Source organism: Dipodomys spectabilis, unplaced genomic scaffold (genome assembly GCF_019054845.1).
Source record: "Dipodomys spectabilis isolate Male_0828 unplaced genomic scaffold, ASM1905484v1 ptg000262l, whole genome shotgun sequence".
In the NCBI taxonomy this organism is placed as follows: Eukaryota; Metazoa; Chordata; class Mammalia; order Rodentia; family Heteromyidae; genus Dipodomys; species Dipodomys spectabilis.
Genome location: NW_024870939.1, coordinates 5,438,592 through 6,309,823, shown reverse-complemented (window position 1 = coordinate 6,309,823; position 871,232 = coordinate 5,438,592). Strand labels below are relative to the sequence as shown.

At 34.4% G+C, this 871,232-nt stretch overlaps 1 protein-coding gene, 1 non-coding gene and 1 pseudogene across 2 annotated transcripts; all 3 read left to right on the top strand.

Moving 5' to 3' along the window:
* Positions 1 to 8,315: 8,315 nt before the first annotated feature.
* Lrrtm4 (leucine rich repeat transmembrane neuronal 4) lies at positions 8,316 to 757,074 on the top strand. The gene is made up of 3 exons (XM_042699744.1): positions 8,316 to 8,378; positions 10,301 to 11,847; positions 756,853 to 757,074. Exons 1-3 carry the CDS (start codon positions 8,375 to 8,377, stop codon positions 757,072 to 757,074), a joined length of 1,773 nt encoding a protein of 590 aa, XP_042555678.1. The 5' UTR covers positions 8,316 to 8,374.
* LOC122125234 lies at positions 344,752 to 344,847 on the top strand (annotated as a pseudogene).
* Positions 508,763 to 508,869, top strand: LOC122125231. Its single transcript, XR_006150734.1, has one exon. It is a non-coding gene; the product is annotated as a U6 spliceosomal RNA (small nuclear RNA).
* Positions 757,075 to 871,232: the final 114,158 nt, after the last annotated feature.

The following is an 871,232-nucleotide window of genomic DNA, read 5'->3' as shown; positions in this document are numbered from 1 at the left end:
CATCATTATTCTTTATCCATTTTATGCTGCTACTATAAATCCCTGAAATCTAGAAGTCTAACAATGCTTTAAAATTCTGGGTTTCAGAACAAGGGAGAGAAAGAACAACCAGTTTACCAAAGGATTTATGGAGACATATATAAATTCAACTGGCTGTTCATTGTTATGAATGGTCCACACTTAGATGCAAGTTGTGCCAGGTGGAGCAGCCTCTTTTATTATGATAACTTTATATTTCCAAAGTATTCATACCTCATTATTTTCTTCTCACTTTCAGTAAATAAAGCCAAGGGCAAAATCCATGAACTACAGTAAACAATGCAAGGAATTTCATTCTCTGGATATAGAAAATTATTCTGTGGTAAAAATAGAAAAGAAAGGGATCCACTAGAGGCACTTTCATAAAATGAAATATTCATTGGTTCATGAAACTAAATATACATGGGGCTGATGTAGAGATCTCTTCGAACCAGAAGTACATGGGAAATAACATATTGAAAATTAGGCCTGAGAAAATGGATCAAAGGGAACTATATATATTTAGTTGCTAGATCAGGCTATATCTAACTATGGAATTTTCATTTACATAAGCTAAAATAAATTTTCATTTTACTTTCAATCAGTTTGAGTGAAGATATCTTTCCCTTGTGACTTTAAGTTCTTTACGTGTCCCAGTTTTTTAACCTTTCTATTGGGGACAATAAATAGTATCAAGAAAGAAGGAAGATATTGAAAGTGACATTGACTGGCAATAGCAACTTATTACTTGATTTATTTTGTGAGTAATAGCTTCCAGAGTAAATATATATCTCAATAGTCTGCATGTTGTCCTGTGATACATGAAATAAGTATGAAAGAGGCCGAGCAGGAAAGTGACCTTTTATTATTCACCTGCAACAGGTGTTGAAGGTACCTTGCTTATCTTTAACAGTCTAGGGAGCCCAGGAAAGAATAAAAATGAATTCCTCAAACTAGGCTATCATTATCATTTCTATTGTCGTTTATTGTTATTACTACTACTACTACTAACTACTATTATTGTTGGTGTATATTGAGGATTGAACTCAGAGCCTTTCCATTATTAAGCATGCACTTCTACGACTTGAGCTAAATCTCTGATCCCTATCAGTTATTTCAATGGTGATGTGTATTTCTTAAAGTTATAATACAATTTTGGGAGTTCAGCATAAGATTTGCCTGTTGTGTAAACCAACTGTTAGCATGTAATGTGATTCTGTCTTCTTATAGATATTTGACAAAATGTTTAAAAATAAATTTATAAAGTAGTCAATCATTCAAGCAACCATGAATCAATTGATATATCAAGATGAAATAATATACATGTATACCCTAGTTATAGGAACATGTTGGTAAACATTGCTGACTGATACTCCAAGTGTAATTGCAACATGAATATTGTCTGTTATTGTTTATATTGAGCAAGGCAAAGTGAAATGTCAACATTTCTTGAAGCTTTGTTTATTCGTTAATGACATGATCCACTTTGCTCAGAGTATAGCTTAGAAATGCTGAAAATATATTTCTCATTTTTGCAATACATACAATTAAATGAGTAAATACACAGTGTTCTTTTTAAAACATGATAATTAGCTTAATTGTGCAGGGGGATTTCATTGTGACACATCCACAACAGCATGCACTGTACCCCAGTCTCATTCCTTCCTTTGCTCTCCATCACGCCCCTCCGTGTTCATAGAAGTTTCAATGTTTTATCTTTGTCTATGCATACAAGTGCAATATATCTACTCTCATTTATCTTCATTTTGCCATATTCCATTCTCTGCTGCCTACCCCAAAACTAAGTTGGTTTTACTTTCCCATCTTCCCTTTGTTATTGTCATTGTGTGTGTGTGTGTATGTGTGTGTGTGTACACGAATAGCACAACAAGGTTTCTCACCACAGTATCCTGCTTAATCATATATTATGTAGTAATCAAAACAAGTCCCTCTATTGCTCTCTCTTTCCTTATCATCAATTCCTATTCTTCATCAGCTTTAAGTGAGATTTCTTATGTAAGTCTCATGGTCTTATGGTCTTTGGTATTGTTTGCCTTGTTCATTCTTCCCTAGGTTCCCAGTTCCCAAACAGTTTTATCATTAATCTGAATAGATAGCTACATGGTTAGATAGGTAGGTAGATGGGTTAGGTAGGTAGGTAGATAGATAGATAGATAGATACATACATACATACATACATAGATCTCTGATATTTTAGGTCTAAATTTCATAAATGAAAGAGAACATGTAATATTTGGCTTTTTGGCTTTGGCTTATTTCCTTAACATGATGATCTTTAGTTCCATCCATTTTCCTGCAAATGACATAATTTCATTTTTCTTTATCATACATTATGGTATATATGACCTTATTTTATCAACCCATCACTTATCTGGTACCGCAAAATGATTCCAGTTTTATTATTGTTAACACAGCAGCAATAAATAAGGGAATACAGACATCTTTCTTGTATATTGATGTAAACTTTGTCAGATACGTTTCCTTTCTGACAAACATTCTGACTGGGGTAAAATGGATGTTTCATGTACTGTTGATTTGTGTTTCCTTTATGGCAAAGGATGTTTCTTCTTGTGTATATTAGCTATTTGAATTTCTTCTTCTGAGAATTGTCATTCAACTCCTTTGCTCATTTGTTAATTAGGCCATTTGTTTTTTGCCTGCTTAGGTTTTTTTTTAGCTTTAAGTATTTTCTGGATATTAATTCTTTGTTGAATAGTTGACAAAGATTTTTTTTCTTCTTCTATGAGTTTTCCCTTTTTTCTGATCATTATTTCTTTTGATGATCAGAAACTTTTAAATTTGATGTAGGCCAATGTTCTTCTTTCCAGGGTAAATAGAGTCTTATTCAGAAAATTATTAACTGTGATTGTATCTTCCAGATTTTTCCCTAAGCTTCCCTGTAGCAACTTTAAAACCTCAGATCTTCATTTAGATATTTGATCCAGATGTATTTGTACAGGATGAGAAATATTAGTCAAGTTTATTCTCCTGCATGAAGATAACTATTTTTTTTAGCACCATTTGTTAGAAAGGCTGTTATTTCAGCATTGTATGTTTTTTGGCATATAAAGTTTGGCTATATCTATAGGGTTTTATTTCTGGATCTTTAAAATTAAGGTCTTTTTTTTTTTTTTTTGTAGGTCGTGGGTCTTAAATTCCACCTGAGCGGTGTCCCTCAGCTCTTCAGCTCAAGGCTAGCGCCCTACAACTTGAGCTACAACACCACTTGCAGTTTTTCTGGAGGTTTATTGGAGATAAGAGTTTCACGGGCTTTTCTGCCTGGGCTGGCTTTGAACCCTGATCCTCAGATATCAGCCTCCTGAGTAGCTAGGAAACAGGTGTGAGCCACTGGCGCCCAGCCAAATTAATTTCTTTTAAATTAAATCTTTTATTAATACTTTATAATTTTTGTCAAGTTTTCACACTCAGTAATTTATGGAACTTTATAAATTCTTGGTGTAACTACACATATAATGATCAATTTTAATTTACAATATGGAGCAACTACATGCTCTTAGAGGTAGCAAAAGAATCTTATGATCTTAGTTCATGAAACCTCAAGTCAGTAAATGACTACATATGGTACATAGTATGAGTCAAATATCATAACTTATCTAAAGACAAAAAGGTTTGTCCAGATTACAAGCAGGTATTCACAGGATACCTGTGAAAGGATTGGCAATATATTTAGTCTCTTCCCTTTTGCTTATCATGTGCAAATTTTCTGTTTTCCTGACCTTTGTTTGAAACTTCTAGGTTGATTGGAACCATTACAAAAAGAATTTGTGATCTCCAAGACTAGGAAATGTTTCTTCCTTCCTTCCTTCCTTCCTTTCTTTCTTTCTTTTTCTTTCTTTCTTCCTTTCTTTTTCTTTCTCTCTCTCTTTCTCCCTCCTTCCCTCCCTCCCTTTCCTTCCTTCCTAGTTTCCTTCTTTCCTTCCCTTTCTTCCTTCCCTCCTTCCTTCCTTCCTTCTTTCTTTCTTTCTTCTTTTTTTCTTTCTTCCTTTCTTTCTTTTTTCTTTTACTTTCTCTCTCTTCCTCCCTTTCTGCCTCCTTCCCTCCCTCCCTTTCCTTCCTTCCTAGTTTCCTTCTTTCCTTTCCTTCCTTCCTTCCTTCCTTCCTTCCTTCCTTCCTTCCTTCCTTCCTTCCTTCTTTCTTTCTTTCTTCCTTTCTTTCTTTTTTCTTTTTCTTTCTCTCTCTTCCTCCCTTTCCCCCTCCTTCCCTCCCTCCCTTTCCTTCCTTCCTAGTTTCCTTCTTTCCTTCCCTTCCTTCCTTCCTTTCCTCCCTCCTTCCTTCCTTCCTTCCTTCTTTCTTTCTTTTTCTTTTTCTTTCTCTCTCTTCCTCCTTTTCTCCCTTCTTCCCTCCCTCCCTTTCCTTCCTTCCCAGATTCCTTCTTTCCTTCCTTCCTTCCTTCTTTCCTTCCTTTCTTCCTTCTTTCCTTCCTTCCTTCCTTCCTTCTTTCTTTCTTTCCTTCCTTATTTTTCTCTCGTTCCTTTCAAATGGAAGGACTGATTGAAAAGAATCCTCAAATTAATCACAAACAGAACAGAATTATTTTTGTGTTTTTCTGGTTCCTGTCCACACTAACTTGCCTTCAGGTTGTTATTGCTGTTTGATTGTTTATTGGTCTGTTTTCTTTGGCAACACATTCATAGACTCTTCTTGTTAGGGGGTCTTATCAGGATCTGAAAAGACTCCAAGTTGATTTCCCACATATTCTTTGTTATAGAAGTTGTATGTACTTGTTTATTTTTTTCATGACAAATTATTAAAGTGAATGCCAATTACAACAAAACACTAAATCTCTTTCATTCTAGGAAACTCGTTTACATTTGTTTATTTTTTTATTTTTCAAACAAGATCTAGACATCACTGTAGCCTGCTGAGATCACTAGTGCAAACAATAGCAAGCTTTTCAAGAAATTTTCAGTAGTCCATTTCTCTACACTTGTTGAGACGCTGATAAACCCAGTAATTTTCCTTATATGCAGGTGTGTGTGTGTGTGTGTGTGTGTGTTATGAATGAGAGAAGGAATTATCAGGCCACTTTTTTCCAAACAAATCTTCCATACAGAGTCTCTGTCACTTGCAAAGTTCTTCAACTTACTATATCCTCAAAGTGTGTTAAAAAAAAAATCTGCATTTGATCTTTAACTTCATCTTTGTAAAAAAAAAATATACATAGTACATTTCATTCTTGGGAATGCAGTAATTTTCTAAGATATTTTAAACAAAAATCAAATTTTACCCCATTTCCCCACTAAGTGGGGGGATTTTAGCCCCATTAATAACATTAAGTATGTTCATATTGTAGATTAAACAAAAAGACTACACATACATAAAAAAGAAAATTATCATATGTATATTCATTCATTTTAGAATTTTAAAACATGGGTAAGATATCATAGTTGTTAAAAATCAAATTCATCTTAATTGGATTTTACAGAAAAAAAATTGTTCTAAACATTTTATTTTTTGCTTCATTCCAAAGAGGGAGAGGAAACTTGGAAATTAACCAACTGCCTTTTATTTCCTTCTACGATTTGAGTACCTTGCCTATATAATTTACTTTATGTGTTATGGACATTATTTCCTGTTAGCCAATCAAATTTTTATTCTGATTTTAGTACATTATGTTCTTTTTCATGAACATATAGTTCCCCTTAAGGAATGGACCACTCTTAAAAATATGTGAATGGGAGCTGGGAAGTTGAGTCAATCAATGGTAGAGTTGCATGCATGAGGCCCTGGTTTCATTTCCTCAGCACCACATAAACAGATAAAAACAAATTGTTTAAAACGGGATACAGCTGGACCCATTGCAACAATGAGATGTTTAAGATGTTATGTCGAAAAATGAACTTTACAACTTTGGCGTTGGGGGGCGAGGGGGAGTGTGTGTGGGGGGAGATGGGAAGGGATGGGAAGAGGAAACAAAGGAGGAAGCAAAAATGCTTGATAAGAAATGTACTCATTATCTTGCCCATGTAATTGTAACCCTTCTGTACTGTATTTTCACACACACACAAAAAAAAGCTGGAGGTGGTGCTGTGGCTTAAGTGATAGGGTGCTAGCCTTGATCTGAAGAGCTGAGGGTCAGTGCCCAGGCCCAGAGTTAAGCCCCCCATAACTGACCAAAAAAAATAAAATGGGGGTATAGTTTTATTGTTTTGAACAAACCTGATACATATCCTTGTATCTTTGATTTTTAATAATCTCCTTTCAGTAATCACAGTGATACTGCCTCTTAGTTTATGCATTTATATTTTGATAGATTTTAAGCTTTAAACCAAATGTATACATTTCTAAAATACACATTCAGTTATCAGTGAATAAAAAGGAGATATATTTTGGGAACATTATGCTTTTCCCTCTCTGCAGAAATCTTAGTAATTACCTACTTATCAATATGAATCCATTTTATGTGTATTATTCATACAATGATCCCTTCTTTTAATTATTATTAAATGGCAAATAATGTAAAACTAATAGTATTTCCACAAAAATTAATTTGCAATAATTCGAAGCAATTCGAGATGCTTATGTAAAATTCATTTAAAGCACTCACTTCTTCTAAATTAGGTTAGCAATTTTATCAAGCAGTCTTGCTCTGCATTATAGTGGTTAATTCTTCTGGATTATTTAAAAATGTTATCTGCCAGAGTATGAAGAAATAAAATAATAAGATTGAGGATTCAAATGGAAGTCATGCATTATATTATTTATTAGTTTTTTCCAATGTTCAGTATAAGAGTAAGAAAAGCATGTGTATTTTTCAAAGCTACCTACCTCAGATATTTGTGATTTCATCAGTCATAAATTCTGAAGATATTGCATAAAGTTTAGAGAAATAACTATGATAATACAGAAGAGGTAATATAAAACCTTTTGGTTTCTCTGGAATGACACGTTACAATAGTGGTTTTCACAAAAACAAGTAACACTATAAATATGAGTTCGCTGAAGCAAACTTGATTGAATTTTCTGAGCATGTCCAGCTGGAATTCTACTGTTACCTACCTTAGTTTTTATTTGATATTTTCATATTTGTTACAATTGTATAAATAATAAATGTCTTAAGATTAAAATTTAAGATTTACTAAGTCATTTTCTAGGTTGTTCAATAAATACATAAAATGACAGATTATATGTGATTGATGAGGATGAAATTTAATATTTAATCTAAATATTTTCTTGGGAAATCTAAACTTTCTTGGGAAGCGATCACATCATATTCTTCTGTGAATAAGATTGTTTTCCTGTGTGGTTGGCTTTATAAGTGTAAGCAAATACAAAACTAAAGCATTAATAAATACAACTAAAATTGTTTCTAACTTTAAAAAAAAAATGAGACCACAAATCACCTGTAACAACAGTAGAAAAATATGCAGGTCAAGGCAACTCTACAATTATTAATCATGTTGTATTTACGGAAGCAGTATTTTACACAGCATTTTCTGTTGAAAGGAAGAACTCTTTAGCATAAAGCATTGGTGATTTATATTATTGGGGAGAGAAAAATAAAAGTGATCCTGTGCCTTTAATTTCCCTTTCTGAGCAAGGGAAGGCTGCACACCACTGACAAGCTCACTTGTTCCCGTCTTTAATGTGCAATCTGTTTTCTCCAGCGGAGGGCACTCAGTGTATCACAAACTCAAGCATTAGCACCAACAAGCTCTGAGCATCATCAGTCTCTGGAAAGCCTTCTGAATTAGACAAGGGCTGCCTCTCAGCACAGCTACAAAACACTTTAAACCTGACCAGCTAAATGGATAAACCTAGCCTGCATAGCTTTTAAACTGGGGTCTCCTACAGCACAGGAGGCCTACTGGCTTCAAGAATTGAAAATCCAGAGGATGAATTGCTTTATCTGGAATGGCAAAAGCCAGCACAAGAAGGAATGTCAGGTATTCTGAAGATTTCCTTTTTTTCCTCTCTTTTCACAGAGAAGTTGGTTACCACCGAGATGAGCTGTAGCTCTTCTGCACAGATTGCCAATTACTGCTGATGGGTCTCTGGTGAATTACACAATGGTCCTCAGAGCCTAGAAGCCCTCCCCCCTTCCCCACCACCCCCCACGGCTTCCTTCTCCCGGCCCCTCCATCTCACCCCTGCTGATTTTTTTAAACATATGTATGTATATATATATTTAATTTTTTTTTTTTTGCCTGTCCTCTCCGGGGAAGTTTGTATGGGGCTACTAGCTCACATGTGGGATCAGAATGTTGTGAATGACAGCCGCACTGTGTCATGAAGGTGATGGAGGTTTCCGCACCAGAGACCAAATAAGAAGAAAGCTGAGAAAGGGTTGGAAAACGTTTTCGAATGACAAAGAATGGGTAAGTGAACTTTTTGTTGTTACCTTTTTAGCCAAGCCGATCGGCTTGCCTTTTTCTATTCTCAGCCATGGCATTAGCTGCTAAAAAGACAAGGAAACAGTCAAAAAGCAGCAGCCTTTGAGTTTGTCAGTGAACTCAGCAGACTTGTTACTGTTTGTTTGTTTTGTTTTTAATAGCTCATTTTCCTTTTTGTAGCTTTTTTTAAAAATCCATAAATGCATAACATAGACTTAAACAGACTCTAGAGAAATCTCTTCAAGACTGTCTCTACCGTCTGCACATCCACAGCTTGGGAATTGAGCATGAGATAAATAATGCGTTTGCTTGTGTTTCTTGATAATATTAGCCAGGCTTGTATTTCTGGTTGCCGAAGAGATCGTTGTTACCACTTTGCTCCGTGTGTGTAGGGGTGGGGTCCCTACTTTAATCAGAGGTTGTGCAAGGGCTTGTTTAATCTTTAATGCTGTCTCCGATGCACGGCTCCCAAATTTCCAGCAGTCATTTGCCAGTCTTATTTTTCAAGTGCGACTGGCTAACTGCCCCCCCTCCCCCCAACCCCCCTTTCTCCTGTCTGGGAGATCTGGAATGTATTTCAATGAGTCTGAGGTTGGCCGGAGGACAGAGAGCAAGATCGAGTTTTAAATAAATAAATAAACCTTTAAAAAAAAACTTAACTGAGAAGAATGAGGCTTTTTTAGATTAAACGTTTGGCAGATTGCCTCTTGGTTAAAAATATGAATCTGAAAGAAATACAAGGAATCTGCAGCACATGGTAGTTTTTTTTTCTTTCTTATGGTTAAGAAATAACAGATTTCTTTAGGATAGAGGGAAGAAGACCCATAACATGCAATGATTTGGAAATGCAGCCTAAGAGCCAGGAGATTGCAACTTTGCGGGCTTTTTGAAGTTAATGGAGGAAGAAGAGGAAAAAGAAAAAAAAAAGAAAAAAAAAGTCAGTGTCAGAAATCTGAGTAGGTCCCAATGGTGGCCAGTTAAAGTCTGATATTTCCTGTCCTTGCTTGTACTTCCAATTTGCAAAAACCAACCATATGGAAATCAGCCGCAAACTAACAAATACATGTTTGTTTGTTTGTTTATTCCATATAAATTTTTCAGAAGGATTTTGCAATCTTAACTGTGCTGTGTTCTCTCTGATTGGGATGGTTCTAATGCATAGCTTATGTTTCACTGGGGAAAGAGCCACAGTATGCAATCATATATGCTTATTAGCATATCAAGGGTCTCTCAAACTATTATTAGTCTTCTTCCCATGCCTCCCAAATTGCCTCTACTGTTCCCCATGACACTTTTCCAAGCTCCCATACTGCCCTTGCACTGTACAAGAAGTATACAAATCCAGGCATGATAAACCTGAATTACCCTGACAGTCTCCTAAAGCTCTTTTGCTAAATCATAGCCCGTTTGCTCAACTAGGAAAGATGTACCAGTCTTCATCTATTAAGTCTCAATTTTCCTCTTACTGGAAGACGTAGCAGACTTCCTTTTAATACTGTTGCTCAACACAGTAACTAGCCAAATATCATTATTACTAAAATGTTAGCATTCTGTGAAAAGAAAGGGTTGGTTGTTGCCTCTCAGGGTGAGATACACACGGGAACTCTCGAAAGTCGGATAGGAGCTCTCTCTCTCTCTCTCTCTCTCTCTCTCTCTCTCTCTCTCTCTCTCTCTCTCTCTCTCTCTCTCTCTCTCTCTCTCTCTCTCTTTCTCTGTGGTGAATAGAATATCCAAGAGGAAAGAATTAAACCTAAATAGGAAAATAACTCTCTCAATATTACGTGTGTTCTTAAATCAAATGCTCCATTACTACTCTAGACAATCCTCATGCCTTGCTTTGGGGAAGCTGATGGTGACGTATTTTAACAGCTTCACAATGTGCATTTGTCTTCTTTTTAATATTGTAGGTTTCCATTTAATTACGCAGCTGAAAGGCATGAGTGTGGTTCTGGTGCTACTTCCGACCCTGCTGCTTTTTATGCTCACGGGAGCTCAGAGAGCTTGCCCAAAAAACTGCAGGTGTGATGGGAAAATTGTGTACTGTGAGTCTCACGCTTTTGCAGATATCCCAGAGAACATTTCCGGAGGGTCCCAAGGCTTATCGTTAAGGTTCAATAGCATTCAGAAGCTCAAAGCCAATCAGTTTGCTGGCCTTAACCAGCTTATATGGCTTTATCTTGACCATAATTATATTAGCTCCGTGGATGAAGATGCCTTTCAAGGGATCCGTAGACTGAAAGAATTAATTCTCAGCTCCAACAAAATTACCTATCTGCACAATAAAACATTTCACCCAGTTCCCAATCTCCGTAATCTGGACCTCTCTTACAATAAACTTCAGACTTTGCAATCGGAACAATTTAAAGGCCTGCGGAAGCTCATCATTTTACACTTGAGATCTAACTCCCTAAAGACTGTGCCCATAAGAGTTTTTCAGGACTGCCGAAATCTTGACTTTCTGGATTTGGGTTACAATCGTCTTAGAAGCTTGTCACGCAATGCTTTTGCTGGCCTTTTGAAATTGAAAGAGCTTCACTTGGAACACAACCAGTTTTCCAAGATCAACTTTGCTCATTTTCCACGTCTCTTCAACCTCCGTTCCATCTACTTACAGTGGAACCGGATTCGCTCCATCAGCCAAGGCCTGACCTGGACTTGGAGTTCCTTACACAACTTGGATTTATCAGGGAATGACATCCAAGGCATTGAACCAGGCACATTTAAATGCCTACCCAACTTGCAAAAACTGAATTTGGATTCCAACAAGCTGACCAACATCTCCCAGGAAACTGTCAATGCATGGATTTCACTAATATCCATTACTTTGTCTGGAAATATGTGGGAATGCAGTCGGAGCATTTGTCCACTGTTTTATTGGCTCAAGAACTTCAAAGGAAATAAGGAAAGCACCATGATCTGTGCCGGACCTAAGCACATCCAAGGGGAAAAGGTGAGCGATGCAGTGGAAACATACAACATCTGTTCTGAAGTCCAGGTGGTTAACACGGAAAGATCACATCTGGTCCCTCAAACTCCCCAGAAGCCTCTGTTTCTCCCCAAACCCACCCTCTTCAAGCCTGATACCACCCAATCCACCCTTGATACAGCAAGCCCTTCCCCGGGGTTTCAGATTCCTGGCGCAGAGCAAGAATATGAGCATGTTTCCTTTCACAAAATTATTGCAGGGAGTGTGGCTCTGTTTCTCTCGGTGGCCATGATCCTCTTGGTAATCTATGTGTCTTGGAAACGCTATCCCGCCAGCATGAAACAACTTCAACAACATTCTCTTATGAAGAGGCGGCGGAAAAAGGCCAGAGAGTCTGAGAGACAAATGAATTCCCCTTTACAGGAGTATTATGTGGACTACAAGCCTACAAACTCTGAGACCATGGATATATCGGTTAATGGATCTGGGCCCTGCACATATACCATCTCTGGCTCCAGGGAATGTGAGGTATGAACCATGATCCTCTAAAAGCGTATCTACTGCGGGGAAGGAGAGGTAAATGTTTGAAGCCCTAGAGGTGTCTCTAATCACTAGAAAGATTAATGACCCTTTGCTTTTGGGTTTTGCTCAGTGTGAAAGGTTACTTAATTAAATTACAACCACCAGGAAATTGACTGCTTTTGTTTTAATGGTTGAATATTGAAGGAAGTTCGTTCAAGGATGAGATTAAGTTGGAATAAAGCACGATGTTAAAACACCTGCTTTTTTTTTTTTTTTAAGAGTTTGTATACAGGGGTTGGACGTAAAATCACATATACACATAAACAAAACTCCTTTTCCATTCTAAAGCTTATGCCTGGTTCTTGGTTGACTTTTTGTCAATGGAGAAAAAAAGAAAGAAAGAAAGAAAGAAAGAAAGAAAGAAAGAAAGAAAGAAAGAAAGAAAGAAAGAAAGAAAGAAAGAAAGAAAGAAATGAGGAGCCAGTATAATTTGAAGAAAATAAATGAGTTTACCAAAATTTCAGAAGGTAACAAAGATTTAAACCAAAGAGCAATGTACCCAAGGGTTGATTTTTTTTTTTATTTGTTTTTTAATTTTGAGTTAGAGCATGCAGTAAGGATTCCACAGTCCTGTCACTTGGTATTTAGCTATATCAGCAGAGAGAATATGTGAGACTTCCTGGGGAATTGTGTCAATTTATTTTTATTTATTTTTAATTTTTTAAAAAAAATTTAGGGTTCCCTTCCTTTCTTCATTGTATATTTTTTTCCAATTAATGAGAGCATTCCTCAAGAGCATTCTAAGTGATGTGTATTTGTGTATAGTTAGAATTAAACTTAAATTCTCTGCTTTAGATACATCCTTGGCAACTTGTATGAGGCCAGGATCCTGTGGATGGATTAGCAGTAACGTAATGACAGGAGTAACAGGACTATTTGTCATTTTACTGGCATCCACAAAAGAAATGACATGTATTCTTATTAACATTTTCTACAATGAAGCAATCCAATATTTATAAATAAAAGTAAGGTTTATTCTGGGTATTCTCCCTTTCTGTAATAGCCCCCGATGGAGGTATGTGTTTCATGTTGTACACTTTTTGTTTATATGAGAATATGTTTGGGCTCAGTTTCTGGTTGTTTACATTAAAAGCATAAGAACATGTTAATAAGTAGAAAAATAGTCACAAACGTCAAACTTGTCAATGGGTAATACCAGATGTGATTTATTCTTTCCTTAGTGAAATTGATCAGAATGTGAAAAGACTGTGACTACCAAGGCCTTGTTGCTAGAATTAAGTCTCCAAGAGAGACTGTATTCTGGCAATATGTGCTTTCAGTATCTAAATTTAGACAAATTACTTTTTTAAAAAAAGTTTTAATGAGCATTTAAACACCTTGTCCTTTCTAATGCTACTTATAACAATTGGAAAATATTATTTGCTCTTTGATAATTTGTAGTCCAACTTTTCCATAATCCAAAATGCAGATGCTAATGAAATTTTTTTCAGACAAAGCACTGAATTTAAAATAATCTCCAACTAAGTACAACTGGACTATTGAACTGTCCTTTATAAAGTTCATTTTCCTCTATTTTTGTGCATTTATGAAAATAAGAGGCATACTTTCAGAAAATAAATCCCAGAAAGAAACTTGTATAAGAAACTGCCCTTAAAAATTAAACAGAATAAAAGTTTATCATAAAAGTGTGACAAAGCTTGATGTTTTTCTTACAGGCCCTCTTCTATGATATATGTGAATATAAATTATGTAAATTTATCCTATTGTATTCTGGGTTCTCTATATATTTTGTTATCCTTTAAAAGCCTTGTAGCATGAAAACAGAAGTAGCATCTAGGCTCATCTGTTTGGTTTCTCTTGCATTCTGGAATGGAATGGGATTTTACTTATAAGAATCAGAAAAAAAAGGAAAGAAAAAGAAAACGATTATCAAAGAGTTTGGAATTGAGATCATGTGTTTTAGAACTTTCCTGGGGATATTATACAGCTCATACTCTTATATTTTTCCCCTAAAACTTTAGGCATCACCATACTAGACTTAAAATGAAGTTATTTTATCCTCTAAAAATGTGTTTTAAAAGACAGTCTAATCTCATGTGTTAAATATATATGTTGTTATGAAACTGTACTTGTCTTGTTCAGAATGAATATATTGGTAAGGGATTAAACAACGAAAAAATTATTGAATATCTTCATGTCCCCCTTCCCCCCCCAAAAAAAATGATTGGCTGGACTCTTAACAATATTGCCTCCATTTAGAAACATAAAGAGATGCAATAAAGCTACATCGAAAGGAACATTAACTTTTCTTGGAACATATACACATAAAAATAGTTTATATACGCTGGGCAGTGGTGGCTCATGCTTTAATCCTAGCTACTCAGAAGGCTGAGATCTGAGGATCATGGTTCAAAGCCAGCCTGGGCAGGAAAGTCTGTGAGACTCTTATCTCCAATAAATCACTCAGAAAACCGGAAGTAGTGCTGTGGCTCAAGTGGTAGAGCACTAGCCTTGAGCTGAGTTCAAGCCCCATGACCGACAAAACAAAACAACAACAAAAACAAAACAAAACCATTTATATAGCTACTACCACCATTATAACAGGTTATAGATTGATATAAAAATTGAGGAAAGAAAGTTGAAGAAATTATTAGGGAAATCCAAATTTCTTTTTAGTTCTTTGTCACCCAGAATTCAATTCTCCTGTTGATAAATATTTCTTTGGAGAAAATTCTCTACCATATACAGTAAAGAGTTGGAATGCTTTTCCCAGGTTTTCTGGAATTTTAGAAAGATTACATTTGTGTTCAATTTGAGACTGGTTGTATTTTCCGTAACTCTTGAATATCAATAATTTAAAACTAGAGGATCATTGATATATTTATTGTACCAAGTTTGTGAGGTATTGTTATTTTATTTAAAATGACAAATTCTATGTAATAAAGCCATAAATATTTTACTAGAAAAATATAGTTACAAATGTTAATTTCTCAGAGTGCCTTACAGAAAAAAATAATTAAATTGAATTTTCCACTTTTCAACTAAGTATATATTTATTAGCTAAGTATAGTTAAACTGCTCAGTTAGACTGTTTTTTTTTTCAGAGTAAAACAAAAAATTAATATTCCTCATTAGGGTGACATCTGTGAGTTACTGTGCACATATAACACACAGATTTTGAAATTCAATCATTTTAGCACTGAACTTTGCATGTTTTAATTTTGAAAAGTCCATGTGTCCCTGGCATAGTAATAAATTGGTGGAGCATATTATAATGACATAGAGAGTAAAGATTTCTCATATCTATAAAAGAGGAGTAGATAGTTATGAATGATTAATATGATTAATGGAACAGTAGGACATATGCATACATCTCAATCATTATACTTAGAGTGGATCAGTGGGCTTGATTGAACTGAATCATTTAATTTGTCTTTAATAAGTACCCAGAAAAGAGAACTTAAACCTTACAAGATACATCTTTGCCTAAAACTTAGTAAGATATTATTATAAAATGGCATTTATTTTAGAAAACAATTTGGGAAAACTTACAGCATTAATTATTCTTAGATACTGTAAAGAACAAAGTTTCCAATTCTTTTTTTTGTAGGATTTGTTTGATCAACTGAAAATAAAAAGGCCAGTTATTGTTTACCTTTTATTTAAAAATATGCAATTGATGAAACAGAGTCTCTATATCAAATATTTAAAATGTTCATGAACTGATATCTAATGCTTAAAGATCTCATAATTCTAACAGTGAAGTGATAAGAAAATGGCAGTGTCAATGATGATGTAGACAAATATTTTAAATATATAATGTAAATAAATATTTTGAAATGCAAGAAAATATTTGTTGTCTGTTTGAGCTCCTAGTATTTCACTGCTGTAAAGTGGGTGGTATGGACCATTTCCCTCAATTCATATTTATAAAGCAAAAGTATCAATCTAGGGTCAAATTGCTGACAGAGGTCTAACTGTTTTTGAACCAATAGAAGTTGATATTTGCTTTTTGCTGAATGGATTTCTGAGGAACAACAACAACAACAAAAATAGAATGTATAATGGTAGAGGATACTAAGGGAAGAGCATCATTGACTATTATAAACATTTTACCAGTATAAATTTATAAGAAATATGTTTTGCTTTTCTGATTACTGTGTCACAATAAAATTTGTACTTACAATTCTCCCTTGCCTATTCCAAAAACTTCTATGTATGTGAATAGAAAGAAAAAAATAAAAATACCTTTTTATTTTCTTGTACTGGTATTGAGGCCTGGGGTTTGAACTCAGGACTTGGGTGTTGTCTTTTAGCTTTATCATTCAATTGCTGGCACTCTACCACTTGAATCATGGTGCCACTTCCAGGTTTTTTATGGTTAATTAGAAAGAGGCTTAGAGATTTGTTTGTCTCCTGCTGGCTCTGAACCTGTATCCTCAGATCTCACCCTCCTGATTATCTAGAATGCCAGGTGTGAGTCATCAATAACCGATAGAAAAATAAATTTTCATTACTGTAACTTATGAAAATTTTAAATATTTACAACATTATTGAAAAAAAACCTATGCTGGAATTTCAATGATTTGTTAGGAATATTATTCATGTATATTACATATGTATTATCTTAAATCATCTCACACTTACCTCTTCTAGCATTTTTCTAAGATGAGAATTTAAGGTAGGCACATGTCTTTATATATATAAGACAGGACCATTTTGGGGTCACTGTGTTAATCATTCCATTCAGCTAGAATCATATTTACCAACTTAAAACTGAATCCATATTAAAAAATTATATCATAATTCCATTGCCATTTTCACAAGTAAAAAATAAAACGTTTCATAAGACATGGAATAAGAGTAGAACTATTTTTATTCCTTAGGCAACTTGAAAAGAAAGAACTTGACTTATTAAAACGTGTAGTTCTTTCTCCCTGTTTTAGGGAAAACCTAACACACCATCAACATGCATGAGCATGTAATCGGGCAGGCACACACAAATTTTAAACTGCCAAGTACCTATTTCAAAAGCACTTAAGAATGCACTTTTTTTAAAGTCAAGTGTCTGAATTTGATCAGAATAATTTTTTTTCTTTTTTTATGAGTAAGTTCTCATTAGAATTTGCAAATGGTAGAGGTGAAGAATGACAGCTGACAGAAAGTCCTGACATGAGTAATTTAGGAAAGCCTTTTAAACTAAAAATAGTTCAATTCTTTTATCTTGAACTAGCTGGAATTAGAATCTCATAGACAAAGGTTGAATCCTTGTCTGCATGCTAAGATTCTAAGCTGAGGAATCTGACTAAGGCCATAAAATACATAGCATTTGAAAAAACGTGGTAATTTCCACATGGCTCCAGAATTTTTCATTTTTGTGCATCTCTACATTCTATAAAATCTAATCATCCCTAGATCTTCCTAAGAATTGCATTTATAGATAGTTTTATGCTTTAGAAGTTTCTCAGCAGTGGTATCACTGGAAATGTGGTGACTACTCAGAATTTTCATGTCTCTGAGAGTTTCACAATTCACAAAATTAAAAAGCGAAACAGGGGTAACTTGTATGTCGCTAGATACTGGCATGATGAAAAATTAGTATGTCTTTTGATCAGTGAAAACCATGAAGTGATGTTGAATTTTTTAAAATTAAAACTGCTTCTTATAGTAGCAGAAGAATCATCATTCACCGAATCAGTTTAATAAAATCTCAGTATTCTTGAGGAAAGGGAAATTATGGGACTATTTTTTCATGTATTCTGTCAGCCATTAAAATTTTAACTATAAATTGGAGAAAGCTGAGAAAAAGCACAGTACTTCTTGTAGTAACAAAAAATTACCAGGTTCTAAATGATACCAGCTTGAAACTGCCAGATACTTTTGTACAAGACTATGTCTTTGAACTCCTATTGGAGAGTTTTAAAATCAGGCCTTTCCTGTCAAGAGAAAAGAAGTTCTAAGAAAATATATCTATGGGAAATCCATCCTGTAGGAAATACAAATGATATATGTCATCACATAGATTGTAATATTTAAAAATAGGAGTACTGGAAATGTAATTAAAACAAAACTGATAAACATTTCAGAAAAGATGGATTAAACAGTGAGAATGCATTTAAAAAAAATCAGAATATCCTTTTGTAAAATACAAAAAGAATCATGATGGAAAGGAAAATAGAAGTTGAAGCCTGGATATGAAATTATCAATCAGTCAGTGAAGGGGCTGGGAAGGTGGCTCAGTGGTAGAGCGCTTGCCTTGCATGGCTGAGGCCCTGGGTTTGATTCCTCAGCACCACATAAGAAAAAAGCCAGAAGTGGCGCTGTGGCTTAAGTGGTAGTGCGCTAGCCTTGAGCTGAAGAGCTGAGGGACAGTGCCCAGGCCCAGAGTTCAGGGCCCACGACCAGACCCCAAAACAAAACAAAACAATCAGTCAGTGAATAAAGTAATTTTTGGTAATTAATATGATTATTCATATATAGACTTGAAATATTCTATCATTTAATCGTAAATAAATGTTATTGTGAACAAAACCTGCACAGTCATTTTGAATTATTATGTAATTAAAGTCATGTGTGATAAAACATCCATATATGTCATGCAACAATTTCTAAATATTGACAATTATACAATTATATTATAGACAGGCGGTAGTTAATAAATACTTCACTTTTAAGTGAACTTAGTTTTGTATTAATTTTCCCAGTATATGTGATTTATTTTCAAAGCAAACATTATAAGAAGATTTAAAAAATGAAATTATAGAAATAACATTGTTGCTTTTCTGAACTTTAGTTTGTTTATAACAGTCTCTTTCTATTTTATGTCAATTTCTCATCTTTCACTGAAATTTACAGTCTTCAGAGAGAGAGAGGTAAACAGGTAATCCTTAATCTCTCAGTAAATGTCATCTTATTTATTTATTTATTTATTTATTTATTTATTTATTTATGACAGTCTTGAGGCTTGAACTCTGGGCCTGGGTCCTGTCCCTGCACTCTTCAGCTCAAGGTGAGCGCTCTGCCGCTTGAGCCAAAGCACCACTTCCAGTTTTCTAGTGATTTATTGGAGATAAAAGTCTCAAGGAGCTGGGCGCCAGGGTGATTCACGCCTCTAATCCTAGCTACGTAGGAGGCTGAGATCTGAGGATAGCCGTTCAAAGCCAGCCTGGGCAGGAAAGACCAAGAGACTCTTATCTCCAATAAACCACTAGAAAACTAGAGTGGTGCTGTGGCTCAAGCGGTAGAGCGCTTGCCTTGAGCTGAAGAGCTGAGGGACAGCGCCCAAGCCCAGAGTTCAAACCCCATGACTCACAAAAAAGGAAAAAAAAAAAAAAAAAAGAGTCTCATGGCGTTTCCTGCCCGGTCTGGCTTTGAACCACGATCCTCAGATCTCAGCGTGCTGAGTAGTTAGGATTACAGGCGTGAGACACCAGTGCCCTGTTTTTTTGTTTGTTTGTTTGTTTGTCTGGTTTTTTTTGCTTTTTTTAGATCAAAGTCTTGTGTTAGAATAAGTTAATTTATAGTAAATATTTAAGCATACATTAAAAGTCAAGTAGACAATAATTATGACTTCATAATTTTGGACACAACTTTATCGTTTTCAGTTTTTCATATGTCAAGCTACATTATTTAAGAAAACTATTTTTTTAGGCTCTAAGTAAGCTAAAACATGTATCTTAGAAAATATGAATTGCTTTTGTTGAAGAAGGGGTGGATTTTTAGAGCACAAAAGTGAAATCCATGACTAAGAATATTTTATTTGGAAAGGCAATGCTACTTAGTTCACATTTATTGTACTTTTGCTGTTGTTGTTGTTAAAGAAGTCCCAAGTTTTATTTAGCTGCTTCATTGTAAAATCAAATGTCATTGGACAAAGCAGTGAAAAATCAACTCCACTAAAAAACAAACAAATGATTTTGGGTATCTGTTTTATATATGATCCTTTAATCCTGCATTTGCTTCTAGAGAGATACATTTTGAAGAGTTAAGAATTATTAGAAGTTTATTTTCTAATTTAATAAGTGTACTAAATGCATTTATGTTCCAGTGAACTCCTAAGAAGGTTGCTTTGTTTCTTGCATCATAAATTAGATTTTGATGCATTCATCTATCAAATGCTTTGATAGTAAAATTTACATTTTTAAATTAACACCAATCATTGACAAGTAGGTCTAAAACAGCATGGAAAATGGAGAAATATAGTTATGTCTGAGTCATTTTAGTACGGTGACCGTAGATGAAAACTTGATATACTTTTCTATGTATATAGATCTTCAAAAGTAATAGCAGAGGGGGCAGCTTTGAAGTACTTTAGGTTGATGGCCAAACCACAACATGGACCCATATTGTATAGGTCCAGTGGTTAGATCAAAGGGTAAAAAAGAGGTCTTAAACTTGAAACTGACTCATTTTACTTCTCTACGATTGGACAAGTAAATATATATCTGACCTTTCTGTGATATAATTTTTCTATCTATTGAACTGGGATAATAACTTTCCAAGTAGCTTGCTGAAATGATTAATGTGTGCTATTGGAAAACCACTCTGAAGTTCTTGATAAAAGCTTCAGTGTAAATAAAAATGATTATAAATCCAACTGTCTACTGAAAGATGCAAAATGCACTGCTGCTGTATTATTTTCATTGCTGTTATTAGTTATAATAATGCTTATAATATTTTCAAATGTAGAATCAAATATGTGGTTACATTTTTACTAAAGAAAATAATAAACCTAAATGTTCGGTCCCTGTCCAGAGATGGTAATATGTAATTATTTATACCATTATTTCTAAATTATTCTCTTGGCTGAACAATTTATTCACCTTTCTATGGGTTGCAGAAACAACATATATTCCCAATATTATCAGATACTACCTTCCAGTTTGTTTTCTTTAGAGTATAAGCAATTATAATTCCACAAATATTTATATCACATACAGGAGTTTTCAACTATTTATAGATTGTTTATTAGGCAAAATAACTTGATCAATAATTTCAAGAAGACTTGATATTTCTGTTATATATATATATATATATATATATATATATATATATGTGCATGTGCATGTGTGTGTGTGTGTGTGTGTGTGTGCAAAAGATAGTTACAAGGGAATATAATTCTATGGTATAATTAGACTTTTCTCTCTCTTTCTTCCTCTTTGTTTCTTTCTTTCTTTTTTTTTTTTTTTTTACATTTGCCGGTTCTGGGGCTTGTACTCAGGGCCTAGGCTCTGTCCCTGTACCTCTCTGTGCTCAAGGTCAGTACTTTACCACATGAGTCACAGTGTTCCTTCTGGGTTTTTCTGAGTAGTTCCTAAGAGATAAGAGTCTCATGGAGTTTCCTGCTTGGGCTGTCTTTGAACTGTGATCCTCAGATCTAAGCCTCTTGAGAAGCTAGGATTACAGGCATGAGCCACCAGCACTGGGTTAACTGAATTTTATATACTATATTTTATGTACACTATGTATTATTATATAATATATATCATATTACATTATCATTATTTAATCAATATATACTAAAATGTTATATAAATATATGATTACATTTTAATAATACATACTATTTCTAGACTATATAGTTTTAAAGTAAAAAATATTTCTAAGTTTTCCATTAAAAAATGTCGATACCATTGTCAATAGAATGAGTATCACTAGTAAATGTGCTTTAAAATAACCTTATTCATGGAAAACAGAGAAAAAGAAGAATCTTACCTTTGTTAGTGAAGACAAACAGTTTGCTGTGTGATTAGAAAAGTAGAATGGTTGCATTATGGGGAGTTCTACTTCATGCTGCTGTTGTTTTCTATTTGGCATTCTGGGTTGGATGAAGAACCTGTTGGACCCAGTTTATGGATTTGATCTAAAATTCTATCCATGTGCTTTCATACTGGATGATCACAGTGATACAGGATGTTCAGAAATTAGTCTCACTTCAGTATTATGGTCTAGCAATGTCCCAAAGTCAGATTACTATCTATTTCTCATTGCACAGTGCTTAGTGAATAGGTGTAGATCCCTAAGGGCAAGTCTTGAAGGAATTAGTACCAGTACAAATTTTATAGGACCACAGGGTACTTATCCAGGGAGATTGGCATCCCTTGTGTGTGTGTGTGTGTGTGTGTGTGTGTGTGTGTGTGAATGTGAATGTGTGTTTTCTGGGTCTCTCAAATGGCTCAGGGATGAAAAATTATTTTAGCATCTTGATAATTTGAGTTTGATTTCAATTAGGCTAACAACCAACTCCTCTGCTTGTGGATATCAATTGCATATTTTGTAAGCTATCTATAAACTTTTATGCTTGTGACACTGTGGGACAGTAGTTAACACATTGTCATTTGTATCTCTGGCTCCTATGGCTCAAATTTGAAATCCATTATTACAGCAACTAGAACCAGCATGTATGCATTGATGAAGTGCAGAAACCTGACCTATGCTACACCTGGATACCAATTTTCCTACTATATTTAGGATCAAGTTTAGGTAATAAATGTCCATACCATAGTTTGAATTACAGAGAAAACCAACCAAAGTATCATTAAAAGTGACTTTACTCTTTTCAACCATTTTGTCCCCAGAGGGCAAGGTCATTCATAGTAAAGTCAGAATTATTTTCCTTTTTGTTTTCTTATTATTTATTCCATACTGAGTTTTGGGCTCAAGGGTTCATGCTTGCTAAGCATGCATTCTATCATTTGAGCTATTTGCAAGTTTCTTTTTTACATTGGTTATTAGCCAGATAGGTTCTTGCCGTATGCACAGGCAAGTCTGGAGTAGATCCCTCCCATTTGTACATGGCAATATACCCAAACATTTATATAGACAGAATCTAGGGAACATTTATTTCTGTAACCATGGCTCATTGACCTGTGACACCAAATTAGGTTTTTGGTTTTGTTTTTTGTTTTTTTGGCAAATTTGCTTGACATGGGCCAAAATGTCATCTCCTTTTAAAAAAATGAATAAATGGATGAATGAATAAATATTATTCTAGAAAAGTTGCTTAGCTCACAATCTTAAAAATTGAAAAAATAAGGGAATGTAAAATGTTCATTTAGAAAATGCTGAATTATTGAAAGTGTGAAGTTATTTATAAGTTAAGCTAAGCCAACTTTAATATGAGAAAGATTTTAGAAATTCTTAAGAAATATGGATGTTTTTACTTCTATCCCATTCAGAGTTATATGAGATTGAGTACAATAAGTAATGGGAAATTAATCTGATATTTGAAGTTGTAACTATATGTTTCATTGAAGTTTCATATTCTTATGACAAATCAGACAGTTATTATTTTTAAAAGCATTAATAAGATATATACCGTTTTACTTAATCTTCTCTTTGTGTTTGTTACTTACAATATCCCATTTTACTCTTAAATACTATTAAATAACCTTTTTGCATAGACACATCCCTAGAATAGGAAAAACGTCCAAAAAGAATCTATTAAAACTCCACTCATAAAATTCTAAAAACTATTAATCTTTCCAAATAAATACAATTTTATTACCAAATATTCTGACTTTTATTGCACAAGATTTTTATTTAGTATGCAAAATTATTACTTATTATATAATAGTTGACTTTTTAAGCTACAATATTTTACCTTTGGATTTATATATATATATTTATTTATTTATTATTAATTTATTTTTTTGGGCCTAGTTGTGAGGCCTGAACTCTGGGCCTGGGCGCTGTTCCTCAGCTCTTCAGCTCAAGGCTAGCGCTCTACCACTTGAGCCACAGCACCACTTCCGGCTTTTTTCTTTTTGCTTATGTGGTGCTGAGGAATCGAATCCAGGGCCTCATGCATGCAAGGCAAGCACTCTACCACTGAGCCACCTTCCCAGCTCTGGATTTATCTTTTTGTTATTTTGCAAGATGGCATATGAATAATCCTTGTTGTCAATAGTAATAATTTACATTATCGTTTATTTTATGATTTCTATTTTTCATAGAACTTTCTCATCATGAGTTTCAAAAATGTACACCTAGCAAATGTACAATTAGAAAGTTATTTGGTTGTTTGCATGCGTTTACATCTGATTCTTAAATCTCTTCTAAATTTTCATTAATATAAAATATAAAATAGAAACTAAGTTATTCCTACTAAAGAATTACAATTATTATTCCAGAACATTTTACCCAAGAATATAGTAAATGTTTCGTATATAGAAGTCAATTTTATACATTTTATGTTTGCCCACAGAGTAACTATAGTTTTGTTTTCTGAATCAAACTTTTAAACATCACTGTAGTTTTTCATTATATTGTGATTTTTATAAATGTTTTTGCTTTGTTCACTAAATTCTATATGTATACACAAAACTATGAATTAATTTTTATTTTAAATAAAACATTTTATTTTTCTAGTATTTTCCCTTAAAATATATATGCATACACTATTTTATATCTATGGATCATAAGTCTAGGAATCTTTTTTTTTTTTTCCTGGTCCAGGGTCTTTAACTCAGGGCCTTGGAACTGTCCCTGAGACTATTTGTGCTCATGCCCAGTGCTCCACCATTGGAACCACAGCTCCACCCTGCCTTTTTCTGAATAGTTTATTGGAGATAAGAGTCACATGGACTTTTCTTCTTAGGTTGGCTTTGAACTGTGATCCTCAGATCTCTTGTCTTTTTTTTCTTTCCTTCACGCCCCCGCCCCCCCAGCCATATCTTTCATTTTTTGCTTGACAATACTGAGGACTGAGCTCAAGACCTGATATTTGCTAGCCAGACACTCTTGTCACTTGAGTCATGACTTAATTCCATTTTTACCTAGGTAATTATTAAGGTAGGATATTGCTTCATTACCAGTTGACCGGTACTCCAGTGATGAGCATGTGTCACTTCAGCCAGCCATTGTGGGCCTCCTGTAGCTAGGATAACAAGCCCCCTCTTGGTTTAAATGACCTCTCAAGAACATATTTTTGCCTGGGCAGGCCTTAATTATGATCCCCATCTCCATTTCACAAGTAGCTAGAATTATAGGCTTGAGCCACTGCAACTTGACTTGACTTTAGAATTCTTACATAGGTCATAATATGTGTGCATATTTATACACATCAGTAAATAGTACAATTTGATTACCTCAATTAATTTAATAGTTTAATTATATGGAAATAAAAATATTTCCATTTCTTACATGTACTGCAGTTCTACTGGCTAAAACTTTAAAATAATATTAAATAATTAGATCTTCTGGAGTGAAATTGGTTTTGTGAAATAACATTTGAACTTTATCTTTCCATTTATTCACTTACTAAATCAACGTAAGTAGATTTCTACTTAAAGTAATATCTTGCAATTTCATACTATTTCTGTACCATCGAGAAACTTTGTCTTAGCAAAACTTATTTATCAAAATTATAATGAATATAACACATTTGCAAAATCTAAGTTTAATAGGATGGATACTAAGTTCTACTGTGGAGGGGAAGGGCAAAAACAAATCGTTTAAATAAGGATACAGGTGGACCCCTTGCAACAACGAGATGTGCAAGTCTTTATGGCGAAAAAAGAACTTTACATCTTTGGTGGAGGGGCGGAAAGGAGAGGTGGGGGTGGGAGGGGCAATGAGGAGGGGTGGGAGATGGGAAGAGATGGGAAGGGGAAACAAAGGAGGAGGCTACAATGCTTGATAAGAAATGTACTCATTATCTTGCCCATGTAATTGTAACCCCTCTGTACCGTATTTTCACAATTTTAAAAAAAGGTTTTTTTATTTGCTCTTAAAAGAGAATATTGAAAATATAGATTCTTAAAAAACATTCATTTAATTAAAAATACAACAGGTATAATAATTTGTTTCCTGTTATAAATACATTTTCACTATCATCTATACCAGCCATATTTTATCTGGTGTAATCGCTATAGACCAATGAGCTAGAAACAAAAGGAGCTTGTGAGCTCCATTGGTCTTTACAGTTTTAATTCAAAATCAAATTGTTTTATTATTTGCATGTTTTCCTTGAGGTAAACATACAGAAAAAATATATTATTTATTTTAATTTTTGTAAAATTTTATTAATTTCTTCTTTATATTTGCTAATGGCTTATACATTAAAATATGAATAGTAATTACCCTCAACTTTAAAGGAAATTTTGCCTGTATTCTTTATTCTTTTTTCTAGAGTATAGTTTTATTATCTGAATAAATCCTATCACTACTCTCTGATATTCTAAGTCAATTTAAAGTAATAATTCCATTGCATTTCCATGGATAGTCAAATTATTTCTTTTTATTTGCATGGGGGAGATGATGTTAGCTGTCTATTCTTGTCAAGCACAAGATAGCAAGTATTTACACTCTTAAGCTATTTCGTCTCTGTCACAAGTGGTTTTTTTTGTTTTTTGTTTTTTATTTATTGTAGCATCAGAGGAAATACATTGAGGATGAACACATCTGTGCACAGAAAAACTTACAATCAGAAAGTAGCCTGGGTTTGTTTTACTTATGGTAGCTCTCTCTCATGCAATTACTCTCTCATCTTCCTCTCTTTACCTACTCCTTTCCTTCATTTATATATGCAGAATGCATTACCAATTATTTATTAAAGGGGAACGGAATATTACTCAATTTAATTACTTCTTTGTGTTTCCCACTATGAATCAACACTCCCTGACTTCACATATCCTCCTAACTACCTAACACCCTTACTCATCAATCCCCATTTCAGGTATCTTTGCACTGGCCTCCCTTTGACTCCTGTTATTCATCTAACAGTGTTTACCTCCCTTTATTTAACTCCCACTTATTGCCTTCTGAGGAAGCCACCACAAAAGTCCTCCTGTGGTCAAATTACCCTGACTTCCTTTTGTTAACTTCCATCTAGTATGCTGAATGGCAGGTTCCAAGGTTCATATTGCCCTTTAGTTTACTTAATAATTGCCTTAGTAAGCTACCATTACTACTTGAATCTCACCCATCCAAGGGAAGACAACATACAAGTATTTACTCTTGGACTTTATAACTCTATTAGCTAGTAATGTCTCATAATGAATAATAAGTTAATAACTATTTATTTATTACTTTTGTTATTGTTTGTATTAGTAGAGGTTTAATTTCAACCTGTAAGTTTATGAGTATGATTTATCTTCTTGCACTCTCCCCACTGAGTGGCACCACCAAGCCCTACAATTTGTCTTCTTCAAAGTCATTATCTTCCATCATTCTATTTCATCTCTGCAAATCCTCTCAGATTGCCTGGTTCTATATTTACATGTAGCTTGAATATTACATCTGGTTTTGTCCACCCTTCCTCTCTTGATTTGTGTGATGCCCTTCTGTATGACCTCCCCCTCCCCCTGACAAATAATGTTCTAACAACTTATAGGTATTCATTTGGTTACATTAAGTCTTCATTTGGTAAATTAAGTCTTCACAAAAGTAATATCAATGCATTCTTACTCTGAATATACTAGTATATATATCACATACTTTGGTGAATTTGTATATATCTGAAAAAGATCTTGCATATATTCCCATGTATTTTATAAATTGGTACTTCAAAATATGAGAGAAAATGTGAACCCTTTGCCATTCTAAATCTGACTTACTTTTCCATGTCCATTCAAATAACCTATTATTTTTCCTGACAAGTAAATTGCATTCCTTACATAAATACACACACACATATATATATGTGCATATGTAATCTATATGTATCTGCATTTTCATGTGGGAAATGTGTTTAGACAGGCAGGCAGGCAGAGGCAGGCAAGCAGACAGACAGACAGGTAGATAGAAATAAGTGTGATTCATATATGTGTATATATATAGTGTGTGTGTGTGTGTGTATATATATAGTGTGTGTGTGTGTGTGTGTGTGTGTGTGTGTGTGTGTGTGTGTGTGTGTGTGTGTGAGTGTACCAGTGCTGGGGCTTAAAATCAGAGCCTGTGTGCTGTCCCTGAGTTTCTTTTGCTCAAGGCTAGTGATCTACCATTTCAGCCACAGCTCTACTTCTGGCTTTTTTGTATGATTAATTAGAGATAAGAGTCTTATCTCTGGGATGGCTTCAATCCTTAGATCTCAGCCTCTTGAGCAGCTAGGATTACAGTTGCAAACCACAGGTTCCCAGCTTATATAGAATATTTATCCATTATATCTATATATATCTGTATATATATCTGTGCCTATCTATCTAGTAGATATCTACAATAAGATATATATGCATATATATATATATATATATAAAACATTTTCTTGATTCTTATCTACTGTAAGGGGATCTAGACACCTGAACTGTTTCCATAACTTAGTTGTGGTGAATAGTGAATCTATGTACATAGGTGTACAGTGTTTTAAAATAAATAATATTGAAAGAATAAATTATGTTTTATGTGATTTAGTGTCTTCATTTATTTTATTTGTTTGCTAAAATAAGAAATTTTATCTTTAAAATTGTTGATTGTTTCCTTTATTAAAAGTAAAGAGCTATAGATTTACTTTAGTGTACACATTTGGGTGTAACTCAGTTTCAAATATTCATATTTATTACCATTTTATTAACATAATTTTATTAGTTTATGGTTATTATTAAATGCATTTTCTTCAATGATTGTGCACATATTTAATTTTGCACAAAAAGAATTAAGCAGAGCAACTTATACTTTTATTTCTAGCTAACTGGGATATAGCTAGGAGGGTTAGATTTGAGTTCAGCCTCAGCAAAAAAGTTAAAAAGACTTATTTTGAACATGTTTTTGTTGACAAATGTCAGAATCACCAGTTCTCATAAGGCAGAAGTAGGGAGATCCTGATTTGTGGCTGGACCAGGTCTAATGTGAGACCCTATGTGAAAAATAAGTGTAATCCAATAACTAAAAACATGTTACATGGCTCAAAGTTGAAGTCCCAATTTTATTATTATTAATAATAATTGCAGAAAATTGTAATGTTCCCATTTATATTTAATATATAAAAAGCATATTTATGTATCAGTATGTATTTGTCTATACATAATACTACTGGATAATAATTTTTTTTGTGTTCCTATGTGGTTTTGAAGGTTTTTTTCCCACAAGATTTCTGGGAAAAACAAATTTAATATTATAACATTTAAACTTTTTTTCATTGTATTTAATTATTTATAATTTATTTTATATTTATTATTTTTAAATTTATTTTTTTATTTGTTGAGAAAGTGATCAGTTTCAATTACCATCAATTGTACTTGCTCTTTTGCCATATACCAAGTTCTTTACAATTTCTTATATTTGTTTGAAGTATGTATGCTGTTTTATTTTATGTTCATTTTATCATTTTGTGAATAATTTTAGATTCTATGTGGTTATATTGACAAATAATATATTTTAAAATAATTTATTAATGACTTCTATAAACACCATAGAATTTTTACTTAGAGCATGCCATTTAATTGTTTTCCATGTAATTTTGAGTGCAAGATTAGAAAATTGTCTTCATATAAATTATTTTAAATTTTATTTTATTTTTCTGTCTTTGCAGTGTGCTACTAGTAATTTCATTTGAATATATTAAATTTATATTCAATTTTATTCTTATTTAGTAGTGTTGTGGGGTTTTTTTTCCATGCATGTATATCTTCAATTCAATCAACTTTCTATTATCAATAATTCTACTTAATTTCTCAATTTCATTTGTCATCTAATCATATTTAATGACATTTTACTTATTAATTTTCAAAATTAATAGGTAAATATATTTAAATATGTCAGTAGCATACATATATTGGTGTCTTTTTTACATTTTTGATGCTTTCACATAGTGCTTAGTATAATAGATTGAAGCATCTTTTCTTTTCTTTTCTTTAAATTTCTTTTCTTCTTATTTTGGTGCCAGTCTTGGGAATTGAACTCAGGATATCCCTGAGCTTTTGTACTCAAGGCTAGTGCTCTATGGTTTCAGTCACAGCTTCACGACTTGAGCCAAAGCTTCACTTCAAGGTTTTTGGTAGTTTACTGGAGATAAAGGTCTCATAGATTTTCTGTCCTGGGCTGGCTTTGAGCTGCATCTGGATCCTGAGATCTCAGTCTATAGAGTAACTAGGATTGCTGCTGTAAGCCACACACCCTCTGCTTCATTATCTTTATTTCAAACTTTTTGGCCAAATTTTTATCTAATTTCTGTTGAATTATATAATAATATTTTCACACACATTACTATTTTCTACTATTTTGTTTTCCTATTATTTTATTTCTATTGCTTTTATCCTTTCCAGAAACCAAATCTAGAACTTAATATTTTATCACCAAGTCATTGTGAATACTCTGCCTTCTTCTGGATATTTCTGTACATTTATGAGTTAATATGGTCTTTGTCTACTTCAAAAATATACCTCATGGTAACTTTACTAATCTAAATGTTTGCATGATTCTGAGTTTATTTCATAGAGTATAGCTTGTGCAATTTTTCCACAATAATAAATAAAATGTTATCATTTTTTCTTAATTTGTTAGAATAGTTTTATAGGAATAGACATGGTATTTGTGGATATCAATACAAACTTTGTAAACATGATGTGTAATAAAATATCTTTGATACACTTATAAACATTGTCTTTTTAGAAAAGCATAATCTAGAGTGCATTAGTATTTGAAATTCTAAGTTTTCCTTCTTATGGTAAACTTTACTTATTTATGATAATTAGTATTAATTAAATATATTATAGCAAAATACTACAAGTGGAAATATATTTAAGAGAAGTTTATTTGAAAATGCATTTAAAATTACTTTATGATTTTTGTTCTTAATACAATGTTTTCCTTTTTTGAATATTTTCTGTTCTGTAATGTTGATATTGTGTATAAATTTGGATGATTGTATTTTATCATCTTCCCATTATAACCAGAAATTATAATAGAGTGAATTCTGATTCTAGTGGTGCTTCACATTGTTTTATTTGGTTCAATAAATAGTGCAATCTATATTTTGTCAATTATCTTCTGTTCCCTCCTCATTGTTAAAATTCACATTATTTTACTTTATTAGTCAACTTGCTGTAATGCTTATCATTAGAAGTTATGAGGAAGCTTTTTTATTTTATTGTAAAAATACCGTACAGAGGGGTTATAATTACATGGGCAAGGTAATGAGTACATTTCTTATCAAGCATTGTTGCCTCCTCCTTTGTTTCCCCTTCCCATCCCTTCCCATCGTCCCTCCCCCCCTTCCCTCCCTCCCTCTTCCCCTTTTCTCACCCCCACAATGTCCCCCTCTGTCACTGCCACAATAATTCTGAAGAAGCATGAGTGCAGATGGAGCTTTCAGAGATTAAATAATATTTACAATTGATAACAGTTAGATGCTTCTGCAGGGAGAGGCTCACAATGTGTCAGTCTGGCAGCGCTTCCCAATTAAAATAGAATTAGACAAGCTGCTCTGCACTCTAAAGGAAAAATAACTTTTCCTTCTTCATTATCTTCCATGGCTCTTATAGTCATATTTATGGTATCTGGAGTAGCAAGAATAGGAAAGCCAAAATAAGACTGTGAATTTAAAATGCTCTATATAGGATAATCATTTACCCTAGACAAACTCATGTGCATTGAATGACAAGAGATTATTGTAAACAAACAGAATTATTAATTAGTAGGATCTATCCAAAGTTATTATTTGCACTGTGTGTAAAGAAATCAAATTTTTATGTATTTATGTATTTATTTGTTTGTTTATTTTCTTTGGAGGACAGGTCCTGGCTTTTAAACTCTGAGCTTTTCTGCTCAAGGCCAGTGCTCTACCACTTGAGCAACAGATCCACTTCCTACTTTGCTGGTGGTTAATTGGAGACAAGAGTCTTGAGGACGTTCCTCCCTTAGCTGTCTTCAAACCATGATCCTCAGAGCACAATCTCCTGGATAGCTAGGACTACAGGCAGAACCACAGCACAGGCTTAAACTTTGACATTTTTGGAAATAGTCTAAAGTTTTATTGTTTTAGAAATAGTTTCACTGGGAGCTTTAAAGTATTTACAGAGGGTGTGCTTCAAATTCTATTCATCCCAGTTTTAAAAAGAACATTATAACAAAAATAATGATAGGACTAGGCAGCTTATTTTCAATCCTTTGTTCACATATGACTTTTATCTCTATCCCAGAGACAAAATAATAACTGGAAAAACTGGGCCTAGTCAGGTAAGTATGCATAGACCTAAAATTAAGATGATATTTTCTCAAGGATATATGGATTTACTGGGTTAGAACTTTTTGCACAAACATTTCTCTAAAATTGAAAACAAAAACAAAACAAAAACCACCAAAGTGACAGCTTCTTGTCTCAGTCTATTAACATAAAGTGGGTTGAAAATGGGAGGGTGTACTACTGGTCTGTATCCAAAGACATGAGTCAAGGTCAATCCCCCTGTCTTTCGTGGTGATAATCAACAATGTCTCAGATTTTGGAGAAGCAAAAACAAAACGGGTCATGACTGTGAACCGATAAGGTAGTACCAGAATCTGCTCTTTGAGAGGCCAAGAATACATTTTTGCAGCCATGAAAGACTGATAATCCAACTTAAAGCAATGAGTGTTGAAGCCAATACCTAAAAATCAATGTATAATCTACACAGTGATTGATAGTTATCTCTAATCTTAAATCAGATTCACTTCAAAATTGAGTTTCTATGTGCAGGCATTTAACAAACTGGGGTTAGATTTGTGTTGATAATATAGTTAATAGTCTTCTCATCACGGCTGAAGGACTGAAAACTTTCTACTTGTGAAAACAATATTATTCCAGTACCTGGGAAAAATGAGAATAAATAATATTGCCACAACATAGCATTATAGGCTTCTGGAATTGGGGGAGCGGGGTGAGTATAATTGTGTTTTAGGGTAAAATGAGTCTTTCTGCTATAATCTTGAGTAATTGGTAGAAAATGTGTATTATCAACAAATTCTGTTAATACTGAATATCAGTTAGGTGAAAGAGAATTTAGCTTATAACTTTGCTTGCTTGCCTACTACCTGTTTCAAAAGTGAAGAAAACCTAGTAAAAGAAGCTGACAGACAGGGCATGAATCAGGATCCACAATCTAAAAGGGGAAACTAAAAAGCAAATAAGTGGATTTGAACACACTAAATAAAAATGTGCAAGAGGAAACTAGCTTCAGGAAAAAATGTAGAGTCTGGAAAAGGTACTTCTGTAATTTTCTACACTCTCGATGAAGACAGTTTTTCAGATGATATGCTCTATTGGAGGAAGCAATTTTCACGGATGGTAGAATTTTCTCCTATTATATGGGAGAGATATGGTTAAATTCTTGATGAAAGATTTCTTCCAATTGAGTTTGAGGTCCACAGGTAATGAAATTTGAGCAAATCTGAGCAAATGCCATAGGCTGACATAGATAGGATAAAATTTAAAAGAAAATACTGTTTTTTTTTTCCCTTTAGAGATCTCTTGTGGTGTAAAAGAACTGGGCTCATACAGTACCTCAGCCATATTTAGCTTTGATATCATGAGCACACAATGTAGCCTATGTCAAACATCCTTTTTCATCTTTTAAATAATGATTCTGTATTCTGAGGTTAATAAGAAAATAACAGGTGATAAAGAACATTATATAGATGCTGTTATTTAGTGAGTCCATATACAAATGATGGTTATGTATTATGCTACTTACTGTACTGGTTTTGCCCATCCCAGACATTACCAATGTCTGTAACTATTATTAGCAATATGAGTCTAGAGTAGGACGTGTGGTGTGATTTTGTATATGTTATTATAGAAGATAAATGTGGGACTGGGAAGGTGGCTAAGTGGTAGAGCGCTTGACTTGCATGCCTGAGGCCCTGGGTTCCATTCCTCAGCACCACATAGGCAAAAAGAAAAAAGCCGGAAGTGGCGCTGTGGCTCAAGTGGTAGAGCGCTACCCTTGAGCTGAAGAGCTGAGGGACAGCGCCCAGGCCCAGAGTTCAGGCCCCATGACTGGACCCCCCCCCCCCAAAAAAAGAGAAGAAGATAAATGTATTATGTATATGTGTATCTCTTTGTGTGTGTATATATATGCATATCTGTATGATGCCATATATGCCCAAATATGTCCATGCAAAATACATATGTATAAGGATATATAGATACGTACACTTGCATTTATATAGTATAGGATGTGGAGATATGACTATACACAAATAGCTCAGGATTGTATTCTTGAATATCTGAAGCTATAGAAATGTGTTACATAAGGAATATATAGGCAAATGTTCTAACTGTAGACTGAAATAAATAAACTCTATGACTCATACTTAGATTAATAGCAGTGCAGAGACATATTGTCTCAACTAGTTCTAACTTTAATTTACTCTAAAGAAATAGAACTAATAAAACTAACTTGAAGCCAGGCGCTGGTGGCTTACACCTGTAATCCTAGCTACTCAGGAGGCTGAGATCTGAGGATCACAGTTCAAAGCCAGCCCGGGTAGGAAACTCTGTGACACTCTTATCTCCAATAAACCAGTAGAAAACCAGGAGTGGTATTTAGCTCAAGCGGTAGAGCGCTCACCTTGAGCTGAAGAGTGCAGGGACAGTGCTTAGGCCCAGAGTTCAAGCCCCACGACAACGACCAACACCACCACCACCAACAAAACTAACTTGAACAGAACATCATTAATACAAAACATGGAAATGTATCAAATAAATGCAGAAAATAATAAAAATATTTATGAAATAAAATTTTGCTTCTTAAAGCAAGCAATGCAATTGGAAAATTCTAGTTAGATTGACCTGGAAAAAGTAAAGACAAATATTTCTGAAATGAGAATGCTAAGATCATTTCAGATACTTGATGTATGCAAAGCATAATACAAGGATACTGAAAACAAGTTTAGCATTTGAACATGGTGATTTAGGTGCAATTTCTAAATGTCTTAAAAGATACAAACTACCAATATTTACTTAAAGATAATTGGAATATCTTCACATCTATTAAAACAGATAATTTAAATGTGCCATGTTTATTACAGAAATTAAGGATTTTTATAACCCTCTTCACAATTCTGCCATCTACTAGTGATGCCACTGCTAAAGTCTACCAAATGAAAAATATCAAAATTTTACACAGATGAAGAAAACTGAAGAAAAAAATTGAAGAGGAAGAAAGGAATTCCAACCTATTCAAAGGGAAAAATCACTACCTTGACATAAAATAGATGAGTAAATTGCAGCAAAGAAAACTGAAGGCAAATATATCCAATTGTACATGCCAAATTTATACAAATTTAACAAATCATACTCAAAATTACATAATCATGACCAAGAACAATTTATCCCCAGCCTAAGGTTGATAGTACTTTTTCAGATAAGTCAGTGAAATTAATTATATGATTTCCATCTGGACATGTCACATTATTTGGCAAAATCCAACATACATGTCTATAAAAACTGAACAAACTAGCATAGCAAAAAACTTATTGGAAAAGATTCCAAAATTTTTTTAATATTATACATGAAGGGAAAAAAATGACTGTTTTCATCTTAAGACCAAGAACAGGTCAGTCCTTGAATTTACTGCTCAATTTAGCATTAAATAGAAATTCTAGTCAATGAAATAAATAGGAAACAACTAATAAAAGGTCTCCATAATGAATTTAAAAGATAAAAAAATTACTTTGCTGTGCAGGTTCTATGACCTCTATGACCTCTATGACCATAAATGTAAAGGAGATCTATTAAAATTCTTATTAAAATTAGTGATTTTAGCATGTTTACAAGGTGTCTTGGTATCAATTATATAATAATGCACACTTATTTAAATAATTGATGTTACTTATGTAATTCTTCTGATTCTCTGTGACTCCTGAGAGATGTTTCTCAACTCACTTTTATATATATCAATAGTCATGGATTTATTGAAATCTTCATGAAGTGGTAAAATTGTTAATTTATTAAAAAAATCAATCTTAACATAATCTGAGGTTTATTTACATAATTATATACATATAAAATTTTAAAATTGAAATTTTAGACTTTGTACTTGCAGTCTTATATTCTTATAATTTCCTTCTCCATTGCCACATATCTTATTTAAAAATTGATGGTATCTACATATCATATATATGTGTATGCACACATAATCCCCGTATATAGACAGATAGGTAAATACCTTTTTTTCTTAATTTTGCTTTCCTTCTGTTTATCCCTATTCAAAATAACTGCAAGAAGTATGTACTGAAGATACCATGTTTTTCTGATTTTTATCAATTATTATTTATGACATTCTCCATATCGATCATTATTGTCTTTTCTCCTAAAGATAAATTTAGGAGAATTACTATACAATTTATATTATTAAATAAATTTTAATTTTCAAATTTTCTTTCTTGTTTCATAATGAAACACAGAAAACCATGTGCTATTCCATTTGTCTACAACTAGTAAATTTCAATGGGCACATTTCTGATCAGAGATAATTTCCAAATTGATTATATTTTCTGTTATGGTATTAGATTAAGGACAGTGTTGTAATTTTACATACTTGTATGTGTTGCTTTATAGAACTTTTAAATGAATATTTCTACTTAATTTTTATTATGTTACACTTGCTTATTTTTTCTGTATGAGGAAACTCTAATTTTGTACTGGTTATTTAATCTTAATCTTTTATTGTATGAATTTTAGTGTAAGCAGTATTTTATTTCAATGATACCAATTTAAGAAATTTATATGTTACTTCTGGATAGCAAGAACTAGAAGTATATAAATGCATATTGCTTGCAAATATGATCTTTACATAAATTCTATATAGTTTTTGTAAATTTTTTGTTAAAAATTTACAAATGTATTTTCCTAATATGTTTTTCAAATACTATGAATATTATTTTAAATATAAGTGTTCTTTTCAAATCAGGTGATATCCCTTAGTAAAAAGATTTATATTTATTTCAGTTGATTTTTATCTTGTGGATTAGTTAAATTATTCTTCCGTATAGTCAATAAATAGTTCATGTTTTCTTTTACAAGTGTAGTTTGCTTTCTATTGTTTTATGTTTTTCACAGTATGTGAAATACTATCCCTATCTTTATAATTGTTTTAGAAAGTTTTTGCCTTATTTTGTGTTCTTTAAAAAAAGTTTTCTGTACGAACTTTACAACTTTCGGGGGGGGGGGGGATTGGGTGGGGGGGCGGGGGGGAGGCTGGGAAGGGATGGGAAGGGGAAACAAAGGAGGAGGCTACAATGCTTGATAGGAAATGTACTCACTATCTTGCCCATGTAATTGTAACCCCTCTGTACAGTATTTTCACAATAAAAAAAAGTTTTCTGTCAAAAACAATGAAATTTTAATTTTTGTAATTATATTTTTCCTAAAACAATAAATTTAATATTCCTTACACTTCCTCTTATTCAAAAATATAGTTACCCTTAAATCTATTTTTCTTATTTTATTGTCCTTTTTCTTTCATAGTATTTAGTTTTCCTTTAGGGTTTTGTGGACAGTTCCCATGCCTCCATCATTCCTCACAACATTAAGCTCCTTCTATATTGTCTATTCTAATTATGACAGGAAGTTTCTTATTCTGCTGCATGAGGTAGAAAGTTTGAACAACCGTTGAATTTAGCTAATATGCACCAGTCAGGATGATAGAATTCTTTTTCTTTTTTTTGGGGGGGGGGGGTCCAGTCGTGGGGCCTGAACTCTGGGCCTGGGCACTGTCCCTCAGCTCTTCAGCTCAAGGCTAGTGCTCTACCACTTGAGCCACAGCACCACTTCTGGCTTTTTTCATTTTGCTTATGTGGTGCTGAGGAATCAAACCCAGGGCCTCATGCATGCAAGGCAAGCGCTCTACCACTGAGCCACCTTCCCAGCCCCAGGATGATAGAATTCTTTATAAAATGAATCTCTTTCCTCAGTGTAGATTAAGATTTATTTTATTTTTATATTAAATAAATTTAGACTCGGGACTTCATATTTTCTTGGAAGTTAACCATCTCTAGTCCTCTTTCATACTGGTTATTTTTGAGGTAGACTCTCACTATTTGCCCAACACTTCCTCTTGGATAACTGTGATGTCAGAAGCATGTTAGTACAGAGACTTTGCATCTTTTGAGATGGAGTCTTGTGACTCTTTCTGCCAATAGAGTCCTGCAGCCACAAACCACCCAATCTCTCCTTCCAAGAGGCTTCAGTTGGCAAAAACCTAATATTGTGTCTAGCTATGGTGTGAGATGGTATCTTACCAACATTTCTGCCTGGATTGGCCTTAAAATGTGGTATACTAAATTCTAAGATTACAGGCATAAACGACTGGCTTCCCGCTTTTGCTATTCTTTTAAAACGTTAAATCTAAAATTTCCAATTGATTAGTATAACAAGTCTTTTTTTTTCTTCTTCTTTTTGTTGGTCATGGGGCTTGAACTCTGGGCTTGGGCACTGTCCCTCAGCTCTTCTAGCTCAAGGCAAGCGTTCTACCACTTGAGCTACAGTGCCACTTCTGGTTTTCTAGTGGTTTATTAGAAATAGGAGTCTCACCGTCTTTCCTGCCCCGGCTCACTTTGAACTGCGATCCTCAGATCTCAGCCTCCTGAGCAGCTAGGATTACAGGCGTGAGTCACCTGAGCTCAGCTCAGGGTATTTTCTTGCTAGGTTAATGTTCTACCACTCAAGCCAAACCTACTGCACCTTGTAAATTGTAAAACTATTTTCACTACTAGACATGTATCTTTACTTTTAGAGGAACTTTAGTTTCTATGGAGACATTTTATTTCTTTATGTGCAATGTTTTCTTTAATTATGCATTTTCTTTCATTTTACTCTCAGTTTAAAAAAAGTACACCTCTTTAGCAAAATCTCATTTTTTCAGTCCTTCTTTGTGTCAATTTTTGTTAGCTAGACTCAGTCTTCACATAGATGTTGGCAGGACATATAGGCAAAACTGCTGAAATTTCCCAATGTTTCTCTGAATGGAATATACCTCTTTGCCTCCTACATAACTGAGACCAAAGCTGCATATAGACACATAGTGTTCTATTACTGATGTTGCTTTATAAGAATGTAGCATGTATGATATTCATAAAAGAGATTTCTGGAAAGCTTTTCATTGGAGGTGTTTGTTTGTTATGTGTCTAAGGAAAATAATGGAGAATAAGGTAGGAATTTAACATTTACTTGGCTTTCTTTGTTTTTTAAAGAACTACTGTTCTCAAAACACAAAGTTTGCTCATTCCATGGACTGAGGCCTATGTAGAACCTTATCAATACAGCTGCTATGTCTAATGGTTTCAATAAAACATCCACATATGTTAAAAAAGAGATTTGTCTATCCTAGTTTAAAACCCTATTTAATTTTTTATTTGCATATATTTTGATAATCAATTGGAAGAAGGTGTATGTCTTTGTAGCAATATTCCATTTTATATTAAAATAATAAATATAATTATTATATCCATATAATTATTGAACTGGACATAGTTTTCTTAGTCTAATTTACCTAATTTGAAAGTTGAAACCGTCTATTATAAGAATTATGGCATCTTTTATTATGTAATTGAATAATATCAAACACAGTTTGTAAAGTCTGAACCTATTTACAGTTCTGGGTAAACAAAATATTCTATGGTAAAAAAGCAATAATCTCTATTGCATCAGTTAATATCTTCTATCATATTCAATTTTCCTTTTAAAACCAAAATATCCTAAGAGAGAAATTAAAAAAAAAGTAGTACATGAAAATAGAATTTATAAATCTAGGGATATCCATGTATCAAATTTGTCCTTGCCTTGAAAAATATTGCATATTTAATTATTTAATCAGTAAATTATTTAGGCATGGTTCATGCCATGGTTCGTGGCATGGTTCATGGGTGACAGTGATAATTATTGCTTAACACTATGGTCCATGCATTGGAAATAAACATTTTATATAGTTGAATGTATTTCTTTTACTATGATAACTAAGAATGAAGGACTTGTCATGTCTGATATTGTGTGCCTTTAGTTGCATCTACTTTGGTGGCCTAATTTCTTAAACTCAGAAGTTTAAAGCCAGCTTGAGCAACAGAGTGAGATATTGTCTACAAAAAGTATTTATTTTCACAAATAAGTGTGTATGTGTGTGTGTATATCATGACTATATGTTAAAAGGTTAAGTTTTTAAATATCAAGACTCCATTCTAAAAATTATTATTATCATTTTTTTTGGATCCGGCTGTGGGGCCTGAATGCTGTCCCTCAGCTCTTCAGCTCAAGGCTAGCGCTCTGTCACTTGAGCCACAGCGCTACTTCCGGCTTTTTTCTTTTTGCTTATGTGGTGCTGAGGAATCGAACCCAGGGCCTCATGCATGCAAGGCAAGCACTCTACCACTGAGCCACCTTCCCAGCCCCCATTCTACAAATTATTTTAAAGGCTAGTTTCTATGGAACAGTAATAAACAGTAAATATGTTACAGTAAATGAAAGGTGAAAGGCTACTGGTGGGAATAGTTCATGTGCTTCCTGCTACAATGTGAAATATTTCCACAGATTAAGACAAATTATAGTTTCCTAGGAAGGAGAAATTTGAAAGTATCAGAAGGAGAGATCTTAGAGTTGAAGTGTGAAGATATACAATCAGACATAAATTCATGTATTACTTATCCATATACCTGTGAGGTATAGTATAGGATTTATGCACTGCTTCATTATGTTTTAGGAGCTAGAAAATAAATAGGATTATTAAAGCCCATTATGTCATGCCAAATAATTCTGTTTCACATAAGATCATTTCTAGAAATGGGTATAAATATATAAAACATTTGAAGTCAGTGAAAAAAAAAGGCAGAAGATGCAAATCAATTCCTTAAGTTATTCTACTGATTATGGAATTGTATTATAGACAAATTCACATTTATTTGTACTGTATTTCTAGAACAGAGTTGTGTATTGCTTGATTGATCTTCAAGTATGTCCTTTTGAATTTACATTACAGTTTCTCTTTCCATCTAATTTATAAATTTTTGTTAGTGAAGTGACATGTAATGGAAATTAAAATGTAATCCTTTGATGTTCAATGAATTGTTTGTACAAAGAAAAATGTTGAACTGTTTAGTTTTATATTCTTTCCGCAGGTTATATTAATTCTCGTACTTCTTACATTTAAAGGAGAGATGACCATTTCTAAAATATACATATAATATTTTACATTTTTCTAAGATTTAAAAGTATTATCATTCTTGAAAAGTGGGAGATGACATATATATTCATAGTTACTTTGTCTCCATTTCCCTACACATACTTAAAGTTATACAGTGACCTATCACAAACCAAATATAAGTAGTTATTTAAATTGATTAAATTTCTTATTACCTATGAACATGTTATATATTTATTTGAAACTGTTGTATCTCATGTCTGAGGATTTAAAAGTAACTTAAATATAACCAATGCAGAAAAACATAAAAATTGTACATAATAATGAGGTAACAATATTTTTAACACATACACATTACATAATACTTAAATCAGGCTAGATTTATCTGTCTCCTTAAGTGATTATCATTTTCTATAGTGTAAACTTTCCATAATATTTCTTTTAGATACTTTAAATATAAAGTATATTATATATATTATTCATAGAATTCTACTAAGCAACAAGACACTAAAGAATGTTATGTCTGTTCAACAGTAACTTAGTCCAAATTGATCTTCTTCATCACTTTGCAAGCTACCCTTTTGGAAAAAATTGCGTGAGATCAACACTTTCATATTCCACTCATAAGTGAGATATAGTCCTTTCTACTTAACATTTATATCGTCACAATTAGGTTTTCATTTTTTTGTAAAATGTACATGTTTTCATGTACATACATGATATGTGTATAAAAGTTGCTTTTTTTGTCAAGTAGCCAGGTCTTTTGGTCTTTTTTCCATCTTTTGGTTATTTTGAATAGTCATGAAATGAACATGGGATTGAAGATGTTCCTCCCAAATAGAATTTCTTTTCCATTGATATACCTAGCAGTATGATTGTCGGAATATATAGTCATTTATTTTTAAAATGTGTTAGGAAGCTGCTATGATATTTTCCATGACAGTATTCTAATTTACAATTCTACTAACACAGTGCAAGGCTCACTTTTCTCTACATCTTTACCAGCAATTGTTACCTTTAGTTGTTATAGGATATATGATTGTACATCTCTCTCTGTCTCTCTCTCTCTCTTTTGTCAGTCATGGGGCTTGAACTCTGGGCCTGAATGCTGTCCCTCAGCTCTTTAGCTCAAGGCAAGCGCTCTACCACAACACCACTTCCGGTTTTCAGGTGGTTAATTGGAGATAAGAGTCTCACAGACATTCCTTGCCAGGAACTGTGATCTTCAGATCTCAGCCTCCTGAGTAGCTAGGATTACAGGCATGAGCCACAGGCGCTCAGCCTATATTCTTAATAATTAGTGAGGAAATTAACTTTTTCATAGGCTGTTAGTCATTTGTTTAACTTCTTGTGAGAGATAAAGATTTAGTGTAGGGATATTTTAACTGGGTTATTTGCCTTTTTGCAGTTGAATTATTAATTTTCTTTTATTTTCTAGATTTGAAGCCTTTTATTTCCTTCCATTCTGTAGCCAAATTACCCATTCTGTCACTGATGCCTTGTTTCTTTTGCTTTACAGAAGCTTTATGGTTTTATGTGATCTCAATGATCTGTTCCTCTTTTTTTCCTGTGCTTTCTGAGATGATTGACCATTTTATTTAGTTGTTTGTTTGTTTGTTGGTCGTGGGGCTTGAACTCTGGCCTGCTCATTGTCCCTGAGCTATTCAGCTCAAGGCTAGCACTCTACCACTTGAGCCACAGCACCAATTCCAGTTTTCTGGTGGTTAATTAGAGATAAGAGTCTCATTGGTTAATTTTATACTATGTTACTTTGCCAAAGTTTTGAATCTGCTTGAGAAATTTAGGAGTGGAGTCCGTTAGAATCTTTAAATACAAGATCATGTCATCTGCAAAGAGAGAGAGTTTTACTTCATCTTTCCCTATTTGGATCCCTTTTATGTTTGCATCTTGTCTTATTGCTGTAGCTAGGCATTCTAATACTACATTGAAGAGAAGTAGAGAGAGTGGATATCCTTGTCTCTGAACCTCAAGATAAGGACTCAAATGTTTTTTCTTTCTTGCCATTGTTTCTAACATATTTATAAGATAATTTCTTTGTTGCTTTGTATGTCCCTCCCCCACGGTAGGTATAACTCCTGTTTTTACTGTATTTGACGTTGGTATACTTTGTGGAGGGGAAGGGAAAAACAAATTGTTAAAATAGGGATGCAGGTGGACCCATTGCAACAACGATATGTACAAGACATTATGTGGGAAAACGAATGTCACAACTTTGGCGGCGGCGGAGGGGGGGGGGAGGGGAAGGGGGAGAAATTGGGAACGGATGGTAAGGGGAAACAAAGGAGAAGGCAACAATGCTCGATAAGAAATGTACTTATTGGGGCTGGGAAGGTGGCTCACTGGTAGAGCGCTTGCCTTGCATGCCTGAGGCCCTGGGTTCGATTCCTCAGCACCACTATAAGCAAAAATAAAAAAGGTGGGAAGTAGAGCTATGGCTCAAGTGGTAGAGCCCTAGCTTTGAGCTGAAGAGCTGAGGGACAGAGCCCAGGCCCAGAGTTCAGGCCCCACAACAGGACCCCCCCCCCAAAAAAAAGAAATGTACTCATTATCTTGCTCATGTAATTTTAACCCCTCTGTATGGTATTTTCACAACTTAAAAAAATGTGAAAAAAAGGAAAAAAGAAAGAGTCTCATGGACTTTCTTGCCTAGGCTGGCTTTGAACCGCGATCCTCAGATCTCAAGCCTCCTGAATACCTAGGATTACAGGTGTGAGCCACCAGTGCCTAGCTAACTGTCATTTTAAAATGTTATTTAACTTTTGTTGCCTATGATTTCTTCTCATAGTTTCTTAGTTTCAAGCCATGATCATGAATCTTAAGCATTTGAATCTTTAATTATTTAGGTCACTTATGTAAGTTGCATTAAGTAGAGATTTGCCTTCATATAGTTTCCATAGGATTGTATAATGATAATTTTTCCTTTATCCAGTAAATCTTCTTAGCACCTTTGTTGAAAAATCACTTGACTGAACATGTATAAGTTAACTTTTGGGCCCTTTTTTGTGTTCCATTGTCCTAAGTGTCTATAAATTTCACAATGGAACACTGCTTAGATTAGTTTTCTTGCAGACTTGGTTACAGGTAGAATGGATGCTTTTTACTTTAAAGGAAAGTTAACCTTTGCTATAAAGGTCTTTTTATATAGATTTAATGGTATATTTTTGTAGCTGTGTGAAAGTGTCCTTAATTTAATAATTATAATTAAACTGTAGCTAACTTTGTATAGTATAGTTATTTGATGATAATGTTCTTCAATATATGAAAATAAAGTGAAATTTTGTACTTCGTGTGTACTTCAATTTATTTCATCAATATTTTATAACTTCCATTATATGGGTCTTCACTGTTTGGGTTAATTTGTTGTACTTCTGTCTATTGTGAATTAAATTGTTTATTAGGTTTCCATTTGTTTACTATTGGCATACCTCACTAATACTGCTTTTTGTGGTGATTTTTGCCCTGCAACACTGCTGAATTTATTTACTAAATTTAACAATTTTATTGACATAGTCGGAGATTTTTAGTTAAAAAATCAAGACATCTCCAACAGTGACGATGTGACTCCCACTTTTCTATCTGGACCGTCTTTCTCTCTCTTGCCTGCGCATCTACCTAAGACGTAGCAATACGTTTAACAAAAATGCCTAAAATGAGCACCTTGCTCCCGTTGCTACAATGTCTTCAGCTCTTCCTGTTCTTCATTGTGTTCGCTGTTGTCTTAAATCAACAGCTTTTATTATGTTGAGATATAATCTTTTTATACCTAATTTGTTCTGTGTTCTTTATGTAGAGTGATAGAAGGCTGAATTTTATCAAATGTCTTTTCTGCATCTATTGAAACGAACACATGTACTTTGTGTGCTTTTTATGTGGTACCTCAGTTATTGATTTGTGTATATTGACCAGTATTTGTAACCTGATGATGAATCTTTTTAAAATGTTATTAGATCTGGTTTACTATCATTTTGTTGAAAAAAAATTTAAATTCATTAAGGATGTTGTCTTTTACATTTTCTTACCTTATCTGACTTTGGTGGCATGGTAACACTGGTCTTCTACCAGGTAATTAGCAGAATTCTCTTTTCTTTTTTCTCAGAATGATTTATTATCATTGATATTAGTTATTTTAAATTTTGGGTAAAACTCAGCAGTAAAGTTTTCTGATCAGATCCTGGGATGTTTCCTTTTTTCTTTTTTTCCATAAAAGAAATGCAAATCAAAACAACACTGGGATGTTTTCTTAGATGAGAAAATTTCCATTTCTGCTTTAATATCATCACTATCTTTAGGTGTATTCTTCATGATGCAATATTGTTAAGGTTAATGTATTTAAGAAGTTCTTTTCTTAAGGCTTATCAAATTTGTTGTTGCAATATTATTCATGTTAGTCACTAGAACTACCATAAATTTCTTTGGTGACAGTGGTAATGTTCCTTAGTGTCTTTGAACTTTTTTTCCCATTTGTGTTTTATTTTTATTATTGTAAAGCTACTGTACAGAGCGGTTACAATTACATGAGTAAGATAATGAGTGCATTTTCTATCAAGCACTGTTACCCCCTCCTTTGCTTTTCCCCTACTATCCTTTCCCTCTCCACCTCCCCAACTCCTCCCCTGCCCCAGAAGTTGTAAAGTTCATTTTCAACATAGTGTCTTGTATGTCTCATTGTTACAATAGGTCAACCTGAATCCTTATTTCAGCAGTTTGTTATTTCCCTTCCCCTCCCCAAGTTAGAAAATTGTGTATACAAGATACAGGGCACCAGAATCAAATACAGTAACAACAGAGGTTATACCATGGGGAAGAATATACAAAAAAAGAAACAAAAAAATCACATAGTTCACTAAAAACAACTGCAACAAAGGAAAAAAACAAAAACACAAAAACTCTTGTGTTCTTATTTTGTTTAGCATCATCTTATATGATCATATGTTCATAGCTTTTGACCTTTTCTGCTTGTTTCTGATCTTATTTATTTGATTTTCCCTCTTCCATTTTCTTGGCTAGTCTAGCTAAGAGTTAATATATTTTGCTTATCTTTAAGGGCCATTCTTAATTTTAACTTCTGAAGTAATGTTCAGGCTTTGTTTCTTCTCTATCTTTCTGCTCTGATTCTTACATTTCTTTCTGTTAATTTTATTTATTTATTTGATTCTTTTAGGTTCTCAAGATGCAACAGTATGTTGTTTGAAATCTTTGTTGTTTTATGATGTCTCCATTGATGTCCTTAAAATTTCAAATTAATACTAATTTCTGAAAACTTATCCATCCATTTTGGAATACTATACTTCAATTTCTGGCTTAAAAGTCTTTTAGTTACCTACTTGATTGCTTCTTTTAAACATTTATTATTCATTTGTGTCATTTTAGGGTTGCTAACATTTTTGATGGTGGGGATTCCTAATTACATACTAGAGTCAGAGAATATATTTAGTATGATCTCAATTTTTTTTTGAAATTCCTGTTCCGCCTATGTTATTATGATCTGTACTGGAGAATGTTCCTTGTATTGATGAGAAGAATGTGCATTCTGTAGCTTTTATAAAGAATATTCTGCAAATGTCTTTTAGTCCCACTTGGTTTAGGGTACAATTTATTTCCACTCTTTTAGGTTTTTTTTGTTGTTGTTTTAGCTATTTTTATTGTTCTTTTTCTTGATGATAATTTTATTGTGGATGATCTATCCATTACTACAAGTCAGATGTTAAAATTTTCTACTACTATGTTTATTGAGTGTTCATATTTTTAGATCTATTAATATTTGCTTTGGGTATTTTGGTGCTCCAATATTAGGTGCATAGAATTTTTTTGTTAATTGATCCTTTATGGCATTTATTATCGCATCTACTGTGTTTAACTTAGAGCTATTTTAAATGTCTTACACAAAGTTACTATTGCTTTTTTTTAATACCATTGCCATGGATATATTATTATACCTTTTAAAATTCCCAGATTAAGTATTTCTTAGAGATAAACTGTATTTTTTTGTAAGCAACTACACTCCTTTAGAGTTAAGTAAACTACTCTGTGTCTTTTAATTTGAAGTCTTAATCCATTTACACTGAAAATAATTATTAATATAGTGTTAAATATACACATTTTATAACTTATTATCTAGTTTTATTGCTATTACTTTATTCTCAATCTCTTAGTGTATTATTTCTTAGTATGTAATTTTTATTACCATTCTTTGTTTCTTTAGTTTTTGTTTATAATAGATTATTGACTTGTTGCATTCAAGAGAATTCAAAAATAAATATTTTTAATCAAAACAAAGGTAATTTTAAATGATAATAACTTTACAAGACCATAAACAATAAAGACCAAAATTAAGTAGAAAAAAAAAATCTAACCAGGTGCTGGTGGCTTATACCTGTAATCCTAGCTAGTCAGGAGGCTGAAATCTGAGGACCATAGTTTGAAGTGAGCCTGAGCAGGAAAGTCTGACTCTTATCTCCAATAAACTACTCAAAAATACCAGAAGCGGCACTGTGGCTCCAGTGGAAGAGTGTTAGCTTGAGCAAAATGAAGATCAGGGATTGCACTGAGGCCCTGAATTCAAGCCCCAGATCCTGCAAAAACAAAACAAAAAATTAATGAGAAAGCTACATCCATATTTTTTGCATGTTGAAGTTTACTCTCTCATGCTACATTTTTCTATATTGTCCATTTTAACTTATTAATGTTATTATCACACCTGAAATAATTATAAACATAATTACTACATCTCTACACTCAGATGAATTGTTTGTTATATTGTCTGAGATTAATATTAACACAATTTCACAGGTACAAGTTTGTTTTCCATATTAGTCCTATCTTATATTAGTACCATATTTTCTTTTCTTTCTTTCTCTTTCTTTCTTTCTTTCTTTTTCTTTCTTTCCTTCTCTTTCTCTCCTTCCTTCCTTCCTTCCTTTCTTCTTTCTTTCTTTCCTTCCTTCCTTCCGTCCTTCTTTCCTTTCTTTCTTTCTTTCTTTCTTTCTCTCTCTCTCTTTCTTTCTTTCTCTCTTTCTTTCTTTCTTTTTTCTTTCTTCTTTCCTTCTTTCTTTCCTTCCTTCCTTCTTTCTTTCTTTCTTCTTTCCTTCCTTCCTTCCTTCTTTCTTTCTTTCTTTCTTTCTTTCTTTCTTGCTCTCTCTCTCTTTCTTTCTTTCTTTTTTCTTTCCTTCTTTCTTTGCTTCCTTCCTTCCTTCCTTCTTTCTTTCTTTCTTTCTTTCTTTCTTTCTTTCTTTCTTTCTTTCTTTCTTTCTTTCTTTCCTTCTTTCTTTCTTTCTTTCTTTCTTTCTTTCTTTCTTTCTTTCTTTCTTTCTTTCTTTCTTTCTTTCTCTCTTTCCTTTTTTTGATTGTTGTAGGCCTGAACTTGGGAGCTGTCGAGCCATAGTGCCACTTCTGGCTTTTTTTGCTTATCTAGTACTGAGGAATTGAACTCAAGACCTCATGCATGCACTGAGCCACCTTCCCAGCTCCTAGTAACATATTGTCTTTCCATATTTTATTTTATTCCAAATTTTAGTTCACATTAAAGTTTGAGTTAGGTGCATAGAGTATCCCCTTAAACAATATATTCTAATCAAAATTATCGCTTGAGGTTATATAACAAACTATCTTACAAAATTGTTTTCAAATCCTGTAGTTGTAGATTTTCACCAAGAATAAAATACTCAAATATCCTGAAGTCATTGTGAGAGTTTAAATGTATGTTATAAGTAAAGCCTTATAATATGATACTACAGAAACAGAAAAAAAAACATGAGGGGTGGAAAAGTATAATATTTCTTCAGCTAATGAGTTACTTTACCTATTAAATGAAATCTATTCTAAATAGATATATGGATTAAGCATTTGAAACTAGTATTTGACAATGATTGCCAGTTACTTGTATTAAAATTAAAGGCAGAGAAGGTGTCTTTTGATATCTTATTTAAGATTTTAAAATGTGCCAGTCTTACATTTTTAATAGTTTGAAACTACCTTAAGATTTATGATTCCTATAAGAATTCCAATTTGAATGAAAACCTTTGCTAGTTGTATTTTTAGTTTATTTATTTTTATCTAAGTAGAATAAAATATAATTATAGTTGATCTGAGGTGTGTGTGTGTGTGTGTGTGTGTGTGTGTGTGTGTGTGTGTGCATGTGTTAATCAATTCTACTGGATACTTTTGTGTTTTAAACCAGATAAGCTTTTTATGACAGTGTGTATTTCCTCCCCGCCTCCCCACTCTTTTTGGCTTTTCAGTTGTTTCCTGAAGTCTCGAAAATCTCATGTAGGGTAATCAATTTATAAGCCAAAGCCTTGTGGGAAATAAAATGAAAAATAAATGTTCTTCTTTTTCTCTCACAGTTGGAACATAGAGTGGTCAAATCACATTTGGAAAGAAAAACACAACAACTTCAAATTAGTGAGAATCATCTATGGTCTTCATACCCACTTCCATCCATCATCTCTTTATGAGAACACAAAAAGACACTAATTAAAGCTCAACAAAAGTTTCACCATCCATCAACCTGTAACATACAGCATTTTATTTTAAACTGTAGAATATTATTTCATTTATAGAGCCAATTAGAAAGTTTCAGTACATAAAAGCTACAACAAAAATTTAGAGCTTTTGTATTCCTATTGAGGGAAATGGTGCATTTTATGCTTAGTATTGGCTCCTGAAATTAGTACATGAAATAAAAAAAATAAGTAATCCTTACTCCTCTTCTGTTTATCATATGAAGTGAGTTAAATTGAAGCACAATATCCTCCATTCTTTGGATGATCATATTCCTTGAAGTGGCACTTTCCATTTGATGTACCTACGGAAAGAACCTGAAAGGGGTTGACAAAAACCACACGTTGAATCTCACAATAATAAACAGAAAAAAACGAACATGGAGTGGCTCTCCACATATAACTGGCCATGGTGCTATATTTGCCATGGACAACTTTTCCTTATTTACATCTACACTTTGAGTGATTAAGCACCTCCAAAAGTTGGAAAAAAAACACTACTTTTTTTTTTGCTCAGTTTACATTTTATAGATTCTATATATTTCAGGACTTGGACAAGGACAGAATCCACCTTCCTTAGTTTTTTCATTTTGCAATATAGACAGAAAGGCAGGACGACAAATGGACTTCTATGCTAAAGCAAATTCATTGCCTTCCTTTGCTGAAAGAAAGTGGATTGTAGAGCCAGACTATTCCATTGGAAGTTTAGCTTTGCTAAATTCTTAATCTTTGATTCTAGATAGATTGTATTAATACTGTGAACTTCAAGTTTCCTCTCTGTACAATGGAGATAATCACAGCTCCTGCCTACCACATTTGTAGCAAGAATGCAATGGGCAAAATACATGTGGTAGTTTAGAACAGCACCTGGTGTGTTGCACAAAATCAGTTAATATTACTAATAAGAGTGAATAAATGAAGTGAAAGATTTGGGACCCTGCTCGTGGAAAACAAGCAAATGAGTGTCCAATGCTCTATTTCCATGTTGGTCCAGTCTTCACAGATGAAAATGATCAATCAATGCAGATGTGACCGTATAAGATGTGAAGAAGTGACTCAGTCCTTTTCTGTTACATTTGGCACCATTGTTATCAAAAATAAAAAGGAAAACCTAGTCAAAGTTTGTTCTAAATATGCTCTTTTTTTTTCTCTCTTTACCACTCTCTTCTCTTTCACAAGAAGCATGTTTGATTTGTGTGTCACTTTTTGAGAGTGTTTTATAGCTTTCATTGCACTCCCTACTGCTGGAAATGCTTTATTTTCCTATGTTATTAATAGTGGCAGTATAGAGTAGTCAGAGAGATATCTATCTAAGAACTGCCTTAATCGATTTGCTTGAGACTGCTTGCCCTTGCAAGAGTGACCTGTGTTGCCCAGTTAACAGCTCCACATTAACACTAGATGAGGCTGTTACTAATTTTCCAGGGACTATATGCTCTCTTCTCTTTGCGTTGGTAATATATTCAAGTAGAAGAACCAATTCATCTTAATAGGGCAAAGGGATCAAGTTTGACACAAAGCATCCCTAAAAAAGACTGAACACACGTTGGGTGTTGGTGGTTCACACCTGTAATCTTAGCTGGCCAGGAGGCTGAGAACTGAAGATCTCAATTGGAAGGTGGCATAGGAAAAGGAAAGCTTGTATAGGAAAACAAAATCAAAAGGAATAGATAATATTTTCTAAATCAGCTAAAATATAATCTGTTATCAGCAATGACATTGGCTCTTTTTTTTGGGGGGGGGTGGATTCTGTCATTCTTTCTGTATGTGTTTCCTTAAATTTAATCATCTTGTTGAGGTAGAAATCCAAAGATAATCTTCACTGATTAGGCAGAATTTGGGGAAATTTATATGGAAGGAATGTCATTTAATGACACAGCATAGTCTGAGTTAGACACCACATCTCCCTTTTGTCAAATCCCAGCCTTTGTAAAGCTAGCTAACACTAGGAACCTCTCTAACACTAGGAAATGTTGAAGAACACATGTGTATGGTGAGTGCATCACTGACATAGGACAGACACATTAGACAATAGGAAACTGTGAGATATTTTTAGATGGAAAACTGAGAGCCATATATAAAATACTTAAAATGTATTTCATATATATATATATATATATATATATATATATATATATTTGTTTGTTTGGGGATTCAGAGATGATCTGGGGTTTGACTTCAAGAACTTGAATTTTCTAGCTTACTAAGCAGACACTAACAAGCACTTCACTGCTTGAGAAATTCCTCCACCTGAAATTCTGTTGTTGTTGTTGTGGTTTAGTTATTATATTAGCATGGGTCTCAAAGTTTTAACCAGAGCTGGGTTCAGACCATGAAGTCTCTATATAAAGTTCCTTGTCCAATGGTAACCCAGGCCTACACCCTATGCACGACTTACTCTGTGAGATAGGATCTCACTAAAGATCTTCCCTGGCCTAGCCTCAACTGGATCCTCTCAATCTCTGCCTCCTGAGTAAATTAAATACCAGATTTACTGTACCTGGAAAAAATTTGGCTAGTCATTTAGCCCTTTACTGTTTTTATTCTACTGGAATACCAGGTAGTTGACAGCCTTTGTGAGAAGATGAAGTGTGCAATGGATCTAAAGGGGTCTGAGGAGCCATGGGCATTAGAGGGAGAGAGGGCAGGAATTGACATGAGGAATTGGCAGGTTTCATTCCTAACCCTGACACCCACTGTGGCTTGGGACTTTCACGGTAGTCATTCACTATGTAGTATGTACTTCATGCAGGTCAAACTCTTTTCCGAAGTCACTAGGTCTGTTAGTGTCCTTTGTTTAGGAGTCTGGAGAGATTAGCATCCTGCTAAGGTGCTCAATGTCCAGTAAACCCTCAGGACTGGCTTTTTGAAACCTCCAGAGCCTTTACACAGTAGATTATTTGATCTTTTACTGTCAGTTATACTTTGTTAACAGAAAAATATTCATTTCCGAAGCATCAGACTTCCCATACAGTCTTACGACGGGAGTTAGAGTACATGAAAATACATTAATATTTACCTTCATTTAAAAAAGACATTAATGAAAAAGGTCAAAATGGGAATGCTTAATAGACAGAAAACGTTAATATCAAACTATATCCAGATCCTTATATTCATAGTGGATATATTTCTATTAAAAAATAAAATTTGGCCGGGTGCCGGTGGCTCACACCTGTAATCCCAGCTACTTAAGAGGCTGAGATCTTAGGATCACAGTTCAAAGCCAGGCCAGCCAGGAAAGTCTGTGAGACTCTTTTCTCCAACCACTGGAAAACCAAAAGTGTCACTGTGGCTCAAATGGTAGGGTACTTGCCTTGAGCTGAAGAGCTCAGGGTCAGCGCCCAGGCCCAGAGTTCAAGACCCATAACTAACTAAAATAAAAATTTAAAAATTTAAAATAAATAAAATTGTAAACTCACATGTGACAATTAGAACAGAAATCATCTTCCCAGTAGAGTCCAGGACCTACTGCCCTATAGAAGTAAAATATTTTTATACATAGCTTTTGACCTTTTCTGCTTGTCTTAGACATATACTAGTTATTGAAAATAAGGGAAACCATGGGACCTTTGTTTCTTTGGGCCTGGCTTACTTCACTTAATATATTTCTTTCTAAGTCTTTCCATTTCTTAAAAAATGGAGCGATGTCATTCTTTCTGATGGAGTTCATAGAATTCATATATATATATATATTTTCTTGATGCATTCATCTACTGAGGGGCATCTGGGTTGGTTCCATATCCTAGGTATGGTAAATAATGCTGCGATAAACATAGTTGTGCTGGTAGCTTTAGTATACCCTTGTTTGTGATCATTTTTATTCACTTTTATAATTTGTGGAGGGGAAGGGAAAAAACAAAATGCTTAAATTAGGATACAGGTTGACCTGTTGTAACAATAAGATATACAAGACACTATGTTGAAAACAGAGTTTACAACTTGTGGGGAGGAAGGGGAGAGGAGTTGGGGAGGTGAAGAGGGAAGGGATGGTAGGAGAAAAACAAAGGAGGAGGTAACAATGATCCATAGGAAATGTACTCATTACCTTACTTATGTAACTGTAACCCCTCTGTACAGTATTTGTTTTTTTTGTCATGGGGCCTGAACTTTGGGCCTGAGTGCTATCCCTCAGCTCCTCAGCTCAAGGCTAGCACTCTTCCACTTGAGCTACAGCGCCACTTCCATCTGTACAGCATTTTTATTTTAAAATAAATAACATAATAAAAAACTAAAAAAAAATGTAAGAGATTTTGAAATCAAAAGAACAAATAGAACTTCATTTTATCTAACTGAAAATCTTGAAAATGCTGTTGTTTTCCAGGAAATACACTAGTGTGTCTATGTCTGTGTATTTCCAGAGAAATCTTCACAATCAATAGGCAATTCTAGAAAATTTGAAAGTTGTTCATTATTAACTTATGTATGAAGACAAAGTTTCACTTTGGGGGAAGAATAAAATATTAAACATACTCAATAGCGGTTAATGGGTGATTTTCTTTTTACGTATATGAAGTCTTTTCAAATAATCCTTGATGAATTTAATAATTTAAAGAGGAAATGGGAGAAAAGATTAGTTTGGAAATGTCATGAAACTTGAGCTGCTGTGAATGGTAAATGTATTTGCATAGGTATAAGGATAAATTTGCAATTTAAAAGTAACATTTTATCCTAAATCATATTTTATATCTATAATTTACAAAGATACTTGCCAATGAGCAAAATTTGTTTCCATTACTTCTATGCACATATTCATCTATTTTGATTATATGTGAAGTATAAATGAAAAGAGAGGGAAAGAAAATTAATAAAGAGGGAATAAATAATATTACATATGATATGGTTTCTGAGACTGAACAATATTTTCTTTAAGCAACATTGCAATTGAAAATCTATATAACCTTGAAGAAGACCTTCAACATCCTTGTGCCTGATCCACACATTTGTAAAAGAAAATGCATAATTATTGTAGAAAGAACATAAAGGTTCAACTATTACTATAAGGCTATATAACTCATAGGGATTATGCATTTTAAATTAAATAGTTCTTTTCAAACGAATGAAAAGAACATAATTTGTAGGTACTAGGAGTTTGAAATGCAGAATCAATAGAGCCAGTGCTTCGACAGGAGTCAGTTTAATATTTCCAGCTGGCAGAAAGTTTCCTATTTAGATATTCTTTGCTTTTGCCATGGACGTGTCCATCCATTTCATCACTTACAATTTCTCAGATGGATTTTATTAGGTGTTGTTTTACTTTAAATGATGGCTTTTGCTTTTCTTCAAACAGTTTCTGTGAATCCTCATTTAGTCTTGTTTGGAAATGCACAAGAGAACAATGAGTACCTTATAAGTTCTTCTCTCTTTCTTCCTCTCTACTTCTTCCTAGTCCTTTTATATCTATTTCCATATCTCTTTTAATGTATCTCTGGAGAAAGAAATCTCAGTAAATCACTCTTATACAGGCAGCAGTTTGGAAGCTTTTATTTTCACATTCGTAGGATAAAAACACAGAAACACATCTTCTTTTACAATTATTATTCCATATAATAATCTATATACATATACATTCATTTTTGTATCTTTCGTTATCAACCCTTAAAGGAAACTATTCTTCAGTTAATTTTTCTGGTAAAATAGGTTGCAGCAAATGGTAAACTCTTCTCTTTTTTCTCTTTTATTATAATTTTATTGTTTTTAAGATTTTTTTCACGAAGAGATTAGTAGTTAATTAGCAAAAATAGATCTGCACTGACTGCAATATAGGGATCATTCTGTGCCTTAAAATACCCCAATGGCACTTGAAAACTAAACTAAATACCATTGTAAAAATTTTCCAAAATAAATTTTACTTTGATTATCCATTTAGCTACATACAGTCCAATTTTATATTTTTCACTATATTCTAAAAGTTTTCTAAATGTTGTTTTTTTAAATTTTTCTTTTCATGAAAGATTTAATTTAAATATCAGTGGTTTTTAATTTAATTCTATTTTTTATTTTGCTACTAGAGTTAATTTGTGGCTCTGATTATGCTTTGGTCAGATCAGTTAATTTACATATTTTCCAAGTTAAAGTTCATGTGTACTTACTTTCAACTTAACAGGTTCCCAGATATTCCAAGAACACAAAGGGCATCTTTGTAATGTAAGTATATTTGTAATGTAAATTAAGCCCTGAAATGAAACCTGCCAATTGTAGTAATTAATTTTCTGACCATCTCCTTTATAATTATGTAAGTTTTTTTTGTGTGTGTGTATGTGTGTGTTAGAGACTACTTCCAAAGAGTAGGAAATGAAATACTGAAAAATGTAATGGATGTGTAAGTGTGACTCATGCACACCAAGATAGTCTTAGTAAGAAATGGGCTCTCTCTTAGGAGAACAGGTTAGCTATTGCATAAAAAGTTACTTCATGTTAGGTAGCAGTTAATTCACATCATGTAGCAATCCTAATAACTTTCTGAATAAATGAAAAATTTGGACACACATGATCCTGGAAGAACTAGAAAATATTCAGGGAAATGTTAGGAAAGCATGGTGAGGAAAAGAATTTGTGATTGCTGAAGGGACAGCTCAGTGAAGAACTTTTCTCACTTCCCATACCAAATAGCTGATCCAAACAAACATCAAAAAGAAGGAATATTCATTTTGACTCACCCTGCCAGGTTATTTGGTTCCTGGTCACAAGGCTCCATGTTTCCTGGACTTTAGTTAGACAGTCTGCCAGCCTGTGACAGAGGTTTATCAGTTCGTGACAAACAAGAAGCAGAGAGTGAACTTGGAAAGGAAAATACCCTCACTACTCATATGCCTTCCCTACCACCCTTCTTTCAGAGAGGCTCCTACTCTTAATTGTTTCAGACATGTCAAGTTTCAATAGACTAATCCCCAAGTCTGTGAGGGATATTTTATATTCACACAGAGCAATGACTAAGAATGGGAGACTTCATCTGCTTTCAGAGTATATTATTGGCTTCAAGTGGTTTATGAGTCTTTGTTCTTGGTAGAAAAGAAAAATTATGGGCATTTTTTCCCTTAAGAAAAGGCTCCACTGCTTTAGTTAAAATTTCTAAATTGTATTAGGAAAGATCAAGATTGATTAGGAAAGGGACACAAAAGCTTTCCTTTTCTTTGCATAGTAAAATCTTCAGGAAAATCATAATGAGAGCAATAATATGTACAATGGTATGATGGAAAAATAGGTTTTGTGAAACAAAAGCAGAGTTATAGATGAATCAATCATTATGTATATATATAAATATATCATGTATTTTACATGGAGATTTATATGCAAAAATGATTTTAATTGAAAATATAAGAAATGCTACTATTCACCATTTCAAAATTTCCTCAACTTCATACAAAACACATTAAAAGAATTATATTTTTACATGACAAAGTTATAATACGTTATTTTATATTTTAAAACACTGGTTGATAGTTTAATATATTTCATTTGTTTAATAATGGAGATTCCAAAACACATCAATATTACCTACTTTAGGCAACAAATTACATACGTTTTACAAACAATAGAAATGAAAATTAAAAGTAAAAGACTTGCTTTTGACTTAAATAAGTGGCTTCACTTTTTTTGACTATTCAATATATTTTTATTGTAAAGATACTATACAGAGGGGTTAGTTACATGAGTAAGGTAATGAGTACATTTCTTATCAATCATTGTAACCTCCACCTTTGTTTTTCCCCTACCTCTCCAACTTTTCCCTCCCACCCACCTGAAGTTGTAAAGTTCATTTTCAACATAGTGTCTTGTACATCTCATTGTTAAAATGGGTCAACCTGAATCCTTGCTCCAACATTTTGTTAATTCCTCTCCCCAAATTAGAAAATTGTATATAAAACATGCCAGGTACCTGAATCAAATTCAGTGAAAACAAGGGTTATACCATGGGGGAAATCATAAAAGAAACAAAACATTACATAACATCTTAAAAACAACAGAAACAAAGATAAAACCTCTTGTGTCCCTATCTTGGGTTACATTTTGCTTAACATCATTGTATATGGTCATATGTGTTTGTCTCATAAGATTAGCCTACATGTATACTAGTTATTGTAAATAAGGAAACCATGGGACCTATGTTTCTTTGGGTCTGGCTTACTTCACTTAATATAATTTATTCCAAATCTTTCTATTCCCAACAAATGGGGAAGTGTCATTCCTTCTGTTTGACGCATATATATATATATATATATATATATATATATACATATATATATATATATACTTTATATATATATATATATACTTTATATATATATATAACTTTATATATATATATATATATATATATATATATATATACACACATTTTCTTGATCCATTCATCTACTAAGGTACATCTGGGTTGGTTCCATAGCTTAGCTATGATGAATAATGCTGCAATAAGCATAGTTGTGCTGGTAACTTTAGTATGGCCTTGTTTGTGATCTTTTGGGTAAATGAATAGCCCCATAAAAAGATAAAATACCTAGGAGTTAACTAAAGAAATGAAGGACCTCTCTGATGAAAACTTTAAAAACCTGAAAAAGGAAATTAAAACAGAACTAAGGAAGTGAAAAAACCATCTACACTCCTGGATTGGGAGGATTAACACCGTGAAAATGGCAATACTGCCAAAAGTTATCTACAAATTCAATGTGATACCTATCAATATTCGAACCTCATTCTTCAATGAAATAGAAGAAGTAAGCCAAGACCCCGAATAGCAAAAATAATCCTTAGCAGAAAGAATAGTGTTGAAGGAATATCAATACCAAATTTCAAACTCTACTACAAAAGCATAGTAATCAAATCAGCTTGCTAGTGGTACCAGAACAGACCTGAAGACCAATGGAATAGAACTAAAGACCCAGAAATGAGCCCATAGACATATAGTGACTTAATCTTCAGTGAGGGAGCTAAAAAATTAAAATGGAAGAAAGACAGGCTCTTCAGTAAATGTTGCTGGCAAAATTGGTTATAAACCTGTAGAAAACTAAAGCTAGATCCTTGTATATCACCCTGAAGAGAGTCAATTCCAAATGGATCAAAGACCTTGAAATCAAAACAGAATCCTGAAAACATTACAAGAAGGAATAGGGGAAACTCTAGGGCTTCTTGGCACAGGTTGAAATTTCTTAATAAATAAAAATACAATAAATAAACACAAAAATCAAAGAAAGATTGGACAAATGGATTGCATGAAATTGCAGAGCTTCTGCATTGCAAAGGTCATACCTAGCAAGATTAATAGAAAGCCCACAGATTGGGAGAAGATCTTTACTGGCCATACAATGAACAAAGGTTTCATATCTAAAATATACTTAGAACTCAAAAAACTCCCCCAACAACAAATCCTCAAAGAAACTACTGCCCAATTAATAATTGGGCTAAAGACTTAAAGAGAGACTTTTCTGAAGAAGAAATAAGAATGGCCAATAGACACATGAAGCAATGCTCAACTTCCCTAGCCATGAAAGAAATGCAAATCCAAACAACACTGAGTTTCCACCTCACCCCAGTTAGAATGGCTGTAATCAAGAACTCTAATAACAACAGATGCTGGAAGGGATGTGGCCCAAAGGGAACCCTACTACACTGTTGATGGGAGTGTAAACTTGTTCAATCGTTTTGAAAAGCAAGTTCCTCAAAAGACAACACAATATTTTAAAACTATTGGACTCTACTGTAACAAACATGAGATGATTGGAATTTTCACAGCATGCTAGAAATGGAATATTTCTTTCTGGAAACAATTGGGAAATTGAAAATATTTTAGAATATATGTATCATTTAATTTAAAATTTCATATCACAGAGACTGACCTAAACAATACTGTTTTTCATTATTTCCTTATTCGTAGAAAAAACAGAAGGCACTTCATCTATATAGTGTACTGTACCTTCTTCAAATAAAATTTAGGTGCTCAAATAATAACTAAATGATAATTTTAGGAGAAATTGTTTGGTTTTTGAACATTTTGTTAGTAAATTGTGCTATCTAGACTTTTCAATGATACAAATTGTTTGCACAAGCTTGAGGTACTTTTTGTCCATTGGGAAGAATATGATCACAAACAAAAACTAAATTAATTTCATAGGGAAAGAAAAACAATATTTGTAAACCAGTACTCTCTTTTCTTCTATGAAAGAATGAATTTGAATTTGAGTCTTTTCCCATGATAAAACACAATTGATCAAATTTTTAAAAAAAGTCTTATCAAAGAGGTTTTTCTTTTTGTTGTTTTCAATGTACTATGTGATTTATTTTTCTTTTGTGTCCCCCCCATATGGTTTGTCCTCTGTTGTCACTGTATTTGGAATCCTGTATTGTATATGTTTATCTGAATTAGGGAAGGGAAGGGGAACAAAAAATGTTGAGACAAAGGACAAAGTGGGAACTAAGGCAACAATGATACTCAAAAGACAATATGTTGGAAATGATATGTACAACTTTGGCTGAAAAGTGGGAGAAAAATGAGGGAGGGAGTAACTAGTTCAACAAGAAATGTACTCACTACCTTACTTATGTAACTGTAACCCCTATGTACATCACTTTGACAATAAGATTAAAATTTAAATTAAAAAATGGAAAAGAAAAAATTGGTGAAAAATTTTAAAATCTACATCATTTTCTTCTGGAAGAAAAAGAAATCTTAAATATTTTTGTATTAAGAATGAGTGTTTTAATTATTTGAACATTTTTATCACATTGTGCATTTATTATTTTTAAAGGATTGCCAAAGACTTTCTGATCTCACAAACTCATAATTGACTCCAAGGTGACCATTCCTACACCTACTGAAAACATCTAATTTGCTCTTTGATCCTGAACATATTGGATTTAAAGAGGTCAAATATGAGTTCATTATAAAGTAAAGAGAAGAAAACCAAAGGGTAATGAAGTATTTATCAATTTGGTTCCACATTCCCTTTGAGATTTATTTGAATTTCAACCATTCTATTATATCACTCTAATTAAGATACTTTTGGGCCTAAACCAAATCTATTATATTTCGTCTACTGCAGCCTTAATGGTGACATTTCTGTAGAAGCTCTGAAAATGTCTTATTGAAACAGGCTTCTGTGGCTGATTTATGCACAGTAAATATTCTAAGATCTGGCAATTCAATTCAGTCAGAAACCATGTGTGAACATGTCAATGAAGCAAGACATGGACCTGACGATTTATTTTTTAAGTGTTACACACAAAAGTACCAGAAGTCCAAGACAGATACTTCAAAAACTACTAAATGTCTTTCATTTTTTCTTTTTTTATTATGAAAACACCATATAGAGGGGTTACAATTACATGGGCAAGATAGTGAGTACATTTCTTATCAAGCATTGTTGTCTCCTCCTTTGTTTCCCCTTCCCATCCCTTCCCATCTCCCATCCCACCCACCCGCCCACCCCCTCTCACACCCGGCCAAAGTTATAAAGTTCGTTTTTTCGACTTAATGTCTTGTACATCTCATTGTTGCAATGGGTCCACATGTATCCCTATTTAAACGATTTGTTTTTTCCCTTCCCCTCCACAAATTATACCAACATCAAATCCAGTGAAAGCAGGGGTTATACCATGGGGGAGGGACCTACCAACAATAAAGAAATAATCTTAAAAATATGTTAGAAACAATCGCATGAAAGAAAAAAAAATTTGAGAATTTAGCTTGGGGTTCATGTCACCTAACATCAACTTATCTGATCTTTTACTCAAAGAAACAACTGCCCCAAAATAAGTAGGATAAAGACTTAAAGATAACTTCTCAGAGAAGGAAATAAGAATGGCCAATGGACACATGAAGAAATGCTCAACTTCTCTAGCCATAAAAAAATGCAAGTCAAAACAACATTGAGATTCCACCTCACCCTATTTAGAATGAATATAATCAAGAAATCTAAAAACAACATATGCTGGAGGGGATGTTGTCAAAAGAGAACCTACTGCATTGTTGATGGGAGTGTAAACTTGTTCAACCACTTTGAAAAGCACTAGAGAGGTCCCTCAAAAGACTCCACATAGAGCTCCCCTAGGATCCAGCAGTGTCACTTTTGGGCATTTACCCAAGTGATTACAAGCAAGGCCATACTAAGGCTACCAGCACAACTATGTTTATTGTAACATTATTTACCATAACTAAGATATGGAATCCACCCAGATGTCCCTCAGTAGATGAATGGATCAAGAAAATGTGATCTATATCTATGTGTGTGTGTGTGTGTGTGTGTGTGTGTGTGTGTGTGTGTGTGTAATGGAATTCTATGCATCCATCGGAAAAAATGACATCGCCCCATTTGTTAGGAAGTGGAAAGACTTGGAAAAAATTATATTAAGTGAAGTAAGCCAGGCCCAAAGAAACATAGGTCCCATGGTTTCCTTACCTCTTTTACTGTTTTTCCTTTTTTTAGGTATCCCCTGCCACATTTCAATTTTAATATGATTGTATTTTTTTATTTTTTCTGTCCAAATGATAGGAAGAGAGAGTGCATAAAATCACTTTAAATAGCATGGCAGATTCTTTTTTTTTCCTATGTCATTGAACCAGAAATGAAACAGCAAATCCATCACCATAACAAGCAATAAATCACATTATCTGTCTCAACCAGTAAAACAAAATGTAACAATGCTCACATCCTCCTGACTCACATTGAAAGCAACCAAGGTGCAAAGAACAGTTCCTGAGTGCCAATCATGGAATGAGAAAATGATTATTTGTATGAATGATGTACCAGTAGGATTGGCATGGCCAAACTTATCACAGCTTCAAATTCTACTAGCCAAAGAGATGGGAAGGCACACAAAAGAGAAGGAAATCTCCGTTCTATTTCTCTATTAGTATCACAAACACCAGTGCCAATAAGGCTGTCAAGCAGATGTTTTGGTTTAAATACCCCTGGAAGTAACTTTATCGAAAATCAACACAAATCACAGTGAACTATTGGTTCTTACTTCTCCTAGAAACAATTAAGTCAAAGCTACTGCTAAGAAGGCCTCATGAGAGAAAAAGCAAGGCTGGAGTTCTGAGTATAAAAAGGTTCTGTGTCACAGTTGTCAAGCTAAAGAAGTCAGGTTAATGGTCCTTTATTTGATTTTACTTGAGCACTAATTTCAGTAATTTCCAAAAAGTAAAACAAACAAACAACAACAGCAACAACAACAGCAAAAAGCCTAATTGAGCTATTGGGTAAGTACTGTACAAGAAAGCATTCCCATTAGCCAGAGGAAAAGCATAACTCATGTCTAGTAATATTTCTGTGTCTATGTCTGTGTGTGCGATTTTGAGTCTTTGGCTTCATACCCTCTTATTACCAATTTTATCATAAAACTACCCCCATTTTAAAAATCCATTAATAAATAATTATCCGGATATTGGAAGAAAAATTAATGTGATAAAATGGTTACTCATTATTTAAATTTTATGTCATAACATTTAGTCATTTTTCAGATTGCTTTTGTATTCATTATATTCCTTATTCCTAAGACAATCCAGAAATGTGGGCACGGAAGCTTGCAACAATTCTTCCTAATGTGAACTAAATGTATCTTGAGTTGGAACTAAATTTCATTTTTTCTGATTCTGTACTGTTGATCTTTGTGAGACTAATTTCACATTTAGCTCAATTGCTGTACAATAATTATTTTTGCTAATTCTTGTTTAGAAACAAGTTACATGGGTGAATGTCTAACAGAATGATGATAGATTCATGTTTGAACTAGATATATATGAAATTACCTAGTTGTGTTATATTTGTCTCTTCCTTAATTATTAATATTTGATTATTCCCCAACTTCATCATGAATATTACTGAATTGGTTATGGATTCTGGTTTTGGTTTTTAGCAGTTACCATTGTGTGACCTTAAGTGAGTGTTGACATCCTTGTTCTAGAATGTTCCATGAATAAAAAGTACACAGCACATTGGCCCCACATTGAATTATAAAAAGATACATTACCTATAATGTATGGTTACTACTGAGCAACTGATATATTCCAGGCTTAAATGGAAACATTGAAAACATATGAGAGAAAATTAAGCAAATCTCTGCTGTTATAGGATTCCCTCTATTCTAGTGAAAAGCAGAAAAACAAGCAAGCATTATTTATTCTATTTATCATCATAGTTATATTTTAACATATTGCCATGAATATTAAAGTAACATATTCTAAACCACTGAATAGGATGTAGATCCCTGTGAGCTTCTGATGACAGATATTCTTGTCAACCTATCAGTATCTCATTTTTAGTTGTGTTTCTTTTTAAAGACACATATTTAATATATCTTGCTGATTCACTAACATAGAACTTTAAAACGAGTATTATATCTCAGATCTGAACAGAGTGCATCTAATACATTTTATCAAAATAAAGCACATCCCAGCTTTCTGGTAGTAGTCAACATGACAGAAATGTAAAAAAAAGTGCCCAAAATGAAAAAAAAAAAAACCTAGTGCAAAAAAAAAAAAAAAAAAACATGGAAATGTTTTCTCTGTGAGAGCTGAAATATGAAGAGTCACCTTGTTTATTTCCAACTGAAAGCCTGTTTCCCAAAGATGCAAATGATCATGAAAGAATTTCAATGATTAAAATACTTTTCCAGTTGGAAAACTGCTAACTATATGTTCTAATTATTTTCCATCATATATATATATACATATATATATATATATGATGTGTTTATATAAATCACTATTTTGAAAAAGCTATAAAATAATTAACCAAAGTTAAAAGCTAGAGATTTCTACTAATCAAGATGAGGATTCTATATATCTGCAAATCCATGAAAGACTTCTATGATAAACTGGCATTTTAAAAGAACCTCCAGAACATTCAAGAAGGTTGCACATGTGAAACACAATAGAAGTATCAAGACCATAACAGTAATATACATTTAGAGTCATGGAGAGAATTCTAGAGATGATACATATATCAGAAGTTAGCAAAATATAGCAGATGTTTACAGCCATGGTACTATAAAATTCCAGCATGTGGGAGGAGTAGCAGGAGTCCTAGGATAAATTCTTGAATATTAATCAATAGATGCATGGTGATCTTTACTATTAACTGAGTCCAGCAAAATGTCCTATGGTTTTTATAGTTAATTGTCTAGATTTGTTTGTAGTCTAACTCTTCTAATTTAAATGGTGAGGCAAAGTTGTCATTGAGAAAAACATTAGGTGCCATTTTAGAGATTACAAACTGTAATTTTGTGTTCAATACTTGCAAATGTAAAATGTTAAGGTCAATATTGTTTAAAATTAAAGTGAAGCAGCATAAGCCACAAGTACCAGTGGCTCCTGATTGTAAGCCTAGCTATTTAGGAGGCTGAGTTCTGAGGACTGTGGTTTGAAGTCACTCCAGGAAGAAAAGTCAATGAGATTTTTCAGGGGGAAAACAAACAAATAAACAAACAAACAAAACTGGAAGTGGAGGTGTGGCTCAACTAGCACAGTACCAGACTTAATTAAAGTGCTAGGCAAGAAATCAAAGCCCTGAATTCAAGTCCCAGAACTAGCACACACACACACACACACACACACACACACTCAGATAGTCATAGTGGCCACATGTCTGTAATCCTAGATTGTAGTCAGAGAGCTGAGGCTGGAAGCTTGCACACCCAGGTAATTTATTAAGACTTTTTCTAAAATAACTATCAATGAATTTATAGGAGCTGAGGTTTTTTTTAGACTGTTTGTCAAGGATACAGAAGATTCTGTGTTGAATCTTCAGTAATGAAAAAAACTAAAGGAAGGGAAGAAGGAGGGAAGGAAGGAAGGAGGGAAGGAAGGAAGGAATAAAGGAAGGAAGGAAGGAAAAGAAGGAAGGAAAAGAAGGTGGGGGGAAGGAGGGTAGGAGGGAGGGAGCTGGGAGGGAGGGGGAAAAGAGGAAGCACTGATTAGACTCTAGACCTTAGTGTTAGGGTAAATTTTTATAGGATATTAACAACCAAAAATGGTGATTGTGCCTTAAATGTTCTTACATTACCTAATGCAATGATCCTTGTCTCTATTCAAACTTTATGCATCTGACTTATTTTTCTGCTCAGTGAAGCTTTATTGGATAACAAACGTAGTACCTTTTCTGGAAGCTAATATTTTAGTTGTTTTAAACTGTGTATTCTAAGTCATCCTTTTCAAAAGTGTTTCCTGAGTCAAACATGTGATTTGTACTATTTTTGATACAGATACTATTTGGTATCTGTTTTATTTAATTTTCAACATATTTGGCATCAATTTGGTGTGACTTGCAAAATTCTTATGGCAATCCATCTGCTTGTGCATATGTCAACAACCAGGATACATTGGTATAATCTTTAACACTTCTAGGAAAAGTAGGATTACATGGGATGAAATTCTACCATAATATGATTTATGATAATGTTAATGGCCTAATCCCATGGACTTAAAACACTTTTGCCCAGTTTAAGCATGTATTCTTGCTTTTCTGTAATTTTATATGAGACTAAAGAAACTGCTTTTTAGCTCTAATTCTAAGCCTGAGTAATTTGCACTCTTATTCTATATGACCCAACCATGCCTTTCAAAAAGAGTTTACAATCTTACCTTTCCAAGAATGAAAACTGATTATCATTAACCATTCCTTATTATATATAAAATTTTGTTTTAATCAACTAACCTAAAGTATTCACATGTAAAATGGAGATAATCATGGCTGCTTATATATCTTCAGTATAAAATGTTTTAGAAAAAGTCAGGTTGTACTTTAAAATGTATAAATTACAACATGAAATATGTTTAGAACAGTATGTGTATTCATGTGTAGGTTTTAAATATATCCAGTATATGCACACATAAAATTTTAATCACTTTCCTTTTTCTGAAGAAGATTGATATCTTTAGTTTGCTGTAATTCATCATCTCACTTTCTTTAAATCTTTTTATATATTCATCAAAATTAGGGCCTTTATTCTGGAATCAGATGGAAATGAAATAAAGTCTTTGGCTTTCTCATTTACATAATTGCAAAATTTTGATTTATGTGTTAACCTGGCACTAATTCCCATCTACTTCTCAGCAGAGCCTTTGCTGTTAGCAGCAAGCTTGTTTTTTCACTACATTAGCTCTCTATTACTAAATTTCAGTTTGAATTCTTTGTAAGATTTTTTTTCCTGCCTCTTGATACATTCTCCCTTTCTCTATCAAATAGGCTTCTGTGCTAGGAGTTTATTAGTTGCCTTCTGTCAAATAAAGGCTCTTCTGTGTGTGCTGTAGTTTACCCAAGGCCCCTGCTTTCAGAGTCAAACCCTTGCTGCTTCTTTAGCCCAGGAATCCACTGTAGATTTTAGAGATTACTGCAATCTTACTCCTCTCCCTTAAATGTAAATACTGAGTGAGAACTCAAGCAAAACTCTTCTCCTTTGGAATCTGCCTCCTGACCTCCTCTATGTTAATTTATAAGAGGGCAGCTGAAGTTGGGCATTATAGGCTCAGTCTCTCTTCTTACCTGTGGTACCATCTGTGCCGATGGGGCATGATTCAGTCACTCATAAGTAAAGAGCTGAATTAGCTTTTATTATTGTCACAAATGTGGCATAATGGACACATAATGGACACCATTAAAGTCTCGGTCAGGCCATTTGGCAGGTGTTCTTACCATGTCTGCTATGACTGTAAAGTTCTGCCTTGCACTGGACAGGTAAAAGGAAGGACAAAAGATCCGAGTGGACCAGTCAGGATCAGGAAGAACAAGCTAGTGTGTAAAATTATTCTACCTACCAGATTTCTCCAGTTAAATGTTTGTTCCTAATACTGGTCCAAGAGTATCCATGATGGCCCCAGGTCACTCTGGTCTTGGTGTGCCAAGCAATTGCCCCACATTTTCCATCCATTAGACCCTAAGCAAAATGAGAACTTGTTGCCCATATGCCTAAGGATTTTGTTTTCAGATTTTCATGAATACACAAAGGTTACTTCAGAAGTATCAATTTGAGTTTACCTTAATTAATTTGGCAGTACAATGAAACAGAGATGAATTTTCCCAACTGTTTTCAATCCTGTGGACAAAGTATGTCTATAAGATGTCATTTCATTCTCAATTAATGGTGACTCTTAGTTCACATGCTTTCCAGGAGCACATCAGAGCATGGTGTTCTTAGTAAAACTTAAGTATTTTTGTTACAGGAAGACTCAAATGGAATAGCAACCAAAAAAAAAATCAGTGACAGTTAAGCACATTGGTAATTAATGAAGCATTGACGAGGGAGTTTTCCCAGCTGTTCTCTGAACTTTGGGCTTTATTTATCAGAGAAGAAGCAAACAGGAAAGAAAGGAAAGGAAGAAAATAAAAGGAAATGAATACTACAGACACTGGCAAGATATTCCATTATAATTATGAATCATACCAGAGAAAATTATATAAAGGAACTCTAATAATATAAAAATTAAGAATACATATAAAACCTTGTAGTATGTAGTATCCTCTCTTTAACAAAAAGCAGAAACACACACACACACACACACACACACACACACACACACACACACACCACACACACACACACACACACACACACACACACACACATATACAAAATACCTTGTCCAAAGTATTTTGGTGTTGAATTTCAGTAACAACATTTGGTTTGCAAACAGAAACAGAATGTTTATAATTTGGAATTTTTTAATCTGAATACCAACTATTTTCCTGGAGATAGATTCTTTCAGAAAGAAAGACAAGCAAAGGAATTTTGTGGTGTTGATGTTTTACAAACTCAATTTTCTGACTATAAAAATATCAATGATTGAAAAGCATGACATTATCCCCTAAGTTCTAATAAAATTGTAAAATGTTAAGATGTTTTAAATTGAGCTAGATGGTTAAAATGGTTTATTAGGTGGCTCTAGAGATTTACATGAATAATATTTTCCTTTGTACTGAAGGCATCTCTCTACACTAACAACTCACTCCTAAGGGAATAAATTCAAAATATCTATACTTAGCTGCCAGATACTCTCATTATTATATGTTCCTTGCTCAGTGGTAACCAAGCTCAATTTAATTCAGATTCCCCTGAAGTAATTAATTTGGGGTCTTTTGAAAAAAAAAAAAGCAGAATTCAGAAGAAGCAAGGTTCTTTTTGCTTCCATCCAATTAAGTTCATAAGCCTTTACTCTCCCCATATGCCCCTTTCTGATAAGCTTTGTTCAGAATTGAAGCTCTGTGGAGAGCTGATCTCAATTTAATTCTATTGTTTCTAAGAAATGTATCCTATAGTTAAAATCTTCTTGTTTTTTGTTGTTTTTTTTTCTCTCTCAAACAAAGATCTTCTCCTTACATAAAAAGAGTCATGGTTGCTTAAGGCCAGAGTTAGACAAGTTTTATGTTCTGTGAATGGATTATAATTGCTAAGCAAGATATAAAGGCAAAGAAAAAATAGTCCACAATGCATTTGAGAAGCCTGCTGCTTTTGTCATTACCTTAGGTACCAGCTGCCTTAACGTATTGTTCTAATACCAGCTAATCAGTAAAGAGTCCAGAGACACAATTATCTGTGAAAAACAGAGAAATGTGTTTAAAACAATAAATCCAGTCTTTCGCTACACTACCACCAATGTGCACACACAATTCTGAAAATTTATTCTGAAAGAAAATGTTTCTCAGGGCTCTTGGCAGGTGAAATTTTTGGAAGAAAAGCTTCTTAACTGAAAAGTATATGGAACCCAATGTGGTTACTGTCTCAGAAAATCACATTTTTAGTATTTTATTGTCGCTCCATAGTATAATATAAGCTGTTGATGATCTAACTGTAACCAACAGCATGATAGTCAAGAAATGTGTTACAACTGGGAAGAGGGGAGAGAAAGTGGGAGAAAAATGAGGGAGGGTATAACAAGTTCAACAAGCTATGTGCTCGCTGCCTTACTTAGGTCACTGTAACCTCTTTGTACATCGCCTTGACAATAAAATTAAAAATCAGTAAATTGAAAAAAAGAAATTTGTCACTGATCATAGCGTCTAATAATTCAGAGTGATCAGCTACTTTAAAAGTGTTTGGAAAATTATTATTCAATATGTGTTCATTTATCAGTGAGTAAAATCTTTTCTTTAGAAGGAAAGTACATGAATGAGCTATCAATATAAAATAAAACATAAGGTAGATCTCAAAAGATAGTGTGCAATAAAAATCCATCAGGTGCATATATTTCATTTAATGTACTTTAAACACATTGTACCTTTTTCTTATGAGATCATTTCATCAACAAATATTAGCAATGTGTAGAATTTTTGTCCTCTAATAATTTGCATTTTAGAAACAAGCCACCCCAAAGATTGTCTTCAACCCACAACTCATTTTTTGTACTTTTTGATAACAGACAGGGACAGAGAAAATTCTATGAAATTTTAATAAATAGGTGACTACACTTTCCTTACTAGCTTAAACTTAATTCAGTCTGGTAAGACAATGGCTTTTTCATAGGAGGATGAATCCAACAAGGTCTGTAAATGAAATAAGCACAATCTTAGAATCACTTTCAGAAATGTAGAATATGTAATGACCTTTTACTTTACACAAAATATGATTGCACAGGTAGGCAATTTGTGATTTTATTTTTCCTTCCATTGATTGCTAATTAGGTTGGTTGCAAGTCGTACTTTGTTTCCATTTCCAAGGCTTTGGGAATATTTCATCATGCATGCAGCAACAGCAGGAATATCAAAGAGAACACTGTTGGTGGATTTTTCTGCCACCTGTTTCTATTCTTTTAATTATGTTTTCCTGGTGAGCCAATCCTGAATTGCCATATGCGAGAACATTTCCTTATAAGGTTTCTTTACCAGGTTATTAACTGGTGCTATCCTCCAGGAATGACAGCAAAACTGAGTCAAGAAGTTTGAAAAGAAGCTTGGGTTTCAAATAAGCCCTGTTGCTCTTTCCCACCAAACATTTTCAGTTTTTTTCAAGGCAGAATGCTAAACTCCTGTAATCGCTAAATGAAGGAAGAGTCTTTCCAAATCTCTAGGCTGATTTCCTTTCTCTGACAAGAATAACAATTCTTTCTTTGCTTTTTGGATAATGACTCACTTCGTTTTGACCTATATCTGGGACATGTGTGATTTATATTTTGGAACTCACCTCATGGTTTACACAGCACTGCCAGGGGGAAAAACAGCAAGAACACAACCCTTACAATTGAGCATCAGAAGAGTTTCCATGGAGTTTCACAAGAGATATTGTGTACATACGACCCTTAAATTTCATTTTTTGCAAAGAAAGTATCCATTAAGCTTCCAGGTTAGGTAAATAACTAGAAGAAAAAAAAGTTAGATATTCTCTATTGTTCTCAGATTGCTCTCAAAGAGGAATGAATGAGTTCAAGATAGCATTTTATTTTAATGCTCAAGGGTTATGAACTGGCTAATGTCAATTAATATGTTCAAAAAGATAAACAAAAACAAAAACAAAAACAGCCAGTACATTTTTGCCAAAAGCAAACCTATGAATGGAACAAACAATTAGAAAAAGGCATAGCAATTAAATTAGATATTTTAGGCAGCTAACTGAAGAAATAGTCTGTGGCTTCCTTTTTTAACAATGAGAAAATATTTCTTTTTATAAATTACCTTGAAGTAGTTGTACAAAGTTGCCATTTAACGAAACAGTTTGTGAATACATCTTGATTCATGTAAGCCCTTTCCATATTTTCACATACACATATTGAATTATTGATTTCATACAATGAACCCCCGACTCACACAACTGTTCTCTTCATTTCTTCTAATTCAGTATTCCTAGTATAAGTGGCCAAAATTACCAGAATGAAGCACGTTCCGTTTAATGGTTGTAATGTTCCCACACCATCAGAAGGAACGGCATTTCCTATAGAGATGTTCCTTATGTTCAAAATGAATAAGCAGCATGCCTAGAAATTGGAGAAAAGCTTGATGTTTGTTTTTTGAAAAGTCAATAAAATAGTCCTCTATAGAAAAAATGTTATTTTTTATAATTACTGATCATTTTTATAATATAATTATTTTTATTGCATAGTGGCAAAGGAATGTAGTGGGTGAAATATTTTATTTCAATCTACATGACCTGTCATGCTCTTTATTTATTCATTCATTCATTTTGTTGGACATGGGACTTGAACTCAGGGTCTGGACACTGTCCCTAAGCTTTTGTGCTCAAGGCTAGTGCTTTATCATTTTGAGCCACAGCCTCTACTTCCAGTTTTCTGGTGGATAATTGGAGATAAAAGTGACACAGAACTTCCTGCCCAGATCTGCTTTGAACTGTGATCCTCAGATTTCAACCTCACGAGTAGCTAGGATTACAGGCATGAGCCACCTGTGCCCATCATGTCTGATATTCTTAACCTCTGCAGTGGAAAGCGGGTGCATACATCCAGTTATAAACTTTAGTAGATTTTTAAACAGCTTTCAAAGGAGCAGAACCAGCAATATTCAAATACCAATGATGGAAAGTTCAGAAACAGAATATATTTCTCCAAGTTCAATGATATGTGCAATAAACAGAAAATAAAATCCACAAAGCACTTGGGTATCTCAGTAATCCTATCTTCTCAATAGAGTGACTTTCAGAGGATAGGGATTCAAAGCCACAGACTTCTTCTGGGCAGAAAAATCTATGCATCTCCATATCCAAATCAAGATTGAAAGCATAGCTCAAGGGGTAGAACATTAGCTATGTCAAAAAATGAACTTTACAAATTTGGCGGGGATGGGGGTTGCGGAAATAGGAGGGCAGGGATGGGAAGGGGAAACAAATGAGGAGGCAATAATGCTTGATAAGAAATGTACTCATTACCTTGCTCATGTAATTGTAACTAACTCCTCTGTACCGAATTTTCACAATAAAAAACGTATTAATAAAAAAGACAAGTGAAAGTAGAATTCCCTGAATTAAAATCAAAGTATAGAAAAAGAAATATATGTTTGTATGTATGTATGCATATTTGTGTGTTTATGTGTGTGTGTGTGTGTGTGTGTGTGTGTGTGTGTGTGTAGAGAGAGGTAGACATTGAGAGAGACACAAAGACATATAGAAATACAGACAGAGACATAAGTTAGTACATTAGTCTCAGTCTATAAGACATTCATTGGAATTGCCAGGGTCACAGCAATTGTTTAAAATATAACTCATTTATTAAAAGTAATTTCCACTACTAGGATTAAATCAAAGAAAATACCCTTATAGAAAAATTTGTAATATATTTTACCTTATACGTAGGAACAGAAAGCCAGTTTCTCTAAGAAATAGAAAATTCACTTTTCAATTGCTAGAACAAATATTTAAAATATTTTAATCTTTTAACCAGCATATATTTAAAATAGAATGATTTAAAAATTAAAAAAATGATCAATTAAATTTTGCGCATGAATAATTATTTTGACCAATGAAACTTATAAAACACCATCTTTAATTGATTTTTATCAATTTTTATCAGAACTTTCTAAAATGACATTGAGAAATAGTTTTGCTAGGGCAACATTTGGGTTTTTACTTTCATGACCTAAATGACATGCACAAGAGTTTTATTACAAACATCTTCAGATTTGTAGGTAGAATAATTTCTCTTCTGTCATAAAATAATGATAAAATACTTAAGTGACTTAACTGAGAATAAAAATTCAGTCCAGCAGTATTGAACAAATTTAAATAAGATACTATGTTTTCAAAAAAAAATGGAACATGATACAGTGTAGCTCTGTTGTAGAGCACCTGGGGTCTCCAGAATTTTTAGGATAAAAATTTAGAGACAGAGGATGGAGAAAAAGGGAGGGAGGGAGAAAGAGACAGAGAGAGAGAGACAGAGAGACACAAACAGAATCAGAGAAACAAAGAGACAGAGAGACGGAGTCAGAAAAAGTGGAGGAAGAGATAGAGTAGAAAGAGAAGAAAAAAGAGGAGAAAGCGGGAGGGAGAGGGAAGATGAGGAGAGAAAAGAAGAGAGAGGAATGGAGGTAGAGAGAAAAGAAGAGTAAAGTAGAGAAAGAAAGAGGGGGAAAGGTATAGGAGAGAACTAACACTAGCTTTTGGTTAAGGACCAGCCTATCATTATATTAACTGTGCAAAAGCTGTGCTGATCAGCAGCTATGGAGATATTTTAGTATTCGGTCAACCTCTGAGATTTTTTTTTTCTTCCTCTGGGCACTGGCAGACACGGACTTCTTTCAATTAGTTCACTCAAGTAGAAAAAGTGATGTAGAAGATTATCATTTTTCATCATAAGCATAAGATAGATTTTGATTTGATGAAATGCTCATTGTAATAAGAATCACCATGCACCTAAGGATAATTCTTAAGCAGAAAACTATTGCTAGGTGGCATGGTTAACTCCTGAACATTCAAGATCCATCACCAAAAATGAATATAGAAAAGACACAGCATTCTGTATGAGGTTTTAGGGTGTTAGATTTTTTTATCTTGATTTTATTAAGTTGAAACTAATTTCTCCTCTAAAATTACAAAGATTCTCAAGTGAGTATTTGTAAATGAACTCATTATTCGTCTGAATTGCTGAAATATATTGCACAGGAGTTTCACTTGAGCTTGGTACGAAATACATTTAATAAGATCTATTTATATATGGATCCAGAATTCCCTTTACATGATGTAATTCAAGGGCCCAGTATTCTACTGCTCCACATTGCACAGTTTTCAAAGAAGATCATATTTAAATATGAATATAAGATCATATTTATATGATTTATATTTATATTAAATGTAAGAACATATTTAAATATGAATTTATATTTTTCAGGAAGGGAGTTAAAATTGGTGTATATATTGTATTCAATATTCAAAATTATCCTAGACATAATGTTCTCAGTCATAAGATGAAATAATCATCTTATTTGTGTGACCGTAATGATCAAAGTAAACTTCATATCCATTTACCCTCAAGAGATCCATAGCTAAATACAGAGCCACAAAGTTTAAATGAACCCAAGATAATTCTCCAAAATATGGTATGATAGTAAAGCAGACTTTAGGAGGAGAATAATCCTCCCCTCATCCATTTTATGGAGTATAACATGTTCTTTAATTATTACTCATCTTTTTAAGCAAGAAGTATATGTCTGAATTTTTGCAATAATTACCAGACTTTGAAATATTCTATATTCTCTAATATTATAATTTATATAGTATTATATATTTTTTCTAAAAGACGCATAGAAGCTATCATAATGTCAGAGGCAAAGGAAAAAGTCAAAAGGTGTGCTGTCAGGAGCCATGGTATTGATAGTAGGACTGTCAGTCATTAATTCAATGTGTATCAGTTTTGGTTTGGATATAAAATAACTACTAAGGCTCTTGTGTTGAAGGCTTGGTGTTACAGTGGTTGAATCATATTCATTTTATCAGTATGTTAATCCAGTGGTAAGTTCACAACTGGATGTGTTGTTAGGAAGTGGATGTGGTACCACTAAGTGTAAATGTGCCTTTGGTGAGCGTGCATTGTCCCTGATCCTGCCTGGGCTTTCTCAGTGAGTCTTCCTGAGGTGAGCACCTTTGCTTCTCCATGCCCTCTCTACCATATCTTTTTTCTGGTCTCTTATTCACCTTGGTCTGTCTTGAGGTGAGAGATCATATTTCTCAAAGCCTTCCTGACATACCTTGTCCATGATCGATGCCTCTCTTGTTCTTTCTTCCCTTTGTCTATCTTGAAGTGAGCATCTTGCTTCTTGTTCCCTTCCTACCATGACATTCCACCTTGTATAAGCCCACCCTGTTGGAACCAATTGCTCATAGATTGAAATTTCTGAAACTGTGAACCACATAATTCTTTCCTCCTCTGACTAGTTTGGTTGTCTAATTTAAAAACAATATCTATTTAAACAATTTGTTTTTTCCTTTCCTCTCCCCAAATTATACCAACATCAAATACAGTGAAAACAGGGGTTATACTATGGGAGAAGGACATACAAAACAACAAAAAAATCACATAGTACTTTATAAATATGATAGAAGTAATAGCAAGAAAGAAAAAAATCACTTGTGTCCTTATCTTGGGGTTCATTTTGCTTAACAACATCTTATCTGACCTTTTGTGCTTGTCTCAGACATATACTAGTTATTACAAATAAGGGAAACCATGGGACCTATGTTTCTTTGGGCCTGGCTTACTTCACTTAATATAATTTTTTGCAAGTCTTTCCATTTCCTAACAAATGGGGCAATGTCATTCTTTCTGATGGAAGCATAGAATTAAACAGGGAAACAGGTTGACCCATTGCAACAATGAGATGTACAAGATGCTATGTCGAAAACAAACTTTACAATTTAGGTGAGGGGGTGGGAGTGGGGTTGTATAGGTGTGGAGAGGGGAGGGAAGGGTTGGTAGGGGAAAACAAAGGAGGAGACAACAATGCTTGATAAGGAATTTACTCACTACCTTGCTCATGTAACTGTAACCCCTCCTCTCTACAGTATATTCACAATTAAGAAACATTAAAAATATCTATAAATAGTTTACAAATGGGCTGTGCTTCAACATGTCAACATGCAATTCACCTTGATCATTGTCTTCTCTCCCTTATGGATCCCAACCTTACCTGACCCAAGTTTTTTTTTAAGGAGTTTATCCAGTGTTTTGTCACCATGATTTAAAAAAATGACAAGCACAATATTTAAGATGACATGGTTCACATGTTTAAATCTTTTGACTCATTTATAAATGTCCATGGAAATTACCAAAATAATATAATACAATAAAAAATACCTAGCAATGTTAAAATCTAAAATGCCATTCCCACATGGAAAATATTGGAGGAAAGCATACAAAATACATTGTAGCAAAGAACAGGTTAAAAGGACAGTCGACATCCATTGATCTTCTGCAAGGAAGGAAAGCCTGCCTGGAAGTATTGGACAAAGCCTGCCTGGATATATTGGGCAGGTACTTTGCTACAAAGTGACTCTTTTGTTTGAACCATTATAAGCCTGAGCAAAGGGCAGCCTGTGCAGACCAGACGGGATGTACAAATTAATCTCATTATTCCCCTCAGATTTATATCAAGCACCAGTAAATTCCATGGGACCCCCCTGCTTTAGTGCTACCTCCTTGGTTACAATGGCATGTATGGTATTTAAATAATAAACAGGGCTCTGCTACAGCTGGCTCCAAATGAATGAAGCTCTGCCAGTTCTAAAGAGTGCCACTGACCCAGCTAATGCCTGCTGTTTTGAGAAATACAAAAAGAAACAACTTGGCAGGAAGGTGAAGCACTCTGTTTCTGTTCTTTCTGGCTCTATAGTCCCCTTGCTACTCCATCCTGGCAAGGTAAAACAGAACAACTCTAAAACATGTCCTTTATTTTTTGTCTAGTCCTGACATATTTGAACGGGGATCAACATAATCTGTGATAGATCCCATCTCAAATCCCAAAGCTGGAAATGAATTATTGACTGTTTGTACTTGGTACAGGTGAAACAATATTGGCCATATGCAAGGACTAGGATTTAAAAAGAAAGTTAATCGAAGGATGCAAATCAATCCTACCTATGAAGAATATTTATATTTTCCTTATTTCTGGATTATATGAATTTTCATGCAATAAGGCTATCACCTTGTAGGGTGACCTTGCTTCTCTAAACCAGGAAGGACTGGTGTAGGGTGCTGTAGGAAGGCAACTCTAAGGATGAAGTCTCTGAATAGAAGCCTATTGGGAAATAGAAGGTGGTATGGCAAATGGATGATATTCTTCCAAGAGTCTTCTAGATATAAGAGATAGATAGACAAAGATATCCATTTAGGAACAGATTGGGAATCATTTAGGAACATAGAAAATGGTGGTATAGGGCAAGCCAAGGAAATTAACAAGTATATACTATAAAGTGCCTGAAGTCTCACAGAGAATACTAAAAGAGCAATAAAAAATTCTTCAAATGATTTTCTTTTGCCTCACACTTGCTAGACTGATGAAATACTATTGGGCCACACCCTCAGCCCACTTTTTTTTTTTTTTTTGTCAGTCATGGGGCTTGAACTCTGAGCTTGAGTGCTGTCCCTGCCCTCTTCAGCTCAAGGCGAGCACTCTACTGCTTGAGCCACAGAGCCACTTCCGGTTTTCTAGTAGTTTTTTATTGGAGATAAGAGTCTCACAGACTTTCCTGCCTAGGCTGGCTTTGAACCTCAATCCTCAGAACTCAGCCTCCTGAGTAGTTAGGATTACAGGCGTGAGCCACCTGCGCTGGACTACAGTCCACTTTTGCTCTTGTTGTTGTTGTTCTGGGCATTGAGGAAATCTGTCTATCACAAGCTTCTGCTTGTTAGGATCACAGCCCTTCACCACCATGACCTGTTTCTCTTCATGAAGAAGGATTCGCATTGACTTTTCTGTCCAGTTTGAAATGGCGACTTGATGCTCTCAATCCTAGTCTTCCTATGTAGGTAGATATCTATCTAGTGTCAATCACAGAGTCTGGCTATTGGTTGAACAAGTTCTTGCAATCTTTTTGGTAGAGACTAGCCTCAAACTAGGATCCATCCATTCTCAGCACCCCAGATAGCTAGGATTATAAGTATTACCCACTAGCTCCAAATTGTTTTTAAGCATTTTAATGTAAATTACATATAATATATGTATGTATGTCTTGTATATTCATCACTGTGCCTTCTTAAGGAAGAGGAGCAAAGGCAGGAATGTTGGTGTGGAAAAAAGGGTGTTGCCTTGGTCCAAGTAAAAGTGAATGTGATGGATTGGACCTCCAGCCAGTGAGATGGATAAAGGAATGCTCCATCACTGAAGTTTAAAAGTGTTTTATTTTATACCTGGATTGACGTTGTTAAGAGGTAGAAGACAGGAAAAAAATAAAATATCAAGATGATTTTTAGGTTATCATATTCAAATTTACTGAGAAATGGAGAGCTGAAGTGGAACAAAGAAGAACCCATGTACTGTGGTATGGATTTGCTGATTTTAAAATATATTTTAAACTCCCAGGAGTTATAAAGATTGGAAATAGAGCTTAAGATTCATCCATATAGAAATGTTATATTTTAAAATCACTGTGAGCAAGCATAAATTTCCAAAGGGAAAGAACAAAAAGTAGGCTAGCCAAGATCACCAAAAAGAAATAAAATAGTATTTGTAGAAAATAAGGGTTCCATAAAGAAGAGCTATTTTGGAGGAATAAGATGGAAATGATGGATGGTAGTACAGAAAGCTAGAGAAGGAAGCATGCTGTTGGAGGATGTGAACATCTGGTAACTTTCTAGAGCAGCAGAGTGATATGAGGTCAGGATTTATGCTATTGGCCTTGCAAATTGTGCTCAATGATCATCTGATTAAAATTTTTTCCAAGAGTAAAAGGGTAAAAGATTTATTCAAAAACTAGCTGTAAAGCAGAGAGGCTCTTAGGATTGTGGAATACGAGGTCAAATGGGAATCTTATTTGAGAGAACTATATTAAAATATGGGATTAATCCAATGAAAACAGACAAATTGAGGATGTTGGAGAGAAGGGATATTCTTGGGAATTACCTCAATAGATGGAATGTTAGGTAGATTTGAAAGACACAAATTGATTGATTAGCATGAAAAATCCTAAACTATGTTAGTGTGAGAATCATAATTGTGAAAAGAAATAGGGAAGAATCCTAGATAAGAGAAAATAAAATAGTTTCTTGTCTTAACCATATTGCTACCGGTGAATTAAGAAAGATCAGTGTTGTTAAGAGTTTGATTCAGAGGAAAGGTATGAAAGCTTTTAAGTATTTCAGGCTGGCAAAACAAATTTTCTGAATTGATAGGATATTAATTCAAAGATTATTATCATAAATGCAAAGTAGTAGGGATTTGTGATTTCTCCACAACAATAGTCAACTGATTGAATATAACTAGTTCTGAGATGTTCATGGAAGAGTGCAGAGTAGAAGAGGGGATACTTTCAACACATTGACAGGAAATGTATTTGATTTACACATAGCACATGTTACACTATTTTTAAAAGGTCAATCCAGTCACAAAGAGATGCTCTTGATGAAACACCAGTGGACTACAAGCAAAGGGATATTGAGGGAGGCCATGAGAGTTGAGAGTGTTCTTGTATGCTAGGAAGTGACATTGAGAGTGAGCTATTCCAAACAGACACTTAGATTGAAACCCACTTTCCGTAAGAAACAGTATACGCCTTTGTAAATGGGAGATTAATATGTACAGGCTTAAAAACAGCCATTAGGCAGGAGAGATTCAGAATCTATGAGGCAAGTGCTGAGCAGATCAAGCATTAAACATCATACATCTCAGGTAGTAAATAAATGAGAGGGAAAGACCAGAAGCTCTGAGGTAATAATCAAAGTGGAGGCAAAGAAAGGAGAAAAGAAGATAGGTTTGGGAACAGTAGCATAAGGAATGATGAATTCCATGTTTTTCAAGAACTCCAAGGTCTCTCTCTCCCATTCCTACAAAATCAGCTCTTCAAGTATTACGATACTGTGCTTGCAGGACACTGAAAATAAAAATAACAGCAACATTACAAAGTTTACCTTTGAACAGTCTGAAATTGTTAGTGACTCAAGACTTATGAACTTTTACAGATACCTATGTGTAAGCGTTTTTCAAGTAACGTGGATAGAACCTTCTTACCACATCTTACTAATTCTACCTGAAACTGTCTTTCCTCATTATGTCCTGTTCTGATACTGGTAACTTATTTATATTCAAAGAAATCATTTGTGTGGAAGGATGGTTGGAGAGAAAAAATTACTTTATATAAAATCTCATATCTAACCAAGTGCATGAACCTCAATGTTCCATTTTTAACTCATGAGGAAGAATAAAGATTGATGTTTAAACTGCATCCAAATATCAATTAACAGATATTTATTGATAGCTTCTTTAGACGTTGAATAGTATTATATAGATGTTGTGTGAAAGGATATAATTTAAAATGCCATGTTTATGCCACCTTTCACAGAGGGTTGGGTGCTGTTTAACAGTTTTGGTTTTAAAATATATCTCATAACCAAAATATGACTACGAATGACTTCAGGAAGGGTTTTGGTCTGATAAATTTTCAAAAGATGCACTATGCTGGACTAGATTTATAAAGTAAGTCCACATTATACATATGTGATGCAAAGGATATTATCAAACACGGTTGTGTTTTTATATAGTCCATGCAAAATAATTTAGAGAATTTTTTTTTTTACAAGAAAAGGAGTCTATTTGCCAGCCAAGGCTGACAAGGCCACCTCCCCAACAGAGGAGGGACAAATGGTAACCGTCCTTTGTTCAGGGCCAAACTTATAGTCAGTGGGGCTAGAAATGGGAAGTACAAGAAGTCCTCTGCATGTTCAGCTGAACACTAAGGATGGCACATAGCTAAGGCAGAGTTTTCTTTTTTTCCCAAAAAAATTTGTGTTTTAATTCAGCTTTGTTAGACGTTAAGTATAGATAGTCCTTGCTTTAGTCTTCCCCATTTGCATTGGATATCTTCATATTTGTTATTATTTATTTATATATATATTCTAACAATTTAGGTGGGGGCAGGGCAGGGGGGAGTGTAGTTGTGGAGGTGGGAGGGAAAAGGAGGAGGCAAGAATGCTTGATAAGAAAGGTACTCATTAATTTGCTCATGTAACTATAACCCATCTAATAGCATTTTCACAATAAAGAACTTATTAAAAATTTAGAGAATTTTTGTAAGAGTAATATGTTAAGATTATTTTTCAGACTTTGTATAATCATAAGGCTGGTAGGAATTTTGGAGCCAGGAGTCAAACTTACAATATTATAATAATCTAGATATAAGTTTGTATGTACTTCAAATAGTATGTTACACTGAAAATTAATGAAGAAGTAAAATTGTCCAGGTGTTAAGTGTGTCACAAGCAATATAGTTCTTTTAGAAGAACAAGTATCGGATTATTTGATAATATTTCAACTCTGCCATCTGTTGAAAAGGCATGAAGGTGAGTTGAAGACCCTTAGTGAAAATTGCTTTATGCTTCTGTAACATGACACATTTCATTTTCTTCTACTTTATAAAAATTCAGTCCAAGGACAGTGATCCATTTAGTCAATATGCTGAAAACAAAACTACACTTGTTTAGTCATATATATATATATATATATATAATATATATATATATATATATATATATAAATTTTGTCGGTCATGGAGACTGAACTCTGGGCTTGGACACTGTCCCTCAGCTCTTCAGCTCAAGGCTAGCCCCCTACCACTTGAGCCACAGTGTCACTTCCTGTTTTTTCTGTTTATGTGGTGCTGAGGAATCAAACCTAGGGCTTCATGCATGGGAAGCAAACACTCTACCACTGAACGAACTTCGCAGCCCTCATTAGTCAAATTTTTTAACTAACTACTTACTTAAAAACAAAATCAAAGGCTGAGTCAAAAGGCTCCTTCTTGATTATTTTATTGTCTAAAATTGAACCTTAGACTTAAGTTTGGTATTAACAGACTATTATTGAGAAATATATATCTTGGCTAATGAAAATATTACATGATAATTATTTTATACTATACAATCTTTTCGAATGCAATTTGTGTACAAATATGTGTCTGTGAATTTATATATATATGTGATTTGATATCACCCCTAAAGTGTATTGCTGTAAAGAAAATATGTAGCTACCAAGTAATAACTAATGCCAAGTGTTAACAAAATATCTTAGCAAAGTTTTTTTAATACTTTTAATATGTCAATAATTAATTTTCATGATTAAATTTTATCTGGAAATTACATCTTAAAGTAGTGTAGAAGACATTCCTCCAGTAAACTCTCATTAGTTCCTACTGCATGGCCATCTAACCAAGATACTTGGAATATATTGAACACGTCAGACATATTTCCTCATATCTTGGAATCAGATGTATGGTTACTAAAGAGCATAGGTTCTGCTTAAGCATTCAGCCTACAAAATCAACCAATGTTTAATGCTAACGGCAAGAGAAACAGACTCTGAGCAATTTAAGTAGGAGTACAATTCATTGACAGTAGAACTGAAGAGACAGGAATTGGGGTGACATCTCCAGTAGCAGTGGCCAAATCTATGTCAAAAATAATGATCCAGCAAAGCAGCACTACAGTCACATGGCACCAGAAGCTGAGGCTGGCACAGCTGACTCCAACACAGAGCAAACTGGACCATAGAACTGTGCTTCTGGGAACTGGATGAGGCTTCTGCCAAATGTCTAACTTTTCCCACAATGAATGCTTTATAATCCCTGCTGCTTCATATCACTGGTTTCTGGTTCAGGGTTTGTGGCAAGTGCAGATAATTGGCAGAGGCTACCACCACCAGTTCAATGTGCCCAAGTACTAAGGGAGACTGGCAACTGAACCTGGCACTTTTAGTTACTACAATGTTAAGAATGTTTTTCTCGTGAGGCCTGAGAATCTAGTAAAAGAGGAAGGTGGTTCAAAGTCCCAAAATGAAAATAAGGAAGAAACAAAAATGATAAAAATGTACTCCCTGTAATTATCTAATTAAGACTGGCTGCATTACTGATTTTTTTTATTGTAAAAATAGTGTATGGATGAGTTACAATTACATGGGCAAGATAATGAGTACATTTCTTATCAAGCATTGTTTCCTTTTCCTTTGTTTCCCCTTCCTAACCCTTCCTATCTCCCTCCATCTCCCCATCCCCCCATCAAAGTTGTAAAGTTCGTTTTTCGACATAACGACTTGTACATCTCATTGTTGCAATAGATCCACCTTTATCCCTATTTAAACAATTTTTTTATCCCTTCCCCTCCATAAATTATACCAACATCAAATACAGTGAAAAATGGGGTTATACCATGGGGGAGAGACTTACAAAGCAACAAAGAAATCATCTTATAAATATGTTAGAAACAATAGCAAGAAAGAAAAACCATTTGAGTCCTTACCTTGCGGTCCATTTTGCCTAACATCAACTTATCTGACCATTTCTGCTTGTCTCAGACATATACTAGTTATTGCAAATAAGGGAAACCATGGGACCTATGTTTCTTTGGGCCTGGCTTACTTCACTTTATATAATTTTTTGCAAGTCTTTCCATTTCCTAACAAATGGGGCAATGTCATTGTTTCTGATGGAGGCATAGAATTCCATTGTGTATATATACACAATAAAAATGTGTGTGTGTGTGTGTGTGTGTGTGTGTGTGTATATATATATATATATATATATATATATATACACATTTTCTTGATCCATTCATCTACTGAGGGGCATCTGGTTTGGTTCCATCTCTTAGTTATGGTAAATAATGCTGCAATAAACATAGTTGTGCTGGTAGCTTTAGTATGGTCTTGTTAGTGATCATTTGGTAAATGCCCAAATGTGGGATTGCTGGGTCATAGGGGAGCTCTATGTGGAGTCTTTTGAGGAACCTCCATACTGCTTTCCAAAGTGGTTGAACAAGTTTACACTCCCACCAACAATGCAGTAAGGTTCCCTTCTCTCCACATCCCCTCCAGCATCTGTTGTTATTAGAGTTCTTGATTATAGCCATTCTAACTGGGGTGAGGTAGAATGTCAATATGGTTTTGATTTGCATTTGTTTTATGGCTAGGAAGGTTGAGCATTTCTTCATGTGTCTATCTATTGCACAACCTTTTTTCCTCTTCAGAGAAGTTTCTCTTTAAGTCTTTAGCCCACTTATTTATTAGGCAGTTTTTTCTTTGAGGATTTGTTGTTGGGGGATTTAATTTTTTGAGTTCCAGGTATATTTTAGATATGAGACCCTTGTCCTTTGTATGGCTAGTGAAGATCTTCTTCCAATCTGTGGGCTTTCTAGTTATTTAAAGAATGAGATACTTACATGCAAATACTATACTTAACAAGTCAAACAGATAGCCTCTGATTTCAGTCTTGACATCCTAAAACCTATGCCAGTGACCATGGTTTTCATAAAATTATTGAGGTATACTTTATTTAGTTATTTTTTTTATTCATTTTGTATCGAGGCTGTGTTAGGTCATACAATGAGATATATGATAGATACATTTCTTAACTTTAATTTTTTTATTTTATTTTTTATTGTGAAAATACCATACAGAGGGGTTACAATTACATGAGCAAAGTAATGAGTACATTTCTTATCAAGCATTGTTGCCTCCTCCTTTGTTTTCCTTACCATCACTTCCCATCTCCCTCCCCCCTTCCCCCATGCCAAAGTTGTAAAGATCAACATAATGTCTTGTACATCTCATTGCTGCAATGGGTCCACCTTCATCCCTATTTAAACAATTTGGTATTTTCCCTTCCCCTTCACAAATTATACAAACATCAAATACAGTGAAAACTGGGGTTATACCATGGGGGAGAGACTTACAAAGCAACAAAGAAATCATCTTATAAATATGTTAGAAACAATAGCAAGAAAGAAAAACCATTTGAGTCCTTACCTTGGGGTTCATTTTGCCTAACATCAACTTATCTGGCCGTTTCTGTTTGTCTTAGACTTATACTAGTTACTGCAAATAAGGGAAACCATGGGACCTATGTTTCTTTGGCCCTGGCTTACTTCACTTAATATAATTTTTTCCAAGTCTTTCCATTTCCTAACAAATGGGGCAATGTCATTCTTTCTGATGGAGGCATAGAATTCCACTGTGTATATATACCACATTTTCTTGATCCATTCATGTTGTTTTGATTTGCATTTCTTTTATATCTAGGGAGATTGAGCATTTCTTCATGTGTCTATCTATTGCACAACCTTTTTTCCTCTTCAGAGAAATTTCTCTTTAAGTCTTTAGCCCACTTATTCATTGGGAAGTTGTTTCTTTGAGGATTTGTTGTTGGGGGATTTAATTTTTTGAGTTCCAGGTATATTTTAGATATGAGGCCCTTGTCCATTGTATGGCTAGTGATCTTAAACTTAAATTTTTTCAATTCAGTATTTCTACAAATGGGAAAAACAACATTGGCATGATTCTGTCTGTTAGAGTTCTTTTCTTTCTCAATGTAAAATCTGCCCAACATTAAAATCTGTCCAAGGCATATATTATATTGGTTAAAGTAGCCAGAATCCATAAAATAAAAACATATTAATATACAATGTATAGCCAATGACAAGAAGCTATATGGATAATTTCTTAGAATAATCTCTCTTTTATACCTTCCATTAGTACATCTACTGTATTCTCTCTCTCTCTCTCTCTCTCTCTCTCTCTCTCTCTCTCTCACACACACACACACACACACACACACACATATGCACACAGAGACTTCTAAGGATGCTTCTAATTTATGTATGATCAACATCATCAACTTTCAAAGATGACAATCTCTGTTGTAAATATATTGAAATGTCTTAAACTTGACACCTCCCATACATACATTGAGCAGATTATTGCCTACCAACACAGTTATATATGAATGAATAACTTACTAAAAATTAAAAATGCATTATTATATGCATTAGGAATACTCAGAAATAATTCACTTAAATTTTTGGCAAAGAATCTCTACTTTGAAAATTAATACATTACAGAAAATATCACTGTACAACTTGGTGTTGGTATGCATAAATTGTATCTCAAAAACACTCCTGCACAGACAGAAATGTTCACATCAGTTCATAATAACCAAACTGGAAACGCTTCAACATCCTTTAATGGAAGAGTGAAAAATGATTTTCGCTTTATGCAATAGAAAATTAAGATGAAAACATACAATTTCTAGCTATATACAGCAACCAAATCTCAATATATAATTAAATGAAAGGAGCAAATCACTATGTGTGTGTGTGTGTGTGAGAGAGAGAGAGAGAGAGAGCAAGAGTGAGAGACAGATATAGATAGATATCTATATCTATATCTATCTATATATACATATAAATACAATTTTTAAAAGAAACAAACAGAATTTGATAGTATCCTCTATGCATTTTCAATACAGTTTTTCATAAAATTTATAACAGGTCTTAGATTGTTATTTAACCAAGTAATAGAGACATTTACTGTAGGCATTACTTGATTCTAGAATCTCTTCTTTAACCTCCCTTTCCCATTTTAAACTTTGTCATGGATTTAGCAATGTACCTATATCTCCTAACCTTAATAGAACATCCTGGTTTGACTGTCAATCTAACACTTGTTATTTATTATTTAGCTCTATTATTTATCTATCTATCATTGATTTAACACACTTTTTTTGTTGTTGCTTATAAGACTCTTACCTATGAACTATAACTAAGAGAGGACTTTCTTTGTCAGCTCCTGTGTCTGTAAGGTGAAAGTTACTTTGACTTTCACTGAAGATATAAATCCTTTTTTTTCCTGGTCCTTGAATTGGTGCCTTATTTGCTTAGCAAAAATTAGTGCCTTATTTACTTAGAATCCTATGTTACGACCTTTCCATTTATGACATATTAAATTGCAAAGACTATTTTCTTGGTATCTCCTAAGTCTTTTGTAAAGTTAGAAAAAATTATGTGTGAATCATTTTTCCTAAAAAGGGAATCTATGAACCAGATATGCTTTACTTACATTTGTTTCTTTAAAAAATATCTGAAGTAAGCCTCTGAATTATTCAGGATTTAAAACAATTCTTGAAAGTACTTTATACTAATTGAGATTTGAGAGTCACTGCCCCAGATAAATATTTGTTGAGTTAATATTCTTACTTAATTGTTCGATTGATTCTACATTACCAGTATTCATTACTTCCATCCATTGTCCACTTTTATCTAAAAAAATTATCAGCCTTAATTTGAGACAATGTTGAACAAGTTTAGAATTCAGTAAAGTAGAGGGTTACACTTAGAGTAGAAAACTATAATTGCAAAACTAATGGTGATAGACCCTTTAAAAATTCCATGTCAAATTCTCAAAAATATATCTGACCATTTAGTGGGCTTTATTGATTAAGATTTCATGAATTGATTTTACATCGATGAGTGGTATGAAATTAGTACATGTTTAATTACATTCAGAACCTCATTAAAAATTTTTAAATATTGTTAGCACTTTAGCTACTTAAGAACATATTCAGTGTTACAGAATTCTTAGCTCTACCATATACAATTTATTTCACCAAAATGTTTAGGAAAATTAAGATAAAATGAGATTGTTTGTGTCAATCAACAACACGTCAAATTCCTCCCATGTATTCACCTTTAAAAATCATCTTCCAAACAAGACAATTTTTATAATATGATAGAAAAACTAAAGTGAAATAGATTTGATAATGGAAAAAAAGGGAAAAGTTGACGTGAAGTTCATACTGTTAATGATCATTTAAAATGTGATATTAATCCTATTAAAAGCAGATTATAACCAGACATATAGAAATGATCTATCTTCAGCTCTCTTTCCCTTCCGGGTCTTAAGAAATGGCAAGGAATTAAAAGGGAATCAATGAAGCTCTGACACTCCTTGGTTAATATGATAAGGGCTGCAAAAGGCCATGTGTAGCCAGTTATTGAGAATAGAGCCTGTGGATCCCCTTCATTTCTAGATTTTTGGATACCTGCCCACCATTGTTCCTGTCTGGATTCAGGGATGTCCATGTTTCAGCTTCCTAGTTCAGTCACATACAACTTGAGAAGGAATGATTTGAGCATATGAGTTGGTGTTTGAGAAACTGCAAGAGTTTAGGTTCAATATTTGCTAGTCAGAATGGCAATCATCAAGGAAACAACAACCAGGGGAAAAGGAAGCCTTATAAACTGTCAGTGAGAATGTAAACTATTTCAGTCTCTATGGAAATCACCATACTAGTTTCTCTAAAAGCTAAAAAGCATATTCCCATATGATTCTCCTATACTATTCCTAGGTATATATCTAAAAGTATTAAAGCCCATAAGCAATAGAAATACCTACCTATTCATCCATATTTGTTGTTATTCTGGAATGAGTACAGGTGCTCGTTACCAAAGAATGGATAAAGAAACTGGTATATGTACACAATTGAGTAGCATAAAACCTAAAAGTATGTCATTTGCTGGAAAATGGATGGCCTTGAACAAAGCCAGATTCAGAAATGCACATATTGCCTTCTGTGTATATCCATATATAAGGATAATAATGGAAGGTGAATGGCTTGAGAAGAGGGTGGGGACCAGTAGGAGGAAGCAGGGGAACAAGGCAGTTGAGTAGAGAGATGGAATATGATTAAAATGCACTATATTCTCATATATCAATGTATTTATAAAACTTAAGGTTTTGTACAGTTAATGCAATCAAATGAAAATATGTGTGCATAGTATGTAGAGAAAATGACAGAAGGTTATAATGACAGCTGTTATGTTGCAGAGAAAAGAGGGATATGCAATATAAGCCAGCAAGGAAAGTTAACAAGACATTTCAGAAATGAAATAATTGATAGTTAAAGTAAAAAATAATTGCTAGCGAGAAAGAAATAATCAGCCATATTGTAAGGAAAATATTACTGCTAATACAGCTACATCCATAGTAGAAAATAATCATGCTTTATATTAAAAATATCATTAGGGTTAGAAAGGTTATTTTTGCTGATAAATGTTTGTACATACAGAGACCGGGAATATAATCATTTTAGAGATGCTTGCAATTTAACATTTTATATATTAAGCAATAAAACCACATAGCTACAGTTATTAGTAGATAAATCCATTATCAGAATGGCATATTTTAACGTGACTTACTCAATAAACTAGTAGGATAAAATATAAATATATAATAAATCTAAGTAAAATAAGTTTGACCTAAATACTTAAACATTTACAGAATGCTGGCCTCAACTATAGATATTTCCAACTTACTAAACCTAAATTTAAGACTTGCACATTAGAAAATTATGACAGTGTACCCATATACCTCTTATTTATTTATTTATTTATTTTACTTTCAGTACTATACTCAGTAAATTATAGGACATATTGCTTTACTATGTATTTTAAAAGTTCCCAAACACCTATACAGTAAAATTGAGTCACCAGATAGTGGTACTGTGGGGAAGTGGTGGAAATTTTAACATGTGGGATAAATAGATCATTAGGGTATATTTTCAAAGAGGACAGAGGGATTGCAGTCATTTCCTCTTTCTCCCTATTTCACACAAGGTAGAAGATGAGGACAGGGGCTTTGATCCACAATAGGATCCTACTATAATGCACTGTACCACCCAGGACAAAAGTAATGGGGACAAATGTTTATGGGTTGAAAACTCAAACCTTGTAAGCCAAAATAAACTTTATCTTCAAGATAAGTAAAAAAAAAAATAACTAAATTACAATGAAAGAATTAGGGGCAGGGCTGAATTATAGAACAATTGCCTTGAAAATATGAGTCCCTGGATTTCATTTCCCTTATTGAAAAAATGAATTAGGTAGATGATAGATATATAGATGAGAGTGAGAGAGAGAGAGAAAGAGAGAAAGTGAAGATTTATGTAGATAATTAGAAGTTAAGGAATATCATTATGAAAGCACAGGAAGAAAGAGTACAAGGGGAAATTGAAAGGACAGGTATGATTTCTTGTATATTAAGGCATCCAATGAGAACCAGACTTGATTAATGTCTCATATTTTTGATCAACCAAAAATCATCTTCTCTTTTGAGGAAACATGTGAGCAGGGGTAGCTGAAAGCATGCATGACTAAAAAAATAACATATATAGATTCTCCTAATTGTGTTTTCTAAATCTAATTCCTCTTCAAGTTTACATTTCCCCTTTGTCCCTTTGGGTTTAATGGTCAAAGTTACAAACCAGAGAAATGAAGTTCTCCCCTAATTATTGATATTTAGATATTCAGCACAATGTTAGCCAGCTGAAACCTCTTGGAGAGCTAGAGTGTATCCCTGAGTTCTCTGTTTATTTAAAAAAAAGTCTTGATATTACTTTCCATTTCAATTCATTCACAGTCACAATTATACATTCTCCTTCACCCAAGATTATAAAATAAAGCTTAATGATTCAAGTATCAACAAAATGTGCCCTCTGATTGAGAAATATGTTATCACGTTCAATAATTCAATAATTCAAGGTAGAGTAGAAGCCAAATAAGAACTTTTCTGTACCTCTGTCCTACTTAGTGTCCCTGGAAATAGAAGTACTCAGTAGTTGTAATAAGAAACTTAGTATTCTTCACATTTATATAACTCAGAATGTCAGCATAGCAAATGTCAAGGATTGTGGGCTCTGTGCATTTCACTTAAGCATTGTGTGCTGTATTCTCATACATATAAACTAATACCACATTATAGTAAAGATATGTTGATACAAAAGAGATACTCAGGATAAATGATGGCCTATACCAAATGTTACATTATTCCTCACACCAGATATCAACACAGAAAATTGTTCAGTTCTTCCCCATTTGTTAGATAATGGAAGGAAAAGGATGAGGTTGGTCCAGTACTGGAAGAGTGCAAAAGCACTTCATCTTCAGTTCTGACAAGATAGATTCCAAGCACCAATTTTTCTATTCTTAGTACAAATGCAGTTCAATTAATTTTTATGTATATAATTGGCCAGAGTCACTGTGAAATGGATAGTATATTTGTATACATGTACATGCATATAAAATATTTTACTTTCATATTCTTGGGGGAAAATAGACCTAAGAAGGAACACATTGTGAACAAAAATCATGTTTTGCAGCCTCCTTAATGAGGCATTTTGATTAAACAATTCCAGATTATGATTTTAAAACTCAAGCCACAGAGATGAACAAGGATAATGGAAATGTATTTTATTTCCTTAATGATATGAATGGGACAAACAGAAGCAAAGCCAAGTCCTTTTCTGCTAGATCTTTAGCTATTGTTATTTGAGGCAAGACAAAGATTAAAGATGAGCTTAGGAATGGTACTGTGTATGTTGTGGGTAATAATTCCATCATTTTTGTTTAGGGCTGACCTCTATTAGAATCCAGGTGTACTCAGGACTTGCCAGTCATCCTTTGGTGTTTAGAGTTAAACCACAAGCTGAACAGGAGGTCAAAACATGCTGAGCTATTCACAACACAATGGCTGATTCATATGCAAAATTGAACTGACAGTGACAAAGAAGCTCATGCCACCTTCTGTGTAGTATGGCACATGTCCTACTTTCTAACCCCTCGAGAAAACATAAGAAATTAATTATAGAATGATTAAGGAAAAGGGACATTTTCATAATTTGTTTCCTCTCTTTCATACTTTTCTACTGATTTCCCTTATGGTTCAAACATTTAATCTGCTGTTTGAATAAGCAGTGCCTTCTCTGCTTCTATGTAACACTGGAAATATATATTAAAAACAAGTTTACTAATGCAACCTTGAAATTTTTTTTTGGGGGGGGGGTCTGGTCGTGGGGCCTGAACTCTGGGCCTGCGCACTGTCCCTCAGCTCTTCAGCTCAAGGCTAGCACTCTACCACTTGAGCCACAGTGCCACTTCCGGCTTTTTTCTTTTTGCTTATGTGGTGTTGAGGAATCAAACCCATGCATGCAAGGCAAGCGCTCTACCACTAAGCCACCTTCCCAGCCTCACAACCTTGAAATTTTTATATCCAATAGACATTACTCATTTTTGTTGTTGTTCTATCAGTGCAATCCAACAACACTAGGAAAGTTTGCCAACCTCATTAAACTTTGGTAGAGGGCTGCTATAATATGCATATGTGTTCCTAAAAACTACTGTGCTGTGCAAAATTATGTGATAAAATCCATAGTGCTTGTGAGAAAATGAAGGTAGATCATAACACTCAAACTTTGCCTATGACAAACAGGAGAACCTAATAAAAAGTGTCATAAAATATATGCATTCTGAATTGATAAGAAATATGGAAATAATATAATACTTATCTAAATAATCTAATAGAAACAGAAATACTATAATAATTATAGCAAATGACAGCACTTTTTGAAAACAAATGATAGAATCGTTGATGCTTGTGAATTATTTGAGAATGATAGAGGAAGGCTGTGGAAATTGGACACAGAATATGGTTGTGTATGGTTAAGACAGCAGGTAGACATTGAAGATGGTGTTTCAATCAAACAGCCTTCAGGTAGGTACAGATTTTTCATTTACTTAATGTTGTAGCAGGCACAGTTTTACATAAGCAAAAATATTCATATAAAAATGTCCTTATAGAGATAGTTGCCTACTAATTAATTGCCTTGGAACAAATTTGCATTTTTGAAACATATCTTATAGTGCAACTGAGAATGTTTGGAGTTAGGAAAGTTTGAAAAAACTTGTTAATAGATGGTGAATCTTCTCTCATAAATATCTACAAGTAAATTTGTATGCTTAAGCACATTATTATTTGCCATAAAATATCCATTTGAAATTTTTGTCTCTGCCAATATATTTGAAAAGTTCTCTTGCCTCACTGGCTTATGCATTCCCCTTACCTTCACTGGTAGTGATCTGGATTAGTCTGGCTGTTCGGTAAGAATCGAATGCTTATGTAACTGGTCAAGGAAGGTTCAAATTTATTCGTAGGCATATGTCCAGGTTTATGGGTTTTCTAGTGGCTCTCCAAGCCTGAGATAACAGTTATATTATTTTCTGTGAACATGAAGACTGTCACATTAAACCAACTACAAATCAAAGGGGTTTCCCATTTACTTTAAGGAGAAAAAGAGTTGTTACGAGACATATACGTAACATGCACATCATGATTTCACAGGCTTCATTCTCGATTGTTGTTTTTTTATGGCCAAAATTCAGACCCTGACTCTTTTTTATATCAATAAAATTTAAGAGGAAAACTGCCTAACTGATGTTAAATATTAATGAAGCAAATAAGATATGAATTTATACTGGTAGTAGACCAAATTATGCCCCACAAAGGATAAATTATCCCAGATTACTAAGTGTAAGATTAACCTTAGTTTATTCCATATCTCTTTGTATGCAATATGTCACATCATCTTGATGAATGCAATCAACTAGTGTTGTTGTCACTATAGATCAATTTAAAGCTGTTGTCTTTAACCAAGTAATTCTTATACCCAGAGGCTATTTGACAATTTACAGAGACTGTCATTGCTAGGAGTGTTACAATGTCTAGTTTGTGGGAGATGACTAGAAATGATGGTAAATACCTCACAGTTTACAGAAGACCCCATGGTGAAATTCTATAACCTAAAATATAAGTAATGTTAATGTTAAAAATATAATACATTGGAAAATAACATTTTTATTAAACAATTAGGTCATATTGAAGGTAACATTTAATAAAGTTCTGATGTGTGGTATCTATAAAAGTTATATCACAAAACCTGGATTTATAGCTCACTGGTATGGCACCTGCTTATTAGGTAAGGCCCTGAGTTCAATAACTATCACCACACATAAAAAGTTATAGGTGACACATTGAATGATTAGATAACATATCAGTCCCCTATCCTGTTCTGAAACAGAACATATCTCATTTGGTAGACAATCCTTATTAATTATATTAACAACCTAGCTAAGTAATCTACTTTTACTGTTTGTCACATGAAACAAGGTTTTGAATACTTTCTGGAAGTTTTAAAAGTTTTATTGAATTTTCAAAACAACCTACAGAATAGATGAATTATTTTTTCTTATGGAATTTTTATAATTAGTTGACAGATGAGGAAGCTGATGGGTTTGGTAAAAGTCCACATCAAACTACTTGCCATCAAAAAATAACGATGAAAATAATTTACATAGAAAAACATATTATTTATCTTAAGGTTAAGGTCTTCATATTTATTATAACTGTGTCAAAACATATTTTGTTTGGGAGTGTAACAATTGTGGCTGTTTGCAAATGTTCTTCACCGATGCTCAGGAAAGCAGGAAATTGTACTGGAGCTCAGCTATGTCACATCAAGATCCAAAAATTATTTGCAGGTTCATCAGAAAACATGGTTAAAAGAATGCATAAAAAAGCAGAAAGTGGGAAAGATGACAAATAAAATATATTAGACGTTTGATGTATGAATGGTAGAAGAAAGGCATGCCAATTTCAAGAACTGAAAGACAATATTTTCTTGGGGGGCAGAGAAATAAAAACTTATTTCTGATAGGTACCAGTCTTCATTGAGCATTGTCTATGTTGATTCACATAATTCTCTCAATAACTTTCTTTCAAATATATTCCTGTTTTTAAAATGAAAAAACATAGGTATGGAGAAATTGAAAAGCTTGTTCTGGCCAGGCAGAAATCAAGCAACCAAGATAGCATTAGATCTTGCACTAAGGTGGAACATCATATTGTTAACCTTGCTCATTCTTAACTTAGAGAACATGCTTAGGATCAAGAAAATGGAATGCTGAGGATATCTGAACAATTCCTAACCGTACATCATTTAGGAATTTATCAGCTTTTGCTGATCATATCTGTGTATATGAGTGTGTATGTGTGTGTGAGTGTAAGGAAGAAAAGAAGTGCTATCTATGCATAGTAATGTATGTGGCATGAAGATATTTTGAAGAACATTGTTTGTAGCCCATGCATCACTAAGTATCTTACCACAAGAAAGTTACTCAGCAGTGCTGTTTTGAGTCCAGAAGTGATCAGTTTTAAATGAAATTAACATTAAAATGTTCTTGTATCCTAAAATTTTATTTAACTTATACAGTTTATATAAAGTAATAAATAATAAAGATAAAATGGCCCATGTGCAAAGGGTGCAACATCACACCACTGCTTACCTCTTTACATCATAGAAATTAATTTTGTATCTCCAATGATCTCTACATATAATTCCTTTACAAAACCAATATAATTAGAAAGTATTAAGAAGTCTTTTTAGTGACTATAATAGGAGGCTTCGTATCAGAAAGCCTAATTTTTGTAAGAAATATAAAGGGCACTTTGGTTGAGGAAGTAGTCACATGGAAACTTCACTATTTGACTCACATTAGGCGTGCCTGTGTAACCCAGGTATCTTTCTTCTATGTGGACAACATATTAGATACCGACCTGTGAGCAACTAGATAATACATGTATCAGATGATTGAGTGTTACATTAATAAGAGAGAGTTATGATAACCTACCTGTCAGTGAATTTTATTATGCTAAACACCTTACATAAATATCCATTAAACTCATATATCTGCTCAAATGGCCCTAGTGGTATATCCTCACTAAATACAAATATAAACATAGCTCCCATGGTGTGTTTAAGATAAGATCATCTACTCTTTTTATCCATGTCTTTCTTCAAGTCTTTCTTTCTCCTTCCACCTACTAATTCATTTTATATTTTTTTAAGTTTACAAGTAAGAGTGTTATTTTTGTTAATGTATGGGAGTTGGATAATGCTAAAGTATGAATCAGTGTGGTGAATCCATTTAATTTAGAAAGGAATGAATAAACTAGGTTATTTAAAATGTCAATATTAACAAATGCATTATGCTTTATTCTAAAGTAGAAATGATAACATTTTGTGCTTTGAAAAGTTCTTATGTTAGGTTACAATTTTTTTCCCATTGATTTAAAAATTCTGCCCATATTTGTTTTCTTATCCTAGTGTTTCATTTATTTAACAATAGATAATACAGTATTAATAAGTTATTATTTAAGATAATTAATGTTGGTTGACAACTTGATTGGATGGAGAGATGCCCAGGAAATTAGGAAAAGATTCCTTTGGTGTGTCTGTGAGGACTTTCCAGAAATGATCCACAAGGGCTCTGATCTAACCACCTAACAAATAGTTTTATCATGGAAGGTTTGAAAAATCTGTATATTCTACTGGGATGTGGTGGAAACTGTAACAGTGTGTTCTGATTGAAGGAATTAAGTCACACTAAACATCTTTTTTTTTTTTTTTTTTTGTCGCTCGTGGGGCTTGAACTCTGGGCCTGGGCGCTGTCCCTCAGCTCTTCAGCTCAAAGTGAGCACTCTACCACTTGAGCTACGGCACCACTTTCGGTTTTCTGGTGGTTTATTGGAGATAGGAGTCTCACGGACTTTCCTGCGCCCCGCTTACACTAAACATCTTTAAGTCTGTATTTTCTCTTGGTCCTTTTTCTGCTTCATTCTGCTTCCTAGATGCCAGTAGTTGAGCAGCTCTATTTCACCAGTCCCTTGCTGCCATTGGGGACTGAAATGTCTAAAGCCATAAACAAAATGAATTATTTTTATAAATGATACAGTCACCCATTCTGTCAGATTTATGAGCAAGCTGACTAACACATCATTTATTGAGAATCAGACATACTGAGATTAAATTTTATTTTTAATGCACTAAGAAAAACATATACTATCAGTCCACCCATCAATATTTTTCAAAATATTTTTTAAATAATGAAGTATGTTAACAAGTATGTGGTACTTTTCTCTGAACCCCATTCCATTTCACTGAGCAATTTCTACTACGACACCTACCAGATAAAATTTCACTTGTTCAGGCCCTTGTCTAATTACTGTAACTCATTGAAGGAGGAGGCATGTTTTTTCTATTATGTGGTATGGGGTTTTGAATTCAGGACCTTGCACTCTAGTCTTGTAAAATAAACCTGATCCACAGATCCAGCTGTTTTTCACGGTTATTATTTTTGTAGCTCCAATCTTCTCCTTTTAGGCTTCTTCTTTTTATTGGGAACAATAGCCCATGCCACTTCCACTGTGTACAGCCTCCCTCTCTCAAGAATAAGATCCATGGAAGTTTCAGCCCGAGGTAGCCTGGCACCATGATCCTCCCAAGCTCAGTCTCTTACATAGCTTCAAATGACAGGTATGCACCACGAGGCCAAGCTCTAAGTAGAAAATGGATTTCATGAATTTTTCTTCCCTGACTGGTCTTTAATCATGAACTTCTCACTTCCTAAGGAACTAGGATAAGAGGTGGAATTTGTAAGTTCAAACTTCTCAGTTCAACTTCACTATTTGTGAAATCTGACAAAATAAGAGAGAGAAAAAAAGCAGCGACTACAAACAAGATTGGTTCCTACCTATGTCTTCTGGCTCGTATTACAAAATGTGTTGTTTTTATTTTCTTTCCATTTGAACAACACTTTATTCCTTTGAGATTGCTATTAGTTATGATCACTTATGACACTCAGTTTTGGAGCATTTACTTTTTCTAATAATACTATTAGTGCAAATTAATGCCATTATTGAAGGAGAATCTTACAAGTTACAGGCACCCACAGAAGCATTCCATATAGATTATATCACTCAAATCTTATCATGACCATAACAAGTGGCATAGAAGACTATGATTTTTAACTTTGCTCTGATTATCATTCAGTATATTCACAATAAGAGTTAAAACCATTTTCATCCATCAGTTCTTGACCCAAGTGTCACTTCTTCAGGAATGTATTCTTGCGCAAGAATACATATCAAGGATTGGATTTTTTTCACCTCACACATTGGAATCCAGTACCACAATATAGGAAGTTTGTTTTTTGTGGGTTTTTTTTGTTTGTTTGTTTTACTCATCAAGTTCTTATAGAACCTGTGTGATAACAAAAATACTAGGTGTTATCAACAGTACATAATGGTATGTGGAGTTACAAGGAATTTTCACAACTTTTATGTTTTCAGCAAAAAAGTAATGAGAGAACTCATCACATATGTAGCTCTGAGGGAATTCAGGTAGAAGAGGATAATGCACCACATACTTGCTAAGTGATTAGCAGACATAATATTAGAAGGAAGAGTTTTGAGTTGTGCTATGAAAAATTCCATCTTGCTTTGATTCAAGAACACTAAAAATTCTACTACATTTTAAGAATGGTGAAATACTACCTATTGTGAGACTTATTTATGTTTGCTTTCTATACTATTTTGAGAGAATTGAGGCTACTACTAAAAAAAGTCTTGTCAGTCTTGTACATTTCACTAATAATGTGCATTTCACTAATGAAATAATATTTTAGATTCATTTGTTTATTGAAATGGGCATTGATTAAAGGAAAGGTATATAAAATAAATGGGTGAGAATATTTCGTAAAATCCCTTTGCCTTTAGTACCATTATCATCTGTATTAGATTTCAAAGTAGACTCCTCTAGTGATCTCTTTCTAGGATTTACTTTTCTTCAGAGAGTATTGCATGTTTCCTCTGCTGTTTTTGCTTTGCTTGTTTTCTCATACTCAGTATTTTTCTCTCCAAGATGATGACTTGTATTCTGCATATTCTCCTATTGATACATTCTTGGACATAAAAGTTATTTCTTTAAAGACTGCTACTCAATAATCAGAAATCTGAACTTACTGGAAGAAATGATTGTTAAATGACTATACAGCTAAGCCATCAAGAAACAAGTTTATAATTACTCAAGCAAGAAAAATTCTTCTTTCATTTGAGGTAAACACAATGAGAAAATACGTTTTGGTCATTGATCTTTGGTTTTGGGGTTTTGTTGTTTTTCTCTTTAGTTTTGCTTTTACCAATATCATGGTTTAGATTCCAGACTCTCATTTATTTATTTTAATTGATTATGCATATTAATTTTATTGTTAAGATGCTGTTCAGAGGGGTTACAGTTACCTGAGTAAGGCAATGAGTGCATTACTTGTTGATTATTGTTACCCCTTCCCTTCCTGCTGTTCCATTATCCTTTCCCTCCCCTACCTCCCACACTCCTCTCCATTGCAGCTCATGTCCCCCCTCCCCCACTGCCCAAAGCTGTAAAGTTCATTTCCAATGTACTGTCTTGTGGGTATCCTTGTTGCAATGGGCCGTCCTGTGTCCTTGTTTTAGCGTTTTGTTAGTACCCTTCCCTTCCCCAGATTAAACATATGTATATATAAAATTCAGGGTACCAAAATAAAGACTCCCATTTATTTTTAAGGATCAATGAAATAATAGTGATTATATATATATGTATTAATTATGTGTCTAGAACTGCAATAAAAATTTTAAAATATTTATTGTTTTAGTTATCAACAACTCAGGCCAGATGAGCTTAAATCTCTAATTTACAAATGAGAAGGAAGATGATCAAAGAAAGGCCTATGTAACATAATATAAATTAAGGGACATATAAAGCTTTCTCTGAAAATGTGGAATAACAAACTCGAGAGTTAATAAGGAGATTGTAGCATTAAATGAATTAAGGTACTTAAACATTTAACTCAAAACCAGGAAAATTATATGTTCCCAATCATGCTAATGGTTTTACATCATTTATTTCTTCAGCAAGAGCACTTGAGCATCTACAAAGGAACAACTGTGGTTCTAGATTAGTTAGTAACATTATAATATTTAAAAAAAAACTAAAAAACAACAAAAGAAACAAATTGTGAGACAAAGGACAAGGGGGGAACCAATGCCATAGCCATACTCACAAGACAATATGTTGGAAATGATCTGTACAACTTGAGGGAGGTTTGGTGGGGAGGTAAAAAGGGAAAAAAATGAGGGAGGGGTAACAACTTCAAGAAGAGGTGTACTCATTACCTTACTTAACAAATGTACTTATATTGGGTGGGGGGGCTGGGGGGGGGGAGGGAGGATGGGAAGGGATGGGAAGGGGAAACAAAGGAGGAGGCTACAATGCTTGATAAGGAATGTACTCATCATCTTGCCTATGTAATTGTAACCCCTCTGTACATTATTTTCACACAAAAAAGAAATGTACTTATTACCTTACTTAGGTAACTGTAACTCCTCAGTACATCACCTTGACAAAAAAGAAAGAAAAAAAGAAAATCTCCTAACTATTTTTTGCTCTCCGAACCATTCATCCTAGTAGATTGTTAATAAATATATGCCATTATTAATTCTAAGTTATACTAGATTATCTTCAAATCAATGTAAACTATACAGTGTTTATGAAATGGTAACTTGCAAAATTATTAAAATATACAAATATATTAACAAAGTTAATTCTTTAAAGATGACTACTTTAGTAGTGGATTTAGTTCATTGTGAGAACCATTATGGTGTGTGTGTGTGTGTGTGTGTGTGTGTGTGTGTCTGTGTGTCTGTGTTTCTATGTATCAAGCTAGGATTCAGGGTCTGGGCACTGTTGCTGTGCTTCTCTGTTCAAGTCTAGCATACTACCACTCCAGCCCTTTGCTGGTTAATTGGAAATAGAATCTCATGGACCTTCATGGCCAGACTAGCATTCGCTTAAGATCCTCAGACATCAGTCTCTTTAGCTAGGATTGCAAATATGAGCCACCATGGTACAGCTAAGAACCAATTTCTATGGATAAATAATGTAAATATTTCCAACATATACAGTTGCAAAATAATCTAATTTCTTTATCTATATATGAAATGATCAGTCATAATTACTACAATTAAAATAAGACACTTTGTCCTGTAAAATTAAATCTATGAGGCTGACGTATAAAATAGTCTAAGGCATTTGAACTTTACTAGGGCATATAAGGGAAATTTCCTTTTGTTCATGGTAATAAGGTGGACTCATGTCTTCACACTTGCTAACCAGGTAGCTGCTTTTACCATAGAGCCACATGCTAGCCCTACTTTCACTGGATGTTTTTTAGATAAATCCTCATTCTTGCCTAGGCATGTAGTTTGTCTGTTAAGCTTTGTCAAAAGCTAGAACAAGAGGATTATTCCACAGCACCCATCTCTTTGTTGGGAAATAGATCTCTTTAAAAATACTTTTATTTTATTGTAAAAGTGATGTGCAAGAGGGCTTACAGTTATATAAGTAAGGTAATGAGTACATTTCTTGTTAAACGTTGATACCCCTCCCTCATTTTTCTCCCACTTCCTACTTCCCACTTTCTCCTCCCCTCCAAGTTGTAAAGTTAATTTACAACATATTGTTCTGTGAATATCTCTGTTACATTGGTTCACCCTAAGTCCTTTGTCTCATCATTTTATGATTCCCCTTCCCTTCCTTAAGTTAGATAAATGTATATACAAGTCATAGAGTACCAAAATAAAAAACAGTGACAACAGGGGGTAAACCAAAGGAAAAAAATAAATGAAAGAAAAAAGAAATAACTTCATACAGTACATTAAAAACAAAAACAAGCAAAAACCACCTTCTTGTTTCCATATCTCGGAGTTCATTGCAATTAGTATCATTTTATATGGTCATATGTACATCTCTATTCAGCTATTATGATACTTCGCTAAGATAATCCTAGACATTTACTAATTATTACAAATGAGGTATACCATGGAGCCTATGTTTCTTTGGGTCTGGCTTTCTTCACTTAATATGATTTTTACCAAATCTTTCCATTTTCTTATGAATGAATCAATGTCATTCTTTCTGATGGAAGCATAGAATTCCATTGTATATCTATCTATCTATCTATATATCTTTATATATAGATAGATACATACTATATTTTCTTAATTTATTCATCTACTGAGGGGATCTGGGTTGGTTCCATAATGGTTGGTAAATAATGTTGCAATGATCATAATTGTCCTGGTAGCTTTAGTGTGGCCTGGTTTGTGATCCTGGAAAAGAGATCTCTTGAACTCTTGTGCTCTGAATCTTTCCAATCTCAACCTTCTTATTAGCAAGGATTACATGTATAAGTCACTGAAGCCCAACTAAAGAAAAATTCTTCATGAGTATTACTTAGTGTTTTGAAAATACTATGGCTATAAAATGTAAATCGTATTTGCACTGCCATTCGTAAGAATCATTTCAGTATCACTTAATGAATTCATAACCGCTGAATTGGTACTGATTTGCAAAGTTAAAAGGCAGAAGCTGCTGAGTTTTCATTTATTTTGGCATTAACATTCTGAGAGAGCAATGTCCAAAATAAAATTATTTCTACAGCAAACATTTAATTTCTTATTAAACACTAGAAGATAAATATATTTCTGGCTTTAGTCCCCAGCAGACTGTAATTCTATGAGCTATTATTACTCTCACATGATTGTTAATACATAGTTCAGCCTATTTGGAGTATATTTAATATCATCCATCTCTTATTTGCTAGTACCATATTCTTTTAATTGTTATGCTGTTGAATAAATATATTATTAGATAGGGAACACATCATTTTTATCTATTTGGGTATTATCTTTAAGGGCACACTTTCTGAAATATGCAAGCTTAGTTCATTTTGCACTATCTGTAACATTTGAAATAAGCAATCACAATTTCTCAGTCTCATTTCTACAACCTATAAAATCAGAACACTATACAGGATTTTGGGTACTTTTGCTCCAAAGCTTAATTGAGATAATATATGTAAAACAAAATACAGATGGCCTTGGATGCTAAACAGTGCATTAGGAAGCATATATTGCTCTTAATGTATTAACACTACTAAATTCTTCATGTAACCTGGTATGCATTCTAGATCTTATTGGACCAAATTTAAAAATCAATTTTGAGCAAACACTTACAAATTGTTTTGTTCCTAAAAGATCATTACTTCCTCCTAAGTTTCCTTACTGAATGAATTGTTTTTTTATCTGAAAAAGCCATTTTTTACACATATTTTCCTTTATTTGGCTATATTTGGCTTACGTCACATGAACATATGATAGAGGGAGGAACAAAAAGTAGATGGAAGGAAAAAAGAAGAAAAAATATTTATTTGTAATCCCTTTCTTACCACTAACTGTGTTCATTTATACATTTACAACCACATTCTAGCTATTCCAAATAAGAGAAACTACACAACTACTGTTTCTCTGGGTCTGGCTTCTTTTGCTTAAATAATTCTTTTCTAAGTCTTTCCATTTCCTTACCAATGGTACAATATAATTCTTTCTGATGGATGAGTGGAGTTCTATTGGAGAGCACAAATAGTGTAATAATTTAAAAAGACTAAGTCAAAGCCCAACAAAACAAGAACCAGGAAATCAGCATTTGCAAGTGTGGAGGGTAGGGCTAAGGGGAGAGGGTAGAAGAATAAAGAGGGAAAAGAGGGAGAATACTGGCAATAATTCATTGCATATACCACACACAGAATTGAGAAATAGATGTTAAGGGACAGGGTGAAGGGGTGGGGGTGAAGATATTTAAGTGATCAAGATACATTGTATACATAAACTGATTTGATAAATGACAAGAAATGAAATACATAACCTAAAATTAAGAAAAATGAGGGAACTGGGGGTTGGGAGAGGTAGGTGAGAATGATGGTGGTAGAGATTACATTGATGAAGATGCAATATAATCATAAACTGCTTTGGCAAATGACAACTCCTCTGTACAACAAGACATTAAAAGAGAAAAAATATGCTGATTTAGCTGTTATATTAGTTATGTGTGGGTCTGGTGAGGAGCTTTACATGTGAAATTATCTCAGTTAATTTTTACAACATATGAATTAACTTCCAGTTTTATTCCTCTTCTACAGTCACAGAATTTTAGGTTTAAAAGGGACAAATTTTAAAAATTAATGTATTCTTTCTTGGATATTATTAAGATTTATACAAAGATGGTGCAATTCCACAAATCAGATCATGAGTACATTGCTTCTTGACAATGTCACCATCCCTTCCTTCAATCCCTTCCTTGGTTGCTCCCCATTTTCCCCTCTCATCCTTACTTACAAATTATTAAGTTCATTTGCTACACAGTAAACATTGGATACAAAAACTGCATTTCTTCACCTTTCCTCATTCCATTTCAATGAAAGGAGGCAACTTCTTTTTTTTTTTGGCCATCTTTCTTTCTTTTTATTGTGGTGCGGGAGGAGGGGGGGAAGCGGGGAGGATTAGGGGGGGGCGGGGGAGGATGGGAAGGGATGGGAAGGGGAAACAAAGGAGGAGGCTACAATGCTTGATAAGAAATGTACTCATTATCTTGCCCATGTAATTGTAACCCCTCTGTACAGGAGGCGACTTCTTTATCCCTGCATTATTTCATCCTCAATCTAAATTGAAAATTGTAAGCTTAATGCTGCTGACTTAGCAATGTACTCTTCAATGAGTCTACTAAGTAAGTTTTGATCTTGACTTTGACTAGAGTAACCTTCAGAAGTATTTCTTATTTTCTAACTATAGCTTATCTTAGTATTTGATTTTTTCTTATTATCATTATCCAGATTGTAAAGGTCACTTTTAGGCTGCAACCTATATATTTACTGTTAACAAATAATTATGAATTATTTAAAATATACATCAAATTAGTGTTTAAAATCTATGTCATAAATATTAATTTCCATGTGACATGGTCTATATCAAGATTAATTTTCACATCTGTCCTCAATTCTATAAATGGATTTAATACTCTACTAAAATATATGGTTTTTATTACAGTACTTGGCAATGTCATATATTTATATTCATTTTAAAATGTATTTATATTCCACTTAACATATACTTATATATACTTTAAGTATATTTATATATACTTTGCAATGATATTTTCCAGGCTCAGAAATAAAATTCTGTAGTCTAGTTATTAAAAAATACAATTTTCTCTTTGAAGAATAATTGTTAATTTAAATCTCTGTAACAATTAAAAATAATATTAATGCTGTAAGTATAGAAAATTATAATTATGTATATACTGCTAATTGCTTACAATTAATAATTAATTCATTGCTTAGAATTAATTGCTCATTCCTCCCTGTTTCCTTGTTCACACCGTGTGGCAAAACTAAAGGAAAATGTGTGATAATTCTTAACATAAAGTAAATACATGCCTATGTATTTATTTTAGGGAAGAAAAATATTCAAAATAAGTCTGGTGTAATATTAAGTGTACCAGAAAAATAAATAAATCTAATATAGTGATTCCTTAAATTATCTGGCCTTACATTTCCTGTCACATGATTCAGTTAATATCTGCAATCTAGCTTTTATGTTCTATGACCCTTTTATTGTCTCATGACTCTTTATAATCCTGACTCTTACAAAAATAATGTTAATGTTTTACATTTGTCTAGCAAGTTAAATACCCCTCGTAGAAGTATTTGTTTTTCAATTCAATTCAATTATTTTACATGAAAAGGTTATGCCCCAATTTCCTCCAAGCACACTGGTTATTTTTTAATATATTTTATTTCAGATGTAGGGTGTAATAGTTCTACAACTATAGCGTTAAAAGTCAGTGGTGTTGAGATAATGCAATTATCTTGTTTTCTTGCATGAGTCAACAAATAGAGTTCATTAGAGGGTTGAGTCTCTGTATAATATGAAATTACAAAGCATATTTAAAATCTCTCATGCTTGCCTGCCCAGAATGGCATATTTAATAACTTTCAAGTTTCATGTAAGAATAGCATTTATATTTCTAATTTTGCAAATACATTAACATTTTGATTGATCAAAAATTCAGATTAATAATATATTTAGTCAACTGGAAATGTAACAGACCAGTATTATTCAAAGGTCATCTTAATTAAACAGGATATTCCTAGTAGATTGGCTAAGCTCTTGGTCCTTTCTAATCAGATCACTGTCAAAGCAGATAATCATGATTTTCTTTCTCATTTTACAAGCCAGATACATACATTACTATTATAGATCCATTATGTATGCTAATGTTTAAATGATAGATGTATGGATTCTCAGTTGAGGAGTCGATGTAGATGTACCTAGAGCAAGCAGTAACTTTTGTTATGCCCTTAAACTTCGCTAAAATTTTAAAGGTTTAGAGTTTGCAGAATAATTTTTGTGCACAAATAAAGCATTATCTGTAATACATACATCAAGTGGCTATTATATATAATTATAGGAGAAAATATTACTAAGATCGATGGCTGTCTGACAGTTCTTCCTTTCCTCTTTTGACTATATTTTGTTGTTTAATGGTTGAATATTATTGAATTGGAAAAAAAGGTAGAGTGTGAATAATTGCATAATACAATGTAAGTGTATATCAAAACAATATGAATAACCATAAACAATGAAATTTTATTCATCCATTAGAAAAGATGATATTGCATTATTTGTAAAAAAAATTGGAAATACTTGTAAAAATATGTTAAGTGAAACAAGAGACCAAGTATGCATATTTTCCCTTCCATGTGGACACCAGATTTATTAACAAATTCATAAATACATATATTGGATGCTATGCAAGTACATGCAAATATATTAGCTGAAATATGGTAGATTCGAGGGAGACCTCAAAGAACACAATTCCTTAGAAAGCAAAAATCAAAATTCTGAAAAACCACCAGGAAATGAGTACTTGAAATATGTCAGATAGGAACAAGGGAAAAGGGTCGATGAATAAAGAGGAGAAGAGAGGGAAAATGGAAACAGGATTCCAATGTATAGCCTATGAAATTAAGAAGAGTATGGGAAGGGATGGGTAAGAGAAGAATGAGTGGGAATGTAGAAAGTGATGACATTTATCAAGATATACTCTTTTCAGCTCCTTTGTATAGCTATGCAAAGATAATATTCATAATCATACACATACAAGAAATAATTCTTGTAAATTCTTAACAATTTAAAAAATATCATGAGGCAAGGGAAGATGAGATTCAGGGGCAAGAGTCCTGGGAAGAGTTTGTGCTACCAAGGAAGTTGAATAAGGTAAAATAGATTATTTAAAATTATAAAAATAGAGCAATGACTCCTGTTGAAATTATTTGGGGAAATGGAGTGTGGAGATTGATAAAAGGGTTAAGATAGACTTGTAAACATGTGTGGAAAAGAAACAAGTCCCCCTACCATAACTAATAAAAAGATGGTATGTTATGATTTATCCCCTATTTTTCATGGCAATTTTTTTTTAGAAATTGTTGTTTGCTTACATTTCATTTCTAGAATTAAAATGATTATACAGTAAATTAACCCATCTTCCATTATTTCAAAATTTTCTTTCTCTTAACATAAAGCTCTGTCCTCTAAATTTAAGTTCTGTTGTATAAAAATCAATTACGTTGGGCTGGGATAGTGGCTCAGTGGTAGAGTGCTTGCCTTGCATGCATGAGGCCCTGGGTTCAATTCTTCAGCACCACATAAGCAGAAAAAGCCAAAAGTGGCGCTATGGCTCAAGTGGTAGAGCGCTAGCCTTGAGCTGAAGATCTGAGGGACAGTACCCAGGCTCAGAGTTCAGATGCCATGACCGACAAAAAAAAATCAATTATATTAAGTGCATAATGCCATACACAATATTATATATTCAATTAACCTACTTGAACATTTATATGTACATAACAACCTTAACATCAATGTTAATTTCTAGTCACACATTGGCAAAGTACCACCCAAACACCAGAGTATGTTGTATGGCTAGTACCTTAACTTTATCACAACATATTTGCCCTTTTAGAAGTCATTGGTATTTCCAGTTCTTTCTTTGGGCATTCTTTCAATGGTTCACAAGTTTTTACTGGATAATTGAAAAATATTAATATTTCTTTTAATACATTTTCTTAAAGCACTTAGTCTTATCTAAAATATCAACATATCTCTTCATCATACATTTTCCACATAAATGGAGAATCAAACATTTCCAGATATGGTAGCTCACAAAGAGGAAATAATTCATACTAGTTGTAGGCAGAAATAAAAATATATCTGCCGCATTATTCTTTTATTCCTCTTTCCCTAAATGATTCTGATCAAAGTAAATATAGCCCTAGTCTCCTGGACCTGTAGTTAACACTTTTTGTGTTTATTAATTATTTTTATTAAAATATATAAAATATTATTTAGGAAATTAGAGAGTATACACAGACAAGGTAAGTGACCTGGTTAAAAATTTTTAGCTGAAGCTGAAACAATTGAATTACAAGACAGCTGAGTATTACTGTATCTCAAAAAAATATTCTCCGGAGCAATTTATTTCTATGAATTGCAGATTTTTTTGTGAATCCAAGTCTTCGACATCAATTATGATACCAACAGAAATCTCAGAGTGTACATCAGAATAGCTGGTGAAAATAAAGTCATCTGTGTAGAAATTCAACCACCTTAAATGTTATCCAGTGATTCTGAACCAGCGACTTTCTCTTCTTCTTAGGTACTATTCACTAATGTCTACAGAAAATTATTTTCATATTTGGGGATGGTGGTCCTACTGGCATCTAGTGTCTAAAGATGTTGCTACACGTCCTGTCATGTCCAGCATAGATCATCAGAGCAAAAGATTGTTAAGTAAAAGGTATCAGCATTAACATGGCAGAAAGACTGTGTAATGCAGACTTTCTCTTGATCTGCAGATCTAGAAAAGCAATCTTATATTCCTTCATAGCTTAAGATGATAGATACTGGCCATGGTGCTTAGCAATAGCCTTGCTTCAAACTATGATCCTCTTCTTCTCCACCTCCATAATAGCTAGGAGTGTTGTAAGGTGAATCATCCCAGAAGCCACATTTTAAAATATAGAATATTGGAGTCTTTATTATACAGTTAACAGGCTGCAGGCCGCCTGTTGTTACAAAGGTTTTCAGCACTCAAATACACATAACACAGCTAGGAAACATGCTAAAGAGGAAAGAAATAACTAAAACAATACCAACAAGCCAATTCAGCTCCAATGGAGAGCAGAACTGGGACTCCATGATGACTGGAGACAGGAGACAGGACACAATCACAGAGACACACGTAGCATGGTGTCCTGGTCGCTAGGCTGGTCGGGGCCTATGTAGCTTGGCACAGGGGGCAGACCCTCAGGAAGTTACCAATCCCAGGCACTGGACTGACAGGTTCGTAACCTATCCACCAAATGCCCACCCCTGTCTCCAGGGATCTGGGCATACCCATCACCTGGGAGGCAGACGATGGTCAGGGGCTTTTCCTTCTCCCAGCATGAAGACAAGATGCCAGACCCCATAATCCATCATGTGGCCAATGTGGCACTGGCCAGACCTGAACTCCTCACTTCAGAAGGATTCATAAAAAAGTAACTTGCCAGTTCAATCTGAATATTTTTCCTTATTCTGCTCATTTGATATTCTGACTATGACATCATTCTGGAGTTGAATGTCCTCCATATATATCTTTAATTTATTATTCGATGGCAAGGTGTCTATGAGAATGTTGCTAAGGTCTGCACAGTGTGAAACACTGCCTGCTTTTAAACTGCCACATCGTTCTATTTACTGTTACAGTAACATATACACATACATGAGAAGGTAGAAACTTGATGCTATTGAAAGCTCATGAAACTAGCTCAGAAAACCACTTCCCTAGGATTCCAAATCTTATCTAGGCATTCCAATTTTTCCCCTTTGAAAGAAGTCCAGATCAAAGTGAGAAGTAAGACAATAATCTATTGTTCAGAAGATTATTTCAATGTCAACTTAATTCATTTTATCCTTCCTCTCAGGTTTTACCCTGCCTTCATGAAAAGCTGGAATGAGAGAAATTTATTTACTTGTTGCATAGCACAACACTAGCTTCGACATTCTTTTTCACACCTGTGGAAGTTCTGTATTAGGACTTCAGGGTTTTAAATCTTAAAAGCAAAAGTAGCTCTAATCCTTGCCTATTATTTCAACTCTGATATACTTAGATCAGGAGTTTAAGACCACTTGACTACATAATGAAACTATGTCTTAAAAAAGAATAAAACAGTAAAAGCAGATAATCATTATTTTTCATTTTATGAGGTTGATGTAGCTTCTGTTAATTTATAACAGTGTTCCTAAATGACTTATGCAGATGAAGGGTTAAAAGTGCACAGATAGGGCTGGGAAGTTAGCTCAGTGGTGGAGCGCTTGCCTTGCATGCCTGAGGCCCTGGGTTCGATTCCTCAGCACTACATAAGCTAAAAGAAAAAAGCCGGAAGTGGTGCTGTGGCTCAAGTGGTAGAGCATTAGCCTTGAGCTGAAGAGCTGAGGGACAGTGATCAGGCCCAGAGTTCAGGCCCCATGACCGGACCAAAAACAAAACAAAAAAAAAGTGCACAGTTAAACATGAAATTATTATATAATAAATGTATCATTGCTGTCTACTTTATATACTATGTTATGTTTAGACTACTTCAAAGGTTTAACGTTTGATATCTAGAAATTAATCTCATTTGTTATCATTGGAGTGATGATGAGATGGAAGGTTAGATTCCTTTCAACTTGGGATTCCTTTCAACTTTTATCTTGAGAGTAATAATGCTGCTTCTGTTTGATCTTTCAGTATTTTCATTAAAATATAATGTTAGCCTCCTTTATATTTTATGCATACCAGACTTATTGCTTTCTATCTGTTTTCTAATATTACTATTTTTAAGGAAATAATTGAGTGTCCTGTAGGACAGGAATACAAATAATTGGTTAATTTCCTAGTGAGAAAGCTCACAGGGTAGGGATTTAATCCCCAGATCCACATGTTCTATTTCTTGAAATTTGCCTATCTGAGTACTTTCAAAAGACTGCACATTTTCTTTCCTCAACTTTTCCTTCACGATTTTACTCTTAAATTATTATAGAAGAATGATCCACTGGCAAGAGAGACTTAAAAAAATACTCCAGGGAACCAGGAAAAGAGACAATTGGAGATTCTTTGGTTTTTATTTTTTTTGAAGTATTTATTTTTTATTGTGAAAATTCTGTACAGAGAGGTTACAATTACATGGGCAAGATAATGAGTACATTTCTTATCAAGCATTATATCCTCCTCCTTTTTTTCCCCTTCCCATCCTACCCCCCCATTCTTTGGGTTTTGAAAGATAGTATCAAAATTAAAGCAAAGGAGGAAGACATATGGAAAGAGGCTGTCTGATTTGAGCCTTACATGCTTCCTGTTTGTATCTGGAAGGGAATTGAACTCTGCCTCTTGTAATAATCCTCATCAATACATTCTTGGGTTGCAAATCTGTATACATTCATATATACTCCTGTCTATACAAATACATATCTATCTCTATGTTTGTGTTGTATATGTACCTCTTTCCACATGTGTACAAATATGCTTATACAAACATTTATCTCTTAACATCTTATTTCTATGTCTTCACTTCTGTCAAAATCAACATCCACTAATAAAATTGTCACAAGCACATATGCATTTGTTGATTTGCATTTAAAAAAGAGTCTTGCTTTTCTTCTGAAAAAAAAAGCTATATAATTTAGAAGGTTTGACAATAGGCATTAACTTTTGCCAATGGAAACATTTTTCTGTAAATTGAATGAGATAAATCTGTCTTCCCAAAGTTTTATTCATAAAATATTTTAGAAGACTGTGCCTTCTGTAGGTTGCCAAATAAATTCCATCTTTTAAATATCAAGTTCTCTTAGATAAAGCTTTATATTCTCTAAATTCTGTTTGTTAACATCTGTTTAAAATGTACACAGGTAATGATCTCTGGGATAGTTTGGGCATCCAATACTTACACATGAGAACTGCTGCATGGGCTACACTTAGCAGAGTTACAATGTCAGAACCACCTAAAATTTGGGTCTTATTCCTCATTTCTAAGTGTCCTGAAAGCACGGTAAAGAACTATGGGATTATTTTTGAATCTTAGGGTTTAATGTTGCTTCTCCTGTTGAGATATAGAATCTCCCCACTCTCCCTACTCCCCACTCTCTCTTAAAAATGTTATTATTCTCATTTACGAATTCAGTTTATGAATACATATATATGTGTGAATATATATATATATATTATATATATATATTATATATATATATAATTTGGATTTTGGATTGTATTTTCCCATCTTTTCCTCTTAATTCCTCTGCACTTTTCCCTTGATACCACACCACCCCTTTCCAATACCCTCTTCCTGGTGTTTCATTTTGTTAAACTTCGTTTATTTTGCTTTTTAGCAAATTACACTATTTGAGATCTCCCTTGAATCTACCATATTAAATAAACAAATTTGTATACACTTGCATAACATCCAACATATTTTTTATAAGATAAATCTATCTTCCATATATATGGGAAAACATGCATCTGTGGTCTCTCTGGGTCTGACTTACATCACATAACATACATTTTTTTTCCATTTTTTCCATTTATTTTTGGTGGTGTTGGTGGTGGTCAGGGTGGTCATGGTGCTTGAACTTGGTGCTATCTCTAAACTTTTGTGCTCAAACTAACACTCTATCACTTTGAGCCACAGCCACTTCCAATTTTCTAGAGATAAGAGTTTCATGAAACTGGGTGCAGGTGGCTTATGCTTGTAATCCTAGCTGTTCAGGAGGCTGAGATCTGAGGATCACCTTTCAAAGCCAGACCAGACAGGAAAGCCTGTGAGACTCTTATCTACAATTAACCACCAGAAAACCAAAAGTGGCACTGTGGTTCAAGTGGTAGAATGTTCACCTTGAGCTTAAGAGCTCAGGGACAGTGTCCAGGCCCAGAATTCAAGCCCCACAATGGACACAAAACAAAACAACCTACTAACAAAGAATCTCGTGGAATTTCCTGCCCCCGCTGGCTTAGAACCATGATCCTCACACTTCAGCCTCCTGAACAGCTAGGATTATGAGCACAAGTGATGCAATAGCATTCTTTTTAATGGATGAATAAAATTTCATTGCCTTCATCCATTTGTCCATTGAGGGACATCTGGGATGATTCTATACCTTGGCTATGGTGAATTGTGCTGCAATGAACATGATTGTACTGATGGCTTTACTGTGTCCTAGTTTGTAATCTTTTGGGATAAATTCCTAGGAGTAAAATGATGAAACTATTCTTCAATAACAGGCCCTAATAATAAATATTCTTCTCTACATTTCTGACTTTATTCTTTCAGATTCCAAATATAAGTGAAAACTCATGGCATTCATATTTATATGCCTAAATTATGCGCCTAACTTTTCCTTAATTACTGAATGCTACTTCATTGTGACATATAAATCTCTATTGATACATATATGTTCATTATATATTATAGATATAGATATACATAATGGATATGTAGATATAGATAGATTGGATAGGTAGATAGATAGAAAGATATTCATATTAATCATGATGAATGCTTAAGTGATTCCATTGTGAATATGCCACAATGCAGATTCTTTTGATATAGTAGTTATATGTTTAATATTTTGAAGAACCTTCGCACTGTTTTCCAGAGTGGTGAATAAGTTTATATTCCATATATTTCTGTCACATATTTTAAGGCAAAGATTCATACTATAGTCTTGATCAACTTTGAATTGAGGATTTTTCTGCATTAGCTACCTGAGTGCTGACATTACAGATGGTATACAGCAAAACACAACTTTAGTTTTAAAATTCTGGTGTATGGAATAGAATCAGAATTTGCAAATAGACCAATTTGTAAATATTGATTGTAGTCAGTATGATGTGTTAGAGTATGTGTGTTGTGAAATGACTCAGTCTAGCTAAGTAACATGTATATGGTTTCACATGTTTATAATTTTTTTAACTGTATTTTTTTATCTTTTCTTTTTTGGTACTGGGGATTGAACCCAGGACATTGCACTTGCTAGGCAAGCGCTTTGCCACTGAGCTACATCCCAACCCCATGTTTATAATTTTTGAGGTAAAAAATTTGACACGTGCTCTCTTCTGTTTATTTTTAGTATGTTATAACATAGGTTCCAAGACATGTACCATTGCATTTGACAATTTTGTACTTGTATGAACATCAAAAACTGCATGCACAAACTAAGACAACTACAATAATCTTATGACATAATCTTATGGAATTTCAGTGACATATTCAGTTTTCTCTTAGATGGAATGCTATTATATAGCAAATGACTGGATAACATTATTAACTATAATCTCCAATTTTGCCAATAGATCTCTATGCTTCTTCCTCTACTGAACTGTGCCATTTAAATGTTGGGTTATTTGAATGATATCTTCCTTTCTTCCATCACAGGCCCTAATAATAATGATTCTTCTCTACATCTCTAACTTTAAATCTTTCAGATTCCAAGTGTAAATAACTTGTGACATTCATATTTGTATGCCTAAATTATTTTCTTAGTTATTGAATGCTATTTCAGTGACATAAAAATCTCTTTATCTATCTATCTATCTAATATAATATGCATATGTATCCATTATATGATATATATATAATATATAGAGAAAGATAGATATAGATAGATAGATTGAATAGGTAGATAGATAGAAAGATATTCATATTAATCATGATGAATGCTTAAGTTGACTCCATTGTGAATATGCCCCAATGAACATAGAAGAGCAGATTCTTTTGAAAAACTAATTTCATTTGCTTTGTCTATATAGATATCCAATCATGGGCTTGCTTTTTGGATGAAAGAGCATATTGTAATGCTTAAATCCCCTTGCTGGATCATAAACTCTACCTCACAAGCTATTATTCTATATCTAGAATAGTTCTTTAGATGCTTTGCTTTCTACATGCCCACATGTGAAGGAGCTCAATTGCCATTCTTACCCCACACGGGTAAGAATTCTTCCTGTATTTTACTCCCACTGACTCAGCATTCTTATGCTTGAAAGAGCTGTGATAGTTCACTGTGTACACCCACTTTTAAGTTATTTATAAAAATCTTTAAATAATATTACTGTCAAACCTGAGGAATGACATCGTTAAACTTTCCCACTAGCACAGATCTAATTGAGCTCTGTACTTTTTTCCTCATTGTTTCTGCTCCCATCCACAGGAATCAATGTGCATTTGTTAAGCAACACACTGTGTGTTAGAACAGGGTATACCATTAGTTCTAAGACATTAAAGGATTTTGCTGTATCACAAGACAATCAAACTACATGTGACTTTTAAAACAATCACAGTAATGTAACTTTGCTTAAGAAGGCAGTGGTGTTTATATTTTACTCTTCTGGTTATTGAGGAATGAGTTACCTTCTCTGTTACATATATTGGCAACTTATGGGTGACATTAACTTTTCTTCTCAGCTTTGAACACTTTTTCAATAGATGACTGAAATTATTCAGAGTCTATATCTGAAAAAAATGCATACAATACTTTAAGTTTCTAACTACAAATGGAAAAAAAGCAAGATTTGGCTATTGGCTAAAAAGTCTTCTTATATGGGTGATTTCCAAATGTCAGATTTTGAACCAGGGCCAGTATCCTAATGGAAATTTTATCAGGCCAAGAGGAATTGATAAACAGTTGGATATCCATTACATTTTCACAAAAATGTTACATTTATTTAATCAAAATCTGTCCTAATGTCTTGATTTGTTTTGGTCTGTGTGTTAATAAATTCTAATTTTACTAAAAACATTGTTACTTAAAAAAGAACTCGAGCATTTTTAATGTGGATAGTCAGTAAAATAGAAAAGTAGTAAGTGTATGCCTTTCTTATTTCTCCATTTTTATATTAGTAATATAAATATATGTATCAATTAGCAAAATATTTCATTTATGTATTTATGTTTATATTCAAAATTAGGTAAAGATTATATACCAAAAACTAAAGTGTTCTTTTACATATGCTTTCCCTATGGCAGTCAGCCAAATCCAATAACCCATAATTCTCTATATTGAAAATATAACAATGCATCAACAATACAACTATTTCACAGAGAAGATTCATTTTCAAAATAGAGTTTAACTATCTCATACTGTACTAAGGATTTTAGCTTCAAACTACCAATAAAGGAGACTTTTCTTTCTATTGTATATGAATATATCAGTGGTCATGTGTTTATGTATGTAAAATGATCAAGAATAGCCAAGTGCCAGTGGCTAACACCTGTAATCCTAGCTACTCAGGAGGCTGAGATCTGAGGATCATGGTTCAAAGCCAGCCCAGGCAGGAAACTCCATGAAACTCTTATCTCCAATAAACCACCAGAAAACTGGAAGTGATGCTATGGCTCAAGTGGTAAAGCACTAGCCTGGAGCTGAAGAGCTAAGGGACAGTGCCCAGGCCCAGAGTTCAAACCCTATAACCAAAAACAAAAAAATAAAATAAAAAGCAGGAATATTCACTATATGAATGAACAAACCTATATAAGATCTTTTATATCAAATCTGTGTATGACAGAAATTTCTCCCTTATATTAACACAGTGCTAAGTATTATGTGAATACTAAGAATAAAGTAATCAAGGACTGAGTCCTGAACTTATAAATTAAGATTTCAAAGTAGACAAAGAGATAAAGTCCAGAATCAGCTAGACAACTGACTAACATGGGCTTGTTGAAGAAAGCAAGAAAGAAATGTTGGGGTGAGATTATCTTTCTAAGACACCAGAAAAACCTCCCATTTTACCATAATCAGATCAATGCTATAAAGCACATAAGTATAGAAATATAAAATCACATACATTCATTTACTTATTTAAATAACTTGTTTAAATTAATGGATATTTATTGATTTATTTCAGTTTATACATATATTGTTGTTGTTGGTCATGGGGCTTGAACTCTGAGCTTGAGCACTGTCCCTCAGCTCTTCAGCTCAAGGCAAGATCTCTACTGCTTGAGTCACAACACCACTTCTGATTTTCTAATGGTTTACTGGAGATAAGAGTCTTACAGACTTTCCTGCCTGGGCTGGCTTTGAACAGTGAGCCTCAGATCTCAGCCTCCTGAGTAGATAGGATTAGGGGCATAAGCCACCAGTGCCCAGCTCAATCTATATTTTAAATAAATAGATTCATAAAAATAAAGAAATGAATAGTTGAATATAGATAATGAATTGTAGGAGATGAGAAGGAAGAACGTATATGCTTTAGGTCTGTATTAAAACATGAATAATTGTAGTTTGGATTTAGAAAATGGTGTTAGTAATAGAGATGTTTGAAATAAATGAATATATATGTATATATACATACATATGTATATTCAAGATGATTTTTTCATAATAATGTATGGAGGAAATATGGATGTTAAGTGACAAGGTTAACCAATAAGAAATGATTCATGGAAGTAGAAGCAGAGATTTGAGACATTCAATAGAAGCTGAGAAGGAGGAAATGTCTATAGACTTCATTAAGAATGAACTCTGCCTTAATGACAAATTGATTATATATTTACCTAGTGATGTAAATTATTACCTAAGAAAATATTTAAGAAATAGATAAAAGCTTTAGACTGAGCCTTGAGATCTTCAAATCATTAGGACATATAATGCTACAAAGATGGCAAAGAATTAGTTTCTGTGCCAAGAAAGACAAGAGAAATGATAAGGAAGTCAGGTAAATTCAAGAATAGTTCAATAACTATAATCTCAGCTTAGAAGCTATATGGAGATCATCAATATATATCAACTTGAAAAATCACAGGTTGATTCATTTATTGCCTTCATAAAATATTGAAAGTAGATTGAAGAACCAAAGTATTGACTTAATTTGTAAATTGTACAATAAGTTACATAATGGAGATAGAATGGAATAGAAGTTTCTTGATAGATCTTTGTCTAAATTACTTCCCAGTTTTCAGATGCTTTGTTATGTTGAATAGAGAATAAAAGAAGACAATTTGAAGAAATATAAATATATATGGGGACAATTATTAAATACTGAGTTTCACACTGTAGGAGTGCATCTTTATTTAGTATATACGTTTTAATTGGAATTTTTTCATAGACACCCTGTTAATCATCCACAAGATATTGCCTCTGTGATTCAAAGATGTTTCATACTCCACTTAAAATACGAACCATCTAAAGTACAAAGACTATTTTAGTCAAACCTCCTGGAGCTTTGAAGCATTTAAATTAAAAAATGAACACTAATAATGGACTCATTAACACTTGTCTATGCTGTCCATGTCATCCCCGAGTCTACTGTCAAATATAGATTGACTTCTACCAGGCACGTTGATTTACTTTTAAAACAATTGTGTAAAGAGAGTGTTCTGATGGAATCTTTGCTGGAAAATATCTCAAGAAATTCATATTGTCAAGGAGAGGACAGTATATAATTGTCCCTAGGATGTCATTTGGAAAAATAGGGATATTTTTCTTCACTAAAATACTTCACTTGTCATTGTCATTTATGCTTTAGAACTAAGAGATTATGTGATTGTTTCCAAAGTAACAGTAAACTTATACATATACTGTATCTTAGGACACTATTGAAGGCCAGGGAATTGAATATAAAACACACATAAAAGCATTCTTCAAGGTGGTTGGGCGAAAGAATATCACTTAAATATTTTAACATGTCAGTATGTTTGTGATTCCTTATCTTGGTAACAATAGCAATAATGAAATAAAGTGCAAAGTGCCAGCTATATGTCCAGTAGCACACGTCATCTGCATGTGGGCTCAGAGTTCCAGCATCACAGGCAACACAGGATCTTGATTTCAGATGTCAAACTTTCAGTTCTTAAAATTGACATCCCCAAAGTGATGAATATAAATGGTTTAAAGCACATAAATAATTACTGAGATAATTACAAATTGCATGTATAATGTAGAACAAAGATGTAATGAATGGAAAAGGCAAACAATTTCATTGACAACACAATTAATTCAACTTTATTATTAAATAGGGTTTGAGTAACTGTTCTGAAGAAATTGTCCTTTAGAACTTTGTATTTCTGAACTGTGATTTAAATAATTTGAATTGTCTCAAAATATATGCCCAGCTACCTATTTGTTTGCTTTTCATGGAGGCTAGGCAATGATCTATTATGTTTTTGTAAACAACTTCTGGTTCAGCATGACCTTCCAATACAGTTCCGACTCAAAGATGTTAGACATTTTCTTTGGTTTTTCCTGACCATCTACAAAAATAAAGAGTGAACAAAGGTTCATAAATGACTTCCATTCTATTCTAATGCTGTCCTGAGATATGGAGACATAAAATACCAAAAGGCTGGCCACCTCTCACAAGAATAGAAAGAACTTGTTACTGATGACAGCACAATGCCAAAAATATTAGGCCCAAATACTTTATTATCTTAGACTAATCATACAGTTCTTGTTTAGGTATTTGTGATAGAATGTTCAATTTGTGGTAACCAAATGCTTTTGTAATCATTGCACAGTGATTTGTCTATGTCTTAATGATGTTTAGAACTATGAGATCTTACATTCAGTTATTTAAATTCTGGGAATTACTCCAAAGAGATGGATTTATACAAGACCTATATGCCCTAGAATGAATGTTTGGGTAGGAAATTATGTGTTGTGCAAAGAACATTTATTTCAACACCATTTATAATACTGAAATGTAGAAAAAATTAGATGGCAAGTAGGGGATGAAAAGTAAATTAAACAAGTAATGCTTATTTAATGGCTCATTATCTAGCAAGGAAATGACTCTTGAAAGTGAGTAATGCATAAAGAAAACATATTCATATAAATACAAAGTAAAAATTAATATTTAAAATTATATCCTATTATATAATATTTCCATTTTGTTCATGAATAAAATTCTATATTACTGCATCTATAAATGCTAAGCGTTGTTACACTATTAAATATTTTTGTTTTGCTGATATTTCATCACTTTTTTTCTTAGCGTGACTTCAATAATGATTAAATAGAAATTTGTAAACTTTTGAAAAATTGACTACACAAAACTTCAAAAGACACAAAAAGTATAGAGGAAAATGATGTACTGTTTTCATAGCTCTAAACTGTTTTATCATTATTCCTGCATACTCCACTTTCTTCCAGATTATTTTAAAGCAAATAGCAACAAATCACACCATTTTTCAAGAACAATTTCACTCCAATTTTTAAAAATAGGAATGTTCTTTTAAAAGATGGTCATCATATCATTGTCACACCTGGAAGCCTCTAAGTTAGTTCTTTTTAAAATTGTCTTAAGATAGGTTCTTCCTGTGATGTCCATGCTGATCTTGTACTCCATATCCTCCTACCTCAATCTCGTGAATACATAAGGTTATAACTGTGTATCACTATATCTAGCTAAATAATTTTTAAACACTGAACTCATGTATTTTACTATTTTCACTAATTTCTCCCATACGTTTATAAAATACTTTCTGCTTTCTTGCTTCACTTAGAAACAAAATGGATTCCAGCTACTAAAATTGGTTATTGTGACCCTTCTGACTCTTCATACATTTTGCAATTTAGTTTTTGGAGAAACAGTGATGTCTGTCCACTAGTAGTAGAGTCTTTCAATGCATGGATTAAGCAGATTACATCTTGCAAAAGCTATTTGTTATAGCCTTCTCCCACATACAAACCATACATTTATAAAAGTATTAAGTGTATAGTATAGTGTTTTGTATTGTTAGCATGGCATTATCTGTTGCTGATAATGTCAAAGTTCAAATGCTGTTATAATTTGCAGCAGTGTAGTTTACTTTACATATCTTTATTTTAACTGAAATACTTGTACAGAGAAAAAGAATTATTTCTATCTTTCCTACTGTTTATCACCAAGTTCCTCAAACTGATGCTTCTGATGATTTGGGACTGCATGGTTCTTTTTTATGACAAATCATTCAGTACCTAATTGGATTTATAGCCACATGCTTGATCTCTTCCAATATGTCTGCATCACACTCTAGACATTTTGACAAATAAATCTTCTTCAGGCATTGCTGATGAGCCTAAGGCAGTAAGGTATCTCTAACTAGAACCACTTGATAGCCCTAAAGTTCATCTAGAAAAGCCAGGTATATATTTGATTAGTTTTCAAAATCATGAGTTATTTTTCAATTTTCCTTGGAGAAGATAGAGGATATTCTGTTTTTGTGGATATCCTTATGAGCTCATGATTTTAAGTGCAATTTATGTCTTTGAATTAATTGTAGAAACTATTTCCATTTTGTTCATGTTTTCTTATTTTTGGTGTGTGGGAACATTTAAGTTGATTTTGAAATTCATTTGGTACATTTAGCATCCTTACTCTCTACTAGGACACGCTCATCTAGGCTAATTTTGTAAAATTCCTACACAGGCTTGGAATTCACTGCTTCTCCAATATAATTTAGAAATTATAATTTGGGGTTAAAACAGCTCCTTAGGTCTTTTTTCCCAGTGAACAATTATATGTACATAGACATGAGCACATGTATGTGTGTTCTCAAACAAATACACACACACACACACACACACACACACACACAAACACACACATTTAAATTCAAACTTCCACTTCAAAACACAGGACCTTTACATCTTTGCCTATATACCTGTATTTCTCTTCTGTAATATACCTCCTGGAAGTCTAGTCCAAGTTAAAGCCCATCCTCCAGTGAGAGATGGGCCCAATAATGCATAATGAATACAACTAGGGGAAAGTGATAGAGTATACTTATGGGATTATGTCACAATGTTGTTTGAATTTTGTTGTCTCTGTCCAGTTCTTTCAATTATTTGCTCTCAGGAAGTACATGTGCTTTCTTAGGTGAGACCTTTAAGTGAAACCCACATGTCAGGTAAATGAGAATGTCATTATACCAGCCATAAAAGAACTCAGACCTCCACACCAATAGTCCATAAAGAACTAGGTCTTGTCAATAGCTAGGAAGCAGATTCTCTCACAGTTGACTTGTGAGTTGATCTTGATGACTGAAATGCAATCTCACAACTCCTTTGCTACCTTTTGATCCACCTCAAGAATAGCATCCCATTAAATTGCAAGCAATTCTTCACCTGCTTTTATACCTAGACTTCCAATAAGTAATCTTGAGCTTCTATCTTTGTACATTTTTACCAGGGTGTCATTAGTGTAGATTCCTAATCATAGGATTTCTGTCCAGATACATAAACATGTATGTAAATTTTTTTCAAGACAGAATTACCTGCTACTTTCCTACTAGCAATTCATGATACTACTTCCCTATGCCTTCTCCCACAAAGTTTGCCTGGAGATAGCCAATGTGACAGGTGAGAATATGGCACCGCAGTGCCATTCCATGCACAGTTATTGATCTAGGAGAAAGGCTCAACACCTTTTCCCAGATTTATCAATCATTTTTATTTTCAGGTGAATTATTCTTTTATACCTGATGCCCTTTGCCATCAATATTTTTCTTCAACGAGATCTATGCATGTTACGTCTACTAGTAAATTGGTGTATGAGTGAAAAATGTTTTTCTATTTCCTATTTTTTTCAATGCCATTTTTTATTAGAAAGCAAACTTATGGTCTGGGAAGGTGGCTCAGTGGTAGAGTGCTTGCCTTGCATGTATGAGGCCCTGGGTTTGAGTTCTCAGCACCACATAAGCAGAAAAAGTCAAAAGTGGCACCATGGCTCAAGTGTTAGAGCGCCAGCCTTGAGCAAAGAGCTGAGGGACCTCATAACAGACAAAAAATAAGGCAAGCTTAGGAGTGACCTAAAAGAATAACTCCCTTGAACAGCTAATGTACTGTTTATCAAAATGAATACCACAAAGTAAAAACATATATTGAAGGTTGGACAAAAGGAGAGGCACAGGGATAGAGGGAAGAAGAATAAACAAATATAGTCGTTATATTCAATCTAAATTATGTTAAAATGGTAGCCTTTGGTGCTAGTGGTTCATACTTGTAATCCTAGCTACTCAGGAAGCTGAGATCTGAGGATTGCAGTCTGAGACTGTAATCTTGAGCTGTGGCTTAAGTGGTAGAGCACTAGTCCTGAGCAAAAAAGTTCAGAGACAACAGCCAGGACCTGAATTCAAGACCAAAATCAGCATACAAAAGAAGTTGTAGCTGATTCAATATTTATTTTATGTTTATCATTTTTTCTCTTCGTTTTCTTCCATTAACATTTTCCATTCTTTGTTTGATGTTCATTGATTAGGATGACTAATAAATTGCACAATTTATTGTTATTTTAAAATAATTGTATTTGTTGGATTGCAAATTTTATCAAATGTTCCTTTTCTATTGCAATGTATTTATAAATAAAATCACAGAATATACAAATAAGATAAAACTAAGATGTTATTTTAATGGTGATACTGCAAGAGAATAAACTCAGAATCATTTGATTAGGTATTCAAATTGAGGAAGCTTCAAGTCTTGGAAATACGCAGAACAAATTTTTATAAGGAAACAGGTGAGACATTGTGATATGTGTCACTGATAACTAAAATTAATCAGTGCTCATTTCATTTAAATATGAATGTCAGAAGATAAATTCAAGGATGAAGATATTCAGTCAGATAATCTTGCTAGTTATAGTTAAATTTGCATACTTTAAATACTCATTATTTTATGTCCTTAAAATCAGAAAATATGTAGCTTTTCTGCGTGTTAGTGGTAAATTGAAATTTAAAAAATAAGCCATTCCATATTTCAATAATTTCTAATTAATAATCATTCTCTTGATAAGATCCTTAGTATTGCTTGCAAGCTGTGTTGGAAATGCCAGCTCTTGGCTATAGATATTAACAGTGAATAGAAAGGAATTTCTGTCAGTGACTGTGCAATGGACCATTTATACCCAGTCTAACAGTAAAATTAAATAGATGGAGCAATCTCTATCCCACCTTTCTCCTCCCCTCTCCATTTCCCTCCCTCCATCCTTCCTTTCTTCCATCCTTCTTTCTTAACTTCTTTTTGTTTTTTCCCGTCGTGGGGCTTGAACTCTGGGCTTAGGCATTGTCCCTACGCTCTTCAGCTCAAGGTGAGTTCTCTACCGCTCGAGCCACAGCACCACTTCCGGTTTTCTAGTGGTTTATTGGAGATAAGAGTCTTGGACTTTCCTGCCAGGGCTAACTTCGAACTGCGATCCTCGGGATCTCAGCCTCCTGAGTAGTTAGGATTACAGGTGTGAGTCACCATCGCCCGGTTTCCTTTCTTGTTTCATTCCTGTTTCTTCTTCCTTTCCTGTTTAGCCTTCCTTTCTTCCTAGTTTTTCTCCCTCTTTCCTTCCTTCCTACTTCCTTTCTTCTTTCTATACTTCCTTCCTTGTCTTGGTTTCATATATATATATGTACATATACTTGAAAATATTAAGAAAAGAAAAAAATGTACCCATGAATCTGATGATGTCATATATTTTTTTAAATGATCAGAAGTGATGTGCCTCAATTAAAACTAATGTTGTTTCTAACAGAATATTAGGTTTCAATCCTCCATAGCCAACTTAATTGTGTTCTAATTAATAAATAAAAAAAGGTTAGAACTTAAAATAAATACCCCATTTTGCAGGAATAGCTGGTGCCAGATGATGAGCATATCTTAATTCCAAGTGTTTTAGCTACAAAAGTTCTTATTTGTTTCCTCTAGATACCATCTTCTGACAATGATAATAATCAAGTGCTAGAAACCATGACAAAATTAAAATCTACTGGATAGATGATTGACCAAGATTTCCCCCCCATAATGCTTGACTCTGCACCTTCAGGGTGAAGTGCTAGCTGGCAGGATTCTAGCCAGATTTGGTTTAAGTGACAATCCTTTAGCTGATATGTGCTTTATTGATAGGTCCTCCCATGCTGGAAATTATTTTTCTTTTAAGACCACCAATATTATAAAATTAGAACCCTATATGATTTAATCTAAATTCCCTGCTGAAAGCCATTTAAAAGTTAGATTATATCAGTACAAATTTTTAGAGATCAAGCCAGCCTAAAACAAAGTTGTTGGATTATAATCACCATTTGATATTCTGAAATACAAATTTAATTACAACATTTGTTCCTTTTACTCTTATTGCCTTATTTTTAAATAAATGGAATATATATATTTTATGTGACACACATCTATTTGTATACACATATGTATGCAGGCATGTGTATGCGGATATAACTCACATATAACATAAGAATATATGCATGTAGAATATACACAAATAAAAGCCGGGCGCCAGTGGCTCACACCTGTAATCTTAGCTCTCAGGAGGTTGGGATCTGAGGATCGAGGTTCAAAGCCAGCCTGAGCAGGAAAGTCCGGGAGATTCTTATCTCCAATAAACCACTAGAAAAACGGAAGTGGCACTGTGGTTCAAGCGGTAGAGCACTAGCCTTGAGCCGAAGAGCACAGGGTCAGCGCCCCAGCCCAGAGTTCAAGCCCCACGACCGACAAAAAATAAGAATCTAAATTTTAGAGTTTATCCACAGTATTAGTTTTTAAAATTAAAATTTCACGTTATAATTACAAACATTTATTTAGTAGAGTCCAATGTTTCAATACATGGATAGAATGAACCACAATGCTTGATAAGAAATGAACTCATTAATTTGCCCATTTAATTGTAACCCTTCTGTATGGTATTTCACAATAAAAAAATTATGATAGTATTTCCATTCCCCATCACTCTGTTTCTTCATAGAATGAATAATAGGTAATGACAAATACTAGCCACTCTTCTGTGTTATGTAGCACTTATTCTTATTTCTATTTTTTTGGTATTTGTTATTCAATCACCCTATATTTCTCTTCTGTATTTTGCTAGCTTCTTACAATCGATATCTTGGTTTCTTCTTTAGTTTTTTTTTTTCCAATTTCACATAGGAAATAACATGAAATTTTTCCGTGCCCAGATTACTTAACACAACACCTCATTGTTATAAGGTGTCCCACCAGAAGAGACTACACCGACACAGAATACAATTAATAGAAAGTCTTTATTAGCCGGCTGGTGACTACAATGGGTCTTTGGGACATTCAAATGCAGTCCTAAGCCCTCTTTCAAGCCTTCTTTTAAGCAAAAGGTTTATATCCTTGTTTGCTCAGGGGTGGAAAGTCTCTAATGGTTATTTCCTGCAGGTGCAAGCCAAGCAGGAAATTGCAGAAGCTAAACAATGCTGTAAGCAAACTATGCGAGGGCAGCATGACCATTACTTACAAACATTAACGGAACAATGAAAACATGTATTTTAAAATGTCAAGTCATAAGGAAATAGTCTCACTGGTGGGGGTGCTTTTTGCATCTAAAATTAAGTCACAAAAGTAAAATGGCGTTACAGAAGATAAGGGTAGACCCTAAGATGGTGAGGTTTGAAAAAACTATGACACCATAGTTCTATTTATTTTGCTGCAGGTGACAGGATTTTCTTTGTTTTATAGTTGAAGAATATTCCATTGTATATATGTACTTTATTTTCTCCAGTACGTAATCTGTCAGTGAACTAGATTGTTTTTGTACTCTAGCTACAAGAATGGAGCTTCAGTAAATATTGTGGCACAGTTATTTGATACTGATCTTACTTCTTTTAAATTATTTCTTCTTCTTCTTGTTCTTGTTCTTGTTCTTCTTCTTCTTCCTCCTCCTTCTATTATTATTATTATTAGCCTGTCCTAGAACTTGAACTCAGGGCCTGGGCACTATCCCTAAGCCTCTGTGTTCAAATCTAGCTGTTTAAATAGGGATACAGGTTGACCCATTGTAACAATGAGATGTACAAGACACTATGTTGAAAAATGAACTTTACTATTTAGGTGGGGGGGGGGGGGTGTAGAGTAGCTAGGATTACAGGCATGAGCCACTGGCACCTGGATAGATCTATTAAATATTTAAAAAATAACCCAGTGGACATGGTTTCTTTGACCATTAAAGGCCCCCCAAACTCTTGTTTTCAGACACTCTGGTGCATACCTGTAATAATAGCACTATGGAGAATGAAACGAAGTTCATGAGTTTGAGACTATAATAATACACATATTTCTAAGAAAAAAGTAAATAACCCTTGGTTGATGAATGAAAAACTTAAGGACAGAGGCAATGTAGCATGTTATAGTTTTTGCATATAGACTCCTTGACCTATCTCTAAAACCCAGAGCTGGTCCTGCTTAATAGAATAAAGGAAGGAGGGAGGGAGGGAGGGAAGGAGGGAGGGAAGGAGGGAAGGAAGGAAGGAAGGAAGGAAGGAAGGAAGGAAGGAAGGAAGGAAGGAAGGAAGGAAGGAAAGAAGGAAGGAAGGAAGGATATCACAAGCATAAGCCTGAAAGTTTGTTTTGAATTATTAAAGAAAAATGTATGGTAGTTAATAAATTCATATTTTAAAAGGATTTAAAGTACTTTTTATAACTAGATCTCAATAAATTGAATCATTAGAGTATTTAATAATGCTTCAATTAACATTCTTCACTTAACATACTGACTAATTTTTATCATATTCTTTTTATTTGGCCCAATTCCTTCAATATTCTGCCAGTGAATATTCCCTTTATCTCAATACAGAGTTGCAGTTTTGTCTAAAATGTAATCTATTAAGTTTCTGTTCTTTTTTTCAGCAATGAAGTAAAGTGATTTTGTACCCATTTTGATGGTGGGTAATTATAAATCATTGTAAGGAATAGGATGTTGTGAACATCCTAAAGAATTAAATTATAAAAATAAAATTAAATAGAAATACAAAGCTAAAGTTTCAAGAAATACCATGAGATATGTAATGTTTTTTAAAAAACTAAGGAAATTTTTATCATCATAGAATAACAAGTCTTTATCTATTTATTGTTGGTCATGGGGCTTGAATTCTGGGCCTAACCACTGTCCCTCAGCAATTCAGTTCAAGGTTAGCACTCTACCAGACTTGAGCCACAGCACCATTTCCACTTTTCTGGTGGTTTATCGGAAATAAGAGTTTCACAGCTGCCAGGCGCTGGTGGCTCACGCCTGTAATCCTAGCTACTCAGGAGGCTGAGATCTGAGGATCGCGGGTCAAAGCCAGCCCGGGCAGGAGAGACCACGAGACTCCTATCTCCAATAAACCACCAGAAAACCGGAAGTGGCGCTGTAGCTCAAGTGGTAGAGCGCTCGCCTTGAGCTGAAGAGCTGAGGGACAGCGCCCAGGCCCAGAGTTAAGGCCCCACGACTGGATCCCCCTCCCCCCCAAAAAATATAGTCACACTTGGATTTAAGAAGCTAACTAACATGTAGTAAATAACATTACTTACCTTTTGTTTATATTACAAATATTTGTGGTACATTTCATTTTTAGTTTATTTTTTTAGCTACAAATGATTGGACACGAGTGTTAAATGTCCACTTTGGTGTTAATGCATGTTGATCAGAATCATGTCCTCCATCTCTCTTTGGAAGTACTTTATTATGTACTAAGCCTTGTATTTAACTTTTTTTTTTTGATCCGGTTGTGGGGCCTGAACTCTGGGCCTAGGCGCTGTCCAGCAGCTCTTCAGCTCAAGGCTAGCGCTCTACCACTTGAGCCACAGCTCCACTTCCGGGTTTTTTCTTTTTGCTTATGTGGTGCTGAGGAATTGAACTCAGGGCCTCATGCATGCAAGGCAAGCGCTCTACCACTGAACCACCTTCCCAACACTTGTATTTAGCTTTTTGACCAAAGAGAAACTAACTTTGTGACTTTGTTTTGGCAGTAATGGAATTTCAAGAGTAAGACATAGAAACAGGAAATCCCAATACAACATACCAAGAAAAGCTAGGTATTATTGGAAAAAAATTGTAAAAATGGCATGTAAATTTTTTGTGAGCGTTTATTCTTGAAAAATAATGGGTTCATTTAGCAGGTTTGTGCTATGCTAAAGGAATAGACAAATGTATGGTGATACAGAATTTTGCACGCAGAAAAAAATTGTTCCATGCATATAATAAATGTCTGGTTGTAAATTAAAGAACAGGCCTTTTGGAAGAAAAAAAAGTGACTGAATTTTCTTCATTGATAAATATCAAAATCACCAGGAAATGTTAATTGTGGTATAACTAAAAAGTGAGAAATTGTAGAACTTGACATGCTCTTGTACCTTGAAGAATGGACAATAACCTTCACCTGGCAGATTTACAGCATGCAATCTAATGAGAAAAAAAAAGTCTTACATTTTTTTCTAAGCTAAGTATGATAGTTAATATGCAGTCAATATTCTTAGTACTTTGTGCGGCAGTATGATGTTCCTAGAGACAGCCTCCTAAAAGAGAAATATAAATCAAATATTTGAGCAAAGTGGATAAATGAATGCCTTCTTTAGTGATTTTCCAGCAGATCTGATTTGCCATGCACTGGAGTTCAAACACAGCATTGCAATTTGAAATCCTAATCAATATTCACTCCAAACCTAAATTGCTACCATCAAATCTCTCTAAAACTTGCTTTCACAGGGACATTGAAGGCCAACTGTTCTTCTTCATATTGTATAAAAATGCAAAAGTATAAAAGCTGTTGGAAAAATGGTAAAGTGTATACTAGATTTTTATTTTAATGTATGGTTTTACAGCCAGATAACTCAAAGACTATAAATAGATGATTGATGCAAAATATATGTGAGGGACAAGACGTATGTGAGGCACATAGGGATATATGCTCATAGATTATGTAAACTAAAATATACATATCTTATTTGCATGGCAGAAAACAATATATACTCTTAGTGATTCTAAACAGTCTGTTTTGCTGCAAAGAATATGTTTGGATCAGAACCATCATATATCAGTATGAGAAATTGCACGAGAAAGTACTTCCTTTACTGATCAAAATTAAATTTAAAACCCTGTCTTATGGAATTCATATTCTGTAATTGGTTTCATTGCTGATAGTGGTTGTGCTTGGCAATGAATTAGAGGCTATTCAAATAGGCTATGAGATAAATAGAATCATAAACTGGTCTCTTTGGGATCACAAGAGGTCACTAACTCAATGTTTAGTACAGGGGAAGGATTCTTTGGGCAGCTGAAACAAGTTACTAAGCAGTCCACATAACAATTGGTGTTTCTTAGAACATTCATCAGAAAAAAAAATATAGCTGTGTGTATATTAGTCTGCCTGTCCTTGAAAACAAGGATCTGGCTCTTTGGATAGTCTAGAACTTCAATTTCAATACCTATTCATTGAATGGAAGGAATTTAATAAAGTGATGGAAAGCAATAGAGATGGAAATAGAGAAAACAGAAAAAAAGAAAGGGAAAGACACTTGACATAACTCTGTTGCATGAATATTTTAATTCCATTTTCCCCCCAACCCTCAAGGACTTTGCTACTAAGGAATATTTCAAATATTTCCTTATTTTCATAGTATAATGAAAGACATTTACAGTAAGTTCTCTTAGGGAAAACCCTCATTCACTTTTGATAAGCAAGTTGTTTATCAAGTTACTCTTCAGACCCCAGCTTTTCATATAATCTATAATATCTCTGTTATAGATATTATGTTGTGGGCATAAGTCTCAATGTAAATACACCAAAATTGTTAGTTATATTTGCCAACTGATTTCCCACTTGCAAAACTTATATCCATATGTTCCCTCATAGTTTTATTCTACGAGATGCTAGTGTACATTTTGGGGGCATGAAGGAAAGAAAACCTGTAGCTGTGATTTATGTTTGGCTTCTGGAAAATACTTTTCATACCATCTGACAGATATCTCCTGTCTAATTTTTGGACACAATCACTTGTAAGTTCTACTGCATTGTACTAAGTCATTAGGAACATAAATCTAACAAGTACTGATGATTGGACCAGAATAAAACACATAGTACATCAAGATCAAAGAAGAGCAAAGAAGCACTTCCCTGGGCTTTTGAAGGAGAAAACCTTTCACTGTCTTTAAAATGCTTTGATTGAGATTAGGAATGGGGTGTTACAAATGATTGGCTACTAGGAAGAGGGAACAATCTATGAAACCAACTGATCTTGGCAAGAACCTGAGGCCCCAAATCCCAGGATCTTGTTTCAGCATTAACCACTACCAGAGACAACCTGTGTTTCTTTCCTTTTAAAAAAAAATTCCTTCAAGTCTATAAACTAGTAAATTTATTTTATATTCAATCCAAATTGAGCCAGTATGTCTTCAAGTAAAATGAGAAGGATTTTCTTTTTAATGATGCAGGCAATGGATGGGGGGGTTATAACATCTATGTTTGAGTCATGGTCTCGCAAATACCACTTGGAAACCAGTCAATTCTACAGCAGAAAAAAAAATGAACAAGAAAAAGAGGAGTATGTTCTGCTTATGTCAAATCATTATTTAGAGTCTCAGTATAAAGTGTACTGCAGGAACAAATTTCAAATAATATATTGATTATTAATCCTACTGATACCTCATCCAGTAATAAACTAGGACAAGTGTCACTTACTTCTTAATAACCAAACAAAAGTACACAAACTATGGGGCTGGGAAGGTGGTTCAGAGGTAGAGTGCTTGCCTTGCATGCATGAGGCCCTGGGTTCGATTCTTCAGCACTACATAAGCAGAAAAAGCTGGAAGTGGCGCTGTGGCTCAAGTGATAGAGTGCTAGCCTTGATCTGAAGAGCTGAGGGACAGAGCCCATGCCCAGAGTTTCAGGCCCCATGACTGACAAAAATTAAAAAGAAAAAAAAAGAAAAAAAGATTGTAAAATGTTGTGAAGATATTTAAGTGAAGATATTTAAACTTCCCCTCTAAATTTATTAGCTATCTGGTAAGGCTTATTTTCACATGTTTCAAAATAATATTTCTCACTCTCTGTTGTTGATATGGATTAAATACTATTCATTGCTAATTTTTACATCCCTCCTCCCTGAGTACTTATATGGCCTAATGAGGTTTGTAGGTTTTCACTGCACAACCTGATTTGTGTTTCAAGGTTGTCAAATCTCCATTTCAAGACAGACATGATTTGACGCATTCAATTTTCCTTTGTGCAGGAATGATTTCCAATGAAGCTGCTTGGGAAATTCGGGGAAAAGGAGGATTGCTCAACAAGAAGGCATTATCCTTAGATTAAACACATCTAACCCTTTGAAAATTTTGTGCAAATACATAATATATGCAAGGTGGTTGAACAGATGTAACTTTAATATGCTATTGAGATTTAGGGATCCCTTGAGAGTAGAATGTATTAAGAGGCAATACTTTTCTTTTGTCTTCTAGTCTTTGTTCAGATATAGTTTATTTTTCTGAAATGTTATCCCTGCTATAATCTTGGCTACCTTGAAAACTGAAAATCGTCCAGTGACAATGTATGCCTGCCTTCCTTGTATATTTCATTCATTGTCCTTTCATTTTTGGCACAAGGGAGGTTTTCATATTGGACGTATGTAAAATACTTATGAATAATGTCCTAGGAGGAAGCAATGAGCCTGTGGAATTCAGGGACATGTGGTCCATTTTTAAAGAGCTCCTATAAAGACCACTGTCAAGCTTTTTTGGTGAACAAAGAAAGAGAAAGGTCAATACTACAGAATCTCATTGTTCAAGCAAAGTGACAGAAACCCGGTGACATCTTGACCCCAGAATCTAAAACCAGCATTCCATTATCAATACTTCATGTGCTCGTCAAAAATAGAAATAAGAATGTATTCATTCGTGACTTTCTTTCAGAGCAAAGTCTGCCTTATAGGATAACCAAACAATTGCTTCTCTAAATTCGCTAAGAAAGCACATTGGTATGGTAGTAGATGAAAAGCTATGGTCAAAACTCATTGGCCTGTTATCAAATGCTTCATAGCACATTTAGGGCAAATTAATAAGTGACATGAATCTAGCCTACCATCTCATATCTTGCAGATAACTACTTATTAACTCAAGAGATAAGAATAAAAAGACAAGGCTATGGGGCAGATTAGTAATGGAGCCTTTGTGAGGGATCAAGAGGAGACAGGGAAATGAGTGAGCTCCCTGAACTCATTGTAGGTAGCCTTCCTGGAACTTCCATTCCGTAAGTAATTTTCTTTGCATTGTTCTCTGATGTTTAGGCCTAATATTTCTAACCATCTTTATTTTTTCATCCTGGCAGATTATCATCTCTTTAAAATAGGAATCATGTCTACCCTATTGGTTACATTTGTATTCCCTGAATATTGTGCCCTTTTTATTTATTTATTTTATTGTTAAGATGCTGTACAGAGGGGTTGCAGTTACATGAGTAAGTCAATGAGGAGTTTACTTGTTGATCATTGTTACTCCTTCCCTTCCTTCTTGTTATCCCACTATCCCTTCCCTCCCCTACCTCTCCTACTTTCAGGAATCATTTCTATAGTTTGTTACAATGCCTTTTATAAGTGCCTTCTATAGAGTAAGTTTTCACTGTTTCTTGAGTAGCATTGAGCTCAAGATGGTTAGCTTGTTTGTATTTGTAGCAATGGTGGATGTGAGATTCACTTGGAGAGAATCTTGAAAACATGGTGTACCCTGCTAATTTTAGAGTGGAGGACATGATTTTTTAGACCCTACTCCCAGAGGATTACTGTTTATATCTTATTAAGAATCACTTCTTTTGTGAATGTAAAAGGAGTGTTGATATCCAATACATCTATCCCTAGGATAAATTTCACTTTGACCAAATTTTCTTCAACCTCCTGTCTTCTTAGTGAGGGTTCTTATCTTCCTATTATGCACCCTCCTCAATAGACCTTCCCATAGGTCCTATCTCACTTAATTAGCTATCTGCCAGATCAGAAAGCAATCCCCAATCAGGTGTTAGCCAAGGCTTCCTATGGTGTTACATCCTGTAAAGCAATTTCAATTTAATAGGGAAATGCAAGGACCAAAATCTTTAGGGCTTAAGATATCTAATAAGGGTTTCAAGCACCAGAGTGGGAGCTATTTCTGGGAAGGGAGGTCTTTAAAACAAACCTTACAAAATCACAACAGAATTGTTTTTGATCATGCGGCTGGCCCCATTTCCCCAAATAGTAGACCTTCTTTATACCTCACATAAAATGTTTCTGCTCATTGTCCTCACACTGAATTATACAGTCTTGATTTTAAATTCATTTCAGTTGGTTGTACTTTTGTATATTTTAACAGTCTGCAATTTATTTTTTCTTCTTAAATATATATATAGATAGATATAAATAAAGATATATATATATATATATATATATATATATAAAGAGATGTAGATAATGGGTAGGCAGATGGTAAGCAGACAGACTGACTGACAGACTAGATAGAAAGAAAGATAGATAGATCAAGAGATAGATTTTAAATTTTATTCCTTAAGAGCTGGGGTATGAGTCTGTGTCATGGAGCTTTATTAACATCTTGATGTCTTGGATTGGATTCGTAGTGTTTGTGGGCACACACATGCATACACACACACACACACACACACACACACACACATATACACACACACAGAGTTATCCCTTCTTACATGTCAAGAACTCATGCCTTATAAAACAAATTCAGTGGGGTAGGGGAAGGCTGATTAATTCAAGTTTCCACCATTTAGGAACTAAGTCAAGTTTTTCTTGGTGGTTTTCTACTGTTTTCATTATATGATTAAGTAGAACTGCCAGTAGAACAGAAGAGACTTTCTAAGAAATTGAAAACATGGTCAGCCATCCCTCTGTATCAGTACAGGTATAGCTTCATGAGATCACAGATAGCAAAATGCGGATGTCCAATTCCTAATATAAAAAGTCAATGTATTTTCACATAACCTATTCATAACACTAAATACTTAAATAAAACTTAAGTACTTATAATATTTAACACATTTAAATTTTATATAAATAGCTCTTATATTGTTTAAGTTATAATGGAAGGAAAGAAAATCTGAACTTACTTATTATTTGAATTTTGTATGTGTGTCATTTGTTTTAGAATCCATGGATGTGAAGTTCACAGGTGGGGGGGGGTTACTCTATTTGTCCTTTTCTATTTTAAGTATGATTAGCATATTTCCTTAGGTTTATTCAGTAAAGTACAGCATCAAGTCAGGGCAAATGAGATGTTACAAATGACAGGACTCTTCTACAAAAAACAATTTGGTGTATGAATATTATGCGTTATTTTTAAGAGACTGAAAAATTTTACCTATTTCTCAAAGAGCATTGTCAGTGATTTGTCATTTAAAAAATTTCAAAACTTGTGAAATACACACACACAAATACAGACTTACAAACATATACACACTCATGAGAAACCAAACTAAACAAGTAAAAGACTTTGGTCTGAAGATGACCTCTGCAAAATTCCAATGTTGGCAATGTGATAGTATTTAGAAGGAAAAAGCTGACAAGGTCATAAGACTTCTTCTTATGAACAGGAGTAATTACCTGAAACAATGTCATAGCAATACAGTATTTGATCATTCTTTTGTCCCTTTGTTCTCCCTGATTGCACTGTGTGAAGATAGAGCAAAAAAGCTGCCAGTGATTCCTGGTCCTTTTCTACCCAGATTCCAAAACTATGAGAAAATAATGTCCTTTTTAAGTTACCCAGGTGAATGCATGCTGCAAAACTAGCCAAAACAATCTATGAAAAATTAAACACATAAATGAAAAGTCTTCCTATTAAGTGAATGATAATATGGAACACGTCATCTTATATATGTATTACCATCTTGAATCTCATGCTAATACTGTGAGAACAAACTGTTCTATGTCTTGTTGTTTTTGCTGTCATTAAATATCTTGATGAAAATTTCATGCAACAGGATTCAATTTTCCCTAACAAACACACACTCTCTCTCTCGTTCTCTCTCTCTCTCTCTCTCTCTCTCTCTCACACACACACACACCCATACACAAACACACACACACACACAACAGCAGGATTCAATGTTCACTAGCAAACATATTTAGTGGAATGTGTAGGATTAGATGAACGCAGCTTTATTTTCATCATCTTATTTCTAATATTTTCTCAATACAGGTAAACTATCAGGAGCAACAGATAGTAGGAAGCACATGTACATGCGAATCATTACACACTTTCTTAAATAAGTATTTAATTGATATCCCTTTTGTTATTGGAATGTATTTATTAGACAAATACTCCACCAATTTGATTAGGTAGTAAGGATTCACAATGGGCACATTTTTTTTACTTGATGAACGCTACTCCAATGCACAATACAAAGAAGTAAAAAGCAATTATAATCCATAGTGACAAAGTTATTATGGGGACCCAGGGCTTGACAGAAGAGAAACACCTATCCCTGGCAGGAGTTTTCACAGGCTGTTGGAAGCATTCAGAGTTCACTGTTATTGTGAAGGGACCCAGCATTCTTTGGTCCAGTTGCTGCAATCCCTTTTATGAGAGAACACACAATGAGAATTATTTGTGAACAGAATTTTTGCAAATTAAGAATTGATTTTATATTACAATTCTTAAGGATTTATAGTCTAAAGTCAACAGATAGATGAACGTCCTTAATTACTGGCAACATATTTAATGATTTATTTCAAAGTGGAGGTTAAGACCTAATTAAAAATCAACAGCTTTCTTTTTTAAAAAAATATGTCTGGTATTTCAAGCCATGATAAACACTGAGCTATTATGATTTTGAATATGTGCTTTATAGAGATATGAGAAGTGTTTGAGGTGACAGGTCTGTTTACTTTGTTTTAAATATTATGCAATGTATATGTAAGTGTAGCACGCATAACATATAACATATAACACCCCATAAGTATGCACAATATTTTGGGTGTATATTAAGAACACATTTAAGGAAGGCAGTATGTCCAATAACTATAAGAACCCTAGCTACTCAGGTTGCTAGAGGATTGTGATTTGAAACCTACTGAGACAGAAACGTTAATGAAGTCTGTCTCTAATAAAGCAACTGGAAGCATGAAAAGCCAATTAAGAGTACAAAGCCATGAGTTCAAATTCCGCTACTGGCAGAAACAAAACAAAACAAAAAATGTAAAGGTATTGAGGTTTTTCTTTTTTGTGTGTTTGCTTTTGTTTTTGTTTTGTTTTTTTGGTGGTCATGGGGCTTGAACTCTTGGCCTGGGCACTGTCCCTCAGCTCTTCAGCTCAAGGCTAGCACTCTACCACTTGAGTCACAGCGACACTTCTGGTTTTCTGGTGGTTTATTGGAGAAAAGAGTCTTATGGACTTTGATGCCTGGGCTAGCTTTGAACCATGATCCTTAGATTTCAGCCTCCTGACTAGCTAGGGTTGCAGGCATAAGCCACTAGTGCCTGGCTAAGTACTGAGTTTTTAAAAAACTTCATTAAATTAGGAGGCACATTCAGTTGCAAATATGAGAGCAGAGATTTAAATGCCCTGGATTAAAATGTAAGAAGAAAAGATATATTAAGCAGTAGTGGAGGCCAGTGTAGACATGAACATATCATCATCTTACTTAGAAACAGAATTAAAGCTAGGATTTGAAAGCATCTGTGCTGAACTCTGATTATAAAAACGGAAAATACTGATGAGCAAAACCCTTCCTTACAAAGACTGATTCATTTTTTGATTTTTGCAATGGATTTTTATATAGGCGTTCCTGCAGACTTTTTTGCCCAATGAATTTTGTTTGCAAGTATTTGAGGTTTACATAACAATGTCATGGGATGCATATACAGAGTAACAGCAGAAAAATGTACCTCTGATCTCATATTTGTGTGTGTGTGTGATAAGAGCAATTAAAACAAATATAACAACTATCTCTAATATAATTTTGTTACCTGTATCTCCCATTTGACACACTATCTCTAAACTTGTTCCTCTTAAATATATGGATTGTATGCTTTGAAAAGATATATCTCTCTGGGGCTGGTAAGGTGGCTCAGTGGTAGAACGCTTGCCTTGCATGACTGAGGCCCTGGGTTCAATTCCTCAGCACCACATAAGCAAAAAGAAAAAAGCCGGAAGTGGCGCTGTGGCTCAAGTGGTAGAGCGCTAGCCTTGAGCTGAAGAGCTGAGGGACAGCGCCCAGGCCCAGAGTTCAGTCCCCACGACCGGATCCAAAATATATATATATATGTATATGTATATGTATGTATATATATAAAGATATATCTCTCTGTTCTCTGGTTTTTCTCCCCTTTCCTATACAGAAGGTTATTTGTTTTCCATCACTGTTTATTTGGCCTCTTTTACATTTTTGATTTGTCTTTAGGTTCAACATATAAGTGAGATCATTTGATATTATTTTGTGTATGTGGTTTAGTTCATTTAGCATGATTTTTCTCCAGATCCATATATAAGTGAAAAATGCCAGAATCAGCTTACTTTCTCATCTTAACAATACTTCATTCTGTGCATATACTGCACATGTTTTTCTATCATTTTTCTCTTGGAGTTGTTTCTACTGCTTACTTCCCTCCTGAATGATTTGCAAATTTTGTTCTGAAATTTACCAACATTAATATAGAGTTTATGAGTTTGGAGTAAGCAAATGAGTAACTAGAAACTGTTATTTTGGTGCCCATCTATTTATATTTGATCAGCAAGGCTACACCAACAGGAATTTAAACAATGTTGGGACAATGTTGGAAGTAACACTGGCTCAAAGTGAGAGAGTCTTAGCCTTAAGTGGAAAAGTTCAGGGACAGCCCCCAAGCCCTCAGTTCAAACCCCCTTACTGACACCAAAAAAAAAAAAAAAAAAGAAAGAAAGAAAAGAAAAAAGGAATGAGTTCATGTGAGATTAGTTAGAGTCATTAAGACAGCTTTATGAATGGCAATATTCAAAGTCTGTTAAATGTATATAATGCCATTTATTATGTTCTTGCTGCTAAGATTTATCAATGACACTTATTTACTAAAATAAACAAAAACATTAGCTAACAATGAACTTCAGAGTGAAGCAAAACGCCCATTCAAAATTATGTTTGCTTATGCCCCAAACTGAAGCTTTCCTCTAGTGTATTTGGTAGGCCAGAATTAATACAAAAATTCAGTAGTAATATCACCTTTATATAAAATCAAGTTCAGAGCATATCGTAAGCATAATATAAGGAGAAATTTACATGACCTACATATATTTTATTTTATCCTAGACAAATATTATGTTCTTTGACCCTGTACCAAGTTGTTCTTAAATGAGAATTAGTATTAATTATGCATATATATAAATTTATCTACCCTGATGTATGCCATGAAGGAAACAGGCAGATATCAATTTTGTGAGGTTCTCTTGTTAAGATTTACTTTTAATTACATGTAAGCTCAATATTCTGAGGCTAAGAAATAAATTTTTCTCTACAGTTAGGCAATTTCTATTTAAAAGATTGGCTTTATTGACCAACTTCACCATAGTTAACTTTGTGGGCTATGCACCCACAGCCTGGTGGAAGGAAATTTACTTTACCTGGGGAATTGTGTAGTATATATTTTCCAGGAAATTCCTATGAAATTGGCAAAGAATACTTTTTGGTACTAATATGTTTTAAGATACAAAACACTATGACCAGTACACGTACCTTATTATGCATAAAGTTAGAGCATGGAATTGTTTTTACTACATTTCCTTCTATGAAATTCAAGCAAATAGTTTTCTATCACATTGTCAGAGTCTATATGAGCTCATTCCATGCAGCATGCAGAGTGGTGCTAAAACCATCAATGACAACTGTATTTTTGGTTAAATGTATCTCCACTAGTTGAGAATAATATTAGTAAAGAAGAAAGTATGTGTAAGTGTAAAAATCTCTATTATAGATTACGTTACATGTAATTAGTTATCCCATCTAATAGTTGATTAATATATTTCTTTTTGCTGCAAATTCTACTCAGCAGTTTTTAGATCTAGATCATGTTTCCCTTCTCTTTTGCTTTAGTCCCTTAATATCTTCTTTCACCATTGAAGGAAGAAAGGAAGCTATGGAAAATATTTAGACTAGTCAAACATGAGTAATATTATTGGCCCTATGGTTAACTCATTAACTCATTCTTTCATTTACTTTTCAGTATTTACAGGGAATATGTCATCACTCTATATGTGATACAGGGACAAAGAAGACATAAAGTCCATTTGCAGTGGTTCATGCTTATAATCCCAGCAACTTGGAGGAAAATATAAGAAGATTGCAGTTTGATGCTTGTCTAGGTGAAAAAAAAAAAAAAAAAAAAAAAAGAAGCTAACAAGACTGTCTCAAACAACCAGTAGGGTGCATACCTATAATTCCAACTATGCAAGAGGCTTAGGGCCAGGAAGGTTAAGGTCCACGTTTGCTCCACCAGGAAAATAAAAAACCTTAAAGACCTTACTTAAAAAGACCTTACTTAAAAAATATTTTTAAAATTGCTGGGGTTATGGCCTTATTGTTTGACTACTTGTATAGTAAACTCCAAACCCTGGGTTCAAATCACTAATATCACTAAAACAGAAATGATGTCTATAATCCTCTTTTTGAGATTTCCTATGAAGTGTGACAGATATATGAACAGCCAAAAATAATAGTGAGAAATAAAAGTTATGGAATCCAGCGGAGGATCACCATATTAAACCAAGGCTCATAGAAGGACACTGTCTCCCTCTTTAGTTCAGTAAAGCAGAGATAATCCATGAGATATGACAAGAGAAGATTCTAATAGACTTGACATGGTAGATATGAAGTGCCAGTTCATGTTTTCAAATTCCACTTCAAGGCCACTTCTCAATTAGATCTATCAATACCTCCTTCTCTTTTCCTGGAGTAGCACTCTCACTAAATTCATTAAAGCTGATTAGAAGAATGTTCCTGAAGGGTATGTCTTTGTATTAAATATGGGACATAAATTGATATTAGTTAAGTGCCTTGTGAAAAGTAGAGGGGGAAAACTCAGTGTGGAAGAGGAAGGATAAGCATCTCCCTATCCTATGCTAAAATGAAGTTTATTAAAAGACTCAGGAATATTACATTCAGGAATGTGCTTGTCATCCAGCTGAATAGAAAGCAGGTTTTAAGTGCTAGCATGACAAGAAGTGGGTAACTCATGAATCTCACTGGTCTTCTCCCCATTCAGAATCTTCTTCCACCATGCCCAGCCCCACAGTATGGATAGTGAGGAAGTTCACAGTGTTGCTTGGCTTTGAATAATTTCCAGAAAGCCCTCAAGTTAGAATTATCCTTTTACCCATAAATCAAAATAAATAGTATTAATTTGGTTGCAATTAGGGTGAGACTGATAAGTGGAAGCTTTCAACTCAAACATCTGTGGAAGCTGTGTTTTTTATATTAGACTTTTAAAACGACAGTATAAAAGTAATTTAAATCATGGCTTACACCTGCTATTTGATAAAGTTGATTGCAGAGTGTTTAATAAGTGTATGAATTTAAGCTACAAATGGAAATTATTGCATTTGCAAATAATGTGAACATTTGAAGATTTTAAAAGGAAGGGAGAAGCTTATAAAATATTATAAACATTAAATGTCAGTTGTCCAATAATCCTTGTTGCTTGAACCAATGCTATTTTTACTAATACTATGATTATTATTATTAATTTTATCGTTACTCCGTGCTGTTACTTACTTAGCATTCCCCGTGGCCATTTTAATTAGTTTCCCACCACTCTATGTATTAGGCAGATGGTTACTATGGTGAGTTAACTAGCTGGGAGAAAACAATTTTCTTTCTGGAAATATTGGGGGGCTATAATATAATTGAAAGACAGCTTAGTTCTCTCTCCGTTCCACTTGATATTTCATTAATCAGAGGTCATTTGATGTGAATACAGACATTGTGTTTATATTCCCCTAAAGATTGCATTGCCTAATGAAAAGTGCTTTTCATTCTCTTAGTGAAGATTAGTCTCTAGCAGAGAAAGGTCTTATATTTTTGAAAAATTCAAAGATTTCCATATTACCTTCTTGAGATGCTGAGCCATCAAATTGAATAAACCACGGTCTGTAACATCTAGCAGCCAGCTGCTATCGAATGAAGGGAAAATTAGAGATAGTAAAATGTAAAGTGTATGCTTTTACCTACTACACCATTACAACAATTTCAAATTTGCTTTTCATTTCTATAAATTAGATATGCGACCATATTGTAAAGTCAAGTGACTTGCTGACTCAGAAACCAGATTATCATCATGAACCATTAGCATAATAAGAACTGATTTAAGGGCTATTCCCTTATAAAAAACAATAAACAGAAATAGAAATGGCAGTGTCTTATTTATGTAGGCAAGAAAAATTATGATTCCAATAGACTCTTGTTGAATGTAAAGGCAGATCATTCAAAACCATGATTATGAAGTGGAAGGTGTTATATTTAAGTATGAGACATTATTCAAACAATAAAATATATGGATATTTATTTTCCACTAGTTTAAAAGAAAATCTATCAATTACATTCTCTCTATATAAATATATGATGTAATTCTATTATATTATACATAAAATTATATAATGTAAATGTAGTATTATATATACAGTATTTGTTATATTTACTATATATACTATGTACATATATATCATCTATATTATTTATATATTACATATATGTATGCATATATATTATGTATAAATATCCATTTCCCACTTAAATTTCTGGAGGAAAACATAATTTACTTATTCAGAAATAATCTGAAACCAACAATTAGTCATATTTAATACCAGTTATTAGAAGGTAAGGACAGGTTTAATTCTGAATTTGATTTCAAGATGAAGGTAGCAAAATGTGAAGCATAAATCTGAAAGAAGAGAAAGAACTAGGATACAGGTTAGTATTTTCTAATCCCACCCTAATTATCTAAGACCTGCTGCTTGACAGTCATACTACTGAAGTTACAAATAATTTATTAGATTCTTATTCAGAACAACAAAAGACAAGAAACAAATAAAAGGTCAACAAATCAAATGATGAACTTCTGTTATCATGTCTTCCACACAAATTCTGTTATTTTTAATACATTCATTCATTCAACACTGTTTCATTTAATTATTAAGCACCAGTCTATGCCAAGCATTGTCCTATTATAAGTTCAGGAAAACTAAGTAGAACAAAATATAACACTTTACTTCAACATATGAAATTTACATGGAAAAGACATGAAGTGACCATAATTATCAGTATAGAGTTATAGAATTGAAGATAATCTCATAATTGAAATTAGTTCTGTAGGTGAGATCCATGAAAACAAGATGACATTAAAAGGTTGAGCACTACTTCATAATCTCTCTTTCTTTCTTTCTTTCTTTCTTTCTCTTTCTTTCTTTCTCTTTCTTTCTTTCTTTCTCTTTCTTTCTTTCTTTCTTTCTTTCTTTCTTTCTTTCTTTCTTTCTTTCTTTCTTTCTTTCTTTCTTTCCTTCCTTCCTTCCTTCTTTCTTCTTTCTTTCTTTCTTTCTTTCTCTCCTTCCTTCTTCTTTCTTCTTTCTTTCTTTTTTTCCTTCCTTCCTTCCTTCCTTCCTTCCTTCTCCCTCTCCTTCTCTTCTTCCTTCCTTACTTTGTTACTTGCTTTTCTTTTTCATTATTTTTCTTTTTCTGGTGATTGTCTTGGTACTAGAAGGAATTGAATAAAAGAATATTTATTAAAAATTCAGAATAGAAAGTCAGGTTTATCATGGAATGCTTTTCCCGAGCAGTTAAGTAATTTCTACTTTATTTGAGATTGACAATGAGACTATTTCACAATTTTTTTCCTGCAAGAATATGCATGATCAGATTTATATATCTGAATGAATTCTATGTCTCAGTGTAGAAAATGAGTGAAGGGAGATAAGAAAATGTTTCTAAGAAGTTAATAATAATTTTGCTGTTAAATGAGGTTGAGATCAGTGGGAAGTATGTGTATATTATTTTATGAGAAAGATCAAAAACTTTCTTACATGTCAACACTACACAAGTGCCCTACATTATAGACGCTCAATAAATATACATAGACATCAATGAAGACATAAAGCAAGAACAATGTGAAAATTGTAACATGATAACCTAATGCAATATTGATTAGTATCACATATGAGTTTAGTGGTTTAGGATGAGAGACCTGAATCAAGCAGAATCATGTGATGGGAAAGAAAAACAGCCTATTGTGTAGATGTGAGTGTGAGTTACAACAGTGGTGAAAACAAAAATAAGAAAAAGAATATTACTGGTTGTCAAAAGAACAATTACCAGATAGATAATTTTCTAGAATGGAAAAACCTCTTCAGATTACATGCAAATACAGAAGAAATGATGTGTGGGACATTTTGTTCAATACGGGTGTCTAGGGAAAATTAAAGCAGTGTAATATTGCTCACCATTGTGTATTTTTAATTTATGATGTATGTGATAAGACATTATTCCTAAAATGAATGTATCATAAGTAAAAACACACATATCCCACATCTATCCCACTGAGTATGACAGCCAAGCAATCCTGTACATGGTAGAATACCTCTCATATTCCATAGTGCTCACTTCACTCCCAGAGAGCTGGAGTTCTCTGTCCCCGATCATGTACCATACAACTCTACCCTAAAAAGATCACAATTCAAACCTACAAGAGCAGTTTGTACTTGTTTAGTGTCATGGTCACATTATTGTAGAGTCAAAAAGTCATAAACCACAGCAAACTAATTAAATGATACATTGTAGGTGGAAAGAAAATAATTTACTAGCACCGACCAACAAAGAATTTATTAAAATGAATAATGTTTTCCTTTATTTTGAGATTAAAGAATGTATCATTTTATATGCAGGTATATTTTATAGACTTGTGTTTAAAAAACTGATACTTAGTCTTTTTAAAGATAAGAAATATTGTACCATGATACCTGTGACTTACATGCACACACACACACACACACACACACACCTGTAATCTTAGTTACTCTTGAAGCTGAGATCTTGACAATTGTGGATTGAGGCCAGCCAGGCAGGAAAGTTCAATAGTCTCCACCTCTTAAATCCAGCAAAAATCAGGTCTGGCAAGTGACTCAAGTGTTAGAATGCCAACCAAGAAAATGCAAGGTCCTGAGTACAAACTCAGTACTATTTCCCTAACAACAACAACAACAACAATAATCAGTAACTTCTTTTAATACATAAGAAAAACTTTGAAATCCTGCAGACTCTTACATTGCATTTTGCTTTTATATCCCAACATTATAACTTAAGCCCCTGAATTCCAGTCTAACCTTACACAATACAAGAAATAAATATTTCTATGCATTTAATGGTAGGCTTCAGTCATTTTTAGCTACTAAAATGTAATTTACTTATAAAATAAAAAATCAGAAAGATGAATTAATTATATCCCTGTGGCAGTATACAGGAAGATAAACTGTCATGTTCCCAGGGGTTGGGGTTAAGTATGTTTTTTAAGGTAATACCAACTAAAATAAACCTAACTTGTAATTAGTCATTCATTCACTTGAAATAACAATTCATTCAATTCTCATTTATAATGGTTATAACAATTCAATTGTTACATTTGTTATAATTGTTATATTTTTCTCTGCCTTTATAGCAGGCATTGGTCTACATACTAGGAATGCAATGGTCTGTGAACATGACTGGCATAGTGTATGGCTTATATTAAAAGATTACAGTGGAGGTGGGCAAAACAAACAAAATAAGATAATATTTGATGTGCCATTATACAATGATATATGATTATAACTGAAATTAAAATATAACAAAGATACATTTTTATTGTAATTATAATGGAATTGTACAAAGGGGTTACAATTTCATAAGTCAGAACTGCTTCATTTCCTACCACTTTCCATTTCCCCTCCTTGCCCACAAGTTTCATACTTCACTTTTTACATAACATATATTGAATACCATGACTGCTTTTGTTCATTCTTCCTTCCTCCATTCCTGTGCTCCATTTTTGTCCCCCCAAAGACAGGAAGAACAACAAAAACAAAATCTCAAAGCAACAACATTATCAATAATAATGATGTTAAATAGCATATTAAGAAAGTGCTCACTGAAACCAAGATTACCTGATGGGTAAGAGAGTGAGACATTTGTATATCTTAGAAGATTGATTCTCAAATCTAAAGTACCTTTCTGGCTGTTCTAAATTATTATGAGAGTAAAACTATAAAGAATTCCAGGCAGAGAAAAAGTAGAGGAGGATTTGTCAAGAGCATCCCTTAGCTGTCCAGAAAATATTCGAAGTCTGAACTCAGGCAATGGAATAGAAGCAGTGGAGGATAGATTTGTTTTTGTTTATAAACTACCTGCCCATGCTGATAGATGCAACTTTGGATTAAAGAAAAATGAAGCCGAAGGCAGTTCTAAGACTTTCAATCACTGAAGCTGAGTGAATTACAGGGCCAATTACTCAGCAGTAGTCATTACAGCAAATTGGAGAACCAATTACTCAGTTGTAGGCAATAGAGAAAAAAGTAAGCATTGTGGACAAGAGGAACAGTCATTTAGCATGTGGGGGAAAATAACAAAAGAATATAGTATCATGTAACCAAGCAAAGCATGTACTTAGAGAAGACTGGAGCCCAGATTGGTAGATACTTGGATTTAAAGCAGATATAAAGATGGAGAATAGGTCACAACCAGTAACATTGGAACTGTTTATGGGACTGGGGTGAATTGTGAAGATGTAGGTGTGATGCAAAGACATTTTTTTGCACCTGCTCTAGAAGAATTTTTACCAGCATGAAGATCAAGGATGAGAACCAGTTTAGAAAGATGAGGAGACACACCCCTGACAAACATCTTTTGAAAAAGATTGGCCAGAATCAAGGAGATTATGAAAATACAAGTTTAACATTATGCACTGAAAAGGAAATAGCTCAGTCACTAAAAGGCAGAACACAGAAAGACAATGATATGCACTGTTGATACATAAAAAATAATGTCTTTATACTTATAAATTTGGATGTTTGCAGTTACAAGTATGCTATAATTCAAGGATAATTTGAAAATGTTATTCCAGAGATAAAGGAGACACATCACATCTTGGGGAAGGGCCCCTGACAGATCTACACAGCTCTTGAATGAGTATGAAAATCTCCTATATAGCTTCTTTATATTCCTGTTTCTGTTAACTGTCACACACTTCTGATCTAGGGGTTCAGATGAATGCATCATATTTTATTTAAGATGACAAACAATTTGATCCAGGTATAATCACATCCCTCTGGTCTGTGAACCATCAAGTCTCTGTAAAACATCCTTTCTTATATTTTTCCTGATTCATTGTCTGTTGATGTCTGCATTTAATTAGCATAAATTAGGCTTAGAGGTCTTCCCTCCACTTCTACCTTCCAATTTACTGAAATTTTTATTTATTTTTATGCATTGCGGTAAGGAAGGACTGAAAATATAAATAATGGCCATAAGATTTGGAATCAGATGATCTGAGGACCAGTCTTGATTTTATGACTTATTCTAAAATGGGAACTTTGAAGCCATCTTTTGGACATTAATTATATGAATTAAAATATTCTTAGAGACTTAGAAATGGGTTCTGATAATCGACTATATTATGAAGACTCAAGTAACACAGAGAAATACAAAATTCTGCATAAATTGCATGTGTCATTATTAGCTCTCAGCATTACATTATGTATTCTCAACAGTCTTTAAACATTCATTCCTTGACTGAATAAACAAATCAAAGACTCCAAACATTTGTCAATTATTATGTCTTGCTGTATTAACACCGTAGTTCTTATTGTATACAATAATTGTTATTGTATATAATAATTGTTGTATACAATCTATACTTAGGTAACACAAAGAATCACAGAAAATAACAATACACTGCCTTCAATGTATACTTAGTCTTCTTGTAAGAAACATATTCAGACATTGATTTCAGTTGACCTTGTTCAACTCTTGCAGAAACAATGCCACTTAATCACCTAAGCTCCTAGTGCTTTAGGAAAACAAGTGTCTTGAAGGTTGCTCATCCTCACTAATGAATAGCCTCCTCTGTCAGCCATGTCATTGGAACATACACCTTTGACATTGTTGTTCCTTAAATTCTCATAACTTTCTGTGCATTGATTCTGTTTGTCAGGAGAAAAAAATCTTTCATCTATTTTGGCCTTCAGGGAGATTAAAAATTGTTTCTTATCACCTGGGAAGGGTTCAAATACCTATGCCCTGGGAGATTTATTCAGAAAAGTTCTAACCAAATGTAGACCATAGAAATAGATACTGACTTAGGCCTCTCTCTCTCTCTCTCTTTCTCTCTCTCTCTCTTCCTCTCTCTCTTCTCTCTATCTTCTCTCACGATATCCCTTTTTCTATTTTTCTCCCTCTATCTCTATTTTTTCCTCTGTTCTACTTATTCTCTCCTTATCTTTCTTTCTTCATTCAGTTTTTTTTAACATTCCTTTATTTATTAATTTATTTTGTTGGACTTAGAATCCTAGATTCAGAGATGTGGGCCTGATTCATTAAGTAAATAGTCTTTCTCTTTTTTTTTTTTTTTTGGCAGTAGTAGGGCTTGAACTCTAGGCTCAGATGCTGTCTCTGAGCTCTTCAGCTCAAGGCTAGCACTCTACCACTTGAGCCACAGTGGCACTTCTGGTTTTCTGGTGGTTAATCTGAGATAAGAGTCTCATACACTTTCCTTGCCCTAGCTGGAGTTGAACCATGATCCTCAGATCTCAGCCTTCTGAGTAGCTAGGATTATAGGGGTGAGCCACTGGCACCCAGCTTCACTTGCACTTTCTTGTTTTTCTTTCTTTCTTTCTTTCTTTTTTGTTGGCCATGGGGCTTGAACTCTGGGCCTGGCTGCTATCTCTCAGCTCTTCAGCTCAAGGATAACATACTACCTCTTGAGCCACACCACCATTTTCTCTTGTATTTTTTATGGAGTATTTGATTATCAGTTGAAACTCAGGGTGAATGGTAACTATGGCAATATGCATTTTGTGGATAACCTTCTAACCCAATAAACTGAGTGAAAAAAATACAGGGTAGTTGTAGTTTCCACCTATAGACTACTTCAATAGGTCACTGCAGACACTTCAAAAAATTCTTTGTGTCCATTCACATGAAAGGATCCTGAGCAAGTGAGATCTGGAGTATGCTAATACTTGCTTTAATGATGGTGGTACACAGTTAAACAAAGGGGTCCTTAGTGATGAGGGAACCGAGAACCATAACCTTATGAACCTTGTCAAATACGCAGTTTGGCATTGATCAAATTTTCATAATGCATTGATTTCCTTTATGCAATCATATTGGGATGAACAGTAAGGGAACAGATTTCAAAGAGAGAAGAAATTTGTATTTTATCAGTTATCTGTCAAATTATTATGTAATAGTGATACGGTACATGTAAGAGACATCTTTAACTAATAGATATTTAATGGGTAGAATATGTGCATATGCGTTTGTATATATATATACATATATATGCATATGTTTGTTATATGTATGTACACAACTCTGGAATTGAATCTAAGGATTTGCAAATGTTACAACAATGCTCTTCCACTTAAGCTCTTACCCTAGTCACTTTGTATTTATTGTGTTTTTTATTGACTTTTATATTTTTACTCAGGTTGGTGTGGTATTCTCAGTCCTCCTGTCTTTTCCTCCAAAATAGCTGGGAATTCGGGTGTGGATCACTCAGTATTCCCATGATTCAAAAGTCCTGTAATCTTCCTTATTTTACTGACTCCAGAATATTTATATCAGTTATAGATGAATTTTTTGGGGGAAAGCATGACTAAGTGTTTTACCTGTTTTCACCTTAAGAAAACACAAGAAATAAATACTTTCAACATGACATGACAAGATGCAAAATTGGCATTAGTTTACTTAGTATTCAAATTGAACTCTTTTTTACAGAAGAGAAAGTTGTAACATAGTTTTACATATCTAAAGTTGGTGAAAGTTAGGGTAAGAATGGAGTTAGGACTGTTCTACTGAGGCCTAGAGCAGAGAATGCAGTTAAGCACAAACACATATATACTCAACTCTATAGTCATTTGTTGTTGCTCAACATCTAGTATATATTTTGCTACAGGGGGAAAAAACTGTCTTTACTAATGGCAAAACATTTAAATTTTAATCAGAAGTGATCCATTCAGTTTGCAAGTGCCAACATTTTGTTCTTGTTTTATAGAAAATAAGGTTCATTTTCTACCTTGAGTTTAATTCAGGTTATATATTTGTTTTGATTAAATGAAAAGAATGGAACTTAGCTACTCTAAGAGATTGTATGACCCAGGCTGGTCCCTCTCAAAAAAGGAAATTCCAAATCGTACTTAAAATTTTTCCATGTGTCTACATGGCATAACCAGTATTTGTTTGTTTGGCTTTCTTGAAATACATGTGCTTTGTAGGACAATATCCATTTTGACAATTTTCTGCTATTTATCATGCATTTAAGAGAATTAATTTTAAAGAGGAATGTTTAAATAATTCAGTTGTTTTGGTAACTTTCCAAAACATAATTGAGTTTGTCACAAAGCTGACCCAGTGGAGATCATTTCTTATCTATTAATAAATCAGTAATATTCAAAGGGTGTCTGAAAATAGGACTTCAACACTGTCACTGGCTACAAAGGGGGCTTTCTCTCTTTCATGTTTTCCTTTTAAGCAACAATGTTTTGAATCTCTGTCCAAAGACAGTTCAAGCTGGGACACCGACAGTGATTTTATCCCTTGTGGTTTTGTCCCTTGAGAACATGTTGTGCCTCAACAATAGTAAGCACCCAGGTACGAAAAAGTCATTTGGCCAAAGCTGATCTCAACCTTCTAGTCCTTTGATCCTAATTCCTGAGACATTCGACTGTAATTGTGCTGCAGTCTATCTGATAAGAAGAGAGAAATAGCATGTGATTTCTATGACTGCTGACAATTCTGACAGACAAAATTTAACCTGGTTGTCAATAAAAGATAAGTGCATTGGTTATAGAAATCTCTGGGTTTTCCCATCATAGCTTCAGTGTATAATATGCCACAATATATTTGGACAACGTGTTCTTTTGTTTTACACATTTAGACCACAACTTTCAATAGTCCTAATTGAATTTGAAGTTGCTACAAATAATTATCTGTAACTATAATATATATTTATGATGCATATTGGTATATCCTTTCTCTTCTTGTTACTTTAGGGATTTTTTGTTTATTGAATCTATATCTATATATATATATATATATTCTTTTGATTATTGCTGAAGAAAGAAAATCACCTGCATGATATTTGAAGCCTCTTCACTGCCAACAAATCTATTACTAAAGTATATTTTTGGCCGTCTTCAGGGGGGAAAAATGATGGATGGATGTCCATACAGTTAAGTCATTGATGTAGAAGCCCTTGTAAGGGTGGCCAAGGTTAGTCTCAGTAGGAGTACTTTGAAACTTGAATGATTCTCCCCTATGTTATTCCTGCCCCCAGCAAAGGATTTGCTTTACCTCCTTCTCTATATCTCAAAGACCAGCTTAGAGAGGTTTGCAGCCTCGTGAGACACCTAGATCAGAGGCAAGTGATTGTAGTTTAGTGTGACCAAATTTCACTTATTCCTGAAAGAAATAGTACAGCAAATTTGGAAGTTGTTTTTTATTCTATTATTTTAATTTTAAATTCAGGATAGATGAAGGGACTTCTCCAGGAAGGATTTTTTCCACTCCAGTTCTTCCCACGTATATTTTATGGATTTTTTTTACCTTTTTATTGTAAAAATACTGTACAGAGGGGTTACAGTTACAAGAGTACATTTCCTATCCAGCATTGTTGCCTCTTCCTTCCATTGTTTTCCCCCTAACATCCCTTCCTTCCCCAGCTCCCCAAATACCCTCCTCCTGCCCCAACCCCCCAACTGTAGAAGTTGTAAAGTTCTTATACCTCTCATTGTTACAATGGGTCAGTCTGTATCCCTATTTAAGTATTTGGTTTTTTTCCCTTCCCCTCCCCAAATTAGAAAAATGTAAGATGCAGGGCACCAGAATCAAATGCAGTGAAAATAGGGGTTATACAGTGGGGGGAGGAAAAAAATCAAAGAAAGTTTAGACAAATGGGAATGCATGAAACTGCAGAGCTTCTGCAAAGGACATAGCTAGCAAGATCAATAGAAAGCCCAAGGATTGGGAGAAGATCTTCATTAGCTATACAACAGACAAAGGTCTCATATCTAAAATATAGTTAGAACTAAAAAAAAATAAATCCCCCAACATCAAATCCTCAAAGAAACAGCTGTCAGATTAATAAGTGGGCTAAAGACTTAAAGAGAAACTTCTCTGAAGAGGAAATAAAAATGGCCAATAGATACATGAAGAAATGTTCAAAATCTCTAGTCATAAAAGAAATGCAAATCAAAACAACACTGAGATTCCACTTCACCCCAGTTAGAGTGGCTATAATCAAGAACTCTCAACAGATGCTGGAGGGGATGTGGCCAAAAGGGAACCTTACTGCATTGCTGGTGGGAGTGTAAACTTGTTCAACCACTTTAGAAAGCAACATGGAGGTTCTTCAAAAGACTCCACGTAGTGCTCCCCTATGACCCAGCAATCTCACTTTTGGGCATTTACCAAATGATTACCAACAAGACCATACTAAAGCTACTAGCACAACTATGTTTGTCACAGCATTATTTACCATAGCTAAAATATGTAACTAACCCAGATGCCCCTCAATAGATGAATGAATCAGAAATGTTGTTGTGTGTATATATATATATATATATATATATATATATATATACACATACATATATATGGGAATTCTGTGCACCCATCAGAATAGCATTGCCCCATTTGTTAGGAAATGGAAAGACTTGGAATAAAAGTATATTAAGTGAAGTAAGCTAAGCCCAAAGAAATATAGGCTTCATGGTTTCCCTTATTTGCAGTAACTAGTATAAATCTAGGACAAGTAGATAAGGTCAAAAGCTATGACCATATGAGATGATGTTAAGTAAAATGAACCCCAAGCTAAGGACACACTTTTTTTCTTTCTTGCTATTGTTTTTAATATATTTATAATCTACTGTGTGGTTTTTTGTTTCTTTGGTATTTATGGATTCTTTCAGCTTTTTTGTACTTAACTAGCAGTACCTTCCTCTTTTCAGAAGTAGCTTGATCTATAAGTTTGTTTTTTTTTTTTTTTACTGGATTTAAGTTGAGAGAGCTTGAAGATTTCCAAGTGGGATGTCTTCCTTCTCTATTCATAATGTGATACCAATATTCTCTGCTTCTACATTCCTTCATTCATTTAGTTCACTGTTTAATGTGAAGAGAATAGCACTTTCAGTTGCCTATTCTTGGGCCATTGCAATTCTCTGAATTCCCTCTATGTAATATGTTGTTGTTTTTTGGCATTCTTAGAATGTTCAGTTAAGTTGCTATATCAGAAATGGAGAATGTTATATATCACTGTATAACTAGGAGGTAGGATGATACGGCTGAAGTATTTTTTACTTACATTTTAAATTACTTTTTCACCTCACATCTGCAATATGAGATGGTAATTTATAGATTAAAAACAATAGATTTAAATTTAATAGATTTAGTAAAACAATAAAAGGAGAATGTGTTCATTTTGATTAGAAATTTTAAATGGAGGAATCAAATAAGCAAAATTTCCTTTTCCTACCATGCAATGAACAACCATTAACCAGTCTTCATGATATGAAAAGCTGTGTGTAGGCACAGTGGAAGATATAAAGATGAATTAAACACAGCTCCTACATGTAAAAAACACCTTAAGAGAGACAAAAATATGCATAAATAGCTAAAATATAAGCAGAAAAATGATGAATGCTTCAGGGGGAGCATAAACAATATCTGCTAGGTTGAACAGCTTGTTGAGATTACTTCCTTGCTGAAATAAAAATGTAGAATACATAAACATAGTTGCGTGCCTGAATGTGAACACACCCATCCACCTTAGAAAGGGTCCTATTAAATAGTAATCACTCAATCATTAAGATGAGTAAATCGTCTGGAGGCTTCAATAAAGATGCCAACAAAATTAAACATGTCCTAATATAGCATCAAAGTAAATCAAAACATAAGCCTGTTTAAATACTCAAAGAAATGTTTTAGTATAGATATGAGTTATAAGAAAGGAAACACAAAACAACTACTAATGAGAAAAATTAAAACCTTGACAAATATCACAAAATCACCATTATATCTAATTATTTAAAAGTTAGTAAAAATTGTGAGACAAACTGGACCATTTAAGCAAAAACAATAACATCTAAAGAGAGCATCTGATGTAATATTGACATAAATACTAGGAAATACAAAAGAATCAGCGTTTCTCAGTGTACTGAATCTTTTGCCTCAAAGATTTCATCAGTAGATTTTAAGCATGAAAGTTTCTAAAGAAACAGCAGACGAGTTCATCACATTTATTACTGTGCAGAGATAAAGACAAATTTTTTTTAACTTGAATAAGTTGAGTCCAAGTTAAGTTTATAAAACTTCAAACAGCATGAACTCTTTAGGAATTTTGAAACTTGAGAATAACTTCTTAAGAAATGTGAGCTTACAAAATTTTACATATTACCCAAAAAGGCTTGGAAGAAGTTGAAGATGAAGTGTTCCCTTGGAAGGCATTAATTACTATAGCAGTATGATCAAAACTATATAAGCTCAAGTACAGGACACTGTAGGATCTAGGTCTGTAACTTATACTGACAATTTACCTGAGCTACCTATACAAATTAGATAGCATGTAATACCTACTTTATTGTTTTTTTTCAATGTTGCTTTCAGCTCAAGGAGAAAGAAAACATTGGCATTAGGAAATCAGGACTTGATTGTCATAAAAGCAATGAGATAGTTTGTTAATTTCCTGTCTAACAATCAAACATGGAAGTTATGAGTTTTATAACATAGTAAAGGTTAGTCCATTTATTTTTTTGACTGATTAAACATGTGAGCCACATTTACCTGGAAGTGCAACTATTCTTGATTTAAAGTTATAAATGGCACCAAATGAAGCAAAAGAATGGAGATAATCTTTAATAGTGTAAGATTGCCAGATGAAATTTGGGATAGTCAGTTAAATTTGAATTTCAAACACATGAGAAATATTTTTATATGAAATCTGATTATACTAAGTATGTGCTATTAATCTGAAATTCAGCTTTAATTGGGACATACTATAATTCATTGTTGGTCTAGACCAATTTCCACTTGCCAAATAAAATCCTCCTCCCCACCCCCCAAAAAATTAATCAACAAGTAGCTTCACCCATTCATGACTATCTCTCTTCCAACTCCTTCTTACTTTAGACCCAACTAATTCTAACAACTTCCTAAGTGCTTCATTTTCCTCCTCTTTGAAATTACTCTATACCTTATAGTAAAGAGATTGCTTTAAATGAGAAAACTTATAACAGTGGCTTGCTTACTGAAAACTTCTCAATGGTCCCCAGAGCCTTCTGCATAAAATATAAATTTCTTATTGAGTAATGCAAAGCCTAAGGTGGTCTGGCCCTGCCTTCTTCCCCAGTTTATTTGCTGGAAATTAAACTCCTGCCATAATGAGCTGCATTTTGCCATGATTACTCAACCTAGAAAGGTCTGAACATTTCCCCACATCTTCCCCAGGAGAACACCTGCTCACCCTTTTGAGCCAAGTGCCTTTTCCTTAAGTTATCTTGTGGTGTTCCAATGTTAGCACATTATAACAATCACCAAATAGTTCTGCAATTGCCTTTTCACTCCTTAGTCTCCTAAATAGACTTTATGCCCTGGGAGGGAAGAGACTGTCTTTTTAAACTTTTACACATATTGTTTGACATATTTATTTTTAAAAAGTGCATTGAACTCAGGAAAAGATTTTTGGTTTAATAATGCATCAGGGCAGGAGGTAAGATCAGATGAAAGCACTTTGCAAAGCAAAGGCAACCAGAAGAAAGCAATTTGCAACAGTGGTTATATGTTGTCTGCCCTTGTTTAGTATCACAGCTCTTTTACTAAGTGATAAATTAAGTATATATATATTAAAGAATATATCTGTTTATATATATGCTATATATTCTATATCACATATAGAATATAGAGAAGAAAAGTAGATATATCTATAGATGTATTTGTGGATATATCTATAACTATATCTAGACATATCTAGCTATATGTCATATACTACCCTACATATGTCTAGTTATAGATAGGGTATATTTATATCTAGATATAGAGTACATACAGAAGAGTACAATGTAATATTTTGATATATATATACACATAAAGTTATTAAATCAAGATATTTAAAGTATGCAATTCCTCTATACTTATTATGATTTTCTGGTGAGACCCTGAATATCTACTTACAGAAATCTTCCAATATGGAGTATATTTATTAGCTATGGATACTACAATGCAGAATAATTTTCTTGAAATTCCACTAATTCTTCCAGTAATGAATACTCAACTTGACTCTTTATTTTTGCCATAGTGTGTAGTACTGTCATGAATATGAGTTATTAGTATGAATTTTGTAGACTTGGCAAATGACTTCCAATTAGTTTTGCAAACATTATATGCAATATCTTATCTAATGAGTATTAAAAATGAAAGTGAATTGACTGATACGATCTTAGAAATAATTTCTTTATCACTAAGTAAGGTCTTAAAAAACTTGATATCATTTAAGTTCTAATAAATAATGTATGGGTAATATGCACTTAATGTACAAAATAGCCTATTCTACCCACCTTGCCATTTACTTCCTGTCCCAGAGGTAACCATCTTCAGTTCCCTATTTGCCTGTCCAGAGTCTCTATGCAAATGTGAGTAAGCATATGCAAATAGAAGCATACTTAAATTTTCATTGTTTCCATGAGTAATTAAACCTTTAAGTAATAGAGCACATCAAATTATAAGGCTTTAATTTGACCTATACAAGCAATAGTTTTTATAAGAACATTATTTGTGCTTGGTGCCAGTGTTTCGATCAGTAATTAAGTAATTAAATATTCATTAAAGAAGCATTTATAATGTCCTGATCGTAGATTTTCAGTGGGTCATGCTCCAAAAATTTTTATTCCTTTGTATTGTCTCAAGTTTTATTAAAATGAAAAGAGAGCCTCAGAGAAGAAAACCTATTTTGTTTCTTTCACTAGTTTTCTTCTGTTAAGTGAATTTTTGAAATTTATTTCTATAACTATAATATTCATTCTCAATGCCTAAAATGAATAAAATTAAAAGAAATCTTTCACAATATATACCAAGTTAGGAATGCTTCATCACAAATATAAATGGATGCAAGTAAAAAAATTACTTAATTATTTTGTTCAAAGTTTAAACTTCTCAATTTTAAATATGGACATAAAATTTTCATCTTTTGAAAATTAAATCAAGCTATTTTACTTCCATAGAACTTTTGAAAATTAAACCAAGATATTTTACTTCCACAGAACATTTTATTTCTATGAAAATGAAGCATTTTAATGGGAAATGTAACTTTCTATAATATGAAGAACATTCTACTTGCTAATGTTAAGATTAGTGATCAAACGTTCCTTATGCTTTGTCATATAGCTAGCTATTTCATAGGCAAATGTGTCTTGGTGCTGTGTGACCCTAATTGTGAGCACAAAATTGAATATGGAAAAATAGATATCTCAAACTTATGGGAAATTATGTGTCACTATTGAATTCGTGGTAAAATTACACATAAATGTAGGTATGTTCTCTTTCTTTCCTAATCTTATCCACTCCATCGCTATGGAGAACCATAGTGATGGAATCATTATCCATTCTGCAAGGTAGTATAGCACACAAAATTTTCAATTCTTAGTTGGAGGTACCTTTAATTTAACAGGAATATGACAAACTGTGCAGAAGTTTTTCCCCAGAGTATGGAAAGTGTTAATATGAAAGTAGATATTCACATTATTATATTATGCTGAACCTTCATGCCAGATTAGAAGTTACAAGGTGTCAATGGATTTGTCAGTGTATTTTGTGATCTATGGACACCTCAGATCAAAGGTCCTTCTTATCCAAGTTTAAGAATAAAATTATCAGACGAAATTATCATATTTTCTGCCTCATGTGCTAATTGTTTCCACAAATGCTTCTCCTTGGATTCAGGAAAGCTAAATACTGTATCTGGCACATGTAAAGATCTTAAGAAATTCAAAGAAGGGAGGAAGAGAGGTAATGATAGAGGAAGCAGGGGAAAAAAAGGAAAGAAAGAAGAGACAAAAGAAAAGAGGGATGGAATGACATACATAGACAGATTGATATAGATAAAGATATATTTTCAGTAAATTGCTATGAATAACATTAAAATATTTCACCAGTAAGACTGCTTTGGCTACTACTGAAGAAAGTCTGGTACAAATTGTCCAACTATATTCTATGATTCAAGTATAATTAATACTAAGTGAATTCACTTACATTATTGGGGGCTCCTTTGGGTTTGATGTAAGTGAATTTGATATATAAATAAGTATAATGGAAATAGAAATAATATAACTTATTCTAGTGGAATAATATTTAGTAATCTCAAAATTGTCAATACTACTTGTATTGACAAAAAACTGTGACATAATTGCACCGAAGGAAAAAAATAATGTCCATACTAACTGGAAGTAATGAAAGTATGGAAAAGAGAAACACGTAACTATATTCCTCTAAAATCAATTCAAATATGATTTTGGATTTCTTCAGTATTGCTGTCAACATTCTGGATGCCTGATGGGAGAGAGATAATATGCTGGCCTTTTAATTATGAGATCTTTTGCCACCAGCTGTAGAGTGTGACCTTGAAGAGTGAATGAATATCATTACATTGGGACTGAATACTGTTGATGGTCAAATCAGCCTTATATTGTCTAGTCCTTCTTGTATTCCTCTTATTCCTTTCTACAGGCACCATTTAAATAACTGCTTTCAAGAATGCTTATATCTTTCCTATGTTTTCTTCTTGAAAATATCCTGATGTTTCCTTATTTGAAGGTACCATGTCCATCAGCTTTCCACACTTGTCCAAGTAAAACAATTTCCCATGAAGAAGCACCCTATTAACAGTATAAAATCCAGAGAGAAGGGTGATTTGAGTGGCAAAACAATAAGGTCTCAACTTAACCATGATTCTATGGAAATATAGAGAACAAATTAAAGTATCCTGTGTATATTCTTTTCAGTGTCAGAAAATCGAGGTGTGAAGGCTTTTTATAAGCAGGTTCTCTTTTCTAAACACATAACAAGAGAAAATGATTTCATAACATCTTAGATTTATGCCTCTCAACTCATTATCATTTTTTAGCTCTTACATAATTTCTTCACCAGGCAGAAGTCAACAGAGAGCTCAGATTGAAATTGCAGTAGTGTGTGTTTTGTGTCCACACGATCCCCTCCTCACCATGATGTAGAGCAGTCTAGCCTGATGCTGCTCATGCAGCGATTTTTGTGGCCACCAAGAAACCTTGAGTTTAGGAAACCCTGGTAAGTAAAAAGGGTTGTTATCAAATAAGATTTGACTTTACCAATGTACCTGCAGAGAGATACATGGACGGAAAATAAGTATGTCCTTTGCTCAGAGGCATCCAAGAAGAGATCCAAGAAAAAAATTGCACAAGAGATCCAAAAAAATTATCTCTCAAATATCTAAAGAATAATTCAGCAAACAAAAAGCAAAAGCAAACACAAGAAATTCACTTTGATACATAAATTTGTATACATATACTTCCGTGTGTTCATTTTCCTGAAGAAGCACATGGAGGCCATCACCAAACAAATGTAGTGGTAAACTAGAATCTAAACATGTCCATACTTTCACAACATTTTCTTTTATTTGGCATGACCTTGTGAGTTGCTAGGTAAGTGTTCTACACCATGATCTATCTACACCATGATCTACATCCTTAGCTCTTTTGTGCACTGGTTATTTTCAAGTAGAGTCTTAGTTTTTGCCTGATCCTGTACCTAGACTGTGATTCTCCTATATTATGTTTCTTATCAATGTTGAGAAGACACATTTTTGACAATGGGTCCAACTATTTCTGTTAAGATTTAATTTTATGAATTTTTTGCCTTGGTTGACCGAGAACCTTGATCCTTCTCAACTCAGCCCCCAACTAGTTAGGATTATATGCATAAAGTAACTCTATAAAAATGTTACAATATTCTTAATTATGGAAGTACAGAATCTCATATTTATGTAACAAATACTTTCTTCCTCTAATCATATACTACTGCATAATCATACCAAGATTTAAATTCAAAATAGTCAATTGTAAAGCAATTAAATGACACCTTGAAAGTGAATGAATAATAACCAACTTTACAAAACATATGCTATTTATTGAAAAATACTGAACTGAGGGGTTACAGTTACATGAGTAAGGTAATGAGTACATTTCCTATTGAGCATTGTTACTCCTCCTTTGTTTTTCCCCTACCATCTCTTCCCTCCCTATCTCCCCAATTCCTCACCCCCCACACACAAATTGTTAAGTTAATTTTCAACATAGGGTCTTGTACGTCCTACTGTTACAATGGGTCAACCTGTATCCCTATTTAAGCATTTTGTTTTTTCCCTTCCCCTCCCCAAATTAGAAAAGTGTATATACAGATGCAGTGTACCATAATCAAATACAGTGAAAACAGGGTTTAAACCATGGGGGGAGAACATACAGAAGAAACAAAAAAATCATATAGTATATTATAAGTATGTTAAAAACAATAACAAGAAAGAAAAAACCACTTATATCCCTGTCTTGGGGTTCATTTCACTTAATATCATTTTATATAGTTATATATATTTATATAGCTTTTGCCCTTTTCTGCTTGTCCTAGACATATACTAGACTAACTGAATTTTGATCACAACAATTCTTTGGTTTTATTGACTTAGAGAATACATTGGATTTATGCAAATAAATTATTAAGAAGTAGTAATGTTCATTCTTTAAATGTGCCAATATAGGGTAAATAATAGATTTCTAGATTTATGAAAGCCATCACACTTGTGTTAGAAACCCAAATTATCTAATTTCTCCAGTGTTACTCTTCTTTCTTCTCTTTCTGAATTTCTGGCTTTCATGCTTCAAATATGATTCTTTGTTAGGTAGTTTCATGTCGAGTTTTGATCAATAACAGACTACACAATATTTTCTCTTAGAAATAATCCATTTATTCTCCATCCTGTATTTTTTAGATGGTAACAGATTGGTCCCATGACCTCCTCGGACACTCCACCATTTGAGCCACAGTCCTTACCCTTTTGTTTATGTTTTTCTTTTGAAACAGATTCTTAATAAATTTGGCCCCAGGCCTCAATCTCACAATTCTCCTGCTTATGTGTTCTTAGCAGCTGGCATTTCAGACTGGTATTACCTACCTAATTTCTGTATCATAATTTCTAATTTGTATCATGTATTATATTTAGGTCTGTTTTATTAAAGTTAAAAATAATATATGACTATAGGAATAGATGCTTCTTATTAGCTTACTAGAAAAATTATTTTTACTAGAACAAGGGTTTGAAGCTGTTAGCTTCCCAATGTATGTTTTAAAGTAAGTATTTTTTTTTGGGGGGGGTGTGGTCGTGGGGCCTGAACTCTGAGCCTGGGTTCTGTCCCTCAGCTCTTCAGCTCAAGGTTAGCACTCTACCACTGGAGCCACAGAGCCACTTCCGGCTTTTTTCTTTTTGCTTATGTGGTGCTGAGGAATTGAACCCAGGACCTCAGGCATGCAAGGCAAGAGCTCTACCCCTGAGCCACCTTCCTAACCCAAACAGTATTTTGATAATTTTAAGAATATCAGAAACAAAGCTCCTCTAGTCTAAGAAACTAGTCTTCTTTAAGTGTTATCAGTGCTATAACACAACTGTCCATACAGTCACTGCATAAGCTAACTAAGGAAGAAAGAATTACAATACATAAATATTATCAAAGCCAATAATTGCTAAGACAATTTCTTCTTACCAGTGAAATCTGCTTTGGAAATCACTTTGGAGCTACAGTAAACACAAGTCTATTATCTTGCTTATTGTAAATGTAGCTGTGAGTTGACTTAGTTTTGGCTAAGCCCTAAGGATAAAAAGTTGAAAGTTGTGCAGTTAGAAACATTAATGGAATTTATGAAAATCAAAAGGGTCATAAGAGTATAATGTACTGTGTATCACTTTTGAAAATTTCTGTTTTCCATTATCTCCTGATCTATTTCTCAGACTCAGTGTTTAGCCTACTGAAATTGTGAATAATAATTCATCAGGCTGTGGTTATTTATCCTTTAAAAATGTATTACCCAACTATAATGCATTCTGCCTTTCTAAGAATGTGCTCATTCTCCTCTTCATGTTGGCTTTCTGGACCCTTCTTGTATGTCACTTGGAGGATTAAAAGGAATCCGGTATACCTTAGAGATGACAGAAGCTTCATAAATGCCTACTATTTGACCATTTTATTTTCACATTTTGCTATAGCATGAGTACTTATCACAAGAGATTTGTCTTTACTAGAGCTGAATTGTGGTTTAAAGCAAGATAAATGGCAAAGAAAAACATGAAGCTTAAGCATTCTCCATCGTTTTACTCTTCACTAGCAATAGTATATCTCCCATCAACACTAGTTTAGTAAATTTCTATTTACTAATATTTTGTCAATTTCCTTTCAAAAGATAACACCTTTTCCTTTTAACTGAAAGGACATGAAGTTAAATTACATAGCTCATGCCCTATATTTTCTTTAAATGTTTGCTTAAACACTATTTTTCATTCTTCAATAAGCCTTCTGCTTCTTCAACTTCTAAATCTTGATATAAAATGTCTAGATTTTGATATAAAATGTCTATTGCTGGTACTAATACTGATACAAATGCTCATACTGATCATGATGCATTGTACTCATAAATTGACATGTTCAATTGTAATTCCTTTGCATAACTACTTAAAGATATTGCAATATAATTGTAAAAGAAATGACAATAAGGAAAATATGGCAAAATAATTAGCATTAATTTACAGCTTAATAAACATACATTGTACAAAATAGTTTCTCAGTTTATTCTAATGAACTAATGAAGACTTTTGAGTTTGAATAGCTAAATAATATGTGTTATATGGCACAATAAGTTTATAAGGAATTATAATTAAATATTTTTGTGACATTCCAAATAATGCTGCTAAATATTGTGAATTTAGATAAGTTTTAAATAAGCCTGCTTATTTTCCAAAATATATTACAAGTTCCTTGAGGGAATGGATAATATATTTTTGCCAGCTTAATAATAGGTCTTAAGTTTTTGCATACTATAAGTTCTTAATGAATAGAAAGCTCTCCAACAATATAAAGCAAATTGTAGGATTTTTGTAGGTTAAATGAGATAGCATGTATAAATTGCTTACAGTAGTGTCTGGTACATTATCAACTGCTTGGCAATTATTAACATAACAGTTATTACAAAAACAAAACGAATAAACAAAAAATAAATTCAGATGGAAGACATGATGTTTACCAGTCAGTGTAATGTGTAACTGTGAGGATCTTCACAGACATTCATTTGCCCAGTACTTGCCAAAACTTGACAGCAGGATCCATTGTGCTATTGAAGACAACTGAACTGCATGAATGCTTCAGGGTCTACCTGACTTCGCAAGTTTACTTGTAGATAAGGCAAATGTCCATCAGGAATCCCGGCTTCAAAACTTAGACTCCAATAGAATTTAAGATGAAGCTACCACAATTAGACAAAAGATTTGGATTCACCTCTGAAGAAATATTATCAGGTAATGTTTCTTTCAGTACTGATATGCTCTCAGTGTGCTGGAATCATCTACATAAAGATATGACTTATTCAAAATCATGTATAAGAAGATTTTTAAAGCCCACAAACCCACTCACACCCTTAAAATGGAATAGCTCCATGAAACAGTCATAACTGATTGTCATGGGGCTTGAACTCAGGGCCTAGGCACTGTCTCTGAGCTTCTTTGGCTCAAGGCTAATGACCTACCACTTGAGTCATAACACCACTTCAGGCTTTTTTCTGTTTATGTGATGCTGAGGAATCAAACCTGTGGCTTCATGCATGCTAGGCAAGCACTCTACCATCGAGCCACATTCCCAGATCATAACTGAAAATTTTAATTAATGAAAATACAACATAACTAAATGTGAAACAAATATAAAATAATATTTAAAATAAAAATTACAGCCTTGTATTTAGAGAAATAAAAATCAATAATACTACAAAAAAAGGGAAATACATCCAAAATCATACTGAATATTATATAAAAATAATAATGTTTATAGTTTATAAAATTAATAAAATAAAAAACTAAATGAATCATAGAGAATAATTAATATCCAAAAGTGTGCCATTTGAAAGTGATACATACATGGAAAGATTACAAAGGGGGAATATCAATTACCAAAATATTTTGAAACATGTAAATTCTTGTATAATTAGAAAAGTAAAGTAATTAAATTAGTTTAAAAATATTAATTGAGTTTTCTTTTAGAAAAAGACAAAAAACAACATGTTAGCATGTTCTATAAATTAATTAATAAACAAAGAGTATTTGTTCTTTAATTCAGAACTACTTCACAAAGGCATTTGATAATATTTAGTACCATAACAAAATATTCCTGCCCTTGGTAGAGAGATAATTTTTTAATTTGATAATTAGTATTATCACAAAATTTTAGAAAACATCAAACTTAACAAGAGAATTAGAGCCCTTGTTTGAAGTCAGATAAATCCAAATAGCTTCCACAGGTTAATATTCTTTGAAGATTCTATCTAAAATAATTAGAATTCAAAATGATATTAAATTTATAACAAAAACTAAAGTTGTGAAATCCAATATGATCATCCACATGTCATATTCACCTATTTTCTGAAAAATAATGCATATACTTTATTATTGATTGATTAATTGGTTGATTGATTTTTCTGGTCCTGAGGCTTGAACTCAGAGCCTGGACACTATTCCTGAACTTTTTTTTTCTCAAGTCTATTGGCTATGACTTCAGTAACAGTTCTACTCCTACATTTTTTGCTGCTTAATTGGAGATAAAAATTTCATAGACTTTCCTGCCTGTGGTGATTCTATACCATGATCCTCATAACTGAGTCTTCTGAGTAGCCAGGATTACAGACTTGAGCCGCACATGCTCAGTATTTACATATTTTTTAGAGATGGATAATTTTGCATAAAACATTGGTGGTGGCATTGTATATTAGAAGTATATAGAAAATACAATTTAGAGAAAGGAAACCAGTTCCCCCAGACTGGATTGCTCAAACCTGTCTATACGGAGAAGAATCAGTGAAACTTGGAGAAATTAGTGATGAGCCTGGAGATCATGGACATGGGAAAGTACTCAGCATACAAACTTTGGAGGTGTCCCAGTAGAACATGTGAGCTTACTTGACATAACCCTTTACAGCCAAGTTAGCAACATGTATGCACAGTATCTGTTGAACATGGTGTATCCAACAAACTAATCCCCAGTAATATAAACAATTGGGACAAACGCAACATACAGACAAGAGTTAAATTTCCCATGCAGAAGAATCACAGGCTTCTTATGAATATTCCCACCACTTCAATGAGAGGACGCTTAATTCCCCATTCCTTGTCTGTGACTTGAGTTTGATGACTTGTTTCCAGAGAATTGGAAAGGGTAAGAAAAAAAAGTAGCTTTAACAGTGGCAAGACCCCACCCACTGCCTCAGTTGGCTGATCAAGGTTATTACTATAGGTGATAAATCTTCTGCATAACAAGAAAATCACAATAGTAGAGAATCATGAAGAAAATATTGTATGTGTGTGGTCTTCCACAAACTTGAACCTCAATCTAGTCCTGAGGAAAGTATAGGCTAGGGAATAATAAAAGAGCACTCTAAAACAAATAACTGACTCATTCTCAAAACTGCTCCCAAAGTCAAAGAAAATCTGAGAAAAGGAGGTGAACGTATGAGGTACAAATGTAAAGCTGTGGATAGACATAGAGAATGAGAAAGGAAGACTTGAGTCAAAACTAATTTGATTAAAACAGATGAGTTCAGTTAATCGCAGTGTAGTAGTGTAGACTTCTTATCTGAGATAAATGTGATATAGTATGAGGAAAACCTGGCAGGAGTATCACTGGAATCCCTTGTGCTATCTTGACAATCTAAAACTATTCCATTATTAAAAGCTTATTTAAATATTTCTTAAAAGGGAAATTTTTCATAAAAAGAAATTCTCAAGGTACCTAAGAATAAATTTTACAAGAGGTACAATTTTCATATAAAAAAGTTCTTGAAGTACATAAAGATCTGAGTGTTAGAGATATTGATCATCACATTAAATGAGAATTAATACTACAACCACATCTAGCCAAAACTTATGATATGCTGGGTCAGAAAACCATGTCTTACAGACTATATCCATCCCATGGTCTATTTTTGTACATACGTTAAAAGGGTTTATTTGTTTATTTTTGAATTTTTAATTCATTGATGAAGAAGCATGAGGGTTAAGAAAGGGAGGAACAAAGACGGCAAGAAGAAAAGTAGGCAGGCAGTAAAGCAAAAAGGAAGGCAGGAAGTCTGGAAGGCAGAAAGGAAAGTATAAAGACAAACATGATTTGTTTTACCTGACCTGTTACAGAAATAGTTTGTATTAACAGCGAGGTTGATAACTGCACCTAACACATGTCAGGTATATTCTAGGGGATGTACTACTTTTAACTTTTTGTTCTGGTCACGAATACTGCATGTAGAGCTATCCATGTTTTTCCATTTACAGAGACAGAACCAAGATACAGAGTCCAATAGTTGCTTGCCAAGATCATCAAACTAGGAAATAAACAATAAGACATAGATTGTGGCTCACCTGTCTCTTCTGGTGGTCATATACTTTGCCTTGATTTAAATTATCACACTACCTTTACAAAGAGTTTGTATCTAGGATGTATGGAAGGCTAGAAGATAGTATAACTACAATGTACTCTTTTTTGCTTTTCATCCCTCTGTATGTTTCTTAACTAAGCTATATTATTTCTGTCAGAGAAAGCTGAAGGTAACTGTTGTAATTTAACAAATATCTACATATCTATGTTATAGTAATAAATATATCACATCTATTCATAAAAGAACCAGTGCTCTATTGTCATTTTTATATGAGCTAGCTTCAAACACTTAGAAACATGTATAATTGTACCTACCAAGGCTTGCAAATAGCAGGAAATATGGGTCTTTCCAGATGAGGTATGCATGCCTGTAATCCCAGCTACCTGCATGGTATAGATCAGGAGGCTCGTGATTAAGCCAACACAGGCAAAATCATGGTGATTTTTGAATCCTTATGTCAAGTATGGCAGTCTCTCTTGTAATCCCAAGGATACAGGAGGCCTAGGTAGAAGAGTTTTGATTAAAAGCTGACCAAAAGTGACAAATCAAGACCTTACTGGTAAAATAACTAAAGCGACTTAATGACTGACTCTTTGGCACAAGAAATAAAGGCCTGGCCTACCAAGTGCTGGACCCCAAGTTCAGTACTACAGCATCATCAACATTTTCCAAAAGAGCAGGGAATAGGGAGTTTTTGTTTTGTTTTGTTTTTGTCAGTCATGGGGCTTGAAATATGGGACTGGGCTCTGTCCTTCAGTTCTTCAGCTCAAGGCTAGTGCTCTACCACTTGAGTCATAGCGCCACTTCCAGTTTTCTGAGTGGCTTATTGAAGATAAGAGTCTCACAGACTTTTGTGCTTGGGCTGACTTTAAACCGTGATCCTCAGATCTCAGCCTCTTGAGTAGTCAGGATTACAGGCGTGAGCCACTGGTGCCTGGCAGGGAGTATGTTTATTAGGTATAAAGTTCCAAATATTTAGATGACTATCTTCTCAGATTTGCTATACCACATTTTGCCTATAGTTTGCAATACCATTGCACATGTTTTAAGAGGGTATATCTCTTACTGTTTATATTACAAAATAAAACAATTTACAGAAATGCACAGAAAGTTTATGGAATATGTACTTATTAAATTTATTGTTGTGATCACATCAGTATATATATGTATGTATATGTTTATCAATTGTATAAAATATTCACTTTTGTATGTCAAAAATAATTAAGTGGTTTATCAAAGAGGAGAAATAAACAGAAGTCACAGGAAAAATGTTCTTAAAAGAAATTTAGAATCATGTCTATTTTTTAAATTAAATTACAACACTTCTCATGCATTTGGAAAAGTAGTACATAAATACTCACAAAGTAGCAAGGGCCACATAGAGAAGAAAAGCCGAGTTGATGGAAGAACAGAGTGAACAGAGATGTGACTTATAAAGTGTATTGCAAAAAGGAATTCGATTCATAAGAAACTTAAGGGAAAAAAAGCTAAGAAATGTTGAAGATTAGAAGAAATTTGAGCAAGGGATTGAGAGTTTCAAAGGAAGTTCTTCTAGATATTTTAAGCTCACTGGAGAAAAAGAAAACATACTTTTTTCTTCAGTTGTATGGAGAGATACAGACAGATAGACATACTAGGAAATTGTGTTTTATTTTGTTTTAATCCAAAATAATTTTACCGTAAAAAAGAAAATAGTGGTGCTATCATATTATGAGAAATTCTTTTTAATTTTTTTTACATTTCTCTTTTTAAAAATGTATTTTATTGTAAAAATGTCTTATAGAGGAGTTATAGTTACATAAATAAGGTAATGAGTACATTTCTTGCCGAGCATTGTTACCCCCCCCGCCTTTGTTGTTTTCCTACTATCCCTTCCCTCCCCCAACTCTCTCACTCCCCAGACCCCAGGTTGTAAAGTTCATTTCCAATATAGTGTCTTGTGAGTATCATTGTTGTAATCTGTCATCCTGTGTCCTTGTTTCAGCATTTTTTTTTGTGGGGAGGGTCTGTCATGGGGCTCAACCTCTGGTCTTGAGCACTGTCCCTCAGCTCTTCAGCTCAGGGCAAGTACTCTACTACTTGAGCCACAGCGCCACATCCGGTGGTTAATTGGAGATAAGAGTCTCACAGACTTTCCTGCCTGGGCTGGATTTGAACCACGATCCTCAGATCATAGCCTCCTGAGTTGCTAGGATTACAGGTGTGAGTCACCAGAGCCTGTCTTGTTTCAGCATTTTGTTATTCCCCTCCCCGTCCCCAAATTAGATATACAAAATACAGGGTACCAAAATCAAGTAGAGTGATACAGGGGATACACTATAGGGGGGAGAACATACAAAGGAAACAAAACAATCACATGCTACATTAAAAACAACAACATAGTAAAACCTCTTGTGTCCACATCTTGGGTTCACTTCACTTGGAATCATCTTATATGGTCATATGTACATACCTTTTGAGCTTTTCTCCTCATGTGACAAAATTATACTAGACATATAGTAATTATTGAAAATGAGGGAACTCATTGAGCTTATATTTCTTTGGGTCTGGCTTGCTTCATTTAATATGAATTTTTCCAAATTTTTCCATTTCCTTATGACTGGGGCCATGTCATTTTTTTTTGATGGAAGCATAGAATTTCCTTATTTTTATATATGTGTGTGTATATATATATAGAGAGAGAGACTAGAGAATTCTTGATCAAGAAAATGTGATATATATGTGATATCACATATATATATATATATATATATATATCACATTTTCTTGATCAAGAATTCTCTAGTCAAGAATTCTGAAGGCAATTAAAGTTGGCAACAATAAATTTAGGCAGTCATTGTGAGTACAAATCACTCTCCCAAGAACATGGTAGCTGGAAGACTTCCTTACACAAGCTGTTCTCTGTAAATACTAAAACCACTAACTAGCTACTGAACTTCATTCCTTATTAGAAAAGTTTATAATCTATGCAAAGATGTTGGTGCTATTCATATATAAATAAATACTTTGAAGAAGACAGTGAAACCTATTAGTTATCTAAGACAAAAATCATAGGTTACAGCAGAATTCTACAAGGCATTCAAAGCAGAACTCACACCAATACTCTGAACTTTTCAATGAAATTGAAAGAGAAAGTTCACTACCGAACTCTTTCTACGAAGCCATTATAACCCTCATCCCAAAACCAGGCAGGGACTTATCAAAGAAAGAGAACTATAGACCCAATTCTTTGATGAACATTGATGCAAAACTTCTCAACAAAATTTTGGCCAATCAACTTCAACCACTCATCAAAAAAATCATACACCATGATCAAACAGGATTCATTTCAGGGATGCAAAGCTGGTTCAAAATACACAAATCAATTAATATAATTCATTATAACAAAAAGAGCAATGATAAAAAACCACATGGTTATCTCAATAGATGCAGAAAAAGCATTTGACAAGATCCAACAACCCTTTATGATGAAGGCTCTGAAAAAACTAGGAATTCATGGAACATTATTCAATACAATACAGGCAGTATATGACAAACCTACAGCCAACATTATACTTAATGGTGAAAAACTAAAGCCATTTCCTCTTAACTCAGGAATGAGACAAGGATGTACACTCTCTCCACTTCTCTTCAATTTAGTATTAGAATGCCTAGCTATAGCAGTAAGACAAGATGCAAACATAAAAGAGATCCAAATAGGGACAGATGAAATAAAACTCTCCCTCTTTGCAGATGACATGATCTTTTATTTAAAGAATCCTACGGACTCTACTCCCAAATTATTTAAGCTGATTCAAACCTTTGGCAAAGTAGCAGGGTATAAAATTAACCTCCAAAAATCAATGGCTTTTCTGGATGCCAAAAATGAGAAGAGCATGGCTGAAATCAGTAGAGCAACAAAAAATAAAATACTTAGGAATTAACTTAATCAAATAAATGAAGAACCACTATGATGAAAACTTTAAAAACTTGAAAAAGGAAATTAAAACAGAACTTAGAAAGGAGGAAAAACCTCCCATGATCCTGGACTGGAAGGATCAACTTCATGAAAATGGCAATACTTCCCAGGTTATCTACAAATTGAATGTGATACTTATCAATATTACAACCTGATTCTTTAAAGACATAGAAGAGGCAATCTAAAAATTCATATGGAACAATAAAATCCTTAACATAAAGAACAGTGCTGGAAAAATATCAATACCAAATTTCAAACTCTACTACAAAGCCATAGTAATCAAAACAGCTTGATACTAGCACAAGAAGAAATCTCAGGATCAAGGAAATAGAATTGAAAACCCAGAATGAACCCACAGACCTACAGCCATCTACTCTTCAATAAGGGAGCTAAAAAAAATAGAATGGTGCTTGCAAAATTGGTTAATCACCAGTCGAAAACTCAACCTAGATCCTTATACATCAATCTGCACCAGAATCAACTCAAATGGATCAAAGACCTCGGAGTCAAAGCAGAAACCCTGAATACAATACAGGATGGAATAAGAGAAACTTTAGGTCTCCTTGGCACAGGCCAAAATTTCTTAATATAGACCCAGAAACACAACAAGTCAAAGAAAGGTTGGACGAATGGGATTGCATGAAGTTGCAGAGCTTCTGCATGACAAAAGACATAGCTAGCAAGATAAATAGAAAGTGAATAGATTGGGAGAAGATCTTCACTAGCCATACAACAGACAAGGGTCTCATATCTAAAATATACCTGGAACTCAAAAAATTAAATCCCCCAACAACAAATCCTCCAAGAAACAACTGCCCAATAAATAAGTGGGCTAAAAACTTAAAGAGAAACTTCTCTGAAGAGGAAAGAAGGATGGCCAATAGACACATGCAGAAATGCTCAACCTCTCTAGCCATAAAACAAATGCAAATCAAAACAACATTGAGATTCCACCTCACCCCAGTTAGAATGGCTATAATCAAGAACTCTAATAACAACAGTTGCTGGAGGGGATGTGGCTAAAAAGGAAACCTACTGCATTGTTGGTAGGAGTGTAAATTTGTTCAACCACTTTGGAAAGTAGTATGGAGGTTCCTCAAAAGACTCTTTGGTGGGAGGTGGGGAGGAGAGGATTGGGTGTGGGGGTAGGAGGATGATTAGATTGAAAGGGGAAACAAAGGAGGAAGCTACAGTGCTTGATAAGAAATGTACTCATTATCTTGCCCATGTAATTGTAACCCCTCTGTACAGTATTTTCACAATAAAAAAAAGAAAGACTCCACATAGAGCTCCCCTATGACCCAGCAATCCCACTTCTGGACATTTACCAAATGATCACAAACAAGACCATACTAAAGCTACCAGCACAACTATGTTTATTGCAGCATTATTTAGCATAGCTAAGAGATGGAACCAACCTAGATGCCCCTCAGTTGATGAATGGAACAAAAAAATATGGAATAGATACAGTATGGAATTCTATGCCTTCATCTGAAAGAATGATATTGCCCCATTTGTTAGGAAATGAAAAGACTTGGAAAAAATTATATTAAGTAAAGTAAGTCAGGCCCAAAGAAACATTGGTCCCATGGTTTCCCTTAATTTCTATAACTAGTATATGTCTGAGACAAGCAGAAAAGTTCAGATAAGATGATGTTAGGCGAAATGAACTCCAAATAAGGACACAAGTGGTTTTTTTTTCTTGGGATTGTTTCTTACATATTTATAAGGTTATTTTTTTTGTTGCTTTGTATGTCCATCCCCCATGGTATAACTCCTGTTTTCACTGTATTTGATATTGGTATAATTTGGGTAGGGAAAAGGAAAAAAAACAAATTGTTTAAATAGGGACACAGGTGGACCCATTGCAACAATGAGATGTACAAAATGCTATGTGGAAAAACAAACTTTATAACTTTGGGATGGGGGTGTGTGAGTAGTTGTGGAGATGGGAGGATAGGGATGGTAGGGGAGAAAAAAGGAGGAGGCAACAATGCTTGATAATAAATGTACTCATTACCTTGCTCATGTAATTTTAACCCCTGTGTACGGTATTTACACAATAAAAAATTTATTTAAAAAATTTCACAATTCAAAAAGGCGCCCAAATTTTCCATGTTTTAAAACAACCTAAATTTTAAAATAAAAAAGACAGATTTTTACACTCAAAATAAAGAAGCAGGAAGAAGAGCAACACAACAAAGGAGGGAAGATAAGAGGGTAAATTTGATCAAGGCTCACTATGTGCATATATGGAAATGTTAACTTGTCCAATTAACATGCACAAATAAAAACATGGATGTGGAAAGATGCAATAGTATATATATTATTCAAATAAATCCTATATTATAAAAGAACAAAAAAAATGGAAAATGAGTGCTAAATGTTTCTAAGTAATATCTTTATTTAATTTCCAGTTAAATAATAGAGGACAGAGGACAATGCCCAATTCCATTCCACATCCTGCCATGGAAATAAATGCCCTACCCTACCTTCACTTCCATTTGCTTTGCTATTCTTTCTTAAAGCCATAATCTCATATTTCATTGCAGATGGTTTACTTTTAATTTTAGTCTTTGACTTTCTTGCAGCTATTTCTTCCTTCACTGCATCTCCCTGTATTCTCTTAATTGCATCAGCCTTCCCAAAATTCTATACATTTACCCTGCAGGAGAAACCGCAGCTAGACAGAAAGTGTGATGAAACTTGCTCTCTAGCTTCAGGTTGTAGCCAATGGAAAAATGGCTGTGTTTGTCTCCTTATTGAGTTTCTTACATTTAGAAAGGCATTGTGTTGCTCCACTCTGTAAATTGACCAGTTCTCCCTTTCATATTCTTTCTTCCTTCCTCCCTCTTTCTTTCTTTCTTTCTTCCTTTCTTTTTTCTTTCCTTCCTTCCTTCCTTCCTTCCTTCCTTCCTTCCTTCCTTCCTTCCTTCCTTCCTTCCTTCCTTCCTTTCTTTCTTTCTTTCTTTCTTTCTTTCTTTCTTTCCTTCTTTCTTTCTTCCTTTCTTCCTTTCTTTCTTCCTTTCTTTCTCAAAAGACGTATGAGTTCAATGTCAAGATTACTGTTCCAATGGTCAGCATAAATGGTTATTCATGACCCATTCAGTATTTCTGAGAAATTGTAACCATCTGATGGAATCATTTTTCTCTTGAAAAATTTTATCAGTGGTGTTACTAGTTCATATTACAGAGTCTAAAATCTGGTCTCTTTCTTCCTCATGTAAGTATGTGTATAGTTCTGTCCTTCCATGTATGTCTGTCTTTTTAAAAATTTATTTTTATTGTAAAGGTGATGTACAGAGGGCTTATAGTAACATAGATCAAGTAATGAGTACATTTCATTATTATTATTATTATTATTTTTGTCAGTTGTGGGGCCTGAACTCTGGGACTGGGTGCTGTCCCCCAGCTCTTCAGCTGTAGACCAGCGCTCTACCAGTTGAGCCTCAGCCCCACTCTGGCCTTTTCTGCTTATGTGTGCTGGAGAATCGAACCGAGGGCTTCATGAATGCAAGGCAAGCACTCTACCACTGAGCCACCTTCCCATCCTTCATTTTTATTTTTTTAAAAAATGAATCACATTTGTCTACCGTGTGTGTGTGTGTGTGTGTGTGTGTGTGTGTGTGTGTGTGTGTTGGTACTGGGTCTTGAACTCAGGGACTCACATTTTTATTTGATATTTTTGCTGAAGACTAGTGCTCTACCATTAGATCCACACCTCCACTTTCAAATTTTCCTTTGTTTGTGCCAGGTTTTCCTGTACTTCCAAGTAGAGGGCACTGGTAAAAATGTAGATGTTTGTGTGTAGATTACTGTGGACCACTTCTCTGACCTAGACTTTCCTGACTCTGTATTAATGGGAATGTACCTCTGCAGAGGCATCCCAAATTCAGTACATGCCCTGTTAAATTTCACTTCCTTACTAATTACTTTCCATGAGTTTCATATCTATTAAAGAAATGAAAAATGAAACAGAAAAAAGTGATAAAATCCAAAAAATTAATTATTGTATGTGGTAACAAAACCAAAATTTTCATTTTTATATTTATACATGTTAATTCCTGAGGGTTGTTTTACTGCTGGCAATCTCTTATGAATACTATTTTTCCAAATCAAAAATTAAAAGGAAAGCTGTACAAGGGTACTGAAATATACATGAAACATGGCCTCCTTTTAATTGAAGGACAATTGCTCCATTTCGTATTTTATATGTGCTTTGCATTTATGTACGTGAAGATTGCAATATAAAACAAATCATTTTTCTAATATTTTTCCCAAATAGGTTTTCTTATGGAAAACAATTTTGATTTTCTATAATAAAGCAACTATATATATATGATTTGTTTACTTTTCTTAGACTTATAGTTCCTTTGGTCAGTGGTACTAGAATTTGAACTCTGTGCCTCAGATTCACTTGTCATGCTTGCAAGGCTAGTACTCTACCATTTCAGCTATGCCTACAGATAGCTTTTTGCAGTTTATTTTGGATCAAGAGTCTCTTAGAATCTCATGGACTCTTCTATCCATGCTAACCAATAAACATGGCCCTGAAGATCTCAGCCTAATGCATCTCTAGGATTTCAAATGTGAGTGACATGCACCTAATTGTTTTGTCATTCTTAATGACAAAGTTTCATAATGACTAAGTTTTTTTTTTTTTTTTTGTCGGGCGTGGGGCTTGAACTCTGGGCCTGGGCGCTGTCCCTCAGCTCTTCAGCTCAAGGCAAGCGCTCTACCACTTGAGCTACAGCGCCACTTCCGGTTTTCTGGTGGTTTATTGGAGATAGGAGTCTCACGGTCTCTCCTGCCCTGGCTGGCTTTGAACCGCGATCCTCAGATCTCAGCCTCCTGAGTAGCTAGGATTACAGGCATGAGCCACCAGTGCCCGGCTATGACTAAGTTTTTATAGATCCTAATTATGAGTTTTCTACTAGTCGACATATTAAAAGTTTTAAACAATCCTTCATCTTTTATTTTTGTCTCTCTACTTTGAAGGTGCTTATATTATATACTTAACTTAGTGTTGCTATTTGTTTTGAGGGAATACGGCATGTTCTATCAAAGTCTCTAAAATAGATGCCCTTTTAAACTAAGAGTGCCCTAAATCTGGTTGATATTCTTTATGACCCTTTTTAGTAAGCTTTTTTCTCCCACTGAAATCATTAAGTTTGTTTCTGTGAGCAAGTAAATTGTGTTTGACCAGCTGTTCTATTGCACTCATTTCCAGAAGAATTGAATTTGTTTCTGAACTCTGAACTCACAATAGCTAAACTTGGCAAAATGTGTTTTCTTATCCCTGCCCAAAAGACCAAGCATACACAGTTATTTAGTGTAATGTAATTTTGACTGGTGGCTTAAAATGAAATGGTGGCACACAACAACTAGACCAGTTTATTTTCTATGATGGTCCATTTATATGTGTTTATTTTTTTGTGTTGCAGAGTGAAGAAAGAGCTAAATATCCTGAGATATCATTTGCAATATAGTTGTCTTTATTGGATCAATATTAATATATGTTGGGGTTATTTTTGCCAGGTCTCAATACTTAGTGACATTTCACAGTTTGTAATGTAATGACAATATATGATTTATGATCTTAATTTTAAAAAAAAAACAACTGTGCTAGCCGGGCGCTGGTGGCTCACACCTGTAATCCTAACTACTCAGGAGGCTGAGATTTGAGATTTAAGATCTGCCAGCCCAGGCAGGGAAGTCTGTGAAACTCTTATCTCCAATAAACCACCAGAAAACCAGAAGTGGTGTTGTAGCTTAAGTGGTAGAGCACTAGCTGAAGAGTTGAGGGACAGCACTCAGGACCAGAGCTGAAGCCCCATGACCGACAAAAAAAAAAATAATAATAATAATTGTGCTTCTTGAAACGTGATAGTTACCGTGTTTATGAAAAATTTGATATAATTCTATTTTTTTCTTTTTTTGCTGGTACTGGGGCTTGAACTCTGGGCTGGGCACTATACCTGAGCTTCTTTTGCTTAAGGTTAGCACTTTAGCACATGAGCCACAGCATCACTTCCAGTTTTTCCTCAGTATTGGAGGTAAGAGTTTCATGGTCTTTCCTGCCTGGCTGGCTTTGTACCTCAATCCTCAGCTCTCAGCCTCCTGAGTAGCTAGGATTACAGGAATGAGCCATGGGGACCTTGCTTTAGGAGGATTCTTCTCTAATATGATGCGCTTCATTTAACAAAACACATAATATATTGAAAAAAATTAGTCTACCTTAGGAAAACATAAAAATATAAGCAAATGAAAATGGATCTGTTGAGAAAACTTCTCTTAAGACATTTTACATCTAAGATTGTCTTTCCAAGGATGTTTGTATAATGAAATAACTTAGAAGAAATGGATAGATTCTCCATGAGAGGCAAAGCAGATTTTCTAGTGACCAGAATAGCAAAGATAGTATTTTCCTCTTACACAATGTTGGACAAATCTTTCAGTAACCCTGTATAACTGGGATTTTCCTTACCTTTGGTCTTTCTTGGACTATAATAGAGAGACAGGACGTGTTTAGTATTCTCCTAAGCCATTTGTATCACTGCTGTGGGACTTTAATGTCATAGGAATCCAATGGAAGCTCATGCTTCTGCTTCTATAAGTACAGACTTGTTAAGAAGTCCTGAATGCCTTCCACTCATGAGCATTGGGTTTTACACCTGTGGGTATAAAACTGCCTGACTAGCCATTTAGTTTTCAAACAGATTAGATTCTCATTCAACCTTTCTAATGAATCCATTTCTTATTATTTTGTTCATAGCTACAGTGTAAGCGCAGTAAGGGAAGATTTTAAGAAAGTAGAGTTCGGTGGTTCATAAAAGCAGTAAAGTTGAACCACCCAGATCTTATAAGTGAATTCAAAGAGAATCTCCAAAGTATCACAAAAAAAAAAATAGAATAGCAATAGGGGAAGGCTACTTCATACTTTGTTTCCTAGAAAATAATAGAAAGAATAGCTATAGTAGTACAAAACTGAGTAGCAAAGAACTGGAAGTGAAAGGAAAACAAGCTTGGAGAGGCAAGTCAAACTCTTCTAGCAAGTAATGTTATCTCAGGAAGAGAGTAGGGAGGAAACTACTGTTACCTAACTCTACCATTGCAGATAGTAGAGAATGTAGATGTTGCTGAGAGCCTGTCTGAATTGACAGAATATGCATCTCTATATTCTGTATACATCTGTAGATTTTATTAAATATACATGGTTATATTGTAGTCTCTATCAGAACTAAGCTCCGTTAAAGTAAGTGAGAAGGATAGTTTTAGAGACTACCCTTTTCAAATCTTTTTTGTTGTTTTTAGAGGTTTACTTGCTCAGGAAGGAGGCAAATTGGTACTAATTACTATGATATTGGAATAAAATTTGAAGTTCTCTGCCTATCCTTGGATCTCATTGATTGTAAATTCACATATGTAGTTGACCATCCCTATGATGAATCAGTAAGTTATCCTTTGATTCTCTAATAAAACGACATTTACCTAATACTGTAATACTGTTCTGCTATTTTGTGATTTCCCCTTCATCTGACTGAGCCTGTTACAGATTTAACCCATCTTCTTTGAGATCATATATTAATGAGGTACCCTGGGCATAAAAGTAGTGTTAATTTGTAGGAATGTCTCGATCCTTTTATTTTTGAGGTTTAGCCAGACCATGTCACCAAGGGGTTGTGAGTGATAGAGAACTTCAATGAAGTACTTGGCAAATGCATGTCAGAGAAATTCTTAATAATAATAAATCCTTTGACAAGACAAGAGCACTTAGGTCTGATAGTGACAGTTTAGTTTACAGAAATAAAGCCAACGTTCTCTGCTCCATTTTCATGGTTTGAATGGTTTAAATCATGCTGTTTGGCAGATAGCTACATCAATCCATCTCTTCCTATCTAAATTCTGCCATCTTTGGCTAGTCATCCATAGACATATTTCTAAACTTCAAAAACAAATCAAACTATGTTTGTTCCTTTTTGTTTTTCAGAAGCCATCAAAATAACCTCTCATTTATAGTTTGGAAATGAATAGAATCATTGACAAATGACATAACACTCTATTTTCTTCAAATTAGGTTCAGAATTTTCTGTCAAATCTGTTTTTTTAGAAAAGTTTGTTTTCAAAAAGTAGCCCTGTTAGGGGCTGACATTACTTTACTGAGTTTAGATTCTGTAGCCCTGTTAGGGGATGATGTGACTGAGTTTAGATTCTGTAACTTGGTGGTATTGAATCTATAATCTTATCCAAGAATTTCTCTCCATTTTCTGCCCTTTCCTTGATGCCCTTTTTTTTTTTTTTAAATTTATTTTTTTTTAAATTTTATTTTATTTTATTTGAGAACATACTGTACAGAGGGGTTACAATTACATGGTCAGGATAATGCATACATTTCTTACCAAGCATTGCAGCCTCCTCCTTTGTTTACCCTTCACCTCCCTTCCCAGCCTCCCCCCTCCCCCCCCACCCAATCATACCCCCCCCCCCCTCCGACATTGTAAAGTTGGTTTTGACATGACATTTTGTACTTCTCATTGTTGCAACAGGTCCACCTGAATCCTTAAACGACTTGTTTGTCCCCATCTCCTCCACATGTTATACTGACATCAAATATAGTGAAAGCAGGGGTTACACTGTGGGGGAGGGACATACAAAGCAACCAAGAAATAATCTTATAAATGCGTTAGAAACACATGCATGAAAGAAACAAAAACATTAAAATACATATTTGAGGGTTCGTTTTCCTAACATCACATTCTCTGACTTTTTCCGCTTGACTCATACCTATACTAGATATTACAAATAAGGGAAACCATGGGACCTATGTTTCTTTGGGCCTGGCTTACTTCACTTAATATAATTTTTTCCAAGTTTTTCCATTTCCTAACAAATGGGGCAATGTCATTCTTTCTGATGGAGGCATAGAATTCCATTGTGTATATATACCACATTTTCTTGATCCATTCATCTACTGAGGGGCATCTGGGTTGGTTCCATATCTTAGCTATGGTAAATAATGCTGCAATAAACATAGTTGTGCTGGTAGCTTTAGTGTGGTCTTTTTTGTAAACATTAGGGTAAATGCCCAAAAGTGGGATTGCTGGGTCATAGGGGAGTTCTATGTGAAGTCTTTTGAGGAACCTCCATACTGCTTTCCAAAGTGGTTGAACAAGTTTACATTCCCACCAACAATGAAGTAAGGTTCCTTTCTGTCCACATCCCCTCCAGCATCTGTTGTTGTTAGAGTTCTTGATTTTTGCTGTTCTAACTGGAGTGAGGTGATATCTCAATGTTGTTTTGATTTGCATTTCTTTTATGGCTAGGGATGTTGAACATTTCTTCATGTGTCTATTGGCCATCCTTCTTTCTTCTTCAGAGAAGCTTCTCTTTAACTCTACTATAAAGCCATAGTAATCAAAACAGCTTGGTATTGGCATAAGAACAGACCTCAGGAACAATGGAATAGAATTGAAAACCCAGAAATGAACCTACAGACCTATAGCCATCTAATCTTCGATAAGGGAGCTAAAACAATGGAATGGAAGACAGACAGCCTCTTCAGTAAATGGTGCTGGCAAAACTGGTTAACTACATGTAGAAAACTAAAGTTAGATCCTTATATATCACCCTGCACCAGAATCAACTCCAAATGGATCAAAGACCTTGAACTCAAAGCAGACACTCTGAAAACATTACAGGATGGAATAGGAGAAACCCTGGGTCTCCTTGGCTCAGGCCGAAATTTTCTGAATAGAGACCTGGAAACACAACAAATCAAAGAAAGGTTGGACAAATGGGATTGTATAAGGTTGCAGAGCTTCTGCAGGGCAAATGACATAGCTAGCAAGATCAATAGAAAGCCCACGGACTGGGAGAAGATCTTTACTAGCCATACAACGGACAAGGGTCTCATATCTAAAATATACCTGGAACTCAAAAAATTAAACCACCCAACAACAAATCCTCAAAGAAACAACTGCCCAATAAGTAAGTGGGCGAAAGACTTAAAGAGAAGCTTCTCTGAAGAAGAAAGAAGGATGGCCAATAGACACATGAAGAAATGTCCTTGATGCCCTTAAGATAAGGTTAGTGTTTTCTTTTTCTTTTCTCAAGGTTTAATTAGCTCTAGTGAGAGTAGAGTTCATTGGAAATGCTATGCTATAAATAATTTTACCTCATATCCGATCCATAAATTCTACAAGTGTCTCACTTACCACCTTCTCTTCCTTGTGTTGGCCAGAAAAGTTTTACATTGTCCTCAATCCCAGATTTTTTCCTAGGAGAACCCCCTGATTGTCCACATAGCCTTACTGAGCCCAGAAATTTTTATCAAATCCTTTTTGTCTAAATTGATCCACAATGGATTATAACTGTAGCCAAGCATCATGGCTTTTTATTATTTTACTTTAAGTTTACATTTATGTCCATTGAAGGATGACAGACATATCATGTTTTGAACTAGTACACGCTGTATTGATTTGAATCCATGCTCTATTACTTTTTCTGAGCTTGTTTATCTTGTCTGTTCATTAGAATTAAGATATATTGTTTTTTAAATATTTAACTACTTTAAAAAATAGGTAATATTTAAGAATTTTAGAAGTAACTCAAATTACCCTAAGGACAAGGGCAGAGAATTTTCAGAGAAAAAAAATCAGATGTGCATACTACATATGATTCTCATCTCTCTTTACATTACTGGCTTATGACACATTTGCTTTTTCTCTTGTACTCTATGCCTCTAAATCTCTAAGCCATATTCCTGAAATAATATCTGAATCCCCTAGGAAGAAAACAATTTTCTCTCCATTGTTCAATGTCTCAATTCTTCAGGAAAAGACAGATTTTCTAGCTTGGGTACTCACGTGCATATGATTCTGGGAGAAGAAATGAGAGAGAATCCTCTAAAGCCAAACAGAGAAACCTCTTTCTTTTTAGCAACCATTGGCAGTATTGGAATCAATATATAAACCTAGATTTGAAGCAGAAGGATGTTGCATTTCACCAGGACAAAGCATATGTGCTAAAGCACAGATTATATAGAGCACCATTTTCAGTGGCATTTCAGAGGATAATAAAAATAAGAACCTAAAATGTAGTCTTATATAAAAATTGAGTGTTTGATTTTAATTCATTTTAACTTGAATAGCAGTAGGTAGCTAGTGACTATTGTGATGGACAATGCAGCTACAGAATCTTGCAGTCATCTAGCTCCAATGGAAGCTATTAACACAGGATAATCTATAATAGTTCAATGAGTTTTAAAAAGTAGACTGAGTAAACCAGCCTTTTACAATACAGAATGCTGAGGACACAATCAGATACATCATCTTGTGTCATTCAGAATTGGAACAAACCATCCAGGAAAGGTGTGTTATGCCTATAATCCTAGCTAGTAGGGAAGCTGTGATCTAGAGTTTGGGGTTTCAAAGTACAGTTTGGGCAAAATGTGAAAAAGACAACATTTTAATTAAAAACTAGGTGTGGTTATTTATTTCTGCCATCCCAGAAATAACCAGAGTTGTAAGTAGAGAGTGGTCCAGGTTGTCTCAAACAAAATCTGATGTTATTAAAATAATGAAGGCTAAAAGGGATGAAAGCATACTTTAAGATGTCTAGTGAGTGTGAGGCCTGAAGCTCAAACTCTGATCTTGTAAAAAAAGGAGATAAGAAGAGGAACTAACTATTTACGTTACATAACATTTTATATTATCTATAGTTTTTCCTGTTCTGCAGAGACATGGAAGTGAAAGTTTTGTGATAATAGCACATTAGAACTGCTCACAAAGTGCAGAAACTAACCAAAGGTTCCTCTGAACGTTTCCAGTGCTAGGAGCAATTACCAAGAGTGGAAGTGTTTTGCAAAACAAGAAGATGGTAAATAATAATCTTTACCCACTCAATGTTTTCTCTTGTAATATGCCTTATAGACAAATCATTAAATCCAAAAAATGTTATGTCCGAAATGTTTATTCCTGATCATTTTCTCATCCCATGTTATTACCTAAAACCAAGTTGCAATTATGAATGAAGATAGCTTTTTGCCTTCATGCAGATTATTGTCAGTGTAATGCTAAACAAATCACGTACTGAAAACACTATGTATAAGTGCTTTGCAAACCTGTTAGGGGGCAGGGAGGGAGCTAGCCTAGATTAGTAGGAGGAGATGATTTCTCTTTACAGAATACTGAAGAAGGAGCTCAAGTTAATTAGGTCAGCAAGGCAAGAATGATCACTTCAAGTAGAGAAGTGAATATTGCTCAACCACCAGTACTGTTCCTTCAGGTAAATGCCCAAAAATGGGATTGCTGGGTCATAGGGGAGCTATATGTGGAGTCTTTTGAGGAACCTCCAAACTACATTCCAAGTGGTTAAACAAGTTTACACTCCCACCAACAATGCAGTAGGGTTCTCTTCTGGCCACATCTATGTTTTTTGCAGGATTATTTACCATAGTTAAGATATGGAACCAACCCAGATGTCCCTTAATAGATGAATGGATCAAGGAATTGTGGTATATATACACAATGGAATTCTATGCCTCCATCAGAAAAAATGACACTGCCCCATTTGTTAGGAAATGGAAAGACTTGGAAAAAATTATATTAAGTGAAGCAAGCCAGGTCCAAAGAAACATAGGTATCATGGTTTCCCTTATTTGCAATTACTAGTATATGTCTGAGACAAGCAGACAAGGTCAAATAAGATGATATTAGGTGAAATGAACCCCAAGTAAGGACACAAGTGTTTTTTTTTTCTTTCTTGGTATTATTTCTAATATATTTATAAGGTGATTGTTTTCTTGCTTTGTATGTTCCTTCCCCATGGTATAACCCCTGTTTTCACTGTATTTGATGTTTGTATAATTTGGGGTGGGAAAGGGAAAAAACAACAAATTGTTTAAATAGGGATACAGGTGGACCCATTGCAACAATGAGATGCACAAAATGCTATGTTGAAAAACAAACTTTACAACTTTTGGGGGAGGAGTGTAGTCATGGAGATGGGAGGGCAGGAATGGTAGGGAAAAACAAAGGAGGAGGCAACAATGCTTGATAAGAAATGTACTTATTACATTGCTCATGTAATTGTAACCCCTCTGTACGGTACTTTTACAATAAAAAGAAATATAAAAAAAAGGAAGGTACTCTTTAACTTCTTCAACCATAACCTCTCTGTACATCACATTTACAATAACAATGAAAATTTTAAAAAATAAAAATACATTAAAAAGTCATGAGAATTGAATTACTCTTTTAAAAAATTTTTATTATTATTATTATTTTTTTGGGTCCGGTCATGGGGCCTGAACTCTGCGCCTGAGTGCTGTCCCTCAGCTCTTCAGCTCAAGGCTAGCGCTCTACCACTTGAGCCACTGCACCACTTCTGGCTTTTTTCTTTTTGCTTATGTGGTGCTGAGGAATCGAACCTAGGGCCTCTGGCATGCAAGGCATGCTCTCTACCACTAAGCCACCTTCACAGCCCCTGAATTACTCTTAAGTTCAGTCAAAATTTAATTTAATTAAAAAAGATTTTGGCAAAATCATAGTGACACAGAACAAGTATCCCAACATTCAGGAGGCTAAGGCAGAAGGTTAATGAGTTCAAGTTTACCCTGGGCTATACATGGAGACTCTGTTTCAAAAAGTAAACAGGATGAGTTTTATGCAGCAAGGAGGTAAATTTAGAGTTGTGTTACCAATAGTTATATCCAGAGGATGGAGGTGAATAAATGTATCTAGAAAATAAGCAGGTGATAAGATTTTCTTCATTGACCATAGAATGTTCCTGAAAGCATCAATAATATAACAGTACGTATGTCTGGGTAAATTTTATTCCACTTAATGCTATTTTGTATGCATTAAGAATCAAAATATAGATCTGAATTCTTTCTCTGAAAAGTGAACATATTTCTTTTTTTATCCTTTTAAAGTTTATTAATTCTTACATCTCCTTAGCATCCACATCTATCATCAAATAGAAGATTAGTAAATAAAACTTTGGGTTCTGAAAATGTTGATGGAATCTTAAAAGTAGGATGTTTCTTGTCAAAGGGATCAGTGTTGGTTTCAAAAGTTTGATTTAAATAAATGTTTATCTGCTAGTAGGTAGGATTATATGATTATATGATTATTTATGCTGTTCCACTCACTCTAAAAAGCAATCATTCTCCACACACAAAAATCACTACAACAATGATAATATCAAAATTAATAAAATCATTTCTGGTTATAATGTTGATTCTTGGAGATGTTAGTTCTTTGCTATGCTTGCCTACAGTTCATATGGCTGTTTCTTGGGATGGATCTAGTCAAATTGCTGCCTTACTTCTGGAGCTGGTGGCCACATTACCTATTACTGGAACAAGTGTCATAAAACAGTAGATGTCAACAGGACAGATGAAATGGCATAATGGGAATTAGAGAAGATCCAATAGAAATCCAGCAGGCTCTGTTAATCCATGGAGACATGTACTCAATTCACATTTTGGCTGCTAGGCAATCAGTGATGTCCCTTTAAAATGTGTCCACACAGAGATTTCACCTGTAAGTGAATATTTTAGCCCATTTATCATAACACGTCCGTCTTTGCTTGGCCTTGAATCTGTAATTTCCTCTAATTCTCTAAGTTCTTTAAAGTGTAATCAGTTATATATTTTCCCTAAACACTTTTCCTAACCGTAACAGTTTGCTTGGAGACTTCTTTTTTGTAGGAATTTAAGAAAAATATTTTGTAAGGGGCAGAAAGTAAACATTCTTGTGCTCAGAGCCACCCAACCTGCTATGATGTGGCAGGTGTGCTGATGTCAAATGCAAATGTTCTGAAAACACAAAGTAAACAGGATTTTTTTTTGCTAGTCATCCATGTCATTCTCTACTTCTGAATACACAGAGCAGAAGAGAGCCTTTACCCAGTGAAATTTGCCTTTGGGATTCAAATTTAGGGGTGTGGAGAGGGAACATGTGCAGTTTATCCATCTTCAGTAATTCAGTAGCTGTGGTAAGAGTGTCAATCATATGTGCAATTATATGGCACTTGTCTACGTCACTTGTAATTGAAGCTTTCATTATACCAGAATGCATTTTAGTTTGATTAGTTCTTTTTTATTTTTGAATTCTGAGTTACATATGTAGTGAAAAAATATGCATGATCCCTCTTAATAATGTTTTAAAAAAACAGTCTGTAACCCTTGCATATGTGAACCTTGTGGTGAAACTTGTGGTCTACACATACTGGATGGAATCTTTTATGGTAAAATTTTCCCTCCTCCACCAACCTTCTAGGAAAGAGCAGATGTTAAGTAGACAAAATTTGGGAAACACTTCCATTAGTCATTGAATATTTAATTCACAATTTTGAGTCAGCATGAAATTGAGTCAGCATGCAAACTCAATAATCCATTTAAGGATCACAAGACAGAATACATAAAATTGTACATGGCCCTAGTTAAAGGACATAAGGAAAACTACTACCAATGCATTTGTCCCAGGAGATGACAGTAACAATACCTGACCTTGCTGGATTCCATCTTGTGTGTGTCAGGAGTCTGATCTATTCTAAGCAATGTGCTACATTCTTGGGAGAATATTTCTTTCCTTCCCTTCTACTTTTCTAACTGTACAGTTTTATTATTTTTCTTCCTTTATTCCTAGTTTTTTTTCTGATTAATGTGTACTCTTCTGAAGAAATAGGAGAAATCATAATAGAATCATATAAAATATGAGATTATTCTTATTTTGTTTTATTACAAGCCATGGCAAATTTTCCTGTGGATTTTAACTATGAAGATATAAAATGTAAAGGGATACTTTAAGATCACAGGACATAAGAAATTATCCTGGGGCACAAGAAAGAACAGTTCTGACTTTATGGTGATATTGAAGCAGACTGAGATGGCCTGGGACCAAAATAACCCCCTGAAATCAAAGTTTAGCCTGTTATAATATTCTGTTTTAAGCAGTGATGTTAATACGTTAACATGTATCCATCCTGGGAACAAATGACCTGGCTTCAAATTCCCATTTTTGTCATTTACTTATTGACCTGAGACACATTTTTAACATCATTATGCCAGAATGTTCTCATTTGTAAAATGGTATGCAATAAAAATCATTGCCATATGGATTTGTTGTTAAATACCTAAAAGTATTTAAAATTATGACTCATTTGCCTGGTTGTTATGGACAAAATGAATGACAAAGGAAGGCATAGTCATGGATTTCCTTTTTTTTTAATATTTATGGATTTCTATCTTTTGGCCCTGCTGGCAGCACATGTACAACTCCACTGGCCTTCTTCCTACTATGCACCTTTATTCTCCATCAATGGACTTCTTTTGAGCCACAAGCGAATTGATAAAAATCCCTATACCCTTTTCATAGGGCACAAGAAAGAATAGTTGTGGGTTTATAGTACTATCTGAACAGATTGAGATGGGCTGGGACCACAATATCCACCTGCAATCAAAGTTCATCCTGTTACTCTACGCTATTTTTAGGGGTGATTCTTTAAGCCAGCTGATTTCTTCCTCATTTTATTTTTCATAAGAAAACAGATAAGGTGTTTTCTGGATGATGGAAAGACTTGGAAAAACTTATATTAAGTGAAGTAAGCCAGGCCCAAAGAAACATAGGTCCCATGGTTTTCCTTATTTGAATGGTTTTTTTTTTTAGAATGTCCAAGGTATGGTATTTATTAATTGCTTACAATTACTGAAATTATCATTGGATTGAGTAATTGAATATCCTTAATTGAAGTTGCTTCTTGGCAAGTGTCTTTAATGTGTAGAATCATTTTATATTAATATATATTTATACGAGGGGTTACAGTTACATGAGCAAGGTTATGATTCCATTTACTATCCAGCATTTTTACACCCTCCTTCATATTTCCCCTACTCTTCCTTTCCTCCCCACCTCCCCAACTCCTCCCTCCCCTCTCTCAAACCACCACACCCCACCACTACAAAGTTGTAAAGTTCATTTTCAACATACTATTTTGTACATCTCATTGTTACAATGGGTATTCCTGTATCCTTATTTGATTTTTATTCTTCAGATTATGTGTATTTCAATTTGAGTTTATGTTCATCTCACGTTGGTAGACCAGTTTAGTGTATTAGAACCTTTTTATGACTTGGAAATATCAATAGGAGGGCATTTGGGGGAAGGGTGGAAAAAGAAAGATTTCCCCAATAGAAGATGGGAAATTCTCTACTATATCTCCCATGTTGGTCATGAATCCCAGGAATTTACAATCTTACAATAACTAATTGCATTTGAAAGTAATTCATGCCAGGCACCGGTGGTGCATGCCTGTAATCCTAGCTACTCAGGAGGCTGAGATCTGAGGATCGTAGTTCAAAGCCAGCCCAGGCAGGAAAGTCTGTGAGACTCTAATCTCCAATAAACTAGAAGAAAACCAGAAGTAGCACTGTGGTTCAAGTGGCAGAACTCTAGCCATGAAATGAGGGACAGCACCCAGGCCCAGAGTTCATGCTCCACAGGAAAAAAAGAAAAAAAACAAAGTAATTCACCAAGTAAGTACAGAAGGCCAGGAGATTCATGTATGAAAATAAAGTAGGAAATACAAAAAAGAAAACAAGCCAGGAACACTCTGATTAGGATATTATCTCTGGGAGCAGACACCTCAATGTGTAATCATGTCTTTGTCTTATTTCTGTCCTCTAACTGGGCTACCAAGTTTCAGTTCATAACCAATTACCCCTATTTATAATGCATAGCAAATTCCCAAGTACCCTGTTTTGAAATTGTCATTCAAGCCTAAGACAAAGGGTCTGGGTAACCTTAAAATCAGTCTTGTTTTATGTTCATTGAATTTAGAGTATTGGTTACAGTCACAAATTTACAAATACTAACTTTTTTTCCCTCTTAGACCTACATTCTTCATGAAGAATAGAAGAATAGAAAAAAAAGGAAGCATTTAATTCACATGGCAATGGATAAAGGAGGGAGTGTAAAAAGCAAATATTCCTTTGTCTTATTTTTTTGTAGTAGGGAGGAAAGAACATTTACAAAGATAATTGAGAGAAACAGGCATACAAGGTTTGGAGAATGGAATAAATATTTTGACAAGATTTTGAAGGAACTCACCAGACACATGTTGGGAAAATTCTGCAAAACTTACTGTCCTAGCTGGGTACTGTTGACTCATGCCTGTAATCCTACCTACTCAGGAGGCTGAGATCTGCAGATCTCGGTTAAAACCAGCCAGGGCAGGAAAGTCTGTGACACTCTTTGCCAATTAATTACCAGAAAACCGGAATGGTGCTGTGATTCAAGTGATAGAGTGCTATCCTTGAGCTGAAGAGCAGAGAGACAGAGCGCAAGCCCACCATTCAAGCCCCAACAAAAAACCTTATTATCTGACAAAAAAATTCATATTTTTCAAGATGAAACAAAGGTGACAATTGGGATATAAAACTGTAATATAATTTTATAAGTGAAATATAGAGAAGAGCATGAATTTGTTCAAAGTGCACTGTATACATGCATGGAAACACGCCAATTAAACTCCTCATATTATAAATGTATGATAACAAAAAAAAAAGACTGAAAAGTAGTAAGAATATCTTCCAAGCTCAGTGGGTATTAACTCATATGAAAGAAGGGGGACTGGTGAATAATTAGTTTTAGCTCAAAGGCAATGTTGAGAAACTTGGCCTTAAAGTAATACAAAATACTTATTATTTGATTAACTAACTAGGAAGTTGTAAAACAAGAAAATAAAATGAGTAGAAACAAAGATGAAGAATTAGCTGACATTAAATTATGAAAACACTATGTTGAAAATGAACTTTACAACTTTGGGGTGGGGATGGCGAGGTAGGTTTAAAGGTGGGAGGAAAGGGATGCTAGGGGGAAAACAAAAGAGGAGACAACAGTGCTCAATAGGAAATGTACTCATTACCTTGCTCATGTAACTGTAATGCACAAAAAATATAAAAAATCTAATAAACCATATTGCAAAACAATAAATAAAAGTTCCATCCATTTATTACATGGTTTCTACAATAAAAAATATCAGAGAATAAAAAATATTTTAAACTAGGAAAACATTAAAACAAAATGAAAAGCAAAGGAATAATACAATTAAAATGTATAATTATTTTAGAACAATTTGCCTACTTAACAGAGAAAATGGCCAAAGTATTCAGAGAGGTAATTATTGAAGCGATTGTGTGTTAGCCAGAGTATATATTAAGTATTTCGATTTTGCAAAAAATAAAAGAAAAAATTAAGTAAATTGATTAAAATCAAAAACTTGTTGGGCTGGGAAGGTGGCTCAGTGGTAGAGCGCTTGCTTGCCTTGCATGCATGAGGCCCTGGGTTCGATTCCTCAGCACCACATAAGTAAAAAAGGAAAAAGCCGGAAGTGGTGCTATGGTTCAAGTGGTAGAGCGCTAGCCTTGAGCTGAAGAGCTGAGGGACAGTGCCCAAGCCCAGAGTTTGGGCCCCATGACCAGACCCCCCCCCCCCAAAAAAAAAAAGAAAAAAAGAAAAACTTGTTAACTAAAGCCATATGGTAATGAACAATTTTCTTCATTGGTGTTGAAAAGTAAAACATATCTTTGGAATGAAACTCATTAATGTACATTATCAATATTTTACTTTTAAACTATTAATTCAACTTCTCATTATTATACAATTTTGACATTGAAATATTTAGGTAATTTGCTCAAAACATGAGTACTATGAAAATGAAATCAACAGAATTCAATGATTTGCTGACACAAAACATGGTTTTAAGCAGAAAGATTAGGAAATGATTCGAATAAATTACATAGGAGAAAATCTGGGCTTAAATCAGTACAAATGATACAATCATAATTTTGTCTCAAATATAATAAATACATTGAGATAATTAAAAACTATCAACAAATAAAAATATATTAAAATATAAGTAATATAATGTATATTATAATAAATGTTCAAATAATAGCAGTCCTGCATGTTGAGTGATTTTTCCGTTTTTCCATCTTTCTTGTCACTGAAATGAACATTCATTACTTTTAAAATCTTACTTGTATGAACTCTGTATATATATATAGTGCCCTAAGTTATCTTTAATGATAAAATGTATAATAAAGTAAATTATGCTATCTGTATGTTAAAGTTAAAACTTTTACTTAAATTTCAAGTTTGCTGTGATAACATGATGTCTTTTAAATGTCTTTGTCTTTACACCTAAGACAGGTACAGGTATAGTGTGAACAATGTAATTGGGTTCAGCAAATGAGTAAAGTTCATATTTATGTACTAAAATCTTGGGAAGTGTTGAAGCTGACATTTAGCCCAGCTAGATTTTTTCCCTTTAGTTAGTATTCTGGAGGACTGGGCAAAGACTTTTCTAAGCAGTGATAAAAATAACAAGATAGATCTGAATATTGAGTCATGTTCCTTCTTTCAATGCAACATTACAACTGTGCAATTTTATTATGTTGTGAGACATGGGAAAAATTCCCATCAGCTTTATCCATTTTATAACACTGTAATGGCACTTAGTTTTTTTTCTTAGTTCTTATCTGTGTTTTCTTCTTCAGTAGCAATTGAAGTTAGCCTCCACTTCTTCTATTATCATAAAAAAATAAAACAAATTTAGACATTCTGAAGTTAGAGAAAAGCAGTGTGAATGTCATGCTTACACATAATAAAATAGATCAGGCAAAACAATTGAATCTGATTCTAGTTCATACCCATGAAACATGAAAGAATATAAAGTACAGCATCTAAGTATTTTAAGCCACTTGACAAGTCAGGATTCCACTGTAAATTTCTTCAAAATAAGAGAGTGCACAGTAAAGTACTCAGTATAAGTACTTCATAATTATGACAGGAAAGGACACATTGTATATGTTCAGAAAATTCAAATTCATTAATTAATTTGACCTTCAGCATAATTAGAATGCCTGAAATATCTCTAATACCCTCATTTTTCAGGTAGGAAAACTGCCACACTGAAAGGTTAAATGATCTATCTAAAATATCACAATCTAAATGCAGACTGGTCTTTGGATTGGAATTCAATTATTTGGTTTCATAATTATTTCAAGTGAGCATTTCCACTTTTGTCATTATACATACTTAACGTGACTCAAATGATAGAATAGGTAAAGCAAATATCTGGATAGATTATCTCACTGTTTCTTTTTGATAGGTAATCCTCAAACAAACTGGTTTCATTCTCAGTTCTAACCAAAAGAAGACCCCATTTGATTTTTTTTATTATTGGGAAAATACCATACAAAGGGGTTACAATTACATGGGTGAGATAGTGAGTACATTTCTTATCAAGCATTGTTGCCTCCTCCTTTGTTTCCCCATACCTTCCCTTACCCTCTCCATGCCTTACCCCCATACTCTGCTACCAAATACTATGATAGTTTATAAAACCCCTTTCTCCGGTCTTACATTGAGTATGTCAAGACAATCTTTTGATTTCTTTGGTTCCTCAATTTTCCTTTTTCTATCTCTCTATTTCTTTTGAATTCTCCTCTTGATAAAATGTCACTGCCACACAATTTTGCTAGTAGAAACTTGCAACCTTAAAAACCTAGAATACTTCTGGACTCTCTCCTTAGAATACTTTTCAGACCATCAATGACAAAACAGTGGCCAATAAGTCTTCTTAAAATGTTGCAATGGTCATGTTGCTCCTCTCAATAAAATCTTCAGTTTTTCAATTGATCTTCAATCTAATTATTAAAAACAATAGCAGCCGGGCGGTGGCTCACGCCTGTAATCCTAGCTACTCAGGAGGCTGCAATCTAAGGATCACAGTTCAAAGCCAGCCCAGACAGGAAAGTCCATAAGACCCGTATCTTCAATAAACCACTAGAAAATTGGAGGTGGCACTGTGGCTCAAGCGGTAGAGCATTCGCCTTGAGCTGAAGATCTGAGGGATAGCACCCAAGCCCAGGGTAGTTCCAGCCCCATGACCAACACAAATAAGAAAAAGAAAAAAAAACAGTATCTTTTGGCATTATAGTCTTACATTTAATTTATTTTCAAAATAAATTACAAAGAGGAGTTGACTCAAGTTCCTTTACACTACCATGAACCATCAAAACCAACTGCTCTTCCTTTAGCAGGACTGATTCACACAGGATATTTTCTTTCTTTCATTCCAGTTTTTTTTTTCATTTGCAAGTCTATGTTACATGTATATTTAAGTTTATTCTTCTTGACACTTTAGTACTGAGAAAAACAAGCAGAATTCATGTTTTCTCTGTTTTTTTCCTAAGTCTATATATTGTCTGTAATGACAGCAATTTGTTCCTGAAATTGATCAAGGAAATTAGAGATTAATAGGAATAATTCATTTTGGTACCAGAAATATTATAGAGCAATACTTTCCACTGACTGAGAAGAAATCCTTAAGGAATTTTTTTCCTGGTACCAAGGCCTGGGACTTGATTTTAGTGCCCGGATGCTGTTCCTGAACTTTTTCACTCTACCACTTCTCACCACAGTTCCACTTCCAGCCTTTTTTTTTTTTTTTGTGGTTAACGGAAGACAAAGATCTCTAGGACTTTCCTGCCCATGTTAGTTTCTAAATGCATATTTCATGAGTAGGTTGGATTACAGGTGTCAGCCATAGATGCCTAGCCAGCTACCTTTGATTATTAGCGGGATTCATAATCAAAACAAGGCAAGTTTGAAAACAGTAAAAACAAACAAACAAAAAAATTAGTGGTCCATAAGAGATGAGGAAGAGGAATCTGTGGATATAGAGTTCAGCTAAACTATCACTGCCTGTCAGTGATCAGAGGCCAAAGGTGGAGCTGGGAGTTCACTTTGTTCTTTCTTGCAGAAGGCCCTAGCTACTGGCTAACTAGTGTGGAATGGTGAAGACCTCTTCCCTTGGAGCTAAAGTATCTCAGAATAATTTACAATCTGGAGATCTCTGTGATAGGACTAAAACTGAAAGTGACTGAAATCGGTTCACTGCTTGTCTTTTCCCCTCTACTGCTCATGCATCCACAACTCTTTCACCAACTTTGTCCTTGGAGCACTTCTTTCAATGAAATGCTACCTTGATGGCTGTTTTTCATTACTGCTTTTGAGAAATTCGTTACATTTTGTTTGACTAGTGGCAGCCAAGTTGAGAACATGTTTCCCAAACCAACAGCCACTGTGTTTCTTTATTAGAAATGCAAATTCTATGTCCCACATCATATTTAAGTAATAAAATTCCTAGCATGTATGTCTAAGACTCTGCATTTTTAAAAGTTTGGAAAGTAATGTTTATACATGAAACTGAAGTCTGGTGTGCGTGTGTGCGTGGATGTGTTTGTATGTGTCAGTTTGGGGGCTTCAACTCTGGGCCTGCTGCTGCCCCTACGCTCATCAGCTCAAGGCAAGCGCTCTACCACTTGAATGACCATGCCACAGTCCATTTTTTTTTGCTATTTATTATAGATAAGTCTCATGGACTTTCCTGCCTGGGTGACTTTGAACTGTGATCCTCAGTTCTCAGCCTCCAGAGTAGCTAAGATTACAGGCATGAGCCGCTGGTGCCAAGCTTAACATATGATTTTTGTCAGTTTCCATTTTGGAGTGAGAGCACTTAACATCCATCCATCCAGAAAGTTTTCAGAATATGGTGCAAGGTAGTCATATACAATATATTTGTTGAACGTATTCTTCTTATATAATCATAACAACCGTTCTGGCTAACAATTCACAATTTCTATAGCTTGAGAGTAAACCTGAGTATCTACCAAAGGCTCATTTGTAAAGGCATGGTCTCTAAGATGGCAACATTGTGAGGTGTCATGGAGTTCCAAGAGGTAGGAAGTTCGTAGGTTGTTGGAGGCACAATCTGAAAAGTGATTGTGGGCTCTTACTGTCCTGGTTGGAGTTGTGACTTCTCATTGCAGCATATGCTTCCGCCATTGCTAGGCAGCACACTTACCAGAAGCCCAAGCTAATGGTGTTGCCTAATCTTGGACATGGACTTCCCAAGTTGTGAGCCAAATTTTACATTTCTCTTTAATAAGCTATTTGCTCAGGTATTTCATGGTACTAATGCAAAGCTGACCACTACACCAAAACCACTCATCTATCATCTCTCACTTGTTTCCTTGTATCTGGCTAGCAAGACAAATATTCCTGGTGTATTTTATTATATTTTATTGAAAAACAAAGTCAGGTATATAGAAAATAATGTAACTTAAAATGGTAAGTCGCCCTCACACTAAAAACATATTTTATTACAACCAGAATATTCAAGTATTTTATAATTTCAATATGTTATTACTATCACTCTACCTGCAACTCAAAATATACACATATGCATGTTAAGTGCATTTTGATGTGAAGTAAAGGAAATGGTTAGACTGTCCCACTGGAATGTCTAAAATGTGTTATCAATGTTTTATATTATGATTTATCCACAGATACAAAAATTAAACAATTACTCTTGATACATGACATTAAAGAGTTTATAAATGTTATGAATATGTAACATATGAAATCATTTATAAATGTTAAAAGTCTGTAAGATATGAAATGAGTAATAAGTTTTTCACACCTTCACACCCTTTTTTCACAAAGAAAAATAGTTTTAACTTGCATTACGAGTTAACATCTATAAGCTCAAGGAAGTAAAAATATACTTACTATATTTTCATCCTTAACTATTTACAATTTTTTTAATTTTCTAAGATTATTTGTATCTAAGCTTATTACATAGCATATTTAAAAGCATATTTAAAAGAAGAAAATGTTTGCATTTATTTTTCTACTAAACTTTGGAACTTATAAATACAGAAGTCCATATTTAAAATTGCATAATTTATGTTATACTATTCCAATTTATAGAATATTTAGCTTAAATTTCCATTGTCTAAAATTAGTCTTAAGCATAAATAAAATTATATCTTGTTTTAATTATATTCCATTCTAAAACTCTTGCATTTAGTCTTTTAGTCACTTCATTTTTTTAATCAACCAGCTAAATTTCACCAAAAAGTCATTTATAGTTGCTTGTACTAAGAAATAAAAACAGAAGTACTTATTCTTGTTCTTCTCCACAAGCTATAATTTTGAGCTCAAATTGCACAACAACAAAAATAGTGTGTAGTGGTTTTAAAAATAGAATTGTGGGCTGAAAGGATCTCTATACATTTAGACCAATAGTTCCTTGTACAGAGCAGCTGTGTTAGCCTGGACAAACTGTAGCTCCTGAAATGTAAACACCTGGAATCATGAGAACTGATTACAGCTCAGTCCAAGCAGTCCCTTGGGACACTTAGTATTTTAGATGAAATGAGCCATGCATAAAATTAATTGCAATTCCTGGAGCTCACCAAATGATCCACGGGTGATGTGGATGACTTAATAATTGCCAGAATAATCTTTCTTCAGTGCATTAGGTCACTGAGGGAGAACTTATATTTATTCTTCACTGCAATCAAAAGTCGGAAACCAACAAATTTCCCTCCGGCCATCTGGTGTGCTGTACATCAGCTGAGTAATATGACTTTACTCCTAAAATCTAATTTTTATTGCAACATTGGTAAGGAGAACTAAACAAATCACTTTATACTGCTATTTTATGAGAGGGAAGATCAGATCAGTAACAAAGACAGAGAGGCTTCCACAGAAAGAAAGTTTTTTCACAAAACTAGAACTTTCATCGTCAGTTGATGTTCAGGTGATTTAGTAGGGCTGATAACATGCGTATGCACCTAGACCCTTCATTTCTTCATTTTCTTCATTGTAATTCTTCATTCATACTGTGAGATGTTTCAACCAGAGTAAAAATGTGACAAAGCTAAATGAGTTGTGCAAAATAAAGCCAGGAGACTATTTCAAGATATGGACTAGGAATATAATCAAATGTTTCTAAGTGTATTTTATAGCCATTATTATTTGTGCTTAAAAATATTACTATGGGAACAAATTAAACCCCAAAGAATACACATTTTTTCATGTATATTTTTGAATTTTGTTTGCTTCCCTGATATGTGAAACACAGATTGATATTTTACAACTGGTATGTGGATAGTATGTGTTATTTCTTACAAACTTGAAGAGCACTGTAGTAACAAACACATTAAAATATTAAAAACAACAAAATTTACACAGTGGTTGCCTTCATAACTAAATGATAAATTAATTTGTAATAATTAAAGTAATAATAATTGTGTAGACTTTTTATGGAAATCAACTTGGTTGATTTCCCATTTAAAAATCTCTTCTATTTCATTCAAAACAGAGAGAGAGCAAGAGAGAAAGGGCGAGCAAGCGAGCAAGTGAGAGAGGATGAGAGACACAGAGACAGAGAGAGCTCAGTGAACGTAGTTACTGCTTTTTGAGACTGAAGCAAGCTTAAGTCTAGTCTGATACAGAGTGAGACTATCTTAAAAAAAAGCATTTTCATCATTTCTTTGGGGCAATTAAAAAATTCCTTTGTAAGAATTTTCCAGGATATTTTTGTAATTTTAAACAAAAAAAATTTTAATTCCCTCTATTTCCCTAAGATCTTGCTGGAATACGGAGAAGAGGCTCTGTTTTTTGAAGTACTCTGTATGTGGCTGCTATTTGCTATTATTTTTAATGGCTTTTCACTCATCCCTAATATCATCACTAGAAATGGGGCATTATGCCTACTTTTCTGATGTTATTACATTTTCTTATTACATTTACTAGATCCACTATATTATTGTTGATTGAAGAAACATCCTCATCTACCTGCCGATATTACTGGAAATGCTTTTAGAGGCTTAACATTTATAATCATATTTGCTGTCAGTTTTAATGGTCTTCTATTTTTGTTTTCTTTAGAGTTTTATTGGAAATGGCTGCTACACTTTATCAAAGGTCTTTTCATTTAATTTTATCATTAATCTACGGACGTAAAACCATATCCATAGTTTTTTAGATCTAACCACTTCTCAGTCATGTACTGAATTCTACCTTGACTTATTTTTATGTTAATGACTTCTATTTCTTATTCATTTTATACATTTCTATAGCTGCATTCATAATATGTGGTTGTAATATCTGTTTGTGTCGATTTGGTCATTCTACAAAGTAGACTCATTGGAGATATTTTGCGTATACAAAAGGTTATAAAATTATAAAAATCATAATAAAACATACAATTTTGATATAATGTTTTAATGTTTTCTCTAGATACATATTATTTCAAATACAATATTTCCCTTTGCATGGTAGTATATGAAATAACTCTGTAATGTTATTGAAGGGCATTCCACAATGAGGTAATAGCCAAGAAGAAGGAATTGCAGAGTGATGTGTGGAAGAGAGTCAAGGATATCCAGTTTAATAAATACAAATTTTGTGATTGGAGTTAGTGCGCAATAAAATACATGCAATTACTGTTCATACATTGTAAACCATCTTTTAATTTTGTAATCAATTTTGAAAAGTTAATTGTGACCATTACTGCTTTACTATTTAAAACATATTTGGTAACTATATTTAATGAAAACTTTATTATTTATTAAATAAATTGAATAATCTTCAATCAATACATTTTATTCTATCTTCATTATACTTTTTTACTTTCCTTCCAGAAGTAATATTTCTCTACAAAATGTCACCATGAAAGGAATATTTTATATTTTTTTCTCACAGTCTATACATTAATTTCTCAATAACCCTATTTCCCCACGTAAGTTTATATACTTACATATGCTAATTTAGGTCATTGTAGATACACATTCTCTAAGTTATTTTTTTAAACATATTTTTCATGTTTTCAAACTGAAATACTTTCTTTTACAAAGTATTTTTCATATTTAAATTCATTTAAATTCATATTCTATGATTAATTTCATATTGATTTACCCATGTTTTCCTTGGGTACAATTTTTTAAATAAATTGACATAGTTTTAAATAAACTGTAGTTGATGCCTTGTAAGTATGTGCATAACTAATAGCTCACCTAAATATAATTTGCTTTTCAACTTTTACATTCATTCATTAATTTATTTGTTCTCTCAGATCCACTTTATATAATCTTAAAAAAATACAAAACCTCACAGTTGGCTTCCAGTCTTTATTATTTAAGTTACTGCTAACATAATTAATGCTTTGCTCTGACATACTACTCCTTTATTATTTAGTATATGACCATATGTACGTGATCACCAAATTCTCTAGATACAAAGCAATCCTATGTCTTCCACAAGCACGTCATTGCCAAAAACACTGCAGTATGTGTAACCCTTTTCTTAAGCAAAGAACCAAAATGTTCTTTATTTTTTTACAATGTACTCTTTTCAGATGTCATTAAAAAATCACACTTATGATATATGTCACTTTGATAATTATGTATTTTACTCACTGTACTGATTGAGTTATGTAGTGTTGTGTTTATCAATAGTTTGGAGTCTATCACTGTATTTTGGTTAGTAGTATTCTATTTTAAAAACTCCCACTATTTATGCAGTCTGTTGATAATGCACATTTAGATTGTCTTTATTTATATATTTTTGTATTGATAAATGTAGCTATTAGAAACATCCAGTTCAACTTTTTGGTTAATGAGATAACAAATTTACATGGCAAATGAGCATTTAAAAAGAAAGTGGTAGTTCTCAAAGTTACTTACTGTCATTTGTGGGAGTCCCAATTACTGCACCTTCTTGATCACAGTAGGTGATGCTGTGATGTTGGAGTTCTGGTGGTGTTGCTGTTATTTATCCTAATGGATATATGTTAATAGTTCATGTTTTTATGTATATTCTAATGGCACAAGTTGGTGAATATTATTTAATTTGATTATTAGTCATCTGTATGTTTTACCTTGAGATATCTGTTTAAATATTACAATATTTTTCCTCCATTGAGTTGGTTTTGATTGTTGAGAACTGTGAGTTTTTTATTCTGATTAAAAGTTGTCTTTAAAATCTGGGATTTGAAATTAATCTTTCCAGATTTTGGACTTGAATTTATGTTTCTTACTGTTAGTTAGCTCAGAGTATACAATTTAACTTTGATAAAGTTGCTATTTTTTTCAAACATATTTTGACAGTTTCTATTTTTCATTTTAGTTAGTGTGGTATACCATTTATACATAATGTGATTACTGATACATTTCCTTAGATCTGCCATTTCATTGTCATCTATTTTTTGGTTCTTTCTTTTTCTTTCACTCTTTTAAACTATATTATGCTATTATAGATTAACTTTTTGTAACTGGTGCTATACGATTCATTTGTCCAAATCACAGTTATTTCTATAGAATTTTCTGTTTTTTAGTTTTTACATGTTTAATTAAAGTATGAATTGGCATGAACTTTGAGTTTATTCATTTTGTTTGCCATATTAAGAAGTTCCTGATCTTATTAGATTTGGAATTGTATCACTTTCAACAACTTCCAGATGTCTCAGTTACTAATTGTTTACTACAATTTTTTTTGCATAAGATTTCCCGCCTCTGGTGCTACATTAACAAAAATATTAAAGTGTCATACTGTCATACAAGATTCTACATTTATTTTCACCAAACTTTATTCTCTTTCACATTAAATAACTCCTATGAATGTGCCTTTAACTTTACTACCTTTTTTCCCAGTGGAATTTCTATTCTTCTGTGAAGACCATCTGCTTGTGTTTAATTCTAAAATTTGCTTTAAATTATCCTTTATGCTTTCTATTTTTATTCTGAAATTTGTTAGCCCATATTCATTTAAAGGGTCTATATCCTCACTTCCTGGAGTATTTTATAAGGTGTGTTTTCAGTCTTTCTCAAATAATCCCAGCATCTATTTAATCTCAGAATGAATGGATATGGTAATTTTCATATTATGTACAGAATACCAATACTTCAATGACCTATTTCCCTAGAGATGCTTATGTCAATTATTGCAACTTTCTGAAATGCATCCAACTAGCCTAGCTTCATTGCTTTGGACTACCCTCTTAAATATAGCTTTTCCAGAGAAGTCTTCCTTGGCTACTTATGTAGTTACATCTACGCAACTTGGCTATTAATTTTCTTCCCAGGTAGCATAAATATATCACTCTTCACAAAGGTAATTGACTCAGATAGATCTTTAGCAAAAGAGCATTTTAAGGGAAAAACAAACAAGCAAACATCAACAACCTCCTACACACACACACACACACACACACACACACACACACACTCACACATACATAATACCTTCTAAATCTACCTAGAGACTTATTTATGATTCTGTGTTTTATAATAATTGCAGCCATGATATTTTCCAATTGTTTAATTGATATTTTTATCTTTTAAACACTTTTTGGGTAATTCAAATACAGGAGTGTTCATAAAATTAGTACAGTTAACAAATTCATACTCTCTCCATATTGTTAAAATTGGTAATTAAAATTTTAAAATAGTATCCACAATAAATATATGGACAACTACTAGTGTGAGAACAGCTAGTAATTAAGAGTTAACATATATTAATAAAGTCCAATATCTAAGTTCCATCTTTGAAACTCAAGCATTTCTAGTATTTTCTGTAAAACACTTTAATATTTCCCTTAAAAACTATTTTAATAGAATCAACTCAAGTACCTAAGAAAAAATCTCATTGTCCTATATTTTAGAAACCTGAAAAATCACCATTGTCTATGGATAAAATTAGCTAAACCTATATTTCTTTGAACTCCTCGGGCTGCAAGTGACAGAACTCCAATGAAGTGGCTAATGAAAAGCTCAAGAAGCAATGTTTCAATTTATCTTAATTGACAGGTGAACTGGCTTCATGTTGACTAGATATACTTCAGTAGTTCCTCCATCCTGATACCAATAATGTGGCATATTCTGTACCCTCTACAAACTGTCTTCTGGAAACTACTATTCTCTTCAAAAAATTTATCATTGGAACTGGTCATAACCCTTTTGTTCATCTTTTCAAAAACTTATTTAAAACTTTAAATGTTTTTTTTTCTCCTGTATTCTGTCAAGCAAACTCCTATCCATGTTTAAAATATTTATTTGGGGCTGGGAAGGTGGCTCAGGGGTAGAGTGCTTGTCTTGCATGCATGAGGCCCTGGGTTTGATTTCTCAGCACCACATAAGCAGAAAAAGTCAGAAGTGGTGCTGGGGGATCAAGTGGTAAAATGCTATCCTTAAGCTGAAGAGCTTAGCTACAGGTCCCAGGCCCCACGACCAAAAAAAAAAAAAAATTGGAGGTTGATAATGAATACAAATTCCCTTATCTGCCCCAACTATAAATTATATCAGCTAATAGGTCTCTCATAATGTAAATGTATAACATTCACATTTTTAATTTAGTCAATATATATTTTTGAGATTCACTCTTTTACTGAACAACAGTACATATATTTTGGTCTCCCTAAATTGTAAAGCCAGCAGTAGAAAATAGCATACAAATAATTATCAGGCTATATGATAGTGACCCGTAGTTTACTACCATTCCTAGGATTGTCCCGTGGTAGCTGAAGTAACTGAAAATAACGTGAGGTAAGGAATGGCTTACACAAAGGAGCAGCGGTAAGCAGACATCTCAAGCTGAAGCAGGGCCCACACTGGAAAAAATAAAATAAAATAAAAACAATTCACATGGTGGTGGAGGATGGACAAAAACATGAACAAAGGCTCAAAAAAAAGGAGAATATGATTCTTTCTCATAAATGGAGTAATAACAAACAACCTTTCAGGACTTGATCTTAGATGATGAGCCTAAGATACGAAATCTAGCACTGAATATTCAGCCAGACTTTGAGAACTGTACAGAGGTCTTTAAGTGGCCTCTGTAGCCAGAGATTGTCTGGCCTATGTTAGTTTTTAATGGCATCTTACTGAGTAAATGAACCCTCATGTTCTAACTAGCTTATGGGGGTAATGAGAGCCTTGCAGTATATATCCATGCGTCCAAAGAGGATTTCACTTTACAAGTAGATCATCAAAAAAATTAAATTGCAAAATGCTTCATATTAGTGATTTCACACTACATGATTGTTCGCTGACATAAAAGTATTTTATGAACTCGTGTGATATGTGCTGTTAAATATTTAGTCCATTCTCTTTTTTAAAGAAAATTCTTAACTCTAAAATGTAGATTATGCTCCCTAGGCAAGGTCCGTATTTTCATTTTATTAGCTAACTTGTGGTGTCAAATGCTTGAAAAGAATATTGAAACCATGAGTTATGGAGGCCAATATTAAAATCAGTTCTGATGTTCCATAAGTGATAAATCAAGAGAATAGAAACATAGTTGGGTTATAAATTGTTTTATTTCTGTATTAATGTTAATTCCTAGCCCATAATTCCATCCCTACCAATTTTTCCCTATTTCTTTCTCTCAGCCTGTGACAATAAAAGTGATTCAAAGGTCAGCAACCCACATACAAGTTTTATTTCAGTTAATTTACTATTATTTCAGAATTTAAGCTTATATTTGATGCTTTGGATGCAAATAGGTAACCTTTACTAGTGATTTATAAGAGGCCAGGGAATATAATTTACTCCACAGATGAATTAAGCCATGCATTCTTTATAACAGAATTGATCATATTCCACGTATTATATTTAAAAGTAACGCCATATAATGGTTGCTCCAAGGTTTGTAAGCTCATAAATTGTGAATCAATGTCCCTTTGGGTCTCTATACTACTTAATGCTTCCATCTCTGGCTATGCATGGCTGAGGCATGTATGAACACAGATGCAAACACACATCTCCACATTAATTAGGCCATGTACATGTAAACTAATAAAATAAAATTTACTCCATGCTTTTTCTAACTTTCCCCTTAAGCTCCACACCTATTTCTTATTAACCATTTCTTAAAAAATATAGCATAAAGTGGTACATTGCACTTCTCATGATACCAGTTTTATACTAGCCTTCACTCAAATCCACGCAGACACTTTCAAATCCAGTGGCCTCCCAAACACAAAGGAACATCATTCGATTTAGGAAAGGCAGCAGCAATCACTGGAGAGGATAAACCAGGTGGGAAAGTTCATAGTACAAAACGCTTTCCATGACAACTTTACTTTACTCAGGAGAGGGATCCCTTTTTACTTCATTTCTCAAACCACCCTTGTCCTCTGAATCTGGAGATCTGACATTTCTTACCTTCTACTTTCTATATCTCTTACCTTGGTACACCATGTATGCAAAGTGTAATGCCCTAACCAATTACCTACATGATCTTTTTCACTTCACTTGCCTTATTTCTAATTGAGGACATTTATACATGCATTACAAGGAGATGAAGTTAATGTCGTCATTCATTTAACAAATACTTGTTGAATGCCTGATCCATGCCAGCAACTAATTTAAATTCTTCAAAAAATAGTTTTGTCATACCTTTATGTAATTACCTGGAAAGCCATACAATAAACAAATCAATTAATGTAAAGAGCACTGCCAAATAGCGCTTTTTACTTTTGATAAAATAGAGCAGGAAAAGGAATGGAGCATCATGGGATCCAGGATAGAATATTCTGGAAGTGGGACTTAGCAAGACCTTCAGAAGTTGGCAATTGAATGAGGCATTCATGGGCTAGAGAAGAAAGCCATGTCTTCCTGAATGATAACATAATATTTGCATTTCATTCTCTTCAAATTATTCAGGTCAATAAGGAGGGAAATAAGCCAACTTCATAGAAAAATGTGGTTGGTAGGACAGAGAAAAGCAAAGTACAAGTTCCTCCAGGGGGAAGTGCATTGTTCTTTGATGCCTTTGCATAGATGTGAGCTCTATGTAATGCCTGTGTAGATGTGTATCCTACTGAACTTCTAAGCCAGTGGTTAATAAAATGTCAGCATACTAAATTTCTTCAGTAAACCACTTTAATGTAATGACTTACTAGATAAGTGAGAAACATTGGTGCAGTGGCTAGACCATCAGGAATATGAAATAGATACAAACACACACACAGGCACACACACACACACACACACACACACACACACACACACACACACACACATGCCAGATTTAAATAACATTGGGCACATAACAGGTACTTGACATTTTCCTTTAATATAACTGCAATGCATCAGTAGGAATCAACTTACTGACTGTTGAAAAAGATCATTTTAGAGGCTTGAGGCTGTAGAAATGCTGAACTTGGCCACAGGTGCCAACAGATCCTGATAATGAGAGGTCCTTGCTTGACACACAGCACTAGAATCAGCAGCTTTCTCAGTGCCACACAATATAGTGACGGCAGAGAAAAATACTGTCTGTTCTAAAATTGCTAAATCCAGGAAAGATAAAGTCACATTTAAGAGATTTTTTTACATAGTAATTTAAAGAGATCCCTGAGAGTACAGAACTATCCATTAAAATGAGGAATAATAATAATTTTGAGCCAGATATTGAAGGAAAAAAGCCGTCTTACTACAAACTGGTAAAATGTTTTCTCTTTCTCTCTCACTTTTTCTTATTTCATGGAAAAATAATGCAACTACTATTGAGCAGTGACTGAGACTCTTGTTCCTGTAAATGGAGCTATTAACACTCAGGTCCTTCTCTTCATTCTGCATTGTCTGCAATATGCAATGTGTGCTTCAGAAGAAGAGGTGAGTGTGACAGAAGCTTCATGGTCTCAGTGTCTAGCTCATTGGCTAGCTGCTTGTTAAAAAGAAAAGAAAATGAAAAGGTTTGCTAACCCCTACAGTAAATTCTAACTGGTCACATCCAAAACGATTAGACATTTTGTTAACAATGGATACTTTGCATGTAGTTCCAAATCTGCAGGGAAAAAAACACAGACTGAGTTATATATAAAATTTCAGTCTATTTCAGTCTTGATGTTCCAAAATTGTTAACTATATCTTGCACTGCTAGGTCTAAATCCCTTTTTGTAGCAGGAAGTGTTCAATTCACCTTATAAGGAACACCTCACTAAGGAGTTTTATTTTAGCCTCACACTCAGCTTACAAAATCCATGAGGACAGAAGTATTTTCTTCTTTTTAAAGATTCAAGGGGGAAAATGAAAGAATGAAGAGATAACTTCACACAGTATGTTAAAAAAAATAAACTCTTGTTTCCATAGCATCATTTTAGATGGACAAGTGTACATAGCTATTGAGCTATTGTGATCCTCTGCTAGGACTATCCTAGACATATACTAATTATTACAAATGAGGGAAACCATGGAGCCTATATTTCTTTGGGTCTCTCTTACTTCACTTAATATGATTATTTTCCAAGTTTTTCCATTTCCTTAAGAATGGAGCCACGTCATTCTTTCTGATGGAAGCATAGAATTGCATTGTGTCAATCTACTACATTTTCTTCTTCCATTCATCTATTCATCTATATAGTTTATCTGATTTGGGGAAGAGAAGCGGAAAACCAAATTGTTGAGACAAAGGACAAAGGGAAAGGATCCTTACAATTTGGGATGGGGAGGAGTTAGGGGGAGGGATAGTGTGCGAAAATGAGGTAGGGGTAACAATGTTCGACAAGAAATGTACTCACCACCTTACATATGCAACTGGAACCCCTCTGTGCAACACCTTTACAATAAAATTAAATTACAAAATAAAGATTTGGTTGAGAATGGGGCATAGTGTTAGGCTTGCCTAGCATGCATGAAGACCTGGGTTTGATTCCTCATTGACACATAAACAGAAAAAGCCAGAAGTGGTGCCCATGGCTCAAGTGTAGAGTACTAGCCTTGATCAAAATCAGGGACAGTGCCCAGGCCTGAGTGCAAGCCCCAGGACTGGCATATATATATATATATATATATATATATATATATGTATATATATATATGTCTATATGTCTATCTATATAGACATATATATGTCTATATAGATAGACATATATATGTATACATGCATATGTACTGGCAAATATATATAAATATACTGGCAAATGTATATGTAAATATAAATTTATTATATATAAGCATATATAATAAATGTATAAATATATATACATATATATGCACACACATATATATGTGTGTATATATATGTATAGGGATTTGAGACCAAATAACAACTAAATGTCACATTTTGTGTCAATTCTCAGTCCTGCTAGATGCAAGTGCCCATGCCTTTATTCTATTAGAATGAAGCTGTAGTTAATATCTCCAATAAATTATAGTCTACACATTAAAAAGAAACTATTAGGAAACTAGAAGAAAAGAGGACTCTTATTCTATTTTTATGTAAACATGATGTATCTCTAAATAGAGAAGCAGAATGTAGAAAAATGGTGGAAAATTAGAGAGAATGAAGGTGAATATACCTAGAAGGAATATAACAATACCACACCCAACCCAAGGTTAGGGCTTCCAAACATTGAAATGTGAACATTGACAGTTGTGTGATCATATAGTAATAATGTTACATACAATGCAATTTAACAACTACTGACTGTGACATTCTGAAAATAAAAACAAATCCAGTTAAGAATTAAAAGCCACAATTAAGGATAAAGTTTCATTTTGTACCATTATTTACGTAAATAAAACATTTGAGGCTATAATCTTAGCTGTATGTGGTTGAACAGCAAAATTGACTACTAACATACCCTTAAAATCTATTGACATGGCCTAAAAAATCCCTATGATAAATTGTTATGGCCTCTTTCACACAGCAGTTTGACATACCATTATGTTTTTCTACTTTAGTGAAAAATCAAGTCCAAAAATTATGAATAAGGCCTATTTAAAAGTTTTGCTAATAATTAGGACACCAGTGTGCTTCTATTCCATTAGTTCTCCCCAGAAATTCTAGAATTTCTGAATGTTAATTCAGCCAATTATCTATTGTGAATTGTCGTATTTATTATTTGGTTTACTTTTCCTGCAATTGAAGCCCTCTTAGAAAAAAAAAATGAGGAAACCTAAAAAAATGTTTCTTTTATGTTTTTGCCAGATTACATTTAGAAGTTTACCTTATACTTTGAAAAAAATCAATAAAGAAATTTAGAGAGTTTACAAATATGAAATAGATTTTACACTAAAACTAGAAGGAAAGTTCTTCCCAGAAAACATATTAACCTTTGTAGTACTTGTGAAAATATTTACCTCTTAGATATTGAAATTGATCTCAGTGAAAAGATGCTGTATTATTCTTATATACTAAAAGGAAACCAACAGAGACTACAAGACAAATAATTACACTTAGGTAGGACTAATTAAACAGCACTCTAAACATTCACACTGTGAGAACAAAGTTAGGAATGGATCACAAGGGCTCCATAGTTGCGTGCACATGATCATGAAAAATCCTGCTTATCGAAATGAACTTCAAGAAATGGAAACGAGGTTTTCTTTGCACTGTTTCCAGTTTTCTTTCTTTCTCTTTCTCTTCCTTTCTTCCTTTCATTCATTCTTTTTTCTTTGTCATTGTTATTGATTTCTGTACTGTTTGTCTTATAAGTAAGGTATTCTGATTTGGGGAGGGGAAGGGAAAGCACACAAACAGTGGGACAAAGGTTGAATTAATTCAACAGTGATACTCACTAGGCACTATATTAGTAATGAACTATACAACTTGGAAGAAGGGAGATCAGGAAGGTAAAAATTGGGAGAAAATAAGGGATTGTTTGAAGACATTGTTTAAAGAGAAATGTACTCATTATCTGATTTGCATAACTGTAGCCCCTCTGTACAACACCTTTAAAATAAAATTTTAAAAATACATATTTAATATTCAGAGAATTGTAAATTTCTGTACTTGTGTATATACATTTGTTTCTCTGAGAAACAATCCCAATACCCAATACTGTTCCATATATTTCTCACAGGCTGAACACAAATAACTGGACTGTTTCTCTAATATGCACTATTATAAAAATTACTGAAAATATAGTAGTCATGAAATACATTCAAAAACAAGAATGCTCAATACTTTTACTGTTATTCCCCAAGTCATTTTCAACATCAGCTCTACTCCAGGCTAGATGAAAATAAGGATTTCCTATATATTGTCAGCAATCATGTGGCTTCAGAGAGACGTTGTGTCCTTCATAGAACCCTTCATTTTCACTTTTGTATGTACTTAAACTATTTGTATTATCCCTTTCACAAGATCCCCAACAAACGTAGAGAACAGATCACAGGATCTTGGCATTTCCTTCTCAAAGAATTAGCATAATCATGGGTGAGCATTGCTTCTTACATTATTACCCAAGTAACATTGGATGGAGTGATGGAGATATGCACAACATAGAGAGCACCCTTGGACTTGCGATATAATCTTAGGAGATATTTTTAACTTGCTTTATATCTTCCTAGGATTGCTAAGCCTGCATCATTAAAACAATGCATGCCTGAAGTAAAAGAAAATAATTCAAACATGAGGTAGAAAATGAACTGGAGAGCCACAAAGAGATGAAGTGAAAACAAAGTAAGAATGTTCTTTGTTTCCCGAGTTAGTTCCCTAAAGTTATGTTTCCCCTATATGCCAATCATTTTATAAATATAATTTTCATTTTATTTCATATGTTATAGAAATGTCAGAACATTACTAATGTTCTTTATAAATAGACTTTTAGATAGCAGTTTATCAGCTTATTATTTTTTATCTGTGCAGGAAAGAACTATCTGAAGGCTCTCTCCTCTCATTGCTCAATAAAACATAAACAATTAGTAATATTTTAAATATCACTCCTTGATTGCAATCATCACTACTGAATAAAAATTTTTAATTGGATATATGTCAGCACCTTCTGTGGGTAGTTAACAAGTCATTTGAACTATGTTGGCACATTATAAGTAGTCAAGATTAGGGAAGCAAACAATTAAATAACAAAGCAGATCTCAAATTTTTCTGAATACCCAATCTGGACTAAACAAATGATTCTCCACCTACAGTCTTTTCTGTTGATTACCCCGTCTGAGTTGCATTCCTTAATCAAGTAACATTTCTAAAATACAAATTAGAGCCATTCACTCCATTGCCAAAGTTTCTAACCCAATCATGTATTTGGTGGGAATTGAGCCTGCCTTCTTTAACCCTTCTGGCTCTTACTTCATACTCTAATGAAGCATACACACTCAGTAACTTTTCTCTGTTTCTGGACCCTTACCTAAATAAATTTATAAATTACAGCCATCATGGGGCCTGAACTCTGGGCCTGAGCACTGTCCCTCAGCTCTTTAGCTCAAGATTAGGGCTGTACCACTTGAGCCACTGCGCCACTTCCGGCTCTTTTCTTTTTGCTTATGTGGTGCTGAGAATCGAACCCAGGGCCTTATGCATGCAAGGCAAGCACTCTACCACTGAGCCACCTTCCCAGCCCCCTTATTATATTAGAATTCTTATCTACCACCTACCATCCTTGGTCAATCAACCCATCTAAGAAAATTCTATACATTTCTTATATATCAAAGCAAATATTGGCACTCAATGAAGTTCCTTCACTTCTTTCTCCATTTGTCATCTTTTATCTGACAATAAGACAATATCCTCTGTACTTCTCCCCTCTCCCCCCCCCCCCCCCCGCCCCTGTCCTTATGTATTCAGGTGTCATATGAGCATGTGTCACTTCGTTGACATGTTGATTGTAGGATCAATTACTGAGCACCATCAGGACAGGAGCCATGATGTGTACCACTTCATATTCTCAGTGCAAACATGGTCAAGGAGAATTGCTAGCTTTATTTTTCCTTTGTCATTTAGCAATGTTGAACATAGTTTAGATTTTACCAGCCTAATCTTTTGAGTTTTATTTGTCTATTGTTTTTTTGAGACAACATCTTGCTATGTAATCCAGGCTTCTCTGGAGCTCATATAGTTCAGATCAGCCTTAAAATTTTGGTTTTCTTACAGAGGACTTAGGTTCTATGTGTATGGCACTATATCTTACTTTGTTTCTAATTTCTTGCCTATAGGAATATAAACATCCTAAGAGTAACATTTTGTGTCTAGAATGGTGATTCCAGTAATCCTCACTGAAAACAACTTCTGGGAAAGCATTGGTGGCTCATGCTTGTAATCTTAACTACTCAGGAGGCTTAGGCCTAGAGGATCTCAGTTCAAAAGAACATAAGAGTCTTTATTGCCAATTAACTACCAAAATGCTGGATTGGCGGTGTGGCACAAGTATTGGAATACTGAGACCTTAGTTTAAGCCCTAATACCAGTACCAAACAAATCCTATCTGAACACATATGATAGTCATTAAATATGTATGTACTCAAATAAAAATACTTAGAAAGTCAGAAGGTACAGGAGATGAATGGATGCTGTCATATGAATATTTATTTTTGTAACGTGGTCACTTATGCGTTGAGTTTACTGTTGAGTGTGGTTGTGTATATTGTCAGTATTCCCTGGGGCAATGCACATTCTTCCTTCTTTCATTCTTTCATTGATCATTATTATCAGGTCACTACAATTTCAGGCAATAGTTTTAGGATGCCTTTCAATGATAGTTACTAAAACTTTAACTTCCAAAATACATTATACATTCATGAACAAAATGTGAAGCCCAAGGGGAGTGTGCAATGGGCTGTGATCTATGGTTTACAAGTGCTGTCGTAGGAAGAAGATACACAGGACTCTTCCCAGAACTTAGCAGATGATTTATTCCTATTTAGGGATTTCATGCTGTACTATGGGCACATAAATTGAAACAAGTTGACAAATGGCCTCTATACTTCAACCCTGATAGCTCAAAAAGGTACTGTGTATGCTTTGTGTATAGAATCTTTTGAAACAGAACTCTCTGGAAGCTGAATGAAACAATAGTAGCCTATTTGATTCAACGTTTATCTACTTGGATATTTATCTACTCCCTGACGGATTTTTCTTGGTCACCTTTAATAGAGACACTTTGACATGGTTAGAGGCCTTGGGGGTTCTACTTTCACGATCAAGATTCTTATGGCCTTGTTTCTACAGGCTTTCTGAAAAGTTCCCTTATCTGCCTAAGTTCTTGACTACTCAATTCTGATCTCTTCCCTGAGCTTTCTATACTAAACTCACTTTGCAAGAAGAGATTGAAGTCACCGAAAACATTTAGCCAGATTTTTGTTACATACTATTTTACTCTATTTATTACAGTCCCAAAGAAAGAAACTTACAAAAATTTGGCTGAAGGTCAAAAGTCTTTCTTCTAGGTCACTTTAATTCTTCTCTAAATCTATTGAGATCCTCTAAATTTTAGCCAGATGGTGGCATATTTGCTTGTAATCTCAGCATTCAGAAAACATCAAAAGGATTGGGATTTCAAAGCAAACTTGGGCTAGATAGCATGACATTTAAAACAACAATAACAAAAAGCAAAATAAGTAGCAAAATTGTGCATGTTCCTCATAGTTCCTTTAGTACTGAAAAATGAGTATGTAATTTTATGAATAGTGTTGACCTAGTGACCCAACTCTGCTATGCTGATTCTTCCTTTTTCACATATTAATAAATTGGTCGACACTCTCCTCTTTAACTGCTTATCAGTGTATTTCAGTGAAAACTCAGAGTTTTGAGAGGATATTGTCTTCTGTCTCTAGACTTGCATGCTGAGTTTTGTCACCTGTAAAGTGGAAAAAAATAGCAAGAGTTCTTAAAATGAAAAAGAAAGCAGGAAGGGAGAGAGGAGAGAGGGGGGAAGAGAGAGAGAGAGAGAGAGAGAGAGCAACAGAGACCAAAACAGAGAGACTGACAGTGAAAGGTGAGAAAGAATATGACATCTGCCCTTCTATTACTAATTTTTCCCCTTTTCAACTATACAGTAGTAAAAATGTCAGCCCGAACAGCCATCTTCAGGATTCTCCATAGAAACATCAGTGCACTCACTGTCAGCAATCACCGTGAAGCTGGAGAGGTGGCTCTGCCTGCCCGAGCAGGATTTTTATGGGGCTGGGATTTTTCAAAGCTGTTATTCAGTTAGACCTAATAGCAACAACCTTCACCTACACCTTTGAGCTCACTTGGACTTTAAATTTAACTTAATCTCAGGTTATATCAAGTGGGCTATGGAGTTAATGGATAAAACCTATTTGCTGAAATTATAACTTTTATTACAAAATAAGAGGTCACCTAGGGTTTAGTACAGTCTGTAATAAGAAATGCAATGCCATGTCTCTCAACATGTGTATTTTTAAGAAAGGCAGATTCTGGCTGTAAATCCCGGAAATGATGTGTGTACCAAAGAGTCTACTTTTCTTCTTTTGTGTTTTTTTCTTTTTTTTTTTCTCTTTCCTGTGACTTCTCAGTCTTTCCTTAATTTTTTCCCCTGTTTATTTCTCTTGTCATTTTTCTTTGTACCTTTTCTTCAGTTTTTATTTTTATTTCATTCTGTCTTCTCCTTTTTTAAAAAAAATAATTTACATTACATTTCTTCTTAAATTTGTCCCCTTGTAAATTAGCTACTGAGGCAAGATCTAAGTGCATGTAGACCTGCCTATAATTAATTGAAAGAAACATTGAAGGCAAAAAATGACTGTCATCAATCTTTTTTTTTTTTTTGTCAGCCATGGGGCTTGAACTCTGGGCCTGGGCTCTGTCCCTCAGCTCTTCAGCTCAAGGCGGGCGCTCTACCACTTGAGCTACAGCGCCACTTCCGGTTTTCTGGTGGTTTTATTGGAGATAGGAGTCTCACGGTCTCTCCTGCCCGGGCTGGCTTTGAACCGCAATCCTCAGATCTCAGCCTCCTGAGTAGCTAGGATTACAGGCGTGAGCCACCAGCGCCTGGCTTGTCATCAATCTTAAATGTTGCAATTATATAAAGTAATAAAAATCCCATGTTTTCTCTTTTGTTTATTGCTACTCAACCAAATTACAATCTTATGTTCTTTTTTTCTCTTACTTATAGAGATGTGACATGATGAAACAACAATTTTACATAACAGTCTTTATTATATATATTTAAATAGTTCTTCACTGTTATCAATATGCTACTAATTACTTTCCATTAAAAAAAGAGAGGGAACTGTACACCCACAGTGTTGTATAATACTGTGAAGTTGGTGGAGCAAAGTTTGAAATTACATATCAACACAATTTTTATCAGAGATATAAATTATACCATCTTTTTCTTTAGAAATTTCATAAAACCAAAGCATAAAAAGCCTCAATGAAAAGCAGACAAGGCTATCATTTTTATTATAATGTATGAAAATATTTATATAAATAATTAACATCTTTACTATCCTTCAGTCTAGGAGAGGAACTATTCTCTACATTTAACTCTGAATGGATATTTTGTCCTTGGTCTTCAACTATATTCCCCTTTGAAGAGACAGCTAGAGATACAAATATAAAACACTCAAATGTATTTACTATTAATTTTTGAGATAGAAAAGATTATATAAGAAAACATATATTCCATATAAGTATGCTTAACTTGGCTAAAGGATAGATCATTTTAAGGAAAATCTTATTGACATAAAGGTATATACTCAAAGGTTACTAAGCTTCAGGAAGCTTAGAACATATCTGTTAGGGTGTTTCTGTGTCTTCATCTGTTTTCCTCTAGGAATAAGTAATACAAGTATTTGAATGAAGATCTTCAGGGTAGATGGGTGAGGGAAGGAGCAAGTAATCTTCCTACTTCTCCTGTTTTCTCAAATGCTAAGACATCACTTTTAGGGATAGTGTGACCTGAACTCTTCAGAAGCAAATTATGAGTGGTCTATATGTGATACATCATTAACTCAAGTGCTGGCTAGGGAACAATAAAATTTTTACAGCATTTTTCTCATACACAGTACCAAAAGCTGACAGTTATAGAATATTTGATACCATTTCAGAGTCTCCTTACCAAAGAAAACCAAGGGATAAAATTTCTCAAGATTAAACATGAAAGTATCCTCTGAAAAAAATGTTATAATTTTGTTGACAAGTGATTGTGTTGACAAATGATGAACCAGCAACTCCAAATCTTTGTGAAAAGCCACATTTTCCTTGATTTATGTTTTCCTCCTTCCTATGCTACATTTACTTTTTATGATATCACACCATCTAATCTTATTGTCATTAGTTTTTGAATCCCATAGCCCTCTATAGCTAAGGAATGACTTGACATCTGCACTTGCTTAGCTCATAGGGGTCTTAAACTCAATATATCCCAAACTTACCTCTCATGTATGATGAGTTCCACCTCCAGTGCACCTAAGAATTTGTTAGGCTAAAAGATTAAAAATCATTCGAAATAACTGTCTTAGTTATTACTTTGGTTGTCCTAAAAAACAGAGATATTATAACAGCAATTTGAGTAGATGTTCTCTGTGAAGTGAAATAATCATTTGGTGTATATGTGGTTCTGAGGAATAGACAGTAGTTCATTACTTCAAAACATGTCTCAACTTTTTCTACATAAGGGATTCATGGTATTTCTAGCAGCCCACTTTCACAGGAGATGGTTCAGAAACAAGGAGTGGGTATATACCATGGCATCAGGTTCATCCACACAATTTAAGTGATTTTCAATATATATTAATTCAAATTCTTAACTAATAATTCAACTAATTACCTTTACTACCAACCACCTTTGTCCAAGGCAATACTTTTGCTCCAGGCAAATAAAATATCCTATTAATTCACTTTTACAAATCCATTTTTATGCTTGTTTAATTAGTCTCCAAATCATTTTCACTGACATCTATAACATATAAAATGAAACCATATCCCTGTCTTGATATGCTTTGGAAGAGTCTCTGAATCTATAAAATAATCTCTAAAATGCAGTGTGATCCTGTCTTTGTTAAACTTTCTAGTCACATTCTGAACTATGTATTCCATGCTTTATTCTACCATATGTGTAAGGAGATATTTGAGTTTTCTGAGAACAGGAAGTTGCTTTATGCCTCAGGGCTATTATCTATGCTATTGACTCCTTCCTGAACACTTTACTCCAGAGGAAGCTATTTGTAGAGAAAATACCAATCTTCCCCTTACTTCCTAGACTCCATTTGAGCTTGCTTTTACTTTTTCTTATTGCAACTTTAGTTGGTGACATCTTTCACAACAATACATTTATGTGTTTATGAGCTTACTTGTTAAGTAGTCTAACTCCTTCTAGGGTTCACTGTACTATTAAGTACTAAGCCTCAAGAAGGTAAAAGTGCTATCCATTTTACATTTGCAGCTGTCTCCCATCTGCTAAACACTTTTAACACAAGCTAAGTTCTTAATAAACATTTTCAAGAAAGAAAATATCAATAAAGCAAACTACATCTGTGATAAGGGCAGGAAATCAGAAATATGATAGCTGTTCTAATCTGAACTCTATGAAAATTCTGTTACTTATTTACTTGGGTCCACTTAAAGTCATTGGTGAAGTGCCTCAATTATTTGCAATCTTAGAAAACCTAAACTGAAAACTAATAAAAGCAGCTTAGTAATTCTCAAAAGAACTATTCCTTACTTTGTGATTAAGATACCAAAAGTACTTTTTCTAAGTGCTTTGCTAGTATTAACTACTGGATTTTTGTATAAATTGGAGACCATCAATTTCCCAAATGTACTGGCTAAAGGAATTGAGATCCAACAAACTTGGTTTGCCCAAGACTATACATATAATGAGAGCAAAGCCAGTTTTTAGCACTAGTTTCATTCAGAATGTCCATACTTCAAGCTGAAAAATGTAAGTTTACAATTATGAATAAGCAATATGAACAGTAATAGCCATCAATTAAATGCAAACTCTTAAGGAATATCTCTTACCTCACTACGTTGTTTCTCTTACCAATAGGGACTAGAGATAATTAAAAAAATGTTGACCTCTCAAACAGCTTTTAACATGATACTGTTCCACTGGAGAGCAACCAAATAATCTGTATGTTCATTTCCATTAATATTGTATGTTTGTTTTCAAGAAGCAGAAACAGAAAGTAAGTTGTTATACGAAATAAAGGGAAATGGTTGGGCCAGAAAATTCCTAAAGTAAAGTTGAACTCCAGGCAAAGATAAGAGTTGTAACAATATTTCTCAGAGTTCAGGTTATTTCAAACTCTGCTCTTGGGTCTTTATCAAAGGCAGGTTCATTATGATCTCAAGATGACACCCAGGAATGGCTGCTGGCTTCTTTATGATTCAGGGAAACAAAGTTTCTGAATTCCCTGCACAAATTTTGGGGAAAGAAGTTCTAAGATTTTCCATGTTTGGAATAACCTTGACCAGGAAATAATCATAGAAGATTTATTATGGATTTAATATGTTTGACATGATGTTGATCATGAAGTAATCATAGCAAATAGAAGAATGTCAAGGGACAATCAGCAAGGACTAAGTCATTGTTCCTAGGAAGATGATTAGAGAGGAAACTGATGTGTGATCTTCAGACTCTACACAGAATGCAGTGTCCATGGAAAAGTCAGTTTCTTCAGACATTATTGAGAAGCAGTGGATGACATTTTATGGACAACAAATGAAGTTTGATTATAGATATATAGTCATATAAAATATATAAATACATAGAGATAGAGAGATAGAGAGGTAGATATACCTATATCTCTACTTATCTATATGTAGATACATCTATTTATCCATCTCTCTCTGTATATATGTGTGTGTATGTGTGTGTATATATATATATAATATATGTCAGATGGAATAAAGAAACAATTATGCACAGATTTAGTAACTTTTCTAGTATCCATGGGTATATTTTTCCAAAAGATCACTATTGAGGAATATATAGAATTTGGTACTCAAAATTAATTCAAATGGAATTATATCACACATACCTTATGTCTGAGCATCTGTGACTTGACACTTCATAGAGAATACTATATTATTACTGATGCAATTTTTTTTTGTCTGTCGTGGTGCTTGAACTCTGCCCTGGGCACTTTCCTTACACTCTTCAGCTCAAGGCAAGCACTCTACCGCTTGAGCCACAGCGTCACTTCAGGTTTTCTAGTGGTTTATTGGAGATAAAGAGTCTCATGGAGTTTCCTGTCTGGGCTGGTTTGAACCATGATCTCCAGATCTCAGCCTCCTGAGTAGCTAGGATTACAGGCATGAGCCATCAGCGCCTGGCTGATGCAATTTTTTTATGGTAAACATTAATGTTGCTCACCAGAAAAATAGGTATTTTTTCATGCTCTTCATCCTGAATATAAGGATGTTTGATTACGTTTACCTAGACTTCCTACTTCATCACTTAAATTAACTAACCCATTTTTCCTCACTTTGAAGACACCTTTTGAATATAGGGAGCTATAGTCTTACAAAATTAGAGCAAAGAAACACTCACCATTTGCTCACAAATGGTGATAATGCAGGACCGACAAGGACTTCTCCACATTAAGCTGAGATGCTTAATGTATATGTGGGAGATTAACATTATTTTCATTAAATATATTATATTTATGATTGGAAAATCGAATTTAATGAGTTTACATAATGAGGCACTTTCATTACATTATACATGTGTGTGTGTGTGTGTGTATGTGTGTGTGTGAGAGAGAGAGAGTTGTGGGCACTGTCTCTGAGTCTTTTTGTACTCAAGACCAGCATTCTACTTTTTTTTTATTTTAATTTTATTTATTTGTTTATTTATTTATTGTCAGTCATGGGGCTTGAACTCTGGGCCTTAGCACTGCCCCTCATATCTTCAGCTCAAGGCGAGTGCTCTACCACTTGAGCCACAGTGCTACTTCCAGTTTTCTGGTGGTTTATTGGAGACAAGAGTTTCATGGCCTTTCCAGCCCTGGCTAGCTTTAAACTGGGATCCTCAGATCTCAGCCTCCTGAGTAGCTAGGATTACAGAAATGAGCCACCCATGCCTGGCTGCACTCTACTCCTTGAAGACACAGTGCCACTTCAGGTTTCTGGCTTGGCTGCCTTTGAACCAAACTCTTCAGATCTCAGCCTCCTAAGTAGCTAGGATTACAGGTGTGAGCCATCAGCACCAACCTTCCTATATTGCAATTTTTCAGGCTCACTTTGGAAACCTTTTATGAGCCCTTCTTGATACTGTGCTTTGTAAAGTGTTTCTGATCAAGCAAATTTTCTTAGAACACCAGCCCTTATTTTTATCGTGAATCCCAGGATTTACATGAATATAGTTTGTTCTCATTGGACTCAGAAATATTCCAACACTTGGGAAAAATATTGTTGAATTATTTGTTGAAGTTACTTTTTGTTACTTCCTGAATATGGAATCTTTAAAAATGATCAGAGAGCATATTCTGGGACTCTGAGTTTATCATGAAAATGGCTAGAAGAGTTAGATGTGGAATATATGCAACAGAAGTCATTATTTTACAGTCTCATGTATATTTGGCTCCTACAGAAAGACTGATAAACACATACCATTATGTGATTTAAGTTACCTAACTACCAGGAAAATTTGTAGGCCTCCTCAACTACCCACCTCTACTATTTAGAAAAAATGTACTGTTATAAGTGACACCTCTTTTGTAAAGCTGAAAATACCACCTTTGGCAACTAAGGGTTTGACTTCAAATGGCACCTCTACTACTTCTAAGGTGTGCTTTATCTTAGTTGATGTTGAAGAGTTTATTCCACAAGTGATGGAGGAAATTCATTTTTAATAAAATAAAAACATCTTTGAACTTTACAACTTGGGAGGGAGGGAGAAGTTGGGGAGGTGGGGAGAGAAGGGATAGTAGGTGAAAAACCAAGAGGAGGTAACAATGCTTGATAGGAGATGTACTCATTATGCAACTGTAAGCCCTCTGTACAGTAACTTTACAATAAAAATATAAAAAAAGTAAATAAAAAATCTTTTCCCCTCTCTATAGCTCAGAATAGCTCAGATTTTCCTTCATTAAAATTTAATTTAAAATAATCTACTCAGACTCCTCAAGATGATGTAAAATAATGAATTCTATTGAATTTACATCAAAGTCATGGAGGGATAGGAGATTTCTCTGTCTTGTTTTCATAAAACCTTAGATCAAATGCTCATTCTGGAGTTTATTCTTTCCCATATTTTTGAAATCTAAAAAAAAAAAAAGCAACACAATTTCTTCTCGGATTAATTCATTATTTTTTTAAAATAACAAAGATCAGAAACAATTATTCCTTGCTAATGTCTATTTAAATAATCAGATTTTGGCATAGTATATATATATATATATATATATATTTAGTAAATATAAAATATGAAGTGATTGTCCTCCCTTGTCCTCTTTCCTCACCATGAATATTTTATGTCAAGTCGTAACAATTCATTAAGTTCTCCTCTCTTTTCTGTCAACACTTACATAAAACTTACTGGGTGTTAGTATCAGACAATAACCCAGGGTAGTTAACAGACTTCATTTTAAATTTTGAAGTGTTCCCTAGGAGAGAGTCCTCTGAACTTCCTGAACTAACAATTGCCTTCTGGTTCTGTAACAGGGATTTAGATCAGAAAGTGCTCTCATTTATATACCTAACATTTTCAATGAAAGGCAAACTGAAAAATTGATTTTCATTGCATGGGCACACACATGGGCTAAAACATTTTACCAATAAAATCTACCTCCTGTTTCTTTAGGCTTGAAACTGCAATATGCAGAGGAAAATCTGTGCAGTCATCTATGAAAGAAACATTTTTCTATTCTTTTATCAAAAGATCTCAGGACAAATAGATGGATAATGCATCCATGATTATTAACCAGCAGATGGTGCTTTTAGTAATAAAGTTATAATAGTTTACTTGAATATCCTTATTGCAGAAATAAAACTAAATGGAAATAAGAAATGACATTTGACTATGACATGAACTAAAAATATTTTATTGAAATTATTGTGTTTTTACCAAGCTCAGTATAAATTTTCTAATATCAGTATCCACTGCTTGTCATATAATGAGAGAGATGAAAATCAAAGAAGCCGAGGAAGCATAAATTAGAGAAATTTGGTGATCTATTTAAATGTTGGACACTTATCTAGTTGGAATTTTCTAAATAGTAGCAATACATCTATTGTTTTAACTCAAAATTGGCTTGAGAACACATTTTCTTTCTAATAATTCTTGTTATATTATTTTAAGTATTGAAATTAAAGTGCTTAAATAACTTATGTGGGTAAAATTACCAACAAAATACATTTCTTGATCTCTTACAACAACAACATTAGCATTTTCTTTTAATACATTTGTTAAGTTTCTTTCTTTTAATAGGTGCTCCATTTTTCTTATATCATCTGAATGATATGATATTGTTCTGGATGGTCACTTGGAATCCTTGTTGGGGAGAAATTTATTTGAAATAGAAACAAAAATAACACAATCTGGAAAACAATGCAAATTAAAGGCAATCTTTAAAAACTTAGAGAGGAAAATTAGGTTGACTTGATTCTGATGGAAGAATAGTGTATGTATAGGTAGTCACAATAGAGAAAGGAAACAACAAAATGGTGAGACAAAGGGTAAAGGGTGAACCAATGCAACAGTGATACTCACAAAACATTATGTTGAAAATGAACTTTACAATTTGGGGATGGTGGGAAGGGAAAGTGGGAAACAAAACCAGGGAGGGGACAACCATGTTTAACAAGAAATGTACTCATTACCTCACATATATAACTCAAACCCATCTGCACATTACCATTACAATAAAAATAAAATTAAAAAGAATCTAGAGTGGGGTGCCAGTGGCTCATACCTGTAGTACTAGCTACTCAGCAGGCTGAGATGTGAGGATCACAGTTCAAAGCCAGCCGGGGCAGGAAAATCCGTGAGACACTTATCTCCAATTAACCACCTAAAAACTGCTGTGGCTCAAGTGGTAAACTCTTACCTTGACTTCAAGAGCTGAGGGACAGTGCTATGCACAGAATTCAAAACCCAACAAACAAACAAACAAACAAACACATCTAACCTACCAAGGAGCCTATGGCTCACTCTTGTAATCCTTAGCTATTCAGGAACCTGAGATCTGTGGTTTGAAAGCCAGACTGGGAAAGTCCTTGAGACTCTTAGTTTCAATTAACCCTGAGAAAACCAGAGGTGGATCTGTGGTTCAAAGTCCTAGAAGGCTAGCCTTATCAAAAGAGCTCTTAGCCAGTGCTTCGGCTCTGAGTTCAAGCCCCACAACCTAGACAGAAAAGAAAAAAAAAAAATCTAACCTTTCAGAAATGAATGTGTTTCTCCATGACCAATGTCTGAGAGGTGACCTCATTGTAGAAATTAAAGAATGTAGATAAGAAGCTATCAATTTTGCAAACTGAAGCATAAGAATCTGCACTAATTTTATTGCTATTGTTTTTAGCCTTAAGTCATTTGTTAAGATGTCATTAAGACTGTGCATGGTGCATGTTGTTCCTTTTTCACTTGGGAATGAAAAAAATACAGCAGGTCTGATATAACTAGAGGAAACACGAGGCTGAGAATGTAAAGTAGATAGTGTCTGAGATTAAAAAAAACAAAAAAAAACAGCGAGGAGTAGGCGCAGCAGAAGGTGGATGGGGAGTTAGAACAGCCAAGACCGTATTCCCTAAAAGAGCAAGGTAATGGCTTGTGTTCTTATCTTTTCCTTTATATCTATATTGGAAGTTAATGAAAAAGAATTTGCTATCTAAGTAAGCAACAATCAAAAGAATGCCTTGTGGTGATTCTCATAAAAATCACCCGAGAAGACAAACTTAAACGGTGAATCCCCAGTGGGGGGGGAAAATATGAATTTTAACTCACTGGATGAATAGCACATCTTCCATGGACAATAAATCTCGATTTCAGTATAACCAACATATTATACTTACTTCAAAAATACTGGTTTCTATAGTTTTTAAAGCCAATGGTAAAATATGTTCAAAGTACTGTCTTTGTACAACTTCTATTTATATCTGAGGATATTTTTAAGTATATCTGTTTGAAAGCCTGGCATGTTGATTTTCTTAAAATCATTAATTAGTTTATTCACAATGACATCAGAGGAGGAAGGAGAACAATTTGGAAATGATCAGCAACTGTTTTGCCTTCTAATTCCCTTGGTCTCCACTCCATCCACCTTTTGTCTTATCCTCTACACTTCAACTTGAAGGGGCCAAGTCAAAGATAGTTAAATGGAAACAATTAGTGAAACTGTACAATTGTTGTTAAGATTCAATTCTAAATCCCGACCTAAACTATGACTGAAAACCCTGATATATCTCATCAAAAAAAGAAAAGTTGAATTCTGAGTGTAACCAGTAGAATTTTTTTTTAGGTTTAGTGAGAGAGAGAGTTGACAATTTAACTGATATTTAACACACTAAGGGTATTTCAATTTACCCCAATGCCCATTCTTCCAATTTAATTTGAAGTTAGTAGAAATTATTTTAAAAACAGATTCACTATTCTGTTTTTTTATAATTTATTTTCAAATTAAAAGTACTAATATGTGTGTTTTATATATAGGTCCTATGGTTTCCCTTATTTGGAATAACTAGTATATGTCTGAGACCAGCAGAAATGGTCAGATATGTTGATGTTAGGTGAGCTGAACTCCAAGATAAGTATCCAAATGTTTTTTCTTTCTTGCAATTGTTTCTAACATATTTATAAGATTATTTCTTTGTTGCTTTGTATGTCCCTCCCCCACGGTATAACCCTTGTTTTCACTGTATTTGATGTTGGTATAATTCGTGGACGAAGAAGGGAAAAAACAAAATTGTTTAAATAGGGATACAGGTGGACCCATTGTGACAATGAGATGTACAAGATGTTATGTCAAAAAATGAACTTTACAATTTTATGGTGGGGTGGGGGGCCACAGGGGTTGGAAGGGATGGGAAGGGGAAACAAAGGAGGAGGCAACAATGCTTGAGAAGAAATGTACTCATTGCCTTGCTCATGTAATTGTAACCCCTGTGTATGGTATTTTCACAATAAATAAATGAAGTGGCTTATAAAAACAGCTTCCTTTTTCTGAATACATTCTGAATATATATCACAGGCGCAAGAATTCTTTTTTGAACCCTTTGCAGTAGTCACTTGTCAGCATTTACCTGTATGGCAATCCCAGTACATAACTTGCTCTAAATGAAACACAAAGATATAAACCTTTGAAATTATATTATAAGACCCTTTCATGGTATGTACTGAGTGTAACTTAACATATCATCTTTATTACTTTTACCAAAAGTCCATTTCTTTACTTCACACAGAGAAAACATGAGAAAAACAATTATTGCAATCCCATTTGTCCAAACTTTCTTTGATTTGTTGTGTTTCTGGGTCTCTATTAAGAAAATTTCTGCCTGTGCCAAGGAAACCTAGGGTTTCTCTTATTCCATCCTGCAATGTTTTAAGCGAGTCTGCTTTGTCCTGTAATGTTTTCAGGGTGTCTGCTTTGACTCCGAGGTCTTTGATCCATTTGGAGTTGATTCTGGTGCGGGGTGATATATAAGGAGCTAGTTTTAGTTTTCTACAACTGATTATTCAATTTTGCCAGCACCATTTACTGAAGAGGCTGTCTTTCTTCCATTCTACGTGTTTAGCTCCCTTATCGAAGACTAGATGGCTATAGGTCTGTGGGTTCATTTCTGGGTTTTCAATTCTATTCATTGGTCCTGAGGTCTGTTCTTGTGCCAGTACCAAGCTGTTTGGATTACTATGGCTTTGAAGTAGAGTTTGAAATTTGGTATTGATATTCCTCCAGCACTGTTCTTTAAGGATCGTTTTTGCTATTCGGGGTCTTTTATTGTAAGTGAAGTAAGGCAAAATCCAAAGAAACATAGGTCCCTTGGTTTCCCTTATTTGCAATAACTAGTTTATGTCTGAGACAAGCAGAAACAGTCAAATAAGTTGATGTTAGGTGAAATGAACCCCAAGATAAGTATCCAAATGTTGTTTTTTCTTTCTTGAGATTGTTTCTAACATATTTATGAAATGATTTCTTTGTTGCTTTCTTTGTCCCTCCCCCACGGTATAACCCCTGTTTTCACTGTATTTGATGTTGGTATAATTTGTGGACGAAGAAGGGAAAAAACAAAATTGTTTAAATAGGGATACAGGTGGACCCATTGTGACAAAGAGATGTACAAGATGTTATGTCAAAAAATGAACCTTAAAATTTTGTGGGGGCTGGGGGGACACAAGGGATGGAAGGGATGGGAAGGGGAAACAAAGGAGGAGAAAGCAATGCTTGATAAGAAATGTACTCATTGCCTTGCTCATGTAATTGTAACCCCTCTGTACAGTATTTTCACAATAAAAAACTTATTAAAAACAATTAGTGTAAATTATATTAGAAAAACAGAATAATCTTAATCAAAAAGAGCCAAAATCATTTGCAATTGTTAATGTTTTTTTCTTTCATGTGATTGTTTCTAACATATTTATAAGATTATTTCTTTGTTGCTTTGTATGTCCCTCCCCCACAGGATAACCCCTGCTTTCACTGTATTTGAAGTCAGTATAATTTGTGGAAGGGAAGGGGAAAAACAAGTCATTTAAATAGGGATACAGGTGGACCCATTGCAACAATGAGAAGTACAGGTCGTTATGTCGAAAACGAACTTTACAACTTTGGTGGGGGGGGAGCTGGGAGGATTGGGTGGGGGGTGAGGGGAGGATGGGAGGGATGGGAAGGGGAAACAAAGGAGGAGGCTACAATGCTTGATAAGAAATGTACTCATTATCTTGCCCATGTAATTGTAACCCCTCTATACAGTATTTTCACAATAAAAAAATAAAAATAAAAAAAAGAAAGTCTGATGAAGTGTGACAGATGGGAAGAGCCATAGGAGATATGAAAACTGAATGCAATATCACATCTTGGGTTGAATCCTGAATTTGAAAAGCTTATTAATGGTTTGGCTAAAAATCATCCAAGTAATAACTTTAAAACAGTCTATGAATATAATTGTTATATATCATCATTTAAAAAGCTTTTCATTGTTAGGGGAATATAGATGAAAGTAAGAAAAACATATTCTATGATGACAAATTTGTTAAGAAGAAGTCAATTACTTATCATGTTCATAATATTCAAACTTAGATGACAATCAGATTTAAATTAGCTTTGAAGTGTTGAGTGCTTTCAATTTTTTGTTAATCTATCTACCTATAAGAACACTGCTAAGAAATGTGTGACCATTGCTCAATAAATTATCTACTAAAATTATAAATATCAGTTTTATATTCAAAACAAACAAATACAAAATACCTGCCATTGAAATAAATCAGTTCTGCCTCTTCCTTTTCCCAATTTGGATATACTATCCAATTTCAAGCCAGAATGAAATTAAGCAAGGGGATTATTACATTTGGTCTCTGTCCCTTGAATATTATAGTTCTATTTTCCAGGTGTCATTATAATTTCCATCCAGAAGGTAAAGTGATCTAAGGCAGTTCTGTAGAAGCTTTGGGTATCAGTTTGCTTTTTCAGTGCATTAAAAAGAAAAAAAAAATAGGTCTTTCTGAGTTTCTCTACAGGAACCATTTCTATGCCACTCAATCTAACTAATTTATCTAATATTTCTTTTTCTTTAAAAAATGAGAAAAACATTTAAAGATAAAGGATCTGTATAGAGACAGCAACAATAATGCAAAATATTATGAGGAAATTTAATCCTCTCTAGGTATCTTAACATGTTCACAAATCTATGTTGGGCTCATTTTATTTTCATAGATCTTAAATGTCAGGAGCGTCTCCTCTTATTCTTGTTTAAGCCATAGTCAGTATACAGTCTGGGACATGTCTTATCTATGCACAGACCAGAAATAAATTAACAAGCCCTATGGACTTATTATGAGTCCAACAGACTACCTTCCAGGCTCCCCTAGGTCTCCACCTCAGCAGTGTGTTACCAGAACTGACTGGAGTTCAACTGTTTTGAAGGAGCCTCAAGTAGTATCCTCCAATGTTAGGCATTATAAAACACACAAAGAAAAAATGTATTTATTTAAGATGTAGTATTGTTCTGCCAACATCCAATAGAGTAAGAAATATGATATTTATTGAGAGATAAAATAGTTTATAAAAAAGCTCTATAAGTACTTTAAGAATAAAGTCAGAAAAGTTAAGTGAAGGCTACAAGAAGAGTATAAAGAGAAGATGGCTAAGTATTAATTTTCACTTTAATATCAAGTAGATAAATCATGACCTAAAAGGAGAATATTTCTTTTAAAATAGAAAATGACACCAAACATGGTTAAATTAACCACAGTTACTAATTTTATGACATGGCACAAAACTGCAAAGATTACTAATATTCTTAACATTGTATAAAACATATATTTGATGTGTAACTAATTTCCTTTATATAGACTTTGTGCATGACAAAACAGAAAGTTTTAGTTTTGTTTGTTTTTTTTTTAACCTTTTATTTTTTATATTTTATTGTAAAGATACTGTACAGAGGGGTTACAGTTACATCAGTAAGGTGATGAGTACATTTCCTATCGAGCATTGTTACCCCTCCTTTCCTTTTCCTCTATATCCCTTCCTTTCCCACATCCCCAACTCCTACCTGAAGTTGTAAAGTTTGTTTTCAATATAGCACCTTGTAAGTCTCATTGTTACAACGGGTCAACCCGTATTCTTGTTTCAGCATTTTGTTATTTCCCTTTCCCAATTAGAAAGATGTATATACAAGATGCAGGCTACCATAATCAAATACAGTGAAAACAGGGGTTATACCATAGAGGGAAGAACATACGAAAGAAACAAAAAAAATCACATAGTACATTAAAAAATAACAGAAATAAGGTAAAAACCTCTTGTATCCATTTCCTGGGGTTCACTTCGCTTAGGATCAGGCTACCATAATCAAATACAGTGTAAACAGGGATTATACCATAGAGGGAAGAACATACGAAAGAAACAAAAAAAATCACATAGTACATTAAAAAATAACAGAAATAAGGTAAAAACCTCTTGTATCCATTTCCTGGGGTTCACTTCACTTAGGCTCATTTTATGTGGTCCTATGTACATAGCTTTTTGACCTTTTCTGCTTGTCTGGTATGCTTATCCTACACATATACTAGTTTTGTTAGGCTTATGTACAGAAGGGTTATCGTTACATAAGGCAGGTAATGAATCCATTTCATTTTTAACAGTGTCATCTCCTCCCTCATTCTCCCAGGTTTTCCCCTCCTGACTCCCTTCTCCCCACCCCAGTCTGTACAGATGTATAGTCCTTTTCCAAATAGTGTCTGATCAGTATTACTGTTAGTTTATCCTTTGTCCCACTGTTTCTGTGCTTCCAATTCGCCTCTGCAAATCATATAAACTTATACAAAAGACAAAGGGTATATAATATAAAATAGTGACAAAGGGGAATAAATTAAAGAATAGAGGAAAGGAAACAGAAAAAAATCGCAAACAATACCATGAAAAAGTGCTTGTTTCTATTTCTCAGAGTTCATTTCAATAAGCATCATTTTATATGATCTTATGCACATAGCAATTGTGTCCATATGATTCTTTCCTAAGAATAGCCTCTTCTGTTCTCACTGTGTGAATGTTTAGAGTCCTGTTTAATTAACCATGCCCAAGTGTAATGATTTGTCTTTTACTATCCATTGCATGTATTTATTGATTTATAGGCATATTCTAATAATTGCAAATGAGGGGAAACATGAAGACTGTTTCTGGCTTACTTCACTTAGTATCATTTTTTCCAAGTCTTTCTGTTCCTTAAGAATGGGCAATACCATTCTTTCTGCTAGAAGCATAGAATGCCATTGTGTATGCATTCCGAATTTTCTTGATCCAATCATCCCGAGTGGCATATGGGTTTATTTCGTATCTGAGCTCTGGTAAACAATTCTGCAATGAAGATGTCTGTTCTGATGGTTTTAATGTGGCCTGGTTTGTAATCATTTGGATGCATTTCCAGGAGTGGGATTGCAGGAGTGGGAGGGTGTTATTATGATTTTATCATCAAATATGTGTTTCCATTGTATATTTCCTTTTATCTAGTGATTTATTTATGTTCTATGAGTTGAGTTCTTAGATCAGTTCCAATATTTCATTATTAATAAAACACTGTGAGAGATTATGAACTGGTACGTACCAGTGTTTTATGACTTCTTACTACTGAATATAGAATTGTAAAGTATTTAATGGTTTAAAATTATTTTGAAATTTATTGACAGACTACCATTCAGAAAATCAATCACTGTTTCTGTTTCTACTTCATATGAGAATACTTGTTTTGTCAAACCTTTTCCAACTATGTAGGCACATTTTATTTTGTTATTTTATTATCCTAAAGTAATTTTACAAGGAAGTTTCCAGTAGGCTATTCATAGAGTGCATTTTGACAATGTCACCTATTTCAACATTCTTATCCATCCTTCCCTTATCTGTTCCTTCACTCATTTTTCTTAATTCTGTACAATATACATTGAATCTTTTCCTGTATACTCTCCTCCAAGGGAAAACTCAAATAGTATAATTCCTTCTAAAGGCAAAGCCAAAGTTCAACAAAATGAAGAATAGTCACTTTCTTCTTTTTATTGTGAAAATACTGTACAGAGGGGTTACAATTACATGGGCAAGATAATGAGTATCAAGCATTGTAGCCTCCTCTTTTGTTTCCCCTTCCCATCCCTTCCCATCCTCCCCTCACCCCCCAATTCTCTTCATCCCCCCCACCACCAAAGTTGTAAAGTTCGTTTTCGACATAACCTCTTGTACATCTCATTGTTGCAATGAGTTCACCTGTATCCCTATTTAAACGATTTGTTTTTTCCCTTCCCATCCACACATTATACCAACATCAATTACAGTGAAAGGAGGGCTTATACCGTGGGGGAGGGACATACAAAGCAACAAAGAAATAGTCACTTTCTTTTAAAACATCCATGGCACATTGTTGGAATTAGCATACCCTCAACTATTTCTTGCTTACTTTATTTTTGTGATAGACATACAAAATTTACGTTAACTAATCATTTTGAGACTTTTTTTGTTATTTATTAATATTTTAGAATATATACTTGTTTCCCAGAGTCACTGTGTAATTCCTATTCATCTTTCTGAGGAGACTCTACCTCCATCACTTCCTCTCATCTGGACAATACCCTATTAGAAGAATCTTAGAAAATCCCATTTACATGAGGTTACATCATATAACTTGCACCCCAAAAATGTAACCACCATAGCTCCATTAAAGAAAATATTCACACCAGACAAGATGAACATACACAAGCTGGTTTATTCCTGTAAGATTTTCACCTAGCACACAAACCAAGATTGGTTCTTTCTTTCAAAGAGTAAACAGAAGAGTTTCTATGCATTAACATATATGTTTGCTAATTAAGTTTGCTAATTAACTGCACTTGAGAAAGAGAGAATGCTCTTTTGTGTTCAGGACAGAGACTCTTTTCTAGATTGGATCAAGTTTTCCACCAAACTTAAGCTCCAGTTTCCGAGGGCAACTGAGAGATGTGATTCTATTTTGCATGATGATTGCATTTTAGAGAAACAGTTTCTAGATCCTTGAGAATGACAGTACTAGTTTTGAGACTGGCAAGGGGCTTTACTAAGATATTTGCATTGCCAAGGGCAGAGAAAGGATTCAAAGTTAAAATGTTCTTTCAGAAAAAGAATTGTTGAAACCAAGGAGAGGATAGGGGACTCCAGTCAGAAATAACACTGTCTCCAGCCAAGCTAAGGGGACTGTAAGGCATTTATGTTTATTCCCAGTAGACTTTGACATCCTGACAAAATAACTGAGGATAAGTGATATTTCCTACAGATAAGTTTAGCAGGTTTATTTTATTCATAATTCAGTAAATTTTATGGCACTAACAGTCTGCAATATAATAACTATAAAAATGAGAAAACATTTATGAAAAAGTATTTAAAGTGGTGGCATATATTGGACAACTTTCCTTATTAATGTATTAGAAACACTGAATCAATATTTTACAATATCATTACTAATTTCTACTTGGCATTACATCAGTTTTTTTATATACATAATTTAAAATACTAGTGGCCCATGTAGATTGTGTTCAAATTAGTAATGATTATGGGTACATGTATATACTATACCAAAGAAACATTTAATTTTGAATCGATATTAAAAAATAGTATGCTCTCATTACCAAGTGTACTATGGATTCTAGATAATTAATTTCCAATCCTCTAAGTATCCCTGAGTGGAAGGCACTAATTTCATCTGTGTCTTTCAGGTAGGAAATGTAATTACGTAGGCAATAATTTATTCCCCTTGAGTAATACACCCAGTAAATGATCTCTCAGAATAACATATTAGTAAACCTATCAAAAATCAATCACATAAGTGAAAAGAGGTAAATACATTCTGCCCTTATCCTTAGAAAACTGATACAGATGTGTGTATAACAAATATAAAAAGCCTATAAACCAAAACTGGACTAAATTTGACTGACAAAAGTAGGAGTTTTAATTTCTTAATTAATATTTGAGTGGAAGGATTTATATTTACAATCTTAGATTACATAATATATATGACAAATGTGTTTGTTTTCCTTTGTTCACTGAACAAAGGAAATATCTATATTTTATCTTATTTTTCTTTTTCACCTCAACAGCCCAACATTTGCTCTTGGCTTTTATATTTTACAAAGGCCATATTAAATCTGTTTCTTAGTTAAAATTATTTGATTTGGTGGAATTTTACTATTTTGTTTTGATTGGCTTATTGTATGACTGATTATCATTGAATTAGATATGATTTTAGGAAAGATATAACATATATCACCATTTAAAATTGGAAGTATTTATGTATATGTGTGTATGTGATATACACAAGTTAATATGTAGAACTGAATTAAACTATATTTTTAAAAAAGGAAAACAGAAAGTTATACATATTAACTAAGAAAAGTAAATTGAAAAAATATTTCCATCTTCAAAGTAGATTTGTTTTCTTGTACTGAGAGCCGTGAGCATGGTAAATATGAACACTGGAACTTACCCCCAATTTCCTAAATTTCTAAATTTTACATGTAAAATCTTTAAGTAGCTGTACAAAGATATTTTAATTCAACATGTCAACTTGTGAGCACAATCAATCTGTATCAATATTACCTTTGCTATCATTATCCCCCAGATTTACCCAACCCCACCCAAAATACTGGAGTCCAATTTTGCATATGTACTTTAAACATTTATGCCTGGGTTCCCTCAACCCTCCTCCCTCTATTAATTTTAGTTCCATTGTAGATAATTGATGCTGGGTCTTCCCATACAAAATTATACAGGAATGTCAGCCAAATAAAGTATCATTTGTGCAACTGATTGATTCAACTACATGAAATTCAATAGCATTTTTTTTTGTGGCTTGGTGGGACTGTACTGGGGCTTAAACTTAGAGCCTCACAACTCTGTTGTCTTTTCTTCTCAAGAACAACTTGAGTCACACCTCCACTTCTGACATTTTGCTGGTTAATTGGAGTAATAGTCTCATGTCCTTTTCTGCTTGGGATTTCTTCAAACCTCAACCTCACATCTAGGGCTTTTTAGTATCTGGAGGACAAGCATGAGCCACTGGCAGCAGGTCAATAAGCATTTTTCACAGATTGAAACAATTCACACTCAGAAGAGATTGAAATACAAATAGATGTGGAAATCAATTAGTTGTACTTTATTATAATGATTTATATAACATTTACTAAATAGTTAGAATAATACTTTTCAGTGGAACTGATACATTACTGAGAAACAAAGGAAAGAGTTATCACTGACAGTGATGTTTGAAAAGTGAAGTATAGGGAAGACCAAAACATTCAAGGAAAAATACCACAGTTTTCATTGTTTGAATACCCAAGGCAGACATACAGAAGTATAGTATGGGGCTGGAGGTTATAGAAACTCATGATGCCCCTCAGTAGATGAATGGATCAAGAAAATATTGTATATATACACAATGGAATTCTATGCCTCCATCAGAAAGAATGACATTGCCCCATTTGTTAAGAAATGGAAAGACTTGGAAAAAATTAAATCAAGTGAAGTAAGTCAGGCCCAAAGAAACATAGGTCCCATGGTTTCCCTTATTTGCAATCTTTAGTATATGTATGAGACAAGCAGAAACAGTCAGATAAGTTGATGTTAAGTGAAATGAACCCCAAGATAAGGACTCAAATGTTTTTTTTTGTCTTGCTTGCTATTGTTTCTAACATATTTATAAGATGATTTCTTTGTTGCTTTGTATGTCCCTTCTCCATGGTATAACCCCTGTTTTCACTATATTTGATGTTGGTATAATTTGTGGGGAGGAAGGGCAAAAACAAATCATTTATATAGGGATACAGGTCGCCTCTAACTTTTAATGCAACTTCATTTTCTAAGAAAGATAGAATTTTCATTGTTCTGGCTTTTCAATGTATTTGTTTTTAATCCGTCGCTAGTCTGTCTTGAACCCACAAATAAATTTGTGTTCACTTCCTCAATCTTCATCGTTGCTTCCTCTCTCCAGTGGCTTTGCAGTGGAGGCCCATTTTGGTGTTCCTTTCAAGATCCCATTGATTGCCATGGATTTAATCCATGCATAAAGCCTCTCACACATGCTGTATACCAAATGCTAACTCAATTGATTATCAAAAGAAGTGATTTTTTTTTGTTTCTCTTGTATGTTCCTCCCTCCAGATATAACACCTGTTTTCACTGCATTTGATTCCGGTGCCCTGCATCTTGTGTATACATTTTTCTAATTTGGGAAAGGGAAGGGAAAAAAAGAAGCCGAAATAAGGATACAGGTTGACCATTGTAACAATGAGATGTACAAGAAACTACGTTGAAAATGAACTTTACAACTTGGAGCAGGGGAGGGAGAAATGGGCGGGGAAAGAAGGGAGAAAGACATGGTAGGGGAAAAACAAAGGAAGGGGTAAAAAAGAAGTTTAGAAGAGAGGGCAGCATTGAGTCATCACACTTGATTGGGTGCAAATGAAATTATGAAGCTCTTCACCCAGATGCTTGGCTTTATTCCACATGAATATTCGCTGCTTGGGAATACTAAACAAAACAATTACTCCTGAGCTTCACATTTCACTCATATGACTCTGTGAAACTAAGACAAAACTGAAGTCTCACTTAAATACAAAATGACATACAGAGAAAAACCTACTAAAGTTGCAGGCTTTAAAATTTATCCAATTTTTTACCTGTCAAGTAACAGTTATCAAATAAAATATTTATATAAATATATATTTATAATATAAACACCTTATATTTAAATACTAATATAATAAATTAAATATATTATTATAAAGTATTTGTAGATTTTAGTTCTATAAATATAAATTTTAAAATTTACTTGACTTTAAGAAGTCAAAGGGATTAAATTTTAAAGAAATTTCCAGAATCATACAATCATTTGGAGATATTCTGTAGGCCCGTTTATTAACCTCAACTTCCCAGAATGTAAGCTTCAATTGAAGTTAAAATTCATTCTGAAAAATAAAATATGTGAATCATATATAGAATATTGAAATAAAGAATGTAACACATTGAAATATGATAAAAATGAGGAAAAAGCATATTTTTGTGGTATCTGTGTGAAATATAAATATATGTATATATCAGATACACATCCACACATGTGTATATATATATATGTATATACCCACTCTAGCATATATGCATACATGCATGTATATATAAACATATATAAAATGTACATGCAAACATTCACATACATGTATAATATATGTATAAAATATGTATATGTGTATATGAGTATGTACAGTATGACACCATGATTATTATTGGAAATTCTGCGATGTTCACTGCTATTAAGACCATATTTGATCACTATATTTAATCATGGTGCTCTGTATACAAGTTCAGGTATTGCCATACTGATTATAGCTGTCTGATCTTTCTTCCTGTAGCAGCTGCTGGACTCTTACATTGAGAAAAACCACATCAGACAATAGTTTTGTGACAGATGTTCTGTGTTTGATTGAAGGAGCATAGAGGAAAATAACAGTTTCTCCATGCTTGTGAGACCACAGTTGAAAATGAGCCATTGTCCCCCTTCCAGACAACTGCTATCAAACTCATAGAGCCTTGAAATAATTTGCAGCCTGCCCTGCACTAAAATGAGACTCACATAGTCCTGGAAGCTGGCAAACCACACTATGGAAAGACAAGAAAGCTCCATTTACTTTTTCTGTAAATTTAGCCGTTAAAACCAATGATAGTACAACCAATGATAAAAAGGAGTTGCAAACATTTTGTTCATTTATTGTTTGACATGACATACATTGTCTTCTTAATATAAGTAATTCATTTTCTTTGTGAATTACTTTTAAGAAAAGAGAAAATAATATAATGGAAATCATTAGAAATCCTATATATTCATATGTAAACATAACATAAACATAAATTTATCCTACATAGTGTTATAGCTTCCTTTTTCACTTAGTATGAGATTAAAAAATTGTGCTTCAATAGGTATTTTTATATCCATGTAAATAAATAATTGGAAAAAAAACAAAATTTCCTATATTTAGACTCTATCCAGTGTTCTCTATTACTAATAAGTAAGTCTGTCATTAAATCATAAATGAGGCCACTGATAATGGCTAAACGATGTCTTTTCCAATGGACGTTTATTTGCCAAGCAGGACGTGTGCCAATGTTGATCTGTGGGTCTTAGCAATCTGTATTTTTTTGGGGGGGGTGTTTCGGTCGTGAGGCCTGACCTCTGGGCCTGGGCGCTGTCCCTGAGCTCTTCAGCTCAAGGCTAGCACTCTACCACTTGAGCCACAGCGCCACTTCCGGCTTTTTTCTTTTTGCTTATGGAATCGAACTCAGGGCCTCATGCATGCAAGGCAAGCGCTCTACCACTGAGCCACCTTCCCAGCCCTTAGCAATCTGTATTAACCAACAATATTACTACTTTTATTGTTACTCTTATTATCTTTAAGTATCTTTGTGCAAGGGGTTTTGCCATTTAACAAAGCAGTTTATTCATACAATGCAACTTGATCAATGTTACTCCTTTCAACATTCTCACTCACCCCTCTCATTATCTCTTCCCTTGCTTTTCATGAGTGTATAGGATATGAATTGAATTCTTGACTGAATTCTCTTCATCACCTGCTCCTCTCCATTTGTCTCCTCATTTCCCCTCGACTTCACCTCACTCCTCTCAAGTACCCATGTCCTGGTGTTTATGACAACTTAGTTTTTAATAACTACATAAACTGCGATGCTACAGCAGTAGTTTGGTTTACTTAAACCTTTTGTTTAAGTACCATTGTTCCCAAACTTTATTTTTAAAATGATGTAGGCATTTTTCTCAAGGTAGTGACTCTGATTTCTGAGACTTTCTTCCCATGAACAACTTTTGCATAAGGACTATACTTCAGGTCTTCCCCCTTCACACTGAGACAGTCTCAGTGGCCTCTGGAAGTAGTCCCTTGATACCTTGATATGTATGGAATTTTCTTACACTTCACTTCCTGGTATGTCATTTGTCAGGGGAAATAACTTCAATATCTGGATAATTCTTTTGCATTGCTTAGACGGTTGGGGAAATTTCCTTCTTAGGGTTTTATATTTCATAAGTCTCTACCATAGAACAGAAAGTCAGAGATGTGTCATTCTGCCCTTCCTAAAGGATTTGATTTTTCAGTCCATCTTGTTATTCTAATTTGTAATTCTAGCTTCTGCCATTACATATAGAAAATGGTGTGCATGGAATTATCAAAAGCTGCTTCATATCTGCTTTTTCATCTTGAACGTACATTATTCTTTTTCCTGGATTCATTAATAGATAAGCTTGTTTGGGCTCAATTAATTATCAAAAATTCACCTTTTAGTTTAATTTTGAATGCATAAAATTCACGCTAGGTGATCTGGGGTTCAAATTTTTATTTTCCTGACTTTAATATTATGGTTAATATTTTTTGTTCATTATTTTGTTTGAGTTTCAGGTTTGCATTCTACAGAAAGCGAAGGTTTGGCTAACTGATCACCTTACCCATCTGCTCAATAAAGCATAATGTGATAGAGATTGCTAAATAAAATAGTGTGGTCTACAAAAGACAAATCTCTTTTGTCATGCATGTCAGTGAAAATGTGTTGTTATGATGGTAGGTAGCAGGAAGTGAAAAAATGCAGGAGAGATAGAGGAAGGTAAAGAAATTTATTTCCTCTCACAGTGTGGATCACAACACTTTGCCTCTAAAAAACAGATTAATCAATATAGACTTAGAATGTTATTGATTAAAAAACTATGTTATAAATTATAACTCATAAAAGGAAAGAAACTCTGAACTAAATTCTTCAAATGATAAGTAGATAATCATTACTAGGATTTGAGTCTTAAGATCTATGAATTATGATATGAGGTTGTTACTTAAAATTAGATCAGTAACCAATATTTTTAATCATTGAAGTGTTTTTCTTAGGATTGGAAATAGAAGTTCAAGTCTTTCATTTATTAACCCTTAGATCTTTCATATATATATTTGAATTGTATTTTATCAATAATAAATGAATTTCTACAGTCATATCACTATCATTGATTAATTTAATTTTTATGTAAAAGAAATTAAAATTCCAAATGCAAATGTGAAATGGGAGCATTCACAAGTGTATAAATAATATTGAAATATTAAATCATATAAGCAGGCTCAAATCATATAAAGAAAAAAATGTGTTACTTCATAATGAATAGTGAACTCCTCAAACCTGGGACCTAGTGTAGATACGTATGAAGAGAAACACGAACTAAGATGTAAAAGCAATATACATATCATATTTCAGAGGTGATAGTGATACTCATATTTCAAAGAAAATTTCCCATTGTTCTCTAAGGTATTTATAGTTTATCTAAATATACTTTTAGAACTCAAAGTAGGCTACAGAAATTCAGAAAATCAAAACATAGCTACAATTTGAGAAAAAAATTGTGAAACTATATCAATCACATTTTATTGTTTACTAATACCAACCATTTCCATTTTAATACTTTATAAACTAGGTAACAAACACATAAAACAATATTTATAAAACATAATAAAGAAAAAGTCAGTGCATTGAATCTTTCTCTGGATATAGTTGGTTTTGTGTTTGTTTTTTACTCTCATGTCTGACTAAGCAATGTATTGGCATCATAGAAAATTGCATTCATTTTATTATAACTTGGTTGCAAATTAACTGTTTACCGGAAAAGGGGGACATATTAAGTATTTAGCAGTTGCAAAAGCTGAGTAGTTATTTCAATATTAGTAGTGTCGTATTTGCATAATATTTTGGGGTATGTCAGCTTCCAAAGGCTCAGGGGTGACTTCATATGAACTACCACATTTAAGGCTTTTCCAATAGGAGACCCATCTGCAATATCCAAAAGCCATATAGTACCATGCAAAAGAGCTACTGTGGAGAGAAGGTTTCTGTCACTACCTGACATGAGTCTTTGTTCCTGCAGCATGTATGTCACATGTCATTGTTCAGGTTGCTGCAGGACCTGTCTGTGCTGGGGGATGCAGAAAGGCACAAAATTTGCTTTCTGTTGTTACATATCACAAAAGCAGTATATATTTAATCAACTTCTTTATTTGAGTGTATACATTAACCTTAATTTGAATCTGAAATAATTTAGCTTTCAGTATCTAATAAAAAAATTACGGAATTGGTAAGGGGATGGAAAAGTAAAGAGTGTTTTATATTCAGCTAGGATTGGACCTACATAGGATACTATATCCACATAATCAGTGACCACATCCCTGGAGAAGTAGATGTAGTTGTGGTCACAAAGCCCTAAAATATGATTAAATATAAATAAAATACTGATTTCAAAAAGATGTGATTCAGTTTGTACTCCAAAATATATACACAAATAATTATTTGTATATCTATGCTTTGAAAATAATCTATAGGAATTCTTTATAGTGGTTCTTTGGTGTATTTTTAAGATATTACAATGTATAAGCTTGCTTTTTTATTATAAAAATATAGCCTAGATGAAGCTAGGTGTACTATTGAAGGATAAAGTAGATGACTAGATATACCATCACTTTATACTTTCAGAAAATACAAAATCCCCAGCTTTCGCTCTGAATTGCAAGTATAACATAAGAAAGTGGTCTGGACAACTTCTAGTAGTGTAACAAAGCAGTGATTTTAAGAGCTCAGCAGTAACGTAAGCATATGCAATGAAAATTTTAAAACATGTTTTGACTTTTAGAACTATGCTTGTTGAATATCAAATACCTAAAACTGTGAGTGCCTAAAGCATTTCATTCAGCATAATGTACATAAACCTTGGAACTATTTTAAGGCAGTAGTTTTAAGATAGGAAGAGCAAGCGTGAGGAAGAAGTTTACTACAAAATATTTTGTTGTATAATCAATTTGTTACCTACTCTCTATATTGAATATTTGTTTCAGAAATTTTTGAAGTGAATAAAGTCATTGTGAGATAAGTAGAGATTTTAAGAGTGTAATAATAAACTTCAACACATTTTAATCATAATTTTTAAAATGTTAAAAGGTTTGTGATATAGTTTATATAATATGGAGCATTTCTATTATATAACAGGAAAAGTAAGAAATTAGATAATCATGAATGGGTCAACAGAAGATAATTGGTATTATGTTGAGGTTGAAATACTTTCTTTGGGCTTTAGAAACAATACTAAAACAAATAAAGTAATTAATTTACATATATCAGCCCTTGCAATCTCAGCTTGTGTTGTCCAATATTCACAGAAACTAATGTGCATTTAAAACTGTTTTCTTCCTTTTACTCATGCATCTTATATGATTTTCTATGAAGAATCAATTCTCTATGAAGAATGAACCCACAACACATGAATGAAAATTAGGCTCATTTAGACTCTGTATAAATGTGAGTATAAGGAGACTTCAAATGAAATAATTGTAAAAATTAGATGATTTTTAAATCATCACGAATATTTAATATATCATATTTTAGACTTCAGAGCCAGGAAAGCATTCATTTAAAGATGTCTTCACTTTGGGCTATGAACTGGTGATTAAATCACTTTAAGCCTGCTATGTATTCGGAAAAAACAAATAATAATATAAATTCTCCTAGCTAATTTAAAGATAGAATGAGAGTAGGGAAAGCATTATATGTAATGCCTTAAGGCAAACTATATCTTAGTTAATACACTAACTCAACCATTAGTTTCTTTTGCATTAGCATAGGAAAGCTGGCAGCAATTGCCATATACCAGAAAAGCAAGAGACTTTTGCTGTGATTTTGTTTGTTTGTTTGTTTTTGTTTTTGTTTTTTTCTTTTGTCTGAGGGGGTGGGAGGGCTGGCATTTTCATGCAAGAATTATTTTTTCTCTTACTTGTTCTTTTCTTTTCTTTTTTTTTTCTTCTTGGAGGTTGTGGGGCTTGAATTTGGGGCTTAGGCACTGTAGCTGAGCTCTTCTCAAGACTAGCACTTTACCACTTGAGCCTCAGGAACACTTCTGTTTTTTTTTTTTTTATGATTATGTAGAAGAGTCTCACAGGCTTTCCTGCTGAGATTTGAACCATGATACTCAATTCCCAACCTGTTGAGTAGCTAAGGTGTGAGGCACTGGCACCCAGTTTTTTGTTTTCCTTCTTTCCTTCCTTCCTTCCTTCCTCCCTCCCTTCCTCCCTCCCTCCCTCCCTCCCTCCTCCTTCCCTCCCTCCCTCCCTTCCTCCCTCCCTTCCTTCCTCTCTCTCTCTTTCTTTCTTGCCCATTCATTCTCCATAATTTCACTTGTAAAAGTAGTTTCATGAAGTAGTCTTCATGAAGACCATTTTTCCACTAAATCTGCTGATTTCAGAAACTTCAAATCTACTTTTCATATTAGTTCATTCTTTTAATAAATACTTTTTGTATATATAATATGATTAGCCTGTTTGCAAGTGTAGAGGACAAAGTCCACTGCCCTTTAACCTATTCCCTTGTAACTGATAAGGTCTGGGCTAACAATCACACCTTCCTTTGGCCTCAGCAGGCATTCATCATAGTTGTTCTAATTCATTATTTTCCTTCGTCCCCGCAGGAGACATGTAGAGAAGCTTTCATCTCATTGACAATATAAACTATGACTATCTCTCTGTTAACAACCTTCCATTTTTTTGAAGTCTACTTTGAAATATTGATCAGTCAACTATGGCAAATACACTAAAGGGGTTTCAAATGGGTGACTCTAACTTTAAGATTTGTATTAGAAATATTTCTCTGAGACAGAACACAGAATGTGAGACAGTTAATAAAGTATTGTAATAATTCAGGAAAAGAAGGTCTATGGTCTTGAAAAATGGAGGGCCTAGAAGGTATAGCCTATTTTATGTAATACATGCTTCAGGCCACATTAACAATTTGTTTTCAATTATTTTTCAAGCTGCATATTAAAACATTAGCCTCATGCATGTTTAACATACAAAATTTCCACATTTTCTTGACATTATCTTTTTAAAAAATTAGTCTTTCTCTCTCCATTTCCTAATCATTCTGTGATAACATTGCCCCAAAGTCATTCTACCATTTCAGATGGGGGCATGTTTGTAGACCGCTTCTCAAAGGCATTGCAAAATACCATGAAGGGTTTAAAAAGACTGAATACCTGCATTACCTATTGCCAAAACATCCACTGTTGATGAAGGTATTTCCATGCATTATAACAAATCAGAGTAACTATGAACAAATATTTCTTGGGGAAAAAAATCTTCCCTTTCCCATGAGGTAGAGTGTGGAATTTCTTTCTTTATTTTAGCCCTCATACCACTGATAGGCCTCTTCTTACTTCAACCCGGTAATAATGTCTTATTTTATCAGCTGCTTCAGAAGAACTCTCAAGTCAAATAATTATTCTTTTTGAAAGACTCATCTACAAGGAAATCAGTATCAAAATGTTAAATTTCAGTGACTAAAATATGTTATATACTGATTACAACAAATCTGTTAAAGTTTTAAATCAAAAGTAGATGTAGCTACTTTTTCTTGAAATAGTTTATAAAGAGGTAGAAATAATTCTGTGTTAAATCAAGACCAAATTGCATCATGATTCAATTATTTATTTGTGCATTAGGTGTAGATTTTATTACTTTAAATTTGGAACTCATTTTTTGGGAATATCTTTGATGGAAATTTTACTGCCCTAAGATGAGTTTGTAGTGAAGACTAAGAAAGTATGTCTTTATTTCTATCTATTCCTCTATGCCTTCTTTGATGCATGGAAAATGAGCTCATTTCTGCTTAGTTCTTTCTTTCTACCTAGATGACATAGAAACGAGAAAACTATGACTAAAATAGCTTTTAAATGATTTCTCTTTTTCTCATTCCTGGTGAGTCTTCCATGACTTTCATATTGTGAGGGGTTGCTAGGCAATATCTTAAGTTGTATTTCTTGCAATTCTTTAACTTTCCAATGTTACTCTTAAGTTTTCCATAGAAGCCATACGCACACATTGTGTAGATCTATGTGAGGTTTTTAAATTTCTATCACACCCAGGAATGACCCATTTTTAAATGAACAGAATAGGATAGTATTCATTTACAGTCCTATTAGCCAAAAAATTCTGCCTAATAAAGCAGACATAGGGAGAAATATAATTACATGAGTGGATTGCCAGCTGTCTCCTGAATTCCTTTTATGTCCCATGGGGCAGAATAACAGTGACTGCAATTACAGTTCAAATCTCAAAGGGATATTAATGTTGGAGGTTTAGCAATAGTGTTCCTTTTTTTTTACATCAAGTTGTATTATTAAAAAATGGCTTAGGAAATTTGTGCAATATTATTTCGTTCATAGTAATTGTTGTTTAATATAGCTTCTGTGAAGTAATGGCATGAGAAAATCTTTCCTTGACAAAATGTGAAGATGACTGGGATTGAGAGAGGTGAGGGAAAATGATAAAAAGGTGTGATGTCAATCAAGATTCATTGTACTTACAGACTGCCATGTGGTGTTGAAACACTTAATAGAAATACTTGAGGATAAGCCAACCAATCAATCAATAAACACACCTTCTTAGGACATACAACACCTCATAAAACACCATATTTCTTTTTTCCTTCATAAAAATATCATTAAGAGCCAGAGGTTGGTAGCCTCATGCCTGTAATTCCAGCTACTCAGAAGGCTGAAATCTGACGATCACAGTTCAAAGCCAGTTCAGGCAGAAAAGTCGGTGAGACTCTTATCTCCAATAAACAACCAGAAAACAGGAAGTGGCACTGTGGCTGAAGAGCTGAGAGGACAGCACCCAGGCCCAGAGTTCAAGCCCCACAACTGACAAAAAAAAAAAAATATATATATATGGATATATATGCATATATATATATATAGTAGTTGTATGAAGAAGTTACAATTCCATAAGATTATGAGTTCAATGCTTCTGAATTGATGTTACCCCTTCCATTGTTTCCCTCATTATTTCTTTTCCCAGCTCTACCCTCCAGTAAGAATGAATGAAAGACCATTCTTTTTACAAAATATTTTCTGATGATTTTTTTCCTGTTAGTGGTCCTTATTTAAATTCTTTCTTTTTTACCAGCAATTTATTTTGTTTAGTGTGACACTCTTAGGTAATTTAAATTTAGTTACTATATAAAACCTCAAAATTAAGTGTTATTGAATGTTCTGTCTACCTTTGTGACGTAACAAAGGAGGTAGGGACCATAATACAAGTCTGGCAAAAAGAAACAATGAACATGGAGAACATTACGAAAGGAATGATTCTGTACAGCAAGCACTGGACATTTAGATGGAATTAGATGAATTGTTACCCCTCATGAACTTACGTAATAACTTAAACAATTAACTAAAAATTAAACATGCTCCATATTTATGGTTATGAAATTTGGTAGCATGAAAGTTGAAATCATTTTGTATAACTGCTTACATGAAATTTTAAAGAAAGCTACAAAAAGTATTATCCATTTTCTTTTGCAGACACATTTAAGTTTTTAGAGCCGAATAGAAAAACAACCTTAAATATTTCATGAAGTGTGTATCGCAGAATATACTGACAATATGTGTAGTTTATTTTTCTATTATACAATGAGGAAGATTTCCATTCATTTAGTTATTCAAAATGGTTTTCCTTTTACTGCAACTTGAATTTTACTCTGGTTTATAACGTCTTTAACTTAGTATGAATTGGAAATTTATCTGTGATGTGATAGAAAGCACAGGATATCATATGTTGGAAGATATCCATATGATAAAAAAAACATGGAATAGTGGGTAAGTACTAAATGAACATATAAGGTACAAATTAAACATACTGAGTTAAACAACCTTGAGATTCTTCTCTATAAAATGGTAGCTAAACAATTGATGGCATAAATACATATATTTAACTTACAGCACTCACATAGGGCTGTTTATGTGCTAAGAATGCTGTTAGATGATATATATGCTCATTATAATGTATACTTTACTACAATCTATGTGATATTTACTGTAAACCATTTACTTAAAAATAAAGAATTGTCATTCTTTAAGCAGTCCAAAATTATATACCTAATCTATGGTAGTACTTGTTCGCAGTTCTAGGCTGTAGTCCTGAATCTCCTCAATTCTTAATCAATTATTTCTTTTTATATTACCTGTATGACCAAAGTTTAAGATATTTCTGAATTCTTCTTACACAGTAACATAAAAATATGAATATGAGTACATTAGCTACGGTAAGAGTTATAATAAAAATTGTGGAAAATATTTCTGAAAATTAGATGTAATATCACCCTACATTTTCTAGAAGATACCAGTTTAATGTGCTCTACTAGACAATATAAAAACTTTTTTTTCCAGATAAACTTTTTTTTCTTTTTTTCCCAGTCCTGAGGCTCAAACTCAGGGCCTGGCCTCTGTCCCTGGACCTCTCTGTGTTCTAAACTAGCATTCTACCACTTGAACCACAGAGCCACTTCTAGCTTTTCCTGGGTTGTTTATGGGAGATAAGTTTCACACACTTTCCTGCCCCGAATGGTTTTGAACCATGAACTTCATATCTCAGCCTCCTGATTAGCTCAGATTACAGGCACGAGATGCTAGCACCTGGCATGAATATGATTTTATTTTTTTGGTGGGGGTGGTCAGTTGTGAGGCTTGAACTCAGGGCCTGGGCATTGCCCATAAACTCTTTTGCTACCGCTTCACTTCTCCCAGTTTTTGAGTGATTAATTGGAGTTAAGTGTCTAAAGGGGACTTTTTTTTCCTGGACTTCAAACTGTGATCCTCTGATCTCAACCTTCTGAGTAGCTAGGATTACAGATGTGAGTCACCAGCACAGGCCAGATAAACTTTTTAAAATCTTCATTATCTCTCACCTTGTCCTCATACTCATTGAAGAATTGTTGTTATGTTTCCATAAATCTGTCAATGCGTTTTATTTGGAAGTCAAAAGGGTTTTTAGTCAATAAGATATAATGTATAAACTCCTCTAGATTTCTTGCCCATTTTTCAGATTTTCTATGTTTCTTGAGATAGATAGTATGATGGTTAAATGTAGGCATTTATTTTTCCTATAGTCCATTTTAGAAAGACACAATTAAAAGGAACAGATATTCTGCCACATAGAAGAGAAACAATATCCCAGGTCTTAGAATTCAAGCTGAGGCCGGGCGTAGGTGGCTCATGCCAATAATCCAAACTACTCAGGAGGCTGAGACCTGAGGATCACAGTTAAAAGCCAACCTGGGTAGGAAGGTCTATGAGACTCTTGTCTCCAATAAATCACTCAGAAAACTGGAAGTGGAGCTGTAGCTCTAATGGTAGAGTGCTCGCCTTGAGCAGAGGGATAATGCCCAAGCCCAGAGTTCAAGCCCTACCACTGACAAAAAAAAAAAAAAGGCTGAATTTTGAGGAGTAGGTTGCTCAAGGGTAAATCATATCTCAAGCTGTTTTTAAAATGACTGAATGTGACTTCTACCTATATACATCTTGACAAGTAGGGAGAAACCATAAACTTCTCTATTTCCCATTTCTCTAGGACTGCTTTGCATTGCTGCCAATCAGTCCATGTAAAATAAAATATTAGAAAAATGATTATTAGTGTGTACTTTTTATTTTGATAATTTCAAATCTCCATTGGAAGTAGTAGGAAATTTTTATAAAGCTAGGTAGGAACAAATTTATAATATATTCTGTATATATTTGGAATTAAGCTGGATATTTTAAATTATGAATCAATACCAGTAATTATTAATAAATAAAGGGTTAGAATGTGTAACAAAGCAAGATCATAATATAAGCTGCCAATATCTAGTTTTATTCTGGAAAATAAAGCAAACAAGGCATTATTTTTTGTTCATTATTTTCTCCTCTAATGGTATCAGCAGGATGTTTTAAAATGAATGCAATATCAATTAATTGTAAGTTTCATGAGGCTAAAAGTAGGAGGGGACTGGCAAATTGTCTTGTTAGATTGTGATTTTACTTGAACATGTGTCAGAGTGGTTCTATGCTGGGACATAAATGCTTCTTCTAGGATTTGAGATACCTGTGCTGGATCCTTTTGCTGCAGAGATAGTGGTAGATGTAAGAATTGCCTTTAGTGGCTGTTCTATCAAACAATTTTTAGAACCACCTGTTTATCTTAATTAGATTGTCTTCATTTGATACCAGATCACAAAGAACAGCAGGAGATTCATTACCAGTGACTGACTAATCAACCTGTCTCTTTGTTGAGCCGTGGCAGAATTTGCCTTCTTCTTTTTGAGTTTCTTATAGATCACATGTTCATGCATCATACTTAAATACCTCTTTCACTGTGTATAATTTAAAATTTAAGACATACCAAATGCTTTTGAGAATGATGAGAGGTGTTTTTTTTATTCAATTGCCTGTTAGGTGGAAAAACATTTCACAATCTGGTTTGTGTCAGGATTAGAGTAACGTTGTTCTCACAAGATATCACCAGTGTAATAATATGGAACATTAAATACTTTAATAAGAAGGAAAAGGAAATCAAAGAAGAAAACATCTTTCAATACATTATTATTAATTTAAAGTTCTACTGTCATGGTTCTTTCATTAGTGTGAAAGTCTAACAACAATTGAACAACTATCTTTAGAGACAATACCCAGAGGTTGCTAGGAAAGAGGACAGCCAGGTTTGGAAGAAGAACTGTAATGTATATAATCTATCAATTAAACAAACTACCAAACAAATAAACAACAAATCCAACAATACAGGTTTGATTAATCATTGGGTCTCAGCATATTATGGAAGAAAATTAATGGAATAGAAATGAACAATGAGTGCAAGAAGACAATCTTTTTTTTTTTAATTTAATTTTATTTTATTTGAGAACATACTGTACAGAGGGGTTACAATTACATGGGCAGGATAATGCATACATTTCTTACCAAGCATTGCAGCCTCCTCCTTTGTTTACCCTTCACCTCCCTTCCCAGTCTCCCCCCTCCCCCCCACCCAATCATACCCTCCCTCCCCCCCCCACCGACATTGTAAAGCTGGTTTTGACATGACATTTTGTACTTCTCATTGTTGCAACAGGTCCACCTGAATCCTTAAACGACTTGTTTGTCCCCGTCTCCTCCACATGTTATACTGACATCAAATATAGTGAAAGCGGGGGTTACACTGTGGGGGAGGGACATACAAAGCAACAAAGAAATAATATTATAAATGCGTTAGAAACACATGCATGAATGAAACAAAAACATTAAAATACATATTTGAGGGTTCGTTTTCCTAACATCACATTCTCTGACTTTTTCCGCTTGACTCATACCTATACTAGATATTGCAAATAAGGGAAACCATGGGACCTATGTTTCTTTGGGCCTGGCTTACTTCACTTAATATAATTTTTTCCAAGCCTTTCCATTTCCTAACAAATGGGGCAATGTCATTCTTTCTGATGGAGGCATAGAATTCCATTGTGTATATATACCACATAAGAAGACAATCCTTGAAAATCAACTTTTTAAAGTCTATCTATAGTTCACTCTTTTCCCTAATTCTTGCTTTTCAAGAAAATATTAAATAAGAGATGGGTGCCAAATCTGGTCTACCATTAATGTAGTACAGGTAACAATAAAATAATTAGGATGATTTGCTAAGAAAAAGACATAATATTTCATGAAATTTTAGTTAACAACCTACAGATTTACATAGACCAAATTGTTCCTATGATGCAAAACTAATAAAAGGGAAATACATGTATATATATATATATATATATATATATATATCGATATTAAGAAACATAGAAGGGGCTTCTGCAGCCCCCTTGTGGCATGGAAAATGACTGAAGAAAACCTGCATGTATAAGCAGAAGATATATTTGAAACAAAACAACAAAACAAACAAAAGAACGGGAGGATTTACAAATGGCAGAATACTGGACACACCTCTATTCATTTGTGGAGCTGTGGTCAGAGTTGAGGTGCAGGGACTCCTCTCTCTGCTTTCAACCCAGATGCCATCCTAAGACACAAACACAGCTCTGTGCTTGCTGAGTAGAGCTAGGAAAGGTGGCTAGGCTTCCCTTTGCTACATTGTCTAGTCTTCCAATTTAATGTCTTTAGCACATTTCTATGTCCATTAAGCAAAGTAATCTCCAGGACACAAGTAAGTAAGAACAATTCCTATGTAGGCAGCCCAGTTGTCTATGGGAAGAACTACTTCTGAACTAAGGCACTTAAAGCAGGTCAAGTTCCCAATTCTAGGTCAGTCATGTAGACATTGTAATGAGAGACAAATTCTAATTATAATTCTTTACTTGCTTGAAACAGGAATATATATATATATATATATATATATGTATATATATATTATACTCTCAAATAAAATAAATGTATGTAATAAATATTTTAGTTTCTATATTTAGTATGGGCACAAACTGCAGAACATTCTTTTATAAGTAATGTTAAGAAGGTGTATCATAATCCCTAAAATAATTATAATACTTATTACAAAACAATAACAATATTGCTAGTAAATTGTTAGGAAAAACAATTTCTGCCCTACCCTATGAAATAGAAATAATAACATTAATATTTTAAAAATACAACTTGAATTAATGGTATACCACACTACTTTACTATTCTAAGCATAGTGGAAATACATTTTTTTTAAATGCTGTTGCTAGGGACCAAATCCAGGGCCTCCTGCATACTAGAAAATGCGTTACCACTGTTACAAACATGAACAACAAAATATGATCCTTATTTTGAAAAGAGCAGTACTGTGTTTGAACTGAGCCTCACACTAAATAGTGGCCATATTGATGAGTTATATTTGCAATTCAAAATGTTATTTTAAAAAATATAATCTTAGCTGAGTGCCGGTGGCTCACACCTGTAATCCTAGCTATTCAGGAGACTGAGATCTGAGGATCATGGTTCAAAGCCGGCCTGGGCAGGAAAGTCCATGAGACTCTTATTTCCAATAAAATACCACTAGAAAACTGAAACTGGCGCTGCGGCTCAAGCGGTAGAGCGCTCGCCTTGAGCTGAAGAGCACAGGGACAGCGCTCAAGCCCAGAGTTCAAGCCCCACGACTGGTCAAAAAAAGAAAAAATGTAATCTTCAATATTGAGTGGACATTGGAGAAATTATCTCAAATATCTCTATTGTAGATATAAGCATCTATGCATTTTAGAGGATAGAATTTGTTTTAGCCATTAAAACAAATGAAAATTGTACATTTTTGTACTTATTTTGAGCAATAGAGTCTACAAATTTTAAGCTATTATATAGAGGTTTAACTGCAAATATCCTTTCTGTAAACTCTATAAAACAATAAGGCCATTGAAAACAAACTTTTCTATTATATACATTATAAAATTATGTGAGCAATCGAAGCTGCATTTTACCCATTCCCAACATATATTTTCCTATCATCCTGTAAACCTTAGAAAGTGACTTATTTCAAGGTAGAATGTCTGGTGGTATGACTCCTTTTAAAGGAAATAATAGAATGACTCCAGTCAAATATGAATTCTGTGATTTTAAGAAGAAGAAAGATGGCCACAACAAATCCAATAAGATCTGTGAACATCTGTGTCAAAGGAAAATACTGCAATCCTATAAACTTGGAAGAGTTTCTTGACCACATCCCTCTATCACAGCCCTCCAGAAGGAAGCCATGAACCAATTGCCTCATTTTGGACTTCAAATCCCCCAGAACTCTGAGATATTATGCTTCCCAAACATTCAGTACTTATGATGACTGCCATAGCAAACTAATTTAGTAGTGGTCTGACCACACAATTGGAGATAATACTTTGTCAATATTATTCACCAAGAATGAATTAGCCTGGATTCACCAATGTGGACTTAAAAGACTTGATCTATGTAAGAATTACAACTACATTTAACTAATGCTGTATTTGAATTTTCAGAAAACGAAATCTGATGAGAAGAATGTATAAGTAGCAGAAACTTTTCAGGCTAAAATTAATTCTCTTAAGATACACTAACAAAGACAGGAAACAGGAGAACGTAGTCATAATAAGAAAAATATGGGGAGGAAATGAGTTGGTAGAAAATGTTGAAAAGAGTGACATGGATCAAGGTGCAGTGTATTCATAAATTCATTTGTTGAATGGCAATTCCTTTGTACCACTACATATGTGTGTGTGTGTGTGTGTGTGTGTGTGTAATAAAATGTAATTTTAAAACGTGAGTAAAAGAATAGCTTGTATAAAAAACTACTTCTGCATTTCAAGTAATGTGGAAGGCACTATAAGAATGTCTGTAAAGTAATACAAAAATAAGGAAAATCATACTTGCTTTAAACCCTTAAAACAAACTATCTTGGTTTTCTTTCCAAAGACCTGATAAAATTGATGGCAAGTGACACAAAAGCGCAATGGCCAGCAACACTATCACAACTATGCCAAATTGGCTGTACCTTCAAAATGAAATAGTTTTGATTCACTTGTAGTCATTTTCTGTTTATAAATTTTCCTTGTTTCCTGGGTAACGTTACAATATGTAAATGCTATTTAAATGTCACGCAAGGACTAAATAAGGAAAACAGTTATACCTACTGAACAATTGTTTTACTTTTTTCCATCAAACTCCATAGAACTATATTTTATCACGGCCAATACAGTACAGAAGATGATAGAGTATAAATCCTAGCAATGTTACCCAATGCAACTAAGCTCAATTCTTTCCAGTGTCATTTTGAGTTCCCTGTTGCCACAGTTGCTGCTAGGAAAATGCATTTTTCTAAAGGATTTATAAGTAATGATTGCACTGTTTTTAGCTCTTTGTAGTGAAATACAATATCCAGGACCTCTGAGAAGAATATAAATTCAAACACAGGGGAGCCATTCATGTCACACTTGAGTCTTGTTACAAGGAGGGCAAGAAATGCATTTCTGTGGCACCCATTAATGCGCACTCTCTTGCTCAATCAAAAAATAAATTTCATGTTGCTATGTTGTGAAGACATACAGAAGACTAGCTTTAAAATTTGAATCTGTTTGTGTTGAATACAGAGATTTCTATTATTTCTTTTTATCTTCTATTGCTTATTTCCTTCATTCTTTTAAATAGCAAATGAAGATATAGAGTCAATAGGAAGGAATATGCTTTAACAAATGCACAGATTATGCCATTTAAAATAATAGAGAACTTTTTCTTTTCAATGACAAGAAAAGCAAACACATCTACTGGTTATAAATTGATTTTGTGTCTCTTAATATACATAAAATATTTTTATTTAAGAGTCACTTCACTCTGTATTTTCTCAAAAATGACTGTTTTTCGGAGAAAAGTGAATAAATAAATAATTGAAAATTGAAAAATAATCAGTAGTTAATCATTGAATAATTATTGTTTTCTAAATGTCAGTATGTTATCTGAAGAAGGAAATAAATATTTGGAGAAAATAATAATTTAATAATATATGAATGATGATATAGAGATAAAATTATATTTTTATACATCTATATATGTGTGTATATACACAAGTACATAAATATGTTCGCACATATATATGATATACATATATCAATGCATAATATGTGCATTTGCTCTAACGAAAATATGCTACATGGCTGCTCGAAGACTCAATAAAATGTGAAAAATAGCATTTTCAATCAGTTAAAGCAACAAGGATGAGTTATTGGTATGTTTCAAGTGAAGTGCTTGTTTTTCATTCATAAGTATATCCTGCACTGTCATTGAAAGGATCTTTCTCCTTTTTAGTCACCCAAGTGAAGTGCTTGCTTTTCGTTCATAAGTATATCCTACACTGTCATTGAAAGGATCTTTTTCTTTTTCAGTCACCCAGGGAGCCCCTAAATTGACAGAAATGCCATCCTCTCATGACATGAGAAATTCATCATGAGGCTTCTGATTTACATAGAAAGAGGAGGAGGGGACTGGAGCTGCAGGGTAGATCTTCAGCAGGTAGAAACTCGGATCACAGTACATTACCAAAATGTGCTCACACAGATTTGCCTCCATGCAAGTGATAGAGGAGTGTCTTCGTCTCCTGTGTTTGAATGAAGATGAGGTAGCACTTCATGGACCAACCACAATGTTTTTTCTCAAATTGTGTATGCTATGCTCTATGTTTTATATACACACAATATGAAATTTAGATTTCGTACGTTTTGTATTCTAACCAAGATACATTTCCACAACAACATTAATATGTTTGTGTTAATAAATAAGCAAATAATTTTAGAGATGTTCTGAGTTTTCCATTATATAAATTTAGAAAAAAGGAATCCACTTTATTTCTTTATCTCCTGACTTTTAATTAATTGAGCCATGCATTCATTCCATTACATGCCATATATTATTTAATATTATCTTTCCTGTTTTGTATATTTTTACCTTTCACACAGGAATAAGTCACTACTGTTTTGGGAAATGAGTATGCTTTCATGAACCTACAGTTTCAATTCAGCAGACTGACAGACAATTGATTGATCCTTAAACTTGGAATTCAAGTTGGAAAATAGAGAGACCTAGTCTCAAAAGAAAGAAAAACTTTTTTTTATTAACATGATAGCAAATGGTTGTAATTCATTTTATTCAGGAGACAGAGATTGAGGGGATTGCAGACCAAGGTTAAATATGAGACTCTTTCTAAAGCTTAACTGAAACAAAAAGATTAGAGGCACGGCTCAAACAGTAGAGCATCTATTTAGTAAGTACAAGACCCTGGGTTCAATTATCAACAATGTAAAATAATGTCTTTAAGTCAGCAAATAATAACTTCATTTATGTTATATTTTCATTGTTCCTTGTGAAAAGTTCTTAATTCACACACACACACACACACACACACATACACAAACACACATACACATGATGAATTCGCATATATATATATATATATATATATATATGGTGAATTTATATATATGTGTGTGTGTGCGTATGTATAGAAACATATATACATATATGCACACACATATGGAAATAATTAGTTTTACTCCTATTATCCTTTTTTGGGTGGTGCAGGGATTGAACTCAAGGCCCTGTGCTTGCTAGGCAGTTGCTCTTCCACATGAGCCATGTCCCTGCCCTTTATGGGCACTTTATTATTTTTCAAGCAGGGTCTCGTGCCTATGCCTGGACAGAAGATTTCCATGTAGTTAGGATGACAAGCGTGCAATGCTACATCTGGTTATTGATAGAGATGTGTTTTTATCTTTATGCCAGGACTATAGTCTTGATTTCAGCTTTTGACATATCTGAGATGACATTGCACACCATGACATGAGCTAGGTACTTGGGTCTGAACACATCACTTCATACTAACTATACAAGGCTTCTGTCCCTTTAGCTACAACCCCAGCCCTTCACACCTTACTTAATTTAGGATAAAGTCACACATTTATTAGCAGGCCAGCCTGGACTACACATCACTTCATACTAACTATACAAGGCTTCTGTCCCTTTAGCTACAACCCCAGCCCTTCACACCTTACTTAATTTAGGATAAAGTCACACATTTATTAGCAGGCCAGCCTGGACTACAACCTTCCTATTTACGCTTTGTGCATTTTTGAGATGCATTTTTGAGATGAAGGATACATAGAACCACATCCATTTATTGTTTGGACTAGAGGCTCACTAACATTCACCTAGGCTAGCCCAGAACTCTAACCTTGGGGATCTCCTGCCTCCTCCATAGCTGGAATTACAAGTGTGAGACACCTTGCCCAGAATCAGTTTCTTATGTAACAAGAAATTTCCTGAAATTTCATTTTGTGCCATTTTCCCAATATGCCATATTTTCCTGTAGAGTTCTACTGAAATGTGGTAATAAAAAGAGCAGTGGAGTTGACCAGCCCAATATACTGGGCTTTTTTTATACAACATAGAAACTTTTTTTCTTGGCAATATGGTATATTCTAAAAGCATATTGTGTGAAAGTGATGAAAGCAAGATAATGTTTCCAATTCTACTGCAAAGTAGTATTACATCTGAGAGGAGAATTCTGAGTTGAATTTTATCATCCCAAATAAAAAGAAGCAAATCTGGCTAAGATTTATTAAATAGAAAAATATAGATCAAAAACTAAAGCATAATGACCAGTCCATACATGCTTGTTTGCATGTTTTCCTCTTCCCTGTTTTTTATTGACATTTCCAAATAATTTTCTCTTACCTGAAAATCTGAAACAAACAGAACTTTCACTGTTTGTGAATATCTTATATTACATTGAAGCATTTCATCATTACTTGCATGTGTATATTTCTAGCATTGGAATTATATTTGGTTGACATATGTAAATAAAAAGAAATTTGAATTTTCCTTGTAGAACTCTACTTTCCTACCAAACCATTGTGAGTTTTGTAAAAATTTCTGTTTTGTGTATGTTTTCTGTTACCAGGGCTGAAACTCAGAGCCTGAGTGCTATTCCAGAGATATTTTTCTCAAGCCTAGTGCTGTACCAGCTGATCCACAACTCCATTTCTGGCTTGTTGGTGGCTAATTGGAGTTAAGAGTCTCATGAACTTTTCTGCCCAGACTGGCTTTGAATCTCCATCCTCAGATCTCAGCCTCCTGGATAGTTAGGTTTATAAGTGTGAGCCACCAGTGCTAGCTTGTAACTACTTTTGTTAAGCACAGTACATTGATCTGACAGGGGAAATAAAGATTATTTTTTACCAACAAGGTATAGTTTCCTCCCACCTCTCAGTTATGTAATAAGACAAAAAATAACCATTTTTTCAGGTATTAAGAGAATCTATGTCAGGCAAGAATTGCCACCCTTTAGAACAAATGCAATGTTGAACAGAACACTGTCCCTATTTTGTTCAACTTTTATAATATGGAGTTATATATGAGATGTGGCAAAAAAAGGATATACCTGCAGTAATAGCCTTCTAGATGAAGTTCATCTACAATGAAGTATCAAGATATGCCTAAATTGGCAGATCACAAGAGACTCAGAAAACTCTTGGGCCTTGATCTGCAGAAGCTATGTGACTTCACTGAATTAAAACAACCAAAGAACTCTTACCAGGTGCCTGATCACCTCTCTTAATAATACTATGGGATGTCTTGGAAAGTTGTCACCCAAGGGACAGCTACTCAACGACATTAAGGAGTTGATGCTTTATAACTTATCCTCTGTGTGATGAAACACATCGTTTAAGAATTTCCTTTTAAAATGAGCATTTTTTTCATTTTTTGAGTCCACAGCGTAGCTGAATTTTTAAAACACTCTTTTCTTAAAAAGCAAATGCAGATGATAAAGAAACAAACCCATGAAAAATATCACAATTAGATGATAATTACTTCTGAATAATTCTTTATACCTTTGATTTTTTTCTGAGGAATTAAGAACTAAATTAACTAAGGAGCAGACAGAGAGAGAGGCTAAAGAAAAACACAAACAAATGCTTTGAGAATAATGGGAGTAAAAATAAGAAAAATGATATATATTTATTGATATTGAAGAGTTTTTACCTTGGAGGTTTTAAACACTGAAATGTTTTCATTTTAAGCATAATTGAAATGATAAAAATCTTACCACATAATCCTTGGAAACAAAATTCAATCATCCTGCATGCTTTAGGGGCATAAATAGACCTATCTGGGTAATAAACTTAGAGTACAAATTGTCAGCAGTAAGCCAGCGTTCATTCCAAATAATACCAAAAACACAGGCTTACCTTCTTGATCCCTTCTTGTGTTTATTGGTATGAGACAAAATAGAAGCTTTCATCACCAGTGCATTATGAAGCCCATGGTTAATATAAATGTTAATCAGGGTTATGATAGTAACTCCGGGGATTATGGTAATCACAGAGCATAGAAAAGAAGCATAGATGTTTCAACTCAAGTGTAAACATGTAGTTAATGAAGGGCACAAACACTTAAAGTATTTCCATGCACACAAGTTTAGAAACATTGAGACGATAAATTCTTCATCTATCTGATTTTCCTCTGGAAAATACCAACTCCAGGTTTTGTAGTAATGGTTAAAGGAAAAAAGGATGCAAGATTGAATTGGGGGAGGAAGTTAAAATATACAAAGATGGCTATACTTCTGTAAACACCTTTCATTCTTGCTCATAATGGTCAAGATCAAATTCACGAATGCTACAGTGATTTTAACTAAATGTTTCACCAACATGTATAAATTAGCAACTGCTTTAAACACACACACACACACACACACACACAAATCCAAACATATTATCAACATGACTACATATCAGAAAACAACCACTCATTTTCAAATATTATAAATGCCAATGTTTCCATTCTGTGAATAAACAGTATATTAATTGATGGATCATTTCATCTTTGCCTTTCCAAATGTTCAAAGATAGATCAGAGGTTACAATCCTGTAGCAGTATTATGAAGATTTCCCCCAGCTGACATCTATAATACCTCCGAGAGGAAGCAAGACTCTAATGTGCCCTTCCTTCAAGTAAAATGAAACATAATGATATAATTATTTCTTAAAATCAGGGTACATTATGTTTCATTTTTTTCAAATTCACTTTTGAAATAGAAAAGTACATGTTCATTCTTTTGTATGTAGTTTTCTTGTGTAAGTGCTTATGAATTGATTGTCTAATAAATGACAATTATAGGTGTATGTATTTAACACACAAACTTGGATAATAATATTTTAAAATTGGTATGTTTAATCTTTTTTATAGGCCTTGAATATTATTGTGGAAATGATTTTTCATTTTTAATCTTTTAGTATTGGGGATTTATTTATTTATTTCCCCAATCTTTATATTGAGGACTTATTTCTTACCCCCCTCTCCTTTTTTCTGATGCTTTTATTGATCCCCAAACCTTGAGTAAGTTAGTCAAATACTCTACCTCTGATCTGTATCTCTGATCTCTACCTCTATATCTATATTTCCAACACACAATTTATATATAATATATATGTATGCATATATATATGTATATATTTCTATCCTATCCATCTCAGATTAACTAAGTAAAATGATTACTAATAACAATCATCAAAAACATGTCTCTCTATATATACATATATATATATATATATATTTCTATATATACGTCTATCTATCTATCTATCTATCTATCTATCTATCTATCTATCTAGAGAGAGAGAGAGAGAAAGTGTGTGTGTAATGGTCCTAGGGGGTTGATCCCAAGGCCTTGGCACTATCTCTGAACTTTTTGCTTAAGACCAGCTACTACTTGAGCACAGTTCCACTTCTTGTTTTTTGTTAGTTAATTGGAGATAAAAGTTTCACAGCCTTTTCTGCCAAGGCTGGCTTTGAACCTCTACCCTCAGATCTCAATCTCCTAAGTAATACCAATGATTTTAAAAGTCAATATAAAATAACAGAATAGCTTATTAAGTTTTGATTATCTGGAACTGGTATATTTCAAGCTATTTGTATTTTACTGAATTATTCATTATTATAGTATGATGCACATAGTTTTACTTCCAAGAAAGTTACGAATCAAATCAACCTGTTATCTAGATTTTTAGTCGACATATTTCAGCATAATGCACAAAAATAATTTTTCAAATTAATTGGCCTACATAATTCTTTCAAATCTGTAAATAGTAGGACATATAACACTTTGTCATATGTTTAATAGATCATGATTCCCTCAATACCAATAAGAATTTACTCTGACATGAAACAACATATGGAATATATAATTGTATATGAAATATACAATTATATATGTAATTATGCATGTATATATGTATATATGTAATTATATATGTAAATTATATATAATTATATATGTCATTAGTTTTATTGAAAATATATTCATTATCTTATTACTTATCTGGTAGTATGGATCTTTTATGTTATTTATTGAAGCTGAGATTCATGCCATTTTATTAATCTTACCAACTATTGGCTCATCCTATATTGAAAAAAATAGAGATAAACTTAACTGGTAAAATTTATAATACCTTATATATGTTGACTGGCCTCTTTCACTTGATAATATCAACTTCTAACATTTGTATTTGTTTCACAGGGATGAAAGACCATGGATTTTTATAACATTTGCTTGCAATCTTACTTGCCATTACAACTTTTAATAGTTCCACTTGCTACATGAATTTTGTTTTCTACTTTATGTTGGAAATGATTTAATTTAAACACTTTTATTTACTTGCAGCAACTATTTAAACTTAACACAAATGCATTCTCTTCTATTGCAAGCTAAAAATATCCCCATTGATTTTTAAGGAGAATTTGTACTAGAATGGTCTTAGAAATGTATTGGATTTTACTGAAAGAAAACAGGAAGGCAAGAGGGAATAAAATCATAGTGTTATTAGAATAATGTTTTCAGCCCAGTTCTGCAGATATCAGAAGTTTGTATCATTTGACCTTTAGTTAAATACTGTGAGCTTCCAGGAAAAAAGTCTCTATATAGTTGCATTAAGTATTATTGCTCTTATCTTCATCATCTAAATTCAATCTTTAAAGTACTTATGATTCACCTCTCACTGTTGGATACTTTCTTTAATATCTCTGTAATTGTAAAGAAGGCTTTGATGAGTGTATTAAGGTTTCCCCAACCTCCAAGTGAATTGCCTGTTTAGTTGTAGATAAGAATACTTTAAGGACTGTTGAGATTATCAACATCAGTTTCCTTTGATTTTTTCATTTTCAAATTTCTTTAAAATACAACTTTTCCTGACAACTGTGAAATTATGTGTTCAGGCACCATGTCCAAGTGGAAGGAACACAGAAGTAGTTCAAAGATAAAAATTATAGTCTTAATTTCATCGTTCTCTTATATGAAATACTTAAAAAATTACTGATACCAACTACAGTAGGAATAATCTTGAATACTATCTCACTTGAATTATTAGAATTATTCAGGAATTTTTTAAAAACCCTATGCATTTAAATAAATATTTTCAATGATTCATGTACATTTATTTGTATAACTTTAGGGCGGTGCATTTGGGGGAGGGAAAGTAGGAGAAAAATGAGGGAAAGTATAACAAGGTAATCAAGAAATGTACTTACTACCTTACTTGTGTAACTGAAACCCCTCTGTGCATAACCTTGATAATAAATAAAGAGTAAATATCCTAGATATTTTAGGATTCTGATTTGAATCCAGCTTGAACAGGACAGTCCATGAGGTTGTCATTTCCAATTAATCAACCCACGCCCCCCCCCAAAAAAAAAAAAATAAGTGCAAGTGGAGCTGTGGCTAAAATTGTAGAGCACCGACCATTGGTGAAAAAGCTTATACCTCCCCTCCCATCCAAGGCCTTAAGTTCAAAACCCAGGAGCAAAAAAAAGAAGTAAACATTTTACTTGTTCAAGGAAATTTTAAATCTAGCTGTGTTTTTTTCCCCTAAATACACTATTTATATTAGAGGAAAGACATTAGCTTCAAAAAGCAAGATATTTTATGTATGAAATAAAATGTAATTTTCCCAGAATTTTGATAAATTAGCACAAGTGACATATGTATCAGCTAATGTCAACCAATATTAAAAGAATATCACATTTAATGTAACAGATTAATTAAGAATAAATGTATAAAGAATGCATAAAGAATAAATGTATCTACAAGTATGATCAGAAACGTGTGTCACCATGATCGTAGGTGAATGAAGATTTGGGAACCATATGGCTGCTCATGAAATAACTCAAATGAAAGTGATCATCTCTTCTTTGACAACAGAAGAAAACCTGTAACACAATTTAGAATCCATCTATGGAATCTAACAGCATTATTTTTGATATGCATAATAAAAAAAAAACAAGGAACAAGGTGCTTTATATGAGCATTCAGTGTAAATTAAATTTCTTTGTCATTCCCACTGTGAATATTTGCCACTTGAAGTTTGTTATTAAATATTTCATATAGCATGATAAAAGTCAGAGAAGTGGCACATCGTTCTAAGTAGGTATGTTTTCCCTTTGTACATTCTGTGTTTCATTGGATTTTGTGACTTTATTTGAATGTGTTTATTTACTTTTCCATATCTTTACCCAGGTTATAACATTTGGTAATCCATTTGTCTGTGTTTTTACACTCTTGAAATGCTGAAACTATTGGGAGTAGACTGTAGATAATTTAAAGTGTATAAGTATATACATATGTTATATGAAAACTGTTGACATTTTATGTAAGATAGTTATGCATTTATTGAATCTCATATTGCAGAAGTTACAATAATTGTTTATGTGTGAATACCAAGAGACTATTGTGTTATTCAAATAGAAATTCCAGTAAATAACTAAATGTAGAAATTATAAACTGGAAATACTGTGATATCTGGATATCATGAATAATAGAGTATTAATCTTACTAGACTGTTAGCTTCTTGTAGATATTCACAAAAAGCACTGAGCATGTTTTCTGGAATATAACAATGTAAATGAAAAGAAAAGCATTGATCAAATATTAGCTAAATGAGATTGACATTGATTTCAAATAAAATTCTTGAACCAATTATGAACAAACTTATTAGTGACTAACTGAAAGTAGAAACAGATACCACTTAGCTTCAATAAAGGTTTACAAAGTATAAGTCATGTCAGTCTAATTCAATTTTTTCCTCTTTAATAGAGTTTGTAGCTTAATAGATTAATAGGTTTGGGATATAGTGCAGAAAAATCTGGATTCTGGCTAGGCATTTGACAAGTTTTGTGATTTTTTTTTTAGTTGAAAAGATAATTAAAATAAATTGTGATTAGAAGCAGCTTCTGGCCCGGTGCCAGGTGGCTCAGGCCTGTAATCCTAGCTTCCTAGGAGGCTGAAATCTGACGATGACAGTTCAAAGCCATTCTGGGCAGGAAAATCTGTGAGACTCTTATCTCCAAAAAACCACTAGAAAACTGGAAGTGGTGCTCAGGGACAACGCCCAAGCCTAGAGTTCAAGCCCCATGACCGACCAAAAAAAAAAAAAAAAAGAAGCAGCAGCAGCTCTGCTTGAGGGTTATGTAATGTGTAAATCATTTAAAAATAGTAAAATAATAATTATCTGTAACTATTTATGTGTAAACCATTTATATGTGCATCACAGTTTGTTTGTTTATTTGTTTTGTTTTGGTCTGGTCGTGGGGCCTGAACTCTGGGCCTGGGCACTGTATCTCAGCTCTTCAGCTCAAGGATAGCACTCTACCACTTGGGCCACAGCGCCACTTACGATTTTTCTGAGTGGTTTATTGGAGATAAGAGTCTTACAGACTTTCCTGCCCTGACTGGCTTTGAACCGAGATCCTCAGATCTCAACCTCCTGAGTAGCTAGGATTACAGGCATGAGCCACTGGCGCCCGGTTTTGACACAGTTTTAACTTTATTTCTAATAATCTGTGAAATAAGATATGAATTATTTACATTAGAATGATGGCAAAGAGAACTGAAGAACCTGTTCTGAGTCAATAGGCAAAAGAACTCTCAAAAGTACAACTAATCAGTTAGTTTAACTTCAAATGTTTAGTGCAAAGGACCATAGATAATGGAGCATATTAACATGAACTCCAATTTATGGAAATGAGAAGTTCTTATTAGATCCTGTATATAGTTTTTCTCTATTGTTGCTTTTTCCTTCGTTACTCTTAGTTTTGTGTCCCTCATGTTTTGCATAGTAGACAATGGAATATGTGAAAGGGAAAGGGATCACAGAAACAGCAGAACAATGGATGAACCGCAGCAACACTGATACTCACTTGACACTATGTTGGATATGAATAGTACAACTGGGGGGAGATAGGGAAGCATAAGTGGGAGATAAGGAGGAATGGGGTAATGATGATTAAAAACAAATGTACTTATTGCCTTACTTACCCCCACCTCATCATCTTTTCAATAAAAAAAACCAGAAACTAAGATATACTAAAGCCAAAACATAACAAAAAATGACATCCATAAGCACTGTGAGGTGTAGTATTTGACTTGTTTTTCATGATAGACATTTTAGTTAGTTATAGCACTGAAGATAGAAAGGGAACATCCATCCATTTGGGCATTAGTCTATATGAAATAATAGGAAATACTCTGGACAATATAATGAATATTAGAATTATCCCAAATACATTCATTTTTTTGCTACTACAATTACAAAGTATGGCTTAAATAATCAAAAATGAATTGTATTTGAGGTCTATGGGCTTAATGTTATAGGACTAACAGCCATGTGTGGAAAAAATCTGTCCCTTAAGGAGGCTATAGGGGGAAATTTGTTCTATCTTCCTTTCTTTCTTCTAGATAGGCTAACTCTACGATCCTTAGCTTCTAGTTACATTCAATCTTCAGATCTAAGCTCTATTGTATTGTATTTCTGACTTTCCTCTGTATATATTCTTTTAAATCCTTTATTCATTACCTATTTCCCATATGTGGTTATTGTTCTGGCTTCACTCAAATAATTTGGATAAATATCTCTAAGGCCAGCTATCTAACAATCTAAATTTCATGTCAAAATGAAATTCTCCTTTGTCAGGTAAGCCAATATCTTCACAAGGGTTCAGGGACTTGATATGGATAACTTGTAGTTGAAAAAGTTATTTTGCCTACAAAATCCCTTATTCTTCATTCTCTATGTTGCAAGAGTAAATTTCTATTGTAATCTTTATCAAGCTTTTCTCACATAACAGCTGCAGTTCCTAATCTAACCAGTTTTCTTTGCATAGTTTATTCTTCATTCCTTTTTAGATATAGGGTCTATATCTATGTTCAGATGTCTAAGACTTATAATGGTTCATAAGTTGAAAATTATTGAAGTTAAATAATAGGTAGATATTAGTTATATTAGTGTATTTAGGTTTATTTTCATTATTTTATATAATAAAAGTTTAAAAATAGACTCAATTATTTTATAATGTTCTAAAATACTCATCTATATTAGGAAAGTAGTAATTTGGTAAAGAAGTATGTGAAAAAAATTGTGTAAACCTAATAATACCCTTGTTTGATATTAACATAATCATTAAATAAATATTGAACTACAATATGTTCTTTTGAGCACCACAATGAAAGCAATGTAGAGAAACTGTAACATAGAAGAATGGACATGATTCATGAAGCACAGTATACACAATGAATCTGATGAAGTATTGATTAATCTGGAAATATTATTAAATAGTTAAAGAAGCATCATGGTAAAAATTAGATTATATTTCTTGTCCAAATATAATATATATGGAACGTTTTTGAGGTTAAAAATAATTGTTGGATTATCTTGAAATAAGGATTGTCTTGAAATAAGTGAATTTGATATTAATGTTACATGAGTAGCATAAAAATCACTTTTTGTTTCCTTCACAAGCTTCTTCTACCATAAACTTATAAAAAATGACATAGCGACTTGTACAACTTTGGTGCGGGCGGGGGTGGGGGGGCAGGAGGATTGGATGGGAAAGGGAAACAAAGGAGGAGGCTACAATGCTTGATAAGAAATGTACTCCTTATCTTGCTCATGTAATTATAACCCCTCTGTACAGTATTTTCACAATTAAAAAAATAAATAAAACAGAAAAAATGATAATAGATGAAATTCAGATCTTTTATAGCTTGAAATAATCTCCAAAACCCACCTCTAGCTCCTGCTTGGTTTCTGACTACCAAGTCATAATTGCCTGTTTAGGACACTGAATTATTTTAGCAGGTAAAATCTCAGTGTTCTGGATAGTTCACAAAGGGCATACTAGGCATGTTTTCTTCACGTGGGTAGGATGCATATGCAGTATTAGGACAGTGAATTTGTGGCTAAGTAATGAACTAACAAGCTCATAAGAATGGTCTGGGAGTAAAACTCCAATTTACCAAAGAAAATTGAGCCAGAATGGTGAGGTTCACAGAACATGAACATGAATACAGAATTTTAGCCAGAATTCTGTAATCTGGTAAAGTACCCTGTGTGCACAGTACTCTGCATCTTCCATTCCTGCTTGTCTCTTTTTGTGCATACATTGATAAAATGTCCCCTTTGTAACTTCTTGGTTTCCTCTAAAAGTCAGACTTTTTCAGACTTTTGGATCATTAATTTTCTCTACCAATTTTTTCCCAATTCATTTGGGGGAATATCTAGTTTGGAAAATATTTTAAAATGATATTTGATGCTCAGTTCCCATTACTTTCAGCCATCATCAGTCTCTTATCTCTCATCGTGAGGTTCTAGATGTGTGAAAAACAAATTTAGTACAGGTCAGTAAAGGCTGCATGATAGATAGAAAGTGAAATTTTAAGCTCCTTCTTACTGTCATCAATAATGTTATATTAAGAGATCTTTTTCATTTTAAATTTTGGGAGATTGAACTCATGGCTTCACAATTGCTAATCAGATGTTTTACCACACTCCTAGGACTTTTCTTTTAAAAAAGAGACTAGCTTTATGTGCAGGCAGCTTGGATTTCAATCTTCTTATTTGAGCTACTCTGTATCAGTGGGTTGGATAGTACACATATCAACACACACAACAATTGATTGAGGTGGAGTTTTACATTTATTTATTTATTTACTTACTTATTTAGCTTGCCATAAAGGGCCTTTGAACCACATTCTCCTGAAATCCACCTCTCAAAATAGATGTAATTTGAGTCTTGAGACATGGTGTTGGGTTATAACTGGTTTTGTAAACTGTTTTAAGTGTGAACCTAACTTTGCTACATTTATATGCTTTATCTCTATAGTTTAAATTAATTTTGGTCTTTGGGAATTGTTTTTAAAAAAGAAAAAGATCATGGGGGAAACAGGTCTGTCTGTTTTGTTTCGCCCAAGTTAATTTTACCAGTTAGAAGGAGCCAGGATAAAGAGGTACTAGACAAGAAAGCCTGGCTTTGAACCTGGGACTTCTAATTATAAGTTTGATGCTCTTTTTACTCTGTTATGTGACCTTTCCAACTAAAATGCCATATCTTCCCAACACGGTAATTAGTTTTCAATGTGACTGTGAGGCTGCAATTCTTCAGAGAAAGAGAGAGACAGAGACAGAGATAAATTTTTTAAAGTCCCAAGTAGAATAATCCAGTTAACCGTAGAAAATAAATTTGATTTATTTTTCTTATGGAATTAATCAGGATTGGAATTAATCTGAAATGAATAGCTTCAGTTGTCTCTTCCTTGGTGTGCCATATAGAGCTATTTTCAAAAGTATTCAGCGACATTTAAGAGTAAATATGACAAGCAAATGTAAATGTAATTACACAAGTCATATATGGTGTGAGTCATTTGTAAAGTTCACTACGAATGAGCTATTCTGCACAGAATCCATTTGTCACTTAGGAAAATTAGATCATCTGGTTTTCCATATGAAGGGAGAAATTTAACAGTACACTAAGCTCTGCTGGAGCCCAAAAATGTCCAAATTACTATTCTCTCATGGCTTGAGTTCAAGCAATCTAACGATTAAGATATTCTCCATTTACCCCTTCCTTGACAAATGCTGGTAAACACATCTGAAAAATATGGTATAAATTTAAAATGTTGACTATCTGAAAGGATATTTGAATAAAAGAGGATGTGTACTTCTCCTGGCAGGCTCCTGAGGACGGCAGATCTTGTAGCACAAGACTTTTGATTATCTATAAGATAAGATATAATTAACAAATACTTCTCTCTGTGATAGTCTTCGCAAGTTCATAGACACAAATGTTAAACTTTTACTGAACTAAAATTGCTATATGACTTATTAGACACTGAACATGGTGGAATTTATATTCTCAGAATGTATGATCTCAATGCCATTGGCAAATATCTGCAATTTGTTTTTTTTAAGTAACTAGTTGCAAATTGTGAAAATATAAAAGAAAGAGGTTGCTGGGTCATAGGGGAGCTCTATGTGGAGTCTTTTGAGGAATCTCCATACTACTTTCCAAAGTAGTTGAACAAGTTTACACTCCCATTAAAAATGCAGTGGGATTCCCTTCTGGCCACATCCCCTCCAGTATTTGTTGTTATTAGAGTTCTTGATTATAGCCATTCCAAGTGGGGTGAGGTGGAATCTCAATGTTGTTTTGATTTGCATTTCTTTTATGGCTCCAGAGGTTGAACATTTCTTCATGTATCTATTGGCCATTCTAATTTCCTCGTCAGAGAGGTTTCTCTTTAAGTCTTTAGATCATTTATTTATTGGGCAGTTGTTTCTTTGAGGATTTGTTGTTACGTGGTTTAGTTTTTTGAGTTCCAGGTATATTTTAGATATGAGACCCTTGTCAGTTGTATGGCTAATGAAGATCTTCTCCCAATCTGTGGGCCTTCTATTGATCTAGCTAGCTATGTCCTTTACCATGCAGAAGCTCTGAAACTTCATGCAATCCCATTTGTACAACCTTTCTTTGATTTGTTGTGTTTCTGAGTCTCTATTAAGAAAATTTCAGCCTTTGCCAATTTACATGAATGATCACAAACAAGACCACACTAAAGGTACTAGCCACACCTATGTTTATTGCAGCATTATTTACCATAGCTAAGATATGGAACCAACCCAGATGCCACTCAGTAGAGGAATGGATCAAGAAAAATGTGGTATATATACACAATGAAATTCTATGCCTCCACCAGAAAGAATGGCATTGCCTCATTTGTTAGGAAATGGAAAGACTTGGAAAAATTTATGTTAAGTAAAGTAAGCCAGGCCCAAGGAAACATAGGTCCCATGGTTTCCCTTAATTTCAATAACTAGTATATGTCTGAGACAAGCAGAAAAGATCAGATAAGATGATGTTAAGTAAAATGAACCCCAAGATAAGGACAGGTGTTTTTTTTCTTGCTTGCTATTGTTTCTAATGTATTTATAAGGTACCTCATGATTTTTTGTATGTCCCCACTCCCCATGGTATAACCCCTGTTTTCACTGTGTTTGATGTTGGTATAATTTGGGGAGGGGAAATGAAAAAAACAAACCATTTAAATAAGGATACAGGTTGACCCATTGCAACAATGAGATGTACTAGAGGCTATGTCAAAAAACAGACTTTATAATTTAGGTGGGGTGGGGGAGTGTAGTTGTGGAGACAGGAGGGAAGGGATGGTAGGGGAAAAGTAAAGGAGGAGGCAACAATGTTTGAAAAGAAATGTACTCATTACCTTGCTCATATGACTATAACCCCTCTGTATTTTCAAAATAAAAAAACTTATTAAAAATGAAGAAAGAGGTATGCTGCATCACATGAAGGGCAATTATTTAAAAATACTCACCCTGAATTGTTCCTTCTGCTCTAACAAGTACTGTGCAGATGAAAGCCCCTGACCTTCCTGAGTACTTTGTACAGGAATGCATCTCTAAGAGCACCATGAGCACATAATATTGATGCTAGGTATGAGGATTTATTTCAAAGAAAAATAAAAGGAATCTACTAATATGGTTACACACACATTGTCCTTTTATTTCTTCAGTAGGCCTAAAATTTGGTCTCTCTAGTTTATTTCGGTCTGTGGTTATTTAATTGCTCCTTATTCTTTATCAAAGAAAGTTCTCCAATAGCATGAATACTAGACTAGAAAAGTGCAGATTTAAAATTCGCGGTTTTTTTTCTTGTTTTTATGTTCTTTCCTTTCACAAATTAATCTAGTGGCTAAAGTTAGAGATAGCACACTCATGCGCTCATGTGCAAGCACACACCCACAACCACACAAGAAAATCATGCGTCACTAGGACTACATACATTTTATATGACAAAATTCCTTCCTTCCTTCCCTCCTTCCTTCTTTCCTTCCTTCCTTCCTTCCTTCCTTCCTTCCTTCTTTCCTTCCTTCCATCCTTCCTTCCTTCTTTCCTTTCTTCCTTTTTTCCTTCCTTCCTTATTCAAGTCTTGCACTCAACCTTTCTTTGTTTCTTGTGTGTAAAGCAAAAATTAAAACACAAACAAATAGAAAATTCATGCAAAATTTAAGCACATGTAAAATTTGGTGCTGGTTACTTATGCTTGTAATCCTGTCTATGTAGCAGTGTAAAATGTGGAAAATAATACTCCCAAGCTAGCCTTGCAGAAGGGTCTTTGAGACTAGATTTCCAAAATACCCAGAAAAAATGCCACCAACTGAGCAAATATGAGACCCTGTGTTCAAACCCCAGTATCTCCTATTTATATAACAATGTCGGTCAAATTATTGTGCATGCTCTGAATTTTCACTTTATTTTTGAGACAAGGTCTTGCTATGCAGCTCAAGCTATACTCAAGCTCACAGTTCTTCTGCTTTACCTGCTCATATGCTGGATTACAAGTGTGCATCACTGCGCTTGGCACTGCATCATGCTGAATGTATTTGTGGGATCTGTATACACAATTACATAGATAATTATGTCTGATTTATAAGTTTAAATTTTGTTTAAGAATATATACTAATCTTTTATTGCTTTAATCAGACTGCATTTGGATCAAGAGAAATTACAAATTACTATTTAGCAACAAGATAAAACACTGATCAATACTTTATAGGGAAGGAAAATCTAAACATTACAAAAAAGCTAATCTTATCTTACAGCATTTTATGATGTAGCTTAAGAAGTTATAAAGAAATTCCGGAAGGAGCAAACAACAATGTAAATCAGTATAGGCGGGCACTAAATCTGTGAGCACAGAGAATTCTGTAGGCATATTTATAGCCAGTCAGAAATACTTATCCATAACTCAAGATTACTTTTAATGGTCCATGGCCAACACATTCTTTTTTCCACTGAGGTCTTTTTCTTTAGACTTCTACTCTTGTGTGTGTGTGTGTGTGTGTGTGTGTGTGTGTGTGTGTGTGTGTGTGTGTGTGTGTGTGTGTGTGTGTGTTTGTTGTTTGTGAGGCTTGAACTCAGGGATTGGGTTCTGTCCCTGAGATCTTCTGATCAAGGCTAGCTCTCTACCACTTTGAGCAACATGTCCACTTCAGGTTTTCTGGTGATTAATTCAATATAAGGGTCTCACAGGGATTTTTCTGTTCGAGTTGGCTTTGAACCTCTATCGTTCCTCAGATTTCAGCCTCTGAGTAGCTAGGATTATAGGCATGAACCACAGGAGGCCAGACACTCTGATATTTTGAGAGCATGTTTGAGTTCTACTATTTTGTATACAGAGTCAACACTGCATCCTCAGGGAGTCCACACATGATAAAACCCATGAGGTTTAAGCAACCCAAGAAGAACGAGGACTCTCTATTCCTCTATTCCTCCTCCAGCTACACATTGGCAAGTTATCTGACTTCTGAAACTTTAGTAAAGAAGATTCTAGTAAGAGTTCTTTATTCGTGTATGGCTCTGTGTATGCTCATTTAAAAAAATTGTCATGTCTATAACCACAGCTGTTGAGCAAGCTGAGATCTGTGAATCATGATTTTGAAGCAGACTAGACAAAGAAATGCACAAGGCTTTTACCTCCAAACAACCAGCTAAAAATCAAAGCTGAAGGCATAACTCACATGGTGTAGCACTAGCCTTGACTGAAAACGTTGAACTGTCTCTAGGCTCTGACTTCAAGCCCCAGTACCAGTAAAAATAAATTAATGAATAAATAAGTAAATTTTTATACAGGGATAAATTCTTCAGAAATGATCACATATTTATTCAGTAATAACAGCAGTCCCTTTTGTTAAACTTTTTGATACATCCTAGATTGGCTTTATTAACATCACACATTACCTATTAAGCAAATACATTTTTGTCTTTGAACACACAGGTTATAAAATATTGCAATCAAACTGGAAGTATTTTTACTGATTCTTTTAAACATTTTCATTCTCCCTATAACAAAAGATGTCTAGAGTTCTGAACAGATTTCTCATCTACACAATATGACCTTCATTACATGTGCAGTTTACACATCTCCATTTTGAGGTACTATTAATATCACAAACACAGATACAGCAGGCTACTAAAGCTACCTTTCAGATTAGCCAATGAGAATTAAAACCCCTGGATGCCACCTGACTTAGATGCTTACTAACCTTTATGTGATGGATTGTTTAGTCCCCTCATATTCAGCATGGACAACTTCAAAGTCTTTAGCTTGGTTGTCCAAATGCTTGTTACTGTATGTGTGTGTATACATGTGTGTTTATATATGTGAGTGAAGAAATATAATTAATCATGGAAATGGGAGGTTTGGAAACAAAAATTTGGAGTTGTTTTCCCAATCATAAATCCTTCCAGAATAATCAATGAATCCAGACAGCTATCAGAATGTATTTCTAGGAAAGACGAGGCAAAAATATTTTATAATGCTCATTTCATAAGAAATTTTTGATTACTGAAATATATAAGAAATGAGCATGTTGCAATTGTCTGTTAAAAAATAATATGTTAGCTATACCATGCTAGGATGCATAACTTGATACATTGCTTATAGAATAAAGAAATAAATTATCAACAGTTTAAGAATCTTACAAGTTTGTTTGTTTGTCTGTTTTAGTATCAGTCCTGGGGTTTAATCTCAGGGCTTGAGCACTATCCCATAGCATTTTTGCTCAAGGCTAGTATTATATCATTTGAGCTACAGTTCTATTTCTAGCTTCTTTTGTGCTTAATTGGAGAAAAAAGTCTCATGGACTTTCCTGCCCAGGCCAGCTTCTAACTATGATCCTCAGATCTCAGCTCCTTAGGAGCTAGGATTACATGAGTTGCCAGAGCTCAGGTATGTTTTGGGTTTGTAAATGCCTTTTCAGGTGAAATACAAAGCTGAAAAGTTTATGCAAAGAAACTCTAAAATGTCTACTGCTACTCTAATCTATGGTATTTTTGTTTTTGTATCAAGGTTTAAACTCAGGTACTCGTGCTTGTTGGATCAGGTGGTAATCTACCTTTCAAGCCATGTCTCCAGTCCTACTTTTTAGTTTTTTTTTGGCCGGTAGTGGGGCTTGAACTCTGGGCCTGGGCACTATCTCTTCAGCTCAAGGCTAGCACTCTACCACTTAAGCCACAGTGCCACTTCTGGCTTTCTAGTGATTAATGGAGATAAGGGTTTCACATGGACTTTCCTGCCCAGTCTGGCTTTGAACCACAATCTTCAGATCTCAGCCTCCTGAGTAGCTAGGATTATAGGTGTAAACCACTAGTGCTCAGTTTATATTTCCTTTTACAGATACTGTCTCTAAGACGTTTCTGTTTATGCTGGCTTTCAAATTGTCCTCGGGACAGAGCATCCTGTAGATAGACAGGAGCCAAGATTATAGGTGTTAGCAACAGGCACTTAGCTAAACCATGGATTTATATTTTAAATTGAATAAGATATTTTATTTTATTGTAAGGGTATGTCAGAGGGTTATAGCTACATAACCAAGATAATGTTACTTACCCCTTCCTTTGATTTTTCCTGCTTTCTTGCCCCCGACTCCTCTCCCCCAAAAGTTGTAATTTCCAATATAGTGTTTTGTGAGTATCACTGTTGCATTGGATAATTTTGTTTACAAATTGGATATAATAAATGTGAGCTAACATTGAGAGTTTATACACTTTAAATATATTTAGAAATGAAGGTCTGAAATCTAATACCCACAAAGTTCTGTATTTCCTGTTGTCATATTATTTAGGTTTTAAAAACTAAAATAATAAATTCTCCATAAAGTCTACCCTGACCTGAAATATTTTTACAAGGTGTCATTGATATGAGTTTGATCACTAATCTATTTTCTCCCAAGTGGTAAATCTATATGAAAATAAAAAAAGAATTTATTAATTATTAAACTTTTACTATAGTGGTTCTAAAATTAAGGTAATGGATAATATGTTAGAATTCTCTTGGCACATAAGAAAATCTAAACTTTTGAAAATAAAACAGATGCTCTGGAATCACTGGACTTGTTTTTAGTTTATGCAGCTTTCCCATTAATAGCATTATCTATTCAACACATCCATTACATATCTTCACTGTTAATTTAGGCAGAAAAAATGTAGCAACTTCAAAAGGAAATCTTCCATTAAATTAAGGATATTGACTTTAATGGATGTCCCAAATAGACATGGAAATTAACAGAATGAAAAAAAAACAAGTTGATTAAAAGTGGTCACATTCTAATTTGTTATGTCAGATAGAATGAAAAGATTAAGATGGAATTCACTAAGAAATGAGAATGATGGAAACCTCTTTGTACCCTAAAATGCATGACTTGAAATTCTACTCGAAAAATGTGGCTTTTCACAGTTCTCAACAAATTGGTGACATGCCAAACAACACAAAACAAAAACACACCTTAATACTTAGGAGGTTTATTTTGTTGTGATGGTCAGCGGATTAGAGGAAATTTATACACTTGTTTAATCACCTCATTTCAGGGACTCTCTGCACATCCTCAGCCATAGTAAATTACTGCTGCTTCCACTCCTTCTCCACTTCCTCTCCCCACACCCCATCTTTTCAAAAATCACCATTTTTTACATTGATTATATTGCTTTAAATGCCTGTTCAGGTGATTTCCTTTTTTTTTCCAATATATTTTTTTAATAACTTACTTTTATTGTAAAGATCTGTACAGAGGGGTTATAATTACATAAGTAAGGCAATGAGTTTATTACTTGTTGATCATTGCTACTCCTTCTCATGTGGTTGCCCCCCCCATGCCCAAAGTTGTAAAGTTCGTTTCCAATACACTGTTCTGTGAGTACCTTAGTTGCAATGGGTCATACACTGTTCTTGTTTCTGCATTTTGTTATTCCCCTTCCCCTCCTTAGATTAGACAAATGCATATAAAAGATGCAGGGTACCAAAATCAAGTTCAGTGACAGCAGAGGATATACCATAGGGGGAAGAACACACAAAGGAAACAACCACCACAACAAAAATAAAATCACATGGTACATTTAAAAATAACAATAAAGACAGACCTCTTGTGTCCTGATCTTGGGGTTCATTTCACTTAGCATCATCTTATATGGTCAAATATACATGGCTTTTGAGCTTTTCAGCTTATCTGATAAGATTATCCTATGTGTATACTAATTATTGCAAATAAGGAAAACTATGGAACTTAAATTTCTTTGGATCTGACTTACTTCACTGAATATGATTTTTTCCAAGTCTTTCCATTCTTAACAAATGGGGTGGTGTCATTATTTCTGATTAAAGCATAGAATTCATATATATATATATATATCACAATTTCTTGATCCGCTCATCTACTGAAGGGGATCTGGGTTGGTTCTATATCTTAGCTATAGTGACTGAGGCAGTGATAAACATAGGTGTACTGGTAGCTTTAGCATGGCCATATTTGTGATCATTTGGGTAAATGCCCAGAAGTGAGATTACTGGGTCATATAGGAGCTCTATGTGGAGTCTTTCAAGGAACTTCCATACTGATTTCCAGAGTGGTTGGACAAGTTTACACTCCCACCAACAATGCAGTAAGGTTCCCTTTTGGCCACATCCCCTCCAGCATCTGTTGTTATTAAAGTTTTTGATTACAGCCATTCTAACTGGGGTGAGGTAGAATCTCAATGTTGTTTTGATTTGCATTTCTTTTATGGCTAGAGAAGTTGAGCATTTCTTTATGTATCTATTGGTCATTCTTATTTCCTCTTCAGAGAAGTATCTCTTATGAATGGGGCAGATTTTTCTTTGAGGATTTGTTGTTGGGGGATTTAATTTTTTGAGTTCTAAGTATATTTTAGATATGAGGGCCCTTGTCTATTATATGGTTAGTGGAGACCTTCTCCCAGTCTGTGGACTTTCTATTGATCTTACTAAGTCCTTTGCCATGCAGAAGCTTCGCAGTTTCATGTAATCCCATTTCTTCGATTTGTTGTGTTTCTGGGTCTTCATTAAGAAAGTTTCAGCCCGTGCCAAGCAGCCCTCCTAGGGTTCCTCCTCTCCTTCCTGTAGTGTTTTCAGGGTGTTTGCTCTTACTATGAGATCTTTGATCCGTTTGGAGTTGAATATCAGCGTGATATTAAGGATGTAGCTTTAGTTTTCTACAGGTGATTAACCAATTTTGACAGCACCATTTACTGAAGAAGCTGTCTTTCTTTCATTCTATTTTTTTGGCTTCCTTACCAAAGATTAGGTGGCTATAGGTCTGAGGGTTCATTCCTGGGTCTTTGGTTCTATTCCACTGGTCTTCAGTTCTATTTGTATGCCAGTACCAAATTGTTTTATTTACTATGGCATTGTAGCAGAGTTCTTTCTGTTAAGGAATATTTTTGTAATTTAGGGTCTTTTATTGTTCCATATGAAGTTTTGGATTGTTCTTCTATTTCATTCAAGAATGAGGTTGGTATATTGATGAGTATTGAATTAAATTTGTAGATAGCCTTTGGTAGTATTGTCATTTTTCACGAAGGATGTTAATACTTCCTATCCAAGAGTAGGGGAGGTTTCTTCCACTTCCTTGGTTCTGCTTTAATTTCCTTTTTCAGGTTTTTAAAGTAGTCATCGTAGAGATCCTTCACTTCTTTAGTTAAGTTTATTCCTAGGTGCTTAATTTTTTGTGGGGCTATTACAAAAGGAGTTGCTTTCCTGATTTTAGCTGTGCTCTTCTCATAATTAGCATACAAGAAAGCCATTGATGTTATTAGAGTTCTTGATTATAGCCATTCTAACTGGGGTGAGGTGGTATGTCAATGTTGTTTTGATTTGCATTTCTTTTTTGGCTAGGGATGTTGGATATTTCTTCATGTGTCTATTGACCATCCTTCTTTCCTCTTCAGAGAAGTTTCTCTTTAAGTCTTTAACCCACTTATTTATTGGGCAGTTGTTTCCTTGAAGATTTGTTGTTGGAGGATTTAATTTCTTGAGTTCCAGGTATATTTCAGATATGAGACACTTGTCCATTGTATGACTAGTGAAGATCTCTCAATCCATGGGCTTTCTATTGATCTTGCTAGCTATGTCCTTTGCCATTCAGAAGCTCTGAAATTTCATGCAATCCCATTTGTCCAACCTTTCTTTGATTTGTTGTGTTTCTGAGACTCTTTTAAGAAAATTTCGGCCTGTGCCAAGAAGACCTAGGGTTTCTCCTACTCCATCCTGTAATTTTTTCATAGTGTCTGCTTTGACTCCGAGGTCTTTGATCCATTTGGACTTGATTCTGGTGCAGGGTAACATATAAGGATCTAGCTTTAGTTTTCTACAAGTGATTAACCAATTTTGCCAGCCATTTACTGAAGAGGCTGTCTTTCTTTCATTCTATTTTTTTTTTAGCTCCCTTATCAAAGAGTAAATGGCTATAGATCTGTGGGTTCATTTCTGGCTTTTCGATTCTATTAATTGTTCCTTAAATCTGTTCTTGTGCCAGTACCAAGCAGTTTTGATTACTATGGCTTTGTAGTAGAGTTTGAAATTTGGTATTGTTCTTTCTGTTAAGGATCATTTTTGCTATTTGGGGTCTTTTATTGTTCCATATGAATTTTTGGATTGTCTCTTCTATTTCCTTGACTAGTATATGTCTGAGACAAGCAGAAATGGTCAGATAAGTTGATGTTAAGTGAAAAGAACCCCAAGTTAAGGACCAATTCCCACCCTTTCCCATCCCTTTGGTTATAGTTCTCTTTCTTTGATGTGTCCCTGTTTGATTTTAGGATGAGGGTTATGAAGAGTTTGGTAGTGAATCTTCATTTTCAATTTCATTGAAGGGTTGGAGGAGTACTAGTGTGAGTTCTGCTTTGAAGGCCTTGTAGAATTCAACAGTGAACCCATCTAGTCCTGGGCTCTTCTTGGATGAGAGGTCTGTTATTGCTATTTTGTTTCTTGCTATTTTGTCTAACATATTTGTAAGATTTTTCTTTGTTGCTTTGTATGTCCCTCCCCCACGATATAACCCTTGTTTTCACTGTATTTGATGTTGGTATAATTTGTGAAGGAGAAGGGAAAAAACAAATTGTTTAAATAGGGATACAGGTGGACCATTGCACCAATGAGATAAACAAGATCTTATGTCGAAAATGAACTATACATCTTTGGCGCGGTGGGGTGGAGGGTGGTAGTGTGGTGAGGGGAGGTGGTGGTGAGGGTGGGGGAGATGGGAAGGGATAGTTAGGGGAAACAATAGAAGAGGCAACAATGCTTGATAAGAAATGCACTCATTACCTTGCTCATGTAATTGTAACCCCTCTGTATGCTTTTTTCACAATAAAAAAAAATAGAAAACCATTGATTTTTGAGGCTTAATTTTATACCCTGCTACTTTGTCAAAATTTCAGATCAGCTCAAGTAACTTGGGCATGGAGTCCATGAGGTTCCTTAAATACAAGATCATGTAATCTGCAAAGAGGGAGAGTTTGACTTCATCATTCCTTACTTAGATCCCTTTATGTTTTTATCTTGTCTTATTGCTGTAGCTAGGCATTCTAATACTAAACTGAAGAGGAGTGGAGAGAGTGGACATCCTTGTCTTGTTCCTGAGTTTAGAGGAAATGGATTTAGTTTTTCACCATTAAGTATAATGCTGGCTGTAGGTTCGTCATACACAGCCTTTATTGTATTGATATATATTCCCTGGATTCCTAGCTTCTCCAGAGCTTTCATCATAAAGGGGTGTTGGACCTTGTCAAATGCTTTTTTGGCATCTATTGAGATAATTATTTGGTTCTTATCTCTGCTGTTGATGTGATGTATTACATTAATTGATTTGTGTATGTTAAACCAGGTTTGCATCCCTAGAATGAATACTGTTTGATCATGTTGTATGTTTCTTTTGAATACTTGTTGAAGTCAATTGGACAAAAATTTGTTGAGAATACTGTACAGAGGAGTTACAATTACATGGGCAAGATAACGAGTACATTTCTTATCAAGCATTGCTGCTTCCTCTATGTTTCCCCTTCCAACCAATTCCCACCCTTTCCCATCCCTTTGGTTATAGTTCTCTTTCTTTGATGTGTCCCTGTTTGATTTTAGGGTGAGGGTTATGAAGAGTTTGGTAGTGAATCTTCATTTTCAATTTCATTGAAGGGTTGGAGGAGTACTAGTGTGAGTTCTGCTTTGAAGGCCTTGTAGAATTCAACAGTGAACCCATCTAGTCCTGGGCTCTTCTTGGATGAGAGGTCTGTTATTGCTATTTTTATTTTGATGCTTGATATGTGTCTGTTAATTTGGTTTGACTCATCTTGGTTTAGTTTGGGGAAATCAATATTTGCTAGAAATTCTTCAATTCCATCCAGATTCTCAAATTTATTAGCATAAAGATTTGAGAAATGGTCCCTTATAATGTTCTGTATCTTGATTTTTTCTATGGTGATGTTTCCATTCTCTTTTCTGAGTTCATTTATTTGGGTGTGTTCTCTTCTTTTTCTGGTAAGATTTGATAAGGGTCTGTCATCTTGACGTTAAAACAGTTTTATTTCCCAAGATGTCTTATTAGTGTGTTAATCTGAGTCATTGATTAAAAAATAGCATCTTAAGAGGCATAGAAGGTAAGATTACCCAACATGACCCACCAAACTGTCTCCATTGTGTTCCTCTCTCTGTCTCTCCTGGGGCTTGAACTCAGGGTCTGGGCATGGTTTCTGAGCTTCTTTTGCTCACATCTAGCAGTATACCACTTGAGCCATACCATTACTTGTGCTTTTTCTAAATAGTTCATTGGAGGTAAGAGTCTATGGATTTTTTTACCGATCCTGGCTTTGAACCTTGATCCTCATATCTCATTCTCCTGAGTAGCTAGAATCATAGGCATGAGCCACCAGAAGCCCAGCTCTACTGTCTATATCCTATTTTATATTTTGATAAATATACTGAGAAAACAAGCATCTTATAGGAAGTAGTAAACATACTTACTGAAAAGTGATAAATAGATGAAAATTTCAAAAAGTAATTGCAATTTAAACAATCTTGAAGAATGTCAATTAACGAGCCCCAACATATAAGACAGATGGCACAGATGAACACAGCAAAGATAATGACTAGAAATTATGAACAACATTTTACAATAAAGGAAATTTAAATAATAGGTTTAAATAACTTGTGTTTGTGAGAAATATATGTTTGTGATCTTGTTGGTGGAGGTATATTTTGAAGGTAGTTGAAATGAATAAGCAATCCATGATTATCTCAGAGAACACATTTAGTACCATAATAAAGAACTTAGCCATTTTCCAAAAGCAAGTGATAACAAAAAGAAATGGATAGAAAAAAGCATAATGAATTTGTTTCTAACGCATTTATAAGATTATTTCTTTGTTGCTTTGTATGTCCCTCCCCCACAGTATAACCCCTGCTTTCACTATATTTGATGTCAGTATAACTTGTGGAGGAGATGGGGAAAAACAAGTCGTTTAAGGATACAGGTGGAGGCATAGAATTCCATTATGTATATATACCACATTTTCTTGATCCATTCATCTACTGAGGGGCATCTGGGTTGGTTCCAGATCTTAGCTATGGTAAATAATGCTGCAATAAAAATAGTTGTGCTGGTAGCTTTAGTGTGGTCTTGTTTGTAAACATTTGGGTAAATGCCCAAAAGTGGGATTGCTGGGTCATAGGGGAACTCTATGTGAAATCTTTTGAGGAACCTCCATACTGCTTTCCAAAGTGGTTGAATAAGTTTACATTCCCACCATCAATGAAGTAAGGTTCCCTTCTGTCCACATCCCCTCCAGCATCTGTTGTTGTTAGAGTTCTTGATTTTTGCCATTCTAACTGGAGTGAGGTGGTATCTCAATGTTGTTTTGATTTGCATTTCTTTTATGGCTAGGGAGGTTGAGCATTTCTTCATGTGTCTATTGGCCATCCTTCTTTCTTCTTCAGAGAAGTTTCTCTTAATGACATTACCCCATTTGTTAGGAAATGGAAAAACTTGGAAAAAATTATATTAAGTGAAGTAAGCCAGGCCGAAAGAAACATAGGTCCCATGGTTTCCATTATTTGCAATATCTAGTATATGTATGAGTCAAGCAGAAAAGGTCAGATAATGTGATGTTAGGAAAATGAATCCTTAGAAATGTATTTTAATGTTTTTTTCCTTTCATGCATTTGTTTCTAACGCATTTATAAGATTATTTCTTTGTTGCTTTGTATGTCCCTCCCCCACAGTATAACCCCTGCTTTCATTATATTTGATGTCAGTATAACTTGTAGAGGAGATGGGGAAAAACAAGTCATATAAGGATACAGGTGGACCTGTTGCAACAATGAGAAGTACAAGTTGTCATGTCAAAAACGAGCTTTACAATGTTGGTGGGGGGGGGAAAGCGGGGAGGATTGGGTGGAGGTGTGGGGGGGGTGAGGCTGGGAAGGGATGTGAAGGGTAAACAAAGGAGGAGGCTGCAATGCTTGATAAGAAATGTATGCATTAACCTGCCCATGTAATTGTAACCCCTCTGTACAGTGTGTTCACAAAAAATAAAAAATAAAAAAAAAGGATACAGGTGGACCTGTTGCAACAATGAGAAGTACAAGTTGTCATGTCGAAAAGGAGCTTTACAACATTGGTGCCGGGGGTGGGGGGGCGGGGAGGATTGGGTAGGGGGGTGAGGGGGGAGGATGGGAAGGGATGTGAAGGGTAAACAAAGGAGGAGGCTGCAATGCTTGATAAGAAATGTATGCATTATCCTGCCCATGTATTTGTAACCCCTTTGTACAGTATGTTCACAAAATAAAATAAAATAAAATAAAATGAAAAAAAAAGAAAAAAACATAATGAGATTGATATTATCACATCAGCATCAGTGACAGTCTAGCTAATGGATTACTGGAAGGGTAGAACTCAGGAAGATCTTTCAGGACAGCAAAATATATGGTATTGTTCTAGGTAGCTAAGGAATCAGGATTTATAAAAGGTGACTGATGATAGTGTCAGAAATATAAATAGTCAATTCATGGGGAAGAAATATAGCAGAGGTTATGAAATACACATCTTTCAGTTACAGGTTTATGAAGGGTAGAATCATGGTCTTCTAGAAAATGCCTCCATAAATATACATTCTAAAGGCCATTTCCTTTTTGTATTTATTGTGATACCAAATTAGAATTCTCTTTCAATTTCTCAGAGAAAAGAGCATTTGAGAAGAATCAAGGAAAGTGGAGCTTGCTTTCACACTAGGCATCATGGAAAGGAACCTCAGATCTAAATAATCTCCTTTTGGGGATCATACGGAAAGGGCAAGAAGATGCAATTTCACAACCTTCCTTGACAAAGCAAGAGCAAGACCTATTACCTTATTCTTACAATTAAGTCTTAACTTTACAATTTTCTAGGTCACTTTTCTAAGCTTCTCTTTTCTTTCTTAACACCAGTGACCCAAATACATAACTTACTAAGATAGAGCCTTTTTTTCTTTTGCCTAAGACTCTGCAGAGGGCTGAAGCTGTTCAAAGGCTACTTTAACAGTCAATCCTCACATGTTCCACAGTTCAGATCTTAAACAAATATGTGGATAGAACGTTTGCACATCCCTGTGGCCTGATGACCTCAACTTCCTTGTCTACCAGCAGTCACAGGAAGATGGAGCTAAGTTGTTAAGATCATCTTCCTCTATGAAGCATCAATTTGCTTAGTTACTTATAAGAAAAGGCCATGTTAAAAAATGAAGACAGATAGGATTCCTTGTTTGTTTGTTTGTCAGTCATGGGGCTTGAACTCTGGGCCTGGGCACTGTCCCTCAGCTCTTCAACTCAAGGCTAGCGCTCTACCACTTGAGCCACAGCACCACTTCTGGTTTTCTGAGTGGTTTATTGAGATAAGAGTCTCACAGGCTTTTCTGCCTGGGCTGGCTTTGAACCATGATCCTCAAATCTCAGCCTCCTGAGTAGCTAGGATCACAGGCATGAGCCACTGGTGCCAAGCAGGATTCCTTGTTTTGTGAATGTTTTATCATATGTTTCTTTTTTTGTTCATTCTTTCCTTTTAGACATTCTATTTATCTAATAGTGTGCTTATATAATTCAATAGTCAGTTTTGAAACTGAAAATAATTAAAGTAAGTAATTTTGGAAAAAAAAGTTGTAAACCAGACTCAACCTAACAATCAGAAATATAATGATGTTGTTGTTTGAACAGCTTTAACTTCTTGAAAATCCATGTGAAAAAAATTCAGCAGTGTTGGGAGGTGTGCCCAATTGGAACAGTTCAGGTCCTGAGAACTCAGCCATCATGAAATGATCTCTGAAGAACAAATTTATCATATTCTTCTGTGAAGGATAGTACTCATTATCTCTCAGGAAGATAGAATGTTCCAGCACCATCTTGAAGCAAAGATTAAGCCCTACAAACACTGAATAGGACCTGTCTTTGGGATTTCTGACATATATTTGTCTGCTTTCCATAACTGTGACAAATACCTATGGTAATCAACTGAAAAGGAAGAAAAGACGATTTTGGTTTAGGGTTCAAAGGTTTCCGTCCATGCTCAATTGTCTTGTGGCTTACTGATCTGTAGCACAACATAAAAAGAGCATTTTGCCAATAAGTTCTGATCACCTCATTGTTAGTGTGAAATAGAGAGACAGACAGACAGAGTCTGAGACAGACAGAGTTGAGATCTCAATATGTCTTTTGAGGGCATATCCCCATTGATCTAACTTCCTTCCATCTCCCAAAGTTTCCACTATATCCACACAGCTCTATGGATGGAATCCTAATTTTTCTTATATGGGCCTTTGGGAGCCATTCTAGTTCTAAATTATATCATTATGTCAATCAATTTCTGTTGTATGTAAAATACCCAAACTGTAGTATTTTGTCACAGAAGCACAATATAGACTAGAAATAATTAGTCATTTGGTGGAGCTACAAGTTTAATATTTAAATATTGTATTGTATTCCCTTCATTCCTTAAAAATGTTTTTATTATCTTTAAGTCGTTGTACAAAGGAGTTGCCATTCAAAAAGAAGTTTACAAATACAATGAGTTTTGATCACTTTCCCTTCTTGCAACTGGGAGGACACTTCTGATAAGAATTAACACTAATCAGATTGACAGGAATTTGTCTCCTCATGGATTCACTGAAGAGGGTCCAGAAAGAATGGATATTATGCACATTTATTTTATTTATTTCTGACAAATGTTTTGCTAAATTGCTAGTTTACATTGAGTTATGTGGTTCATTTGTCAACCTACCAGCCCAGGCCTATTTTCAAAGAGGAGATTGGGAAAAGAAGGAGCTGTCTCTGAATTAACCTATGCCACCATAATTGACCTAATTTTAGCCTGAAGATTGAAACTTGCACTACTTTTGCCTCAAGTTCTTTATATCTGGAGGATTCTGTAGATTTAAAGAATTGTTTCCCTTCTTCCTTCAGTCAAAAGAAGTAGTATTTTCAGGTATATTTTTATTGTAAAGATACTATACAGAAGGGTTACAGTTACATGAGAAAGGTAATAAATACATTTCCTATCGAGCATTGTTACCTCCTCCTTTGTTTTTCCTCTACTATCCCTTCTTTTCCCCTCCCCAACGCTTCCCTCCCCTCCTCTCAGTTGTAAAGTTCATTTTCAACATAGTGTCTTGTACATCTCATTGTTACAATGGGCCAACCTGTGTCCTTGCTTCAGCATTTTGTTATTTCGTTTCCCCTTCCCAAATTAGAAAAATGTATATACAAGCAATAACTAGTACATATCTAGGACAAGCAGAAAAGATCAAAAGCTATGTACATATGACTATATAAGATGATGTTAAACGAAATGAACCCCAAGATAGGGACACAAATTTTTTTTCTTGCTTGCTATTGTTTCTAACATATTTATAATTTATCACGTGATTTTTTTGTTTCTTTGTATGTTCCTCCCCCACAGTATAACCCCTTTTCACTGTATTTGATGTTTGTGCCCCACATCCTGTATATACACTTCTCTAGATCTCTAATGCATAAATAGGGATAGAGGTTGACCCATTGTAACAATGAGATCTCCTTCCTAAGTAGTTGACTCTATGGTGTCTACTCCTCTGTCACTTTTAAATATCTTCCTTTATTTCAAATAGACATTATATTAAAATAAATTCTTATTATTTTTGCATTTCCTATGCGCTGGAAGTAACTTTTCAATTCTACCATTGCAGCACAAAAGAAGCCATAGAAATATATGATTGTCAATATTCTATTTCAATCAGATTTCAGGTATAAAATAGGTAGCCCTCTAATGTCAGGCATCAGTAACTCATAGCCATAATCCTACCCACTCAAGAAACAGAGATATGTGAATTATGGTTCAAAGCCATATGTAGCAGAAAAGTCTTTGAGAGCCTTACTCTTCCACCAACTACAAAAGACAGACATCGTTGTGTAACTCAAATAATAGAATGTCAGTAAAAAGGTGAAGCAAAAGGAGAATGCTTAGAAGCCCTGATAGCTACACACACACACACACACACACACACACACACACACACACAACACATACACATACATACACACACCATACCACACCCACACACCACACCACACATACACACATACACACACACCACACACACACACACACATACACACACACACACACACACATACACACATACACACAAACACAAACTTAAACTTATCCTTTTATATTAGGCCTTCTTATAATTTTCCAACTATTAGCTTTGTTTTTCTCTGCAGGTAATTTTATGCTCACATTTGTTCATATCGATCTTGCCAGCACAAAATATATTTTGGAGTATAGTATTAAAAATATTATCTTTCAGTATTTATTTCGGTAAAATATATTTTGCTATCCCTAATTTTCATAGCAATTAGTGAAGCTAATGTTATTCTATACTCACATTTGTGTGCATTTTCTCTGGATTTCAACACATATTAAATGAAGTTAAATTTCATCTAAAATTCTGTAGCACATTTCTTTGAACATGCTCCTGATACAACACGTTACATTCTACTATGGCAATTAATGAAGTTGAAATACAGGTATCAAATGTAACAGTAGAAAGTAAAGAAAAAAAATCACCTTTTCTGCCCCCATTCTCTTTCTTTCTCCCTTGCCTTAGCTTCAGTCTTTCCTCTGTTGTTTCTTAGCATTTTATGTTGACATGACTTCCCTGTTGGTTTTAAAGCTTTCTCAACTTATAGAAGCCATTCCCTGCAACTTCTCTTGGGGAATGGCTCATTATAATTTCCAAAATCCTGTTGTTTTACCATCTTTGAAAACAAATAAATGCAACACTTCTAAACATTCCACTAAAATAAACTAGATTTATTCTGAGGATTTAGTGAGCAGCATTCCAAATGAGATCCATAATGGGCTTTTTAATTAAATGAATGTAGTCATTTCATAGAAGCAATTCTCATTAGTAGCGCAGTATTGAGATGTCCGGGTTCATTCTAATTGTGCTGTGTGTTCATATTAGGGAGACTCATTTTAGGGTTGGTTTGCATAGATTTATATCTAATCATGTCATGATCCCTAATACAAAGTTGAAAGGTACCTACTATGATTATCCCAAATATAGTCTCAATAAAAAATAATACTAATATGTTGTTCTTTAATTTCTACTACAAGTGAGATTTCACATACTTTCTTCTATTCTTTAAGTTAATTTAGGTCTATTTAACTTCTCTTATGGTCTGTATATTTACGTCATCTCAAGATTTGAAGATCAGAGTCCTAACTCTCAGTGCAATTGTATTTAGAGAAAGGACTTACTAAGTAAGTATGAAATGAAATTATAGTTCTTATAAGTAGAGAAGTCTCTCTCATCTCTCTCCTATCTCTCTCTGTCTTCCTCTCTTCTCTCACTCTCCACACATGCAAAAGGAGGCCACTTGAGGACTCAGGGATACTATTACCTGTAAGTTAGAGTGTCTTCACCAGAAACTGATTTTGATCTTTAATTTCCAACCTCCAGAACAAAGAGAAAATATATTTCTATTATTAAATTTTGTGGTTAACTCACCTATTTTATTATAGCAGCTCAGATGGAATAATACGTTGTCCAATGAGAAATTTTAAAACTATAATATTTTTAATTACTTCAAGAGAAATGTTTAATGGAATTTAATAAGAAAAAAAAGTATTTGCTTGGTTTCTGTTTTGATTTATTAAAAAAGAGGTAATAGCAAACCACCACATTTCTGAGTAAGAATAACACCTCATGTGAAAAAAGGTTTCCAATGGGTCATTCATGGGAGCTCAGAAGGAGTCCCTGCTATCATATCCAGGTGAAGCACTCCCAGAAGACCTGCCACTATAGCACATGTGTAGGTACAAGTCAGTGACTCTGAGGGGACCCTTGGGATGTTTGTCTTCATTTTTAACTAAAAGTTGGAAAATTAAAATGTAAATAGGGAAATGTTGATAGAATAAAGTTATAAAGAACATAAAAAAAGAAAAGAAAAAAAAAGTAAAGAAGCTTGAGCTCAACTTTCTGTTAGAAGTTATAAACTTCAGTACATTAAAGTCTTTCTTTATATAGATAGAGTTAGTTAGGAAATGATATTAAAAGTATCAGAACATTGTATCGGTGGAGAATGATACTGACTTCGGATTATGTTTGCAGGTGAAATGTAGGTATAGAAGCATATATACAAATAGCTTCCCTCTATAAGATACACTATGAAAGAATGGGAAACAGTAACTTTATAGTGAGAGAGATTCATTCAGATAATTAGGGATAAATATCAATGGTACTACCTGTCTGCCTAGGATAAAAAATTTATTTTAATCACTATACCATCAACACTCAATACTTCACTTCTGACTCCAGATGTGTAGATTTTTCCAACACTGTTGTCTAATCTCTGAAACCAATTGATGGTCACGCAATTTCAGTTCTAAACCTCAGCTTGAAGACTCAGACTCACAACGTGTCTCCATTTCAGGTATAAATTCAAATTCATAGGTGTCTCGGTGACACATTTGCATATCTGATATGGCTATAAATCAGGAATATCCCCATTTCTTTCCTCATTTGCTTTTGTGACCCCTAGAAAAGAAGGAAATAATTTACCTGTTGAATGGTTGATTTGTTATAAATAATATAACTGGGGAATAAGTGATAGAATGAATGCATAGGACTAGAGTAAGAGTATGCAGAAAGAGTATGGAGTATGTGGGCTTTGTCCAAAGCTCCACCCTCCATAGGATCAGTCACTCAGAAGCTCTTGAACAACATATATTCTTTAAAGGACTGGGGACTGGGGATGTTTCCTTAGTAGGCCTGGTTGATTTAGTCATTGTCCTGTAGTGATCAACTCAAACTTTAGCCTCTCTCTTTCCCAAAGGATTCAGGAAGGTGCTAAATGCGTCAGCCTTCTGGAATCATGTGGTTGCTGCCTCTAGCAAGCATGTTTTCTTTTCTTTTGTATTTTTTCTTTCTTTTCTTCTCTCTTCTATTCTTCTCTTTTTAATGTCTTCACTAATCCTTTTCTTTTCTTTACTTTTCCTTTTCTCTCACTTCTTCACTTTTATGTTCTTATTTTTTCCTTCTCTTTCTTCACCTTTTTCTTTCACTTTTATTTTCTCTTTTTAATGTTTTTCCTCTCCTCTCCTATCCATTTATTTTTTCTTTCTTTTTTTCCTCTCCCTTTTACCTTCCTTTCTCATTTCTTTATTTCCTTCTATCATTTCCTTTCCTTCTTTTTTAGAGATAGACTTCCATTCATTGCCAAGGCAGTTCCATAATTGTTGGGTTCTGCTCATTTTTTTCCCCTCAGCCTCCCTTTGGACTACAGGTATAGTGTGTTATTGCTGACCCAAACATATAGCCTCTACCTACCTTCCATCTTCCTTCTCTTCCTTCCCTCCCTCCCTTCCTTCCTCCCTCCCTCTTTCTTTCTTTCTTTCTTTCTTTCTTCCTTCCTTCCTCCCTCCCTCTGTCCCTCCCCCCCTCATTTCTTTCTTCCTTCCTTCCTTTCTTTCTTTCTTTCTTTTGTTCTTTTTTCTTTCTTTCTTTTTTTCTTTTTCTTTCTTCCTTTCTTTTTCTTTGTACCAGTGGTGGGGATTGAACTCAGGTACTGGGCAGTGTCCTTTTTTGGCTCAAGACTAGTGCGCTATCACTTGAGTCATAGCTCTACTTTTGTTGTTTTGGTTGTAAACTGGAGATAAGAGTATCACAGACTTTCCTCCTTGGTTTGTTTTTGAAATATGATCCTCAGATCCCAGACTTTGGTGTAGATAGGATTGTAGGTGTGAGCTACTAGCACTTAGCTCATGTTAAATTTGCAATTTGAGATACCACAGGGTCTTCTGGCCAATGGGAGATCATAAGACACTAAAACCTCAAGTTTTCAGGGTCACTGGAAAAAGGAAGGATATCCTAGATAATTATTCTCAGATTTTTCACTGCTGTGACAAGTCAAACTTTACACATGCATTGTTTTCAATTACATTATGTGAAAAATGAACTATATAACTTGTGGGTAGGAATGAGAGGGGGAAAATAGGGAAGAACTTAGGAAGGCATGACATTGTCAAGAAGCATTGTACTTGTAACCTGGCTTTCGAATTGTAACCTTTTTTATAGATGAACTTAATAATAACAATAAAACTTAAATTGAAAGATTATATGTGCAACTTCTTTTTTTTAATTTATTTTATTTTATTTGTGAACATACTGTACAGAGGGGTTACAATTACATGGGCAGGATAATGCGTACATTTCTTGCCAAGCATTGCAGCCTCCTCCTTTGTTTTTCCTTCACATCCCTTCCCAGCCTCCCCCCTCTCCCCCAGTCCCAATCCTTCCCCCCCCACCAACACTGTAAAGCTCGTTTTCGACATGACAACTTGTACTTCTCATTGTTGCAACAGGTCCACCTGTATCCTTAAACGACTTGCTTTTCCCCATCTCCTCCACAAGTTATACTGACATCAAATATAGTGAAAGCAGGGGTTATACTGTGGGGGAGGGACATACAAAGCAACAAAGAAATAATCTTATAAATGCGTTAGAAACACATGCATGAAAGAAAAAAACATTAAAATACATATCTAAGGGTTCATTTTCCTAACATCACATTATCTGACCTTTTCCGCTTGACTCATATATATGTGCAACTTCTTACACCCCATTCCCTATGTCCAGTGGTCCTGGCTTGCTGCTAAATAACTGACTAATGGAGGGAATAATGTAATACGTAACAAGCAAAAATTAAATAAGTCATGTTTTTCCTCATTCTTTATCTTGCTTCCTTTTATCTAATTTCCTTTTTGAAATTTTATTTTCAAAATCTTTGAAAGAACTTTTCTTAATACTGTGTATCCATATTTTTTCAACTCTTTCTGTAGAAACTATGGATTCTAACACACATGTCATTATTTCACTTATTAGGAAACACAATATTCATATATTCTATTCCTGCCCAAGATTTGTCAATGAAAGATTAATAAGGAATGCAGAATGAATGTATGTACAAATATATTAGACATGCTTTTGTTACTTCCTAATGATGGAAAAATGTATCCGTTAAACTACTAAAACCACTACTTAGGACTATTTTCAATTCTCGTTCCAAAGTACATGATTTGGTTTGGTAAGGCTTTATTTTTCATGAGGAAATTGTCCTCTTCCTTTCTAAATTGGATAATTACCATTTTAACAACCCACTTCAAATGCAAATATCCAATTGCCTATGAGAATGCTATGTTTTGACATGCATTTATTACATGTGTGACTATAAATATAGTTGAATCAGCTTTTGCATGCTATTTGTAAACTTGTTTAATAATTACTTTTCATAATTAAATCAAGCAGTAAATGACAACAAATTACACAAGCTTTCAAGATGTGGTGGTTAATGGCTATTAGAAACATATAGTTATAAATTATAGCACACAATAATTTGGTATAGCAAGTGTTTTTATCTACCTTTTGTGCATTGCTTTATTATAAATATCAACTGATAACTAATAACAGCCATCTACCAACTGTACACACATAGACACACACATACACACAATACTTGACATTACTTCTAATTTTGTTAGTGATTGGTGAGATAATAGAAAACTTATAATTCAGGAAGCCTGAGAGGCCTTCCCCATGCACTTTTCTGCTCTTTGGGTTTTGTAGAACATGGGTTTCTTCTGAAAGTTGTCATATGAGTTTGTTTGGACCTATATAACCCATTTCCCAACCCATATCTTTCTAAACCTACATATTGTGTAAATTCAAGAAAAAAAAACAAGCAAAAAAACCCTACAACCTCTACTTTAAAATATAACATATTTTCTACATTTTCTTCAGACAGAATTATTGACTGATATTTGCAAAATGAATCTTGTTTTTTTTTTAATTTTTGGTTGGTCATGGTGCTTGAACTCTGGGCTTGGGCGCTGTCCTTGGTCTCTTCAGCTCAAAGCAAGCACGCTACCGCTTGAGCCACAGTGCCACTTCCGGTTTTCTAGTGGTTTCTTGGAGACAAGAGTCTTACAGACTCTCTTGCCAGGGCTTGCTTTGAACTGCCATCCTCAGATCTCAGCCTCCTGAGTAGCTAGTATTACAGGCGTGAGCCACCGGTACCCAGTGAATCTTGTTATATTTTAAGCTACTTCTTTTAATTCACATCTTAAGCATGACAATAAATTTTTTTTCTTGCTTCACAACTCTCCTGTATTGCTCTTATCATTCAACATAATCAATCAGTTTTATTTGACCTACAATTCTCTTAACCTAGGCTATTCTACTGGATCATTTGGTGCATCAAACTTCACTTGAAACATAAGCTGATTGTGTCAACAATGAAAAATTTCATTTCTTTTCAGCCTCAACATCATGCATCTTCTCTAAACGTGTACTGTTTTCTATCCTAACCACATTTCTCCATTTCTGGGTCTTCATTATGGCTGCTTTTGCTCATCTATAATCTTAGGGACCACTGTCTAAAGCAAGTGTTCTCTCACTTCGGAAATCTTGCTTGTTACCTATTGATTTCCATAGGTCTCACGCTTTCTGTAGGACAAAGGTAAATACAGCTTGATTGTTTTTGCTTTTCCAAAGGCTCTGGATATTTGTGTGCACTCGGTAAGGTTGTCCAAGCTGTGTGCTAGGGCTCACACCACTAATCCTAGTTACCCAAGAGGTTGAGATCTGAGAATGGAGATTCAAAGCCAGCCAGAGCAGGAAAGCCAATGAGCCTTATATCCAATTAACCACCAGAAAAATAGAAGTGGCACTGTGGCTCAAAGTGGTAACGCACTAGCCATGAGCAAAAGAGTACAATTCATTATAGCACCAGGATACTTTTTATTTATTCTTTTTTAATTTACTTGTTTTTTTTGTTGTTGTTCTTATTGTTGTTGCATTATAGGGATAAAATTCAAAGCGTGTTAGACAAGTATCTTCTTAATTATTGTCCACATTATTCTCCTAGATGAACATTATTATCACCATAGCCCTTTTTGTATGAATGTATTTGTGAAACCTTTACTACAATAGCTAATCAAGATTCCAAAGTATTTCATTGACATAAATATTCTCATTGTGCAATTTGACCTGTCTTATGGTAATGTGTCCTGAGCCATTTAAGAAGCTGCCAAGCTATTTTCCAGTGATTCTGCTACAATACATCCCTTTTAACAATGAAAAAAAGAGGAAAGGTTGAGTTTCTTTTATACCATTTTATAGGAACTATAAATTAACAAAAATGAATGTTAATAAAATTTGATTTAAAAGTATTTTGACACTGTTAAAAAGGAAATGTACTCATTACTGACATGTAGCTGTAACCTCTCTGTACATCACCATTACAACAACATTTGAAATTTAAAAAAGAAACATTTTCCCCTATTTCTGTATTTTCCTTTTTTTGGCGGGGGGCAGTCGTGGAGCCTGAATTTTGGGCCTGGGTGCTGGGTGCTGTCCCTCAGGTCTTCAGCTCTACCACTTGAGCTATAGCGCCACTTCTGGCTTTTTACTTTTTGCTTATGTGGTGCTGAAGAATTGAACCCAGGGCCTCAGGCATGCAAGCCCAGTGCTCTACCACTGAGCCACCTTCCCAGCCCTGTATTTTCCTTTTAATCTCAGGTTTACAAACACTTCATCAAAACCAAGGTTTCAATTACTTTCTCCTCAATTTTCTAGTTGATTGTTTGGTTTTATATTTTATATTTAATTATCTACTTAATTTTAGAGTTGATCATCAGATAAGTATATTTCTAATGTGGTTGGGTCTAGGTTGCATTTTACATATTATTTCTATTTGTATCCTATTGCTTCCATATGAGTTGCTAAAAAGATTTGTTTATTTTTCTCTTTTAGTTTTGTTGGCTGTGTGTATACTCCTATGCCAATAACACAAAGATAATGATTATTTGAGCTTTGGCTTTTTAGTTACAGCACCATGTAACCAAGCTTGCCTGGAACTCATATCCCCTCCTGGAATTATGACAGTTTTATCACAAGTATTGAATTCAAATTCATGGATAACTTATCTCCTTTTATTATTGAAAATAATTACTTCAGTTTTGTCTTGTTATGCTAGAGCTTGAACCAGATTTGTAAGATTGGTAGGTAACTGTTATATCACTGAGCTAAGTACTCATCTCCAGTTTTGTTACCTTGAATTAAAAATGTTTCATCTATACTAATGCATAACTTTCCCTATTAAACCTTTACTTTTATCACTTCATGTACAATTCACTTCATGTATATGTACAACTTCATGCACAATCACAACATGTACAATTACAAATATTGACATGTTGTAAATGCATTATAATTAATTATTGTTCCTACTTCTTTTGACATACTGCCTTTGAAACATGGATTATGGAGGAGTATATTTTAAAAAGTACAATGTCTACACTGGCCCTGGTGCCTCTCTCCTATAAATCCTCAGGGGGCTGAGATCAGAGGTTCATGGTTCAAAGCCAGCCAGAACAGGAAAATCCATGAATCTCAAGTCTAATTAACCAGCAAAAATCCAAAAGTAGAGCTGTGGCTCAATTGGTAGAGCACTAATCTTAAGCACAAAAGCTTAGGGATATCATCTAAACCCTGATTTCAAGTCCTAGGACTGATACAGACACATGTGTACAAACACAAGAAAAAAAGTGTATGGTGTGTGTGTGTGTGTGTGTGTGTGTGTGTGTGTGTGTGTGTGTGTGTGTGTGTAGTGTTAGCTCAATTTGGAGATATCCTTATGATCACTTATTATCAAGAAATATATTCCATATGATTTCAATTTTTTTCAATGATTTGAAGTTTGTTGAAAATGTGGTGTTTGATATGTGTTTTTTGGATTATGAAAAAAATATATAACCTATTTGGTGGTTGAATATCCTAACATCAATCATTGCCTATAGTTTGATAATGATGACTAAGAGTTAATGAATGTGTGATATGTGTTTTGTGGAATATGAAAATAATATATAACCTATTTGGTGGTTGAATATCCTAACATCAATCATTGCCTATAGTTTGATAATGATGACTATGAGTTAATGAATGTAGTTGTCTATATTCTGCTTAATAGTCTATAAGTGACTGAACTATAAATACAGAAACTGTGTATAATAAATTTATAAATTCATCTGATATGTTCAAGAAAAGTTTTCAAAATGCATTAAAATATCTTCAATTATTCTCTCATTAATTCTTCCAGAACTTTGGGACTATAGTTGTTACAGCTTTTATAATAGTCTTAGGTGAATTTAAGTTTCATGTATTTGACCACATTATTTTTTCTACCACCAATGCTGCATAATTTTGATCATGTCTTTTTAATTTTATTTTTTAAATTTATTTTGACATCTTCAATGAAATTTCTACACCTTATTTGTATCAAGCATGTTCATAATTATTCAGAAAAATGATGGACAATTTTAATTATGTTTTACTACTTCTTTCACCTGTATCATCTTAATGTTGATACCTGATGGTTTTCTTTTCTAATTCAAATTTATGTTTCCCTGGTATTTTGTATACCAACCCTTTTGTAAATTTGTATATCTGGGAGATGCTATATGAAACTGGATTTCATTTAAGTGGTGCTTTCCTTGATTTGACAATGCAGTATTTCCTCAGAGAAAGGGAAATTATTAAAGTATAACTTTCCCGGCTGTCCTCTGTTGACCATGGGAGCAGGAAGGACCATCTTTGATAGTGGACACTTAGGAAGTCTGAGTTTATTAAGTCTATTGTGACACCCAACTTCTCCAGCTGAGCTTGGTGTAGAACACCTTCTAATTCTCAAGAAAGGATAACAGTAAGGGTTTCTACCATAATCTCCTCTAACTCTGAAGCACAGAGAAGCCTAATCACTATTTGAAAAGGATGAAAGTCTTGACTTAGTCTCTGATTTAGATCCATAGAGATGAAGGGGCTGGACATTTCTTTGTAGCCAGCAGAGTAGAGTGAAAATTTAACAACAGGCAATAGATGTCATGAGCAGACAGAGCAAAGGTTTCCTTCTGTGTTGTTAGGATGAAGTAAAAAGGCTATTTTCTGTATGTTCTCTACTGGGTTGTTTCTTCTCTGGTCTATTACAAAAAAAAAACAGGTCTTGGTAGGTATTGTTGCTAATTCTGTTTTGTTTGAGTCTCTTTTTTTGTTTGTTTAGTTTGCTGTGTCCAATGGTATTTCTAAGTTTCTAACTTTTTCATCACTAAAGCTGGAGTGTAAGAAACACAAAGATAGTCAAGCAACCTCCCGATTGAGTCTTTTGTTGGATGCCAGCATCCTTGCAGTTATCTCCTCTCTTATGTGTTTTAAATAGTACTTAGCAGGAAAAACTGCAAAAATTACCCCTACTTCATCTGTCCAGAAAAATACATTTTTTGGTAATTTTTTATTTTATTTATTGCAAATGATTTAATGGATTAATTTCTTAGTCCTCTGGAGAGCATAACATTTTAGTTTATTTGTTGTAGCTACTATTTTGTTTCTCCCAATTAATTAGCATACATTAATTATGAAAACATATCTCATTGAGATTTTTCCATACAAACACAATATTTATTCCCAATCAAATTTATTCCTTCTATTTCTAAAAAGTCTTTTTTGCTGTACTCATAAATCTAAGATTGAAAGTCAGAAAAAAATGTATAGACATTCATTTTTATATTTGCACCTTATAGCACTGGCTTCCTGATTGTATAGACACAATTGTCTTCTAGATATCTAACATTGTTAGTACGTAAAGCAAGTCTACCATTAATTTTAAATTTTTTGTTGTTGTTGTTAGGGATTTTATACATTTTTGTATCCCCCAAAATAACTATAAACACATTGTTAATATACTTTGTCTTTTCCACAAATTGAAACACCTCTATGAATCTATATGACTAGATTACCTATGGATTTTAAGTAAAGTTGACCTCCAAACACATTTTCCTGCAATACAGAGGATTCATTTTTATCACTACCTGATCACTGATTTTCACCTGGCTCCTAAATTCAATGTATGCCACCTATTGTGTTTATATTACTGCTACATATAGTTTTTGCTCTGCTCCCAAAAATTAATGTTCACTTTTTCCCCTCAGGTAATTTCTGAGAAATTTCCTAATGTTTGTATTGAAATTATTTACTTGGTTTTTTACAGTACCTATTATTCTGTACAAATTTCTCCATTATATTTTTTTTTTAATTTTATTTTATTTTACTTGAGAACATACTGTACAGAGGGGTTACAATTACATGGTCAGGATAATGCATACATTTCTTACCAAGCATTGCAGCCTCCTCCTTTGTTTACCCTTCACCTCCCTTCCCAGCCTCCCCCCTCCCTCCCACCCAATCATACCCCCCCCCCCGACATTGTAAAGCTGGTTTTGACATGACATTTTGTACTTCTCATTGTTGCAACAGGTCCACCTGAATCCTTAAACGACTTGTTTGTCCCCATCTCCTCCACATGTTATACTGATATCAAATATAGTGAAAGCGGGGGTTACACTGTGGGGGAGGGACGTACAAAGCAACAAAGAAATAATATTATAAATGCGTTAGAAACACATGCATGAAAGAAACAAAAACATTAAAATACATATTTGAGGTTTCGTTTTCCTAACATCACATTATCTGACTTTTTCCGCTTGACTCATACCTATACTAGATATTGCAAATAAGGGAAACCATGGGCCCTATGTTTCTTTGGGCCTGGCTTACTTCACTTAATATAATTTTTTCCAAGCCTTTCCATTTCCTAACAAATGGGGAAATGTCATTCTTTCTGATGGAGGCATAGAATTCCATTGTGTATATATACCACATCTTCTTGATCCATTCATCTACTGAGGGGCATCTGGGTTGGTTCCATGTCTTAGCTATGGTAAATAATGCTGCAATAAACATAGTTGTGCTGGTAGCTTTAGTGTGGCCTTGTTTGTGATCATTTGGGTAAATGCCCAAAAGTGGGATTGCTGGGTCATTGGGGAGCTCTATGTGGAGACTTTTGAGGAACCTCCATACTGCTTTCCAAAGTGGTTGAACAAGTTTACATTCCCACCAACAGTGAAGTAAGGTTCCTTTCTGTCCACATCCCCTCCAGCATCTGTTGTTGTTAGAGTTCTTGATTTTTGCTGTTCTAACTGGAGTGAGGTGATATCTCAATGTTGTTTTGATTTGCATTTCTTTTATGGCTAGGGATGTTGAACATTTCTTCATGTGTCTATTGGCCATCCTTCTTTCTTCTTCAGAGAAGCTTCTCTTTAAGTCTTTCGCCCACTTACTTATTGGGCAGTTGTTTCTTTGAGGATTTGTTGTTGGGTGGTTTAATTTTTTGAGTTCCAAGTATATTTTAGATATGAGACCCTTGTCCGTTGTATGGCTAGTAAAGATCTTCTCCCAGTCCGTGGGCTTTCTATTGATCTTGCTAGCTATGTCATTTGCCCTGCAGAAGCTCTGCAACCTTATACAATCCCATTTGTCCAGCCTTTCTTTGATTTGTTGTGTTTCCGGGTCTCTATTCAGAAAATTTCGGCCTGTGCCAAGGAGACCCAGGGTTTCTCCTATTCCATCCTGTAATGTTTTCAGAGTGTCTGCTTTGAGTTCAAGGTCTTTGATCCATTTGGAGTTGATTCTGGTGCAGGGTGATATATAAGGATCTAGCTTTAGTTTTCTACATGTAGTTAACCAGTTTTGCCAGCACCATTTACTGAAGAGGCTGTCTGTCTTCCATTCTATTGTTTTAGCTCCCTTATCGAAGATTAGATGGCTATAGGTCTGTAGGTTCATTTCTGGGCTTTCAATTCTATTCCATTGGTCCTGAGGTCTGTTCTTATGCCAATACCAAGCTGTTTTGATTACTATGGCTTTATAGTAGAGTTTGAAATTTGGTATTGATATTCCTCCAGCCGTGTTCTTTCCGTTGAGGAGCGTTTTTGCTATTCGGGGTCTTTTATTGTTCCATATGAATTTTTGGATTGCCTCTTCTATTTCCTTGAAGAATGAGGGAGGAATTTTGATAGGTATTGCGTTGAATTTGTAGATAGCCTTGGGAAGTATTGCCATTTTCACGATGTTAATCTTTCCAATCCAGGAGCATGGGAGGTTTTGCCATTTTTTAAGTTCTGTGTTGATTTCCTTTTTCAAGATTTTAAAGTTTTCATCATAGAGGTCCTTCACTTCTTTAGTTAAGTTAATTCCTAGGTATTTTATTTTTTGTGGGGCTATTACAAATGGAGTTGCTTTCCTAACTTCAGCCACACTTTTCTCATTGTTGGCATACAGAAAAGCCATTGATTTTTGGGGGTTAATTTTATAACCTGCTACTTTGCCAAAGTTTTGAATCAGCTTGAGTAATTTGGGAGTGGAGTCTATGGGATTCTTTAAATACAAGATCATGTCATCTGCAAAGAGGGAGAGTTTTATTTCTTCTTTCCCTATTTGGATCCCCTTTATGTCTGCATCTTGTCTTATTGCTGTAGCTAGGCATTCTAATACTAGATTGAAGAGAAGTGGAGAGAGTGGGCATCCTTGTCTTGTCCCTGAGTTAAGAGGAAATGGCTTTAGTTTTTCACCATTGAGTATAATGCTGGCTGTAGGTTTGTCATATACAGCCTTTATTGTATTGAGGAATGTTCCATGGATTCCTAATTTTTCCAAAACCTTCATCATAAAGGGGTGTTGGATCTTGTCGAATGCTTTTTCTGCGTCTATTGAGATAACCATGTGGTTCTTATTCTTGCTCCTGTTGATGTGATGAATAATATTAATTGATTTGCGTATATTGAACCAGCTTTGCATCCCTGAAATGAATCCTGTTTGATCGTGGTGTATGATTTTTTGGATGAATTGTTGAAGGCGGTTGGCCAAAATTTTGTTGAGAAGTTTTGCATCAATGTTCATCAAAGAAATGGGTCTATAGTTCTCTTTCTTTGATGAGTCCCTGCCTGGTTTTGGGATGAGGGTTATGATGGCGTCATAGAATGTGTTCGGTAGTGAGTTTTCTCTTTCAATTTCATTGAAGAGTTGGAGGAGAATTGGTGTGAGCTCTGCTTTGAAGGCTTTGTAAAATTCCGCTGTGAAACCATCTGGTCCTGGACTTTTCTTAGCTGGGAGGTCTCTTATTGCTGTTTCTATTTCAATGCTTGATATGGGCCTGTTAAGATAGTTTGCCTCATCTTGGTTTAGTTTTGGCATGTCAATATTTGCTAGAAAGAGGTCCATTTCTGTCAAGTTCTCAAACTTATTAGCATAAAGTTTTGAGAAGTATTCCCTTATAATGTTCTGAATCTTGGTTGTTTCCATGGTGATGTTTCCATTCTCATCTCTGAGTTTATTAATTTGGGTGTGTTCTCTTCTTTTTCTGATAAGATTTGCTAAGGGTCTGTCAATTTTGTTAAGTTTTTCGAAGAACCAACTCTTTGTTTTGTTGATTCTTTCTATAGTTTTTTTGGATTCTAATTCATTTAATTCTGATTTAATTTTGATTATTTCTTTCCGTCTACTGGATTGGGGTTTATCTTGCTGCTCTTTTTCAAGGAGGTTTAGATGTGTCATTAAATTGTTAGTTTCAGATCTCTCCAATTTGTTGATGTAGGAGCTCAGAGCTATAAACTTGCCTCTGAGTACTGCCTTTGCTGTGTCCCAGAGGAGCTGGTATTTTGTGTGTTCATTTTTGTTGAATAGCATGAACATTTGAATTTCCTTTCTAATTTCTTCGATGACCCACTCATGATTCAGCAGTGTGTTGTTCAGCCTCCATGTGATACCGGACTTTCTTTGGTGGCTTTTGGTGTTGAGTTCTAACTTTATTCCCTTGTGGTCAGAGAGAATGCAAGGTATAACTTCAATGTTTCTGAATTTAGACAAGTTTGCTTTGTGGCCTAAAATGTGGTCTATTTTAGAAAACGTTCCATGTGCTGCTGAGAAAAACGTGTATTCTGATGCTGCTGGGTGAAATGTTCGGTAAATGTCTGTTAAGTCTAGTTGATCTATGCAGCTGTTTAGATCTGCAGTTTCTCTGTTGAGTTTTTGCCGAGTTGATCTATCTAGTGGGGAGAGTGGTGTGTTAAAATCCCCAACGATTAATGTCTTTGGATCTATATGGGATTTGAGGGAAAGTAGTGTTTCTTTGATAAATTTGGGTGCTCCATTGTTTGGCGAATAGATATTTAGAATTGTAATATCCTCCTGAAGGAGAGATCCTTTAATTAGTATGTAGCGACCTTCTTTATCTCTTTTCACGAATTTTAATTTGAAGTCTATTTTATCTGATATTAGGATTGCAACTCCCGCCTGTTTATGGGGGCCGTTTGCTTGGTAGATTTTGTTCCAGCCTTTAACATTGAAAATGTGTTTGTTTTTACGGGCAAGATGTGACTCCTGTAGGCAGCAGATAGAAGGGTCTTGTTTTTTAATCCAACTAGACAGTCTATGTCGCTTAATTGGAGAGTTCAGTCCGTTAACATTAAGAGATAGGACTGAGAGGTATTTGGGAGTTCCTGCCATGTTATCTACCTTGTTGGGGGCTGCGAAAACTGGGTTCTTCCTATGGTTCTTGGATTCTCAGTTTGGGTGCAGTTTCTTGGCCTTTATTGCGGTCTTGTTGGTTTTCTATGTGTAGGACATCTTTAAGAATCTTTTGTAGGGCTGGTTTGGTGGAGATGTATTGTTTCAATTTTTCTTTGCTATGGAAGGTTTTTATTTGGCCTTCAGTTATGAAGGAGAGTTTAGCTGGGTACAGTATTCTTGGTTGATAGTTGTTTGTTTTTAGGGCATGGCATACATCATTCCAGGCTCTTCTTGCTTTGATTGTCTCTGCTGAGAAATCTGAGGTGATTCTAATTGGTTTCCCTTTATAAGTGATTACCCTTTTCTCTCTGACAGCTTTAAGGATCTTTTCCTTGTTCTGAGTTGATCCTGTGTGGATTATAATGTGACGGTGGGATGTCCTATTCTGGTCTGGTCTATTTGGGGTTCTAAAGGCTTCTTGTATCTGGACAGGCCTATCTTTTTGCATGTTTGGGAAGTTCTCTGCTAGGATCCTGTTAAACAGATTTCCTAGACCATTAACTTCTGTTTCTAGGTGCTCCTCTACACCCATTATCCTTAGATTAGGCCTTCTGATGGTGTCTTCCAGGTGTTGGATAGATCTATCATATTTCTTGGACTTGTCTTGGATGGTTGTATGTTCTTTCTCTATAATATCTAGGCTGTCTTCAATCCCTGAGATTCGATCTTCTGCATGGTCTAACCTGCTGTCAAGACTCTCTACTTTGTTTTTTATCTCTTTTCCTTCTAGTTGGTCAGCTTTGATGGCTTCAAGTTCTTTGTTGAAGCTCTGTTTTAGGTCTTGTATGAATTTCTTTACTTCCTTAATTTGGTGTTCAGTGTTTGTCCTCAAATCACTTAGTTGATTGGTTATGGTTTCTTTGGGCTCCCATTCCTTCTGTTGGGTTCCATTCAGCATTCCCTTTGTGGTCTCCCTGACTTCCTTCAGCTCTTTGTTAATGGATTCCATGAATGCCTTTAGTGATCTTTGTGTGTTCTCTACCTGGTCTCTCAATTCCTGTATTACTCTTTGATTAGCTTCCTCCCGTTCGTGGGATTCCTGCAGATCTCTTTGAGTGTTCTCAGCCTGCTCACGCCATTCCTCTCTTTCTCTTTGAGTATTCTCAAGTTGTTCACGCAAATCCTGTATCAGTTTTTGAGTAGCTTCCTCACGCTTATGATATTCCTGTATAAACTTCTGGGATGCCTCCTCTCTCTCCCTATCACGCTCATACAGAGTCCTTTGTACGTTGTCAAACTTTTCATTTATCATGTTTGCCAGCAGTGTTTGTAGAGCTGTTTGGGAACTCTCCTCTGGATTATTCATTATCTGTTCTAACCCCTGATTATCAGGATTGGGAATTGAGATACCCGAATTTGCCATTTTTCTTGTGTTTTTCCGGCTTACTCTGCCCATTTGAGATGAAGATAGCACCAGTTTTGTGCTAGAACACTATCTTAAGGCAACCATCAACCAAAGTTTGCATTTGTACAGTCAATAGTCTACAGATACAATCTAGTTCAACAGATACATCTATTCGACATCAAACAACTATATGTTAAAGGACTTCGAACCGCAGAGAAGAATTTGGAAAACCAGAAATTATTAGGGTTAGGGAGAGATGTGGGTAAAAAATAGGAATAGATTGGTGTGGGGAGGCACAGGGAGAGTTAACTATGTCCTAATCACAATGCAGGAAATAGGTTGGGTAGGATGTAAGTAGAGAGAGAGAGAAAAAGAAGAAAGGGAAAGGGGAATGAAAAGAGACCAGAAAATAAAATAGAAACGTAAAAATTAATGTTATTTTAGAGGTTAAAAGACCATCTATTTATAGAGGAATATGAATATGTTGAGAGAAAGGGAGGGACATAGAGGAGATGAGAAAAACTTTAAAAAAATGCTTAAAATATTATATAGGTATAAAGAGGTAGTACTGCTATTAATGAATTTGAGTCTCAGAGGTTTTGAATTGAGTAATAAGTTTGTGGATTAAGTGTGTACACAATGGGGGATAGGGTCTACTGGTTAACTACGGGTTTATCTGAGGATGTGCAGGGCAAGAGTTAAGTCACATAAAGATGAACAAAGAGGAAAAGATGGAAAGGATAGGAAAGTGAGAAGAAAAGATCAGAAGTTCAGTAGAGCTAGAAAAAAAAACAAAAAGATAATTAAGAATGAAAGAAAAAGAGAAAGAAGACAAGAAAAGAAAAGAAAACACACATTCACGTATTCCTAAAATAAAAATTATAAGAGGAGAAAAAAAAATTTAATGGAAAACAATTATTTTTAAGAAGAGGCAAAAATTAAAGATTAATAAAAGTTTTAGAAAAGCAAAAAAAAATTTTACATATATATAAGGTAACAAAAAATGAAAAAAAAACAAAACAAGGAAAAGAAAAAAAAAGAAAAGAAGAAGAAGAAAAAAAAAGTTCTTTGATTTTTTTTTTTTTTTTTTTTTTTTGGGAGGGGTGGGAAGAGTCCTGTATCTCCCTTTTGTCTGTAACCAGAGTCTGGTTGGAGTCTCTGGTCAGCTTGAGGTCCTGTGGCTTGATTGGTTTCTTAAGTCAGTTTGTTGGAACAAGCAGAAAAATGCTCTGCTTTACCCAAGTTTTTGAGATCCCCCTCCCAGGTTAGTTTACTGGGAGGGTGATCTGCTTTGAGAATCACAAAAGAGGGGGATGCAGTGATGAGGCTAGGTTCTGGGTAGAGTTGAGGCCTTTCAAAGAACAGTAGCTTTTCCCTGGGGCTATTTTGTGAAAAAAAACTCACAGCACCCAGCCTGGAGCCATTCTCAGGGTTTCTGTTTTTCAATTGATTGTGGTGGCTGCTAGAGGGCGGGGCAGCCTCTGGCTCTGGTTACCCGGTGAGGAGAGCCACTCCAATGGCTGGCGCCTGAGCTGGGTGACTTTTCCCTGGATGGAACTGAGTCTGTGAGGTCACTTCGCCGTTAAGTTCTTGTGACCTGCTAAATGACTCGTTTTATTCCAAGGCCTGAGCTGGAGCTAGCCGCTCCTCCGAGCTTTGTCGGTATCCAAGATGGAGATCACCGGTGCTGGGGGGGGAGGGGTGGCCTTCCCTCCTCTGCTCCCAGAGGAGTGAGGAAGTGGGGCTTCTACTCACGGGGAGTCTTGGATCCTGGGTCGTCTCTGGTCTGCAAAGTGCAGGATGAAGTTGTCCGCTCCTTGTCGGTTCTTGCTGGTGTTGAGTAGAATCCGCTCGTCCGCTGCGTCTGGCTCCTTCGTCCCGGACTGCGTCTCAGGTATGCCTCCGCGGCGGTGGTCGCTGCTGCGACCTTGCCGCCGCAGCGGCAGCTGCTCAGATGTGTCTGCTTGGCTTCCCCTCTCTTGACTAACTCTCTGTCCTGTGATGGCACACTTGGTGTGATTCTCTGGCTTGGGACTGTTCACTGGAACTCTGAAACTGTTTTCTATGCAAGAGCTTGTTCAGATTCCAGCTTCTCCTCCGCCATTTTCCCGGAACTCCTCTCTCTCCATTATATTTTTTTACATCAGCTATTATACTGTTTTAACTGAGGTCAAAACATTTGTTTCAGGCTGGGAAGGTGGCTCAGTGGTAGAGTGCTTGCCTTGCATGCCTGAGGCCCTGGGTTGGATTTCTCAGCACCACATATGCAAAAAGAAAAAAGCCGGAAGTGGCGCTGTGGCTCCAGTGGTAGAACACTAGCCTTGAGCTAAAGAGCTGAGGGACAGCACCCAGTCCCAGAGTTCAGGCCCCATGACCGGAACCACCCCCCAAAAAACAAAAACAAAAACAAAATTTGTTTCTGTGAACAGCTGCCACTAAAATTCCACTGAAAATATTTTGCTTGTGGATGAGAATCTAAGGAAATGATTAGGAAATGAAGACTGATCATTGAACGGGAGAGAAGTTGAGAGAAGTAGAGAGGCCATGGAAACCCTCAGACATCCTTTATGGGGATCCAACAAATTTTTAGCATAAGGATGTTTGGTTAATCAATTTGAGTAATTTTTTTGTTTAGTTTTGAGTTTTAAAATAGGTAGGCTGGGCTGGGAAGGTGGCTCAGTGGTAGAGCGCTTGCCTTGCATGCCTGAGGCCCTGGGTTCGATTCCTCAGCACCACATAAGCAAAAAGAAAAAAGCCGGAAGTGGCGCTGTGGCTCAAATGGTAGAGCGCTAGCCTTGAGCTGAAGAGCTGAGGGATAGTGCCCAGGTCCAGAGTTCAGGCCCCCACGACTGGACCCCACCCCCAAAATAAATAAATAAATAAAATAAAATAAAATAGGTAGGCTTGGATCACCAGGAATGTTATAAACAAACTAGAAAAAGAAAAGTGAAAATGGAAAGGAAAATAGAAGGACTAAGCATCATGATTTGTCTCTAAACCAATACAAAAGGACTAGCAAATGATATGGGCGACAAAAGAATGTAAAGGGAATGCAACTGTTCAGGCATTGGCAGATTTACATAATTTTTAGAAAAAGGATTGAGTGACACAGTTACAGAAAAAACTATGTAAAAGCACCAGGAAAAGATAGTCATGAATTAAGCAAGATAAAGACCTGAGAATAAATTTCTCTACCAACAACTTGACATCAGATTTTAAGCCTTCAGAATTTGAGAAAAAAAAAAACAACACAACTTCAGAGTGTTTAAATTTCTACCTACCCAAAAGAAGAAAATCCAGTTGTGTCCTCATGAATACATAGTTATATATTCTTGATTATAACTCTTTCCCTTAGCCATGGTTTCTTTTCTTCCTGTAGGATACCTCTTCTCTCATTTCAGGTATTGGATGACCTTTCCCATGGCTATGGTTATATCAAGATTTACACTCCCCTGGAAACTTCCAACACTCTAAACCCAGATATTCTGAAATAGGCACTGTTGAAACCTGCACCTATATTTATGAGGTCAGCTGTTGTCTGGAATTTAAGGAATGATAGGTCTGATGCCCTTTTGTCAGATCCAGCTCACTTGGTATTTTTCTTCTTTTTCTTTTTGCCAAAAGTCCTTAAATTTCTTGCCAGTGCATGGGAATATTGAGAGTTGTATGCAAGCATGTTGAAATATTGATATTTCAGATTTTTCATTTTAAAGTAACATAATTATGCCTCCGATTTCCATTTTCAGTAAACTGTCAGAAAACTCAATCTTGGAAATTCTCATTGCTAGCAGCCATTACATTACCCAACATCTTTAGGAAGAGAACCTTTTGAGAGTTTTTTGTTTTTATTTTTTATTTTTATTTTTTGTCGGTTGTGGGGCTTGAACTCTGGGCCTGATCACTGTCCCTCAGCTCTTTAGCTCAAGGCTAGAGCTCTACCACTTGGGCTACAGCGCCATTTCCTAATAAGATTTTTTTTAATTGTGAAAATACTGTACAGAGGGGTTACAATTATATGAGCAAGGTAATGAGTACATTTCTTATCAAGCATTGTTGCCTCCTCCTTTGCTTCCCCTTCCCATCCCTTGCCATTCTCCCCCTCCAGTCACCCTCCACCAGCCCCCTTCCACCAATGTTGTAAAGTTAGTTTTTTGACATAACGTTTTGTACATCTCATTATTGCAATGGGTCCACCTGTATCCCTATTTAAATAATTTGTTTGTTCCCTTCCCCTCCACAAATTATACCAACATCAAATACAGTGAAAGCAGGGGTCATACCGTGGGGGAGGGACATACAAAGCAAAAAAGAAATCATCTTATAAATATGCTAGAAACAATAGCAAGAAAGAAGAACCATTTGAGTCCTTATTTTGGGGTTCATTTCACCTAACAACAACTTATCTGACCATTTCTGCTTGTCTCAGACATATAGTAATTATTGCAAATAAGGGGAACCATCGGACCTATTTTCTTTGGGCCTGGTTTACTTCACTTAATATAATTGTTTCCAAGCCTTTCCATTTCCTAACAAATGGGAAAATGTCCTATTGAGGCACAGAATTCTATTGTGTATATATACCACATTTTCTTGATCCGTTCATCTACTGAGGGGCTTGGTTCCATATCTTAGCTATGGTAAATAATGCTGCAATAAACATAGTTGTGCTGGTAGCTTTAGTGTGGTCTTGTTTGTGATCATTTGGGTAAATGCCCCAAGGTGGGATTTCTGGGTCATAGGGGAGCTGTATGTGGAGTCTTTTGAGACACCTCCATACTGCTTTCCAAAGTGGTTGAACAAGTTTACACTCCCACCAAAACTGCAGTAAGGTTCCCTTCTGTCCACATCCCCTCCAGTATCTGTTATTATTAGAGTTCTTGATTATAGCCATTCTAACTGGGGTGAGGTGGTATCTGAGTGTTGTTTTGATTTGTATTTCTTTTATGATCAGAGAGTTTGAGCATTTCTTCATGTGTCTATTAGCCATCCTTCTTTCCTCTCCAGAAAACTTTCTCTTTAAGTCTTTAGCCCACTTATTTGTTGGGCAGTTGTTTCTTTGAGGATTTGTAGCTGGGGTATTTAATTTTTTGAGTTCCAGGTATATTTTAGATATGAGACCCTTGTCCGTTGTATGAGTACATTTCTTATCAAGCATTGTTGCCTCCTCCGTTTTTTCCCCTTCCCTTCCTTTGCCTTCCATCCCCCCCCCCCACCCGCTGCCATATCTTTAGCCCCCTCCAAAGTTGTAAAGTTTGTTTTTATTTTTTTTATTGTGAAAATACCATACAGAGGGGGTTACAATTACTGTCAATCACTTTTAGAAAACTAAAGCTAGATCCTTATATATCACCCTGCACCAGAATCAATTCCAAATGGATCACAGACCTCAGAGTCAAAGCAGACCCCCTAAAAACATTAAAGTAAGGAATAGGAGAAATCCTAGATCTCCTTGGCACAGGCCAGAATTTTCTTAATAGAGACACAGAAACACAACAAATCAAAGAAAGGTTGGACAAATAGGTTTGCATCAAATTACAGAGCTTCTGCACGGCAAAGAACATAGCTAGCAAGATCAATAGAAAGTCCACAGATTGGGAGAAGATCTTCACTAGCCATACAACAGACAAGGGTCTCATATCTAAAATATACTTGGAGCTCAAAAAATTAAATCCCCCAACAAGAAACAACTGCCCAATTAATAAGTGGGCTAAAGACTTCATGAGTCCATTTCTTATCAAGCATGGTTGCCTCCTCCTTTGTTTCCCCTTCTCATCCCTTCCCATCTCCTCCTCCTCGCCCCCTACCTTCCCCACCCCCGACCCCGCGACAATGTTGTATAGTTTCTTTTTCGACATAATGTCTTGTACATCTCATTGTTGCAATGGGTCCACCTTTTACTCAACTCCATCACAGTGAAGAATTTGCTAACAAGATATCATGTAGGCAAATCCCAGAACCCTATATAGCAATCGGCAAGCAGTCAGGAGGAGTGGATTCAAGGGGCTCTAAGTCATATTCCATCCTTATTACTTGGTATGTGGCTGTAGCATGTTATATTAACCTCTCTTTCTGTCAGATTTCTAACACACATATGTAAATTCTGTGAGTTGATATCAAAAGATTGTTTGGTGAAATCTGAATAAATAGAAATGCAGAGCAGTCCGTTGTAGAGAGCTAGCTTTAGGAACAAAGCCAATATTCTTTCCCCAGTTTTCCATTTTCTTTGGGGTGGGGTTTGAGTGAAAACACAGATTAGTTAACCTCCTCTTTGTCTCTGTCTCCTTTCCATCTCCCAATTTATTTATTTTATTTCATTTTTTCCTGAACCTTAAAACGTTGTACAAGGGAGGGGGGAGTATAATTTAAGGTATCTCTCTAAAATATTCAGTGCTTCCTGTTCAGAGTCACCCCTATTTTCATTTTCCCCTATCCTGTCTGTTCCCTCCTCTAGACTCATTTTCCATTTCCCACTTCCTTTGTCCCAGATAATTTCCCATTTTTATCAGCTTTTCTAGAATTCTCCTTTCTGGAATATGCTTTGTTGTACTTAAAATATCACAAAAGAACAGCATTCATTTACTTTTTTCTCTAGCTATTCAACAATATGTGGAAGTTAAACTCAAAGCCCATCTATTTTCTGTAAATGAGAAGAAAGGAAGAAATGCGCGAAACAATTAGGAAGACAGGGTCTAACGTTTATAATTTTAATGTGAATAATGGGAGTTCTAGTATACATAGTATACAATTTACTCAGATGAAATCCAAAAGCATACATCACAATTCTTGCTTTTGATTTGCTAATTTACTGTTAAACATACCTCTGATTTCACAACACTTCTGATAGTCTATTAATAATGTTAATAGAGTTCTATAAAGTTAAATCTCAAGATTTATGTCAGATTGAGATGATTTTTAGCAATATTTTTTAAAATGAAATATTGTCTTCTCATTGAAAATTATTGTTCTTAGAATAATTTATAATTATAATTATAAAATGAATTCATTTTTTTTATGTTGGTCATGCATCTTGAACTATGGGCAAGGGTTCTGTCCTTGAGCTCTTCAGTTCAAAGTGAGTGCTCTACCACTTGAGCCACAGTGCCACTTCTGGTTTTCTGGTGGTTAATTGGAGATTAGAGTCTCATAGACTCTAATCAGACTGCCTGGGCTGGCTTTGAGCTTCGATCCTCAGATCTCAGCTTCCTGAATAGCTAGTATTACAGACTTGAGCCACTAGTGCCCAGCTCAGTAATGTTTTTCATTGTTAGAGTAGTTTTAGGTTCACAGGAAAATTGAGAAGAAAAATAGATATTTGCTAAATACTTTTTGTCCTCACACACATTGGAAGGATCACCCACTGATAGTTTGTTACCTTGATGAGCTTATCCTGACATGTCAATTTAAAGTCCCTGGTGACCTGTAGCTTAATCTTGGTGTTGTATTTTCCATAGATCGTGACAAATTTACAGCAAGTATTTGCTGTAATGGTGTAAAATAACTTTACTGACATAAAAATTCTCTACGTTTAATATTTATTTTTCTTTCCCACAAACCTTAGCAGCAATCAACCTTTTTATTCTGTTTACAGTTTACAGAATATGCCCTGGGGTTGGAATCATAATACATATAGCCTCTTTAACTGGTTTGCTTTGTTTATTATTATGGATTTAGTTTCATTTACAAGTTTTCATTACTTAAGAGCACATCTATTTTTAGCCTAAATAAATTTTCATTATAGGGATATCTCATAATATTTTATCTATTCATCTACTGAAGAATATATTAGTTGATTTTCAGTTTTGTTTTGTTGTTTTCTTAGCAGATACAGGATTTAAATTCAGTGCCTCATACTTGCTAGCCATATCTCTAATCATTTTTCCTTTCATTATTCTATGAATCCAATCTCCTTTCCAGGCCAGTGTTCCAGGCCAGTCTGGATCACAATAGTCATGTTTACTCTTCCTTTTATAGTGATGATGACAGGCACGATCACCCCAGACATCAATATTATTAAAGCTGAATTTCAGAAATGTTTTGTTCAGATTGCCCAGGATAGTGATCCTCTGGATCACAATCTCATTTTTAGCTAGAATAACAGTTGTGAACTAGCACATCTACATATTTCTATGTGCTGGCAAATACAAATAAAGCTGTTTAAACATTTTCAGACAAGTTTTTGTGCAGATATAGTTTTTAAATCCTTTGTGTAAATATCAAAGAATATGAATACTGTACTGTATACTTTAGTTTTGTAAGAAAAGAAATAAAAATTAAAGTAATATATTAATAAATTATTTAATGTCATAAATGCATTTTGCATATAAATGATTAGCATTAATAAACATAGTGCCATATTTCAGTATCTTATTTTATAAATTATTATATGTCTTACTAGTAAAAATTCAAAGCATTAATTTTAAAAATCCCAAATATAAGCCTAATGCTCTTGTTTCAATAGTCTTTATGAATCTATATTGGAAGAACAATTCATTCTGACTTTTTGGGGCTGCTCAAAATTTTCTCTTCTTGCAAGGTGCCACTGGCTCATTCCTGTAACCCTAGTTACTCAGGACGCTGACATCTGAGGATCCTAATTTGAATCCAACCCGGGGCAGTATAGTTAATCTTCGATTAACAACCAGAAAACAAGAAATAATGCTGTGACTCAAAATAGTAGAGCACTAGCCTTAAGTAAAATCTCAGGGGCAGTGTCCAGGCCCTGAGTTCAAGCCTCAGGACTTCCAAGGAGAGAGGCGGCGAGATAGAGATGATCGAGATCGAGACAGACAAAGAGAAACAGAAAGACAGAGACAGAGAGACACAGAGAGAAATTTCTCCAATCTCTTAATCAGAGAAAATATCAGTGAAACAAAATCAAGAGGAAATGTAGTGAGCAAGTAGGTTACAAAAAATATTTCACTTAACATTCTTACATGATTTGTCACTTTGAGGCTCAGTATGTATGTTCTAAACAGACCTGAATCTGGCAAGATATTCTTGTTCTGAGTGCTTTTATGATGAACAAATAGACCTATTGATTCTAAAGTACTGTGTAAATTTACCATGTCTTGGAACAAGAAAAAAGAAGGGAAGTTTTTCATGTATCTACAAAAAAAGTGTTTGGTAAGTCATATATGTATATGTTTTTGTGATACTTCAAGTCAACTACACAATTTTTGGTGCATTGAAATTATAATCTAATCAGTATTGTAATTTTAATATGAACTGTATCTGTGAAGTTCTATGCTTTGCTTTTATTTTATGGTTAACCCTGATATTTTAATAATATAACATGACTGGTAAATTGTCAATGTTTATTATTAAAAGTAATTTATATTGAGTGCTATTAAAACAACTTATAATACCCTTCTGCCTATCTGTTAAAATTTTTATACTAATCAATATAGCTTCAAAACATCTTATTAGAATATTTAATAATCTAAGAAATTTAGTGATAAAGTTATTTTAAAAATATAAAAATTTTTATGACTATCAATATGAATCATGACATATCACATTTTTTAAAAGAATCAAAACTGGTATACGTTTCTGAGAATAGTCTTGTAAAATTATTCAGAGGTATCTTGATTTGGTCACTAGCTGAAACATAAGCACAATAATGATGATAATTTCTACTTCTCTGTAAAGAACCTTTAAGACCATTGTCAACTGATCATGCCTACATTGAGAGGTAAACATGGACTTTAGATTTGTTTTCAGTTGGGGAACACAAAGAAGACAATACCTAAAAAAAATCTTCATTTGGTAGAAGTATCTATGTTGCCAGGAATATTGGTAGTTTTGTGTAAACTTCAGTAGCCAATAGATCATTAGGGCTCTTGTGTTCCTAAGTTCATTTTAGCTGACAAGTTAAATGTTAAATTTAACATGATTGACAAGAAATATACTCATTATCTTTTGTATAGAACTGCAACCCTTCTGTACATCACCTTGACAATAGAATTAAATTAAAAAAATAAAACACATCTGATCATTAAAAATAATCTAATTAAAATATCAAAGTCTACATATGCCAGTTCTTGACTTCAGAAGTACACATTTCAGATATATAGAAATCTACTTGTTTAAACTTATAATGTGCCAATATTGGATCCATTTGTAGATCCATGCCTTTTGAATACTTTCCATCAGATTTGTCACTCTATGTACCAATGATTTATTTTGCCTAATTTCCAATATATTACCAAAATGAGAGAACAAATTCAAATGGAGATAACTTTTATTTTCTAAGTATTGTGATTGTAGGATTATAAAGTGTTGATCTCCCTCTGAATCTAGTAAAAGAAATTGTTTAGTCATTTGTAAATGTTTATATCTAGAATTACACACATTTCAAACTCGTCAGTACAATTGGCTATTACAACCAGGAATGGAAAAACATAAATAATTCAACTAAGAATTTAATGAGTATTTAAGTGGCATCTAAGATTGATGAAAGTGCCTGGTTATAGATTGTTGACAAAGTAGATTCTGAGGAATTAGCAATGGCTAGATTTTCTCTTCTAGGAATATAATTCATTCAGTTCAAATGAGGCTTCCTTGTAACAGGGTTCACTATGAACTAGAGAGGGAAATTATACATCAAATATGGTTGAGAAAAATATTCTACACTTGCTATTATTCCTACTTCAGAGCTTTATATAAACAAGTATTTATTTTCCTAAACCAAAATGAGATATATTTTCTCTGAAGAAACAGATAGTAGAGTAGTTTATGTGTATTCCTCAAACTATCAAGAAAATATCTTCACATTAAAACATATTTGATTATATTTCCCTTATATTATATAATAGTAGAAATCCTTTCTATTTGTATCTTTCCATGATATTGAAACACATTTTTTCTCAGTCATGTACTAATCAATATTTTTCACATATTCAAACCTAAAATAGCAAAACTATCATTTCAACATTCAGATGTGTCAGGAACCCTAGACAAATGAAGTGTTTTATATCTCAGGGTATCTCTGGTTTAAACCAGGTGTTTGTTAGTACATCCAACTGAGGCTATATAGAAGAATGAACTACTTCCAAATTAACTCATGCAGATATTGATAGTATTTATTTCTTCAAAGATTTAGACAGAAAGACTTGAATGTTGGCTGTCGTTGATCAGAGGGTTTGCTCAGTTTTTGCCTGTGCTATTCTTAATAGGACAATTAAAAACATTTTATCTTGCCTTATAAAGTAAGGGTATGGTTGTGGTAAGGATGTTGTGAGAGAGAAAGAATGAGAGCAAAACCAGTTCATTTCACAGAAACTTAAACATGGCAAGCCATCAATTTTCTCTATTTTGCATATTAGTATTAGTTATGTATAATTAGTATTATGTATTAATTAGTAATAATTATGAACTAATGTCTAGGAAGGGAAGTGAAATATCCTGTATGCATAGTAGGACAGGACTAATTTGTGAAGCTTCCTGACCTTATATCTTTTATTTGTATTGTCCATTAATCTCTTTGAACATTGTTTTTTCCCATTGTGGTGATACAAATGTTTTTTTAAAAAAAAATATATATATATATTATATCCGTTCTTAATTACAATGACCTTTGAACACCATTAAACAAAACTCAAAAAAAAAACCCAACACTTTATCCAAGGGAGGGCTTTCAATTGTCACTTAAAAAATAAGGCTTCTCTGTGCACCAGTGGCTCACATCTGTAATTCTAACTATTCAGAAGGCTGAAATCTGAGAATCACAGTTCAAAACCAGCCCAGGCAGGAAAGTCTTTGAGACTCTTGTTTCCAATAAACCACCAGAAAACTGGAAATGGTGCTGTGACTCAAGTGGTAGCGCTAGCCTTGAGCTGAAAAGCTCAGGGATGGTGCCCATGCCCAGAATTCAAGACCCCATTAGGGACCAAAAAAAAGTCTCAAGTTGGTAAATATACATAACATAAAATTTAGCATGTAACCTTGTTTAACTAAGCAATTAAGTGCACAGAGATTTCTTAAAGTTATTAAGATTGAGAGAGTGGATTTTTTTTCTTATGTGAAATTAAATTTTATTCTCAACTAAAATGTCTACGTAGAAGTTACTATTAGTATTGCAACGTTAAAATGAGGGGAAAGAGACACAAAGTCATGTGCTTATTAGAGTCAAATCAATAAAAGTATCTAAATCCTGTTAACAAATGGGCAGCTTTTAAAAAGTCTGATATTTTCATATATGATGGTTTAAAGTGGATAAACAACAAATAGTGTGGATCTAAATACACAACGTTTTGAGACTTATTGGTGTCAATATATTAAAAAAAACTTACTAGTATAAATAGCATGTTGAAAGGCTGGACTGGTAGACAAATGAAGAAGAGAAGAGGGGGAAAATGCAGACAAGAATTCAATGTATATCATACAAAGTGAGCCAATGGGGCAGGCATGGGAAAGATGAATGAGAATGTAGAAAGGGGTGATGTATATCAAGACATATTGTATTTATAAACTGCTTTGTTAAATGATAACTCTTTGTGAGCCTACTTAAAGATTTTTTGAAGTCATTGCCTCAATCCATGGAAATGTATGTTACTATACTGAATACCAACAGATGAATCATGATATTTTAAACTATTTCATAATCATCTATTTGCAAATGCCTTTTAATACTACCTCGAAAATCAAATTAAGTGGGAACAGGTTTTGTACACTGAGAGACTCACATAGTACCAGAGGCTATATCGGAACTGTAGTCACAGATTATTTGAGATCATTATCATGATTTGGTTTTGTGAGCTGAGGAGACAAAGTGTCTTTCCTAAGATGCTAAACCAAGCCCTTTAGGCTCTTTTCTTTGCATGATTGAATCTGCTGTCCACTGAAGCTCCTTTGAATGGATTGTGCACAGAACATTAAGGATAAGGAGGGTAGTCAAGTCAACACAGAGGACATATGGCTCGTTTGTATGATTTTGTTTTCATGTCCTTTTTTCCAATAAATCTGACCAGTATTCTGACAGATGTGCCATGTGATAAAAACCTAGCCCATACTTGCCCTTGAAATGGTCTTAAATAAAATAATGCATAAGCCATATAACTCCCAACAACATTAATAAATAGAAACTATTTGTTGCACAAAAGACACATTTGATATTTTGTTTGTGAATTGGAATTTAAGTGAAAGTACAATCATAAAAACATTGAAAATGTTTTTATGTGTAAATAATTTTTAACTTGATATATAAGATGTCAGATGTGAAAAATTAATGAAATCCAACTAAAAGTAGAAGCTTAAATTTCTTTGAAAACTTCACCAAGAGAGTAAAGAGAAGTCATATAAAATATAAAATTTTTAATTAAGTATTTAAAATGAAGGATTAATAAAATAGAAAAAGTCATAAACTAGTTCCATTTGGGAGAGTTCTAAATTGTCAGCTTGTGGTATAAAAAATGAAAATGCTAACTTTAGAGTTACATATTTACATAATGTTCTGTATTGCCAAACAAGATTTACTTGCTTGTTTTGATACTATTTAATTCACCATTAAAAAGTAAAAGTAGGGCTGGGAAGTTTGCTCAGTGGTAGAGTGCTTGCCTTGCATGCATGAGGCCCTGGTCCGATTTCTCAGCACTACGGTAAGCAGGAAAAGCCAGAAGTGTCTCTGTGGCTCAAGTTGTAGAGTACTAGCCTTGAGCTGAAAAGCTGAGAGACAGCGCCCAGACCCAGAGTTCAGGCACCACAACCAACTCTCTCTCTCTCTCTCTCTCTCTCTCTCTCCCCCCCCCCCTCTCTCTCTCTCACACACACACACATAAAATAAAAAAAAAGTAGAAAATTCTATTTGACTATATCAGATAAAATTCATGAAGTTTAGGTAAATTTACTTTATGAGAGGAACTAAGTATTTTTTAGCTATAAGCATGTTTATTCTAATAGCATAATGAAAATAATTTTACTTGAAATTCAACTTTAACCAGACTCTTTAAAAAGACACAATATAATAATGGCTAAATCTGGCAATTATTTTATTAATTAGAAGTCATGTGAAAAATAATGATTAAAACTATCTTAAAATATGAATTTTAGTCTACTTTTCATAATAACTTCTGTTGTCTTTTCTTATAATTAAAAGAATAATCATTCCTTTTTTAGAAAACATATTAAATGTATAAAGCATATGAAAGAGAAAACCTACCATTGTTGTTCATATTCTTCATTCAGGCAATGCTGTCATCATGATTATAGCGGTATGGGGGATTTAGGTCGTAGGAAGCATGTTATATGTGTCCTCTCCTCATTTCCCTAATTTCATATGCGTGTGAACCTCTACTGTAGAGATAATTGAAAGCACAACATTGATTAACTATAATAAATATAAAGATATTACTAAATATCACTTCTGTTTTCCTTAATCATTTTGTTACAGCCAAATATTTCAAGACCCTATCCAATCACTAGTTATGTAACCCTTTGACTATCTGGCAGTCCTTTCTTTCTTTCCCTTTCTCCCTTTGTCACTTTCCTGGATCTTGTTCATTTTTGTTGTTACTGTATTGATCTAATGGTGTTTCTTAATAAATAGAGATGTATGAGAAGAATACTGGTATATTGTTTATATGTCTGTAGTATATGCTCAACAATATGTAGTGCATTCTCAGATGGATTTAAAAGTTGTTTGACAAATAATTATTATGAAATAATAACTATAGATTGATAAATACTGTGATTGTTTAGTGTATGCCTTAGATGAATTCAAAGAATGTGACTTTTAAAATGTTTTGAAATTAAAAGTAATAGTAAGGTTCTTAAAACTTCAAGTGGAGTACTTTTGATGTGCCAATAAATACAAGACTAAGCACTGAAAATTAGAGAAGTAACAATAATCACATAGCTCTCTTTTCCAGTAGTGATTTTTTTAAATGAAAGGAAAATAGACAATAAATAATAAGTTATTATTTGGAGTATTGAACAAAAAGAAGAAATATAAGCAAGATGAAGGCATAAAAAGCATGTATAGTAGATGTATGTGGCAATTTTTATGAGAAACTTTAAGATGGAAATCCTAACAAGATGATTATCATGCTTAGATTTGAAAAACTAAGGGTAAAAAACAATCAAGTAGTTTTGAAACTAGTATCCTAGGTAGGGAATCATCTACTGTCAAAACCCCAAACAACACCTAGCCATTCAAGGAAGAGTAAACACAGGTGGAAAACATATTTTAGAAAAATTATCAGATTTACTGACAGCTTGGATGCGAGGCATTAGAGAAATTATCTGGTGTCAAGATGGATATCAGGTAATTGTGATCATCCAGAAAATTGTGGTTATCATTTAATTATGCTGGGAAGCCAGGTTAGAGATTAGCAAATTTGATTTCTTTTATTTATTTAGTTTTTATTTATTTTAGTTCATAGTATGATTAACATAAGCAAGAATGTATTTATCTTGTCGGGTTTTGATTTTTCATAATTACTGGGAAAATGCTCTCCCAATTTAGTCCCACCTCCAGTCTTTTTTTCTCTAATATTTTTAAATATAAACTATATTTGCACAGGGAAACGTAGACTTGATCTTCCTTTTTACACTTCCCACCATACCAGGGATGACGAGTACATGATACTATGTTTATGAACACTTCTTTTTGCCCAGGCTAGATTGGGGCCATAATCATTCTGACCTCAGCCTTCTATATAGCTGGTATAACAGTTGTACATCACCAGCTTTTAACCAAAATTTCCTCATAGGTCAAAGAAGATTATGACACATTTAAATATATAACAGAATAAAGGATTAATAGAAAATTTCCAGGCTGGAAATATAAAATTGTTACTTTATTGCAAGTGACAGTTTAAGTCATGAAACAAGACAAGATTGCCCAGAACATGAGTATAGAGACAGCATATACAGAGGCCCAAATAGTAGCCCAATTTACAATTTATGAATTTAATTATTATGCTGAAATGAAGAACACATCTATATTAAGGTAGGAAATATGTAGTGTTCTAGAAACCAATTAAGAAGAGTTTCAAAGGAGAGTCAAAGTATGGTTTATGTTAGCAAATGCTACTGTTGGAATGAGTGATGTAAGGATAAAGCAATGTTCATTTGAGTTGGAAACAAAATAATTTGGTAGCTAGTTCATGATTTTCCTTACAAAATATCAGAAAAAAAGGACAATCAAAGCTCATAACTGTTCTTCATGTGTGCTCATTGAGAGACAAAGGATAAAATAGCTGGATGTATACCTTGGTACATCCTTATTTAAATGGAATCCCTGGAATCCACTGCAAATGGACATCATCCCCCAAGTGAAGTTGTTTGACTAGTGGCTTCAGGAATTGTATGCTGCTTTTTAAAAAAATATTTTATTGTAAAATGCTGTACAGAAGGGTTACAGTTACATGAATAAGGCAATGAGTACATTACTTGTTGATCATTGTTACTCCTTCGCTTGTGTTAAGAAGCACTTTGGATGTGGAGAAGGACAGGGCACAGTTAGGATATGTTTTGGCCAAATGTTGGCTGTAGTTCAGCCGTGCTAATTCAGCATTAATGGTTGGGACTGTCACAACAATTTCCATGGAGAGATCAATGGGCTACAGTCCAAGCCTTGAGCTTTTAGTTCTATAATTCAGCAAGCTGGCAGCAAGATTCCTTGCATGCATAAGGATACTTGGTCAGAAGAGCCTTAGATGTTCTTCTGATATGATCAATTGGTTTGAACCTCAGCTTTGATGTGGCCAGGATTGAAATACCTGCATATTGCGTTTGTCCGGTTTTCATGGAGATTCACAGGAAGTTCCATTCTTTTTCTATGGTGTCAGTCTACAGGACGTTAATTAGGAACAAGGATGTTAACCTCTTCTCTCTAGGAGGAATAATATCAGATTGAAATTGACTCAAGAGGAAAAGGGAGGGTAAGAAGTAGTATTAAAAAAGGAGATCACACTTGGCAAAGCAAATATGAAAAAAATGTGGAAAGTTCAAAGTTTGTTGAAAACACCATGGATTTGGACAGTACTCAATGTAATTGAAATCTTTAATCTATTACAACCCCTAAACAAAATAACACTTTTAATTCTCAGTTTCTTGAGATTTTCACTGCCCAGGCTTGCATTCAACTATTGCAATCTATAGTTAGGCCCTATATGAAAACAAAATTAATATTACTTTTAATAACATCTCTATACTCACAATGTTTCCTTTTGGATAAATCTATTACTATGTAAATACTAAAAACAGGAAGAAATAGAATAATTTTATGGTATGTCATTCTGTGAAGAGAATAAACACCATCTAGATATATGCATAAAGCAAAAAATTGATAAACATAATCTTATTTTAAAGAATAGAAAATATGCTTGTTTAAACTTTTCTCACCATAAAGTTATACGTATGCTTGAAAAGACAACAGTTATTGAACAATATAATTTACAAATCTAACTGTGGAAACTAGATGCCAGATTACTTTGTGAACTATATTAAAATATAATGAGGCAAGAAGAGACAGAAATGAGACGGAAACCAGTGAGACACAAACCCTACTATGTACCCAACATGGTTAGATTAATTCAATGAACTAATTTATTTGGGGCAGTTTTTTTATTACAATGACCCAGCTCAGTTATTATATAATATTGGCTTTGTGATAGCAAAAAAAACAAGGACTCCTTGATTATTTACTAATGTAAAACTCACAAATTTCTTCATCTATTCATTTTTTTGCTCCTTAATATTTTTTTTAGTTTCATTCCTACTCAATGACTCCAGCCTCTTAAAGTCACTTTTAAGAGAATATATTGAATCATTTATTAAATTGTGTTTCTAACTTTCAAAATATGCTCATTAGAGCTAAATTATTTTACTCAGCAATGCCCATTGGCAATAATATTAAAATAAAATAAACATTGAATGTGAGCTATGGCAATTTAGAAATGCATAATATTATTATTTCTTTTCCTTTTGTTTATTGGAGGCTGTATATTAAATTCCTAAAGCAGATTGCTGAAAACACTCATAACACTGGAGTTAGGGGCTGAAAATATCACAAAAACCTGCTTGCTCATAAAGGAACAGTTTGCCTTGAGAAATAGAGAATCATGTGGCAATGATATTAACCCAGTCTCACTTGGTCCTCAGATTTGGCTGGTAATAAACTGATAGCAGTGAATACATTTCTCCAAGCTCCTTCACATTTAGCTATAAATGATCACATGGAAAATATAATCTGGAATACAAGAGTGAAGCATTGGATGTTGACAAGGAAGATGCACTTCCGTACACGAAGGCATTGTGCTTGCAATCTACCTAAAACCCATGTCACGCTGAGTTTTTCAATTATTAGTACACTTGTAGTGAAAATGCAATCAATTCTATTTTCACAATAATATTTCTTAACTGTGTTCTTTTCTGTGGACCTGTTCCTTCTATAAACTTGTCAAAACAGGCTTATAGAATGTATCTGCATGCATCAAGAAATGCATGTTAAGGCTAATGACTATGATTTATTTATTTAACTTTTGAGAAAATATTATATAATTTGATGGATTTTTTTTTTTTTGGTCAGTCATGGGCCTAAGGATGTTTCTTTAAAATAAGTGAAAAAGGGATATCTGAACTGAGTATTAATGTCTCACTCTTATAATTGTAGATACTTAGGATACTGAGATCCAAGGATCTGGGTTTGAATGAGACTAAGGTAGAAAATTCCATGAGATATATTTTGCCACAGCTAACCAGTAAAAAGCCAGAAGTCGAGGCATGACTAATGTAGTAGAGTCCCAATAGTAAAGTAAAAACTGAGTTTTTGCCCCTGAGTTCAAGCACTAGTGCAACTAATAGAAATGTACTGAGGAAACACTTGTTTTCAAAACATTAGGAGGTAGAAACAAACAGTAACAATAGCAGGTTTGGCTATTTGATAATATAGAGCTTAAACAGACGTGTGTGTGTGTGTGTGTGTGTGTGTGTGTGTGTGTATGTGTGTGTATGACAAACATATAGAACAATGATAATTTCTAGAAAGGTACAGAAGCAGTATCTGGCCATTTCTAAATTTTTATTTTTATTTTGTGATATCTAATCATACCTTCATTCATTTTACCCAGGATAGGAGAAGGAATGGAAGAAAAGAATTTTCTGGTAAAAATACGTGATAGACATTGTCTTATTCAAACCATGTTAAATGAAATGTTAGATAGAAGAATTAGAGTTCATTTTTAAATTTTGTTTTTATTGTATGCCAAATTACTGATAATGAATATTTTTATTATGAAATAAAAAATTAAAAATATCAGTTCAAAAATTTATAACTATAGATTGTAAATAAATATGTAAAAGATTAAGTTAAATGTACATACATTTACATTCATCAGTTTTACTTCATGCAATCAGAATGAATTACTTAACAGATGTAGTTTCTACTCACTATTCATTCCCAAATATAGGTGTTTGATGTTATCACTGTAGATAAATAAGAATATCCTGTTTTGTCTTTAAAATATTTTATTTCCATGTGCTAATTTATACAAAAAGTAAAGATAAAATAGCCAGGCAATTCAAATGAAGTTTCCTGTACATTTAAATTTTCCTCTTAAATAAATGTAATCTATTCAAGGACATGGCTATATGGTGTATTTCATCTATATTTAACATAACATGTGTATGTCTAACAAAATGGTAATTACTTATTTGTATACAGTGTACACTATGTTTGTGCATTATTAATCAATTATAATTTTAATCAATTAAAATTTTAATGAATATACTCTAACTGTAAAAAAATTTTCTTTTGCTCGGTTGTGGGGCTTGAACCCGGGGCTTGGGCATTGTCCCTGCGCTCTTCAGCTCAAGGCAAGCGCTCTACCACTGGAGCTACAGTGCCACTTCCAGTTTTCTAGTGGTTTATTGGAGGTAAGAGTTTCACGGACTTTCCTGCCCAGGCTGGCTTTGAACCGCAATCCTCAGATAGTCTCCTGAGTAGCTAGGATTACAGGAGTGAGCCACCGGTGCCCAGCTTCTAACTGAGAATTTTAAGGCTAGTGCCATCATATAGGGAGTAGGTTAGCATTGTAGACCTAAAATGTACTCAATAAATACGTATTGGGGAACAGAAAGAAAGAAAATAAGATGTACTCAGATAATGGATAAGGGGCATACGATAGACAATTCAGAAATATTGGCTGTTACTAGTGAGTGCCTTTGAAATGACTTCTCCAGTCACAAGAGTTCAAGTCCTCAAGTTATTTTCCGTGAGATTTCATCTCCATGATTTCTTTTCTTTAACATGAATGAGAAATATTGGTAGTGTTAAAGATCTTCCCCAAATGAGTCCTGTTTCAAGTGAGAAACATCAGTTTCAGAGGTTCTCAGCGCTGTGAACTAAGTCAGTGTTCATCATATACATAATTGTTAAATCACATTATGTTTTTTCCTCTATGAATTTCTCAGTGAGTATGTGATGTAGGAATTTAAATTTAACAAAAGGCCTTGAGGACTTCTGATTTATTTTTTTTTATTTTTGTTTTGTGCTTTCAGTGACTCAAAAGGCTGTGCTTCTTGAATAGTTATCTGGATTGTGGCTAATATAAGCCCCTTATATAGGCAAAATAGGTACAACCAGTAGCTGGATTGTAAACTCTGCTTCCTTATGGCTCCCTAGGCACTCTTCATCATCATAAGGTCAGGTTTCCCAAATCTATGTACATGAAAGCATATAAAATGCAGTTTTCCCTGGAAATCAATGAAATGCTATCCTAAATACTGTAGAATTTCACTTGCTTAAGCTTTCAGTCAATTTAATTAAGCCTACCTAATTATTAATCAAGAAATCATGTTGAACTAAAAATCAGATTTTGCTATTTTGTGATAGTTTGGCATATTACATATAGTTTTTCTTTACAATTTAACATATCACGCTTCCTCTTTAGGGCTAGCCCAGCCTCTGTTCCTATTCTTCTTTTCCTCCTTTTCTTCCTCTTCCTTCTTATTCCCAATATCAACAATGCTTTGCCTGATTTATGACATTTATTTCTTCAATGGAAGCATCATACATTTTGGACAAACAGTTCTATAAAATCTACTTTGTGTAACCTCATGACAGTTGTTCATGTGAAACTGGATGTGTAATGCTAAATATTTATTGGGTAGAGCTAGAAGGTACATTTGATAATGTCACCAAAGTAGAAATGTATTTCATAGGATATTTCAAATATTTGAATCAAATGCTTATTTCTCCAAAGCCTTTTCAAGCTAGAAACTTAAAATTAAATATTTGATAGACCTTAATACTATTTTTAATATCACAGAGCCAATAATTCACAAATATAAAGCAAATTGAGGGGGGAGGCATGATACTAATTTCTAGGGTAACAGGAGAGCAATATTTTTTCCATGTATCTTATCCCACAAAGAAAGTCACATTGAAGAAAAAAATCTCAAAATAAGACAAAATAGTCAAAGTAACTTCATTCTGAGTAATCTTTAAAGGAAAATTTAATGAATATTATTGTATTATTCTTTTTTCTATATGTATCACAATGAGTATAGTAGTCAACAAAGAAGACAAAATCCTTCAACATAATGATATTTAGAGTATATTTATTTGCAAAACAATGTATATAGGATGTGTATGCTGCATGCCCTCAATAGTACTCAAGAGTAATTAGATGAATGCAATTTATGTTAAATGAATTAAATTTTAGTAATTGCAGATGGAAAGATTTATAGCTTATAAGGATTTAAAAAAATGCTTCAAAGTAGAAATGGTTGGACATAGAACAAAACAGCACAAAGCAGAAAAGGAGCAGGACTGACAGGGTTCCCAATATTGCTAAATCTAGCTGAATCCAATTCTAAAAACACTATTTATCTTATTGGCATATTATCTTCTATATAAAAGCTGAACAAATTTATGCAGTCTTTTTGTAATATAGCCTAAGTAATTCCCAACAAATATAGAAAAAAATATCATTATTCCATATTGATACCTCTAGTAGAAGGGTTTCAATACATGAGTGCCTTAAAGTGAGACATTTTGGCTAACAGGATGCTCTGAAAAAGAGGTAACATGTTACATAGTGAAATTTATGGAACAAAGTAACTTGAATAATTTTTAAACAGAGAGAATTGAATGGCTAGATACCAGGCTCCCATATTCCCTCAAATCTTGAGTCATGAGCCTAGGATCAACACTTTTATTTTCAAAAGTCTCTCCAACTGTTCACAATTTGAAAACCTCTGAAACATGATTCCTTTAACAAGGCTTGTTACCATGTATAGCCTACATTTTACATTTTCAAGTGGAAAACATAAATCCACGTAAAAAAGTATTCAAGTGGGAAATTTTAAGGATATACTGACACAAATGCATCATATACCTCTTACAATGTCTATTATTATTATTCATATTATCTTTATTATCTCTACTTTTGACTTACTCCATGGTAAAATGAAATGTAATTTGAGGTCTCTTCTAGGTTCTTTTTCAGTTTGAAATTATATTAAGAATATCTCACTGTGCAATTTGTCCAGAAAGATTTGTGTTCCCTTTCTTCTATTCTAGCAATCCTGTAAATATTCTGTGATCTAGTGAACTCAAGTCCAGAATCATTGCTGTGCTAGGATGGGTTTTTAGGCATCCTAGTCATAGGCTTTTCTAAGGAAATAGAGATGTTAGCAATACTGTACAAGCTCGAGCAGTCAGCCCAGCAGACAATTGAAACAGGGTTCAAGTGGTATCAGAATGTGTGGCCCTGAGTCCGGAGGAAGATGGCAGAGGAGAAACTGGGAACTAAACAAGCTGCGGCACAGAATGCATGGGCCTTATGCTTGGTCCAGAGGTGTCAATGGTGCTACTAAAAATAATTAAAAGCAAAAATAATGTTTATAAAATATACTCATTATAGGATGATTTAGATAATCTCACATGAGAGGTTAAAAATCTCTGAGGCTTTGCTCTACTTGACACTGTTCAGCACTGGCAATTAAAATCAGTCATTACCAAGAAACTGCATGGACCAAAGATCAAGTAAATGCTTAAAAGAAGAGAGAATCTGGTTATCTGGCTGGTTCTGAAGCAGCTATTATCCTGTACTCATTGGAAATAAAATTCATAGGAGCTAAGTATCAAAATTTCACCCCAAAAGCAAAACTTTAATTAATTTTTGTCTTAAGATAGAATTAGCTATCTAAAGAGAAGATACAAAGAATAAAGAATAAATGAAGGTTATAATTCTACACTGCAAAAAATATAGAGTTAAACTCAATTCTAAGTAGCCATGACATCTTCTTAAAGGTAGATGTCTTAAATGTGAATGGATAAAGAATTATATGATTGTACCACATGACTCTGAACTGTACTTTGGGGGAAATTAAGCTTCTGATTAACAAAGCATCTATGTTTCCTTTTTACTTGATAAAGTGTTTGAGATGACTTGATGTGTCTATGAACATCTTATCAGCAAACCATAATCATTTGTCCTTACTTGGCTGGCCCATACTGTTTTACTTATTTTTTCCCCAATCTCTTAAAAATGTGAGTTTTTGTAATTACATTACTAATTGAAATTAAAACTTAAAGATTTTATAAATGATAAATAAAAAAGCTAATTAGTAGGTCATGTTTTACTTACGTTAACTGATAAAGTACTAGCCATCTTAAATTGGCAACATTAAGCCACATTGGAATATGTGGTTACTCCTTAGCAGCTTATTAAAGAGGCAATAAGAACATTACCAGGTATTACACAGGGCACTTAAACTGCACAGCAACTCTGATTTTAATACTTAAAATTTTAAATTCAAAGAAAGCATATGTTAGATTTTAAAAGCTTATTATAATACCTCACACAAAATTATGTCAACTTGAAGTACAGATAAGACACCAGCACTTTAGGACACTAAACACCACAATATCTGTTTAATTCAAAGAAGGATTATATACTGACAAAATTCTAAATAAACCTTTTCAGCAAGAAGAGTTAACAGATGGTGATAGATAATTGTCCATATCAGCAGTTTATCAATGGTAAAATAAATATTTAATAATGAATTATTTTGTCCCTAGACTTTCTTGATAATGTAGTTAAGGGAAAACTAATAACATAGCATCACATGGAATCTGAATAAGTGTGGACTCAAAATATAAGTTTTTGTCATAGGTATTTTTATATTAAAATATTAAGTTATTTTAACATATTCAATTGACTTGAGACTCCACTTAAGTTTTGACATTGTATGGAATAAATGTTATCACTCTGAAGGCATGAAATACTACAGCATTAATAACTACATTTATTGGGAATATGCTTTGAAAATGGTATAGTTCTGGGAATTATGCATGCAATATTATTTAATAACATTAGAAGGTCTATGAAGAGCTATTATAATCCCAATAAATTAATAAAATTGAAAAATCAGCTAAAACAATAATAAACAGAATTAGGATATGAACACAGGGTCTGGTAAATTCTGTTGCAAAACTTTATCTTATACTTTATTTGAATGGCTCTATTTCCCTCATTTAAACATTAGATTTGTGTTGTCATATTACCTTTACATAATTCTCAATTAAAAACAAATTTTAATGAGCTCTTTATTCCCTGAACTTAGGTTTATGCTGAGAATCAAAGGAACATTTCAATAGGAAATCTTGATCCTCTTACAGAAGAAATTTAAGTGTTTATGTTTGAGTTTCTCCTAAATCTCAGGATATATTCAGTTTTTTGTTGTTGTTGTAATGACCCTTTGGCTCCATATGTGAAGTCTTGTGGCTGCACTGCTACCAAAGGCTTGATCAGTCTTTCCATGGACCAAGGATAATGATAGCTCCACCTGCTTCAGGATTTTCACATTGTTTCTGCCAAAGTTAAGGCTAGATGTTACAGACATGAACACCTACTGGGAAATGATAGATCTTCCAGAGGTAGAGAAACTTCTGCTGTCTTATGCTATTGAAAAATAATGTAGGGACTACTTTTACCTATTTGTATAATATCATGATAGCATCTAGTGTTACTGAAAATGTATTATATACCAGGCTTATACATGCATACACACATGCAGAGATACACACATTTGTTCTTAATAAAATCCATGTGAGGATGCATTAGCACCATGAAGATTTTATGGGTGAGAAATTTAAGGCCCATAGAGTTGAAATAAGATGATGAGTTCATATAGTAAATTGAGAAGCTGATAAGGTTAAAAATCTGTCTCCATAGCTTGTACTTTTAGCCATTAGTCTGGATTCCTCAGACCTTTGCTGTAAAATTGGAAATACTTCTTCCAGTGTCTGACAAGAAAGTAGTTTTTCTACTTTTAAAACTGAAGTGAATGCTAACCATATTGAATATCAGATGAAATTATGCTTAAGGCTATCATTCTTGATAGAATTATCTGCTACATTTTTTTGTTACCTGCTAACATTTATAAATATTAGCTGATGTTTATGAAAATGGTGACACCATTAATACAGAATAATTAATTTCTGCTGGATGAAAAGATCAATTTGTAACATTGAAGCAATGTTTCTGATGTTTAAAATTCTTTGAGGGCTGGGAAGGTGGCTCAGTGGTAGAGCACTTGCCTTGCATGCCTGAGGTCCTGGGTTCGATTCCTCAGCACCACATAAGCAAAAAGAAAAAGCCAGAAGTGGTGCTGTGACTCAAGTTGTAGAGCGCCAGCCTTGAGCTGAAGAGCTGAGGGACAGCGCCCATGCTCAGAGTTCAGGACCCACGACCCGACCAAAATAAATAAATAAGTAAATAAATAAAATTCTTTGAAAAGAATATATGTAGTATAATTTTAATGAAGTACAATAAAATTTAGGATGTGATTAGTGGGTACAAGGATATGAGATTTCATGCTCAGAAATAAGAATTTATTCCTCAAATATCTCATGTAGTCTCAAAGATCCCATGCCCCAAATAAAGATCTTATTTTAATTGGTAAGAATATATAGCATGAACAATTTTAGTAAGAGTTAATTTTACCTGATCTTTAGGCTACCTACTTCAGAGTTATTATATAAGATACAGAATAATATAAAGTTAGAAAAGATACTGCTACAAAAATGAGCAAGTACACATTTTCAAATGAGTGTAAATTATTTACTTAGGTCTTTGTGTCAAATGCTTGTAAGAAGGAGAGATTTATTTTAGTTCATGGTTTCAGAAGTTTCAGTTCATTAGACTGGTTCAACTTCTAAAGCCAATTAAAAGGTAGTACATGACTGAAAAAGGCATAGTAAAGGAAAATGTTCACATCATGGCAGCCAAGAACCAATTAGGAAGGGTGCAGTAGGTAACAAAAGAATACAAAATAGAACAATAGAAAGGGTCAAGATGCAATGCCCAAAGGCAAGACTTTATTCACACAATTCCTTCCCTTAGGATCTATCTTCCATGTTTCAACCACTTCTCAATAATGTATTCAAACTTGGAATCCATCATTAATTAAACCATTGATTACGGGCTGGGAAGGTGGCTCAGTGGTAGAGCGCTTGCCTTGCATGCCTGAGGCCCTGGGTTCGATTCCTCAGCACCATATAAGCAAAAAGAAAAAGCCAGAAGTGGCGCTGTGGCTCAAGTGGTAGAGCGCTAGCCTTGAGCTGAAGAGCTGAGGGATAGTGCCCAGGCCCAGAGTTCAGGCCCCACGACCGAACCCCCCCTAAAATAAATAAATAAATAAATAAAAATAAAAGAAATCTATGTCAATAAACCATTGATTAGGCCAAATTTTTCACAGTCTAAACATGTTAAGACTTGAATTTACAGAGAGCAGCAAAAGAATGTTTTGCTGACCTCCTGGGCATATCTCAAGCCAAGCAAGTTGAGATTCAAATTTAGCCATGAGAGAGTGCTAGAAAGTCTCACTTATTTGATATAAGGAAGTTTGCTTACCATTAATACATAGAGGAGCACACATATTTAATACATGAGTCATGCATATTGTATAAATTACTTAGTATTTATGAAGTAGTAGTTACAAATTTCTAAGTGAATTTGTAAGGAAACTATAAGGTTTAAACACATCATCTTTTTAATAATTATTTGTATTTTGCAAAATAATCTACCTATTATAATGTTTTTCTTTCTAAGCATTATCAACCTAAACATGCCCTTTTTTCTTTCATATTATTTGGCTTATTTTTCTTTTTTTTATTATTGTGAAAATACTGTACAGAGAACATACAAATTACCAGCTCCTCTGGGACACAGCAAAGGCAGTACTCAGGGGCAAGTTTATAGCTCTGAGTTCCTACATCAACAAATTGGAGAGATCTGAAACCAACAATTTAATGAGACATCTGAGCCTCCTTGAAAAAGAGCAGCAAGATAAACCCCAAACCAGTAGATGGAAAGAAATAGTTAAATAAGAATTAAATGAATTAGAATCCAAAAAAACATAGAAAGAATCAACAAAACAAAGAGTTGGTTCTTCGAAAAAAAACAAAATTGATAGGCCCTTAGCAAATCTTATCAGAAAAAGAAGAGAACATACCCAAATAAATAAACTCAGAGATGAGAATGGAAATGTCACCACAGAAACAACCATGATTCAGAACATTATAAGGGAATACTTCTCAAAACTTTATGGCTTATTTTTCTTAACATGTAATTCATTTTTCATGTAGCTTCTGAATTTTTATGCACATGTAGAATAAAAACAGAATAAGTATATTTCATTAGTTCTGTTATACAGTACTATATACCCAGCATGGATCAGGTGCCATTTCAAGTAGTATACATACTAGACCTTGTTCTACCTACAAGGACCTTATTACTAAGTTTGGAAAAAAAATCATGGTGAATTAATAAAAAAGTACAAAACAAAAATTTAATTTTGTAGAAAAATTAGAGCAGATAATGATGTAAAATTGACCATATTCACATTATATGAAATACAAAATAAATATAGGTGTCAGATTTGAATACTTAAAGGATACCTAAGAGATATTTAGCATAGAAGTCTTCTTTAGAAAGTTTTAAATTATCAAAAGTCATGGCTCTGTAAATAGAATCTCTCTCCTGGCTTCACTGGTATTAAATTTACTGTGCTTAGTGAATATGAATGCATTCACTTGCCTTACTACTTTGCAAGAAAAAGTAGTGGTTAGAGTAATCATGTGATAATAGTAATTGTAATTAATAAGAAATGTATATCTATGTATATTATCAAATAAGGATAACAGGTATTTAATCTTCCATAAAATATGTCTCTAAAATACTTTAAGAATCAAGTCAAATGAATTGGATGCTAGGCTTAGCAGCTGTCAAATATTTCTTTCTTTTTATTTCCTTGCCTGCTGGTTCTCTGTTAAGTGTACACAAACATAAGACTGATCGTAAAATTATAGGTGATCCACAGTCTCACGGTACTTCTCCCCATTTAGTTTTGATTTAGGCAATGCCTGATTCATTTCCAATTATAGCACCCTACTTGCTGCCCTCTTCTGGGTCTTTCTACCCCTGTCCTCACAGCCTTAACAGTTGTATTTGGATTGCAATATCCTCCCTGTGAGCTTCTAGCTGAAGGATTGATCATATTTCTCAAGTATTTATCTTTCCATTGTCCTACCCCCTTCAGCTCAGCTACCTAAAATTTTTGTATCTAATACCCTGTGTTTAATTATTTTTTTTCAGAGTTACTTGGATTTTACTGGACTGATTCTGAGCAGTACAGAAGTGCAGACAAATATTTTCTGAATGGAGTTGATAGTGTAGTTGCCTACATTCACACATCTTTTATGCTATCCAGGCAGTAAGTGAGCTACCAGCTCTGTCATTTATTACTCATCAAGCTTCCTATACCTACCTGCCTTAGAAAGAGTACGTCCTGTCTCTTTAAGAACTCAGGACCTAGCGGTTGACCCTAAGCTTTAGTACCCAAGGCTACCACTTGAGTCACAGCACCACTCCTGACTCTTTCTGTAGTTCCATGGAGATAAGAGTCTCACAAACTTTCCTGCCCAGGCTGGCTTTGAACCATGTTCTTCAGATCTCAACTTCTTGAGTAGCTCAGATTACAGTCTTGAGCAACCAGTGCCCAGAAATATCTGCCCCCCTCTTTTTATTTTTTTGAAGCCACTGGTTTAGTGACTAAGGTGAATTTGCTAATAGTAAAAGATACTTCTACTTTTGGGGGAAATAGTAAGTTGATAGTCATCAGTTGAACGTCAAAAGAAGATAAGAATTTCCCTGGTTACATAAAAAATGTCACCAGATAACTTAGAAAACATGAGGAAATGTGACATAACATTAGAGCTAAAAGTAAACATTATTTTAGATTCTTATTAACACCGTGAAACAGCTGTGTGTTGTGGAGTTATGGGGAGAGAGCGAGCAAGTAAAACAGGTATTCAAGATTACTCAGGAATGTGACAGGAAGACAAAATAAGGAAAGCAAAATGATGGTTTGTGCTTAATCATAATGGTGAATTTATACAGAAAGTTTCTTGTCATTTTCCAAATTAATTTTAGGGTTGCTCTGTAATCCCCCCCAAAAAACATTCTGTTTAATTAATTACTACTCATTGTAACTTATTTTAAAGGACTCTATTCTTTGTAAATGTGAACCAAGATAAAGGAAAGCTTTCTGGTGAGAAAGGAAAGGAAACAGGAAAAAAGAGAACTTCTAAAAGCAGTTTCCAGAAAAAGTAACCAGAAGGTAAGGACTCTTAATTTCTAATTCCAGCTACTAAGCTGGCTGGAATCTGAGGATAATTGTTTGAAGCCAACCTAGGTAGGAAAATCCATGAGACTTGGATTATCAACCCTAATCACTAAAAAACCCATAAGTGAAGTGCTAGTCTTCAGCAAAACAAGCTCAGGGAGAGCACCCAGGTTCTGAGTCTAAGTCCCAGGTTGGGCACTAAATAAATAAATAAATACATAAATAAATAATAAAAATAAGAGAAAAAGCAAGCATGATTCCTGTCCCTGTGAAATAAGCAGTAGAATTGAACAAAAAATAAAATAAAATGAAATAAAAACAACACAAAGCCCAGAGGTGATAAAGCCAAAGCCAAAGCTATTTTGTTCTTGTTTTTTTTTTTTTCTCCTTCAAATGGCCAGTCAATCTTTTTGCATATCAGAAATTGTTAACAAGGTAATTCTTTCTATAAATAAAATAGATCTTGGTTTATTTGTAATGAACTTATATAGTCTTTACAGCATCCTGTTAAAGTTAGAAAAGCTGGACAGATGGCACTATGAATGTTTTCTAGGTTGAGAACAGAAATTCTTCAACCCAGAAGTCAAAGAGTTACTCTTCCAGAAGCAGGAACTGGAGAATGTGAAGCAGATTTAATAGGTTTTGCTTTTGTGGTCCTGCTGAGTTACTATTCTCCAAAACACACAAAAGCTGTTTTCACCTTGTTCTCAGTATCTCCTAATGGCTTTTTCTAGATAAAAGTATATTCAATATGTGATTATTGAGGTCAAAGCATTGTTTCACAGTAATTGTTTTTTGTTGCATTTTATGCCTTTTGAAAATCACAGAAGAAAATTACAGTTCACTGGACCCCTTATTTTTTGTGGTAAATAAATTATATGCGAGGTAAGTGGTCAGATTGATAACATGTTTGTGTGTTCCTACGAATGAACATCATTTAAATTTCAACAATGTGGATTATACATAGCTCTAAAATGTCATCTAAGATTAACAAAACATTGATCCTGCCATTGCAAAAAAAAGTAACAATTAACAATTTTTTTGTGATTTTACATTTTGTAATAAATTGTTTTATTTATTTTTTCTTTCAAAGAAAAACTACTCAAATATATTTCTTTTCTCAGTGCCAACAAATTGCTAATACCATGATCAATATGGTTGAGCATGAGAGTGACCTTTGAACTTTCTCCATACTTTAATGTTCAGATTTAGTGTTTAGGCATGGAGTCTGGCACCAGTGTGGCAGATCATGCAGCTTACAATTGAATTCTGCATTGAGGGATACTTAAAAACAACAACAACAAATCAGGAAGACAAAGATTTTTCCCCCAAGAACTGTTTTCTAGTTTTGATAATTAGATAATCAAAGTCTTAAGAATGTAAATCCTAAAAAATTGGGTGGAGGAAGATAGCCTGTTATTCTAGATAATCTGAAGGCAGCAATAAGATGTTCTCAACTAAAGCAGAAAAGGGCTGCAGAGAGATGGCTCAAATGGCTCAGTAAGATCAAACCCCAGTACTGTTATAGTGATCATCATCATCATCACAATAAAATTTGATATATAATTTAATATGAAATTTCAAAGGGGAGAAAATTGGGTGTTTTAAATTTGTGCTGAATCACTAGTCATCAACATTTGATAAATGTGCTGTTCTTATTATTTTTCAATTTATTTGCCTGTACAGGGCCAATAATCCCCTGGGTTAATTCACTGCCAATTATAACTACTTGCTATATAATATAAATATAACTACTCTTCCACATCACATCAAATCTTTCAGGCCTTCAGGTTCAGGATTATCTAAGAAACTTAACTTTCCCATAGCTTAATTTTCTAGCCAATAGGTTAGACTGGAATACTACTATTCTCAAGCAATTATCCTTCACAAGTCCTTTGATTCATTTCCTTATCAGAAATCGAATATTTTAAGTGTGAAATAATTTAAACTCCTCTATCACCTGGCCAGGATATGACCATCCAGACTCTCCAGTATGCTGTGCATCATCTTCATCACAATCTTTCCTCTTCCCTCCTTCCTTCAAACTTTACATCTGCTCTGGATCCTTACTCTGCTTAGATCCTTTCATAAAGAAAGGAATCCTTGCCCATATAGTAAATACATTTTGTTTACAAAGCATTGCTGTGCTTCACCTAATGAGAAAGCCTTTATAATATCATTATTTCTACTTCATATGTGTCAGTAAGGGAGAAAAAGGGGTTAAATTTTTATGGAAACCAGTTACCATATACAAATAATGAAAAGACATGTACATGGATCTTCCCCGCTATCTTCTACATATTGAAAGAAACCTTTTTCCCTGGTGGGAATGTACACTAATACAAACACTTTGAAAAGGTACCTCAGAAAGCGAAATATAGATCTTCAATATGACTCACTCATACCACTCCTAGACATCTACCCTGAGCAACAGGAACCAGGACACAAGGACACATGCATCTCCATGTTCATTTCAGCACTGTTCACCATAGCCAAGATATGGAAAAAACCCAGATGTCCCACTACAGATGAGTGGATTCAAAAATTGTGGTACCTATATACAATGGAATATTATGCAGCCATTAAAAGGACAAAATAATGGCATTTGCAGGGAAATGGATGGAGCTAGAGCAAATCATGTTGAGCGAGGTAAGCCAAGAGCAAAGAGACAAATGGTACATGGTCTCCCTGATATGCGGATGCTATAGCCAGAATGCAAGGAGATATGACAAAGTAAACAGGACTTGGGAAACAAAGGACAGCCACTCATTTTGTTGTATCATTGTTAAATGATTCCATGTGTGTGTGTGTGTGTGTGTGTGTGTGTATATATATATATATACATATATACATATACATATATATGTGCACATTTGAGGGAAGCTAGGAGGTGGATCAAGAATCAGAGGGAAATGGGAAAACATACAACAGAGAGGACCATCAGTTGCACTGGATATTGATGAAAATGGACTAAGCAACTCAAAGGCAGCGATGGGAAGGAGGGAATGAGAGGGAAAGCAAATAGCTTACACTAAGCAAAAGGAAAGAAAAATGTAAATATCACCTCATGTGGAAGAAATAGTTGTATTGTCAAAGCTCATAGAATTCACAAACTTTATAGACCATGATAATGACAATTTGCCTCATGCAGGTTAAAATGTGTGTGACTTTAACTAAGTATCACTATTCCACAATACTGTGAAATATGTGAAATTACCTAATCTCAATAAAAATATTAAAAAAGAGAATATCTGGTGGTGGTCTTTGCTTATGATTTATTGCTTTGTTTATTGGGAACTGTTATTTGTGATCATTTATTTCTGATTCTGCTTCTGTCACATACATCAGCACCTGTGTGTGGCTTTTTCCTTTATAAGTCATGCCTTGAGAGATCTTGGCTGCTATACTCCATTACCTGAAGAGAGGGGTATAGTCACTGCACAGCTAATAAATACTGCTTGCCCTTAAAACAAAAAAAAAGAAGCTTTTTTCCCTACCACAACTTTTACTTACCAGTACTTATCACAGCACAGACTATACATAAGCTGTTTTATCCATAAAGAAAAAAATGATCAATTTTTATATAAGTGATAGAACATGTACCACACTACTTGTTGAAAATATTAAAGAGAACTTAAAGACCTGCTGAAATCATTAAACCACCAAAGATAGCCAGCGACTCTCATAGGTATTTAAAAATAGTTGCCTGATATAACATCAAGAAGTCCGACTTGTAAAACGTTCTGTGAACATATAATAGTCAAATGCTATGAGCTTAAATCTACAGTAAACACTGAGTAAGCCACAGCCAGGTTGAAGGTCAACATTGATTATCATTTCATTCTGATGACAAGAGAACTAAAGGTAGCATCTAACTGTTTAACAGAAGCTTCCTGGTAAGAAAGGGAAATGAAACCAGGAAGTGCATGACTTTTTTTAATTCCTTCATTCTGAATTTCAATGGGTTGCAAACAAAGGAAAAAATGGTGTCTCATTTTGTATGGAGTTTTTCAAGCTCTGGAGTGGTAAATTATCCATGCACATTCTTTAACCTCTGTGAGATGAATTGAGTGGGAGAGGTACCTGAGCTGAAATTATTGTAGGGACTTCTCTGTGATAACTTTGGGACCCTTTAAATTAGCTGTCTTGGATGTAAAATGTGACCCATACCACATTATTTAAGGATGTTTTTATTGATCTGTCAACAAAATCTTTTGGAGGCTATTAGAGAATAGAGAAAAATTGAACTGAAATGTTCCACTAAAATAATTTTGAAATCATTATGTCGTATTGAAACAAGACAAAAAAGGCTCCAGCAACATCATTATTAATAATGTCTGAAGTTGATGCTGAATGTGTTCATCTAGCATTCATAACACAATAAGTATATTCTCCTCATAGTAGTCAAGATATTTTATAACAAATCTGCTGACAATACTCAATAGATTTCCACTGAAATCAGAATAACATTTAGATTGCCATTGAGCTCTGTATGTAGAGTCAGAACCTTATCCCCTTTCTGACCTCACTTCATTCTTCCCTGTGGGTTTGCCTGAGTCTCTTTTGCTCACCTGGTCATTCACAAAAGGCCCGCACACCTCCTTCTGAGAGGTTTTACTTATTCTTCTCCTTTGCCTCCAATAATGTCCACTAAGAGTAATGATAGCAGCACAGAGAAAGTCCTATGTGCAAGCCACGTCTCATTGCTTAGATCTGAAATAAATCCGCCATTTCCCTGGGAGACCATCAGTGATCCTCTAACCTAACAGAATCCAATTCATCATGCCCAGTTTTCTCCATTTCATTGCCCATTATTATTTTTGTCCAGTGTCCTGTTCAATATCTAATATCTTATTATTTGGATATTTGTTTCTTATTTTTTTCTCTTCTGATCATGAATCTTCATGAAACCAAAGTAATTGTTTTTGTTGTTACTATTATTTTATTACCATTACTATGACATGACCCCAACTTTAGGAAAACGGCAATTCTAATAGAAAATGTGTGTGTGTAAAATATTTATCCTTTTCTAATGATCACCTAATCAGTGATTGTAAATACACAGATTTAGATATGCCTCAAGTTCATTGTGAAATTAAATGATATCAATAGTCTCCTAATTTCACGTCATAGGAACTTTAACTAAGAATGTGGTTGAGATATCATCACATCAGTTCTGCATGCTGCTGCTTTGTTGAATTAGAAGGGCCTTTGACCTGTGTGGTTAGGTGGCAGGTTAGGTATGGGAATTGATTTAATTTAATACACAGTATTTATTTAACACTGTTATCTCACTTTTCTTCTTCCTGGAGTGAGGAGTAAATTGAAGTGTCTTTAACTTCCTTATCGAGTTAGAGTACAGACAATAAAGTATTTCCTCACAATGAATCACTAAGAGCAATAATAGTGGGGAGGCAGAGCACTGGGAGTACAAAACGCTGAAATACCTGACTTACCTTGGTACGTAGTAAGAGTGCCAAGGAAGAAGTATTCTGTGGCTATAGTAAAATAGATAGGAGGTAGACAGAAGAAGTCTGATCTATTATCTAGATTAATTGCTAGAAAACAGACGTTGCAAAACTTCATCGTTTTTCAGGCAGCGTTCAATAATTTGTTTCTAATACAGTCCACCTGGCTTACTGCTGCCATTATCACCATCATCCCCATCATCATCCCCATCATCATCATCCTCATCCTCACCATCATCATCAATCATCATCAACTGTCATCATATATTCAGTGAAAAGTTACTTCCAAATATTTTCCATATTTTAGTCAAGTAATTTTTATAACAATTCTAGTAGTTGGTATACATATTTGTTTTACTTTCTATCTGAGAAAGCTCACACTATGTTACTCCTCAGTTCATTTTGTGAGTAAATACTCTATGTGTCTGTGCTCTGCAGCTGCCTATGATGTCTGTGTTAAGTTTGGGTCATTATGGAGATGACCTCTTCGATTCACAACATTGGTCAAGAGTAATTTAAAGAAAGGAATGAGGTGTGGAATGTGATCAGTGTCCAGGTCCTCAGGCACAACATTGACTTAATGAGTTGCGGGTCATTTCAGATATAGATACCAGTCACAATGCAGCTTCAAATCAGGACTAGGGTTGCTATAGTGATGTACTCAGTGACCTACAAAAGTGGAAAATGCATTCTAACTCAGGTGGCTAAACTAAATATCAGAGCTGCTGATATTTAGTTTTGTCTCATATTTATTTCAAGGAAACAGTGCACTTCTTTATTGCAACCTTATAATAGACCTATTTGAGCATAAAGGAAATGGCATACAGTAGCTCTACATCCCCTGATCCTAGTTTCTTTCCTTGACTTGTATGCACTTCCCACAATCTAGGGACCTCTGTGCACATGGTACCAATCTTTGGAGCATCATTCTGGTACAGCACAATTATTATGGCTACCTGACTTAACTCATTTTCAAACCTGCATTCCTTCTCTTCAACAGCTACAGTGGATACCTGGAGCTCTACCTGCAAGATGAGTCCCACTGCCATATTCCTTAACGAAGGCCAGTGTCTTTTGGGACTCTCATTCCAGTGACATACACTGCATTTTCAGCCATGAAAGTTATGCAGCTCTAAAAGTTTTTCCTTCTTTCTTCCTCTCTTTTGGTCATTTGTAAGCCAGTGTCTAAGGCTTGAATTCAATGCCTAAAGCCTTACCCATTTTAGGCTTTGAAATCCAAACTATACTTTGTACCCCTTTTGATAGTTGTGCAGACCTTGACAGGCACTGTCGCTTAGCTACCTTACTCAAGGTTATTACTCTGCCTTTGAGCCATGCCTGGCCTTCTGGCTTTTTGGAGATAACTTCTGGTTCATTGGAAATAAGAATTTCACAGGCATTCCTAAAGAAGGCCAGCTTTGAACCATGATCCTCCTATTTCAACCACCAGTGCCTGGCCAAAAATGAAAATCCTTTCCTTTTTAATCTTTACCAAAATCTTTCAATTATTATGAATTCCAGGTTGTATAAAACAGCATTTATTTAGACTATAGTCACTCCCACTGAATTAACTTGTCCATTCCTCTTCTGATGAGGAAAATCTGCTTTTATCTTGGAAGACTTCAGGGAAGTAGAGATAAAGACAACAGTAAAAGTTCGTATTGGTTTTTTTCTGTCTCACAGTCACTACTTGTATTCCTCTTAGATTCCATATGGCTATCTCAGGTAGATAGCCATATCAGGTTGTTATCAGGTAGAGATGGGCTATTGCTTTTATTTACCTTACCCAAAAGGAATTGCTACTCCCAAATCCTTTCTTTTCTGGCAAAATTTTAAAACTTGCATAATTCTGGATTACCATTAAGGTAATGTTCTTGTTCAAGTATCAAAATGTGGAAACAGTGGCCTGAAGGCATTTCCAGGAGCTGAGCTCTTTTTTTAGCTCTCACTTCAGATATATTTTTTAGAATTCTTTAAATAAGGTTTTTATTGTGAAAATACCATACAGAGGGGTTACAATTACACGAGCAAGGTAATGAGTACATTTCTTACCAAGCATTGTTGCCTCTTTTGCTTTCCCCTCCCATCCCTGCCCTCCCATCTCCACGACTACTGTGCCCATCCTCTTTGAGGATGGAGACTTATTTTTTTAATGTGACATCTTCAACTTAGAAAAATTGGCAAGTAACTGAGATGTCTGAAAACAAATACTATGAAGTCAAAATATATCATGAAACATCACAAATACAACAACATGACAACCATATTAGCTTTCTGAAACTGCCTAAGGTTTTCAACTAACACTAAGACCTGATCTTACTCCAATAATATTCACCCAGGATACCACAGTCAGCTACAGATTTTGAATACCATATGCTAATATCACCCTGAGTCTGACTCTAAAGAAAGGCCTCAGCTTAATTTCTTATATTCTGTCTTACAAGAGAAAATAAATATCCAAATTCCAATGTAAAATGGAAATGTATTTTGGTTGACTATGTTAAAAAAAGAAGGGTGGGATATTTATGGGTATATAAAGTAATACATGTAGTATTGTACTAATAGTGCTATTTGCACAACTCTTTGAATATCAGGAGTTTTGTTACTTGAAAATGTCAGGACCCAAAACTGTACTTTCCCATGTCTGGGATCTTCCTATTTCAAGTAATCTGATTATGTTCTTCATTTCAATTTCCATGTATAGGAAGTATGATCATCAGCAGAAGTGGTAATTTTTAAGGTAGACCTGAGGGGAAAATGAAACATCAGGATTTTCAGAGATCTAATAAGTTTGCTTAAGTCACTGTCTCCAATATCTGGGGCTGTTTCTATTTCTGGTGCTTTTTACTGTTACCTACAACATGCACTGAACTGAATAATTTACCATCTCACCTGACAGCACCTGTCATTATAAAAATTGCCAGGCCAGTTAAGAGAGTATCTGCAGAATGGAGCAACTTAAACTTTTAACAACTTTCAAGAAAACCTAGACTCATCACCTCTGCTTGTCAGCTTGTACATGAGCTCATCTTTGAATTGCAGAAAGTTGGCAGATTCGAAGATTATATATGACAGATCTGAAATAGCATTGAATACAATCTTCCCTAGCAGTGCCTCTGATAAGAAGCATCATGAAGAAATCAAACTTAGAAATGTGGTAAATACTTAGCAAATTGAAAGAGATTAGGATCATAGTTATTAGTTGTGATTTATTTCACTTGTGTATAATGAAATTACTAGCATCAGTGATTTTTTTCAAATATTATGAGGATATTGGTGATCAATGCTATAGAATCCTGCTTCTTTGTGGCATACATTTGATTTTTTAGTCTTATGCTCCATTTAATCCATTTCATCAGATTGAAGAGCACAATATTTCTATATTTGAACATCTTTCTCTCCTTTATTCACACTCTCTAAAGCGTTATTATACACACTGAAACACAAACATACATATGTTTATGTATACACACATATGTGTGTGACCATATAATACATATCTTTGTATCTATGTGTATGTAATGCATATATGGTAATATATCTATGATAATATTGTATAACACAATAATCAATGATGCTACTGTTATAAAGGTTAATATCTTATCCAAAAACTTTAACTAATAAAACACATGTGGAACTCCTAATGGTCACAGATCCCATTCTATTGAATAACCAAAATTGTTTATGGCTTAAAACTGAATATAGGTAAAAGCAAAGAAATGTGTGACAATTGGTTTACATCTGTCTTTTTATGATGCCATACTCATTTTAAGCTTTGAAATTCAATATATACTTTGTATACTCCTTTTGATAATTGTACAGTAGTCTCTAAGGATCTAGGTTTCAACCAGGACAGAGAATCCTTGGTGGTAAGACTACAAATTTCTCTCCTTTTTATTTTTTATTTGTACATTGACTGCTTCCTTTTATCTTTTCTTCTATGGTAAATCATTATTTCTAAGCCATAATAACATAAAGAATTATCCTCTACACATCATAGTTTTTGGAAAAGACATAGGTGCTTCATAGTTACTCTGTGATTTGATTACTTATATTTTCCTGATTCATACAAAAGAAAATTTGCCTCATGTTTTCTCCAACGCAGAGAGACGACAGTGACTAACTTGTGGGGGTGGGAAGGCAGTTGGGCAAATAGAGCTTAAAATTGCCAAACTCATATTTTCTAAGCAGTAAGTCATAAATAACTTCAAGTTCTATTGAGTTATCCTTTTCTGGTTTAATGAGGGACAGAAGAACAGTCATCATATTAAATTATGTCAGTTTTTCTGGGAACAAGTGACAGAACAAATCATTTCAAAGTCCCTCATTCTACATTCTAAGAATCCACAGAGGATTATAACCATTGACCTTTGCAGCAGCGAGCTGGAAATGGAGAAAAAAAATAAATGAAGATTCTCTTTTAGTGAACAATTTTATCCTAGCCAAAGTGTTTCTTACCAACAACCCACAAATATACAATATTGTCAAACCATAAAACTTTAAGAAAGAACTTTTCTGGTGTGTAGATCCATCTTTTTAATAATATTTTAGAAAAGTAAGTACTTTTTCCTTTTCAATAGGGGATAGGTTTGCATTTTTATACGTACACATTGATACATACTCACATATCTATCTACCTATCTATATAAACATATACATAGATATACAGGTATATTCTCATACTCTCATGTCCAACTTGGATAAGAAAGTCCAGCATTATTTCCAAGAGCCTTAAGAGATTCCATTACAGTAAAATATTTGAAGAATTTACTATTTTTTGCTTAATCTAGAATTTGCCATATTTCCCTCATGCCTAGCACCTACCACTTTGAGCCACATCCCCACTTCTGACTGTTTGGTGTAGAACTGGAGATAAGAATGTTATGGCTTGCTCATGTAACTATAACCCCTCTGTAAAATATCTTTACAATAGAAATATATATTTGAAAAAAGAATGTTGTGGGGTTTCCTGCCTGGGATGGCTTCAAACCATGATCCTCAGATCTCAATCCCCTGAGTAGCTGGCATAAGAGGCATGAGCCACCAATACCACCTTAAAATCACATGTTTTTAAGAACTTGTTTTATGTTGTCTTACCTCCACATTGGCATTCTGTCATCACCAAGGATGCTTTAGGGACTGTCCATCACGTAAGATGCTGCATGAAGGGGACAAGGTTCTATGCCTAACCTGGATAAGAAAGTCCAGCATTATTCCCTAGAGCCTTATGAGATTCAATCACAGTAAAATATTTGAGGAATTTACTAGTTTTTTTTATGCTTAAACTAGAATTTGCCACATATGTTTGATATATTAAATTAAGATTCTGTTTTTTAACTGCCACTTAGAAACATTGAAATACTGGGGGAAAAGCTGACATTGAATACTGGGGAAATTTATGGCCCATTTATGAGTGTTTTTTCAAATGCTTTTGATTTCTAACTTTATCATCTCTTTTCGAGTTCAATATGTTTCTTATTAATTCATTTTATTGACTAACCCTTATTAAGCATCATCATAAAATGACTGTTATTTGTATTTGACGTACAATAACATGTGAGCCTAGGATGTGGGAAATTTGTGTCACTTCTGTCTGGATGATTCCTTTTTATTGTTTTTGGTTGTGGGGGTTTTTTTGGTCATGGGGCCAAGCACTCAGGTTTGAGTGATTTCCCTAAGCTCCTATGCTCAAGACTAGTTCTCTAGTACTTTGAGCCATGTCACCATTTCCTGTTTTTTCGTGATTAATTGGAGGTAAGAATCTCATTGACTTTCCTTCCAGGGATAGCTTTGCCTGAGTAGCTAGAATTAAAGGCATGAGCCACTAGTGCCCAGCTAGAAAGTTATTTAATCCAAAAATTTTAAAATTTAACATCATTTTTGAAGCTTTATGTATGGATCCAGAAATAGAAAGTAATCTTTGTATGCTTATTTTATTGTTGTTTTCTTTTGTTAAAAAAAGAAAAAATGAACCAAGTCAAATTAGATGCCTCAGTGAAAGTAGAATTCACTGATAATGAGACATCATAGACAGTTGTTAGGAACACAGCTTTGGAGCCAGACAGTCTGGGGTCAAACCCAGCACATTTAGTTATTATCCATTTGATCCTGGGAAAATTGCTCACTCTTTGCATTTTTGATTTCCTTGTATGTAAAATGAGCCTAATAATTGTACCTGCCTCAAAGTATAGCTATTTTGAGCCAACTGTGTTCAAACACATAAAATCTATTACCTGGTATAAACAAGAGCTGGAGAAATTTTGCTATGTTAATTATTGTTACAAAGTAAAACTTTAGATTTCTAGCTAAGGGTCTTCAGAAAAAAGTTCACTTATCATCTCTATAAGAAATAATACAGGAGGATGAGTTAGCACTTAATAAGCACTATTAGAAGGCCATTTCTCATAGAAGCTCAAGCAGGACAAAATAGACCTATAGATACCAAGAAACCAGAAATTCTGACGTTGGCAGGTCAATCGTCGAGTGTATCCTCCAATGGTACAAGGGCTAAGAAGCCTCCTGGCTCCCTGGCCACGCATTTTTTTCAGAGGATGGTCACAAGTAATATGAAAAATAATGTCTCTACGAACTAGGATGTGATCTATGAAGATGATATGATAGCTGAAAACAGATTGTTCTGGGTACATATTTCACTAAGTAGTGAAATCTGTGCAAAGGAGGGGAAAATTGGTTAGAATTAGAGTGAAGGCTATTGATCAACTGAGGAAAATGCTACAATGATTAGAAAGATGATTAGAAGGAAAAACATTGATTTAAAACCTAAGTAAGGTTTTTTATAATGTGATTTCTTTTTTTCTTTTTCTTTATATTTTATTCAGGGGACTGTGCTTGCAAAACAATTGCTTTACTATTTCAATCAGATTCCCCCACACACACTTTTTAAACTTTAATTACTGTTTAGAAATGGTCTCATGTTTTTGCCCATTTCCATCTTCCTACTTTTTTCATACCTGAGATTTTATTCTTAGTTAACTTGTTGACATAGAGTCTCACTAACATCTTTTATGCCTGGACTTAACTTGAACTACGATCCTTTTGATTTCTATGTCCAGAGTGGCTAAGATTACAAGTGTGAGTCACTTCACCTGTTTATAAATCTGCTTTATAAACCCTGAGCCAGATATGTCTAAACTTTCTATTACTTACTAAACTACTAACCCTTGCTTCAAATAATAAAATTTCAGCTTGGTTTGATTGAATCACAACTAATTTTCATAATCTGATGATAGACAAGTAAAATCCTAAAATAAACCAATCAGCTAGAGTGTTGCATTCACATCTAACAGAGGCAAAAAAAACCCCATAATTCTGAGCTAAAAAGTTTGTACTCTCTGTTCTGGATGCAAAAGGTAAATGAGCTAGGGTCTTACTTGTTAGGGTTTAAGAGTCAGGGTTGGCTTCAATAGAGATATATTAGTCTATAGAAAAAAGTAAGACTTTGTTTTCTGGAAATGATTTCAGACAGATTAGTGGGGGGTAGGAGATTTACTGTAGTTACTAGTAAGTTCTTGAGGACTTTCTGATATTTTTGCTAATGGCTGAGTACTTAATGAAAGTCTCTAGAAGTTTTTGAGAATTCTGACTGTTCCATGTAGAGATGCACCTTCTACTTCATCTCTTATTTACTTGGCTTCAGGGTTCTCCATTATCCTTACATGTTCAAGTGTATGCTATGCAGGGTCTTCATATCTGAAATACACATAGAGGATTCTGACTGATGTGTAAACTAAAATTGACTATTATGTTACCTCATAGGAGAGTAAGAGTAACATAATACTGACTCAATATGAGATTTACAACACATAATGAAAAATTGTAATGTATTAATAAATATGGGGTAAATTAACACCATTGGAAATTATTCTTAAGTGGAATATTAAAACTGTGTAAAATCATTTTGATTTTTCAGGTCTTATTATTCTTAAAAATATCTCAAATCATATATGTCTAATACATGCTATATTTATATATGTGTGTGATTGGGTTCCTGTATGCGCGTGTCAGTATGAAGTCATAGAATAATATACAAATATTTAGAAGTCTATTGTGGATTCCACATCTTATCTGTCCATTTTGCTGTGATACATATTAAAATTAATCATTATATTGAAGTCAGATAGATTATTAAACAAAAATAAATATATTAGTTTTTCATTATTTGATAAAATATATACTTTTGATTTTTCCAAAATTAAATTTTATGATAAGTTTACTTCAGTAATGTTATTTCCGTGAAATTAAGGGCAGAAAAGTGTTTGAGGGAGTAAATGATCTAGTGAAATCAAAAGAGTAGAGAAGGAACTAGAGGTGAAACCAGTAGGATTTTGTCTTGTATCATATTGCTCTTAGGTGGGAAAACCATGGAAAGATTCATTAGAGACCCATTTCCATTGTTAAAATGAGGGGTGCCTGGTGACATGCCATATGGTTATTTTTTTCCCACAGAGCTGTAGAAAAGTTATCAGACTCTCAATTTGAAGAAATAAAATATAATGTAAATTTCAGTCTCAACCCAAAACCAGCTGTTTTTCTTAAAAAGCACAATAATAAGAAAATGTTGGCCTGTGCTAAGGACACCTAGGGTTTCTCCTATTCCTTCCTGTGATGTTTTCAGGGTGTCTGTTTTGACTCTGAGGTCTTTGAACCATTTGGAGTTGATTCTGGTGGAGGGTGATATATAAGGATCTAGCTTCAGCTTTCTACAGGTGAATAATCAATTTTGCGGGCACCATTTACTGAAGAGGCTGTCTTTCTTCCATTGTATTTTTTTGTAGCTCCCTTATTGAAGATTAGGTGGTTATAGATCTGTGGGTTCATTTGTGGGTTTTCAGTTCTCTTCCACTGGTCCTGAGGTCTGTTCTTGTGCCAGTACCAAGCTGTTTTGATTACTATGATTTTGTAGTAGAGTTTGACATGTAGTATTGATATTCCTCCATCACTGTTCTTTCTGTTAAGGATCGTTTTTGCTCTTCGAGGTCTTTTATTGTTCCATATGAATTTTTGGATTGCCTATTCGATTTCTTTGAAGAATGAGGTTGGAATATTGATAGGCATCGCATTGAATTTGTAGATAGCCTTGGGAAGTATTGACATCTCATATCTGAAATATACCTGGAACTCAAAAAATTAAATCCCCCAGCTACAAATCCTCAAAGAAACAACTGCCCAACAAATAAGTGGACTAAAGACTTAAAGAGAAACTTCTCTGAAGAGGAAATAAGAATGGCCAATAGACACATGAAGAAATTCTCAACCTCTGTAGCCATTAAAAAAATGTAAATCAAACAACATTGAGATTCCACCTCACCCCAGTTAGAATGGCTATAATCAAGAACTCTAATAACAACAGATGCTGGAGAGGATGTAGCCAGAAAGGAACCCTACTGCATTGTTGGTGGGAGTGTGAACTTGTGCAACCAGTTTGGAAAACAGTATGGAGATTCCTCAAAAGACTCCACATAGAGCTCCCATATGACCCAGTAATCCCACTTTTGGGCATTTACCCATATGATCACAAGCAAAGCCATACTAAGACTACCAGCAAAAATATGTTGATTGCAGCATTATTTACCATAGCTAAGATATGGAACCAACCCAGATGCCCCTCAGTAGATGAATGGATCAAGAAAATCTGGTATGTATGTGTGTGTGTGTGTATGTAATTTTTTCCAACTCTTTCCAACTCTTGGAAAAAATTATATTAAGTGAAGTAATACAAGCCCAAAGAAACATAGATTCCATGGTTTTCCTTATTGCAATAACTATTACTTGTGTAGTACAAGCAGAAAAGGTCAAAGCTATGTATATATGATCATGTAAGATGATGTTAAGCGAAATGAACCCCAAGATAGGGACACAAGTATCTTTTATCTTTCTTCCTATTGTTTCTAGTGCATTTGTAATGTACCATGTGACTTTTTTGTTGCTTTGTATGTTCTTTCCCCATGGTATAACTCCTATTTTCACTGTATTTGATGTTGGTTCTCTAATTTGGGGAGTGGTAGGGAAAAAACAAAATTCTTAAATAAGGATACAGGTTAACCCATTGTAACAATGAGATGTACAAAACACTACATTGAGAACTTTACAAATTTGGCAGAGAGAGGGGGAGTAATTGTGGAGGGAGGGGATGGTAGGGGGAAAACAAAGGAGGAGGCAACAGTACTCAATAGGAAATGTACTCATTACCTTGTTCATGTATCTGTAACCCCTCGGTACCTCATATTTACAACTTAAAACTTACAATAAAAGGACAATAATAATGATTGCTTCAGAAGCACATATTGTAAAATTGCAATGATACAGAGAAAATTAACATGGCTCTTTCACAAGGATGATTCCATGAAGCATTCCATATTTAAAAAATAATATTTATAGTAAAATAATATCTGCAACTGTTACTTTTGAAAACTACTTTGTATTAATAAAGTTTGCTGTATTCTTTTTTGTTGTTGATGGTGACGGTGGTCGTGGTTGTGGGGCTTGAACTCTGGTCTGAATGTTGTCCCTCAGCTCTTCAGCTCAAGGCGAGTGCTACCACACAACAGCACTTCCAGTTTTCTGTTGGTTTATGGGAGAAAGGTGTCTCACAGATTTTCCTGCCTGGGCTGGCTTTGAATGTGATACTCAGATCTCAGCCTCCTGAATAGCTAGGATTACTGGCGTGCTCCTCGGGCGCCCAGTGATAGGTTTCTTGTATTCTTGGATTATTATTTTATGAGAAGATAAAAATTATTTTGATATGTATTCTTTTTCCTTGATAGTTTTGTTTAAAATATACTGACTAGCATGCTGGTAGTGAGAATATAATTTCTTTTCTTTTCTTTCTTTTTTTTTAAACACTCTTCAACAATGAGGCTAAAAAGATTCAAAATGTTTGCTGATTAAAGGAAGGAATAAATTTACCAAAAATAAGGAACTATTTATAAGAGGTGGTGCGGCGAACGCCTTCTCGGCCAGCGAGGAAGAACGACCACCACACCAGGAGTCTTCTCAGATCACACTTTATTGGAGAGCCTTTTAGTTGAAGGGAGAGCTTGAGCGCAAGAGAGCGAGCAAGGAAATGCAGCCGCTTATATAGGGTTTGGAACACGGGTCGCTTCAGGATTGGCTGTCCGCCTTCTACCGTCACCAGGTGCCACGGGATTGGCTCAGGATTTACAATGATGGCGCATGCGCAAAGCTAGGGACCCGCAGCCCCGCCAAGCACTTGCCTAATATGGAGTCGTTTACCTCTAAGCTGAAAGGAAGTGGGCGCCATCTTGTAATGGCGTTTGTCCCGGCTCCCTGCAGTTCCCCCTTTTTGTTTTGGTAACAGGTAAGAGTAGAGGTCGGGCCTCTGTCTCCTTAAGCTGGGAGTAGGAAACCGGCTCAAAATTTCTTTCATTAGTAATTGGATTTTCAAAAACTGGAAAGGCGGCCGCCAGCCGCGACCAGGTGCTCCCTTTTATAAAGTGACTCCGCCCCGCCGGCGGGTACGGCGGGGGAGGGGGGGGGCCGACGGGTGAGGGCCAGCTCCTTTCCTCCTTTCTGGCTGCTGCGGTACTCTTATCGTTTGGGGACGCCACCCCCCATATCTGTCTGCCTCATACTCGGCCGCAGCCTCTTCTAAGTCTTCATTATCAGCTGGATCGAGCTGCTCTCCCTCCTCCTCTAACATTTCTTCCTCTGAGTCACTCACAGGATCACTGCGTTCTTGGTCCTGCCCTTCCACATGTAGGGCTGAGAACCGGTTTGAAAATTCCTTCAAAGAAGGGTACAGGGGTCTCCTTGAGACCCCCTCTTTGTGGTCATCCCCACAACGCAGACAGGCACAGAGAACCACCAGAAAGACAAACCACAAAGGAAGCAGCAATGCAAACAACCAATAGTCCATAGTAAAAAACAGCATACCTAGGGATACTTACCGACGTCTCCTCTCCGTGTGTTGAGTTCTGGCTCCTGTTCGACCTCTTGCGCAGGTCCCGGGTTTCGGCACCACTTGCGGCGAACGCCTTCTCGGCCAGCGAGGAAGAACGACCACCACACCAGGAGTCTTCTCAGATCACACTTTATTGGAGAGCCTTTTAGTTGAAGGGAGAGCTTGAGCGCAAGAGAGCGAGCAAGGAAATGCAGCCGCTTATATAGGGTTTGGAACACGGGTCGCTTCAGGATTGGCTGTCCGCCTTCTACCGTCACCAGGTGCCACGGGATTGGCTCAGGATTTACAATGATGGCGCATGCGCAAAGCTAGGGACCCGCAGCCCCGCCAAGCACTTGCCTAATATGGAGTCGTTTACCTCTAAGCTGAAAGGAAGTGGGCGCCATCTTGTAATGGCGTTTGTCCCGGCTCCCTGCAAAGTGGTACAGCCATCTTAGTATGGGTTAAATATAGACATGTGACCGGAGAAAACTGTGGTTGTAGAAATGACTTGCTGAAGGAGAATTCTTGACAAAACAGCCTGTGATACCTGAGGGCACAGCATAAGTAATGGGAAGGAGGGAAGCAACAAGGTTCCAATATAATCTCATCAGTAAACCATAAGGCAACAGTAGCATCACAGTGGGCCTATTTAAAACTTAATGTTTCCTAAGCAGTCAGTGTTGGTCTATAGACCTCTTTCACCCTCTGATTTCTGTGTTTGTTAGATTGAAAAAAAAAAATCACCGAGCATCTTAGGAGCTGTGGATGAATGGATCTGTTACAAATGGGTTATGGATGAGGTAACTACATGTCTAGTCATATGGATAATTGTAAGCTTTCTGCCCTTGTGAGTCAAAAGAATTAGGATGTAGCGTGCTTCCACTTTTAATCAACACAAACATCATTTCCTTCCATATTCATCCCAATGCAACTCATCTTTTAATCATCTTCCATGTTGTAACTCCAAAACTCATTTAGAAACTCTCAGCCGGCACCAGTGGCTCACACCTGTGATTCTAGCTACTCAGAAGGCTGAGATCTGAGGATCACGGTTCAAAGCCAGGCCAGATAGGAAAGTCCGTGAGACTCTTATTTCCAATAAACCACTAGAAAACTGGAAGTGGAGCTGTGGGTCAAGCTGTAGAGAGCTCGCCTTGAGCTGAAGAGCTGAGGGATAACGCCCAAGCCTAGAGTTCATGCCCCACGACCAACAAAAAAGAAAAAAAAAAAAGGAATAGAAACTCTCTGGGGTTCGTTAAAAAAAATGTAACCGTAGAATTTCATTGTGTATATATACCACATTTTCTTGATCCGTTCATGTACTGAGGGGCATCTGGGTTGGTTCCATAGCTATGGTAAATAATGCTGCAGTAAACATAGTTGTGCTGGTAGCTTTACTATGGTCTTGTTTGTGATCATTTGGGTGAATGCCCAAAAGTGGGATTGCTGGGTCATAGGGAAGTTCTATGTGGAGTCTTTTGAGGAACCTCCATACTACTTTCCAAAGTGGTTGCACAAGTTTAGACTCCCACCAACAATGCAGTAAGGTTCCCTTCTGTCCATATCCCTCCAGCATTTGTTGTTATTAGAGTTCTTCATTATAGCCATTCTAACTGGGGTGAGGTGGTATCCCCCCCAAAAAACATATAACCAATAACATGGGGAAAACAAAACAAAATGAGTCTTCACTAAAGCTATAGATAGAAAGTATTAATTCTACTAAATACATCATTTTGTAAGGAGAAAAAACACTGATGATAAAATATAACACAAGTATTAGATGTGCAGTTACTTCCTGCCAACTTGCTTTTATCTTAATGAATTATTTCTTACGTAAGTACTTTGGCATTTTAATTGGATGTATGTTTAGCATTGCTTTCCACAATACCATTGTTTTCAACTTTTGAGAAGTATACCTTTGGCAGATTCATTATTTATTTATTCATTTGGCAAAAATCTCTTAAGTAATTACTTTACATTAGCCCATGAAATAGACAACAGAAAATATGACACAATTTTTATTTCTGAGTAATAAGACCCAGTAATATATTTCAGGAAGTTTTGAATTCCTTTTGATCCAAAGACTTCTTGATGAGGACCAAGTGGGAAATGCTAACTGTAATTTTTATGAGATAGAGCATGTGATTCCTGATGATTTGGAAGAGATTAATGGAGGAAGAATTATCTTAATAATGTTTTAAAATAGATTGAATTATGCATTACATATTACTAAGAGGTTAGAGGTGCATAAGAGTGGATAACAGAAGGCTTAATCATAAGTACCCAAGCATAACAAAATGAAAAAATATATTCTAGTGTTCTCCAGCATTGTGTGGAGTATTACACTTGATAATAGCTATTATATATATTTGTAGGTCACTGGAGGAGAGTATCTAAATGATGCCTGAACAACATCATGACAAAAGATTAGGGGCATTAAATGTCCTGATTTCATCTTTATATATCATATATATATATACATATATATATATATATATCATATATGTGTATCAGTTTATTATATCATACTGTACATATGTGTATAAATTTAAACAATAGCATTAAAGAAAGGAAACACTGAATATGTTTGTGTCAGGATCTCGGGATTGAATGTGCAAAAACAATTTAAATTCTCAGAGTCAGTTTGACTAACATTCAAAGGAAGTGTTGTAGATGATTAAGTGCTATGTATGTTAGCCCTATTCTACCACTTTGTTGCCTCTAACATATTGTTTCCTCTCAGGTCTTCATTCATAAAATAGTGTACTAATATCTATGATGGTTATGTGCCAAGAGCTATACCAAAAGTTTATGGACATCATCTCATAATATACTTATCAAGCTCAAAAAGTTAATTCTTATTGTCCAGAGGAAACAACTAAGCTCAGAAAGATTTAGTATCTTACAGAAAGTCACATCACTGGTAAATGATGGGACAGGAATTCCCACTAAGCCCTCTTGACTTTCCATGGAACTACTTCAGTTACATTATTACCTACTCACAGGGTGTAGGTTATATTGTAGCATGCATGTGGCTTAGAATCAATGATGCCATCTTTAATGAAAAGCAATCTCAGGCACAAGTACCTCTTCTCTGTGAAAAATAAAGAATGTGGAGAAATATGACTCTCCATATTAATGATGTCTGATTTTGCAAAAGCATTCACCTCTAAGATAGAACTGAACATGTGTAAATCAGTATCTCTTGGTTATAGGGTTGCTTGTTTTTTTTTATGTCAAGGATGATCACCTGGTCCATTCCAAAGACAAACTAAATAGCATTCTCTGCTGAGCAGTTTTATATATAACCATCACAACCTCAAGTTTTGGAGATATTACCTAGATACACCAGAGATATGTAGAGAGTACACGGGAATAACTCCATTTCCGTTGCAGTTTTTCATCAATTCCTAAAGATAAAAGCATCAGGATGTACTCATTGTTAAGGTGTTCTGAAGATATAGTCATTCTTAGTTGGAAAGATGTTTTCAATTACTTATTCCTAGGTATTCTGTGAGATAAGAAATACACATTATTCTCCACATCAATAACTTCCTTCCCCATGAGACATGGGGAGAGGTTTGAATTATCTTCTGAATATTTACTCTCTTGTTTTGATTGGTCATGGGCTTGAACTCTCGGTTTGGATGCTGTCTCTACGCTCTTCAGCTCAAGGCAAGTGCTCTATGGCTTGACCCACAGCTCCGCTTCCGGTTTTCTAGTGGTTTATTGGAGATAAGAGTCTCATGTACGTTCCTTCCTGGCCTGGCTTTGAACCTGCCTGGCTTTGAACCGGGACACTCTGATCTCAGCCTCCTGAGTAGCTAGGATTACAGGCATGAACCACCAGCACGCAGCATATTTACATTTGATAAACATATGATATTTTGAAAACACTATGAATATTAAATAGCGTATTCATGGGAAGCATTTTAGGTCTTTCACTCCATTGTGGTGTCTGTGCATGTGTGTGTCTATATGTATGTGAGTGTGTGCTTGAGAGAGATACAGATAGAAGGGATATTAATGAAATGAATTATAATTATGTAAATGTCTGAAGAACTAACTCAAATTAAACAGTTCTGAATCCTGACTTTCTGTCTCTGAGGAAAACCAGAAAAGTTATTTTTTCACACAAATTAAATAGATTAAAGTCAAAATCATTAAATATACTTGTAAATATCCAAGAAAACATTGAAATCTCAGGACATTGATATAATTTTAGTAGTTTATGAGATTTTACTTATGGAAATGGCTTTATCATTTTGGTACATAATTTGTTTTTAATATATTTTAGAATAATATTCACTAAAATTTTAATAAAATATTTTGTAATAGAAGAAAAACTTGTAAGTAGAGGAACCAAATATAGAAAAGAAAAGTAACATTAACCCAGAAATTTTGCATGCTATAGCCACAACATTTTAGAATATTAGAGTGTAATGATAAAAATTACTAACATTTTGCAACTCTTTCCTTTGTTGTTTTAAGATTGTTTACTTTTCTATTTTTATATGATTTTTCATTCTTTATAAAAATATTTTACTCCCATTAACTTTAATCCCAATAATTTCACAATAGAAATCAGATATTTATATTTTTTTCTTGATTTAAGTGTAGATTATGTAGACTTCAGTTATTCTTTGTGATACTCAGTCTTTGTATAATATTAATATCTTTCCTTATTTAAGTGAAAAGTCTATTTTTTTATATTTTGTATAAGATGTCATGGATTGAGCTTCATTAAATGCTTTGTTGGGATACTGTCCCAGTTTGAAGATTCTTTCAGTTAAATTTTGTAAGGTCATACATTTTTGTTTGCAATGAGCCATTGTTTATTGATAAAAATTGTCAGTTCATACACAGGTACTCTGACTTAACTCGAGTTTTACATTATATTAGGTAGGAAGATGGCTGCTGCATATTGTTATTTTTCCAAACTTTGAGAGATATCCATTGATTATCTTTCTGCCTACATTTTGAAACTATCTTACCGAATTATTTTTCCTGATTTAATTATTTTCATTGAGTAAAGTTAAATTTATTCATTAACAAAGAATGCACATCTGTCTTTTTAAACAATATTAGCTATCTTTAATTGCAAAAACAATCCTTAGCAGGAAAAATAATGCTGGAGGAATTTTAATACCCAACCTCAAACTCTATTGCAGAGCCATAGTACTCAAAACAGTTTGGTACTGGCACAGGAAAAGGCCTGAGAACCAATGGAATAGACTTGAAAACTCAGAAATGAACCTGCAGACCTAAGGCCACCTAATCTTTGACAAGGGGGACAAAAAAATAAGATGAAAGAAAGATAGTCTCTCAATAATTGACACTGGCATAATTGGCTAAACACGTGGATAAAACTGAAGTTAGGTCCCATATATCACCCTGCCCCAGAAGCAACTCCAAATGGATCAATCAAAGACCTCTAAGTAACAACAGATACCTTGAAAATGTTACAAAAAGAAATAGAAGAAACACTAGGGCTCCATGGCACTGGTTGAAACTTTCTTAAAGATTCAGAAACATGACAAATTAAAGAAAGGTTGGATAAATGGGATTCCATAATCCCCAGAACTTCTGCATGACAAAGGACATAGCTAGCAAAATAGATCAAAACCCTACAGACTGGGAGAAGATTTTCACCACCCATACAAAAGACAAGGGTCTCATATCTAAAATATACCAACAGCTCAAGAAAATTAACTTCCCCTGAAACAAACCCCCAAAGAAACAACCACCCCATTCAAAACTGGGCTAAAGACCTTAAGAGAGACTTTTCTGAAGAGGGAATATGAATGGCCAAGAGACACATGAAGAATTGCTCAACATCTCTGGCCATAAAACAGACGTGAATCAAAACAACACTGTGATTCCACTTTACACCAGTTAGAATGTCCATAATCAAGAAATCTAACAACAACAGATGCTGGAGGGGATGTGACCAGAGGGGAAGCTATTACACAGTGTTCAACCACTCTGGAAAGCAGTGTGGAGGTTCCTAAAAAACTACACACAGAGCTCCCCTATGAACCAGTAATCCCATTTCTGGGAATCTACCCAAATGTCCACAAACATGACCACTTTAAACTCACCAGTACGACGATGCTCATCGCAGTATAGTTGACCATAGCCAAGATATGGAACCAACCCAAATGCCCCTTGGTAGATGAATGGATCAAGAAAATGTACATGTATACATGGAATTCTATGCTTCCACTAGAAAGAATAATATTGTTCCATTCCCAAGGAAATGGAAAGACTTGGGAAAAAATTATATTAAGTGAAGTAAGCCAGACTCAAAGAAAAGAAGTTTCCTTCATTTGTAAGAACTAGAATATGTAGAAGATGCTCTAAACAGGGGATCTCAAGGTCCCAAACGCTTAGTGCAACTATATATAATGAAGCATATTAACTTGAACTCCAACTTATGGAAACAAGAGGGTCTCACTAGACCTTGTATATAGTTTGTTCTTTTTTCACTAATGTTTTTTCTTCAGTTCTCTTAGTTTTTTGTACCTCACGTTTTGCATAATAGACTATGCAATCTGTAAAAAGGAAAGGGGATCATGGAAACAACAGAACAACGGGATGAACCCAGCAACATTGATATTCACTTGACACTATGTGGGATAGGAACATTACAACTTGGGGGCGGGGGTAGGGAGGAGTAAGTGGGAGATAGAGAGGGATGGGGTAATGATAATTAAAAACAAATGTGCTCATTGTTTACCTTGTAACAGTAACCCCCACCTCATCACCTTTTCAATTAAAAAATAGCTATCAATCTATCCTTATTCTGAGTTATAAACATTTAAACCAGCTGTGTTTTTCACAGAATATTCCTAAGTAATTTATCTTTTTTGTTTATTCTTTTTTTCACTTTATGGGAAGTGATATTTTATACTAAAAGCTTGTTTATGAATTGCACCTCGGGTGGTAGCTAATTTTTAACAGCTACCACTGCCTTCCCTTAAATCCACTTTAAGCATTTGTCTTTTTTGCTCCACCAGACATTCAGTCAAAATCAAATGTGCTAAGAATTATTCTGGGCCCTGTATTAAAGTCTTTGTAATACAAAACTTTGTTCAGTTCTTGCCTGCTCCCCCTTCCTAATGATCTTTACCATCTAATGTCAAATTGGTATTACAAGGCAAGATTACCCATTGGTACTTTGGAAATTGTTCTTATTGCACACACATGGACTTTTCCTTCAGCCAAATTGTTAACTATGTCTTCACATCCCTCTCCTCTCCTCATCTTTAAACATCTGCCTGTTTTAGGTCATCCTGCATGTGAATTAATTTTTCCTCATTAGGAGATGTCTTTTGTGAAATCACATGAGATTCATCTGTGGACTCAAATGACAGTTACTTCTTCTCACTTGTGTGTTTTTTTTTTAATTCTTCTAACTCTGAAGAAAAAAATAGTGAGCTTTAAGCAAGAGTGGAATTTATATGTGTGTGTGTGTGTGTGTATGTGTGTGTGTGTGTATCCTAAAATGCCATATAATTCAATGTTTACTATTCAAGCCTGATTCTGAGAGTATGTTCACAGTGTCTAAAATGATTAGAACAGAATGTCTCATAACATTATAATTTCACAATATTTTTCAATGTTTTTGTGATATTCATTTGACATAGCTTTTATGACAAATAGATACTATCAACTCATAGTGCAGTAACATAGATGAAACAATCAGAATTTCCTTCCAAATGCAAATTGTAGTGAAACTGGCATATATTGAACATCATACTATTAAAAAATAGTAATTTCATGGTTTTCCACAAACTTTTGGTAGAAAGAAAACCATCATGGATAATTTTATTGGAACAATAGGTCTGCAACAAGTGTATGAGAAAGGAAGCATTAAATATCCAGTTTATTGTTGGGGTAACTGAGGCAAAAGAGACTATGTTAACTCTGCAAATATAAAGAATAAATGTGAGTGAAGACACATACCTTAGATTTACCAGCTGCATGTTTTTATTAATTATATGATGAATGGTTCTGTGTATACTAAACAACACTGCGTAGGAAAGAGTCGGAGTATAGATAGGCCAGCAGTGTTGCTTTATATCCTATGCTGCACGCTACTGCCCTGACTTTTGAAAGACAGATGTTGAGTCTCTGCCGGTGGTGTTAACAATTGCATGTCATTACTCTCTGAGTCTGTCAAAGTGATGATTCCTGTTGTTATTTCTGATTATTGTTTAGGCTGTAATAATCTAGCAAAACTCAGAGCAATGTGTCTTCTATAATTACATTCCACTTAATTTGATTTTTGATACTATATTCTTAGATTTTGAGTCAATGTTAGATATAATCTCAGAAAAGAATTTTAATAAGTTGTCTTGCTTTCTGCTGTCTAGTTTCCAATAATAATTTTCATCAGTCTCTTGACTATAAAGCCTTGGTAAAACTTTTGATTCTATTATAACTTTACACAGCATATTCAGATATTGTTGAAAAGTAATTTTGTGAGGTGTTGAATTTCTTTACTTTTGTGTCCCTGAACAACAGCGAAACTAGTGATTTAAAAAAAATTAATTCTCTAACTCTGAATCCAAGATGCTTTTCAATTTTGACTGCATTAGACTAGCATTCTGAATATAAGGCGATTATGCTGATAAGAAATCAGTCTTACCCTAGTAATAAAATAAGCTGGCTCTTACTCTTATTTTTTTTCTCCTCCAACTGAAGCCAAATCATCCTTATTAGGACAGTTTTATGGTCTAATTTTTAATAGACTAAAACCTGGTGTAAATCAATGGAAAATCGAATCTTAAACCCCTAAACCTTAAGTGACTTTACTCTCAACATAACCACACTGTCTTCTTGAAATACTGAGGAATGACAGGTCATTACTTACTTAGTGCAATACTTGTCAATCAACTGAACAAACAATCACAAGCTGCACTAGTACCATTCAACAAAACTCCAAGCAAGCAATGTGCTAGGTGGACAAGTAAATATTTCAAAGACCACTGACTAAAGACATTCCTAAGTGGAATTATTCTGAATTTGTTCATGGACTTCTTTGTCTTACTAATGAGTACACTGCCAAATTAGATTCCTTAAAATAGAGTGATCTTAGCTCATATTGTAATATTTCAAGAAATATCTATTTTATTTGCTAAACATCACTTTTTTGCTAAAATAAAAAAATTTCTAGGTAATGACTGAATCACCCATTCCTCTGTCTTGGCTTTCCTGTGTCTTAGTTTTATATATCTTTGTGTTTTCTATCTTCGACATTGACTTTTAAAGGTATTTTGAATTATGCAAAAATGTTCTGGAAAGCAATTTTTAAAATGCAGATTAGAAAACAAAAATACCAGAGTTTGAAAATTTTAAGTTAACAGATATAAATGTGCCCATATAATGTATGTGGACTTAGCTATAAAAATATGAGAAGATTTAGGAAAATTTTCATTTAAGTACATTGACTAATTTTTTAAAAGAGGAGTCTTTGCAATATGAATCATATGTTTTCTAATTGTATTCTGTGGCCCAAGATTTTCATCTTTAACTTTGTATGTGTGAACCTTCATGCGTGTTGCGAATGGTGTGTGTGTGTGTGTGTGTGTGTGTGTGTGTGTGTCTTTGCGTGTATGTCTGAGTCTCTGTGTGTGTTTGCTGGTCTTGGGGCTTGAACTCTTGGGGCACTGTCTTCTATACTCAAGGCTATTATTCTACCACTTGAGACATAGCTCTACTTCCAATTATTTTTAATGATTAACAGGAAAAAAGGGATTCATGGAAGCCTGGGCTGGCTTCAAACCATGTTCCTCCTATTTGAGCTGCTTGAGTATCTAGGATTACAGGGTTGAGCCACTGTGCATAGCTTCACCTTATAATGTATATATTTTTTAGTACCAGGTTTGAATTCAGGGCTTTGCACTTACTAGCAAGCACTCTATTACTTGAGCCATGCCTCTAGTCCAAGATTTTTATGTTAAAGAAATGACACTCTGTTGAAAAGTTTAGGTTAAAAAATGTCTCAGACAAAATTTGTTCTCAGTAATAAAATGTCAGGAACAATTTCTGCTCATTACTAAGGGAGGTATTAAAGTATCATTTTTTTTATAGCTACAAGAGAAAAGACTGAAGTCATCAAACGATCACATGAATTAATGAGACAATGGGAATTGTTTTTTAGAATTTATGTGTTATATAATTTTATTAAGATTTTTAGGATTTATGTGTTATATAATTCCACTATCCATGCATTATTCACTAAAATATTGAAAATTATCATCTCTGAGCATAATAGTTCCAGACAATTTCTACATTTATGATGCTTTTGAGCCATGTTCATAGTAACAAAATATCCCTTTGTTAAAATGTAGAATCAATACATAGGAGGTAACAATAACTGGGATCTCTGAAACTTGTGTCCAATGTACTCTCCCAAGTATTTACAAGTATTAACTTATTTAAAATGAATGAGGTCATTGCTGATATATCTACATAAATATCGCGTTTAGAATTATGACTGGTGTGAGATTCCATCTCAGTAAACTTAAACAATACACAAATAAGTTTTTCCAGAAATTAAAAATATATCTTCCTTATGACTTTTTGAATTGGGCATACAGAAAGAATCAGAAAACTTCCTCTTTAGAGACTTTGTCCTGGACAATGAAATATGATTAAAAGTGACATTTTAAAGCACAAGGAAGTCAAAATATGAACCCTAGCTACATAGGATAGAGCATCATTGTTTGAGAAAACCCCAGATAGAAAATGTTGTGAGATCCCTTCTTAACTGATAGCTGTTCAGAGTGGCACATGCCAGTCATTCCAAGCAATAGAGAAGACTGTGATTAGAAAGTTCTGTTCTCCAGAGCTGCTTGAGCAGAAAACCCCACAAGACTCCATCTTCCCAGGAGGTAGCTGGAACAATGATAGGAAGCTTAAAGTACGTGTATTACAGCTTAAGTACAAGGAAACAAGATGCTATCTCAACATAGCCATTGAAAAACAGAGCTGGAGTTATGATTCCACTATTCCAAGTCCAGCTAGGGTCATTGTTGAGCAAGGCCCCATTTCAGTAAATAGACTCAGTATAGAGGCTCATATTTGTCAGCCCAGATATGATTAAAATCATAGATAGGAGGTTCATAGGCTGAGCAAGCTGAAATTTGACACCCTATCTGAAAAATAACAAAAGCTTAGTAGCACTTTTAAACAACTTACCTAGAAAGCATGAGTCCCTGAGTTCAAACTCCAGTTCCAAAATCCAGAAAGCAAAAACCATTCAATAATTTACTACCTGTATATAACCTACCAAAGATTATAATTCAGAAAAAGAAATCTGAATTCTTAAGAAAATATTGTGCTAATAAATAAATAAAATGGAATTTCATGGATCAGGATGAATGATAGTGCCTCATTTGTAGGGAAATTATTTGTGGGGAAATGGATGGACCTGGAAAAATATGATGTTAAGTGAGTTAAGTCAGGCTCAGAGAGATAATGGATGCACACTTTCTCTCATATGCAGAAGTTAAATCCCATTTATAAATATATATGTAAATATATACAAGTTATGAATATATACACACAAATGTATTAACTAAAGTTTGTCCAATGCAGGGAAGAATTCTATTGATATAACTCATTTGAACAACTAACTTAGAGTCTAAGAAAGGCAATATCACAAGGAGGGGAGAAACAAAGGGAGAGAGGAAGGGTAAGTTAATGAAGTGATAATATTCAATGTAAACATGTGGAAATGGAATTGGAAAACTGATGGGATAAATGGGGTTGGGAGAGATATGAGAGAATTATGAAAAGGGAGACACTGATCAAGATGTTTTGTACACATAAACTGACATATTGAATTGAAACAGAGTAACTACTTAGAGATAATAAAATATTGTTAAAATTAACATAGAAATGATAAAAATAGCATGAAATAAGTTATGGTTAAAATATAACACCATATTATGGAGAAATATAATAAGAATATAAATAACAAAATAATTGCAGAATGAAACCGTTTTGAGACATCCCTTTTGCAGAAGGCAGGTGATAATTAAATTATATTGTATATAATTACTTAATAATAAAATTAAATAATGATGCTTTTTTTTTGCTGTTCCTATTGTAAGAATACAAATCTCATATCTGATTTTGCTTTAATGGAGTACAGCAAAATGGTCTATCTAAGAAAACTATGTATACAATTGAAAGGAGATAATGGGGGAAAATGAGGAAAAGTTGAGGGCATAAATTTGCAATAGAGATGAATCTAATATTCCCCAACTGCAGTAACTACTTGTGTAAATGATTGTCTAAAAGGAGAGATTATTGGAATTTATTTAAAAAAAAAAACAAAGTAGGCCAACAACCTATCTGGCTTACACCTGTCAGCACCTTGGGAGGAGGTTGGTATCTCAAAGGACTGTGTTTAAAGCAAGCTTGTGCCAAACATTTGTGAGACCCACTCTGAACCAAAAGCTGATGCAATGCAGGTATCTATAACCACATCTGCATGAAAGGTTCAGATCAGAAGAATTATTATCCAGCTAGCGTAAGAGAAAGAAGACCTTATCCAAAAAAAAAAAAAAATCAGAAAAAAAACTTACACCTGAAATACTAGCTAATCCAGAAGCTGAGATCTGAAGATGGCAGCTCAAAGGAATCCCAGGCAGGAAAGTTCCTGAGACTCTTATCTCCAATTAATCACCAGAAAACAGGAAGTGGTGCTGTGGCTCTAGTGGTAGAGCCCTAGGCTTGAGCTGAAGAGTACACAGACAGTGCACAGATTTCAAGCCCCACTACTTTTAAAAAAGAAAAAAAAGAAGGCTGGAGGCATGTTTCAGTCAATAGAGCTCTTGCCTACAAAGCACAAAACCCTGAGTAAAATCCTAAGTATCTCTTTGTTTGATTTGTAGTATGTATCAAAATGTGAGAAAATGAAAATATTGCAACCACAAAAAAAAAAAAAATAAGAGGAAAGATAAGCTTGTGTAATACTTAATGAAAAACAATTGTTGTCCCTTTTCAGGAAGGTACAAAACAGTTTATACTTAGAGATATTCAAAACACAATTTGATGTGTTTATATCTTTCAAAATAATTTTAAACCACTTCATATCTAACAGCATAATGGTGCCTAATGTAGGATTTGATACATTTGTGAAGAGAAATTGAGGAATCTACTTTTCTAATGGGAGATTTAAAATTGTTTCCCATATTTTAAACTTTGTATAGTAAAATAAATCAAGTAAAAATATACACATAAGAAATAGTCTATTGACAGATGATAAGATGAGCATTCTGATGTGTATGTATCTAGACATTATACTTTGTCAGATCCCTTAGTAGTCTCTTTCTGCCTCTCACAGTCACTGCCTCTGTCTTCCTGTCTCTAAAGGAAATGGGTATTCTGAATTTTATTGCATTTCTTCATGGCTTATTCCACCCACTGCACATCTTTGAATACAATCGTTTCAAAGAGACATTTTTAAATCTCTATACATTCTCCCTCTATCCCTCTCTTCCCTAATAATTTCCCTGTTGAAGAACCTGAGCGATAACCTGTTGACTGTATCAGTCTGGAATTTGAAGATGGCAAACCCATAGCACAGCTCATCATGTTTTATGTCCCTGAATTTCATACAAATTTTTTGCTGGGTTTATGTATCAGGTTCAACTCCCACTAGATACTTTCATCAAGACCCAATGTGACTCAGGTGCCAGTGGCTCATGCCTGTAAACCTAGCTATTCAGGAGACTGAAATACAAGAAATCGCAGTTTGAAACCAGACAGTGATCCAAAAACTTGGTGAGATTCATTCTCTAAAATAACCATTAAAAAGCCAAGCTAGAAGGTTTACTGAAGTGGTACAATACCAACAGTGGAGCAAGCCACGTGTGCTTGAAGCCCTGAGTTCAATCCTGGTACCAGAAAAAGAAAAGAAAGGAAAAAGAGGAGAAGAGAAGAGAGGAGAGGAGAGGAGGGGAGGGGAAGGGAGGGGAGGGGAGGAGAGGAGAGGAGAGGAGAGGAAGAAATGGAGAGAAAGAGAAAAAGAGAAGGAGATAAGGAAAGGGAAGGCAGGCAGGCAGGCAGGCAGGCAGGAAGGCAGGCAGGAAGGAAGAAAGATAAAGGATTCCTTATGGTAAGGAGATTTTTTTTCTTCAGCTTTGTGTTCCTCCAGCCAAAAAGACATCAAGGTGTATATCAGTATTAAAAAAAAACTGTACTTGTACACATGCAAAATACTTTAAAATGTGTAATGTTGATATGTCAATATATTTTTGAAGTATATAAAATTACCTTGTATTGTGGAATACAATGATTAATTATTTTACTTTTTAAGTCAAAGGTTAATTTTAAAGAAAAGGAATTCTACATAACACCAAATAGATGCATTTGTGGTCTGAATCTTTAAAACTTACCTTCTTGGACCTTGGATAATATCCATATTCTCAATATATATTAATATGGCTTTGCAGAATTTTTTGGCCTCTTCAATATATGTTAACTAACGTGCTGTAATCACCTTCTTTATTCTCTTTCCCTAAATATCTGTAAAAACTATACTATAGATAGTAACAAACTATAGAAATGATCCTTGAACATATATACTTCTATATGTTATATATAAAATATAAGTACTATAGTTTATAAGTAATAAATATGTAAACTATACCATATATAGTTTAGACTTCATTACACAATAGGAAAAGTTAATAAAGTAGTTTTTTTCTTTTACTGGAATAATGTGGTCATGTGAAATAACTGATGCTATGAGAGTAATATACCCACTAATCATCTTGAAAAAAAGAATACCATTAGTATGAAGTGGATTTCTCCATTGTGTATCTCTCACGTTCCAATGATAATATGCCAACTCAAATTTCATGTTTACATTTACTTTTTAGCACTGTTATATCGCATATATTTCACTCATACTACATATGATATTGATTTACATGGCATTATTAGCATCCTTCTGCATCATTATTAAACACATAAAACTTTTCAATAGATAATGGATTTTTTTTCTTCTATATAACTCTTCATGTTTGGTAATAGCATATTTATAAACCATTCTCCTTTAAATAACTTAGAGTTTTAGTTTAACTTTACAAAATCACTTTCTCATATTTGCCTACTTAGTTTTTTATTGGAGTGTAGCATTTTACTTTTTACAGTAACCTCCAATACTCCTTTAATTTTTTAGATTTTTATAGCTTTCATTATATTATTTTGTAATTATGTTTCTATTTGCTTAAACCTGCTCTCCCTTGGTACCTTAGTTCTTTTCATGTTGTTTATAAATTACAATTATTTTTAACCAAGTACTCAAATTTAATGTGATTCTCCCCATTTTTGCACACAAAAACACCTTTGGGAGTCCTTTATGTACTAAGAAGGGAGCCTGGGGTTCTATTTCTTTAGAAGTTAAGCTTTCATAGCAAATAGGATCTTTTTTTCCTTCTTCTGGTCCTTTCTTCAGAAATAGATCAGCACTTGAAAACTTGTGCAAATTCCAAGTTTGCTAAATAAACACTTCCTAAAATGGAGGCCAACAACCACAGCTTGTGCCACTTGGAAAAAAACAAAAACAAAACAAACAAAAAAAGTAGTCCTCATTTGTGTCTGTTTCTTTTCATGCTTGGAACCCAAAAACATCTTTCTTTGTGTTTTATAGATGAAATATATGTTTAAAAATACATATAACATATGAAATGTCTACATGTTTACAGCTAAATTTTGGTATCACTGTGATTTATAAAAATCCCTGTATTGATGAAAAAGTTAAAATGTTTTATCTTTTGATTTTAACATGGTCATGTCTTACATTAGTACAGTCAGTTTATAAAATGTATATTCTTTTAGTCAGCTTAGTGTAGATATATAAAATTGAAAATTCATTTTATCTTCCAAATCCAAATGATGTTCCTCTTTTACCTGACCTTTGGCTTACATATAAATTAGTGAGTGCTGATTTTCTTCTTGTTTTCTGTAAAAATTAAACAGATATATGTGATTATTATGGAAATAACTTACTAATTCCCACCCAAGTCAGTTAAAATAATGATAGATGCATAATTATTGAAAATGGCTTTCTATAAGAGCCCATTATGTTTATTTGTACGAAAAGTAGGACTTAATAGCATCAGCCTCAATGCAAATCAAATCTTCTTTACTTCTAAGAACAACACTCCAATGAAGATAACATCATTATTTCCAGTTTAAGGACCAGAGGCAGAGCATTAGAGTAGTTAAGTTTTTAACTTGAATAAGAAAATTGCATTGAGGTCAAGAAATGAATGAATTGCACTCTCAAAAACCGATGCCTGTCCTGTGCCTGCCTTTCACAGAAGCTCTCTACCCTCTGGGAGTCTCTCAATACGTGGGTAACTCAACTTTTGTACTTCAGTATTTGTCTTTTCTGATCGTCTATTTTGTTTTTAACATAATAAACAAATCTATTCTGAATGTTCTATGTATGAGTGTAAATCACCATTGAAAATTTACCTCTCAACACAATGTAAATTCCTGAAAGTAAGGCCACTGGATTCAGGGCTTTTTTTTTTTTTTTTTTTTTTTTTTAATTTAATTTAATTTTATCTGTGAACATACTGTACAGAGGAGTTACAGTTACATGGGCAGGATAATGTGTACATTTCTTACCAAGCATTGCAGCCTCCTCCTTTGTTTATCCTTCACATCCCTTCCCAGCCTCCCCCCTCCCCCCCTAATCCCAATCCTTCTCCTTCCTCCCTCCCCCCAGCCCCCCCCCCCCCCACCAATATTGTAAAGTTCGTTTTGGACATGACAACTTGTACTTCTCATTGTTGCAACAGGTCCACCTGTATCCTTAAACAACTGGTTTTTCCCCATCTCCTCCACAAGTTATACTGACATCAAATATAGTGAAAGCAAGGGTTATACTGTGGGGGAGGGACATACAAAGCAACAAAGAGATAATCTTATAAATGGATTCAGGGCTTTTGTGTTGCCTTTCATGCACTTTCGTGCATAACATTTCATAAATGTTTTATTAATAACATGCTTACATGTGTATTAATGTTCTCTTTTTCTTTTATGTGTACTATCCTACTTATAATAACCATCTTTCCTTTTGCCAATTGTCAGTTGCATTGCCAAAACCCAGAAACAGACATGTAATGTAAATTATTGGATTATTTTAGGGATTGACCACATCCTCAATTGTTTAGTCTAATCTTACATTGAAGAGTTATCAAGATGGTAAGAACATGACTAGGGAAAGAAAGAAAGTTTATCATTTGCATACCTAGCTGAAGTCTAAAATTTTTCATCGGAAACTAGAAAGATGGGCTTGTCACAGCATTTATAGGAATATTGACTGGAGCTTTTGAAGTCTTTACAGAGATAAAAGATGACAGTTTACATGAGCTCATAGCTCCTTTGATTTTGGAATTGTTTGATATCAGCCAGATTTTAGTAATTAGAAACATTGAAAGCAATAGCATCTCCTAACCACTGTGATACTATTGTAAAAGTTTTAATATACTTTGAACATAATGTCTTAAAACATGTGGTATAATTAATAAATGTCAACTGTGGATCATTATAAGCTCTTAATAATTAAATGCTGCCTGTATGCCTAAGGATAAATACACTCTTTAAATCAAAATGATATTATTTTCCTGACAAATTTGCAGTGTTGATTGAGATTTTGGATGAATATACTTGAGCTGTGAGCTTACATTTTCTGTTTTCCTGTAGGTAGAATCTAAAAAGGTTAATCAGATTTAGCATTACATTTTATGCTTCTTTATTAATCATAAAACTTTCCCTTTTACTCAAATGACTATTCTACATGGAAATGAAATAAAACAATTTTCTATCGTAAAGTGGAAAGTCAGCTATCTAAGCAAGGCATATGTACCTTAATGTTTAGACATGTAAGGTGTGATTCTGCATACATTTTAATGATAATAAGTGCACTTATTTTGTTTATTGTTGTTTTGCTTGGGTTTGGTCTGGTTTGTTGTTTTAGTGCTTGAACTTAGGTGCTGGGTTCTGTCCCTGCACTTTTTTGCTCAAGGCTGGCACTGTACCATTTTTGCCGCACCTTCATCTTGAGCTTTTTGGTGATCAATGGGAGATAAGAATCTCACAGGCTCTTTAAGTCTTTAGCCCACTTATTTATCAGTTAGTTGTTTCATTGAGGATTTGTTGTTGGGGGATTTACTGTTTTGAGTTCTAAGTATATTTTAGATATGAGACCCTTGTCCATTGTAGGACTAATAAAGATCTTCTCTCAATCTGTGTGCTTTCTACTGATCTTGCTAGTTATATCTTTTGCTATGCAGTACTTCTGCAGTTTCATGAAATCCCATTTGTCCAACCTTTCTTTGATTTGTTGTGTTTCTGGGTCTCTATTAAGAAAATTTCGGCTCTGTCAAGGAGCCCTAGAGTTTCTCCTATTCGTTACTGTAATGTTTTCAAGGTGTCTGCTTTGACTTCAAGGTCTTTGATCCATTTGGAATTGATTCTGGTGCAGGGTGATATATAAGGATCCAGCTTTAGTTTTCTACGGGTGTATAACCAATTTTGCCATCATCATTTACTGAAGAGGCTATCTTTCTTCCATTCTATTTTTTAGCTCTCTTTAGGCATGAGGAGGGAGAAGTTGGGGAGGTGGGGATAACAAGGGAAGGTAAGGGAAAAACAAAGGAGGAGGTAACAGTGCTCCATAGAAAATGCACTCATTACCTTATCATGTAACTGTAACCCCTCTGTACAGTATTTTTACAATAAAAATACATAAAAAATAAAAAAGGCCAGTCCCAGCAGACCCTCTAACCCTGGCTAGCTCTTCAAGAAGTGAAAAGGGACAGAAAAGAAAGGAAAAAATGGCTAAACAACATGCAGGTACTGGGCAGAAGGGAAGCCAGTGGATGACTGGGGCGGGACTTAACCCCAGTTGCCATGCACAGTCTTAGGCCAGCCCACCAGAGGCCATGCAAGAGCCACATGGGCTGCACTTCAGCCACAAGCTAAAAGGCAGATCTAGAACCTAGAAGAGCAGTGTCAGGATTTACCAAGTTAACCCAGCATCCCAAGGATGTGACCATGGCCTTGGGGTAGACTCAGCCTTTCCTCATGGAATTGTGGGTACACCCTTCCATGCCTCCAGTTCACCTTTCAAATATATGATTGCACTAGCTCTTTCCATATGAAAGAACTCTTCCTTATTTAAATAAAACGTTAAAAAAATAAAAAGTTAAAAAAAAGCTCATAGGCTTTCCTACTTGAGTTGGCTTGGAACTTTGATTCTCAGATTACACCTTTCAAAGTAGTGAGCATTTCAGGCATAATATACTGGCCCTGGCCTATATCTTGGCTTTAAAAAAAGGAGAAAATGACACTATTTTTGTATTACATCAATAGATGTTAGTGTGTTTATGTATTATATAAATTTAGGAGCTGTGGAAAATACTCAGAGTTGACTATCACACATGACAAGCTAGGAGAGTAAGAGGCTTTGCCTGTAAATTGGCACCAATTATTACACGGAAAGTAGGCAGGTCCATGTTGTCTTCACATCCTCAGACAAACCAATGATGGCCCATCACCAAATGAATAACCCAGAATTATCTGTCACACTTTAGCACTTATTTCTCTAGAAGGCTGCCAGTTGCTTTTATTGGACATGAAGTCATCTGTGAGCATAAAGGCCCTAATGTATTGGAGCACATTGGAAAGCAGGAAAATCTTAACAGTAAATATCAATAAAGGAAGGTGGAAATTGAATTGAATGAAACTGAAAGAAAAATAACAAGTGACATATACTTCGTACTTTTCCCATATACTACTTTAGTTTACATGCAAAAAGCCTTTAAATTAGATTTGTTCTTTGACTTCTGAATGAAAAAAAAAAAAGGATAAATGGTCTAAGATCCAGAAAATAAAAAAATCATTTGCAAGTTTCCACATTGGATGTAATATATAACTTCAAAATAAGTCCTCTAAATGTCATAAATGGTACCAGCTAGTAGAGTCAAATATCATGTCTCCTATGATGTTCATGAAGGCATTTGTTGGACTGGTTTGTAATCTCAATTAGATACTTCATTATAAATTTTTGTCATATCAAAGAAGAATGTTCTGATGGCAGAAAATTTATCAAGGGCTTGGAGCAGGGAAACTGGCTACTTGTAATTTTTAACTTTCTTCTTTGAAGTTTTCTAATTGTTGGTTGAATTATCTATTTTGCCAGGTTACAGAGTTACCTAGTTGAAATACCAATTTTATAATCTTCCACTGAAAGTAACTACATTACTCATTTCAATTTCTACCTTGTTTATAAAAAATAAAATGGTCCCATAATAATGACTAGGACCATAAAGAAGCAGCAAGTTAGTTGGAAAGATTTTTCAACCATTTCCTCTATATTTTACAATAAACCTAGGGTATACAGCTTTTCAGCTCTATAAATTTACTTATAATGCCTAAATTCATTATATTGTGTTTTTTATTAAGTGATGTTTTAAAAAGTTTATGAATGTAGTATTTGTCAAGATGTGCATACTCGACTTCAGTGATCATAATGTCCTCATTTCTTCTATTTTTTCAGCATAGTGGGATTTTTCTCTTCTCTTAAAGTCTAATAATATTCAACTGTGTGTTAATATCATTTTTATGTCCATTTATCTATTGATGGCCAACTTGGATTAATTCCATTCTTGGTTATTGTCACTAATGCTTCAATTAATATAAATTTGAAGACATCTCTTCAAATATTTGAATATATGCCTAAACAAAGGATTGTTGGATAAAAGTTGACATCAAAGGGTTGCTGCAGAGTAACACTCTGATTCTACTTATAAAAGACTAGCTGTGCCTGGTGCTGGTGGCTCACACCTGTAATCCTAGCTACTCAGGAGGCTGAGATCTGAGGATCGCGGTTCAAAGCCAGCCCGGGCAGGAGAGACCGTGAGACTTCTATCTCCAATAAACCACCAGAAAACTGGAAGTGGCACTGTAGCTCAAGTGGTAGAGTGCTCGCCTTGAGCTGAAGAGCTGAGGGACAGTGTCCAGGCCCAGAGTTCAAGCCCCACAGCCGACAAAAAAAAAAAAAAAAAAACTAGCTGCAATAGATTTAATAGGAATAAAAAAATAATTATTTCCTGAGATTGTCAGGTAAGGTAAGCATGGAACTATTGCTTCATGACTATAAGTTTTCAAAAATGCAAGAATAGCTGGGAACTGATTCATGCTTGTTATCCTAGCTAATCTGGAGGCTGAGATCTGAGACATTTATCTCCAAATAATGACAAAATAAAAGCTAGAAATGGAACTGTGGCTTAAGTGCTAGAGTACTAGCCTTCAGGAAAATTAAATTTATATCCATTATACCTTAATAAAAAGATGTGTGGGCATGTTTAGCATGATAAATGAATAAAATTAATTAACAACTTAGGAAATTGGAGATACATGCCCATGAAATAAAGTTTATGTGGATGATATGAAATTGCAACATGCTGATTTGGTATTAAAAACATTATTACAAGAGAATCATATAGTGCATTATAAGTACGTTAAAAACAATACCAAGAAAGAACAAACCACTTGTTTTCCTCTTTTGGGGTTCACTTAGTTTAACATAATCTTATATGGTCATATGTATTTAGCTTTTGACCTTTTTGCTTGTCCTAGACATGTACTCGTCTCTTGTTTCTTTTGTATATTCTTCCCCCAGAGTATAACCCCTGTTTTCACTGTAACTAATTCTGGTGTCCTGCATCTTGTATATACATTTTTATAATTTGGAAAGGGGAAGTGATATAACAAAATGCTTACATAAGGATACAGGTTGACAATGAGATGTACAAGACACTTTGTTGAAAATGAACTTTACAATTTTGGCGGGGGGGAGGGAGGAGTTGAGGAGGTGGGGAAGGAAGGGATGCTAGGGGAAAAACAAAGGAGGAAGTAACAATGCTTGATAGGAAATTACTCATTACCATACTCATATAACTGTAACCCTTCTGTACAGTATTTTTAATAAGTTTTTTTTATTGTGAAAATACCATACAGAGGGGTTAAAATTACATGAGCAAGGTAATGAGTGTATTTCTTATTAAGCATTGTTGCTTCCTCCTTTGTTTTCCCCCTACCATCCCTGCCCTCCCATCTCCATGACTACATTCCCCCCACAACCAAAGTTGTAAAGTTTGTTTTTCGACATAGCATCTTTCACATGTCATTGTTGCAATGGGTCCACTTGTATCCCTATTTAAACAATTTGCCCACTTGTACCCTATTGAAACAATCTGTTTTTGCACTTCCCCTCCCCAAATTATACCAACATCATATACATTGAAAGCAGGGTTTATACCGTAGGGAAGCAACAAAAATATCACCTTATAAATACATTAGAAACAATAGCAAGAAAGAAAAAACCACTTGTGTCCTTATCTTGGGGTACATTTCACTTAACATCATCTTATCTGACCTTTTCTGCTTATCTCAGACATATACAAGTTATTGCAAATAAGAGAAACCACAGGACCTGTGTTCTAGTGTACTTCACTTAATATAATTTTTTCCAAGTCTTTCCATTTCCTAACAAATGGAACAATGTCATTCTTCCTGATGGAGGTATAGAATTCCATTGTGTATATATATCACATTTTCTTGATCCATTCAGCTACTGAGGGGCATCTGGGTTGGTTCCATATCTGAGCTATGGTAAATAATGCTGCGATAAACAGATGTGCTGGTAGCTTTTGTATGGCCTTGCTTGTGATCCTTTGGGTAAGTGTCCAAAAGTGGGATTGTTAGGTCATAGGGGAGCTCCATGTGGAACCTCCATACTGCTTTCCAAAGTGGTTGAACAAGTTTTTTTCTCCTTGACAGCTTTAAGGATCCTGTCCTTGGTTTGAATTGATCTTGTGTGGATTATAATGGGATGGAGGGATGTCCTGTTCTGGTCTGGTCTATTTGGGGTTCTAAAAGCTTCTTGTATCTGAATAGACCAATCTTTGTGCATGTTTTGGAAGTTCTCTGCTAGGATCCTGTTAAATAAATTCCCTAGACCATTAACTTGTGTCTCTAGGTGCTCCTCATCACCCATTATTCTCAGATTAGGCCTTCTGACAGTGTCTTCCAAGTGATGAATAGGTCTATCATATTTCTTGGATTTGTCTTGGATAGTTGTATGTTCTGTCTCTATAATATGTAGGCTGTCTTCAATCCCAGAGATGAACAATAAAAAAATAAAAAATTAAAATTCTTAAAATTGGAATAATTGAAAATTATATATGTATAAAGAAATAATACTAATGTTAAAGAAGTTAAGCCTAAGAGGTTGTAAATTGAGGAATACATTTCTGGATTAAGTATGTGCACAATGAGGGCTAAGGTCTAATAATCGACTACTGTTCATCTGGGGATGAACAGAACAGCAATAAAGTCACACAAAATATAAAGAAAGAAAAAAAATGGACCAAAAGTTCAAAAGATATTAAAAAATAAAATAAAAAGCACACACATACATACACACCTAAAATAAAAATTATGTTATGAAAGAAAAAATAGAAAACAATTTTAAAACATAGTGAAAAAATTAGGTAGAAAAAGATTTCTCTGATTTTTTGGGGGGAGGCGGGGTCGGGGAGAAGATCTTGTATCTCCCCTGTGTCCATAACCAGTCTCTTGGTGGAGTCTCTGGTCTGCTTGTGGTGTTCGGTTTTCCTGAGGCTTGATTGGTTTCATAAGTAAGTTTGTTTGAGCAGGCAGAAAAATGCTTTGTGTTACCCAGGAGTTTATGATCCTCCTCTCAGGCTAGTTCAGTGGGAGGGAGATCTGCTTTCAGTATCACAAAGGTGGGAGATGGCTGTTTCCTCTAGCTTGGAGTTGCTGTGATGAGGGTAGGTTCTGGGTAGGGCTGAGTTTTACCAGCAATCAGTAGCTTTTCCCTTAGGGGTTAGCTCCTGAAACACTCACAGAGCCCAGCCTGGAGCCATTCTCATGATTTTTGTTTACTGAATTTTAATTGTTTGTCTAGGCTGCAGGGGGGGGGCAGCCTCTGGCTCTGTTTAATCAGTGAAGAAAGTCACTCCTCCATAGGTTAGCTTCTCTTCCTGGGCTAGTGACTTTCCCCTGGGTGGAGCTGAGCCTGGCAGGACAGGTCAGGTGCCTGTGACCTGCTGAATGGCTCCAATTGTTTTATTCCAAGGCCGGAGTTGGAGCTAGCTGCTCAGTATCAAAGATGGAGATCTTCTCCAGTGGTAGGGGAGGAGCTGCTTTTCCACCCCAGCTCCATGAGAAGGAGTGAGGTTGTCAGAGTTCTACTCATGCTAGACTCTTGGTTCCTGGGCTATCCCTGGTCTGTGAGCAGCAGGATGAATATTTCTGCTCCTTGTCAGTTCTTGGTGGTGGTGAGTAGAATCCGCTTACAAGCCCCATCTGGTATCTTTGTCCCAGACTCTATCTGTTGGTATGGCTGCCATGGCCACCACAGCCGTGGCTATGGGCAAGTGCTCAGATCTGTCTCCTTGACCAACCTGCCTAGATTTTCCTTCTCTGTACTGTGATGGCACACTTGGTGTGATTCTCTAGCTTAGGACTGCTCACTGGAATACTAAAACTGCTTTCTATGCGAGAGCTTGTTTAGCCTCTAGTTTCTCCTCTGCCATCTTCCTCCAGTCTTCTGAAATGAGTTCTGACATTGAGTTTGAACAACTGGATCATTCAGTTGTCAACCAGTCTGGCTCTCTGCAGCTCCCTGATTTAGTGCTCACTATAACACAGACCTATAGGATTGTAGACACAATTTGGTTTACAAAAATTCTATTTATTTTTTAAAGGAAAAAGAAAACAATGAAAAAAAGTTAGGTTAAAATAATGGAGTAATGCAAGAACATTTATGGAAGCCTGAATTTTTTTCCAACTACTTTGGAAGATAGAAAAAATAGGAAATCACATTCCATTTTATCCACGTTTCTCCTATTTTAATTGTGTTAACTGTATTTTGCAACCTGATGAACTCTAAGCAAAAGTTTCTTCTCATGTTGCATAGCCTTACCCAATAACTGACTTTTGGTTCATTAGGAAGAGTCAGAATCAATAAACATGTTTAGCTCTTTGTCCTGACAAAGATGACATTAATAAGGCAGCAAAGAAAAAAAAATCAGTGTCTATTCATTTACTTCATCAAGTTGAAAATGCATGGAGGAGAGGTTGTATGGAGTTCTGGGTAAAGGCAAGAAGCATTCTCTCTGAACAGGACCTGGAGTGAGGCAGAAAATGACTGGGATGGCCGCCCAGAAGTCCAAGTTCAGTGAAGTATGAGATGTGAGCAGGTTAGCCCTCATGATGAGCCATGCAGTCACTAATGAATGTGCACCCCACCAAGTCACATTCAGAAGATTTCACACGTGTGTTCCTTCTCACAGAGATTTTTCTCTAGCCGTGTAAAGTCTCTCAGAAAGGTCGATGCATCAGAAACCAATTTTCTTAATGAAAAGTCATGCAGGTTTCAAGTCCCCTGACAGAGTGGTTTCCATGCTTCTCACACATCGGATATATTTAACCAGTTCTTTCGGATATATTTAACCAGTTCTTTCCAGCATACATTGTAGAACTAGATGAAATAATTTTGTCTTTGTGTGAGATCCTGTGAGTCTCTGATTGTTCTCTAATGGAGCAATGGATCTTGGAATTAATAGAAGTTTCAGATGAATGTTGTTTCATGGAACTACTTGAGAGACAAATGGCACCACATTTGAGATTTTAAAATTTCCAACAATTATACAGTGAACAAATGACACAACAGATAAAATAGAATTTAATGTTTGAATTTGCTCAGTGGATCTGAAATGTGATATTGTAGGATGTAATCAGAAATAAGTTACTATGGAGACATTTTACATTTTTAATTTGTGAAAATACTGTGTGTATTCCTTCATCCATTACCTATTACAATTATGATAAGTCACAATTAGAAATGGCCACTTTCCCTTTTAGTGTAAATTCCATAGTATTCACTAATATATCTTGATTCTATCAGAGACTAGTGACATATAACTGTAATGCTAGCTACTCAAGAGGCTGTTAATTGAAGTCTGCAGTTTAATGCCTGCTAGGTAGACAAATCCATGAGAGTTTTATATCCAGGTAACAGCAAGAAGTTGGAACTGGAGGAATAGCTCAAGTGGTGTTGCATCACCTTAAAACAGAAAACAAAACAGAACAAAACAAATAAACAGTGAGAAATTCCAGTACAAGCCTCAGTACTGACACAATAAACAAACAAACAAACAAATAAATTTAAAAAGATAATGAAAACAACTTTTGGTCATTCATTCTGAAAAGCATGGTGTGAATAGATACTTTAAAAATAATTTTTTGTTATTGTAAAGGTGATGTCTAGAGGTATTACAGTTACATAGTCAGGTAATATGTACACTCCCTTTCATACGGTATCTTCTGTCTTCTCACTTTCTTCAGTCCTTCTCTCTCGTCTCCACCTCATGTGTTGTATAGTTCACTTGCATCCATGTCCAGTAAGCCCCACTATTTTGTTTGTTTGTTTTGTGTATTTTTAATACTGTCAGTATTTGCATTTATATTTTTTGTTTTTATTATAAAGACAATATACAGAGAGATTACAGTTACCTAAGTCAGGTATTGAGTACATTTCTTTTCAAACAGTATTATTCCTTTCCTCATTCTCTCCCTGTCTTTTTTCTTTTTTCCCTCCTGACTCCATCTCAAGTTGCATAGTTCATTCCCAACACATTGTCTAGTGAGCATCACTGAACTAAAGAAGTGGAAACAAGGTTTTTCCTTTATATTTTATTTTATTTTTTGTTTGCTTTCTGCTTTTTTGTCACTTTTTAAAAACAAAATCTCTATCTTTCATCTTGTATGTAAATTTATTAGATTTGAGGAGGGGAAGAAGAAACACCAAAACAGTGGGATAAAGGGTGAACTAGTATAAATACTTTTTTCATAAAGTTTTAAATGCTATTTTCAAATACTATTGTTTTATAAGGTTATCATTTTAAATTTGTCAAGATCAGTTCCCCTGTGTACATTTAATTATGCATGTTACATAATGCATTAAAACTACTTGTGTTGTATATATTACATAAATATGCCCACATATACAATATATGTATATAAAATATGTTATATAATATATATGAGTATTTAAATATAGTGAATAAATTGCACATTACTGTTCTGCCCCCAAGGCTCTGTGAACTTTGGTTTCTAATTTCAACCATAGGAAGTTTTGTCTTCTAGATTCCATACTTTCTACTGTGCTATTAAAACTCTTCTATTCATTTCCAAAGTCTGAATTCTGTATAGTTATTCTGTCGTGCCTTGAGACCATTATTAAAAGAAAAGATATTTCATCCTGGGTTTCATGTCTTTCAACCTTTAGATCTGAAAAGTTAAACTAAAATGAAACACCGAATTTTTAAGTAAATTAAAACAAATTTTCTATGAGTGACAATACAGAGATTCCAGAAGCAGTTTGGTAATATTTAACTATTTCAACCTATGGATAAATTCTGAGTGATTCAAAAATAATAAAAGCCTCCAAGTATTTGCGTTAATGTTAAATAATTCATTTAGCCATTTTAGTAACTTTTTTCAGTGGAGGTACACCATTTCTCCTTTCTTGTGAAAAATTGCTGAAATGAACTTGGTGTCAGTGATTCATGCCTGTCATCCTAGCTACTCAAGAGATTTGACAATCAGAGTTCAAAGCCAGCCTGGAGAGGAAAGACCATGAATCTCTTATTTGCAATTAACACCCCCCCCCCAAAAAAAAACCAGAAGTGGAGGTATGGAGTGCTAGCCTTGAGCAAAAAGAGATAAGGGACAGAACCCAGACCCAGAGTTCAAGCCCAGAACAGGTATACACATACATACACACACACACACACACAATACTGGAGTGATCTCATGTGATACATAAAAGAAATTTAGATGGATCCAGTTTATTGACAGGCCAGTTCAAAGTCATCACTATCGGACAAAACATGACATGACAAAAATTAATGGTTTTAATTTTAAAATGATATAATTATCCTAGATACAAATAGGGGTAATAAATAACAAGATTGGTGGATTTTTTTTTATTCCACGTAATTCATTTTCACTGAATCTATAACAAGGTTGAAAGAAACTATAAAAATACTTAGTTAAAAGTTATATATACAATGGAATTCTATGCCTCCATTAGAAAGAATGACATCACCCCATTTGTTAGGAAATGGAAAGACTTGGAAAAATTATACCAAGTGAAGTAATCCAGGCCCTAAGAAACATAGGTCCTATGGTTTCCTTTATTTGCAGTAACTAGTATATGTCTCAGACAAGTAAAAAAGTTCAAAGCTATGTACATACGACCAGATAAGATAAAGTTAAGCAAAATGAACCCCAAGATAGGGACACAAGTAATTTTTATTTTTTCTTTCTTGTTGTTGTTTCTAACCTATTTATAAGGTACCATGTGATTTTTTTTTGTTGCTTTGTATGTCCCCATCCCCCCTCTGCCCCATGGTATAACCCCTGTTTTCACTGTATTTGAAGTCGCTATCATTTGGGGAGGGGAAGGGAAAAAACAAAATGTTTAAATAGCGATACACGTTGACCCATTGTAACAATGAGATGTACCAGACACTATGTTGATAAACACACTTTACAATTTAGGCGGGAAGGGGGGGGCAGAAAGGCAAGGGGGAGGGGGAGTGTAGTTGTGGAGATGGGAAGGAAGGGATGGTAGGGAAAAAACAAAGGAGGAGGCAACAATGCTTGATAAGAAATGTACTCATTACCTTGCTCATGTAACTGTAACCCTTCTGTACAGTATTTTCACAATAAAAAACTTAAGAAAAAAGTTAACCACAGTTTTGTTGGTTATTTTATTTAAAACTGGAGTTGATGGATAAAACAAAGGAGGAGGCAATAATGCTTGATAAGAAATGTACTCATTACCTTGCTCATGTAACTGTAACCCTTCTGTACAGTATTTTCACAATAAAAAACTTAAGAAAAAAGTTAACCACAGTTTTGTTGGTTATTTTATTTAAAACTAGAGTTGATGGATATAACAGAGTAAGACTTAAGTACCTTTACTTGTGGATGACAGTGATGTAGGTATAGACCTGCTTGGCCCAGGAGTCCTGAGTACATCAAACTTAATGACACAGCTAGACAGTCAGACATATGTTACAGGAGCCCGTTTAATTAGGACAGAAACTGTGTGCACAAGAGCAGAGCAGAATTAATGGCACATTGTTTCTCTCTGAGCTCCATGGGGTTGGTTTTTCTGTGATTAGAAAAGATCTATCACAAACATTATGCCAATGTATTTCTACCCTGTTACCAAGACATTCTTCATGTGGGACTGCATTTTCATCTACACAAGGTAGTTTTCTCTCCTGGATTTTATACTCCCCCCTCTATCATCCATATTCCAAGTAATTTTTTTTTTTTTACAAATTGTCCCTAGTTACTATACCAATATGATAACAACTTATTTGGAAATCTCAAAGCTTCAGTTCAATTCCTCCTCTCTTTAATTCAATTGAAAATTTAACAAAAGTATAAACTCAAAAAATGAAGAGCATTGATATGAATTGGGATAATTTATAAGAAGGCATATACTATACATTGTATGTAGTAATAGGAAAACTATGAAGTATAAATATATACTTATATACATGTACATTTAAATTTACACCTTGCATATTTGCATATAACATGCATTTGTAGGGTGTGTGTGTGTGTGTGTGTGTGTGTGTGTGTGTGTGTGTGTGTGTGTGTGTGTGTGTGTGTTGAGGTCAAGCCTAGAGCTTTGACTTGATAGACTAGCTAGTGTTTTACCACTGAGCTACCTCTAAAGCTTTACTTTCTGTATTTTTAAACTTTGAAGAGTTCTTAATATTAACATATGACATCTATTTCATGCAGACCTTAGGTTTGTGAAAAAAAACTCACTTTACTTTTAATGATTTAACAACATTGGGAAATTTTGAGGCTGAAAGTTTTCTTTAATTTATAATTTAAGTTCCCTCTGTAATAAAAATAAATGGTTTCTGTTAGCAATAATTACAACATGGTTAACATACACTAGCAGGAATTAAAATCCTCATTTGGTGGCACACAACCACTTACTTTACAGTTCCTACCTTTCTTTTACTATATATATATATATATATATATATATATATATATATATATATATATATATATATATATATTTGGTATTCCTTGGGTTGCTATTGATTTCAGCCTGGCAAATTTACTCTAATACTGCCTTGGATGTTTTGCAAAATGAAAAGCATTTGTCATACCTTGAAGCATATGATTATATATTACTAAATCTCTTCATGTGACTTGAACTAGTTTGGTTTTCTCTCTCTCTCTTTTATATAGTCTCTTGAGAAGATGCAGAGCTACAGATGATGACAGTTGTGGCAGATAGCTTCATCTATGTGCCAATGTAACTTTCTTATAATATTTATCCTCAGTTAATAGAGAAAGCTTGCCATGCCCTGAGGCTCTCTTTGCATTGTGTTGTCCTTCCCGGAGCACTCTTCATAGACAGACAGATAGCCCTCCTGATTTGGCATTAAGTATTTAAGGTTTGTCTTAATTATGCAAAGCATCTCTGTCCACTGCCACATTCCTTCTCAAGAGGTCCATATTCGATGACTGATTGATGTGGAGTCTAAAAGGCCTTACCATCTTTTGTGTACCTTGGGACAATTTAAAAGTAACTTTATTGGTCTTGAGTTTCCCAATGAGTTGACAAAATCTATAATCAAGACTTCATTACAGCTCAACTTCTCCTTGTGCATAATTTACTGTCCTTTCCTATTCCTTACTCAGATGTTCTCTCCAAAGGGCATTTGCTAATAAATAACCTACACATTAGACCATCTCTGAATCTTCTTTCAGAGGAACTGACCCTGCAAAACTAAGTCATGTAGAATGCCACAAGGTATTTCATCTTTGTGAATATATTAATGTAGTGAATGGCAGGAGAAATATGCAATATTTAGTTCTGTCCTTAAATAAATGAGAAAAGACTCCCTTCCAATACCTCCTTTTCTCTCTTAAACCAAAGTTGGCATTCATAGTACTTTAATGGTGTTGTTTAGTTATTTTACTAATGGGTTTTTACTATAATCATTGTGAATGATGTAGCTTCGGAATGATGTAGTGTTCCTTACATATATGTGACATGTAAGTTTTTTCTTACATTATTATTTCTCTTTACTGTTGTATAATATTGATTATGTTCACTGGAATTTTGGGGAGTTGGGTAATACAAAAAGGTTGAGTACAACTCACAATCATGTAGCAGATCACTGTGATATATTGCTATCAATATCAATGGAATTTTCTGTGTGACAAAGGATAATTAAAATGTACACAGCAGTCCACCAACTAAGAATGAATAAATATTACGTTCCTTTTAAAATTATATATGAAGATTAATATGTAATTATGCTCTAACATATATATTAATTCAAGTCAATGAAAAAGTTTATCAGTTTCCTTTTCTACTAGTTTTTGTTTTGCTCAGAATGGTTATAATTGGAATATAATTGGAATTAAGAAACTAGTGGGGCTGGGAAGGTGGCTCAGTGGAAGAGTCCTTGCCTCACATGCATGAGGCCCTGGGTTCGATTTCTCAGCACCACATAAACAGAAAAAAACAGAAATGGCGTTGTGGCTCAAGTGGTATAGCGCTAGCCTTGAGCTAAAGAGCTGAGAGACAGTACCCAGGCCCAGAGTTCAAGCCTCATGACCAAAAAACAAAACAAAACAAAACAAAACTAACCATAAACACAATCTCACGTGAATTTCAATTCTGGATCCATCACATCCATTTGTAAACTGGATATTATCAGGATTAAATTTAAAGAGTTGTAGGAAAAATAGTATTTTCATGAAATTGTTAATCCAGTTTGTGATATACAAAACCTTAAAACATACAGGAACTTGAAGAAAGGCATGTGTTGAGTTGACATTGCATTATAACTGTTGGTGCTAACTTAGGTTAAGGGTATTTATAAAATAAGGAAAATATAAGTATTTAATTTACCACAGTTCCTTGAAATGAAAACTTGATTGATGCTGGGTATTTTTTAAAGGAGAAGTGACTTTACCATTCTTTATTCTTTTTTAATCTGTAGGTGCAAAACTAAAAGAGGAAAATTAGGTAAAACAAAATGTACAAAGATTCTGTTATAAAAATCACATCAAGGGTTTATTTAAAACTGGCTTGAAAATATTTTAGTGTTGAAAACATACAAAATATTATCAATGTCTGTTTTTTTCCTCAGGGCCTCACACTCTTGCCTTTTTTTTGCTTAAACTTGGTGCTCTACCATTTGAGCTAGGACTTAGAACACATATTTGTTAATTGAAGATACAGTGTAATAGATTTTTTTTTGTCCAGTATTCCTTCAAATGTCAATCTTCTGATATCAGTCTCTTGAGTAGCTAGAATTACAGGCATGAGTCATGAGTCACTGGCATTAAGCATTTGATATCCTTTCTAAAGTCTGTTAGATGTACTTAAATCACTTGATTTAAGGGTCAAGTTGGTTTTCTTTGAGTAATATTATTTGGCTTTGTATATGTAATGTTGAATTAAAAATTAGTTGTTTTTTGTTTTCTTTTCTTTTTGTCTTGTTTGTTCATTTATCTGTCTTTAGAAGGTTAAGATGGGACACAGAAATGGAGAAACAAAGGATTAACAAAAGCAGTAGTAGTACTCATTAGATACTGTGTTAAAAATGAATTATATAGCCAGGTGCTGGTGGTTCTTGCCTGTAATCCTAGCTATTCAGGAGGCTGAGATCTGAGGATCACAGTTCAAAGCCAGCCTGGACAGGAAAGTCAGTGAGACTCTTATTTCCATTTAACCACCAGAAAACTGGAAGTGGCATCATGGCTCAAGTGTTAGAATGCTTTCTTTGAGCTGAAGAGCTCAGGGACAGTACCCAGGCCCAAAGTTCAAGCCCCATGACCAACCAAAAAAACAAAAATTATACAACTTGTGACATTGTCTAAAAACTATAACTATAACCCTTCTGTACAAGAAAAAAATGAAAAATTAGTTGTTGATGTACTTTGATACCAAATTTAAAGTATCACTGTATATTTATATGTATATGTCACTATATATATATATATATATATATATACTGATAAATACATAGTGCATTATGTGTATATAATGTGATAATCTATGAGATTTGGAGAAAGTTTTTGCATGTGTATCTTTGTGTGTGTGTGTGTGTGTGTGTGTGTGCGTGTGTGTGTCTGTGTGTCTGGGTCTGTGTCTGTATGTGTTAACAAACAGCAATAGAAAGAGAATGGCTCATTAGGTTTTTGATCTACTCTAGTCTTGGAAAGACTATCCCAGGCAGTCAAAAAAAGAGGAAAAAAAACTCTGACATAGCATGATATAAGGGATTTCTAAATTCCTAAAAAGTGTTCCAAAAACTTGTGGTGAGCAAACCACAAAGCAATTCAACGTTATATACATTTTCAAGAGAATGAATGCCAAATTTTTAGGCTCCTAGAAACCATTTTCCAGAAATGACAAGCCTGTGGCTAAAGGCTCACATGTTTACTTATCACCCGTGCTCTAGCTGTGTTTCATTGGCTTGGTAACCAAAGGTCTTCAATTTAATTCAATAAGGGTGCTAGTGCAATTTGTGAGTATAAATGCTAGATTAAATGCAATAATCAAATAAGCAAACTGTGATTAAGATAGAGGTTTTGGTGTTGAAGTTCTAGGTTTATATTCTTTCATCATTACTTACTTAAAATGCACTTTCTACAAAATACAATTCTTTAACTAATAATGGTGTGGTTTATAATTTTATGGCCATTGTACCATAAATATGCAACATAAACAATTGGTGATATATATATGTATATATAGTGGTCAAAAAGCAAAGTTAATAACATACTAATAGTAATAACAAGATTGGGCAATCTGTGTTAAAAATAAAGCAAATTTGTCTCAAACAAATTTACCAGAAAGTTAAACATTTAAAATAGTTTTTTTCTAAATTCTGCATTTACTCAAGAACATTTAATAATTTGAAAATTGATTAAATGACGTTCTCAATAGTATAAATGATGTGGAGAATTGTAAAATAAAGAAGTTTTTTCTACTTATCTTACTATTTTGTTTCTTACCATATTGATTTTTATTTCTTCTTGATTAGTCTTTAAATTTATAGAAGTTACTGTCAATATCTTAGCGTCAAAATTATTTGCAGGTCCTTCAAAAGTTATGTTGCATGATTTCTAATACTGGCCTTCCCAATAACCAATTGCTTATTTGGAACTTTAGAAGCTTTGAATAGTTTTTTTTTTTTTTAGTTTAAAGTTATGATGTTTGTAAAATAAGATGTTGAACAGTACTTGGAATGAGTGTTTGTAATAAATCTAGCATTTACTTCTAGATCAAGTTTTTTATACGATGTAGTTATAGAATGCACATGCATATACCACACCCATATACATGTCTCATATATATGCACACACATATATGTATACATATACATATAAATATATGAAACTGTCATTAATTATACTGAAGTATTGGTGTTAATTCAAACATTGCAAGAAGTTTTGTAGCCAGGAAATCTTTTTTTTTTTTAATTTAATTTTATTTTATTTGAGAACATACTGTACAGAGGGGTTACAATTACATGGGCAGGATAATGCATACATTTCTTACCAAGCATTGCAGCCTCCTCCTTTGTTTTCCTTGACCTCCCTTCCCAGCCTCCCCCCTCCCCCCCACCCAATCATACCCCCCCTCCCCCTCCACACACCGACATTGTAAAGCTGGTTTTGACATGACATTTTGAACTTCTCATTGTTGCAACAGGTCCACCTGAATCCTTAAACGACTTGTTTGTCCCCATCTCCTCCACATGTTATACTGACATCAAATATAGTGAAATCTTAAGTAATTGTACACAGAATTAGTTCTTATCTAATGGAGAATTCTCCTTTGATTGTGGGGCCCATCTTTGATGAGACAGAAGGGAGAACTATGTGTCACTCAACATAACAAATGTTCCTCAGAGGAGATATACCCATTGTGAATGGGCAGGCCTGGATTACCACATGCAATACATCTCTGAGGTCATTTAACACTGCTGCGCTATTATTAATGATAGAAGCCCAGTATCACTCTGTGAGAGCCTGACAAGAATCTGATTCTACTGCAGAAGAGAGAAAGCTAGTCTGATGGGGTTTTCATATTTTGGATATTATTTCTTTACTAGTTATCTGTAATGAAGAAAGAAATGCATCATTTATGTTATGTCAGACTATGCTATCAATAGTTAACTCCATTACTGCTGAGTTTGCCTACTATGTTTTAAATATTTGCAAAACTGCCAACATCATCTTAGCTAAATTTCTAAACAAATAAAATGACAACAAAGACATAACTTAAGACCCAAATATTGACCATGTGCATTGACTATATTAAATAATTAGAGATATAATTCTTGGGAACCTTCTACTTGTAATTCAGGACTGTTTGAATAACAAATACTTTCAAATAAATAGGGACATGAACATGTTAATTGATGTTAGGCTATAGTGTGTTAATGTTTATTCTTTTTTTATTAATAAGTTTCTTTTATTGTGAAAATACCATACAGAGGGGTTACAATTACATGAGCAAGGTAATGAGTACATTTCTTATCAAGCATTGTGGCCTCCTCCTTTGTTTCTCCTTACCCTCCCTGCCCTCCCATCATCTCCCATTCCTCCCCCTCCCCGCTGCCAAAGTTGTAAAGTTTGTTTTTTGATGCAATGTCTTGTATATCTCATTGTTGCAGTGGGTCCACCTGTATCCCTATTTAAACAATTTGTTTTTCCCTTCCCCTCCACAAATTATACCAACATCAAATACAGTGAAAACAGGGGCTATACCATGGTGGAAGAACACACAAAGCAACAAAGAAATCATCTTATAAATATGTTAGAAACAATAGCAAGAAAGAAAAACCATTTGAGTCCTTACCTTGGGGTTCATTTTGCCTAACATCAACTTATCTGACCATTTCTGCTAGTCTCAGACATATACTAGTTATTGCAAATAAGGGACACTATGGGACCTATGTTTCTTTGGGCCTGGCTTACTTCACTTAATATAATTTTTTCCAAGTCTTTCCATTTCCTAACAAATGGGGCAATGTCATTCTTTCTGATGGAGGCATAGAATTCCATTGTGTATATATACCACATTTTCTTGATCCATTCATCTACTGAGGGGCATCTGGGTTGGTTCCATATCTTAGCTATGGTAAATAATGCTGCAATAAACATAGTTGTGCTGGTAGCTTTAGTGTGGTCTTGTTTGTGATCATTCAGGTAAATGCCCAAAAGTGGGATTGCTGGGTCTAAGCTTATACTCTCCCTTTTTTTCTTCTTCCCACTTATTTCTCAGCATCCACCATCTCTTCTTTCCTCTTGTATCTCTTTCACTTTTCTAATAAAAAGTCCTGTTTTTAAGTTTTCTAGGATCTGTATGTGAACCCAATTTCATGCTTTGAAATTTACTATCCAGTGTCACAGTAGGACAATATGTGATCTTTCTATGAGATTGTATATGCTCAACAAAAACTCTTAAGAATAGAATTAAGGACTTTATAAAAGAGACTTCACAGAGCAGGCAGACTTCTCTTTTTTTTTGCTTTTATAAAACGTAAGAACATAACTTTCAAGATTCCATCACAGTGGGTAAAACCAGGCCTTCCTCAGTCTGCAAATTCTCTTGACATTTTGGTCTTGAACTTCTCAACTCCCAGTATTATGAGGAATACATTTCTGTGTTATGTAAATAATCAAGTCTATGGCACCTTGTTATGTCAGCACAAGCACATAAGATAAAATCCTTCAGGGGTGGTTTCTCCTATGTAATAGTCAGGTATGGTCAAAGAACTCACTTTAAAGGTAAAATTTCCAGATCCCACCTTTAAAAATGTTATTTTCAATACTCCATAGATAGCATAAAGTATCGATGAACTGGATTTTGACAAAGTGAACAAAGGGGAGATTTCATGTTCCTGAACAGTATACTTTTAAATGAATTATGTAATTATAATACTATAGTGCTATCAACTCAAACTTTGGTTCTATTAAGATACAAATATATGTTTGTATTTCTTTTTTTTTGGGGGGGGGGTCCGGTCGTGGGGTCTGAACTTCTGGGCCTGGGCGCTGTCCCTCAGCTCTTTTAGCTCAAGGCTAGCGCTCTACCACTTGAGCCACAGCGCCACTTCCAGCTTTTTTCTTTTTGCTTATGTGGTGCTGGGGAATCGAACCCAGGGCCTCGAGCATGCAAGGCAAACGCTCTACCACTGGACCACCTCCCCAGCCCATATGTTTGTATTTCTGAACAAGTGACGAGCCAGTTCTGAGAATTCTGTTTCATACAATTGATAAACTAGAATGTGATAGCTAATTTGTAATGGAAACAAATATTTTTAATGTTTTCATTGTAAAACTACTGTACATAGTGGTTACAGTTACATGAGCAACGTAATGAATACATTTCCTATCAAACATCGTTGCCTCCTCCTTTATTTTCCCCTACCATCCTTTCCCTTCCTCCCACCTCCACAACTACCCTCCCCCCTAAATTGTAAAGTTCTTTTTTCAACAAAGTGTCTGGTACATATCATTGTTACAATGGGTCCACCTATATCCCTTTTTAAGCATTTTTTCCCCTTTCCCTTCCCAAATTAGAGAAGTGTATATACAAGGTATAGGGCACCGACATCAAGTATAGTTCAAACAGGGGTTATACCCTGGGGGAGGAACGTAGAAAGAAACAAAAAAATCACATGACACATTATAAATACATTAGAAACAATAGCAAGAAAGAAAAAAAAAACACTTTTGTCTCTATCTTGGGGTTAGAGTTGAAAGAATTTTAGAAGAGTCCATTTTCCAGGTAGATTTCATATTTAGACAGTTGTTAGTTTAACCTCTTTGGATTTCATGTTATCTGTCACTAAATTGGGAATAACACTGATATCTAACTCAGAGGCTAATATGACGAATAGTTATAATTTTGTTATTACCTAAAGCTTTGCTTAGCTCATGTTTACATATCAGATTTACTCTCTTTACCAGAAGACAAAATAAAATGAAAGTAATGTTAAATACAATTATATATTTTAATCTAGTATTTAATACCCCAAATAATGATTGTTATTATTTTGACTCAGGAAATTTCTTTAATACTTTCTACCCATACAAATAATTATAAAAATGTAAAATTACAAAACTCTCAATATTTCACAGCATTCAATTATCCAAATAGAACATGGAAGATTAATAATGTACCAGAAGTGGAGAAAAAAATTCATTCCTGGGAAACTTGAACAAATAAATTATTCCAATGTGTTTATTAAAGTTGGATCAACACAAAGCCAATAATATGCTCAATTGTGCTTATTTCTGTGTGCAATTCAATATTTTCCTTCTAACTTCCCTAGTAAGAAATCTATTACAAAACACTGATACACATTAAAAACCATTATGAGAAATAATTCAAGTTCTTGACTGGAAGCTTTCCTTCAAACAGGTTTTCTCCTCCCAGCTCTGGCCTTCAGAAAATAAACACAGATGAAGTCTGATGTGTCTCATATGGAAGGCTGCATTAGACAATATTTCCAATCACATATAAAATCTAGTAAGAGAAATAAGAGCAAACGAAGAACTAGTTTATATTCATGTTTTAGTATGTTGCTCACACATTGTGCACACATATTTTTCTGAAAATGAACAAAAAAAGACCTTTCTTAATTTTTCTATCATATATGTTTACCATATTCCTAAAAGTATCATCTTCTGTGATACTGAGTTAAGTGAATGTAAAATGAAGTAGAATGAAAATCTGAAGCTGTTTTAATGAAAATGTAATTGTGGTTACATGATCTGGGTCTAAAACATGGAGTGGAAAACGTCCTGGAATGTTGTGGAAAGAACATTATTGAGCTGGGCGCTGGTGGCTCATGCCTGTAATCCTAGCTACTCAGGAGGATGAGAGCTGAGGATCATGGTTCAAAGCCAGCATGGGCAGGAAAGTATGTGAGACTCTTGTCGCCAATAATCCACTCAGAAAACCAGAAGTGGGGGCTGGGAAGGAGGCTCAGTTGTAGAACGCTTGCCTTGCATGCATGAGGTCCTGGGTTCTATTCCTCAGCACCACGTAAGCAAAAAATATGCTGGAAGTGGTGTTATGGCTCAAGTTGTAGCATGCTAGCCTTGAGCTGAAGAGCTGAGGGACAGTGCACAGGCCCAGAGTTCAGGCTTCACGACCGGACTCACACCTCCCCCCCCCCCCCAAAAAAAGAAAACCAGAAGTGGTGCTATGGTTCAAGTGGTAGAGCACTAGCCTTGAGCTGAATTGCTGAGGGATAGCGCGCAGGCCCAGAGTTCAAGCCCCATGACCGACAAAACAAAAACAAAAAACAAAACAAACCACAAGAACATGATTGAAAGAGGTATGTGTCAAACAATCTTGGTTTACTCATTCATACTATTCTCATTTGGTAACTGGGAGCAAAAAAATTCTAATCACTCTAGAAAAGCCTATGCCCTTATTTATATAAAACTGGACAAAATCACTGAGGGACATAGAATCGGGTGTGGTTATGGAAATCCTCATGCCTCTTCATAAGTGCCACACATTATCAGAGTCAGAACTAGTATGAAGCAAGATTTGCTATTCAGTAAATAAATGCTTCCTAAATAAGGTTTCAATATGTTTATTTTTGAGAAAGACTGTGTGATAAGAGATATTCTTCTAGGCAACTCCTTTCTCTGATATGGGCCTCACCATTTGACAACTACAGTTTTGTGGGGAAAATATTGTAGAATGACTGTCACACTTTGCAAGCTGTCACTTATTTGACATGGATAAGTCCACTGTACTGCCAAACCTGATCAGGCAGAGATGTCCCGGGATGCTTGGGGAAGATAGGGTTAAGCATTCTGTAGAGGACACTTTTGCTCCTCTTTCCTTGTGTTTGGTAATGATTGATACAAGTTAGGTGAATCACAGAATTTCCTACTGACATAGCACCTTAGGCCAAACAACTTTTGGGTGAGATTTTTTTTTTCAAACACAGTAAACGCTGATAACAGCTTGAGGTAAGAAGGGGGAAATGGAAAGGAAAGCAAGTCAAAAGGCATTGGGCAACAAATAATTTAACTTTTCACTGTCCTAGGCAGAAGTGAAGTGCTACTTCTTCCTAGGAGTATTTAGTCCTAGGTATATTTAGTCCTAGGTATATTTAATCCTCTGAGCAGCATTTTATTTTGTGGAGGGATTGTGTAAGCATTGTCCTCCCATACATTTTTCTTGTAAGAGTACAGGTGCTTGCTGTCAGAATTTAGTGGAAAGTCTGGTATATGCATCATGGGACCCTGGGGAATCAAAGGAACAATCAGTCCTGTGGGCTGTGGCAGACACTGTTATGTTCTTTTATTTTTACATTACGAACTTCAGCTGCTAGACGAATTCAAAGTTCTCAGGCCATAACTGGGGAGTTAGATTATTGAAAACATGTCTTGAGAGAGAAAAGCCCAAGGAAATTTAGTAAGAAATTATATTTCCTTTATTGGGACCACCCATTTGCAAAGACACAGCACAAAATCAAAGTATATGAATAAAGCTAGAAAAAGAAACTTCAGTACAATTTTCAAATATAAAAAATGTCAGCATAATACTCTTTCTCATTAGAATTCACAGTGAAATCTTTCTTCTGCCTATTGGAGGGAAGCATAGGGATGGAAAGATTTTGTATGTTTTTACCAGATGGGGGTTCTTGGAATGATTATTGTACAGACGAACGATTGCTTATTGTGTCTGTCAAAAGTGAAGTTCCAGGTACACCAGTAGGAAAATTTTAACATTAAATATGAAGGTACATTTATCATAACATGTGTCTGCAGCTTGCATAATTTCATATTTTTGACTCTTTTGATTATTTCATGCATATTAATGCAGGTATATATCTTCAGGTAAAGAAATATGACAATTTTAATATTTGCTTGGACATTATCCTTTGCATTCTCATTACCTTCTTAGAAATGTATTTGCATTTTTGCTGAACTTGGAAACTTAAAAACAAATCTTTATCTGACACATTCCAGAGGGACAGGAATTTAGGTGGTGCTTAGCTCTATCATCTCACTAGAGACTGTAGCTAAACTCTTTATCAGAGCTATAATTGTATTTGAAGACCTTAATGGGGTAGAGGTTTAGTTATTCACACAGTTTTATTGTAGGAGACGTCTGTTCTTGTCATGTGAGCCATTTATATGATGTCTTACATTTCTACATCCACAGTAAATGATAAGATAAGCAGAAAGAGGATGATTCAGAGGAAAACTTCAGTCATTTATAATCTAATCTCATTTGTGACATATTAGTATTTATATAATATTCCATTACTCAAATAGTATCAATCCTGGACATAACAAAAAGGAACTACACATACTAAATACCAGAAGTCAGGAATCTTTGGGGTCTTTCTTGGAACTGAATTACAATAACCCGTAGCTTTTTTGATTCACGATTTATGCAATGAAATTAAAATAACACTTTTCATTGGCTTTCCTATTGGATAGGTATAGTGTCTTCTCTGTGCCTCTCCGAACTTGCAAAGTAAACAGGTAAACATATGTTTACTAGTAATTGAATAAAAATTATAGCTAGGTAGGACTCAGGAGCTTACTAGAGTTAGGTGGTCAGGATCAAAACACCAACATCAACATCATCCAAACTGAGAAAAAGAGGAATAAAAATAAACATCTCTTAGGTAAGTGGCAGGAGCATATTGTATGACATCCTCGGTGTATTTTAGAAAGTAATAAGAGATTAAGGATGAAAAAGAGAGGGAGATATTATTGTTTATAAATCAGGGAAATCTTCTAGAAATTAGAAGCAGAATTTAAAATAAATTTAAAGACGTTTTACAAAATCCTTGGCATGGGCTGGGAAGGTGGCTCAGTGGTAGAGCACTTGCCTTGCATGCCTGAGGCCATGGGTTTGATTCCTCAGTACCACATAAGCAAAAAGAAAAAAGCCAGAAGTGGCACTGTAGCTCAAGTGGTAGAGTGCTAGCCTTGAGCTGAAGACCTGAGGGACAGCGCCCAGGCCCAGAATTCAGGCCCTACCACCGGACCCCCTCAAAAAAAATCCTTGGCATTTCTTAATATAATTCTCAATTGCCCTCATAGAAGCTGTATAAAAGTATGAGTATCTATCCCTGTATCCTAAGGACTCCAGGCTTCTCCTGGAAAATGCTAGGGATGAAAACATTTTGAAGGGATTAGATGCCAAATGTTTCCTTTTCTGCCCTGGGCTCCATCATCTATTTTGTTTGAACATTTCCTGGGTGTTACCAAATCAATCTCAGAGAACCCCGTGAATACTTCCAAAACTTGTCAAGAGTGGCCCTACCAGACCCTGTGCCATTTTACATTTCTCTCTCTGTCTCAAAGTTCACCTGTAGGATGAGGAAAAATCCATAGAAAGTGTGTTAAGAGAATTGATTTTCCATGAAGGGAATCTGTCTTTCTTAGCAAATGGACTCTCTTCTAATGGAGTCACTATTTTACTTACTTTTGGGATTTCTGGATGCATAATATTCTCTTTCCATTGCAAATGGTGAAATACAGTACACGATAGGCAAGGAGACAATATGGGAAATTATATGGAAGTCTAGATTATCATACTCTTCATTTAGCTCTCTTTATTTTCTAAACCAGAGTTTCAGTATGAAGCCCATATTTACTTAATCATCTAATCCTCATAGCTCGTGATGCTTAACTCTAATATTTGTCACTTTGATCTTTCATTATATCTCTTCAAATTTTATTAATATGTTCATTCATTAGATTATGTCACCAAATTTGCACTTACTACTAACAGCAAGATACAAAAAAAGTTGAGATTAAATTATTATGAATTTGATAAACTGACTCATGCAACTAGAACACACTTTACTATTACATTATATACTTTTAACACAGGAGAGACAACATTCATAAGTATAGTTATATGTACACATACATGCACATCCATTATATTTTGTGTTTTGTGTGAATATATATGTAAGAAAATGCATGTATGTCTGTATTGTATGCAAATATACCTTGAAAATGAAGCACAATTTGTGTATAAACATGTACAAATGAGTGCCTTTTGTTTTTTGTAACAAAAGGTCTGATGGTTAATTTCAAATAAAATTTCTATAATGCACAATGATTTTTCAAATTTTATGAGCTGGAAAAGACTAAATTTGCTGATATGGAGATAAACATTTTTATATCTTCATATCCTTTTCCATTAATATCCCCCCCCCACACAGAAACACAAACATGAAAAATATACAATAATGTGCATATTTTAATGATTTGTTATATAGGACAAAATTAAAATTTAGGTAAAATCCATCTAAGGTCTATCCCTTATGGTTGGGCAATTATTTTGAAAATCAATATCAACCAGTTTCATATAATAATAAGAACAACAATTTGAAACATAGATCCCATGATTTCCCTTATCTGCAATATTTTAGAATAGGTCTAGGGTAATTTTAGCAGATGAGCAGAATATCTCAAAAGCTATTTACATATGAACATATGATATGATGCTACGTGAAATGAATTCCAAGACATGAACATAAGAGGTTTTGTTGTTGTTGTTCTTAATGTACTATGTGATTTTTTTTGTTTTCTTTGTACGTTCTTTCCCCTATGGTATATCCTCTGTTGTGACAGTATTTGATTCTGATACCCTGTTATTGCATATACATTTATTTGAATTAGGGAAGGGGAACAACAGAATGGTGAGACAAAGGACAGGGGGGGAACCAATGCAACAGCGATATCCACAAGACAATATGTTGGAAATGATCTGTACAACTCGGGGGTGGAGCAGTGGGAGAGGGAAAGTAGGAGAAAAATGATGGAATGGACAACATGTTGAACAAGAAATGTACTCATTTCTTTACTTATGTAACTGAAACCTCCCTGTACATCACCTTGACAATAAAAAAAAGAACAGCAATTTATCATTAGGATTTTTATGGAGCTCTTATTTGGAATTTAGGGAAGGAATCAACTGGATTGTTCCTGCTGCTTATTCAACTCTTGTCTAGGTTCAGAATGCTACTAAATAGCTACACAAGTCTGATTGCTGATTCCTGATGTTCAAAGAACACATCTGAAAGTCATGAGGGACAATACAATAGATGTATTTTTGAAAAGTCAGCACTTTTCCTTGTAATGACTTGAAGAAGATGGATGTTGAATACTGCATTATAGACCAAAGCAATAGTCAGCATTTTACCTTGCTGCCATTTCAAAACATGCTACAAAATCTGGATTAATGCCTAGATGAGTATGAAAAATACAAATATTTACTTGAGAGAACTGTGAACATAGAGAATTATTTCAATATTGGTAATTTAATAAAAAGTGGATAAGCAGAAAAAGAGGCAGCATGATTTATCAGTCTAAGTTTTATGACAAGAATACAAAAGAAATAGATTTTAAACTTTCCTTGGCTTCCATCTAACACAAAAATTATCCCACTGATACTTGTGCTTCCTTTGTGGATGACAGTGCTGGGTTTTGAAAGTAGAATCTCCATATTTGCTACTCAGAATTCTACCAATTGAATCATCTTGACAGGTGTTTGTTTTATTTTCAGATAGTCTCACCTTTTGCCCAGTTCAGGCTTCAACTGTGATGCTTCTTAATTCTGCCACACACTTAGCTATGATTGTAAGTGGCCACTACCATGTCTTCACACCTGGCTGCTGCTGCTTCTTTTTATATCTTTCATCCTTCTTCTTACTTTTTCATTCTTCCTCTTCTTCTCCTCTTCCTCCTTCTTCATCTTCCTCTTGCCCTTCTTCCTTCTTATTCCCTCCAACTCTTCCTCTTCTTCCTCATCTCCTCCGTTTCCTTCTCTTCCTCCTCATGATCATATCATGTCATATCTGCTCATCACATTTGGAAGATGTTCTTATACCATACTTACTTATTGCCATGATCATATCAAGATCATGATCATCATCATCATCATCATCATGATCATTATCATCATCTTATTCTTATTTTTTCTTTACTTGTCTTTTCATTTTTATTCATTTATTGTCTTGTAAACTTTTTGCCTGGGTTGACTTTGAATTGTTGTGATCTAATGTCCATTTTCCACCCCTAGAATTATGGACATGAGCCATCAAGGCTGCTAAGGATATTGTCCAGCTAATTTCTATATAGCCTTTATCTCTACTGTCTCATGGCTTCCAATGCCACACAAAATGGAATACTTTGTCATATATGCTCATCACATTTGGAAGATGTTCTTATACCACACTTACTTATTGCCAGGCAGAGGATAAAAGTGAGCACTCATGTGAAGGAGGTTATAACATGCAAAGTATATTATACCTTTGAAATTTAGTTGGAATTCTGGTATGTATACTTGTAATAACAACTAATGAGCATCAGCATAAGAAATAATAACTCCAAATATGAAAACAACATTAAAATGTTAATTTTTGTTTAAGCAAAATTCATTCTTAATGCCATTCATATAGAAAATAAAGAAATAAAAAACAACAAAAGTAGAAATTTCTAAAATAGAAAAAAAATTCTCATCTTCTAAATATCACTACAAGTATTTGAATTTTTGTTATTTCACTGTTTAAAATGATACTTGAAATAAAACATTACCTGTTGTATTCAGGACATAGTATTGTGGGTACTTTCTGCTCATTTGAATTTCTTGTTACCACTGTTTTTTGCAAAGACTTATTCCCAGAAAACTTCACAAAAATTAATGAATATAGGGAAATATTGTAACAATCCCATTTAGTTTTGTACCTAACCCAATTTGGTTTCTTTTCATTTGTGTGCAACTGTAAGGTAGACCTCACAAAATGAAATAATTCAAAGGTTTTCCAAAGAAACTAATTTACTTCAATGAGAGTATGTGAAAACCTTGACAAAACAGTAAGCTTAAAGATTTAATTATGAATCTATTCATTACTTTCCACCACAAATGAGTAATATTGAGTCTTACATTAGGGAAATTTTAGTTCAATTTAGTTTGATTTGTTTATGTTCCCTATTTTTCTCCTTAAGGTTTTTTTTTTGTTTCCTTGATTGGGTCTCACTATTAAAATTAATTTGGATGTTAGTGTCAGACAAATGTGTTTTCTATGTGTGAATTTACTCTAATTTCCTTAGCATGTTAAATAAGGCTAGTAATTTTTAACATATGAGCTCCTCATCCTTTTCTGCCTCTTGCTGGAAAAATATTTGAAAGTTTACACGTCCTAAATATATTGGACCCTTAAGGAAAGCTGAGAAGCTATTAAACCATTTGATTTGTTGTACAGAGGAGTTGCAATTCAGCAAAGAAGTTTATGAATCTAATATATTTTAATCAATGTTATCCCTATCATCATGCTCACCCATCCATCCCATCCTACCCTTACCTTGAATTTTGTGCCACTTAGATTTTGACATTAAGTTGTTTTTATTTTTTTTGATAATTGCCATTTATTGTTAACTTTGTGAAACAGTAGTCACTGGGGGAAAAGTTGGACCTTTAAAATATTTTCTTGTATTTTTCCATGTTTTTATTAGTGTCAGTTGATTATACAGGGGGTTTTAGTTTGACATATCCATATATGTGTTCAATAAATCTCTATCATCATTTCCACTCTCCATCTTACCCCTCCTCTTCTCACTTCAATTTCAAAAAGTTTAGTTGTTTCATTTTACTATTTGTCTAGCCTTGACAATATTGAACAACGATATTAAACAACTCAACAGGGTTTTTTAATATCACATTTTTTATTATTGTGTTTGTTTGTTTGGTTAATTCTTGTGATTCAATTGTCACTCAAGCACTCGAAAAACATCTCCAGCCCTGCTTTTTTGCTGATTATTTTGAAAATAGAATTTTGTGGACTTTCCTGACAAGACAGACTTTGAACCTCAGTCCTCTAGATCTTGTTTTCTAAAGTTGCTAGTTTCCAGACTAATGAATATCATACTTCCTAAACTACACAATCAGATTATAATAATAGACTATGCTGTACATGTCTCTTTATTATTGTGAAAATACCATACAGAGGTGTTACAATTACATGGGCAAGGTAATGAGTACATTCCTTATCAAGCATTGTTGCTTCCTCCTTTGTTTCCCCTTCCCATCTCCCTCCCCCCCCCCACTTCTCCCTTCCCCCCACCAAAGTTGTAAAGTTCGTTTTTCAATATAACATCTTGTACATCTCATTGTTGCAATGGGTCCATCTGTATCCCTATTTAAACAATTTGTTTTTTCCCTTCTCCTCCACAAAGTATACCAATATCAAATACAGTGAAAATAGGGGTTATATCGTGGGGGAAGGACATACAAAGCAACAAAGAAATCATCTTATAAATGTGTTAGAAACATTGCAAGAAAGAATGAGTCCTTATCTTGGGGTGCATTTAGACTAACATCAACTTATCTGACCTTTTCTGCTTGTCTCAGACATATACTAGTAATTGCAAATAAGGGAAACCATGGGACCCATGTCTTTTTAAAGTTCTTTAAATATGTAAGTATAATAGGTTTGAAATTGTGAAAGTATTCTTGAGTTACTTATTTTTAAAAGGCTATTGCTAGAATTGGTTATACACATGAAGAAAACAGAAATTAGATTCTAATATATCACCCTAATATATGCACCAGGATCAACTTCAAATGGATCAAAAACCACAATGTAAGTCCAGATACACCAAACATATTAAAAAATGGATTAGAGGAAGCACTAAGTTCCTTGGCTCAAGTCAAAACTTCCTATCCAGAATCATAACAAATCAAAGAGAGACTAGATAAACAGAATTACAAGAAACTGAGGAGTTTCTGCATGGCAAAGTACATAGCTAACAAGATAAATGGAAAGCCCACAGAATGGAAGAAGATCTTGACTAGCTCTACATCAATCAAGAGCCTTTTATCTAAAATGCACTCACAGCTCAAAAAAATTAAACTTCCCCTAAACAAATCCTCAAAGAAACAACAACCAATTAAAAGAAGGGCTAAATACTTAAAGAGAATTCTCCAAAAAATAAATAATAATCAATAGACACATGTAGAGATAATTGACATCTCTGGTCATAAAAAAAATGCAAACTGAAACTACATTGCGATTGCACCTCACCCCAGTTTGAATTGCCATTATCAGTAAAACAAATAATAACAGATGCTGACAGGGATATGGTCAAAAGGGAATGCTACTATACTGTTTGTGGGAAACTGGTGCAACCATTTTGGAAAGCAGTAAGGAGGTTTCTCAAAAGACTGAACATAGGGCTTTCCTGATAGATGCTCACTTCTGAGCATCTATCCAATTGACCTCAAACCAGGCTATACTAAAGCCACCAACATAACCATGTTCATTGCAGCATTATTTACTGTAGCCAAGGTATGGAATCAACCCAGATGCCCCTCAGTAGACAAATGGATCAAGAAAATGTGAAATAGATAAAGAGAGAGAGAGAGAGAGAGAGAGAGAGAGAGAGAGAGAGAGAGAGTGAGTGTATTTATACACACCACACACACACACACACACACACACACACACACACACACACACACACACACACACACACACACACACACTGGAATTCTATGCTTCCATCAGAAAAAAATGACATTGCCTCATTTGTTAGGAAATTGAAAGACTTGGAAAAAAAATTACTAAGTAAGCCAAACCCAAAGAAACATAGGTTGCATTTTTTCCTTCATTTTTAATAACTAGAATGTGCCTATAAATATACAAGTAAATCCAATGCACAGTTAAAGACAAAAAACTACACCTGGACATGATTAAACAGCAATTTAATCATTCACCCAGTGAGAACAAAGGAAGATATTCTTTTTTATTGTAAAGATACTGTACAGAGGGATTACAGTTACATGAGTAAGTTAATAAGTACATTTCCTATGAAGCATTGCTACCTCCTCCTTTGTTTTTCCCCCACCATCCCTATCTCCCTCCCCCACAAGTTTGTTTTCAACATAGGGTCTTGTACATCTCATTGTTAGTGGGTCATCCTGTATCCTTATTTCCCTTCCCCTCCCCAAATTAGGAAAATGTATATATAAGATGCATGGCACAGGAATCAAATACAATGAAAACATTGAATATAGTGAATACAGGGGTTCTACTATGGGGGAAGAACATTCAAAAGAAACAAAAGAATTACATAGGACATTATAAGTACATTAAAAACAAAAGTAAGAAAGATCAAACCTCTTGTAACCCTATATGTAGGTTCATTTCACTTTGATCATCTTATATGGTCATATCTACATAGCTTTTGACCTCTTCTGCTTGTCTTAGACGAATTCTTATTGCAGATAAGGGAAACCATGGGAACTATGTTTCTTTGAGTCTGGCTTACTTCACATAATATAATATTTTCCAAGTCTTTCCATTTCCTAACAAGTGAGACTGTATTGTTCTTTCTAATAGAGGCATAGAATTCCATGTATAAACATGCGACATTTCCTTGATCCATTCATCTACTGAGGTACATCTGGGTTGGTTCCATGTCTTTTAGTATGACCTTGTTTGTGATTTTTTGGGGGTACATGCCCAAAAGTGGGATTGCTGGGTCATAAGGAAGCTCTATGTGGGTGTTTTATGGAACCTCTATACTGCTTTCCAAAGTGGTTGAACAAGTTTACACTCCCACCAACAGTGCAGTAGGGTTCGCTTTTGACCACATCCCCTCCAGCATCTTTTGCTAATAGATGTCTTGATTTTAGCCATTCTAACTGGGGTGAGGTGGAATCTGAATGTTGTTTTGATTTATATTTCTTTTGTGACTAGAGATGTTGAGCATTTCTTCATGTGTCTATTGGCCATTCTTATTTTCTCTTCAGAGAAGTCTCTCTTTAAGTCTTTGGCCACGTATTAATCGGGAGGTTCTTTCTTTGAGGATTTGTTGTTGTTCTAAGTGATTTTTTGAGTTCTAAGTGTATTTTAGATATAAGACCAAAGGAGAATATTCTTAAGAGAGGATGTCAAAGGCTCAATAGCTGTGTGCATAAGATTAAATAAAATTATGCTTATTGAAATGAACTCCAAGAAATGGAAACAAGAAGTTTTATATTGTACTGTTAGCAGTTCTTTTTTACTTTCTTTTTTCTATGGTTTATTCCTTCTGTCTATTTTTTATTTCTGTACTCTTTGTCTTGTATATAAATTTAGCTGATTTAGGGAAAGGAAGGGGAACCACAGAAATGCTTCAACAAAGGATGAACCAATTCAGCAGTGAAACACACTAGACCCTATATTGGAAATGAAGTATACAACTTTAGAGGGAGGGAAGATGTTTGGGGAAAGACTTGGAGAGAATCAGGGAGGGGAGACACTGTTCAAAAGAAAATGTTCTCATTATCTGAATAATGTAACTGTAACCCCTCTGTACATCATCTTTACAATAAAATTATTTTTTAAAGGCTATTATTAGCCAGGTGCTGCTCCCTCACCCCTGTAATACTAGCTACTCAGGGAGCTGTGATCTGAGGATAGCAGTTTAAAACTAGCCTGGGAAGGAAAGTCCATCAAAATCTTTTCTCCAATTAATCAACAGAAGGAAAACAGAAGTGGAACTATGCTTAAGTGGTAGAGAACTAGCCTTCAGCAAAAGATCTCAGAGACAGCTTCCAGGCCCTTCCCCTCCACAAATTATACCAACATCAAATACAAAATCACTATATGTATTTTCATGTTTCAAGAAATGTTTTCAATGTACTTGACTCTGAAATAATGTTCATAATTTGATGTTGTATATTATCAGCTTTAAATACTTCACAGTGAATTAAACAGTTTTACTTAGGAAATGTTTCTGTAGTTGAATTTTATAAAACTTGAAGTTTTCTTCACATGGAGAGCACTTATTTGACTTGCTTGCTTAGCTTGCATTCTGCGACTTGAGCCATGACTCATCACTGATTTTTGTTATTTATTTTAAAAATACTGTCTTTTGGATTCCTTTTACGTCTGCTGGATTTTGAACACAATGTTCTGGATCTTGTCTTCCTAAGTAGCAAGAGTTATAGCTCTGAGCCAACAGTGCCTGACTCTTTAATATGTCTACATGCTAGTACAATCCTGATGAACACTTTTTGTATTTAATCTTTTATAGTATAATATATAATACATGATTGTACAATTTTCTGTTTGTAACTGGAATCAGACTCTCATGTTGGTTAGGGAAATGGTTTAGGACTAGAGCTGAACCCTTCTTTATACCTCTGCCCGCTAACTTGGATTGCAGGCTTCCACCACTGGGCCTGACCAGGATACATACTTGTTTATACCTACAGTTAATCACATGGTAACGCTTATAATTTCTATCTTCTAACTTTTTCTCAAAAGATGGAAACTTTGAACATCATTTGTCTTAATTGTAAAAAAATGTGTCTGGCTAATATCTTCTATCCAGGAAAATTGTACTAAAACCTACTCCAAAATAACAGGGAAATCCATTCAAAGGAAATCCAGTTTGTATGGCAAATGATTGCAGTTTCAAGAAAATTCATTTTCAACAAAATATATTGTCTTATGAATTATTTCAATCACATATATATGTATATATTCTACTTTTGTAAACAACTTCTGTCCATCTTAGAAACTCAAATTTTGCAATTTGTCAAATCTACAAAGTTAGTATTACCATAATAGATATATGAATTATTTTCAGTATGAAGCATCAAATCTAGAGTCTTGTTACCTTCCCCCTTTCGCCCTCATTTGAGGAGACTAAACTCCAATTAACCTGAGAAGAGGTTATTTATATACTATATTCTAAATGCATTTCATATTTATTTATTTTCTTTTTTTTTTTTTTTTTTTTTTTTAATTTAATTTTATTTTATTTGAGAACATACTGTACAGAGGGGTTACAATTACATGGGCAGGATAATGCATACATTTCTTACCAAGCATTGCAGCCTCCTCCTTTGTTTACCCTTCACCGCCCTTCCCAGCCTCCCCCCTCCCTCCCACCCAATCATACCCCCCCCCCCCCCCCCCGACATTGTAAAGCTGGTTTTGACATGACATTTTGTACTTCTCATTATTGCAACAGGTCCACCTGAATCCTTAAACGACTTGTTTGTCCCCATCTCCTCCACATGTTATACTGACATCAAATATAGTGAAAGCGGGGGTTACACTGTGGGAGAGGGACATACAAAGCAACAAAGAGATAATATTATAAATGCGTTAGAAACACATGCATGAAAGAAACAAAAACATTAAAATACATATTTGAGGTTTCGTTTTCCTAACATCACATTATTTGACTTTTTCCGCTTGACTCATACCTATACTAGATATTGCAAATAAGGGAAACCATGGGACCTATGTTTCTTTGGGCCTGGCTTACTTCACTTAATATAATTTTTTCCAAGCCTTTCCATTTCCTAACAAATGGGGAAATGTCATTCTTTCTGATGGAGGCATAGAATTCCATTGTGTATATATACCACATCTTCTTGATCCATTCATCTACTGAGGGGCATCTGGGTTGGTTCCATGTCTTAGCTATGGTAAATAATGCTGCAATAAACATAGTTGTGCTGGTAGCTTTAGTGTGGCCTTGTTTGTGATCATTTGGGTAAATGCCCAAAAGTGGGATTGCTGGGTCATTGGGGAGCTCTATGTGGAGTCTTTTGAGGAACCTCCATACTGCTTTCCAAAGTGGTTGAACAAGTTTACATTCCCACCAACAATGAAGTAAGGTTCCTTTCTGTCCACATCCCCTCCAGCATCTGTTGTTGTTAGAGTTCTTGATTTTTGCTGTTCTAACTGGAGTGAGGTGATATCTCAATGTTGTTTTGATTTGCATTTCTTTTATGGCTAGGGATGTTGAACATTTCTTCATGTGTCTATTGGCCATCCTTCTTTCTTCTTCAGAGAAGCTTCTCTTTAAGTCTTTCGCCCACTTACTTATTGGGCAGTTGTTTCTTTGAGGATTTGTTGTTGGGTGGTTTAATTTTTTGAGTTCCAAGTATATTTTAGATATGAGACCCTTGTCCGTTGTATGGCTAGTAAAGATCTTCTCCCAGTCCGTGGGCTTTCTATTGATCTTGCTAGCTATGTCATTTGCCCTGCAGAAGCTCTGCAACCTTATACAATCCCATCTGTCCAGCCTTTCTTTGATTTGTTGTGTTTCCGGGTCTTTATTCAGAAAATTTCGGCCTGTGCCAAGGAGACCCAGGGTTTCTCCTATTCCATCCTGTAATGTTTTCAGAGTGTCTGCTTTGAGTTCAAGGTCTTTGATCCATTTGGAGTTGATTCTGGTGCAGGGTGATATATAAGGATCTAGCTTAAGTTTTCTACATGTAGTTAACCAATTTTGCCAGCACCATTTACTGAAGAGGCTGTCTGTCTTCCATTCTATTGTTTTAGCTCCCTTATCGAAGATTAGATGGCTATAGGTCTGTAGGTTCATTTCTGGGTTTTCAATTCTATTCCATTGGTCCTGAGGTCTGTTCTTATGCCAATACCAAGCTGTTTTGATTACTATGGCTTTATAGTAGAGTTTGAAATTTGGTACTGATATTCCTCCAGCAGTGTTCTTTCCGTTGAGGAGCGTTTTTGCTATTCGGGGTCTTTTATTGTTCCATATGAATTTTTGGATTGCCTCTTCTATTTCCTTGAAGAATGAGGGTGGAATTTTGATAGGTATTGCGTTGAATTTGTAGATAGCCTTGGGGAGTATTGCCATTTTCACGATGTTAATCTTTCCAATCCAGGAGCATGGGAGGTTTTGCCATTTTTTAAGTTCTGTGTTGATTTCCTTTTTCAAGATTTTAAAGTTTTCATCATAGAGGTCCTTCACTTCTTTAGTTAAGTTAATTCCTAGGTATTTTATTTTTTGTGGGGCTATTACAAATGGAGTTGCTTTCCTAATTTCAGCCACACTTTTCTCATTGTTGGCATACAGAAAAGCCATTGATTTTTGGGGGTTAATTTTATAACCTGCTACTTTGCCAAAGTTTTGAATCAGCTTGAGTAATTTGGGAGTGGAGTCTATGGGATTCTTTAAATACAAGATCATGTCATCTGCAAAGAGGGAGAGTTTTATTTCTTCTTTCCCTATTTGGATCCCCTTTATGTCTGCATCTTGTCTTATTGCTGTAGCTAGGCATTCTAATACTAGATTGAAGAGAAGTGGAGAGAGTGGGCATCCTTGTCTTGTTCCTGAGTTAAGAGGAAATGGCTTTAGTTTTTCACCATTGAGTATAATGCTGGCTGTAGGTTTGTCATATACAGCCTTTATTGTATTGAGGAATGTTCCATGGATTCCTAATTTTTTCAAAACCTTCATCATAAAGGGGTGTTGGATCTTGTCGAATGCTTTTTCTGCGTCTATTGAGATAACCATGTGGTTCTTATTCTTGCTCCTGTTGATGTGATGAATAATATTAATTGATTTGCGTATATTGAACCAGCTTTGCATCCCTGAAATGAATCCTGTTTGATCGTGGTGTACGATTTTTTGGATGGCATTTCATATTTATTTAAAAGATGCTTCTATTGATGACATTTGTATAATGAAAAGCCAATGATTGAAAATCATTACATGTGATTCAGTTTTAATTTGTATAGATGCCTCTCATTTATAAAACAAAAATCTAGAATAATATAGCTAATGGATGAATAAAAGAGGATGTTACTAGCTTGCATTTCACAGTTTTTCCCTTATTTCCAAATAAAATGATTTTTTTTAACTCTGCAAGAAAGTTTGACACTGAAAGTCCATTTCTTGGTCTTATTTAGGTTCCACACCATTATCTACTAGTTTACCACACAACCTTCTTTAAATATATATGTGAATATGTGTGTATATATATATATATATATATATATGCTTTAAAATTCTTTTCAAAACATGAGGTTCTGCACTGAAGAACTATGAGTGATGTTAGAAAGCCAAATTAAATTATATGTTCTCAGATTGTCAGAGAACAAGAAATGTTGGTATAAAAGTGTTTTCCTCCACTGACACAAATATCATGCCTCAGTGAAGTGGATGAAGTATTTGTCTCAGACTTGTCACAGTTATTCTTTAAATGTGCAGATTTGACTACCAAGATAAATATTGTCCTTACGTTAAAAAAGTCATATTTTAGATACTGTTAAGGCATTTCTCAGTGGACTTGTTTCTAAGAAAATGATCATAAAAAAGAAGGATGATTCAATCTGGTCTTATAATGAAGCATTAGAGGCATTAAATTACTTTATTGACCTAGAAAACTAGTGAAGTATGTGAATTCCTTATGTACTTCATATCTGAATCTTTTAATATGACCCACTTTAATATCCCTTTGTATTATTGACCTAATACTGGAGAAGAGATCTTCTTTAAGTAGTGTGAATAACTTTCCTTCTGAAATGTATTTCTTTATTCTGAACAAAAACAAACAAACAAACAAAAAACCAAAAACATGTGTTTTCCAAGGATTACCATATACCTTCCACCTCTATTTCTGATTAAATCCTAATTTGAAATTAATGTCTATCTCATTTTAGCCAACTTCTATGTGATAATTTCTTTTAAAAATCACTTAAGAACCTTGTAGAATATGTGTATGAAGCATGTTAACCTGATTGAATACCTTCATGTTCTCCCATGTATTTCAGACTTTTGACACTCTCCAGAACCAATAACTTTATGTGCAAGAGACTTGCAAAACAATTGGCAAACTTCCAGCACATCTCTTCCATTTTAGTGATCACTGTGGAGGCTGGTGGAGTGATATAATGTTTATCATGCAGAGTCATCCTGAATCAATGAATGCATATATGGATGTGCTGGTAGAGACTGCCCAAAAAGTAACAAAATGTCTACAGTAGGTAGTATTTGTTAAAGAATTGAGAAATGAGCCAGGCGCTGGTGGCTCACGCCTGTAATCCTAGCTCCTCAAGAGGCTGAGATCTGAGGATCATGGTTCAAAAGCCAGCCCCAGCAGGAAAGTCCGTGAGTGTCGTACCTCTAATAAAACCACTAGAAAACCGGAAGTGCTGCTGTGGCTCAGGCGGTAGTGCACTAGCACCCAATCCCAGAGTTCAAGCCCCACGACCGACCAAAAATAAAAATTAAAAAAAATTGAGAAATGGTGTGGAGAGAGGTATGTGCTATCTCCGTTTAAATATACCTCAATCTTGTTAGTATACCTCTTGAGAAAAAATAGACCTTAGACCAAGCAATTTGTAATTCATACTTCAGTTGCAGTCACAATCCAAATAGTAGGAAATATACACAAAAAAAGAAAGTAGGCTACTTAGAGCAATGATATTTAAAATTGTACATATTAATATAAGGTTCATATAGAAATTCTGTAATGAAAGAAAACAATATCACTGACTAAAACTCCTTTGTCAATTTTCTGTTATCAATTATGTTGCTACTTGACTATTTTTTGCTCTAGTCAACCTCAGTGCTAGGAACAGGTTCAACACAAAATGTGATTTAAGAGCTATGATTAAGAGAAAGCCCCTGGGTCAGAGGTTAAGTCAAATTTTGACCCTAGTTCCTGTTTGATAACAGGATTAAGCCAATATCCTTAATATGAAAACAAAACCTAGAACAACCAATGTTGCTTTTCCTAAAATGTAATATGAAACATAACTGAATTCGAAGAAATTATACCTTCACAATTTTGAGGACAGTGTTCAGCAAAATGAAGTTTCATAAATCTATAATTCAAGTATGCAGTTTTATGTATGAAAATTTTAAAAAAATCAGAAAAATAAAGAAGTGACTACAAAAAGGAGTCAGAGGTATGCTAGAAATGTGGCATTAAGCAGACAATTAAGTTCACACTCAATAGAGAATTGGATCAATTGACACCTTCAGATCGTAAATTCTTATTTTTTGTGGGGGGGCAGGGAATCTGACTTACGGCTATTTTTTTATTATTTTTATTTCCTTTTTTATTATTGTGGAAATATCATACAGAGGAGTTACAATTAGATGGCAAGATAGTGAGTACATTTCTTATCAAGCATCGTTGCCTCCCCCTTTGTTTCCCCATACTATCCCTTCCCCTCTCCACCCCCCCACCCCACACCCCCCCTACCACCACCACCCCACGCCCCCACTCAAGGACATTTTATATTTTAAAAATCTAGTTTAGTACATAAAAGTGAATGGAGCATATCCCTTACTCAAAATAATTGGGGCTGAAATATTTTGGATATTAATTTATTTCAGATTTGTGAATATTTGCAAAATAATGGCATACTTATGGATGGGATCCAAGTCTAAACATGAAATGTATTGTCATTTCATATACACCAAAGCCACGCAGCCTGAAAGGTTCTAAAATATTTTTTAATAATTTATGTATCACACAAAGTTATTCACTTGTAACCATATCAATACTCAAAATGCTTCAGATTTCTAATTTCTAATTTATGGATTAAGAATCTTTTTGTTTTTGTTTTTTGGGTCCGGTTGTGGGGCCTGAACCTGGACTTGGGCGCTGTCCCTCAGCTCTTCAACTCAAGGCTAGTGCTCTACCACTTGCGCCACAGCGCCACTTCTGGCTTTTTTCTTTTTGCTTATGTGGTGCTGAGGAATCGAACCCAGGGCCTCAGGCATGCAAGGCAAGCGCTCTACCACCGAGCCACCTTCCCAGCCCCAAGAATCTTTATTTTGTGTGTGCTAGGAACAGGACTTAAACTCAAGGACATGTCATTAAAAAAAAAAAAAATTGGTACTCTACTATCAGAGCCATACCTTCATTTCCTGATTGTTCCAGATAAGTCACATTAACTTTTCTGTCCAAGTTGATTTAACACCAAAATCATGAGTTTTCAACCTACTGAGTAGCTAGGCTTACAGACATGAACCAAAAGTGCCAGGCTAAGAATTCTTAAGCTGTAGCATCTATCTTTCTTTATATAAACTTTTGCTCAATGTGCTTGATGTTGATTTTCTATCATGTCTCAGCATAATTAATAATATTTCTTTTTTAAAAAAGACAATTAGTAAAAGATACATAAATTTGTATGGTTCACTTAGTCTTCAGGATTATCTCATTTGATCTTCAAATAATTACTATGTCAATATTATTACTATTTTTTACAAGTGACGATACTTATGCCTAAAAATATGAGCATATTGTCCTTCAGCTCTCAGATAAATAACAAATAATAAATCAAGAAGCATAATTTCCTCCATAACACATGTTCTTAACCACCAGCCTTTCCTTTCCTCTTCCAGAGATATCCTTATTAATTTCAGATATAATGTGTGATTTAGATTTTAATAGATTCCAAAAATAATCATTATCAGAAGTATGCATTATCAAAAATCTCGGAAATAACATTTCAGGAATTTTGCATGGATTGTTCACCTTTAGAAAATCTTAAACACTAATAAAGATCCACCAAGGTTGAAAGAAACTGTAAATGTCTCAACTCCAAGGATGCATGTTTTCTCTTGTATGTGGAAGTTTGATATAATTTATGAATACATACACAAACATGCAGGGTCATATGTATATATAACAATCATGTAAATTGTACTGTATATTTAGGAGACCATTTCAACTTGAACAAAGACTTACAGTATGACAAATTGTATACCAAGAACCTAAAAATCAAAGTATCAGGGAAGGGTTTGAGGTCCAGAACAGAGAATAAATCAATAAAGAGGGAAATGGTGTAAGCATACTGTTATAATATTCCGTGTGTGTGTGTGTGTGTGTGTGTGTGTGTGTGTGTGTGTGTGTATAAATGAAGCTAGAAAAACTGTGAGGTTTGGAGAGAGGGAAGGGAATGATGAAAGGGGTGACAATGCTCAAGATATATTGTATTCACAGTTGCTAAGTTGAATTGAAACTCCTTTGTACAACTACTTCATGATCATTTAAGATAATAAATAATAGGCTAGTAATATTGCATACAGTGATATTACTAGCGAACATTAACCTTCTTTCATGAAGAAAGGCATAGACACTCTACTGACTTGTAAGGTTTTGTTTTTTATAAATAATAATTTATTTATAATAATAATTTAATAACTTAATGTTAGCAGTCAGTATTATTAAACCAACATATTCTTTGATCATGTTTGGAAATGAAGCTTTTATTTTAATTTTTATGCCTGTCTTGTTTGTATTCATTTTGTTTCCTCCATTTCCAAATTAGGTAGCTTGAAATAAGCTCTTGTCTCGTGACAATATCTCTACAAATCCCCCAATTTCTGGCAATGGCTGTATTTTACAGAAGGCTGGCAATGCATAAGTAAATAAGGTCAGTGTGATGGAGAGAGAGAGATTCCTTAAACATAGTAAATTTAGTCCTTGTTATGGTATGTATTTCTAAATGCAATGAATATATGATATGGTGATATACTCGTGAAATAAAGTATAGATTTCAGTTGTCTGTTTTTTGCTATGTATCTCTACAGTGATTCTTGACTTGTGCAGATGGAGGCCAAGTTCTAATGGCCTGGAATTACATCTCCTCAAACAGCAAAAAAATAAAAACAGCCAATTAACTCCTGAAATCGTAAAGCACAAATAAGCTCCAGTACCTAGAGCAATATAGGCTTCTTGAATATTTTTGGAATATTTGAATAAATTAAGCCTTTTCTTTTCATAAGATTTAAAAAATCATATGGAATTTTATGACCTCAGGGATATACAATATTACTTTCCCACACCGTTACAATTTTCTTTCATAAATGTGCATTAGCTGAGTATATTTTTCTATCAACTTAATTATATAAATAAGTATGTTTGTCAATGATGTTTATTTTTTAATTTTGTTTTCAAAATGATGGACAGATAGGTTAGAGTTATGTATGTAAGTGTACAGTTCTTGTCAAATATTGTTACCCTTTCCCTTGATTTTCTCCCACTTTCCCCCCAAAGTTGTCTCCAAGTTGTAAAGCTCAAATCCAACATATTGTCTTGTGAGTGTCACTGATGCATTGGTTCATCCTTTTTCCATTTGATCATTAATGACATGACAAATCAATTTTATTGATTCAACTATATTTGCATGGATTATATAATTCATGGGAAAAATATAGAAGGCCAAAATAAATGAGACTATAGTAGTCTGTTACATACACAATCTAAAACATTTCCCAATTTTAAAAAAGAAATTTGATGCACGTGTACTTGCATACCTTTTCAGAGTTTTTACAATGAAATTAATGTAAGATTAAAATTGCATTTTATTAATTTATTCCAAACTTTATTTTTACGGTTTAACATTAAAATTATGTTGTTCATGTGAGTTTTAGTGAGTGAATGTGCTTGTGTGTATGTGTGTATGTTTGTGTATATATATATATATATATATATATATATATATATACATACATATATATAAATGTAACTTGACTATTTAATTCTCTATGATCACAAGAAAATCTTACAGGGACAATGAAAACAGCAGAAGTAATTTGTAGTGGTTTTATTGTAAAACTTGGTAAACTTATTAAAAATAATTGAGTTGTACATTTATTTGTTATGATGATTGCTCTTTTGAAGGAGTGTACAGAACAGTGTAAAGTCTTCTATTTGAATAAAATGAATGAAGGAGAAGTACTCACAATATGACAGACACCTCACTTACTGAAATTATCCCAGTCTTGTAAGCAAAAGTTAAGTTGTACCAGGCTGCAATTGATACTTATTCTCATTGATAAAAAAGGAAAATAGAGTAATGCTAATTTTAATATTATTTTGTTAAAAGTAATCTCTAAGGTTTATGATGCCTCTTTGAAATGTGACAAAGATATATATGCAATAATTAATTTGATGAATCTTGATTTCTCTTTTATTTTCCTCTACAAATAATATCTTAGATTCAATTTAAATTGATTTTTTGTATGTCTTTTAGTGGATTCAGTTAAGGAAAAATCCACTGTTCTAGGTTAAGAGGTTATAATCTTTTAAATATTCCATATACATTTCTTGAATTACTTAAATGTTGGTGACTTCTAATCCAACTAAGAAATCATATTACTGCAGAGTTTTATAGGTAAGATCTTGCTGTTTTTCAAGATGTATTGGTAAAACATAATGGTCATCTGAGTTTTCTGAATTTCTTCCTGTGCACAGTAAAATTTACCTCAGAGGAAGCTTATTACACCCACTCTAATGCAGAATATATATTTCAACCCATCATCGGAGTCTCTCACACATTTATTTGTCAGCCAAATGCTTTGTATAACATAGAACATTTACTACAGATTTATTAACTCTATCATATGAAAGAGGGAATTTTCTTTTAAATTCACCCGAGTTTCACCTCTGGTGGTCATGTGGAGCTTGATTTTAAATAAATGTAGTTCTATATTATCACATATTCTTGCCATGCAGCTCTTCAGGAAAGTCAAGTATCTTAATTGGAGTATTCAAAAAAGTGAAGTAACCAGCTGTAAATTCTTTGTGAAGAGAAATCACAAATAAATGAAAATAAACAGTAGTAATGATGGACAGAAGTTACTTATAGCCAGTTTTTATATAATTATATTACAGTTGATTTTCATATGTTGAAATTAGTCAGATGTACTTGGCCAATTTAGAATCAGATTTGGGCACCCAGAGACTTTTCTTTCTCTTTTCCATCCTCTTGTCTCACACATTTCCCTCTCTGAATGTCCTGACTTCTGTTGTTTTCAGTTTCTCAAGTCAGTTCACTGAATACTACTATAGTGATTCTTGTCTTGGCCTCAAATGAAACATAGAGTGTTTTGACATTATGATGTGATGTCATTACAGTGTGAATTCTTGTTTGTGAGATAATGTGTAGAATTAATATTGGGGTTAAATTTTTCTCAATGCAATCATACCATTTTTGTATATGTTTTGTTAAAAGTTAAGATGCTAAATATTTACACTTTTCATTGCCTGCAATTTCTATTATAGTTATTTAACTGCAATCTTCATAGTACAAAGGCAGTGTTGAAAAACACATAAACAAATGAGTGTTCAAGTATTTCAATACAAATTCATTTTCAAAAGTAATCTCCAAATATATTTGTTCCACCAGTCCTAGCATGGAGGCCACTATTGTATATATGGTCAAATTGAGGGTCTATTGAAGTTTTTCCTGTATGTTCAGTTTCCTGAATCAGATCCCAAATCCCAGAGTTTCTAGTTGTTATCTCTGACTTCAGTATTTCCCTGCATTCAGAATCTTATGAAAGAATTTACTGATTTAGGTATAAAGATAACTTGTCATCTAACCTTTGGCCAGTTTTGTGTCCATTTAACCACTTGAAACATTTATTAAATAGATTGAAATGCTTGATAAGGTTCCTCATACAAGTAAGAAGAGATGTTCAGGTCTGAGGAATTAGTAAGGACTGAATGGTACTGGGATTCATGGGGAATTAAGGAAGAGTCTCAGGAGAAGAGCCGTGTACAGCCCAGTGTGTAGGATCCTGTGTGCATCTGGTCTTGAATTGCCTAGAAGATTTGGCAAACTTCAGGTGAAAATACAGAAAGAAACTTCAAGCCAGTATTTATGTGCTGTGGCAGTAAATCAGACAGCAAACTGAGAAGTAAAGAGAAAGTTTGTCACTTCCACATGTCTCCTGAATGATCACAATAAACAGATTGAGGGAACGTGGAAAATATACTGTATAGAATCACATGAAAAAATTTGTTCTAAAAGAAGATGGGTTTGGCTTGCAAAACAAAGGTCACTAATCAGGACAAACTGGATTTAGGTATCTTCATTTTTCAGTTTGAAGAAGTTAACTATAGTGATCACTTGTGGGGTACAGGCACAAGAAATATGAGATATTCCAAAATACTGCTTTTCAAAATATATATAGAAATCTAAAAGTTGATTATTGCCCTATTGGCATCAATAAGGGTTTAACATCATTTTCTTAGTCTCTACGTTTTTCCACTGGTGTGCCTCATGTTAGAAAATCTCAAGTTTTGTACAAGGACTAGTGACACGATTAAGAATTTATCATATAAATATTAATTTACTATACCACTGGATTAATATTAATATTTATAAAATTAATATTAACAACACTCCTATGACATTATATTCTAAAGTATTACTAGGAATATTAAATTATTAATTATATTAATATTAATTATATGCCTATATAATATTGATAATATGATATATAAGTGTATATATGCACATATATACATATTTCTTACCTTATTTACTTATTTCTGATACCGTCTATGAATACATCACATGTTAGATCATAAAGAGTTCTAAACAAATAACTTATATTTTCAGTGAAATAACTTTTCTAGGTGATAACATTATTTAAAAACAACAGTTGATTTAGTAAAGCTTGAGAGCATTCAAAAACTTGCATATACTTAAGTTTAAACTCTCAGAGATATAACTTGACAAACCACATGATATTTCTTTAACAAAATAAAAAAAATCTTGATATCTTCTGATACCTTTAAGTTTTTCCCTCCAAAATTTGATTTATTTAAGCCAACAAGAACATGGCCAAATATTAAATTTAATTACTCCATCTGTTATGAAGTTAAGAAATCTCACTTTTGGGAATTGTAGAAATGTATTTAAACACATAGGACCCTGACTTTCATTTGCAGCATTGCAAACATTCACCTTTATTTTTGTAGTAATTAGTACTGAACAAGCCTGAATTCTTCTATCCTTCAAATTGTGGAGCAATCTGGAATTGTCTGATAGCTTCTTGGTGACAAGGTGTTATTTGACCTCTATACCCGCTCTTTGCTGTACTTGGGTAAAGATTTGACTCCAATCATCAAGTTGCTTTTTATTTTTTATTTATTCTTTATTTTTTTTAAATTGGGGACTCTTTAATCATGCTACATTTCCCAATTTTTGAAACTTTTACAGTATTTGTAGTTGAGCATAGGAAGAAAATCAGTAGAACTGTTGAAGTTTATTATGCTATTTTGAACCTTAGTTTATAATGAGTTGATGGCTTTAAATAAATTTCTCAGCTTAAGTTAAAATAATTATTGATAAAGCAATGGATATTCTCTCAAACAGACAGTAAGATAAAAATCCATCATTAGTTTAGAGAAAGAATAGTTGGGAGAAAAAAAAGGTAATTTCATTATTATAAAGTAATTGTGTATTTATATAGAATATCTTGTTTTGGACTATCAATACACTCCCAATGCACTCCCAATGGACCTTAATGCACTATGTATTAAGGAAACTGTATGTGTTCATTGTAAGGTATATTAAATAAGTAGGTTTCATTAGGTAACCAGTAAAGAGAACACCACACTGTATTCAGTCAGGAAAAGAAATTTATTTACTGAACTGCTGATCCAGCAGTGCTTGGTGGAGAGGCATGGAAAAAGGAGTGACCCACCCCTGAGCCAGGACTTATCTAGGCCAGGGATAGGAAGAGGTGTGGCCAGGTGGGGGAAAGGTGTGACCACACCAGATCTGGGTGTGACCTCAGGTCCTGGGACCCTCTTATGGTCAGATGGGTGGCATGACCAGAAATGGCGTAGGATGTGACCTTAGCATGACGGGGAGGTAACTGCTTCTTGGTGTGCCAGTGACAGCAATTGGGCTGAGGTAGTCAGGTGTCTGCACAGGGCCTGCGTGGCCAGGGGCAGACCATACATTCATAAGTAATATTAGTTATTAATTTAAAAGTCTGTAACTGCCAATTCACATGAAATGAAACAGCTCTCTTTTTCTGTTTTTCCCTTTGTTAATTCTTTTAGTAAAATGAATCCTTGCTAAAATTTAAATTTAAATCATGTGAAATATTTATCTTTATGTTCAAAAGTGAAAACTTTGAACTTAAATTGTCATAATTAACCCAATCATCTGCTTGCCCAGATGCTTGATATTGTATTTAGTTTGATTATACATTTGATATTGGTAGTCAATAGATTAATTGAACCAATATTAGTGATATTTGTTTGATTGTCCTGGTTTTTAGAAATCATTGCAATTTCTCATGAGCAAAATAGAGAAAGGGTGATAGTTTTTGCCATGTTTTATCTAATAAAAATGAAACACTATAAAGTGTATGGATGTCTCTTGAATACCCTTCATCCATTTTTATTTTACTAAAAGTAACATTTTTCCAAAATATATTATTGATCATTTTGCTGTGTATTCATATATATGAATACATATGATATCAATAGATATATATACTATGTATAGAATAAATATGAATATATGTGTATTGATAGATACTGTCCATATATAAACATGTATAAGATATAAGTGTATAATTTAAATTATATATATGTATATGCATATATACATGCACTTTATTCAATTTTTCCATCTTACTATAAGGGATGTTTTATATGTGAACATATATCATAATTCATGTATTTTTCTATGGGAATTAATACTTATTAACATCTTGCATGGTTTCAAATGAGCAAATGTTTCTCTAGATGATATCTAAGACTTTCTATATTTACTTGATAATATACTACAATATTTGATCAATTTATATCATTACCAAACATATGAGATCTTCATTGTCCCATGAATTTTTCCAGCATTTGACATTATTTTTGTCAAACTTGTAGTTGTGAGATGCTATGTATTATTATTTAAATGTTACCTTCCATCTTTATTTTGGGTATTTATATTTGGGTATTTAGTGTATTGTGTTTAGCCTTATTACTGTGCATTCAACAGACAGCAAATTCCTAAGAGTGGATAGAGAAAAAAAACTGCCAACCAAAATTGTCTAGGAGTGAGATAGCAAAGTTTCTGATCTGGGTGCCAATGTGGGCACTGGGCCAGGCAGTGAATACAGACCAGCAAATTCTCTTCTAGAATGGCTAGAATTGTTTCATGATAATGACAAGCAATTTATCAAAAGTTCTTCGCATTCCAGTTTGCTCTAGCTGTTATAATCCAGAACATTGACGCCCTCTATCCTTTCCACCATTACCATTTGTTGAAAACCAGATTCATATTCTAGATTTGCTTTTTTCTTCTTGTGATGATTCTTTTTTCTCATCTTCCCCACACCTAATTTTGTGTCTATCCAGAAAGGCAGTAGCTATTTAAGTTTGATCACTGTCAACACTTTTAATACATTTTTATTGTAAAAAACATACTGTACAGAAGGGTTACAGTTACATGAGTAAGGTAATGGATACATTTCCTATCGAGCATTGTTACCCCATCCTTTGTTTTTCTCATACCATCCATCCTTCCATCCCCCACTCCACAACTACTCCCCCCCCCAAGTAGTAAAATTCATTTCAACATAGTGTCTTTTTCATCTCATTGTTACAATGGGTCAACCTGTATCCCTATTTAAGCATTTTGATTTTTCCCTTCCCCTCCCCAAATTAGAAAGTTGTATATACAAGATTCAGGACACAGGTGGACCCATTGCAACAATGAGATGTACAAGATGGTATGTCGAAAAACGAACTTTACAACTTTGGCGCAGGATGGAGGAGTAGGGGCGGAGGAGATGGGAAGGGATGGGAAGGGGAAACAAAGGAGGCAACAATACTTGATAAGAAATGTACTCATTACCTTGCTCATATAATTGTAACCCCTCTGTACGGTATTTTCACAATAAAAAATTTTTTTAAAGGAAGAAAAGGAAAGAAAAAGAATCAAATACAGTAAAAATGTGTTATAACATGGGGGAGGAACATAGCAAAAACAAAAACAAAAAAATCACATAGTTCATTATAAATACGTTAAAAACAATAGCAAGCAAGAAAAAAATCTGTGGCCCTATCTTGGGGTTCATTTCGCTTAACATTATCTTATATGGTCATGTGTACATAGCTTTTGACCTCTTCTGCTTGTCCTCAACTTATAGTAGTTATTGCAAATAAGGGAAAGCATGAGACCTATGTTTCTTTGGGCCTGGCTTACTTCACTTAATATAAATTTTTCCAAGTCTTTCCATTTCCTAACTAATGACGTGATGCCATTCTTTCTGATGGAGGCATAGAATTCCATTGTGTGTGTGTGTGTGTGTGTGTGTGTGTGTGTGTGTGTGTGTGTGTGTGTGTGCATATATATATATATATATATATATATATATCACATTTTCCTGATCCATTCATCTACTGAGGGGCATCTGGGTTGGTTCCATATCTTAGCTATGGTAAATAATGCTACAATAAACATAGTTGTGCTGATAGCTTTGATATGGTCTTGTTTGTGATCATTTGGGTAAATGCCCAAAAGTGGGATTGTTGGGTCATAGAGGAAGCTCTATGTGGAGTCTTTTGAGGTACATCTTTTCTGGTTTCAGTTTTAAATTTTATTGTAAAGGTAATGCACAGAGGAGTTACAGTTACATAAGTCAGGTGATATGTACATTTCTCTCTGAACAGTATTAACTCTTCCCTCATTCTCTCCAACTTTTTCCCCTCCTGACACTCCCTCTCCCCCATGTGGTATAGTTCATTTCCAACATTGTGTCTAGTGAGTATCACTGATGAATTGGTCACACCTTTATAAATGTTATAGACAAAAGGTACAGAAATAAAAAAAATCAGTGACAAAAGGAAATAAACTAAAGAAAGAAAGAAAAATAACCACAAACTGTATAATTAAACAAACCTCTTGTTTCTATATCTGTGAGTTGATTCTGATAAACAACATTTTGTATGATGGCCATTATCAAGAAAATTAATAATAACAAATAATGGAGGGAATGTGGCCAAAAGGGAATGCTACTACATTGTTGAAGGGAATGTAAACTTAGTCAAGCACTGTGGAAAGCAGTATGGAGGTTCCTCAAAAAACTATAAACCTAGAGCTTCCCTGTGATCCAGCAATCCCACTCCTGGGCCAGTCCATTCTAAAACCGCAAGCACAACCATGTTCATTGCAGCATTGCTTACCATAGGTAATATATAGAATCCATTCAGCTACCCTGTAGCAAATGAATGGATCAAGAAAATCACAAGCACACACGCACACACACACACACACACACACACACACACACACACACACACACACACACAATGGAATTCTATGCTTCCATCAGAAAGAATGCCATTGCCCAATTGGTAAGAAAATGGAAAGATTTGGAAAACAACTTATTATATTAAGTTTCAATAGTTTTGAAACACATTTTGGTACATACTATGTCCCAAGAGGATATAGTATCTAGCTATGTAGTTGTTGTTTTCTTTTACAAGATTGGAGCATGATTTAGATGACAATCGCCTCAATTATGAAACGGTTTTATAAAAATTAGGTGAATGTGGCCTTTTTAAGTCATTGTTTTAATTTTCAAGTGCTTGTACATGGAAGTTACAATTCAGTATGTTCATTTTTATTTATCAGAGTCACCTCTTCATCTCTACACCTTTTTTTCTTAATTCATTTCATGATTTCCACTTTCTCTTTCAAACATGAATATTAATTGTCTGTATTTGCTATCCCTCTGTCTTGCTCCCAGCAATCCCTCCCATTCAATTTTGTTTCAGTTTCCTGACATGAATTCACTTCTTTCAGAAAATCTGAATCACAGTCACAACAACTAAAACAAAATTCTTAAATAAGGATACAGGTTGACCCATTGTAACAATGAAATGTACAAAACAGTATGTTGAAAACCAACTTTACAACTTGGAGGGAGGATACTTGTGGAAGTGAGAGGGAAGGGATGGTAGGGAGAAAACAAAGGAGGTAACAATACTCAATAGGAAATGTACTCATCACCTTGCTCATGTAACTGAAACCCCTCTGCACAGCATTTTTACAACAAAAAACGTACCAAAAAAAAAGAACAGACAAAAACAAAAACATAAATAATTATCACATTCCATGATGATAATAAAGGAGCTGTTCTTCCAAATAGATCTTCAAATTTAATTTTGAAAGCTGGGCGCCAGTAGCTCACACTTGTAATCCTAGCTACTCAAGAGTCTGAGATCCAAAGATAGCGGTTCAAAGCTAGCCAGGGCAGGAAAATCCCCGAGACTCTATCTCCAATTTACCACCAGAAAACTGGAAGTGGCATTGTGGCTCAAGTGGTAGAGTGCTTTCCTTGAGCTGAAGAGCTGGGGACAAAACCCAGGCCCAAAGCTCAAACTCCATGACTAATAATAATAATAATAATAATATGGATAATGGTGGCCCTTCCTTTGAAATAAATTTTAGGATTTTTATAGATTTTTTTTTCTTTTTTAGAATATTGGGCTTGCTATGGAAGTTTACAACTTGAACTATGGCTTGGGTCAATTGTAGATCTAGGATCACATTTTAGGCTGACTAGTATTTCTGGCTTTGTTTTGTTTTTTTGTTTTTTAAATGAATTTTTAAGAAATGCTATTTCTTAATTACATTTAAATTATTTATAGGATCTATACTTTCGTTATACTTTATGCTTACAATTTCTCGTTCTTCAATCTAATCTAATCTAATCTAATTTTTGTGTGCCTATCCTAGGAATGAACTCAGGCCCTGTCCTTGAGCCTTTTTCCTCAAACCTAGTATTTTACCATTTGTTCCACTTCTGGTTATTTGGAAATTAATTGGATATGAGTCTCATGGACTTTCTTGCCTAAGCTGGCTTTGAACAACAATCCTCATATCTCAGTCCTGAGTACCTAGAAATACAAGCATGACCTACCTGAATCCAGCTTGTTCATTCTTTTGTTTTTTATAAGCATGGATGACTTCTGGATATTGTAGACATGTGTAATATATTGTATTCATGTGGAATCAGTGTCTTCTAGCACCCTAGAACTTCTTCCCTCGATTTGACAATGACTTAGTGTCTACTGACCACTCTCACCTCATCAGTCTTTACCTGTTACTCTTCCAACACTCTAGTAACCAACAAAAAGTTATATTTCCTATGTGAGAAAAGAATGCACAGTACTTCTCTTTCTGCTAATTCAGTTAACTTAACTATCTGCAACTCTACCCATGCCATCACTGGTGTCAGAATTCTGTTGGTTTTAAGGCTGAATAGTATTGCAGTGATAAATGTATCACATTTTCTTTATAAATTCATCCAGTGGTGGACAATTTTGTTGAATGTAACTGTTGTGAAAAGTGCTGCTGTGAACATTCAATGCATGCATCTCTTCAACAAACTGAGTTCATTGTTATTCTATAGATATACAAAGTAGTGGCTTTGCTGGGTCAAAAGCTAGCTTAGTTGTAAGCTTAATTTTTTTTTGAGAAAACTTCAAACTGCTTTCCATAATGATTGTACTAATTTGCATTTCTAAACAGTAAAATGATTTCCCTTTTCTCAACATCCTAAATTGATCATCATTTTCCTTTCTTAAAATAGGCATTCTAACAATTGGAATGTGATTGAACTTTTAATTCTCACTTTCCTGATGATACATTTTTTGGTCAATTGCATTATTTTTCTGTAATGAAATGCCTGTTGAGACTCTGCTCATCTTTAAAATTGCATCACTCATTTTCTGGCTGTTACATTGTTGTGAATACCTTTAAAAACTTTTGATTTGAGTCATTTACCAAATATATATATATATATATATATATGTACATATATATATATATATTAAATACCTTCTTAAAACTGCATTGCTGTTTTTCCTTTATTAAATATTGTCTTGTGGTGTAGAAACTTCCTAAATTGATGCAATCCTATTCGTCTTTTTTAAATTTATTTTACTTGTAATTTTAACTTGGCTTTTCAAATCTTATCCAAAAATTCATTTTCCACAAAACTATAATACTGCTCTCTCTCTCTCTCTCTCTCTCTCTCTCTCTCTCTCTCTCTCTCTCTCTCTCTCTCTCCCTCCCTCCCCCTCTTTCTCTATTTCTCTCTTTCTCTTTCCTTCAGGGTCTTACAATTATGGGTCTTATAATCAAGAATTTTATCCATTAGGAAATGATTTTTGTATGTTCTATGATATAGGTCCTGTTTCTATACTTTTTGTGGGGAGCGAGGTTGTGTACATGCAATTTTCCCAGTTTTGTTTACTTAAACATCTTATTTTGTAGAATTTGGTGTTCTTCAAGCTTCGGTTGATAATTAATTGAGCATGAACTCTTGGATTCTTTCTGGGATTTCTCTTTTGTTCCTTTGATCAATGAGTCTGTTGTTTTTTTATGCCAGTACTATACTATGTAAATTATAATATTCTTTTAAGATATTTTGAAAACAAGGATTGTTTAGTATCAAAATTTTTTATCAACATTACCTAATTATTCAGTCTTTTAAAAATGTATAGTGACATAAATTATGGGAGATTTCCTATATTTCTTCAAAAAGTAACATTAGAAATTTGATAGAAATTGTGTCACAACTATACTTTTGATAGTCCAGCTGTTTCTTCAATTAAAGAGAATACATTTTGATTTGTTGGTATTTTGATTTGCTTTAATCCATATTTGTAGTTTCCAGTTATCTTTACTATCAATATTAAATCTATTCTAATTATTTTAGATTGCTATATCTTATTGTAAATGTAGTTGTTATCTTAACTTTTTAACAAATAGTTTGTTGTTGTTATATAAAAGCATTATTGATTTTTGTATGTTTACAACTTTACTGTGTTTGCCTGTAAATCCTGGGTGGTGTTCAGTGAAATATGCCATCACTAAACAGACAATTTCACTTTTTCTTTTTTATATGGATACCAAATAAATTCTACAGTGTATGAAGCTTCAAAAAGAACTGAAAGCTCTGGAGTGATGTCAAGAGGCATATAATGCAGGCATGAATTTAATAGGAGGTTAGTAGTGTGGGTTGGATCATATAATAGCAAGAGGATCTGGAAGAAAAAAAATCTCAGTAGACTCATCAACCTATAATAATGCTGGTTAAAGGGTCCAAAGTCTCTATCAATATTTTCTCCTTGGAGATAGTCTGAGTTTTTGATAGCCACTCACATGAAAGTGTGGAGTAAACTCTGACAAATAGAAGAAGAAATTCACTAATCAAGATCAATTCTCTTCCCGTTTCTCTGATTTGTTCAAGCAAGAGCAAACATTCAGCCTGACATGAAGATGTATAACTAGCTTAGTAACATTCAACACACTCTCTATATTTGTTGTTTCAGTTTCTTTCCCTTTTCCCTTCATCTGTGCTTCTCTGGCTTGCATTTTTTATCTTTTCTGTGGATGAAGGGAATCTTGGCAAGGGCACAGTTTCATTACTTTAAATTCTGTACATATAGATGCCAACTCATTAATTATCTTTGGTTATTACTTTAGCATATCTGAGCATATTTATTTAATACTTGTACTTTTGTAGATGATGTACTTATTGTCCTACTATTCTGCTCTGACAATACTATACATTATTCTTTTGTTTAAAATTCTATTTAATGTTCATTTGAACTTTATAATAACATTAATCATTTTACCCAATCCATTTCATGATTATTATTATATTCAATTAAGTTTGAATCCTAGTACTGATTATTTTGATGGTTTACACTTATTGCCATTCATTCTTCATATGTTTTGTCATTTCAAATGTTGAGATGAGTTGACACCTCTAGATGTAATCTGCAATACCTCTACAAGGATTTGTTTAAAATCTAAACCTCATGCATGCATTTGGTCTTAGTGCAGCCAGACATTCTGCTTACTATCAACCTGGGAAAAGGTTGAGTGAACTATTGATGGGCAGTTTCTCCTGAACCACGCAGTAACTGTAAAAATCATTTTGCTTAAATGGTCAGACTGGCTGTGACTTTTAATTTTCAGAGATATTTATATTTTTATTTTCAGATTTCATGCCAGGATAGACAAATTCATTTGTTTTGCCATTCTCAGCTAGAAGGACTTTTTAGTACAGCAGCTCACTTGGGATGTCAGTGATAGAGTTGAACTTGAGAGGATGTGTTTGTGTGGATATGTAACTACCTTCTTAATGCAATGTGCTGGATTTTTTGTGTGTTTGTTTTTTTATTTTATTTTATTTTTGTCTACAAAGCCATTCAAACCTAAGCTGCCTAATAAGCAGACTCTCTTTATATACCAAGGACTACATACTGGTTGTTTTCATTCCTATTAGCATGCTGATTTCTAATTCTGTCTTCTTTTGTGCCTCTAGTAATACTTTACCTTGGGAGTTCAGCTGCAATGTTTAAAAAGTTTTATTTTTATACTGATCCTAGAATCTCTGAGTGTTCTTTGTGAATTGTTTCTCCAGGTTATTTAAATAATATGATGACCAGAAACAAGCATGTTTTCTGACACTGAATTGTGGTTTTAATTCACAGTACTGGTTCTGTACCAGCTATGACCCTAATCATATTTCAAATTATTATATAGGACATCTAAGCATATATTTCTTAAAAAGAATCACATATGAAAAATGTTTTAAAAGCTAACAGGACATTAACAATGAAGAGCAATAAAGAATATTGGGGAAAGATGAATCTATGGCTGTTGGGAGCCCAGGTGGGTTATCAGCTATATCAACTCTGTAATGCTAAGCTGAGTTCTTGTAACCTGCTTCCTTGACCCTCTTATGTCATCTACAAAATAAATAACAATGTCTGTTTCCTCAACTACTGTGACAACTAAATTAATCCATACACAGAAAGCATGTATGACAGTGTTGGTGATTTAAATGCTTTATGAATATTTTCAGTTACTATTAGTATTTTTCACAGTCCACCGTCAGTGAATTTCTGAATTACTTAATCAATATGATCAGGGCTGTTTTTCACAGAGTATTTTTTCTAAGCTGAATTTAAGTTACTTGCTTTCTCTTTGAATCAAACATTAATGCAAATTATAGTGCTATAACCATAACATGGTAGAGTTTGTTCCTTTTGGCTCTCTATTTACCATAAAAGTATAAGGATAAGAATATTCATGCAAACAAGAAATCTTTAAAATATTTACAAACCATGAACATTTAGAAACAATTTGATCTTCATATAAGTTTTACACTGCCTAATCATTTTGTAATAAGAAGTCATATTTAAACTAGCAGACAATCATATTCAACTGTTTCCATGAAGTTAAATATATTTTTCTTGGTAAACCTTCAGGGAGTTTTATTGGGCAGGAAATTGTGCTATATGTTGTTTTTTTGTTTTGTTTTGTTTTGTTTTGCTGAATGTGACCAAATGCTGTGCCAGTAATTAGTTTTCTCTGTTAAAATGTAATTCTATGTCTCAAACAGAATAGGAAATTACTTATTTGTCCTTCTATTCTTAACTTGGGAATTAGGATCCATTTAAACCTCCTCCAGGAAAATTCAAGGAGAAAGATGGAAGCACCCACAAATACATGGAGAATCTTTAGACATTCTAAATTTCAGGAAAAATTAAGAGGATTAAAATTACAATTGCACTGGACTCTGGTGGCTCACGACAACCATCTTAGCTACAGGGAAATCTGAGATCTGAGGATTGTGGTTCAAAGCCAAATTGGGCAGGAAAATTTCCAAAGACTAGTAATAAACCACAAAAGGCCAAACTGGAAATGTAACTTAAGTGATAAAGGGCTAGCCTTGAACAAAAGAGATCAGGGACAACTCCAAGGCCTTGAGTTCAAGCCCCAGTACCAGCACCAGAGAGAGAGAGAGAGAGACAGACAGACAGACAGACAGACAGAAAGAGAGAAAGAGAGAGAGAAAGAAAGAGAGAGAGAGAAAGAGAGAGAAAATGAGAGAGAAACCTGTAATCATTTCCTACCATTGTTTGTTTGCATTTTTAATTTTTTATTAACTTTAAGAAGTTTTACAAAGGGATTCCAATTAAACCTGTCAGTTTAGGAATGCAACAGATCTGGGTCAATGTCACTCATAATTCTTTCGCTTAATCGTTCAAAGGAGTTTTGCAATTGGAATCCACCTCCTTCAAATACCAGACTTTGGCTATACTCATATATGTTTATAATTTAGGCCTAACTTTGACATATCTTAGAAAATTTGTGCCTTTAATATCTCTAAATTTGACTTACCTATTTAACATAATTTTTCCTCGATATTTCCCTGCAAATGATATACTATTCTTCTTGAAAAATGAGTAGAATTCATACATTCATTTTCTTGATCCATCATAGTGAATCCAGTCTGTTTAAATAACTTGACTATGGTGAATATTGCAACCATGAACATGCATCTACAAGTACCTTTATTGTATTAGAATGTCTATTCTTGAAAACAAATAATAATCAAGTTCAAATGAGGATGAAAAACAATGTCTGCTAAAACATTTTCTCTATTTTTCAAAGTGTGATAATATTTTTCTTGTTATTAAATACTTTGGATATGGGTCCTTTATAAAATTATAAATTTTAGAATAGTCCTCCTAATCCATGTGTTACTGTTTTTACTGTGTTAATTTTTCTGGTTGTTATGAGCAATGGTGGGACTGTAATTTTATATAGGTCTATGTTTTATGTGTTTTTATAAATAATGAACAAAATACAAATATGCACATGTACATATTCAAACATTTTCAGTTTTCAGGATGTTGAGCTAACACAGAAATTTTATGACCAATTTTACATTACAAAGGGGACTCTTCTGTATACCATTTTTAAATTGTCTTAATAAATTAAACTTTGATATACTGACAAATTTGTATATACAAATACATAATTCTACAAATATATAATATTTACAGATATATACCAGAATATATATCAGATATATATATATATACCAGAAAGCTAATTATAGACTATACAGAACATAGTTGATGCAAAAATAATAAAAAGAATATGGAAGGTTAAAGAGAATGTCATAACAGCGAAGTGGAAATTCCTGAGATGTTAGAATTAAAGGAAAAAATTGCAATGTTTACTGAGCATATGTTTATTATCTTCAATAGTACAAGCTGTGCAAATCAGAAATTAAAAATTTTTTGCCTAGTAAAAGTTCATTATAATGAAGGAAAAGAACAAAAGAGACTGACTTTTGAGTACTAGGTTCTCTCCCAGCAGGTAGTCCAGTATCAGTCACATCATAAGTGGTCACAAACCGAAATTATAGTTAAAAATGTTAATCAATAAAAGTATCTGAGAGTGAATTGTGTCTCAGAATAAAATGTGAAGACAGATCAATGTTCCTGAAATTTTACATGGAGCAAACTAGATATGAGTAATTAAGACAGAAACAGAGCTGAGGAAAGGTCTTCAAGGAAAGATTCATTCTTCAGGAACCTGTTTATGTTCTTGAAAAGATTACAAAATATCTGGACAAAAGACTAAGAAAAGGTTTAGGTAAAATGTGGACATAACCAAGGCTGTATATCTTAAATCTTTCATAGAATATGTATGGGTTATGACATAGTATTACATTTACCGTGGGATTAGTATGCCTATTTCATTTGATTATTTAAAATAAAGTCTCCAAAGCTGATCAAATGTGTCCTTGTATATTTCCTGATGGAGTCTGTGGCTGTCCCTGCTGGAATATTGCTTCCAGGGATGAAGACCTTTGACCAGTTTAGTGAGATATTTAGTTGACCCAAGATATTTTGGCCCATTGCTAAAGGCCGATAAATTTTTCAATGTGCAACATTATCAGAAAATGAGGTCTAGAATGTTAAAAAAAGAGCTTATCCAGAATGTGTGTCCAAACTGATAAACTGCTATTGAAATATAACATTTGAGAAAAAAATATATATAGGATCTCAAACTTGAAAATACATCTGCCATTTTGAGGGAAGAAAGTCACTTTTTTTTTAGAATAAAACTTTGTAAAGTGGCAAAAGCCTAATTTTTGTTATGAATGGTAGATGGAAGTCTTTACCATCTAAGTGTATATCCATACATGTGAATTTTTTGCATATTTATTTAAATGCATCTATATCTGTTTTATATACAGTAACTGCAGTCAGTTACTACATTAGGTGCTAAGAATGCATCAGGGACAAAAATAAAATGCAGCTAATTTCCTATGAGAAAGACAGCTATCATATAAAGTTTATAACCATACAGAAGATATTTATTATAATAAATGGTAGAAAATAGTAAAGGGGTGTGGGGAGTCAGTTGTATAAGCAAGGGTGGAGGAACACTGAAAGCATGAATTAAAACAAGGACAGAACCCAGGAACGTATAATGCATGTGTGTTGTATGTGAACAGGGTACCCTCAGGACAGCAGATGATAATGTCTCAGATCAGGGTATTACATTAACTCTATTGGCTGTAAAACTTATGAATCTTATATGTATTTAAATTGAAGCTAGCATTGGTTTGATTTTTAAGTGAGGAATGAGAGAAAGAGGAGTCAAAGATGACTTTATACACTTCTACTTCTAGAAATTGTTCCCATTAACAGAGACAGTGGATACTGATAAGTTAGGTTAAGGTAGAACACTCATCAGTGTGTTCAGTCAGCTAAGGGCATATATAATTTGAGATGTTGGTGAGATTTCAAGTAAGATACATTCAGAAGAAAGTAAAGATAAAACAAGTAAGCACCCTTTTAGGGTTACGTTACAGAAGAGTGTTAGGTCAGCAATTGGAAGTTGCACAAGTAAATGAAGGCTAAGAATTGAGCCCAAGGAATGACTGAGTCCAAAGGCAATTTACAATCACCAGCAGAATGGAGACAAGAAGAAAAATGAGTGGAATGGGTTGACACAGCGACTAGTCATGCTCATGAAAAAATAATAATAAAGCAAAAACAAAACCAGATGTAGATCAAATTCTAGAAGCTAAATGTGGAAAGAGATTCAAGTTGAAGGGAGTGATAAACATTTTTAAAAGTTTCTGAGGTTTGTTAAATAAACTGAGAATATTGAATTTAATAATGTAGTCTCATGAAATATATTGATGAGAGCAATTTTAAAGTCTGTCAGGGTAATATTTTGATCTCAATGAGTTTAGAAACAATGAGATTGATAAAATTTATACAATATAAAGAATTTCTTAAAAGAATAAACAAATATAATATTTTGTTTCTTAAAATATATTATTGTCTTAACATGTATATTTAATATTAAATCCAATTAAAAAGTTTTCACTCTATGTGTTGCATGTGACCACTCTAAAACTTTCAGAACCTTCAAAATTAAAACAAGAAGCAAAGAGTGAAATTGAAACTCTCTATTGTTCTATTATTTAATAAACTGTATTTACCTAAGTGACATTCACCATGATGCATTGTCCTTATGAAGTGATTTGTTGGGCTGAGATGTATGTAGCTCAGTGGCAAAGTCTTTGCCTAGCAAGTGCAACATCTTGGGTTTGATCCCCAGTACCAAAAAAGAAAAGACAAAAAAAAATACAATTAAGCAAACAAACATAAACTGGGTGGTTAATGGTAATTCCTTTGTACAACTACTTAAAGAAAATTTAAAAAAACTATTACTAATTATAATAACAACAATAACAATAACAACAGACTTTGTTCTTCATTTTTCTTGAAGACTGGAGTTCATTAATCTACATGGAAAATCATTAGGTATTTAGTATTTCCACATGAACTCAATAAAAAGTTTCAAACACTTAGGATCTATACATTTAAATTCATAACTTATAGACAAAATAAGATTTCCTCATATAAATATATTTTTTCTGTACTTGTAGTCTATTTGGTAGATTCTGAGTTTCCCCAAAACTCCCATTGCACTTTGGAATCCTAGCTCTATATGATGGCATTAAGAAGTCCTTTTGAAAGATTAATGAGTTCTAAATCCTCAGACAAGGTCTTAGTACCCTTGGGAAGTGTTTTCAGGAGCTCTGCCCCTCTTCCACACATGGGACTGAGATGTCTTCTATGAATAGGAAGAGGACCTCAGGAGAATCCGTTTCAGCCAGTGGTCTGCTCCCAGACTCCCAGCCTCCAGAATTTTGAGAACTGAATGTCTGTTTCTTAAAAAGTTCCTCATTCAGTGGTATAGAGCAACTTGAAATTGGAAGATTCTAAAAAGACATTTTAAACTATTCACTCCAGCTGGAGGTGTAGCTGTGGCATAGCACTTGCCCAGGAAGTGCAAGGCAGAAGTCAAATTTCGGAGTACCTACCTTCCTTCTTTCTTCGTATCTATCTATATCTACATCTATATCTATCTATATATCTGTATGCATGTATATATATATATATATATATATGTCAGAATAAATCTGCATATTTTCATCATCCTTTTGGCTCACTGTAAAAATGTCTTTTTTATTGTGAAAATATCATACAAAGGGGTTAAAATGACATGAACAAGGTAATGAGTATATTTCTTATTAAGCATTGTTGCCTCCACCTTTGTTTCCCTTTCCCATCCCGTCCATTTCCACTCTCAATGCCCCCCCACCTTGCCCCCACCATTCCCCCCCAAAGTAGTAAAGTTTGTTTTTCAACATAACATCGTGTACATGTCATTGCTGCAATGGGTCCACCTGTACCTCTATTTAAACAATTTGTTTTTCCCTTCCCCACCACAAATTATACCCACATCAAATACAGTGAAAACAACGGTTATACCGTGGGGGAGGGACATACAAAACAACAAAGAAATCATCTTATAAATATGTCAGAAACAATAGCAAGAAAGAAAACCATTTGAGCCCTTAACTTGAGGTTCGCCTAACATCAACTTATTGTAAAAATTCCTAATCACTATGTGTATCAGATAATTTGTATCGAATGTCTAAACAAAACATCCAAACATAATGGCAAATTTTACAATAAAATATTCAACTATGCTTAAATATTCTAATTAGCAAAATATTGGTTATTAAAAATGGTTGGGCTGGGAATGGTGGCTTAGTGGTAGAATGCTTGCCTTGCATGCACAGAGGCCCAGGTTTGATTCCTCACTACCACATAAACAGAAAAAAGCTGGAAGGGCGCTGTGGCTCAAATGGTAGAGTGTTAGCGTTGAGCAAAACAAGGGACAGTGCCCAAGCCCTGAATTCAAGCCCCAGGACTGGCAAAAAAATTATACGGTTTAGCCAGGTGCTGGTAGCTCTTGTAATTCTAGCTATAGGAGGCTGAGATCTCAGGATTTTAGTTCAAAGCTGGCTTGGGAAAGAAAGACCTTGAGATTCTGATTGCCAATTAGTCATCAAAAAGCTGAAAATAGAGCTTTGGCTCAAATGGAAGAGCCCTAGACTTCAGCAAGAAAATTAAGAAACAGCATCTAGGCTTTGAGTTCAAGTCCTAGGACAAGTACACACTCACACCCACCCAACCCCGCCACACACACACATACAAAGTATATGGTACATAATCAGTGACAAGTATCCATGGTTGCATTACTGTATGTGTTTTTTCCCTCTCTGAATCGAGTTTCTTTGTCATTGTCATGACAAAAATCAAGGAAGCACTCTATAAGTGTATGTGTACGTGTTTGTGTGTGTGTGTGTGTGTGTGTGTGTGTGTGTGTGTGTGTATGTGTGTGTGTATGTCTTGTGCATGCATGCATTTCCAAAAGGAAAGCATTGCTCCTTGATGTGTTACGGTTTTAGAAAAATAGTTATGAAAAGAAAACTGCAATGAAAGAAACAGAAGTTAACATTCAGAACCATCCAACCGTGCCAGTCCTTATTGTATTAGTTTGAGACAGATAGCTCCAGTGGCTCAGGGGATGCATAAAAACATTAATGCCAATGTTACTTATTGTCTCAAAGTAAAAGGTAAAAGCACAAACTTACAAAGCAAATTCTACTTACAAATCTGAAAGAGTAGCTCAACTTCTTCAGACAAAGAAAAGTTTAGAATTCACTGCCTGTAAATTTGGGAATCCAGGTATAGAAAACTATCCTAATGTAAACAAAAGGAAGCACATTATTTTTACTTCATTGTGTCTGTCTTTCTTCACTTACAAATGCAGTGCTCCTTTTGTTTCAGGGGACAATGAAGATTAATTATTTGACATGTACTAAGTACTAAGGATGTGTTCCATGGAGCTTTCTCATTAATCAAAATGTACACTCCTTCAATCTTGGTCAGTGTATTGTTTTTAAGGGCTACTGCTAAGTACATCCTACACTTGTAATAACAGACCAAGAAGCAACACATTTATTTTAGTTATTCCCAGAAACATACTCTAGATTTTCTATTTGGTTACTTTCGGCCTTAGGATATAATAAAAGACATATATGTGTGTGTGTGTGTGCGTGCGTGTGTGTGTGTGTGTGCGTGCGTGTGTGTGTGTGTGTGTGTGTGTGTGTGTGTGTGTGTGTGTGTGTGTATACCCTTGGAGGTTTGATAGCAGGGGAAAACTACTGAGAAGGCTACATAACAATGGCATTAAATGGTTTTCAACCATAGTCTATGAAAAATTAGAGATAATTATGAAAGCTATCAATGTCTAAAAGAGGCATGGGCCTAGCAGAGTTTCCTAAACTTTCTGGCCTGATTTCAAATACCTCTTAAAAATGGAAAATATCTCAGAATGTTTGACCTAAAGATTTTTCAGGACGCAGAATAAAACTTACCAGATTCTTAGAAATGGGGATAAACAGATTCTTTCTCTGCTATAAGGATTAGGTTCCCACACAGTTTGGAACTATTATAACATATTATATTATTATACTATATTATAACAATTATAACTATTCAGTAAATATAGAGATAATAACTTGAGACAACAAATTCTACTGATACTGGCTATAAGTAATCAGGTAAACTTGATACATGAAAGCAACCTTTTGTAGCATGTTAATAAAGCTATATAGAGTTATCTTCATTTGTATGTAATATTTACATATCACTATAACTATATATACATATACAAGGTACAGAAAGGATATTTAATCATGTTTTCCAGCATTCTCCACTGCTCAATTAATAATGTATGAGAGAATGGTTTATAATAGGTATGACTCCTTTTATTAACTTCATAATAATAAAGTAAATAGAAAGGAGAGAAAAATATAGTTTTTGATAAAGTAATAAACTAATACAAACTTTTGACACTAATGAATCCACCAGAAATCTAAAAATAAGTCAGCTCTCTGAACTTCTGTTTTCTCAGAGGCTACTTTTGAAAATAAGCTGGAATTAATGGATAATTTGGACAAAAGAAAAATTATCCAACTGTAGTACATACTAAAATGATTTTAAAATGGGAGGGACGTAAAACAGCATGTTCATTTGCATGATGTTTATCTTTTAAAATGACACATTTTTGGTCATTTAGAAGCACATTCAATGATATTACCCACACTTTATTTGTATGCAACCAAAAACAAAGGTTCTAATTCTATTTTTCCAAGAAACAAGAAAAAATAGTCAGATTCATTTGTTATAAGTAAGCAGAAATAGAGCAGCATATCTTACTTATTATCTTTGCAGTAGTGATTGTAATGTCTGTTTTTTATGCACAACTTTATTTTCCTGCTATACTTCAAGCTTAAAGAGTGACTGGGGATGAATCTTATCCCATTTTCAGCCTGTGAACTAAATTGCATCCCATGAGGGACTCATTTGGTGACATATTCTATAAAGCTTTTAAACTATGTAAATGCATCACAGCCTATAGATAATATTTTTGCTACAAATTATACTAGTTAACATTTTAAGTTAAACCCAGGCATTGAAGGATTTTTTTTCTGTCTTCCAAGGACAAGAAAGTTATGCTAAGTATTGTAGCTCAGTGACAAGTCATTTATGTTAGATATGATTTTAATTAATGTTTTCCCAAGCTGCATCATCTTTCTCTTAGAAGAATGGTTCTGAGAAAATGAAAATGACTTTTTGCTTTGTGTAAATGTCAGATGATCAACATTGTACAAAAAAAGTTCTGAAATAAATGAAAATCATGGTTGGAAAACAGTCTATATACCAAACTTAAGAATGATCCCATAAGATAGCAACTTATCTCCTAAACCTACTTCATTTAAAGCCAAGTGGAAATTGATTCCAAGGACCACATTCAAATTATATACATATATATTTATATATATACATATATATATGGGAGAGAATGATAAACCTATATTATGACAAATGTATAAATGCAAATGTAGTAGGCTGTCAGCCACACCACATCTCAATTACTGTGGAGCATGTCATGAATCTTTGTGAGATATCAACCTAAATATAAACCCAGGGCTCTAGTTATTCTAAAGCAATTTAAAACAATTGAATTTCTGATTACTTTTCCAAAACAAATAAACAAACTGAAACAGAATACTAGATAATTTGTGATTCAGCCTAACTTTCATTTTGCAAGTTGAAGTAATAATAAACTTGCCCTTTCAAATATCAATTGGAAGAGATCAGAAATATGTATTATATATGCACTGTGTAAATATGTCCCAGATTCAAAATTACCATGTGGTGACAAAAGCAGAAGCAGTTTATGAACATATATATATATATATATATATGTATATATATATATATATATATATCCATACACATTCATACACATACACAGGGCAGGTTAGCATGAGATGAGTTTTGTGTATGTATATTTATGTACATTTATATATATATATATATATAGGAATGCATATGCACATATAGGTATGCATAGGTGTGTATATTCATATGTACACATACATATATAAGTATATAGGTGCAGTAAGAATTTCTGATAAACTATAAGAGTAATAATAATAAAATATAACTGAATACGTTTCTAGTTTTGAGGTAAAATAGCAATGTGGTTTAATTTCAATTCTGGTTTAAACTGGCCATGTTTGTAGTGTGTACATTTTATCAACCATACTTCCACTGAAACAACTAAAATATACAAAACAGCTAAATCCTATTAATTCTGAAAAAAATTAACTTATGAATAAGAATCCTTCAATGTAACATCTGGAACATATTTTATTACCTCAACACCTGGCCCACGTTTGCAGTGCCACCTGGGAATTACAGAAACATCTATTCTCTGCTTTGTCTGTCGCTTAGTTTAAAATGTCCAAACCTGCCTGCATTGTTCTGCTATTGTTTTAGCACTTAGAGTTCCTTTCTAAAACAACTCTATTTCCCTCTGTTCTTATGAGTAGTTTTCTTTTTAATTTCCAGTTGATTGCAATAATACACAGTAAAAAAGTACATGCAGTCAGGTACATATATGTTCATAATTCGGAGCAAAACAAATTCTGAATTATTAGAACATGGACATTTAGTGGCCAAAGATTATCATCAGCTATGTACTAAAAAAAAGTGACAAAAACAAAACAAAACAAAACAAAAAATCCTTCAACGTTTGTCCCTTTTGCTCACACCTGTAATCCTAGCTACTTGAGCGGCTGAGACCTGAAGGATCATGGTTTGAAAGCCATCCTGGATAGAAGTCCTTGAATCTCCTTCTCACCTAACCAGCAAAATGTCAGACTGGAGATGTGTCTTAAATGGTACAGTGCTATCTCTGAGCAAGAAAGTCAAATGAGTGTACATACAATGAGTTCATGCATTGGTAACATCACAAAATTCTCCAGGGTAGTGAATATTTAGGGTTTGGTTTGTACAATGACAAGTACTTAATATACAATATTTTCTTATATTTTCTTATATCTTTCCATTTCTAAATTATGTCTATGACAATAGTAGAAAGTGTTCAAAGAATTGCAGGCCAAGGTGCATTTGTTACCTGCCAACAGGAAGATACTAATCAGTAAGGCTCAAGAGACCAAACTAGCGAAATCACATCTCTATCCAGCAAAGATTGCTTAGGAGCCAAAAACTTATGCTTAATAATAAATATAAATACTAATATTAAAAAAACTACTGAGGAAATATAGAAAGATAACCTCAGAGGCATTAAAATATCCACTAGAATATTTAACACTGCAGACAAGTAGAGTGTTTAATATTGAATTGCTAACTAAAAAGAATGTAGAATTTGTCAGAATGAAAAGGCACAATGAAAGATATTGAAAAAAGTAATGTTGACATAAGAATACATTTATCATATGTAAATGATAAAATCATATTTATTCAATAAAATATCCTCTGCTGAAATAAAACAAGAATATACAAACCAAAAGTATATTCCATGGTCCTGGAATAAACAGCTGTAGGTCACATATTAGTCATAGTAAATGTTCAATTATTTGCAAAAATAAAATATGTGTCTCTTATGTGGATACATAGACATATATATGCACATAAATATGATAGAAAATAATATCATCTATGAAGGAAGAAAATGAGTTTTGTATGGGCATTCTACCACTGAGTCAGGTCTCAGCCCAATATGATCATATGAATCTTAAGGCTATCATGAAAAATGCTAATCATTTGTGGCACACTACATTGAGATATGATATATGAAATGTGTATATGTGTTATTGTATCAGAAAAATGCAATGCATACTGGCCAAAGGATTTTAAAACCAAAAGTTTGTATCATTCACCTGGATACCTAGATTAAATACAAATTCTGATGCTACTTGCCTGGGACTCCAAATGACTTAGTCATGTCTGATTATCTACCTGCTTCTACCAATGATGCTACTAATCTTAACATTGCGACTTTGATAAGCAGGAATGTATATGGCATCCTTCGAATTTTCTTATGATTTTGCATTCTCAATATTTTTAGTAACGCATTGTTTACATTTACTCTATTTTATGTAGTGAATTCATATTTAAGATTTATATTACTAAAGACAGGATGGCACAAAATGATAATAAATACATTTAAACCACATATCTATTTCCTCATATCGTCTCTGTAATCTTTAGGGCAAATCAGCAAAACTGTTTCTTGTCTGAACAAATCATCATCTTCTGATGCTTTCACTGATGATCTGACAGGTACAAGTAGCAGATAAATGAGAAAACCATCAACCTTGGGAATTATGAGGGGACCTGAGGGAGAGCAGTCGTGTGTAACCGGGGCAATATATTGAAATCTTAAATAATCACTTGTTCTATATCATTGTATCCATTCAATTTCAAGTCATATTTCTGTGTTTAGACCAACAGGGGTTCTTGTTTTTTTTCATACAAATAGTGTCTAATTATGCTAAAAAGCTTTTTGAGTGGTTAGCTTATAACAACAATGACATGAGTTGCTAAAGATCACCCATTTAGAAGGGATCAACCTGCAATTTTAAGTACAGTCAGCATTGTAATTACTTGGTTTAATTTTCCCAATTGTTATGCTGTTGACAGGAGCCATTATATCTCAATCTGGTGTTTTAAAATTGACAGTATGCAAGGCAAATGTTTGAATATTCAATAATATTTTTCAACTTCGCATTTTCTTGAAATTTCATTTTAATATACATATAAATATAAGCTTAGTAATATATATTACTCTAGTAGGCAAAAATCAATAAGCACTTTTAAGGGATACAGAAAATAAGAAAATAATTGCATATGATGTAAAAGTAGCTGGGAGAGACTCATCATGTCACACAACTTTAGTTCTTATGCTTCATTTATATTAGTGAGACCTTCATTCTAACTAGGCCACAATTTACTGAGGCATCAAGAGAGAGGAGGATACAGAAAACAAAAAGCAACAAAAGGGAAAAAGCAGAAGGGGGGAAAGAACCTCAAACAGTAAAATAAAGAAGAAAAGCTTGGAGTTCATTTTGATGAGCCTCATTTTATATGGTCATATGCACACAGCTATTGAGCCCCTGTAATACTTTGCTAAAATGATCCTCCTTTGGTCTTACTAGGTGAATGTTTACAATGCTGTTTAATTAACCATGTACAAGTGAAATTTCTTTGTCTTTACTGTTGATTGGGCCTAGTTGTAGATTTATAGGCATATTCTATAAATTATATAAATGAGGGAAACCATGCAACCTATGTTTTTTAGGGTATGGCTTACTTCGCTTCACATAATTTTTCCAAGTTTTTTCCATTTCCTTACAAATGGGACAATGTCATTCTTTCTGATGGCAAAAAATTCCATTGTAGACAGCTGTAGATCATAGCAATTGATAAATGCATTTTAACATATTTATTATTCTAGTTTGGAAACAGGATTGTAACAGAGTTGTATTTGAGTTTAGCTTAAATTAAAGGAATAAATATATGCTTTTATGTACGTATTCATTTATTTTATTTACTTAGTTGTTTGTCAATATACTTATGTTAATATGCTAATATACTTATGAGGAATTGCTAATTCTTCTATATCTAGGAGAGACACCAAGAACAGTTTTCTCCAACTCATTTAAATTTTGTAAATTCGTACAGAGTGATTAAAACATTTTTAATAATAAAAACATCTGCATACCACTCAAAAATTCTCAATTTTTATTAAATTTTATTAAAATAGTTCATACCATCATATAATACTATTTTAAGTATCAGAGAAAGCACAGGAATATCTAAGTATGTCAACGATGTATAGGTTGGAAAATTTTTACTATTTGAACATTCTCACCTAGGAAATCAAAAATTTTGTGTTGTATAATTACTAAATATGTTCTAAAGATCACACCAGGGGATACTATATATATGTCACAGTTACATGCTTTGTGAAACATTTTAACAATCTGGTTTTCTTCTTGAATGTTTGCATTTCAAACCTTTTTTCATTGGTGCTATTGGTATGTCATGATAAACTCAGAATAACCATTAGAAAAAACCCCAACAACTTCTCTGTTCAAGTTTATTTATAAACCCCCACTTCATAGGTATATAACAAAACTTTCTAAACTTGATAAAGCACGCTTAAGAGAAACAGTGAATGTCACAGGGAATTGGCACCGGGACATTTTTCTGCTAATATTGAGAATGGACAGGTATATCTACTTATTTATAACCACTCCTAATTTGAACTAGAATTCCTAACATAAACAATTAGGCAAAAATAAAATGAAAGACATATGGTTTGAAATGTACTAAGCCAAACCACACTGGATTTGAATATAGTACATGTTAGCCACAGATAAACTGAAGGTTTTAAAAAAATGTATCAGAATGACTAAATGTGTCCTGGAGACCTGTAGAACATAATATAAACACGAAAAGATATTTGTGTTTCTATATAATATAAAAGCAGTGGAACACTGAATAAATTTAAAAAATAAGCCACACTTTTCTCATTGTTGGCATACAGAAAAGCCATTGATTTTTGAGGGTTAATTTTATACCCTGCTACTTTGCCAAAGTTTTGAATCAGCTTGAGTAATTTGGGAGTGGAGTCCATGGGATTCTTTAAATACAAGATCAGGTCATCTGCAAAGAGGGAGAGTTTTACTTCTTCTTTCCCTATTTGGATCCCTTTTATGTTTGCATCTTATCTTATTTCTGTAGCTAGGCATTCTAATACTAAATCGAAGAGTAGTTGAGAAAGTGGACATCCTTGTCTCATTCCTGAGTTAAGAGGAAATGGCTTTAGTTTTTAAATACTAAGTACAATGCTGGCTGTAAGTTTGTCATATATAGCCTTTATTGTATTGAGGAATGTTCCCTGGATTCCTAGTTTTTCCAAAGCCTTCATCATAAAGGGGTATTGGATCTTGTCAAATGCTTTTTCTGCATCTATTGAGATAACCATGTGGTTCTTATCCTTGCTCTTGTTGATGTGACAGACCTATAGCCATCTAATCTTCGATAAGGGAGCTAAAAAATAGAATGGAAGAAAGACTTCCTCTTCAGTAAATGGTGCTGACAAAATTGGTTAATTACATGTAGAAAGCTAAAGCTGGATTCTTATATATCATTTTGCACCAGAATCAACTCCAAATGAATCAAAGATCTCAGAGTCAAAGCAGACAGCCTGAAAACATTACAGGATGGAATAAGTGAAACCCTAGGTCTCCTTGGCACAGGCCAAAATATCTTAATAGAGAGCCAGAAACACAACAAATCAAAGAAAGATTGGACAAATGGGAATGCATCAAAGTGCAGCGTTTCTGCACAGCAAAGGACATAGCTAGAAAAATCAATAGAAAGCCCAACACTGGGAGAAGATCTTCACTAGCCATACAACACACAAGGGTCTCATATCTAACATATAATTGGAATACAAAAATTAAATCCCTCAACAACAAATCTCAAAGAAATAACTGCCCAATAAATAAGTGGGCTAAAGACTTAAAGAGAAATTTCTCTGAAGAGGAAAGAAGGATGACCAATAGACACATGAAGAAATACTCAACTTCTTTAGCCATAAAAGAAATGCAAATCAAAACATTGAGATACCACTTCACCCCAGTTAGAATGGCTATAATCAAGAACTTTAATGACAACAGATGCTGGAGGGGATGCAGACAGAAGGGAACCCTGCTGCATTGTTGGTGGGAGTGTAAACTTGTTCAACCACTTTGGAAAGTAGTATGGAGGTTCCTCAAAAGACTCCACATAGAGCTCCCCTATGACCCAGCAATCCCACTTTTGGGCATTTACCCAAATTATCACAAACAAGACCACACTAAAGCTACCAGCACAACTATGTTCATTGCGGCATTATTTACCATAGCTAAGATATGAAACCAACCCAGATGTCCCTCAGTAGATGAATGGATCAAGAAAATGTGGTACATATACACAATGAAATTCTATACCTCCATCAGAAAGAATGATATTGCTCCATTTGTTAGGAAATGGAAAGACTTGGAAAAAATTATATCAAGTGAAGTAAGCCAGGCCCAAAGAAACATAGGTCTCACGTTTTCCCTTATTTGCAATAACTAGTGTACATCTGAGGCAAGCAGAAATGGTCAGATAAGTTGATGTTAGGTGAAATGAACCCCAAGATAAGGACTCAAATGATTTTTTTCTTGCTTGCTATTTTTCTAACATATTTATTAGATATTTCTGTGTTGCTTTGTATTTCCCTTCCCCAAAGTATAACCCCTGTTTTCACTGTATTGATGTTGGTAAATTTGGGGATGGTAAGGGAAAAACATAGGGATACAGTTGAACCCATTGCAACAATGAGATGTACAAGAGGTCATGTCGAAAAACGAACTTTTCAACTTTGGCGCAGGGGGGGAGGGGAGATGGAGTGAAGAAGAAAATGGGAAGGGATGTTATGGGGAATCAAAGGAGGAGGCAACAATGCTTGATAAGAAGTGTACTCATTACCTTGTTAATCTAATTGTAATCCCTCTGTATGTTATTTTCACAGTAAAAAAGAGATTACTTCTCATGAACACTAATTACTTCGTTTTTAAAGCAAAATAACAAAAATAGTCTAGAATACTGAGAATTTTTAAATTTCACTTATTGTTGGTAGAACTGTAATATAGTGCAGATTTTCAGCAAGCAGGCATTTCCTCAAAAACTTAAACAGAAACTATCATGGAACCCTAATAACATAGTTACATACTCAAAACTCTAAATATGTCTATAAATTATCTCGTAATATATGTTCAGAGAAATACTATTTATAATAGCACTTGATGAAATTAACACATAGTTTATTCAATTGAATAGTATATAACAAATGAAGTTTAGGCATACACTGGCATGCTATTTAGCATGAATCACTGGTACATGCTGAGACTGAGTTGAATGTTAAAAACATTAGAGCATACTTATACAATTAGCCACATACAGTTATGTAAAATAGATGGATCCAAGAAGATAGAAAATAGATGAACAGTTATCAGGATCTGGGAGAGAGGAAGAATGAAGAATGAATGCTAACAAATGTGGACTTTCTTTGAGAGACAATAAAAATGATCTGAAATTAGCAGTGATTGTAAGACTTCTTGAATATACTAACAAATACTGAGTTCTTTATTTGAAAAGGATGGCTTTTATGGAATGTAAATTATAATTCCATTAAGGAAATCTAAAAGAATGAGAATAGAACTTTGTATCTGCCTGGCAGATGTTTCTCTTTTCCATTTCACAGGCAAGCAATTTTTATGAAAGTCATATTTCAACAACATTTTGGAATTCATTGTTTTATTTTTATAGCAGATTATACCCCAATAAATCACTTCCTTTATTTCTAAAAATAGTATTTTATATTTCACAATCATAGTTACTAATAGAGATGAGTTAATATGTAAAAATCCTTTTCATATTTATTTATTTATTTTTTCCATGGATTAACAGTGTATAATTTGGTATGCCATCATACTTTCTATTTATACTGTCACTTTTAAAATGAAAAAATGTTCTTTCTCTTTTTATTTTCAATATATATCAAAGCTAGTATTTGCTTATGCTTCCAAAAGAATTTGATTTTCCATTAATTTTGACTATGCTGACTAGAGCATTTTTTTCTTTAAAGGGAGTCTGTCACTGTGACCAAACACTGAACAAAAACAATTCATAAATAGGAAAATTTATTTGTGCTTGGTATCTAAGATTTCATGTTTATTGGTTCTGTTGCTTTGGTAAGACAGTTCACTATAGAGGGACTGTGAAGTGTCTGCTCACTTTTTTGAAGACCTTTTGAAAAAGAGAATTTTGGATATGAGACCCTTGTCCGTTGTATGGCTAGTGAAGATCTTCTCCCAATCTGTGGGCTTTCTATTGATCTTTCTAGCTATGTCCTTTGCCATGCAGAAGCTCTGCAATTTCATGCAATCCCATTTGTCCAACCTTTCTTTGATTTCTTGTGTTTCTGGGTCTCTATTAAGAAAATTTTGGTCTGTGCCAAGGAGACCTAGGGTTTCTCCTATTCCTTTCGGTAATACTTTAAGTGTGTCTGCTTTGACTCCGAGGTCTTTGATCCATTTGGAGTTGATTCTGGTGCAGGGTGATATATAAGGATCTAGCTTTAGTTTTCTACAAGTAGTTATCCAATTTTGCCAGCACCATTTACTGAAGAAGCTGTCTTTCTTCCACCGTATTTTTTAGCTCCCTTATCAAAGATTAGATGGCTATAGGTATATAGATTTATTTCTAGGTTTTCAATTCTATTCCATTGGTCCTGAGGTCTGTTCTTCTGTCAGTATCAAGATGTTCTGATTACTATGGCTTTGTAGTAGAGTTTGAAATTTGGTATTGATATTCCTCCGGCACTGTTTTTGCTGTTAAGGATCATTTTTGCTATTCGGGGTCTTTTATTCTTCAACATGAATTTTTGGATTGCCTCTTCTATTTCCTTGAAGAATGAGGTGGGGATATTGATAGGTATCGCATTGAATTTTTAGATAGCCTTGGGAAGTATTGCCATCTCATATCTAAAATATACCTGGAACTCAAAAAATTAAATCCCCTGAACAACAAATCTTCAAAGAAACAACTGCCCAATAAATAGGTGGGCTAAAGATTTAAAGAGAAACTTCTCTGAAGAGGAAAGAAGGATGACCAATAGACACATGAAGAAATGCTCAACCTCCCTAGCCATAATAGAAATGCAAATCAAAACAGCATTGAGATACAACCTCACCCCAGTTAGAATGGCTATAATCAAGAACTCTAATAACAACAGATGTTGGAGGGGATTTGGACAGAGGGAACCTTACTACATTGTGGATGGGAATGTAAACTTGTTCAACCACTTTGGAAAGTAGTATGGAGGTTCCTCAAAAGACTTCACATAGAGCTCCCCTATGACCCAGCAATCCCACTTTTGGGCATTTATCCAAATGATCATAAACAAGACCACACTAAAGCTACCATCATGACTATGTTTATTGTAGCCTTATTTACCATAGCTAAAATATGGAACCAACCCAGATGCCCCACAGTACATGAATGGATCAAGAAAATGTGGTATATATATGTAATGGAATTCTATGCCTCCATCAGAAAGAATGACATTGCCTCATTTGTTAGGAAATGGAAAGAATTGGAAAAAATTATATCAAGTGAAGTAAACCTGGCCCAAAGAAACGTAAATCCTATGGTTTCCCTTATTTGCAATAATTAGTAGATGTCTCAGGCAAGCCGAAATGGTCAGATCAGTTAATGTTAGGGCAATGAACACTAAGATATGTATTCAAATGTTTTTTTTTCTTTCATGTGATTTTTTCTAACATATTTATAAGATTATTTCTTTGTTGTTTGTATGTCCCTCCCCCACAGTATAACCCCTGCTTTCACTGTATTTGATGGTGGTATAATTTGTGGAGGGGAAGGGAAAAAACAAATCGTTTAACTAGGGATACAGTTGGACTCATTGCACCAATGAGATGTACAAGTTGTTATGTAGAAAATGAACTTTACAACTTTAGTGGTGGGGGAGAAGGATTGCTTGGGGGGCGGGGGGAGGATGTGAAGGCATGGGAAGGGGAAACAAAGGAGGAGGCTACAATGCTTGATAAGAAATGTACTCACTATCTTGCTCATGTAATTGTAACCCCTCTGTACAGTATTTTCACAATAAAAAAAGAATGAAACAGAAAAAAAAAGAAAATGAGAATTGGCAGAGATCCCAATATCCCAAGGACACTGCACTTCTGTCTTTATGCCTTCTATTACCTCCATCTCTCAAGGTTCATCACTTCCCAAGAATACCCAAGTCTTAAGAGTTAGTCTTTGTACATGGACCTTTGTGAGACATTCATAATACACACTATAGCACTCAGATAAAATTTCCTATTCTATATTGGATCACTCCACCCCTACTTTCTGTTTACTATTCCAGATAATGTATCATTGACAGTCAACGATTCTGATTCTTTTGCTAATAATATTTGACAGGACAAGAATTCACAATCAGACCCTTGTGCATGTTTAACAATGCTCTTATGCTTGAGGCCAACACAAGTCCTTTTTGCTTTTGTTATTTTGCCTGTAATGTCTCATGATTTTTTTCTCAAACTGGCTGGAACCACCATCTTCATATGCACCCTTCCGAAAACCTAAGACTACCAATGAAATGGCTAACACTATGCTCAGGCTAGCTACAAGACATCATCTTTCTAACTCTCTTTTGTAGTGGCTGGAATTGCAGAAAGTAGGTGTGGAATGATCCAATATAGAATAGGAAATTTTATCTGAGAGCTACAGAGTGGATTTTGAATGTCTCACAAAGGTCCATGTGCAAAGGCTTAGTCCTCAGAATTGAGCGTTCTTGGGAAGTGATGAACTTGCAGAGATGGAGGCTATAGAAGGAATAAAGTCAGAAGTGCATTGCCCTTGGGATATTGGGATCTCAGGTAATTCTCTTTTTCAAAAGGACTTTAAAAAATGAGCAATTATTATGACTAATTCTTTTTGGGTGGTCTTCTTAAAATGTTTATTTCCCTTTTTATCCCCCTGGGTGTTCTTTGTCTTAGCTTCCAATCATTAAACTGTATTCTAGAGTTCTAATATTTACAGTAAGTTTTACCACCTTAGGTAGCTTCACCAATGTTTGAACCATTCTACTGTTCCTCTGTACCCTCTCCAGAGATGCCCACTGCCTGTACTGAGGCTTAGCTTTTTTTGTAAGTATCCAGTGATCCTAAACAGAAGAAGTGAAATCCCAACAGTACATTTATCTAATATTCAAGATCAAAGGAGACAATATTGAATAAATTCAGAAGTTGTAAGTACCCAGGTAAAGTTCATCATTTTGTGTTCAGATCATGTTGTGAAATTCAACTACCACAGTAAGATGGATGCCTTGCACATGCAATGTGCTGGACAAGTATGACCCATCTTATGAAAAAAATTGCAGCAGCACATTGCTATTACGTTTTCAAGTTCCATACTAAATGTCACATCTTTGCTAACTCATATTTTATGAAATGACAATATTTAGTGCTGTCATAAAAAGGTTTTCATAGGCAAATACTTATGTACATCAGCATGCACATGTATACCTCAGAAGCTCTTCTTTGGTAAATGAGGGTCTCCTGGTTATTTTGTATTTTCCTTCATTCTGGCATTTGATCAAAATAGACTCTTCAATTAATGGAAACTGTTAAATGTTTACATTAAATGCTTTGACTGCTCTTTCTGTCTATTGGTATCCTTCCATTGTGTTTTAAGGATCATGTTTTGAACATATAAAGCAAAAGTGTCTGAAAATTGGTCTTTTAAACATGACTCTCTGACTACAGGTGGTTGTTTCTGCTAGGCTGGTACCAGTCTTGTGTGCTTAGAGTGTTTAATCAACCACCATGGCAATTCAGCATCCTTTCTTGTCTTATAATTAATATAGCAAACCCAGTAGGCCCAAAGCTACTATTTCCCAATTTTATAGCTAGAGGTACTGAGTCATACAAAACCTTAAGAAACATATATAAAGGTCACAAAATGGTAATTGATAAAACCTGGGTCTGGGAAAAGCAATCTGAGCACTCTACCAACATGTTGCTTGGCTTCTCACTGAAGCAAGTTTTGGGGTGATATTTACATTGTAGACAGAGAGAACTGAATTTTAGTATAACAATTTTCTCTTATTTGATCTGCTGTAAATTATTTGTTATGCTACTCTGGATATCTATACCTTTACAAGTTAGAAGAATATGCCAAAAGGATAATTTGTTACTATTCTGAAGAAATATGCATTAAGTATGATGTTTGGGAACTGTAGAAAATATTTCACATATAGGATCTCACTTAACATGTTCTTCAGTTTCCATTGAACCAATATAAAGGTGAGAGCTTTTGTTTGATATCAACCATGAAACTATTTGGTAAGTTACAAATTAATTCCAGTTCAGCATCTAATGTGAAAACAATCATATGTTTGATTAATGGAGCCTCCTGGCTTGGGATTTTCTGAGTTTTAGCTGAATTTCCTCCCCCCCCCCCCCCCGTTATATCTTTTTCTTTGTATAGAGTTGTTTCATTTTCCCTCAATTTGCAGTCCCAGGGCATTTTCCATGAAGTTTTCATTTCATATAATCCAGAATATTATTCTGTCAATCTGTGATGCAACAAAATGTGATTTACTGGTGTTTGGAAGTATTTTTTGCACTTTGTGAATAAATATGCATTTATCATCCTCCATGACAAAGCAGAGGTGTTGATTCTGTTATATTAAGTCCCAAGAGTACTTGGGTACTTGGGGCTCACTCTTGTAATCCAAAGTCTAGGTTCAAAGCCAGCCCAACAGATATATCCAAAAGATTCTTATTTCTAATTAAACAAAAAAAAGCCATGAACAGAGTTGTGACGCAAATGGTAGAGTCAGCCTAAAGTAAAAAAAGCCAAGCAAGATCACAATAGCATTATTTTAAGCCCCAATATTGATATATACACATGCAGAAAAAAATCCCAGGACCCATGATCAACAAATAGAAGGGACATGAATCCACTTTACATTATATTTTAATGATTTTAATGATCTCCATTGTTACATGTGAGTTCTCTGAGGGCAATGAGACTCTGTGTTTTGTCTCCATGACTTCTGAATCTCTCAATGCATATTGATGTAAAGTTTAATGGCTCAAATCTGGCAAATTTCGGTGAAAAGGCAGTTGTGCCAACTAATTAGTAGTAGTTGTATTAAATTCCCTGTGTAATGGGATTTAGTAATATTTGAGGGGATTTTGATGAGAAGAAAATGAAAAGAAGCTTATGAATTATCCATAGTAATGCTCACACATGATGATAGGTTTCCAATAAAATATTAATATTATTAATTATTATTACAGGTTTGGATCAATATATGTTGAATGAACCACAGTAGAGTGCAAGAGGTGCTATAATCAACTTTCATTATAAAGTTAAATTAGATTCTGAAATAGCCAGGGACACATTGTGCTGTATTGGACAGTCTCCAGAATATAGGTGACATCTTAAGTTCCCCCGAGCACATTAACTCTGTTAATCAGAAAAGCAGGGGAAAAACTTAGAGGAAGGGGTTTATCAAGAAATCTCAGTCCATCAGCCCATAGAAATTATTCTAAAGCCTTTAATCTATGAAAAATACCCCTGGCTAATTTTATGGACATACCTGAGGGTCTTGCAAATCTAAAATTGCATTTTTTTCTTAGTGAGGTGAGTGAGCATTTGAAGGTTACTGAACAGAATGACAATGTAACCTTACCTGAAGACAGATTAGCCTTTTGAAGTTAGGCACTTATCTCCCTTGCCTGAAGAACACAGCTGGTACCTGAGCTAGGGAATTCTTCTCACCAAGCTCGTTTCAAAGAATTTGTATTTGTGTCTTCTATGTGTCACAATTTGCTTAAAACTCTCAATGTGAAAGTAAAGGTCAATTTTAAAGTCCTCTTTCAAGATGTTGAGATACTGCTACTTAGTGTTTCTTACCTTCTATGCTTTATCTCTTCTATATACATCACAGAGATTGAGACAATTATCAGGTTGTCCACTGAAGGTCTACTTTAATGATACATCATCTTGCTGCTGCAACACATCATTTCACAGTAATCACTTCCCTAAGCTTATATAGTATTATCTAATGTGGATACTAATAGATATGATTAGAATCCTTTTTCCCTTTATCTAACCAGTGAATCTGTTGTAAGATGAACATTTTCACATTATTTATTTTCAATTGTGTTTCCATATTGCTTGTGTATATTAAAAAGTAAGAAACTATTGATAAAAGTTTCTTGTTTTTTAAAATCTCATGCTGCAATTATCACATACACACAAAAACACACACGTTAATGTTTCCTCTAATAATAATTTTCTAATAATTTTATTTGTGTTATTATTTTTTAAATATCTTTAGTATCTTTAAACATAAAAAATAGGGTATCTGAATCTTTTACTGACATTTGGTAGACATCCAACAACCATAGGCTGATTGTAAGACCTGCACAACAATGAAGGTATTAAACATTCTTATTATATATGTAGAATTTTCAGTGCAATGTAATAAGCATGTGGTATTCTAAGAAGTATTTTAAATTGAGTATTTTAAAACTCTGTTGAATTTAATTTTGTCTGGCAGTACTGGTCAATTTTTAATGTTAATGAAGTTCATGAGGTATAAAGGGAATTGATTTGGTTCAGAACTCAAATCACTTTGCCTTTTATGTATAATGGCAAATTTTTAGGACTATGGAAAAGAAGGCATAATTTAGAAAGGAGTCCATACATATCTCCTGTTAACAGAACAATTATTATCATAAAAGGAATTCTCTATTTTTGTTTCATATGTTTTCTTCACAAGACACTCATTGTATACATAATTTGTTATAAATACAAAGGCATAAGCTATAATAGCCAAATAGCAAAGACACATGGCTAAGGACATAACATTACATTATTCCAAAAATAATTAACTTGATAGATGTAAAATAAGTCTTTAGAAATCTTACTAAGAAATGAAACCTGGACATAATGATAACCAGTGGGTAATAATACCATGGAAGGACAAGGTGAATTAAAAATAGAAGAAAATTCTATGAGCCTTACAATTTCTACTCACAACATCAATGTCTCCCTCTCCTTTTCTGCACCATGCTGCAAAATGCTAGCTTTTATGCCAACATCAATGAATATTAATAGTAGATAAGCTTTGGAGGTCCACAAGCCACCTTCTTCAGCTGAACTTTATTGAAGGCAAGTATAAGACATATTGAAAGATATGAAAATACATTGTACTGGGAAGGTAGATAGGGGTAAAAGAAGGGAAGAGAGCAAAGACAAGAGAGGAGAGCAATAGAGGAGAGGGGGTTGATGAGTGGAGGGGAGGGGGAAAGCACAGAAGAGAGGAGGGGAAGGAAAGGAAAAGGGACAGGGAAATGGAAGGGGAAAAGAAAAAAGAGGGAAGTGGGAAAATAAGATATGGGAGAGGAAGGGATGGGGAAAAGGAAAAAAAAAGAGAGAAGGAGAAGAAAAGAGAAGAAAAGAAAAGAGGGGAAGGTAGAGGAAGAAAGAAGAAAATTCCTGGATTAGTCTCCCTCTATTCTAGAGCTTAATGTATCAGTATAATCATTATGTGGGCAAAAGTACAGAAGTACCAGTTCATTCTCTAGATAAGGGTTTGTTGTTGTTCTGTTTCAGTCGTGGGTCTTGAACTCAGGGTATGGGCTCTGTCACTGAGATTTTTTTGCTCAATATTGGTACTCTTCCACGTAGAGCCACAGTGTAACTCCGAGTTTTCTGGTGGTTTATTGGAGATAAGAGTCTCATGGACTTTCTTGCTGGGGCTGGCTTCAAACCGTGATCCTCACCTCTCAACATCCTTAGTAGCTAGGTTTACAGACGTGAGCCACCAGTGCCCAGCAGAGATAAGGTTTTTCTGAGTTAGAAAATCTGCAATAATTATCGTATCAGAACACTCATCAGCTTAAATACTGACTAAAACAATTATGAAACATAAACTGATGATATTAAATTGCATATTAGTTACCCTACACAAACCTTGAGTTTTATCATTTTTCTTCGGGTACTGTTATCTTGTACACTTACCGGTTTTGAACAGATAATATTTTACATTACATTCTGCTTTTCTCCCTAAGGCATGCTATTTGATTAATGTAGCTTGAAGCTAAAATAAAGTCCATACTCTGATGTTTCCATCTCACTTAGAGTTCATGAGTTTTTGTCTAATGCAAATGGAAATCACCAGTTTGGAGGCAGTCCAATAATGTAAATAGAAAATTACCCAAGAAAAGATAAGTATTTCTTATAGGGTTAGTCCAGGTCAAGTTTGAAAAAAATTAAGAAAACATAGTGTTCCTCCCTCTAAACCCACTATACTGCTTTCTTATCTGTCACAGTAATATCGTGGAGCACAGCTAGTTTTATTGTACTACATTCTGGAAGATCAATTTTATAAAATCTCAAGGAGACTTCTTGAAATATTTCTTTCACTGGCTCATTAAAGCTATCAACAATTCCATGCTTTGTATATAGATGCTTTTGAAAGTCCTCTGGAAGTTCTACTACCTCATCAGCAAACAATAATGATGTGGCAAAACTAGATGGTGCACATGTGCATGAAAGAGAGAGAGAAAGAGAGAGGATTTAGAACTGAGATGCTTCAATTTATTCAAGATCATTTACATTAATGAATCATAGTTGCATTGAAGTTAGTGGCTAGAACTAGTATAAAGCTCATTCATTATGGTAAAAATAATGAAACACTATTTTTGATAATTGTACACATAAAGGTGCAAGACGTGGCATCTTCTACTAATATGAGAACTTGCAGTGTTGCAAGCAATACAATCTTAATCATGCCCATGAACACTCTTCTGATGGCATTTGAATGTTTTAATAAAATCTTAGACTGAATCAGTGGACCTACCTAAAGCAGACGTGGTTAGTCTCATTTTAAAAGCTTCTACATCAAATTATATGGAAAAATAATTAATGTGTGGGCTTTTGGTATCTCAACAGGTTTATTACAACATTTTGATTCTTTAAACCTATCTTTTTCAGATTCTCTTGGGCTAGAGTAAATTTAAAAAGAAACTATTGAAGGCAGCTATAAAGCTTAATATTTAAATTACTGGCATTAGCAAGATGAATTAACTTTTAAAATTAGCTAAATATAATTATAATAATTAAAATTGATATCACTATTTATAACCTAAAGGTTGCTTTATTATCTAATTTGCCTCTCCCTATGATGTTGTGAAGTAGGACAACTAATAGGTACTCATTTAATAGATTTAAAAGTAACAAAGCTTTAAAAGACCTCTTTTGGTTGTCTAACATTAAAAATCAAGGATGTGGGAAAATTAGTACTTGAATTAGTCATTATTATCCTCAATGGAATGTTTTATAAATTGTGAATTTCTTTTTTTACTGATGTAGATTTATAAATTCCTCCTCTTTTTACTTCATCTGATATGGAAAAGTAAAACTATGAATTCATGTGAATTAATATAAATTGCATTAATGTAATAATCATTCATGTTCAAAGCATCATGCTAAGAGCTTTCCACAAATTCTCCTTTTACCAGCACTGTTTTCATTTATTCTGAAATAACAGAAATTTGGATTTTAAAAATACCACTGTACTTGTTTTATACCATTTGTATACATGTGGTGATATTAATGCTGACCTGTAAAATTTAGGAATTAAAATGTGACCTTGTAATTCCAAAAAAAAAAGAAATTTGGATTTTAGATAACCTGTATATTTATATTAAATAACAATAAAACATATTTTCATTTGTAAGAAAATCAAATTTCCAGCTATTTAGCATCATACATGCTGGCTTTATCATATATAAATAAAGGCCAAAAGCTGTGTACATATGACCATATAAGCTGGGCGCCAGTGCCGCATACCTGTAATCCTAGCTACTCAGGAGGCTGAGAGCTAAGGATAACAGTTCAAAGCCAGCCCGGGCAGGAAACTCCATGAGACTCTTATCTCCAATAAAGCACTAGAAAACTGGAAGTGGCTCCGAGTCTCAAGACGTAGAGCGCTTGCCTTGAGTTGAAGATCGCAGGGACAGCGCCCAAGCCCAGAGTTCAAGCCCCATGACCGACAAAAAAAATAAAATAAAAATAAATAAATAAGGAAAGAAAGAAAGAAAGATAATGTTAAGCGAAATGAACCCCAAGATAGGGACACAAATCTTAGATTTTATGTTTATTTTGCAAAAATATTTTAATCATTTTAGTATAAACAAGAATATATAGAGCTAAATTTATTTAGATTCATATTTTTTAAATGATAAAATGCATGTTTCTCAACTAATTTTCCCAGAGACACTGAAATATTTTCCTAAGTATATTTAGTTTCAATTTTTCCAATTTGATATTTTATTTGAAGGGCATCTTCAGTAATACAAAAATGTTAGGTATTTTCCCCAAAATGGATCTGTAATATCTTTCCCTTCAAAAAAATTCATGAGGAATAAAGTTAAGTCAATTTTTTCCCTTTCCAGAAGCTATTATTAAAATCTAGGCATATTCCATTTTAGATGATTTTTCTATTTGTTCCAGAGATGTTATGGTCAAGAAAATTGGCTTAATTGGCTCAAAGTCACATAGCCAAACTGAAATGGAATCCAGGAAAAAAAAATGACTAGTTGCTGCAGGCTGTCAAAGAGAATGAAGATATTTATTGTCAACTACACACACATACACACACACACACACAAACACACACACACACAAGGCAAAAATATACTTGCTCACTAGTGTCACACAGAAAGACATTGAGAATGCAGACCCTGGCTTTCCCACATTTATCATTCTCAGTGTTTACCATTGTCCATAGCTTTACCCTGACTCTGAAAACAAAATCAAACAACAGCAAAGACCGTAAAAGTGCTCTGTTTGGACTGTGCTAAGGATACATGATTATTTGACAACCATTCGAAGATGTGAAACGGGGATTTGGAGAGGAACTGGAAATATAATTTGGAATATTCACAGACTGTATTAGGCAAATTAAATTCATTTAATAGAAAAAGTGATTTTAGGCTAGGGTCAAAATATATTTTGCTTTACTGTTAACTGCCAAAAAGTGGTTGGGAAATATCATTGGGTAAACATTTCTTCCTTTCACAATTTCCTACTTTATTGTCATTGAATGTAGGTTCCTCAATACAGAAAACACCTAAGAAAGAAGAGTGCTGCTCAGGCTTAACAAATTCTATAAAATGTATCGAACTGCAACTAAATGCCTTTATGGTGGCATAATTCTAACTAAAAATTGTTGCTCTATGGAATATGTTCTACTTGATAACTAAGAAGGAAATTTACCCCACTTGTGAACTTTTATTGACTCATTTTAATTTCTTGATATTTTAATATCTAAGGGTTAAAGCTACTCAAGGGAATAACAAAAAAGTGTAACAGATTTGAAATGTTTAGACAACTCTACTAAAGAGTCATCTGCTATGACAAGATGATAGATATTGCTGAAAGACAAATGGCCTTTCCAATCCTAAGACTTTTGGCTTGATTTTCTTTTTTTTTTTTTTATGAGGCAAACACAATACATTTATTTTGAAGTGTGTTCTTTCAGGATGATAGTTGAGTTCTGTTGGTTCAAGCATGCTCAAAACCATGCATAAAAGGTCAATTTTAGCTGCAGATTCTGAAAGCCATTACCAAGTTTAACAGAAAGAACTGAGAAAGTTTAGTCCGAAAAAAAAGACTTTTCAGAATGACTTTAATTTTTTTTTACTATCTCTTGTTATACAAAGGAGTTCCTATTTAAGAGATGAAATTATGAATACAAGGTGTCTTGATTAATGTCACCCCTTTCAAGATTTTCACCCAGCCTTCCATTGAGTTTCTTTTTGTACAATTTTGTAGGATTTTGCATTCTTACCCACTCTCCTCTTGTTTACATCTCTATCCTTGACCCCTCCCTCAAGTGTTGATTTCCTAGTGTTCATTTTGTTGATCTTCTGACTTTGTCTTAAGAAGGAATTATACTGTCTGAGTTCTCCCTTGAATTTTCCATATTTCAGTTAATATACTTGTATACATTTGAATAACACCTAACGTATTTACTTATAACTTTATATGATAATGCTAGTTTCTATGTGTAAGGAAAAACATTCAACATTTGTCACTCTGGGCCTGACTTACTTCACTTTAAATATATTTTCCCAACTCTTTCCATTCTATACAAATGATACAATATGAATCGGTGTAAGAAACCTGTTTAAAATAATTAAATATCTTAGAAAATTGTTTGGGTCCTATGACTAATATAGAGAACAAGATTGCAAAACTGCATCTTTGATATTTTACACTAATTACCTTCATTGTATAAAGTTTTAATATTTATGATTTTTGTTTTACAATAATATATGTTCTGACTTTAATCAAGGAAGCTAAGCATGCTAATTCCCTTTGAAATATATTAGTAGTACATAAAGTAAAAAGATATTCCAAGGTATTTTATTTTAAGCAATGAGTATTAAGAAAAGAAAATGCAGATTGAGTAAGGAAGCACACAGGGAACAAAGACAAAAGATGAGTGACAAAAAAAGAGAGAGAGAAATGCATTAAATGAGATAGGATTTAAACTACATTGACTTTGTAATGGACCTGCCTCTCTCTTCTCTGATGAACTCTGACTCGGTCTTGAAATTGCCTTGTTAGCAAAAGCTTTCACTAAGTCGCTTCCTTCCAGTTTTAGCACCATTCAATAGTTTACTTGTTTCTTTATTTCACTGTTTCATATTGAAGCATTTGACATATTACCGAAGACATTTTTTTAATCCCACTGGTCCAGGTATGGTCATGTCTATAATCTCAGCCACCAGGAAGGCTGAGATGGGCAAGAACATAATTTGAGGCTTACACATATCCCCTCAACCAATAAGCTTACCAATGGTGCCCTATGACATAAATCTCAGCTACATGGAAGGTATACTTAGGAAGAACCCATTTGAATGCTGTCCCTGAGCAGAAATAAAAGTCTTTATATGAAAAATAATTAAACTGAAATATATTGGGTATGACTGACTGTCTTAAGAAACACAAACACAAAAGGAAAAAAAAAGGAAAGAAAAGTTCTGTGAATAAGTCTGTGGTTTAGAAAGTGATAATATCCATAAACAGATCCAAGGTTCAAACAGATTGTTTTACTTTGGCTTTTTTTTAATTTAGGAGGTTAATTGTTTTGAATTAGAAAAGCCAAAGAAGTTAGAAATAGAAAAATAAATTGTGTGGCCCCAAAAAGTTGCTATAAAAGGAAATAGATGCCAGAAGGCTATGAACAAAAACTATGTCTAAAATTTAAAGAAGAACAGACAAACCTTGCAGAAACCAAATAGCTCTGAAACAGGAAGCCAGATAAACTCTGGCATAAGAAATCTACAATCAGGGCTGAGCCTGGTTTGCGTGCAAATATACATTATACACATTGTGAGAGCGTTTCTGAACTTTAGGTTCCTTGACTCCTTAGGTGACTATAAAATAGTGATTCATAATCATAACTTTCAATTAAATATACCTCCCTACTTCATTTTCTTTGTCCTCTCAAATGTGTGTGTGTATATATATATATATATATATATATATATATACACATATACATATACGTGTAATAAACATGGATCGTGTGTGTTTGTGTGTGTGTGTGTGTATGTGTGTGTTTCTATGCCAGTTCTGGCTCTTGAAGTCGGGGCATGGAGCACTGTCTCTGAGGTTTATTGCTCAAGGGTAACACAACCACTTGAGCTACAAATCCACTTTCTTTTCTTTTTGGTGGTTATTTTTTTGGCGGTTTTTCTTGGCTTCCAATTAATAAGAGTAATTAGTAAGAACAACCACCTGGCCCACCTCTATTCAGGCTCCCATGTAAGTAGGGCGCTGACATTTCATTTGAATACTTTCCTGGATTCTAATGGACAAAAATAGACTTGAAAGTTCTGAACTAACTTGCTGAGTTCTAACTTCCTTAGAATCACACAAGCCAAACTAAATTTTATGTTATTAATAGTAAGAAAAGATAAAATTAACTACTAGTTCACTATGGCTTAACAAGTAAATTGTATGTTACCACACTGTGAGTTAGTTATTCCTTTAATTAATGGTCTTCTTCAGCCTAACGGTAATCCAATTAATTTGTTTAACTTGTTCCAAATTTCAAAGCATTTCACATGTATTTTCAAATGGCCTACTCTGCTAAGCACATGTTATACTGTTACACTACCTCCTTCCACAATATTTTACATATGCCTAGGTTTTTGCATAACATATCACACATACATCTATACTGCTTTTTTTTTCACAGGATTTTCTCAACAACAACCAAAACTGTTGGCAGTACTGGGATTTTGACCTCAAAGTCTCAGATTTGCTAGATAGACACTGTTAATACTTAAGAGATATCAATTGCTCTTCCTTTTCCTCTTCCCCTTTCTTCTTCTTCCTCTTCCTCCTCTTCCTCCTCCTCCTCCTCCTCCTATTGTTTCTTCTGTTTCTGCTTCTTCCTCATTCTTCTGCTTTTTTTCCCCTTCTCCTCTTCTTCCTCCTCTCCTTTTTCTTCTCCTCTTCCTTTCTCTTATGTATTTTTTTGTTTTACTTTTTAGATCGAATGTCCCACTGATGCCTAGACTGTCCTTGGACGGTGATCCTTCTATATGGGAATATAGATATTAACAGTTATGCTACATCTATTTTATTTTATTTTTTGTCAGTCCTGGGGTTTGAACTCTGGGCCTGGGTACTGTCCTTCAGCTCTTCAGCTCAAGGCTAGTGCTCTACCACTTAAGCTACAGTGCCACTTCTGATTTTCTAGTGGTTTATTGGAGATAAGAGTTTCTCTGCCTTTCCTGCCTGGGCTGGTTTTGAACCATGATCCTCAGATCTCAGCCTCCTGAGTAGCTAGGATTATAGGTATGAGCCACCGCCCAGTGCCCGGCTTACATTTATTTTTTAATAAGTTTTTTATTGTGAGAATACTGTACAGAGGAGGGGTTACAATTACATGAGCAAGGTAATGAGTACATTCCTTATCAAGCATTGTTGTCTCCTTGGATTTTCCCCTACCATCCCTTCCCTCCCATCTCCACATCTACACTCCCCTTCCCCCCACAATTGTAAAGTTTTTTTTTTTTTTTTGACATAGCATCTTGTACATCTCTTTGTTACAATAAGTCAACCTGTATCCCTAAGCCAAGCCCAAAGAAACATAGGTCCCATGGTTTCTGTTATTTGCAATAACAAGTATATGTCTGAGACAAGCAGAAAAGGTCAGATAAGATGATATTAAGTGAAATGAACCCAAGATAAGAACACAAGTGTTTTTTTTTTCTTTCTTGCTATTGCTTCTAACATATTTATAAAGTACCACATGATTTTTTTTGTTGTTGTAGTTGCTTTGTATGTCCCTCTCCCACGGTATAACCCCTGTTTTCACCATATTCGGTGCTTGTATAATTTGGGGAGGGAAAGGGAGAAAAAAACAAATACATTGATTTTTAAAATGGAATCCTAATAACATTTTTGCTCTAGCTGTCTTCAAAACACAATTCTCTAAATTTCTGCCTCTCAAATAGCTAGTTACAGAAATCAACCATCATGCTCATCCCCACAAAATTATTTTATATTATAGAGATCATAAATGGATGGTCATCTTTCTGGGTTATTTTAGCTTTTATAGTATATACGTTCTCTGTTGCAATTGCATTTGTCATTGGAGTGTAAAACCAATCATGAGAACACAGCACACAAAAAGTGGAGAACCTTATGGCACAAAAGGTCTTTATTTACCATGACAAATATTTGCCATGTAGTCTGCATTTTACCACATTCAGTACTGGAGGACCTACAGTATAGCTAGGTAAGCAATTCCTAGATTGCAATCATATTTCCAATTTGTGGAAATAGTTGATTTTTTCCTTGGATATTTAATAAGAGAAGGGTATTAGATTTGTGACCTACCCTTCTCCAACAGATGATCTTTTTCAGGGGAAAGGGAATTTGATTATACTTTATCCCCACACCCCGTGTATTAGTAGAATTGAAAACTTAGCAGTCATGCACCCAGATATAGGTAGACTTACCTGAATGTAGAAATACTTATGAAGTACCAGGCACTAGTGGCTTAAGCCTGTAATCCTAGCTAATCAGGAGGCTGAGATCTGAGGCTCATGGTTCAAAGCCAGCCTGGACAGGAAAGTCCTTGAAACTCTTATCTCCAATAAGCCACCAGAAACTGAAAGTGGTGCTGTTGCTCAAGGGGTAGAGCCCTAGCCTTGAGCTGAAGAGCTGAGGGACAGCACCCAGGTCCAGAGTTCAAGCCCCAGGACTGACAAAAATAAATAAATAAAAGTATGAAGTATGTTTTCAGTGAATTGTTTTATCTTATTTTGTGTGTGATTTCTGTAACATTCTGTGCACACTTTTAATCACTTTTCCCCAATAACATTTCTGATGATTTGAATCTTGGTTTGTCTGTTCTCTGTTGTTAAATTTATATTTTAGACTTATGTTAGTTTTATTCTTATTATGGCTCTCAGATTATTATCATTTATTTCTACAAAATTTAATGTACAAAAATATGCAGTACTTTTGAATTTAGTGAGAATCGTAACTTTAGAAACTTTAGAATTTGTTTCTGATGTTCTTTTGTGCAAGAGGGAGGCTGACCCAGAGAAATTTAGATCTCATGGTTTCCCTTATTTGCAATAATTAATATACATATAGGATAATCTTATCATGAGCTGAAAAGCTCAAAAAACATGTACAAGTGATCATATAAGATGATGCTAAGTGAAATGAATCCCAAGATATGGACACAAGGGGAAGTGGGGAAGGGAAGGGATAATGGGAAAACAATAAGGAAGGGAAGGGCTAACAATGATCTGATTGACAAGTAATGCCTTATTCATGTAACTGTAACGCCTCTGTACAAAACTTAACAATAAAATAAAATGAAAATAGGGAGACTGAAGAGAGAGGGAGATATAGATACAGAGACAGAGAAAGTGTGTGTTTGTGTGTGTGTGTGCATGTGTGCGTGTGTGTGTGTGTGTGTGTGTGTGTGTGTGTGTGTGTGCATTTGGCTAGGAATAGGATACAGAGTCTCACACAAGCATTCAATCCCTCTGTGTGTGTGTGTGTGTGTGTGTGTGTGTGTGTGTGTGTGCATTTGGCTAGGAATAGGATCCAGAGTCTCACACAAGCATTCAATCCCTCTGTGTGTGTGTGTGTGTGTGTGTGTGTGTGTGCATTTGGCTAGGAATAGGATCCAGAGTCTCACACAAGCATTCAATCCCTCTTCCTGTGAGCTGTATTCCCAGCCTTCTACTTTCTTGAACAAAACTATTTCATACAGAAGTATGTTCCTAAATTTTCCATTGATTTTCTTCCCTTTCAAATGCCTTGCCTTTCAATTTCTACATAGCTATTGCCAGATTGATTTTCTGAATAGGAAATGAAAATCTGAGCAAGAAAGGAAAGGAAGGTCAGGGCTAATTTCTATTAACATATAAGTGTGTTTTATAGTTGGTTTGCTTTCTTTCTTTTTCTGTTTTTTTTTCTTTTTGTACTCATGAGCCTATAGGTGGAGGGAGATCAAAGGAGGTAGGGCAGGCCCCATGTGCTGGTCAGTTTCTCTCCTATTGGTTGTCCCAATGCAAAACTAGCTGAGTCAGTTTATTATGTGGTGTTGGCCCTGCTCTGTGCTCTGTGATGGAAGCTCACTTTCTCCTGGTGCATTATCTGCCACAGTCTTGCCACTTCTGTGAGAATAATTTCGGTTTGTGGGAAGCAGGAGATCTGGTTACAAATAAATTGTTTGCAGGAATGGGTTGCAAATGAGTAAGTCAAAAACAAATTTGTTGAAATGGTAAATTGGTCAAAAATGCATTTTTCCAGACACTGATTTTGCAATTTTTCCAGTCACTGATGCCTGATTTATTTTTAAAGTAGCAATTACTCAAACTAAAGAAATTGTATTCTGATAGTTTCTATTTTTAATAACAGTGGTCATCCATTACTAGCCTTTCTACATAACAACCAGAATTCTTCAAGGAAGCAAGTTCTTTGTAGTCATAAAGTTGTGCAATTACAACAATGATGGTAATAATTGTCATGCTTATTTGGAGTGGCAAATTAATGAGAAATACTCTAGGATTTTTTTTTTTCATCTCAGTGGTACCAACTTAATTTTACCTATATGAACTCCATTTACCTACACAAAAATTTAGGTCTTTGAGTCACAAATAGCTTGTATATTACACTCCCATAAAATGCCAGGTAGAAAAAAATCACTGCAGATTTTACTATGAGAAACATTTGTCTAATATCCCTCTTATTGATCATTACATGAGTTGGTTTCAATCACCTACTGTGATCAGTTATTTGCAAAGCAAGGAATGCTTCTGTGACAATGTGTTAAAATTAGTAATTGAATGTATTGACATTATTTTTACTTATTACTTGCAATATGGTATTTTTTTTCCAATTGTTGTGTTTTGAAATGTTCACTTGGTACCATTTTTCTTGCTTCCTAACCTCTTGCTCATTTGGGTAGGAACTTATAAGATCTGAGGCTTACTTTCCCAAGGTCATTTCCCAAGAGCCTTTTATCTGTAGACTGATGCCAGAAAATAACTTCTATTTTAGAATGTTAGGCTGCCCTAGTTTCATCTTTCAGAAGAGGAAAACTGAGGCAAAGTTTCATAGCCACAAGTCAAAGAAATCCAAATTCTATATCAGATATACCAGGGCAGAACCAGAACTCTAAAGTTCATTTGAAATATCTGCTGCCATTTTTTTAAACTCAGATAGGACATTTCTAGAGAGTAGTCATTATCTTTGATTTATCTCCCACGCATATCAACACAGGCTGTTTGGAGATTCATATCTAATTCTCTTTGGCTATGGTTTGGATAACATGCATTATTAAGCTTATTTAAATTTTAGTGCAAATCTTTAGTTTAGATTTCCTTTACATTGTTGTTGTTTTTGTTTTGCTTTATTTTGTGCTGTGACCTAATTGTGTACCCAATGTTCTTGTTATGTTTGGCAAAGATACTCATTAATTCTATTACCTCTAGCAGGATCAAAAGGGAATTTTGAAATGGCTAGCAGCTACAGATCAATACCGTAACTCAATAGAGATAATTATTGGAATCACTAGGAGACTAGCAAGCTGTCAGATGTAAGAAATCATTTTAGGCCTAGTATAAATCTGCAGAAAACACAAAGCAAATTTCAAGAGTGTAATTTTTTTAATTGAAGTCTTAGATCTACAGATGTCTTTCTGTTATTTATTTCTATAGATCTGTTATCATTAGTTTTTGATGGCATATATTGATTTTAAAATACTTTGGTTCACTAAGTTTCATCCAGATCCTAATTCTTCCATCTATTTTTATTTCTCAGTCACAATTCCTGTTTGCTTATCCTACCACATTAAAATTTTCTTACTTATAAGATGTTTTAAAATATGAGACAATGTCATTCTTTCTGATGGAAGCATAGAATTCCATTGTGTATATAAACCACATTTTCTTGATCCATTCATCTACTGAGGGGCATCTGAGTTGGTTCTATATCTTAGCTATGGTAAATAATGCTACAATAAACATGTTGTGCTGGTAGCTTTAGTGTGGTCTTGTTTGTGATTATTTGGGTAAATGCCAAAAAGTGGGATTGCTGGGTCATAGGGGAGCTCTATGTGGTATCTTTTGAGGAACCTCCATGCTACTTTCCAAAGTGGTTGAACAAGTTTACACTCCCACCAACAATGCAGTAGGGTTTCCTTCTGTCCACATCCCCTCCAGCATCTGTTGTTATTAAAGTTCTTGATTTTATACATAAGGTGGTATTTCACTGTTGTTTTTATTTGTATTTTTTTATGGCTAGAAAGGTCGACCATTTCTTCAAGTGTTTATTGACCATTCTTCTTTCCTCTTCAGAGAAGTTTCTCTTTAAGTCTTTAGCCCACTTATTTATTGGGCTATTGTTTCTTTGAGGATGGAATTAAGAATTGGCAGTGATCAGTTATGCAAATATAAAAGAAAGCATTGATATAGATCTGCAAATGGAAACATAGTTTCTTGTGAAGTTAACAATGTCTGCAACATATTTATCTTATTATACATATGCATTTTTCAATTTGCTAATTATAATTTCTTTCCACCTATGAGGTTGCATCAAGGGTATGCTTCTTTATCTTTCAGATTCCAGTTAACTTTCTGATTTTGTTAAACTAAGTGAGTGAAAAATGTCCTTTTCTTTTCAATTTTATTTTTAATTCTAACCTGAGATCCTTACATCCTTTACAAAATCTACTGAGTAGGGCTTACATTATATTGGTGAATTCAAATGGAAAGCTCTTCTATGGCATATACCCTGAAGAAAAATCAATAAGGCTCAGTTTTACATCAAGCAATTGTTTTCACTATTGTTTTGTATTTCTGTCTCAGCATCTTCAGTATTAAAAGGAAGCAGTTAAAGGGAAAATTAATAGAATCTTTCACAATGATATTTACACACAGATACAACTGTAGAGTAGTAAAAGAAGCACTTACAAACATGTTGCATATATTCTAACGTAGTATTATAAAACATGCTATGGCGATTCATTTTCCTTTAGATCAGTAAAAACTGGATGAAGAAATACAAGAAAAGTTTTTAGCAATTAGATGAACAGCATGGGCACACATTATCACTTAATTCTCTCGCTTCCCCTCTCTTTCTCCTACTTTCCACTCTCCTGCCAGTTCTGTCTGGAGCTTGAATTCAGGACTTGAATTCTGGTGCTGTGCTTAATGTTAGCGTTCTGCCACTTGAGGCAAAGCTCCAGTTCCAGCTTTTCTGGTGGTTAACTGGAGATAAGAGTCTTATGAACATGCCTTCCTAGGATGGCTTTGAACTGAGTTCTTCAGCACTCAGCCTTTTGAATAGCTATGATTACAGATATGAGCCACTAGTGTCTCCACTTAATTCTCTCTTTCATGAAAAGGAAGAAAGACTTTGTCTGGTGTTTCATTTACTAGATTGTTAGTGCTACTGTTGACTTGTTTATTTTGTATTGTTTTTCCTATTCTCTTGTGATAAGTAGTTGAAGACACCCTAAAGTACTCATTTCTTAAAATTGTGTGTGTGTGTGTGTGTGTGTGTGTGTGTGTGCGCGCATGTATGTGTGTGTGTGTGTCAGTAACCCAGTTGGAATTCAGGCCATGGGTGCTGTCCCTTAGCTTGTTACACTTAAGCCTATGGCTCCAACAATTGTGCCACAGCTCCACTTCTGCCTTTTTGCTGGTTAATTGGAGATAAGAGGGGCATGGATTTTGCTGCATAGGCTGGCTTTGAACCAGTCTGAATAACTCAGCCTGCTGAGTAGCTAAATGTTACATATAAATTGCTCCTGAAGTTTTAGTAAAAAATGAAAATTCACATGTCGAATGCCCAAGGAATCAATACATTCCTTAAACCATTAGTCTATTTAAAGAGAATGAGTGATAACTTTGAAATGATGCCTCCACAAAAACCATCAAGTTACTAGTTTACACTTTAGCAAGTTGAATCAGGTTAAATAGAAGAAGAGGGAGAAAGGAAGGAAAAGCAAAGATTTTTATATGGTTCCTCCAACTGTAAATTCCATCATCAACGTGGTTTTATGTAAAAAGTTAGTGCTAATAGATGAGAGTCTTACAAAAGAACTGATTTTATAGACACCTAGGACTTTTAAAAGTTTGGTGTATTTTTATCCCAGAGAAAAAGTATGGAAAGTCATTTATAGCCATGACATTACATGTATTAGTTTTTGAAGTAGACTTGCACACATGGCTAGTGTTCCACTGGGAGAATTAATTTATTTTTGTTTCTACCTCTTAGTCCTAGGCATTGAGATGATGGATTTAGCCTGATTCAGAAGCTTTGTTTTGAAAGTTAAAATTCTGTGGTCCAGACAAGCATACTTAATTCATCTGATATTGAGAACATATTCCTAAAATATATAATAGAAATGGAAATGATTTCTTCTCTCTCACTCAGCCTCTTTGCTACTAATTTCCCACTTTTATAACTAACTCTTTGGTTTATGGTAATCAATAGCTTTAATATTTTGTGTTAAATAGATCTTCTGTGCAGGGCTTTCTTGTATATTGTACTGTGTTAAATATGATATTTAGCTTAAAAAATCCTATTCAATGATAATAGTTTCCACCCCTAGGCCTGCCAATCAAAACATTTGCAGATTACATGAAATGTCATTGGGGGTAAGGGTTATGAACTATTGCTTTACATGTAAGTATTACCTGTTATTCATATTTTGTGATCTGTTTGGCCTAGACACATACAGAGTCATTTTACAATAGAAGTTGCTAACATGTTGAATATTTAGAATGAATGAATGAATGAATGGTCAAAATAGTGGAGTGCTTACTTCCCGCAAATAAAATTTTATGCAGATGGAGTATATACTTCACTAATACTTCCGTAAACCTAGGAAATAAGTATAATTACTTTTCCATCTTACAGAAGAGGAAAGTATGTCTTGGAGTGTTATATAATGTCAAGCTGGTATGACTAGCATAAGTTAGATAATAGGTCTACTTTATAATATTCAAGATATAAAATCTGGTCACAGATCTACTTTATTCCCAACTGTACCAAACGGAATGCACCAAGACCATTTGTTTATGGTGTGACTGCATAGCCTGAATAGGTGTTGTACTGTGTATGGGTGGCTGCCTGCTGCAGAGTCAGCTCTTCATAATGATTCCACACCTTGATCAATTTCCTTACAGAAGCATCTAATTCAACTCAGTTTTTATAGATTCAAGTTTTAAGTCAAACTGACAAACAGCTTATCTACTAGATTATCTATTAGGGACCTAAACAAATTAAAATAAAACAAATAAACAAAAGTTCTCATATCCACAAGAATAATCTGACATCAGGACTTGATAGAATTAGCAATGGTGGGAGTATATGACAAATTCAGAAGACATACCCAGGCAGAGGAGTAGTGTACTTCCAGTGGTCAACTTCCTATTGTTGCCTTTGAAATTATAGTGCCAGGTTTTCCTTAATCTATTGATTTCTAAGGAATAGTAATAGTCCATGATTTGTACATGAAAAATTTTAATTTTATAACATACTGAAAACAAACAAAAAAAAAACAACAAAGGAAATATCAGCTCAATCAAATCTTTCTCCTGGGTAATGTAATAATTTGGATTATGTTTTTATTAAACTTCTGTTCCAAGTGATAACTGATAGAAATAAAGGAGAGTGTATGGAGTCCCTACTGTTTAAAAAATAATATAGTGTAAAAATTTTAACTTACAAAACGAGTTTTAGTATATATATATGTATGTATATATATATAGATATGTTTAATGTCTGGTGGGTATGCAAAAACAAACTAAAAGTTGTATTCTGTATTGGTAATAGATTTTCTGCCTCTATTAACAGACAGCTAAAGCCAATTATTATCATTTTTAATCTTGACTTTTTGCTTTTGTGGCACATATTCCACATGCAGTAATTTTTTTTTAATTTGCACTGGTATGGATGGCACCAAAAATAAATCCAAAGCCCATCAAGTCTGACAAATTTGCTGTTTAGGTGAATGTTGTTGTTTTTTTAATTCACCTTGCCTAACTTTTATTTTTTTATTTTTTTTAATTGTGAAAATACTGTACAGAGGGGTTACAATTACATGGGCAAGATAATGAGTACATTTCTTATCAAGCATTGCTGTATTATATACATTCTTATTTTTATTTTCGGTTTTTTTCAATTTTTGTGTGTTATTTGTACAAAGAAGATGCATTATGATATTGGCATACATGTGGATAATATACTTACATCATATTTAATGCTTGATTACTCTTTCTAATTCTTCCCTGCCATGTCTCCCATGTATTTCTTGCATCTTTAGCCCAGTACCATTTTTGTTCAGTTGGAATGAGTTAAGGATTTCTCAAGAAGAAAATTGATCATTCTGCAACTCAGCATCAATTGTGCATGTGTCAAAGCATCAAGGTCTCCCTCCTGAGCAATATCTAGTCATTCTGTCAACAGCATCTCTAGGGATTTCATCAGTGAGACTTTCTGCCACTGTTTTGTGGCACTCAAATATCAGATTATTTTCCAAAGGATGATTTCTAGGGTGACAGAACATATTGGTTGGCAGTAAAGCTACATGTACCACAGACTCATAACATTTTCCTAGGGAAATTTCTTCCTGCTACAAGTCCTGCACTTTGTTGGTATGTGTAAATTGTCCCCACAATTAGTTTATGAATTACTGTAGGGGAAGTCAATTGTCTTGGAGAAGTGAACATGTATTTGGTAATCAGGTACATTTATTCTAGACATCTAGAAGGGCTTTATTGTATTTTGTAGATTATAATACCACCTACCTAAACACCTTCATTTGAAAAATATCAAAGTAGGATGCTAGACTTAGCTTTCATAACATAAGAGCAGAACATTTTTAAATGACACTAATCAAAATAAAAATGTAATTCCACAATAAGGGACTTTCCAATGCATTTTTTATTATTATTATAAAGGTGATATGAATAGGGATTGCAGTTACATAAGTCATATACATAGTGCATTTCTTTTTGGACAATATCACCCCTTCCTTGCTCTTTCCCAGTTTTTCCCTCCTGTCCGCATGCACAGTCATATAGTTCATTGTCAACATAGTGTCTCATTAGTGCACTGCTGCACCCTTTGTCTCAACATGTCTCTACCCCTTTACCTTCCCAAAGACAGATAAATAAACAAACAAGATGAAAATAAAAAAGCAACAAAGAAAAGAAGCTCTTGTTTCCATTTCCCAGAGTTAATTTTGATAAATATTATTTTGTATGATCAGATACAGTTAGGTATTGTGGTTTTGTATTCCTCTCCTAAGAGAATTTTAAAATATATTTAGCATGTATTAGTTGTACAAAAGGTGTATTCAATGCGTTATTTCCATACATGCATACAATAAACTCTGATCAAAATGCACCCAATCACTTTCTTTCTTCTCTCTTCCCACATGTAAAAATAATTTCAACAAGTTTCATTGTTCTATGTTCATGCATATATACAAGGTATTTTACTTGCTCTAACCCTGCCCTTCACACTGTTACCCATTACTCATCAGACATTGTTTACATTCCTGCCATTCATGTTTAAATCACATATTAATTGCACAAAGAGCTTTCACTACAGTAGTTCACACACCCATATACACACACACACACACGTCAGATTAATTTACTACTTTCTATCATTTAACATCTTTCAGTGAGTTTTGATATGCTATCTTCATACACAGATGCCGTGAATTTCACATACCTCCATTACAAGACATCTGATGACCTAAAGGACAGCAACTAGATTTTCAAACAAATAGCATTCGAAACAAGAGGAAGGTAGATGATCTCTTGGAGACATACTACCATAATTAAATACAATGCACATATTAAATCTTTATTTTAATTAAGTATTAAACATATTTCTGAGACCATCTTAGTAAACTGATTATGAGCTTGAGGTGAGATGCTATCAAAATACTGCTCTTTATGTCATGAGTCACATGTACATTTATGTAAAATAGTGAAAACATTCTAGGAAGCAAGCATAACCTCCATCCCAAAACAAATTTTCATCAAAGAAAAAGAACTGTCGAACCCTTTCTTTGATGGATGTTGATAAAAATTTTCTCAACACATTTTTTGTCAACTGAATTCAACAAATACTCAAAAAATTATACACTATGAGTAATCAGTATTCATTCCTGGGTTTAGTATATGCAAATCAATTAATGTAAATCAACAACACATCAACTGACAGTAAGAACTATGATGATTTCAATAGATGATTTTTTTTTGAGGGGTTGAAGGTGATTGGCCAAAGTTTTGTTGAGATGTTTTGCATCGATGTTCATCAAAGAAATGGGTCTATATTCTCTTTCTTTGATGAAATCCTGCCTGGTTTTGGGATGAGGGTTATGATGGCATCATAGAAAGAATTTGGTAGTGAATATTCCCTTTAAATTTTGTTGAAGAGTTGGAGGAGTATTGGTGTGAGTTCTGCTTTGAAGACCTTATAGAATTCAGCTGTAAATTCATCTGGTCCTGGAATTTTCTTGGGTAGGAGGTCTCTTATTGCTGTTTCTATTTTGATGCTTGATATGGGTCTGTTAAGTTGGCTTAACTCATGCCGATATTTGCTAGATATTCATCTGTTTCTTCCAGATTCTCAAGCTTATTAGTATAAAGGTTTCAGAAGTATTACCATATAATGTTCTGAACACAACTTCATGATAAAAGCTCTAGAGAAGCTGGAAATCCATGGAACATTCCTCAATATAATAGACTCTGTGTATGACAAACCTACAGCCAGCTCTATACTTAATAGTGAAAAGCAAAAGCCATTTCCTCTAAACTCAGGAACAAGACAAGGATTTCCACTCTCTCTGCTTCCCTTCAATTAACTGTCAAAATGCCTAGCTACAGCAATAAGAAAAGATGAAAACATAAAGGGGATGCAATTAAGGAAAGATGAAGTAAAACTCTCCCTCTTTGCAGATGATATGATCTTGTATTTAAAGAATCCCATGGATTCTACTCCCAAATTATTTGCACTAATTTGAAGCTTTGGAAAAATAGCAGGGTATAAAACTAACCCTCAAAAATCAATGGCTTTTCTGTATGCCAACTATGAGAAGAGCGCAGCTGAAATCAGGAAGGCAACTCCTTTTGTAATAGCCCAACAAAAAATAAAATACCGAGGAGTTAACTTAGCCAAAAAAGTGAAGGGCCTCTGTAATGAAAACTTTAAAAACCTAAAAAAAAACGGAAATTAAAGCAGAGCTTAGGAAGTGGAAAAATCTCCCTGCTACTGGATTTGCAGGATTCACATCAAGAAAATAGCAATATTCCAAAGGTTATCTACAAATTTAATTTGATACCTATCAATATTCTAACCTCATTCTTCAATGAAATAGAAGCAGCAACCCAAAAATTCATATGGAACAATAAAAGGCCCAAATAGAAAAAAAAACCCAAAATAATCTTTAGTAGAAAGAAAAGTGCTGGAGGAATATCAATACAATTTCAAATTCTACTATAAAACTATAGTAATCAAACAGCTTGGTACTGGCACAAGAACAGATGAGGACCAATGGAATAGAACTGAAGAACCAGAAATGAACCCATAGACCGATAGCCACCTAATCTTTGATAAGGAAGCAAAAAATTAAAAAATAGAATAGAAAAAAGTCTGCCTCTTCAGTAAATGGTGCAGGCAAAATTGGTTAAAGACCTGTAGTAAATTAAAGCTAGGTCCATATATATATCAGCCTGCACCAGAATCAACTCCAAATGGATCGAAGTCCTCAAAGTCAAAGTAGACACTATGAAAACATTACAGGAAGGAATAGGAGAAACTCTAGTGCACCTTGGCACAGGCCAAAATTTTCTTAATAAAGACCCAGAAACACAACAAATAAAAAAAAAAAGATAAGGGAAATGGGATTACATGAAACTACAGAGCTTCTTCATGATAAAGAACATGGCTAGTAAGATCAATAGAAAGCACACGGATTGGGAGAAGATCGTCACTAGCCAAACAATGGACAAGGGTCTCAATTCTAAAATATACTTAGAAATCAAAAAATTAAATACACCAGTAAAAAATCGACAAAGAAACAACTGCCTGATAAATAAATGGGCTAAAGATTTAAAGAGAAAGTTCTCTGAAGAGAAAATAAGAATGGCCAATAGACACATGAAGAAATGCTCAACTCTCTAGCCATAAAAGAAATGCAAATCAAAACAACATTGAAATTCCACCTCACCCATTAGAATGCCTATAATCAAGAAATCTAATAACAACAGATGTTGGAGGGGATGTGGCCAAAAAGGAACCATAATCCATTGTTGATGGGAGTGTAAGCTTTTTCACTTTGGAAAGCAGTATGGAGGTTCCTCAATTCCACATAGAGCTCCCCTATGACCCAGCAATCCCATTTTTGGGCATTTACCAAAATGATCACAAACAAGACCACACTAAAGCTACCAGCACGACTATGTTTATTGCAGCATTATTTACCATAGCTAAGATATGGAACTAACTCAAATGTCCCTCACTAGACGAATGGATCAAGAAAATGACACACACACACACACACACACACACACACACACACATATATATATATGCGTCCACGTATATATATATAGAAAATGTGATATATATATATATGTATATATATATATATATATATATATATATATAAAATGTAATTCTATGCCTCCATCAGAAAGAATGACATCACCCCATTTGTTAGAAAATGGAAAGACTTGGAAAACGTTATATTAAGCAAAGTAAGCCAGACCCAAAGAAACATAGGTCCCATGGTTTCCCTTATTTGCAATAACTAATATAAGTCTAGGACAAGCCAAAAAGGTCAAAAGCTAGGTACGTATGACCATATAAGATGTTGTTAAGTGAAATGAACCTCAATATAGGGACACAGGTAGCTTTTTTATTTTTTTTACTTTTTTGCTATTGTTTTAAACATATTTAAAATGTACTATGGGCTTCTTTTTGTTTCTCTTGTAATTTCTTCCCCCACAGTTTAGCCCCTGTTTTCACTGTATTTGATGTTGGTGCCCTGCATCTAGTATATACATTTTTCTAAATTGGGGAGTGGAAGGGAAATAACAAAATACTTAAATAAGGATACAAGTTGGCCGACTATAACAGTGAGATGTACAAGGCACTATGTAGAAAATGAACTTTACAATTTTGGGGTGGAGAGGAATTAGGTAGAGAGGTGAGAAGGGAAGGGATAGTAGGGGAAAACAAAGGAGGAAATAACAATGTTCAATAGGAAATGTACTCATTATCTTACTCATGTATCTGTAACCCCTCTGTACAGTATTTTTTACAATAAAAAACATAAAAAATCTTTAAGAGAATAAAAAATGTGTATATATTTCAAACCTACAGCCAGTGTTACACCTAATGGTGAAAAATTGAAACCATGTCCTCTAAAATCAGTAATGAGGCACTCTGTCCACTCTTCAGAGTAGTACCGGAATTCCTAACAAAAGCAATAAGGCACAAGACAAACATAAATGGGATCCGAATAGGGAAAGAAGAAGTGAAACTCTACCTCTTTGCAGATGACATGATCCTGTATTTAAGGAACCCTATAGATTCCTCTCCCAAGTTACTTGAGCTGATCTGAAACTTTGGCAAAGTAGGAGGGTAATAAATTAACCCATAGAAATCAAAACATTGAGATACCACCTCACCCCAGTTAGAATGGCTATAATCAAGAACTCTAATAACAACAGATGTTGGAGGGGATGTGGACAGAAGGGAACCCTACTGCATTGTTGGTGGGAGTGTAAACTTGTTCAACCACTTTGGAAAGTAGTATGGAGGTTCCTCAAAAGACTCCACATAGAGCTCCCCTATGACCCAGCAATCCCACTTTTGGGCATTTACCCAAATATTCACAAACAAGACCAAACTAAAGCTACCAGCACGACTATGTTTATTGCAGCATTATTTACCATAGCTAAGATATGGAACCAACCAAGATGCCCTTCAGTGGATGAATGGGTCAAGAAAATGTGGTATATATACACAATGGAATTCTATGCTTTCATCAGAAAGAATGGCATTGCCCCATTTGTTAGGAAATGGAAAGACTTGGAAAAAAAATTATATTAAGTGAAGTAAGCCAGGCCCAAAGAAACATAGGCCCCATGGTTTCCCTTATTTGCAATAACTAGTATATGTCTGAGTCAAGCAGAAAAGGTCAGATAAGTTGACGTTAGGAAAGTGAATCCTAAGATATGTATTCAAATGTTTTTTTTTCTTTCATGCGATTGTTTCTAACACATTTATAAGATTATTTCTTTGTTGCTTTGTATGTCCCTCCCCCACAGTATAACCCTTGCTTTCACTGTATTTGATGTTGGTATAATTTGTGGAGGGGAAGGAAAAAAACCAATCTTTTAAATAGGGATACAGTTGGACCCATTGCAACAATGAGATGTACAAGTTGTTATGTCAAAAACGAACTTTACAACTTTAGTGGGGGGGAGGAGGAGGACTGGGTGGGGGGGCGCGTGCGGGGGATGCTGGGAAGGGATGGGAAGGGTAAACAAAGGAGGAGGCTACAATGCTTGATAAGAAATGTACTCATTATCTTGCCCATGTAATTGTAACCCCTCTGTACAGTATTTTCACGATAAAAAATTAATCTGGAGAAATCAGTAACTTTTCTGTATACCAACAATGAGGGAAGGGAGATTGAAATCAGAGAAGCACCTCTATTTGTAATAGCTTCAACAAAAAAACCCTAAGAATTAGGCTCAAGTTGGTGTTGCGCTAGCCTTGAACAAAAATGGTCAGGGACAGTGCCTAGTGACCTGAGTTCCAGCCCCATGATCGACAAAAGAACAAAACAAACACACACACACACACATCTAAACATAATAGAAATACTCTTCATGGAAACAGAAATTTCTCAGGAGCATTTTGTGCTGCTACGTGATGTGTTGTTTTAGAATAGAACAATCCTTGTTGGGTATTCCATGACTGAGTCTTCATTTTCTATACCCTTGTAGACAATAATTCTGACAATCGGCAGGCAAATTCTAACCCTACAGGAAGTGACTTGCCATCAGATTAACCAAAATGACTAGGTTAAACTCTAATCTGTGCACAAAATGAAAGAAGTGGTTTTTAATCTCCCTGATCCATGTCTAATTATACATTAAAAAATGCAGGATACTGAAGCACAAGTTACAAAGCAGCAAAACTTTCCTCCTTACTCCAAGAGTGGAATTGAAGTGGCAAAACATATGAAACATTGTCTACCCATGAGAAACACTCAAGAAATTCAAAACATCTTGAGGTGAAAAAGAGAGTCCCCTCCCCAAATTAGAAAAAAAATGTATATACAAAATGTAGGGCACAGGGATCAAATACAGTGAAAACAGGGTTATAATGGGGGGAGAACATACAAAAGAAACAAAAAAATCACACTGTACATTATAAATACATTAAAAACAACATTGAAAACAAACTTTACAACTTCGTGGGAGGGAGGGGGAGATGGAGAGGGAGGAGTTGGGGGGGTAGGAAAGGTAGAGGAAAAACAAAGGAGTGTCAATGCTCAATAGGAAATGTACTCATTACCTTGCTCTTGTAATTTTAACTGCTCTGTACAGTATTTTTACAATAAAAATATATTTTAAAAAGAGTCCTGTAAGTCATAACGTTAGTATTAGACTTAATTTAATCCCTTTGGTTGACATAGAAAATTCTTACCCATGACCAATTGGGGATATTCCAAGGTACTTGTTCAAGAGCCATGGGAAGGTGATAGTAGGAACCACATGTCCCTGAGGCTTCTAGTTAAATTATTTATAACATGTATGGCCTCATTTTTAGATAAGCATTATGTTCTTGATTAATATTTGCTAATGACCATTCCAACAGGAACACTAAGGAACGTATTGTTCAAATAAATCCCTTACATACCACCACAAGAAGCTTTGATACTATTAAAGTATTTCTTAGAAGATGAAAAGGGCTTATTTTTTTTCCTGTACAAGAAGAAGATTCTGTGTTTTATTCTAGTCTCAGTTATATACATAAATTATAATCCTTATATTTTTTATTTGGTTTAGTACATAGCTCTAGATATTAGGTAACTGCAAGCATACATCAAATTAATTTTCACAATAAGAGGATACTCTCACTACGACTTTGAAAATATATTTCACTTTGTAGCATGAAGTAATTTGAAATAAGTTTTATTGTATAAGGATTTCCCACAGACCCATCACCCTTATATTTAAAATTCTAACATTTTGTCATATTGTTTTATTTTTCTTTCTTTCAATTTTAATTACTATGAAGTAGTTAGAAGTGCTATATTCACTTACCACTAAATGTATTCAAGGGTAAGTGCTAAAAAACCCTCTTAAAATAAAGGATTCTCTCCTATACTAATAGTATAGCTATCAATGCAAGGGAAAAAAGTGGGAAATGGTATTATTTAAGCCTCTGTCCTTCCAAAGAAATTAACAGGCTTAATATTCATACTATATAAAAATAATTAACTAGTTACTAAATTAAATATTTAAAAACACAAAAATCATATATTTCAGTTTTACATCTCTGATATTTAAAAAACTTTTAAACATTTCTCATTCAGATGTATAGGTAAAGAAATTTACTTTGGTGATATAAACAAGAAGCTTATTGGCTCCTACATCTTTGCTCCTTTCTTTCCTTTTCTTTTGGTCTGTCATGGGACTTGAACTCTGAGCCTGGGCCTGGTCCCTCAGCTCTTTAGCTCAAGGCTAGCACTCTGCCACTGGAGCCACAGCACCACTTCTGATTTTCTGGTGGTTAATTGGAGAATCTTACAGATTTTCTTGCCCAGGCTTGCTTTGAACCATAGTCTTCAGATCTCAGCCTTCTGAGTAGCTAGGATTGCAGGCGTGAGCCACAGGTGCCCAGCTTGCTCCCTTATTTTCATAAAGTCATTCTCAGTATCATGTCACCTTACTGCCATGTATATTGGAAAATTAATATGATTATGACTTGAGTATTCCACTTCTTTTTTATTAAAAAGGGGATGAGTAGGGGGGTTACAGTTACATAAGTAATGCAATGAGTACATTTGTTTTTTAGTCATTGTTACCAGAATCACCTCCAAATGGATCAAAGACCTCAGAGTCATTATCTTTCATTTACCCCTCTGTATTCTCCCTGCAATTTGTAATGTTCCTGTCCAACACAATATCAAATGAGTATCAGTGTGTCTTTGGTTCATCCATTGTCCTTCTGTTTCTGTGATTCCCTTTCCATTCCTCATATTGCATCATGGAGGAGGCGACAATGCTGGAAAAGAAATGTACTCATTACCTTGCTCATGTAACTGTATAGTATCTTCACAATGAAAAACGTATTAATTAAAAAAAAAGAGAGACAGGAAAAAAAGAAACACATGAGGCACAAAAAACTAAAAGAAACAAAGAAAAAATAAAGCAATAGAAAAAAAGAACAAACTACAGGCAGGGTCTAATAAGAACCTCTTGTTTCCATACATTAGAGTTGATGTTTACATGCATTATCATTTATGGTCCTGTACATTAAGCATTTGGGTTATTGAGATCCCCTGTTAAGAATATCATACAATTATTCTAGTTCTTACAAATGGCAGAAATCACTTCACTGAGTACTCCACTTCTGCAACTGCCACCTGTGAAAATTTCATTCCATGATGCACTAATAAGAAATCTACTATTTATTCCCAAGTCAGGCTTCATGAGCTACTTCTATATATTGACTTTACTGAAGCTTAGTTAAAAATTTATCAACATGACAATCAATTTTGGCCTCATATGTTATGAATTTATTCAATCTTCATTTAGAATTTCAGTAGATTGAACATGACCTTTTAGTTATTTCATGTATAGAATTTGTCAAAATCTGTAAGCACTTAACAAATGAATAGGTATAATTTGGACATAATATCAACATAGATGAGATGATAGATACATATGAGAGTCACATAAAATGTGCTTTATTTAAGGGAAGAGCATTTATTTTTAGTCACTATTTCGCTGATGTACAAGTTCACACAAAACTTTTTGTTTTTGGTGGGGGGAGGGGTTCGGTCGTGGGACATGAACCCTGGGCCTGGGCGCTGACCCTCAGCTCTTCAACTCAAGGCTAGCACTTTACCACTTGAGCCACAGCGCCACTTCTGGCTTATTTCTTTTTGCTTATGTGGTGCTGAGGAATCCAACCCAGGTCCTCATGCATTCAAGGCAAGTGCTCTACCACTAAGCCACCTTCCCAGCCCCACACAAAAGATTTATACTTTTATATGTTCCCATAGGTTTGTTCTACAACAACAAAAATCTACAATGATTAATCAAATGAGAGTTTTGTTTTCTCCTCCTTGAATATCTGTTTTAAAATGTTAATATTTTCTTCATGAAAGCAAGACATCATAAAATTCAGTATTCCCTTGTTTATGAGAAAGAAAATAGTTTATCATAACTTCAAGTAATCATATCTCAACAAATAATGATTTTGCAAGTTTTTACTGGTATCTCATGAGAAGTTTTTTGTGCTTTGTTTCTTTTTCTATTTTACTATATTAAAATAATTTAAAGATAAACTTCCTTTCATGAAGTTAATGTTGGCTTGATTGTTTTTAAAACACTTTGGTATTTGCATTAGCACTAATCCAAAAATAAGAGTAAGGGAGCTAAAAAATAGAAGAAAGACAGCCTCTTCAGTAAATGGTACTGGCAAAATTGGTTAATTACATGCAGAAAGCTAAAGCTAGATCCTTATATATCACCCTGCACCAGAATCAACTCCAAATGGATCAAAGACCTTAGAGTCAAAGCAGACACCAGGAAAACATTACAGGACAGAATAGGAGAAACCCTAGGCTTCCTTGGCATAGGCCAATATTTTCTTAATAAAGACACAGAAACAAAACAAATCAAAGAAAGGATGGACAACTGGGATTGCACGAAGCTGCAGAACTTCTGCATGGCAAAGGACGTAATAGCAAGATCAATAGAAAGCCCACAGATTGGGAGAAGATCTTCATTAGCTATATAACAGACAAGGGTCTCATGTCTAAAATATACTTTGAACTCAAAAAATTAAATCCCCCACCAACAATTCCTCAAAGAAACAACTGCCCAATAAATTAGTCGGCTAAAGACTTACTGAGAAACTTCTCTGAAGAGGAAAGAAGGATGGCCAATAGACACATGAAGAAATGCTCAACCTCCCTAGCCATAAAACAAATGCAAATCAAAACAACATTGAGATACAACCTCACCCCAGTTAGAACTCTAATAACAACAGATGCTGGAGGGGATATGGACAGAAGGGAACCCTACTGCATTGTTGGTATATATATATATATATATTGTTGGGAGTATAAACTTCTTCAACCACTTTGGAAAGTAGTATGGAGGTTCCTCAAAAGACTCTACATAGAGCTCCCCAATGACCCAGCAATTCTACTTTTGGGGATTTACCTGAATGATCACAAACAAGACCACACTAAAGCTACCAGAACAATTGTGTTTATTGCAGCATTATTCTCCATAGCTATGATATAGAACCAACCCAGATGCCCCTCAGTAGATGAATGGATCAAGAAATTGTGGTATATATACACAATGGAATTCTATGCCTCCATCAGAAAGAATGACATTGCCCCATTTGTTAGGAAATGGAAAGACTTGGAAAAAATTATATTAACTGAAGTACACCGGGCCCAAAGAAACATAGGTCCCAAGGTTTCCTTTATTTAAAGTAATTAGTATATGTCTGAGACAAGCAGAATGGTCAGATAAGTTGATGTTAGGTGAAATTAACCCCAAGATATGTACTCAAATGGTTTTTTTTTTCTTTCAATTGTTTCTAACATATTTTTAAGATGATTTCCTTGTTTCTTTGTATGTCCCTCCTCCATGGTACAACCCCTGTTTTCACTATATTTGATGTTGGTATAATTTGGGGAGGGGAAGGGAAAAAACAAATTGTTTAAGTAGGGATAAAGTTGGACCCATTGCACAATGTGATGTACAAGACATTATGTCGAGAAACAAAATTTACAACTTTGGCGTAGGAGAGGGGGTGAGTGTAGTTGTGGAGGTGGGAGAGAAGGGATGGTAGGAGAAAAACAAAGTGGAGGCAACAATGCTTGATAAGAAATGTACTCATTACCTTGATCATGTAACTGTAACCCCCTTATACAGTATTTTCACAATAAACAACATTTAACAAAAAAGAAAGAGAAGAAACATTCCATTAAAAAGCCTAAATGATACTCATTTGTGTGATATTTGGATTTGATCGCAGTTCCTCATTCTTCCTATGGCACTGCTCTACTCCTTAAATGAAACCACTAGCCCTGTTTTTTCTAGTTATTTTTGAATTAATGCTTTTGTTTTCACCTGGGTACACCCTTAAGCCAAGATCTTACTTCCTTTGGGCATGTCTAGGATCAGAGGCACATACCGCCAAACCCAACTGTCCTTCTTGGAGATGTAGACTTTTTTTTGCAAGTCTGGGGCTTGAACACAAGGTGTGAGCATTGTCCCTAAGCCTCTTTTGTTCCAGGCTGGCACTCTACCACTTGAGGTACAGTGCCACTTCTAGCACTTTCTATTTATTTGGTACTGAGAAATTGATCTCAGGATATCATGCATGCTAGGCAAACACTCTACCAGTAAGCCACATGGAAGTCTTGTAGAACTTTCCAACCCAGGCTTATCTGAAACCCACAAACTTCCTAATTACAGCCTATCAAGTAGCTTGGAGTGACAGGTGTTGAGGTCTCATTCTCATTACCTTTTCTGTCCAGGTTGGCCTCGAATCTGGAACCCTCTTAACTTACTCTAAAAGTACAGACCTCAAAGTTCATACATATTATAAACACAGGATAGAATTAAGTCATCCACATTGAATGTAGTATATAGAGTAAGATTGTTAATCATTTTAAAATAGAGTAATTTTCCAACACAGGAACAATTGGTGAAGGAAATTGTTTTATAGAAGTGTACATCGTTTTTAACAACTAAGGATACAAGTCAGAGTGCTTGTTGTGCATGCTGGACAAGCGTTCCACCATTTGAAACATATCACCAGATTTTTTGTTTATATTTTGGTTTAAGGACTGGATATCACTACCTTTACTGAGTATGGCCTTGCATGTATTTCTCCTGATTACAGCTCCTGTAGCTGAGATTATAGGCATGAGTTACAATGACTGACTAGAAATTTTAAAATAATTTAACTTCAAAATTGCATCTGACTGCTAGTCTTAAATGCATCTCCTATAATTGAGCAGAAAGGTTCATGGTGACAGAATACGAAGATGTATATAACTGACACTGAAAAACTGTCAGTCTTTTCCCCCAGAAAAACACAGAGATTGAAATAAATAGGTCTGCATAAAAGCTCCTATTATCTTCTGGCTCCCTTTAATTTAAAATAAGGATATTATTTTATAAGTTTTAAAAAGGGTTTAGATTCACCCAGCTGTGCATTCTGTGGTAGACTTACACCTACTATCAAAGAAAAATTTAGCCACCACTGTTTCTCATCTTTAAAAGCTACCTCATATGCTCTTTTATTCAGATAACAGATCTCAGCAGATTATTCCTTAGCTTCCTTTGCAATTTCTATAAATGAAATACTTTCCTTGTTTTATTTGAGCAATTCTTTGAATGGCTTTTACTGTTAATCCTGCTCACATTATACTGCAATTATGTAGCCTTGTTCTGTTTTATTATGAACTAAATGGAGCATTGTGAATGTATTGACCTCTGACAGATCTTTAGAACTTCAAATACTATCTTCTGTAATTTGCATGCATTTGAAATCTCAGAATATAATAAAAATGATAGTATATGTGCAATATAGTGTCTAAACTTACTTATTTAATCTATTGTAAGAAAGGTTAGAAGGATGTGCAACAGTATGAGTGTCTTCTGAACTGATTTCCCTCTGTGTTTCAGGATTAGTAGAGTCATCAGAAAATCTTGATTAATCCTATCTTGGGAATCATGTCTTGATGTTTGGCTTTGTAAAGGCAGAAAAGAACAAAATCCTATGTTGGAAATGCTAACATTTCACTTCTATCAGTAGCAACATGCAGATACTGGTGGGGATAATCTGTATCCAAGTCTGTAGGGCAAATACCACTGTTTTTGGCCAATTTCAAAGACTAGATTTTGAGTTCAGCATAGTGATTAAAGCATGATCTCTATTTGTCTATATTTAAAGTATTTGTGTAGAATTAGTTAAAATCATAAAAACAATATTGAGTTACTTTTCACTATTTTTACACAAAAATCCAAAGTGATTTTATGTAGATAATTGATCAATAAATATTCAGAAAGAAGTTATAATTGTTCTAAAAATTAAGCACCTTTGTAGCTCAATGTGGAGGAAATCTACTTACTGCTATTACATATTTTTTATTGTTATTGTAAAGGTCATGTAGAGAGATTACACTTACATAAGTCAGGTAATAAGTATGTTTAAAAAAATATCGGTGGTGAGGCTTGAACTCTGGGCCTGGGTGCTGTCCAGTACTCTACCACTTGAACCACAGCACCACTTCAGGCTTTCTGGTGGTTAATTGAAGATGAGAGTCTCTTGGACTTTTCTACCGGGCTGGTTTGAACGGTACATTCAGATATCAATCTCCTGAGTAGCTAGGATTTCAGGCATAAGCCACTGGTGCTCAGCATACATTTCTTTTTGAACAGTGTCAACTTTTCCTTCATTTCCTCCCACTATTTCCCTCCTGAACCCACACGTATTGTCTAGTTCATTTTCAACATAGTGTCTGGAATCACTGCTGCATTTATTCACCCTTTGTCCCACCATTTCTATGATTCTAATACCCTCCTCAAAACAGGTAAACTTAAATATAAGACAAAAAGTACAGAAAACAAAAACAGTGACAAAGGAGAAAAAAGCAAGATAACAAAAATTTTTGTTTCTATTTCTTGGAGTTCATGTCAATAGATATTATTTTGTATGATAATAAGCACATAGCTACTAAGCCTTTGTTATCCAATCCTAAGAATATCGTCCATTGGTCTCATCTAGAGTCCTGTATAATTTATCATTTACCAAGTGCATTTTTTGTCTTTTACCATCTAATATGTTTATTTGTAGATTTTTAGGCACATTCTACAATGTGCTTATACAGTATAAAATGTGTCTTACAGTACAATACAATGGGACATACAATAAATGAGGAAAACCATGCAAACTATGTTTCTTTGGTCCTGGCTTACTTTGTTTAATATATTTTTTTCCCAAGTCTGTCTATTTCCTTTTGAATATTACAATGCCCTTCTTTCTTATAGTAACATAGAATTCCATTGTGTATATATACCACATTTTCTTGATCCAAATTTGTCTACTGAGGGGCATCTGGGCTTTTCTCATTTCGTGGCTATGGTAAACAAGACTGCAGTGAGTATGGTTGTGCTAGTAGCTTCAGTGCAGAATTGTTTATGTTCTGTTGGATAAATGCCCAAGAGTGGAATTGCTGGGTCATATGGAAACTCTATATGTGCTTTTTTTCAGAAACCTCCGTACTGCTTTCCCGAATTGTTGAACAAGTTTATGTGCCTACCAGCAGTGTAGTAGAGTTGCCTTTTGGCCACATCACTACCAATATCTGTTGTTGTTAGTTTTCTTGATATTGGCCATTATAACTTGGGTGGGTGGAATCTCAATATTGTTTTGATCTTGGGGCTGGGAAGGTGGCTCAGTGGTAGAGCGCTTGCCTTGCATGCATGAGGCCCTGGGTTTGATTCCTCAGCACCACGTAACAAAAAGAAAAAAGCTGGAAGTGGCGCTGTGGCTAAAGTGGTAGAGTGCTAGACTTGAGCTGAAGAGCTGAAGACAGTGCCCAGGCCCAGAGTTCAGGCCCCATCACCTGACCCAAAAAAATATTGTTTTGATCTGTATTTTTTAGAGATATTGAACATTACCTCATGTGTTTGTCACCCATTCTTGTTTCTTCTCCTGAGAAGTTTCTCTATAGCCAGCTAACACTTGATAAGGGAGCCAAAAACACAGGATGAAAGAAAGATAGCCTCATCAACAAATGGTGTTGGCAGAATTGGCTATACATGTGAAGAAACTGATGTTAGATCCTTATATACCACCATGCACCAGAATCAATTCAAAATGTAGCAAATACCTCAATATATCCAGATATATGAGAAAAAAATTCTGAACTTTAAAATGAAAACATTTCATAATTTTTTCCAACAACATATCATCATGAAAAACAATCTGTCGGAGAATAATAATTTCTAGACTTAAAATTTTATTTTACATTAAGGCACTTAACACATGGAAATCAGAACAGTAAAAGTCCAAATTAATATAACTGTGATTTAACCATTTATTTTGCAGCATTAACCATTGCAATGGAGGTTAAATTAAACAGTGAACTCCAACTTGGCAAGTAGATTAGCTTATATTTCTAGTTTCCTCTTTTCTTTCCAAAGACAGTTCAAAAGAATCCACAATAACACATTCTTCCCACTTAGAGAACACTAGAATTAGCCCACTATAAACAAAATAAAGTAGAACTTAGAAGTTCTCTGTATAAAAGCTTGTCTTTGGGTACCTTTGACATAATTTTCAGTGTTAGGATGGTAGTCTAATAAAATATTATTATACAATTTAAAATATGACACAGAAATCTTAGTGATGGAGCTTCATATCAATAAAATATTATAGGAGCTATGTTATTTGATAACAGATATTAACATTACAAACTACAGTGCTGGGTATAAGTTGTCTTAATCACTATTGAATTGAATGAAGACTACTGTTGGGAAATCAAGAACGCTCTTTCTCTATACATCTCTTTCTCTATGACTTTAGGTGAAAACATTCTGGTCACAGGCTAGGTAATTAGAGCCTAATGAGGAAACCCCATCCTATTGTGTATGTGATGTCATGGGCTACAAGCAAAATACTCAATTTGTTTCTTTCAGTTCTATTACACTAAGGGGCTGTCTAGAGCAATACCAGGCAATTAGATGTAGGAAGTAGGAGACATATCCTTAGAATGCTAAGTAACTGAGAAAATATAGATGGATCGATAGATCGATAGCTAGATAGACAGATAGAAATATATTTAGAGTTCCAGCAAATGAAGAATTTTTAGAGCATTCTTCCTATAACCTCAAGTTATTTAAGAATTTCTATGCCTTGCCTTTACTGTTACTGTTGTTGTTTTTGTTATCAGGTTGATCTCAAGTGCATCACACTGGCATGTTCAGTGGCTCTAAGTGTATCAACTGAGCTAGACTTCATAGCTGGCTTTTTTGTTGGCTCATTGGAAATGGAATAGCTGTAACTTTTCTGCCTAGGCTGGCTTTGAAGACGATTTACCAAGTTTCACCCTCCCTGGTAGCAAAGATTACAGATGTAAATTACTAGCACCTGGTTTCTATTCCTTTCTTGACTAGAAGAAAATTATTTAAGAATTCCCCAGATTTGGCAAAAGAGGGGTACCGATAAAACAACTCTCACCAAAATCTTCTAGTTAAGAAAAGAAAAATCCCCTGGAAAGGAATCTTCTTTCTCCAGAATCTTTTTTTTTTGGGGGGGAGGGTTCAGTTGTCCGGCCTGAACTATGGGCCTGGGCACTGTCCCTCAGCTCTTCAGCTCAAGGCTAACACTCTACCACTTGAGCCACAGCGTCACTTTCGGCTTTTTTCTTTTTGCTTATGTGGTGCTGAGGAGTCCAACCCAGGGCCTCAAGCATGCAAGGCAAGCACTCTACCACCGAGACACCTTCAGAGCCCCTCTCCAGAGTCTTAGCACTATTTATCTGACAGGCCAAGAACAAAAATTTTCAACTCTAAAATGTCCATGGTAGCTAGGTGCTAGGGCCTCATGCCTATAATCTTAGCTACTCTGGAGGCTGAGCTCTGAGAATCAAAGCTAGCCTGGGCAGGATGTTCTGTGAGACATTTTACTTCAATTAACTCTAAAAGCTAGAGGTGAAGCTGTGGCTCAAGCCTTGAGCAAAAAAATCTCAGGGACAGTGTACAGCCTTAAGTTCAAGCTTCATTACTGACAAAAATAAATAAAAAATGAATTTAATTGTGTCAGTTTAGCTTATCTCACTTACCATGATGATCCTTTGTACTATACATTTTTATGCAAGTCACATAATTTTATCTTCATTAGATTTGAATAATATACATTATGGTACATACATAGATGGTTGGTGAAATGAATGATAGCACTAAAAAAAGTTTGATTTGGGAGCATCAGTGAGAAAAAAGAGGATAGGGTGTAAAAAGATGATAATGATCAAAGTTGTCTATATATATGAATGAAAATAGAATAATGAAAGCTGGTGAAATGTTTTCTAAAAATAAGAAAATGATGCAGGACATGAGCAGCAGTTATAGAAGGAGTGAAATTAAATGCAGTTGCACGGGGTATATTGGATGCAATGAACCTCCAATGTTTGACTAACATTCACTAATTAAAATGAAAATAAAGTCTGTATTTTCTACTGAGTGTTTAGGAGAATACAAAAAATAACACCAATGTCCCAGAGAAGCTATGATAAAATTTAGAATAAAGATATAACTGTGGAAAAATAAGTTTTTAGAGGTTGCCAAGAAGCAGATGACTATGAAAATTGAACTATTAAGCACCAGTTGAAATTTATCTTAGAGGCTGATCACATGGCTTTACTAAAAATGATATGGCAAAGCAAGATCCATAAGGTAGGAATTTTTTTTGTTGGTCATGGGGATTGAACTCTGGACCTCGGCACTGTCCCTCAGCTCTTCAGCTCAAGATTAGGGCTCTACCACTTGAACCACAGCACCACTTCCTGGCAAATGAGTGGTTTATTGGAAATAAGAGTCTCATGGACTTTCCTGACTGGGCTGGCTTTGAACTGAGATCTTCAGATCTCAGACTCCTGAATAGCCCAGATTAAAGGCTTGAGCCACTGGCACCCGGCTTTGGTAGGATTTTTTTTTATCAAAAGAGTTAGAATGTATTTATTCAATAATCATATAGTACAGGTAGTAGCACAGAGTTTTCTGAGCCAAATGGAATCCATAAATAAGATAGTCTATTAATTTGAATGTATACCATTTAAAAGTGATATCCAAAAATGCTAAAACCAATGAAATGTAATTGAAAAGTTATTTTCTTTTATTTGTTACTAACAATATTATAAAATAATGCTAAATACATGCTTGGTTGTTTGTCCAACAAATGGCTACTTGTATTTTAAGAAAACACATATTGAAATGTGTTTCCATCATTCACTTATCAAACTGACAAGGATAATCAATAAAGCCCGATGTTTTCACAAAGTATGAAGGCATTATTCCTATCAGTTTGGATTAGAAGCATCTTGCATTAATTTGTACATCTGTCTTATGTATAGTCACGAACCATAACTCTGAAATTCCTAGCAATGATTTCATTTTAGATGAAAGAAATGGGCACTAGTAGAGTTTAAATGACCAGCACAGATTTTTTTAAGGTATAGCTTTTCATTCTCTGGAGAAATAGCTTGAAAAAAGGAAACTTATATCAGGTTAATGAATTTGTAGTCCATGATATTGTGAAACCTCCAAATAGCTATATAGATAAACCTAGATATGCTTTCAGTGTAATGGACTTTATTTTGCAATTATTTTACTAGTCTATCTTCTTTCCATACTAACAGATTTCTCACACTTCTTTTTTTCTCGTGCCAACATAAATGCTTTACTTTGATACTCCTGTTTATAACATAGATGATTTTAATCAGTTGACCCATTTCTATACATGTATACTGCTATCAGTTTATACTCTTTAGCTTTTAGATAGTATTGCCCATAACACTACAGGAATAATATGTTTTAATAAATTAAAGGTCCAATCTAATTTAACAACCTAGAAAGATATAGTTGAAGTGTAGAATGTAAAGTCAATTAGACTACTCCTCAGTTAATCACATGTAATGCTAATGATGCAGTTTTTAAAGTCATTTATAATAATTAAATACCATTGTTGACTAAATTTGTTTAATTTCCAATAGCAATCAAGTTTTCAGTGTTAAATGCTTATATAATTTTATTGTAAGGTGCATTTCAGAGTACTGTACTGCTTTTGTGAAAAGAGCACTGAGCCATGAAAGAGAAAGGCAGAGTTTAGTCTCTCTTCACTATATAATCTGGCAGTGCCCTTTTGAGAGAAAAAAAATATTATTTGAACCATTTGACTCAAAAGGATTTTTCAAGGTTTAGATGATAAAAGTGTAAACTCAAATCTTATTTTATTTGAAAGAATAATATATTATTTCCAACCTTTCAGTTACTCTTCAGTTCATCCTAAATTTAGTTCAAAACAGTAATAGTATGCCTTATCTAAAGACTGAAATGTATAACTAATAATGGCTGTAAAATGGAAATAGAGGATAGATAATTCAAGGTAGAAATCAACCAAGGGAAAATCAGAAGCTCTAAAAGAGCAATCTGTCATATATATGAATACTGTAGAAAAGTACCTGGGAAGGGAATATTAACACGCTATAATCATCTTGGATACCCTCTCTTGCTATAAATTGAGTAGTATTTCAAATTTCCCTGAAACTAATTTTCCCAAAGCTAGAATCTCTGATTCAATTTGAGCTAGCTTGTATTAAGATGAAAAAAAAACATTAAATAACAAAATAAGACTGCAACAGAAAAACAGAAATTAGATAAGTTTTAAAAAGAATTGAAATTAAAAAAATACATAGATCAAGATTAAACTAGGAGGAACATAAAATTAAGTAATAGAACCAACTGTGTCAAGAACAAGAACATTTAAAGTTCAAGTAAAGAAGAAGGAAAGATTATAATATTCAAGGCATTTTAAGAAATATTACAGGAAGTAAAAGGTGAGGCCACTTTGTGTAGGATGACAGACAGAATTAAAAGTTATGCCTCATAAATATAATGATCCCAAGCAATAGAGCTTAAGAAAGAACATAGTAATGAATTCCTTGGGTTTGTTTTTAAAGTTAATTTATTTACTATTTTTGTTTTTAGTTTATTTTGGTTATGGTGTGTATTTTATGTTTTTTTTGGTTTGCTTTGCTTTTTTGTTTCTTGGGGTGTGGTTGTTGTTGTTATTTATTTGGTAAATTGTCTTGGCTTCTTGCTTGATACATCCAAGAATTGAAACTTAAAAAAGTCAGTGATATATAAATGCCAACATGAATGTAACAATAAGCCCCAACAAATGTGTTCTCTCTTCAGGTAAGGACATACTATGAAGGTAGAAAATTGTTCTTTTCCATCCAAATGTCACAGGAATAAAAACATTGAAAAACAGATAAACAAACAAACAAGTATGACCACTAAATCACCCACTGCAGTATAGATCTGTGGGCAAAACAAATTCCCATCCTCTGGGGTCATAACAAGTCATTTCATTATTCCAACAAAGTTGTATTCGCTAAAGCAGAATACTTAGGCATAGCTTCCCCATTAGCTGGTAACAATGACAGTGGCAACCCTATAGTCATCCTATGCTTACATATCTGTGGAGAATAATGCAACAGAAACAATCAAATTTATCCTGGTGTATATGTCCCAAAAGATACATATTCATATAAAACCCATAAGTCTCTTTCCTATATCCTTATTCTTACCATCAACATTTATTAAGCAAATCACAGTTGGTACTTTGCATCAAATGTATCCATATTTGCAATTATCTAACAATAAAAAGTAAAGTCTTTTTTAAAGTTATCTTTTCATGATGAAACTAGGAAATTTGATGACCCAATCTCCATCACAACTTTGAAATGGTATCAGGTTTAATTTTTAAAAATACACATTGGTGAGGCAAAACTAACTTGGACACATTTAATATGTGGGGAACATTTTTTTAAGATAATGACTTCATTTATAATTACCCAATTCTGGAATCTATTCGGACATCTTTCAACTGGAGAATTGTTGAACAAGCTGTGTGACTTTATAACATGCAATATTACTTGGAAATACAGAGGACCATTGATGCATACAGCAACCCAGATGTTCAGATAATTATGCTGACTGAAGAGTCAATTCAAAAAATATTGTATAATTTCATTTTTAAATGGAGAGCAGTTATATTCTGATAATGTGAAAGACCTGGGGATGTAAGAAAAATAGCTGTGCCTATACAACAGGAATAAAAACCTTTGTCACGATGGAAATGCTTTGTGTTCTGACTTGATCAGAGCTCATATGTAGATTGTTGTTTTCAAAGATATTGCCATTGGACAAAACTGGGAAAATGATGAAAAGAAGTTCTTTGTATTACATTTTGATCACTATATGTGTACCCATTATGATTTCAAAATAAAAAGCTTGATATTTTTACAATCCTAGTTAATCATGTTTGGAGAATGGCATTTATGAGAGTTCTCTAGAGGAACCGAGAAAGTAGAACACATATAATGTAAAAGGAAATTTTTTACTTGCACAATTGGAGGCAGAATAGTTCAATGATAGCTATCTCAAATTTTTGAATGGCCAAAAATATTTAACAAGTGATCATTTTTCTTTTTTAAAAATAGTAAATAGTTGCTAATAAATTTGACAATATGTTTCCTCTACTTCATCTTTGAATTTAACACTGAGTTAACACTGGGAAGGGATGGTAAGAGGAAACAAAGGAAGAGGCAACAATGCTAGATAGGAAATGTACTCATTACCTTACTCGTGTAATTGTAACCCCTCTGTACGGTATTTCCACAATAAAAAACAAAAAATAATGCAAAAAAAGTGCAAATCAAAATAACATTGAGATTCCAGTTCATTGTTAGAATAGAAATTATCAGTAAAACTAACAATAACAAATTCTGGCCGGATATGTCTCAAAGTAACCCTATTACCCTAGGTTGGAATATAAACACTTTCAACCTCTTGGAAAGCAGTATGGAGGTTCCTTAAAATACTAAACATAGAGCTTCCCTGTGACCCAGCAATTCCACTCTTGGGCATTTATCCAGGGGACCACACACCAGGTTACACTAAAAAACCAGCACAACCATGTTCATTGTAGCATTGTTTACCATAGCCAAAATATGGAATCAACCTAGATGTCCCTCAGTGGATGAATGGATCAAGAAAATACAATATATATTTACAATGGAATGCTACTCACCCATCAGAAAGAATGATATTGTACTATTCATAAGGAAATGGAATGACTTGGAAAACATTATATTAAGTAAACCAAGCCAGAGTCAAAGAATCATAGGCTTCATGATTTTCCTTATTTGTGATACTGGAATGTGCCTATAAATCTACAGATAAACATATGAATGATTAATATATTTATATATAATCCATATATATTAGTATATAATATATATGCACTTGCACTGGGACATGAGAAATTGTGTAAGACTTAGTCATTAACATACTGTGGCCAAAGGAGGATATGCATAGGAGTGGTAGACAAAGGCTTCAACAGTTAGGTATAGATTATAATATAAAATAATATTCTATGAAATTAACTCCAAGGAAAGGAAACAAGAGGCATTTTTAGTTGTCATTGTTGTAGTTTTAGTTTTATTTCCTTTTGTCTTGCTTGTTAATTTGTTTTTATTTGGGGAAGTGGCTCTGTGGCTCAAGTGGTAGAGTGCTTGCCTTGAGCTGAACAGCTGAGGGACAGTGCTCGGACTCAGAGTTCAAGACCCATGGCTGACAAAAAAAAAACTACTTAGTAGGGTAAGGAAGGGCCCATAAAAATTGGAACAAGGATGATCAAATACAACAATAATACTCACTAGACAAAATGTGGAAAAAGAAACGATATGTTGTAAGTGGGGACCAGAGGGAAAACCGAGAGAGAGACAGAAGGGGAGACACAATTTAAAAAGGGTTGTACTCACTACTCATTACCTGACTCACTTAAATATAACCTCCCTGAATGTACATCACCTCTACAATAATAATAAGAAATAAAAATACAAAGACACCCTTAAGGATTCTGTGGCTATGTTGTGGAAGAAGTCATAAAATTTTCTGATTTACTAGTATTTTTTCCTTCAATAAAATTTCTCTCCATTATACAGAAAAATTGTGATTTAATTTGTCAATGTTATTTATAGCTCCATGGCTAATATTGTATACAATATTGATATTATAAGAATTGAAAAAACTAATTATGCATTTATTGCTTACATAATTATGAGCTAATTATACTACTAATGGAAAATGTCTTTTATGGCTCTAAGACTTTAATAAAGATATTTTTTACAATCTTTACTTGGCATTTATTGCACAATAAATGTCTTCATAAATATAAACTCAATGCTTCCTTGAGATAGCCTATTTAAAATAATAAATGTGTGTGACAATGATCTTATTTAGAAAATATGACTTTTAAATACTGAATAGATTACAATTGATGTTGGTTCCTAGAGATTATTGTTTTTTATAGCTAGGTTTAAAGTCATTCTTCATGAGATATTTATTTCTGCTTGAGTTTTTCAGTCACTTTTCAATGTGAAAATACCAAGTAACCATGAGTTGTGTTGTCTTAATAGAGCTTTCTTCTTTGTTGTCTGTGTCCTATGCTATTTCAATCTAGTTATTTAGAGAAAACTAAACCACAGGTACATAATTCTTTCTTAGTGCAATGAGTCTATCGTTTATGGTTTAACAGACAGGTATAAGGCAGATGGAAATAAACGCTACACATAAAATGTCCTGTTTCACTAGGGCTAATTTACAAATAATTATTCCAAACTTTTTATTTTTGAAAAATTACATATCGCATTATAAAATAGAAGTTTTAAAATAAAATTAACCAAGTAAGACTTAAAAAGTTTCTGATATAACCTATTAGAATATACAAGAAATAATGATCAGCTATGCAAGCTATAAAACTTAAGAATCAATTTCTCAAAACAGAATACCTCATTAAAATAACAGAAAGAAAATGGATTTCAATAATAATCCAGGCATTTTTGCTTCTTTAGTTATTTACTTTTTCCCTCAAAAATATATATTAGTACCAATTTCTGCTCTAATATTTGATAAAGTGAATAATATTAAATGTGCATTTTCATGGAATTTCCAACCAGGTGCAATACTATGTGTATCACAGTCCAATGGTAAATGCTGGAAAGCAAACAGAAAAAGGAGACAGGTTTTGGGATAACAACTTATATATGAGATTTTATTTATTTATTTATTTATTTATTTGCCAGTCCTGGGCATTGAACTTAGGATCTGGGCACTATCCCCGAGCTTCTCTGACTCAAGTCTATCACTCTACCATTTGAGCCACAGCACCATTTCTGGCTTTTCTGTTTATGTGGTACTGAGGGATCAAACCCAGGACTTCATGTGTACTAAGCAAGCACTCTACCGCTAAGCTACATTCCCAGCCCTATATATGAGATTATTATGCTAACCTTTCTGATATGGTGATGATTGGACAGTGGCCTGAAGTAACTAAAACACTTGTCCATGTGGCAATTGAAGGAACCACAAAGGTAGAAGGAAAGAGATTGATGAGGAGTCAAATGCAATATTCTAGGGCAGTTGGTGGATACTGTATCAGAACCTTTATACAGATGTCAAAGGCATCAGATTTGCGACATCTGTTAAAGTATTTTTATCTCTTAATGTTTGAGTCATGATAAAATAAAAGTCAGGATAACAAAGGAGGTGTTGACAATCATGTTAGACAACAAGTTCTGTACTGACATGGTTTAGCGGGAGGTAATGAAAATATTCAGAAAACGTTGTTAGGCAGAAGCACATACTTCTATTTTAATTCACATAAATAAAGAAAATTTATAGATGTCACATACATATGCACATAAAATAAATTGTAAATGAGACAGTGACATGTTATTGTCTGAAAATATTAATTGTGAAGTCACCATAAGCCATGGCATAAACTGTGTATGACACAGATGCAAGCATACCCTGAAAGCAAGAATTAAGGATTAAATCCACCTTGAGATTGAGAGAGGTGGAGGGAGAATGAAACAGAGACCTTCAACAAATGTGTAGAATTTATAACTCTGTTCTTGCTGAAAATAAGTAATCTTTGACACTATGAATGAATATTATTTTACATTAATGTTTGTTGGGGGGTGGAAACATAGTAGCTTGAGTGCAGTGCTTGGCAATTGGCAGGTGAGTGTCTTCCTTAGCTGGAATGTCTTACTTAGCTGGAATAAGAGAGTGTATCACTATCCCAATTTATGGAGTTTGACTCTAAAAGAGTTTAGATTACAGGTGTGGGTCATCATGCTTGACTCACGTTACATTTTTTAATGAATAAAAGAAAAATAGTAAAACTAAAATTTAAATTTGGTATTGATTTATAGGCATATTCACACAAACCTCATTTTAAATTCCACCTATAATTATTACCATGATCAATTAGACATTATGGATGATAGGGTTATACTATAATACTGTAACTATTGAATTGTTTATTTTAATCTTGATGTTTTTATTGATTCAGATTTTCTCCTGAATTTCTGGGCTTCTTAGATTCATTGCCTTTGAGTCTACCTTTTTTTTAGTATTTCAAGATAGATGGGGATTCTTTTATTCAGAAGCAAATACTTCTGCTCAAGAGTTCATTGATTTTATATGTTTGGTTATTACTCCATTTTCCTAAAACTCTAATCAAAATGTTAAATTTCTGTTTTCTATATTCCTTATCAAATAACCTTTTCAAGTTTTCATGTATGATATTCACGTATAAATATTCAATATCATCAGACTTGTGTTCATTATAAATTCTTCTAAGGAATACTCATTTTATAGCTCATGTATAATTTACTTCTCTCTCATTTTCTCCTCCTTTTTTACTGTTTTCCAACATTATTCTTTTATTATCATTGTACTTTTTGTCTGCCCCTCCCTTTTGTTTTTTTGCCTGTTCTGGGGTTTGAACACATCCCACTTGTTCCTCTTGCTTACACAACTGGCAGGCCAACTTTGGCTAGGCCTCCAGCCTAGGTTTTTGATGATTAGTTTGGAGATGGATTCTCACAGACTTTCCTTTCCTAGCTAGCTTCAAACTGTTCTCTGCAGCTCAGCCTCTTGATTAGCTAGGATGATAGGAGTGATCTACAGTATTTAGTTGCTCTTCTTGTTTCTTTATTGGTCTCTGTTTAATTTTAACCAACATTCATCCAATTTTTGTCCTCTTCTTTTCAGAAAATACTTTCCTTGTTCTGGTTGAAAATACTGACAGGTTGAAGTGATAGAAGAGATCTTCTTATCTTCTTTCAATCTTATGTCCTAGAAACTATTTTCCAGGCAAAATCACTGAGGGTTTAGTCTCCTGGACAATTTTATTCCCTATCTTTATACTCCCTTGGACTTTTACAGAATTCTTTTATTAGAGTGTGGGGATGGGTAGAAAAAAATCTAAACTTAATGCATTTTTCCTGGAAATTCTCTTATTAATACTTTTAAGTGCTTTCTGACACTTGATTTCTATTCATACTTTTGACTCCTAGTGTTCTACTTCTATATCATTGAAAACTTGCCAAAGTTCTTAGCCTATACACCTTCCTTTCTTCATGAATCATATACCATTTGTTACTGCCTTTTGCTTCTCCCAATATTCCTTTGGAATTTTGGCTTGAAAATGTTTGACATTCCTTTACTCAGCTGTATTCCCAGCTTTTGAGCTAACATTCTTTATTTCAATGCGAATTCTAACAGAGATAGCAACAAAAATCATAGTTTATGTATTTTAATGCAAAATCCTCTTCAGAGATTAAATGAATGTGAAGTGAAAAATTATGACTTTTAATAGTTTTACATTTGTGAAAATTTGTTTCTTGTTAAAAACTTGGAGACCATTACTGAATAAAGAGAAATGATATAGCAAATAATTAAAACATTCCCTTGCTGATTTTATTGATTATTTTTATCCTGCCTTTGAGCAGTATCAATGTTTAAGTATTAATAATATCAGTCATCATATAGACCTGTGAATGCATCCTTTGGATATTGGAAATATATATTAGATTTGACATGGATAAAATGTATAAACATGTGAAATTAATGCAATGCACATTATATCTCAAATGCCTTAAAATGTTTAGTATTTCCTTTGCATAATATTTTAAAAGAAAAACAATCAATAGGACTAAACTAGATGAAATGACCCCTTAGCTAATCACAACTAACTATAATCGTTTAGAAGCTCTTAAGAAGATACATTATGCACTCTGAGCTAATGCTCTAGTAGTTGGTACAGTCATGCCATTTGTTAAACTATTAAAATACTTCTATACTGGTTTGGTAAGTAGTTTTTCCCATGAGACCCCTGAATGCATCCCCATCCATTCTATTCCAGCCACCTGGCTACTGAGATTAGGGACATTTTAATGGTTTAAAACCTTTAAATCACTGATGCGTGCCTTTACTCAAAATTAATTTTGTCATGCTGTGACTATTCAGTCTCATAGCTATTTTTAAAAGCACTTATTATTTCCTTTTTATATTCAGTTCATCTCCTCCAACTTTGTAACCTTTTTTTTTTTAAAATAAAGCAATCCTTAGATTAAAGGATCTCTTCCCCATTAAAAATGGAACATTACTCTAACATAGCTTCTCTTTTGGTATGTAGAGCCTGGGAATAAAAAGTTGACCTTAACATTTTCCATGTGAAGAGAGTCTCTTCACCTCTAACATGGAGGATGGTGCATAAATAATGTAGAGGAGATAAAAGGAAGGTCTTACTTGGGAAAGTGAAGGATGAAGAAATTGTGAGGATGACAGTGTCCCAGTGAGCCCATCTTTTGCAATTGTCAGAACACCTGCAAGCAGCTTAATCCATTCCAGATTGTAACTCAGGATGAAGGATTTGTTTGTGTAATTAAATGGTACATAATCTTTACATATATATTCTTTCAAAATACTATTTATGAAACTATGAATTCATACATATCCTGATGCATTCACACATCCATATTATTCATGCCTACTCATTATTTTCATTTCATATGTAGATATTAAGGCTATCTTTGCAATACTTGTATATACCTGTAGTCTGAACATTCACTTCCTGTAACATATTATCTCAGAGGAACAAAATAATATTTAAAATAGTGTCTTGCTTATATCTGTGTTTATTGTATGCAACGAAATGCAAATTTCCTTCTAAATTTTAATGTTTAGGACAATAAACTCCATTGCTAAGTTTTATCAAAAGATTTAGCTATGTATGGTAAAATTGTAATAACAATGGGATAACAAAATTTAAATATATTAAAGCACTGTATATTATATGCTTGAGCTTATGTTTTAAAATGTTACCCTTTAGTAGTTGTTTTTTTAAAATAAGTTTTTTTTTATTGTGAAAATGCCATACACAGGGGTTACAATTACATGAGCAAGGTCATGAGTACATTTCTTATCAAGCATTGTTGCCTCCTCCTTTGATTTTCCCCTACTATCCCTGCCCTCCCATCTCCAAGACTACTCCCCCTCCCTCGCACCAACTAAATTGTAAAGTTTGTTTCTCAACATAGTGTTTTATATTGTTGCAATGGGTCCACCTATATCATTTGATATTTAGCCTCTCCAAACTTAGATGCCTAAAAACAATACCATCACAATATTCATTTTGATTTAGTGGGCTAGAAGAAGGTCATTTTTCTACTTATTTTACTGGCAAAATAGAAGAGCCAGAGAGGTTATCTTGAGCTGAATTTTGTTTAAAGTTGACTTGGTTAACAAAGCTGGAATAACTGAAGAATCTTCTTATATGTCATATTTTACTCTGTGTGCAAAATATGGCCTCTTCTTTTGATTTAGTGACAGATAGCAAGCCCAGAGTCACATGCTTATTGTCCTTGTTTGTATCTTGTGTGCCAACATGCTTTAGACCATCATGTTACGTGAATCAATGTAAGATGATTCACATTGCATACATGTGATATAGTGTGATTTAATGTGGACCATTAGAGTGACATGCTCTCCAGCTCTGCCTTTTGTCTCTTATCTATGAAACATAATCACAGCCTCTCACCACTCCAATTATCTTAAAACAATCATTTTTTAAATCCATAATCTCATTATGTGTGTCAGTTCTGGTTGAAAAACAACTTTTTGCTTTCTCTTCCTTCAATGTACTCCTAATGCTGTAGTAACCCGTAAATTAAAGACAGATTTCACACTAATGTTCTCAATATATAATGATGACTCAATTATGCAATAATAAAAATAGCTACACCATGGAAAATGTTAAGAAATAGGAGTCAATAATTGGTCCATAATATTACTGAAATTATGAATATGTACATTCTCAGAACTCTCTACTCAACAGAAAAAGAAATCCCTCAATGCTCAAAATTTTTTGCTCATATTGACTGTAGTTCTGACCTGTGAGACATTCTTAATTGTGTGAGAATCTCTAAGTTTTTCTCCAGATACTTCAAAATCCTAGAAAATTGTGTGCATATAAGTGTCCTTCCATTCTGAGCTGTCTCTGTGCCTGAATTTTAATCTTTAACTAACTACACCCTCAACACTATGGCTCCACAAACTACATAGTAGCTGGTGCTTTTGCTTTGGCCCTTTCATAGCATTTCTGTAGTAGAATTCGCTTTATTTTGAGTAAAGAGTTAAGAAGATAATACAGTCAATATTCTTAGAACTACTAGGTTCTAGATTTAATCCTCCTCTGAAACTCTTTTTTTATATCAAAGCTCTTTTGCTAGATGGAGGGGTTAAAGTTTTCTTTTTCAGAACAAGTGAGTTTTGTATCCTCAATAATTTCGCTAATATTCCATTTAAATTTAAATTTTCTACCTTCCTACACTTCTCTTTCCCAACATATTGTTTCATTCTCAAAATAATCAAATTTACACTATCTAACCTAGTATCCTCTTAGAGTCTTAAGTTTACTTAACATTTCTGTGTTTCACATATTACCTAGGAAATATACTTACCAATCATTTATTAAGCATAGATCACATTTTATGCAAAATGTAGTCCTAAGTTCCTCCTTTCCTTTTCTTTTCTTCCGTATGTAAATTTATTGTAAAAATACTGTACAGAGGGGTTATAGCTACATGAGTAAGGTAATGAGTACATTTTGTATCGAGCATTGTTACCTCTCCTTTGTTTTTCCCCTACCATCCCTTCCCTTCCAATTTCCCCAACTCCCCGCCCCCCAAAATTGTAAAGTTCATTTTCAACATAGTGTCTTATACATCTCACTGTTAGAATGGTTCAACCTGTATCCTTATTTAAGCATTTTGTTAGATCCCTTCCCCTCCCCAAATTATTAAAATGTATATACAAGTTGTAGGACACTGGAATCAGATACAATGAAATAAAAGGTTTATGTCATGGGGGAAGAACATACAAAAGAAACAAGCAATCCCTCTTTTGGGCATTTACACAAACTATCACAACCAAGTCATACCGAAGCTACCATCACAACCATGTTTATCACGGTATTATCCATAATAGCTAAGATATGGAACCAACCCAGATGTCCTTCATTAAATGAATGGATCAAAAAAATGCGACACACACACACACACACACACACACACTTAATTCTATGCCTCCATCAGAAAGAATGACATTGCCCCATTTGTTAGGAAATGGAAAGACTTGGGAAAAAATTATATCGTGAAGTAAGCCAGGCCCAAAGAAACATAGATTCCCATGGTGTCCCTTATTTGCAATAACTAGTACATGTCTCCCTTATTTGCAATAACTAGTACATGCCGAGGACAAACAAAAATGGTCAAAAGTTATGTACATATGACCATATAAGATGATGTTAAGTGAAATGAACCCCAACACAGGGTCACAAGTAGTATTTTCTTTCTTGGTATTGTTTTTACTTATAATATATTATGTGATTCTCCTTTTCTTTTCTCACTAACATTTCCTCTATCATTCCTCAGCCTTCCCCAACTACCTTCTCCTGTCACTCTTGTAAGTCTTACACTGAGTTACCTATTAACTAATGCCAGCACTGCTTGATTTTTTAATAATTTTTTTATTGTGAAAATACTGTACAGAGGGGTTACAATTACATGGGCAAGATAATGAGTACATTTATCAAGCATTGTAGCCTCCTCCTTTGTCTCCATTCTCATCCCTTCCCATCCCCCACCCAATCCTCCCCCCCCCCCCCACCAAAGATATAAAGTTCATTTTCGACATAACGACTTGTACATCTCATTGTTGCAATGGGTACACCTGTATTCCCATTTAAACTATTTGTTTTTTCCCTTCCCCTCCACAAATTATACCAACATCAAATACAGTGAAAGCAGGGGTTATACCATGGGGGGAGGGACATGCAAAGCAACAAAGAAATAATCTTATAAATGTGTTAGAAACAATCGCATGAAAGAAAACAAAACATTTGAATACTTATCTTGGGGTTCATTTCACCTAACATCAACTTATCTGACCATTTCTGCTTGTCTCAGACATATACTAGTTATTGCAATAAGGGAAACCATGGGACCCTATTTTTATTTTAGGTTTATACAACATTAACTTTAAATATATCAGATACATCAGATACAATAGTTTTTTTTTCCTGCAACTGAAATCACTTTTCTCTTTTACAAACATCACTAACCCTTACAAATAATTACCATGTGCCTGGCATGTTTCCATATTGCATCCTAACACTGTTCTTTCAGCAAGATTAAAAGCATTATTTAATGTGATTTTTAACTCAAGTTGAAGAGGTCTATGATCTCACCAACACGATGCAGGACAAAAAAAATCAAGTTGGGATTCAAATCTTTCTTTTTCTTATTGCAGAAGCAGCAATCTTAAATACTTCACAATGCAATATACATAAGAAATTAGTTGATGATTTAATCATGACAAAGATTATCAACAGTCTCAATATTCTCTGTCCTCTTATTTATAAAACAGGGACAAGTTTGGTATCTGATAGTATGTTATTGAATAAATCTCATTTTGTAAAGCTCAAGATTTTCTTGTTAGGGAAGCTATATTCTGACTTTATATGGCAAGCCTAAAAATTGGGTTTCCATCTTCTATGCATTAACTATTTTACATAGTACTGTAAAATGAACAGCAGATGGGAGAATTCTAAGATGTGATATTTGAGACGGAAGCTGTAAATTCACTGTGTGGGGTGTGTGTGTGTGTGTGTGTGTGTGTGTGTGTGTGTGTGTGTTTAAATGCACTTCTCCCCACACCTTTAGATTCTAAGCTGATAAACTAAGTGAAAATAAGCTGCATTTAACAATGTTAAAGAAATTATGTTTTAACATTTTTGAACATGAACCTAAAAAAATAAAATAAAATTTGAATAAAATATTTGAAAATGAATACAAAGCCTTAAGATCTGACCTTCAAGAAAGAAAAACTAATTGTAATAGATATATCATTTCTTTTTTATTTTTTAAATTTTTATTAATAAGTTTTTTTTATTGTGAATATACCATCCAGAGGGGTTACAATTACATGAGCAAGGTAATGAGTACATTTCTTATCAAGCATTGTTGCCTCCTCCTTTGTTTCCCCTTACCATCCCTGCCCTCCCACCTCGATCCCCCACATCCCTCCACCCCACCCTACCCCTCCACGAAAGTTGGAAAGTTCGTTTTTCGACATAACGTCTTGTACATCTCATTTTTCTTAAGTGTAAATTACACTTTTCAAACTTTATCTGGGAACAGAATTCCTTTAAGAACCCTAAACATTACCTTCTACTATTTTCAGTCAGAAAGTTTCAGCTGAAAGACAATCTTCAGTCTAATTCTTGAATGTAATCCAAGTAAAGGGAAATGAAAATATTTCTTACTATAATCAAGATCTAGTGATCCTAGAAATTGGCATCAGTGTGGCTGTTATTATAAGAAATAGAAGAAGTTCGTTCTGTCTTCGGCTCTGAGGACGACGGTAAAAAGCCAGAGTGCCTAGCCCACAGGAAGTATTCCACACAGCACAGTGAAGCAAGAACAATCATCCAAACACTAATATGATTGGGCTGCTACTTCGTTTGTTCTCTGAAATGATGTAAATAAGAAAACTCCATCCATCAACAAATCGAAAAGACCTCAGGGGTCCTTCTTGTATCAAAGTGTGCCTCACACCTCTCCTAGTCTTTTGACATCTTCTTGGGAGTCAGGAAAAGATCAAAGATTAAAACATGTGTAAAAAGCAGTCAAGAACAGAGAATGCTACAAAGTAAAATGTACATGTGAACAAAGAAAAAAAACAGTTTTGCTTAGTAACTCTATTCATCACATAAGAGTAAATGTTTGAAATGGAAGCAAGATTTCAAAATACAAAATAATACATTCATAATTTGTAAACAGGAATCTAAACACAAATTGTTCTACACAAAATACATATGGTCCAGATGTTTATTTATACAGAAAAATTTACAAATTGACATATCATTTGAATTGTTCTCATTTCATCCCTTTAGGCCAACACTGCTTGATTTTAATAAAGATATTTCCAAATATGTAATTTTTGATAGTAATTCAAGCCTGCAAAATATCAGTGATGAGTAGAATTGGCATATTCTGGAAACTTGTGAAAATCTCAAGTTGATAAATAGTAAGACTATAACAATTCCAAAATATTTCTATAGTATGCATTGCATTTATTTTTGTTTGTTTATTTATTTTTTTATGGTTTTTTAACTACAACCCTAGGTGGTGGTGAATGGAGCAGGAGGAGAGGAATTACTTATTTGCATAGTAGATACATATATATAGTCTGTTTCATTCATGATCATGTCAAATTCTGATAAAAATTATCTTACTGCAAATTTCTTCTATGGGTAAAATGGGCAATTAGATGAAATATTTGCTTTCTACTTCCACTTATGTAAATGTTCTCTTTAGTTATATTTATTTAAGATCTTAGGAGATATAAATAATAGAAACAACATGTTCGAAAGAGAAAATTATTTTATAATGGTTTCAATATTTATTTTAAAACAGTATATATGAATGCAGATGAGGGAGGTCAGTAAAGATGCTTTCTGTTCTACCAGAAAGTTTCCAGTATATTATTATTTTTAATAGAGCATTCAAAATATATGCACCAGTAAAAAAGGACTCAATTTAAACACAATTTTGAGCGAACATATGCATTTCTTAAAGTGGCAAAACAGAACAAGCCTTAGTGAAATTCTCTTCCTTAGTTTGTACAGTACATTTCATTTCTCCACACTTTGATCTCATCTATGATTATTCATTTCCTTGAGAATTTTGCTTGGTCACACTTAATGGATCTCAAAGAAACAGCAAAATGTCTACCACCTACTCAGTTTTCTCTTTCCTCTTGCCTTTGAAATGAGGAATAGCCCAGGTACTTTCATGGAGTATTTGAAAAGCAGCATGGAGTTGTCCTGCTTTGTTACTATGCAACATAGAAAACACGGCATGGCCCTAAGTATAGTCAAATAGAGAATGCTATTACACAGTTCTCTGTTGGTATCTTTACTTTATTAAAAAAAAATCACAATCAATAAAGTATGGTTTCAAATCTCCAATTGGCCTTGTTTTCTACTCAGGTCCTGCAGCCAGAGGCAGCAAATGTTGAACAAGGCAATAGGTGAGAAAGGATGTGAAGTTTTCCTGAAATAGAACAAGTAATTCTAACATGTAATTCACTAGAGGAAGCACTTCAAGGCCTCCATTTATCATTTTTGAGCTGGGGCGGGGGTGCTGTGGGAGAAAGTTTATTTGCATTTTCAGAGACAAAATATGCTACCTTTCTTCAGACAGAGCATGCCAAAGAGGAAGAATCCACACAGCCCAGCTGCAAGAGATGTTCACCTGGGACCCTTCCCTGCTGGTATAACACGTCAGGATGTTTATAACATATCAAAGGCAGGAGAAAAGTATCACCTTGTATTTATACTGACCCTCTAAACTGGGAAAATATTTGTCAGTTCATCATTTTATCCACAGAATTCCCTTCTCTCCATATTCATCGTCTTATAAAAATCAAAGCTGATTATCTTGGATGGCATTCACCTTGCTGTTTCAGTTTCTCTGATAGGTTAATTTCTGTAATCTGTAGGTATTTGCTGAAACAATTCTAATTTCCAAGAATTTTGTTTTGTTTTCTGGCTTATCTTTTGTACTTCATGATTGACTAGCTGAATGAGTTCCATATGGTCATTAATTTTTTTCTCTCTCTGGCAGTGCTATTTCTCACAAGCAGAGTATTCTCCCTGTATCAGTCAGCAACAAGAGCAGGGGATAAATGTTCAGGGAGTTATTGAGCATTATTACCTTATCTGATTGTAAAGATTGACCAGAGAAGGTCAAGATCTGTGAGGTATATTGCCAGAGCACTAACCTGGAAATCTGGAAACAAACAAAGCTGTTGTTCACGGTGACGTTTTCTTTTTTATGTTGTTCACGGTGACGTTTTCTTTTTTATATATTGTTTATTGTTATTTTAAAGGTGATATATTGAGGGGTTACCATTTCATAAGTCAGGTAATGAGTAAATTTTATTTTAGACAATATCACATGTTGATATTGCATGAGAAAAAAACAAACATAAAAAACTAATATTGGTCTTTTACATTTTTTCAAGTTTACTAAATGCACCCTGATTATCTAGGATATCCTTCTGCCACCTAACTATTATGGACATTAATGTCATTACAATATTAGTAACATTTTTACTAAGCAACTAGAAACAGTAGCAGGCTAGATCAAAACCTGTTCTCCAGATAATAAGTCTCTCTAAAAGAAATGAAGAATCAAAATATAGTACAATTCTGTCAAAACTTAGAAGGAACTGTGTGACTTTTCTTTTCCTTGCTGACATGTGCCAGAAATGACCAATTATTTAATAGTAATATGCTCATTAAACAGGCATGTTATTCACAGTACTGTGGGGGTAATTTACAATAGATAGTGTATATATTTTTTGCGTTATTGGAGGTTGTTTCTTGAAGGACTTCTAATATAGCACAAGTTGAGCATGAACTCATACATCTTCTGCCCCATCCCATATTAGATACCTTAAATGTGTTAGGAATTTTTCTTTGGGCTAATAATTATATCTGCTGTTTTGATTTTGTCTGTATTGTGCTGTTCTAGATTTATAAACCTCCTAATTCTGCCAAATGTCTGCATATTCACATGACTTTGAATATCACCATTTATATATTGTGTCTCCATTTATTTTTTTTTCCTGGAGAGGCAAGCTAATAATTTGAAAAGCCATTTCTCTTCCTAAGAGTTTATGGTGCTTTCATCTGAAAAATTACTTTTGAACTTTAACTACAAGTGAAATTTGCATTCAGCAATCTGGCCTGGATTTTCAAGTGTATTTAGTTTTATTCCATGATAGGTAAACAGTTAAATGATTTTATAGTAGTTTTTACTTTAGTTAGAAAAAAACAAAAAAAAGAAAATCAGAAGAGATAAATAAACCAACATGGTCTCTAAGTATAAAAACTGACTGCTATGCACTACAGGAAGTTTCATTAGAACATCTGGTTCAATCCCCCATGCTGAAAAACTGAAATGATATCTCAAAGGGAAAACTCTAGGATGACAGGACTTGGAAATATCCAAGCAATTTCCCTATCTGTTTATGGTATGGTTATATAGCAACAATGAGTGAAGCTAATGCTACTTTTCCCCGAATTCTTTCCCTGCATGTCATAGGCTTTGAATTAGCCATTAAAAATATATTTTTCAGGAGATGTGAAAGTCAGAAGTAAGGCAGAAGTAAAGCAACACACACTTTGGTACTTGAAGTTTGATTCAGGACTTCAAATCCTGTGGCAGTCTGCCACATTTGTCAGTGATTTTTGAGCTCACCTGGGCAACCTGAAGTAAAACATGGAAACTTTTAGTTTCTTCATCTTCTCACAGATTCCACTAGAGAATTCCAAGATCTCAACCCCATGGGATTTTGTTTGATGGGGAAATGCACCAAGCTGTCATATGAGCCATGTCATCTAGTTTATGCACAGTGAGGAAAACATAAATGTGTAGCTGTTTACCCATGTCTACTACCTTTGGTTTATTCTTATTTATAAAAAAACATTTTTAGCTGAGTGCTAGTGTCTCATGTCTATAATCCTAGCTACACAGGAAGCTGAAAATCGATGATCAAGGTTTGAAGTAAGCCCACAAAGGGGAATTCAAATGACCATTTTCTCCAACTAAGTAGCAAAAAGTTGAACATGCTGGTATGGCTATAGCACTAGGCTTGAGTAAAAGAGACAAGCAAGAAAATGAGGCCCTGAGTTCAAGCCCTAGAATAGAACAAAAACAAAAGAATTTTATTTTCAAGTATTTCTTGTCTTTAGAGATATCAGGGTAAACATTAAATACAGAATTTACAACTTGCGTAGAGGGCTGGGAATATGTCTCAGTGGTAGAGTGCTTGTCTAGCACGCATCAGGTCTTGGGTTTGATTCCTCAGTACTACATAACAGAAAAAGTTGGAAGTTTTGCTGTGGCTCAAGGGGTAGAGCACCATCCTTGAGCACAGAGAGGCCCAGGGACAGAGCCCATGCCCCAAGTTCAAGCCCCAGGAATGGAAGAAAAACAAACAAAAAGCAAAAAAAAAAAACTTATATAGATTAAACGTGTAGCAGCAACACCATTATGAAAGTTTTAACTTTAATAAGTATTCCTTATCTAGCTCTATTCTGCTTAATGTAATAGTTTTATGAACTTAATATAATTAGCACAAATTTATAATTTTAATGAATATAAAATTTGATATGGATTTCACCTGGGATTCTTTCACCTGGGATGGATTGCTGTTGGATGGATGAACTTGCAGACTTCTAGGGGCTGGGTTTTTGTCTCCTCTTTTGAAAGAAAAGGAATAGGGTAATGGAATGAATTTTGTTTTGTTTTTAAGAAACAAGAAAATTGCCTTTGCACTAAATTTGGTTGACTTGGATTTTTTTTGCACAGTGAAGTCAAGCTGTGAGTGACACTGGACACAAGATGTATATGAACACATATCATGGACGCTTAATACTGGAAACTTGGGGGTCAACATCTCCTTGAGATTTTTTGACCCACCTCCTCCCCTCCCTGTTCATTGATGTGTCACCTTTCTTAATTCTCCTGTTGTCTCCACCTTTGACTCACAGGGAGGCACAGCTTACCATCAAACAAAAGCAAACAGAACGATTTACTTTCTTGGGGGCATGCAGAACTTGGGGTGTATATATATATACATATATATGTATATGTATGTATATATATATAATATACATTATATATGTATATAATATTGGCTTTAAAGTCTATTTCTCTAATATACATTTTTAGTCTGTGCCAAAATGTGTTTTCAAAGAAAATCTTATTTTCATACTAAAAAAACAAAGATTCTAAATTATTTCACACGTAATGTTATATGTTATTATGGTTGAGATAATAAAGTTGAAGATATTATTTCAAATAAAATTGTTTCTTATATTGTATTTTTTAAATTAGACATTCAAAAATTAAAAATTCTTATATATGTTAAATGATAGGACTTGCATTATCTTTCTACTAGAAAGGTTAGATTGGGATTACTAAAAGTAATTCTTACTATCTGATTAAAAATTGCAAACTCCGTGTGCTGGTACATACCTGTAATCCTAGTAATCCAGAGGCAGAACTGGATGGACTAAGGACTAATTTAAGATGTAAGCCAAGCCAAATGCATGAGACACTATCTGATGAAAGAAAAAAGGATAGAAAGAAAGGAAGGAAGAAAGAAAGAAAGAGAGAAAGAGAGAGAGAAAGAAAGAAAGAAAGAGAGAAAGAAAGAGAGAAAGAGGAAGGAAGGAAGGAAAGAAGGGAGGGAGGGAGGGAGAGAGAGAGAAAGAGAAAGGAAGGAAATAAGGAAGGAAGGACTCAAATGATAGAAAACTTGGCTTAATTTAATTCTCTTTCCTCCAAAAATAATTAAATATAATTTAGTAAGAGTTGAAACAAAATCTGTACCTGGATACATTCTATTCCTATGAGGATGTATAACACTAGAGAAAATAGTAAAAAACAATATTCAACATCCATTACTCTGATTTGGTTTCCATTGTTGTTTTTCATATGGTTATGTCAAGAAAATCATTACATTCTGCTTCCTTCATTGTCCTTAATATAGAATCATTCTCAACTTAGAAAATTGCTTATGGCATGACATTACTTTTCTTATCTCTTACTAAAGAGAAACTCCATCCATTTACTTAATCACAATATTCTTCAAGGACCACTTTAAGCATCCAATACTACTCTCTAGGTAATGGGTGGAAGTGCAAAAACAGATGCAACATTCAGCATGATATCAAAAGGTCTTCTCTATGTGAAATTAATTAGTAAGAAAGACAGCTATACTTTGATGCTAATTGCAACCATCTTCGCAAGAACCAAGACATAGAATCAACCAAGATATTTCTCCATCAACAGATAAATGGGTAAGGAAAATATTGTGTGTGTGTGTATGTGTGTGTGTGTGTGTGTGTGTTTATACAATAGGATTCTATGCATCCTTAAGGAAAGTAAATCCTTCCACTTAAAGGACATGAATCAACTTGAGAATATATGCTATGTGAAATCAGCTAATCATAAAAACATATACTAGCTATTCTCTTTTCAAAATTGAATGCAAAATAATAAACAAAAAACACTAATAAAATAAGTGAATAAAATGGCCCCCAAAAAAGAAAGTTGGGAGACCAAGGAATATTAGTTAAAGGTGCTACAGTTTCAGTTAGGTAGGAGGAATAATTTAAATAACTTTATTTCATGTTATGGTGACTAAAGCGTGTATGTGCAAATTGCTCAGACAAAATTTATATTTTCTTGCCACACAAACATACATGTGAGGCATTGTATTAGTCAGTTTGACTTAGACACTTGACAATGTATATATTTATCAAAATGTCATGTTGTGCATTATAACTGCATATAATTTTTACTTATGAATGTAAAACTTTAAAGCAGATGAATACTTTCAATAAAAACATGGTCCCTTCCTTAAATAATTTTGGCTTAATAAGAGGCGATAGATAATATACTCCTTTAAACAAAGAGAGAGAGAGAGAGCAACATGTTTATAATGGGAAAACAGTGGAAATGATCATTTCTTTCTTACATTACCAAGAAATGAAAATTTGCCTTGTGATAAATACCATGAATTGACAGAAAAAATTTACTTACTATAAATTCAATTTTATTAATTTGAATCAAACAAAGAATTATAGAAAAATATTAACATCTGCCAATAATCAAAATATGCCCAGAAGTGTGTTAGACCTGATGTGTTCAAGTATCATTGCTTAAAATGCAGGGCTTATCAGAATCTGAATTTTATTTTCAATTGTAGACAGGGAGCCAAGGATCAATTACAGTGTTATCATCAAGCATGAGAGAATCATACCTCTTGGTGCTTTTAAATGTGTTTATTAATATTTAATGTGTCTGTAGGATGCTTTGAAGGATGTAGTTTATGCAATTAGAACATTTAAGAGGGATGAGTCAGAGTACATGAATCATGTTTGTAATATGTTTTGAAATTCAAATCATTTGCCAATTTCCAAAATAAGTGCTGAAGTTCTAAGGAAAGTTCTGACAGGACAAAAGTCTCCTGACAAATGAAAGAATGCTTCAGTAAAGAAAGTAGAGGATTTATTTTATAGGCTACAATGTTGAAATTATACAGTAATTTCAAGTGAAGAATCCATTGGATTTGATATTTCATACTTTTTTTTTTTTTTTTGTCAGTCGTGGAGCTTGAACTCTGGGCCTGGGCGCTATCCCTGGCGTGTGCTCTACCACTTGAGCCACAATGCCACTTCCGCTTTTCTAGTGGTTTATTGGAGATAAGAGTCTCACGGACTTTCCTTCCCCGGGCTGGCTTTGAACCGTGATCCTCAGATCTCAGCCTACTGAGTAGCTAGGATTACAGGTATGAGCCACCAGTGCCGGGCATATTTTATACATTTTAGATTGAAAGGTTGGCCCAGGAGTTTTCTATGAATGATGTTAGATCTCTAGTTACCCAGAAAACATGCGAAACTTCAGTGCCAAACCAGTTTTGGCAAACTTACAGTGATTCCATTTCTCATAATGATGTACCTTCCGAATTTGCTTTCAAATTTCAATGATTCACAGTATGTGAATAAAACGAGACATGGAGATATCAACAACATTGTTTAACTGACTTTTGTCTCTCTTTCTATCTTTGTCTCCCTCGCTCCCTGTCTCTCTGTCTTTCTCTGTCTGTTTTTCTCTCTGTCTCCCTATTTCTCTCCCTCCATCTCTTTCTCTCTCTCCCTCCATCTCTCTTCCTCTCTCTCTCTCTCTCTCTCTCTCTCTCTCTCTCTCTCTCTCTCTCTCTCTCTCTCTTTTCTCTCTTTCTTTTCCTTTTCTTGGCTCCAATGTGGCTTGAGACCTGGCATAGTTTTTAAAACAGTAAAGTGTTACACAGAAAGTGCTAATCCAGTAAGAAACAGTGAATCCTACAAGGAGAATGTAATAAGCTACTGGAAAGGCATTGCTGGCTCTTCCTCATACCTTCAGGCCTGGAAAACAATTACAGAAATGGTATACTTGGAATTCACTTTGTCCAAGGAAGAAGCAATAAATTGACTAACGCAATGTACACGATTTAACTACTGATGTAAGCTCAAACAACATGGCAAACACACCTCAACAAGAAAGAAAATGTTTAGTCTCCTATCCAGACATTACACAAATGTATAACTTATAGGCATTACATTTCCAATAGTTACTGAATTTATTCTTTCTTTGACAATGTTATTTGTTCATGAAGATAATGATAGTAACTTGATTCTTAAAGTTTAACTAATGATAAAATGGTAAAAATCAAAGAGCAGACCAGGTGTTCTAGCTTTCTAGTAAAGTTACATTATTTTAAACATGTTGAAAATCTGACAAATGCATTAAAGGATATATTTGTGTTTCTGCCTGTAATTGTGATTTGAAAAAGATAATAGAGAATAATTAGAAGTGGAATGAAGTATTAGGTTTTCAATAGCAGGCCTTTTTAGGATGCTGGCATAAAGATAAAACTGAGTATGAACCAATCAAGTAACTTTAAGTACTTAAATGTAACATTCATTTTCCTTATCATCACAGTGCATTGGAAGTTTCCATTTGCTCTCTTTTCATTTTCTCTCTCATCAACTCACCTGGTCAAAACTAGTAAGTATTTAGCTAAACAATTGGATTCCAATTCTGCAGAATGATATAATTTATAACTTATGTCCATATTTCAGTTTGGTGCATTGGAGACTAATACCTTAAATAACCTATGTGAAAATGTGCAATTTCAATAAATGAGTCAATTCACTGAAGGAACCATAAAGCTGTATGCAGGCTGTCTTGGATACAGGACGTAATCACTTAACCTCTGTTGAATTTTTGTTGTTATTTTAGTTAAAATGTTGCATACAGTAGCTGACATCCAGAGTAGTAACTCAGAAGTGAGCCAGTTTTCTATTCTTAGATCTTCTCTGAAGCAGAATAAAAGTTTCTTAGCCTTTCTTTTGAACAGACTCATTACAAAAGCATTGTAAATATTCTGCTTTAAGCTACACATAGGTCTTCATTACTGTAATCCTATCAAGTCATTAGATTTAGATATGAAGATCTAGAGATGAAAAAGCCAGAAATGAAAATGTGGCGCTAGTGTTAGTATGTCAGTCAAGAGAGAATAGATCCTGAGATCCTGAGTTCAAATCTTAGTACATACACACACACACACACACACACACACACACACACACACACACACACACCACTTCTGCTTTATTTTCTCTGGAAAAATAAACAGTTATATCAGGTTGCAATCATATTCACCAAATTTGCTTGTCAAATGTAAAATTTAGTAGCTTACCTATTTTGTCACAGACCTCAGAACCAGATATTCCTTAGCTTTCCTATAAAAAAAAAAACCTGATTTTAATAGTAGAGTTTCTTTACCTTGCAAATACATACTTTAACATTAGAATGGAATTTGATCATATATCCAATATAATATATCTTAGCAGATTTTATATGCATTAGTACTGCCTTCTGATTGATCTTTTAAAACCTCCATAGCATTGTGCACAATGTCTACAAATATTCAGTGTTTATTTTAATATAAAACCCAGGGGAGAATAACTATTTAATATCTTTTTTGAATCACATTTTTCTGTGTTTCTTAATCTTCTCTTACATAGCAGAGTTGCAAATGTGCACATATTTTACCTTGTATGGGCAAAAATTAATATATCTCTTAACTTCTTATAAGCAAAGCTCTAATTCTCTTGAGTTCCCATTCAAATTTCCCCAGTTGAAATTGGATATTTCTATTTAACTCAAAATCTTCCTAATAAAAGGTAACTGAAAAGTTATAAAATACATTTTAAGCACCAATGGGGGAAGCTGTTCATTAATAATCTACCAGTTTCTGTATTGAGTCTGGACGCAGGGGAAGTCTGCATGAGTATGTTTGGCTATAGACATTATCTGGTGCAGCTGGGTTTTTTTCCAGATCTTTATTCATTTTCATAGACTTCAGAATTTCCCTGGCTTCTGCCATTGTGTCTGGAGATAGTGCTCACTGACTGTCAGCTAGTTGTACAAGCTTAAGTGGCCTCTAGCTACCAGTGTCAGTGCTCCAATTGTGTACTCTTTATGGTCTGACCACAGACATTTCTAATCTTCCAGTTTTGTTGAGGTATTGCATTACTCCAGAAAGTCCAGGACTGCAGATAGCTCAGCTTTGAAAACATCATCTTGTTAATGACCTCAAGCTCTGATGATGAATTCTTACTGAAGATCCCACACATTTTCCTTACCTTTTAACCCTCTATAGTTTATAATGCCATTCAGGCAATATGACTTTGCTAATGCACAATTATGATTGGTTGTTATATTGTGCTGTTTTTCTTTTATTATCTGAAAAATAAAATTTCCTTGGAAGCCTTACTTTTACCACCATTACCCAGTAGCAACCTCTTTTGCTATTAGATGAGAGAGAGGGAGAGGAAAAAATCATTTTGGAATTTAGATTTGTATCAAAAAAATGATTCCTTCTGTGGAAAAATAACGAAAGCAAAAAAAGCTGTGGTAAAATTCAAACAGTAGAGCAATGGCCTAGCAAGATGGAGTCACACTTTCACAAAGAAGAAGAGGTTAGTAAATGAACAGTACAAGTTAAAGTGAATGTACAACTCTAGTGGGAGAGGCAGTTTAGATTTGGTGTCTCAAGGCATATCTGAAAAGGTATATCTTTGTAGCAGAAAACTAAATGGTGAGAAAAAAGCCAGTTTTGGGTTGGTCTGGGGATTAGAACAACCAAGGGATCATCAAGGGCAGAGAAAGAATGGGTGCTATGTTCCCAGGTAATGGAAAGGGCACCATGAGGTATAACCTTAGGGACTTAAGCAAAGGAGTGGAACATTTTGTTTTCAAGAGTGCTGTGGCTCCTGGAAAACAACTGGACTAGTATGGAAATATCAATAGTTACAGGAAAGAGTCATAATAGAAGTGAGTAATAGATTCAGATTGGACAACATCAGAAATGATTGGTTGCAAAGTGAAAGACCTACAGAGTATGAAGGTTGACATATGGACTTCATTATTTCCCAACGTTCTGGATGCAGGAAACCAGAAATTTCTTCAGCTTCATCTGAGGTATTTACTATACTTTCCTCATGAAGACTTCATTTTTACTAAGTTCTTCATTTTCCATAGGAGAAATCTCAAATTGTATTCCTTCTCACCTTGTGGACAAATTTGTACTTACCAGCAACTATACTCTAAAAGCCTATTTGCTTTTATATTTTGCTATATTTGCTATATATTTTCCTATGTGCTAGGAAACTAGCACATATATTTGGAAAAAAGCCAATGAACATTTGAAAACAAGGAGGAACACAGTTATTACTTGAGAACAGAGTGTGACATTGAAGGCCAGCAACAGAATTCTGACATTGAATCTAAATGTAAACATTAGCATGTATTTTGTAAATTGTACGAAAGAAAATAAATCAAGTGTTACTAACATAACCCTTGTTGAAAATGCTAAGAACTCGAAGGCTTCAGAGGAATAGTCTAGCATGCAGCAAGAGTGCAGAATGCTTTAAGAAGCTTTGGCTGGAGTAAGACAACAGTTATCAGGAATCATTTAACAAGGATAGCCAGTAGAAATGAAGGGATTATTTGTGCAGATCAGAAACCCTTGTCCAGGTAATGTAAACTTTGTCAAGGACTTGAGACAGAGCACTTAAGTCTGAGGCAAAGTATAAAAAGGTGTTAGATGAAGCAGTTGTCAAGGATAAATACTTGGAAATAATTATAAATATCGCTTTTTACAATCATTGTGAAATGATTGACTTGGAAGTACTATTAACTATTGACTTCTACTATTGACTATGAAAGGATTGATTTTACTATCACTGTAGGTGTAGAAAACAGACTATCTTCTCTGGTAAAACCTAAGATTTTTTTCATAAACTGGAGAGAGTCTTATGAGGATATCTTGATTTGAGTATGTGCATTGATTCTATGCTTGCTTCTTGTCCTCAAAGAAGGAGTAACAGAACATCTCTCATGAAAAGGAAGGGCGCATTTGACCCACTGAACTCCAACTACTGAAACACAATGGTTTTGAAATGTTGGACTACATGGAGGGAATAGGGAAGATGACATTTCTCAAATTAAGATCCTAACTTCTTATTGCACATATTAATCACTGCAGATCCCCTGTTCATTATTGTAAAAAGGGGTGATCATAAAACAAGACAATTATATGAGTAAGGTAATAAGTGCATTTCTTGTCAAACATTGTTGCCCACTCCTTCATTTTTCTCCCACTATCTCTTTCTTCTCCTACCCCTCCCCTTCCTGACATAGATTCTTATGATTATAATGATACTCATCCTTGGTCCTTGTTTCACCATTTTATTATTCCCTTCCCTTCCTCAAATCAGGTAAATGTTTATATAAGACACAGGGTATCAGAATCAAAGACACTGATTGCCAGGAATAATCGAATGGAGAGAAGAAAAATGAAATAATTTAAGAAGAAAAAAACTAGATATGGTACATTGGTAACAATAAAATCAAGCAAAAAAACCCTGTTGTTTCCAAGTCTTGGAGTTCAATTAGCATCATTTTGTACATAGCTATTGAGCCATTATGGTTCTCTGCCAGAACTACCCTAGACTTATACTAATTATTCCAAATGAGGTAATTAATGTAACTGTAACCCCTCTATGCAGCATCTTTACAATAAAAATTTAAAAAATTAACCTACATCAATAAATATATGTATATATGCATATATAATGAAATTTTACTGAGCCATAACAAGAAATTGAAATTATACTATTTCAAATTACATGTGTGAAATAAGCCAAGATAAAAACAAAACAAAATCACATTTTAACTTATTCATGGAATATTGTTCTAAAATATATACATGTACATAAAACTTGATTGGAACCATGGTATTTTTAAGAGATGAGCAGTGGGTAAAGAAGAAAAGAATGATGGAAAAGATTAATATTGAATTTCATTGTGCCATCCATAAAGACAGTTCAAGGAAATTCATTAAAACATGTTGAAGAGGCTGGAGAAATAAAAGAATTTAATCAGATAAAATTTTAAAAAATCACATAGTAACTCATCAATTATTATAATTGAAATAACATTAAATTAGTGTTTGCTTCAGCAGCACATATACTAAAATTGGAACGATACAGAAAAGGTTAGCATGGCCCCTGTGCAAGAATGACATGCAAATTCGTGAAACATTCCATATTTTACACCACACTAAAGCTACCAGCACAACTATGTTTATTGCAGCATTATTGACCATAGCTAAGATATGGAACCAACCCAGATGCCCCTCAGTAGATGAATGGACCAAGAAAATGTGGTATACATACACAATGGAATTCTATGCCTCCATCAGAAAGAATGGCATTGCCCCATTTGTTAGGAAATGGAAAGACTTGGAAACAGTTATACTAAGTGAAGCAAGCCAGGCCCAAAGAAACAAAGGTCCCACGGTTTCCCTTATTTGCAATATCTAGTATATGTCTGAGTCAAGCAGAAAAGGTCAGATAAGGTGATGTTAGGTGAAATGAACCCCAAGATATGTATTCAAATGTTTTTTTCTTTCATGCGATTGTTTCTAACATATTTATAAGATTATTTCTTTGTTGCTTTGTATGTCCCTCCCCCATGATATAACCCTACTTTCACTGTATTTGATTTTGGTATAATTTGTGGAGGGGAAGGGCAAAAACAAATAGTTTAAATAGGTATACAGGTGGACCCATTGTAACAATGAGATGTACAAGTAGTTATGTTGAAAAACGAAATTTACAAATTTGGTGGGGTGGGGGTATAAGGGGGCAGGAGGGGGGAGAAGAGGGGGATATGGGGGCGGGATATGGGAAAGGATAGTAAGAGGAAACAAAGGAGGAGGCAACAATGCTTGATAAGAAATGTACTCATCTTGCCCATGTAATTGTAACCCCTCTGTACGGTATTTTCATAATAAAAAATAATAATATTAAATTAACCTGGACCTTGGTGGCTCATCCTTTAATTATAGCTACCCAAGATGCCGAGATCCAAGCAGATCCAACGAATCACAGCCAAACTCAGGGGGAAAAATTTCCTCAGATTCCATATCCAAAGTAATCAGCACAAAAGCCAGACTGGAGGTCTAGTTCACGTGGTTGAGAGCCAAATAAACAAGTTTGAGCAAGCGCAAGCAAGAAGTACTGAATTCAAACCTAGTAGTGGCAAATACTAATAACCATTATATGTAATTTAAAGTAAGACAGTATGGAGAGAAGAAAAAATATCGGTTTTATGTCAATATCAAATTTATCTTTTACTGTGATGTACATACTATCCTACATTAATAAAAAAAATCCCACATGCAATTAAATTATGCGATGTTAAAGGAAGCAAACAAATAAAACAAGACAAGATTCAGAACTGTACAGGTAAGCCTGAGTTAGAATTCTCTTCTTAATATAGCTATCAAGGGAACAGCGACAGATGTCTTAGGGACAACTTTTGAAATGACACAATAAATCAATTACTTTGATGAAGCTAAGCCTATAGCTTCAGAAACAACTCAGGATAACATTCAACAGCACAAAACTCCAGGTTGAAATTTCTTATTATTTGTGCTTGTTTCAGGAGTTAATTTTTTTAAAGTAACATATATTTTAATGTCTCAAACTATTCTCTGAGACATTAAAGGGGTTTCTTTTCTCAGAATAAATGTTAAAGATACATGGTATCTTTCCATCAGCCAATATATTCCCAGGAAATCAGAACTAGAATGTTCCTTCCTCAAACTGACTTCATTGTGACAGTGGAGAGACACAATAAGTTAACTTCAAAAAGAGAAACAATGAATTCAAGTAAAATAAATATGAATAATTCAAGGTACTGTGTAGCTGATCTAAATGCAAATAATGGCTATCGTTGTGGGGAGATGTAGGACTGACCAGTGTAGCTCCATTATTCTCTTAGTCTTCAGGTCTGCCAGTTTCCAGCAAAATCCAAGACTGTCGCCTCTAGTTTGTGCTCATCTTCACAAATTGCAGAATGAGAGGACAGCAAACTAATGCTTACTACTTATTACTACCTAGACATTACTTTTCACCGAAGGGAAATTCTTAACTTTACAATCTACTGTCCTGTAGGTCACTGAACAGTGTTCGAATTACAGGTTGCTCAGTGTCCGCTCCTCTCCATTGTTGCCACAGATAGAACCACTCAAATAACGACCATAACTATGAACCTTTTTATTAGCAGAAATGTTGCTGAATATGTTCTGTGATGCTGTCATTTGTTATAACCTCTGGAATCTGAAATGCCAGCAAGGGTGTTATGGAAAGATCCTATAATTAGTATCAGTTTATTTCCTTGAGAAAACTTTTACAACTGAGAAGGACATATCTTTATGGTCAGCCCTAAAGAGGAAATTGGTCCCTGTTAAGGTGTAACATGTTGTTAAGTCTAAGTCACCCCACAGTCTCAATCACTGCTTTAACTCAGGGTCATATTTGTCTACCTATAGTGATACTTTTCCAGTCTTTCTATATCTAGGCCATTGTCTGGGGCTTTTTGAGAGTTCATCATGTTAAATGAAGCTAAAACCCCCACAAAACACACAGGTTTTATTTTTCAGCCTATCTTCAGTAAAGTATAAAGAGTGATATATTGTACAGTTTCCTAGGTGAAAGAAGCTATTATCATTGTCCATTTAGTTCTTTCCATAGTATATAGGGCTGTCACAAAATCCTTATACACTTTTAAACTGTAACAATTTAGTTTAAGGTGTAATAGAAAACCATTAAAAACTGGCCTGTTGAAGCAGTTTTTAGAAAGTGTGGAAATGACATTATATAATTGTTCTACATGATTTCATCTTTTAGATCCTGAGAGAATTGGAACATAGGTGCAGGTATGGTAATTCTAAATGGTGTGCTGTGGAAGGCAAATATGAATTCAATATTAACAAGGTGAACAGAATTTGATATGCCAGATTTATGCAAATTGTTTGTGCTATACTCACAGCATCAGTGATTCAAATTTTAAATTCTGAAATGAGGAAAATATAGAAAAACTTCAAATATCCTCTTTTCCTTCCCAAACTCAAAAATAGAATAGTTCTGTTTTACTCTACCTAGTCTAAATATATACCAATTTTATAAAATTGAAAGAAACTGTTTGTGTACCACACATTATCATGTGCAGATTCATCATCAGTCCCATCCTGAATTTTTTCTTTCTTTTATGTTTTATTTCTTGAATTTAAAGACATTTTATGGCCCTATGATTGGTCCCTGGTGAGCATTAAGTCACAGAATTCATTACTGTGTACCAGTTGCTTAACTATATCTCAAGATTCTATCAAGATATTTTCTAACTATTCACTTGAGAATTATCTCTACTCCCTGGTAGGAGATGGGAAAAAAAACAAATATTAGGACCAGTAGTTGCAGTTGTATACTGTTGAGTAATATGTTTTATCACAGTGATTTAATTACATTGATTTATTGATCTTGCTACAGTTCAGTTTGAAAGTGTTCCGGATGAGTCATAACCACAGCAGTGCAATAAGTCAAGATCAATTAAAAGAAACTAGAACTTTTTCCTGATGGTAAAAAAAGGAAAAGCAAGAGGGGAAAATCAGAGGAAAAGGGTAATTAGGGATTGTGACAGTCACTCTCTTCTCTTACATTTTTTTCCTTTGAAGAAGATAGCTATGAATAGTGAATATCAGACTGCATTGCCTTCAAAACTCTGCAGGGATTCTTGCTTAATTGTACAGATTTCAGAGTCTCCACCTATGCTTTCTTCTGTTGTTATTATACCTTTTTTATTATGTGTGTATATTTGTATGCTTGTGTGTGACAAATTTGTGTACTTAATCAGTGCTGAGTTAATCCATACAATTTGCAATCACACATGGTCCCCAGAGTAACAGTAATCTCATTCTTACCTGCTCAAGAAGACATGCATATGCAAATGAGGAAACGATCCATGTCCTCTGCTCTCTCATTGGACTAATGATGTAACCTTCTCAACCAACACAGGAAAGAGTAAAGATGAATCAGAATAATCTACATAAAAAGCCAAGTATAGAGTAGTGAATAAGATATGTAGTTTGTAAAAGATTAGGCCAATATAACAAACTACCTAGTCTGAAAGAAGATGGCTCAGGTGGTAGAGAAAGTTAGCAAGAAGAAGCACCATGACATTAGGAAAGAGTAGTTTGAGGGTCAGGAGGTCTCATGAGACAGAAACACAATTTGTCTCATCATTTTAGAACCTCAAAATATATATATATATATATATATATATATATATATATATTTCTTTTTTCTCCTCATCAATTGGTGATGAGGCCTTAACTGGATAGGAAATGTATTCATTACCTGACTCTCATGTAACTGTAACCCCTCTGTACAGTATCTTTACAATAAAAAAGTAAAAATACTGTACTGACTATGGAATAAGACAATTGGAGAAAGCCATCTCGGAAACATTCTGGTTCTGCATACACTGTAAAAATCAGTTGGCAATACTCTATCCTTCAGCTCCATCTCTGGTTCCAGCACTTCCTGTCCATAGAATACACTTGGCCAGACTCCATCTGTGCTCCATTGTTTTCTGACATATCCAAAAAATCATTTAAACATTGACAATTAAAGTTTGCAAAGACTACATCTCAAAAAAAACAGTTGTAATTTAGGCTAAGCTCTGCTGTTCACAAAATTATATATATATATATATATATATATATATATACATGTGTATGTATATGTATATATAGATGTATATGTCTGTGTATTTAATTGGTCGTGTTCCCTTAACAAATATTGCCAATGATAATTTTCTCATAACCCCCAACTGTGGCCATAAGTACTCAGGAAGTTTTTCACATTTTCAAGTAAAGATGTCTGATATTAAGAGTGTACTTAGGAATCAGTGCAGCCTTATAGTCATCCTGTTTTTAATGTTAATTTTCATTGCTTTATATTACTAAAGAATTTTTTTGCATTCTCATATATAATCTAACTGGAATCTAATAAGTAGTTCTATTTAATTTTTTTCTTTTAAAATATTTATTCTGTTCAGAGAAGCTGGAAAATAGATATGATAGATGAAACAGCAAAATTATACACACAGGAAGCTTTCTTTTCTGGGTCATTAAAGAATCTTTCTGTGATTAGTGTCATTTTGTGATTGTATAAGGTTGGAGAGGTTTTACTCAGATCTTTGAGTCTCCCAAACTGTGTTTATTTAAACAAAGAAAATAGATCTGTGGTATTTTCCTTTTGCCTTGAAGATACAGAATACACACGTGTGTTCTGTCAAGAAAATTATGGACATTGTTGTGGAAAGACCACCAATGATGAGAACACATTATGCAGGCTTTTGAATATTTTGGCTGTGAACTCTTCTGGGCCTCTTACTTGTGAGGAAGTCACTATTATCACTGAGCCATACCTCGAGACATAGTTTCTGTTCATTGGTTTTTGAGATAAGATCTTGTTTCCAGCCTCTGTATACATTCAATCTGTCCATTGTAGGCTGCCCATTGGAGCTAAGATTATAGGTGAGAGAAATCATGCCCAGCTCACCATTGAGAAGTGGGCTAGAAAACTTTTCTGTGTAGGCTGACCTTGTACTGTGATCCTCCAACTATCAGCCTCTTGAGTAGCTAGGATAACTGGTGTTATCAAGTATGCCTGGTTTTGGTCTGACTTTTAATGATATATCAAGTGTTCACATGTAATATCTTTCAAGAAATAATTATGATACTTCCATTATAGTAACATGCCCTCTTTTTTACCTCAGACTTACTTATGACGACTTATGATGAACTAAATAGCATCTAAATTAGGCAACATATTAATACTTATATAATCACTTAGTTGATTCAATAATGCATTGTTACATTTACAAAATATAAAATAAATAATGAGTCTTCTTAGAAAAGATAGTAAAAATAATAAAGTTATCCATGAGCTTAATTATACTGTAGAAAATAAATAAGTCATAATTTTGTTATATCTGTAAGTAGTTGTACAAAGTTTCAATTTAACATATCAATTTATGAGTACAATGCACCTTGATCAGTGCTACTGAACCTTCAGCTTCCCTCTCTCAGAAAGAATCACTGGGTTTGATGATTAATTTTAGTGTGTGCTGGGGCTTGAACTCTGGTTAGGCACTGTACTTGATTTTCTTTACTCAAGACAAGGGCTCTACCAATTGAGCCACAGTGTTACTCCTGCCTTTTTCAGTAATTAATTGGAGATGATAGTCTCTTGGACTTTGTTGCCCAGGCTGATGTCCAGCCTTGATCCTCAAATCTCAGCCTCCTGAGTAGCTAGAATTACAGGGGTGAGGCACGAGGGCTCAGCTTTTGATTTTTTTAACTGCTTTTTCCTAAATATCCTGTGTAGCAGTTCCATGAAGACCTTTTATTTTGAGAAATTCTAAAAATCTCTATGGAAACATAAGATTGGTTATCAGTTTCCCTGTACCAATACAATCCAACCCTTTAAAGCTTTTATCACTCTGCACTCTTTTTCTTTTTTTTCCTTCACAAGGTTTAGATTTTTGCTGATTTATTTTTTACACAGATTTTCCCAAGCCATCTTGTGCTGACATGTAGGCTCTATGAGCACCATGAGTGAGTGGATTCATATCCTGCTGGACCACTGCAGTTCTGATCAGCCTCCTTCTCCAATTCCAGCATTAGCTGGTAAAAAAAATTAGTGGGGTATCTTACTGAGTGTGCTACAGCTAAGAAATATTAGACACTTCATACTTTTTCCTCAGCTTAGGGTCTTGGCTCAAGTCCTTCAGTATCTACAATATGTTTTGCATCTATAAGCATTTGTTATATGTGCACTCATGGACTGAATATTTTCTTTTCTTCTTTGTTCTTTTTTTCTTTAGATAGGGTCTGCTATGTCACCAACACTTGAGATGACCTTGCTATGCAGCAGAAGCTTGCTCAAACTCAAGATCCTTAGGCCTCAGCTTCAAAACTCCGTAGTGCTAGGATTACAGACACAGCCTTCAATGTTTTTTACTTATTTATTTTTCTAAAGGAGTGAAGGCCACTGCTTACATGCTCATGTTTTCTGCTCCTTGATACCTTTCCTTCCGTTTATTTGTAGTGCTTGCAATTAGACCCAGGATGCTTATAAATCTTCCTACTCTCCTACGTTAATTATATTGCTGAATTCATGGGCTATTTTTAAGTTCTTAAGTTCTCTTTGTGCTTCAGATTTTGAGGCTGAGAGTAATTTATGTTCAAGAGGGATTTCTCTCTCCATGGGTATATATTTACATTGTACTTCCATTGCTCATCCATCTGTTGCTAGTTGTTTCTAACCCGAAACCACCAAGTTTAATATTAACATTTTATATTTGTATTAGTTCTCACTTGGTCATGATATCACAATTATAGGTCCTGACTCTAGATAGCTATCCTGATCCACTTGAGTGACATCTCCACACCTTTCCAGTGGGCCTAGGAAGTGAATACTTTTCTGCGTGATGCTTCTTTGAGCATGGCCCTTTCTCACTGTCTCAGAAGAGGTATGGTTTACTCTAATAAGGTCCATCCTGCAACAACCTCCAGCAGCCTTGGATCTGGATACTCAACCATCTTCCTTTATTTATTACTGTGGGTTCCGCTAGCAGCTTTCTTTCAGTGTGGTGTCTTCATGATACAGAAAGAACATTAACTGTTTGGACATAAATGGATGGGGAAGACATCATATAAACTCACAACAATAGACCTGAATTCACAGAATGAGCATTTTTATTCAGTCCTCTGAACACAGATTCAAAGTTGAAGGGAAAGGAAGGAAGGGATGAAGGGAGGAAGGGAGGAAGGGAGGAAGGGAGAAAGGGAGGGAGGAGGAGCAAGAGAAGGAGCAGGAGGAGGAGAAGAGGAAGAAGAAAGAGAAAGATACACTACATTGAAGTCAACTGCCTTCCAATTATGTCTACACTTAACTCATGTGAAACATCAAAACAAGAAATTAACTAGGTAGTACTTTGAATTTAAAATTATTCATTATTCCTCTCTGACATTTTTTTTCAGAAGTGAAAGAATTTCCACAGAAAAATCATACAGCATATTCTACAATACTGAAGTTTATTTCATAGGCCATATTTCCCCTTACATTCCCAGTTCTCACAATGTTACAGACTTGTCAGTTATAATCAATGCTTGATTTATATCAAAATGTCAGGAAGATATTTGAATGGAGATTTCATTTTCCTACTTGGATAGGATCATGTAGCTTCAACAAAATCTGTCATAAAAAATAGAAGTTCCTAACTTTGTCCAAATAGAAAATTTTGTGCACTTTTTTAATATTTGCTAGAAATTAATCTTAAATATTTGTCACTATCTCAAAAATACACTTATATGCAATACTCCAATGCTGTCCTGCCTGGGCATGCCATGAACATAAATCGATTAAAAATTGTTAAAAAAAATTATTCCTTTAACTTGGATGTTGGTTGGGAGGTAAAGTTTTGAAAGATTTTTTTGGTAGCCAGACAGTCAAAAATATTAATGTGTAAAATTTTATCTTAATGAGGTAACATACTGCAACTTCAAGAATGCTGGTAGGCATTAAAAGGTTCTTAGCTCAGAGAAAAGCTTTTATTACACTTGACAATGGTAGTGGTCAGAGCTCCCTCATGGCTCCCAATGAAGCTACCAAGGGTCCATCTTGGATGCTCAAAAATGAGGCTGGTTGTTACAGAAGGGAATGTGGCTTTGTGGGTCTTTAAAGCTCCATTTTGTCAGAAGGTGGTGACAGGTGGTTAGGAGGAAAAACTAGTATCTGTCAAGTTCACCTTGTCAAATCTCCCCTTTCCTACCTATGCCTAAGATTGTTATTTCCTTTCTGTTTTCTGATCAGGTTAAAGAGTAAAGAGTGTGAAGTATCATTAGGAATGCTTTTGATAAAACTAGTTAGGGGCCAAGTGGGAATTTATCTTCCTGTAATGAAGAATCCAGACCTTATACTTTTGACACAGGATCAGTGACCCCACTAGTTCACTAAAGTCTCAGGCTTCCCTGGCTTTTCTGTTCTACCAACTTTAATGTGTTGGCCTTTAGGCTTTGGCCTTTAGCTGTAAGCAACCTTTCCCAATTTTGTTATATTCCAGCTTAGAGAAAAGAGAGAGCCTGCTAGTAGAGTAGGAGCCCTCCAACAGTCTTAAAGGGCAGAATATTGACTCATTGCCACCCACACAGATTATGAATGTATAATAGTATACAATCCAACAATATTTGCCATGTTGCCCCATTGTTTCTTTACTTTGTAATAAACACAGAGCCACCACCAGACACTCATTGTCTTTTAGTACTAAGCAGATATATGCCGAATATTTTTTAAAACATCAAAACATTTCTAAATTTGAAAACAAGTTTCAATCAGTATACATCAGTATTAAACCTAAAACAATTATATAATTGTTTTAGGAAAACATGCGATATTAATCACAGTACTTTAATTCTTATGATCCTTTCTGTGTTGAGTGTGCTTTCTCTAAAAGGAGATTAACATTTCAACATGTAAGTTTTATTAAACCCATGAATAATTCATTGTTGTTCAGGTAACTATATGGCGAATCTAAATTCAGAGAATGCTCATAGACAGAAATTGCTTAGGCAGCACTGGGAATTGCTGTGTTTGTTTACAGGTGGGTATTTGTTTAATGTTTAGTACTCCTAGACTTACAAAGAATGCAAGTAGGCTCCTGCCATGTGAAAGCACATTTTCTTGTGATATTCTGATTGAATTTTTCTCTAAATGTGGTCATTTTAAAAGCAAATAGGATTAAAAATCTTTCTTTTTTTATTTCATTGAAATTGTATGCAGATTTGGATTAGTAGAATGTGATTGGAGAATATTCTTCAACAATGTCATGCAAGATTGAGAAGAAAAAGGTCAGATAAAAAGTATTATTGTTCAATAAGTTCTGACTTATAGTCGTAAGAAAAGATTAGTAACTTCTGGCCCTCTAGGTCCCTTTCTGTCTTACTCTCACTACATAATTTTCCTATATATTCAAGCTTAATCAAATGCTGCTGAACATTGTAAGAACTTTATGCTGGTATAAATGAGCTTAATCATTGGAACACCGGTTAAGAATTACTTAAATTTGGGAGGTAAACAAAAGAAGAGAGGAAGGGGAGTTAAATACAGTGATAAAATACAGTGTTTACAAAATTAAGAAAATTGAGGGAAAGTTTGGAGTTGGGAGGGAAAGGAGAAAATGATGAAAGGTGATATGGATCAAGATGAATTGAATTCATATACTACTTTGTTGAGTGACAACTCCTTTGTACAACTATATAAAGATAAAAAGAAAAATGTTTAAAAAGCTGCCTAGAAAAAATAGTCAGATTATAAAGGTAGTGTGTTCATTACTGGCAGAAAAATTAAAAGTATATCTTTACTTAGTTTTGTCTGTAGCCTTTAGATAACCATGTAACATCTACAGCCATAAATGAAGCAAGACAGACCCAAAGAAACACAGACTGCATTGTTGCCCTCATTTGTAATAACTAGAATATGTCTAGGATATTCTTAGCTATGTACATGTGACCATATAAAATGATGCTTATCTAAGTAAACTCCAAGAAATGGAAACAAGAAAAAAAAGAAATGTTTCTCTGCTTGTGAAAAAATAGCCATAGTTTAGGAATAGGATTATAATAAAATATAAGGTTGTAACTACTTCTATCTCTACTTTATATTTCCAAATATGTCCTATTATTTGCAAGTCAACTTAAATGCTGTCACTAAATATTTATGTTGTTTTTATGTCCTTCATTCCTTCCATCCCCATATTTTCCCATGTCTCTTCACTGATCTGCTATTAGGCTTCATTAGTCTTGTGCATCTCAAATAGGAAGCACCTTCCCTGTGAGTCTGATTCCCAACTTTGAGCACATGTGGCTTTATCCTCAGTGTTCACGTAGTCATATTCACAGGGAGCAAAGATGCTTGGAAAATTATAAAGAATCACACAAATTCACCTCTCCATTATTATCCTTGAAATGAGGTTAATACAACTCAAAATATTCTCTCTCCTTTTTCACATTTCTTGAATTGTTACAAGGAAATTACATAATTAGTATGCACGCTTTGAAAATTTCTTGGAGCTTATTTTGGTGAAATATTTCTTAGGATTTTTTTTATTCAAATGAAAGATAAGTTGAGTGAATCAAAGTTGGTGGCAGACTTACTCTTCAAAGAGAAGTAGAAGAAGTATGACAATGATAGGTGAAAAAAGTATCTATGACCAGATTTTGGACACCCCCATAAGATTGATGACATCACAAATGTAAACAGAAACTCATTGGGCAAAATCCTTATACCAGTGAAGTCGTGTCTATGTTTTGTGATTGCTTTCCTTCCGTCAATGAGCCAGTAGTGCTACTCCAAGGAAGTTACATTTTTGGTTGCTAAAAGAATGCATCAAGAGATTTGATGTCTCTTCAAATCTATTTTTATATATTTAAAAACAAAATATTTAATGCATACTATACATTATTTATCATTTTCATAAAACTTACACATGACAATGTTAATCTCATTTGATTGAAATGCACATGTGTAACACAAAAAGATCACTAAGAATTAATAGCCTGTAATTATATAAGACATCCATACAGATACACATCTCTCTCCCTTTATATCCATTGCTTGACACAGAATCCTCAGACTGCCCAGAGTAGTTATTTTATTCTGCTTATATTATATTCCAAGCAGTATTAATATGAAATTTCTATAACTAAAGTAGTTTTGGGTTTGCAAATGCAATATCAGGGTAGATTGGATGCAGTTGGTGTAGATCCTATGATGTAAATGTAGAGTTCTGGCAACATCCATATGAATGTTGTAAGCTATAAATTTGTGAGTAAAGAATACTGAAGGAACACTTTCTTTCCTATCTTTACTACATTTTGATTTTCCCTTTTATGGTAGAGACTATTAATTTTATAGCTACATTTCCGTATTCTCACATACAACCATTGTTTGTTTCCTTAAACAAAGGTCAATGAGTTTCAAGAATGAATGGATGTACACTATCACTTTTTATTGTCATCAGGATAAAGAATTACTATATTGCTTTGCTGAATGTGAGTATTTTATGGCACACATTTGATCATGTATAGTTGGAACTAGAATAAACAATGTCTAACAGCTATGAAATGTCATGTTTCTGTTTTGTCCAAAAGAAATTGAACATCAGGGTTAAAGAACAGGTAAAGGAAAAGCCTGAGTATAATACTTCACTCATTAACATTTTAAAATTTAATAGTAAATAAACATTATATACAAATACATGTCAAAATACCTCCACTCACCCATTAAGGCTGTGTTCTCTTCAGTCATTGTTATTGGCTTTTTTTCGAGACTTAGGTTACAAACACTGGGATTTTTTTTCCCATGGCTACCAAATACTGACTATGCTTACTTTTAAAGATGTTGTTCTGGAGTACCTCTTAGTACTGACTTACAAACTGCTCCGTGAAACTTTTTAGCTGCTAACAACTCTCACAAACATTTTTCTGTCTTATTTATGCTTATGCCAATAGCAGTCTGCAGGATGAGTGGCTTTTTTTTCCTACCATCTCCTGCCTTCTTTCCTCTTGGTTCTGCAAGCAGCACATAGTCTATTAGAAGTCTATTCTTTTTTATTATTATGTTTAAGTATTTGTGCAAAGGAGTTCCCATTTAACAAAGCAGTTTATAGATCCAAAGTATCTTGATCAATTTCACCCTTTTCAACTTTCTCACCTATTCTTCCCCTACCAACACCTTTCCTCTCTCTTCTTAATTTTGTAGGAAATACATTGGATTCTTGACTTCATTCTCCCCTCTTTGCCTCTTCACTTTCCACCCCTTTCCACTTTCCCCCCCCATTTTTGAGTACCTGCTTCCTAGTATTTTATTTTTTCTGAACTTTGACTATTTTAATTCTCCCATGAACCTATCCTACTTCAGTTAATGTGTTTGATACCACCCACACATTTACTTAGAGGTCTATCAGCTAAATCTAGTTTTCACATATAAAGAGAAAACAAGCATCCTTTGTCTCTCTAACCCTGACTTACTTCACAGTGAGAATGGCCATTATGAAGAAAATAAACAACAACATATGCTGGCAAGGAAGAGGCCAAAAAGAACCATATAAATGTGGAGGGGGAAGGGTGTGTGTATTTAAATTTATATGCCTAATACAGGCACTTAATATGGTGGTTCATGCCTGCAATCCTAACTACTCAGATGGCTGAGATCTGGAATATCAAGATTGGAAATCAGCCTGGAAGAGAAGTCTGGAGACTCTATCTCCAAAACTACCAGTAAAAAGTCCCACTGGAGGTCAAGGGGTAGGTCATCAGAGAGAATGTAATCTTAGCAAATCAGTGCTCTAAATTCTAAACATTGTGCCATCAAAAACTTGTATACTTGGGGCTGGGAAGGTAGCTCAGTGGTAGAGTGCTTGCCTTGTATGCATGAGGCCCTGGGTTCGATTCCTCAGCACCACATAAACAGAAAAAGCCAGAAGTGGTGCTATGGCTCAAGGGGTAGAGTCCTAGACTTGAGCTGAATTGCTGAGGGACAGTGCCCAGGACCTGAGTATAGGCCCCATGACTGAAAAAAAAAAAAAGAAAAAATTGTATGCTTGAAAAAATTGTAAACAATATAATTTTATTGTTTAGGATGACTTCATTTTATTTGAAAATATAAAATGCTAAAATCAAAATAGCTTGGATAAAAGAGAGACTCACTAAAAATGCTACAAGGATGCTCTTGAAATGAAGACAGGATTTCTGAGTCCGAACCACAAATTGTTCCAGGGTATTATTCACTGTCATTATGGTACAGTATCCGTTTCTTATTGTTGTTACTCTCTCATCATTTATAACATACTATTTCATTGATGAAGACTGGCTTTTTTGCCGGGTGCCAGTGGATCACACCTGTAATCCTAGCTACTCAGGAGGCTGAGATCTGAGCATCACGGTTCAAAGCCAGCCTGGGCAAAAATGTGCATGAGTTTCCAGAGTTCAAGCCCCACAACCTACAAAAAAAAAAAAAGACTGGCTTTTTATAATCTTAAGTAAAATAGCACTTGGGTTTACAGAGCATAATTTTATGTATCTAAGGAGAATCTAATATTATCTATCATCTGACATCTAGAGACAGACAGAATGGGCTGAAATGAGGTCAGGAGCTTCTTCCACCCCGCCTCCACCAGTCACCAATGGCTAGGCATTCTGAAGGTGACTACCTGGATAATCTAGATTACTTTGCATAAGAGGGACTATTCCCAGCAGAATGAAAAAGTGGGAAGGAATATGGTGACACAGTGGACATGAAATCATTTTCAGCTTTATTAATCCACTATTTCATACACTTTCTTGTTAGAGTGAACTGAAACATCTTCAGTTTCATCTTTGCTAATTTCATATCTCCTATCTACAGCTTATGGTACAACTAAAACATGTGCTCCAAATACAACCAATCTCTTCTAAGTCATAAACATATCATTGAATGTGGTTTTTTATTATTATTTTTATTGTTGTGCTTCATCTATTTTCTTCTCTATATCTTTCAAAATATATTCTCTAGAGTCTGGATTCAGGATCTATCCACTGTGCCCCACATTATTCTGAATTGCTATAGTATCTAACATTATGTGGCAGTTATTTCTTTTTTCTCATTATATGAGCAACCTGGATTTATGTAACTCAAATACCTCCTTTATATTCTCAGTCCCGAATGTCTAAATGATCCTTTGAAATGAGGCCTACTTTCCCTATACTCTCAAACTCTGCAGGTATATGTGAGATCAAATCAGTAATAATAGAATATCACTTGCTATTGTTTGTAACTGTTTGATAAACTAACTGTACCTACTGAGGACTTGCGGGTGTCCAAAAGATGTTTACGTGTACATGAACCATAATCATGTTTATGATAGTGGAATTGGATGTTACTCAGTTAAACAAGTGTTGGGCACTTAATTCAGGTCAGCCATCACTGTCCATCACATGCTGGACTCTCTGATTGATGAATAAAGACAAATCTCCTTTACTCTGCTCTCTACCATTTTCTATTACCTAGAAATGTAAGGATTTCAAGTTGTCTTTGATGGCATGGCTACATCTAAAGGGCACATTGGTATGTTGTTCTACATAAAAATAGCATCTATAATATATATTTATCTCTGTCACCTCAGACCTCAGACCCCATTTATTCTACCTGGTATAGGGGAAACACTACATTTCTCTGCAATATCCAAATCCCATCCTCAATTTTTGATACCAGCATCCCAAAATTTCCTCTTCCCCCTTCTGCCAAAATAAATATGTTTTCAGGTAAACCACTTACTTTAAGATCTATTTATCAGTTTCTCAGGCATGTCCATGCAAGACTAAATCTCAATTTCTATGGAAAATCAAAGCCAGAGTGATAGAATGTCTATAAATATTCATTTATTAAATAAATGGCAAAACAAATAAAGGAATGATTAAAAGCATTGTCGTTATTCCCCAGTTTTATTTTTGTTCTATATATCTATTTCATCCATTGCTTAGAATTCAAGAGCCTTAAGCTAGAAAATATATAGTTAGCAAGCAGTTGAATTGTGGAAAATAAATGTAGAAGCAGAACATTGAGAAAATACTTTTTTATGTTATATTAAAAAAATGACTCCAGTCATTACCATTCATCATTACCAACATGACTGAGCAATAAAATCTTCTAACTTAAGTATGTGCCTTCTTTTTCTCCAATAGCTAAATAGCTAAATATCAAATAGCTAAATGTTTTCAAAGGAAATCTCTGCTTTAAGCAGTACTTTTCTGTAGCAGAAAGGAAAGAAACTTGCCTTCTGAACTGATCACACTGAACTGGCTGATAGAGAAGGGAAATTTTTTTGTAGGCCAACAGGGAGAATAGTTTGGGAGAGCTCATAAAAGAAAGAAAACTATGAGAAGGCTAATGGTTGCCATCAGAATATAATTTGTGTAAGAAGAGCCAGATAACATATTAACCTTCCCCATAGAGTCATAAGCCATAGGTTTGACCATATGGAAGCTCACATTCACACTGAGTGAATGTAAATAAAGGTTTTCAACTCCCGAGCTATCAAATCCATTTATGTTTCTGGCTCAGCAAGCCTCTCAATTCTTTCCCAGACATAGTTAGCATAAAAGGGCATCCTACTGTTTTTACCACATTTGAATAAAAAAAAGTTTGTGCCCTAATCCTTATTTGTTGTCTTCTAATAAGGTTTTGAAAAAGAAAATATTTCCTATACTTTAGATTGCTCCTTCATCACTGAAATATAATAAAGAACCATCAATTGGCACCTATTATACAAGTAGAATGTAGTGTTACATTTTCCTACTTTAAATGTTATCAATATTCCAAAATAAATAAACCTGTACTGTGAGTTGTGTCTGTGAAGACCAAGGAAACCAATAACAGTTTGCAATCATTATTGCATTAATGCCGAGGGCGTTGAGAGGAAACCTCAGAAATTTTTGGAAATCAACAGGCTGCTGGTTCAAGTGTGAAGGACTGCAGTGAGCTAATGTTCTTTTAGCCTTCTGAAATTCTCTTTCATATTGAGAACAAGTCAACACTTGCAATCACTCAGTGAGCTTTCAGTGAAATGTTTTCATGCTGTGGATACTCACCATAAATGAAAATTTTCACCAGGCCCATAATATTATGGATATTTATACTTAAATTGGTCATAAAGACAGAATATCACTTCTAAGAGATAAACTTAGAAAAATATTTCAGATCTGACAACATACCAAAATTGAGAGTTGGAACAGGAAATCATTTTAACCTGTACAAAGTGTTTTGTAAAAATCAGTTAAATAATTAAATAGAAAGATACTGGCAGTATAATTAAGCTTGCCAAGGGATAAGGAATCAAGAATCTTAGTATGTTACACAGGTCCAAAATCTCACGTACTCAGGAGATAGAGATGGAAGGAATCAAGGTAGAAATCTATTCAAGGTAAAAGTTAGCAAAATACCATCTGAAGTGATGGCACACACCAGTACTCCCAACACAGAAATAAGCCAGAATAGGAGGATAATTGTTTTTGTTTTGTTTTATTCATTATTAATACGTTTTTTAATTGTGAAAATACCATACAGAGGGGTTACAATTACATGAGCAAGGTCATGAGTACATTTCTTATCAAGCATTGTTGCCTCCTCCTTTGTTTCCCCTTACCATCTCTGCCCTCCCATCTACCCCCACCCCCTCCGCCAAAATTGTAAAGTTTGTTTTTTGACATAATGTCTTATACATCTATTGTTGCAATGGGTCCACCTGTATCCCTAGTTAAACAATTTTTTCCCTTACCCTCCACAAATTATATCAACATCAAATACAGTGAAAACAGGGGTTCTACCGTGGGGGAGGGACATACAAAACAACAAAGAAATCATCTTATAAATATGTTAGAAACAATAGCAAGAAAGAAAAAAATCATTTGAGTCCTTATCTTGGGTTTCATTTCGCCTAACTTCAACTTATCTGACCTTTTCTGCTTGTCTCAGACATATACTAGTTATTGCAAATAAGGAGGATTGTTGTTGCAGGGCAACACTGGACAAAAGCAAGACACTCTTTGTGAAAGTTGAAACAAATATAGGTTCTGGAAGTGTGATTCAAGTAGTGGTACCTTCATCTAGTAAATTCAAAATCCCAAGTTATAACCCCATTACTGTTTGTCATTTACTGAAGTAAGATTAAGGAAGGAACAAAATTGCTATCTTAACTGGAGGATGTCCATTGAAAGTGAGGAAAGTCTATACAGACATGGTTTTATATTGACATGTGCACAACCACACTCATGGCAAACTCAGTGTATTGGTAAGTGAATGCAATCAGATGAGGTGAATGCGGCATTAGAGAAAGGAACTTGTCTGAACAAGGACTAGCAGAGAAGAAAAGATGCTAGTGAATTATATACAACCAGGAGTGTAAATAATTACTAAGGATTTAACTATTTTTCTTATAATTAGTGATTTCTTTAGCCAGTCTCCTTATTCATGTTTGTGGTTGTTTTCCTAGTTAAAGTTTCCATTAAATTAAAAAAAAATGTGTTTCTTGGTACAAGCTTATCAGAGATGCTGAACATATATATATACATATATATGTGTATGTGTATACATATATATGTACATACATAAGATACAGTATGGCTTTGCTTATTCTTATGTTTTAAATACATCTTGATGATATATCATGCATTTTGATGATTTATCATGCCATTATTAAAGGACTCTTTGGTTACTGGTTTGATATGAAAGCAAATAGAAAGTTCGACAATATCATTTATACATATAATGACAGATTGTATAATACAGTACAGTATAGATAAGTTGAGGCTTTATATAACATTTGAATTTGAAACTGTAAGAGCTGAAACTGGTTTGTGTGCATTTAATATAGAACAGCTGCTCCTTCTATTAATTATAAAGAGAACTATAATTCAATGTAAACAATATTAAATCCATGAAGAATGACCTATACGACAGACAAACCATGACAAATCAAGTTCTTCCCCCTATCAATATATATATTGATATATATATATATCAATATATATATTGATATATATATATAAATATATATATTGATATATATATATCAATATATACTTGATATACTTATATCAAGTATAACCCCTGTTTTAACTGTATTTGATTCAGATATGCAGGGCATCTTGTATATACATTTTTATAATTTGGGGAGGGGAAGGGAAATAACAAAATGCTTAAATAAGGATATAGGTTCATCCATTGTAACAATGTGATGAACAAGATACTATGTTGAAAAATGAACCTTACAACTTGGAGGGGGGAAGGAGGAGTTGGGGAGGTGGGGAGGGAAGGGAGGATAGGGTAAAAACAAAGGAGGAGGTAATAATGCTCAATAGGAAATGTACTCATGGCCTTACTCATGTAACTCTAACCCCTCTGTGCAGTATTCTTAAAAAAAAAACATAAAAAGAATGCAATCAATTTATTTCATTATGTGAGTTATTTTCAAAATGTCCTTATCATATACAAGTTAGTTTCTAATTGTTGTGTCCGAGTGATACAATTAGCTAGGCATGAATAAATAAAAAATGTATAAGAGCAAATACTATGAAATTTGACCTGCTTCTTTTAATGTATAAGAGCAAATACTATGAAATTTGGCCTTTTACTGTGCAAAATTATTTTTTATGAAACTTGATATCTATTTAATGTCTTCCACTTAGTAAAAGTTTTCCACAATCACCACATTTGTTTCAACTTTCATTGTTAGTGGAATTATAGTTTTTTTTTTCACTTGTTAACTTTTCTTTCCTTTTTTTTTTGTCAATACTGTGGGCCTTAACACTTCAGCCACATTACTATTGTGTTCTTTCTTTCTTTCTTTTTTTTCTTACCTTACCTTACCTACTGGTTGAGATAGATCTTTCTAACATTTTTGCTTAGAATAACCCCAAACCACAACCCTCTTTATTTCTGCCTCTGGGATTATAGAAACCATATCTTCTTGATACTTTAATTTGAATGTACAAAACTATGATGCAATGATGTTAAAATGGCCAGATTCATAAGAAATGTAAGACTTGGCCTCATATGGTAAGAGCAAGATATTTTTACACCATTTTAAAATTCTTCTTGTAAACTTCCATCTAATCTGTCTTTTTTTCTAGATAAATAGACTCACATAGGATTAGACTAGAAAAATAAAATTTCTTATTTTTTATTCTGTTAACTTTTGGCCTCAAATCCCTTGTGAGCAAATGAGACTGAATTGTTTTTGCCTAGATTAGCCATCCAAAACTAGAATGTACCTTTTGCTACTGCAAAGCAACAAAGATCCTATTTAGGAAATCACTGTAAAGAAGAGAAATTTGATGAGAAAATAAGAAAACACAACTATGAGCTAACCAGCCTGTGATATGCTATTTTCTCATAAATGTGGCAAGTGTTACTCAGACACAGGGCTTGAACTTCTGTTGTTAAATGTTTTCTTTCTTCTTTTTTTTTTTTCTTTTTCATTGTCAGTCATGGGGCCTGAACTCTGGGCCTGGGCGCTGTCCCTCAGCTCTTCAGATCAAGGCTAGCTCTCTACACTTGAGCCACAGCACCACTTCTGGTTTTGTGGTGGTTTATGGGAGATAAGAGTCTCATGGACTTTCCTGCCCAGGCTGGCTTTAAATCACAATCTTCCGATCTCAGCCTCCTGAGTAGCTAGGATTACAGGCATGAGCCACAGACTGTTTTTTGTTTTGTTTTGTTTTGTTTTGTTTTGTTTTACCTGGATCAAGTGATATTTGTAAAGATCCCTACATACCTATGTTACATAATTTATCAACCATGAATGTCAGAGAGTGGGGAAAAAAAAAGAGAAATTTTAAAAACTGAAAAATCAATCAAAAATATTTAAGCAATATACACCAAAGAGCTTATTTTATATTACTTGTATCTGTATATCATTCATGATTTTCTGACATTAAAGAATGAAAGGGTATAAATAATGGCATAAAGTGGTAAAAGGATAAAAAGCATGTAAACTTTTTAAAAATTTGAAATACTTCATTATTTATCCTCCACAAAGCCTTTTAGAATATTGAATTTATAATAACAACATATCAAGCTATTCAGCTGTCTATATTCTTTTTAATATTACTGATATTTCTTCCAGTCCTCATACCATTTACTGAAACAGATTATACTGATTTGAAATTCCACACTTATTAGTGACTGATATATTTGGATACATCTCAGCATTTTCTTCACTTATGTTGTGTTATGTGAATCAAATAGTAATTTTGTGCTGTTTATTACAAGATTACAGCCACAGTGCAGATTAGTTAATGCCATAAAATTCACCATATGTTGCAATAATAATATAATCATTATTTTCAAATATGCTAGTGCTTTCATGATAAATGTTACAAGCTCAAACACCTGTTTTTTTCCAATTTTAGGATCAATAAACCTAAAATATGTTTTAACTGTTATCATTTTTAATATTTTGTCATTTCAAAATCCATATATATGTATAATTTTCTCTATTAAAGCAAATAAATTAATAGTAATATTATTTAGAATTAGATATCATGTATTAATATGAACAGATGTTGAAATCTTTCTTTAAGGAAGCAAAATTACTCTCAAGAGCAGTGTACTAGGAAGATGTTTTTTTTTTTGCCAAAAGAAATTGAGAATACATTTTCTTCCATCTTGAAAATGTTAAAATGATACTCAGTATAATTTGCATTTTTCCTTTGAATATGGGTTTTATTTAAGAAAAGGTGTTTAATTGCATTTATCTCATGACACGTAATTTCAATGTTGAGAATTAGTGACAGATAGAATGACAAATGTGGAGAAGGATTGACAGCTGTTGGTAATTGCATTTGGTACTTTGGTTGTTCTGTTCCATCTAGACTTCTATATTTCATTTTGTCATCCTTTATACATTAAGCTAACTCATCCATCTTTGAGAAAGATGGAAAATTGTGTAAGTGGGTTATTCACTTGTATTAGCACTGATAGAATAGAAATGAGCACAACCGTCAAAGTATATATTAGAGCTCATCAGAAGGACTGCAATGTCCCGTCTCTAACACGAAAGGTCATATATTCTTGGGCAACATGTTCCGAACACCAAGGAAGGATTCTTTCCTCCTGAAAACTTCAGACAACAAGAGAAGTAAACAGCATGTCTACTTTCAGAATATACACATCCAAACATGAATTTCCTGTACTATACAATAAGTGATTAAAATGCTCACTCAAGAATGCTAACGAAATTGACAAAAACTGAGCAATACAAATTCATTAGAAATGTACTATTTTACAAACCTTATAAAATGAACATTGCTTATAGTGTGGGACACCATCAATGACTGCTTTCAGGACATTTAGTGATCATAGAAATCACATTCGAATCCAGTTATCTTGTCTACCATCTCTTTCACTGCCAGCTATCAGTCTACACTGAACCACTATCAGCATAACTACTTTTTGCAACAAGATTATAGTGTTTCCCACTAATTTGAGTGAGATATTTTGTTGTTTAGCTTGGATAGTATTTCTATTTTAATCTGGTCCAAAATTAAACAATAATTTGAAATGTTTGTAGAAAAAAAGATTTCTGCATACTCTTCTAACCTGTCTCTTAAAGAAATACAAGAAAAAGGAGTGCAGAATAATTCTAGCTATGGTTTTCTTTTTTTCTCATATATTATATAATTTCATTTCTCAATTATCTCTTTGTCAGAGATGATGTGGTGACACCAAACCTGTGATGAATTATAAACACATTGTTAGAAACAGTTGTTTATGAATATGCTTAGACTACTGCCTCACATACAAAAGTAGGTTGAAAATTGTTCAGGAAATGAATGAATTACAATATTCACAAGCACACATTGGCAGGTGGCTTTGAAGTACTACTAGTGGGCAATGTGCAGATACTAGGATGAAGCTACTTATTTTCTCTTGAGAGAAGTTCCCCTAGTTTTCAACCTACCTCGTCCTCAGTCCTCTCATTGGTTGAACAGATTGGACTAGCATTTCTCATAGAAGTTTTACTGGGCTCCTCTTCTTCACTGTGACTCCCTCTTCTCCGGTACTTCAGTTGAGAATGGCTGCAGTCTTACAAGATGGGGATAATTTATTTGAATGCGTTAAAATGACAACCAAGACAGATAAATTTGACCCCTTAATAGGAAAATTTCTCCAAATCATCTGTATCTTTACCAGTCAGTATGATTATTATAGATATAAACAAAATGTAAAACCCTAAAGGAAAATAATAATAGCTCAACACTCAGTGTTTGCATTCCTTTTCAGAATGATTTATGGACTAGAATATAACAATATCCCCATGATTATTATTCTTTCTCTTATAGAAAAGTAAATAACCATTAAAACATTCCATATGTAATTTAAATCTCATCGATTTTTTTTCTTGTGCTGTTCTATCTTACATTTTTGGAAAGGGATCAGGAGGAAATATTCTTTTTTTTTTTTTTTACTACAAACCAATAGACTTTTGCAAAAAAAGAACCTTACCAATTTATGACAATATTTGTTAATACATTTAAGTATAGATAGTGTAATACAATTCTCTGACGCCACATTTTTAACTCCATACTGACTGCATTCCAACATTTATCCAGTGGAAGATCAACACTGACAGTAATTTGTTTCTTGGGGTTGGAGCTCTGCCTAAACTTGAGGCTGGAGCTTCACTGAGCCCATCTGACAAAATTGATTACCAGTCCATGTGCTTCCTAGCATCCTTTCACTATGTCCCTTATAAAATTTAACACATAGTAATCCTCTGCTTGTCTCATACTCCCTCACCTCCTGTCACCTAACTGTAGAAATCAGTGGTTATGAAACTTTACAATTGCCTGGAGAGCTAATCAGGGGTCATAATTCCATGGCTCCAACTCAGCTCCAGCTCAAATTTGGGTAAGTTTGTCTGAAGAAGGAGCATCTATAATAAACATATGTTGATGCTGACACAGACATGGAGAAAGTCTCTTATTAAGGATCTGTTTTATCTGTATGGAAGGGCAATATTCATCTTATGCAACTGAATCTCATTCCAGTACCAGCCTCAGCACAGTGAGAATGACTCAAATCTCCATCTCAGGAATCTTAGTAGCATCAAACTACCTGCTCACTTCCATACTTCTGTAAACTGCCATTGTGTTTTATGTCCAATGTGCTTTAGATTCTGGGAGTCCAGAATTAAGATATAAAGAGTAAATGAACGAACGTATGGTCTCATGACTTGTGGGTCATTCTCATCTTAACACAGTTCCTCCATAATGTTTTTATCTCAAAGTCATAACTTAAAACTGCAAAATTAATTATAACTCAACTTCAACACATAACTATGAAATTTTGTTATAATTGGAGAACTGTATTATAAAACACTTTCAGATGAAATCCACATATTCTATTGTAAAATAGAAATCTAATTATATTGCTATAGCTCTAGGCGGTGAGGTTTAGCTTTATATAAGTTCTGGTAGAATATATGTGAAGATAATGTGAAATGACTTCAGGGAATGTGTAAGAAATTACACATTTCATAATGCAAACAATTATTTTCCTGAGGTTATTAAACCAAAGGTAAAAGTCTCTTAATCTTTATAACATTCATATGATGCAACACAAATATATCTGGATCTATGTAACTGTTCACGAGACAATACCACATCTGTAGATGAAGAATCCAAATAAATATATTTGCCATTTAATGAAAAATAAATAGATAAGGGAGCATCTTGAGAGTTTACAATATAGTTAAAAGGATTTTCTCACTATTCACGCTACTGTTAGTTGTCTGAAGTACATGGGAAAAATGACTTTTAGAAATGAATAGGATATACCATTTGTCTAAGAAAAAGGAAAGATAGGAAACAGTTACTTGCTTCAATGTGTATGTTAGGCCCTTAGAGATTTTAAATTGTCTATCCTTTTTACTTCCTGTATTTATTATAGTTGTCTGACTATGAATCCTAGGTTTTTAGCCATTTTAGATGTCATGGTAAGAAAATGGCATGGTGTGTCTAGGGATTAACACTTAATGCCTGCTTTGAAATACACCTGTGGAGTAACCATGGCTGCATCACTTAAAGCTGTAGGTTCCAATTTCTGTGTCTAAAATGAGGGAGTGGGACCAAGTGACTGCTAAAATCATTTTTGGCTTAAATCTATATGGATGTGTTTATACTATGCCGCAAAATAAAGGTATTCTGAAGACTTGAAACTTTGTACCAACTATAAATTGTTTCTATTCCCCAGTTTGTTATTTCCTATCTTCTATTTTCCTTGAAAAACATGTATTGATTCCAGTTCTTTTGGGTTTTGTGAGGTTTAAAGAAAATAGTACAGCTGAAATAATTGTCAATTGGTCCAAATTATGTTTGGACAATGCAGAAAAGTCTAAGCTTATTAATAAGTGTCATTGTCACCATTTACCATCATCATTTTCATCATCACTAATAGTATTCTTTTAGCTATTTGTTGTGGCATCTTGTCCTGTTTAAATAAAAATGAGGTTGGTGGTTCAAGTGGTAGATCCCTTGCCTAGAAAGGACAAAGCCATGAGTTAAGACTCCATTATTGAGAAAAAAAAAAACAGTAGAGTAGTACAAGATAATGTTCCAGCACAAGATAATATCCCATGATAACCTTTGCCAGGCACAGATATAATTCCAGCTACATGAGAAGCAAAGGTTAAAACTAAGGTTTGAATCCAGCCTGGGTAACAGTGATTCCTTATCTCAAAGAGCAAGGTGGATGCTGCATATCTGTTATTCCAAATACATGCAAGTCAAGTGGATGGAGGATCATGTTCCAAAGCTAGCCTTGGACAAAAGTAAAACACTTCCAGAAAAAAATTACAAAGTAAAGGAAAAAGAGCAAGGGGCATGGATGAAGTGATAGAGTATTGTCTTAAAATGCTACCAAAATTTCATTATGATGGACTAAGGTATAAATCTGAATAACAAGTGACGAGGAAAAGTCATTGTCACCATTTCTTTAGTACCTGTCTCATCTTTACAAATGATCAGTTAGAATGCATTTGGACTAAAGTCATGAAAAATACAATTTTAAAGATAAGCCAAAAACTTTTTAAATATGAATCTTAATTATAAAAAATACATGCCTTCAACTTTATGAAGGGAAATTTCTGATAAGATACCAGATGAACTACATCAAAAATGGAGAAGTCTTTGGGACAGCAAAAAGAGCAGTAGTCTCTGTATCAATTAGTAAAGGCTAAATGACGGCAAGGTAACTGATAGTTTCTAAGGCTCTGACAAATGAGCAAGGTTTTCATGTAATACATTGACAACAAGGCTCTGGGATTGCAATGCCTTTAAAAAGATGGTGTAAATCAATGAGAAGGGAGCTCTACTTTAAATGGTTTACTGGGAAAAAGCCTTTGAACTTCCAAACACAGGCCAGGGACCTGGAGTATTAGAAGGGCAGTTGCCAAGGAGAGATGCTGGGGATGGACCAGGAATCATGCACATGTCTTTATCTCTGACTCCTTTCCTGTTTATACTTTTCTCCTACCACACATACATTCTTCTTCTGACTAATCCAAAATAAAAGAGTCAGCAAAAGTAAAAATTGGCTAAGGATTAAAGAAAAGCTCTCAGGGAATTCTGGGCTGGCTGAGGATGAGAATTTATTTTTGAAACTTTAAAATAGCTGTCTTTCTCTCAAATGGTAGAATATAAGTAGTCATGTAAAGGGATGGATGGATAACTACATAGATAAATGTAGAAGAGAGAGACTGAGCACAGATGATAGCAATCAAATAATTTCATTTTGTAGGCCTCTGCTTTTATATTTTATTTACCTGATATGTGATGAGACTGTAAATTCATTTCAAAGACTGTTTTTGTTCTTTAAAAAAATCCTAGTTTTTAATTCACAGTAATTTTATCATCATTACTAAAGTAAAAAGTTTTTACATATGCTTTCCAAGCAACTTGTTGCTCATGTTGATATTGCATAAATGAATGACTTAATGGGTACAGGAGTGGTAGCTGACTGGTAAAATTCAAGTTTGTGTTTCTTTATTTGTTTACTTGCATCTTTAATGTTTTATATCATCCCTTTGCTTTAGTAATATAATAAATACATAAAGAATAACAAGTGAATCCTCAGTCAACATTTATTTATTCTAATTGAACAACTACATGCACCTGGCCCTGAGGTAGTTGCTGTGAACACAGGGCCACTAAGACAAACCAATTCTTCCCTATTAAGGAGGTGAAATGAGTATTATGTCACTATTCACAAAGTTTTATTGAAAGAAAAGAAATAAAGCCTTGACAATTAACAGGGTTACAAAAAATTGTGTGGCTAAAGAAAAAAAAAGTAGTTTAAAAAGAAGAACCATGACGGCCCCAAATAGAATTTATTATTAATATAGCAAGCTTGATGTATTCCAATAAGAGAAGAGAAAACAATTAATGCAAATGTTATTTGTGAAGGATTTTTTTAAAAAGGTGCATCAGAATAAAAAGATCCCTTGACTGTATTTTAACATTTCAGAGATGAAAAATGTATTTCAGCGAGCATTAGGAGGTCTACTAAATCATGTGGGGAGTGATATGATGAAATTGCAATACTGATGGATTAAACCTATTGACTTATCCAGGATGGACTGGTAGGCAGTTTAACATGTAATCTTACAGTCTGTGGTGATACTGACTGTGCACTTAGACACAAATAGATCAGAGACCTACCAGGAGATAAAATCTGAAATCTTTTCTGATTAATTAGTTTTAGAGCTCAATAAAGACAGAGATGTCTGCAACAGATTTCTGGTTATGGATTTAGTTGAATACATAGATGGTTGTGCACCTAATGAAATACAGTGGAAGGTCAGGTATTTCTTCTGAGAGAAAACTGCTAGAACAAACTGCAATAATACCAAAACAGTAAGGCTGGTGGGAGCCGGAGACTCACGAAAGATATGCAATGAAATTTTGACTAAGAAGGTAATTAATTTTAAAAGCATTTATCAGATACACTGGTGGGCTGATGTATAATGTAAAAATATAATAATAGGCTATTCAAAAATTATATTAGAACAAAAATAGAGCTGAATGGATATCTTATGGAAATTATCTAAATATCTTGAGGAAATAAACTAATGAAGCCAACATGGAAAGTTGTCAGACAGGTAGAAGTCAAACCAGCAAAGAACATTGAAATGGAGTCCTTAGAGAATTAATTGACACTGTCAAACACTGTAAATGGCTTTATCAAAATGGAAAATCTCACATTGGGAGTGTTCATGAAATTGTCATTAAAAGCGTGACAATACTACTTAGATAGAAGAAGTTTGATGGAAAAAATTACAATGCAATGTACATGTAAGGCAGAAAGTCAAAATTCTCTTCAACAAAATTAGTAATAAAGTAAGGAGAAAAATAACACAATCTCAAAGGGAGAAATTCAGTTGATAGATTTTCTTCTTGTTGGTGTTTGTTCTTGTATTGTGTAAATTTGGATGAGGGTATGTATATATGAAAACTTCTGAAAGCATCCAGTGAGGTGTTTTTTTGTTTTGTTTTGTTTCTTTTTTTTAATAAGTGAACAATAAATCTGAGGGCATAATATGGAGAAGAAAACCAAATAAAGACACTTTGTTACATGAAAATACTCCCAATGGAGTCCATACTCTTACTATCTTATTCTCTGTATCATCTTCCTGCTTTTCTTTTCCAGTCCATCTTATCTGATATTTGTTTTGTCTCTCTGCCTTTTCATCTCTCCTTCTTTCTCTATTTTATTTACAGTTGAGTTATTTATTTGCTTGGTTGTTTGTTTTGTGCTGGTCCTGGGTCTTGAATTCTGGACCTGGGCTCTGTCTGTTTGTGCTCAAGGCTCACTTGAGACACAGCTCTACTTTTACCTTTTAGTTGTTAATTGAAAGTAAGATTCTCATTGGGTTTCCTGATTGGGCTGGTTTTAAACCACAATCCTCCTATCTCAGCCTTTTGAACAGCTTTGACTACAGGTGTAAGCCCCTGGCTAACAATTCAGTTGTTGCAGAGTTCAAATTATTTATTGCCATTGGATATGAAAACTGTTGAAAGGACTTGATTTGGAATTTTCAAAATAAAAATAGACAGACCCTTATTGTAATTAAATTTTAAATAAAATTTAATTAGATTTTAAATAAAATTTAATTAGATTTTAAATAAAATTTAATTAGATTTTAATTAAAACTGTTGAAATATGTATTCAGACCTAGCTCTTGACACTAGAGTACCTGCTAGGAAATCTCTCTCAAGTTTGATTTGAAGATAGGCAATAGGGACCTGGTTTCAATCATCCCTTCCAAAACATAGACTATTGGACATGTTCAAAGTAAATTTTAGGTATTCTGTTCTTACTATGTATAATGATAATCATTCAAAATTTAATTCTCATAGTTTAGTATTGTCTTCAAGCAGCAAGAATTATTTATATAATGATGACAACCTTTTAACACATGTTTTTACTTACACATATATTTTCAATTTCAATATATTCACAACATGTTACAGGATTTATTTGACTGGCTTAATGAAAAGTAAAAGTATTAGGGCCAACCATTATTCAAAATGTGTTCCGAGAGTGTTTTGAATAATGTGGTTTTTTTCTTTGTTTTTAATTTGTGGACACTAATAATTCTAAAAATTGAATATATTATTTTAAGTTATGAAGTAGAGAAACATTTTTATGACTCAAGATGAATTTTAAGAATAAAAGATGTTTCTATCAAATGTTATGGTCATACACTTTTACATCTTTGTCTTGTTGGTATGGCAGAAGACATTAATGGGTTTTCAAATGTGGAATGAACCTCATATAGCTGAAATAATTGCTATTTGATCATGGAATCCAATTTTTTCTACATACAATGTTGAATTTGGTATAATAACATTTTCTTGAGGCTCTGTACACCAATTTCTATAAGGATATTGATCTGATATTTCATTTTACTCTTATCTATGCTGCTAATTTGTTTTCAGAGTTAGAGTAATACTGGCTTCATCCACTGACGTTGGAAATATTCTGTTCATATCCTATTCTAAAATTGATCATTTTGCCAATGAAACTAGGCTCAGTGCTTTACTTTTAAAGATAAAAATACTGAAATTGATTCATTTTCTTTAATGCCTATAGGTAAATTCGATTTATCTATGTCTCTTTGCTTGAATTTTGGTAATTTGCTTTTTTCAAATAATTAGTTCACTTCCACTAAGTAATCGTATTTGTATATGCAAAGCTATTTATAATATTCTTTCATAATTACCTTAGTAGCCATGAGCCCTTTTATCATAAAGGTGATTTAGGTGATTTAGAGAGTAGTTACAGTTGCATAAGTCAGGTAATGAGTACATTTCTTTTTGAACAGTATCCCTCTTTTTCTCATATTTTCCTCTCCCATTTCAGCACAGTGTCTAGTGAGTATCACTGCTGTATTTATTCACTGTTGTCCTACCATTTCTGTGCTGCCCTTATCCCCTCCCAAACAAATAAACTTATGTACTAGACAAAAGTTACAGAAATTAAGAAAAAAATGACAGAGGTGAAAAATTTTTAAAAAGAAACAAAAAGCAAAATAACAACAACAAAAACAAAACCCTCTTGTTTCCCATTCTTGGAGTTCCTTTTGATGAACATCTATTGAGCCTTTGTGATCCTCTCCTAAGAGTATTCTCCTTTGGTCTCACTGAGTGAATGTTTACAGTACTATTTAATTTATCACGTCCAAGTGTATTTTTTTTTGTCATTTACCATCCATCATGTTAACTTGTAGATTCACAGGCATATTCTACTTACTACAAATGAGGAAAACCATGCAACCTATGTCTCTTTGGGCCTGGCTTACTTTGCTTAACAGACAACTTTTTCCAAGTATTTCCATTTCCTTAAAAATGTTACAATATCCTTCTTTCTGATGGAGGCTTATAATTTCATTGTGTATATATACCACATTTTCTTGACCCATTTGTCCACTGAGGGCATCTGTAGTGGTTTCATATTTTGGCTATGGGAAATAATGCTGCCATAAACATGATACTACTGTTGGTGGGAAAGTAAACTTGTTCAACCACTCTGGAAAGCAGTGTAGAGGTTCCTCAAAAGGCTAAACATAGAAGAAGTTCCCAGTAACCCAGTAATTTTACTCCTGGGAATTTGTCCAGTATGCTGCAAACATAGCCACACTAATGCTACCAGCACCGCCATGTTCGTTGCAATATTGAAGTCTCTTCTTAAGCTTAGTCAGCAGTTTATCAGTTTTACAGATCTTAGCAAAGACCAACTTTGTTTGAATTGATTCTCTTCAGTATTTTTCTGATTACAATCTTATGTATCTTTTAATTATTTTGTCTTTTTCTGTAAGGCGTAAGTTTAAATTGCTCTTCCTTTTCTAGTTTCCAGAGATAGACACTTAGGCTAATAATTTTACAACATTCTTTCTAAGATTCACATTACATAGAGAACTCTAAAAGTGTAAATTTTAATTTTCAATCTGTTTGTTTCAATATGTAATAGGTAGTAATGAAGCCTGGGGAGTTTTTTTAAATTTATTTAAGTACATAAAGCTTGAACATACTCATTGAAAGATTGTTTGGCAGGATCACATGAATATGTCAGATGCTCTGACATATTATTTGGCTTTTCTATTTCACACTACTAGTAAGGAATTAGGTGTTTATAATGAGATGTTTGTAATAATGCTAAAGTCATATTTTCCATATACTGTTTATCATCTGATTCCTCAGTTTCATGATCTGTAAGCAAAGTTATAGCTGAGATTCCATTATTCTATTATATAATCTTTAATATTGATAGGATTATGTGGAATAATACATATGCTTAATACGTATATATAATCCATATTCATGTTTCTCACTCATATTGAGGACATTCTCTAAACCCCAGAGATAGTATACCCATAGAGTGAAAGACACCATTGAAGAAATTTTCAGTTGTAGAGATGAATCATGTTTAAGTGGGAGTTATTAATGTCTTTTTTATTTTTAGCCTTAACAAAAGCTTAAGGATTCAGAAACTAAAATGAAGGCATATTATTGCATTATAATTTGGTGAAACTGCAATCCACTTATATCTCATATCAAGATTAAAAAAATTACCCTAATTTATTACAAATCCGTATTTTAGAACACAAGAAAAAACTGAGGATCAGAAATACAAGATGAATTTTGTGGTGTAAATTCATTAGTTACTTTGAAGGTTTAGAATCTAACATATTTTTAGAGTGCTGGTTGCTTTCTATGCAAAGTGCATTTTACCTGAGCTATCTGCCTAAAGATAAATGAAGAACAAAATTCTGAAAGACCATTTATGATAGCCTATCTTGAAGCTTCCTACACTGGCAAAGACAGACGTCTGAGATTGCGGTTCTTTTGTTGATTAATAAAATTTTTTTCAATCTACAGACGTAATATTTCACTTAAGTCATATTGTGGCAATTGAAGGATTGAATACTTAGAAAACATGTATACCAATTGTGTTTGCACAGCACCTTTTCCCAATGGCTAATTACTTCCAATTATATTAAATTAATATTTATTCAATCAGATATCCATTTATTAATACCCCTACAATGTTAGATGATCAAAAAGGTAGTATATTATCCCATGCAATAAGATAAACTGTTTTTATACTGCTGTTTTAATAAACACAAATGAAAATAGGAAATCAATGGATTTGCTTCATGGATGTTGATATACAAAAGTAAATAGGATTTTTCAATCCCTTATTATCAGCAGTATTGCTTACAAATCATATTGGAAAAACAAATAATCTCATAGTATCTGCATAATTTATGCCTAATTATTTGAAAATTTATGCATAATTAATAAAAATGGTAAGCATTTATTGTATGTTTGCAACATAACAAATATTCTTTAAAACACTTTAAATATGTCTATTTTAACCCTCTTAAAGATGGTAAGAATTAAATTCCTGATATTTATTCTATTAAGATAAGACCCTGAAATTTTTTATTTAGGCAAAGAAACATATAATTAATCAATAAATGACAACTAGGTTTAAATATGTCATATGCCAAATATGGCATAAAGACCCAGCCTATTTATGTGCTGAGTGGAGGATGGGTAGCATATGAAAGTCGTGATTTGCAGGAGAGCAGTATATTCTGGACAGAATCTTCACACCAGTTTTAAGTAGAGGGGAGTAAAAAATTGTAAGCTTTCTTCTGTTCTGTCCATATGTTCAGATTATTTGGCTAGCCCAATCAGGTTCACTTGTTTTCAGAACTACAGCTTCAAGGTCAAAGTCAAAATTTTGAAGACTACAAGTGAAACTAATGAATCATTTTCAACTGAGTCTTGCAGAATTTTAGGAAGCAGCTGGATTTCATATGATTGAGAAAATTTCTCTGGTGATCAGTACATGCTGGAGGAAGGACACCACCCTGGCCTCTCCACAGTGGACCTTCTGCCTGGAACAACCTTCAAGTATCTTCATTTTGAAAATGTTGCTTTTTCTGAATCATCAATTATTCTTTTCGATAGACAAAACTTCAAAAGAAAAAAAAAAGAGGATTGAATTTAATACTGAAACAGTTAATCTCCAGTCACTGGGATTCCACACACACAAAAAAATTATTCTCCGTTCAGGTATTGGTGGCATATGGATTACTTAGAAGTCTGGCAACTTACAGGGCGCCAGTTCGGGTAGTCCCCTGTAGAAGCACCTGCCTAATTGGTATGAATTTAGTGGCTGTCGCCAAATAGGTTCGCTACGACCATTTGGCCAGTAACGAATTTACTCCCGATTTCAAAATAAAGCAAGAGGATAACTAATGGGAACTAAGATCATCTGAAGCTTCTTAGAATGCAGGTTATGGAAGATGTTGGTACTGACGACCAGATATGATTTATCTAGAAGGATAAATCAAAGGCACGGTAGCAGAAGCCTGCTGCCTGGCCATTGTGGGCAGCCTGGTATTATCTGCCTCCAAGCCTGGCCTAACACTTGACCAGAACGTTGACTGTCAGATCTGGCTCATGAGTCAGATTGAAAGGTCTACTGCAAGCTAAATGCAATTTTGGTTCTAGATATCAAAGGAGGCACACAGTACAATCAAAACCACATTATTCTCCATAAGATCAACCAAGAGAAGTTAACACAAGGGTGGGAAAACATGGTCCCATAAAGCTGAAGAAAGAAAGCAGGAGAAACCTTTATAGTGAGTCTCCCCAGCCACCTTCTTTAAGAAGCACAAAATGACAGTGTGGATGGAGGAGCCCAGTGGTAATTGGACAGAAAGACTTCTCCAGTCTTGGGTCAGACAACCACAAATGGGAGAATTATCTCATCTTTTCAAAGACTGGTAGTTTTGAATCAATAGTGCGACCTCCTTTCATTTCTTGCCTTTCAGTTCCTTTAAGTAGTTACTTAAACATTAGCAAGATTTGGGGTTTTTCCTTTCATTTTGAAAGATGTTGAATCAAAACATTTTAACTTATTTCCAAAGACAGTGACACAAGAGGGGGGAAAGAACCAAATTCACTGACTTTGTGAGTTTACAAATCCCTATAAATGAAAGAATAAAAGCCAAGCTTGTAAGGGAGAAGAATGCTTTCTTAAGGCTGTCCTTTTGGTCCATGGCCTCAACATTTACTAGAACCATTAATTGTGTTGAATAGTGGAGAGGCATATATGTTCAAGTATCAACAAAACACCAATTTCCTTTAATATTAAAGTTAGGAATTCATGAAATTTTCATGTTTAAGTCTGTTAACATTTTTAGCAGGACCTAGATTATTATAACTCATATAAAGACTGCTCGAAATGTCATAACTGAGCCTTCAATGACTTTCCTACAACCACTACTGGAAGAATATTACCATGACATAGTTTATTACCCCTCCTTACACATCTACAGCAAATCATAAAGACATGTTCTACAGTTTTTGGTTAACTCTGGAGACTTTCTAGCCTCCTTTCTGGCACTATAGCCTCAATATCACATATTTCTTGTAGCACAAACAGAGGAGTGCAATGCCCCAGAGAAAAATTAACATATATCAAAAAAGTGCAGGAGAAGAGCACCTCAAGACTGTTTGATGGTCAAATATGATGCTCTTGAGGAATCTAAAACTCTTAAGCAATTCAAGAATGCAAATTGAATGCAATTTGAAACTTTAATTGCTGGCAACATGTGGGCCCATCTCTTGATGCTCACAGTGAATCCTAGTTTTAAAGAAAACTTCTAAAGATTTCCTTGCATATATTTTCCCTCATTTTGTCTTCATCACTACACAGTGGTGCGCTTGTCACAGGTAGAACAAATATGATTTTCATTTTATCTGTTAGAGTGTGTTGCTTTTCTGAAGCTCATTGTTGGTTCTTGTCATCAGAATGGTCTATCTTCAGCTTAAATATGGCAGTTGCACACATACAATATCATTTTTGGTCTTACCCGTATAGCTCTGATTTTAGGTCTTTTGGGTATATCATTACAATATGGTAGGAGAGTTTATACTACATTGGTCTATTTAAGAACGCACTTTTCCATTTCTTGTCAACCCCAACCCCCAGTCCTGAATCTCTAGCCTCCAGCTACACTGGCAGAATGCTGTCTGCCTGGTCCTGACCACAGCTGAAGAATATCCCGCTCCTAATGATCCTTGAAGTTCTGTAAACCACCTTGCTTGCTTGCCAAACCACTACTTGTGTGTGGCTCTGGCCTTTTAAAACTCTGCCCCATTGGAGGTCACTAATTCTGGCTGGCTGGCTGGCTAATAAAGGTCCTTTGTCACCTTTGACTGTGTCTCTTTGGATTTCCCAACTCTGGTGTTGTTTTAGTCTGTGCTAAATTTCTTTCTTGAATAAACTTCTTTCTTTTTGAAAAAAAAGTGTCTTACGGCCCTTAGAGGCACTTTAATCTTTGTGTAGTCTTGATATCCAAGAAATTATTATTGAATGGAAATATGGAAAATCCTACCTTCTGCACTGGGAAGGTGGCTCAGTGGTAGAGTGCTTGCCTTGCATGCATGAGGACCTGGGTTCGATTCCTCAGCACCACATAAGCAGAAAAGGCTGGAAGTGGAGCTGTGGCTCAAGTGGTACAGTGCTAGCCTTGAGCTGAAGAGCTGAGGGACAGCACCCAGATCCAGAGTTCAGGCCACACGACTGACAAAAAAAAGAACTAATATCTTCTGTGTATATGCTCTGGTTAGTGTGCATGATATGGCAGAAGAATATGAGCCTTTATGAGCATGATACACCTGGAGGGTACCTAAGGGCTGGCAATGGACTTTTTTGTTATATAACTTTTGAGAATATGAATCATTAATAAAAAGACTATATATGATCCAAAATATTTATATGGTTCCAAAGGCTATGACATCATTTCTGGAAAAGTTATGTTTTTAATGAGTTTTTCATATTATGGTGATAATTTCCAAAGTATGGTTTGTGAATCATTCATATATGAATTATATTGGTTCTTTGATCAAAAATCAGACATGTTTAGACATCAAATTGTAATATCAGGGAAATGGAAGCCTAGTGACTGCACATTTACCATCATTTCATGTAATATACCTCATTGCTGTTCTAGAACAATGGATCTCAATTACCAAAATGTATGAATTTTTAACTCAATTATGTCAGATTGGTTTTGAGGTTCTTCAACTACAGGAAATCTCCTTAAATTAAGTTCTCTTCTCCTTCTGCGTATGTAGACTGATATAGCAGCTTAAATGAAGATATAAAACTGGCAGTATTTCTTTGGGCCTGTCTTACTTCACTTATTACAATTTTTTCCAAGTCTTTCCATTTCCTAACAAATGGGGCAATGTCATTTTTCTGATAGAGGCATAGAATTCCACTGTGTATATATACCACATTTTCTTGATCCATTCATCTATTGAGGGGTATCTGGATTGGTTCCACATCTTAGCTATGCTAAATAATGCTGCAATAAACATTTTTGTGCTGGTAGCTTTAGTATAGTCTTGTTTGTGATCATGTGGGTAAATGCCCAAAAGTGGGATTGCTGGGTCATAGGGGAGCTCTATGTGGAGTCTTTTAGGAACCTCCATATTACTTTCCAAAGTGATTGAACAAGTTTACACTCCCACCAACAATGCAGTAGGTTCCCTTCTGTCCACATCCCCTCCAGCATCTGTTGATATTAGAGTTTTTGATTACAGCCATTCTAACTGGAGTGAGGTGGTATCTCAATGTTGTATTGATTTGCATTTGTTTTATGGCTAGGGAGGTTGAGCATTTCTTCAAGTGTCTATTGGCCATCCTTCTTTCCTCTTCAGAGAAGTTTCTCTTTAAGTTTTTATCCCACTTATTTATTAGGCGGTTTTTTTTTGAGGATTTGTTGTTGGGGGATTTAAGTTTTTTGAGTTCTAAGTATATTTTAGATATGAGACCCTTGTCTGTTGTATGGCTAGTGAAGTTCTTCCAATCCATGGGCTTCTATTGATCTTGCTAGCTAAGTCCTTTGCCATGCAGAAGCTCTGCAATTTCATGCAATCCCATTTGTCCAACCTTTCTTTGATTTGTTGTGTTTCTGGGTCTCTATTAAGAAAATTATGACCTTTGCCAAGGAGACCTACGGTTTCTCCTATTCCACCCTGTAATGTTTTCAGAGTGTCTGCTTTGACTCCGAGGCCTTTGATCCATTTGGACTTGATTCTGGTGCAAGGTGATATATAAGGATCTAGCTTTACCCATAGAAACATAGGTCCCATGGTTTCCCTTATTTTCAATAACTAGTATATGTCTGAGACAAGTAGAAAAGGCCAGATAAGTTGATGTTAGATGAAATGAAACCCAAGATAAATATTCAAATGTTTTTTTTTTCATGCGATTGTTTCTAACGTATTTATAAGATGATTTCTTTGTTGTTTTGTATGTTCCTCCTCCACAGTATAGCGCTGTTTTCACTGTATTTGATGTTGGTATAATTTGAGGAAGGGAAAAAACAAAATGTTTAAATAGGGATACAGGTGGACCCATCGCAACGAGATGTACAAGTCTTTATGAACTTTACAACTTTGGCGGGGAAGCGGGGTGGAGGGGAGATATGGGAAGGGGAAAACAAAGGAGGAGGCAATAATGCTTGATAATAAATGTACTCATTATCTTGCCCATGTAATTGTAACCCCTCTGTACTGTATTTTCATAATAAAAAAAAGAAAAAATGCTCCTTTCAAAACAAAAAACAAAACAAAAAACCTGAAAGTACAAAACAGATTCTGAAAACTTTACAGGCTTAGGGTTTATGCTCTGAAATCCAAAAAGGAAAAATGAAAAGGAATTCAACCTGTGATTGAGTGGTAAGAATTCCTGAAATCCCATTAGCTGATCAAGAAAATAGCAACAGATCTTTGTAGTCTCAATTTAACTCTCAGAAAACTACACCCTGAAGGCCAAATCCATCCCCAGTTTGCTCTGGTAAATACATTTTTTTATTGTAACACAACCTTGCCCTGTCATTTATTTATTGCCCATAGGTTGTTTCTATGGCACAATAGCAGATAATAGTAGTTTTGACAGAAAATACCAACCCAGAAAAACCTAAAATATTTATTGATCCTACACACACACACACACACACACACACACACACACACACACACACACACACACACACTCAGAGAGTGCTTACCTTGATTTAGTTTAGTTTTACCTCTATGAAGTATCTTTTCAATAGGATAGCTCAATCATATATTCAGTAAAAAATGAAAGGTTCTCAACATCATATTCGCTTGGCTCAGATGAAACAAATGTAGGAGAGTTTCAAGTGTTCTAGTGACTAACTATAAGGGTGAGTTCAAGACTATAAGATTTTTTTTGTAAACCAAATGGTCTTATATGACGTGTCTAAATTTACCCTTTTAAGCATCCAGTTTTTAAACAACTATGCAAAAAGCAGAACTACACTTAGAATATTATTCGTCTCACTGTAGGTTTTCTCCTCTGGCTAGGTGTTGGGTTCATCCTAATCACCTTTTCAGTTGGAAAACCCATCAGAAAACAATAGAAGACAGACAATCAAAAAAGTAGAACAATGGAATTTTTTTCTCAGCATTTTCCCTGCTTTGCATCTTAAATTCCTTGAAAGAGATGATGACAAAAAAAACTGATACTCCAGCAATAACAGGGTCCACTAAATAGCTACTAGTTGTAAGTGGATAGTTTCCTATCAATATTTTATGCCATGTTGAGGCAAATATTAGAGAAATGTGTCATCCTATGGAATTTTGTGGTAAATAAAATTTCTAAATGCCACATTTTGAGCCATGTTAATTTAAAGCTCATCTATTTTTAAATATGCCTTAGGATCTCCAGCTGAGAACAGTGAAAATGGAACCAATTACAATGGAAGGGTTGGTCCTAATTAAAGGAAAATAATATATAATTCTTGAGAAAAAGCTTGTTGATATGGCAAAATTATGAAAGTCATAATTTCATAAGAATCTTTTATAAATGAGGAAGGGGGTGTAATAAGTTCAACAAAAAATATACTCACTATCTGACTTACGTAAATGTAACCTGTCTCTACATCACCTTGTCAATAAAATTAAAATAAAAAAGAAGCTTATATGTTTAGAGATGATAATACTAAAAATTTAGTGTGATCCATTGTGAGAAACTTGAATTATTTCTTGTTATATTAAAGCCTATTTTGATCATAGTAATAAAATATTTGTTTGGTCATTACTATGACCGATTTTTTGTTAAAAATATTTGCTAAGGTTATAGGTATTCACTTTTAGGCAGTCACTTTTCAACATTTTTAAGACTCTTCTTCCATTTCAGAAGGTTAATTTTGCTAGTTACAATATTCTGCTTGCATTTTTAATTTCAGCACTTTGAATGTCATCTAATTTCATTCTGACCTTGCAACTTTTCTGCTGAGGAAAATACTGGTAATTTGATGGTTACACCCCTGTAAGTGATAAGTTATTTTTCTCTTCTTGTTTGGAAGTATAAAATTTTCCAGAGAGCTGGGTTGTAGGGTATATGTTCATATCTTCATTATCTCCCTCTATGGAATATTTTTTCCTTCCAATTATAAACAATGTGGCTTAGTGAAATGACAATATTGGTTAAAGATCCCATCCTAAACTATGATCTTGTCTGAGAAATTGTCATGTCCTGCCTGATTTTGGGAGAGCTCAGAAAAATTTGTTTTTTTAATTAAGTATTGTTGATATATCAGTTTTCTTGTGGAATAAAGGTCTAAATCTTCTCACTGGTGACATTACTATCCTCTTCATACCTTGATGTTCTTAAGAGTTTTCTCTGTTGTAAGAAAATATTACCATTTTGATACCAGGCTACTGGTACCCTATATGCCTATAATATTTGGTATTTGAAGACTGAGGATTGTGGTGCGAAGAAACGCAAGGCAGGAAATTCTGTGAGAATGTCAGCTTAATGAATCCCCAAAAGTGATTCCCAGAAGTGGAGCTGTGGCTCAAGTGGTAGAGCACTAGCCTTATTCAAACAAGCTCCAAGACAGTGACCAGACCTTAATTTCAAACTTGAAAACTGCCAAAAATCAAAAGAGGAAAATCAGATATTCCATTAGCTCTAATATACATATGAAGTATCTTCTTTTTTTATTAAGTTATTAGGTTATAATAACTTATCAGGGAGAAATTATATTGTGGAGAGATTAAGGAAACAAAAATTCTAGGAAGAATTTACTTTGAACATGGGCAGGTAAGAATGGTTGGTGTGCCTGGCTTCAACCATGTTAGCCTTCCTTGGATCATTTCTATACAAATAAAATGAAAGGATGGTTGGATGGAAAAAAAAAAACAGACAAATTCTAATGAAAATGATGCCATCCTTAATAGTCATTAATTATATTTCTTAAACCTTTATCATTGAGTAAGATATATGTACCATAGATAGCTGCTTCTACTCTGGTAATAGACAGTTTTATTATTAAACCATATTTGTCAGATGACATTAAAAATTTTAAAAAACAATATAAGGAATTGTAGTAAATAAATGAAGTTCACCACATATTTGTTTATATGCCAGTACAATGTCTTCAGGTAAATGGCCATGAGTTCAGAGGAATCTCACAATCTTGCTCAGTTGTATCACTTGGTTGGCTCTCTACCCTTGAACTACGTCATTTCCAGTTTTTTTGCTGGTTACTCTGATATGAGTCTACGTGGACTGGTATTGAACAAGTCTTAATATCTTCCCAAATAACTAGGATTACAGGAGTAAGCTACCACTACTCATCAAAGAAATTCTTCCTGTGAATTTTTTTAGTGAATTTTCCAAATGCTATTCAGAGAACTCATAGTCTGTTATTTGACTCTTCTATGATAAAATCATCATTATGATGTTTATTTCTTCCATAGCACTGAAAAATATTAATATGCAGATTTCTTCTTAAATTATATTGATTTATTCCTGCTCCACACTGTTGAATTGGAATAGAACAGAATGCATGTGAATGCATCTGTCTGGTATATTTGGAGGCACAGTGTCAGGAAAACAAATGAGACTTTCCTGACATCTGAGATACTCAAGTTCATTTTAGCTTCATTAAAGATGCACATTTAGATACTGGACAAAACAGCCCCTGAGTACCTCAATTACAGGATGCATTAATGGTCACATGGAGTGCTCTCTCTAGGAAGGCAAGAGAATATGGCACTATTCCCCAAGTAATAATTTGAGTCTCTATGGTTTCCACTATAATAGACTATTATACTCCTAGATATCAATTCTTGACCAATAACCCTTAACAATGCAGAAGGCATCATGATTAATTTTGAATCTTATATTTGCATGAGATTTTTTAAATTTCTTCTCTTTGTAATAAACTTTACAATTATCCAGAACTAGAAAAGTTAAAGTAAAGCTAATGATATCAGTAAAGATTGAAATGTAAAATTTAAACAGCTAAGAAATACTTGTCTTTTCCATTCAAACATGAACATAAACCTTGTAAGTTATAAATTGATATTCTGTGGCTTTTGCTGTTATGAAATCATCATATTGTTCTATCACCAAAAGCTTATTATAGGAGACTGCAGAATCAGCATACTTAAAATAATCTCTCTGTCTATTCTTTGCTTCAGTACAAGGACAGTTGATTCCCAGGCACAAATTATGGTCAAATTTAGTAATAGAATACAAAGAGATTTTTCAGAATTTGAAAGGAAGTCATAGTGTTCAGAAATTAATTCTTTGAATAGTTACTTATACAGAAGGTTAATTTTTCCTTTGCAATTATTCTTAGAATTTTTGTCTACAATTATATCTATTCAGGCAACACATATTTATTGGCCATGAAGAAATAAGAAGCTACATAAAGTTTTTTTTATTTCATAGGATTTAGAATTTAGTGTTGTTAATGTGGAAGAGATTTCTATGGAATGAGAATTAAACTTGCAACTGCTCTTAGAAATGTTTTCTTTTTTGTAAGAATTTGAAAAAGTTTGTTGTCAACATTAAAATACATATGTAAGGAGTCTAATTTATTCCCATTCCAATGTTGTGTACAATATGTCATATAAAGAAAGATTTAAACAACTATTTGTTCTGGTCTAGGAGATGTTAAGTAGATAGGTATCATTTTATTCTAACATCATTTCAAACATGATTTTTTTTTTCCTCTCTCAGTGTTGATAGAATTTTTCTAACTAGTTCTCTTTAGTTGGCATTAGACAAACTTTGGAAACTATATGCCAAAATTATTTTCTGACATATGCTTGACTCAGCTGAGCTGTGTAAGTGTGAGGTTCTGATGAATGTGTGACCAACTCCATTCCAATACCTTAAGCAGCCCCATGAACATGCTTCCAAGGACACCTGGGGTAAAATGCAATGATATCATTGAGACATTTGAAGTAAACGTTTAGGATATGCTTCTTGCCATTATGCAAAGTGCAGGGTTGCTCTTACTCGTCCTTGGCAAAGCTGTTTAAGCATTACTGAGTTCCCATGCATCTGTTCTGAAATACGTTTGGAAGGACTTAAACTATCATTTCTTCCTTTACATTGCATTTAACACCACTGTTTTCATCATATTAATGAAGTCATTTTTATTTGTTTGGATTATGTGCACTCAATTTAAACCTGAAGTTAGCCCTCTTATGATTCCTTATAGAGCATTTATTTTAACCATTAAAATAAGATATATTCTAGTACATGAAATACTGGCTAGAAAAAATACCCAATGCATGTGCTTTTTTCTTGGGTTTTGATTTCTAGAACTAACATAAATGAATTTGTTTGCCTTAAGGTGTTAAGTTTGTTGGTTTTTTCTTTAATAGTTGACAAACAGAAAATACTATAGAGGAAATATTTGTGCCATCCACAAAAGATTTTTAGTAACCTTGAATATTAGTAGATGTTGAAAATTGGACTCCTATGGAGTCCAATTTCCTATTATATATATATGGCCTACTTCACCATGAACTTGTGTGCCTGGCTTGCACACAAAATTACTGGCATATGGTTGAGCACTGGTGGCTAATTCTTAATTTGTCAGAAGCTGAGATCAGAGGATCATAGCTTGAAGCTAGCAGAGCAGAAAAGTTGTGGGATTCATTCCTAATTAAGTAGTAAAAAGTGGGAAGTAGAGGTGTGGTTTAATTGGTAGAGCTCCAGCCTTGAAAGAAATAGATATACAAGAGCGGAAGACAGGTCCTGAATTCTTGTTCCAGTATCAACACATAAACTCCCCCCCTCTCTCTCTCTTTAATATGCAAGTTACCTTACTGCTTAAAATGACAAATTGCAGTGTCTAAAGGTATACTAACTTGAGCATCCTTGTTATACTTGTTTTTTCCTACTCTACACTGTGCAATCCATTCATTGCTTTGTAATTTAATATAATTTCATTTTCTTAAGAAAAACTTGTTTGAGTTTACAAAGATAACATGTATTAAATTTTAAGAAAATCTTATTTTAAAAAATCCTGAGTATTTTTATTTGACTTTTCTTTCAAGAAAAGTTGCTAGCCTCTTAAGACTAGATTCTATGTCACATTGAATAATAAATTTATTTTACTTAGCTGCTATAGGTCAACAAATCTCCTTGGTTGAAGTATTTGTTGATTTTCAACAATTCTACATTTTCCCATATCTAATTTTTCCTACAACACTTATATGGATATAATGGAACTCAACTAATAATCTTGATTGTTAAATACTAATGATAGTCAACATACTGATGGAACAATTACTGAATCTTCTACATTTTCTTATTATTATTAAAATTAGTTGTCTACTTAAGTAAATACTAATGCGTTAACAACATCACAAGCTTGTTTAAGCATTCTAAATTTTCTGATAATAAATCAAATTGTCAAATTATCAACTATGAACATAATCATCACAATTACTAGTGCATTTTACAAATTCATCAACTAAAACAGAGAAACTGTATGAGAGTAAACAAATCTAAGATCTTTCAACCACAACTCTGGTCAGTGAACATTACCATCTCTGCTATCTTTTTGGAACATATTCATTCCATGCCAACCTCCACAGTTGAAATCAATCTCATTGCTCAACTCTGGCTGAAACATTGCTTTATGGAACATGCTGTAAACTTTTCAAGCAGAAAGAATTCTTTTTTCTTGAAGTACTGTATTTCCCTCCTCAGTAGACCAGGATTTTCACTGTCTTGTATTGGACTGTACAAGATTGGTATCTATGTTGGGTGGAATTCCATGAGAATTATGAAGCCTGGACTCTCCATACTTGCATTCCCAGTGTTTATACAGAGCTAAGGCATTGTTTATGTCTTCCCAAAATTTATTTCCTCTTTAATTCTCTTACTTGTAAGAATTTGAGTATAAATATGAGCTATTCACTAGGGTAAATTAAGCCTATAAATGACTTAAAACAAAACAACTGGTGTAAAGACATAATCACTCTAGGCTTTAAATCTCATACAAATAGCTTAATCAAAATCAGAAAATTATGTTAAGGCAAATCTGCCAAATGCCATAAATCCCTTACCATAAATTTATAAAAATCAAGTTATGATTAATAGTATGATTATAAGTTTGAGATTTCATTACTGAAGACTGCTGAATTTACTTGCAGTTCAATGTTTAAATGTAGTAAGATTAAAGCTATTCAATGAGTCCTTATAACTTGTAGCAAATCATCATTACTTCTTCCAATTGCTATTGTAATATTATTAATCATAATGAATTCCTTTGAAATTCAGTAGAGCAGCAATGAATTATTTCCTATGCATTTCAACTCTGAATTAGCTTCAGTGCCTTACCTATATAAGAACTGTCATTAAGTTACCATCCAACACCTGGAGAATCATAATCAGTCCAAAAGTACTGAGAGCAAATGAAATCACTCTGACCAGCTCTACTGCAAATGAAATGCAGAAAATGAAAAAAAGAAAAAGATGAGATATCCTAAAATGCAGCATTTCTAAATAACGTAAGACTATTAAATTTCCTTTCCAAATAGATCCAATAGACTTCAATGAGAAAAGATTAAAATGGAAAGACATTTGTCTTCATGCAACAAAATTCAAGTGAATTCAGTTATGTAGGTTACACACATCTTCAGTGTAATTGAATGGTAAGCAGGATTTATGAGAATAATAAGTCCATGGCTCCAATGTCTATTTGTCATCATCTCTCTGCACTGTTTTCCTGGTCACAGTAACAACAGTAAGAAAGACAGGAAGAAATCAAAACAATCTAGCTCATCCTGTCAATAAATGGATTTTTTACTCTGCCAAATGAAATACTTGTGGTTTTATTTCTATGCACTTTACAGCTCTCACCATGTTTAGGAATCTCCATTTTTAAAATATATTTATTGCTATTATAAAGGTGATACACTTATAAAGGATTACAGTTTCATAACCCAGGTAAGAGTACGTTTCTTTTTGAACAATACCACCACTTTCCTTGCTCCCTCCCAGTTTTTCCCTTCTATCCCTCCTCACAAATTGTATAGTTATTTTCAACATAGTGTCTAGTGAGTCCCACTGCTGCCTTGGCTCACCATTTGTCTTTCTATTTCTGTGCCTCCTTACCCTTCCAAAGAAAGATAAACAAATAAGACAAAATGAAAAGGGAAAAAATTCTCTTGTGTCTATGTGAGGATCTCCATTTTTAATCAGCATTTGCTTTTATATCCTATTGTGAATAAATTATAACGAAAAAAACTCTATAAGCCTGTTATAGCATGAAATGAAAAATGATTCCCTAATTCAGGATGTAAGATAGAAGATTAGAATATCTGGAACACTTCAAATTTCTTTTTTTATATGTTTTTATTGTAAAAATACTATACAAAGGGGTTACAGTTACATGAGTAAGGTAATGAGTGCATTTTTTTTATCGAGCGTTGTCACCTCCCCCTTTGTCTCTTACCATCCTTTCTTTCCCCACCTCCCAAACTACCGCCCCCCCCAAAGTTGTAAAGGTTTTTTTCAACATAGTGTCTGTATATCTCATTGTTACAATAGTTCAGCCTGTGTCCCTATTTAAGGATTTTGTTTTTTCTCTTCCCCTCCCCAAATTAAAGAAATGAATATACAAGATGCAGGGCACCAGAATCAAATACAGTGAAAACAGCAGTAATTCCGTGGGGGAGGAACATGCCAAAGAAACAAACAAACAAAAATCACATAGTACATTATAAATATGTTAATAACAATAGAAAGAAAGAAAAAAAAACATTTGAGTCCCTATCTTGTGATTCATTTCAATTAATATCATCTTCTATGGTCATGTGTACATAGTATTTGACTTTTTCTGCTTGTGCTAAACTTATACTAGTTACTGCAAATAAGGGAAACCATGGGACCTATGTTTCTTTGGGCCTGGCTTACTTAACTTAATATAATTTTTTCCAAGTCTTTCCATTTCCTAACAATTGTGGCAGTGCCATTATTTCTGATGGAAGCATAGAATTACATTGTAAATATATAACGTATTTTCTAGGTCTCCTTGGCACAGGCCGAAATTTTCTAATAGAGACCCAGACACACAACAAATCAAAGAAAGTTCGGACAAACGGGAATGATGGAGGCAGAGAATTCCACTGCATATATATATATATATATATATATATATACACACACACACACACACACATATATGTGTATATATATATATATATATATATATATATATATATATCACATTTTCTCGATCCATTCATCTACTGAGGGCTGAGGGACATCTGGGTTGGTTCCATATCTTAGCTATGGTAAATAATGCTGCAATAAACATAGTTGTGCTGGGAACTTTGGTATGGTCTTGTTTGTGATTATTTGGGTAAATGCCCAAAAGTGGGATTGCTGGGACATAGGGGAGATCTATGTGGAATCTTTTGAGGAACCTCCATACTGCTTTCCAGAGTGCTTGAACATTTTATACTCCCACCAACAGTGCAGTAGGATTCCCTTTTGGCCACATCCCTTCCAGCATCTGTTGTTATAAGACTTCTTGATTCTAGCCATTCTAACTGTGGTGAGGTGGAAGCTCGTTGTTTTGATTGCATTTCTTTTATGGCTAGAGAACTTGAGCATTTATTCATGTGTCTATTGGCCATTCTTATTTTCTCTGCAGAAAAGTTTCTCTTTAAGTCTTTAGCCAACTTACTTATTGGGCAGTTGTTTCTTTGAGAATTTGTTGTTCAGGGATTTAATTTTTTGAGTTCTAATTATCTTTTAGATATGAGACCCATGTCTGTTGTATGGCTAGTGAAGTTCTTCTCCCAATCTGTGGGCTTTTTATTGATCTTGCTAGCTATGTCCTTTGCCATGAAGAAGCTCTGCAGTTTCATGCAATCTCATTTGTCCAACCTTACTTTGATTTGTTGTGTTTCTGGGTCTCTATTAAGAAAATTTTGGCCTGTGCCAAGGAGCCCTAGAGTTTCTCCTCTTCCTTCCTGTAATGTTTGCAGGTGTCTGCTTTGACTCCAAGGTCTTTGATCCATTTTCAGTTGATCTTGGTGCAGTGTGATAAATACAGATCTAGCATTATTTTTTTTTCTTACAGGTGTTTAACCAATTTTGCCAGCATCATTTACTGAAAAGGCTGCCTTTCCTTCATTCTATTTTTTAAGCTCCCTTATTGAAGATAAGGTGGCTATAAATCTGTGGATTCATTTCTGGGGTTTCAGTTCTATTCCATTGGTCCTCAGTCTGTTCTTGTGCCAGTACCAAGTTGTGTTGATTACTATGGCTTTGTAGTATAGTTTGAAATTCGGTATTGATATTCCTCCAGCCAGGTTCCTTCTGCTAAGGATCATTTTTACTATTCGGGGTCTTTTATTGTTCCATATAAATTTTTGGATTGCTTCTTCTGTTTCATTGAAGAATAAGGTTGGAATTTTGATAGGCGTCACATTGAATTCATAGATAACATTTTGAAATATTGCCATTTTCGCGATGCTGATCCTCCCAGTCCAGGAGCATGGGAAGTTTTTCCACTTACTAAATTCTAATTTAATTTCCTTTTTCAGGTTTTTAAAGTTTTCATTGTAGAGGTCCTTCACTTTTTTGGTTAAATTAATTCCTAGGTATTTTATTTTTTGTGGGACTATACAAAAGGAGTTGCTTTCCTGATTTCAGTTGTGTTCTTCTCATTGTTGGCATACAGAAAAGCCATTGATTTTTGATGATTTGTCGTATACAGCCTTTATTACATATGAGGAATGTCCCATGGTTTCCTAGTTTTTCCAGAGCCTTCAACCTAAAGGAGTTTTGGATCTTGCCAAATGCTTATTCTGCATCTGTCAAGATAATCATGTGTTTCTTATCCTTGCTCCTGTTGATGTGATGAATTACATTAATTGATTTGCAAATATTAACCAGCTTTGCATCCCTAAAATGAATACTATTAGATAGTGGTATACTATTTTTTCTGATGAGTAATTGAAGTGGAGTGGCCAAAATTTTGTTGAGAAATTTTGCATCGATGTTCATCAAAGAAATGGGTCAATAGTTCTCTTTCTTTGATGAGTCCCTGCCTGGTTTTAGTTTGAGGGTTGCAATGGCTTCAGAGACAGAGTTTGGTAATGAACTTTGACATTCAATTTCATTGAAGAGTTGGAAGAATTTTTGGTGTGAGTTCTGCTTTGAATGCCTTGTAGAATTCAGCTGTAAATTCATCTGGTCCTGGATTTTTCTTAGATGGGAGGGCTCTTATTGCTGTTTCTATTTTGATGCTTGATATAGGTCTGTTAAATTGGTTTAACTCATCTTGATTTAGTTTCAGCATGTCGATATTTGCTTGGAAATTTTCTATTTCATCCAGATTATCAAATTTATTATCATAAAGGTTTGAGAATTATTCCCTCATAATGTTCTGATTCTTGGTTTTTTCTGTGGTGATGTTTCCATTCTCATCTCTGAGTTTGTTTATTTGTGTGTGTGTTCTTTTCTTTTTCTGAGAAGATTTGCTAAGGGTCTGTCAATTCTGTTAATTTTTTTGAAGAACCAACTCTTTGTTTTGTTGATTCTTTCTATGTTTCTGTTAATTCTAATTCATTTAATTCTGATTTAATTTTAATTATTTGTTTCCTTCTACCAGCTTGCGGTTTAGCTTGCTGCTCTTTATCAATGAGGTTCAGATATCCCATTAAATTGTTGGTTTCAGAGCTCTCCAATTGGTTGACATAGGAACTCAGAGCTATAAACTTGCCTCTGAGTACTGCCTTTACTGTGTCCCAGAAGAGCTGGTAATTTTTGTGTTCATTTTTGTTAAAAATCATCAACATTTTAATTTCTTATCTTTTCCATGACCCACTGGTGTTTCAACAATGTGTTGTTCAGTCTCCATGTGTTATAGGACTTTCTTTGGTGCCTTTTGGTGTTGAGTTCTAACTTTATTCCCTGCGGTCTAAGAGAATGCTGGGCATAATTTCAATGCTTCTGAAATTGGACAAATTTGCTTTGTGACCTAAAATGAGGTCTATTTTGGGTATATTCTGTGTGCTGCTTAATAGAATGTGTATTCTGATGCTGCTGGGTGAAATACTCAGTAGATGTCTGTTAAGCCTATTTCGTCTATAGAGTTGTTTAGATCTGAGATTCCTCTGTTGGTTTTTGCAGAGTTGATCTATCTAGTGGGGATAGTGGTGTGTTAAAGTGCCAAATAATTAATGTCTTTGGATAAATTTGGGTGTTCCATTGTTTGCTGAATAAATATTTGGAATTGTAATATCCTCCTGAAAGAGAGATCCCTTAATTAATATGTAGTGACCTTCTTTATCACTTCTCACTCATTTTAATTTGTAGTCTGATATTAATATATGATATTGTATCTGATATTAGTTTGGCAACTCCCACCTGCATATGGGGGTCGATGCTTGGTAGATTTTATTCCAGCCTTTCATGTTCAGAATATATAGTTTTTAGGTTCAATGTGTGTCTCTTGAAAGCAGAAGATAGAAAGATCTTGCTTTTTAATCCAACTAAACAGTCTATGTCACTTAATTGGAGAGTTAAGTCCACTAATATTGAGAGTTAGAATTGAGAGGTGTTCCTGCCATGTTATCCACCTTCTTGGGGGCTGTGTCAACTGGGTTCTTCCTATGATTCTTGGATTCTCTATTCGGGTGTGTTTTTTGGAACTTTATTGTGCTCTTGTTGGTTTTCTATGTGTAGGACATCTTTAAATATCTTGTAGGGCTGGTTTGGTGGAGATATATTGTTTCAGTTTTCCTTTGCTATAGAAGTTTTTTATTTGACCTTATGTTATGAAGTAGCATTTAGCTGGGTACAGTAATCTTGGTTGATAGCTGTTTGTCTTTATGGTGTGGCATACATCATTCCAGGCTCTTCTTGCTTCAGTTCTCTCTGCTGAGAAATCTGAGATTATTCTGATTGGTTTCCCTTTATAGGTGATTTATCTTTTCTCCTTGTCAGCTTTAAGGATCTTTTCCTTGGTCTGAATTGATCCTGTGTGGATTATAATATGACTATGGGATGTCCTGTTCTGGTCTGGTCTATTTGGGGGTCTAAAAGCTTCTTGTATCTGAATAGGCCTATCTTTTTGCATGTTTGGGAAGTACTCTGATAGATCCTGTTGAATAAATTTCCTAGATCATTAACTTCTGTCTCTAGGTGCTCCTCTATACCCAATATCCTCATATTAGACCTTCAGATGCTGTCTTCTAAATGTTGAATAGATCTATCATATTTCTTGGATTTGTCTTGAATAGTTACATGTTCTTTTTCTATAATATCTAGTCTGTCTTCAATCTGAGATTCAAACTTCTGCATGGTCTAACCTACTGTCAAGACTTTCTACAGTGTTTTTTTTATTACCTTTCCTTCTAATTGGTCAGCTTTAATGGCTTCAAATTCTGTGATGGAGCTTTGTCTTAGAAATTATACGACTTCTTTACTACCTTAATTTGGTTTTCAGTGTTCATTCTCAAATTCTTTAGTTGATTGGTTATGGTTACATTGTACTCCATGTCCTTCTAATGGGTTCTATGCAGTATTTCCTTTGTGGTCTCCCTGGATTCCTTCAGCTGTCTATTTGTGGATTCCATGAATGCCTCCATTGATCTTTGTCTATTTTCATCCCATTCTCACAATTCCTATATTAAACTGTGTTTAGCTTCCTCAAGCTCACAAAATTCCTGTATTAATCTCTATCTGTTATCAGGCTGCTCATGCAATTCCTCTTAATTTTTGATTAGCTTCCTCATGTTCATGAAATTCCTGTATTAATTTTTGGTTAGCTTCATCTCACTGCCTATCACATTCACACAGAGTCCTTTGTAGGATTTGAATCTTTTCATTCAGCACGTTTACTGGTAGTGTTTGTAGATCATTTTGGGAACTCTCTTCTGGTTTATTCATTAACTGTTCTATCATCTGATTATCATGAGTGGGAGTTGAGATAGCTGGATTTTCCACTTTTCTTGTGTTTCTCCTGATTTTTTTTGCCCATTTGGTATTAAAACAAAACCAATTTTGCTCTAGAGCACTATTTTAAGACAAGCATCAACCAGAATCCTGTAGTTGCACAGATTAATTGACTCAGTCAAAATGAGTACAGATACAATCTAGTTCAACAGACTCAATCTAATTCAACAATAAACAACTATGGATTAATGGACTAAGAGCATCATAGAGGGAGTCAGCAGATGAGAAATTATTAGATTTAGGGAGAATTGCAGGGAGAAAATAAGATTAGAGGAATATGGAGAGGTAAAAGGACAGAGGCAATTTAACTAACCCCTAATTTCAGAGAGGAAACCGATACAAGGTAAGGAGGAGAAAGAGAGAAAAAAAATGAAAAAATAAAAATTTAAATTTAAAAAATGAAACATTTAAAATTATACAAGTATAAAGAAAAAATGCTGATAGAAAAGGATAGAACAAAAGGAGGAGAGAGATAAAAACGAAAAATGAAAAAATAAAGCATTTAAAAATGAAACACTTAAAAATTACATAAGTATAAAGAAATAATAGTACTATTAAAGGAGTTAAGGCTAAGAGTTTTTGAAATTAGTAATTAACTTCTGAATTAAATGAAGGATATCGATGATGGCCATATATATGGGGATGAGTAGAACAGCAATTAAGTCTTGCCAAAAAAAAAAAAAGACCAAAAGTGAAAAGAGTAAAAAGAGCTTAAAACACATGCATGCACGCACACACACACACACACACACACACACACACACACACACACACCCCTAAATTAAATATTATGAAAAATGTTTTAAACATTTTAAAAAATTAGGTAGAAAAAAGAGTTCCTTGGTTTTTAAAATTTTTTTTGGCGGGGGTGAGGGGGGGGTGGGGGAGGGGGAGTGGAGGGAATCTTGTATCTCCCCTGTGTCTGTAACCAGTCTCTTGGTGGAGTCTCTGGTTTGCTTCTGATGTTTGGTTTTTTCTGTGGTTTGATTGATTACTTAAGTCGGTTTGTTTGAACAGGCAGAAAGAAGCTCTGCCTTACCCAGGACTTTATGATGTTCCTCCCAGGCTAGTTCAGTGGGAGGAGATCTGCTTTGACTAGCACAAAAGAGAGAGATGACCCTGCTTACTCAGTGAAGAAAGTCACTCCTCCAGGGGCAGAGATTTCCCTGCATAGTAAGGGCAACTTTCCCCTGGGTGGAGCTGAGCCGGACAATTCAGGTTCCTGTGACCTGTTGAATGGCTCCTATTGTCTTCTTCCAAGGCTTGAGATGTGTGCTAGCTGCTCTGGCTGGGTCTTTGTCAGTATCAAAGATGGAGTTCTTCTCTGGTGGTGGGGGAGGGGCTACCTTCCCACCACTGCTCCTTGAGGAGTGAGGATGTCTTGAGGTACTCATGCCAATCCCTTGGTTTCTGGACTGTGATCAGAAGGATGAAGTTTTCTGCTCCTTGTCAGTTCTTGCTGGTGGTGAAGAGAATCTGCTTGTACACTGCCTCTGGCGCCTTTGTCCCAGTTTCATGGTGTCCATGGTGGCAGCTGTTGTCGCTGCTGCAACAGACACCAGCAAGTGCTCAGATCAGTCACCTTAACCATGCTGTCTGGATTTTTCCTCTCTTGCCAAACTCTCTGTACTATAATGGCACACTTGGTGTGATTCTCAAGTCTAGGACTTCTCACTGGAACACTAAAACTGCTTTCTATGAGAGAGCTTGTTTAGCTGCCAGCTTCTCCTCTGCCATCTTCCTCCAGAACAACCCACTTCAAATTTCTTTTAATTCCTATTCTTAGCTTTTATTCAAACTTTGTTAATACTTTGGTGTAAATTTGAATAGTCCCTCAAACTTAAGGATTTAAATATATTTTACTAGTCAAGTATAAATAATATTATGGTTAGTGATATAGCATGGTCATTGTATTTTAACTCCTTTCCAATGAGCAGCTGCCCTTCAAAGTCTGCCCTTCAAAGTAATTTATCATAGGCAGGATGTTGATTGTACGCATTGATATGAAATTGTGTCCATACCTACATACACAGTTGTATGAATATATGCATCTATTTTCTATATGTTTTTGTAATGGTATTTTTTGTCATTTTATGTATACAGTGATTCCTAACTATAATAAAATGTGTTTATTAGTTGTATATATACATATGTATATATATATATATATGTGTATATATATATATATATATATATATACACTCATATACATGCATACTAAGAAACATTCAGGGGCTGGGAAGATGGCTCAGTGGCAGAGCGCTTGCCTTGCATGCCTGAGACCCTGGGTTCGATTCCTCAGCACCACATAAGCAAAATGAAAAAAGCCGGAAGTGGTGCTGTGGCTCAAGTGGTAGAGCACTAGCCTTGAGCTGAAGAGCTGAGGGACAGCGCCCAGGCCCAGAGTTCAGGCCAAACAACCGGACCAAAAAAAAAAAAGAAACATTCAGATACTTCAACATAAGTTGTTTGTAAGAGGTTCATAAAACAACTCATTTCCTTATTATTACACAAAAAATGTGATGACTATTCCTTAAATAAATTTGACTGTATATCCACTCATACTAAGTTTATTTTATCAGATAAGATGTAAAGCCTAATTAATCCAGATTTTAGATTTCTCAGCTCTGTAATAGAGAACGAACTGTCAGCAAACTATTATAAGGCTTAAATGAGAGAAAGACTATAATTTCTCAGTGTAACCTGAATATACTAAAATATATTCAAATAACATTAATTCTACTTATTTTGTTTTGTTTGTTTGTTTTGGTTATGGAGCTTGAACTGACAGCCTGTACTTGAGCTCTTTTGCGCAAGGCTAGTACATCACTTTGCGCACAGAACCACTTCAGGTTTTCTGGTGGTTAATTGGAGGTAGAGTCTACAGATTTTTGTGCCCAGGCTGGTTTTTACCATGATCCTCAGATCTCAGCTTCCTGAGTACAGGCATGCACTTCTGGCATCCAAATAATTCTACTCCTGATACTACAGTTTCTTATCAGCTTACCACACTATTCTTTCTGTTGTTGATTTTCAGTGGACAATGACACTTAGCATTTCTCCTATTTTGGACCTCAACTCGTTTTTCAAATTACAAGATCATAAACAGAGTTTAAAATATCTATTTCCAACAACTGGTGCTTGTAATTTCTTTATATTTTTGAATTAAGTCTTAGTTATCATTCAATAGTTATTATTCCTTTTAGTTCTTCCTAGTTTAATTGAAATATTTTTCAAGAATGGAACTTTGTCCTTTGTTTTTGTTTCCACCTGTGGATAACAGGTGTCCCTATTTGTCAGAAAGGACATATTTTGAATAATAGTGCATAAGTCGATTTTTGTATATTTTAATAATGCTCCAAATTATATTTCCAAATTGTACTGGCACACATAACTTCCACTTTCTGTGTTATGTAATTTAGTAGATTGCTAAGTAACTTCTCACTCTGCATGTGATTTAGGAAAACATCTAACATTTGTTATATGTCTATATGATTGCTGAAACTGACAATGCTTCATTATAATGATAAACTGATTTACTTATTAAAGTAAGTCATGAAGAAATTATTTTCTGAGAGAATTGAGTTTCAGAAATATTAAATTGGTAAGTTTGTTCACTATTTGGAGGTAACAGTTGCTCAATATGCATGACATTTGAGTATTTTGGGATCACTTTAGTGCTAAATTTTCTTCAGATTGTAGAAGTCTAATATCCCTGATTTCATAGATAGACTAGATCTGTATTACCAAGCAGAAATAGGAATGCTGGATCAGTTTTTTCCAAGCAAACATGAATAAAATTTGTACTGATCTTATATTTGTTCTAAAGTTGCCTTTACTGATATAATGACCCTACAAATAGAGACATCAGTAACACAGTGTGATGGGAAACTTCCTACTTCATCTTCCCAAAGACACATTTAGAAATAATATCCACTCATGATGAGATTCAATCTAAAGACCAAAAGTTTTCAAAGTGTGTTGAATATATACAAATGTGTGTGTGTGTGTGTGTGTATATGTATATGTAGATAGATAGCATGATGATAAAGAATGGGAAATTTGGGGAATAGTTTCTCACCAGAAGCCTTTTCCACCATTATTTATCAAAGCATTTATATTTAGGAAAAATATTTACATCACATATTCATTATCCACTGACATTAGATATAATATGACTATATTTAGGCAATGGATACAGTTTAATGCTTGTAGAGTTGATTTTAAGTAAAAGATTAAAATATCATTAGCATTTTAAGATTATACCTTCTTTGTTTTTAAGAGAAATTGCATGGAAACTAAGCAGAAATGGCGATACATAATTTTTTACTATATTTTTTAAATATGGATAGAACTATGGCCATGAACCATGAACAAAAGGTTATAATCTAGTATTGCTGTTGCGAGTACAAAATTCTGCTGTCATGCAATGCTTTTGTTGAAAAGTAGTTACATAAACATATACATATTTCTTCATCAATCTCTCAAAATATGACTACTTGACCTGTTTAAATGCCCCAATTGCTTTTTTTCAACTCATACAACCAACATTTTATTGTTCCCTTCTTTTTGTTTTTGATTTTCATTATAATATCTTTTAATAAGGAATTGCATTGCAGATATACAGGTACTTTTCATGTATCTAAGAGACACAACAACTTAAACATGTTATAATCACAATGCTGCCTATTTAATAACAGCATATTTAATATTCTTCCCTATTCTAAAACCCTTCTCAGTGCCACCAACAAAATCAAACATTTTTCTCTATTAGTTTATTTTTTATATTCACCAATATTGCCCCATACCTCATAGAGCCATTTTCAATCTGCTAAAATAAAACATGATACATTTTATGGTAGTGGCATTTTCACAACAAATGTTTCTACACTGAAAAAGTTGTTACTCTGAGACCAATAAATATACATTAAAGTGAATCCCATTCTCTTCAGGAAAATATAAAAATGACATTTAGGTGTGTTAGTTTCTTTATTTTATGATCATTTTCCCCAGAGTGGAGGTTTCTTGAACATCTTACCTTCTCTTTCCAAAGATAAAAGGAAAACTTAAGTGATTACATTTGGTAAGAGTCATTAGGTTCTTATTTGTTTGTAATAATCAGCATGCTATTATATCCTGGGTTTTACTATATCCATGATATTGGCCAGCATACAGCTCTGTTAATCTTGAATTAAACCATTTAAATTCTTATTTCTGGATCATAACTCCCCAGAGTAATTTCTACTGCCTGCAAACAGATACCTATGCTGAATTCACAACCTAAAAACTTTCCAAGGAAGCTCTGTACAAACCTGTAATTGGTCAATGCCCTTCTGAAGGGTACTTGCACATACTCTTCACTTTTGCTAGTAGATTATTTAAATTGTTTATTAATTTGCCATGAGTATCACTTTTGATTGCCTTTGATAAAATTTCTGATCCTTCTTATTAAACAAACCCTGGGAATGTCTAGAAGGTACTTTTAATTTTCTTCTTTTTTCTTTATTGTCAAGGTCATGTACAGAGGAATTAGAGTTACATAAGTAAGATAATAAATACTAATAAGTACATTTCTTCTCAAACTTGTTACCCCTTCCATCATTTTTCTTCCACTTTCTTTCTTAACTACATTACAATCCAAATTTTTAGAAATTAAACAAAATAATGGGTTGGGGACAAAAAAAGGATATAACAGCATAATAAGCCTCTGCTATCTTTGCCTCTTGCCTTTCCCCACTAATTCCTTTTCTGGAATGGACATACCCTTAGCTGATTCCTGATATGATTTTCCCCTTCATAAATAATAGTACTCATGCACTTACTCTTAAAGTATTGGTTGGGTTACTACTTTTCTAGCATGGCGAAATCCTTGGAAACAAAGCCAATATTTCCAATCAAAAATGATTAGTTTTTAACTAAATTAATAAATAGAGATATATGATGAAAGGATCAGAGTTCTACAAGAATCCATATGAAAACCTGAGAATGTGAGCTAAGGGTAGCAAGGTGGGGAGCTGGTAAGTATGGTTCCAAGTGTGATGTCAAAAAATAGGAAAGCAAGGACAAACATGAAAAGGCATGAAAGATAGTGCATGACGTGAGAAAGAACTAAGACCTGAGAGGTGCACGTTATGGCGATGAGCAGATGCCATATTTAAACGTTAGAATGGAGTGTGATGAGACTAGCTCCACCTAGACTAATAGGCCAGGCACTGGTGGTTCACATCTATAATCCTAGCTATTCAGGAAGCTGAGATCTGCGATTGTGGTTCGAAGCTAATCCCTGCAGGGAAGTCTGCTAGACTCTCATCTTCAGTTAACCACCAGAAAACTGGAATATGATGTGGCTGAAAGTAGTAGAGTACTATCATTGAGTAAAAAGCTCTAGGACAGTGCAGAGATCCTGAGTTCAAGCCCCATGACAGACCACCCCCCCAAAAAAAACAAAAAAATAAAATTAAAAGGAAATTGGGCTGATGCTGAGGGAGATGACATCAGGGAAACTAATGAGAAGGTTTAGAACTGATCTAGGCAAAACAGTATGATATTTGCAAAAGTGGTGCTGGGTTGGGGAAATGATTGAGAATATAGAAGACGTAGGCAAAAGAATTCATGAGCCTTCTGGCATATAGGACTGGGATAAAGGAATAAAATAAGCCAGGCAGTCAGTTTGATGTTCCTGTCCCTATCTTAGGAAACAAGTGGATTGCAGTTTTATTCATAGAAGTACACAATAAGATAGAGATTGTTTAGTGGTATTCTGAAGCTTTGAGTCATACAGAATGCACAACTGAAGCTATCCAGAAACAGTAAATATAGAGTCTGAATCTCATAAAAGTGGCAGCTTATAATGTCAGATTGAAACCAATAGTAGGATGAGCTGTAATGAGGAAGCACAAACTATAAAGAAAGTCTCTGTAGAACACCTACAATTTCCAGTAAATATTTCAACAAAGTGATGTCCAAACCAATCTGCAAAATAACTATTAAGGGAGCTTTATAAAAATATGATGGTCTAGTCCAGATCACAAGAGGATTATACTTAGAATTTGAGGATTTGGTGATTTCAAGCTCCAGGAACTGATTGTTTTCTTAACAGCTTTCCAAGAATTTTAGTGTAAATGGAAGTTTTAAAACTACGACATAGAATTGATTTACAGATGATCATTTCATGGCACCCAGTGTATATGTGTTTTTAGGAGTCTTAATATCTAATTAAAAGTTATTGTAAAGGTAATATACAAAGAGGTTACAGTTACATAAGTCAGGTATTGAGTATTTATTGTTGAACAGTATCATGTCTTCCCTCACTTTCTTTCATTTTTTTCTCCTCCCAATCCCCTTCCTAGATAAGTTATATAGTTTCAACATAGCATCTGTGATTATCAGTGTCTGCATTAGTAAACCCTTTGTCTTAAGATCTTATTGTTCATTTTAATTGTATATGAAAAATGTTCAGTAAATGAAATTTTAAGAAGTAATTTAGAATTATATTTTGCTACATGATATCATGGATTACTTAGAATCTTATTAGAAGTTTTAACACATTACATCATGCATTGAAACATTAAAACCTTTTTATCAATGCCATGTAGATGTAAAAATTTATACAAAATACTACAAGTTGGTAACTTGCCCAATGTGCAATTGTAAATGTAATAACAGTGCTCATAAAAGTTGAAGTCTAACAGCTGTGACATGTTTTTTTTTAATGAAAATCCATATATTTCTTTTTTGATAAGTTTTTTATAGTAAAAATAATGTACAGAGAGGTTACGGTTATATTAGCAAAGTAATGAGTAGATTTCTTATCAAGCATTGTTGCCTCCTGCTTTGTTTGTCCTCTACCATCCCTTTCCTCCCACCTCCATAACTACACTCCCCACCACCTGCCTAAATTGTAAGGTTCGTTTTTAAACATAGTGTCTTGTACATATATATTTTTTTATGTCTGGCTAAAAAATCTGTGTTGAGAATGTTTGTATTACAAGGAATAGTTACTTCAGAACTTCAAATATAAAGGATATATATAATATAATACAATATAATATAATATATATAATTTTATCTGTTCTCCTCAGGGGGCATAAATGTCAATTATCTCTAACTCTTTTTTTAAATAAGTTTTTTATTATGAAAATACTTTACAGAGGGGTTACAGTTACATGAGCAAGGTAATGAGTACATTTACTCTTACTTAAAGCATTTGGAATATATTAAATATAAATTTAATATAAATAGCCATCCTTGCCTTTGCATCAATCAGCTATGACTCAGTGTATAAAAGGAATTATAGTTTATGTGCCTCCCACTAGTAACAACTGCTGTCAGTGTAGTTTTTTACTTCATTGCAATTTTCACATTTATTTTAGTCTTACCTATGAACAATATTTTCTACATAGTTTACTTTAACTTCTCTTTATTGTATCTTTCATTCTTTTTCCTTTCCTTCTTAGAGTCTTTCAGCAGATAAATTAAATTCCAGCCAGAAAACCACAAAGACAGTCATTTGAGCCACATTTATTATGAAAATTAGCCAGAATCATGAAGAAAACAAAAATGGAAGGAAGCAAATAGATATTGAAGTTCTGTATGAAGCTTAATGTGTTAACCATACAGAAGAAGAAAAAAAAGACTCCAAGAAAGTGATATCTCCCTTAAATATGTATTTTAATTTTTTTTTCTTTCATGCATGTGTTTCTAACGCATTTATAAGATTATTTTTTTGTTGCTTTGTATGTCCCTCCCCCACAGTGTAACCCCAGCTTCCACTATATTTGATGTCAGTATAACTTGTGGAGGAGATGGGGACAAACAAGTCGTTTAAGGATTCAGGTGGACCTGTTGCAACAATGAGAAGTACAAAATGTCATGTCAGAAACGAGCTTTACAATGTCTGTGGGGGGGGAAGGGGGAAAGGATTGGGTTGGGAGGAGGGGGGAAGCTGGGGAGGGAGGTGAAGGGTAAACAAAGGAGGAGGCTGCAATGCTTGGTAAGAAATGTATGCATTATCCTGCCCATGTAATTGTACCCCCTCTGTACAGTAAGTTCTCAAATAAAATAAAATAAAATTAAAAAAAAAAAGAAAGGGATATCTGTCAGAAAGCTACTGTTAGTTGCATTCTGGGCATAAGCAAGTAAGGAGAGTGTAATGTGAAACAATACTCACCTCAAAAACTCTTTGAGATCTTGATAGCTGTTGCATTCTCAAGCATTCTATTTGCACACCAACTGTTTTTATGTTTCTCAGTATCATGTCCATTGAGCACAACAATAAAGCAACAAGAGGTATCAATCAAGAAATTCTGGGAAAATGCCTTAGAATAAACAAAAAAAAATCTGACAAAGTAACTAGGAATGTTCTATAGCCAAGTAGAAGACAATGAAGAATTACTGCTCCAAAGGATATAATTCAAAAGTCAGATTAATTAAAGCTGGCTGAAGTGATAATTTGGAGTTAAATATAGGGTCAGGAGGAAATAAAACATAATGAACAGTCAGAAGAGAAGTGCTGAAATTTTTCATAATGATAAAATATTACTTCTGTTCTTGTATTACCAAGACTAATCTGCTAAATATCTACCAAAATTGTGTTTGGTTTTCCATAATATGACAGTATCACTAGGGCAAAACTGTCTAACCAGGAACTATAATCATGGCTCCAATATTCTGTGACCATTGTTCATCAATGGAATGTCAGAAAGATGAACATCTTCCTCTGGCTTTTAAGAAACAAGCGTCTTCATTACTACTTTTTTTAAATTTCATATTACATATAGTTGAATGCCAAGACCTTAGGGAGTCATGGGGCTGTGGTTTGGGGCATCTGAGTTCAGGAATTGTAGTCAGGGAGAAGATTTAGCCCTTTTGTAAATTAAGATTCGCATTTTAGTAAATGTGAACATATAGCATTTCCTTATAACTGCCAAAAACAAACCTTAAAATATAATTGTTGAATTTTATTTTATTACATTTTTGTTTTTGTCTGTCATGGGGCTTGAACTCAGGGTTTAGCCACTGTCCCTGAGCTCTTTTGCTGTAGGCTAGTTTTCTATCACTTGAAACATAGTGCCACTACTGGGTTTCTGGTGTTTAATTGGAGACAAGAATCTTAAAGACTTTCCTGCCTGAGCTGGTTTTGAACTACAATCCTCAGATCTCAGCCTCCTGTGTAGCTAGGATTAAAGGCATGAACTACCAGTACCCAGGGTTGAATTTTATTTATGGCAAGTTATCAGTTAAAAATGCAAAAATTATTGGTTTTTTTCTTTTAATAACTGTGAGAGACTTGGTATTGGTGCATTTATTTAGAAAGTGGAAGGGGGACGTTAAGGGGTTTTTACATTCTCCAAACTTATTAATGATCTACTATGATAAACTCCTGAAATACTTTTTGATGACCAATTATGTTTGCTTAGTGATTTAGACTTCCTGACTTTTGTAACTTGTGATATGCCATTCCTATGTTATTGACTTCATTGTTGGTATATGAACATGTGTGTTTTAATTTTTCTTTTTTTTGGTTGGGGGTTCATTGGGGTCAGTTAAAAAAAGATACCTCACCAGTAGACTGACATACATAAAAATATATAAGTTGTACATGGGGGTCAATAATCAGTATGTTTGATACAAATGTTATTAGAAAGCATAAATATACCATCCCTGAAATAATGGTGAGTATTTCTAGATGTATCATGGGAATGGGTATACACTAAGTCAGGAACATTTTACTGTTCGTATCTATCACACTCTACTGAAATGATCTGAACTGTAAGTAAAACACAATACATATACTTATAGTAAATCTTATGTTCAAAGGATTGGACCCCAGTTGGATTAAGGCTAGTCTTAGTTTTCCTTTCCAATTTATTATATCTAAGATCTAATCTTAGCATTTTGATATCAAGAGAAAAGTTTAAAGAGAGAGGAAAGGAAACCAATGAATTTTGTCTGTGAATTTTAGTATAAGTTGTCTAAATAATGGCAACAGTGGACCCTTTGGTTATCCCTTACTCTAGCTACCAGAGGAAAATCTGATACCATGAAAAGTTTTAACATATCAGAACCATATAAACATTCCAATTAAAAGATGTCCACCTGGTAATGGAATGCATTCAATGTCCTTGACACAATGTCAGTGTTATCAATATTTCTACTTTTAGATAAAGGACAATCAGGGAAATAATTGAGCAAGATTAAATATCTTTCAGCTTTTCATAGAAGCCCATGGGAAAAAGTGAATGATGCTAAAATGAGAATAAATGTGATGATAATGATGACTGTAATGATGAATAGCACTGCATATATTATTTATTTTCACGTATCATACATTATTGAAAGTTATAAATACAATACTTCTACATTTTTCCAATGAATCAGTTTTCAAAGAGACTTACTTTTTTACCTAAAATATGTAAATTTGTGAATGATTTTTGAGTTTGTGTGTGTATGTGTGTGTGTGCGTGTGTGTGTGTGTGTGTGTGTGTGTGTGTGTGTGTGTGTATGCGTATGTGTTGAGTTTCTGTGTGTATGCTGCTCATGGGACTTAAACTCTAGGCCTTGGCAATGTTCTTGGGGTTTTGTGCTCAAGGTTAGCCCTCTACCAATTGAGCCACAGTGACATTTCTGGGGTTTTTTGGTGGTTAATTGGCAGCAAGAGTTTTGTGGGCTTTCCTGTGCAGCTTTGAACCATGACCATCAGATTTCTGGCATCTGAGTAGTTATGATTGCATGAATAAGTACCATTGTCTGGCTACAAATAAATGCCTTCGACTCAGTTATTTGCAAAATATTTTATACTTTTCAGTTCCAATAGTCTTATTTGAACATGGTTCCAAAAATTTTAACCCAAATTAAGAACAACACCTCATGTTTACAAGTATCCATCTTGCGATGTATTACCATACATACACATATGCATAGACACAATCATATTTATGGTATGATTTTGTAAAATTTTATTTGGTTATTTAACCCTATGTGATTTTAAATTAGATTTATGAAATAAGAGGTATGTTTAAAATATTTTATTCCAAGTTGATGTTAATAAAATATGAACATTTTTCATACACACATTATTTACTCTTGACTTTCAGATAAACAAAGTAAAGACAAGTAGCTAAATGTATATAGGAAGACATAAATGCATGAAAAGACACCAGGTCTCTCTCTCTCTCTTTTTTTTTTTTTTGGTTTTGTTTGGTCAGTCATGGGGCTTGAACTCTGGGCTTGGGCACTGTCCTTGTGCTCTTCAGCTCAAGGCGAGTGCTCTACTACTTGAGCCACAGTGACACTTCCAGTTTTCTAGCGGTTTATTGGAGATAAGAGTCTCATGGACTTTCCTGCCCGGGCTGGCTTTGAACTGTGGTCCTCAGATCTCAACCTCCTGAGTAGCTAGGATTACAGGAGTGAGCCACCAACGCCCAGCTGACACCAGCTCTCTTTAGGCTACATATACTTCCAGGTCTCAAGTGTTCACTTGACTACGCCATATTCTACATAAGCCAATAACTCCATGAAAATCATAGGAAGGTCAATTTGAATTAATTCATGGTGTAAGAAAACTAAATTTGACTTTTCCAGTAGCAAAGTATGTCTTTTAGGTATACTTTTTTTTGTAAAAATAAAGCAGAGTACATCTTCATTAGTTTACTTAAATAAATATGCAGTATTTTAATTTATATGCTTTTCTGCCTTCTCAGAACTTCTGTGTCATGTCCATGCTGACTTAAGAAACAATCATATATATCCTAAAAAATACATAAACATCTTAGACCACACCATTCACCCTCAACTGTTGGCAATATTTTAGTAAACGTAAAGACTTCTTCAATTTTCCTGTTAATGGTTTTGATCATAACAGCACCAGGGTACATATTTTATATTACTTGCCTTCCTCCTTCATCTGCATCTGCCCCCCTCAAAAAAAACCTGTCTTCTTCCATCTCACAAAGCCTTTTCCTCTATTTAATTTCATTGCTCTTTGAATCTCCACCTAACTGCAAATCCATTTTCATTCTAACTCTACATATTCTATGACCAGGTATGTATTTGGAATAAACAGTACAAACAGTGTTTGAAATAGTCTCTTGCTAACATAGGTCAAATGGGTAATTTTTTTTGCTTTTTTTTTTTTAATTGTGAAAATACCGTACATGGACAAGAAGTTCATTTTTTGACATAAGGACTGCTACATCTCATTTTTGCAATGGATCCACCTGTATCCCTGTTTAAACGATTTGTTTTTTTTTTTCCCTTCCCTTCCACAAATTATACCAACATCAAATACAGTGAAAGCAGGGGTTATACTGTGGGGGAGGGACATACAAAGCAACAAAGAAATCATCTTCTAAATATGTTAGAAACAATCTCATGAAGCAAAAAACATTTGAAGGAGCTGGAAAGGTGGCTCAGTGGTAGAGTGCTTGCCTTGCATGCCTGAGGCCCTGGGTTAGATTCCTCAGCACCACATAAGCAAAAAGAAAAAAGCTGGAAGTGGCACCTTGGCTCAAGTGGTAAAGCGCTAGCCTTGAGCTGAAGAGCTGAAGGACAGCGCCCAGGCGCAGAGTTCAGGCCCCACGACCGGAACCCCCCAAAAAAACAAACAAACAAAAAACATTAGAATACTTATCTTGGGGTTCCAAATGGGTAAATTTTAATGCATTGTTTTGCTCAAAACTCCATTCATAACAGGAGTGAGGTTGAAAAGAACCATTAATATTGGGGAAGCCTAGAACAGTTCCTCATTTTTTTCCTTTGTTAAACAATATTTAGATTGATTGAAGTTTTCACTAAGATGCACTGTTTACTATCAGAATAATAGAAATGTGTTATATTTCCAGTGTCTGTGAAAATAATGCTATAAAGGAAATGTGCTCAAAGAATGTCTTAGAATGCCAAGCCCTTTGGGGGTTGGGAAGGTGGCTCAGGATGGTAGAGTGCTTGCCTTGCATGCATGAGGCCCTGTGTTCAATTCCTCAGTACCACATAAGCAGAAAAAGCTTGAAGTGGTGCTGTGGCTCAGGTGTTAGGGTGTTAGCTTTGAGTTGAAGAGCTGAGGGACAGCACCAAGGCCCATAGTTCAAGCCCCATGACAAGAAAAAATAAATAAGTAAATAAAAATAAAAGAATGCTAAGCCCTTTTGGGGAACCTCCATATTGCTTTCCAGAACAGTTCAATAATTTTACATTCCCAATAACAGTGTAGTAGCATTCCCATTAGGCCAAATCCCTGCCAGAATCTTTTATTGCTAATTTTCTTAATAATGGAGTTTCTAACTGGGGTGAGGTGGAATTTCAATGTTATTTTGATTTGTCTCTTTTAGGGATAGGGATATTAAACATTTTTTCATGTGTCTGTTGGCCATTCTTACTTCTTCTGAGAAGTCTATGACCCAGCAATTCTACTAATGGACACTTATGCACTGGACTCCCAAACAAGTCCACACTAAAGCTACCAGAACAACTATGTTCATTGCAGCCTTGTTTACCATAGCTGAGACATGAAATCAACCCAGATTCTACTCAGTGGACAAATGAATCAAGAAAATGTTGTCTATATGCACAAGAGAATTCTATGTTCTTATCAGAATGGATGATATTGTACCATTCATAAGAAAATGGTAAGACATGAAAAAGATTACATTAAACAAAGTAAGTCAGACCCAAAGAAATAGGTTAAATGGTTCCCTTCATTCGTTGCAGCTAGAATGTGCCTATAAATCTACAAGTAAACACACTGGATGCTAAAAGACAAAAAATACTCTTAGACATGATAAATTATACAGAACTCTAGACATTCACAAAGTGAGACCACAGGAAGATATTCTTAGAAGAGGTTCAATACTTATTTGCATATGATCTTATAAAATGATATTTGCCTAATTAACTCCAATAAATAGAAAAATAGATTTTTATATTATTTTGTTTATTTTTTCTTCTCTTTGTGTCTGTTTTTGATTTCTGTACCTTTTGCCTGGAGGAGTGTAAGGAGAAGTACAAAAATGAAGGGACAAAGAGTGAACAAATACAGAAGTGATACTCCCCAGATACTATGTTACAAAAGAAAAATATAATTTTGTATAGAGGGAGGTTCAGGAGTGAAAAAGGAGGGGAAAGGAGGGTGTAAAAACAAGGGAAAAGGTAACACTGTTCCAAAAATTTTCTTTTTTCCTGACTTATGTAACTGTAGCCCCTTTGTACATCACCTTTAGAATAACAATTACAAAAAAAGAGTCCTAACCCTATTCAGAAGACACAAGAAGATCTATAGAGAATATCTTTCTACATAGAGTAGAAAGTTATTCAACACTAAATTCACTGTTCCTCTTTCTAAAATCTACTATAATGTCCTTTCTGGAATCCCCTGGACATATGCTAGATTATCAATATATGATTAGTTTCAAGACCTATGCAGAATTTAAACTTACAGAGAAACTTTGATTAAAAAAATAAGAACTTTTGTTTTAGATGTGAAAAACTTCAAACATTTTTGTTTGCCTTCCCTATGAATTTACTATCTAGTTTTTCTATAAAAAAAACTGCCATCTTTCAACCATAAACTTTTATTACAGTGTTCATTACTGAATATAATTAGGATCAATCAATTATAACACATAATCTTAAGAATGTTTCCTGAAATAAATATCACTAAGTTTTAAAGCTAAACTCTTTTTGGACAATCTGCTAAAATAAAAGGAAAATGATCTGCACAAAATATAATATCTCATTTTGTTCAATGAAACTCATTAGAGTCCAGATGTTTAATACACAAATATGGTTCCCAAGTGTCAATTGATATCTACCAAAATATAACTTCAAGCAATTAAGAAGCTGTTATAAATAAGCCATTTATAACAAAATTATGATCTGTAATAATAGTTAAATTGTTCTGAAAGAATTTTTATAATTATAGATAAAAAATTACAATATTTGATATTCTCTTGTTTGTGAAATTATATCACTAGTTTCATCACTATTTCTATAATGTGATTGGATAACACTCTACTAGATTCTTAGTTCAAAAGACCATTGGGAGAAAATGAAGGACTGTTTAAATGTTATCCAGGAGTTCATGACTGAGCTATGCTTCCATACACATATTCCTTCCATGAAGATTTAGTGAGCCTTTGCTTCTTGTGAGACACAAAGCAGAGTTTTTTCACCTATATTTATTTTCCTGTAGGGGTGTCAGTGTGCTAAAACTAGCTCATGCCAGTTTCTGAGTACTGAGTCTTCATTCCTTTTCCCAAATACACAGTCAGTGACTTCATACTGACTCCTTGGAACTAGTTGCAGTGGCAACTCTTACTACAGATTGGCAACTGCCCTGAAGGAATGATTTTGTTTTGCTTTGACAAATGATTCTTACATATTTGTTAGTAAATCAGTAATAAAAAATCTTACAACAGGGGCTGGAAGGTGGCTCAGTGGTATAGTGTTTGCCTTGCATGCATGAGACCATGGGTTCAATTCCTCAGCACCACATAAGCCGAAAAAGCTGGAAGTGACGCTGTGGTTCAAGAGCTAGAACATTAGTCTTGAGATGAAGAGCTGAGGGACAGCGTCCAGAACCAGAGTTGAAGCCCCAAAACCAATTTTAAAAAAAAGTCTTACAACAGTGAGGGAACAGTTGTTTGAATCTGCATATTAAAAGTAATCAGAAACTATAGTAATCTGAATTTTTAGCACAAGCTAAGATTCAAAAATTGCCATTTCCATTTCTCTAGAACTCAAAGGACAGTCATGTATTCCATAATTAGGTGTGCATTGGTAAATTTTGCCTTCTATGGCAGTTTATCTTTCTGGTACTTTAAGTACTATGGACCTATATATACACACAATTTCAACATTACACATAATCTAATGAAATGATGTTTCTGCAGAAATCCTGTGAGTGAAAAGGATAGGCTTCTTTAAACCTTCATGAGACTTTTCTGCAGAGCACAGTTCTCCATTATCTACTCTTGCTTTGAGAACTGGAGTCCTGAAGCAAAATGAACGTTGCCAAATCAGTGTCAACGTTATCTACTTCTTAATCTCTGCTCAAAGATGGTATTGCTCAGTATGAAAGCATCTGGGTAGGACAGAAGATTCCTAGTGTAATTTAAATCTCTATCTTTAATATTCAAGTAAAGCAGGGAAAAGAAGAATGTAAGATTGGGGTGAAAAGTTAAAGTTTTCATCAACATTGCCAGAAATATCAGATTCCTCAAAAGCTCGTATTTCTAAGTGCTAATAAATGCCCAGCAGGGATAATTCATTGATTCTGCCACTAATGCTGTGCTCAGATGTTTCTTCCTCTCTAGTCATTTAAATCAGCAGTCTCTGATCCAGGAACCCCTTGTAACTGAAGAGATTTATCTGGCAGCTTTCAGTCAATATAACAAATCCTACTGATATAGCAATGTATGATTATACTGTGCAATATTATTATTACAGAACATAATATCCTAGAAGATGTGTAAATGTTATATTAATGAGGCTAATTTTGGTGATAATTTTTTAGAAATTAATGAGCACGCCTCTTCATTTATATACCACAGTTTATTATTTTTTAATTACTCCATATTGTCAAAGCTGTGAAAATTGATATTTATGGTGATACTACAAGATTATCAATATCCATGTGTAAGAAGCTCTTTATCTAACAGTATGAAGGAAAAACAAATGTTCATTTTGAAACCTAGGAGAATAATTTTAATAGATGGTAATGTCAAGTTGCACAGTAGTGGAATGAGACAATATATAACTATATTGGTTGAGAAAGTGCATTTCATTCATTGATCAACCACTAATTAAGAGCACAATAAAATGATTTGAAGATAGTATGGATTTAAACATGATCGTTGTCATTGAAACAATGATTTACTGTTTTATTCTGTGTTATTCATGTTATACCTAAGGCTATGCAAGTAATTAGGAGTTGAGAAATTAATAACAGGAAGATAGATATGATAAAGTATTTTCTGTACAGACTACAATTGAATATACAAATTTCAAACCTTTGAAATTAAGTTATTTTGGGTAAATAGTTTCTTTTGGTACTTATTTGCAGACACAGATATGTTTGCATATTGAGAATATATGTGATGCAGTGCAGTGGCTCATGCTTGTAATCCTAGCTACTCAAGAGGCTGAGATCTGGAGAACATAATTCAAGCCACACTAGGTAGGAGATTTCATGGGATTTGTATCACCAATAAAGTACTCAGAAAAAGCCACATGTGACTGAAACTCAAGGAAAACACCCTGAGTTCAACTTCCAGGACTGACAAAAAAAAGACTAAAGGAATAGTTCTTCATCAAAATGCATATAAACTTATATATATCTACATACAATATGTTCACATACATAATATAGAAAGTATTCTATAATATATAAATTATAAACGTACATATAATAAATTATCTAAATATTATATTATAATTTGTAAGTACATATATGTACATATGTATATACATATATATTATATAATCCATTATATGCATAAAATATATAATTTTTATAGTATATTATATGAAGATCATAAAATATATGTAATATATAAAATATTATTCTACTATATAGGAATATAATATAGTATATATATATAATTATATAATTTAATAATATATAATAATTTATTTATGTATGATGCATTATTATATATCATGTATATAATAATATATGCAATTATATAATTATACAGTAAGAATTTCATTTATTTGCATAAAATTATTTAATAATATATTATAGAACACACATATATAAACATATGTATATATGTATTTATATCATTCATTTAAAAACATAATATTATGCATACTATACTATTTACACTAAGTGATTATATATTATAATATGTCACAATAACATAATAAAATGTAATTTTTAATAAAATAAATATATATTTTATTTTATATATTTAGATATATAATATATGAAATATATATACATTACAAATACAAAGTCAAACTCAAACCATCCAAATCATTACCATAGTGAATTACTGACATTTTATTATGAATGAATTTGCTCTCTAATTCAGAAATACCTTTAGACATTCCTCTTTGTGGAATACCATAAATTGACATTCTCTTTGTGGCACACCACAAAAATAATAAAGGCAGACAGAGAAAGTAAATGTCCTAAAAGTAAGTTTATCATATTTAAAAATTTATCATGGGACTGGGAAGGTGGCTCAGTGGTAGAGCGCTTGCCTTGCATGCATGAGTCCCTGGGTGTGATTCCACAGCACTACACAAGCAGAAAAAGCCCAAAGTGGTCCCACGGCTCAAGTGGTAGAGTTCTAGCCTTGAGCTGAAGAGCTGAGGGACAGCGCCCACGCCCAGAGTTCAGGCCCCATGACTGACTAAATAAATAAATATTGTCATGTGTGGCTTTATCTGTATGAAGATTTACTGTGTTACACTAAATCTCATAATGAACTTTGATAATAACTGAGAAATACCTCTATTTGCAAGGAGGAAACTGATACATGATTGGTAGAGAGACTACGTGCTAGACTGAGCCCAGGAAGAGAGTCATCCTCCTTTCAACAACATTCTTTGCACCTATGACTTTCACACACAATACCTTTTGATGAAGACTATGAAGAAAAGAAATGTCTTTATTGTAGTTGATTATATATTCACATGAAATTTAAAGATACTGTGGTCCAAAGCAAGAAGGATATGAGTACACAAAAAGGACAATACTTATTTCCCTCAGTAATTAGTTCTGGAAACACTCAAATAATGTCATAATTTCTCCTTCTTGTATATGAATACATTTGCCAATTTTTATCAAGCTAATTCAGAGTTTCAGTTAACTCAGGGTTCCAGCTCAGATTAGCCACTTGTGATGTGGTTGTTTCTGTGTGATGCTTTGATGCTCATCATATTTGTGTCGGTCTCAGCCAGTACATTGTACAGCACAGGAATAGAATAAACATGATGCAGTTTACTTTGATAAAGGGATGGAGCAGTAAGGATAATAAAATGTCCACTGTGACTTTAGAGGTCAGTTCACAGGTGAAAGTACCTACAGTAAAACATCTTGATGTGAGACATGGATTTGAAACTTAAGGAACAAAGGAAATTGCTAAGTGGATAGTGTGGAAAAAAGCTAAGAGGAGAGAGAGGGGGAAGCAAGGAAATATGAGAGAGAAAGAGAGAGAGAAAGAGAGAGAGAGATGTCAAGTAGGTTATGTTACAGGGAACCTTGTCCCACACCTGTGAATAAGTGACAGCATTCTAAGAAAGACCAAGAATGAAAGTACAATTAAAAAAAAAAAAGCCAAGCAACTTTGGGCAGAATAAGAAAATGGTTTCTCTGTTGCATTTTCCTTTATGTTGTGTTTAAGGTGTTTATAATTTTGATAATATCCACCAATATTACTTCTAGTGCTTTCTAAACATATACTATGCCAACATTTTTTCTTAATTTTTAATTTTAAAGGATCTTTTCTCTCAATGTCCACTTTTCATCTCTCCTTTACTTCCCATTGTTGTTTTATCCCTGTAAATATTTGCTTAGAAGACAAAATGATAAAAAAATAAAAGAAGAGTTTAATATGTCAAAAACCATACAGTGTCTCTGTAGCTCAAAAAATGCTGGTAAATGTAGTATACATAGCACTAGGTCAGGAGTACAAAGATCTCTTTGGATGCCAGAAAATGATTTGGCTACCATCACCACAAGTGTAGGGAAATGTAATTACTATGATTTATGTTTCCATAGAGCTTCATCACATCTTGAGTATTTTTAATGTTTTCCCATTCGTCAAAACACCTCCTAAGTATCTTTAATAATAATTTGTCATTACTGTATAGAGTAGGAGACTAAGGAGAGTTAAGATGCACGACTTTGTCGGGAAACCTCTCCAGGCTTCTAAATCTGGGCCTTTTATTCCATAGCCCTCACTCTTTCCACTACAGCATGCTGAAGTCACTAGTGAAAAAGCACTCCATATGTCACACAACATGCCGTAAGATTGTCCAACTCTTTTGAAGAAAATCTCCCAGAGAAATCAATGACCAAGAGAGAATTGCAGCAAGCAGATGGTGTCATCAGATCACTTCTGGCGTGGCATCTGTGGTTACTTCTGTGTTTCTAGATTGGATTGTACTCACATCCTAAGAGCCAACATGTGCAACAGAAAGAAAATAATCACCACTCAGAACAATGCCTGCAGTACAGACACTCTATGAAACTGTGGATGGGTACATGTTGCATGCCAATAGGTGTATACACATATGTGCGCATGCACACACACACAGACACAGACACACACACACACACACACACACACACACACACACACATGAGCATCTGCTGAGACTCTCCTAAGGTTCAGGGATTGACATAAAGCCTGGAAGCCTAGAGGCCACAGTATCCCCAAGAGACTCACCTAGAAATCACAGTACTGGAGTTTCAGTAAACCCCCTCCCCCACCTAATTACAGATGGTGCTCAAGGCAAAATCCCATTAAGACAAGTTTTATGGATTTGTTGTGGACTGTTAGAAATTACACTATTAGTACACAAAGCCTGAAGTCAAAATAGTGTTGATTTTCAGCTTTCTGCAGATAAAATAAATGGGAAATAAGGCAGAGAAGGAAAAATACCCCACAGTTTTCCAACCTAAACTGAATTTTGTTCTAAGAGAATTTCCTGTGATAAATTGAATACATATGCATCCTAATTTTATTCCCCATTTTTAGAGTTTTACTGTTAACCATATCCTACTATTGATTTTTCTTCATTCTGAAAACATGGAATAATGATGGGATATGTGATGTCACTTAGGTTTTCTCTTTGGAACAATGTTAAATCAGTCAGACCAGGAGCTGGTGACTCATGCCACTAGGTAACTCAGGATACTGAGTTCTGATGAACTCCAATTGACCACCAGAAAACTGGAAGTAAAGCTGTGAGCCAGTGCTAGCCTTGATTACAGAAATTCATCATATATGTGCATATTTTCACACCATAAACAAAACAAAACCTCTTTCTCTGTTCCAATAATATCTCTCATTCTTATTTTTATGACCAAGTTATGACTTCTTCTGCATCAAAACTGTGGAATGAAATAGCTCACTCTATAGGGCAGAGTTGGAGACTTATGCTGGAGGTGTGATTCAGCAGTATAGCGTATGCTTACCATACCCAAGGTCCTGGGTTTAATCCCTACAAACAAAAGGAAACAAAACATGAAATCAAGAACATCACAGAGGTGTCTTGACCACTGGTAAGATAAGCCTATGTATTGGCTTTCTAGTCATCTTTGTAATTTAAGTGATTTCTCCTCCCTCCAAAAAATCCTGTTTAAGGTCAAGTACTAATGGCTACTACCTGTAATTGCAGATAGTAAGGAGGCTGAGATGACATGAACACAATTTAAAGCCAGTCCTAAGTAGAAAACCATTAAAAAGCAAATGGTTAAAATAATCATACCACATTACTACCTTTTGTAGTCTTTACTTAATTTTGGATGGCATACCTAAAAAGATGGATGAGAAGAAAAAGTATCAATAATTGTGTAGAAAGTCTAACAAGGAGTTTTTATTACTTGAAAAGATGAATGCTTATTCAGTTAGCTCAAAATAATTAAGAAGCCCAATGCTAAGCTATAGTTGTCCTTTGCTGCTCATCTACAGAATAGGTAAGTTTAGATTTCCTAGCATTTTGAGATACAGCCTCATCTTTCCTTGAAATTATTTAAGGCATGCTTTCTTTAAGCTGCGTGAATCCATATTTGCCCTCCATGTTCCAGCCTTTCATCTTCCATCACTGATTGTTCCACATCATCAAAAATCCTCAAAGCTACATCGTGAACAGTGGTCAGGCCCATAGGCATAACACAGAAGTTGATCTTGAAACCACAGAATTGAACGTCTTTACATCACAGACCCTAGGCCTGTACATGTTTAAACATATTCATAGCACTTCAGAATGGTTTTTTGCTGTTATTCAGTCAATTATACATGCCTCTACTTTTAATGTTTTAAAAGAGAGAACTGACAGTCAAAATAGAGAATTCCAATTAACACTGAATTTTTATTTTATCAATATTTTAAAGGATTTTAAGCATCAGATATAAAGTGCGATGCTGAAGTGTGACTTTCATCACAAACCCAATTTTCCACAACCACCCGCCTCCTGTCCTTCTTTTCAATTAAACAAACATTTACTGCATGACAATTGTATGTCTGCTAGGAAACTGTACAAAACTTAGACATTTTTTTCTGCCTTACAGGAGCATGAAATTTAAAAAAGGCAATGGGATATGTAGTTTATAAAGTTAGCCAACCTATTTGAATCATTTTGGCGTGATTTCTCTTTGAGAACAAGCTCTCTAGCTGGAAGGGGTTCTAATAGTGCATGTCTGTTTTGTTAGCACTCTGAAAGTTGTGGCAGGAGGATCAAAAGTTTGTAGCTAGCAAGATCAGTAGAAAGCCCACGGATTGGGAGAAGATCTTCACTAGCCATACAATGGACTTAATATCATACAATGGGGCTTAATATCTAAAATATACCTGGAACTCAAAAAGTTAAATCCCCCAACAATAAATCCTCAAAGAAACAACTGCCCAATAAATAAGTGGGCTAAAGACTTACAGAAAAACTTCTCTGAAAAGGAAAGAAGGATGGCCAATAGACAAATGAAGAAATGCTCAACCTCCCTAGCCATAAAACAAATGCAAATCAAAACAACATTGAGGTACAACCTCACCCCAGTTAGAATGACTACAATCAAGAACTCTAATAATGACAGATGCTGGAGGGGATGTGGACAGAAGGGAACCTTACTTCATTGTTGGTGGGAATGTAAACTTGTTCAACCACTTTGGAAAGCAGTATGGAGGTTCCTCAAAAGACTCCACAGAGAGTTCCCCTATGACTCAGCAATCCCACTTTTGGGTATTTACCCAAATGATCACAAAAAGACCACACTAAAGCTACCAGCACAACTATGTTTATTGCAGCATTATTTAGCATAGCTAAGATATGGAACCAACCCATATGCCCCTCAGTAGATGAATGGATAAGAAAATGTGGTATATATACACAATGGAATTCTATGCCTCTATCAGAAAGAATGGCATTGCCCCATTTGTTAGGAAATGTAAAGACTTGGAAAAAATTATATTAAGTGAAGAAAGCCAGGCCCAAAGAAACATAGGTCCCATGGTTTCCCTTATTTGCAATAAGTAGTCTATGTCTGTGACAAGCAGAAACAGTCAGATAAGTTGAGATAAGGACTCAAATGGTTTTTCTTTCTTTCTATTATTTCTAACCTATTTATAAGATGATTTCTTTGTTGCTTTGTATGTCCCCCAAGTGGTGGAGGAGATGGGAAGGGATGGGAAAGGGAAACAAAGGAGGAGGCAACAATGCTTGATAAGAAATGTACTCATTACCTTGCTCATGTAATTGTAACCCCTCTGTACAGTATTTTCACAATAAATAAAAAAAAAATAGTAGAAACCAAAAAAAAGGTTGTTGTCAGTTTGGCCTATGCAGAAAGTTCAACTACTGGAGCTGCCTAAAAGAGCCTGGTGTCAGTACCACCACTACCATGACAGAAACAGTAGTAGAAGTAGGCCTGAGGTAAGCATGAGAATATAAGTGAGTTCAAGGCCAGCTTGTAAAGGAGATCATTAAAAAAAATATGACATCTATATTTTAACAAGTCATATTGGAGAGTCAATCATGTTGCTTGCTAGAGGAGAGTTTGGTCCTTTATGTGACATCATTTTTGCTTTTCCCTGTATCGTGTGCCAACTGTTGAACAGCCTACCAAGAGACATCAGTACTTTTAAATAGAGTGATGATTATGAGACCAGAACTTTACTTAAATTATAAATGAGGGGTACAGAAGGCAAAATGTAAGAAGACAATTATATATATTCATTTATTTGCTATGTTGCAGTTTATTTATGAAGATTCCACATATTGCAAGTGATAGAAATGTATATAAATAGTTATTATTTATTTATTTTGGGGGGGGGGGGCGGTCGTGAGGCCTGAACTCTGGGCCTGGGTGCTGTCCCTCAGCTCTTCAGCTCAAGGCTAGCGCTCTACCACCTGAGCCACAGTGCCACTTCCGGCTTTTTTCTTTTTGCTTATGTGAAGCTGAGGAATCGAACCCAGGGCCTCATGCATGCAAGGCAAGCGCTCTACCACTGAGCCACCCTTCCAGTCCCATAAATTATTTTTTAATTGAAATCCAATCAAGGCCATGAAGTTTGGCTGTGAAGCTTTTGCTGTTGTTGTTGTAGGTTTATTTTCCATCCTTTGTCTGTTTGTTATTGGTGTTTACTTCTTTCTTTCCTATACTGGGTGTGTAGATTTTTATGACTATAAGGATGCAAAAACAATTGCATCTTGGACTTCTCCTATTGGAGAAGTTAATCCTTTTAAGTTGTAAAATCTAAGGGAAGAAACGTTTTCATTCTAAACTATATCAAGTATGAACATCAATATGATCATTTTCTAAGGCAGTGCTATAGAGCAATGGGATCAGCTCCCACAAAAGGCTAAATACATACTGAGGAAAACCTCTAGGCAAAAATTCACCACAAAACCAGTAATGTAAGTTTTGCAGAATACTAATAATCATAAACTCAAATGTCATAAAATAACCATAGAGCATTGACTATTTGTAAATAGAATGAAGAAATAAATAAAGCAGATATATTCTGTAAATATTTATTATTTTGATAGAGTTTGCTCTGACTTTGCTCCAATCTTAATGAAACCAGGAGTAAATCTTGTATTTATGTGAGTGTGTCTGAAATGCCTGAGGAAATTTTAAGATAAGGAAGAGTTTGTGATGCTTTTAGTCTGTTCTGTGGTGTTATAATAGGACATTACAGTCTAGGTAATTTATAATGTTTAGGAATGTATTGGTGATGGTTCCAGACAATGGGAAGTTTCAGATCAAGAGAGTAGCATCTGGAAAAGAGGTAGCAATGCTCCACAGGAAATTTACTCATTACCTTACTCATGTAACTTTACAGTATTTTTAGAGTAAAAATATACAAAAAAAGAAAGTCAAAAGGAAAAATGGGATGGGGAGGGTGGAGTTGGGGAGGTAGGGAAAGAAGGAATAGGAGGGGAAAAACAAAGGAGGGGGTAACAATGTTTGATAAGAAATGTACTCATTACCTTACTCATGTAACTGTAACCCCTCTGTACATTATCTTTACAATAAAACAATAAAATAAACAACAAAAAAGAAGGTCAAAAAGAGAATGGGATATCAAGAAAGTCTGAATCCATCTTTCCATAAGGAACTCACATCCCATTCTAAGGAAAACACAACAGCTATAATGGTGTTCACCTCTTTATGGGTGCAAACTTCTTTCAATCCAATCACTCTCCTTAGGCTCCATCTTTCAGCATTGTTACATTGGAGATAAATTACCAACACATGCTTTGAAGACATACATCCCAATGATACCATTTCAACCCTGGCACTAAAAGTGCATTTCTTTCTTACATGCAAAATTCATTTCTTACATTTATAATGGCCCTATAGTATCTTCTCATTCCAGCATTAAATCAAAATGCCAAATCTCAGTGTAGCATGTCAAACAAGTATGTGTCAGATTGAAGGTAGAATTCATTCTGAAGCAAATCCTCATCTAACTGTAAGCATGTAAGAGCAAAACTAGTTATCTACTTACAAAAAGTGGTAGAATATGGATAGAGTAGGCACAGGAAAGTAGAATTTCTTTTATCCTTGACAAAAGCAACATTATGATAGTAATTGTAGCAATTCATATCAGCTATGGCTCAGTCCTATTTTATTTCTTCAATCGCTACTAATAGAAAATGATAATCTTTTCATTAGGATAGAACCCAAGAATGGTTGTTTTGCAAAAAATTTATTGGACATAATATAGACTTATTTGGTACTATTGTTGATGAAAAATGACATAATTTTATTTGAAGATTTTCTTTACAAAGCTGTTTTTACTTTACTTAAATTTAAAATGTTTTTAAGATGTTAGTTAAACTTTTATAAAAATACTCTTATATACATTCCATATTTTACTGATTCCTCTAAATATTGAGTGGACAAGTTTCTAATCTCAAAGAAGAAAATAACTTCAAATTCAGGAACAATTTGGTTTTTTAGTTTATGAAAAGTTGAAATTAAGATAAGCTCATTTAGAGTTCACAATTCCTAAAACAAAGTGTCAACCTGACCTCATATTGTTGATGAGGCTAAACATTGGGAAGAAAAGACAAAGATGACAACTTGATTCTGTTTGTAAGCTCTTGAAAGCTACTTATTACTTTAAGAAGAAAAGTATAAAGGCAAATATAACAAGTGTACTGAATAGCATTAGTAAAAGGTCCTATTCTTTGTAGGATGCTCATGATATAAACACTCGTGTATTCTTCCACAGATCCATAGTGAGCACAGTTTTAGTATAACATGACATATTTACTCAAATTTTCACTTTGTTTCACAGAATGGCACTATAAACACCACAGGGCTTGTGGGAAAAATGAATTTGAATCACAATGTACAAATGTGTTGTTATAGACATTGAAGGAAAGAATAGAACCTAGTAAACTATCACATACTTTTTTTTTTTTTTGCTTGTTCTCTAGCTTGGACTCAGGGCCTGGGCACTGACATTGAGCCTCCCTGTGCTCAAGACTAGCTCTCTACCACTTAAGTCACCGTGCCACTTCTGGCTTTTTCTGCTTATGTGGTACTAAGAAATCAAACCCAAGGTTTAATGCATGCTAGGCAAGTACTCTACCACTAAGCCACATCCTAGCCCCATCACATACTCTTTTTTTAATATATAATTTTTATTTTAAAAATATTATACAGGGGGGTTGCAGTTACATAAGCAAGGTAATGAGTCCATTTCCTATAGAGCATTGTTACCATTGTTTCTCCTTTGTTTTTCCCCTTTTCTCCTACCATCCTTTCCTCACCACCTCCCCCACATCTCCCTCCCCACCCCCCTGCAAAGTTGTAAAGTTTGTTTTCAACATAGAAAACATACATAGAAAATGGTTAAGACATATATAAATACTACCCCCGAAGTGATGCTACTATGAAAAGGACCTTAAATTTATTTGAATATCAAAAGGTTTGTTGGTGGTGTAACTTTTTCCTGCTGATCAATAACTTCCAACTTGATGGTTTCATTCTTTTTTTTTTTTTTGGTATGAAGTTCTGTAAGTCATAAGATGGGTTGTAAGTGGATCTTCTCTGCTGAGGGCTCATAGTCTAAAATCAAAGGATCAACGAAGTATACAATTTCTTTAAAATTGTGGACTCCAGTTAATTTCTCAGGTTATTCAAATAGCTGACAAAACTAACTTTAAGAACTCAAAACTAAGGCTCTCAGAATCTGCCTTCGCCATTAGTTCAGGGAAAAAATAATATGTTTCTTTATATGTAGGAGAGAATATCATTTCTAACCTCAAGACTCACTGATTAGGTTAAGGTCATTCAACTACACTGAACTGATAAAGAAACTTAATTATACCTTTAATTTTTTATCATAATATTGAAAGATATATTTCACCATTTATGCCATGTTTCATTATTTAGAAGCAAGTTAAAAATCTCCCTCGTTCAAGAGCAGACAAAAAGATGATGAAATGAGTCATTGGAGGTTATACTGCTGTTTAGGATCAGAGTATTCCAACTTATAAATTATTATGAAGAGATGGAAGAGGGTCATATGAGTTTTGATGGGATTGTTAATGCAGAATGTGGAGGAATGACTTACTAATTCATGTAGTGTACAAATACCAATGGTAAATGTGTGAAGTTGAATGTATTTTATGTTTTCTCACATCACAGTGCAATTAATTTGGGAGAATTGAAGGAAATATATTCAAGTATAATATATTGCAACTTGGATGATTGGCTCTAATTTGAAGATTGTCCTGATGATCTCTATGAAATGTATTTTACTTTGCCTTTAAAGTAAGTGTTTTAGACAAGTGAGTTTTCAAAAGTGGTTGTGTCTTTCTATTGTGAATCCATCAAGAAGGGCATAACTAGGCTTGTCTTTATTTATCTTTGAGCTGTTCATAAAATGCTGCCCCATTAATCAAGGTGTCTTGATAATTTGAAATGTCTATATAAAGTCTCAATATAACTTCTTCCATAAGGAATAAAATGTGACTAGGAAGTTAAATGCAAATAATCTAAGCAACAATTTGAGCCATGAAAAAAGTTCCATCTCTACAACAATAATATTAAGGTACATCATCATGAATATATCACCTTATTCACTCCAAAAATGTAAAACAGGAAATATAATACTGTCCTTGAATATAATCATTTATTACTTTATCCATCATTTAAGTGACCACTTCAATTACTTCTGAAATAATTGAAGATGAAGAAGGTGTTCTAATTATCCACTGTAGAATGCAGTAAGGAAGTAGCATCTAGAAATTTTATGGAAAATTTCCATAAATTTTCTAGTTTTTAAAATTGGAGAATATTATATAAAATAGAAATGCTATAGAATTTGACTAAAAGAAGTGCCATGTAAACTATAATTTCAGAAATGCAATGAAAAAGTTTTCTATAACATATGAGACATGTGTAAGCACTAAATATTTCTAAGGTACAAAAATGCAGTGGATACAAAGCATGAAAATAAGGTAAATAATCTCTGTGAAAATGACTCTCAAACTGTTTCTAGTATTGATAGGATTTGCATTTCTTTTATGGCTAGAGAGGTTGAGCATTTCTTCATGTGTCTATTGGCCATCCTTCTTTCCTCTTCAGAGAAGTTTCTCTTTATGTCTTTAGCCCACTTATTTATTGGGCAGTTGTTTCTTTGAAGATGTGTTGTTGGGGGATTTAATTTTTTTGAGTTCCAGGTATATTTTAGATATGAGGCCCTTGTCAGTTGTATGGCTAGTGAAGATCTTCTCCCAATCCCTGGGCTTTCTATTGATCTTGCTATCTATGTCCTTTGCCATGCAGAAGCTCTGCAATTTTATGCAATCCCATTTGTCCAACCTTTCTTTGATTTGTTGTGTTTCTGGGTCCCTATTAAGAAAATTTCAGTCTGTGCCAAGGAGACCTAGAGTTTCTCCTATTCCATCCTGTAATGTTTATCAAAACAACATTGAGATACCACCTCACCCCAGTTAGAATGGTTATAATCAAGAACTCTAAGAACTCTAATAACTACAGATGCTGGAGGGGATGTGGACAGAAGGAAACCTTATTTCATTGTTGGTGGGAGTATAAACTTGTTCAACCACTTTGGAAAGCAGTACAGAGGTTCCTCAAAAGACTCCACATAGAGCTCCCCTATGACCCAGCAATCTCACTTTTGGACATTTACCCAAATGTTCACAAACAAGACCACACCAGCTACCAGCACGACTATGTTTATTGCAGCCTTATTTACCATAGCTAAGGTATGGAACCAACCCAGATGCCCCTCGGTAGAAGAATGGATCAAGAAAATGTGGTATATATACACAATGGAATTCTATGCCTCTATCAGAAAGAATGACATTGCCCCATTTGTTAGGAAATGGAAAGGCTTGAAAAAAATTATATTTAGTGAAGTAAGCCAGGACCAAAGAAACATAGGTCCCATAGTGTCCCTTATTTGCAATAACTAGTATATGTCCGAATCAAGCAGAAACGGTCAGATAAGTTGATGTTAGGGAAATGAATTCCAAGATACGTATTCAATTTTTTTTTCATGCGATTGTTTCTAACATATTTATAAGATGATTTCTTTGTTACTTTGTATGTCCCTTCCCCACAGTATAACCTCTGTTTTCACTGTATTTGAGGTTGGTATAATTTGTGGAGGGGAAGGGAAAAAGTAAATCGTTTAAAATGTGATACAGTTGGACCCATTGCAACAATGAGCTATACAAGTCATTATGTCGAAAAACACACTTTACAACTTTGGTCGGGTGGCGGGGAGGGTTAGGTAGGGTGAGCAGGGGGGGGATGGGAGGGGGATCCAAAGGAGGAGGCAACAATGCTTGATAAGAAATGTACTCATTATCTTGCCCATGCAATTGTAACCCCTCTGTACAGAATTTTCACAATAAAAAAAGAACTGATAGGAATTAATGATTTTTTACAAAATTTATATCTTAAAATAATTAAACACAATAAAAGAAAGATAAAGTTCCAGTAGGTGAAGACAAACAAAAAATTATCACTGCAAATATTAGTATTAGGCAAAGTAAAATTCTAGTATCATTTATAGGATTCATTGAACACTAGTTACATAGCATCTATGAGAGCCAATAAGACTCCAGAGAGTTCATCAGTGAAGTCTACATAAAACACTTGCTGTTTTTACCGGTCTCTCAGCAGGGTCTTACTTGGGGGGGTCATAAAACCTGGCTTTATTCTTCCTGTCCCGGGTATATCCTTTCTGTCCTATTGGTTGTAAAATTATAGCTTAAGATCTCTGGGGAAAAAAAAACAGCTCTACTGAGGGAGAAGTGTAATGGGTTAATTTAGAAATTACAAGTTTTCTTTTACTATCACTGAAAAGGAAAAGAACTTGGTAGTAGATAACTAAAGCAGGTAAAGCTGTTGCTCTGTCAGATTCATATTCAAGGTTACTGTGAAAGTGCCTGTTTTTTATTTTGTTTTGTGCAACAGGAATGATTAACTGTAAAATATGAAAAATGCCAATAATACAAAGACATAAAAGAAAAAGAAAAACCGAAGACATTTTAATGCTAGTAAAATTTTGATGAAATCAAAACACTTTTGGCGGTCCAAGTTTGACAATGGCATTGTGGTTGTGTTTTTGAAAAGGCTTTTATTTTTTGAGACTGTGTGGACACATAAGTTACAAATTGTGGAAAACTTTGGGAGCATGGAGTGGGAGAGTGGTTGAAACAAGTGTACCCTGTTGATAATAGTTAAAAGGAAGCAAAGGGTTTCAAACTGGTCAACAATTTTTCTACTTTAGATTCATTGATATTTTCCACATAAAAAGGACCCAGTACCAAAGGCTCCTCTACCATACCATCCAAATCTAATTTCCTTTTTTAATGTCAATTTGTAACACTAAAAAATGTAAAGGGAGTGAAAGATATTGCATTCATTAATGTATCAATACATGGATTTTCCTGAACATATCATGTCATGTTTTGGTGTTTCTCTTCACTTTAATGTGCTACTTTAAATACAATGCTTTTTTTTTTAATTGTAAAGGGATTGACAGGGGGGTAACAGTCATAAAAGTAAGGTAATGAGTACATTTCCTTTTAAACACTCCTATCTCTTCCCTCATTTTCTCCTGCTTACCACTCTCCACTCTCTACCCCCTCCCCCAAGTCATAAAGTTCATTTTCAATATAATGTCTAGTGAGAATCAATATTGTATTAGTTCATTCTTCGTTCTGCTGTTTTGGTGATTCCCTTTCCCTTCCTCAGATAAGATAAACTTAAATACAAGACAAAGGACATAAAAAACTAAACAGAAAGAAAAACATAGAAATAGCTACATACAAGACATTAAAAAAAATCCTCAAATTATTTTCATATAGTGAAAAAAAGGGTTATACAGTGGGGGAGGGACATACAAAGCAACAAAAAATATCTTATAAATATGTTAGAAACAATAGCAAGAAAGAACAAACATTTGAGTCCTTATCTTGGGGATCATTTCGCTTAACATCAACTTATCTGACAATTTCGGTTTGTCTCAAACATATACTAGTTATTGCAAATAAGGGACACCATGTGACTTATGTTTCTTTGGGTCTGGCTTACTTCACTTAATATAATTTTTTCCAAGTCTTTCCATTTCCTAACAAATGGGGCAATGTCATTCTTTCTGATGGAGGCATAGAATTCCATTGTGTATATACACTACATTTTCTTGACCCATTCATCTACTGAGGGGCATCTGTATTTGATGGTGCTATAATTTGTGGAGAGGAAGGGAAAAAAACAAATTGTTTAAATAGGGATACAGGTGGACCCATTGCAACAATGATATGTACAAGATGCTATGTGGAAAAACAAACTTTACAACTTTGGCATGTGTGGATAGGGGAGATGGGAATGGATGATAAGGGGAAACAAAGGAGGAGGCAACAATGCTTAATAACAAATGCATTGGTTACCTTGCCCACGTAATTGTAACCCCTTTGTACGGTATTTTCACAACAAAAAAAAAACAACTCTTGTTTCCAGTTCTTGGAGTTCTTTTTGTTATGCTTCATTATATATGGCCCTATGCACTTAGCGATTGGGCAATATGCTCCCCAGCTAATATCATAGGCATATTCTAGTTATTAAAATATCATAGGCATATTCTAGTTATTACAAATGAGGAATACCATGCAACCTAAACTTTTGGGAACTGGCTTGCTTCACTTAATATAATTTTTCCAGGTCTTTCCATTTCATTATAGATGGGGCAATGACATTCTTTTTGACAGAAGAATAGAATTCATTTTTTGTGTGTGTATATATATATATATACCACAATGTGCAAAGGACTGAGCTAATGTAGTTGAAATTTAAATGAAAATCAAGTATATATAAATTGCTAAAAGATTATGTGTTTCTTAGTTTTAGATATATTAGGGAGAATATTGGAACTACATCATGTGAACAAGGACTAGAGTATGACAGAACGAAAAGACAGGACCTCTGTCATTTACACGTTGACCCTAATGACAGTTTCACCAGAAACAGTTTTTAATCATCAAATGTTACTAGTATATCAAAGTCTATATTAGATAGTGCATAAGATTCCTTTAAACAAACAAGAGAATCAGATGGAATGAATTTCAAATATATTTTGTCAATATATTTTATATAGGACATTCACAAGTAATTTGTTCAGAAGGTATCAATGCAAACTTTAAGAACATTGAGGCTTTTTGTCAGCTTTTACACTCTTGTAAAAATTTCTCTTTAGAGCTTCAGGATGGAGATCATAGCTCCAAACATCCTGTCCTCTAATGATTATTCTTAAAGTGTTCAGGAAGTTTCATCCCGAAAAATTTGCTTTTACTGAGAGATGACTTGAGTTCTTCCAATGTTTTTCCTGAAGTTTCTTTTTTTTTTGGGGGGGGGGAGGGGTTGTTGTTTTTTTTTTGCTGTTGTTGTTCGGTCTTGGAGCCTGAACTCTCCCCTCAGCTCTTCTGCTCAAAGCTAGCGCTCTACTACTTTGAGCCACAGCTCCACTTTCGATTTTTTCTTCTTATGTGGTGGTGAGGAATTGAACCCAGGGCCTCATGCATGAAAAACAAGCGCTCTACCACTGAGCCACCTTCCCAGTCCCTGAAGTTTCTTTTTAATTTTGTTGCTTTGTTTTGTATATGCAAGGCTGGAGGTCCAAGTAAGTTACAGTAGTTTGAATACACAGTTACTGGTAGCAAGATGACTGTCAGTGAACGCCTATATTTTTCTTTTCTTTCAGGGGTTATAGTATGAATAGCTGTGCTCAGAGCTGTTTCATACCGACTTGTCTGATGTTCCCCTACCCTATACAAAGCCCTCAACATGACATTTCTGTGGTCTGTACTTATTGGAAATATTTGGCATGCATGTTCTACACTGTGACAGGGAGCAATGGGCATATCCAAGCTGTTCCTCCTGCAAAACACTACTATAACCTTCTCCTGAATTTTCCCCCACATAGCTTTGCCTCTGATTATTCTAATCTATTTTCCTTTTTGCAATGAACCATAACCATGAGTATATGAGCTATGCTGAGTCCTGTTAGTTCTGGTGAGTAATCATGAAATTTGGGGACACATTGGCAAGGCTGTGGTCAGAATAAGAGGCAATGAGGAGCCCAATAACATTCATAACCATGTTCTTCTTATGCAATGGAAACTCTTTTACCTGAATTGCCACTGAAGACTTCTTAATCTTCAGTGGTCAGACTAAGGTCATAGGGAAGTAGCTACCTGCAATAAAGGCTAAAGTCTGTGATACTTTAGCATGTAGCATGTGAAGGGGATGGTTAATAAGTAGTGTCAAGTAAGAAAATGGCTGCAAATGAGGTCACAGCTTTGCTGGATTCAACATTCTTCACTTTGCCCAGTCTCACTTCTTCAAAATGCTTTTAATTTTCTTTCATAGTTTTTTGCACACACACACACACACACACCTACACACTTCATGGCCTACATTTTATAATTTATATGGATCGTCAAGTACACTCCTGAAAAAGTGGTTCAAGCCAATGGGAAAATAAGACATAAGAATAAATACAGAGTTACAGTAAGAAATTTGATCCACATTCATACACAATTGAATATTGGAGATTAGAACTGATTAATATGATGATTTTATTGCACATCAAGGAAAAACCTTTGCATCTGAAATTATATTTTAAAACAATATTTATTTGCTGGACTGATTTTAATCCTTCTATAACAACAGGCAAAACTTTCTTTGATTAAGGGAATATGTTATTTTCTTGTACTGATGTGCTATTACAGTTTTTGGATTTCATTTTTTCATTAATTTGTCACTGATATTTCCTTATGAAAAGAGAGTGTATGGGGAATTAATGTTGAAAACACAATTAGCTAATAGAAGTAGTTAACTCACCCAATAGTAATGAAAATAAATGATCCTCTGTTCAGAGTACAAAGATATGTTTTGAACAATGATAATAATACCAAAACTAATGTAAAGAAAATATTTAATGAACAAGATTGAAAAAACAGGCATAGTGGCACACTTGTCTTTCCCACATTTGGGAGCAGAAGTTGAAGCAGGAGGATCCTAAAGTTGAAGTAGTACTAGGCTGAACAAACAAACAAACAAAAACCTTTTTAAAGAAGGACTTCTGACAACATTGTGTCTTATTGTTCAACAAACTACTACCCAGAGACCAAATAAAGCTTATTTTCTATTTTCAGTAATTAAGGTCTATTATAATACATACATGGTTATCAGTTTCATATTATTTATGGTTACTTCATATTACATTGGCAGACTTGTGACATAATAGCAAAGACCAAATGGCACAAGATACAAAATATTTCCTATCTGACTCTTTACCAAAACAAAAATTAGCAAAGCTTTGGATGACACTAGAAAGAATATATTAACAAAAGCATAATCCAAAAAAAAAGCTTTTAGTGCAACTTATCAGATGTTATAAATGTTTTCCTGGGATGTTTGAGTCAATAAAAAATACAACACAACTCTATGTGATTATTTCAAAAGTGCCTAGTTTATAAATATTTTAGGTGGAGGCAACAATGCTTGATAAGAAATTTACTCATTATCTTGCCCATATAATTGTAATTCCTCAGTACAGTATTTTCACAATAAAAAAGAAAATGCAAATATATATATATATATGTATATATATATTAGGTGGAGTTAGCTGTACTAACATTAACTAAATATAACTAGATGAATTTTCCTGCTTAGAAGAAGTTTGGTGTTCCAACTGATAACCAAAGGTAGTTCTAGAACCACAGTTATATTTTTGCACATCTGTCCTTTAATGACGGTAATTTTGTGTCATATTATTTTTATCTCCAGCCAGGCACTGGTGGTTCATGCCTATAATCCTAGCTACTCAGGAGGCTGAGAGCTGAGGATCACAGTTCAAAGCCAGCCTGGGCAGGAAACCCCATGAGACTCATTACCAATAAGCCACTAGAAAACCAGAAGTGGCACTGTGGTCCAGCAGCAGAACACTCGCCTTGAGCTGAATAGCTGAGGGATAGCACCCAAGCACAGAGTTCAAGACCCACAACTGACAAAAAAAAAAAATAAATAAATAAATATACATATATATATATATATATATATATATATATTTATCTCCAAATGTCTGAAATTAGTGAGTACAGAGTCACTATTAACATTTAAGTTATCTGTTTATCAGGGATTTCAAATTATTCTCTAGATTCTAGATTCCAACTTAAAAAAATTAAACGTAGTTTAAAAACTTAAATGTGTTCAGATGGTAGTAATTTATCATTCAGTTTTGCTAAACATAAGAATTTTTCAGCTAATGTGATTTAATCATTGTAATCCCTCTTTGTATTATTCTTTCCGCTGGGAATTGAATCTGATTTATGCTTTATCTTCAGCATCTGCTCTGTTAACTCTCTTCTTTCTTACCACTTCCATTTTTATTCTTAACTTTTGATTGCTCACAAATTTTCTTATATATATTTATTTATTCATTTATTTTATATTCAATTTTATTGTGAAGATCATGTACAGAGGGATTACAGTTACATAGGTATAATAATGGTTAGATTTCTTGTCAAACATTGTTACACCTCCCTTGTTTTTCTCCCACTCTCCCTCCCTCCCAATCCCACCCGTCAGTTTGTGGAGTTCATTTCCAACATACTGTCTTGTGAGTATCACTGTTGCATCCTAATTCAGATGAATGTATATACAATACTCAGGGTACCAAAATCCAATACAATGAAAATGGGATAAACCATGGGGGTAAAATGCAAGATAAGAGGAAGAACTTCACATAGTACATTAGAAACATCAACAACAAAGAAAAGCTTCTTATTTCCATATCTGGGAGTTCAAATCAGTGAGCATCATCTTATATGGTCATATGCACATACCTATTGAGATATTGTGATCCTTTTCTTGGATTATCCTAGACATATTTTCAATTGTCTTCACATATGCTGATTGTGTTTCTGCAGTACTAATCTATCTCAGTGATCAGATTTTCTTTAAAAGGGAAAAACACACCTCAATGAAGTTACTCATTATTTAATAATTGCCCTACTTTCATATAAACAGTGTGCTACTGAATCTTAATGGGAAATTAAAGAAATAAGGTTTTTTTCATTTCTTATAAAATATAGTGTATAAAACCATTTAAATAGGGATACAGGTGGACCCATTGCAACAATGAGATGTACATGTCGTTATGTCGAAAAACAAACTTTACAACTTTGGTGGGGGGGTGCGGGGGTATGGGAAGGGTTGGGAAGGGGAAACAAAGGAGGAGGCAACAATGCTTGATAAGAAATGTACTCTTTATCTTCCCCATGTAATTGTAACTCCTCTGTATGGTACTTTCACAATAAAAAAATTGTTGTATAAAGCTGGGCGCTGGTGGGTCACGTCTCTACTCCTAGCTATTCTGGAGGCTAAGATCTGAGGATTGAGGTTCAAAGCCAGCCAGGGCAGGAAAGTCTGTGAAAATTTTATCTCCAATAAACCACTGGAAAACTGGAAGTGGTGCTGTGGCTTAAGCAGTAGAGCACTCCAAGCTGAAGGGCTGAGGGACAGCACCCAAGTCCAGAGTTCAAGCCCCACAACTGACAAAAAGATAAAAGAAAAAACAAAAGAAAAAAAATATTATTGTATAAAGAGAAAGTCCAAGAATGAATTCATTATTTGAACATTTTCATTCTTTCCTTTTTTCTCTAACCTCTGAAAATTGAGAAGATTTTAATGTTTCCTGAGAGCATGACATACGGTGCCTAGGAAATATGAACTGAAAATGTTTAGATTCACTTGACTGACAGAGGTAGATTTTCTGGGTTTTTTTATACGTTTTTAATTGTAAAAATTCTGGACAGAGGGGTTACAGTTACATGAACAAGGTAATGAGCACATTTCCTATTGAGCATTGTTGCTTCCTCCTTGTTTTCCCCTACCATCCCTTCCCACCCACTTCTCCAACTACATCTCCCCCAATCATCGAAGTTGTAAACTTCCTTTTCAACATAGTGTCTTGTACATCTCATTGTTACAATAGGTCAACCTGTATCCTTATTTAAGCATTTTGTTTTTTCCCTGTTCCTCCCCAAATGAGAGAAGTGTACAAGATGCAGGACACCTGACATCAAATACCATGAAAATAGGGGTTATACCATGGGGGAGGAACATACAAAACAACAAAAAAAATCACATTGTACCTTATAAATACATGAGAAACAATAGCAAGAAAGAAAAAAGATACCCGTGTCCCTATCTTGAGGTTCATTTTGCTTAACATCATTCTATATGGTTGTATGCACATAGCTTTTGGCCTTTTCTGGTATCCTACACATGCACTAGTTATTGCAAACAAGTGAAAACCTGGGACCTATGTTTCTTTGGGCCTGGCTTACTTCACTTAATATAATTTTTTCCAAGACTTTCCATTTCCTAACAAATGGGGCAATACCATTCTTTCTGATGGAGGCACAGAATTCCATTATGTATATATATATATATATATATATATACATATATGTATACATATATGTATATATATATATGTATATCACATTTTCTTGATCCATTCATCTACTGAGGGGCACCTAGGTTGGTTCCCTATCTTAGCTATGGTAAATAATGCTGCAATAAACATAGTTGTGCTGGTAGCTTTAGTATGACCTTGTATTTAAAGAACCCCACTGAATCCACTCCCAAATTACTCAAGCCGATTCAAAACTCTGGCAAAGTAGCAGGTTATAAAATTAACCCTGAAAAATCAATGGCTTTTCTGTATGCCAACAATGAGAAGAGTGCAGCTGAAATCAGGAAAGCAAATCCTTTTGTAATAGCCCCAGAAAAAATAAAATACCTAAGAGCTAACTAAGGACCTCTATGCTGAAAACTTTAAAAACCTGAAAAAGGAAATCAAAGCAGAACTTAGAAAGTGGAAAAACCTCCCATGCTCCTGGATTGGAAGGATCAACATTGTGAAAATGGCAATACTTCCTAAGGCGATCTACAAAATCAATGTGATACCTATCAATATTCCAACCTCATTCTTCAAGGAAATAGAAGAAGCAATCCCAAAATTCATGTGGAACAATAAAAGACCCTGAATAGCAGAAACGATCCTTAACAGAAAGATCAATACTGTAGGAATATCAATACCAAATTTCGAACTTTATTACAAAGCCAGAGGTAGATTTTCCTAAGCACATTCTCCTTAGTCACATACTCTAGTAGAATGTCAAAATCCTCAACTTTGAGGATAAATAGCACTGAAATCTGAATTTCAGAGAAAAAACAATCTTATCTGGATGCCAGTGTCTCATGCCTTTAATCCCAGTTACTCAGGAGGCTGAGATCTGAGGATCATGGTTCAAAGCTAGACAGTGCACGGAAAGTGTATGAGACTCTTATGTCCAATTAACCACCAGAAAACCAGAAATGGAGCTGGGGCTCGAGTGATACAGTGCTGGCCTTGAGCTCAAGAGCTCAGGGATAGTGCCCAGGCCCAGAGTTCAAGCCCCATGACCAAAAAAAGGAAGGAAGGAAGGAAGGAAGGAAGGAAGGAAGGAAGGAAGGAAGGAAGGAAGGAAGGAAGGGAAAGAAAGAAAGAAAGAAAGGAAGGAAGGAAGGAAGGAAGGAAGGAAGAAAGAAAGAAAGAAAGAAAGAAAGAAAGAAAGAAAGAAAGAAAGAAAGAAAGAAAGAAAGAAAGAAAGAAAGAAAGAAAGAAAGAAAAAAGAGAAGGAAAGAAAGGAAGAAAGAAAGAAGAAAAGGAAGGAATTAAGGAAGGAAGGATGAAAGAAAGAAAGGAGGAAAGAAAGAAAAGAAGGAAGGAAGGAAGGAAGAAAGAAAGAAAGAAAGAAAGAAAGAAAGAAAGAAAGAAAGAAAGAAAGAAAGAAAGAAAGAAAGAAAGAAAGAAAGAGAATGAAGGAAGGAAAGAAAGGAGGAAAGAAAGAAAAGAAGGAAGGAAGGAAAGGTAGGAAGGAAGGAAGGAAGGAAAGAAGGAAGGAAAGAAAGAAAGAAGGAAGGAAATCTTATTAAGAAGGGTGACATTTGTTTTTTCCCTTCCCCTCCCCAAATTATACCAACATCAAACACAGTGAAAACAGGGCTTGGACTGTGGGGAGGGACATACAAGACACAGGTGGACCTATTGCAACAATGAGCTGTACCAAATGTTATGTCGAAAAATGAACTTTACAACTTTGGGCGGGAGTGGGGAGGATGGGAAGGGGAAACAAAGGAGGAGGCAATAATACTTGATAAGAAATGTACTCATTACCTTGCTTGTGTAATTGTAACCCCTCTGCATGGTATTTTCACAATAACAAAAAAAGGTGACATTGATCAACATGTATTGTATTCATAAATGTTTTGTTGAGTGGCCATTTTTTGTGCAACTCCTTAAAGAATAAACTTTAACAAATAAATGCAATAAGTATTATAAATATGTCTGAGGTTATATCTCCAAACTACCAAAAGCTTAGGTGAAACATTTCATTTTCAAGTTGGATTGCTAGGGCTTTCTCCCATTTCATTGTTTCTTATAGTTACCCAAGAACTTTCCAAAAGTATTTCTGAGTAGATACTCCCCATAGACACCTCACTTTCCCACCTGTTTTTTCTCCAGGACAAACTTCTAAGTGAGGCAGATGAATCCAACCTGTTCTCAAACTGTATATCATAAATCACTATTGATTGTATTTTTGTGTTATGAAAATGTTTCTGAGAAACATTAAGAAATTTTTGATATTTGCAAGATATTTTTTCCCAGATCTAGCACAGTTAATCAATTATCATCAATTTAGAAGTTGGATTTCTCTAACTTCTGTATTAAGCCAAAGTATCAAGTTGATTTTTCATCAATGAAAAATTTCATTTTATTTCCTGAGCATAAAATAACTGAAAAACCCTTTCTGTTTTAAATTAAAATTGTTTAGCAAAATGCATTTGTTCTTTATTAATAGCCAGAACATAATGAAGAACCAAATATGATAGCAAAAAAAAAAACAGTTGAACTTAGAAATACATTGATTATAAGAAAGAAAATAAAAGTTTATAATAAATTAATTGAGAAAATACAATTAACTAAAATTTAACACACAAATTAAAGCATCAGATTTGAAAATATGTTTAAAGGAAAAAGAGAAAAGTTGGTCATTGGAGAGAGAAGAATATATATTAATACATGAATTTCTCAACTGCCTCTCTAGTATCCTACTCAGTGATTCTTGTTGGTGAACACATGATATACCTTCAATAATTTTTTTTTGGTCATGGGGCTTGAACTCAGGGCCTGGCCACTGTTCCTGAGTTTTGTTCAAAGCTAGCATTCTACCTCTTTGAGCCACATGATATACCTTCAATAGTTTTGTTTTGGTCATGGGGCTTGAAATCAGGGCCTAGCCACTGTTCCTGAGTTTTGTTCAAAGCTAGCATTCTACCTCTTTGAGCCACAGCTACACTTCATTCCATTTTTGGGTGGTGGTTAATTGGACATAAGTGTCTCATGGACTTGCTTGCTTGGACTGGCTGTGAACTATTATCCTTAGATTTGAGCCTCCTAAATACCTAGGGTTACAAATGGAAAACACTAGTGCCCAGCTTCAATAATTATTTAATGCCACAACCAAATGAACACAACTTATTTACCATATAAACAGAAAATATTCAATAACCATTTGAGCATGATTATTTGATCATTGGTTTTGTAGCCAAGGCTTTAAAGAAGTAAATAGATTCTATCATGAAACAATATTGAAGATAGCTTAAAGTAAAATAAACAAGTAAGAGGAATATATAATGTCTTCTTACTCACAATGAAAATCAGAACAAAATAATATGAATAACAAAATGAAGTTAACTTAAATGAAACAGATTAAAAATACCATAGCAAAGGAAAAAAGTTATTAAATAAAAATATTCTACATGTAATTCTGTACTAATAATGTAAAATTATTGATATAATTAATGATGTGTTATGATAATGTAATTAATTTCAAAAAGAAAACCAGAGCATATGAATTGAATATAAACTTTGAAAAAAATTAAAAATGTCTAATTGTGAACACTGTAAAAGACAGCTTTATGAATGGCATTTTCAAACTGCAGAAAATAGTGTTATGTTAATTGCACTTTAAAAATACACTTAAAATGTCTAACACCAGTGGCTTGAACCTGTAATCATAGCTACTCACCAGTCTGAGAATAAATTTCAAAACAAGCCCAGACATATAAATCTGAAAGAATGGTGACTCTAACCAGAACAAAAGAAGTCGGGGCATGAATTAGTGGCAAAAAAAAACCAACATTAATCAAAAAAGCCATAATTGAGTGCTAATCCCTGAGTTCAAGAACCAGTATCAACACACACACACACACACACACACACACACACACACACACACACACACACACACACACACACATACACACACACAAATTTAAGTTTTCATGTACTTATTTAATATAGAAATAAATGTTTCTAAATGATTGATAAACAGGACTATGATTGCTTTCTGGTACTGAAAAAAAAACATCCTTTGAGAAATAATTAGGAGGAAAAATTCACTTTAGTTCACAGTCTCAGAGGTTTTGGTGAATGATCTTGCTGCTTATATGTAAATGAATACTTCTTGGTGGGAGTGTGTGTACAGGAAGAGATCTGTCTGCCTCATGGATTACAGTAATAGAGATGTAAAGATAAATGGAGGAACTGAGAGAGGAAGAGGACCAATAACATAACCTCCTTCTGCTAAACATCACCTCTGAAAGGTTATGGAAATCTAGTATAGTAATAACTCAGCCCATGTGACCCTTGCTACCTCCATTCCTCTCTTTTTCTTTCGAAACTTCATGAGGTAGACAGGTCTCCTCCAACATACATACCCACCATGAAATACTCACTCACAGCACAAATCAATATGATTATGGACTAAAACCTCTGACACTGTGACCTGAAATGAGTCATTTCTCTAATATACTCAACCTCTCAAATAACCTAACTTTCTTCTACTAAACATCATTTCTGAGAGGTTTCTACTAACTCTCCGTAGAACTACAAGGTGAACATGACTGTAGTAGCACATGGCCATTAGGTGAAGTGAATATATAGGATACAAACCATACGAGTACAAACATTTTTAAATCTATAAAATGCTGTAAAATAACAAGTTTCCTATCACCACTACCAAGTTACATATTTTCTAGTAATTGTAATCAATTCATCGAGAATATTTGAATTGTAATAGTGCTATAAATATTGGGAAACATAAAAATTTTATTCTTATTTTCACTTGTTAAAGTTATCAACTAGAAATATATATATATATATATATATATATATTCTATTTAAGTGTTTCTGTTTGACAAGAGGTATCAGTAAGATATTTACTTAAAAATACCTGATCAATTATATAAAAGAAAAATATCTGACAATTATATAAGAGAAAATGAATAGTATTCCAATCATATTAGATAAACTATATGTACCAAAAAAAGTAAACAAAGGAAAATTTTATTGCTAGATATTTCTGTTTCCAATATATCTAGACAAATAAAAAATATAACCACATTCCAAAAAACTTGTCATGATCATAAATAAGCAAACCACAGGAGACATTAGTATAAAGATATGCTCAATACAAATAGTAATATTGCTAACAAAATTAATTAAATTTAATTTACAAATATTAACACAGGATGGTAACTAGTGTTTCCAAAGTTATAAAAACATTGTCTATGATATCAAGCCTCTACGTTATTTTGAGTTAAATATAAATTATAATAACCTTCATAAATGACATTATCCAATTTTTATAACATTAGAATTTGACAGAATTTATTCCATGAAAATAACTAAGAGTTTATAAAATTAGATTCAGAAGAATTATTTTGGCATTGCTCATAATTGGTATGTAATGCAAAGAATTCTAATTGAAAAATGTATTGAAGTTATTAAATAATGAAATAGGCCTTGTCCATGAAATGAAATATGTCATTTGTAAAACATTATTTTATGACAATGTATAGGAGTTTTATTAAGTAAAAGAGAAAAATGATTTATATGTTTGCATGTAACATGGTCTTCTAATTATATGTACACATAACATTTAAAAGCATAAACCACTGGTTACTCTTTTTTTCTTTTTTTTATTGTGAAAATACTGTGCAGAGGGATTATAAACTTCACAACTGGTTACTCTTTCTATTTTGTTAGTTACAGATATGTCATTTCCAGCTACATTAACACACACACACACACACACACACACACACACACACACAATTATCATCATATTCAATTCTCTTTCTCATCTTTCCTGAGTTTATATACTATGCACAATCAGGAAAGTTAATAAGCTTATTTTATTTTTTAGTGCCCATTCTCTCTCTCTCTTTTTCTTCTCTTTCCCTGTTGTTTTCTTTCCTCTTACTCTTTCTCTCTCTTTTTCTTTTTTAAATTACCTCTTTCCTCTCTCTCTCTGGCTTGTTTTTTTGGTCTCTTATATTTGATTTCTTCTCTTATAATGAGTATACCAGAGTTGTATAATGATCTATTCAAGATGACACTAATTCAAATTCCACTGTCATTAACTTCAATCACAGAAAAGTTGTGATTCTTTAAGTACAGATTTAAAATTTTTGAAACTCTTGATAGGATTACAAAAGTGAATAGACACAGTTTTACTGTAGTCTATTTTTTAGAAGCATTGCTTTATATCATAGCTTTTATTCTTGACTGTCAAGTAATTTTATTTTATGTTCACAAAGTCTTTACTGAACTCAACTAATTGTAAACTTCCTAATAATGTTTAATTTTTTGGAAAATGTTTTGATGTAAATAATTACCTTTTACCACACTGGCATCTCAGCATATTTATGTAAAACATTACAAATGAAAATTTTCTTTGTAAATGTGGTATCTAATTGACCTTTACTCTGTGAGTTGAGCCAAAATGATTGCTCCTAACATTTATTGTTAAAAGACATTTTGCACATTTTCCTTTCAATTTATTCCCTCAGTAAAATGTATAAACATTAGGATCAAAAAATTCAAGCTCATATTCAGTACCTTATCTATTTAATGTTGTTCAATAGTACACATCTTTTGAGTAAATCTATTTTAGGAGATTAAGCCTTCACTCAAATTCACCAAGATGATTATTGTTTGCTCTCTTGCTATTTTGTCTTGATTCTCTAGGATGGCCAGAGAGGACAGAATCTAAACAGTGAAAAAGATTTGATGTATCTTTCAATCTCAGAAGCTAACTGAAAAAAAAAAAATGACAAGAAAACATAGTCTGAATCAGTGAATGCAGTTCACCATACCTAGCATCCTATTAATCAACGATAAAAACATTTTACACAAAAGTTGTTTCATACAGTCCTTTGTGAATTGTGACTGTAGCATTTTTGTAGTCATTGTAAAGCATTCTTCAGAGACACACAGTTTCTATTCATAATGATTAGTAAAGAATTTAAGGCTAGCTCCATCTTTGAAAGAATGTGTATGCTCATTAATCATAAATCCATGACATGAGAAATTGACAAATACAAATCGCTAATAATAGTGCTACACAATGAAGCCTATTCAAAGTAGCTGTTAACGTTTGAATATAAAATATCCACCAGCAGTTCATGTGTTCAACACCTGAGTCATCCTTGAATAGCTAACTATTGCTCTAATTTGATGCTAGTTGTGTGGCTGGTACTTTAAAAAAAAACAAAAACATAGGTTCTCAAGGTTCTGGAAGTATTAGAAGGCAGGGCATACTAAGAGACAGTAGGACTCTTTGAAGGTTGCACTTTGTCCATACTGACTTTCTCTCTCTCTATCTGGAATGAGGTAAACACCTCCCATCCTTAGTGAAATTTTTCTTTACCCTGATTTAGAATCAATGGCATCAAGCAGGTGTGGACTGGACCATCTGAAGCGTGTGTCAGAATAAATTCTTCCCCCCTTATATTGCTTTCTCAGGTATTTTTGTTCAGAAGCACAGAAGTAGCTAATATACTACTTGACAAGTGTATTGCTCATGAGTTCTTATTATGAATTCTAGCCACCATAACATTTAAATATTGGATACTTGATTTTGCATCAAAGTACAATATTTTTAACAGTGTAGGGTTTGAGAATGTGTTTTTGAACTTCAAATTTGTTTTTGTCACTGTTCCAATAGTCCTTTTAGGGCACTTGCACATTCTTCAATGATCAGACGGATTCAACCTGCATTATTTATGTGTGATTCCTCACAAATAGAAGTAAAACAATACAACAAATAAAAAACTCAAAAGAATTAAATATATATTGGAAATGTGTTGTACAAAGGGACCACGGTTACATAAATCAGGTATTGAGTGCGTTTCTTGTTGAACAGTGTTCCATATTCCCTCATTTTCTCCTCGTTTTCCCCTCATGTCTCTCCTTAGTCCCAAGTTGTATAACTCATTTCTCACATATTGTCTAGTGAGTATCACTGTTAGATTGGTTCACCCTTTGTATTACCATTTCTGTGCTTCCCTTTATCCTCCCCAATCAGAAAAATTTATATAGTACACAGAGTACAGAAATTAAAAACAACAACAAAAGGGAATAAAACAAAACAAAAAGAAAACAAGAACTGCAATTTGTACAAAAAATAAAACCCTCTTGTTTCCCTTTCTTTGAGTTAATTTCAGTAAGGATCATTTTATATGACCATATGCACATAGCTATTTAGTCCTTGTGATCATCTCCTAAGAATATCCTCTCTTGTTCTCACTGTGTGAATGTTCAGAATGCTGTTTAATTAATCATGTCCAAGTGCAATTATTTGTCTTTACTATCTATTGGGCTTATTTGTAGATTTATAGGCACAATAATTACTACAAATGAGGGAAAATATGCAGCCTATGTCTCTTTGGGTCTGGCTTACTTGCTTAATATTTTTTTTCAAGTTTTTCCATTCTCTTCCAAACAGGACAAAACATTCTTTCTAATGGAAGCATAGAATTACACTGTGTATATATAACACATTTTCTTGATCCATTCATCCACTGAGGGTCATCTGAGTTGAATCCATATCTCAGCTATGGGAAACAATGCTGCAATGAACAAGGTGGCTTTAGCACACTCTAATTTGTGGTCATTTGAATAAATGCCCAAGATTGGTATTGCCAGGTTATAGAGAAGCTCTATGTTTAGTCATTGAGTTAGCTCTACACTGATACTGCTTTCCATAATAGTTGAACAATTTTTGCATTCCCAGAAATAGCTTAGAAATGTTTCCTTTTGGCCACATCCACACCAGAATGTATTATTTGGATACAGCTAGCAAGATAAACAGAAAGCCCACTAAATTGGGGAAGATCTTCACTAGCTATGCATCAGACAATGACATATATCTCTAATATGCTTAGAGCTCAAAAATGAAACCTTTCAAAAACAAATCCTCAAAGAAACAATAACCCAATTAACAAGTAGACTAAAGACTTAAAGAGAGTCTTCTCTGAAGAAATAAGAATGGCTTTCAGATACATGAAGAGACATTCTACATCTCTGGGTATAAAAAAATGTATATTTAAAAAACATTGAGAATCTACCTCACACCAGTTAGAATGTTCATTATCAAAAGGAAATTTAAAAACAAAATGTCATATTTCCATGGGTACATTATACAGCTAATTTGATGCAGAAAAACTTAGTTCAACCATCATTATTATTGGTTGTGTTTAAATATTTGTATGATCTGCTTTCCCTTGCCTTTAATTTTGTGAAAATATACCTCTTTCCCCAAAGCAAATGGTGCTCAAAAAAGCAAGATTAAGAACTTATGAAAAATTAGAAAATCCACAAAATAGGGCATAAAATGTGCTTATTTCAAGTGATAAAATAATTTTTTACATAAGTAAAAGGTGATATTTTTGCTGGGCTGCATTGTGGAAGAATAAATTAAATGTCTACAGTACAGCATTGAACTGAGCATCGATATACTTGGACATTCATGTTTTTTCCTCAGCGTTGATCTCTTGGGAACATGCTGATAACAAGCATCTACAATATAAATGGCATGTGATCCTTTAAGGCTACTAAAGACATTTTGTACTCTGAGAAATACTTATATTATCCTATTGAGAGATTTATAATATTCCATTCTATCAGACCTCTCACACAAATATGGAATGGTCATAGATTATTTTCTATTGTAAACATTTTATTATAGTGATTCACATGAAAAGAAAAAGTAATCATATATAAAGCATAAGCCTCATCTAATTGAAGGCTTCCATAATTACTCTACTTGTAATTTCTTTTGCTCTTGAGCAATTATCTCTTAAGTAATCAAGTATAAGATGGTAAACTATGCAATAAAAACTTGAAGATTTAAGCTGGGTGCCAGTGGCTCACGCCTGTAATACTAGCTACTCAGGAGGCTGAGATTTGAGGATCGCAGTTCAAAGCCAGCCCAGGCAGGAAAGTCCATGAGACTCTTATCTCCAATAAACCTACTCAAAAGCTGGAAGTGATGCTGTGGCTCAAGTGGTGAGCACTTGCCTTGAGCTGAAGAGTACAGGGACAGCGCCTCAGGCCAGAGTTCAAGCCCCATGACTGACAAAAAAAAAAAAAAAAAAAAACTTGAAGATTTGTTCTTCATCTCAGATTATATACACATACAGATAAACACAAAAACACAGGATACATACAAAGTGTTTGGATTGAAGAAGCAATATTTACCATATAACTTTCAAGTAGATATATACATACAGATAGGTATACTCAGTTGCTATACATCAAATACAGTTATCCATAGTATATATTAAGCATACAGAAAATATGTACTCATACACTAAGCGTGTATATATATATATATATATACATATATATATATATATATATATATACACTAGATATACAGAATGATAGATGGTATAGATATACCAAGTTTATGTATTTTTATATTGAATCCATGTGACAAGATTCTGGGAGACATCCATTTTCTTTCTTTGCCTCCTTGAATTTTGTGTACTATATTTTAAACAAGTGGCTGAGTTTCCCTACCATTGAAACCTTCAGATATAGTTAACATGTTGACCCATTTCTATTGTGAATAGCTTTGACTTCTTAAAAGTGCTGTTGATTACTGAGCTTTATTTTTTTTGTACAGACCAACTAAAGAATTCTAATTTTCCTCAGTAATAGTGCTTTAGATGGTTAAAAGTACATATTCAACTTTCTTTCAATTCTTACACATTATTTTAATTTTGGAATTTGATGTGTAAATCTACATATATGCTAGGGGTAACCCACTAATATGTTTATTTTTATTTTAAAAATAAACAGTTTTAATAAGTGTGTGGCTACCTGTTTTGTTGCGTTTTTGTCAAGATTTATTACAATTAAAATGACATGAATTAATTTCATTATTGTAGATCCCATAGGGATCTACAGTATCATTCTTGTTAATAAACTAAATCTTAGATATAGTTTTTTTTCATTGTAATATCATCAACTTGTAGATATATTTATCTAATGTCATTACAACAACAAAATCATGTTTTTGAGAGCAGGACAGTAATTGATTTTCATTTCATGATCTATAGTAGGATATTTGACAGAATGCTAAATGGTGAGCAGTTGACAGTATATAATCATAGACAGCAATATGTATTCATCTCAATTTTATCTGTTCCACTCTAATGAATCTGGGCAAGCATTTGAAACCACGAGCCGTATGTTGTTTTCATAGGCAATGTTTAGCTTATGAAAACTACCTTGAAATGTAAACACCAAGATATAGAAAACATGAAAATGTTCAGCATTTGTTGGTATAAAGTACACCCTCATTTTTCTGTTACTTTGTGCATTTTTTATAAATAAAGGAAGCATACCAAGTTATTCCAAATCTCAGTTTTTCCATGATTTTGTTTTATTTTTATTTTTAATGGTTGTTATTCTTTTCATTTTTCCTAGTTTTTAAATGTTTATTCTGACTTCTGATAATTTGTCCAAGCAAACTATGCTCAATGAATTGTCAAATTTTCATTAAGCATTTATTTGGTGCAGAGTTATTACATGGTTGATTTGCTAAGCTACTCTGACCATTCAACAACAGACAACCCATAAGTTTAAGTAATTAGTTGCTCTATCATGATCATAATTTCAATAGAGTAGAAGGGGTTATGAATTTATAGATTGTTAGGTTCAATCCTAACTGTGGAGTAGACTTGGGAAACTCCTCCATTTATTTTCATTTCCTTCTCATTAGCATATGAGAATCATACCTATCATTAATGTTGCTGCTACTATGAAAGTAGCTTGAATATAGATAATTTGGTCTTCAATATTTTCACCAAATTGCATGTTAATGTTTGAAGACTAGTTACTGTATTTGATGCAACACATTTGTAAGGATTTTTTTTGTGACAAAATTTCTAGTTATTAAAGGCAACAATATCAAAGAAAAGATGCCACGGTATCTGATTTTGGTACCTGGGTATTGTAAATACTTTTAATCTGAATTAGGGAAGGAGAACAATAAATGGTGAGTTAAAGGACAAAGGGTGAACCAATGCAACATTGATACTCACAGCACAAGATGTTGAAAATGAACTGTACCACCTGGACAGGGGGAATCAGGGTGGAGGGAAAGTGGGAGAAAAATGAGGGTGGGATAACAAGTTTGACAAGAAATGTACTCACTACCTTATGGATGTAACTGTAACCTCTCTGACTATAAATTAAATTTTTTAAAAGCTGCTGAGTTATTAGTCAGTAGAGGTAATCTTTCACCAAGTACTTCCATTATAAAAATATTACACAATTGAAAAAGAATGATTTAACTTTCCTAAGTACTATCTTTCTACAATAGTTTATTAGTTACAGAATCCACAAATGTTTGGAATACAGGAAAGCAGTACTTTCATCTCTCACATATAGTGAGAATGAATTAAGGATGTGTCTCTTTTTAGTTTGTTCCAATTACTAGTTTGTCCCTATTCATTGTGACTCAAAGTCCTATTTCTCTAGACAACAATGTCAAAAACAAAAATTATCAAGTTTACATAAAAATAAGCCTTTGTAGTTTTAATGAAATCTGGCTGAAAAATAAGTGGAACAGTTCAGCATACATAAATGAGTCCAGAAACTGTGGAATGTGATTGACAGTTTAAATTACATTAACCTTGACCCACCCAATGTATTAATTTATTATAGAAAAAGCCAGTAGGAGTCCCTGGAAATAGAGCTAATTATGAGACATCAAAAATGGTAAAAATCCAAATGAACGTGATAATATTTTCAAAACTCTTTTCAAATGCACGAGGGAAATCTAACAATTTGGGGCTAATATACAACTCAGTAGAGTATTTCTAAAATGAGGACAGCTTATTTCTTTTCAAGTTTTCAATGAAAAAATTAAATGATGGTGCATTAGAGGCTTAAAGAACAATTCCAGATTTTAAATGACAAAGTTTACTAATAGACGTTATCTCACGTATGGACAGTCTCCTCTGATAAACTTCAGGGATCCTCTTTTAAGCCTTGCTCCTACAAGACTCCTCTCCACCACCACATCAGTATGATTCCATTCCACAAGTGTTAATAGAACAACAGAGAATTTAGCACTGCAGTGTTTTCATTTAACATTTGATGGGAGCATGTCTCATATTTAATCTGCATTGAAGTAAAGTACTTCCTGTGATATTCCATCAAAAATTACTGTAAGAAACTTAAACATTTCAACGATTTTGTAAATGTAAGGCATTCTTATGGGGGTTTTTTGCCTTTCAATGATGCTGGAATAAACACCTATATGTATAACTCTTTTTTATTTTTTTATTGTGAAAATACTGTATAGAGGGGTTACAATTACATGGGCAAGATAATGAGTACATTTCTTATCAAGCATTGTAGCCTCCTCCTTTGTTTCCACTTCCCATCCCTTCCCATCCTCCCCAGGCCCCCCACCCAATCTTCCCTGCTCCCCCCCTCCCCACCAAAGTTGTAAATTTCGTTTTTCGACATAACGACTTGTACATCTCATTGTTGCAATGGGTCCACCTATATCCCTATTTAAACAATTTGTTTTTCCCCTTCCCCTCCACAAATTATACCAACATCAAGTACAGTGAAAGCAGGGGTTATACTGTGGGGGAGGGACATACAAAGCAACAAAGAAACAATCTAACTGCACTTTTTATTTCTATTAGATTATTTAGTAAAGGGCAATTATTTATTCATGTATTTAAGAAGTGTTTAGAGAAAACTAGAGGTATCAAAAACTATTTTATGATATGGCATTTAGGAAATAACTTACTAGATACCATAGATGAAGTTTGAGTACCCCTAGTAGATGTAAGTGAGCAAATATAAAACATATTATAAATCTATGCTAGATCTATCACTTTGAAAATAATTATAGGAAAATATAGAAGTTATGGAGGATCTCATTTCGAAACCATTTCCTGCAGAAAGTCTATTTGACACTATCCTTTAAATAATCAGCATAAAGCAAGACATCAGGGGTATCTCAAGTGGTAGAGATCCAACCAAATAAGTATGAGGCCCTGAGTTGAAACACTAGTACCCCCACCTCCCAAGAATAATTGAAATAAAGAAAAAGAAAGAGACAGGGCTGGGAAGGTGGCTCAGTGATAGAGTGCTTGCCTTGCATGCCTGAGGCCCTGGGTTCAATGTCTCAGCACCACATAAGCAAAAAGAAAAAAGCCGGAAGTAGTGCTGTGGCTCAAGTGGTAGAGTGCTAGCCTTGAGCTGAAGAGCTGAGGGATAGTGTCCAGGCCCAGATTTCAGGCCCCATGACCGGACCCCAAAAAAAAAAAAGAAAAAGAAAAAGAAAGAGACAGCTTTAAAGTTAATATAATATGGAGTTGCAAAAGTTGTGATGCATATACCTAACACTTTAAAGAAAGTCACATTCTACATGTGAAGAGACATATGAATAGCTCTGTCTACACTTCTAGTAGCAACCTTGAGATATGCCTGAAGACTTGCTTTTAAAACCTGAAGTTGTTTCACTTTCATTTCATTTATGTCTAGAATAGTTGGTAGTAAAGATAATCGTTCATTCCATTCAAGGGCTTAGATTTATTTTTGAGATGGTACAGGTGTTGCTTGTTTCTTCTTCACCTTATAAGTTTAAAATTAATATTGCTAAGTTATCTAAAGGCAACCTGAAAGAAGATATTATTAGGCAATATCTGTTTTGTACTAAACAGCTAACATTCATTTCCAAGCTTGTTCACTTGTCTCAGGCTCTAAAAACATGTGAGCAGCTTTCAGACTTGCTATAGCAATAACAGCAGGGTTGTTAAGCAACCACATCCTTGCTGATATTAAAATAACCTAAGAATGATCATTTTATCTAAGTTGGCTTGGATTTCTCATCCAAATACTGTTTCCCAAATCCAGAACAATGATTTTATAGATTTCTTCTAATTGATGTTTCAAAAATATAGCTCATCCTTTTTTACAATCTCTATCAGTTTGGTAAAAATGGTTTACACGTGTGTTTTTTAAAATTATTTAATGTTCATCTTGCATTGTTGCCAAGTAATTATGCTTCTAGCACAAGGAATGAATCATCAAAATATGCACAGCCTTCACAACCCTTAAGCCTGTACTGTCAGACTAAGTTGAAACAAACAAACAAACAAAAATATCAGAATGACTCTTCATACCTTGATCGGATGCAACCATCATTCAGAAAATGAAAATACAAAAGCACATCATGCCTTTGAATAGAATCCTTCTCTTCTGGCATCACATCACTAGTGCATGGGCAGCAACAGTTTGAACCATCCAAACTTTTGTCCATTTTACCTTTTATATTTTATTTTTGAATGTCAGCCATCCCATGAAAATTTGCCTCTGAGATAAGTACCATGGTGCTTAGTTTTTGTCATAAGACCAATCCCAATTTTTCAATACAAAGAACAAGCAGAAATGGTGTGTTGTCCCTTTATAATGAAAACTGTCCTATATTTCTTTTAGGTAGTGTATCTTCCACTTTACTCCATTTTTTTAATCCTGCCTGCATAGTATATGATATTGAGCATCTAAATTGTACTTCAAGTGATTATTTGGGCATACCATGTCAAAAAGCATTTATTAAAAAACAAAACTGACATGTACCTGAGCATGTATGAAATGGAGAGTGAATCTAACCAATGTAAATAAGAGAGCTCATTTTTATGAAGTAATTAGATGTTCCATAAAAGATTCATTGTGGTCCTCATTTATGAAAGGATGGTATTTAACATCTGCAGGACAAAGGAAAGTGTTTTCCCAAGGACATAGACTTTGCTTGGCATGGTTTTTCACCTGATTCACACACACAGTAGCCCACATGCCTGCTGAGTGCTTTTATTCCTCCTGTAAACTTGACAGATGTGATCCCAGTGAGGGTCCACCATCTTCCACAGCTGAGTGGAGCCCATATGTTATCGAGAAGAGAAAAAGAAAAGAAGAAGATTAATTCAGTTGTCCATATAAGTAATTGGGGTTGTATAGCCACCCTCCAGAGTTTGCATAAAAGGTAGCCATTTCCTTACTTATTTATATTTTTTTAAAAAATGAGTATTGGGCTCACCACCACCACTAAATTTTTTTCCAATGTGTTTACCCCTATGGCTCTTTATGTCCTGTTAAAATGGAGAGAAGGCACAGATTGCTTTCTTCATTGCTCAACTTGAAGTGTTTGTTGGATTTATGGGCAGGTAATGGTGAGACCTAGAGCTCAAAGAAAAGAGTAAAGAAATATTGAAATGTCTACCAGTCTCGTGGTTCTTGCTTTTCTTCTTTTCTTTTTGACTTTTTTTTTGTTAGAAACCATGACTAGAAAGGATGAGTCCCTCTGAGGGCTGTGTTTTTTATTGTACCCCTTGGAGCATGAATGATTATGGATTACCATGATATCAAAATCTACCTTGGTACTGAATAGGTATCAAGTTTAGATAATACTTGTGAACTGAATAGTAAGAACTTAAGATTACAAGACAACTAAGGATTTTGGAAATACATATATGTATACACACACACACATATGCTGACCATACTTAGTCTCATGGATAAATTATAGAGCAATTTCAAAATAGACTTAATATCAAAAAAATAAAAGTAATCTATCCTAGGAAGCCTATTTGAATATATGTTTTAGTCACAGAAAATCAGTCTAACATATTGCACATTTTATATAAATAGAGGTCAAATTAACACAGAATTCTATAAAAAGGAGAAATTGCAAATAGAAATGCAAATGAGATACTAAAAGTTTTTAATGAGAAAATATCTATTTAGAAATAGTCTAATAATTGTGGCTCTTTAATCTTTTTAATAATTACATTGTTTTTTTACCATTTTTCTTTATTTTAGAATTAAATGACAATTTTCATTATCTGGTAAGTGATTTTGCTAAAGAAATGAAATCTGGCTGGGCTGAGTCCTGAAGATCATAGTTCATAGCCACTCTAGGAAAGTTCATGAGACTCATCTCCAATAAACCACCAAAAACACCAGAAGTGGTGCTGTGTCTCAAGTGGTAGAATGCTAGCCTTAAGCTGAAGAGCTGAGGGACAGTGCCCAGGCCCAGAGTGCAAGTCCCACAACGGAACAAAAAAAAAAAGAAATTAAAACGGTACAATCATATTTTATTTTTAAAACATGATAATGTATCAATCAAGTTGATAGTGATTAAATTAATTGTATTGTCAATGTGAATATACATGCACCTAAACACAGTGTGTGCAGGCATATAAGTATACAAAGATAATGTGTGTATCACACAAAGATACACAAACATTTGCACTCAGCTATTTAGAAAGAAAGTTTAGAATCAGGTTATTAAAACTTTTATTAATGTGAGTAGCTTTTTCACATTAAAAAGCCACTAAAAGCCCGGGCCTGTATCACCATACATGTAATCTCTGGTAATTAGGTAGCAGAATTAGGAGGATCACAGTTTGATGCCCTCCATGTTGACACCTGTCTGAATAACAAACTAGATAAGGAGGTGGTCCAAGAGATCCTGTGCTATATCACCAGAAACACTGACTAAAACCAAATAAATAAATAGAAATTTAAAAAGAAAGAAAAAAGAAAAAGAAAAGAAAAAAATCACTTAAATACCGCTTGATCATCTATATAAACTTTGGGGGCACAGTATCAAAGTGATTAACAGAGTATCATTTGCTCTCATGTTTGGAAAGCCTACTTTCGGGGTTTATAAGTATTTTTAAATCTTTAGATTAAAAAGTGTCTTGTTCTTGTAATTGGAAGGAAGCCCTGGGCTTTAATTATCATTAAGGATAGGCAACTGTCTATGTAGCCTTTCACTAGAATGAATCTTCACCATCTCAAGACAAAATTAATGGATTGCTGCGGTGAAATGAAGTCCAATTTTTAAACTCTAAGATTCTACCTGGCTTTCAATAGTGTTTGTGGTACACTTATTTCCTTTCATTGATCCTGGATGAGACATTCACCAGAAAATTACCTCCGATCTTTTTGGTCTTGATAAGATGACAAAACTCCCTGAATATCCTGCAGTCATCTCTCTAGGCCAAGTTTGCAGAGCAGAATGTCCTGTGATTAACAATAGGCAATATGTCTTGTAATAGTGTAAAAGCTTGAATACTTAATTTCTCAATAATTCTATCTCAATTTAACTCTCCCAAGGCTCATCTCTCTCTGCCTTCCTCCCTGTTTCTCTCCCTCTACCTGTTAATCTTCTCTTCTCTCTTCTCTTCGTATCTCTTTTTCTCTCTTCTCTCCTCCATTCTTTTCCTACATAAAATAAAATGTCAATAAAGATACAAACAAGAACATATTTTGCTGGATTTAGAAAACACTGTGAATAAGGGGCACATGTCTCAAGAACACACAGTCCTTTCTGCCATCCTGCCTTTTAGACAATTAGTTCATCTTTAATTCCTGTACTTGGATCTTTGTAGGCAAAGTATTATTATGTATGTGTTGCTACCTTATTATCATCACCCTAATTTCTTAATTCATGTAAATGCAGTGGAATACACCAATAAACTTTAAGAACCATGGAATCTCAAAGGAAATGATAAGCCAAAATTTCACTTTAACTTTATAGAAAGTAAAAGGTTTTTTTTCCTTTTTTAATTGTTATTGAAAAGATGATGTACAGAGGAATTACGATATAAATCAGGGAATGCATATAGTTCTTTGTGAACTGTGTCACTTCTCTTATTTTCTCCTAGATTTTCCCTCCAGATTCTACTCCCCCACTGGTTATATAGTTCATTTTCAACATCTAGTGAGTATTACTGCTGCCTATTTTTCAAGCAATAGAAATTTTCAACTCAGTAAGACCTCACAAACAGCAAACAACATTTTGAAGTCTGAATTAAAATAATTATTCCACACAGTCAACTCCTGTTTATTTTTCCTTTTCTTAAAAATGTCTGAGCTGCCTATAACATTTACTGAAGAAGCATTTCAAAATGTTGATCAAGGCGACAGAAGTAAAATAATGATGAAGAAAATGCCATTAATTTTATTCTAACTACAATTAATCCAGTCACACCAAAGAAGACATAATCTTACCCATTCCCATGTGAAATTTAAAACAATCCTGAGAAGTAAGCAACTGTTTCAAATACAATTCATCTGATAGTTGTTTTCTTCACTGTGATATTTCCCTTTTAGGTCAGAGTTTCAATGGAAATATTATCATAGAATTTTTTTTCTTTTATTGTAAAAATACCATAAATAGGGGTTACAATCACATGAGCAAGGTAATGAGTACATTTCTTATCAAGCATTGTTGCCTCCTCCTTCATTTTTCCCCTACCATCCCTGCCCTCCCATTTCCACAACTACACCCCCTCTCTCCCCTCCCCCCCCAAAATTGTAAAGTTTGTTTTTCAACATAGTGTCTTGTACATCTCATTATTTCAATGGGTCAACCTGTATCCCTATTTAAACAATTTGTTTTTTTTTTCCTTCCTCTCCCCAAATTATACAAACATGAAATACAGTGAAAACAAGGGTTATACTGAGGGAGAGGGATATACAAAGCAACAACAAAAAAAAATCACGTGGTACCTTTTAAATATGTTAGAAACAATAGCAAGCAAGAAAGAAAAGAACCACTTGTGTCCTTATCTTGGGGCTCATTTCCCATAACATCATCTTATCTGACCTTTTCTGCCTGTCTCAGATATATACTAGTTACTGCAAATAAGGGAATCCATGGGACCTATGTTTCTTTGGGTCTGGTTTACTTCACTTAATATAAAATTTCCTAACAAATGGGCAATGTCATTCTTTCTGATGGAGACATAGAATTCTTTTTGGGGGGTCCGGTCATGGGACCTGAACTCTGGGCCTGGGCGCTGTCCCTCAGCTCTTCAGCTCAATGCTAGCGCTCTACCACTTGAGCCACAGGGCCACTTCCGGCTTTTTTCTTTTTGCTTATGTGGTGGTGAGGAATGGAACCTAGGACCTCAGGCATGCAAGGCAAGCGCTCTACCACTGAGCCACCTTTCCAGCCCCTGGAGGCATAGGATTCTATTGTGTATATATACCACATTTTCTTGATCCATTCATCTACTGAGGGGCATCTGGGTTGGTTCCATATCTTAGCTATGCTAAATAATGCTGCAATAAACATGATTGTACTGGTAGATTTAGTGTGGTCTTGTTTGTGATCATTTGGGTAAATGCACAAAAGTGGAATTGCTGGGTTATAGCATAGAATATTTTTGTATGCAATTTCCCTAGGCAAAAAAAAGAAACAAAAAGTTTGTTTTTTGCCAGTCCTGGGGCTTGAACTCAGGGCATGGGCACTGTCCTTGAGCTTCTTTTGCTCAAGGCTAGCACTCTACCACTTGAGCCACAGGGCCACTTCTGGCTTTTCTTGTGTATGTGGCACTGAGGAATCAAACCTAGGGCTTCCTGTATGCTAAGCAAGCAATCTACCACGGAGCCACCTTCCCAGTCCTAGAAATAACATGACCTAAATAAAGAGGAGTTACATATTTTCTCTCTTTGATCCAAAACTCAAGTAGAGTTTTTTGTTTTTGATTTTGTTTTTGTTTTTGTTTGTTTTGCTAGTTATTTGGAAACAGACTTTTCTACCCTGGCTGGCTTTGAACTTCAATCCTCAGTTCTCAATATCTTGAAATGCTAGAATTACAGGTGTGAGTTTCTCCCAAACAGAAAGTATCAGATAATTGGTAACTACTAATGTGAACTAATCAACAGTTAATTTAAAATAAATAAAATATTTTACATGGTGATAGTAGATGCAAAAATTTCATACTGCATTCCTACAGTAGCAAAGAAAAAGTGTTGATTACAATAAATACTATAAAAGAAAAACACAGAGGAAAGAAGTAAAATAGTCCAAATTAAACTTTAGACAAAAAAGTATAAATAATTTAATAGAAATTAAAATTAATGTGATATTTGTGATTAAGTATAATTACAATAAATTTATAATCCAATTAACTCTAAGCCTAGCTATTTTTTATTTTTTATTTGTTAACACTGAAATAAAAAGATGTATAATGTATTTTAAGCAGAAAATTTATAAATAGATAAGTTGTAATCCTTAGAAAATAAGCATCAAATATTTCAGATCCAAGTGTCTGTGAAAGTGTAAGAGTACAAAATCTTTATATAACACAAATAATATTACATGCAAACAAACATGAAATGTTTGACATAAAGTTATTTGTAAGTATGAAATCATAGAAATTATTATTATTTTCTATAATTTCTGCTATCTAACTTTAGAATTTCAAACTATTTTTTCCATCTATGCCAATTTGTAAGTTACTTCCTTTCAAAGAATATATTAATACACATACAATTTTATGTATGCACACAAAAAATGTGAGCCAATATGTATACTGTGTGTTGGCATGTTTATTACACATTTTTATTTTTTAGTTAATTTATGAAATTGGTTCTATATGTTATAGACTTTTAGTTTAGGAGAGTACTTTGTGGTAGTTTTTTTTAGTGTTTTCTAACTTACTCAAATGAATTCTAAAATTTTCTGCCTGTTCTTCTAATCTAGAAAATATATACAAAAATAATAGTTTCTTTGGCTGATGAGAATATTTTTGGCTTTTTAAAACTGCACAGTTTTGAAAGTTTCTTTCTTCTTGTTCATCCAATCAGCTCAAATCTTGTACATCTTTAGCTGGTGATCTTCATTCAGTGGGCATTTACTGAGCACAGAGTTATAGGCTACATGAATAAAAGTGTAATGAATATACTGTCCCTGACTTTTATAACTTGTAGTCTAGTAGAAAAAATTTTAACTCCACAAGTCATCATTCACATAATCTTTTTAAAGCATTTTTCTCTTTATTTATACAAATAAGCATGCATTTACCAAAACTTAGGAAGTTGGAATTGTTTTAACCAAAAATGATATAGGAAGCTAGTAGAAAAATAACATAAAGAATAGAAAGCACTCATAAACATTAAACATAGACATAATCTGTTCCTGAAGGAAAATCATTATTAATATTTTAGCATATATATTTAGAGCATTTTATCGGTGCTTGTATTTTAGGATCATACCACACATTTAATTTTATATAATGCAATTCTGCTTTCTATTATATTGCAAGCACTTTTCCTTCTCATTAAAAACACTTTGAAGTCATAATAACTTTATAAAATTGCATGGTATGTGTACAATAATTTTCTTCAAAATGCCCACTTGGATATTTAAGTCGTTTATAATTTTCCTTTCGATGGAAGTTTTATTCATATGTGTTTATTCACTTTTATATTACCTTTTAAGAAGATATTATAGGAACTGGATTTACTGAGTTCAAAGTGTCAACAATTTAAAAGCTTTTGGTTTAAATTGTCAATTTACTTATTCTTTTTTTCTTCTATAATCCCCAGTGCCCAGTTGCTTTCTGCTTTTTGCTTAGAATTATGCACACATAATCTATATCTTCATATAACATATATAACACATATATGATTTAAATATTTTTAAATATGTTATTACACTTAAATGTATCATTAAAAATACATATATAAATAATAATTTACATACAAGTTTACATTTTTTTGGGCAGAAACGGGATTTGAACTGTGTGCCCTGTACTGTCTGAGCAGATCCTCTACTGCTGAGCCATCCCTCCAGTCCTTTTATAACACAGTTAATTTTCGTTTCTTATCTAGCTGTCTTCCAGATATTTGACCAGACTGTGATACACTTATATTTTGGCTTCCCATCATAGCTGAAATGACAGGCCTTCAGCACCAAGTCCAGGTTCTTCCATTGAGACTGAATCTCATGGTCTTCTTTGTCTACACTGTTCCCTAATGGCAATGCACTCAATACATTCTCAGTCTCCTAACCATCCTAATTTTCAGTGTACCACAGTATGTTTTTGTATTTGTTCACTCACAATCTATATGTCTTTTAATAAAGATGCAATAATCATAGGGCATAATAATAGATTTAGCCTTTTCTAACCTTGCATTTTGTACTAGGTAATTTTTGTTCATTAAATCTAACATTTATAGTATTTATCATTTCAACTTCAATAACTGCCTTTGGATTCTCTGCTTATTTCTAATTAGCTTTATGACTTGGGAAAATTACTTAACATCATTAAGCCTCTTTTTTTTTCTTTCCAGAGAGGATTATACATTTTATCAATATATACTTCATGAAGTTGTGATAATACATTAAATTAATTTAAAAAGCAATATAAAAATGTCAATTACAAAACACTCAATAAAAATGTAATTCATAGATGATATTTTTTAAAAAGTTCTAATATTTGATTTGTTGAGATTCAATCAGCAATCAAACATCCAAATCTTGATTAGGTTAAAGTTAGTATAAATGACCTTGACTCCTCACAGTCTATCTGTGTTGTTTGAACTACCTGAGAATAGTTACTCTAGGGTTTAAAAAACAATTCTTTATCCCAATATTGAGATCTGGTCTCTGAATCTCATGTTACTCTGCTTGTTTGGCTGTCCACATATTCCATGCTACCAGCCTACCTTTTTTGCTTATTATTTGGGAATGGAGTCTCAGACGGGATAATCTTTCCTTCCTGGGCTGGCTTTAAATTGCCATCTTGTAGATATCAGCCTCCCAAGTAGTTAGGGCTACAAGGTTAAGTCATCTTCACCGGAAATAAGAGAGCTTTAAATCCTCTCCCCAAAGTGCTTCTGAAGGTAAAGTATAAAAGCCATGCTCACAATAAATGGAGCATTTAGTCAACAACTATTTGTGGGGAATGAACCTTGTGCTAGACATATTTTTACATGATAAAGAAAAACAAATTTAAAAGGGAGTAGCTTTTCATCTTCAAGTGTTCATACTATCATGAAATGATAAAATAAACCAGAGAAATAGGTTGAATTGTTACCAGAGAAGACAGGCTGGTGGAGAATTGACATTGAGTTTATAGTAGTCTGCTTGAAGATGGGCTGTGTGTATGTAAGTCCCCGACTTGGGTACGGATAGGCCCATAGCATTCAGGCATGTGGAAACAACTTTTAGAGTAGCCAGTTATTTCAACTCTATGGCCACAATAAACACGTGTAACTTTACTAAGACAACTTGTATAGGAGTGTAAACTTGTCTGGTAGAAGGTAGATTGAAGGGATGATGTTGGAAGCCAAGTAACTCACAAAGGGATAAAACAAATAATTGAAGCAAGAGAAGAAATAGACTGAAACTGTGACCAGAGCTTGGAAAATAGACTTGTGCAAACAGTAGGTTAACATGGACAGAACTGCTTCACAGGTCAGAGTGGGGATTCTTAACTGTTTCCTATTTTGAGAGACCTGTTGGTTCAGGAAACTATTAAGTGGGGTGAGTAAAGTTAGCTACCTTCCCTCCTGAGATGTTTCATGTGAAATTCCTTATTTATTTGTTTATATCCAGAAACCAGTTTCCAGAAACTTACCTTTGTTTCTGGCTTCAGACTTCCAACAAGTCTTTGACCACTAACAGAGTCAAGAAGGTGGCCTGCTAAGCTGTTTAGGTGGTAGTCATCCTGTTTCTATGAGTCTTAGTAATTTATGCTTTTCTAATAATATTCTCATTCCTGTGGAATTTAGTTAAGTCAGTGAAATGTCATATTTCCAATCTGTAAGAGAAATATAAAGAGGTGTTATCAAATTTTCCACATCATTTTATTATTAAAATATATTACTGAGTAATATTTTTCACTAAGAATTAAGTGGAAATGATGTAAGAACTCAGGCCACTACCACTCAGACAAAATAAATGATAATAACTCTCATAGAAAACTCTAACCCATGCATACAAACAATACAAAATAGAAAATATTGATCTCTTAGATAGAAAACATTGAATCAGTTCAGACTTCTTTATCTCAGACTCTGAGGCACAGCAATGCATGCTAAGCACAATGGACTTCAAGTGCTTGAAATTCAATTTCAAACCAAGTTATGGCTTACAGGTAATGGCAATAAAAAGTGCTAGTCAAAGAAAATGGACTTAACTGAACAACCCTTTCACCAAGAAGAGGAGTATTGAAGGAATTTATGTGTACACTTAAATTTCGCAGTCATTTCCAAATGCATATTAGTAATGGTATTATATATTAGAAGTTTATGTTATTAAAATACTATATTTTAAAGAAATAAGGATTTGGAAAATTTTTTATATATTCTGGAATAAAAATGAGAACAAATGGAAAAAATGTTCCATATGAAATTTTTGCTGTGCTGTCCTATTTTTCTTCTTGGGACCAAATAGGTACTATTTCATTTTTTACTTTGGTTATTCAAAAAAATGTAGCTTTCATTTTTCCCCGCAGGATGTGACATCAAAAGAAATTCAAACACACTCTTAAGTTTACTCAACCAAAAAATTAACATAAATTCAATATCTGTGGTGAAATGAACAGAAAAATAGAGACCCTCCCATGCAACACACACACACACACACACACACACACACACCAATTAAATGACTATAATGACACATGCATTTCAACTCAGCCAAGTCATTTTCTTAGGTAGTACCCAAACATGCAATCCCAGCTACATTGGAAAGGCAAGATTTAAGGTTGAAGTCAGCCTTTACAAAAAGCAGGTGAAATAACATCGGAACCAAAGAAGCAGTGTGTGGAGGGATAGAACTGTAATCCAAGCTACAGTAGAAGATGAGACTGAAAACTGCTTCCAAGACTGGCTACAGGCAAAAATGCAACACTCCAAGCAAAATGAGCTGAGATATGACTCAAGTGGTAGAGTGCTTGTGAAACAAGTGTGAGTCCTATAGTTCAAACTCCAGTACCATACTATCTCCTCAAGAAATGAAAGTTTATGCTAAATCAGTCATTTACTTTTTATTATTTAGGCCTTATACTGAATCTATTTCCAAGCAATGTAAAAAACTTTAATATGAGAAAAGTAAAGTTTCTAAAAGCAACAAATGAATGGTCACTTCCTGGCTTTCAATAATGAAATAAATGCAACAATAACTATATACTAATTTAATATTTAATATTTATATTTCAAGTTTTTGCTTTGCGTTAAAATTCTAATAATCATAGACATTATTTCACATTTCACACTAAGCACACTAAGTAACATGCAATTATGTAGCACTGATCTATTGGTTGATTAACCATTGTTCTTAATATAAAATAGTGATGAAAAAGAATAGTCTTAAAACGAGCAAAACCAAAATAATTTAAAAATAAACCATTGGTATTTAGAACACATAAACTTTGTTTGGATAAATTACCCTTAGGTCACAGGAAATTATGGATATATTAACTACAAAAGAATGATTTTGCAATCGTATTTTCAAGTTGTTCAAATTAGACATTAATAAAACAGTTGAAAACACTTACAAATGATATAGAACAGGAAGACACTGATAAAAGTAGTAAAATTTACTCTGTGTGTGTTTGTGTGTGTGTGTGTGTGTGTGTGTGTGTGTATCTGTCTGTCTGTCCGTTTCTGTGTGTGTGACTGAGGCTTGAACTTCAGGCCTTGTGCTGTCAAACCTTTTACACTCAAGACCAATGCTCCATCATTACTAATCACTTGAGTCTAGCATGTGTGTGTGTGTGTGTGTGTGTGTGTGTGTGTGTGTGTGTGTGTGTGTGTGTGTGTGTGTGTACTGATCCTGGCACTGGTCAGGGCATGGGTACTGTCTCTGAATTCTTCCCAGGATGACTTAATTCTCAAACCTTCTGAATATTTAGGATTTCGAATGTGAGCTGCCCTGGCTGAAAGTTACTTTTAATTCATAAAATACATTTAAATTTAAATGTTAAATTATATTTTTGTTGATGGTGGTGGTCATGAGGCTTGAATGCTAGGCCTGGGCACTGTCCTTGATTTTCTTTAGCTCAAGGCAAGCACACTACCACCTGAGCCACAGTGTAGTTTCTGGTTTTCTGGTGGTTAATTGGAGATAAGTCTTAAGGACTTTCCTGCTGGGGTTGGCTTTGAACTGTGATCCTCAGATCTCAGCCTCCTGAGTAACTAGGATTATAGGCGTGAGCCACCAGCACCCGGCCTAAATTACAGTCTTTAATACTCACTCAAATCCTGTGATTTTAAAAAAATCTTTGAATTTATAAAGTTATCCTAGACATGTGCAAAACTATGGGACTATTACTAAATTTGTAATGTTAGACATTGAAAACCTTTAGTTTAAACACTGTGATATCAACATCAATGAAAAATCATCTCCTTTATTTTGCTAATGGTTATATTTCTTATTATGTAATACTCACTCAAATCCTGTGATTTTAAAAAAATCTTTGAATTTATAAAGTTATCCTAGACATGTGCAAAACTATGGGACTATTACTAAATTTGTAATGTTAGACATTGAAAACCTTTAGTTTAAACACTGTGATATCAACATCAATGAAAAATCATCTCCTTTATTTTGCTAATGGTTATATTTCTTATTATGTATCAAGTTTTATAGTATTTTTTTCTGTTTAAAAACAACAAAATGTTAAATAGGTAGATTTGTATGTGCACATACACATATGTACACATACAAGATTTAACCAGCACCAACAAAAGCAGATGAGTAACAATAGTAGTGTGGATTCTAGAAGCATACAAATACATTACTATATAAAATAAGAAACAGAATTGTCTAAAATTTATGAAACAATGGCTGTATCCTGGAGGAGTGTTAATACAAGGGAAGAATTTATTAAATCAAAAAAAGAATGACATTCAATTTTGTTTATAAGAATTTTTTAACAAATAACATCTGGAGCTAATACAAAAAGTCATAGTTACTAGATATTAATTTGGGGTAGTATATTTATATAGATAGTTCTTCATTAGATTAACCTTTTTATTTTCTATAATTTTATCTAAGAATAATGAAATTAAATTTATTTTACCATCCTTTAACAGAAAAGTCTCATTAATAATAATATTCACTGATATGTATGCTAGATTTTAATATATGTTTATGTATATATATGTATGGTTATAACAGTTCTTGTATATATTCTAGATTTTAAGGTGGCCACACTGACATAATACTGTTCAAATCTCAAAGCCACAATGCAGAATTTAAGCCAATTTTATCTAGTAGACCCCAATATTTTATTTGGTTCTTTATTAGCTTTTAATTTTCATCTTCTGAAATAAGAAATACTGTAAAAATTATTTTTACCTAAACTATAAATATATAATTTGATAAAAATTAATTCAAGTTTTATTCAGTTTTAGCAGAATTTCTGTCTTGCTCTAAAATCTTTCTGTGGACCAAGTTCAATACTAAGTGTGTATAAATTTTAACTCCTGGCTTAATACCAATTAGGCTTGATTAGAGAATAAGTTCCTTTGGGACAACTGGAGAAAAGCTCATTAAATTCAATTATTGTTTGGCAAAAAGTTACATGATGGTTACTTCCATAAAGGGTATTTCCAGTTGGTAAATATTTCTACTTGCTACAAGTTCCTGTGTCAGCGCTTCTCTAATGAAAGATGCATTTTTATCCACACTCTATATTAAAATCTTTCCCCAGTAAGAGTCCACTGTGGCAATTTCCTCCATTCCCACAAATGTGCTATCTTGAAATACATTGATGCCGTTGGTAAACAATTTTAATTAGTATTTGGTAAATAATGAACCATTCATGTCCTCAGATATTATTCAGCTATTCAAAATCATTTTTCCATTTTATTTATTTCTTCAGGCAGTACTGGGATTTGCACTCCAAGTCTAAAGCCTATATAGCACTCTAGCATGCATTCAGACCTAACCCTGGCTCTTTATTTTTGGGATTGAGTCTCACTTCCCAATCCTCCAATGCTTCCCGTCACTTCTGGAATCACAGTGATGCACTAGCACATCCAACAGCCCTCAGTTGAGGTGGAGTTTCATGGATTGTTTTTTTCCTAGACTGAATTCAAGTAACAATTTTTCCATTCTGTATCTCACAATTGAGAAAGATTGCAATGATGAGCCACTTTCACCCAGTTTATATTTCAAATGATATATGCAATGTATACTTAATAAATCACACTTAACTATAAACGTATGTGTATTAGATCCATCCAATAAATCATCCCAGCTATTTACTTTTTATTTCTATTTTACCATATAATATATATGTTTCTTTTAGGACTGTAGAAATATGATATTATGTATATTCTCATTAGGATTGTAGTCTAGCCTCAAAAATAAACAAAATAAGGCAAACTGTGTCTGTGTTAGTGTGTGTCTGTGTGTATGTGTATGTCTGTGCCTGTGTTTTGAAAGAAAGTTACTCAGGGAATGGATAGTAAGTGTGACAAAGCAAAGCTTATAAAGTCAAAATGAAGAATTTCGTCAGTATTCTTTAAGATAAGATATAAAGGCTGAGCAGAATTTAGGCAGACAGAATGTACCAAAAAGTTGAAACTGAAACGAAACCTATATGTAAATAGAAAAACTTACATATTGCCAACACAATATGCCATACACTTGCTATAAAGTATCCCACATAACAACAATAATGCTCTGTGGAAAGTAGACTTTTAATTGATACCAAGAACTGTTTTCTGGGTTCTAAATTTTTATTAAATTTTAATTTTACTAACGCAATCTCTTTTTAAGTTAGGAAACATTAACCTTATAAATTTTCAAGACAGTCAAATGATCAGAGAAGCCTGACCTTCAAAAGAAGCAATCGATACTTAAATTTATTCTGTACACCATTCATGGCTTCTCTTGTGTTTAAGTACATTAGCATCAGGATGGGGATATCCATCTATCACCTTGTTCCACATGCTCTACCTATTACCATTTCTGACTTACAGCAGCAGAACATGATAATTAACAATAAGGTCATCTGGTAAGGTGTTACCCAGAGCATGAGTTTATCTCACACATTCTAGGGTTACAAGATGATCACAGAATTTAAACATTGAGCAAAGGATTAGTTTAATTACCTGGCTGAATATCAAATGAGAAATCAATAGTTGCTTAGAGGATTTAGATTCTCTTTCAAAACTGTTTTACAACCAGTGTCTGTGCTTGTGTGTACGCAGGTTCATGTGACTGATCAGGTATTTAGGAATGAAGTTGTAACAAGATTTTTTTTCCAAATCTTGGGTGTGAACTCTGGACCTGGGTGCTGTCCCTGAGCTTCTTTTACACAAGTCAAATGCTTTACCAAATAGATTTTTTAAAATTTGTTAGAGATAAGAGTCTCATGGAGTTTCCTACCTGGGATGGCTTTGAACAGAAATCCTCAAATCTCAACCTTCTGAGTTCGCTAGGATTACAGGCATGAGCCACTGGCTCCTGGCTAACAAGAAATGTTTAGCATAAAATTTAACCAAAAACTATATTTTTTCAATTTATTGTGAACGGATAATGATCTGTTTAGAAAACTTGAAATTTGAATTTTCATCTTAATCAGAAAGGACATAATTTCTATGCTCACCATCTTACACAAAATTAGGTTTTCTGTTCTTTGTATCATTGATTTTAGCATATCCTGCTGGTATTAGAGGGAGATGAATGATATTGGAGTGGAAATATTTTTGTGCACTTACCAGTAGTAAAGTCATATATGTACCTGCCATGTAATTGACACAAAATTTAATACAAAGGTGAAGAAAACTATTAGGAAGTGGAGATATTCAGAAAACAACTTCAAAGTGCACAAAGACACTTTGGTTCATAATTGTCATTTTTCTCCTGTTATTCACACCGCTTTCATCTTTGCTCTTACATGTGCACTATTGCAGTGATTAATTCTGATTTTAAGAAAGATTCCAAAATTTTTCATCTATCAGAAAATTTTTATATTCCTTTCTGTCAGTTACAATTACTTGATTCATTTATTCTGAGCACTGCTATTTGTTGAGAAATAAATTTGTATTAGCTATCCATTGACACTTAACAGATTATGACAAACTTAACAGCATAGATTAATTACTTCACAGTTTCTGTGAGTTGGGAGTCCAAGTGTGGCTCAGCTTTATTTTCTGCTACCATGAAATATTGGTCAACACTGAAGTTCATCTGAGTGTTCTGAGAGAGTCCTCAAGCTCACTCATTTAGCTATTTCTAGGGTTTATTTCCTTACAGGCAGTATAACTGAAAAAAAGATTCCTTGCTGATTGCCAGAATTAACTCTGTTTCTTTTCATGTGCATGTCTCTAAGGGTAGCTCAGCTAGCTTGATTAAAGATAGGAAGGGAGAGCCTGAGAGCAATGCAAAACCTGCATTTGTATATTTAAATATGAGAGGGAATCCTTTCAACTTTGTCACCTTACATTAGTTAGAAGCAAGTGATTCAAATGACGAACACCTAAATCTAAAGAAAATAAAGCAGATTATGAGTGTCAGGAATCAGGGATAACTCAGAATTAAATTTGTTTGTTCAGGACACATAAATTATGATAAAAAATCTTTTTAAGGTGGATATGTATTATTATATAAGACATCCTTAATTAAAATTTCAGTAAGATGCTCTAGATTTGTATGTTTTGAACAGGTTGTAGTTTATACTTTGAAATATTTGTCAGATGCTTCGCCATACTGATGCATAGACCCACTGTCTGTAATATCATATCGGACAGAAATCTTCAAAAGGTAATTTTTTATTGACATATATAAGCACAGTAACTTCAAGCCTTAAGTCTGTTTTTGTTTTCCTTGCAAGTAGAAAGGTTTGGGTTTTGTCCCCTACGTGCAAATCTGTATATTCATGGGTATTAAGATAATAAGGCTTTATAGAAAAAAAAATGTGTCACTGTAAAACATGGATAACTATGTGACTATATTGAATTTTTCCACAGATCTTATAATCTAGTTCTGGGTTGCCACCTAATTACATAATCAATAAGATTTTGAACTATGACATAGTCAGTAGGAAGGGCCGTGGATTCACTCAGAGAACAAATCTTATTACAAAGGCTGGGCAATTAACTTGTGGGGTGGCAGGGAACCCATTGATTGGATGCATATCTATACGCATTTTCATCACTTGCCACCATTCACCTGTCTGCATTCCTATGAGCCTTGTGTATAATGATGCATCTTGAGCAATAGTAAATACAGGATTTTCTTTTTTGTTGTTGTTCTTAAAATATATTTTTATTGTAATGATACTGTACAGAGGGTTACATTTACATGAGTAAGGCAATGAGAATACATTTCCTATGGAGCACTGTTACCCCTCCTTTATTTTTCCCCTGCCATCCCTTTCTGCCCCACTTCCCCAATTCTTCCCCCTCCCCACAAAGTTGTAAAGTTCATTTTCAACATACTGTCTTATACATGTCATTGTTACAATGGGTCATCCTGTATCCTTATTTCAGCATTTTGTTATTTCCTTTCCCATCCCCAAATAAGAAAAATGTATATACAAGATGCAGGACACCAGAATCAAAAACAGTGAAAACGGGTTATACCATGGGGGAAGAACATACAAAGAGCCAAAAAATCACATAGTATATTATAAGTACCTTAAAAAGAACAAGAAAGATAAAATATCTTCTGTCCCTATTTTGGGGTACCTTTCGCTTAGCATCAGGTTGTATGGTTATGCATATATACATATATGTATATATATATATATATATATATATATATATATATCTTGACCTCTTCTGCTTGTCCTAGACATATAGTAGTTATTGCAGATAAGGGAAATGATAGGACCTATGTTTATTTGAGTCTGGCTTACTTCACTTAATATAATTTTTTCCAAGTCTTTCTATTTCCTAACAAATGGGGTGGTGTCATTCTTTCATTCTTTCTGATGGAGGCATAGAAGTCCAATATATATATATATATATATACATATATATATATATGAGATATATATTATATATGTATATATATATATGTATATATATACATATATATATGTATATATATGTATATATATATGTATATATGTATATATATACATATATATATGTATATATATATGTATATATATACATATATATATATATGTATATATGTATATATTATATATGTATATATATATATACATATATATATATGAGATATATATTATATATCATGTATATTATGTTTTCTTGATCCATTCATCTACTGAGGGGTATCTGGGTTGGTTCCATATCTTAGCTATGGTAAATAATGCAGAATTTACTTAACAGCTTGGGATTTCTGTGGAATTACAGGTCATATTGACTCTCCCTCCTCTCAGTGAATATCCATGATTTTTCTAACTAAAGAAAATCACTTTGAAAGGATGAAGTCCTTAGTTTCTTGAAAAACTGATGAGTACAAAAATGGAACAAACTAAGAGTTTTAGAGAAATTAGAAAAGGTATATCCTGTTATTCGCCTAAAGAGTTTGTATCAAAGACAATATATTCTTTCAACAATGTTGACCTACTATCTAACGAATTTCCCAACAGTTGCTTCTCTTTTCTCTTCTTGTGTTCTCTCTCCCTCTCCTTCTATTCCTCTGCTTCTTTTCCCTTCATCCTCCTTTTTGTTCTTCACCTACTTCTGTTTCTTCTTTTATTAATTATTTTAGAAGAACAAAACTTTTATGAGAAAAGCCTCAGTTCATATTTTTGGAAAACCCATCAAAGTGGCAGGTAGATTCAAGATTGTAAGACTATAGCCACATAGTTATTATTTACCAGTGCAGACTTTAGTGTAACATGTCAGGATATGTTGTCTGAGCAGACTTTAATGAAAGATGTCAGGGTATGTTGCCTATCTATTACTGTGCAGAGCATAAGGTCCTTTTGAACAGGATGTCACATAAACATAGTTAGCAAGGTTGCATTTCTAAATGCAGAAGTAGGCAAAGTTACCACTAGTATGCAGAAATGCTCAACAAACAGGAAACCTACCAGGACTCCAGTGGAGTTAAAGATGTCTTTTTGATAAGAAATAAAAGAAGAAATTTAACTACTATTGAGTACTAAAGACCCTGGATGTTCTTTAGGAAATGGAACTATTAATCTATAGGCTTTGACACTTGCAATTTGAGTAATAGTGTTCTGTCATTCTAAATCTATTTCCAAATCTCTTTCCTTTACATTATATTGCAAATCCTTCCTTTCTATCCTAAATAAATTATATTATCTTTCTCACAGTAGTGTGTATTAACAAGAATGCAAGTGTAAATTTATTGTGTCAAAGGTAAACTACTGCAAGACATTTTTCATCATTGCTACATTTTTAAATTTATATGTAGCTTTTCTTCTTAGAATATTAGCTGCCTTTAAAAACTGTTTTCCCCCGTAAGAGATTTCTTTCAACTTCTATTAAAATCTTATAATACAGACACTCAATCCTATTTCCTATGTTAAATAAATTTATTTTGCCTCTGGTTATATTGTAGCTTGATTTTGAACAGAATAAGTTAACTTTCATTGCAAAAAAAAATAACAACCATGTTGTTAAGTACATATCTGGAGTTGGCAGGCATTTTTAGAAATTTCCCCTGAAGATCTGACCTTTTTAAAATATAAATCAATTGTCTCTCCTTTCCTACCTCCCATTCATTTTTTTTCAGAAACAGCTTCAGAATAATCTAAACATGATCCTATGAGATCTGTTAGTTTTGTCAGTCTGAATTTATAAGTTTAAGGTAAGCCTAGTAAAAGAAATACAGTGAAAGAGATATAACCAGCCCTGCTTTGCAACCTGAAAGGCCAAAGTTAAAGCTCAGCGCCTCCAACCTGCTACTTGCACGCATTTGACTTACCTTCAGGTTATACTAGCTTTGAAGCATAAAGCCCTAGGGAAGTAAAATAAAGTTGCTAACAATTGGCCATGCCATAGGGTTAAGTGAATTCTCTATCCTTTCCTGAAAACAATTCTAATAGGGTGGCTAGGGAAGGTATAATGAGAACACAGTTGGTTGAGCAGCGCCAGGGACAGAGGGTAATTTAATGGGGAGTAAAATATTGAAAAGACTGTCTAGAAAAGTCCCCAGAATGATCATACACCTACTTCATTGTCTTTCATCTGAATCTGATTCAATTGCAGGTTTTTATACAGGTTTTATTTAAGTGGCCAGCCTCCCACCTACATGTTGCCTATTGCAAATCCACTGGATATTTTTATTATGTTCTTAGCAATAATTCTGCATAGAACTAGACAATATAAAAATAGCCAATCGTCCTTAACTGGAAGCAGAGCTCCACAAGGCCTTTTTATTCAACTAAATCTTTTCTCTAATATAATCTTAAAATAGCCCCACGAAATTGCTGCTTGATCTGTGGGAGTTTAACACATGTATACAAGAGAAAAAAATAGCCACATGCAGCACATAAAGCACATTCAGATTGAAAGGTGCTATATAAATGGGAGCGGATTTTTTTCTTTTTCTTTTCACACTCAAAAATTTTGCTAACAATTGACCAGAGTAGGCCTATAGATAGAAGATACTGAAATTTTAATAAATGTGATTCAACAAGTAGGTGTATAAACTTGGGTCTTAAATCTGCTGATATATTCACGAGCTGTAAGATTTAGCAAGAAATAATAGTAGTTGTTGTTGTTGTTTAATACATAGCTGTTTTAAAGAGTTTTGGATGAGAATGACCTCTAATCTTACTATACACACACACACACATATATATATATACATATATTTCATCTGAAAAAAAATCCAATATATAACTTTGTGGTTTTGTCCTGACTCAGCCCATATTGGCCAGGATCTAGAGATTTGTAGAAGACAGATCTGTGTCAATAGGAAATGTTGCTACAGCTGGACTGATTTAGTAGGGATTTCTGGGTTAACATGGCTATAAGAATCAACAAGTAGCTCTCATGGAGCTAACACTTCTGGAAAATTTCAAAGGGTTTGTCAGCCATTAAAACCTAAATCATAGAGTATGAGTGTATTCTCTCCTAACAGGACTGAGAAGGATTATAAATAAATAGGTATATTAATAAGAAAGGGTTTATCTGCTAGAAAATATATTCTGTTTTTAACAATGCATAAGTAATAGTGCTACCACTGATAACAGAATTCCCTGCTGTTGCTGCTGGTGGCCAGAACCCACACAGAAACCTTCTGACTCAGCAGCCAACAATCTTATAACAAACAATGCTTTCTTAGTATTGCGGGTTTCCGCTTAGGGCAGACAATGCTTGCCAGTGTTTCAACACTATGCCAGTGTGACTGTGGCCTCCTTTGGGTTCGTATCTCAGGACTGGAAGAATGAAGTCCAGAGCAACAGACCATGTGAAGAACTTCATTCAGAAGATGTATGTAGCTCAAAGGCTGCTGCTAGCAGCCATAAGTTGCCCACTCTCTTCTTCAAGTGGCTGTTAATGCATCACTGACTCATTCTATCTTTCAGTATAAATCTTAGCGTAAGTGTGTTTATACCTTGGAATGTGCTCTGATTGGTTGCCCCTATTGAATTTAGTTTTGGATAGTAACCCTTAATGGGTCAGATCCCACAGCATTCTGAATGCTTGCTAATTCCTGACGGGCCCCTTCTGCAAGCCTTCCATCCAAGATGATGGAAAGATTGTGGAAACAGGTAGGTAAGGAGGGAAAAAGGAAAAGAGAGGCATGGGATTCTGAAATAATTTCTCTTTACTTCATCTATTCTTAATCTGCCAAGCCAAGATGTTGTCTGTAAAGCCTGGCTCCTAATTTTCTCCTTCTGAATCTGCAAATCTGCATGTGTAATAAAGCTCAAGGTTAAGCCACTGATCACATATTAAAATATTCCCCCAAAATTGGAGGAAATCTATGCATTGCAATGAGAGTGTACTGTTGTGTTTTCAGAATCACTGTAGCATCTATTGTACCTTACGTTAATGGTAACTATGTCTTAAAGTGAAAAGTCCCTGAAAGATTTATTATTGCAGTTACTTTCTACCATTCATAAAAAGAAACAATAACGGCAGCTAAAAACAAAATAAACACACGTAGCATTCAAAGGCCCCCAGAGGAAACCTACAGCTCAGCTCTGGTATATCCCAGTTTGGGGCCACATTCCAAGGGTTTTATCTTTGAAGCTTTTAGACTTGGACCAGTTTGTGTCCTGTTTGGTTTGTAAACATTATTTGTAGGCATTCATATTTTCATTCTGTAGCAAAATTTCTTGTGAAGCCTTAAAGTAACCTGTCCAACAAACATCACCCCACATGTTAATTCCTCTTGCTCAGTTTAGTCCATCATCGCCACTAGCTTGTTGACTGGTACAATGGGAGGAGACAAGATTTACCTAGCATGTTGTGATACCCCGTGACATATTAATCAAGGGTTGTTTGGAAAAGAGGATAGTTCAGAGTTTAAAGTTTTGCCTTAAAAAATAAAAAAAGAAGATAAAAATCCATTACAAAAGTTAGAGAAGAAAAATTCATACATATATACACATATGCATGTATGTATGTGTGTTTGCTGAGTCACAAGAAAATTGGAATTGTTCTGAAGGAAGAATGGTAACAAACAGAGCTGATCTAAACCCTGAGGAAAACATTCAAAATGAAATTAGTGTACCACAATCTTTTCTTACCAGAATGCTTGTTAAGTTATTAGACAAAGATGATGAGTTTGCTCCTACAATTAAAGAGCACAGAGAGAGGTTTAAATCAACTTCTAAAATGTTTGGTGACAATTAGAGTGGTCTATTACTCTAACTTAGGATCAATCCAGTATAGAGGTAGACAATATGAGTTCTTCTAGGGCCATAGTATCTTTTTATTCTTGACAGCATAGTGCAAAGAACTAGTTTTTACTTATTTGTGGGATATGGAACATTACTAAGGTCCATTCACCCTGCTCTTTTCATTCTAGTAAGTTCAACCATATGGAGAGTTTTAACTGGTCATCAAGACAGTAATATGTATTGACTTCAAAAGAAATTAAATTATATCAATTTGGAAGAATTTGACATTCAAAATATTTGATGTAATACCTGCTTATTTTCAGAGTTCAGAGGTACATTTAATTTTTGTTCCTTACTTGTACTATGCACCAGAACAGGTCTAAAATTTCTTTAATTCATTCTTAAATGGGGATATTAGATGAAAATAATCCTCCCTGTGTTGTTTAAATACACAGATTTTACCTACTATTTGGTCAATATTTATATCCAAATAAGTGTATCCCTGCCTGATTTATTCCTGTGAAGTAAGAAATGTTGTTCAATATTTTCTTGATCAATAAGTATTATTTGAATTTTGAGATTTAAATAAGTAAGAGATAGTACTCAAAATTATGTGAGTCTATGTATTTGATGAGAAATCTAAAAAAACCAGGATCTTACATTGGGGCAAGAGTTTGATGAAGGATAATATATTCTGTATTTAAGTGATGAGTAAACACTGCTAAAAATTGTATAAAAATATTCTGCTTTAGAAGGAACTTCATATAATTTTAGAAACTTTCTTCAAGATGATTACTGAGGTAGGTGGGTCACAAGGACTGGAGTTGTAGAATCCATGCTAAATTGACCCTTGACTTTCTTGCCACTTCCCAAGAATATACAAAAATTGTTCCTTAAAAGGACCAATTATTGAATAGCTACTAGGTATGAAAAAATATGCTCAATTAAATGTGAATGCATACAGTAGAGGATAGGTAGATTGATGATAGCTAGCTAGCTACTTTTGACATTTCAAATGCAATAGTTAATATTATCATTGAAATATAATTATTTTGAAATGGTAGAGAAAGTCCTAATATAGTCATACTTTTTTACTTTAACTTTTATGAAGGCTAGTGAATAGTGGGTAGTAAGAAGAACATTGCTCCCTGTCAATAAGGCTCACAATGAACAAAAGGAAAGCAAAGAATTAACAACAAATGCTAAGTAACTTCTTAAAACATTGTATGTACAAAGCCATTATTGAACATTCTATGGAAGAGTATGTTGACCCTTATCTCCCAGTCAGAATTGAGGGTAGGGAATATTTTCAGGACTGCATAATAATTCATATTGTCATGAAGAGGATAATTATGCAAGAATGGAGTTTTGGATAGAATCAGAAGCATCATCTGAGAAGAAAATCCTTTCTCTAAAGTTTCCAAAAAGTGCTTTTAAACATTTAACACAGGCAATTTCAGGAAAGAGAGAATTTGCATCTCCTGAGTATTTCATTCTATCTTTGGATAACTTAGTTTTAAATCTAGAGGAAATGATGTGACATGGCATTCTGAATACCTCCATTGTCTAAACAAGTACAATAAGTTCAAACATTAATCCTCCTAACCATATTAAAACACTAGATGAAAGCTGGCCTCATATTTTTCTTCTTTAAGAAGAAAAAATGATAAAAATTTCCTAAGTCATTTAGCAACCCAGATCATCATCATCTAAGTGGGACATCATTTGTTTGGTTTCCCCTGGTAAAATATGATGACCTACTTAAAACTTAAATCTGTTTAAGCCTTTAAGCTTTTTCTAAAAACTAGAATGCACAATTAGCATTTATTCTTATTAATTTATTTTGTTAGATACACTATAATAGCCCAACTACAGAAAAACTTTCTGCATCTCATACAACCATAAATACATTTCAGATCCTCAGGTGTTGGTTGGTAATGTGTGACAATATGATTGCTTTGAAAGGTAGATAATGAGAAAATCTGTTAGAAACCATGCTGTAAGAAATACATAAGGAGACATACCATTTTTTCCTTCTCAGCACTTACTAACACCAATGGAATTATTTATTATATAGAGAGCAGACATCTATTGACCATTCTTATTTGAAAACTTCTGTACCTGACTTCAGACACTGAAAGGAGAAAAATCTAAGATAAATAAATATAAAACTCTCTCATCTGAAAAATATGTTGAAAAATGTCAAATTTAGAGTCAAACAGTAAAGGATTCATATCCCCTGTCTACTGCACTAGCTTTGTAAGCATGAGGACATTACTCACCTCTGGATTTAGTTTTTCTGACGTGAAAACACACACATTTAATTATACCTGTCTTGACAGGATATTACTGTGAGAACTGAATTATATGCAAGGACCCGGCTCTTGGTAGCTAGATTTTCTCTCTTCTCAGAATTTTATAATAGCCAGGGGGAGATGGACAAGTCCATAAGTAATAGAAGAATATGAATGGAAGCAGTGTGCGCATGGGAGGCAGAAATATCCAGTTCTGGATGTATGTAAGTCACTAACTATATGCTTCAACTTTTGAATACTGATATGGTAGTATGTTTCTAAATACGTGCCTGGCAAAAGTAGATTATTGAAAGAACAAAAATGAATCTGGAAATAAATCTGCATTGGATTATCAAAGCAATATTCAGATAGCATGCGATCTTTAACAAAGAGACATTTCCTAAAGAATGCATCTTGCCCATTAGGTATCTTCATTCATTAAACTTATATTTTTCCATTTAACTCTAATTCTCTTTCAAATTCAACACACATATACATGCTTAAGTTCAGCATTTTTAATTCTTGGATAGCTCAAATATCATTCAAAAGATTTCAATTTAAGAGAGAAATTGAATTTGCAAAATGTACTTTGGTATTATCATTGCTTTATTTTGTTCATACATACATACACATATATATATATATATATATATATATATATATAATCATTCCCTTTCTGTCTCCACGAAGTGCAGTCTTCTTTTTCTTTTAATGAGGAAGGTCATACTGTTACTATCTATTGTTATTGTACCTAGTGGAGAGCAATGCCCTTCAGAATGGTCCTTTCAAGAAAATAGCATTTGTCTATATTTGGCATTTGCTTCTCACCTGAGCAGTGACAGCTTGCTTTATCACCTTCTCTAGACACCTTTCTGAATAAAGAACAAAGGTCATGGAAATTTTAGGAAAAGTCAACAAATGATAAGTGATTGATAGGTCTTGAAGATAGCATTTTACCGGTGATGTTATGAACTGTCATTTATTGCAAGTTTTCCTTAGTTACTGGAACAAGACCTCACTTGAAATGTCTGTTTCAGGAATATAAACACACTCCACCACTGGATTTCACCATCTAGTTATAGTGTCCATTGTTGGCAAATACTGACTTAAATTGGAAATTTGTAGTCCTATTATTCATGGTTTTTATAAAGTTAAAATAATAGAACTACGAAGTGTCATTGCATGTAGCAATATAAACATTAAAAGCCTGCCTTTGTGTGTGTGTGTGTATGTGTACGTGCACGTACACACACACACACACACACACACACACACACACACACACTGCTCCTGAAGCTTGAATTCAAGATTCAAGACCTAGGCACTGTCCCTGAGCTTATTGGTTCAGGATAGTACTCTATCTCTTAATCCACAGCTTTACTTCTGGCTCTTTTGGTGGTCACTTGTAGATAAGAGTCTTGAGGTCTTTTCTACCCTGGCTGGCTTAAAACTGTGATCCTTAGATCTCAGCTTCCTGAGTAGCTAGGATTACAGGTATGAGCCCATAGGCCCAAGGAAAAAATGCCGGCTTTGATTTTAACTGTAAAGTACAAGTGCTTATATCTGTGGCTGAACATACACCAAGCATAAAAATAGCTTAGAAATCCTCAAATAGTGTATTCTAGTCAATTAATGCCTAATTTGGCAACAGTGTTTTAATTATTTTGTGCATTCCAAAAATCTACAAGGCCACTTGATGAATTTCTTTATCTATCACTATCTATCTATCTATCTATCTATCTATCTGGTTACTTTATAAACTCATATATATATATATATATGCATAAACATATAGAGAGGGAAAGAGAGAGAAGGAGAGCAAATAATGTTTTATGTTATGAGAAATTCAAACCCAGTGTCATTCTTGCCTCAAGTGCTCATCTCCTTCTCTAATTCAGAACTATAGGTTTCTACAGCCATTACTAGCATTGATTAATGTGATTCACTGTATTATGTTGAGACTCAAGTAATCAATTGAACAGTCTATCAATCTAGCAGATCTCAAAGTTTGTCAAGATTAAGCCTAAGACCAGTATAGGAGATGGTTTGTCTTTTTTAATATATATGTTTTTATTTTGTTGTAAAGGTGATACGCAGAGGGTTGCAATTATGTAAGTAAGGTAATGAGTATATTTCTTATCCAAAAGTGTTATCTCTTCATTGTTTTCAACTACTTTCCCTCACTCTGACTCCCATTCTCCCCAAAGTTGTACAGTTTATTTCCAACATAGTGTCTTATGAATATCACTGTTGCATTAGTTCACCCTTTGTCCTTTGTCTTGCCAGTTTGTTATTCCCCTTCTTTTCCCCAAGTCAGATAAACACATATACAAGACACAGGATATCAAAATCAAAAACAGTGACAAAATGATAAACCAAAGCAGGAAAAAAATGAAAGAAAAACAAAATAATTTCACATAGTACATTTTAAGAAACCCTCTTGTTTCCATATCTTGGACTTTATCTAGATTAGCATCATTTTATATGCTTATATGTACATAGTTGTTAAGCTGTTGTGATCCTCTGCTAGGCCTAACCTAGACATATGCTAATCATCACAAATGAGAGCAACCGTAGAGTCTATATTTCTTTGGGTCTAACTTACTTCACTTGAAACAATTTTTTCCAGGGCTTTCCATATTCTTACAAATGGGTAGTGTCATTCTTTCTGATGGAAGGTAGAATTCCATTATATATATATAATATATATATGTATATATACATAGCAATTTTATTGATCCATTCATCTACTGAGGGGCATCTAGGTTGTTTCCCTACAACATTCTTTAATGAAATGGAAGCAATCCAAAAATTCAAATGGAGTAAGGTAATGAATACATTGCTACCTCCTCCTTTGTTTTTCCCCTACCATCCCTTCCCTCCCCACAGCCCCAACTCCTCCCTCCCTCCCCCTGCCTCCCCTCCCCAGAAGTTGTAAAGTTCATTTTCAGCCTAGTGTCTTGTACATCTCATTGTTACAATGGGTCAACCTATATCCTTATTTCAGCATTTTGTAATTTCCCTTCCCCTTCCTAAATTAGAAAAATGTATATACGAGACGTAGGGCACCAGAATCAAATACAGTGACAACAGGGGTTATACCATAAGGGAAGAACATAACATACAAAAGAAATAAAAAAAAAAATCACATGGTGCATTATAAATACACTAAAAACAACAGCAAGAAAGATGTAACAATTTGTGGGCTAAAGACTTAAAGAGAAACTTCTGTGAAGAGGAAATAAGAATGGCCATGAAGAAATGATTAGACATTTTTCAAGAAGAGATTTTTTGGTTAATCTACCATTGTTTTTGAAGTTATGCAGTTCTAAACTCTTCGGCATATGTCATGGCTTTGGGTAATTTCAAGTTGACTCATAAATTAGCAGGAATCTAAACTATCAATAAGTTGAAATATTATAAAAATTCCAATAAAGAATATATTTAAAATGTACTTATTCATATCTGCTAACCAGTACAATCATTATACTTTGAAATTTTCAAATATATTTCAGAATAGCTTGAGAACAAAGTGATATATGCATTGATGTGTACTTAAATATATTGTTAAAGAACAAATAGATATTTTTCATTGTCATTTAAAGAATGTGTCTGCCATTGTGACAACATTGCTTTACTTGTTGTGAAATAGTGTGAACTCTTCAGAATCAAATAGACATTCTAAGAGTCAGGCTTCTCTAGAGAAACAAAGCCACAGAGCCAATAAAACAATAAATTGGCTCATACACAGAAAGTCGACTTTTGTAGCTGGAAGGGCTGAGTCAATTTTCAAGGTGAGTGAATTGTCTGAAGTCCCATGAAAACTGACAGTATGACCTGGGTGCCAGTGGCTCACACCTGTAATTCTAGTTACTTAAGAGGCTGAAATCCATGTGGATTTCAAACCACCACTGTGATTGCAGCTAGCTTGAAAAATCCCTGAGAGATTCTTATCTTCAATTAACAACTCAAAAACTGGAGGTGGCCCTGTGTCTCAAGCTGTAGAGTGCTAGCCTTGAGCACAAAGATGCTCAGGACAGTGCCCAGGCCCTGAGTTCAAGCCCCAGGCCTTCCGGAAAGAAAGGAAAGAAAGAAACAAACAAACAAACAAAGAAACAAAGAAAGAAAGGAGGAAGGAAGGAAAGAAAGAGAGAGGGAGAGAGAGAGAGGGAGGGAGGGAGGGAGAGAGGGAAGGAAGGAAGGAAGGAAGGAAGGAAGGAAGGAAGGAAGGAAGGAAGGAAGGAAGGAAGGAAGGAAGGAAGGAAGGGAAGGGAAGGAAGGGAAGGAAGAAAGGGAAGGAAGGAAGAAAAAGAAGGAAGGAAAGAAGGAAGGAAGGAAGGAAGGGAAGGAGGGAGGAAGGAAAGAAAGAAAGAAAAAGAAAGAAGAGAAAACTGATAGTATTATTCCATTCTCAATTCAAAGACCTCAAATTCACAGAATTTGTGATGTCATTTTGATTGGGTTTTTTGTTAAGAGAATGAGGAAAAACAAAAAATTTTCATTCTGATTTTTCTCTTGGTATAAGGATACCTTCAAATAGAAAAGAATATTCGTTTCACTCAGTCTACCAACTTAAATATTAATTCCACCCAAGAACAGCTTCTTAGAAACATTCAGAATCATATCTGACCAAAGTAGGGACAACTTTTGGTCTAGTAAAGTTGACAGGTAAATTCACATAACACAGATATGAATTGCTCATTCTTTTTTCACATGAATGTCATTAATAATTTTCTTTTGATGAGTTATCTAAAAAAATCCACGATGAAAAGATATGATACATCAGTAGTCTAAGTATCATATAAGGTGTACTCTCCAGCACCTTGTAGGAGAAAGTCACTCAGATGGTCAATTATACTTTGTGTTTTCAAAATATTATACTTGGTAAATAATTTATATCTTTATTTTTATGTTATCTTAATAGCCTGTTGTTCGTTTTTTATTTTTATTTTTTATTGTGAAAATACTGTACAGAGGGGTTACAATTACATGGGCAAGATAATGAGTATATTTCTTATCAAGCATTGTAGCCTCCTCCTTTGTTTCCCTTCCCATCCCTTCCCATCCTCCCCCCGCCCCCCCCCACCCAATCCTCCCTGCAACCACCCCACCCCGCACCAAAGTTGCAAAGTTCATTTTTCGACATAACCACTCGTACATCTCATTGTTGTAATGAGTCCACCTGTATCCCCATTTAAACGATTTGTTTTTCCCCTTCCCCTCCACAAATTATACCGACATCCAATACAGTGAAAGCAGGGGTTATATTGTGGGGGAGGGACATACAAAACAACAAAGAAATCATCTTATAAATGTGTTAGAAACAATCACACGAAAGAAAAAAAATTTGAATGCATATCTTAGGGTTCATTTCCCTAGCATCATCTTATCTGACCTTTTCTGCTTGACTCAGACATATACTAGATATTGCAAATAAGGGAAACCATGGGACCTATGTTTCTTTGGGCCTGGCTTACTTCACTTAATAAAATTTTTTCCAAGCCTTTCCATTCCCTAACAAATGGGGCAATGTCATTCTTTCTGATGGAGGCATAGAATTCCATTGTGTATATATACCACATTTTCTTGATCCATTCATCTACTGAGGGGCATCTGGGTTGGTTCCATAGCTTAGCTAAGGTAAATAATGCTGCAATACACATAGTTGTGCTGGTAGCTTTAGTATGGTCTTGTTTGTGATCATTTGGGTAAATGCCCAAAAGTGGGATTGCTGGGTCATAGGGGAGCTCTATGTGGAGTCTTTTGAGGAACCTCCATACTGCTTTCCAAAGTGGTTGAACAAGTTTACACTCCCACCACCAATGCAGTAAGGTTCCCTTCTGTCCACATCCCCTCCAGCATCTGTTGTTTTTAGAGTTCTTGATTTTAGCCATTCTAACTGGAGTGAGGTGGTATTTCAATGTCTGTTGTTCTTGTATTGCTTAAATTGCATGCTTACTTTTCTTATTAGGGAAGATCAGATAATATTACTGAAGTAAAAAGAATCAATTAAAACAAGTTTACAAAACTCAATTTCATAAAAGTCAAAAGCAAGAGGTAACATTTCTGATGCAAATATGTGTCACTAAAAACAGTCTCTTTATCAATGCAAACGAAAAAACAGAACTTTAAACTGGTAATTAAGGAACAAAAGATTATTATGTCATTCTTCCAAAACAAAATTTCATCTATTATACTTCTAAATAAAATATCTGAAACAAAAGAATATAAAGTACAGTGCCTCACGTCTCTAATCCAAACTACTTAGAAAGCTGAGATCTGGAGGACTGAGATTCACAGCCAAAGGGGAAAGAAAAGTCCAAGAGACTCCAACTCCAGAAAAGAGGCAAAATACTGAACTAAAGGTGTGGCTTAAGTGCTAGAGTGCCATCTGTGAGCAAGTAACCGGAGCTACTGTGAGTCCCTGAGCTCACACCCTAAATAACTAAACCCAACAACCAAAAACAATAAAATAAAGACGTTGATGTATTAAAAAATTAGTAATTTATTTTTGTTAACAGCTTTCACCTTTTAACATATTTTTTTCTTTTGAGTCAATTATTTTTAATCATCTTTAAATAGTTGTACGAAGGAGTTGTCATTTATCAAAGTAGCTTATGAATACAAAGGATTCTGAGCAATGCCATCTCTTTCAGCTTTCTCACTCACCCATCCCAACCCACCTCTTCTCTCACATTTCTTATTTTTTAGAATATACATTGAATTCTTGCCTGCATTCTCCCCTCCTCCAATCTCCCTTTGATTCATTCCTCTACCTCTTTCTCCTTGATCAAACTGCACCCATTTCTGTTACCCATTTAGTGATGGTTATTTTTTGAACTTTGCCTTTGCTATTCTAAGGAATTATACTATTGAGTACTCCTTTTGAATCTACCATACTTCAGTTAACACACTTGCATACTACCAAACATTTTTGCCAAACTAATTCTAGTTTCGCATATGAGAGAAAAACACGTGACCCTTGTCTCTCTAGGTCTGACTTTCTTCACTTAATAGATTTTTTCCAGTCCTTCTGTTTTTTTGCAAATGATATAATATCATTTTTAATGTATGAGTAAAGTGCCATAGTGTATATAAACCACATTTTCTTGATCCATTAAGGAGCATTGAGGCTGATTCAATACCTTAACTATGGTAAAGATCTAGAAACACAGCAAATAAAAGAAAGACTTGACAAATGGATTTGCAACAAACTAAAAAGTTTCAGCAAGGCAAAGGATAAAACCAACAAGCTAAAGATATAGCTTACAGAATGGAAAATTTTTGCCAGCTATACATGGAACAATTGCCAAATATTCAGAATATCACGAGAGCTAAAATCTAAACCCTTAAAGAGCCAGGATTTAAATAATGAATGGGTAAATGAGCTAAGAAAGATTTCTCAGAAAAAAATTAAATTGGCCAATAGACACATAAAGAAATGTTCTACACCTCTGGCTATAAAATAAATAAATAAAAAAAAACAAAACAGCATTGAGATTCTACCTCACCTCAGTTAGAATGGCCACTATCAAGAAAACTAACAATAACAAAGCCTGTCAAGGATTTGGCCAAAAGGGAACCCTAATACACTGTTGATAGAAATGTAGATTTTTTTCAGCTACTCTAGAAATCAGTATAAAGGTTTGTCATAAAACTAAATGCAACCTATGGTCCAGCCTTTGCACTCCTGGGAAATTATTCAATTAATTTTTATAACAGAAAAAATTTGTTTATTTTGAAAGAAAATAAGAAGAAAGTAGACATGAAAAAGTACTACTAAAAGTTGGCCAGTATGAAATGTAATGGTATATCATTTATCTCAAACATAAATATACATGAGAAATTATTAATAGTCTAACTTGTGTGTGTGCGTGTGTGTGTGTGTGTGTCTGTGTGTGTATGTGTGTGTGTTGGTGGTGGGGTTTGAACTCTGGGCTTGGGCGCTGTCTTTGCGCTCTTCAGCCAGCTCAAGGCAAGTGCTCTACTGCTTGCGCCACAGCACCACTTCAGTTTTCTAGTGACTTATTGGAGATAAAAGTCTCACGGAGTTTCCTGCCCAGGCTGGCTTTGAACCGTGGTCCTCAGATCTCAGCCTCCTGAGTAGCTAGGATTACAGGAGGGAAACACAGGCGCCTGGCCTTAGATTAACTTTTTTATGAGCCTGGGGCGTGAACTCAGACCTTGGGTACTGTTTCTTAGTTTATTTTTATTGGTATTGTAAAGATAATGTACAGAGGGGTTATAGTACATGAGTTAGGGAATGAGTGAATTTCTTTGTAAGCACTGTCATCTCTTCCCTTGATTTCTCCTCGTTTTCCCTCCTGACAGCCATTCCTCACAAGTTGTACCGTTCATTTTCAATATAATTGTCTAGTGAGTAACACTGCTGCACTGGTTCTTCCTTTGTTTTCTGTGCTCCTTCATAGACACTCTCCCAAAACCGATCAATAAGACCACAGATCAACAAGACAAAGCTTCAGAAATCAAAATCAATGAGAAAAGACAGAATAAAACAACAATAAACCTCTTATTTCTATTTCTTGGAGTTCATTTTCATAAACATCATATTATATGATCATATGCACATAGCTATTGGGCCTTTGTGATTCTCTCCTAAGAATATTCTCCTCTGCATATGCATTTATTTGAATTAGGGAAGGGAAGGGGAACAACAAAATGGTGAGACAAAGGACAATGGGGGAAACAATGCAATAGCGATATACTCAAGACAGTATGTTGGAAATGTTCTGTGCAACTTGGGGAGTAAAGATGGGGAGGGGGAAAGTAGGAAAAAAATGAGGGAAGGGGTAACAAGTTTGACAAGAAATAAACGTATATTATTTTACTTATGTAACTGTCACCCCTGTGTACATCATCTTGACAATAAAAAAATTTTTTTAAAGAATATCCTCTTTTGATCTCACTATGTAAATGTTTAGAGTCCTGTATAGTTAATGGTGTCTAAGTAATTTTTTTTTTACTTTTACCATCTAATGTGTTTCTTTGTAGATTTATAGGCACATCTAATTACTACTAATAAGGGAAACCATGCAACCTCTGTTTCTTTGGGTCTGGTTTACTTCACTTAATATAAATTTTCCAAGCCTTCCTATTTCCATTTTTCTAATGGAAGAATAGAATTCCATTGTGTATATATACCACATTTTCTTGATCCATTTATGCTCTGAGTGACATCTGGGTTGATTTCATATCTTGGTTATGGTAAGCAATACTGCAATGGACGTGGTTGTGCTGGAAGTTTTATTGTGGCCTTGTTTGGGGTCATTTGGATAAATGCCCAGGAATGGAATTGCTAGGTCATAAGGAAGCTCTATGTTTAGTCTTTTGAGGAACTTCCATACTGTTTTCCAACATGGTTGCACAAGTTAACATTCTAACCAACAGTGTAGTAATGTTCCCTTTAAGACACATCCCCATCAGCATTTCCTTGCTAGTTCTTGATAATGGCCATTCTATCTGGGGTGAGGTGAAATCTCAGTGTTGTTTTTTTTTTTTTATTTTCATTTCTTTTATTGCCAGAGAAGTTCTACATTTTTCATGTGTCTATTGACCCTTCTTACTTCTTCTGAGTATTTTGCTCTTTAAGTTGTTAGGGCATTTATTAATTGGGCTGTTATTTCTTTGAAAGTTTAGTTTTTGATGGATATCATTTTTAGTTCTAAATATACTTTAACTATAAGGCTCTTGTCCTATGCATAGCTAGTAAAAGTCCTCTATTCTGTGGGTTTTCTATTCATCTTACTAGCTATGTCCTTTGTCATGCAGAAACTCTTCAGTTTTATGCAACTCGTTCATCCATTCTTTCTTTGATTTGTTATGATTCTAGATCTTTACTTAGGAAATGTCAACCTGTGCCTAGGAGCACTAGTGTTTCCCCTGTCCCTTCTGGTATTATTTTCATAGTCTCTAGTCTTAAATTGAGGTCTGTGATCCATTTGGAATTGATTCTGGTGCAAGGTGATAGTTAAGGTTTTAGCTTCTGTTTTCTGCATGTGTATAGCCAGTTCTGCCACACCATTTTAAAGGATTTCTTTCTCACATACTTAGTTTTTTATTCAAAACTAGTTTTCTAGTATATGAGTTATAGATCCACTTCCAGGTTTTCAGTGGTTAATTGAGGATGGGAAGGGGAAACAAAGGAGGAGGCAACAATGCTTGATAAGAAATGTACTCATTACCTTGCCCATGTAATTGTACCCCTCTGTATGGTATTTTCACAATAAAAAGCTTTTAAAAATCTCACAAACTTTCTTGCCTGTTCAGGTTTCAAACTTTGATCCTTTGATTTCAGCCTCTGAAGTAGCTGGGATTACAAATGTGAGCCACTGGTGTTCTGCTATATATTGATTTTAATAGCATTAAAATGCAGATGTATTTAAAATGTAAACAAAAATTTAACCATTTATATTCCTTTCTTTATTTCCTGTTACAATTAAGTATGAAGATTTTTCATTTAATATGAAGACAGATTAAATCCTTACATTAACTTTCTAGAAATCACAAGTCTGGAGGAAAAATATAAAATGTGAGACCTGCGAGCTACTATTTCATAGTAAGAGATGTACCTGTATATATATATATATGTATATATATATATATATACATATATATATATATATATATATACACACACACAAAGAGAGAGAGAGAGAGACCTTGTGAATATGTATACCAAAGTATACACTTTAATTAACATTACATTAATTGGATATTGAAAAGCTGATAAAGATAACATCTTATTTTCTCTTAACCTATTTCTTCAGTGGTCAATAGGATTGATGACTAAAGTGCATATTGATAATTCTTTTAATTGTTTGGTTGAATTTTCTCTGTTAAACCCCTTCTGAAGGAGTTATACACTATCTTCTCAGTTAGAAAAGAATGGGCTTTGCATGAGTTTTCTCTTGACAATATCTAACCCACTGTTCTCCTTGCCTAGTTGAGGGTACTAGTAGTGTTTCATATATCTGCAGAGCAGTACATACAGAATCCTGACAATATGAAAGGGAATTTTCCTTCTTCCAGCCCCTGTCCTATACACATCTGCATTTATATATATATATATATATATATATATATATATATATATTCTGAATATATATATATATTCTGAATATATATATATATTCAGAATATATATTCTGAATATATATATATATATATATTCTGAATATATATATATATTCAGAATATATATTCTGAATATATATATATATATATTCTGAATATATATATATATTCAGAATATATATTCTGAATATATATATATATTCAGAATATATATATATATATATTCAGAAAAAATTACTTTTTGCATGGTAATGCTATTGCTATTTGCTTTTATATTTAATTTTTATTAAAATTATATTACATTTTTATACTCTTTGTGGTTCTATTAGACACAGGGTGAAGAATAAAACTCAAGCTGGTGGTATACATAAAGTGTATTTTTCCCACCACAAATCTGTTGCCAGAATGTGTCTTGTAGTTTAGTTTTCTCTTAAAGGAACCTTGATAAGTTTCTTGATATCATCTTATTATTTGTCAAACAAGAGTAAAACTAGTTTTCTTTATAATAAAGTGGAAAAAAATAATAGTTTCAGTAGATTTGATTGTCAGTTAAAGGGACATGTATTTGTTTTCTAGTAGAGTATTTTTAAGTTCTAAGGATAAATTGATCTCAGAGCAAGTATTCCTGTTAAAGAATTGTCAAAGTATATGAGTCTGAGTGTTCACAATGGTCAGTGTTTGTCCCATATATGAATAAATGACGACTTCCACCTATTTCACTCTTTTTTTCATTTTGAAAATTTAATTGGGTTTTCTTATACATTTTTTATTTCTATTTGTTGCTTCCATATGTACGCTGGGCTTGGCACTATAAATCAGAGCCTAAGTATTGTCAATGGCTAATCTTTTGGGCTCCCATAACTTGTGCCTCTTGCTTCTTTTTTCTCTTAAGTTATTCACTTTGTTCCTTCAAGGAAAATTCTCCAGAACATCTACTATAGCAATTGTCTGGGCTTGCATCCTCTTCTTCCTATTGTCTATTTGACTAAATATTGCCTCTCTTTTAAGTGTTTTTGTTAAATGTCATTGCCTTGCTGTATCCTTTCTAGAGGGTCTAATTAATGTAATAATTTTCTTTTTCAGACCACTAGATTCTCTTTCCTTTCTATACGTAGATACCCTTTTCACGTAATCACATTTATCAACTTTTAATCATTATATAACATAGTTGCATAATATTTATTACATGACAATTCAAAATAGCATTAAATATTATTTAACACAGTTACATAATATTCATATTGTACTCATTATTTATTGGTTTTCTTTTCTAAAATACAACTCTATGAAAGAAAACTATTTATATTTTATAAAATATGCCTCTCAAGTGCTTCAAGTAGCTCCTAGATTATAGGTACTCAATAAATATTTTATAATTAAATGAAATGAGAATATGTTATGGAAGACAGTTTATAGCAAACACAGTCACTGATAATCTCAATAAGCACCCAAGAAGAAGTGCACTAGACGTTCAGTGATTGGTAGATTTAAATAAGGTAAAATGAGAATATTTATACCTTTACAATTGAATTTTTTTTTTTGGTCCATCATGAGGCTTGAACTCTGGTCCTGGACACTGTCCCTGAGCTTTTCAGCTCAAGACTAGTGCTCAACCACTTGAGCCACAGTGCCACTTCTGGTTTGCTGGTAGTTAATTCATGATAAGAGTCTCCTGGTTTTTCCTGCCTGGGCTGGCTTTGAACTGAGATTTCAGCCTCCTGAGTAGCTAGGATTACAGGCATGAGCCACTGGCACCAGGCTTACAATTGGAAAATTTTAACAATGCAGAACTCTTTTTGGTATTTTGCTTTTTGTTGTTGTTGTTCTTGTTTTTTGCAGATTTATCTATGTATCTTGTTTTTTGCAGATTTATCTATGTATCACTGGATCCAAGATTACATACTTATTTTTAAAAATTATTTTCAGAATTTGAGTTTTTGCTCTTGTCATATCAGATTGAAATATAATTGCCATTGGATGTCATGCTTCCATTTAAAGGCTTATGTGTTTATTGAGGAAAAAGATAAATTAGACTCTTAGCACATTAACCCTTTTAACAACCAAAAATCCTCCCAGGAACCTCTTAAATTATTAATACAAATTTCTTATTGTTTCAAACTTGTCACGTAACCGTCTGATAACTACATAAATAACTGTAAATATAGTAGGATATGTTCTTCCACTATTGTCTTGGAGTAATCATAGTTGATCTTCAGGAAATGGAATTATAACTTATAACCCTGAATGAAATCAAGAAATAACTGCAGAGAAAAAGGGGACCATGAAGATTTCTGGTGACTACTTCTAAACATATATATATGATCAGAGAAGCGGTAAGAAGTTTGACAAGAAATATACTTATTAACTTACTTATGTAATTGTAAACCCTCTGTACATCACCTTGACAATAAAAAATCCAAAAAACGATGGAAGATTTCTTTAAGCATTAAAAACACTTAAGAGACTGAAACAAGTATGCAGCTATAACGATAAAGCATATACATATATATATATATATATATATATATATATATATATATATAAAGAACTTTTAACAATATTCCCAACTTGGAGAAAAATGCAAATCAAATTTTTGACAATGAGAAAACAAAATTTGTAGGAAATTATCTGTGACAGTTTAATATCATGTAGAATCAAATGTATCATGATTTCATGTGTCCTTGCAGAAATCTAATTCCATTATATATCTTTTGTTTCTTGGCTCTCTAAAAAAGATCTTAATCTAAAATTTATCTTAATAGCTATTGTAATATATTTAACACTATGAAAAATTTAAAATAGTATGTACTGTCATGACCTTTCTTTTTAGAGATTAATGTATTGATTTTTATATGCAAAAGTCCTTTCCGCATAGAGAAGTAGATTTAAAAATATGTCTTGAGTAGTATTTCACACATAAATCAAATTCAATTTAGCAATGCACCTTTTCAAAGATAAGTTTAACATCACAAAAGCAAGAATAAGAGTTTTGTCATCAGCAAAAAAGCAAGAAAGAAAGCAATTGAGTTCAGTTTATATGGTGGCAAGTGCTGTCAACAATTTGGATGTGGAAAGAAAAGCAGACAAGTTAAAAATAAAAATAGAAAAAAAAAGAAAAGTAGAAGAAAAACAATCTAGAGTGACAAAAAGTCTATCTCAATTCAATTCAGTTTTGTTGATTGTATTTCTGAACATCAGTTGAATCAATATCTACCTCTTTTCTCATAGCTATGTCACTTCCAATAACTTCCTCTTCATCTGCCACACTGTACCCAGATTTACCTCTCATGAGCATTAATCTGATATTAATCCTACATTAATCTCAAAACAAAACTGAAAAATCTATAGCATTTCCCAATATTAAACTCAAATTTTTGAACACAGCATTCAACTTTTTTTCCTTTTTTTTTATTGTGAACATACTGTACAGAGGGGTTACAATTACATGGGCAAGATAATGAGTACATTTCTTATCAAGCATTGTATCCTCCTCCTTTGTTTCCCCTTCCCATCCTTCCCATCCTCCCCCCGTCCCCCCCACTCAATCCTCCCTGCTCTCCCCCCCCCCCACCAAAGTTGTAAAGTTCATTTTCGACATAACGACTTGTACATCTAATACAGAACTAATTCAATTTTCATTCTCATTAAATTAGAAAACAAGTATTCCATGGTACTGTGTACTCAGAGAGGAAACAGAAGAAAGATTTTTCCAAAAGGGGCTGATGTGACCACACTAATTTAGCAAATAATAATATAGTTGGATGTGATACTGTTTCAAGCAAGTGAAAGTCTATGAGTTCAAACCACTTAACTACCACAAAAATGGCTATACATACATGCCCACCCACATACATATTTACATACAAATATAAGAAAACAGTGAATTGCATCTAAGTTTTTCCAGACCAAATCATTAAAAATATTTAACAAAGTGAATAAATAATAAATGTTGTTTTTACTTAGACTTAATGATTGGAGTTGCGATTTTACTTGGACTTTGGGGTAGCCTAGTTACAATGGGACTTGAAAGAATGTCTAGGAGAGAAAGACAATGGTTGAGGAGGGAGAACTTCAAGAATAGAGAAAAGCTGTCACGATAGTAGCAGCCTCAGCTGAAGCGACATTTCCAGTGTGTGCTGGGTGGTAATGAAACGTGGATTCAATAGAATAGGTGTTATGGGAGGTTCTTCCATTTGGAATTAGAATAATAGAGTTGGAATGTACATCTTGCTTTCTCATTCTGTGACCTTCACTAAGGTGGCTGTGATAATAAGATTCAATATTGCAGATAGGATTCCACAGCACATTGGGTAACAGCTCAAAATTATTAGTTGTATCTGAATAGGAAACAAAGTTTACTTGAATCTTTAGTCAGAGTTTAATATGATGCAGCCTTATAAAAAAAAAAGTGATCTGTATTTAAACTTTACAATCATAAAGGTAGTGTTTCTTTTTCTTTTCTTTTCTTTCTTTTTTATTTTTTTTTTTGCTTTATAATCTTAGAGTTCGTTTCAGGGTTCAAATAGAGTAAAACATTTTTCCTGAGTCCAGGATCAAAAAACTCTTATTTATTTTGCTTCATCTCATGAAGACTGCCACTTTGGAGACAAGGACTTTGAAGAACATTAAAAATTGTGTCAAAGATGAAGTAGTCAGTTAATTAAAAACCTAAGCAGGTCATCTGCTTAGAAGAGACATATCTAGTCTTGGAAAGGCCATAAAGATTCCTTACAATACTGTCATATTAATGATAAGACAACTGGGCCCCTGTGAAGTCAAACAACTAAATCCAGTAGCAAGTAATTTCTATTATGAGAGTCTCCATGATCTTAAAACCACAACTTCTTTCTCAGTGGAGGGTTGAGGTGGGCATCTGTTGGCAAAAGTTAGGTCAAGCCTGTGTCTTTCTCTTCAGATCTTTTAGGTAATTCACCATGTTCAATGTAAACCCAATTTTAAGGCATGAAGAGATGCCCAGACAAAAACCCAAATTACATTTGCAGCAAAACCCCCTACTATTTCAGTACATTAGCTACAGATTCAATAAAGGTAAAGTGGTTGTTAAGCTTTTCAGCTTGAATGGCATCATTTTTTTTATTGCACTTGGAAGAAAAAATGTGGTGGCACCCACCCAAAATCATAAACCCAGAGCATCTAACAAAAGATGCTGTGAGCCTTGAGCCATTACAATTTCAGATTTGGTGTGCTTCCCATTCGGTAAATCACCTGAAATTTACAGTTGCACCTGCAAGCCCAAGCTTGAGACTGAACTCTTAGATAAATAGAATTGCGCACAGTGTTCCTTGAATATGCACTCTTAGCAAAACTGGGCCCTCAGCCCAAGGGATCAGGGTTTAGATTTACCCAGACTGGTTGCTTCTATGTAGCCAAAATCAATGGGAGCTTTGGGGATTGCATATCTTCAGAAATAATGTCAATCTTTTAGATGTCCTAAAGGAAGCTATACTAAGACAGGCAGGAAAATGAACTGTCAGTGCTATAAATCTTAGTTCTTATTTTCATCCATTTCTAACGTTCTGTGAGATTTTCTACCTTTCTTATAATTATTAAGGATTAACAAATTTTAAGACTCAGCCAAGTATAACAGAATACTAATGATGCTGGACCAGGTGCAAGGAACCATGAGCATAAACATACCTATGACACAAGACAGAATCCCTACAGATGAGCCGGGGGAAGAGCAGATTGACAGTTAATAAGAATCTACTATGTTCAGAGTGCTCTACAGATAAAGCATATGCATAATTTATCTTTCCTGGTATCCTATTTCAACTTTAAAAATGTAGCATTCAATCCTGACTGTAATGTTGAATAGAAGTTATTTTCAGCCTCATTATCAAATGCCCAAGTGGAAGATCAGAACTATTCCTTAGTTTGTAAACAGCCCTGAATTATTAAGGAGACAAAAATTTGGTCCCTGTTTTTTCTTAGTTCTCATACCAAATCTTCCTGTTTTCTTATATCCTGTAATGTTTAGCCCATAGCCACTTGATTCTATAATCTACATTGCTTTGTTGGGAATTCTAAACTTTAGCCAGATCATGGAAGATAGAAAAGATACAAACTAATGAACAGAAGGGAAAATAAAGTGTAACTGAGCAAAGAAGGTTTTTACATCAGGAAAGGACTACTTTGGAGACAGTGATGTGCTGTCAAACTTGAAGATTTGTGAGGAAGAAAAGTGAAAACATGAATTTAAATTGAAAAAAGTTCTAAAATAGTGGAGGCTTCAAAATTCAGAAACAAATAGTACTTTCTTCAAATCAAATCTCTGCCACAGACATGATAAATAAATTTCCCCATGATTCACCAACACACTTAGAGTTTTTTTTTTTTCAGCAGAACCCACCAGGTAATCCTCCTGTTCCTTGTTGACATATAGTGAAAAACTATAAATCAAAAGAGCTATTTATTATTAACATCTCATTTTTTAAAATTATTTTTCTTTTTTTTTTTTTTTTGTCTTTTCTTTTTTGGTACTGGGGATCGAACCCAGGACGTTGCACTTGCTAGGCAAGCGCTTTGCCACTGAGCTACATCCCAGCCCTTAAAATTATTTTTCGAGAGCTGTCATGGTGATGTACACCTGTAATCCTAACTACTCAGGGGACAGAGGTAAGAAGATCAAGATTGCAAATAAACAATCCAAGCAAGGTAAAGGAAATGCTACATGTAAAAAAAACATGGCCCGTAGCTTAAGTGGTAGAGTGATATCAAGAGTGAGGCCCTGAATTTAATTCCTTGTACATGCCTGCAAACAAACAAAAAAGTCTCCAACTAACCTTAACAAATTGCTCAGTAATATTTTAGTTACTGTTAGAGAACCTGGATAATGAAACACAGCCTCATATACAAAAAAAGTGTAATAAAGCTACATGCACTTGTTATTAAAGTATTTAAGTTTGGCATATAAATTCTACAAATAGCGTTTTTGTAATTTATTTGCCCAGAAAATTTTTAGATACACTATTAATCAATATGGATGTTTTTTTCTGCTACAGAAAACTACATTTTTAAAAGTCATATTCAATGCAAGTATAATTAGCAATGCATTCACTTCAATAAAATGTTCCCTCTCATAATCAAAATAAATACCATTTTCCTCTTTTCCCAAATAGAAACTTTTCTGATTACATAAATAATTCAAAAGATAAGAAGAAAATAACGTAACAGTTTAAAGGAACTCAGAATCTCCTCCTGGCCATATACTTTTCATAAATTAAAAACATACTTTAATAAACTAGTAGGAGAAAAGCTACACATATAGACAAAAATTGAGTTAATGATGGAAAGGAAAGTCACTGGCCTGTGTGTGGGTGGGGGAACTATTAAATGCAAAGAACATATCTTACAAATTTTAAATTTTTCCCTCAAAATATCTTTGTAATATTCATAACAATTGTTGCAGAAAATAGGTATTTTTGTTGGATGATTTGTTCCAAGTAAAGCATGTTAGGTCTGGAAACAATTTTCAAAACAAGCTGCATGCATCAGAAGTAGAAATACATTATTTTAGAAAACTTAAAAACCTTTCTTTGACCTAGCTGCCCCAAATATAAATAATCACTTTTGGACACATTAGAAAGAATAAATTGAATACCCTAGTTAATCATCCTTGGACTAATATTTGCTCTGTTTTGTCTTTCAAAATCCAGCTCAAATACTATTTTCTTCTGAAAATCCTCACCAAATCTTTTAGCTCAAAAATTTGTTTGTTTGTTTGTTTGTTTTTCTCTTCACTTTCAACTCCAGTAACTCTTTCTTTGTATTTATCAGGTAACACTTTAACTGTCTGGTATCAGATTTTTCAACTATACACATTTCCATTTCTTTCACCAGATGGTGAAAGAATGATGTTCTTAATACATATTGACAAAAACTTTGAGTGACTATTAGAATTTTTATATAATCATTCAAAATAGGAGACTCAATTTAAAATTGTAACTGCTCGAATATATTTCAAACAAAAAGAACTTTTTTCTTTGTTCTTTTTTTTAATTGGACATTGATTTTATTCTCCTAGGAGTGTCAGTTACTGAATGCCAAAGAATTCCAGTATATAAACAGCACAACTCTCATATTTTCAGTACATCTGAATTCTACTAAGGTGAAGGACATTGACTCCCTGTGGCACCTTGCTCCACATGCTGGTCCCTGTAGCACTTTGCACCACATGTTGGCTCCCTGTGATATTTCCTGCCCTTATTTTCCCTGGGGAAAACTTGACATCATTAATTCTTTTTAGATGAATACTGGAAAGAGCATCACACTCTACTCATGTGGTTATTGTCTTTATCTCACTGCCTCTTCCAGTTTTGAACATTTTTTCTTTTTTTAACACATATTTTTGGTTGTACAGATACTATACAGAGGGGTTACAGTTGTGTTTCCCTTCCCTTCCCTCCCTCCCTCCCCAACTTCTCCCTCACCAACCCAAGCTGTATAATTCCTTTACAACATAGTGTCTTGCACATCTCACTGTTACAGTGGGTCACCTGTTTCCTTGTTTCAGCATTTTGTTATTTCCCTTTCCATCCCCAAATTGGAAAAATGTATGTATAAGATGCAGGGCACCAGAATCATATACAGTGAAAACAAGGGTTTTACCATGGGGAAAGAACACTCAAAAGAAACAAAAGAATCACATAGTACATTATAAGTACATTAAAAACAAAAGCGAGAATGATAAAACCTCTTGTGTCTCTATTTTTGGGTTCATTTTGCTTAGCATCATCTTATATGGTCATATGTACATAGCTTTTGACCTTTTCTACTTATCCTGGGCATATACTAGTTAAGGGAAACCATGGGAACTATATTTCTTTGGGCCTGGCTTACTTTACATAATATAATTACTCCCAAGTCTTTCTATTTCCAAACAAATGGGGTGGTGTCATTCTTTCTGTGGAGGCATAGAATTCCACCACATATATACATAATGAATATATGTGTGTGTTTATATACATATACATGTATATTTGTATATATATATATATCAAAATGTGATACATATATTTTTTCTTGATCCATACATCTACGGAGGGGCAGCTGGGTTGTTTTCATTTCTTCATGTGTCTATTGGCCATTCTTATATCTTCTTTAGAAAAATCTCCCTTTAATTATTTAGCCCACTTACTAATTGGTAGGTTGTTTCTTTATTTGTTGTTGAGGGAGTTAATTTTTTTCCATTCTAAGAATTTTAGATATGAGGCCCTTGTCCATTATATGGCTAGTAAAGATCTTCTCCCAATCTGTGGGCTTTCTATTGATCTTGCTAGCTCTGTCCTTTATCATGCAGAAGTGCTGCAGCTTCATGCAATCCCATTTGTCCAACCTTTCTTTGATTTGTTCTGTTTCTGGGTCTTTATTAAGAAAATTTCAGTCTGAGCCAAACAGACCTAGAGTTTCTCTTATTCCTTCCTGTAATGTTTTCAGGGTATCTGCTTTTACTTTGAAGTCTTTGATCCATTTGCAATTGATTCTGGTACAGGGTGATATATACAGATCGAGCTTTGGTTTTCTACAGGTGATTAACCAATTTTGACAGCACCATTTACTGAACAGGCTGGCTTTCTTTCATTCTATTCTTTTAGCTCCCTTATCAAAGATTAGGTGTCTATAGGTCTGTAGGTTCATTTCTGGGTCTTCAGTTCTATTCCATTGGTCCTCAGGTCTGTTCTTGTGCAATTACCAAGCTATGTTTATTACTATGGCTTTGTAGTAGAGTTTGAAATTTGGTATTGATATTCCTCCAGCGCTGTTCTTTCTTTCTTTTTTTATTTCCTTTGGGTCCGGTTGTGGGGCTTAAACTCTGGGCCTGGGCGCTGTCCCTCAGCTCTTCAGCTCAAGGCTAACGCTCTACCACTTGAGCCACAGCACCACTTCCTGTTTTTGCCTTTTTGCTTATGTGGTCCTGGGGAATTGAACCCAGGGCCTCATGCATGCAAGGTAAGCGCTCTACCACTGAGCCACCTTCCCAGCCCTGTTCTTTCTGCTAGGGATTATTTTTGCTATTTAAGGTCTTTTATTGTTCCATATAAATTTTGGGGTTGAGTCTTCTATTTCCTGGAAGAATGAGGTTGGGATATTGATAGATATTACATTAAATTTATAGATAGTCTTTGGCAGTATTGCCATTTTCACAATGCTAATTTTCCCAATCAAGGAGCATGGGAGGTTTTTCTACTTCCTTAGTTTTGCATAGAGGTTCTTCACTTCTTAAGTTAACTCTTAGATATTTTATTTTTTGAGTGGCTATTTCAAAAGGAGTTGCTTCCTGATTTCAGCCACACTCTTCTCATTATTGGCATACAGAAAAGCCATTGATTTTTGAGGGTTAATTTTATACCCTGCTACTTTGCCAAAGTTTTGGATTAGCTTGAGTAACTTGGGAATTGAGTCCATGAGCTTAAGACCATGTCACCTGCAAAGAGGGAGAGTTTTACTTCATCTTTCCCTGTTTGGATCCCCTTTATTTTTACATCTTGCCTTATTGCTGTATCTAAGCATTCTAATATAAATTGAAGAGAAGTGGAGAGAATGGACATCCTTTTCTCATTCCTGAATTTAGAGGAAATGGCTTTAGTTTTTGCTCTAATATGGGCTGTAGGTGTATCATAAACACCTTTTATTATATTGAGAAATGTTCCCTGGATTCCTAGTTTTTTAGAGCCTTTATCATAAGGGCTGTTGGATTTTGTCAATTGCTTTTTCTTTATCTATTTGGATAATCATGTAGTTCTTATCCTTGCTCTTGTTGAGGTGATGAATTATAATGATTGATTTGCATCTAAGAAACAGCTTTGCATCCCTGAATTGAATCCTGTTTGATCATGGTGTATGATTTTTTTTGAAGAGTTGTTGAAGTCAATTGGCCAAAATTTTGTTGAGAAGTTTTGCATTGATGTTCACCAAAGAAATGGGTCTGTAGTCCTCTTTCTTGATAAGTCCCTTGCCTGATTTTGTGATGAGAGTTATGATGGCTGCATAGAAAGAGCTTGGTAATGAACCTTCACTTTCAATTTCATTGAAGAGGTTGGAGTGTGAGTTCTGCTTTGAATGCCTTGTAAAATGCTGTAAATCCATCTGGTTCTGGACTTTTTTTGTTGGGAGGTTTCTTATTACTGTTTCTATTTCAATGCTTGATATGGATCTGTTAAAATGGGTTGAGTCATCTTGGTTTAGTTTGGTCATGTCAATATTTGCTAGAAATTTGTCCATTTCCTCCAGATTCTCAAGCTTATTAGCATAAAGCTTTGAGAAGTATTCCCTTATAATGTTCTGAATCTTGGTTATTTCTGTGGTGATGTTTCCATTTTCATCTCTGAGTTTGTTTATTTGGATGTGTTCCAGGCTTTCATTTCCAAAATATGTTTGATTTTGTGGGTAAGTTGTTTCTCTTGAAGGCAGCAGATAGAAGGATCTTGCTTTTTTTTTTTATCCAACTAGATAATCTATATCACTGAATTTGAGAGTTATGTCCATTAATATTGAGAGTTAGGACTGAGAGGTGTTTGGTAGTTCTTGCCATGTTATCCACATTCTGAGCACTGGGCTAATTGGGTTCTTCCTATGATTCTTGGATTCTCTGATTGGGGGCTGTTTCTTAGCCTTTATCATTCTCTTGTTGGTTTTCTATATAAAGGACACCTTTAAGTATCTTTTGTAGATCTGGTTTGGTGGAGTTATATTGTTTCAGTTTTTCTTTGCTGGGAAAGGTTTTTATTTGTCCTTGCATTATGAAGATGAGTTTAGCTGGGTACAGTATTCTTGGTTGATAGTGGTTTATCTTTAGGGTGTGGCATACATCATTCCACTCTTCTTACATTCATTGCCTCTGCTGAGAAATCTAAAGTTATTCTTATTGGTTTCCCTTTATAGATGATTGATCTTTTCTCCCTGACAGCTTTAAGGATCCTTTCCATGTTCTCAATTGATCTTGTGTGGATTATAATGTGACAGTGGGATACCCTGTTCTGGTCTGGTCTATTTGGGCTTCTAAAGGCTTCTTGTATCTGAATGGGCCTATCTTTTTGCATGTTTGGGAAGTTCTCTGCTAGGATCCTGTTAAATAAATTTCCTAGACCTTTAATTTCTGTCTCTACACCCTCCTCTACACCCATTAGCCTTAAATTAGACCTTATGATGGTATCTCTAAATGTGGAATAGATCTATCATATTTCTAGTATTTGTCTTGAATGCTTGTCTGTTTTTTTATCTCCATGTTTGGTTGTCTTCAGTCCCAGAGATTTGATCTTCTGCATGGTTTAACATCTGTCAAGACTTTCTACTTTATTTATTTCCATTCCTTCTAATTGGTCATATTTGATGGCTTCAAATTCTTTGTTGGAGCTTTGTTTTAGATCTTGTATGGACTGCTTTACCTTCTTATTTGTGTGTGTGTGTGTGTGTGTGTGTGTGTGTGTGTGTGTGTGTGTTCATTTTCAAATCCCTTAGTTGATTGGTTATAGTTTCATTGGACTTCCTTGTTGGGCTTCATTCAGCATTCCCTTTGTGGCCTCCATGGATTCCTCCAGCTTTCTGTTTGTGGGTTGTAGAATGCCATTATTAATCTTTGTTTATTTTTATCATACTCATGCCATTCCTCTAGTAATCATTGATTAGCTTCGTCCAACTCACAAAATTTCTGTAATAATGTTTGGATAGCCTCATCATTCTCATGCATTTCCCTATCACACTCACACAGAGTCCTTTAGAGGCTTTCAATCCTTTCATTATGCATGTTTGTAAAGCATTTGAGAACTCTCTTCTGGATTATTCATTAACTGCTCTGCAAGTATCAACCAGCAGCCTCTAGTTGCACAGATTGTTTGTTGCAGTCAAATGAGTACATGTACAATCTAGTTCAACAGATACAATCTAGTTCAATGACAAACAATTGGACTAAATATATTAAAGAAGGAGACCAGAAATTAATAATTTTAGGGAGAATTGTGAGGAGAAAATAAGATTAGAGGAATGTGGGAAAGGAAAGGAAGAGAGGGAATATAACCAAGACCTAAATTCAGAGAGAGGAAAAGGAAAGAAGGAAAGGAGAAGAGAGATAAAGAAAAAGGAAAAAATGAAAAATAAAAAAATTCAAAATTTAACACTCAAAAATTATGTAAGTATATAGAAATAATACTACAATTAAAAGAGTTGAAAATGAGAGTTGATGAATTGAGTAATTGATATCTGAATTAAGTACACACAAAATGAAGGATAAAGTCTAATAATCCAAGATGGGCATATATCTGGGGATGAACAGAACAACAATTAAGTGAAGCAGAAAAAGAAAAAGGGCCAAAGAAGAAAAGAGCAAATAGAATTTAAAAAAAAAAAAAAACACCTGAAATAAAAATGATTAAAAAAGTAAAAAACATTTAAAAGATTTTTTAAAAATAGTAGAAAAAAGAGTTCTTTGATTTTTTTTTTTAAATAGAAGGGAGATGTCTCTCCCCTGTGTCCTTAACCAGAACTTGGTAGAATCTCTGGTTTGCTTGTGGTGTTTGGTTTTTCTCTGGCTTGTTTGGTTTGAGCAGGCAGAACGAAGCTCTGCCTTACCAGGGACTTTATGACCCTCCTCTCAGGCTAGTTCAGTGGGAGGGCCATCTGCTTTGAGTATCACAAAAAAGATGGCTGTTTCCTCTAGCTTGGAGTTACTGTGATGGGACTAGGATGTGGGTAGGGTTGTGGCCTGTCAGCAATCAGTAGCTTTTCGGGAGGGACTAGCTCCTAAGGCACTCACACAGTCCAGCTTGGAGCCATTCTTGGATTTAAGTTTACTGAGTTTGCAATTGTTTTTTTTTTTTTTTACCCTCCTGTAACTGTGTCTGGTGTCTGTGCTGCAGGGGGTGGAACAGCCTCTGGCTCTGTTTACCAGTGAAGAAATTTGCCACACCCATTGGCAGAAGTTCCACTGCCTGGAAAGGGGCAATATTCTCTGGGGTGGAGCTGAGCCCTGCAGGTCAGGCTCCTTTCACCTGTTGAATGATTCCTATTGTCTTCTTCCAAGGCCTGAGCTATATGCTAGCTGCCCTGGCCCAGCCTTTGTCAGTATCAATTATGGAGTTCTACTCCAATGATGGGGAGTGGCTACCTTCCCACCACTTCTCTGTAAGATGGAGTGAGGATGTCTTGTGGGGTACTCATGACTTTCCTTTGGTTTCTGGGCTGTCCAAGGCCTGTGACTATCTGTGGTCATCAGGGTAAAAATATTTGCTCCTTATCAGTCCTTGCTGGTGGTGAGTAGAATTTGTTTACACACCATCTCTGGCTCCTTTGTCCCATGCTCTGTCTGTTATATGGCGGACATGGCAGCTGCTGTCACCACCCCTACAGACACCAGCAAGTGCTCGAATCTGTATCCTTTAACCAAGCTGCCTGAAGTTTTCTTCTCTGGCCAAACTCTCTGTATTATGATGGTACACTTGGTGTGACTCTCTAGCCTTGAATTTTTACTGGAACACTAAAATTGGTTTCTATGTGAGAGCCTGGTTAGCCCCCAGCTTCTCCTCTTCCATCTTCTTCTGGACCCCTCTTTCTTTTTTTTTCTGTAATGGATTGCTATAACTTTATTGGGTAGATGTTCCAATGCATAATCCTTGAGATAGATGATAAATTGGCAAATGATAGATACATAGATATTTAAATAGATAGATGAATAGGTATATATGCAACTAACTCTTACAAACATATATTCATATAATGAATACATGCATATCTATAAGGTGCTATCAACCTGATAACAACAGTTACTGAATCTCTATTAATAGTGTGCTTATGATGATTCAGAATACCAGCATTAATTCTGTGCAAAGTCTTATTCTTGATGAGGTTTGTCTATGGGACCTCAGGGCAGCATGAGGAGACAGATGGCCTGTAGGTTACAAATTGCGTGGAAGGTCTCACCAGGCTTAAGTAAAGGGCAAACCTTGAGCATGAATATCTTGTTAAATTCTATACTCCTTGTTTTTCACATCATCCTGAATATCTCCTCTTTTTCAAATTGCTCCCATTTAATCAGGTTATTTGCAGACTTCCAGAACCTTCCCAACACCTTTTCCTTCTGAGATGGCCTTCTCACCGGAGCACTGAACAAGAGTCATGGGTAGGAGTGTCATTTCCCCACTTTGTTATCAAAGATTTACTCATTTCTGCACCATTCATTTAAGAAATTCTGTCATACTTTAGAGACCTTTAAAAATAGCCGTTTCATTTTTGAAGTAAAAAAGACTAGAAAGTATTTCATGTGAGCTCTCCTGCTGTGACTAATATTTTATAGAAAAATCTTGTAGTACAAAGGAATATATTTTTAGTATCCTCAATGCTCCCTTCTACCTGGGTGCTTCTGCACCTATGGCCAGCCTCTCACTGCTCCTGTCTCCTGGGAGAATTTATCATCCTATGTTAACGGGAGTTCTTGTTGAAATTTTTGCTCTCTGTCATATCTTGCTTCTAATATCCTCACACCATTGCAGTTTCATATTTAGTTAAGTTTAACAGTTGTATAATATGCCCTGGTTTATTATACTAACTGCCTGGTCATGTCTTGACAATGTTCTTCATCTAGACTTTATAATAAATCTCAAAATATGTGCTCTTGTTACATCAAATGGATTAAAATAGCATAAAAGAAAGATAAGGTCTGGGGAGCTAGAATTCACTAAAATGAATTCACTTGACCATACAAAATAGTCCCTAAGAGTATGCTTTTAAACCAATCACCTCATTAGTACCTCCTGAATGGAAACTTGAGTTTCTTATTTTATGCTTTTCTAAATGAAGAGAATATATTCTTTTTCTATGACTCATCAACCTATAAGCTGAACTCTAACCACATAGTATGCAAAGATCTGGTAGCATCACACCACATTTGCTCATTATGAACCTCTAAGCAACATTGATCCATCATTAAGTTAGACATATAATGACTTTGGAAGTGAAGATACAGAGACATAATTGTCAATAGGATATATCACAACATGCTCTGAACAAGAGACAAGGTAATTCTCAACAGTGTTAGTTAGAATGATGCACCATTTGTTTACTTCTTTACCAAATTTCTGCTTAAAAATGAAGGTGCTTACCTGTGAATAAAGAAACAGTTGTATTAAATTTTGGCTGAGAAAGATATGAGCACATAAAGGCAGAAAAAGAAAAATCAAGTTTAGTAGAGCATGTCTGTAAACTCAGCTCCTTAGGAAACAGAGATAGAAGGGGAGGATTGTGTTTGATGTCAGCTCCAGCAATAACAAAATAAGACCCAAATCCAAGCAATAAGCCAGACAAGATCCTTTACGGCTCTAGTCCCAGCTTTATGGTATGAGGCTGGCTGTACATGGGAAGATTGTAGGCAGAGTTTGGAATTGGTAAAAATGTGAAATAAAACAGTGCTAGGGTGTGCCTTAAAAAAAAGTGCAAACAGGTATAATGATTCAGCTCCTAAGAAAACAAAAGTTATGACTCTTGAATTAAATGTAAAGTAAATACTGTTCATGTTTTAAAGTATGACTTCAGAAACAGGAAACCCTTGTATTAACATTATTTTAATTTGCTTAATGAGAATTTTTGAGCACACAGGTAATTAACGTTGAATGATATGCTCAGCTTCTTCCTAGACTCAGCCCTCATCAGCATTCTCTAATCCTGGCCCACCTTCAACCATTCCTCAGGCCAAATCATATTATTTTATGTGTTTATATTTAAATATATGATTCCAAATTGTAGAAGTTATTTCATTATAACTCTATCATCATATATTAAAAACTACAAAATAATTTATTGTTACTGTCCAAGATATATTCTGTTTTGAAAGTTCCAGTTACTCTTTTGTTTCTAACACCTGTGCAAGTCTCTCCCTCATCAATGAAGCAAACTTGAAGGCTTAAAATAAGAAGTTATCGGGGGCTGGGAAGGTGGCTCAGTGGTAGAGCACTTGCCTTGCAAGCCTGAGGCCCTGGGTTCGATTCCTCAGCACCATATAAGCAAAAAGAAAAAAGCCGGAAGTGGCGCTGTGGCTCAAGTGGTAGAGCGCTAGCCTTGAGCTGAAGAGCTGAGGGACAGCGCCCAGGCCTCAGGCCCCACAACCAGACCCAAAAAATAAAAAGATAAAAAAAAATAAGAAGTTATCTGTGGGAATGAAATTAGATATATATTTCTATATATGTGTGGGATGTAAGCACACACCCCTAAGAATGAATCTAGGCTTACAAATCAGTGAATTTTGAAAATCTTTAGAGGGATATGTTAAAAACTCTTGAAGGGAATACTAAAGTTCTCAATGGATCTCAGTTTTATATATAAAAGAATGAACCTGAACAAATGACAAGCCATACTTTGACCAACTTTTAATTCCCCTTCCCCCCATCTCTTCTTCCTTAGCTGACCTCTACTGGCCATTTTGCTACTAGGAGGGGTGATCGACAGAGAGCCGGCTACACTTCCCTTTACTGAAATCTGTCTATGTGAGAAAAATTAAACTGGCCATCACTAATTGACATGGTTATGGATTTACAAAGACTCATTATATGTAACCCCCCATTTACTTCTTAGCATAAATGTGGGGATTTGGAGGATTTTTTCAGAAAAAGCATTCTCTATGAGAATACATGTTCAGGAAAAGTAGATAATCCCTCTCGTACAGGTAAATCTCCAAAATGTCTCTTAATTATCCACACACATTAAAAGGGACATTCCCTCCTCTATTTTTACTGGGCACTCATATAATTCTTTATTCTGATATTACTTCTAAGAATATGAGTAGTTTATATGTTAGAATATGGCCAAGTTAAAGCCAATGTCTAATTTTATTTTTTGTAGTTCTGGCAATGGATGAAACTTGCCAAGTTCTCATAGTTAATCAAACAATATACCATGAACTATTTCTTCTACCTCTATTTAATTTTTATTTGGTAAATATTGTTCAGTTGTCTATAAACAATGTATCCACCAGCATACTTCAGAAAACAGGAACAACAGATAATATCTGCATGCAACTACATATGCAAATATACATGTGCATTGACTCAATTACAGAGATGTAGTTTCACTATCTTTCATTCTCTGCCACCTTTACATAGACAGGAATATAAGCCAGTGCTCAAATGTGAAAGTGAGAACTGGAGAGTTAATGACAAAGGTCCAAGTTTGACTATGACATGATAAGAATGAGGAGCACAGGTGCAGGAGAAGGTAAAAATCCTACTCAATTATGCAATCAGGTGGAGTTAATTCTCCTTTCCTCCACTTTACTGATTTGATGATATACACAAAGGGGTGAGACATTTGCTTTTCTCAGTCCATCAAATTAAAAGCTTGATCTCTTCTAGAAACATACCTGTAGGCCATCAGAAATAGGGCCTCTCTAATGCTCTGCCATCCTGTGACCCAGCCATGTAGACACATCACAAGGAGCATCCAACTGTGGATGCTATGAGCAGCACTTGTAAAAGACGGTTCTCCCACAGCCTCAAAACACCTTTTGTTGCAATTCCTCTCCATTTGTTCTGTGAAAGGTGATTCCATTATGCTTAGGATATATTGCTCTGATTTCTTTTCTTTCCTTATTTTATTTCTCTTTTTCTTTCTTTCTCTCCCCTTTTCTCCTTCCTTCCTTCCTACATTCCCCTCCTTGTTTCTTTCTTTGTTGTTTGTACGTCAGTACTGTGTCTTGATCTCAGAGCCCTGAACAGTTGTGAGGAATTTTCCACTCACAACTACCAACCTATCATTTGAGCTATGTCTCTAGAACCTGCTTTGATTTCTAATGAAGTTGAACATCTGATACGTCATTGGACATTTTGTTTGCATTTTATTATCTAGATGTATATATGCTTTACATTTTTCACTCAAATATTCATGCTTTTCATTTTGGATGCTACTTTTCACATGTTTACAGAACAGTTTTGTGGTATTTTGCCAGGATCCCAAAGTGACCATGAGCTTCCTGTAATTGTGACATACAGAGGGGGTCTTGAATACTATTAATCATTGAAACTATATGTCATTGCAAAACTGAAGATTTCAAATTATTTCATGATAAAGAAATTCCTTCTTAAAGTAGAATAGATGGTGGTAAATTTATTATTAGAAATAAGAATCCACACATCAGTTTTAAGTTCATTCTCTCTTTCTGTCACTTTCCCTGTTTACATTATAAAACAGAGAAACCATACCTAATAGGAGTTTCTGTTAAAATGTACCCAGTTCGGGAGTTTTATTTTATTTGATTTGTCATGTTTTGCTTTTGGGTGTTTGTTTTATGATCTTGTCAACCATATGTCAGGATCAGCATGGGGGACTTTAGTACTCGCTGATGTGGCTCCATGATTTTAGCAGATGACAGCTAGAAACCATCAAGAACACTTAAGCACCTGGTAGGTGATCATAAGTATGGTGTGGAGACCCAAGAGAAGTGAAGGAAACAGTTTTGTTGACTGTACGCTGACTCTGTAGAAGATAACTTTTGAGAAGAAGACTTTGCCCCAGCAATTTTGAAGTTAATTTTGAAATTCTATTTTGCAATGACTGAGATTGTATTACTTTTGTTTAAAGTGGGTTTAGTTGAAAAAAAAAGAATGCTTACTTGATCATTTTTGTGTTCTACTAAAAGTTTATGTAAAATTAGATCTGTTCAACCTTCATATCATGCCACTTTATAGGGAAATTTACTTTCAAAGGAGAAACAATGCTTTATGATGAATAATGTTATTTAACAAAAGACTAGGATTAAGACCCACAAATCAAAGTAGAGGAGAGTCCTTCTTCAACAGAAGTGGAGTTTGGACAGAAGAAATTCAGCCTCCTATGGCTACAGGGCTGATTGAGTGCCTGATAGAGAATAAACACTAAATGAATAGAGGAAGAAATTCCAAAATCAATGAATGAGACAAGAATTTTCTAATTCAATTCAGACCTTGAATTCACTCCTTATACCCAAGGCACTAAGGTTTTCTTGCAATACATTTTTAAAAATCATTCTTTTAAAATATATAATTGTATTTCAAATTTACCTGAACTCTTCCAAAATATTTAGCTTTATATAGAAAAGATTCTTTTAGAAATTTAAAGAGGTTTTTGGTATATATCATATCCAAAAGTATGATCACCTACTTCATGCTATGAAAAGATTTGTGTTGGAATGTTATTTTAACACCACATAATATTTTCACAACAGTTTTCCAGAATAACTGTCTCACACAAGCTTGCTCAATTAACTGGAAATTCAGGACTTAAATAATCAAGAGGATCGCTTGTTAGACAACAAAAGAGTCATATATTAGAAAATATTAGTGCTTGATTAAAAAGAATGCTGTTTATTGGATAATGTTTTATCCAATTATTGAAACATAAAAGAAGCCTGACTTCCTACTTATTTAATTTTAAAGAATTTAAATTTAGAGATTTTAACCGGTGTAAAATATTTTCAGTTATAAAATACTTTAAAGGGATATTTTTTTCTTTTATCTGTGAATATTGTCTTTGCTGATTTGGACATTTTACATAATATGGGTTTGAGCTTTGGAGAGCTTCCCTTCCTGAAATTGTGTCATGTGTCATTGGAGGATCAACTGTCTGTATCTCTCTATTTCATTCCTCTGTATTGTCTACAATAATTAGAAAGAGTTTCTTACTTTCTACATGTAGTCTTCTTTCCTTATTTTTTAATAGTTTCATAATGAACACTATGTTGTAATAAATATCCTTGGGAAAATGTCACAAATATATTTCAGTAAAGTATGGTTAATTCACAGAAGCCTGAGGGTTATCTGGCTCTCACAATGCTTCCCAGATTCCCTATAGCATTTCACAACAGCAATTTGTCAGTCAGTATAAAACAATTACATAAATTAGAACAGGTTGGGGAAATTTTATTTCCTGAACAACACCCTGTGTGTCCTTGAATAGCTGATTATTCATTTAGTATCAAACTCCAAAAAAGTTTCCTATCCATTTCCAAAGTGATATCTAGTCTGCCTAGATTTGCCTTCCATCCACGAGTCCTTATTAACACTTCCTGTGTTCATTGTCAAAAATCAAGAATATAATTTCACTCAACTAACACCAATTTTTCCAAGATGCACTTTTACATAATTCTGGATGTTATACCAGGTGTGATTCAAAGAAGAAACTGGCTGTAACATTTCAGAACTCAGTAAGTGTTAATAGGAGCTGAAGCAGAGAAGGACATTGTGGCTTCCCTAGTGATAGAATAGAGATGGGATAGAGAGACAAAAGTCTACTAAACCTAATTTGCAATGAAAAGAGGTAAGAAAGCCAGAATAAGTTCCCAGGAGTTGAAATTCTTTAACTTTGTCATTAAGAGCATAGGATGGAGGGCTTGAATGTTCACATTATTTGTTGCTGATGAATAATTTATCATTATTGATTTAGAAGTGTACATTAAACTCATTGCTGAGAGCATTTCTAAATGAACTAATTGCATTCCTGGAGGTAGGAAAATAACTATTATAAATATTCTACAGAGTAAATGAGTTGAAAATATGATTTGGGATGACTCAGCCAAAATCATTTCTTATAGTGACATAAATTGAATGAAAAGGTTATTAGGTGCCTCTTGTAGATTAATTACCAGACTTTTATGACACTTTTCAGACTATAAATATAATAGTACTAACATATCTTGAGCAACCCCCAGATGTGCTGCTGTTTCAGCCTTGTAAATACTCAACTTCTAAGAAGTCCAAAGGTGACTGAATGATTCAGTTTAAGTCTCACAACACTTTATAGACAACTCTAAGGAAATCCTCTGGTTTCATCATATTGTAAGGTATTTGTACTAGAATTTGTGGTAATATGTTTTAACAAGTTTTATTAAACTAGGCTATCTTAAACCAACACAAATTATCACCAAAATGTAAACTATAGCCCACACCCCCCACCACTAGATTTTTTTTTTCTCTTTTCCTCTTGTGAGTATGAGAAAAAACTTTCATATTAATTGACAAAAGCATGGCTTCCACTGATGTGGATTTGCATTCCAACTGTGCTGCTACTTACTATTTACATTTACACAAATTTGGAGTCAATACTTGTTACTTACTATCTTTGAAAGTTTTTTTTTTAATTGAAGCAGTATATAGTAGTAGAGTTTGAAGCTTAAGGCACTCTACCACAAACTCCTCCTTCCCTTCCCTTTCTAGGTCAGATTCTTTTTGAGACCATGCTTTGCTTTTTGACCTGGCATATTTGTAGACCAGAATATTGGTGTTTTTCACTTTCTGCCATAACTGGAATGGTGGGCATGTATACCACCTGCTTCCTCCAAAGACTGCTTTGCCTGAGGCATGCCTGGAAACATAAGCCTCTTTATCTTAGACTCATGCATGTCTGGAAGCTGCCATAATAACAGGCTATTTGAGGAGTGGTTCTCACATGCATACCTCAGTTTTCCAGGAAATTTATTTCCCCAATCTCAGCCTCCCATGGAGCTAGGATTATAGATGTATATCATAGCATCCAGCATTGGTTGAGAAGTGTTGAGGTGATCCTTTCTTCCTGGGTTACCATCTTGCTTATACCTGCCTCCCAAGTAACTAAGGATAATAGGCATGAGCCATTAGTGGCTGGCACTGAGCTTTTTGTTTCCTTACAGACATTCTGTAAGGAAATTGTTACTAGATTCAAATGATATGGATAGAAAACATTTATTTCATTCTCCAATGTAAATTCACTCTATTAATGATTATCAATATGACCTTCACTTTTTTATTTACACCTAAAATTAAATTGAAGATAAAGGAGAAAACTGTTTGAAAAAATTGCAGAAATAAAATGAAGATTAGAAATAAGACAGGAAAATATAGAGAATGTATTGAAGTAGGCATTTTCAAGTGTTTGAATGCAAATAATTTAGCAGAAGCCTGAGTAAAGGAATTATCTCTTAAGTGATTACAATAGGACAAGATCCTGGAATATCTCGTTTCAAGCTCATAAAGCCTGATTAGATATAATCATTCTTTTCTGTTTATGAAAAAACATAACATATCTGAAACTTTTTATTCAAGAAGGTTATGTGTTTGGACCAATTTCATATAAGCAATATACTAATGGCAAGATAAAATCACTATTGACAAGAATACATTTTATATGAATACTTGGCATTAGAAGTGGTTCAGATTTTAGAATATTTCCATATATACAATAGCATGTTTGTTGGTGAGTCCCAACTGTGAACACAGAACTATTATATGCTTTACTGGCACCAAATGCATACAGCATGAACTAAATTAATCATATATATATATATATATATATATATATAACATTTTAAATAATTTTTGATAAAATAAAATCTATTTTTGATGAAAAAAATCTCTTTGTAGCATAATATTTGTAGTTAAAATGTTTCAGATTTGGGCTGGGAGGGTGGCTCAGTGGTAGAGTGCTTGCCTTGCATGCATGAGGCCCTGGGTTTGATTCCTCAGCACCACCTAAGTAGAAAAAAAAAGCCAGAAGTGGTGCTGTGGCTCAAGTGATAGAGTGCTAGCCTTGAGCTGAAGAGCTGAGGGATAGCGCCCAGGCCCAGAGTTCAGGCCCCACGACCGGACACACACACAAAAGAAAATAGTTTCAGATTTGGGGTTTGGGGTTTGGACTTCAGATTTCCTGATTATGAACTATATCTATGTATATATACACACATATATATATGTATGTATATAAAAATATATATACGTACATACATATATATACGTACATATATAAATATATATCTCAGACAATTAAACTCTTTTTTGTTCTATTTTTAGATTTTGTTTTACCCTCACATATTTATATTTCAAGGCTGGAAAACTATAAAATAGAGTCCAAAAACTTGAGTCGATGAAACTCATTACAGATACTTGGATCTTTGTTTTCCCTTAGCTTCTCTGTCATCATCAAATTTCTGTCATCTATCCTTCTCATGACTAAGAGAAAAAATAAACACAAAAACAAAACCAAACAAAAAATGTTTTTCTTGGAATTCAGGAGATTTTGTGTTAATCTACAATCCAAAGGCATTCTTAAACTATATTATCTCCTGAATTTGGCTAGTTGATTTGACTTATGATCTCATGATCCAGAAATCAGGAACATTTTCAGCCATTTCTCACTATTTTTCCTCTATTTTCTAATAGTTCTTGATGAAAGTGTCTCATAGTCAATACTTAGCTCAAACCTGTAAATAAAAAGGTAGTCTACTAAAATAACTTCCCTAAGTGACTTGAACTCAGAAGTTTTGGTTTGTGAACAAAAACAGACGCAAACAGAAGTCTGACTTTTTAAGTTATTGAGTGAGTTTTGTTACTGATTGTCTCAATTTTTTCTTTTTCCCCAGATCATGCTTTCAGAATTTATGGGCACTTCTGACTTTATTTTGGTTAGTTGTGGGGCTTGAACTTGGGACCTGGGTGCTGTCCCTGGCTCTTTTGCTCAAGACTAGCACTCTACCACTTTGAGCCACAGTGCCACTTCTGGTTTTCTGGTGGTCAATTGGAGATAAGTTTTTTTAACCATCATCCTCAGATCTCAGCCTCATTAGTAGCTAGGATTACAGGAGTAAGCCACCAATGCCTGTACTTACGACTGTTTAAATAGAATATTAGTAAATTCCTGTTTTAGACTTCAAGTGAGTAAATCTTTTGTTGGTAGTGGTGGTGGTCATGGGGCTTGAACTTGGCTTGGGCACTGTCCCTGAGCTCTTCAGCTCAAGGCTTGCCACTTGAGCCACAGTGCCCTTCGGTTTTCTGGTGGTTAACTGGAGATAAGAGTCCCATGGACTTTTCTGCCTGGACTGACTTTGAACCATGATCCTCACATCTGAGCCTCCTGAGTAGCTAGGATTATATATGTGAGCCACTGGTGCCTGGCTTCAAATGAGTATGTCTTAATAATATTATTAGTATAAGTTTAAAAATAAGCTAAATAAGTGGATTTATTGTAATTTTTTCTTCATTTATACATATTTGAAGAATTTGACCACAAAAGTCTTGTTATTATATATGTGTGTGACTTTACTATCTATTCAGTTTATGGTATTAAAAAGTGATAATTTTTAAATTAAGAACCATCTGTCATCTCATGTATTGATACACATTAGGAGACAACAAGGCACTCACTTTTATTTTCACTGAGGTTTTCTTCCCTCTGTGCTTTAAACTTTATTAAACTTTAAACTTTATTAAAGTAGATTGAAGAATTAATGTTTAAAATGTATAATTAAGTCAATACTTTCAAGAGGAAACTTGGTCAAGGAATTCAGAAGGCTTACTCAATATAAATAAGTTCAGAATTTGAACCTATGTCATTCTAGACAAAGGATAAGTTAAAAATTAAGCAATGATTCCTTTAGCCCCATGAAAACATTACTGGTATCTTCCATGTATTTTTTTAAATCATTCCATGCATAGGAATATTGTATTTTAGAAACATGTACTTTAGGCCAGAGTTGGCCTTAAGGATTTCAGGGTTACTATCTCTCCTAAATGTCTAAATTACTAACATTAAAATACTTTAGTGTTATAACCAAGTCTTCTAAGTTGCTATTTTAAATGTCATCAACTTGTTCAGCAACCTCATCTTTCCATGAAATCACGCTCTCACAGTGAAACAATATGCAATATATTCTTTCTACCATTTTTAATGAATATCATGTATGAATCATCTTTTCAAAGCAGCTGTATATTTTATACATTTATCATCTCTGTAGGAAGATTATAAGCTAATAAATCAGATATTTTGGTATTTCTACAAATTTTAGACAAAAAAGAGTCTGGACAATTGAATACAAAGAAAGCATTCATATTCCAAATGGCATGACCAGTGAGACAAATAGTGAGACAAAAATGATTGTAAGTGGAAAATATACTTATATTTCTACTTGCAATATAAATATAATCACAACAATTATACATTATCTTAAGTCCCTTAAAGTATAGGTATTAAAGCAATCAACACTTTGAAGGCATAAACAAAAAATACCATTTGTGAAACTATCCTGGAACTTTTGTAAGAACAAGATTGCACTGATCAAGATCTGAGACTTAATTTCACTGAGAAACCTCAAGTCAGTATTCCAATGCAAAATTCACCAGAGTTTTAACATAGATATTCTTATTGAAAAGAAAATCCTGTTGCAGTATTATATGCTTAAAAATAGCCTCTAAGTCCAATTCCAAACCAATGGCTTATTTGTTACAGTCATGGTTATCTTTTTTTTATTAATAAGTTTTTTTATTGTGAAAATACCATACAGAAGGGTTACAATTACATGACCAAGGTAATGAGTACATTTCTTATCAAGCATTGATGCCTCCTCCTTTGTTTCCCCTTCCCATCTCTTCCCTCCCATCTCCCCAACCACCACCCACTCTCCCACTCCCCCAGCCAAAGTTGTAAAGTTCGTTTTTGGACATGTGTTATTACATACATCCTGTCAAGTTACTTGTGTTAAAGATAATGACACTGAGGGGAAAAGATAAAATAGAAAAAACTATAAGTTGTCTTCATAGTTAAATAGACCACTATATACCATCTGCAAATAAAATATTTTCCACTTTTTCTCTAAAATTCCTATTTTAGAGCAAATGGAAAATATTTTCATTTATTATGATAAAAAAACAAACCCAATTGTCATGTTTCATAATGAATATGTAACACTTTGTTCACTAGATTCACTTTTGGAAATAACTATGGTGAAATAAAATAATCACCAACCTTCTATATATTTTCATAGCAGTCAGACCAGCGTGTATCAAAGGGCTGTGCTGAATATAAAGCTTATGTATTTAAAGGTATTTTCTAAACTATCTGATCTTTCCAGAGTTGACATAAATATGTTAGAATTTGAGAAATTTGTTGATTAAACTTCTCCAATCCATTCAGAACAAACAATGAAATTTGAAGAACAAATGACATATTTACAATCAAATTTCACTTCAGGGGTGTGGGTGGATAGTCACACAGGATCCTTTCAAAGAGCACTAGGAGCTTGACAATAAAACTCCTTACCCTCTGTGATCACTCCCTTGCAGAGTTCATTTACTTTTATGGTTTCGACCATTATTTCTATGTTAAACAACTCCCAAATCAGTATTTCCAAGCACAGTCACTCATCCTGGTTCCTAATTTATATTTCACTCCCAGTCCCACGTAGGTACCCTTGACTGTATCCAGCAAGCAAGTCACCACTGTTGTGTGTACATATTCTCCTTCATTTTTCAACATTAACATCACATCTCAATTTTCGTGCATCCTTCACCTCCTGGTTCCATTGGTCAGTGTGTTCTCTTAATCTTCTTTTTCCTATTCCTCCATAACTCTCAATTCCAACCCTTGTACCCTAAAATATATTCATCAGATCACATTTAGACAGGCTGAAGATATCTTTGTCTTGGATGACTCTACCTATACCAGAGGTGCTGCAGCTGGCCTTTAAATATATATCCTCACTGCCTCAACTCACAATCCAGTTATACCTGAAAAGCATTTCAGACTTTGGTAATTCGTATCTGATAAATTAGTCTTTATGTATTGAGGAAAGTCTTCTAATACATCTTTATATAGTAAACTGGAAACCTGTGCAGGTAATTTAAATCTTAACAGGAAAAGTAGGAATATTCATTGATTTGTATGTCCCTCCCCCATGGTATAACCCCTGCTTTCACTATATTTGTTGTTGGTATAATTTGTGGAGGGGAAGGGAAAAAACAAATTGTTTAAATAGGGATACAGGTGCACCCATTGCAATAATGAGATGTACAAGACGTTATGTCAAAAAATGAACTTTACAACTTTGGCACTGGGAGGAGAGGGACGGGGGGGGGGGGGCGGGGAGGAGATGGGAAGGGATGGGAAGGGGAAACAAAGAAGGAGGCAACAATGCTTGATAAGAAATGTACTTATTACCTTGCTCATGTAATTGTAACCCCTCTGTACGGTATTTTCACAATAAAAAAAGAAAGAAAAGTAAGAATATTACTTCACACTTCAACAAATATTCCCTGGAACCAAAGTAAATATTCATCTTTTCTATCCTGTAAGCAGTATGAAAAGGAAAGAAGAATAGCTTCAAGGGTGTGTTGAAACAGATACAAAATGAATTATAGTTAAGTCAGAGATATGTAATCTACTTGATGATTGGGGAAATCTATGTGTGTGTGCATGTGTGTATGTGTGAGAGTGAGTGTGTGTGTATGTGTTCATTTGCCCTAACAGCTTTAATAAACCAGAATGCACATAAATGATATATGTTCACATTCAAGATATGATAAACTCTGTAGGAAAGCTAGAGAGCCTAAGATAAACTTCCAAATTGCTTATAATTAAATCGGTTATAGGAAATTCAAGCAAAGGCAAATAAAATAAAAGAGAACACAGACATCTCTAAGTATCAAAACCTAATTTGTCTCTGTTTGTGTATTGTAAAACCACTGTTCAGAAAATAAAAATTTACATTACATTATTTTGAAAGGAGGTAAATCATGGATTTTCTAGGTAAACAAAGCTCTTCACATCTTCCTGTAAATCATTAAAACATTTTTATTCACAAGCATAACAATTCACTGAAGGTTTCTGTGAAAATTAATGCTTTCAAGATGTTAACCCTCAAATGACCTAATACTTAACCAAATTGACCTGTTTATATGCAGAAAACAAAGATAGTCTACCATGTCAGATGTTGACTATATTTGTTTTCTGCACTTCAACAAACATAAAACAGCATACAGTTATTTTAAAGTAGTAAAATGGTGACAATACTAAAGATTCCATTCACAGATGCATGGTAGATGCAACAGCAGGACTTAGAATGGGCTAAATTCTCAGGACTGATGGGGAAGAGTTTAATGACAACCACAAAATCCCAGGAGAAAGGGTGAACTGAGATGTTAGCATTTTAATATGCTTCTCCCAGATGTCAACGTGTTCATTGGTGTGTGAACATATTCATTAGAGCAAGATTTCAATTTAGATTGTGAATTTGGGATAAACCACTTTTCCAGTCATTTTAGTAAATGTTGAAATATTGAATGATCACATATCAAGAGATTCATCATATTATTAGCTCCTACATGGTGTGTTTGGAATTATATACTTTATAGAATTGAACAATAATAAAATCAACTGCAAATATAGAATAAACAAGAAAGAAAGGACTATTTGCATGATTATTAAAAATAAAGTATTGCTAGGTATATATAGAACAGACAGGCAAAAATGTGGTTTTATGGACGCAGGTTAATTTAAATGACATTTTGAAGGAAACACACATGCACGCACACACACACAGCAATGAAAATATAAAATAAGCAATATCGAATTTACAAATAGTATTCAGTAATTGTAAAACACCAGAAAGATATTAGATATTCCTATAATTAGCATAGTCACTGTACACATGAATGTTGGCCAGTATAATAGGTGAGATGGAATCTTAGAGTTGTTTTGATTTGTATTTCCTTATGGTCAGGAATGATGAGAATTTCCTCTTGTGTTTCTTTGCCATTCTTACCTCTTCTGAGAAGTCTCTTCTTAGCTCTCTTGCCTATATGGTCATTGGTTTATTGAGCTCCTTGTATATATTGGATATTAGGCCTTTATCTAATATATTGCATGTAAAGAACTCCCAATTTGTTGGTTGTCTTTCTAGTTTGGTAACTATGTCCTTAGCTTTGCAAAAATATATTACTCTGCATACCATGAGACAAAATATGATAAAGGCACCTGCACATCCACGTTGTTTGCTGTACTATTCACAATAGCCAAGATATGGAAACAGCCCAGGTGCCCCACAATAGATGAGTGAATTAAAAAACGTGGTAACTATATACAATGGAGTTTTACAGTGCCCTTAGGAAGAATGAAATAATGTCATTTGCACAGAAATGAGTGGAACTAGAACAGTCATGGTAAGTGAAGTAAGCCAAGCTCAGAAAGATATGTTTTTTTCTGATATGTGGAAATTAGATCTAAAATACACTGAGATATGATAAATTATACAGGACTCTAGATATTCACACATAGTAAGACTAAAAACAGATACTATTAGGAGAGTAACACAAAGGTTCAATAACCAAGTGCCTTTTCATATTTATCTAAAATAATATACATATTGAAACAAACTCCCAGATATGGAAACAAAAGGCCTCCTTTATTTTTCTCTTCCTTCCTTTTAAATTTTTTAAATTATTTCAGTTTTTAGTTTTTGATGATTCTGTCTTCTTTACCTTATATATGGTATATTCTAGGGTACATATTTGGAAAAGTTAGGGGGAGGATACAGAACTGAAGGGAAAAGCGGTTAAAAAAATGCAGCAGTAGAGTTCACTGCAAACTGATGAAAGTGAACTATATAACCCCTGGGTAGAAACAAGAGGTAGGGGCTGAGAGAGAATGAGGGAACAAAAGAACTATACAAAAAGAAATGTACTCATTATCTGACTCATGTAGTTGTAATCCCTCTGTACATTACAGTAATAACAATAGAGTAAATTAATAATAAAAATCAAACAGGAAAAAATAATTAGGTGACTGAAAAGTAAACTCAGTGGTAGGTGAGCATTTGCAACTAAAGTCTGTAATTCAAACTACAAAAGAGGTTGAGATCTAGATCAAATTTCGTAAATCGCCTCTACAGAAAACTCCTGGAGACCCTTTCAACAAAATAATTAACAAAAGCTGAGCTAGAAATGTGACTCAAATGGTAGACTTCTAATCAAGAAATCAAAATATCTTAAGTTCAAATCCTGGCACTACCAAAATAAAGTCTTAAACTTTAACAATTCTGTTATGTTACGAAGTATGTTATAGTGGTACATAAGTTCTCTCTCTCCCTCCCCTTCTAACTCTTGCTGTCTCTCTTATGTCTCTCTCTCCACATGCAAAAAAATATACTAAAACAAATCATGTTAAGTAAGGTAAGCTAAAAGCACAGAGAAGCATGTTTTCTTTTATATGTGGAAGCTAGAGCTAAAGAAAACAAGGTTAAATAAATTATACAAGTCTCTAGTCATTCACACACAGTAAGACCAAAGAGAGATACTCTTAGGTGAGGAATAGAAAGGTATAAGGCCTATGTACATTGGATCATTAAAAAACAGCATCAAAATAAACTCCAGGACACAATTTTTTTCTTCAAAAATTAAATAAACAAAATAAAACATAAGGATAGAGAACTAAAAGTCAAGAAGAACTAAAAATCAATATCTTTATTTTGCTAATACTTTGAAGAAATAAAAAATAAGCTCCCAGAGGAGCTTATCAATGATTGATTCTGATAACTGAAATCAGATAGGGTTATTTAAAGTTGAAACATATAAATAAAAGGAAGAAAACAGTAGAAATTGCTGACTGTCTATAAGGGCTCATAGCTCTATAGAATCTGAAAACTTGTTTATTAATAAGAAAACCAAGGCATACTACACACTCAATTATGCAATAGTCACTCAGTTTTCTCATGAAAACATGACAATAATCACATTGGTTAATTATGGCATGTAAAATAATGAGATTTTTGGGAGATTTATATGTTAAATCAGTCATATAAAAGCTGCTCAGAGTCCTGTGATGCATGGTGTTTAAACTCTAAAGTTAATTAGACAGACAATTAGTCTTTTATCATCTGTCATGAGTGCTGTGTAATTCTGCCAAAAAAAGTGGGTTAAATTAAATGACCGTAAACATTTCTTCATTTTCAATAATCCTGTTATTTTAAAAATAATTTTGGTCAAAATATATGAGTAAAAGCTATGAAGTTTACAGTCTTGTTAATTAAAATGCAAGGCAGAAATCCATAACTTTGGGAGAAGGAAGAGTAGGAAACTGGTCCAATATTGGAATATATCATTTTTATATTTGAAGACATAAATAATACCAATAACCCAAGGAAAAATGAGAAAGAAGTCAATTAATTGCAATGTAAGACTGTTCTACATGCATTAACTTTTATTGCAACAAAAATGCACTGAGTAATTAATCTATGCACATAATGAACTACACAGGAAAAAAAAAAAAAAACCCTTCTAGTCTACATGTGATCACACAGGATCTGGGGAGGTCTAGCCAATTAGATATTTATGTTGTATTGAATGATCAAAGATCAGATGATGGTACAGATTCTTAGAGCTCTGGCTCCAAAAGAAAGATAATGATTAATAGAGATAACTAATAGTGGTATTTAAGTGAGTTCCATAGACAGTAGATTCCCCACTCATTATAGGGTTGTAGCAAAACCACAAAGGTACATGTCTAGTTTACATCTCCATCTCCTCTACTTCCAACTTCCAGTTCATCCTGCTCTCAAACCACTCTGTATATGTATATGTGTGTATGTGTGTCTATGTGTGTCTATATACATACATATATATTCATATATATGTATATATATGAAGTTAAAATTTAAAGTCTGGTTATCACTGTATTTTGACCTAACCAATGGCCACTCCTTGTGAATATCATGGTTTTGGGCAGCCAATATTGCTCCAATGGAAATGGAACTTGAGATCATTTGAGTAGGAATATAATATCCTTGTCTCTTAGAATGTTGACTAGAATGACAGCTCAGGTTTTTTGTCATAGACCTTTATTTGTATGTGGGCAGGCAAAGCTGGAATAAACATTAAACTATGGTCTTTAAAGCTGAGAATCTACACAAAGTATATTAAATATGGTACAATATTATAGAATAAGAATTTCAAGATCTAAATACTGATCCAAAATTAGAAATGAAGAAATTTTAAAAAATACATTCAGGGTAAAATTATGAATGGTAAGGACGGCTGTAAAGTAAATTGAGGTAATTAAATGAGTTCAATGCCATGATTGGAAGTGTGGTTTATCCTTCTATAGTGACAGAGGGAAAGCAAATTAGAAGGTAAATTTGCTTTCAGTTACCATGGAGAGGCAGTAGGTACTGTGTTCACAGGAGCTCAAATTAAAATCTTTTGCAAGTAAAAAATCAAAGGTATGTTGAGCACTAGTGGTTCACACCTATAATCCTTACTATCCAGGAGACTGATATGAGAATTTCTGTTCAAAGCCAGCTAAGGCAGAAAAATCTGTGAAACTCTTATCTCCAATTAGCCACCAAGAAGTCAGAAGTAGAGCTGTGGCTCAAATGTCAGAGCACCAGCCTTGAGTGCAAAAGCTAAGGGAATGCCCAGAATTGAGTTCAAACCCCAGTACCAGCATGCTCGTGCGTAAGCGTGCGCACACACACACACACCCACACACACACACACACACACACACACACACACACACACACACACATACACACAGAGTTATAGCCAGTTTTGAAACAGAGAAAAATTCAGTCATACCTAGCATTTATGTCACCATGGTTTGATAGCTGTGTAAGAAATTTTTAACTCTCTAATGGATCTATGTACTTTTCTCTGTCCTCTCTCATAGAGTAGTATTACACCAACATTTGAGAATAAATCTTTAGCTCCTTCCTAAGTGTCATCATTTCATTCTCTGAACACTTCAAAGCATATGAATGAAGTTAAGAGGACTAACATTGAGTCTCTTTGCATAGTACATTAGAATGATATTGCTTCCACTTCATATTCCTGCTCCATTTTCAGAAACTATACATATAAGGCTTGAACCCAAATATGCAATTATGAAAGAATTCTTATGGACATTTTGCTTTTACATTTTGAAAAGCTTTTCTACTTTATTGAAATAGTGGAGGAAGCAACAAATCTTTAGAGAATCTAATGGTACCCAGAAACTGCTTACACAGTCAGGCTATCCCTATCTGGTCACTGAAGGTTAAAAGTACAAGAAAGGTATTTTTTCCAACTCAAAATGTGGTAGTAATAACAATGATCAAAGAAATGATTCTTGTTATTAAATACAAATTGAGTGCATACACACTTAAATCTGAGCTAAGGTTTTTCTCACATAGGCAATAGATCTTTTATTCTCTCACTGCCTCCCGAGAGCAAATGCAATGCCATTTTCTTGTGTATTCTGAAAACAACATTTCATTTGTCTAATATCTTCCCAAAGTAGACAGTTATTTTTAGAATCAATAACTGTGTAAAATGGAAATTATGACTCCCAAGGAACAGCAACAATATAAACAATATTATTATAGCTATCTACTTCTCCATAGAGAGATGGCTTTAAAACAGACATGACAAGAGAAGAAAAAGCAAACATAAATCTTTGGCATCATGATAAGTATTAGTATTGTCTTAAACTAAAGCAACATATGTATAATCTTGTTGTCACCCAACAAATTCAGTCTAAATGCAGAATTTAAGAAATAAAACAAGTTAAATAAATTCATTATCCTCACATACAGCTCTTCACTGTGAAAATGAAAGTTGTTTGTAGTTTTCAGGTAGTTTTAAGTTTTGGACTTAATGCCTCCTGCTTTTTCCAAAGGCTTTCTATAGATTGAGACATACACAGAACTCTTTGCTGTTTTACTTATTTGTGCAGGTAAGGGTTTGCCTTGAAGGTCTGCATTATAATCCTCTTATCTATAACTTCCAAAGCAACCATTACCATAGGCCCATATTCCATCCCCATCTTACTGATTGAAATGGTATCTTAATTCTGGCCTTAGTATAAAAAGTACATTACAAAAAAAAATCTCTGAAATTTTTCCCTTGTTTTTTAAGGCTCCCAAACATTTTTTCCCAAGTACTCAAAAATAATTAGAGCCTGCTAACTAAAATGCTCACAGAGAGAGTCAAACTATACACCAACTTTTGGACTTATTATTTCCTAATGACAAATAATGTCACAAGGGCTGGGAAGGTGGCTCAGTGGTAGAGCGCTTGCCTTGCATGCATGAGGCCCTAGGTTCGATTCCTCAGCACCACATAAGCAAAAAGAAAAAAGCCAGAAGTGGCGCTGTGGCTCAAGTGGTAGAGTGCTAGCCTTGAGCTGAAGAGCTGAGTGACAGTGCCCAGGCCCAGAGTTCAGGCCCCATGACCGGACCCCCAAAAAAATTTTAAAAAGAAAAGAAAAATAATGACACAAAAACTGGAAATCTTGATTTCAGTGAGAGAACAGCATTATCTCCAGAGGTCCAACACCATGGGAAGCCAAATCAAAATCAGAAGGCACTTTACTGATTTACCATGGGTAGTAATGGTCTCAGGTGGTAGAAATACTTGAAAGTCCATTACATCAGTGTATTCTCTTCATAAGATGCACATGCACAAGTATCTGAAGGTGGTTTGGTGAGTATAAAACAAAACAGAGAACCTGATTGAATCAAAGCTTAGGGCACTTGTCTGAGATGGCTAGAAGCCACTCATGACTGTGATGAGTTTCCTTTCAAGAATGGAAATTGCCTTCCCTATGGCTACAGAACTTTGCACTTTTTTCTACTCCTGAGATGGGCTTCCTTTAGCAGACAGATATGTTGAAGTGATGATTAATGTACACTCTTGACTGCATGGTTCTTGAATCAGTGTGAGGAACATCTTCCCTGGTGACTTTCCCTTTTATCTCTTATGACTGATTATGATCATTCTAAATGGAACAGGATATTTTAAAATAGTATAATACAGCTTGCTTAAAGTACTGATAAGTCCTTCTGGCTTTATACAAAACTACCCATTTCTTTTTATGAATACTATTTTTTGGTACTTGTTTAAGATTTTTTTTTAATTTAATTTTATTTTATTTGTGAACGTACTGTACAGAGGGGTTACAGTTACATGGGCAGGATAATGCGTACATTCCTTATCAAGCATTGCAGCTTCCTCCTTTGGTTTACCCTTCACATCCCTTCCCAGCCTACCCCCTCCCCCCAATCCCCATTCTTCTCCTTCCCCCCCCCCCCTTCCCCACTCCCCCCACACACCGACGTTGTAAAGCTCATTTTGGACATGACAACTTGTACTTCTCATTGTTGCAACAGGTCCACCTGTATCCTTAAACGATTTGTTTTTCCCCATCTCCTCCACAAGTTATACTGACATCAAATATAGTGAAAGCAGGGGTTATACTGTGGGGGATGGACATACAAAGCAACAAAGAGATAATCTTATAAATGCATTAGAAACACATGCATGAAAGAAAAAAACATTAAAATACATATCTAAGGGTTCATTTTCCTGACATCTCCTTATCTGACCTTTTCCGCTTGACTCACACATATACTAGATATTGCAAATAAGGGAAACCATGGGACCTATGTTTCTTTGGGCCTGGCTTACTTCACTTAATATAATTTTTTCCAAGTTTTTCCATTTCCTAACAAATGGGGCAATGTCATTCTTTCTGATGGAGGCATAGAATTTAATTGTGTATATATACCACATTTTCTTGATCCATTCATCTACTGAGGGGCATCTGGGTTGGTTCCATATCTTAGCTATGGTAAATAATGCTGCAATAAACAGAGTTGTCCTGGTAGCTTTAGTGTGGTCTTGTTTGCAAACATTAGGGTAAATGCTGAAAAGTGGGATTGCTTGGTCATAGGGGAGTTCTATGTGAAGTCTTTTGAGGAACCTCCATACTGCTTTCCAAAGTGGTTGAACAAGTTTACATTCCCACCAACAATGAAGTAAGGTTCCTTTCTGTCCACATCCCCTCCAGCATCTGTTGTTGTTAGAGTTCTTGATTTTTGCTGTTCTAACTGGGGTGAGGTGATATCTCAATGTTGTTTTGATTTGCATTTCTTTTATGGCTAGGGATGTTGAACATTTCTTCATGTGTCTATTGGCCATCCTTCTTTCTTCTTCAGAGAAGTTTCTCTTTAAGTCTTTCGCCCACTTATTTATTGGGCAGTTGTTTCTTTGAGGATTTGTTGTTGGGGGGTTTAATTTTTTGAGTTCCAAGTATATTTTAGATATGAGACCCTTGTCTGTTGTATGGCTAGTAAAGATCTTCTCCCAATCCGTGGGCTTTCTATTGATCTTGCTAGCTATGTCATTTGCCCTGCAGAAGCTCTGCAACTTTATGCAATCCCATTTGTCCAACCTTTCTTTGATTTGTTGTGTTTCCGGGTCTCTATTCAAAAAATTTCGGCCTGAGCCAAGGAAACCTAGGGTTTCTCCTATTCCATCCTGTAATGTTTTCAGAGTGTCTGCTTTGACTTCAAGGTCTTTGATCCATTTGGAGTTGATTCTGGTGCAGGGTGATATATAAGGATCTAGCTTAAGTTTCTACATGTAGTTAACCAATTTTGCCAGCACCACTTACTGAAGAGGCTGTCTGTCTTCCATTCTATTGTTTTAGCTCCCTTATCGAAGATTAGATGGCTATAGGTCTGTGGGTTCATTTCTGGGTTTTCAATTCTATTCCATTGGTCCTGAGGTCTGTTCTTATGCCAATACCAAGCTGTTTTGATTACTATGGATTTATAGTAGAGTTTGAAGTTTGGTATTGATATTCCTCCAGCAGTGTTCTTTCCGTTGAGGAGCGTTTTTGCTATTCTGGGTCTTTTACTGTTCCATATGAATTTTTGGATTGCCTCTTCTATTTCCTTGAAGAATGAGGTTGGAATTTTGATAGGTATTGCGTTGAATTTGTAGATAGCCTTGGGAAGTATTGCCATTTTCACGATGTTAATCTTTCCAATCCAGGAGCATGGGAGGCTTTGCCATTTTTTTAGTTCTGTGTTGATTTCCTTTTTCAGGATTTTAAAGTTTTCATCATAGAGGTCCTTCACTTCTTTAGTTAATTCCTAGGAATTTTATTTTTTGTGGGGCTATTACAAATGGAGTTGCTTTCTTATTTCAGCCACGCTTTTCTCATGGTTGGCATACAGTTTGGGGGGTTAATTTTATAACCTGCTACTTTGCCAAAGTTTTGAATCAGCTTGAGTAATTTGGGAGTGGAGTCTATGGGATTCTTTAAATACAAGATCATGTCATCTGCAAAGAGGGAGAGTTTTATTTCTTCTTTCCCTATTTGGATCCCCTTTATGTCTGCATCTTGTCTTATTGCTGTAGCTAGGCATTCTAATACTAGATTGAAGAGAAGTGGAGAGAGTGGGCATCCTTGTCTTGTTCCTGAGTTAAGAGGAAATGGCTTTAGTTTTTCACCATTGAGTATAATGCTGGCTGTAGGTTTGTCATATACAGCCTTTATTGTATTGAGGAATGTTCCATGGATTCCTATTTTTCCAAAACCTTCATCATAATGGGGTGTTGGATCTTGTCGAATGATTTTTCTGCATCTATTGAGATAACCATGTGGTTCTTATTCTTGCTCCTGTTGATGTGATGAATAATATTAATTGATTTGGGTATATTGAACCAGCTTTGCATCCCTGAAATGAATCCTGTTTGATCGTGGTGTATGATTTTTTGGATGAATTGTTGAAGTCGATTGGCCAAAATTTTGTTGAGAAGTTTTGCATCAATGTTCATCAAAGAAATGGGTCTATAGTTCTCTTTCTTTGATGAGTCCCTGCCTGGTTTTGGGATGAGGGTTATGATGGCTTCATAGAATGTGTTCGGTAGTGAGCTTTCTCTTTCAATTTCATTGAAGAGTTGGAGGAGAATTGGTGAGCTCTGCTTTGAAGGCCTTGTAAAATTCCGCTGTAAAACCATCTGGTCCTGGACTTTTCTTAGCTGGGAGGTCTCTTATTGCTGTTTCTATTTCAGTGCTTTATATGGGCCTGTTAAGATAGTTTAACTCATCTTGGTTTAGTTTTGGCATGTCAATATTTGCTAGGAAAAGGTCCATTTCTGTCAAGTTCTCAAACTTATTAGCATAACGTTTTGAGAAGTATTCCCTTATAATGTTGTGAATCTTGTTTGTTTCTGTGGTGATGTTTCCATTCTCATCTCTGAGTTTATTAATTTGGGTGTGTTCTCTTCTTTTTCTGATAAGATTTGCTAAGGGTCTGTCAATTTTGTTAAGTTTTTCGAAGAACCAACTCTTTGTTTTGTTGATTCTTTCTATAGTTTTTTTGGATTCTAATTCATTTAATTCTGATTTAATTTTGATTATTTCTTTCCATCTACTGGATTGGGGTTTATCTTGCTGCTCTTTTTCAAGGAGGGTTAGATGTGTCATTAAATTGCTAGTTTCAGATCTCTCCAATTTGTTGGTGTAGGAGCTCAGAGCTATAAACTTGCCTCTGAGTACTGCCTTTGCTGTATCCCAGAGGAGCTGGTAATTTGTGTGTTCATTTTTGTTGAATAGCATGAACATTTTAATTTCCTTTCTAATCTCTTCCATGACCCATTCATGATTCAGCAGTGTGTTGTTCAGCCTCCATGTGATGCCGGACTTTCTTTGGTGGCTTTTGGTGTTGAGTTCTAATTTTATTCCCTTGTGGTCAGAGAGGATGCAAGGTATAACTTCAATGTTTCTGAATTTAGACAAGTTTGCTTTGTGGCCTAAAATGTGGTCTATTTTAGAAAACGTTCCACGTGCTGCTGAGAAAAACGTGTATTCTGATGCTGCTGGGTGAAATGTTCGGTAGATGTCTGTTAAGTCTAGTTGATCTATGCAGCTGTTTAGATCTGTGGTTTCTCTGTTGAGTTTTTGCCGAGTTGATCTATCTAGTGGGGAGAGTGGTGTGTTAAAATCCCCAACAATTAATGTCTGGATCTATATGGGATTTGAGGGAAAGTAGTGTTTCTTTGATAAATTTGGGTGCTCCATTGTTTGGCGAATAGATATTTAGAATTGTAATATCCTCTTGAAGGAGAGATCCTTTAATTAGTATGTAGCGACCTTCTTTATCTCTTCTCACGAATTTTAATTTGAAGTCTATTTTATCTGATATTAGGATTGCAACTCCCGCCTGTTTATGGGGGCCGTTTGCTTGGTAGATTTTGTTCCAGCCTTTAACATTGAAAATGTTTTTGTTTTTATGGGCAAGATGTGACTCCTGCAGGCAGCAGATAAAAGGGTCTTGTTTTTTAATCCAACTAGACAGTCTATGTAGCTTAATTGGAGAGTTCAGTCCATTAACGTTAAGAGATAGGACTGAGAGGTATTTGGGAGTTCCTGCCATGTTATCTACCTTCTTGGGGGCTGCAAAAACTGGGTTCTTCTTATGGTTCTTGGATTCTCAGTTTGGGTGCAGTTTCTTGGCCTTTATTGCCATCTTGTTGGTTTTCTATGTGTAGGACATCTTTAAGAATCTTTTGTTGGGCTGGTTTGGTGGAGATGTATTGTTTCAATTTTTCTTTGCTATGGAAGGTTTTTATTTGGCCTTCAGTTATGAAGGAGAGTTTAGCTGAGTACAGTATTCTTGGTTGATAGTTGTTTGTTTTTAGGGCATGGCATACATCATTCCAGGCTCTTCTTGCTTTGATTGTCTCTGCTGAGAAATCTGAGGTGATTCTAATTGGTTTCCCTTTATAGGTGATTACCCTTTTCTCCTTGACCGCTTTAAGGATCTTTTCCTTGGTCTGAGTTGATCCTGTGTGGATTATAATGTGGCGGTGGGATGTCCTATTCTGGTCTGGTCTATTTGGGGTTTTAAAAGCTTCTTGTATCTGAATAGGCCTATCTTTTTGTATGTTTGGGAAGTTCTCTGCTAGGATCCTGTTAAACAAATTTCCTAGACCATTAACTTCTGTTTCTAGGTGCTCCTCTACACCCATTATCCTTAGATTAGGCCTTCTGATGGTGTCTTCCAGGTGTTGGATAGATCTATCATATTTCTTGGACTTGTCTTGGATGGTTGTATGTTCTTTCTCTATAATATCTAGGCTGTCTTCAATCCCTGAGATTCGATCTTCTGCATGGTCTAACCTGCTGTCAAGACTCTCTACTTTGTTTTTTAGCTCTTTTCCTTCTAATTGGTCAGCTTTGATGGCTTCAAGTTCTTTGTTGAAGCTCTGTTTTAGGTCTTGTATGAATTTCTTTACTTCTTTAATTTGGTGTTCAGTGTTTGTTCTCAAATCACTTAGTTGATTGGTTATGGTTTCTTTGGACTCCCATTCCTTCTGTTGGGTTCCATTCAGCATTCTCTTTGTGGTCTCCCTGACTTCCTTCAGCTCTTTGTTAATGGAGTCCATGAATGCCTTTAGTGATCTTTGTGTATTCTCTACCTGGTCTCTCAATTCCTGTATTACTCTTTGATTAACTTCCTCCTTTCGTGGAATTCCTGTAGTTCTCTTTCCTCCCGTTCGTGGGATTCCTGCAGTTCTCTTTGAGTGTTCTCAGCCTGCTCACGCCATTCCTCCCTTTCTCTTTGAGTATTCTCAAGTTGTTCACGCAAATCCTGTATCAGTTTTTGAGTAGCTTCCTCACGCTTATGATATTCCTGTATAAGCTTTTGGGATGCCTCCTCTCTCTCCCTTTCACGCTCATACAGAGTCCTTTGTAAGTTGTCAAACTTCTCATTTATCATGTTTGCCAGCAGTGTTTGTAGAGCTACTTGGGAACTCTTCTCTGGATTATTCATTATCTGTTCTGACCCCTGATTATCAAGATTGGGAATTGAGATATCCGGATTTGCCATTTTTCTTGTGTTTTTCCGGCTTACTCTGCCCATTTGAGATGAAAATAGCACCAGTTTTGTGCTAGAACACTATCTTAAGGCAACCATCAATCAAAGTTTGCATTTGTACAGTCAATAGTCTACAGATACAATCTAGTTCAACAGATACATCTATTCAACATCAAACAACTATATGCTAATGGGCTTCGAACCGCAGAGAAGAATTTGGAAAACCAGAAATTATTAGGGTTAGGGAGAGATGTGGGTAAAAAATAGGAATAGATAGGCGCAGGGAGAGTTAACTATGTCCTAATCCCAATGCAGGAAATAGGTTGGGTAGGATGCATGTAGAGAGAGAGAGAGAAAGAAAAAAGGGAAAGGGAAATGAAAAGAGACCAGAAAAAAATAGAAATGTAAAAATTAATATTATTATGGAGATTAAAAGACCATCTATTTAGAGAGGAATGTGAGTATATTAAGAGAAGGGAAGGGACATAGAGGAGAAGTGAAAAACTTAAAAAAATGCTTAAAATATTATCTAGGTATAAAGAGGTAGTACTGCTATTAAGGAATTTAAGTCTCAGAGGTTTTGAATTGAGTAATAAATTTGTGGATTAAGTGTGTACACAATGGGGGATAGGGTCTACTAGTTAACTACGGGTTTATCTGACGATGTGCAGGACAAGAGTTAACTCACATAAAGAAGATCAAAAGAGAGGAAGAGGTTAAAAGGATAAGAAAGAGAGAAAAAAAAGATCAGAAGTTCAGTAGAGCAAGACAAAAAACAAAAAGATTGTTAAGAAAGAAAGAAAAAGAGAAAGAAGACAAGAAAAGAAAGGAAAACGCACATTCACGTATTCCTAAAATAAAAATTATAAGAGGAAAAAAAAGTTACTGGAAAACAATTATTTTTTCAAAAAAGGCAAAAATTAAAGATTAATAAAATTTTTAGAAAAGGAAAAAAAAAATTTATATATATGAGGTACCAAAAAAAAAAAAAAAAAGAAAAAGGAAAAAAAAAAAAAGAAAACAAGAAGAAGAAAAAAAAAAAGAAAAAAAAAATTCTTTGATTTTTTTTTTTTTTTTGGGAGGGGTGGGAAGAATCCTGTATCTCCCTTTTGTCTGTAACCAGCCTCTTGTTGGAGTCTCTGGTCGGCTTGAGGTCCTGTGGCTTGATTGGTTTCTTAAGTCAGTTTGTTCGAACCGGCAGAAAAATGCTCTGCTTTACCCAAGATTTTGAGATTCCCCCTCCCAGATTAGTTTACTGGGAGGGTGATCTGCTTTGAGAATCACAAAAGAGGGGGATGCAGTGGTGAGGCTAGGTTCTGGGTAGAGTTGAGGCCTTTCAACAATCAGTAGCTTTTCCCTGGGGCTATTTTGTGAAAAAACTCACAGAGCCCAGCCTGGAGCCATTCTCAGGGTTTCTGTTTTTCAATTGATTGTTGAGGCTGCTAGAGGGAGGGGCAGCCTCTGGCTCTGGTTACCCAGTGAGGAAAGCCACTCCAATGGCTGGTGCCTGAGCTGGGTGACTTTTCCCTGGATGGAGCTGAGTCTGGCAGGTCACTTCGCCGTTAAATTCTTGTGACCTGCTAAATGACTCGTTTTATTCCAAGACCTGGGTTGGAGCTGGCAGCTCCTCCAAGCTTTGTCGGTATCCAAGATGGAGATCACCGGTGCTGGGGGGGGAGGGGTGGCCTTCCCTCCTCTGCTCCCTGAGAAGGAGTGAGGACTTCGGGCTTCTACTCATGCCGAGTCTTGGATCCTGGGTCGTCTCTGGTCTGCAAACTGCAGGATGAAGATGTCCGCTCCTTGTCGGTTCTTGCTGGTGTTGAGTAGAATCCGCTCGCCTGCTGCATCTGGCTCCTTCGTCCTGGACTCTCTGTGTGAGCGCTCAGGTTTGGCCCGGCTGTGGTCTCCGCCGTGACCCTGCCGCCGCCGCTGCAGCGGCTGCTGGCAAGCGCTCAGATGTGTCTTCTTGCCTTGGCTTTCCCTCTCTTGTCTAACTCTCTGTCCTGTGATGGCTCACTTGGTGTGATTCTCTGGCTTAGGACTGTTCACTGGAACTCTAAAACTGCTTTCTATGCAAGAGCTTGTTCAGATTCCAGCTTCTCCTCCGCCATCTTCCCGGAACCCCTTTGTTTAAGATTATAATGGCTCTTGTATTTCTTTCTTTAACTCATTGCTCATTTCATTTTCCAATGATCTGGTATGATCCATATGAAGGAAAGATGCTCCCATCCATTCAAACTCTACTTATTGTTTCACCTCCTGACTCCTATCTCCTACCTGCCCTGAAATTAGAAACTTCCTTAGACCAATCACCTCTATTTGCCTTTCTGAACTGGTTTTTAAACTCCTTTGATACATTTGAATCAGTATTTATTGGTCATTCATTCAATAATTATTTACAAACAGACCTATATATATATATATATATATATATGTATATATATATATATAAAAAACATATATTTAAGTTCCCTTTAAGTATGAGATTTCAACTTTTCCTAGGCCAAGTACTTTTGACTTTGTGTTATTATCACAAGTAATTCTTAAAAGATTATTAGCTTGATATACTGAGTATGAGTGACGGTGTTTATTAGAATATCAATTTATTGCATTTCTTATAGTTTATTGACTAAGCAAGTCGATACCCCAAGGAGAATCTTAAAACAGTATATGTAAACTATGAAAATCATGTATACATAAAATAAACACAAGGTAAATTTGTCTTTCCACTAACTTATGAAGGAACTAAGCAAGTTTTATGAGTACTATTGAGAGAATATAAAGAACACACACAATTACAAATCAGTAACAGAGAACAGAGGCGTATGGACTTTTTATTAGAAGCAGGTAGTTGAAAAAATTCAATTGAACCTCTACCAGACAAGATAAAATTTGCATGTCTATGGAAAAGAAGTATTTTTGAATTATTATGAGCCACATATAATTCTCCTAATTTTAAAATAGCTCAAAGACAATGAAAGGTGAGAATCAGATAACTCCAAAATGGTCCTCTAGACAATACAGAGCACACTAATTTATTATATTATTATTAAGAAAAAGAGTCAAGTGCCAGTGTCTCCTGCCTGTAATCCTTGCTACTTAGAGGGTGAGATCTGAGGATCATGTTCGAAGACAGCCTTCCAAGAAAAGGTCCTTTGAGACTCTTATCTCTAATTAACTTCTCAAAAACCTGGAAATGGCGCTTTGGCTCAAGTGATAAGAGCCCTAGCCTTGACCACATAGAAGTTCAGGGACAGCACCCAGGACCTGAGTTCAACCTCCACAATGGGCCAAAAAAAAAAAAAAAAAGTTTATTTAGCACAGAGCTTGGAATATTCCTAATATGATGGCACCAGGTGCGGTGAGGACCTCCTTGGCTGAATCCCTTCATGATGAATGGAAATTGTAGGGGTAAAATGTGATAGGAAGAGATCGCATAAAAAAACAGGAAGTAAGAGACTAGGGTCCCATGGTCCCTTCAAAAGGCACATCTCCAGTTGGCCTATACCTCAATGGGATCCACCTCCTAAAGAGCTCATCTCCCTAGAAATATACACAAGATGTCAAAGTATCACATCAAAATAAATAATTTACATATTCCAACTTCAATATTCTAGCCTACAGAAATGGTTGCTTAATAAATATGAAAAGTGGTGGTGGCTCACACCAGTAATTATAGCTACTCAAGAGCCTGAGATCAGAGAATTATAGTTCAAAGCCAGCATGAGCAGCAAAGTTCTTGAGATTCATCATCTCCAATTAACTACCAGAAAGCAAGAAGGAATCTGTGACTCAAAGTGGTAGAGTACTAGCCTTGAGCAAAAAAGCTCAGGGACAGCACCCAAGCCCTGAGTTCAAACCTTGTGACCTACCAAAAACAAACAAATATAGATAGGTAGATAGATAGATAGATAGATAGATAGATAGATAGATGCAAATTAAAACTACATATCTTACATTCCAACATCACCACATTGAGGGCCAAAATTCCAAATTTTGGGAAAATATACGTAGAGCATGGTGAAACCAAAGCTCAATTTTCCACTGGAGGACAAATCCTTATTTGCTAAACTCAAACCTTACTAAGTTTTATGTATTGATTAATTAAGCTGAAGTAGAGTAGTTTACAAAAATTCATTGATATGATAAGAAATTCATCATAACTTAGATCTTATTTTGAAAGCTTCTCTTACTTTAGAAACATTGTTAAGTTTGTATATATTTTTCCTCATATGATTATTTGTGTGTATGTGTGCATTTGTGCACAAGCATGTAAGTGTGTGTGTGTGTGTGTGTGTGTGTGTGTGTGTGCTGGCACTGGGGCCTGAACACAGGTACTCATTCCCTTTCTGGTTTTGTTTTGTTTTGTTTTGTTTTTTGTTTTTGTTTTTTCTGAAGGCTAGCATTTTCCTTAAGCCACACCTTCATTCCAGGCTCTTCATTGGTTACTTGGAGATATAGTTCAAGAACTTTTGTGTTGAGGCTGGCTTCCAACCATCCTCACATCTCAGCTTCCTAAGATGAAATGCACAAGCCACTAAGGCCAAGCTTCACGTGATTATATAAACATTATTTGTAAGGTATATTTTCTTTCAAATCTTCAGAAGTGTTTTGTTAATATTGTTTTAAATAGTTTCATAAATAACTGATAGAAATGTGTTATTGTATATAATGTTGCATGCAGATAGAGTTTATTTGTATTGAATCTTTTATTTCAAATTCCCTTTGGCCAATGGACCACTATGCTTTGGTTACAATTATATCTCAAACATGAGTCAGATTCAGGGTACCTACTTCCTTCTTTTGCCTCCTAAGAACTTAATATTTGTTTCTTGCTGAATAACTTGAATGTTCATGTTTTCAGTAAAGTATTGACTAATGTTTCTTTAACACTTGACCTTTTTAAATTTTTTAATTTATTTGGCTTATTATTGTCATCACTGTCTTATTTTTATACTTTCGGATGACAACTATTTTTTTATGGTTCACTGTAAGGTTGATAGTTTCTTCACCAGTAAATGACAATTTTATCCATTTTTAATTCTTTGTCCTTGTTTAGTAACAGATATATTCTTAGTTAGATTCATTTTTAATTAGAATTATAGGATTAGAATTGGTATATTCATTTCTATTTTTACCAACCTGGTGACATTTTTAATTCCATTATAACATTCAGTTGACTTATATCCCTTTATTATGCCTAATTCTCTTTCTAGTTTTGCCTTTGCTTATTCAGTTAATATTATTATTGTTTCAGGTCTTAGTATCTTTTTTTTCTAGCTTTAATTTCCAAAAAGTTCACCTATTATCATAATGATTTTCTAAATCACAAAGTTCTTGTCATTTGTAATCTCAAAAGTAAATGTTTTTGGATACATGATGTTTGACTGTAGGATATCATGTTTTAATTATATCAAATATTATTGAATATTTTATGGACCCAAAATGACTGTATTTTTACTCCTTTGGCAAGCAATTTTTTAAATTTTACTTTGTTTTTCTTAACCATGATATATTACTTTTCTTGGTATTAGGATACCCTTCAAAGTAATTTTTTGCCACTGTGACAAAATAGGTTTGAAACTGAGCTATGTTGTAGGAATGGAGAAGCAGAGAGAAGGGTGAACTCACTCAGGAGGTTTTCCATTTCTGTTGAGTAAAACTTCTCATTTCCTTATGGCCCACTTTTATGAGATAAGAATGTAGATAGAAAAAAATCTCTCTGCCTGCTAGAATGACTATTTGCTAAGATATCCATTGTCTTCTAGTCTACTTGTTTTCAAAGCAGTTAAAACCAAGAAGTTGAAATCGTCCAAGTAAAATAAAGTAGTTCAACTGAACAGTAACGTCAATATTTGTGATTTGTTTCTGCAATACATTTTCCGGATTTCTACTGAAATGGATTTGGTCTCTGGGGTCTTCATTCAATCAGGTTCTATAAATTTCATACCTAGAAATACGTTTTTAGATATTCTATGATGTTTCAAAAATGATGAAAGCTTTCTTTTCTTTTGAAAATATAGTAATTATGTTAGAATCGAGGACAACAGGAGCTAGACAACTGTCCTCCATTATACATAAATACCTAGGGAGGCATTAGACCTTCCTTCCATTTTAAACTTAATTCCAACTGAAGTGACTAGGGACACACACAAGTATTTTCATACTAGCTTTTTAGGATTTTTCTTAAGGTGTTGAATATAGGTTTGGGAATAAATTAAACCAAGCACAATCATCCCCTCTAAAATATATACTTTCATGGAAGTTTGACTTTGTATAGCTGTATTTGTTTTAGCTGGATTGTATACTGTTCATAGGGGTTTCTAGTCTATTTTTCTGTACTCATCAATATCTATCACTTGTTCAGATTTTTAAACACTATTTTTAAACACTATTACACAAAGAACTTTAAATTTGTGTATTTACGTATATAATGGATCTACCATTTTGAATATATTCATAGTGCCAATGAGATATATACCTCAGCCTTCTTTGCTGACAACAGCTTTTGACTTTACATTGAGAAAAATATAAAATCATCTTATTTTTAGTGAAAACATGAATGTTAGATACATTGCATGGTATCATACCAGTTTTTCCTAAATTCTGGCTTCCACAGTAGTAAGGAAATGAGACAAAAGGGGTTTTTTTTTGTTATTTTGCTTTTTATTTTTGTTTTCCTTTTTCCTCTCCTTTGTCACTATTTTTTTATTTTATATACTTTGTCTTGTATGTAAGTTTATTTGTTTGGGGAAGGGTATGGGGGAGCACAGAAATGGTAGAACAAAGAGTGAACAAATTCAGCAGTGACACTCACTGTACTGTTGAAAATAATCTATACAACTTGTGGGGAGGAGGGTCAAGAGGGAAAATCTGGGAGAAAACAAGGAAAGAAGTGACACTGTTGAAAGAGAAATATACTCATTACCGGACTTACATAACTGTAACCGATATGTACAGCACCTTTATAATAAAAATAATTTCTTTAAAAAAGTGAAAGGAAGACAGTGATTTATCAGACTTCTGTGCTTTCTTATACTACTACTTGTGTATTACCCTGGGGCAATTTGTAACTTCCTGAGTCATCTCCAAGCCAACTAGCAATTCTTTAGCTATAAAACTTACCTAGCTTTGAGACTTTTCTTATCTAATTTGACGCAGTGGGAAGATAGAGAGCCCTGGAACAGAATGTGAATGAAGCTGAAAGTTCCAAGATGTTGGTCTGAAGAATGTCCCATACTAAGAAACCAGAGAGAAAAAGCAGATTAGTTACTAAAGATTCACAGACGCCATGCAAAATGAAAATTTACACAGCATTAATTTGTTAACAATGAAGTTAACAATTTCATTACAGTAGAATGGACACAATATTGGATTAAATAGAATGGAAACTGAGCAAAGGGAGCATATTTATACTTCCAACAAAATGAAAATCAAAATTTTAATAAGGGAAAGAAAACAGTTGGGGTGACCACCACGGGCCATCTAGGATGGAGAAAGGATTCAGTCAGCTAACACTGTTGTGTCATCACAGGAACATGGCAGCTCATCTAGGAGTCATTGTCCCACTAAGGGAACAAAGCAAATCAATAAGATACTATTTTAAAATATGTATTGGAAGAAAACATTTAACCAAAAAATGCTGATTTACTCATTGTTGTTACTAAACTAGAAAGGAGAAGAAGAAAGATTAACAGCTTAAAAACCTGTTTCAAAGAATAATGTATTACCCAGTTGTTTATGATTTTTTTTAATTTTTTTTTATTGTGAGAATACCGTACAGAGGAGTTACAATTACATGGGCAAGATAACGAGTACATATCTTATCAAGCATTGTTGCCTCCTCTTTATTTCTCCTTCCCATCCACCCTACCCAAGCCTCCCCCACACCAAAGTTGTAAAGTACGTTTTTCGACATAACGAGTTGTACATTTCATTGTTGCAATGGGTCCACCAGTATGATTTTTTTGACACAGAGTTAAAAAAAAATGCAGTGTCCATGTTTCTATTGCCATCTGGATGCTTATTAGCTTCTGAAAAAATTTGCTCTGAATTTTCATTTACTTGCCATTTAAGAGAGAATGAAACCCTTTCATGTCATGTCCAACATGATTATGGTTTATGAATGATGATCTGCTCTATGATAACTGCCACAACTCTTCTTTCCTAGAGAAGAAAACAAGTCTATTCACATGAAATATATGAATCCTGCATATCTGAAGCACAATGATATTTATCTGCAGCCCAGATTTATTAACAAAAATATGGTTATATTATTTAAAATATCCCTTTTTCAAAAATATTTCAATGATTTTAAAACACTTTGCATTTTAAATGAACTGAAGGAAGTTTTCCAAGACAGTGGCAGGAGACTGAAGTAGTTACATTAGGGGCATACCTTCATTTTCTGGCTGCAATTCTTACTGCTCCCAGAACATTTTGGTGCCAAGAACTGGAAAACAAAATGCAATCTTACCAACATTATAGCTACTTGACCTTGGATGGTTTAACCCTTCTTATCTTTTCTCAGGCTATTATTTATCTTTGAAAAGTAATATTTCTTTGGTGATTATAGGATGTACAAATTCAGTCTCCAGCCTTCCTAACTTGGAAGCATTAGTTAATTGCTCCCCCCAGTAAGTCCCAACCTCAACTCCACCTGCACAAACCGTTTTCCTTATACTTACTGTTTTTACTTGCAAAAGAATTGTATTAATAACCCTTGTTTTAGCACCCTGTAGAAAAATTTCTAAACCCATTCCATATGACAAATCATTAGCAAAATTGGCCTACTTTCTTTTTGTTTTCTTATAACCTAACAAGTTCATGTATTATAAATGTAACATTTTAAGGATTTAATTGACTTAACTTGAAAACACAGAACACATTTACCAGGCTGTGTCTGTACTAAAATGGAATAGTACTTCACTGTGGGTATGACTCTCTTCAAAACTGCAACTTCATTTCTTTTCATTTGCCTTTTATATGAAAGCATATTTATGTCTTTAAGCATTAGAAAAAGTAGTTTTCTCTAAGTAAAAGCAGAATTCATACAGTCCATGGGGAAAATTAAATGAAGTCACAGAAAGGGAGAGAGAACAAGGTGTAATCTGTGGATCTGGAGCTTTCTGACCAGCTTCATCATCTGCAGTTTATATGACTCTATGGTAGTTGGTTCCATTCTCAAACCATGGAGAACCTAGGAAATAACTTGTAAGGCCATATACCATAGTAACAACATCACTAAAGTTATATATGCCAGTTATAATATGATGCCAGATTCCATTCCTATGATTAAGATTCATCACTACATCTATGTATCTATTCTCCTAGTTACTGCTTGGATATGTCTGGTGAATAGCTAGCCTGAAGCTACTGTATTTGATGGGTCAGAAAATTTACTACAAATCTATATATAGTCCATATTCTAAAGAGCCATGACTACAGTGGGTGATGATGGTCCTGAGTGTTTTATGAGCCTGATGAGGTAGGGACATAGAATCTACATTTTTGCTAAACCTCTTTAATCATTTTGCAGATGGACAAGCCTTGTTAGGACAGATTTTGATATCAGCCTAGTCAAATTCACCAGGTACACAAAGAAAGCAGAGCTGACATAATGCTGACATTTATGAACTTTCCAATATGAGTGATACTCTGGGAGAATTAAATGAGGACACAAATCTATGAAATCCCTTTTTTCCACCTCAAAATTAATAACAATAGTAATAAAATAGTCATCAAAATTATAAGAAACAAAATGTAATTTTTAGAGAAACTTTCAGATATACATGTGAATACACCATACATAAAGAAAAGAAGGGAGAAACTGGGAGTGAGGGAACAGAAAACACTGTACTGACTCCTGTAATTGTAATCCTTCTGTAATCCACCTTTTTTAATAACAATAAACAATAAAAAAAACTATCAGAATAACTCCATGCATTGTAGGGAGAAGTTAAAATATTCAAAATATAGGAGTGTGTTCCTCTCTGGAAATCTCCTATCCCATTCCAGTCCACTTCACATCACATTATTCCATTCATCTCTCATGCATATTTACATTTCTCTATATATACTGAAAAAAAAAATCAGTTCTCCCTACAGCCTCTAATGCTTGCATTCAAAATGATGTCTATTATTTTCTTCAAAAATAACTTTTTTGTGTAGTTTTCAAACTTCTTGTCACCTTCAAATATATCTTTTCTTATGAACCTGTCAATCTACTATTCCTTCCCTACAATTATTACTTTTTCTGTTACTTACTCTTTCTATTACCATGCAACACTTTTGTCAGATTGGGCTTTAAGCTATTACAGATATCAAATCATTTAACCAAAGAGAATACAGCTAATTCCATCTTCTGTTTCAGCTAGCATAAACTGTATTACTAGTCTTGTGGACTTGCAAAGAACTGTATAGCTGAGAGACAGATGTAGTGTCCTGTAATTAAACTTGAGTTCCTTGCTTCTGATATGCCTAAGGCCAATTCCTTCTCTGTAATTTAAGCAACAGAGTCATACTTTGCCTAAGTTTTTTTTCTCTTATTTGAAAGCAATAATCATCCATCTAATTCACAGAATTAGTCCCCCTTCAGATTCAGGTTGGTATATTAGTTTCATCCATCTTTGTATAGGGTGGGGTTCATTTATCTTTCTGTATGAAGAGTCATTGACTCATTCAAAAGAAACATTTCAATTTTATTTAGTGTATTTTTTCTTTAAATAGATATATTACCTTGTGTTTCAGAAAGCAGCATGTTTAAAAAATGTACAATCTTCCATGTTTCCCTAGTCACAAACCTGCTTACATGCTTTATTACAGTCACTCTGTGTTTCCAAAGTGCAGGCAAGTGCAATCTCTCTCTTTCTGTTTTTTTCTCTCTCTTCTCTTTCTTTCTCTTTATTTTCTTTCTTTATTTCTCTCTCTCTTCTTTCTCCCTTTCTCTATCTCTCTGCAATACTGAGTTCTCAAACCATATCTTCCCCCTCATCTCTGCCTCATGAATAGCTGAGATTATAGACATGGTCCATTGTGCCTTTCTGTGAACATATATATTTTTCTGAATTTTCAGTAAATGTAGTAACTGTATATATACATATACACACATACAAACATGAAATTGTATACCAATACCATATATTTGCATCTTGTCTCCATTTTTTCACTTGATAGCATAGTTTAGGTATATTTTATTAGCAAATATATTGCATCTTAATTTACAAAAATTCCTTTGATCTCTTTATGGATGATATACTACAGATTATTTAGCCTAACTTCTGTAGGAGAGATTTAGGCTACTATTCAACATTTTTGTCAACATAATTTGCACATCTGAGAATATTTTATGAGAGTAATTCGTAGGAACAAATTATTGGGTCAAGTTGCACATGAATGCTTAGAATTGAGGCAATGAGTTATTTGAGGAAAATAAGCACGTTTTACTCTATGTTGCTAAGAACAAAAAACATAAACCAAGAAATACTGAGTACTTCTGATGCATTCTACTTACAAATCATATGACCAGTATGAGGGGTGCAGTGGCGAATATGCATATGCATGTTTATCTTTTATTTATTTTTAATACCAGAATGTGTCTTGAACTCCAGTGCTATCCATAAGCTTTTTCTCTCAAGGATACTTTTCTACTGTTTGATCCATAACTTTACTTCTAATTTTTTTAAATTTTTGATTCATTGGAGATGAGAATCTCAATGACTTTTCTGCCCAAGCTGTCTTTGAATTGTGATCTTCAGATCTCTGCCTCCTGCTTAGCTAGGACTGCAGGCATACCCTTATAGGTAAAAAACAAAAAAAGTTGTTAAAAGGGTATCTAAAAGCTCAGTCTCAGGCAACAAAAAATATATATACTATGATAAGCTTTCTATATTTCTGACTTAAAACTCCGCAATTAAAAATTCATTCAAAGTACGTATTTTCTCTTCAGAGGCTTATTAAGAATATAAACACTACTGAAAAATATTAAAGCTCTAATGAGTTATACCTACAGTATCTTTGTAGGCACATGAAATCATGATATTTTCCCTATCAACCTCTTTCTATGGGATATATAGATTTTCAAGTTGCCTAGATTAGATTTACTATTTCACAAATATCTGCTGACTAGAATAGTTAAGTATCAAATTAAAAATTAGGTGATTTCATGTGCAACTTATCCCAATAATTTGCTCCTAGAAATTATTCTCATAAAAACACTCTCAGATGTGCATCTTATGTTGACAAAAATGTGTTGAATAGCAGCCTAAATGTCTCCTAGAGTAAGTGTTAGAATTTGCTGTGTTCTGCATTGTTGTTCTGGGGGCTGGGGAAAGGGATTTACTTTATGGGACACAAAGTCACAGATGCCACCTCTATTGACCATGGATGGCTAACACCATCAGTGTTAGCATGCTGACAATATGACAACACATACATGATACATTTTTGGAAAACGATACTTTACCTAATTGTATAATCTCAATAGAATCATAACAAAAACTTAAACTTTCAGACAAATATCAATTTAAGGGAAACTAATTACAAAATTCATGGCAAGTTGGGTTTGGGGGGGTGGTAAATTCCCAGGTCCTATTGTTTTAGTTTGAGTATAATATTAGCCCTCAAGATCCATGTGACTTGGTCCCCAGGGGGAAAAACTAGAGAGTAGTGGAGCCTTTAGGAGGTAGATTGTAGTCGAGAACTTCAGGTCTTTTGGGGATGGTCCTGGGGTAGGGGATAACATGACCCCTTCTGCTTCCACTTTTGCATGCAGGCCATGAGCTAGTTGAGCCAGTTCCACTATGCACTGCTGCCTTGATGAACTGCCTCACTGTAGCAACACTGATGAGTAAATGAGTAATCCAGTACTGAAAGCTCAAAATTAGAGAGTTGTGATAAACCTTTCCTCTATTTTTAATGTTTTTCTCTGCTGGTACTAGGGCTTAAACTCAGAGCCTAACCACTGCCCCTTAGCTTTTACACTAAGACATCTTTGTGCTGTGTGCCTTGGGGACTTCCTGTCATGATATTATCTGCAGACCTGGTTTTCATACTTTTCTGTACAAGGCAGAGCCAAGCAGGACCAGGGTTGATTAAATATATCTGATGAGACAGCCGATGAGAGATGGTCCTTGTCTGACAGAAGCAAGATTATACCACTCATGATGATTTAAGTAAAGAAAAATTGTTCCTATAAACAATTCCCCAGAGGGATGACTTCCTGTATACACCTTTCTGGATGAAATATATAGACATGCTCCTCCTTGAGTGGATCTGAGGAATTGTCTTTTAGTAGAAAAAATGTATGAACTCTTTTTAAATCTGACCTTGGAAAACTCAGTTTTAAGTCTAAACTCAAATGTAGGTATCAATTGAGATTGTGTTTTCATCTCATTTTTGGTCTAGGTACAAAAAAGGGGGGATTCTTTCTTGCCAAACAGTTTTTATGCAACAACTTCTTTGACAGGACAATGTTGGGCTGGAGGTGACCCATCTCTAACTTAAAGCCAGTAATTATACTGAATTAAGTGTCTCTTGGTGATACATGCTCTTATCCAGCTCATGCTGAGCCTATTAAATCTCATTTCTGTCCTAACAAGTTTTCCCAGTCGATTTAAGCCACAGTTTAGCAAGCTGCCACTCTCAGATCTTCCCCACAGTCTCTTAAGAATAGAGAATTTACTGCCTGGCCCTTACACCTATCAGCATTTGTTAACCATTATCCCTTCTCGGAGAGCATTTCATTGGTTAGCAGCCAGAAAAACACTCAATGAACTTTTCATTCTGTCGGTTCTTCTATAGTATCAGGCATAAACATAATATAATTAAATGTCAAAGAAGTTTATGTGGTGTTTAAGTGACTAGAATGGATTGGAGATCTGAAAATTGGATTAGATATATGAGATGGAGGAAGTGCACATTGTTTCATTCCTCCTTCCAGACCTCAAAGGCTTCCACTTGCTGTGTTTGTTACTCAGTTAAACTATAAATTTTTCTTAGTGCTTTATGAAGTTCAAAGAACTCCATTTATCAAAGGGAGTATAAGTTATTGTAATGTTTTATTACTATAGGAAAAAATAAGCTCAGAATTTGAAATGCAATTCTTACACAATGTATTTAGTATAATGGGAGTAAGAAAATTGGAGATTAATGTAAGAAAAGTAAGTGAATAAACTTATTGTATACAAAAGTGGTGCATGAGAACAAACAGGAAAGAAATACAGTTGTGTGTCTTTCCCCCTGAATTCCTACAATGTAATATCTTCCAAATCAAATGAAAGATAACTGTCAGCCATTGAAAGTTTGGGTTCTAACTGGCTGCTTTGTAAGATTTCAAGACAAATAAAGTGAAAATGTTAAGATTTTTGTTCAAAACCAATAGTGTAGAGCAAAGAGGGACTCTGCTGAGAAGAGATTAGTTCTATTGGTGTTCACATTTGTCTTAGCTTGACCACTTTATACTACATTCATACACTCATCTTCTAGATGCTTGCAAGGCAGATAAATACAAAGCTGATACACTGACTGAAATGAGGGGCAAAAAAGAGTAGATTTTCCTTTCAGATAGATGCTGTATAAAACTCACAACTTAAGGGAGAGTAGTAAGGCAACTATTTCATCTGAGTTTTTGGGTGACCTGATTTCTTCCAGTAAAGTCAGTTTTGTCCATGTTCTGTCTTCTGGACGCTCCTGAGTGCCTAACTAAGTTGTTCTGTCCTCATTTACCTTTTCTTTAGAAATATCTATTCATCTGTTCTAGAACTTTAGGCCTCGGAAAGCTACTGTATGGAAATTACAAAACTGGACATAACACGTTAGTGAAAGCAATATGGGGTAATTAGACTTTTGTTTTCTCTGGAAATATTAATTCATGGAAGTTCAAATAATATGTTTTGCAAGGCTACAAAATATCAGATGTTGGTTAAATCCTATTGGAGTTAAGTCTTCTCAGAAAGAAATGACTTGAAAATTGGAGGCTTGTATCTGATACATCAATGATACAGAGGGGCTAAGGTAGATATGGAGGGAGATAGAAGGATTATGGATTAAAAGGACTTTTCATTTGCATATTTATTTCAAATATTCACATTCAGATAGGTTCTCATATATTTTCAGTAGATCTCATCACTATTGTTATAGTCAGTGGTTTCAACATTGAAAAATTACTACTGAATAAAATAGTATTTTTCATAATAGCCAATCACACATTTATAAAGGAGTATATAATGTTGACTAATAACTAGAGCTGACTTGGGTTGTAGTTCTGTCAGAAAACATACCTAGACCTAAATTGTATGCTTTTATGGTTTTTCCATTGGTCTCAAAGTGTTACTGGCATCAAAAGGACAAGAGTCCTACAAAAGCCAGAACTATAACAATTTAGTGCAAAAATAAAATAAAGCTAGAATCCATAAAAGTAAGTTAAGGTTTCCAGTAAGCTGAAAATTAAAGGCTCATGTCTTATAATGATACAATTCTTATCTATTTTAGGATTTTTTTAACAAAACATTTAATATTTCTTTTTAAAATTTTACTAAACTCTATTGATGTCTTCTTATAGAAATGAGCACAGAGCAATCATATCAAAAATAGTTTAAATAGGAAAATAAGCACTTACACTCATGAGCAAATGGAAAATTTAAAGAAAAAGTAGTTACAATCACAGTTAATGAGATTGTTTGAGAACAGCTAATCTTAGAAGCTGTTGGTGGAATATGAGTTATAAAAAATCTGATATAGAGCTAACCTGTGCAAGGTCTACATGTTTTTAAAGTTAGCTTGTTCTTAAATTTTTACCCTAAACACATAAACTATCCAGCTAATGGAGAATGGTTAGGTCAATTAATGGTGACTATTATATGTCACTCCCTTTCAAGCATCTGGAGTTTAAAATGATAAAAACACAAACAGATAATGTGTCCATCTTCAATTTACATCCTAGGGGAGAAAAGCAACATAAATAAAGCAAGTGATTTTCTCAATTGCTTTGGTCAAGGAAGGAGTCTAGAAGGTGGAGACATTTGTGTAGGAGATGTAAGTACTGGGAAGGGTATGTGAAGGGAGTGATGTGTCTGGGCAGACATTTTACACCAGAGAAAATGGAAAAGCACAAAGAAATGAGATTGGTGTATTTAAGGATCACTAGGAAGCAACTGGGACTAGAGCTAGTGAGAGAGAAAAGGAAGAAGAATCATTCAAAGGTAGCAAGGCTCCATCTTCCAAATTCTTGTAAACTCCAAGCATACATTGTGGGTTCTTTTCAGTGTCATGGGAAGATGAGTTGAAGCAGAGGAGGACATATATTAATTGATATTTGATCAGTTGTAGGAGGAACCAACGTTAGAAGATGGAAGTTTGTATTTTCATAGGCAAAAGAAAGGAACTGATCATAGTTTTGTGAAATGTTAATAGTGAAAGATTAGGATAGGTGTTATGAACTTATTTTTAATTTAATTGTTGGTAATGACATGAAGATTTTCCAAGAATGACTGAACTTGGGTCCTGAAAAATATAAGTTCATGAGAAAGTTCCTGGCAGGAGATCTGAGTAGTTGAATGATGGAAGTGAACTAACAATAGAGGATGTGGAAGAGCAGATGGGGGTGTGGTTTATGGATAATAATTTAGAATAATAAATGGAAATGTTAACAGTGAGGACAATATTACAGAGAGAAAATACTATATGACTGTAGGCAGTTTAAGATTGTGTGTGAATGCGTGCATTATGTATGTGTGTATATATATAAAACTGACCTGTGATTTAAAAAAAACTGTTAATATTATTTTTCCCCAGTTGGTGTAATGATAGCTGACTGATTTTCTTTGCCATTTCATCCTCCATTTTCCTAAATTTTTTAAAATATAAACATGTGTATTGAGTCAGAGGGGAAAATCATTTGAAATAACTTTGAAGATGATGGAGAAAGATAATTGGGGTAAAATATGGATGCAAAAACCTAGCTGTTAGAAAATCACTTGGAGCATCTGACAAACATAAAACACAGCTGGTGTGGAGGACAGAGATATTATATAATTTGAATTCTTTACTGTCTCTGCTAAAATGGAAAAGAAATGAAAGAAAACAACTCTTTAAAATAAGAGGATTGCCATCTATTTTCTGAGTTGAACTAAAAAAATCCAGCCGAAAATTCTCAGCAATTCGTCTTGTTTGTGAATTTCCTAAGAATGTGTTGAAAAAAAGGCTCTCTGGTCATGCATCATCTCCCCTAACTAAGCCAGATGAAGGTAGATTCGAGAATTGTTCTGCACTAGATCTATGAATTTGGAAATAGTGTTCAGAATTCTCCCATTTATTATTGAGGAAAATAAAATTGTCTGCCAAGATAAATCCAAAGGGCCTTCTATTATATTTTAAAATACAATAAAAATTGTCCTGATTGTACATATGTGTATGAGTGTTTGTATGTGTATGTGTGGATAGATAGATAGACAGTTTTCAAAGGGTAAAAGCAAGACAACCCCTCAGTATTGATGTGACTGTATAATTCAGGTAGTTGAATTCTGAATGACACCTCTCTCTTATCTGTGGGTTTAGGTACTGTTGGTTTGTTTCAAAAATGACATATATTATTTGAGTGACACAATTACTTTGTTGTTAAACATCAATAGTGAGCTGAGTATGTTGGGGTATGCTGTAATCACAACTATGTAGGAAGCCACCAGGAATGGAATCAGTCTGAAACAAGCCCCAGGAAAAAAAAACAAAAACAACTGGAAGACCCTATCTAAAATGTAAAACAATAAAAGCTCTGGGAGTGTCTCAAATGATAAGATCCATGTATGGCAAACATGAGGACCCAAGTCCAAACCTCCACCAAAGCAATAATTAACCTTATAAATAATTCAGAACAGATATAGAAGGCTGTATCAGAATAAGTCAGAAAGTGGGAAAATAAAAATATGAAAAACCATGATCATATTATATAGAAGACTCCACATAGAGCTCCCCTGTGATCCAGCAATCCCACTTTTGGACATTTACCCAAATGATCACAAACAAGACCATACTAAAGCTACCAGCACAACTATGGTATTGCAGCATTAGTTACCATAGCTAAGATATGGAACCAACCCACCAGATACCCCTCCTTATATGAATGGATCAAGAATATGTGAGATTTATATATATATATATATATATATATATATACACACAATAGAATTCTATGCCTCCATCAGAAAGAATGACATTTGTTAGGAAATGGAAAGTGAAGTAAGCCAGGCCCAAAGAAACATAGGTCCCATGGTTACCCTTACTTGCAATAACTAGTATATGTCTGAGTCAAGCAGAAAAGGTCAGATAAGATGATATTAGGTGAAATGAACCCTAAGATAAGGACACGAGTGGTTTTTTTTCTTTCTTGCTAATGTTTCTAACACATTTATAAGGTACCATGTGATTTTTATGTTGCTTTGTATGTCTCTCCCCTATGGTATAACCCCTGTTTTCACTGTTTGACATTGGTATAATTTGGGGAGGGGAAAGAAAAAAAACAAATTGTTTAAATAGGGATGCAACAATGAGATGTACAAGATTCTATGTTGAGAAATGAACTTTACAACCTTGGCAGGGGCAGTGGGGAAGTGAATGCGTGGAGACGGGAGGGCGGGGATGATAGGGGAAGAACAAAAGGAGGAGGCAACAATACTTGATAAATGTACTCATTACCTTGCTCATGTAATTGTAACCCCTCTGTATGGTATTTTCACAATAAAAAATTTATTAAAAAATACTATTGTTAAATTTGAATATAAATATATTATATACTATAGCTGTATATATTCATACATATACATGCACACATAGTATTTGTTATGGGAACATATTTATCTATTTCATATTTTTGCATATTCCTTACCTATGAAATATCCATTACTTCTGGTGTTAAACACTGTTGTTATGCTATAATTCATTTGACTTGTTTATTAGACTATTTCATGGGGAATTTCCACAGTTAAGCAGGACTGATAATTTCTTTTGGCTCAGTTCCTTGAAGTAGAATTGTTAAGCAACTAAATAGATTTTTATTCAAATAGATACATTCCAGTTTGCACACTCCCACAATTGTAGCAGCCAAGAGCACATGGAACACTTCACTTGCAATTTATTGTAGAAATGTGTTCAAATGTTTCTCCATTAATTTGTTTAATTTGTAGTAATATTTACATAGACAAAAGTTTATAAGCCATTGTACAATTTAGGACATATTTATTTGTGATTTTTTTACAACTATCAAAAGGCAAAGGATGCAGAAGAGAAAGTGATATAAACTTCAGAGAGAGTTAAAATGTTGATATTAGAGAACTTTTTATTTTTTTTTTATGTTTTAACAGTTTATTTTTATTTTTTAATTTTTTTTTCGTCTGTCGTGGGGCTTGAACTCTGGGCTTGGGCGCTGGCCCCGGGCACTTTCCTGGGCTCACGCAAGGCAAGCGCTCTACAGTGAGCCACAGTGCCACTTCCAGTTTTCTAGTGATGTATTGGAGATAAGTGTCACACGGACTTTCCTGCCCAGGCTGGCTTTGAACCTCCATCCTCAGATTTCAGCCTCCTGAGTAGCTAGGATTACAGGCGTGAGCCACCAGTGCCTAGCTTAGAGAACTTTTTATGTCACTCCAGTGCAACAAATGCCTACAAGTGCAGAACTTGATAAAAATCCTTCTTGCAGAAATAGTAAGAGCATGTGATTTTGTAGTTTTGCAGAGACTTTGTCAGTAGGATTATTTCATTTCCTTTTAAATAGACTTAATCCGTATCTTTTAAAATCTGGGGTTCAGAATTGTGCCAATAAGACTATAGATGGAGTATTGTGTCAAAATACATGTGAATGATCTCATCTTCTGCAAACTATTTTTTCCATAACTACAAAAATTTCATTTTTCTAAACATGAACATTTTATAAGGTTTTTATTGTGAAAATACTGTACAGAGGGGTAACAGTTACATGAGCAAGGTAATGAGTACATTTCTTATCAAGAATTGTTGTCTCCTCCTTTGTTTTTCCCCTACAAGCCCTTCCCTCCTACCTCCACAACTATACACAACTATACTTGCTTTTCAACATATTATCTTGTACATCTCATTGTTACAATGGGTCCACCTGTATCCCTATTTAAATATTTTGGTTTTTTTCTCTTCCCCTCCCCAAATTATACCAACATCAAATACAGTGAAAACAAGGGTTATACCTTGGGGGAGGGACACACAAACCAACAAAAAAAAATCACATGGTACCTTATAAATATGTTAGAAACAATAGCAAGAAAGAAACAACCACTTGTGTCCCAATCTTGGGGTTCATTTAGCTTAACTTCATCTTATCTGGTCATATGTACATAGCTTTTGACCATTTTCTACTTGTCCCAGACATATACTAATTATTGCAAATAAGGGAAACCATGGGACCTATGTTTCTTTGGGCCTGGCTTACTTTACTTAATATAAATTTTCCAAGTCTTTCCATTTCCCAACAAATGGGGTGATGTCATATGATTGGACAAATGGGATTGCATGAAGCTGCAGAGCTTCTGCATGGCAAAGGACATGGCTAGCAAGATCAATAGAAAGCCCACGGATTGAGAGAAGATCTTCACTAGCCATACAATGGATAAGGGTCTCTTATCTCAAATATACTTGGAACTCAAAAAATTAAATCCCCCAACAACAAATATGCAAAGAAACAACTGCCTGACAAATAAGTGGTCTAAAGAGTTATAGAGAACTTCTCTGAAGAGAAAATAAGAATGGCTAATAGACACAAGAATACATGCTCAACTTCTTTAGCCAGAATTCTAGGGAACTTGTTTCTCAACCTGTTTCTTACTCCATCAATAAGCTGATAAAATTGACTTGGTATTTTTAAGAGTATGTCAAAAGATACCAGGAAAGATATTCTGCTTCAGTGACATGAAATGAGTCAAGGAGAAAGATTAAGTAAGAGACATCATTTAACTAATTCCCTCCATCAAAGATGCCAGAACATAAGCATCAGGCTGTTCATCCAGAGAGGACGTCCTTGATCTCAAGGATCCATGTGAGAAACACACCATGTATAAATGATACAGATCAAGAGTAAGAGATGAAGACTAATGTGTGTGGAATCACAGAAGAGCAAAATAGTAGTTAGTCATATCCCACTAAGAAATGAGGTTAAAACAGTAAGAACTGAAAGATAAACTATTTTTTTCTCTATGCCTTTCATCCATCTAAAACTTTTGTCCACCGGCCCAAGAACTTAAAATGTCTCAACCACATCAACACTCTCCTTTGGATCAGAGAGAGTTTCTATGATTGTGACTTGTGACCAAATGTGACAGGTAGTGGCAGGAATGCAAGAGGTGTTAGAAACTGAAAATTTATGTTCTCATTGAACTAAAGCAAACAAAATCCACACATGCACACACATACCCCCATATATATGTGTATGTATGTGTGTGTACATATGTGTGTGTGTGTGTGTGTGTGTGTGTGTGTGTGTGTGTGTGTAGTCACTAGGACTCAGACATCGGCAAGATCATTAGAGTTTGAAATTTCCAACATTGTGATGTATCTTGCAAGGCAAATTATGTTCCTTCCAAGGAGGCACGTCGCTTATGGTATTGGAGGTATCCTTCACAGGTGAATTTTTCTTGGTAAAGAGGAGAAGATTGTTCTAGAGCAGGAAGCTGCGGAGAAAAGGAAAAGATGTGGAACAGACCTTGATGCTAGAGTTCCTGATGGAGAGTCTCATTTGCTCAATCATCTCCTCTATGTTCTTGCTGTTTTTTTTATTTCTTGCTGTAAAAGCTAACACATACTGTTCCTTGACATGAATATTCTTTTTTTTTAGAAGTAGTATTTTGGATGTCCTCTAACTGATCACAACTTAACTCTAGGGATTGAAACAGGGAGTGGTGAATAAAGTTTGTGATTCAGCTCCATGATACTTACGAATGGACAGTGTGTAAAGGTAACAACTTGATACATTCTACATGGTTATATAGTATTAACAAATCACTGAATACTCTGGATTTGTAGCATTTAACAACAGCAGTATAACCTGAACTCGGGAACAAACTAGAACTTCAATTTGAGGTCTTATGCAATGAAGACAATACAGATCCATTTATATATTATAGAGTTTTCTATGTTGAGCAGTAACTTATTGAAATTAATAGAGCTAAAATTGTCCTTTTTATTTTATTTTTCACAGTCTGTTGCTTCACTTAGGTATGGTCAAGCAGGATTCCAAATTATTACACAGAAAATACCAGTAGGCATTTTAGATCACAGATTATTGTAAACAGCACAATGAAATCTCATGCCATCACAATTCATCCTGCCCAGAATGCAAATCTGCCTTAATCCTGAAAGGACACTGACTGTTCTCCATGATTCACTTGGGAGCAGTCTTGGTTTTTTTGTTTTGTTTTTAGAAGTACTGTTGTGCTGTCACAAAGCTTACAGATGATAAAATTCTTTACAATCCATGGTTTCAGTAACCAGGGATCTGACTCTTTGATTTGTCCATTTTTCCCTCACCCAGACCAGAATCTCCTGTCATTTATAAAATTTGCAATGCGTTACTTTTAGATAACAAAAGCTAAACTGATATGATAGTGCTGTGATATAAAGTATTGTAATTCCCACACTATATATGATAGAGGTGGGTAGATTGATTGGTTTCCTTCTTGTCAAACACATCTGACCTGTGATTTGCAGTGGCAATTAAAGAAAAGGAGAATTCATGTGATTGCTTCCACACCTAGCCCTACACTCCTATATCTCTATTCCTAATGACGTCATAACCATGAACTCCTTGACAAGTTGTGGCAATAAAACAGCAAAAACAAAAAGAACAAACAAAATCAAAACAACAAAACATAAGGCAGAAACATATTTGAGAAGTCAGTATTGAACTTGGAATAAGAAACATTATCTCCATGAAACTCGACTTTTATCTGTATAATACAAAAAACAAACCTTTTTGAAGTAGCAATTAGAATATGAAAAGAAACACTGTATATAATAATTATTTTGTAAATGATAAACCCCATAGACACAAAACTATTTGTCATTATTTTTACAGAATTCAATATTAGAAAAATGTCTATGCGTGAGAGCCATCAATCATAAAACTGTTAATACTATCCTCTTTAAGCCAGCTCACAGGGTCTTCTTCCTATGATGAGACTGACAGAATAGGTATACAGGATATTAAGCAGACACAAGGTGACACAATATTGTATTACTACTTTCCTTTGATAGGATTACCTTTAAAAAGACAGCATTAAATTTTAATCTAAACTTAACCTTGCTTCCGTAGATTTCTTGCAGTTATTTTGAAAGTCTCCCTCTCACATCTCCTGGGCTATCATTAATCTCAGCCATGGCTAGTCCATGAGGGTTAAGTAGAGAACATTACACTCTGTGTCTTTGCTGACTTCCCAGTACTAGAAACCTGACCCTGTGCTTGAGCTCATTTTTGTGCTGATTGAGTAAAAGAGAGTTTATTCAATCATTGCCTTTGTCCTGATTCTGTGTTTAAAATTACAATAACTGATTATAGTTATTCATCAGGGGAGAGCTAGAGCAAATAATGTGATTGGATAACTCCTTTGCTAATCTAACTCTCAAATGTTTCTCCTCCACACCCGTATTTCTTGTGACCCAGAGTCAGAGTCAATTGCTGTTCTATGCACGTTTTTTTAGGACCTTGTACTTACCTCAATTACATTTCTTAACACATTGTACTGGAACTATTTATTTACTTGATTCTCCCAGTGAACTTTGGCCTTCTTCAGTTTTAATCATGACTACATCCCAGCACTTAGAATCAAGGATGTTTTCTCATAACAATAGCAACAATTCCAACATTTATTTGTCTCTTCCTATTTCAGGCAAGATTCTAATTATGTAACATGCATTATATCTGTTAAATAACGGAGTTATATAATTTTTAAAATTTTATTTTATTATAGACTTCTTGTACAGAGGGGTTACAGGTACATGAGTAAGGTAATGAGTACATTTCTTGTCAAGCATTGTTACCCTCTCCTTTAGAGTTATATTTTTATGATAAAATATTGAGCTCAGGGCTGAGAAGGTGGCTCAGTGGTAGAATGCTTGTCTTGAATGAATGACTTCCTGGGTTGGATTCCTCAGTACTATATAAGCAGAAAACGCCGGGAGTGTCACTATGGCTCAAGTGTTAGAGTGTTAGCCTTGAGATAAAATGCTGAGGTACAGAGCCCAGGCCCAGAGTTCAGGATCTATGACCGGCCAAAAAAGGAAAAAATATGTATATATACATATATATACATATATATATATATATATATGTATGTATACACTCACATAGAGAGAGAGAGACAGAGAGAGGAGAGAGACAGACAGAGGAGAGAGACAGACAGACAGACAGACAGACAGACAGACAGAGAGCTCACTGAGTCATATGCGACCACACATTGAAAGTTTTACTTAACTGATAACTCATATAAGTTGGATGTTATAAGTGATTGAAAGAATCCAAAAATGCACAATTTATGTGGAATTAAAGACTGGTGAGATGAATTTCCAGGTAGATAAAACCTTGCCCCTTTCTATTGAGAGGAAGGGAAGATATCAAAAGTCCTATTTTTTTTTTACTTTGCAGATAAGAATTTCTTTCTATTCTTGTAAAATAACCTCCTTGGATCAGAATCAGATATCTAAGTGGGATTCAAATTCTCAAGTAAGTTATGATACTATGACTCTTAATCTTCACAAAATGAGTCATCTGTGCACTATCTAGACAAACACTAAATTTCCTCCTAAGTACAGAGATATATTCTTTTTTTCTATATTTATCCCCCAATCTCCATCATCAGCTGAACACTTAATTGTTAAATTATTATACTGAGTTTAATACACAATTGATTCCGAGCTGATAATCTTGAACTCCCAGGAAAGTATAAAGCATTAGTACATTTCATGAGAGATTGTATAAACCAGGCCATAGAGATTGATAAAAGGCACAAAAGTAATTACAAGCAAGTTGCCAGTGATGGCAGGCACATGCTTTTAAGACAAATTTTAGGAGAAAATCAATTATCCACAAGCCAATTGCACTCTGTGTCAATCGACTGTCCATTACTGATAAGGGCAGAATACTTGTTTGGGATCATGTTCTTAAGGTTCTAGTCTGTGATCAGTCTAGCTTCATTGCTTTGGAGCTTATGACAAGAAAATTTGGTGTAATAAAATAATTAACTTCAATATTACAAAGTGATAAAGAAGGAGATGGACCCAGTCCCTCAATCTACTTTCAAGTGCCTCCCATCATCGGAAGACTTCTTGTTAAGCCCCATTTCTTAAAATTATCACCACCTCTTAATAATTTACCCTTGGATACAAGCTGTGAGTACATTAAGAGTCAGGGACATTAGCACCTAAGTTAACTCCGATAAACTTGTACTTCTCAACTAGCATTATTTTCATATTATTTTTATTATCTCCAGATCCTCCCCTATTAGACATAACATTTCCTCACTGATAGATCACTGCTTCCTTCACAGTTATACTCTTTTTTTTCTCATCCGATGGCACACAACCCATTTCTCCAGCAGTGGATAACAAGACAGACTTTTCCAGTGAGTTCTCTGTGTACTTACATTACATAGGACTTATGCTCCCCAGTCATTGAGATTCAGTTGAAAATTATAAGGAAGTAAAATTGAATTTGCTCTGCTAAAGGAACACTTCTACACGGTTGGTGGGAATACAAACTACTGCAACCATTATGAAAATCAGCACGGATATTCTTCAATTCAACTGAATAGAACTATTATGCAATCCAGCAATGCTACTTTGGAGAATATATCCAAAGGAATGTAAATCAGAACACAAAAGAGGCAACCACATACTCACTTTGATTATAGGGCTATTCACAATTGTCAAGCTAAAAAAATGGTCCAGATGCTCTATAACTGAGGAATGGATTAAGACAATAAGGTACATATTCAAAATGGATTATTACTCAGCCATAAAAAAATAAGAAATTACGTTGTTTTTAGAGAAATGAATTACACCTAGATAATTATGTTAAGAAAAATAAACAAGGTTTCCTTTCATATGTGGATAAAAGACTTAACCTGGAGCCAGTGACTCACATCTATACTATCTTCACTGGAGGATCTAGAGGATAACAGTTCTATATCAACTAGGCAGAAAATTCCATGAGACTTCATTCAATTAACTAGCAGAAAGACAGGTTGCAGGAATCATAGGAGTAGTAGAACACCAGCCACAAGCAAGCCAAATGAGGATGAGGTCCTGAGTTCAAGTAGTAAAACCAAAACCAAAACAAAAACATACACACAAAAAAAAAACCAGAACAGATAAACATACACATAAACAGAACAGATGCAAGAGTACATACACACAGGTAGACAGACAGACAGATACATAGATAAATAGAAGCTGTTTTTATTTTTTGTTTTTTGTGTTTGTGGTTGGTCCTAGGGCTTGAGTTCAGGACCTGGGTGCAGTCCCAGCTCTGTTTTGCTCAAGGCAAGTGCTCTACCACTTTGAGCCACATTGTCATTTCCAGTTTTCTGGTTGTTAATTGGAGATAAGCATCTCATGGACTTCCTGCCTGTGCTGGCTTCTAACTGTTGTCCTCAGAACCCAGCCTCCTGAGTAGCTAGGATTATGGGCCTGGGCCACAAGATCCTGGCCACAAGCTCCTGGCTAGAACCTGTTTTTTTGTTTGTTGTTTGTTTTTGTTATGTGAAAATTCCGTAGAGGGGTTACAATTACATGGGCAAAATAATGAGTACATTTCTTATCAAGCATTGTTGTCACCACTTTGATTCCCCTCCCCATTCCTTCCTTGCCCCAGCCCTGCTTCCCCCTTCCAGCTTCCCCCTCTCCCCTCCCCCCTAACCACACCTCCCCCCGCACCCCCCCCAGAGTTGTAAAGTTCATTTTTCAACATAACGACTTGTCCATCTCATTGTTGCAATGGGTCCACCTGTATCCCTATTTAAACGATTTGTTTTTCCCTTCCCCTACACAAATTATACCAACATCAAATACAGTGAAAACAGGGATTATACCGTGGGAGAGGGACATACAAAGCAACAAAGAAGTCATCTTATAAATATGTTAGAAACAATCACATGAAAGTAAAAACATTTGAATACTTATCTCGGGGTTCATTTGGCCTAACCAACTTATCTGACTTTCTGCTTGTCTCAGACATATACTAGTCATTGCAAATAAGGGAAACCATAGGACCTATGTTTCTTTGGGCCTGGCTTACTTCACTAAATATAATTTTTTCCAAGGCTTTCCATTTCCCAACAAACGGGGCTATGTCAGTCTTTCTGATGGAAGCATAGAATTCCATTGTGTATATATACCACATTTTCTTGATCCATTCATCTACTGAGGGGCATCTGGGTTGGTTCTATATCTTAGCTATGGTAAATAATGCTGCAATAAACATAGTTGTGCTGGTAGCTTTAGTATGGTCTTGTTTGTGATCATTTGGGTAAATGCCTAAAAGTGGGATTGCTGGGTCATAGGGGAGCTCTATGTGGAGTCTTTTGAGGAACCTCCATACAACTTTCCAAAGTGGTTGAACAAGTTTACACGCCCACCAACAATGCAGTAAGGTTCCTTCTGTCCACATCCCCTCCAGCATTTTTTGTTATTAGAGTTCTTGATTATAGCCATACTAACTGGGGTGAAGTGGTATCTCAATGTTGTTTTGATTTGCATTTCTTTTATGGCTAGAGAGGTTGAGCATTTCTTCATATGTCTATTGGCCATCCTTCTTTCCTCTTCAGAAAAGTTTCTCTTTAAGTCTTTATCCCACTAATTTATTGGGCAGTTGTTTCTTTGAGGATTTGTTGTTTGGGGATTTAGTTTTTTGAGTTCCAGGTATATTTTAGATATGAGACCCTTGTCCGTTGTATGGCTAGAGAAGGTCTCTCAATCTGTGGGTTTTCTATTGATCTTGCTAACTATTTCCTTTGCCATGCAGAAGCTCTACAATTTCATGAATTGAAAACCCAGAAATGAACCTACTGACCTATAGCTATCTAATCTTCGATAAGGGAGCTAAAAAAAATAGAATGGAAGAAAGACAGCCTCTTCAATAAATGGTGCTGGCAAAATTGGTTAACTACTTGTAGAAAACTAAAGCTAGATCCTTATATATCACCCTGCACCAGAATCAACTCCAAATGGATCAAAGACCTCAGAGTCAAAGCAGACACTCTGAAAACATTACAGGATGGAATAGGAGAAACCCTAGGTGTCCTTGGCACAGGCAGAAATTTTCTTAATAGAAACCCAGAAACACAACAAATCAAAGAAAGGTTGGACATATAGAACCTGTTTTTAAGTAGCTGAATGTTTGAGAAAATTGAAGTGCTAATCCAAATAAAATACTGTGGAAATGCTATGGTAAAAAAAATTGTATATCCAGTAAAAATACACATAATAAGATGAATGACAGGCATACACAAAAAGTACTGTCTAAGGTATAGCAGGGATAATGGAAAGGGTTAACAAGGGTAAATACAAGCAAACTTAGTGTAAATATGTGTAAATAGAACAATGAAGTTTTTGAGGTTAGTTTGGAGGTAAGGAATTATATGGGAGAATGATGAACGAATGATCAAGGCACATTATATTTATATATGAATATGTCAAAATGCAACCCCTTTTTAAAATTGACATAGTAAACATGCAGATATAGAAAAGTGAAAAAGAAAATAAAAATCCAAACTGAACCAAACCAAATTAAATTTCGTTGCGCTCAACCAATCAGTGTCAATAACTTGCTGACTGAGGTAACATTGATTTTGTTGATATCAGTATAAAAGAAAAGAAAAAAACAGCAATGGAAGCAATATGAAAATCCAGTTCCATCTGCATTTTTAAGCAAACCATTTTTATTTGTGAACCAAGAAATTGATGTATTCTTAGCAGCATCTAAAAGTCTGTTGACACAAGATAAAGAAACTGAAAAGGGACCACTTATACCAGAATCAGAGAAATGGAAAAAATTGTCTGAATCCATCTGCATCTCCCCCAGATACTTTTAAAAGCAAATTTCCTCTCTGCTCTTACTTTTTTTTCTTGTTATTTTTCTCCTCTACCCATTAAAATGGAGAAAAAGTAATGGGAAATTGAACGAAACCATTCTTTTAAGGATTAAATGAACTGCATGAGTTGCATGACGGTGGCCTGTGCCTGTAATCCTAGCTACTCAGGAGCTTGAGATCTGAGGATCATGGTTGGAAGCCATACTAGGCAGGGATGTCTGAGATCTTTATCTTCAATTAACTAACCAAAGAACTAGATATGGAGTTGTAGCTTAACTGGTAGAGCACTTAGCCTCCAGAAAAAGAATATCAGGTACAGCTTCAAGGCCTTCATTTCAAACCCCACAACTCCACAACCAGCACAAAAAGAAACCAAAACAACAAAAGAACAACCTGGTATGTGTCTATAATTTTCATTAATTCTAATAATATCTGCTTTTATTTGGGGTATTTGGGGGGGGCGATTCTTAAAATGAACCCCATCACATGATTGAAAATAATCTACCAATCTTGCTAAACAAATGCTAGGAAACAAATGCATCAAGCATTTGTTTTTCATATGTGTATTCTTGACTTTCCCTATTACAATTGTTCTTAAGCAATGTGATTGCCCCAGTGTTCAAGCCTATAATTTAAAGGAAGTTGATCAAGTAGAAATGATCATTTTAAGTGTGGATTTTTTTTTTTTGTCGGTTGTGGGATCTGAACTCTGGGTTTGGGTGCTGTCCCTCAGCTCTTCAGCTCAAGGTTAACACACTACCACTTGAGCCACAGCGCCACTTCTGGCTTTTTCTGGTTATGTGGTGCTGAGAAATCGAACCCAGCCTCGCGCATGCAAAGCAAGCACTCCACCACTGAGCCACCTTCCCAGCCCAGTGTTGATTCTTTTTAATGGCTTGTTTGAAAAGATAATTTGGAATCTTTTAAAATGTACTTTGCAAAAAGGACAAGGACTTGTACTTTTCTTCTAATCTAAGGTCTTTTGAGGTCAGAGTTTAAGATGGAACTAACATTTTCTGTACTCACAAAGTATTTTGAAACATAGGCATTGATAGATGCCACTCAACTAAAAGTGCATATCATTCAGACCTTGATTAAATGCCCTGGGACTGGCTCAATTCTGCCACAGATACTTCTACCTACAGTTTATTTTGCTTTTAATTGGCCAACAGGAAAAGCATTTCTCTTCTTCCTCATGCAACTCTGTGGATTCCTTGGCTGCTCTTGGTCTTCTAATTTCCGTTAGAAATAAAGCAAAGAAGTTAGTGGCTTAAAGTCATGATTACTTAAATGTGAGCTCCTTAAGATTCTTCCAGCTCAAATTAAATTCATTTTTAAAATTTTTATTTTATTGTACAGATGCTGTACGGTTACATGAGTAAGGCAATGAGTACATTACTTGTCGAGCATTGTTACCCCTTCCCTTGTTGTTCTCCTACTATCCCTTTCCTCCCCTACCTCCACACTCCTCCCTACCCCACCCCACCCCTGCCCAAATTGTTAAGTTCATTTCCAATATACTGTATTGTGGGTATCATTGTTGCAGTGTGTCATCTTGTATCCTTGTTTCAGCGTTTTGTTATCCCCCTTCCATTCCCTAGATTAGACAAATGTACACACAAGATGAAGGTTACTAAAATCAAGTACAGTGACAAGAGGGGATATGCGATAGGAGGAAGAACATACAAAGGAAAAAAAATCAAATAGTACATTTAAAACAACAAAGACCCCTTGTGTCCATATGTTGGGGTTCATTTCACTTAGCATCATCTTATATGATCATATGATCACAGCTTTTGAGGTTTTTTTCATCTGATAAAATTATCATATATGTATACTAATTATTGCAAATGAGGGAAATCATAGGACCTAAATTTCTTTGGGACTGGCTTACTTCACTTAATATGATTTTTTCCAAGTCTTTCCATTTCCTAATAAATTGGGAGGTGTCACTCTTTTTGATGGAAGCATAAAATTGGTTAAACAACTGTAAAAACCTAACATTAGATCCTTATATATCATCCTGCACCAGAATCAACTCCAAATGGATCAAAGACCTCAAAACAAAAGCAGATATCCAGAAAACATTACAGGAAGGAATTGGAGAAACTCTATGGCTCTTTGACACAGGCCAAAATTTTCTTAATAAGGACCCAGAAGCACAACAAATCAATGAAAGGTTGGACAAATAGGATTGCATGAAACTGCAGAGCTTCTGCGCGGCAAAGGACATAGCTAGCAAGATCAATAGAAAGCTCACGGATTGGGAGAAGATCTTCATTAGCTATACAACAGACAAGGACCTCACATCTAATATACTTAAATTCATTTAACAAGTAATTTACAACATCTCAATCATATAAAAGAGAAGAGCAATATTTTTTATTCTGATATTTTAAAACATGTGATTTAAAATGTATTCTTATAGCCTTTTATAAAGAGGACTATCACAAACATATATTCAACTTAAATTAATGGCAAATTCTATTAACTCCAGAAACATAGCCATATTAACAGAGGAAATATCCTTCTGAGATGATCACATAAGGGGTAGTTAGATGATACTATAAAAAATAACAAATTGTTTAGCTTTTCCACACCAAAACTTATTGATATGAAATATATTTTTCTGGAAAGTTTAACTGAGCCACTTAGTAAATATATATATTTGATCTTGCAAATTATCTCATCATAAATTGAAGGTCTATTTTTCTTAACGTGTCTAATATTATTTAATTAGATCACTTGTTCTACATGCTTCGGGTGAAGAGGAAAATGAGAAAAATGCCCTCTAATTACAAATGCTGCAAATCAATCAAAAAGAAGTTTTCATTCCTAAATTTAACACAGACTTTTCAAAAAGCAAATGCCAGAGGAAGGAGTGGTGGGGGGAAGGGATAGTGGGAGAACAACAAAGGAGTGGGTAACCATGTTCAACAAGAAATATACTCATTACCTTACTCATATAACTGTAAATCTTCTATACAGCCAATGGAAACACAAGACTGGAATTTTGAATTAGATATTTGTACTTCCTCCTCAGAGAATGTATGCAGTGAGTTCTTGGAGAATTGAAATCTAAATATTTTATTTCCTAAACTACTAGTAAATTAATGTTGATACAGCTAGTTTGGAAAGTGACAATCAGAGAAAGTTGTCTACAGGGATTTTGAATGTAACCAAATAAAGTGAAAGCCCCAAAACATAGCAATAAATTTTGGCCTGACATGGGCTGCTCAGAAAGGAATCCATTTTATGAAAATAATTTCTCCTATAGTCAAACTATTTACTATGTGCTGAAGGAAACGAACAATTTTCTTTGTTGTATGTTTACTCAACTATCTTTGCAGTGTTGTGTTTTTGTGAAACTAAGTAAATATTCTTATTGAATATTATTGAATAAAGTACTGGCCGGCACTGGGATGGTGTTTTGACAAGATGCTCAGATGTCAAATAATAATACTAACAGGATTGTAGAAAGTTACTCATGCATGAAATAAAGAGAATATCATATTCATCATCTCAAAATAAGTAGTAGTACTTAATAATGGAGAAATGAATCAAATTACATAGAATATTAGTTTTGATTTTTTATTGTGAAAATACCATACAGAGGGGTTACAATTTCATGGGCAAAGAAATGAGTACATTTCTTTTTTGTTTTTTTATTGTGAAAATACTGTACAGAGGGGTTACCATTACATGGGCGAGATAGTGAGTACATTTCTTATCAAGCATTGTAGCCTCCTCCTTTGTTTACCCTTCCCATGCCTTCCTATCCTCCCTTCTCTCCCCCCAAGTTGTAAAGTTCGTTTTCGACATGACAACTTGTACTTCTCATTGTTGCAAAAGGTCCATCTGTATCCTTATATAAACGACTTGTTTTTCCCCTTCCCCTCCACAAATTATACCGACATCAAATACAGTGAAAGCAGGGGTTGTACTGTGGGGGAGGGACATACAAAGCAACAAAGAAATAATCTTATCAAGCATTGTTGCCTCCTCCTTTGATTCCTCTCCCCATCCCTTCCCCGCCCCCGCCCCGCTTCCCCCTTTCCCCCCCTCCACCAAAGTTGTAAAGTTCATTTTTTGACATAACGTCTTGTACATCTCATTGTTGCAATGGGTCCACCTGTATCCCTATTTAAACAATTTGTTTTTTCCCTTCCCCTCCACAAAGTATACCAACATCAAATACAGTGAAAACAGTGGTTATAACGTGGGAGAGGAACACACAAAGTAACAAAGAAATCATCTTATAACTGTGTTAGAAACAATCGCAAGAAAGAAAAAAAAATTGAATCCTTAAAAAATTGAAAATATGGTATTTATTCATTTTATATGGCTTAATAGAAGACTGAAATCATCAGCTTAGTCTCATTGCTCAGTTAAAAAAAGAAATGTGATATTTTTAAGAACAAGCCATACTTCTCTTGACTCCAACTATAGAGTCAGAAGAACTTTGAGTTGCACTTTAGCCCAAGAAACAAAGGTATATACTGACCCTGTGCCAAAATCAAGGGAAGATAAAAAGGTTGGAGGCACAAGGTGGAGCCCTGTGTTTGCACGTTTTTAATTAGCAACTATGTATAGTACAAAGGGATTTCATTTTGATATTTCTATATATTCATAACATGTACCTTGATCATTCTCACTCTTTCTGTAACTTTAGCCTTCTCCTCTACAGTTCTGACCAGCTTCAATAAGCTTTGTCATTACAATTTCACTCATTGCGTAAAGTATTTTGGTCATATTTCCCCCTGATGCTCTCTCCATTAATTAGTCCTCTACCCATTTAGTATATACTCTCAGGTCAGGACCCATTTTAAGTACTTATTGTTTATCAGCTTAGTGTATGATAACTTCACCAACAGATTTCACACTTGCATATAGAGTACTTTTATCAGATTGACCTACTTGGCTTGATTGCTCTAATTTTTCACCTCCCAACTATTAATTTATAGGACTTTTACCCAGCATGTGGGAGCCCCTTAAATTCAATGCCCAGAACCGCAGATGCATTAAAAAAAGATTCATATAGATTCATATATCCATACATGCTTGTATTATTTCAAGGGAAACAATAGTCTTCTCTGGCATGCATTTTTCATTTGGCCATATACATAAAAAAATTACATATGCTTTCTCATACCTTTCAAAGTCTACATAAAACCAGAAAGCAAGCATCAATGAATACATCTTAAGTGGCATGTGAATAATGTATTGAATTGAAGAAACAAGAGTTCCTTTTCAGAAGCCATAATTCAAAGCTAACTATATTTCATCTTTGTGATACTATTATATTCTGAACTAAATGGTAAATCACATAAATATTAATATATTGTGAATCTATTGGGTTGTTTTAGCACAAAACTCATTTACATAATTAGTCATTTCTGTTGTTTCTCTTACAAAATAAAATAAATCATTTTCATCTCTGTCCAAAATTCAACTTGCTCACCCTCTAATTGTAACATTTTTTCCTAATGGACAATCTAGATACTACAAATCTCCTTTGTTATGGCTCTTTTATTCTGTATGCTCACGCATACAGAATAAAACATGCTTCGGCATCAACCTCAAATCTTCACAATAGAACATTGCCATTTTATACAAGTCTACTATTGAACTTATTTTCTATTTATTTGAGCTCAGATAAGTAAGGTGCTCATAATAAATATTCATATGGATTGGAAGTTTCTAGGGATGTAGTGGTACAAAGTGGTATGGTGAAATTTGTGAGTAAAGTAACCCAAGTTTTCATCTTGCGTGTGCTTCTATGAGCACTGTAGTTAGCCAAAGTTAGACCATGTTTGAAAATAATAAGATACGTAGGGAGCTCAAAATCTCAGAAGGAAAGGCCATAGGTCCCTGATGTCTATCATATAGGTATCACACAAGGAGCCAATACTATGATAATTTTATTTTACTTTTGCATAAGAAATTAAATTTAAATTTGGAGTATAATTCTGAGATATTTCCTGTGGGTATTTTGTTCAGAAAGTATACTAAGTATACTAAGTATGTGATTTCCAGGTGCTAAAGGGAGCTGTTAACTGGCTGTTAATGATTAATGTGTTCAGGATTTCAATCTGGTGAAATTAATAGAACTCGTGGCCATCATATTGAACCCTGAGCACATGCCTGAGGTAGTGAAATGTGAAAAATTAAAATGGTTAAATGAGACGGGAGTCCATGGCTCACACTTGTAATCCTAGCTACTTAGGAGACTGAGATCTGGGGATCGCAGCTCAAAGCCAGCCAAAGCAAGAAATGAGACTCTCATGTCTAATTAAGCACCAGAAAACTGGAAGTGGTGCTGTGTCTCAAGTGGTAGAGAGCTAACCTTTAGCTGAAGAACTGGGGGACAGTACCCAAGCCCAGAGTTCAAGACCATGACTGACAAAAAAAAGTTAATGGCAAGTTTTATTCTGCATGTTTTATCATCATTTAACAAATTAATAAATTACCCCAAATAAGGTACATATGGCACATTTTTAAGTGGGAATTTGCCTTAAATTTAATATGTTTGGTAATGTAATAATGATTATCTGTGTGGAAATCCATCTTCACAGGTATTACTAATATCACCTGATGATCAGAATATTCTGAGCTTTTTGCTTGCCTTGGACTTGGCTTAGGGAAAAAGAAAAATTCTATTGAGAGTTTTAAATTTTAATGCAGTCTTTCAGTAGGGTGCATACAGTAGTTTAAAGTTGTTAGCAAAGAAGAACACAAGCATTTTGAGGCCGGGTTCCAGAGTTTCTCAAAGCATGAAGTATATGTTGGTAATTCCTTATAAATATCTGACTGAGCCAGTTTCCTAAATTAGAAAAGTTTCAGCAATGAAAAGAGTGGAGTAATAAAGGCATGGTAATACAGAGACTAAGCTGGGTATGGAAGAGGAGAGAAACGTGAGGGGACAGTAAAGAGGCCTGTGAGAAGATAGATGGTTTTGGTATTATGCTGTTTTCTTTCTATTGAGCTTTATATATACATGGTAGAAACAAAATGATACCCTGACATGCAAACACAAGAGTCTTAAGAGTGCTTACATGTCCTTAATCTCTGTCTCTGACTCTGTTTATGTCCGTCTCTTCTGTCACTTTCGCTCTGTCTCTCTCTGTCTGTCTGTCTGTCTCTGTCTGTGTGTCTCTCTCTTTCTCTCTTTCTCTGTCTCTGTCTCTCTCTCTGTCTCTCTCTCTCTCTCTTACACACACACACACACACACACACACACACACACACACTAGAGAGTTCTATAGTGACTGTCACTTTTGATTTTTTTCTGGTTTCTCAAAAATATATTGTGTTCATTTGTTGCCCACTTCTGCCATAAAGGTCCTCATTCCCCGTATGACCCCTGCAGTCTAGATGGAACAGAATAGATGAAGGAAGATCTGTGTACTTCTCTTTATGCCTCCCTGACTTCCTGTCATAACTACTGCAATTGTCTCTTTTCTCCAGCAGGTCATAAGCGTCTAACACAAGGACTTGTTCCAATTTTGCTACTGTATATTGCCCAGGACTGGGTTTAGTTGCAAGAGGAATTAAACATTAAATAAGAATGCCAACACTTCAGACAATGTTAGAATACATCTATGAGTATGAGAAAAATGAATTTGTCACATATTATACATATTTCAGATAATGAGTTAAGTGGCTTGCTTAATAATAGGGCTTTTTTTCTACTTTTATCAAATCCAGACATTTTTTTCATTTTCTTTTTAAGACATGTTTTAAAATGTTTTCCACCAATCATGTACAGTTGCTGAAATTACTAATTTAAATTAGCATACTGTGCTTATTTTGATATTATTTCCTTCAATTAGCTATAATTATCTTGAACTGAAGATTCATGGAGTATTTATAGAGTTTAGGAAATATGTACACATTATGCTTTATAAATAAAATATATTGAATTGAACAACAAATACTTAATATCTTTACTCATAAATGTAAATTTTGTCTTTGGATTTTATTTGCTATTTTCTAAATTATTTTATGACTTATTTAGCTCATTAAAGTCTGTGTATGTGTGTGCATGACTGCATCCCCTTTGAGAATATTTAAAGTTAAATTTTTATGTTTTACTAATATTGTTTCCTAACTTTATACTCTATTTTGTATGTCATTATCATTTCTTTTTCTTTCACTTCAGTTTCAGGTAACATAATATTCTGGTATAAATATGTGCTTGTTGCTTGTATTTATTCTATTCACTACATTAGCATTTACTGAAATAGTATGTCAAAGAATGACATTGTCAAAGAAAAATTGCTTTGGACAAAGTGAAGTAGGCAAGAAACAATTTATTCAAGACTGTTGGGATAGCGTCAGGAATCTTGTAGCAGAAAGAAACATTAAATACTGTATGTTTTGCTAATGATCATTTATGGAAATCATGATCTTAGACTACCAAGGTTCTTTTTTATTATTGTCAAGGTGATTTTCAATGGGATTACACTTACATAAGTAAGGTAATAAGGACATTTCTTGTTGAACGCTACCAAGGTTCTTAATAATTGCACTTCCAAATGATTGCTCCAAGATCCTTGCATAGACAGTTAAGGTTATCAACCTGACAAGAGATATATTGCTTTGCATTGCACAGGAATAGAAAAAGAATTGAAATTGCAAGTTTTCACAAATTCTCTTTTTAAAATTTTATTTATCTATAAATTAATTACAAAAATAGTGGATTTCATTATGAAATTTACTCATATACATATAATCTGTTTTTGTCATATTCATGCCCTCTATTACCCTCTTCTTGCCTCTTTCCTTCTATTTTCTCTTCCACTAACAACACCTCCTTTTCTTCCTTGTTTTCCCACTAGATCTCACATGTAAGAAAAAAAGTACATGTGATATTTATCTTTCTGAGTCAATATCTAGTCCACCTATTTCCCTGCTAGATACAACTTCATTCTTTTGTGCAGAAGAATAAAACTCCACTTTTATAAGTGTCACATTTTTCTTTTTATTTGGCTGTGAGTACCTAGCCTGATTCCACACCTAGGAAATTGTAATGAATGCTACTAAATAAATGGGTATGCAGGTGCCTCTATAATAAGATAACATTCATTTTTCTGTGCAGAGGGAGACATGGAGGGAGGGATATGAGGAGTGTGGAAGTGGATATGTGTGTATATCCAGAAGTAGTACAGATGTATCATATATAAATTCAATTTTTACGTTTTCTTAAGGATCCTCAATACTGTTTGCCAAAGACTGATTTACATTTGCACAAATACTATATAAGAGTTCCATTTTATTCCATTCTCAAGAACATTTCTTGTGTCATGTTTCCTTGACAATTGCTATTCTGACTGGAGATAAATGTAATCTCATATTGCTTGACTTGCGTGTACAGATGGCTGAAAATATAAATTTTCATATATTTTTCAGCCATTTGTACTTTCACATTTGAAAAATGCTGAGTTCATTTGCCCAATTCTTGATGGGAATACTTGCATCTTTGTATTTTTTAAGTTAGTTATAATGTGAGTATGAATGATCTGTGGATGAAGAGCCAGTAAAGCTTTTCTCTCTTCTGTACACTCTCTCTTCTGTCTTGGGGCTTGAACTCTGGGCCTGGGTGCTGTCCCTCAGCTCTTCAGCTCAAGGCAAGTTCTCTACCACTTGAGCTACAATACCACTTCCGGTTTTCTGGTCGTTAATTGGAGATGAGAGTCTCAAGAACTTCCTTACTCAGCCTCCTGAATAGCTAGGAGTAGCCACTTGCACCCAGTTTACACTATCTCTTTGATATGGTAACTCTTTGGGTTGCTATGTGAAATGTTTTTAATTTGATGCCATTCCACTTATCAATTCTTGAACTTATTTCCAGAAGTAGTGCAGTTCTATCCAATTTTCCCCTGTATTTTCTTGTAGGAAAGTTTCAAAGTTTGAAGTCTTTGATTCTCTTTGAGTTGATTTTTAACAGATAAAGACAGATAAATATTTAGTTTCAGTCTTTAACACGTAGACAGTTTTCCCAGCACCATTTGTTAAAGAAGTTACTTTTTCTTTCTAGTATAAGATTTTGGCTCCTTTCTCAAAAACCATATGGCTGTGGCTGTGTGAGCTTATTTCTGGGTCATGCGTTCTATTCTATTACTCTACATGTTTGCTTTTGTGCAAGTACTGCGTTGGTTTTATTGTTGTGGTATAATTTGAACTCCAGCTATTTTAATATTAATGATATTTTTAAATACTTTTTCTTTGGATTGCTTTGACTGTGATTTTGATATACATAAATTTAAGATTTTTTTCCCATTTCTATGAAGATATCTTGATAAGGAATGCCTTAAAACTGCAGATTAACAGATTACTCATTTATCAAAAATTATTCTGCTGATTTATGAACATAAGAAATCTTTCTATTTTCTGCTGTCTGCTAAATTTTAAGTGCTTTATAGTTTGATTTATATGGTCTTTAACATCTAAGGTTATGTTTATATCTAGGATCTTTTTTTTAGAAATCATTGTGAATGGGACTGTTTTCATGAATCCTCTTTCAGTGAGTTCAATTGGCTATGGTTTCTATGTATCCCAATACTTTGATCGAAGTGTTTCAGATTTTTCTAGTGGAGTCAGGATTTTTAACAATAGGATGGTGTCATCTGCAGAGGTAATTTACTTCTTGTTTATTTATTTGTGTTTCTTTACTCCTCCTTTTGTTTCATAGTTCTGATTAAGAATTCAAGTATTACATTGAACAAGAATGGTAAAAGCAGACAACCCAGTCTTATTTCTGCAATTACAAATAATACTTTCAGCTATCCTTCATTAATATAATATTGGCTATACGTTTGTCATATGTAATATTTTTATATTGGTATTTTCCCATTTCTAATGCCTTGGGATTAGATTTTATCATGAAAATCATTTTATTTTGTTAAAATCTTCAGCATTTATTGAAGTGAATATGTCATTCTCCTTGCTTTTGTTTATATACCAATACTAAATTATTGCTTTACATGTATCAAGCCATTTTTTCATGCTTACAATAAATCCATTATGACCTTATTAATGTGTTTTGGAATTCGATTTGTAATTCTGTGGTTGATAATTATTTTGTATATATGTTATTCAAAGAAGTCAGCATACACATTTTTCATGTGTGTGAATGTGTGTACCTTCTGTGGATTAGATAACAAGGAAATACTCATTTGAATGAGTTTGGAAGTAATCCTTCCTCTTTTACTTATGTAATAACTGGTGTTCTTTAAAGTTAGAATAAAATTTGCAACCTTTGATTTCTTCTCTGTTAGGAGTCTTTTAATATTATGGCTTTAATTTTCTTGCTTTAAAAGTTTTCTCTGATTTTTGTTTAGTCCTCTTGGTTCAATTAAATAAGCCCTAAAATTTTCCAACTTAAGTGAATATAAGGTGTCAAAACATTCTTCGGATGTCATTGTTACATATTATCATAACTACTTTTTCTCTTTGGTGTTATCGATTTATATATTCATTCTATTTATTCATTTGGTTAATTTTTATTTGTTTATTTATCTATTTTGCAGGTCCTGGGGCTTGAACTCAGGGCCTGGGTGCTATCCCTGAGCCTCTTTGTGCTCAAAGCCTATGTTCCACCATTTGAGCAAGAGCATAACTTCAAGATTTTTGGAGATGAGTCTCATGGACTTTTCTGCCCAGGCTGCCCTTGAACCACAATCCTCAGATTTCAGCCTCCTGAGTAGTTAGTATTACAGGCAAGAACCCCCTGTCCCTAGTGTAGTTTTAATAATTTTGTCTTACTTTTCCCCTTTAAAAGAGCCAAGCCTTTGTTGCATTGTACTTATTTTTTATTTAATTCCCATTTAATTAATGTTAGTTCTACTCTTTACTATTTCTTTCCTGCTCCTAATTTAGTAACTCCCTCTTAGTTTTCTAAGTCCTGGAGTTGTATCATTCCCTTATTTATCGAGCTCATTCTGATTCTTTAGTGGAGACATTTTTAGCTATAGCCTTGTCTTTTATGACCACTTTCACTATATCCTGTGGTTCTGGTATGTCCTTTTCACTTTATTCTTAAGAGTTTTAAAAAATTTCCCATGCACTCTTGTTTCCCAAATATGAGTGAGGCAGACCCTTGACATTTTACTAGCTGTCTCTAGTCATTGAAAGCTTCAAATACTTTTTCTTGGGGTAGAAATGGGTTGCAGTGATCAGTGCCTCTGAAGAAATTACCTGTGTTCCAGCATCCAGGTCTATGTTTATTTTTTCTGCCATTTAAGTTTTACATATAATTAATAGCAGTAGCTTATCCCTATTCTTGGACCTCTGGTAGTTACCTTCTCTAATGGATGCCTGAGAGGAAAGCGATTTCTATTCCCCACTGTGACTCTGACTGGTGGTCTCCTACCCCATGGAGCTCTCTGCATTTCTGACTCAAGGTCTTTTTTTCTACTGAGAGTATCTTTATTATTATACAAGTATCATACATACAAACAACAATCACTTGGGGAACATTCCTGAGCACGAAGTTCAATTCCAAATCTCCATTTCACCCACATGAGCTATATCACACATTCATCTTAAGATTTCAGTCCTGAAGAAATGAGACACAAACTTATTATTTTTTTGGACACAGAGCTCAAATCCAATAGAACCTGCTACATACCATAAACAAAGCCAAGTGTTTTCTTCATTCTTCATACCCCGTGTGTACCTGAATAAAACTTAAAGATGTGTCATCAATTACTCATCACCGTTAAAATATTAAATCTGACTCCATGCCCCCCAAAGTTTTAGGAAGTATGCCAATATTTACAGACCCCAATAAATTATACATAAGCAAAATCTATACAGTCAATACAGTTACTCAAAGTACAGTCTCTGTAAGGACTTGGGAAGTATCAGGCTACACCTTGGGCTTCCTGCTTACCCTTTTCAAGTTCAATGGAGAGAAGAAAAAAAATCAAGATCTGAAATAAATATGCAAATACAGCTTCCATTCCTGAAAGGAACATGTAGTTTTAAAGAGTTTCCCTTTTAAAGAATAATGAGAATCACAAGAAAAAAGATGAGACAAGAAAATGACATCATCAAGGTCCTTCTCTTGTAGTGAGACAAAGTTTCCAAGCCAGCCCTCAGTGGATCAGTGGCTCAATGACTGACCCTTAAGTGTTTTTCCACCAACTACCACCTTGAATAGTAGTTGTTCTCTTTAACATCTCTTGCCACCAGAGATGCTAGTTTTTAGTAGGTACCACTAGTCCATCATCTTAAAATAATCAAAGTAAATGCTATTTATTTTTTATTTTTTGGTCGGTTGTGGGGCTTGAACTCTGGGCTTGGGTGCTGTCCCTCAGCTCTTCAGCTCAAGGCGAGTGCTCTATCACTTGAGCTACAGCGCCACTTCCGGTTTTCTGGTGGTTTATTGGAGATAGGAGTCTCAGTGTCTTTCCTGCCCGGGCTGGCTTTGAACTGTGATCCTCAGATCTCTGCCTCCTGAGTAGCTAGGATTACAAGTGTGAGCCACCAGCTCCCAGTTAGTAAATGCTCTTTAAAAAGGGAAGAAATCTGTCCAACTAACTAAAATTGAGGGAACAAGACCCTGTATATGTCAGCATTTTTTTGTTATTGTTTTTGTTTTCAGTATTGAGGCTTGAACTCAGACCATAGGCAATATCTCTTACCTTTTGTGCTTTTGTACCACTTGAATGACAGTTTACTGCCTTTTTTTTTTTTTTTTTGGTAGTTGGATAAAGAATCCCATGGACATTCCTTCCCCAGGCCATCTTCAAACCATGATCCTCTGATCTCTGCCTCCTAAATAGCTAGATTACAGGCTTGAGTCACTGAAATTTCCCTCTGGATCAGTTTTATAGCTAATCTATAAGGGTTATTTTTTTCACATATTTAACCCTTTCAGTAAATCATTTTCATTATTTTCATATAGTATGCCCTACACTTGTCACTATTCTTTCCTAATTTTTGTAACTCAGTTGTGATAACACAAACAATCATAAACTAAATGGTGACATTTATTTCTTGTGAGTGTAGCACCGTTAAATTAAGATCAGAGATAGATCTACTTTCTGACAGGGTTCTCTTCTTGAGCCATCGATGGTAATTTTTGCTGTTTCTTCACATGATGGAAAGGAGCAAGAGAGCTCTCTAGAATAATTTTTTATAGAAGCACTACAATTAATACAATTGTTCTCCCCTAGTGACCTGACTATATTCCATGAACCCACATCCTAACATCACTATATTAGGATTGAGATGTCAATGTAAGAACTAAGTTGGGGGAAGTCCACAAGCATTTAATCAATAGTTCCATTCTTACATAATCCCCTGTAAAAATTTTCATTTATCTGGTACTTTACTTCCATGATTTGAAGTAAATGTTCTTTCTTTTTTTCACTCTCTCTCACTGATATGGTGAGGGAAATACTGGGCCATAGCTTTCCTCAAAATCAAATTGGGTGAGTTTTCCTCAAATCATTCATTATTCACATAGAGAGATAAGAGTCCTTCTCATTACAGAAATTCAGGGACTGGTGATGAAAACAAGACATAGAGCAAGTGAGGGAAAAGAAGCCATCTATCCCGTGTGTATGTCAAGAGAAAGAAATTCTGTGTGATACCTGGGTTCACCTCTATGCTTGGAACCGCAGAAGGTGCTTTGAAGGCCAGACTTAAACTTAACAGTTTTTCATACAACTGGCAGTAATTCAAGCATATAGACATATCACTATTTAATGGGGCCATTTAACCAACATAGCTCAAGTGACAGTCTGAGGCCTCAGATCTCTTTTGTAGCTACTTAATGGGCTATGGGAGGACAATGGTTTGAAGGATCCAGGAAAAAAACCATTCTGCTGGCCCATTGTTATTCCATTCCACAATCTTACAAGTACCATCATTTTTATGGGACTTAGTCCCACCTCATCTTGCTCAGACTAGGTAGTTCTTAGTTATCCATGTTTTCTCCCTTCTGGCTACTTCACACTGCATTAAGTCTTACAGCAATCTTCTAAGATGGTAGTTTCTACTGTTCCCAAATGACTGATAGAGGAATTCCAAACCCATAATCTTCCTCCCATCTTTTTCTTCCTTTAATAATTTCATTAATGTGAACATGAGAAAATTTGAGAGGATTAGAAATTGGTGGTCATATCATCATATTTTTTTATTTTTTTTATCGTGATCATACTGTACAGAGGGGTTACAGTCACATGGGCAAGATAATGAGTACATTTCTTATCAAGCATTGCAGCCTCCTCCTTTGTTTACCCTTCACATCCCTTCCCAGCCTCCCCCACCCCCCACACCAAAGTTGTAAAGTTCATTTTTGACATGACAACTTGTACTTCTCATTGTTGCAAGGGGTCATATTTTTTAACAACTTGTCATCTTTTAAAATTTTGATAGGATTAAGGCTGGCTTTGAACCTTAATTATCAGAGCTCAGCCTCCTGAGTTGTGAGGATGACAGGTGTGAGTCACTGGCTCTTCAGCGCTTGGTGAGTTTTTCTCCTGTCTGCACATTGGTAAACTGAGAAGTGGAGTCTGACTTATATTAAGCTAAGGCCAACAGCCTGCTCTGCCCACTGACCCAGCCCCTAAAGCCCAATCCAGAAGTCCCTTAGAGGAACAACAATCAATAATTAACTTCTAAACTGGAGGCATTTGAGGGATGAAAATAGTAGTTTATCCTGAAAACCAGGCATTGTTAATTCTTGCCTGTTGTCCTAGCAATTCAGGAGGCTAAGAGATCTAAGGATTGCAGCTCAAGGCCAGCCTGGGCAGAAAAGTCTGTGACTCTTATCTCCAATGGACTGGCCTAGAGTGAAAAAGCCAAGCAAAAGTTCAAGGCCCCAAGTTTAAGCATTAGTGTCTCTCTGTCTCTGTCTCTGTCTCTGTCTCTGTCTGTCTGTCTGTCTGTCTGTCTGTCTGTCTGTCTGTCTCTCTCTCTCTCTCTCTCACACACACATAAACACACACACACACACACACACCACACACACACACACACACAATGTCATCCTGAGAAAATAAGGCCGGCTCTGGGACAAGGCAGGTTCTATGCCCCCAAGAGCCAGCACGGGACAGGTGTCTGTCCTGAGCCCAGCACAGCCAGGCACTGGTGCTGTCCCCAATCTCACAGAAAAACACACAGAGATAAGGAAATAGCAGAGCACAGATGGCACCCAGGAGCCTCTGACTTGACTACCTGGCTGTTTCCAGCCAGATGGAGGATGGCGCTCCCCTGGGGGTGGACAGCTGGGACACAAGGGAGGAAGCTCCAAGGAGTTCTGGGCTGAGAGCTGGAGCACCACCCTAGCTACTCTCCTGGGTGCACCTGAGCCAGGCCCAGGACCAAGAGTTTCCATGGGAAGGCCTTGGGGTTTGAAGCTTAGCAGGCTAGCCCAGGCGGGGGCCAGCTTGTGCCTGGAGGTGAGTGCATTCATTCCTTGTGAGTTCTGTGTGTGTGTGTGTGTGTGTGTGCATGTGCCAGTACTGGGGCTTGAACTCAGGGCCTGGGTGCTGTTTCTGAGCTTTTTCAGCCTTGCACTCTACCACTTGAGCCACATCTCCACTTCCGGTTTTCTGGTGGTTAATTGGAGATGAGAGTCTCTCATGCACTTTCCTGTCCAGGCTGGCTTCCTCAGATCTATTTGAAACAATGAAAAAAAATTTTTTGATAGAATTACAATCTGGAAATACAATACAATCTGGAAAAGAGAAAAATATACAATAAGATGCTGCCCTAGTATGGTTAATTGTGGTTCTAACATCTGCAAGAGATTGCATTTGACAAACTGTCACAATCTTCTTGGGATCATTTCTAACTATTGCTTAAACAAACAGCCAGGGGTAGTGTTCTACTTTTTGGGTATTACAGAGTGAGGCTACCTTGGAATCCTGGAATATGCAGCACAGTGTGATGAGTTAGTTGACCTAGAAAAGCTCTCCAAGGGACCACGAAACAATTAGAAATTCAAATGCATGAAAATGGAGACATATTTTATTCTATGTCAAATGTTCCAATTGTACTACTGGGGGGCAAAAGACCTTCTATGACTTTGTTGGTTGAATTTTTTAATGCTTAATATATAAAAGGAGATGTGCTATGTTTTGCTTACTTTTGATCAGAGAGGATCAATGTATTTTAAAATTGGTTTTTCATATTAAAATAAAATGACTTCTAGGGAAACAAACTGGGTTTTTCATTCCAAAAAAACAAAAAATTTAACAAATACAAGATGTCATATATCAAAAGTGTGAGGTATATAGTCCTAAATTGCTTGGGGTTTACATAGATACAAGTCACAATTCTAAAATTTTATACTTAAATTAGTTTGCATGTATTTCCTGATGACAATAATTAGAAAACACAAATCATGACAACATCAATGTGAGTGATAGAGATTCACCTTTAGAGCTGCAAAGTATTATTTCTCATGGGGAACAGATTTCCTGGAAGAATGAGTGTTTAAAATGAGTTTTGAAGGACAGGGCATATAAGGTTTGAGAAATATAGTAACTATAGTCCATTCCACATATACCATAATACAATCTTTTAAACATAACATTGTTCATGTAAAAAACAAGTCCAATTTTCTTCTGAGTGTCTTTTGGGAATGCATATTTTTCTGCTTTAAGTGCATTGGTTGCTGGCTATTCTCCAGCTTCTACTCTTCAGCCAGCGGTGTGTGGAAATCACTTGTATAGACCACTCAAACAAACTCATGGGCCTCTGACATACAAGTTAGATTCAGTAGTTATGGGACAGGGTAAGATAATTTGTACTCATAATCAGTTAATTTCTGATGTCGTTGATTGTATGGAGCAAACACTTCTCAGTTTTCTAAAACTGTTGCTCTATTGTTTAGTGCTTGATCTAGGCCTAGTGAAAACACAGAGATGGAGTTTTGTGTAAATAAAATTGTCACCCCGGTAGATGTTTTCTCTGAAACAATTGACTTGCAAAGCAGTGCTCCACAAGGTCTAATATAAACATAGGTCATTTAAAATCCTTGGCAAAAGGCTGATTCAGATTCAGTAAGTTTGCAGTGAGACTTGATTTTAGAATTTCTATCAAACTCCCGTGAGAGATGGCTACACTACAGAGTGGTAGAGGATACTGGGTGTAACACTTTAACAGCCATGTTTATATATTACTTTTGTCTGCTTCAAGTAAGTTTTGTTTTAGGGGAATCTTAAACCCCAAATTCATCTATTTTATTCCACTATTTAGGTTATATTAGCATTGACAATTATTCTCTAAAACTTTAGAAATTCATCAAAAATGGTCAAAAAGTAAAAGTGTACTTTAGATATCTTCCAAATTGCCTCATTCATTTTTCTTATCTATATTTTCTAGCCTTACATCTTAAGGGAGGGCAAAGAGGAAAGAACTTTGTGTATTCACTGGGTACCTTTTGTATATATGTCTTTCAGGACAGATTTGGTCTAAATAAATAGAATTTACTAATGTAGCAAATAGCATTTTATGACTCCATGGAATGATGTTATACTTGCCATCCTGTGTCATTGCTAGTGACCTTCACCTGCCTCTTTATAGGAGTGATCCTGAAATGACTTGGTAATTCTAAGAAAACCATGTGTCATTTTCTTCAGTTATGCCACAAGATGCTTCACTCTATACCCTGGTTCAAAGTTTCTGTAACACTGGCACCAAGACATTCATATCAAGAGAAAACAATCCTGTCTGCCATTTGCATGTCACTTCCAATATAGTGTCTCCCCAGTCCTTTCTATACTGACAAGAATGAACAATAAAATTAATTTACTCTCCCAATTGTTAAAATCTTAAGCAACTCCAAACAGAAAGAATGACAGACTGGTTTTGCTAACAACTTTGAAATGGCAAATAAAAGCATCTTTGTTCTTATCTTTCAATGGAGATATTTTAAATAATTGTTATAAATAACAAATCATACTTTTTACTTATTTGAGTATTCATTTATGCCCTTGAGAGAAAAATATAGAGAAACCCATTGGATTTACAAGCATAAATTTCCAGTTCTACATTTCCATGTAAAAGTTTGGAGAGAAAGTATGTTATAAATTGTTTGTACTTAGTTGTAGAAATAAGGAATATATTTCTCTGGCATAGAAATCAGAAACATTATTCCCCTGGGCAGAGATACCTTGTATATCTTAAGAAAGAATATGTAAATCTCTTTAAATTAAGCATCAAACCCAAGTAATTAGTTTGGTTTACAAATTTTGACTTGTCTTAATAAAAAGACAATATTCATTCTACAACAGAATTATTCCACTCATCTAAGAATGCATCCACTTATCATTATATCAGCAGCATTCAGCTTTTGATATTAAGTATTAAAATGCATATTTATTGTGAAAAATGGGAGGCAGAAATGATCATCCTTCAAACTGCTGCTAGTGAAGCAACAACTATACTGTCTCATTACTATCATAAATCCTTAGGAAAAAGGATTACATTCAACATCAACATTTTATGTTCTTAAACCAAAACACTAACATAAATTACATCACTTTGTCCCTTTTGAAACATTTCATGTTGTTATATAATGTGCAAATAAATTAAAATCTGCTTTTGTATATTTCTTAACTACAATTGAATATCTGTCATAAATTTCATGTGAAATTGTTTATATTGTCCTATCAAGTGACTGGCACTGGGAAAGTTAATGTTTAAGTCATTTAATGCAAACATTTTATTAAATTCAAAGCCTTCTTTAATATATATAAATATGTAAAATGTTTCTGATAGTTTGAGTAACAGTGAGACATGTGGCTAAGAACTGAATGAGGCAATTCCAATAGTTCCTTAGGCAGACTAAGTTTTGCAAAGATGGATGGCAAGGGAAAGGGAAGAAAGAATGGATTGAAGAGGAATGCAAAATAGTGGGAAAGAAATAACACAACGGGAAAGAAAAACAAGAGGCACGAAGCTCTGGACAGAGCAGTCATGAGAAGAAGGAAAAAAGGAATCTGATGTTCGATGTCATCAAGACTTTCTTTGGACTCCATCCTGAAAAAGGGTTGGTGATTCTCATATCAAGGGTTTATTGGAGTCACATAGGTGGAAATTGTAATAACAAAGTTGTTTATTTCTAAAGACAGGTGAATGTTTATGGAAGTAGTTAAGTATGAAAGCTCAAGATCTTTCAGTCATTAGCTTTCATGGTTAGTGTGTAAACCTAAGCAAATCATTTCACTCCTGGCTCGTCATTTTTCAATCTTTTAAATGAGAAACATGTTAGCACCTAAATTGTAGATGGCATGTGAACATCAAATGAGCTAATTTACACCAACCACTCATCACGTCTCAGAGGCATCACTTAATAAATGTAAGCTATGATGCTTTCTAGAAGAGTTTGCCATCTCTTCTCTGATTTAAATAACCTGAGCACAATATGAAATGTCAATATCAGTTACCATATATAGGCCTAAATTTCATGTAAGTCATAATCTCAGAAGGAAACATTATACTGGCAAGGTTTTAGCCAAGGAAAGTTTCTTTTTTAAATAGAGACATGAGAATAATATTCAGAGAAAATTTGCTGATGTTAACAGAGCACTCAAATATTACCAAAAAAGGTCTTACATACTCTCCCTTTCTTTGATCTGAAGGAGAAAAATTAAGGTAGAATGTTACCAGATATAGGTAAGTGCTGCAGCTTCCAAAAGTGGGCAATGTATACAATGCAAATCTTAGATGAGTATTACATGATAGATAAAATAGTTTATCTCATTTAGTCAAAACCAGAGAGCAAGGTAACTTGGTGAAGGTGAAGGTATCTATACATGAAATGAATCCCCATTAAATTAACATTAAATTAGAGATACTGCAATTTTAGCTTAGTAGTTCTAATCCTTTTGTGTGTTGTTAGATAAAAAGAGCACTGACACTCATAAGATATTAAGAAAATAGATTAATGTAATGGCCTTGAACCAGACATCATGGAACATGGAGAATATATGAATATATATGCCTTCAACTTTCAATCTGTGCTATCCTAAATGAAACAAAAATATCATCAAAAAGAAAATAACAGCTGAAAAACATTCCATTCATTTAAAATCCCCCTCTACACTCTAGCCTTATTTAAATACTATTGAAAATAGCATTGTGTAATGAAGGATGAAAAGATGCTCAAGCAAGAATTATATGAATCTTCATTATCATGTGGACTCTGACATAAACTCTCATGTTAGAGACAGATTGCAGTGTTTGGAGACAATAACTACCCTGATTCTCAGATATCTTTCCAATGGCTAAATGGATAACTCAGATAAAAACTGTTTAAACACTTGTGTTATACTCCTGCAATGCAGGGACTCTGAAGAAGTTATTTCTGAACATATACAGAAGGACAAGCATTACTTTCTCACAAAGTGATTCATCAACACATTTTTCCCATTATTATTACAGTATCTAGTATTACCATTCTGTGATGACACTGAACAAGTATTTACTTGTGTTAGGATAATATGAGACTACAGTTTATAAGCCTTAAATTACAAAAATTTATTCCTCACCTTTTTTTTTTGGGGGGGGGGGTTCGTCGTGGGGCTTGAACTCTGGGTTTAGGTGCTGTCCCTCAGCTCTTCAGTTCAAGGGGAGCACTCTACCGCTTGAGTCACAGTGCCACTTCCAGTTTTCTAGTGGTTTATTGGATTCAAGAGTCTCACAGACTTTCCTGCCTGGTGATCCACAGATCTCAGCCTCCTGAGTAGCTAGGATTTCAGGCATGAGCCTCCTCACCTTTCTTAAAGCCAGGAGTCCAAGATCAAATTATCTAGTAAGGTATAGTTTCTTTGGAGATGCCCTCCTTTGCCTTATAGGAACCAATCTTGTTGACAACTACTCATATAACATCCTTCTTTATGTATGAGAGACAGACAGACAGATAGACACAGAGACAGATGTCTCAATCCTATTGCTCCTACTCTATAATTTCAAAAGTCTCTTAGCCTCTATCACCTAGTTCCAAAGCCACAGCCTCAATTTTACTAATTTATAAAACCATCAGTCACATCATATACTTGTCAGCTTCAACTATCATAACACACCTGTAAACCTGGGTGCATAAGCAACAGAAGTTTTAGTTTCTTGTCATTTTATATACCAGCTTTTCATACACTAAAATGTTTTCCATGTATGTTTCATTTAAGGGACATCATTTCTCTGGGAGCTCATACGACATATTGCTGCTAACACCTAACACAAGGAAAGAGATACAGAAGATAAGCCTGTTGTTGCTGCTTCTTGTAAAGACAATCATGCCATCCAATCAGCAAACCAACATTATTAGCTCATATGAACTGAAATACATCTTTAGAGGCCCTGTAATCTAATATAGCCATAACTGGAATTATAGCTTTAATTGGAGAAGGACACAAAATTTTAAAATGAGAGTCCTACCATAATAATATAATGAACTGAGATCAGACAAGTTCAGGCGCGTTCAGGGTGGATGGCCGTAGGTCCCATGGTTTCCCTTATTTGCAATAACTAGTATATGTCTGAGACAAGCAGAAATAGTCAGATAAGTTGACATTAGGTGAAATGAACCCCAAGATAAGGACTCAAATGTTTTTTTTCTTTTTTGCTATTGTCTCTAACATATTTATAAGATGATTTTTGTTGTTGCTTTGTATGTCCCTCTCCCACAGTATAACCCCTGTTTTCACTGTATTTGATGTTGGTATAATTTGTGGAGGGGAAGAGAACAAACAAATCGTTTAAATAGGGATACAGGTGGACCCATTGCAACAATGAGATGAACAAGGCATTATGTTGAGAAATGAACTTTACAACTTTGGCGGGCAGGAGGGAGGCAGGGGTTTAGGTGGGGAGGGGAATATGGGAGGACAGGAATGGTAAGGGGAAACAAAGAAGGAGGTAACAATGCTTGATAGGAAATGTATTCATTACTTGCTCATGTAATTGTAACCCTGTGTACAGTATTTTCACAATAAAAAACTTATTCATAATTTAAAAATATATAATGAACTGGATCAAGAGTCTAGAAGCTCTGGTCTTACTTAGGAAAAATAAAAAGGAGAAGAAAGGGGGATTGATGGCTAGCATGTGTCCTTTGTGATGCTCAAAATATCCTAAAATGTGTCATGAAAGTTTTCATTAACTTTAAATATCTTCTACTCCACAGACTTCGGGCCACTGGGGAATTGTATTTCATTATCTCTTTCTATTCTCTTCCATTTTCCTAGTCTTTGCCTTCTTTCCCCCAAAATTCTCTCTCTAGTATCAATCACCTTACATGATCAAGAGGAGAAAAATGGTATTGTCTATATTCACTATTTGTTTAATTTAATACAAGTTTTCTGCTTAACTTAATGAATTAACTATAGTTTTAAAAATATTTTATTGTATATATAGTAAAAATCAACACACACACATATATGCTTATAGTTCCAAAACTAAATTCAGTTTTAAGCATACTACAGTCAATTCCAGGTATTGAGGAGTTCCCTGATGTTCTAAGTTCTAAATATAGTCCTTTTTGCAGCAACTCTTTCTATATCTATCTATCTATATACATATAATTTTATGATCATTATTATTTTTCTAACTAATTAGTAGACAGAAATTCAGTGGCAGTATAAAATTTTATTGTTCTATTGAACATTATTGGCCAGAGTCAATGAACCTTCCTGAGGAAAAACTAAAGTATATTGTGTTAAAATATAATTAAGAAATAAGAACTCTTAAATCAATATGCTAAGAACAGTGGGAAATTATGCTCTAGGCTAGACGCACTAACTGGAGTTAATATCAGCAAGTCAAGGACAAAGAAGAAATACGCTGACTAGGCATGATAATAGATAAAAAGTGACCTGCTCATGCAGTCAGAAGCACAGGATATCTGAATCATAAGTAATAGAGAAAGTAACATAATCACAAATTTAACTTGAGTTGAATGGTAGGTAGGAAGTAACAGAACTAGAGATTTATTGATCAGGGAGTGATTTTGGTAGGAAAAGTAGAAGTGTTGCACAGAGAACCAATACTAGAGGAATGATGGTATCTCTCCCTCCCCCTCTCTCTCTCTGTCTGTCTCTGTCTCTGTCTGTCTGTCTCTCTATATATATGTATATGTGTGTGTGTGTGTGTGTGTGTGTGTGTGTGTGTATTTATAAGTTGAGTATAGGCCAAGAAAAAACATATCACGGTTAATTTATCCAAGTTTTCTGGAACATATCAACCAGTCTAGCTTTATAGGGAAACAAGAACCAAAAGGATCAGTGAAGTCTGTGTTCTGTAGTGGTGTAGAACTATAATGACATAAACATGGCATGTGTTGGAATTAAGTAGTTAAAGGAAGTGACAATCTCCTGTGATCTTCAAAATAGCAGCTGGAATTGAGGATCAAATAGAGAATGGTATCAAAGTGCCTCCAAGAAGCTTTCTGCAGCCTCACATCTCACATGCAGATGATATCATCCGATGATTTACTATCACAAATAGCTAATTTCATCAATTATGTGATGACTCTTATTATTTGCAGTGTCGGAGGACATCGTTTTATAACCCTCTGTGTGTCTGAGCATCACTTTGATTTAAACTAAAGATGAATTTAATGATCCTTCCCTAAGTTTCTCCTAGTCATTACTGCTTACTTGCTAACACTTTGGGGTTTTAATTCTTTTTTCTTTCCTTTTAAATTTATCGCTTGATGGAAACAATTGAGAGGTTTGTACATTTTTCAACAGTGGGAGTCTTTATTAGCTTTTAAGTAGATAAAAATATCCCTTTTCCCCATAGTACAAAGTGGAATTGGCTATTACTACCATCCAAGTAAATTAAATTACTTTAAAAAATAAAGGAGTAGATTGCGAAAATGTTTAGACAAAAGAGTTCTCTAGCTGAATGAACATTTATGGGCACTTCACCACCACAGTAAGGTAAATTCACCTACAAGTAGCTATTTAGAAAACATGGGCGTAATGATAGTTGTTAAGTTTGCCCAACCGAATTAGCCCTAACTTCAGACAAAGGAGTTGAATATCTATGCAATCAAATTGATGATAATTCTAAGTATGGTGCTATAATCATTGACCGAAATATGAATGGGGCTAAGTGAATAAGCTTAAATTGATGAGACAAAACATAATCAGTAGTAATGAATTGAACCTAAAATAAAAGAGAAAGTTTATTTGGAAATTCAAAAGCACACCTGTAGACACTGTTTGGTGGCTTCAGATTGGAACATAGTCTACCTTGTTACAAGCCAAACACTCTCATGAAGAAATAGAGAACTGGGTAAACCATACTATGTGCTCCCTGTTGGGCTTATAACTTTAAGAGACAGCAAATTAATTTAACATTAAATACTACTGTCAGGCCCGGCTAAACATTTGAATCAATTGAGATGTCTTATTTTATTTTAATTATTTTTAAATAATAGGGTCAGGCCATATCTGAAATTAATCCTGATCTAGTTAGGTATAAGAAAGGGATCAGAAATAGATTAGTTTTTAAAAAATCAGTACAGCTTCATCAGAGCTGTAGTCATGACTAAAGAACTACCTTGAGAAGTTTGAATGTCTAGATAAACTCAAATGGTAAACAAAAGAAAGGAAGCTTTCCTTTCTTCTTGGTGTCTGAATTAGAGGTGATTGTTTTTTATTTGTTTGTTCATTTTTTTTTTTTTTTTTTTGGCAATGGGAGCCAGGAACATAAGCATAACGATGTCCCAATCTTCTTATCTTGGGCAATGGTTAGTCTAAACTGCTCATTATAATTTAGTTATGACTTCTTGGCAAGAGACTGAGGCAGTTGGGGTTGTGAGGTGAGGATGATATCAGCAAAGGCCAGGATATATAGTATGTTTCATAAAAGGTTAAGTGTTGGAGTGAATTGCTTTTGGAGAAGAAACAATATATTGGTTTACATACCAGAGCAGAGGTCCTGCCTGTATATACAAGCTCCCTATGGTACCAGCCTTCTCTGTGGATTCAGAAGCATCCACTTTCTAGATCAGCAATAACCTGATAATCTTCTCCCTTCATCTTGTCACTTTTCATACACCTCTGGGATGACATTTTACCATCTATAATTTTACAGTGTACAATTCTGCTCACATTCATCTTCTATATCAGGTTATAGGTTCTGTTTATTACTTATTTGTAGTTTTTAAAAATAGTTGTACAAAGAGACTTCAATATCTCAATTTATAAGTACCATGTATCTTGATCAGTATAATCCCTTCCATTATTCTCCTACCCCATCTCTCCCAAATTCACTCATCCCTTTAAATTACCTAGCTCCATGTTCATCTATGTTCATTGGGTATTATAACTACATAGTTTCTTTAAGGTCATGGAAAGCTTTGTTCATTCTACCATCTTTAGCTCTCATTGTAATATCATTCATGTGAATATTTGTAGGCTAAAAGCTGAATGGAATCTGAGACCTGTTAAAATGTAAAGCTAAACAACAGTAAAGAAGGGAAAAGGAAAGGGAGAAGCTCACAGTTTTTGAGGCAAATCCCTTCTAAAAGAAAGACAATTCTCTAACAAATATGTCTCACAAATTTATACATTCTTTTATTGCATATTTAATTTGAGTATTCTAGGCAGACATTAACCAACCAGTCAAAACAGTACTTTGACAATATGGAACTTAGATTGGGCAAAACAGACATTAAAGCAGCAAGATAAACATCATCAAAGACATTTAATATTTTGATAAATGTTGCATAGAAAATAAACAGGGCACTGAAAAGAGGAATGACTTACATATGTAAATTATGGTGGTATGACATTTTAGGCTAGTTGTTTAGAAAGGTTATCTCTAACAGGACCTTTCACAAAGTCTTAAAATAAGCTAATTCTAAAAGGAAAAAAAGGAAAGAAAGACAAGAAAACAGAAGGACATCATTGAGAGAGAATGGTGAACACAAAAGCCCAAGTATAGGAAAAGGCTTAGTGAGACTGAGAAGAGAAAGGATGCTTATTTTTAACTCTCCACAGATAAAGCAGAGAGTGGGGGTCAGATGTCAGTTTATGATTGAGTGACCTTTGGACCTAATTGCTTTACACAATGAGACAAGTTCCCTTGGGCCTGTGTTAGAAGCCATGGTATACTCAGGGCTGCTTCCATGGTTCAAGAGTGTCCTGTAAGATCTTCACTAAGCAGTCAGTGGACTTTCATCCTGCAGGATCAGGTTTGATCTAAATGGCCTGAAAGAGAACTTCAACATTCCCACCAGGAGGGTCAATCTAACTTCCAAGGTTGTGGGAGTCCAACTCTTTGGCTGGACACCACTGAGAACTTTATTTTCTGAGAGACCTGGACCTACAATTAGAAATCTGCAATGCCCACTAGGTAGGAAGACTTTCTTTCTCTGCTTTTCTGAGTAGGATTATCCAATAGAAAACACAAGGAACTTGCATCCAGATCATCTTGTCCTTAATTCAGTGGTTAATTAATAAGTAATCCTTATCCTCTGTTACATACTCAAAAGCTAGCACAATATTTAAGTGCAGAAAAAAGCCCAAAGAACTAATTTCACTTTTTTAATGGCTGAAAATAATACTTCAAAGATTAATATTATTTTAACACATGAACCTTAGTTAAAATTCTAAGTTTGGAGTCTATAAATAAAGGTTTATTGAAACACAGCCATGTTCATTCATCCACATTTTGCCTAACCCCACTTTCACACCATAAAACAGAACTCATTCTTTAGTTCAGAGTTTAGTAGTAGCAATAGACTCCCTATGAGCTGTATGCTTTTAATATTAGCTGTTTATGGAAAAGGTTTGTCAACCACTGTGATAAATGTCTGCCATATGAATGAATGAATGTGCACATAAATAAATAAACTATGATAGCAAATTCACGTTCATATAATTACACCTTAATAGGATATACTCTGTGGCAGTGATCCAGAAATTATCCTAGACCTTTACACTTTTCATTTCAAATGTGAAACCAGTCTTATTTATGTATCATTCTGTTAGTATAAAATATATTTAATCAGAATAAAAGTCTTGATTACATTTTCTAAATGTGCATCTTCTATTTTCATAATTAAACATACATCACAAAGCTTTTTTTGTTTTCATTAGAAATGACCATACTCCCAAGGAGTTCCACTTATACTAGAATCAAAATAGTCAATTCATTCTATCAGGTATTGTAAGTACTTCTGGGGTTTTCCTTCTTTTCCGTATAGGTTATGAATTCTAACCTGGTATATACTATTCTGCTTTATAAAGGCAGAATAGTAATCAGTAACTTACCTTAATGGAAATATCCCTATAGTCTTAAATGTGTATTTTCTGACTTTATAAAACATTGTAACAATGAGACACACAAGACACTATGTTTTAAACTTACAACTTTGAGGGGAGGAGGGAGAAGTTCGGGAAGCGGGGAAGGAAGAGATAGTAGGAGAAAAGCAAAGGAGGGGTGACAATGTTCGATAGGAAATGCACTCATTACTTTACTCATATAACTGTAACCCCTCTGTACAGTATCTTTACAATAAAGAAGGAAAAATATTGTAAAAATATTGGTAGAAGATAATGCGCATTGGGAGTGTCCAAAAGTGACATACTTTCAAAAGAAAAATAGAAAGTTACATGCTCAGTATCCAAGAGACATTCTCCCCATAAGTTTAGGACAGTATACGTGGTTTTAACACATAATAAAGTAGCCTATCAAACAAATGAAAACTAGAAGAGTCTACACTATGCATTGGAGAAATTGAAAGAGATTTGAATGAAGAATGTCTTCATAGTGTGGCCATTTCCTGTTTTTCTTCCCTTTTCCAAATTACTAGAATGTATTAGAATAAAAAAAAAAACTCACACAGAAACACAGAATCTGTTGCATGTACTGACAATTTCTGCTTCAATTTGTTTCCTTTTTGTACAGTTTTAATTTTTCCAAGAAGAAATTTGGGCATGCATAATGACCAGTGTCTTTCCAGAGCACATCATGATTGGTCTTCTAATACTTTAGGAAAGATTTGTCCTCTCTGACTATTACTGAAATTTTCACATTTTCCCATTGATTAGAAAATAATGCAGAATATCACATTTTATCATTTCTATATTTTATTTAATTACCTTAGAGACAAATCTATGTAGACATACTTAGATGGGATGGTTGCTTACAATACACTATAAGGGATTACTTATGCTCCCTAATTCAGGGACCAGAGTCATAGAAAGGAAGCCTTGAGAAATTAATAACAGTTAATTAATTCAGCTCATTAGCCCAAAACCTCAGTGAAAGCTGAGAGTGCTGCTAATGTAATAAGCTTCCCAGTTAATGGAGTCAAAGCTGACTTCAAAGAACAGCTAGTACTTCATTCATTAATTTAATCAACTCTCTCCATACCTCATAGACAGTCCATCCTGGTAAGAGAATAATAAAGATGCAAGGGGAAGTTCTGTACTGATACCCCATGATGGACTTGAAAGTTAAAATTTGGAAAACCACCAGTGAACAAATAATACACATTTCCAACCTTGAATAAAAGCACAGCAAGATAAACAAATTCTATACAGCAACTTTTCTCAGAACTTAATGTACAAAGGATCCAAACAGTCCAGCCAACATAAAAATCAGCATTTATTGTTCTTAGCATTGTATCTTCTACATAGCAGCATTATTTCACACAGATAAGCCTGTGAACAAAACAGAGTTGGAATAGTTATTAACATGGACTGCTATCTTTTGTGTTTCTTGGAAGATCTGTAAACATATCAATAAATCTAATAAATAATTGAAGAAAATCATTTTTCATATTAATTATAAATTTAATATCCAACAAAATGGGCGAAAGGATGCAATTATATTTTTCATTCAGTGGCTAAATATCTATTATTAATCTAAGCAATGCTTTCAATGAGAACACATTTTATATTGTTGCTCTTTGCATGTATTCCTAGTCAATTTGCCAATCACCTTCGATTTATCATCTGCTCTTGAGTTTAGTATCTTTCCTGTTTTTCTGGAGATTCTTTTCTCTTTTAACTACTTTTGGGGAGTGAAGTCATTGTATGCATCCAGGATTAAGTTGTCACAGATAGTGTGGGCCTTTACTGGAAGAGGAGTTTCTTACCATTAATTAACCAATTGGAATAAAGTATGGGTAGAAGCCAATGACAAGCAAGTTTCACAAAGTTTTCTGAGACAATACCTTCTTCTTCTTCATTCTAGTTCAAGTATTGTCCTTCCTTATTATTCCATTCAGGGAATTCTGAAAAGGAGTCTTCAGTTACTTTACTTCCTGTGACTCCACTGTTCTGCCACATTCTCCTCCTCCTCCTTCCTCTCCACTTCTTAGCAAATCGCTAGTATAAAGAACTCTTACTTCTGTAAAGGCTCTTTCTCCAGCTTTTCCCACAGTGTACATGAATTATATGTTAGTATCCTTTTTAATTCATTCTTCTTCCTTGAAGAAGTTTCTTGGAAGTTTGGATTTGGTCATGAAGAAACCTTTCAAAGTAAAAAAAAAAAAATACCCTTGACACAAAATACTCACTTGCCTAGCTGGATGGTAATCAGAGAATGAACTATCAAAGATCAAGTCTTCACAATCTGTTTGGAAACAGAAGAGCAGGTCTTAATCTTTCTAACAAACTATATATATATATATATATATATATATATATATATATATATATATATATATATATGTATATCCATAGAGATTACTTTGAAAGTTTTACCATTTAGCAGACATCAATAATTGAATCATTTATTGATGATTTCAAATTCAGAAGTAAACCTAAATGCATCATTATAGAATGTGATCAAATAGAACCATTTGACAATTTGATTTGAGCTCATTACTCATGATGGTCGGAATAGGTCAAACTTAGGAGCTGTGATAGTCAAGTGTTGAGTCAAGTGTAGGAAGCTATTTGAGGGCCTGACATGGTGAGATTATCAAGAAAATTCGATTGAGAGAAACTCTAGTAAAATCTGTGATCCAGGTTTCAATTGTTGCTGAGACACAGTGATAATTTTATTCATCCCTCAGATTAGCTGATAAATCCATTCGTGTATTGTATGGGCCAATTCTCTTTCTGTGTTATCCTACTAACTTAAATGCACTGAGATTCTATCAGCTTTAATCAAAATTCCTGAAAAGAAATACCAAAATCAAACTTGTTTACTATACTTATTACCTATCCGTTCTTGTCATACACTAATAAACTGAGTAGAATGAATTTTAAATAATATATTCACAAATATAGCTTTTCTTTTTTGTAACCTTGGCAATAGCCATAGGAATATAAAATAACCTTCTGTAGCAGCTGGTATGGAAACTAAGAAGCACTCACAGAACACATTAACAAAAAGACAGGAATGAATTTGGCTACTGTAGTACAAAGTGTCTAGGACAGAACTGAAGTCAGTTCAATACTAAGAAGCAAACACTACTAATCCTTTGACTGCTGATGTATGTTTCTGCTTGCTGTGCCTTGTTATGGCTGCTTCTTTGTGCTAATAAAGTATGTTTGGTGCTCTTGTAAAAAAATAATAATATATTCACTTAGCAATTGTCCTTCATTTTAAAAGCAATTCCACTTCCAATGAACCCAGTGTCCATCTTCATTGAGGAATTCAATTGTATTGAATTCTTTATCATAATTTGTATGATAGTACTTTTTCAAAAGCTCTTAATAGTCCTCGAGTAGCCTTTAATTCTGGATATTAAAGATGAAATGTCATTGAGGACATTGAAAATCAACTTTTTAAGACTTCTGTTGAAGGAACTCATATTGAAATGTGAACAATGTTCATGAAAAGTTAATAAATAAGATTAATGATAGTCCATAGTAATTTAAAAATGATAGACAGTATACTAGTTACAACTAAAGCAAATATTTTGGCAGAAAAGGGTAACTTTTAGAATTTCATGCTCATAACAAAGGAGAAATTCAAAGGCCTTTGATCAAATATATCAAAACTTCACTTCAAATTTCTCTCCCATTAACTATTGAGATACATTCATTCCTCATTTTCAGTATAATTTATATAGATATAAAAAACCAGTGGAATCAGAGTCAACATTAGAATTTTGAGGCTATATCTATCTGTAATTTCACTCTGCCTGAAAAGGTTTGAAAATATTCTATTCCTCTGACTGAATTGCTAACACTCTTAGGTCCTATAATTAAGGGGATCATGTTACTTAATTTCTTTCCTTTCTTCTGCTCCCTCGACTATATTGGAAGTAAAACATACTCAGGGAATATTATAAATGAAGACTTCAGAAAACTGGAGCATACACTACATTTTCTCAGCTTCTTAGTGCATAAAGCAGATTGAAAGCCTGGATTACAAGCTCTAGATGAGTCTGCTCCTTGCATTTCCTTGAGTCTCAGCTGAGGCCAAAAAAAGACAGGATACACTCCCTAAAAAGATGCTGTCAGTGTTAAGACAGAGTAGCAATATGTCTTCTTGATGTATTTCTTGTTTCCTAACCATTAAGGAAAAATGATGAAATGAGTAACATGATCAAAATGCTCACAAACTGACTGTTCAATTGAAAACCCTGTGTAAAATGACTTAAGAGTAACTACATAATAATAAAAGGGGTGGAGGTTCTGGAATATTGAAATTTCTAAAAGTAAAACAGTTAACCCTACTTACCTTGTTTTCAGAGGATTCGCCTAACGCTTAAGAGATTGAAGTGATCTTAAATTAGCCATAGGAATGTTTGCACTTAATCAACATCAGATTTCATTATAAAATATCTTTTATAAAGGTTTAAGTGTGATTTATATTCAAAGAAGCAAAAAAAGAAGCAAATGGCAGAATTTCCATTATATATCTCAATAGCTATCTATCTATCTATCTATCTATCTATCTATCTATCTATCTATCTATCTATCTATCTATCTATCTATCTATCTATCTATATCTATTCCCCTAATGGGATTCTTTTATTTTCTGTATATCCACTGTCTGTAAATAAAACATGGTTTCCAGAGCAGCCAATGAGTAGTCATGCATGCTAACAAGGACATCTTTAAATAATGTTATTCTGCGGAGCTACAGAGTGGAGCCCATCAGAGAATGGATGGAACACTGGGACCCTTAAAAAAGCTTGGAGAACACATTTACAAAAATACCAAAGCTACATTAAGGGATACTTTGTTTTGACTACTGGAAAGGAAACAATGATGCACACAGGGACCCAGGTGGTTAATGTACTGTACATTATTACTCTAAAATACCAGACCTCTGTCTTTTAGCTGCTCAGAAACTACAACTTCAGTTGATTACATTGAGCCCTACAGAATAGAATGGAAGAATAAATGAGCAAATGATGCAGATATTCTTTCAAATCTTGCCAATTCACTTTGCTGTTGAGATGTTGTTACTGGTCAGTTTATTAGGAGGGCACTTTACAATTATTTCTATCCTACAAGGAGTTCCAAAGTAGTCTGCAATACAAGAGGGGAAATGATATGAACTTTTGTTTATATCAGTAAAGAAATAATAATAAATATTTCACCTGTGAGAGAAAAACAAGTTTTCTGAGTTCACAAATGATATAACTAGAAACCTAAAGCTCCGTAGTGAATTCAAGTGCCTTGACTTTGACAGTCTACTTAATTTGAAAACAAATGTCATGCTTTCTTAGCTATGAAATTGTTCTCTTTCATTATAGTTTAAATCTAATGTCTATGTAAATACTAAAAAATCTAATAATATGGACATATAGGTTGCTGGTTTTCATCTTTAGATTAACTTGGTTATGCAGAAGAGTGTAAGGCTCTGATTGACCTTTACTTTCATTTCTCATAGATTTTGGGGGTTCAAGTATTAGCTCATTGCAATAACAGGAGAAAGTCCAGTAAGTGTGCAATATAACAACTTAGAATCATAACCTGTGCTTTGTCACCTTCAGAAATTTGGCTACTTTGGAGGCCATGAATCATTCCTTTAAATGAAAGGGTAGAATGCATCCCAGTGCTTGTGGCTGTTATTGGGAATACCTTAATCAACAAGTTAAGCTCTTTTCCTTTACCTATTAACCAGAAAGTAAAATGAATTGTGCTGCCCAGGGGTTGGTCTTCTCTAAACCATTTCTTCCTATTGCAATGCCTATATGAAAGTATTTGCTTGATTTCTCAGCATTGTCAGAGTTGTGGTGACCCATGACCTTGATCACACAGATCTCTCCCTTCCTGACACACTGACATACTCTAGAGATTTGCCAAAATAGAACTTGCTGACAAACATTTCATGCCCAGACACTGTGCTGATATATAGAGGTTTAAATGAATAAGGAATAATAAAACACACAGAACTGCAGATTTGTAGTAAGGTATATTAGAGCTAACTTAATATTTGATATCTAAGAATTAAAGCCAGTTATCCTACAGTCTGTTTGTTTATCACACTTTCAGCACCCAAACTCATGACAAATGTCTAATCAAAACTATTAAACACAACTTTGACTGAATATGTTTTTTTGAGGCTAGAATTGTATATATCATGACTTTTACATATCAACTCATTTAATCACAGGCTATTACTATTGGCAACTAATTCATTACTGTTACTATTACATAATTCATTTCACTACTTCTTGAAAGACTTACTTAAAATAGTGCTGACCCTCCATAGAAGTCATTATGTCACATCAAAATGCAAATGTGTTTATATGTATATAGGGAGATAATATGAATATAATAAAATATATGTACATAAATTAATCTTTATTATGTATAATTATATAAACACATGTATCCATATATTACAGAATATACCTTACTATATATACATATATGTACATTTTATTTTCTAATTCATTAGGAAAACCAATCAATTGAAAGAGTTTAAAGAGAAGGAAAGATAAAGGCAGGATAGGAACTTTATACAAGCTATTATCAATCATTTAAAATTGATCTATAGTCTGAGTTTGTTTTTGATCACGTATTATTTCATTAAGAACGTTGCAACACACAAACACTGATATGCATGTATGAAGATTCAAAACAAAATTCTCAGAAAAACATGTCTTTACTGCTTACTCTGATACTTTCTATTCCTCCTCAATTAATTTTTAAATGCTTACCTAGTCTACTAGATTAATTTCACAACCTACTAATGAGTTGTGATCTTTCATACAAAGTACTACTTGTCTACATCTTTAAAAATGTGCAGAGGTGAATTTTATTCTAATAAGATGTTAAAAATATAATTCTCATGCAAATAATATTTTTTCAAGACTATATTAATTATATTAGTGAGAATACCAGTAAGAAAATACTAGAGGTTGTTTAAAGAGCACTTGAGGAACTTATGTAATAATTGGAAGAATGACTGCTGAAGATTAATTCGCAAAGACAGATTTAAGATTGGTAAAATTTCTACAGAATAATTAGGCCAGAAAATCTTTTATGGTCAAGATCTCTACTGAACTGTAAACTAAATCGATTTAGTTTCTGCAGTAAGCTATAGTAAAAGTCAGACCTAGTCCAGTCAACAAACAAGCAATATACCTATTATATTTTTTTTCTTTATAAATAAAGAACTAAGTTCCTGTGTTTTGAGGTACATTCATGTAATTCCAGCACATAAGAGGGTGAGGCAGGTAGTTCTTGAGTATAAGAACAGCCTAGCCTATTCAGAGAGACCTTGTCTAAATAAAGGACTAAGAATGTGCACTGCTATCAGAGACTCCTTAGTTCATAATACCTTTATTCAAATGTAGAGATGTACCTACTATGCTTTAAAATTCCCTGTTTGTTATTTATGTTATTTCAAACTTCATGTGGTGATATGTTAATGATACAGATATATAGATGTAGAACATGATTTTTTGTATTTGATTTTGTATGTAAAGTATGCATAATTTCCTCTGAACCAAGATTTGAGTCAAGCAGTATCAATCATTTTTGGTTAAATTGAATTTGTTTTTTGTTTGTTTTTAAATTAGTAATGGAATCACTGGCTGATAACCTGAAATAGCATGGAGAATAGAAGTATTATCTGAGGCGAGTCTTTGGCTATCTGCAGCGTTTCTGTAATCAACCCATCACTCTTTGTGTTTCTCATACCCAGATACCACACCACGTGAAGCCGCTGCCCTACTACAGCTACGAACAGCCAGTGATGGGGTACTGCCAAGCCCACCAGCCGCTACACGTCAACAAGGGCTATGAGACCATGTCTCCAGAGCAAGAAGAGAGCCCCAGCCTAGAGCTTGGGAGAGACCACAGCTTCATAGCCACGATTGCCAGGTCGGCAGCACCGACCATTTACCTGGAAAGAATAACAAATTAATGGTGAAACCAACCAACATCTCATTTGGGGAACTTGCCACGCGGAGGGAGTGATTTCATTTTCCAAGGAGAATGGTTTGCCCCAAACCGTGCCCCCAAGCAAGATCATCGTTCCTGTGAAAACATGTATGCATAGAGAAAAAGGGAAAACCAAAACTGCTTACGATGGTAGCAGATGCAAAGCCACTGCAAAACCGGGAAGAATTGTTGAACCTTCTTTGCTTTAAAAAATATGAAACAAACAAAGATGTTCCCGGATGTAAATAGTCAAAGAGTGTTAAGTTCTTGTAAAAATAGATTTCACCATAGCTATCTATAGGTTTGTTTGTATATTTGATTTTTTCTACACTGCATGGTTCCTGGGCTGGAGAAGCACGGGAGGGCTTGTACAAGGGGTGGGTGGGAAGTTGGGGCGACATTACAGTTTTCCTTGTTAGGTGTGTGTAACACTCAGAGAGTTCATCTCAATTGCTTTCGTTTTAATTTTCCTTTAAAAAACTCTTCATTCTTGTTTGTTTTATTTTATTTTAGTTTCCCCTCCCCACCCATCAAGTTTATCTCTTTCCAATTCTAATCATGGGCATAAAGCTCATGTTGTTCCAAAAGAAAATTTGAACTAACAAAGACCACAAATAAAGTTGACCACAAGTTTGATGAAACTGTTGGAATGAAAATTCAACAACATGAGAAAAATATCTCTTCAATACAAGACAGTAGGAGTTCCGTTTCTATTTTCATTGTCAGTGGACACTGTGTAATGTACCTAAGAGACCTGTGAAGATCTGGGAGTGTGAAGGAAAGCAAGTTTATCGTGGACTGAGGGTTTGTGGACCATGGATGAACCTGCCACGATGACCAATTTCTAAACACGAGATTATGTATAACATTGCTTTTAAGTTACATATTGATTAGCTTTTGTGTAGTTTTTATCAATAAAAGCAAAAATGTTAAAAAAAAATAAATATACTATTTTGTGGTTGGTACACCACAGTCCATCTCCTGTTGAGTGATTTCGATTTGTGGATTTCGTAAGCCTTTATTGAGGTAATTCAGTAAGAATCACTTAGTATCTGTCAAATGCTTTTTGTGGTTTCATGGTTAGGTAGGGAGGCCCTAAAAGGTTGAGAAGAAATATGAGGCCTGAGTTATATACCAACATGTTACATCGTTAGTTTTGTAGATATGTGGTCTTCCTCTAATGAAATAATATAGCATGATGAAAAGATAAATATCAATGGGAGATTTAGAAGCTGCACAAACATTAAGGAGAAAAATGACTGCATGAGAATTTATTACTAGCTAAAAAGAAGCATGGTGGCCATTTTTAAAAATAGCTAAGGATACACTCATCAGTTCAAGTGGTTTTTTTCTTGATATTGTTGTGCTATGATACTATATCTCTGTACTACTCAGACTCTTACAAATAATCTCTTAATATATTCACTTTTCCTATCAACAATTCACATCAACAATTTTAAAAATGATGCTTATACAGCTTTGTACTACTGGATGCTTTTACGACTAAGTTGGCAACTGTCATTCATTTAAAGTCCTATAAACTTCATATCAAAGTAAATAGCCTCAGTATATATTTTGCTCCTGAAAGCATTCTGTTTTGCTGTTGCATAAATTAGATTTTCTGTTAAATTCTACCTTAATTGGAAATTTTTTAATGCCATACTAGAGGGAATTTCAACCAAGGGAAAATTTTGTTTAGAATTGGTTTGGCACATGATGGAAAGGGCCAATATTGTCATATTCTAGCAACTTTTCTGTTAGTATTGATGATAAGTTTAAAAGTTAGAGATATTTCTTTGGCATTGTAGCATTTCTTTTTTGACTTGTTCAGTGGATTTGGAGTGCATTTGTACCAAATTAATGGACTTTACAAATACAAGGATTTCCTTATTCCTTCTTTTCAGCTTGTTCACATCTACCCAGTATTACCAGACAATCCATCCTTACTAGAGTTAATTTACTGGAAGCCACCTCAAAAATCTTATAAAGTAAAAGTTAAATCAGCTACAGGTTAATTCTTGTTCTTACAACCAAAAGAGTCATAAATTGATTTGATTCCTTATATCCTTTAAAGCAGGAGTGACATATGTCTCTGTAAGTCACTTTCTTTCCATTCATCCATGCATAAGCCAAGTTCTGTAAATTAATTGCCCCGGACTGCTTCTTCTCCTTCAGTCTAAAAGAATGCCTATAACTCTCAATTGTGACCCTAGCAAACAGAAATATTTTCAGTCTTTTAGAAGTCAGGAACACTACTTATTGATTATGGGGAAATGTTAATGACTTCTGCAAAAGAAAGTTATGATTTCATTCAAAACTTGCCTAATTAGAAATTTGATTTTATACTATAATTTCATTGAGACTTTAAAGGTTATATACAGGTTCCAATTTCAAAGTTGAAGAGTCTCACAGAGTCCTTTTTTATAGCAAGGGCATTAAGAACATGCCTAATAGCCATTAGGATTGTAACACAGTTCAGATTGGAACAGTCAATTATCCAAGCATTGTGATTAACTTTTTTTCATAAATTCTCCTAGTAATTCTGAGTTTGGTTTTACTTATTACAACAAGTAGTAAGTAACTATCTGGGGTCAGAGGCTTGATAGATATGTACATGGGAATTACTGTAGCTTACATTTTCATCTTGCTGAAGCTCAGCTCACAATATTTCATGTATGACCTTCTGAGACTGAGGATATAAATAATAAAAGGCATAGCTTGTGATATTCCAAAGAAACTCAAATACTTTCTAATATGAAAGAGTATAAGAAGTTTTAATATTTTAAACAGTTTTACTTCACAATACAGCAGTATGGGTGGTAGAGGGGGATCAAATAAATGCCCCCAGCATTTCTTTTTTGCTTCAGGCTATAATTCCATGAATGCAAGTGAAGATATTGCAGACTTACAGGACTCAGAAGGGGCTGATGCCAGAAAAGAGAGGAAATGTAGTATCCCTTTGGTAGACTTTTGCATTCTCTGAGTAATCAATGTATTTTAAGTATATTCGGCAATTTGGGTTGATACATAGCTTAACATTACTCTATGCTATATTAAGAACACCAAAAAGTCATAGAAGAGTACTAAAAAAAGATTTTTTTTTTCAAATGTATACTTGGCTGGGCAAGTTACACTTGGGCTATATCGTTGGTCTCATACATCTAAAGAGAAGACTTGAAGCATAGAAAATAAAATGTTTAAAGTTGTATAATCTATTTTGTATGTTATGCTAAGGAAGACCAGGAAATAGAATCATTCACTAAATGAAGGCATCAATACCCACCATGCCCGTAACCAACAGTGGAGAGAAGAAAGAGCAGCAAACCCTCTCTGCCTTACAGGTCCATAAAATTGAAGAAAAAATGATAGTTTACTATTTAGATGATGAATCCAAACCTTCTATGGTATTAACCAAGTCCTTGACAAACTCTCTATCTTTGTACCATTTCTGAAACAATAGTCTTTCATGAAATTTTATTTATGATGTCTTGTATTAAATTACCCTTAATTGTCTTTCATTTACTAGCACATAAATAGTAGCCATTAAAAATTTGAAATTATTCAGTATTTAAGATAAGTTTAACTTACCCAATTCAAGTGCCCATCTGTAGCAACATTATCTTAACATTACTTTTCTGTAAAACATTTTTAAAAATATGCTGGGGAAAACTAATAGATTATGTTCTTTATGAAAGCAAGTGAGTGAATAATAAACAGAAAATATAATTTTCAACTAATTTTGATAATATTTCTCTAAAACTTGAACTTAGTTCAAACCTAAGGTTTTTTAAAATAAAATTTGAATACAATACCCACTTTATTTATTAGCAAGATAAAGTCCTAATTTCCTGCAGGATTCATTTTCGAAATATTGACTTCAGATTGCTCTTCCTTTTACCATAAAAAAGCACCTTGAAGATAACCATTTCAGTGTTTACAAATGACACCATGTTCTTTTATTTCTGAGAAGCATGGAAGAGAGTCTATATATTCAATCTGCTAATATTAAGTCAAATTCACCTGGATTAAATGAGAATGAACAATGATGGAAACTGGGTATCATGAATTAGACATAGATTTCTTCACAGACAATGCCCCTCTTGGAAGAGATGAGGCTACTTGTTTCTTCTATGTAGGTCATTTCACAATCATCACACATCCATAAAGAGCGCATGGAAATGAGAAGAGCCTATATGCTTGCTTTTAGTCTACCAATTCCCCACCAATCATTTGGCTTGGTGAAGTCACACATTCTTCTGTTTTCTTGGCAGCAATTGTAGGAATAGTAAGCTAACTATTGGTAAGGAGTATGAGAGAACCAAGCATGCCCAGTGTCTGTCCCATCTAAAACAATTGTTTTCAAGATCCAAGAGTTTGCCTACAGAGTTAGCATGGATTTGAGGCTTCCTGTGACTGTTGTTTGTTTTTTGAGATGATTGAAAATAAATATGCATTAGAGGATTCCAATAGTATATCTCCTTTTGAACAAAATGAACACCAGGAAGCTGAAACTTGTTTTGTCAAGAGGAATGTGAGTTCAAAGGAAGAAGGACAGGAAAATAGAGAGAAGAAGGATGGGTAAATGTAGTCATAATACAAAATACACATACATGAAAATGCAAACAAGTAACTTGGCATGGTTTGTGTTGGGACAGATGTAGTAGAGAATGACGGAAAGAATGACATTGATCAAGGACTGGGAATATGGCTTAGTGGCAAAGTGCTTGCCCTGGGTTTGATTCCTCAGTACCACTTACACAGAAAAAGCCAGAAATGGCACTCTGGCTCAAGTGGTAGAGTGCAAGTCTTGTGCAAAAAAAGAAGGTAGGGACAATGTCCATGTCCATATGTTTAAGCCCCAGGACAGGAAAAACAAGAATGACATTGATCAAGATGCACTGTTATCATAAATGGAAATGTTGAATTGAAATCCTTTTCTTCAACTACTTATAGATAATAAAGTTAAGTAGGTGTAAGCTTAGCTTGTATAAAACATTTCCAATGTCTTCATATTGGAAATAGTGATGGCCTGTATGATGAAGTTTCCATGGAATCAAAAATGTTTATATTATCTACTAATGCTTGAGCTTTGCCATATCCTGTAGGATGGTAATCACTTGATTTTAGACAGTAAAGGGAATCTATCTTAATCTGGACATAAAGATTAATTGGGTGAGTGAATTAGTCTACACTGACCTCCAAAACAAAAATGGCATAACACTAAACAACACAAGTGTCTTTTTCTCATAGTCTAAAGGCAAGAAATCTAAGATTAAGGTTCTGGAAGAGTAGAATAGGATTCTGGCTGTAGTCCTATATTGCTGAAGCTATTTATGTCTCATCTGATGTCTCCTCCTAGAAGAAGCTAATCCTGTGTAATGGAGTCCCCAGTCTTGGGACTCATTTAACCATTAGTAGCTTCTTATAGGCCTTATGTCTATAGCTACATTGGTAATAAAAGCTTCAATATATACATGTAAGAGGAAACAATTCATTGCATACTAGGGAGCAAACCAAACACAAACCCACAAACAGCTACACAGTATGTACTAGAGTAATCCAAGCATTTCAGAGAAGAAAAATATATAATGAAAGGAGATCAGTTCTGTGTTGCAGAGGAATGCTTAAAGACAGTGTACCAGTAATTCTGAGTGGATCTGTACTCTAAACTGTAAATGTTTTATCAGGACAGACTATATGGTTCCTTTTTCACTCTATTTGTATGAAGCACTAAAATATTTCTTAATATTTTATAAGGAGTTATAGTAAGCTTTATACATTCTTAATTCCTGAGGAACACCTGTTTTTTTTTAATTCCAATCTAATTTTGAACTAGTCCCTTGTTGCAGTTTTGCAAGAAAGCTTCCAAAATCAAATAACCCTTAGAAAGCTTCTCAGATAGTCTGAATGTACATTAATATATTAAAAGCTCTGAGTATTCTTATAGTAAAGAAGGGCAATTCAGGTCAGCATTCCAACATTTTATTAGATTTCAGAATATTCTTCATTGAACTAAAAGCTATTGAGAACCTATACAGTTAGTTACCTGCAGGATACAATTATGAACACATTATATATCTGCTGATGAGATCATCTAGAGAATAAAAGTAGGAATATTTAAAGTGGGTATGGCATTCTAAAAACCTACTATTTAAATCTTTGAAAGATGTTCTACTCCTTAAAAAGCATTTTAATTTTATCTAAGTTATCTAAAATTCTTATCAGAATATATTATGCAAAGAATATATATGACATCACTCTTTATAAGCAGACCATCTGAATTCTTGATATTTAATTACACGTTGACCAGGCATTGAACTTATTCAATAAATTGGAGAATTTTAGCTTTGGTAGAAATTCAAGTTGCACAAAAAATATTCCTGTCATCAAACATTGGAATTGATATAGCTATAAAAGCAGGAGTAATCTTTTTTCTCAAATCAAATTAAACCACAACAGAAAATATATGACAACACATTTCAATTGAATGTCTATTTATTAAATTAATACTTGATAAACACCTCTATCAAACATTGTCCTGTTAAAATTGTGGTATCCTCAGGAAGGTTTTACCAATAAATTAGTTTTATTTCATGCCATCAGTGCTGCAATAAGGAAGAGTTGAGCAAAATTGGAACATTTTCAAGAATTAAATAATTGGTAGATGAAATAATTGGTCAGCATAGAACTTCTGTAAAGATGATGAGTAAGACAGGAAAAGTATTCCAAATAAGGCAACCCTCAAACCAAAAATTAGAAAATACATAAATGATTCAATAAAAGATAATGCAGTAAGGAAAGAGATGATACTAATTGAAGGTGGAGAAGAAATCTCAAATTGAACACAGGACTGTACCATTTCCCCTCTCAGCAACAGAGCAGTCACAGACAAAAATTAATTAATAAAAATTAATATTTTTGGAATTGATGTAAAGACTAGATGAAAGAAGATTGATCTGGACTTTAAAAATTACTTAGGGATTACTAGTATATACACTTGGAAATGGTGAAGGACTTAAATAAGAAAAATATCAATGACAACTGAAAGCAAAGAACCACTGAAAGAATGAAGTTTATTTTCTGTATCTCTCCAAACATATTGTATTTAATAACCTATAACAATTTTTCAAAGTGAGCATCTCAATTATTGTTAACCCCAAATGAGGGCTTAGGGATTCAGCCAATGGAGAAGTAATGGTAGCAAAAGTTAAAACCAAGATGTCATCTTTGAAAGAGTCACTCATAGCACCCAGACATTGTAGTTTCTCAGACTCCACATGAGAGCAATTGAGCTATTAAAAAGCATCAGGAATATTGGGCTAGCAACATTCAGGATTTCAAGACAGAAACAGGAGAAGTTGTTAACGAGATTGCCTGTAATTTTGGCTGGAGCAAATGAAACATACTGATGTTACTCAAGCAATGACCTGGTTTGTGATATAAAAGCCTAAGTTTCTCTTTCAGACATGTTAGGTTTTAAGAGCTTAGGAAATTGCAAGAAGTTTCATTCTGAAACTGTGATATATGTAGACCTGAAACTCAAGAGACTGTTGATGCTATCCACACCAGATTTGGGGACTGAAAACATGGGAGTCAAAGAAATGCACTCCATAGAGCATGTAGATTAAGAAGAAAAGAGAACCATTGTAACCCCAAGGATAATCAAAATTCCATCAAACAAGAAACAAGAAAATTAGTCAGGAAAAAAATACAACAGGAATGATATATTTATTCGAAGAAAAGTAAAAACAGAAGATTCCACTTTGGCAAATAACAGAAAGACTTGGTCTTGGAAAGTAATGAAAAATCTGGCAGTTTTACCTTAAATATCTGATGACTAGTTTCAGGGTTTGCATTAGGAAGGGGATACTTTGACTCCGTCTAAGGATAAAATCCTCTGATTTGAATATTTTCCCATTTTCCGAGACATATTTTTTATCCTAAAACCCCAAAATAGGTGATGATTTTTACTAACTGAGATAGAAATATGCATTGTGAAGTTTATTTTGTCCTCCATTTTTAAAATTTTTTAAGTTGATATGAAGTTATTGTAGAGAAGATAGGCATATTAAACACATAAATCTAGCTTTTCTAGATTTTCTTTTTAAGTAGAGAAGTAACAGCTTTCGGTAACTCGTGTAACTGTCAATATGTTCCTCAACAAACTGGTCAGGAAGATGCTTTGTGCTCAGCAGAACATTTTCCTCTCTAGTATGAAACACTGGAAAAGACTTCGTCACCAGCATCCCCAATGGTGAAATTTGAGACCTGTTAGAATCTTTCCATTATCAAGTCAGAGAACGTGATCTGAGGCAATTTTCTGTACTTTCTTTGCTATCCATGTAGCTGGTAGAAACATCCTGGCTCCTTAATTTAAGAGTGAGGAAACGGTTCCAGGTATATCTAAATCCACATATACATCAATACATAACAATGCTAATTCATGGATTGTTGTTCAAAGCCCTTGAGCTTTCAGTGGTCTTGTTATTCCCTGAAAGCAGTTTACCATCCCTCATACCCATAACTAATCTAGCAGAAGCAACTATTGTATTAATTAAATACAATGTCTTGTTTAATTCTCTAGAAATGTCTTTTCAATAGTTACTTTAATATTAGTAAAACAATTTAAATATCCCCTTTTGTTTTTGGTCGTGGAATGTGAACTCGGGGCCTGGACATTGTCACTGAACTTTTCAGCTCAAGGTGAGCGCTCTACCACTTGAGCCACATCACCATTTCCAGCTCTTTCTGTTTATGTAGTGCTGAGGAATCAAACCCAGGGCCTCCTGCATGCAAGGCAAACACTCTACCCTTGAGCCACCTTCCCAGCCCCAATTTAAATATTTCTATTGTTAAATGAAAATGATAACTTCCTAAAACATGGTCAAAATTACTAAATGTTATTTGTTAAAGCATGGTGATGAAGGTCTTATTCAGGATCCTAATGGATAGGTCAGGGAGTTTTGCAATATGAGAGTAAGATTAGACTCAACTAGGTATTGATAGTCAGAGAGTAGAGCTTAGGTTCATGAACAGTAAATCACAAATAGGAATCATTAAAGATACAAGTGATTTTGGCCAAACAAGCCTAATATGATTTTTTTCCTATCAGTCAAGGTAATTGTCTATCACCTGGAAGATAGTTAAGGATGGAAAACCTGGTCAGGTGAATAGATATGTACAGTAAATGATTCTTGCCACCTTGACCTAGCAGGTTAAATCTGAAACCTGGACTTCTACTAAAAACTACATTGGGTGGTCCTAGGATAAACTTGAGAGATTAATCAAAGTTAGGAAGGGGGAAATCTTTATCAAGACTCGCAGTTATCATGTATGTGTGTGTGTGTGTGTGTGTGTGTGTGTGTGTGTGTGTGTGTATGCTCAAATCTAGCACTACATCACTTGAGCCACATTTTCATGTCTGGCTTTTTTGATGCTTAATTAGAAATAAGTCTTTCACAGACTCTCTTATCTGGGCTTGCTTCAAACCACAATCCTCAGACCTCAGCCATTTGAGTAGCTAGGATTATAGGCATGAACCACCATTGCCTGGGAAATGTAGCATTTTAATTTTTTCTAGTCCTTTTGACATTATACTCGCATAGGTTCTTGATTGCTCTTACCCATTACAAGGTCACTCATATTTACCCTGATGTTATTATACAGTTCTTTCTAAACACCTTTTCTTGATTATCTATCTTCAGTGTTGTATTTTCAAAGAGCACCTTAGTCTTTGGTGATCTTCTTCAACATAAGTAGATCAAAAGGGGTAATAAAATGGTACCTTAACATGGCACTGGAGACTGTCTGAGAATAATTATGGAAGTGGTTTACCAACTTGCCATCAAAAGTAAGATCAATTACTGTGCCTGGACAAGCCCTAATTCATACAAGCCTCAACATTCTACTTATAATTCAGAGTGAGGTAAATTACTTGCATGTATACTAATGAGCCAGCTATTTGAATTCATAGCTTGTTTACCACCACTGCTGTTAGATTCCTAAGGAACAATCTCATTCTGTCAGAATGTAGCATTCTCCTGCCCTCTGTATTGAAACCTGAGAAATATTGACTACTTTCTACACCAAAGGAATAATGTTCCTCCTCAGCTATCTTTCCGTTATAAAATTATGTTGTCAAGCTTTGATAACCCTCCAATTTCAATTTCTTTTTAACAGAGAACAGTACAAATACATCAAAAATTTAAAAGATCAGCCCAAATATTAATGTGATTTCTTCAAGGCATTGGCAAGCAAATAATGAAATATAATGTTCTGTTAAGTTACATGTGGGAGATGCTTAGATCAGCTTTAATTTGGTTGTAAATTGTTACCTTTTGAAGCTAGAACTGTGGAAGATTTGTAAATGTTTTTTTTTATTTTTATTTTTGCTAGAGATTGTGGTGTTTGCTGAGGAAACAGACACAAGTGGGTATGGCAAATCTGTAAATATTCTTAGATTGAATCACAAATCAGAGGGAGTCTTTTCTGCTGTTTTATTTATTTATTATGACTGTAACAAAAGATATACATTGACTACTCTTTACTTCCTCACACTTCTTGTAATTTGTTTGTACTATTCATGTGGAACTGAATCGGATACCAACTGATAAACATATTTTATTATTCTCTTAAATTTTCATTCATTTCCATTATCATTTAGTATTATTTGTTTATAATTCTTTATTATCCCCCTAAATAGTGAAATAATCCAGTGGTCTTCAATATCATATGAATCAAATAAACCCAATAATTGGCTCCTAAAAATATAAGTAACTCCTCAAATTTATGTAGAGCTATGCAGCAATAGGGAATATTCATAAGTGTACAGTAGTTACTTCTGATTCGGAGTTTGTTTTTTGTTCCTCATACTATTCAGTCAGAAAAAAACTAATAAATGCAAGGTTCCAGAAATAAATGTTCACAATTTTTAAACTGTGCACTAAGTGGTATAGCAGGAGTATTCTCCTCTGTCTGGGACATGAGTCAGTCATCTGTCCAGTGAATCCATATGTACTTATTACCCACATGTTAGCCATTTAGGAACTTTCTCAAGTGTACTACAAAGCACCTGTACAACTAATCCTTTATTTTACTTAATAATGGCCCCAAGACTCTGATAATGGCGGTTCAGATATGCCACTGAAAAATTGAATAGGGCTTTCTTTAAATGAAAAGGTGAGACTTCCCTACTTAAAGGGGGAAATATGCTGAGGTTACTAAAATTGACAATATGAATTATTTTTAAAATTAAATTTAAAATATAGTTAGGTTAGTATAATGTATGGATTCTGGAGTCTCCTGAAGGTCTTGGAATATATCATCTGTGGATAAGGGACCTGCTATACAACCACATCTCTTTGTCCACATAGATCTCAGTGAGGCAGTGGTGCCAAGATTGTTTTCTAAATTCTTAGACTAGACTCCACCAATGCAGTCAATGATGACAACATTTACAACTACCCCTTCTTACAATTATGCACAAAACTTTGGGACTGACACAGTCATTTACCAGCACATCCTTTGCTTATTGAAGACAGAACAAAATGCCAAACAACAGAAATTATTTCAGGGAGGCTTGAACACAATGGAGCAGGGATTTCATTTAGTAGTTTTGATTTTGTCTTTTAAAAAAAGCAGCACATAATAGCTGCAGTAACCCATAATAGTCCATCAGTTATCACTTGGCTAGTGAAGTGGTAAATGTCTTAATGAGAAAAAGATTTTTCATGGCACATGTGACAAACTAATAATTGGTTGACAGAGTACCATTTAGAAAGGGCAGCTTTATATTTTTTTCCTTTTTAAAAAATGTTTTTCTTGTAAAAATATTGTACAGAGGGGTTACAGTTACATGAGCAAGGTAATGAGTCTATTTCCTCTCCAGCATTATTACCTCCTCCTTTGTTTCCCCCTACCATCCCATTCTTTCTCACCTCCCAAATTCCATCCTAACCACCCCCCCCCCAAGTTGTAAAGTTCATTTTCAACATAGTCTATTGTAGTGTATTGTTACAATGGGTCAATCTGTATCTTTATTTCAACATTTTGTTATTTCCCTTCCCCACCCCCAATTAGTAAAATGAATATACAAGATGTAGGGCACTGACAACAAATACAGTGAAAACAGGGGTAATACCCTGGGGGAAGAACACACAAGAGAAACAAAAATATCACATAGTACATTTTAAATACATTAAAAATTAGCAAGAAAAAAATTTGTGTCCCCATCTTAGGATTCATTTCACTTGACATCATCTTACATGGTCATATGTACATAGCTTTTGATCTTTTCTGCATATCCTTGACTTATACTAGTTATTGCAAATAAGGGAAACCATGGAACCTATGTTCCTTTGGGCCTGGATTACTTCACTTAATATAATTGTTTCCAAGTCTTTCCATTTTCTAACAAATGGAGCGATGTCATTCTCTCTGATGGATGCGTAGAATTCCATTTTATAATAACATTGACATCTACCTCACCCCAGTTAAAATGGCTAGAATCAAGAAACCTAATAACAACAGATGCTGGAGGGGATGTGGACAGAAGGGAACCTTACTGTATTGTTGGTGGGAGTGTAAACTTGTTCAACCACTTTGGAAAGTAGTATGGAGGTTCCTCAAAAGACTCCACATAAAGCTCCCCTATGACCCAGTAATCCCACTTTTGGGTATTTATCCAAATGATCACAAACTGGGCTTTACTAAAGTTACCAGCACAACTATGTTTATTGCACCATTATTTACCATAGCTAACCAACCCAGATGCCCCTCAGATGAATGGATCAAGAAAATGTGGTATATTTATACAATGAATCCTATGCCTCCATCAGAAAGAATGGCATCACCCCATTTGTTTCAAAATTGAAAGCTTTATAATTTTTATTTGAGTTTTAAAAATTTGATTGACTTCCAAATAATAAAAGTATTGATACCGTATTTTTATCATTTTATGATCTTTCTTTCTTGCTGGAAATGACTAGAAGTTCATGTTTTGAATTAGTAATGAATAGATTTTATTGGTGGCTGTGATATAATATACATGTACATTGTAGAGGGCTTTGAAATCTCCAGACTATTTCCTTTTCATATGCTACTGACACAACATGGTCTCCCAACTGTTGAAAATCGAGGCTTGAGAACTTCTTAGACAGGAAATTTGTCAACAGACTGATGAGCTTGGCAGATGTTGGATCCAGAAAAGGTGTGGGAACTTTGTACCATCCCTGTGTAAGACCTTAACTTGTGCTCCCTGGTCATCTGGAAGGTTTTGAATAGACTGCAGTATCAAAAATGATAATATGCACAATTATAGTACTTTCTCAGTTCTGAGAGATATTCTGGAGAAATGTTTTTCATGTTAGGATCCCTCACGTGGTAGTCAAGTCAGACTGAAGTATAGATAAACTTGCATAAACTACTTGTCAGCTGGCATTTGAACAAGGAATAGTCTGTGAGACTGAAACTTTTATCTATGCCATCTAAAATAGAAGGTAATCAGGGTCAGAAAATTGAACTGCAGGAAAATCAAAGAATTAGTGTCATAGCAAATAAGCAATATGTGACCATCCTTCCTCAAATTATATCATCTGCATTTACTGTAATTGTTCAATCATGTTGTCTTTTAAGATAAAGATATTGTATGGCAAGCAAATTTTAAAAACAGTTTCCACTAACTATATTATTCTTGAAATTAGAAAACACATAAAAATGAAAATATAAAGGAAAATGTTTGTGAGCTTAATAACCAAGAAAAATTACATCTGAAATATGTATATACATATAAGTTACATATGCATTTGTTAACATATATACAAGTAATGTAAAAAACTAATTTTAAAACCTTTGTAATCATTTGTATACTGAATTTGCCTTTCAATACATTATTAACATTTGACTATGTTGAAAATGGTTTTATAGAATATTTTTTACAGTTACAAGTTATTATTAGAGGATTCCATAGTGCATCATTCAATTACTATCTCAAAATCGATACAGCTATTCATTTTATAAGCCTTATGACCCATGTGTATGAGGCCCCTCTGTGTGTGTGTGTGTGTGTGTGTGTGTGTGTGTGTGTGTGTGTGTGTGTTCACTTTTGTATTCAGAAGAAAGATAAGGGCCAAAAAGATATACATTAATATTTTTGTTTTAATAGGTAATTACTAAGTATAAATTTATTTGGAGTTTATGCTTACTAAGCAGTTTGAGTTTATTCACATACAATTTTATCTTTTTATGGGTTTGAAGATCATCCAGAATTTACTTTGGCTTTTCACTACCTATTTATGAATTCTGGCTCTGAAGTTACAGCTCAAAAGTTTAATAGTTAACTTCACTTGACCTCAGTTTCCCCATCTACAAAGTGAGAATTATTATTACTTACCTCATAGTATGTATGTCAGGAATAGAAAAGATATTGATGGAATCAGGCTTAGACACAGAACCTGGTAAAAATTCAGTGAATGTTAGCTACTATCAATATGTAATTTTCTTCAAAGTGTGAATTATCCCAAGATCAAGTAGGAGGCAATTATGTCCTCACTGATTAAACTACAATATTTGCCATGCTAGACAAACATAAGTGACATAGTATGTCCTTTGTACCTCTGGACATTGTCAAATAAAGTCGGGATCATCCTTGAGAAAACCACCTCAATAAATAACCAAGTTCTCCAAGGCCAAGTTCAAATTTGTCTAATTCTTGTAAATAAATCCTAATATACCATCTGCATGAAAGAAGTAGGCTTAGCAAATGTCAAAAGGGGCATTGACAGAGGAGGGGTCAGGAAGAAATTCCTGGGAGCCTAGAAGTTTTCTGCAGAGCACTCCCTTTTGACTTTCCATCGCATGCCAACCTCCCCAGGCCAGAGTGCTGAACATCTTCTATGTCCTCTGAATATTGGTTTTAAACATAGAATCAGACTTTTCACACTTAACTATTTCTTAAGGTATAAATCTCCATGGAGTCTTTTTTGAGTACTGTACCATTGGGACAAAATCGGGTTTCTTTTTGTACATGATTTTGTCAGCTTTCCTCCAAAATTGAAGTAAGATTCATATGTAAAGGGAATAAAAGTATCATCTCTCTCCTGTAACCTAAGAAAATATCACAGAGGACCCACAAAGTTGTCTGGTAGCAAAGAGCCATGATAACTGCACCAGAAGTCAGGACATTTGCCCTGGAACACATGTTTCATCTGGATGCACAGTGACATGAATGGAGTATCTTTCCAAGCAGCGAATTGCAAAAGATACATTGAGTCATGTTTGGACACACAGGCAAGTGAGAAGCTTGAATTAAACAACCTGTCACTAATCACTTATGATGGAACCACTTCCATTGCAACAAAATGCCTTACAAATAACCATCTTGATCAGGAACCTTACCAAAGTAGGTAGGTAGTATGATAGGATAGGATGATAGATAATAGGTAGGATGAAAGATAGATAGATGGATAGATAGATAGATAGATGATAGATAGATAGATATACTCAAATAACAATAATTATAAGCAAACAAGAAAGGATCATTTGCAAATCCAAACCGTTGCTGGGTTCCAGTAGCTCACACTTGTAATCCTAGCTACGCAGGTGACCGAGATATGAGCACTGCAGTTTAAATGCAGGGTGGGCAGGAATGGAATGTCCCTGAGATTCCTGTCACCAAAAAGCTGGAAGTAGAGCTGTGTCTCAAATGGTAGAGCACCTTGAGTAAAAAAGTTCAGGGACAGCACTCAGGCCCTGTAATCAAATCCCAGGCAGGACTGCACAAAAACAAACAAATAAAAATAAGCAAAATCACAAAAAAGCTGTAGTCATTTCCCATCCTAACTACACACTAGTAAGAATCTGAAGCAGATTGCTGATAGATGGCAGACTCTCTCTGAGCCATTGTTTCTAATTAAGACTGTGATTACCAGTTGGAATGTGAACATAATAGAAGAAAAAGAAAGATTTTAACCATATATGAAATTGATCTTTGTAATACTAGATTTTTAATAAGCACAACTCAGTTAAGGGATTAGACCAATATGGTCATTGGACAGATAGATAGCACAAGGAGAAACAGATTTTCAGCTGTGTCTTAAATTCTCCCCTAAAAGACACGTGTTAAAGATTTATGGCACTATTAGGAGATGGTGAAACCTTTAGGAAGTAGAGCCTATTAGTGGAAGTTAGGTCATTAAGGAGTTTATTCTTGAAGGAAAATTGGAGCCCTTTCGTCTCCTTTTTGTTTCCCAGCTAAGCTGAGGTAAACAGACCTCTTCAACCATGGATTGCCTTTGTGATATATTTGCCACATGGGCCCAAAGCAACTGTGGCTTCAAAGTTCACAAGCCATGAGCCAAAATAAATCTTTTCCTCTACTTAAGACACATTTATAACAGCAATGGAAGCTCACTAACAAAAGTTGCAGGAAATTTTGAATACACTACCTTCCAATTATAAGAATAAAATGTAAACATATATTATTATCACTGATTTTTAACTTTTAGTCAATTTCATTATATTATGTCTTTGAAGGCACCAAAGAACTAGCCTATTTGAATCATTCATTGCAGTTTAGTATATGATAAAAATATGTAAATTCTCCTCATTATTGCGTACTTTTGCGAGAAATTTTAGGCTAGTGGTCCTCAAAAGGTGATGTTTCTCTCAGTAGTAGAAACAGAGCTTGGGAATGGACTGGAAATGTACTTCCTGGGTCTCTTATCTAAACGGGCAGAACCAAAAATTCTAGGAAGGAGCCAGCAAGAGTGACATGAACATCTGGATACGAGAACCACTGTTATATACTATTCTCTGGTGAGTTTTGGCTATTTTCCACTTACTTATTTCCTTTCATGTTAATGAAAACATTATAGTGTATCTTCTTGTCTAGATTGATGCAGAAACCAATCACTGAAAAATCTCAGTGACTGCCACAAGTGGAATTAGATCAAATAAAAATACAGGAGTCACAAAGTGTCTGCTCTGTGAGGAGAGAACACGCATGGAAAATAATGTACTTGCCATTTCACTAAAAGTACAGCTCTGAACTACCTTCTGTTCAACATATATGGGTGTCTACAGAAAGCGAACACAGTGCCATCCTTCCAAGTCTTGTTTATCACAGATTAGTTAGTGTGGCATCATGAATTGCAAAGAAGTGTTACAACAGATTTACTGCTTTCAGCACAGAAAATTGCATTACATCATCTTTTCAATTCACAGTGTGTCCATTTGGTGACATGCTAGTACAGAATAAATAGTTCCTAGTGGGCTTTTTATGATCCTTGCCAATGTAGATACCAAGACCTACCCACCCACTGAATCTAGAGTGGCCTTATTTTCATTTTGCCTCAGCTTCTTGTATGATATAAAATTCCCAGGTAATCCAAGATAAGTGGATGTGTTAAGAATTATGTAAAATATTTGTAAAATTATTTAGTATTATCTTCTATTGATTAAATATATAAAGCAACACACACATTGCTATATAATCCAAAAATTACAATACAATATTTAGTTCAAGTTCAAGTAGCAGTGTAAATGATCTTTGCCTTATCATATCATGAGTATGTTAACAAAAATACTTAGACAAGCACCTAGTATCTAATAATTTGATATTATTATCACACCATAATTGTTAATTTATGATTGGACACATCTGCAATCTTGGAGGTTGGATAGGTATATTTGCAAGGGCAGAAACAGAGAAGACTGACTGAAGCCTGGGATGAACTTTGCAGTGGATTTGCCCTCTTGCTGGACAGCATCATAATCTGAATTCACTTTTGTTGCGACATAATCATTAGGACTGGGTTGATCTTGAAGCATGAATTATATAACAAGCAGTGCTTCTAAAGCCCCATTGCTCTGTTTCTTTAAAAGTTGTAAAGATAGATCTACTTGTAAAATGTTTGCAAAGTGGGCAATGGCTATTGGATGAGATGCTTGTAGAACTTCTGTATTTGTCAAACTTGCTATGTTAAAATGTATCCTGAATGAAGGGGTCTTGTAAATAAAATGTGTCTAAATACTGGTGCACCTTTATGACATCTGAATATTACTATAATGTTCAGATTAGTACAGATTAAGTAAAGATGTAGTCAGATGTGGATGGTAAATTATATCAAATTATACTATAGGTCTTTCTCAATAATTAAATCAGCAGGTATTTTACTACGCTTATGTTGAAGTTGTATATTGTTTTCTGGTTAAACAGGCTTCAATAGCATCAGTAGAAAGAGGGCATCTCTGATGAACCTCTCAAGAGAATTCACAAAAACATTCTCAGGTGCCACTGCAAAGTATTCCACAGGGAGGAGAAACATTTCTAGGGTCCAGAAACTGGTCCAACAAGAAATTTCTCCTGTGTGACTTGTTCAATTGCCCAAGAAATAAGCCAGTCCCATGGCTTTGTTAGTCTTTAGTTTAATCATTTTTTACCATCCTTAAATGCTTAAAATTTAACATTAAATTTAGTACACTTCCATTAAGACTATAGGTACCTTCTACTAAAGATATAATGAATCATGCCAGTGTATCTTTAGTATACTTCAAGACCATGAACCACCTTGCAGGTGAATTGTCTGGCTGCTATCCCAACTTTTTGTCCTTGATGGAGCTGGTAACTTGACTCCTGCTGTCTTCATGAGTCCACTTGTGCTTGTCTTTCATTGTATATGCCTAAGAAACCATGAGTCTGACTTCCAATTTCAGTTAAGGATTTGAATAGATTGCTGCATTTACTATTATTTCTGGGACAGCAGTGCTTGTTAATCAAGTTCTATTAAAAATTTATTGCAATATATCTATCTATGGCATAAGATACGCTAATGCCTATTATTACATGCTTTTGACAGGAAGATATGTGAAATAAAGCTATGCTGTGCCATAGTTGGAGACAGAAAAGGTTCCCATTCTGTGATGGGGCTCACACAAAACACAAGCAGATACTGTAGACAATTTGGGATCTCTGATAATCAAGAAGAAAAGACACTAAGTGCACCATCTTGATGCAATGTTTCAGACTATGAGATATCTGATAGCTAACTAGAATAATTATTGATTACCACATTTGTCTAATTCACCTCCCTGGTTCTAGATGTGGTATGTGGTATACGGAAACGTCCATTTTCACATTTGTGGTCTTTGACACTTGTTCACACAACAGAAAAGTAATGAGAATTTAAAAAAAAATAAATAAAAGGATAAAGGAGAAGCCAACCTATGGCCTGTGGTTATTTTTGTCTTATAGGGATCAAGTTCATCAAATTTTAAATAATATTCTTAGTATATAATTTGATTTTGAGGCAATGAATTAAATTCTTATCATATATATGAAAAATAACAAACAAAAGCAGCAATAAAACAAAAATAAAAACAGAAAATAAAGTAGTAAGAGATCAGATACTACAGGTAAGCAAAGAAAGTGGTTGATAGAGAATAATAAACATATGTCAATATGAGTAAAATTAATGTGGGTGAGGGATTCCCATAGAGGAAGAGACAAAGGGAAAGACAATGACAGTGTGGTGAGGTGGGGTTGGGGAAAGGGTGAGAAGAAATTTGAAGTTCCCATGTATATCAGTTATGATAACAAAAATAGCTATTATCATCATAATTAATATAATATATTAATAATGTCATTGATGATAAGAATGGTCATGATTATGTTCCTTCTTTTCTTTTTTTTTTGTCAGTTGTGGGGCTTGAACTCTGGGCTTGGGCACTATCCGTCAGCTCTTCAGCTCAAGGCTAGCACTCTACCACTTGATCCACAGCGCCACTTCCGGTTTTCTGGTGGTTTATTAAAGATAAGAGTTTCACGGACTTTCCTGCCTGGGCTGGCTTTGAACCACCATCCTCATTTTTCAGCCTCCTGAGTAGCTAGGATTACAGGCGTGAGCCACCGGCGCCCGGCATGATTATGTTCTTGAAGGAATTCTTACTAGGTAGCCCAGGCTGTGCTGGAACTTGCTGTATGGCTCAGGCTGGCTTCAAACTCCAACCCCTACTACCTGAGTGCTTGTATTAAAGCAGCACGCTGACTGGCCAAAAACTCTGATTTATTTTAATGAAGATTCTATATTTGCAAGGCAACTCTTTTTTCTACTTTTGTGTGTTTAATAAATAGACTCTAATAAAGTCTTTTATTTTTATCTGTTCTTACAAATAAAAGACTTTTTTAGATAATTTTATTTCCTGCTATTTCTCTGTGAATTTGTCTTAACAAATAGGATTATCAAGATTTAAAACGATGAAGTATATGGATCCAACATCCTAAATATAGGAACTTTATGTAGGCTATATCTCATTTACACTGAAGAAATAAGTGTAATAACATCAATATTTGTAGTTTGACCTCAATCATGTTTGTATGTCTCAACATGAAAGACTATGAAGATTATTCTTTTAAAATTTTCATTTGGGATAATCTTGCTTTTTTAGAATCAAGAAGGAAAAATTGATTTTTTTCTTTCTTCCCAGCTAGAAGTTAATACGAAAAGATCATCTTGTATCTTATTATTTCACTAGCAAGTAACTTGCTGAATGGATATATAGAGAGAGAAATGTCTAAAATATATTTTAATATCTTTAATGCTTTGTAATTTACAAAGAAAATTTAGCTCCTTTTGATAACACTTTCATTTTTATCAAGCTATATTATTATTCATTGTTATGGTATATACATCAATGTAATTTGAGATATGTCCAATAAGCAAACATGAAATCAGGTTGCAAATTCATCTCTTCAAATATCAGCCAATATATGTGCTGAGAATCTTGTGTTTTCTGGATATTTTGAGATAGAGTTTAGATTTTCTCATCCAATAGTTACCCTACAAGGCTCTAGGAAAACAGAAATAATTCCTCCTTTCTCACTTTGTTTTGGTGCCTATCTTGAGCTATTTTCTGTCTTCCTCCCTACTGCCCTTCTCAATCTCTAACCACTCTTACTCTAATCTGTTCTATAAGATCCACTTTCTGATTTGCACAAACAAGTAACAAGATGTATCATTTGTCTATTTGTGTCTGGCTTATTTTACTTATAAGGAACTTCAGTTCCATCTATGTTCCTGCAAATCCCAGGTGTTTCCTTCACAATATTCCATTACAGATGATTGCTGCTTTAGAATAATATTGTTGATTTACAGAAAATAAACCAACAATGAATAAGCCTTTAGATTTTCTATGACAATAGTAAGTACACAAAGGTCAAATCAGTATTGCTCAGGCCAACAGATAGCAGCAGAGGTCACCAACTTCCTTCAAGTTCTGGAGGACCTGAAGCACATACTTTTTACTTGTCCTGATGACTTAAGCAAAAAGAAGAATACAGGAAGTGGGCCAAAGAATGATCTACTGTGTGAATGCCCTTTGAATTCATGTTTTTTTTTTTATAACTCATGTTGAGAAACTTTTAAGTTCCTACTACTTAAATATCTGGACACCTAGACATGTATGCCTGGGACCTCCCAGCAGAGCTGTTTATAATATTTGAGAACATTGACATAGATGATACCTTGGGTTATTGCAAGCACATAGTGAGTAGAGGACAAGGTTACTCTTAATTATCTTAAATGTACAGGAAAGCCCTTCACAACAAAGTTATATGTAGTTCAAAGTGTCAATAATGTTACCATCAGGAAATGGGTATGAAATATTTTGATTAGAAAAGACATAACAGATTAATGAGGTTAACAACTGGATAAAAATGAGCCAAATGCTAGAAAGCTCTTCTTTGAATAGAAAAGTATATAGTGTTAAGTCATCCAAGGGTGGACACAGAGAAGTCTAGACATTCCTATAGCCAAGTAAATTGAAGAACTCCATTAGCTTGTCAGAGAAAATGTTATTAATTATAGCATCCTTCACCAGATATGGCAAGGGAGATGCCATATCTGGTAAGTATTTTCCACACTGCAAGTTACGATCCATTGATTATGACCTACAAATAATACTAATTTGATAAGGTATTTCTCACACTGACAAACATGAACCAGAAGGAAAGAGACTAGAAACTATTTAAATGTAAGACATTACTATATAAGAATTCTGACACTTTAAAATATATGAGCATATTATTGTTTAGAATGACAAATATATTTAGTATAGATCACAGCTAAAATGTTTTTAAAGAGAACCTCGCAGCCATGTTTATAATTCATTTCATCAAAGCATTATTAGTTTGAGTCAGCATTTGTTCTCTGTCAAAGATCTGTTCACTAAATGAACCCCAAGATAGTGATACAAAAGGTTTTAACTTTGTCGCTGTTGTTTTTAATGTACAATGTGGTTTTGGTTTTTGTTGTTGCTTCTTTTGTATGTTCTTCCCCCATAGTATATCCCTTGTATTCACTGTATTCACTGTGTTCACTATATTTATTCTTGTGTCCTGCATCTTGTATATATACTTTTCTAATTTGGGGAAGGGAAGAGAAATAACAAAATGCTGAAATAAGGATACAAGTTGACGCATTGTAATAATGAGGTGTACAAGACACTATGTTGAAAAGGAACTTTATAACTTTTGAGGTGGCAAAGTTGGGGAGGTGGGAAGGGAAGGAATGGTAGGGGAAAAACAAAGGAGGGGTTAACAATGCGCAATAAGAAATGTACCCATTACCTTACTCATGTAACTGTAACTGTAACTCCTCTGTACCATATCTTTACAATAAAAAAGTATAAAAATAAAAAAAAACTAGGAGCCATTTGCAAATTTGTGCAAGAATAAAAATTTATTTTAAAAAAGATTATGAAAGGGACTGGGAAGGTGGCTTGAGTGGTAGAGCGCTTGCCTAGCATGTATGAAGCCCTGGGTTTGATTCCTCAGAACCACATACACAGAAAAAGCCTGAAGCTGTGCTCTAGCTCAAATGGTAGAGCACTAGCCTGGAGCACAGAGAGGCTCAAGGACAGTGCCTAGGCCCTGAGTTCAAGCTGCAGGTCCAGTAAAAAAAAAGAAAAAGAAAAAAAGATTATGAAAAATGGAAGATATCTGCACAAATAATGGTGGTATTTCTTTCTTAGGAAATGTTATAATATGCTTTACAACAGTTCCATAGTGAATTCATGTTAGTATTCTATTCATGATAAACATATAAATCATTAGGAAATCTTGCTACTCTTTGAAAAAAGGCTGAAAGGTAAAGAGGTAAGTTCTTATCACATGAAAGTGAACATATAGAGGAAGTTTGGTTACATTTAAAAATAAATATTGTAAGTTTATGACCCAAATCTAGAATGAGTTTAAGTTCGTAATGAAGACAACCTTAAAAGAGGTCTTTGAAGTGATTTCCATGTGTGTGTAAAGGCTGGTTTTAGGGCTTGAACTCAGGGTCTGTGTACTGTTCCTTAGATTTTTCATTAAATGTTAGCAATCTCCCACTTGAGAACAGCTCCATTTCTATTTGCATTCCTCAGATCTGTCTGGTGAGTAGCTAGGATTACAGGCATCCACCACTGGAATCTACGTTTGAAGGATCATTGACAGAAAAATTGGCACTTATTTCAATTGATAAATTACTCATGATTATTAATAGAATTTAGCATTCTCCCTATTAGTAATATTATCAACATAATTATAAAATATAAATATATTGATATTGCTAAAGTGAAAAAAATAAAAAACACATACATACAGTAATTCTTATTGCTGTTCATCCGAGTCACAGCAAGTTGTAATGGATCACTCTGCAGCACAGCAGCTTTCAATGAATTTCCAGGAATTCAAATATTTATGGTAAACAGAACATCATAAGTATGGAATGATGTATAAATCACAACTTATTTATGGACTATTGCATGTGATAAATTGTTTGCAAATATTTATAAACCATTCACAATGTACACTAACCTTTTGAAATGATTTATCATGTCATGGAATACATAAAATTATGACAGGTAACAAATTTTCTCTAAAATATTTACAATGAATCATTGCACTAATATGAATTAGTGTACTCATTATTTCAAGCAATTGGTAATTGATTTACAAGTTAGTTCTCAGTAAGGCAGATGAGACTTTATGACTTAATTCAAATATGCCTGTACAGGGCAGTTAGGGATTCATATTTTAAGTCTTCTTCTTAGTTCCTTGTTGAAGGCTGGATGGGACTATTATAAATTTGGGCAGTAAGACAGTCATAAATTAATGATCTAAGTCAGCTGGTAAGAATTTGGCAAGTAAATCTAAATGAAAGGTATGGAATGATCCAAGTCACAACCTAAGTTAATGTTTAGCTTCTTTTGGAAGGCTCTTCTAGGTTTTTATTTCTTCAGGGAGCCAATCTCAGTTCTCTCAACTTTAAGCATGTCTTTTGAGCAGTCACAATGAATTTCACTCTTAAGTCTCTTTTCAAAAATTTTGTAGAGTAAAGACATAAAAAAATTAGATCATTTGTGTGTCTAAAGAAAATGGAAGTGTGATTACTGTCCAGTAAAATAATAATAGTAATAATTTATTCCTCCTGGGAAAAGGTCATGCAGGTTTGTTTCAATCTATTAGTTAGTAGAGATGTACCAAAATGTTTATCCTTAACTATAAAAGACATGCAGATTGCAAATGGCGATGAAGAGAGAAGAAAAACTACAACAAATACTGATAAGGATGCAAGGAACTAGAAGCCTCATTAACTATTGATGGATATGAATGCAACTACTATGGAAATCAGTGTGGAGTTACTTTAAAAAATTAAAAATATATTTCATTTTGACCCTGCCATAGCATTCTTAGGCAAGTATCTGGAAGGAGCCCAACTCAAGAAAGACATTAGCATACCCATGATTATGCAGTTTTGCTCTCAATAGACAAATAAATGATGGACCTGTAAATGCATAAAAAAGACTATCTCTCGATATGGTACATATATATGGCATAGATACATGCACACATATAGAATATCACTCAGCCATAAAGAAAAATAAAATTATGTAATTTGCAGGAAAATGGATAGAGATGGAAACCATTATGTTGAGCAATATATGCTAAGGTCAAAAAGCCAAATTCTGAATGTATGTACACACACACACGTGCACACACATACACACATACACACACTCCTTCATGTTATTAGCGTAGGACATTTTGGGGAAGGTCAACCATCATGAAATCACAACACAGATGTTTTTCATCTATGCTTTGAATAAAGATATTTTCTGAATGACCCAAGAGACTCATGTCATCTCCAATAGCCAAATTAGAGTGGAGCAAATTGTGAATTTACCATAGTGGGTAACTTTCAAGTTTTTCACAATACTTTATAATTCAATGGTGTTTTACTCTAAGAACCAGCCTGGTGGAGTGCCTTCCCACTGTAAATTATCATCAGAGAAATTAAAAACTACTGAAATCACTCTTACATTTTCTGTCTGGAAGAAGTTGTTTCTTTTTTTCACATTTTATAAATAAAAGCATACTTTCTCAACCTTATTAATAATATCTTCTGGAGCAAGATTTTGTTGCAAGAGATTATCCTGTGTCCCACAAACATTTCAGCAACTTCTTTGGTCTTTACCCACTAAGCAGATAATAGTCTACAAATATCTCTTCTTTTTATAAATAATAAGTTTTTTCATTGTGAAAATACTGTACAGAGGGGTTACAATTACATCAGCAAGGACAAGAATACATTTCTTATCATGTATTGTTGCCACCTCCTTTGTTTCCCCTTACCATCCCTTCCCAACACCCCCCTACACCCTGCACCAAAGTTGTAAAGTTCGTTTTTGACATAACATATTGTACATCTCATTTGTGCAATGGGTCCACCTGTATCCCTATTTAAACAACTTGTTTTTTCCCTTCCACTCCACAAATTATACCAACATCAAATACAGTGAAAACAGGGGTTATACTGTGGGGGAGGGACATACAGAGCAACAAAGCAATCATCTTTTATATATGTTAGAAACAATAGCAAGAAAGAAAAATCATTTAAGTCCTTTTCTTGGGGTTCATTTCACTTAACATCAATTTGTCTGACCATGTGTGCTTGTCTCAGACATATATTAGTTATTGCAAATAAGGGAAACCATGGGACCTATGTTTCTTTGGGCCTGATTTATATTAAGTGATGATACAAATATCTCTGGCATGGCAAAATTGTCCCTGGTTAAGAATCAAGATACAGTTGCCTAATGCAAGTCTCATGGCCAGATCTTATTTCTACAGGATGAAGCTTAAATAGTCATCCTGTTGGAAAGGGCTTGACACTTGACATGGTGAGGTGTCATTTATGAACAAATGGTAATTCATTTTACCACAGGTCATACCTTGCCTGTGTGAGAGAGCTTTTGCTGTAAGGAATTTTTCTGTTGGTTTGCTTGTTTGTTTGGCTTATTCAACAGGTATGTGAAAACTGTACTCAGTAGATAGCACTATTTGCCCCAATAGCCTCCACCTGAACATTCTGTGCCATTATCCTATTTCTTATTCTGTACTGAACATTAAAAAAAATTGGCAGTGCTAGGATTTGACTCAGCATTTCATTTCTGCTTGGCATGTACTCTCCCTTTTGAGCTATGCCCCCAAGCATTTTTATTCTGTATTATAGAGTACAAAAATTAACTTACATAGTTTTTGGTGAACTCTGATTTCCAGTGCAGGACAGGTGTAAGTGTTCTTTACAAATGAATTAAGTTTTAACTAAATGGACAAACTAAAGAATTAGAAAAAACCCTTATCCACCTATGAAAAATGAAAATACCAAGTTAGAATATAAGGCCTAGAGAGAAAAGTTTGTGGAAATCATATATACATATAATGCACAAGTTGATTGACTATGAAGGGTGTACACATCTGAATCTATGCAAAAATTTTATACTTATCAGGTTTGTCAATCTGTATTCAACAAATTCAGGTCCCCTACAGCATAATTAAAACAGAATTTTACCTCTGTCAGAGTGCACTTGAAAGTGTCACATCAATAAATATGAACATAGTCTTTTCATGAGATTAACCAATAATAAATTGATGATAATTCTAATAAGCATGGGACAAAATATTATAGCAATCCAAGTAATGAATAGGACAGAGTGTAGGGATGGATGTGTTTGTTCCCAGTGGTGTGAGATTGCACTTCTTGTCCATCTTGATCTGATCAATACAGGAATTTCACCTGTGTGGCAAAACAGCCTGAAGAAATAAGTGCTCTTGTAATAAATCTCTATGTGCATTCATCAATAAGTCAATACAGTCAATGTATGCCGTTTGAGTAATCTGATTACACAATTACATACCTCAGTGCAACAGAGTGCCAATTTTAAAATACATTTTGATCATTTTTACAGTGGGGTTAGTTTCCATCTAATGTCAATTACTCTGTTCAGAGATATTAATTATACAAACATTCATATACAAAGAAAAATGAGAGTCTTAATGTAAGTTAATATATGAAGGGAAAAAGAAGAATGGTAGAAATTATTGTCAAATGATTTAGTATTTTATGTCCACTGAAGACTGTAGTTGTATATAAACAGTGATTATGCATAGTCATGAGTAAACAAAACATGTAGGAAAATGCAATATAATGCAATAAACATCCCGAAAAAGAAGATTGGCACAAATTATCACCAAATGATTTACTATTTTATGTCCACTGAAGACTCTAGTTGTTTATAAGTAGTGATTATGCATAGTCTTATGACTTAACAAAACATGTAGGAAAAATGCAATATAATGCAATAAACATCATTTATTTGACAAAAATACATATACACAAATATATGTAAATTAATTCATGGACTATATTGCATAAAATGAACAGCTAAGAGAAAACAGTTTCAAGTCTGAGAACTACATGTAAATACCTAGCTAAGAAATGACAAAGCCTTTACCATCTTTTTCTTTTTCTTTTTTTTCTAACAGTGTTGGGGTTTGAAACTCCAAAGAAAAGATCAAAACACAAATCATCTACAGGGTAAATTATAAAACATTTCATCAGAAAATAATCATAAAGAAATTAGTAAACTATGTTACCAATTAATGGGAAAATGAGAAATTTTATTGGAAAAATCATGTTCAATGTATTTAAGAGAAAATGGAACTAGGTATAAATTGAGGGGATGAGAGATGGGGGAGAATGATGAAAGTTGTGACATTGATCAAGATGTATTGTACTAACAAAGTGACATGTTGAATTGAAGCCCCTTTAAAGAAACTCCTACTTTAGAATAATTAAAATAAATATTAAAAAAAACTTTATTCCAGGGAGATAGTTTATAATTAACTTTTTTGCAATTGGATGTGTAACACCCAAAGATAACAAGAATTTAACTTAAATTAAAAAGAACAAAGCATATATGAAAATAAAAATATCATTATTCACAGTATGTATGTTTTTGTAGTTTTGTATAGCTTTGTATCTTATAGAGACTACACTTTATTTTTAAATCTGTGAGTTTTTCTCAAATAGAGAAGAAAAATATCTTATGATAATTACACTATCTATCTCCTGCAAAATGATTCCAGAAATTAATAATAAATAACCAAAATAATCAAGATGCTTGGAAACTAAAAGCATTATCCTTAATAACATTCAAGTCAAAGAGAAATAAAAACGGCAGTTACCATCTTTACAAGATTAAAAATAAAGATAACAGGACTATATATCAAACTGTATGACATACAAGGATAGGTAACTTTGATGGAAAATAGTAGTAACAAAAATTTTCATTATGAACCAAGACAATAAGGAAGTCAGCATTTAATTACAGTGAAAAGGAAGAACAATTTTGTACTGCTACAAATGAGAACTAAAACTAAAAAAAGTAAATAAATAAATAAATAAGATTTGAAGAAGAGGGAGAATAAAAGCAAAGTGAATGGATCAGAAAAATTTAAACATTTAGGAACAGAGAAACAACCTTGGCATGGTGATTTGAGTAACGAGTAGCCTTCTTACAATGCTATTCAGAAAACACCCATTCAAAGGGCACTTGCCTTAGAAATGTTATGTAACCATAGAGACCTGCAACATCTGATGCCGTGTGAAAATTGGAGTTTTTTGTTTCATTTATTATCGTTTTATTTTTATTTTTTCTATAGAAGAAGCTTGAGTACTCCTCTAGTTGAGGGTGAGAGGGAAGAGATAGGAATTTGTTGAAGAATTCTAAGAGGGGAAATCAATAGGAATTGCCTTACCCAAGAAAGACAAAGCACAGGTAAGGACATCTCAATGTTGTTTTGATTTGCATTTCTTTTATGGCCAGAGAAGTAGAGCATTTCTTCATGTGTCTATTAGCCATTCTTATTTTTCTAATTTGGGGAGGGGAAGGGAAATAGTGAAATGCTGAAACAAGGATACAGATTGACCCACCTATTGTAACAATGAGATGTACAAGACACTACGTTGAAAATGAACTTTACAATTTGAGGGGAAAAGGAGCAGTTGGGGATGTGGAGAGGAAAGGGATGACAGAGGGGAAACAAAGGAGGAGGTAACAATGCTTGACAAGAAATGTACTCATTATCTTGTCCATGTAATTGTAACCCCTCTGTATGGTATTTTCACAATAAAAAAAACGTTAAGAAAGCTAAGTATATAATAGAGAATAGTTCTTTTCTTTTTTTTATTGTGAGAATACCATACAGAGGAGTTACAATTACATGGGCAAGATAACAAGTGCATTTCTTATCAAGCATTGTTGCCTCCTCTTTGTTTCCCCTTCCCATCCCTATTTTTGTAAAATAAAGAACAGGTCATTGTTGAGTGGGGTGAGTGACTGGATTCAAGGCTGGAAAAAATAAGTGGCAGTTAAAAATAACTATCCAAAGGAATTTAGATGGAAAAGTCTCTGGGGAAACACCACCTAACCTCTAGACAGTGGCAAAAGAAGCATTGGATGACAGCAGAGAGCATTTAAGAGCCAGATTCCCTTCTGAGTCTTTGTCTTTGCCAAATATTTCTACTAAGGTACCTGTGGATTTGCTGAGTTCTTTGAAAATCTGGTGCCTGTGGGAGAATGCTGTCCAATGTCAAATGGCTGACAAGCAGCCATCCCAATCAGATTTGATTTGGTAAAAGTGGTTATGGGGAGGGACTTTAAACAAGAATGCTCTGTCAAGATTATTATGTGATATAATGCAACTTAGAAACCCCTAGAATTTTCCTCACAGTAAATGTGGAGGATTTGTAAGCAAACTGGCTCAGGAGACTCAAATAAAGGATGTCGCCTTCTCTAGATGTTTTAAAACTAAGAACAATTGTTGAGGATAATTGTCTCCAAATTAATTCATAAATGTGTTACTATTGTATTTACAATCTCGGTGAGATGCATGTATTTTTGAAAATCCCATACAGTATTTAATAATGTAACATAATGTGAACAAACTATTTTAAGAAAAAATATAATGGAAGGAAATTGATGTTTTCAGAAATCAAAAAAAAAATTAAGTTCTAATAGCTATAAGAAATTTATCTTGTGGCCTAGAAAATCATTCATATAAAACCTAAATGTCCAAAAACAAATCCAACATCAGACCTTGTGTTTAAGTTTATACTCATGTGTTTTCATATGTGTATATAATTTAATGTTTTATAAAGTTAGCATTTATATATTAGAGAAAACTGCAGTCAGTTACTTATATTGGGAAAATTGCTTTGACATCAAAAAATAGATTTAGAGTTTCTTTTTCTAGCATGCCTCCAAATAAGACTGAAATGGAAATATTTAAAGACATAATTATAAAGAATTTAACAAGTATAAAAATATACACATTAAGTACAGAAAAATAATATAGAGTAGATGAAGATGAATGAGATTAGGGTAATAATATAAACCAAATACATAATAATAAGAAAAATCCAAATAAAATTCAATGTCATGTGGACTTTAAGATAATTTGAAACATGAGGAGGCAATATGTAGTGAGTTCTAGAAAGTGAAATTAAGCTCTATATGTTTGGTGATACCTGTCATCCCACAAATAAGGAGTTAGAAGAAAGCTCGGGCCTCATAAGCCAAATTGGACTATAAAGCAAGATACCATGTTACCTCAAAAAAGCAAAACAGTTATTAGTGGCTTTATTTATATAGCAAAATTAAAATGGAAAAATGATAGAAGTACAAATCAGTGGTGCCTAGAGGTCAGTATTAAGGGAAGAGGGATAAAATCTTTTTGATGATAAATTACTTCTGTGCCATGATTATAATTGTGGTTGCTCAGAATTGGTTTTTTTAAGCATAAAACTGCATATACACAATGGTAAGCCAGTTTCCTGTTTTGGTAAGTTTATTATAGACATATATGATACAATATTGGAGGAAAGAAAATTAAATTATGAACTACATTTTTCCAATTTCACAAATATCTGTATAACTGACTCAAAATAAAAGACCTTATTTAAAAGATATTACCCAGAAAACACCAATAAAATAGTAAGTTTTATAAAGGACCATTTCATACATATATTAACATATTAAATATATACACAGAAAGTAAGAATGCCCAGAAATTATGTTTTATTCCTCCAAAATCAATTATAATGGAAATAATTACCTTTTCAAATTTATTAAATTTACAAAAAATAATCTGGCTTGAGAAAGTGAATATTTTTACATGCTACTCTTGGCTATTCTAATACTAAAAAATTATCAGTTGTAAAAATCTAAAATTGCATGTTTTTTACCTCAACAATCTTTTTTGTTATTTATTATAAAGAAATAATAAAGAAAAGCTTAATATATGAAATATCAAATTTATATGTTGAAATTATAATATTCGAAACCTGAAAATCACTAAGCTCCAAATGTAGCAAGCAGTAAAATGGATTGGAGGAATATTACACTTCCATGAGAGAGGTCATTCATGATTGACAATGGTTCTAATGTTTTCCCAAAAAGCAGGTATCAGCCAGAGTACAAAAATAACATGAGTGTGTGTTTACTTTGAAAATCTATGTGTGATGTTATTTTGTGAGAGAACTATTAATAACTTAGATTTTTTTGTTTTATATCATTTCAATTCTCATCTTGTTTCTGGACTCAAAATGACTTATACTTTATGGTTTGTGAAAACAAAACTGTGTCATTTTACTACAAACTTGATTTAATTTTAAAAAAAAGAATATGTGTTTACAACAAATGGTTCCAGAAGGATCTACCAGTAGAAGGATCTACTCTCAAAAATCCATCTGTGGAATTTTACTCCTCCCTCTGGGAAGAATAATATTATGTCATTTGCAGGAATTGGATGGACCTGAGGAAAATTATGTTCAATGTAATAAGGCAGACTCAAACAGATAATGGACATATGTTTTCTCTCAGAAGTGTAAGTTAGATCTAAATTATAAATATATATGTAGCCTGGCACTGGTGGCTCACGCCTGTAATCCTAGCTACTCAGGAGACTGAGATCTAAGGACCGTTGTTCAAAGCCAGCCAGGACAGGAAAGCCTGTGAGATTCGTATCTTCAATTAACCACCAGAAAACTAGAAGTGATGCTGTGGCTCAACTGGTAGAGTACTAGCCTTGAGATGAAGAGCTCAGGAACAGCTCTCAGGCCCAGAGTTCAAGACCCCACGACCGACAAAAAAAAAAAAATAAAATAAATGTAAATGTAATCATACGCTGGGTCATAAGCATATATATATATATAAACATAAAAACTAAGGTATGGGCAGTACTGCAATTCCTTTGAACATCAATTTGCAATTTAACAAAATAAATTCTAGTAATTTCAAACATGCTTGTAAGGGATAGGTAAGTCAAGGAGAGGAAATAGACAAATGGAGAGAGGAAGGGCTGTGAATGCAATTTAACTTGAAGTGTGAGTACAGTTGGGAGAGAAAGGGGAGAGGTCTGAAAGGGATCAAGAAGCACTGACCTCAAGCCGGGCGCTGGTGGCTCACGCCTGTAATCCTAGCTACTCAGGAGGCTGAGATCTGAGGATCACGGTTCAAAGCCAGCCCGGGCAGGAGAGACCGTGAGACTCCTATCTCCAATAAACCACCATAAAACCGGAAGTGGCGCTGTAGCTCAAGTGGTAGAGAGCTTGCCTTGAGCTAAAGAGCTGAGGGACAGCGCCCAGGCCCAGAGTTCAAGCCCCCACGACCGACAAAAAAAAAAAAAGAAGCACTGAACTCACAAGCTGATATGTTGAATTAAAACCCCTCTGTCAATTACTTATAGATAATAAAAATTAAAAATAAACCCCTCTAAGCACACTCACAATCCAAAATGACTTACTTCATGCACATCAGTACAAATTATTATTAGCAATATGATACTGAATAATGTGTAATTGTGACATTAGACATTGTCATTTATTTTAACTTTCAATATCCACATCCAAAGATTTGTTGGCTTTACCTAGTAATTCAGCTGTATTCTTGTGTCTTTCTAAGAAAATGTAAGCTTCTATTCTTGTCTGAAACAACATCGTCAATCTCGTTAAAGGTGAATAAGAATATTAGAGACATGTGTGACAACCGATGTGGAAAAATTAGGTTCCTGCTGGCAATTACCCATCAAGAGCAGTTTGACTGATTGCCAGAGTTAAAACACATGCAAACTGTCAGCCATCATAATACAGCAAATATCCCAGAACCTCGGTGCACCGCCAGGTAGAAATTCAGTTTTCACTGCTGGGAACCTGCCCTCCATGCCAAACATTCATAATCTCCCATCAAGCGAGATCTACACATTCAGAGACGTCCATCATTCCAACAGTCAAATAGATGTCCTGTCAAGCACATTCAATGGATCTAATGATAAGTTGGACAAGAAGTGACATGCTACACATGATTGAGTAGAAAGGGCATATCATACACAATTCCTCCTGTCGTACTTTGTCATTCCATTTCTATATTTCGGTAAGGGACCTAACCTTGACATTCCATAAGTTTGGGTATTATAGCCAATTAACAGGAAAAAAAACAAACACAAATGTAAAAAGTTTTAAAACAGTGTAACACGACAAGATAATAACAGAATTAGTAACAACAAACTTAATCTGCTGTCATTTGTGATACATAAGCAATTTGTTGATTTGTGTGTTGAAGGCAAATATTTCAAAATTCAATGATAAAAAGAATTCAAACAGGCTAACATGGAATGAGTGAAACTTAACTTCAAATTTTGTATAAATCTCCAAAGACATCCTCATTATTGTACACTGGGCTGATGTTTATAGGTATTAGCTCCTTTAGTTTGTGGCGATGTTTCTCCTTATGTAAATGAAATATCTATAAATCAATATTGCACTCAGAAATTGTTCACTGAGTTTGATTATGAGAAAATCCTAGGCCAGAGAAAACAAACTGATCCATGGCAGAAATTATCTTCTAAAATTGATGAAACTATTAGCCATGTGGAGTAGATGGATATGTATTTATGTCTCCTTGGATATTTTTTATGAAGCATCCATAAAAGGACGGAGGATAATAAGGTATCACCAACTTTGTGAGCTGAGATGATGCCTTTTTCCTTTTAACTCCAGAATATAAAAAGAAGACACAGTCCTAGCTTCTTTTGAAATGTGTTCTACAATTGCTTTATAAGCTTTTATTAGAAAGCAAGAGAAAAAGGAAAAGACAACACACCTGTAATCCTAGCTACTCAGGAGGCTGAGATCTGAGGATTGTGGTTCAAACCATCCAGGCAAGGAAGGTCCATGAGTCTCTTATCTTCAATCAACCACCAAAAAACGGGAAGTGATCCTGTGGCTCAAGGGGTAGATGCCCAGAGTTCAAGCCCTATGACCGACTCCTCCCCACAAAAAAATACTATGATATGAATGTGTTCCAGATATTTAGGTGCTGAAAAATAATGTATTTTGAACTTACATGACATGATGAGACATTTAAAAGATGACTAGGTCATAAGAAATCCTTTCCCACAAATGGGACTGAGATTGCCATGAGGAATTCTTGAGGATTTCAACTAATTTGGCAATTCATCTCCCATCCTGTGAGAATATACCATTCTATCTCATTTAGAAGGATGTAAACTTTACCAATCAAACCTAGTGATAGCTTGAACTCTCTAGCTTCCACAATTATTACAAAAAAAATCTTTAAAATTTGGCACTCTCTGTTAAAACATCACAAATAAGAATAAGAAAGACATGATGCCAATATTATTCTGTTTGCTAGGGCCGGTAAAATCTTATATTCACAACTGCCTTTGAGAGTAGACTTATAACCAACATATTTATGCCCTATCATTTGCTCTCTGTTTTTGTATTATAGGAGTTATTTATAAGTTCTATATAATAATATTTCCTAAATGGATATATATGATTTATAAATATTTTCTCCCACTTTGTTTCTGTGTGTCCTACAACACTGTTATCCTATGGACTACACTGTTATCCTATGGTTTTGTTGTACTACTTTCTCCTCTTTTGTACTCATATACTGTCAATTCTTTGTGGAAGTTGTTGTTCTTGCTTGTTTATGAATAAATAAAGCAGAATTAAGGACTTGGATATATAAGAATTCTCACCCTTCTATTACAAGCCTCTGGGGTAAACAATAAAAATATGACAACAGAAATAAATACCTGGAAATTTTTGAGTGACACAATCCTTGGATCCTCCAGACCCACAGCAGATAGTGGAGAGGTTGACAAAGGCCTGTTGTCTTGTTTGAAGAAAAGATCCAGCATGTGCCATTCTGGTTAAGTAAAATGTATACAAATTTATCAGTTGAATTGGTATATCTGAGCATCTTTGTTCCTGATATTCTAGTCTCCCCCAACCTCCATCCCTAACACCCATGGATAATTTGCTGTAAATTTAAGAGAGGGGCAGTGAGACTTTAATTGTCCATTAAGAGTTGTCATTTTCAAAAAATAAAAAAAAGAAAAAACTGTAGTGCATTCCAAATCCAGCTCTTTTACATTAAAAATTAATATTACCAAAAAGAAAAATAGACAAATAAGCTAGACTTTCTAACCAAAGGCTAATTTATTAATTTATACCAATGTACATGATCCTTAAAATAGTCTTTTCATATTTGATATTTATTACTAAGTTTTATCAATATTCTTATCAATCACCTCAAACAGTCTCAGTAAACAGTACCTACTAGCTCATGCTATAATCCTAGCTACTAAGGAGGCTAAGATCTGAGGATCATGGTTCAAAGCCAGCCAGGGAAGGAAAGTCTGTGAGAATTTTATCTCCAATAAACCACCTGAAAACCAGAAATGGCACTGTGGATCAAGTGGCAGAACACTAGTCTTGAGCCGAAAAGCTGAGGGACAGCACCAGGCCCAGAGTTCAAGCCCCATGACCATCACCACCACCACCACCAAAAGCAACAACAAAAACAAAAGAAACATTATATATCTTCAACTCACTAGGATACTAAGACATTAATATTTCAAAACAAATGAATTTTAAAAAACCAATATATAAGTAATCAAAACTATTTGAGATAATTATTAGATTAAAGACCATCTCACACTGGAGAATGGAAAAGTAACACTTTACACTTAAGCAATTTGTCTAAACAGAACAAATTGCTCCTAGAATCATGACCTGTGAATGGTGACAGGAAGTAAGTTACTGACAACTTATGAAATAAGTGTACTTCTTATCTCCTTAAAATATGAAATATTTCACTAATCTTTGTATCTATGACATGATTCACATCTTTTTTTTTTTTTTTTTTTTAATTTAATTTTATTTTATTTGAGAACATACTGTACAGAGGGGTTACAATTACATGGGCAGGATAATGCATACATTTCTTACCAAGCATTGCAGCCTCCTCCTTTGTTTACCCTTCACCTCCCTTCCCAGCCTCCCCCCTCCCTCCCACCCAATCATACCACTCCTCCCCCCCCCCCCACATTGTAAAGCTGGTTTTGACATGACATTTTGTACTTCTCATTGTTGCAACAGGTCCACACATCTTTTAACAGAAATTCTTTCAAGTGTTCTAGTAATTATTTCCTAGAAACAAGCTAAAGGTAAAGCTCAGAAATCAAATAATTTTCAGCGACTGAGGCATCTCTGTTACAGTAGAATTTGATTCTTTTTTTTCAGTTTTAAAGTAAATTCAAAATCCCAGAAAAGGAAGTACAGGAATCTGCTTATCTCTGAAAATGGACTGAATGTCGTTTTCTTCCATGTAGACACTATGTTGAAAAATGAACTTTCCAATTAAGGCAGAGTAGAGGGGGTGGGGGTGTGTGTGTTAGGGTGCAGTTGAGGAGGTGGGAGGGACAGGATGGTAGGGGAAAAACAAAGGAGGAGGCAACAATGCTGGAAAAGAAATGTACTCATTACCTTGCTCATGTAACTGCAACCCCTCTGTACAGTATTTTCACAATAAAAAACTTATTTAAAAAAAAGTATTGCATGTTAACATCCTGACAACTCCAGCTGTCAATGAGGATACAAACGAGAGTTTATCCCTTTCTGAGGGCAATCTGAAAGGAACAGCTCCATTGTAATGCTGTGTAAATTATACTGGGCATTTGTCAAAATCCTTGTATAAATTAAAAAAAAAAACAGAGATAATTTAGATGGCCATTAAATCCATTTACCTTATGGTAAATTCTCTTCTCAATTTCCAAAATTAATTAAGTCATAGAATAAGCATTTGACACAGTTATCAAGTTATCAAATGTATAGCAGGACTGAGACTGAAGGTAAGGATTTGAAGTCAGGTTTAGAAATCCTCAGTGACTGCAAAGTAACAAGGGTGAGAGATGACAGTTTTTTTTTAAGGAGATTTAATGCTGTATGTTCCAGCACCTCAGACAATGTGTATGTTACACACTCTTTAAAGAGTTTGTATAGGGCAGTAGTAGACTATAGACTTAAATCACATAAAAAGTAGATTTCTTGATTTTCTATGTTTTGGGTTTATCTTTCAAATTTTAAGCCAAAATTAAAGTTTCCCCCCCCAAAAAAAATACATAAAAAAGTGCTATGTCTCAAATCATGAGGAGGTACTGAAACTAGAGTGATAGTTTGGTAAATTCTGATAATAAAAACGTAAGCAAATTAGAATGGGCCAAAAAAAAATGACTGAAGGGATCTAACCCAGGGATAAAGAAATGGAGGGACAGAAAGTGGGGAACAGAAGGAAAGGAAAGGAAAGCAGATACAGAAAGAGAATAAAGTTCAAACAAAGGACTTTTAAATAAATACAGTTACATTCTCAACAACAAAGTGAATTGGATGATGTGTTTTATGTGTTCTAACTGGAAGTTCCAAGCAAGATCAATGGTAAGTATGGAAGAATAATTACATAAAGGAGAATAATTACATAAACTAGAAAAATGACTGTAAGAATTGGAGATGCACGAATCTCTGGTAGGCACTTATGACCATATTATCTGATTCACACCTGGGTAAAAGTGTATGAGAACATGTGTTCAATAATGTGCTATTGACTTTGGTGGGGGGGGATTGGGTGGGGGGGTGGGGGAGGCTGGGAAGGGATGTGAAGGGTAAACAAAGGAGGAGGCTACAATGCTTGATAGGAAATGTACTCATTATCTTGCCCATGTAATTGTAACCCCTCTGTACAGTATGTTCACAATAAAAAAAATTTTTTTTAAAAACTTAACATATTACCCAATATATTATAAAAAAAAGAAATTTACTTATTACCTTGCTCATGTAACTGTAACCCCTTTGTACAGTATTTTCATAATAAAAACTTATTTTAAAAAAGAAAAAAATAGTGTGCTATTGGTAGGACAAAAGAGTTTTAAAACACTAAAGTGGATGTGTTTTGGATAATGCCTTCCTAATATATGCCACATGAGAAACCTAGTAGCACTGAAAAACAGATAATTAAAGGGGATCTTGGAATGTTCTGATTTCTAAAATAAAAATTAGGAAAGAATCGTTGATAAGATATAGAGACTATATTATCCTCTGAAAATGTTATTTTCCATTTTAAAGGATTTTATATTTTAACATTTATAAAGTAATTTTTTCATAGTTTCAGCTTGAAATAATATGTTCTCAAAATCTGATTTTGCTAAAGCAGTTCTTTTCAAAGATACAAAGAAAGAAAAAGGTTCTGAACCAATACTACTTAACTGCTGTATTAAAATAATGCTGAAAACAGTATTATTTTAATTAAAAGGTAAGTGCCGCATGATAATATACTCTACTCTCCACTACTCTGGTGTTAGCAAATAATGTTTAACTCTCCTTGTCTCAGCCCATTAGCTTCTCCATCTGGTTATCTTATTATAGTGGCTCAGTAAATTAGTCAATGTTCTTATAACCTCCAGGAAACCCAGAACAGGTCATGTCTTTTGCTAGATTGACTGGAAATTGCTATCATTAGGTGACGATGCCTGTGTTCTCTCCAAGAGTTAATGGGTAGCACTGCAAAATGCATCTGGGCCTTTCTTTGTAGAGACCCTGAAGCAATGCAAAGATGTATGAGCAGGGCCGCTGCAGGTTCATTCCTGAAAATACTTCATTAGCTTCAACAGTTCCAACTTTTATCTTAACACTGAATTTCACTTGTCCATTAATATAAAACCTGGGTTTTATATTAGTGCCTTGGTTCTGTGATGTGCAAATGTTTATCAGAGACTTTCTGAAAGTCTTTGCCATTAGACTGTCATGTGGCTAAGGGTCAAGACTAGATCATTAAGAGCCTTTAAATTATTCTGGGACTTTTCTCCTTCATTTCTGTATGATTATTATATATTCTCAAGTAATGCACTCAATTGTGGTTTTTAATCTGAATTTTGCTTTGATTTTTTTGGTAAGTCAACCCTATATTCTAACCACATAAAAATGAAAAACTAAGCCAGGCACCAGTGGCTCATACCTATAATCCTAGCTACTCAGCAGGCTGAGATCTGAGGATCAAGGTTTGGTTCAAAACCAGCCTGGCAGAAAAGTCTGTAAAACTCTTATCTCCAATAAATTACTCAGAAAAAGCGAAGTGGCACTGTGGCTCAAGATGTCAAATGCTAGCCTTGAGCACAAAGAGGCTCAGAGACACACCAAGGCTCTGAATTTAAGCCCCAGAACCCACAAAAAGAAAACAAAAAGAAAAGAAAAACTAAAATGACCATGGTATTTAAGAAATTGTGAACTTTAAGATAAATACTACACAAAATTTGGGTAAATATGAGTCAAATATTAAGAGCAAATGTTTACCTTTAAAGACATTATATTATAATCTATGTGCAGTGTCTATATCAGTAGTTTAAACAGACATAGGTAAAATAAAGAATTAGCAAAGGAACATTAGGATAGAAGGATAGAAATGATTGCATATGGCTAAAAAATTAAAAAATATTAAGTTTTCAGAGGTAATTAGATTAAATTTTGCCTTTGGGAAGAAAGAGATGGAAAGCTAGAAAGAATAAAAATGTTTTTGTTTAGACAAACTTGGTGGCTACCCTTGGAATCTCAGATAAAAAGAGGTAGAAAGATCTTTGTCCGAGATGAACAGGACAATGTTAGGGATGGGGGGGGGCAGGGAGTTTATCAGAAAAATAAACACACACCAAAAGGAATTGGAGTATTGTTTAAGTACTTGCTTGCTTAGCAAGATAAAGGCCATAAGTTCAATATAAGAACCACCCAAAACAAAAACTGAGTGGAATGCTTACTTTCTTTTCTTCTTTGGAAAAATAATACATCTGTACACCAGACTATGAAAGATGTTGCCAAGTAAGCTTAAAGTATAATTTACCTTATAAAAAATTGTGAATAAAAAAGAAAACTGAAGAATATGTCCTTATCTAAATACCAATCACATTAGAAAATACAATGTGGCTTTTGTTGCTCAGCTTGGGTATATTTACAGCATAAAGAACTCAGATTAGAAAGAGAATATGCTGTGCAAAAATCTATCCAAATGCACCATTTTCTTACATAATACTTCTACTCTTGCCTGCAGAGATGAAAGCTTACTATTTGAGCAAACATGATATTTTAGTATGAACACACCTATTTGGGAAGCATGAAAACCCTCTTGTTTGTATGTGAAATCTTACGCATCTTCCTATCAATCTTATTTCCTTGCAATAGAACTTGCATCTGTTTTAACTTTATTCTATGATGCAGATAGGTCTTGAGTTTAAGTGAATATCACAATGAATTTTACTAATATGAGTTCGTCTATGTAAATGTCTATGAGTCACATATACATCTCTCTTTTACACTATGGATAGAAACACAAACAGAATAGAATGGACTCATTTGTGTTTTTTTAAAAAAGCTGCCTTGTTTTATATCCTGCAACATTAAGAAAGCAAACAGTTTGCTTTATTGTGGCAAATTGTGTTAAGTAGTTTTATTTTTCAAAGGCTGCCATCCTTGTGTGTAGGAGACAGTAACAGCAGGCTAATGTGTCAAAGCAGCATGGCATAAACACAGGGTCAGCCAAACCTGGTAACAATGTCAGCAGGGAAAAAATCACAGCAACCCAAGGAGATTTCATGTCGTTGTAGCTCTAGCTGATCCTAAGGTTGTGATTTCTGCTTTGGGACATTCCCATCGCACTTTATTTTTGTGAGTATGTTTTGTTCCTGATCAGAGCCCTGGTGCTTCACCTCTATCATTACATTCAGTTTTCCTTGCAATAGTGCTGCAGAACACCCAGGAAAGAAAGCCTGCTGCCACAGAGGACTGAAGTGAAGAGCTGAGTATCAGGCTAACACAAGTCCTCAAGCCCAGCAGAATCCGAGGAAGGATGTAGAATGATGGCGTTTAGCAAGGAAAAACTAGATCTTGGGCTCAGTGATGGAGCCTTTTACATTCTTTGTGTTCTTTAGGTGTAGTGCAGTTTTCTTTTTTCTTTTCCATCCTTTCTGCTCTGAAAACCATGACAATGTTCAATGACTAATGAAAAGATGGCAGCTACAGTGACACTCACCTCTTAATATAGTTGTATTCTTCTAGGAAAGCCCATGGCTTCTCATTGCTGCCAAAAGTGAATGTGCGTGTATGCAGTATACTGCAACATCACTTTCCTTCACACAAGCACCTTAATAGCTTATATGTTCATTTATCAGTTAAGTCACAAAGCAAATGCAAATATTTTATTTAATATTTTTAAATATTTAAGAAAATATGTAATGTACTTAATCATGCATTACATTAGATACATTGTTACATACACACACACACACACACACACACACACACACACACACACACACACATGCACGCACACATGCACGCACACACAGTCTGAACATCCCTAATCCAAAAATCCAAAATTGAAAATGGTTCAAAATAAAAAACATTTTGAGCACCAATACCACAACTGGCAAATGTCACACTTAATCTCATGTAACAATTCACAGTTACAATGTAAGCACTCTAAACAGGTTATCTAAAAATGCCTCCATGCCATATGAATAAGGTATATGAAATACAAGTAAATATCATGTTATACTTGGGTCCTATTCTCAATATAAATTATTATATGTACAACATTATTCAAAAACTTAAAAATACTGTATTCAAAAATCCAAAGAGCTTCTTCTCAGCATTTAGAATAAGCAGCTTTCAGTTTTTAATATATATATTATATAATATATAAGCATGTACATGCATAACGTAATATATAACTATACACATACTAAAATTTACTTTTTTTTGCCAGTACTGCGGCTTGAGCTCAGGACCTGGGCACTGTCCCTGAGCTTCTTTTTGCTCAAGGCTAGCACTCTACCACTTGAGCGACAGCACCATTTCTGGCTTTTTCTGTGTATGTGGTACTGAGGAATCAAACCCAGGGCTTCATGCATGCTAGGCAAGCACTCTACCACTAAGTCACATTCCTAGTCCCACTAAAATTTACTTTTTTTCTCTATCATCATTTTGTCCAATTTTATGTTTTCTCTTTATGTTTGGGGGGGAGGAGGCTTTAAATTCCCTGTTAGAAACTATCCTGTACTTTTTTATCTTTGATTATTCTGTTTATAGTTAGAAAGTTCATTGGACTGTTATAAGTATGGGTTGGGTTGTGAGTTTCTCTGAAATATTACCACTTTGGCTATTTTCTGGGGCCTTTTCAGTGTTAAACTCCTTAGGTCTCCCTTTTGAGGCTATTCATATTTTCAGAGCTTTCTAACCTCCAGCTAGGAGAGTGCAGATTCAGGTGAGTGTACTTTGGAAGTGAGAAGGGAGCGGGGCTTAGTTGTTCACCATTTGCCCCATAGTCACTGAACTAATTTCTCTGTTCAAGGGATACCAGCTATCAGTTGGTCTTCCTGTATTTAACTACAGAATAAATATACTTGGAAGAGAATGGCACCCATATCCTGTTGCCTAGAGTTGGAATAAGACATACTATGTTCTTATTTTTATGTTTTGTGTGATATTTTTCAATTTTAATTCTGACTTTATTTTTTGCACTGCTGGGGATTGGACCCAGTGCTTCACACATACTACTCAAGTGTTCTGAACTAAGAATAGGAAGGAGCAAATAATGGTGTATGCTATAGTAAAAATCTAACGTTTGAATTACACATTTGTACTGATTTTGAAGAAACAATTAGTCAAATCCAAGAACAAGAATGATTGTGAAGAGGGTACTTAATTGAAGATTACAGATTCAGCAGGACTATAACATACAATGCTAGGATACAATAACACTGGAGGTTTTCTTAAAGAAGAATTATTGGAACAAGAATACCACTATTGAAATGATACAACAAAAGAATGAAGTATGCTTCCCTTACTCAGAGAGCACACTTAATCCTGCATTAGATGGCCAAGAATAAAAGCACTAGGGAAGCAAGAACTTTTAAACAGAATAATGAATGTAAATTCCCACAAAAGCACTTAGGAAATTAGTTTTAGGATTGGATCAGCCTTCAGAATTCCTGTGGAATAAAGGCTGCCAGTCTGATATTTGCATAGGATATGTGCTTGGTTGTTCTCTAGAGCTTCAGAAACATGGGAGACACGTGTCTTGTTATTATATTGTTCATTTATTCCTGAAGGAGTGGTGACGCTTCCATAGGATAAAGCTAAACAGGACCAAATATGAGCCCTGTGCATGAAAGTTGGTAATTCATGAAAAAACAAGGGTAGATATTTTGATACATAAGACAACTTTGTGAAAGTAAAAAAAAAAATCTGCTGATAGAGTAAAGGTCAGTTGGGATATTTTCCAGTGCATTCATTGCATTACTTGAGTTATCTTGCCATTTGTTATGTTAACTGGCAAACATAGATAACTTAGAAAAGCATTTTTAAGATGGGAGAGCAGAGATGTGATGTATTCTTGTCTATGATATGACCTTATGTCTTATCTTAAATTTAATTAGTAGAAGACAATAACATAGCCAACCACCAGCGGCTCATACTGCAGTCCTAGCTATTTGGGGGCTGAGATTTAGAAGATTATGGCTGTACGTCAGTCCAGACAGAAAAGTCCATGAGGCCACATCTACACAGAAAAAGTTGGGCATGGTGGCATGAGTGTGCCATTCCAGCTATGGCAGAAGGTTAAATAGGAGTATCACAGTCAAGACTGATCTGGGAAAAATGTAATAACCTATCTCAAAAGTAACCAGAGCACAAAAAGTCAAAGGAGTAACCCCTGCCTAGTACTACAATGATTTGAGTTTAAACCTCCATACAGCCAAAACAAACAAGCTAAAAAAAAAAAAAGACAATACTAGGACGACTAAAAATACACATGACAATCAGTAGAAAATGGTCTTAAATCCCAGTTCTACAGAATTCAAGTGATACAAAATATCTCTGCCATATCTTAGATATGATAAATAATGCTGCAATAAACATAGTTGTGCTGGTAGCTTCAATATGGTCTTTAATATGGTCTTTAATGTGATCATTCGGGTAAATGCCCCAAAGTGGGATTGCTGAGTCATAGGGGAGCTCTATGTGGAGTCTTTTGAGGAATCTCCATACTACTTTCCAAAATGGTGGAACAAGTTTACACTCTCACCAACAATGCAGTATGGTTCCCTTCTGTCCTAGCTAAATTGAAGTATATGTGTCACCCAGACTCTGTTCCGCCCTGACCCTGACTAGGTCAAGCACTCACATTTACAGACCTCTCAGCAGAAGCCAGGCTGGCACAGGAGAATGGATGCATGAAGGAACCACTGGCTGATTGCACAGTTGATTATTTAGTAGTTTTTCCCTAAGTTCTCTGCCTAACTGTAACATGAGTCATACTTGTCATAAACATTCTATCTACACTTTGTTTGACTTTTCCATTTCAGAGCTTTACCTAGTCTTTGGAAGGAAGGATTGTTTTCTGATTTTCCAGAGATCATTTTCTTAATTTGTACATTGTTTGAGTTCATGCAATTATTTAATTGTGCATTTTTGTTCTAGTGCTTTCCACGTCCTCTGCCCCTCAACATAAGAATAAAAAAGGAAACCAGTAGTTCAGTAGCTAAAACATATGCTAGACCTACTCTGTGACTTAAAATCTAAAAAGGCTTTTACAGATCTCATTTTATCTTACAAAGTAATAGCAAATGATAAAAAAGAGGCTTGGAAATGTTAAGTGATATTTGTGTAATATGTGCAATAAATTTGAAACAACAAAGCTTTATTTTAATTGTTTATTTGGATAACTTTGTCCATTTGTGAAGGAAAGCCTTATGTGTTTAGTTCAATAAATCTATATCCTTAGAGCAAAAGTAGCTGCTAATAATTAAATAATATTCCCCAAAAGACCTGTACCATTGAGCATGACAGTCTAGATGAGATCTCAGCTTTCTCTGAAGCTGGAAGTCATAATGTCTATTGCCATACAATGTGGTTCAATGGCAAAAGGAGGCTATATTATTTATCTGCTCTTTAGATCTGTTAAGAACATTCCAAAAGCATAAAACAATTTATTTCTCTGAACCAGACATGACTCTCACAATGCTGACATGTATATTGGGTTCATGCAATGCTGGTAGAATGACCAAGTACATGCACTTCAATAGCAGTATTAAATGGACTAGATGTTGTTAATCACTTCAATAAGTATGTGCATAGGGTAATTTCAGCCTCAAATATTGTAGATACCATTTTAATAGAAATTACAGAGATGCTTATTTAATGAAATAAGTATTTCTTTTATGATGGTATCTGACCTTCTTCATAAAATTATTGTTTTAAAGGTGGATGCTAGGCTTTCTAAGGCTAGAAAATTACTGGGATGAACAAGACAGGTGTGACAAAATGTATCTGTTAACCATACTTTGGGGTTATATGGTGCAGAAAACTGAAATTAGAGACATTATCTGCTAATCAGATTTCAGAGAAAGGTATGTGGAAGCTGAAAATAAAGCCAATGGAAAGAGCATGATAATATATGTTTCTGTAATGTTACATCTGTGGGGGAGGGCAGTTTACCCAGAGGGGGAAAGGAGACAGTGAATAATTTTGTCTTTGGAACTCTGAAGGGCCTTAGCACGTGTGCTGTGCCTGTGTTGAAGCCGAATTGTAAAGGGATGAAGGAGAAAACACTTACTGGAACATCTGCTGCACAAACCACTTCAAGAAAAAGAAGCAGGCAGCCGAATAAGCACATCTGCCTGCTGTTCGGCATGTGCCAGAAAGACCTAACCTAACAAGGAAGGGCATGGAGGCCCCTGTGTCCTTCAGATTTCCCCTGAGCTTTGAAGGGAAGAACGGTAGAAGGGTTCATCATCCAGAGGGTGCTTTAAGATACAGCGACACTCCTCTCAATCTGGTCACCAAATGGGAAGCTGTCTGTGTGTGAAATGTAATCACAACAGCCAGGGCCTCAGAGCAGCCTTTGGAGTCAGTTGATCATTATTTGTGTGAAAAATCACTGTATCCAACTACATAGTTGGGAAAGCTCATTCTGTTTTACCAAGTGAGTCTGTGCTGGGCGGAGGGGGGGGCGGGGAAGGGGGAATCACAGCATCTGCAACCCCATCAGAGATCAGAGTCCATGCTTCAGACTGTCAGAGATCAGAGTCCATGCTTCAGACTGAGGACTTACGGACAGGGTAAAATTAACACCTGTTTAGAATCCTAAATTTCTGTGATTTGCATACTGAGCATGCCACCATTTTATATATTAACAGATCTTGAGAAATCATTTAAGGAACAGGATTACAAACTAAATACTAGAATAATACTATGGCTTCCCAGATCGTGGGTTATTTTTGACAAAAGCACTCCTTCCCCATTCCCCAGAGCTTTCAAGTCTGAGCAAAACTGTAACATCCTATAAATACCTGTTAAAATGTGCCTCTGAAAACAATGGAAAAATTCACTAATATTAAGATCTATATAATTGATTAATCGAGAGATTTCTAAGCCTTTTCTTTGGCAGATATTTGTGGAAATCCTGGCTTATCAACACTCTAAAATTTTTTTTTATTTTTATTTTTTTATTTTTGGGTCCGGTTGTGGGGCCTGAACTCTGGGCCTGGGCACTGTCCCTCAGCTCTTCAGCTCAAGGCTAGTGCTCTACCACTTGAGCCACAGTGCCACTTCCAACTTTTTTTCTTTTTTCTTATGTGGTACTGAGGAATCGAACCCAGGGCCTCATGCATACAAGGCAAGCACTCTACCACTGAGCCACCTTCCCAGCCCCAACACTCTAATTTTTAGAACACATCATTGTACTATCTTCTATGCCAGAAGAAACTAAGCAGATATGATTTGAAGGACAAGTTTAAGGACAGTATTTAAGAAAGCAGCCAGAGTAGTTCTTTACAATATCACTCAAAAGGAAGAAGAAGCCATAGTTTCTGTAAAATCATCACTATCTTAGTGCTAAAAGCAAATGAAGAAACCCGAAAGAAAAATAAGAATTTTGAAACATTCTGGTCTCTGTTTATGATTAAAAAAAAACACATAATAACTAAGGAATCAAGTTAAAGAAAAAAAGGATCTACAAAAGGAATTACAGTGACAAATTCACAAAGGTGAGTAAATCACAGCTTTCACACTAAGACCAGGACCTAAGGAAATAAGTTTTCCCTCATATAACCTTTTCATCATTGTGCTAGAAAATCCTAATTCGCACAGTAAGAAATGAAAAGTGACCCTGATGCTCATGGCTCACGTCTGTAATCCTAGCTTCTCAGGAGGCTGAGATCTGAGTATCTTAAGTCAAAGCTAGCCTCAGCATAAAAATCTCTGAGACACTTCCTCTGACTAACCACCAAAAAGCGAGAAATGGAGCTGAGGCTCTAGTGGTAGAGTGAAACTTTGAGCAAATAAGCTCAGGGACAGTGACCAGGCCTTGAGTTCAAGCCCCAGAACTAAGATGAAGGAAGGAAGGAAGGAAGGAAAGATAGAAGGAAGAAAGGAAGGAAGGAAGGAAGGAAGGAAGGAAACCATGGTACCTATGTTTTTTGGATCTAGCTTACTTTACTTAATATAATTTTTTTCTGTGTTTTTTTTTCATTTCCTTACAAATAGGGTGGTGTCATTCTCTGATGGAGGCATAGAATTACATTATATATATATATATATATATATACATATATATATATATATATATAATCTCAATCTCTCTCTCTCTCTCTCTCTCTCTCTCTCTATATATATATATATATCACTTTTTTATTATTGTGAAAATACCATACAGAGGGGTTACAATTACATGGGCAAGATAATGAGTACGTTTCTTATCAAGCATTGTTGTCTCCTCCTTTGTTTCCCCTTCCCATCCCTTCCCATCACCCCTTCCCTGCCCCCCTACCCCCCCAATGTTATAAAGTTCATTTTTCGACATAACGATTTGTACATCTCATTGTTGCAATGGGTCTGCCTGTATCCTTATTTAAATGATTTGTTTTTTTCCCTTCCACTCCACTAATTGGACCAACATCAAATACAGTGAAAGCAGGGGTTATACCGTGGGGAAGGGACATACAAAGCAACAAAGAAATCATCTTATTACTATGTATATTTAGTAGCATTATTTAACATAGCTAAGATATGGAACCAACCCAGATGCCCCTCAGTAGATGAATGGATCAAGAAAATATAATATATATATATATATTATATATATATATATATATATATATATATACACACACATACACAATGGAATTCTATGCCTCCATCAGAAAGAATGACATTGCCCCACTTGTTAGGAAATGGAAAGACTTGCAAAAAATTATAATAAGTGAAGTAAGCCAGGCCCAAAGAAACATAGGTCCCATGGTTTCCCTTATTTGTAATAACTAGTATATGTCTGAGACAAGCAGAAAAGTTGAGATAAGTTGATATTAGGTGAAATAAACCCCAAGATAAGTATTCAAATGTTTTTGCTTTCATGCTATTGTTTCTAATACATATCAATTTTTCTTGATCCATTCATCTACTAAGGAACATCTGGGTTGGTTTATGGTTAACTGTAATAAGAGTCTTAAGGACTCCTTTTTCTAGGCTAGATTTGAACCATGATCCTCTGATCTCAGCTTCTTGAGAAGCTAGGATTACAGGCATGAACCATTTGCAGCGTCACACTAAGTCTTAATTTTATTTGAAAGACAAAAGAGCTAGAAATGCCCACACAACGCCGAAGAACCATGAAGTTGGAACACTGACTCTATTTTACTTCAAGACAGCCTACTATAGTATGATTCAAGGCACTATGGTATTGTTAAAAGAGCAAACACGTAGACCAGATAAAGAAAAATGGAGAGTCTAAGAACTAAATTCCACTAAAATAGGCTGTAGATTAAAAAAGATTCCTTTATATTCTTTCAACAAAAGGCAGGAATGACTGGACTTAAACAAGTTAAACAAAATGCAGTAGATCTAGGGAGAGATTTTGCATCTTTTACAAAAATTAATTCAGTGAATTGTAGTCCTAAATATAAATTGCAAAGCTATAAATTTGCTGAAATATCACACAAGAGAAATTGTAAATTATTATTGACATAGCAGGGATTTTTAATATATAAAATCAAAGGCATGATTTATGAAAGAAAGAATTAATAAACTGAACTTCATTGTAATTATTAGCTTTTCTTCTGTGAACGACAATCAAGAGAATTCAAAACAAAGTCACAGAGTAGGAAAAAATATGCTTGCAAAAGATGTACCCTATAAAGGAAATTATCTAAAATATAAAACCGAACTCTTAAAACTCAACATTTTTCTTAACTGATTTATATATAACTTTATTCTGTGAAAAGAATGGGATTTTGTTTTCTCATATATTTTCTATTTCTACTAATCTCCTAAAAATTGTGGTGACTTTTAGTTGACTCTGAAACTTTATATAAATCATAGTTGATAACATAAACTCTTGGTAACTCAGCCACTTAGTTGTAGATTATTATATTTTATAATTTTATCTGAAGGTAGTAATCACCTTTATTTTTTCCACTCATTTTGTATTTTTCACACCTCTGTTTCAATTTTACTCAATACAATTTGATTTTCACATTGAATAGTCAACATTTTTTAAAGTGCTTTGTTAGTTAAATATCAGTTTCACATTTACCCTCATGTCTTAAAACCTTCTGCTTTCTTCCTATGGAATGGCTATACTAGTGGTCTTGTACCACATTCCTTCCTTTATGTTCTGTTCATATTACTGAGTGTGATAGTCTTTCTTCCACATGTTTCAGTTAATGTTTTTAAAAAATAGCCCTAAATTTATTAAATGACACCATCTTAAAGAAGCAACTGAGAAAACGTTTTTAAAAACCTAAATAATATTTACAAAAAACCTAAAGATATTTGCAAGCAATAATCAATACAATGTTCATTATTTTACAATAAAAACAAAATTGAAATTTATAACCAAAATTTGATACTAAAATCTAAGTATGATATTTTTTCTTTAAAATAAAAGCATAAAGATGTGAGAATCAAAGGAAAAATAATGGGCAGAAGGGAAGACATTTAAGTACAAATTTTTAGAACTATGGAGCCTAAGAAAACGATGAAGATTTCAAAATGTAAAAAAATTTAATTTATTTATTCAGGTGAAATTTAAAACAACTAAAAATGTGATTCCTTTGTGAATCAAACCTTCTTAATCACTATACAAAAAATAAAGTATGACTAAGAATGTGAATTACTCATAAGTAATAAAATTCAATATCATAATTGTGCTGTTTAATTTAATTCCATTGCACTTAAAATTCTCAAAGGGGTCAGGGAAGGTAGCTCAGTGGTAGAGTGTTTGCCTTGCATGCATGAGGCCCTGGGTTCGATTGCTCAGCACCACATAAACAGAAAAAGCCAGAAGTGGCACTGTGGCTCAAGCGGTAGAGCGCTTACCTTAAGCTGAAGAGCTGAGGGACAGCGCCCAGGCCCAGAGTTCAGTCCATGACCCGCCAAAAAAAAAAAAATTCTCAAAAGCATTTTGTAGATGTTTTTAAGTTGATGAATAAACTTAAGTCCTTGTGCATGTACACACACACACTTTACCACTGAGTTCAATGACAACTATTCTTTTCTGGACCCTGTCAAAGTGACTCTTTATTTCATCTTAATGAATGCTAAGATATGACTTGATTTTATACTGTTCGCTATGTTAATGCATTCTAGATCACAAGTAATGTAAGCCATATAACACTTAAAAACAGTTATGCTTGTAATAAAATTGAGCTAAAATTGTGTATGTGTGTGTTTGTGTATGTGTGTGTGTGTGTGTGTGTGTGTGTGAGAGAGAGAGAGAGAGAGAGAGAGAGAGAGAGAGAGAGAAAGAGAGAGAGAGAGTTTGAGTGTATCCTGAGACTTGAACTCAGGGTCTGGGTCCTGTCCCAGAGCTTTTTGTGCTTAATGCTAGCACTCTAACACTTGAACTAGAGCTTCATTTCTGGATTTTTGGTGATTAGCTCAAGAAGCTCAAAGACTTTTCCTGCCTGGGCTGGCTTTGAACTCTGATCCTTAGATCTCAGCCTTAGATCTCAGTAGTTAGAATTACAGGCATAAATCCCAGGTACCCAACTAAAATGAAATCTTAAACTAAAAAAGGAGAAGAAAAATCAGTCAGGCTGATGTTTAAAATGTTATCTATGGTTATATATTTAGATGATTACATCAGAAAAACAGATAGCTAGGTATGTAAATGATAAACAGATAGATTGATCAACTGGTGGACAGATAGATACATAGATACATATGCCATACATAAATACTACATACATACATAGAGCATAGATACATGGATACATAGAGTCTTTGGCTTAATTTATATGCCAAAGTAGTTTCATGTAGTTTATTGGACATTAAAAACTCATGAAACAAAACAATTGAATATAGAAATATGAGTGATTCTAAAGAAAATATCTTAAAGAAACTATAAGAAAAAGGCATATTTAAGAAAATGTTCTATATCTGAAAACCTCACCATAAGCACTATGAAGAAACAGCAAACAAGAGTGATAAGAAAAAGCCACCTATCACCAAAAAAATGTGCAAAGTTTCTCTTAATACAAGTATTAATAGATGTGACTATTCAGAGCCTTCAACCCATGCAAATTTCCTTAAACCTCGGTCCGTTCCAGGGAACCAGATATTTTATCAATCAAACTCTCATAGTATTTGACATCCAATCTATGGTGAAGTATATGCTCTAGAAAACCTTTGAGGATTAAACTTCAAAACCAGCTAGAATAGTCTGATAGCTTCTACCTCATTTAAGCAAGAAAATCCATGCTAGCAATGAAGTTTGAATGTTAAGGGTGACAGGTATGAGCAAGTAAGGAAAATAAGCATGAATGTAACATGGGACTAAGACATGGAACATGCAGGAAGATAATGTACTTCAACAATGGAAAGAGCCAGGCTTTTGCTATTGCTAAACCTTTTTCAAGTATGTTTATTCATGGAGGTGTACAGCTCTCTGGCTCTAGTTTTAGCAGCTCAATGAAAATTTAAGAGACAACCATGACTATAAATTATTGTTAATGTACTTCAAAGTTATAACTGGAGGAATATTTAGAGGTGAGTCAAAATTACCAAATTATTTTGACCTACCCCTTCCAGGTGAGGTGGAACAAACTTTGGACATTATCATATTAAAGTTTTCATCCAGAGTCATCTTTGTCTGCTCATTTTGGAATATGTGATGTATGACAAAGCATGACTTTGAATTGAGGATGTTCAAGAATGTACCCACAGTGTATATAGGATGATGTCTTTCTGTATGAGTATGTATGAGTTCCCATAATGAAAGCATATTGCTTTCTTTGTTTAAGAAGACACTAGGGATTTTATCTAGTGCTCTTATTTTTTTTAACGTGTTGCATTGTTAATTCTCATTTGTCCCTACTGGCTTTTGCACTCATCAAGAGGAGAATCAATTTTATGCCAGCTACAATAGGCTTCCTGATGGCCCCTGTGCTGACTCCACACCTGTAGTATTAATATTCAGGATCCAGGTCATCAGGGATGATTATGTGTAATTGGAACTTGAGCTGCCTTCCAAGATAGTTCACAGCCTTCATGATGGACCAGTTTTGTAGTATGGGAAGCTAGAAAGGGAAGTAAAGGATAGTAGGTCCTTGCTTGTCAAGATAAAGCCTGTGGCAAAGATGAGTCTTCCATTTTCAAGAAAGTCTGGTGCATCAGTTCCACACTTTGATGCAAAAGATCTGATTTTCTTTTTTTAAAAATCCTCCTATCACAACTTGACTATTGCAATAAAAATAGACTAATGTCCAACTGTCTTTACTATATCCTGAGTTGTAATGCTCTGGGTAAATGCCCAAGAGTAGTATCTTTGGATCATAATGTAGTTCTTTGTTTGCTTATTTGTTTATTTCTTTATTTTTATTGTGAGGAATCTCCATGCTCACTTTTGAGCTATTCACAATAGCCATATTATGGAACTACCCCAGATTCCTTACAAAAAAATGAGTGGAACCAGAATTTCTAATACATACACACAGGACAATTTTTTTTTAATTTAATTTTATTTTATTTGAGAACATACTGTACAGAGGGGTTACAATTACATGGGCAGGATAATGCATACATTTCTTACCAAGCATTGCAGCCTCCTCCTTTGTTTACCCTTCACCTCCCTTCCCAGCCTCCCCTCTCCCCCCACCCAATCATACCCTCCCCGACATTGTAAAGCTGATTTTGACATGACATTTTGTACTTCTCATTGTTGCAACAGGTCCACCTGAATCCTTAAACGACTTGTTGGTCCCCGTCTCCTCCACATGTTATACTGACATCAAATATAGTGAAAGCGGGGGTTACACTGTGGGGGAGGGACATACAAAGCAACAAAGAAATAATCTTATAAATGCGTTAGAAACACATGCATGAAAGAAACAAAAACATTAAAATACATATTTGAGGGTTCGTTTTCCTAACATCACATTATCTGACTTTTTCCGCTTGACTCATACCTATACTAGATATTGCAAATAAGGGAAACCATGGGACCTATGTTTCTTTGGGCCTGGCTTACTTCACTTAATATAATTTTTTCCAAGCCTTTCCATTTCCTAACAAATGGGGAAATGTCATTCTTTCTGATGGAGGCATAGAATTCCATTGTGTATATATACCACATCTTCTTGATCCATTCATCTACTGAGGGGCATCTGGGTTGGTTCCATATCTTAGCTATGGTAAATAATGCTGCAATAAACATAGTTGTACTGGTAGCTTTAGTGTGGCCTTGTTTGTGATCATTTGGGTAAATGCCCAAAAGTGGGATTGCTGGGTCATTGGGGAGCTCTATGTGGAGTCTTTTGAGGAACCTCCATACTGCTTTCCAAAGTGGTTGAACAAGTTTACATTCCCACCAACAATGAAGTAAGGTTCCTTTCTGTCCACATCCCCTCCAGCATCTGTTGTTGTTAGAGTTCTTGATTTTTGCTGTTCTAACTGGAGTGAGGTGATATCTCAATGTTGTTTTGATTTGCATTTCTTTTATGGCTAAGGATGTTGAACATTTCTTCATGTGTCTATTGGCCATCCTTCTTTCTTCTTCAGAGAAGTTTCTCTTTAAGTCTTTCGCCCACTTACTTATTGGGCAGTTGTTTCTTTGAGGATTTGTTGTTGGGTGGTTTAATTTTTTGAGTTCCAAGTATATTTTAGATATGAGACCCTTGTCTGTTGTATGGCTAGTAAAGATCTTCTCCCAGTCCGTGGGCTTTCTATTGATCTTGCTAGCTATGTCATTTGCCCTGCAGAAGCTCTGCAACCTTATACAATCCCATTTGTCCAACCTTTCTTTGATTTGTTGTGTTTCCGGGTCTCTATTCAGAAAATTTCGGCCTGAGCCAAGGAGACCCAGGGTTTCTCCTATTCCATCCTGTAATGTTTTCAGTGTCTGCTTTGAGTCCAAGGTCTTTGATCCATTTGGAGTTGATTCTGGTGCAGGGTGATATATAAGGATCTAGCTTTAGTTTTCTACATGTAGTTAACCAGTTTTGCCAGCACCATTTACTGAAGAGGCTGTCTGTCTTCCATTCTATTGTTTTAGCTCCCTTATCGAAGATTAGATGGCTATAGGTCTGTAGGTTCATTTCTGGGTTTTCAATTCTATTCCATTGGTCCTGAGGTCTGTTCTTATGCCAATACCAAGCTGTTTTGATTACTATGGCTTTATAGTAGAGTTTGAAATTTGGTATTGATATTCCTCCAGCAGTGTTCTTTCCGTTGAGGAGCGTTTTTGCTATTCGGGGTCTTTTATTGTTCCATATGAATTTTTGGATTGCCTCTTCTATTTCCTTGAAGAATGAGGGTGGAATTTTGATAGGTATTGCATTGAATTTGTAGATAGCTTTGGGAAGTATTGCCATTTTCACGATGTTAATCTTTCCAATCCAGGAGCATGGGAGGTTTTGCCATTCTTTAAGTTCTGTGTTGATTTCCTTTTTCAAGATTTTAAAGTTTTCATCATAGAGGTCCTTCACTTCTTTAGTTAAGTTAATTCCTAGGTATTTTATTTTTTGTGGGGCTATTACAAATGGAGTTGCTTTCCTAATTTCAGCCACACTTTTCGCATTGTTGGCATACAGAAAAGCCATTGACACACAGGACAATTTTATTTATCTATCAGAAAGAATGATATTGAGTTATTTGCAGGAAAATGGATGAACTTAAAAAAAGTTACGGTAAGCAAATCAAGTCAGGCTCAGAAATACCAAAGGCACATATTGGACTGGGAATGTGGTTTAGTGGCAAAAACAGATCCAGGACAGTGCCCAGGCCCTGAGTTCAAGCCCCAGGACTGGAAAAAAAGGCACATGTTTTTTCTCATATGTGGAAATGAGGTCTAAAAATACAAACATAGTATATGTGTATACACACAAATCAATTAAAGAACTGTATAATTACTTAAAGAAGCCAAGTGGTGTAACTCCTCTGAGCAAGAAATGAACTGTTTAACCAAATGAACACCAGAGAGTAGAAACATATTGCAGGGATGAAGGTGGATCAAAGGTAACACATGAATGGAGGGAGGAATGGTGAACAAATGTAATCAATATAGTCAATAACATCCACCACTGGATACATTTGGACTCTAGACTCAAATCAGTTTTGGTAAGTTTTCCAATGGTTTGTGAATATAAATTATGAATATATATCCCTTGGAAAAGATTTTTGTGGCTATCTACTATGGACAAATAAAGAAAGGCATGAACAAAATTCTATGAAAATGATAATATTTTCTAATAAACTTATTGAAGTTGTTTTGCTTAATAACCACTAATTAAACATATAAATGACACATTCCTTGTGTGGCTGGGAAAGATACTAACAGTAAAAGTAAAATTCTGTTTACTATGGTATATTGAAATTGGGCTGTGTAGAAACTGTTGATGGTATACCAAGGGTTCTGGAAGAAAATTTGATAATATATGTCAAAATCTTTAGAAATTTGTGTCTATATCATCTTTGACCTAGCAACTCTTCTTCTCAAATTTTAAGAAAACAATTTTAGCTAGGAAGAAATTTTATTTTTAAAGTAATATCTATGTATATCTGTCCAAAAATTAATCACAGCAATTTTAATAATGGTAAACTATTGGAAATAATCATCCAAAATAAATATTGTAGAAATATTATGGTAGAAATATATTATTTTCTCTCTTTCTTTGAGAAAAAGAAATTCTCATTAAGGAAAATAAATATTAATAATTTCTAATCTATCATAAAAAGTATAAAAATATGTAAATATATACAGATAGAAAACTGTAGTATGCATATTATGTATATATAGGCAATATACATCTCTTAAAATTATTAGAAATCTAATAACATATTTGTCATTACCGAGCAAAATAAAGCAGCTTAGCAAATGTTGAGTAAAATATTAATAGATTTCTACATCTAAGCATGTGAAAGTTAATATAAAATGTATCTAGAAGAGCTAGTATTAAAATATTTATATTCATAGCCTGTAAGAACCAGAAGTATAGATATTTGTTTTTTATCTTCATTGTTTGCTTGATTTTAATTTTTAAATTTTTAAAGTAAAACAATTTTGCTTGAGTAACTTAAAAATTTATTGTATTTAAGACTTCAGGAAAATTTGCTTATGAGGATAATCCTGGCATTTGGACAACTCAGGTAGCTGTGTTAAAAAATCAGCAAAAAAAAAAAAGATATAAAATTTGAAATCTTGAAATCTTTTCTTTCGGTTTTTTTTCTTTCTTTTTCTTTCTTTCTTCCTCTTCATTAGTTTTCTGAATCTGACACAAAAGATTTAAGAAGCAAATTACATGTCGATGTTGTTTTCCATGTTTCTCCAGATAGACTATTCACACATAAAGCTATGGTGTTTATCTGTCCAGTGGACCCAAAAAAACACTGTTGGGAAAATACAGGACTGTGAAGGCATGTGATGATTCAGAGAATGGAATCTGTAGCGTTTATCAGTACACTGCAGTTCTAACAACCAGGTAGTCTCAGGTTAAGAAGGGAATTTGATCTCCGACTTTATCTTGTGTTCTATTTCACTTGATGTCTTTTTGAATGAATGGAACAAAAGCTGTGAGTTAAACACACACATATGTGCATGCGCACGCACACACACACACCTTCATATTATAATTTTACTTTGTTCAAGACATCAACTATTCCTTGTGGTTGATTCAAAGCAGGAGCAAACTGTGGATTCATACTACACAAATTCATCCTCTCCAAACTTACGTAGCTATTCTAGAACATTTTGTAAGGTTGTCTTTTGTTATGCCCCGCTGTAAAACCTGATGGTAAGTGTACTGTAAACATAGAAAGGTCTAGCTAACAAATGGGTCTTTAGTCATTTTTTCAAAACCCATTCCTGTTTTAAAATAATTTACTTGTGAATTGGAGTGTGTACTTTATTTAGAAGTTCCTTTATTATTATTTTTAGGGTTTTAAAATTATTTTCTTCCCAAATGTCACAGAATGTCTTACCACCCATCTGCTCAAGAGGCATAATTATGAAACTGACAGTCTTTTTTGACACCTTCTTGAAGTGGGAGGAATGAACACATTTTCATTCAGTTTGGGAACTCAGATTTTTGGCTTTCTTCTTTTATAAGATTGAATCTTTTGAACAGGGTCCACATTACATAAGTATCTGTAAGATGTGTCAGAAAACAAGAATGGTATAGTGAAATTGCTTGGTAAATGTGCTTAACCATTTAAGACAGGGCTGGAATTGGTGATCCTCCTTTGAGCCAACAACTGGCAAATCACACCCAAATATTTAGGAAATTTTTATGCTTAAATCTCTGTCTTATCAAAACAACATAGACAACACAGGAATGCTGGTCTTTTTAATAGTTGTTAAGCTATACTGTAAATAATAGAATAATGGCAGTGATAATAAACCATATAAAACGTTCACTAAAATTATAGGAATTAGTGTCTGTTTTAAAATGTTTAGCAACCAATTCTTATTTTTTGAAATACAAAAAAGAAAGCATCTCATGTTTACAAAAGCATACAGTACATAGGATAGCTCAGTCAGCCTCAAAAAAGACCATGTGAGGACAATCTGGTATGTATGTATTCTTGATAAGGTGACTCTTTTCATTATAGGCTTTGGTTACATGTGACAAAGTAACATTTCTGAGTGACATTTTTGGCACCAGAAAATCGGGATTTTTGTGACTAAGTACCACTTCAAAAATAGCTATTTTTGTAATAGTGAGCATATTTCAATTCCAGAAGTAAAAGCTCTGAGTAACAAGATATCTATTTATATTTTAAAAGTTTTAATTCAAAGAGCATATCCAAAGCTAAATAAAATAAATAGAGAGACAGAGACAAAGGTGTGAAGAAACAATCTCTAATTTTCAAATATAGTTATTAAAGAAAATGCCTTTTTCTAAACTTTATATGGAAAGTTAGCTCAGTCAGTACCTACAGCATAGCATGTAACAACTGTGGAATATAGCCAAGGCACTGGCATGAGCTCCAGCCCTACCTTATAATTTAAATAAAAACACAGACATGTGAGAAATGTCTCTACATTTACATAAAAGTTCCAGATTAGGGTTGAAGGTGGGGAGGAGAACTATGATGAAAGGGGTGACATGGAACAAGACTCCTTGGACTTGTAAATTCATTTGTTGAATGGAATATCCTTTGGACAACTAAATATAATAATAATATAAACAATATATTTTGAAAGAGTTTGAGATTATGTTTTTGCAAGGGGAAAAGTTTATCAATAGTGTGATTCATCAGTGAAAGGTCAAATCTGCCTAGATAGCATCCTAAAAATAGTTTATTGACAGAAAACTCACAAATATTATGTCCCTGCATGAAACCTTACTTTTCTTACCGAAAAGCTATCTGGGTAATGTTCCCTTTGAGCATCTCTTCCAAACAGATGATTAAAATCACTAGCACACCAAGAACTTCAATGACAATGAAAACTGGTAGGAAAGAACAATTTGTCAGTTATCTACTAAGTAACTTACTATGAGACAGCTGAGTGTTTTTATTAGCCTACCAACATTAGAGAAGCGAAATCAGTGGTTCCATTGTTGTAAAGTCAAAGAGAGGACATGATGCCCAGAGTTAGAATGTAGCAGTACAAAATGTTTGGCCTGATCCTCATTTTACATCCCTTAAGGAAATACTGCTGGGGTAGGAGACTATACAAAATAAAGAGACTTGCATTCCTTTTATGGCTAGAGCATTTGAGCATTTCTTCAAGTGTCTCTTGGACATTCATATTTCCTCTCCAGAGAAGGTTTTATCTTTGTTGCTCTTGTTTTCAATATACTGTGTGATTTTTTGTTTCTTTTGTGTGTTCTTCCTCAATGGTATAACCCTTGTTTTCACTATATTTGATTCCAGTGCCCTGCATCTTGTATATACATTTTTTTTTCTAAATTGGGGAGGGGATAGGAAATAACAAAATGCTGAAACAAGGTTACAGTTTGACCCATTGTAACAGTGAGATGTACAAGACACTATGTTGTAAATGAACTTCACAACTTTTTTGGGAGGAGGGAGGAGCTGGGAAGGTGAGGAGGGAATGGATGGTAGAGGAAAAGCAAAGGAGGGGATAACAACACTCAATAAGAAATGTACTTATTACTTTACTCATGTGACTGTAACCCCTTTGTACAGTATCTTTACAATAAAAAATATATAAACAGATTCAGAGACTTTTTCAGTTTGATAGCAGGTTTAAAAAGTAAGAATAATATATGACCATAAATAGAAAACAGGGAATAATAGATGAAGTCTTAGTTTTAGATTTTGGCAAACCATTGGATTTAGATTGTGTACAATGGAGCATCCAAACACAGTGTGTGTGTGTGTGTGTGTGCATGCATGAGAGAGAGAAAGAGAGAATGAGAGAGAGAGAGAGAGAGAGAGAGAGAAGGCAGACAGGCACACAGACACATGGAAGAGAGACTTTGAGGTACACAAAAAGAGAAGCTTCACTTATCATCATCTTATATGATTATATGTACATAGCTATTGAACTATTCTGCTCATCGGCTAAGATTATCCTAGACATAGACTAATTATTGCAAATAAAGGAAACCATGGGACCTATGTTTCTTTGGGTCTGGCTTATTTCACTTAATATGATTTTTTCCAAGTCTTTCCATTTCCTTACAAATGGGGTGATGGAAGCATATATATATATATATATATATATATATATATATATGTATATATATATATATATATATGTACAGATATATATATATATTACATTTTCTTGATCCATTCATCTATTGAGAGGCATCTGCATTTCTTTGTTGTTGTTTTTAATGTACTATGTGATTTTTTGTTTCTTTTGTATGTTCTTCTGTATGTTCTTTTGTATTTCTTCTGTTTTTACTGTATTTGACTTTGGTACCCCAGTATTGTATATATAGTTATTTGAATTAGGGAAGGAAAGGTAACAACAGAATGGTGAGACAAAGACAAGGAGTAACTAGTGTAACAATGATATACAGAAGACAATGTTGGAAACATGTACAATGGGGATGGGGGTGCACAGGAGGGAAAGTAGGAGAAAATCGAGGAAAGGGTTAACAAGTTTGACAAGAAATGTACTCGTTACATTACTTATGTAACTGAAAACCTCTGTATATCACCTTGAGAATAAAAAAATAAAATTTAAAAAAGAAAAGTTGAGACAGGTATGTGTGAGAGAGGGAAAGAGAGAGAAAGAAAAAAAGTGAGAAAGAAGAAGAAAGATTGTGTTTTTATGAGAATGTGTGTTTCTAGCTCTGATAGAAATATAAAAATTTTAGAATAATCTAGCTAGATATCAAAGAGATTTAACATAAATACTTTCTTGAGCTACTGTACTATTTTTAATTCCATAGGAATTTCTCTGTGTTCTTTCATCTGTGTGTGAAACAAAGAGATAAAAGAGAACACTTGCATAACGTAAATCGCTTCCTAACTATAATTTGACATCAAAGATTTTGTAATCGGATGAAAGTACAATATGGCTATAGGAGTGAGAATGCAGTTTCAGATTAAAAACTCCCTCTTCTGAACTTGGAGGTCTTTTATCTAGATATTAGGGGTCATAAAAAACACTGGAAGGATTGTCTGAGGTGAGTAAACCTTATATAGACATTTCTTAGAATCCACCCTTTGGAAGAAGTGACAAATCTGCTACAATCCAGAATCTTGAAAAAGACAGGAGACACTTCTTGAGTGATGATCTGGAGAAAGAGAACTACTGTTAAGAGTTGTAAGCCTTAGATACTTGCTTTAGCTGTTTGTTATGCAACAGCAGTATGATTGCTTCAAGGACAATTGCCTCGCTCCCTACTTAGCTTAATTACAATTTTAGTGCTTAGGCAAGTGTATCTAAATGGTGGCTCCTAAATTATATCTGGGAACCCAAGTGCAAGGGATTCTGGGAAATGTAGTATTCCATTGTCCAGGCTTTGCAATAGTAGAAGGCAGCCTAATAGGAATTTAGGACAACACAAAAGGCAACTGTACTCGATTTTGATACCCTGCGTCTTGTATATATATGGCTAATCTGGGGAGGGAAGGGGAATAACGAAACACTGAAACAAGGACACAGGATGACCCATTGTAACAAAGCCACAGGACAGTATATTGGAAATGAACTTTACAACTACTTAGGGCGCAAGGGGTCAGGAAAGGAGTGTGAGATTTGGGGGAGGGAAGGGATAGTGGGACAGCAACAAGGAAGGGAAGAGGTAACAATGATCAACAACTAATGTACTCATTGTCTTTCTCGTGTAGCTGTAATCCCTCTGTCCAATATCTTAATGATAAAATGAAAAGTAGGAGAAAGTGTTGGACAATTCATAGGCATTATGTAACTAATAAGATAAGCAAGCATTATTGAACACAGAATAGCCTTGCAAACTACTGATATAAAAACAAAGACATATGCTGGCAAAATTCCTAAAACCTGCAGTATAAACTTGGTTCCCCAACCTTTCCCAAGTGAAATGATACCAGACACAAAAACATTTCAGAACAAGTCAAGACCTCTTCTGGACCATGTTCTTTATTGCACAAGAAGGTGAACAATTCCATTAAAGAGATTTGAGCCTTGAACTACACTGGTTGTTGAGGTATATGTCAACTGATCTTTCCAAAATGCAATTGTACTTGTGTTCCCTAAGCACTTGGAGAATTATCATCCATATGATAAATTCATATTGCAGATCCTAAATGAGTTTTTATGTGACATAGTAACTTTTAAAGCTTGCCAAAACTGAAATGTTGGATAAGGTGTTGCTAGCTTTCAACATGTGCTAATTGGGTTTGCCTACCCAGATGGCATAGAAAGAGGAAAGAAAGCAGAAAGGAAAAAAAAAAAGGTTACAGTTGTTAAACTGTTCTAATCATGAAAAAGAATAGGAAACACTGTACAGAAACAAGTCATTTCATGTCTGTTTATATTGGTGGTTATAATAGGGGGATTTCTTTTCTGTTTATCATATTTGAGGAATTTGTATGTCCAGTTGCTAGTAGGGGGAAAAAAAGAATGAGTAAAACCTTATCTCCTATAAGATTCAGAGTATAATTTCAGAATCTCTAACTTAAAGTGAACCATCCACATTTTCCAATTATATAAATCGATCTGGTGTAGCTGCTTAAACACAGTTGCATCTGCATGAGAAAATTGGTAGGACTTTTTGTTTCTCTGCAAGAATTTATATTGAGATTCAAACCAATATATATATATATATATATATAGGCTCGATTCTATGCTGTGCTTGAAACCTGCTAAAACTGAGATATAATTTTCCATGTCAAAGTGACTAAGAATCTACTTCTGAAGAGAACTTGTCATTTTCTGTTTATGATTTGTCCTTCTTGCTGCTTTTACTGATCCAGTATTAGATGTTACACTGTTTTTGTGAACAATTTATGCTTGTCACATTTTTTATTGAGATACAATATTTTATTATTTTAATAACTTTTTTACATTTTTATTATAAAAATACTGTACAGAGGAGTTACAGTTACATGAGCAAGGTAATGAGTACATTTCCTATTGAGCATTGTTGCCTAATTTGTAATACCTAGATTTTTAGCAATAACTTTCTGACATATCAGTGACTAAGCTAATTAAGGAATTTTACCTTGCATTGGTGTCTTTTTCTGATATTACATGATATTTGATTCTGTCAGAAGATTTAGCTATCTGATAGAGCACATGCAACTAGAAAGATGGCATTCTTAGAAATTAATAAATGATTGATTTGGAAAACAAACAAGAGGCTTTATTCAAGCCAATGATATTTATCATAGAAGTTTAAATTTCAAAGATTCTGTAAAATTGTCAGTTTGATGTGGAATCAGAAGTTAATTATAAATTATGCAACCATGTTTTCATTTGTGTCAGAATGCTGAAATACTTTGAATGTGATTCACAAGTTTGGCAGTGAGAGACATTATAGAAAGTGATTAGGAATAGTTACAAGAAAGCCACATTAATGTTCAGTAATGAAAAGTCAAGCATAGATAATATACTGTTTATTGGTGTAGAAAATATTTTTTGCCATCTAAATTTCTCTGTGGGAGTAGTGTGTAGTTACTTGAGAAAAATATACTGAAAGAGAGAGAGATCTTCATCCTGTCACAACTCTTCTATGATGATATAGTCAGAAGAAACAAATTACATTCAATTTTAAAAGTATTTTTCAGATAGATGACCAAAATACAGGTAAGATATTTTAAGAAGACAGAAAATAGAGCAACTGATTATTAAAATACAATAATGGCTCTCATTCACTTTTGTCAATGATGGAAGATCTTTTTAATCATACAGGGCAAAGGTAAACACATAAGATAAATTGCTACAGGCAGGTATATAAGCAAACATCTAATAAAATCATTAAGCAATATTTATGTAACTGTTGGCTAGGTGATCCCAAAACTAATAGAAAGAGAAATGTATATTAGAAATATAAGCTAATATAGGTGACAGTAAAAAATAATATATGAACAATACCCATAATTACCCTCAAACTTTTAACAAAATATTTATAATTGCCAAGATTTTTTTCCAGTTTTACTTTTTTTGTATGATGGAGTAGAAGCATTTAAACTCAGGTCCTGGTGATTGATAGATAGGTAATCAACCACTTGAGCCATACCTCCAACTCTACCTTTTCTTGGTTAGTTAGAAAATGTGTGGAAAATATTTACTGTTAACTCTGGCCTCAAACCAAGATCCTTTATAATTCAGCCTTCTGATTAAGGAATATAGGTGTGAGCAACAGCTCCCAGTATATTTTTTCATTTTTAAAAAATTATAATCAAATATCTTTCTTTTCTTAGGAAAATTAAGATATGTAAACCTATTTTAATATTGCCTGGTACTTAGGAGTCCTACAATAATCGGTATTTTAAGAAATTTCTTTAGACCCTCTTTAAAATGGTTCATAAAGCATCGTGTTAACCAACACCAATCTATATCCTCACACTCCACCTCATGTGCACTCAGTACTGGCCTGTTTTGCTTGCTTGGCACAGTATGACTATTCCAGTGACAGCTAAGTAAAATGTCAGAGGGGCCTGTCTTTGGCCAGTATAACTCAGTAGTAGGCTTTCCCATCAATTCTCCATTACTTTATCATGGAAAGAAAAGTTCCATCTTTTTCTTTCCTTTTTCTTCTAGTATTTATCACAGTGTAGTACATTGAATTGTGTCCTCTCTTCCCAGAAATACATATTCAAGTCTTAATGCTCCCACACTTTTGAATAAAAATGTACTTGAAACAAGGTCTTTGAAGATGTAATCACATTAAAATAAAGTCATACTGAATTAGGATGAACCCAAATTCAATGACTAGTGTTTCAATAAGAAGAAAATTGAGATCTGGGCAACCAGGCAGAGAGTATCCACATATAGAGGAAGAGATAAAGGAAGGGATGAGAGTGATGAAATCTCAAGTCAGGCAATGCCTGGGGCCACTAGAAGCTGGAAGACGCAAACACTCTCTCTCAGCACCTTCAGAGAATGAAGCCTGGTGATACTTTGATTTCAGACGTGTAGCCCTCAGAACCGTGACAGGATAAATTCTCTTATTTTGAGCCACCCAGTTTGTGGCAATTTGTCATGGCAGCCTTTGGAAACTAATACATGCGGTTGGATACTAACTTGTTTACTTTAGATGTTCCGCTTATTGTCTCTTTCCCTTCAAGTGAATGTTTATCTCTAGAGAACAGAAGTTTGTCTTCTTAACACTATATTACCAGTGAATGCAATGATGCTACATGAGGCACAGTGCTGAATTTAATGAAAGGATGGATAGATGGATAGATGAAAGAATATAATAAATCACAAGTACTAATATAAGTATAAATAATAATTCACTACAGTAAATTCTCTATAATGAATTTTTCCTTAATTTTTCATCAATATCTTACAATTGAATAAAAATAAAATAACTCTTTAGTTAATTGCTAAGAGTTTCTTTTTTGGGAATAAAGAATTTTTAATTGGCAAATTAAAGTAATCTGAATTTTTTTCTTTTATTTTATTGTGAAAATACTGTACAGAGGGGTTACAATTACACGGGCAAGATAATGAGAACATTTCTTATCAAGCATTGTAGCCTCCTCCTTTGTTACCCCTTCCCATCCCTTCCCATCCTCCCCTCACCCCTCCCACCTAAACCTCCTCCCCCCATCAAAGTTGTAAAGTTCGTTTTCCACATAATGACTTGTATATCTCATTGTTGCAATGGGTCCACCTGTATCCCTAGTTAAATGATTTGTTTTTGCCCTTCCCCTTATTTGCAATAACTAGTATTTCTGGGTCAAGCAGAAAAGGTCAGATAAGTTGATGTTAGGGAAATGAACCCTAAGATATGTATTCAAATGTTTTTTTCTATCATGCAATTGTTTCTAACACATTTGTAAGATTATTTCTATGTTGCTTTGTATGTCCCTCCCCCACAGTATAACCCCTGCTTTCACTGTATTTGATGTCGGTATAATTTGCTAAGAGTTTCATAACTACCCTCCATAGCAATAAGGACAATAAGTAGTTATTAAAATTTCCCCTAATTGGTATAATTTTTTAAGATTTTATGAAAAATAGTTTAATAATCTAACTTCTTTGACTTTTTCCTTTAATTTATTCTTTGGAACCATCATAAAGGTTGATATATTCTACTTTTTACAAGGATTGTTTATAATTGTTTCAAGACTTGAAATAAGCAAACTAATAAAGTATTAAGAAAGTAATCTTGGTAAAATTAGGATTAAGCGGGTAAAAAATAAATATAAAGCAGTATAGCTATCTGAAATATTTTAAGCATAGCATTTAGTAAGGACTTTTCCATACTGTTAACAAAAAATCAAACTCTTAACAAGTAGCTTAGTTTTATACTAACTTTGTGCATATATAAATATATTTGCATATGTGTACTTAAAGACTCCATAGGGTAATAATAATTATCCTAGATTATAGGATTTGGGCAATTTTTTTCTTTGTATTTTTCTCTATGTCTCAGTAATTCTATAAAGAACAGTTTTATTTACAATCATAAAATAATACAGTGAGAAGTATGGAATTCATAGCTCAGCTATGAGAAAAATGCATGTCCTTGGATAATGCTAATGTGTCTTTTATAAATGATATGCTTGCATTTTTCTGTCAATAACATATTAAAGTCTAAAGACTTTCTATAGCTAATGATGTAGTGCAAGAAATAATTAGCCCATTTACAAGTCAGAGTTCATTGACACTTCTCTTGGGAAGCCTAATAATGTGTTACCTTCAGCCTTACCTTGGTTATACCTCAGCTTGATAAACTATAGATCTGGAGACAATACAGCTGTAACACAGCCACAGGAAACCCACATGTGTTTTCTATTCTATAAGACACTAATGGCTTTAATAAAGGTTAAAATTCTTCTGTTCTGATTATTTCTTTGAAAACTAAAGGAACGGGGACAATCATGCTTAAGATCTCAGGGTCCTCCTGATAGGATATGAAGGTACGAATATAAATGTAGTTGGTTTACTACCAACTGCTCTGAATTGATGAAAAATAGCTTTGCATCACCACCCTTATCCAATGTGATTAAACGAGAACTTTAAACCCAGGTCTCCCTGGGTTCTTTTAAGGGGAGAAGGGGTTGTAGGACAGCCAAGCCTGTGCACAGACCCTGCCTTCATGCTATGTGCTTATTTCATGTCTAAGGGTCCTTTTGTCATTCTTAAAATAGTATAACATAGTGACAACAGGGAATAAGCAAACTGGGGAGGGGTGAAAAAGAAATAACTGCAAACAGTACATTATAAATACCTCTTGCTTCTATTTCTTGGAGTTCTTGCTTCTATTTCTTGGAGTTCATTTTAATAAGCTTCCTTTTATATGGTCATATGCACCTAGATGTGGAGCTTTGTGATCCTCAGCTAAGAATATCATTGATGTCTTCTAGTTATTACAACTGATACAAACCATGCAGCCTGTGTTCTTGGGTCTGGCTTGCTTTGTTTAATATAAATGGTTAATGCCCTGTTGTCCCTGTTTCTGATTTCTGTACCCTTTGTCTTGCATATAAGTTTATCTGATTTGCTGAAGGGAAATCACAGGCAGTGCAGAATAAAGGGTGAACCAATGTAACAGTGATACTCACTATACATTATGTGGGAAATGAACTTTACAACTGGGGAGGGAGGGAAGCTGTGGCGGGGAAGTGGGAGAAAATGACAGAGAGGGTAACATTGTTCAAAAAGACATGCACTCATTACCTTATGTAACTGTAAGCCTTCTTTATCTTCTTAATAATTTCCTTTTCTCAAGAAGAAAATAGATACATGCTAGTACTGGAGCTTGAACTCAGGACCTTGTGCTTCTTCTGGTGATCTATTATTCCAACCACTTCTCTACTTCTAACTTTTATTTTTTGGTTAATTGGAGATTTGTCTGGCTATAAATAATGATCCTCAGATCTCAGCCTCCTGAGTAGCTAGGATTAGAGGCATGAGAAGTGCTTAAATTAAAAAGTATATTTATGGATGTGTCTGTGTTATTTCAGAGACTATTACTAAAGGAAGATCTACTCTGAATGTGGGCAGCACCATTCCATAAGATGGGCAGTGGGGGTGCAAGGGTAGTCCAGACAGAATACATGGGAAAATAGGGAACTCCTGCTAGCAAAAGTGTTTCCTTATTAACTGAATGTTAACTGTTCTTCTCTCTCTTGCTTCACTACCATAGAGGACTGAGAACCCTGAAACTGTGAAATAAAATAATCTATAAGAAATCTTACTGACACAACACTCCAGAAAGTTCTTTCGCTATTCTTACTTAGAAACATACTCTTTCAGTTTGAAAGAAGATCACTGAACTCTGATCAACATACCAGTAACAACCCTTCCTATTGCTCTGTTAAAAGTCACAAGGAAGCCAGGTACCAGTGGCTCATGCCTATAATCCTGGCTACTCAGGAAGCTGAGATCACATGGCAGTCTGAAACCAGCCTAGGCAAAAGAAGTCCCCATGAGGTTCTTATCTACAATTAACAATGCAAATGCCAGAAGTGATGCCCTTGCTCAAGTGGTGAATTGCTAGCTAGCCTTGAGCACAAAGAGGCTCAGAGACAGCACTCAGACTCTTACTTCAAGCCCTTCAATGAACAAACAAACCAAAACAAACAAACAAAACCAAAATATCAGTGCAAACGAATCACAATCTTCAGAAGGCTTGACCTGCACTGAGTCATTTATCCCTGCTTAATTGCCAACTATTGCTTCAAAACTATAATTTTACTTGATAGAACTATTTGGAATGTATTCAGATTTTCAATCCAATTGTACTATAAGCCTTATCTTTCCATTCGACTTCAATCTATTTCTTTTCTCAAAGGAAATACAAATTATAACAGATCTTGATTATTATAGTACAAAGATGAGGTTTAGGATTTGAACCTTGTAAGAACACTGTCCAATCAAACACTGCATTTAAATTCCTAACACAAATTTATTACTCAGCTACCATTTGTTGACTAAAAAATATATGAGTGAAGTGAGGTTCAGTAATATTAATGCCTTATAACTTTTATCACATATAGAAAGACAATTTCAAACATATCAGAATAGCTATACAAGCATAAGCGCAACCTATGTTTTATTTAGTGCACGATGTCTTTCCACATCTTAAAGAAAAACATGGACCACAATGCTTTTCTTCAGATTTTGGAGAAAGGACTCCCGTGAAGTAGGAGCTTACTCAGAATTACACCTACAGTATATCCATCACTACAGGGCTCCATCCCCAGAGGGGACACAAAAATGTTTTGACAGATGGTTACTGGACTTTATTTTGCTTTCTAGCTCTTAGTCATATCAAATAAACAACACAAAAACAAATACCACAATTTTCACTAACTGTTTGCATGTTATTAACTTTGCATTTCACCTAGATGAGTTTTTCTCTTCTAAAACATTTTACACTAAGGATAATGTGCATGCAACCTCCAAGTTTCCTCAAATTCAATACTCTGCATTTTGGGAACTGTATCTTTCCTTTTAAAGATATAATGTACAAATTTTAATACCTGCGCAATAAAACTGTGGAGCCAGAAACAAAGTATTCAGTGTTGTTCTTGTTTGTTTTTGCTCAATAATAATTTTAAAGCAATTTTTTAAGTTTTTAGTAAAGTGTTTGCTTTCCTTCTGTTTGTTTGCTTATATTTAAATAAAATTCAGTGATTTTGTGATCTTTAGTTCAAGAAATCAGATTTTGTATTTAGTGAGTTAATATGAGGTACTGTGACTCCAGTTGATGTGGAAATATTTTAAAAATATGAGGGGACATAGTCAAATCCAGGGGTATGAGAACAGGATGGTATTTTAACATTCACACTGTAAAGAGAACTGTTTCAGAAAATGCAATGGGCATCACCACTGAGAAGGATATATTGTGGCTTCTTCTTCTTCAGTTTAGCCTTTTGTGACCTTTTAAAGGTCACAAGTGGGTTCCTTCCTTCACACCTTTGCAGTCACTTGCTTCTGAGTTGGTCTGTGACCAGAGTAAAAGGAAAGAAGAATGTCTTTGCTTTCTGAGTATAGGGAAGTTATTGTTCTTAAGTCATTACTGTTACCAAGAATAAACCTTGGTTCTTTCACAAATTCAAGTGAAATATCAAAATAATCGCCACTTGTCATATTAGATGGACAAGTAAAAACACTGCTGCACATGTTTTCATAAGAAGATAAAATCATATTACATGATTTCAGTTTTTTTCTTTCCTGTGAGAACTGTTTCATTTATTCATTTATATAGGGAACACTTAAGAATATTGCAAAGTGTGAATAAAATGCTATTAAAAGATCAGCTCGATATCTTCACTTGAAAACTCACTACTGTGCTGGCCTTGACATGACCTATAGAATTTTGTATTGGCAGGAAACCAACTTTGAAATTTGTTCTATAGCAAATCATCACGGCAATATACTTCCAGGAATTAAATCTTTTACATCGTGTGGCAGTGTTGCCAGAGAGCGTTCAGGGTCTCTTCTGATAGGAACCAGGAAGGAGTCTTTGGCCAGAAATTCAAAGCCATATGTTAGTCCTGTCAAAAAATGATATGGATCTGCTTACAAAAACCTTGCTCAGTGGCTCTGCCAGGAACCCTGTAGCTGTGTCCTGCCGGAAAGCCACTGCATGCGTTATCACTGCCAGAAATTGATGCTGCCCTGGGATAGTCTAACAACACTGAAAACTCAACCTCTGGGATTCTACTGCCAGACTTTAACTATTAACAGAGCCTGTGAGTCTATTACAGGGAAATAGGTCACAGTTGCCCTCTCTAGGGTAAGGGTGGGCAGTAATGTTGGCACCTAGTCCTTGGAGCTAATTAGCTTTTTGGATAGGATTCTAGGCAGAGTTATTTATTTACTATTGTACATCTACTTTAGATCACATTTTCCCATCATACACTTGAACCTTATTTTTACTTACAGAGGGGACATGAGAAGATAAATATGAAGTCAAGATATGTTACTATATGAGAAAATGTACTAAATATTAATTTCATGTATGTTATTCATAACCTAAAGAATTTACCCACGGTTCCACCTTTGATTTGTGGCGCAAACCCATATTGTGAAAAGTAACACCCACCAACTGCAGTATAGTTACTATTATAGGAGGATTTTATTTTTTAATTTTATAGCACAATATAAAAATACTCTAAGTAAACTAAATATGAACTTTGCATACTGGGACTTTGAATTTGTTAAGACAAATTCAGTTTAAATGATAAACCTGCTTATGAATGTTCTGTATAAATACAGTATATTAAGAATGAGATACTGCAAGCTAATGCCAGTTTCTGAAATGCAGACAGTAGGTCCACAAACATAGACATACAGAACAACTGAAAAAGTGCATAGAGAATTTACACAAATTTTATATTTTTGTGCTTCATAAAATATAAATTTGTAACATGTTGGAAACTGAAACTAAAAGTAATCTATAACAGAGATAATATTTCCATCACAGATACGTTAAAGGATGTTTGCTTTAGAAATGAAATCTCATCATTTTCTATTTTGTTCCTATAGACTTTGCTAATCAGCCATAGGGTGATTTAACTTTTCATTGAATTCTGTTCATCTAGACTTTGTCCATAATTTTTATTATGAATATCACTGTTATAGCATATCTAAATTGCTGTAGAGGTATATTGATAAAGCAGCTAGTACCTCCAGCATAAGCCCCTCTTTCTATCCAGTGTGCAGTTCTATTCTGAGGCTATTTTTTTTCCTGCCCCCCCTACCTACATCTCCCCCTTCCCCCCTCCGGCCAAAGTTGTAAAATTTGTTTTTCGACATAACGATTTGTCCATCTCATTGTTGCAATGGGTCCACCTGTATCCCTTTTTAAATGATTTGTTTTTGCCCTTCCCCTCCACAAATTATACCAACATCAAATACAGTGAAAGCAGGGATTATATCGTGGGGGAGGGACATTCAAAGCAACAAAGAAATCATCTTATAAATATGTTAGAAACAATGGCATAAAAGTAAAAACCATTTTATTTTGTCCAAATAGTATCATTCTTGTCTATAACTAACTTAAAAAAATTACTGTAGCTGGGAGCTGGGGGTTCATAACTATAATCACAGCTACTCAAGAGGCCGAGACCTGAGGATCATTGCTCAAAACCAGGCTGGGCAGGAAAATCTGTATAACTTTTATCTCTAATTAATAATGAGAAAACCAGAAGCACAGCTTTGGCTCAAAGTACTAGATTGGTAGCTTTGAGCAATAGAGCTCAGGAATAGTGACCAGGCCCTGATTTCAAGGCTGACAACCAACAAAAATAAATTAATACATAAATAATCATTAAATATATATATAATTTGCCCTCTGTTGAGAAACCAATATTCTGTATTCTAGTTACAGACAAAGTCAATCCAAAAACATTCTGGTCCTTAATTTGTTTCATCATGGCTAAATTAGGTCAAAGTTATGTTCATATGATTTACAGATAATCTCTTTGTATAATATTTTACCATCTATTTTATTTACCACTCATATTCCCCTTCTCCCAATGTTGGTGACCATGGTAAATAAACAAGCAGTCTGCTCCTGAGCTGTATCCCATACATTTTTAACAAATCTGGATTCAAGTGATGGTTCAGGCTCCAACAGCATAGGTACATTTTCCATTCTGACTCCAAATTTATGGATCCCAAAAGATCTAGTCCACCTCTTTTATCCAGCAACAGTTTCAGAGACCCCAGTGTTAGCTGAATTTAACAATACAGCAGCAAACATAGTTCAGTTACATATTGTTTATTTTTTCAGGATAGTAACCACATAGGAGGAAAACGTTAACGCAATATTAAATGATTTTCTACAAGAGTTAATTTGTATAAAATAGGAAATAGTATACTTTTTAAACCCTACAAAAGAATAACACAGAGTTATATTTAACATGTTGACATTAAGTTATGTCATTTTAAGGTGGTGAAACTATACGTAGGACATATCATTTTATAAGTTCAATACAATAAAGGCAATATATTGCTGCAATATTATGTTTATCAATACAGAAAATATAATGGTCTGATGAAAATTCATCAGAATGCTGATAATCAATATGAGAACATTTAAGATTAACTTTTCTTTTAGTCTGTACTGTTCAGAATTGTTTTAATATTTTATGAGACATTTTAATTTTCATTTAAAATTTCTACATTATTGCCATTTATAGGAAGTACTTTTACATATTGAATACAATGTAAATATTTATGTCCTAGTTATACTTGCATGGTTTTACATTTACATCATATTATTCTTTTTTCTAGTGTGCTATAGTATTTGAACTCAGGTCCTCATGCTCTTACTTAGCTTTTCCTGCTCAAGCCTGAGGCTCTACCTTGACTTCCAGATTTTTGTTACTTCTTTGGAGATAAGAGTCTCTCAGAGTCATCCCAGGCTGTATTTGTTCAAATTGTAATCCTCAGATTTCAGCCTCCTGAGTAGCTAGAATACAGGCATGAGGCACCAATGAGCCAGCTTTTATATTATTAATTTTTAAATCATTTTAAACTGTGACATACTTGCACCTTTCCCTATAGCTTAAAAAATATTCTCTTATTCTTTTACTAAGCAAACTATCATTTATTTCTCACATTTCTGTTCAACTTCTCTGTCCAATGAGTAGCTAATATATTGTTTAAATTTTGTTGACTGTGTAAATAAAACTGACTGTATAGTTTCAGTCTCCATATAGTTTTTTTATTCCTAATACATGTTATTCAAGTATGAATATTTTATTTTTAATTTTTTCCTTTGCCGTTTGTGGGGTTTGAACTAATGGCCTGGGTACTGTCCTTGAGATGTTTTGTTCAAGGCTACTGCTCTATCACTTTGAGCCATAGCTCCACTTCTAGTTTTCTGGTGATTAATTGGAGTTACATGTCTTAGTAACCTATCCTGCCCCTGCTGGCTTCTAAGAGCAAACGTCAGATCTCAGCCTCCTAATATTTTGGATTATGGGCATAAGCCACCATTTTAGCACAGCTCAAATATAATTTTTTTGGAACAAACTACAAAAATATTTGAGGAATAAATATTACAATTTTCTATACTGACAATGAGAGGACTTTAGAAAAAATTTGTAAAATGTTACCAAAATTCATACTTAATGTTTTGATATAAATTGTATATCAGCTAATTAAAGAATCCTAACGTATTTTTATTCTTCTGTGTCCTGCAGTCTGATTAAATAAATTTGTTTAAATCAATGGATTATTGTTATTCTTTTGATGTAGCCTCACAAATGCATTATCATGCTATTTATATATTGTATTGTATAGAGTATCTTCTCTATATGTATTAATTATGTAAGTATTTTTTGATGGTCAAGATCAAATGACAATTATATGATAGCTAAATAGGAAGATGGTGGGGTTTTTATATTTTTCCAAACTTTAAAAATCTATATAGCAAAATTCTTTCTTTTTCTTGTCTTTCTTTTATCTCCCTCCAATATGAACAATTCCTTTAAAAGTTAGTAGTTGGTTATCTCCTTTCCTGGTCTTTTCCTTTAGCTTTAGATGTGTGGTTTCTCATTTGATCTATTGTTCTTTCATCTAGAGTCATTTTATCTCTCCACAAGAAGCCAAAGAAGAAAAAAATGCATCTTGTCTTCCCTTTGCAGAGGCCTTACAAATTAGAAAAACTACTATTAACAAGTCTTCACAGCATGGTACTGGATGGGATGGCAGGATGGCACTGTATTTAATCTAGGAATATAAATTAGTTTAGGCCACAGGAAGAGGTTAATAAATGTTTTTAAAAAGTAACAAGTATAATTATAATTAATGTTTTATTGTTCTAAGAAAATCTCCGTTTACTATTAAGATGTGCTGTAGGCCAAGAACTCACCGGGAATAAGATTAAATATCATGCCCAAAGGAAGATTGTTGTTGGCGTGTTAGTCAGACTTCTTTCTCCATGAAAAAAATACCTGAGAAAACCAAGCAGGGAAGATTTATTTTGGCTCACAGTTTCAGAAGTTTCAGTCAATGACCACTTGGCCTGGTTGCTCTAGGGCCTGTGGAGAGGCAGTACATCATAGCACAACTACATAGCAGAGGAAGACAGCCTCATCTCATGGCAACCAGAAATCAAAGGGAAATAGGAAGGGACAAAGACAAACTACACCCTTCTGAGGCATGTTCCCCAGTGACCTGCTTTCTCCAGCTAAACACAACTTCTCAAAGTTGTTACCACTTCCTAAATCTTGCCAATAACTGATAAAGTAACAAACTCATTAAAAGATTTATTCATGGAGTCAGAGCACTCAAAATTCAATCACCTCACAATCCTTCTACTGTTGCATGAGCTTGCTTTTAGAAGAACTTTAGGATCCATATCATGTTAGTCAACTCTAGCGCAAAATGAATATGAATGTCAGTCAACTTTGTTCAAATGCAGGGCAATATTCTTACAATTCCAGGTACTTCATAGTTAGAAAAATATTTAGTTTTGTTTTTCTGTTGCTTCTTTTATGAAATATTGCTGAGATTTTACTATGGTGCAAGAAATGTTCCTAGGGATAGAGTGGTAATCACACAAAAATAGTGGGCTAATACAGTTTATAGTTAGGGAATGGATGTGAGTATTTTCAGGTAATAATGAAGTATCTCTATAATTGTAAAGCACAGCAATGAGTTAGAGAATGATAGTCTGAATTTAGGTGCCACTTTGAGAATCCTATGAAGCCTAGTTGAGAAGATGGAGATGGTCTGAAAGATAAATGCTAAGAATGAGACAGTCACCTGAAGAAAGCTTCAGAGTGTAGATAGAGTTAATGTGAAGAATCTAAAGCAAAGTGTAATTTTGGCTTCCTCCAGATACACACTGGAGAAGAGACTGGTTGTCTGAAACTCATGATCCAGGAAGATGGGATCATGCGATCAGAAAGTCAGACCTCAGTCTACTACTTGGGACAGCAGTGAACTTGAGACTTGGTTTTCTCACAGTGGCCATCCTGTCCCTGTCTTTGCATCCTGTTGTCTGCCTCACTATCTGATAGATTCTTGGTAAAAGTGATTTGAAATAAATATAGACACTGAAATGGAGAACGCATCTTTAATTATAGCTATTATTTTTAAAAAGATCAACATACAAAAACAAACACTGAAAGTGGATTATGAGTATTATTTTCTTCTCTTTAGTAAAACATGTCTCAGAAGCTGCTGTTTTTTCTTCTTTCCTTTTCTCACAAATTGTAGAAAATGAAATATAATTAACTCTCGATAAGAGTTTTCCATTTGGTTAAAAGGAAAACAGTGACAAAGAAAATTAAATTTCCCTTGAAAGTAATTGTTTCATAAAAGAAAACCCAAATATTATGGAATGTTTTTAGCTCCAAAAATAATGAGTCACTTTTTTATACTGTTTAAAACTATTGAGCAACTGTAGTGCTATGAAATTTCAAAGATATACTTTGTATTCAATTCCCAAATTTTTTCCCTTTTCCAGTAGTAGGTAGAGTGAATTTTCTTGGTTTTTCTTATTTACCTTCTCTTCCTCACCTCTTTTTCTTATCTACACTAAAGGACTGAATTGTCACTGTCATTTCTTATCATTCATAGGGACCTCAATCTTCCCTGATTACTTGGCTCTGTAATGGGCTGGTAGTCAGCCATCACACTCTGCTATACTTGTTATTCCACTGGAGTATTCCTATATGGCTTGTTAAAATAGGGCTTCTCCATATATAGGGTTACCTATATAACCTGAGATGGCCTAGCTGCTCTTCAGGGTGTTCTCAGTAACCCTTACCACTAGGCCCAATGCCAGGATCCCAATACCATGCTCTATCCTTGAAGTACCTCTCTACCCTAATTGGTCATGTTATTTCAATATATTTAAATGTTATTTAAGCTTCCATGCAATGTGTCAAAGCATTTTAGTCAGTTTCTTCATGACAAGTAAAGAGAATATGGCATTCCAAAGTCATTAATTGATCTCTATCTATCTATCAGCTAGCTAGCTAGCTAACTATCTCTCTGACCCTTTCTCTACCTATCTACATTTGATTTATCTATTTTTTTGGTTGTTTGCATATTTTTTGTATCAGTTCCAGAGCTTGAACTCAGGCCCTTGAATTCTTTTTTAGGCTTTCTTGCTCGCATCTGGAAGTCTACCACTTGATCCAAAACTCCAGCTTAGAATTTGTCAGCTAGTTCCAGAGAGTCTCATAGAGTTTTTCTCCAGGCTGGCTTTGATTGTGGTCATGCAGCTGTTAATCTCTTGAGTAGCTAGAATTATAGATGTGATAGCCATCACTTTGCAGAAATGAAAAACAAACAAACAAATAACCCCAAAACAAGACAGAGTTTGCTTTGATAGAAGACATGCAAACTGGCTGACTCTAATACCTATGATACTAAGCAGAGTTTTGTGTCTCTGGCACTAAAAGTTGTGTGAGGCACTTTGATGCATGAATATATCTTTTTAAAGGAAACTTTAATATGAGATGGAAAGAAATCTATTTTTTATCAGTCTTAAGCCTAGTAGGGTTTGAGGGAACTTCCTAGGGAAAGCTGTTGTTCATTGGTTGGAACATTTCTATAGTCTGGGTTGGTAGCAAAGAACCTCATAATTGTTCCTTCAGGTTTATTGATGACAGATTTTCTTCCCACTCTGAGTTCTAGTTAAAAAATTTTAATACTGAAGTGTAAATACTCCACTAGAGACATAAAAATGTTTATCCTGAATTTGAAGTAAATAAGACTGCCACCCCACATCATTTTATACTTATGATGTCAGCAGATAAATAGGTCCAGAAAAAGTGTCATGGTGCTGCTATCTAAGCCACAGCTCTTGGACATCAACTAGTTACCTTGCTACACACTGGTTGGCATTTACCAAAAAGATCACAAACCAGAATGCAGTAAAGCCACCAGCACAACCATGTTTACTATTCACCTTTGCCAAGGTATAGAATCAACTCCCATGCCTTCGGTAGAGGATTGGGTCAAGAAAATGTGATATGTATACACAATGAAATTTTACTCATCTGTTAGGAAGAATGATATTTTGTCATTTGTAAAAATATGGAAAAACTTGGATAAAGTTATGTGAAATGAAGAGAGTCAGGACCAGAAAGACAAAGGATCTATGCTTTTTCTTATATGTAGAAGAGAGATTTAGCTTATAGATTCATAAGTAAATATGTTGGGTGTTATGCAAGTATATGCAAATGTATTAACTGAAGTACAGTATATTCCAAGGAGCTCTCAAATAGTTTAATTCCTTAGAAAGCCAAAATCAAAGTTTAGCAAACTAAAACATGCATTCAGGTACTTAAGAGGGGTAAGGTGGGGTCAAGAGGAAGGGTTAGAGGAATGAAGATGGAAAAGGCTGCAGAAATGTAGACAAGAATATAACATATAGTGAAGAAAGAGGAGGGTAGGAAATGAATGGGTAAGAAGGTTGTAATGGTGACATTGATATATTATATCCATATACTGCTAAATGGGAACTCTTTTGTACAACTAAAGAAAACAATTTAAACTATTTTCAAGCAATTAGAACAGAGGACATACATAGGCTTTCCTGAAGTGCTTGCTGTTAGTACCAGATACCAGGTTCAAGAGTTACAAGGTAAGATCACAACAACACTATATAAGCAGAGCCATTGAAAGTTCAAATCTAGTAGGACTAAAGATTTGTGCTATAATTCTGTGGAAAGGTTATTGACCAGCTGAAATGCTGAGTGAAGATAAAATAAAACTTAATTGTGACTAGAGAAAGGAAACCATAAATATACCCCAAGTTATAGCTAAGGACTATGATGTAGAATACTGATTTTTTTTTCTTCTCTCTGAGTATGTTATTGACAAGAGGAGGGAGGGATAGGAATAAGGAGGAAGAGAGTTAGAGAGACACACACTGAGAGGATGGTTTTTTTATGTTTCTTTTTATAATTTTACTACTTGTTGAATATAATGGTTTAGCTAGTGTCATAACTTTATCAGGGAAAATTAAAGGAATTTGTAACTTTTTCTGCCTTTATTTTTATTCTTCCTTTATTATTGTAGAGCTTGAATTCAGGGCCTGGACACTGTCCCTGAACCTCTTTGTGTTCAAGGCTGGTACTTTACCACATGAGCCACAGCATCACTTCTGTTTTTTGAGTGCTTAATTGGAGATAAAAATTTCATGAGGATTTTTCTGTCAAAGCTGTCTTCAAACCATGATCCTTTGGATCTCGGCCTCCTGAGCAGCTAGGATTATAGGCGTGAGCCATCAGTGCCAGGCAGGAATTTGTAATTTATGCCACATGATAACATGTTATGGATAACATGTTATGGATGACTTAGAATGTCTTTTATTGTGACAGTGAAATATTTTATTTGCTTGCAGTATGGCATAGTTGTATCATGATAAGAAAAATATTGTTTATAAGTAAAGCACATATATATATATATATATATATACACTTTACCTATGTTGAACAACCAAATATATTATCAGTAGATTTTATTTTTTTGTCTGTCATTTTGAATACCCCACTATTTCCGTGAATTTCTTTTTTTTAATTTAATTTAATTTTTTTATTGTGAGAATATGTAGAGAGGAGTTACAATTACATGGGCAAGATAACGATTACATTTCTTACCAAGCATTGTTGCCTCCTTTTTGTTTTCCCTTCCCATCTCTTCCCATACTTCCCCCATCTCCCACCCAATTCTCCCCCCCCCCAAAGTTGTAAAGTTCATTTTTTGACATAACGACTTGCACATCTCATTGTTGCAATAAGTCCACCTGTATCCATAGTTAAATGATTTGTTTTTTCCCTTCCCCTCCACAAATTATACCAACAACAAATACAGTGAAAGCATGGGTTATACCGTGGTGGAGGGACATACAAAGTGTTTCTAATATATTTATAAGATGATTTCTATGTTGCTTTGTATGTTCCATGAATTTCTTCTATGCTTCTGTTAAGTCCACAATCAGCTGCTCCCCCATAGAAACTGAGAAGCTTTCTTTCCAGCAAAAAGGCAGATAAAGATTATAATTCTTAACCTGAAAACACATTCTATGACCTAGAAATAGGACTTATTAACACATAGATGTAGGACCATTGTAGACTTAGTTCTGGTGACATTCATAAAGAGAGAAAGATCAGTTTTCTGGATTTAACAATATGCACAGTTGCAACATGAAGCAAAACAGAACATTTGGCCTCCATTGACAACAGCTTCAAATAATTCTGTTTGTACCTGTTCTTACTTCCTCCTGGTTTTTATGTGTGATCTAAAAAAGACCTGGTTATTTCCATCTGAAAATTAATGTTGTTGGGATAAAGTCCAGGACTAACATCTGTAATTAGAATGCCTTGTAATGGAACAGAGGAATTTTCCTATTGAGATTGATCATTTGGGGAAAGATGTGGCAAGATAATGTCACATTAAATACAAGGATTCTGATTTTCATCTGGGGAAGGGAGCTCCTGTTATTTTCTCACATTGAATTTTTAATTGGAAATCTAAATACACCATAATGAATGTGCAAGAAAAGTATGACAGCCTCTGGCTAGAGTTGAAGAGTTCATTCTAATAAGAAGAAACCAGTGTGGCTCATGGCTTTATTCTACTTTTTTCCCAGGCTCCGTGAATGACTAAGGTTCTTCCCTCCTCATTTAAATTCCCTGATTTAGTTTCAAATAATATAGATGATTTTTACTCTTATAGTTGAGGCCTCCAGTTATAATGAAAACAATTTTTAGTGTGCACAGTGAAAGTTTCCAATTAATGAGATTTCAAAAGTCTGATCTTTCCACCTCTTTTGCTTAACTATATAGCTCACAATAACTTTTAAAGGTTAGCTCATCACTGATTCAGAGATCCATGTTCCAGATCTATTGTGGTCTCATTATTGAGGTAGTTTTCAGTGTATGCAGACTCATTATGAGTTGCGAAATGCTACCCTGTCTTCACTCTTTCTTCAATATCCAGAGTGCTAGGCGTGTTCATTAACAAGTCACCTCTGAAAGGCATGCATTTTATGAAGTAACACCATTAATTTCCAGCTTGGAGCTCTGAAATTTTACTATTATTTTCTATTGACCTTGTTTTTCCTAGTAGATATTTTCAACAATTTTCTCTCAAAATTATTATGTGGACATAAAATTGGATATTATTGTTTTGATACCCTGAGTTTTTATATAAGAAAACATTTTTTGCTCATCATGAAGCATTTTCTATTGCTATAAAAATAAATATCTAAGATGTCAACTCTTAGTCTGACATATATGGAGTTTGGAAGATGGCAGTTAGTTCTAACAAATATGAGGGTGAAGAAAATGAAATATAATCCACAAATGTTCTTAAATTCACATGTGAGAGCAAAGCATTGCTCCCAAATTAGAGAGCAGACAAGGAGTTACAGAGAATCACAACTTCCTAGACCAGGACAGAGCACAGGCCCAGAGTTCGAAGGAAAACAAAATAAAAATAAAATAAAATATAAAATAAAAATAAGGGAAGAAAGACAGAAAGTTCAGTCAGGAGACACAGACTTATGGGAAGCATGAGATATAAAATAGAATTTTTTTTTGTCAGTCATGGGACTTGAACTCTGGGCCTGGGCGCTGTCCCTCAGCTCTTCAGCTCAAGGCTAGAACTCTACCACTTGAGCCACAGTGCCACTTCTGGTTTTCTCAGTGGTTTATTGGAGATAAGAGTCTCACAGACTTTCCTGCCTAGGCTGGCTTTGAATCTTGTCTATATTCCTAGATTCTTAGGAGGAGACATTATAAGGATCAGGGTGTCCAATGAGCCAATTAACTGGGGACGGAGTTAGTGAAAATTCATCTCAACCAGTCAACTGGACTTGGTAGTATGACCTGTCATCCCAGATATATGGGAAGCATAGGTAAAAGGCGCTTAGTCCAGTTTTATATATTTCTGAGACACAAACATGAAGCACAGAAATTATGTGTGTTTAAGACAACTAAATAATTTACCATCAGTTAGAGACCATTTAGCCACATATAAACTAATCAGTTGAATGGTGACTTTCTTGGTCTAGCTTTGTAAAATCAGGAGCCTAACACTCAATTGGAAATCAATCTTAATTGCTATTGGATTAATTTTATTTTCATTGTTTCTCTTGCTGTAAGGTCGTGAGAGGCCACATGATATTTACAATTGTAGATTATCCTCTCATCTTACATGCATTTTTTGTCGGTCGTGAGGCTGGGCGATTGTCCCTGTGACTGGACAATGTCCCTCCACTCTTCACCAGCTCAAGGTGAGCACTCTAGCACTTGAGAGAGCCACAGCACCAATTTTGGGTTTCTGCTGGTTAATTGGAGATAAGAGTCTTGTGGACTTTCCTGCCTGGGATGGCTTTGAACGGCTATCCTCAGATCTCAGGCTCTTGAGTACCTGGGATTACAGGGGTGAACCACTAGCATCTGGCTTAGATACATTCTTGTTAAGCGTAAAATAAACCATCCATACAGTACCAGTTGAGTTGCATATGATTAGGATCAACATCGTGAAAATGGCAATACTTCCCAAGGCTATCTAAAAATTCAATGTGATCCCTATCAATATTCCAACCTCATTCTTCAAGGAAACAGAAGAAGCAAGTCAAAAATTCATATGGAACAATAAAAGACCCCAAATAGCAAAACCAATCCTTAACAGAAAGAACAATGCTGGAAGAATATCAATACCAAATTTCAAACTCTGCTACAAGGCCATATAATCACAACAGCTTGTACTGGCACAAGAAGAGACATCAGGACCGATGGAATAGAACTGAAAACCCAGAAATGAATCCACAGACCTATAGCCACCTAATCTTTGATAACGGAGCTAAAAAAAAGAGAATGGAAGAAAGACAGCCTCTTCAGCAAATGGTGCTGGCAAAATTAGTTAATCACCTTTAGAAAACTAAAGCTACATCCTTGTATATCACCCTGCACCAGAATCAATTACAAATGGATCAAAGACCTCGAAGTCAAAGCAGACACCCTGAAAACATTGCAGGACAGAATAGGAAAAACCTTAGGTCTCCTTGGCACAGGCTGAAATTTTCTTAATAGAGACCTAGAAACACAATAAATCAAAGAAAGGTTGGACAAATGGGACTGCATGAAGCTGCAGAGCTTCTGCATGGCAAAGGACATAGCTAGCAAGATCAATAGAAAGCTCATGAATTGGGAGAAGATCTTCACTAGCCATACAACAGACAAGGGTCTCATCTCTAAAATATACTTGGAACTCAAAAAATTAAATCCCCCAACAACAAATCCTCAAAGAAACAACTGCCCAATAAGTAAATGGGCTAAAGACTTTAAAAAAAAAAAAACTTCTCTGAAAAGGAAATAAGAATGGCCAATAGAGGATGTGGTGCTGTAGCTCAAGTGGTAGAGCACTAGCCTTAAGCTGAAGAGCTGAGGCACGGCCCCCAGGCCCAGAGTTCAAGTCCCATGACTGACAAAAAAAAAAAAAAAAAAAAATATATATATATATATATATATATATATATATATATATTATCGCCGGGCGCTGGTAGCTCACGCCTGTAATCCTAGCTACTCAGGAGGCTGGGATCTGAGGATCGCGATTCAAAGCCAGCCCGGGCAGGAGAGACCGTGAGACTCCTATCTCCAATAAACCACCAGAAAACCGGAAGTGGCACTGTAGCTCAAGTGGTAGAGCACTCGCCTTGAGCTGAAGAGCTGAGGGACAGCGCCCAGGCCCAGAGTTCAAGCCCCACGACTGACAAAGAAAAAAAAAAGAATGGCCAATAGACACATGAAGAAATGCTCAACATTTCTAGCTATAAAAGAAATGCAAATCAAAACAACATTGAGATACCACTTCATCCCAGTTAGAATGGCTATAATCAAGAACTCTAATAACAACAGATGCTGGAGGGGATGTGGAAAAAGGGGAACCCTACTGCATTGTTGGTGGGAGTGTAAACTTGTTCAACCACTTTGGAAAGCAGTATGGAGGTTCCTCAAAAGACTTCACATAGAGCTCCCTTATGACCCAGTAATCCTACTTTTGGGCATTTACCCAAATGATCACAAACAAGACCATACTAAAACTACCAGTACAACTATGCTTATTGCAGCATTATTCATCATGGCTAAGATATGGAACCAACCAGATGTAACTCAGTAGATGAATGGATTAAGAAAATGTGGTCTATATACAAAATGGAATTCTATGCCTCCATCAAAAAGAATGACACTGCCCCATTTGTTAGGAAATGGAAAGATTTGCAAATATTATATTTTTTTTCTTCCTTGCTATTTTTCTAACATATTTATAAGCTATCATGTGATTTTTTTTGTTGTTTTTGAATGTCCCACCCCCATGGCATTACCCCTGTTTTCACTCTATTTGAGGTTGGTATAATTTGGGGAAAGGAAGGGAAAAAACAAAATGTTTAAATGGGATACAGGTAGACCCATTGCAACAATGATGTGTACAAGATGCTATGTTGAAAAATGAACTTTACAATTTAGGCATGGGGGGGGGAGAGTTGGGGGGAAAAAGGCCCGGTGGTGTTGAGGAGCTGGGATGGATGGATGTTAGGGGAAAAACAAAGGAGGAGGCAACAATGCTTGATAAGAAATGTACTCATTGCCTTGCTCATGTAATTATAACTGGTCTGTACAGTATTTTCACAATAAAAAACTTATTTATTATAAAAAAGAATAAATAGAAGACAAATCCCAGAAACATAAAGCCAGAACGAATTGATTTGAATATCTTTGGAAGTACTTTTAATCTTAAGTTACCTTCTGTAAGCTACCAAGATAATTTCTATAAATAGTCTATTGGAAGTGGAGATATTGATATGGTTTCATAAAAATTAGAGTAGACTAGAAATAGGACAATCATATTTTAATCCTGAGTTTGTTACATTTGACCAAGCTATAGTTTAGTTATACTCATCATGTAATTATATTATTAAGTGATATTTAATAGTGGTCTATCTAGAAAATTCCACATAAAATTCATAATCCATCAAAAAGCTTGCTCTCTGAACACTATGAAATTTGGTTTGATTTCCAAATTAGTATTAATTTTGAATGGGAATGATTCACCTGGTCACCAAATTTAATGCCCAATTTGAGAGATTAGTCTGTCCGTCCTGCGTCCCACGGACTATAAAACCAACAATAAAGGAAATCTTCCAGCTCCCTCATGGGCTAGAGGATTCCCACCACCATCACTGCTGTATCTCTGCCTTCATCAGTTTGTTTCTTATAAAGCAGGAACATAGATACTCTTTCCATTTACTTTCTTGTGCTTAGGTGCCAGACCAGGCTTGCTTCATGAAATATAACACCTTTTTGAAAAAAGAAGGAGTGTGAGGAAGACTTGTGAAACAGCCACAGACACTGATAACCGTCACTTTACTGGCAACTTGAAAGCCAGGAAGGGTCTGAAAAAGTTGGCAGTGTTGACAAATCTAGTTAATGATTCTTAACATATGCAAGCCTTGCAATCTTCCCCATCACCTAGAAGACAGTTGGTGGATGCAAGTATACCCAACCTTTCACTTTCAGGTAGAGAGTGAAGACTATTTATATGATAAAGACAAGTGCTGAGTACATTTATCAATGCCCTGCATGACATAGGTACCACTGCAAATGGATCATGTTGGGCTGAGCTGCTGGACAGCCAAAGTAAATATTGTAAGGCTAAACTTATTTCTGTTCTTAGTTCTTAAGAGATTTTAGTTGGTATATCATTCCATGAGATAAGGCAAGAAATACAAATTACAAGAAACAGAAAAAAATAGAAAGAGAAAGACATAGAACAATTAACCACAAGATTTTCTTAATATAAATTTGATGGTGGAAAAATCAATGAAACTAGATTTGAAAGACAGTCCTATTACTGACTACAAATCATGTTTTATCATGATGAGTCATGATCTGTCCAACAGAGTTCTTTCCCAGGAGAGCAGTACAGAGCCAAATCTTTCCTTCTCATCAGAGTTCTTTTATTGAAAATCTTAAGATTCATATATCTTGCAGGCCATCAGATATGGTGTTTTGTTGAAAATGTGTTATAGCCTTGCCTTTGACTTTGACAAATCAAACATTTTTAATAGGAACCAATAAGGACAAGGAATTTTTTCTGACTATATGGGTTACTTTTGGTGTAGATAATTTAATATTTTTATGGATAGGTAAGTAATGTTACAGAGGAAAATTTAAATACATCATTTAATTTGGTAACCATGGACTACATCATCTCTCACCCAAGCATTAAGCCATGTTTACATTTCTACACAAGTATAACCAAGACTAGACTAAACTAAAGTACACAATTTCAACTACAGGTAGCAATATTGAGTATTTACTATGTGCCAGGTATGTATTTATACAATTTGCATGTGTTACCTCATTTTCTTTCCTCAATAATCTAATAATATAAATAATCAATAATCTCATTAACGATCTTTCTAAAGATTATTCAATAAGCACACACCAGGACTAAAGTTTCAAGTCAACAAGCACATACAAAATGATCACTTAAAATGAATTCATTTTGTAATTTCTGCCCAGCATATAGGCCATTTCTCCCACTGACAATGAGTGGTGACTTGCACAGCAGGTGGGAAAATCAAGTTCATATTGAAAAAATCTGGCCCATCAGATCTTGAATTCTATTCAGACATAGCTGGCTAGACATCTTCAGCTGTTTCCCTCCGCTTACTCGTCTCTCTCCTCTCATGCTTCACTGGTTTTCTTTCTAGACAAAGTTTTTACAACTTTATTTTTTACTATTTTATGGGGCAAAAAGAAGGTACAGAGTGACAGTTAAATGCTATCATTCTTATTCTTAGAAAATAAATAAATGTAATATTGATCATTTTTCTTAATAATTTTTATTGTTATTTTACTTTTTGTTGGTCATGTTATTTGAACTCTGGGCCTGGGCGCTGTCCCTCAACTCTTCAGCTCAAGGCTAGTCCTCTACCACTTAAGTCACAGCACCACTGTCAGTTTTCTAGTGGTTTATTGGAGAAAAGATTCTCATAGACTTTCCTGCACAGGCTGGCTTTGAACCATGATCCTCAGATCACAGCCTCCTGAGTAGCTAGAAAAACAGGTGAAAGCCACCAGCACCTGGCAATACTTTTTAGTGAACAGTTATACAAAAGAGTTTCAATGAAACATATACATATTATTAAATGAAAATCATGTCATCTAAGATTCTTTTCAAAGCAAAATAAATTATTTCTGAAAAGCAACCTTACTGCTTAGAATGCAGTATGAAATAAATCCAATTTGACTTTTACAATCCTCCAAGAGAGTTGAAACTTCAAATTTGAAACTTCCAATTTATGAAACTTATAAAATCAAAATAAAATTAAGAAATATATGTCTTCAGGCTTTGTTATTCAAAAATACTTAAACAGATAATATGCAGGGGCAATTTTTTTAACAAGTCTCATTTTTTTTAAATTTTTTAATTGTGAAAATACTGTACAGAGGGGTTACAATTACATGGGCAAGATAGTGAGTATATTTCTTACCAAGCATTGTAGCCTCTTCCTTTGTTTCCCCTTCCCATCCCTTCCAGCCTCCCCTCCCCCCACCTAATCCTTCCCCTCCCACCAAAGTTGTAAAGTTCATTTTCGACATGACAACTTGTACTTCTCATTGTTGCAACGGGTCCACTTGTATCCTTATTTAAACGACTTGTTTTTTCCCTTCCCCTCCACAAATTATACCGACATCAAATACAGTGAAAGCAGGGGTTATACTGTGGGGTAAGGACATACAAAACAACAAAGAAATAATCTTATAAATGCGTTAGAAATAAATGCATAAAAGAAAAAGCATTTAAATACGTATCTTAGGGTTCATTATCCTAACTTCACCTTATCTGACCTTTTCTGCTTGACTCATACATATACTAGATATTGCAAATAAGGGAAACCATGGGACCTATGTTTCTTTGGGCTTGGCTTACTTCACTTAATATAATTGATAAGGGAGCTAAAAAAATAGAATGGATGAAAGACAGCCTCTTCAGTAAATGGTGCTGGCAAAATTGGTTAACTACTTGTAGAAAACTAAAGCTAGATCCTCATATATTACCCTGCACCAGAATCAACTCCAAATGGATCAAAGACCTCGGAGTCAAAGCAGACACTCTGAAAACATTACAGGATGGAATAGGAGAAACCCTAGGTCTCCTTGGCGCAGGCCGAAATTTTCTTAATAGAGACCTGGAAACACAACAAATCAAAGAAAGGTTGGACAAATGGGATTGCATGAAGTTGCAGAGCTTCTGCATGGCAAAGGACATAGCTAACAAGATCAATAGAAAGCCTACGGATTGAGAGAAGATCTTCACTAGCTATACAACAGATAAGGGTCTCATATCTAAAATATACTTGGAACTCAAAAACAACAAATCCTCAAAGAAACAACTGCCCAATAAATAAGTGGGATAAAGACATAAAGAGAAACTTCTCTGAAGAAGAAAGAAGGATAGCCAATAGACACATGAAGAAATGCTCTACCTCCCTAGCTATAAAAGAAATGCAAATCAAAACAACATTGGGATACCACCTCACCCCAGTTAGAATGGCAAAAATCAAGAACTCTAATAACAACAGATGCTGGAGGGGATATGGACAGAAGGGAACTTTACTTCATTGTTGGTGGGAGTGTAAACTAGTTCAACCACTTTGGAAAGTAGTATGGAGGTTCCTCAAAAGACTCCACATAGAGCTCCCCTATGACCCAGCAATCCCACTTTTGGGCATTTACCCAAATGTTTATAAACAAGATCACACTAAAGCTACCATCACAACTATGTTTATTGCAGCATTATTTACCATAGCTAAGATATGGAACAAACCCAGATGCCCCTCAGTAGATGAATGGATCAAGAAAATGTGGTTTATATACACAATGGAATTCTATGCCTCCATCAAATGGAAAGACAAGTCTCATTTTAAATTCAGCATTCATCTTGTATTTATGTGTAGTAAGTAGACAAGAAATTTTCATACTTGTGTGTTCATTTTCTTTGTAAAAAGGTGAAAGTTAGTGGGCTGCCCATATCAGAACAATGAAAATTATATAACCTGTTACAGGTAATTCTTCACTGTAGTAATTATGCAAGAGTAATAGATAAACCAAAAAAAATAGATGACTAAAATCACTATAATGGTCATTGACATACTGTGAAATGTCATCACAGTTTAGCTCCTTTTTAGCACCTCAATTTGTGGGTGTTTTTGACCATAACTGGCTCAGCTCTGTGCTTCCCCTGAAAAACATTCCTAAATCTTAAGCCAAATGTCTGCCAACTTCTGAATCCTCACAGCTTTTACAGGCTATGTTATCAAAGCCCAAGTACAACTGACAAGCTCAAACTTTCATCTTGCCTGGTCGACTGGAAATGAACAGTTGATTCTGTCAAATTACATTTGTGTAACATCTTACAATATAAGATGCTTTCATTATTTGATACAATGACCCATTTTCTCATCATTGTCCCAGAAGCCCTGTAAATACCCATCATTATCCAAGAGCTACGATGTCGGAAAAGCTCAATGCAACCTTAAATCCTTATCATTCCAATCCAAATTCTTTTCTAAAAAATAAACCTTGCCTATTATAAAAAGGAATTTTTAGAAAAACAATTCATTTTCAAATAAATGATTTATCTAATGTGATCAAAATAAATAAATAAATAGAGAATATGATGAAGGGCCATATCCTGTCCCCACCCTGAAAGTCTTTTCAAGCTTCAGCTGCATTCAACATGATCCCCATTAGGTTTGTCTAATATGCAAGCCTGTCTCACTTATTTAATTGACCCTACCACTACCACCTCCATAAGTAGCCAACTGAGGGCAACTGAGTGTAGTTGTGGTAGTTGTGGTTTCATCCTGCCAACAGAGTGGAGAAATACTGTAGATCATGCACAATTCATCATGCAAATACAACATATGTCCATATGCCCAGGGACTGGGAGAAATCACACCACACCTTGAGCATGCCACATATCCTCACTAAATATTTATTCTTGATTGATGAATTGCTTAAAATATGACCAGGTCACTAGGAAATCAGGCAGGAAGCCAGTCAGAATTTTAATGAGCTTGGCTTTCTGCCCACTTCTATCATAATCCGTGCCCTTCTTTCCTCACTAACGTTTAAGGCTGTAAAGCACAACCTGTCATCTCATTCTCCATTTGGCTTTCTTTTTTTTTTTCTTTTGCTTATACAGAAATTGTAAATAAATTCAGTTATATTGGCTCTCACAAGTGGCTTTTAAACCATAGTACACATAAAAGTCACCTTGGGGAGCTTGTTAGAAATGCAAATATACTCCCTGGTTTCTCCTTAGAGATCTAGAGTGAGACAAAAAAAATGTACCATGTTTTACAAAGAGAGATTGTATACTGAATATTTATATTTAGTTTTGGAAAGAGACCTAAAAGATTAGCAAGTTTTTAATAATGTTTTTCTAATAGTTTGCTACATACATACATACTACACAAACATATCCTATGAATATAACTGCATTATATAACAATATGAGTACAAATCTAACCATTAATCCAACTAGACTTTTTGATGATTGTCATAACACAGTTTTATTTTTTATTAATAAAACAATCATCCCTCTGATAGGACCCACAGAATTGTTATTGGGTTCTGAACAATGGCAAGAGTCAATTTAAGCTATCATTAACATGGTAGGAATGGTTTTCTAGCATCGAGGCTTGAATTCAGGGCATGCCAGTTGCTGGGATATCTACCCTCCTCCCAACCTCGGCTTCAGCCATGGATGTCCATTTTTTGCTTTTCTTATTTTAAAGGTAGAATCTAGAGTTTTTGCCCATTCTGGCCTCAGAATATCATCCCCCTGCCTATGCGATTTTGAATAGCTAAAAATGACGTTTATACCACCTTAGGAACTCATGCTACCTTTATGCTTAGGAACTCTTGTGGGTACAAATGTTCTATAGAACAGTAATAATTTCAATTTAGGATTCTGAGACATGTAAGCAAAGTTCTCAATGTGTTTTTTAGGTTGATTCATTATAACAGTGATATGTACAAGTCACTATGTTGAAAAAGAACTTTACATCTTGGGGTTGGGGGAAGGGAGGAGTTGAGGAGGTGGGGAGGGAAGGAATGATAGGAGAAAAACAAGGGAGGAGGTAGCATTGCACGATAGGAAATGCACTCATTACCATGCTCATGTAACTGTAACCCCTCTGTACAGTAGCTTTACAATAATATATATATATATGTATATACAAAAAAGATTTTTTGTTTTTTTGTCGGTTGTGGGGCTTGAACTCTGGGCCTGGGCGCTGTCCCTCAGCTCTTCAGCTCAAGGCAAGCTCTCTACCACTTGAGCTACAGCGCCACTTCCGGTTTTCTGGTGGTTTATTGGAGATAGGAGTCTCACGGTCTCTCCTGCCCGGGCTGGCTTTGAACCATGATCCTCAGATCTCAGCCTCCTGAGTAGCTAGGATTACAGGAGTGAGCCACCAGCGCCCAGCTAAAAAAGACTTTTAGAAAGTAAAACAAAAGTAAGAAAAATGACAAGAAACCTAAAACCAGCTTATGCATAAATAGTAATCCCTGGTGGTATTCTTTCCTAATTGTTGAAAATAGGACCTGTATATCCTTAGTTTGCTAAGGATAAGCTGTCAATTTTGATAATTAAAAAAGACTAGATTATGTAATAGAGTGATTGCTTAGCAAGCATAGGCCCTAAGTTTGATCCTCAATACCACCAAAATCAAAACCAATTACAGAAACAGAATTAAAAGAGATGATGTAGATTTACTTATTTTATTCAGAAACACAAATGATTGTTAGGTGTCTAGAATTGACAAAACAGATACACTTTTTGCTCTTGTTTTTTGTACCAGGGTTAGATGCTGATGTTTGTGAGCTTTATTGCTTAAGGCTAATACTCTACAACTTGAGCCATAGTTTTATTTCTGGGGTTTGTGTTTGTATGTGTGTTTGTGTGTATGGTGTGTGTGTGTGTGTGTGTCTGTGTGTGTGTGTGTGTGTGTTGCTTAATGTTTTAGTGTTTAATTGGAGATGAGAATGTCACATACTTTCTTGCCAGGGCTTGCTTTAAATCTCAAATCTCAGACCTCAGTCTTCTGAGTAGCTAGGATTATAAGCATGAGCCACCAACACCCAGCAGCTTAATTACTTTTTTCTATTTAAAATTTAATTTAATTGTAAGGCTGATGTCAGAGGGGTTACAGTTATATAAGTAAAGTAATGAGTGCATTTCTTGCTGGACATTGTTACCCCTCCCATGTTTTCTCCCACTTTCCTCCCTATCCCACTTGCCTCCTTGCCAAATTGTAAAGTTCATTTCCAACATAGTGACTGTGAGTACTGCCGTTACACTGATTCACCCTTTGTCTTTTGTCTCACCATTTTGTTATTCCCTTCCTTTCTCCAAATCAGATAAACACATATATAAGACAGCAAAACAACAACAAAAAAAGTGACAACAGAGGATAAACCAAAGCAAAAAAAAAAAAGGAAAAAAAAGAAAGAAAGAAAAAAATCACCTCACATAATACATAAAAAACAAAGAAACAGAAAACCTGTCTTGTTTCCATATCTTGGAGTTTATTTCAATTGACATCATTTTATATGGTCAAATGTACATAGATATTAAGCTATTGTGATCCTCTTCTAGGACTATCCTAGACATATACTAATTATGACAGATGTGGGAAACCATGGAATCTATGTTTCTTTGTATCTGGCTTACTTCTCTTAGTCTGATTTTTTTTCCCCGAGTCTTTTCATTCCTTTACAAATGGGGCGATATCATTCCTTCTGATGGAATCATAGAATCCCATTATGTATATATACCACATTTTCTTGATTCATTCATCCACTGAGGGGCATCTGGGTTGGTTCCATATCTTAGCTATGGTAAATAATACTGTGATAAACATGGTTGTGCTGGTAGCTTTAGTGTGCTTTTGTTTGTGATTGTCTGGGTAAGTGCCCAGGAGTGGGGTTGCTGGATAATAGGGCATCTCTTGAGGAACCTCCATACTGCTTTCCAGAGTGGTTGAACCCATTTACATTTACTATATTGTCAGCTTAATTTCTTCTACATAGTTACATGCATTGGAAGTAAGCAGTCTTATTGTGAAAGGCAAAGTTGAACACTCAGATATCTTAGACTAATGAGTTTTCTGTCTCTAAATTCTTTGTCTTAATTACTTAGTTCAAATAATTTAATAAGAATTAATATGTATCTCTTTGTAAAACCTATCCCATATGATCTATCATTCTGGTGGGGCAATAAGTATTGGAACCATATGTTACCACCCATTGCTCAGCCAGATCTGATGATTATAATATTTAATAAATCGGAGTCAACATTAAGGCAGGTTATAGTCAGCAAAACAGCAAGTATTTATGTAATCAACCAAATGTGCCTAGCTAAAGCCTTCTGGAGCTACCAATAAATAGAAAAGCATAGACTTTAGTGTGAAACTGCCAGCCTTGCCCTCAATTCCCCTTTTATTCAGCGTTAGGAGTTTGAGATGCTAACAAATGTCTGCTAAGCCTTAGCCAACTTGTTTGAAAAGATGTTATACCATCAGTGGTTATGGAACTCTCTTCCCACCAGATGACAAGAGTCTGTCTGCAACCTGTTGTGTTGGTTTTGAGCCTTTGGAGAGATTGTGGAAATAACATTGATTGAATACAAGCATACCTTCATCATCAATGAGAATCTTCCTCTATTCCTGTGTTTGAGAATGATGGCTACCATCACACCCAGACTTTTCTTTGTGTGAAACATTATTATTTAACTCCATTATGTCCTTTGTGTTACTTCATCTTGATGGTGATAAAGCACCTCTCAACAGAATTCCCTCCCCTATGTTGGCTTTAGCTCAATAATTGCTATGACATACACAGGCCATTTTATGCTTGGGACAACTGCCCTTGATGACCCAGTGTCTAAATCTACTTGACAGCCTTGTTATTCTGTATCTCCACAGACATATCATGTCTCAGAATATGCCATTTTTAAAAATATGATTATTATTTCCTCTGAGGCATGATCTAGCTGGATCAAGCCATCCTCTGTTAAACATTATGAAATTGAGGGTTACTTTTCTATGCTTTTAATTTTATCAGGATTTTTAGAGTCATATTTTTTTGCTGCTTAGCTCTGTGGAGTCTAGAGGAAACCTAAAAAGGAAGTTGAATTGAACATAATAATTTACTTTTATCCTGTACCTACTTTTCATTACCTAACCGACTTTTATAGAAATAAGTGTGTGCATATTGTGTTATGCATTCATTTATATGTGTATTTCAATTATAATATATGTGCTATCTCCATACATGCAACTACATAGATATTTAACTCTGTGTGCCATTGGCATTATCTGTGCAAATCATAAAAACTCAGAATGGTTGCTAATTCAATGTTATAAAATTGGATAGTTTTGAGGAGATTTAGTATAATGGAAAAACACGAAAACTGACCTATATATCCTCAACCAAGAAAGATGAACATAGTTCAGGTGCCAGTGGTTCATGCATGTAATCTTAGCTACTCTTGAGGCTGAGATCTGATGGTTGCAGGTCAGAGCCACCCAAGGTAGGAATGTCTGTGAGAAACTTCTTTCCAATTAACCACCAAAAACAGGTAGAAGTGGGGTTGTGGGTCAAGGGCTAAACCTCTAGCCTTGAGGGGAAAGAAAAGCTTAGCGATATCTAAGTTCAAGCCCCAGGATAAGGGGAAATTTTTAAAGAAAATTCTGACACAGTGGCACTCATACACAGCACAATTTTGAGTGCTACTTAAGAAGACATAAAGTGAATATTTAGTTTTTATAAAATTGGCTGAGATTTAATACCATTCAGAATGTATTGACCTAGGAAGCTCAAGTATATAAAATAATGCCAAACATTACCGCAATGAGAGCAACCGTGCATCTTAAGAACTAAAAGACTAACTAAGCATCAGTGCAGTTATTTGCCTGAGGATGTTCTCAGCTAATGCTTCTACGTGCCTATCAAGAAACTGCTATGTCATAGCAACACCCTATGGTTTCTTGTCTCTGATTTAAAAACTAAGCGGCTGAGAAGTCATGATAGCTGTCTATACAAAACACCCCCAAAAGTCACAACCAACACCACAGCAAACCAAAACCATAAAACCAAATTCAGCTAATAGAAATGAACAACTTCCCTTAGATTCTTTAACAACTAAGGTTATAGAGCAAATCACTAATCCCCCCAAAAAAGGAAAAACAGGATAGAGAGACAGAATCATCATTTACTGGAACAGAAACTCCCATAGGAACTGTATAATTGCAGATAGTCTAAATTGAAACTGGTGAATTGCTGGAGGCTGAGTGTGGACAGGTTTGAGATTTAAGACCCATTGGTGTCACCGCCTTTGGGATATACCCATATTTTTGTGGATATTACCTCCTGTAGCAAAACCAGAATCTCACAGTGAGAATTAGATAAAAATCCCTTTTTGCTTCTGGTGGGAGATGAGGTAAAATAGTTCTTTAAAAATTAAGCATTATGTTCATTACAATGTTGATCCTCAGGAGAAGCTACTGCCCCAGAATCTCACTGACTAAAGAAAGGCATAATAAATGTGAGTGCCCTCTAGTCCTCTTACCTCAAGTAAGGAACTAAGAGGACTGAAAGTCACTGCCAAATGGAGCAGGATTTCTAGAAGGCTATAGAATACTTTCCCTTACTTTGTATTTTATATCCAAAAAGCTCCTGTATAACCACAGTGAGATACAATGGAATGAACTCAGAATCTCTGTATACAGTCTGTAAGGAAAGTTAAACTCAATAAAAAATACAAGAACAATAACGCCAAGGAAATTTTAGTGTCTGACAATAAAGCTACAACAAAAACTAAAGGACTTAGCCCTAAGACAAAAATCTAAAGTCATACAATAAAAACCTACCTTACTTTGGTTTGTTTTTGAATTCAGTTTATCTCTTCTAGCTTACAGCTGTTTATAACAAACAGTTCCAATGCACACTAAAAGACAAAAAAAAATCCTTTAAGGAAACTAATCAATAGGACTAGACTTAGATAATACAGAGATGTTGAAATTATCAGACTGAAAATATAAACAAACATCATTAATATACTAAGAGTTATTATAGAAAATAGATAATACACAATATGGAAGGCAATATAATATAAGCATTGAAACTAAAAGTGAATAAAATAGAAAATCTAGACATCAAAAACACTCCAAAATAAATGATTACAAAACATACTAAGTAAAGATGTCAGTGCTTGAAGAAATATAAATAAACTCATTGAAATAAGAGAAAAAAGTAAAAGTTATAAAACAGAATATCTAAGCATTGTGATACAACTGCAAAAGATTTAACATAAACATAGAATACATAGCAAATGGGAAAAAAGTAAAACATTACAAGCAATAATATTGAGATTTTACCAAAACTAGTATTACACATTAAACCATATATACCAGAAGCTGAGAGAAAACCAGACAGTGTAAGTAATAACAGTGTAACACCTACATATAAAATAATAGAAGTGAAGAAATTAAAAGAGAAACATAATCTTGAAGAAGAACAGAATTTGTATGCAGAAAAATCATTCTCAAAATGTGAAGTGAAATGAAGGCTTTGTCTGGTAAACAAAACTTGAGAAAATGGTCATCAGCAACCTTGTCCTTCAAGAGATTTCAAGCCGGGCGCCGATGGCTCACACCTGTAATCCTAACTGCTCAGGAGGCTGAGATCTTTGAACCGAGAATCTCAGTTCAAAGCCAGCCCAGCAGGAAAGTCTGTGAGACTCTTATCTCCAATAAACCACCAGAAAACCGGAAGTGGCGCTGTGGCTCAAGTGGTAGAGTTCTAGCCTTGAGCTGAAGAGCTGAGGGACAGCGCCCAGGCCCAGAGTTCAAGTCCCATGACCCACAAAAAAAAAAGAAAAAGATTTACAGAGAGAAAGTAAATTATGTGAGTCAGAAACTCAGATCTAACTAAAAATTGAACATTAGAATTAATAACATGAATTAATAATTAAATAATGAATTAATTCATGAATTAATAACATTAAGGTAAATTGTTCTCATGTTTTTTGGTCATTCATGTATCTGGTTAAAAATATGTATGGAGAGTTCTTTCATCATTCAATGCAGGCAAGGAGAATGGATAGAATGAACTGCTTTCTTTGTTTATGCTTGTTTTAATTTCTCTTTTTTAAGTTTGATTGTATTGTAAAGATGCTGTACAGAGGGGTTACAGTTACATGAGTAAGGCAATGAGTACATTACTTGTCTATCTTTGTTACCCCTTCCCTTGTTGTTGTCCCACTATCCCTTCCGTCCTCCACCTCCCACACTCCTCCCCACCCTACCCCACCCCGCCTGAAAGTTGCAGAGTTCGTTTCCAATATACTGCCCTGTGAGTATCATTGTTGCAGTGGCTCATCTGTGTCCTTGTTTCACTGTTTTGTTATCCCCCTTCCACTCCCCTGGTTAGACTGATGTATATACAAGATGCAGGATACCAAAATCAAGTACAGTGACAACAGGGGATATACAATGGGGGGAACAACATATAGAGGAAACAAATAAAAAAGAAATCACATAGTGCATTTAAAACAATAATAATAACGACAGATTTCTTGTGTCCATATCTTGGGGTTCATTTCACTTAGCATCATCTTATATGGACATATGTATGTAGCTTTTGAGCTTTTCGGCTCATCTGATAAGATTATCCTGTATGTATAATAATTATTCAAATAAGGGAAACTATGGGACCTAAATTTCTTTGGGCCTGGCTTACTTCACTTAATTTGATTTTTTCCAAGTCTTTCCATTTCCTAACATATGGGATGGTATCGTTCTTTCTGATGGAAACATAGAATTCCATTGTACATATATATATATATGCCACATTTCCTTGATCCACTCATCTACTGAGGGGCATCTGAGTTGTTTCTATATCTTACTATGGTGTATAATGCTGTGATAAACATAGTTGTGCTGCTACTTTAGTATGGCCTTGTTTGTTTTCATTTGGGTAAATGAACTGTTTTCTTAAGACACAAAAAGCCAGAATATATTTCATTTTAATCAAGGAAATAATTAACACTTGAGATCTAAAAAGAAAAATGCAAAGTCTGGAAAGTAAAAGGCTACTAAAAGCAAAGAGATTAACACAATACCTGAGAATGAGAAAAAATACCGTACTTTTACTGAGAGTAAGATTTAATAAAACAAGTAATCAAAGAAATGATAACATTTGATACAAAAACTTGTGAAGATTAAGTTGGAAAGAAAGTGCATGAATAGAGTCCTATTAAATAATAGAGCATCCTTGGGACTACTCCATCTAGACAGATAACTTTCTATTTAGAGAGATTAAAGCCAGCTTAAATAACATTAATGGCCAAATAAAATATATCTATGTTGCTGGAGGCACCCTAAATAATTTGAGAGAGTAACACAGTAAATAAAATCTGAATAGCAAATAAAATGTGTACATATGAATAATAGATGAATATAGTAGTAACACTGTGAAGACATTTATTCCTATTATTAAAACTCTATTTAAGAAAAACATATTTGGCCAAGATGCAATCATGTAAGTTCAAACTTTCCTCAGCTGAGTTTTTAGCACAGTACTTTGCACTATAACTTATTAGCGATATACATAAGATGTCTTGGGGGTAGAGAAGGGCTGATATATTTACTTTGTGTGTGAGAATCTCATACCTTTCCTACCATCTATTGAGTGAGTTCTTCTTGATTTTGAGGAATCATCTACTTTCATTTCTACTAAGCTCAAGAATTTTTTCCCTGAAATATTAGCTCTGTGCTATGCTTTTTCCTTATCCTAATATCATCCCTGCTTACATTTGGATTTACTGAACATAATGGCCATGTCTTACACCTGCTATTGTTCATCAACAATATTGAAATGAGCTCAAATTAAATAATTTGTTTATCATTATGTTTAAAAGTAACAAGCTTTTCACTTGGGATATAAAAGGAAAAATAAGTAAGTGAAAGCATATTTTCCTGAATTTTCCACTAAGTACATTTTGAAAAACAATGGTAGATCCTTCGTTCTGTCTGGGACACAAGTGGAAGCTTGTTGATATGGTAATATTTCTGTGTCCTATATGATGACTTTATTTCTTATACATGACTCTAGATTGAAGATTCATTTGGATGTTCGCTAGAAACCTCAGAAATACATGTATCATAAAAGCATCCTTGGAAATTTTATCCAAAATAGGATTAACCTATTTGTACCTTAACATATATTTCAAAAACTATTAAATAGCTTTTTTTTCCTTTTAGTTATCTGGCTTGAACTCGGGGCCCACATGCTATCCCTGAGCTCTTCAGCTCAAGGCTAGTGCCCTGAGCCACAGTACCGATTCCAATAGTTACTTTTTACTTACTGTAAATACTAGACAATACGTGTGGCATTGGCATTCTACCAACTGTCAAGCTTGTGCTGCATCTTACTAAGCACAAGAGAATAAGCAGAGAAATGAAGGAGAGTGGGCTAATGATATCTCCACACTTTAGCAAAAATAGATGACAAAGGAGCTAAGCAGGCATAGCAAAATAACTATATGAAATATGCTTTTTCTGGCTCTCACTTGGTACTGTAGCTCACTAGATAAAAGTCCGGTGACTATTTGAAGAAGAACAAACCTTTACTTAAGGTAATATTTAATACGAGAACAAATGGCTTGCCTGTTTTTATCTACAGATCTTTTAAAAGAAAGAAAACAGTTCAGCCCATGTAGTTGGAATAAGCACAATACTGTAGTCAGTTGAATTGTATGCTCTCTCTGCAAGTTCCTATCACTGGGGATAACCAAGTTCTGAAAGACAATGATGGAATAGATACAAAGAGATCAAGGAAGAGTTGTAGACAATTAAACAAGAGATTTTTCTGAATAGGGCTCAATGTCCCCATGCATAATTATATCTAGTGCTAATTTTCATTAAGTACATCATCAAGCATATTATGTAGTTACTTTTGATATATAAGATTTAGAAAAACAAAGGGATAATTTTAGGAAAATGCATTTGGACTTACGAAATTTTTATCTTTACATAAGGCAATATTTAGTATTAGAACAATAATATATATGCATATATAGCATATATGCAGCATACCTATTCATATATCCAGTCAGATAGTGGAAAGTGAAATCTGGAAGAACTTTTCTTTTAAGGCAGGAAATGGGGATCTCAGAGATATCCCCAACATTGTTTATTCAGGTGTTAATGGGACAGGTGATTGAATATAGAAGAGCTTTATAATGGGAAAGCCAAAAGAACACGGCTTGGGGAATTAGCTAAATTTGCCACAGAGAAGAGACATGAGGATGATACTGATTTAATTTGATAGCATTTCTCTCTCCAAATTGGTCTATGCATTATTTATGTTTAACAAACATTTACGTGTGCTTGTTGTTATATCTCGTCAGCTTCAATCATAAAAAGAGAATCAAAACTTGTGACGATACATATTTTTTAATTTTCATGGACATGAATATTTCCCCATATATATAGTATCTGGAACACAAGGGGACTCTTGGGAGTCATGAACAAGACTGATATTCATGTGGGAATTCCAATTTTAAAGCTACTATATGTTGTTCTATTCTTCTACTTGTCTGGAAAGCAAAACAGCTTATTTAGAGAAAAAAATACCTAATCAAGATCTGGAGAGTCAAAAAGTGGGAAGAAACCCGCATAAAGAAGCCACGTCTGAAAGAGAAAATATCTTGCGACAACAGAAAAGCTAGTCTGGAACTGGCACATTCACTACATTGGAGTCTGAGCAAAGAGTAGATGTTCACATAAAGAAAATGTGGTGGAGAAAAATTGAAAATGGAGTAGATAATGAATGGCTTTAAATGCTGTGTTAAGAATGAAACCACAAAGGAGGAACTAACAATGCTTGATAAGAAATGTACTCATTACCTTTCTCATGTAACTGTAACCCCTCTGTACAGTATTTTCACAATAAAAAGTTAAAAATTTAAAGAATGAATAAAAAATAACATAATGAAACCATTTCATAGCCACAGACTACAGATAGGACTGTTCTAGTAGCGGGTAGAAAATATGGTTATATTTGGACAGGTATAGAGGCACTGAACCTGAAACTCAGTTAGGGAGAAATTATAAAAGGAGGAAGTATAAAACGCGGAAATAAGGATGCTAACTACAGTACTCAAAGTCAGGTTAACGTTATAAATCAATTAATACACCAGGAAATATGGCCTGATAGTTCATACCTGTAATCTTATTCTAGATTAGCCTAGGTAGAAAAATCTACAAGATTACACGTCGCCGAAGAAAGTGAACATCTTAGATGTCATCTACAGCTATAGCAGAAGAAGAAAAGGAGATGACAGAGAAGATTGCTGTCCAGGCATATGCCAAAAGGAGAGCATATTTAGAAAATAACCAGTACATAAAATGGGTACATGGCTCAGTGGTAAAGTGTCTGTCTAGAAAACTCAAGGACATTCAGTTTTCTAACTTCTAACTACATATGTTTACATATAAGATACATATATATATATATATATATATGTATATATAAACTAATGTTTATGCAGATATATCTTTGTTACTCAACTGTTATAGAATCAGGCCATAAAGGAGTCAGGTTTGTAATCGTTCAGGAGTGAGAGAGAAAACATATTTTCTATTCCTTCAAAGCCTTGGCATTACCAGGGATAATGGTAATTATGAAACCTCCAAGGGAGAAATGAGATTCTCAAAATCCAATGCATTGGATTCAATTTGCATTATCCCCCAATGGTTATCCCCGTGAGACTTAGACAGGGCCAGCTGCAAAGAAGCAGGGAAGAACTTGCAGTTGCCTTTAGAAACCTGCCCAGTAGGAACCTTCCACCCCTATTCATCCTGTCTGCTGTGCTTTAATTCTCTACCCCTCCTCAGGAAAGCATTCCAAAATTCCTCTACAGCACTTGTTCTGTCCTCCTGCTAGCAATTATCTCTCTGGCATACAATTGTTGGATTATAAATCTGGTCTCCATCCTCTCTCTGGCTCAGAGTTCTTTTAAAATAAAGAGTACTTCAATGCCTTCAGCATTCCTAGCTTCTAGAAGAGTGGCAACAAATATTTTAAGTTCTTAATACTTTGTTCAATCCATCAAGGAGAAGTGAAACCTGTGTCATATCAGTAGACAGAAAGCCACCTGTTGTTTTTTTTTTTCCTTCTTTAGAAGAGTCTGTTGTCTGTGGCACCAGATTGTTCTAGAATGCCTATCCTCTAAGCCTCAATTTTCTCACATCTTAAAGATAAAGGAAATGTTTTTTCCTCCACAAAGGCTTACCTTGATGGTTAATGGGTGTGTTCAGAACATACAGCAGACAGCAATAGTGCAATATAATGTAATTCTCTTTCATTTTTCTGTTCTGACTTCCAGATTCTCAACTTTGATTCTTCATGCAAATTCATGGTTCTAAAACATATGCAATGATAACTCATTACTTGGTAATTGTCTTTATAAATACTTTCTCCTTTTTCCTTGTGAACAATCTCTAGTCAGAAATAAAAAAGAAAAATGAGTTGCAATGAGCTTCCATAGTGATGAAGTCATTAAGTAGCTTGTGTGAGGACTGACTTTAACATGTCAGATCAATTGATAAATCACTCATACATCAACATTCAGTTGTTACTAAACACTGAAATAAAGTATTTCATGTTGTTTCATGTCATTTCATTTATTTATTTTTATTTGGTGATATTAGTGATTAAACTCAGGGACTCCAAGTTTTCTACCACTTGAGCAATGCCCTCAGTCCTGTGTATTTATCTCTGAATGTATGTATACCTGTATGTATGTTTGTATATATTTCTGAGATAAGGTATCACTAGCTTTACAAAATCTTGCTGACATTACCATGTGCTGAAGGAACTTGACATCTTCCTTCCTGCCTTTGGCTCCAGAGTAGCTGGAGGTGTGTATTTACTACCACTATTGATTTATGTTAACTTTTACTTCCTGAGTAAAGCCCTACTCCAGTTTCCTCAGCCATTGAATGTTTTTGTTATAAGCAAAGGAGATAGTACATGTTAAAAATGTTTGGCACCCAAGCAGTGCTTAATCCCAAATATCCATCTATTATATCAAAATTATGTGAATTCTGCAATGTCTTCATTATTTTGATTTTTCATAAATCACAAATTCTTTTTCCAGGTTACTCTTCTTTACCATATAATTTTGCATACTATTTAATTCTGTACATGGTATTTCCCTAATTGATAGATTTTCCCCCATTCTATCAATCATACATTCCTAGCTCTATAAAACATTTTTATGGACTTCTTTTTATGATCATCTTTGCAGGCATCCTCATCTTTTTTCGTAGTATAAGTTTCTAGAGTATGAAGTTTTAGGGAAGATTGTATCTGTACTATCAGGATAATTAATAAGTATTGGCAAATTGCACCATGGAAGTGTCAAGTTTAGTTTTCTTACCAAAATTCCCTCTTTTACTGTTTACTTTTTCCCTTGGGGGGCCAGGTGTTTTAATATTACATACGCTGGGAGGGGCATATATCTGCTGCCTTTTTGAATGAGACGTCTTCATACTGTTTTTTTGCTGATTGTTGCTCTGCATTGAACAATTGCTAAGTTTATACTGCCTATTTATAGCTTATTGACCTCTCATATTACAGTAGTCAATAAAATACCATCATCACTTGTTCATTTCTGGCAGTGGGACAGTAGAAATGGAACATCCTTCAGGTAGTGACACTTGGAAATGTTGAGTGATACTTTTAAAGAGAATGCCATCTGGTCCTGGGCTTTTCTTAGATGGGAGGTCTCTTATTGCTGTTTCTATTTCAATGCTTGATATGGGCCTGTTAAGATGGTTTAATTCATCTTGGTTTCCTTTCAGCATATGGATATTTGCTAGGGAAAGGTCCATTTCTGCCAAGTTCTCCAAATTATAAGCATAAAGGTTTGTGAAGAATTCCCTTATAATGTTCTGAATCTTGGTTGTTTCTGTGGTGATGTTTCCATTCTCATCTCTGAGTTTATTTATTTGGGTGTGTTCTCTTCTTTTTCTGATAAGATTTGCTGAAGGTCTGTCAATTTTGTTAATTTTTTCAAAGAACCAACTCTTTGTTTTGTAGATTTTTTTCTATGATTTTTTTTGGATTCTAATACATTTAATTCTGATTAAAATTTTAATTATTTCTTTCAGTCTACTGGATTGGGGATTGTCTCATTACTCTTTTTCAAGGAGGTTCAGATGTCTCATCAAATTGTTGGTTTCAGAACTCTCCAATAGCTAGCAAGATCAATAGAAAGCTCATGGATTGGGAGAAGATCTTCACTAGCCATACAACGGACAAGGGTCTCATATCTAAAATATGCCTGGAACTGAAAAAATTAAATACCCCAACAACAAATCTCAAAGAAGCAACTGTCCAATAAATAAATGGGCTAAAGACTTAAAGAGAAACTTCTCTGAATAGGAAAGAAGGATGGCCAATAGACACATGAAGAAATGCTCAACCTCCCTAGCCATAAAAGAACTGCAAATCAAAAGTTTTTTTTGAGATACCACTTCACCCCAGTTAGAATGGCTATAATCAAGAACTCTAATAACAACAGATGCTGGAGGGGATGTGGACAGAAGGGAATCTTACTGCATTGTTAGTGGGAGTGTAAACTTGTTCATCTACTTTGGAAAGCAGTATGGAGGTTCCTCAAAAGACTCCACATAGAGCTCCCCTATGACCTAGCAATCCCACTTTTGGGCATTTACCCAAATGATCACAAACAAGACCACACTAAAGCTACCAGCACAACTATGTTTATTGCAGCATTATTTACCATAGCTAAGATATGGAACCAACCCAGATAGATGCCCCTCACTAGATGAATGGGTCAAGAAAATGTGGTATATATACGCAATGGAATTCTATGCCTCCATCAGAAAGAATGACTTTGCCTCATTTGTTAGGAAATGGAAAGACTTGGAAAAAATTATATTAAGTGAAGTAAGTCAGGCCCAAAGAAACATAGGCCCCATGGTTTCCCTTATTTGCAATAACTAGTATATGTCTGACACAAAGCAGAAAAGGTCAGATAAGTTGATGTTAAGCAAAATGATCCCCAAGATAAGTATTTATAACATATTTATAAGATGATTTCTTTGTTGCTTTGTATGTCCCTCCCCCACAATATAACCCCTGTTTTCACTGTATTTGATGTTGGTATAATTTGTGGAGGGGAAGGGAAAAAACAAATCGTTTAAATAGGCATACAGGTGGGCCCATTGCAACAATGAGATGTACAAGACGTTATGTCAAAAAACGAACTTTACAACTTTGACCCGGGATGAGAGGGGGTGGGCAAGTGGGTGGGATGGGAGATGGGAAGGGATGGGAAGGGGAAACAAAGGAGGAGGCAACAATGCTTGATAAGAAATGTACTCATTATCTTGCCCATGTAATTTTAACTCCTCTGTACAGTATTTTCACACACAAAAAAAGAGAATGCTAAAGCATAGACAAACTGGCAAAACCCCAAAACAAAAAAGAATTCCTTAGGTACCATAAATAATGAACTCAAAATGACTGCAGTTTTGCATTAGATGTTTGGCTTCAGGGGATTCTTGTCATTTGAAGTCTTGCCATGCAGGTAAAGGAAATGATGCTTCTAAATTGACCATGGAGTTGTTAAGAATGTCCTCTTATTTGCTCTGATGATGAAAATCTAGCATATACTCTACATGAAAAGATGACAAGGAAGTAAACCTCCTAACTCAGGAAAAAGAGAAAGAAAAAACAACCCTCCTTACCCTCTCAGGGTAACTGGGGCAATTATAGGAAAAGTCTTCTGCTTTTTCTGTAGGGTTAGAGCTTTTTGAAAAACCGTCCCAAATTTGAGTTGAATGACAGGACTTGGGAGATAAATGATAAGGTTTTTTTGTTTGTTTTGTTTGTCTTTGTTTTTTTTTTGTTTTGGTCATGCGGCTTGAACTCTAGGTCTGGGGTGCTATCCCTCAGCTCTTCAGCTTAAGGCTAATGCTGTAGCACTTGAACCAAAGCACCACTTCTGGTTTTCTGGTGGATAATTGGAGATAAGAGTCTCATGAACTATCCTGCCCAGGCTGGCTTTGAACCTCAATCCTCACATCTTAACCTTCTGAATAGCTATTATTACAGGCATGATCCAAAAGTGCTTGGCTAATTTTAATGTTTATTGAGTCAGATTTTCCTCCACGGAGGAACTAGGTTTTTATTCAAAAATATTTACTAAAAAAGGAAATATACTAGGAGATATTATTTAAATTCCAAAGGATTTAATTACCCTACAGAATTATGTATAATTTCCTTGTCTTAGATGGTAGCCTCTCTGTGCAAATTTAATCCTCAAGTTTCTTCTTCTATATTGATCAACACCAGAAAGGGGATGAATTCAGGTTTAGAACTGTGGCTCAAGTGATAGAGCACCAGCCAAGCAAGCATGAGCAAGTTCTTGAATTCATGAATTCAAGCCCTAGTAAAAGGAAGAAAAATTTTAGTGGCTTATAAATTCCCAAAATTAAAACAACAGCAACAATTATTCTTAGGCAAATAAGATGCATGACTCTAGAACTATAAACCTAGAAATGATCTTAGGAACAACCATGGGAGAAAAAGAAATGCAAATTAAAAATTGCTGGTAAAACTCTATAGAGATAAAAATGTTAAAACTAATAGAATCAGTTCATATATAATATGGGAAATCCTTGGTCTTTTTTTTGTTGGTCATGGGCCTGAACTCTGGGCCCGGTCACTGTCCTTCAGCTCTTCAGCTCAAGTCTAGCTCTCTAGCTCTTGGTCCACAGAACCAATTCCAGCTTTTTCTGCTTATATTGGGCTGAGGAATCAAACCCAGGGCCTCATGCATGCAAGGTAAGCACTCTACCATTGAGTTACCTTCCTAGCCCAAATCCTTGGTCTTGATTGCTCATTACATAGTGTGTTCAAAGTGAGTAATTGTGTTGTGTACAAATTATAGCAGAGTAATAAATCTTCTAATATCAATGAAATAACTCTCTAGAACCCTCAGCGTTGGAAACATTTTATCAGTAACAGAAGTTTAACATTAGCTATATCTAGGTATATTAAAGGGGCAAATGTCATAAAGGTTTTCCCTATGATCTTCAAATGAAAATTGTAGATTATATATGGCCTCAGGATATGCATGTGACGTATGTATTGTCATAGCACAGTTGCGTAGTGTATGTATTGTTACAGACACCTGTGTAGTGCATGCATGCTCATAAGACACCTTTGCAGTCCATGTGTTATCATGGGATACCTGTGTAGTGTTAGCACTGAACAGGTCATAGGACACACATGCAACATATATATGGTCATAAGACACCTAGGTAGTGATATTATTTGTGTCCTTTATAGGAGAATAGTAAATCATTTATGCTATATTCATGATGCAATATAGTATTCAAAATGAATGAATGGACTCCCTGTAGCAACATGGATAAATCTTAAAGCAGTTCCACATAAAATTCCACAATTTATGAAAAACACGAAATGTGTATTATTGTTGATATTCTACACATATGTGTAGGAAAATACTAACAACATCTGCAAAATTACTCATTAATTTCACAGCTTAATCTTTTTTTTTTACTTTTCTAAGCATTTAACCTAGTTAATTCCCACCTGTACTTACAAAAGTGATTCCAAAAATTTACATAAGCAAACAACATATTAGACCAAGTGGTAACAGTCATGTGTAGTCAGGCTTCACTGAATGCAGTCTAGTACTGAAAAATATCTATGATAAGGGAATTATTAAATGAAGTTAAGCGCGGAACATTAGCTTTATATATACTATCTTAATGCTATTCATTTTAATTCACAAATTGCTATTTATTTCATTTGGATATTTTATATGTGTTATAATATTGTTTTCAGAATACTTTGAAATTAGAAGTTTTCAATTAAAAAAAACAACAAAGTACTTTTTTCTTCTGGAAATAATGAACCTTCTACTCTTAAACATCTGCAGTATTTAACAAAGTACAATAGCCTGGAGTTTTCTTCATTGCAAACTCCAAAACACTCATAAAGTCTTTTTTTTATGTTTTTTTATTGTGAAAATACTGTATAGAGGAGTTACAATTACATGAGCAAGGTAATGAGTACATTTCCTATCAAGGATTGTTGCCTCCTTTGTTTTTCCCCTACCATCCCTTCCCTCCCACCTCAACTACACTTCCCACCCTCTGTCCCCCTCCTCCCACCTAAATTGTAAAGTTCGGTTTTCAACATAGTGTCTTGTTCATCTCATTGTTGCAATGGGTCAATCTGTATTTAAACACTTAGTTTTTTCCCTTCCTCTCTCCAAATTATACCAACATCAAATACATTGAAAACAGAGGTTATAACACGGGGGAGACATACAAAGCAACAAAAAAAAAATCACCTTATAAATACGTTAGAAACAATGGCAAGAACAAGAAACCACTTGTGTCCTTATCTTGGGGTTCATTTCGCCTAACATCATCTTGCCTTAAATAACGATATTACAGTAATTCTATCTTAATTTATAACTTCAAGGAGAAAATTATAGTGTTTCATGTAATAGCTCAGTATAATGCTGGTTATTATATACATAATATAAAAATTATTATATATCTCTATATGATACATAACAACATGGAAAAGTCTGATATCTCTAAAACTATACATATAGAAATTGATATATGCAATGTTTTCGTTGCAGAAATAATCAATGAGAATTTTAATGGTTTACTTTTTCAGTAATTGAATATTGAATCCCATTAGTTGTTTCTCTTCATTAGTTGTTTCTCTATCATATTAACATTAAAAGCAACCTAGAATAGTTGCTAGTTCTGTCTCAGACTGCCTTTACTAAGAGCCGTGCTGGCTTAAACATGACCGCTGCCAATTGGTCTATGCCTCTGTTGGTTTATGTCATTTTGCAATCATTTCATACAAGCCTGAATTAGCTAGGTTTAATTAAAAACAGTTAAGCACCTAGAACAGTTTCTGGATTAAAAAGCAATTAATAAAATTCTAGCTCTTGTTAGATCAGATCTATTATTTCCTCTATGTATTGTTAAGAGTATTTTTATAATAACCACCAAAGAATATAAACACCTGTGGTCTTTGGGGATAGTATATTAAATAATCTCTCTTCTAAACAAACTGAAGTGTACTATAATGTATTTCTTACTACTGGACCATTACATATTCAGAATAATGTTATTTGATTACGTACCAAGGTATTTTTTTTAAGATTTTTATTTTTATTTTGCCTTTAAGATTTTAAATCTATGTAGATGTAATACTATCTCTAATACTACCTGTAATTGTGTCTGCCTTTGTGAATTTACAATCATTTTCAAATGACTAATGTTTCATAAAATAATTTTAGGGACTTAAGCTATTCAAAATTACTGGATGGTTAAATAAAATTGATTGTTTCATAAAATCTTGTATTAAAATGCCTTACATATGCTCTCTCTTCTCTGCTTAGTTCTTTAACAACTCTTTGAATTTTTTTATGTTATTATCCAACCACTGTTATTAGCTACTAAATCATCCCACCCATTCTTTGATATCTTAAAATTATAAGTTCTTTCAAAATGTCTATTGCATTTTGGATTTCAAATTAGTACTTTAGAATTGTAGTTCCAAAAGCATTTTGGTACCAGCATCAATACATTCTTTGTTCATATGTAGAAGTTTCAAATTTTATTATCCTAAATGGTTAATGATCTTGTAAGAGCTAGCCAATTTTATTGATGTTATCTAACAAAATTAGTTCTTCATTCTATCCACTCTTCTTTTTCTGAAATTGAATAAAGTATATACATATTTTATATTTGTCATCAGTGTTATTTCCTTATTCTATGTAGCTTATTTTGTTTTTCTCCACTATTTACTCCTCATTTAAAAATTTAAAAACCTAGCCAGGCGATGGTGGCTCACGCCTATAATCCTAGTTACTCAGGAGGCTGAGATCTGAGGATCGCAGTTCAAAGCCAGCCCAGGCAGGAAAGTCTGTGAGACTCTTATTTCCAATAAACCACTAGAAAACTAGAAGTGGCGTTGTAGCTCAAGTGGTAGAGCTCTCCTCTTGAGCTGAAGAGCTGAGGGACAGAGCCTAAGCCCAGAGTTCAAGCCCCACGACTGACCAAAAAAAAAGAAAAATTAAAAGCCTATTAAATCTTGGTACAGTTTTACTAATAACCTGTAATGTTAAAAAAGAATATACTTTCTGGCAATAACCTTTTTTAAATTTTTATTGTGATTAAGTGATTACATAAATTTCACAAAATTCACAATACTGTGAGAGAGTGATAGTTAAAGTCACAAACACATTCTAACCTTCATGAGGCAAATTGTCATTATCATGGTCTATAAAGTTTGAGAATTCTATGAGCTTTGACAATACAGCTATTTCTTCCACATTGGGTGGTACGTATATTTCTTTCCTTCTGCTTAGTGTCAGCTGTTCCCTCTATCCCTCTCATTCCCTCCCTCCCATCGTTGCCCTTAAGTTGCTTAGTTCGTTTTCATCAATGTCCAGTGCAGCTGAGGGATCCCTCTTTTGTACTTTTTCTCCTGATTCCCTCTGACTCTGTGTCCTCTTCCTAGCTTCCCTCAGATGTGTAAGGTACCTCCATACTGCTCTAAGTGGATTTAGAGTACATTTCCATCAGCAGTGTAATAGGGTTCTTCTTTTTCTGCATCCCCTCAAGCATTTGTCTTTGGCTGACTTTAGGATGTGGGCTATTCTTACTGAGGTAAGGTGGTATCTCAGGGTTGTTTGTATTTGCATTTCCTATACAGCCAGAGATAGTGAACATTTCTTTGTGTTTCTTTGCCATTTTTTATCTCTTCTTCTGAGAAGTCTCTCTTTAGTTCCCTTGCCCATTTAGTAACTGGTTTGTTAGGTTTGGATTTGTTAGGTTTGAATTCCATCTATATAATGGATATTAGGCCCTTGTCCGATATATTGCTAGTAAATATTTTTTAGTTGGCTGTCTTTCTAGTTTGGTTGCTATGTCTTTAGTTGTGCAGAAACTTTTTAAGGGTAATCCCGTTTGTCGAGTGTCTCTCCAATTTGTTGTGACCCTGGTACTCTGCCCAGGAAGTTCCTGGCTGTGCCTATAAGTTCAAGGGTCTCTCCTACTCTATCCTGCAGTAGTTTCAGGTTTAATGTTAAGGTCTTTAATCCATTTTGAGTTGATGTTAGAGCATGGTGACAGGATGGGGTCCACTTTTGGTTTTCTGCATGTGGCCACCCAGTTTTCCCGGCACCAGTAGTTGAAGAGGCTGTGTTTCTTCAGCTGTATGTCTTTGGATCCTTTGTCAAATATCTGCTGATTGTAAGCATGTGGTTTTATTTATGGATCTTTTAATATATTCCATTGGTCTTTGGGTCTGTTTTTGTGCCAATACCACACTGTATTTTTTATTATGGATCTATAGTAGAGTTTGAAGTTTCGGTTTCATGATCTCTCCTATGTTTGTGTTTGTTTGTTTTGCTTAGAATTTCTTTGGCTACTTAGGTTTTCTGTTGTACCATAAGAACTTTTGGACTGTTTTCTTTATTTCAGTAAAGTATGTCATTGGAATTTTAATGGGAATTGCATTGAATTTATATATCAGTTTTGGCACTATGGCCATTTTTACTATATTTTCTGTCTATCCACGATCATGGAAGGTATTTTCCATTTCCTGGTGGCCTCTGTGATTTCTTTTTTCAGGTTTTTATGGTTTTCATTAAATAGTTCCTTTACATCTTTGCTTAGATTATTTCCTAATTTTTTGAGGTTATTGTGAATGGTTTTGTTTCTTTTATTTTCCTTTCTGCTTGTCTGTTGTTGATCTACAGAAAGGCAACTGCTTTTTGTGTGTTAATTTTATATCCTGTTACTTTGCCTTAGTTGTTTAGAAATTCTAAGAGTTTGGGGATGGAGTTTTTTAGATCATTGAGGTATAATACCATGTCATCTGCAAAAAGGGATAGTTTACCTTCTTCCTTCCCTATGCATGCCACTCTAATGTCTTTTTCTTGCCTATTTACTCTGGCTAAGGATGCCAGAACTATATTGAAGAGGAGTGGTAAGAGTGGGCATTCTTGCCTTCTTCCGAATTTTAGGAGAATTGGTTGTAATTTTTCCCCATTAAGTATAATATCGGCTTTTGGTCTGTCTATGGCTTTTATTATTTTAAGGAATGTTCTTTCTAAAGGGGATGTGTTCAAAAGGGAACCCTACTGCATAGTTGGTGGGAATGTAAATTTGTTCAACTACTCTGGAAAATAGTATGGAGGTTCCTCAAAAGACTCCACATAGAACTCCCCTATTACCCAGCAATTCCACTGTGGAATTCCACAGTGATCACAAACAAAACCATACTAAAGCTACTAGGACAACTATGTTTATCGCAACATTATTTACCATAGCTAAGATATGGAACTAACCCAGATGCCCCTCAGTAGATGAATGGATCAAGAAAATGTGGTATATATACACAATGGAATTCTATGCCTCCATCAGAAAGAACGACATTGCCCCATTTATTAGGAGATGAAAAGACTTGGAAAAAAGTATACTAAGTAAAGTAATCCAGGCCCAAAGAAACATAAGTCCCATGGTTTCTTTTATCTACAATAACTAGTATAAGTCTAGAACAGGCTGTAAAGGTCAAAAGATGCGTACATTTTGCCGTATAAAATGATGTTAAGCAAAATGAATCTCCAGAGCTTTTAACATGAATGAAAGTTGTATTTTATTAAAAGCCTTTTCTGTGTTTATGGAGATAATCTTTTTTCAGTTATCCCCTTCTACATTCTTACCCCACTTCAAACCTCTTCCCTTACTTTTCTATTGTTGATATGATGGATTACACTTATTGATCACATTAGATGTGATTACATTTATTTTAAACCATCCCTGCATCTCTGAGGTGAAGCCTACTTAATTGTAATGTATGATTTTTTTATATGTTTCTGGAGTCTGTTGGCTAAAATTTTATTGAGGAGTTTTGCCTCTGTGCTCATCAAGAAGATTTGTCTGTTTTGGTTTTTTGTTGTTGTTGTTGCTGTGTCTTTACCTGGTTTTGGGGATGAGTGTGATATTGGTTTCAAAGAATGAGTTTGGGATAGCTCCCTCTGTTTCTATGTCTCAGAAAAGTTTGACGAGTATGGGTTTTAGCTCTTCTT

Excerpts from the sequence above, each read along its gene's own strand:
- Lrrtm4 (XM_042699744.1), top strand. Across the intron at positions 11,848-756,852 it reads CTGGCTCCAGGGAATGTGAG|ATACCACACCACGTGAAGCC; the intron begins GTATGAACCATG and ends TCTCATACCCAG.